General features: G+C 43.5%; 3 protein-coding genes, 1 long non-coding RNA gene, 2 other non-coding genes and 2 pseudogenes across 10 annotated transcripts; 4 read left to right on the top strand and 4 right to left on the bottom strand.

Annotated features, from left to right (window-relative positions):
• Window positions 1–221,749: 221,749 nt before the first annotated feature.
• On the bottom strand, window positions 221,750–221,856 carry LOC117313102 (U6 spliceosomal RNA). The gene has a single exon (XR_004527565.1). It is a non-coding gene; the product is annotated as a U6 spliceosomal RNA (small nuclear RNA).
• A 155,637-nt stretch (window positions 221,857–377,493) lies between these two features.
• MGAT5 (alpha-1,6-mannosylglycoprotein 6-beta-N-acetylglucosaminyltransferase) lies at window positions 377,494–740,395 on the top strand. Of its 4 annotated transcripts, none has more exons than XM_073807769.1 (18): window positions 377,494–377,875; window positions 432,017–432,066; window positions 515,984–516,366; window positions 529,427–529,591; window positions 584,780–584,856; window positions 585,885–585,974; window positions 601,284–601,355; window positions 603,290–603,451; window positions 606,828–606,997; window positions 610,655–610,789; window positions 626,149–626,282; window positions 640,522–640,655; window positions 690,326–690,475; window positions 699,634–699,780; window positions 708,956–709,072; window positions 717,069–717,143; window positions 727,863–728,020; window positions 733,279–734,468. In XM_073807769.1, exons 3-18 carry the CDS (start codon window positions 516,126–516,128, stop codon window positions 733,340–733,342), a joined length of 2,091 nt encoding a protein of 696 aa, XP_073663870.1. In that variant the 5' UTR covers window positions 377,494–377,875; window positions 432,017–432,066; window positions 515,984–516,125; the 3' UTR covers window positions 733,343–734,468. The 4 variants fall into 4 exon arrangements, with proteins under 4 accessions (XP_073663870.1, XP_019781006.1, XP_019781005.1 ...); XM_019925447.3 differs by lacking the exon at window positions 733,279–734,468 and adding an exon at window positions 734,475–740,395 and having other exon boundaries at window positions 377,496–377,875; window positions 515,987–516,366; XM_019925446.3 differs by lacking the exon at window positions 733,279–734,468 and adding an exon at window positions 734,475–740,395 and having other exon boundaries at window positions 377,496–377,875.
• On the top strand, window positions 432,077–444,404 carry LOC141279205 (glycine cleavage system H protein, mitochondrial-like; annotated as a pseudogene).
• LOC117312983 (histone H3.3-like) lies at window positions 509,838–510,198 on the bottom strand (annotated as a pseudogene).
• Window positions 740,396–741,467: 1,072 nt separating the features above from the next.
• TMEM163 (transmembrane protein 163) lies at window positions 741,468–993,348 on the bottom strand. Its single transcript, XM_033860239.2, has 8 exons — window positions 993,147–993,348; window positions 987,185–987,304; window positions 831,474–831,517; window positions 829,933–830,024; window positions 785,008–785,104; window positions 751,935–752,046; window positions 743,829–743,970; window positions 741,468–742,441 (listed from the first exon to the last, which is right to left on the bottom strand). The coding sequence occupies exons 1-8, from the start codon at window positions 993,346–993,348 to the stop codon at window positions 742,381–742,383; spliced, it is 870 nt and encodes a 289-aa protein (XP_033716130.1). The 3' UTR covers window positions 741,468–742,380.
• Window positions 759,075–760,782, bottom strand: LOC141279206 (uncharacterized). The gene is made up of 3 exons (XR_012333142.1): window positions 760,694–760,782; window positions 760,378–760,400; window positions 759,075–759,522 (listed from the first exon to the last, which is right to left on the bottom strand). It is a non-coding gene; the product is annotated as an uncharacterized lncRNA (long non-coding RNA).
• Window positions 785,895–786,001, top strand: LOC117313093 (U6 spliceosomal RNA). The gene has a single exon (XR_004527556.1). It is a non-coding gene; the product is annotated as a U6 spliceosomal RNA (small nuclear RNA).
• Window positions 993,349–1,075,462: 82,114 nt separating the features above from the next.
• On the top strand, window positions 1,075,463–1,137,431 carry ACMSD (aminocarboxymuconate semialdehyde decarboxylase). Of its 2 annotated transcripts, XM_033860237.2 has the most exons (10): window positions 1,075,463–1,075,519; window positions 1,082,489–1,082,533; window positions 1,094,207–1,094,303; window positions 1,098,116–1,098,165; window positions 1,099,525–1,099,761; window positions 1,104,480–1,104,573; window positions 1,107,017–1,107,112; window positions 1,108,230–1,108,402; window positions 1,132,635–1,132,733; window positions 1,137,369–1,137,431. In XM_033860237.2, exons 1-10 carry the CDS (start codon window positions 1,075,463–1,075,465, stop codon window positions 1,137,429–1,137,431), a joined length of 1,011 nt encoding a protein of 336 aa, XP_033716128.1. The 2 variants fall into 2 exon arrangements, with proteins under 2 accessions (XP_033716128.1, XP_033716129.1); XM_033860238.1 differs by lacking the exons at window positions 1,075,463–1,075,519; window positions 1,082,489–1,082,533; window positions 1,098,116–1,098,165 and having other exon boundaries at window positions 1,094,229–1,094,303.
• The last annotated feature ends 16,002 nt before the right edge of the window (window positions 1,137,432–1,153,433 follow it).

The raw sequence follows: 1,153,433 nt of genomic DNA, 5'->3' as shown, positions 1-1,153,433 counted from the left end.
TGCAATTCTGCCCCGCTTTCAAGTCCTCTTGGCAGCCTTACTTCAGTCTATTTTTGGACGATAGCTGTCATTTATAACTCTGCAGGTTTGTGAATTACAGTGCCCCTGAGCTCCTTTCTTCAACTCGCTTTCTTGTGAGCTGGCCGCAACACCGCAGGATGGCTTCAGGCCCTAATCTGGTTCCGGCACGGCACGCTGAGCCTTTGGTTAATTCCTCTTCCTGGTGGGAAATGAGAGTTAAATTTGCCCGTCCAGACACCTCCAGCTAGTCTCTCATTGGTTCTCGCTATTCCTGTTCATCTTCCGCAGAAATTGCAAACTGGGCCAAACAGGAGGTTAAAGGCGCTGACTCTCCAAGTGGGGAGAGTGTTAGTAAAGCGTCTGGAATGTTGCACCCGAGTACCAGGGGAGGAAAACTGAGACATATTTGAACACGTCTCCCGATCACATGGTTGATCATACTCTGGGTTCCACATGCATGTTTTAGCTGAAGGAAGAATACCTTAAACCTGGGTGTTGAAACCCGTGGAATGGGTACCATGCAATATGACTTCAAAGGGTCTTCATTTGCTCACCGAACCTCTCCAATCCTATCACTGCTGCGTTTATGCCCCTGTACACATGCTTGATTCTCTTTCGGAGACATAGCAATCCATAGGTTTTAAGATACTTACTAGTCAGGTACATTCTTAGGCGTTTAATATGCGGTGTTGAGTCCATTTCGTTGAGCAAGGAGTAGCTCTTGTCTATTCCATATTTGGCTTAAGGAACTTTATCTGTGCTCATTTCAATCTCTGGTTTTATGCAGCACCCCAACTCACCTTTCCCCTTAAGCAAGCATAAGTTGGTTTTCTAAATTTGAGACCCTGTTCTGTTCTGTAATTCAGTTCCTGTGTAGCCAAGTTTACATTCCGTGTATTACTGATATCTTATGATGTTTCTTTTTCTGTGTGACTTATTTCAGTTAGAATCATCATACCTGAATCCACTCATTGTGCTGCTAAGGGCCTGATGACATAGATTTCATTGCTGAGTGATATTGCTTTGTAAGTAAATACCACAACTTCTTTATCCATTTTTCACTTTCTGCGATGTTGAACTTGTACTGTAAACGAGGTTCTTGTAAACAGAGGCGTCCCAAACTTTGGGGTGGCTGTGTCTTTTTGATTTTAATTTCCCTAAGCTATAGGACCATAAGTGGAAGTGCCCTAGGCTCTGTTGCTTTGTTTTTTAGATGTTTCAGGAAACACCATACACTTCTCCCGAGTGTCTGTTGGCAATTTACATCCCGCCCATCAGCATAACAAGGCTCCCAGTTCTCCATGGCCTGTCCTGCCTTTCTGGATTTTACACTTTTTTCAGATGGCCCTTTTGACCGGGGGGAAGTGAGACTTCATTGTAGTGCAGATTTCCTTTGCAAGCTTGCTTGGTTGGCCAAAAAGGGCGTATGCGTTTTTTCCTGAATATATTCAGGAAAAAACGCATACGCCCTTTTTGGCCAAGTGCATCATTGTGGACGTTCTGCCTCTTTTCCTATGCTTTCAATGCAATTCCAGTCTACCTCCTGAAATCGGTTTCCTGCAATTCTGCCCCGCTTTCAAGTCCTCTTGGCAGCCTTACTTCAGTCTATTTTTGGACGATAGCTGTCATTTATAACTCTGCAGGTTTGTGAATTACAGTGCCCCTGAGCTCCTTTCTTCAACTCGCTTTCTTGTGAGCTGGCCGCAACACCGCAGGATGGCTTCAGGCCCTAATCTGGTTCCGGCACGGCACGCTGAGCCTTTGGTTATTTCCTCTTCCTGGTGGGAAATGAGAGTTAAATTTGCCCGTCCAGACACCTCCAGCTAGTCTCTCATTGGTTCTCGCTATTCCTGTTCATCTTCCGCAGAAATTGCAAACTGGGCCAAACAGGAGGTTAAAGGCGCTGACTCTCCAAGTGGGGAGAGTGTTAGTAAAGCGTCTGGAATGTTGCACCCGAGTACCAGGGGAGGAAAACTGAGACATATTTGAACACGTCTCCCGATCACATGGTTGATCATACTCTGGGTTCCACATGCATGTTTTAGCTGAAGGAAGAATACCTTAAACCTGGAGAGTTGAAACCCGTGGAATGGGTACCATGCAATATGACTTCAAAGGGTCTTCATTTGCTCACCGAACCTCTCCAATCCTATCACTGCTGCGTTTATGCCCCTGTACACATGCTTGATTCTCTTTCGGAGACATAGCAATCCATAGGTTTTAAGATACTTACTAGTCAGGTACATTCTTAGGCGTTTAATATGCGGTGTTGAGTCCATTTCGTTGAGCAAGGAGTAGCTCTTGTCTATTCCATATTTGGCTTAAGGAACTTTATCTGTGCTCATTTCAATCTCTGGTTTTATGCAGCACCCCAACTCACCTTTCCCCTTAAGCAAGCATAAGTTGGTTTTCTAAATTTGAGACCCTGTTCTGTTCTGTAATTCAGTTCCTGTGTAGCCAAGTTTACATTCCGTGTATTACTGATATCTTATGATGTTTCTTTTTCTGTGTGACTTATTTCAGTTAGAATCATCATACCTGAATCCACTCATTGTGCTGCTAAGGGCCTGATGACATAGATTTCATTGCTGAGTGATATTGCTTTGTAAGTAAATACCACAACTTCTTTATCCATTTTTCACTTTCTGCGATGTTGAACTTGTACTGTAAACGAGGTTCTTGTAAACAGAGGCGTCCCAAACTTTGGGGTGGCTGTGTCTTTTTGATTTTAATTTCCCTAAGCTATAGGACCATAAGTGGAAGTGCCCTAGGCTCTGTTGCTTTGTTTTTTAGATGTTTCAGGAAACACCATACACTTCTCCCGAGTGTCTGTTGGCAATTTACATCCCGCCCATCAGCATAACAAGGCTCCCAGTTCTCCATGGCCTGTCCTGCCTTTCTGGATTTTACACTTTTTTCAGATGGCCCTTTTGACCGGGGGGAAGTGAGACTTCATTGTAGTGCAGATTTCCTTTGCAAGCTTGCTTGGTTGGCCAAAAAGGGCGTATGCGTTTTTTCCTGAATATATTCAGGAAAAAACGCATACGCCCTTTTTGGCCAAGTGCATCATTGTGGACGTTCTGCCTCTTTTCCTATGCTTTCAATGCAATTCCAGTCTACCTCCTGAAATCGGTTTCCTGCAATTCTGCCCCGCTTTCAAGTCCTCTTGGCAGCCTTACTTCAGTCTATTTTTGGACGATAGCTGTCATTTATAACTCTGCAGGTTTGTGAATTACAGTGCCCCTGAGCTCCTTTCTTCAACTCGCTTTCTTGTGAGCTGGCCGCAACACCGCAGGATGGCTTCAGGCCCTAATCTGGTTCCGGCACGGCACGCTGAGCCTTTGGTTAATTCCTCTTCCTGGTGGGAAATGAGAGTTAAATTTGCCCGTCCAGACACCTCCAGCTAGTCTCTCATTGGTTCTCGCTATTCCTGTTCATCTTCCGCAGAAATTGCAAACTGGGCCAAACAGGAGGTTAAAGGCGCTGACTCTCCAAGTGGGGAGAGTGTTAGTAAAGCGTCTGGAATGTTGCACCCGAGTACCAGGGGAGGAAAACTGAGACATATTTGAACACGTCTCCCGATCACATGGTTGATCATACTCTGGGTTCCACATGCATGTTTTAGCTGAAGGAAGAATACCTTAAACCTGGAGAGTTGAAACCCGTGGAATGGGTACCATGCAATATGACTTCAAAGGGTCTTCATTTGCTCACCGAACCTCTCCAATCCTATCACTGCTGCGTTTATGCCCCTGTACACATGCTTGATTCTCTTTCGGAGACATAGCAATCCATAGGTTTTAAGATACTTACTAGTCAGGTACATTCTTAGGCGTTTAATATGCGGTGTTGAGTCCATTTCGTTGAGCAAGGAGTAGCTCTTGTCTATTCCATATTTGGCTTAAGGAACTTTATCTGTGCTCATTTCAATCTCTGGTTTTATGCAGCACCCCAACTCACCTTTCCCCTTAAGCAAGCATAAGTTGGTTTTCTAAATTTGAGACCCTGTTCTGTTCTGTAATTCAGTTCCTGTGTAGCCAAGTTTACATTCCGTGTATTACTGATATCTTATGATGTTTCTTTTTCTGTGTGACTTATTTCAGTTAGAATCATCATACCTGAATCCACTCATTGTGCTGCTAAGGGCCTGATGACATAGATTTCATTGCTGAGTGATATTGCTTTGTAAGTAAATACCACAACTTCTTTATCCATTTTTCACTTTCTGCGATGTTGAACTTGTACTGTAAACGAGGTTCTTGTAAACAGAGCCGTCCCAAACTTTGGGGTGGCTGTGTCTTTTTGATTTTAATTTCCCTAAGCTATAGGACCATAAGTGGAAGTGCCCTAGGCTCTGTTGCTTTGTTTTTTAGATGTTTCAGGAAACACCATACACTTCTCCCGAGTGTCTGTTGGCAATTTACATCCCGCCCATCAGCATAACAAGGCTCCCAGTTCTCCATGGCCTGTCCTGCCTTTCTGGATTTTACACTTTTTTCAGATGGCCCTTTTGACCGGGGGAAGTGAGACTTCATTGTAGTGCAGATTTCCTTTGCAAGCTTGCTTGGTTGGCCAAAAAGGGCGTATGCGTTTTTTCCTGAATATATTCAGGAAAAAACGCATACGCCCTTTTTGGCCAAGTGCATCATTGTGGACGTTCTGCCTCTTTTCCTATGCTTTCAATGCAATTCCAGTCTACCTCCTGAAATCGGTTTCCTGCAATTCTGCCCCGCTTTCAAGTCCTCTTGGCAGCCTTACTTCAGTCTATTTTTGGACGATAGCTGTCATTTATAACTCTGCAGGTTTGTGAATTACAGTGCCCCTGAGCTCCTTTCTTCAACTCGCTTTCTTGTGAGCTGGCCGCAACACCGCAGGATGGCTTCAGGCCCTAATCTGGTTCCGGCACGGCACGCTGAGCCTTTGGTTAATTCCTCTTCCTGGTGGGAAATGAGAGTTAAATTTGCCCGTCCAGACACCTCCAGCTAGTCTCTCATTGGTTCTCGCTATTCCTGTTCATCTTCCGCAGAAATTGCAAACTGGGCCAAACAGGAGGTTAAAGGGACTGACTCTCCAAGTGGGGAGAGTGTTAGTAAAGCGTCTGGAATGTTGCACCCGAGTACCAGGGGAGGAAAACTGAGACATATTTGAACACGTCTCCCGATCACATGGTTGATCATACTCTGGGTTCCACATGCATGTTTTAGCTGAAGGAAGAATACCTTAAACCTGGAGAGTTGAGACCCGTGGAATGGGTACCATGCAATATGACTTCAAAGGGTCTTCATTTGCTCACCGAACCTCTCCAATCCTATCACTGCTGCGTTTATGCCCCTGTACACATGCTTGATTCTCTTTCGGAGACATAGCAATCCATAGGTTTTAAGATACTTACTAGTCAGGTACATTCTTAGGCGTTTAATATGCGGTGTTGAGTCCATTTCGTTGAGCAAGGAGTAGCTCTTGTCTATTCCATATTTGGCTTAAGGAACTTTATCTGTGCTCATTTCAATCTCTGGTTTTATGCAGCACCCCAACTCACCTTTCCCCTTAAGCAAGCATAAGTTGGTTTTCTAAATTTGAGACCCTGTTCTGTTCTGTAATTCAGTTCCTGTGTAGCCAAGTTTACATTCCGTGTATTACTGATATCTTATGATGTTTCTTTTTCTGTGTGACTTATTTCAGTTAGAATCATCATACCTGAATCCACTCATTGTGCTGCTAAGGGCCTGATGACATAGATTTCATTGCTGAGTGATATTGCTTTGTAAGTAAATACCACAACTTCTTTATCCATTTTTCACTTTCTGCGATGTTGAACTTGTACTGTAAACGAGGTTCTTGTAAACAGAGGCGTCCCAAACTTTGGGGTGGCTGTGTCTTTTTGATTTTAATTTCCCTAAGCTATAGGACCATAAGTGGAAGTGCCCTAGGCTCTGTTGCTTTGTTTTTTAGATGTTTCAGGAAACACCATACACTTCTCCCGAGTGTCTGTTGGCAATTTACATCCCGCCCATCAGCATAACAAGGCTCCCAGTTCTCCATGGCCTGTCCTGCCTTTCTGGATTTTACACTTTTTTCAGATGGCCCTTTTGACCGGGGGGAAGTGAGACTTCATTGTAGTGCAGATTTCCTTTGCAAGCTTGCTTGGTTGGCCAAAAAGGGCGTATGCGTTTTTTCCTGAATATATTCAGGAAAAAACGCATACGCCCTTTTTGGCCAAGTGCATCATTGTGGACGTTCTGCCTCTTTTCCTATGCTTTCAATGCAATTCCAGTCTACCTCCTGAAATCGGTTTCCTGCAATTCTGCCCCGCTTTCAAGTCCTCTTGGCAGCCTTACTTCAGTCTATTTTTGGACGATAGCTGTCATTTATAACTCTGCAGGTTTGTGAATTACAGTGCCCCTGAGCTCCTTTCTTCAACTCGCTTTCTTGTGAGCTGGCCGCAACACCGCAGGATGGCTTCAGGCCCTAATCTGGTTCCGGCACGGCACGCTGAGCCTTTGGTTATTTCCTCTTCCTGGTGGGAAATGAGAGTTAAATTTGCCCGTCCAGACACCTCCAGCTAGTCTCTCATTGGTTCTCGCTATTCCTGTTCATCTTCCGCAGAAATTGCAAACTGGGCCAAACAGGAGGTTAAAGGGACTGACTCTCCAAGTGGGGAGAGTGTTAGTAAAGCGTCTGGAATGTTGCACCCGAGTACCAGGGGAGGAAAACTGAGACATATTTGAACACGTCTCCCGATCACATGGTTGATCATACTCTGGGTTCCACATGCATGTTTTAGCTGAAGGAAGAATACCTTAAACCTGGGAGTTGAAACCCGTGGAATGGGTACCATGCAATATGACTTCAAAGGGTCTTCATTTGCTCACCGAACCTCTCCAATCCTATCACTGCTGCGTTTATGCCCCTGTACACATGCTTGATTCTCTTTCGGAGACATAGCAATCCATAGGTTTTAAGATACTTACTAGTCAGGTACATTCTTAGGCGTTTAATATGCGGTGTTGAGTCCATTTCGTTGAGCAAGGAGTAGCTCTTGTCTATTCCATATTTGGCTTAAGGAACTTTATCTGTGCTCATTTCAATCTCTGGTTTTATGCAGCACCCCAACTCACCTTTCCCCTTAAGCAAGCATAAGTTGGTTTTCTAAATTTGAGACCCTGTTCTGTTCTGTAATTCAGTTCCTGTGTAGCCAAGTTTACATTCCGTGTATTACTGATATCTTATGATGTTTCTTTTTCTGTGTGACTTATTTCAGTTAGAATCATCATACCTGAATCCACTCATTGTGCTGCTAAGGGCCTGATGACATAGATTTCATTGCTGAGTGATATTGCTTTGTAAGTAAATACCACAACTTCTTTATCCATTTTTCACTTTCTGCGATGTTGAACTTGTACTGTAAACGAGGTTCTTGTAAACAGAGGCGTCCCAAACTTTGGGGTGGCTGTGTCTTTTTGATTTTAATTTCCCTAAGCTATAGGACCATAAGTGGAAGTGCCCTAGGCTCTGTTGCTTTGTTTTTTAGATGTTTCAGGAAACACCATACACTTCTCCCGAGTGTCTGTTGGCAATTTACATCCCGCCCATCAGCATAACAAGGCTCCCAGTTCTCCATGGCCTGTCCTGCCTTTCTGGATTTTACACTTTTTTCAGATGGCCCTTTTGACCGGGGGGAAGTGAGACTTCATTGTAGTGCAGATTTCCTTTGCAAGCTTGCTTGGTTGGCCAAAAAGGGCGTATGCGTTTTTTCCTGAATATATTCAGGAAAAAACGCATACGCCCTTTTTGGCCAAGTGCATCATTGTGGACGTTCTGCCTCTTTTCCTATGCTTTCAATGCAATTCCAGTCTACCTCCTGAAATCGGTTTCCTGCAATTCTGCCCCGCTTTCAAGTCCTCTTGGCAGCCTTACTTCAGTCTATTTTTGGACGATAGCTGTCATTTATAACTCTGCAGGTTTGTGAATTACAGTGCCCCTGAGCTCCTTTCTTCAACTCGCTTTCTTGTGAGCTGGCCGCAACACCGCAGGATGGCTTCAGGCCCTAATCTGGTTCCGGCACGGCACGCTGAGCCTTTGGTTAATTCCTCTTCCTGGTGGGAAATGAGAGTTAAATTTGCCCGTCCAGACACCTCCAGCTAGTCTCTCATTGGTTCTCGCTATTCCTGTTCATCTTCCGCAGAAATTGCAAACTGGGCCAAACAGGAGGTTAAGGGACTGACTCTCCAAGTCGGGAGAGTGTTAGTAAAGCGTCTGGAATGTTGCACCCGAGTACCAGGGGAGGAAAACTGAGACATATTTGAACACGTCTCCCGATCACATGGTTGATCATACTCTGGGTTCCACATGCATGTTTTAGCTGAAGGAAGAATACCTTAAACCTGGGAGTTGAAACCCGTGGAATGGGTACCATGCAATATGACTTCAAAGGGTCTTCATTTGCTCACCGAACCTCTCCAATCCTATCACTGCTGCGTTTATGCCCCTGTACACATGCTTGATTCTCTTTCGGAGACATAGCAATCCATAGGTTTTAAGATACTTACTAGTCAGGTACATTCTTAGGCGTTTAATATGCGGTGTTGAGTCCATTTCGTTGAGCAAGGAGTAGCTCTTGTCTATTCCATATTTGGCTTAAGGAACTTTATCTGTGCTCATTTCAATCTCTGGTTTTATGCAGCACCCCAACTCACCTTTCCCCTTAAGCAAGCATAAGTTGGTTTTCTAAATTTGAGACCCTGTTCTGTTCTGTAATTCAGTTCCTGTGTAGCCAAGTTTACATTCCGTGTATTACTGATATCTTATGATGTTTCTTTTTCTGTGTGACTTATTTCAGTTAGAATCATCATACCTGAATCCACTCATTGTGCTGCTAAGGGCCTGATGACATAGATTTCATTGCTGAGTGATATTGCTTTGTAAGTAAATACCACAACTTCTTTATCCATTTTTCACTTTCTGCGATGTTGAACTTGTACTGTAAACGAGGTTCTTGTAAACAGAGGCGTCCCAAACTTTGGGGTGGCTGTGTCTTTTTGATTTTAATTTCCCTAAGCTATAGGACCATAAGTGGAAGTGCCCTAGGCTCTGTTGCTTTGTTTTTTAGATGTTTCAGGAAACACCATACACTTCTCCCGAGTGTCTGTTGGCAATTTACATCCCGCCCATCAGCATAACAAGGCTCCCAGTTCTCCATGGCCTGTCCTGCCTTTCTGGATTTTACACTTTTTTCAGATGGCCCTTTTGACCGGGGGAAGTGAGACTTCATTGTAGTGCAGATTTCCTTTGCAAGCTTGCTTGGTTGGCCAAAAAGGGCGTATGCGTTTTTTCCTGAATATATTCAGGAAAAAACGCATACGCCCTTTTTGGCCAAGTGCATCATTGTGGACGTTCTGCCTCTTTTCCTATGCTTTCAATGCAATTCCAGTCTACCTCCTGAAATCGGTTTCCTGCAATTCTGCCCCGCTTTCAAGTCCTCTTGGCAGCCTTACTTCAGTCTATTTTTGGACGATAGCTGTCATTTATAACTCTGCAGGTTTGTGAATTACAGTGCCCCTGAGCTCCTTTCTTCAACTCGCTTTCTTGTGAGCTGGCCGCAACACCGCAGGATGGCTTCAGGCCCTAATCTGGTTCCGGCACGGCACGCTGAGCCTTTGGTTAATTCCTCTTCCTGGTGGGAAATGAGAGTTAAATTTGCCCGTCCAGACACCTCCAGCTAGTCTCTCATTGGTTCTCGCTATTCCTGTTCATCTTCCGCAGAAATTGCAAACTGGGCCAAACAGGAGGTTAAAGGCGCTGACTCTCCAAGTGGGGAGAGTGTTAGTAAAGCGTCTGGAATGTTGCACCCGAGTACCAGGGGAGGAAAACTGAGACATATTTGAACACGTCTCCCGATCACATGGTTGATCATACTCTGGGTTCCACATGCATGTTTTAGCTGAAGGAAGAATACCTTAAACCTGGAGAGTTGAAACCCGTGGAATGGGTACCATGCAATATGACTTCAAAGGGTCTTCATTTGCTCACCGAACCTCTCCAATCCTATCACTGCTGCGTTTATGCCCCTGTACACATGCTTGATTCTCTTTCGGAGACATAGCAATCCATAGGTTTTAAGATACTTACTAGTCAGGTACATTCTTAGGCGTTTAATATGCGGTGTTGAGTCCATTTCGTTGAGCAAGGAGTAGCTCTTGTCTATTCCATATTTGGCTTAAGGAACTTTATCTGTGCTCATTTCAATCTCTGGTTTTATGCAGCACCCCAACTCACCTTTCCCCTTAAGCAAGCATAAGTTGGTTTTCTAAATTTGAGACCCTGTTCTGTTCTGTAATTCAGTTCCTGTGTAGCCAAGTTTACATTCCGTGTATTACTGATATCTTATGATGTTTCTTTTTCTGTGTGACTTATTTCAGTTAGAATCATCATACCTGAATCCACTCATTGTGCTGCTAAGGGCCTGATGACATAGATTTCATTGCTGAGTGATATTGCTTTGTAAGTAAATACCACAACTTCTTTATCCATTTTTCACTTTCTGCGATGTTGAACTTGTACTGTAAACGAGGTTCTTGTAAACAGAGGCGTCCCAAACTTTGGGGTGGCTGTGTCTTTTTGATTTTAATTTCCCTAAGCTATAGGACCATAAGTGGAAGTGCCCTAGGCTCTGTTGCTTTGTTTTTTAGATGTTTCAGGAAACACCATACACTTCTCCCGAGTGTCTGTTGGCAATTTACATCCCGCCCATCAGCATAACAAGGCTCCCAGTTCTCCATGGCCTGTCCTGCCTTTCTGGATTTTACACTTTTTTCAGATGGCCCTTTTGACCGGGGGGAAGTGAGACTTCATTGTAGTGCAGATTTCCTTTGCAAGCTTGCTTGGTTGGCCAAAAAGGGCGTATGCGTTTTTTCCTGAATATATTCAGGAAAAAACGCATACGCCCTTTTTGGCCAAGTGCATCATTGTGGACGTTCTGCCTCTTTTCCTATGCTTTCAATGCAATTCCAGTCTACCTCCTGAAATCGGTTTCCTGCAATTCTGCCCCGCTTTCAAGTCCTCTTGGCAGCCTTACTTCAGTCTATTTTTGGACGATAGCTGTCATTTATAACTCTGCAGGTTTGTGAATTACAGTGCCCCTGAGCTCCTTTCTTCAACTCGCTTTCTTGTGACCTGGCCGCAACACCGCAGGATGGCTTCAGGCCCTAATCTGGTTCCGGCACGGCACGCTGAGCCTTTGGTTATTTCCTCTTCCTGGTGGGAAATGAGAGTTAAATTTGCCCGTCCAGACACCTCCAGCTAGTCTCTCATTGGTTCTCGCTATTCCTGTTCATCTTCCGCAGAAATTGCAAACTGGGCCAAACAGGAGGTTAAAGGGCTGACTCTCCAAGTGGGGAGAGTGTTAGTAAAGCGTCTGGAATGTTGCACCCGAGTACCAGGGGAGGAAAACTGAGACATATTTGAACACGTCTCCCGATCACATGGTTGATCATACTCTGGGTTCCACATGCATGTTTTAGCTGAAGGAAGAATACCTTAAACCTGGAGAGTTGAAACCCGTGGAATGGGTACCATGCAATATGACTTCAAAGGGTCTTCATTTGCTCACCGAACCTCTCCAATCCTATCACTGCTGCGTTTATGCCCCTGTACACATGCTTGATTCTCTTTCGGAGACATAGCAATCCATAGGTTTTAAGATACTTACTAGTCAGGTACATTCTTAGGCGTTTAATATGCGGTGTTGAGTCCATTTCGTTGAGCAAGGAGTAGCTCTTGTCTATTCCATATTTGGCTTAAGGAACTTTATCTGTGCTCATTTCAATCTCTGGTTTTATGCAGCACCCCAACTCACCTTTCCCCTTAAGCAAGCATAAGTTGGTTTTCTAAATTTGAGACCCTGTTCTGTTCTGTAATTCAGTTCCTGTGTAGCCAAGTTTACATTCCGTGTATTACTGATATCTTATGATGTTTCTTTTTCTGTGTGACTTATTTCAGTTAGAATCATCATACCTGAATCCACTCATTGTGCTGCTAAGGGCCTGATGACATAGATTTCATTGCTGAGTGATATTGCTTTGTAAGTAAATACCACAACTTCTTTATCCATTTTTCACTTTCTGCGATGTTGAACTTGTACTGTAAACGAGGTTCTTGTAAACAGAGGCGTCCCAAACTTTGGGGTGGCTGTGTCTTTTTGATTTTAATTTCCCTAAGCTATAGGACCATAAGTGGAAGTGCCCTAGGCTCTGTTGCTTTGTTTTTTAGATGTTTCAGGAAACACCATACACTTCTCCCGAGTGTCTGTTGGCAATTTACATCCCGCCCATCAGCATAACAAGGCTCCCAGTTCTCCATGGCCTGTCCTGCCTTTCTGGATTTTACACTTTTTTCAGATGGCCCTTTTGACCGGGGGGAAGTGAGACTTCATTGTAGTGCAGATTTCCTTTGCAAGCTTGCTTGGTTGGCCAAAAAGGGCGTATGCGTTTTTTCCTGAATATATTCAGGAAAAAACGCATACGCCCTTTTTGGCCAAGTGCATCATTGTGGACGTTCTGCCTCTTTTCCTATGCTTTCAATGCAATTCCAGTCTACCTCCTGAAATCGGTTTCCTGCAATTCTGCCCCGCTTTCAAGTCCTCTTGGCAGCCTTACTTCAGTCTATTTTTGGACGATAGCTGTCATTTATAACTCTGCAGGTTTGTGAATTACAGTGCCCCTGAGCTCCTTTCTTCAACTCGCTTTCTTGTGAGCTGGCCGCAACACCGCAGGATGGCTTCAGGCCCTAATCTGGTTCCGGCACGGCACGCTGAGCCTTTGGTTAATTCCTCTTCCTGGTGGGAAATGAGAGTTAAATTTGCCCGTCCAGACACCTCCAGCTAGTCTCTCATTGGTTCTCGCTATTCCTGTTCATCTTCCGCAGAAATTGCAAACTGGGCCAAACAGGAGGTTAAAGGGACTGACTCTCCAAGTGGGGAGAGTGTTAGTAAAGCGTCTGGAATGTTGCACCCGAGTACCAGGGGAGGAAAACTGAGACATATTTGAACACGTCTCCCGATCACATGGTTGATCATACTCTAGGTTCCACATGCATGTTTTAGCTGAAGGAAGAATACCTTAAACCTGGGTAGTTGAAACCCGTGGAATGGGTACCATGCAATATGACTTCAAAGGGTCTTCATTTGCTCACCGAACCTCTCCAATCCTATCACTGCTGCGTTTATGCCCCTGTACACATGCTTGATTCTCTTTCGGAGACATAGCAATCCATAGGTTTTAAGATACTTACTAGTCAGGTACATTCTTAGGCGTTTAATATGCGGTGTTGAGTCCATTTCGTTGAGCAAGGAGTAGCTCTTGTCTATTCCATATTTGGCTTAAGGAACTTTATCTGTGCTCATTTCAATCTCTGGTTTTATGCAGCACCCCAACTCACCTTTCCCCTTAAGCAAGCATAAGTTGGTTTTCTAAATTTGAGACCCTGTTCTGTTCTGTAATTCAGTTCCTGTGTAGCCAAGTTTACATTCCGTGTATTACTGATATCTTATGATGTTTCTTTTTCTGTGTGACTTATTTCAGTTAGAATCATCATACCTGAATCCACTCATTGTGCTGCTAAGGGCCTGATGACATAGATTTCATTGCTGAGTGATATTGCTTTGTAAGTAAATACCACAACTTCTTTATCCATTTTTCACTTTCTGCGATGTTGAACTTGTACTGTAAACGAGGTTCTTGTAAACAGAGGCGTCCCAAACTTTGGGGTGGCTGTGTCTTTTTGATTTTAATTTCCCTAAGCTATAGGACCATAAGTGGAAGTGCCCTAGGCTCTGTTGCTTTGTTTTTTAGATGTTTCAGGAAACACCATACACTTCTCCCGAGTGTCTGTTGGCAATTTACATCCCGCCCATCAGCATAACAAGGCTCCCAGTTCTCCATGGCCTGTCCTGCCTTTCTGGATTTTACACTTTTTTCAGATGGCCCTTTTGACCGGGGGGAAGTGAGACTTCATTGTAGTGCAGATTTCCTTTGCAAGCTTGCTTGGTTGGCCAAAAAGGGCGTATGCGTTTTTTCCTGAATATATTCAGGAAAAAACGCATACGCCCTTTTTGGCCAAGTGCATCATTGTGGACGTTCTGCCTCTTTTCCTATGCTTTCAATGCAATTCCAGTCTACCTCCTGAAATCGGTTTCCTGCAATTCTGCCCCGCTTTCAAGTCCTCTTGGCAGCCTTACTTCAGTCTATTTTTGGACGATAGCTGTCATTTATAACTCTGCAGGTTTGTGAATTACAGTGCCCCTGAGCTCCTTTCTTCAACTCGCTTTCTTGTGACCTGGCCGCAACACCGCAGGATGGCTTCAGGCCCTAATCTGGTTCCGGCACGGCACGCTGAGCCTTTGGTTATTTCCTCTTCCTGGTGGGAAATGAGAGTTAAATTTGCCCGTCCAGACACCTCCAGCTAGTCTCTCATTGGTTCTCGCTATTCCTGTTCATCTTCCGCAGAAATTGCAAACTGGGCCAAACAGGAGGTTAAAGGGACTGACTCTCCAAGTGGGGAGAGTGTTAGTAAAGCGTCTGGAATGTTGCACCCGAGTACCAGGGGAGGAAAACTGAGACATATTTGAACACGTCTCCCGATCACATGGTTGATCATACTCTGGGTTCCACATGCATGTTTTAGCTGAAGGAAGAATACCTTAAACCTGGGAGTTGAAACCCGTGGAATGGGTACCATGCAATATGACTTCAAAGGGTCTTCATTTGCTCACCGAACCTCTCCAATCCTATCACTGCTGCGTTTATGCCCCTGTACACATGCTTGATTCTCTTTCGGAGACATAGCAATCCATAGGTTTTAAGATACTTACTAGTCAGGTACATTCTTAGGCGTTTAATATGCGGTGTTGAGTCCATTTCGTTGAGCAAGGAGTAGCTCTTGTCTATTCCATATTTGGCTTAAGGAACTTTATCTGTGCTCATTTCAATCTCTGGTTTTATGCAGCACCCCAACTCACCTTTCCCCTTAAGCAAGCATAAGTTGGTTTTCTAAATTTGAGACCCTGTTCTGTTCTGTAATTCAGTTCCTGTGTAGCCAAGTTTACATTCCGTGTATTACTGATATCTTATGATGTTTCTTTTTCTGTGTGACTTATTTCAGTTAGAATCATCATACCTGAATCCACTCATTGTGCTGCTAAGGGCCTGATGACATAGATTTCATTGCTGAGTGATATTGCTTTGTAAGTAAATACCACAACTTCTTTATCCATTTTTCACTTTCTGCGATGTTGAACTTGTACTGTAAACGAGGTTCTTGTAAACAGAGGCGTCCCAAACTTTGGGGTGGCTGTGTCTTTTTGATTTTAATTTCCCTAAGCTATAGGACCATAAGTGGAAGTGCCCTAGGCTCTGTTGCTTTGTTTTTTAGATGTTTCAGGAAACACCATACACTTCTCCCGAGTGTCTGTTGGCAATTTACATCCCGCCCATCAGCATAACAAGGCTCCCAGTTCTCCATGGCCTGTCCTGCCTTTCTGGATTTTACACTTTTTTCAGATGGCCCTTTTGACCGGGGGGAAGTGAGACTTCATTGTAGTGCAGATTTCCTTTGCAAGCTTGCTTGGTTGGCCAAAAAGGGCGTATGCGTTTTTTCCTGAATATATTCAGGAAAAAACGCATACGCCCTTTTTGGCCAAGTGCATCATTGTGGACGTTCTGCCTCTTTTCCTATGCTTTCAATGCAATTCCAGTCTACCTCCTGAAATCGGTTTCCTGCAATTCTGCCCCGCTTTCAAGTCCTCTTGGCAGCCTTACTTCAGTCTATTTTTGGACGATAGCTGTCATTTATAACTCTGCAGGTTTGTGAATTACAGTGCCCCTGAGCTCCTTTCTTCAACTCGCTTTCTTGTGAGCTGGCCGCAACACCGCAGGATGGCTTCAGGCCCTAATCTGGTTCCGGCACGGCACGCTGAGCCTTTGGTTATTTCCTCTTCCTGGTGGGAAATGAGAGTTAAATTTGCCCGTCCAGACACCTCCAGCTAGTCTCTCATTGGTTCTCGCTATTCCTGTTCATCTTCCGCAGAAATTGCAAACTGGGCCAAACAGGAGGTTAAAGGCGCTGACTCTCCAAGTGGGGAGAGTGTTAGTAAAGCGTCTGGAATGTTGCACCCGAGTACCAGGGGAGGAAAACTGAGACATATTTGAACACGTCTCCCGATCACATGGTTGATCATACTCTGGGTTCCACATGCATGTTTTAGCTGAAGGAAGAATACCTTAAACCTGGAGAGTTGAGACCCGTGGAATGGGTACCATGCAATATGACTTCAAAGGGTCTTCATTTGCTCACCGAACCTCTCCAATCCTATCACTGCTGCGTTTATGCCCCTGTACACATGCTTGATTCTCTTTCGGAGACATAGCAATCCATAGGTTTTAAGATACTTACTAGTCAGGTACATTCTTAGGCGTTTAATATGCGGTGTTGAGTCCATTTCGTTGAGCAAGGAGTAGCTCTTGTCTATTCCATATTTGGCTTAAGGAACTTTATCTGTGCTCATTTCAATCTCTGGTTTTATGCAGCACCCCAACTCACCTTTCCCCTTAAGCAAGCATAAGTTGGTTTTCTAAATTTGAGACCCTGTTCTGTTCTGTAATTCAGTTCCTGTGTAGCCAAGTTTACATTCCGTGTATTACTGATATCTTATGATGTTTCTTTTTCTGTGTGACTTATTTCAGTTAGAATCATCATACCTGAATCCACTCATTGTGCTGCTAAGGGCCTGATGACATAGATTTCATTGCTGAGTGATATTGCTTTGTAAGTAAATACCACAACTTCTTTATCCATTTTTCACTTTCTGCGATGTTGAACTTGTACTGTAAACGAGGTTCTTGTAAACAGAGGCGTCCCAAACTTTGGGGTGGCTGTGTCTTTTTGATTTTAATTTCCCTAAGCTATAGGACCATAAGTGGAAGTGCCCTAGGCTCTGTTGCTTTGTTTTTTAGATGTTTCAGGAAACACCATACACTTCTCCCGAGTGTCTGTTGGCAATTTACATCCCGCCCATCAGCATAACAAGGCTCCCAGTTCTCCATGGCCTGTCCTGCCTTTCTGGATTTTACACTTTTTTCAGATGGCCCTTTTGACCGGGGGGAAGTGAGACTTCATTGTAGTGCAGATTTCCTTTGCAAGCTTGCTTGGTTGGCCAAAAAGGGCGTATGCGTTTTTTCCTGAATATATTCAGGAAAAAACGCATACGCCCTTTTTGGCCAAGTGCATCATTGTGGACGTTCTGCCTCTTTTCCTATGCTTTCAATGCAATTCCAGTCTACCTCCTGAAATCGGTTTCCTGCAATTCTGCCCCGCTTTCAAGTCCTCTTGGCAGCCTTACTTCAGTCTATTTTTGGACGATAGCTGTCATTTATAACTCTGCAGGTTTGTGAATTACAGTGCCCCTGAGCTCCTTTCTTCAACTCGCTTTCTTGTGACCTGGCCGCAACACCGCAGGATGGCTTCAGGCCCTAATCTGGTTCCGGCACGGCACGCTGAGCCTTTGGTTAATTCCTCTTCCTGGTGGGAAATGAGAGTTAAATTTGCCCGTCCAGACACCTCCAGCTAGTCTCTCATTGGTTCTCGCTATTCCTGTTCATCTTCCGCAGAAATTGCAAACTGGGCCAAACAGGAGATTAAAGGGCTGACTCTCCAAGTGGGGAGAGTGTTAGTAAAGCGTCTGGAATGTTGCACCCGAGTACCAGGGGAGGAAAACTGAGACATATTTGAACACGTCTCCCGATCACATGGTTGATCATACTCTGGGTTCCACATGCATGTTTTAGCTGAAGGAAGAATACCTTAAACCTGGGAGTTGAAACCCGTGGAATGGGTACCATGCAATATGACTTCAAAGGGTCTTCATTTGCTCACCGAACCTCTCCAATCCTATCACTGCTGCGTTTATGCCCCTGTACACATGCTTGATTCTCTTTCGGAGACATAGCAATCCATAGGTTTTAAGATACTTACTAGTCAGGTACATTCTTAGGCGTTTAATATGCGGTGTTGAGTCCATTTCGTTGAGCAAGGAGTAGCTCTTGTCTATTCCATATTTGGCTTAAGGAACTTTATCTGTGCTCATTTCAATCTCTGGTTTTATGCAGCACCCCAACTCACCTTTCCCCTTAAGCAAGCATAAGTTGGTTTTCTAAATTTGAGACCCTGTTCTGTTCTGTAATTCAGTTCCTGTGTAGCCAAGTTTACATTCCGTGTATTACTGATATCTTATGATGTTTCTTTTTCTGTGTGACTTATTTCAGTTAGAATCATCATACCTGAATCCACTCATTGTGCTGCTAAGGGCCTGATGACATAGATTTCATTGCTGAGTGATATTGCTTTGTAAGTAAATACCACAACTTCTTTATCCATTTTTCACTTTCTGCGATGTTGAACTTGTACTGTAAACGAGGTTCTTGTAAACAGAGGCGTCCCAAACTTTGGGGTGGCTGTGTCTTTTTGATTTTAATTTCCCTAAGCTATAGGACCATAAGTGGAAGTGCCCTAGGCTCTGTTGCTTTGTTTTTTAGATGTTTCAGGAAACACCATACACTTCTCCCGAGTGTCTGTTGGCAATTTACATCCCGCCCATCAGCATAACAAGGCTCCCAGTTCTCCATGGCCTGTCCTGCCTTTCTGGATTTTACACTTTTTTCAGATGGCCCTTTTGACCGGGGGGAAGTGAGACTTCATTGTAGTGCAGATTTCCTTTGCAAGCTTGCTTGGTTGGCCAAAAAGGGCGTATGCGTTTTTTCCTGAATATATTCAGGAAAAAACGCATACGCCCTTTTTGGCCAAGTGCATCATTGTGGACGTTCTGCCTCTTTTCCTATGCTTTCAATGCAATTCCAGTCTACCTCCTGAAATCGGTTTCCTGCAATTCTGCCCCGCTTTCAAGTCCTCTTGGCAGCCTTACTTCAGTCTATTTTTGGACGATAGCTGTCATTTATAACTCTGCAGGTTTGTGAATTACAGTGCCCCTGAGCTCCTTTCTTCAACTCGCTTTCTTGTGAGCTGGCCGCAACACCGCAGGATGGCTTCAGGCCCTAATCTGGATCCGGCACGGCACGCTGAGCCTTTGGTTAATTCCTCTTCCTGGTGGGAAATGAGAGTTAAATTTGCCCGTCCAGACACCTCCAGCTAGCCTCTCATTGGTTCTCGCTATTCCTGTTCATCTTCCGCAGAAATTGCAAACTGGGCCAAACAGGAGGTTAAAGGGCTGACTCTCCAAGTGGGGAGAGTGTTAGTAAAGCGTCTGGAATGTTGCACCCGAGTACCAGGGGAGGAAAACTGAGACATATTTGAACACGTCTCCCGATCACATGGTTGATCATACTCTGGGTTCCACATGCATGTTTTAGCTGAAGGAAGAATACCTTAAACCTGGGAGTTGAAACCCGTGGAATGGGTACCATGCAATATGACTTCAAAGGGTCTTCATTTGCTCACCGAACCTCTCCAATCCTATCACTGCTGCGTTTATGCCCCTGTACACATGCTTGATTCTCTTTCGGAGACATAGCAATCCATAGGTTTTAAGATACTTACTAGTCAGGTACATTCTTAGGCGTTTAATATGCGGTGTTGAGTCCATTTCGTTGAGCAAGGAGTAGCTCTTGTCTATTCCATATTTGGCTTAAGGAACTTTATCTGTGCTCATTTCAATCTCTGGTTTTATGCAGCACCCCAACTCACCTTTCCCCTTAAGCAAGCATAAGTTGGTTTTCTAAATTTGAGACCCTGTTCTGTTCTGTAATTCAGTTCCTGTGTAGCCAAGTTTACATTCCGTGTATTACTGATATCTTATGATGTTTCTTTTTCTGTGTGACTTATTTCAGTTAGAATCATCATACCTGAATCCACTCATTGTGCTGCTAAGGGCCTGATGACATAGATTTCATTGCTGAGTGATATTGCTTTGTAAGTAAATACCACAACTTCTTTATCCATTTTTCACTTTCTGCGATGTTGAACTTGTACTGTAAACGAGGTTCTTGTAAACAGAGGCGTCCCAAACTTTGGGGTGGCTGTGTCTTTTTGATTTTAATTTCCCTAAGCTATAGGACCATAAGTGGAAGTGCCCTAGGCTCTGTTGCTTTGTTTTTTAGATGTTTCAGGAAACACCATACACTTCTCCCGAGTGTCTGTTGGCAATTTACATCCCGCCCATCAGCATAACAAGGCTCCCAGTTCTCCATGGCCTGTCCTGCCTTTCTGGATTTTACACTTTTTTCAGATGGCCCTTTTGACCGGGGGGAAGTGAGACTTCATTGTAGTGCAGATTTCCTTTGCAAGCTTGCTTGGTTGGCCAAAAAGGGCGTATGCGTTTTTTCCTGAATATATTCAGGAAAAAACGCATACGCCCTTTTTGGCCAAGTGCATCATTGTGGACGTTCTGCCTCTTTTCCTATGCTTTCAATGCAATTCCAGTCTACCTCCTGAAATCGGTTTCCTGCAATTCTGCCCCGCTTTCAAGTCCTCTTGGCAGCCTTACTTCAGTCTATTTTTGGACGATAGCTGTCATTTATAACTCTGCAGGTTTGTGAATTACAGTGCCCCTGAGCTCCTTTCTTCAACTCGCTTTCTTGTGAGCTGGCCGCAACACCGCAGGATGGCTTCAGGCCCTAATCTGGTTCCGGCACGGCACGCTGAGCCTTTGGTTATTCCTCTTCCTGGTGGGAAATGAGAGTTAAATTTGCCCGTCCAGACACCTCCAGCTAGTCTCTCATTGGTTCTCGCTATTCCTGTTCATCTTCCGCAGAAATTGCAAACTGGGCCAAACAGGAGGTTAAAGGCGCTGACTCTCCAAGTGGGGAGAGTGTTAGTAAAGCGTCTGGAATGTTGCACCCGAGTACCAGGGGAGGAAAACTGAGACATATTTGAACACGTCTCCCGATCACATGGTTGATCATACTCTGGGTTCCACATGCATGTTTTAGCTGAAGGAAGAATACCTTAAACCTGGGAGTTGAAACCCGTGGAATGGGTACCATGCAATATGACTTCAAAGGGTCTTCATTTGCTCACCGAACCTCTCCAATCCTATCACTGCTGCGTTTATGCCCCTGTACACATGCTTGATTCTCTTTCGGAGACATAGCAATCCATAGGTTTTAAGATACTTACTAGTCAGGTACATTCTTAGGCGTTTAATATGCGGTGTTGAGTCCATTTCGTTGAGCAAGGAGTAGCTCTTGTCTATTCCATATTTGGCTTAAGGAACTTTATCTGTGCTCATTTCAATCTCTGGTTTTATGCAGCACCCCAACTCACCTTTCCCCTTAAGCAAGCATAAGTTGGTTTTCTAAATTTGAGACCCTGTTCTGTTCTGTAATTCAGTTCCTGTGTAGCCAAGTTTACATTCCGTGTATTACTGATATCTTATGATGTTTCTTTTTCTGTGTGACTTATTTCAGTTAGAATCATCATACCTGAATCCACTCATTGTGCTGCTAAGGGCCTGATGACATAGATTTCATTGCTGAGTGATATTGCTTTGTAAGTAAATACCACAACTTCTTTATCCATTTTTCACTTTCTGCGATGTTGAACTTGTACTGTAAACGAGGTTCTTGTAAACAGAGGCGTCCCAAACTTTGGGGTGGCTGTGTCTTTTTGATTTTAATTTCCCTAAGCTATAGGACCATAAGTGGAAGTGCCCTAGGCTCTGTTGCTTTGTTTTTTAGATGTTTCAGGAAACACCATACACTTCTCCCGAGTGTCTGTTGGCAATTTACATCCCGCCCATCAGCATAACAAGGCTCCCAGTTCTCCATGGCCTGTCCTGCCTTTCTGGATTTTACACTTTTTTCAGATGGCCCTTTTGACCGGGGGGAAGTGAGACTTCATTGTAGTGCAGATTTCCTTTGCAAGCTTGCTTGGTTGGCCAAAAAGGGCGTATGCGTTTTTTCCTGAATATATTCAGGAAAAAACGCATACGCCCTTTTTGGCCAAGTGCATCATTGTGGACGTTCTGCCTCTTTTCCTATGCTTTCAATGCAATTCCAGTCTACCTCCTGAAATCGGTTTCCTGCAATTCTGCCCCGCTTTCAAGTCCTCTTGGCAGCCTTACTTCAGTCTATTTTTGGACGATAGCTGTCATTTATAACTCTGCAGGTTTGTGAATTACAGTGCCCCTGAGCTCCTTTCTTCAACTCGCTTTCTTGTGACCTGGCCGCAACACCGCAGGATGGCTTCAGGCCCTAATCTGGTTCCGGCACGGCACGCTGAGCCTTTGGTTATTTCCTCTTCCTGGTGGGAAATGAGAGTTAAATTTGCCCGTCCAGACACCTCCAGCTAGTCTCTCATTGGTTCTCGCTATTCCTGTTCATCTTCCGCAGAAATTGCAAACTGGGCCAAACAGGAGGTTAAAGGGCTGACTCTCCAAGTGGGGAGAGTGTTAGTAAAGCGTCTGGAATGTTGCACCCGAGTACCAGGGGAGGAAAACTGAGACATATTTGAACACGTCTCCCGATCACATGGTTGATCATACTCTGGGTTCCACATGCATGTTTTAGCTGAAGGAAGAATACCTTAAACCTGGGTAGTTGAAACCCGTGGAATGGGTACCATGCAATATGACTTCAAAGGGTCTTCATTTGCTCACCGAACCTCTCCAATCCTATCACTGCTGCGTTTATGCCCCTGTACACATGCTTGATTCTCTTTCGGAGACATAGCAATCCATAGGTTTTAAGATACTTACTAGTCAGGTACATTCTTAGGCGTTTAATATGCGGTGTTGAGTCCATTTCGTTGAGCAAGGAGTAGCTCTTGTCTATTCCATATTTGGCTTAAGGAACTTTATCTGTGCTCATTTCAATCTCTGGTTTTATGCAGCACCCCAACTCACCTTTCCCCTTAAGCAAGCATAAGTTGGTTTTCTAAATTTGAGACCCTGTTCTGTTCTGTAATTCAGTTCCTGTGTAGCCAAGTTTACATTCCGTGTATTACTGATATCTTATGATGTTTCTTTTTCTGTGTGACTTATTTCAGTTAGAATCATCATACCTGAATCCACTCATTGTGCTGCTAAGGGCCTGATGACATAGATTTCATTGCTGAGTGATATTGCTTTGTAAGTAAATACCACAACTTCTTTATCCATTTTTCACTTTCTGCGATGTTGAACTTGTACTGTAAACGAGGTTCTTGTAAACAGAGGCGTCCCAAACTTTGGGGTGGCTGTGTCTTTTTGATTTTAATTTCCCTAAGCTATAGGACCATAAGTGGAAGTGCCCTAGGCTCTGTTGCTTTGTTTTTTAGATGTTTCAGGAAACACCATACACTTCTCCCGAGTGTCTGTTGGCAATTTACATCCCGCCCATCAGCATAACAAGGCTCCCAGTTCTCCATGGCCTGTCCTGCCTTTCTGGATTTTACACTTTTTTCAGATGGCCCTTTTGACCGGGGGAAGTGAGACTTCATTGTAGTGCAGATTTCCTTTGCAAGCTTGCTTGGTTGGCCAAAAAGGGCGTATGCGTTTTTTCCTGAATATATTCAGGAAAAAACGCATACGCCCTTTTTGGCCAAGTGCATCATTGTGGACGTTCTGCCTCTTTTCCTATGCTTTCAATGCAATTCCAGTCTACCTCCTGAAATCGGTTTCCTGCAATTCTGCCCCGCTTTCAAGTCCTCTTGGCAGCCTTACTTCAGTCTATTTTTGGACGATAGCTGTCATTTATAACTCTGCAGGTTTGTGAATTACAGTGCCCCTGAGCTCCTTTCTTCAACTCGCTTTCTTGTGACCTGGCCGCAACACCGCAGGATGGCTTCAGGCCCTAAAATGCCTGTCCTTTGGGAAAAGCTCCCTGTCCAGAAACCTGCAGAGGACAGCTATCGTCCCAGGCTGCCAAGAGGACTTGAAAGGGCAGATTCCAGGAAACCTTGTCTGGAATTGCATTGAAAGCATAGGAAAAGAGGCAGAACGTCCACAATGATGCACTTGGCCAAAAAGGGCGTATGCGTTTTTTGGCCAACCAAGCAAGCTTGCAAAGAAATCTGCACTACAATGAAGTCTCACTTCCCCCCGGTCAAAAGGGCCATCTGAAAAAGTGTAAAATCCAGAAAGGCAGGACAGGCCATGGAGAACTGGGAGCCTTGTTATGCTGATGGGCGGGATGTAAATTGCCAACAGACACTCGGGAGAAGTGTATGGTGTTTCCTGAAACATCTAAAAACAAAGCAACAGAGCCTAGGGCACTTCCACTTATGGTCCTATAGCTTAGGGAAATTAAAATCAAAAAGACACAGCCACCCCAAAGTTTGGACGCCTCTGTTTACAAGAACCTCGTTTACAGTACAAGTTCAACATCACAGAAAGTGAAAAATGGATAAAGAAGTTGTGGTATTTACTTACAAACAATATCACTCAGCAATGAAATCTATGTCATCAGGCCCTTAGCAGCACAATGAGTGGATTCAGGTATGATGATTCTAACTGAAATAAGTCACACAGAAAAAGAAACATCATAAGATATCAGTAATACACGGAATGTAAACTTGGCTACACAGGAACTGAATTACAGAACAGAACAGGGTCTCAAATTTAGAAAACCAACTTATGCTTGCTTAAGGGGAAAGGTGAGTTGGGGTGCTGCATAAAACCAGAGATTGAAATGAGCACAGATAAAGTTCCTTAAGCCAAATATGGAATAGACAAGAGCTACTCCTTGCTCAACGAAATGGACTCAACACCGCATATTAAACGCCTAAGAATGTACCTGACTAGTAAGTATCTTAAAACCTATGGATTGCTATGTCTCCGAAAGAGAATCAAGCATGTGTACAGGGGCATAAACGCAGCAGTGATAGGATTGGAGAGGTTCGGTGAGCAAATGAAGACCCTTTGAAGTCATATTGCATGGTACCCATTCCACGGGTTTCAACTCCCAGGTTTAAGGTATTCTTCCTTCAGCTAAAACATGCATGTGGAACCCAGAGTATGATCAACCATGTGATCGGGAGACGTGTTCAAATATGTCTCAGTTTTCCTCCCCTGGTACTCGGGTGCAACATTCCAGACGCTTTACTAACACTCTCCCCACTTGGAGAGTCAGCGCTTTAACCTCCTGTTTGGCCCAGTTTGCAATTTCTGCGGAAGATGAACAGGAATAGCGAGAACCAATGAGAGGCTAGCTGGAGGTGTCTGGACGGGCAAATTTAACTCTCATTTCCCACCAGGAAGAGGAATAACCAAAGGCTCAGCGTGCCGTGCCGGAACCAGATTAGGGCCTGAAGCCATCCTGCGGTGTTGCGGCCAGCTCACAAGAAAGCGAGTTGAAGAAAGGAGCTCAGGGGCACTGTAATTCACAAACCTGCAGAGTTATAAATGACAGCTATCGTCCAAAATATACTGAAGTAAGGCTGCCAAGAGGACTTGAAAGCGGGGCAGAATTGCAGGAAACCGATTTCAGGAGGTAGACTGGAATTGCATTGAAAGCATAGGAAAAGAGGCAGAACGTCCACAATGATGCACTTGGCCAAAAAGGGCGTATGCGTTTTTTCCTGAATATATTCAGGAAAAAACGCATACGCCCTTTTTGGCCAACCAAGCAAGCTTGCAAAGGAAATCTGCACTACAATGAAGTCTCACTTCCCCCCGGTCAAAAGGGCCATCTGAAAAAAGTGTAAAATCCAGAAAGGCAGGACAGGCCATGGAGAACTGGGAGCCTTGTTATGCTGATGGGCGGGATGTAAATTGCCAACAGACACTCGGGAGAAGTGTATGGTGTTTCCTGAAACATCTAAAAAACAAAGCAACAGAGCCTAGGGCACTTCCACTTATGGTCCTATAGCTTAGGGAAATTAAAATCAAAAAGACACAGCCACCCCAAAGTTTGGGACGCCTCTGTTTACAAGAACCTCGTTTACAGTACAAGTTCAACATCGCAGAAAGTGAAAAATGGATAAAGAAGTTGTGGTATTTACTTACAAAGCAATATCACTCAGCAATGAAATCTATGTCATCAGGCCCTTAGCAGCACAATGAGTGGATTCAGGTATGATGATTCTAACTGAAATAAGTCACACAGAAAAAGAAACATCATAAGATATCAGTAATACACGGAATGTAAACTTGGCTACACAGGAACTGAATTACAGAACAGAACAGGGTCTCAAATTTAGAAAACCAACTTATGCTTGCTTAAGGGAAAGGTGAGTTGGGGTGCTGCATAAAACCAGAGATTGAAATGAGCACAGATAAAGTTCCTTAAGCCAAATATGGAATAGACAAGAGCTACTCCTTGCTCAACGAAATGGACTCAACACCGCATATTAAACGCCTAAGAATGTACCTGACTAGTAAGTATCTTAAAACCTATGGATTGCTATGTCTCCGAAAGAGAATCAAGCATGTGTACAGGGGCATAAACGCAGCAGTGATAGGATTGGAGAGGTTCGGTGAGCAAATGAAGACCCTTTGAAGTCATATTGCATGGTACCCATTCCACGGGTCTCAACTCCCAGGTTTAAGGTATTCTTCCTTCAGCTAAAACATGCATGTGGAACCCAGAGTATGATCAACCATGTGATCGGGAGACGTGTTCAAATATGTCTCAGTTTTCCTCCCCTGGTACTCGGGTGCAACATTCCAGACGCTTTACTAACACTCTCCCCACTTGGAGAGTCAGCGCCTTTAACCTCCTGTTTGGCCCAGTTTGCAATTTCTGCGGAAGATGAACAGGAATAGCGAGAACCAATGAGAGACTAGCTGGAGGTGTCTGGACGGGCAAATTTAACTCTCATTTCCCACCAGGAAGAGGAATTAACCAAAGGCTCAGCGTGCCGTGCCGGAACCAGATTAGGGCCTGAAGCCATCCTGCGGTGTTGCGGCCAGCTCACAAGAAAGCGAGTTGAAGAAAGGAGCTCAGGGGCACTGTAATTCACAAACCTGCAGAGTTATAAATGACAGCTATCGTCCAAAAATAGACTGAAGTAAGGCTGCCAAGAGGACTTGAAAGCGGGGCAGAATTGCAGGAAACCGATTTCAGGAGGTAGACTGGAATTGCATTGAAAGCATAGGAAAAGAGGCAGAACGTCCACAATGATGCACTTGGCCAAAAAGGGCGTATGCGTTTTTTCCTGAATATATTCAGGAAAAAACGCATACGCCCTTTTTGGCCAACCAAGCAAGCTTGCAAAGGAAATCTGCACTACAATGAAGTCTCACTTCCCCCCGGTCAAAAGGGCCATCTGAAAAAAGTGTAAAATCCAGAAAGGCAGGACAGGCCATGGAGAACTGGGAGCCTTGTTATGCTGATGGGCGGGATGTAAATTGCCAACAGACACTCGGGAGAAGTGTATGGTGTTTCCTGAAACATCTAAAAAACAAAGCAACAGAGCCTAGGGCACTTCCACTTATGGTCCTATAGCTTAGGGAAATTAAAATCAAAAAGACACAGCCACCCCAAAGTTTGGGACGCCTCTGTTTACAAGAACCTCGTTTACAGTACAAGTTCAACATCGCAGAAAGTGAAAAATGGATAAAGAAGTTGTGGTATTTACTTACAAAGCAATATCACTCAGCAATGAAATCTATGTCATCAGGCCCTTAGCAGCACAATGAGTGGATTCAGGTATGATGATTCTAACTGAAATAAGTCACACAGAAAAAGAAACATCATAAGATATCAGTAATACACGGAATGTAAACTTGGCTACACAGGAACTGAATTACAGAACAGAACAGGGTCTCAAATTTAGAAAACCAACTTATGCTTGCTTAAGGGGAAAGGTGAGTTGGGGTGCTGCATAAAACCAGAGATTGAAATGAGCACAGATAAAGTTCCTTAAGCCAAATATGGAATAGACAAGAGCTACTCCTTGCTCAACGAAATGGACTCAACACCCATATTAAACGCCTAAGAATGTACCTGACTAGTAAGTATCTTAAAACCTATGGATTGCTATGTCTCCGAAAGAGAATCAAGCATGTGTACAGGGGCATAAACGCAGCAGTGATAGGATTGGAGAGGTTCGGTGAGCAAATGAAGACCCTTTGAAGTCATATTGCATGGTACCCATTCCACGGGTTTCAACTCCCAGGTTTAAGGTATTCTTCCTTCAGCTAAAACATGCATGTGGAACCTAGAGTATGATCAACCATGTGATCGGGAGACGTGTTCAAATATGTCTCAGTTTTCCTCCCCTGGTACTCGGGTGCAACATTCCAGACGCTTTACTAACACTCTCCCCACTTGGAGAGTCAGCCCTTTAACCTCCTGTTTGGCCCAGTTTGCAATTTCTGCGGAAGATGAACAGGAATAGCGAGAACCAATGAGAGACTAGCTGGAGGTGTCTGGACGGGCAAATTTAACTCTCATTTCCCACCAGGAAGAGGAAATAACCAAAGGCTCAGCGTGCCGTGCCGGAACCAGATTAGGGCCTGAAGCCATCCTGCGGTGTTGCGGCCAGCTCACAAGAAAGCGAGTTGAAGAAAGGAGCTCAGGGGCACTGTAATTCACAAACCTGCAGAGTTATAAATGACAGCTATCGTCCAAAAATATACTGAAGTAAGGCTGCCAAGAGGACTTGAAAGCGGGGCAGAATTGCAGGAAACCGATTTCAGGAGGTAGACTGGAATTGCATTGAAAGCATAGGAAAAGAGGCAGAACGTCCACAATGATGCACTTGGCCAAAAAGGGCGTATGCGTTTTTTCCTGAATATATTCAGGAAAAAACGCATACGCCCTTTTTGGCCAACCAAGCAAGCTTGCAAAGGAAATCTGCACTACAATGAAGTCTCACTTCCCCCCGGTCAAAAGGGCCATCTGAAAAAAGTGTAAAATCCAGAAAGGCAGGACAGGCCATGGAGAACTGGGAGCCTTGTTATGCTGATGGGCGGGATGTAAATTGCCAACAGACACTCGGGAGAAGTGTATGGTGTTTCCTGAAACATCTAAAAAACAAAGCAACAGAGCCTAGGGCACTTCCACTTATGGTCCTATAGCTTAGGGAAATTAAAATCAAAAAGACACAGCCACCCCAAAGTTTGGGACGCCTCTGTTTACAAGAACCTCGTTTACAGTACAAGTTCAACATCGCAGAAAGTGAAAAATGGATAAAGAAGTTGTGGTACTTACGTACAATGCAATATCACTCAGCAATGAAATCTATGTCATCAGGCCCTTAGCAGCACAATGAGTGGATTCAGGTATGATGATTCTAACTGAAATAAGTCACACAGAAAAAGAAACATCATAAGATATCAGTAATACACGGAATGTAAACTTGGCTACACAGGAACTGAATTACAGAACAGAACAGGGTCTCAAATTTAGAAAACCAACTTATGCTTGCTTAAGGGGAAAGGTGAGTTGGGGTGCTGCATAAAACCAGAGATTGAAATGAGCACAGATAAAGTTCCTTAAGCCAAATATGGAATAGACAAGAGCTACTCCTTGCTCAACGAAATGGACTCAACACCGCATATTAAACGCCTAAGAATGTACCTGACTAGTAAGTATCTTAAAACCTATGGATTGCTATGTCTCCGAAAGAGAATCAAGCATGTGTACAGGGGCATAAACGCAGCAGTGATAGGATTGGAGAGGTTCGGTGAGCAAATGAAGACCCTTTGAAGTCATATTGCATGGTACCCATTCCACGGGTCTCAACTCTCCAGGTTTAAGGTATTCTTCCTTCAGCTAAAACATGCATGTGGAACCCAGAGTATGATCAACCATGTGAACGGGAGACGTGTTCAAATATGTCTCAGTTTTCCTCCCCTGGTACTCGGGTGCAACATTCCAGACGCTTTACTAACACTCTCCCCACTTGGAGAGTCAGCGCCTTTAACCTCCTGTTTGGCCCAGTTTGCAATTTCTGCGGAAGATGAACAGGAATAGCGAGAACCAATGAGAGACTAGCTGGAGGTGTCTGGACGGGCAAATTTAACTCTCATTTCCCACCAGGAAGAGGAAATAACCAAAGGCTCAGCGTGCCGTGCCGGAACCAGATTAGGGCCTGAAGCCATCCTGCGGTGTTGCGGCCAGCTCACAAGAAAGCGAGTTGAAGAAAGGAGCTCAGGGGCACTGTAATTCACAAACCTGCAGAGTTATAAATGACAGCTATCGTCCAAAAATAGACTGAAGTAAGGCTGCCAAGAGGACTTGAAAGCGGGGCAGAATTGCAGGAAACCGATTTCAGGAGGTAGACTGGAATTGCATTGAAAGCATAGGAAAAGAGGCAGAACGTCCACAATGATGCACTTGGCCAAAAAGGGCGTATGCGTTTTTTCCTGAATATATTCAGGAAAAAACGCATACGCCCTTTTTGGCCAACCAAGCAAGCTTGCAAAGGAAATCTGCACTACAATGAAGTCTCACTTCCCCCCGGTCAAAAGGGCCATCTGAAAAAAGTGTAAAATCCAGAAAGGCAGGACAGGCCATGGAGAACTGGGAGCCTTGTTATGCTGATGGGCGGGATGTAAATTGCCAACAGACACTCGGGAGAAGTGTATGGTGTTTCCTGAAACATCTAAAAAACAAAGCAACAGAGCCTAGGGCACTTCCACTTATGGTCCTATAGCTTAGGGAAATTAAAATCAAAAAGACACAGCCACCCCAAAGTTTGGGACGCCTCTGTTTACAAGAACCTCGTTTACAGTACAAGTTCAACATCGCAGAAAGTGAAAAATGGATAAAGAAGTTGTGGTATTTACTTACAAAGCAATATCACTCAGCAATGAAATCTATGTCATCAGGCCCTTAGCAGCACAATGAGTGGATTCAGGTATGATGATTCTAACTGAAATAAGTCACACAGAAAAAGAAACATCATAAGATATCAGTAATACACGGAATGTAAACTTGGCTACACAGGAACTGAATTACAGAACAGAACAGGGTCTCAAATTTAGAAAACCAACTTATGCTTGCTTAAGGGAAAGGTGAGTTGGGGTGCTGCATAAAACCAGAGATTGAAATGAGCACAGATAAAGTTCCTTAAGCCAAATATGGAATAGACAAGAGCTACTCCTTGCTCAACGAAATGGACTCAACACCGCATATTAAACGCCTAAGAATGTACCTGACTAGTAAGTATCTTAAAACCTATGGATTGCTATGTCTCCAAAGAGAATCAAGCATGTGTACAGGGGCATAAACGCAGCAGTGATAGGATTGGAGAGGTTCGGTGAGCAAATGAAGACCCTTTGAAGTCATATTGCATGGTACCCATTCCACGGGTCTCAACTCTCCAGGTTTAAGGTATTCTTCCTTCAGCTAAAACATGCATGTGGAACCCAGAGTATGATCAACCATGTGATCGGGAGACGTGTTCAAATATGTCTCAGTTTTCCTCCCCTGGTACTCGGGTGCAACATTCCAGACGCTTTACTAACACTCTCCCCACTTGGAGAGTCAGCCCTTTAACCTCCTGTTTGGCCCAGTTTGCAATTTCTGCGGAAGATGAACAGGAATAGCGAGAACCAATGAGAGACTAGCTGGAGGTGTCTGGACGGGCAAATTTAACTCTCATTTCCCACCAGGAAGAGGAATTAACCAAAGGCTCAGCGTGCCGTGCCGGAACCAGATTAGGGCCTGAAGCCATCCTGCGGTGTTGCGGCCAGCTCACAAGAAAGCGAGTTGAAGAAAGGAGCTCAGGGGCACTGTAATTCACAAACCTGCAGAGTTATAAATGACAGCTATCGTCCAAAAATAGACTGAAGTAAGGCTGCCAAGAGGACTTGAAAGCGGGGCAGAATTGCAGGAAACCGATTTCAGGAGGTAGACTGGAATTGCATTGAAAGCATAGGAAAAGAGGCAGAACGTCCACAATGATGCACTTGGCCAAAAAGGGCGTATGCGTTTTTTCCTGAATATATTCAGGAAAAAACGCATACGCCCTTTTTGGCCAACCAAGCAAGCTTGCAAAGGAAATCTGCACTACAATGAAGTCTCACTTCCCCCCGGTCAAAAGGGCCATCTGAAAAAAGTGTAAAATCCAGAAAGGCAGGACAGGCCATGGAGAACTGGGAGCCTTGTTATGCTGATGGGCGGGATGTAAATTGCCAACAGACACTCGGGAGAAGTGTATGGTGTTTCCTGAAACATCTAAAAAACAAAGCAACAGAGCCTAGGGCACTTCCACTTATGGTCCTATAGCTTAGGGAAATTAAAATCAAAAAGACACAGCCACCCCAAAGTTTGGGACGCCTCTGTTTACAAGAACCTCGTTTACAGTACAAGTTCAACATCGCAGAAAGTGAAAAATGGATAAAGAAGTTGTGGTATTTACTTACAAAGCAATATCACTCAGCAATGAAATCTGTGTCATCAGGCCCTTAGCAGCACAATGAGTGGATTCAGGTATGATGATTCTAACTGAAATAAGTCACACAGAAAAAGAAACATCATAAGATATCAGTAATACACGGAATGTAAACTTGGCTACACAGGAACTGAATTACAGAACAGAACAGGGTCTCAAATTTAGAAAACCAACTTATGCTTGCTTAAGGGAAAGGTGAGTTGGGGTGCTGCATAAAACCAGAGATTGAAATGAGCACAGATAAAGTTCCTTAAGCCAAATATGGAATAGACAAGAGCTACTCCTTGCTCAACGAAATGGACTCAACACCCAATATTAAACGCCTAAGAATGTACCTGACTAGTAAGTATCTTAAAACCTATGGATTGCTATGTCTCCGAAAGAGAATCAAGCATGTGTACAGGGGCATAAACGCAGCAGTGATAGGATTGGAGAGGTTCGGTGAGCAAATGAAGAGACCCATTGATGCATGGTACCCATTCCATGGTACCCACTTCTCAGGTTTCAAGGTTTAATTATTCCTTTCCAAACATCATGTGGAACCCAGATGTGGAACCCAGAGATGATCAACCATGTGATCGGGAGACGTGTTCAAATATGTCTCAGTTTTCCTCCCCTGGTACTCGGGTGCAACATTCCAGACGCTTTACTAACACTCTCCCCACTTGGAGAGTCAGCCCTTTAACCTCCTGTTTGGCCCAGTTTGCAATTTCTGCGGAAGATGAACAGGAATAGCGAGAACCAATGAGAGACTAGCTGGAGGTGTCTGGACGGGCAAATTTAACTCTCATTTCCCACCAGGAAGAGGAATTAACCAAAGGCTCAGCGTGCCGTGCCGGAACCAGATTAGGGCCTGAAGCCATCCTGCGGTGTTGCGGCCAGCTCACAAGAAAGCGAGTTGAAGAAAGGAGCTCAGGGGCACTGTAATTCACAAACCTGCAGAGTTATAAATGACAGCTATCGTCCAAAAATAGACTGAAGTAAGGCTGCCAAGAGGACTTGAAAGCGGGGCAGAATTGCAGGAAACCGATTTCAGGAGGTAGACTGGAATTGCATTGAAAGCATAGGAAAAGAGGCAGAACGTCCACAATGATGCACTTGGCCAAAAAGGGCGTATGCGTTTTTTCCTGAATATATTCAGGAAAAAACGCATACGCCCTTTTTGGCCAACCAAGCAAGCTTGCAAAGGAAATCTGCACTACAATGAAGTCTCACTTCCCCCCGGTCAAAAGGGCCATCTGAAAAAAGTGTAAAATCCAGAAAGGCAGGACAGGCCATGGAGAACTGGGAGCCTTGTTATGCTGATGGGCGGGATGTAAATTGCCAACAGACACTCGGGAGAAGTGTATGGTGTTTCCTGAAACATCTAAAAAACAAAGCAACAGAGCCTAGGGCACTTCCACTTATGGTCCTATAGCTTAGGGAAATTAAAATCAAAAAGACACAGCCACCCCAAAGTTTGGGACGCCTCTGTTTACAAGAACCTCGTTTACAGTACAAGTTCAACATCGCAGAAAGTGAAAAATGGATAAAGAAGTTGTGGTATTTACTTACAAAGCAATATCACTCAGCAATGAAATCTATGTCATCAGGCCCTTAGCAGCACAATGAGTGGATTCAGGTATGATGATTCTAACTGAAATAAGTCACACAGAAAAAGAAACATCATAAGATATCAGTAATACACGGAATGTAAACTTGGCTACACAGGAACTGAATTACAGAACAGAACAGGGTCTCAAATTTAGAAAACCAACTTATGCTTGCTTAAGGGGAAAGGTGAGTTGGGGTGCTGCATAAAACCAGAGATTGAAATGAGCACAGATAAAGTTCCTTAAGCCAAATATGGAATAGACAAGAGCTACTCCTTGCTCAACGAAATGGACTCAACACCGCATATTAAACGCCTAAGAATGTACCTGACTAGTAAGTATCTTAAAACCTATGGATTGCTATGTCTCCGAAAGAGAATCAAGCATGTGTACAGGGGCATAAACGCAGCAGTGATAGGATTGGAGAGGTTCGGTGAGCAAATGAAGACCCTTTGAAGTCATATTGCATGGTACCCATTCCACGGGTTTCAACTCTCCAGGTTTAAGGTATTCTTCCTTCAGCTAAAACATGCATGTGGAACCCAGAGTATGATCAACCATGTGATCGGGAGACGTGTTCAAATATGTCTCAGTTTTCCTCCCCTGGTACTCGGGTGCAACATTCCAGACGCTTTACTAACACTCTCCCCACTTGGAGAGTCAGCCCTTTAACCTCCTGTTTGGCCCAGTTTGCAATTTCTGCGGAAGATGAACAGGAATAGCGAGAACCAATGAGAGACTAGCTGGAGGTGTCTGGACGGGCAAATTTAACTCTCATTTCCCACCAGGAAGAGGAATTAACCAAAGGCTCAGCGTGCCGTGCCGGAACCAGATTAGGGCCTGAAGCCATCCTGCGGTGTTGCGGCCAGCTCACAAGAAAGCGAGTTGAAGAAAGGAGCTCAGGGGCACTGTAATTCACAAACCTGCAGAGTTATAAATGACAGCTATCGTCCAAAAATAGACTGAAGTAAGGCTGCCAAGAGGACTTGAAAGCGGGGCAGAATTGCAGGAAACCGATTTCAGGAGGTAGACTGGAATTGCATTGAAAGCATAGGAAAAGAGGCAGAACGTCCACAATGATGCACTTGGCCAAAAAGGGCGTATGCGTTTTTTCCTGAATATATTCAGGAAAAAACGCATACGCCCTTTTTGGCCAACCAAGCAAGCTTGCAAAGGAAATCTGCACTACAATGAAGTCTCACTTCCCCCCGGTCAAAAGGGCCATCTGAAAAAAGTGTAAAATCCAGAAAGGCAGGACAGGCCATGGAGAACTGGGAGCCTTGTTATGCTGATGGGCGGGATGTAAATTGCCAACAGACACTCGGGAGAAGTGTATGGTGTTTCCTGAAACATCTAAAAAACAAAGCAACAGAGCCTAGGGCACTTCCACTTATGGTCCTATAGCTTAGGGAAATTAAAATCAAAAAGACACAGCCACCCCAAAGTTTGGGACGCCTCTGTTTACAAGAACCTCGTTTACAGTACAAGTTCAACATCGCAGAAAGTGAAAAATGGATAAAGAAGTTGTGGTATTTACTTACAAAGCAATATCACTCAGCAATGAAATCTATGTCATCAGGCCCTTAGCAGCACAATGAGTGGATTCAGGTATGATGATTCTAACTGAAATAAGTCACACAGAAAAAGAAACATCATAAGATATCAGTAATACACGGAATGTAAACTTGGCTACACAGGAACTGAATTACAGAACAGAACAGGGTCTCAAATTTAGAAAACCAACTTATGCTTGCTTAAGGGTAAAGGTGAGTTGGGGTGCTGCATAAAACCAGAGATTGAAATGAGCACAGATAAAGTTCCTTAAGCCAAATATGGAATAGACAAGAGCTACTCCTTGCTCAACGAAATGGACTCAACACCGCATATTAAACGCCTAAGAATGTACCTGACTAGTAAGTATCTTAAAACCTATGGATTGCTATGTCTCCGAAAGAGAATCAAGCATGTGTACAGGGGCATAAACGCAGCAGTGATAGGATTGGAGAGGTTCGGTGAGCAAATGAAGACCCTTTGAAGTCATATTGCATGGTACCCATTCCACGGGTTTCAACTCTCCAGGTTTAAGGTATTCTTCCTTCAGCTAAAACATGCATGTGGAACCCAGAGTATGATCAACCATGTGATCGGGAGACGTGTTCAAATATGTCTCAGTTTTCCTCCCCTGGTACTCGGGTGCAACATTCCAGACGCTTTACTAACACTCTCCCCACTTGGAGAGTCAGCCCTTTAACCTCCTGTTTGGCCCAGTTTGCAATTTCTGCGGAAGATGAACAGGAATAGCGAGAACCAATGAGAGACTAGCTGGAGGTGTCTGGACGGGCAAATTTAACTCTCATTTCCCACCAGGAAGAGGAATTAACCAAAGGCTCAGCGTGCCGTGCCGGAACCAGATTAGGGCCTGAAGCCATCCTGCGGTGTTGCGGCCAGCTCACAAGAAAGCGAGTTGAAGAAAGGAGCTCAGGGGCACTGTAATTCACAAACCTGCAGAGTTATAAATGACAGCTATCGTCCAAAAATAGACTGAAGTAAGGCTGCCAAGAGGACTTGAAAGCGGGGCAGAATTGCAGGAAACCGATTTCAGGAGGTAGACTGGAATTGCATTGAAAGCATAGGAAAAGAGGCAGAACGTCCACAATGATGCACTTGGCCAAAAAGGGCGTATGCGTTTTTTCCTGAATATATTCAGGAAAAAACGCATACGCCCTTTTTGGCCAACCAAGCAAGCTTGCAAAGGAAATCTGCACTACAATGAAGTCTCACTTCCCCCCGGTCAAAAGGGCCATCTGAAAAAAGTGTAAAATCCAGAAAGGCAGGACAGGCCATGGAGAACTGGGAGCCTTGTTATGCTGATGGGCGGGATGTAAATTGCCAACAGACACTCGGGAGAAGTGTATGGTGTTTCCTGAAACATCTAAAAAACAAAGCAACAGAGCCTAGGGCACTTCCACTTATGGTCCTATAGCTTAGGGAAATTAAAATCAAAAAGACACAGCCACCCCAAAGTTTGGACGGCTCTGTTTACAAGAACCTCGTTTACAGTACAAGTTCAACATCGCAGAAAGTGAAAAATGGATAAAGAAGTTGTGGTATTTACTTACAAAGCAATATCACTCAGCAATGAAATCTATGTCATCAGGCCCTTAGCAGCACAATGAGTGGATTCAGGTATGATGATTCTAACTGAAATAAGTCACACAGAAAAAGAAACATCATAAGATATCAGTAATACACGGAATGTAAACTTGGCTACACAGGAACTGAATTACAGAACAGAACAGGGTCTCAAATTTAGAAAACCAACTTATGCTTGCTTAAGGGGAAAGGTGAGTTGGGGTGCTGCATAAAACCAGAGATTGAAATGAGCACAGATAAAGTTCCTTAAGCCAAATATGGAATAGACAAGAGCTACTCCTTGCTCAACGAAATGGACTCAACACCGCATATTAAACGCCTAAGAATGTACCTGACTAGTAAGTATCTTAAAACCTATGGATTGCTATGTCTCCGAAAGAGAATCAAGCATGTGTACAGGGGCATAAACGCAGCAGTGATAGGATTGGAGAGGTTCGGTGAGCAAATGAAGACCCTTTGAAGTCATATTGCATGGTACCCATTCCACGGGTTTCAACTCTCCAGGTTTAAGGTATTCTTCCTTCAGCTAAAACATGCATGTGGAACCTAGAGTATGATCAACCATGTGATCGGGAGACGTGTTCAAATATGTCTCAGTTTTCCTCCCCTGGTACTCGGGTGCAACATTCCAGACGCTTTACTAACACTCTCCCCACTTGGAGAGTCAGCGCCTTTAACCTCCTGTTTGGCCCAGTTTGCAATTTCTGCGGAAGATGAACAGGAATAGCGAGAACCAATGAGAGACTAGCTGGAGGTGTCTGGACGGGCAAATTTAACTCTCATTTCCCACCAGGAAGAGGAAATAACCAAAGGCTCAGCGTGCCGTGCCGGAACCAGATTAGGGCCTGAAGCCATCCTGCGGTGTTGCGGCCAGCTCACAAGAAAGCGAGTTGAAGAAAGGAGCTCAGGGGCACTGTAATTCACAAACCTGCAGAGTTATAAATGACAGCTATCGTCCAAAAATAGACTGAAGTAAGGCTGCCAAGAGGACTTGAAAGCGGGGCAGAATTGCAGGAAACCGATTTCAGGAGGTAGACTGGAATTGCATTGAAAGCATAGGAAAAGAGGCAGAACGTCCACAATGATGCACTTGGCCAAAAAGGGCGTATGCGTTTTTTCCTGAATATATTCAGGAAAAAACGCATACGCCCTTTTTGGCCAACCAAGCAAGCTTGCAAAGGAAATCTGCACTACAATGAAGTCTCACTTCCCCCCGGTCAAAAGGGCCATCTGAAAAAAGTGTAAAATCCAGAAAGGCAGGACAGGCCATGGAGAACTGGGAGCCTTGTTATGCTGATGGGCGGGATGTAAATTGCCAACAGACACTCGGGAGAAGTGTATGGTGTTTCCTGAAACATCTAAAAAACAAAGCAACAGAGCCTAGGGCACTTCCACTTATGGTCCTATAGCTTAGGGAAATTAAAATCAAAAAGACACAGCCACCCCAAAGTTTGGGACGCCTCTGTTTACAAGAACCTCGTTTACAGTACAAGTTCAACATCGCAGAAAGTGAAAAATGGATAAAGAAGTTGTGGTATTTACTTACAAAGCAATATCACTCAGCAATGAAATCTATGTCATCAGGCCCTTAGCAGCACAATGAGTGGATTCAGGTATGATGATTCTAACTGAAATAAGTCACACAGAAAAAGAAACATCATAAGATATCAGTAATACACGGAATGTAAACTTGGCTACACAGGAACTGAATTACAGAACAGAACAGGGTCTCAAATTTAGAAAACCAACTTATGCTTGCTTAAGGGGAAAGGTGAGTTGGGGTGCTGCATAAAACCAGAGATTGAAATGAGCACAGATAAAGTTCCTTAAGCCAAATATGGAATAGACAAGAGCTACTCCTTGCTCAACGAAATGGACTCAACACCGCATATTAAACGCCTAAGAATGTACCTGACTAGTAAGTATCTTAAAACCTATGGATTGCTATGTCTCCGAAAGAGAATCAAGCATGTGTACAGGGGCATAAACGCAGCAGTGATAGGATTGGAGAGGTTCGGTGAGCAAATGAAGACCCTTTGAAGTCATATTGCATGGTACCCATTCCACGGGTTTCAACACCCAGGTTTAAGGTATTCTTCCTTCAGCTAAAACATGCATGTGGAACCCAGAGTATGATCAACCATGTGATCGGGAGACGTGTTCAAATATGTCTCAGTTTTCCTCCCCTGGTACTCGGGTGCAACATTCCAGACGCTTTACTAACACTCTCCCCACTTGGAGAGTCAGTCCCTTTAACCTCCTGTTTGGCCCAGTTTGCAATTTCTGCGGAAGATGAACAGGAATAGCGAGAACCAATGAGAGACTAGCTGGAGGTGTCTGGACGGGCAAATTTAACTCTCATTTCCCACCAGGAAGAGGAATTAACCAAAGGCTCAGCGTGCCGTGCCGGAACCAGATTAGGGCCTGAAGCCATCCTGCGGTGTTGCGGCCAGGTCACAAGAAAGCGAGTTGAAGAAAGGAGCTCAGGGGCACTGTAATTCACAAACCTGCAGAGTTATAAATGACAGCTATCGTCCAAAAATAGACTGAAGTAAGGCTGCCAAGAGGACTTGAAAGCGGGGCAGAATTGCAGGAAACCGATTTCAGGAGGTAGACTGGAATTGCATTGAAAGCATAGGAAAAGAGGCAGAACGTCCACAATGATGCACTTGGCCAAAAAGGGCGTATGCGTTTTTTCCTGAATATATTCAGGAAAAAACGCATACGCCCTTTTTGGCCAACCAAGCAAGCTTGCAAAGGAAATCTGCACTACAATGAAGTCTCACTTCCCCCCGGTCAAAAGGGCCATCTGAAAAAAGTGTAAAATCCAGAAAGGCAGGACAGGCCATGGAGAACTGGGAGCCTTGTTATGCTGATGGGCGGGATGTAAATTGCCAACAGACACTCGGGAGAAGTGTATGGTGTTTCCTGAAACATCTAAAAAACAAAGCAACAGAGCCTAGGGCACTTCCACTTATGGTCCTATAGCTTAGGGAAATTAAAATCAAAAAGACACAGCCACCCCAAAGTTTGGGACGCCTCTGTTTACAAGAACCTCGTTTACAGTACAAGTTCAACATCGCAGAAAGTGAAAAATGGATAAAGAAGTTGTGGTATTTACTTACAAAGCAATATCACTCAGCAATGAAATCTATGTCATCAGGCCCTTAGCAGCACAATGAGTGGATTCAGGTATGATGATTCTAACTGAAATAAGTCACACAGAAAAAGAAACATCATAAGATATCAGTAATACACGGAATGTAAACTTGGCTACACAGGAACTGAATTACAGAACAGAACAGGGTCTCAAATTTAGAAAACCAACTTATGCTTGCTTAAGGGGAAAGGTGAGTTGGGGTGCTGCATAAAACCAGAGATTGAAATGAGCACAGATAAAGTTCCTTAAGCCAAATATGGAATAGACAAGAGCTACTCCTTGCTCAACGAAATGGACTCAACACCGCATATTAAACGCCTAAGAATGTACCTGACTAGTAAGTATCTTAAAACCTATGGATTGCTATGTCTCCGAAAGAGAATCAAGCATGTGTACAGGGGCATAAACGCAGCAGTGATAGGATTGGAGAGGTTCGGTGAGCAAATGAAGACCCTTTGAAGTCATATTGCATGGTACCCATTCCACGGGTTTCAACTCCCAGGTTTAAGGTATTCTTCCTTCAGCTAAAACATGCATGTGGAACCCAGAGTATGATCAACCATGTGATCGGGAGACGTGTTCAAATATGTCTCAGTTTTCCTCCCCTGGTACTCGGGTGCAACATTCCAGACGCTTTACTAACACTCTCCCCACTTGGAGAGTCAGCCCTTTAACCTCCTGTTTGGCCCAGTTTGCAATTTCTGCGGAAGATGAACAGGAATAGCGAGAACCAATGAGAGACTAGCTGGAGGTGTCTGGACGGGCAAATTTAACTCTCATTTCCCACCAGGAAGAGGAATTAACCAAAGGCTCAGCGTGCCGTGCCGGAACCAGATTAGGGCCTGAAGCCATCCTGCGGTGTTGCGGCCAGCTCACAAGAAAGCGAGTTGAAGAAAGGAGCTCAGGGGCACTGTAATTCACAAACCTGCAGAGTTATAAATGACAGCTATCGTCCAAAAATAGACTGAAGTAAGGCTGCCAAGAGGACTTGAAAGCGGGGCAGAATTGCAGGAAACCGATTTCAGGAGGTAGACTGGAATTGCATTGAAAGCATAGGAAAAGAGGCAGAACGTCCACAATGATGCACTTGGCCAAAAAGGGCGTATGCGTTTTTTCCTGAATATATTCAGGAAAAAACGCATACGCCCTTTTTGGCCAACCAAGCAAGCTTGCAAAGGAAATCTGCACTACAATGAAGTCTCACTTCCCCCCGGTCAAAAGGGCCATCTGAAAAAAGTGTAAAATCCAGAAAGGCAGGACAGGCCATGGAGAACTGGGAGCCTTGTTATGCTGATGGGCGGGATGTAAATTGCCAACAGACACTCGGGAGAAGTGTATGGTGTTTCCTGAAACATCTAAAAAACAAAGCAACAGAGCCTAGGGCACTTCCACTTATGGTCCTATAGCTTAGGGAAATTAAAATCAAAAAGACACAGCCACCCCAAAGTTTGGGACGCCTCTGTTTACAAGAACCTCGTTTACAGTACAAGTTCAACATCGCAGAAAGTGAAAAATGGATAAAGAAGTTGTGGTATTTACTTACAAAGCAATATCACTCAGCAATGAAATCTATGTCATCAGGCCCTTAGCAGCACAATGAGTGGATTCAGGTATGATGATTCTAACTGAAATAAGTCACACAGAAAAAGAAACATCATAAGATATCAGTAATACACGGAATGTAAACTTGGCTACACAGGAACTGAATTACAGAACAGAACAGGGTCTCAAATTTAGAAAACCAACTTATGCTTGCTTAAGGGAAAGGTGAGTTGGGGTGCTGCATAAAACCAGAGATTGAAATGAGCACAGATAAAGTTCCTTAAGCCAAATATGGAATAGACAAGAGCTACTCCTTGCTCAACGAAATGGACTCAACACCGCATATTAAACGCCTAAGAATGTACCTGACTAGTAAGTATCTTAAAACCTATGGATTGCTATGTCTCCGAAAGAGAATCAAGCATGTGTACAGGGGCATAAACGCAGCAGTGATAGGATTGGAGAGGTTCGGTGAGCAAATGAAGACCCTTTGAAGTCATATTGCATGGTACCCATTCCATGGGTTTCAACTCCCAGGTTTAAGGTATTCTTCCTTCAGCTAAAACATGCATGTGGAACCCAGAGTATGATCAACCATGTGATCGGGAGACGTGTTCAAATATGTCTCAGTTTTCCTCCCCTGGTACTCGGGTGCAACATTCCAGACGCTTTACTAACACTCTCCCCACTTGGAGAGTCAGCCCTTTAACCTCCTGTTTGGCCCAGTTTGCAATTTCTGCGGAAGATGAACAGGAATAGCGAGAACCAATGAGAGGCTAGCTGGAGGTGTCTGGACGGGCAAATTTAACTCTCATTTCCCACCAGGAAGAGGAATAACCAAAGGCTCAGCGTGCCGTGCCGGAACCAGATTAGGGCCTGAAGCCATCCTGCGGTGTTGCGGCCAGGTCACAAGAAAGCGAGTTGAAGAAAGGAGCTCAGGGGCACTGTAATTCACAAACCTGCAGAGTTATAAATGACAGCTATCGTCCAAAAATAGACTGAAGTAAGGCTGCCAAGAGGACTTGAAAGCGGGGCAGAATTGCAGGAAACCGATTTCAGGAGGTAGACTGGAATTGCATTGAAAGCATAGGAAAAGAGGCAGAACGTCCACAATGATGCACTTGGCCAAAAAGGGCGTATGCGTTTTTTCCTGAATATATTCAGGAAAAAACGCATACGCCCTTTTTGGCCAACCAAGCAAGCTTGCAAAGGAAATCTGCACTACAATGAAGTCTCACTTCCCCCCGGTCAAAAGGGCCATCTGAAAAAAGTGTAAAATCCAGAAAGGCAGGACAGGCCATGGAGAACTGGGAGCCTTGTTATGCTGATGGGCGGGATGTAAATTGCCAACAGACACTCGGGAGAAGTGTATGGTGTTTCCTGAAACATCTAAAAAACAAAGCAACAGAGCCTAGGGCACTTCCACTTATGGTCCTATAGCTTAGGGAAATTAAAATCAAAAAGACACAGCCACCCCAAAGTTTGGAACGGCTCTGTTTACAAGAACCTCGTTTACAGTACAAGTTCAACATCGCAGAAAGTGAAAAATGGATAAAGAAGTTGTGGTATTTACTTACAAAGCAATATCACTCAGCAATGAAATCTATGTCATCAGGCCCTTAGCAGCACAATGAGTGGATTCAGGTATGATGATTCTAACTGAAATAAGTCACACAGAAAAAGAAACATCATAAGATATCAGTAATACACGGAATGTAAACTTGGCTACACAGGAACTGAATTACAGAACAGAACAGGGTCTCAAATTTAGAAAACCAACTTATGCTTGCTTAAGGGGAAAGGTGAGTTGGGGTGCTGCATAAAACCAGAGATTGAAATGAGCACAGATAAAGTTCCTTAAGCCAAATATGGAATAGACAAGAGCTACTCCTTGCTCAACGAAATGGACTCAACACCGCATATTAAACGCCTAAGAATGTACCTGACTAGTAAGTATCTTAAAACCTATGGATTGCTATGTCTCCGAAAGAGAATCAAGCATGTGTACAGGGGCATAAACGCAGCAGTGATAGGATTGGAGAGGTTCGGTGAGCAAATGAAGACCCTTTGAAGTCATATTGCATGGTACCCATTCCACGGGTTTCAACTCCCAGGTTTAAGGTATTCTTCCTTCAGCTAAAACATGCATGTGGAACCTAGAGTATGATCAACCATGTGATCGGGAGACGTGTTCAAATATGTCTCAGTTTTCCTCCCCTGGTACTCGGGTGCAACATTCCAGACGCTTTACTAACACTCTCCCCACTTGGAGAGTCAGCCCTTTAACCTCCTGTTTGGCCCAGTTTGCAATTTCTGCGGAAGATGAACAGGAATAGCGAGAACCAATGAGAGACTAGCTGGAGGTGTCTGGACGGGCAAATTTAACTCTCATTTCCCACCAGGAAGAGGAATTAACCAAAGGCTCAGCGTGCCGTGCCGGAACCAGATTAGGGCCTGAAGCCATCCTGCGGTGTTGCGGCCAGCTCACAAGAAAGCGAGTTGAAGAAAGGAGCTCAGGGGCACTGTAATTCACAAACCTGCAGAGTTATAAATGACAGCTATCGTCCAAAAATAGACTGAAGTAAGGCTGCCAAGAGGACTTGAAAGCGGGGCAGAATTGCAGGAAACCGATTTCAGGAGGTAGACTGGAATTGCATTGAAAGCATAGGAAAAGAGGCAGAACGTCCACAATGATGCACTTGGCCAAAAAGGGCGTATGCGTTTTTTCCTGAATATATTCAGGAAAAAACGCATACGCCCTTTTTGGCCAACCAAGCAAGCTTGCAAAGGAAATCTGCACTACAATGAAGTCTCACTTCCCCCCGGTCAAAAGGGCCATCTGAAAAAAGTGTAAAATCCAGAAAGGCAGGACAGGCCATGGAGAACTGGGAGCCTTGTTATGCTGATGGGCGGGATGTAAATTGCCAACAGACACTCGGGAGAAGTGTATGGTGTTTCCTGAAACATCTAAAAAACAAAGCAACAGAGCCTAGGGCACTTCCACTTATGGTCCTATAGCTTAGGGAAATTAAAATCAAAAAGACACAGCCACCCCAAAGTTTGGACGCCTCTGTTTACAAGAACCTCGTTTACAGTACAAGTTCAACATCGCAGAAAGTGAAAAATGGATAAAGAAGTTGTGGTATTTACTTACAAAGCAATATCACTCAGCAATGAAATCTATGTCATCAGGCCCTTAGCAGCACAATGAGTGGATTCAGGTATGATGATTCTAACTGAAATAAGTCACACAGAAAAAGAAACATCATAAGATATCAGTAATACACGGAATGTAAACTTGGCTACACAGGAACTGAATTACAGAACAGAACAGGGTCTCAAATTTAGAAAACCAACTTATGCTTGCTTAAGGGGAAAGGTGAGTTGGGGTGCTGCATAAAACCAGAGATTGAAATGAGCACAGATAAAGTTCCTTAAGCCAAATATGGAATAGACAAGAGCTACTCCTTGCTCAACGAAATGGACTCAACACCGCATATTAAACGCCTAAGAATGTACCTGACTAGTAAGTATCTTAAAACCTATGGATTGCTATGTCTCCGAAAGAGAATCAAGCATGTGTACAGGGGCATAAACGCAGCAGTGATAGGATTGGAGAGGTTCGGTGAGCAAATGAAGACCCTTTGAAGTCATATTGCATGGTACCCATTCCACGGGTTTCAACTCCCAGGTTTAAGGTATTCTTCCTTCAGCTAAAACATGCATGTGGAACCCAGAGTATGATCAACCATGTGATCGGGAGACGTGTTCAAATATGTCTCAGTTTTCCTCCCCTGGTACTCGGGTGCAACATTCCAGATGCTTTACTAACACTCTCCCCACTTGGAGAGTCAGCGCCTTTAACCTCCTGTTTGGCCCAGTTTGCAATTTCTGCGGAAGATGAACAGGAATAGCGAGAACCAATGAGAGACTAGCTGGAGGTGTCTGGACGGGCAAATTTAACTCTCATTTCCCACCAGGAAGAGGAAATAACCAAAGGCTCAGCGTGCCGTGCCGGAACCAGATTAGGGCCTGAAGCCATCCTGCGGTGTTGCGGCCAGCTCAAAAGAAAGCGAGTTGAAGAAAGGAGCTCAGGGGCACTGTAATTCACAAACCTGCAGAGTTATAAATGACAGCTATCGTCCAAAAATAGACTGAAGTAAGGCTGCCAAGAGGACTTGAAAGCGGGGCAGAATTGCAGGAAACCGATTTCAGGAGGTAGACTGGAATTGCATTGAAAGCATAGGAAAAGAGGCAGAACGTCCACAATGATGCACTTGGCCAAAAAGGGCGTATGCGTTTTTTCCTGAATATATTCAGGAAAAAACGCATACGCCCTTTTTGGCCAACCAAGCAAGCTTGCAAAGGAAATCTGCACTACAATGAAGTCTCACTTCCCCCCGGTCAAAAGGGCCATCTGAAAAAAGTGTAAAATCCAGAAAGGCAGGACAGGCCATGGAGAACTGGGAGCCTTGTTATGCTGATGGGCGGGATGTAAATTGCCAACAGACACTCGGGAGAAGTGTATGGTGTTTCCTGAAACATCTAAAAAACAAAGCAACAGAGCCTAGGGCACTTCCACTTATGGTCCTATAGCTTAGGGAAATTAAAATCAAAAAGACACAGCCACCCCAAAGTTTGGGACGCCTCTGTTTACAAGAACCTCGTTTACAGTACAAGTTCAACATCGCAGAAAGTGAAAAATGGATAAAGAAGTTGTGGTATTTACTTACAAAGCAATATCACTCAGCAATGAAATCTATGTCATCAGGCCCTTAGCAGCACAATGAGTGGATTCAGGTATGATGATTCTAACTGAAATAAGTCACACAGAAAAAGAAACATCATAAGATATCAGTAATACACGGAATGTAAACTTGGCTACACAGGAACTGAATTACAGAACAGAACAGGGTCTCAAATTTAGAAAACCAACTTATGCTTGCTTAAGGGGAAAGGTGAGTTGGGGTGCTGCATAAAACCAGAGATTGAAATGAGCACAGATAAAGTTCCTTAAGCCAAATATGGAATAGACAAGAGCTACTCCTTGCTCAACGAAATGGACTCAACACCGCATATTAAACGCCTAAGAATGTACCTGACTAGTAAGTATCTTAAAACCTATGGATTGCTATGTCTCCGAAAGAGAATCAAGCATGTGTACAGGGGCATAAACGCAGCAGTGATAGGATTGGAGAGGTTCGGTGAGCAAATGAAGACCCTTTGAAGTCATATTGCATGGTACCCATTCCACGGGTTTCAACTACCCAGGTTTTAGGTATTCTTCCTTCAGCTAAAACATGCATGTGGAACCCAGAGTATGATCAACCATGTGATCGGGAGACGTGTTCAAATATGTCTCAGTTTTCCTCCCCTGGTACTCGGGTGCAACATTCCAGACGCTTTACTAACACTCTCCCCACTTGGAGAGTCAGTCCCTTTAACCTCCTGTTTGGCCCAGTTTGCAATTTCTGCGGAAGATGAACAGGAATAGCGAGAACCAATGAGAGACTAGCTGGAGGTGTCTGGACGGGCAAATTTAACTCTCATTTCCCACCAGGAAGAGGAATTAACCAAAGGCTCAGCGTGCCGTGCCGGAACCAGATTAGGGCCTGAAGCCATCCTGCGGTGTTGCGGCCAGCTCACAAGAAAGCGAGTTGAAGAAAGGAGCTCAGGGGCACTGTAATTCACAAACCTGCAGAGTTATAAATGACAGCTATCGTCCAAAAATAGACTGAAGTAAGGCTGCCAAGAGGACTTGAAAGCGGGGCAGAATTGCAGGAAACCGATTTCAGGAGGTAGACTGGAATTGCATTGAAAGCATAGGAAAAGAGGCAGAACGTCCACAATGATGCACTTGGCCAAAAAGGGCGTATGCGTTTTTTCCTGAATATATTCAGGAAAAAACGCATACGCCCTTTTTGGCCAACCAAGCAAGCTTGCAAAGGAAATCTGCACTACAATGAAGTCTCACTTCCCCCCGGTCAAAAGGGCCATCTGAAAAAAGTGTAAAATCCAGAAAGGCAGGACAGGCCATGGAGAACTGGGAGCCTTGTTATGCTGATGGGCGGGATGTAAATTGCCAACAGACACTCGGGAGAAGTGTATGGTGTTTCCTGAAACATCTAAAAAACAAAGCAACAGAGCCTAGGGCACTTCCACTTATGGTCCTATAGCTTAGGGAAATTAAAATCAAAAAGACACAGCCACCCCAAAGTTTGGGACGCCTCTGTTTACAAGAACCTCGTTTACAGTACAAGTTCAACATCGCAGAAAGTGAAAAATGGATAAAGAAGTTGTGGTATTTACTTACAAAGCAATATCACTCAGCAATGAAATCTATGTCATCAGGCCCTTAGCAGCACAATGAGTGGATTCAGGTATGATGATTCTAACTGAAATAAGTCACACAGAAAAAGAAACATCATAAGATATCAGTAATACACGGAATGTAAACTTGGCTACACAGGAACTGAATTACAGAACAGAACAGGGTCTCAAATTTAGAAAACCAACTTATGCTTGCTTAAGGGGAAAGGTGAGTTGGGGTGCTGCATAAAACCAGAGATTGAAATGAGCACAGATAAAGTTCCTTAAGCCAAATATGGAATAGACAAGAGCTACTCCTTGCTCAACGAAATGGACTCAACACCGCATATTAAACGCCTAAGAATGTACCTGACTAGTAAGTATCTTAAAACCTATGGATTGCTATGTCTCCGAAAGAGAATCAAGCATGTGTACAGGGGCATAAACGCAGCAGTGATAGGATTGGAGAGGTTCGGTGAGCAAATGAAGACCCTTTGAAGTCATATTGCATGGTACCCATTCCACGGGTTTCAACTCCCAGGTTTTAGGTATTCTTCCTTCAGCTAAAACATGCATGTGGAACCCAGAGTATGATCAACCATGTGAACGGGAGACGTGTTCAAATATGTCTCAGTTTTCCTCCCCTGGTACTCGGGTGCAACATTCCAGACGCTTTACTAACACTCTCCCCACTTGGAGAGTCAGCCCTTTAACCTCCTGTTTGGCCCAGTTTGCAATTTCTGCGGAAGATGAACAGGAATAGCGAGAACCAATGAGAGACTAGCTGGAGGTGTCTGGACGGGCAAATTTAACTCTCATTTCCCACCAGGAAGAGGAATTAACCAAAGGCTCAGCGTGCCGTGCCGGAACCAGATTAGGGCCTGAAGCCATCCTGCGGTGTTGCGGCCAGCTCACAAGAAAGCGAGTTGAAGAAAGGAGCTCAGGGGCACTGTAATTCACAAACCTGCAGAGTTATAAATGACAGCTATCGTCCAAAAATAGACTGAAGTAAGGCTGCCAAGAGGACTTGAAAGCGGGGCAGAATTGCAGGAAACCGATTTCAGGAGGTAGACTGGAATTGCATTGAAAGCATAGGAAAAGAGGCAGAACGTCCACAATGATGCACTTGGCCAAAAAGGGCGTATGCGTTTTTTCCTGAATATATTCAGGAAAAAACGCATACGCCCTTTTTGGCCAACCAAGCAAGCTTGCAAAGGAAATCTGCACTACAATGAAGTCTCACTTCCCCCCGGTCAAAAGGGCCATCTGAAAAAAGTGTAAAATCCAGAAAGGCAGGACAGGCCATGGAGAACTGGGAGCCTTGTTATGCTGATGGGCGGGATGTAAATTGCCAACAGACACTCGGGAGAAGTGTATGGTGTTTCCTGAAACATCTAAAAAACAAAGCAACAGAGCCTAGGGCACTTCCACTTATGGTCCTATAGCTTAGGGAAATTAAAATCAAAAAGACACAGCCACCCCAAAGTTTGGGACGGCTCTGTTTACAAGAACCTCGTTTACAGTACAAGTTCAACATCGCAGAAAGTGAAAAATGGATAAAGAAGTTGTGGTATTTACTTACAAAGCAATATCACTCAGCAATGAAATCTATGTCATCAGGCCCTTAGCAGCACAATGAGTGGATTCAGGTATGATGATTCTAACTGAAATAAGTCACACAGAAAAAGAAACATCATAAGATATCAGTAATACACGGAATGTAAACTTGGCTACACAGGAACTGAATTACAGAACAGAACAGGGTCTCAAATTTAGAAAACCAACTTATGCTTGCTTAAGGGGAAGGTGAGTTGGGGTGCTGCATAAAACCAGAGATTGAAATGAGCACAGATAAAGTTCCTTAAGCCAAATATGGAATAGACAAGAGCTACTCCTTGCTCAACGAAATGGACTCAACACCGCATATTAAACGCCTAAGAATGTACCTGACTAGTAAGTATCTTAAAACCTATGGATTGCTATGTCTCCGAAAGAGAATCAAGCATGTGTACAGGGGCATAAACGCAGCAGTGATAGGATTGGAGAGGTTCGGTGAGCAAATGAAGACCCTTTGAAGTCATATTGCATGGTACCCATTCCACGGGTCTCAACTCTCCAGGTTTAAGGTATTCTTCCTTCAGCTAAAACATGCATGTGGAACCCAGAGTATGATCAACCATGTGATCGGGAGACGTGTTCAAATATGTCTCAGTTTTCCTCCCCTGGTACTCGGGTGCAACATTCCAGACGCTTTACTAACACTCTCCCCACTTGGAGAGTCAGCACCTTTAACCTCCTGTTTGGCCCAGTTTGCAATTTCTGCGGAAGATGAACAGGAATAGCGAGAACCAATGAGAGACTAGCTGGAGGTGTCTGGACGGGCAAATTTAACTCTCATTTCCCACCAGGAAGAGGAATTAACCAAAGGCTCAGCGTGCCGTGCCGGAACCAGATTAGGGCCTGAAGCCATCCTGCGGTGTTGCGGCCAGCTCACAAGAAAGCGAGTTGAAGAAAGGAGCTCAGGGGCACTGTAATTCACAAACCTGCAGAGTTATAAATGACAGCTATCGTCCAAAAATAGACTGAAGTAAGGCTGCCAAGAGGACTTGAAAGCGGGGCAGAATTGCAGGAAACCGATTTCAGGAGGTAGACTGGAATTGCATTGAAAGCATAGGAAAAGAGGCAGAACGTCCACAATGATGCACTTGGCCAAAAAGGGCGTATGCGTTTTTTCCTGAATATATTCAGGAAAAAACGCATACGCCCTTTTTGGCCAACCAAGCAAGCTTGCAAAGGAAATCTGCACTACAATGAAGTCTCACTTCCCCCCGGTCAAAAGGGCCATCTGAAAAAAGTGTAAAATCCAGAAAGGCAGGACAGGCCATGGAGAACTGGGAGCCTTGTTATGCTGATGGGCGGGATGTAAATTGCCAACAGACACTCGGGAGAAGTGTATGGTGTTTCCTGAAACATCTAAAAAACAAAGCAACAGAGCCTAGGGCACTTCCACTTATGGTCCTATAGCTTAGGGAAATTAAAATCAAAAAGACACAGCCACCCCAAAGTTTGGAACGGCTCTGTTTACAAGAACCTCGTTTACAGTACAAGTTCAACATCGCAGAAAGTGAAAAATGGATAAAGAAGTTGTGGTATTTACTTACAAAGCAATATCACTCAGCAATGAAATCTATGTCATCAGGCCCTTAGCAGCACAATGAGTGGATTCAGGTATGATGATTCTAACTGAAATAAGTCACACAGAAAAAGAAACATCATAAGATATCAGTAATACACGGAATGTAAACTTGGCTACACAGGAACTGAATTACAGAACAGAACAGGGTCTCAAATTTAGAAAACCAACTTATGCTTGCTTAGGGGAAAGGTGAGTTGGGGTGCTGCATAAAACCAGAGATTGAAATGAGCACAGATAAAGTTCCTTAAGCCAAATATGGAATAGACAAGAGCTACTCCTTGCTCAACGAAATGGACTCAACACCGCATATTAAACGCCTAAGAATGTACCTGACTAGTAAGTATCTTAAAACCTATGGATTGCTATGTCTCCGAAAGAGAATCAAGCATGTGTACAGGGGCATAAACGCAGCAGTGATAGGATTGGAGAGGTTCGGTGAGCAAATGAAGACCCTTTGAAGTCATATTGCATGGTACCCATTCCACGGGTTTCAACTCTCCAGGTTTAAGGTATTCTTCCTTCAGCTAAAACATGCATGTGGAACCCAGAGTATGATCAACCATGTGATCGGGAGACGTGTTCAAATATGTCTCAGTTTTCCTCCCCTGGTACTCGGGTGCAACATTCCAGACGCTTTACTAACACTCTCCCCACTTGGAGAGTCAGCGCCTTTAACCTCCTGTTTGGCCCAGTTTGCAATTTCTGCGGAAGATGAACAGGAATAGCGAGAACCAATGAGAGACTAGCTGGAGGTGTCTGGACGGGCAAATTTAACTCTCATTTCCCACCAGGAAGAGGAAATAACCAAAGGCTCAGCGTGCCGTGCCGGAACCAGATTAGGGCCTGAAGCCATCCTGCGGTGTTGCGGCCAGCTCACAAGAAAGCGAGTTGAAGAAAGGAGCTCAGGGGCACTGTAATTCACAAACCTGCAGAGTTATAAATGACAGCTATCGTCCAAAAATAGACTGAAGTAAGGCTGCCAAGAGGACTTGAAAGCGGGGCAGAATTGCAGGAAACCGATTTCAGGAGGTAGACTGGAATTGCATTGAAAGCATAGGAAAAGAGGCAGAACGTCCACAATGATGCACTTGGCCAAAAAGGGCGTATGCGTTTTTTCCTGAATATATTCAGGAAAAAACGCATACGCCCTTTTTGGCCAACCAAGCAAGCTTGCAAAGGAAATCTGCACTACAATGAAGTCTCACTTCCCCCCGGTCAAAAGGGCCATCTGAAAAAAGTGTAAAATCCAGAAAGGCAGGACAGGCCATGGAGAACTGGGAGCCTTGTTATGCTGATGGGCGGGATGTAAATTGCCAACAGACACTCGGGAGAAGTGTATGGTGTTTCCTGAAACATCTAAAAAACAAAGCAACAGAGCCTAGGGCACTTCCACTTATGGTCCTATAGCTTAGGGAAATTAAAATCAAAAAGACACAGCCACCCCAAAGTTTGGACGGCTCTGTTTACAAGAACCTCGTTTACAGTACAAGTTCAACATCGCAGAAAGTGAAAAATGGATAAAGAAGTTGTGGTATTTACTTACAAAGCAATATCACTCAGCAATGAAATCTATGTCATCAGGCCCTTAGCAGCACAATGAGTGGATTCAGGTATGATGATTCTAACTGAAATAAGTCACACAGAAAAAGAAACATCATAAGATATCAGTAATACACGGAATGTAAACTTGGCTACACAGGAACTGAATTACAGAACAGAACAGGGTCTCAAATTTAGAAAACCAACTTATGCTTGCTTAAGGGAAAGGTGAGTTGGGGTGCTGCATAAAACCAGAGATTGAAATGAGCACAGATAAAGTTCCTTAAGCCAAATATGGAATAGACAAGAGCTACTCCTTGCTCAACGAAATGGACTCAACACCGCATATTAAACGCCTAAGAATGTACCTGACTAGTAAGTATCTTAAAACCTATGGATTGCTATGTCTCCGAAAGAGAATCAAGCATGTGTACAGGGGCATAAACGCAGCAGTGATAGGATTGGAGAGGTTCGGTGAGCAAATGAAGACCCTTTGAAGTCATATTGCATGGTACCCATTCCACGGGTTTCAACTCCCAGGTTTAAGGTATTCTTCCTTCAGCTAAAACATGCATGTGGAACCCAGAGTATGATCAACCATGTGATCGGGAGACGTGTTCAAATATGTCTCAGTTTTCCTCCCCTGGTACTCGGGTGCAACATTCCAGACGCTTTACTAACACTCTCCCCACTTGGAGAGTCAGCCCTTTAACCTCCTGTTTGGCCCAGTTTGCAATTTCTGCGGAAGATGAACAGGAATAGCGAGAACCAATGAGAGACTAGCTGGAGGTGTCTGGACGGGCAAATTTAACTCTCATTTCCCACCAGGAAGAGGAATTAACCAAAGGCTCAGCGTGCCGTGCCGGAACCAGATTAGGGCCTGAAGCCATCCTGCGGTGTTGCGGCCAGCTCACAAGAAAGCGAGTTGAAGAAAGGAGCTCAGGGGCACTGTAATTCACAAACCTGCAGAGTTATAAATGACAGCTATCGTCCAAAAATAGACTGAAGTAAGGCTGCCAAGAGGACTTGAAAGCGGGGCAGAATTGCAGGAAACCGATTTCAGGAGGTAGACTGGAATTGCATTGAAAGCATAGGAAAAGAGGCAGAACGTCCACAATGATGCACTTGGCCAAAAAGGGCGTATGCGTTTTTTCCTGAATATATTCAGGAAAAAACGCATACGCCCTTTTTGGCCAACCAAGCAAGCTTGCAAAGGAAATCTGCACTACAATGAAGTCTCACTTCCCCCCGGTCAAAAGGGCCATCTGAAAAAAGTGTAAAATCCAGAAAGGCAGGACAGGCCATGGAGAACTGGGAGCCTTGTTATGCTGATGGGCGGGATGTAAATTGCCAACAGACACTCGGGAGAAGTGTATGGTGTTTCCTGAAACATCTAAAAAACAAAGCAACAGAGCCTAGGGCACTTCCACTTATGGTCCTATAGCTTAGGGAAATTAAAATCAAAAAGACACAGCCACCCCAAAGTTTGGACGCCTCTGTTTACAAGAACCTCGTTTACAGTACAAGTTCAACATCGCAGAAAGTGAAAAATGGATAAAGAAGTTGTGGTATTTACTTACAAAGCAATATCACTCAGCAATGAAATCTATGTCATCAGGCCCTTAGCAGCACAATGAGTGGATTCAGGTATGATGATTCTAACTGAAATAAGTCACACAGAAAAAGAAACATCATAAGATATCAGTAATACACGGAATGTAAACTTGGCTACACAGGAACTGAATTACAGAACAGAACAGGGTCTCAAATTTAGAAAACCAACTTATGCTTGCTTAAGGGAAAGGTGAGTTGGGGTGCTGCATAAAACCAGAGATTGAAATGAGCACAGATAAAGTTCCTTAAGCCAAATATGGAATAGACAAGAGCTACTCCTTGCTCAACGAAATGGACTCAACACCGCATATTAAACGCCTAAGAATGTACCTGACTAGTAAGTATCTTAAAACCTATGGATTGCTATGTCTCCGAAAGAGAATCAAGCATGTGTACAGGGGCATAAACGCAGCAGTGATAGGATTGGAGAGGTTCGGTGAGCAAATGAAGACCCTTTGAAGTCATATTGCATGGTACCCATTCCACGGGTTTCAACTCTCCAGGTTTAAGGTATTCTTCCTTCAGCTAAAACATGCATGTGGAACCCAGAGTATGATCAACCATGTGATCGGGAGACGTGTTCAAATATGTCTCAGTTTTCCTCCCCTGGTACTCGGGTGCAACATTCCAGACGCTTTACTAACACTCTCCCCACTTGGAGAGTCAGCGCCTTTAACCTCCTGTTTGGCCCAGTTTGCAATTTCTGCGGAAGATGAACAGGAATAGCGAGAACCAATGAGAGACTAGCTGGAGGTGTCTGGACGGGCAAATTTAACTCTCATTTCCCACCAGGAAGAGGAAATAACCAAAGGCTCAGCGTGCCGTGCCGGAACCAGATTAGGGCCTGAAGCCATCCTGCGGTGTTGCGGCCAGCTCACAAGAAAGCGAGTTGAAGAAAGGAGCTCAGGGGCACTGTAATTCACAAACCTGCAGAGTTATAAATGACAGCTATCGTCCAAAAATAGACTGAAGTAAGGCTGCCAAGAGGACTTGAAAGCGGGGCAGAATTGCAGGAAACCGATTTCAGGAGGTAGACTGGAATTGCATTGAAAGCATAGGAAAAGAGGCAGAACGTCCACAATGATGCACTTGGCCAAAAAGGGCGTATGCGTTTTTTCCTGAATATATTCAGGAAAAAACGCATACGCCCTTTTTGGCCAACCAAGCAAGCTTGCAAAGGAAATCTGCACTACAATGAAGTCTCACTTCCCCCCGGTCAAAAGGGCCATCTGAAAAAAGTGTAAAATCCAGAAAGGCAGGACAGGCCATGGAGAACTGGGAGCCTTGTTATGCTGATGGGCGGGATGTAAATTGCCAACAGACACTCGGGAGAAGTGTATGGTGTTTCCTGAAACATCTAAAAAACAAAGCAACAGAGCCTAGGGCACTTCCACTTATGGTCCTATAGCTTAGGGAAATTAAAATCAAAAAGACACAGCCACCCCAAAGTTTGGAACGGCTCTGTTTACAAGAACCTCGTTTACAGTACAAGTTCAACATCGCAGAAAGTGAAAAATGGATAAAGAAGTTGTGGTATTTACTTACAAAGCAATATCACTCAGCAATGAAATCTATGTCATCAGGCCCTTAGCAGCACAATGAGTGGATTCAGGTATGATGATTCTAACTGAAATAAGTCACACAGAAAAAGAAACATCATAAGATATCAGTAATACACGGAATGTAAACTTGGCTACACAGGAACTGAATTACAGAACAGAACAGGGTCTCAAATTTAGAAAACCAACTTATGCTTGCTTAAGGGGAAAGGTGAGTTGGGGTGCTGCATAAAACCAGAGATTGAAATGAGCACAGATAAAGTTCCTTAAGCCAAATATGGAATAGACAAGAGCTACTCCTTGCTCAACGAAATGGACTCAACACCGCATATTAAACGCCTAAGAATGTACCTGACTAGTAAGTATCTTAAAACCTATGGATTGCTATGTCTCCGAAAGAGAATCAAGCATGTGTACAGGGGCATAAACGCAGCAGTGATAGGATTGGAGAGGTTCGGTGAGCAAATGAAGACCCTTTGAAGTCATATTGCATGGTACCCATTCCACGGGTTTCAACTCCCAGGTTTAAGGTATTCTTCCTTCAGCTAAAACATGCATGTGGAACCCAGAGTATGATCAACCATGTGATCGGGAGACGTGTTCAAATATGTCTCAGTTTTCCTCCCCTGGTACTCGGGTGCAACATTCCAGACGCTTTACTAACACTCTCCCCACTTGGAGAGTCAGCCCTTTAACCTCCTGTTTGGCCCAGTTTGCAATTTCTGCGGAAGATGAACAGGAATAGCGAGAACCAATGAGAGACTAGCTGGAGGTGTCTGGACGGGCAAATTTAACTCTCATTTCCCACCAGGAAGAGGAAATAACCAAAGGCTCAGCGTGCCGTGCCGGAACCAGATTAGGGCCTGAAGCCATCCTGCGGTGTTGCGGCCAGCTCACAAGAAAGCGAGTTGAAGAAAGGAGCTCAGGGGCACTGTAATTCACAAACCTGCAGAGTTATAAATGACAGCTATCGTCCAAAAATAGACTGAAGTAAGGCTGCCAAGAGGACTTGAAAGCGGGGCAGAATTGCAGGAAACCGATTTCAGGAGGTAGACTGGAATTGCATTGAAAGCATAGGAAAAGAGGCAGAACGTCCACAATGATGCACTTGGCCAAAAAGGGCGTATGCGTTTTTTCCTGAATATATTCAGGAAAAAACGCATACGCCCTTTTTGGCCAACCAAGCAAGCTTGCAAAGGAAATCTGCACTACAATGAAGTCTCACTTCCCCCCGGTCAAAAGGGCCATCTGAAAAAAGTGTAAAATCCAGAAAGGCAGGACAGGCCATGGAGAACTGGGAGCCTTGTTATGCTGATGGGCGGGATGTAAATTGCCAACAGACACTCGGGAGAAGTGTATGGTGTTTCCTGAAACATCTAAAAAACAAAGCAACAGAGCCTAGGGCACTTCCACTTATGGTCCTATAGCTTAGGGAAATTAAAATCAAAAAGACACAGCCACCCCAAAGTTTTTAACGGCTCTGTTTACAAGAACCTCGTTTACAGTACAAGTTCAACATCGCAGAAAGTGAAAAATGGATAAAAAAGTTGTGGTATTTACTTACAAAGCAATATCACTCAGCAATGAAATCTGTGTCACCAGGCCCTTAGCAGCACAATGAGTGGATTCAGGTATGATGATTCTAACTGAAGTAAGTCACACAGGAAAAGAAACATCATAAGATATCAGTAGTACACGGAATGGAAACTTGGCTACACAGGAACTGAATTACAGAACAGAACAGGGTCTCAAATTTAGAAAACCAACTTATGCTTGCTTAAGGGGAAAGGTGAGTTGGGGTGCTGCGTAAAACCAGAGATTGAAATGAGCACAGATAAAGTTCCTTAAGCCAAATATGGAATAGACAAGAGCTACTCCTTGCTCAACGAAATGGACTCAACACCCCATATTAAACGCCTAAGAATGTACCTGACTAGTAAGTATCTTAAAACCTATGGATTGCTATGTCTCCAAAAGAGAATCAAGCGTGTGTACAGGGGCATAAACGCAGCAGTGATAGGATTGTAGAGGTTCGGTGAGCAAATGAAGACCCTTTGAAGTCATATTGCATGGTACCCATTCCACGGGTTTCAACTACCCAGGTTTTAGGTATTCTTCCTTCAGCTAAAACATGCATGTGGAACCCAGAGTATGATCAACCATGTGATCGGGAGACGTGTTCAAATATGTCTCAGTTTTCGTACCCTGGTACTCGGGTGCAACATTCCAGACGCTTTACTAACACTCTCCCGACTTGGAGAGTCAGTCCCTTTAACCTCCTGTTTGGCCCAGTTTGCAATTTCTGCGGAAGATGAACAGGAATAGCGAGAACCAATGAGAGACTAGCTGGAGGTGTCTGGACGGGCAAATTTAACTCTCATTTCCCACCAGGAAGAGGAATTAACCAAAGGCTCAGCGTGCCGTGCCAGAACCAGATTAGGGCCTGAAGACATCCTGCGGTGTTGCGGCCAGGTCACAAGAAAGCGAGTTGAAGAAAGGAGCTCAGGGGCACTGTAATTCACAAACCTGCAGAGTTATAAATGACAGCTATCGTCCAAAAATAGACTGAAGTAAGGCTGCCAAGAGGACATGAAAGCGGGGCAGAATTGCAGGAAACCGATTTCAGGAGGTAGACTGGAATTGCATTGAAAGCATAGGAAAAGAGGCAGAACGTCCGCAGTGATGCACTTGGCCAAAAAGGGCGTATGCGTTTTTTCCTGAATATATTCAGGAAAAAACGCATACGCCCTTTTTGGCCAACCAAGCAAACTTGCAAAGGAAATCTGCACTACAATGAAGTCTCACTTCCCCCCGGTCAAAAGGGCCATCTGAAAAAAGTGTAAAATCCAGAAAGGCAGGACAGGCCATGGAGAACTGGGAGCCTTGTTATGCTGATGGGCGGGATGTAAATTGCCAACAGACACTCAGGAGAAGTGTATGGTGTTTCCTGAAACATCTAAAAAACAAAGCAACAGAGCCTAGGGCACTGCCACTTATGGTCCTATAGCTTAGGGAAATTAAAATCAAAAAGACACAGCCACCCCAAAGTTTGGGACGCCTCCGTTTACAAGAACCTCGTTTACCGTACAAGTTCAACATCGCAGAAAGTGAAAAATGGATAAAGAAGTTGTGGTATTCACTTACAAAGCAATATCACTCAGCAATGAAATCTATGTCATCAGGCCCTTAGCAGCACAATGAGTGGATTCAGGTATGATGATTCTAACTGAAATAAGTCACACAGAAAAAGAAACATCATAAGATATCAGTAATACACGGAATGGAAACTTGGCTACACAGGAACTGAATTACAGAACAGAACAGGGTCTCAAATTTAGAAAACCAACTTATGCTTGCTTAAGGGGAAAGGTGAGTTGGGGTGCTGCATAAAACCAGAGATTGAAATGAGCACAGATAAAGTTCCTTAAGCCAAATATAGAATAGACAAGAGCTAGTCCTTGCTCAACGAAATGGACTCAAAACCCCATATTAAACGCCTAAGAATGTACCTGACTAGTAAGTATCTTAAAACCTATGGATTGCTATGTCTCCAAAAGAGAATCAAGCGTGTGTACAGGGGCATAAACGCAGCAGTGATAGGATTGGAGAGGTTCGGTGAGCAAATGAAGACCCTTTGAAGTCATATTGCATGGTACCCATTACACGGGTCTCAACTCTCCAGGTTTAAGGTATTCTTCCTTCAGCTAAAACATGCATGTGGAACCCAGAGTATGATCAACCATGTGAACGGGAGACGTGTTCAAATATGTCTCAGTTTTCCTCCCCTGGTACTCGGGTGCAATATTCCAGATGTTTTACTAACACTCTCCGGACTTGGAGAGTCAGTCTCTTTAACCTCCTGTTTGGCCCAGTTTGCAATTTCTGCGGAAGATGAACAGGAATAGCGAGAACCAATGAGAGACTAGCTGGAGGTGTCTGGACGGGCAAATTTAACTCTCATTTCCCACCAGGAAGAGGAATTAACCAAAGGCTCAGCATGCCGGGCCGGAACCAGATTAGGGCCTGAAGCCATCCTGCGGTGTTGCGGCCAGGTCACAAGAAAGCGAGTTGAAGAAAGGAGCTCAGGGGCACTGTAATTCACAAACCTGCAGAGTTATAAATGACAGCTATCGTACAAAAATAGACTGAAGTAAGGCTGCCAAGAGGACTTGAAAGCGGGGCAGAATTGCAGGAAACCGATTTCAGGAAGTAGACTGGAATTGCATTGAAAGCATAGGAAAAGAGGCAGAACGTCCACAATGATGCACTTGGCCAAAAAGGGCGTATGCGTTTTTTCCTGAATATATTCAGGAAAAAACGTATACGCCCCTTTTTGGCCAACCAAGCAAGCTTGCAAAGGAAATCTGCACTACAATGAAGTCTCACTTCCCCCCGGTCAAAAGGGCCATCTGAAAAAAGTGTAAAATCCAGAAAGGCAGGACAGGCCATGGAGAACTGGGAGCCTTGTTATGCTGATGGGCGGGATGTAAATTGCCAACAACCACTCGGGAGAAGTGTATGGTGTTTCCTGAAACATCTAAAAAACAAAGCAACAGAACCTAGGGCACTTACACTTATGGTCCTATAGCTTAGGGAAATTAAAATCAAAAAGACACAGCCACCCCAAAGTTTGGAACGGCTCTGTTTACAAGAACCTCGTTTACAGTACAAGTTCAACATCGCAGAAAGTGAAAAATGGATAACGAAGTTGTGGTATTTACTTACAAAGCAATATCACTCAGCAATGAAATCTGTGTCACAAGGCCCTTAGCAGCACAATGAGTGGATTCAGGTATGATGATTCTAACTGAAATAAGTCACACAGAAAAAGAAACATCATAAGATATCAGTAATACACGGAATGTAAACTTGGCTACACAGGAACTGAATTACAGAACAGAACAGGGTCTCAAATTTAGAAAACCAACTTATGCTTGCTTAAGGGTAAAGGTGAGTTGGGGTGCTGCATAAAACCAGAGATTGAAATGAGCACAGATAAAGTTCCTTAAGTCAAATATGGAATAGACAAGAGGCTACTCCTTGCTCAACGAAATGGACTCAACACCGCATATTAAACGCCTAAGAATGTACCTGACTAGTAAGTATCTTAAAACCTATGGATTGCTATGTCTCTGAAAGAGAATCAAGCATGTGTACAGGGGCATAAACGCAGCAGTGATAGGATTGGAGAGGTTCGGTGAGCAAATGAAGACCCTTTGAAGTCATATTGCATGGTACCCATTACACGGGTTTCAACTACCCAGGTTTTAGGTATTCTTCCTTCAGCTAAAACATGCATGTGGAACCCAGAGTATGATCAACTATGTGATCGGGAGAAGGGTTCAAATATGTCTCAGTTTTCCTCCCCTGGTACTCGGGTGCAACATTCCAGACGCTTTACTAACACTCTCCCCACTTGGAGAGTCAGCACCTTTAACCTCCTGTTTGACACAGTTTGTAATTTCTGCAGAAGACGAACAGGAATAGCGAGAACCAATGAGAGGCTAGCTGGAGGTGTCTGGACGGGCAAATTTAACTCTCATTTCCCACCAGGAAGAGGAAATAACCAAAGGCTCAGCGTGCCGTACCGGAACCAGATTAGGGCCTGAAGCCATCCTGCGGTGTTGCGGCCAGCTCAAAAGAAAGCGAGTTGAAGAAAGGAGCTCAGGGGCACTGTAATTCACAAACCTGCAGAGTTATAAATGACAGCTATCGTCCAAAAATAGACTGAAGTAAGGCTGCCAAGAGGACTTGAAAGCGGGGCAGAATTGCAGGAAACCCATTTCAGGAGGTAGACTGGAATTGCATTGAAAGCATAGGAAAAGAGGCAGAACGTCCACAATGATGCACTTGGCCAAAAAGGGCGTATGCGTTTTTTCCTGAATATATTCAGGAAAAAACGCATACGCCCTTTTTGGCCAACCAAGCAAGCTTGCAAAGGAAATCTGCACTACAATGAAGTCTCACTTCCCCCTGGTCAAAAGGGCCATCTGAAAAAAGTGTAAAATCCAGAAAGGCAGGACAGGCCATGGAGAACTGGGAGCCTTGTTATGCTGATGGGCGGGATGTAAATTGCCAACAGCCACTCGGGAGAAGTGTATGGTGTTTCCTGAAACATCTAAAAAACAAAGCAACAGAGCCTAGGGCACTTCCACTTATGGTCCTATAGCTTAGGGAAATTAAAATCAAAAAGACACAGCCACCCCAAAGTTTGGGACGCCTCCTGTTTACAAGAACCTCGTTTACCGTACAAGTTCAACATCGCAGAAAGTGAAAAATGGATAAAGAAGTTGTGGTATTCACTTACAAAGCAATATCACTCAGCAATGAAATCTATGTCATCAGGCCCTTAGCAGCACAATGAGTGGATTCAGGTATGATGATTCTAACTGAAATAAGTCACACAGAAAAAAGAAACATCATAAGATATCAGTAATACACGGAATGGAAACTTGGCTACACAGGAACTGAATTACAGAACAGAACAGGGTCTCAAATTTAGAAAACCAACTTATGCTTGCTTAAGGGGAAAGGTGAGTTGGGGTGCTGCATAAAACCAGAGATTGAAATGAGCACAGATAAAGTTCCTTAAGCCAAATATGGAATAGACAAGAGCTACTCCTTGCTCAACGAAATGGACTCAACACCGCATATTAAACGCCTAAGAATGTACCTGACTAGTAAGTATCTTAAAACCTATGGATTGCTATGTCTCCAAAAGAGAATCAAGCGTGTGTACAGGGGCATAAACGCAGCAGTGATAGGATTGGAGAGGTTCGGTGAGCAAATGAAGACCCTTTGAAGTCATATTGCATGGTACCCATTCCACGGGTTTCAACTACCCAGGTTTAAGGTATTCTTCCTTCAGCTAAAACATGCATGTGGAACCCAGAGTATGATCAACCATGTGAATCGGGAGACGTGTTCAAATATGTCTCAGTTTTCCTCCCCTGGTACTCGGGTGCAACATTCCAGATGCTTTACTAACACTCTCCCCACTTGGAGAGTCAGTCCCTTTAACCTCCTGTTTGGCCCAGTTTGCAATTTCTGTGGAAGATGAACAGGAATAGCGAGAACCAATGAGAGACTAGCTGGAGGTGTCTGGACGGGCAAATTTAACTCTCATTTCCCACCAGGAAGAGGAATTAACCAAAGGCTCAGCGTGCCGTGCCAGAACCAGATTAGGGCCTGAAGACATCCTGCGGTGTTGCGGCCAGGTCACAAGAAAGCGAGTTGAAAGAAAGGAGCTCAGGGGCACTGTAATTCACAAACCTGCAGAGTTATAAATGACAGCTATCGTCCAAAAATAGACTGAAGTAAGGCTGCCAAGAGGACTTGAAAGCGGGGCAGAATTGCAGGAAACCGATTTCAGGAGGTAGACTGGAATTGCATTGAAAGCATAGGAAAAGAGGCAGAACGTCCACAATGATGCACTTGGCCAAAAAGGGCGTATGCGTTTTTTCCTGAATATATTCAGGAAGAAACGCATACGCCCTTTTTGGCCAACCAAGCAAGCTTGCAAAGGAAATCTGCACTACAATGAAGTCTCACTTCCCCCCTGGTCAAAAGGGCCATCTGAAAAAAGTGTAAAATCCAGAAAGGCAGGACAGGCCATGGAGAACTGGGAGCCTTGTTATGCTGATGGGCGGGATGTAAATTGCCAACAACCACTCGGGAGAAGTGTATGGTGTTTCCTGAAACATCTAAAAAACAAAGCAACAGAGCCTAGGGCACTTCCACTTATGGTCCTATAGCTTAGGGAAATTAAAATCAAAAAGACACAGCCACCCCAAAGTTTGGAACGGCTCTGTTTACAAGAACCTCGTTTACAGTACAAGTTCAACATCGCAGAAAGTGAAAAATGGATAAAAAAAGTTGTGGTATTTACTTACAAAGCAATATCACTCAGCAATGAAATCTGTGTCATCAGGCCCTTAGCAGCACAATGAGTGGATTCAGGTATGATGATTCTAACTGAAATAAGTCACACAGAAAAAGAAACATCATAAGATATCAGTAATACACGGAATGGAAACTTGGCTACACAGGAACTGAATTACAGAACAGAACAGGGTCTCAAATTTAGAAAACCAACTTATGCTTGCTTAAGGGGAAAGGTGAGTTGGGGTGCTGCATAAAACCAGAGATTGAAATGAGCACAGATAAAGTTCCTTAAGCCAAATATGGAATAGACAAGAGCTACTCCTTGCTCAACGAAATGGACTCAACACCGCATATTAAACGCCTAAGAATGTACCTGACTAGTAAGTATCTTAAAACCTATGGATTGCTATGTCTCCAAAAGAGAATCAAGCATGTGTACAGGGGCATAAACGCAGCAGTGATAGGATTGGAGAGGTTCGGTGAGCAAATGAAGACCCTTTGAAGTCATATTGCATGGTACCCATTCCACGGGTTTCAACTACCCAGGTTTAAGGTATTCTTCCTTCAGCTAAAACATGCATGTGGAACCTAGAGTATGATCAACCATGTGATCGGGAGACGTGTTCAAATATGTCTCAGTTTTCGTACCCTGGTACTCGGGTGCAACATTCCAGACGCTTTACTAACACTCTCCCCACTTGGAGAGTCAGTCCCTTTAACCTCCTGTTTGGCCCAGTTTGCAATTTCTGCGGAAGATGAACAGGAATAGCGAGAACCAATGAGAGACTAGCTGGAGGTGTCTGGATGGGCAAATTTAACTCTCATTTCCCACCAGGAAGAGGAATTAACCAAAGGCTCAGCGTGCCGTGCCAGAACCAGATTAGGGCCTGAAGACATCCTGCGGTGTTGCGGCCTGGTCACAAGAAAGCGAGTTAAAGAAAGGAGCTCAGGGGCACTGTAATTCACAAACCTGCAGAGTTATAAATGACAGCTATCGTCCAAAAATATACTGAAGTAAGGCTGCCAAGAGGACTTGAAAGCGGGGCAGAATTGCAGGAAACCGATTTCAGGAGGTAGACTGGAATTGCATTGAAAGCATAGGAAAAGAGGCAGAACGTCCACAATGATGCACTTGGCCAAAAAGGGCGTATGCGTTTTTTCCTGAATATATTCAGGAAGAAACGCATACGCCCTTTTTGGCCAACCAAGCAAGCTTGCAAAGGAAATCTGCACTACAATGAAGTCTCACTTCCCCCCGGTCAAAAGGGCCATTCTGAAAAAAGTGTAAAATCCAGAAAGGCAGGACAGGCCATGGAGAACTGGGAGCCTTGTTATGCTGATGGGCGGGATGTAAATTGCCAACAGACACTCGGGGAGAAGTGTATGGTGTTTCCTGAAACATCTAAAAAACAAAGCAACAGAGCCTAGGGCACTTCCACTTATGGTCCTATAGCTTAGGGAAATTAAAATCAAAAAGACACAGCCACCCCAAAGATTGGAACGCCTCTGTTTACAAGAACCTCGTTTACAGTACAAGTTCAACATCGCAGAAAGTGAAAAATGGATAACGAAGTTGTGGTATTTACTTACAAAGCAATATCACTCAGCAATGAAATCTATGTCATAAGGCCCGTAGCAGCACAATGAGTGGATTCAGGTACGATGATTCTAACTGAAATAAGTCACACAGAAAAAGAAACATCATAAGATATCAGTAATACACGGAATGTAAACTTGGCTACACAGGAACTGAATTACAGAACAGAACAGGGGTCTCAAATTTAGAAAACCAACTTATGCTTGCTTAAGGGGAAAGGTGAGTTGGGGTGCTGCATAAAACCAGAGATTGAAATGAGCACAGATAAAGTTCCTTAAGCCAAATACAGAATAGACAAGAGCTACTCCTTGCTCAACGAAATGGACTCAACACCCCATATGAAACGCCTAAGAATGTACCTGACTAGTAAGTATCTTAAAACCTAGGGATTGCTATGTCTCTGAAAGAGAATCAAGCGTGTGTACTGGGGCATAAATGCAGCAGTGATAGGATTGGAGAGGTTCGGTGAGCAAATGAAGACCCTTTGAAGTCATATTGCATGGTACCCATTCCAAGGGTCTCAACTCTCCAGGTTTAAGGTATTCTTCCTTCAGCTAAAACATGCATGTGGAACCCAGAGTATGATCAACCGTGTGATCGGGAGACATGTTCAAATATGTCTCAGTTTTGGTCCCCTGGTACTCGGGTGCAACATTCCAGATGCTTTACTAACACTCTCCCGACTTGGAGAGTCAGTGCCTTTAACCTCTTGTTTGGCCCAGTTTGCAATTTCTGCAGAAGATGAACAGGAATAGGGAGAACCAATGAGAGACTAGCTGGAGGTGTCTGAACGGGCAAATTTAACTTTAATTTCCCACCAGGAAAGGAATTAACCAAAGGCTCAGCGTGCCATTACGGAACCAGATTAGGGCCTGAAGCCATCCTGCGGTGTTGCGGCCAGCTCACAAGAAAAGGAGTTGAAGAAAGGAGCTCAGGGGCACTGTAATTCACAAACCTGCAGAGTTATAAATGACAGCTATCGTCCAAAAATATACTGAAGTAAGGCTGCCAAGAGGACTTGAAAGCGGGGCAGAATTGCAGGAAACCGATTTCAGGAGGTAGACTGGCATTGCATTGAAAGCATAGGAAAAGAGGCAGAACGTCCACAATGATGCAGTTGGCCAAAAAGGGCGTATGCGTTTTTTCCTGAATATATTCAGGAAAAAACGCATACGCCCTTTTTGGCCAACCAAGCAAGCTTGCAAAGGAAATCTGCACTACAATGAAGTCTCACTTCCCCACGGTCAAAAGGGCCATCTGAAAAAAGTGTAAAATCCAGAAAGGCAGGACAGGCCATGGAGAACTGGGAACTTTGTTATGCTGATGGGCGGGATGTACATTGCCAACAGACACTCGGGAGAAGTGTATGGTGTTTCCTGAAACACCTAAAAAACAAAGCAACAGAGCCAAGGGCACTTCCACTTATGGTCCTATAGCTTAGGGAAATTAAAATCAAAAACACACAGCCACCCCAAAGTTTGGGACAGCTCTGTTTATAATAACCTTGTTTACAGTACAAGTTCAATATCGCAGAAAGTGAAAAATGGATAAAGAAGTTGCGGTACTTATGTACAACAGAATACCACTCAGCAATGAAATCTATGTCACCAGGCCCGTACCAGCATAATGAGTGGATTGAGGCACGATGATTCTAAGTGAAATAAGTCACACAGAAAAAGAAACATCATAAGGTATCACTAATACACGGAATGTGAACTTGGCTACACATGAACTGAATTACAAAACAGAACAGGGTCTCAAGTTTAGAAAACCAACTTATGCCTGCTTAAGGGGGAAGGTGAGTTGGGGTGCTGCATAAAAGCAGAGTTTGAAATTAGCACAGATACCGTTCCATAAGCCAAATATGTAATAGACAAGACCTACCCCTTGCTCAACGAAATGGATTCAACAATGAGGTATCACCTCACACCTGGTAGAATAGGCATCATAGAAAATCTACAAACAAAAAATGCTGGAAAGGGTGTGGAGAAAAGGAACCCTCTTCCACTATTGTTGGGAATATAAATTGATACAGTCATTATGGAGAACAATATGGAATTTCTTAAGATACTTACAATAGAATTACCATATGATACAGCAATCCCAGTACTGGACATATACCCAGACAAAACCATAAATCAAAAAGAGTCATTCACCGCAATGTTCATTGCATCACTATTTACAATATCGAGGTAATGGAAGCAACCTAAATGCCCACAGACAGACGAATGCATAAAGCCGTGGTACATATATAAAATGGAATATTACTAAGCCATGAAAAGGAATGAAATTGGGTCATTTGTAGAGACGTCGATGGATCTAGAGACTGTCATACAGAGTGAAGTAAGTCAGAAAGAGAAAAACAAATCTTGTATATTCATGCATATATGTGGAACCTAGAAAAACTGTACAGATTAACCATTTTGCAAGGCATAAATAGAGCAACAGATGTAGACAACAAACGTATGGACAACAAGGGGGGAAAGCTGTTGGGGGGGTGGTGGTGGGAGGAGTTGAGAGACTGGGATTGGCATGTATACATTTATATGTATAAAATAGATAACCAATAAGAACCTGCTGTATAAAAATATAAAATAAAATTCAAAATTAAAAAGAAATAAAATTTAAAAAATAAAACAGAAAAAATAATTATTCCCTGCACATACATGTATTTATATGAGTAAATTATTTCCATGCTTATATCTGTAAATACAAAAAAGAGGAATAAAATCTACCTTGAACCAAAAACGAAAAAGAGAAAAAAAACACAGAACCCACCAGTTACACAGAGGAAAACCGTATCAGGGCACTTGCTCCAGTTGTAAACAATTCTGAAGTTGGTCAGTGGTGGGGAATCGTCTCCCATTCAGCCAGCAGCCCCCACGCAACAAGCGTCCTCATTGCAAAGCTGGGGCACCGTGCCGAGGCATCTGTGAGTAAACGTGAGCTGAGCCCCAGGCCAGTTGCTGCTGAACTATTCCCACCCGTCCCAGGTAAAACACCTGAATATATACAAGGACTTGAAAGCCTAGAGGAAGGGCCATAGAGCCACACGAGTGACAGCATGCCGGCCGACTTGGTGCCTGCAGGCCAGCCAGGATGGTCCTGGCCCTGGGTGCTCTTCTGGAAGATTTCCATTTCCCTGCCTGAGATACCCGTCCTGTCCCTGCCCCCACTGCTTTTTTCCTTCCTCACCTCTGCCCAGGGAGAAATTCCAGCAGCAGGTATGGGTGACACATCCTCTTCTTTAGCAGGTGGCAGCCTGGAAACTGCTGCAGAAAGTCCAGCAGAGCCCCACTCACACTGGGCCACCCACAAAGCCGTGGCCTCTCGCTCCCTCCCACCAGCCCAGCCCCGAGACTGCTGACAGGGCAGAGAAAATGGTGTCAGGCACGGCTGCAGGGGCTCTTGCTGCCTGGAGTGGTATTTATATTGATCTCAACCCAGGCACACCTGGGGAGGGCTGGCCGGCACGGTAAGGCTGCCCAGGTCAGCCAATCATCACCCCTCAGGGGCTCACAGTTGCAGAAAATGGAACTTGCTGAACCGGCCAGGTCCAAGGAACAGGTGTGGGCTCCTGAGAGTCAGGATAGACAAGGGGCTGCAGCTTTGGCTTGTTTTCTAATCATTTTATCTGGCCCATGAGCGGGAGACAACTTCAAGAAAACCCTCTCCTGATGAGAGGAACCCAGGAGTCAGGGAGAGGAGGGGTGGGTGGTGGTTGGAGACAGAGGTCTGGTGCCCCGGGTGCAGTGGAAGTCTCTGGAAGACCAGGTGGAGGGAGGCCTCACGGAGTGATGCCCAGGGTCACAGACCTGTCGCAGCTGCTGTTTGCTAGTTCAAGTCCTGCTCTGAGGTGCTCTGTGTCAGCTCTGAGCGACAGGTGAGCTGGGGGTGCTCTGCAATGAGGGCTATGTGCACGGTTCCTGTGTGCCCAGCCCTGCCACGGTACCTGCAAGGGTAGCTCTGTATCCTGGGAGGGGCCTGACCACGAGAGCCCCGTGGGCTGGGGTGGGGGTGGGGTACCTGCCCAGGGGAGCTCCATATTCTGGGATTGGTCTGACCACGAGAGCCCCATGGGCTGCTGGGGACCTGGTAAAGGATGTCAGGACAGTCAGTGAAGCCACCGAGGATATACCTCCAGTTGCTCCTAATTCCTACACCCTGCTGGTCATTCTACCAACCACCAGGACATGGTATTCTGTATTAGTCTTCAATGATGCCTTCTTTTGTATTCCATTAGTCCCAGAGTCACAAGAAATTTTGGCTTGTGAGTGGCAGGACTCAACATACAACTAAAACAATACTTCCGGGCCGTCTGGCCCCAAGGGTGCAAAAATTCCCACACCGTCTTTGGGGAAAGCTTAGCTAAAGACCTAAAAGTTCTACCTCTGGAAAAGGAAACCCTCCTTCAATATGCAGACGACATTCTGATCGCCAGCCCTACTAAGGAGGCCTCTGAACTACCAAGCCAATAAAGGATAGAAGTTGTCCAAGAAAAAGCTCAAATATCACAGACTGCAGTGACCTGCCTGGGCTTCATTCTCACAGAAGGTCAGAGAAGCCCATCCCAGGAAAGGGAAGAAACCATTTTCAGCCTTACCCCTTTCTAAAACTAGAAGACAGCTTAGGGGTTCCTGGGGAGGCCAGGGTTTGCTGCTTCTGGATCCCTAACTACAGTCTACTAGCTGGGCCTCTATATGAAACACTGAAAGGAAAAGATGATGATCCTTTTGAATAGAATCCAGAAGTGGCCTTTCAAGAATGGAAAGAGCAGTCAATTCAGACCCTTGCCCTGGAACTCCCTAATTTAGCTAAACCCTTTGACCTTTACATTCCCGGTGAAAGGTGAATCGCCATTGGAGAATTAGTGCAAAAACTGGGACCACTTGAAATGGAACAATGCAAGAATGCCATCCAGGTAGGATAAACTACGGTCACCAAGGGGCTTGGCCCACTGCCACATCTGGCCAAGATACTGGCGGTATCTAAAAACCTGGAAATCAGCAGCCCAAAAGGCCACCTCCCTCCTAAGGGAAAAGGACCCCACGTGGTGATCCTAACCACCAACCATGCCCTGAAGTTGCAGGGTTCGCTCCGTGGGCACACCGACCTCGAGTGAGGAGGCCCTCCAACTCCAACATCCAGAGAGATAACCGGGGGCAACAGGGCACCATGACGACTCGTGTGAACATCACTTGACCTGGAGTTTCTCTCATAAAACAACAAGAGTGTGTCCCAAAAGAGTAGACTACTGCTTGCAGGACTTACTGCACCCAGAGGGGAGCTAATAATCTTGGCGGGGGAACAGTATACCACACTGTCACCATAGAAAAGCCTACAGACACCGTGATGCTGGTGGCCAATAAGACCGGCTGGACTCCTGTTTACTTCAAAAGGCTGTTGACTCAGTGGCCATCATGGTCCTTGATCACCACTGACCCTGGACTGTCTGGGAGTTGAGCGGGCAGGGCTCTGACACCTGGTGCTGTTTGTACGTTAATTCAGGAGCCTAATTGAAGAAAGCGCAGACTACTGGTCAGAGCATCTAGGCTGGCAGAGACGGTCAGCCTAAGGTGGCCGAACAAATGTGGGGCGGGGTGAAACCGGCCCCCACAGCGTCTCTGCACATCTCTTTCCTGGACCCTTAAAGGTCATTAGAATCTATAACACTTCCAATGCTGGTGCTCAGGTGGACGAGCAGGGAGGCAGGGGTCCTGGGGACAATCAACGTCACCGGGAGGCTGCTGGGGAGAAGCTCTGACCCTCGCCCCAGGGTATGAGGGCTCCCAACTCAGCACTCAGCAGTTACAGAAGAAGGGTCTGCACCCTCAGCACTCCAAGAATGAGGAACGGGACAAAAGGCAGAGGAGGGGTTTGTCCCCAGCAAAGCCCATTAAAAATCCCTGGGAGATAAAAATAGAATCTGGGCAATAAAGTCAAGTCTAACCTTTTTTATCCTTTGTGCTTTGTCTAATTTCACGTGCTCCTAGGGTCCCGCATGCAGAGGTTCCACACCCGGCACTTCAGACCAGATTTCCTAGTGCAGAATGGCTGGGTCGACACCTCAGCTCCTGGGGCCCAGTGCAGACTCCACGATATAGAGCCTGAGCTACAGCCAACCCGGCCCTCGAGAGCTCCGCCGCCTCCCTCCCTCCCACTGACTCTCACAGGATCTCTACACAGCAGCCCAGCCCACAGCCCACGGGGTAGTGCATGCTCTCACCTCTCCATTCTCTGATCAAAATATAAAGTTTCTTTTGCTTGTGAACCAAACTCAGTCTCGATCTGTTGGCCCCAATGACACTGGGCAGGGGGACACTTGTTGGGGTCCACTCTGGAGGATCAGTAACAGAAATTGAGACTATTGTAACCTCAATGAACAGATGTGTGAGCCAAACTGTAGTTAACATAGAACAGTGTATAAGGCTCGGGTAAAATAAGATGTTTCTAACACTTCCATTTGATATTTCCATCACTTTATTATAAGCAAGTTCAGTGAAAAGGTTTGTCTTATTTGTCAGGTCAATATTAGAGAAATGAAGTGATTTCTTTCCAAGGATGTACATCTAATAATCTTGGTTAAAACTTCAATCTTGTCTTAAATGCTTTTCCATTGAAAATGATACCTCTCTTTCAGCTCCCCCATTTCTGAGAAGTATAATATCTTATAATTTATTATTACCAAAGGGGAAAGGTGGGAGGAGGGATAAATTAACAGTTTGGGATTAACACATACACACTGCTATGTATAAAATAGATCATCAACAAGGAACTACTGTATAGCACAGGGAACTACACTCAACATTTTGCAATAACCTATAAGGGGAAATAATCTGAAAAAGAATAGATATTTTTATTGACATCATCTATCAATGACAGTTAAAGTGTAACCTAAGGGAAGCTGCTGGTGAGTGCTTCTGACCCTGAAGACTTCAATCATCTAAAGTTTGGACTCTGCCTACTTCCCAAGGCCCTTAATGAACATATGTGTAGCCGTAGCTTAAAAATTTCCCAGTTTGTGGTTCGGTGAGACACTGATATGGAAAAATCCCTGGTGTTCTCCTTACATGAAGGGACTCTTCCTACTGCTAAAACATGCCTGTCACACCCAGAGGACGGTATACCGTCTGATCGGGAAGAGTTTGGAAAAGGCATCTCATCTCCTCATCTCCTGGTGCTCGGGTTCACCCTCCAGCGTCTTTACTAACAATCTCCCCACTTGGGGATGTCAGCACCGTCAACATCCTGTTGCGTACAGTTTGGAATTTGTCCAGAGGATGAAGCGGAAGCATGAGAAACAATGAGAGACAAGTCCTAGGTGTTCGGACAGGCACATGTCACTAATTTCCAATCAGGAAGACGTATTGACCAAAGGCTAAGATTACCCACGGAAACAGAATAGGGCTTGAGGAAATCCTGCTGTTTTGTGGCCAGTTCCCAAAAACAGAAGTTGAAAAATGGAACTCAGGGGCACTGAAATTCACGAAACTGAAGAGCTGAAAATGTCTATCGTTGAAAAATGTCTTGAGGAAAGTCAGAGAAAAGGACTTGTAAGCAAGGGAGAATGGCAGGAAAGGGATTTGAACAGGTAGAAAGGACTCGCCATTAAAGCACAAGGGGCTGAACATCACCAACGATGCAGTTGGCCACAAAGGGCGTATGCGTTTTTTCTGAATATATTCAAGAAAAGGGCATACGCCCTTTTTAGCCAACCAAGCAGGTTGGCACTGGAAATCAATACGACAAAAGGTATCACTTCGCATCAGTCAGAAGAGCCATCCTCATAAAGTGTAAACACCAGAAATGCAGGACAGGGCAAGGAGAAAAGGGAGCCCTGTGAGGCTGATAGTGGAAATGTAAATTGCCAACGGCCACTCTAGAGAAGTGTATTGTGTTTACTAAAGCATCTAAAAAATGAGCTGCAGAGCATAGGGCACTTGCACTCATGGGTGTATTTCTTGGGAAAAACAAAAATCGACAGGACACAGGCACCCCAACGTTTACCGCCTCTCTTTTTAAAAGACTTTGATATAAGCTAAATGTCCCTGGAAGGAAAAAATGGATAAAAGAGATGTGGTACTTAGGTAGAGTGGAATATTACTCAGCCTGGAAATCACTGAAATAAAGCCAGTTGCAACAACTTCAAAGGAGTTATGTACAATCATTCTAAGTGACAGAATTCAAAAAGAAAAAGACACATATCATAAGATACCACTTAAATGTGGAATCAAAAACGGCTACACATGAAATAAATTTTAAAAGATAAACATAGTCAAATATGTAGAAAACACACATAAGGCTGCTAAAGGGGAAAGGTAGGGAGGGGTGAGGCCTTATCCAGGAGGTTGAAATTAGCAAATATACCGTTCCAAATACCAAACTGATAATCGAAAAGGCCTATACGGTACCTCAAAGAACGGCACTCAGCACACTCAAGTCACTGGAAAAGAATATATATGACTGGTAAGAATCTGAAGAAGAATTTATTGATGTCTCTCTATACATGAATCAAGTGGATGTACAGCAGCAAGAAACAGACCATTGAAAATCAGCTGTAACCAATATAATAATAAATGTTTTAAAAAAGACAGTGAGACAGAAAAATTCTTACAACTTTTGCTCAAGGGCTGTTAATCAACATGGATTGAACACATATAGATGCACAGCAGGATGAGACATAAGGCTGGAAACTGATCACGCTAAGAGAATTAGTGAGGTTGGGTGAGGAAATGCAGACCCTTTAAAGTAATACTGCCTGGTACCCATTGCATGGGTCCCAAATCTGCAGATTCAAGGGAACTGCCTACAGGTAAAACATGCATGGAAAACCCAGAGGACTGTACACCATGTGAACGGGGAAGGTGTCTAAAATGCACCTCATTTTTCATCTCCTGGTGTTCAGGTTCGCCATTCCAGCCACTTTACTAAAATTCTCCCAACTAGGAGAATCAGTGCCTTTAACCTCCTGTTTCGCACAGTTTGCAATTTGTGCAGAGGATGAACAGGAAGAGGGGGAAACTATGAGACACCAGCTGTGGGTGTTTCGACAGGCACATGTCAGTCAAACTTCCCATTGGGAAGAAGAATTAACCAAAGGCTCAACCTGCCGGCCCGAAAACAGAATAGGGCCTGAAGCAAGCCTGCGGTTTTGCGGCCAGCTCACAGAAAAAGCGAGTTGAAAAATGGAGCTCATGGGCAGCGCAATTCACAAACCTGCAGAGTTATAAATGACACCTAACAACCAAAACTATATTGAGGTAAGGCAATGAAGAGGCTCTGAATGCAAGGCAGAATTTCAGGAAACAGATATCAAGAAGTAGATTGTTCTAGCTATTAAAGCACATGAAAAGCGACAGAACTTCGACAATGATGCAGTTGGCCAAAAAGGGCATATGCTTTTTTTCCCAAATATATTCAGGAAAAAACGCATATGCCCTTTTTGGCCAACCAAGCAAGCGGGCAATGCAAATCCGCACAACAAAGAAGTCTCACTTACCACCAGTCAAAAGGGCCATCCGAAAAAAGTGTAAAAACCAGAAATGCAGGACAGGCCATAGAGAACAGGGAGCCTTATTATGGGGATGTGTGTGGTGTAAATTACCGAGAGCCACTCTGGAAAAGTGGATGGTGTTTCCAAAAACATTTAAAAAACAGAGCGACAGAGCATAACGCACTTCCACTCATGGGCGAATATCTTGGGAAGACTAAAAACCAACAAGACAAGGCAACCCAAAGTTTAGGGCTGCTGTGTTTACAAGAACCTCGATTTTGGTTGACCTTAAATATCCCAGGAAAGAAAACAATGGATAAAGAAGTTGTTGTACTTATGCACAACGGAATATCACTCAGCCATGAAATCAATGTCATAAGGCCAGCAGCAGCATGATGAGTGGATTTACGTCCGATGATTCTAAGTGAAATAAGTCACACAGAAAAAGAAAGTTATCATAAGATATCACTTTTAGAAGGAATGTAAACATCACTACACATGAACTAAATTACAAAACAAAGCAGAGACACATTTAGAAAACACACTTATGCCTGCTGAAGCGGAAAGGTGAGGTGGGGGTGATGCATAAAACCAGAGTTTGAAATTACCACAGATAGCATTCCATAAACCAAATATGTCATAGAAAAGACCTGCTCCTTGCTCAATGAACTGGACTCAACACCCCCTATTCACTGCAGAGGAATATATCTGACTAGTAAGAATCTTAAAACCTATGTATTGATATGGCTCCGTAAGGGAAACAAGTGTGTGTAGAGCAGCATAAACACAGCAGTGAAAATCAGCTAAACTCCATTATAAAAAGAAATTTCAAAAACAAAGACAGCGAAAGAGAAAGAAATTCTTACAAAATTCGTTCAGGGGCTATGATTCACCCAGGATTGACCATATCTAAAACCACAGCTGGATGATACCTAAGGCTGGACAGTAGGGCTGAGAGGATTGTGAGGTTGGGTGAGCAAATGCAGACCATTTAAAGTAATACTGCGTGTTACCTATTCCACGGATCCCAACTCTCCAGGTTTAAGGGAATCTTCCTACAACTAAAACATGCATGGGGAACCCAGAGTATGGTCCACTGTGTGATGGGAAAATGTTTCTAAAACACACCTCAATTTTGCTGTCCTGGTGCTCGGGTAAGCCATTCCAACCACTTTACTAACAATCTCCCCTTTGGAGAATCAGCACCTTTACCTCCTGTTTCCCACACTCTGCAATTAGTGCGGAAGATGAACCGGATGAGGGGGAACCAAAGAGAGAATAGTTGTAGGTGTTTGGACGGGCACACGTCACTCTAATTTCCCATAAGGAAGAAGAATTAACCAAAGCCTCAAACTGCCGCCCGGGAACCAGAATAAGGCCTGAAGCAATACTGCGGCTTTGCGGCCAGCTCACAAAAAAGCAAGTTGAAAATGGAGCTCAGGGGCACTGCATTTCACAAACCTGCAGAGTTATAAAGAATAACTATCGTCGAAAAATATATTGAGGTAAGGCAAAGAAGGGGATTTGAAACCAAGGCAGAATTCCAGGAAACAGGTTTGAAGACGTAGATTGGAGTCTCCTTTAAAGCACATGAAAAGCGGCAGAACTTCGACAATGATGCAGTTGGCCAAAAAGGGCATATGCGTTTTTTCCTGCATACATTCAGGAAAAAACCGCATATGCCCTTTCCTGCCAACCCAGCAAGTGGGCAATGCAAAACTGCACAACAAAGAAGTCTCTCTTCCCACCGGTCAAAAGGGCCAACCGAAAAAAGTGTAAAAACCAGAAAGGCAGGACAGGCCATGGAGAACAGGGAGACTTGTTACACTGATGGGTGGGATGTAAATTGCCAACAGCGACTCTGGAGAAGTGTTCGGTGTTTCCTGAAACATGTAAAAACCACAGCTACAGAGCATAGGGCACTTCCACTCATGCGCATATATCATGGGAAAACTAAAAATGAAAAAGACACAGCCACCCCAATGTTTAGGGCTGCTCTGTTTACAAAATCGTCGACTTCGGTACACCTTAAATATCCCAGAAAAGAGAAAAATGGATAAAGAAGTTTCAGTACTTACGTACAATGGAATATCACTCAGCCATGAAATCAATGTCATCAGGCCAGTAGCAGCATAATGAGTGGATTTAGGTGATGATCCTAAGTGAAAGAAGTAACAGAAAAAGAAACTTATCATAAGATATCACTTATAGAGGGAATGTAAACATGGCTACACATGAGCTGAATTACAAAACAGAACAGAATCACACATTTAGAAAATGCACTTATGCCTGCTTCAGGGGAAAGGTGAGGTGGGGTGCTGCATAAAACCAGAGATTGAAATTAACACAAATACCATTCCATAAACCAAATATGTAATAGACAAGACCTACACTTTGCTCAATGAACTGGACTCAACACCCACTATGCACCGCAGAGGAGTATAACTGACTAGTAAGTATCTTAAAATCTATGTATTGATATGTCTCCATAAAGGAATCAAGTGTGTGTAGAGCAGAATAAACACTGCAGTGAAAATCAGCTAAACCCCATTATAAAAATAAATTTCAAAAAACAAAAAAAAACACAAAGAGAGTCAAAGAGAGAGAATTTCTTACAAAATTCGTTCAGGGGCTGTGGTGCACCCTGAATTGACCTTATGTACACCCACAGCTGGATGAGACATAAGGCTGGACACTTGGGGCTGAGAGCATTGGTGAGGTTGGGTGAGCAAATGCAGACCCTTTAAAAAATACTGCGTGCTACCCATTCAATGAGTCCCAACTGTCCAGGTGTAAGGGAATCTTCCTACAGCTAAAACATGCATGGGGAACCCAGAGGATGGTACACCGTGTGATCACGAAAGGTTTCTAAAATGCACTTCATTTTTACTCTCCTGGTGCTTGGGTTCGCCATTCCAGCCACTTTACTAACAATCTTCCCATTGGAGAGTCAGCGCCTTTAACCTCCTGTTTCGCACAGTCTGCAATTAGTGCGGAGGATGAACGGGATGAGGGGAAACCAATGAGAGAATAGCTGTAGGTGTTTGGACGGGCACATGTCACTGTAGTTTCCCATCAGGAGGAAGAATTAACCAAAGGCTCAGCGTGCCGCCCCAGAACCCGAATAGGGCCTGAAGCAATCCTGCGGTTTTGCGGCCAGCTCACAAGAAAGCGAGTTGAAGAAAGGAGCTCAGGGGCACTGTAATTCACAAACCTGCAGAGTTGAAAAGGACAACTTTCGTCGCAATATATATTGAGGTAAGGCAAAGAAGAGGATTTGAAACCAAGGCAGAATTGCAGGAAACAGGTTTCAACAGGTACATTGGAGTCTCCTTTAAAGCACCTGAAAAGCAGCAGAACCTCGACAATGATGTACTTGGCCAAAAAGGGCGCATGCGTTTTTTCCTGAATATATTCAGGAAAAAACGCATGCGCCCTTTTTGGCCAACAAAGCAAGCAGGCAATGCAAATCCGCACAACAAAGAAGTCTCTCTTCCCACCGGTCCAAAGGGCCAACCGAAAAAAGTGTAAAAACCAGAAAGGCAGGACAGGCCATGGAGAACAGGGAGCCTTGTTACCCTGATGGGAGGGACGTAAATTGCCAACAGCCACTCTGGAGAAGTGTATGGTGTTTCCTGAGACACCTAAAACAGAGCAACAGAGCATAGGGCACATCGACTGATGGGCATATATCTTGGGAAATCTAAAAATCCACAAGACACAGCCACCACAAAGTTTAGGGCTGCTGTGTTTACAAAAACCTCCACTTTGGGACACCTTAATATCTCAGGAAAGAGAAAAATGGATAAAGAAGTTGTGGTACTTATGTACAATGGAATATCACTCAGCCATAAAATTAATGTCATAAGGCCAGTAGCAGCATAATGAGTGGATTTAGGTACGATGATTCTAAGTGAAATAATTCACACAGAAAAAGAAACTTATCCTAAGATATCACTAATAGAGGGAATGTAAAAATGGCTACACATGAGCTGAATTACAAAACAGAACAGGGTCTCACATTTAGAAAAGACACTTATGCCTGCTGAAGAGGAAATGTGAGGTGGGGTGATGCATAAAACCAGAGTTTGAAATTAGCACAGATACTGTTCCATAAACCAAATATGTAATAGACAAGACCTCCTCTTTGCTCAATGAACTGGACTCAACACCCCGTATGCACTGCAGAGGAATATATTTGACAAATAAGAATCTTAAAATCTATGTATTGATATGTCTCCATAAGGGAATCAAGTGTGTGTAGAGTGGCATAAACACAGCAGTGAAAATCAGCTAAACCCCATTATAAAAATAAATTTAAAAAAAAAAAAAAACAAAGACAGCGAAAGAGAGAGAAATTCTTACAAAATTCATTCAGCGGCTTTGATGCACCCTGGAATGACCATGTCTATACCCACAGCTGGATGAGACATAAGGTTGGACACTTGGGGCTGAGAGGATTCGTGAGGTTGGGTGAGCAAATGCAGACCCTTTAAAGCAATACTGTGTGCTACCCATTCCATGGGTCCCAACTCTCCAGGTTTAAGGGAATCTTCCTACATCTAACACATGCATGGGAAACCCAGAGGATGGTACACAATGTGATCGGGAACGGTTTCTAAAATGCACCTCATTTTTCCTCTCCTGATGCTCGGGTTTGCCATTCCAGCCGCTTTACTAACAATCTCACCATTTGAAGAGTCAGTGCCTTTACCCTCCTGTTCTCACAGTCTGCAAATAGTGCGGAGTTTGAACGGGATGAGGGGGAACAAATGAGAGAATAGCTGTAGGTGTTTGGACGGGCACATGTCACTCTAAATTCCGATCAGGAAGAATAATTAAACAAAGGCTCAGCCTCCTGCCCCAGAACTAGAATACAGCCTGAAACAATCTGGCGGTTTTGCAGCCAGCTCACAAAAACGCGAGTTGAAAAATGGAGCTCAGGGGCACTGCAATTCACAAACCTGCAGAGTTATAAAGGACAACTATCGTCGAAAAATATATTCAGGTAAGGCAAAGAAGAGGATTTGAAATCAAGGCAGAATTGCAGGAAACAGCTTTCAAGAGGTAGATTGGAGTCTCCTTTAAAGAACATAAAAAGCGGCAGGACTTCGACAGTGATGCAGTTGGCCAAAAAGGGCGTATGCATTTTTTCCTGAATATATTCAGGAAAAAATGCATACGAACTTTTTGGCCAAACAAGCAAGCGGGCAATGCAAATCCGCACTACAGCAAAGTCTCACTTCCCACAGGTCCAAAGGGCCATCTGAAAACAGTGTAAAAACCAGAGAAGCAGGACAAGACATAGAGAACAGGCAGCCTTGTTACCCTGATGGGCGGGATGTTAGTTGCCAACAGCCACTCTAGAGAAGTGTATGGTGTTTCCTGAAACATCTATAAAACAGAGAAACAGAGCATAGGGCACTTACACTCATGCACATATATCTTGGGAAAACTTAAAAGCAACAAGACACAGCCACCCCAAAGTTTAGGGTTGCTCTGTTTGCAAAAACCTTGACTTCAGTACACCTTAATATCCCAGAAAAGAGAAAAATGGATAAAGACGTTGTGGTACTTATGTACAATGGAATATCACTCAGCCATGAAAGCAATGTCATAAGGCCAGTAGCAGCATAATGAGTGGATTTAGGTCCGATGATTCCAAGTGAAATAATTCACACAGAAAAAGAAACTTATCATAAGATATCACTTATGGAGGGAATGTAAACATCTCTACACATGAACTGAATTACAAAACAGAACAGAGTCTCACATTCAGAAAGCACACTTATGCCTGTTTAAGTGGAAAGGTGAGGTGCGCTGATGCATAACACAAGAGTTTGAAATTAGCACAGATACCGTTCCATAAAACAAATATTTAATAGATAAGACCTACTCCTTGCTCAATAAACTGGACTCAACATGCACTACTCACCACAGAAGAAGATATATGACTAGTAAGAATCTTAAAACCTATATATTGATATCTGTCTGTAAGTGAATCATGGGTGTGTAAAGCTGCATAAACACAGCAGTGAAATCAGTTAAACCGCATTATAAGAATAAATTTCAAACACAAAACAGAAAGATAGTGAAAGAGAGAGAAAGCCTTACAAAATTCGTTCAGGGGCTGTGATGCATCGTGGATTGACCACATCTACACACACAGCTGGATGAGACATAAGGCTGGACACTCTTGGGGCTGAGAGGATTGGTGAGGTTGGGTGAGCAAATACAGACCCTTTAAAGAAATACTGCGTGCTAGCCATTCCATGGGTCCCAACTCTCCAGGTTCAAGGGAAAATTCCTACAACTACAACATTCATGGAAACCCAGAGGATGGTACACCGTGTGATCGGGAAAGGTTTCTACAACGCACCTCATTTTTCATCTCCTGGTGCTCGGGTTTGCCATTCCAACCACTTTACTAAAAATCTCCCCACTTGGAGAGTCAGCGCCTTTAACCTCCTGTTTCGCACAGTCTGCAATTAGTGTGCTGGATGAACGGGAAGAGGGGGAACCAATGACAGACCAGCTGTAGGTGTTTCGACCGGCACATGTCAGTCTAAGTTCCCATCAGGAAGAAGAATTAAACAAAGGTTCAACCTTCCCTCCGGAACCAGCATAGGGCCTGAAGCAATCCTGCGGTTTTGCAGCCATCTTCCAAAAAGGCGATTTGAAAAATGGAGCTCAGGGGCACTGCAATTCACAAACCTGCAGGGTTATAAATGACAACTATCATCCAAAAATATATTGAGGTAAGGCAACGAAGAGGATTTGAAAGCAAAGCAGAATTGCAGGAAACAGTTTTCAAGAGGTAGATTGGACTGTCCTTTAAATCACATGAAAAGCGGCAGAATGTCAACAATGATGCAGTTGGCCTAAAAGGGCGTATACGTATTTTCCTGAATATATTCAGGAAAAAAGGCATATGCCCCCTTTTTGGCCAACGAAACAAGCGGGCACTGCACATCAGCACAAAAACTAAGTCTCACTTTGCATGGTTCAAAAGGCCATCCTGAAAAAAATGTAAAAACCAGAAATGCAGGACAGGCCATGGAGAAAAGGGAGCCTTGTTACACTGATGGGTGGTATGTAAATTGCCAAGGGCCACTCTGGCATAGTGTATGGTGTTTCCTAAAACATCTAAAGAAACAGAGCTACAGAGCATAGGGCACTTCCACTCATGGGTGTATATCTTTAGAAAATCAAAAATCGACAGGACTTAGGCACCCCAAAGTTTAGAGCTGCTTTGTTTATAAGAACCTTGACTTCGGTACACCTTATATATCCCAGGAAAGAGAAAAATGGATAAAGAGTTTGTGGTACTTATGTAAAATGGAATACCCCTCAGCCATGAAGCCATAAGGCTAGTAGCAGCATAATGAGTGGATTTAGGTACGATGATTCTAAGTGAAATAAGTCACACAGAAAAAGAAACTTATCATGAGATATCACTTATAGAGAGAATGTAAACATGGCTACACATGAACTGAATTACAAAACAGAACACAGTCACACATTTAGAAAACACACTTATGCCTGCTTAAGGGGAAAGGTGAGGTGGGGTGATGCATAAAAGTAGAGTTTGAAATTAGCACAGATATCAGTCCATAAACCAAATATGTAATAGTGAAGACTATTGCTCTATGAACTGGACTCAACACACCCTATTCACCGCCGAGGAATATATCTGACTATTAAAAATCTTAAAAAGTATTTATTGATATCTCTCTGTACGTGAATCAAGTGGGTGTAACGCGGCATAAACACAGCAGTGGAAATCAGCTAAATTCCATCATAAAAATAAATATATTCAGGAAAAACGCATACGCTCTTTTTGGCCATGCAAACAAGCGCCAAATGCAAATCAGCACTACAAAGAAGTCTCACTTCACGTTCGTCAAAAGTGCCATCCTGGAAAAGTTTAAAACCAGAAATGCAGCACAGGCCATGGAGAAAAGGGAGCCTTATTAAGTTGATGGGGAGTATGTAAATAGCCAAGGCCATTCTGGAGAAGTGTATGGTGTTTCCAAAACATCTAAAATGCAGAACTACAGAGCATACAGCACTTCCACTCTTGGGCGTATATCTTGGGAAAACCAAAAATCGACAGGACACAGGGACTGCTACATTTAGTGTTACTCTGTTTAGAAATGACTTGGGTACAACTTACATGTCCTTGGAAGTAAAAAATTGATAAAGAAGATGTGGTACTTATGTACAATGGGATATTACTGAGCAATTAAATCAGTGAAATAAGGCCAGTTGCGGCAACTCGTGGAGTCTGAGGTAGGATCATTCTATGTGACATAAGTCAGACATAAAAAGAGACTTATCATAAGGTATCACTTATAGATGGTATCTAAAAATGGCTACACATGAACTCAATTACAAAACAGAAACAGAGTCACACATTTAGAAAACACACTTATGGCTGCTAAAGGAGAATGGTGGGGTGATGCATAAACGAGGAGGTTGGAATTAGCATAGATACAGTTCCATAAACAAAATAGGTAATCGACAGGACCTACTGTATATCTCAAAGAGTTGGACTCAGCACAATGTTGTCACCGGAAAAGGATATATAAGACTGGTAAGAATCTGTAAAAGAATTTATTGATGTCTCTCTTTAAGTGAATCAAGTGGATAGATGTAGAGCAGGAAGAAACAGAGTACTGAAAATCAGCTATACCCCATTATAAAATTAAATAACAAGAACAACAACAAGAAAAAGACAGTGAGATAGAAATTCTTACAAAATTTGTTCAAGGGCTGTGATGCAACCTGGACTGAACACATCTAGACACACAGCTGGATGGGACGTAAGGCTCTACACTCGTGGGTCTCAGAGGCTTGGTGAGGATGGGACAGTAAATGCAGCACTTTTAGAGTAATACTGCCTGTTCCCCATTCCATGGGTCCCATATCTCCAGGTGCAGGGGACCCTTCCTACAGCTAAAACATGAATGGGACATCCAGAGGATGGTACACCATCTGTTCGGGAAGAATTTGGGAAAGTCACCTCATCTCCACATCTTCTGGTATTCGGGGTCCCCAGCTCCTTTCCTTAGAGTCTCCCCACTTTGGGAAGGCAGCACACTCAACAGCCAGTTTTGCACAGCTTGGAATTTTCCGTGTGAAGAATGGGAATGGGGGGATGGAATGAGACACAAGCCCTAGATGTTTGGACTGGCATATGCCACTCTAGTTTCCTAATCTGGAAGAAGAATTTCCCTATCCTTCAGGTGCCCCAGTAATCGGAATGGGTCTTAGAAATCCTGCCCCTTTGTGGCTGCTTCCCTAAACTACAAGTTGAAAACTGGTGCTCAGGGCACTGCAATTCACAAACATGCAGGGTTGTGACTGACACCTCTAATGGAGTCATTTCTTGAGCCAAGTATTCGTAAAGGCCTTGTAAGCAAGGCAGAATTGCAGGAAACGGATTTCAAGAGGTAGTTTGCACTCGCCATTAAAGCACATGCAAAGCTGCTGAACATCGCCAATGATGCAGTTTGCCAAAAAGGCTGTATGCGTTATTCCTTAATATATTCAGGAAAAACCCTTACTCCATTTTTGGCCAACAAAACAGGTGGGCAATGTAAATTAGTACTACAACGAGGTGTCACTTCGCACCAGTCAGAATGGCCAAGCTCACAAAGTGTAAAACCTGAAATGCAGGACAGGGCGTCGAGAAAAGGGAACCCTGACAAGCTGATGGTGGGAATGTAAATTGCTAACAGCCACTCTGGAGAAGTGGGGGGTGATTCCTTAAAAGTCTCAAAAACAGAGCTTCAGAGCATATGGCCCTTCCACTCCTGGGCCTGTATCTTGGAAAAAACGTAAATTGACAGGACCCAGGCACTCCAAAATTTATGCAGCCCTGTTTACAAGAGCCTCTACTTGGAAGCTACCTAAACGTCCTTGGAAGGAAGACTGGATGAAGAAATTATGGTAGATATGTACAATGGAATATTACTCAGCCATGAAATGAATGAAACAAGGCCATTTGCAGCCACTCGGAAGGACCTAGATACATTCATACTAAGTGTCATAAATCAGACAATGATAAATATCATATGATATTACTTATCGGTGGAATCTAACAATTGATACAAAGGTACTATCTTACAACACAGAAACAGAGTCCCAGACTTAGAACACAAACTTATGGTTACCAAACTGGAAAGCTGTGTTGGAGGCATAAATCATGAGGTTGGAATTGGTATATACATATTTACAGAGAGAAAACTTGTAATCAACACGGACCTGCTGTAGAGCACTTGGAACTCTTCTCAACACCCTTTAGTAACCTCAATGGGAAAATAATTCCAGAAAGAATATATAGTCATCTCTGTATAAATGAATCATGTTGGTGTATATCAAAAACGAACACAACATGGTAAATCAACTATACTCCATTATAAATTTAAAATTGAATTATAGAAAAGAAAAATGATCACTAAATTCGTTTAGTCTCAGTTAACATGCTAGTGTCACATCCCTGGACACAGACCCAATTTGGTACCAAGGCTGGACTGTTGTGGGCCTGAGGACCTCGGGAGGATATGCCAGCTAATTCGACCCCTTGAACATGTAGTACCTGGTCCCCTCTGCATGGGATCACAATCTCCAGATCTAAGTGTGTCCTCATACTACTAAATCAACCCTCTGACACCCAAAGGATGGTGAACTCTCTGGGCTGGATGACATTTTGAAAATCACCTGTTCTCAACATACCCTGGTGTTTGGGTTCTGACCTCCCGACTCCTTCGTTAGGGTCATCCCACTCTACAAGACAGCACCCTCAACAGGTGATTTTGCAGGGGTTTATACTTGTTCGGGGGATGAAGGGTAAGGGGGAAGAATGAATGGGACAGAAGCCCTTACATGTTTGGTCAGGCACATTCCACTCTAATTTAAAACCAAGGAACAGGACTTTCCCTACATCTAAGGTTGTGTCAGTAACCAGAGAGGGACAGTAGAAATCCTGCCGCCTTCTGTTTTTCCCATAACAACAATTCTAAAACTGGACCTTATAGGCATTTCATATTCACAATGTCTAGGGAGCTGTAAATGACAACAGCCCTCAAAAAATGTCTTGGGGTAGGTAATCGAAATAGACTTCAAAACAAGGCAACCTTTCAATAACCCTTTTTCAAGGGGTAAATTTTACTCACACTGTTCAAAAAAAAAAGCACATGTGAAGATGCTCACCATTGCTTTATGTTAGACAAATGCAAATCAGATGTACAAAGAAGTATCACTTGGAACCACTCAGAATAGCCATCCTCACAATGTCTAGAAACAAGAAATGCTTCAGAGGGTGTGGAAAAGAGAGAAACCTACTACTTATTATTTTTTTTAATCTGCGTTGGGTCTTCGTTGCTGCATGCAGCTTTTCTATAGTTGCAGCAAGCGGGGTTTACTCATCGTTGTGGTACGCAGCCTTCTGTGTGCAGTGGCTTCTTTTGTTGTGGAGCACAGGCTCTAGGCACACAGGCTTCAGGAGTTGTGGAACGTGAGCTCAGTAGTTGTGGCTCATGGGCTCTAGGGTGCAGACTCAGTAGTTGTGGCACACAGGCTTAGCTACTCTGCAGCATGTGGGATCTTCCTGGGACAGGGCTCGAACCTGTGTCCCCTGCACTGGCAGGCGGATTCTTAACCACTGCACCACCAATACTACGTTACTGGGGGCAATGCTAATTGGTAACAGCCACTATGGGGCACAAAATGGAGGTTACCAGATTAAGGGGAGGTGGGAGGGATAAACTGGAAATTGGGATTGACATATACACACCACTATATATAAAAGAGATAACAAATAAGGGCCTACTGTATAGCACAGGGAACTCTACTCAGTACTCTGTAATGACCTGTATGGGAAAGGAATCCAAAAAGGATTCGATATGTGTATAACTGCTTCACTCTGCTGTGCAGCAGAAAGTAACACAACATCGTAAATCAACTATACTCCAAAAAAATTGAAATTGAAATGAAGTGAAATGAAATAAAATAAAATAAAATAGAGCTACCAGATGATCCAGCAAGTTCACTCCTGTGTGCACATCTGGAGGAAAGCATAAATCGAAGAGACACATCTTCCCCAATGTTCACTGCAACACTCTTTACAATAGCGAAGACATGGAAGCAACCAAAATGTCCATCAACATATGAATATAGGTGAAGAATATGTGATACATATATATAATGGAATATGACTCAGCCATAAAATAGAAGAAAATAATGCCAGTTGCAGTAACATGGATGGACCTAGAGATGACTGTACTAAGTGAAGTAAGTCAGACACAGTAAGACAAATATTGTATGATATCACTTCTAGGTGGAACTTAAAAATTGATACAAATGAACTAACTTACAAAACAGAGGCAGACTCACAGACTTGGAAAACAAACTTACGGTTACCAAAGGGGAAAGGTGGGGGGCAGGGATAAATCAGGAACTTGGGGGAAACATACGAATACTACTATATATAACATAGATAAGCAACAAGGACCTACTGTATAGCACAGGGAACTCTACTCAATATTCTGGGAATACCTTTATCAGAAAAGAATCTGAAAAAGAATGAATATATGCATATGTGTAACTGAACCACTTGCTGTGCAGCTGAAATGAACACAACACTGTAAATCAACTATACTCCAAGAAAATTTAAATTACAAAATAAAGAAAATCGCCTATATTTCAAAAGAAAAAAAGAATTCCCATATATTTTTATGGCTTGATAGCTTACTTTTTTAGTGCTCAATATTATCCTATTCCCAGAATATATTAATACTATATCATTTCATTCACCTATAGGAGGACACCTTAGTTTCATTCACATTTTGCCAGTATTGAATTAGGTGCTATAAATATCCATATGCAGGTTTTTGTCTGGAAGCATGTTTTAAACTACTTCCAGTAAATATCCATGAGAACACTCGCCGGATTGTACAGTAAGGGAATGTTCAGTATTATAGCAAGTGTCAATCAGACTACCAAAGTAGCTGTATTATTTTTCATTTCCACCAATAACAAATGACATTTCTATTGTTCCACATCCCCTACAGAATTTGTTCTTGTCATTGTTCACATTTTAGCCATTCTAATGGCTAAAATCGTATGCAATTGTATTGTTAATTTGCTTTTTCATGGCAGCATGTAATCTGAATTATTCTTCTGTATACTTATATGCATAGTGTCTATTTTCTTTGGTGAGGTGTCTAAGTATATTTGCCCACATTTTATTTAGGCTGCTTTCATTTTTTTATACCCAATCTGTATTTGTTTTATTTATTTTCATGCCTTATTGCATTAGCAAGGACTTGGAGTAAAATATGGAAAAGGAGTGATGAAAGGGGACATCCTTGCTTTTACCTGAACTTAGTGGAAAAGCTTCATGTTTTTGACCATTAATCATGATGTAAGATAAAAGCTTCCTGTAGATCTTTGTTAACAACTTGAGAACGCTGCAGTTTATTTCTTTAACTGAGAGTTTTTATGAAGAATGGGTGTTACATTTTTTCAAAGGTCTTCTGAATCTATTGATATGCTAATGATTGTCTTTAGGGTGTTGATATGATGGATATAATTATTTGATTTTAGAATGTTGAACCAGCCTTGCATACCTGGGATTATTCCCTCTCATTCATGATATAAAATTCTCTCAAAATATTGTTGGATTCGATTTGTTAATATTTTGTTGAGGATTTTCACACTGATGTTCCTGAGAGATATTGGTCAGATTTCTTTACTATTCATATGTTCCTCTAAGTTTGGATGTTGTGGATTTAGTGTCAGACATTCATTTGGGGGAGATTCTCAGTCATTTTAAAAAAAATATTTTCTGTTCTTTGTTATCTTTATTTTCCTCCTGCTATACCCATTATGTATAGGTCACAGCATTTTCATTGTTCCACAATTATTGATTACTCTGTTCTGTTGATTTCTTTCCTGCCCACTTTCTCTTTTGAGATTTAAAGGTTTCTCTTGATATGTCTTCAAGCTCACAGATGTTTCTCCTCAGCCAGCTCTTTGACTGCTAAAACAAAATACGAGAGACTTGGTATTTTATAAACAACAGAATATTTTTGTTTTCTCATAATTGGTGAGGCTGAAAAGTTCAAGAACAAGTTACCAGGGGCGTCGCTGGTGGCGCAGTGGTTAAGAATCTGCCCACCAATAAAGCGGACGTGGGTTTGAGCCCTGGTCCTGGAATATCCCACATGCTATGGAACAACTAAGCCCGTGCACCACAAATACTGAGCCTGTACTCTAGAGACCACAGGCCACAACTACTGAACCCGTGTGTCACTACTACTGAAACCCACTTGCCTAGAGCCCGTGTTCCGCAACAAAAGAAGCCACCCAATGAGAAGCCCGCACACTGCAACAAAGACCCAACACAGCCAAAAAATTAATTAATTAATTAATTAATTTAATAAAAAGAACAAGTTGCCAGCTGACTTAGTGTCTGGTGAGGGACCAATATCTGGTTCATAATGTGGGTCTTCTCGCTTGGCAATGAAATCATGTGATGGGCATGAAATCTGTGTGCTACATTTATTAGGACACTAATCCCATGTTTGAGGTGTCTGGCCTCATGACCTACTCACCTCCCAAAAGCCCCACCTCCTAATACCATCAACATGGCAGCTGGGTTTCAAAATTTTAAAATTAGAGGTACAAAATGTTTACACCATAACAGGGACCACAGAGTTAACTGATTTTTCCTTTCATGTTAAAGGTTTGGACATTTATATTTATTATATACTCCCATAACCCTTGTTGTTTTTTTTAAGATTCTTTTCCTGTATATGCCAGTACACACCATTTAGTAGAATTCCCTGTGCTATAAAGCAGGTCCTTATCAATACTTACCTATTTTATATATACTAGTGTGTATAGGTCAGTTCCAATCTCCCAATTTATCCCTTCCCCACTTATCCCCTGGTAACCATAAGTTTGTTTTCTATATTCATGACTCTATTTCTGTTGTGTAAATTAGTTCATTTGTACCTTTTTTTCTTTTTTAGATTCCTCATATAAGCAATATCAAATGATATCTGTCTTTCTGTGTCTGACTTGCTTCACTCAGTATAACAATCTCTAGGTCCATCCATGTTGCTACAAAACCTTTAATTGTTAAGGATAACTCTCAATTTTTTCCAGTATCATCAGCAATTCTTTCTGGCAGACATGTGATAGCACTTTTTAAACAGGGATATTGAGACCAAGGCTCCTGACCTGCAAACAAACAAAACATCATTTATATAGTGAAAACTTCGCACGTCAAAGGATGAAAGCACTTGGTCTAAATCCCTTTGCACCCACTGCTGACAGAAGGCAGAGGAGTTTGACTCACTCATCTTCCTTACGTGCACTTCGTCCTAATGGGGTATTCCATCTAAAACTTGTAAGAAGCGGGAATGCATCATGGAACACACCAATCTCTACTCCAGATTCTGAAGCAGCAAAAAAACAAAAACAAAAACATGATGAATCCATCCAAAGGGTTCTGTCCACATTGTTACAATAGTTTCCCTGGCACTGTGAACCCTTTTCAAACCTTATCACTTGAGCCTACTTTCATTTATTTCAGCAAAAATAATGCTAATCTGCAGTCACACGCTCCATTAATATTACACTATCCCTTGTGCAAGTATGTAGGGATTCGAGGAGTTATGGGGGGCTATCATGAGAGGTTGCCTAGAGTAATTAGGACATTTCATTTAATGTTGGCTCTACTCCCTAAGATGTCTGCTGTCCTCTTCTTTTTGTAGCTACTAGCATTGAGAAACTGACCAAGATAAGGCCCTTCTCTTTTACTGCCCATGAATGCAGCTGTAATTAACCCCACAGACCTTGGTGCTTCCATAATCCCCTGAACCTACTGACCCTCCATGCATGGCATGATGTAGATAAGGATGGTGATGTGTATACTTGTATAGAGCATGCTATAAAGTTTTCGAGTCTTCCCTTCCTCATAATTCCAAAGAATAGATTTCTTTGGATTTCTGCTTAATGCTGCTGGAGTTGGTACATAAGTTGAGGGAGGTATCAGGGCACACCAAAAGAGAGGGTATCTGCACAGAAAATACACCTCTCTCAATTGATCTGCATTCACATATAGGACAATGAAGGGTCCTTTCTACCATCTTAGCCAATACTTGAGAACTAGAATATGTCCAGATTTTTCCAGGGATTATTTTCATATTCCCCAATCAGGCATGTGAAGGAATCTTACCTATTGTGTTTAATGAAGTCATATCTCTGATGGCATCCCATCATCAACAAAACTGGAAAGAAATTTGAAGGATCTTAGATTTACCATATTTGAAATTCCAATATTTTAGCCTGACACGTTTTTGGATTTTAGAAAAAAATATTTTAAATGAGACAAAAAATCATTTTTATGACACAGAAAGACAGCAATAGTTTTATATTGTTATCTGTTCCACTTGCACACAAAAGTCTCATGGGGTTATGTAAAGCAGTCCTGTTGGGTGCTGTGCTTGGTGCAAGTATGGATTAAAGCTTAGGAATCTTAAGCTACAGTCACCTGAAACTTTTAAAGTAGGATGCAAGCAATCCTCTCCAACATTTGAGCAGAGCAAGGCACTGTCTTTATTTTATTTGTCAGGTAATTAATCTGTCTTTTGCCCCAAGGAGAGAAACAACTGGCATCTTCCATCAATGTGTTGTACAAAAATCTTTGAACACCGAGTGCAAGCAGAGGCTGATACAAGATGTGAAAAATAAAATGAGAGACCCTTGTGGCATTTTCTCCTAACTTATTGCAATCTCCCATTTAAAATGTGGGAATAATCAATCTTCTGAGGAAAAAGGCCCAAGGAAGGTTTTTGCTTCTGTGGAATAATGGTATTGCTAAAGATTTTAGGAGGTAAGACGAATTAGTGAGAATGACCATGAGAAATCAGAGAAAAGTCAGCCCCATGGATGAAGTGATGTTTACCTCTGTGAATCAATGAGAAGTAGGAGCAAATGAAAAGAAAGCTAAATACAACATTTTCTGAATAAATGTAACTTTTCAGCTGTCATAGAAAAATTAATACTCACTATGATACAACATATTTAGCTTAGAAAGTTAAATTTAAAGATTAATAATTAGATTTATTGAAGAAACAAAAACATATTTGTGGTTTCGAATAAATAATGTGTTCTGCTACAGATAAGAAGACTACATAAATAAACAGAAGACCAAATAAATAAATAATTAGGAAAATAACAAATTAGATGTTATTAACATTAAAAACTGACACTCATCTAAAGAAAGAGAAGGAGAGACAGAAAGAGAGAAGAACTCATAGCAAGCATATATTAAAAACTCCTAAATAAGAAGACTTCGGATGTTAAATAAAAAAGAAGTCTTCAATAAGAAGATAATGTAATAGCAAATATGGGGAAAATATACCAAAAAATATTTCACAAAAGAGAGTACAGAATGTTAAGTAAACATATCAAAAGATGCTTGGCTTCTTAGTAGTCAATTAAATGCAAAACAGTGATACATTTAATTATCACTTACCAACCAGAAAGTTCAAATGAAAATGACAGGTATTATCAGGTTTGACAAGAATGTGTATAATCCTTGAATCTCATTCACTGCTGCTGAGGATGAAAAATCATACAAATGAGTGAAGTAAGTCAGAAAGAGAAAGACAAATACCATATGCTAACACATACATATGGAATTTAAGAAAAAAAAACTGTCATGAAGAACCTAGGGGTAAGACAGGAATAAAGACACAGACCTACTAGAGAATGGACTTGACGATATGGGGAGGGGAAAGGGTAAGCTGTGACAAAGCGAGAGAGAGGCATGGACATATATACACTACCAAACGTAAAATAGGTAGCTAGTGGGAAGCAGCCACATAGCACAGGGAGATCAGCTCGGTGCTTTGTGACCACCTAGAGGGGTGGGATAGGGAGGGTGGGAGGGAGGGAGACACAAGAGGGAAGAGATATGGGAACATATGTATATGTATAACTGATTCACTTTGTTATAAAGCAGAAACTAACACACCATTGTGAAGCAATTATACTCCAATAAAGATGTAAAAAAAAACCAAAAAAGAAAAAGAAAAATCATACACATGTTTTGAAAATATTTAGAAATATCTAAAAAGATTAACACATGAAAGCTATGACTCAAAAATTTTACTACTACATGTATACTGAACAATAATTTATACACACACCACCAAAGCTCAAGTTCTAGAATTTTTATACCCGTGCTATTCTCAATAGGCACAAACTGAAAAACACTCATATTGTAATACACATTGGAATAAATTAATTAATAGTTAAATATTTACACTATGGAATCCTATGCAACAGTGGCAATGCATGATCACAACAACAGGAAACCATATAGGCATATTCACAAACAACATAAAATAAAAAGCCCAATCCAAAAGTGATTTTACTGTGCCATAACATTTATATAAACTACAAAATACAGGTAACATGATATTTTTGTTTGATACAAGAACAATATTCAACCTTAAGGGGAGTCACTAGAGTGGGACCAGGGGGCCTCTGAGTATCTGGCAATTTTCTGTGTCTTTATCTAGAAGCTATGTATACAGTGTATTCAGATTCTGAATTTTCTGAAATTTGTCATTTCCTTACAAACCAGGCATGCTTTTAGCTGTATTTTATACATAACGAAAAGTAAAAACGATTTACTAAGGAAGGTAATTATATTAGCACTTTAATATCTATGCTTTTCAAGGTGGAACTGAAAGGTATTAAATACTTGACATTGTGATTACTTCTTAAAAGGTGAAAATTTGAGATTAATAAATAACACATACCTCTTCATATATAATCCTCAAACAGGAGGGGTAGAAAGGAGTATTACTATTTTTAATTAATACAGAATTGTTAAGATAGAAAATAATGAAAACAGACTAGGTTTAAAAAAGAGCACACTGGACTTCCCTGGTGGCACAGTGGGTAAGAATTTGCCTGCCAATGCAGGGGACAGGGGTTCAATCCCTGGTCTGGGAAGATCCCACCTGCCGCAGAGCAACTAAGCCCGTGTGCCACAACTACTGAGCCTGCGCTCCAGAGCCAGCAAGCAACAACTATTGAGCCTGCATGACACAACTACTGAAGCCCATGCACCTAGAGCCCATACTCCACAACAAGAGAAACGACCGCAAGGAGAAGCCCGTGCACCACAACGATGAGTAACCCCTGCTTGAAACAACTAGAGAAACCTTGCACAGCAACGAAGACCAATGCAATGAAAATAAATAAAATTAAATCTTTTGACTTCTGAGATGACTCACTCACGTGGCTGTAGGTAAGAGGCCTCAGTTCCTTGCCACATGGATTTCTCCTTAGGACTGCTTGAGTGTCCTCATGACATGGCAGCTGGCTTACCCCAGGATGAGTGATCTAGCAGAAACCAAAGCAGAAACTTCAATGTCTTTCATAACTTTGGAAGCTGCACTCTGTCATTTCTGCAATTTCTTATTAGTTAAACAGTCAGCCCTTTTCAAGTGTGAGGAGCCACACAGGTACATGAAGACTGGGAGATAATCAGGGGATAAATAGGGCCATCTTGGAGGCTGGCTACCAAAGTGGCTGACTAGCCGAAGACTAAATTTTGTTTTCTTCACTTCTGGAGAGAAAATGGTCAGTGAATCTCATTGGTGGTCTTTCAGATGTACCAAAGCTACCTCTTGCTCTCACCCCCAGCCATGTGGCTGACAGGGTCTTGGTACTCCGGCCGGGTGTCAGGCCTATGCCTCTGAGTTGGGAGAGCCGAGTTCAGGACATTGGTCTACAAGAGACCTCCGGCACCTTCTAATATCAAATAGTGAAAGCCTCCCAGAGATATCCGTCTCAACGCTAAGACCCAGGTCCACTCAGAGACCAGCAAGATCCAGTGCTGGATATCCCATGCCAAACAACTAGCAAGACAGGAATGCAGGCCCACCCATTAGCAGACAGGCTGCCTAAAATCATAATAAGGCCACAGACACCCCAAAACACACCACTGGATGCAGACCTGTCAACCAAAAAGACAAGATCCAGACACACCCACCAGAACACAGGCACAAGTCCCCTCCACCTGAAAGCCTACACAACCCACTGAAATAACCTTAGCCACTGGGAGCAGACACCAAAAACAACGGGAACAAAGAATCTGCAGCCTGCAAAAAGGAGACCCCAAACACAGTCCCCAAAGCCAAATATGACAGAGGAACACACAGCAGATGAAGGAGCAAGGTAAGATCCCACCAGAACAAACAAATGTAGAGGAAATAGGCAGTCTACTGGAAAAAGAATTCAGAGTAATGATAGTAAAGATGATCCCAAGTATTGGAACTGGAATGGAGAATATACAAGAAACGTTTAACAAGGACCTAGAACTAAAAAGCAAACAAACAATGATGAATAACACAATAAATGGAATTTAAAATGCTCTAGAAGGAAACAATAGCAGAATAACTGAGGCAGAAGAATGGATAGATGAACTGGAAGACAAAATAGTAGAAAAAAACTACTGCAGAGCAGAATAAAGAAAAAAGAATGAAAAGAATTGAGGACAATCTGAGACACCTCTGGGACAACATTAAACACACCAACATTCGAATATAGGGGTCCCAGAAGTAGAAGAGAAAAAGAAAGGGACTGAGAAAATATTTGAAGAGATAATAGTTGAAAACTTCCCTAATATGGTAAAGGATATCATTAATCAACTTCAGGAAGTGCAGAGAGTCCCATATAAGATACACCCAAGGAGAAACATGCCAAAACATATATTACTCAGACTATCAAAAATTAAATACAAAGAAAAAATATTAAAATCAGCAAGGGCAAAACAACAAATAACATACAAGGGAATCCCCAAAAGGTTAACGGCTGACCTTTCAGCAGAAACTCTGCAAGCCAGAAGGGACTGGCAGGACATATTTAAAGTGATGAAAGGGGAAAAGCTACAACCAAGATTACTCAACCCAGCAAGGATCTCATTCAGATTTGACAGAGAAGTTAAAACCTTTACAGACAAGCAAAAGCTAAGAGAATTCAGCACCACCAAACCAGTTTTACAACAAATGCTAAAGGAACTTCTCTAGGCAAGAAACACAAGAGAAGGAAAAGACATACAATAACAAACCCCAAACAATTAAGAAAATGGTAATAAGAACATACATATCAATAATTACCTTAAATGTAAATGGATTAAATGCTCCAACCAAAAGACATAGACTGGCTGAATGGATCCAAAAACATGACCGGCAAATATGCGGTCTACAAGAGACCCACTTCAGACCTAGAGACACATACGGACTGAAAGATAGGGGATGGAATAAGATATTCCATGCACATGGAAATCAGAAGAAAGCCAGAGTAGTAATTCTCATATCAGACAAAAAAGACTTTAAAATAAAGACTATTACAGGAGACAAAGCAGGACACAACATTATGATCAAGGGATCAATCCAAGAAGAAGATATAACAACTGTAAATATTTATGCACCCAACATAGGAGCACCTCAATACATAAGGCAAATGCTAACAGCCATAAAAGGGGAAATTGACAGTAACACAATCATAGTAGGGGACTTTAGCACCCCTCTTTCACCAATGAACAAATCATCCAAAATGAAAATAAATAAGGAAACACAAGCTTTAAATGATACATTAAACAAGATGGACTTAATTGATATTTATAGGACATTCCATCCAAAAACAACAGAATACACTTTATCTCAAGTGCTCATGGAACATTCTCCAGGATAGATTATATCCTGGGTCACAAAAAAGCCTTGGTAAATTTACGAAAATTGAAATCGTATCAAGTATCTTTTTTGACCACAATGCTATCAGACTAGATATCAATTACAGGAAAAGATCTGTAAAAAATACAAACGCATGGACGCTAAACAATACACTACTTAATAACCAAGACATCACTGAAGAAATCAAAGAGGAAATCAAAAAATACCTAGAAAAAAATGACAATGAAAATATGAAGACCCAAAACCTATGGGATGCAGAAAAAGCAGTTCTAAGAGGGAGGTTTATAGCACTACAATCCTACCTCAAGAAACAAGAGACATCTCAAATAAACAAGTTAACCTTACACTGAAAGCAATTAGAGAAAGAAACAAAAAAAAAACAAAGTCAGCAGAGGAAAGAAATCATAAAGATCAGATCAGAAATAAATGAAAAAGAAATGAATAAAACAACAGCAAAGATCAAAAAAACTAAAAGCTTGTTCTCTAAGAAGATAAACAAAATTGACAAACCATTAGCCAGACTCATCAAGAAAAAAAGGAAGGCTCAAATCAATAGAATTACAAATAAAAAAGGAGAAGTAAACACTGACACTGCAGAAATACAAAGGATCATGAGAGATTACTGCAAGCAACAATATGCCAATAAAATGGACAACCTGGAAGAAATGGACAAATTCTTAGAAAAGCACAAGCTTCCAAGACTGAACCAGGAAGAAATAAAAACTATAAACAAACCAATCCAAAGCACTGAAATTGAGACTGTGATTAAAAATCTTCCAACAAACAAAAGCCCAGGACCAGATGGCTTCACAGGCAAATTCTATCAAACATTTAGAGAAGAGTTAACAGCTATCCTTCTCAAACTCTTCCAAAATATAGCAGAGGGAGGAACTCTCCCAAACTTATTCTATGAGACCACCATCTCCCTGATACCAAAACCAGACAAAGATGTCACAAAGAAAGAAAGCTACAGGCCAATATCACTGATGAACATAGATGCAAAAATCCACAGCAAAATACTAGCAAACAGAATCCAACAGCACATTAAAAGGATCATACACCAAGATCAAATGGGGTTTATCACAGGGATGCAAGGATTCTTCAATATATGCAAATCAATGTGATACACCATATTAAAAAACTGAAGGATAAAAAAGATATGGTCATCTCAATAGACACAGAAAATGCTTTAGACAATATTAAACACCCATTTATGATAAAAAAAAAAAACCTCCAGAGAGTAGGCATAGAGGGAACTTTCCTCAACATAATAAAGGCCATATATGACAAACCCACAGCCAACATCGTTCTCAATGGTGAAAAAGTGAACCCATTTCCACCAAGATCAGGAACAAGACAAGGTTGCCCACTCTCACCACTATGATTCAACACACTTTTGGAATTTTTAGCTACAGCAACCAGAGAAGAAAAAGAAAGAAAGGGAATCCAAATCGGAAAAGAAGAAGTTAAGCTCTCACTGTTTGCAGATGACATGATATTATACATAGAGAATCCTAAAGATGCTACCAGAAACCTACTAGAGTTAATCAATGAATCTGGTAAGGTTCCAGCACACAAAATTAATGTACAGTTATCACTTTCATTCCTATACACTAAAGATGAAAAATCTGAAAGAGAAATTAAGGAAACACTCCCATTTACCACTGCAACATAAAGAATAAAATACCTAGGAATAAACCTACCTAAGGAGCCAAAAGTAGTTTACTCAACAAACTATAAGACACTGATGAAAGAAATCAAAGATGACACAAACAGAGAGATATACCATGTTCTTGGATTGGAAGAATCAACCTTGTGTAAATGACTATACTACCCAAAGCAATCTACAGATTCAATGCAATCCCTATCAAACTACCAATGGCATTTTTCAGAGAAATGGACCAAAAAATTTCACAATTTGTATGGAAACACAAAAGACCCCGAACAGCCAAAGCAATCTTGAGAAGAAAAACAGAGCTGGAGGAATCAGGCTCCCTGACTTCGGACAATACTACAAAGCTACAGTACTCAAGACAGTATGCTACTGGCACAAAAACAGAAATATAGATCAATGGAACATGAGGGAAAGCCTAGAGATAAACCCATACACATATGGTCACATTATTTATGATAAAGGAGGCAAGAATATACAATGGAGAAATCACAGCCTCTTCAATAAATGGTGCTGGTAAAACTGGGCAGCTACAGGTAAAAGAATGAAATTAGAAAATTCCCTAACACCATACACAAAAATAAACTCAAAATTGATTAAAGACCTAAATGTAAGGCCAGACACTATAAAACTCTTAGAGGAAAACATAGGAAGAACACTCTATGAAATCAATCACAGCAAGATCCTTTTTTTTTTTTTTTGGTAGTACGCGGGCCTCTCACTGTTGTGGCCTCTCCCATTGCAGTGCGCAGGCTCCGGAGGCGCAGGCTCAGCAGCCATGGCTCACGGGCCTAGCTGCTCTGTGGCATGTGGGATCTTCCTGGACCGGGGCACGAACCTGTGTCCCCTGCATCGGCAGGCGGACTCTCAACCACTGCACCACCAGGGAAGCCTGCAAGATCCTTTTTGACCCACCTCCTAGAGAAATGGAAATAAAAATAAACAAATGAGACCTAATGAGACTTAAAAGCTTTTGCACAGCAAAGGAAAACGTAAACAAGACGAGAAGGCAACCCTCAGAATGGCAGAAAATATTTGCCAACGAAGCAACTGACAAAGGATTAATCTCCAAACTTTAGGAGCAGCCCATGCAGATCAATATCAAAAAACACAAACAACCCAATCCATAAATGGGCAGAAGACCTAAACAGGCATTTCTCCAAAGAAGATATACAGTTTGCCAACAAACACATGAAAGAATGTTCAACATCACTGATCATTAGAGAAATGCAAATCAAAATTACAATGAGGTATCACCGCTCACAGGTAAGAATGGCCATCATCAAAAAAAATCTACAGACAATAAATGTTGCAGAGGTGTAGAGAAAAGGGAACCCTCTTGCACCATTGGTGGGAGTGTAAATTGATACAGCCACTATTGAGAACAGTATGGAGGTTCCTTTAAAATCTAAAAATAGAACTACCACTACCATATGACACAGCAATCCCACGACTGGGCATATACCTGGAGAAAACCATAATTCAAAAAGAGTCATGTTCCACAATGTCCATTGCAGCTCTATTTGCAATAGCCAGGACATGGAAGCAATATAAGTGTCCATCAACTGATGACTGGATAAAGAAGATGCTGCACATCTTCAATATAAAATGGAATATTACTCAGCCATAAAAAGAAATGAAATTGATTTATTTGTGGTGAGGTGGATGGACCTAGAATCTGTCATACAGAGTGAACTAAGTCAGAAAGAGAAAAACAAATACTGTATGCTAACACATATATATGGAATCTAAACAAAAAGAAAAAAAAATGGTTTGGAAGAACCTAGGGGCAGGACAGGAATAAAGACATAGACATAGAAATTGGACGTGAGGACATGGGGAGGGAGAAGGGTAAGCTGGGATGAAGTGAGAGAGTGGCATGGACTTATATATACTACCAAATGTAAAATACATGGCTAGTAAGAAACTGCTGCATAGCACAGGGAGATCAGTTCAGTGCTTTGTGACCACTTAGAGGGGTGGGATAGGGAGGGTGGGAGGGAGATGCAAGAGGGAGAAGATATGGGGATATATGTATATGTATAGCTTGTTCACTTTGTTATAAAGCAGAAACTAACACAGCATAGTAAAGCAATTATAGTCCAATAAGATGATATAAATAAATAAATAATTTATGCCCCCCCGCAATTAAATCTTTTTTAAAAATAAATAAAAAACAGCACTCGATAACATGGTAACTCTAAACCTAGGTATTTTCAGTACTATAGTAAATGTAACTGGATTAATATCGCCTATTAAAGTGTAATTTTTTATATTATGTGCAACTAAATTTTTTTCAAAATATACAGGTAAAATAAAAGAATTACGTTAGAAAGGAGAAAACATTCCATGTATTTTAAAGCAATAAAACAATAAGCATATAATATCATGCTTATAATAAGCATATAAAAAGCATATATAATATCATATAATATATAAGCATATAATACCATGCTTATAATAAGCATATAATAAGCATCTTAGTTAAAATAGTCTTTAAGTTCAGAATAATTTGTCATTATTGTAATTAGTATTATTATCCCAATTTCTGAAAAATATTTCAATACATTTTCTATTTGAAAAAATATTTTAATATTTTTTTTCTTCACTCTTTTGTGGTCTAATACATGGTAAGTATTTAGGTGCTAACATAACCTAAAAATATATGTTGTTTTTTTTACAGCCAAACAAAACTGAATCAAGAAGAAATAGATAACTTGAACATACTGATCACTAAAAACAAAATAGAATCTGTAGTTAAAAAGAACTCCCTACCAACAAAAGTCCAGTATCAGATGGTTTCACAGGCAAATTCTTCCAAATATACAAAGCAAAACTTACACTGATTCTTCTCAAACTCTTCGAAAAGATTGAAGAGTAAAGAATACTTCCAAAGACATTCTATGAAGCCACCCATCACCCTGATACCAAAAACAGATGGGGGGGACTTCCTTGGTGACACAGTCTGACAATGCAGGGGACATAGGTTCGAGACCTGGTCTGGGAAGATCCCACATGCCGCGGAGCAACTAAGCCTGTGTGCCACAACTACTGATCCTGCGCTCTACAGCCCAGGAGCCACGACTACTGAGCCTGATAGCTACAACTGCTGAAGCCCGCGCACCTAGAGCCCATGCTCTGCAACAAAAGAAGCCACTGCAATGAACAGCCTGCACAGCACAATGAAGAGTAACCCCCGCTCGCCACAACTAGAGAGAGCCTGTGCACAGCAACAGACACCCAATCAATTCAAAAATAAAGAAAGAAATCTACTAAAACAAACAAAATACAGATGGGGACTTTTCTAGTTGTCCAGCAGTTAAGATTTTGCCTTCCACTGCAGGGGGGGCAGGTTCAATCCCTCATGGTGGAGCTAAGATCCCACATGCCTCACAAACAAGAAACCAAAACATAAAACAGAAGCAATATTGGAACAAATTCATTAAAGACTTAAAAAAAATAGAGAGAAACACACTACCAAAATAAGAAAATTGCAGACCAATATCTTTGATAAATATAGATGCAAAAATTCTCAACTGAATATTAGAAAACCGAATCTGACAACACATAAGAGGATCATATACCATGACCAAATTTGATTCACCCCAGTGTCACAAAGGTGTTTCAACATATGCAAATCAATCAACATGATACACCCCATCAACAAAGGAAAAACACAAAACAAATGATAATCTCAACAGATGCCGAAAAAGCACATCCATTGATGATAAAAACACCTACCAGGGCTTCCCTGGTGGCGCGGTGGTTGAGAGTCCGCCTGCCAATGCAGGGGACACAGGTTCGTGCCCCGGTCTGGGAAGATGCCACATGCCACAGAGTGGCTGGGCCCGTGAGCCATGGCCACTGAGCCTGTGTGTCCAGAGCCTGTGCTCTGCAACGGGAGAGGTCACTACAGTGAGAGGCCCATGTACCGCAAAAAAAAAAAAAAAAAAAAAAAAAAAATTACGAAAATGGGTATAGAGGAAACATATCTCAACATAATAAAAGCTATTTATGACAAACCCACAACCAATATAATACTCAATGTTCATAGGCTGAAAGCCTTCCCCCTAAAACCTGGAAGAAGACAAGGATGCCCACTCTCACCTCTTCTCTTCAACATAGTATTGGAAGTCCTAGCCACAACAATCAGACAAGAAAAAGAAATAAAATCTAACCACATTGGAAGGGAAGAGGTAAAGTTGTCATTGTATGTAGATGACATGATAATATATATAAAGGAAACCCTAAAAGTTCCACACAAAAACTACTAGAACTGATAAACAAATTCAGCAAAGTAGCAGGATACAAGATTAACATACATAAATTGGTTGCATTTCTTGGGGTTTTTTTTAATTTATTTTGGCTGCATTGGGTCTTCATTGCTGTGCACGGGCTTTCTCTAGCTGTGGCCAGTGGGGGCTAGTCTTCGTTGTGGTGCGCAGGCTTCTCATTGCAGTGGCTTCTCTTGTTGCAGTGGCTCTAGGCATGCGGGCTTAAGTAGTTGTGGCACATGGGCTCAGTAGTTGTGGCTCACGGGTTCTAGTGTGCAGTTAAGTACTTGTGGCACACACGTCTAGCTGCTCCACGGCATGTGAGATCTTCCTGCAACAGGGCACAAACTACGCCCCCTGTATTGGCAGGCGGATTCTCAACCATGGAGCCATCAGGGAAGTCCCTGGATGCATTTCTTTACATTAACAATGAAATATCAGAAAGGAAATGTAAACAAGCAATCCTTTTTAAAATGGCATCAAGAAAATAAAATACTTAGGAAAAAACCTCACCAAGGAGGTGAAAGACTTATACGTTCAGAACTACAAAACATTAGTAAAGGAAACTGAAGATGATTCAGAGAAATGGAAAGACATCCCATGCTCTTGGATGGGAAGAATTAAAACCGTTAAAATGGCTACACTACCCAAAGCAATCTACAGATTTAATGTGATTCCTGTCAAATTGCCCATGACACTTTCCCCAGCACTAGAACAAATAATCCTAAAATATATCTGGAACCGTAAAAAGTCAGAACTGTCAACACAATCCTGAGGAAAAAGAAAAAAGCAGGAGGCATAACCCTCCTAAACTTCAGACAATACTACAAAGTTACAGTAATCAAAGCCGCATGGTATGGGTACAAAAAGAGATACATGGATTAATGGAATGGAATAGAGAGCCCAGAAATAAACCCACACACCTATGGTCAATTAACCTTCGACAAAGCAGGCAAGAATATACAATGGGGAAAGGACAGTCTCTTCAGCAAGTGGTGTTTTGAAAGTTGGACAGCCGTATTCAAATCAGTGAAGTCAGAACATACCCTCACACCATACACAGAAATAAACTCAAAACGGTTTACATGCTTAAATATAACATAGGAGACCTTAAAACTCCTAGAAGAGAACATAAGCAAAACATTCTCTGACATAAATCATACCACAGTTTTCCTAGGTAGTTCTCCCTAGGCAGTACAAATACAGTAAGTCACCTACATGCGAAACTTCAAGTTGCAAACTTTCAACGATGCAAACGTCCATTTGCATGTACAATTCGCATGTAAGTTAGTTCACGTGTCTGGCATACATTTTCATGTGCGTTCATCCTCTATAAGTGGTTGCGCTTTTGTGTTCTTTACAGTAGTGTATAGAGTACAGTAGTACAGTACCTTTATTTCAAGCCCAAGATGTCTGGAAGCAAGAGTAAAAGCAGCGGTGATGTAGCTGGTACTCTTAAGAAGGGCCACGTGATAATGATGGAAACAAAAGTGAAAGTAATTGAGAGAGTGGAGCGAGGCAAAAAGATGTTAGACATCGCTCATTCTTATAACATGAATCATTCTATCACTGTCATGAATCTAAAGAACAAGGACAAGATCATGGAACATGTGAAGTCAGCTGTGCTGATGATGTTGACAAAATATTGAAGAAGCATGGAAAAGTGATGGAGGAGATGGAGAAACTTCTCAGTGTGCAGATGCAGGATCAACATTAATGCTGAGTCCTGCTCAGCTTAATGCTGATTCGAGAGAAAGCTAAAAGGCTTTATGAAGACTTGAAGAAGAAACACGGCAAACAATCAGAGGGCACGTCTTTTAATGCCAGCCATGGCTGGTTTCATCGGTTCAAGGCTAGAGCCAACCTTCACAATGTAAAAGTAAGTGGAGAGACAGCAAGTGCAGATAGGGTAGCTGTCCGGGAACTTCCGGAAACACTTTGAGAAATTATTGATGATGCTGTGTATTTACCCAACCAGGTTTTTAATGTGGATGAGACACAACTGTACTGGAAGAGGATGCCATACCGAAGTTACATCAGTAAGGAGGAAAAGTTGATGTCGGGCTGTAAAGCAGCAAAGGATAGGCTAACTGTTGTTTGGTGGCAATGCTTCCGGTGAATTGAAGCTGAAGCCTCTCTTAGTTTATCATTCAGAGAACCCAAGAACCCTTAAACACAGAGCCAAGGGCAAGGGCTCTCTTCCTGTTGCATGGAAGCATAACCCCAAACCCTGGATTACACAGGCCACGTTCCAGGACTGGTTTTGCCACCACTTTATCCCAGATGTAGAGAAATATTGCTTGGAGGAGGACGTTCCAGCAAAACATTTTTTTGCTGCTCGACAATGCTCTGGGCCATGCCCCATCCATGGATGACTTTCATCCCAACGTCAAAGTAGTGCATCTGTCACTGAATACTACGTTGCTCATCCAACCTATGGACCAGGGAGTTATAGCGACTTTCAAGAAATGTTATTTACGTCACACTTTTTGTCAGGCAGTAAAGGTAAGTGACAAATCAGGAACAACCTAGGGACAACTTTGGAAGGACTATAACATCTACAAGACCATAAAAACATTGAGTTTGCATGGTGTGAAGGTATAGTGGTCACCATGAATGGGGTTTGGAAGAACCTTTGCCCACAGTTCATGATTTTTTTGGATTTGAGAAGGTAGATCAGAAGTCTGAAGAGGTCTTCAACAACGTAGTGACCCTCAGCGTGAAGCTGGAGCTAGATCTGCAAGAGGACACTTTCATTGAACTCCTTGCTGTGCAACATGAGGAGCTTACTGATGGAATTAGAGGCCCAGAGAAAGGATGAAGAGGGACAGGAGGAAGAAGAAGTAACTGAAGAACTGAAGAGATTCACGACACAGAAAATGGCAAGGGAATCTTCTTTATTTGAGGAAGCACTGTTAGGTTTTGAGGCACAGGACCCGAAACTAGAATGGTACCCAAAGGTAGCAGCAGCCATCCACAATGAAATCCAGTGCTACCTTGTCATCTATGATGAGAAAAAAAGAGCTACTACCCAGACATCGATGGATCATTTTTTCAAGAGGGTAGATAGAATTAAATCCAGCTAGGAACCAGAACCTGTGCCATCAGCGTCAGGTATGAGTGAAATGGCAGCTTGCCCTCCATCTCCTACTGCTGATTAATCCTTCACCTCTACCATCTCCACCTCCTCTCCCTCCTCCAATCAATAACTCTTCTCGCCTGTTCCCTCGATACCAGCCGGAGTATCCCAGCTGTTGTACTGTATTACTGTACTTTTCAAGTTACTGTACTGTAAGATTTAAAATGTTTTCTTTATTTTTGTGTTTGTTTTTTATGTATCGTTTGTGTGAAGAGTATTATAAACCTATTACGGTACAATACCATATAGCCGACTGTGTAAGATGGGTACCTAGGCTAACTTTGTTGCACTTACAAACAAATCGGACTTACAAATGCACTCTTGCAACAGAACTTGTTCATATATAGGTGACTTACTGTAAAAGCAAAACAGAAACAGGAACTAATCAAACTTATAAGCTGTTGCACAGCAAAGGAAACCATAATCAAAATGAAAATACAACCTTTGGACTGGGAGAAAATATTAGCAAATGATGAGACTGACAAGGGCTTAATTTCCAAACTATACAAACAGCTCATACAATTCAATAACAAAATAACAAATAACTCAATGGAAAAATGGGTAGAAAACGTAAAGAAACATTTCTCCAAAGAAGACATACAGATAGCCAATAGACACATGAAAAGATGCTCATCATCACTAATTATTAGAGAAATGCAAATCCAAATTACAACGAGGTATCACTTCACACTGATCAGAATGGCCATCATTAAAATAAATCTACAATTAACAAATGCTAGATGGGGTATGGAGAAAAGGGAACCCTTCTACACTGTTGGTGGCCATGTAAGTTGATGCAGCCACTATGGAAAACAGTATGGGGGTTCCTCAAGAAAACTATAAAGAGAGTTGCCATATGATCTAGCAATCCCACTTGTGGACATATATCTAGACAAAACTATAATTCAAAAAGATACATAAAACCCTATGTTCATTGCAGCAGTATTTATAATAGCCAACACATGGAAACTACGTAAATGTTCATTGAAAAATGAATGTATAAAGAAGGTGTGGTATACGTATACAATAGATATTACTCAGACATAAATAATGAAATAATGCCATATGCAACAACATGGATGGACCTAGAGATAATGATACTAAGTGAAGTAAGTCAGAAAGAGAAAGACAAATACCATATAATATCACTTATATGTGGAATCAAATACAGGCCACAAATGAACACGTCAGTGAGACAGAAACAAACACATAGATATAGAAAACAGAGTTGTGGTTGCCAAGAAGAGAGTGAAGGAAAGATTGGGAGTTTTGGAATAGCAGAAGCAAACTATTCTACATAGGATGAACAAACCACAAAGACCTACTGTATAGCAGAGGAAACTATATTAAATATCCTGTGATAAATCATAATGGAAAAAAAAATATATATATAATATATATATATATAAACAATCACTTTACTGCACAGCAGAAATTAATACAACAATGTATAAAGGCTGCAGAGGGTGTGGAGAAAAGGGAACCCTCCTGCACTGTTGGTGGGAATGTAAACTGATACAGCCACTATGGAGAACAGTATGGAGGTTCCTTAAAGCTAAAAATAGAACTACCATATGACCCAGCAATCCCACTACTGGGCACATACCCGGAGAAAACCATAAGTCAAAAAGATACTTGTACCACAATGTTCACTGTAGCACTTTTTACAATAACCAGGACATAGAAGCAACCTAAATGTCCATCGACAGATGAATATATAAAGAAGATGTGGCCCATATATACAATGGAGTATTACTCAGCCATAAAAAGGAACAAAATTGAGTTATTTGTAGTGAGGTGGTTGGACCTAGAGTCTGTCATACAGAGTGACGTAAGTCAGAAAGAGAAAAACAAATACTGTACGTGAACACATATATATATGGAATCTAGAAAAATGGTACCGACGAACCTAGTGACAGGGCAGGAATAAAGGACACAGATGTAGAGAACGGACTTAAGGACACAGAGCAAAAGGGGAGACAGGGAGGTAGTGAGAGAGTAGCACTGACATATATACACTACCAAATGTAAAAGAGCTAGTGGTAAGCTGCCGCGTAGCACAGGGAGATCAGCTCGGTGCTTTATGTCCCCCACAGGGGTGGGATAAGGAGTGTGGGAGGGAGCCTCAGGAGCGGGGGATATGGGGATATATGTATACATATAGGTGATTCACTTTGTTGTAAAGCAGAAACTCATACAGTGTTATAAAGCAATTATACTCCACTATACATGTATTAAAAAACCCACAACATTGTAAATCAACTACACTGGAAAATATTTCTTAGGTGCAAAAGATTTTTTGAATGTAAGTTTTATTGTGAGTGTGTACCACAGGTTCAATATATATGAATTATGTCAAGTTGATTACATTGTTTTTCAAAATAAAGGATTTTTGATATTCTACATCAGCTTCATTATATAAATGCAGAAAAACTATATTTTTTTTCTAAAGTTCAGAAATAGCCATTTTGCTCATTCAGTATACTATAAACCACTAACCGTTAAAAAGGGATTCGTGACCTCTTCCTTCCAAAGAAATATTTCTGCACTCACACAAGTTTAATAGAATGTTCCACCATGAACTGACTTCCCACCTTAGAGACATCAGATTTGCATCCTGAAATCTCTTTCTTGCAAAAATGTCCAATTACCATCCTAGCATTACAGAAAAGAAATGCTTTTTTCCAGATCTCAAATTCCATACAATTTTATCAAGACATCATGTATTTTTTTTCACACACACAGACTGTATTTTATTTTTACAAAGATAAATCAACTGACACCAAGCATTGTAAATGGATGACCACAACAAAAGCAACAATGACTGCAATTACCAAACATGAAACACACTTACAGTATTTCATAATACTGACATTCAGTCCAGGAATCCTCCACTGTAAGAGTTTCTTTACTTTGCAGTGAAAGACATCATGTATTTTTAAATTATCAGCACTCACCTGAGATCTTCAAAAATCAACAAAAACAAAATTTTGTGTTCTCTTTCATTTATTCTGGTTCTAAGTGGTCATTTCTAAACGAAAGCATTTAAATATGTTAATGTCATCTTATAACATCATATTTCAAATGACTACTGTCGCTCCAAAGATGAAATATGAGGAACTCATAATTAGGCTCTCCAAAGTATTACTCTCTGAATCTGTATTACCCTTCTACTGAACTCCACACTGTTCATTATTCTCTGATAATATTCTTTTTTCTTGTATAGCCATCACATACTCTTTCATTTCATGAAGTGTTTTCCCACAATTTTATGCCTAGTTTATTTCTGAGAATATGAATTATTTCTGATTGATATTTATAGACACAAAGACTTCTCTATAATTCCCTGTGAGTTTCAAGAACTCCTTCTTCTTTTTTTTTTAATACCTAGATTCTGAAGCTCTCCACAAAGCATTACTAAAATTGCATTTACATAAGTATCTACATATTAATCACACATTAATGCATTTACAATTGTACTACGCTTTATTGCTAATTTTGGAGCATAAAAGTAGCTGTCTTATTCACCACCCTCTTGGAAATCACTTTTAATATTTGCACTTAGGACTTGAAAGAGAATGGACAAATAAAAAACTGAAGAATACAATTTATATATTTCTCATAAAATTAGGTGATTATCTAAACTTTATCCAGAAAAAGGAAGAGCCCAGATACTCTGCAGGCATGATACTCGAGAATGTGTGGTCTTCCAGCAGGAAAACATGCAGTAATCCATGTGGCAGAGTTTACCTGTGACCAGCTGGGATAAGCGACCTATGCATTCCTTACATGCAACATATCAGAAGTGGAAAAAGGGAATTTGTCAGTTGTGGCAATAAGTATAATAAAGATTTGTAGCAGGTCATGCTCATATATTCAACACAGGTACAATCAAAATTTTGCTCAATTCTGGTAGATCTAAGTCTCTATCTGTTACCTTGTCTTTAACGAGGAAATGTCAGAACTGACTTACAAAAAAAATTGTTTTGTTTCTTTGTTTTAATTACAGTCACGGTGAGTAAGACATAGCTCAGAACAGCTAATATGACTTAGTGATTCTCTCATCAGGAAATACAGGTTCTACTTCCCTCTTTATTCTCCACATCCTGTAGTAAGTTAAGTTTCAATGAAAGATAAATCTACAGGGCGAAAAATAAAAGAAAACTTTCACGTGTTGATAAGATCATTCTGACAGGTTTTACCATGTATGTCAGTGTTTCTGGCGATGGACACAAGCCAGAGCTCCCTACTCTGACATTTTCACTGATGTCATTCCCCTTGATCCTCAATTTGAAAGTGGATAAATATGTTTTCTATGTTTTCTTCTTTAAGAAATTAAATAATGAATGTTTTCTAGACATGATCCTCTAATGATTTTCAGTCAGTGGTCATCAAGAGAGGAAAAGCACAGAATGTCATCCCCACAGAAGGGTGACATTCAGTCAGGTAAGAAAATTCTCCCCAAAATCAGAGCTTCATCTTTAACATGCAATCAGAGGCTTTCACAGGTTCTTCATCACTCTGCACTCAGCCCTACCATATGGGATTCGCTCTGAGAATCTCACATCAGATGACTGACAAACATGTCCTAGTACACTGATCTGGTACCAGATCCTACCTCTCTAATTGCAATATTCTAGGATATTTCCTGGAGCCCTCTACTCTCTACAGGTACACTTCCAAGTAGAAACAGAAGCTTTGATTCTCACTGGGACCCATGCTCTGTCCAACCAACCTCTCTAGAAATATGATGTTCTAATCTCTCCTGATTAGAACATTTCAAGGTCTCTCCCTGTGCTAATTTAGTAAAGGTGAAAGAGAAACAAGAAAGAGCAAACGATGCAGGGAGCAATATATAGGATTCCTTTACTTAATGTATTTATCTGATATACCCAAATATTGAGAAATATAGATTCATTTCATAATGGTCAAGGAAAGAGGAGGAGGAACCTCCATGCCAACAGTATATATAAAATGGAATCAATATTGCATAAGCTCCAGCTTAAGCTTAGCTACGAGGTACTAACTCTTCTCATAAAGAAGCAATAACTCTCCATCATTTGAAGCACACTGAGGACTCAGACAGCTGGACACTGAGGGTGTAGTCTCCTTACTCGAATTCTGTACCTCCATCACAGAGCAATGAAATATTCCCAAAGAATTGTTAAGGATGAGGTGGGGAGCCGAAATAAGAACGATGAATCCATAGTCTGCCCTACCATCTGTTCTGCGGGATATTATCACCATCGTGGCCCAATATGACCTTCCCACTTTTCTCTGGGCCTCCCTACTTTCCACCTCCATCCTCTCATTATATCTTTCCTACACTTGGAAACGACTCTAGTTTTTCCACTTATCTTTATCAACAAGTAATCCAAGGAGCAACTGTGTATATAACTCCTTAGAAATCTCAGGTCTGACTCAGTAATACATGACCTCCGAAGTCCAAAGTTTTCCTAATTCCCTTTATTATTTTTTTTCTAATTTCCATGTACTTACACTCTCTGGACCTCCACTGTTCTCAGGTTCGTCTTCCCTGCAACATCTGTCAACCCAGACATAGACTTAAGTACCACCCTCCAATTATCTCCTAGGGAATCCAGTTTTTAAAAATGCCTAAGCAAGCCTTATGGACTTTGTTAAAGACTCTTTAAGATAACCCATGGGATATAGCAGTACACCCACAGATATCTATTTAATACACCCTCAGAGTATTTTTTTTCCTTTTTATAGTCTCTTCTGTCCAATGAAGACTCTCAGCTCTTCTTCTTCAACATATGCAGTGTCTCCCCCTTCTGATTACCCTGTGCTCTATCCCAGGGCCACTCCCTTTCCTGATATTACATTCTTTCCCAATTTTGTATGTTAGTAAAATCAAATAACATAAAGTATAACATGTGAATTATTATAAAGTGCACCGTTCAGTGATATTAAATACATTCATATTATTTGGTAATGAACATCACCATTTATCTAATTCTTTTCTACATTTAAAAACTGTAACTCTATATCCTTTAAACATAACTTTCCTTTTTGTTCCATAACCACCTGAAAAGCATCATTACCCTCCCAATTTCTATGGTTTTGACTACACTAAGTACCCCATATAATTGAAATAAGTAGTTGTATTGTTATGACTCACTAAAAATCACAAAAATGGCATTTTGGTAGCTAAATTTCCTCAAGATTCATCCACGTTGTAGCATATTCCTAGATCTTTACCTTCTTAACAGTGAACAATATTGTATTATATGGGTATACCACACTTTGCTTATCCAGGAACTAGTGGATGAACCCTTAGGTTGCTTTCATATTTTAGCTACTGTGATTATTACTGCTCTAAACACTGGAGTACAAATATTTCTTTAAGGCCCTGATTTCAATTCCTTTGGGTATACCTCATAGTAAAATTCCTGGATCATGTAGTAATTCTATTTTTCAGTATCTGAAAAATTGCTTTACTCTTTTGAAAAGCAGCTGTATCATTCTGCATTCCCACTGACATAGCACAATGCTTCCAACTCCCTCACATCCTCACCAATGCTTGTTTTCTGCTTGTGTATGTGTGTGTGTGCTTGTGTGTGTATGCATGCACACAAATATATAAACATGCATTTAGGGATATGGAGCATCTATTCAAGTGCTTAGTCATTTGTACATCTTTCTGAAGAACCATCTATTCAAGGCTTTTATCCATTTTTGAAACAGGGTGTTTGCTTTTTGTTTGGTTGTAGGAGTTCTCTGTATATTCTGAATAGAAATCTCTTGTCCGATAGATGGCTTTCAAATATTTTCTCCTATCTTGTGAATCAGGGTGTTTGCTTTTTGTTGAGATGTAGGAGTTCTCTGTGTATTCTGAATAGAAATCTCTTGTCAGATAGATGGCTTTCAAATATTTTCTCCCATCTTGTGGGTTGCCATTTTATTCTGTTTACATTTCTTTGATACAGTTTTTTTTAATTATGTACTGCAAATTGTTTATTTTTTTGTTAGCTGTACCTTTGTTGTTCCTTCATTTCATATTGAGGAAAACACTGCGAAATCCAATGTCATGAAGCTCTTGTCCTGTGTCTTCTTCTAAGACTTTTAATTTTATTAGGTCTTATATTTAGTTTCTTGATACGTTTTCCTTAATTTTTGCATATGACGCTAGATAAGGGTCCATCTTCCTTCTTTTGCATGTTGACAACAAGACTTCTCAGCACCATTTGCTGAAAATACTATCCTTTCTACTTTGAAAAGTCTTGGCAACTTGTCAAAAATCATTTGGCCATATATCAGGGTTTATTTCTGGGTGTTCTATTCTATTCTATTGGTCTTGAATAAGGGAGAAAATAGTATAACCTATCCAGGTTGATGAAGAACATAAACAAAGACCAGGACTGAGATTTAAAAGGGCAATATAAAACGGTAGGGAGTAAAGGACAGTGTGAGAGAAGAGCTTGTATTTGCGAGTTCATGGAAATATCATCACTAAACCACTAAATGTTTGACTTTGAACAATATGGTAAATGTGCTAGCAAGAAACATAACACTTACCCATCTCTGGGAAATATACTATGGGCATAAAGATAAAATACACACAAGTATATTAAAAAAGGAAGGGTTTTCATGGTGTGAGAATATTGTGGGATTTCAAATACAACCTACTTCTGTTCTACCATTGTCTCTAAAATTTATCAAAGTGTATATACAAGCAATTCCAATTCTGGTAATGTGCTTGACAGATTTATATATGAACTTGAGCAGACCAGTAAATGTACATTCATAGTAGGACTGTTCCCTAATCCAAAAAACAAAACACAAAAACTGGAAAGACTAGCGTTCACTTTGTCAACACAGATGCAGTGATGGTTAACGGTCCAAAAAGGGAAGGTGAGCATGGGTGCAAGAGGTTAATCCCCAGGCTGGGGTGCAGAGCAGAGTCCGAGGGTAACACAGGTAGAAAAGGCTTTTGTCCTATCTTTGAGTTTTGAGGTATGAAAATTCACAGGTCACTACCTTCATTTCAAAATGAATGAATGCACTACTCAATTTTTTAAAACAGGAGAAGTAAACGTGAGTGATAATATATTTCCAACTGTCACGAATCAAATAAGATACTAAGAAAAATTAAATAATATAATTTAAGAATGGAGAGATTGTCCAAGATGGTAGCATTCAAAGACCCAGAGCTTGATGCCTCTCATGGGCACACCAAAGTCACAACTGTTTACAGAACAGCAATTGATGAAAACGGCCGGGACCTAATATAAAAGATGTTTTAGAGCTAAAGGTATAAGGAAGGCACCTCGGCAAGACAAGAAGGAAGGGCAAAATCTCAATAGAGTCAAGACCCATACCACCAGGTGGGTGGCCCACAAATGGGAGAATAATTACAATTTCTGAGGTGCTCTCAGGTAGTGAGGGGTATGAACAGAACATCAGGCTCCCAAGCCCAGGGATCCTGTGCTGGAAAGAAGAGTTCCTAGAAAGTTGGGCTTTGAAGACCAGTAGTGCTTATTTTCCAGAGAGCCAGAGGGTTGTGGGAAAAGAGAGTCCACACTTAAAAGATGCTCACAGGGCTTCCTGGGTGGCACAGTGGTTGACAGTCCGCCTGCCGATGCAGGGGACACGGGTTCGTGCCCCGATCCGGGAGGATCCCGCATGCCGCGGGGTAGCGGGGCCCGTGAGCCATGGCCGCTGAGCCTGCGCGTCGCAAGCCTGTGCTCCGCAACGGGAGAGGCCACAACAGTGAGAGGCCCACGTACCGCAAAGAAAAAGAAAAAAAGGTGCTCACAAAATCCCACCTGACCCAATAATCAAAACAGAAGCAGTCATTTGAAAGGATCCTGGGTCACACCTACCTCCTGATCTTGGTGAGTCTCCCAGGGAGGCAAGAGGCAACTACAGCACAGCCTCAGGGACATAGACACTGGCAGCAGACACTTGGGGGACCTCCTTCTACCTTGTGGCCACTGGTATCAGCAAGCATAATTTCAGAGTCCTCCCTCTATCTTTTTAGCCTCAGGACCTAACCCTACCCATTTCCACCGGACCATAGACACAAGTACTAGGATGCTGCAGGCCAAGCAACTAACTGAGCAGGGACGTAGCCCCGTCCACCAGCAAACAGGCTGCCTTCAGACCCTCTCAATGCACAGCTGCCCCTGGACATGGGCCCAGCCACCAAAAGCCCCAGGACCAGCCTCCACACCTCAGGGGACAGGCACCAGCCCCAGAGCCCCTGGCCCCTCGGACAAGTGAGCCTGCTCTGGACTTGGAATCTGCCTCACCATCAGCTCACTGCACAGGGACTGGATGGAGCTTGGATCTACCCAACAGCAAACCTGCTCTAGCAGTGGGATCAGCCTCATACACCAACAGGCACACAGCAGCTCCAGGAATACCACAGTCCAGCAGCCTGTGTGACCAGAACACTCACTTGCAGGCCACAAGCAGCCAGGGACTCAGCTGGGTCCTGACCCTGCCCATCAGAATGCCAACACAAGACTCGGAATACCGCAGACCCTGCAGACAGCTGTGTCAGGGACAGTGATCCAACACCAACTCTGCAGCTCCTGGGACCTGCAGCCGGAACTCAGGACCTGTGTCTTCCTCCCAGTAGCCATCGTAGCCCCAGGACCAGTGACTGGGCACTAGCCCTGATATCACCTGGACTGCAATTCTACCCATAATGATCCAGCGCTAGATTTGGTGTGCCCTAGCGTTGTGCAGCCAGCTGCCTTATGATTTAGCCTCACCAAGCAGCACAGACAGCCTCCATACTAGGCAGAGTCTAGCAAACATGCACTCTGTGGGCAGCCAAGCCTACCAGACCACCCATGGTAGTCAGCCCACCACAACAGAAGAGCCCAAGCAGCCCACATAGGGGGTACACCTAGAACATATAGTTCTGGTGACCAGGGGACTGTGGGCTGCTGGGACACACAGGACCTCTCCTACAAAAGGCCACTTCTCCAAGGTCAGGAAATGTAACAAGCCTACTACATACATAGCAATAAAAACAGCACGTTAAGAAAAATGACATGACACAGAAACACGATCCAAAAGAAGGAACGAGATAAGAACTCAGAAGAAGATCTAAGTGAAGTGGAGATAGCCAATCTCCTCAACAAAGAGTTCAAGGTGAGGGCTGTAAAGATGATCAAAGAACTCAGGAGAAGAATGGACAACCAGAGCAAGAAGTTAGAATTTTTATAAAAAGAGTTAGACCATTAAAGGACAACAAAACAGAGGTGAGGAATACAATAATGGAAATGGAAATTACACTAAAAGGAAACTACTGTAGACTAAATGATACAGAGGAATGAATCAGAAAACTGAAGGACAGAGTACTGGCAATCACTGAAGATGAACGGTAAAACAACAGATTAAAATGAAATGAGGAAAGTTGAACAGACTTGTGAAACAACATCAAGTGTACTAATATTTGCATTATACTGGTCCCAGAAGCAAAAAGCAAAGAGAAAGCAGTGTAGAACATACCTGAAGACATAAGAGCTGAAAACTTCCGTAACCTGGGAAAGAAAACAGACATCCAAGTCCAGTAAACACAGTAAGGTCAAAACAGGATCAACCCAAAGAGGACCACACCAAGACTCATTGTAATTAAAATGGCAAAAAATAAAGATAAAAAGACACTATTAAATGGAGCAAAGGAAAAGCAACAAGTTACAAACATGGGAACTTGCAAAAAGTTATCAGCTGACTTCTCAGGATAACCTCTGCATGCCAGAAGGGAGTGGCATGGTATATTTAAAGTCATGAAAGGGGAAAATCTATAACCAGAAATACTCTATCCAACAAGGCTCTCCTTCAGATTTGATGCTGAGATCTAAAGTTTTATAGAGAAGCAAAACTAAAAAAGATCAGCATCGTGAAACCAGCTTTATGAGAAATCTTAAAGGGGATTTTCTCAGTGAAAAAGAAAAGGCCATGACTGAAACATAAAAATTAGGAAAGGAAACTTACTAAAGGAAAAACATCATTGGTAAGACAAATATTCAACAAAGGCAGTAAATCAACCGTGTACACAGCTAGTAGGAAGGATGAAAGAAAACAGTAATAAAATCATCTATATTCACAATAAGAAGTTAAGGGACACACAAAACAAGTAGATGTAAAATATAATGTCAAATTCAGTAACTGTGGGGGAGGAGAGTAACAATGCAGGGTTGTTAGTGTCCATGTGAAATTAAGAGCTCAGCAACTTAAATAATCACACACACACACACACACACACACACACACACAACTGAAAGAAATCCAAACATAATATTAAAGATAGTCCTCACATCACAGATGAAGAGAATAAAAGAGGAAGAAAGGAACACTGAAGAAATTAAAGAGGGATTCTAAAAATACTCAAGACAAATGAAAATGAACACACAATGATCCAAAATCTATGGGACACAGCCAATGCAGTTCACAGGGGGAAGTTATAGTGATACAAGCTTATTCTTAGGAAACAAGAAAAATATCAAATAAACAACTTAACATTACACCTGAAGGAATTAGAAAAAGAAGAAAAAACAAAACTCAAAGCTCTCAGAAAGAAAAAAATTAAGAAAACAATACCATATGCAATCACACCAAAAAGAATAACATACCTAGGAACAAACACACCTAAGCAGGTAAAAGACATGTACTCAGAAATCTATCAGCCATTGGTGAAAGAAGTTGAAGGCAACAGAAAAAGATGGGAAAATATAGCAGGTGCATGGACTGGAAGAGTTAATACTGTTAAAATAACCATACTACCAAAGACAATCTACAGATTTAATGCAATCCCTATCAAAGCATTTTCACAAAACTTGAAAAAGTAATTTTAAAATTTGTATAGAAACACAAAGACCCCAAATAGCCAAACAATGTTGAGAAAGAACAGAGCTGGAGGCATCACGCACCTTGACTTCAGATTATACTGCAAAGCGAGAGTAATCAAAGAGAATTGGACTGGAGCAAAAACAGACACAAAGATCACTGGAATAGAATAGAGATCCCAGAAAGAAGCCCACACACGTATATTTAATTGATTTATGACAAAGCAGGCAATATGGAGGGAAAACTGTATCTTCAATAAGTGGTACTGGGAAAACTGGTCAGCTACATGGAAAAGAATAAAATTAGAGTACTTTAGCACACCATATATAAAATAAACGCAAAACTGAATAAAGACCTAAATGTAGGACCATAAAACCCCTAGAGGAAAATACAGAACATTCTTCAACATAAATGATAGCAACAGTTTTAGGTTCAGTCTACTAAGGCAAATGAATCAAAAGCAAAAAAAAAAACAAATGGGACTTCACTACACTTAAAAGATTTTGCACAGCAAAGGAAACCAAAGACAAAATGAAAAGACAACCTGCTGAAGGAGAGAAAATATTTGCACATGATAAGAGGTTAACACCAAAAAGATGACCAAGCAAGGGTTCATATCTAAACTACAGAAACAGCACATACAACTCAATATCAGAACAATACACAAAATCTTTTTTTAAAAAAATGAGAAGACCTAAATAGACATTTTTCCAAGGAAAAAATACAGACAGACAGACAGAACTCACAAAGATGCTAAACATAGCTAATCGGCAATAAAATGCAAACCAAAACAATGAGATATATCACCTCAGTCTTGTCAGAATGGCTGTCATCAAAAAGGTCACAAATAACCAATGTTAGTGAGGATGTGGAGAAAGGGAAACTCTTCTATCTCTTGATGTGAATGTGAAGTAGTGCAGGTACCCTGGAAAGCAGAATGGAGGTTCCACAAAAAACTAAAAATAGAACTACCATAATATCCAGCAATTTCACTCTTGGGTATATCAGAAGAAAACAAAAACACTATTTCAAAAAAATAACTGCACACCAATGTTCACAACAGTGTTACTTGCCATAGCCAAGATACAGAGTCAAACTAAGTGTTCATCAATAGGTTAGGGGATAAAAAATATGATGACTTCAGCAATAAATGAAATTTTGCGATTTGCAACAACATGGATGAACTTGGAGGGTATTATGCTTAGTAAAATAAGTCGCAGAGAAAACAAGCATGGTAGGTTATCACTTACACGTGGCATCTAAAATATTGATACAACAACAACAACAACAAAACAGACTCACAGATTAAAGAACAGACTAGTGGTTACCAGCAGGGAGAGACAGCGTGGAGGAGCAAAATAGTGGTAGGAGATTCTGAGGAAGAATCCACTATGTATAAAATCAATAATCTACAGTGACATACTGTATAGCATGGGGAATAGAGCCAGTCTTTTATAATAAGTATAAATGGGGAACCTAAACATTTATGAATCACTATGTTGTATCTCTGAAACTAATATACTAATGTAAATTAACTATAGATCAATAAAATATAAAGTAAGAAACAATAAAGGGGAGACACTGATTAGTAGATAGAAATCAATTAAATAAACACAAGTTTTGGAAATCAATGAATTAAAAAACAACATGTAAGACACAACACTGGCATTTAAAGTGTACGATCTATTCATTTAAGTGGTGAAAAATGGTACCCATTCTCACAATTTTGTATATCTAGGATAAATTACTATCTACAAAAATATGTTACAAATATTCACTCAAAAAGAAAGAGAAAATTTGGATTAACCCATTTTAGTATACAACTTTAATATCAAAGGCTCTATGTAACATTGACTTGAATAAGTTCTGTTAGCTACTTCTAGTTTCTTTGTGATGTAAAATCTTTTAAAGCATAAAAATCAGCCTTTCTACATTATTCCATTAGACATACATAGAAGTTAAAAGAAATGAGAAGACAGAGCAATCAACCAGGAAGGTGAATTTACTGAGAAACAGTCATTCGTTCTCCCTCCTCCTTTTCTTTTCCTCCTTTTCCAGGTCTCTTTCCATTCCAATCAGGAAAAGTCTTGAGAGTTCTGAGAATATTTCTTTGAAGGCTTCAAATCACCATACTTACATCCTCTGCCACAACTACACACACGGGAACAAAAATAAACCTCTGCTATCTACTCATGTAGGAGGGATTCATGCAAAATAAACTCCTACATGGAGACCAACAGGTGAGTTTTCTACCTGTTCTTTATAATGTCCTTCCATTATAGTAAATCCCACACATTATGAGGCAGAAGCGGTTATGTGAGCTTTTCCTTGAAGTCAAAAAAATTGCATTCATTTCAAGTACCTGGTGATCACAGGGTACAGCCAGGGAAAGTGCCATCCCCCTTGGGGGGGGCAGTGAATGGGCTCCCGCAGCCATGCACCTCCTGATGTACAGATTCTGAAGGAACAAAGGGCGGTCACACCGCAGACAGCCTGTGAGGCTGTCGGGCCACTGGGCAACCCCACCAGCCTGGAAGTGCCCCAACAGTTGCTGAAAGCAAAACTCTGTCCCCCCTGTGAAGCCAGGCCATTTGGGCCAGAGAGTCAGAGGAGACCAGTAATCAACTCCTCCTCTCTGCTCACCTCCTTGGGGTCACAGCAACCCCATCTCCAAACCCAACTCTGATCCTGGAGCGTCAAAGTGGGAATGCAGGTGGGCTCTGCCGGTGCTTCAGCACCCTCTGGGAAGCCCCCTAGTTTGAATATGATTTGAGTTTGATCCTGTGAAACCATCAGAATTTCCCACCAGAGATAAATGGGGAGATCCTGGCCTTTATTAGTATGCACGGTGAACACAGTTGTCCTGGCTGTACTTTCCAACCCTCCTATTTTACCCACCTATTTTTTTTTTTTTTTACTATTATTCCTTTATTTTTTTTTAACATCTTTATTGGAGTATAATTGCTTTACAATGGTATGTTAGTTTCAGCTTCACAACAAAATGAATCAGTTATATATATACATATATTCCCATATCTCTTCCCGCTTGCGTCTCCCTCCCTCCCACCCTCCCTATCCCACCCCTCCAGGCGGTCACAAAGCACCGAGCTGATCTCCCTGTGCTATGCGGCTGCTTCCCACTAGCTATCTACCTTACGTTTCGTAGTGTATATATGTCCATGCCTCTTTATCGCTTTGTCACCGTTTACACTTCCCCCTCCCCATAGCCTCAAGTCCATTCTCTAGTAGGTCTGTGTCTTTATTCCTGTTTCACCCCTAGGTTTTTCATGACATTTTTTTTTTAAATTCCATATATATGTGTTAGCATACGGTATTTGTCTCTCTCTTTCTGACTTACTTCACTCTGTATGACAGACTCTATGTCTATCCACCTCATTACAAATAGCTCAATTTCGTCTCTTTTTATGGCTGAGTAATATTCCATTGTATATATGTGCCACATCTTCTTTATCCATTCATCCGATGATGGACACTTAGGTTGTTTCCATCTCTGGGCTATTGTAAATAGAGCTGCAATGAACATTTTGGTACATGACTCTTTTTGAATTATGGTTTTCTCAGGGTATATGCCCAGTAGTGGGATTGCTGGGTCATATGGTAGTTCTATTTGTAGCTTTTTAAGGAACCTCCATACTGTTCTCCACAGTGGCTGTATCAATTTACATTCCCACCAACAGTGTAAGAGGGTTCCCTTTTCTCCACACCCTCTCCAGCATTTATTGTTTCTAGATTTTTTGATGATAGCCATTCTGACTGGTGTGAGATGATATCTCATTGTAGTTTTGATTTGCATTTCTCTAATGATTAGTGATGTTGAGCATTCTTTCATGTGTTTGTTGGCACTCTGTATATCTTCTTTGGAGAAATGTCTATTTAGGTCTTCTGCCCATTTTTGGATTGGGTTGTTTGTTTTTTTGTTATTAAGCTGCATGAGCTGCTTATAAATTTTGGAGATCAATCCTTTGTCAGTTGCTTCATTTGCAAATGTTTTCTCCCATTCTGAGGGTTGTCTTTTGGTCTTCTTTATGGTTTCCTTTGCTGCGCAAAAGCTTTTAAGTTTCATTAGGTCCCATTTGTTTACTCTTGTTTTTATTTCCATTACTCTAGGAGGTGGGTCAGAAAGAATCTTGCTGTGATTTATGTCATAGAGTGTTCTGCCTATGTTTTCCTCTAAGAGTTTGATAGTTTCTGGCCTTACATTTAGGTCTTTAATCCATTTTGAGCTTATTTTTGTGTATGGTGTTAGGGAGTGATCTAACTTCATACTTTTACATGTAGCTGTCCAGTTTTCCCAGCACCACTTATTGAATAGGCTGTCCTTTCTCCACGGTGCATTTCTGCCTCCTTTGTCAAAGATAAGGTGACCATATGTGCGTGGGTTTATCTCTGGGCTTTCTATCCTGTTCCATTGATCTATCTTTCTGTTTTTGTGCCAGTACCATACCGTTTTGATAACTGTAGCTTTGTAGTATAGTCTGAAGTCTGGGAGCCTGATTCCTCCAGTTCCTTCTTTCGTTCTCAAGATTGCTTTGGCTATCCGGGGTCTTTTGTGTTTCCATACAAATTGCAAAATTTTTTGTTCTAGTTCTGTGAAAAATGCCAGTGGTAGTTTGATAGGGATTGCATTGAATCTATAGATTGCTTTGGGTAGTAGAGTCATTTTCACAATGTTGATTCTTCCAATCCAAGAACATGGTATATCTCTCCATCTATTTGTATCATCTTTAATTTCTTTCATCAGTGTCTTATAATTTTCTGCATACAGATCTTTTGTCTCCTTAGGTAGGTTTATTCCTAGATATTTTATTCTTTTTGTTGCAATGGTAAATGGGAGTGTTTTCTTGATTTCACTTTCAGATTTTTCATCATTAGTATATAGGAATGCCAGAGATTTCTGTGCATTAATTTTGTATCCTGCCACTTTACCAAATTCATTGATTAGCTCTAGTAGTTTTCTGGTAGCATCTTTAGGGTTCTCTATGTATAGGATCATGTCATCTGCAAACAGTGACAGCTTTACTTCTTCTTTTCCGATTTGGATTCCTTTTATTTCCTTTTCTTCTCTGATTGCTGTGGCTAAAACTTCCAAAACTGTGTTGAATAAGAGTGGTGAGAGTGGGCAACCTTGTCTTGTTCCTGATCTTAGTGGAAATGCTTTCAGTTTTTCACCATTGAGGATGATGTTTGCTGTGGGCTTGTCATATATGGCCTTTATTATGTTGAGGAAAGTTCCCTCTATGCCTACTTTCTGCAGCGTTTTTATCATAAATGGGTGTTGAATTTTGTCAAAAGCTTTCTCTGCATCTATTGAGATGATCATATGGTTTTTCTCCTTCAGTTTGTTAATATGGTTTATCACATTGATAGATTTGCGTATATTGAAGAATCCTTGCATTCCTGGAATAAACCCCACTTGATCATGGTGTATGATCCTTTTAATGTGCTGTTGGATTCTATTTGCTAGTATTTTGTTGAGGATTTTTGCATCTATGTTCATCAGTGATATTGGCCTGTAGTTTTCTTTCTTTGTGACATCCTTGTCTGGTTTTGGTATCAAGGTGATGGTGGCCTCGTAGAAGGAGTTTGGGAGTGTTCCTCCCTCTGCTATATTTTGGAAGAGTTTGAGAAGGATAGGTGTTAGCTCTTCTCTAAATGTTTGATAGAATTCGCCTGTGAAGCCATCTGGTCCTGGGCTTTTCTTTGTTGGAAGATTTTTAATCACAGTTTCAATTTCAGTGCTTGTGATTGGTCTGTTCATATTTTCTATTTCTTCCTGATTCAGTCTTGGCAGGTTGTGCATTTCTAAGAATTTGTCCATTTCTTCCAGATTGTCCATTTTATTGGCATAGAGTTGCTTGTAGTAATCTCTCATGATCTCTTTTATTTCTGCAGTGTCAGTTGTTACCTCTCCTTTTTCATTTCTAATTCTATTGATTTGAGTCTTCTCCCTTTTTTTCTTAATGAGTCTGGCTAGTGGTTTATCTATTTTGTTTATCTTCTCAAAGAACCAGCTTTTAGTTTTATTGATCTTTGCTATTGTTTCCTTCATTTCTTTTTCATTTATTTCTGATCTGATTCTTATGATTTCTTTCCTTCTGCTAGCTTTGGGGTTTTCTTGTTCTTCTTTCTCTAATTGCTTGAGGTGCAAGGTTAGGTTGTTTATTCGAGATGTTTCCTGCTTCTTAAGGTGGGCTTGTATTGCTATAAACTTCCCCCTTAGAACTGCTTTTGCTGCATCCCACAGGTTTTGGGTCGTTGTGTCTCCATTGTCATTTGTTTCTAGGTATATTTTGATTTCCTCTTTGATTTCTTCAGTGATCACTTCATTATTAAGTAGTGTATTGTTTAGCCTCCATGTGTTTGTATGTTTTACAGATCTTTTCCTGTAATTGATATCTAGTCTCATGGCGTTGTGGTCGGAAAAGATACTTGATACAATTTCAATTTTCTTAAATTTACCAAGGCTTGATTTGTGACCCAAGATATGATCTATCCTGGAGAATGTTCCATGAGCACTTGAGAAAAATGTGTATTCTGTTGGTTTTGGATGGAATGTCCTATAAATATCAATTAACTCCATCTCGTTTAATGTATCATTTAAAGCTTGTGTTTCCTTATTTATTTTCATTTTGGATGATCTGTCCATTGGTGAAAGTGGGGTGTTAAAGTCCCCTACTATGAATGTGTTACTGTCGATTTCCCCTTTTATGGTTGTCAGTATTTGCCTTATGTATTGAGGTGCACCTATGCTGGGTGCATAAATATTTACAATTGTTATATCTTCCTCTTGGATCGATCCCTTGATCATTATGTAGTGTCCTTCTTTGTCTCTTCTAATAGTCTTTGTTTTAAAGTCTATTTTGTCTGATATGAGAATTGCTACTCCAGCTTTCTTTTGGTTTCCATTTGCATGAAATACCTTTTTCCATCCCCTTACTTTCAGTCTGTATGTGTCTCTAGGTCTGAAGTGGGTCTCTTGTAGACAGCAAATATATGGGTCTTGTTTTTGTATCTATTCAGCCAATCTGTGTCTTTTGGTGGGAGCATTTAGTCCATTTACATTTAAGGTAATTATCGATATGTGTGTTCCTATTCCCATTTTCTTAATTGTTTTGGGTTCGTTATTGTAGGTCCTTTCCTTCTTTTGTGTTTCTTGCCTAGAGAAGTTCCTTTAGCAGTTGTTGTAGAGCTGGTTTGGTGGTGCTGAACTCTCTCAGCTTTTGCTTGTCTGTAAAGGTTTTAATTTCTCCATCAAATCTGAATGAGATCCTTGCTGGGTAGAGTAATCTTGGTTGCAGGTTTTTCTCCTTCAACACTTTCAATATGTCCTGCCAGTCCCTTCTGGCTTGCAGAGTTTCTGCTGAAAGATCAGCTGTTAACCTTATGGGGATTCCCTTATGTGTTATTTGTTGTTTTTCCCTTGCTGCTTTTAATATGTTTTCTTTGTATTTAATTTTTGACAATTTGATTAATATGTGTCTTGGCGTATTTCTCCTTGGATTTATCCTGTATGGGACTCTCTGTGCTTCCTGGACTTGATTAACGATTTCTTTTCCCATATTAGGGAAGTTTTCAACTATAATCTCTTCAAATATTTTCTCAGTCCCTTTCTTTTTCTCTTCTTCTTCTGGAACCCCTATAATTCGAATGTTGGTGCGTTTAATGTTGTCCCAGAGGTCTCTGAGACTGTCCTCAGTCCTTTTCATTCTTTTTTCTTTATTCTGCTCTGCAGTAGTTATTTCCACTATTTTATCTTCCAGGTCACTTATCCGTTCTTCTGCCTCAGTTATTCTGCTATTGATCCCATCTAGAGTACTTTTAATTTCATTTATTGTGTTGTTCATCGTTGCTTGCTTCATCTTTAGTTCTTCTAGGTCCTTGTTAACTGATTCTTGCAATTTGTCCATTCTATTGTCCATTCTATCTCCAAGATTTCGGATCAACCTTACTATCATTATTCTGAATTCTTTTTCAGGTAGACTGCCTATTTCCCCTTCATTTGTTAGGTCTGGTGGGTTTTTATCTTGCTCCTTCATCTGCTGTGTGTTTTTCTGTCTTTTCATTTTGCTTATCTTACTGTGTTTGGGGTCTCCTTTTTTGCAGGCTGAAGGTTCGTAGTTCCTGTTGTTTTTTGTGTCTGTCCCCAGTGGCTAAGGTTGGTTCAGTGGGTTGTGTAGGCTTCCTGGTGGAGGGTACTAGTGCCTCTGTTCTGATGTATGAGGCTGGATCTTGTCTTTCTGGTGGGCAGGTCCACGTCTGGTGGTGTGTTTTGGGGTGTCTGTAGACTTACTATGATTTTGGGCAGCCTCTCTGCTAATGGGTGGGGTTGTGTTCCTGTCTTGCTAGTTGTTTGGCATAGGATGTCCAGCACTGTAGCTTGCTGGTCGTTGAGTGAAGCTGGGTGCTGGCGTTGAGATGGAGATCTCTCGGAGATTTTTGCTGTTTGATATTATGTGCAGCTGGGAGGCCTCTTGTGGACCAGTGTCCTGAAGTTGGCTCTCCCACCTCAGAGGCACAGCACTGAGTCCTGGCTGCAGCACCAAGAGCGTTTCATCCACAGGGCTCCTTAATTTGGGATGATTCGTTGTCTATTCAGGTATTCCACAGATGCAGGGTATATCAAGTTGATTGTGGAGCTTTAATCCGCTGCTTCTGAGGCTGCTGGGAGAGATTTCCCTTTCTCTTCTTTGTTCTGGCAGTTCCCAGGGGCTCAGCTTTGGATTTGGCCCCGCTTGTGCGTGTAGGTCGCCGGAGGGCGTCTGTTCTTTGCTCAGACAGGACGAGGTTAAAGGAGCCGCTGATTCGGAGGCTCTGGCTCACCCAGGCCGGGGGGTAGGGAGGGTCACGGAGTGCGGGGCGGGCCTGCAGCGGCAGAGGCCGGCGTGACGCTGCAGCCTGAGGCGCGCCGTGCGCTCTCCCGGGGAGCCGTCCCTGGATCCCGGGACCCTGGCAGTGGCGGGCTGCACAGGCTCCCCGGAAGGGCGTATGACTAGTGACCTGTGTTCGCACACAGGCCTCCTGGCGGCGGCAGCAGCGGCCTTAGCGTCCCATGTCCGTCTCTGGGCTCCGCACTCTTAGCCGCGGCTCGCGCCCGTCCCTGGAGCTCTCTCAAGCAGCGTTCTTAATCCCCTCTCCTCGTGCACCAGGAAACAAAGAGGGACGTAAAAGTCTCTTGCCTCTTCGGCAGGTCCAGACCCCTCCCCGGACTCTCTCCCGGCCAGCCGCGGCGCACCAACGCCCTGCAGGCTGTGTTCACGTCGCCAACCTCAGTCCTCTCCCGGCGCTCCGACAAAAGCCGGAGCCTCAGCTCCCAGTCCCGCCCGCCCCGGCGGGCGAGCAGACAAGCCTCTCGGCTGGTGAGTGCCGGTCGGCCCGATCCTCTGCGCTGGAATTTGTCCGCTTTGCCCTCCGCACCCCTGTTGCTGTGCTCTCCTCCGCGGCTCCCAAGCTCCCCCACTCCGCCTCCCGAAGTCTCCACCCGCGAAGGGGCTTCCTAGTGTGTGGACACTTTTCCTCCTTCACAGCTCTCTCCCGCTGGTGCAGGACCCGTCCCTATCCTTTTGTCTCTGTTTACTTTTTTCTTTTGCCCTAACCAGGTACGTGGGGGGTTCCTTGCCTTTTGGGAGGTCTGAGGTCTTCTGCCAGCGTTCAGTAGGTGTTCTGTAGGAGTTGTTCCACGCGTAGATGCATTTCTGGTGTATCTGTGGAGAGGAAGGTGATCTCCGCGTCTTACTCTTCCGCCATCTTCCTATTATTCCTTTTACCCACCTATTTTTATCCACCTTTCTCCCTGTGAGTGCCTTTGACTAACCCTGAGCTCAGACTCCTGACCTATTACAGTGACTTTGTCAGTCTTTCTTTAAAAATGGACAGGTAGGGCTTCCCTGGTGGCGCAGTGGTTGAGAGTCCGCCTGCAATGCGGGGGACACAGGTTCGTGCCCCAGTCCGGGAGGATCCCACATGCCGCGGAGAGGCTAGGCCCGTGAGCCACGGCCGCTGAGCCTGCGCGTCCAGAGCCTGTGCTCCGCAAAGGAAGAGACCACAACAGTGAGAAGCCCGCTTACCACAAAAAAAAAAAAAGGACAGGTAATAAAATGAATTTAACCTAGAAGCAGCAGCTCACTAAGGGAAATAAAATCATCAGAAGTTATCTAATCACAGCCACAGCCATCCAGGGCTCTGTCTTATCTGCTGGGTCATAAGAATGGGACCTTCCTAAACTTGAAGGACATCCAATCAAGTAAGTAAAGGTGTCGCTCACCTCTGGCTCTCGGAGGGATTGCTAGGCAGTCTACCCAGTGTATACTAACTGCAAAACACTGTCATGGTTTTCAAACACCTATGTTCCAGGAAAGTTTTTTGGGGTGCATGGGGAAGGTTTCTTTTTGACATCAAGCAAAAAATAAATCACCAAGCTCTTTGAGCACAGAGGTTCTTAAGAGGGCAGTAGAAGGAAGGAATGGACAGAACAGACGATCTCTGAAGTGAAGCTCGTTTTTCTAAAAGAGTAGGATTTAGTCTCAGTTTAAGGAGAACACTTTTAAATAGCTGGGACAGCTCCAAACTGTACTTTAGGGAACGAGTGCTTCAAAAGAACAGTGCTTTAAAAGTCCTGGCAAGGCAGCAAGAGGATGAAGAGTTGGTTTTGCATAGTTGTGAACACAGGAGTAAAGAAACAGAGGCATCGCTGACTAAACGGCCCTGAGATCCTATGACATCAATGGGTCAGTTGCAGGGGGCAGGGGGTGTGGGGGGCGATATTTCTCTCTCAACGTCTCCCAGGGCAGCCACCCCTCCCTTCCCCACCCCCCTACTCCCTTCACCCTTCCTCCCTCCACTGTTGGGTCCCCAGGGACAGCACTTCTTAAGCTGGAGCGCACAGGCACCATCTCTGCAGTCTGGATTCTTCCTGGAGCCTGACAAGTTCTGGGACAGGAAGGCAGGTCTGCAAGGCCGCTGGGGTGCAGTCGGACCTGGAGGCCTGGAGGGGAACTGGAGCCCTGAAGCCCACCCACATCCTTGAAGCCGAGGGAGGAACACATCCTCCTAACAGTACTTCTCAGCGCTCAGCGTGCTCCCCACCCGACGGTGATCCATACTCACTTGAGGCAGCAAGGACTGCCTCTAACTGGCCCCCTTGATTCCGCCTTAAGGGTCCTCACACACGTGTGATAGCGCAGGCCCCGGATCTCTTTAGTCAGCTAAGCCCAGTGCTGCCGGGGTCCCTCCAGTCCCATCCCCCAGCCCCTCCCTCTCAGACTGTATCTAATAGAAGAAAGAGCACAGAGGAATTGGCTGAATCAAGGGACCTGGGAGCCTGGGGATGAGTTTGAAGACCGAGAACCTAAGGCACAATTACATATTATTGGAGACTCTTGTGGGGTGTGTGGGGGGAGGTTAGAAGGCTGAGAAGCTGACTCACCCTGGTGAGTCCAGCCCCAGGACACCACACAGCCCCGCCCACCCTTCCCTGCCATCAGAGAAGGGGTGCCGCAACTCCAGCCGGGACTCTGCACTTCCCCCTCCCTGATTCTCCTCCAGAAGAGCAGGTGGCCCCCCTCCGAGGGCAGGGGCAAGACAACGGACCAAGTCCCCCTGCACTTAGGTGCTACTGGAAGCTCTTCCTGAACAGCAGTGCTGGCTTGGAGCGGACCCATGCACCAGCAAAGTTGGTCTCGTCCTGCAGCTGAGGGACGCAGGCTTTAAGTCAGCTGCCTTGGCTTTAAATCGATCAGGCACCCCCTTTAAGTCAGGTGACCCGACTTTAAATCACTATGTGCCCCTCAAGCCTGCAACTTCAAAAGTTGGGAACTTCACTTTGATCGCAGCAGCTCACGTAGCTGAACGCACACTGTAGTCACCCCCCAAGCCTGGCTTAGAGGCAGGATATAAGGTAAGGGGATGGGCGTGCACTCATGGTGATGAGAGTGTACTTCATGCACCAGAACAGTCTAGGTACTCTGGGGTACAGCAAGCAGTGCATGATACAGCAGCTCCCTGGTAAAGCTGGTGATGCACAGGGAGAGCAGGCACACCCATGCATGCAGAGGGTCCAGGACAGGAGCTGGGGCACAGCCAGCCGGGAGGGTGTGAAAGCGGAGGATCTGAGCCTTCTTGAGAAAGACAGACACAGAGGATGGATGAGAAACAAAGGCCAGATGAAACATGGATTTGAAAAAAACACCCTGCTCTGGATATTGGGGTGGGGGGGCACCCAAGATTTGAGTCTTCTTACTCCCTAGTACCTAGTGCTTTGGCCTTTGCCCAATTACATATAAAATTTACTGATAATATCTAACCCACAGAATACTGCATTTGTAGTGGTATTGCGTGTTAATGTTTCTATAGTGGAATAATCTTTTCTACAAGAAAAATGTACACTATCTGAAATAAATTAAAACCCCTCTTTATAAAGTACTATATCGGACATCCCTGGTGGTGCAGTGGTTAAGAATCTGCCTGCCAAAGCAGGGGACATGGGTTCGAGCCCTGGTCAGGGAAGATCCCACATGCCGCGGAGCAGCTATGCCCATGCGCTACAACTACTAAGCCTGCAGGTCACAACTACTGAAGCCGGCGCACATAGAGTCAGTGCTCCACAACAAGCACAGCAAGAGAAGCCACCGCAATGAGAAGTCCACACATGACAACAAAGGGTAGGCCCCGTTCGCCACCACTAGAGAAAGCCCGTGCATAGCAACGAAGACCCAACGCAGCCAAAAATTAATTAATTAATTAATTGTTTTTAAAAAGTACTACATCATTCTGTACAACTTCTCTGGGAAGAACAGAGAGATGGCATGGTAGAGTGAGAAAGACCAATATTTAGTCCACATCTCTCATGCAGGTGCTCTGCTGGCTCAGATACATTTCTCCACACTTTACAAAGGAGGAAATAAGCTCAGAGAGGTTTAGTAATTTTACCAAAGCCAAACAGCTATTGAGTGGAAGAACCAGGATCTGAACCAAGTCTGTTACCTTCAAAGCCTAAGTCCTCATCACAACAAAACTCAATTAATATTTACATTTATCAAATTACATTGAAAACTGGGGACTTCTTGGCACAATCCTGAATAAGAGTGAGAAAGAAAGAAATAGCATTGTTCCTACAGTCAGCCAAAAGTTTTGGAGCAGCTGCTAGATACCTGGCCCTTTTTGGGGTTCAGCAGTGATCACGACAGGAAGAATCCTGCTTTCATGAACCATGTAGTGGGGAGGAGAGACGGGTGCAACTTGGGTGAGGGATTTCACCTTGCTGGGCCTCTGTTTTCTCATCTGGAAAATAGGACGGGTGTTCCTCATTTTGTGGGATTGTCCAGCCCTCACATTCTCTGATTCCATAAGAAGCATTTGTTTTCCTGTTTCTTTAAAATTCATTCAGGCCGTGAGCTGTGATGAATGTTGTTAGCTGCTCCCCAAATCACATTAGTCCCAACCATTTCCTGTGATCAGGTCTTTCCCGAAACATGACTCACAATCAGTCAAGTCACAGAACCTAAAGGGCACCCAGGAGAAGACTTCCAACCCTTGCTTCTCAGGAGCTCTGCGGTCTACCTTCCAGGTAAACTTAACTCACCTGGCACAAGGTGGCCATCCCCGGTTTCACATCAACATGATCTCAGGCACAAACCTCTTTGTTTTTTCAATTTTGTCTTTAAGTTACTTGTTGAAACAACTGTACAAATATAACAAAGATATAAAATCAGGCATCTTCTGCCCCCAGTGCCTACTAATAAATGATTTTCTGCCACTTTAATGATAAAGATAGAACATTTCAACATTCTGCTGCCCTTATTATTTGTCATTTTTGTTGATATTTCTATTGAATACATCTTTCAATATTTTAACAATGGAACATTTATTTAGGCTGTTGCGGACACAGCCTTTGGTGGTAAAGGGTTTGTTGTTATATTTCTATTATGTTTCCTTTAAAAATCATTATCCTATTTAAATGGATTAAGTCAGTTCTATAGGCATTTATTTTATGATATTGATGAAATGAATACATGGAGGGTAGTAGTACAAGTTGATTGGACTTGAGAACTTCTATTAGCACAGTTACGTATAAATATTATCTATATGTAAACCAAAGTACATGCTGAGTGAGACTCTCTGACACTTTTTCACTGTCTGCCCCTCAAGACTGTGAGAAATGGAATATTTCTTGCCATCTCAGTAAACAATGGATGTCACAGTCATCAGCACTTGCAGCCCTCCAGTGTGAGCCGCGGGCTCTGAGGAGCTCAGGATATGCAAATACAGAATGCAGGCCCCAGAGAGCTGAGGTGCATATGAAAGGAAGGATTTCAGTGAGCCCAGACTCTGGCATCTTCACATACAAAGAAAAGTGCTACATTCCTCACGTCGGGAGAGCTGGTTTTCCTTAGTTCACAATCACCTTTTGATGTTCCCCATTACCTGCGTCAGTCCCCTGGCCTGTCCCCTCCCCCCGGTACTTTAGCTCAGGGAGGAAGGAGCGCAGAGGGACTCTGCTTAATAAGGGGCCTACAATCCTGGGGAGGAGTTTTCAGCCGCATTTCCAGAGGTCGGGTGGAGGGGTGCTGATGCTGCAGCCGGACCCTGCGCCTCCCTTGCCCCGTTTCCCCTCAGGACGCTCAGGCCGACCCCCTCCCGACGCCCCACAGGCCCCGCAAGCCAGGCCGAGGGCAGGGGCGAGAGGAGGGACCGAAGTTCCCTGGAACCAGGCGCTGGGGGCCGCTCTTTCTGTACAGCACCGGTGGGTGGCAGCGAACCCCTGCCCCTTAGAAGCTGGTCTTGCGCTGCCGCCAGGGCACCGGACCAGGCGGAGGGTCGGCGACCACTTACCGGCCCGCCGTCCACACGACTGTCGCGGCTTCGGCCGACGGGGCTCCTCCAGAGCCGGCAGCCTCACTGAGGCCGCCCTTCCCTCGGGCTCTGGGGCAGTTCCGTGACGGCGGAAGGAAGAGACCCCGAGCTGCGGGAGTTCAAGCTCTCCGGAAACGCGGGCTCCGTTCTGGGCGCAGGGGGTGGGTCCGCTCTGCCCCGAGGCCTTCCGGGAGGGAGGGGGGCGCCGGAGGAGGAAGCCGCCAGGAGCACAGGGCCCGAACGGGGGTCCTGGAGGGGCGGCCTGGCCTGGGGGCCCCTCCCACTGTGACCGCAGCCCAGGCCTTTTTCCTGGAATCCTACACAAAAAAGTTAGAAAGATACACGGTCTAGAGTAAATATTCACAAAGGATTGTTGCTGCTGTGCTTAGTATCCTATTAAAGGTGTAAAATCCATAAAACACTTTAAGTTCAAAGTTAACTATGAATTTTTACCTTTCCTTATTATGTCTCTGCTATTCCCAATTGTGGTTAAAGAATCATAGACTGTGGCATCACTAGTTAAAAATGAGCTTGTTAAAAAAATAGAACTCAGGCCCACCGGACCTACTGAATCACAATCAGAACTTTTACAATCTCCACAGTGTACTTGTGTACGCATGAATAGTTGAAAGGTACATTCCTACCTTGACATATCTTTTCTGTCTGAGAAATACACACATTTTATCCAGTTTGATATAAATAAAGCACTCAAAAATGCATAGGCCTGTGTTGAAACCATCATTTTATCATTTCTTTTCCAGTAAGTATAGTCTCTCTACTGGTTTTGTGGATCACATGCCATACTCTTTTCTTGTAGTTAGAAATAGGATAGAGAAACTTACTGTTTAAAAAAATACATACATTATATATATATATATATATATTAGTGAATAATTCAAGACACTCTTCTAAATTAAAACCAGTTCTCTTGCTGTTTTCTTCTTGGGTCACATTATGAACTCTTCCCGTGGTCACACGATATGTGTACTTTTAGTTTCAGGGACTGCTGACATTCCAGGATGTGCCCATAGATTTCTCTCAACAGGAGTGAGAATGCCTGGATCAAGATCAGTGGGAATTGTTACAGGGATGTGATGTTAGACAAGTATAGGAACCTGCTCGCCGTGGGTGAGGATACCTTCCTTCCAGAATTCTTTATCCACCCACAGGGTTTAGAGTCCTTCATTTGTAGAATGTCTCCTGGAATCTTCTTCTTCCTACAATAGGGTTTCAGGTTGCAACGTTTCAGGAAAGATTGGGAGTTTTGGGGTATAATTTATCTTATTCTTTAAAACTGCAGCCTCCCTTTTAATATACTTTGTAACTGCTTGGGATGTGTCTATATGAACTGTGTACTATATGCTTCTGTTATAGTCCTTACAATATTTTATTGTCTTATTTTCTGTAACAATTTTCCATGGATTCTTTGGGCTTAAGGTATACTAAAATGGAGACTGCGATTCTGGAACTTCCCTGGTGATGCAATGGTTAAGAATTCACCTGCCAATGCAGGAGACACCGGTTCGATCCCCGGTCCGGGAAGATCCCACTTGCCACGGAGCAGCTAAGCCAGTGGGCCACAACTACTGAGACTGTGTACCACAACTACTGAAGCCAGTGTACATTGAGCCTGTGTGCCATTTATTTTTTAGAGAATAAAACCACCTCTGAGTGATCAAAATTTAGACCAGCTAGTCAAAATGCTTTATCACCTGTTCTTCTAAAACAGTGATCAACGGAACAAGTTTTACTAGGGATAACAGTGTAATTGTATTCTAGAGTTCATATCAGCAATATGGTTTATGACGTTGATGCTGGATCACGACATTTCAATGGTATAACTGCTATTAATTGTCTGTTTGTTCAACGATTAAAATCTCACGTAATCTGAGTTCAGACTGGAGTCATCCTGGTTGCTTTCTCTCTATTTCAGATTTCTTCCAGTATGAAAGACCAAGAGCAATACGGCTTACTTTACAAAAGGTCTGCAAACTAAATGATGATAGAATCTACATTCAATTAATTTATTCATACCTTGCTCTATAACTGGGTTTGTTACAGTTGCAGAGCCCAGTAATTATGTAAAACTGAAACCTTTATCTGCATGGGTTCAAGTCTTCTTCCTAAGAATATGTTTATAATCAACATTCTTTCACAAATTACCCAATTTAATTCACCATAGCATTCCTCATATTAACTAAATGGAAAATCCTAGGCTATATACAAATCCAGAAAGGGCCAAAAATCATCAGCCCCCATGGATTATTACAACCCATTGCTGAGGCATTCAAATTACTTATTAAAGAACCACTATGTCCATCAACATCATCAATTTATATATTATTGCCCCAATGCTAGCCTTAACCCTGGCTCTCACAACATGAATTCCTCTTCCCGTATCTTATCCACTAATTGATATAAATGTAGGCATATTATTTATATGAGCCATATCACAGCTAGCCATTTATTCCATCCTCAGATCTGGATGGGCTTCACATTCAAAATACTCACTGGAGCTCTAGGGATCGTAGCACACACAATCTCATATGAAGTAATGTAGCAGTTATTCTATTCTCAGTCTTACTGATAAATAGATCATTTACACTTTCAACAGTAATTATTACATGAGAACACCTATGACTAATTTTCTCCTGACCCCTACCCAGAATTTGATTATCTCCATAGTAGCAGAAATCCAATGAAGCCCCACTTGATTTAACAGAAGTAGGATCAACGCCTGTATATGTCTTCAATGTAGAAAATGTAGCAGGCCCATTCACCCCCTCCTTCCTAGAGAATATGTCAATTTCCTTATAATAAATGTTTCCACAACAATCTATTTTTAGGAGCATTCGACAGTCCCTAGGTGCCAGAATTATAGATTCTTTCACCTTGTGAATATAGTTTTTAAAAAAAAAATAATTTTTATAGTTTTACTACCTTTAAACAAAATGTACTCCATTGCTGTGGAATATTCCTTCATAGGAGCGTGCATGGTTTATTTCTGCATCCGCTTGTGATGGCCTTCAGGTTCTTTATGGTTTGGCTCCTGTGGCTGCAGAGTCCATGTTCGTGAGTCATGGTGCAGGGCTGGGGGGTTTGTGTTCAGCTGGGAGGAACACTGTGGGTCTGTGTGCATGGACTTCACTCTCTGAGGCCCGATTCTTTCACGAGTGGTTGCATACCCCGCTGTGCACCAGGCTTTCCATTGCTCCACATCCTGCTGATAGTTGATACTGTGTCTTCATGTCTGCCATTCTGGTAGGTGTGTGCACAGTCGTTTTCTTATGGTTTTAATCCCTCGGTTGTTAGTGAAGTTGTGCATCTTGTGGTATTCATGGACTACTTCCTGTTGTTTTTTAAAAAGTTTTGAAAATTGTGGTCAAATACACAAAACATAAACTTTACTATCTTAACCATTTTTAAGTGCACATTTCAGGGTCAAGAAGTAATTCACACTGTTGTGCAAACCTGACTGCCATCATCATCCAGAAATTTTTCATCTTGCAAAATTGAAACAGTCACCATTAAACACTCAGTCCCCATTGTCCCTCCCTCAGCCCCTGGCACTCAACATCTTACTTTCTGTCTCTATGTTTCCGACTGCTCTAGGGGACTTGTATGAGTGGATCAAGCACTGTTTGTTTTTTTGTGTCTAGCTTACATCACTGAGCATAATGCCCTCAAGGTTCATCCCTGCTGCAGCCTGTGTCAGAATTGCCTTCCTCTTTAGGCTGAATAACATTCCCTTGTATTGATGGACCATGTTTTTATTCTCCATTCCTCTATTAGTGGACACATGTAATATCTACATTCATTTCTCCTGTCATAATATTTGTGGAATAACGTCAGAAACTCCTATGAATCAAAAGTCATTTGCCATTAACTTTTTTCTTAAACTTTTTATTGTGAAAAACATGAAAGCTAAGAAAAGGGAAAAATGCATGTCAGCTTCACTTGTGTTCAGGAAGTAATGCTTTACGGATTCACTTTATTCCCTGTGTGTGTGCTATGCGTGTGCATGTGCCTGTTTGCGTACATATGCTGTGCATGTGCATAGGTATGTGCACTTGCACACGTTAGTGTGTGCATGGGCATATGTGTGCATGTGTGTTCATATGCTAGTGTGTGAATATATTTGTGCTGTGCACCTGCATATGTTTGTGTGTGTGCTGTGCCTGCCTGTGTGCACAACTGTGTGTTTGCTGGAACCACTTGCAGATACATCCACACGCAGCTGCTCTAACAATCCTACGTAGTCACGTAAAGGTCACAGATCTCAGGGATTTAAATGGATGGAGCAGGATGTCCTGACACAGAGTCTGTCTTCCAATGACTGTCACTGTCTCAGTAACATCCTTCACACCTTCTTTAAGCCACATTCAGGGTCCAGTTTAGGCCCCCATTACATTCAGTCACCTGCCCCAGGTCACCTCAAGCTACAATGTCACAGTTGGAGAGCCCGGCCAAGGCTGGGGGTGCCCCTCCTGTTGGCCTGGCCTCCAGGCTCTGCACTTGGCTCCTGTGTTTCCATCTCTCAGCCAGGCCCTGACTTGGATGGGGCCGCCACCTCTTTCCTCACAGGGTCCCATCGCCCAGTCAGGGGGGTTCATTCTCCCAAACTCAGCATCAAGAGTTGGGACGTGACAGTCCCCACTGGCTCTCCTTCATGTGAGACCCTGTGCTGTTGAAAGAGCATGCGCCCTGCCCTCGGGGGTGGGAGCTGGGGGGTGACATGCGGCCCACGATGGGCAGACGGATCACCAGGTGGGGCGAGCCAGTGTGCAAGGAATTCCGCGGTGGGCTCTCCTCTCCAACGGCTTCTGTGCCCCTACCTCTCCCCGTGCCTCCCCTCGAAGACAGCGTGGTGCCCGGGACGGGAGCCATGGGAGCCATCAGCCACCACCCCCTCTACACACACAAACACGCACACACACACACACACACACACGCACATGCTGCAGGGAAGCAGGACCTGAGTGCAAGGCTCTCAGCGGCCCTGAGCGCCCCGCCCGGAATCGGCCAATGGAATGGACAGACCGGATCTCCCGGCCCGGACCATGCAGGACTGTCCTGCCTGGGCTTCCAGTGCGGCTGCCTCCTTCTGGAAGCCTGGGAGGCTGGAATCAGGCCACTTCTTGTCTATCCTGGCAGCAGACTGGGCTGCACTCTAAGAAGTTCGTGGCTCACCCATGGATCCTGACCATCAGGTGACCAGAGATACTGGTAACATTTCTGTTTTGCCTGTTGAAATGTTTAATGACAAAGATTTTGTTCAGTTTCCTGATGTGGGTGTCCAAAGATGAGAGACCCATGTGTGTGATCTGTACCTCCTATGAGATCAGCCCTAAGCTAGTTTAAACACGATCAAGTTCTGTCTACACGGTAGATTTAGACCTCTGCATGTCCTGCCTACTGATTATGTTTAGAGCTGACCGTGTGTTGTCTATAATAAGAAGATTTAGACCTGAACATTTTCTGTGCACGCTAGGACTATGGGAACCTGGGTAGAAACCCGGCCTGGCCTCAGTACTGGGAAGCTCCGTGCCTGCATCTGAAGGTCAGTGCTTAGATGTCTGGGGTCTGGAGCTGAGGTGGGCTTGTCTAAGTAATAGCCTCTCTTCTGAGTGTGGTTACCTCGTCCTCCCAAGGGTCAGTGCTATGGTCGGGGCCTTAGTCTTAATCCCTGCAAGGTTAACCTTCCCTGGGGCTTGTGGAGAATCCGCAGGAGGGCTACCTGGCAATAATTCCAATTCACCATCATGTGCATGGTGCGTAGGGAGGCAGGTTTAGCTGGTGAATTGATTGCAGGGCACGCAGTTTGGGCAAAAGGCTGATGGGTAACAGCTGAGGCTGCTGCTGAGCTCTCCTTCCAGTCTACCGTCCGTACTCAGAAGCATCCAGAGCTGCCCCTCGGCTTTCAGCCCTGCTGTCCTGTGAATTATCTCAACAAGTATGTGAGACAAGAAAGGACTGAGCCTGCCAGAACCAAGGAAGTGTGTTCACCTCTAGCATGAAAGCTTTAAAAACAGGTAAAATCAACAGAACCAAAGGGAAAAGAGGAGGACTTCTCTGGGACAAGTGTGGGGAGAGGAGACCCACCTGCCACTTTTTCCCATCCCAGGAGGTTCCAGGAGCCCAGCTTTTTTCCACAGTAGGGGAGCCACCAGCAGAGCCGTGGTGTCCTGATCAAGGGGACATGTCCCCCAGGTGCAGGGTCTGGGGAGGTGAGGTCACCCTGGAGACTGTGCACGTGTGACCCCAGGTCGGGGAGTCTGGGGAGGGCGGTTGACTCTGGGACTGTGGACATGTGACTCAGGTGGAGGGGTCTGGGTACAATGGGTCACCTGTTGAGAGAGAACGTGTGACTTTAGGTGCAGGGTCTGGGGAGGTGGGGTCACCGTGGTGAGTGTGGATGTGCGACCCCAGGTAAAGGGTGTGGGGATTGTGTGGGTCTCACCACATCTGCATGGGTCAGGATCACATGTACGGGGAGGCCCCATATGTGCTCTTTGCCTGCAGTGTTTCTTTTCCCCTTTGAGATTTCCAACCTCTGCATTAAGTGTGTTGCCCTGATTAACCTGTGGTACCTTTTCTTCTCTTAATCTTCTCACATTCATATGAGGTCAGGCATGTTTGAGTGTGTTGCTGCTCTGTGTTCTGGTGAGTGACAACACTTGGTGGTATCATATTAATATCATATCATATCATATGTCTAATCTATGGGGGTCACCACTGCCTGGGTCCCCCTGGACAGAGGTCAGGTGAGCACAGACTAGCTCCCCTGCAAGAATGGTCTCCCACGTGCTCTGTGAGGGTACCGTGATGGCCCCTAAGATAGGGGACTGTGTCTGGGCCTCCGACATTTGTGATGAGGGGGAGTCGAAATGGAATCTCAATTAACAAGACATTATTTTAAGAATTTATTTTAAGTGAAATAAAACGCACGTCACATACCCTTTACCATCGTCACCATTTTAAGTGCACGTTTCTGAGGCATCAGATCTATTCACTTTCTCATGGAGCCGTCACCACCATCCCTAGAACTTTTCATCTTGCAAAACCAAAATTCCACAACCATGAAAGTCTCACTCCCCGTTCCCTCCCACTGCCCCTGGCACCAATATCCACTTCAGTCCCTGAGTGGTCGACTCCAGGGCACCCACTGGAGTGGAATCCTGCAGTGTTTGCTGATGGCTCACTTTGGAAGAGCTGACTTTCAGTCTGAAGCTCTGCCTGTTTGTATTTGAAGAATCTGCATTTAAGTAGCGGGTGTATGAGGAAGGGGGTGTATGAGGGACAAAGGTGTCCGGGGTGCAGATGAGCCAGGACCTGACCAGCTGCGTTTTGGGTCCTCTGGTTCCATCTCTTGGCCTGGGCCTCATCTGCATCATCACTGGCCCCGCTGGCACCCCTGGGGTGTTGTTGTCTGAGTGAGATTCCCCTGGTGCCCCTGCTCTCCTCCCCTCCTCCTGCTGGTTGGGGAGGGAACTGCTTGCTGTGTGGTCTCTACTCCTGAGGCACAAAGGACCCTGCAGCATGGACCTGCAGAGTGTGGGTGTGGTCCCAAGAGCATGGGACCCACATAGGACACAGCATTGGGGCATGACAAGTGCTAGGGCTGCCTCATCACTGACAGGGAATGTTGCCAAGATCCTGCTTGGGAGGGCGCGGTGGGTGGCCTGGGACCCCAGAGGCCCATTCCTATCCTGGAGCTCGGACAGTACATCCCCATGGGCTCCAGATTCACCCCATATCTCAGCCATATCCCTCTGTCCTGTCTTTGAACTCAGGAAAACGACCTCTACTGACCATTGTCCACAACATAGGCCTGGTCCTGTCGGTATTAAGACTCTTTAATTTAGGCGTCCTGGGATAGCAGCTCTTTTTAGGCCTAAGAAGGAACAGCTCAGGAGTGTACAACAATTTCAGATGAAACTAATATTCAATGACTATCTCTATACTGCTGTGTTGTTGACTTCTATTAGTCATTCTTCTCCTGGTTTTAGCTCTGATGTGGGGATTACAGTGGAGTCAACATTTAAATCTTCATAATCTGTGTATTTGTAGCATCAGTATCATTACTGACCCATAGTTTGTATGGTTTGGGAAGAGTTATTGATTTCATGTATCATGTAAAGGATTCACAATGCTGATAGGGCAATTAAGATTACAATAATGGCTGGTAAATTGTTCACATTTTCCCTACCTGTGCATCTATTGTACATATATGAATTAGTTTAATTGTCAATATTAGTGAAATAATATAGAGGACTAGAGAACTTCTTTTAAAAACACTATTAATGTGTGTGATGAAAATGTAAAAGTTCTTCCATAATCGGTGATATTGTATCTTGAGAGCCTAGATGAAATTGATATGCCTTCATGATATACACTATTTTAGCCTATAATTTAACTTTGAAAAATTTACATCAATTTTTACTTTTATCTCATTTATTGAGAAAGGCATAATTGTTATGCTTTTGGCTTCAAACTGCTTGGAAAGGACTTGAGTCCTTCCTTATTTTACATTTACATAGGTAGGATCTTCAAACATAGGATATGTGGAGGGCATCCGTGCAACCATTCTAGGTGAGGAGTCACAGTTTCTACTGCTGAGACTTCTGGTTTGGACATAAATGTTTTTCACAGTATGAAGATTATTAGCATTACTGCTGCTACTGAGATGAATGAGCCTAAAGACAAAATATTTCATGTTGTGTGTGCCTCAGGGTTCTCAGAGTAATGTAGTAACCTCCCTGAGAGGCCAAGGAATTGCTGCAGGAAGTCATATTTACTACTACAAATATACCTGTGAAGTGAATTTTTGCTACTGCTGAGTTAAGTGTATAAGCTGATAATAGTGGGAATCCATGTAGGAAGACTCCTCTAATAGTGAAGCCTGCTCCCATGGACATTATGTCATGGAAGTGTGCTACTACATAGTGTGTATCCTAGAGGACAATGTCCAGGGATAAGTTGGCTAAGATGACTCCTGTCAAACCACCTACTGTCAAAAGGGAAATAAAGCCTAAAACTCATAATAGAGTGAGATGTCATACAATATTACCTCTGTGAAGAGTTGCTAATCAGGGACTTCCCTGGTGACACAGTGGTTAAGAATTCGCCTGCAAATGCAGGGGAAATGAGTTCGATCCCCGGTCCCAGAAGATTCCACATGCTGCGGAGCAGAAAGCTCATGCGCCACAACTACTGAGCCTGCCCTCTAGAGCCCGCGAGCCACAACTACTGAGCCCACGTGCCAGAGCCCTTGCTCTGCAACAAAAGAAGCCACTGCAAAGAAAAGGCCGTGCACTGCAACGAAGAGTAGCTGCCGCTCACCCACCGCAAGCAGAGAAAGCCCACATGCAGCAACCGAGACACAACGCAGCCAAAAGAAGAAAAAAAAGAAAAGAAAAATTAAAGAGAGAGTTGCTAATCAGCTAGATACTTTTACTCCTGTAGGGGTAGAAGTAATTACAGTAGCTGATGCAAAGTATGCTCCCGAGTTGACAGCTATCCCTATGGTAAACATATGATGGGCCCACAAGAGAAATCCTAAAAAGCCAGTGGACATGACTCATACTATTCCCAAATAGCTGAAAGGCACTTTTTGTCCTAAATAGTATGTAATGATATGTGAGTTTATGACAAACCCTGGTAGGCCATGAATACAGACTTCAGGGTGACCAAAGAATCAAAATAGGTGTTGGTATAGGATTCGGTCTCCTCCTGAAGGGTCAAAGAAAGTAGTGTTGAGATTTCTATCTCTTAACAGTATGGCAATTCTGGCTGCTCGGACTGACACTGGTAATTATAGTAATATGGCTATAGTTGGGAAAGATTAAACAAATACTGGTGTTTGGTATTGGGATGTGACTGCTGGTTTTGTGTTAAAGACTACAGTAATAAAAATAATAGCACCAAGAATTGAAGAGACACCTGCTAAATGTAAGGAGGAAATGGTTAGGTCGATCGAGGCTCCTGCGTGGGCCAGATTGCAGGCTAGAGCTGAATATGGGATTCCACTGGTACCAGAACCAGCTTCTACTATTGGTGATATGAGTAGGAGTAAGAATGATAGGGGAAGTAGTCAAAAGTTTATATGATTTATTTGGGGAAATGCTACCTCAGGTGTCCAAGTTATTAGTGGCCCAAGTCAGTTTTCAAACCCTGCAATCATAATGGGTACAACTATAAAGAAAATTATTATAAGTGCAGGGACTGTTATGACTACCTTGCAGATTTGGACATCTCCAAGTAGCGTTCCAGGTTAGCATAGCTCAGCCTGGATTAATATACTGAAGGTGCTGCCTGCTACTCCAGCGCAAGCACCAAATAGTAAATATAAAATGCCGATATCTTTGTGATTTGTTGAAAATAATCAGCAGTGTATGAACTGAGGTAAAATGACTGACCTAGCATTAGACTGTAAATGTAAGGACAGAGACTGAACCCTCTTTCTCGCAAACCCTGTGGTGAATCAACAAATTGAATTGTAACTTCAGAGAAGCAGCTTCAATTCTGCCCATGATTTTCCTGCCTTTTTTTTCTTTCTCAAATGAAGGAGAAATAGACTGAAGCCAGTTGACTAGAGGATTTGTCTGTTAACTAAAGTTTCCTGGGGTTAAAACTCATCAATCTCGTAAAGATTTGGCTTAATTACAATGTTTGCTTTACATTCAATTGATGTAGGGTAAAGTCTTGCAATCTTCATTTTTAGGAATTAAGTAAATTTTACTTGTTTAAGGTTTTGAAAGCTCTTGGTCTGAACTAACCTAAATTCCTAGTGCAGCGCCGACAGAATGGGTGTTGTGTGTAGTAATCGTGTGGGTATTATGATTGGTAATGATAGGAAGGTTATTTCTTTGTATGTTCAAATTGTTTTGTTTTTGTGTTTTTAATGAAGTGAATATAGTTAGTGATGTGGAGTATGTTAGCTGCAAGTAAAAATATATGCTGAGGACTGCTATGATGGCTATTAGTATTGGTAGAATGATGTTGTCATTTTTGTTATGTCTTGAATAATTATTCATTTGGGTAAAAACCCTGATAGTGATGGGTGATGTCCTAATGATACTATAATGGTGAGGAAAAGGATTGTGATGGGAGGTGTTTTATCTCATGTATGTGATAATGATACTCTTGTAGTACATGATCTGGGTATAAATAATAAGAAGAGAGTGTTGTTATGATATAAATTAGTATGTTTAGGATTGTTATAATTAGAATATACTTTATAATAGCTGTTATTCATCCTATATGGGCAATTGATGAGGAGGGTGTAATTTTTTCCAGGTGAGTATGGCTAAATCTGCCTCAGCCTCCAGCTATGATTTATAATATCAATATGATTAATAGTATATTTAGCTTGATGGACGGTGACATGTGATATTAAACTGACAGGGGAGAAATTTTGTCAGGCTGATAGCATCAGGCCTGCTGTTCATGGGATGCCTTGTGTGACTTCAGGCACTCAGAAGTGAAATGGGAAAGTCCTACTTTTGTGACAAGGGCGATTGTCATGAGGGTGGATGCTGCTGGATTAAAGATTTTTGTTATTCTTTGTGTTCTTTGACCAGAGTATATTAGATTAATGATAATAGCCATTATAAGTAGTATTGATGTGGTGGATCGTTTTAGGAAATATTTGTTGGATGCTTCTGTAGCTTATGGGTTCGTGTTTTTTATTAGAATGGGGATACCATTAACCAGTGTGAGCTTGTTGTATAATTATATTTCCTGAGATAAGGGTCAGTAGAATGATAGTAAAAACAATGAGAGTTTATTAGTACAGGAAGGATATACGACAACATTTTGGGGGTATGGGCTTAAAGCTTACTTAGAGAACCTTACTATATAGCATGTGGTGTAATGTGGTGGCATGGGGAATGTAAAATTCTTAGGAAGAATTCAATTCCAGGAACAAAAGCATTGAAACCTCTATGATTTACTCTATCAAAGTAACTCTTTTGTCAGACATATTTCTTAAGGTTGTGGTGGGTTGCCTGGTATGATGACAGGCAGTGAAAACTCATATGCATAGGGCTAATGTTAGTAATAAAAAAAACTTTTTATAAGAGATGTATATATTGATCATATCAAAATTGTGGGTAGGATGCTCAAATTCATAGAAAGGAGATTGTTAGATGTGTTTTAATGATAACTTGGGCTGTATATAATTCTGGCACCTAGGGATTGTGGAATGCTCCTAAAAATAGATTGTTGTGGAAATGTTTATTATAAGGAAATTGACATATTCTCTAGGAAGGACTGGGTGAATGGGCCTGCTACATTTTCTACATTGAAGACATATACAGGCATTGATCCTACTTCTGTTAAATCAAGTGGGACTTCATTGGATTTCTGCTACTATGGACATAATCAAATTCTGGGTAGGGGTCAGGAGAAAATTAGTCATAGGTGTTCTCGTGTATTAATTACTGTTGAAAGTGTAAATGATCCATTTATCAGTAAGACTGAGAATAGAATAACTGCTACATTACTTCATATGAGATTGTGTGTGCTACTGTCCCTAGAGCTCCAGTGAGTATTTTGAATGTGAAGCCCATCCGGATCTGAGGATGGAATAAATGGCTAGGTGTGATATGGCTAATATAAATAGTATGCCTACATTTATATTAAGTAGTGGATAAGATACGGGAGAGGAATTCATGTTGTGAGAGCCAGGGTTAAGGCTAGCATTGGGGCAATAATATATAAATTGATGATGTTGATGGGCATAGTGGTTCTTTAATAAGTAATTTGAATGCCTCAGCAATGGGTTGTAATAATCCATGGGGGCTGATGATTTTTGGCCCTTTCTGGATTTGTATACAGCCTAGGATTTTCCATTTAGTTAATATGAGGAATGCTATGGTGAATTAAATTGGGTAATTTGTGAAAGAATGTTGATTATAAACATATTCTTAGGAAGAAGACTTGAACCCATGCAGATAAAGGTTTCAGTTTTACATAATTACCGGGCTCTGCAACTGTAACAAACCCAGTTATAGAGTAAGGTATGAATAAATTAATTGAATGTAGATTCTATCATCATTTAGTTTGCAGACCTTTTGTAAAGTAAGCCGTATTGCTCTTGGTCTTTCATACTGGAAGAAATCTGCAATAGACAGAAAGCAACCAGGATGACTCCAGTCTGAACTCAGATCACGTGAGACTTGAATCGTTGAACAAACAGATAATTAATAGCAGTTATACCATTGAAATGTCGTGATCCAGCATCAACGTCATAAACCATATTGCCGATATGAACTCTAGAATACAATTACACTGTTATCCCTAGTAAAACTTGTTCCGTTGATCAGTGTTTTAGAAGAACAAGTGATAAAGCATTTTGACTAGCTGGTCTAAATTTTAATCACTCAGAGGTGGTTTTATTCTCTAAAAAATAAATGACGCACGGGCTCAAGGCACACCGGCTTCAGTAGTTGTGGCACGCAGGCTCAGTAGTTGTGGCCCACAGGCTTAGTTGCTTTGTCGCACGTGGGATCTTCCCGGACCGGGGATCGAACCGGTGTCTCCTGCATTGGCAGGCGAATTCTTAACCACTGCATCACCAGGGAAGTCCCAGAATCACAGTCTCCCTTTTAATATACCTTAAGCCCAAAGAATCCATGGAAAATTGTTACAGAAAATAAGACAATAAAATATTGTAAGGACTATAACAGAAGCATATAGTACACAGTTCATATAGACACATCCCAAGTAGTTACAAGGTATATTAAAAGGGTGGCTGCAATTTTAAAAGAATAAGATAAATTATATCCACAAACTCCCAATCTTTCCTGAAATGTTGCAAATCGAAACCTTATTGTAGGAAGCAGAAGATTCCAGGAGACATTCTACAGATGAAGGACTCTAAACACTGTGGTTGGATAAGGAATTCTGGAAGGAAGGTGTCCTCACCCAAGGAGAGCAGGTTCCTATACTTCTCTAACATCACATCCCTGTATAATTCCCACTGATCCTGGTCCAGGCATTCTCACTCCTCTTGAGAGAAATCTATGGCCATATCCTGGAATGTCAGGAGTCCCTGAAATTAAAGGTACACATGCCATGTGACCACGGGAAGAGTTCATAATGTGACCCAAGAAGAAAACAGCAAGTTAAGAGAACTGGTTTTAATTTAGAAGAATGTTTTCAATTATCCACTAATATATATATATATATATATATATATATATATGTTACAAAGTAACTTTCTCTACCTTATTTCTAACTACAAGAAAAGAGTATGGCATGTGATCCACAAAACCAGTATAGAGACTATACTTAACTGGAAAACAAATGATAAAATTATGGTTTCAACACAGGCATATGCATTTTTGACTGTTTTATTTATATCAAACTGAATAAAATGTGTGTATTTCTCAGACAGAAAAGACATGTCGAGGTACAAATGTACCTTTCCACTATTCATGGGTACACAAGTACACCGGGGAGATTGTAAAAGTGCAGATTGTGATTCAGTAGGTCCGGTGGGCCTGAGTTCTATTTTTTTTTTAGTTCTATTTTTTTAACAAGCTCATTTCTAACTAGTGATGCCACAGTCTCTGATTCATTAACTACAATTGTGAATAGCAGAGATGTAATTAGAAAGGTAAAAATTCATATTTAATTTTGAACTTAAAGTGTTTTATGAATTTTACACCTTTAATAGGATAGTAAACACAGCAGCAACAATCCTTTGTGAATATTTACTCTAGACCGTGTATCTTTCTAACTTTTTTGTGTAGGATTCCAGGAAAAAGGCCTGGGCCGCGGTCACAGTGGGCGGGGCCCCGAGGTCGCACCGCCCCTCCAGGACCCCGACGGGGCCCTGCGCTCCTGGCTGCTCCCTCCCCCGGCACCACCCCTGCTCCCGGAAGGCCTCGGGGCAGAGCGGTCCCACCCCCTAAGCCCAGAAATGAGCACGCGTTTCCGCAGAGCTGGAACTCCCGCAGCTCGGGGTCTCTTCCCTCCTCCGTCACGGAACTGCCCCGGAGCCCGAGGGGAGTGCGGCCTCACTGAGGCTGACGGCTCTGGAGGGGCCCCGGCGGCCGAAGCCGCGACAGTCGTGGGGACAGCAGGCCGGGTAAGTGGGCGCCGACCCTCCGCCTGGTCCAGTGCCCTGGCGGCAGCGCAAGACCAGCTAATGAGGGGCAGGGGTTCGCTGCCACCCGCCGCTGTGCAGAAAGAGTGGCCCCCAGCGTCTGGTCCCGGGGCACTTGGGTCCCTCTTCTTGCCCATGCCCTCGGCCTGGCTCGCGGGGCATGGGGGGGCGTGGGGAGGGGGTCGGCCTGAGGGAAACGGGGCAAGGGAGGCGCAGGGTCCGGCTGCAGCGTCAGCGCCCCTCCTCCTGACTGCGGGGAAAGCGGCTGAACACTTCTCCCGAGGCTCGCAGGCCCCTTATTCAGCCGAGTCCCTCTGCGCTCCTTCCTCCCTGAGCTAAAGTACCGGGGGGAGGGGACAGGGCAGGCGACTGGCTCAGGTAATGGGGAACATTAAAAGGTGATTGTTAACTAAGGAAAACCAGCTCTCCCAACGTGAGGAATGTAGCACTTTTCTTTGTATGCGAAGATGCCAGAGTCTGGGCTCACCGAAATCCTTCCTTTCATATGCACCTCAGCTCTCTGGGACCTGCATTCTGTATTTGCATATCCTGAGCTCCTCAGAGCCCGCGGCTCACACTGGAGGGCTGCAAGTGCTGATGACTGTGACATCCATTGTTTACTGAGATGGCAAGAAATATTCCATTTCTCACAGTCTTGAGGGGCAGACAGTGAAAAAGAGTCGGAGAATCTCACTCGGCATGTACTTTGGTTTACATATAGATAATATTTATACTTAACTGTGCTAATAGAGGTTCTCATGTCCAATCAACTTGTACTACTACCCTCCATGTATTCATTTCATCAATATCATAAAATAAATGCCTATAGAACTGACTTAATCCATTTAAATAGGATAATGATTTTTAAAGGAAACATAATAGAAATATAACAACAAAACCTTTACCACCAAAGGCTGTGTCCGCAACAGCCTAAATAAATGTTCCATTGTTAAAATATTGAAAGATGTATTCAATAGAAATACCAACAAAAATGACAAATAAGGGCAGCAGAATGTTGAAATGTTCTATCTTTATCATTAAAATGCAAGAAAATCATTTATTAGTAGGCACTGGGGGCAGATGCCTGATTTTATATCTTTGTCATATTTGTGCAGTTGTTTCAACAAGTATCTTAAAGACAAAATGGAAAAACGAGGAGGTTTGTGCTTGAGATCATGTTGATGTGAAACCAGGGATGGCCACTTTGTGCCAGGTGAGTTAAGTTTACGTGGCAGGTAGACCACAAAGCTCCTGAGAAGCAAGGGTTGGAAGTCTTGTCCTGGGTGCCCCTTAGGTTCTGTGACTTGATTTGATTGTGAGTCATGTTTCGGGAAAGACCTGATCACAGGAAAAGAATGGGAATAGAGTGCTTTGGGGAGCAGCTAACAACATTCATCACGGCTCACGGCCTGAATGAATTTTAAAGAAACAGGAAAACAAATGCTTCTTATGGAATCAGAGAATGTGAGGGCTGGACAATCCCACAAAATGAGGAACACCCGTCCTATTTTCCAGATGAGAAAACAGAGGCCCAGCAAGGTGAAATCCCTCACCCAAGTTGCACCCGTCTCTCCTCCCCACTACATGGTTCATGAAAGCAGGATTCTTCCTGTCGTGATCACTGCTGAACCCCAAAAAGGGCCAGGTATCTAGCAGCTGCTCCAAAACTTTTGGTTGACTGTAGGAACAATGCTATTTCTTTCTTTCTCACTCTTATTCAGGATTGTGCCAAGAAGTCCCCAGTTTTCAATGTAATTTGATAAATGTAAATATTAATTGAGTTTTGTTGTGATGAGGACTTAGGCTTTGAAGGTAACAGACTTGGTTCAGATCTTGGTTCTGTTACTCAATAGCTGTTTGGCTTTGGTAAAATTACTAAACCTCTCTGAGCTTATTTACTCCTTTGTAAAGTGTGAAGAAATGTATCTGAGCTAGCAGAGCACCTGCATGAGAAATGTGCACTAAATATTGGTCTTTCTCACTCTACCATGCCATCTCTCTGTTCTTCCCAGAGAAGTTGTACAGAAGGATATAGTACTTTCTTTAAAAAAATTTTATTTATTTATTTTTGGCTGCATTGGGTCTTCATTGCTATGCGCGGATTTTCTCTAGTTGCCCGAGCGGGGGCTACTCTTTGTTCCGGTGTGCAGGCTTCTCGTTGCGGTGGCTTCTGTTGCTGCGCTTGTTGTGGAGCACCGGCTCTAGGCGTGCGGCCTTCAGTAGTTGTGACCTGCAGGCTCAGTAGTTGTGGCGCATGGGCTTAACTGCTCCATGGCCTGTGGGATCTTCCCTGACCAGGGCTCGAACCCATGTCCCCTGCTTTGGCAGGCAGAATCTTAACCACTGCGCCACCAGGGAAGTCGGATATAGTACTTTATAAAGAGGGGTTTTAATTTATTTCAGATAGTGTACATTTTTCTTGTAGAAAAGTTTATTCCACTATAGAAACATTAACACGCAATACCACTACAAATGCAGTATTCTATGGGTTAGATATTATCAGTAAATTTTATATGTAATTGGGCAAATGTCAAAGCACTAGGTACTGGGGAGTAAGAAGACTCAAATCTGGGGTGCCCCCCACCCCAATTTCCAGAGCAGGGTGTTTTTTTCAAATCCATGTTTCATCTGGCCTTTGTTTCTCATCCATCCTCTGTGTCCGCCTTTCTCAAGAAGGCTCAGATCCTCCGCTTTCACACCCTCCCGGCTGGCTGTGCCCCAGCTCCTGTCCTGGACCCTCTGCATGCATGGGTGTGCCTGCTCTCCCTGTGCATCCCCAGCTTTGCCAGGGAGCTGCTGTATCGTGCACTGCTCGCTGTACCCCAGAGTACCTAGACCCTTCTGGTACATGAAGTACACCCTCATCACCATGAGTGCACGCCCATCCCCTTACCTTATATCCTGCCTCTAAGCCAGGCTTGGGGGGTGACTACAGTGTGCGTTCAGCTACGTGAGCTGCTGGGATCAAAGTGAAGTTCCCAACTTTTGAAGTTGCAGGTTTGAGGGGCACACAGTGATTTAAAGTCGGGTCACCTGACTTAAAGGGGGTGCCTGATCGATTTAAAGCCAAGGCAGCTGACTTAAAGCCTGCGTCCCTCAGCTGCAGGACGAGACCAACTTTGGCGGTGCACGGGTTCGCTCCAAGCCAGCACTGCTGTTCAGGAAGAGCTTCCAGTAGCACCTAAGTGCAGGGGGACTTGGTCCGTTGTCTTGCCCCTGCCCTCGGAGGGGGGCCACCTGCTCTTCTGGAGGAGAATCAGGGAGGGAGAAATGCAGAGTCCCAGCTGGAGTTGTGGCATCCCTTGTCTGATGGCAGGGAAAGGGGGGTGGGGCTGTGTGGTGTCCTGGGGCTGGACTCACCAGGTCGACTCAGCCTCTCAGCCTCCTAAGCGCCCCACACACTCCACAAGAGTTTCCAATAATATGTAATTGCGCCTTAGGTTCTCGGTCTGCAAACTCATACCCAGGCTCCCAGGTCCCTTGATTCAGCCAATTCCTTTGTGCTCTTTCTTCTATTAGATGAAGTACCAGAGGGAGGGGCTGGGGGATGGGAGTGGAGGGACCCCTGCAGCACTGGCCTCAGCTGACTAAAGAGATCCGGGGCCTGCGCTATCACACGTGTGTGAGGACCCTTAAGGCGGAATCGAGGGGGCCAGTTAGAGGCAGTCCTTGCTGCCTCAGGTGAGTATGGATCACCGTCGGGTGGGGAGCACGCTGAGCCCTGAGAAGTACTGTTAGGAGGATGTGTTCCTCCCTCGGCTTCAAGGATGTGGGTGGGCTTCAGGGCTCCAGTTCCCCTCCAGGCCTCCAGGTCCGACTGCACCCCAGAGGCCTTGCAGACCTGCCTTCCTGTCCCAGAACTTGTCAGGCTCCAGGAAGAATCCAGACTGCAGAGATGGTGCCTGTGCGCTCCAGCTTAAGAAGTGCTGTCCCTGGGGACCCAACAGTGGAGGGAAGAAGGGTGAAGGGAGTAGGGGGGTGGGGTAGGGAGGGGTGGCTGCCCTGGGAAACGCTGAGAGAGAAATATCGCCCCCCACACCCCCTGCCCCCTGCAACTGACCCATTGATGTCATAGGATCTCAGGGCTGTTTAGTCAGCGATGCCTCTGCTTCTTTACTCCTTGTTCACAACTATGCAAAACCAACTCTTCATCCACTTGCTCCCTTGCCAGGACTTTTAAAGCACTGTTCTTTTGAAGCACTCGTTCCCTAAACTGCAGTTTGGAGCTGTCCCAGCTATTTAAAAGTGTCTTCCTTAAACTGAGCCTAAATCCTACTCTTTTTGAAAAACGACCTTCACTTCAGAGGAGATTGTCTGTTCTGTCCATTCCTTCCTTCTACTGCCCTCTTAAGAACCCCTGTGCTCAAAGAGCTTGGTGATTTATTTTTTGCTTGATGTCAAAGAGAAACCTTCCCCATGCACCCCAAAAAACTTCCCTGGAACATAGGTGTTTGAAAACCATGGCAGTGTTTTGCAGTTAGTATACACTGGGTAGACTGCCTAGCAATCCCTCCGAGAGCCAGAGGTGAGCGACACCTTTACTTATTTGATTGGATGTCCTTCAAGTTTAGGAAGGTCCCATTCTTATGACCCAGCAGATAAGACAGAGCCCTGGATGGCTGTGGCTGTGATTAGATAACTTCTGGTGATTTTATTTCCCTTAGTGAGCTGCTGCTTCTAGGTTAAATTCATTTTATTACCTGTCCATTTTTAAAGAAAGACTGACAAAGTCACTGTAATAGGTCAGGAGTCTGAGCTCAGGGTTAGTCAAAGGTACTCACAGGGAGGAAGGTGGATAAAAATAGGTGGGTAAAATAGGAGGGTTGGCAAGTACAGCCAGGACACCTGTGTTCACCGTGCATACTAATAAAGGCCAGGATCTCCCCATTTATCTCTGGTGGGAAGTTCTGATGGTTTCACAGGATCAAACGCAAATCATATTGAAACTAGGGGATTTCCCTGAGCATAAAAGGAAGTATCCATCCCTAGCAGGAGTGGCTGCAGAGGAATAAAGACACAGATGTAGAGAAAGGACTTGAGGACACAGGGAGGGGGAAGGGTAAGCTGGGATGAAGTGAGAGAGTGGCATACACTACCAAAGGTGAAATAGGTAGCTAGTGGGAAGTAGCTGCTTATAGCACAGGGAGATCAGCTCAGTGCTTTGTGACCACCTAGAGGGGTGGGATAGGGAGGGTGGGAGGGAGACGCAAGAGGGCGGGGTTATGGGAATATATGTATACGAATAGCTGATTCACTTTGTTATACAGCAGAAGCTAACACAACATGGTAAAGCAATTATACTCCAATAAAGATGTTAACAACAACAACAAAAACCCCCAAAAAACTAAGTCAATCAAGCCAACGGAGACATTGTATGTGTTTACAGTTGAAGAAATCCACAAAAGAATCCTTTATTCTATATGCAATGAATGGTCCATTCGGAAAGAAAAAAACTTTCTAAAATGTTGTTTTTCCATTTATTGTTCAGAACATCATTTTTATACCTCTGCATTTCTTACTATTCAAAGCCAAGTCACGTGAGTTAGAGGTAAGCAGCTGATTGATTTAAAGTTGGGTCATGTGCTTTAAAAACCAGTGCCAGTTGATTGATTTAAATCCCGGTCACATGACACGAGGAGGGGGTGCTAAAACGGCTTTTTCATCTCTGGCTCAGAATATCATATTTACCTTGGTTTTTCTTATGATTTAGAAACCTGAGTGTGTCTCCTTGGAATCATCAGGAGAAAAATACAGTATTTCGGGTTCATTCTTGAAACCAACTTCTCACGGTTTAGGTGTATTGACTAAAAGATCTTCCTTCTTCAAGAGATTCCAAACCTCTGTAAGAAACTTCATTGTAACTGGAGAAAAAAGAATGAAATCAGGCCAGCAGCTGCAGGAGGCAAGGCAGCCCCCCAGGACTAGGGAAGGAGGAGGAGGAAGGACTGAGAGTTGCCATTAGAGCAGACAACCTCCAGAGGGCGCTGAAGCACCGGCAGAGCCCACCTGCCACTCCCAGTTTGGCACTGCAGGGTCAGATTTGGGTTTGGATATGGGGTTGCTGTGACCCCAAGGAGGTGAGCAGAGAGGAGGAGTTGATTACTGGTCCCCTCTGACTCTCTGGCCCAAATGGCCTGGCTTCACAGGGGGGATAGAGTTTTGCTTTCAGCAACTAATGGGGCACTTCCAGGCTGGTGGGGTTGCCCAGTGGCCCGACAGCCTGACAGGATGTGTGCGGTGTGACCGCCCTTTGTTCCTTCAGAATCTGTACACCAGGAGGTGCATGGTGGCGGGAGCCCATTCACCGACCCTCCCCCAAGGTGGATGGCACCTTCCCTGGCTGTACCCTGTGATCACCAGGTACTTGAAATGAATGCAAGTTTTTTGACTTCAAGGAAAAGCTCACATAACCGCTTCTGCCTCATAATGTGTGGGATTTACTATAATGGAAGGACATTATAAAGAACAGGTAGAAAACTCACCTGTTGGTCTCCATGTAGGAGTTTATTTTGCATGAATCCCTCCTACATGAGTAGATAGAAGAGGTTTATTTTTGTTCCCGTGTGTGTAGTTGTGGCACAGGATGTAAGTATGGTGATTTGAAGCCCTCAAAGAAATATTCTCAGAACTCTCAAGACTTTTCCTGATTGGAATGGAAAGAGACCTGGAAAAGGAGGAAAAGAAAAGGAGGAGGGAGAACGAATGACTGTTTCTCAGTAAATTCACCTTCCTGGTTGATTGCTCTGTCTTCTCATTTCTTTTAACTTCTATGTATGTCTAATGGAATAATGTAGAAAGGCTGATTTTTATGCTTTAAAAGATTTTACATCACAAAGAAACTAGAAGTGGCTAACAGAACGTATTCAAGTCCATGTTACATAGAGCCTTTGATATTAAAGTTGTATACTAAAATGGGTTAATCCAAATTTTCTTTCTTTTTGAGTGAATATTTGTAACATATTTTAGATACACAAAATTGTGAGAATGGGTACCATTTTTCACCACTTAAATGATTTCTTTTCAGTGAATAGATTGTACACTTCAAATGCCAATGTTGTGTCTTATATGTTGTTTTTTAATTCCTTGATTTCCAAAACGTGTGTTTATTTCATTGATTTCTATCTAATAATCTGTATCTCCCCTTTATTGTTTCTTACTTTATATTTTATTGATCTATAGTTAATTTATATTATTATATCAGTTTCAGAGGTACAACATAGTGATTCATAAATGTTTAGGTTCTTCTCCATTTATACTTATTATAAAAAGTGGCTCTCTTCCGCATGCTATACAGTATGTCACTGTAGATTATTGATTTTATACATAGTGGATTCTTCCTCAGAATCTCCTACCACTATTTTGCTCCTCCACCCTGTCTCTCCCTGCTGCTAAGCACTAGTCTGCTCTTTAATCTGTGAGTCTGGTTTTTTTTGTTGTTGTTTTATTCAATTTTTTAGATGCCACATGTAAGTGATAACCTACCATGCTTGTTTTCTCTTTGACTTATTTTACTAAGCATAATATCCTCCAAGTCCATCCATGTTCTTGCAAATGGCAAAATTTCATTTATTGCTGAAGTCATCATATTTTTTATCCCCTAACCTATTGATGACCACTTAGTTTGACTCTGTATCTTGGCTATGGCAAATAACACTGTTGTGAACATTGGTGTGCAGTTATTTTTTTGAAATAGTGTTTTTGTTTTCTTCTGATATACCCAAGAGTGAAATTGCTGGATATTATGGTAGTTCTATTTTTAGTTTTTTGTGGAACCTCCATTCTGCTTTCCACGGTAGCTGCACTACTTCACATTCACATCAAGAGTGTACAAGAGTTTCCCTTTCTCCACATCCTCAGTAAACTTTGTTATTTGTGACCTTTTTTTAAAAATATACCTTTATTGGAGTATAATTGCTTTACAATGGTGTGATAGTTTCTGCATTATAACAAAGTGAACCAGTTGTATGTATACATATGTTCCCATATCTCCCCCCTCTTGTGTCTCCCTCCCTCCCACCCTCCCTATCCCACCCCTCTAGGTGGTCACAAAGCACCGAGCTGATCTCCCTGTGCTATGTGGCTGCTTCCCACTAGCTGTCTATTTTACGTTTGGTAGTGTATATATGTCCATGCCACTCTCTCACTTTGTCACAGCTTACCCTTCCCTCTCCCTGGGTCCTCAAGTCCATTCTCTAGTAGGTCTGTGTCTTTATTCCCGTCTTACCCCTAGGTTCTTCATGACATTTTTTTCCTTAGATTCCATATATATGTGTTAGCATACGGTATTTGTCTTTCTCTTTCTGTGTGTGTGTGTGATTAAGTTGCTGAGCTCTTAATTTCACATGGACACTAACAACCCTGCATTGTTACTCTGCTCCCCCACAGTTACTGAATTTGACCTTATATTTTACATCTACTTGTTTTGTGAGTCCCTTAACTTCTTATTGTGAATATACATGATTTTATTACTGTTTTCTTTCATCCTTCCTATTAGCTGTATACATGGCTGATTTACTACCTTTGTTGAATATTTGCCTTATCCAATGAGGTTTATCCTTTAGTAAGTTTCCTTTCCTAATTTTTATGTTTCAGTTATGTTATGTTTATGTTATGTTATGTTTATGTTTTTATGTTCCTAATTTTTATGCTGAGCTCTTTGAGTTTCCTTTCCTAATTTTATGTTTCAGTTTATGTTATGTTTCAGTTATGTTATGTTTATGTTTTTATGTTCCTAATTTTTATGCTGAGCTCTTTGAGTTTTGCTTCTCTGTAAACCTTTGATCTCACCATCAAATCTGAAGGAGAGCCTTGCTGGGTAGAGTATTTTTGGTTATAGGGCTTTCCCCTTTCATGACTTTAAATATACCAGGCCACTCCCTTCTGGCTTGCAGAGGTTATCCTGAAAAGTCAGCTGATAACTTTATGCAAGTTCCCATGTTTGTAACTCGTTGCTTTTCCTTTGCTCCTTTTAATAGTGTCTTTTCATCTTTATTTTTTTTTGTCATTTTAATTACAATGAGTCTTGGTGTAGTCCTCTTTGGGTTGATCCTGTTTTGGCCTTACTGTGTTTACTGGACTTGGATGTCTGTTTTCTTTCCCAGGTTACGGAAGTTTTCAGCTCTTATGTCTTCAGGTATGTTCTACACTGCTTTCTCTTTGCTTTTTGCTTCTGGGACCAGTATAATGCAAATATTAGTACACTTGATGTTGTTTCACAAGTCTGTTCAACTTTCCTCATTTCATTTTAATCTGTTGTTTTACCATTCATCTTCAGTGATTGCCAGTACTCTGTCCTTCAGTTTTCTGATTCATTCCTCTGTATCATTTAGTCTACAGTAGTTTCCTTTTAGTGTAATTTCCATTTCCATTATTGTATTCCTCACCTCTGTTTTGTTGTCCTTTAATGGTCTAACTCTTTTTATAAAAATTCTAACTTCTTGCTCTGGTTGTCCATTCTTCTCCTGAGTTCTTTGATCATCTTTACAGTCATTACCTTGAACTCTTTGTTGAGGAGATTGGCTATCTCCACTTCACTTAGATCTTCTTCTGAGTTCTTATCTCGTTCCTTCTTTTGGATCGTGTTTCTGTGTCATGTCATTTTTCTTAACGTGCTGTTTTTATTGCTATGTATGTAGTAGGTTCGTTACATTTCCTGACCTTGGAGAGGTGGCCTTTTGTAGGAGAGGTCCTGTGTGTCCCAGCAGCCCACAGTCCCCTGGTCACCAGAACTGTATGTTCTAGGTGTACCCCCTATGTGGGCTGCTTGGGCTCTTCTGTTGTGGTGGGCTGACTACCATGGGTGGTCTGGTAGGCTTGGCTGCCCCCAGAGTGCTTGTTTGCTAGACTCTGCCTAGTATGGAGGCTGTCTGTGCTGCTTGGTGAGGCTAAATCATAAGGCAGCTTGCTGCACAATGCTGGGAGACATCAAATCTAGTGCTGGTTCACTTATGGGTAAAGTTGCAGCCCAGGTGATATCAGGGCTAGTGCCCAGTCACTGGTCCTGGGGCTACGATGGCTACTGGGAGGAAGACACAGGTCCTGAGTTCCGGCTGCAGGTCCCAGGAGCTGCAGAGTTGGTGTTGGATCACTGTCCCTGACACAGCTGTCTGCAGGGTCTGCGGTATTCCGAGTCTTGTGTTGGCATTCTGATGGGCAGGGTCAGGACCCAGCTGAGTCCCTGGCTGCTTGTGGCCTGCAAGTGAGTGTTCTGGTCACACAGGCTGCTGGGCTGTGGTATTCCTGGAGCTGCTGTATGCCTGTTGGTGTATGAGGCTGATCCCACTGCTAGAGCAGGTTTGCTGTTGGGTAGATCCAAGCTCCATCCAGTCCCTGTGCAGTGAGCTGATGGTGAGGCTGATTCCAAGTCCAGAGCAGGCTCACCTGTTAGAGGGGCCAGGGACTCTGGGGCTGGTGCCTGTCCCCTGAGGTGTGGAGGCTGGTCCTGGGGCTTTTGGTGGCTGGGCCCATGTCCAGGGGCAGCTGTGCATTGAGAGGGTCTGAAGGCAGCCTGTTTGCTGGTGGATGGGGCTATGCCCCTGGTCAGTTAGTTGCTTGGCCTGCAGCATCCTAGTACTTGTGTCTATGGTCCGGTGGAAATGGGTAGGGTTAGGTCCTGAGGTTAAAAAGATAGAGGGAGGATTCTGAAATTATGCTTGCTGATACCAGTGGCCACAAGGTAGAAGGAGCTCCCCCAAGTGTCTGCTGCCAGTGTCTATGTCCCTGTGGCTGTGCTGTAGTTGCCTCTTGCCTCCCTGGGAGACTCACCAAGATCAGGAGGTAGGTGTGACCCAGGATCCTTTCAAATTCCTGCTCCTGTTCTGATTCTCGGATTATGTGGGATTTTGTGAGCATCTCTTAAGAGTGGAATCTCTATTTCCCACAACCCTCTGGCTCTCTGGAAAATAAGCACTACTGGTCTTCAAAGCCCAACTTTATAGGAACTTTTCTTTCCAGCACAGGATCCCTGGGCTTGGGAGCCTGATGTTGGGTTCATATCCCTCGCTACCTGGGAGCACCTCAGAAACTGTAATTATTCTCCCATTTGTGGGCCACCCACCTGGTGGTATGTGTCTTGACTCTATTGAGATTTTGCCCTTCCTTCCTGTCTTGCCGAGGTGCCTTCCTTATGTCTTTAGCTGTAAAACCTCTTTTATGGTAGGTCCCGGCCTTTTTCATCTATTGCTGTTCTGTAAACAGTTGTGACTTTGGTGTGCCCCTGAGAGGCATCAAGCTCTGGGTCTTTGAATGCTACCATCTTGGACAATCTCTCCACTTCATTCTTAAATCATATTATTTGATTTTTCTTAGAATCTTATTTGAGTAGCGACAGTTTGAAATTTGTTATCACTCATGTTTACTTATCCTGTTTTAAAAAATTGAGTAGTGCATTCATTCATTTTGAAATGAAGGTAGTGACCTGTGAATTTCCATACCTCAAAATTCAAGGATAGGACAAAATCCTTTTCTACCTGTGTTACCCTCGGACTCTGCTCCCCACCCCAGCCTGGGGATTAACCTCTTGCACCCATGCTCACCTTCTCTTTTTGGACCGTTAACCATCACTGCATCTGTATGTGTGTTGACAAAGTGAACGCTAGTCTTTCCAGTTTTTGTGTTTTGTTTTTTGGATTAGGGAACAGTCCTACTATGAATGTACATTTACTGGTCTGCTCAAGTTCATATATAAATCTGTCAAGCACATTACCAGAATTGGAATTGCTTGTATATACACTTTGATAAATTTTAGAGACAATGGTAGAACAGAAGTAGGTTGTATTTGAAATCCCACAATATTCTCACACCATGAAAACCCTTCCTTTTTTAATATACTTGTGTGTATTTTATCTTTATGCCCATAGTATATTTCCCAGAGATGGGTAAGTGTTATGTTTCTTGCTAGCACATGTACCGTATTGTTCAAAATCAGGCGTTTAGTGGTTTCAGCATGATCATATTTCCATGAACTCGCAAATACAAGATCTTCTCTCACACTGTCTTTTACTCCCTGCTGTTTTATATTGCCCTCCTAATTCTCACTCCTTGTCTTTGTTTATGTTCTTCATCAACCTGGATAGGTTATACTATTTTCTCCCTTATTCAAGGCTAATAGAATAGAATAGAACACCCAGAAATAAACCCTGATATATGGCCAAATGATTTTTGACAAGTTGCCAAGACTTTTCAAAGTAGAAAGGATAGTATTTTCAGCAAATGGTGCTGAGAAGTCTTGTTGTCAACATGCAAAAGAAGGAAGATGGACCCTTATCTAGCGTCATATGCAAAAATTAAGGAAAACGTATCAAGAAACTAAATATAAGACCTAATAAAATTAAAAGTCTTAGAAGAAGACACAGGACAAGAGCTTCATGACATTGGATTTCGCAGTGTTTTCCTCAATATGAAATGAAGGAACAACAAAGGTACAGCTGACAAAAAAATAAACAATTTGCAGTACATAATTAAAAAAAACTGTATCAAAGAAATGTAAACAGAATAAAATGGCAACCCACAAGATGGGAGAAAATATTTGAAAGCCATCTATCTGACAAGAGATTTCTATTCAGAATACACAGAGAACTCCTACATCTCAACAAAAAGCAAACACCCTGATTCACAAGATAGGAGAAAATATTTGAAAGCCATCTATTGGACAAGAGATTTCTATTCAGAATATACAGAGAACTCCTACAACCAAACAAAAAGCAAACACCCTGTTTCAAAAATGGATAAAAGCCTTGAATAGATGGTTCTTTAAAAAGATGTACAAATGACTAAGCACTTGAATAGATGCTCCATATCCCTAAATGCATGTTTATATATTTGTGTGCATGCATACACACAGAAGCACACACACACATACACAAGCAGAAAACAAGCATTGGTGAGGATGTGAGGGAGTTGGAAGCATTGTGCTATGTCAGTGGGAATGTAGAATGATACAGCTGCTTTTCAAAAGAGTAAGGCAATTTTTCAGATGCTGAAAAATAGAATTACTACATGATCCAGGAATTTTACTATGAGGTATACCCAAAGGAATTGAAATCAGGGCCTTAAAGAAATATTTGTACTCCAGTGTTTAGAGCAGTAATAATCACAGTAGCTAAAATATGAAAGCAACCTAAGTGTTCATCCACTAGTTCCTGGATAAGCAAAGTGTGGTATACCCATATAATGCAATATCATTCAGTGTTAAGAAGGTAAAGATCTAGGAATATGCTACAACGTGGATGAATCTTGAGGAAATTTAGCTACCAAAATGCCATTTTTGTGACTTTCAGGGAGTCCTAACAATACAACTACTTATTTCAATTATAGGGGGGTACTTAGTGTAGTCAAAACCATAGAAATTGGGAGGGTAATGATGCTTTTCAGGTGGTTATGGAAGAAAAAGGAACATTATGTTTAAAGGATATAGAGTTACAGTTTTAAAACGTAGAAAAGAATTAGAAAAATAAATGGTGATGTTCGTCGCCCAATGATATGAATGTATTTAATATCACCGAACGGCGCACTTTATAATAATTAACATGTTATATTTTATGTTATTTGATTTTACTAACATACAAAATTGGGAAAGAATGTAATATCAGGAAAGGGAGTGGCCCTGGGATAGAGCAGAGAGTAATCAGAAGGGTGTCACTGCATATGTGGAAGAAGAAGAGCTGAGAGTCTTCATTGGACAGAAGAGACTTTATAAAAAAGAAAAAAAAATTACTCTGAGGGTGTATTAAATAGATATCTGTGGGTGTGCTGCTATATCCCATGGGTTATCTTAAAGAGTCTTTAATAAAGTCCATAAGGCTTGCTGAGGCTTTTTTTAAAACTGGATTCCCTAGAAAATAATTAGAGGGTGGTACATAAGTGTATGTCTAGGTTGACAGATTTTGCAGGGAAGATGAACCTGAGAACAGTGGAGGTCCAGAGAGTGTAAGTACATGGAAATTAGAAAAAAAATAATAAAGGGAATTAGGAAAACTTTGGACTTCGGAGGTCATGTATTACTGAGTCAGACCTGAGATTTCTAAGGAGTTATATACACAGTTGCTCCTTGGATTACTTGTTGATAAAGATAAGTGGAAAAACTAGAGTCGTTTCCAAGTGTAGGAAAGATATAATGAGAGGATGGAGGTGGAAAGTAGGGAGGCCCAGAGAAAAGTGGGAAGGTCATATTGGGCCACTATGGTGATAATATCCCGCAGAACAGATGGTAGGGCAGACTATGGATTCATCGTTCTTATTTCGGCTCCCCACCTCATCCTTAACAATTCTTTGGGAATATTTCATTGCTCTGTGATGGAGGTACAGAATTCGAGTAAGGAGACTACACCCTCAGTGTCCAGCTGTCTGAGTCCTCAGTGTGCTTCAAATGATGGAGAGTTATTGCTTCTTTATGAGAAGAGTTAGTACCTCGTAGCTAAGCTTAAGCTGGAGCTTATGCAATATTGATTCCATTTTATATATACTGTTGGCATGGAGGTTCCTCCTCCTCTTTCCTTGACCATTATGAAATGAATCTATACTTCTCAATATTTGGGTATATCAGATAAATACATTAAGTAAAGGAATCCTATATATTGCTCCCTGCATCGTTTGCTCTTTCCTGTTTCTCTTTTACCTTTACTAAATTAGCACAGGGAGAGACCTTGAAATGTTCTAATCAGGAGAGATTAGAACATCATATTTCTAGAGAGGTTGGTTGGACAGAGCATGGGTCCCAGTGAGAATCAAAGCTTCTGTTTCTACTTGGAAGTGTACCTGTAGAGAGTAGAGGGCTCCAGGAAATATCCTAGAATATTGCAATTAGAGAGGCAGGATCTGGTACCAGATCAGTGTACTAGGACATGTTTGTCAGTCATCTGATGTGAGATTCTCAGAGCGAATCCCATATGGTAGGGCTGAGTGCAGAGTGATGAAGAACCTGTGAAAGCCTCTGATTGCATGTTAAAGATGAAGCTCTGATTTTGGGGAGAATTTTCTTACCTGACTGAATGTCACCCTTCTGTGGGGATGACATTCTGTGCTTTTCCTCTCTTGATGACCACTGACTGAAAATCATTAGAGGATCATGTCTAGAAAACATTCATTATTTAATTTCTTAAAGAAGAAAACATAGAAAACATATTTATCCACTTTCAAATTGAGGATCAAGGGGAATGACATCAGTGAAAATGTCAGAGTAGGGAGCTCTGGCTTGTGTCCATCGCCAGAAACACTGACATACATGGTAAAACCTGTCAGAATGATCTTATCAACACGTGAAAGTTTTCTTTTATTTTTCGCCCTGTAGATTTATGTTTCATTGAAACTTAACTTACTACAGGATGTGGAGAATAAAGAGGGAAGTAGAACCTGTATTTCCTGATGAGAGAATCACTAAGTCATATTAGCTGTTCTGAGCTATGTCTTACTCACCGTGACTGTAATTAAAACAAAGAAACAAAACAATTTTTTTTGTAAGTCAGTTCTGACATTTCCTCGTTAAAGACAAGGTAACAGATAGAGACTTAGATCTACCAGAATTGAGCAAAATTTTGATTGTACCTGTGTTGAATATATGAGCATGACCTGCTACAAATCTTCATTATACTTATTGCCACAACTGACAAATTCACTTTTTCCACCCCTGATATGTTGCATGTAAGGAATGCATAGGACGCTAACCCCAGCTGGTCACAGGTAAACTCTGCCACGTGGATTACTGCATGTTTTCCTGCTGGAAGACCCCAAATTCTCGAGTATCATGCCTGCAGAGTATCTGGGCTCTTGTTTTTTGGATAAAGGTTAGATAATCACCTAATTTTATGCGAAATATATAAATTGTATTTGCATATTCTTCAGGTTTTTATTTATCCATTCTCTTTCAAGTTCTAAGTGCAAATATTAAAGTGATTTCCAAGAGGGTGGTGAATAAGACAGCTACTTTTATGCTCCAAAATTAACAATAAAGCGTAGTACAATTGTAAATGCATTAATGTGTGATTAATATGTAGATACTTATGTAAATGCAATTTTAGTAATGCTTTGTGGAGAGCTTCAGAATCTAGGTATTAAAAAAAAAAGAAGAAGGAGTTCTTGAAACTCACAGGGAATTATAGAGAAGTCTTTGTGTCTATAAATATCAATCTGAAATAATTCATATTCTCAGAAATAAACTAGGCATAAAATTGTAGGAAAAAACTTCATGAAATGAAAGAGCATGTGATGGCCATACAAGAAAAAGAATATTATCAGAGAATAATGAACAGTGTGGACTTCAGCAGAAGGGTAATACAGATTCAGAGAGTAATACTTTGGAGAGCCTAATTATGAGTTCCTCATATTTCATCTTTGGAGAGACAGTAGTCATTTGAAATATGATGTTATGAGATGACGTTAACGTACTTAAATACTTTTGTTTACGAATGACCACTTAGAACCAGAATAAATGAAAGAGAACACAAAATTATGTTTCTGTTGATTTTTGAAGACCTCAGGTGAGTGCTGATAATTTAAAAATACATGATGTCTTTCACTGCAAAGTAAAGGAGCTCTTACAATGGAGGATTCCTGGACTGAATGTCAATATTATGACATAGTGTAAGTGTGTTTCATGTTTGGTAATTGCAGTCATTGTTGCTTTTGTTGTGGTCATCCATTTACGATGCTTGGTGTCAGTTGATTTGTCTCTTGTAAAAACAAAATACAGTCTGTGTGTGAAAAAAAATACATGATGTCTTGAAAAAATTGTATGGAATTTGAGATTTGGAAAAATGCATTTCTTTTCTGTAATGCTAGGATGGTAATTGGACATTTTTGCAAGAAAGAGATTTCAGGATGCAAATCTGGTGTCTCTAAGGTGGGAAGTCAGTTCATGGTGGAACATTCTATTAAACTTGTGTGAGTGCAGAAATATTTCTTTGGAAGGAAGAGGTCACGAATCCCTTTTTAACAGTTAGTGGTTTATAGTATACTGAATGAGCAAAATGGCTATTTCTGAACTTTAGAAAAAAAATATAGTTTTTCTGCATTTATATAATGAAGCTGATGTAGAATATCAAAAATTCTTTATTTTGAAAAACAATGTAATCAACTTGACATAATTCATATATATTGAACCTGTGGTACACACTCACAATAAAACTTACATTCAAAAAATCTTTTGCACCTAAGAAATATTTTCCAGTGTAGTTGATTTACAATGTTGTGGGTTTTTTAATACATGTATAGTGGAGTATAATTGCTTTATAACACTGTATGAGTTTCTGCTTTACAACAAAGTGAATCACCTATATGTATACACATATCCCCATATCCCCCGCTCCTGAGGCTCCCTCCCACACTCCTTATCCCACCCCTGTGGGGGACATAAAGCACCGAGCTGATCTCCCTGTGCTACGCGGCAGCTTACCACTAGCTCTTTTACATTTGGTAGTGTATATATGTCAGTGCTACTCTCTCACTACCTCCCTGTCTCCCCTTTTGCTCTGTGTCCTTAAGTCCGTTCTCTACATCTGTGTCCTTTATTCCTGCCCTGTCACTAGGTTCGTCAGTACCATTTTTCTAGATTCCATATATATGTGTTCACGTACGGTATTTGTTTTTCTCTTTCTGACTTACGTCACTCTGTATGACAGACTCTAGGTCCAACCACCTCACTACAAATACCTCAGTTTTGTTCTTTTTTATGGCTGAGTAATACTCCATTGTATATATGGGCCACATCTTCTTTATATATTCATCTGTCGATGGACATTTATCTTGCTTCTATGTCCTGGCTATTGTAAAAAGTGCTACAGTGAACATTGTGGTACATGTATCTTTTTGACTTATGGTTTTCTCCGGATATATGCCCAGTAGTGGGATTGCTGGGTCATATGGTAGTTCTATTTTTAGCTTTTAAGGAACCTCCATACTGTTCTCCATAGTGGCTGTATCAGTTTACATTCCCACCAACAGTGCAGGAGGGTTCCCTTTTCTCCACACCCTCTGCAGCCTTTATACATTGTTGTATTAATTTCTTCTGTGCAGCAAAGTGATTCAGATATATATATAGATATAGATATAGATATACTTTTCCATTATGGTTTATCACAGGATATTGAATATAGTTTCCTCTGCTATACAGTAGGTCTTTGTGGTTTGTTTATCCTATGTAGAATAGTTTGCTTCTGCTATTCCAAAACTCCCAATCTTTCCTTCACTCTCTCCTTGGCAACCATAACTCTGTTTTCTATATCTGTGTGTTTGTTTCTGTTTCACTGACATGTTCATTTGTGTCCTGTTTTCGATTCCACATATAAGTGATATTATGTGGTATTTGTCTTTCTCTTTCTGACTTACTTCACTTAGTATCATTATCTCTAGGTCCATCCATGTTGTTGCATATGGCATTATTTCATTCTTTTTTATGTCTGAGTAATATCTATTGTATACGTATACCACACCTTGTTTATACATTCATTTTTCAATGAACATTTATGTTTCCGTCTTGGCTATTATAAATAGTGCTGCTATGAGCATAGGGTTTCATGTATCTTTTTCAATTATAGTTTTGTCTAGATATATGTCCACAAGTGGGATTGCTAGATCATATGGCAACTCTCTTTATAGTTTTCTTGAGGAACCTCCATACTGTCTTCCATAGTGGCTGCACCAACTTACATGGCCACCAACAGTGTGGAAGGGTTCCGTTTTCTCCATGCCCTGTCCAGCATTTGTTAATTGTAGATTTTTTAAATGATGGCCATTCTTATCAGTGTGAAGTGATACCTCGTTGTAATTCGGATTTGCATTTCTCTAATAATTAGTGATGATGAGCATCTTTTCATGTGCCTATTGGCTATCTGTATGTCTTCTTTGGAGAAATGTTTCTTTAGGTTTTCTACCCATTTTTCCATTGAGTTATTTGTTATTTTGTTATTGAATTGTATGAGCTGTTTGTATAGTTTGGAAATTAAGCCCTTGTCAGTCTCATCATTTGCTAATATTTTCTCCCAGTCCAAAGGTTGTATTTTCATTTTGATTATGGTTTCCTTTGCTGTGCAACAGCTTATAAGTTTGATTAGTTCCTGTTTCTGTTTTGCTTTTACAGTAAGTCCCCTACATATGAACAAGTTCTGTTCCAAGAGTTCGTTTGTAAGTCCAATTTGTTAGTAAGTGCAACAAAGTTAGCCTAGGTACCCATCTTACACAGTCGGCTATATGGTATTGTACCGTAATAGGTTTATAATACTTTCCACGCAAACAATACATAAAAAACAAACACAAAAACAAAGAATACATTTTTAATCTTACAGTACAGTAACTTGAAAAGTACAGTAATACAGTACAACAGCTGGGATACTCGGGCTGGCATCGAGGGAACAGGCGAGAAGAGTTACTGATTAGAGGAGGGAGAGGAGGCGGGAGATGGTAGAGGTGAAGGATTATCAGCAGTAGGAGATGGAGGGCAAGCTGCCATTTCACTCACGCCTGACGCTGATGGCACAGGTTCTGGTTCCTTGCTGGATTTAATTCTATCTACCCTCTTGAGAAAATGATCCATTGATGTCTGGGTAGTAGCTCTTTTTTTCTCATCATAGATGACAAGGTAGCACTGGATTTCATTCTGGATGGCTGCTGCTACCTTTGGGTACCATTCTAGTTTCGGGTCCTGTGCCTCAAAACCTAACAGTGCTTCCTCAAATAAAGAAGATTCCCTTGCCATTTTCTGTGTCGTGAATCTCTTCAGTTCTTCAGTTACTTCTTCTTCCTCCTGTCCCTCTTCATCCTTTCTCTGGGCCTCTAATTCCATCAGTAAGCTCCTCATGTTGCACAGCAAGGAGTTCAGTGAAAGCGTCCTCTTGCAGATCTAGCTCCAGCTTCACGCTGAGGGTCACTACATTGCTGAAGACCTCTTCGGACTTCTGATCTACCTTCTCAAATCCACAAAAATCATGAACAAAATGGGGCAAAGGTTCTTCCAAACCCCATTCATGGTGACCACCATACCCTCACACCATGCAAAGTCAATGTCTTTTATGGTCTTGTAGATGTTACAGTCCTTCCAAAGTTGTCCCTAGGTTGTTCCTGATTTGTCACTTACCTTTACTGCCTGACAAAAAGTGTGACATAAATAATATTTCTTGAAAGTCTCTCTAACTCCCTGGTCCATAGGTTGGATGAGCAATGTAGTATTCAGTGACAGATGCACTACTTTGACGTTGAGATGAAAGTCATCCATGGATCGGGGGTGGCCCAGAGCATTGTCGAGCTGCAAAAGAATGTTTTGCTGGAACATCCTTCTCCAAGCAATATTTCTCTTTATCTGGGATAAAGTGGTGGCAAACCCAGTCCTGGAACGTGGCCTGTGTAATCCAGGGTTTGGGGTTATGCTTCCACACAACCGGAAGAGAGCCCTTGGCTCTGTGTTTAAGGGTTCTTGGGTTCTCTGAATGATAAACTAAGAGAGGCTTCAGCTTCGTATCACCAGAAGCATTGCCACCAAACAACAGTTAGCCTATCCTTTGCTGCTTTACAGCCCAGCATCACCTTTTCCTCCTTACTGATGTAACTTCGGTCTGGCATCCTCTTCCAGTACAGTTGTGTCTCGTCCACATTAAAAACCTGGTTGGGTAAATACACAGCATCATCAATAATTTCTCAAAGTGTTTCCGGAAGTTCCCGGACAGGTACCCTATCTGCACTTGCTGCCTCTCCACTTACTTTTTACATTGTGAAGGTTGGCTCTAGCCTTGAACCGATGAAACCAGCCATGGCTGGCATTAAAAGACGTGCCCTCTGACTGTTTGCCGTGTTTCTTCTTCAAGTCTTCATAAAGCCTTTTAGCTTTCTCTCGAATCAGCATTAAGCTGAGCAGGACTCAGCACTAATGTTGATCCTGCATCTGCACACTGAGAAGTTTCTCCATCTCCTCCATCACTTTTCCATGCTTCTTCAATATTTTGTCAACATCATCAGCACAGCTGACTTCACATGTTCCATGATCTTGTCCTTGTTCTTTAGATTCATGACAATGATAGAATGATTCATGTTGTAAGAATGAGCGATGTCTAACATCTTTTTGCCTCGCTCCACTCTCTCAATTACTTTCACTTTTGCTTCCATCATTATCGCTTGGCTCTTCTTAAGAGTACCAGCTACATCACCGCTGCTTTTATGCTTGCTTCCAGACATCTTGGGCTGGAAATAAATGTACTGTACTACTGTACTCTATACAGTACTGTAAAGTACAAAAAAGCACAACCACTTATAGAGGATGCACACACGTGACAATGTATGTCAGACTCATGAAGTAATTTACATGATTGGACATGTGAATGTACATTTGTATCTTTGAAAGTTTGCAACTTGAAGGTTCATATGTAGGTGACTGACTGTATTTGTATTCCTAGGGGGAACTACCTAGGAAAACTGTGGTATGATTTATGTCAGAGAATGTTTTGCTTATGTTCTCTTCTAGGAGTTTTAAGGTGTCCTATCTTATATTTGAGCATATAAGCCGTTGTGAGTTTATTTCTGTGTTTGGTGTGAGGGTATGTTCTGACTTCACTGATTTGAATATGGCTGTCCAACTTTCAAAACGCCGCTTGCTGAAGAGACTGTCCTTTCCCCACTGTATATTCTTGCCTCCTTTGTCGAAGGTTAATTGACCATAGGTGTGTGGGTTTATTTCTGGGCTCTGTGTTCCATTCCATTGATTCATGTATCTCTTTCTGTGCCAGTACCATGTGGTTTTGATTACTGTAACTTTGTAGTATTGTCTGAAGTTTAGGAGGGTTATGCCTCATGCTTTGTTTTTGCTTTTTTCTTTTTTTTCTTAAACTTTTTATTGTGAAAAACATCAAAGCTAAGAAAAGGGAAAAATGCATGTCAGCTTCACTTGTGTTCAGGAAGTAATGCTTTATGGATTCACTTTATTCCCTGTGTGTGTGCTATGCGTGTGCATGTGCCTGTTTGCGTACATATGCTGTGCATGTGCATAGGTATGTGCACTTTCACACGTTAGTGTGTGCATGGGCATACGTGTGCATGTGTGTTCATATGCTAGTGTGTGAATATTTTTGTGCTGTGCACCTGCGTATGTTTGTGTGTGTGCTGTGCCTGCCTGTGTGCACAATTGTGTGTTTTCTGGAACCACTTGCAAGTTGGTTGCAGACTGAATTGTGCCCCAGATATATCCACACGCAGCTGCTCTAGCAATCCTGCATAGCCACGTAAAGGTCAGAGATCTCAGAGATTTAAATGGATGGAGCAGGATGTCCTGACATAGAGTCTGTCTTCCAATGACTGTCACTGTCTCAGTGACATCCTTCACACCTTCTTTTTTTTTTTTTTGGCCTGAAGTTTCTTTTTTTTTTTCATCTTTATTGGAGTACAATTGCTTTACGATAGTGTGTTAGTTTCTGCTTTATAACAAAGTGAATCAGTTATACATATACACATGTTTCCATATCTCTTCCCTCTTGCGTCTCCCTCCCTCCCACCCTCCCTATCACACCCCTCCAGGTGGTCACAAAGCACCGAGCTGATCTCCCTGTGCTATGTGGTGGTTTCTCACTAGCAATCTATTTTATATTTGGTAGTGTATATATGTCCATGCCACTCTCTCACTTTGTCACAGCTTACCCTTCCCCCTCCCCGGGTCCTCAAGTCCATTCTCTAGTAGGTCTGTGTCTTTATTCAAGTCTTACCCCTAGGTTCTTTGTGACATGTTTTCTTTTAGATTTCCATATATATGTGTTAGCCTACGGTATTTGTCTTTCTCTTTCTGACTTACTTCACTCTGTATGACGGACTCTAGGTCCATCCATCTCACTACAAATAACTCAATTTCGTTTCTTTTTATGGTTGAGTAATATTCCATTGTATATATGTTCCACATCTTTTTTTTTTAACATCTTTATTGCGGTATAATTGCTTTACAATGGTGTGTTAGTTTCTGCTCTACAACAAAGTGAATCAGTTATACATATACATATGTTCCCATATCTCTTCCCTCTTGCATCTCCCTCCCTCCCATCCTCCCTATCCCACCCCTCCAGGCGGTCACAAAGCACCGAGCTGATACCCTTGTGCTATGCGGCTGCTTCCCACTAGCTACCTACCTTACGTTTGTTAGTGTATATATGTCCATGCCTCTCTCTTGCTTTGTCACAGCTCATCCTTCCCCCTCCCCATATCTTCAAGTCCATTCTCCAGTAGGTCTGTGTCTTTATTCCTGTCTTACCCCTAGGTTCTTCATGACATTTTTTTTCTTAAATTCCATATATGTGTGTTAGCATACGGTATTTGTCTTTCTCTTTCTGACTTATTTCACTCTGTATGACAGACTCTAGGTCCATCCATCTCATTACAAATAGCTCAACTTCGTTTCTTTTTATGGCTGAGTAATATTCCATTGTATATATGTGCCACATCTTCTTTATCCATTCATGTGTTGATGGACACTTAGGTTGCTTCCATTACCTGGCTATTGTCAGTAGAGCTGCAGTGAACATTTTGGTACATGACTCTTTTTGAATTATGGTTTTCTCAGGGTATATGCCCAGTAGTGGGATTGCTGGGTCATATGGTAGTTCTATTTGTAGTTTTTTAAGGAACCTCCATACTGTTCTCCATAGTGGCTGTACCAATTCACATTCCCACCAACAGTGCAAGAGTGTTCCCTTTTCTCAATACCCTCTCCAGCATTTATTGTTTCTAGATTTTTTGATGATGGCCATTCTGACCGGTGTGAGATGATATCTCATTGTAGTTTTGATTTTCCTTTCTCTAATGATTAATGATGTTGAGCATTGTTTCATGTGTTTATTGGCAATCTGTATATCTTCTTTGGAGAAATATCTATTTAGGTCTTCTGCCGATTTTTGGATTGGGTTGTTTGCTTTTTGTTATTGAGTTGCATGAGCTGCTTGTAAATTTTGGAGATTAATCCTTTGTCAGTTGCTTCATTTGCAAATATTTTCTCCCATTCTGAGGGTTGTCTTTTGGTCTTGTTTACGGTGCAAAAGCTTTTAAGTTTCATTAGGTCCAATTTGTTTATTTTTGTTTTTATTTCCATTTCTCTAGGAGGTGGGTCAGAAAGGATCTTGCTGTGATTTATGTCATAGAGTGTCCTGCCTATGTTTTCCTCTAAGAGTTTGATAGCTTCTGGCCTAGGGAGTGTTCTAGTCTCCTACTTTTACATGTACCTGTCCAGTTTTCCCAGCACCGCTTATTGAAGAGGTTGTCCTTTCTCCACTGTACATTCCTGCCTCCTTTATCAAAGCTAAGGTGAACATATGTGTATGGGTTTATCTCTGGGCTTTCTCTCCTGTTCCATTGATCTATGTTTCTGTTTTTGTGCCAGTAACATACTGTCTTGAGTACTGTAGCTTTGTAGTGTTGTCTGAAGTCAGGGAGCCTGATTCCTCCAGCTCTGTTTTTATTTCTCAAGATTGCTTTGGCTGTTTGGGTTCTTTTGTGTTTCCATACAAATTGTGAAATTTTTTGGTCCATTTCTCTGAAAAATGCTATTGGTAGTTTGATAGGGATTGCATTGAATCTGTAGATTGCTTTGGGTAGTAGAGTCATTTCCACAATGTTGATTCTTCCAATCCAAGATGGTATATCTCTCTATGTGTTTGTGTCATCTTTGATTTCTTTCATCAGTGTCTTATAGTTTGTTTAGTAAACGTCTTTTGTCTCCTTAGGTAGGTTTATTCCTAGGTATTTTATTCTTTTTGTTGCAGTGGTAAATGGGAGTGTTTCCTTAATTTCTCTTTCAGATTATTCATATTTTGTGTATAGGATTGAAAGACATATCTATACATTAACTTTGTATCCTGCAACCTTACCAGATTCACTGATTAACTCTAGTAGGTTTCTGGTAGCATCTTTAGGATTCTCTGTGTATAGTATCAAGTCATCTGCAAACAGTGAGAGCTTAACTCCTTCTTTTCCAATTTGGATTCCTTTTATTTCTTTTTCTCCTCTGATTGCTGTAGCTAAAAATTTCAAAAGTGTGTTGAATAACAGTGGTGAGAGTGGGCAACCTTGGCTTGCTCCTGATCTTGGTGGAAATGGTTTCACTTTTTCACCATTGAGAACGATATTGGCTGTGGGGTTGTCATATATGGCCTTTATTATGTTGAGGAAAGTTCCCTCTATGCCTACTATCTGGAGGGTTTTTATCATAAATGGGTGTTCAATATTGTCTAAAGCATTTTCTGCATCTGTTGAGATGACCATATGGTTTTTATCCTTCAGTTTTTTAATATGGTGTATCACTTTGATTTGCATGTATTGAAGAATCCTTGCATCCCTGGGATAAACCCCACTTAATCTTGGTGTATGATCCTTTTAATGCGCTGTTGGATTCTGTTTGCTAGTATTTTGCTGTGAATTTTTGCATCTATATTCATCAGTGATATTGGCCTGTCGTTTTCTTTCTTTGTGACATCCTAGTCCGGTTTTGGTATCAGGGAGATGGTGGTCTCATAGAATAAGTTTGGGAGAGTTCCTCCCTCTGTTATATTTTGGGAGAGTTTGAGAAGGATAGCTGTTAACTCTTCTCTAAATGTTTGATAGAATTTACCTGTGAAGCCATGTGGTCCTTGGTTTTGTTTGTTGGAAGTTTTTTTTTTTTTTTTTTTGTGGTACGTGGTTGGTTTTCTAAATTTGAGACCCTGTTCTGTTCTGTAATTCAGTTCCTGTGTAGCCAAGTTTACATTCCGTGTATCAGTGATATCTTATGATGTTTCTTTTTCTGTGTGACTTATTTCACTTAGAATCATCGTACCTGAATCCACTCATTATGCTGCTACGGGCCTGATGACATAGATTTCATTGATGAGTGATATTGCATTGTACGTAAGTACTACAACCTCTTTATCCATTTTTTCGCTTTCTGGGATATTGAACTTGTACCGTAAACGAGCTTCTTGTAAACAGAGCCGTCCCAAACTTTGGGGTGGCTGTGTCTTTTTGATTTTAATTTCCCTAAGCTATAGGACCATAAGTGGAAGTGCCCTAGGCTCCTTGCTTTGTTTTTTAGATGTTTCAGGAAACACCATACACTTCTCCCAAGTGTCTGTTGGCAATTTACATCCCGCCCATCAGCATAACAAGGCTCCCAGTTCTCCATGGCCTGTCCCGCCTTTTTGGATTTTACACTTTTTTCAGATGGCCCTTTTGACCTGGGGGAAGTGAGACTTCATTGTAGTGCAGATTTCCTTTGCAAGCTTGCTTGGTTGGCCAAAAAGGGCGTATGCGTTTTCTCCTGAATATTTCTCCTGAATATATTCAGGAGAAAACGCATACGCCCTTTTTGGCCAAGTGCATCATTGTGGACGTTCTGCCTCTTTTCCTATGCTTTCAATGCAATTCCAGTCTACCTCCTGAAATCGGTTTCCTGCAATTCTGCCCCGCTTTCAAGTCCTCTTGGCAGCCTTCCTTCAGTATATTTTTGGACGATAGCTGTCATTTATAACTCTGCAGGTTTGTGAATTACAGTGCCCCTGAGCTCCTTTCTTCAACTCGCTTTCTTGTGAGCTGGTCGCAAAACCGCAGGATTGCTTCAGGCCCTAATCTGGTTCCGGCACGGCACGCTGAGCCTTTGGTTAATTCTTCTTCCTGATAGGAAATTAGAGTGAGATGTGCCTGTCCAAACAGCTACACCTAGTCTCTCATTGATTCCCCCTCTTCCCGTCCATCCTCTGCACAAATTGCGAACTGTGCAAAACAGGAGGTTAAAGGCATGGATTCTCCAGTTGGGGAGATTGCTAGTAAAGCGGCTGGAATGGCGAACCCGAGCACCGGGAGATGAAAACTGAGGTGCATTTTAGAAACCTCTCCTGATCACAAGGTGTACCATCCTCTGGGTTTCCCATGCATGTTTTAGATGAAGGAAGATTCCCTTAAACCAGGAGAATTGGGACCCATGGAATGGGTAGCACGCAGTATTGCTTCAAAGGGTCTGCATTTGCTCACCCAACCTCACCAAGCCTCTCAGCCCCAAGTGTCTAGCCTTATGTCTCATCCAGCTGTGGGTGTAGATGTGGTCAATCCAGGTTGCATTACAGCCCCTGAACGAATTTTCTAAGAATTTCTCTCGCTTTTGCTGTCTTTGTGTTTTGTTTTTGAAATTTATTTTTATCATGGGGTTTAGCTGACTTTCACTGCTGTGTTTATGCCGCTCTTGATTCATTTAACAGAGACATATGAATACATAGGTTTTAGGATTCTTACTACTGAGATATATTTTTCTGCGGTGAATAGGGGGTGTTGAGTCCAGTTCATTGAGCAAGGAGTAGGTCTTGTCTATTACATAATTGCTTTATGGAATGGTGTCTGTGCTAATTTCGAACTCTGGTTTTATGCATCACCCCACCTCACCTTTCCCCTTAAGCAGGCATAAGTGTGTTTTCTAAATATGTGACATTGTTCTGTTTTGTAATTCAGTTGATGTGTGGCCATGTTTACATTCCCTGTATAAGTGATATCTTATGATAAGTTTCTTTTTCTGTGTGATTTATTTCACTTAGAATCATCGTACCTAAATCCACTCATTATGCTGCTACTAGCCTTATGACATTGATTTCATGGCTGAGTGATATTCCCTTGTACATAATTACCACACCTTCTTTATCCATTTTTCTCTTCCCTGGAATATTTAAGGTGTACAGAAGTCGAGGTTCTTGTAAACAGAGCAGCCCTAAATTTTGGGCTGGCTGTGTCTTGTTGATTTTTAGTTTTTCCAAGAGATACATCCATGAGTGGAAGTGCCCTATGCTCTGTAGCTCTGTTTTTAGATATTTTAGGAAACACCATACACATCTCCAGAGTGGCTGTTGGCAATTTACATCCTGCCTATCAGCGTGCAGAAAGAAGTAGCTGTCCATGTACACAATGGAATATTACCCATGGAAAGAATGAAACAGTGCCGTTTGTACCACCATAGAAGGACCTAGACATAATCATCCCACTTGAAGTAAGAAAGAAACTGAAAGACAGATATCCTATGATATCACTTATAGGTGTTACCAGAAATTGATACCCACGAACATATTTCCAAGAGAAGGACATACATGGATTAAGATAACAAAATTATTTTTAACCAAATATAAAGGTGTAAGGAATGAATGAATTAGAATATGGGAGTTAACAGACATGTACTAACACATGAAATATATAATCACAAAATGCCTTTGTAATACAAAGAGAGGTCTACTAAACACTCTGTAGTAACCTACAGGGAAAGGAACCAAAGGTGAATAAATAGATACATAGATATAATGAACCAGATTCTGTAAACGTAGAAGAAACACGACATTTTAATCAAATTTGCTCTGATACTTAATAAAAATTAAATTTATAAATCAAACTAGAGATACGGAGATATTAGCTCTTCAGGTGTGCCCTGGCACATTCCACTCTAATTTGCAGCCTACTAACACGGTTTCCAGGAAGTCTCTACTGCCGAAAAACCGAGTTGCAAATGTAGAAATGCTGCCGGCTTGTGGCTGTTTCCCGGAAGAGCGGCTTTAAGCCCACAGCTAATGGTCACTTAACATTCACAAGGACTCAGGGCTGTAAAGGACACCTGCCCTCAAAAAATGTCCTGAGGTAGGGAATGGACAAAAAAATTCAAAACAGGCAAAATGTTCAAGAAGATAGTATGAAGAGGTAAGTTTGACTCACTCCCTGTTAAAATAAAGGAAAATGGATAAAAGCTCAAACTCAGGAATTATTAGACTCATGCAAATCTAATCTACAAAAAGGTTTCAACTCACACCAGTCGACTGACCGTCAGCAAAAAGTCTACAAACAATAAATGCTGAATGGGTTTTAAGGAACTGTGTACCCTTTAGCTGCTGGTGAGATGTAAAGTGGTAACAGCCAATAATGAGAACAGAAAGGAGCTGCGTTTAAAAGTAAAAATTGAGGTAACATTCAATCCAGCAGTCACACCACTGGGCCTCTCACCTAAGACCAGAGTCGAGAAGACCCAGGCTGCAAAAGCTTCACTGCAGCCTTATTCACAATAACCAAGACATGGAAGCAACCAAAATGTCCATCAAAGATGAATGGATAAAGAAGAAGTGGTCCATGTACACAATGGAATTATTAGCCATGGAAAACAATGAAACACTGCTCTTTGAGGTACCATAGATGAGCCTAGAGATAATCACAGAACATGAGGTAAGTTGGAAAGCAAAAGACATATATCCTATGATATCACTTGTAGGTGTTACCTAACAACTGACAAATATGGACATATTTCCACAGAGAAAGACACACACAGACTTAAAAAACAAACTATGCGTATCTAAAAGGAAAGGTGGGCAGAATGGATAAATTAAGTTTAGCGTTACCGTACGTATACAAATACATATTATATACATATATCAAAAAGACCGACAATATAGTAAGGGATGTCTACAGAACACTCTGTAATATTTTACATGGAAAGAGGATCTGTACATGAATAGACATATATAATGTACAAATGAACCAGATTGTGTACACCTAGGACAAACAATATTCTCATCATTACCCCGATTAAAAAAAATTTTAAGCCAAGAAGAAGTAATGAGATATAAACTTACGGACGTTTCTCCTAGCATATTCCATTCTAATTTACAACCTAGGAACACGACTTCCAGAAAGGCTCTTCTGCCCTAGTACCCAAATTTGGGAATGGAGCAATGCTGCCTCCTTGTGGCCGTTTCCCACAACAGCAGCTTTAAACCCAGTGCTAATGGTCACTAAATATTCACCAAACTTGCAGGTCTGTAAATTACATCTGCCCTCCAAAAACATGTTGAGTTTGAAAATCGACCAAAAATTAAAAGAGGGCAACCTTCCAAGAAGATAATTTCAACAGGTATATTGTACTCACACGTTTTTGTTTTCTTTTTTAACACAAAAGTAAAAGACGTGGAAAAATGATGAATTTTAGGAATAATTAAAGACATGCAAACCCAAATTACAAAAACCTGTCAGCTCACAGCAGTCACATTGGTCATTAGCAAAAATGCTGCAAACAATAAATGCTGAAGGGATTGTGGAGAAATGCATACCCTCGGTTCTAACGGCAACGTGGTAAGAGCCGCTAATGAAAACACAATGCAGGTGCTTTGTAAAGGGAAACATTGAGCTCCCAGTCAATCAGTCACACCCACTGCTGGGCCTATCACCTGAGAAAATGAGAATCAAAAACTCACAGGCTGGCAATCCTGCACTCCAGCAATATTTACCATAGCCAACACTTGGAAGCAACGAAAATGTCCATCAGCAGAGGAATGCACCAAGGAGAACTGGTCCCTGTACACAATGGAGTATTACTCCAATAAAAAATATAAATTAAATTTAAAAAACAAACAAAAATAAGAAGACATCAGCATTTGTGGATTTATCTGGGCACATTCCACTCTATTTTATAACCGTAGAACACTAATGGCAGGAAGGTCTGCTTCCCTAGTACCAGCGTGGGGAATGTAGAAAGGCTGCTGCACTTTGGCCATTACCTGCAAAAGCTGCTTTAAAGCCTGTGCTAATGGTCACTTCATGTGACCAAGCACTGCAGGGGTGTAAATGAAACCTGCCCTAAAAATGTCTTGAGGGAGGTAATGGCCAAAAAATGTCAAAATGTGACACATACTTTAAGAAAACACTTTGAAGAACTAAGCTGTAATCACAGTTTGAAAAATAAAAAGGACATGTCTTAAAGCTAAATTTCAATGGATTATGAGACATGCAAATTCAATCACAAAGAGGTATACACCACTCAGAGTAACCATCAGCAAGAAAACTACAAACAATAAATGCTGAAGGTGTTGTGGAGAAATGCATACCCTCAACTTTAAGTGGGACGTAACCTGGAAAGAGCCACTAATGAGAACAGAATGGAGATGCCTTTAAAGGGCAATCATTGAGCTACCATATGATCCAGGAGGCCCATTCCTGGACCTATAACCTTAGAAGACAGAATTGGAAAGACACAGGCAGGCAAATGTGCACTGCAGCAGTATTACAATATCCAAGACATGGAGGCAACCAAAAAGTCCATCAAGATTTGAGTGGACAAAGCAGAACTGGTACATGTACAGATGGAATACTAACTAGGGAAAAAAATGAAACAATCCCATTTGCAGCACCATAGATGATTCTAGAGGTAATCAGGCAAATTGTACTAAGTCAGACAGCAAAAGACACATATCCTGTAATATCACTTATAGGTGTTAGCTAAAAATTGATACCAATGAAGATATTTCCACAGAGAAAGGCAATCACAGATTCATTAAACCAACTTATGGTTCACGAAATGGAAAGGTGTGAGGATTGGATACATTAGGATACTGGGGTTAACATAGATACAGAAGCACATGTGAAATATATAATCAGCAAAGACCTACGGAATACCAAGAGAAGACTACTCAACATTGTGTCATAACCTACATGAGAAAAGGATCAGAAAAAGTACAGATATATATATATATGTGTAAAAGAATCACATGTTGCACACCTAGAACAAAGAAAACATTGTAATCAAATTTGCTGTGATAAAATATAAAAATTAAATTAAAAAAAGAACAAGAAGTAGTGAGACATAAATTTAAGGGGCTTTTTGCTGGTACATTGCCTTCTCATTTACAACCAGAACACGACTTCCATTAAGGTTCTGTCATCACTAATAAAGCAGCTTTATAAGCAATGTTGAAGGTAACTTAAAAGAAGTCTCACTAATTATTGATAGTAAGAATAAAACAAACAAAAGTAAAAATCTCACTGCAAAAAGTATACATAGAGTAAGGGTAGTAGATCACACACTTACAAAACTTCTGTAAAGAATAAAAGACAACAGTAGTATGGTTTTTTTTTAAAAAAAAAAACAGAGGGCCCAAATAAATCAGAAATGAAAGAGATGATGTTACAAGAGACACCACAGAAATACAAAGTATCCTAAGATACACACAGGGTAACTCAGGGCTCAGACTGGACAGAGCCACTCTCCATTCCCCTGTACATGACTTACAGGGGCCTCAGGAACTGAGGAGGGGGTCCCTGGCGGGAGGCACAAGATAAAAGATGTTAGGCATTAAGATTACTGCATTCATCTTAAACGTGCCTGAACTACATTCACACGAGATGATTTTGTCCTGTATGTACATCGGCACCTCTAGTCAGAACTGCAGATCTTTGGCTTCACCGCCTCTACTGACAGCATTAGCTTCACCTGCTGTGGACCATCTCCTATAGGATTTCTAGAACCACAAAGCATCAAAACTTCACAGGACCCAGAGTCTGTGTGACTCCACTCAGAGTCTCAGAGTCTCAGAGTCTCAACAGAGACTCAACTCTTGGAGGGCACACACAAAGTAGTGTGCATATCAGTACACAGGGGAAGGAACAGTGACCCTGTAGGTGAATGACCAGACCCACCTGCTGGTTTTAGATGGTCTCCTGCAGAGGCGGGGGGTGGCTGTGGCTGACCATGGGGACAATGACACTGGCAGCAGAAGTTCTGGGAAATACTCCTTGGGGTGTGCCCTCCCAGAGTCTGCCATTAGCCCCACCAACAGCAAGGTAGGCGCCAGTGCTGGGTCGCCTCAGGCCAAACAACCAACAGGGAGGGAACCCAGCCCCATGAATCAGCAGACAAGTGGATTAAACTTTTTATTAAAGTTTTATTTAATCTGCAGACAAGCAGATTAAAGCTCTGCCCAACAGAGCAACACCTAGCTCTACCCACCAGCAGTCCTTCCCATCAGGAAGCTTGCACAAGCCTCTAAGATAGACTAATCCACTGGAGAGCAGACAGCAGAAGCAAGAAGAACTACAATTCTGCAGCCTGTGGAAGGAAAACCACATTCACAGAAAGATAGACAAAATGAAAAGGCAGAGGACTTTATACCAGATCAAGGAACAAGATAAAACCCCAGAAAAACAACAAAATGAGGTGGGGAGAGGCAACCTTCCAGAAAAAGAATTCGGAATAATGATAGTGAAGATGATCCAAGACCTTGGAAAAAGAACGTAGGCAAAGATCAAGAAGATGCAAGAAATGTTTAACAAAGACCTACAAGAATTAAGGAACAAACACTTAGAAGGACTAAAGAACAAACAAACAAAGATGAACAATACAATAACTGAAATGAAAAATACATTGGAAGGAATCAGTAGCAGAATAACTGTGGCAGAAGAACGGATAAGTGACCTGGAAGACAGAAAGGTGGAAATCACTGCCATGGAAAAACATAAAGAAAAAGAATGAAAATAAATGAAGACACCCTAAGAGACGTCTGGGACAATATTAAATGCAACAACATTCACATCATAGGGGTCCTAGACGGAGAAGAGAGAGAGAAAGGACCCGAGAAAATATTTGAAGAGATTATAGTCGAAAACTTCCCTAGCATGGGAAAAGAAATAGCCACCCAAGTCCATGAAGTGCAGAGAGTCCCAGGCAGGATAAAACAAAGGAGAAAAATGCTGAGACACATAGTAATCAAACTGACAGTAATTAAAGATAAAGAAAAATTATTGAAAGCAACAAGGGAAAAATGACAAATAACATACAAGGGAACTCCCATATGGTTAACAGCTGAGTTCTCAGCAGAAAATCTACAAGCCAGAAGGGAGTGGCATGATAAATTTAATGTGATGAAAGGGAAGTACCTACAACCAAGAGTACTCCACCCAGCAAGGATCTTATTCAGATTCGATGGAGAAATCAAAAGCTTTACAGACAAGCAAAAGCTAAGAGAATTCAGCACCACCAAACCAGCTCTACAACAAATGCTAAAGGAACTTCTCTAAGTGGGAAATACAAGAGAAGAAAAGGGCCCACCAAGACAAACCCATAACAATTAAGAAAATAGTAACATACATATCGATAATTACCTTAAACGTGAATGGATTAAATGCTCCAACCAAAACATGCAGGCTCGCTGAATGGATACAAAAACAAGACCCATATATATGCTGTCTACAAGAGACTCATTTCAGACCTAGGGACACATACAGACTGAAAGTGAGGGGATGGAAAAATATATTACATGCAAATGAAAATGAAAAGAAAGCTGGAGTAGCAATGCTCATATAAGATAAAATAGACTTTAAAATAAAGAACGTTACAAGAGACAAGGAAAGACAGTACATAATAATCAAGGGATCATTCCAAGAAGATATAACAATTATAAATATATATGTACCCAACATAGGAGCACCTCAATATATAAGGCAATTGCTAACAGCTATAAAAAAGGAAATCGACGGTAACACAATAATAGCGGGGGACTTTAACACCTCACACCAGTGGAGATCATCCAGACAGAAAATAAGGAAACCAAAGTTTTAAATGACACAATAGACCAGATAGATTTAATTGATATTTATAGGACATTCCATCCAAAAACAGCAGATTACACATTCTTCTCAAAGGCACATGGAACATTCTCCAGGATAGATCACATCTTGGGTCACAAATAAAGCCTCAGTAAATTTAAGAAAACTGAAATCATATCAAGCAGCTGTTCCGACCACAATGCTATGAGATTAGAAATCAATTACAGGAAAAAAACATTAAAAAGACAAACAAATGAAGGCTAAACATTACGTTACTCAATAACCAAGAGATCACTGAAGAAATAAAAGAGGAAATTAAAAACTACCTAGAGACAAATGGCAACAAAAACACGATGATCCGAAACCTATGGGATGCAGCAAAAGCAGTTCTAAGAGGGAAGTTTATAGCAATACAAGCGTACCTCAAGAAACAAGAAAAATCTCAAATAAACAATCTAACCTTAGACCTAGAGGAACTAGAGAAAGAAGAACAAAACCCAAAGTTAATAGAAGGAAAGAAATCATAAAGATCAGAGCAGAAACAAATGAAATAGAAACAAAGCAAACAATAGCAAAGATCAATAAAACTAAAAGCTTGTTCTTTGAGAAGATAAACAAAAATGATAAACCTTTAGCCAGACTCAAGAGGGAGAGGACTCAAATCAATAAAATTTGAAATGAAAACGGAGAAGTTACAACAGACACCACAGAAATACAAAGCATCATAAGAGACTACTACAAGCAACTCTAGGCCAGTAAAATGGACAACCTGGAAGAAACGGACAAATTCTTCGAAAGGGATAACATTCCAAGACTGAACCAGGAAGAAATAGAAAATAAGACCAAAGCTATCACAAGCAATGAAATTGAAACTGTGATGAAAAATCTTCCAACAAACAAAAGCCCAGAACCAGATGGCATCACAGGTGAATTCTATCAAACATTTAGAAAAGCGCTAACACCCAGCCTTCTCAAACTCTTCAAAAAAATTGCAGGGGAAGGAACACTCCCAAACTCATTCTATGAGGCCATCATCACCCTGACAACAAAACCAGACAAAGACACTACAAGGAAAGAAAATTAGAGACCAATATCACTGATGAATATAGATTTAAAAATCCTCAACAAAATACTGGCAAGCAGAATTGAACAACACTAAAAGGATCATACACCATGATCAAGTGGAGTTTATCCCAGGGAGGCAAGGATTCTTCAATATACACAAATCCATCAATGTGATACACCATATTAACAAATTGTAGAATAAAAACCATATGATCATCTCAATAGATGCAGGAAAAGATTTTGACAAAATTCAACACCCATTTATGATAAAAACTCTGCAGAGTGTGGGCATTGAGGGAAACTACCTCAACATAATAAAGGCCATATATGACAAACCCACAGCGAACATCATTCTCAAAGGTGAAAAACTGAAAGCATTTCCTCTAAGATCAGGAACAAGACGAGGATGTCCACTCTTGCCACTATTATTCAACATAGTTTTGGAACTCCTAGCCACAGCAATCAGAGAAGACAAAGGAATAAAACGAATACAAATTGGAAAGAAGAAGTAAAATTGTCACTGTTTGCAGATGACATGGTACCATAGAGAATCCTAAAGATGCCACCAGAAAACTACTAGAGCTAATCAATGAATTTGGTAAAGTTGCAGGATACAAAATTAATGCACAGAAATCGCTTGCATTCTTATACACTAACAATGAAAGATGAGAAAGAGAAATTAAGGAAACAATCCCATTACCACTGCAACAAAAAGAATAAAATACCTAGGAATAAACCTACCAAAGGAAGTAAAAGACCTGTACTCAGAAAACTATAGGACACTGATGAAAGAAATAAAAGATGATATAAACAGATGGAGACATATACCATGTTCTTGGATTAGAAGAATCAATATTATGAAAGTGACTATACTACCCAAAGCAATCTACAGATTCAATGCAATCCTTATAAAGTTACTGGTGGAATCTTCTACAGAACGAGAACAAAAAAATCTTAAAATTTGTAGGGAGACACCAAAGACCCTGGATAGCTGAAGCAGTCTTGAGAGGAAAAAAAAGAGCTGGAGGGATGAGACTTCCAGACTTCAGAATATACTACAAAGCTACAGTAATCAAGACAATATGGTACTGACACAAAAACAGAAATATACGTCAATAGAACAGGATAGAAAGCACAGAGATAAACCCACGTACCTATGGTTAACTAATCTGAGACAAAAGAGGCAAGGGTATACAATGGAGAAAAGACTGTGTCTTCAGTAAGTGGTGCTGGGAAAACTGGACAGCTACATGTAAAAGAATGAAATTAGAACACTCCCTAACACCATACACAAAAATAAACTCAAAATGGATTAGAGACCTAAATGTAATACCAGACACTATAAAACTCTTAGAGGAAAAGATAAGCATAACACTCTATGACATAAATCACAGCAAGATCCTTTTTGACCCACCTTCTAGAGACACGGAAATAAAAACAAAAATAAAAAATGGGACGTAATGAAACAAAATCTTTTGCACAGCAAAGGAAAACATAAACAAGATGAAAAGCCAACCATCAGAATGGGAGAAAATATTTTCCAGTGAAGCAAATGGCAAAGGATTAATCTCCAAAAAGCAGCTCATGTAGCTCAATATCACAAAAACAAACAACCCAATCCAAAAATGGGCAGAAGACCTAAATAGACATTTCTCCAAAGAAGATATATAGGTTGCCAACAAACACATGACAGGATGCTGAACATCACTAATCATTAGAGAAATGCAAATCAAAACTACAGTGAGGTATCACCTCACACCAGTCAGAATGGCCATCATCAAAAAATCTACAAACAATAAATGCTGGAGAGACATTTATTGGAGAAGAGGGAACCCTCTTGCACTGTTGGTGGGAATGGAAATTGATATAGCTACTAGGGAGAATGGTATGGAGGTTCCTTAAAAACTAAAAATAGAACTACCATATGATCCAGCAATCCCACTACTGGACATTTACCCTGAGAAAACCATAATTCAAAAAGAGTCATGTACCACAATGTTCATTGTAGCTCTATTTACAATCTCCAGAACATGGAAGCAACCTAAGTGTAGATCGACAGATAGATGGATAAAGAATATGTGGCACATATATATAATGGAATATTACTCAGCCATATAAAGAAACGAAATTGAGTTATTTGTAGTGAGGTGGATCGATCTAGAGTCTGTCCTACAGAGTGAAATAAGTCAGAAACAGGTAAAACAATACCGCATGCTAACACATATATATGGAATCTAAAAAAAAAAAAAAGTTTATGAAGAACCTAGGGGCAGGAAAGGATTAAGGACACAGACGTAGAGAAATGACTTGAGGATACGTGGAGGGGGATGGGTAAGCTGGGACAAAGTTAGAGAGTGGCATGGACATATATACACTAACAAATGTAAAATCGATAGCTACTGGGAAGCAGCCATATAGCACAGGGAGATCAGCTCGGTGCTTTGTGACCACCTAAAGGAGTGGGATAAGGGGGTGAGAGTGAGGTGCAAGAGGGAGGGGATATGGTGTTATATGTATACGTATAGCTGATTCACTTTTTTATACAGCAGAAACTAACACACAATTGTAAAGCAATTATACTCCAATAAAGATGTAAAAGAAAAAAAAAGAAAGCCCAGAGATAAACCTACACACGTATGGTCCACTAATCTATGACAAAGGAGGCAAGGATATACAATGGAGAAAAGACAGTCTCTTCAATAAGTGGTGCTGGGAAAAAAGGACAGCTACATGTAAAAGAATGAAATTAGAACACCCCTTAACACCATACACAAAAATAAACTCAAAATGGATTAGAAACCGAAATGTAAGAGTGGACACTATAAAACTCTTAGAGGAAAACATAGGATGAATACTCTTTGACATAAATCACAGCAAGATCTTTTTTGATCCACCTCCTAGAGTAGTGGAATAAAAAACAAAAATAAACAAATGGGACCAAATGAAACTTAAAAGCTTTTGCAAAGCAAAGGAAACTACAAACAAGATGAAAAGAAAACCCTCAGAATGAGAGAAAATATTTGCAAATAACTCAACGGACAAAGGATTAATCTCCACTATATATAAACAGCACATGGAGCTCAACAGTAAAAAAACAAACAACCCAATCCAAAAATGGGCAGATGACCTAAATAAACATTTGTCCCAAGAAGACATACAGATGTCCAAGAAGCACATGAAAAGCTGCTCTACATCACTAATTATTAGAGAAATATAAACCAGAACTACAATGAGGTATCACCTCACACCAGTTAGAATGGGCATGATCACAAAATATACAAACAACAAATTCTGGAGAGGGTGTGGAGAAAAGGGAACCCTCTTGCACTATTTGTGGGAGTGTAAATTGATACAGTCACTATGGAGAACAGTATGGAAGTTCCTTAAAAAACTAAAAATAGAATTACCATATGACCCAGCAATCCAACTACTGGGCATATACCCAGAGAAAAACATAATTCAGAAAGACACATTTCACCATGAAGTTTATTGCAGCACTGTTTACAATAGCCAGGTCATGGTAGCAACCTAAATGCCCATAGACAGGCGAATGGAAAAGATGTGGTACATATATAAAATGGAACATTACTCAGCAATATAAAGGAATGAAATTGTGTCATTTGTAGAGACTTGGATAGATCTAAAGACTGTCATACAGAGTGAAGTAAGTCAGAAAGAGAAAAACAAATATCGTATATTAACGCATACATGTGGAACCTAGAAAAATGGTACAGATGAACCGGTTTCCAAGGCAGAAATAGAGACACAAATGTAGAGAACAAATGTATGGACACCAAGGGGGGAAAGTGGCGGGGTGATGGTGGTGGGATGAATTGGGAGACTGAGATTGACATATATACACTTATATGTATAAAATAGATAACCAATAAGAACCTGCTGTATAAAAAATTAAATTAAATTAAAAATTAATATTTTTTTGAAAAACAGAAAAAAAATTTCTTCCCATAGACATCTTTATATGAATGAATTATTTCCATGCTTATATCTATAAATACAAGAAGAGGAATAAAACCTACCTTGAGCCAGAAAAGAAAAAAGAGAAAAAACAGAACCCACCGGTCATACAGAGGCAAACCCTATCAGGGCACTTGCTCCAGTGGTAAACAATTCTGAAGGTGGTCAGAGGTGGGGAATCGTCTCCCATGCAGCCAGCAGCCCCCCCGCCCCCCGCAAGGTGCGTCCTCATTGAAATGCTGGGGGACCGTGCTGACGCGTCTCTGAGTAAACGTGAGCTGAGCCCCAGTCCAGCTGCTGCTGAAGTGTTCCCACCCTTCCCAGGTAAAACACCTGAATGTGTGCAAGGACTTGAAAGCCTAGAGGAAGGGCCGTGGAGCCACACCAGCGACAGCACACAGGCTGACTTGGTGCCTGCAGGCCAGCCAGGATCGTCCTGGCCCTGGGTGCTCTTCTGGGAGCTTTCCATTTCCCTGCCTGAGGTACCCCTCCTGTCCCGGCCCTCAGTGCTTTTTTCCTTTCTCACCTCTGCCCGGGGAGAAATTCCAGCGGCAGGTATGGGTGACACATCCTCTTCTTTAGCAGGTGACAGCCTGGCAACTCCTGCAGAAAGTCCAGCAGAGCCCCACTCACACGGGCCACCCACAGAGCTGTGGCCCCTCACTTCCTCCCACCAGCCCAGCCCCGAGACTGCTGACAGGGCAGAGAAAATGGCGTCAGGCACAGCTGCAGGGGCTCTTGCTGCCTGGAGCGGTGTTTATATTGACCTCAACCCAGGCACACCTTGGGAGGGCTGGCTGGCAGGGTCAGGCTGCCAAGGTCAGCCAATCATCAACCCTCAGGGGCTCAAAGTTGCAGAAAATGGAACTTGCTGAACCGGCCAGGTCCAAGGAACAGGTGTGGGCTCCTGAGAGTCAGGATAGACAAGGGGCTGCAGCTCTGGCTTGTTTTCTAATCATTTTATCTGGCCCATGAGTGGGAGACAATTTCAAGAAGACCCTCTTCTAATGAGAGGAACCCAGGAGTCAGGGAGAGGAGGGGTGGGTGGTGGTTGGAGACAGAGGCCTGGTGTCCCGGCTGCAGTGGAAGCCTCTGGAAGACCAGGTGGACAGAGGCCACACAGAATGAAGCCCAGGATCACAGACCTGTCAGAGCTGCTGTTTGCTAGTTCAAGTCCTGCTCTGATGTGCTCTGTGTCAGCTCTGACCAACAGGTGAGCTGGGGCTGCTCTGCAATGAGGGCTATGTGCTTGGTTCCTGTGTGCCCAGCCCTGCCATGGTACCTGCAAGGGTAGCTTTGTATCCTGGGAGGGCCTGACCACGAGAGCGCCGTGAGCTGCTGGGTACCTGGTAAAGGATGTCAGGACAGTCAGTGAAGCCACCGAGGATATACATCCAGTAGTTCCTAATTCCTACACACTGCTGGTCATTCTACCATCCACCAGGACATGGTATTCTGTATTAGTCTTCAATGATGCCTTCTTATGTATTCCATTAGTCCCAGAGTCACAAGAAATTTTGGCTTCTCAGTGGCAGGACTCAACATACAACAAAAACAATACTGCTAGTCCGTCCTGCCCGAAGGGTTCAAAATTCCCACACCATCTTTAGGGAAATGTTAGCTAAACACCTAAAAGTTCTACCTCTGGAGAAGGGAACCCTCCTTCAATATGCAGATGACACTCTGATCGCCAGCCCTACTAAGGAGGCCTCTGAACTACCTAGCCAATAAAGGATAGAAGGTGTCCAAGAGAAAGGCTCAAATATCACAGACTAAGGTGACCTGCCTGGGCTTCATTCTCACAGAAGGTCAGAGAAGCCCATCCCAGGAAAGGGAAGAAACCATTTTCAGCCTTACCCCTTCTAAAACGAGAAGACAGCTTAGGGGTTCCTGGGGAGGCCGGGGTTTGCTGCATCTGGATCCCTAACTACAGTCTACTAGCTGGGCCTCTATATGAAACACTGAAAGGAAAAGATGATGATCCTTTGGAATAGAATCCAGAAGCGGCCTTTCAAGAATGGAAAGAGCAGTCAATTCAGACCCTTGCCCTGGAACTCCCTAATTTAGCTAAACCCTTTGACCTTTACATTCCCGGTGAAAGGTGAATCGCCATTGGAGAATTAGTGCAAAAACTGGGACCACTTGAAATCGAACAACACAAGAATGCTCTCCAGGGAGGAGAAACTACAGTCACCAAAGGCTTGGCCTGCCGCCCCATCTGGCCGTGATACTGGCGGTATCTAAAAACCTGGAAATCAGCAGCCCAAAAGGCCAGCTCCCTCCTAAGGGAAAAGGACCCCACGTGGTGATCGTAACCACCAACCATGCCCTGAAGTTGCAGGGTTCGCTCCGTGGGCGCACCGACCTCGAGTGAGGAGGCCCTCCAACTCCAACATCCAGAGAGATAACCGGGGTCAACAGGGCCCCATGACGACTCGTGTGAACATCACTTGACCTGGAGCTTCTCTCAGAAAACAAGAGTGTGCCCCAAAGGAGCAGACTACTGCTTGAAGGACTTACTGCACCCAGATCGGAGCTAATAAGCTTGGCGGGGGAACCGTATATCATGCTGTTACCGTAGAAAAGCCTACGGACACTGTGGGAATGGCAGCCGATGAGACCGGCTGGACTCCTGGCTACTTCAAAAGGCCATTGACTCAGTGGCCGTCACGGTCCTGGATCACCACCGGCTCTGGACTGTCTGGGAGTTGAGCAGGCAGGGCTCTGACACCTGGTGCTGTTTGTACGTTAATTCAGGGGCCTAATTGAAGAAAGTGCAGACTCCTGGTCAGAGCATCTAGGCTGGCAGAAACGGTCAGCCTAAGGTGGCCGAAGAAATGTGGGGCGGGGTGAAACCGGCCCCCACAGCGTCTCTGCACATCTCTTTCCTGGACCCTTAAAGGTCATTAGAATCTATAATAGAATCTATAACACTTCCAATGCTGGTGCTCAGCCAGAGGAGCAGAGAGGCAGGAGACCTGGGGACCATCAACCTCACCTGAAGCTGCTGGGGAGAAGTTCTGCTTCTCCCTCCAGGTATGAGGACTCCCAACTCAGCACGAAGCAGTTACAGAAGAGGGGTTGGTACCCCCCGTGCCCCAACAATGAGGAATGGGACAAAAGGCAGAGGAGTGGTTTGTCACCGGCAAAGCCCATGAATAATTCCTCAGAGATAAAAATAGAATCTAGGCAATAAAATAAAGTGTAACCTCTTTTTCCTTTGCGCTTTGTCTAATTTCACGTGCTCCTAGGTTTCCACATGCAGAGGTCCCACACCCGGCATTTCAGACCCGATTTCCTAGTGCAAAATGGCTGGGCCCACACCTCAGCTCGCCGGGCCCCATGCAGACTCCGTGACATAGAGCCTGAGCTGCAGCCAACCCGGCCCTCAAGAGCTCCGCCCCCTGCTTCCCACTGACGCTGCTGGGATCCCTACACAGCAGCTAAGCCCACAGCCCGCGGTGTAGCGCACGCTCTCACCGTTCCATTCTCTGATCAAAATATAAAGTTATCCTTTGCTTCTGAACCAAACTCAGTCTCGATCTGTTGGCTCCAATGACACTGGGCAGGGGGACACTTGTTGGGGCCCACTCTGGAGGATCAGTAACAGAAATTGAGACTATTGTAACCTCAATGAACAGATGTGTGAGCCAAACTGTAATTAACATAGAGCAGTGTATAAGGCTCGGGTAAAGTAAGATGTTTCTAACACTTCCATTTGATATTTCCATCACTTTATTGTAAGCAAGTTCAGTGGAGGGGTTTGTCTTATTTGTCACGTCGTTAGCGAAATGACGTGATTTCTTTCCAACGATGTACATCTAATAATCTTGGCTGAAGCTTCAATCTTGTTTTGAATGCTTTTCCATTGAAAATGCTACCTCTCTTTCAGCTTCCCCCTTTCTGAGAAGGATAAAATCTTATAACTTATTATTACCAAAGGGGAAAGGTGGGAGGAGGGATAAATTAACAGTTTGGGATTAACACATACACACTGCTATGTATAAAATAGATCATCAACAAGGAACTACTGTATAGCACAGGGAACTACACTCCATATTTTGTAATAACCTATAAGGGGAAATAATCTGAAAAAGAATAGATATTTTTATTGACATCATCTATCAATGACAGATAAAATGTAACCTAAAAAAAAAAAAAAAATGTAACCTAAAGGAGGCCGATGGAGAGTGCTTCTGACCCTGAAGATTTCAGTCATCTAAAGCTCGGACTCTGCCTACTGCCCAAGGCCCTTAGTGAACATACATGTACCCGTAGCTTAAAAATTTCCCAATTTGGGGTTTGGGGAGACACTGATTTAGGAAAAATCCCTGGTGTTCTCCTTACATGCACAGGATCCTTCCTACAGCTGAAACATGGCTGTGACACCTAGAAGATGGTACACCGTTTGATCGGGAAGTGTATGTAAAAGACACGTCATCTCCTCATCTCCCGGTAGTCGGGTTCACCACCCCAGCCTCTTTCCTAACAATCTCCCCACTTGGGGATGTCAGCACCTTCAGCATCCTGTTGCGCACAGTTTGGAATTTGTCCACAGGATGAAGCGGAAGGATGAGAAACAATGAGAGACAAGCCCTAGGTGTTCGGAGAGGCACATGCCACTGTAATTTCCCATCAGGAAGATGAATTGACCAAAGGGTAAGATTGCCCAGGGAAATAGAATAGGGCTTGAGGAAATCCCACTGTTTTGTGGCCAGTTCCCAAAAATACAAGTTGAAAAATGGAACTCAGGGGCACTAAAATTCACAAAACTGCACAGTTGAAAATATCTATCGTTGAAAAATGTCTTGAGGTAAGTCACCGAAAAGGACTTGTAATCAAGGGAGAATTGCAGGAAAGGGATTTGAAGAGGTAGAAAGTACTCACCATTAAAGCACATGAAAATGGGCTGAACATCAACGACAATGCAGTTGGCCAAAAAGGGCGTATGCGTTTTTTCTGATTATATTCAAGAAAAGGGTATACGCCCGTTTTAGCCAACCAAACAGGTGGGCATTGCAAATCCACACTACAAAGAGGTATCACTTCGCATCAGTCGGAAGGGCCATCCTCATAAAGTGTAAACACCAGAAATGCAGGACAGGGCGAGTAGAAAAGGGAGCCCTCTGAGGCTGATAGTAGAAATGTATATTGCCAACGGGCACTCTGGAGAAGTGTATTGTGTTTACTAAAACAGCTAAAAAAATGAGCTAAGAGCATAGGGCAGTTCCACTCATGGGAACATGTTTTATCTTGGGAAAAAACAAAAATCGACAAAGGCACCCCAACATTTACCGCCTCTCTGTTTAAAAGAGCCTTTACTTTGATACACCCTAAATGTCCTTGGAAGGAAAAAAATGGATAAAGAAGATGTGGTACTTATGTAGAGTGGGATATTACTCAGCCAGGAAATCAATGAAATAAGGCCAATTGCAACAACTCGGGAGGAGTTACGTACAATCATTCTAAGTGACATAAGTTAGAAAGAAAAAGACACATATCATAAAATATCACATAAAGGTGGAATCCAAAATGGCTTTACATGAACTAAATTACAAAACAGAAACATAGTCAAATATATAGAAAACACACTTAAGGCTGCTAAAAGGGAAAGGTGGGGAGGGGTGAGGCATCATCCAGGAGGTTGAAATTAACAAAGATACCGTTCCAAATACCAAATTGATAATCGACAAGGCCTACACGGTAGCTAAAAGAACTGCACTCAGCACACTCAAGTCACTGGAAAAGAATATATACGACTGGTAAGAATCTGAAAAAGAATTTATTGATGTTTCTCTGTACGTGAATCAAGTGGATGTACAGCAGCAAGATACAGAGCTTTGAAAATCAGCTGTAACCAATATAATAATACATTAAAAAAAAGACAGTGAGAGAAAGAGAAATTTTTACAACTTTTGCTCAGGGGCTGTGATGCAACCTGGATTGAAAACATCTAGACCCACAGCAGGAGGAGACATAAGGCTGCACACTGTTCGGGCTGAGAGAATTAGTGAGGTTGGGTGAGCAAATGCAGACCCTTTAAAGTAATACCGCCTGGTACCCATTCCATGGGTACCAAATCTCCACGTTCATGGGAATCTTCCTACAACTAAGACATGCATGGGAAACCAAGAAGATGGTACACAGTCTGATCAGGAAAGGTATCTAAAAGGCACCTCATCTATTCACCTCCTGGTGCTCAGTTTCGCCACTCCAGCCACTTTACTAACAATCTCCCCACTTGGAGAATGAGCACCTTTAACCTCCTGTTTTGCACGGTTTGCAATTTTTCCGGAGGATGAACGCGAAGAGGGGGAACCAATGAGAGACTAGCTCTATGTGTTGGGACAGGCACATGTCTCTCTAATTTCCCATCAGAAAGAAGAATTAACCAAAGGCTCAGCCTGCTGCCCGGGAACCAGAATAGGGCCTGAAGCAATCCTGCGGTTTTGCGACCGGCTCCCAAAAAAGCGAGTTGAAAAATGGAGCTTAGGGGCACTGCAATTCAAAAACCTGCAGAGTTATAAATGACAACTATCATCCAAAAATATATTGTGGTAAGGCAACGAAGAGGACTTGAAAGAAAGGCAGAATCGCAGGAAACGGATTTCAAGAGGTAGACTGGAATCGCCTTTAAAGCACATGAAAAACAGCAGAACTTCGACAATGATGCATACGCCCTTTTTGGCCAACAAAACAAGCGGGCAAGCAAATCAGAACTACAAAGAAGTCTCACTTCACATCGGTTGAAAGAGCCTTCCTGGATAAGCATAAAAACCAGATATCAGGACAGCCCATGGAGAAAAGGGAGCCTTGTTATGCTGATGGGTGGGAGGTAAATTGCCAACAGCCACTCTGGAGAAGTGTATGGTGTTTCCTAAAACATCTAAAAAACAGCTACAGAGCCTAGGGCACTTCCACTCATGGGCGTACATCTTGGGAAAACCAAAAATTGACAGGAAACAGGCACCCCAAAATTTAGGGCTGCTCTGTTAACAAGAAGCTCGACTTTGGTACACCTTAAATATCGCAGGAATGAGAAAAATGGATAAACAAGTTGTGGTACTTATGTACAATGGAATATCACTCAGCCATGAAATCAATGTCATAAGGCTAGAAATAGCATAATGAGTGCATTAAGGTAGGATGATTATAAGTGAAATAAGTCACACAGAAAAAGAAACTTACCGTAAGATATCACTTATAGAGGAAATGTAAACATCGCTACCCATGAACTGAATTACAATACAGAGCAGAGTCACACATTTAGAAAACACACTTATGTCAGCTTAAGGGGAAAGGTGAAGTGGGGTGATGCATAAAACCAGAGTTCGAAATTAGCATAGATACTATTCCATAGACCAAATATGTAATAGACAGGATCTACACCTTGCTCAGTGAACTGGACTCAACACCCCCTCTTCACTGCAGAAGAATATATCTGACTACTAAGAATCTTAAAACCTATGTATTGATATCTCTCTGTAAGTGAAACAAGTGTTTATAAAGTGGCATAAACAGAGCAGTGAAAATCAGCTAAACCCCATGATAAAAATAAATTTCAAAAACAAAACACAAAGACAGTGAAAGAGAGAGAAATTCTTACAAAATCCGTTCAGGGGCTGTGATGCAACCTGGATTGACCACATCTACACCCACAGCTGGATGAGACATAAGGCTGGAGACTTGGGGCTGAGAGGCTTGGTGAGGTTGGGTGAGCAAATGCAGACCCTTTAAAGTAATATTGCGTGATACCCATTCCATGGGTCCCAAATCTCCAGGTTCAAGGGAATCTTCCTACAGCTAAAATATGCATGGGGAACCCAGAGGATGGTACACCGTGTGATCGGGAAAGTTTCTAAAACGCACCTCATTTTTCATCTCCTGGTGCTCGGGTTTGCCATCCCAGCCGCTTTAGTAGCAACCTCCCCACTTGGAGAATCAGCACCTTAACCTGTTTCATACAGTTTGCAATTAGTGCGGAGGATGAACGGGAAGAGGGGGAACCAATGAGACACTAGCTGTAGGTGTTTGGACGGGCACATGTCTAATTTCCCATCGGGAAGAAGAATTAACCAAAGGCTCAGCCTGCCCCACCCCTCCAGAACCAGAATAGGGCCTGAAGCAATCCTGCGGTTTTGCGGCCAGCTCACAAAAAACTGAGTTGAAAAATGGAGCTCAGGGGCACTGCAATTCACAAACCTGCAGAGTTATAAATGATAACTATCGTCCAAAAATTTATTGAGTTAAGGCAACCAAGAGGATTTGAAATCAAAGCAGAATTGTATGAAACAGTTTTCTAGAGGTAGATTGGACTTGCCTTTAAAGCATATGAAAAGCGGCAGAACTTCGACAATGATGCAGTTGGTCAATAAGGGCGTATGCGTTTTTTCCTGAATATATTCAGGAAAAAAATATATATATATTTCAGATTTTTTTCCCTTATAGGTTATTAGAAAATATTGAATATAGTTCCCTGTGTTCTAGAATAGGTCCTTGTTTGTTATCTATTATATACATAGTAGTGTGTATGTGTTAAGGGGTTGGTAGTTTAAAACAGATGTTACAGAGCATCTGAGGTTTGGAGAGATAAAATGACTTGCCTCAGTTTGCAGAGTTAGACAAGAGGGGTAGCTCTTAAATTCACATCTGTCTAAATCCTCATTTTCATCCCTGGAAATGGCCTCTGAAGGTTCACCAAGCTCAGGAGGGACTTCAGGAACCAGGAGGAAGGATACATCTGTGGCCTAAGCAGGTACCTCGCTGTGGGCAGGGGTTTTCAGGCCTTGCCCCTTTCCGTGTGTCTGGGTCATGGGGACCGAGGAAACCACTGGGGAAAGAAAAAGAATACAGGAATTACAATGTGCCTCCACCTACTGCTGGGTAACCAAATGCAGACCACTAGCTTCAGTAAGCCGGAGCACCCCTCCAAAAAGGAGAGAAAAATATTCTTTGAAAAAATTTGCTATTTCCCCTCAAAACAGGGACATTTTCATTTAGGAAAAAAATTTTTAAGTTATAATTTATACTGTTTCCATTTTGAATTCTATATGGAGAATACCATAATTTTTAAAATGTATATATTATATGAAGCTAGGGCACTGTAAAGTTTTGGGGTTTTTTTTTGTTTTGTTTTTGTTTTTGTGGTACACGGGCCTCTCACTGTTGTGGCCTTTCCCACTGCGGAGCACAGGCACCGGACACGCAGGCTCAGCAGCCGTGGCTCACGGGCTCAGCCGCTCCGCGGCATGTGGGATCTCCCCGGACCGGGGCACGAACCCGTGTCCCCTGCATCGGCAGGCAGACTCTCAACCACTGCGCCACCAGGGAAGCCCTGGATTTCTTTTAATCAGTTTTAAGCTCAAAGCAAAATTGAGCAGAAGATACAGAGTGTTCCCATGTACCCCTTGTCACCATACATACACAGACTTACCCGTTATCAACATCTGCACCAAAGTGGTACGTTTGTTACAATTGATGAACCTACACTGACACATCATCATCAACCCAAATTTATAGTTTATGTTAGGGTTCACTCTTGGTGTTGTACATTCTATGAGTTTGGACAAATGTAGAATAACATGTATCATCATTATAGTATCACACAGTGTAGTTTCACTGCCCTAAATATCCACTGTGTTTCACCTATTCATCCCTCCCTCCCACCCCAGAACCCCTTCTAACCACTGATCTTTTTGCTTTCCCCATAGTTTTTTACCTTTTCCAGAATGACATATAGTTGGGATCATATACTATGTAGCCTTTACAGATGGCTTCCTTCACTTAGTAATACATATTTAAGGTTCCTCCATGTCTTTTTATGGCTCGATAGCCATTTCTTTTTAACACTGAATATTATTCTATTGTCTGGATGTATCACAGTTTATCCCTTCACCTACTGAAGGACATCTTGGTTGCTTCCAAGTTTTGGGAATTATGAGCAAACATCCATGTGCAGGTTTTGATGTGGACATAAGTTTTCTACTCTTTTGGTTAAATACCAAGGAGCATGATTGCTGGATTGTATGGTAAGAGTAAATTTAGTTTTGTAAGAAATTGCGAAACTATCTTCCAAAGTAACTGCATCACTTCACAGTCCCATCAGCAATGAATGAGAGTTCCTGTTGTTCCACATCGTTGTCAGCATTTGGTATTATCAGTGTTCTGGATTTTGGCCATTCTACTGAGTGTGTAGTGGTATCTCACTGTTGTGTGAATTTGCCATTCCCTAATGACTGAAGCTGTGAAGTGTCTTTTCATATGCTTATTTGCCATCTGTATGTCTTCTTTGGTGAGGTATCTTGCTAAGGTCTTCTGCCCATTTTAATTGGTTGGTTTGTTTTCTTATTGTTGAGTTTTCAGAGTTCTTTGTGTATTTTGGATTACAGTTTTTTATCAGATGTGTGTTTGGCCAATATTTTCTTCCAGTCTGTGGTTTATCTTCTCATTCTCTTGACACTATAAGTTTTTCAGTTCTTAAACTCTTTAAGGTTATAGCCCAGACTTAACACCATCTTCACTCTGTCTGAATATAGGAAACTGCAAGGACGTTATTGCTAACACTGATGCCTTCCAGACCCCAAATACCAGAAGTGTTAACAAGAAAAATTACCTGAAATTTAGATCCTGTGCCAAGATCTACCAAGTGCTGATAATCCACACAGATGGCCATGGCCTCTTACTTAAATGTGCTTATGAAAGAGCCTTGGGAACACTGTATGAGCAGACTGCCGACTCACAAAGCACAGAATCCTGCTATAGAATTACCATCACATTGTATCAGGGGCTTAATCTGAGCCTTAGACCTGACAGTGACTGTTTCTAGAATTATAGCTTAGGAGACCCTGAGGATCAAATCTTTTTGGTAAATAAGCATTTATTATTATTTCATTCCAATATTTATCATGTGACCGTTACGTTTATGACACACACGAGTTATAAAGACATATAAAGTTCTCCAGGTAATTATTATCTTGTAGATGCTATATGGCATGTATATAAATTTAAATTGCCTTTCTGGTGAGAGAGGCAATAAATCTTGAGAATCACTGTGGTTAACTGTATCCATAAAGCCTTAGATTAGGGAGAGAACTTAAAGTTCATCTCATTTAATCGTCTTCCTAATGCAAGAATCAGAAAAGCCTAGACAGGAATTCTGGTTTCAAATTGACTGGCTTTGTGAGCATAAGCAAGTTATTTGATATCCTTGAGACCTTGCTTTTTCTTCTGTAAAATGAGTATCGTAGACTTGTGGTTGGACATGGCTGATGGAACACACATGTTTGTCTCCATTCCCTCTTGAAACCCTCATAAAATTGCAGCAAAGAATTTTTTTTATCCATAAGAAACAAGAGAATGAGAGAGGTAAAAATCATGGGCAAAGATGCTTATAAGCAGAAAGAAGCCAACGTCTTTCAGGGAAAAAAGCCAATTCACAACCCGAAGAATCACAGAGAGTTTCAGGAATTGGCAGGGACATGGCACTGCTAAGGATGGGGGAATGGGACAGGATAGGAAATAGAAAAATTGGTAAGGAAGCAGATAAAGCCCTGGATTCCCCTTCCAGCCACATGTAGTCTGATCTTCCTTCACAGCAGCTGAAGGTTGGAGGAGAAATTGAACCAAGGGACTCAGAGATGCCAGGAATAGCAAAAGATAGGCTGCTAACACTAAAAACAAGGGGATTGGGCAAAAGATCTACTTTGGGGATGGTGAAGGCCCCTGTGTTAATCAAAACAAATGCCCCCTCCCCGAAAATTGTCCACATCCTAATCCTCAGAACCTATGAATGTGTTACATTATGGCAAAGACAAATTAAGGTACTAGATGGAATTAAGGTAGTTAATAAGCTGACTTTATAACAGGAAGATTATGCTGTATTATTTAGTGAGCCCAATATAATCACAAGCATCCTTAAAACTGAAAGAGGGAGGCAGAGTGTCACTTAGAGGAAGATGTGACTACAGAAGAAAAGCACAGTGATGCAGGTTTGCTGGCTTTGAAGATAGATGAAGGGGGCCATGAGCCAAGGTATGTGGGTGGCCTCTAGGAGCTAGAAAAGACAAGGAAATAGATTCTACTCTAGGGCATCCAGAAAACACAGCTGACACCTTGATTTTAGCCCATCGTGACCTGTGTCAGACTTCTATTCTACAGAACTGTAAGATAGTAAGTCTGTTGTTTGAGCCAGCATGTTTATGGTCATTTGTTACAGAAGCAACAGAAAACTAATCCATCCCCTCAGGAAGCAATAGTATAGTACACGCATGTCATTTAGAAATACAGAATAGATTCCAGAAGAAATGCTAGAAAAGCTGAACATGGCTGGGGAGAGGGAGTTGGTGGTGGGGTAGAGTAGATAAGGGGTCTGCATGTTTTCATTGTAAGTCTTGTAAAAGCATGTAACCTTTAAAATTATGCTGCAATATTATGGTAAAAAATAGAACTAAAAAAACACTAAGTTTCTTAGAAGATTTAGATATAGTCAACTTGTTCTTCCACAGGTGATGAAAACCATGTTCTGAACAATTGAATTAACCAGTTATGACCCAGCCATTCTGTAACACGCAAGATTGCTCTATGTCACATTATTCTATTATGCGTTTTTTTCACTTTACTTTAAACCTCTCTTTTATCATTTAAATAGTCAATGTTGGGACTTCCCTGGCGGTTCAGTGGTTAAGACTTCGCCTTCCAATGCAGGGGGTGTGGGTTCAGTCCCTGGTCAGGAACTAAGATCCCACATGCCTCGGCCAAAAAGCCTAAACATAAAACAAAAGCAATATTGTAACAAATTCAATAAAGACTTAAAAAAATACATTTAAATAAATAAATAGTCAATGTTATATGCTTAAAGTGTAAATATTTGCATCATCATATGTGTGAAATCATTAAACATATGATGTTTACATGAGTGCAACAGTATTTCTTTTATAGTTTTATCATTTGACTAGCAGGGCGTCCCATGTTCTCTTGATTCCTGCCATGGTCAGCCCCTTATGATCGTGACCAGCGTGTAGTCTTTGGAATAAATCTCAGCATTCTGAAGATTTTCAATATAAAAGATGGGTTTTAGAGTACAGCTGAAACCATATTGAAGTGTTTCTCATTGTAAACCATAGGAAGTCCAACAAAGTGTCTGTAACAGAGATGAAATTTATTTCTATTTTTCTACTATTTTTAGTATAAAAACAATTTGCTATTGGGACTTGAAAGAACCCCTTCCACAATGATAAACTCTAAATTCAAGTTACTTTTGTAAGGTGAGGGTCACTTAGGAAAAAGGGAGATTCCTATGTGTTGACTACACAGCTGTGCCTTTGCTCTGTTTGTAGTATTGTCTGATGTATTTTTAAGAGGCTACTTTCTCATTCATCTCTATTATATACATAAAAAGTAACTTGTATGAAATAAATATAAGTGACGACAGTGGTACCTTGAATACATCTTACGGTAAAATTAACATCCTGCCTTCATTTGATTGCTTTCTGAGATAGTGGACACTTTGGTGATGACAGTATTCACCTGCCCACAAACACGTATCATCCACACATGCATGGACATCTATCTTGAACACATGTCACAGTGTATTTGTGATGACTTGCTTCTCTTGTGTTAAGGAAACATCTTAAAATGCTCCTGAGGTCACTAGTTTCTATGTGAAGTCATACTACGTGGTCAGTTCACTTACTGCAGCCAGTTGTAAAGGTACCAACGTGAATTTTAGCTATGAGATCTTTCAGTAAAGAAATATGATATATTTTTACAAGAAATTCTATTTCTATGTACTTTAACCAAGATGAAAGAAAGATGATTATTCTAATTATTACTAGTCTGTGGGGAGCTGGAAACAGACTTAATATTATGCTGTCACTAAGCAAATTAAAGGGTTTTTTCCTTTAGCCAATATTATAAATACCAACATTTGTCCTAAGTATGTTTTGAAAAGAAATTTTACAAATTGCAATATTTCCCTTTTGTATAGCTGCGAATGAATGATTTAACTTAATCTCTTTTTTACTCTGATTTCAAACCCTTCTTACATACTTTGATTAAATAATTTATCCAAATGAGAACTGGTCTCTTTAATTCCATCCTTGTATCCCTCATAAGTACATGTTCCTTTGTTAGGCCAACTCAAACACCTGGTGCTGAATATTTAATTTGAAGAGAATCCCCAGCATCTGGCATTAACTGTCAGTCTCTCTGCATCTGGCTTAGCTAGAATTTTTGTATATTTATGGTTAGTCTTTTCACTGACATTTTATAAAGGAAAGAATGTGGGACAAACTAGAAAAAGAGAAAGAGTAAAATGAAAGCAACACTGATGTGTCATAGCAGAATTTTTATGGTACCAGGTAAAAAATAAATGCAAAATTGAATAGATGGTTATAGAAAGTGGCTTTTCTAAAACATCTTTATTAGAGTATAATTGCTTTACAATGGCGTGTTAGTTTCTGCTTTATAACAAAGTGAATCAACTATACATATATCCCCATATCTCCTCCCTCTTGTGTCTCCCTCCCACCCTCCCTATCCCACCCCTCTAGGTGGTCACAAAGCACCGAGCTGATCTCCCTGTGCTATGCGGCTGCTTCCCACTAGCTATCTGGTTTACATTTAGTAGTGTATATATGTACATGCCACTCTCTCACTTCGTCCCAGCTTACCCTTCCCCCTCCCAGTGTCCTCAAGTCCATTCTCTATGTCTGCGTCTTTATTCCTGTCCTGCTCCTAGGATCTTCAGAACCTGTTTTGTTTTTTGTTTTTAATTCCATATATATGTGTTAGCATACGGTATTTATTTTTCTCTTTCTGACTTACTTTACTCTGTATGACAGACTCCACCCACCTCACTACAAATAACCCAATTTCATATCTTTTTATGGCTGAGTAATATTCCATTGTAAATATGTGCCACATCTTCTTTGTACATTCATCTGTTGATGATACTTATGTTGCTTCCATGTCCTGGCTATTGTAAATAAAGCTGCAGTGAACGTTGTGGTACATGACTCTTTGAATTATGGTTTTCTCAGGGTATATTTCTGAGTATTGCTGTCTGAGTATAGGAAGCTGCAGGACGTTATCGCTAACACTGATGCCTTCCAGCCCCGAAATACCAAAAGTGTTAACAAGAAAAATTACCTGAAGTCTAGATTCTTTGCCAAGATCTACCAAGTGCTAATAATCCACACAGGTGGCCATGGCCTCTTACTTAAATGTGCTTATGAAAGAGCCTTGGGAACACTGTATGAGCAGACTGCCAACTCACAAAGCACAGAATGCTGCTATAGAATTACCATCACGTTGTATCAGGGGCTTAATCTGAGCCTTAGACCTGACAGTGACTGTTTCTAGAATTATAGGTTAGGAGACCCTGAGGATCAAATCTGTTTGGTAAATAAGCATTTATTATTATTTCATTCCAATATTTATCACGTGACCATTACGTTTATGACACACACGAGTTATAAAGACATATAAAGTTCTCCAGGTAATTATTATCTTGTAGATGCTATATGGCATGTATATAAATTTAAATTGCCTTTCTGGTGAGAGAGGCAACAAATCTTGAGAATCACTGTGGTTAATGGTATCCATAAAAAAGTGAAAACTATTTTTAGTTTTTTAAGGAACCTCCATACTGTTCTCCATAGTGACTGTATCAATTTACATTCCCACCAACAGTGCAAGAGGGTTCCCTTTTCTCCACACCCTCTCCAGCATTTATTGTTTGTAGATTTTTTGATGATGGCCATTCTGACTGGTGTGAGGTGATACCTCATTGTAGTTTTGATTTGAATTTCTCTAATGCTTAGTGATGTTTCACATCCTTTCATGTGTTTGTTGAGAATCTGTATATCTTCTTTGGAGAAATGTTTATTTAGGTCTTCTGCCCATTTTTGGATTGGATTATTTTTTTTTTTGATATTGAGCTGCATGAGCTGCTTGTAAATTTTAGAGGTTAATCCTTTGTCAGTTGCTTCATTTGCAAATATTTTCTCCCATTCTGAGGGTTGTCTTTTGGTCTTGTTTATGGTTTCCTTTGCTGTGCAAAAGCTTTTAAGTTTCATTAGGTCCCATTTGTTTATTTTTGTTTTTATTTCCATTTCTCTAGGAGGCGGGTCAAAAGGATCTTGCTATGATTTATGTCATAGAGTGTTCTGCCTATGTTTTCCTCTGAGAGTTTTATAGTGTCTGGCCTTACATTTAGGTCTTTAATCCACTTTGAGTTTATTTTTGTGTATGGTGTTAGGGAGTGTTCTAGTTTCATTCTTTTACATGTAGCTGTCCAGTTTTCCCAGCACCACTTATTGAAGAGGCTGTGTTTTCTCCATTGTATATTCTTTCCTCCTTTATCAAAAATAAGATTACCATATAGAAAGTGTTTTAAAGCTCAAAAATATATTTTAAAATTTAGTGTGATAGATAAATTTTCCTTATTGTCTAAAGAGTATGGTAGGTTGGGTTAGTTATCAAATTTAGGTTATCTTTCAAAGGAAATGATCCATTTCCAGTCTGTTAAGCAGTGGTAGTTTTTGGAATTTTCATGGAGAAGATAATATTAAAGATTCGGGGATGACAAGCAATAGTGAAGTAGAAAGTGTAACTCTTTATCTTACCCACCTATGAGAGACAAAGCATTTGAGCTTCACAACTAGGGAACATTAGGACAACAAATGTCAGTTTTCGTACTATAGAATAAATGAAAGGCCATTATTCACTATGTCCTGAAGATACTACAGGGAGGTTATTGGGTAAACATACTGAATTAATCATAATCGAAATGAAAGTGCTATATCTTGTCCATATTTAAAAATCTGATAGGTCACCATTTGCTATAGAAGTGAGTCAGAATCAAGAACTATTTATTAACTTAAAGTATCCATGAAATGATAAACTTACAAATATTTATGACAAAGATTGACACTATAGTGTAATTCTACATATTATCTTTTGCATTTAAAAATTATCAGAATATTGCCCTATGCACAATATTTGGTAAGTTTTTTTAAATGGATATGGAATACCTATTTTGTATGATCGTTACAAAGATTAAATCAGTAAATTTATGTAAAGCATATGTTAATCACTGCTCTTCACACATAAAAGCCTTCAACCAATTATAGCTATTAGTTGCTACCTATTTGTCAAATTACCAAATAAGTGAATATCCAAGTTCTGATCCAACCTTCCTATTGATGGAGACCTTGATCCTTCATTAGGTCATTCATTCCATTGTTGGATAACTCCAAAGCTTAGAAAGACCATCTTTAGAATGATTCAGAATCTTCATTTCAACTTTCTACTCTTGGTACCAGTTTTGTCCATTGAAGCAAGTAGAACATCTACTGTGCCTTCCACATGGCAGCCCTTTAAACTTTTCTACATAGTTGTATCCTCCTCCTCCAAGGCTTCTCCCTCTTGACAGTCATGTTTAGAAAGTTAAACCTAGAAATGACCACAACAGTCTATACTAGTATGGCCAAGGCAGAGCTTAGATTAGGGCTACCTAGAGATTTAGTATATTATGATTTTTGCACCCTTACTCCAGGCACTGGATTTGGAGCTTATGTTTGTGTAGTATTACTTGGGACATTTTGTATTGCAGATGACAGAAACTCAATTAGCTTGAGTTAAAAAAATAATTTATCAGGTTCTGTTAGGTTATTACAATAGAATAACACTGAGAAAGGATGAATGGAGCTGAGCCATAGGCACAACTGACCCAAGGAACCCAAATTTAAACAGAAGTTTCTTTTGCCATCTCTCATGTGATGTTCTCTCCATGGACCAGATTCCTCTGCTGTCCCAGTGGTGGAGACATGGCTGCCTACAAATCCAGACCTTTACCTCTTAGAACCCAGGGTTTCAAAGAGAGACTGGCTCACTGTTCTCTAATTTCAAAATATTTTTAAATGAACATGAACTTATAATAACTCAGAACTTAGAGATGGATTCTTGCTCTTGAGTCACATGTCCATTCCTGGAACCTTTAACGATGGGCAGGGAACCATGTCATGTTGTGATTTAAGTACTTTCATTGCAACCATTTGGATTCAGTGGAGGGGCAATTTGTACAAAAGATATGCTGTACAGACAGTCCTGCAAGTGTTTACTAGAGAATACATTGTTTTAGGTTTCATTTTCTGACTAGCAGTTAATTAAATCACCTTTTCCATTTGTATTTAACCTGATGTAAAGTTTCACATGTCCCATTCTGTACTTGTGATATTGGCTTTCTGAACCTATGACATCATTTGTACTGGCTGAATTTCAGCACACCTTTGCAGCCTATTGAAATTTTGTATTAGAAATTTTTATCCAACGTACCTTACTAATGTATTGTAATTGCCTGATTTCATATCTTTGCAAGATAATAAAATGGACAGAGTTACAGACAGAACCTTTCTGCAGTCCATTAGAAACTTCTTTCAAGGTTGACATGGGTCCATTAATCAATGCCTTTTGTATACCATCATTCAACCAACAATGGTGTCTTAGAAATGAGTCTTTCCAGAAGCCCACAAATGTAAATGTTAGAGACGTTGAGGTTAGAAGACTCATCATCTCTTCATCTCACAGGAGAAAACTACTTGAGGAGCAGTGTTCCTGCAACACCAAAAAAGAGAAATTCTTAAACAGTGACCTAAAATGCCAATTTTCCCCCTCAAAGAAGAGGTGGTACCTGAAATACTTTGTAGCATTGTACACATCATTATCTCAAAAAATCGTTTTTCTAGTGAAAAGAGAACTCAGAGAGAAATTTCCAAGAAATGCAGTTCTGACAGGAAGGACAAAGGCTCTAAATGCCCTAGACGGAAGAGGTTGGGACAGAAGCCTTGGGTAGGATGTCCAGGTGCTGGCCACAGGATAGGTACTAATCTAAGCTGTCTCCACCCTGTGCTCTAAGATATTCTCAGTACTCAGATGCAAAGTCATGCTTGAAAAGCTCTGATTTCCCTGAACGTTTTCTCAACAGACTTGGCTGATACCATCTTATTTTCTGGGTAGTTCTCAGGTTTTAACTGGTGTGTCAAATTGTGTTATCAGTGGAGTGAATGAAATTTGCCACCCATAAACATTACCTTCAACCTACTTTTGATGTGAAACCTTCAGTTTCTTCATTTACCCTTCCCCATTCAACAGGTATTAATGAAGCATTTAAAATGTGTCAAGCTCTGAAAAAATAAATAAATAAATAAATAAAATAAAATAAAGTGTCAAGCTCTGGGGATAACTCGGTTCTCAAAACAGACACAGTCCCTGACTTCAGGGAACTTAAAAACCCTCTTTTTCACCCAAACAAGTCTGCTCACTGACCACTGAAACTTCCAGCACTTTTCTACCCCCCAACCCAGAGTTTTCTCCTCTCCATGGTCCCCTGTTTAAATCCAGTCTCAAAGGGTACCCCTACCACCACAAGGCTCCAAAATCAACCCAGCCTGAAGTGCTCTTTCTCCTGTCTGAGTTCTTGTAACTGGATTGCTTGTACAATGGACAGCTATTGGCTACATTTGATGAAAGAAGTGAGCTTTAGAGTGGGGTAGATCCATGTTCAGATCCCACCTTAGTGGCTTACAAGATCGTTTAGTCATAGGTTATTTAATAGTTCTGAGCCACATCCATAAATCGAGGATAATGCCAATTTCATAGAGAAATAATTGATTCCACATGACCTGTTTCTATGCAATCATCCGTTTCTCTACCTGTGATGTACAGATAAGAGAATAGGACTTGGAGCTAGAACATCAATGCTTCTAACACTCCTTGGCTCTGATCCCTTGGAAATATCACCCAATATCTGTGAGTCTGTTTCCTGAGAAGCAAACTAGGGATAATAATTTTTACTTCAAAAGTTTGTTATGACAAGGAATGAAGTTAATGTATAGAACAGAAATTTATGAGCTAGAAAGCATAGAACACATGGCAGACTCTGTCCTGATGACTATTATGTAGGTTTCCTAACCGTAACTAGGTTATCAACCCAATTGGGTCTGTGAACCTATCTCCTATTTCTCTCTTGGACCTGTCCTTTTCCTACAGTGCACAGAGACAGCAGTCCTGTTAAGTGGGCACACAGACACACGCGCACACACACACGCACACACCTGTTCATGTTCTGTTCTAAAGCTTTTTATAAAATATACACACAAAAAGTGTGCAAATCTTAACATCACTTGATAAATTTTTATAAAGTTCATAAGCGATCACCCAGCTCAACTCACGAAACACCACCAGAAACCCAGAAGCCTCTTCCGCAGTACTCCACCCCACCACAAAGCTAGCCACCCTTCTGATTTCCATAACCAATGGAGTCATACAATATGAACTCTTACGTGTCCAGCTTATTTATCTCAACGTTAAGTATGGAGATTCACTCCTTTATTACTGAAATACATTTGACATGTAACATGTAAATTTAAGGTGTACAACATGTTAATTTGATACATTTATATATTGTAATATAATTGCCATTATAGTGATAATTAGCACCTCTGTCACAGCACATATTTATCATTTATTTGTAGTAGTTGGAATAGGTAAGTTTTATTCTCTTAGCAACTTTGATGATGATAATATGATATTGTTTTCTATATTCACTATACTGTGCATTAGAGCTCTAGGACTTACTTACTACTCTGCAAGTTTATACCCTTAAACAACCTCTGTCCTATTCCTCTACCCCCTTCCCCTAGAAACCACCATTTTACTCTTTGTTTTATGAGTCTGACTTTTTCAGATTCAACATACGAGTGATGTCATACATATTTGTCTTTCTCTGACTTACCTCACGTAGCATAATATCCTCATGTCTATCCATGTTGTAACAAATGGCAGGATGTCCTTCCTTCTTATGCCTGAATCATATTTTATATATATACACACATACATACATACGTATACACACACCACACCTTTTTATCTGTTCATCCATTGATGGCACTTAGGTTGTTTCCATATCTTGGCTATTGTGAATAATGCTGCAATGAACATGGGAGTGCAGATATCTCTTTGATATCCTCTTTTCATTTCCTTTGGGTATATACCCAGAATTGTAATTGCTGGATCATATGGTAGCTCTCTGTGTTTTTTGTTTTTTGCTTTTTTTTACTGAAGTATAGTTGATTTACAATGTCATGTTACTTTCAGGTGTACCATTAAGTGATTCAGTTATTATATATACATACATATTCTTTTTCACATTCTTTTCCCTTAAAGGCTATTACAAGATATTGAGTATAGTTCCCCATGCTATGCAGCAGGTCCTTGTTGCTATCTATTTTATGCATAGTAGTATGTGTATGTTAATCCCAGCCTGCTAATTTATCCCTTCCCTCCTCCTCTGTTTTCTATGTCTGTGAGTCTACTTCTGTTTTGTAAATAAGCTCACTTGTATCTTTTTTTTTAGGTTCTACATATAAGCGATACCATATGATATTTGTCTTTCTCTGCCTGGCTTACTTCACTTAGTATGATAATCTCTAGGTCCATCCATATTGCTGCAAATTATTTCATTCTTTTTTATGGCTGATTAATATTCCACTGTATATATATACCACATCTTCTTTATCCATTCGTCTGTCAATGGACATTGAGGTTGTTTCCATGTCTTGGCTATTGTAAACAGTGCTGCAGTGAATATTGGAGATTCATGTATCTTTTCAAATTACATTTTTCTCCAGATATATGCCCAGGAGTGGAATTGCAGGGTCATATGGTAAATCTAGTTTTAGATTTTTAAGGAGCCTCCATACTGTTCCTCATAGTGGCTGTACCAATTTACATTCCCACCAACAGTGTAGGAGGGTTCTTTTTTCTCCACATGCTCTCCAGCATTTGATATTTGTAGACTTTTTCATGATGGCCATTCTGACTGGTGTGAGGTGATACCTCATTTTAGTTTTGATTTGCCTTTCTCTAATAATTTGTGATGTTGAGCATCTTTTTATGTGCCTTTTGGCCATCTGTATGTCTTCTTTGGAGAAATATCTTTTTTTTTTTTAGTTATCTATTATATATATATTAGTATATATATGTCAGTCTCAATCTCCCAATTATTCCCTCACCGCCCCCTTACTTTCCCCCCTTGGTGTCCATACGTTTGTTCTCTACATCAGTGTCTCTATTTCTGCCTTGCAAACCAGTTCATCTGAACCATTTTTCTAGATTCCGCATATATGCGTTAATATACGATATTCATTTTTCCCTTTCTGACTTACTTCACTCTGTATGGCAGTCTCTAGGTCCATCCATGTCTCTACAAATGACCCAGTTTCATTCCTTTTTATGGCTGAGCAATATTCCATTGTATATATGTACCACATCTTCTTTATCCATTTGTCTGTTGGCAGGCATTTAGGTTGCTTCCATGACCTGGCTATTGTAAATAGTGCTGTAATGAACACTGGGGTGCATGTGTCTTTTTTTTTTTTTTTTTGTGGTACGCAGGCTTCTTACTGTTGTGGCATCTCCCGTTGTGGAGCACAGGCTCTGGATGCGTAGGCTCAGCAGCCATGGCTCACGGGCCTAGCCACTCCGCGGCATGTGGGATCTTCCTGGACCGGGGCACGAACCCATGTCCCCTGCATCGGCAGGCAGACTCTCAACCACTGTGCCACCAGAGAAGCCCTTGAATTATGGTTTTCTCTGGGTATATGCCCAGTAGTGGGATTGCTGGGTCATATGGTAATTCTTAGTTTTTTTAAGGAACCTCCATACTGTTCTCCTTAGTGTCTGTATCAATTTACATTCCCAAGTGCAAGAGGTTTCCCTTTTCTCCACACCTTCTCCAGCATTTGTTTTTTGTAGATTTTCTGATGATGCCCCTTCTAACCAGTTTGAGGTGATACCTCATTGTAGTTTTGATTTGCATTTCCCTAGTAATTAGTGAAACGCATTCAAATAATTAGTGAGCAGCTTTTCACGTGCCTCTTGGCCATCTGTATATCTTCTTTGGAGAAATGTCTATTTAGGTCTTCTGCCCATTTTTTGATTGGGTTCGTTTTTTAATATTGAGCTGCATGAGCTGTTTATGTATTTTGGAGATTAATCTTTTGTCTGTTGATTCATTGGCAAATGTTTTCTCCCATTCTGAGGGTTGTCTTTTCATCTTGTTTACAGTTTCCTTTGCTGTGCAAAAGCTTTTAAGTTTCATTAGGTCCCATTTGTTTATTTTTGTTTTTACTTCCATTACTCTAGAAGGTGGATCAAAAAGGATCTTGCTGTGATTTTTGTCACAGTGTTCTGCCTATGTTTTCCTCTAAGAGTTTATAGTATCCAGTCTTATATTTAGGTCTTTAATCCATTTTGAGTTTATTTTTGTGTATGGTGTTAAAGAATGTTCTAATTTCATTCTTTTATATGTACCTGTCCAGTTTTTCCAGCACCACTTATTTTTTTTTTTTTTTTTTTGTGGTATGCAGGCCTCTCACTGTTTTGGCCTCTCCTGTTGTGGAGCACAGGCTCCGGACGCACAGGCTCAGCAGCCATGGCTCATGGGCCTAGCCGCTCCACGGCATGTGGGATCCTCCCAAACCGGGGCACAAACCCACGTCCCCTGCATTGGCAGGCCGACTCTCAACCACTGCACCACCAGGGAAGCCACAGCACCACTTACTGAAGGGACTCTCTTTTCTCCATTGTATATTCTTGCCTCCACTGTCATAGATTAATTGACCATAGGTGCATGGGTTTATTTCTGGGTTTTCTATCCTATTCCATTGATCTAAGTGTCTGTTTTTGTGCCAGTACCATACTGTTTTGATTATTGTAGCTTTGTAGTATAGTCTGAAGTCAGGGAGCCTGATTCCTCCAGCTCTGTTTTTCTTTCTCAAGATTGCCTTAGCTATTTCTGATCTTTTGTGTTTCCATACTTTTAAGTTTTTGAGAAAGCTTCTTATCATTTTCCATAATGTCTGAACCAATTTACATTCCTACCAACAATGTTCAAGGGTTGCAATTTCTCTACATCCTCACCAACACTTGTTATCTCTGGTCTCCTTTATGATAGCCATTCTAAAAATTTTCAGGTGCTATTTCATGGTTTTGATTTGCATATTTCTGAGGAATATTAATGTTCAGCATCTTTTTATGTACCTGTTGGCCCTTTGGATTTCTTCTTTGTAAGAATAGCTATTTAATTCCTCTGCCCATTTTTTAACCAGATTTTTAAATTAAGTTGCATGAGTTTTTGTGTATTTTGAATATTAACTCCTTATCCAATATATGGTTAGTAAAATTTTTCTCCATTCTGTAAGCTTCTGTTTTTTGTTTTTGTTTTTTTTAGTTGTTTCTCTTGCTGTTTTGAAGCTTTTAAGTTTGATGCAGTCCCATTTATTGATTCTTGCTTTCGGAGCTTATGATTTTGGTGTCATAGCCAAAAAATCATTGTCAAGACCAATGTTAAGGAGTTTCTTATCTATGTTTTCTTCTAGGAATTTTATGTCATCAGGTCTTACATTTAAGTCTTTGATCAATTTTGAATTAACTTTTATGGAGTGGTGTAAGAAAGGTGTCCAATTTTATTTTCCTGCATGTGTTTCTCCAGTTTTCCCAACACCATTTAGTTACTTATTTTTCTCTTTTAAAGTATGATTATTTTATTATTTTTATTTTTATTGAAGTATTGTTGTACAATATTATATAAGTTACATGTACAGTATAGTGATTCACAATTTTTAAAGTTATATTCCTTTTGTAGTTATTATAAAACATTGTCTCTATTTCCTGTGTTGTACAATATATCCTTGTATCCCAACACCATTTATTGAAGAGATTATCCTTTCCCTATTGGGTATTCTTGGAAAATATTAGTTTACCACATATGCAAGAGTGTAATTATGGGCTCTCTCCCTCTTTTCTGTCTCATTAGTCTATGTGTCTATTTTTACACCAGTATTGTACTGTCTGATTACTATAGCTTTGTGATATAGTTTGAAATCAGGAAGTGTAATACTCTAGCTTTGTTCTTCTTTCTCAGGACTGTTTGGACTACTCTGAATCTTTTGTGGTTTTATACAAATTTTAGGATTGTTTTTTCTATTTCTGTGAAGAATGCCATTGGAATTTTGATTTTGATCGTATTGACTTTGTAGATGGCTTTGAGTAGTACGGACATTTTAACAGTATTCTTCCAATCTGTGAATGTGGGATGTACTTTCATTTGTATGTGTATTCTTCTATTTGTTTCAACAATGTTTTATAGTTTTCTTCATACATATCTTTCACTTCCTTGGTTAAATTTGTTCCTAGGTATTCCACTCTTTGATTTTATGGTGAGTAGTATAATTCACTTTATTTCTTATTCAGATGTTTCACTATTAGTGTATAGAAATACAACTGATTTCTGTACGTTAATTTTGTATCCTGCAACTTTTCTGAATTAGTTGATTAGTTCCAACATTTTGGGTTTAGTCTTTGGAATTTTCTATATACAAAATCATATCATCTACAAATAACAAAAATGTTACTTCTTTCTTTCCAGTTTAGATACCTTTTATTTCTTTGTCTTGACCTATTTCTCTAGCTAGGACTTCCAGTACTGTATTGAATAAGAGTGGTGAGAATGGGCATCCTTGTCTTGTTCCTGATGTTAGAGGGAAAGCTTTCAATTTTTTTACCATTGAGTATGTTAGCTGTGAGTTGGTTACACATGGCCTCTCTTATGTTGAGGTATGTTCCTACTATACCCAATCTGTTGAGGGTTTTTTTTTTATCATGAAATGATGTTATATTTTGTCAAATGCTTTTTCTGCATCTATTGGGATGATCATGTGGTTTTTATGTTTCATTCTGCCAGTGTGATATATTACATTTATTGATATGCAAATGTTGAAACATCTTTGCTTCCTGGGAATAAATCCCACTTGGTAATGGTGTACAGTCCTTTTACTGTGTTGCTGAATTTGGTTTGCTAGAATTGTTTTGAGAATTTTCAGATCTATATTCATCAGGGATATTGGTCCATAGTTTTCTTTTATTGTAGTGTCTTTATCTGGTTTTGGTATCAGGGTAATGCTGGCCTGGTGGAGTGAATTTGGAAACGTTCCCCTACACTTCAATTTTTTGGAAGAGTTTGAGAAGAACTGGCATTAATTCATTTTTCAATGCTTGGTGGAATTTGTCAGTGAAGCCATCTCATCCTGGGGTTTTCTGTGCTGGGAGGTTCTTGATTACTGATTTAATCTCTTTACTTGTTACTGGTCTGTTCAGATTTTCTATTTCTTTGTGATTCAATCTTGGTAGGTTGTGTGTTTCTAGGAAAATGCCATTTCATCTAGGTTATCTAATGTGTTGATATATAATTGTCCATAGCAGTCTCTTATGAGCCTATGCATTTTTGTAGTATACGTTGTAATGTCTCTTCTTTCATTTCTAATTTTATTCATTTGAATCTTCTTGCCTTTTTTTCTCAGTCTAGCTAAAGATTTGTCAATTTTGTTTATCATTTCAAAAAAACAGTCTAAGTTTTGTTGATCCTTTCTTTTGTTTTTCTGGTCTCTATTTCATTTATTTCTATTCTTCTCTTTATTATTTTCTTCCTTCTGCAAATTTTGGGCTTAATTTGTTTCCCTTTTTCAAGTTCCTTGAGGTATAAAGTTAGGTTTCTTATTTGAGATTTTTCTAATTTCTTAGTACGCAGTTATCGCTATAAACTTTCCTCTCAGAACTACTTTTGCAGCATCCCATAGAATTTGATATGTTGTGTTTCCATTTTCATTTGTTGTTCATATGTTGTGTTTCAAGATAATTTTTTTATTTCCCTTTAATTTCTTCTTTGACCCATTGGTTGTTCAGAAGTGTTTTTTTTTTTCCCCCCATATATGAGTAGATTTTCCAGGGTTCCTTTTGTTATTGATTTCTAGTTTCATGCCATTGTGGTAGGGAAAAAATGCTTGATTTCCGTCTTCTTAAATTTATTGAGACTTGTTTTTGTGGCCTAACATTCTCTATCCTGGAGAATGTTTTGTGTGCACTTGAGAAGAATGTGTATTCTGCTGCTGTTGGATGTAATGTTTTTCATATATATATGTTAAGTCCATTTGGTTTAAAGTAGGTTCAATTCTAACATTTCCTTGTTGATGTTCTGTCTAAATGATCTATCCATTGCTGACAGTGGGGTATTGAAGTCCCCTACTATTATTGTGTTGTTGTATTTCTCCCTTCAGATCTGTTAGTATTTGCTTGATATACTTAGGTGCTCCAATCTTGGGTGCATGTATATTTATGATTGTTATATATTATTAATGTATTAATTTCTTTATCATTATATAATGATCTTCTTTGCATCTTGTTACCATTTTTGGCCTAAGGTCTATTCTGTGTCATATAAATATGGCTATCCCTGCTTTTGTTTGGTTTCCTCTTGCGTAGAAACCAAACAACCTCATCCCATTCACTTTGTGTCTGTGTGTGTCCTTAGAGCTGAAATGAGTCTCCTGTAAGCAGCATATAGTTGAGTCTTGTTTTTATATATGCATCCTTTCTGTGCCTTTTGATTGGTAAATTCAATCCATTTACATTTAGGGTGATTATTGATACATAGGACTTACTACTGCCATCTTATTGTTTGCCTTCTGTTTGTTCTGTATCTCCATTGTTTCTTTTTCCCTCTGGTAAGCTCTGTCTCCCCTTATTTTATGTTTCATAAATATATTCTAGAGTTTTGCTTTGTTGTTACTATGAGGCTTACATACACCATCTTGTAGATAAAACAGTCTATTTTGTAAAGATAGCAACTTATCTTCATTCACCTGTAAAAGCTCTACTCTTTTACTCATTCCCTTTCATACCTTTGAGATCACAATTTACCTCTTTTTATGTTGTGTAGGCATTAACAAATTATAGTACCCATAGTTATTTTTAATACTCTTTTCTTTAATCTTTATACTATAGTTAAGTGGTTAACACACCATTCTAATATAGAGTTACGGTTTTCTAATTCTGACTGTCTATTTTCACCTACACCAATGTTGTGTACCTTCACATATTCTCATGCTGCCAGTTAGTCTCTTTTCATTTCAGCTTGAAGAATTCCTTTCAATATTTCTTGTGAGGCAGGTGTAGTGGTGGTGAACTTCCTCAGTTTTGGGGGGGTGTTTGGTTTTTGTTAGTTTGTTTTTTGAGAGGGGAAAACATTTATATCTCCTTCATAACTGAAGGATAACTTTGCTGAAATTATTCTTGGCCGACAAATTTTATCTTTCAACACTTTGAATATATCATTCTACTCTCTGCCGTCCTGTAGAGTTTTTGCTGAGAGATCTACTGGTAGCCAAACAGAGATTCCTTTGTAGGTTACTTTCTTTTTTTCTCTGGCTACGTTTAAGATTCTTTATTTAGTATTGATTTTAACAGTTTCACTATAATGTGTCTTGGAGATCATTTTGCATTGAAATAATCAGGTGTTCTATTAGCTTCATGGAATCTTATGTCCAAGTCTTTCCACAGGTTTGGGAAGTTCTCACTATGATTTCTTTAAATATACTCTCTGCCCCCCTCTTCCCTCTCTTCTCCTGGATGCCGATTATCCTTATATTTGCCTTTCTGATTAAATGCAATAGATCTTGTAGGGTTTCTTCACTTTAAAAAACTCTTTCCTCTTCTAATTGAATTACTTCTATATTTCCATCCTACAAGTCATTTATCCTTTCTTCCATCTGGTCTGCTCTGTTGCTGATGCCCTCTATTGCGTTCCTCGTCTCATTCATAATTCTTCAGGTCCAGAATTTCTATTTGATTATTTTGTTTTAATTTCAGTCTCTTTGGTAAAGAACTCCTTCTGTTCATTAACGGGGATAGCTGGGCAGTCACTCACCACTTTTGTTCTCCACCTCCTCCATAGGAACGGTCACTTCTTTCCTCTTCCTCTGCTGGAGAAGTCTCTGCTGCTGCCATCAAAAGCCTAGCCCTTTGCAGTGTCACCTTGATGAGGGGGGCCACCTTGCCAAGTTCCTTCCTCTCCTCTGCATTCAAACTTGTCTCTGTCCCTCTCCAGTGGCATGCTGGACTCTACCCGTTAGGCAGGCTGGACTTCCACAAATTCTCTCTCATCCATGGGTATCTACCTAGTTATACATTCTTCAGGTTTCCTTTTTCCCAGTCATGGCAAGTGGGGTGGGGCAGCCTTGCTGACTCGCTTGAATCCTCAGCCCTTTCTAAGGTTTTGCTCTTTTTTTTATTTCCAGATGCACAGGTGGGCTAGAAACCTGCTGAGTGCCTTGGTGTAATCTGCAGAGGCACCTTTGTTCAGTCATGGATGTCTAATTAGTCTCCTTTAAAAAGGAGAAAAGAGGGGTAACTTATGCCTCTAGGAGTGATGCTGATGTTGGAATGATGTCATTCCAACAAAGAGATTCACTCTTTGTTGCATGTAGCAGTGGGTCATTATTATCATTGCTCTATAGTATTTATTGTATAAATATACAAAAAATTATTTATACATTCAACCATTGATAAACGGTCATTCATTAACCGTTGATGAACATATTATTCCAGTTCAGAGCTATTTCAAATAGTACAATAAACATTCTTGTACATTTTGGGGTGCCCTGTGTTTGTATTTCTACTGAGTGAATACCTAGGAGTGGAAGTACTGGCTTATAAGATATGCATACATTTAGCTTTAGTGGAGACTGTCAAACATTTTTCCAAAGTGATTGTACAAATTTATACTTAATTTGCCAGCAGTGAATGAGAGTTCAGTTGCTGTACTCCCTTGCTAAGACTTGGTCACATCTGTCTTTGCTTTGGCTATTCCAGTGAAAGTGTAGTGGTGTTATATTGTCATTGTAATTTGCATTTCTTGATGATTGATGAGGCTAAATATGTTTCATATGTTTATTGGCCATTTGGCTATCCTCTTTGATTAAGTGACTATTTAAGTGATTTGCCTGTTTTTATATTGGGTTAACTGTTTCTTAATGATTTTTAGTTCTTTGTGTATTCTAGATATGAGTCTTTTTATATGAATAACCAACATATTCAATGTTGTGTGGCTTGGGTTTTCATTCTCTTCATGGTGTCTTTTGAGGAATAGGAATTGCCTAATTTTAATGTAGTCTGAATTATTGTCTTATGATTAGCATATTCTATATTCTATTTAAGAAAACTTAGTCTACCTGAGTTAATAAAGATATCTTCTGACTTTTTTCTAAAAGCCTTTGTTAAACTTTTGCATATATAAGTCTACAATCCACCTGGAATTTATTTGTGTAAGGTGACAATAAAGATTAATTATTCCCACTTGGATATCCAAATAACCAAATAGCACCATTTATTAAAAAGAGCATTATTTCTAGACAATACCGCACTGTCACCCCTGCCGAGCATGAGGTAGTTCTGCGGATGTGGGACTCTTTTCTATTCTATTAAGTTTTTTATCTATTCTTATGCAAACTTCAATCTTTATAATTGTCCTGACACCTGATCGTATAAGTCCTCCAGCTTCTTTCTTTTTATTAATGATCTCCTTGACTGTTTTTGACCTCTTGCATTCTTATATGAATTTTAAAATCAGCTTGTCAATTTCTACACAAACCTACTGAAAACACCATTAATTAGAGTGGTGTTTAATCTGAAGATTAATTTGGGAAAAATTTACATCCTAACAGTTTTAATTCTTCCAATCCATGAAGATGGGGAAAAACAACTTCTCCATTTATTAAGGCTTTTGAAATTTCTTTTGGCAAAGTTTTATAGTTTTCAATGTAGAAGTCTTGATCATTTATCATCAAATACATTCCTAGATTTGAAGCGTTTTATGCTAATATAAATTTTATCTCTTTTAGTTTAATTTCATTTGCAACGTTTGTGTTGCTGGTATATAAAAATACAATTGATTTCATACACTGACCTTGGATCCAATAACCTGGATAATAAACATTAATTCTAGTTGTTTATCTCTAGATGTTTTTTAAGATTTTCTATGTACACAATCATATTTTCTATAAATAATGACAGTTTTATTTTGTCTTTTTCTAAACCTTATGACTTTCATTTCTTTTTATTGCCTTATTGCACTGATTAAGATCCTCATTTTTATTTTAATAGAAATAATGTTAGTAGAATCCATACAGTTCCCCCAACCTCAGGAAGAAAGTTTTCAGTAATTGACCATTAAATTGACTTCTCTTTTTGACTTGCTAGGAGTCTTTACCATAAATCAGTATTGTGTTTTTTCAAAAGTTTTTTCTCAGTTATTAAGATCATCATTTTATCTATCTCCATTTTCTGTGAATACATTGAATTATACGGACTATTAATGGTAAACTATTGCTAACATTCCTAGGATAAACTTCATTTAATTGTGATGCATTACCTATTTCATATATTACTGAATTCCATTTTTGAATATATTATTTAGATTTTTTACATATATGTTCCTGCTACATGTTGGTCTGTAATTTTTCCTTTCTTATAATTTTCATAACTATTTGGCTGTCAAGGTTATGCTGACCCCATAGAAATACTGAAAAGGGTAGCTTCTTTTTCTATTTTCTGGAAGAGTATATATAAAATTGAAGTTACTACTTTCTTTACTATTTGCTAGAATTCACCAAAGACACCATCTGGGCTAGGAGTATACTTTATGGAGAGGTTTAAAGTAAAACATTTGATCTCGTTAGTAGATATACAGCATTCTGATTATTCTTTCTTTTTGTGTCAGTTTTGGTAAGTTATATTCTTCAAGGAATTTATTTCATTTAAATGGGCATAAAATTATTTATAATGTCTTTTTAAAATTAATTAATCTATTTATTTAGTTTTTGGCTGCGTTGGGTCTCCGTTGCTGCATACAGGCGTTCTCTAGTTGCTGCAAGTGTGGGTTACTCTTCGTTTTGGGGCACAGGGTTCTCATTGCAGTGGCTTCTCTTGTTGCAAAGCAAGGGCTCTAGGCACGCGGGCTTCAGAAGTTGTGGCATGTGGGCTCAGTTGTTGTGGATTGTGGGCTCTAGAGTGCAGGCTCAGTAGTTGTGGTGCACAGGCTTAGTTGCTCCATGGCACGTGGGATCCTCCTGGGCCAGGGCTCGAACCCATGTCCCCTGCATTGGCAGGTGGATTCTTAACCACTGTGCCACCAGGGAAGTCCCTGCATATTTCTTTTTGTTGTTGTTCTCTTAACATTTTTGTTAATATATGGTATAAAGCAGCACTGCTTAATAGAAATGTAATGTAAGCCACGTATGTGATTTAAAATGTTCTATTAGCTACACTCAGAAAGTAAAAAGAAATGAGTATTATTAATTTTAATCATATAATTTATTTAACCCAGTATCCAAAACATATGCAGATTTTGCTTTGCATGGCTCCAACATGCATTAATTTTAGTTATCACCATTTAATTTAATAAAACTAGTCTTCCAATAACATGGTACAAATCTCAATTGTTCTGGTATAATAACTGTGCATAATTGCATAAAGTACAGAATTCACTGCTATACTTTCAGTCCATGAATGACTATGGAAACAACAGGTGGACATCATTATCAGTGACCAGTCAAAGCATTTCTTTCAAAGTCCACTGGTGATTGGTCAGTGCACATCTGATATTCAGTTCATGCATAGAGAGTGAAGTGTGTGATTGTGTTGCCTCCTTGTCTCTCAGTGTTAAATCCACTTGACACTTTTATAAAAACGGATAATCTAAAGAGGAAACTGGCTAATGAGGTGAGAGATCAGCAAAGACATTTTAAAAAGACATTGTTGGAAGTGAAAGCAGGTGTGATTACAAGACGAACAACTGTGGGGCCGTTGACACTTCTCCTGTTCAAGAGACTCTAGATGAATAGCCTCAGAAACTTAGTGAAGGTAAACTTACTGACAGAAATGAGGAATGTGGTTGTGACGAAAAGGATGCAGACGACTCAGAAGAAGTGACACCAGCAATGAAATTTTACATTAAAGAAACTTTCAGAGATGTTTCATGACATTGGGAAAGCAATGGATAAAATGCTGGGAACTGATTTCAGAAAGGAACATGATAATTCACCAAGGCTCATAAAAGATGCTCGTCCATATTACAAGTTATGTAACAAGAAGGTGGCAGGCCCTGTTCAACCTACTCTTGATATGTTTATTATGAAAAAAAACCTTTTATTCTCAGAGTTCCTAATATTTTAAATTAGTGGGTACCAAATAAATTAGTTTTACCACTTTTTAAATCTTTGCATCCATTTATAACTGATAGCAAGAATTTTTATTGTTTGGACAAAAAATTCTAAAAGTCACATATCTCATAGCATTGTGGTCAGAAAAGATGCTTGATATGATTTCAGTTTTCTTAAATTTACTGAGGCTTGATTTATGGCTCAAGATTTGATCTATCCTGGAGGATGTTCCACGTGTACTTGAGAAGAAATTGTAATCTGCTGCTTTCGATGGAACATTCTATAAGTATCAATTAAGTCCATCTGGTCTAATGTGTCATTTAAGGCCTCTATTTCTTTATTGATTTTCTGTCTGGATGATCTGTCCATTGGTGTAAGTGGGGTGTTAGAGTCCCCCACTATTATTATGTTACTGTTGATTTCGCCTTTTATGGTTGTTAGCATTTGCCTTACATATTTAGGTGTTCCTATGTTGGGTGAATAGATATTTACAGTTGTTGTATCTTCTTCTTGGATTGATCCCTTGATCATTATGTAGTGTCCTTCCTTGTCTCTTGTAACAGTCTTTATTTTAAAGTCTATTTTGTCTGATATGAGTATTGCTACTCCAGCTTTCTTTTGATTTCCATTTGCATGGAATATCTTTTTCCATCCCATCATTTCCAGTCTGTATGTGTCCCTAGACCTGAAGTGGGTCTCTTGGAGAGAGCATATATACAGGTCTTGTTTTTGTATCCATTCAGCCAGTCGATGTCTTTTGATTGAAGCATTTAATCCATTTTCATTTAAGGTAATTATCAATATGTATGTTCTTATTGCCATTTTCTTAATTATTTTGGATTTGTTTTTGTAGGTCTTTTCTTCCTCTTTTGTTCTCTTGTGATTTGATGACTATTTTAGTGTTGTTTCTGGATGGCCTTTTCTTTTTTGTGTGTGTTTCTATCATAGTTTTTTGGTTTGCAGTTCCCATGAGGTTTTGATATAGCAGTCTATATACACACAAGGCTGTTTTAAGTTGCTCATCTTTTACTTCCAAACGCATCTCCCATTTCCTGCCTTTGTATTCTCCTCTTCCCACAGTTGCTGGTTTTGATATCATATTTGTGTGTGGATGCTTTCCTACTTTTACTGTATGTTTGCCTTTATTGGTGAGCTTTCCCATTTGTCATTTCCTTGTTTCTAGTTGTGGCTTCTTTTTTTATTTTTTTTTCTGCCTAGAGAAGTTCCTTTATCATTTGTTGTAAAGCTGGTTTGGTGGTACTGAATTCTCTTAGCTTTGCTTCTGTAAAGCTTTTGATTTCTCTGTGGAATCTGAATGAGAGCCTTGCTGGGTAGAGTATTCTTGGTTGTAGGTTTTTCCCTTTCATCACTTTAAATATACCATGCCACTCCCTTCTGGCTTGCAGAGTTTCTGCTGAAAAATCAGCTGATAACCTTATGGGAGTTCCCTTGTATATTATTTGTTGCTTTTCCCTTGTTGCTTTTAATAGTTTTTCTTTGTATTTAATATTTGTCATTTTGATTAATATGTGTCTTGGCGTGTTCCTCCTTGGGTTTATCCTGTATGGGACTCTCAGCGCTTCCTGGACTGGAGTGAGTGTTTCCTTTCTCATGCTAAATATGTGGAATGCTTCATGAATTTGCATATCATCCTTGCACAGGGCCGATGCTAATCTTCTCTGTATCATTCCAATTTTAGTATATGTGCTGCCAAAGCGAGCACTAAAGGTCACATAATAATCATAATTTCCCCCCATTGATTATTGTAACCATTTGTGTAGTTTTGGCTCTTTTATGGTTCTGCACTGTCTTGCAAAGCAAGGACTGCCTATATTATCATTTCAACATACAATCTATGTAAGATTTTGGGATATATTGCATTCTTGTTTTCATACTAAGTCTTCAAACTACCATGATGTGTATTTTACACTTATAGAACTGCTCAATTTAGATCCTCCACATTCCAAGTGCTCAATGGCCACATAGACTAGAGACTACAGCATTTGACAGCACAAATCTGGAGTGTCCTTTCTTTCTAAACCGGAATCGAACAGTGTTGGCATTGGTGGGAATATGAGTAGCTGACTGGAAACTTTCTGTCTAAACAAACCAAGGCTTAAGGTGGGGAACGATGCAGAATACACTTTCTCCCTCAGTGGTAGCAAAGATACTGTTGTTACTTCAGCTCCCTCTGGAGAAAATAAGCCTTGAATTATTCTCAGAGACTCACTGGAATCAGCCTTGTTGGAACAGTAAGGGTAAAGAAGAAAGAATGAGTCTTCCAGGGAACATACTGGCTCCTTCATGCCCCATTTGAGCTGAAATAGCTTGGCTCATATTAGCTCTGGGGTGATTTGTAAGAGCTTTTGGGTTAACGCATTATCTCTGAAAGATCACCTAGAGTCTGATGGCCTCTGAACAGTGGGCAATCTGCTTGGAGTTTTGAAAATACTTTTGCAAGTTAGTGGAGTCAGCAAACTATTTGATTTCTTCCTCAGCCTCACATTCTGGGAATTCCCAGGGGCCTAATAGGAATGGTAGCAACACCTGCTTGGTTGTCAGTTTGCAGGCAATCTTTCTTCCTAACACTTGGCAAATGACTACCCTGCCTATTGTCCTAATATCTCTAGATTTTTCTTGGGTGAACAAGATCATAGCATCGATTCCTCTTTCTTATCCCAGCTCTCCCTGAAAGTTGGCCCATAAATATTTGTAAACAGTTAACATCTGAAGTTAGATGAGTGGTGTGTGCGTGTGGGTGTAGGCGTGGGTGTGTGCATGCGCACACCCTCAGGCTACTACACTTTCTAACAAATGACTCATTCATTAGGAAAAGAATATAGCAAAGTAGTTAAAAGCACAATCTTTGAAGGCAGACCAAAGTGAGCTCACCTTTCAATGCTATCACTTCCTAGCTATGTAATCTTAATATATCTTACTTAATATTTTTGTGCCTCAGTTTCCTTATCTATAAAATGGGAGTAATAGTACCACCAACTTCATACAGCTGATATAGGAATTAAATGAGATCAGACATGGAAAGTGTTAGTCAATGGCTGTCACACTCTAAATGCTAAAATAATAACCAACCTTCATTGTTGGTGTTATTATTACATCATGATTTTACTGTTGTTGTTATTATCACTCTTAGAACTTTTGCTTTAAAGGAAGAAAACAAAACAAAAACACGTTAAAAAAGAGAAAAAGAATCCAACTTTACAAGTTGCATTATGAAGTAAAGATTTCCTTGGGCAAAGGGCATCTTGGCCATAGTCCGTATACCCCAACAGTCTGCAAAACTTCTCAAAAATCCTCTTCACCATCGTATCTTCTGATAATCCCTCCTTCAGGGCAAATCCCTCTGCCTCTCCTCAAAGCTCCAGCTTGTACCTGCATCTTCTTCACTCCTCTACTGCCCTCATTTTGACTGCAGCCTCTCACCTCTTTTTATGTTTATTTCACTTACTCTTTGGCTCACTGATACATTCATATGGTACAAAATTGTAAAGACACAGAAAGGTAGCAATAATATATCTTTTTCCCATCTCTATTCCCTACAATCCAGATGCCCAGAAGCAACGACCATAACCAAGGATATTCTATTCATAGACAGCAAATACACTTGGAGATTGGAAGTGGCTAGTACCTCAGAAGTTACCTCATCCTCTGTAGCAGCAACACTGTTTTCATTGGATGGATCAACCATAATTTATCTAATTCCCTATAGAAAGACACTTAAATTGTTTCAATATTTTATTATCATAAATAATGCTGCAATAACTAATTACATATATAATTTTACCCATCTATAAGATAAGTTCCTAGAAATTTAATCACTGGATCCAAGGGTAGGTACATTTTAAATCTACATTTTTGTAGATTTGGCCAAATTACCCTCCATGCAGGTTTTGCTAATTTATACTCTTGTTAGTAACATAAGAGAGTGTCAGTTTCCCCACACACTCAGCCCACATAGGTTGTTTTAAATTGTATGACCTTTTCCATGCTTTTTCTTAGGCAGACTAATCTTAACTGGTTCAGTACTACATCTCCAGCCATTTATCCTTATGGGAAAATGTTTTTATCTCTTCTACGTTTTCCCCGAGTGGAATCTTTACAGTCCACCTATGGCATCCAGACTGTCTTCTATCTATAACCTTGAACCCCCAACCCTTCTCTTTCTCCTCTGTGCTTTTGAGGATCTCCTCCACATTATGCCCTGGGACCTATATCATCTGGGTCACTCTGCTTAGTGCTGGGAAACCTCTAATTGTCCTGGGAGCAAATGGCTTGGATCAGGGTGGGACTCCCACCCCCCATCCAGAGTCTGAAGCACCTGTCAAGGGAGGTAGACATCCTTCACCAAACCATTGCCTTGGTGACTTAGCCAGATACTTAATCATGACTTAATCATGGCATATGTCTACATGGGAATACCATATATCCCTGAAAAATGAATGAACAATGGCATCAACACAGATGGGTCTCAGAGACATATGCCAAGCATAAAAACAAGTCACAGAAAATACATGCAGCATAATACCATGTCTATTAAGATCTAAAGTGAGCAAACCAAATGATGTTGTATTTATTAATATATACATGCATGATAAAAGTATACAAATTATAAGAATAAATAAATACAAATTATAAATAGAAATTCAGGATCATGTTATCCTGAGATCAAGGGGATGGGGCAGGATGATCTGATCAGGGAGGGGCACACAGGAGCCTCAACAGTATAGGGGATGTCCTCCTGCTTAAGTTACATGGTGAGGTCCTGGGTGTTCATTTTATCCCTCTTCCTAATAACTTCTATGCTACTCATTCTTTCACTTATATTACTAGTTTGTAATAACTTTTAATAGAAAGCTACAAAAGAAGTATAAACTGCAAAGATGGTCTGGTATATTAAGTGAGGAAAAACAGACAACAAAACAGTGTGTACATCATGACCCTGCCTTGACAAGACACATACAATACACACCACACTAAAATTCTCGCTAGATATTGACCAAAATGCGATTAAGAAGTGTGTGGGTTGTGGAATTATAATTTTTAAAAACTTTTCTCATTTTTATGATATGTATTTCCCAATTTTTCAACAATCAACTTTTTTTTATAATGAGAAAATATTTGGAAATATTTTTTAAGTAAATAAATTTATTTTTAAAAAAGTTTATCCTCAAACTGTCTGCAACCTAGTTTTTTTTTGTATCAGATCTTTATTGGAGTATAATTGCTTCACAATACTGTGTTTGTTTCTGTTGTATACCAAAATGATTTAGCCATATGCATACATATATCCCCATATCCCCTCCCTCTTGAACCTCCCTCCCATCCTCCCTATCCCACCCGCTCTAGGTCATCGCAAAGCACCGAGCTGATCTCCCTGTGCTATGCTGCTGCTTCCCACTAGCTAACAATTTTATATTCGGTAGTGTATATATGTCGATGCTACTCTCAGTTCACCCCAGCTTCCCCCTCCCACCCTGTGTCCTCAAGTCCATTCTCTATGTCTACGTCTTTATTGCAGCCCTTCAGGTTCATCAGTACCTTTTTTTTTTTAGATTCCATATATATACGTTAGCATATGGTATTTGTTTTTCTGTTTCTGACTTATTTCACTTAACCTAATGTACTAAGTGCCACTACCAAGGAGTTAATAATAGTTAACACTTGGCCGAGCTTACTCTATGCCAGGCTCTGTGTCAAGTGCACTACAGTCATCTTCTTATTCAGTCCTCCTGAAAAAGTCTGTGTGACTGGCAGTAGTAGCCCCATTCCACAGAGGAGAACCCAAAAGGCCTAAGTGGTTAGGTAACTAGCTCACAATCACAAAGCCAGTCAATGGCAGAGCCAGGACTCAACTCAGTCTGTGTTCCTGTCAGGCACATGCCCCTAGTGAAGCTGCCATGCACCCTGCCCTGGCCCAGGGAAGCCCAAGGAGCTATACAGTGTCAACAAGTGTGAAGGGTCTGAGACTTTCGCCTTACTTTTCAAGCTAATAAGTTAGTCCGTTACTTTTTCACGGATGCTGGCAGAAGACACAAGACTCCTGGGTCAGAGACAAAGGTCCCAGTCAGGAAAGTGTGGGCATTCTGTTCGTTTGTGTCTGTTCCTCCTGTCCCCACCCCCAGGTGCCCCAGCGCACACAGGTGGGCCAGAGGAATGTCTGCACACATGGTGGTGTTGCAAGAAAGGAGCACTGAATTTGAGGGATTTGCCACCTTTATAGCAGATGGAAGCAAGCCTGCTCTTTGTGGGAGAGGTTACCTCATCCCTCAGTTTGCTCAGTACAAACACAATCCTGAAAAGCATGTCAAGAAAAGATCAGTCAGGGCCTTGAGTCCTTGGCGTATCCATCAAGAGTGTGAGGGGACCATGCAGATCGTTCCCTGACATCTCCTCAAGACTCATCATGCCGCAACTTACAGAAACCCAGCTTAAATTTGTTTAAACAAAACAACAACAAAAAGAGGACATAAAAAAATATATCGACTCACAAAACTCCTCTCTCTCTCCTTTTTTCTCTCTGATCTGCTTTCCTCTATGTTGTCTCCACTCACTAACAGTCACTCCCCTTGAAATCGTAAGAGGGCTGCCTATAGCACCAACCCCAAAACAGAATATGCTTTTTCCAACCCTTCTAAGGGAAGTTCGGGAATCAAGTCTCGATGGCTATGTTTGGCCTGGGTTGGGTCACATGTCCATCCTAAACCAATCACTGGGTCCAGGTGATACAGTCCTCTGATGGCTCATACCTAGGTCCTATGCCCCCTTCCAGAGCCAAGGGTGGGAGCAGTTCCACCTGATCATGTGGACCAAGAGTGCGATTTTCCCCCTAGAAAGTCAGAGTGCTGTAAACAGAAGACAAAGGAGTGAATACTCAGCAGGCGAAATACATATTGTGCCCAGGAATGGATTATCTCTAAGACATCGCACATAACAAGCAGTAACCTAAGCCAGTTGGGCTGACAAGCTGAAATGTAAGCTATTCCAGTAAGATTCGTGTAATTCCATATAACTCAGTGGTATTTCTGCAGAAATGGGGCCCGACTGCTGGTCGTCCCTCTGACTTCTGACATTTGAGGCCGTTATCAGAGGGTTGGAGCAGCTTGCCTGCACCCAAATGCAGTGTGAGTGGGGATTTTCCAGTACAGAAGGGAAAAGAGAAAGAACAGGGAAACTGTTTCAAGCTGATTGGTTCATAATTGATTTCAATGCCCTCTTTCAGTTTGAAGTGTCTTTTCTTCTAAAGTCTGCTAAAATTAAGAACCAGGAATAATGTTCCAATGTGATGACACCCAAGGGAAAGAATCAGAGGAAAATGATCTAGGTGCCCAGGGTTGCTTTTGTTAGAATACAATATTTGAGATGAGAAGGGAGTTTACCCTCCTAGTGGCTTAGGGATCCTCAGCCACAAGTAGCAGAATCAAAAAGATTGCACCGCTCCCAAGGTTTGGGCTAAGTTGAGACTTTTCAGGAGAAAAGGTTGTTGTCCAATTTCTCCTTCATGGCTACCTCCACCACCACCCCCTTCCATTTTCAATACAGTAGCACCTGAATTGTTTATAACTGTAAATGATGGCTGATGAGAATCACTGACTCAGAGCTCCCCCCATCACAGAAGTGATGGAGACTAAGGATGTCACTCACAGGCAGTCCCTCCTAGCAAAGATGCCCTTAGTAAAGGCCTATGCAGTGGAGGCTAGGGCAGAATATGCGTGTGTATATGAGACACACACACACGTGTGTGTATATGAGAATATGTGTGTGTGTATATATAGTGTGGACACCCAAAAATCAGGTGTTGCTTTGATCTAAAGTCAATAGCAGAACAACCCTGTTTTCTCTTCTCTACCAAGCGATGCTATTTCTCCAACTTCTGCCAACCGACTAAGTGAAAATGCAAATATTGTCATTCCAAGAAAATGAACTTTTGTAATTAAAGAAAATGCCTTGGCTAGAGAAAGTCCATCACAGACTTCAAAAGCCATTATTGCCTGTTCACCAATCTGCGTCTTCCCTCCTTCCCATCTCACCACCTGAAACCTAATTAACAGAATCCATGCCATTATGCCCAGCTCTAATTGATTACCATGGATGCCCATTCCAAAGAAATTCTCATCCTAGAGCAAGAGTTACTGGAGGGCAAGGACCATGTACTATTGCTCTATAATGAATTGTTCTGTAACTATTGGGCTAACTATTGCTCTATAACTATTGCTCTATAATGAATACCCCCCAAACTTAGCTGTTTAAGACAGAAAACATTTACTATTTCATAGTTTCTGAGGGTCAGGAATCCAGGTGGCTTCTCTGGGTGTCCCTGGCTCAGGGCCCCTCCCAAGGCTGCAATCAAGGGGTCAAAAGGGCTGACTCATCTGAAGGTCCAACATGGGAAGACACCAAGCTCTCCTACGTGGCTGTTGGCAGGACTCAGGTTCTCACTGGCTCTTGGCCAGAGACATCAGTGCCTTTCTGCATGGATCTCTTCATGGGGTAACTCACAACATGGCAGCTGGCTTCCTTCAGAATGAGCCAGAAGAGAGAATGAGAGAATGAACAAGATGGAAATTATAGTCTTGTTGTAACCTAATATCGGAAATGGCATCCCATCACTTTTGCAATATTCTATTTGCTAAAAGTGAGTCACTAGATCTGGCCCACACCTAAGTGGATAGGATTCACAAGGTCATACATATCAGGAGAGCTTGGAGATTGCCCAAGGAGTTAGGGATTACCTGGGCTTTCCGAGAGGCTTCGTTCCACCAATCATATCTCAGTCACAGGGGTGTGCTCTGCACTTAATACAGGGCCAGGGAAATGGTAGGCTCAATTATACTTGTTGCACCAGAATTAATCCCGCCCAAAGGACTCACACTAAGTAGAGTAGGATATATACAAGGAATCAACAAAGAATGGTGTGGTGGGTATGAATTTCATTCCACCAAGAATGGTGGGGTGGGTATGAATTTCATTCCACCAACTCAAATATGTAAGAATTACAAAATTTTATTTCGCTCAACTTAAATTTTATCTGAGCCCTCATCCTGCCAGGATGGCAAAGATGTAATCTCAGTTCATGGGGATCCACTTCTCCTTTGTCCAGGGTGGTGTTTTTAATTCAAGAGAGATTACTTAGTGCCAAGGCCATGAGCATGGGGGTAGAGGGGGGGCATCTCCTGGTCCTTGAGTCACAGGTGTTGGCCGAAATGTGCCTCACCCCACTTGGTCCTCAGTCACCTGTGCACGTTCTGAGATTCTTGTCCATGTGGCCCCTTTGGGGCTGTACTTCTCTGTTCTATATTTGACCCATTGTGAATTTTCTGAAGCAGAATGAGACACAAGATTCTCATCCAGGCTTTCTGTGGTCCATCTTGTGAGATACCCCGCTCAAACATAACCGATCTAGGCACTTGCAGCCTCCAGGACCATGGCCATGGAGGAAGGTTGAAAAAACCCCCTGCTTCCAGCTTCCCCAAAATTTCTGTGGCTGCATGGGCTCCCAAACCCTGCCTTTGAAATAATGTGCACAATGGCCCTCTCAGACCTGTTGATTTTCTGCTCTTCCCTCTTTCTTCTGAGCCTAACCCTCAGCCCAGAGGACCCTTTTGTAGCTGGAGGTAGGAGAGTAGGGGAAAGAACCTCTTCTCTATTGACCTTGGGCATTTGCCCTCGGAGGCATTCCCACTTCCTCCATCTTCATGCTTTCCTATTATCCCCCAACCCTACCCAGGGCACCTTACCCACTCGTGCTCATGGGTCAGGCTTCAGAAACACGAAGCCAGTGACTCACAGGCTAGCCTTCCCTTTCAAGCTGTTCCTGAGGCAATGAACACAGAATGGAATCTGGCTTGTACAGAAGGGGGAAAAGAGAGAAAAGAAGGGGAAATTAGAGGGATTTTTTTATTAGTGAATCTTTCAAAATATTTTATTTTCCACAAAGGCAAATAGTTTGCACCAAGCCAGAAGTCTAGAAAATGTTAGTTGATACTGAAAAAGAAAATACAGGGATCCAAAGGGCACACGGAGTTAAAAGCAATATCAGTTACATGGACAAGTGAGAAGTTAGAGGGAGAAAAAGTGTATGCTCTTCTCTCTGGTAGGTGACATTCTCTCTCCTAGCTGTCTTGGTCTCACTACATATGGGCCTCTGGCCCACAGCCTTTGGCCACTCCTGCCATCAGAAAGAAGCTCCTGGGGGCTGGTATCTCCTGAGCCTTCCGTGATTGGGCACACTCCTGAGAACGTGCACAGCCCCCTCATTCCAGAGAAAGGGAAACCCACATAGACCTATGCCTCTCTTGAAATAGATGGCCCTCTAGAAGAGTCTGGGAATCTCATGAAGTAGCAGGTACATTATTATTAATGCGGAAATAGTGCACTAATGATAAAAACAATCCTTAAATTATTAAACTACTCTCTTCAAGTTTCTCCTTAATTCTCACATCCAAAAGTTAGCTATTACTAATTTTATAACTGATAAAGAAACGGAGACCAGCAAGACAGGGATTTGAGACTTGAGCTTAAATATTCTTATTCTAAAATCAGTGACCTTTCAATTAAAATATGGCAAAGTGGATCTTTCCAAGTAAAAGAGAATAAAACGTCAAACGTCTTTGTGGGCAGTTGTAAGCAATCAATGTACATCATTCTTTTTCTTCAGTAGAGCTCCTTGACTCAAAAAAAAAAAGAATTTTTTTCATTTCTTCACTTTGTTCCAAATATAAAGAAAAATGGTAGCAGCAGGAAAGATTAGAATGTTCTCATGAGATTTGTTTGCTTGTTTTCTATTTTTATAAAGACTGGTAATTGGAGTTATCAAAGCAAACATGTTAAGGTGTCTTTGTGGCTGATTTGTTCATCTGAGCATTACTGCCAATTAGCTCAATTGTTGGCTCATTTTGGGAACAAGGATTCCAAAGCCAGGTGAGGCAATCAGCATGGTCGGCCTGAGACAGCAGGGGCAGCAACTCAGTATGGGATTTCCTTCCCCCACAAGAAAATCAAGTCATCACAAGAACTGGGTTGATTGTGGGCTAATTGGCATTGTTACTTAGTTCTCAGGGGCCAGTACTGGCCAAGCTTCCTTCTGTGGCTGAGGCATTCTGTACAGAAAGATGGAATGCTGCCTAAGAAGGACTTCTGTGTTGACCAGAGGTTCTCAAAATGGGAGTCATTTTGCATATGGTACAAAGACCCCATAATTACACCATACATTGACTTAAGACAGAGTACTTCACATCTCTCCACATTATGCCTTATGATTTCTGAATTATATATAGATGTTATTATGAAATGACAAATTCACATAAAATCATTATCAAATTCAAAATAGTTTTTGTCCTTATGTATTTAGGCAATAAACGGTTGCTATTAATTTTAAAAGTACAATTTTTATCCTTTGAGCAGTCAACAGTAATGTTTTGCATTATAGAGGGATTTTGATGCTCGAAACTGTTGGGAATCACTGAGGAAAGTTACCCAGGTGACCCATTCTCACATTTTGACAGCAAAAGGATGAACACCAATCCTAGAATACTCCCCAAGCTGATCTATAGATTAATACAATCCCTATCAAAAATCCCAGCTGGCTTTTTTTTTTTTGCAGAAATTTAAAAATTATCTTAAAATTCATACATAAATGCAAAGAATCCACAATAGCTGAAACAATCTTGAAACGGAAGAATAAAGTTGGAGGACTCACACTTCTCAATTACAAAACTTCAGTAATGAAGACAGTGTGGTACAAACGTAAGGATAGGCATAGATCAATGGAATAGAACTGAGAATCAAGGAATAGACCCTCACATTTACAGTTGATTGACTTTCAACAAACATGTAAAGACCATTCAATAGGGAAGGAATAATCTTTTCGACAAACAGTGTTACATGCAAAAGATTGAACTTGGGCCCCAGCTTCACACTATATACAAAAATTAACTCAAAATGGATGATAGACCTAAATGTAAAAGCTAAAGCCATAACACTCTTAGAAAACATGTGGGAATAAACCTTTGTGACATTGGATTAGGCAACAGTTTCTTAGGTATGGCACCAAAAGCACAAGTGACAAAAGAAACTTCTAAGGATATCATCAAAAAAGTGAAAAGACAGCCCACAGAATGGGAGAACATATTTGCAAATCATATATCTGATAAGTGACTAGGATGAAGAATATGTGAAGAACTCTTACAATGCAGCAATAAAAAGACAAATAACCCAATTTTAAAGTAGGCAAAGAATGTGATAGACATCTCTCCAAAGAAAGTGTACAGATGGCCAGTAGTCACCTGAAATTTTCAGCATCATTCATCACGAGGGAAAATCACAATAAGATACCACTTCATACCCAGTAGGATGGCTAGAATCAAAAAGACGGACAGAGCTTCCCTGGTGGTGCAGTGGTTAAGAATCTGCCTACCAATGCAAGGGACACGTGTTCGAGCCCTGGCCCGGGAAGATCTCACATGCCGCAGAGCAACTAAGCCCGTGTGCCACAACTACTGAGCCTGTGTTCTTGAGCCCGCAAGCTACAACTACTGAAGCCCACGCACCTAGAGCCCGTGCTCCACAACAAGAGAAGTTACCGCAATTAGAAGCCCACGCACTGCAACGAAGAGTAGCTCCCGCTCACCGCAACTAGAGAAAGCCCATGCGCAGCAACGAAAACCTAACACAGCTAAAAATTAAAACAACTAAATAAATATATTTTTAAAAAAAGACGGACAGTAACAAGTGTTAGCAAGAATGTGGAGAAATAGGAAACTTCATACATTGCTGCTAGGATTGTAAAAGAGTGTATTTGCTTTGTGAAACAGTTCACTACTTCCTCAAAATGTTAAACATATAGTTATTGTATAATATGACCCAGCAATTCCATGCCTAGTTATATACCCAAGAGGATTGAAAACCTATGTCCACACAAAACCTGTACACAAATGTTCATTGCAGCATTACCAATAATAGCCCCAAAGTGGAGACAACCCAAATATCCATCAACTGATGAATAAGAAAAATGTGGTATATCCACACAATGGAATATTATTTGGCAATAAAAAGAAATGGAGTACTGATCCATGCTGCAACATGGATGAACCAGGAAAACAGTATATTCAGTGAAAGAAGACAGAAACAAAAGGCCATATATTACATTACTCCATTTATATGAAATGTCAGGAATGGGCATATCCATAGAGATAGATATTAAATTAGTGGTTGCCAGGGGCTAGGGGGTTGGCTGCTAACAAACACAGGGTTTCTCCTGGGGTGATGAAAACGTTCTGAAACTCAATAGTGGTGACAATTGCAATAACTCTGTAAATATGCCCAAAATCACTGAATTGTACAGAGGTGGGCAAACATCTTCTGTAAAGGGCCAGATAGTAAATATCATAGGCTTTGTGGGCCATATGATCTTTGTTACAACTGCTCAGCTCTGTCATTATAGAGGGAAAGTAGCCATAGGCCATATGTAAATGAGTGTGCATGGTTATGTTCTAATAAAACTTTATTTACAAAAACAGGCAGCAGTCCTCAGCCCTCAGATGTAGTTTGCCAATCCTTGCTCTAGACAGTGAGGTATCTGAGTTGGGCCATGCTTCATTCGTCTTTGTGTCCTCTGAGGGCCTCGCCAGTATGTGGTACTCAACATATTCTTACTTGAACTAACAGGAATTCCCTTGCACCATCTTCTTTCCATGGACAAAAGGAGTTGCTAGCATTTCTTATCCCGCTTGGCTTCTGGTAGCATGTGAGGCTGTAGTGACCAGATACCCTCTGATTGTCTATGGAAGAAGTCCTGTAGCTTGAAGACATCTGGGCCTAAGAGTGAAAAGAAAGGGATGGAAATAGGATAAGAGCAAGTGCCAACCAAATGATGAAGATTAAAATACGGAACCCACTGAACACTTGAGTTGCCTCACCTAGAGTCTTCCTGGAATAGCAGCACTCATCAGAGGAAAGAACTCTGACTTAAGTGTTCCAAGAACTGCCCTGCTTCCAGCTGCAAACTTAGTGCAGACCCTTGCGTTTCTAATATATCTACCACACCAAGTGGAGGTAGAGTCTGTGGTTCTCTTCTGAGAAAGGACCTTGACCTACTGTTCTAAACCTCGTTAAGGCTCTGTCAGTCTCTACCTAGGAAGCCCACCTGCAACATTCATCCCTCTTCTCCAAGGGCATGGGGGTAAATGCATTACAACATTTGCTATCCTGACTTAACGGGGTCGCTTCAAATTGTGCACATCCAAAAAATATTTGCTCTAGCACAGGCTCAGAAAAGAGATGGAGCGATGAGACTGTGTTCCACTAAAGGCAGTGGGAGGAAATAGGGCACATTTTCCCTCTCTAGGTTTTCCCAGTGATGAATGATGGGGATGCTCCATTGATCATTGCTGTCCTTCTGCGTTCACAGGTGTCAGCTTTCCCCAAATAACACAGCCTTGCTGATCTGTCTTTGGGATCAGTAATAAGGATCTTTCTTTGGGAAGACACCCCAGAGTGAGTAATAAGGACAAGCTTTGAGTTGTCACCCAGTAGTGGGGATAGATACTAGTCATCCCCATCCTCTGATTTATTTAGAGTTTAACGACCTCAGCACAGTGGCTTATTATAGATACAGTCAAAGCTGAAGACAATTACAGATAAATAACTACTAATTTCTATAACAGCATCTTACAGTTGTTTGATACTCAGGTAGAGAATATGTTGGGGAAACATTAGGGAATGTAATACAGAGTCTTCTCTGTAGCAGAACATGTCAGATGGAAATGGTGTTATAAACTGTACTTCTGTTTTTGCACAAGGCTATTGTACACATTTGTATGTCTAGAAAACCATAATATGATATTTGGAAGATACAGTTATTCAACATATTGATGTGTGTCTTTTCTTGCCTTTTTAAAGTTTCAGGTACCAGAGGGAAAAGTCAGCAGGTGTGTTAGGCACTGAGCAAGAAGGGATAGGAGAAGTGTTTATACCTGGTGTCCTCCTCAAAGCCCTTGGTAGTAAGGATAAATGGGTATCGCCCACTTGGGTCGCAAGATGACAATTGGAACCAAAAGGTCTGTCTTAGTTCAAGATGAACACACATAACCCATAATAATTCTGCATGGCTGTAATGCTCTAAAATTACCAGCCTGGCTCCCTGCTGCATCCTAGTGCATTTCAGAACTTGGTACTGAGGGGATCAGGTAGGGAGAAAGTATGGAGACAAGGATAGAGCCTCCCCATTGAAGATGGAAAGTGTTTGCAAACATTTGTATTTACAGAATTTCCAGCTTGCAGTAAACACCCATGTTATTTTGTGAATTTTAATTCCATAAATTAAAAAGAAAAAGCACAAGCCTGTATTGTTAATGCACTTTCAGCTACAAGTAACTGAACTTACTGAAAAGCTCTCACAAACAGTTACGTGATTAATTTTTGCTATTGAGCTCCATGGACGGAAGACCTAAATAGACATTTCACCAAGGAAGACATACAGATGACCAAGAGGCACATGAAAAGATACTCAACATCACTAATTATGAGAGAAATGCAAATCAAAACTACAATGAGGTATCACCTCACGCCAGTCAGAATGGCCATTATCAAAAAATCTAGAAACAAAAAATGCTGGAAAGGGTGTGATGAAAAGGGAACCCTCCTGCACTGTTGGTGGGAATGTAAATTGATACAGTCACTATGGAGAACAGTACGGAGGTTCCTTGGTTGTTTGGAGGTTGCTTGGTTGTTCTCTTCCCACACCTCTCACCCCCCACCCCACCAGCTCTAGGGTCAATTCTGACCTGAGATGGGAGCTCTATATGTAGGAGGCCACCTGTTTTGATTACCTATTGCTGTATAACAAAGGGCCCCAAACTTAGTGGCCTAAAGCAACAATCACTTGATTTGCTCACAATGCTATGAGTCAGGAAATTGGGTGGACACAATGGAGAAGACTCATTTCTGCTCCATGATAACTGGGGCTTCATTTGGGGGACTGGCCAATCCGGGGACTTACATGGCTACCTTGGGCTTCCTCACAGCATGGTGGCCTCGCAGTTCAAAGAAGGAGCATTCTAAGAGCGTAGATTCGACGTACAAGTGCTTATCGGTCCTCTCATTTATCACACTTGTTGACATCTCATTGGCCAAAGCAATTTACCTGGCTGAGCCCAGAGTCACTATGGGCGGGACCAAACAAGAGTATGAACATTGAGAGACATGGCTTACTGGGGGCCATGAGTGTAAGTTACCACATCAACCACCTGGCTCATCCTTGAGTCCTGTTCAGCCCTGATCCTGTGCCCCAGTTCTGACCATTGTGCTTCTGTTTTCTCCAGTGAATTATTACCTTTAGCAGCTTTCTCTATACCCACAACTTGAGCCACAGACAACCTATCAAAAGCAGCCATACCTATGTTCTCTTCAGCTCAGGAATTTTTCCAGACTCTACCTCTTTCGTTCTTCTTTGAAGATCTTTTCTCTCATCTGCTTCTCTTCTCTTCTATCTGTACATGTTACCATATCCACCTACCTAGCCTCTTTCAAATGATAACTACTACTTAGGACAAGCTGATTGATTTTTATTATTGGGTTTCAACCCAGATGCTACCCCTGAGACTGACTCTTTATTTCTATGCACCAGAGACTACCTATCAGTGATGCCTACCAGGGACCCCATCTGGGCTTCTGGGTCCAGTACCTTAGACCCTGCTTGGCTGAGGGTAGCACTCGGATATCTACATTTGCCTCATGACCCTGAGTCTTTGACCTGGAACTGGCTTAGGACCCCAGTTCCTCTGGGACTGTCGGCTCCCTCTTCTCTCTCTCTAGGACTTGATTCCCATCCTGAAGCCCAGCCCAGAAGTTGAGACTTTGCTATTGGCTGACACACTTCCATGACACTCACAGCTACCTATCTTCTAAGATGCCCAGCATCCCCAGGTACAGGGATCCCTGTCACTTTACACTGCCTGCCTGGAAGGACATCCCTGCGGTTTCATGTAGGAAAAGGACACTTGAACCAGCTTAAGCAGGAGATGAGGATTTTGGGGGCTCAGAAATAATAGATGCCAGGACTGGAACAGAGTCAGGACCTACTTTCCAGTCCTGCCTCCCACCATTGCTGTCTTTAAAACTTGGCTTCACCTTCACTCTCTAAAGACAGTTTTCTCTAATGGCAGGAACCAAGGCCACCAGCAGCCCTGGCATCTCTAGTGGGTACGAATTTCAACACCCAAATTAAAATTCCTTCTCTTAAAGGGAACTGTCTTGCACTGTTGGTGGGAGTGTAAATCAATACAGCCACTATGGAGAACAGTATGGAGGTTCCTTAAAAAACTAAAAATACAACTACCATATGACCCAGCAATCCCACTACTGGGCATATACCCTGAGAAAACCATAATTCAAAAAGAGTCATGTACCACAATGTTCATTGCAGCACTGTTTACAATAGCCAGGACATGGAACCAACCTAAATGTCCATCGACAGATGAATGGATAAAGATGTGGCACACGTATGCAATGGAATATTACCCAGCCATAAAAAGAAGTGAAATTGAGCTATTTGTAGTGAGGTGGAAGGACCTAGAGTCTGTCATACAGAGTGAAGTAAGTCAGAAAGAGAAAAACAAATACCGTATGCTAACGCATATATATGGAATCTAAAAAAAAGTGGTTCTGATGAACCTAGGGGCAGACCAGGAATAAAGACACAGACGTAAAGGATGGACTTGAGGACACGGGGAGGGGGAAGTGTAAGCTGGGACGAAGTGAGAGGGTAGCATTGACGTATATACAATACCAAATGTAAAATAGATACCCTAGTGGGAAGCAGCCGCATAGCACAGGGAGATCACCTCGATGCTTTGTGACCATCTAGAGGGTGGCATAGGGAGGATGGGAGGGAGATGCAACAGGGAGGGGATATGGGGATGTATGTATACATATAGCTGATTCACTTTGTTATACAGCAGAAACTAACACAATATTGTAAAGCAATTATACTCCAATAAAGATGTTTAAAAAAAAACCCTAAATTACATTACCAAAGGTCAGGATAGTGATTACCTTCGGGAAGGAGGGGAGGGGTGGCATGTGGGTAGAACATAAGGATGATTGGCTGTGTTCTAGGTCTTGGTGAATACACAGGTTTTTCCTTTGTGATAACTCATAAAAATGTGGGTTTACATTTTGTGCATTTTCTATTTGTGTTATACTTCAATAAAGGATTAAAAAACGCAGAATACAAGCTTATAAAAAACAATTCCTTCTCTTTCTCTCAGCAATAGAGGAGAAATATGGAGGTTTATAGCTTTTATTTTTTTATTGAAGTATAGTTGATTTACAAATGTGTTAATTTCAGGTGTACAGCAAAGTGATTCATATATACACACACACATATATATATGTATGTATATATACACTCTTTTTCAGATTCTTTTCCATTATAGATTGTTACAAGATATTGAATATAGTTCCCTGTGCTTATACAGTAGGTCCTTGTTGTTTATGTATTTTATATATAGTAGTTTATATCTGCTAAATCCAAACTCCTAATTTATCCCTTCCCCTACCTCTTTCCCTGTTGAAAACCATAAGTTTGTCTTCTATGTCTGTGAGCCTATTTCTATTTTGTAAATAAGTTCATGTGCATCATCTTTTTAGGTTCCACATAGAAGTGATTTCATATGATATTTGTCTTTCTCTGACTTACTTCACTTAGCATGATAATCTCTAGGTCCATCCACATTGTTACAAATGGCATTATTTCATTCTTTTTTATGGCTGAGTAATATTCCATTGTGTATATATACACACCACATCTTCTTTATCCATTCATCTGTCGATGAACATTTATGTTGCTTCTATGTCTTGGCTATTGTAAATAGTTATAGCTTCTTTGAAAGCATGCATTTTTGCTTCTCTTACCACCCTGTTTCAGCCTGTAGAAGAAGAGACTAGAAGCAGGAATGGAGAATAAGCAGGTCAAGCACACAGGACCCCCCAGGACCTGGGAGTCCTCACAGTGTTCCCAGGTGGGGCCAAGTCCCATGAAGCTGCCCCACCTTTGAGTGGCTTGGGAGAAGCTTTTACACACTTGATTAGGTGTATAAATCCAAAAACCTCTATGCAAGACCTTAGGAGTCAGATTTTAAAAACATAATACAGGGTATATATATAATGTATTATGTATCACTGCCAGTGGAGTGTGGAGCAGCACTCCATCATCAAACTGATTCATTTTTTTATGGTAAGATGTTTGAATATTCACACTTTCAAGGTAATCATGTTAATATAAATTTTCGTGTTAGTTCAGGTCAGGTCAGACTTTGCCACTGAATGCATAATGTAAAACCTTTTGGTTTTCAGAGTAGGAGGATTTCAGAATAAGAGATAAGAGATAGTGGAGCTATAGCAAGGATGTGGAAAAAGATCACTAAAAACTGGATACTGGTTTCCTGTGTTAGAGACCATCTCTGATGGGAGCTGGGGGTCTGTGATTGGTTGAACATGTGTCACGTGCCTGCTCCTATGTCCCACGCCCCTACCCTACCATGCCTACCCAGCCATGCCTCCACCATCAGGAACACCGCAAAGCACCCCTTCCCCAGGATTTCCTTCTCACTGCTACCATCTGCCCAAAAACATACTTTCAACAAGGAGGATATAAGAAAAGAAAAAAACGAGGATACATTTACAGTAGATTTTCTACCTTCCAGTAGGAGACCATCAATGCCTCTCCCATCTGAGCCTACATTCCTGTTTCCCTAAGTCACCACATGATTCCACAATCCCAGGTCTTTCTTCTTCACCTGGACTCTCACCCCCCATAAAGTACAAAACATCCCCTAATCAAATCCAGTTTCCTGTTTCTTCAAACTCTTTCATTGTGCCCTCTGAAACTCATGGTCCATCATCAGCAAAATCACTTCCATCCTTCCTTAACAGCTGAATGTTTCCTTCTTGTAGCCCTGGCTGAAGCCAGGCTCTTCCCTGAGGACTTTCCGCCACCCCTGCAGCCCTCTCAAGTCCTAGATTTATCACACTCCTCTCCAACCACTGAGCCTATAAGTGGGAAACGTGTCCTTCCTCTTCATTGCAACTTTCAGAGCTTCATTCCTCCTGTACACACACACACACACACACACACACACACACACACACACACACACACACACACGACTTCTTTGAAGCTTATATAAGCACCATATTGTACCATCTTATCAGAGCCATGTAAAGGTCTTTGTTTGCCTCTCTCTCCCTCTAATACTCCTGTACAACACTTGATAATTTCAGTATTCACATAGATGATACCTCAGGACTTTTACCTCCCAGTTTCGCCAATTTCTCATCTCCACTTATTTTGTCCTCCCTACTTCTGCTCACCCCCCCTTTATTCTTTATCATTAACGTTTACCACACCCTTCCACGATCTATTTACAAATGTGTTCTCAAACACAAATTCTCAAACACACTCTTTTATCTAGAGCTTATTCCCTCTCTACTCCAGTATCACTGATTCTTTGACCACGTTAGGATCACGAACCCTGCCATCATTTCACTGTCCACTTGTATCTGAAGCTCCCTCATTAGATTCCATGGTCCATTATTAGAATCATTCCTTCCCAGACACAGTCGACTCCTTTGCTCCTCTCTTGCTCTGTCAGGCTCAGTTGGAAGCTCCCTACCCACACAGCTGAAAGTGGTCAGAGAAAAGCAGACAACCAGGATGACTTGTCCCCATTTAGTCACTCCAGTGAGCCTGTAGTGCTGGTCATCATGCCTTCCACGTTCCCTGAGTCAATTCACTCCCCCATTGCATGATGAGTAATTCACACCACCTTCTCTCCTCTCAAGCTGCCCACCTCCTTCCCCTCCCTAGTCTCAGCTGAAGACCTCACCTTTCATTTCACTGAGAAAATAGAAATAATCAAGAGAACTTTCATGTGCCACCATCTGCTTTTCTCACCCTCTTGGGCTCATACCCATTTTTCCTTCATTCTATGTGGTCTTTCATGTCAGCTTTTCTTGGGTGTTTAATTCAGTCTCCTCCTCTGATCATCATTCCTGTCTCACTTTCTTACCACCCTGAGTTCCACCACAGTCACCTCAAAATGGTAACCTCAGCCCCCAAGACCACCTGACTTGTTTCTCAGATTTCCAACTCTAGATTCCCAGTATGAAAAACCTGATTGGCCCAGCTTGGGTCAGGTGGTCAGCTCCAGTCCATTCAGCTGTGGCCATGGAGGAGGGGTTACATTGCACAGGAGGCTTTTATAAAGAGACTTTGCTCTGAGAAGGGGATAAAGGGTGATACAAAATAGAGGACAGCGAACAGTCAAAAACAAACAAAACAGGAAACCCTCCAAAAGTCTATCTTCCACTAGGGGAAGAAACCAAAAACCAAAAACAGGGTATTAAAAAATTCAGACAACAACTATTAGGTGTAAGATAGGCTCAAGGATGTACTGTACAACGTGAGGAATATAGCCAATATTTTGTAATAACTGTAAATGGAAAGTAACCTTTAAAATTCTGTAGAGATAAATTTTTTTAAATTCAGACAACAAAGCCTTAGAGAAACTACTGAGAAGGAAGGGAAATATCATTATAAGAGGAATCTGAGAAAAGCATAGCTATAATGGAACATGTATTTCACTCTGCATTTCATAGACTGTAAATGTTCCGGAGCCCAGAACTGGCCCTGCTGATCTTTACAGCCCCGTATGTAACATGGTATCCAGCCTTCAGTATTTGCTGCATTGAATAGAATCCCCTGGTAGATAATGAGGGGGGAAAATGACAGCATGATGGGCACTGCAATTCTCCTCCTCTATAGATATTCAAGATTTCCTGGAGAGTCAAAATTTTCTCAAACACTGACTATTGCACGGATTGTGATGAGAAATCTTTATTTAGGTGACATTTGGTCATATAACAGACTATGGCCTCATCTAAAGCTTTGCAAAAGATTCAGAAATGCCCTTCAACTACCTTGTCTGTTTCTTATATTATCCTGCTTTAAAAGCCAAGGGCATAACGCTCCAGGATGGCATTTCCATGGAGAGATGAGCTACTCTGGCAGACTGAGCTGCTTGCTGACCAAACACAGGGACAGAGCTGAGAAAACCTGGAGATGTGGCTCTGAGCTCTGGGTGGAGGAATGGGAGGCAAAGAGGTGCATCAGAATCACCTGAATTTTTCAAGATATGAATCCACCCTCCACCATGATTCTCATGTTACCTGGAAACCTGGGAGTCGGGGTAGGGAGGGATCAGAAAAAAATACTATGATGTATATTTTGAAAATTAGAGCTCTTTTTCCTCCCTGTCACTCTCTTGAATATCAGTAACCTAGAGGGATGCATTTGTGTTTAATGTCTCTCTCAAATCTCAGCATACATTTTATGTATGCATCTGTGTATGTATTTATATGCCATCTCATTCCAGAAAGGATGGCAGATGGCTTATAAGGATATATAAAATACAAGAAAAGGAGCATAAAAAATAGAAACAAAATGCCAAAGAGAAAAAAAAAGTTGGAAATGTAAATGCGAGTAGTCCTGAGGTCACTTTCACAAAGTTCAGCTGGCTTCCGTTCAAGAGAGGCTGAGCTCACAGAAAGGAGACACAGGACAATGCCGGCTGGGCATTCAGGGAGTACACGAGCCTTGGGCACCAGATCATCAGCTGGAAAAGCTGATCATCTGTTACCAAGACGGTGACCTGGACTCTTGGGTTCTCACAGAATGGAAGTACTCCCACCTGAAAGGGGGGTGGACAGCAAAGATCCCGTTTTCTGAAACCAGGGGTGTTTCAGGGTCCCCAGGAGAAAGCCTAAGGAGGATAGCACTTGGAATTTAAGAACTTAGCAGGCAAGGTCAAGGATTGTTATTAGGTCTTATTCCTGCTTCTCCTAACCAGAGAGATGCTCCACGTCGAGGCATCTGGAATTCAGTCTGGAACTCAGATTCCACCTTGACCAGTGGCCAAATTACAGATTAAATGTCTAGGTCTTCCTAGTCCTGATTCTAGTTGATTAGTTCTGTCTTCCTACGCATAAAACAAATTTATACTTGGAACATGACCAAGCATTTATATAAGATCCCGTGTGCTGGAGGCTTTAAATGCATTATCTCATTTAAGTATTTCAAAGACCACCTTAGGAGTACTCATATTATCCTTCTTACTTTATAGATGAGGAAATGGAGGTTCAGAGAGATCAAATGTGTCACACAGGACAGTTCAGCTTTTATGCAGTTGAAACACGATTCAAGCCCAGCAGTCAACCTGGTCAAACAAGACTACAGAGGAAAGGTATGAGGTGATGTGTAGTCTATAGTTCATGGAACCCAGGTGGAAAAAAATCGGCCTTGATCTATTCCCTGAAGCTCAGGGGACTCAGCTTTCCTGGATCAGTGAAAGAGCAGAGGTCCGTGGAAAAATGTTTCTCCGATTCCCCTTCCCAATATTGAGTTATCAATTATGCCAAAGAAAAATTTCTGCTAACACTTTAGCAGTCATCCCGGTTTGTCTTGGCCAATGGTGGAAGGGAGGGAGGGTAGAGGTGGGGCAAACAAGATGTAGGGTATCAGAGAGTCATACCATCTAATCCAGAACTTTTCAATAGTTTTTTTTTTAACCCATAGCACCATTTGATGAAAATTTACATCATCATCCTAAAGAATTATTAATGTGTAAAAGAGTCTATTTCCTTTGACATAGCCCTCCTAGCCAAGGAGATTATATTGAGCTTTACTTTGCCTAGTTAGAATTACAAGAAAACATGTTTTGAAGCACTCCACTACCCTGGGTTTTTCTTCTATGTGACCTTAGCCAAGTTACCTGTACCACTCCCTGTTTATAAAATTAAATTTCTTTCAAGATTATTTTTTAAATTAGGCAGGATTGTACCAAGTACTCAGTACTCTGTGGATTGTAGTTGCCCTTCTTCCCCCACACCCAAGCCTATGTTTATTGGATGACTATTGAAAACTGATCGGTCTTCTAAGCACTAGGAAACAAATTGTTAAAATCAACAGTGAAGGGCTTCCCTGGTGGCGCAGTGGTTGAAAGTCCGCCTGCCGATGCAGGGGACACGGGTTCGTGCCCCGGTCTGGGAGGATCCTGCATGCCACGGAGCGGCTGGGCCCGTGAGCCATGGCCGCTGGGCCTGTGCGTCCGGAGCCTCTGCTCCGCGACGGGAGAGGCCACAACAATGAGAGGCTGCATACAGCAAAAAAAAAATAAAAAACAAGAAAAAAAAAATCAACAGTGAGAACACTAATTTGTAAAGATAAATGAACCCCAATGTTCATAGCAGCATTATTTACAATAGTCAAGATATGGAAGCAGTCTAAGTGTCCCTCAATAGATAAATGGATAAAGAAGTGATTTTATATATATATATATATATATATATATACACACACACACACACACACACACGCACACACATATATGGAATATTACTCAACCATATAAAAAAATGAAGTTCTGCCATTTGCAGCAACGTGGGTGGACCTCGAGGGTACTATACGTAGTGATGTAAGTCAGACAGAGAAAGACAAATACTGTTACCACTCACACGTGGAATCTAAAAAATAAAATAAACGAATGTATATAACCAAAAAATCAAAAGCAAAATCAGTGAATGATGCAAATCTGCAAGTCACTCATTGGCCAAACAGCATTTGCACTGAGGTTTGCACAAAATAAACAAGTCATGGGTATGTTTTAATACTCCAGAAACAGCACCTTCTGACTCTCTCTGTGATTTCAGATCCTTCAGATAGTTTTCTTAAGGAATTGCATATTGATATGAAAGGGATAATTTGCTGATTACACAAAATTCAGGATTTAGAAGGAGAAATTAACAAATTGAAAACAAAAATGCTCTCAAACACTATTCAAGCAAAAAAGATGAGAATGGGATTTACTTGCATGCTTAGGCCTAATGATAAGAAGAGATACCAAGTATTTATTTCATGCCTATTATCTGCCAAGCTCTTTGCAGTATCTCTAATCATCACAACTTCCATGAAGCAGCACCCCATTCAAAGAGGAAGAAACTGTAGTTTGGGCACTTTTCCTTTCAAAAGAAGGAACAGGAATAGAATCCAGGTGACAGTAGCATCCTTTCCCAATTCAGTTGTCAGCTTACCTCACTATTAACCGCCAAGAATAAGCTGACACTGCAAAGGTAAGTTAATTAAGGGAAAAGTTAGCTGCCTTGCTAATTAGGAGGTGTGCCTTACCAGTCTCTTCAGGAACCTACAGAATGTACATCATGAAATAAATAGTGACGAATGAGGTCATCAGATCTTGTAGATTCTCTATCCTAGCTTTCTTCTCCACTGCCTCTCCATTCCTGCCATAGTTCAGGTAGAAGAAATGTAAACTTAGACCAGGCCAAACTTATTGATAAGGACTCTAAATTGGTTAATTCTACGTGCTAATGTGACCATGGGGTGCCCACCAGATATTTGGTAAAATATTATACTGGGTATTTCTATGAAGGTGTTTTTGGATGAGATTAACATTTTTAATGTTATTTTCAGTAGACTGAGTAAAGCAGATTGCCCTTCCTAATGTGGCCTCATCCAATTAGTTGAAGGCCTGAATAGAACAAAAATGCTGAACTAAGTAGCGGGGAGCTCTCATGCTTGATGACCTTCAAACTAGGACATTGACTTTTCCTGCCTTTGGCTTGAACTGAAACATCAGCTCTTCCTGGGTCTCAAACCTACCCTCCTTCACACTGGAACTACCCCATCAGCTCTCCTGGGTCTTCAGCTTACCAACTCACCCTGCAGACTTGGGACTCACCTCACAAATCTTGCCTGGCAGATCTTGGAATTAACCTGCATAATCATGTGAACCATTTCCTTATAATACATCACACATACACACACACACACACACCTGATTGGTTGTGTTTCTCTTGAGAACTCTAATACAGGATCACTGAGCAGAGAATCCATAATTAAGGATTAGCTCAAGGAGATTAGAATAGCACTCACATTTTGCTTGACTGCTTGACTGAAATTTGTATCCAAAGGTGGTCTACGGTAAATGAAGATGAAATGCCGAAACTTCCTTGCTGAGATTGGAATGCTAGAATGGAATGCTTACCTAATATCGCCTCATCCATTCTAGAAGTGTCCAGAGGATACACCTTTCACTAAGGCTGTATCCAGCATCCTTGAAGAGATTTGCAGTTGCTCTTCTCTGTAGATCAGATATTACAGTGTGACCTGTGACTCAGGTGTGATTCCTAAATGCAATAGGAATGATAGGATTCTGGAGGGCACAGAAGGGTCCAAGCAGTAATCAAAATAGTCTGACTCACAGAGATCTTTGGCACTGACGAGCTGATCATGCTGTCCCTATAACTAAAATAGTTGGACAGTATATTCAAGCCTTATTTTATCTGTATAATCATCAAAGCTCTAAGTCTAGTGAACAGAATTCTGACTCAAGTTACCAAACTAGAAAGTAGCAGCCTCTCAATCCACCTCCAGACTTAAGCCAGTTCACCAACCCGGACTCAGTGGGTCCTTGAAGAAGAAGCCTGCCTCACTGTCAAAAATGTATCCTTTTTATTGAAGTATAGTTGTTTTACAATGTTGTGTTAATTTCTGCTGTACAGCAAAGTGATTCAGTTATACACACATATATATATTCTTTTTCATGTTCTTTTCCATTATGGTTTATCACAGGATATTGAATATAGTTCCCTGTGCTATACAATAGGACCCTGTTGTTTGTCCATTCCATATATAATAGTTTGTACCTGCTAATCCCAAACTCCCAGTCCTTCCCTCTCCCACCTCCCTCCCCCTTGGTAACCACAAGTCTGTTCTCTGTGACTGAGAGTATGTTTCTGTTTTGTAGATAGGTTTATTTGTGTCATATTTTAGGTTCCACATATAAATGATATCATATGGTGTTTGTCTTTCTCTTTCTGACTTACTTCGCTTAGTATGATAATCTCTAGGTCCATCCATGTTGCTACAAATGGTATTATTTCATTCTATTTCATGGCTTAGTAATATTCCAGTGTGTGTGTATGTGTGTGTGTGTGTGTGTGTGTGTATATACCACATATTTATCCATTCATCTGTCAATAGACATTTAGGTTGGTTCTCTGTCTTGGTTATTGTAAATAGTATTGCTATGAACACTGGGGTGAATGTATCTTTCTGAATTGTGATTTTGTCCGGGTATATGCCCAGGAGTGGGATTGCTGGATCATATGCCAACTCTATTTTTAGCTTTTTTGAGGAACCTTCATACTGGTCTCCATAGTGGCTGCAGCAATTTACATTCCCACCAACAGTGTAAGAGGGTTCCCTTTTCTCCACACTTTCTCCAGCATCAGAAATGTACCTTGTTTATCTCCCTCCCAGCCTTCTCCCCAAAGACCTGTGACTATTTACCAGGGTGGCTGTGATTGGGGAAGGAGACACCATCAGACTTTTCAGGGATTCTGGGGCACTGGGTCTGGATTGGCACAAATTCCTAAAAAGTCTAAAATGTCACTGTGACCCACCAGTCAGAGTAGGGGTTATGAAGGTGAAATGACTGATGGGGTTCTGGTTCAGTTTCACTTCATAGTGGCCTAGTGGGTTCCTGAAATCATCCTGTGGTTATTTGCCCAGTTCTGGACTGCATACTTGGAATAGACATACTCAACAGAATCCCTGATCTATAGAATGAGGGCTCTTATGGTAGGAAATGCTAAGGGAAACCACTAGTACTCTCTATAACCAGGAAAATCATAAACCAAAGGCAGTACCACATTTCAGAAGAGACTGTAGAGATTGCTGTTACTATCAAGGACTTGAATGCAGGGACGGTGATTACTACCACATCCCACACAGCTTACAGGCTAGATTACAGCTAGCCTGTAATCGTTCACCTGTGTAGAAAACAGATGCAGCTTAGATTATTTTACACTTAATCAGGTGGTAAATTCAATTGCAGCTGCTCTTCCAGATGTGGTTTTTTTTGTTGTTGGAGCAAATCAACACATTCCCCGGCACCTGGTATGTGGCTATTGGTCTGTCAAATGCCCTTTTCTCCGTATCTGTTAATAAGATCATCAGAGGTAGTTTTCTTTCAGCTGGCAAAGTCAGCAATACACCTTCAGTATTCTATTTCAGGGCTGTAGGAACTCTCCTGTCCTATCCCTTAATCTCATCCATAGGGACATGACCACCTTTCCATCCCATAGGATACTGTGCTTGTCCATTACATGGATGATATTACACTGATTGGACCTGGTGAGCAACCACGTTTATGCACACTGAGATAACATTTAAGTAAGGTAAGGGAAATAAATTCCACAGAAATCTTAATGAAATTTCATGGTTTGAGGCATGTTGAGATATCTCTTCCAATATGAAGGACAAGTTGCTATATCTGTCCCATCCTGCATAGTGGGTCTCTGGATTTTGGAGGCAACACATACCCATTTACCAAGTGATTCAAGAAGCTGCCTATTTTGAGTGGGTTCCAGAACAAGAGAAGGTTTTGAAACAGGTCTGCCATGCAAGTTGCTCTGACACTTGGACAGCAAAACCCACAGATCCAATCACACTTGACATGTCAGTGGCTGATAGGCATGATGTATGGAGGCTTTGAAAGGCACTTGTATGTGAATCACAGGGCAGAATCTTAGGATGTGGGAGCAAAACAATGCCATCCTCTGCAAATAGCTACTTTCCTTTGAGAAACAGCAAGAGCTTTGGACTTTCTACTGGGCCTTAGTGGAAACGAAATGCTTGGCCATAGGACACCACATTATTATGTGACTTGAGCTACACGTCATGCGCTGGGGGTTGTCTGACCCACAGCAGTACCCCATCATCAAATGGAAGTGGTACATGTGAGATCAGAGTTGAGCAGGTTTGAAGATACAAGTTACATGATGAAGTAGATCAGATCCCCACGGCTCCTATATCTGCTCATCACTTTCTCTCTTTTAACCCACACCTATGGCTTCATGGGGAATTCCCTAAAGCCAGTTGTTTGAGGAGAAGGAAGAAGAACCTTTGGCTATGGTTTACAGTTGATTCTTTACCTGAAAGCAGGTGGCTACATCATTACAGCCTTACTCCAGGATGAGCCAGAAGGACAGTGGAAAGGGGAAATATTCCCAGTGAGTAGATTTTGCAACAGGGTACCTGATTGTTCATTTTGCCTTGAAGGAGAAATGACCAGAAATACATACCTAAGCTATGGTCTGTAGCTAATATCTGGGCTTAGAAGGAAAAAGACTGGAAAATTAATGATAAGGAGGTATGGGGAGAAGTACATGGATAGGCCTCTCCAAATGGGACTGGGTGTGAATATATTAATGTTTCATACATAAATGTTCACTAAAGGGTGAGCTCTTCAGCGGAGAAATTTAATAAGTAGATAGGATGACCCGTTTTGTGGATACCATTTAGCCTCTTTCCCCAGCCACTCCTGTCATTGGCCAATGGACTCATGAACAATGTGATCATGTAACTCAGGAAAAGAGACTCCTCTTCACCAAGGCTGATGTGGTCTCAGCTACTGCTGAGTGTCCAATCTGCCAACAGCAAAGACCAACACTGAGCCAGAAATATGGTGCCATTTCTCAATAGGACTGGGCAGCAGGTTAATTACTTTGGACTACTTCCATTATGGATGAGAGAGTATTTTGTTCTTAGCCATTTACTCTGGATATGGATTTGCCTTTCCTGCCTGCAAGTCTTCTGCCGAAACTACCATCAGTGGACTTACAGAATGCCTTATCCATCTTCGTGGTATTCCAAGCAGCATCACTATTTTTTTTATTGACGTATAGTTGATTTACAATATTGTATTGTATATTATATTGTATATTCAGGTGTACAGGATAGGTTTTTCTTTGCAGATTATATTCCACTATAGGTTAATACAAGATATTGGATTTAATTTTCTGTGTATACAGTAAATTTTTATTGCTTCTCTATTTTATGTATAGTAGTTTATATCTGTTAATCCCATACTCCTAATTTGTCCCTCACCCCACTCCCTCTCCCCTTTGGTAACCATAATTTTTTTTTCTAGTCTGTTTCTATTGTGTATAGATTCATTTATATTATTTTTTAGATTCCACATATAAGTGATATCATACAGTATTTGTCTTTCTCTGTCTGACTTATTTCACTAAGCATAATATTCTCTATAATATCCCTGTTACTGCAAGTGGCAATATTTCATTATTTTTATGGCTGAGTAATATTCCTTCGAATATATATGTATATCACATCTTCTTAAGACAATTGACTGTTGATGGGCACTTGGGTTTCTTCCATGTCTTGGCTATTGTAAATAATGCTGCTATGAACATTAGGGTGCATGTATCTTTTCAAATTAGAGTTTTTGTTTTTTCTGAATATATATACCCAGGAGTAGAATTGCTGGATCATAGGGTAGTTCTATTTTTAGTTTTTTAGGGAACCACCATACTGTTTTCCATGGTGGCTGTACCAATTTACATTCCAGCAATGGAGGAGGAATTCACAGAGAATAAGAATTTGGAGGCTAGTGGGATTTGATTGCAGGACTTTGACAGGACTGGGGAAAACAGAGACTCCATTCTTGGAGGCACACACCAAGTAGTGTGCACACCAGGACCCAGGGAGAAGGAGCAGTGACTCCATAGGAGACTAAACCAGACCTACCTGCTAGTGTTGGAGGGTCTCCTGCAGAGATGGAGGGCAGCTGTGGCTCACTGCGGGAACAAGGACACTGGCAGCAGAAGTTCTGGGAAGTAATCCTTGGTGTGAGCCATCCCAGAGTCTGCCATTAGCCACATGGAAGAGCCTGTAGGCTTCAGTGCTGGGGTGCCTCAGGCCAAACAACCAACAGGGAGGGAACTCAGCCCCACCCATCAGCAGACAAGCAGATTAAAGTTTTACTGAGCTCTGCCCACCAGAGCAACAGCCAGCTCTGCCCACCACCAGTCCCTCCCATCAGAAAGCTTGCACAAGCCTCTTAGATAGCCTCATCCACCAGAGGGCAGACAGCAGAAGCAAAAAGAATACAATCCTGCAACCTGTGGAACAAAAACCACATTCACCGAAAGACAGACAAAATGAAAAGGCAAAGGACTATGTACCAGATGAAGGAACAGGATAAAACCCCAGAGAAACAACTAAATGAAGTGGAGATAGGCAACCTTCCAGAAAAAGAATTCAGAATAATGATAGTGAAGATGATCCAGGACCTCAGAAAAAGAATGGAGGTATAGATCAAGAGAATGAAAGAAATGTTTAACAATGACCTAGAAGAATTAAAGAACAAACACCTAGAAGAATTGAAGAATGAACAGAGATGAACAGTACAATAACTAAAATGAAAAAATACACTAGAAGGAATCAATAGCAGAATAACTGGGGCAGAAGAACGGATAAGTGACCTGGAAGACAGAATGGTGGAATTCACCGCTGCAGAACAGAATAAAGAAAAAATAATGAAAAGAAATGAAGACAGCCTAAGAGACCTCTGGAACAACATTAAACGCAACAACATTTGCATTATAGGGGTCCCAGAAGGAGAAGAGAGAGAGGAAAGACCCAAGAAAATATTTGAAGAGATATAGTCAAAAACTTCCCTAACATGGGAAAGGAAATAGCCACCCAAGGCCAGGAAGTGCAGAGAGTCCTAGGCAGGATAAACCCAAGGAGAAAAATGCCAAGACACATAGTAATCAAATTGACAAAAATTAAAGACAAAGAAAAATTATAAAAACAAAAAGGTGAAAATGACAAATAACATACAGGGGAACTCCCATAAGATTAACAGCTGATTTTTCAGCAGAAACTCTACAAGCCAGAAGGGAGTGGCACAATATATTTAAAGTGATGAAAAGGAAGAACCTACACCCAAGATTACTCTACCAAACAAGGATCTCATTGAGATTCAACAGAGAAATCAAAAGCTTTACAGAGAAGCAAAAACTAAGAGAATTCCGCACCAAACCAGCTCTACAACAAATGTTAAAGGAACTTTTCTAAGTGGGAAACACAAGGGAAAAAAAGGACCTACTAAAACAAACCCATAACAATTAAGAAAATGGTAATAGGAACATACATATCGATAATTACCTTAAATGTGAACAGATTAAATGCTCCAACCAAAAGACACAGACTCGCTAAATGGATACAAAAACAAGACCCATATATATGCTGTCTACAAGACACCCACTTCAGACCTAGGGACACATACAGACTGAAAGTGAGGGGATGGAAAAAGATACTCCATGCAAAAGGAAATCAAAAGAAAGCCAGAGTAGCAATACTGATATCAGATAAAATAGACTTTAAAATAAAGAATGTTACAAAAGACAAGGAAGGACACTACATAATGATCAAGGGATCAATCCAAGAAGATATAACAATTATAAATATATATGCACCCAACATAAGGGCACTCAATACATAAGGTAAATGCTAACAGCTATGAAAGAGGAAATTGACAGTAACACAATAATAGTGGAGGACTTTAACACCTCACTTACACCAATGGACAGATCCTCCAGACAGAAAATTAATAAGGAAACACAAGCTTTAAATGACACAATAGACCAGATAGATTTAATTGATATTTATAGGACATTCCATCCAAAAACAGCAGATTACACTTTCTTCTCAAGTGCAGATGGGACATTCTCCAGGGTAGATCACATCTTGGGTCACAAATCAAACCTCAGTAAATTTAAGAAAATTGAAATCATATCAAGCATCTTTTTCAACCACAATGCTATGAGATTAGAAATTAATTACAGGGAAAAAATGTAGAAAACACAAACAGGTGGAGGCTAAACATTATGCTACTACATAACCAAGCGGTCACTGAAGAAATCAAAGAGGAAATCGAAAAATACCTAGAGACAGATGACAATGAAAACACGATGATCCAAACCTATGGGATGCAGCAAAAGCAGTTCTAAGAGGAAAGTTTATAGCAATACAATCCTACCTCAAGAAAGAAGAAAATCTCAAGTAAACAATCTAACCTTACACCTAAAGGAACTACAGAAAGAAGAACAAACAAAAGCCAAAGTTAGTAGAAGGAAAGAAGTCATAAAGATCAGAGCAGAAATAAATGAAATACAAAGAAAACAGTAGCAAAGATCAATAAGACTAATAGTTGGTTCTTTGAGAAGATAAACAAAATTGATAAACCTTAGCCAGACTGATCAAGAAAAAGAGAAAGAGGACTCAAATCAATAAAATTAGTAATTAAAAAGGAGAACTTACAGTGGACACTGCAGAAATGCAAAGCATCCTAAGAGACTACTACAAGCAACTCTATGCCAATAAAATGGACAACCTGGAAGAAATGGACAAATTCTTAGAAAGGTATAACCTTCCAAGCCTGAACCAGAAAGAAATAATAAACAGACCAATCACAAGTAATGAAATTGAAACTGTGATCAGAAATCTTCCAACAAACAAAAACCCAGCACCAGACAGCTTCACAAGTGAATTCTATCAAACATTTAGAGAAGAGCTAACACTCATCCTTCTCAAACTCTTCCAAAAAATTGCAGAGGAAGGAACACTCCCAAATTCATGCTATGAGGCCACCATCACCCTGATACCAAAATGAAACAAAGACACTACGAAAAAAGAAAATTACATTCCAATATCACTGATGAATATAGATGCAAAAATCCTCAACAAAATACTAGCAAACAGAATCCAACAACACATTAAAAGGATCATACACCATGATCAAGTGGGATTTATCCCAGGGCTGCAAGGATTCTTCAATATACACAAAGCAATCAGTGTGATACACTATATTAACAAATTGAAGAATAAAAACCATATGATCATCTCAGTAGATACAGGAAAAGATTTTGACAAAATTCAACACTCATTTATGTTAAAAAAAACTCTAGAAAGTGGGCATAGAGGGAACTTACCTCAACAGAATAAAGGTAATATACCACAAACCCACAGCAAACATCATTCTCAATGGTGAAAAACTGAAAGCATTTCCTCTAAGATAAGGAACAAGGCAAGGATGTCCACTCTTGCCACTATTATTCAACATAGTTTTGGAAGTCCTAGTCACGGCAATCAGAGGAGAAAAAGAAATAAAAGAAATCCAAACTGGAAAAGAAGAGGTAAAATTGTCACTGTTTGCAGATGACATGACACTATATATAGAGAATCCTAAAGATGCCACCAGAAAGCTACTAGAGCTAATCAGTGAATTTGGTAAAGTTGCAGGATACAAAATTAATGCACAGAAATCTCTTGCATTCCTATACACTAACAACAAAAGATCAGAATGAGAAATTATGGAAACAATCCCATTCACCATTGCAACAAAAATAATAAATTTCCTAGGAATAAACCTACCTAAGGAGGTCAAAGACCTGTACTCAGAAAACTATAAAACACTGATGAAAGAAATCAAAGATGACACAATCAGATGGAGAGATACACCACGTTTTTGGATTGGAAGAATCAGTATTGTGAAAATGACTATACTACCCAAAGCAATCTACAGATTCAATGCAATCCCTGTCAAATTACCAATGGCCTTTTTTAGAGAAGTAGAACAAAAAATCTTAAAATTTTTATGGAGACATAAAAGACCCTGAATAGCCAAAGCAATCTTGAGAGACAAAAACGGAACTGGAGGAATCAGACTCTCTGACTTCAGACTATACTACAAATCTACAGTAATCAAGACAATATGGTACTGGCACAAAACAGAAATATAAATCAATGGAACAGGATGGAAAGCCCAGAGATAAACCCACGCACCTGTGGTCAACTAATCTATGACAAAGGAGGCACAAATATACAATGGAGAAAAGACAGTCTCTTCAGTATGTGGTGCTGGGAATACTGGGCAGCTACATGTAAAAGAATGAAGTTAGAACACTCCCTAACACCATATACAAAAATAAACTCAAAATGGATTAAAGACCTAAATGCAAGATTGGATACTATAAAACTCTTAGAGGAAAACATAGGAAGAACACTCTTTGACACAAATCACAGCAAGATCTTTTTTGATCCACCTCCTAGAGTAATGGAAATAAAGACAAAAATAAACAAATGACACCGGGCTTCCCTGGTGGCGCAGTGGTTGAGAGTCCGCCAGCCGATGCAGGGGACACGGGTTCGTGCCCCAGTCTGGGAAGATCCCACATGCCATGGAGCGGCTGTGCCCGTGAGCCATGGCCGCTGAGCCTGCGCGTCTGGAGCCTGTTGCTCCACAATGGGAGAGGCCACAACAGTGAGAGGCCCGCGTACCGCAAAAAAAAAAAAAAAGACACCTAATGAAACTTATAAGCTTTTGAACAGCAAAGGAAACTGTAAATAAGACGAAAAGACAACACTCAGCATGGGAGAAAATATTTGTAAATGAATCAATGGACAAAGGATTGCTCTCCAAAATATATACACAACTCATGCAGCTCAATATTAAAAAAAACCAACAGCCCACTCAGAAAATGGGCAGAAGACCTAAATAGACATTTCTCCAAAGAAGACATACAGATGGCCAAGAGGCACATGAAAAGATGCTCAACATCACTAATTATTAGAGAAATGCAAATCAAAACTACAATGAGGTATCACCTCACACCAATTAGAATAGGTATGATCAGAAAATCTACAAACAACAAATGCTGCAGAGGGTGTGGAGAAAAGGGAACCCTCCTGCATTGTTGGTGGGAATGTAAATTGATACAGCCACTATGGAGGTTCCTTAAAAAACTAAAAATAGAATTACCATATGACTCAGCAATCCCACTGCTGAGCATATACCCAGAGAAAACCATAATTCAAAAAGACACATGCACCCCAGTGTTCATTACAGCACTATTTACAATAGCCAGGTGATGGAAGCAACCTAAATGCCCATTGACAGACGACTAGATAAAAAAGATGTGGTACATATATACAATGGAATATTGCTCAGCCATAAAAAGGAATGAAATTGGGTCATTTGTAGAGATGTGGTTCGACCTAGAGACTGCCATACAGAGTGAAGTAAGTCAGAAAGGGAAAAATGAATATCGTATATTAACACCTATATGTGGAATCTAGAAAAATGGTACAGATGAACCGGTTTGCAAGGCAGAAATAGAGACACTGATGTAGAGAACAAACGTATGGACACCAAGGGGGAAATTAGGGGGTCGGTGGTGGGAACAATTGGGAGATTGAGATTGACATATATACACTAATATGTATAAAATAGATAACTAATTTAAAAAAAGAAAGTGGAAATACAGAAATGAGCCCATGTTCATGGAATTCCTGGATTCCGCTGGTCCTATGATGTACCCATCATCCTGCAGCAGCTAGCTTGGCAGGATCATGGAATAGCCTTTTGAAGGCTCGGTTACAGCAGTAGGTATATGTTAAAATATTGGAAGGATGAGAAAATCTTCTCTAGGATTGAGTATATGCTCTAAATCAGCATATCGTGCTATTTCTCTCATAACCAGTATTCACAGGTTTGGGAGTCAAGGGCTAGAGCTGGGATTGGCACCACTCACTATAACCTCTAGTGATCCACTGGTAAAATTTTGCTTTCTGTCCCCTCAACTTTAGATTCTGCTAAGCTAGAGGTCTAGTTCCAAAGGGAGAAATGCTTCCACTAGCAGCACAAGAATGATTCCATTGAACTGGAATTTGAGGCTGCCATATGGCCATATGGGGCTCCTTGTTCCAGTGAATCATCAGGCAGAAAAGGAGGGAGTTACTGTACAGTTTGGTGTAACTGAGCCTGCTTATCAAGGGGAAATTGAGTTGCTATTTCACAAGAAGTGTAGGGAGGAGTATGTCTGGATGGTAGATCTTCTGGACCACCTCTTAGTATTCCCGTGCTCTGGGATTAAATTCAGCAATCCAATTCAGGCAGGACTACTAATGGCCCAGACCCTTTAGCAATAAAATTTAGGAAACCTACTAGCAAAGAACCATGACAAGCTGAGGTTCTGGTTGAAGACAAAGAAAATATGGAATGGGTAGAGGAAGAAGGTAGTTGTGAAAACGAGCTGCAATTCTGAGCAGTTGCATTGAGGACTAGAATATTTATTCCTTATTTTTATATGAATGTTTATATGCATATTAACTGAATATTGTTCTTTCCCTCTCTCTTCCCCTTATCATCTTACATCAGACGTCTTGCTAGAGATTAATTTTAAATCTCACTATTTAAGGTAGAGGATATAGGAGCAGGTGTGTGAATCTCCTGGAGGAAGAATGAACATTACCCAAAGACAAAAAAGGACTTTATATTCTCTTTTGGAGAGAGGGTTGGAGTGTTTCTGTTTGCACACTGAATAGTTGTACTGTGGGAGGTGGGAGGATGACTTTGCTACTATCTTTATTTGGAGATTAAATGTGGTTCCAGGAGTGTGTATGAGTGCCAAGTGGTCAGGAAGAAGACTACAGTATATGTGTGATGTGTCAATGTGGTTAGGCTGACCTACATTTGCTAGATTCCCTTTCTGGTTTGGTATTTCTGGTTAGGATGGGACACAAGAGATATATTCTTGTGGGAAATTTGAAGGGGGGTGGTGGAAGTGTCACGGCAGGTGTTGTGTAGCTCACACATGTTCTCATTTATCTGGGGACTCATCTCTTTGGTGTGAGAGAGGAGTCGGGGCCACAGCTGCTCTGCCTTCCCCTGGATCCTTCATCTTGTGCAGCTCCTGGGCCAGGTGTGTGTTTCACACCTTGATGAAGAGCCTCAGCTTCTGCTAGTACTCATACCACCCAGGCCAGAGGCAGCAAGGACTGACATGGGCTTGAGTTCATCCTCGTGGGCTCCCACTAGTCCTGTGGATTCCAACTTGTCCTTTGCTCTCTTCTACTTTACCGTCACATACATATGTATAGAATGCATTTCAGAAATTTGACCTTAACAATAAATAGTGGGAACTGTCTCTCTCTCTAAATACATAATATAATATAATACAATATAATATATTATTAAACAACAACATATATATATATATGATATATTGCAGGGATTTGACGTTACCAATAATAAGAACTCTCTGTGTAAATATATAAATAAAAACATATATTGTATATAATATACATAAATACTTTGTTGCAGGGATTTGGCATAGATATTAATTCTTAGTGAATCTGCTTCTCTGATTGAATCCTGACACATATGTTACCAAAGCAAACTTGGGTCTGCTTGCCCTGTTGAAGTAAAGCCAATCTACTGACACCAGGTTCTGGTAAAGGAAAGTGTAGCATTTATTGCAAGGTCAAGCAAGGAGCATGGGCAGCTAATGCTCAAAAGGCCTGAACTCCCCCTTTTATGGAAAGATTTTTTAAAGACAGGTTGAGGGAGAGGGTTATGGGGTGTGTGATCAGCTCGTAGACATTCTTCTGATAGGCTGGTGGTGAGATAATTGGGAGTCAACATCATCAACTTTCTGGTTCCAACCAGTCTATGGTCTATGTTCTATTGTCAGCATGTTGTTTACTTCCTCCATCTGGTGGGGTTTCAGTATCTGCAAAACAGCTCAAGGATATGGCTCAGAATATTATTTATAGCCCTTGAGGAGGAATTAAGCCCCTTGACTTTGTTTAATGGCTAAACTATTATTATTTTGTCTTGCTTACCTGTTGTCCTTTGTTTCTATATTTTCTCACTTCTCTGACTAAATTTGTTCTTTGGAAATCAGGGACAGCCTAGGAGGCTAAAGATTTTCTAGAAGCAAGAGGCCAGCAGAGGACATGGTGGGAGGTCTGTCCTGGTAAAGTCCCATAGGGTCCTGCTCAGTTACAGAAACATAGGTCTACCTCAAAGGATTAGAGACTCGTGACTGCCAGATACACACCCTGTAAGAGTCTGAAGAGCTCCCATCCTGTGCAACAGCCATCCATCATAAAACTCCAGCCCTGTGTCTGAAGAAGTCTTTGCACCTTCATGGCTTCTTCTGTTCCTTCCAGGCTCATCCTTTTCCCTGTTGCACCATCTCAGGGAGAGTTTTACGACAGGGATGATCCCAGAGCAAGAAATACTGGGAGAAATGGCTGCCAAGACCCTTGAACTGTGTCCCAGGCCTGGAATAATCACATCAGCTGTGGTCCTCAAGGACCCAAGGTTCCTCCCTTATGTCTCTGCATCTTGGGAGGGTGTGATTTCCTGCTCATTCCCAGTGAACTGTGAACCTTCTCCAGCCTTTCACCAAGAAGCACATATTCCCATCATGTGAAATTGCACATATTTCTGCTCTCTTCCAAGAAAGGTCTGCAACCTCCCTATCAAAAACCATCAGGCCTGCCATCCATTGTCTTGAGAGCTTTCTCTCAGAATCCTGTGCCTTCCCCACACAAGCAGTGGACCTGATTTTCCAGGAGGGCTGATAACATTGTCCTCCACCTTTAATCATCCTGATAACTTCAGAAGTTCCTATCCCAAAGCTGCTTGTTCTAGCAGGGCTCAGGAACAGAGATGCAGCTAGAAGGCTTCCACTTGAGGGAGCGAAGCAGGAAAAAGGATTTATCCCCAACCCCCGACCCTGGGTGTTCACAGGAATGAATGATAGCAGCCCTCTCTCCGTCCAGGACATTTCTGCTGCTCTGAATTTCTCAAAACTTTTCCTTTCTCTGGGAAAATGCCACCCTGAGCATGACCTGAGGGCCCCAGGGCTCAGTGATCCACACTGAAGACAGCACTCAACCACAAAGGGTCCTTGAAACACTGGTGGAAGTGAGGGGTGAAGTCAGGAGTCAAGGTGAGACCAAAGTCAGGAGCCCTATTTGGAGACTGAATCCTTGATACTGACTTGCTTAATATACAAGTGCCATTAAAAATACCCTTACCTCCCGTAGACAAAGAAGTGTATATTAGGGTGTTCATCTCAGTATTCTTCAGAATACTGAAAATGCCAAACAATGGGGATATTCAATAATAGAATCTTGAGTAGCTAGGAAAAATCATGTGTTCACTTTTTTTTGTAGTATAAAAGGAGAAGTGGCCACAAAATGCTATATCTTTTTTTAAGAGCAAGTGGAAGAATGATATAAACCCATTTGTTTATTTTCTTTAAACTTTAAATTACTGACTATGCCTGGAAAAAAAAGAAGTCTCAAGCTGCTGGCAGTGATTTCTTCTAAGGAGTGGATTTGGAGAAGAGAACATTTCTCTTTCCTACTAAATATAATTCTGAATCCTTGGGTTTACTTACAATAATTATTTTTTTGTAATTAAAAAATGAGGATTAAAAATTGTTTTTGAAGATTGATGAATGACAGAAATGTTTATAATACAAGGTTAATTTTTAAAAGTAGGACACATAATATGTAAAGGCTAAAACCCCATAAAATATGCCCCCCACACACACATACACACACAAAAGAGGCAGAAAAAGACACTGAAAGGAAGAAAATAATTCAACACGCCAATGTAGGTAATTTCTGGGTATGAAGGTTGCATGTCCTTCAGGATACGTTTTGTGTTCTGAAAACTTTAAAATGTAAATTAATTTTTTAAATCAGAAAAAAATGGACATAATTATTTTTTATAACCAGGCTTATCTTAATTTCCTGTGAAGTGTTAGGCCAGGGCAGCTGTGTAAGGGCTCACATTTCCTTATTTTTTTCCCAAACTGAAATTCTTTGGGGAGAAATCTTCTCACGGATGCTGCAGTAGCTTGTGTTCCTGTGGAGAAAATTAAGGAACAAAACTTGGAAGCGTCCTGCCCAGGAGACAGCTCTGCAGGCCACCTGGGCTTTGACCAGCACGACCACCCCTGGTGTCACCCACGGACACCTCCACCTTATGGATTAACACGTTATCAATTCGCCTTCTTCCTAGGAAAACGTTTTTGGTACCCAATTCTCTAATTCGTATCTGCTGTCAAACACCATTCCCAGGACTTCTCTGGAGGTCCAGTGGTTAAGACTCCACGCTCCCAATGCAGGGGGCCCAGGTTCGATCCCTGGTCGGGGAACTAGATCCGACTGGCACGCTGCAACTAAAGAGCCCGCATGCTGCAACTAAGACCCAGTGCAGCCAAATAAATACATAAATATTTTAAAAATACACACACACATACACCATTCCCTTCATTTTACAAACAATAAAAATGAATTGGAGAGTATTTAACTCACTGCCCAAAGAACCAGTTCAATAGCAGGGCCAGAACCAGATGTGCAACTCAATCAGCCTCACATTTATTCAGGCACCTAGTGTGTGTCACGCATTGTCCACAATGAGGATATAAAAACCTCATTGGCGTAATCCTTGTCCTTTGGGTCCTCATAACAGGCAGGTCGGAGAAGGAAAAGGGGGCCAGGGAAAAGCAAGGAATGGGTATAAAATGAATGGAAGTCACAAGCAGTGATGGTAATAAGCAAAGAAAAAACCCGTGGCCATCGCCATAGTGACAGGGAAAAAATGTAGGACAGCGACAGTGGAGAGAAGCAGGGTCTAAGCCTGTCTGTGTTCTATAAGACCACTGGTGCCCCAGGTGTGGTCCCCTGATCAGCAGCATCAGCATCTCCTGAGGCCTTATTAGACATTCACATTCACGGACCCCATCCCGGACCTCCTGGGAATCAGAAACCCTGGAGGCGGGGCCCAGCCATCTGCATTTTTCCCCCTTTTCACCCACCTCAGCCCAGCTCCCACCTCCACCACCGTGTGACTCTGACACCTGCTGAAGCCTGAGGACCCCTGATTGAAAGTTCAGTGAGGGGCAGATTCTAAATAACTCAGGAAGGCTAATGCACAGCAGGAAACCTGGCACAGATGAGTTACCTGTTGTTTCCTGGAAAGACCAGAAAAGATGTCCCTGACAGAGGTGCTCCCAAGATAAGCCCCCAAAATGCCCTCTTCCAGTTGCAGATGGAGATCTGGGACTGTTTATGACATGCTACTTCCAAAAGTAAGCTAAATGCCTATGCATGCAACTCTGAGGAACAGCGCTCTCGCCTATATTTCAGCCATGTCTGGGAGTGCTGAATGAGAGAAAAATCACACAACAGCCAAATGCTCTGAAGCTAGAGAATCATGTAAATTTTCACCTGCACAGGTGGTAGCATGTGATAAGGGCTTCGTCATAAATTTGAACACAATACAGCTGAGTACAGAGGCAACCATCCCTGCTGACTGCAGATAGTAAAGGAAGGCTTTACCCAACAGACGACGTTCAGTGTGGAGTTGAATCACCAGTAGAATTTTACCAGGTAGAGAAAAGAGAAGGAACAAAGGTTGGGGGGGTCATGAAGGCCTCCTGCGAGCGAGACAAGGATGGGACAGTGGATTACAACGAGCCCCAGGGCCAGGCTGAAGAAGATGAACGTTCTTCTGTGGAAAGTGGAGACCCTTAGGGACAGAGGGATGGTGTGAGGAAACAGACACATAGAAAGACTACTTGGTATGTGTGGGAATAACCGACTGGAGAGGGGGTCAGTTAAGTGAGATTCTGGATGATTTTTATTTTTAGTTATTTGTCCTTTTTCCTACCATGAATGTATTTTACTCACTACTTCCTTTGGAATTAAGAAGTATGGCCGTGAAGAGAAAGAGCAACCCAGGACGGGAAAGCCCTGGAGACCCAGACTTAAAGACAAGAGCAGTGATCAAGCCCATGTGTAGAAGGGTTAGCACTGGCAAAGAGGAGGGGCCATGTGTCCTTTGAGGTCAGAAAGAAGGGGATAAAAGTGCATGAAATACCAATTTTTGAAGCAGAACAAAGTTGAGATCATTGGTAGCAGAGGCCTCTATTTCCTTAGTCATGAGACAGCAACACCATCACCCGAGAACACAGGGTTTGGGCTGGGGGTGGGAGCTTGAGGAGAGGTGCAAAGGTTTGGAACAAAAAGAGCTAACACCTCTACAAGTGTGTGTTTTGTGTCAGTCACTGTCCTCAGCATTTTATATATATTGACTCATTTAATCCTCCCCACAGCTCCAGGAGGGAGACACTATCATCATCATACCCATTTTACAGAAGAGAAAACTGAGGCTCAGACAGGTTACAGTCATGTAGGAGGTAAGTGACAAAGTGAGGATTTTTTTTTTCTTTTTTTTTGCGGTACGCAGGCCTCTCACTGTTGTGGCCTCTCCCGTTGCGGAGCACAGGCTCTGGACGCGCAGGCTCAGCGGCCATGGTCCACAGGCCCAGCCCCTCCGCGGCATGTGGGATCCTCCCAGACCGGGGCATGAACCCGTGTCCCCCACATCGGCAGGCAGACCCTCAGCCACTGCGCCACCAGGGAAGCCCCAAAGTGAGGATTTGAACCCAGGGGATTACCAACCAATGTCAGGATTTAGAGAAGGAATACCCCGGGAATGACTGAAGGATCAGAAAGTCGTTTTGAAATCTCAGCTGAGTTGAAAAACCATGCCTTTGCCATGGAGCCAATTGGAAAGTCCTGCTTTTGCCCACTGCTGCGGAGAGCACCTTAGAAGAGCTATCGCAGGTTCTCTGAAGGAAAGACTTGTAGGGCTGCCCTCAAAACGTTGCCATGAGTTGCATTCGCAGGAGGTGACGTGGCTCTCAGGTTGCGTGAGAAAGCCTCCGTTGGAGCTTTCCCATGGAGAATGCCAACTGCTGGCCAGCAGACACCCTGCTGAGCCCAGGCCACCCGCGTCCTGGTGACTCAGGGAAGCGACAGCGGGAAGAGGGCCCCTTCCCAGCCACTGCGACTTTGCCTAATCCGACTGTGGAATTGTAAGTTCTTCAAGTATTTGGGGGAAGAGCAATTGCCAACTAAGGATCTAAAAATAGTTAAAGCAAACACAAAGACAGAATGTGAAAATCAGATTATCTGGGCAGCCAAGCCAAACTTAGAAAAACTACAAGATGGGAGGAGAGCGAGAAAACAGAACTGCAACCTCCCTCCCCAGCAACAGTTACACCCCTCGTTGTCCTCGTTGTTGTCGGTTACCTTAGCAGTGCTCTCTCCCTCCGCTGTTGCTTCCCAGTAGAAACCATCCCAGGTCACCTGCACTGCACATCAAAGCATTCAAATCAGATAAGCAAACCGCCTTCTGTACTACTGTGCTCACATCAAAGAAAATCGAAACCCTGGGGCAGCAAGAGGGTCCCCACGCCCTTCTCTACCATCAGTGGGATGGACCTGCCTTATGCACAGGGGAGGTAAATTGCAAAACCTTGTGTTTCCAAAAAATGCCCAGCTCCCACACAACATTTTGAGACACTTACAGGAGACCCAGCTAAGATTTGGGTCGGTTCAGATACATCTGGCTGTCACATCAGACAATCCGCCTAAACAGTGACCTCATCCATCAGGGTGTACATGTTTTTGTAATGTAACAAGACAAGTGGGGCAAGCTAGTTCCAGGGTCAGTCTAGCTGTTCTATGTTGTCAGTGCATCAGTCAGTGCCACCGGGGGAGCCGTCCTCAGTGTCCGCCTTCCTAGCTATGTAGAGAGAGGCTTGTTTTGTGCTCAGGCTGTCGTCTTAATGCCCTGCCCATTAAGACAGTAATGTGTTTTCCAGCTATTAGTCTTTCTTGCCTTTTCTATCTTCTGGAGACCACCTGCATTCCTTGGCTCGTGACCTCTTCCTGTACCTTCAGAGCACATCACTGCAACCTCCACCATCACATCCCTCACCCTCTTCTCTGACCCTCTTGCCTACCTCTTTAGAAAGACCCTTCTGGTTACATTGGGCCCACCCGGACCATCCAGGACAATCTCCCCATCTCAAGATCCTTAACTTACTTACAACAAAGTCCCTATTGCCATGTAAGGTAACATAGTCATAGGTTCTAAGGATGGGGTTGCGGTCACATCCTTAAGGGACCATTATTCAGCCTAGCACAGGACCTCACAAGAGTATCGCTTTGGTGATATCCTCTATGCTCTCACTCCCTCTAAGGAAACAAGCCATTCTTCCTAAAGATTTAGTCAGATAATTCTAGAAATTTCCATATGTGTTCCTCAGAGAGCCCTTTCGGCTACCCCAGGCAGTTTGGCTACCCCGTGACGGGTGTGATGAGGTTAATTGTGACCCTTTAATTTGGGCCACCAGGGTGATGCTTCTTGATGGTGTGTTAGTGAAGGGTTTTTCAAAAGAAATAGAAGCAAAAGGAGATTACATTTAGGTATAGATATAGGTATAGACAAAGAGATTTATTATCAGGAGCTGGCTCACACAATTAATTATGGGGTCTGAAAAGTCCAAAATCTGCAGAGCTCGTGTCCCAGTTTGTGTCCAAAAGCCAGAACTACTATAGAACCTGGAAGGGCTGATGTCCCAGTTTGAAAGGCATCAGGAAGCAGAATTTCTCTCTCGCTCGGGGAGGGTCAGCCTTTTTGTTTGATTCAGGCCTTCAGCAGATTGGCTGAGGCCCACCCACATTAGGAAGAGCAATCTGCTTTTTTTCAGTCTCCCGATGTAAATGTTAATCTCCTCCAAAACAATCCCTGAAAGAAACACCCAGAATAATGTTTGATGAAATGTCTGGACCCCCTGTGGCCTAGACATGTTGACACCTAAAACTAACCATCCCCCAGTGCCAGTGGCAGAAGTGGCAGCTGTGCTGCTCATGCCTGCTGGGGTGGGTGTCCCCCAGCGCTGACACAGATGCTGGTGCCACTACAGTCTGCAGCAGGGGTGCCCAGAGACCACCAGCACCCGGCACCGTGACCCACATCACACAGCCAGCACACCACCTAGAACTAATGGGGCTGCTGCAGGGCAGCTTGAGGCCTCCACAAAGAAGGCAGGAACGTAAGTCGTGAGGCTGGCACCAAACCCTTTATGGTGGCTGCCTCTTCTGGTGGAAGAGAGTGTACCCCACCTCCCCTACATCCTCTTACTCACCCTTTGAACCAAACTATGACCTCTAACCTTCTCTTCCCTTCCACTGAGCTCCTTCCCCACAAACTCCTTTATTTTTCAGATAAATATCACCACCCCCCAGGGCTTCTCACACCAGCTACCCCGCCATCCGCTCTCTACATGATCAGGCAAGGCGGAACCCTAAGATAAACACAATTCAAAATTTCAACCAGACTGAGAAACCTGCTGAAGCTCTCAAAGGCTTCAAGACAAAAGGAATGTGCTGCCAGCAGAGGAGAGTATCTGGGAGAGGAGACGAGTGGAAAGTTGGAGGGCAGTGGGATAGAACCGGGGGCCCCAAGTCACACCAGATACGCCCTGGCCGCCTCTCGGCTCAATGGTTTCCCTGAGAACAATCCATTTTACCTACCCTGCCACCCAGAGAACCTGTCCGCGGGCAGACTTTCTGATTTTGAGCTGCCCTGAAACATGAAGATCCTCCAGCCAGGACTCCCCTCCCTCCCCCTTGGTGGAGGGCAAACAGCTGAGTAAAACAGTGGCTCTCCTCTGCCTGACTTATCAGCCCACCCAGATGATCCTGGCAGACACAGGCTTGCCAGGACCGTAGGAAAGAGCATACATATTTCATGGAAACCTAATCTAGTTAAGGGCTTGGAGGTTGGAAAAGGTAAAGAAGCCCAAGGGAGTGTCTCCCTCCTGGCTGGGCAGGTGGGACCAGCGCAGTGCAGCTGGTGCTCTGAAAGCTGAGAGCTCAAAGGTCACAGGAGTGAAGCTGATCTTAGGCCTGGCCTGCAGAAGTAGGGGTGGGGCAGCAGAGCCAATGAGCAGGCTTCAGGTCTGGGAAGCACAAGCTGCTCAGGGGGCCTTGGCAGAAACCTTTCAGCCGGGTCAGGGAAAGGACTAACTTTCAGCCCTGCCCCAAACAGGCCGCTGTACAGCTTGTTTCCCAAAGGTTGGCCACAAGCACCCTTGGCTCACAGCAGAACAAGGTAGCAGCTAAGAGCACAGGTTTAAAATCAGATGGTTCTGAGTCTCAAGTCCTGTTTGGCCCTTCTTAGGAAGATGTGAAGCCAGTCACTTTATCCCTCAGAGTTATGCTTCTTTGTCTATAAAGACCTGTCTCATATGGGATTTCATTACAGCATCACTAACAGCTCCACACTGTCATTAGAGACCCAGATTTCTCTTTCTACTGTGTCTCCCTGGTACAAGGCTTCCATTCTCAGGGTTACCTAATGGTCCAAGATGCCCTTGGAGCTTCCTAATTACAGTACAGGCTGGAAGGAAGAGAAAAGTCAAAATGGCAAAAGAAAAGGGAAAAAAAAAAGCCTCTTCTGGTTTAGTCAGCTCCTCTTAAGCAGCCTGTCCTGCCCACATGACATGCATTAACACTTCTCTTTCAAGGAGGAGAGCTTGTTCTCATGACCAAGCTGTAAGGTACAAGGCCACCAGGGAAATCTTCTTTTATGTCCCTTTATTAAACTAGGCTCATTGCTCATCACCCTAAATAAAATGGGGCTCCTGTCTCTAAGGAGGAAGGAAAATGAACATCGAGGGAGGTAATCAACAGTTGCCACAAAAGCCCCCATCCCCCTGAGCCCCCTTGGAGGTCAGTCCCATCACAGGCATCCTGCTCACTTTCTTCTCTGAGTAAGGACCAGGGTCAGGCATCCAGAGAGCAGGACTGGGACCAGGGCACAAAATTTAAGGAGGCCCTCTCTCTCAGGTTTGTGCAAGTGCCGAAGCTCCACTTGTGTGAACCTGGGATTGAGAGCATCCTTAAATTTCGCATCCTAGGCACCTTGCAGGCCTCATCCTAGTCCCAGCTCTACCTTCGCGTTTCCAGTTGCAAATGTCCAGCCCTTTTTTCTCCTCACTATGTTGTGTGGGACAATGTCTTCCCATTAGATCTGGTTTTCTAAAATGGGCAAACCTTCTTTGTGAGCCTCAGAATTTCGATCAGTTGGGGCTTCAGAGACCTCAGACCTCTTCAGACCCTCTAGAACACACAGGTCTCACCATCACAGCCACGTCCCCATCACCCCTAGAGAGCAGGGAGACACATCAGGATGGTCAGGCTGGATGTGACCTCACCAGGAAGGGCAAAGCCACTCAGCCCCATGGCACAGCTTCCCCTTGCTTTGGATTTTAGAACTGCTGCAGAAGACTTGGAAGAAGCAAGGGCTGCAGCTGGTGCCATTCCCCCACCTCCACCTCTGCTTTGAGTTCTAAGAAAACACCAACCACGCTAACGCTGGCATTTTGCAAACCAGCTGGCCTGAAACAAGTTTGGATATTTGTGGGTTCCATACCCAATGGGTTAATTTCCAGTCCAATTATAATAACGGTAATAATTGCCACACTCAGGGAGCTGGCCATTACCACAATTTTTAACTTGCATCACTAAGGCAAATGGTTTTATGTACAGCTGGTTCCAAGAAGGCTGAGTTTTCTCCAGCTGGGAAGATTATGTACCGGAGTCACTGCCCATCCCTCTTTTCCCCGATGGTCTTCTTCCAATATGGCATCACCTGCAAATCCCAGGCTCATGAGACCATCAACCTGTCTCTTCCTTCTTGCCCTTCCTGCCCAGCTGGCTCTCCAAACCAGCAGAGATCTGATTTATCCTCTTCTCATCCATCAGTGGATACCCAGTGGCTCTTGAACCCTGAGCCCCACTCAGGCCCCTATCCTTACCCCATCATTCCCAAAAGAAATATTTATTCCTAGTTTTATTTTGACAACGCTCTTTCCGAACCCTGGCGTGGGCTTCCTGGCTCTGAGTATTTTTCTGACGTCATCATGGACTTGAACTCCTCACTCACAACCTTGGCAAGAGAGAGGAGGTGTTAGCAGAACACCAGGAGGATCACACCTACCAGGAAGCAGGAGGGAGGGAACAGGGCAAAGGAAACTCTCCCACAGCTCTCATCTCTTGTCCCATGGATGAGAAGGACGAGGTCTAGAGAGTGTCTTGTGAAAGGCTTGGAAGGATCCCGGGGCAGACGAAAACCTCTGTGGGACCATGACCCCTGCTCTGCGCCATCTCTTTCCGTGGTGCTTGCCTCTATCTCTTATCTGCCTTTCTTCACCGCAGAGATTGTGTATTTTGCCATTATCACCCAGGACAGTTTCTAACACTGTTTGTACCTAGTATTTGTTAAATGAACGAATGTCATTGGGCACTCTATAGCCTGGATATGTTCAGACCTCACCAACCAGGGATTCAAATAAAGTCACATTAATATCAATCATGTGCCACTTATATGTGGAATCTAAAAAATGATACAAATGAACTTGTCTACAGAGCAGAAACAGACTCACCTAGAAATCAAGCTTATGGTTACCAAAGGGAAAAGGGGGTGGGGGAGGGATAAATTAGGGGTTGGGATTAACAGATACACACTACTGTATATTAAATAGATAAATAACAAGGACCTAGTGTATAGCACAGGGAGCTATATTCAATATCTTATAATAACCTATAATGGAAAAGAATCTGAAAAAGAATATAGATATAGATGTAGGTATAGATATAGATATAGATGACTGAATCACTTTTCTGTACACCAGAAACTAACACAACGTTGTAAACCAACTATACTTCAATTTCAAAACTCAATCATATATTTGATACATGATATCAAGGAGCCTATGGTCAAATTTTCCTCTGAACAGTTTCCTCATTGGGTTATTGCAAATGGTTAAATGAAAGGACAGAGCCAGCCCTAGGGTGAGAAAAGGAAGGCACCCAACTTGGGTACAAAATTTAAGGGGACACCCAAAATCTCAGTAGTCAGATAAGTAATATTTTAATGCAATTGTGTTAGTTTCCTAGGGCTGCCATAACAAAGTACTACAAACCGAGTGGCTCAAAACAACAGAAATTTATTCTGTCACAGTTCTGGGAGCTAGAAGTCAGAAATCAAGGCGTCAGCAGGGCCATGCTTCCCCCAAAGGCTCTAGAGACGAACCTTTCCTTGCCTCTTCCTAGCTTCTGCTGGTTGCCAGCAATCTTCGGCCTCCCTTGCTTGTAGCTACATCCTTCCAGTCTCTGCCTCCACATGGCTGTCTTCCCTTTGTGTCTCTGTGTATCACATAGACACGGTGACCTTCTCATAAGGACACCAGTCATTGGCCTTAGAGTCCACTCTAATCCAGTATGGCCTTATCGTAACTAATTACATCTGCACAGCCTCCATGTATTTCCAAATAAGGTCACATTCTGAGGCTCTGAATTTGAAGGGGACACTATTCAACCCAAGCAGTATTTTTTAGATCAAAATTCATGCAAAAAATCCAAGAAGAACGAAATTTCAAAATTCTAAATACAGGATGCGCCCCTGCACGCGCACAGAGCACTTCATTCACCTCTCCTAGGCCCAGCCCTTATGAGATCATCTCTGTAAAAAGCCTCCAGAACAAGGTCAGGGAGCTCGACATTGATTTCTTCTACCACTTTGCTCTGTACATGCTTCTCATGAGGAAATATCATCGGTTGCTGGGATTTGACCTCTCAGGTGTCAAGGTGCACAAGCATGGTTGAAAATATTTCTATTCCCTCTTGCACCCACTGTCCATACTGACATGACTCCATTCTTTTTTTTTTCTTTTCCATTATGGTTTATTAGAAGATAATATAGTTCCCTGTGCTATACAGTAGGACCTTGTTTATCTACTTTATGTATGGTAGTGTATATCTGCTTATCCCAAACTCCTAATTTATCCCTCTCCCTGCCCTTTCCCTTTGGTAACCATAAGTTTGTTTTCTGTCTGTGGGTCTATTCTATCTTGTAGATAAGGTCATTTGCGTCATTTTTTTAGATTCCACATATAAGTGATAGCATATATTTGTCTTTCTCCGTATGACTGACTTCACTTAGTATGATAATCTCTAGGTCCATCTATGTTGCTGCAAATGGCATTATTTCATTCTTTTTTATGGCCGGCCATCCTCAGTGCAAGAAAGGCATTCAGGAGAGAGGCAGAAACCATCCTTCATGCCAGATGGGATCTAATTATTACCAGTGATTGTCAGAGAGAATGAGCACCTCCGGAGGCAAGAAGAACTTCCCCAAGGCTCAGGCCTGCAAGGACTCCTAGGGAAGCAGACCCAAGTTTACATAGCAGCCTATCTCTATCATTCTGGTAGCTTGTACAGCACACTTGAAAAGGTTTCCAGAATTTCCATAGAAGCCTTCCCACCCCTTTACAGAAAACCACACAACCTCTGCTTGGACATTGGGTTCTCAGCAAGGGAACATGAGAAATAGCACAGCCTGGGCTGCAGTGATTCAAAAAGTAGGTCATAAATATCCTTGAATTGAATTACTGGGGCTAATGTCTGGCAGCGGCCGCCAGAGCAAGCAGGTTCTATGTGGTTTATTTTTCTTTCTTTTCTGGAATTGCTGAGACGAAAGTGCTGAAATCTTCATTACTTTCACTCCAAAAAAAAAGAAAAAGAAAAAGAAAAAAAAGAAATGGCAGAGAATTCCGTGTTTTTAATATCTATGGATTTTTTTCGTATTGATACATACAAAATTCCATGTGCTTTCTGTATGTAATTTCCGTGAAATCAAAGTGATGAGGTTGATATGCAGTCATCCCTGTTTTCAAACTGAGAAAAGTCTCAGGCATCTGACTCACCCCATGTGCCCGAGTGTGGTGCCAGGGTTTGCACCTAGGATGTGGACATTCCTTCAAACACTGGAATCCTCCGCCTGGTTGACAGACTACATGCAAAGTAACAGTTCTGATAGATGCATGACCCTACAGATGGCTGTTCTTCTGCAGAGTTCAAAGACAGAAACAAAATTGCTCTACATCACAAGCATCTGAAATGGGCATACCGTCACCCACGTGATTCCACTTCTAGGGATTTGCAATCAATAATATACCCAAAACTTTATCTACAAGGCTGCGTATCGCAGTGTTATGAATTATAGTAGAAAATGGGGAAGAAAATGCCCCAAGTGAGGGGGGTGGTTAAATAAGTTATGATACACTTAAAGTGTCCCAGGCCTTCCAACCCTGAGTAGTCAGTCACCTGCTATTTAATCCTCATGACACTGAGATTCCTGACTGTTTCTAACCACTCCTGGGGAGTAACCATAGCAGTCGGTCGTGGCTCTCACACCTTGGTTCATGCCCTCTTGACTTCTAATATCTTCTGGCCTTACCCTCTCTCCGCTTTACCGCAAACATGGAAATAGCCCCCTTCTTTCATTTCTCAAGGCATCACTTGGATGTGTAACTGTGAGTCTTTACCAGGCAGATCATAAAGAGAGTTCAAGACCAAAAACATAAAAACTTAAATCTCAAAGTCAGACACCAATATTCCTAAACCCATCTTTGTTGCTTCAACGCAAGGAGCGCCTTCTTGACCTCTCACCTCTTTGCCCTGGTCCACCTCCCCCTGCGAGAGTCCACTCTTACTTATAGCCACATTCTGCTCACCGTCCTGGGTCCTAGGCCTGCAACCCAGACTCCAGACCCCCAAAGGAAGCCAGAAATCTGTAACCATCCGAACAACGCAAAGAGGCACTTTTCACTGCCATTTATTTCCTCCTTGTCTCAAACTTCGGCTCCACTGAAGGAATTCGTTCTTGCCTTTGTATCATCAAAAGGCCCATTGAAATGTTTCTTTTATCTCAATTAAAAAAAAAAATTTCTCCCTCAAATGAATTTTGCTACCTCACCCCAGAGAAACCAAGACAAACTGCCAACAGCTTTTAAAACAGCAATTTTTTTTCCTTCCCACCACACATATAATTGAATTCCTCAGAGCCATTAAAAGTCATGTGGTAGAAAAGTATTTAATGACATGGGAACAGTGTTCATGATATATGGTTAAGTGGAAAAAAAAAAAAAAAAGACCTATCCAAAAGTTCGTGCAGTAGAATCCAGATTACATGAAAGTGATGTTTATATTTGATTAGGAGAAGAGCGGAAGATTTGGAAACATATTGTGTTTTTCCATCTTGCTTTGCTACATCCATATGCCTCAGGGCAAGGCATGATAACAGATACCAAGGGAAAGAATGACTGTTAAGCTTTTGACATTCAAAATAGGATTTTACCCCTAAGATGGGCTTGAGGGCTGGGAACTAGTTAAAAAGGACCATCGTACATATCAATGGCTTTGCATAAGGGATTAGAGGGAAGGGAAATGGAGACAGAGCGGGGTGGGGGTGGGGAGTGAGAAGCTGTTTCCCCTGAGCTCAGGGGACTGGACTGAGGGCAGACAGAATCTTACCCTGGTCTCTCCTTGGAGAGGGCAAGTCCATGGTACAAGACAAGTCCATGGTGCAGGACTAATAAGGCAGAGAGACACAGCTGAGCAGAGCAAGCATCCCTGTGGGGCATGAGTCAAGACGTAGACAGTTGACAGCATGGGTGGATCAAGCCAGTCAAGAGTAAATAAGAAGAAATGGCAGAAACTCAGGGTTATGCAGCAGCTACAGGAGCCGTGGAAGGACCTAGATTGCAGAGAGAGGCCCCTGGTCCCCGAACAAGTTGAGACAGAATAGGACGCATGTCAGCAGTCACATGGCAGGGGCAAATGCCAGTAGGACGTCCAGTGATGAGACTAGGCCAGATGTGTCTCAGCACTAGCAGTCAGCTCACAGGAACGCAAGCACAGGGTCAGGGGTCCCTCTGGCCATGGGGACAGGGAGGCTTAAGCCCCGTGTTCCCAAATGTCACTTAGAGAAGAGCTTGGTGAGGCGGGCAGGGAAAGAATCTAAAAGACTCAATTGTCCCAAGGAGATGAAATTAAGCTTAAAGAGACGATACCAGTTACCGATTTGGACTAAGTTTAAACTCCAATGAGCTCAATGGAGAATATTTTCTAGCAATTCCATGTGGTGATAGTGTGGGGTAGGGGGCAGAATGGGGCAGAGGATCAAACTAGTTATAGATATAGTAGTTCTGAGGCTTTAGTGTACATTAGAATCACCTGAACGGCTGGTTAGATTACACATCACTGGGCCCTCCCCCAGAGCTTCTGACTCCCATGAAGTCTGAGATGGGGCCTCAGAATTTGCATTTCTAAGAACTTCCCAAATAATGTCCATGTTACTAGTCCTGGAATGCCATCTTGAGAACCACTCTTCTAGAGAGTTAAGGAACACCATGGTCTGAGCACAGCTAAAGGGGGTGATGTTGAGGCTTCTCTCCGTCTGTCAGTCTGTCTGTCTGTCTGTCTATCTAGCCATCTATGACCGGAAGTACATATACCAAATGGCAGTTGTGATTATAACTAGGTTGTAAGATTATAGATGGTTTATATTTTTTACTTCACGCATTCTGAACTTTTCTAGTTACCTAAAACGAGCATGTATTTCTCTTGAAATTTAAAAAACATATATGTCAAAAGTGTTATTCAAAAGATAAAGAGACTTGCTGGTTGGGTCTGTCTAATATAATCCTAGAAAATGAGACTGACCAAGGGGCAGAGTACTCACTCTTCCTTCCAGGCCTGGGCTGGCCCTTCCCTTCCCAGAACCTTGTGCTATAGACACTTTACAGCAAAAAGCAATCTATTTATAAGACAAAGGAAGCAGCCACCAAATAGGTGTGATTCATTCGAGGAGGCGTAAAGCAAATCCCCCAGGCCCTTAAATAGCCCCCTCACCCACCTGCTATGGTCCTGGAGATTGCTGAGGAGACTGTTCCCTAAAGGACTTTGGAAGATGTGCATCATCACCGTTACCTGGTAGGGATCAGCGTTCACTTTCCAACCAGGAAAGCTGTGATCTAATGCAACGCCTAGATTGACCTCAGGTCACTAGGAGTGTAAGAGGACAGGTGATAGATCAGTTTTGCTGGCAGGTTCAGTATCCAAAGTTCCAGGGCACACCACCCGGCCTGGAGGAAACAGTGGGCAGCTGTGGGCATCCAGGGGTCATCCAGAGAAGGAGCTAAAGGCCAACTTGCACAAATAACATTAAGACTGAGAAGCTCCCACCTCTGCCTGGCAACAGGGCTGCCTGCTGGGGATGCACTGGAGAGCCAAGCTGGAGCTGCCCTGCCTCGGGACAGCTAACATGCACAGAGGCTTGGCCGGGAAGCTGCTGCAAGGGCCAAATGGCCTGTACAGGTGGAGATAATACATTTCACACACGGTTAAGTTTTAAAAGCAGTTGGACTGTTTGTGGAAAATTGTCCTTTGAATGTCTCGGGACATCTTATTTTCCAAAGGCAAATTTTTTTGGACAAGAAGAGGTGCCAGAGGCCCGAATCTGGCTCATGATGAAAATGGCAGAATGTATGGCGGTTCTTTTTTAAAAGAAATCTCAGTTCTCATGGGACCCAGTTTGCTTCCTGCAAGCACTGCTGCCCCATCTTGTTTCCAGCCCACGGCCTTCTTTATAAAAATGGCTCAAATACAGACTTCTTAAACTCTGCTTCAGGGCTGTCCCAGCTTAGACACTAAGCAGGCTGACTTAGAGTTCTGAGCAGACCAAAAAGATCAATTTACTTAAGGCGTTAGACTCCATCTTCTTTGGCCGTAACACCCTGCTGGTGTTATTCCCCTCTCTGCTCAGGGAACCAGTCCTTCACCAGCAACGGTAACAAGCTGTGGAGCGGTCTCTCGGATTCTGCCGCAGAGCTGACGATCCCCGGCCTCTGTACAGAAGGTGACAGGGACGCAGATGGCCAGCTAACCACACGGTATTTGTCCTTTCCTGTGTTATTCTCCCTGCTTGGCTGTGAGCTCCTTGAGGGCAGAAATGTCTGAATCCTCACTGTGACCGTGAATGCCTAGCACTGTGCCTGGTGTATGGTAGGTTCATTCACGTTTGTTGAATGAATGAAGGATTCAGTAACCAGATAACAATTAAAGTGGCACCCATATAGAACAAGCGTTTACTATGTATTCAGCACTACACTAAGCAACTTACATTTTATCATCCCATTTAATCCTTCTAACAAATCATTTTACAGATAAGAAATGGGGAGGGGGAGACTAACGGAAAAGAAAGAGGAAAGAGGGCAAAGGGATGAGGGGAGGGAAGGGAGGGCGGCTGAGGGAAGAGGGGAAAAGGGGGAGGCAGATGGATGGAGAGTGGAAAGAAAAGGGGGCGGGATAGGATCACGAGGGGAAGGGGGGTGGGGAGGGGACTCGAGAAGAGGTGAGGTGGAGAAAGAGTGAAGGAGGGAGAGATTTAGAGGGAGAGCAACTGGCACCTGCAAGTAGCTTTGCCCCAAGGGAAGCCCAGGTACAGCAGAAGGTACCAAGGGGATTTGCGTTGAGCCAGCAGCGCACACCATCCTGAGGACTTGACCACAGATGCCTGACGGGATGCCAGAACAGCAGGCGCACCAAGATCGACAAGAGGGACCTGCCAGATGCCAGGCCCTGGCAGGAAGACTCTCCCCGCAGACCAGATTTGAGAACCAAGTGGGCAGGCTCAGTTAAAGTCTGCCAGCAAGTAGTGAAGCCGGACATGCTGGATTAGAAACCAGAGACTGTAGAGACTGCACTCTAATCCAAGGTTACAAAAGAGATTTAAGCCCAGAGCACAAGGCAGGAATCCAGATACAGAACAGAAGCACAAGGAGAGGCCAGGCAAGATGCCTCAGGTCAGATAGGAAAGTGTTTGCATATTTGTTTGTTTTTAAAGTAAAATTACTTCATTGTTTTAGGAAATAAATATGTGGTCATTATAACATAAAATTAAGCAATACGAAAAGAAACAGAGGTCAAAGAATAAAACATTAAATTTTATTAGCGAGGAATAAGCTTTATTCCCATTAGATGGATGCCATTTCAGACAACTCTAAGCACATATACAGACAGAAACATAGATAAATAGGTGCATGGACACTTGAACACACAGGTAGATATTTACTAAATGTTACTTTTAAAGTATGAAAGTTAATTTTACTTGACTTTACTTAGATTTTCTTACATTTTACTTAAATTTGCACCCTGAATTCATACTTCGTCATGTTTTGAAAAACTTCAAGGCAAAAATAGTGTTTCAAATCATCCCAGACTGTGATATTGCCTTAGGACACAGAGTAGAAATAAACACAGTTCCTCTCTGGAGGACCCACTTATCTCAGAATCCTGAGAATTCCTACAGATCAAGTTCCAGGACAATGAGCAGCTAAGACTCTAATGTCACAAGACACACAAGAATACAAGTCACCAGGTCTGAGAATAAGCCAAAACAAGAGAGAGGGCTGAAGCAACATTAAATAATTCAGACATTAGAATTATCAGACACATAATTTAAAATCGCATTTAACATGCTTAAAGAAACAGAAGGGACACTTGAAAAATGATCAAGGAACTAGAAATATAAAATGTACCGAAACAGATTTCAAGAAGAAGCAAACAGAACTTCTAGAAACGTAGGACTTCCCTGGTGGTCCAGTGGTTAAGACTCCACGCTTCCCACTGCAAGGTTCGATCCCTGCTTGGGGAACTAAGATCCGCATGCCGTGGGGTGCAGCCAAAAAATAAAATAAATAAATAAAATATTGTGATCATTAAAAAAAATAACTTCTAGAAATGAAAAATATCTAATAAATAGAATTAAAACTTTGATGACTGGCTACAAAACAGATTAGTCACAGCTGAAGAGAGACATAGCGAACTGGAAGTGAGAATTTGGAGGGATTATCCAAGATTAAACAGACACAAAGAGATGGAAAAACACCAAAAAAAAAAAAAAGAATTAAAGATAAAGTAGAAAGGTACAACATATGTATTGTTAGAATTCCAGAAAGAGCAGAAGAAAAAGGAGGCAGAAGCAATCTTTGAGGAAATAAAGAGCTCAACATTTTTTAAAAGTGATAAATTACTCTTATGCACAGATTTAAAAAGAAGAAAGAGGACAGATAAAGAGAAATACATCCTGAGATGCATCATAATCAAACTGGGAAATACCAAAACCGAAAAGTGATCATACAAGTAGCCAGGAAGAAAACACAGGTGAATTTCTTTTTCTCTCCCGTTGTGGAGCACAGGCTCTGGACGCGCAGGCTCAGCGGCCATGGCTCACGGGCCCAGCCGCTCCGCGGCATGTGGGATCCTCCCAGACCGGGGCACGAACCCGTGTACCCTGCATCGGCAGGCGGACTCCCAACCACTGCGCCACCAGGGAAGCCCCCACAGGTGAATTTCAAAGGAACAAAGATTAAGTCTCCTCTCAACATAAAGCACAGTGTATAGAAGGATGATATCTTGGATAATAGAAATCAGCACTTACATGGTATCTATAATGCACCTAAGAATGTCCTAAAGGCTTCTCTTGCTTTAACAACCCATTCACTCCTCAAAATTACAAGGAGGTAGGTACTGATATTATTCTCATTTTACACACAAGAAAACTGAAGTAGAAATCTTTTTTTTTTTTTTTTTTTTTGGCTGCGTTGGGTTTCTGTTGCCACACGCGGGCTTCCTATAGTTGTGGCGAGCGGGGCTACTCTTCGTTGCAGTGTGCAGGCTTCTCATTGCGGTGGCTTCTCTTGTTCCGGAGCATGGGCTCTAGGCACGCAGGCTTCAGTAGTTGCGGCACACGGGCTCAGTAGTTGTGGCTTTCGGGCTCTAGAGCACAGGCTCAGTAGTTGTGGTGCACAGGCTTAGTTGTTCCGTGGCATGTGGGATCCTCCTGCACTAGGGCTCGAACCTGTGTCCCCTGCATTGGCAGGCGGATTCTTAACCACTGCACCACCAGGGAAGCCCTGAAGTAGAAATCTTAACATGTTCACACAGCTAGTAAATGTCAGAGTTAGAGCTCAAGTCAAGTTAGCCTTGTTTCTGAGACCATGTCCTTGACCACTATATTCAATTAATTCTCTGTGCTGAGAGAAATAACTGTCAGCCTGAATTTTTTACCTGTGAAAGTATCCTTCTATAATAAGGTCATAGGGAGTTTCCTCTTCTGGTAATGGCAGACTATACAATTGAATTAAAATTTTGAGGCTATGATTTAAAACCTTCCCACAAGGAAAACTCCAGGCCCACATGGCTTCCCTAACAAATTCTACAAAATATTTAATAAAAAATAAAGCCAATCTTACACAAACTCTACTAAAGTAAAGAAAACAAGGGGATATCCCAAATTTATTTTTTGAGACAAACATAATCCTGATACCTAAATCTGGCAAGAACATTACAAGAAAGCAAAATTATAAGTCAATCTCACTCATGAACATTGATGTAAAAACTCTTAACCAAAATATTAGCAAACCAAATCCACCAGGGCAATTTGGAAAAATCTGTTCAATTAAAAATGCATTTATCCTATGACCTGGCAATCACAATTCTGGGAATTTGCTTCACAGATTTAACTGCCCTCCTATAAAATGATAGTGTTCACATGTAGAGTATTTATTGCATCATTGCTTGTATTAGGAAAAGACTGGAGACAACCGAAGTTGTCAACAGTAAAGGCCTCATTAAATAAATTACTATACATACAGACAGTGGAATATTATGCAGCTATATATAAATGAATAATGACAATCTCTATGTATTGATATGAATCATTTCTAAGGTATATTGTTAAATTCAAAAAACCAAAATACAGGAGAGTTTTACAGTATGCTGGTGGTTGTATGAGAAGGTACAAAAATGAGAATTTATATTGATAGCTGTTTGTATGAATACTAAGAAATACTAGAAGATTACAAAAATCTTCTGTTTAGAGAGGTGTGTAAGGAGGTGGGTTGTAGTCAGTGACAGGAGAAGAATTTTTATTGAACTTCCCCTTTTATATTGTGTTTGACTTTTTGAACCATGGGCTATATTATAAAAACCAAGTAAATATCAAAGAACAATAGTATCTTATGGGGAGAAAATAAAACAAAATTACAATGAAAATACATGACAAAAACTGCATATTAAGAAAGAAAGACATGATTGGAATTGATGTTTACTGTTTGAGATGTTGAGCAAACATCTTGGGTAACTTTAGAAATATAATAAGTTAAGCACTAATGTTACAATTCTAGGCTAATGACTAAAAGAATAGAAGTAGTAGTGTATAACTTCTGAATCCATAGACCAAAAAAATGGATAAAAAAAAATTTAATCTCTCCAGAGAAGAGACAAGAGAAAAATCACAATGAAAAAGTCACAACAAATAGAACACACAACATAAGATGGTGGAAATAAATCTAAATACACAAGTGATAACAATATACATATAAATATATTGCTCATTAAAGAGTATCAGAATTTTTAAAAATCCAATTATATGCTGTTTATAAGAGCATGTAAATAAAATGAATAAGGATATTAAAAGGTTGAAAAAAAAAGAAAAGAATAGAATGGAAAAGCTATCCCAGGTAAATATTAACCAAAATAAAGCTACTGAAGTTATATTAAATCAGAAAAATCAATTTTAAAGCATAAAGCCTTCCTGGAAACAAAGTTTAAATTATATAATATTCGATATGATTGATTTAATTGATATAATATTTCTCTAATAACATAGTCTCAAAAAATATAAAGCAAAATTTGACAGAACTGCTAAGAGATACAGATGTATGTCTCACAATCATAGTGGGAAATTTTAACATACCTATCTCAGAAATTCATTGTTTCAAGCAGATTAAAAAATAAATAAGTAAGGATATAAACAGTTTGAACAACATAATAAACAATTTTGACCTAATAGCATATATGTAACTCTGGACCAATAATAAAAGAGAACATATGAAGCAAACATTAAGCATTTGTAAGAATGTCATTTGTAAGAATGACATTGATATTTCTACTGGGCCATAAAATAAATCTCAATAAATTTCAAACAACTGGTAGCATTAGACTATCCTTTTTTACTACTAGGTTACTAATCGAGAAATTCGCAACTAAAAACACATATTACATTATAACATCTAAAGAAAATTAATTCTAATCTTACCCAAACTATTAAAAGATTATAAAATAAAAATAATACATGCCAACTCATACTATGAGGCAAACATAACCTTGATTCGAAACCATAGCAAGGACATGATGAGAAAGTAATATTTCAGTTCAACCTCACTCATGAACATAAATTCAGAACCGCTACACTAAATATCATGCTCTTTCTATTGGCAAAGCAAGGGGATAGCAGTCAAAGTGGTGGAGCTACTGAGGTCAGAATAGGCACAGAGGCAGCAATCGTCCAAGGAAGAAGTTCCCTGCACCTGCTCATCACTAGAGGGCTTCAGCTCTGTTTTGAAAGAGTTCTGAGTCTAGGCACAAAATCCAACTCTCACATGTGTGTTGGGGGCTGTGGAGGGGAGTCCTCACCTTTCTAATATAAAATCAATGGGGCTATAATATCTTTGAGTCACACTTTCTTTACCTCAGAAATTTGTAGGTATAATTTCACCATGTTCTTGCATGTATTGTTCCACTAGTCTTTCATGGGTTTTTTCCCCCCATGGCCTCTCCATTCATCTTTTAATCAACTGGATTTTATCACAAAGTAGTTATTGTTTTATTTGCTTCCAGAATGGCTCATATGTACTTATTCCCTGATTCTTTAATGTTTGTTAATTGCTAAGTGTTTTTTTTTTCATACTTTCCGTCATGTGATTGTAGGTATTGCTCCATTGAATGTTGCTATGGAAAGTGTAAAGATAACCTGATTCTTTTTCAAAAGATTTTTTTATTCATAGTGACCTAAAGAAGGTTATCTTTTTCCTTCCCCAATAAGCTTAAAAGGATATAACCAGAGTCTACCATCTGGAACAATGGTTTTGTACAACACAGATTATTTTTTTATATCAAACTCAAGTATTCTTTTCTGGTAAATTTTTCTTCTATTAAATCTTTTAATAAATGTTCTACTTTCTGGGTTATCTACTTCAAGTTTATCAACATTTGATTATTATTATCTCTCTTCCATAGCTGTTATCTTCTCTTTCTCTAATTCCTTTAGTCTCTTTCTAAATCATATATATTTGTTGAAATTATCTCTAGCTTTTCCTGGATTTCCATGATTACATTTTCAACCACAATTATTCTATTCCTTCCTGTTTCTAAATTATTTATTACTTCTGTAGTGATAGTGCTTTATTCTTAATTTTCATTCCTTAGCTTTGCAACTGCATATCCATCTCATTTAGATATTTTATCATCTAATTTCAGAACTCTTCTAAATATTGCATTCAAATTCTCATTAAATTATTGTATAGAATGTAATATTTGCAGAGAATTTTCTTCTGTTCCTTAGGTTATTTTTTTTTTCCAGAATGGCATCTTCAGCTGTCAGCTGCATTCTATATTCCTTTCACTTATTGTTATAATTTCTATTAATATTATTATTTTGGTTGCTAAGTGCCACACAGTTTGTTTAGATGCTTAAGAGGAAAGTTCTGTTCTCTATTGGAAGGTAGATGAATTCTCCTTGACTCCTTCCCACTTGAAATCGGTTTCCTACTGCTCCATATGAACTGAGTATAAAATTTGATTCACTTGAAGATAGAAGAAGATTTCAGCTTGGGCTGTATGCAATCTTTGTTGGAAAACTTGGCTCTGACCTGTCTCCTATGAGTTTAATGTCCTGTAAAAGGGTTCCACTTAATATAGTGGGAAGTATTAGTGCTGCACTTCAACTTTGGATTATTTGCTTAATTCAGTGTGAATCTCTGGAGACTATATGTCATATAAGACTGTCAGTTCCAGTTGTGTGTACCTCTTCTTTTTACCCACCTCTTCCCAGCAGATATTCTTACTTCCCTAGGTAGAAAAGATCCCAAGCTTCCTTTTCAACTTTTATTCTTTTCCCTTACTTATTAGAAGATATTTGCAAAAATTCTCAGGACTTTGTTAATATTCTTTTTTTCATAACCTACTTCTAAGGGTTGGAAAAAGAAGCATTTGTCTTCTTGATCAGATTAGAAGGTTATGATGAGGTTGTATTTATCTGTTTGTTTGGTTGCTATTTGTTTTAGTTTGGGTTTTGTTTTTGTTGCTTTTATTTTATTAGACATAGAGGGAAATAAACTCTATGTTCCAACTTCATTCCACTACATTTATCTGGAAACTAGATGGATACAGACTGACGTGGAGAGATAAGCTTTTGAATAAAAAAGCAGGTTATGAAACAATTGTTTTATTGTTATTAAAATACAGATTTGATCAATGTGTGTGTATGTATCTATATCTATACTGAAGCCTAAAGATATAAATATAGATGAACAGATAGATATAGATAAATAAAACTATAACATATAAATTTTATATAAAAATGTGTAAGGGTATGTCAACTGAAAAAAATGCCCAACCAAATACTGTGCATTGTGTTTTATTCGGGAACCTAACTGAGGACTATAGCCTTGGAGGCAGCCTCTCAGATGCTCTTGAAGAACGTTCCAAAGAGGTAAGGGAGGAACTAGGATATATAGGAGTTTTTGCTGAAGAGGGAAATGTAGTCGAACATCAAAAGATTACACTAATCATAAAACAGACACCTCAAGTTAATGATTTTAGTGCTTTTCTATGTATGGGAAGATACAGGAATCTGGGCTCATTGAAATTATTCCTTTGATGTGCGTTTTATCTATCTAGGATCACTATCCTGTTTTCTCCATCCTCAGTCCCCCTCAGGAAACACTGGGTGATGTGGGGGGGGGGGGTTGCAGTGGCTGATGGCTTGATGTTGTGCAGCATTCTTTGTCCACAGGTATATCCCAAAATGTTAATACTCATCTTCTCTAAATAGTTTTCATTTTCTTCTTATACCTGTCTACATGTCATAAAATTTCTATAATACAAGTGTATTGCTTTTTTTTTTCAAAAGCATGCTATTGTTTCATTTTTTCCTTGGTTTTATTTATAGCCTGTCTTTTTCCAAAATGTATTTGGCATGGTTTTCAGCAGAAGAAATATACAATGAAGTTAATGAAATAGAAAATAGGGACGAAGGGAAAAACAAAGAAAGCAAATAAGGAAAAGGAGGGATGAACAAAGGAGCTGCAAAAATGATCTGATTCTGTCCTGAAATAAAATGTTACACGTCTACCCTGGAAGGGCCCTAGGCCCTCTTATTTGAGTCAGTGGGATCCAGTTAGGAAAGGAGAGTCAAACAAAGGAGTGAAGCAGAGACCTATACCTGCCCTTGAGCTGAGTGCTTCTCTCCCCACATAGCCCAACAGAAAGCAGAATATGCAGCCATGGTCATAAAGGAAGAAGCTGCTCCTTACACCTAGCACCAGCCCAGCCAAGGCCATCAAGAAATATATATGGGGCTTCCCTGGTGGCACAGTGGTTAAGAATCCGCCTGCCAATGCAGGGGACACGGGTTCGAGCTCTGGTCCAGGAAGATCCCACATGTCTTGGAGCAACTAAGCCCGTGTGCCACAACTACTGAGCCCGTGCTCTAGAGCCTGCGAGCCACAACTACTGAGCCCGAGTGCCACAACTACTGAAGCCCACACGCCTAGAGCCCGTGCTCTGCAGCGAGAGAAGCCATCCAAAGAGAAGCCCATGCACCGCAACGAAGAGTAGCCCCGCTCGCCACAACTAGAGAAAAGCCCGCACACAGCAACAAACACCCAATGCACCCAAACATAAAAATAAATAAATTAAAAAAAATTTTTTTAAAGAAAGAAATATATATGAATGTGCTTACAGGGTTATTTCAACAAATCAACATTTGGACTATTAAATGGGACATTCAAATTGAAAGCTAACATGGGGACAATTCAGAAATTGGCTAATTGTTCTGCAGGAATCACGCCTTCACATGACTGTTCATAATGTTTCAGGAGATTATTATCTAGGCATGTGGGTTGGGCAGGCAACGCAGCTGCCCTTCCCACCTCCACACACACATGGACTGTTCTTTTGTTTGATGCTGCCTCGTTTTTGTCAAGTGTGCTAGGGTCCATTTTATTACCTACCACTGGCCCAGCCGCCCCAATCCTAATGCCTCTCCATTGTCTGCAGGATGAAATACAACTTCCACAAACTGATATTCAAAGCTCTCAACAATCAGACACACCCATCCATCTAAATGATTTCCAACTCAGACGAGCAAAGATTTACTCAGCCTAGTACATGGAGGTATATAACCGCATAAGCTTCCCCTAAAATCTGACTGCCTAGTAAGAGAGAGAGATATAAAAACAAATATTAATAATACAATGCAATAATGGAATAATTCATTCCTCTCTGTAGGATGAAGGGGCTTTTAGGAAAACCTAAGATGGCTGAGAGTCATCTGAGCTGGCTCTTGGAGTAGGAAGAGGAATTTTGCCAGCTAAGGGAGTGGTTTCCAGGGAGCATGAGAAAGAATACAAAGGTGTAAATGTACTTTTTTTTAGAGAACAAAGAACAATCCAGAGATGCTAAAGTATAACCAAGCTATTTCATTGCAAAAACTCCAGTGACATTGCATTTTATAGGACGCCACTTATATAGAATTCCATATGATTGGCACCCAGAAGCTGCATAGCATTAGTTGGTCCCCAAGCATCTAAGTGGGAGGAATGGTTATGTGACTGGAATGGTAGGTTTGGGCTAGGTTATAAAGGACTTTGTAGTCTAAAGAATTATTTCTTTATTCTGTGGGAATTCCTGATAGCTCTCTTAATTCCCACAGAAGAAAGTGTAAGTTCTTTAGAATTCAAAGTTCCTCATAACCGAGCCCAAAGTCTTGGAGTTTTTCAGTCTTGCTTAATGCTTCAAAATGATATTTATTTTAAAAGATCACTGTTAAAGTAGTAAGGAAAATATTGTGTGTGTGTGTGTGTGTGTGTGTGTGTCTGTGTGTGTTTCTACACAGAAAGAGAGAGAGAGAGACACCAGAGTTCAGTCAGGAGGCTGTTATAATAGTTTTGGCCAGTGGTTCTTAAGGCCTTGATTAGAGCAGTGGCAGGGGAATCAAGGGAATGGATTTGTGAGAATTTCAGAGACAGATTCCAGTGAAATTAGTAACCCATTGCTGGGATAGTGAGAGAGAAGGAGAAATCAACAAGTCCAGGTGTTAGGTGGCTGGGTGGGTGGGAATGGTATTCACCAAGACAGGAAATTCCAGGTAGGAGCTGGTATATGGGGAAAGGTGATGAGTCCTCTGCAAATGTGAGAGGGTAATGGAACATTAGGATAACTAGAGATAAAGGTCTTGGATTCATTAGCATAGTCCTGGCTCAAAATAAAGAATTGAGAATTAACAACAGGACGATACTAGTTGAAAGTCATGGAGCTAGGTTTCTAGCTTTCAATTCTGATGGAGACAATTGTAGTGGATCATCACACTCCCTGTAATAACTAAAAAATAGTGGATACATTTAAAAAATGTACAATTTTAAAGGACATCAGAAATTTGGGGAAGCAAAGATGTCTAAGGGAACAAAGTGCCTGCAAAGGATGGGACCTCCACAGATGAGAAGAGACTAGGGATTGCTTTCTTCCCTTGAGGTGTCCGCTGAGTCTTGATACAAGTGTATGAAGAATCCAGCTTGTTGTAGGCAGAGACTTTACAGGGATAAGGAGAAACCAGTGGAGTTTAGAACAACCTGCGGGTTGGCACGAGAGACAGGGATCTGTTAGATTTAATGCAGAGCTAGCTCTCCATGTCTACCAATTCTCCCCATGTCACATTTTCTGGGTGTGCAGTAACAGCAGGGAGGGAAGCTGGAGCCAGGCTGAAGGGCAGAGAGAGACAGCCACAGTCACCAGGGCTCAGGGTCCAGAGTCCTGCTAGAGGCAAGGACCTATAACACATATAGGATAACACTTTGACCCTGTGTCTCACCAAATGCAAAAACTAATTCATAGATATATGAAATGTGAAAGCTGAAATTATTTTTTTTAATTGATAAATTGGACTTGGTCAAAATAAAAAAACTTTTACTCATGACAAACATCATTTAGAGAATTAAAAGAGAAGCTGAGAGAAAATATTCACCATCTATATATCTGACATAACTTGTATACGATAATATGTAAAGAACTCTTAGAAATCAAGAAGAAAAGCCAAACTATCCAATTAAAAAATAAACAAGCAAAAGACCCAAGAAGCATTTCACAAATGAAGATATCCAAATGACCATGCAAAGATGCTTAAAATAATTAATCATCAGGGAAATGCAAAGGAAAACCACAAAGAGATACTACTGTTTAATCACCAGAATAAGCTAAAATGAAAAATTGACAATGGCAGGCCTAGGTGAGGATGTGGCACAACTGGAATTTTCATAAATAGCTGCTATGTGTTTAAAATGATAGAACTTTTTTTGGAAAACTATTTAGTACTTTCAAAAAAAAATGTAAGCATAAGCTTTCTTTAGCAATTCTACTCCAAGCTAATTACCCAAGACATATAAAACTGTATATCCACAAAAGGCTTGTAAAAGGTTTTTCATAACAGTTTTATTCACAGTAGCCAAAAGCTTAAAACATTCTCCATCAACAGGAAAATGGATAAAAATAATTGTGGTGTCTTCATACAATGGAGTACTAAACAACAGTGAAAAAAAAGAGTGAACTACTGATGTACACAGCATAAAAGAATCTCAACGAATTATGTGAAATGAGAGAAGTAAAAGAGTACCGTCTGCATGATTCCATTTATATGTGACCCAAGAACACAAAAAACTAATATATTGTGATGGAAGAATAGTGGCTCCCCTGAGGTGAGGGGGTGGGAGTGGGCATTGACTGGGAAGGGGCACAAGAGAACTTCCTGAGTGGGTGGAAATATTCTAGATTTTGACCTTGTCATATGGGTATATGAATATGCAGAAAAAATTATCAAGCAAACTTATGTTTACCAAAGGGGAAAGGGAAGAGAGGAGGGATAAATTTGGAGTATGGGATTAACAGATACAAGCTACTGCACATAAAATAGATAAGCAACGAGGATTTACTGTATAGCACTGAGAAGTATACTCAGTATCGTGTAATAACCTATGATGGAAAAGAAAATGAGTCAGAATATATATATATATACATATATATATAACTGAATCACTTTGCTGTACGCTGACACTAACACAATGTTGTAAATCAACTATACTTCAGTTTAAAAAATTCATCAAGCTGTACACTTAGGATTCATGCATTTTTCTGCATATAAATTATACCTGTAGGTGAAATACTCTTAAAAGACTATAATATCACCTACGCAATATTCTGGCAGAGAATAAATAACCTCAATCTAATCATAAGGAAACAGCAGATGAATACAAAATGATGCACTTTCTATTTTAAAAATGTTAATGTCATAAAGGACAAAGAAAGGCTGTGGAAACATTCCAGATTAAAGAAAGCTATGGAAATATGACAACTAAATGCAATCCCTGGCCCTAGATTGAATCCTGTACTGAGAGGGAAGAAGGCTGTACAGAACATCATTAGGACAACTGGAATACTGAACTGTAGACAGTAAGTTAGGTAAGAGTGTCATATCAGTATAAATTTATGAAGTTGACAACTATACTGTAGTGATATCAGAGAATATCCCTATTCTTAGACACACACACTAAAGAATTTAGAGGTAAAGAGCCATGATGTATATGACCTGCCTTCAAACATTTCAAAGAGAGAGAGCAAAAGAAAAGCAAATGAGATAAGATGAATCTATGTGGGTTTTCTTTTCATGGTACTATTTTGATTTTTCAAATGTTTTTGAAATTGTTTCCAAATAAAAAGCTTTTTTAAATAAAAACATTTTTAAAGAAGCCCATAGGGGGAAAAAGTAGACTATAGAATACTGTGTATTCATCCCACATTGTTAACAAAAGTTATTTCTGGAGGGTGGGATTATATGGCAATAGGGGATAAACATTAACTTTTTCTGTATTATTCGAAATTTTCATACTTTTAATATTATCAGGGGAAAAGTTATTTCAATTTTTTTTAAAGTACAGAATGACAATTGAAATGTGATTTGACTCATTTTATCTGGTAGCTCAGGCTTGGAGCAAAAGCCAAAACTTAAAACACCTAAGTCCTATTTATCCTTTAAGACAGCTCAATTTCACCTCTTCTAGAAAGCCTTTAGTTTTAGGAAGGATTCTTTTAGTTGCAAGTGACACAAACCCAACCCTAACCAATAAATACCAGTCGTAAATATGTCAGCTGTGAAATACAAGGAAGGCTTGAACAAACAATACAAGGGAGAAACTGCAGCTGGGCAGCAGGAACAGCAGGAACCATCGCATGAAAAGCACCAGACTCTCCATCTCTTTCATTTAGGCTCCATTCTATCTCGTTACAGCCCATTTTTTTCCACATGTCAAGAAACATGCTGCCTACAGCTCCTTGAAACTATTCCTCTTAAAATGCACACTCTTAGAAAGAAATAGAAACTTTTGATTTTAGTGTGAAATATTCCAGGGAAGGAAGCAGATTGGCCAGGTTTGGTCAGATTCCTTCTCTAGACCAATCAGCTGTGACCAGAGGATACTGACCAACTTGAATGATGTCCCACCACTGGACCAAGAGTTAAAATTTTATATGAATATGGGAACTCCATCATGAAGGATGTAATGCTGTACTCTCCATAATTCTTAGTTTCTAGCTGTCCTGTCTTCTACTGTTATGGCTATTTGTGTCATCAGTAGACGTAAGTTCCTTAGGGATAAGAACCATGTCCCTTCCTCTGTAGATATTTTCTAAATTGATGGCACAATGTTTCCCATATAACAGATGAATTATAAATTCCAAGAGGAAAGAGATGTTATCCATCATTTTCACTGAAAATTGAACCATGCCTGGCACATGGTGGACAATATATATTTGTTGTGCGAAGGAATAATATATGTTCACTCTAAATAGGATAGATGGATGGATGGATGGATCAGTGGATGGATGGATGGATGGATGGATGGATGGATGGATGGATGGATGGATGGGCTGACAGATGGGAGTTGGATAGAGAGATATGTAGTTTTCCTCTAGCAAAGATAAATGTGTCCTCTGGGGAAACCAAGGTATGCTTTTTGGGCCCGAATTGGAGGAGCTGAGTGTGGCCATCAGCAAGTACAGTTAATTAACACTTGAAATGATCAGGCTTCTGGTCTTGGCTTCATTACCTGCAACCTGGGCAATGCAGCCTTAGGACTATGGGTGAAATGGAGGCTCACTCAGTCTTCAAAAACTTTTCTCTGAAAAATGAAAAGATATCTGAAAACCCAGCTGAGAAGCATTGATGCCCATGTAAATTCAATTAGAAAATGCTTAGATACCTGCTGTGGACCAGGCACTATTCAAATTCTGGGGGCCTGGGAGAGAGCAAGGCAGAAATAAAAGTCCTATTGCTGTGAAAGCAAAGGACAATTGTTACCAAGGTATATAATAGTAGATCTAACCCAGCTTTGGGGTCAGGAAGGCTCCCTAGAGGAACTGATATTTCAGGCTCGCACCGGAAATAAGTAGAAGTTAACTAAGTAAAGAGCCAAGAGAGACGGAAGTGTTCCAGGCAGAGGGTATAAAAGCCCACAGCTTGAACTTAAGAGGAACTGAAAAATAATTACACGTGTCAAGACTTATCTGTAAGGATGATCATTAGAGTAACATTTATGAGAATGAAAAATGAAAAATAACCCATGTGTCCAATAACCGGGGAATAATTAAATAAGCTATGATACGGAGGATTTTTAGGCCAGCAAAGAAAGTCTATATGATATTATAATGATGAATACATGTCTGTATTCTGACATGTATTTGTCTAAATCCATAGAAAGTGCACCACTAAGAGTCAGCCCTGATGTAATCTATGGACTTTGAGTGATTACCATGTATCAGTGTAGGCTCATCAGTTGTAACAAATGTACCACCCAGGTGGGTGATTTGATAATGGTAGAGGCTATGCATGTGTAGGGACAGGAAGTATGTGGGAAATCTCTCAATTTTGCTGTGAACCTAAAACTGCTCTTAAAAAAAAGTCTAAAATAAATAAGCTATCCTATCCATGCACTAGAATCCAACAAACCATTCAAAATAACTCTACAAATGACAATGCTCAAGATATATCATTCAGTTTAAAAAACTGTACAAGAGCATGCAATCAATGTGATATGAATTTTGCTCTATCTATATTTCATTTTATGTATGCATTGCTTGTCCAGGCCTATTACCCTGTAATTCTACCTGTAATCATATCTGGGTAGTAGAATACAGGTGATAATTTTCTACTTTGTGCTTTTCAGTATCTTTCAAATTTAAAAAAATGAACACGCACTTCTTTTGTTGTGGAAAAAAACGTTACAGAAGGATCAGGCTTGCTTTTTAAGGCCCCAGGCTGTGTTGCTAAGCAAAGCTGCCTTCCTTGGGTCCCTCTGGTGCCACCTTCCACAGGAGGCCCCAGCTCAGAGCTACCTGGGGTGGTGAGGTTCCTGCCCCTGCCTCTTCCTGTGTGGGTGTTTTCCTCCCTCACGAGGGTTTGTTTTATCTTCAATACACAAGTGCTACTGCTCTGAAAATGACCTCGCTCAATGAAAGCTTCATTAAGGGGCTTGACTGCAATAGGAACACAGGGGATAGAGCCAAGCTGCTCTAAGCCAGGAGTCTGAGAAAAGCTGCTCACCCCTGTGGCTGCAGCACCAAGGTGTACATGGGTCTCTGTTTGCTGAGGAATAGGGGCTGCTGCTTCTCTGCTGCCCCCTGCCACCTCCCCACGCAGTGCAGAAGTGGCCCCCTCCACCCCGAAACAGTGGGCTCCTTCCAAGGTGGAAGATTCCACGAGTGAAGCAGGAAGAGGGTAAGGGGATGCTTCTGAAAGTGAGTGCATCCATGTCTCATTTCAAGCACTTGGTCTCAGCCTTGGCCCCTACATTGGAATCACTTGCAGAGCTTTCAAAACCACTGATGCCTGTGGACCATGACCAGAGGTCCTGATTTAATCCATCTGAGTGAGCTGTGACCTGGGCTTGGGGATCTGGTGCTCTTTTCATCTTTTCCACGCTTAATGCCTGCATTGCATTTTCCCCCTTGAGCTATTCCCTAATAAGAAGGCCCTTCCCACATCACCATCCTGCCAGGCTCTCTCTCCTTTCCAACATTTTTAAGCCAATTCTGAAATTCCATTTCCTGGAGGAACTTCCAGTTCTGTTGCGAAGGCTGTGTGGTCTAAAGGCAAGTCTCTTAACCACTGTGAGCCTCATTTCTTCACTCAGACAGACCTGGTTTACAGTTCTGCCAACACTTAGGGAACCATCCTCATGGCGCCCCGTCCCTGAAACACCAGCATCTGCCAAACTTCAACCCCCTCCTCGGTGGTCTGACTTTCGGCTCCTCCAAGCTTCTAAGAGTTAATAATTCCAACCCCTTCTCTTTGTTCCCCCAGTTCTAGAGGTCAAAGCTGCTTCCTGCAATTGCTGCATCCTTGATATCTTGATACTGAGCAGGCATCTGCAAACCTTTTTGTCCAAGGGCTGGATAGTAAATATTTTAAGCTTTGCAGGCCATATGGTCTCTGTTGAGCCTACTTCATTCTGCCATTATAGCACAAAGCAGCCATAAACAATACGTAAGTGAGCATGGCTGTGTTCCAATAAAACTTTATTTACAAAAACAGGCAGCTGGTCAGATTTGGCCCACAGGTTACAGTTTACAGACCTCTGCCTTACTCTCTTTTTACCCTTTCAGTTACCAAGTTGACAACTTTATACCTAGTTAGCAATTCTTTGTATAAAATTGACTTCATTCGAATAACTTGTTATTTCTGTCTCCTAACTGGAATAGGCCTCACACGAGTTCTCTGATTTTTTTTTTTTATTATTATTAAGTTGGTGGAAAATTTTAAGTATTCTCTACAACACTACCACATTGTCTGAACTTTTTATAAACATTTTCTCTCTTGGAAAAATTTGACCTAAAAATGTGTTCTCCTTTAATAAGCACTTAGTACTATGCTTTAGCAGAAAGGGATTATTTATATGTTAAATATCTCATTTCATTTAAATTTTCACTCTGAGGAGGGAACAGCTGTATTCTTCTCAGAAATATCACTGTTTATTCCATCTTGAATTTTTGCTCTGATTCTGGTAAATTTGTGTTTTAAATATATCTGTGTAGAAGAAGAAGCAAAAGAATAAGAACTGCACTGCCAAACCCAGGGTAGTTGTGAATAACAAATTAAATAATGGATAGAAAAAATGCTTTGAGAAGTTAAAAGTGCTCCACAGATATGAGGAGGTGGAAGAAATCACAAAACCCTTTCAGCATTCCTAATAAATGCTCTCAGTGTACCTCAGGGAAATATTTAATCTACTCATTTCCTGGTTTTTAAGCGCATTTCTCTTACAAGTCGATGTTCATTGTATAGTCTTCCTTGTCACCTGCATTGTGTGTGTACAAGGTGACAGGCAGAGGCCATGTCTTCACCCTCAGCAGGACAGAGCCATGGGTGGCTGAGCTCTTGGCAAATGTCTTAGGATTAAGAGTTGGCTGGACATGGGGGGTCCTCGTCCTGCTTCCTCATCCTTGAGGTCCCCCAAGAGAATGCACTGACATGGAAGCAAGGCACAACAGGGTAATCTTTGCTAGAAACTACCTGGGGAAGAAGAAAATTTACATTACACTCTACAGTAGTGTTCTTAGTCTAGGACCTGTGACCTTGGTTAGACAAAATTACTGAAGTTAAGCTTTTCCTTCCCTTAAGAATATCTGCAACACTGTTAGCAATCCCTGTGACTTTCTCACTAACAGAAATCACAGGCATTTTCATATCACATATAGTTGTTGTATCTGGAAATATGTCCTACACTCACCACTACTTCAAAATCTATGGTGGTTATTAGACCCGTTGCTAGATCTTTTTACGTACAGTGTTAACAACAAGCTCATAGGTTACCATATTGGAAATTTGTTTCTTTGTCTATATTTTGATATAATTGGTTTCCTTTGTAATCCTATATATTTTATTTTGTGCATTTAAAGAGATCTGTAGGCTTAACCAGACTGCCCAAGGGGTGCATGGCACATGGAAGGTTAAGAACCCTCACTCTAGGATAATAGATACGTTCTCCTAAGATGTTTTGTTCTTATTTTTGCTTCTGCATCTATGTCTTGAGCCTCACTGGTTCTTCTCTCTTCACTCCCAGACTCTTATACACACTCACCCCAACTTCAGAGTCCTCACCCCACTCAACTATACAGGACAACTCACCTCAGCAACCTTGTCAAGGTACTCAGCAAAATGAGGGTCTCTCCAGGTATAAAACCCACCTTCCTATGAAGGCAATTCACAGGTTATGTTTTTTCCCTTGAAGAAGACCTTGGGGTCTTAGCCACTACTTCATAGGCTTATCAAATTGCTCTCCTCAAGAGTAATTTTGATTATTGTAGAAAATAAGTCCTCAGACTCCAGGCTTTGAGGAAGACCTTATTGTTTACCAAGAGTCCTCATACAGGAAGAAATGAGGGAAACACACACCTGACACAAAGTTTCTACAACACTCAACCCAGTTCCTTGACTGACCTTTCTAGGCTTACAAATTAAATCTACAAAAGAAATAATGGATTATTTCAGGTACATTAAATAAGAAGCAAACTGGTCATGGCAAAATATTGCAACATGGTGAGGTATTCTATTGCAGTTCTCTTAAACTAGAGCCTGGGTTAGCGATTTCTAGAGCCATTTGTAAAGCATACTTATAACTGACTTTTGAAATGGGTCACACTGTTTATTCAGGAGAACTAAAACATAAGGTTATTATTTGTTTTCCAAGGTCTAAACTAGCAGTCTCTGTGACATGCAGCTTTATTATTGGCGGATGAAGAGGAAGGGAAGATTTCTTCTGCAAAATGATGTCTTTCCATTTTACTGTACCAAGGTTACTATGCTCTGTATGAATAACATGGGAAATGTCACTTGGTAACTATCAGGTCAAGGAATTGCAGGGCAGGGAGAGAACAGTCTTTCCTGGCAAGTAGCAACAACCTACAAAAGCAAGCATAGACTGCTGAGAATAATACAGACCATATTAAAACCCATATGGGCCTCTCAACCCATAATATGAGACCTGAGATATTTAGGTACACTCCTAAATATCTTTGTACACTCCACTGAGACTTATAATTTTCACTACATTTATAGTGCATGCCAGAAAACAATACCTCTTGCTATTGCCCTTATCCTTGAAAGATGTTTTCACTGGATACAGAATTTTAAGTTGGCAGTTGTTTTCTTTAATCACATTGAGGATATAGTTTTCTGGCTTCATGTTCTGTTGAGAAGTCAAGTATCAAACATTAACTCCTTTGGTGGTCATCTGTCATTTCTCTTGACCTGCTTTTGAGATATTCTCTTTGCCATTAGTTTTCTATAGATGTGGATTTCTTTTCTTTTTCCTTTCTTTTCTTTGTAATCTTCCTCGGAATTTCTTATACTTCTTGAATCTGTGGATTGGTATCTTTCATCAGTTGGACAATGTCAAAAAAAGATCTCTTATAACATTACCTCTACCCAATTCCCTATCTCCTCTCTTTCTGAAATTCCAGTTATATGTATGTTAGACCTTATCACTCTATACTCCATGTCTCCTAATTGCTTTTTTATATTATCTACCTCTTGGTTTCTTTATGCTGCCTTTTGTATTTTTCTCTCACTTAGATTTTGGCCTGAAAATTACTTACATTCTTGTAAGCCCTTCAATGGTTTTGAGAAGATTTTAAAATCTTCTCAAATGCTGTATTTTGTACAGCATTTCTGGTAGTTTTCATTAGTATGGTTATTTTCTATACTTAGTCCACCATATTCCCAGAAACTGATGTCTGTGGTTAGAATTTGATGATTAAGGCTGTTCTTACATGTTGGAAAATTTGTCCCATTAAATGGGAAACTTGTCCTAGGTGATTTGGGGGGATCATAAAATATGTAAATTTTTTGATTGTGTGCATGGACTTATTTCTGAGCTTTCTCTTCTATTCCATTGGTCTTTGTGTCTGTTTTTATGACAGTACCATACAGTTTTGATTATTATTCTTGTTGTGTTTGAAATTAGGAAATGAGATGCCTCCAGCTTTGTTCTTTCTCAGGATTTTTAAAAATATTTGCGTTCTTTTGAGGTTCCATACAAATTTTACGATTGCTTTTTCTATTTCTATGGAAAATGCTATGGGAATTTTGAGAAGGATTGCATTGAAACTATAGGTAGCATTGAGTTGAATCCATATTTTAAAACATTAATACTTCTGATCCATGAACATGGGATATCTTTCCATTTATTTGTGTCTTCTTCAATTTCTTTCATCAGTGTCTTATAGTTTTCAGTATACAAATCTCTCATCCCTTTGGTTAAATTTATTCCTAATAATTTCATTGTTTTGAATATATTGTAAATAGAATTGTCTTCTTTATTTCTCTATCAGATATTTCATTTTTAGTGTATAGAAATGTAACTTATTTTTGTATGTTGGTTTTATATCCTGCAACTTTACTGAATATATTAGTTCTAACAGTTTTTTTGTGGAGTCTTTAGGATTACCTATATGTAAGATCATGTCATCTGCAAACACAGATAATTTTACTTCTTCCCTTCCAGTCTGGATGCTTTTATTTCTTCTTCTTGACTAATTGCTCTAGCTAGGACTTCCAAAGTTGAATATGATGTTAGCAATGGACTTGTCATATAGGCCTTTATTATGTTGAGGTACATTTCTTCTATACCCAATTTGTTGGGTATAGAAGAGCCTTCTTTCCTGAAAGAGTGTTGGATTTTGTCAGACACTTTTACTGCATCTACTGAGAGGATAATATATTTGTATCCTTTATTCTATTGAAATGGTATATCATATTTATCGATTTGTGTATGTTGAGCCATCCTTGCATCCCAAGGATAAATTCCAATTGACGTGTGGTGTATAATCTTTTTAATGTGATGTTAAATTGGTTTGCTAGGTTTTAATGATAATTTTTGCACCAGTATTCGACAGGGATATTGGCCTGTAGTTTTCTTTTCTTGTAGTGTCCTTAATCTGAATTTGGTATCCAGGTAATGCTGGCCTCATAAAATGAATTTGGGAATCTTCCCTCCTCTTCAGTTTTTTGGAAGAGTTTGAGAAGAATTCATATTAATTCTTCTTTAAAATTCTGGTAGAATTCACCACTGAAACCATCTGGTCCTGGGCTTTTCTCTGTTTGGAGGTTTTTGATTACTGATTCAATTTCCTTACTTGTTTTTGGTCTATTTAGATCTTCTATTTCTTCATGATTCAGTCTTTGTAGGTTGTATGTTTCTAGGAATTTATCCATTTCTTCTAAGTTTTTCAATTTGGTAGAGTATAATAGTTCATAGTAGCTTCTTACAATCCTTTGTATTACTGTGGTGTCAGTTGTAATGTCTCTTCTTTCATTTATAATGTTTATTTGAGTCCCCCCTCCTTTTTTCTTGGTTGTTCTACTAAAGGTGTGTCAGTTTTGTTTACTTTTTCAAAAGTCAACTCTTCGTTTCATTGATTTTTTTTCTATTCTCTTTCTAGTTTCCTTTTTATTTATTTCTGCTATAATCTTTATTATTACCTTCTTTCTACCCACTTTGACTTATTTCAGTCTTCTTTTTCCAGTTCCTTGAAGTGTAAAGTTAGATCATTGGTTTAAGATTTTTCTTTTCTCTTAAGGTAGGCATTTATCACTATAAATTTCCCTATTAGACCTGCTTTTGGCTGCATCCCATAAGTTTTGGTATATTGTGTTTTCATTTTCAGTTGTCTCAAGATACTTTCTGATTTTCCTTTTGATATCATTTCTTTGACCAATTGGTTGTTAAGGACTGTGCTGTTTAATTTCCATGTATTTGTGAATTTTTCAGTTTGCCTTCTGCTATTGATTTCTAGTTTCATAATATTGTGGTTGGGGAAAATACTAGATACGATTTCAATCTTCTTAGATTTGTTAAGATTTCTTCATGACCCGCATATAATCAGTCCTGGAGAATGTTCTGTGTGTGCTTGAGAAGAATGTGCATTCTGGTGCTGTTGGATGTGATTTTCTGTGTGTCTGTTAAGTCTGTTTGGTCTATACTATTATTCAGGTCTACTGTTTCCTTATTATTTTTCTGTCTAAATGATCTATTCAGTGTTGACAGTGGGATATTGAATCCATACTATTATTGTATTGCTGTCTATTTCTCCCTTCACTTCCGTTAATATTTACCTTAAATAGATCCTCCAGTGTTAGGTGCATATATATTTACAATTGCTGTATCTTTTTAGTGAATTGATCCCTTTATCACTCTATAATGACCTTCTTTGTCTCTTATGACAAATTTTGACTAAAAGTTTATTTTATTTGATATACAGTTGTTATACTCCTGCTCTCTTTTCGTTACCACTGCATGGAATATCTTTTTCCATCTTTTCACTTTTAGCCTATTAGTGTCCCTAAACCTAAACCTAAATTGACTAAGTTATAAGCAGCATATTTTTGGATCTTGTTTTATTATCCATTCAACCACTTTGTGTCTTTTTATCAGAGAATATAGTTCACTTATGTTTAAAGTAATTATTGAAAGGTGAGAGCTTACCATTTCCATTTCATTAATCATTTTCTGTCATTTTTTTTTAGTTTCTTTGTTCCTTCAGTCCTCTTTTACTGTCTTCCTGTGTGATATATTTTTGTAGTGGCATGCTTTAATCCCTTTCTCTTTATCTTTTTGTATCAACTATAATTTCTGTCTCTGTGGTTAACATAAGGTTTATATAAAATATTTTATAGATATAACAGTCTGTTTTTAAGCTGATAACAATTTGCCTTTGATCACATAAAAAACTCTACACTTTTCTTTCCCCTACATTTTATGCTACTGATGTCACACTTCACATCTTATTATATTGTGTATCCAATAATGAATTATTGTAGCTATAGTTATTTTTAATGCTTTTTAACTTTTATACTAAAGGCAAAAGTAATTTACAACATTGTGAAAATGACTCTACTACCCAAAGCAATCTACAGATTCAATGCAATCCCTATCAAACTACCACTGGCATTTTTCACAGAACTAGAAAAAAATTTTTCACAATTTGTATGGAAACACAAAAGACCCCGAATAGCCAAAGCAATCTTGAGAATGAAAAACGGAGCTGGAGGAATCAGGCTCCCTGACTTCAGACTATACTACAAAGCTACAGTAATCAAGACAGTATGGTACTGGCACAAAAACAGAAATGTAGATGAATGGAATAGGATAGAAAGCCCAGAGTTAAACCCACGCACATATGGTCACCTTATCTTTGATAAAGGAGGCAGGAATGTACAGTGGAGAAAGGACAGCCTCTTCAATAAGTGGTGCTGGGAAAACTGGACAGGTACATGTAAAAGTATGAGATTAGAACACTCCCTAACACCATACACAAAAATAAGCTCAAAGTGGATTAAAGACCTAAATGTAAGGCCAGAAACTATCAAACTCTCAGAGGAAAACATAGGCAGAACACTCTATGACATAAATCACAGCAAGATCCTTTTTGACCCACCTCCTAGAGAAATAGAAATAAAAACAAAAATAAACAAATGGGACCTAATGAAACTTCAAAGCTTTTGCACAGCAAAGGAAACCATAAACAAGATGAAAAGACAACCCTCAGAATGGGAGAAAATATTTGCAAATGAAGCAACTGACAAAGGATTAATCTCCAAAATTTACAAGCAGCTCATGCAGCTCAATAACAAAAAAACAAACAACCCAATCCAGAAATGGGCAGAAGACCTAAATAGACATTTCTCCAAAGAAGATATACAGACGGCCAACAAACACATGAAAGAATGCTCAACATCATTAATCATTAGAGAAATGCAAATCAAACTACAATGAGATATCATCTCACACCAGTCAGAATGGCCATCATCAAAAAATCTAGAAACAGTAAATGCTGGAGAGGGTGTGGAGAATAGGGAACACTCTTGCACTGCTGGTGAGAATGTGAATTGGTACAGCCACTATGGAGAACAGTATGGAGGATCCTTAAGAAACTACAAATAGAACTACCATATGACCCAGCAATCCCACTTCTGGGCATATACCCTGAGAAAACCATAATTCAAAAAGAGTCATGTACCAAAATGTTCATTGCAGCTCTATTTACAATAGCTAGGAGATGGAAACAACCTAAGTGTCCATCATCGGATGAGTGGATAGAGAAGATGTGGCACATATATATAATGGAATATTACTCAGCCATAAAACGAAACGAAATTGAGCTATTTGTAATGAGGTGGATGGACCTAGAGTCTGTCATACAGAGTGAAGTAAGTCAGAAAGAGAAATACAAATACCATATGCTAACACCTATATATGGAATTTAAGAAGGAAAAAAAATGTCATGAAGAACCTAGGGGTAAGACAGGAATAAAGACACAGACCTACTAGAGTTTGGACTTGAGGATATGGGGAGGGGGAAGGGTAAGCTGGGACAAAGTGAGAGAGTGGCATGGACATATATACACTACCAAACGTAAATAGATAGCTAGTGGGAAGCAGCCGCATAGCACAGGGAGATCAGCTCGGTGCTTTGTGATCATCTAGAGGGGTGGGGTAGAGAGGGTGGGAGGGAGGGAGACGCAAGAGGGAAGAGTTATGGGAACATATGTATATGTATAACTGATTCACTTTGTTATAAAGCAGAAACTAACACACCATTGTAAAGCAATTATACTCCAATAAAGATGTAAAAAAAAAGTAATTTATACACCACTATTACAGTATTAGGGCATTCTGATTTTCACTATATATCTACCATTACCTTTTATATGTTTTCATGTAGTTGCTTATCATCCTTTCACTTCAACTTGAAGAACTCCCTTTAGTATTTCTTGAAAGAAGATCTAATGGTGATGAACTCCTTTAGCTTTTGTTTGTCTGGAAATATCTTTATCTCCCCTTCATCTCTAAGGGACCATTTTGCTGGGTATAGTATCCTAGGTTGACAGCTTTTTATTTTCTTTCAGCACTTTCAGTATATTGCCCCCCTCCTTCCTGGCCTGCAGAGTTTCTGCAGAGAAATCTGCTGCTGCTCTTATGGTGGGGGAGTGGAGGGTTCCCTTGTATGTGATAAGTCATTTTTTCCTTGCTGCTTTCAGAATCCTCTCCTGTCTTTGGCTTTTAACATTTTGATTATAATGTGTCTCATAGTAATCTTTGTGATCTTAGTTGGGGTCCTTTGAACTTCCTCTACTTGGAGGTCCATATCTCTCCCAAGATTTGGAAAGTTTTCAGCTATTAGTTTTTTAAATGAGCTTTCTGCTGCCTCTTCTCTCTCCACTCCTTCCAGGACTGCCATTATGTGAACGTTCCTTCACTTGATGGTGTTGCATAATTCACATAGGCTTTCTTCACTCTTTTTTATTCTTTTAGTTCCTTTAACTGGTTGTTTTCAAGTGATCTCTCTTCAAGTTCACTGATTCTGTCTTCTCTATGATCATGTCTGTTGTTGAAGCTCTCCACTGAATTTTTCAGTTCTGTTATTGTATTCTTAATGCTACGATATTTGTTTGGATCTTTTGTATGGTTTCTGTTTCTTTCTTAAACTTCTCGTTTTCATGATGCATTGCTTTCCTAATTTCCTCTAGTTGTCTGTGTTCTCTTGCATTTCATTCAGTTTCTTTAAGATGATTGCTTTGAATTCTCTGTCAGGCAAATCATAGATATCCATTTCTTTGGGGTCAGTTACCAGAACTTTATTAATTTTCTTTGGTGGAGTCATATGTGCCTGATTCTTCATGATCTGTGTTGACTTGCATGGATGTCTGTGCATTTAGGGAGCAAACACCTCTTCCATTCTTTATAGGCTGGTTTCACCAGATAAAGACCTTCTCCTGTCTGTTCCCTGAGCTGATGGGATTACCTTTGGAATTGCAGTCATGCTGTGTTGAAACCAGTTATGAGGTTGTTACTGGGTCTGCAGTAGGCTCCACAGTTGGTCAGCTTGTTACCAGTAGCTCAGGTGGTCATAGATCCTATCTGGTCCCTGTTTCCAGTACACTGTTCAGTAGGGTGACACTGGGCCAAGGGTCCACTTTAGGGTTCTCAGTCAGTAAGCCTATTACCATGTACATGGTGGGTATGGCTCTGACCAAGCTCTTGAGAGGGCTACAGCCTGGTCACTGGATGAGTCCCTGAGTGGGCAAGACTGGCCTTGTACCATGGCTGGGAAGGAATGGAACCAACCCCCTGGGCTGTTTCAGGTTCCACATCCATGACTGAGGTCTGCAGACCTGGCTCTGGAGGTACAGATATGGATGGATATGCCTCCATCATGTTCCTGGGTAGGCCAGACTGGTCCTTGACCATGGCTGGAGGAGCTGGAGCTCATTGTTGGGCCCCTTTCCAGATCTCCTGGTACAGATGTGAGTATGTCCTTCCTGGTCTCTTTGCCAGTAGGACAGCACATGGACTGCAGCTAGAATGGGCTGGAACAGAATATACGGCCCTTCAAGGATCTCCAGGGACACAGATGGAAGTGTCTCCCACTGGTCCCCTGGGCCAGCAGTACTGCTCATGGACTGTAGCTAAGAGGGACTGGATTGAGGATAGGGCCCTTTGAGGATCTCCATGAGCATAGACAGGATTGTCTCCTCCTGAGTCCCTGGGCTGGCAAGTCTGGGGAAGAGTGTGGTTGTGATGGAGTTGGAGCTAAGCATGGGGCCCTACAGGATCTCTGGGGATGCAAACAGTAGAGTCTTTTTCTGAGTCCCTGTGCCAGCAGGATTATTCACAGACTGTGGTTGGAAGGGGCTGGAATTGAGTATAGGGCCCTTTTAGAATCTCCAGGGTTGCAGATGACAGTCTCTTTTGCTGAGACCCTGGACCCTCCAGACTACTGGCAGACTGTGGTTGTAAGGAAGCTGGAGCTGTATAGAGGGCCCTTTCATGGTCCCCAAGGGTACAGATCAGAGTGTCTCCTTTTGGTTCCTGTGCCAGCAAGACTGTTTGTGGACTGCAGCGGGGATGGGGTGGAGCCCAGTTATAGTGCCCTTTCTAGATCCACAATCTGACTGAGTTTGGCAGGCTTACCTCCAGGGACTCCCAGACCACAGCTGAGTGGGGCCGCAGCTGGATCATGGGCCACTTTGGTGTCCACAGCTGGGACTGAGGTCTGTATGCCTATTACCCAGTGCACAGGTGGGTGTGTCATATCCCAGAAGCTTGACAGGACCAAGCCAAACAGAGCTGTAGCCAAGTCCTCAGGGATACAGAGTTACTTTGTAACACAGTTAATGAGTCAGCCACCTGGTTACAGGCCTGTCTTCTTAAAATGGTTTTCCTTAATCTTGGACTACACTAAATTTCCATAATCTCCCACCTGGATCCCAGAGCTCCCAGGAAGGCACTTTTGGGATGGATGCCAAATTATTTTTGTTGAGGGGGGGATACATGTGAGAGATGCCTTATTTAGTCATCTTGCTGATGTCGCTCCCCTTAATTTGTATTCTGATATATCCCAGCACTCTTCGTATTAGAGTCCTCACTTAATAACTATAGTTGAATTTTAAAGTCACCTATCATTCTGTATTCTGTGCATTTTTAAAGTACTTATCTAATGTTTCATTTAGTCTCATTGTTGTCATTTATTTTTCAATTAGAAAGTGTTGACATTCTAATAGATGGTAGTTCTAAGTTCTTATAAGAGAATAGCTTTGCATTCAGTGCATTAGAATGTTATTTTTCTTTATTTTAGTCTTTTACCTTAAATAATATACTCTTCTAAAAAGGAAGCACATTTTCTGATTTCTATTAAATATAATGAAAAGCTTTTCCCAATATAGATACTTTTTTCCTTGTAAAAAAAATAAAAATAAACAGAGTGGCTTTGACCACTAGTATTTTCTTGGTGGCAATATTCAGCTAGGAGAGTAGGGTAGAAATCATTCTTGTCACACCACTTTAAGATATATGTAGAAAGTCATGTATAAGAGTTTTATTTTCACCTCTGGGCCATGTGCAATGATAAAGTGCATGGTTATAGCTGAAGATTCATAAACACAAGATCTAGATTAAGGATACCAATTGTGCTTTCTGTTATTCAGTTTCTAGTAATATTAGAACTTACATGTTTTTACATATTCAGCTATTTACTTTATTGAATCCTAATCTGATATTGGAACTTTTTATGTTGTCTTTATATATTTTCTGAACTAGAAGATTTTCTTCCTCTTACAATGATCAATAAATGTTCCCTTAATTACATAAAAATTATATCGTGGGGGCTTCCCTGGTGGCACAGTGGTTGAGAGTCCGCCTGCTGATGCAGGGGACGCAGGTTTGTGCCCCGGTCCAGGAAGATCCCACGTGCTGCAGAGTAGCTGGGCCCATGAGCCATGGCCGCTGAGCCTGCGCGTCCAGAGTCTGTGCCCTGCAACGGGAGAGGCCACAACAGTGAGGGGCCCGTGTACCGCAAAAAAAAAAAAAAAAAAAAAAATTATATCATGTACTGTTATACCAAAGTTTATAGCATATAAATCTAAATCATTCTCCCAATTACTGTTATTTTGGACCAATACCAGTTAAAATATTTACTTTTTTCCCAGGAAGTTTTATATATAATCCCTAACATCTTGAAAATCTATGTGATTACCAAAAAATGATATATGCAAACATAAGTTCATATGGTTATTATGACAGCAATATTTCTTATAATATGTGTTATTATGAATCTTACTTTTAATTAAAAACAAGCCCAGTATGAAATGCCAGTTTCTGAGAGGCCTTTATATAAACACAAATGTTCATTACTCTAATATCACACATAAATTCAAATTTTTCAAAGCAAATTAAGAATATTAGAAACTAGAACAAACAATCCTAAAATTTTTATGGAACCACAAAAGACGGTGAATAGTCAAAGCAATCTTGAGAAAGATGTACAGAGCTGGAGGCATCACACTTCCTGATTACAGAGCTATAGTAATCAAAACAGTATGGTATTGGCATGAAAAAAAACACCTAGATTAATGGAACAAAATAGAGAGCTGAGAAATAAAGTCACTCATTTATGGTCAATTAATGTATAACACAGGAGCCAAGAATACACAATGGGGAAAGAACAGTTTCTTCAATAAATGGTGTTGGGAAAATTGGACCATTATCTTACATTGTACACAAAAACTAAAAATGAGTTAAAGACTTGAACATAAGACCTGAAACCATAAACCTCCTAGAAAAACATAGGTGGTAAGCTACTTGACATCAGTCTTGGCAATGATTTTTTAGATCTGACTCCAAAAGCAAAGGCAACAAAACCAAAAATAAACAAGTAGGATTACATCAAACTAAAAAGTTTCCACACAGCAAAGGAAACCATTAACAAAGGCAACCTACCAAGTGGGAGAAAATACTTGCAAATCATATATTTCATATGGGATTAATATTCAAAATACATAAAAGCTCATGCAACTCAATAGAAAAAAACAAACAAGCAATCCAGTTTAAAAGTATGTAGAGGATCTTTTTAAAATAAATTTATTTATTTTATTTTTGGCTGCTCTGATTCTTCTTTGCTATGCATGGCTTTCTCTAGTTGCGGTGAGTGGGGGCTACTTCGGTGCGGTGCGCAGGCTTGTCATTGCAGTGGCTTATATTGTTGCAGAGCACAGGCTCTAGTCATGTGGGCTTCAGTAGTTGTGGCATGCAGGCTCAGTAGTTGTGGCTCACAGGCTCAGTAGTTGTGGCTCACGGGCTCTAGAGCACAGGCTCAGTAGTTGTGGCGCATGGGCTTAGTTGCTCCACAGCATGTGGGATCGTCCCGGGCCAGGGCTCGAACCCATGTCCCCTGCATTGGCAGGCAGATTCTTAACCACTGCGCCACCAGGGAAGCCCTATGTAGAGGATTTGAATAGACATTTTTCCAAAGAAGACATGCAGGTGGCCAACAGGTACATGAAAAGGTGCGCAACATCACTAGTTATCAGGAAATGCAAATCAATACCACAATGAGATATCACCTCACACCTGTTGGAATAGGTATTACCAAAAAGACAAGAAATAACAAGTGTTGGTGAGGATATGGAGAAAAGGGAACTCTTGTGCTCTGTTTGCGGGAATGTAAATTGTTGCAGCCACTATGGAAAACAGGATGGAGTTTCTTCGAAAGATTAAAAATAAACTACCATTTGATCCAGCAATTCCACTCCTGGGTATTTTTCTGAAGACAATGAAAACACTAACTCGAAATGATACGTGCACACACATGTTTATTTTAGCATTATTTACAATAGCCGAGATGTGGAAGCAACCAAAGTGTTGATTGATAGATGAGTGGAAAAAGAAAATTTTATATCTATATAATATAAATATATAATTCATATATTATATATATATAATTCAGCCATAAAAGAAGAAGGAAGTCTTGCCATTTCTGACAACATGGATGGACCTTGAGGGCGTTATGCTAAGTGAACTAGGACAGGCAGAGAAAGACAAATACTAATCTCTCTTATATGCGGAAGCAAAAAAAAAAAAAAATCCCAAGAAAATAAATACAGAAAACAGATTGGTGGTTGCCAGAGGTGAGGGCAGGGTGAGAGAAATGGGTGAAAGGGGTCAAAAGTTACCAACTTCCAGCTGTTAAATAAAAATAAGTCATGGGGATACAATGTACAGCGAGGTGGCCATAGTTAATACTGTATAGAGTTCATCTTAGAAGTTCTCATCACAAGAAAAACAATTGTAACTGTGTGGTAACAGATGTTAACTAGATTTATTGTGGTGGTCATTTCACAATACATACCAATATCAAATCGTTATGTCGTATACCTGAAGCTAAGATGATGTTAAATGTCAATTATATCTCAACTTTTAAAAAAGAATCTTAAAAAATATAACCACGTTTAACCAGGTAAAATACATTTTATAATAAACAGATGTTAGAAAAATGTGACAGGTATTATACTTTAAAATTTTACTCAGAGCAAGAGAAAGAACTACATATACACAAAGACCAGTTGTTTAACAGGAAATACACAAAACCAATAGAGGAAAACTTTAAAACATTCCTGAAGGGCACAATAGCAAAAGATTGGAAACAAGCAGGGTCCAGCAATAAGAGATCAGCTGAAGAGACCATGGTAGAGCCACACAGTGGAGTACCATACAGCTGAAAAAAAAGAATGCAGAGGCTCTCTATGTAGGACAAAGAAAGATCTACAAGTTATATAGAAATGATGAAAGCAAAGTGCCTCACACTGCCTTTATTATGCTACTTTTTATATGAGAAAAAGCTCAGAAATAACAATAAATATCCATACTTATATTTTTCAAAAACAAACACTTGGAATGTAAGCAGGAAATTAATATAAATGGTTACCTCTGGGGAACAGGCTAGATGGCATGAATGGAAAAAGGGTGAATGTAAACACTTTAGTGCATACCTTTTTGTACTGTTCTGATTTTATTGAATCATGAAACTATATTGCCTATTGAAATAAAATAAAATTTTTCCTCTATGGAGAAAAGCAACAAATCACATTCTTAATATTGAAATGTTAAATTTCCCATTTTCATTATATAAATATGTTTAAGCACCTTTTGAAGCTTAAAGGGATATCATACAAAGGTATCTATATTTGAAAAATATGCTTAAGAAAGACAAGAACTACAAAAGACTTTGTAAACCAAAAAATCAGCCCCACGTATTCCCTTTTTCTAGAACTGGGACTTTTTATTCCTTGACTTGTGTTCTCTTGTTAGCAGATCAAACGTTTTGAGCTTAAGACTATGGTAGAAAAATAGAAGTCTTATTTTTAAAGCAGTTTAATTCATAATTTTTAGTTGTATACAAAGAAATTCACATATTTTTCCTGGTTATAAAAATACACAGATTTTAGGAAACCTCCAAACAGAGTACTTACGGCTTTATCAATGAAAGCTTTACGCTTTCAATCAAGTATTTTTTAACTGTTTGCTTGGAAAGAATGTTCTAAGTTGTCAGTCATTCTTGAGACTTTGCAATCACAAAACACCATATTTATTCAAAAATATCTGTTTGTTTTGCTGAATGCTTTTGTCTTTGGGTAATATGCTCTCATGCAGTATGTTCCATTAGTGGTCAGTCACAGGAGATTATGAGGCTGAACTTGTGCCACTGACCTAGTGATTGGTTATACGTCACTCTTATGAAGTTTGTGGGGCTTGTATGTGACCACACTGATGGGTACGCAGCCTCTTGCTTAGCATTGTTCCAACTCTATTTTGATCTGGGGGCCTTCACCCAGCCCATGGAATTGTTCCAAAATGGATTATTTACAGTAAGACAGTGAAAAGAAAGCTCACCATCATCAAGGGGGCCATACACACAAGCCCAGCACTGACTTATTTTCCAACACAACTGCTGGATTTAGGGAACTGGTTTCTAAACCTTCTGCTGGGGTTTTGAGCACAGAAAATGCAGATGGCAGGAGGAAAGGTCTTTCTAGCAGACATAGCAACTGCCGTGGTGAGCACAATAAAGATGGTTAATAATCCAATGAGAATATAGAAATTCAGCATTTTCCAGTGCATGTCTCAAGTCCTGAACTCACATGACCTGTGGCTCCAAAGAGTTCTTCACCACTTCTTTGCAGGCTTCACATGGTCTTCACTCAGTAGATGCCACAAGGTAACCCCTTTCCCTCTAGACTAGGGATCAGCAAAAGTTTTCTATAAAGGACCAGATACTAAATTTTAGGCTTTGTGGATCATACTGTCTCTGTTGTAACTTCTCAACTCTGCCACAGACAACACACCATAAAATGGGCATGGCATGTTCCAGTAAAACTTTATGGACAATGAAATTTGAATTGTATAATTTTCACACTTAATGAAACAGTTGTCCTTATTTTTTTCTTTCAACCATTTAAAAATATAAAAACCATTCTTAGCTTGTAGGCCATACAAAAACAGTTGGCAGGCCTGATTTGGCCTGTGGGTCATAGTTTGCCAACCACTGTTCTAGAGGAAAACGGCTTGAATGTAAGTTGGAACCAGCCTGGGCCATCCCCTTACAATTTCACATGGGCTGAGCTCTCTGGACATGAACATACATGTTCATATGAACATACAATGAACATAACATGTTCATTATGATAATTGGGGAGGTCTCAGGCCATTTAAGGTCTTCACTGAAAAGTCAACTTAATTCTTGCTTAATGTCATAATCTACCTTGTCAAAGCTTTTCAAGCTTATGAATTCTGTGGTTAGAATTTAATGTTTGGGGCTTTACATAAAAGTTGGAAAATTTATCCCATAAAACTGGAAACAATCTGAGTCTATATTGAGGAATGTGTTTTTGGAGCAAGGTTTTGGCAGAGTCACATGTCTGTTTTCCTTTAGGACAGTGGTTCTCAAACTGTGGTCACAAGATTGATAACACCAGTATCACCTGGGAACTCGTTGGAAATGCAGATTCTTAGGTGCCACCACAGAACTATTGAATGAGGAACTGGAAGTGTGGCCCAGAAACCCGCATTTTTTAAATTGAAGTATAGTGCTGTACAATATTATATGTTACAGGTGTACAATATAGTGAGTCACAATTTTTAAAGGTTATACTCCATTTATAGTTATAAAATACTGGCTATATTCTCTGTGTTGTACAATATATCCTTGCAGCTTTTTTTATACCTAATAGTTTGTACCTCTTACCGCCCTACCCCTATACTGTCCCTCCCGCCTTTCCCTCTCCCCACTAGTAGCACTAATTTGTTCTCTATATCTGTGAGTCTGCTTCTTTTTTGTATATTCACCAGTTTGTTGCATTTTTTAGATCCCAAATATAAGTGACATTCTATAGTATTTGTCTTTCTCTGTCTGATTTATTTCACTTAGCATTATGCCCTCCAAGACTATCGATGTTGCTGCAAATGGCAAAATTTCATTCTTTTTTATGGCTGAGTAATATTTCATTGTATATATATACCACACCTTCTTTATCCATTCATCTGTTGATGGGCACTTAGGTTGCTTCTGTGTCTTGGCAATTGTAAATAATGCTGCTATGAACATTAGGGTGCATGTATCTTTCTGAATAAGTGTTTCGGGGTTTTTTTAGATATATACCCAGGAGTGGAATTGCTGGGTCATATGGCAGTTCTATTTTTAGTTTTTTGAGAAACCTCCATACTGTTTTCCTCAGTGGCTGTGATACTGCCCAGGGTTCTTGGCCTTCCCTTAATCAATAAAAATTGATAAGAGGTCAAACAAGGATTTATTGGGGCTCCTGCAGCCACAGGAGGGAGTGAAAACAAGTAACAGGTTCCCTTGCTCACTCCCTGAGGGCGGGTGAACTGGTTCCTTATGTGGGGTGGGGTAGGGGCGGGACCACGAGTCAGGCCAGAGGGGTGGCTTAGGGGGGTTGTCCACCCTTTTGGTGGTGTTGAGTGCAGGGGGCATGCACAGTACCCTGTTTTTGCTCCTGACACCCTGTTTTTGCTCCCAGATCTTCAGAAGTGGCAGTTGGGCTTTTTTTTTGGTCTTTTTGTATATTGTTGTCCAGAACTTACCCCAACTGCCCATGCACACAGTTATTTTTAGTTGCTTGTAGTTTCTTTGTATTCTGTTGCTTGGGGAGATGTTTGTCCAGGTGCAAGCACTGCAGCAAAGGGTCCCAGGTCCCAGGTCCCAGCCTGTCTCAGCTGCACAAATTTACACTCCCACCAACACTGTACAAGGGTTCCCTTTTCTCCACATCCTCACCAACGTTTGTTATTTGTGTTCTTTTTTGTAATATCCATTCCTCACAGGTGTGAGGTGATGTCTCATTGTGGTTTTGATTTGCATTTCCCTGATGATTAGCAATGTTGAGCATATTTTGGCCATCTGCATTTCCTCTTTGGAAAAAATGTCTACTCAGTTCTTCTGCCCATTTTTTAATCAGGTTGTTTGTTTTTTTGATGTTGAGTTGTATGAGCTGTTTATATATGGTGGATATTAATCCCTTAACAGTCATATCATTTGCAAATATCTTCTCCCAATCAGTAGGCTGTCTTTTTGTATTTGTCTATGGTTTCCTTTGCTGTGCAAAAGCTTTTACATTTAATTAAGTCCCATTTGTTTATTTTTGCTTTTATTTCCTTTAGGAGACAGATTCAAAAAAATATTGCTGTGATTTATGTCAAAAAGTATTCTGCCTATGTTTTCCCCTAGGAGTTTTATAGTATCTGGTCTTACATTTTAGGTCTTTAATCTATTTTGAGTTTTGAGTTGTTAGAGAATGTTCCAATTTCATTCTTTTATGTGTAGCTGTCCAGTTTTCCCAGCGCCACTGATTGAAGGGACTGTCTTTTCTCCATTGTATGTTCTTGCCTCCTTTGTTGTAGATTAATTGACCATAAGTGTGTGGGTTTATTTCTAGGTTCTCTATCCTGTTCCATTGATCTATATTTTTTTGTTTTTGTGCAAGTACCACCCTGTTTTGATTATTATAGTTTTACAGTATAGTCTGAAGTCAGGGAGCCTGATTCCTCCAGCTCTGTTCTTCTTTCTCAAGACTCTTTTGGCTATTCAGGGTCTTTTGTGTTTCCATACAAATTTTGAAATTATTTCTTCTAGTTCTGTGAAAATTGCCATTGGTATTTTGATAGGAATTGCATTGAATCTGTAGATTGCCTTGGGTAGTATGGTCATTTTAACAATGTTGATTCTTCCAGTCCAAGAACACTGTATATCTTTCCATCTGTTTGTGTCATCTTCAGCTTCTTTCATCAGTATCTTTTAGTTTTCTGAGTACAAATCTTTTGCCTCCTTAAGTAGGTTTATTCCTAGGTATTTAATTCTTTTTGATGTGGTGATAATTGGGATTATTTCCTTAATTTCTCTTTCTGATAGTTCATTGTTAGTGTAATGAAACCATTGTTGTTAGTGTTCTAACAAGCCCTTCAAGTGGTCCTCATGCATACCAAAGTCTGGAAACTACTCTACAAGGGAAAATCCTTGGACCCTCCAGAAAATAAGCATATTGTTACTAGGACTTGGGGTTACCACTTGATGGGAGACTGTTGATACATTTAATTTGCTAGTGGATAGAAGGCATCCAGTTCCCAGTCAAGTCCTGGATGTTTCCTGGATCAACTACCCTGCACTATAAGCAGAGAGCACACACAATGACAAGCTGCTCTGGTGAATAATCCAGGTGCACAAGACAGTTCTGATTTGTTCTGTTCCCTCGACTTTCCTGGGTGTCCCCTCCAACTGATATATTGACTGGTAGAGGGGACTTAGGAGTTATGGGATGACTGTATGGACGTAAACAGGTTGTAAAAGGGGTGAAGGAGGCAAGCTGCTGTTTTCCTGATGGCATTTTTCTAATCAGGGGCCTCATTCTTTAAGTCACAGAGTTGTTTTATGGTTGGTAAGTGGCAAGAGGAAATAGATGGTCTTTGAGAGAAGCAGCTTCAGTGGCTGCAACAGCTCAAGCAATTCCCTGACTAATCTCATCGATGTAATTGATGTGAGCTATTAGTCATGGTAGAAAAGGTAAGAGGTTAAGAATAGCAATATACTGGAGAGGAAAAATAATGCATTGGCCAGGTAAAACAGTAGAGACCTGAGTTGGGATCCTAGAGAGGATGGTATTAGAATTGGGAACTATGGGATGAACAGGGCTGACATACACATTAAGGTGGCAAAGGTTCTCAACAAAGCAATAGACTTGTCTGTCAACAGAGTTAAAATTCCCTGACCTGTTTCTTCACTAGGTGTCTAGTGGACTCTAGATTAGAAGTAAGACATCCTGTTTAAGGAGGTTATTAATGAAGGCCTCAAAACTTCTGCTTATTTTAAACACAGATTTTAGGGCATCTAAGTGGCCACATAGGCAATTTGACCTTGGTTTTAGCAGAAGGTACTGTAAACTGATTCCCCATCTCATTAGGGACGCTGCCCACAGACAGATGGGACTTCTGCAAGGGTCAGTCCCAAATGATACAGTGTTTGTGACTTAGTCATTGTGTTTTCCACTCAAGATTGTCCAGATAGGAAGATCTGGCGTAAGGTACAGTATATTGCTGTACTTAATTTACAAAGTAAATCTCAATTCAGTACACACACAGGTCAAGGAGGAAGGTATGTTCCTTCATGAAGGGTTATGGGGTGATTTGAAGTCATTTACTAAGATGATGGCTGATTGCTCTTATTCAACCAGACAGTGGACAGAACAAACAAATGACAACATTGAATAAGTAACCCATGTGAAGAAAACTGAATATGTCTGTGATGGGATGTGGGATTTGTAGGTGAAAGAGGGGAAAGTGTTGTTAGGAGTGATTGAGGCAGGCTGACAGGACACCCTAAGTCCTGTTTAAATATAAGGGGAATGTGAGAATCTCAGAGGTTTTCTAAGACATTGGTTTTTCCAACGTCCTGGAGTTTTATATAGTAGCAATTTGTTAGATAGGATTTAGGGAGGGGCTATCTTTAAGGAATGAGTTTATGATCCATTGCTTTTGTAAACTTTTAACTTGGAGGAACTTAAAATTAGCTTCCTCCCTTTCTTTAGGTTTTGAATCTTACTGTGCCCATGGATGGCTGCTCAGATGAGTTCATTAGTCAGTCTTAGCTTCTCACTGAGAGCTGCTTTTTTGATTTCTTCAGATACCTAACCGTCTGTCCATAGACGAAAATTTGGAGAACACCCCCCAAGGACCTTCAAAATTCTCTACCACATAAGATTGCCTGCAGAATTTCTGTTCAAGCATAAGACTAAGATAAGCAAATGCCATCCATAATGCTTGCCAGGGCCTGGGGTAAAAGTACAAATGGACATTCACATAACCATTTCTACCCATGTTTAAAAGGTATAAATCAAGCTAGCAAATTATTAAAGAAAAGATGTTCTATCATCCTACCTAGAAAAAGATACTTTCCTAATAACTTGGAAGCCCATATTCAAGTTAAAATTCTCAGACTACTTAGAGTTCCATATCAAAGATGGAGACATGGAGAGAGTCAGTCTCAGGTCGAGCCTTACTCTTCTCAGCCCTGCTCTGTTGCATATTTCCAGGGACTGCTCCACCATGCATGTTGACACCCCAGCCTACTGGCTAAGCTCTATCCTTATACTTGCAAAGAGAATACCCCTTCTCCCTACACATTCACTGTGGGCCTAGGCAAATGATTACCAATGGCACAGTCAAGAGCAAACCCAGGAGAGAGGCTGTGCAGGTTCCGGAAACAGTCTTGGGACCATCTGTGCAAGGAATTCTGGGGTTCCAGCACCCAGAACACAATCTAGAAGATAGTGGTGGTAAAGGTGGTGTACAGTCTTGGAGGGCAGTTAGGGTGACCGAACTGGTTTACCTAGACCTGTCCTGCTGTTAGCGCTGAAAGTCCCATGTCCTGGGCAACCCTTCTCCAGGATGTTAAAAAGTCCCACTTTTCCATTTTGCATCAGTAGGTTAAAGGAAAAGTGCAAAATCCATATGACAGCCCCCAAAATACAGGCTGAAAGAATTACGGTTTTTAGTGTCATACAGATTAGATTATCCAACTTCCATAGTCATTCTCACTGGCTTTTTTTTTTTTTTTTTTTTTGCGGTACGCGGGCCTCTCACTGTTGTGGCCTCTCCCGTTGAGGAGCACAGGCTCTGGATGCGCAGGCTCAGCGGCCATGGCTCACGGGCCCAGCCGCTCCGCGGCATGTGGGATCTTCCTGGACCGGGGCATGAACCCGTGTCCCCTGCATCGGCAGGCGGACTCTCAACCACTGCGCCACCAGGGAAGCCCCCCTCACTGGCTTTTTTTCCCCTGGTTGAAAAAAAGACTTTCCAGACGTGATTATAAGAACCTTGAGGGCATTTGTCTGACTTCTGTTTTTTATTCCGTTAATTTTTAGATAATTATCTCTAATATAAAACTAATGGGCATACTTTTCTTGTGTCATACATTAATTCTTTTCATTCCAAGTTAACCTATCACAGAGCTAAGGAATTTTAAAGGAGTCTAAAAGTTCTTCAGATTGAGAGACAAACATGTGGCTGGTCAGCCCCAGGAGGAATCAACATTCACCCTTGTGGAGGCTCAGAGCTATTGCCAGAAACGTTTTGACTTCCTCCTAAGTAAGATCTGCTACATCAAAAAGCTTTCAAGCTTTGTGTGGCCCTTCCCAGTTCCTCTCTGATGTTTTGACCATGGCTACAATTTCAGACCCAGTCTGGGAGACACAGGGTCTTGTGGGACAAGACAATAGATGGATTTTGACAAAGGGATTCTTGGGGTATAAGTTGATCTACAGATTTATCAATGTCAGAATAACGTGTATTCAGTGGAAGCCTCTACATCTGTGTAATATACACCCAGGAAAGACGCTTACTCATTCACTGTGAAAAATAAGGCTGCCTAGGGTGAAAAGCCCAGTAGTTTAGATTCCTTTTGTCTAGATATTATGCCCTGAGGGTCTTGGGGAATAATGGCCAGAAGGTCTTCAGCTCTAATCAAGTTGCAGAAGCCAGGAAAGAATCCCATACTCCGGTGGGTTTTTGGGAATAAACACACGGGAAGGCTTTATCAGGTACCTGAGAAGCCTTCTCTTTGCCTGTCGATTCATGTTTTGCACACTGTCCAGACTATTTGTGTGGGAGACACTCAAGAATTTTGCTTCTCATACAGGATTCTCTTTCTGCTTCCATCTTACCTGTATCTGCTCAAGATAAATATTCCTCAGGTTTTTCCTACACTATGGCCTTCAGAAGGAAAGCATAATTTCTAATTCTCCCTCTTATATATGCTTCATATTCTAACAAACTTCCTAGACCAGGCAGTCTAATGGTTTAGCATGAACTGAACAGTAATAGGAATCTCTTTTTCAACCTTGGACCAAGCAGTGTCTCATGATCAATTGATTTAGACCAGGGATGAAAACAGGGCGGTCAAATGTTTTACGGGGTCTTCTAGAAAAGATACCATAGGTAGAAGTAGGTGACACAGAGAATAGAAAGACAAGGGCAGCCCAGGTTTATGACCAGAAGTTGAAATGACTAAGCGTTCCAAACTGAAGCCATCTGAGTCAGAGACAGCTGCATTGGCCCCAGATGGCAAAGGGAAGTCAAGAGCAGGAACTGAAAATCAGACAGCAGGAGGCCTGCCCTTGGTCCTCATGGTACCAACCTCTTCGCTGGCCTCCGGGGCCACAAGGTGAAAGATGCTGCCTACTATGACAAATTGATGGGGAAAAATGCCAGCGCCTCCTATTTCAGAGTATGCTGTGTCATTCACTGAAATCAGCAAGCAGAGCAAAAAAGAAGGAAGCACATATTTCCCAAAAGCTAGTGCTTTAACTCTCCCACCTTAGTAATACCTTAAAGCAGAGGTCAGCAAACTTTTTCTATGAAGGGCCAGATAGGAAATATGTTAGGCTTTCTGGGCCATACCGTTCTCCATCACAACTACTTAACCCTGCTGTTGCAGTGAGAGAGCAGCCATAGCATGAGCGGGGCTGGGTTCCAAAAAACCTATTTGTGGAAACTGAAATTTGCATTTCATATACTTTTCACGAGTCAAGGAAATGTATTCTTCTTTTGATTTTTTTCAACATTAAAAAGCCTAAAAGCCATTGTCACTGAATAGTACACTTTAAAATGGTTAATGGTTCATTTTATGGTACGTGAATTTCAACTCAATAAAAAAAAATTAAGCCATTTTGGTTTGTGCGCTACACAAAAACCAACAGCAGGCCAGGTTTGGCCGAAGGGCTATTGTTTGTCAACCTTTGCCTTAAAGATACAAACATTATTTAAGATACCCTTATGTGGAGCTAAATTGGTATTTAATATATTATTTTATTTAAGGTCCACTAAAAGTGTACCACAAAGTGATTCAGTTCTATATATATGTGTGTGTATATATATATTTATTCATATATATATTCTTTTGTAGATTCTTTTCCATTTTAGGTTATTACAAGACATTGAGTATTGTTCCCTGTGCTACACAGTAGGTCCTTATTAGTTATCTATTTTATATACAGTATGTATATATTTTATTTAAGATCAACTAAGTAAGCTATGTGTAATAATCAACATTTTTCTGAGATGGAGAAACCAAGGTATGCATATATCATTAATCTTCCCCAAATTAGATCCCATGACAGTGACAGTATCAGGATTTGAATCCTAGGTCTTTCCGTGTACCTTTCCTTCATGAGAATGATAAAAGCCAGCATACATGGAGTATTCAACACGTGCCAGGTACTGCTCTAAGTGCTCTAGATCAGCACTTCTGAATCTGGCCACGTCTGGCAGTGTCTGGAGACATGGCTGGTTGTCACAGTGTGGGGGAAGGGTACTTGTGGCATATGGCAGGTAGAGGCCAGGGATGCAAACTCCTGAAATGTACACAACAGTGCCCCACAACAGAATTATCCAGCCCAAAATGTCTATGGTGCCGAGGTTCGGAAACCCTACTCTAGGTGTATTATCTCATTTAATCACCACAGCAACCCTAAGAGGTGCCCTTATTATACCCCATTTAACAGTTGAGGAAACTGAAGTCTGGAGGAGTTAAGTAACACACCCAATGTCACCCAGCCAGAAATCTGGGCTCAAAACCAGGCAAACTGACACCACCAGACCCTACTTCAGAGGAACTACTGCAGTTTGTAACAGTACATCCATTCATGGGATTATTTTATTAATCCTCCCAGTAGACTAAAAGGAACATGACCATATAGGTCTCTTCTTACCATTGTGTCCCCTGCACCCAGTCTAGGGCCTGCACCGTGGTAGATACTCAGTGAATCAATGAATGAATGAACATATACCTTATACATAAGAGACTCCAGAACCCCTGCTTTTACCATCAGTGAAACTTTCCATTCCTCTCTCTATAGAGGGATAGATAGATAGATAGATAGAGATATATAGATCACACACACACATACATTTACTTAAGTGAAATCTTCAAAAAACTGAAAGTCATCCCTTTCCATTCCAGAACTCTTTTCAAATCTTACCACACACAGTTCTTCTTAAACATGGAGCTGAATAATTAAACTCAAACATTTACTTTGTGCTTTTAAACTCACAGAGGACTTTCTATCTGTATCATCTTGTCTTCACAAGAACCCTGGGCTCCGCTACACGAATGTGAAACTGGGATTCTGAGAGGGACAGTGACTTGCTAAAGGTCACATGGCTGTTAAGTGGTGGGATTGGGCCTGACTCCTGGTCTTCGGAGTCATTTTCTCCTTTTCTTTCCACTTAGGCCTGCCACTGCCTTCCAGCAGTTAAGCTCGCCTGGAGAACTCAGGGTCTCCTTCTGCCCATGGGTTGCCCTGCAGGGGGTCCAGTGGGCTTCAAAGCGGTGTCGAGTGGTTATACCCCACTCTGGCCCCAGGTGTGGAGTTCTCTGTGCATATTCATTTATTATGTATAACGTCTCAGTTTCTTCTTCCTTTGCTGTCTTTATTTTTTTTTAAACTTTTTATTTTACATTGGAGTATAATTGATTAACAATGTTGTGATAGTTTCAGGTGTACAGCGAAGTGATTCAGTTATACATGTACACGTACCTATTCTTTTTCAAATTATTTTCCCATTTAGGTTGTTACACAATATTGAGCAGAGTTCCCTGTGCTGTACAGTAGGTCCTTGTTGGTTACCCATTTTAAATATGGCAGTGTGTACATGTCAGTCCCCAACTCCCCAGTTATCCCTCCCCCGCATCCCACCCTTCCACCCTGGTAACCATAAGTTCATTCTCTATGTCTGTGAGTCTGTAAGTTCATTTCCATCATTTCTTTTTAGGCCTTGCTGTCTTTAGCAGTCTCCCCTCATGCACACACCTTGTATTAGCCAAGCTTCTCCAGAGAAATAGAACCAATGGGATATATATATATATACACACACACATATATATATATATATATATATATATATATATATAAAGAGATTTATTAGGAGGGATTGGCTGACATGTGTATGGAGGCTGAGAATTCCCACGATCTGCTGCTTGTAACCTAGAGAGCCAGGAAAGCCAGGGTGTAATTCCAATCTGAGTCCAAAGGTCTGAGAAACAGAGGAGCCAATAGTGTGATTCCCAGTCCAAGGGCAGGAGATGAATATCCTTGCTCAGTCAAGCAGGCAGGAGGCAAAAGGGGGCCAATCCCTCCTTCCTCCACCTTTTGCTCCAGGCAGGCCCTCACATTGGGGAGGGCAATCTATTTCCCTGAGTCCACGGATTCAAATATTAATTTCCTGTGGAAACACCTTCACAGACACACCCAGAAGTAATGTTCAATCTGACCATCCCTTGGCCTAGTCAAGTCAACACATCAAATTAAACATCACACATCCTACTCCCTTCTGCTTTGCTGCTTCTAATGTGCTTGCAGACAGAAAGTTGGCTATTTGGACTGGTCAGGATATATCTATACTAATACAAGAATTAGCAGGCTCTGAGTGAGGGCCTGAGAGGTGGTCTTTCAAGTCAGGAGTAAGAGCTTTCCTGCCTGGTCTTCAGCTGGCTGTCATGCAGCTGAACGTACGGGATGAAGATGGCCAGCTCAGTGATCTACACGCTGAGTCAGGAGGTCGATGCCACCCTTGATGGAGCTTGGCAGGGCTTCCTAGGTTTGCCACTAGAAAATGCAGCTAAACAATTTGTAGCCTGGAGTTTCTACAAATGATAGACTAAGGCTTAGAGACAGGAAGTCGTCAGGTCAGCTCTTGAGTCAAGGTCAAATGTTTATCCAGGCCGTGCTCTCTGCAGCCTTGGGCAGCCAGGGGAGCAGAGCGCCATCTCCATTGTTGCTCCAAAAGAACCCAGGACTTCTGCTGCCTTCTACAGGGTGGTTCTCCCAGCCCGGCTAGATTTAAAAAGACTTCCCTGTACCTGAAGAACTGGATTTAACAGACTATCGTCTATGGGCTAGTAAATAGTAAAAGCAGCAGTAATAATCACTGGCATTAATTGAAGGATGCAATTAAGCCCTTTATGTGCATATTTTCATCTGATCTGGAGTTACAGTTAGTAGCCCAGTCATTCAAACCTAAGCCCTGGACTATGTGGATTCTATATCGATTCTTCTTAGGGAGACCTCTGCCTCCACTTGGTGATCTTCCTGACTAAATAGTCTCCCTCCCTCTTGTGAATCTGCCAGAACTTCCTTCCTGCCTCTGCCTTCTGCCCTAAACCTGGCTCTGCCTTGTAACGGGGCTACTTGTGATCTTGAGCGTTTCAAAGCACAGGTATAAAACCAACTAAAGTGTACTGAAATAGTTGTTGGATCTCGATCAGCATTTAAAAAAATAAGAATACTGGGCTTCCCTGGTGGTGCAGTGGTTGAGAGTCCGCCTGCCGATGCAGGGGACAGGGGTTCGTGCCCCGGTCCGGGAGGATCCCACATGCCGCAGAGCGGCTGGGCCCGTGAGCCATGGCCGCTGAGCCTGCACGTCTGGAGCCTGTGCTCCGCAACGGGAGAGGCCACAACAGTGAGAGACCCGTGTACCGCAAAAAAAAAAAAAAAAAAAAAGAATACTAAATAGAATGGAATGGGATAGAATAGAATAGGAGTATCATAGAATATCAGTCTCATGTAGAAAGAGCAAGCATTGTCCCATGACATTTTGTATCAGTGGTGGGTGCGTGTATGTACAGACATGAACATGTTGGGTTCAACATAAAAGATACTTCTTATGGGGAGTTGTTGTTTAATGGGTAGAGAGTGTCAGCTTTGCCAGACAAAAAGAGTTCTGAAGATCTGCTGCACAGCAATGTGAATGTGCTTAACGTAACTGAGCTCCACACTTAAAAATCGTGAAGACGGTTAATTTTATGTTATGTGTCTTTTACCACAATTAAATATAAAAATTTTAAAGATATTTCTAACTGTGACTCAGGGCCCCAAAAGTTTGAGAAACACCGTTCTACTGGACTGAAATTATTTTAGGGCTCAGAACATGTGTCATTCCCCTTTTTACTCTTAAGCAACACACACCTAGCCCAGCAGTCCCAGCTCAGAGTAAATACATTGTGTCCCTTGAATTGAATACGTTACTCAGAATGAACAAGTGTCAGTGGTCCATCGTATGCAACCCATGCTTCCTCCCTCCCCATGGTGACAACTGCCGCAGAGTCTCCCGCAGGAAATACTGGGGAAGGAAAATGAAGAGACCCAAGGTGGCACATGTAAATGGAAAATGATGCTCTGGCCCTCTGATAATGTCCCCCGCATTGCCTTACGGAAGGTAAGCTGTTTCCTCTGAGTGAGGATCCCTGGCCCACAGCTCTTAGCGTCCCCAGGTGTGTGCTGGGCAGTGTTAGCTGCTCTGGGCTTCGTAGGGTTTTGTGCTCCTCTCTGGAGCGAGGCTTGGCCTTCCCAGTCCTGGGGGAGCTTCCGGAAGGCAGCACCTTCATTCCTCCCAGGACGGGCTTCCAGTGACTGCCTTCCTGCCTGCAAAGCCAAGAAGGGGCAGCGAGGCTGTGCCTACATGGTGCTTGGGGGCTCTCATGGGAACTAGAACCACACGTGAAACCAGAGAGTGAATGTACCTGCCCCCAGTGAAGTAGTGTTTTCTTTATCTTGCCACTAACAGGAAAGTGTTCCTTCACACAGGCCCAGGCAAGCCTTGAAAGATTGGAGATGGGGACGGTGTTCTGACAGCAGCATGCATGATTCTAGAAAATAATATTCCCCACTGGTGCACGAATTGGTGCACCCTGGTTGGTGCACGGATAATTGTTCTATTTAGGGAGACATTTTACTCTATTAACGTGGACTAGAGAGACTGTACTATCCGAGAGATTTAGTATAGGCATACCTCATTTTAATTGCACTTTGCTTTATTGCATTTTTTACAAGTTGAAGGTTTATGGCAACCTGCTTTGTCCAGATGAGGGTTAGCATTTTTTAGCAATAAAGTTTTTTAAATTAAGGGTGTATATATATATATATTTAGACATAACGCTATTGCACACTTAACAGACTACGGTATGGTCTAAACATAACTTTTACCATGAACTGGGAAACCAAAAACTTTGCGTGACTCACTTCATTGCGATATTTACTTTATTGCAGTGGTCTGGGACTGAACCTGTAATATCTCTGAGGTGTGTCTATATATGACTTTGGGAATTGTGTCAGTCATTATCCCCAGGACAACAAAAAAAATGTGTGGTGTGAATAAATCTCATATTAGCAGGAAGAGCTCAAAAGAGACCAATGTACCTTCCAAGGCCCACTGAGGACTGTCCTGCCATGTCTAGTGCTGGGAATGGCTGTCTCCAGAGGGGAGGAGGGGTTGGGTGGGGAGGATGGAGGGAAGTGAAATTAGACAAGACCAGCCCTCGGGGGTCTCTTTCCTGAGGATGTGAAGGTTTGAAAGGGCTTCTCCCCAGGGCTGCTGCATTGCACCACTCCAGGGGACGCTGTTTCTACCACGCTGTAAATAAATGTACATGGTAGCCCCTGATTCTCTTTCAAGGAGGCCGACCCGAGGGGAGGGAAGAAGGCTAGGGACTGGGGCACGGCGTGTCTATGAAGGGCTAACTGTGCTTTTCTCTTGGTCACCATAGGTGGTAATATAAAGTTCCGTTTTTTTAATGGTTCCCTCCTGTGTCTGCATCCCCTCTCCCTACCTCTCCCCACCCTTCAGTGAAACCAGACCCTCCCGCACAGCCTTTGGAGAGGTGGTTATTAGAAGCACAGGATGGGGTAACAGGAAGGAAGGATGCTCTGCCCACGCTCGTGCCCTCACTCCCAGGGCAGTAGTACTGATGGGGGTAGGGATGCAGGGGTCCAGGGGCTACTGAAGGCGGCATGTGGTCAGGGAGGAGGTCGGTGGCTGTGCTGGGGTGGGAAGGAGGGTCTCCGACTTCATAGAGGAACAGCTCAGGGGAGCACATTCGAGACAAGCTTCCTTCTCCCAAATATTCCAGATGAAGGGCTTACAGGGAGAGGTGAATGCTTGCGCTACACGTGTCTGTGTCTTTTGGGCCCAAGGGGAGTGAATTTGCTGTTCTCACGATTCAGAACTGTGAAAATTCTTTCTGGCTTCTGACCTGAGGAATCTTTTACCTGTTTTGTTTTGTTTTGCTTTTTAAACATTTTCTCTATTAAAGAGAAGGGTACTTTAAAAAAAAAAAAAAGCTGTAATCTTGCAAAGCAGAAGAAAAATAATTTTTGCAGCTGTTTTCTCTTGGAAACATATTTACTTCCTGTTCCTACTTGACGCCTTCCCTCTTTCATTCGTGTATTCATTGAGAAAGACTCCTACTAGCTGCCCCCTTGCTGGACCCGCTGAGTGCTGGAAACCAACAACGGCAGCCCAGGTTCCTACACGGGTATTGCTGACAATCTATCCAGGAGGGGCCCAATAAAAGCAAACACTCTGAAAGCAGCCCCCCAGGAGCGAGAGCCAGTCTCCCTTGCAGGAAGTCTCTCCATGGAGAGAGCGTCACAATGAATGCGAATTGAAGCTCTCCAGGGATTTCTGATAAGCCCACCTGCAGGAGTGTATTCCCCATCCCCAGCCACTGATGACACCTTCAGCATGGAAGGACCCCAACCCCAATCCTTTGGAGGAAGTGACATTTTAATGGTCTTAAAAGGTGAAGATGTTTCTCCTGTAAAGAAGGCAAGGAACAGTGGCCCGGACAAAGGGACCAGAGTATACTAAGGGACAGAGACTTGGGAAAGTATTTAGGGATCTTCTAGAAAGATACCCAAGGGGGACACAGGTAGGAGTGATGGGAAAACAGACTGAGCAGGGAAAGCCACCTTGGATCCAGGCTTGAAAAGCTAAGGAATCCGTTCAGCTCTAAACTAGTTTCTCTGTATTTGTAGCAAGCTAATTTCCTCCTGTTTGGATAATATTAAGTATTCAGCTGTGAGAGAGGGGGGCGGGGAAAGCTTTCCACAAAGCCGAAAGAAACCCACACCTTGACGATTCACTCTGCTAATCTGATAAGCACAAAATTAATTTCCATATTAATGCATTATGTGGAGATAAGGCACAGCAACATGAATTACAAAAGACACGTAGGGCTCTTATTAAATTTCCGAGGAATGCAGCGCGTGAATTAGTCTGAAGCCCAGGCAACCTAATGCAAGAGAGCTTTGCAGGGAGCAGCTGTACAGAGATGCGTTACCTGGAGACGTAGGTTTGGCATTGGAACTGCTGTTTTCTTTTCCTCTGTGAATGGAACAAGATAAGACACGTCTCTTACGAAGTGTAATCATTTCTGACACTCTTCCCTCCCTGATTCCCCCCACCCCACCAAGTGCCGCCAGGCACCCAGCAAGCTCTCAGCACGGGCCCAAGAGTTCATTATCTAGCCACGTGGGCCTCTCCAAGCTGGGCCCCAGCGACCCTTGGGGATGAATTGCGCAAATCAAGAGAAAAATGCCAGTTCCCGATCCTCTCAGGCTTGGCTCTGTGGTCTGTCCATCCAGCTTTGGACGATGAATTGATGAATTTCCCATGTGGCTGAAGGCACCGAGGCGCCATGGCCACTGGGCCGAATCCTAATGCATTTTTAAAAAATAGATCTTTATTAGAGTATAGTTGCTTTACAATACTGTGCTAGTTTCTGTTGTACACCACAGTGAATCAGCCATATGCATACACATGTCCCCATCTCCCCTCCCTCTTTTGTCTCCCTCCCACCCTCCCTATCCCACCCCTCTAGGTGGTCACAAAGCACCGAGCTGATTGCCCTGTGCTCTGCAGCTGCTTCCCACCAGCTATCTATTTTACATTCGGTAGTGAATATATGTCCATGCTACTCTCACTTCGCCTCAGTTTCGCCCTCCCACCCCATGTCATCAAGTGCATTCTCTATGTCTTCCTCTTTATTCCTGCCCTGCAACTACGTTCATCAGTACCTTTTTTTTTTTTTTAGATTCCATATATATGCGTTAGCATATGGTATTTGTTTTTCTCTTTCTGACTTACTTCACTCTGTATGACAGACTCTAGGTCCATCCACCTCACTACAGATAACTCAATTTCATTTCTTTTTATGGCTGAGTAATATTCCATTGTGTATATGTGCCACATCTTCTTTATCCGTTCATGTGTCGATGGACAGTTAGGTTGGTTCCATGTCCTGGCTATTGTAAATAGTGCTATACAAACAGCTCATGGAGCTCAATATCAACAAAACAAACAGTCCAATTAAAAACTGGGCAGAAGACCTAAGTAGACATTTCACCAAGGAAGATATACAGATGACCAAGAGGCCCATGAAAAGATGCTCAACATCACTAATTATTAGAGAAATGCAAATCAAAACTACAATGAGGTATCACCTCACGTCGGTCAGAATGGCCATCATCAAGATATCTAGAAACCAAAAATGCTGGAAAGGGTGTGGTGAAAAGGGAACCCTCCTGCACTGTTGGTAGGCATGTAAATTGATACAGCCACTATGGAGAACAGTATGAAGGTTCCTTAAAAAACTAAAAATAGAACTACCATACGACCCAGCAATCCCACTACTGGGCATATACCCTGAGAAAACCTAATGTATTTTTAACTTTCCCCCTTTTAACCCAGCGCCAAAGAAAAGATCGCCTTGAAAAACTTCCCTGGGTAGGCTCACAGGAAGCCAGAAGGATGAGTGCCACATTTTTGGAAAGGCCAAGGGCACTGGGAGAAAAAGAGTTGTTAAAAAAAAAAAAGCATCAATGTGGGCTCCAGGCCCCACTGGCTGTGGCTGAGGCCAACTTGTGGCCTGCCTGGTCCTCTCCTTGCTCATGTGGAGAGTAGGGCAGATGCCTAGCACGTGAGCTGCCCTGTCCTGGAAAGAACAAAGGCAAGGACAAGGCTTTGGTCGACCATGACCTAACCGTGTAACCTTGTGATAGGGACAGAGTAAAGGGACAAAGTAGGTAATTAAATAGTTAATCCCACTAGGGGATTGTAAGTAAAGAAAGAAAGCATGGGAGACCCCTGTAAGTTAATGATCACTCAAGAAAGCAGGTTTGCTTAACCACAAAACCCAGCAGACTTGCTTAGCAGCAAAGCCATGCAACAGAAGCATGAGACATGCCCCCAAACAGTAAAACAGTGGTGGAATGAGACCCACATCCTGCCCAGTGAGCTCAGTAAGTTAATGATTCCTAGGACATGCTCCTCTGGGCACACTAAAAACAAAAATATAAAGAAAGGGTGATATTATACTGAAACCTGAGATGATTTACCATTTTTAGTATATGTTATGGAATTTTTGGTCATTTCCATTTGCCATGGCAGTCTCGGCTTGACCAAGTAGGGACGACAAAACTGCCCCACCTGACATGGAGGAGAAGCTGATGATGGAAGTCTGATGTCTACTCAAGAATGAGGAAGAAGGTGGTCTTCTCCCCCTCCCCACTTTGCCTTTGATTACAAAACTATAGCCCACTAAGTTCTCGGGGTGTGGCACTCTCTCCCCTGCCTGCTTGTAAGCCTCACAAGCGTCCCATTATAATAAACCACTTCTTATCTATCACTTTGCCTCTCACTGAATTATTTCTACGCTGAGATATAGAGAACTGGAGCTCCCCAGAGCTTCCCCTCCCTGAGATGCATTTCTGTAATTCACCTGGGCAAGTCACAACCCTTCATTTTCCTTCCCTATTCAATGAAAAGGTTGAGCTGCTTGATTTCTAATATCCCTGTGTATGTTAATATCCTACTCTTCCTAGTATTCTATTAATTAACAGCAACGTATGCTTTCACATTGAGATGGACAGGGTGCTGCCCCTCCTTATGGAGGAAGCTCCTCTTCAGTGAAGACCTTATCACCCAGCTGTTAGGAGTGTCACTGGGAAGAGGTGCCTCAAGCTGCAGAGTGCCAGCCTGTCCTGGGACAGCCCACCCTGGTGGATGGAGAGTGTTAACACCCAGCCCTTTCACCCCGACTGACACTGTGCCAAAGGGCACTCCAGTTCTGGAGGTCTCCATGCAGTTGGCCAAGGCTGTCACTTGGCTTCACCTTCTCCCTCTGCACCTTCCTCCCGTGGCATGGCTCCCACAGCTCCTCCTTAAGCAGCATGCTGCACGCTAACCCGCTTCTTCAGGTCAGATGCTTAGGGAACCCAACATGCCATGCCCATTCCCACAGACATACAATTTGAGCCTCCTTCCTCACTTTACAAACGAGGATACGAAGGCTCAGAGAACGACTTACCAAGTTCACCCCATTGGCAGAACTAGGGCTAAATCTTCTGCTTCCCAAGTCTCAGTCATGTCGTCTTTCTATCACAGCTCACTGCCTTCCCCAACTTACCTCATTTTCCTTACGTGGTGGAGAGAGGTGTGTAGGCAGAGAGATAAATTGATTTACCCATCCATCTCCACTGCGAGGGAGACTAATAAGCAAATGCATGCATTCCTGAGTTATTCACTGCATCTACTTTAAATAAATAAACCATCAGTTTTTGTTTGGGGATTTTTTTATAACCTCCTTGTAAAGCCAGATCACATAAAGACACACAAGTTCTGGATTAGGGACCAGGAAACAAGTTTTTGTCTCAGATGCTCACTCTTTCATTGCAAACATGCTGCTGTTTGATATTAGGCTCTTTCAGATTCCAAGACCGATTGGGGTTAAGGGGTGAGAATGAGGTTAATCATGATGTGAAATAATGACCAGTGAGGACGGGTGTGTCAGATGCTGTCTTTGGGGGGAAGCTGGGTAAAGGATACACAGGAACTTTCTGTATTATTTTTGCAATTTCTTGTAGTTAAAATTATTTCAAAAGGCAAAGGTTAAAAATAATAACCAAACAATAGTTTCATTTATCCTAACAAGAAATGGATGACTTGAGGTGGGGTGAAGGGAGAGGAACGGGCAGGTTATGGAACATACTCAAAATACCTAATTGCGAGGCTAATGTATTCTGAATGTCACTCAATGAGATGGAGGGTGAAGATTGTTTCACTAGGCATTTTTTGTTGTTGTTTTATTGAAGTATAGTTGTTTTACAATGTTGTGTTAGTTTCTGGTGTACAGAAAAGTGATTTGGTTTTATACATATATATATGCATATATACATATATACATATGTATATATATATATACATATACATATATATATATTCTTTTTCAGAGTCTTTTCCATTATAGGTTATTACAAGATATTGAATATAGTTCCCTGTCCTATACAGAAGGTTCTTGTCTATCTATTTTATATATAGTAGTGTGACTCTTTTAATCCAAAACCCCTAATTTTTTTTTTTTTGCGGTACACGGGCCTCTCACTGCTGTGGCCTCTCCCGTTGCGAAGCACAGGCTCCGGACGCGCAGGCTCAGCGGCCATGGCTCACGGGCCCAGCCGCTCCGCCGCATGTGGGATCTTCCCGGACCGGGGCACGAACCCGCGTCCCCTGCATCAGCAGGCAGACTCTCAACCACTGCGCCACCAGGGAAGCCCCCAAACCCCTAATTTATCCGTCCCCCCTCTTTCCCCTTTGGTAACCATAAGTTTGTTTTCTTTGTCTGTGAATCTGTTTCTGTTTTGGAAATAAGTTCACTTGTATCATTTTGTTAGATTCCACATATAAGTGATAACATATGATATTTGTCTTTCTCTGTCTGACTTACTTCACTTAGTATGATAATCACTAGGTCCATCCATGTTGCTGCAAATGGCATTATTTCATTCTTTTTTATGGCTGAGTAGTATTCCACTGTATATATGTATTGCATCTTCTTTATCCATTCATCTGTTGATGGACATTTAGGTTGCTTCCATGGCTTGGCTATTGTAAATAGTGCTGCTATGAACATTGAGGTACATGTATCTTCTCAAATTAGAGTTTTCTCCAGATATACAGGCACGTTTTTAAAATTTATTTTATTGAAGTATAGTTGGTTTATAATGCTGTGCGAATTTCTGCTGTATAGCAAAGTGATTCAGTTATACATATATATATACATTCTTTTTCATATTCTTTTCCATTATGGTTTATCACAGGATATTGAATATAGTTCCCTGTGCTATACAGTAAGACCTTGTTGTTTATGCATTCTCTATATAATAGTTTGCATCTGCTAATCCCAAACTCCCAAACCATCCCTCCCCAACACCCCCTCCCCCTTGGCAACCATAGGTCTGTTCTCTATATCCGTAAGTACAGACATGTGTTTTTAAAAGCATGTCCTCCATGACTAATAAACCTAAAGACTTTCTACCAAATGCAAATTCATCATGTGCCTGACACACAGTGAGGCCAAACAATATTGCAATGTGGGACCTTGGAGCAGAGAAAGGTTTACTGCAGAGCCATGAATGGAGAAAGGTGGCTCATGTCCCCAAACACCCCGAAATCCCCGAAGGTTTTCAGCAAAGCATTTTGAAAGGCAAAGTGAGGAAAGGGAGGGAGGGTCTCAGGGTATGTGATCAACTCGTGCACAGTTCTCTGATTGGCTGACGGTGAGGTAACAGGGTAGTTAACATGATTAATCTTTAGGCACCAGTACGTCTGGGGGCTTCGTGCTCATGATCATCAAGTAGTTAATTTATTCCATTTGGTGGTGGTTTTTAGCCTCTGAAAAACTCAGGAAATTTGCATGAGATACGCTAGAGGAGAGGATATGGGGGGGGTGGTGTCTGTTCCCGGGGAAAGCCCCATAGGGTCCTGCTCGGTTATAGGCTGATCAGCATTCTTTAAGCCAAAGCCTTGAAAAACGTCTGCTACAGCACCTGTTTTCTGTTCTGGTTAAATCTCCCAGTGAGTCTCAGCTGCCTCAGGGGCTATCATCCACTGCGTCTGACCAGCTCCTTCATTTTACAGATGAAAAACCCCGAAACCTTGAGAAGTATGGATAAAAAGCTTGTGCAGGTTCCCCAGAGACTGGCTGATTTAATATAATATCAATAAAAGCAGACAACGCCAAGTTATAAACAGACACCTGGCCTGTGGTTTGCAGAGCGTCTTGTCCTGTTCCTAGCCTAGAGTCCTGGGAGCAGAAGCCACATGCAGTGCCTGGGACCCCTGCCCAGTGGAACAATATCAGGGATGGTCCCTTTCCAGCCCACAGGCTCCAGCCAAGAGCCATCAGCGACACAGTCCTGCAGGCTGTCCAAGGTGGTCTCCTGGGAAAGGATCCTGAAAGCAGGAGCTGTCCGCAGCTCACTCAAGAATTGAGCATTTTCAGTTTTGAAACTAACTGGCATTCCAGGGTACTGTCACCTATAAATCAAATGTCACCTTAAAAAGAAAAAGAAACCAATCAGCTAAGTGGAGACAGCTGCCTCCCATCACAATGTCATGCCATAAAAGGTCCATTTCTTCTGAGTTCTGATTTTCTCCCAGAAAAAGGAATGTTTTTACAGCTACAAGATGCAAGTACAAACCAAAACTGCTGCTGATTCAAAATGTATGTTATCGGGCTTCCCTGGGGGCGCAGTGGTTGAGAGTCTGCCTGCTGATGCAGGGGACACGGGTTCGTGCCCCGGTCCGGGAAGATCCCACATGCCTCGGAGCGGCTGGGCCCGTGAGCCATGGCCGCTGAGCCTGCGCGTCCGGAGCCTGTGCTCCGCAACGGGAGAGGCCACAACAGTGAGAGGCCCGCCTACCGCAAAAAAAATTTTTTAAATAAAATGTATATTATCTTAGTGGTGTTTAGTGTCCTATAAAATAGCAATGGCTTCTATTGCATATTTCAAATTCCAAAGCCATAAGGAGGACAGTGTGAGGTTTTATCTATGCACATTTTGAAGGCATATATAGTTTTAAGTTTTTAATTGCAGTATACCTTATATACAATGAAGTGTACAAAGCTGATTACTTTTTATATATTATAAACCTGGTAACCACCACACTAACTAAGGTAGAGAACATTTCCAGTGCCCCCAAAAGGTTCCTAGGGTGCACAAATATGTAAATAACATTTAAAGATTATGCAAATTGAAGCCTCCAGACTCCCCCGCTGAGGTGACCGAATTATCCCAAATGTGGGATGGACCCCCGTGGGTAGCCAGCGGAGATGGCAGGAAAGATTTCTCCTAAAGGCAGGTGCAAGACATTCAGGCACGTAATTTCAGAACTCCCTATCAATCGCCTTCTCCAAGCAGCCCCATGCCCTTGAGAACATTTTCCTGACAGAGTAAAAGAAGCCTTAAGGCAAGGAAAAAGGGTATGGGGGCTGAGTGAGGATAGCAATGAATGTGAGGTTTAAGGAAAATCCAGATATGGGGGACAAGAGAAAGATAACAGTGAAACCAAAGAGGTCTGACTCATAAATTACAGTTTTCAATAAAGCATATGCAAGCTTGTTTAATAGCCCTTGAGTGGTAGAAGCATTGAGGCTGAAAAAAGATGCTGCTACTGCTTTTAAATCCCTAAACTGATATTTGCAGGGAGCCGCCTTTTCTCTCTCCTTCATTGTGGAATCAAGCACCAAGTATCACCTTTCACTCTGTTTTTTTCCAGTGGGAAATTTTCTTCCACCCTAAAGTCAGGATTTAATAACACACAAGGCTGCTGTCAACCTGGGATTTGGGATCTGATTTCACCAGCCTTCTTCTTTCTAGGTCACATTTAAAAATCTTTTGTACTTAGAATCTTCTACCCAGAAGGTTTCCTCTGTCAGGGGCATGACAGCCCACTCTTCAAATTAAAAACTTTCCTCTATCTTCCAAAATCCAATTTCCAGTCCTAAAAAAGAGTTCCATGGCTTCCCCCACCTCCCGAAAGCACAGCCTTGTGCCCTGACCATGTGTTACCCAGGGCCTGGTTCCCTGATGAACTGAGGACAATTTTAAATAAGACACTTGAAACCGTGGGCCGGATTGAGGCCTTTAGAATCAGATGGGCTTAGGACCCCCATGTGGTGACCTTTGACCGGAGGAAGAAAAAAGATAATAAATAGAAGACATCATTTTTTAGAGCATCCAACTCGTCCTCTGTAATCTATAGGCCTTTTAGCTGCCTTTGCCATCTAGCATAAGTGAGAATTTTGAGGAAATACCAAATCCCAATGAGCTCAGGACATTATTTTTCTTTCCCTACAAGTTGGGGTTTGATTCATCTGGTTTCTACAAGGCTGGAAGACTGTGTGTATGTGTAGCAGGAATCCCAGTTGAGCTCAAATCAAAGTTCAGCCCCTGCTATAGAACTAGCGGGGTCTTATCATACCTTGGAATTTCTATTTATCTTGAGCTGGTATGTAGAGAGGGATTTGTTTCCTGGCTTCAGGAAGGAGGGAGAGTTTTGTGCACAGATATTTAGCCGCAGGAATCCTACCTTGGCTTGAAGGTCTACTTTTTTCCCCACCATTTATACCCCCCTCCTTACAATGTCATCTGATTACAATATGTAAATATCACAAGTTCATTGTAAGTAATTCCAGCAACTTATAAAAATATAATACTTTTAAAATATAAAAATGTAATAAAATATATGGCACAATCCTAAATAACCAACACGAATATTTTGGTGACCATTTTTGTAAGCATCTCTTTATGCATACATGCACATATCTATGTAATTTTATAAAAATAGGATCTTATATAAATGATCATTTTTCCTGTGGACACCTTTCCCCACCTCTCTCTGTCCTCACCCATATCAGCAGCCCATCTCCATCTCCATTTTTCCCAATTAACCCATGTGTCTTAGCCAGAAAGCAGAGCCTGAGACAAGGATTTACAGGCACGTAGTTTATTTGAGGCAGTGAGCCAGGGAACAGGAGCGAGGGACTGGAAAGAGCAAAGCAGGGAAGGAAGAAAAGCCAGTACAAGGGTGCTTTACTGGACTGATCACGGCCATGGGCAACTGGGGCTCAATCTCCCAGGGACCCTCTAAGGGGCTGTGTGGAATATACCTCAGAATTGTCCACCTGTGGGAGGGAAGATGCAAGCACTTATTTATTCACTAGCTTCTGTCACCCACTGGTTAAGGATTGCCCCATGGAGTATTAATTCCTTCTTACTTCTAGATTATGCATGAGTGAGCAGCTGCCAGACTGGTTTAGCAGGCATCTCATCAAGTGGCTTCAGAGAGGCCTCCAGACAGAAAGTGAGAAGTGACGTTCAGCTGAGGGAAGGTGCTGGAAGGTTATACTGGTGTGAAGCTGGACACTACAGCAATGGACACGGTGAAAGGTAGGTTGAAGGGATACAAGGCATGAGGCGTGAGTCGTGACCAATACAGTTCATTCCTTACACCACTTGAATCCACTCATGCCCTTCCTGGAGTCTACTTAGTCACAGAGTCTTTCTTTTTTCATTTTTATACTTGACATACAATATTATATTAGTTTCAGGTGTACAGCATAGTGATTCAATATTTTTGTACATTATAAAATAGTCACTACAGTAAGTCCAGTTCCCATCCATCCATCACCATACAAAGTGGTTACAATATTATTGATTATATTCCCTATGTGTACATAACTTATGTACTTATTTATTTTATAGCTGGAAGTTTGTACCTCTTAATCCCTTTCACCCATTTCATCTGTCCGCCTACCCTCTCCCCTCTGCTACCACCAAGTTGTTCTCTGTATTTATGAGTCTGTTTCTGTTTTGCTTTAATGTGGTGGCCAGTGGCAACCTCTACAAAAAATACAGGAGAGTTTGTAGACCAAGCTACAGTCCTCCCAGCTGCAACCAGTCCCAGTACCATTGTTGATGTACATTGATTCTCTCCCCCACACTCGTTCCAGACTTCCCTCACCTTGGCCAGGCCTTTATCCCTCATCCCTGTAGAGCTGGAGCCTTAGTTCTCTTATTCCTATTTAGTCATGGTTGCTCCGATGGCCCTTTTCTACTTACCACTTGGCATGAAACACCAGTGTTCCATGGGTTTCAGACAAGCTCCTTTCTTACTCCATTGGTGAGCAGTAATCCTAGCTTCTTATCGTAATCAGGGTTAGTTATCCCCACCAATATAGTTATTTACAGTTCACTGGCTCAAGAAATCTAAAATGAAGTAGGCAGTATTTGCAACTTCAAGTCCAGCAGAGCAAGCATGCCTCTCAACCCCCTCTTCCACTCCATCCCCTTGTAGGCCTCTAATCCAACAGAGCATAAGGTCTCAGTGTGGGAAGTATAAATTCCTCAAGTGGGTCCCTGGGAATAATGGTGAGAGTGGCTAATCTTCTTTCACCCCTTGGTTCCAGAGCAAAAGCTATTAAGGACACAAACCATATTCTGGCCATTGATTCAGTGCATGTAACACTCCTAAAAGCTACATTCTGACACCACCGAGTGTTGTGCCCAAGACAACATCTTACAGGAATCTTTACTAAATCCTTCATCCTTCTTCTTTGCTGTCAACTTCCAGGTGCTGTGCCGTGTGGTAGAACCAGTTGATTCCTGTAGCCATACATCCAAACGGCACTTGTCTTTCACTATAAAATGGGTCTCTTATCTGAGACAATGTACTATAGGCTCTATGCTGGTAAATCAGGCATTCTGTAGACCCTTGGATGGTGATGTTGACAGCCTGGGGGCAGAATCTCATATCCAGAGTAGGTGTCAATTCCTATAAGAACAAATTGCTGCCCCACTAGGGTGAAGAAATTCACCTGCCACCAGGTGGCTGGTTGGTCTCCTTGAGTGATGTTATCCCATTGAGAGCTTGGCTGTGGGTTCCTTGGCTGGAAATCTAGGCATTCATCAGTGGCAATGGCTAGATGGACCCTGATGAGAAGAAGCTCATGCTGTTGGGCCCAGTTATATAGCCTTAATCTCGGTTCCTATGGCATTCAGGGGACTATTGAATAAAACCTGGGTGTCCAAGGAGAGAGGCTGTTATCCACACAAAAGGATGTCCTCTATGGTAGATGCTCTCTGGTGAGAATTAACATGAGACACAAAGATCTTATACACTGTGCCCACTTCCATGGACACAGATGCCTCATCTCCTAACTTCTTCAACTCTCATCTGCTAATCATGCTCCCTTCCAAGGAAGCCAAGCCCCTTCCCCCTGCCAGCAGTCTATGTATAAGCCATACTTCAGGCCATCTCTGCCTCCATGCAAATTGTCATCAGTGTACTGCTGCAGCTTCTCCCACAAAGAGTACTTCTTTTCTCACTGTCCCACAGGGCCCCCTTAGGTGGGACTGCAGAGGGGTCCATCAACATTCTGAGCTTATCCATCTATGAACAATCTCCAAGTTCTTTCCTCCTATGTCAGCTGGTCATAACCCTCGCCCCTACCTGCGACCTCAAGGCTGCAGCTATTAAGCTGAGGCAATGGTACAACAGAGGCAGGTGGCATGAGAATCAGGGCTACCTATTCCTGTCACTTATTTGTGCCCTTGGTGCCTCTTCACGTGCAGTCCAAACATCTACCGTTCCTTTTAGCCATATCTCTGTTGTTGTGTCTGTCCAATCTTAGGATTTGGTGTAGGCCATAATGCCCAACTTTTGATTGGCAGCTCAGGTCGCATAGTCCCTTGACGGTTCATGACAGGTGGTCAGTGTCATATAAAGTAGCATACATCTGCTTTTCAAATGGTGAGCTAATGTCTGCTGCAGAAGGCATGACCTTGCTCTCCGTCCCTAGGGTTCTATGCTGTGATTTTCCCATTCAGGTTTTCCAAGGACTCCACACAGCATCCTTATCTACCGTAGATACTTCTCACACTGGTGGATTTGCCAAGTCTTATGACTCAAGAGGCAGGACAGCCCACCCCAAAGCCTAGACATGCTGCAGAGCCTTCTCAGGACAGACAGGATTCTGAGACACCCAATCAAAGGGCAAGAGCCGTTTTCCCAGATGTTTTCAGGGCAGCCTCCAAAATTGAAAGAGGTACAAGTATAATGTCTCTTACCTGGTAGTAGGAGGTAGAAGTAAAAAAAATAAGTTGTCCTTTGCAACTTATTGGGACTGTCCTTGCCTACCCCTTGTCATCGGGGCCACCAAACACATCATCAGTTGTTACAAGCCTGCTTCCCGCCAGCAACACGGTCCTTTTCACTGTCTGACTAGTGAATGAACAAATTCCACAATCCCAGCTGAGGTTCTGCTTTCTAGGGTCACTTCTGCAACCAAGTGTCTTAGCCTAGACTTTCCCCAGAAAGCAGAGCCTGAGACTATGGTTTACGTGCAGGAAACTTATTTGGGGAGATGGTCCTAGGGAACAGGAATGGGGGCCTGGGAAGAGTGAGACAGTGCAGGAAGGAAAGCCAGTCCTTCGGTTACTGAGCTTGCCCCAGCTGTGGGCAACTGGGGCTAGATCCCCCCAGGAAACTCTTGGTTTCGGTGGCTGCGGTAACAGAACACCACAAACTGCTTGGCTTAAAACGACGGAAATGCATTCTTTCACAGTTCTATGGGGTAAAAATCTGAAATCAAGGTGTCAGCAGGACCATTCCCACTGAAGTTTCTAGAGAAGGATCTTTCTTTGCCTGTCCCAGCCTCTGGGGCTTGTTGGCATTTTTGGGCTGTGGCTGCGCCTCCCTCTGCTGTGTCTTCACATCACCTTCTCTGTGTCTGTCTTTTCTTCTGTCTGTCTCAACTTTTCCTCTGCCTTGCTCTTAAAAAGACACTTGTCATTGGAATTAGAGCCCACTTAGATAAACCAGGATATTCTTCTCATCTTAAAATCCATAATTTAATCACATCTGCAATGACCCTTTTTCCAAACAAAATAACATTCATAGAGTCTAGAGATTTGACATGGATCTCTGGGCAGGTCATTATTCAGCCAAGCACAGACATCTGAGGAGTTCCATAGAATGCACCTCAGAATTGCCCACCTCAGGGAAGGAAGAGGAGAAGATTAATCCACCACCTCCAAGCCCCATTGGTTGTCACGTAGGTGTTAACCACTTGGAACTTCCAGGTTGCGTAGGCATGTGTGAGGGTCGGGTGGATCCAGCAGGCATCCCACACAGTGGCCCCAGAAATCCCAAGTGGAAGAAGCAGAGGTGAAGGGAGGTGTTGTCAAGTTACACCTGCTGAAGCTGGTAGCTCCAGCAAAGTTTGGCGTAAAAGGTGGACCAGCACACAGGCAACAAAAGAAGGAAATAAGCAAATGGGACAACATCAAAAGTAAAAACTTTGGTGCATCAAAAAGGTAAACTATGGTGTGAAAATGCAGCCCACAAAATGGAAGAAAACGTTTACAAATCATATATCTGATAAGGAGTTAATATCCAGAATATATAAAGAACTCCTACAACTCAACAACAACAAAAAAGAAACAAACAAACAGATGAAAAACATGGGCAAAGGGCTTGAATAGACATTTCCCCAAAGAAGATACATAAACGGCCAATAAGCTCATGAAAATGTACTCAACATCACTAATTATTAGGGAAACGCAAGTCAAGATCACAATGAGATAACATCTCCCACCGATTAGGATGGTTACTATCAAAAACAACACCAAAAAAACAAATAAGTGTTGGCAACGATGTGGAGAAATTGGAACTCTTGTGCCCTGTAGGTGGAAACATAAAACAATTCAGTCACTATGGAAAACAGTGTGGCAGTTTCTCAGAAAACTAAAAATAGAATTACCATATGATCTAGCAATACTACATCTGGGTATACACCCAAGGGAACTGAAAGCTGGGTCTCAAAGAGATGTTTGTATACCCATGTTCAGAACAGCATTGTTCTCTACAGCCAAAAGATAGAAGTAGCCCATGCGACAATTAACAGACAAATGGATAAACAAAATGTGCTCTATACAGATAACAGAATATTATTTGGCCTGAAAAAGGAAAGAAATTCTGACATATGCTACAACATGGATGAACCTTGAGGACATTATGCTAAGTGAAATAAGCCAATCACAAAAGAACAAATACTGTATGGTTCCACTTGTATATGGTACCTAGAGTAGTCAAATTCATAGGCAGAAAGTAGAAGAGTGGTTACCAGGGCTGGGGGGGAGGAACAGGGAGTTACTGTTTAATGGGTTTGGAGTTTCAGTTGGAGAGATGTGAGCTTTCTGGAGATGGGTCGTGGTGCTGGTTGCACAACACGGTGAATATACATGGTGCCACTGAACTGTACACTTGAAACTATACACTGAACTGTACACTTGGTTAAGATGGTAAATTGTATGTTGTGTGTATTTTGCAACAATTTAAAAAAATTTTTAATACATCTTTTTTAAGGTGGACTGAAAAGGTAGGAGTTGGGGCACAAGAGGGGTCTGATACCTTTATAACAACCTAGGTTATGTCCTGTTTCTTAATATTAATAAAATCTTATAAACAACCATATTAAATAACTCCTTTACATATGCACATACACTAAAACATACAGAGTTACAGCATACCTTATTGTACAAATAACGTACAATACACTGTACGTTATTTCTACAGGTTCCATTGTTATACAGGTTTTCATTGTTGTACAAAAACGTTTCTACCTCTTTTATTTGTAACTCAAATCCTTCCAAGTCATCTGAAATAGTTCTAATTCTTTCTAATGTCTGCCTGTAATTTCACAGTATGGGTATATCACGATTTATTCAGGCAATTTCTTTTCTCGATGGGAAATCCGTTTATTTCCCGTTCTTCGGTACTAAAACACATCTGCAATGCACATTCTTCTGCCTATTTCTGATGGCCTGTTATTGAGCTCTGTGAACAGAGGCGTTCAAAGCTGAAAGTCATAAGGACTTTGTGAGACTGGATACAAGCATTGACGCTTCAGGGCCTCCTTGATAAGATGTAGGGGCTCACCCTGCAGCCTCATTCATCATCTGAAGACGCAGGTGGCTAAGAGTTCAAGGACTGGCTTGCCAAGCAGAGCACATTCTTGCACACATTTACCAGCAGCAGAAGGAGGACGTGAGCACAAGGGAGGCACCTCCAGAGACTCCCCCAAGTCACTGTGGGAGACTCAGCCCAAGCTTTGAGTTTCCACAATCCCCCCACGATTATTTGTACCATCAGGTTGTTTACAGCTTGGGGACCTCTCGGTTGAACAAAGAAAAACTCCCATATTCTTTTTCAAGGTAAAGTTGATGGACATCTTTGCTCTGAGAAATTCCAGAGATGATGGACCCTTGAAATGATCATGGGGTGCTGCTCTTTGCAGAGCAAACTGGAGAATTGCATAAACAGCTTTATTTCTCCTCAACAGTAAAAGTAAAGTAAATCTGGCAGATGACACTGGGGCTATAAATGGCAAGTGTCAAAATGATAAAAGATTCCATAAAGCATGTGGTAAGCATAAGAGAGAGAGAAGAACTCAGAGTCTTTATTCATTTTCCTTCCCTCTCACTGAACCTTAATTCTCCACTTTATTATCATCCATTTAATATTAAATTCTCCATGCAGGACTTCCAGTGGAAGAACTATGTTCGGATGACCCTGCCCAGGGACGTACTTCACCCAGGCACACCAATCTCCCGGATTTATTCTTAAGCTCACAATATATTTAAGTAGCCAGTAGAAGAATGGCTAAGTGTTCACTCGGGGGACACAGTCTAGATTATTTCTAAGTCACTTACGTAAGAATTTCCATGGATCTGTATGCTGTTTCCACCTGGTTCTACTCTTCTTATGCGTTCAGACATAATTACAACATTTTAGATATCTTTAAAACTCAGAGGGTGGGGCTTCCCTGGTGGCGCAGTGGTTGAGAGTCCACCTGCAGATGCAGGGGACGCGGGTTCGTGCCCCGGTCCGGGAAGATCCTACATGCCGCGGAGCGGCTGGGCCCGTGAGCCATGGCCGCTGAGCCTGCGCGTCCGGAGCCTGTGCTCCGCAACGGGAGAGGCCACAGCAGTGAGAGGCCCGCGTACCGCAAAAACAAAAACCAAAAAACACCTCAGAGGGTGGAGAAAACAACAAGACAGAGCAAAAGAAAGAAAAATAATTGATTTCTGAAATGGCCCCTGATTTCCTGCCCCACCCTCTGCTATCTTTGCTGCCTCCACCTTTTGACCTGAAGCTCGCATTCGATCCCAGGGCTCTGTGATATTTACAGGATAAAGTCCGGTCTCCCCTGCCAGGTTTTCAAGCCCAGCCTCATCCTCATTCTCCACTTTGATTTCCTGCTGTCCCCACCCCCAAGTACAAAGTCACCTTAGCCACTCCCCAAGTCTCCTCCTGTTATTTCCCACTGTAAGCATTTCCTGTGTCTGAGTTTCATACTTGCTATTCCCCCCTCTGATGTTGTCTGCTCTCTGCCAATCAAGGCTCCCCTTCCTGCCGAATCCAGCTCAAGTCCCACCTCCTCTAAGAATGTTTCCAAGAACGTAAGCTCCCCATGAGGAGGGATGTTTTCATCTCTTTTGTTCACTGATGTGTTCCCACAGAGCCTGACATGTAGTTGCTGCTCAATAAATATTTGCTAAATGGATGAAAAGCTAAGTTTACTCCTGACCAGTCCATCTTACCACCGGCCAACTATGAGGACATTTTTCTCTCTTAACGACCCACGCTTAGATCCTTTGTCATACCTGGCCTCACCTGAGTAGGCAACGGCTGCACGTTTTATCATTTCGTCTTCCTTCTATTTGGAATGATCCCAAAGAGTAAGCATCTCTTCCAACTCACTTTGCCTGTCATTTACTCTCCCATCACTCAGTCCTGCTGTTGGCTGCGTACTCTTCAATTCTGTGGCATCCACAGTGTAATAAATATATATGTTAACTTTCATCCTCTACCACCTCCAGGGACAGATTAGTTAGTTCGAAATCTCTAATCAGGCATCCGCACACCATGAGCCTTCAACTAACTACTGTTATAGTCAATCAACACTGGAGGGTTTCCTGAGAGCTTAAATGACACTAGAGAGTATTTTCATCACTGAAATGCAGAGCATTCAAGGCGTGGGGACTGCCTACAAGTGTGGTCAGGCACCTCTGTCATTGCTCAAACAGCACTGGCGTCTCTCTCTTGGAAAAGTGCATCTGCTTCCTAACTCGATTCCCTGACCCCCACTCTCCTGTGTAGTTTTCAAGGAGACTAGCCAACTCCAATCCAGTCTTTTTTTTATTTTATTGAAGTATGGTTGATTTACAATGTTGTGTTTAATTTCTGCTGTACAGCAAAGTGATTCAGTTATACATGTATATATTCTTTTTCATTATGGTTTATCACAGGATACTGAATAGAGTTCCCTATGCTATACAGTAGGACCCTGTTGTTTATCCATCCTATTATAATAGTTTGCATCTGCTCATCCCAAACTCCCAATCCTTCCCTCCCCCACCCCTCCTCCTCCTTGGCAGTCACAAGTCTGTTCTGTATGTCTGAGTCTGTTTCTGTTTCATAGATGTGTTCATTTGTGTCATATTTTAGATTCCACATATAAGTGAGATCATGGTATTTTGTCTTTCTCTGTCTGACTTACTTCGCTTAGTATAATAATCTCTAGGTCTGTCCATGTTGCTGCAAATGGCATTATTTCATTCTGTTTTATGGCTTCGTAATATTCCATTGCGTATATGTACCACATCTTCTTTATCCATTCATCTGTCAATGGACATTTAGGTTGTTTCCATGTCTTGACTATTAGTCAAGAATAGTGCTGCTCTGAACACAAGGGTGCAGGTACGTTTTCGAATTACAGTTTTGTCTGAATATATGCCTAGGAGTGGAATTGCTGGATCATATGGTAGTTCTATTTTTAAATTTTTTAGGAACCTCCATACTGTTTTCCATAGTGGCTGCACCGATTTACATTCCAGTCTTAACCATGGAAAGTGACATTTCCGAAACATGAAGCTAACTGTTGTTCACTGTCTCTCTGGAAGCTCTTCTGTGGCATCGTGTCATGCACAGCAGCTGAAGAGTTTCCAGACCACTGAGGACCCCTCCCTGCGTACCTCTCTAGCCTTATGTCCCAACACCCACACCCCACTTGACCTCCCCGCAACACACACACACACACACACACACACACACCCATTTTGTTCTGCCGTTAGGCAGCTCACACTGTCGGGGGAACCAAGTATGGGGACTCAAACAAATGCAATTTCCCACTTTATCTGCATTTGCTGAATGAGAAATGGTGAGTTTATCTATAAGCTTCTGTGAGACACCTCATCTATAAAGCAGAAAGAATTCTCTCACCGCTAATTCTTCACTGCAGAGATTTCAATGAATCCATTGAGGATTCTATAATTCTCATTTCTTAAAGGTTGGGAAATAAGGTGACAAACAGAAAAAGAACTGTCAAGCAGAGAGAAAAGGCTAAGGACTAACGCTGTGCGTCTTTGCTTTGATGTGAATTCCTTTTTTAATTTTTATACAATTTTCAAAGGTTACTTTCCATTTACAGTTATTACAAAATATTGGCCATATTCCCATGTTGTACAATACATCTTTGAGCCTATTTTATACCCAGTAGTTTGTACCTCACACTCCCCCACTCTTATATTGCCCCTCCTTCCCCTCTCCCCGCTGGTAACCACTAGTTCATCCTCTATATCTGTGTCTGCTTCTTTTTTGTTATATGCACTAGTTTGTTGTATTTTTAAGCTTCCACGTGTAAGTGATATCATACAGTATTTGATATTTTCTCTGTCTGACTTATTTCACTTAGAATAAGTAAGCCCTCCAAGTCCATTCATGTTGCTGCAATGTGAATTCTTTTTGATCTTGGTGTGCAGAATAATATACGGGTTGGGAGATGAACTCTGAAGCTATATTGTTTGAGGTCAAATCCCAGCTTCATCACACACGTCCTGTGAGGCCTCGGGAAAGTTATTCAATCTCTTGTTGACTCAATTTCTGAATCTGTCAAATGACAGCAAGAACAACATCTATTTCTCTGGATTTTTGAGAAAATTAAATAAGTACCTGCAAAGTACTTAAAAATGCCCAGCACACAGTGAGGACTCAACAAAGCCTTTTTTATTGTAGTTGCCTAATATATATAATCCAAAGATCACTACATTGTTACCTTAAGAGTTAGTATCAATATCATGGGCAGAGGGTGATGGAGGGTGATTGAAAGAGCACTGTCTTTGAGACAAGTTTCTAGGCTCAGCTCTGCCGTTTACTAACCGTGTGACATTTTGCTAAGCCTCTTCCTAACTCTGGTACTTGATTTTCTCAGTGAGAGTGTTGAATGAAACAATGCTCTTCAGATTTTAGCAGTGGAACCCTCTTTCTCATGATACCCTTTTTTGCGACTGCCAATAGAGAAGACAAATAAAAATGATGCTTCTTCCTCTGGGCTATCCCTGCCCAAACCCTCTGAGATACATTTGGGCTACCCTAGGGTTCCTAGGTGAGAACACTAGATTCTATGACTGTTATGGGCCTTTGACTTGTCAGTGACTTTCCCTTTCAAAAGCACATTCAGAAACTCTGGCCTCATAGGAAATACTCAATAAGGATTGACTGTTATTGTTGTAGTTGTTGATGAAGAGGAGATTGGAAGCGTAGCCATGCTTGACACCCTGACTGGTCATTTAATTCATGCATACAGTAACAGATATTTTTTGGAGAACCTACTATGTGCTTAGGTGCTGGACTAGTGCCAGTCATTTGAAGCATGTCATCATTCTAATACAAGGACAATAAATTCTCTCCTTGGCCCAGTTGCCGTCATATGTTGGTAATGAACCTAACACAGTGACAGGCATCTTTGGGGACCCAGGCTCATTCCACAGCCACTTCACTAACTGTTCTAAAGCAAAACCAGTCTCTGCCAACTAGTGATTTCCTTTTCCAAGATTAACATTGTAGGCGGTAACACTGAGTAAATACCTTGTGTTGTCAACCAAGGAATGTCCTAGATGACTCAGTCTGAGATGAATAAGTCAACTCTGGGTGCCCAAGAGTGCATAAAGAAATACCTTCCTCCTGGGGAGATGACCCCCTCTGGTTGCTCATATACATTTGGGAACTGAAAAGAGAAAATCAGTGACACCCTTAGAAGGGGGTTTCATGAAAGGGAACAGAAATCCCTTTGGCCATCATGGTGGTTATCATGAGTAGCAAGAGATTTCTGGAGAGAAGGTTAAATCTTTGGGTGCTAATTTCCAGCCATGCCTGCACACTTGGAGTTTCTCCCTTCATTTCCAACCTTGTAGGATTGGATGGTGGTTTGTTAAGAAAGCCAGTGGGGTTTCCTTACAGGTGTTCCCCTCGCCAGATGTCACCCTGTACTCCTCTACAACTGCTGTCTTCTCTCCATCTGCTTCTACATCGGTCTGTGCCCTTTCCTTTGTGTTCTTCAAAGAATTGGTCCTTGCAGAGGCAGGTGGTCAAGGGCATTGGCTGGTTGACCCCACAGAGAAAAAGCAGATTGGGGTCTCTCCAAAGTTCACTTTTAGGAGATTGCTAGGTAGTGAATGGTATCCACCGTCCTCACCACCCCCCCACTCAAATTCATTTGTTGAAGCCCTAACCCCCAATATGACTGTATTTGGAGATGGAGCCTTTAGGAGGTAACTAAGGTTAAATGAGGTCAGAAGGGTGGGACTGTAACCTGACAGGATTAGTGCCCTTAGAAAAAGAGACGCAGAGAGCTTGCTCTCTCCACGTGAGCTCAGAGGAAAGGCCATATGAGGACACAGCAAGAAAGCTGTCATCCACCAAGCCAGGAAGACTTCTCTGTGAGACTTCTCTTCACCAGAGCTCAAACCCTGCCAGCACCTTGATCTTGGACTTTCCAGCCTCCAGAACTGTGAGAAGATAAAGTTTAAGCCACACAGTTTGTGGTGTATTGTATGGCAGCCCAAGCTGACTAAGACAGAGACGTTTGTGTGGTTTAAGGGGATGTCTCGCTAAGACTTCGGGCTGCTGAGCTGGCTGAGGAAATGTATCGGGGCATTTTATTAATCCCTAGACACAGACTTTATGCTGGCAATCACAACCGACTCCATTCCACTCTTTATAAGTCTCTGGAAGCAGTGGAATCCTCTCTGGCAATGTGTTTGGTCTTTTGCAATGTGTCAAATGGAGCTTTGAAAGCCTCTAGGAAACTAGGCTTTTGAACACCTGGCTTAGTGTATGAATGACTCCCAGGAAGGGTTTGTGCTCTACCCCTACTGACTAACTCAGAGCCTGCCCCAGCCTCCTTCACACTGCAGGGGTTGGGGACAGGCAGGTAGTGCTAGAAATACAGCTTCCAGTCCAAAATAAACCACATTTAAAAATATATAGTAGGGCTTCCCTGGTGGCGCAGTGGTTGAGAGTCCGCCTGCCGATGCAGGAGACACGGGTTCGCGCCCCGGTCCGGGAGGATCCCATATGCCGTGGAGCAGCTGGGCCCGTGAGCCATGGCCGCTGGGCCTGCGCGTCCGGAGCCTGTGCTCCGCAACGGGAGAGGCCGCAGCAGTGAGAGGCCCGTGTACCGCCAAAAGAAAAAAAAAAAAAAATATATATATATATATATATATATATATATGTATATATATAGTAATGCATGCATATAGATAATCTGTTACAACAGTAATACATGCTTATTGTAGAAGAATTGAAAAATTCATTAAAATATGAAGAAAAATATTAACTCACTCGTAATTCCACTTCCTAGATGCATTTCCTTCTGGTCACTTATTTGTGTGTGTGACTTTTTAGCAGAAGTGGGATCATACCATATATAGTCATATATCCTCCATTATAGTTCTTTATATCATGGGCATTTTGTCAAATCATTAAGTTTTCTCTTTAAAAAAGATTATTTTAGGGCTTGCCTGGTGGTGCAGTGGTTGAGAGTCTGCCTGCCGATGCAGGGGACACGGGTTCGTGCCCCGGTCTGGGAAGATCCCACATGCCACGGAGCGGCTGGGCCCGTGAGCCATAGCTGCTGGGCCTGCGCATCCGCAGCCTGTGCTCTGCAACGGGAGAGGCCACAACAGTGAGAGGCCTGCGTATCGCAAAAAAAAAAAAAAAAAAAAGATTATTTTAGTGGCATTTTTAATGCATGATTTTTACTAAGCCTATAGTTTTATTAATATAAAAATGCTAAGGGGGAAAAGGATGATTATAGCATTATTTCCTCAAGCACTACACTCCTTAGCAGTGATTACCAGATACTAGCATGGGCTACCAAGAGAAACTGTAGAATCTCTTTTCTCTAGAAGAATTCAAGGAGAGAAGAGCGCCATCCAGCCGGGGTGGCTTCAAAAGGTGCTGAAGCAGATGGTCAGTGCAATTTTTTAGAAGCATCAGGCATGTCAGTCATTTGGGGTCATACTTAGTCACTTCAGTTTTTCACTCTTATCCTCACCCTGTTGTCCAGACTCAGATGGATGCTAACAAGCAGAGAAATGCAATGGTCTCTTTCCTGCAGGTGGGTGCCTAACATCCTAGATTGTGGAATCCAACCCTTTCCAGCTCCTGGGTTAGGAAACTGAGGTCTAGAGGGCCGAGGTTGAGCGAGTGAGTGACGGGTGGCAGCGAGAGGAGAGCTCAGGCCCTGCCCGGATGCTTGCTCGCTGTCTCAGTCTATTCGGCGCTGTAATAAAATACCACGGACTGGCTGGCTTATAAACAACAGATATGTCTTTCTCACATTTCTGGAGACTGGGAAGTTCAAGAGAAAGGCGGCAGAAGATTTGGTGTCTGGTGAGGACCCTCTTCCTTGTTCCCAGATGGCTGTCTTCTCATTGTGTCCTCACTTGTCAGAAGGACTGAGGGAGTCTCCCCGTGGCCTCTTTTACAAGGGTGCTAATCCCATTTATCAGGGTTCCACCCTCATGACCTAATCACCTCCCAAAGGCCCCACCTCCTAACACCATCACACTGGGGGTTAGGTTTTAACATATATAACATAGATCTGGAGGGACACAAACATTCAGTCTATAGCACTCTCTTTCTCATATTTTTATTATAATGAAGTTTTTTTGGCATATAAAAAAATATGGGAAAATAAGACAAATATCTTGCGGCCACTACCCACCTTCAGAAAAGAATAGAAATGAAACCTCCTGCCCTTCTTCCCACCTCACCCCCAAGTGGTGACCACTGTCCTGAACGTGTTGTTTTTGTCCCCATGAGGATCTTCATGCCTTTACTACTATACTCTATTACGGTATATTTTCTCCATATTTTAAACTTTATATTCTTGCTGTAGTACTTTGGGACCCTTCTGCAACTTTGTTTCATCCAGCATTTTTTAAAATGTACCCATGTCTTCGCCTCTGTAGTATTCTATATTATGAATATTCCATAATATTTTTACCTATCTTCAGGCTTGTGAACATTTAGGACACTGCCACCATCACAGCAGTACAGTCATGAACATTCATGCACAGGTCTCCTGATACTTCCAGTGCTTTCCCCACCAAGCTAAGTAACCTGTGATAGTAGCTACTCCCCAAATACGTGTAGATTCTAGTTACATGCCACTGTGCACTGTAACTAAATGCCTATCGTTGTCATCCTGGGGAGGGTGGAAAGGAAAGAGAGCAATAATGCAATGGATGAGTTGGACCCAGGACAACTTGGCAGGTGGAGATACATGTAAGGAATACGCTGCTAAAGACTAGAATAGGGAAAAGAAGCATCAGGGAAAACTGGCCCTGACCCCACCCCATGATCAATTCTCAAATTCCTGCCCTGGTGGAGCTCTAAGACCTCTAATGAGATGTGGAGGTCATATATTCAGGTATTTATTGATTGGGAAGCAGTTGACTCTGACTCTGTCTTTTTTTAAAAAAACTAAATTTATTTATCTATTTTGGGCTGTGTTGGGTCTTCGTTGCTGCGCACGGGCTTTCTCTAGTTGCAGCGAGCGGGGGCTACTCTTCGTTGCGGTGCGCAGGCTTCTCGTTGCGGTGGCTTCTCTTGTTGCGGAGTACGGGCTCTAGGCGCACGGGCTTCAGTAGTTGTGGCATGCGGGCTCAGTAGTTGTGGCTCGCAGGCTCTAGAGCGCAGGCTCAGTAGTTGTGGCGCACGGGCTTAGTTGCTCTGCGGCATGTGGGATCATCCCAGACCAGGGCTCGAACCCATGTCCCCTGCATTGGCAGGTGGATTCTTAACCACTGCACCACCAGGGAAGTCCCTGACTCTGTCTTTTTTTTTTTTTCTTGCGGTCCGCGGGCCTCTCACTGTTGGGGCCTCTCCCGTTGTGGAGCACAGGCTCCGGACACGCAGGCCCAGCGACCATGGCTCACGGGCCCAGCCGCTCCGCGGCATGTGGGATCTTCCCGGACCGGGACACGAACCCGCGTCCCCCGCATCGGCAGGCGGACTCTTAACCACTGTGCCACCAGGGAAGCCCCTGACTCTGTCTTTTTGATCATTAAGTTTAAAATGTCATGGATATGAAAGTTCTTCAAACACATTTGACTAATTCTCTGGACCCGGAATAGTTGTTGTTGTTGTTGTTGTTTTTCCCATCATTGTCTCTGAGGTTTTTTTAATAGCTCTTTTTAAGAGACTGCTCTAGAAGACTTCAAACAACACTGTCAAGTAACATTTATTCATTTGAAATTCAACCCTCCCTTTCTGTTTTTAAGACACTCAGAAAAAGTTACACATTTATCCTTCCAATTTGGTCAGCTTTAGCAAGTGCTAAGATTTTTGCCCTGAGTTTTGAGTTTTTAATAAAGCTGAAATGGAAACTCCTCCCTTGACCCAGCTACAAAGGCGATTCCTTTACATGACGGCCTTCACCCGCCTCAGAATCAAGCTTATTAGTCAATGATCTGCCACAGAGAATGAAATTCTCTAAATCTCAGTGAAGCCGTGTTTATCTTTGGACCTTCTTTACTAAAAGAGAGAAGGATTTAGACACAAAGAGAACAGATAGTTGAAAGCTAGGCTCTTTTGCTTCCCAGAATGTGCTTGTTCCAAAGTAGGTCAGACTGTGTTGCTATAAATCTTAACAATTCTCTTTAATTCTTTCACTGGGTACACTTGAGGGCTTAGAGGGAGGGGAACGCATCCAATTTATTAAAGAAAAATCGCCCTAGAAAAAGAAAAGCTCCTAAAGGGCTGATGGTCTCCTTTTCTACCCCCAATGAGTTCATCATCATGAAACTTGTTAGCAAAAGAAGGACGGGAGGTGAGGTAATTATTACACAATGGACGCTTCAGTAGCCTGCCATGGTTGACCGCAAACATTCAGTCTCCCTCCTGGTTGTCTGAGAAGGAGGCTGACACAGCTCCAGAGAAAGGCCAAGCTCCAGGAAGAGGAACGTGGAATGAACCTCACCTCTCAGCTTTACATTTCTCCCCAGAAAGCCCAGAGAAGGGCTTTTCGCACTGAGGAATCAGCAGAAACTTGCTAGAAGGCAGAGAATTCGATGGAATTTTGTGTGTGATGGGACCATACCGAAAGTTTTCATAATCTATGTATGCATAGTTTTCCCGAATCCAAATCCTTTCTTTTCTTTGGCCTCTAACTTATATTCCTACGTTAAGCACGGAGTGGTACCCTTGTTCCCAAGAGCAACCTTGCCAGAAAGTAAATAGTACAATTTGCTACTTAATCAAGAGGTTGCCAGTTTAATTTTTTTTCAATTATATGTATGTGACTTCAAAAACTTTTAAACTTTGTTTCGAAACCATTACAGGCCAGCAAAATCTGCAGGGTTTTTAGGGACTTTTAAAGGACCTCTAGCTTATTCTCTTACCACATCTGAGTCTCTGCAAGAAATTCTGGAAAAAATGACTCTTCATTAAGCTCTCCTGGAAAACATTTTCCAGTGTACCCCAATTAACCAATCTAGGACAACACAGTTACCACCAACAAATTATTTTTCCTATGATTCTAAAAGCTAGAGATCCCTTTTAATCTTCACTGGGAAAGGATATTCTTCGTTATTATTATATTTGATGTCTCTAAAGTTACTTTCTTAATTGTCTTCATCGGCTGTTGCCTAAGAAACAATGTCAAAACTCAGTGGCATAACAAAAGCACTGATTTCTTGCTCAGGCATTTGTGGATTGTGAGAGATCTGACTCAGCTAGATTTACCTCAGCTAGGTTGGCATCAAGCCATGGCTGGGACCAGGGCTACTCTATTCGTTCCTTATTCTCCGCAGATCAGTGGTACCCTGAGGCATGCCTTCCCTTGGGGAAAAGTAGGAGCACAGAGGACCAGCCCAGCCCCACTGATGGCTTGAAAGTCTGTGCTCACTTCCCATCACTAACGTTCCTTTGTCCAAAGCAAATCACACAGCCAAACCCAACATCAGTAGAGCCAAAAAATCACTCCAGCTCTCATGGTAGGGACTGCAGACTCACGTGATCAAGGGCGTGGATTGGAGGACAAGTGGGAAACATAACATGATCATCCTGATCTTTTCTATTTTAAACTAAAGCAGTAGTCCATAACCCTTTTGGGAACCTTAGGAGACCCCACAGAGAATCTGATAAAACTTCTAAGTTTGAATGCTGGTTTTTCCACTGACTGTCTGGGTAAACTTGGGGAGATTATTGAACTTCTTTAGACCCCAGTTCCTGAATCTATAAAATGGAAGGGCAAATTTACTTTTTTAAAAATTGAAATATAGTTGAATATTGTGTTAGTTTCAGGTGTACAACAAAGTGATTTGGTTATACATATATATGTGTACATACATATCTATTTATAAATATACATATATTAATATATATATATTTTTAAATTCTTTTCCATTATAGTTTATGACAAGATACTGAACCTAGTTCTCTGTGCTGTACAGTAAATCCTTGTTGTTTATCTATTTTACACATCATAGTGTGCATCTGTTAATTCCACACTCCCAAATCATCCCCCCACCTCCTTCCCCTTCGGTAACCATAAGTCTCTTTTCTATGTCTGAGTCTGTTTCTGTTTTGTCAATAAGTTCATTTGTACTATTTTTTTAGAGTCCACATATATGATATCATATGACATTTGTTTTTCTCTGTCTGACTTCCTTCACTTAGTAAGATAATCTCTAGGTCCATCCATGTTGCTGCAAATGGCAATATGTCATTCTTGTTTGTGGCTGAGTGATGTTCCATTGTGTATATGTATCGCATCTTCTTCATCCATTCATCTGTCAATGGACCTTTATATGACTGTTGAGATGACTAAATGAGATAGTATACATGTGAGGCTTAGCATAATGCAATGCCCAGAGTGAAATATGTTCAATAAATAGTAGCTGTTAATACTGGGTCATTCATTCAATAGACATTTACAGAGAGTTTATTACATGCCAGGCATTTTGTTAGGCTGTGGCGATACAAAGATAAACGACACAATCCCTGAAGGTGAGAGTATTAACCATGCTTGAAACAAGTTGACAGTCAATAGAGGTGCCTGGGGAAGAGGCACCTAACCCAACCTGGAGCATCAGGAAAAGCTTCCTGGGAGAGATGAGACTGAAATAGAGTCTTACAAAAATGAATGGCAATTTGCCAGAGAGGTGGGGAAGAGGGTACAGGGAGAGCATTCCAGGCAGAGGAATAACCCCAAAGAATCTGGTGTTCGCAGAGGGCCGACTCATTCAGTGGGTCTGTAGGGAAGAGGGAGAGAAACTGGAGGAGTATGGTTAGAACAGGAGACAAGTTCAGTTATCATAAATTTGCTTTCCTCAGAAGTTAGATTACACCCCAAATTAGCCATCCGGTAGTGTTGCAATTGGAAGCATTCATTGAATGACACCTTCTGCAATTTACATTAGTGCTACATGGTCTCATTTAAACCCCTGTGACCTGGTACAGAGAGAGGTCTGGAGTCAGCTGCAAGAGAGATCTTCAGTCACAGTGGCTGGGAGGGAAAGAAGACCTTGGCTGCCTCTTCAATCCCGTGCAATTCAGCAAGGGTTCAGTGGAATGTCCTTCTGTCCCCAGCATTCTACTTGGCACTGGGATGGGTGGTTGCAGTGGGGTGAAAAGTGTGAACAGACATGAGCTCCGCTTCTAGAGTTTCCAAAGCTAAGGGTTGGATTCCAGCTAAAGGGAACCCAGAGTGTGTCGCTTAGAATTGTTCTGGCTGTCACAGGTATCCCATTCCCTCCTCCCCCAACCTGTTCCATCTCAGGCCACCACCCCCTCTGGGGGTCATGCTTCCTGTTTCAGTAAGCAGGGGTCACCTCTACTGATGGGCAAGAAATGCTTTTCTGGGTTTCATCCAACGCTGGCCCGGCTTCCTCTCCGCACTCCCCACAGTTTTCCTGGGGAAAGAAGATGGAGTCAGCTGGGGGAGGGTTGAGAAATAAAGAGAGGCTTGGACTCATTATGTGTTGCCTTTCCTCTGGGAGAAAAATAAACAGCCTGTGAAGCCCCATTCCGTAGCTCATGAGCACTGAAAATAGGGATTTTAAAAAGCTGATTCTAGGAATGAATTAGTAATGAGTTTCTGCTGAATTTTTTAAAGTTGTACTAGTCGCACCATTCAGCAGTCATTACCCCCTTCTGATGAATCCATAAGGTTTAGTTTTGTAATTTGCAAGGAATTCAGAGCTTCAGGGGAGACTCTGTGTCATGTGTGAGTGAATCCTTCAGGCCAAGGTGGCTCTTTCTGAAGAGTGGATAAGCACCGCCCCCTCTAGAGCTCTCCAGCTCCTGGGGACCCCTCAGCATCCTCTCCTGACTCCATCTCTCTAGATCCTCCCAACCTTCAGGCCAAAGCCTGGTCTGCTTCTGCCACCTGAGTTTACGCAGTACTTTCTTACCACGACTTTCTTTCCAACACTTAGTACCCAGACCTCTAAGCAAATGCTCCAGTCATGTCCTCTTATGAGTATTGAGCACTATTTAATTTCATTTCTCCCCAAGACATTAGAAGCCAAAGGTCAGAGACTCCTTCTCAAACCTTCCTGCTGCCCCAGCTCAGAGCCAGTGGGTGGAATTTGCTTTCTTTTGATCTTCATTTGTGAATGATGATGATGTAGCTGACCCCCTCCAGGATGGCCCTGGAGGCAGGTCCCGCCCTAACCTGCGTCAAGCAGGATCTGATTTTCTAATTCTATTCACTTCCTGTTGCAACTGTAACAACTTACCACAAACTTGATGGTCAAAAACAACCCAAATGGATCATTTTACAGTTCTGGAGAGCAGACGTCCAAAGTGGATCTCACTGGGTTAATATCAAGGTGTCAGCAAGGCTGTGTTCTTTTCTGGAGAGTCTAGAGGAGAACTCTTCTCCTTGCCTTTTCCACCTTCTAGAGGCTGCTCACAGTCCTGGGCTCATGGCCCCTTCCTTCACCTTCAAAGCCACCAATGGTTGTTTGAGTCCTTCTCAGACTGCATCACCCTGACACTGACTCTTCTGCCTCCCTTTTCCATATTTAAGGACCGTGTGGTGACACTGGCCCACGTAGACAATCCAGGATCATCTCCTTTTCTTCAGGTCAGCTGGTTAAGAGCCTTAATTCCACCTGCTCTCTTCATTCCCTCTTGCCATGTACGTAACATATTCACAGGCCCCTGGGATTAAGACAAGGACGTGTTTGGGGGCTGTGATTCTGACAACCACATGAATCAAGGTGAAGGAGATATGCAAGACCAACATTTCCCAAGCTCCGTCAGTGGGATACACACAGTCAGAGACAGTCACCTGGGTGAAATGCTTCCGAATAGGAAGCGCAGGGGAAATAGCTCAAAGTGGCATTTCATTTCCTTCACTCAATGTCTCTTACCCTCTCTCTCCGTATTTCAAGTTGCCAGAAAGGTGAGGGCCTTTGTCTTTGTTTAAGCCTGTGGCTCTGACATGCTAATGAGAGAGAGCTTCTCCAGCCTTGAAAGAGTGGGGAGGACCGATAAGACGGTAGATAAAGCCTGCCTTTCTTCCATCTGCCACGGGCCTATCAGAGCTGTCTGTTGAACCTTGCTCAGCGGAGGTTTTCCTTATCTATTCCACGAGGCTGAGGCCATCTGCTTCCCTATCTGTAATTAGTCGCGTACTTAAGCTTCTGCTGCTACTGCACTATGTTATTATGTTTGGTTTTTTGTTTTTTTTTTTTAAAGTATGATGTACGCCTCCCCTGTTGGAATCAAGACTTCCTCAGACAATGGTACATACTTTCGGATTGATTGATTGTTCCCCTTCTTCAAGTGCCGGTGCCTGAAAGCCGGCACTTAATTGATGCTTGAGCGAACAGGGAGCTGGCTGGTTAAGGAATCTCTGGGGAATGTTTGGCGTCTTTGAGTGGCAGGCGAGGCCACAGCTTGCTCTTACCTCCTACGGAGGAGGACTTGCAGTAAATAGGAAATCATCTGCCATCGATTCTGAAAGCCTCTGCAAGCTGCTGGGCTTTAAAATCCAGGACAGGACGGAAGTGTTGCCAGTCGTCTAAAACAGGAGAGACCAGAAGGGAAAAAGGAGATCTTAACTTTTTGTGTGTAATTCTCACCATTTTGTCCTTAAAAGAGGGAAAAGCTGGCGGTGGGAGCCAAGCAGAGGGAATGGCCAGGCTCTCACCTTAGAGGCAGGGGGCAGGAAGGCGCTGGGGGTGTCACGGCTGTGTGCTTGGTAGTTGATGGAAGAGTGAACAGGTGAAAGAAAAGAGCAGCAGCTCCCCTGGCCTACTTTGTCTGATGTCATGTGCTCTTGTGAAAATTTTTTTCATCACAGTTCTAACAACTAACATATCCACAAATTACCTGGCGGGAAAAAATACTGAAGAAGCACTTAGAAAGCATGCTTAGGGAAACAACTGCTCCCCAGAATGCCTGCCTTAGCCCCAATCTCTACTTCTGGGGACTGGAGGGTGAAAAAGGAGTCGGAGCACGTGGCCTGGGGGTCTCCAAGAGGTACATCCACTTACCATGCCAGGAGCCATACTTCCTGCCGGGACCGCATTTGTCTGGGTGGGTCTGCGAGGGAGAGTTTGACATGGGAGCTGCCCTTGGTCCCCTGCCAGGATCCTGCTGCTCTGCCCTTTTTTTTTTTTTTGGTGGAAAGTCAAGGGAAACCCAAATTGGGTATTCAGAACTCACCTGTCACTAGACTTAAACAAAAGCAGACACTGGGTGTGGTTGTGGTTTCTATCAGTGAGGTATTTTATTTTTGAGTATATAACACAGTCACATGCTGTAAAATTTTAAAGGAACAAAAGGCTACACACCCCTGACTCCGGGCACCTAATTACTTCACTGGAAACAACTAATGTAATTAATTTCTTTCATATCCTGTCAGAAATATTTAACGCATATATGAGCAAACACGTATAAGTATTCTCTCCCCTCCCTTTTCAATTTTAGTTTTAAATTTTTGAACTTTTAAAAAATAGACTATGTTTTAGAGCAGTTTTAGGTTCACAGCAAAATTGAAAGGTACAGAGATCTCTCATATAACCCCCTTCACCACACATGCACTGCCTCCCCCATTATCAACATCCTCCACCAGAGTGGTACATTTGTGTCAATTGATGAACCGACGTTGACACATCACTCATCACCTAAAGACCATAGTTTACATTAGGGTTCACTCTTGGTGTTGTACATTCTATGGGTTTTGACAAATGCGTAATGTCACGTATCCTTCTTTATAGTATCACACAGAACAGTTTCACTCACCGAAAACTCCTCTGTGCTTGCCCTATTCATCATTCCATAGTTTGACCTTTTCCAGAACGTCACATAGTTGGCATCATATAGTATACAGCCTTTTCAGATTGGCTTCTTTCACTTAGTAATATGCATTTGATTCCTCCATGTTTTTTATTTAAATTGAAGCATAGTTAATATACAATGTTGTGTTAGTTTCAAGTGTACAGCAAGGTGATTCAGTTATACATATATACATACATATTCTTTTTCAGACTCGCTTCCATTATAGGTTATTACAAGATAGTGAGTGTAGTTCCCTTTGCTATACAGTAGGTCCTTGTTGTTTACTGGTTTTATATATAGTAGTGTGTATATGGTAATCCCAAAGTCCTAATTTATCTCTCTCCCTCCTCCCCACGCTATCCCCTTTGGTAACCATGTTTGTTTCTATGTTTGTGAATATATTTCTGTTTTGTAAATAAGTTCATTTGTATCATTTTTTTAGATTACTCACAAATGAGTAATATCATATGATATTTGTCTTTCTCTGTCTGACTTACTTCACTTAGTATAATAATCTCTAGGTCCATCCATGTTGCTGCAAATGGCATTATTCCATTCCTTTTTGTGGCTGAGTAATATTCCATTGTATAGAAATATACCACATCTTCTTTATCCATTCACCTGTTGGTAGACGTTTAGGTTGCTTCCATGTCTTGGCTATTACAACTAGTGCTGCTATGGACATTGGGGTGCATGTAACTTTTCACTACGTAATATTCCATTGTCTGGATGTACCACAATTTACTTATCCATTCACCTACTGAAGTACATCTCAGTTGCTTCCAAGTATTGGCAGTTATGAATAAAGCTGCTGTAAACATCTGTGTGCAGGTCCTTGTGTGGACATAAGGTTTCAGCTCACTTGGGTAAATACCATTTTCTGGATTGAATGATCTCCCTTCCCTTTTTACCCAAGCAGTAGCACAGTGTACTGCATCTTGCTTTTTTCATTTATATTTTGGAGATAACTCCATATCAATTCCAATGAATTCTTAAAGGCAGTTTTTAAAAATGCATGGAAAGCATCATGCATCTAAACTTATGACAACCCGGACACTTTTCTCTTTGGTGGCCTTCTTATGAGACATGATCATGCAAGACGAAAATTCCCGTTGAGGGAAAAAACATGGTGTTAGTAGTTCACAGTCTTAAACAGGGGTCCGGGGGGTAGGAATCTTTCTGGAAGTAGGGACACCATCATGGGGCACACAGAATAGTAGCAGGATTTGGTAAAAAGAACAATGGATCTGAAGAAGCTCGTTCAGACTCCAGCTCCCTCTCTCACCAGCTGTGTGGCTTTAGACAAGTCATTCAAGGCGTACAGTCCTCTGTTTCCTCATCTATAAAATAAAGGCAATAAAAATGGCTTTCTCACGGGTTTGGGGAAGCATCAAATGAGATCACACATGAGAGAGGGCTTTATAAGATGCTGAATGCTGGATGGTTCTACTCATTCTTTCAGCAATATTTGCCCAATGTCTGCCGTGCATCACCCAGGGAAACTGGGTGGAAAGATGGCAAATTCCCTGGCACCACTGGAGCTTATGTTCACATGGTGTGGGGCGAGTGAACAAACAAAAGATTTGGATGTGTACTGCTATGAAGGAAATAAAACGTGGAGACCTGGTGGTGACTGGATGGCTGGCGTACACAAGTGAGATGGGAAGTCAGGAAAAGTGGCCTGTTCAGGGGCTCCCTAAAGAGCCATGGCCCGCATGCAAGGAAGGAAGGATGTGGAGGCGTGTGTAAACCCTCTGTGCCCGTGCAGTGCCAGGGCACTGCTGGCCTCGGGGAGGAAGGATGCTAGAGGAGCAGCTTGTTTTCTCTTTTTTCAGACTGCAGGTCCTCCCCCTGGTGCTCCTCTGCCGTGAGGTATGTCTGATGTTGGTGGTGCCAAGCAGGGCAGCAGAGGGTAGTGTTAACACCACCCTAGCCCGTTCACGGGTCTGGAAAGGAGCCCAGGAGGAGAGCCTGTCCAGCTACGTGCCTTCCTTCCGTACTGCCTGTGCAGCTGGGCTAAGCTGCTTGTTTGTTGGTTTGTTGTTTGAACTGTAGAACTTTTTTCTGCTAACACTGCAGAGCAGTGCAGTTGTGTATACATGTGTTTATGAGATGATGTGCATTCAAAAAGGAAGCAACCCACTTTTATATAAATGTATAAACTTACATGGTATTTCTAAGCTCTTGCTATATTTCTAAGTGCAGTGAGAGCAAAACAGCTTCTCAGATTCATCCTCCATTCGAAAGAAAGATTTGAAACATCCCCAGGGGAGGCAAGAGAGGGCCTCATATGTCCCATGCTGGAGAAAGGTAATCCAAGGGAGATTTGACTTACCTGCATTTCTATCCCGAAATGCTGAGACTCCCAGCCTAAATCCAAGTGATTCCAGGCAACCTTGTGAATTATAATAGTAATAACCATCCTCTATTGAAGACATAGTATATGCAAGGTACGCAAGCTAAGTATATTCCAGATATTTCGAATTCTTACAGCTAAACTGAAAGTTTGGTACTTCTGTAGTAGGTCTCAGGAACTGGTAGGCAGGGAGGAATCAAAAGGAGAATCTGTACTATCCTCCAAGGAAGCCTCAATTTCAATAAATTTATACAATCTGACTAGAGACACAAGCTAGTCAATAGCAGAGCTGGGATCCCAACACAGCTGTATCTGATCCTAGATCCAGCATCTCTCAACCTGTAGCACTCCATTCAGGCCCCTGTTCCCCCCTACAAGGCATCACAATCCTCAGGTTGCTGGTCTGCTTCTCAGTCCTCACTAAAGACCACCAGGCAGATCAAGTTCACTAGGCAGTGTCTGTGCTCGGGCTGCTGCTGGTGAGAAGTCCTGAGTGAGCTCTGACTGCTGTCTGTAGCACACAGGTAGGCCTGGCAATATCTCTATCACTATCTCATTAGGGTTCCTGCCTCTGCCTGCCCTCCACTGACCAGCCTTCCAAGATGGGAGACCAGGATAGAACTCCATTCTGAGCTTTTCTTCTTCACTAACCACCTATCAAAAGTAGCAGTCCCCTATAGAGAAGAACTAGTGGTTACCAGTAAGGGGGTACGAGCAATGTAGGGGTGGAGGGGGTGGGAGATACAAACAACTGGGTGTAAGATAAGCTCAAGGACTGTACAACGCGAGGAATATAGCCAATATTTTGTAATAACTGTAACTGGAAAGTAACCTTTAAAAATTGTATAAAAAATAGGACTTCCCTGGTGGCGCAGTGGTTAAGAATCCGCCTGCCAATGCAGAGGACATGGGTTCGAGCCCTGGTCTGGGAAGATCCCATGTGCTGTGGAGCAACTAAGCCTGCATGCCGCAACTACTGAGCCTGCATGCCGCAACTACTGAGCCTGCACTCTAGAGCCCGTGAGCCGCAACTGCTGAAGCTCGCGTGCCTAGAGCCCACGCACTGCAACAAAGAGTAACCCCCGCTCTCTGCAACTAGAGAAAAGCCCACGCGCAGCAATGAAGACCCAATGCAGTCAAAAATAAATAAATACATTTTAAAAGAATTGTATAAAAATAAAAAATTAAACTAAAACAACTAAAAATTTAAAAATCTAACCTAATCCCCAAAGTAGATTAGTGGTTGCCTAGGGCTGGGCCAGTGGGAGGAATGAGGAGTGACCATTAATGATTACAGTGTTTCTTTTATTATTTTTTTTTTCTGAGGTACACAGGCCTCTCACTGCTGTGGCCTCTCCCATTGCAGAGCACAGGCTCCGGACGTGCAGGCTCAGCGGCCATGGCTCACGGGCCCAGCCGCTCCGCGGCATGTGGGATCTTCCCGGACTGGGGCACGAACCCGTGTCCCCCGCATCTGCAGGCGGACTCTCAATCACTGCGCCACCAGGGAAGCCCACAGGGTTTCTTTCTGAGGTGATGCAAATGTTCTGGAATTAGTGGTGATGGCTGCACAGCACTGTGATTGTACTAAAACCCACTGCATTGTACACCTTACATTGGTGGATGGTATGGTTATGTCAAATATACTACAGGAAAGCTATTAAAAACTATCCTTACCTGTATCATCCCCCTTCTCTTTATGGCTGCTAGGTGATTAGCTGTGGTGAGTTGTAAATATGCCTACAAATCTTTGATACTCTTGCATTCAAGAGATGGAGCTTAATTACCCACCCCTGGAGTGTGGCCTGGACTCGGTGACTATATCCCAAGGAATGGGGTATGCCAGAAGTGAGAGAGCGTAACTTCTGAGACTGGGTCATAAAAGGCATTGTAGCTTCCTCCTTGCTCTCTCTCTTGGATCTCTCACGCTTGAGGGGAAGCCAGCAGCCATGTTGTGAGGATACTCATACAGCCCCGAGAGAAGTACGTGTGGTAAGGAACTGAAAGAGCCACATGAGTGAGTCATCCTGGAAGCATGCAAGGCTTCATAGGACTTCAGCTCCAGCCCAGATCTCACCTACATTCTCATGAGAGAATGAGCCAGAACTGCCAGCTAAGCCATTCCCAAATGTCTGACCCACACAGACTGTGAGATAATTTTTACTTGGTCTTAAGCCACTGAGTCTTGGGATAATCCATCTTATAGGAATAGGTGACATTAGATACAGAAGAATGTATTTTTAGATAATTCATTAGATTATATTGGCTAACCATTAGCCAATCTGAGCTAAAATTTGGACAAACACTGTTGGCTTCATGCTTTGTCCTCCCTAAATAGCACCTTTCTATTTTAACAGAAGAACCCTGAAGACCCAGTGCCCCAAATCAAAAGCACTGTGACAATGGAGAGCATTTCAGGCTTGGTGGCAGGCCTGTAGGGAGGTTCTTCTTGGTCTAGGGCTGGGGAGTTGATGTGACTTTCTAATCATTCCGTGCAGCCCTCTGCCTGTTCTTACTAGGGGCATCTCTACCCATTCCTCAGGAGGCCCAGAGAGACAATTCCTGTCAGAGGCAACGTGGGCAGGGACTCAATAATGCTACCACTGTCCAAGTGACAGGAAAATGACCCTCTCTCTCCAGGGCTCTCATGCCCCTTTCTTTTCAAGGCATCGCTCTTTTGACTGTATCTCGTCTCCCGTGAATAAAGGTCAGGCGTTCTCTCCTCTATCTCCTTCACTGAGGGGGTCGTTCAGACCTGGGAGGGGGCTGACTGATTCGAGCCCACATCCTTCCTCCTTCCACCCAGACTGAGTGTTATTATGGGGTAACAGAAACCAAAACCGTTCAGAGAGGGTTAATAATAACCTCACCGGCGCACAGGATCTCCTTCGCTATCATCTCTACCTTCCTGTGTTCCTTCTCCCCATTTACTTTGCCTGTGTCCAAGGAGTTCCTCTATCTTTCACCAATCGTATCAACAATTGCTTAGTATCCTGGTATTAACTCCAAGTTTACAGTTTTGTGGTTTCATTGCTGTACCTCTTTTGGAAACCAGGAACCATATCATAGTCCCAGGATTCCCGTATTGGGCTCTGGGGTGCCTCAGAGCACATAGGATATTTTACATTCTTTGAGGGAAAGGCAGCAGTCCTCGACATTGAGGGACGCCAGCCTGAGAAAGCTCACAGTTCAGCATTCCACCCAACTCGTTCTTTTTGATAACATTATGACTTTGCCAAGCTGGGTTTCGGGTGGTATCGGTGATGAAAAGGAAATATCACCCAAATTCAAGGTGAAGCAGAAAATGAGGTGGCAGAGTCCAACCTGATTTCCAGTTTTGAAAAACTGTGCCGTGTCCAACAGGTACATGTATCCTGTTCATAATTAATCGTGATCTTTTAAAAATAGAACGGAAACATGCATTTTTCTTTTATGTGTATTTTTTTGAGCGGCAATAATTGTTAGGACATAAATACCTATTCAACTGTTTAAACCCAACTACTTAATACATGGAATTGTTAGATATTTCTTTTGGCCTCAGGGCCCCATGAAAAAGTAACTCACATGCTGAGAGAGCAGGGAAGTGAGGAAGTTTGGGAATCTCTGATGAGTTTCATCGTGACCTGCCCTGGCCCCATCCGTCTCTGACATTCCCCAGCTTCCTCATCCTGTGCCTTCCCGGAGTGCACTGGCTGCCATTCCCCAGACTTGCCACGCTTCCTGCCTCCAGGACTCTACACATGACCTTCTCTCTGCGGGAACGGCCCTCTCCTCCCTGCTGTCTTCAATGTATCCTCTCACTTCCCCTGTATTTGCAACAATAAGAGCACCTATCACATTGTATCGCATTTTCTTGCCTGCATATTTGTTTTCCCACTAGACAGTGAGTTCTTGAGGGCAAAGAACAGACCTTGCCCACCCAGCATTGGTTGATGGAAGGAAAAGGGGTAAGTATGTTACTGGAAACTTTGTTGAGAATCCTGCTGGCTAGACACTGCCTCTTACCCTCTCCTCCACAGACATTACTATTATCACTAACCTTAGCTGCATTGTCTGTACTGCAAGTACAGAGGACAACCATGGATCAGCTGGCCTTCCTTCCCTCTGAACATATTCCTTTGATAGAAGGTTTTCTATGGACTAGGACATGGAGATTTTGCTTGGGATTCTCTGGCCTCATTTTAGGATATGTATGTGCTGGGGCTGCACCAGGGATGGGGGTTCTAGAGTGGAATGCCTGGCCAGGCATATCTGGTTGTAAGCAACAGAGATTCCAGATCCCTCAAGGAAGGAAGAAAGTTTGTTTGTTTGTTTTGTTTTGTTTTTTGGTTTGGTTTGGTTGGAATCATAGTCTTACGTTTGTTCTTATGTTAGCCCAGGAACAGCAACAGTACCAGGATCCTGAGGCAACTGGGCTTCCAGAGTCAGGAGCTCAGGGTTTGCTCTGAATCCAAAGCAACCCCAGTGCCTAGATCATGCTGAGCCTTACTCTAGGGCTCCATCATCAGTGTGACAAGGTTTCTTTCTCCTCTCTCCAAGCCTGTCTCTACTGGGCTCACGTTGCCAACTAACCACCTTTCTGCTTTCAGCTGCATTTCAAAGTCCAAAGAGAGGAAATCTGATTGGTCCAGCTGATCAGTGAAGTCTCTGTTTGAACAGAGATTTTGCAGAGCCTGTAACCTGGTTGTGCTTAGATCAGGTGTCTACTTCTTATCCTATCTGCCGAGGTTAGGAGGAAAAGAGGCTCAGAGGGCACCAGTATGATGATTCACTGGAAGGAGGTCCCTAAGGGAGCTGCGAGTGCAACAAATAGCCTGAGAATTTACCTCTTTGGTCCATGGGGTCTTTCCAGTTGTGTAGCATTAACTAGCTGTTTTCTCAACAGCATTGTTTGTTTCGGGATTTGTATTCACCATCCTGTAATTGTCAGTTATGGACTATGCCCTGATAACGCTCGGACACCCCGCCACGGAGTCATCAGTATCAAGCACTATCATTTAATGTTTAACATACGAACAAGGTGACTCTGTTTCCTCGAGCAAATCTCTTTCTCTCTTGGGCACTCAGTTGAATTACCTGTGAAGGTGGGCATAAATAGGCCTTACCTGCCCAAAGAGAGGGCAGAGGCCGGCTCACCTCTTAAGGTACTCTCTCACACCAAGAGTCCAGGACTCTACGGTGATTTATGAACTGGAAGTTTCTAGGCCACTGAAGCGGGATCTGTGTGCAAGATAAATGGATCGATAAGGTGGGAAAAGAACTTCTTAATTTGAGCAATGAAACTCATTAAACAAAGGAAACCCTTTTAATTGGTATGTCTGAATAATTGAGGACTCAGTTCTTTGTCCTTGGCCTGAAAAGGTAGGTATTTTGCATGAATGTAGACCAGGCCTGAGTCTTCACTGAGACCCTTGCAGGATCCAGGCACATTGCCAAGGCTGACTTTGAACCTGAATAATGAACTTGTCCATACCTCTCCGCTGAGACTGTGGTCTAAACCACATAATGGTCCTGGCCACTGTGTTCTTTGATGTTTTGCATTGTTTACCCGTGAACTTCACTTTCTTCTGAACTACTCTCTCTCAGACCTACTTCTCCCTTTTGCAGCTTTTAAGCCCTGTCCTGGCTGGCTCTTTGGACTACACTTGTGTGCATATTTAAGCCAAGTCCGAAAAGTAAATCACCATCTTTGGACCCTGCATGATCTTCTAACTCTCTCTCCATCCCTTACACCCAAGCTTCAGGAAAAAGTGATCAGACCTGTTTTAGCCAGGGTGACTAGGAGTCACCTAATCTCCATCTAGGACACACCCTCTTTGGGTCTGAAGTACCCCATCCAGTCCATAGCCTCTAACCTCAACCTCATCCTCCTCCCTCCTCTCTGGTACCACTGGTTCCCAAAGTTCCCTGGGAGGGCTCATTCAAACAAAGCTTGTGGGGCTCCACCTTGGAGTTTCTGACTTAGTAGATCTGGTTTGGGGCTCTAGAAAGTGCCTTTCTAACAAGGTTCCTGGTGATGCCAAAGCTGCTGGTCTTCAGACCAAGTGTTGAGAAACATTACTGGTGACGATTTTGCTCCCCTCTGCAATCCCACTCTGACCTTTGGCAATGTCTTAAGACACTTTTGGTTGTCATAACTCGGGAGAGGCAGGATGTGGTACTGGAATCTAGTGGGTAAAGACCTGTGATGATGCCAAACATCCTAAAATGTCTGGGACAGCTACACGCTTCCTCCTAACAAAGAATTGTCTGGCTAAAAATATCCATGGTGCCGAGGAAGCCTTGAGAAACGCTGCTCTAGAGACTGTCTGTGGCTGGCTAGTTTCTGATCACTCCCTCTCTACTCATCCAATCCATCACTACAGCCCTTTGGGTCCACCTCCTATATATGTCTCATCTGTCTTTGCCTCTTTTTTTTTTTTTTTTTGGCCATGCGGCAACATGCGTTAGCTTATTTCCCGGACCAGGGATCGAACCCACACCCCCTGCAGTGGAAGCATGGAGTCAACCACTGGACCATCAGGGAAGTCCCTGTCTTTGCCTCTTCATTTCTGCCATCCCTCCTTATTTCAGACTCATCATCTCCCATATGGATTACTTACTGCAGTAGCTTCTTGTTTTGTGATCAATATTTTATTGTGTATATTTCCTAGTAAGTTTTTTAATACAATTTTTAAAGGTTACACTCCACGCACAGTTATTACAAAATATTGGGTATATTCCCCGTGTTGTACAGTACATTCGTGTAGCCTATCTTTCACTCAATAGTTTGTACCTTCCATTCCTCCACCTCTATGTTTCTCCTCCCCACCCCTCCGCTGTAACCACTAGTTTGTTCTCTATATCTGTGTGTCTGCTTCTTTTTTGTTATATTCACTAGTTTGTTTATTTTTTAGGTACCACATATAAGTGATAGCATACAGTATTTGTCTTTCTCTGTCTGACTTATTTCACTTAGCATAATGCCCTCCGATTCCATCCATGGTGCTGTAAATGGTGAAATTTCGATCCTTTGAAATTTTCATTCTTTTCCAAGTTTTTTTTTCAATCTTCCGATTCAAAGTTAGAGATATTTCAAAGAACAGGGAGTGCTGAATGAGTAAAGTACCACACTGGAATGCTAAACCAATTTTTGCCCTGCTCTCTGACCTTGAGCGAGTTTGATCACCACTCTGGATCTTAGTTTTTTATCCTTAAAATAAGAGATTAGATAACTTCTAAGGTCCCTTCTTACTCAAATATTCTGATATTATGTAGTGGAGTAGGGGGAATTCATCCCAAGAATTACCCTCTGTTTCTCTATAAAAGAGATCTTGTTCACAAAGACCCTACCATACTCAGCAGAATTATCCCTTTAACACCAGCTGGTTTTTTGTCCTAAATAAATGGAGAAGTCACAGAGGAGAAAACAGCGCAGAGAGAAAGTCTCCAGAAATAGGCTTTCTTTTCAAGCTGGAGTCAGGAAGGAACCTTAAGCAGACTGGAGATGTCTACTTTGCTTTTGGGAGATGCCAAAGTTGTCTCTTCAATCAAAGAGGAATTTAAGAGGAGCACAAAAATTCTTTAATGTTCTGTGAGCTGCTCTCTGGCCTGGGCCCAGGAAACATTGTTATTGTAACTGAGACATCGGGACATTTGGCAGTGTTATGTTCTTATTTGGCCCAGTGCAGCTCTTTATTTATTAAAGCCTCAGGGCCCTTCAGGCCATGGTTCAGTGTATTAATTTATGTAGTGTGCCTCCCTAGAGAGAAGAACAATTTGAATACCCCCAGCTTCACTATGACCCAGTTTGCCAGCAAGATATTATTAACTCTGAAGCTTTTTCTTTTCTTTTCTTTCTTATTATGGCTATAAAAGTTATGTGAGACCCGCACTAGGTAAAAAGTCAAGATCGAATATCCCACCCTTCCCGTTTCAAATGCCCCTCTCTTTCTTCACTATCCCAATGTGAATTGGACTCCCATTTTTTTTTTTTTTGGACTCCCATTTTAATTCAATCAGTTGTACATTAATTCAACAAACCCAGTATTTCTCGAGGGCTAATTATATGCAAGCCATATGCTAGCATGAATTAAATAAGACCCTGTCTTCAAGGGGCTAAGAATGTACTGCAGAGACAGACATGGAGAAGACCTCTCCAGGAGAGCATGGCAGGTGCAGAACTAGAGGTAAATACCAGGGGTTGTGGAGGAAGGAGTGGGCATCCCTGCCCGAAAGGCACAGGGAAGGGAGCTTTCTAAGAAGGATGCTTTGACTTGGATCCTGAAAGATGGTAAGAGTTTGCCAGATTGGATGAGTGTGTGTCTCAGCCTGGGTCAAAGCATGATTGGGTGAAATAACATTCGACGCTTGGGGAACCTCAAAGAATTTCAGTTGCTTCAAGCATGGAATGTGTGAGAAGAGGTTCAGAGGTGAGAGAGGGGCCAGATCATGGTGGGCCTTGTTCTTGGAAAATAATTTAAGCCATTGTCCTTCCCAAGAGTGTTTGGAGAATGGATTCCTGAAAACAAAACTGTCTTCTGAGGTCCTAAAATAAATTTAATTATGTCAATGAGAGTCCCAGCAGAAAACAGTGAGCGCTCTCACATTAGGATAATTTAAAGATGGGGCATATCATTTCAAAATATTCATAGTAATAATATTTTATCCATACCCATTTAACCTAGAGAAGGTTAAGTATCTTTTCTCATTTGACAATGTTTTCCATGCAACTCAACAATCGTAACATATCAAATAAACCTAATTATTTTCAGCACCTCTCTTTTTACAAGGTGAAAAAACAAATTGCTTGTGATTTTCTGGGGGCTCTCTGGGAAATCTTAAAGACAGCCTTGAAAGTAAAAGATATCATTTAGGATTTGACTTAGGAAAGGCAAAATATCAAAAGTTGTCAGGAGATTTGAATACTGGTTAAAATAGGATCGTAAGTTACTGAGAATAATACTTGGCTACTCATTTAATCAAAGTGACAGCAACAGATTTAAAAAGGAAACATAGGTGGTACAGTGGTGGTCAAGAACCCTGACTTAGCTCTTTCAAAAGCGAGAAAACTTTGTTCTCTTAAATAATCAAGGACATGACAAAGTCAACATCAAGAGTAGGAAATTGCTCTTATAATATACAGAATCTTTGTTATCTAGGCAGACCACACAGAAGGTAAGAATAACCTTTTACAAGCTGTTGTCAAGAGCAGACCAATCATCTCAGAAAATTGTGTCATTTTAATCAAGAGAAAACCAAATTCTAGTTTTTTATCAGTACAGCAATTGGCACTAAAACTTCTTTTTGGAAAATTTTATAAATAAGTCATAAACCTTAGCCTCCTTTGACTGTGGCAGGTAAAATTCCCTTTCTGCAAACTTTCTACAACTTTTCATAACTATTCAGGTTTCATCCTAAACTCTCCTATTTCTTAATCTTGAACCGTCAGTCATTTTACTTTAGGACAAAACTACTCTCCTTTTTTCTTAACAAAAACACATCCCCTTTAGTGTAATTTTTCAAAGTGGCAAAAAATCAACAAATTTATTAACAGACCCAAAGCTATAACCTCTCTGTATCATGTGGGAACTTCAGGAATATTCAATCTGTGTAAGTGCTTATTTATCTCTAAGCCAATCAGAATGGAGCTCTTTTAAGAAATTTTATACTCTAATTTGTTAATACCACCTGGATATAGACATTTATTATAAACTTGTAGACATATACTTACAGATACAGATGGAGAGCTTATAGCTTCAATTTTAAAGTTTCAGCCATGGGTCAAGCATAAACACAGAAATACAAAACTCACTGGTTCATTTCAAAGAGCTGTTCTCATTAGGGACAAATTCTTAATCGATTAGACAAATTGACACACAAACAAAGAAGGATAAGAAGCTGGATTATCTGTCCTCTCTCACCCAGCAGAGAAAAGATCTCTATAAACCTTCAATCCGTTTACAGAGACCACAAATGGTCAGATCATAAAATCAGAGGAAGCTGGCACTAGAAATCAAGCAAGAATCAAAATCAAATCCTTACTGTGCTATCAATGGACAAGAGTCTGGAACACAGGAGACCAAGAGTCTGACACACCACTGGGCCACCCAGTTGCCAGTCCCATGACCAGGGTGAGGTAAAGGAGGATCTGAAGGGAGAGGCCCGGTCTAATCTGAGTCATGAGAGCAAACTGTCAAAGACAAAATGTCCTGTATAATTAAGGGGATGGTTTTATTCGGGCTATTGCAGTAAGGAGAACATCCATGAATGAAGACTCTCAAAGAAAAAGAGGGAGATCTGGGGTTTTATCGAATCAGTTAAATGAGGGACTTCTGAGGCCCAGTGGAGATAGGTCTTATCTATGTTGCCTTTAGCTGTTTCCTGGAACACGAAAGGATGGGGGATTTCAGAAAACAAAAGGAAAGGAGGAGGGGAGGAGGGGTAACTAGGAGGTTGGAATTAACATATACACACTACTATATATAAAATAGATAACCAACAAGGACCTACTGTATAGCACAGGGAACTCTACTCAATATTCTGTAATAACCTAAATGGGAAAAGAATCTGAAAAAGAGTAGATCTATGTATAACTGAATCACTTTGCTATACACCTGAAACTAACACAACCTTGTCAATCAACTATAGTTCAATTAAAAGAATAGGAGGATTTCTTTTTTTTTTTTTTATGGTACGCGGGCCTCTCACTGCTGTGGCCTCTCCCGTTGCGGAGCACAGGCTCCGGACGCGCAGGCTCAGCGGCCATGGCTCACGGGCCCAGCCGCTCCGTGGCATGTGGGATCTTCCTGGACCGGGGCACGAACCCGCGTCCCCTGCATCAGCAGGTGGACTCTCAACCACTGCGCCACCAGGGCAGCCCAGGAAGGTTTCTTAACTGCTGCTGTTTTCCTGGAGTCCAGGGCTTGGGTCAGGTTTAAAATGGTGAGGGCTTATCAAGCAATTAAATGGAAGCTCTGGTTATTCTTGTCATTTTAGTGGCTTTTGACATTGGCATCATACCACACTGATCATTGTAATCCGTTGTAAGATGAATCATAATGTTTTTTACTACATCTAAGTCAAACACTGATATTTGAAAGGTGATTTACCTTTGAAAATATAACTTCAGACACAGTCAGTGGCCTTCCCGTTCACTTGCTGGGCCACAGGGAAGGGAGTAACTTGTGCCAGAGCATCTTCAAACAATGCCGCAGCTCAGGGCACTGAGAGTTGGTCAGCCTGGGGAGAATGTGGAGTGAGGAGGGCCAGGGAATGGTGAGGCTGGAGAGATAGCCAAGGGCAAGACAAGGGGGGCCCTCTTACTACTTAGAACTCAATCTGGCCGGGGATGTAAAGGGTTTGGAATCAGGGGTGTGAGACCATCTTGCTAAGAGTCTTGCTAAGAGTTGGTGCCAAAGTCTCTGGGGTTGGATCCAGATTTTGCCACTAAATGGCCCTGTGATCTTGAGCACAGTATTTCTCGAGGGCTAATTATATGCAAGCCATAGGTGAGTTAACCTTGGTTTTCTTCAAATGTAAAGTGATGCTAATAGCACCCATTTCAGAGGAATTGTGTGATTTAATAGCTGTAAATCCCCAAGAATGATGTCTGGTGTATAGAATTAGCTCTAATGACTGCTAGACCTTCCATTGTTACTGGTATTTTTTAGGCTTTCCTTGGCTAAGTGTTGCTTTCTGGGAGCACCGACACAAGTGGACCTCCCATGCTCCCCTACAGGAGTGGCTCAATGGTACCAATCTAGTTGGAAGTTGTGAGGGTGAGTAAGGGAGGTGTTGACTTGATACTGCATCTGCATAGCTATTTAAGCCAGGGTGACTAGTCAACTGATCAAACAGTGAGGTTTTGGAGACTGGGGTGGGGGTAAAGTCCTGCCAATACCACCCTCATTGTGTGTGTAAGGGGTGGGGTGGAGGGGCGTAGGAAGCAAACTTTGACTAAGGGCTGTGGAGATGGTTTGCACCATATGACTCCAGGAAGGTTCCTTTTACATCAGTATCTCCCCACAGTGCCCCGTTTAAACTTCTGCTACAGTGAAAGTGGGAAGCTCAGTAAAATGGACAAGGAGAAACACCAAGGCCCTAAATATGTCTGAGGCTTGGAATGCACAGAAAGTCGTAAAGCAAAAGCAAAACGTTGAGTATGTTTATCCAGACATATGATGTGTTTCATAAAATATGGGAAATTCAAAGAAGAACAACATCTCAGCCTCCTCATAAGGATGGATACTCAAAAGTAGCTTTTAAGATTCTTGTCTGACACAGAGATTGTTCCAACCTTCATAGCAATGCCAACTGGATTTACTTCTAGTTCCCAGCCCAGTTGAGCTGGTGAATTATTCTGGAGCATAAGGTCTCTCCAACTGCTGTGCAAGGGCCTGCTGGCTGCAGACAAGGGCCACCAGCATGGTTCAAAGCCAATTCTATCTCCCATCTCACTCAAGAATGACACTGCTTGGGGGCTTTCTCGGTGGCGCAATGGTTAAGAATCTGCCTGCTAATGCAGGGGACAGGGGTTCGAGCCCTGGTCCGGGAAGATCCCACATGCCGGGGAGGAGCTAAGCCCATGCACCACAACTATTGAGCCTGTGCTCTAGAGCCCGCGAACCACAACTACTGAGCCCAAGTGCTTAGAGCCCGTGCTCCGCTACAGGAGAAGCCACTGCAGTGAGAAGCCCGCGTGCCACAACGAAGAGTAGCCCCTGCTCGCCACAACTAGAGAAAGCCCGCGCGCAGCAACGGAGACCCAACACAGCCAAAAATAAATTAAATAAATAAATTTTTTAAAAAAAGAATGACATTGTTCAGGAGCTGGCATGGTCTGAGAGAAGGGCTGCAGGGACCACCACCATCTTTTGAAGTTATCCAGACAAAACACCCATTCTTTTCTTATTATCAACATGCATTATAACTTGTAGCCTGAAGCATTAGGATGAACTACGCACACACACACACACTGCCCCCCAGCTCCTGCAGCTGGACAGAGGACAAAGAAAAACGCAGAAACCTGAACACGCATGGCAGAAACAGCCACAGAAAAATGCCTGTTTCCAAATTAATGTGGGTAATGTTACCATTTGCTTTGCTGCCATGTCAAACTTCGCTTCCGGGGCAAAAATGTTTTGCACAGATAGACTGTTAGTACTGCGGGGAGTTGAAGTTTACTCAATCACTATGTGAGCCATGGCCTTCAGAGCTTTTGACCATGACCCAAGTGTAAAAACTACCATTTCTATTATGACTCAATGCACACATCCAGAACTGAAGCAAGATCTCCATGGTGTAAATACTCCACCAAGGCTCATTACTACTTGTCACCTGATGTCACTGAATCACTGAATGTGGAGTTGGGAAGAGATGTACGCAATCTGCTCTCAGCACGCGATGGCTACACACACACAACAGCAACATCAGTTAAGACTGCCAAATTAGGGTTGCAAAGAACTCTGGGAAATGCTTTCTAATTTGCAAAGTTTGTAAAACAAGGAAAAGAGTCAATGTGCATTACTTGAAGGTGTTCTTTTTTTTTTTTTTTTTCCGGTATGCGGGCCTCTCACTGTTGTGGCCTCTCCTGTTGCGGAGCACAGGCTCCGGACGCGCAGGCTCATTGGCCATGGCTCATGGGCCCAGCCGCTCCGCGGCATGTGGGATCCTCCCGGACCGGGGCATGAACCTGTGTCCCCTGCATCGGCAGGCCGACTCTCAACCACTGCGCCACCAGGGAAGCCCTGAAGGTGTTCTTTACAGAATTTTTAGGCCTTTAGGAAACCAGTTTCAGTAAATACCCTCCCTCATAATTTAATCTGTTGGGGGATGCTCCAGGAAAGGTGGTCCCTCTGGTTTAAATCACTGCCTTCTCCAGTTTTTCTCTGATTCCTCTTTGCTTCGGCCCACATGACATTTTCTCTGGAAGCAGTTTTTACAAAGCACTAAAAAAACTGTTTGATACTCTGTAAAATGAAGTCTGTGTGTATATGTGTGTGTGTGTGTTAAAATGCACGATTCTAGGTATTCTGAACAATTGGATGGGCCTTGGTAGTTTTTCCTTAGGCCTTAAAGTTATTGTGGAAACAACAGAATTGTATTTGCTGCTTAACGAATCACCCTGCCGTCAATGGCATTCAACAATAAGCGTTTATTTCTCACATTTGAGGGTTAGCTGCAGAAGCTGTCCATTCTTAACTGGGCTTATTCTTTTGTCTGTGGAGCAGCTGGAGGCTCCGCTCTAAGCTGAGTTTGGCTGGGGCAGCCTTGCTCCACACATCCCTCATCTATCTCATGGGGCCACTGGGCTAAACTGATGGAAACATTCCTTCTCATAGCAGTGGCAAGAGCTCAAAGACAGTAGAAAATGTGAAAGACCATTTGACGGCATCACTTGCCTCTTTCTATTAGCCAAAGCAAGTCACAGGGCCAAGCTCAGAGTCCACGGGTGAAGAGGACACCCCCCTCCCAGAGAGAGGGCACTGCCCAGTTCCAAGGAGGGGTGAAGAACTGAGGCCTGGGATAGGCTGAAAAAAGCACCACAGAGATGTTACATCCTAGTCTCTGCAACCTTTGAATATTACCTCATATGACAAAAGGGACTTTACAGATGTGATTAAGGATTTTGAGATGGAGAGATTACCCTGGATTTTCTGGATTTGCCCAATGTAACCTCAAGGGTCCAATGTAAGAGTGAGGTAAGAGATTAGAGTTAGAAGAAGGATGAGGCACAATGGTAGCAGAGGGAGGAAAGGAGCCAAGGACGGAAGACAACTTCCAGAAGTTGGAAAGGGCAAGGAAACAGAATGTCCTCTAAAGCCTCCAGAAGAAATGCAGCCCTGTCAACACCTTGATTTTAGACTTCTAACCTCGAAATTGTAAGAGAATAAATTTGTGTTGTATTAAGCCACTACGTTTGTGGTAATTTGTTAGATCAGCAATTGAAAACCAGTACAGATTTTGTTGGTATCTGGGTGTGAGGTGCTGCTGTAACAAATACCTAAAAATGTGGAAGTGACTTTGGAATTGGATAATTGGTGGATTATGGAAGAAGTTTAAGATTGCCTTGAACACACTGTTAGTAGAAATATAGATATTAAAGACTGCTGTTGAGGGCTTGGGAGGAAATGAGGAATATGTTATTAGAAATTGGAGGAAAGAGGATTCTTGCTATCTAGTGGCAGAAAGGTTAGGTGAATTGTGTCCTCTATTTACACGGAAAGAAGAATTTGGCAGTGATGAACTTAGATATTTAACTGAAGAGATTTCCAAGCAAAGCGGTGAAGGTGCCACATGGCTTATTCTTATTGCTTGTAGTAAAATGCAAGAAGAAAGAGATAAATTGATAAAAGTACCATTAGGCAAATAGAACCAGGACTAAGTGACTTTTGGAAATTCTCAGCCTGTCCAGATTTTGGCTAAAAGTAGGAGATTTACTGTCAGGAAAGCATGCGCTGGAGAGAAAGCCAAGGATGTGGCTGCACAATCTTTTGCTAGAGCCTGGGAATAATGTATGTATATTTCAGTATTCTGTCTTTGACGAGATTACGCATGTGGCTCATCAAACTCCTCAGCCAGCCACCTCATAGATTTATCCGGGGAAAGTCTGCGCAGAAACCTCTTGTCTGATGGAGGAAATGTTTGTGATGCGGGACTGTTGAACTGATAACATTCAAAGAGATTCTGAACTTTGAGTTGATGCTGTAATGAGTTGAGATGTTGGGGCGTGTTGGAAAAGGGTGAATGTATTTTGATGTGGGATGCATGTAAAGCTTTGGGGTCCAGGAGGCAGACTGTGGTGAGCTGAGTAAGGATCCTCCAAAGATGTTCACAGCCTGATCTCTGGAACCTGTGACTCTTATGTTATATGGCACAAGGGACTTTGCGGCTATGCCTATTAAGGATCTTTAGGTGGGATGATCATCCTGTATTATCTAAATGGTCCCTGAATATAATCACAGCGTTCTTCTAAGACAGGGGTAGTGAGAAAGTGATGGGATGACAGAAGCAGAGATTGGAGTTGCGTAGCCAGTGGCTAAGGGACGCTGCGGCCTCTAGAAGCTAGAAGAAGCAAGGAATAGCTTCTCTCTTAGATCCTCCAGAAGGAACCAACTCTGCTGGCACCTTGATTTTATCCCCTAAATACTCGTTTTGAACTTCTGACCTCTAGGACTGTATATGATAATACCTTTGTATTATTTTAAGCCACCAAATTTGTGGTAATTTGTTACAGCAGCAACTGGAAACTAATAAAGCACCATTAATACAATCACATATAGGAAGAAACCTAACTCCTCTGTTTTTACATATAATGTCATCTTAAGCATTATGAATATTTTAAAAAGATCCTAGGGCTTCCCTGGTGGCACAGTGGTTGAGAGTCCGCCTGCCGATGCAGGGGACACGGGTTCGTGCCCCGGGTCCGGGAGGATCCCAAATGCCGCGGAGCGGCTGGGCCCGTGAGCCATGGCCGCTAAGCCTGCGCGTCCAGAGCCTGTGCTCCGCAACGGGAGGGGCCACAACAGTGAGAGGCCCGCGTACCGCAAAAAAAAAAAAAAAAAAAAAAAAAAAAAAAATATATATATATATATATATATATATCCTGTATCATTTTAAGGTATGCAGTTTGTGAACACTGAGATTCTCAAGTGTGATTTGACTTCATACTGGGACCAACTTGTCTTCCAAGAGAAGGCATCTTTCCTTTAAAAATGCAAGTGACTAATAGGATCTGAAATACAGAAACTTCCTTTATAAGCAAAGGAAACTAAAGAGTTTAAGTTTAAAAGTTAAAGTTAAAAATTATCTGTGATGGAACAACAATCATTAATGTAGGAGTGTTAGGAGTCACTCAGGATTACATAGTGGATAATTCCCAAGCCATTAAAGGTAGATCAGGTCCTGGGCAGGAAAAAATTCATTTGTTTATTTCACAGAGAGCTGCTCCAAGACTGAATCACATGGGTCTCAGCTTTACAAGGTTTACATACACAATTGTTATTTTGCTGCTTATAATTTTCAATTTGAGTAGGTCAGGAAATGTAGTTTATCTGTAGTAACTTAAGTATCCCCTTTAGTTTTTTTTTTTTTTTTTTTTTTTTTTTGCGTTACGCGGGCCCCTCACTGCTGTGGTCTCTCCCGCCGCGGAGCACAGGCTCCGGACGTGCAGACTCAGCAGCCATGGCTCACGGGCCCAGCTGCTCCGCGGCATGTGGGATTTTCCCGGACCGGGGCACGAACCCGTGTCCCCTGCATTGGCAGGTGGACTCTCAACCACTGCGCCACCAGGGAAGCCCTCCCCTTTAGTCTTTAGTGTGCTTTTCAGAGTGGTTTCTTTTTCAGTGTTCATTTTATTTTTTAAACATCTTTATTCGAGTATAATTGCTTTACAATGGTGTGTTAGTTTCTGCTTTATAACAAAGTGAATCAGCTATACATATACATATATCCCCATATCTTCAGAGTGGTTTCTGATCTTCATTTCTTCCTGGGGTAGGCAACACAGCATAGGAGAAAGATTCTGGGCTCTGGAGTCCAGAAAACTTTCCATTTAATCCTGACTGACTCTACTCAGTCGTGCCTTCTGGTGGACATGTTACCTAATTTTTCAGAGTCTTGTCTTCTTCTTCTATAAAATGGGTATAGTAAAATCTGCTCCATGAGTTGTTATAAAGATTAACATAATTAACATAATAAGTGATGCTGAGAAACAATGGACTTGGCTGTGTGGACAGAGTTGTGTTTTCTAAGTTTATAACTGAGCAATTATCTGAAATATGGTACATGGGACAAACATGGAAAGAAATGAAGAACACTTAGTAACACCAGCAGACACTGTTGCATTTTTGTGAATTAATCCCAAACATCTTTCTTCCTTGAACCTAACATTATTGTTCACAAGTGATGGAAATGCTGAAAACGAGTCACTGTTCACCAGGTGAGCCTGGCCTTGACCATCAGCTGCCCGGGCTTTCACTGTTTTAACCCCACTGTGTTATTTTCTTCCTCTGTAATTTTGTAATCAGTTCTGTCTTGATAGGACGTGACGAAATATACAACTCCATCCAAGTAAGCATCTTTACTTCTATTCTACAAGCAATGTCCTTTAGCAATTATTATAATTTACAAAATTAACTCTGTAAGAAAAACAATTGGGGTAGTATAATTTCCCTCAAAGGCATTGCAAGTACATTATTCATACAAATAAATAGACTCTATGTAATACAAATATATATTATATAAATATATATGATGTGTGTACATATGAATATCACATCCTTATACTTTATTTCTCTATATACACATACAGTTTTATATAAAAAATATCCTGAAATAATAACCATCTGTAATATCCTCTATAGCAGTGGGTCCGCAGAGTTTAAATGATTGATGTCTTTCAGAAATCTCTAGGCAACCAGGTGGTACAATTATTAACCACCCGCAGGAACTTGGCTTCAAAGCGAATCTATTAGGATCAGAATCTGTACCATCCATATCCAAAGCACAGAAAGTCCTGGCCACCAGATGTCACCATTCTTCTATTTCCCTCCCAGTGCCCAAAGAGGGAGAGAGATGTTATTTTTCTTCCAAGGGACTGAGGGAAATACGTGCCTCCCAACATTCCTGGCATTTCACATAAAAGTCTTATTAAGAGGAATCATCCTGCCCATGCACATTTCCTTGCGGTTCTTGATCGTTACCTGGACACTTCCTGACAGCTGAGGATCTAAGTGGCTGATAATTTGGGGCTCATCTGGTCAGGAATTGTTAGAGCCATTGCCTCCAGCTTGGAGTTAAAGGTAGGACTGACCTAATGTGCCTAGGGCCTAGAGTAACTCCGTGGAAGAGGTGCTACAGGGTGTGTTCTACTAAGATCCTGGAGACGGGAGACCTCCCCCACCAGCTGGGTGGCCCTGAGAGCTTACTTACAAAGTGAAGGACTTGGACTAAGTCATTTCTAGGGTCTAAGAATTCCATGATCTTCAGGTTTTAAACGCCTCTGCTGGGAAGGGTAGGCAGCAGAGTAGGGTGATCTGAGTTTAAGAAAGAAGACCCCAGGGGGGACAGTGAAATGGGGGTGGAGAAATTCTGCAGGGAAGATAAGGGAAATTGGAACATAAACCTTCATACAGTGACTTGATGTAGTGACTGGTTACAGGGCTTGGAACTTGATGGGGTTTATGAACCTTGTAATTTCCACCCCTAGGTAATTCACCAGGTCACTCTCATTCCATTCCAGATACTATACTTAACAAGGATCTGTAATGCCTAGCGTTGTACAGCATTCTCTCTCCTGGGGCTTGGTTGGATTTAATATGTGGTGTCAGTCAATGTTCTTTGTGGTGCCTTCAGGGCATGGGATGTGTTTCATTTCTTTCTGAATTTACAACAGTACAGTGTTCAGCTAGCCAGTCCAGAGTGTTCATAAAATCCGGGGGCGGGAGTGGGAAAGAGAAAGAGAAATGGAATTCATTTGTTGAGTGCCTACTATGTGCCAGGTATTGCTAAGTACTTTACATATATTTTATTTCATCTTCAGAATAACCTCAAGAAGCCCCATTTATTATGTTCGTAGATAAAGAAGTTGAATTCAAATGGTTAAGTGGGTTGCTCAAGGTCACAGCGACCAAGTGGCAGAAACATATACTGCTTCATAAAGCCCATTCTACAAAGATGGAAACTGAGGCTCAGGGCATTGATTCAAGCTGCCCGTCCGGTAGATGGTTGAGTCCATAATCTCCCGTCACTGGGCTTAACTGCTGGAAGGCCCCTGGTGCTGAGAGGCCTGGACTGCACCTCTCTGGAGGATGCATTGTCACATCAGCATTTGCACATTTGCCCCTGACCTTGCTAGAATAGTATTTGTGGCCGCGAAGTGTCTCCCTTGCTGCCTTCGGGTTGCGGAATTGAGAGGTTGGTAAAGTCCTCTCCGACAGGGTTGGTAGTTTGCAGACGGCCCCTGAGAGGCTGGGGCGTTCCGAATTGGCTGAGCGCTCCGCGGGGAGGGCGGGGAGTTTGCCGAACGTCCCCGGCCGGAATCCCTGCCTTAGAGAGCTGCGAGCCCAGAAGCGGGGAGAAGTTGGAGAGGTCGGGAGGGGAGGGTAGGAAGAATTTGAAGCCAGACCCCCCCGCCCTGGTCAGCTGAGCCCCCGAGGAGCGTCTCTGCAGTGTCCAGGCCGAGTGTGGACGCGCCGTGCGCGGCCCCGCCAGGGCTGAGAGTTTGCAGACCGTCCCTGCCGCGGCCCGCTCGGCGGCGGCCCTGCGGCTCCCGCGGCTGCCGCGGCGGCCCCGGGCTCGATCCAGCCCAGGTAGCCCCGCCGCAGGCTAGGGGTGCCGCGACCCCGTGCCCCGCGGAGCTTGGGTCCGCCCGGGGACGGCAGCTGGCAGGCACTCCCGGCTGCTGCTGCTGCTGCTCCTCAACAAGGAGGTGAGAGCCAGTGGGTCGGGGCGATCGCGTCGAAGCTTTCCATCTCCACGGGGAGATGAACGCAGAGGGGACCGCGGAGGGCGCGGGGAGCTGGGCGCGGGAGGCGGGGAGAGAGTCTGCTCCGTGGGCTGCGCGGCTGGGGGCTTCCGCCCGCCGCCCCTCCGCCGCCTGCGTGGGTGCCCCGGCCGCTCTGAGACAGCCGGGAGTGCAGCCGGGGACGCGCCTGGAGGCGCCCACCTACCCGGGGCAACCCCTTCTCAGGGGAGACTGCAGGCCCCCATGGCCCCTGGGAAGTGGGGGGTTTGGGGTTTTCAAGGGACTGTCCGGGGGAGGCTTTGGTTGCGCGGGCTGGAGGCGAGCGGCCAGGGATGGTAGAGGGGCGCTCGGACCGCGGAGGAGCCTGGTGGGGTCACGCTGCGGGTGTGGGCCGGGCTGGGGTCCCCGGGACCTGGGCGCGCAGGGCGGACTCAGCCACCGGCCAGTGGGGAGGAACAACAAGGGAGGCTGGCTCCCGGCCCCGGGGGAAGGGGGATGCGGTGGGCGGGCGCTCTGGTCCTGGGGACCAGGGAAGCCCGGGGGTGCCCCCCACCCCTAAGGGACCTCCGTGGGCCCACGATCCTGCTGGCGCGCTCCGGAGGCTGCCTGGCCGGAGAGGCTGCGGGGAGCGCAGAGCCCACACCCGAGCACATAATCCCCGAGAGCATGCTCAGTGCAGCCCTGGGAACTTCCTGCCGAGTCGCGAGCCGCCCCGGCCCCCTCCTGGCCCCCTCCCGGCCCGCGGCTGGCAAACTTGGGGGCGCGGCGCCCTCCAGTCGCCCTTTCGCGTCCCCTCGGCCCTTGCCTCGCCTTTGCCCGGCTCCCAGGGCTGCTCTCGCCGGTCGCCCCCGCGGCCGAGAATGGGGGCGTGGACGTTACCCCCAGCTTCCCGAGGTCAGGTCCGAGGCCGGGTGGCCAGAGGCCTGGCGGTGAGGCCTCTTGATGGGGGCACCGGCTCGCGATGCGCTCGCCGCGCGCACAGACCGGGCGCCGTGAGCAGACCGGGTGGAAGGGGGTGTGTGAGCCAGGGGACGTTCGCTCACACACTCGCTGTCACACACAATGCCGTGGTTTCGTAGCTGCCGCGCGGAAGAGGGAAGAGGTGGCGCTTGCATTGCCGGGCCGCGTTTGGAGCGCGAACAGGGTGCTGGGCGCTTGGGTACTGCGGTAACCTGGAGACGCATAAGGTTTTCAGAAATGCCGGAGTCGAGGTCTGTGGCCGGGTACTCCTGACATTGACTGCCAGGCCCGGCCCAGGGCGGACGCCGCTGTCTGCACCCGGCTCTGGCGGCACAGTTAGGGAAGGCTGGGCACTTCTGGGGCTGTGAAGTTGAGGAGGGGAAAGCTGAGGTTTGTGCGGGGTTCCGTGGCATGACAGCACTGCACCTGTAAACAACTCAGATCCAAGTGTTAGAGGTAGGATCTCATTCTCTAGAGAGGCAAGTGGGAAGCTGGTGCGACCCGCCCCCGTTCATTGTCAGGACCTGAGGGACTTAGTGGGTTTTTACTCCGAGAGACACACCCCCTACCGCCCACCTCCTCCCCACCCCCTCCCCAGTTTAGCTACCCACATCCTGAGCCTTGACTCAGGATCAGAACTTCCTTGTCTTTGATTGGAGAAAATCACCAAACTGTTTCCCATGATAGGCACACCATCACAGATCTTTCTTAATAAATAAATTTTCGTACCACCTTCCCCCCCGCCCCCGCCCCAAACCACAGATTCTTTTTGCTGTTATTGTTCAGGGCTGAGATAGGCTCCCTCAAATTGGTTTGGCTTGGTTAGGATTAGAGCAAAGCTCTCCTTTCTAGAGGCCTTTTTAGTTTCCCCAGTTACCAACTTGATGTCCGTGCAGTCAACTTGAAGAGGAGAGGCCCTGAGCAAGGAGGTGATGGCAGAGCGGGAAGAGGGTGACCTTTTTGCTGCTTGGAGGGACAGGGCAAGAGGAGAAGGATGCTGCTCTGCCCCGATCCCTGGCTCTGGCAGAGCTGGGTTCCTGGACAGAGGTTTGGGCTTTTCTTTTCTTCCCCTCCTTTGTTCCAGCCCGCCTTCCTGAGTTTGGGACACTTGTGACTAGAGTCACTGGAAGAAAGGCGTCTGGAGTCCTGCTTTGGGGCTTGGCAGGGTTCACACCTACACAAGCAGCTGCAGGTTGGTTTTAAGGTGACTGTAGTCGCAGGAGGGCTGGTGGCTCTGCTCAGGTCTGCCAGTTGCATCTGTGTTCCAGCCTCGTGGGCCTCTGAATCGCCTCAGCAGTACGCATTTCAAGTGCTTTGTGTTTGGAAGTGTGAATATAGTACTCATTTATATATATTCACACATCCGTATATACGTTTTTATAAAGAAGCGTGTGCATATGTATGTGCATATGCAGTGTTCTTTGGTAGCATCTTGGAGCTGGAAAGGACCTCAGGAGATCACAAGAATTCAAATTTGCTACCTTCCCATTCAGTTTTCTCAGTTTAAAAATAACCAGCCAGCCTTCTGCCCAGCTGGCCTCCAAAAGCATTGCAACAGCAGAGTCCCCCTGTGATCCTAGCCGAGGGGGCCTTTGGTTCCTGGCCTTTGGTTCTTCCACTGAGAAGTGAGCCTCCTCGCGATCATTCTAGATGTCACTCTGATATTTGACATGACTTTTCCTAATGTTCCATGTGGTTCGGGATCTAAGTCACTGCAGAGTCACTCTCAGGTTGATTTTGGCGCGGGGGGGGGGACAGACAGTGACCAGTGTCCCCTGCAGAGATGTCTGGAAAACTGCCCAGAGCAGTTTTCCCACCCCAAGTCTTGCTTGGGTTGGAAAGTTCCTGTCCTTTTGCACTCTGGTCCTCCAGGCAGGTAGTTGCTCTGCTCCTTCCCTAGAGGCCTAGAGAGCAGTGAGGACTCTTATTCCGTCCTCTTTGTGTGTCTTGGCTTACTGGCTGTAGGAGGGTGGTGTGGTGGTTGGAGGTGGCGTTCTGTGCCGATGTTGTCACAGTAGCTCTCCGGAAAGCCCGTGCTGTCAGGAGGATTATCTCTGGGGTTTGTTATGGGGGATGGCAAAGTCTGGGGAAGGGTCCCGGTGTCAGGTGACACCAGGTGTCAGCCAAAAGTAACAGATAGTTTTGGCTGAAGGAAGTTGTGTGTGTGTTTCAGAATCTAGGTACTTTAGGGAATTCCCTGGCTGTCCAGTGGTTAGGACTGTGCGCTCTCACCCCGAGGGTCCAGGTTTGATCCCTGGTCGGGGAACTAAAATCCAGCAAAAAAAAAAAAAAAAAAGATACAGAATCTAGGTACTTTAAAAAAAAAGAGAGGTGATACCTTTATATTTGGGGGAGAGTGCCAGGTGGGTGACAGCGGAGAGGTTTGGGTCAGAAATAAATTTGGTACTTGCCAGGGCACGTTTTACTAGGCTGCCTTTAAAGTTCATAATTGCTTTGAAGTATAGAGTCACTCTTTTTTTTTTTTTTTTTTTTTTAAGTACGCGGGCCTCGCACTGTTGTGGCCTCTCCCGTTGCGGAGCGCAGGCTCAGCGGCCATGGCTCACGGGCCCAGCCGCTCCGCGGCATGTGGGATCTTCCCGGACCGGGGCACAAGCCCGTGTCCCCTGCATCGGCAGACGGGCTCTCAACCACTGTGCCACCAGGGAAGCCCTAGAGTCACTCTTAATAGCCAGAAGATGGCTTCAGTTAAAAAAAATTTTTTTTAAATTGAAGTGTAGTTGCTTTACAAGGTTCTGTCAATCTCTGCTGTACAGCAAAGTGACTCAGTTATACACATATAGACATTCCTTTTTTATATTCTTTTTTGTTATGGTTTATCCCAGGATATTGAATAAATGGCTAAGCTTTTAAATTCCTGTTTAAAATTGAGTCTAGATCTCCCTAAACCCCTCTTCTTAAAGTTGCTAATCTAAGCCATGTCCTCATACTGTGTCACATCCTGCGTCAACACGAAAAGTCCAAGCATAGTTGTGACCTCAGTGCCAGCTGTAGGTTCTCACGGGGTGTTTATCAGGCAGCCACCTTGAGTCATACATGGTGGGCGCTGGTGCTGGGTATGAAGGCATACATCCTCCTTCAAAATTACCGTCTCACTTTTAATTCATCTCACCTTCTCTTTCAGTATATTAAGGCAAATTAATAGCTCTTGGAAAGCCGCCAAAATGGGTCCCAGGAGCCTTAGTACTGTAACCACGTTCTCAGCTGGAAGAGTTGGGACTCCATCTCTATTTGCCAGCTTGGACTGTTATATTTATGTGTTTGTTTTCTCATTTCCACAACGAAGTGCCTCCTTCCCCGACTTCGTCATATCTGGAAAGCTGTATGTGCGCATGGGAAAGGTTGGAGGAATCACTTTATTTCTTCAAGATCCCACCGCTCTCTTGTCTGGACACCTAACCTTCTGGAAAGAGAACAGGGTCCTTCCTATCCGGGCCCTTTGTCCAGCCTCACAGATCTGGACAAGCAAGAGGGATAAGCTATCTGGGCTGGGCTTGGGGGGGGGGCAGGGTGCAGTTCTCCCTGTAAATGGGCACCCCCAGCAGTTAACGCCTGCTGAACCTTGGCCCCAGCTGGGGCGGTTACCTAGGATGGCTAAGGAGTATTTCTCCACCCTGTTGCTTATGAACTCAGGAGCGAGGTGTATGCAAGTACTTCGTTACCTGTAGGAGTTAAGTACTGGTGTTTGCAACTGATTTACTTTTTCAAAAATGTCAGCATTTCAGCGTTATCCGTAGAAGAATAACAGCCTCACTGATTTACACCCTCTGTAATTTGGGGGCGATGGCCGCTGAGGGCATGGGTACCGCCCACTGACTCCTGCCTAAGCTCCGCCCACCGACTCCTGCTTAAATAGCCACTCCTTAGGGCTGCATTCTCGGCATAGCCGCTTCTAAGGCCTGGCATGCTGGTAAGATGCTTTTTCTAATATCCCACACAGAACAGTGCTCTGCTATGATAGTTTTGGATCTCTTTCATGTCTGCGTCCACCCATGGGAGTGTGTTATGTTGGTGATCAGCGGAGATGGTATGTCTGGGTGGAGAAGTGTCGAGAGCAGGTGGGCGAGGAAACTCGGAGCGATGGTGATGAGAAATGTATCTGTATCTTCTAGAGGTGACACGATTGCAAAGGCTTCTTTCCTATCCCATTTACTCCTCGCTACAACGCCGAGGTGGATGGTATTGTTATTCCCAGTTTCCACAGTAGGGAGACTGAGGAATCGGGAGGTTGTGAAAGCTGGCCAGGGCCACGCACAGCTAGCCACTTGCGGCAGGGTAAGGATTCGAACCCGGGTGGTCTAGGTCCCGAGCCCGAGTTAGCTGGACTGTGCTTAGTTGTTTAGGCTAGCAAGCTCACCCTGTACTGGCCAGCGCTGGCTTTCCAACCAAAGCCAAGAGGAGTCTTAGGCACTCAGGGGTTGGAAGGGACCTCAGGGAGATCTCGCTGCGTCCTTTCTCTTTTTAGCTGCGGTCCTGGAGGTGCAGGGAGGTAGAAGCACTTGCTCGAAGTCCCTCTGGCTGAGAGCAGTGGCCAAACTGGGCCTTGGTCCCTCAGGGACAAGTGACAACAGCTGATAACAGATGTGTGCCTGCCTTGTTTAGAGAAATGACCCAGGAAGAGAATGTGATGGTCATTTGGCGTCTGTCCCACCCACTCCCAGAACCCTGTGTGCTCACACCCAGCCTCACCCTGCAATCTGGTGGGGAACAGGTGGGTGTGCCTCACTCCTTTCTCCAGCCCCAAATGGGAGGATGTAAGCAACTTACGTGCCTTTACGTGAGGTGCTCCCTTGTTCATGTCACCTTTTAAGTTTGACATCTTAGGAATTTGGCCTGGGATGGATTTTACATTTCACTCTTAAATATTCCTTTTCTCTCTCTCCCTCTGTCTCTCTGTGTCAGTCTCTGCAGCTGTGTCTTACAGCTCCTGGCTCCTCTCAGTGTTGATTTCCACCCTTTAGGAGCATGGGGTGGGCCGGGGGTAACCCGGCAGAGGAGTCAGGGCTATTTCTCAACATTTCCAAGGAGGGGCCTGTGAAGACATTCCCTTAGTATCTGTGGGATCCTAGAAAGAGAGCTAAGGCCCTGCAAAATATTCCTCCGACCACCGGGATTTTCGTGCTTCGTGGAATTTTCCCATTCGGCGTGCCAACAAGCACCATTTCCTTTCATCTTATTCCTTACATATGACCGGGCTTGCATCAGACATGACATTGCTCTCACCTGTTCCTGATTCTGAACACTTCTGGTTAATACATAGTCCCTAGCTGCTCAAAAGTTTAAAGTCTAGGCCTGGTCAGGGCCCACACAGAAGAGTTAAGTTCAGTTATAAAGCAGTATGCAAATGAAGAACACATTAATTCAGCCCATATGACCGCTTTGGGCTTCAGTTCTTATGTTGGAAAGTAGGAGGGGATTGAACGAGCTCCAACGTTCTGTTCAGTCCTAAAGTTGTATAATCTTACACATGTGGCAAAGGAAGTGTAGAATAAAGAAATAAAATTCCCTTATTGAATAAAAAAAGATTGAGGAAAAACTCAAGTTGTTTTTGCCTTTGCTGGCAGAATCTTTAGTAGACAGTTGAAATGCTTACCTAACAAGAACCAGCCCTTTACGATCACTATCTTTTGGGATGTGTGTTTTTGTATGTTTAGAAATAAGAGGCCACGGTCCGTCCTTCTCAGCCTAGAAATAACCGGCTTAGCCAGCTTCCCCTAGTGAAGCTATTTTTTTTTTTTTCCCCTCTTGGGAAATTGAGATTCAAAGAGCAGAAGATGACCAGGCTCACAGAGTTCTGTGGTTCTGTGGCACAGCGTCCTGGGGAAAGTGCCTAAGAATTTGCACTGGACCAAATTCTTTATATAACTTCATCGCTGCTTCCCTTTGAAACATCTATGTTGAAAGAATAGAGACTTTGATATCAGTCTCCTTGCAGCTGCTTTTTTTGGGGACCGTCTGTTATTTTCAACTCTGATTTTTTTGTTTACTAATGTTTATTCCACTGAGGAGTTTTCTAAATGACCAATTCTTTCTCTTACACATCTTGTTTAGGAAAGCACTGTCTTTGCCTCTTGCTAAGTATGATCTTTCTGTTTTCCTTCCATACTTTTCTTAGTATTTGTGTTTGTATACTTCCCTTACCCCATCTCCTAGAATTTTTCAAAGCCACCAAGGTTAGAGGCGCCCTAAGTGGGGACTTGGAGGGAAAGGGATGCTTTCCTCCATCTCCCTCCCCAATATTGTTCATCATATGAGGAGTCCCAGTCTGATGTGAGATCCTTTCAAACATAGCTTCCAGCCCCTCTGTCCATCGGGATGGCCTACCTTCTTTAACAGAGTTCTCAGCTCCAGCGACTAATAATGGTCCATTTCCCCCTCCTCCCCTTCTGTGATGCCTAACCACTGTGCTTGCTAGATTTAAAGGTGACATTATATGTGGGTAATCTTTCACGGTACATAATTTAGTACAGGCAAATGTTATCAACTTTCTTCTATATTTCACCATTCCTTATTTCCTATTCTGATGGGAGCTCCAGAAAGGGAGAGTTTTTTTCCCCCAGGTTGGTTAAAAAATTACATCTGGCTCCAGGGGTTTCGCAGCAAGGAGTCTGGAGCTCTGTAGGTATGATCGGAAGCCGCATAGCCTTGCACGGGGCCCGACACAAGAGTCACGTGATCAGCTGGGCAGCATGGCGTCATGCGTTAGCTCCGGCTCAGGCAGGTGGGGCCTCTCCGCAGTTAGAGGGCTGTCCTCAGGCAGGTCAGTTCGGCGCTGGGTGGTTCTGGTTTCTCATCCATCAAATGAGGCATCTCTTAGTGTCTCCTGCATCTGTGGGATCTGTGACTTCCGGGCTGAACCCAGCACACTCATCTACTGTAGTTTCTTTAATCTGTCCTTAAGAATATTCTTAGATGTATTCCTAATTTTGGGGTCCTCTTTGTGCCGGTTTGGAGTTCTGTTTTTCAAGTCAATCAGTGGACTTTTTGTACACTTTTTTCTCCCTCACTGTGAGCATTATTTGTGGGCTCACGAAGCCCAACAAATTGAGACTTTGTGTGTGTGTGTGTTCATGTCCACACACCACTAGGGCTTGTTACCTTATTGTCCTGTTATCTATAAACAGAAGTGGAAGTGATCAGAGTCGGAGCTGCGTATCTCTGGAATAGCCATCAGTTAAATGAAACCTGTAGAAAGTTTCTGTGGAAGTAGTTTTAAAATATGGCTTTTCCCCTAGCACGTGCTTGTCAGCTATAGCCAGGGGATCCTTGGAGATTGTATGGATAAATAATGATTTAATTGTATTTCCCAGTAGCCTGCAATGAAGTGTTTTCCTGGTTAATGAGTTGCTTATTCGGTCATACTGCCTTTCCTTTCATTGCCCTTATAACCAGAATCAGATACAGCTTTCCAATTCTGATGCCATGCCTGGTTAGTGTTCTCCACGTTCCACAGTTTCTTCCTTCTGGTTCAGTGGCTTCAAGAGAGACTTTTCTATTTCCTCGTTGTCAGCCTTTGTGTAAAGATGACAAGTTACATCATCTTTCTGTTACTGCTTTAACAAATAACAACAGACAGGGTGGCTTAAGGCAACACAAATTCATTGTCTTATTATGTTATGTTGAAGGTCAGAGGTCCAACACGGGTCTTACTGGCTAAAATCAAGTTGTCCATTCCTTCTGGAAGCTTTAGGGGAGAATCCTTTGCCTTGCCCCTTTATCTGCCAGTGGCTACACACATTCACAGGCTCCTGCCCATTCCTCCAGCTTCAAAACCAGCAATGTTGGGCTGACTCCGTGTCCCTCTGCCATCAGGCTGGGACCACAGCTAGGAAAGATTCTCTGACTTTAAGGATCTATGTGATTAGATTGGTCCACCCAGATAATCCAGGATAATCTCATTTCAAGGTCCATAGCTTCATCACACCTGTCCTGTATTCACAGGCTTCAGGGATTAGAATGTGGACATCCTCGGGGGCCATTTTTTTGCTGCCACAGTCCCCAAAACTCTTTGTAAAGAAATGGTTTTCTAGTTTTTATGTAAAGGAACTGTACTTTTCTGTCGAGAAACTTCACTTCTCAGGAAATTTTCCTATTGCCTTGTTCCTCATCTTTTTGAATATATTTAAGTTAACTATTTGCAAACAGTGTCTTAAGATTTGAGATCTGAGGTGGCCAGACATTGAGCTACACACATTTCGTGTTCCGGCTGATGTTATGTTAGTAGTCCTATTTTTTTTTTTTTTTTTTGCGGTACGTGGGCCTCTCACCGCCACGGCCTCTGCCGTTGTGGAGCACAGGCTCCGGACGCACAGGCTCACTGGCCATGGCTCACGGGCCCAGCGGCTCCGCGGCATGCGGGATCCTCCCGGACTGGGGCATGAACCCGCATCCCCGGCATCGGCAGGCGGACTCTCAACCACTGCGCCACCAGGGAAGCCCAGTAGTCCTATTTTTATGATGAGGAAATTGAGGTGCAAAGGAGACCTGCACAGGGTCATGTAGCCAGAAGTGGCGGAGCCAGGCTGCAGAACTGGATCTCATTGATTCCAAAGCCTATGTTCTTTTCACTCTGCCTTCCTGCCTTAGAAGTGATAATGGAAAACCAAAGTGAGAAATGGTAATGGGAAAGCTTAAAACAATGTAAAATCTCTCTGCTTCTGCCAAGGTGATGATGACGAATAGTAAATAACGTCTGTGGCAGATTGATTGCACTAATGGCCTCCGTGTATCCACACTCTTTGCCTTGTAACTTACTAGTCCCCATCCTTCCCCTTCCCCATTCCTGGCCACGTGACTGCTTTGGCTCCTGGGATGTTAGCAGGTGCCATATAAACAGTTTAAGAGCCTACGTGTTTCTGATTGACCTTTTACACAGCTAGGTGTGCTTGCTCAGATCCCTGCCAGCCCCATGAAAGCGTGCCTGGGCTAGTCTAAGGGAGGGACTGAGAGATGCAGGGGAATGAGCCAAGTTGTGTCAGCTGAGGCTCTCCTGGACTAGCCAGCCCCCAGCTAAACTTCATGCTGGTCGAAGTCTCCTGAGCTTATCTTGCCAAGATTAGTTAAGCCTGTCCTAGGCTTAACTAGGTTGGACAGAACCAACCAGCCAGCTGACCTGTAGAGTTGTGGAAAGCATTGATGATTATTTTAAGCCACAGAGTTCTGGGGGAACTTTGTTATGCAGCCATTGCTAACTGATGCACAGCTCAGATCAGATGTTTGCATAGCATAAGAAGCAGTTTTAGTGTCCTTTTGAAGATCATTTTGGACTACTTGTAACTAATTCATATTCTTTTTTCAAATTTTAATATATTTTAAAATATTCTTTTAAGATTATACGTTAGGCTTAAGAACTTGCCCATTATATCTACCCTTTTTTCTTTCTTGTTTTTTAAACATGAAAGTCCTGTAAACTCTTATCAGTTTCAGTCAGAAGAAAACTTGTTTTTTTCTTCTCAAACTATTTATCATTTCTAACATGGTGGCTTTTGACACTCAACCTACAGTAAGAAATACATATTGACCAGAACTCACATATACACGTGTGTATAGCAGCAAGAAAACTTTCATGAGATACTACCTACCCTTCTACCTCTCATGGCCTCTGATGTTTTCTACCCTTCCATTTGCTGAAAAAATTCTGGTCTGGAGTCAGCGCTGTGGCCTGCAGCCCATTTTGTAAATAAGGTTTGGTTGGAACGCAAAGATTGTTTATGGCTGCTTTCAAGTCACAGTGGTAGAGCCAAGCAGTTGTGACAGAGATCTCTGGCCTGCGCAAAGCCTAAGGTATTTACTCTCCTGCTCTTGAAGACAAAGTTTTCTGACCCTTGTCCTGAATTGGTTTCATAACCCACTGGTGACTTGTGAGCCTCCATTTGGAAGACACACCGTTCAAGGGACTATTAGCTCTCCTGATAACTCTTCTGGAAATTACACTAAACAAATCCGGCAGATGTGAAAACTAACCCTTTTCCTGTGTTACACTCAAATTCTCTGGTTTATTCACTTAGATTCAACAATTAAGTTTTTGCTATTTAACGTTATACCTGATTGGCTTATACAGGAAACTTTTCAAGCATTTCGGAAGTGTTTCATTGTAAGCAGGCTCCCCCCCTCCCCGCTTTCTAATTTAAATGAGGCTTTCTTGTGGAAAGTAGCTGGCATTAAAATGGACACAAATTCTATTCAAGTGCTAGTTATTTATTCATTAGATTCCAGCAGTGCCTTTTTTTGTGATATAATGGAGTCCATTAGTGGAAGAGGTTGAACAACAGTCATCTTGGGTTCTTTTAGAACACCTTTCTGAATTAGGGTGATATTAATTCTGAGCATAATAAAATTTAGAGACATTAAGTCATGGGCTTATGGAGTTGGAAAGTCTCTGGAAAAAATTTTTTTCCCTTTTTACTCAGATATCTAATTGGGCCCTTAAAGGCTAAATTTCTCCGATATCTAAATTTCCCAAGCCTGCCGGGGGAGGACAACATTGTTTATGTTGTGTGGCTAATGAGACTGATGAGAAGGAGCTGAGGCAGAAGAGGCTTCAGAAGGATCTGGATCTGTCTAGATTCTGAAATGCCAGATGAAGAATGGGCACTGGCCCATTTATTTACTGGCAGTGAGAACAGAGTCAAAACCAAATGAGCTTCAAGTACAGCATGGGGAGCTTTGGTAAAAGTCTGAGCAGCGTCCCCCAAATAAAGTAGGTTCTTCGAAAAAGAATAGGTTCTTCTGGGCTTCCCTGGTGGCGCAGTGGTTGAGAGTCTGCCTGTCGATGCAGGGGACACGGGTTCGTGCCCCGGTCCGGGAAGATCCCACATGCCGTGGAGCGGCTGGGCCCGTGACCCACGGCCGCTGAGCCTGCACGTCCGGGGCCTGTGCTCCATAACGGGAGAGGCCACAACAGCGAGAGGCCCGCGTACCGCCAAAACAAACAAACAAAAGAGTAGGTTCTTCTAAACTTGTTTTTTTTTTTTTTTTTGCGGTACGCGGGTCTCTCACAGTTGTGGCCCCTCCCACAGGGGAGCACAGCCTCCGGACGCGCAGGCCCAGTGGCCATGGCGCACGGGCCCAGCCGCTCCGCGGCATGTGGGATCTTCCCGGACCGGGGCACGAACCCGTGTTCCCCTGCATCGGCAGGCGGACTCTCAACCACTGCGCCACCAGGGAAGCCCTGTCTAAACATTTTTGATGTGAGCTGCCCTCCTTAGTTCAGGTGGGTGGCCCTCCCAGCAGGGGATTGGACGTGTGTAATGAATAAGGAGTCTTGGGTGCTGGCGACACACACCCGCTGGAGCTTGCTTCAGCACGAGTGGAGAGTTCACCTCAGGGCCACAGGAACGGAGCTGTGAGCTGCCAGCAGCCTGGGATCAAAGCTCTGGGGACCCCAGGGACCCCAGGAACCCCCTTGCTTCCTTGCTGCCTCCATCTGCCTCACTGCTTAATTCTCTTCCCTGCCTTGTTCTGCTTTTTGTGTCCCAAGGGCAGAACTCTGGGTAAGGGCGCTTGTTGCTGGGTAAGCCACTCAGCAAGACTGATCTTTCTCTTATTATGCAAATGCAAGTTTCCTGGGCAGTGTCCCCTGAGCGGTCCAGCTTGACGTCACCCAGAGGTGGGCAGAGCGTGGGTACTGCAATGTGGATTTTGGCTAGCTCTAGGGAGTTTATTGGGGGCATTTTAGAAATTTAGGGAACAGTTTTGGTTGTCAGTGAGTTAGGTGTGCTACTACCATTTACTGGATGGGGACCAGGGATGCCAACATCTGTGATGGGTAGAATAGTCTTACACCCCTACGTGTATCCTGTGTCTCACTATGAGACTATTACCATGGCTGTTGCCCCAGAATCATACCCCTGCCCCTCCCTTGAATAGAAACCAAATCTGATCTAAGTTTCAGGTGGAAGCTGCAAAGAGGAAAAAAAAAAAAAGGGTTGGTTAGAATCAACTAGGCCCAAGATGACAGAAGATTTACCTTCCTGTAGACCTTGAGCCTCATTATACGCTCATTATAATATATTAACATGCTAAATGACACACCCACAGGCGCCATGACACTTGACGATTGCCATGACAGCCACTGGAAAAGCCCATGCAATGACTGAAAAGGAGAGTTGGTACAGTTCCAGGTCCAAACCACACCCCTCCTCTCAGATAACTCATCAGTATTTCTCCCACTGTTTCCAAATCCCAATCTTTACTCTCCACCCTCCTATATATTTGGTGTCTCTGTCGGAATTGGATTAATTTGATTTGCAAACTAGGTTCCCTCTTCTCCAGTCTTTGGCTACTGAATACAGCTTGTGCTGTTCCAGTCTCAGCATTGGTTTAGTTATTGGCTACTCGAATCCAATCTGAAAAAGAGCATCCTCGGTGAAGACTAGGGGGGCTTTGCCTGGCGCAGGTCTGGTGGGCCAATTTGGTAACAAGATGATTGTGGATGACAAAACCCATTTATTACCTGAACCTAGAGACCTAACTTATACATGAAGAGTATTTTGCATGTTGCAAATAAACGTTGACTTTTCCAGTCAATGAAGAAAGATTGTGCTTTGTTTTCTTGGGAAATTTACCAAGAGGTGTTTGCCATTTTGGAAACCACCCGCCCATGACATCACCATATCGCCTGTGGCAGTCCACACTTGTAGCTCACCTGTTTTTTTATTTTATGTAATGTACAAGCATCTAACAACTTCTTAAGCCTTCTAGATTGGTCTTGTCCAACTGATTGCATATTGAAATACATGTTCAGTTTGTTATAAATTATTTTCCTTTTATTCTCATTTATATTACTATTAAAGCAATAAATACATATGTTTGAAAATGTGTTTAGGAAGGTTATCTAAGAATTTGATTTCAGGGAGTAAAGGGGTGTTAGAAGTTTGCTATAAGCCTTGAACTCGGGGGCTAATAACGTTTAGAACACAGCGCTAGGAGAAATGATTTGCAAAGTAATCCCCCCACCCGTGAGTCAACTGAATTAAATATCTCTTAACACTAACCGTTTAAAAAATAAAAAACTGTGGCCCACACATTGGGTACAACTGATGGAGAAAAAGGGAGTAGAGTTGTTGGCCCATTCTGCTTCTTCCATGGGTGGCTGACTCTCCTTGTGGTAGATCCTCCCTGCTCACTTATAAGTGGTTGATTCTACTGCTGGGTTCCGGCTCTGTTGTGGGTCTCATGATTCTAGAAGAGCCGTAAGAGTAGGCGATGAAATCAGATTATCGCATGAGTTTCATGTGAGCTACTGCAGCCCTCTTTGCAGAGATTCAAGGGGATCTGTGAGCTTGCATGGGAAAGTATTACACCTTGATTTTCACTCACCGCTAACCAAAATTGAGCAATTCCTTAACTTTTGGATGTTGGCCACAAACCACAGTAATATTAGCATTGTCTGCGACTTTGTCACCAATAGGAAGCCCATATTTTCATATCAGATTTTAGATGGCTAACAGATAATCTTGAAATGTCATGTTCATTATGACTTAGAAATTATGGTGGTTATTACATGCTGCTAGATAGTGTTATTTAATGTATTAATAAACGAGCATATGTGTGGGGTTTTTTAAGCAATTTTGTTTATTTATTTATTTGCTGCGTTGGATCTTCATTGCTGCGCGCAGGCTTTCTCTCTAGTTGCGGCGAGCGGGGGCTACTCTTCATTGCAGTGCGCAGGCCTTCCATTGCGGTGGGCCCTCTTGTTGCAGAGCACGGGCTCTAGGTACCCGGGCTCAGTAGTTGTGGCGCATGGCCTTAGTTGCTCCGCGGCATGTGGGATCTTCCTGGACCAGGGCTCAAACCCGTGTCCCCTGCATTGGCAGGTGGGTTCTTAACCACTGTACCACCAGGGAAGTCCCAAGCATATGTGTTATTATGTCACAATTTTAAAAGTTTTTGGTAACCATATTTAAATATAATTGACTTCCTCTGTAATCCTATGTATTTTATTTTATACATTGCAAACATTTGGAGAAGGGGTACCATCTCACCTATCCGCCAAGGCGTGGGTAGTACAGAAATCGTGGAGTAGAATTGAGGAGCGGTCTGGACACTACACACCCCACCGCTGCGCTGTCTCTTCCATTCATTGGGGAGTTGACCACCTCGTGACTCAGGCTTTCCCCAAGACTGCCAGGTATGGGTGTAGAGGGGGTATGGGCTTATCTCCAGTTGGCTCATTTTCTTCTTAGACCTGGTCAAAGAACTGTGCTTGATCTGCCCTTGGGTCATTCTTTTATCATACACAAGGAGGCAAGTTTGTCAGAACAGTCCTCTGGCAAGGCTTGTGTTGATCACTACGCGGTACAAGATGCATTTAAAGCCAAACGGACTGATTATCTGAATCCTTAACAGAAGTGTGGTTTCTGGTTCTGCTTTTCAAGTGGAGAAAACCCACAGACATTCTGTAGGAGGAGTCCCTGTATACAGCCCAACTTCTGTTTTCCTCTTTGTGCACTTCAAAGTGATAGAACCACAGCACGGCCCTATGAAGTACCCCATTGCCCAAGAAATATGTTGCATAAACGGCTGCCTGGGTGTTTTCCTGATTTGCGGGGGAAGGGGCATTTCTCAGAAATCAGGGTTTGGGGTGGAGGTAGACAGCTTCCTAAGGGGTGCCCTTTGTCCTGGTTGCTACCTTGCTGCCCAGTGAGTCCACCTTAGAGGCTGTGCCCCAGCTGTAACTGGATTTCTGGGAGTGGCGTCAGCCTTTTTCTGTTTCTGGAAACTTCTGCTGAGAGGAAATGACTTTGCCACAGAGTAGCTTACTGCACCGTTCTTCGAGTCATTGCTGTGCTGCCATGTGCATCTTTTTCCTCTCACAGCTTCTAAATCTATATTTACAGCATGAAAATGCTGAACATTTCCTTTCTAATTCTTTAGAAGTTGATCATGGGAGGGATCTTCACGCATCCAATACTACTAATACCTTGGGCAATCATATAAAATAATAATGGGAATCATATTGTTTGATTCTTTGTTTCAGAAAATATTATAAGATTGGAATCGAATAGTTTCAAATGTTGTGCCTTCATTTTTCTGTGGGTTTATTTTCTTGTTTTTATTTTTTTTTATTTTTTTATTTTATTTATTTATTTTTTTATGGTAGATTCTTTTTTTTTTTTTTTAAATCTTTATTGGGGTATAATTGCTTTACAATGGTGTGTTAGTTTCTGCTTTATAACAAAGTGAATCAGTCATACATAAACATATGTTCCCATATGTCTTCCCTCTTGCGTCTCCCTCCCTCCCACCCTCCCTATCCCACCCCTCCAGGCTGTCACAAAGCACCGAGCCAATATCCCTGTGCCATGCGGCTGCTTCCCACTAGCTATCTACCTTACTACGTTTGTTAGTGTGTATATGCCCATGACTCTCTCTCGCCCTGTCACAGCTCACCCTTCCCCCTCCCCATAACCTCAAGTCCGTTCTCTAGGAGGTCTGCGTCTTTATTCCTGCTTTACCCCTAGGTTCTTCATGACATTTTTTTTCTTAAATTCCATATATATGTGTTAGCATACGGTATTTGTCTTTTTCTTTCTGACTTACTTCACTCTGTATGACAGACTCTAGGTCTATCCACCTCATTACAAATAGCTCAATTTCGTTTCTTTTTATGGCTGAGTAATATTCCATTGTATATATGTGCCACATCTTCTTTATCCACTCATCCGATGATGGGCACTTAGGTTGTTTCCATCTCCGGGCTATTGTAAATAGAGCTGCAATGAACATTTTGGTACACGACTCTTTTTGAATTTCGGTTTTCTCAGGGTATATGCCCAGAAGTGGGATTGCTGGGTCATGTGGTAGTTCTATTTGTAGTTTTTTAAGGAACCTCCATACTGTTCTCCATAGTGGCTGTACCAATTCACATTCCCACCAGCAGTGCAAGAGTGTTCCCTTTTCTCCACACCCTCTCCAGCATTTATTGTTTCTAGATTTTTTGATGATGGCCATTCTGACTGGTGTGAGGTGATATCTCATTGTAGTTTTGATTTGCATTTCTCTAATGATTAGTGATGTTGAGCATTCTTTCATGTGTTTGTTGGCCATCTGTATATCTTCTTTGGAGAAATGTCTATTTAGGTCTTCTGCCCATTTTTGGATTGGGTTGTTTGTTTTTTTGTTATTGAGCTGCATGAGCTGCTTGTAAATTTTGGAGATTAATCCTTTGTCAGTTGCTTTATTTGTAAATGTTTTCTCCCATTCTGAGGGTTGTCTTTTGGTGTTGTTTATGGTTTCCTTTGCTGTGCAAAAGCTTTGAAGTTTCATTTAGGTCCCATTTGTTTATTTTTGTTTTTATTTCCATTTCTCTAGGAGGTGGGTCAAAAAAGATCTTGCTGTGATTTATGTCATAGAGTGTTCTGCCTGTGTTTTCCTCTAAGAGTTTAATAGTTTCTGGCCTTACATTTAGATCTTTAATCCATTTTGAACTTATTTTTGTGTATGGTGTTAGGGAGTGTTCTAATCTCATACTTTTACATGTACCTGTCCAGTTTTCCCAGCACCACTTATTGAAGAGGCTGTCTTTTCTCCACTGTATATTCTTGCCTCCTTTATCAAAGATAAGGTGACCATATGTGCATGGGTTTATCTCTGGGCTTTCTATCCTGTTCCATTGATCTGTATTTCTGTTTTTGTGCCAGTACCATACTGTCTTGATTACTGTAGCTTTGTAGTATAGTCTGAAGTCAGGGAGCCTGATTCCTCCAGCTCCATTTTTCGTTCTCAAGATTGCTTTGGCTAGTCGGGTTTTTTGTGTTTCCATACAAATTGTGAAATTTTTTGTTCTAGTTCTGTGAAAAATGCCAGTGGTAGTTTGATAGGGATTACATTGAATCTGTAGATTGCTTTGGGTAGTAGAGTCATTTTCACAATGTTGATTCTTCCAATCCAAGAACATGGTATATCTCTCCATCTATTGGTATCATCTTTAATTTCTTTCATCAGTGTCTTATAATTTTCTGCAGACAGGTCTTTTGTCTCCTTAGGTAGGTTTATTCCTAGATATTTTATTCTTTTTGTTGCAATGGTAAATGGGAGTGTTTTCTTAATTTCATTTTCAGATTTTTCATCATTAGTGTATAGGAATGCCAGAGATTTCTGTGTATTAATTTTGTATCCTGCTACTTTACCAAATTCATTGATTAGCTCTAGTAATTTTCTGGTAGCCATCTTTGGGATTCTCTATGTATAGTATCATGTCATCTGCTAACAGTGACAGCTTTACTTCTTCTTTTCCGATTTGGATTCCTTTTATTTCTTTTTATTCTCTGATTGCTGTGGCTAAAACTTTCAAAACTATGTTGAATAAGAGTGGTGAGAGTGGGCAACCTTGTCTTGTTCCTGATTTTAGTGGAAATGGTTTCAGTTTTTCACCATTGAGGACGATGTTGGCTGTGGGTTTGTCATATATGGCCTTTATTATGTTGAGGAAAGTTCCCTCTTGCCTGCTTTCTGCAGGGTTTTTATCATAAATGGGTGTTGAATTTTGTTGAAAGCTTTCTCTGCATCTATTGAGATGATCATATGGTTTTTCTCCTTCAATTTGTTAATATGGTGTATCACGTTGATTGATTTGCGTATATTGAAGAATCCTTGCATTCCTGGAATAAACCCCGCTTGATCATGGTGTATGATCCTTTTAATGTGCTGTTGGATTCTGTTTGGTAGTATTTTGTTGAGGATTTTTGCATCTATGTTCATCAGTGATATTGGCCTGTAGTTTTCTTTCTTTGTGACATCCTTGTCTGGTTTTGGTATCAGGGTGATGGTGGCCTTGTAGAATGAGTTGGGGAGTGTTCCTCCCTCTGCTATATTTTGGAAGAGTTTGAGAAGGATAGGTGTTAGCTCTTCTCTAAATGTTTGATAGAATTTGCCTGTGAAGCCACCTGGTCCTGGGCTTTTGTTTGTTCGAAGATTTTTAATCACAGTCTCAATTTCAGTGCTTGTGATTGGTCTGTTAATATTTTCTATTTCTTCCTGGTTCAGTCTTGGCAGGTTGTTGTGGGTTTAGTTATTGATAAAATTTCTCATTGAGTCGAAGCCACTCCCTTCAAGAAATAGGAGCAGCCCCATTACAAGATATTGTTACGGCTCATGTCAGACTAAAGAGAGCATAGGTGTCTTTAACAAGCTTGTCAATGAAGTGATAGCATTTCTCTCTCTTTTTGTAAAAGAGAACAGCAAATTCCGTTGCTTCCTGAGATGATGATGCTATCACAGATTCATGTACAAGACTGTGGGTACTATTTGGCCTAATTCTTATTTATTTATGTTTCGGCCGCGCCATGGGGCGTGTGGAATCTTAGTTCCTCCACTAGGGATGGAACCCGTGCCCCCTGCATTGGAAGTACAGAGTCTTAACCACTAAACCACCAGGGAAGTCCCTGGCCTGATTTTTAAAATGAGATACCTCAGATCCTTTTATCGAGGAACTATCCTATCATTGGATTGGTAAGGCTGTTTTTTTTTTTTTTGGCTAGAGACAGCAAGAAATTCACCAGATTCATTGGCTGAGGGGTAGGGCTTTCACTCAGTTTGAAGGATCTCTTATCCCTCACCCACTTCTGGTTGTGAGCCACGTGCACTTGGCCTCCTTTTTTTTTTCTTTTTTTTTCTTTTTTTTTTTTCTTTGCGGAACGCTGGCCTCTCACTGCCGTGCCCTCTCCCGTTGCGGAGCACAGGCTCCGGACGCGCAGGCTCAGCGGCTATGGCTCACGGGCCCAGCCGCTCCGCGGCATGTGGGATCTTCCCGGACCAGGGCACGAACCCGTGTCCCCTGCATCGGCAGGCGGACTCTCAACCACTGCGCCACCAGGGAAGCCCCGGGCCTCCTTTTCATACAGGTCTGGTTTGGGGTGAATTTTAATCTTAACCCTACCTTTGTGGAGAGAATAAATGAAGTTCAGAAGATCTAGAATATAGGAGTTAAAATATCCATAAGCAATTCACTTCCTGGTCAGAGTTGGTGGAATTAATTGCGCAGCTGCTGGACGCAGATGCCATTACTGTTTTATAGATCTTATCACAATGAAAAATGGAAAATACAGGTCCCGCCTTGAAACTGACAATCTAAAGACCCCACATACAGAGTAATGCTTTTTCTGGAAAGTGGACCTCTTGAGCACGTAGCTGGTGTTCGTGGGAGTGCTGGGTACTCCTGGGAACCAAGCCTTGAGCACACTGTCTAATTTCATGCTTATGACAGCCCTGTAAATTAGAATCCCTTGTTTTCGTTAAACACCTGTAAAACCACAGTATGGGAAAGTTAAGTGTCCTGCCTGCAGTGACTCACATAAATATAAGGTGATCATATAATTTATCATCTAAACCTGAACCTTTTGTGACTGAAAGGGGTGCTATTAAATTAATGAATAAGCTGGGATAACAGCCATAAACAGGGACGTATGGTCCCCCTACTAATGAGGTGCAGATTGGGGGTTTAATTCAGGTCTGATTCCCCAGGCTGCCTGCTCCCCTTTAGATGCATTAAATTGGGCTGCCTCATCTACAGATGAATTGTTAAGGCACATATTGAATGAACTTCTGAAGGTGAGTTCTGTGCTAGGTAGAGAGCCAAAGAGGAATTCCCCTTAGGCTAGGTAAAAGTTCCCTTTGGCAGGAAAAAGGTCTACTAGAGATTGTCTTTCACACAAAAATGTAGAAAGGGTTTTGTTGGGAAGGCAGGTGGTTTTTCTCTTCTGAAAAAAATGGTTTTCCATCTTTTTGTTGTTCAAAAGAATGGGTCTGCTGTAGCCATTCCAAGAAAGATAAAGGAAGACTCATAACATCTCATATGCAGGGCAAACATCTTCATGGCCAGTGGCTGTTGCCATACAGGGTCATATAATGAATTCTTCAATAGTAAGGTGTGGAGATGAAATTTACTACCCCTGTTTTTAGAACTCCATGACTCTTATTATCAAGGCAGATCTGTGTGGTATGCTCATTACCGTGAGATGTGAAGATAAATTCCCAGAACTTGAATATATTTGCACTCTCAGGATTGGATGCCCTGGCTAGTGACCAGCCTCTGTGCCTCTGTGAGCCTCAGACACACGTGTGTGAACACACCCAGCAGAGGTGCAGACACAAGGGTAGGTGAAGCTCAGGGTACTTATAACTGATACTATAGCCCAACCACGGAAAGTAATAAAGAACATCACACAGCACTCTAGGATTTATTTTTTCTGTGTCACGTTCTCTTGCCACCTTCCAGGCCAGTTGAGGTGTGAAAGGAAGAGTTTCCTAGCAGAGCAGGTTCTGTAAATCCCACAACCTCTAAAAACGTCCTGCTGGATTGCCACTTGTCATCAAGTCAGCAGTGCCAGAGAATGGCGTGTCGTTCAAAGGCCACTGCTGGGAACCAGAGCAAGCTGGCGGATGAGAGTTATGTGTTTGGCTGGAAATACGGGATCTGGCTTTCAGATGAGAGCTGTTACTGGGCCTTCAGGCTGCACCCAGGTCCCTGGGGGATCTGCCTTCTGAAACTTGGAGCATCCAAAAATGACTGATTCCCAGAGAAGGCAAAACGAAACTTTCTGGAGATGGAGGAGAAGCCTTCCCCCATCCAGTGGGAGCGGGAGAGGGACTGGGGGGCCCAGGGATTGCACCTGCTCCTGTGATTTGTTTGAGCTGCTCCCTGAGGAAGACCACGATCTCTGGTGGTCTTTTTTTGTTTTGTTTTTTGCGGTACGCGGGCCTCTTACTGTTGTGGCCTCTCCCATTGCGGAGCACAGGCTCCGGACGCGCAGGCTCAGCGGCCATGGCTCACGGGCCCAGCCGCTCCGCGGCATGTGGGATCTTCCCGGACCGGGGCACGAACCCGTGGCCCCTGCCCCCTGCATCGGCAGGCGGACTCTCAACCACTGCGCCACCAGGGAAGCCCTGGTGGCCTTTTTGAAAGGCCAGATTTCCCATTGGAAATAAGAGAACCACAGGGCACGAGACAGAAAGAAAAAGAAAACGGGCTTGGAGGAGAGGTGTGAGAAGGGGAAGCAGGGAGATTAAAGAGGTGACCTAGGTGGTGAGCAGCCTTTCTGCTGTGGATAATGAGAGCCTGTGGAAGATGCAGAGCAGCTGTGCCGTCTCTGGGGACAAGAGCCTTCTTGGAATAGGGCAGGATACATCAGCTGGGAAGTCAGGAGATCTGGGGGCTGGCGCTCTCCTCCTGCTAACTCACTTGGTGAGCCTCCATCTCTTCCGCAAAATTGGGCGAGTCGGGTCAAATGTTACGCACGTGACTTCCAGCTCTGTGAGCCTTGGACGCTGAACCATCTTTGCAGGGCTCACCAGCGTGGCCCAGGGAATACTTCCTGAGCGCCTGTATGTCAGGCATAGGGGCAGAAAAAGCGAATGCATCCCGTGGCCCTACATCTAGGGCGGGGCCCTGTCCTAAGTGCCCCTGTTGCCCCATCAACAAGGAGAACAGCTAACCCTTAGAAAGCGTTTGTTATGTGCCGGGCAGGGTTATGGTTACTTCCCATTGATTTACATCTGTTAGCTCTTTCAAGCCTCCCAACAACCCTGTGAGGTAGCTATGAGTGTTCTAATTTTCGAGGCACCGAGAAATGAAGTAATTTGTCCCAGGTTTCACAGCTAACAAGTGGTGGAATCAGGATTTGAAGCCAGGGAGCCTGGCTCTAGATCTTACACGGCGCGGCTGCTGTGTGTGTGTGTGTGGAGGGGGGGCAGGGGGAGTAGCTGTCACATGTTCTTGTTGTTTCCATTGCTGGACTGTCAGCTGCCCAAGGGCAGCAACCTTGTCTGTCTTGTTAGCTGTTGTATCCCTAGTGCCTGGCCCAACACAGGCTCTGGAGGCATTTTTGTCAGATGGATGGATGGATGAATGGATGATGGCTGGATGGACGGACGTATGATTGGATGGCTGGATAGATGGATGAATGCATAGATGGATGGATGGTTGGTTGGATGGATGAATGGATGGCTGGCTGGCTGGCTGGATGGATGATGGCTGGATGGATGGACGTATGATTGGATGGCTGGATAGATGGATGAATGGATAGATGGATGGGTGGTTGGTTGGATGGATGAATGGATGGATGGATGGATGAGATAAACAAGGTCTTTGGGGAGCTTAAGGAGGAAAACAGACCCATAAACACCTAATGTCAGTCGCTGTCAGGAGGGGTACTTAGTCCAATCTGAGGCATCAGCGGAGCCTTCCTTGAGGGGGTGATGCCTGAACTGAGCCTTGAAAGATGTGCAGAATTTGGGAGAATCTGGTGGGAAAGGCATGCCAAGCAGGGGAGCCGTGTGAACTAACTGTAGCATTGCCACAGCAGTCAGCTATTCCTAGAGCATAGAGGGTGAGGCAGGGGCTGATAGAGATGGGGCGAGGTCAGGAGAAGCCCTCCTGGGAAAGGCATTTGTGCTCACTCCTGAGGACAGTGGAGAGAGAGCTCTTGAAAGTGTTTAAGCAGGGAAGTGGAACGGGCAGCTTTGGATTTTTGATGGGGTGTTCTGGCTATAGTGTAAAGGGTGGAAGGAACACGAATGAGATTGGGCAAGGGAGAGGCTACTGCAGGGGTCCCAGCAAGAGATCTTGGGATGCTGGAGTGGGGGAGGGGGTAGAGGTGGCTAGAGGGGTAGGAGAAGAGGGTGACCCTTAACTTTGGGCATGTTGAGCTCAAGGGTCCTAGGGCTGCTGATGTGCAACACAGATGCTCCCCCGTGAATGCAAAGGTAGCTTGAACTGGAGGGGAAGGATGGGGTAGATGGGAGTTTGGGCGGCGCCTGCATCAGGTGGTGGATAAAGACAGGAGATTGGATGATAGCATCCCCCAAACAGTGTTACCCTGAGAGAGCCAATCTCTGGAAGCTAAGCCCAAAAGAAGCCCCGGAAGAACAGCCAGATAGGCCTGGGTCCTGCCGGAGTAGAGCAGGGCGTGGGTTTTATGGAACTGGTCATCCTCACCGGAGTGATAACATTCTTTGAGCCCTTACAGTGCGCCTGGCACTTGGACAAGCACTGGGGGTGTTTTCACTCAGTTGTTCTTTATAAAACCCCTATGAGGTAAGTGTTATTCTGGTCCCCATTTTACAGAGGAGGAAAGCGAGGCACAGAGTGTTAATCACAGTCAACGCAAGGTCACGTGCATCGCAGGACCAGAGTGTCCTGGCGAGATGAAGCCCCCTAGGTTTGTGTGTGTGTGTGTGTGTGTGTGTGTGTGTGTGTGTGTGCGCGCGTGCGCGCATGTTTTGTCAATATGATAATCTGTGAAGACTTCTGCAAATCCTGAATCAGAGCCTGAGAAAAGAAGGAGGGTGTTGGAGCTATCTTGAGGGCATAGAGGAGGTCGGGTTAAGGTGGGTGTTTGTTTTTTTTTGAAAGGATGAGAGAAAGAGCCAGCTCAGGAGGAGATTTTGAAGATAGAGGCAGGAGAGGGCCTGGGGTCTGAGGACCGCTGTGTAAGGTGATGGATGACAAGCACAGAGAAGAGAGGAGGCCTTGGAGGAGGAAAAGGAGGAGGAGGTGGCTGGAGGGAAGAAAGCAGGAAGGTCAGAGCTGTTGTCAGAATTGGAGGGGAGTCGTAGGGTTCCATGGGTAGGAAATATGCAGAATAAGTAAATCCACAGAGACAGAAAGAAGGTTAGTGGTTGCCAGGGGCTGGGGGGATGGGCAGAATGGGGAGGGCTGCTGAACGGGTTCGGGGTTTCTTCCCAGGGGTGATAAAAACGTTTTGGAACTGGACAGAGGTGCTGGTTGCACAATATTGTGAATGTACCGAATGTCACTGAATTGGACATTTTTAATGGTTAATTCAAAGTTACATGAGTCTTACCTCAATAATAAAAAAAAAAATTGGAAGAGGGAGAAGTGGGAGGGGAGAAAGTGGGTCACATCCAACGACCATGATTCTCTGGCCCCTGCTTGCCCCCTGTTATATAACAGCTTTATTGTCATCATCTCCCAACAGCTGATGTCGATTTGTTTACTAGAACGTAAAAGAGGGCGGTGAGATTCCATCCTGTCTCTAGTACTGGTGCTCAGTAGATGCTGGAATGAACGAAAGAATGGTGGCGGGGGTGGATGGGATGGAAGGTCAGGTGGGCTTTTGGATATTGGGGGTGGAAGGGGCTGCCGGTTTGGAATCGTTGGCTGAGGATACAGGGAAATGGATCTGAGGATCAGGAAAAGCCTGGGTTCCTGATGGTCAAAGGCCTGCAGGAGATGAGGACATGAAGGCACCTGGGAACAACTGCTTTCCCTGGTTCTGCTGAGTGCAGAAGAAGAGGTAGGCTGTGAGGTTGAGTTTGTTGCCACAAGTTGGGGATTTTGCTGGGTGATTGCAGTGGAAAGACAAGGATTTAGGGGAGAAGAGGGCATTGGTGATAAATAGTTCAGGGAGGTGAGGGAATCTGGGAGGGGTCGGCTCTGGACCTGGACAAAATGGAAAGAAGTGATCCCAGGACTCTTAAGACGTAAAGAGCAGGTCGCCATTGTTGGGAGTGGAGACTGGGACAGCTGACCCGAACAAGAAGAGGTCAGGGGTGTGGGTCACGTGGAGTGAAGGTGATGGTTGCTGGGCTCCAAGGGGGTCACAGTGTTGCAGGCCCAGGGCAGTGATTTCCAAGATTTGGTACTCAGGATAACCTTTTGGGATATGGGAAGAAAATATGAAAACTTTAACTTTGTTTTTTTCCCTTAAAAGTTAAGCACTTATGTTTTAGTAATATTTACACGTTTATTATTTTTAAATAAATGAACATATATTAGGGGTGCATGCTCGCTTTTTACTAATGGGATGTGTGGCCAAAATAGTTGTGAAGAACTTATTTACAAAACAGGAACAGACTCACAGACTTCGAAAACAAACTTATGGTTACCAAAGGGGAAAGAGGGGGGAGGTGAGGAGGGATAAATTAGGAGTTTGAGATTAACATATACGCACTACTATATATAAAATAATCAACAAGGTCCTACTGTATACCACAGGGAGCTCTACTCAGTATTCTGTAATAACCTATATGGGAAAAGAATCTGAAAAAGAATAAGTATATGTATGTATATGTATAACTTAATCACTTTGCTCTACACCTGAAACCAACACAACAGTGTATTGATAAATCAACTACACTCTAATATAAAATTAAAATTAAGTTAAAAAACCCAAACAACAAAAAACCAATAGTTGTGAAGGCGACTGGTTTGGGAAGTTGGCAGGCCTGGGATGACATCTTTGGGAGTGATGTCACATGGGAGACCAGGCCACCATGGCTTGCTGAAACAGAAGCCCCGTGTCTCCTGTGTCTGTCACCATCGCCTGGTTGACGAAATAAGGGTATCTTCCAGAAAAGGCATGAGTTTTCCCTGGAGTCACTGGCTCTGTGCAAACCCATTATGCACTGTGGATCACGTTTTAAAATTGATCACAACCCATTTGCCGAATATTCCTTGTAGAACCTGAATACTCATCAATGTCGGTTGTTTCTGGAATCCATCCCCAACCTCCAACCCAGTTTTTTTTGAAAGTTGGACCTTTTTCTTCTGACTTCCTGGATATTCATTAAGATTCCCCCCCTCCCCTCAAGAGATTATGACCTAGGGGAGTTTTTTTAGGAACCTGGGATAACGTTTTCCTGAATCTTGCTATCTGAATTGAAAGGAACTCAAGATCTGAGGAGTCAGGGGCAGGAGAAATAGAGTGTGGTCCTGAGCAAAGGCAATCTGGCTTCCAATTCTGACTGCTGTTATGAGCTATGTGCTTCTGGGCAAGTTGCTTAACTTCTCTGACAGCAGCTTTCATTTTAAAATTGGAGAGGTGATTTTCTATCTGATAAGGTTATGGGAAAAATTAAAGGAGTTACTGACACACGTGGAAGCCCCTAAGCTTGCAGGGACTCAATAAACGCCAGTTCTTCCTCCTCCTGGGCACCCGTCGTCCCACCCCCAGTCTCCGCCTATGCTTGCCTCTTGTACATTTCCGCCCTGGTGGAGGAGACAGATGAGAACAAAGGGTGAATCGCTAAGACTTCCTGTTGAGCTGGTTTAAAGGTATCCTTGACATTGCCTCTCTTTGCCTCGTGATCTCTTCCGTGGGTTTCTTTCCCCAGCCTCTCTGTTCTGTTTCAAGGAGCGTTTGGGGCATCCTAAGTTCTGTTCGGCTAATGTTGAAACAACTTATTAATTACGAGCCTTCCTCACCGCACGAAATGCCTTGATGAGGAACTGATTACATAGGGGGCAGAAAACAAAATAATGCCACCTTCCCCCCCACCCCCACCCGCATTTCAGATATTATTAAGTCTGAGAGCATTTCAAATCAAAATGTTTTAGTAGGGGTATTTCAAAAGCCCTTTTGTGGTTATAGAATGGGAATCTTCTTATTTGAAAATGATGATGTTGGTGGCCTGGGGACCTTCCCCAGCCTGTTTCGACATGACAGAGGCCAGGCTTTCGGGACTGCTGGGTGCCCGTCTCCTCGGCTGGGTTTCTGTCACCTTGGGGTACTGGTTGCTGCTTCTTGGACGGCCTGCATGCTGGGTCTGACCATGCCATTCTCTCCTGCATTTAATCTGAGTGCTGTATACTTCGTGAATGGAAGAATGGAAGACTGGAAGAAGTTTTAAAAGTCATTCTTTAATTTTTTTTTTTTTTGCTGCACCACACAGCATGTGAGATCTTAGTTCCCTGACCAGGGACCTAACCTGCGCCCCCTGCAGTGGAATCTCGGGAGTCCCAACCACTGGACCGCTAGGGAAGTCCCTAAAAGTCATTCATTAGAAAAGTATGGCTATGAAGAAAAATAGGCCTTTTAATTACTTAGTCTGTTGCTAGGATACATGGATGTGGTAGTCCCTCCCCACCCTAGGAAAATATTTTATTGTTTAGTTAAAAATGACTACCTTTTAATTTATAACTGGAGTGTCAACACAGATGTTAATGTATTTGGGGGTTTATATTTTTAAATTAATTAATTAATTTTGGCTGCGTTGGGTCTTCGTTGCTGCGTGCAGGCTTTCTCTAGTTGCGGCGAGCGGTGGCTACTCATTGTTGCCATGCGTGGGCTTCTCATTGCAGGGGCTTCTCCTTGTGGAGCGCGGGCTCTAGGCGCGAGGACTTCAGTAGTTGTGGCGTGTGGGCTTCTGTAGTTGTGGCACGCGGGCTCACGGGCTCTAGAGCACAAGCTCAGTAGTTGTGGCTCACGGGCTTAGTTGCTCCACAGCATGTGGGATCTTCCCGGTCCAGGGGTCAAACCAGTGTTCCCTGCATGGGTAAGCAGATTCTTAACCACTGAGCCACCAGGAAAGCCCCTGGGGCTTTCTTTTCCTCTTTCTTTTTTTCTTCCTGAGAGAGTGATTTTACAACATCAGGCTCTGTTGTGAAGTTCCTAATCCTTTTATTTCTGTGTTACAAGGTGGGATAGTAGTGCCGCATGGATGTGAGCATTAGGACTAATTCAGAAAAAGAGACCAGTGTTGTGCCTGCAGTATAACAGCCGTTCAATACATGGTAAATGCCATTTTAAATTCAAATTAAAGAAAAAAAGGGTTCAGGTTCTATGCAGGCAGCGTAGTACGGTATGAAAAAGAACCTATTGATTAAACACTTAGAAAGTTTCCAGAAACCTCCTTTTAAATCCCAAGATATTGGCCCTGCTGTGATGGATGTCTTTTTTTTTTTTTTAAAAATTAATTTATTATTTATTTTTGGCTGCATTGGGTCTTTGTTGCGGTGCACGGGCTTCTCATCACGGTGGCCTCTCCCGTTGCGGAGCACGGGCTCCAGATGCGCAGGCCTCAGCAGTTGTGGCTTGCAGGCTTAGTTGCTCTGCAACATGTGGGATCCTCCCAGACCCGGGCTCGAACCTGTGTCCCCTGCATTGGCAGGCGAGTTCCCAACCACTGCGCCACCAGGGAAGCCCTGTGATGGATGTCTTGAGGCAGATAAAACAGTTGAGTCTTTTGAGTGGAAGGAACAGGGATCCTTTCACGTGAAGTGGTACTTGAAAAATATTACTGTAATTAAAATATACGGTGTGGTTAGTTTTCAGGAAATGTACATCTTTCATGTCTTGAAGGAGGCTTACAGAGTTACTTAAAAAAAAAAAAAAAAAGAAACAGCCTCTACTGGAAGTTAGCACATGACAGGGTTGAAGTTGTTTTTTGCCCCTTCCTTTCTGTCTGAGACCTTACGCCTAGTGGTAATACTGATGCTAGGATGAGCGAGTCCTAGAGCTCTGTTCCCTAACAGCATCCTCTTCTCCTCCCTGTCTACCTGGGAATCTGTGAGCTTGAATGGGAGAAACATTCCATGTTTATGTACAATGAATTCTAACTGAAATTTGGCATTTTCTTCAATTATGAACCTAGGCAACAAACAAAAGTAGTGTTAGAGGTATCCCGATTTCGTCACCAATAAATCCATATCACATTACCGCGGTTGTGGATACCTCCAAATGTTATTCACACACATCACTACTTCACAATGATGCTAGATCCCAGAGCTACTTTTCCATCTTGTTACTTGGTGTATTAATAAAGAAACGCTCATATCACCTTATCACAATTTAAGAACATTGTGATGACTAAATCTAAGTATAATTTGTTCGCTTTGAAATGTTTTGTTTTATTTTATGCATTTAAAAACATTATTTGGAGAAGTCCAGAGGCATCACCTTATTGCCCCTGGGATCCATGACATACAAAAGGTTAAGACCCTATGCTTTGTGATTTAAATTTTATACTAAGGAACTGGGGCTGACTGAAGGACTCTTAACCCTGGCTGCCCACAAGAATTACCTGGGAGCTTCAAGACCCCTGGTTCCCCGGGCCATACGCCAGACTAGTTAAGTTAGAATTTCCGGGGAAAGGAGCTTGGTGATTACAGGTGATCCCGATGTGTAGCTGAGGTTGAAGACCACTGGTCTGTATGTTCAGATAAACCAGCCTACTTCCCTCTTCCCCTCCATTCTGATTCTTTAAATAAGAACTTGAGTTTCATGCTCACAGTAGAAAATTCAAACTGTACAGAGAGCACAGCTCACTCACCTTTCCAGAGATAACTGTTGTTGACAGTTTTTGTGCATAAACAATCATTATAGACACACATCCACACATATACCCACCGTGGTATATACTACACATGTTACCTCATACAGACATACAAGTTTTTTCACTTATAGAGAGCTTTCAAAACTAATTTTGAGCTAAGTTGGTCCTTGAGACTAAATTCTTTTTCTTTGGTGTTTTTTGATTTGCCTACAACTAGGGAGCCTGATCCCTGTAGGCCCAGTTCAGGAGTAGTTTGGAGACCCTGAATCCTCATTTCCCTCTTTTAAGCACTCGTGGGATGGACAGGAAACAGCAGCACTGGGATCGGGTCCATCTGGGGTGTGGGACTTGGGGCAAGCCTCTTATCCATGCACACTTCTTTGAATCTGTTTGCTCATCTGTCAGAGGGAGACAAAGAAGGCTTCCTCCCAGGGCTGCTGTGAAATGTGTACAAGCTCAGTGACAGGTAGCGATTATCATGACCCTCATTGCAGATTGTATTCCCCAAAGGAGCCTGGCATGGTCCTTGGGCCCCTCAGTTCTTTTTTTCTATTAGTATGCAGAAAACACGGGGTAAGTAAAAAAAAAAAAAAAAAAAAAATCCCTGTGCAACTACTGCAGACAGAGTCTAGAGGCCCTAAACCACACTTTGGGATGGCCATTATCTGCCTGGATTAGGAGATGGATTCAAGGCCACACTGATGATGAATTAACCTTATTAGCTCTTCTTCGTCGAGTACTTATACTACCAGCTTAACACATTCTTAGAAATGCTCCTCCAAGCTTATTGACCCACATCTTTGCATTTCATCTCACTTGCAAAAGCAGTTACATTTAGAGTGAGAGCCAGTATCGGAGCACATGGCCAGAAACAGAATTCACCCCAGATGGTTTGAATGAAGACTAATGAAAGGAACAGTTACAGAGGTGCTGGCCAGGCACCGTGAAGCACCCAGGGACTAACAACAGTGGGACACCAACGTCACCGCTAGGGCTAAGGGGGCAAGGGAAGAAGTAGAGTTACTGGAGCCCAGTGGGATCTGGAACTGGAGAAGGGCTGCCCAGCAGGAGCTGCGTTCAAGAAGAATCCGCCCCAAGATGGGGCATCCAAGGAGGGATGGAGCTGGGAAGAAATACCCTGAATCCTCTGCTGGGCCTCTGCTGGGCTGAACCAGTGGGAAGCCAGCAGACAGTGGAGCCCCAGTGATGATAACCAGATAAGCAGCACAGTGGCTGTTAGACATCAGGAGTGAGTGAAGTGCCTGCCAGTGGGCTGAGCACTTAGATGGGGCCCAGTACGTGCTGTTCCCTTCCCCTCACCTCCTAGGATTTGGACAGCAGCTGTTCACCCTTGTCTTAAAGAAACAGCAGCAAGGCGATTCAGGCAGACAGAAAAGGAGGGAGAGCTTCACCTACTAAAAAACAAACCCTCGAGTCAAGATCTGTCATATATTTTCTGAGTTCTGGCTCTCTTGTTGTCTGTGCAGAGAAGCTACCCATGTACGTTGTCCCTTAGTTCACCGCTGCCACCGGGCAGGTAATACACCAGAAACATGGAGGTCCAGTTGAGGAGATGTTAATTTTAATTTGGAAACGCCCTCTCTTTTTTCTTCTCACACAGGCCTGGAGATTTCCAGTTGTAGATTTCATCTCCAGCAGCTAGGAGACCACACTGGTGCCAGAGTACCTCACCAGCCACTCTGCAGGTCAGCCTCTCAGAGCTCAAGAGAAGACCAGGCTGCTTCCATCGTTAGAGCTTCCCGATATATTTGAAAAGTGGGAAAATGCATATTAGGATTAGAAACACCCTAGGGAATCTTAAATGTTTATATGTGAGAACTGCATGTTTTTAACACAGAGAAACATAATATGACCTAATCACGCTTTTCACAAGATAATTATAGGAGTTACAAAACTATGGAGAGAGAGCACACTCTTAGTGGTGTGATCTGGTAATGGGATATCAGTTCAAAGTTATATGATGAATGTCTTCTGTTTCAACCCCATCGCTGTGTCTCTCTGAGGCTCTGTGACTCCCTGGGAGAAAGTATCATATGTCGGGGTCTGAGGCTGTGGTGACTTGAGCTCTTGCCGAATCTACCCCCCATCCCTCCATGTTCTGTGTGCTTTGATTCCCTTGGCCTCTCTGTGCCTTCTGAGACCCAGGTTTAGAAAGTACATCTGTGTTCTGCGTCATTGTCGGGCTGATAGAGCATGAGTATGGGAGCCTTGCGGGAACCTCTCGTGGAGCAGAGTGGCTCAGCTCACCACCGGGGGAGCACCTCATCTTCTGTCTCCAGATGTTGACTTTTGTAGATCACTGCTAGTCCGTAGAGACTTCACCGAAGGAGAAGAAAGGAAGCAAATGTGAAATCAGTGTCGTCTTCATTTTTTAAAACAATAAACTGTTTGTTGAAAGATTTGGGGACCAGAGACTTGGGCTGGTGAACATGGCGGACTCTGTTTTATCTCCCAAGTTACAAGCAAACGTGATTGAGACTACCTTAGTTTTAAAAGAAAAGTCGGGATCGTTCTCAGGCTTCAGTCATCTGTAGGGCAGCGGTTTGCCAATTTCAGTAGTATAAGAAGGGACCAAAGGAGCTGGTTAAAAAGGCAGATCTCAGCCCCCCAACCCTGTCCCAAGACACAGAGCCCATCTTTGTAGCCGACTCCCCAGGTGGTTCAAGAAACACGGCTTAGAAAACACTGAAACATTCCTTAAGCGTTTTTTTCCCCTGAGATATAATTGACAGACAGCACTGTTTAAGGTGTACAGCATAATGATTTGACTTAAATTCATCATGAAATCATGACCACAATAAGTTTAGTGAACATCCACCATCTCGTATAGGTACGAGATTAAAGAAATAGAAAGAAATTATTTTCCTTGTGATGAGAACCCTTAGGATTTACTTTCTTAACAACTTTCAAATATAACGTAAACGCAACAGCAGTGTTAGTTACATTTATCATGGTGTATATTACATGCCTTGTACTTATTTATCTTATACCTGGATGTTTGTACCTTTTGACTGTCTTCATCCCATTTCCCACCCTCCACCCTTGCCTCCCCCTTAAGCCTTTTTTAAGGTATTGATGCTTGATCTGGAGCTCTTTGGTTTGTTTTTTTTTCTTTTTTGGAATCAGAATTGTAAACTTCCTCTGGACCTTCTTCCAGACTGTATTTTTCGTTTTGTTTGTTTTAACCCCTGTACTTCAGGCAGCCTGTCATTGGCAGGACAGACGCATCAGAAGTAAATTCCCTGGAAGGGAATCCTGCTGTCACATGGTGGGAGATGCTGTCATGCTTGAAAACAAAGAAATAACAGCCTCCATCGAACTAGGTGGTCTCCCTGAAGAGGTTGGAAAAGTAATCCAGTGGTATCTGTTGGCCTCAAGCCTGGGTTGTTATTAATGCTGTCACAAATGATACTACTTTTCCATTGACAGGCCTGCCTTCTGGGAGGAGTTTTGTGTATCGTGTCCTGCTGGGTCCTTAAGCCACTCACTTGGCATCTTACAGGCCGCTGAAGGACCGTCAGCTTGGAGGTGGCGCTGCCTTTCCCCCAGAGCGCGCTGCGTGGCGCGTTGACTTGATTATTGTTCCCTGGGAAGGGAGGCTCCCCAAGGCCTCATGCTGTTGGGGTCCAGGCCCAGGGAGATGGAGTCCTCCTTCCCACCCTGCCCCTTTACCTTTCTTACAGCATCAGAGGCTTCTTGGACCCTTCACGCGGGGCAAGGGCAGGGCTGTAGCTCTTTTGTTGTTGACATCGGTGTTTTTCTTTTCGCTGCGCCACGCAGCACGTGGAATCATAGCTCCTCGACCAGGGATCCAACTGGTGCCCCCTGCAGTGGGGAGCGCGGAGACCTAGCCACTGGACTGCCAGGGAGGTCCCTGCTGCTCTCTCTTTTTTTTTTTTTAACATAATCTACTGGAGTATAATTGCTTTGCAATGTTGTGTTAGTTTCTGCTGTATAACAAAGTGAATCAGCTATACATATACATATGTCCCCATATCTCCTCCCTCTTGCGTCTCCCTCCCACCCTCCCTATCCCACCCCTCTAGGTGATCACAAAGCACCGAGCTGATCTCCCTGTGCTATGCGCTGCTTCCCACTAGCTATCTATTTTACATTTAGTAGTGTATATATGTCCATGCCACTCTCTCACTTTGTCCCAGCTTACCCTTCCCCCTCCCTGTGTCCTCAAGTCCATTCTGTATGTCTGCATCTTTATTCCTGTCCTACCCCTAGGTTCTTCAGAATCATTTTTTGTTTTTAGATTCCATATATGTGTGTTAGCATACGGTATTTGTTTTTCTCTTTCTGACTTACTTCACTCTGTATGACAGACTCTAGGTCCATCCACCTCACTACAAATAACTCAATTTTGTTTCTTTTTACAGCTGAGTAATATTCCATTGCATATATGTGCCACATTTTAGGTTGCTTCCATGTCCTGACTATTGTAAATAGAGCTGCAGTGAACATTGTGGTACATGACTTTTTGAATTATGGTTTTCTCAGGGTATATGCCCAGTAGTTAACAGCTCTCTCTTTTTAAGGTTCACCATCCTCTAGGGAAAAAATACACGAGCCCTGCAAAACAAGAGGCAGTTGAATACTTTCGTAAGCAAGAGAAAGATGTAGCATTTTTCACTCCTCAGGTTTTAATAGTTTCAGTGTACAAAACAGAGACTTTGTACCTCATTAAGGCAGCCAGTGCAAGGAAGAAGAATGTGGGACAGAGGAATGGTGGGTGGGGCATGGATGGTTATGCCAGAGGGGGCTTCAGAAGGACAGCTTGCCCACTTCTTTTTTTTTTTTTTTTTTTTTTTTTTGCTGTACGCGGGCCTCTCACTGTTGTGGCCTCTCCCATTGCGGAGCACAGGCTCCGGACGCGCAGGCTCAGCGGCCATGGCTCACGGGCCCAGCCGTTCCGCGGCCTGTGGGATCTTCCCGGACCGGGGCACGAACCCGCGTCCCCTGCATTGGCAGGCGGACTCTCAACCACTGCGCCACCAGGGAAGCCCTTGCCCACTTCTGTTAGCCTTCCAAGACAGAGCCCTTCAGAGCTCTGAAATCCATGTTGCCTTTTCGCAAATGTACCGAATGAGGCGGTGACTGATTTACAGAAGGGAACGTGCCCAGCCTCTCCTGTAGAGGCCCGCTGGATTCCACAGCTGGCCTGTCCAAGCTACGTCCAGACCTGCAGGTCAGAGGGCAGAAGCCAGGCTTATCTTGGGGAAATGGCAGGCCAGGGGTGTCCAGACTCGATCTCTCGGGGACAGGAAACCCGGTGGCTGTAGTGGTCTGGCCCACTGCCAACACAGATCTCAGTCAGTGGCTTTGAGTCTCAGGCTCTGTCAGATGACGGGGTGAAGCCTACCACCCTCACCCACCCTTTTAAAGTCGGGTAACACTGACCACACCCCTCAGACTCTAAATCGAGCCCAAGGCAATGGTTGAATACTGGTTTCCCCAAGACCCACACCATTTTACCTAGTCATAGGTGGGACTTGTCTGGAAACGTCAGCCACCCTGAGCAATGTGCTGTCATACTTTCCCTGATGAACTGCGAGGCAATCAAGGTAATTAAAGAAAACTCTGCTTGTTCAAATGGGAGCGGGAAGCCTCTCTTTACCTCTTAAGTTTGACTAGGGTCCTTGTTTTATGTGAGGGTATTGGGTGAGGCATCTTGGCCATTGGTGACATTTGTTGGTGCTTAACGACATCCATTCTGAACAAGGAACAGACTTTTTCCTGAAAATGCTAACGTTTTAGATACAAATGAACTTATTTACAAAAGAGAAACAGACTCACAGACGTAGAAAACAAATTTACGGTTACCAAGGGGAAAGGGGTAGGGAGGGATAAATTAGGAGTTTGGGATTAAAAGATTCACACTACTACATATAAAATAGATTAAAAAAAACAAGGACCTACTGTATACCACAGGGAACTATACTCAATATCTTGTAATCAATTATAATGGAAAAGAATCTGAAAAAGAATATATATGTATAAATGAACCGCTTTACTGTACACCAGAAACTAACACAGCATTGTAAATCAACTATACTTCAATAAAAAATTTAAAAAAAAGAAAAGAATGACAGAGGCTCGGGTTGAAGAGGCCAAGCGCTGTTTCTGTCATGATGACAGCCCTGTATTTTGGGTTTACCTCCCAGGACGGGGAGCCCTCTCCTCAGCCCTTACTCTGATTCTCTGATGGAAGGTGCAGGGGGTGGGTTAGAATGCACTGACTTTTGTTCAGGAGTCTGGGGACTTGGTGAGCGCCCCTGAGAGAGACCATTCTTTCTTTGCACGCAGACATTTCTCTTGCCTGGACAACTTTGCTGCCACTACCCTGGCCCGGCTGTTACTTACTGACCAGGGTTCTTGGCCTTCCTTAATCAATAGAAATTGATCAGAGGCCAGACAAGAAATTCAGGCAAGGCTCTATTGGGGCGCCTGCTGCAGCAGGCGGGGAGCCAGAACAAGCAACAGCTTCCCTTGCTTGCTCGCTCAGGGGGAGTGAGCTGGATCCTTATGTGGGGTGAGGGCAGGGGTGTGTCCAGGGGTCAGGCCGGACCGGGGGCTTGGGTGCTTTGCCTACCCCTTGTTGTGTGCAGGCAGCATGTACAGTACCCTGCTTTTGCTCCAGGCTCTTCAAAAGTGGCCGTTGGGTTTTTTGGTCTCTTTGTGTCTTTTGTCCAGAATTTGCCCCAACTGTGCGTGCACGCACTTATTTTTAGTCCCATATAGTTTCTTTGTATCCTGTTGCTTGAGGAGAGGTGTGTCCAGGTGCGAGCACTGCAGCACTGCAGCAGAGGGTCCTGGGTCCCAGCCTGTCACACAGCTGCTGCCATTTCTTGCCTGGACCATGCAGTGGCCTCTGCCTGCATCGTCTTTTCCCCGTCGGTGCAGCATCTTCAGCAAGCTTTTGAAAATGCAAACCAGATCACTGCCGTCAGTCTTTTCCTACCGAGAGGCCATGTGGCGAGGTGATCCAGAGCTTGGGATCTGAAGTTGGTCCGACTGGATTCTGATCCGTCACTAGCTGGGTGACTTGGGGCAACTTAGCTTCTGTGCTCAACTGTAAAATGGAGATGATGATGCTAATAGAACCTACTCATGAGTTGTTGTAAGGATTACATTTTTACCTGGAACATTTAGACCACTGCTGAATAGATGTTAGTTATTATGTTTATTGTCAGTGTTCTGCCTAAAATTCGTGGGCCTCCTAAGCCTAGACTCCAACACAGACTTCTTTTTTATTTTTATTTATTTATTTTTTGCAGTACGTGGGCCTCTCACTGTTGTGGCCCCTCCCGCCGCGGAGCACAGGTTCCGGACGCACTGGCTCAGCGGCCGTGGCTCACGGGCCCAGCCGCAACGCGGCATGTGGGATCTTCCCGGACCGGGGCACAAACCCGCATCCCCTGCATCGGCAGGCGGGCTCCCAACCACTGCGCCACCAGGGAAGCCCCCAACACAGACTTCTAACCAATCTTGTGAGGTGCAGCACCATCCAAGGCTGGGCAACTTCTCTTCTCTCCCAAGGACTCCTCCTGCCTCCTCCTGTTTTCTACCCACCCTAGCTTCTTTCAGTATCTCCAAAGCACGACACTCTCTCCTGCCCCAGGGCCTTGGCACAAGCTTTTCGTCTACTGCGAATGTTTGCCTCTTTGCCTGGCCGACTCCTGCTCTTCCTCTGTATCTTGGTCTAAGTGTCCCATCCTCAGGGACCCCTCCCTCAACCACTGAGGTGGAAGGAGATCCTTGTCATTCTGTGCTGCAGCACCCCCATTTTTTTTTTCTTTCATAGTCTTTGCCACAGTTTGTAATTTTCCGTTCATCTGTAGGTTTGCTCGATTGGTATCTTCAAGCTCTCCTCCCTTTAAGCGCCATGAAGCCCAGGATGGGCCCACAGCATGTGGCACAGGCCTGCCCTGCACTGGCCCGTGCTGCTCCCTGACTGTGATGAATGAATACTGCTAACCCAGTCGGGCTTGTGAGCTCCTGCCCTGGGCCCACAGTCGGCATATGTACGACCTTGTGTTTATCTCTGCAGACAGAGACCTTTCCGAGCACATTTCTGGGTCATAAGTCAGCCATGGAGGAGGTACAGGGGATACAGAATTTAATGGTTCTCAAACTGTAGCGGGCATCAGGAACACCTGGAGGACTTGTTAACATGATTGTTGGCCCGTCCCCAGAATTTGATTCTGTAGGCCTGGGCTGGGGGCTGGGGCCTGGGAATTTGCATCTCTTACAAGCTCCCAGGTGAGGTTGCTGGTTTGGGGACCCCACTTTGAGAACCACTGAGAGAGGTGTACAGATAGCAAAGCAACCAACCATCACAGTGCTCAGAGACCTGCTGGGTCATGGAATGCCACCAAGGAAACAAAGGCTGGGAGAAAAGTGAACAGGGCGGCTTGCTGTGGGCCATCCAGGTGAGTCTGTCCCGGTTCCTGTCCCACTTGCTGTGTGTAGTTGTGGGTGAGGTCGTTAACGACTTCACGGTGGGAGAATCTTTTCTGCCTGCTTCTTTTGCTGCTGAATTGGTAGAATCTAGGGGCTAGAAAGGTTGGAGGTACAGGATCCCGCCGGAGAGGAATGTTTTCCAGGAGCTCATTGTAATCATGTTGTGAAGGCCCCAGAGCGGGGATCCCGGTGGTTTGATGGAAGCTGCTTCTGCTGCCCGTTCCTCTATAGGAAAGCTCCTGGTAAAGGCCTCTTTAGTGGGCCCCCTTGCTGACTGAGAGCCACAGGAAGCCCTGAGGTTTACCTAGTGGTCCTAGGCAGGTAGGCATCGTCCAGAGCCCTGATCCCCTCTTTCCCATCACAGCCACCACAACATTTTCATGGATCTCAGGAGCTTTTCAAGGCCCCTGGAGGCTCCTATCCCTCCATGACAGGGAGGGAGACTGTTGCTGGACTGTGATCTCTGGAGTCAGGTGCCCCCAGGTTTGCTGTTGCTTCCGGTAGCATGCCTTTGGGTAACTTGCTTCTCCTTGGGTTTTCCTGTCCTATAAGACAGGGGTGTTGATATCCAGGGGAGCTTATGGTGTAGGGGTCAAGTTGAAAAGCCAAACAGAGGCATCAAGTTGAAAAGCCTTGCTGGTGTTCACTGTTGTGAGCCCCAGCAAGTGATTGGATCTTATTAAGACCCAGCCACCTCATTTATCATATGGCGATTAGAATGGTACTCGCCTCCTAGGGCTCTCGGGAAGATAAAATACTTGTGACAACTGGTGGATTCCAAATAAAGTCTGGAGTTTCGTTAATGGTGTTGTGCTGATGTTAATTTCCTGGTTTTGACAAATGCATTATGGTTGTGTAAGAGGTTAGCATTCAGGAAGCTGGGTGAACAGATACAGGGACTCTGTCCTATCTTTGCCACTTTCCAGTAAATTGAAAGTTATTCCAAAATGAAAAGTGTATTTTTAAAAACGTTGGCGAAGTAGTCAGGGTGCTTGAGATTTAGTAAGCCCTCAGTGCACGGTGGCCGTTACCATTACTACGAAGACAACTACAGTTACTGCTGCTGATACCTTGCAGCGTCACGGTAACTCATGTGTGTGTCTAGCTGACCACTCTACAAATGGTATGTGAGTTCCTATTGCTTCCGTAACAAGTTGATACAAAATTGGTGGCTTAACACAGATTTGGTAAAGTTCTGGAGCTCAGAAGTCCAACAGACGTCTCATTGGGCTAAAATCAAGATGTCAGCAGGAGTGCATTATTTCTGGATACTGTAGGGGAGACTGTTTCCTGGACTTTCCCAGTTTCTAGAGGCGGCCATGTATTCCTTGGCTCAGGGCTCCCCCTCTCCATCTTCAAAGCAAGTGATCACGTGACTGTGATTTCTGCTTCTGGGATTCCACGTTTCTCTGACTGACATTCCTGCCGCTCATTTATAAGAACCCTTCTGATTACCTTGGGCCCACCTGGATAATCCAGGATACTCTTCCCAGCTGAAGATTCTTCACTTAATCAGATCAGCAAAGGCCCTTTTGCCACGTAAAGCAACATGCCCAGGTTCTGGGAGTTGGGACAAGGACATCTGTGGGGGCCATTATTTTACCCACTGCAAGCGCCAAGATATCTTCCTTCTCCTTTTTTCACCTGCCTGTGTGTTCCCCTTCCCCTTTACAGCCTGTAGGTGGGAGGAACCTGTTGTTTGATTTCCTTGGGTGGAGCTTATGCCCACGGGGCAGAGAGAGGGCAGCTCTCAGCCATTTCCCTTGGAGGCCTGAGCTCCACGTGGGTGGCTGCTGGGGGTTCAGACTGTGGCTCGGGGTCTAGCACGTGTGTGTGATGTGCCACTGGGTGCCATGTCACTGAGTGGTAATGGACTTAGATTCTTCAGTTGTGGGCTTGGTACTTTGGGCACCAAAATGGTGACCCCAGCTCGCTCTCGGTTAGCAAATTGTGCTGACGTACTGACTGTTGAGTCTGAAGGCTGATTACGTCTGACCCCTTATGAACACTCCCTGTGGGTCATAGATGATCCTGGATGTCATACTCTCTTAGTTCTTTGTCCACCCCTCCTCTTCCTCTTGACCTGCCCATCTCTGTCTAAATCTGGACTGCCGAGCATGGCAGCTAGTGGCCACGTGTGGCTTTTGAACACTTGAAATGCAGCTAATCTGAATTGAGATATGCTGTCAATACACACTGACATTTGGAGACGTAGTGTGAAGAAAAGAACGTAAAAGACTTCGTTAATGGTATTGAAATGCCGATTACATGTTTTACAATAATATTTTGGATATATTGGGTTAAACTACAGTATTGAAATTAATTTCACCTGTTTCTTTGTTTTCTGCGGGGAGGGGCTGTGCTGCGCAGCATGCAGGATCTTAGTTCCCCGACCAGGGATCCAACCCCTGCCCCCTGCAGTGGAAGCGCAGACTTAACCACTGGTCCGCCAGGGAATTCCCTCACCTGTTTCTTTTTAATGTGGTTACTAGAACATTTAAGATTATATATGTGGCTTGCATTGTTTTTCTTTTGGAGAGTGCTGGGCTAAATCCTACTCATCATCTGTGAGTTTGTGTGTGTGAGCGTGTGTGTGTGTGTGTGTGTGTGTGTGTGTGTGTGTGTGTGTGTGTGTGAAGGGTCTTTTTATTCCTGTCACTGTGATATGTAAAAGGCTTCCCCAGGATTTCTCTTTCTCTCTTTCCCTCCCTTGTCTGCGTCTGTCTTTTTCTCTTTTTGTCTCTCTCCCCTCCTTTTGCAACTAGCTGGCTGCATGAATCTCTGGGAATGTTAAATCCTTTGAAGCATGTTGAGGTTGCCCTGTAGAGGAGGCAGTGCGTGCTTTACCCCAGACCATACAGTTGGGAAGTTCATCACTGTCTCCATCTCCCCACCTTACTCTTTACGCCTGAGCAGTTTTCAGATTGTTTGGATTTATTTCTTTGGTTTTATTTTTAATAAAGTTATTTTATTTTATTATTTATTTTCGGCCGCATTGGGTCTTCGTTGTGGTGCGTGGGCTTCTCACTGCGGTGGCTTCTCTTGCTGCGGAGCACGGGCTCTAGGCGCGCGGGCTTCAGTAGCTGTGGCTCGCGGGCTCTAGAGCGCAGGCGCAGTAGTTGTGGCGCATGGGCTTACTTGCTCCGCGGCATGTGGGATCTTCCCGGACCGGGGCTCGAACCCGTGTCCCCTGCATTGGCAGGCGGGTTCTTAACCACTGCGCCACCAGGGAAGCCCATCTTTGGTTTTATCTTTGCTGGGGCTGGTGGCACATCTTTTTAACAGCCCTCGAGGGGAGTCTAAAATCCCTTTCCCAAAACTGCCACTCTGGGGAAGGGGGATGGTCCAGGGGTTCCTAAGTGGCATCAGAGTCATCTGGGGAGTGAAATGCAGATTCCTGAGCTCTGCACGCTGGTGTTGCCCGGAATGAGGCTGGATGTACACCAAACAAGTCAGTGGACTCGGCCTGACTTGGGGGACAGTGCAGCCTGGCTTGCAGCGTAAGCCTCAATATTCATAGCTGCAAAGTGCGGTCTGGCTTGCCCGAGCCTCTTGAGAGAGATGCTGATGAGGTGGGTACAGCTGGGGGTGGACGCAGCTGGTCCTCCCTGCTCCCTTCCCCCAGCACACAGCACCTGATGATGATGAGTTGGGCTTATTAAGAGGTCATCCTTTCCTCCAATGATGAGGCAGTGAGAGGATAGGTGGTGGAGAGTGGCTGGAAGGTACGTGGCCCTTCCAGAGGCTACAAGGGAGAGCTGTGTGGTTAGTTGGGTCCCCATCATGGCACCGCCGCCTGTCAGCTCTGTGACTTTGGTGCCTGTTACTTTAACTCTGAGCCTCTATTCCTTCATCTGCAAACGGGGTGGTTGTAAAAGTCACCGGTCCTGGAGGTCGTGGCTGGTTGGGGAGCGTGGGTAATTCTGGCCGCCTCTGCTGTGTTATCTGATACCTTCCGGTGAACTTCAGGCTGGGAGCATCCAGCTGATTGCCCCCGGGGCAGAATTGGGCAAGGGGAAACCTGGGGACACCCGGAGGGAGGTAGTGGAGCTGAGAAAGGTTGAGGTGGAGAGCCGGTCGGAGGATTCGGGCAGGGGCGGTGAGTCTGCAGCTCTTTAGGGACACGCAGGCCCTTGTGAAGCACAGCTCCCTCGCCCTGGATACCGCCAAGCCTTCCCCCGCCTGTGTCGGGGAGAATGGCTGTCCTTGGACCAGCTGACAGAGCGGGACTGGGGTAAGAGCCTGTGAGCCTGAGCGAGCCCAGGGCATCGAGGCGTCGGCTGGGCTGGACTGAGCTGAGCTGGGTGCTCTGGGAAGGAAAGGAAGTCCTCTTTCAGCTCTGGGGATTAAGACCATCGCAGGGAAGACACATATTTCTGCTGGGAGCCTGCTTACCCAGTAACTCCTGCAACCCCTGAATGCTGTCTTCTTGCCCTTCCTCTCCCCTCCAGCCCTGGGGGGATCGGCGCCAAGGATTTGGAGCTTGGGCCTCCTGGGCCCCGGCCTGGAGCTAGGGGGAGGCAGACGTCAGGACCCTCAGGGCCCCGTGGGAGGGGAGAGGGGACGCACCAGGCCTCTGTAATGCTCCAACGCCCACTCTTGAGTTTCCGGAAACTTGCAAATTGATCTGAAAGAGTGGAGTTTCTTTTTCTTTCCAATGAAAGTGTGATCCTGGCTGGGGACTTCCTTTCTGGGGTTGCAAGGGTTTCAACCACTTGTTTGAATATTCAGACTTGTGGGTTTTTCTCTCCCCTAGCGCTTGGGGCTCTTGTTCGGTTAGAATGATTTCAACCATAGGTTTGTTTTGGAGAAGTAGCTAATCGTCCTAGTGTATTTTCCTTTCAGGAATGGCCTCGCTAGTGTTAAGTGTCAATCTGAGTAGATGTGAATATTTGGAGACGGGGACGTGAACGCAGGTGATTCGCCTTAAGGCAATGGGTCTCCTTGCAGCGCCCGGTGGAATTTTCTGGCATTCACTGTGTGAGGACTCTGATGACCCGGGGGGTGCGGATGGGCAGCTGAAATTTTTGTCGAAGCTGAGTTTGTGTGCGCAGCGCGCGGTGAGGCCCAACAAACCGAATCGTGGTTGTCTGGAGGGGAGAAATGTGGGCTGCAGGGCCCGGCAAGGAGAATGGGACAGCTGGCGCTCAAGGACCCGAACCCCCCGATGGTTTTTGGGGAAGAGTTTGTATGGGCACAATTTGGGCTGAGGGCTTCCTCTGATCGGTTGTTGCAGGGGGAACGGGGTGGTGTTCAGGGATCTCAGTCATCAGCCATCTGGCTCCAGCCGGTCTGGGGTCCACGTGCTTTTGCTCAGCCTGAAGTTACCTCCTCCACCTGGGTAGGGGGCCCTGGTTCCTGTAGAAGAACTCAGAGATTCGGATCAAATTATTACACACATCCCCCTGGAGGAACCAGAACCAGGCCCCTTCCTGCACTATTGTTTGACTGCCTTTCCTTTGTTTCCTGTATTCCCTCACTCCCTAATTAGTAACTGTTTGGCCTTTGAAACTCAGAAAAGGTCTGGGAGGCTGAAGCCTTTTTCCTGCAAACAAGAAACGGGGCACACGGCAAGGCTTTTGTGCCCAACAGCATCCCACAGGGTCCTGCTCTGTTTCCAAATGGCCCGGGCCTGGTTTATGGACTTAAAGAATGTGACTGGAAGCGGGTGACAGTGATGTGAGGATACATGGGTGTTTGTTTCCTTTTCAGTTGTGTTTTGACTGAATTAAATTCATATTTAATAAACGGCACAGAGTGAATTGCTGACTAGGTACGGGGAACTTCAGGTATATTCCCTTGTATAATTCTTAGACGAGCCCTTTAAGGTTGATTGCTAACCCCGTTTTACAGATGAAGATACTAAAGCTGAGTGGTGAAATTTCTCCAAGGGTCCACAGCTGGGATCTGAACTAAGTTGGGATTTGAACACAGGTTTCTTTTATTCCCATGACTGTGTTATTTCTACTATGCTGCATGTCCCCTTAAGGAGACTTACTAATAACTGGGAGAAAGAGAGAGGGTAAAGGTAACCGTTACTGAATGCCTGCTGTGTGCTAGGCCCTATGCTAAGTGCTTTACCTTTGTCTCCAGGCCACATTGCCTGGGTCAGGGAGTGTGGGTGGAGGATTGGTACTCTTATGACCTTGGTTTCACAAAAGACAGTACTGAGGCTTAGAGGTGTTAAGTGCCTTTCCTGATAAATGGTGGAGCTGGAATCACAAGACGGAGTCTGGAGCCTCCATGGGCTCACAGTGAGCAAACTGGATGTGGAAGGGGTCTTCATGGTCTGAGAACCCACTGTCGAAATAATGAACTTACCAGCATGGATAGCAGCTGTTTTCAGTGGATTAGCAAATACTTGCAGAGCGTTGATTTTTGTGTAAGAGTCTGGCTCTGAAACGCTGTTCAGAGATACCAGGAAGTGTAGGACGTACCCTGTTCTAGAGGAGATGACTGGTTATTAGTGTTACCGCACCCAAAAGGGGATGGGCATTTCAGGCCTGGGAAAATTTCCCAGAGCAGATGTTGTCGGTGTTATGGAGGGTAAGTTGGATGTATTGGGGGGCAGGGAAGACCTGAAGACAAGAGGGAGAAAAAGTAGATTCAGGAGAGCCTCAAGGCCAGGGTTGGATCTTAGAGACGGTGGCACCTGACCCACCTCATTGATGTGTAGAGGCCTGACCTGCGGGTTGCTTCCCAAGGCTCACCTGGCAGGTGGTCGGGAATGGATTGGGAGGTGGAGGGATGAGGCTAGAGAAAGGTCCCCCAGGTTACAAAGCTGTTGTGAGCTACTGGCAGGAAAGGGTTAATGCTGCACCTCTCCTTGAAGGTAGTGATTCCGTTGGCCGTGGTCCTTAAGCAAAGGTGAGTAATGCCAAGAAGAGAGGCAGAAGTTGGCCTTACTCATGTGATGGAGTTGGGAGTTCAGAGATGACTTTCATAGGCTCTAAGAGAGGAACATGTTAGTTTATCATCACCTTTCCCCAACCGAGGATGAATTGATTTGCATGTTTCTTAGAAAACTCTCCTCGATTTCTTGTCTTAGCTTTACAAAGTTCCCATCCATTACTGTGGTGAGAGAGCCCCAGGTCTGACCTGCGTGCTGATTTGAGTCTGGGACTGTCAAGGCGTTACTGTAATTACCTAAAGGAGTTCGCACTGGAGGTGGCATTCAATTGTCGGTCTACCACTTTATAGACGAGTATCAGCAGCCATGAAGTCTGGCGTATCTTGGGCGTGGAGTTCAATCTTAAGGGCCTGGTGCATAGACAGCAGTGGGGAGGGAGGAAGGAGAAAGCAGTGAAGAATGGAGAGAGAGAAGAAATGCCTCCTGTAGGGCACTTGCAGGTTGGAACAGTCGAAGGTCAGATCAGTGACCTTGCCTCTTTATCACTCTGTACGTCCCATCCAGGGCTGTTCTAATCCAACAGTAACCAACACTGTATTTTAGGATCCTCCCCCAAAGTGGAGCTATACCCAGAGTTTCTCAAGTTTTTTAATTCCTGGAAGTTTTTTTTTTTTTTAAGGAATTTTGCCTTTTTGTTTTTTAATTTTATGTATGTATGTATGTATGTATGGCTGTGTCGGGTCTTCGTTTCTGCGCAAGGGCTTTCTCTAGTTGTGGCGAGTGGGGGCCACTCTTCATCGTGGTGTGCGGGCCTCTCACTATCGCGGCCTCTCCCGTTGCGGAGCACAGGCTCCAGATGTGCAGGCTCAGTAATTGTGGCTCACGGGGCTAGTTGCTCTGCGGCATGTGGGATCCTCCCAGACCAGGGCTCGAACCCGTGTCCCCTGCATTGGCAGGCAGATTCTCAAGCACTGCGCCACCAGGGAAGCCCTCTGGAAGTCTTTTAAGTAACTCCTTCCAGGTCAGGTGTCACTGAGGGGACTGAGGCTCTCTTTTCTAGCCTACTGTCAGACTGTCATTGTCACCAAAAGCCTGTCTCATTGCTGATTCTCCAGCTTTTAATGAAGCAATTGAGAGAGATTGGTGGGAAATACCAATCTGATTGAAAGGTGATTTTCTTGCATTGATTTACTTAATAATTAGAAACGAGAGACCAAACGTGGGGACCTTGTCTTGCCCAGGAGGCATAGGGGAGAGGGCTTTGGTGAGGAAGAGCCTGGGGATGCCCCTGTGTGGGTGGCCATGCGTGTGTCTGTGTGATTGTTCCTGGTGAATCCCGACCTGTGGTTCCACAGGGTGGTTATTCCCGAATGGAAGGCCTTATTACGATGATTGTTAGCACCTCTAGTTTGACACTTTGTGTTGTATGAGGTTGGTCTGCTTGCTTTATAAGTTTATCCAGTGACCTAACTTCTCAAGGAGTGTTATTCCTAAAAGATGACATCTGAGGACATGTAGGTATGGCCTCAGTTAGCCTAGTGAAGCCCTTAATTAGTTCTGTGAAGAGGCTGGTCCTTCTGTACAGTGTCAGAAGGATTTTAGATGAAAAGATGCTGTCCTGAAATATCTCTACCCCTGTGCTGTCCGGTAGAGCTTTCTGCCACGATGGAGATGTTCTGTATCTCTGCTGTCCAACATGGTAGCCACTAGCCACATGAAGCTGTGGAGTACTTGAAATGTGCCTAGTGTGTCTGAGGAACTGAGTTTTTTATTTTATTGTAACTTAAATAGCCACATGTAGCAAGTGGCTACTACTATATTGATGATGCTCTAGACAATGGTCAGAGATGACTGATGGCCGTGTTTAGAACTTAGATTTAGGTCTTATTTGGGCAGGCTTGTTTGTGAGGGGAGATGTAAGATACAGGGTACTCTAGTGGACATTAGAAAGTCTAAGAGATAGCATAGAATTGTGGAATTTTATTTGAATGTTGGACTTCAAAAATCTAAAAAAATGATACAGATGAACTTAGTTACAAAACAGAAGCACTCACAGACTTAGAGAATGAACTTATGGTTACCAGGGGAAAAGGGTGGGTGGGGGGAGAGGGATAGACTGGGAGTTTGGGATTGACATGTATACACTGCTATATTTAAAATGGATAACCAACAAGGACCCACTGTATAGCACAGGGAACTCCGCTCAATATTCTGTAATAATCTAAATGGGAAAAGAACTGGAAAAAGAATGGATACTTGTATGGGTATAACTTGCTGTACACCTGTAACTAACACATCACTGTTAATCAACTATACTCCAGTATAAAAGGAAAAATGTTGGACTTCAAAGAAGACTTGGGTCATTGGAGCTGGGGTAGGCAGGGAAGTTTCTTAGAGGAGAATGGCATGCCCATAGCTTTCAGGTTTTCTGGAATAATTTCCACACAGCCGTAAACGTTCTCTTCACTCCTGCGCCCAGGGAAGCAGTATGGTATGGAAGACTCCAGGCTTAGGAGCCTGACAGATCTCTGTGAAGATGGGGTTCACTTATGCAAGATATTTAGGTTTCTAAGCCTCCGTTTCTTGATCCGTAAAATGTGTGTGATGGTACCTCCAAGAGCTCTTGTTAGGTTGGATAACTTATACAGAGTTCCTAGTGTCTTGGAACATAGCAGGTTCTCAATGAATGTAGGTGTTATTATTGGAAACAGGATCAGCATATATACACAAAGGTCCCTGACTGTTGAAAAGTGCATAATACGATTGAGTTTATACTCCTTTTCTTTATATCATTTGATGAAGGAGATCTGTCTCTTGACACGTTGAGCTAGGAGTCCTGAGAGTGTCACAGGGAGAGTGGGGAGAAGGCAAGAAGGCTGTGAAGAGGCTAAGTAGTACACAGAGGGACCCTTGCCAAACTGAGAACTCTAGTGTGATAAATAAATCCGTCGCTGCAGTCACTGGAAGGGGCACAAGTTTATCAGCGTGTCTTGCAATCTTCAGAGTTCCAACTTTCATTCTCCTCCCCTCCCAGCAGAGTATTAACTGGAGTGTACAGCTTAAACACTCGCTGGGGTTCTGGGCATTTATTTGCATGGCACCTTGGACCCCCTCCTGGAGATGATTCCATTATCATTTCCTTATCTGGCTTCTCTGTTTACTTCAACACTTGAGGTTGATTTAGTATCTTACAAGAACCAAACATTGTCTTCCAGACATCATTAATCTTGCCTTTCTTACCAGGCCTAAGTGTGAAATTAATCAAAAAGGAAAGGGAAATTAATAATACGGTTGGTAGTCACAATTCATCAGGATACCTCACAGCAGGTATGAAATTAACTTCGAATTAACACACGCTTCAACAAATTAAAGGTATAGAGAAGGGTTATTTATTATTTAGGAAATGCCCCTTAATGCTTCCCACTTTGATAATTAGTTAGATGATGGGTGGTGTCTGGTGATAAGACCCATTCTGTATTGTGAGGTCGCCTTGAGACCCATGGAAAGCATCAAATCAACGTTCTTTTTTCATGTTTCACTTAGATAGATGAGACCAAGCCAGATGGTTAATGCATACTTGTTTCCTGTGAGTTGAAAAGGTTTGCCCAAACACTTGCAGTTTTGATCTCTATTTGCAATAAACTAAATTTGATCCCGGGTTCTGTGTTTCCTTGTTATGACATGCAGTATGATCAGTTTCAAAGGAGACATTATTATGCACACATTGTGGAAAAGAATGGAGCATTATAATTATAACTCTCTGTTACAGCTTTCGCCGAGGTTGATAAAGGACAGGCTTTTGTTACTGAATTGTTCCTATAATTACATCAGAACTAACAGGCATCAGTCACCTTCCATTAGGGGTGGGAGAGAAGGAGCCTTACTTATTTAAGTGATCACATAAGGTGCTGAATGAATCATCCTCAGCCTCATCATGAGGAATTAAAAATAGAAAGGAGCAGTTGACATCATCCTATAGCAGGTTTTTAAGGAACAGAAAAATGCCAGATAGTTTTTAAGGAAAAGAGCCGCCTGAAGTGATGCCCCAGGCCACATGTGAAGAGCCTCTTGGTAGCAGGTCTCAGGCTTGAGACTACATCCCGGACTCCTGGGGGGCTTGTTCAGATAGATGGCGGGACTCCAACCGAGTTTCTGGTTGGTAGGTGCGTGGTGGGGTCTGAGATTTTTGCATTCCCCACTTCCCCAGGTGATGATGATGTTGCTGCTTCCAGGGCTGTACGTTGAGAGCCATTAGGCTAGGGGAGAGAAACAGGTGTAACTCGGATGGTTCCAAAACCAGAATTTTAAGATTAATTCCCTGGTGGCTGTTAAAAATAATTCTGATGAAAATACTGAGCTTTGTTTGGGGTTATGTGTCAGTTTTGTAAAGGGAATCTGCTCTTTGTGACGTCAACGAATGTTAAAAATAGTTGCAAACCTTGGTAAGTGGTCTCCCGGCCCGTGTCTTGGTAAAATCTTGGGTAAACTTGTTTGGCTACAAGTATTCTCTCTGTAATCCAAGTTAGTGATGAATTCGGAAGTCGCAAGGAATGCATTTTTTTTTTCTTATTTGTAAATCGAGCACTTTACCTAGGGACCATCTGTAGAACGGTCATGTTAGGCAAGGGTATTCCAGGGCCCAAGGCACTAAATCATTGTTAATTGTCACACCTGCCTGACAAAATAGCTGTTAGCAAAATCAAAATGTAATGCATCGGGCACCACCAGGCTGTGGTTCCAGGCTTCTGACCGGTTCTAGAACTGCCCTTTTATTATCCTCTTACAGGAGTAACAACCACAGTAATAATCATTGCTAACATTTGTGGAGGGTTCGCTGCCTCTCTGATGCAGCAGCTGTGCTTTTTGGGCGTAGTAGTTTGTGAATCCCCCCATCCTTTCCGACTGAGGCGCTGTGGTTATCTCTCCTTCAGACACGAGGAGACTTGAGGCTTGGAGAGGCACTGACTTTGTGAGGTTGGGCCTCTGCATTTGAGTCCAGGCGGTGTGAGCCATGTGAGGCAAATTCAGATTGGAGTCTATTTTGGGAAGCTCTCAGTGGAGCCTTGATGAAAGACCTCACTGAAATGGAAGGATGCTAGCAAGTTTGAAATGTGATGAAACCAAACGTATCAGGTCAAAATTGTAGAAGTTCTGATGTCAAGGGCCACTCTAGATCTTTGTAATTGGGCAAAATTTTGCTATGCGGTAAATTTAGCTGCTCTGCCCGACCTAAGGTGAAAGCCATATATGAAGCCACTCTTGTAGTTATGGGCCTTTTTTTCTCTGTGACTATCTGATGTTCCTTACGGAAGACTGAATGACTTCAATCTTACAATGATAGGGAACTATACTCAATATTTTGTAATAACCTTTAAGGGAAGAGAATCTGAAGAAAAAAATATATATATAACATATAGAAATATATATTAAATTGAATCATGCTGTACAACTGAAACTAACACGATATTGTAAAATCAATTATACTTCAATTAAAAAAATAAAAAGAATTAAAGGAAAAATTTTAAAAACGCTTATAACGATGGTCATGATTTGATTCTAATGTGTAAGCGCTCAGTGGCCTTATCGTTGGAAGTCTTTTTTCTAGACATGAAGATATTTTAAGCAGAGCCATAAACTCCCTTCAACTATTTGCTCACATGAATCAATGTCGGGACAGCTTTGGTGTTCACAATGAGCCACCTTTGCTTAGGCTGTGGAAAAGAAGAGAGGGAAAGCCTGCTTTGAGTTGTATCCCCGGTCACATAAAGATTCTGAGATTCTCTATTTGGAGAGACGTTGTCCACAGGGAATAAGAGGATGGAACACTTGGGTGTAAAATTGAAAAGGGATCAACCCAACAGATGACGGTGCTGAAGGGCATTAGGGACAAAGAGGTGTGAGACCCACCAGTCTGGAATTGGCCTCCATTATCCTGTGTCATCAGATGCAGCGTAGGTGCTGCAGAGGTGGTCCTTGAACAAGCTGGGTTTACCGTGGCTCACTTTTAGAGATGCTTTGAATGGGGAAGGGGTGACAGGCAAGATACGCAGATGCAGACTTCTGATAGAATGCCGCGTTAGAGGGCAGAGCTCATCAAGTAGATTGTTTTGTTTGTGGGTCATTTATAATATATTTTATCCGAAATATAAAATGAAAGGGGTATAGGTTGGTTGAAAATGGGATTCCAGTTTTTCCTAGCTACTCTCTATCTCCAGTGATTGCTACCTTATTCTTTCTAGATTGAATTGCATTCCCATGATCTCTATTTACAAGTGCTTTCACAAGTTTAGGTATAATTAAGGGAGGAAAATCAAAGCATAAGCCCAAGAAGAGATTGAGGGGGAGCCTATTATTAATACCTAGAAAAGATACTTTGGGTAAAATCTTGATGAAAGCTGTGGAGTGGTGCTGGTTTTGAAAATTAGGAAGGAGAAAGGACTTCCTTCAACATTTTCTTTATCTATAGACGCAACTAGAAATGGCTATAAACTTTAATCTTATATACCTGGCTCTGCAGGAAATGATATTTAAGATTAGTTGAACATTAAAGCTTTGCTGAGGATTAAAGTGAATGGCCTTTGGGTTTCTTGGTGACCACGAATTTTGCTAACGTATAGAGCCAAGCATAATGCAGTAGTTTGCGTATGACTCAGGGAATAGCTTGTCTGATTCTTAAAGTGAAGTCGAGATTGAGTTCTTAATTAGTCTGAGTATTAGTAAAGGAAATGCAGATTTGAAAGCGTTGGGGGAGGTAAAGGGTAATGAACTTTTCTCTTCCTTTTGGCACATCATGAACACTTTGACTTATGAATCATACCAGTGTCACTACTGGTATGATTCATTAAGTCACCACGGGCTGTGCACTTGATCGCAACATTCAAAGGCAAATTGCCAGGTAATATACCAAATTAGGTGTTTATGAAAACATACAGAAAAGAGTTAAGGCACTGAAAGTAAGTTGATATTATTGCAGTCGGAGGCACATGGGTGTTCATTTTGTTAGCTGACACTGCTACATGAGAATGTGTTTTTGATGTTGACCAAGATGCTTAGGATTGTTTTCTTGAAATGTATCTTGGTGCTGCTTACAGGAGTTAGTAGCTTTTCTGTATCATGATAACCCATTCCTTCACCTCAAAGCTATCTCAGAATGAAGCTGGTACAAAAGGGGCCCCGTGGCCACCAGCATTGATTCAGTTCCTTCCAGCCTTCTACCCTTCCTTAGCAAGCATTTGAGGCCAGACTGTTTCATGGAGATGGTGGATTTGGAATAACAGCAGGTTGAATCTGCTCTTGTAAGTTGCCCCAGTGCACCAACCCTCTGCTATTGTTCAGAGACTGTTGACACAGACAAAAATGTTAGTGCTGTGAAGGGTAGTTATATGCTGCAGACCATATAAAGAGAGAATCATCTTTGTATTAAAAAAACAAAACTCTTTCAGACATTTCCCAGCAGAATATGGTACATGTTCTTCCATGAGGGTCTTAAGTAAAAAAGTAGACCAGTTGGCTAGTCTTAGAAGACTTCTGGGCAGTTAGTTTGAAGATGGGTCTGTTCAGCATCGTCTTTATTCTTTTCCTCTCCCTCTCCTTCCCTCCCTCCCTCTCCTTCCCTCCCTCCCTCTCCTTCCCTCCCTCCCTCTCCTTCCCTCCCTCCCTCTCCTTCCCTCCCTCCCTCTCCTTCCCTCCCTCTCTATTGAGCTCTCTTTTAGTTTTATAATTCTCTGCTGATAAATTCCATGAATATCAGAAACACACTGTATGTATTTGTTAAAAGGACATGTTTTCCCCCTTTTGTTTTTCTGTAAAGGAGTTTTTTTTTTTTTTTTTTAAAGAAGATGTCGTTGGTAGGAGTTTATTAATTAATTTATTTTTGCTGTGTTGGGTCTTCGTTTCTGTGCAAGGGCTTTCTCTAGTTGTGGCAAGCAGGGGCCACTCTTCATTGCGGTGCGTGGGCCTCTCTCTCACTATCGTGGCCTCTCTTGTAGCGGAGCACAGGCTCCAGATGCGCAGGCTCAGTAGTTGTGGCTCACGGGCCTAGTTGCTCCGCGGCATGTGGGATCCTCGCAGACCAGGGCTCAAACCCGTGTCCCCTGCATTAGCAAGCAGATTCTCAACCACTGTGCCACCAGGGAAGCCCAGTAAAGTTTTATAGAGGGAAAATATTAGTGATATCAGAAGCACACATAGTAGATATATTTCTAAAATGGCTTTTTACTGCTTTTCTGATTTTATTCAAGGTGAAGCAGGTACAAGTAATCTGTTATATTTAAATGAACAGGCTTGTGATTCAACTGGCTTTATCTCGTATTGCAGACTCCTTGGTTTTTTGTCGTAGAGCTATATGTATTTTTTAAGTCATGTGTATACACCTACTTGAGACTGTGTGTATAAATTAATGTAGTCTAGTCCGGGAAGCATTAGGATTGGTAAAAGCTTTGGTTTAATGCCTCCTGAGACTTGGAACAAAGAACGGTTTTGTGGAGATGCTCCATCTTCGCCAAATGTAGCCTTACTCCTGCTGAACTAATAATGGATGGATTTGGATCCTAACAAGTGAGATAATGTAATTTTTTAGACAAATGCCTCTGGGTGTTGAAGTGATTGGGAATGCTCACCTAGCTATTTTTCGGTATTTATCTTAAAAGGCATTCGGTTCCGAAATGTGAGAGGCCTAGTTCGCAGAAGCTCTTTGTCAGCCTGTCTGTTTGCAATGGATCAAGTTCTTAAAGAGGAGAAACTTAAAAATGTCTTTGTTCTTGTGATTGCAGGAGTGATTACTGCTCTGTAGTAGACATTGGAGGCGGATCCATCAGGCCATGTAAGTACCACAGTAAGCACATATTTACCTGGCTAAGCACAGACCCTGGGATATTTGCCCTTAGGGGGAGAGGACCGAGGATTTGAGTCCCACGTTAGCATTTGGAACCGTCAAAATGCACCACAGTCCCAAAGGGCCGGGGGGTTGCCCTTCTAGCGCAACTCAATCCCAAGGAGACGTACGTCCCTGGCTATTTGCTTGAAACCTGGTGGAATTTATCTTTTGGGTTAGCTGGGCAAGAATGTTTTATCTGCCTCGAATTAGTGAAGTGACTGGAGCAGAAGGTCATTTATTACTTAGTCATTATCAAACGTAAATGTATTGGACTGGATTATGGCCTGATACTCTTAGGTGGAAGGGCTGGCCCCTTCAGACACAGAGGATCATGGTGTGAACATAAATAAGCAAAGCCAATGAAGTGGAGAGTGTGACTCAGAATGACTGCACAATCTCTGAACTGTGTCTGTATCAAGGAATTGTTCACGGAGTACATTTTCCTAAGCCCCCAGTTATGAACGTATTTTACGGAGGAAGCACTTTGCTGAGCGCTTCCTTGTTCTAACTGTATGAATAGTCCGGAGTGCTTAAACCCACTGTCTAAGCTACCTTTGAGAGTCACCTTGGTAAATCAGACATTCAGCTTGGGAGCAGCATTTTTGGATTTTACAGGCTAATAGGATTTGGGTATCAAGGTTATGGGACCAGCAGAACGAAACGTGAAACATTCATAATTCTTGTTTCTCTTATGTGTGTGGATCTTTGAACAAACTTTGTCCCTAACGACATCACAGGAAAATCCATTCCAGCAACTGACAAGCAGATGAATGTCTGATGTGAATAAAAGCCTTAGTTAGAACTCAAATTATGTGACCATGTGACTTTTATCAGAGGCTTCTCTCTAGCTGTCACCTTGAAAGTTTGTCCCGCTGGGAGAAACCAGAGAAACAAGAAGTGTCTCTGTCAGAACCTCAAAGAGATTTTGCGTGTCTAAAGACATAGGGTTTTGTCTAAGAACAAGCATATTTAATCCCTCTTACACATCCCCCTACCTCCACATCACACACATGACTGAAAGGGAGTGGTTTTCAGTTCAGGGACTGGACAGGTAAACCATCTATCTTCAAGGGTCTGTTCTGAAACTAGTGGAGTGCCGACAGATAAGAAAGTCCGTTCACTGCCCTCCCAGGAGGTGCGAGGCATGGCAGCTGGGGCTGTAGCAGGCTGGCATCGTGAAGAATAGGAGCTGGGTCTGCGGTCCCTGATACCCAGGTGCAATGGCTTATGCTCTGGGAAGGATGTGCATCTTTCTGCCTCTCCTCTGCTGTGATTTTCTTTTTCTTTTTTTCCTGCTCTGTGTGGGGTTGACAGTCTTTGTGGAGCACGCAGACGTGTTGGCATCATGTGGCACTCCTGGGCTGTGTCTACCTGCCACCAGATATGGTGTCACCTTCCCCCTTCAGCGCGCCAATACCTAGCTGCCTTTGGAAGGGACTCTTGGCTCCTTTCAAAATAACTACTGAAAGAGCAGCTGTCTGTCAGCCTCCTCCAGAACCATGGAATTGGGCTGCTGTCAACCTGTTGGAGGAGTTCCCAACGCAGCAGACTGGCTGTCACTGACATTTATAACTTGAAAGCCGTATCACAGATGAGTTTGCGTGTCTTACCATCTTTTAAATTAGCCTTCAGATTATAAAGCACACCCTCCACACTTTGACAACGCCCAGGACTTTGGAGGTGGTTGGGTCTTCCTGAAGGTGGAGAAGCAGTCACCCTTCTCCCCTGGCCATTTTGTAAAACTGTCTTTCTTCTGATGCAGCGGGAAGGAAGTTGTCCCAGCGTTAGGCTTGGGTTTATGTGTAACCCTGAGTCGGTTTAGATCAGGGAAATGATTGGCTTCTGGAAACAAATGACTCTAACTCTGCTACAGAGTCTGTGGTAAGAAAGGGTGTTGCTGGGAAATGGGTGTCAGAAAATGTTTCTCACCTAGGTTGGTAGATCTGTACCTGGTTTTTTATGCCTTAGTTTCTCAAAGAACCATCTCTGAGTTTCATTTCTGGAGACCTGACCGGAAGAGAAGGATGCAGTGTTGATAAAAATGGAAGTTAAAACCATAGCCACCCCAGCAGATCTCGTGAACACACACTGCCAGAGGAGAAGGCTAAGGCGCAGGAGGGCAGCAGAAGGCGTGTTCCTCACCGTGGGTCTGCCTAGACTGTACATTCCTTGAGCACGAGGGTTGGCCTTATTCCTTTTCACACCACCAGTGGCGAGTACACAACCTGGCACGTGGCAGCAGGATGAGCCGAGCCAATGAGTGTCAAAAAGAAACAGGTGTTATAGGCAGGAAAAATTTGGTTTCATTTTCTTTTCATCCTGCTCATGCAGGCGTTGAAATACAGTCATCAACAAATCCAGATGATGGAGTTTTCAAGTTCATGGCGTTCTCCTGTTGGCATCAAAGATGAGTAATCTTGGAAGAGGTGTAACACAAATGGGGGCTTAGATGGCAAGTCTTGGATGCAGTTAAGATGAAACAGCCTTCACTGTCCGTGCTCAGATTGCTTTCTGTGGTTCCCAGGCTGTTAGTCACGTCTTGGGAAATGTCAGTGCTCGACCTTGGCTGTGTGCCGTGCAGCCGCGTCCACTGCATGGCCTGCCTGGAGTGGGGCAGGGACAGGCTCTTGAACCACCTTTATGGTGGCCACAGGATTTGGGAAGAGAGTCAGCTGAGCACGGTTGTCACCTTCCCAGCCCTTTGCCTGTGGTGCACATTGGATCTCCATCTCGGCCCTCCTTCTCCAAGCCCAAGAGTTGCCTGCAGTCTGTCTAGACAGCTGCCGCCCATTGATAGCTGGGCATGTTGGATTAACCTCGATGCCCTGTTTGCCCCCAAGGAAAGGTGGGGTGCAGGGCAGAGGTCAGGGCTGGGGCTGCCCCTTGTCACCAGGCCAGACGTGGAACAGCAGAGCAGTTGTCTTCCCAAGGCATGCCTGGTTTGGACTGGATCTAATCAGAATTCCCGGTTTGTGGCAAGACGTTTCAAAACAGCGTCATGTGTCTGTTCTCTGGCGATACTTGAAAAAAAATACTGAAAAATGTTTAAATATTTCAAATACCCAGACAAGTGCAGAGACTTAGTGGAATACTTGCTCATTTACATCCCCCTCGAGTCCCTGCCTTTCTGAACTCGTGGATGACACGTCTTAGTAACTGTGAAAGGTGCCGATGTTGGCGTCTGTTAAAATTACCATCCTTTTGTCCCTGGAAAGTCTAAAACACGTGGCCTGCCTGGAACGCTCCGGGGAGGGTTGGTGCTGCCTGGCTCCGCCCTTTCCTATGGTTTCGTTCGTTACGTCACTGTCCCGTCATTGTCGTCTAGACGGTTTCTCTTCATTCATTTTCAAGGAGGTGTATGTGTTTAAATCCTTCTCCCCAAGTCCTCCTCCTCCACTAGTTCAGGGCTCCCTTGTAATGGGCAGTTCAGTGGGTCCCGCTGGACAGAGCTAATGCCGTCTCCACGTCCCCTTCCCATAATACACTTCATCATACCTGATGCCGCACACGTGACTCACTCTGTCAGTAACCTCTCCTTTCTCCCCAAGCCGGCGTGGCATCTCTCCACGTATGTCGACCTCCCTGGAGGAGACAGGCGAAGGTTCCTTTACTTTGCGTCTCAGGTTTAGGTGATGGATAGAGAGCATCTATTGGGTAGGCTGAGGCTCTCCCTCGGGTTAATTAACGCGGGTAAGGGCCACGGACGGTTTTTTTCTTCTTTTACCGTGATGGCTTTCTGGGACTGGAGTCCTGTGTTATTTAGGCTGTGTGGATAAATGACTGATTACTTTTAACTCTTCCTTTTGGTCTGAGCTCAGGATGGCTCACAGGAGTCAGTGCCCACTGCGTATGCATTGGAGGGGCTACCGGAAAGTTTACCACCACCCATTTAAAGGGAGATGCCTGCTGGAAAGGAAGGGTGAAAGGTAGAGGAGAGCCTGGGTGAGGGTGAGTCAGGAAGGATTGGGGAAGGGGGTGTGGTGGCCATGGGAATTTGGTTGAAGAGTTTGTGGCCTCTCCCATTGCGGAGCACAGGCCCCGGCCACGCAGGCTCAGCGGCCATGGCTCATGGGCCCAGCCGCTCCGCGGCATGTGGGATCTTCCCGGACCGGGGCACGAACCCATGTCCCCTGCATCGGCAGGCGGACTCTCAACCACTGTGCCACCAGGGAAGCCTGGAACCGTTTTTTAAAATTCTAAATCATCATGGTCTGGTACCATAAAAATAAATTACTAGAAAAAGTGAGATTAAAGAAAGAAGAAAGTGGTCCCCTGTGCACATGGCGCTGCGAGTGGCACGGAGCGTGCGGGCCGCGGTCTGCAGCCTGCGCGCCGTCTCTGCGCCCAACGTGCCCTGGCCGCCGCGGCCCTGGGGACTGCGGGCGGGCGCCGTGCGGGCGCCGTACGGGCGCTGCGCACCGGACCCGCTCTGCTGTCGGATCGTAAATTCACAGACAAACATGAATGGGTAACAGCAGAAAACGGTGTTGGAACAGTGGGAATCAGCAATTTTGCACAGGAAGCTTTGGGAAATGTTGTTTACTGTAGTCTGCCTGAAGTTGGGACAAAATTGAACAAACGAGGAATTTGGTGTTTTGGAAAGTGTGAAAGCTGCTAGTGAACTCTATTCTCCTCTATCAGGAGAATTAACTGAAATTAATGAAGCTCTGGCAGAAGATCCAGGACTTGTCAACAAATCTTGCTATGAAGATGGTTGGCTGATCAAGATGACACTCAGTAACCCTTCAGAACTAGATGAACTAATGAGTGAAGAAGCATATGAGAAATACGTAAAATCTATTGAGGAGTGAAAATGGAACCCCTAAATAAACTAGTTTGAAACAACTTAATCTAAAAAAAAAAAGTATAAAATACTAGCCTTCAATTTTATTATGAGATTCAAAGACATAGAGTTACCTTGTCCACTGACTGTAAAAGTTAAAAGGACACTTACCCTCAGTTTTGGTACTTAGCTCTTCAAAGACCAGAAACACTTGGTGGACTGGCCCCCCTCTGTGGATGCTCCCACCCGCTTTGAGTAGTAGCACTGACCTGGGAGATGGGGGTTTCAGCTCTGTTTCTGCTGGAGGGCCCACCCTGACCTCTCTGAATCCTGGTTTTTATGCTACAAAGTGAAAGTGTTATTGGTCTGCAGGGCACTGTTCTCCCCAACAGGAGATGAGGAACCAGGAACAGTGCCCATTTCTGTGTTCCTCACCCAAATGGTGATCTCTCTTTATAGAGTTCCGTCTGGAAGGGACCTGCTGGGGGTTATTTCATATACGCCTTTGGCCACCTTGACCAGATGTCTGCCCAGCTCATTTGAAAGGCACACGTCCTGCGTTTGTGACCTTCTGTAACAGAAGGACCTGTGTGTGTGTGTGTGTGTGTGTGTGTGTGTGTGTGTGTGTGTGTCTATACGTATAGTCATACCCAGTGCAAGTTTGTTTTTCCTAGTTCATAGTTTTAGGCTGGTGGAGGTGGGGAAATTACCCCTTTTAAGAAGTCATTTAGCATAATAAATGCTGGAGAGGGTTTGGAGAAAAGGGAACCAACCCTCTTGCACTGTTGACGGGAATGTAGTTTGATACAGCCACTGTGGAGAACAGTATGGAGCTTCCTTAAAAAACTAAAAATAGTTACCGAGTGATCCAGCAATCCTACTCTTGGGCATGTATCTGGAAAAAGTCGAATTTGAAAAGATACACGCACGCCAATGTTCATTGCAGCACTATTCACAATAGCCAAGACATGAAGCAACCTAAATGTCCATCGACAGATGAATGGATAAAGATGTGGTACATATATACAACAGAATATCACTCAGCCATAAAAAAGAATGAAATAATGTCATTTGTAGCAACATGGATGGACCTAGAGATTATCATACTAAGTCAAGTAAGTCAGACAAAGGCAAATATTATATCACTTCTATGTGGAATCTAAAAAATAGTACAAGGGGCTTCCCTGGTGGTGTAGTGGTTGAGAGTCCGCCTGCCGTTGCAGGGGACACGGGTTCGTGCCCCGGTCCGGGAAGATCCCACATGTCGCGGAGCGGCTGGGCCCGTGAGCCATGGCCGCTGAGCCTGCGCGTCCAGAGCCTGTGCTCCGCAACGGGAGAGGCCACGACAGTGAGAGGCCTGCGTACAGCAAAAAAAAAAAAAAAAAAATTAAAAAAACATAGTACAAATGAACTTATTTACGAAACAGACTCACAGACATAGGAAACAAACTTATGGTTACCAAAGGAGAGGGGTGAGAGATAAACTGGGCGTATGGGATTAACAGATACATACTACGATATATAAAATAAACAAAAAGGATTTACTGTATAGCATGGGAAACAATATTCAATATCCTGTAATAACCTAAAATGGAAAAGAATCAGAGAAAAAGGACTATAGATATATACATATATATGTATAACTGAATCATGCTGTACACCTGAAACTATTACAATATTTAAAATCAACTCTACTTCAGTTTAAAAAAAAAAAAGTCATTTAGCGACCAAGGCTAAATAGGCGCTGCCTTCGTGAGAACCCCTGCCCTCCAGGATCACCCTGCGGTGGCGTTCATTCTAGCCCCCTGGAAGGGGGCACAGACGCAGGTCCCCTGGCCTCACCTTGCTGGGACACGTCATCCAGCTGTGCGTCTAGGGAGGAGAAGGGAACAGGCATTCAGTGAGTAGCGAGCATTGCCCACAGGCCCCCTTTCTCCTGCTTCTGTGGTTCACTTATCAGACTCTTGTTCACTCTTGCATTCTTTTATCCACCTGAACTTGTTTACTCCTCTTTTACGCCTGTTTGTGATTATGGTCAGGCGTTGCATTTTTATGCCCTGAGTAAGAAACAATGGGAAGAGAAGATTGGAAATTGCCTCAGAATTAATGGACATTGATTATACTGGCCGCTGTCAGCAGCCATGACTAGTGCTGACTGTGAGAGGAAATTGGCCATGTGCCATCGGCCGCATTTGGATTTTTTTTTTTTTAATCAAGGTATGTGTGAAGGGAGAGTACTGCTTAGTCTTTTAAAAGTAAAAAGTACTTAAGCAGAAGGAGACGGTTGGAGCAGGGGCAGCCTGTAACCCTTGTTGAAAGGGGGAGGTAACGTACTTGATAAAAAGCTGAAGTAACTCTAATAGTTTTGTAAGTGCACTTTCTTCCGGCAGCAGTGAATTAAAAGAAAGCAAACCAAAGCACCTTTATTTGTCCTCAATCCAGAGAGTCTGAATGTGAGGTGAGATTGTGGGAAGGACAGGGGTGTATATGTGTGTGTGTGTGTGTGTGTGTGTGTGTGTGTGTGTGTGTGTGTGTGTGTGTGTGTGTGTGTAGGGGAGCTGGTCTTGGCAGGAGAGCTGCAGGTTTAGCATCTTTTTGGAGCCACATGTGGTATCATGTCAGTCAGGATAACTGGACTAGGCATTTTGACCAGAGGACGTACTACAGAAAACTGGGTTTGTAGGTGACGGAAGAGGTGACATTGATGTACCAAAGAGCATGTGACAACCCAGAGATTTGCAGCCACCAGAAGAAATCCACCCCGAGGACTGCAGGGAGCATGGGAGTTGCCAGTGTTACCAGAAGCGGGAAGTAGAACCCTTTGGAAAGGGCTGCATCCCTGGAGGAGATGCTGGTGGGTGGATGGAAAGTGGATGAGAGACCCCGACCCCTTCCCTGCGCCTGTCCTCCCAGCTGCTGCTGCTGTCTCCCGCAGGCCAACCCTACCTGGAAGCCAGTTGGTGAGGGAGTTGGGGAAATGTAGTTTCCTACCATACGTTGCAAAAAGGACAAAGCATCCAGAGAATGTATGTGAGAGCGGAACGGTAGACGGCTGGCCTGGGGAATGTAACCTTTTGGTGGAGAGAAAGAAAGATAAACAGGTTAAGTGGAAGGTTGCTTTAGGGAAGAAATTTCCTGAGTTTTGGTTTTTGATTTCTTTATTCTTTGCCGTACTCCCTTGCCTGTGGTTCTCTACCACCATCTAAGTTCTTTTTTCACAGTTTTGTTAAGCCTTTTACACCATGTGATATGTTATGGACATATTTGACTCCCCAATAATAACATCTGTGGAGTGCTTCCTGCACATGGGGAAGTTCTCAGTGCTTTATCTGTATCCATTCATTGAATCATCAGAGCTACTTTGTGAGTCTGGTACAGTTGATCCTCATTATTTGCGGATTCTGTATGTGCAAATTTGCCTCCTTGTTACAACTTATTTGTATAACGCTCAAATCAGTAGTTGTAGCACTGTGCGACCCTTTGTAGACACACACAGAGTGGAGGAAAATTTGAGATACTGATGTGCATGTTCCCAGCTCAGATAGGAGATGCTCTGCCTTCCTGTTTCAGGTCTCCTACTATAACAAGGTGTCCTCTTCGTGGTCTCATTAGTGCAACTCTTGGCATTTTTGAGCTTTTTTTTTTTTGGTTGGTGAGTTTGTTGTTTAAAATGGCCCCTAAGGGTAGTACTGGAATTATATCTAGAGTTCCGAAGTGCTAGAAGGCTGTGCTGTGCCTTAGGGAGAAAACAGGTGTGTTAGATAAGCTTCTTCAAGCATGAGTTATAGTCCTGTTGGCTGTGAGTTCAATATTGATGAATCAACCGCATATATTAAATAAGGTGTCTTAAAACGGAAGGACATAAAACATGGTTATGTATTTTTAAAAATAATTTATTTCTGATTTTAAAAAGATTTTAATAGGTGACAGCAAATTTTTTATGTATGTATTTATTTATTGGTCACGAGACACGTGGGATCTTCGTTCCCGACCAGGGATTGAACCCTTGCCCCCTGCAGTGGAAGCGCAGAGTCTTAACCACTGGACCGCCAGGGAAGTCCCCATGGTTACGTGTTGATCAGTGGACAAAAATGTTCTGACCAGAGGCTCACAGGAACCTAAGCCCGTATTCCCTTCCCCTAGGATCGCCGGTTTAATATTTGCCAAGTCAGTGTTCACAGAGATTTTTGTAAAGTATCACTACCGCAAATAATGGGCACCGACGGTGCCACTGTTATCCCCAGTTTGTAGGTGGAGACTGAAGCATGTAGAAGTCAAACAAGTTGCCCAGCGTCACCCAGTGGGATGAGAACCCAGGCAGTCTGGCTTCCCTGTCCTTCGCTCCTGTGCTCTACGCTTTCACGTTTCCTACTCTTTTCCACCTTCTGGATCTGCTGTTCATGCTGTTGGAACCAACCCTGGGGCTGTTTCCAGTGACAAAATTCCTATTGGTAAAACCAGCAGTTACCTCTGGCTGAGACTGGTGATGTGTGTAATTCTAAAATAAAGGTAATAACATTTGACACCTGGATGAAAACCTTCACTTAGTTCCAATAGTTAGTTCTCAAGGCAGCTCTTAGAAGCACACATCAACCTCCATTTCATAAATAAAAGCTGGCATCTTGGGAGGTTGTGATTTGGTCAGAGCCCCAGGGTGAGAAAGTGGTAGAACAGAGACTCAGATCCAGGTTTCCTGTCCCCGAATCCCCGGCTCTTTTTTTTGCAATACCCAGGCTGCCTCTCCCAAGTCTGTCTGGGGACACTATGCTTACCTTGCTGCTTGTTCTGATTTGCCGCTCCCACGCTGCTTTGATCTGGAGGAACCACGGCAAGTTAGAATCGTGTGTAAAAGAAGTGATTCGGGGGTGGAGGCATGTCCGGAAATATTTTCTTTACAGTGGTCATTTATGCCCGTGTTTATAGAATATCTCTCTTGGGCTGGGATGGCCTTTTGGGAAAGATGTTCGTTTTGTTTCCGTTCATTAGGTAAATATTTGAAAATAAAGGAAAAATAATTTGAGAGGGCTGCCGGCATTTTTTTCAGTGGCACACCCTCTCTTTGTGTATTTAATTAAATGTGTGTTTGAATAAGAAATAGATGCATTTGCTAAGAATGAAAAGGGAGCTCTAAAAATAAACCACGTCTCCCTTCCTGGGGCAGCACTGGGCTTGATTTCCTGCGTTTCTTCCCAAGGTGTTCTAACCTCCACCCGAGGGCCTCTGAGCTGTTGGTGAAGGGCGACCTTTGTTACATCTTGGTGCAAGGGTATGGGAGTGTATGTCTGTGTATGCAGTGGAGAGAGCCCAGGCAGGCAGATTAACATCCTGTAACATACAGGACGGTCCCACAGCAAGGAATTAGCCCGCCCAAATAGCCAACGGTGCTGACGTTGAGAAACCCTGCTTTACCCTCACTGTAAACTGCAAGGGCTGTCTTAATGTGCGCAACACAAAAGCTTTTGTGTCTGAACTTGGACGTTTATTTTGTGTCTTCAGAAGCCTTCTGTCTGCAGGGTTCCTTTGGCTGTGTGCAGCTGCCTCCCATGGGTGGAGCCATGGGAGCGGACCCCTGCAGGTGGGGCTGTCAGGCGGGGCAGCCTTTACAGAGGCTAAAACCTGTACAGCTGACTTCAGCCAGTCTGCGGTTTGATACCACCACGTGTGGGCAAATCCGAAAAAAGCCACTGATAAAATAGTTTCTGGGAAAAACTCTTTTGCTCCTCTAAATTCTGAATAGTTGCTGCTGTTAATAATTACATATACATATGTGTGAGTATATATTTATTTACACACATCAGATTAGCACACTTAAAAAAAGTTCCCCTTAATAAGCGTCGTATTGTACATGGAAATTAATTTGGGCAACTCTGTTATACAGTTGGCCCTGATACACGTGGACCGAGTGATACACGTTGATTTGAGGGTTAAGTTCCTAGCAGTTCGGCCATGTTGGAGCTGCTTTAGGAGTACTTCATGCCTTTCGTCCTTATGGTACAACATGTTCTTATGTTTAAATACGGCTTTGAGATAAACAGTGATAGCGCAGTTGAAGATGAACAAATGGAAATTGAGTTTCTTCACTTCTGTCACTGTGTGACCATTTGGAGTTTTTATTTATTTACTTATTTATTTGGCTGCCTGGGGTCTTCGTTGCTGCACGCAGGCTTTCTCTAGTGGCGAGCAGGGGCTGCTCTTCGTTGCGGTGCGCGGGCTTCTCACTGCGGTGGCTTCTCTAGTTGCGGAGCATGGGCTCTAGGCATGCGGGCTCAGTAGTTGTGGCTCGCGGGCGCTAGAGCACGGCCTTCAGTAGTTGTGGTGCACGGGCTTAGCTCCGCGGCATGTGGGATCTTCCCGGAGCAGGGCTCAATCCCGTGTCCCCTGCATTGGCAGGCGGATTCTTAACCACTGCGCCACCAGGGAAGTCCCTGGAGTTTTTAATATGTGCTTAAAATTTAAAACAGTGAGAGAGTGAGAACTCCTAGGTGTCATATTGCTGGGTAAGTGCATATTTTAGTTCATGGAAGAAATGTTTTGCTGCATTTTAGAAGTCACTTTAAAATTGACCTTCTTGGGCTTCCCTGGTGGCGCAGTAGTTGAGCCGATGCAGGGGACACAGGTTTGTGCCCTGGTCCGGGAAGATCCCACATGCCGTGGAGTGGCTAGGCCCGTGAGCCATGACCGCTGAGCCACGACCGCTGAGCCTGCGCATCCGGAGCCTGTGCTCCGCAACGGGAGAGGCCACAACAGTGAGAGGCCCGCGTACCGCAAAAAAAAAAAAAAAAAAAAAAAAAAAAAATTGACCTTCTTTTTAAATGGCCATCATTAGAAAATCTACAAACAATAAATGCTGGAGAGGGTGTGGAGAAAAGGGAACCCTCTTGAACTGTTGGTGGGAATGTAAATTGATACAGCCACTATGGAGAACAGTATGGAGGTTCCTTAAAAAACTAAAAACAGTATTAAGTATTACCATATGATCCAGCAATTCCACTACTGGGCATATAGCCTGAGAAAACCATAATTCAGAAAGAGTCATGTACCACAATGTTCATTGCAGCACTATTTACAGTAGCCAGGACATGGAAGCAACCTAAGTGTCCATCTACAGATGAATGGATAAAGAAGATGTGGCACATATACACAATGCAATATTACTCAGCCATAAAAAGAAACAAAATTGAGTTATTTGTAGTGAGGTAGATGGACCTAGAATCTGTCAAACAGAGTGAAGTAATTCAGAAAGAGAAAAACAAATACCGTATGCTAACACATATATATGGAATCTCAAAAAACAAAGAAAAAAAAGGTTTTAATGAACCTAGGGGCAGGACAGGGATAAAGATGCAGACGTAGAGAATGGATTTGAGGACACAGGGAGGGTAAGCTGGGACGAAGTGAGAGAGTAGCATTGACATATATACACTACCAAATGTCAAATAGATAGCTAGTGGGAAGCAGCTGCATAGCACAGCGAGATCAGCTCATGCTTTGTGACCCCCTAGAGGGGTGGGATAGGGAGGGTGGGAGGGAGACGCAAGAGGGAAGGGATATGGGGATATATGTATACATATAGCTGATTCACTTTGTTATACAGCAGAAACCAACACACCATTGTAAAGCAGCTATACTCCAATAAAGATGTTAAAAATATATATATAAATAAATAAATTCGACCTTCTTTTTAAATGGTTATTTTAAAACTAAATGATTCAAGAATAGAATGATGATTATTGCATGATTGTTGCTGGAGGTAGTTGTGTTGTATTGAGGAGGGGATGTTAAATAATGATTCACGCTGGGTGCTCCCCATGCTGCGCACATGACCGTTAGGATGGTTAGTATCTTTTTTTTATTGAAGCAGTGTTGGTTTGTAACAGTATGTAAGTTTCATGTATGCAACACTATCTCTTCTATATGCCCTATAGGCTGCTCACAATCCAAAGTTTAGTTTCCATCCCTCACCAAACAGTTGGTCCCTTTCACCTGTTTTGCCCCACCCCTTCTCGTCTGGCAACCACTGCTGTGTTCTCTGTATCTACTTGTTTTTGTTGGTTGTTCATTTATTTTGTTTTCTTGTTCGTGTGTTTTTTTAGATTCCACATATGAGTGATATCATACAGTATTTATCTTTCTCTGTCTTATTTCACTTAGCATGAGACCTTCAAGGTCAATTCATATCGTTGCACATGGCAAGACTTCATCTTTTTATGGCCGAGTCATATTCCATTGTGTATATCTAGACACACCACATCTTCTTTATGCATTCATCCATTGATGGGCACTTAGGTTGTTCCCAATTGGCTATTGTAAATACTGCCGCAATGAACAATATGGTTGAGATCTTTCAGAAAAATGAATGAAAGAGCATGAAAGCATGTCCAGTAAAGCCAATCAGGATTTCTGTTGATCTGATTTCGGTCCATGTGAAACCCATGTTCTTTCAAATGCCACATAGAATTGAAGTGCTGACCTATTAGGGTCTCCTTGAGAGTAGACAAAGAATTGTCCTCTACCCTAATATTTTAAACTTTAACTGAATTCTACGAAAGAACAGTTAAACGTGCTTCGTGTACAGCATGGTGAATTATCGCAGCCCTTTGTACCCAGATCAAGAAGTAAACGCTGCACAGTACCGGGCAGCTCCCCTGTGCCTCCTTCTAGTCAAGGTCTGCATTCACCCCCATCCCAAGCATAAGCACCGACCTGACTTCTCAGCAAGGTTAGTTTTGCCTGTTTTGGGATGTTAAGTGATGGAATTCATTATACACGGCATACAGTGAAGACTAATTTTTAACCCATCTCTCAGTTTTGATTCTGACTGGAAACATTTGAAATATTCCGAAATGTGGCAGTTAAACATCTTGGCAACTCGCAGTGGTCGTTGAAGAAAAATCCCCAGTCTATTTCATGTGTGGCTTCGCTAATAGAAACATGGGCCTTCAAGGCAGTAACATTTAACGTGCTTTTGCTTCTATAATAAAAAACGTAACCAACCTAATTATGATCTCACTTGTTGGGCTTTAGAATTTCATTTGGAAGGCAGTTAGTCGTGTAGAAATTAAATTGGAGTTTGTGTTTGTATCGAAGCAATCAAGTTCATTTGAAGCTAGAGTAGCTGATAGGCTTAAAGTGTGGTCAATAAACAGGATATATGACATAGGAGCTTCTAACTGGATTTGGGTCGGAAACCATAACACTGCAATGCAATCTCATTGCATCCGTTTATTATATACAGGGTACCATTTTCTGAGTAGTAAGTGTGTCTCGTCTATAGGGACAGAATGAATGGGATGTTGAATAGTTGAATTTTGGACTACGGGGATCTGAAATTGCCCTTCATGTTATAGGGGAAATTCAGTCCTCAGTTTGAAGGCCTTTGGGAATGTTGAACTGTTAAATTAATAGAAAATATTATTTGGAAAAAACAGCTTTCCTTGCAGCCATTGTCCACGGTGAGAATATGTACACTCACTCCTTTCTGGATCTGTCAGAGGTTGGCTCCTTCACCACGAGCTTGGTGGCCAAGTTGGGAGGCTGGTGTGGCTCGTACCGAGGTGTGATGTGGCAGCAGGCCACACGGGACGTGAAGAGCATTTGTCACGCAGCTTCTGTTGGTCCCAGCGGAGATGAAAATGAGCAGTTCTAGCAGAATTACGAAGTCAGGACGGTTTGTCTCTGGGAAGCTGCTTTTTGCTCACTTGATTTTTGGGATTTGTGAAAAAACATTCTTCTTTTTCTCCCCCCACCCCCGCCGCCTTGGTAGTTTCTAACCATCTTCTCTAATTAAAACAGGGAAGAATCTTATATGCCTTATTTTTTTGAAACTTGCTTGTATCTAGTTACTAAATCTAAATCTGCCCGTCTTTTGCATTTTCTAGCCTCTGAGGCAGGAGAGGCAGTGCTTGAAAATAAAAGCCATTTCGGGGTATTATATCTGAGATGGGAATCAGATCGCGCCACTCCTGGGATTCAGGCTCTTCAAAATTACTCAACTACAGGGGAGCCCTAAGTCCTGCTGTGGCGTCAAGGTCCCTGGTCACCTTGTCTTGCCGTCCAAGACTTATCTTGGCCCCCTGCCTCCCCTTCTGTTCCAGGTGTGCAGGGCAACAGTTCCCTTGACTGTCGCTGGTCACTGGTACCTCTGCTCCACGCACAGGCTCCCACCCCACGCTGGGGATGCCTTCCTCCACCATCTTCTTTTCGTCTTTCAGGACTCCTTCCAGGGTTTCCTTTTTCAGAGAAGCCTTTCTTGATCCCCCTGGATAGGACGTGATGGGTTTCTTCTGTGTTCTCCTGATTATCCTGTGTCTATTATGTACTCTTGCTTTTGTACACTGGCATCCAGAACAGTGCCCTGCATGTAGTAGGTGCTCAGCAAACACTGGTTGAACCAGTGGGTAGATTCCACTTTTATGTTATAGTCTAATGATCCATTGACGTGTGTGTCTCCCCGCTACAGCTTGAGGGCCAGGATCATGTCTCTTCATTGTCACATACTCAGTCCCTGACAGAAGTACTCAAAAATGTTTGAATGGCAGGGAGGAAAGCCCGGTCTGGCGGGGAGAGCATTTTAGAGACACGGGAGAGTTTTTCTTGCACCTCAGTCGTTTGCATTGTCTTGAGTGTATGGGCAGAACCTCTTGTGGCTTTGTGATCAGGTGCAAGGGAATCCCAGAATGCTCTGGGGCAAGAACTATACCCTCAAACTCCCCCATCCCCCTGCCTTGTTTTTCTTTTTGATTGATTGATTGATTGGCTGCGTTGGGTCTTCGTTGCTGTGCACGGGCTTTCTCTAGTTGTGGCGAGCCGGGGCTACTCTTCGTTGAGGTGCGTGGGCTTCTCATCGCAGTGGCTTCTGTTGTTGGGGAGCACAGGCTCTAGGCGCACGGGCTTCAGTAGTTGTGGCATTCGGGCTCAGTAGTTGTGGCTCGCGGGCTCTAGAGCGCAGGCTCAGTAGTTGTGGCGCACGGGCTTAGTTGCTCTGCGGCATGTGGGATCTTCTTGGACCAGGACTCGAACCCGTGTCCCCTGCATTGGCAGGTGGATTCTTAACCACCGTGCCACCAGGGAAGTCCCCCTGCCTTGTTATTCAAATGGGAATGCCTCTGCATATGGGCAAGTGTTGGTGAAAGTGTTCATCTCTCAGAGAAAATGCCTGACGCTGATGTCCATTACCCTGCTGATTGCTAATGCAGGAAAACATCAGGAAAAAAGAAAAACTTAAAAAGCAGTGGCTTATGTAAAGGCAGCATTAATTATCATCCCTTTAGGGAAATAACTGTCATTTTTACATGATGACTGTACAGCCCAGTAAAGGCTCTATGTTTTGCACATCTTATTTCTACAGTAATTTTGGTATAAGCGCTTACCTGGATTCAGGTACTCAGTCCCTAGAACCATATCCTAGTGGTGTTTTTTCAGTTCCCAGAAAAAGAGATTAAGTGATGGGATAGAGCTTTCCCAAATTTGAGTCTTTTTTCCCCCTAACCTGCTCAGATCTGTGGCAATCACTTGTTTTACCAGTAAGTGCCGTGGGTGGTGAAAAGAATAACCAAGGAAAAAACATTCCGTAGGAAAGCAGGGAGATGTGACTCTTAAATATTTTCTGCATTCTTCTGCGATGCAGAGGCCTCTGCCCACAACATGTCCCCTGTCCTGCCAGTCGGATTGTTCCTGGTTCAGAAGAAGGGCGTCCAAGGGATCCCCTGGTGTCCCAGAGCCCAAGACATTCGGAGTTCTGCTGCTTCACACATTTGGGGACCCCTGGATTCCAAACAGAGGCATGTTGCCTGAGGCCCGTGGCTTACAGGGTGTGGCTCCCTGCTGCCAACCTGGGGGAAAGAAAGTGAGAGAGAAGACTGATTCCTAAACACATTCCTAACCCTACTTCTCCCCAAACTGGAGAATTGAGCAGATCATCGTACATGGTCCAGGCAAAGCCCGTTATGATCTATGTATCTATGTATCTATATATCTATATATCTATCAGCATCACGCTGCATGCGGGATCTTAGTTCCCCAACCAGGGAATCAAACCCACGTCCCCTGCACTGGCAGTGTGGAGTCTTAACCACTGCACCACCAGGGATGTCCCAAATCCCGTTATGACTTTAGCTGGAATGTGTAGGCCTGCTTTGGAGAGATAGTTACTCTGAATGGAGCACCCTGCGCTGGCCTGAGGACGTGGGAGAGTTGCTCAGTCTCCTGGGCAGAAAGAACACAGGTGAGGACTAAGCAGCCCTAGGACAGCCGCTGCCATCAAGGAAGTTCACCTGGCGGGGAAGCTCTTGTCTGTAAAGGCTGCCCATCTCTGTTATGCTGTGACACAATGCCACCTGAGAGGGACCTTCTCTCTCTCTGGGCTAAGGCCGGTAGGCTCTGTCAGTCACCATGAGCTTGTCCTCGGTGTCACTACCCTTGTCCAGAGAAAGAGAAAAGTTGGCTTTGATCACCGTGAAAGTATTGAAGGCAGCCTTAGGGGTGAGATTTCAGGCAAGGGTGAGGGTATCCTCTCCCTCCCTCTACCCCACCCCCCCTTCAAGGAAGGAACCCCATGTCCCACTCAAGCCTGAATTCCACTAGGGGGGCTAAGTGCCCCCTCCGCCAGACCAGGGAGGGATGTTTGTGCCCAGACCTGAATGGTGGTGGAGTCAAGGTGGTATCCAGGATGAGGTGCCCGAGGCAGGAACACGCGTGGCCCAGTGTGAGGGCTGTGTGGGCGGGGGAGGGAGCAAGATGCTGAGTTTGGAGGGCAGGTAGTGCTGGAACATGGAGAACCTCGTTGCGCGGTGCGGAGTTAAGGGTTTTATTCTGATTGGGAGGGATGTGTGGAGAGTTTTGAGCAGGGACGTGACCTGATCTGATTTCTGTTTTACAAAGGTCATTTGTAGAGAACTACAGCTACATTTGTGGAGAACTGGCTGTAAGGAAGCGTAGAGGTCAGGTAGGAAAGACAGTTGTCCAATGTAAGGTGATGGAGGCATAGACTCAGGGGAGGTGAGGGACATGGTGATAAGGGATTGGATACCTCAGTTCAGAATGATCTGGTGCGTCTCTCTCTTCATCTCCCACCCTTTTCCCATGTTGATTTCACTCCAGAAACACACATCTTCTTGTTCGTCCCCCAGATCTACACTCACTCTATTTTTAATATCCTTGACCATTTCCCTAAATTATGCATACGTACACGGGCAGTACACGCACACACTTGTCCCTCTTCTGGCTTTCTCTCCTGCTGCCATGTAAGTGCCCTGAGGGCAAGCAGAAACTTGCTCGGATTTATTGCCAAGTCCCAAGTGCCTGGCATGCTCAAAAGCGTTACTAAAAGAGGACGTGAAACAGAAGGACAGCCAGCTGATGACCTTATTACGTCGTTTATATTTGAAAAATCACCACCGTGACTGCTGAGGTTTTAATTGCAGTACTAAGAACACTGAGAACATCAACCTGTACTACTAATTTAATAAAAGTGAAGAAGTAGCTATGTAGCACTTTTGAGTTTAAATAATTGGGGAAAAGGAAGGGAGAAGGAATTCGTGTCACCCGTGGAGCCGTTCTGCCTGCAGTAAGGGAGATGATAATGAAAAGGAACAACTCTGAATCTATTCATTTATTGCAGGGAAATTTATCACTTTCATTTACATCTAGAACCATCCAGCTGCTAATTTGTGTTTTTGTTGGAAAAGACTTTCAGGAAAATAGTTCATCTTCCCCAGTGCTGTAGTGTTCTCAAACTTAGCTTTCCTGAGCTACAGTCAAAACCGGATAAATCTATCGTCAGAAAGCATGCAGTCTTCCCCAGGGAACTCAGCATGTGGCCATTCTAAGGATGGAGAATGGGAGCCAGTGGGGATGGGGAAGTGTAGTGACCTGTGGCCCTTGGAGGGGTTGGCGGCCAGCAGTCACGCCTTTTCCTCTGGACTTGTGGCTAAGGGGCGGCTTCAGAGACAGAGGAACGCGCTTTGAATCCTGGCACCTTGACCATGTGACCTTGCCACGTGAGCTTGCCGTGTGACCTCAGGCAAATTCCTTAACCTCTCTGTGCCTCGGTGCTTTCATTTATAAAGGGAATGATAACAGTACTCACCCTGTGAGGTTGCTTTGAGGAGTGAGTTAATACACGTGGAAGATCTTAGAACCATGTCTGAGATAGCAATTATTCAAAACATTTTAGCTGTTACTAGTGTTGAATGGGGGAAATTTTCTTTTTTGTGTGTGGTATTGAAATATAGTTTATTTACAATGTTGTGTCAGTTTCTGGTATGCAGCAAAGTGACTCAGTTATATATACATGCATATGTGTGTGTATATATACACACATTTTTTCATGTTTTTTTATTATGATTTATTACAGGATATTGAATATAGTTCCCTGTACTACACAGTAGGACCTTGTTGCTTTATCTATTTTATAGGTAATAGGGTAGGTCTGCTAATCCCAAACTCCTAATTTATCCCCCCCCATCCCTTTTCCCCTTTGGTAAACATAAGTTTGTTGCCTATGTCTGTGAATCTGTTTCTGTTTTGTAAAAAAAAAAAAAAATTCGTTTGTATCATATTTTAGATTCCACATACAAGGGATATCACATGCTATTTGTCTTTCTCTTTCTGGCTTAATTCACTTGGTATGATAATCTAGGTCCATCCATGCTGCTGCAAATGGCAGTATTTGAACTGGGGGAAAATTTCTAGTCATTAACATTTGGCATGAATTTTAGCAGATAAAAGCTACGTTATATGGAGCTGAGTATTGAAGCCGTGTGTAGCACTTGAGTGAGCTGGGAATTTGTGTCGGGGGAGTTCTGACACCAGCTGGTGGACTGCAATGCAGTTCTGCTGCTAACCGCCTGGAGTTGGTGCAGATCGCATAAGTTAAAGGGTCTGGTCCCAACAACATGGCCCCCACTTCAGATGCCAACTGCAAGTGGGGTCCCCAGGCCACTAACACTTCTGACTGGCTACAAATCTGGGGGGCTCCCATGACTCCCTCAGGCTTGATAATTCTCTTGAATGACTCAGAACTCAGGAAAGTGCTATACTTATGATTATACTTGAATTTTAAAGGATATAGATCAGGCATCCAAATAGACATAGGTGAGGTCTGAGAGGATTCCAAATGCTGAGCTTCCATGCCCTCTCCCTGTGGGATAAGAGTGTGTCACCTTCCTGGCACATCATTGTATTCAACAGCCAGGAGGCGCCACTGAGCCTGGTGTCCAGAGATTTTATTGGGGTTTCATTATGTGGCGTGATTGATTGAATCGTTGGCCACGTGGATGGACTCAGTCTCCAGCCTCCTTCCTCTTCCCAGGATTGGGCTGCCTCAAAGCCCCACCCCTCTAATCGCAGGGTTGGTCTTACTGGTGATCGGCCCCCAATCTGAGTCTTCTCATTTTACATAATCTCAGGTGTGACTCAAGGGGCTCATGAATAATAAAGACCCTTCTCTTACTCGGGAAGTTCCAAGGATTTATAGGCTGCCTTTCAGGAACCAGGGACAAAGACAAGTCAGATTCTTTATTGTACAAGGAGGGGATTATATTTGAGTTAGCGAAATACAAGATGGTGGCCTGGGAAGTGAGCTGAGCCCTCGTCTTGGTGTGGCCCCTCTAATCCTGTGTCTGTCAGGTTGGGTTTATGGTTAGGCAGTAGCGTGTGATTAGCCTTGATAGCTCTAGCTTTCCTTTCTTTAGAATAGCTTTATATGGTCTCATGGTGATTAAGCTGTCTTTGGGGATCTTATAGTGACCTTCTATTAAATAAGTCACAAAGACAGCATTTCTGAATTTGAGTCTTTTTAAAACTGTTCTGGGATGCTCTGAATACAGTGAGTCACTGAGTGGTCAGAAGCTGTCTTTCTGGCTCCCAGAGGTACCCTTCTCAACAAGTGTATCCCAAATCTGGCTTTTGGCTGGGCAGTCTTTCTGTTTCTGATGTTCTTGGCCCCTGAAAACCTGAGTTCTGCTGATGCACAGGCTCGTGCGAAGACCTTTCCCGTGGCTGTGTTTGCTGTGCTCGGTAGTCATTAGGAAATGCTCACCTGGTTTCCCCATTCGTTCTTTGATTCCTGTACAGGGGTGGTTTTTATAGTACATTCCTTGGAGTCTGTTTTTCCTTTGCCATTCAAACTGCTCATTTATGTGAACATCAGTACAAGTCCTTCCCTGCAATTAAAGATTGTTTCTAGAAGCATTTTCATCTCTTCTTGAGCATTTGTATCCCCTCTCAACGTCTGCTGGGTGGCATTACCCAGAAAGGCTTATGAGGATCTGATGAGGGCCCAGATGGCTGAAGCGCCCTAACTATTGTCATCTTCCCACCTGAAACTCTGTACGCATTAAAGAACAACCCCTGCTTCCTCCTACCCCCGCCCCAGCCAACCCCTGGCAACCACCGTTTTTCTTTCTGCCTTTCTTTGCCTTTGCCTGTTTTGGGTACTTCACATCAGTGGAATCATATGATACTTGTCCTTTTGTGACTGACTTATTTAGCCTAATGTCTTCAAGGTTCATCCATATTGTAGCATGTGCCAGAATTTTCCTCCTGTTTAAGGCTAAATAATATTCCATTGCGTATGTATACCTTATTTTGTTTATCCACTCCTCTGTCGATGGACACCTGAGTTGCTTCCACCGTTTGGTTTTGTGAACATAGGTGTTCAAGTGTCTGTTCCAGTTCTTTCAGTACTTCAGGCCGTCTCTATACCAAGAGGTGGAATTATTGGGTCCCTAATCCTTTATTACACAAGGAAACAAATAAGCCACTTCCTTTTATGTGATTAGTGTGACCAGGCAAATAGTTACATGCCAGAGTAATAAACCCAGGTCACTTGCTGATGAGTGAGCCAGTGGGAAGTTAATAGTCTGCTTTCAGATTTGGTTTGCTAGAATAGACGACTGTGTTCATCACTTATGGGATGGCCCACCATTTGTGATATTCAACATGTAAATAAAGGTCAGGGTGTGATAAAGGGCAGGTTGTGTTTCCAGTGATCTCTCCACCGGATGTTAATCTTATCCCTTCTCTCCTTCTTCCTGATCGTTCCCCATGTGTTTGTATGGTCTAGTGGTCAAGAGCTTGGACTCTGGAACCAGATTACATGGGTTCAAACTTTAGCTCCTCCAGTTACCACATGGGCAGATGACCTCACCTTCCTGTGCCTCCTTTTCCCCATCCATACAATGGGGTTAAGAATATAGCCCTACTTCACAAATGTAAATCTCTTAGAACAGTGACTGGTACATAGTAAGTGCCTGGTGAATGTCGTGGTTGAATTATTATTATTATTCCTATTATTATTAGCAGTGGTCATGTGCACCTGTCTGATTGGCAGATCATATTTTAAGTGACAATAAAATATAATAAAAACTTTGGTAAGAACATAGGGTATAGGAGCATTCATTTTTTATTTTTATTTTTTTAAATTTATTTTATTTTTGGCTGCTTTTTGGGTCTTCATTGCTGCACACAGGCTTTCTCTAGTTGCAGTGAGTGGGGGCTACTCTTTGTTGCGGTGCGTGGGCTTCTCATTGCGGTGGCTTCTCTTGTTGCAGAGCACAGGCTCTAGGCGTGTGGGCTTCAGTAGTTGTGGCACGTGGGTTCAGTAGTTGTGGCTCGGGGGCTCTTAGAGCGCAGGCTGAGTAGTTGTGGTGCATGGGCTTAGTTGCTCCACGGCATGTGGGATCTTCCCAGACCAGGGCTCGAACCCGTGTCCCCTGCATTGGCAGGCGGATTCTCAACCACTGCGCCACCAGGGAAGCCCTATAGGAGCATTCTTATACCTTGCTAATAGGGAACGTAAGTTGGCATAACTTTTCTGAAAGAAAATGTAGGAATATTACTACATCAAAAGCCTAAAAATCTTCTTATTTGATTTGGTCATTCCTTTATTGTAAGCAGATATCTGAAATTGCAAAGGTAAGAATGAGGAACAGTTCATTGTTATGTTATTTTCTAATAGAGAAAAATTGGGAGAAAAATAAATGCCTAGTATTGTGGAGATTATTTAAGTAAAACATGGTGAAATCGGGGAGTACTATTTAGCTTTAAAATTGTGGTGGAAAGATATTTATTATCATGAGAAAGCATTTAAAATGTGTTATTAAGATATAAAAGCAGACTCTAAGAAAGCAAATATATTTTTGTGATACATACATGTGTGTATCCACACTGCGTGTGTGTGTGTATGAAATATACCAAAATCTTAGCAGTGTGAGTGGTGGAATGATAACATTTAAAAATTTTTTGGGTAATTTTCTGGTTATTTGGCACTGAACAAATTTTTGGCGTTGGACAAGCATTATGTTTCTATTAGAGAAAAAGGTAGTAACTTCACTTGGATAAAGAAGATTCCAGTTGGTTATGTGAGGCTCAGAGAGCCTCAGGGAGAACGCTGCAGAGTGGCCAGTGTGATAGGGGTTCCGACACCCAGCGATTGGCTGTCTTGTCCCCTGGTGGCTGGCCTTGTGCCCAGCCGCTGAGGCGCCCCCAGAGCCCTCTGCCCAGCCAAACTCCAGAGTCCCGCCTTGAACGTGAGCCCCTCCAAGTCTTTTGGCATCAGTGGATGCGGGGCCGGCTCCCCTCCCTTACACGCCCAGAGTCCTCGTGGTTTCTTAAGGAGTCTCTAACTGAGACGCTGTGGAGTTTGCTGGGATTCCTGAACGTTTGGGAGGAGGGTGTTATTTAATCAAGCTCAATGAAAGCTGGCTTCTGCCGGATCCCAGTTTTGGATCCCATTTTCCAGTCTCGTTAAGTCTTTCTGGTATGTCCAATGCAGGCATTTATGTCCTTGTAGTTTTGTGCATAAAAGGGTAAAAATAAACTTGCTCGCTTCTCAGCATTGATCCTAAGCAGTATATCTTCCACTGGACATGGGTGCCAGATGGCGTGGCACCTCCTACCGGGTTAATGAACAGGCATTTGCCGGGCACCTTGACTTTCTCTTGAATCCTTCTGTGCACCTTAAACACGAGACTCTGCCAGTGGCAATTTGCATTTGCTTTTTTTCTTTTTCTCCTCTCCCTCTTTGGATTTTTTAGGAAGGAGAAGGAGGTGACGCCGTCTCTCTGGAATAACTTCCCATGGGTCGAATTAGTTTTATTGCTAGTATTGTGTAGATATGTCTCCCTAAATAAACACACATTGTGCCAACTTCTGGGAAAAGTACATTTCTTCTCAGAGCTGTCTGCAAGTGTAGCTTAAAATAGTTTTATTGCCTCCGGTGGAATAGGATGCCTGTAGGTATTGGTGTGAAGGGGGCTAGGAAAATGATGCTGGTGGCTGTAATACCACTTTCCTTATGGTGTTCCACATCCGTTCTCTGTCACTCCTTCCCGCTGCAACCTTGGGTGGTAATAAGGAGGCAGGTTGTAGAATATTAACTCTTTAAAAAAATTTTTTAGGGACTTCCCTGGTGGCGCAGTGGTTAAGAATCCGCCTGCCAATGCAGGGGACACGGGTTCGAGCCCTGATCCGGGAAGATCCCACATGCCAGGCAGCAACTAAGCCCGTGCGCCACAACTACTGAGCCTGTGCTCTAGAGCCCGTGAGCCACAACTACTGAAGCCCGCGTGCCACAACTACTGAAGCCTGCGCGCCTAGAGCCCATGCTCCGCAACAAGAGAAGCCACCTCAGTGAGAAGCCCACGCGCTGCAACGAAGAGTAGCCCCCGCTCGCCACAACTACAGAAAGCCCACACACAGCAAGGAAGACCCAGTGCAGCCAAAAATAAATATATAAATAAATTTATAAAAAAAATTTTTTTTTATTGCAGTATGGTTGATCTACAAAATCGTGTTAGTTTCAGGTGTACAGCACAGTGATTCAATCACATATATCTATCTATATATATACTCCTTTTCAAATTCCTTTCCCTTATAGGTTATTACAAAATATTGAGTATAGAGTTCCCTGTGCTATACAGTAGATCCTTGTTGGTTATCTATTTTATATACAGTAGTGTGTATACGTAGAAATATTACCTCTGAAGTCCACCCAATGATCAGTCAACAGCTTAAAAAGGATGAGATGTCTGTCTAGGTGCTGTGCAGTAATAAATTTTTTTTTTTTTAATATTTTTGTATGGCGAAGCAGACAATGATCAGAACCAGCTAAGAGACTTCTTTTGTTTGTTTGCTTTTTAATTTATTTTGGCTGCGTTGGGTGTTCGTTGCTGCGCGCGAGCTTTCTCTAGTTGTGGCGAGCGGGGCCTACTCTTTGTTCTGATGTGCAGCCTTCTCATTGCGGTGGCTTCTCTTGTTGCGGAGCACGGGCTCTAGGCTCACGGGCTTCAGTAGTTGCGGCACGCGGGCTTGGTAGTTGTGGCGCATGGGCTTAGTTGCTCCGCGGCATGTGGGATCTCTCCGGACCAGGGCTCTAACCCGTGTCCCCTGCCTTGGCAGGCGGATTCTTAACCACTGCGCCACCAGGGAAGTCCCAGTAATAAATGTTTGAATTAGTTGAATCTTTGGCTCACAGGCTGTGCAAGAAATGGTGGGGGCATGTTTAGAATCCAAGAGCTTTGGTCCTGCCTGCATGAATTCCTTCCCTTCCCCAGGAGGTGTAGGTCCCTCAGGCGACATATGGTGGACACAGTTTTGCTCCGATTGTTTAAGTAGGTTCTGAGATCCTGCCTCCTTCACCAGCCCTTCTAGTGGTAGGAGTGTTCCTCTGTGCTGCCCTCACTTTCTGCACTGGTGAGGGCCCTGGTGGGATGTCCTCTGGCGTTTATGCCTCTCCACGATGTTAGGTGGTATTTTGTGGTTCAGATGGTCCAGACAACCCCAAGACCCTCGCTTCGGGGAGCCAAGAGAGCGGTGAAGTTGGGAGCTCTTTTACCAATATCCAGAAGCCTTTTCTCCCTGATCTGAGTGACTTGCTCAGGTTCTTAACGTCCGCCAGCACTTTATTAGTGGCTGAGGCTTTGAAGGTCACGTATCTATTTTATTTTCATGGTCTCTGACCTCAAATGTCCCCAGGATACAGTTGGCATTGGGATCATGCATAATGGAGTTTGTCCACCTCCAGGACAAACACTGTTTGGAATATTCCTGTCAACTGTTTGGGTTCATTTCTCACCCACCTGAGAGGGTGACCTGAATCTGAATTAGAAGTCATTATACTAGAATTGAAACTTTGTTCGTCTTCAACAAATGTAATACCCTCAGTGTTTTTCAACTTGACTTAGAAAAAAGTTTCAAGGATGAATTTCCTGTTCTGGAGAAGGATTCATCTTTTCAAAGGTTCTGAAAGAGTCTTTTGATTTTAGTCTGGGCATTGTCTGTAATTTCGTACATTTTTATCCACTTAGGTTAGAGTGTAATTTTCTAGAAGCTATCCTAGAAATTACAGAGGGAAGAAAGATTCAGATAGACATTTAATCGCGGAGTCAGAAATGTCCCATAGTACCCTGTTTCTATCTCCAATATGGGATGAAGCATGTAGTTTTATAATTTATGTATGTAGGCCCCTCTGTTTCCTTCACTAACTGTGAGCTCCTTTGGAATGGGTTTCCTTTAGCCTCACTCATTTTTGTATTCCTAGTAAATACCTACTGCGTTAAGTGAATGTCATTGTAAAATTTGCCTGGAGCCTTTTTAATGTCTATAATCTTTGTTGTATTTGATGCCTGGTGTGTGTGGGGGTGTGTGTGTGTGTGTGTGTGTGTGTGTGTGTGGGGTGTGTGTGTGTGTGTGTGTGTGTGTGTGTGTGCGCGCGCGTGCGCGCGCGCGCGTGTGTTGGGAAGAACTTCTGGATGGGCTGGATGATCTCCTTTCCCTGAGTTGGTTTTCTTTGTGTAGATTGTATTCAGGAGTAGTCTTTATTCTTTGTGCTGTGCTGGAGACACCCTGGGTTAGATCTTTAAGGACTGGGGAGTCTAGGCTTTGCTATGCCCATAACGGGCTTGTGTTCTCCAGCAGGTCACTTAATATATCTGGGCATCTAGAACAGATGGTCTTGAAGGTCCCTCAACCATTAAAGTGCTGTGAGCTTCAGAATAAGATAGACCTTGCTTATTTTTGGCAACTCCAGGGTAAAAGTCTTAGATGATCCTTATGGAATTAAAAGTAACTCTCCCCCAGCTTATCATTTGAGGTGGGTCCCCTTAGGCTCCTGTTCTATACTCTGGACATGGTATTCTTTGATAGTTGAATTTTCTCATGGCCCGTATTGTTCTTTAACCTTTTGTTAGACATTTATTTAGTCCCCGAGCCAAGCTATAAGCAAGCAGCAGAAGTGGAAATTTCCACTGAGTGTAGAATTGGTCCAAATTTGCCTTGTGCTTGGGAATTGTGACCCATGACCTATCCTTGGTGTTTGTGAAAATATTGTTTCCTTTATCTTTGAAAAGAGATTTTAGGCTGTTGCTTCCGGTGCTCAAGTACTAGCATGGGATGTGTGTATAATTTTTTCCGTCAGATCTTTAGGTAAAAACAAATCCATATAGTATCTAAGGGAACTTTTAAAAATATTGTTTAATGTGTGTATGTTTTTGACTCAATGTAGGATCTGTTTTCAGAGCAAAACGATCATTCAAAAACTATGACTGCTCAGACTTCTTAGTGAGCTAGCTGTTTTTCTAAGGTGCAAAATTGTCTTTCCATTAAGTGCAACTTTTAATAAATGATAGTTGATGCTCGTAAGTGCCATGGACCTTTAACTCTGCCTTTATCCTTAATATCTGAGCCTCCTATCTTAACAGACTAAGGTATAATAGTTTAAGGAGAATATTTGTGGTTATTTGATTTACATGGAGATATCCTTAAAGTATAGGCTCTGCTTTTGAATTTTCGACAGTTTTGAAATTACTCTCAAGATAGCATTGACACAGTTCATTCAACAGTTTCATTCATTAGTTCACCAGACATTCATTGCATTCTTACTATGCCAGGTACTGAGATGCATGCAGTGGAGGGCGGTGGTGATCAGGGTTACAAAGATGAATAAGTTGTTCGGCTGTTCTTGGCATCAAGAACCCAGCAGACTCAAAGATTAACAGGCATAGATACTACAATAGAACTCCAGTCTGTTTCTAAAAAAGTCCTCTAAGCCCTTAGGAGTTGGGACATTTTTACATTTGAATTTGGCTATGATGTTGAGGAATCTTCTAGGTCAGGAAGGGCCTTCCAGGCAGAGGGAACAGCATTCGCATTGGAGAAGTGATACTAACCTTGTTCCAGAAACTGTGAACCGTTTACATGGTAATTACTGGTAGAAGATTCACTTCAGAAGGTAGATGGAGGCGTTGATTGGCCAAAAGACAAAAGCTCGTATTTTCAGATAGGTCTAGGGCTTAAAGTTTTGATGCTTGGGATTAAGGGGAGATTTTTGTCTCCTGACACAACTTGCTATCCTTTGGAGCTGCAGGTGATAATATCTGCCATATTGATAGGCTGAGGAGGAGGAAGAAGTATGAAAGGATCGCTTCTCGAGCAGTAGTTTTGATAGCCCGTGTGGGAAAGAAAAGCCTGTATTAGGATACACGTGCAGCTGCTCTAACAGAAACCCAAGAGAGTAGTGACTTAAACAACCTAGAGTTTAGTTTTCTTTCCTGTTCAGGTTGGCTAGAATGGCACTTCTCTTCTGCTAAAGGCTCAGGGCCTGGGCTCCTTCAGTTGGGTTGCATCTCCCACACATTTCTTCAACTCTTACCCCACTGGGCAGAATTTGATCACACTGCCACCTACTGCAGGAGATGCTTGTGCTCTGCTCAGTTTCTGTTTCTATGGAAGGAGTGGAGAATGGTTTTGGGGAACAGTAGCAGTCCATCACAGCCCTGTTTGGACCTTGTCCTCTGCAGCTGAAACTACTGGTAACTACAAATAAATGGTTCTTTAAACCCTGAGTCATCAAGAAGGATAGGCACGGCGTACTTTCTCAGAGTGCTTCACGCTGAAAAATGAGACAGGTTTTACTCTCTCTGTCTGCGTCTTCAGACACCCTGAGCGCACGAGCTGGCCTCCAGCTGCCCTCCGCGAGCTTCAGCATCATGGGCAATACAAATGCCTGGGCGGACAGGCACACTGCATGCTCTCAAGGTCTGTCCAGCTCTGAAGATTTCTAGCATTCCAACCCAGCATTCTTCAGAACTGCCAAGCTACGGGCAGCAATGCCCAGGAAGTTTTCTGGAGGACTCCTTTTGCTCCGGAGTCCAGCTGGATGGGAGGCTGGGCTGTCTTGGGCCATCTGGACTCCCTCCAAGGTGGCTGAGTTAATGAGATCTCTTGGGCATTCCAGTACAGAGCAGCCTGTGGACCTGGAGTTTGCTTGGTGTGGGTGAGTGCAGTCAACTCATCCTTGCCCGTGCTTCCTGTGGCAGCTGCTCCCAAACCTGCCTCGTGATCAAAATCACCCGAAGGCGGGGCTGGTTAAATTTGTGCGTTCCTGCGATCCACCATAGTAGACCAGCTCCAGCAGGTTCTTAGGGTGGTACCCAAGAGTGGACATTTAAGCAATACCTCTTCCATGTGGGTTTGATGGTGGCCCAGGTTTGGGACCCACTGCTTTTGTAAGCTGTTACTACTTACAACTCTAGGTAACTGCATCTCATTTCCCCATCCATGAAGGGGTTTATATTACAGCTTGACTTGTAAGTGCTAAGCGCTGGGCTGTTTTTGACGCTCAGTAAGTATCAAAGAGACAGAAGTTTATTTTCTGAATGAATGGTATTTGTGCGCAGCTCCCAGGCTCCCTTGAAATGTATTCTCGTGGCATACTAAGTTGTTTTAAAACATTTTGGTTAACAGAAGGTAAAAATGAGCACACCAGGAAATGTTGCATGTGTACCATTTCCGGGAAATGAAATACTTTCAGATCTTCCAAAATTGGTGATAGATTGGAAAGTAAGCATTGAACTCCATTCTGGAATTTTTAGACTAAGCCAGTGCTTGGTAGGGAAATCTTTTCCACGTAATTTGGCTAGATTCTCAGGAGTACCGAATTTGCTTCCTTTCTTAACTGCACTTCTTTGCCTCCCATCCTGCACCTCTCATGGGAAGACAGTATGTTTTCCTGTTTCCTGGTAGGGCTCAGAAGCTTGTGTATCCCACGAGACAAAATCTCATGGGATGGGGCTGGATTCTTGGAGGGTATCAGGGCCAAGTGTCTGAAGCTGTGTGACCAGCTGTTGACAGAAACCCACTTTCCCCTTTGTGCCACCTGTAGACTATCTGGCTGGTCTCTGATGGAAGCTGGCGTTTCGGGCTGGCTGCAGCTGTATTTTGTTTACTTGATCTGTTTTCATTTTCTAAAGCCAGTAGCCTGTACCTCTTTGTTCCGTTCACTCTGTGGGGCTGGAGGATTAAATCTCTGTCGAGAAAAACACGATGACTTTTACCCTGTTGTGCATGCTGGTCCAACAACTCTTTCATGTCATTGTTCTGTGTTTTTTTTTTTTTCCCCCAACTGTTTGATCATTCATTCTGTGGTTTTGTTCCCTTAGTCATTCAGGATTTTCTTCTTAGGGTTTACCTGGAATCCTTCGCTTTTTCTTCTCCCTTATTATTTGAACTTTCAAGTTTGGGAACGTGACCCAAAAAATCCTTTGCTTCGGGAATGGCTCTGCATGATGGCTGGTATCCATTGTTGTTCATTGGTCCTGCTGGTCTGAGGGAAGTAGGTATTGATTGGGTAGCTACTGGGTGCTGTTTTTGTTGAAGTGGAGCAGATGGCAGAATTGAACATCTTTGCCCACAAGGAACTTCCGTAGTTTGGCAAACATAACACTTCATGCGTAGTTAAAGCCATTGACTAGAAGTATGTTTCTGGAATACCTGAGGATTTGTTTTTTCTCTGTCTTAGGTCAACTTCTCTGAAACTAAGAGCTGATTACATAGGACTTTGCAAATAGCAATAAGCCTTTTATCTGGACCATGATGAGTGTTTCAGCTGACCCTCCTGGCCTCCTCAGTAAAGGCTGAGAAAGTCACAACTTTGGGGGAAGTGTTCCAGAAATATGTGGGTGACTCACCTTGGTAAGGACACTGCTAATAGTCATGCTTGAAGGGTTTCAGCAGATTTTCTGCCGAGGAAATGCAGTGTTCAGCCTGAATGCTTCAGACAGAGCCGTCTGAAGGTCCCCTGACATCAGCTTCCTTTGTGAGTTCTTCTGGAAAATTCTCTCATCTCTGCAGTGATGCTGCCTTGGCAGGGACACAGCTGTTCTTCCTGGACCAGGGCGGTTGTTGCCAATTAGTGGTACCACTGGTCTCTTTTTCTTCTCTGTTTAGCCACTCTTCGTCCTTCACCCGCTAAATGTAATCAGATAAACCCAATTTGGTACAGGTCAAATGTCTTTCGGTGTCACCTCTGTTGGCTGTTAGCCTTTCTCCACATATTTATTCATTGAGGGAATAGTTGAGCACTCACTACGCAATGGACCCTGTTCTCATCACCAAGGATGGGGGCGGGAAGTATGGAGTGGGATGAAATGAGGTTGGTGAGATGGCAGGAGGCCAGGTTGAGGTAGACCTGGCATACAGCCAGGGTAAGGGGTTGCGAGTTTCCCTGCAGTGTAATGGGAATCATTGGAATAAAGAGGACAGCCCTACTAAGGAAAGCTGTACCAATGGCCTCACGTTTCCATCAGGGCCAGTATTCTGGGTTACTTACTGGCATGTGGACATTGAGACCTAAGTGCCAGGTTATACATTTGATTTCCTTTCTAGAAGGGACATGCCATGCCGTCCTCACTGCCTTAATAGATTCATCCTACACAACCGAGGGCTTCATCTGCCACAGCAGAATCTGTTCCTTGTGATTATATTGGCTCGTGGAGGTGCTGTGGGCAGGAAAGTTCGGGCCACTCTAACTGCCTGTCTGTCCCTGTGTTGATATTAACTAATATTCTTTCCTGACTCGCCGGTGGAGGGAGAGAAAAGAGAAATTGCATAAAGCATGCCTGGAGCAAATCATCGTTACCCACATCCTGAGAGCTATGGCTGGCTTTCTGTCCCTGCCTTTCCCTTTTCTGTCCCCATTTGGGGCTGTGCCTAAAGTTTTCTATCTCCTCCTCTGCTGTTCCTGTAAATTATCACCAGGTCTCATAAAGACACAAAGGTCATGTGTGATACAGCATAATAAAATGCACATCCATGGACTTTAAGTCACGTCAGTGCCTGAGTTTCCCGTAAGCTACTCTGGATTTTGAACACAAAAAGTGGATTTATTCTTCAGTTTGGGGGAGCTTATCTGTTGTATTTATTGTTCAACTACCTTTTTTTTTTTTTTGCGGTACGCGGGCCTCTCACTGTTGTGGCCTCTCCCGTTGCGGAGCACAGGCTCCGGATGCGCAGGCTCAGCGGCCATGGCTCACGGGCCCAGCCGCTCCGCGGCATGCGGTATTCTCCTGGACCGGGGCACGAACCCGCGTCCTCTGCATCGGCAGGCGGACTTTCAACCACTGCTCCACCAGGGAAGCCCTCAACTACCTTTATTAAAGACCTGTTTTGTGCCTGATCTTACTCATGGTGCTGTTTCTGAAAAATGGAGAGGATGTGGTCTTTGCCCTCTTGAAGCCTCTCTGACATAGTTGGGGCAATAGGTACAGTGAGGTCTTAAGTGATAATGTAAAGGCATGTCCAGGGGTCAGTGGGGGGCACAAAGATGTGTCTTTTGGGGGCACCAGAGAGGGGCTTGTCTGCTCTTCTGAGGTGATGGAGTCGGGTAGGAGATCGTAGTGTCCTCTCTTAGGCTTTGGCCATAGTCAGCAACTTATTTTCCTCTGTCTCTTCTATTTGCAAAGCCTCGTTCTTTGCATATTCTGTGTTAGGGAACCTGCAGATAGGAGGGAAGATGGGATGATGGGGAGGGAGGGGGAAAGAGTAGACAGGTAAGTGCCCCTTCGAAGCCTCTGGAGGCCACTCGGAAAAGAAGTCACCATCTTCTGCCGTGTCCAGTCAACCTGTGACAGCTCCAGTCAGGGTGAAACAATTTTTATGATTTGTCTTCAGATCCTTGTCTCCCCTCGTCTTCAGGGTGACCTGTGCTTGTCAGATCCCTCGACACGGGTGTTATTGTCTAGTGAGGTAACGGCTGCGCGATGCTAATGAGAAAACAGAATGGTTGGTTGTGGTGGCCTTGGTGGCCGCCAGGCGCCGGCATCTTTATCTGCCTGACACAGCGCTCAGGAGGCTGTGCTCCCATGCCAAGCGCCTGCTTTTTTTTTTTTCTTTTTCTTTTTCTTAATATGAGAACAGTGGCTCTTCATCCCCCGTGAAGCTGCCCGTGAGTTCTCAGGCTTAAACCGCTCTGTGCTAATATGTAGCTTCTTGTCTGTAGTGCAAGCTGTCAGGGTTTGGTACCGTTGCTAAATTAATTATTTTCCTTTCTATGATACAGTAGTTGATTGATACTAATGAATATATGCAACCCGTTTCATCTTCATTATTGCTGTTGTTGCTACTGTTGTCATTATGATGATTATTGAATACCTTTGAAACCACCCAACCCAAGGGCCTGGACTTGCCAGGAACTCTCATCTCTCTATTCCTCTTTTCTCCCATCCCTGGCCTCCTGCCCTAGCGACCACGCGCCAGAATTTCATGTTTATTGTGTTCTCATACAGCTTGTCTGCCTTGTGGCTGGCCCAGGGCTCAGTTCCTGGATAGAGGTGCTGCTCTAGGTATCTGCTCTGGCTGCCAGCCCCTGTAGCCCAGCTCACTGTTTTCTTTCTTTTCTTTTTTGTATGTGCGTGAGTGGTTGGGTGGGAAATGTCCTTCGGGACCTCCCCTACCTGTGAGATTAGCAGCAACGTCTCAGAGAGTACATTTTAGCCAGGTTCTTCTTTAGTCCAACTTTATCCTATAAGGCCCATGGTCTCCTTTCTAACAGTTATTTTGTCATGCTCTCTTTGCCACGTGGAACGCAAGTCATAGATGATAGAACCTACCGGCACACATAATTGGAAGAAAAAAATCAATGCAATTTCCTAACTAATGTGAAAGAGAAATGAAAGTAATGCATAATCAAGTAGGTATTTTACTGTCTAAATGCTTGGGCCCCACTGCACTAACAAGACGAAATGATGTCATCAGATCCCTGTATGTACTGGTAAAATCATCAAGAAATGTAACAACTCCAAATATGGGGTTGATTTGGTGACTCATATTCCAGAAGTGGCTTTGTCGTCAGTGATATGATTTTTTTTTTTTTATTGCTTGTGGTAAAGTTGAGAACAAAACAAAGTATATTGTTGGTTCATTGTACCTGATATTTGTGTACTGGGAAAATTTAGACAATGTTGAAACCGTGCAAAAAGTAGTTTGTCCCCATCTGGGCTCCTGAGCAGTACAGTGGGTCTTAATCTCCACAGCAGGTCAGAATCCCCTGTGCGGCTCGTTTATAATGCAGATTTCTGGGCTCTAACCCTGGTGGTTCAGCAGGTATGGAGGTAGGACCCTGGAATCTGCATTTTTTTAAGGAGCATGCCAGGTCATTTCAATGCAGTTATCCGTCCTGGGACAAGCTTTGAGACACGTTATTTGAAACTCAGTCTTTATTTGCCTTGAGGGCTCTCCAAGGGATGTCCTAGGGATGTCCTAGGGATGTCCTCAGAGCCTACTTGTTTTAATATGTTAAGAACAACCGGTCTTTCAAGTAAGCTAAGGATTTGTCACAGGAGGAATGATCAGATTTTTGGTGAGTCCTATAAGGTACCTTTCTAGCTCCATGATTCTTTTTTTTTTTTAAATGATTTTATTGAAGTATAGTTGATTTGCAAAGTTGTGTTAATTTCTGCTGTACGGCAAAGTGATTCATACACACACATTCTTTTTCAGATTCTTTTCCATATGGTTTACCACAGGATATTGAAGAGAGTTCCCTGTGCTAGACAGTATCTAGCTACATGATTCTTGCATTGAAAAAAATGCATTTTCAAAAAGCTCAGGTAATGGAGACATTCTAAAACTCAAGAGTTACCCAGGGTTCCATGAGGCTTGAAAGTATGAGGAGGCCAGTTGGTGTTATGGAAAAGAGTAGGGGCTGATCTGGCCTTTTCTCAGCTCTTTGCTTCTGGTAACTGTAGGTAAATCTCACTCCATCTCTTCAGAGCCACCTTGGCGGTTTAATGGGCCCCTTCCTCCATTACAGTATTGAAAATTACATTTTATTGATTGTATCCAGGGGGAATTATATGCACTTTTTTTCTTCTTACTTTTAAAAAATGAGAGCGTTTTCTTGGCCCCTAAGAGTTTCACAGGCCCTCCATGCCATGCATGCCATGCCTCCTGGATAAACCGGCCTTGCGCCTTTCTGAACATCTTTTTCTTCCCCTGAAAAGGGAGGTTGTAGTTCCTTTGCAGGCATGTTGTAGGCATTAGATCCACTTTGAGCAAAACCTTCTAACATGTTTACTACCTGGCACAAATTGGAGTTGTATAGTGGCCAAGAGGAAGCTTTCCGCTAGAGTGAGCCTTTGTACAGGCATTTAAGAAAGGATCGGGCGTGTCCTTCCATGGCTTAATTTTTCTTAATGGATCATGTTGTTTACACAGAGATTTGTTCCCCACCTAATCTTCATTCTCGTTCAATCCTCATTTCATATGTCCTTGTGATTCCCGCCATCTGCTGGTTTTGACACTCCTCCCACCCTTGGGGGAGGATCCTGTGGTCAGTACTCATGTTTTAAAGGAGAATGAATGGAGATGCCTTTGGTCTCACTACTGTTGGGAGGTTTTCTTCATGTCAGCACGAGAACTTCTAATTTCTGCCCGAGTGCTCTCATTCTATGCCCAGGCCAGGGAGATGGCCTCTTAGGAAGAAGAATTGAGAGACTCGAAAGAAAGCTTTGTTGTTAGCGAGTATCATGATGCCCTGAGCTCTATGAAGAAGCAGAAGCAATATAAAATGGAAGGTTAGGGAGCCAGCTAGCTGGTAGGAAGGAAAGAACGGGACACACCCAAAGAGAGCAGAGGAAGCTGGAGAGGGGACGGGAATGATGTGCAGGAGGGGGATCTTGATACTTTTCCTCTTGGAACCCAGGAAATAATTCTTCCTCCGAGCCAAGGCGACTGGATAAATTGGGAGTTTGGGATTAACATATACACACTACTATATATAAAGTAGATAACCAGCAAGACTGCTATATAGCACAGGGAACTATATTCAATATCTTGTAATAACCTATAATGGAAAAGAATCTGAAAAAGAAAAAAAAATATATGACTGAATCACTTTGCTGTATACCTGAAACTAACACAGCATTGTAAATCAACTATACTTCAATTAAAAAATAAAGGGGGGCTTCCCTGGTGGCACAGTGGTTGAGAATCCGCCTGCCCATGCAGGGGACACGGGTTCGTGCCCCGGTCTGGGAGGATCCTACATGCCGCGGAGCGGCTGGGCCCGTGAGCCATGGCCGCTGAGCCAGCGCGTCCGGAGCCTGTGCTCCGCAACGGGAGAGGCCACAACAGTGAGAGGCCCGAGTACCGCAAAGAAATAAAAAAAAATAAAAAAAATAAATGGAAAAGAAGTAAAACAAAACAAACAAACAGAAAAACACAGAGACTAAGATAATACCTTTTAAGATGATTTGCTATTGCCCTTGGATTGTAAAGCCCTCGCCAGCTTGTGACCAAGTATTGACTGAGCCCCCGAGACGTACCAGGCACTGGGGAGACCATGGTAAAGAGGCTTGCCCTCTGTGAGCGTGCACTCCCTCAGAAGGGCATCACGCCTGCATCAACAAACCACGAAGACCTTTTCAGGTATTCCTAAGTGTTCTGAAGAAGACAAAGCAGGGCAGTAGGAAAGGGGTGACTGAGGGGTCACTTTCGCTGTGCTCGGGTCTTAAACGTTTGAGGCGAGGCCTCGGGGATGGAAGAAGACAGTCACACATAGATCTGCAGGAGGCACGCACGTTCACAGGTCAGGGGCAGCAAGCGCCAAGGCTCTGCGGTGGGATAAGCCTAGCACGTTCCAGGCGAGGACAGAGGCCAGCGTGTGTGCGTGTTAGCAAAGGGGAAGAGAGGCTGAGGGCTAGGCGGTGGCCAGAGCACATCATAGATCACGGTCAAGTGTAAGTTTGTGTGTAGCTGGAAGGGCCTGGGTAGTTTCACAGTGGGGAGTGGATTTGATTTCTACTTTAGAAAGATGACTAACCGCCTGTGGAGAGTTACGGTCTGGTTGGAGGCGATAGTGAGTGAGGCGAAAGGACCAGCTGGTAGCCATAGTCTGGTTGGGAAGTGAGGGGAGCTTGGACTGGATTGAAACATAGTCAGATTTGGCATACATATTGGAGGCAGAGCTGATAGACTTGCTGGGGGATTAAATACGAGGGGTGGGAGGGTATGAAGAGAGTGTGAACGTGAGGGCTGTGGACTTGGTTGGAGCTCTGGGTGGACGGTGGTGCCTTTACCGAGTGGATGGGTGCATCTGTATGAGACCAGCAGCTCTGTTTGGGGCCTGGCTAAAAGGGGAGGATTTCCTAAACATTCAAGTGGAGTAGGCACTTGGACGTTTGCATCTGGAGTTTGCTCAGGGGAGGGGTGAAGGCTGGGTGTATGGATATGAGATTGTGGGCCAGGGTACACTCACTAAGGGAGAGACCGCAGAGAGGAGAAGGCGGGGGACGGAACCTATGGGTGTCCCAGTGTGGTGAGTTCTGGGAGAGGAGTCTGCCCAGGAATTGCTGCAGTGTCTTGAAGGCAGGTCAGTGAGAAGGGAGCAGTTCCATAAATAGAAATCCCTCCAGAGATGACAGCAAGTCAGCAGTATGACATGCCCCGAGGGTGAATGGGTGCTTCAAAGTGGGATGTTTTGGCCCTGGGCTGATACTGAAGCTCTCTGAAGAGGCTGTTCCTAATTGAGGAATATGGTCCTTTAGGGTCTGACACTGTCTTATATTTGTGGTAGGGATTATGGGCTTTGTGAGCAAAACCCTTTGACATTTGTGGATGGAGCGTACTCATTATATGAAGAGGAATTCCCTGAAATAAATGTCAGTTTTTTTTAGCCCCTAAGCGTTGCTTTATGAATTACCATAAAGTTTATTTAAGAAACTTCTGGTAGTTAAGAGGAGAGAAGGGTGATTTCTGAAGATTCTATCGGCCACCTACTTCAGAATCTTGGCATTTTTTCACATCTAGTGGGGGGAGAGGGGTGTCATCGTTAGATACAAAGGCCCCCCAGGATGCTGATGTGTGACTAGTAGGGATGGGCTGGCTCCTTCCTCTTACCCACGCTGTCTCCTGATTTGTAACCCACATTTGGGAGATAGGGGGCGTATTAGTCTCCTATTGCTGCTGTAACAGTCTCCTATTGCTGCTCCGTGGCCTAAGACAGCACACATTCATCTTATGGTTCTGGAGGTCAGAAGTCTGAAATGGGTCTGTGGTAGGCTGAATAGTGCCCTCCACAGATTTCAAGCTCTTGACTCCTAGACCTTGTAAATAGTACCTTATATGGAAAAAGAGACTTTGCAGATGTAAGTTAAGCATCTTGACATGGGGAGGCTATCCTGGATTATCAAGATGGGCCCTAAATGCCATCACAAATACCCTTATCACAGAGAGGCAGAGGAAAATTATACAGTGACAGGAGACGAGAAGGCAGAGTGACCAGGGGAGGTGGAGCCTGGCCGGATGCAGCCACAAGCCAAGGAATGTCCACAGCCACTGGAAGCTGGAGGAGCCAGGGAATGGATTGTCTCCTAGGCTGGTGGGGAGGGCGGAGCACAGCCCTGCTGACACCTTGATTTCCACCCAGTGAAACTGATTTTGGACTTGAGGACTCTAGTGCTGTGAAAGAGTAAATTTCTGTTGTTTTAAGCTACTAGGTTTGTGGTAATTTGTTACAGCAGCAATAGGAAACGAATACCGAGTCTCACTGGGCTAAAATCACGGCCAGCAGGGCTGCGTTCTTTTCTGGAGGGTCCAGGGGAGAATGTTGACCTGCCTTTTCCAGCTTCTAGGGGCTGCCCGCAGCCCTTACCTGGTGGCCCCCTCCCATCTTAAAAGCCAGTCTGTCTTGACGCTTCTTAGACATTGACCCTGTGACATTGACAAGGGTCCACATGTGAGGACCCTTGTGGACGCACCTGCGGAATCCAGCCTAATCTTCTTAAGGTCATCTGATGAGCAACCTTAGTTCCAGATGCAACCGTATATTTTTAACTGAAGTATGTTGACTGAAAATATTAGTTTCTGGTGTACAGCATAGTGATTCGATATTTTTATAGATAATACACCATCCAAAGTTGTTATCATATTGACTGTGTTCCCTGTATATTATATTCCTGTGACTTATTTATTTTATAACTGATAGTTGGTACCTCTTAATCCTCTTCCCCTAATTCACCCATCCCCCCACCCTCCATGTGCAACTTTAATTCCCCTTGCCATGTAAGGCAACATAGTCACAGGTTCTAGGGATTAGGACAGAAACATTTTTTGCTGGGGGTAGGGACATCATTCTGCCTAGCACAGTGGGCAGTTACTTAAGAAAAAGTATATAAGGTGAAGAAATAGGTCTTGTCTGGGAAACTTAACTTGCCCATCTGGGCAAGCTCCTCCTCCAGCTCCCTGAGCCCGCCAGACTTTTATGTTTTAGCCTCCAGATCAAGCTTGCTTTTTCGAGGCACATGGCAAACCCCAGGATACTACTAACAGGTTAAAAAAAAGATAGTTGCTTACCAGAGGTACTGGTCATTTGCTTCTGCTAGGCTCAAAAGTGATCTTGAGAGCTCAGTAATGAATGACCTTGGAACATTCTGCCTTGCTGGGAATCTTCGGCACGGTTGGCATTGAGACCCCAGGCCTCAGTGATATGTATTAGTTGGTGTGGTACCACCAAGCAGACCTCAAGGGGTCAGTGCCTGCAGGCTTGGCAGAGTGCCTTTCCACAGCTCAGGGAGGTTTTAAGGAGGTTTAAGCTTTTACTCTATTGCCCTGTTGGTGTGTGTGTCAAAACTCAATAAAGGTGCATGAGGTTCAACTGGACAGTACCCACACCTTATTTGAAGGCAAAAAGCCCTTGTGTTCTATTTCTAAAAGATTTCGCATTTGTCACCCTGTCCTAACCCTGTCAGCCTTGCTGTCATTCTAGTGAGGGCTGCCGGGGCAAGGGAGGTGGAGAGTCCCCAAGGACACAGCACAGCCAGGCAGCTGGTACAGCCAGAGCTTTCTGAATCTTGGCAAGACCTTTTCTTTTTACAGCAGACCAGTATTTTCCAAACTTCATGCACAGTTTTTACCACCTTCCCGTTACCACCTGTACTAGTTACTTAGCATTTTTTCTTCAAACTTATTTTTAATAAGAATGTATTATTATTTTATTTATATATAATAAATTTATCATTTATTTTAATTTTGTCTCATCCTAACTGACAACATATACAAACGTACAGATTTGGTGTGTGTGTACATGTTGAAATAATTACTGAACTGTTAGAATCAAGAGTGTGTTTGGATATTATGTGTGCCAGGGTGTAAATGTCCCCCACTCAGAAAAAAAACTGTATTAGACCATGCTGACTCCCCCGGACGTTTCGTACCCTAGGGAGATAAAGTCATCAGCCAGACTTCTGTTAGCTTTAGTGGCTAAGAGGGTGGCTGGTTAGCTATTTAGGAACATTGCAAGTAGAATTCCCGTCCACCAGGGAGTGGACAAGCTGATATTCTCAGCAAGCAAAAGAGTGTAGTTTCTTACACTAGTATTTGCAATATAAATAACACAGAGATGTATGTAACCCTCCCGCCCCAAAACCTTCATCTTTGTCCCGCTTGGGGATAAAAGCTAAGGAAGAACTTACAGTATGTCTATATGAAATGTCTAAGGAAACAAGATCGAAACAGGGCCTTCACCAGACCATGAAACTGAACATCCAAGTGAAGCAAAAATGTAATAAACATAACTCTCTATATCTATTTGACCTTTCTTGACTGGGCTTTAAACTTCTTAAAATTTTTATACCATATTCTTTGTTTTAATAAAACGTGATCTCACTTTCAGCCTCAGGGGAAAATGAAAGCACTAAATAATAAAGAAAATCAAATCAGTAAGGAAAGGCCCCACAGTTGTGATCAGTGTCAGATTTTCTGAGTATCTTGAGAGCAGCGTTGCCAGGGGGTCTCTGTTCCATTGGCATGAAGGCCACGTGCATGGAAAGACCAAGGCCTGTCCTGCAGTTGTGTGTCACCAGCAGCCACTTGTCTTCCTCTTCTCTTGCTTTTGCATCTTTTTTGGGGTCGGGGGGTTGTACATGGGGTTGGCTTCTTTGTACAACAACATAAAACACCTTAAAATGATGACCTTGCTTCCTGGGCCTCCTCTCGTCCAGTTTTGCGAGAATGTAAAATCAGAGTTCTCTGGAAACAGGGAGCATCTCCAACTTCCCCCCCAAAACAAGGCTTTCGTTTTACATGGAAAATCATGGGGAAGACTTGCATTTCCCCTATACTTGCATTCTGTCTCTCCTTTTCATCGTCTTCTCATTCTTCTCCAGAAATACTCCTTTTATTATTCCGCTGTGATACATCAAACTGGGGAGAAGGGAATGTCAGGAAGACCTTGAGACCTGCACGTCTCTGGGGCGATGGTGGTGCGTGAACCAGCCTGAGTGCTGCGCCTCACTGGGCGAGGAAGGCCCGATTCGAGGAAGTCGATGCAGGTGCAGAATGTTTGGGTCGTCTTCTCCTTGGCTTTGAGATCTGTTCTGCTCTTTGGAAGAGGCTTGTGTGGACAAGCTTTTGAATATGTGCACTTGATTTACAGAGGGCCTTTGCTGCTGACTTGGGTAAAAGCATGACTTTGTATATACCTCATCGCCTCATTTTCCTAGAGGAAAGAAAAGGAGGCAAGTGACAGGCTGGCAGCAAGTTGGACTCTCGGGTTGAAACTGCAGGTTGATAAATAGGTGGTCCTGATGGTGAGGCGCCATTTTATCTGATCAGGGATTGGGGCTGGCTTTGGAAACATCGAAGACGTTCAGGTGGTGAGAGTTGGGCTCCCTCCGGCTCCGGCAGTACCCTAAAGGCTGGCCACCTTCCACGTGTGATTCTGATCCACTTCATGAAGGAATGGGTGAGGAGGGCAACTAGAATCTTCAAGAATTAGAACTGCGAGGAATCCTGAGTCAGCATTCTGTCCAATCTTTAACAAGCTTAGGCACGTGGGGTGATAGGGCACACAGCCACCTAGCGCCTAAGGGTAGGTACCTTTCCCAGAGCCACCGTAGTCGTCAGGAACCTTAGCTCCACCTACCGGCCAACCAGCATTGGGTAGAGTCACTGAGGCAAGCTAGGACTTAAAAAAAACCAACCCAGCACCCTTGATTTCAATTTAACGTTTTACTGGCGTATAATATGCATACAGGAAAGTACCCATGACAGGTGTACAGCCTGATGGATTGGCACAAAGTGCTCACAGCCCCCTAACCAGCCAGACGGGCAAACAGAACATTGCCAGCAAGTCAGAAACCCTTTCCGCTCACTTCTGGTCATCACTACCTGCACTACCCTTCCCACCACCGTCCTGACCTTTGCTATCCCTGATTGCTTTGGTCTGTTTCTGCATACTCTATGTAAATGAACTCATGGAGTGTGTACTCTCTTGTGTTTTGCTTCTTTTGCTCAGTATGATGTTATGCAGTTCATATTATCGTGTATATTTGTAGACCATCTGTTCTCATTGCGGTAGCGTCTTCCGCTGTGTGGATATGCTGCCATTGATTGGTCCGTTCTGCCGTAGACGGGCACCTGGATAGTTCCCAGTTCGGAGCTGTTCTGAATGGCGCTTCTGGAAACACTCTAGTATATGGCTCTTGGTGGACAGAGGCCCACACTGCAGTTGAGTATATACTTAGAAGTGGAATTTCTGGGTCACAGGGAGTGTGCATACTCAGCTGTATGAGAAAACTGCCAGTTTTCCTGGTCATACCAGCTTGTATTTACCTTCTACCATCAGTGTGTAAGAGCTACCCTCCCTCACATCCTCAGTTCACTGACTATTTCCTGTCCTTTTCACCTCAGCCGTTCTGGTGGGTGTGTCCTGGTACTATGTTGTGGCTTTAACCTCATCCTTTATATTTGATTCCAGAGGACTTGGTTATATGCTTTCGTTGTGTGCTTATAATGGACTTTGTAATCTTTACTGTTTTGAGATGCTGACCTTAGGCAGGCACAATGAAGTTTTCGAGGAGGCTGATGTTTTCTAACGGATCCCACCACCTCTCAGCTGTTCTGCAGGGGAGAAGCTTGTGAAGTTGGTGTCTTGTACTGCATACCATTCTGCTCTCACCATTTGTTTGGTTTGTTGCCGTGAGATCAGCAGAAAAAAGGAACAAGGTCCAAATCAGGCTGGCTTAATTTGGTCTAGCTGAATTTATTAGTTCTCACCCTGGGCATTTATAGTTTTACCCAGGGGACTCAGCGGGTAAAAGATGAATAAGTCTGAAGCTTGTTGACGTCTAGGTCCAATGAGACCAAACTTGATTTTCAGGTTTTTAGTGGGAAGTTCCCCTGTTGCAACCCAATACACTTCCAGGATGGAAGGATTACAACGAAGGAAAATGAAGATGAAGTAGCTCAAAACCCCTTGACAACCTGAAAGCACACTGTTGCGTTACTTCCCAGAATGGAGTCCAAGTTTTTCTTCTGAGGCCATTTCATGATCTAAAGAATGTACCGTGAAGATCCTGAAGGGAAATTAAAGATTGACTAGGAAATAGTGCTGGTACATGAAGCATGTTAGACACCCAGGTCGCCTTACGTAAGCCGGTGATCTGAGTCATTCTCCAGCTCTTTTCACACCCAGCATAGGAAGGTGATTAATGAAGACAGATTAGGCATCGTTTTCTATGCTGCTCCTTTTTGCCGTTACTGCTCTCTGTCTGGGGACCATCTCGGGTGCTCAGGGAATGAGGGAGGTGGGAGCGGGGGAGTGAGGTCTCCAGACGGGAGGCACCATCCATCTTGTACTTGACAGTTGAGGGCCAGCTGAATAGATCAGAACCCTCGTCTGTACATGACAGGAGTCTTGCTTAGCACAGGGATGCCTTTGCCAGAAAATAAAGCCACTGTGGACTTGGTAGAAGACCGACTTCAGTAGGATAACGGGAGGCTGTTTGCTAGGACCCCAGTGGCTTGTTTTCTCATTAGCTGTTCTGTGGATCGTTCAGGAGGTTGTTGTGATCCTTTCTAGTAAGAGACATGTCCCTGGAGGCAAGGGAGGCAAGAGCCTCAGGGGGCCCCATGTTGATCATACCCAGTGTGGTGTTGGCTAAAAGTTGAATGAATGTCTATGTTTTGGGGATCTGACTTTCAGGACTTCATGCTATTACAAATGTGACATTATATTGGGCAGAAGGGGATGAGTAAGGCCTGAAGGAGTGCGTGCGTGCGTGCGTGGATACCAGTTGGGTTTTTGTAGCTGCAAGGAAAGAAAGCAATCATTTATGAGCACTGATAGCTGCTCAGGACCATGCCAAGCCTTTGGATTTTCATGTCATAGCATCTTATTCAATCTCATTTCTCCTCCAGTTTACGTATGTGAAACTGAGGTTTGCAGGCCTTGAGAATTTGCTGGGCTAGAGTTCCCTGGGAAAGTGTAAGGGAAAGTGGGTGTGGGTACCTAAAAACTGAACCGAAAGCCACTTTCCAGAGGAAATGCATCATGGAGAGATGCTGCGTTTGCCACCAAAGAAGCAGTCACCCTCCACAAGGACATTAATTAAAGTTCTTCATTTCAGAAATGGGGCTGAGATTACAGGCTTCCTGCAGCACCACTGGGACAACCACCACGGCAGGTTCGGTTACTAGGACTTACCCATTTTAGATGGCAGGCCCTGGGGCTCACCACCTGCTGTGGATTTCTGACTTATAGCCAGAAGGAGTAAGGTTGGGCCCCTATCTAACCTCTTGCTTAGAGAAGAGGACCTCTTAAGTCCATCAGACTGGAGTTCCCTGGGGGCAGAAGACATGTCTTTCGTTTTCCAGGTAACTAGGCAATATATTGACTGACGGGGGTGGGGGGGGGGGACATGGAACGTCGAAGAAAAAAAATGAATTATAACTTAGGGCAAGGCATAAGAGCATTTTTCTTTTTCAAAAGGATTCGACATCTTCACCGGAAATGGTGGTTTAGATTCACTGGGAGCTGGTTTCCAGGCAGGGTGGTGTGAGTGAAGAGGGTGGGTTATACAGGTGATGAATACCCGCTGGATGTTACTGTTATTTATTGGCTTCCAGGCGGTGGAACAGGAAGTGGGATCTTGTCCACCTCTGCCCCTTTCTTCCCTCTAGAGAGAGGATCAAAATGCACAGAGGGAGTGTTACAGATGAGGGTGATGATGTGTCCACACCTAACTTCAAGTAAATCCCTTGTAAAGTTCAGAAATATTTTGTTCAGAATTTTATTCAAATCCCTTACAACAGGATTTCTCTCCAGATATGAGTGTGACTGTAAGGACTGATATGAAATCAGCCTGTTTTATAAAAATGTAAGAAACATGTAAGTGCACATGAATGAAGCTCTCGTTTTATTCTCTCCAACAAGCAAGCAAACAAAAAAATACCTTACAACAGATCATGAGATGCCTCCTAACATGCGACCACAATCTGCTTAAGAACTTGGGTGCTCAGTAAGGCACAGGACAGACGCTCTTTACTGCCCTAAGTTATTAGACTGTTCATTCATCAGCAGTTAGCCGTTGCCACGCCAACATGACAAGCTACACCAACACTTCAGTGGCTTAAATCAGTAAGTGTTAAGTAGGTGGCTTAAGACGGTAAGTGTTCCCGGGTCTCAGGTCAGTTGGGTGGTGGTTCTAGTCTCAGCTGGGTTCACTCATGCGATTAGGGGGTAGTCTGCTGTTCTTAGCCGGCTTCTCATGTGTTTGGGGGGTTGGCTGGCTGAGTCTGCTCCAGGATGGTCTCAGCTGGGACTGTAACTGACCAGCGTTTGTGGCCTCCTTAATCAACAGACAGACGCCAGACAAGAAATTCAGGCAAGGCTTTATTGGGGCCCCTGCTGCAGCAGGGGGGAGAGAAAACAAGTAACGTGTTCCCTCGCTCACTTGCTCCCTGGGGGAGGGAGCGGGGGGCGGGGGGGCGGAGGAGAGCTGGTCCCTTATATGTGGTGAGGGTAGGGGTGTGTCCAGGGGGTGGGGCCAGAGGCGGGGCTTAGGTGGTCTGCCCACCCCTTCGGTGGTGGTGTGTGCAAGGGTCATGCGCAGTACCCTGCTTTTGTTCCTGACCCCCCTGCTTTTGCTCATGGCTCTTCAGAAGAGGCAGTTGGGCGATTTGGTCTTTGTATCTTGTTGTCCATAATTTGGCCCAACTGCGCATGCACACAGTTACTTTTAGTCCCTTATATTTTCTTTGTATTTTGTTGCTGGAGGAGACGTTTGTCCTGGTGCAAGCACTGCAGCGAAGGGTCCCAGGACCCAGCCTGTCTCAGGACAGCTGGGCTCCCTTCCGCATGGCCTGCCCTCCTGCAGCAGGCTGGCCGAGGTTATTTATGTGGTTCTAAGAGGGTAAGCAGAAGCATGCAGTGAACGCCTTTTGAGGCTCAGGTTCAGAACTGGCCTTCCTGACTTCCACCGCATTTATCAGCGAAAGCAAGGTGCAGGATCCGTCCAGATTCAAAGGATAAGGATAAAGACTCGCCTTGATGAGAGTTGCTGTGGAGTCTCATTGCAAGGTGCGTGGATAAGGGAGACCATTAATTAGGGCCATCAATGCCATTCATCTACCACATTCTTTTATTCATTCATCCCATAATCCTTCTTGTGGTCCCTTAAGCCATACTTTGCTCTCTTGTTCTATTCTTCCTTAATGAAAACTCAAGAAAGACTGTACCATTTACTGTGCATAGTCCCTGAGGAAGCCACCAAGATAAGCGAAGTCTGAGCCCACCCTGCAGAAGTTCATAACCGAAGGGGTGGGGGAGATGCACACGAAGGCGGCCAATTGGAGTAGCCCAGCAAAGTTCGTGTGCAAAGTGGGCATCGACCTCCAAGGAAGGGGTGAACCAAGTCTGTGGGTGGAGAGGTTTCCCACAATAGGAACTGAGTCACCCAGGAACCGGGAGCAGGAAATGGCTGGAGGGAAGGGGAAGCAGGTGGCAGGACCTTTAGTAGCTTCTTCTGGAAGGCTTGGGTCACTGTTGGGTTGAAGTGACAGGAGATCAGGTGGGCCAGGAGGGCGCAGGGGCTCAGCCATTCCTGACGGCCAAAGGACTCATTCTAGTGACTCATGCACTCGAAGGAACAGACAGTGTGATGATTGCAGGCCGATGCCTTTCCCTCACCAGAAGGAGGTAGGCAGGCAAGTGTGGTTCTGTGGATTCCAAACTGTGTGCTAAGGGAACCTGGGATTCCCGGAGAAAGTCATGAGAGCACCATGGGGATGTTGTGCAATGTGGAGGAAAACAGCTGTCTCTGCCAGATAGCACTTGACTACTGCCGTGAAGTTCTTTGGCCCTAACTCTTTAGTAAATGAGCTTTTCTCAGTTACTTCTTTTGGCTGAAGGGTATCATGAAAAAATGACTGAAACTCTAAGGGCACAGTAAGGAGAGAAAGTTTGAGTTTGGGAACCGCTGATGAAATTATTAAGGGTCTTGGGTTCGAATGCTACCCCTGCCTCTTATTAGAGGTGTGACCTCAGGCAAGCGAGTTACTTTCTCAGACTTGTTTCCTCATCTGTAAAGGGGGGATGGTACTTCCCCCTGAGGGTGATTGAGAGGAATAAATGAGTTTGTATAAGTAAAGGGCTGTAAGTGGAGCCTGGCAGTGGATAAACACTAATTGGTTAGCTGAATTTTTTTTTATTTTTTATTTTTTTGGCCACGCTGCTAGGCTTGCAGTATCTTAGTTCCCCAACCAGGGGTCGAACCTGCGTCACCTGCAGTGGAAGCGCGGAGCCCTAACCACTGGACTGCCAGGGTTACTCATTCAGTAACTGACCGCCAGGGTTACTCATTCAGTAACTCACAGTTACTCATTCAGCACTGCCCCCGTAACTGGGTGGTTGCCGGTTCTGTTGTCTTTTTTTGTGAGGGTACCACAAGCACAGCACAGGTACCCCTGTTGGAAGGAAGGTCTACAGAGAAGTTCACAAGCCTTTGAGTGGCCAATGGGACTTCCTGTTCTGCGTGAAACTACAGGCTGCAGCGGGCAGTGCTGTGCATCTTTCCAGTCAGCCACGGGATCCTCTTCTCCCCCAGCCTCTCATTTCAGGAAACTTTCCTTTCCAGACGCAGCTCTGTTTCAAAGTAATGCTCTTAGGCACCTCCATTCATATGGCCTGTCTCTTTCCTGCATCCCCACCTCTACCCCCTGTGAAATGACCTGTCTCCGCAGTCAATGGCTCAGATGAAAGGAGCATAAGAGGGTGTCTCTGGCTTGTCGTTTCCTGCATTAATGGAAAGGAGCCGGACAGCCTGTGATGTGGCGGTGGGAGGTGCTCTTGCGGGTGCCTGCAAATCCCTCTACGCACCAGGTGGGCTTTCGTTTGTAATTTTAAACTGATTTGTGATGGCTTAGGCTGCTCCTTGTCCCCTCCCTCCCGTGTGTGTGTGTGTGTGTGTGTGTGTGTGTGTGTGTGTGTGTGTGTGTGTGTGTGTGTGTGTGTGTGTGTGTGTGTGTGTGTGTGTGTGTGTGTGTGTGATGCTGCCATGTTTTATTTGCTGCAGCAGCAGTCTGTCCACTTTCCTCCTCATTCCTCTCTCTCCTTCAGTCCACTCTGTTCTTTCCGCTTTCATCCAGGGAACTTTTTTTTTCTCCTCTGCGCAATGTCCCTCTGACTCCTCTCTCTGACTTGTGGCTGGAAGTTGGCTGTGTCCTCATTTCTCATTCTGATCCTGCTCTTTTTGGATTCTGCCAAATCTCTTTTGCATTTGTTTTTCACCTCCGCACTCTAGGCTGTCAGCAGTTCAGTGAGCCCTTTACAAGCTCATTTTTTCCCTATTTGCTTTTTAATTAGTTTTCCTCTCCTGCTTCTCCTCTGGTCCCCTCCATCCTGCAGTCCTTCCGTGGATAAACAGAACAAGTCCCACCATCTCTTGCGTGCTTTTAAGAAAATGTGGGTCAGAGCAGTGTCCATCACGGTTATTGTTTCTAGGCTTGCGGCTTTGTCTTGAAATTTGGGATTTTATTCATTTGTCGTCTTGCTCTGTAACGAGGCACGTAACCTGTTTGCAGGCGTTTTACGATCTGCAGTAAGTTTCCAGAGGCAGGGACTTGGTATCTCCCATGGAGTATTTGTTGAAAAGGATTCGTATTTTAAAAATAAAGCGTTCCAAGTGTTACCCTGTGTCTTTAAAGTACATCTTCCAGAAGCCAGGGAGCAGGCTTTCTTTTATAGCTTCAGGCACTGTCTCTGAAACCCTTTAAACGTTAAGTAACCTTTAGTGTCTGTGTATTTGCGGGGCAAAGAGTGTTCATAGCTTTTATCAGATTCCCCTTGGAGTCTGTGCCCCCCTCGATATTCGGACCCCCTGCCTAGGTTATTTAGAAAGCCTAAAGAGATTGGAAATTATAATGTGCGACCTGGAAGAAAAGGACAGTGGCTGCAGGAGCATGTAGGAGCCTGTTTCTAACGGGGGTAAAGCCCTCACCAGGCACGCAGGGGTGCATAGCCCAGGCAGCCATGGCTGTGACAGCCGCATAGGGGGTGGCGGTCATGAAGGCACTTTGCTATTCGTATACTAAGTCTCTCTCTCTCTCTCTCTCTCTTTTAATCGGAGTATAGTTGCTTTACACTGTTGTGTTAGCTTCTGCTGTACAGCAAAGTGAATCAGCCATACCTATACATATATCCCCTCTTTTTTGGATTTCCTTCCCATTTAGGTCACCGCAGAGCACCGAGTTCCCTGTGCTCTACAGTAGCTTCTCATTAGTTATCTACTTTATACATAGTAGTGTATATATGTCAATCCCAGTCTCCCAGTTCACCCCCCCCGCCACTTCCCCTTTGGTATCTATACGTTTGTTCTCTACAACTGTATCTCGATTTCTGCTCTGCACATAAGTTCATCTATACTATTTTTCTAGATTCCACATATATGCGTTAATATACAATATTTATTTTCCTCTTTCTGACTTACTTCCCCGTCCCCCGTACTGATTCTTACCCCTTAGGATTGACTGCTGATAGATTGTTAGAGCTTGAATGGGATAAAAGGAAAAGGTTGTTGCCTTAGGAATATCCCATCTAAAGCACGTCACATCATTGCTATCCTGTGCTGCAAGTCAGACCAGCTCCTTAGAGCATGGCGGAGGCTGCAAGGAACCAAGGTGGTCACGGTCCCCATTGGAGCTCCTAGATCCTTGCTGCTCAGAGGGGCTCCATGAACTGGCAGTGTCGGCAACAGCTGGGAGCTTATTAGAAGTGCAGACTCTTGCGACTATAGATTATCATACTAAGTGAAGTAAGTCAGGAAGAGAAAGACAAATACTGTATGATATCACTTATATGTGGAATCTAAACTATGACACAAATGAACTTATCTATGAAACAGGAACAGACTCACATGCATAGAGAACAGACTTGTGGTTGCCAAGGGGGAGGAGGGCTGTGGGAGGGGTGGACTGGGAGTTTGGGATGAGCAGATGCAAACTATTTTATACAGAATGGATAAACAGCGGGGTCTTACTGTATATAGCACAGGGAACTATACTCAGTATCCTGGGATAAACCGTAATGGAAAAGAATGAGAAAAAGAATGCATATATGTGTGTAACTGAGTCACTTTGCTGTACAGCAGAAATTAACGCAACATTGTACATCAGCTATACTTCAACTAAAAAAAAAAAGACGTGCAGACTCTTGAGGCCCACAGACTCAGAATCTATAGAATAACCAGAGTCTGAGGTGATTCAGAGGCACATGAATGTTCAAGCAGCAAAGCTCTAAGCTCAGCATGTTCCATGAGTAGCAGCCAGGTCTCTCTGAGCATTGTGTCACGGGCATGGCCTGTCCATGGGTTAGATTCAGTTCTGATTTCCTATCACTTTTATGGTAAATGCTAATACAAAGTGGTTTAGATATATATCTGTATGTGATTTAGTTCGGCACCTTGCTGTGTTAGCAGGCAAATGTGTGGAGCAGAGAAAGAATCCTTTTTGACTATCTACTTGAGGTCTGGGGATGGGAAGTTACCATCATGCCTGCCATATGCAGTCACCATAGAAGGTGCTGAGGATTCAAGCAGTAAGACACTGGTTCTGCCTTTGAGGAGTCTGGTCCAGGGAGATAAACATTAAAAGGGTAATTTCATCTCACAGTGTATCTTGTGATTGCATAAGGGACCAGAGAAAAGAGCAGGTAGTTTTTTGTCCTACTGCTGGCATGTCACCAATCAGTATACATTGATAGGTGGACAACCCTATATGATAAAGTCATTTTTAGACCTTTGCCAGAATGTGACCTCTTCTGGGAGCTGCCCTGTTGCCTCTTCAAACTGTGAATGGGTAGCACCTTTTGTGTTTTCAAGCAAGTAGCTTAAATAGCCATTTGTTCGGTTACCAGTCAGCTGATGTGTAGCCCGAGAGAGAATGTTTGTCGTTGAGAGCTTGTTCTGTGCTCTGCCCCTTGGCTACGAGTCCCTGCTTCCTGTTACATGGAATGACTTCCCGCTATGACTTTTTGTCTTTGTGATCTCACACTGAAGGCGTGTTATGTTTAAACTTAATGCTTTTCCTTCCAAATTGCCTAGATGAAGCATGGTCACTAATCCCTGTAGCTGAAATAACCCATTTGAAGATATAGGAGGTAGATGTTGGCGCTCTCTCTCTCTCTCTCTCTTTTTTCTTTTTAAGTGAAAGTGAGTTTATATAGAGAGATACACATTCCACAGACAGAGTGTGGACCATTTTCAAAGGCTAGAGAGGCCCTGAGAGAAACACATTCCATAGACTGTGGACCATCTCCGAAGGCTGGAGAGCCCCTGGGAGGAACACGTTCCATAGAATGAGGACCATCTCAGAAGGTTGGGGGGGCCTTGAGAAGAAACATACTCCACAGACAGAGTGCAGACCATCTCCAAAGGTTAGAGAGGGCTTGGCTCTCTTGATGCAAGGTTCTTAAGAGTTGCAGAAGGGAGAAGCAATGACCCTATAATATCTGTACTTTCTGTTGACAGATGTGGAACAAAAACTGTATCTGGGAAACCAGAGAGTGTTTGCTATCAAGCTCTTTTTTTTTAAAACTAGAAACTCTTTTTCCATAGGCTGACTTGCTTTTCCACACTGTTTTGGAATCACATAAACTTGGGATAAGATTCTGTAGTTGCTTCCTAGCTGTGTGAGCTTTGGAAGAGCAGTTAGCTGATTCTCTGAACCTCATATGCAAAGTGGGGAGCAAATATTTCAAAAGGGAAAGAATGGAATGAGGTGGTGTATGCAGAGGGTCTAGTAGAGTATTTGATACCTAGTGCCTAGCACCCAGCAGGCACAGTTGCTGGGCACTGTGCCCTTGACACTATGTTGAAATATGCTTACGAAGGAAAATAACACATGACCTGCTCTCCTTGGAGCTTGTAGTCCTTTAGTACATGGCTGTGCTAAAATGCTAGGCAGGTGGCAGGTATGAAAAGCAGCCTGCGTAGTTTCCGTGGAATATTGGATGGACATGCTCAACACTTCATTCCTGCCAAGGTCCTCTCACAGGAAAGGGTTCACTGTGACCAGATAGTCCCATTTTATTCAGGGGATGCCAGAAATTTGGAGTTTTCTATGAAATCCCCCTGTTTCCCAAATGCTCTGTTAAGTCATTAAAAAAAACTCCTTGACCTAATTTCTAGTCTACCATCAAATAACAGTAAGGGTATATCCTTATCAACGCATGTAATTTTGATGTTCTGCCCTCTCTGGCCCATCACTTTACCCCAAAGCAGGACCCCTATCCTCCACTCCATCTTGTTTCCTACTAACAGGGCACATGCCTGGCGTCTCTATCCCAGGGCCTCGCCTACACTCTCTTCCTTGTGAGTCGTGGGCTGCAATGGTAGGAAACTTGACCATGGAATGGCTACTTGTCTGTGAAACAAAACCGTTTAAAAATCTCATACTGGATTGAGCTCTGGGTGTACGGTCTTTCCACCTCTCTGTCCTAATTGCTGCTTCCCCTTGAACCCGAAAATGAAAACCTGAAGTAGTAAGTTTGAGAGAGGAGCTCTTCTTGGCAGGACCTTTATATTCATACTCTGCAGGGTTCAGCATTTATGAGCACTCAAGTTCTGAGCTACACATGTTGCCCCAAACAGACAATAAAATAGTACCTCTCAGGCTTCCCTGGTGGCGCAGTGGTTGGGAGTCCGCCTGCCGATGCAGGGGACACGGGTTCGTGCCCCGGTCCGGGAAGATCCCACGTGCCGCGGAGCGGCTGGGCCCGTGAGCCATGGCCGCTGAGCCTGCGCGTCCGGAGCCTGTGCTCCGCAGCGGGAGAGGCCACAACAGTGAGAGGCCCGCGGACCGCAAAAAAAAAAAAAAAAAAAAAATAGTACCTCTCAGAAAACAATGTTAGTTTGGCTATTTTATAGGCTGGATTCTGGAAGAGCTGTACTCTCACCCATACCTACTTACTTTGAATTACATCGTATGGTTCCTGGGGTGGGCTCGGCAGAGATGGTGTCCTTGAGAAGGCCCTTGGCTTAGTCTAGAACCCTCTTTACCTGCGATCTTCTTCAGCCCTTCATACAGCCTCAGACTGTCCTGGTTCATCAGGGGTGGGAAGCGTTGTATTCTTCGGTCAGTTCCATGGGCTTTGGAGTGGCAGGTCTGGTGCTAACGGTTGTGTTGCCTGTGGCTGTGGAGTGTGACAGGTGAGGATGAGCCACGTTTCTTTTACCTAGACTAGGGCCCAGTTGTGGAGCTTTTCACTCACCTGCCAGCCATTAGAGAGACAAAACACAGGCTGGCTTAAAAGCTCAGGCAGGGAAGAATTGGATCCAGAAGATACCAGGCTCAGGATGGTGATGTCTAAGCAAGAATATTAGCACAAAATTGGAAGGATTTATGGAGGAAGTAATGTTAAGAGAGGAAAGGACTGGCATATTCTTAGTCGCTGTTTCAGTCAGAATGTAATCAGTCAGAACGGTACAGAATTGGTGTGGGGTGAGTCACAGATGACTGTGACACCTGTTGTTACAACATTGTGTTTGTGAGAGTGTGTGTGTGTGTTTAGGAGGGTAGGAAAAGAGCAGGAGTGAAGTGGAAGGTAAGGGTATTCCTTTGAAGGGAAAGGTGAGGATTCATAGGAAAATTGAGGAGGATTCTTAGTACTATAAATTTATAAACGCTCAGGGTCAGCCTTTGACAAATTATAGGGTAAGAAAAGCCCCAAGTAGAATCCTCGTTTTCAGTTTTGGTGAAAGTTGCCTCAAGTTGTCCAGCCAGAGGGTACAACCCAAACGTCTTTCTCTGGGTATATATCTGGCATTTCTCAAATGTATTTGACTGTACCACTTGTGCCATTGTTGGCTTATGGCCTCTCAACTGCCGATTTGTCCCTTTTGCCTGCTGCCTAAAACTGAATCTGGGCCCCTTCATTGTTTCTCCTTGGCAGATGGCACAAAGTTAAGCTTTGCCAGTAGAGGGCACTGGGGAGACTTTGTAGGAGGAAAGGGTTTCGCCCCTGATTCTCTGTGCCTTCTGGGGGGCTCCTCCAGGCTGTGTGTCTTCTGCAGTGTTGGCTCCTGTGTCATGCAGCACGGTGGCCAGCAGCTTCCCGAGCACCCTCTTGGTGATATATAGCAGATTGCCTGCAGTGAGATACCTCCCTGTGAACAGCTTTCCTTGGCACTGTAGAGGATGCATTTCTAGAAAATTTGGCCGGCTGGCGCCACAGTGGCTTCTGTGCCATCTAGGGAGTCAAAGCTGTGCCCTCTCCAACAATTAGGGTCCCCACCCTGGGGTGGGTGCTGCCTCCTCCTTGGGTTCTCTGTCTCAGTCCCAAGGGTAGTGGCTCTTCCTTATAGCTGCTCTTCCTGTGTGCTTTAGCATCCCTTGTATTACTGCGCACTAGTCAATCTCTTGTTACCCTAACCCTGGTTGTAGTTAACTATTGTTTATATTAAGCTTTTCCTGTTAATGTTACTGTGTGATTTCCATCTCCTGATTGGATTGACTGATATTAGACATCTTGTAAAGTACTGTCAAGAAAATTGACTCTGAAATAGGCAAAAGAGATTATTTAGTGTCCAGTGCACCCTTCTGGGTCATCTGTGCCTTTCATTTTCTTTGAACTATTGTACTAATGTGGCAAGTTATACGAAAATGATAGCAGTGGAAGTGATTCTTATTTATAGAAATACAAATTAATTTTGTCCAGTGGAGGTACTATTGATTGCTCTCAAGAAACCAGTTTTACATAAATTAACGATATTTATTTCAACACTCCTGATGTGTTCTGTGTGTGTTCTTTGTAATCTCTTTTGAATTTGTTGTAATATCCTTCTGGTTCCCTCTTTAATTAATGAGCTAAGTAAAATCTTTGATATCTGTTCATTTTATATTTGTAAGAGTCATGGTTTGATCCGTAGAAAAATCATAACAATATAATACTTTAAGGAGCTCATGAGATATGCCCACTTATATTAAAAAATATAGAAAATGGTGATATGAATTGCTTGACTTAGAAACATTTTTAATATTTTATAACTGGACAAATAGAGGAGTAAAATCTATCTGAAAGAAAAAATAAGTATTACAATTATGTTTTGACATAGAAGATAAAGATTCATAACATAGCAGACCAGGGTGGCGGGCAGCCAGGGTACGTCAGTCCTGCTGCCACTCCCCAGGCTGCACCCGTGCTCGCCGGTTCCTATGTCGGGAGTCCAGGGCCCCTCCCATGGGACCAGTACCAGGGGGTCCTCGAGTCCCCTCCAGGGGAACCAGAAGAGACTCCCACGGGGGTCCCGGAGTGGCCACAGGTCCGCTTCCATGGGGGCTGTAACCAGAGGAACCAGAGGAGGCCATGGGTGGACACCCAAGGGGACCTTGGTGCCCAGTGTCCACTCCCATGTGTACCACCACCAGGAATTTCTGACGTCTCTTGAAAATGAGAGATCTGGCAATAGGCCACCATTCACACCACTTCAGAGACACCTTTCACAGATGGCTGCCTGTATGAAGGCCTCCAGTGACTCATCTGGGATTGTTCTTCACACATGCCCCCGGCCCCCAACACTCTCTGTCCCTTCTGTACTGACCCCATTCTGTTTTATGATCAGGGAGTGGTCAGCCCCAGTCCTCACCTGGGTCCTGAGCTCACTCACGGCTCTAACCTCCACTTGTTGGGGACAGTGTCCTGCACTGGGAAGGCGCTCAATAGATGTTTGTTGAATTAAATAAAACCAGTGAATTTGGGGGGAAAAAAGATTCATAACATAGCCACAGCATGGGAAAAAATATTTGCAGACCATATTATCTGATAAGGGACTTATATTTAGAATATGTTAAAACCTCTTTCCAACTCAGTAATAAAAAGACAACCCAATTAAAAAATGAGCTAAGAATCTGAATAGATAACTTCCCCCAAAGAAATACAGATAGCCAATAAGTACATGAAAAGGTTCTCACCATCATTAGTCATCAGGGAAATGCAAATCAGAGCCATAGTGAGATACCACTTTACACCTACTAGGATGACTACAATAATAATAAAAGAAAGAGACAGATGATAACAAGTGTTGGTGAAGATATGAAGAAATGAGAAGCTTCATACACTACTGTTGGGAATGTAAAATGGCACAGCCACTGTGGACAGCATTTTAACAGTTCTTCAAAATGTTAAGCATGGAGTTACCATATGACCCAGCAATTCTACACCTAGATATAAACACAAGAGAAATGAAAACGTGTCCATACAAAAAGTTGGACATGGGGCTTCCCTGGTGGCGCAGTGGTTGAGAGTCCGCCTGCCGATGCAGGGGACACGGGTTCGTGCCCTGGGCCAGGAAGATCCCACATGCCGCGGAACGGCTGGGCCCGTGAGCCTGAGCCTGCATATCTGGAGCCTGTGCTCCGCAACGGGAGAGGCCACAACAGTGAGAGGGCCGCGTACCGAAAAAAAAAAAAAACAACCCTAAAAAACAACAAAAAAAGTTGGACATGAATGTTTATAGAGCAGCTTTATTCACAATAGCCATCAATTGGTGAATAGATGAAGTCTGATCTCTCCATACAGTGGAATATTAAGCCACTAACAGAATGAAGTACTGATACATGTTATAACAAGGATGAGCCTTGAAAGCATTGTGCTAAGTGAAAGATGACAGTCACAGGAGACCACATAGTATAGGATTCTGCTTATATGAACCATCCACAGTAGGCACATCTATGGAGACAGAAAGTGGATTACTGATTTCCTGGGGGCGGGAGGTGGGGGAGGATGGAGTACTATGAGGTGATAAGTAAAGGGTTTTCTTTTCAGGATGATGGACATGTTCTAAAATTGATTGTTGTGATAGTTGCACAACTCTGTGGACGTTCTAAAAACCTGTGAATTGCACACTTTGAAAGAATGAATTGTATGGTATATGAATTATAGCTCAATAAAGCTGTTACCAAATAAAAGGTAACCTAGACAAATGATCATCAGATAAACCGAATTCCTCAGTGGTGGGTGGTGAATGCTGCCTGTGCGTGAACATTACAGATCCACTGTCCGCAGGTCAGAAGATCTTCATGTGCTTTCTCCTTGTGTGTCCTCTCACATAGAACTTTCCTTTTTAATTTGGAGAACCATTTCTTTTCTTTTCTTTTCTTTTTTTTTTTTTTTTTTTGCGGTACGCAGGTCTCTCTCTGTTGTGGCCTCTCCCGTTGCGGAGCACAGGCTCCGGACGCGCAGGCTCAGCGGCCATGGCTCACGGGCCCAGCCGCTCCGCGGCATGTGGGATCTTCCCGGACCAGGGCACGAACCCGTGTCCCCTGCATCGGTAGGCGGACTCTCAACCACTGCGCCACTAGGGAAGCCCTGGAGCACCATTTCTTTAAGGAAGATTATTGCAAAATGAACTGAATAGCTGCATGATTTCTTAACAGGATGTCCCTCCCCTCCCCATACCCCAGCTTTGGAAGCAGTTTGGAGAACTGATGCTTTATTGGAACCTTTATTTCTCCTGGTTTTCTATCACTACTTAAGTGTTTAAAGTCTTATTTTGTATCTTTTCCTGTCAAGGTCTTGTGATAGTGGCTGCTGAAGGAGTCTGTAAATTTGTAAATTATTTAATTTACAAATTGTACAAAGCCAAAATGATACCTAGAGATTTGATTGACAGAAACACTTCAAAGAAAAACCATTGGGATAGAACAATGGACCAAAAGTAACAATATAAAATGCCTTGGGTATACAGTCGCCCCTTATCTGCGGTTTTGCCCTCTGCAGTTTCACTTACCTTCGGTCAACCACAGTATGAAAATATTACATGGAAAATTCCAGAAATAACAATTCACAAGTTTTAAATTGTGCGCCACTCTGAATAGCAGCCATGAGATCTTGCACCATCCCACTCCATCCTGCTCAGATGTGAATCAGCCCTTTGTCCAGTGTATCTGCCCGTTAGTCACAGAGTAGCCATCTCAGTTTTCAGATCAACAGCTGTGATATTGCAGGGCTTGTGTTCAAGTCACCCTTATTTTAGTTAATAATGGCCCCAAAGCGCAGGAGTGGTGATGCTGGCAATTCACATATACCAAAGAGAAGCTGTAAAGTGATTTTTTAAAATATAAATTTATTTATTTTATTTATTTATTTTTGGCCGTGTTGGGTCTTCGTTGCTGCACACGGGCTTTCTCTAGTTGCGGTGAGCGGGGGCTACTCTAAATTGTGGTGCGCAGGCGTCTCATTGCGGTGGCTTCTCTTGTTGTAGAGCATGGGCTCTAGGCGCGCCAGCTTCAGTGGTTGCAGCACGTGGACTCAGTAGTTGTGGCTCACGGGCTTAGTTGCTCTGCGGCATGTGGGATCTTCCCGGACCAGGGCCCGAACCCATGTCCCCTGCATTGGCAGGTGGATTCTCAACCACTGAGCTGCCGGGGAAGCCCTAAAGTGATTTCTTTAAATGAAAAGGTGAAAGCGTTCAACTTAATGAGGTTGCTAAGATATACAGTAAAAACGAATCTTCTGTGAAACTGTGAAGAAGAAAAAAGAAATTTCTGCTAGTTTTGCTGTTGCCCCTCAGATTGCAAAACTTACAGCCACAGTGCATGGTGTTTAGTTAACAAGGGAAAGACAGTAAATTTCTTCAATAAGATATTCTGAGAGACCACATTCACATAACTTTTATTACAGTATACTGTTAGAATTGTTGTATTTTATTTTTAGTTATTGTTAATCTCTTTCTGTGCCTAATTTATAAATTAAGCTTTATCACAGGTAGGTATGTATAAGAAAAACATAATATATATAGGGTTTGGTGCTATCCACGGTTTCAGGCATCCACTGGGGGTCTTGGAACGTATCCCCCAAGGATAAGGGGGGGCACTGTAAATAGGAAGTCTTGCACGTAGGTGCAAAACAATCGATTACACCAACCCAGAGTGGAGAAGACCTTGCTTAATGGTCATTCCAATTAGAAATAAACCCATGGTGGTTTCAGTTGGGTTATGGTGGGGAGGAAGGTTAAATAAGAACCAAAGATTGCTGTGGCTTCCAGAAAGCTAACCCTGAAGTTTTGGTGAGACCCCAGGTCATCACTTAATGACTGAATGGCCCAGGGCAGGCTGTGTAACCTCACCAAGTCTCAGTTTCCTCATCTGTAAAATGGGGATAGTAGTATAGACCTCACAGGATTGTTGTGAAGATCAGCCAGGTTAATGTTTGTGAAGCCTTAAAGCTGTGCCTGGCACCTAGTAGGCACTATATGATGGTGACACAGATGATGGTTCCAGAAATAGGGATTCTAGGTTAAGGAAGAGATTGTACCAGTAGGTGGCAAGAACCAGATCCCACTGGGAACATTGGGACCTGGTTAACACAATCATCGACTTACAGGGAGTGCACGTAGGGGGTGGCCCTGCTGGGGGAGGGCCTGGGAGATGTCAGTGCAGTTTAGCAAATAATCATTGAGTATCTTCTGTGGGGAAACTATGTTAGATGCGTTGGGGAGAAAACCCTCACATCACACGTATAATGTGGAAGGAACTAGGGTTTACAGGAAGGGGCAGCCTGGGTTAGGACAGAGAAGTAATAAGAGCATTTCGGTACTTGAATCTCTCAGTCTTGGGTTCTTCTTCTGTAAAATAGATATTATACTGGCTGTGAGAATTAAGGTTTACATAAAGTTCCTAGTTGGTTCATAGCAAGCACTCAAGAAATAGTACTTATTATATAGCATAATAATACAATCAGGAATAATTCAAATATAAAAGTAACCATGCCATGCACAGATATTTCATAAAAGTTATAAGAGAAACAGAAGGGAGGGATCCTGTATGCTTAGGGCCTGACAAGGCAATGTTTCATCTGAAAATGGCCTTTCAGTAGATAAAGACTGGGATGGAGGATGGGGGATATGGTGAAGAGACTAATTTCTGATAATCAGTGATACTGAAAAGATTCCTTTAGGTATAGAGAAGGTAATCGGAGGTAACTATTTTTTTTAATTAATTTTTTTATTGAAGTATAGTTGATTTACAATGATGTGTTAGTTTCAGGTGTACAGCAGAGGTAACTATTTTTGAGGTCTCTTCTACTTCTTATGATTCTTGGTAGTTTATTCTAGGAACATTCCTTTTGTTGCAGGGGGTTCCTGGATTTTAAATTCTCTACCCCAAAGCATTTCTAAATGAAACTTTGGGGGGCTGTGGCAGTCTACCCGGGAAAATGTTTGTCCAGGGACCTACTTCCTATTCCCAATAACCTGTACTCCTACAAGTAAGAAAAAAATGTGAAAACATTTGTTGTAGGATATTCAATTTTGAAAAAAAAAAGTTTTAAGTCAGATTTCCTGTGACGTTTAGTTCTTTTCATAGAAATGTTAGAATCCAAGCGCCTCTAGATCCTGTGGGGCACGACATCTTGGTTGGGTAGCTCTTTTCCAAATGGAGGTACATAAGTTTAAATGCCTGTGTGTGTTGTTGGCTGTGAGAATGATGTGACCAGGGTCAAGTGGGTGATGTGGCTGAACAACGGCCGCTCTTCTCACCCCCTGTGCCAAGTTGTCCATCCTCAGTTCTTTATGTTCCGTCAGACAAGGGAGAGGGGATTCCTCCACTAGAGGAAGAAGGTACATAATACTGTTGCCCTGTAGAACCTTCAGGCAGCCTTCCTGATCCTGTCTTACACACCGGCTCCTCCATTTTCCTGTCTTGGTGGACGACATACCACGTTGCCTCAGCTGCCCAAGATGAAAGTCTAGTGGTCATCTGAGACTCCTCCCTCCATCCCCACCACTTAGTCATTGTTCATTGTCCTGCTTATTTGACCTCTTAAATATTTCTACCAACCAAGACTGTCACTACCCTGTTGAGGCCTTTATCCAACTCATTCCTCACCCAGAGCTGCAGGAGCCTCTCCCTGGGTTCCTGGATTCTGGCCATGTCCTCTTCACATCCTCCACACAGCAGCCAAGATCAAATACAATGGCCTCTCCACTCTTAAAGTCTCCAGTGATTTACGTTGTTTGGGGTTCTCATTGAACAGGGGAGGTTTTCTGGAAACATCTGGAGACCTTTTTCAAAGTATTTAGGTGTAGGTCCTATCCTGGACCCATAAGTAGAAAGGGGGCATTCAGAATGGGGTTTGGGCTTCTGTATTATGAAAAATCTCCCCAAACAGGAAGAAACCTAATAAGTAATGCTTTAAAAGGCAACTTTTTTGTTTTGAAATAATTATTTCACAGGAAGTTGCAAAAAGAGTACAGAGAGTTTCATGAACCCAGCTTCCCCCAGTGGTGTCATTTTGTATGCTCTAGTACCAGGACATTGACTACAGACCTAAGTAATGCTTTTTAATGCCCATTTCCCTTGCCAGGTTAGAATGTCACACTTCCTGTTACACGGACTCTTGGGTTATTTCTTGACGTTATCGGGATACATTTTAATTCAGGATTGGCATGGGCAGTCTTGAGTCTGTGAGAGTTGAGGGTCATGGCGGTGGTGTTTGTTGTATGTGAGTGTCTGTAAGAGTTTGGTAGCTGCCACTTGTTTATCCTTGCAAAGTGGATTATACCTCCAAAGAGCTTGCCAAGAATAAATTTGAGCAGTGTAATTCTATCTGGTGACCTAAGGTCATAACTTTGTTATGTAAAAAGGTGGAACTGCCACAACGGGTTTTATGCTAGGAGAATAATGCAGACAGTTCTGGAATCTAAGATACACTTTGCTTAAAATGATATCCATGTGAATTGTTTCCCAAGCATGTGTACATCTTGCTTTGTTTTATCTTGTTTAGATGGTGAAACGTAAGGGCACAGGGCTTGTTCGGTCTTGATTTGGTCAGAATTCTAAACTACAGCGTCTACAAGGGAATGGCTCTAGACCGTGAATCAGAAAGTGGAGTTTTGCTCTGAGAGATGGAGTTATAATGAATTACTATGGGTTATAATGAATTCGGGGAACGGATTTCAGACTTTAAGGGCTGACCTAGGAAATTCTTTGAAGCAGTGATCTTTACCAACATCGGGAATCGGGCTTGGTGACAGAGCTCTGCGGTCTTCCCCATCAACACGGACGGACGAGCTAGAAAAATCCTTTGTGTCAGTTGTGGTGACATTTGCTAACACTTGCCTCTGCTCTCTGTGTCTCGCACAGATTTGCTTGCATCTTTTGAGAAAGGCAGCTGAGGGGCAGTAAGAAAACCACTGTCTGATTCGGAATAAAACTAGGTTAGCGGAGGCCGGTTGTGTGTTTTGAAATCAGGCAGTAGGGAGAGATCTCCCACCTGACTCGCAAAGGCCTCTGGGGTGCCTTACAGGACCAGGCACTGGACTAGGCCCTTTGCAAATGAAAACCCTGCAAGGTAGACATTTTATAGACGAGGAAGCTGCGTCTCCATTTCTGTAATTTCCCGAAGGGAGGGGGCTCAGGGGCAGTTCACGTCAGTGCTGAGTTTGGAATCTGGTTCTTGCTGCCACACCAGACGCCCCCTCCATCCATGCAAGACACTTGGCGTTCAGCTCTGACCCTCTTGAGTGATTCCCAAGCAGGCTTCTGAGAGAGGATTGCAGAGGCTGACGCCTTTCACGGCTGAGAGGCTGCCTTCTGAGTGGAGAATTCAGAACATACTAGATGCCACGTTCTTGGTGATGGGTAATAACCTCATTAGGGTAGGAACGAGACTTTGTGGTACGAGGAGAGAAAGGAGCGGCCAGCTGAAAGTCACTCATCTCGTTCATTTCGTCATGTTTCTCATGCTTGCTGTCAGTGAAGTGGTGAAGTGGTCATTGCGGGCTGAGAAGGACGCTCCAGTGAATAGTCAAGACCTTGGGGTCTTCAGAGAGATTCCCAGAGCAGTGATGCCTGTATTTTCCAAGGACAGGACCAGCAGGCATCTTTCTTGACCAAGGAGTCATAAGGACTTTTTCCAGCAAGTATCAAGCACTTGACTTGCAGGATCTGAATTCCTTCCTTCAGGGAGTTTGAATCTTAACAGGGAGCAAACCTTAACGCTAGAATGTGTATACGTATCAAGAGTTCCAGATGATGGGGGTGCCTTCCAAAGGAACAGCCGTGTGGCTCTGTCCTTCATCCAGGACGATCAACGATCCCGCTTTGCCTGGGTTTCCCAGGACGGGGGACTTCCAGTGCTAATACCAGGGTGGAGTTGGTCACCCCACCTTCAACAGTCTTTGTGGTCCTGGGCGGGACACTTAGACTTTCTGGATCCTGGGGTCTGCATCTCTCTTTCTAGACGGCTTTTAAATGCCTTTCCAGTTTCTTAGGATTGGCAGTTAGGTATGACTAATTCACAAGCCTGTGTTGGGGAGAGCATGCGGGCTAGAAGCTAGAGCTCTGAAGCCTTTGAGAGTGATGATAAGAAATTAGTATCTGGTTGAGAACAATACCGGCTACTGTTCAGAAAGTTAAGTATGGTTAGGCAGTTAGGATAAAGTAACAGATACCTGTAATGAGGTGGGCTGAGCAGGTGCACAAGACTGTAAACTCCTTTGAACTTGGGCCCACCTGGAACTTAAAAGAACAACAACAACAAAACGAAATTAGTGCAGACATTGATAAATACAGAGATTTGTCCCAAGACTCTGGGCTTTCTGGTTCTCTGGAAAGACTGAAAGATTCGGCCAACCCCAGACTGTCTACCCTCAAGCTGTCCCATGTCTGGAGCTGCAGAGTGGCTGCTGCCTCTAGATGGGTTCCCTCACCTACCACCCTCACCCCTCAGACTTGCTTTTCCCCCATTTTTCTCTCTGCGCACTTCAATTATGTGTCTGATAAGGTGGACACGTTAGCTCAATAGCGCTTAGAATTTGAGGGCACGCTTAACGTTGCATTGGTTTCCTCGCCTCACCCAGGCCAACTGAGTCATCGTCTTGGGGAGGGTGGTGGGCTGACATTTGTGTTTAAACAGTCTCCCCCGGTGATTCTGATGCACAGTGCCAGTGCCTCCACAGAACCAGTGTCTCCGGGTTGAGAACCTTGATCCTGGGGTAGGTTTTGGTGGGGAGAAGCACCATGGGGCAGAGGAAATGAGGAAACAGTTCACCTGCCCCATTGGTTGGGGCTGTCACAATGTGAGCGCAACGTGAACTGAGCTCACTGGAAAAAAATCAGGGAACGTTTTTCAAAGCAAACATCCCGATGGCGTGTTCACGGCACGTTTTGCCAAGGTATTAATAAACTCTCCCCAGGTCCTGCTGCACTGCTGCAGGCATTTAAATCATTATAATAATGACCATAGTATTTTGCACAGTGATTATAAAAGTATTTTTTAATGAGCTTATAAATCCAGCGGTCGTGAGAGGCAAGTGACATAAATTTAGTATATTCCTTCGAGGCAAGGGATAAAATGGAGGGGGCACAGTTAAAATGAACTTCGGTGGTTTTCCGTTCTGCATAATGGCTTCATTCATGTATAATTCCCTCACTGTAAATCAGTTTCTGTCATCTGATGCCAACCTGCCCCTCCCTCTCCTGCCAGGATCGCATTCTAGGCTATGAGATTGTTCATCCTGAATTATCAAAACATTTGAGTAGCTGGTCAATAGAAGTCTGTTCTCATTTGAATCTTAAAATGAAGGGACTTAGATACCCCCTATTTGTGCGGCTTCCTTTTAAGGACAGACAGAAACAAATTGAGATGTTAAGAGACTCATTCAAAACTGTCCCGAGTCCTGGAACTCTGTGCCTCAGGGTCCCCTCCCTCTGGTTTACAGCTACCCTCCCCAGGTCCCCAGAACTGCAGAGAAACTGGGTATCTCTCTTGCTGTGTACCCTTCCTCAAGCTTGCAGCTTGCAGTCAGTAGCTTCCAGAACTTTATCCCCGGATGCCTAGCCTGGAGCCTGGCATTAGTTGGAGCTTAAGAAATGAGGGGAAATGAAGGGAAGAGACCCAGTTTACATCACAGGGTCTCTGAAACCTCTGGGGGGCTTCTCTCCATCTCCTGAGCCTCTGGGGCCCCCTGGTGTGGTGCCCTGGAGAGAGCCCTGAGTTCGCGTGTTCTGCACGGCTGTGTGGGAGGGTTGGTGGAGAAGGCACTTGTCTCTAAGGGCAGGGACCATCTCTTGAACCTTCGGTGTCTTCTCCACAACGTGTGGACCCACAGAGGGCACACCGCGTGCTCCTTCTGTGAACGTCTGCCTGACGGAGGTGTTAGTAATCTGCCATTTTCCTCCCGATAGCCTCTGCAGTGTAAGGTATGCGTGTGTTTTTACGCCCTTGCTATATATCTGGATGCCCAGCTCTAATATTTGGAATTACTTTGCTGATTACATAAATTTTAGTTGTGCCCCCTCATAACCTTTGAAATGAAGTCTCCACCGTGAGGCTACACACTCAACCCGTTCAGGGTTCCCTCCCTGTCGTAAAGGCCAAGACCCCTCGTAGCAGAGATGCTTTGCTGGGTGGGAGTGGTGTGGGGATAGGAGTGAGTGTTTGCAGGATCACCTGGGAAATTGTTTTCTTTTCTAATCCCCAAATTGAAGCCCAACTAGGATGACTAAAGCAAACTTAGGGGAGGAGGATGAGGGAGGGCTCTGCTCAGGGCTAAATGTTTTGAACATTTTCCAGATGATTATTATATATCTCCCCAGCTCCTCATTTGAAAAGAGCTGCCTTACAGGGTTTCCTTGAAATTGGGGGAAAACCCTAACACTCGGTGGAAAGCAGCTGATAATTTATTAAGTGCTTATTGTCGTGGGCCAAGCAAGTGATTTAATCCCTTTGGTTTTTTGCAGACTCACTCCATTTATTCATCAGTGAGATACCTTCGAGGTGTGAGGCTCTCTGATAGATGCTGAGGCATCCGAGAACCATGGTTAAGCCTGATGGCCGGGGTCTTCAACAGCTCTGCCACCTGGTAGCTGTGTGGCCTTCATTGCTCGGTCGTTCATACCTCAGTTTCCCCGCTCTAAATGGGGACCTCATCAGCCGAGAGGATGTGTGTTAACAGTGATAACGGCCAGCTCTTACTGCAGTGAGGATGAGGACAGCCCTGCCTTCAGAGAGTGGGTAGTTGGGTAGCAACCAGGGTCCAGCAGGGAAGCACCGTGGTCAGCACATGTGACATTTGACCCCGTCTGTGCTTTCCACATCTCACCATACAGTCTTCCCTCCCTCTGCACCCCCCATCCATGCCTCATTTATCTATAAATGAGGAGCTCAGCTATATGAATTTATCGAGAAATATCCCTGAATTCTGTATTACATCTTGTTAATGAGTGAGGTGGTGCAGTGTCATTGTTGTGAAGATCAGTTCTGGTCAGAATCGTAGAGTGATGCTCCCAGGCCCTCCTGAGAGGCTGCTGGCACTTATACCAAATGGCCCTAAACTGTGGTCCTTTTCTGCTGTTAGTTTGTGTGCTGTCATCTTCATTCACACCCTCCTGACCTCTAAAATTCCTAATCTCTCACCACTAGAGTAGAACCAAAGGTCACCAGGAGAAACCAAATGACTAGACTTGTTACATCGATATGCTTGGCTTTGTGCAAACAACTTAGGACACAGTCTGAGAGTTCTTGAGGAGAGACTGTTGTATCCTTCTGACCTACCCTCTGTCTCCCTTTTCTACTTTTAAGGATCCTTTGATTACAGTGAGCCCACCGGGATAAGCCAGGATCATCTCCCTATTTTAAGGTCATCTGATTAGCAACCTTAATTCTATCGATACCATAATCCCCCTTTGCCATGTAATGTAACAGGTTCTGGGGATGAGAATGTGGACATATTTGGAGGACCATTATTCTATGTGCTATAGTTTTGTTGCTTTTTGTTTAACTAATTACCTACAATATGTTTCAAAAAGGATTAAAATATGTAATACAGGAAGATAAAAATACATTTAAAATTAAGGCGAGGGCTTCCCTGGTGGCGCAGTGGTTGAGAGTCCGCCTGCCGATGCAGGGGACACGGGTTCGTGCCCTGGTCCGGGAAGATCCCACATGCTGCGGAGCGGCTGGGCCCGTGAGCCACAACTACTGAGCCTGTGCGTCTGGAGCCTGTGCTCCGCAACGGGAGAGGCCATGACAGTGAGAGGCCTGCGTACCGCCAAAAAAAAAAAAAAAAAAAAAAAAAAAATTATGGGGAAACAGGGAGAAAATAAGAGGACATTTAGAGTCAGGAATGAGGTTTAAACACAAAATAGACACCAATTTACTTCCTGGAAGTGAACTGTGATTTGGCTTTGAGCTTTTCCTAGCCACTCTCTTGAAGGGGGAAGCAATGTCAGTTATATTTTACTGTGTCATTGAGTAAGATCCGACCAGTTGTTTAGATGCCCAGATGATACTAAGATGAAAGAGAACTTTCTTCTCTAGGTCCTTCTGAATACAAGAAGAAGAATGAGAAAAACCTTTGTCAGGTTTACAGTAAACCCAGAGATATGTTTTATCTAGCCATTTCCTTTCTTACTTTTCTTTTTTTTTTTGGTCGTACGCAGGCCTCTCACTGTTGTGGCCTCTCCCGTCGCGGAGCACAGGCTCCGGACGCGCAGGCTCAGCGGCCATGGCGCACGGGCCCAGCAGCTCCGCGGCATGTGGGATCTTCCCAGACCGGGGCACGAACCCGTGTCCCCTGCATCGGCAGGTGGACTCTCAGCCACTGCACCACCAGGGAAGCCCTGGCCATTTCCTTTTTACTGCCTTCTATTTTAGGTCAAATGTATACATTGCTTTGAAGATTTTGGAAATGTCTAGAGCAGCAGTTGCCATGTGATGGTTCTCATGCCCTGGGGGTTCTTGAGGGTGTCCTAGGCTTTCATTCTGAATGCTGGTGATGTCCTTTTCACCATTTCTATTTTTCAAAGTCATTAAATAAAATAGATATTTACATATATGATCTCCGATCCCACTTTAAGATGGAAGAGTTTGAAAGCCTGCCAGCATTTATCAAGAGCTTGCATTGTGGTTAGTAGTTCTGTACCAGCAACCCAGGAAGTTTTTGGAAATGCTATGTTATAAAAATATGTATATCCCCAACAGACTGTTGGTTACAGGCACGATGCATTAGGAACACTCAGGGCAAAGTATAAATTATTGAGCATTTTACTGATAATTCTGCCGATTTTCCTCCAGATTATCTTCCCTTCTAGCCACAAGTTGGAGTCATCGGATCAGAAATCCTTTGGCATATCTTACAGTATTTTTTAAAAAATCAATATTTAGAGAAAATATTTTGACTGTGATAGTCATTTTGTCTTTTAATTTATTAGAATTAAAGACTCATACACCTGGAATTTGTTATTTGTGGAGAAGTGCTTTCAAATAGCTGCCGGAAACCACCTGTCTTATCCTGATACTTAGCAACAAAACATGGAAAACTTAGAAAATAAACTTATGGGGGATTGGAGATGCCAGTTAATCACACCCTTCCTCCCTTCTGGGTTCTGAAGTAGAGAGAATAGTAGAAGCCAGATGAAGATTACAGAACCAGCTTTATTAGAGCAAAGCTGAGTTGGAAGATGGGTCTTGGGTGCAAGACTTCTGATCCATCCTAGATAGAAATCTACACAGCTGCCCTGGTGATTGCCAGGAAGCCTTGGGTGGACTCAGCTGGGTAGGGAAGCCCCGCCTCTTTAACTCCTGCGGGCAGGGAAAGGGGGAGTGCACCTCCTGAGGGCAGGAAGCCCAGCAGTCATGCCCCGCCTCCCCGCGCCACAGCTGAGATGCTGTCCTTCCTCCCCAAGAAGACCTGTGAACACTGATGAAAGAGCAGTAATAGTCTCCTCTGTGGTTCTTCCTGGGAAATGGAGCACACGTTCTGCATGAAAATGTGTCCAGAGGAAGTAAAGAGTCCTCCCTTTATAAACCATTCGATTTGTTGTTTTCAAATTCAGATACAAGAAATCCAAACATTGGGCTGTTTCCTGTCTAGTTTTGATGCTGGGGCCGGTAATTAGATTGCTCTCTGGTTTTGAATAGACGTTGGGTCCCCACGCAAAATGTATACTAATAAGACTGTAATTGTGAAATTGATTTTGTTGACCAGTCATACTTTTTTCTTACATAATTAGATGCTGTGTGTTACACGCTAAATGGGTAAAAGGTAATTTGTCATTAATCATTTTGCACATGAACAAAGATGTTATCAAAATGAACTTCATAAACTAATATCTTGTTTCAAAAATGAAATAGGAGTTAAAGGATTAGAAAGTTCCTATGGTATGTGTGCCTATGCGTATGTGTGTGAGAGAAAGAAAGACTGTTAAAGGAGCTTGTTTGTTACAAAAGGTTGGGCAAAGTCGATCAAGAACAGTAGATGGATTAAGTCATCCTTCAAATAGTTTCTTTCAGAAAGAACTTAAGTCATCTTTCAAAAATAGTTTCTTTCAGCAAAGCTTTGAAAGGCTTTCAGTGGCCATAAAGTCAGTTAGTTATATGCCCCGGAAGATATCAGAATTAGAGGCATTTCTAGAAACTTAAATATTGGTTCACATCATCTTAGGCAAAATTAAGACCCTGATAAAGGATGCTTACCTGAGTTGAAGGCTGTTTCACTTTGAAGTCATGTAGGACAATAGTCAGGATCCTTAAGCAGGTTTTCTAAACTGCGCACTTGAGCAATTAAAAGATAACAAAAGCCCAATAACCCCCTGCTGATATCTGACTTTGAGCAGCACAGAGTATATGATGGGTAGCTGCATAGAGTGATTCGTTGTATAGAGTTATTTGCTATATCGGAGTTAAAGTTGGAAGACATGGATCCACACTGTGTCTTGGATTTTAGCAAAATGGATCAAAATCCTGCAGTTAGAAAGCATGGCCAGTTGTCTTATAAGCACTCCTAATTCACAATGATAAAACCCTGCCATCTGCAGAGGTCATTCTCATCTCAGCGGTATGCATCTTAACAGTAACTCAAAGAATGTCTATAAGACAGCCGGTCTTCCTGACGTGTCTCCAGTTTATTCAGAAGTAATACCAAATCATTAAGTTCTTTGCACATTATGAAAAGGAGAAGAATTGTGCCACATTCTCCATCACCCCCCCCCCCACTGGAAAGTAGTGTCCGATTGGCCCTCATTCTTAGTATCCTGGATGAGATAAAAAACAATGTGTCTGGGCTTCCCTGGTGGCGCAGTGGTTGAGAGCCCGCATGTCGATGCAGGGGACGCGGGTTCGTGTCCCGGTCCGGGAAGATCCCACATGCCACGGAGCGGCTGGGCCCCGTCCGTGGGCCATGGCCGCTGAGCCTGCGCGTCCGGAGCCTGTGCTCTGCAACGGGAGAGGCCACAACAGTGAGAGGCCCGCGTACTGCAAAAAAAAAACAAAAAAAAACAAAAAACCAATGTGTCTCTAAACTTTAATGTGCAAACAAATACCTGAGGATCGCATTCTAAATACCAGTTCTGATTCGGTTGGTCTGGGATTGGGCCTGAGATTTCTAACAGTCCACCAGCTCATCTCAGTTCTGCTGGTCAGGCCTGCAGGCCAGTTTTTTTTTTTTTTTTTTTTTTTTTTTTTTTTTTTGCAGTACGCGGCCTCTCACTGTTGTGGCCTCTCCCGTTGCGGAGCACAGGCTCCGGACGCGCAGGCTCAGCGGTCATGGCTCAGGGGCCCAGCTGCTCTGCAGCATATGCGATCTTCCTGGACCGGGGCAGGAACCCGCGTTCCCTGCATCGGCAGGCGGACTCTCAACCACTGCGTCACCAGGGAAGCCCCTCGCAGGCCAGGTTTTGAGTAGCAAGGTTATAGAGGTGCTGGTTACTAGATGCATTGGTACACATTGAGGCCTCAGATAATCTCTCATCTTTGGAGCCAAATGCCAAGGAGAGGTTAATAAAAACCCTAACAGTCCAACAAGTCCTTCCATGGTGTAGAGGTCTAACAGGGCTCTGTAGTGGGCTAGCTCTTCCTGAAAGACTGCCTCCTTGGGCAGGGCTTCGTGGGCATTCATCTGAGAAGACCAGCGCATGATTCTTTGAGGAGAAAACCAGAGTGCCTTGCATGTAGGTTGTCTAATAAGCCAGTTCGACTGCATTTGTCCAGAGTAGAGAGTTTATCATTTTAAATAGTGGGCTAGACCATGTTTTGGATCCCACTAGATAGGACCCATAGACATGATAGCAAAGACATCTTTCCAAGAATGTAATAGTTATCATGTTTGCCTGTGTATTAAATAAAAATACCCCGGCTTGGGCCGCACCTCAGACCAAGTTAATCAGAATCTTGAGGTGTGAGACCTGGCAGCTGTTTTTTTTTTTTTTTTTTTTTAAAAAGGAGCCCCGGTGATTCTTAAGTGTATCACTGTTTGGAGGCCTGGATTTCGGCAATCCTTAACTCTGAGGGCAGGGACCTCTCCTGAGGTGCTCCATTTTAGCTTTGACCTTCATTTATAAATTCAGGGACAAGTAAGCATCTGGTGGTTGAGTTCTTCCCTAAGAAAATTCAGACTGGGGGCATTTATGACCTAGGTTCTGCCAGAGCCTGGGCTTTGCATTCCTTGGGGATTTGCTATAACCCCGTTTTAGAAGTGATGGGAAATTCATTAAACCATTTACGTTTGATAAGCCTCTGAGTGGCCACTTTCGCTGATGGTGTGTGCATGTTCACGTGCGTGCACTCATCTTCTCATTCACCAGCTGGTTTTTATTTATTTATTTATTGGCTGCTTGGGTCTTCTTTGCTGCGTGCAGACTTTCTCTAGTTGGGGCGAGCGGGGGCTACTCTGCATTGTGGTGTGCGGGCTTCTCATTGCGGTGGCTTCTCTTGCGGAGCACGGGCTCTAGGCCCTCGGGCTTCAGTAGTTGTGGCTCGCAGGCTCAGTAGTTGTGGCTCGTGGGCTCTAGAGCGCAGGCTCAGTAGTTGTGGTGCACGGGCTTAGTTGCTCCGCGGCCTGTGGGATCTTTCCGGACCAGGGCTCGAACCCGTGTCCCCTGCATTGGCAGGTGCATTCCCAACCACTGCGCCACCAGGGAAGTCCCCGCCAGCTAGTTTTTAAAAACTTTAAACCTGCTGGTCTTTATCAAATCTCGTGCTTGAAAGGCTGTCCCGTTCCTGCAGACAGTGCACACTCTTGAGCCAGCCCCAGCGTGTGCTGCTCTCCAGGTGGAGGAGTGGGGTCCTGGGGTGATTGACTTGTAGGGTTTGGGGAGCACTTGTTGAATAATGAGCTTTATCTTCAGGGCATTGTCCTATTTTTTGGAAGTAATTTTGCTGATTTTTGTGACTCTGGTTTTCTTGATTACTGGGGCCATCTGGGGCCTGTTGTCATTCGTGGGTGTTTTCTACGTATAAGGAGTTGCCGGAAGTCTGATCCTCAGAGGAAAAAACCCATAAAATTCCTTGGCTTTACTGTCCTTTGGCTCTGAGTGGAAGCGAATCTTTGAGTTTTTCATCCAACATCAAGGAGACCTACCTAACGAATATACACACCGTGTGATCTTTTCACAGACCATTCCTTTTTTCTTCCTAGAGAGTCATCATCGACCTGTCACAATGTGTGTTCATGGTTTCCTGGGCTGGAAGCCAGATGACAATCCTTTTCTATTTAAGACTGTCTGATGTAGCATCATCCACCTTTTGTCTTCTCAAAGCCTTCTTCCCTGTACCTTGATTTGTAGACTAGGATCTTTGTGGAGTGGAGCGTCAATGACATATACTAATTAGTACATGGGGGCATAGCCAGCCCAGGCATGAACTCCGTGGCAGGTGCCAGGATAGTGTTGGCACTGAGGGATGTGGAAGAAAATGAGACTCATGGTCAGTCAGCTTGGGGCAGCATCAGGAATCCGCCCTCCTCTCGTCTTTCTGTGGCCTCTAGTCTTAGCTCAGGGCTCTGAGCCTGCGCATCTTCAGGGCTGGTGACTGGCTCCTGAGTTTACTTGGTTTGCTTCTCCTTGCCCTGCGATCTAGTCCTATGGGCTGCCCTTCCCTGAGCCTCATCCTATGGGGCGGGTAAGGTGCTGCTGATGGGCTAAAGCACTGGTTATCAACCTGGGTGCTTTTATCCTTTAGGGAACATTTGACAATGTCAGGAGACATTTATGTTGTCACAGTTGGTGGTGGCGGGTTCTAATAGCCTATATCTCTAAAGGCGTGTAGTAGCTAGAGGACAGGGATGCTGCCTAACATCCTACAGCACGCAGGACAGCCCCCTGTGACAAAGAATGCTCTGGCCTCAAACGTCAATTGTGCCAAGAATCGAGACACCTTGGATTAAATGGATTTATTTCATTTTTCAGGGACCCGTGCTTTTTTTTTTTTTTTTTTTTTTTTTTTTTTTGGCGGTACGTGGCCCTCTCACTGTTGTGGGCTCTCCCGTTGCGGAGCACAGGCTCCGGACACGCAGGCTCAGAGGCCATGGCTCACGGGCCCAGCCGCTCTGCGGCATGTGGGATCTTCCCGGACCAGGGCACGAACCCATGTCCCCTGCATCTCAACCAGTGCGCCACCAGGGAAGCCCGACCCGTGCTTTTTGTTTTGGTTTAGTAGATGTTTTCAGAATTCTTAGCGTTGCTGTGGTTTCATTTTTTTGTTGTTGATGGGAAATTCTGTCAACTGTGAACAACCTGTGAGCCTGGTAAATGACACTTACAGAACACGGGAAGATTCTTATCCAGAAGTGACAGCTTCCTTCTCACTCCTTTGTCCACCTGCCAATAATGTGCACACCTCCTGCCTGAGAGGCAGAGTCAGAATACAGTTCATCCATGTGTGTTTCCAACTGTTTTCCCTGCCCCTCTGCTCCCCCTAGTGGACATGACCACAGGCACAGTGACCAGAGGACAGTTGGGAGGGAGGGGAGGGTGGGATGGAACAGAGGGGGCGGGAAGGAAGGCCTGTTCTGGATACAGAGTCATTAGCCTTATTACAGTGTTTGAAAATTTACTTAGCTGTTGATGCCAGTTATGGAGCCCTGAACTACACTTAGCAAGCAGTGTAGCTGCAAGGCCGATCCTGCTTCAGGTGGGCAGGGCTGGCTGTTTCCCTTCCCCGCCCACACCAAGAATGCAAGTGCAGCCTAATAAATGCAAACTGGGCACAGGACTGTCTTGGTTTGATCCCTTCAAAGGTAAAAGGGATGAGCCGACGACCCAGCAATCCCACTACTGGGCATATACCCAGAGAAAACCATAATTCAAAAAGACACATGCACCCCAATGTTCATTGCAGCACTATTTACAATAGCCAGGACATGGAAGCAACCTAAATGCCCATCGACAGACGAATGGGTAAAGAAGATGTGGTACATATATACAATGGAATATTACTCGGCCATAAAAAGGAACGAAATTGGGTCATTTGTAGAGACGTGGATGGATCTAGAGACTGTCATACAGAGTGAAGTAAGTCAGAAAGGGAGAAATGAATATCGTATATTAATGCATATATGTGGAATCTACAGAAATGGTACAGATGAACCGGTTTGCAGGGCAGAAATTGAGACACAGATGCAGAGAACAAACGTATGGACACCAAGGGGGGAAAGTGGCAGGGGGTGGGATGATGGTGGGATGAATTGGGAGATTGGGATTGACATGTATACACTGATGTGTATAAAATGGATGACTAATAAGAACCTGCTGTATAAAAATAAAATAGAATTCAAAAAATAAAAAAAAACGAAGTAAAAGGGACGGGCCTTGGCATTCATCTGACCCAGGCATCAGCAGGCAGCCACCCCTCTCCCCCCGTCTCGAGAATAGCAAAGGTGTGTTGCTTTAGCGGGTGTCTTTTGGTTAGTGACTCAAGATAAGACTTGTTTAAGAAGAACACGCTGTTTTCACTTCAAATGTGTTTTTCCTGTTTATAAAGGCCCAGAATTTGTCAGAGAACCGAGTCAGGAAAGTGGAAGAGAAAGGGCCCGTCCGTCCGTGTTCCAGCAGTATCCCCACCACCGTTGGTTCCTGGGCTCCTTTGCCCCACAGATTGAGAGGAGAGCTCGTGGCTAGCACAGCTGTCAAGGACTCACACCTTATATTGGGGGCTGGCTTCAGTTTGGCGGTACCGAGCCGTACAGGGAGTGAGCATCTAGCCTCGGAGCATCTTCCCAGGAATTTGGGCTTATTTTGGAAGAAAAGCCTGCTTTGCTTGTCCTTCCCTCCTGCTCAGTTTCTCCTTTTAAGTACAGAACACACCATATTTAGAGCCAGACTCCCACCCCAGCCTAGGCCATCTGCCTGCCTTGCACCAGTAATTCCGTGAATGTATGTTTTTCTTCCTTTCATCTGCTGATTCTCCCATCTCCTCGAGGTTGGGGGGACATCGCAGTAGACTCACAGTACCTTACTGTCACCAGACTGTGGTTTCTGGTTGGTGTTTCATATTGATACGTCTCTTCCATTTTGAGTTTCTGCAGACAGCTGAGAGACGCAGCTTGGTGTGGTGGAGACCAAATCGGATCAGGAAGCAGACCTTGAGTTATGGTTTGATTCTGACTCCAGTTGGAAACATAACGTTTTCGGGACCTCAGTGTCCTTCTCTGTGAATCAAGAGTTTGTGCTTGGTTATTGTGTTCCTAAGCAAGATCTCATGTAGTGTCCCAGTCTGCATGAAGGTACTTTATACATTTTAATTTATCCTACTTCCTTTTAAAGTCGATGACTAGGCCAGTGAGCTGCTCTAGTGAGCAGAGTCGGGAGTGGTGTGCACTCGTGTCAGGGTTAGCACACAGTTGATTTCTGTGCCGCATTTTGGTTGCAAGATAGTGGAAGTCCAGATTCACCCTGATAGCAGATGTTAATGGCTAGTATTTTTGTTTTAACACAGTTTTCCAAGCACTCTAACTTGCTCTTAATGTAAATTTGTACTGAGGCTGGAAAGAGAAGTAGTAGGAAATTGTTTCAGAGTTGAGTCATCAGCATTCTCTAAAGACTTTTATTGCTACTTATAATTAGGAGTGATCAGACACATGTCTTTGAAACTTACAGTTTAGGACTGACCCTCATCTAGCATTTAATCGGGGTCTCATAGTGTTTGCTGTTGTGCAGTTTTACATGAGTAGATATGTGGACCTGAATTTTATAAAAAAATTAGCGAACAAGACCACTGCCAAGCATTAATTTTCCTGAGCAAATTACTGTAGGATTTCAAAGCTCAAACTCCACATACAGAGGTATGTGGAAGTTTTGTTGAAAATCTCTATAGTATAAGACTTTTTCTAACCAGTTGTTTTAAGAGAAGATGCTTTAAACAACGGGGAGTTCATTCAGTTACCCCTCATCACCCTTCTGATCTTTTCCTGTCACCATCTCGGATACCCAGTGATGAAACCAACAGTCTCCCCCAGAGTTCCCCTCAACTTGTTTCCCCTCTCATCCCTTGTCTTGGACATCATTTTGGTCCCACAGTCACTGCCCCTTCTAGAATTATCTTCTGAAGCTGTTTTTCCTCCCCCCCCCATTAGTACCCATCTACCACCATATCCCCTTTAGTTTAACCCCATCTAGTCAAGGGCATAATGATCCTTCACTGCTATGCGACAGGTCTTAGGGTTAAAAACTCCCAAAAGGTGAGGTCAACTTACAGTCTCAGAGTGCCTGGCTTCTTTGTGCTTCACACCAGGAGGTGGCCCTGGAGGTCACTGCTCATTTGTGTTTCATCATCTCATCCCCGTCATCCTGTTATTTCATCTGGCAAACACATAATGACCATCCCCGGTGTGCAAGGCAGTCCCATTCCTGGCACTTCCTGTCTTTAGAGAGCTCACGGAGAAATGAAAGAAAAGATCATCCGACAGAGCAGTAGGTAAGCTCTTTAGAAAGAGCACATACTGCTGGGAGTGCTCCAAGGAGGATGCGCCCTCCTCAGTCCAGGGAGCCAGGGGAGGTTTTAGGCAGGATGTGGGGTTCAGTTGTGAGACAGGGGCGGGGTTTCCAAGGCAACGTGGATGAACACAGCAGACTCAGGATTTCTTTCTTTTTTATAGTTTAACGTATATTAATAGCAAACTTACAGGAACAGCACGGAAGACAGGCAACATTAAAAATATGTACCTGCATGTAGGACACCTCAGTTAGAAAAGTATAGTGAATGGATGGAATCCACTGTATGATAAAAACGCTACAAACACCATTTAGTTTCAGTCAGTGAGAAATTTACCTGTTTAAAAAAAATCCAAATGCTGGCACAGTCCAGAAAAATTTAACAGGTTTATTTATAATTGTTACAAGGTTGAACTGCTGAAACTTGTTCGCGGAAACATTTTGACTTGCATTAATGCTTCATGTCCCCGCATTGATATTAAAAATTCACACACACATGAAAATGGAAAAACTGCCGGTACCTGATTTCTGTCGCCCCCCGTTTTTCCACTTACAGTCATGTACTTAGGTACCTTTTGACCCCATGGGAAAAATATATCTAACGTTCGGAACTACCAATAGCAGGAAGAAGAGAATATACTTTTTTAAAGAATGAAATGTTTCCCGTCAGAGTGGATTCTTAAGCACGTTCTCCATGTAGGCGGCGCGCTAGCTGGATGTCTTTTGGCATAATTGTCGCACATTTGGCATGGATAGCTCCAGGTTGGTGTCTTCAAAAAGGCCAGCCAGAGAGGCCTCGCCTGCCTCCTGCAAAGCACCAAGAGCTGTGCTCTGGAAGCGCAGATCTGCTTTGAAGTCCTGAGCAACTTCCCGCGCCAGACGCTGGAAGGGGAGTTTGCGAATCAGCAGGGCCTGTAATGGTGAGGTTTCTTCACCCCTCCAGTAGAGGGCGCACTCTTGCGAGCAGCTTTCGTACCCAGTTGCTTCCTCGGTGTTTTACCACCGGTGGATTTGCGGGCAGTCGGCTCTGTACGAGCCATGGTGTATAGAGACCTCCTCCCTTACCATCTTCTCCTTCGGCTGGAGCGGCGCTGGCGTTGGAGAGCGACCACCGCATGGTGGCGGCTGCGAACACAATTAGGATTTCTTGAATGTTGCTGCGGAGGGTGAGGCGAGAGGTAGGCCCTGACAGCCACCATCTAAAGACAGGTGGGAAGATGCGGTGGTCCGTAGTAGGACAGCAGAGGTGTGTGAATGACAGTTCAAGCAGTGCTACCCATGGGAATGTGGGACCGGCAAGCTGTGTCGAGACTGTCCTGTGGGCAGTGAGGAGAAGATCACATCTCTCTGGTTGGGGCTGACATCGCTCCTGAAGGGATGGGCATTTCCAGCCTCATCCATCCTCTGACGACACAGGTCCTGATGTAAGAAGTGGTCCTCCAAGGATGGTGGGTGGGCCTCTGACGGAACTTCTTCACTGCTTCATCAGTCTGGCTTTGACCCCATTGGCATGGGGCTGTTTTTGAGAGCGTCCTCAAGTGGTTTGAGAAATTGGCATCCGGCAGGCAAAGCAGGTCTTGCCTCAGAGCGTGGCCCGGGAGGTTGATCCAGAGCTGGGAAGGACAGCTGTGTCTTGTAAACGGGGTGGCACATTTCTCTGTACTTTCCTTCTGGCGCTGGGCCTGTGGTCAGCCCTTAGTAAGGGCACAACCTTACCTTGGCTGTGCTGTGGGCAGTGGGGGAAGGGTGGCTCCTTGCTGGGGCCACAGCGCGCCCCCGAGGCTTATCTGCCTGTCTTCAAATTCAGCTTCTACCCCAACTTTGGAGGTGGGCTTGCTTGCTTGCTTTTTTTTTTCATAACAGCTTTATTGAGATATGTTTCACGTATCATCCAATTCTCCCATTTAAAGTATATAATTCAGTGTTGGTTTTTTTTTTTTTTTTAGAATATCCACAGAATTGTGCGTCCATCACCACAGTCCATTTTAGAACATTTTCATTACCACCCAGAATAAACCTGGCTAGGCCTTAGTTGTCACCTCCCAGATCCCCCATCCTCTCAAGCCCTAAGAAACTACTCTTGTAAGTTCTACTTCTAGAGATGTGCCTATTCGAGACATTTCATATCAGTGGAATCATACAATGTGTTGTGTTTTGTGACTGCCTTTTTGCCTTTTTTCACTTAGTATGGTGTTTCCAGGGATCGTCCATGTTGTAACATGTATCAGTGCTTCATTTCTCTTTATTGACGAATAGAACTCCGTTGTATGGGTTTGCCCCATTTTGGTCATCCACTTGTCAGTTGATGACCATTTGGGTTGTTTCATTTTTTGTCTATTATGAATAATGTTGCTGTGAACGTTGTATAAGTTTTTGTGTGGACACATGCTTTTATTTCTTTCGGGAGAATTCCTAGGAGTGGAGTTAGCTGGGTCTTATGATAACTGTCTGTTTAATCATTTGAGGAAGCGCCAGACGGTTGTCCACACCGGCTGCACCATTGTACAGTCCCACCCACAGGATATATAGGGTTCTCATTTCTCTGCATCCTCACCAACACTTGCTCTTATCTGTCTTGTTTGACTATAGTCATCCTAATGGATGGGAATTGGTATTTCATTGTGCTTCTGATTTGGGTTTCCCTAATGGCTAATGATGTTGAGTGTTTTTCATATACTTTTATTTTTGAAATTAAGATGCATTTCCTTGCCACAGATCTTTTTTTTTGTTTTGTTTTGTTTTTGTTTGCTGTACGCGGGCCTCTCACTGTTGTGGCCTCTCCCGTTGCGGAGCACAGGCTCCAGACGCGCAGGCTCAGTGGCCATGGCTCACGGGCCCAGCCGCTCCTCGTCATGTGGGATCTTCCCAGACCGGGGCACGAACCCACGTCCCCTGCATCGTCCTTGCCACAGATCTTTGATCGCACATTTCGTTGAGGAGTGAATGGGAAGGGAGGAAGTGCACGCTGCTCACAAGTACAAGAATAGAGGAGATGCATATTAGGGTGATTAGCGTCCGTGATGAATCTAGAAGCGTAACATATTAGGAACAGACTTGGTACAAACTTCTTACTGGAGGAGGATAGATGAAGCCATGGCCCTGGGCTGTCGCTACTCTGGTTGGCAACAAGACCTTTTGAGGTACACTGTGTCGCCCTCTTTGTGCCTTACTGAATCCAGTTTGGGAGAGGACCCAGCTGTTTGCTAGGAGATCAGGAGGCAGGCAGATTTTGAGCCCGACTGACAGCATTTTGATGACTGTTGTTCTGTGGCCTGTTGATTAATATCGTAGCCATGACTGATAATTATCATGAAGTCCTCTCACGGCACCAGCACCCTCTGGTATGGGTTGCTGTTCTGTTATTGTCCTGTTACTGTTGCAGTTAGGGATGTCTCCCTAATGATGATTTTGAAAAGTCTCTTTAAATTCTTTCTTTCTAGTAGGAATTGTAGAGATGGATTCCAATTTAATTCTGTGTGTGTGTGCTGATATAGATGCTGTTATTTCAAACTCTGGATTTCATCGGAGAAAGGAATATTTCTGGCAGTTCTGTAGTCACTTAAAATCTGGGCCCTCAATAGTCAGAACTGTGCTCTGAACTTAGAGATTTTCACTCCAAATTTTTATGTCTCTGAGCTGCAAAAATTTAACCACGACTGGGTTTCTTGACCATCCTTTTGCCCCTCAAATGCACCACCTGGGTGGTCCTGACTGTCCCCAAGGTCAAGGCAGAGAAGCACACCACCTTGTACTGGGTCCTTGCTTAGTTCTTTTTTTTTTTTTGGTACGCGGGCCTCTCACTGTTGTGGCCTCTCCTGTTGCGGAGCATAGGCTCCGGACGTGCAGGCTCAGCGGCCATGGCTCACGGGCCCAGCTGCTCCGCGGCATGTGGGATCTTCCCAGACCGGGGCACGAACCCGTGTCCCCTGCATGGGCAGGCGGACCCTCAACCGCCGCGCCACCAGGGAAGCCCCTTGCTCAGTTCTTGAGCCTGGTCTTTCCTTTGCTTAAACTTTGCAGCCTTGAGGAGCTTCTTCAGGGGGGTTCATCGAGGAAGCGGAGCAGGGCTTCCTATCTGAAAGCTGACAGGTAATTCCTGTCTGCACGTGCGGCTGTCTCCTAAAATAGCAAAAGAAAATTACCAGAGACTGTCTTTCTTGGTACAGCACCTCGTTTACTTGCTCTGGGAAAATCCCTTCAGCCCTGGGGTGACATCGGGTAAGCGGCGTGGGTTATCGAAAAGGAAGTGCAGACATTTCCTGGGGAACTAAGCACCGGTTAGAAGGGTGGATTCTAAAGCGTCAGCCACTTGAGGGTGGGAGCCCTATCTCGTTCCCAGTTCAGTCCCCAGGGCCTGATGACAACAAGTGGGTCCTTGCTCAGTGTATCCTTGTAGAAGGAGTGGATGGCAGGTGCCTTTCATCTGGCCCACGTTAGAGGGGCTGAATGGAGTGCCACAGTGCCTGGGTGACAAGCTCATTCAGTCAACAGGTATTCTATTTGTGCCCCTTGGGTCACTCTCTGTCTCTGAAAACATAAGCGGGGGAGTCTCTTAAAGGATGTCATGGATCCTACACAGAAACTGGTAAAAAAAAAAAAAAGCAAGGTAGACAGACAAGTGTTTTACAACTTCAGACTGGGGAGGAGCATCACAGTGGAGAGCGATGGACCAGAGGAACTTATGTGATAAAGGGGGTCCCAGAGGGAGCTCCCGCCACATTGATTGCCAGTGCGGTGGTGTGGCATCGTGACGGCATCCGTCTGCCTGCATCCAGGCCTCTCAAACTGGAGTGGTCATCAAAATCACCTGGACGGGCTTCCCTGGTGGTGCAGTGGTTAAGAATCCGCCTGCCAGTGCAGGGGACATGGGTTCGAGCCCCGGTCCGGGAAGATCCCACATGCTGTAGAGCAACTAAGCCCATGCGCCACAACTACTGAGCCTGTGCCCTAGAGCCCGCGAGCCACAACTACTGAGCCCGTGAGCCACAACTACTGAAGCCTGTTGCGCCTAGAGCCCGTGCTCCGCAACAAGAGAAGCCACCGCAATGAGAAGCCCGCACACTGCAACGAAGAGCAGCCGCCACTCGCCGCAACTAGAGAAAGCCCGCGCGCAGCAACGAAGACCCAACGCAGGCAAAAAAACAACAACAAAAAATCGCCTGGATGGCTGATTGAAACATAGGATGCTGGACACCCCTCCCTGCCAGCGTTGCTGATTCAGTTGGTCTGGGGTGGGGCCTGAGGACTGGCATCTCTCACAGATGCTCCTGCTGTTGCTGAGTTAGGGACCACACTTTGAGAACCACTGACCTAGAATTCAGCAGTTGGTAAACTTTTTCTGTTAAGGGCCAAGAGTGAATGTTCTAGGCTTTTGAGCTACATAAGATTTCAGTCACATAGTCTCTGTTGCTTTTCACAGCCCTTTAGGCATGTACAGACCATTCTTGGTCATAAAGAAACTGGGGAGGAAGGATGGCCTTGGAAGGCAGGGTGTGGTTTACTGACTCCTGGGCTGGCTTATCCCTAGATTATCCCTCCTCTGCCACATAGCTGGCTGACCTTTGCCAAGTTAATCTCCCTGTGTCACTGTTTTTTCATCTATAAAACAGACATGATAACATTAATAGTTCTTACCATATAGGACTCTTTCAAGAATTCAATGAACTAAGGCACAAACAGCATCTATCACAGTGCCTGGGACATAACTAGAATTTATTTATCATTTACTATCAGTAGAGGTACTACCAGGTACTGATGACTCTGTTGATAGGCGAGGAAAAGAGTGAGAGAGGAAGACCGACACAGATCCGCTGCATCGCAGATGCTGAAAGCTAACTGTCCCAGGATCCCATTGTCATTTCTTCTTAGGCTGCTTAGGAAGAAGAATCCTTTGATCTGAAACATAGGTACACTCTGAATACATCCTGGGTTAGTCCCTCGCAGGAGGTCATGCTCAGCCTTTGCTTAAAACGCGGTGCCATTTGTTGTCCGACCTGTGCTGGTACCAGGTAGGATCTGGCTGCATTCGTATTGAAACGATGGCTTTTAACCTCGCATTTTGTCCCATGGTGTGAGTGAAAATGAGAACCACAAAAAAGCAGGCCATCATGTGCCCCGCATTTCCTGTGCTCAAGTGTGCAAGGGAGGAGTGTGGTGCAGCTGTCACTTGTGGCAGCTAGCACGGAAAGACGGCTGGGTACCCCTGGCCCAGCCTCTCTGTGCTGGTGCCTAGGGCGAGGCCACCTGGTGGCCCCGAGGCATTCAGCTCAGCTGTGGACACTGCTACTGAAAGCTGGCCGTGCTTAAGTAATACGGGGGGCCCTCTCCCCTTTCCTCGTCTGATTACCCGCCAGGGGCGTCCACTTTCTGGCTCGCCTCTCCAGCTGCGGGCTCTTGTCCTTGCTAGAGCACATAATGATGACTTTGTAAGTTCAAGTTTCAGAGGCACAGAAGTGCTGGGTGGTGATGAGACTCCACCCTCCACTTGGGTTTTTGCTGACATTCAGTGAAATATCCTTCCATCTCCTCCCCACCTTGCAGAACAAGCTTCCTGTTTTGAACTTGGTCCAGACTGGAACAGCCCTGCTACACCTGTGAACACGTGCAGACACACATTTCCCGCCTCCGTATTTGTACAGCTTTTCATCACCCAGCCAGATTTCCCCTCTCCATTTACAGATCCCGAATCATAACATAGGATAGGGAACTGGCAGATTAAGAAAAAAGGAAGTTCACATTTTAGAGCTATTTGGGTGAAAACAAGGCTCTGGTTTATTTCACTGTGTTTTGCCACAAGACTCTGCTAACTTTCCCCCTTCTTCACAGCAGGATGGAAACGAGGAAAGGAAATCGGCTGACGCAGGAGCCCGAGTGAGACGGAGAAACCCACAAGCCCAGCCTACACCATGAACTTGTGTCTCCTTTCCACACTGTAAGAGCCCGGGGCAGGTGAAGTTGCCAGAGAGCAATGGCTCTCTTTACTCCGTGGAAGCTGTCCTCTCAGAAGCTGGGCTTTTTCCTCGTGACTTTTGGCTTTATTTGGGGTATGATGCTCTTGCATTTTACCATCCAGCAGAGAACTCAGCCCGAGAGCAGCTCCATGCTTCGGGAACAGATCCTGGACCTCAGCAAGAGGTACATCAAGGCGCTGGCAGAAGAAAACAGAAATGTGGTGGATGGGCCCTACGCGGGGGTCATGACAGCTTACGGTAAGCACCACACTGCCGGGGCTCCTCCGTTGAGTGTGGCTTTGCCTCCAAGGGACCCCAGAGGCTCTCAGACTTGGTCATGGATTGAGTATATCCCTCGCCGCTACCTTCATGGCGATAAACTGCCCACAGAGGGACACTTTTAGCAAGTTAAAGCTACGCCCTTTGGGAGATTCTGACCTCTTGTGCACGCTGACACTTAGCGCCAGGGGCCGTGGGGCTTCCTAGTTGGCGCTCTGTTGGTTGTATTTGCAGCTGCCTCCTCGTCCCTGGACACATTGCTGGACTGCATGATCTCATCTGGGGGGATGATCAGGGAATGTAGAAAAATCTTCTCATTATCGTTCCCTAAACAAACCTTAATTAGGACTGGTGGGCGTGAGGTAAGGAGGGTGGGGAAGAATGTCCTACGGACGCCAAGAAACTCAGAGCCGAACGTGTGCCTCCCCCTGGCCAGTATGCAGGGACATCAGGGCTTACGTGCTGACTGATAGTTTTAACCTTTGGCTTCCTTAGAGTTTACCGCTGTTGTGTCTTGCTCTGGTCTCTGGTTGCCCTCGCTTTGAAAGAAATCTTTCTGTACTCGTTGCTTTTTTTGTCAGGTGCTTGAAATCCGTTTTGAAATGACGTTGAGTGAAAAAAAATACACATATGAAGTATTACTTATTTTTCTTTCAGCAAAAGTTAGGCTTAATATAGAAAAGTTGGAAGCTGTAGACAAGCAAAAAAAAATCAAGAAGAAAAAGGAAAATCACATATAAATCTACTACTGTAGAAAGTAATCACAATTAACATTTCAGTGTATATCTTTCTGAAATATGTGTATACACACACTATATATATATACACATAAACATATGTATATATATGTTTGTGTAAATAAAATATTTACAAAAACATACACACACAAATACAAAACGAAAGTTGCAAATGAAATTTAGATCAGACTGTATTTTGGAGAATCCAAGTCCCAGCCCTCCTGTGGTCACCGAGTATTGGAGTGGACTTAATCCACAGAAGATGACCTTGGTTACTGGGCAGTGACAGTTCTGGTCATTGAAGGGAGACTTCAGTGGCCTCACGGTTTGAGATCTGAGGTATACTGTAAATCAGATAGAGGAGTGGGGTTGGGCAAGGTGGGAAAGTTCGATGTTCTACTTTGTGACCCATTCAAGGTCTTTGAAGTATGTAGAGGTCAAATAAAATGGTAGCCACAGGTTGAAGCTTGAGTTTAAACATAGGAGATCATGCTCAATGTTACATATACATTTTTTCTTTTCTAAAGGATCCAGGAAACTCGGTTATTTTAAAATTATATATATAATTAGTTAATTTAATTTTATAAATATATAGATATAAAAATTATATACATATATATTTGTTGGTAAGGAGGAAATGATTGCTTTTAACATACAATGTGGACATTCTTTTTCAGTGCCTACTATTTGAATGATCACACAGTCTGCTTTTAATCTATTCCTTCAAGATTTGTAGGCACTGGTTTTTAATATGTCTAAATCAAATGTCACCTTTTTCAATCTAATGGATCAAAAAATGAGACTTCTTTGAGAGCTGACCTTGAAAAACAGCTAGGTAGTTTTTCAGAGGGTACGTTTTAAATTACTCATTGACTTCGATCTTCTGTAATAATTCCCAAATGTTATAGGTAAACCGTCAGAAAAAGAGAAAGCAAACTATCATCGTTGGTGTTACCAGTGGGTTACAAGTAAATGTCACAAGTAAAACCGATGCTGTTTTTCAGTTTCTGGTTCAGTGCATTCCACGTTAACACTTGGAGGGAAAGAGGTCTAGTCCTGTAGTAACTTCCTCCTTCTGTTTATCTCGGTCTCTCTCAAACCGTTACCGTGGGAAGTAAGAAGCCACATGAATGGTAAATTTATAGACTTTATTTTTTCTAGTTGTTTCGACCAGTTTTATTTCTTGTGTACTGCTAAGCATCTCATAGGGTAGGTTTCCTCCACACTCTTAAAGAGCAGTGATCTGGTGTTAGCTTTTCAGCCTGACCGAGGCAGTATGTTTTTTAGAAAGATATCAAAAACCCCAGAGTAGTCTGTTAGAATATGAACCACTGTATATGCTTGTAATCAAAGGACTTTGGAGCTCAAAGAAACTACAGAAATTTATTTCAACTTCCTCCGTTTACAGACGAACCTTAGCAAAATAATAATTCTCCTCAAAAACAACAAAGAAACAACCAAACGGGCCCCATCGGCACCTCTAACGTATTTTTCTCTTTCATCTCATCAACTCGACATGCCAATCAAAGTGGTCTTTGGAGCTGAGTTTCAGGAACTTAATTGGACTGTGCGTTAGTGCTTGAGGTTTGGGAATCATCATGTGATGAAGTCTTACCCAGACATAGGTTTTCATCTCAGCACTATTGATGTTTGGAGCCAGATAATTCTATGAGTGGGGGACTGTCTGTACCTTGTAGGATGTTTAGCCGCATCTCTGGTGTCTCTACCCACTAGATGCCAGTAGCATCAAAAATGTCTCTGGGCTTGGGGGGCAAAATTTCCCTCCTCCCCACCTTGGAGAACTACTGCACGAAGACTGGAAACAGCAAACCCCATCTAACAGCATCTTCTTACGGAGCAGATAACTGGATTTTATTGTTTGAAATTTGCCAGGCTAGTTCTCCCTGGTTCTCAGCTCTTGGTATCAGCAACTGGGATTGAGCCAGATGGTAGAGTCCAGAGCCAGTCCTGGAAAGCTGGAGAGCCATTCTGATGAAGTGTGCTTCCCCTGGAATCCATCACTAGCAGTTGTGGGCATGTCAATTGCCAGGCAGCTCTGGTGGTGATGTTATGTGTCAGATGGAAGTATGGAGACTGCCGGATGGATGTACAGTGGTTTAGCTGGGCTGGTGGAGTGGGGATGAGGATGCGTGAGCCATTGGTGTGCAGTCTCTTTTTCTGCCACAGATGCAGCCCATGTACAGAGCACTGCCTGGATGCCTGCTCTGGACCAGTGAAGAGCTAACCCTCTGTGGCTGGGACCTGTGTCTGGTTTGAACGAATCCAGTTAATAGACCAAAAAAAAAAAAAACCTCTTCCTTCTCCCAACCCATATTGGTATAATCAGAGGCTCTTAATGTGCTACAAATTTGTCTTAAGTAGCTGTGGCAGGTGTTTGAAAAATCGTAGTAGCTGATTTTAGATTAAAATTCCTGACTTGAGATGCTAGGGCAGAAGTGTTCAGCAAACCATGACCTGTGGGTCATATTTGGAGCTCTGCCTGTCTGTGTAAATAAAGTTTCCTTAAAACACAAACACTGCCATTTGTTTATAACAACTGTAATAACAGAGCGACGTGGCAGCACCAGTATTTATTTCACATAACATCTAAAGTGTGCTGACTCCATCTTTCAGTAGTCCCCATAGTTCCTTCTAAAACACTCGTGCGATCGTGTCCCTCCTTGACTCAACAATTTCCCAGGACTCCCATGGCCTTGGGCCGGATCCTCCTGTTTTCATATGGGTTTGGAACCCAGCACCCCGTGGTTTATGTGTTGTCTGTGGCTGCTTTTGTGCTGCAATCCCAGAGCTGAGTAGTTGCTGCAGAGTGCAAAGCCTAAGATGTTTACTGTCTGGTCCTTTGCCAAAAATGTTTGTCAGTCTCTGACATGCAGTTGGTTGTTCGTTTGACTGGTCCTTAAACAACAGTAGAAGAACTTCCAAATGGTGTCCCCCCCCTCCTCCATCCTCGTTCTGGTGATTTGAAGAGAGACTTCTGACTTTCTTTTGGGATATGGTCATTCAGAAGTAGTGCCTGGAAGATATCCGGGGCAGCCTGTGTGAAACAGTCGCAGCATTCATTCCTGGGGTGTGGAGGGCGTTTCTGGGTGCTTCTCTATCACTGCGGGGAGGAGCATGGGGGCCAGAGCTGTCTGTCGCTCAGCCTCCGCTGCATCTCCCAGGTCCGCGTGGCAGGGCCATGCCTGTCTGTGATTTCTCGGGAGTTGCGTCCCGAATGGTGTCACTCGCCCAGTCAATGCTGTGCTTGTTTCTGAGGTGAATTGGTCTCTGTCTCCAATGGCCTGACCCAAATTCTGATGCCCAGTGATCACCTCTTATCTAACAGGCCAGGCCTGGTCCACTTGTATTCTCAAATTAGCAGGAATAGAAATCTAGGGTGATGAGAGACACCCCTCCCCCACCCAGGGGTACATCCGCACCTCATTAACCTTGACTTTTCTCACCTACTTGATTCTCTGGGCGCTGGGACGCTCTGCCCTGGACTGGTCACCAGCTCAGGCTGAAGCAGCTATGAGCCCTCAGCTTCTCTGCCAGCCCCCCACCAATATTCTGCTTCCCTGCTGCCTGGTTCCCCCTTGTCCTCCAGGTCTGTACACCTGCTCTGCCTTACCTCCTGTCTCCTGGTTCCCTGAACTCCTTGGGCCTAGACTGTCCCCGGGATTGGCTCTTATCCTTCCAGCCTGGCACTTTGGGCAATGTCTGTGCCGTGGGCTCGTGTCTGTCAGTGCGGTCGATGCTTTGTGTGTACAGCTGGGAAAAGACTGACAGGGTCCCTGCTCTCACAGAGGCTGCACTCATTTGGGGGGAGAAATAATAAACAAGAGAATGACAGATAGCAGTAAATTCCAGGAAGTAAAATGACACAGGGAGATGGGATTTTTTAAAAAGTACTTGAGGAGCTACTTTGGAGGAGAAGATCAAAGAAGGCCTCTCCCAGGAGGTGTCTTTTATTTTTTATTTATTTTATTTTATTTATTTTTGGCTGCGTCGGGTCTTCGTTGCTGCGCACGGGCTTTTCTCTAGTTGTGGCGAGTGGGGTCTACTCTTCGTTGCGGTGCGCAGGCTTCTCATTGCGGTGGCTTCTCTTGTTGCGGAGCACGGGCTCTAGGCGTGTGGGCTCAGTAGTTGTGGTGCACGGGTTTAGCCGCTCCGCGGCACGTGGGATCTTCCCGGACCGGGGCTCGAACCCCTGTCCCTTGCATCGGCAGGTGGATTCTTCACTGTGCCATCAGGGGAGCCCAGGAGGTGTGTTTTAGCCCAAATGATGCTCAGGAGCTGCCGGGTGGGGTGGGAGGCGGGAGGTTGAGGTGAAGCAGGGTGTGTGCCAGGTCCTAAGGCCTCACGCACACTCCAAGAGCAGAGCAGAGGCTGCTGCGGCTAGAACAAGGTGAGCACAGGGCAGTGTGGCCAGTGCTGATGTGGGAGAATCAGGAAGAAGGCATGGGTACCGAGGCCCTGAAGGCTGTGGTCTCAGTGTGATGGAAGCGGCGGAGGAGATGAGGAAGACGAATGCTCTTGCAAGGGAGCCTGGCCTGGCTTGCCCCTACCTGGCGCCGGCCGTGACCCTGACCTGTTGTCCACTGTCACCTCCACAGGGAGCTCAAGAGGAAGGAAGTTCTTTCTGTTTCCTTAAGGACATAGGGGTGGAGAACCAGGGGGGAGTTTTTGGTTGCTGGCGAGGGGGTAGCAGCTTTGGGCTTCTGTGGCCCTTGTCGGCCTGGCGATGTCCATTGCCAAGACATAAACACCGCTTAGGGTTGGTTCAGAAGTCAGTGGGGGGGGGGCCCCTCACTGTGATGCTGGCGTGGCAGCCTGAGGCTGCTCCAAAAATGTAGCCCCCATCCTGCGTTGCGGACCTAGGTGACGATCTGAGAGTCGGACAAGGGCTTGTCCGTGTGTTTCGTTCCACCTCTCCTATGAAAAAGAAGAAAACACTTACGTTGGATAAGCCTGTGAAGGTTTATTGTTTAAATTTTTTCTTTTTGCCTCTGTTCCTCCAAATCTGATCAAGGGACTGTTTTTTGGAGGGCTGCGTGATGTGGAAAACCACCATCGCCTAAGCAGAACCCTTGTGGGAAAAACACTGTTCTTGGAGCGAAATGGGGGAGAAAAGAGCTGGGCCCTTTCTTTGGTGTGTCTCAGGAGGTTACTTGGTTACCCTACAGTGACGTGGCTGGTGTGATTCCGGAAAGGGCTCTCTGCTTTCAAAAGCTTGGACCTACAAACGGGCTTCTCTGGGGCTTGGGGCTTTTCCAGTGATCCTGTGGTAGAAGACCCCCGCCCAGCATCCCCATCAGAGCCAGGCCAAGTTCACGGGCACACCCAGCCCAGTCTGGATGTCTGAGGAGGACCTCGGGTGTGTTTGAGACGGGAGTGCAGTCGGAATCTGGGTCTCCGGGAGGAACTGGAGGCTCTTGCTTGTACTCCCTTTGTCCTCAAGCCCTTTCCTTGCACACCACACCACTGCTTCCGGTCCTGGCGGGAGGAGGGGATACAGGTGTAAAGGGATTTGCCTCAGAGTCCTGCCCTGAAGTAGGTCCCTCATCTTCCCTGCAGCACCTCCCCTTCCCAGCGGTGTCCTGGTGCTCTTTCTGCCAGAACTGCTTGGGCAGAGCTCACGGCCACCCTGAAGAGCTGTCCACCCTTCTCATGCTGCCTGGCAGTGCAGCTGTCTTCTGGCACCAGCTTTTGGACAATGGCTGGGCATCTTCCTGCCTCTGAGCTCTGCATTTGCTGTTCCCTCCACCTGCATGCCCTTCCTCCAGAGAGATCCCTCCCTCCTCTCCTTCGGGTCCCTATCAGAAGTAGGGCCGCACCCCTACTTCATTCTCATTCTTCATGACACTTAAACTACCTATCATGTTACTGTCTTTATCATCTCTCTCCCCTATTAGAATGGAAGCCCCCAGAGAGCAGGGAGTCCTGTCTCTCTTGTTCCCTGCTGTGCCCCAGGGCCTTAGCACGTGCCTGGCACATAGTAGGAACCATGAGTGAATAGCAGCAGTGTCCCCTCCACCCTGACTCTGTCTAGTACAGTTACTGCTGAGGCTAGTTTGAAAATCACAGTGGGAACTCCCTGGCGGTCCAGTGGTTAGGGCTCTGCACTTCCAGTGCAAGGGGCTCAGGTTCGATCCCTGGTCGGGGAACTAAGATCCTGCAAGCCAAGGAGTGCGGCCAAAAAAAAAAAACAAAAAGAAAATCACAGTAATGTTTTTAGTGAGACAGGAAACAAGAAGAGATTCCCTATGGACTTGGTGTCCAGGTGGCTCCAAGTAGCTATTATGCACGATCCTGACGTGGGAACCGTTGTTTCTTCTGGAAAGCAGCTGAAGCGTGTTTAGTTGTGGCTTGTGGAAGGTCTCCTTACTAGATGTGTGACCTTGGGCAAGTCACTGATGTTTTAAAAGACTGCCTCCTCTTTTGTCCAATAGAGGATATATCACTGACCTCATAGACTTGTTGACCTCAGAGGATTGCACGTGACCGAGCTTATCAAAGCACTTAGCTTAGTAACATGCGTTCGTTATTATGGGTTATCGCTAACCCTGGCCTACACGGACCCGCAGTAGTTACCACCCAACCAGAATTGTCCATGTAGAGCTGACATTGTTTACTCATTTGAACACAGGGCTTCAGGAACCTGTGTATATAGCTGCTTTTAGGGTTTACAAGGGACGGGGCACGACCAGACAGGAGAAGAAATAAGCTGTGGACTGGAGGAGGGCAGGCTCACCACCCACTGCTAATGAAACAAGATACCCAGGGCTTGTGCACCAGAATCCCCTGGGCTGCGGTGCCAGCACCGATGCTGGGCTCCACCCCAGCCGGGCTTGAGACCTGCTGCTCTGAACTCCAGGGAGGTGCTGTTCGGCTCTTCCCTGGATCCCTTTCCAAAGGTGTGTTAGCTCCAGAGTGACCTTGGCATCATAGAAACGGGACACGTGATTGTCATTCTCCTCCCGTTCAAAAGATAGAGCTTGTCCTTTGTGGTGTGGGATAAGTGAGGCGTGGCCGAGCTCACTTCGTCTCTGAAGTGGGCACTATTGGGGCACAGTTTCTGGTGTGGGTAGTGAGCAGGGAGGGCTGCGCTACGGCTGCCCTTTCCCGACAGGGAAGATGCCCTGGAGTCAGTGGGGACTACGGGTGTCAGTGGACTTGACCTTTCAGAGCCTGAGTCCTTTTCTACACAGAGGGCTAAGTCGGCTTGAATCCTATTCCACGCAGCTGGCAAAGCGTTAGGAAGATGGAGAGAGCAGCCCAAGAACTCCGTCTGGATGTTTACAGATTCCGTAAAGCAGTTCACTATCCTCCACAGGCCTAGATAGGATTCTTTCTCAGATTCTGCTGCCTAGAAGTTCCTTGAAATACTAGGGAGCCTTCCCCCAGCACAGGAATAGCATTTACTTCTAGGTACAAGTTCAAGTCAAAGCTTCATTCCGTACAGCTAACCCAGGAGAGCACGGCAGTCAGTGCCTCTGAGCTGCTCTTTCACTGGGTGATGATTGTTCCCTTTGTGACCTGGAAGGCCTGTGACAGCTGCAGGGGGAAGGGCATATTTGTGAGTTTAGGGGCCGGTGAGTTGTCCACCGGGGGGGGGGGCTTGAAGAACCCAGCTGAGATGAAGCAGTGAGGGTCAGTGACCGAGATACTTCTTGGGAGGGGGGAGGGGGCATCAGGGTACCTGTGGCCAGTATCCTTGAGTTCTGAGGGTAGAATACACGGTACTGGTTGCATTTTCAGGTAGCATTTCGTGCCTTTGTGATTGTCAGAATGATGTGAACGTTTATAGAAAATTCAGAGCTTCTGGAATATGAGGCTGTCGAAAACCTGGGACCCTCCAGGCACTTTTCCTGGGCTGGCTTCTTTTTTGTCCCCATGTGAAAGGAAAAAAAAATTCATTTTCAATTCCAGCAGCTGTTTGAGTCACTGTTTCAAAGCTGTTCAACACACGATAAAAGATATTGTCCGTAAAACGCGCAAGGGCAGAGATGATCCCAAGCCCAGCTTTGCATTCTTACAAATTAAGAGATAAAACACTCTTTACCCCCAAACCAGGTAAATTTGATTTCTCTCCATCCTTTATTTAAATGCAGATATATATGTGTGTGTATGCTCATTTTTAAAAACTGGAATATTTTACATAGAGCTTTTTGAACTCATCTTTATTTTATTTCCCTGTCCATTATATATTTTTTTAATGGCCATACACTTTTCCTTTTTCATCCAACCATTCAATAAACATTTATTGAGCTCCTGAGATCAATAGCTTGTGGCAGTAAACAGAGATGACAGAACAGACCTGCTTTCTGGCCTCCAGTCTAGCGATTTATTCCATTTTAGGAATAGATGGACACCATATGATGTAACCTTTTTGTTGGGTATTTGGGTAGTGTCCACTGCTTATCTATAATAAATAGCACTGTTCTCTTTTATAACTAACACTGTCTCGAATGTCCTTGTACATAATGAATGGACTGTATTTTGGTCATTACTCTAACCGTATTATCTTTCTGTGGAAAGGTCATTTTAAAATTAATTTTCAAACATGTAACTGATGAAACTTGACATTCCTGGCAGTCAGTGGGAATGAGAGTTTGGGGTTAATTCTTTTTTCATTAGCGCCTTCCTTTCTCATTAGCGCCTTCCTTTCTCATTAGCGCCCTGTCTTTTGCTGGCTTCTCTGGAGCAGCAAGTGAATCTGCTCTGTGGTCCTGCTGTTCCAGCTCTGCTCTGGACTGGGGGGCGGGGAAACACGGCCATGGTAGAGAAGGAATTGCATTAGGAAAAAGCACAGATGTAAATGATCTCTGGCAGTTCCATGTCACAGTCACAAAAGGTCCATCTATGTAGGGGGGATCAACAAGAGATAGGGGGTCACATTTATTGATGGACTGTATCTTTTTTTTTTTTTTTTTTTGCGGTACCCGGGCCTCTCACCGTTGCGGCCTCTCCCGTTGTGGAGCACAGGCTCCGGACGCGCAGGCTCAGCGACCATGGCTCACGGGCCCAGCCGTTCCGCGGCACGTGGGATCTTCCCGGACCGGGGCACAAACCCGTGTCCCCTGGATCGGCAGGCGGACTCTCAACCACTGCGCCACCAGGGAAGCCCGATGGACTGTATTTTAAGAATCAAGGAAGAATGTCTTCTTAACACGGATGTGACAACTTTGTATTCTACCTAAGCTGTGTGCCATCAGTGACTATCACCAAAAATTGTGGGTTGGGGACTCTGTCCAGTAGTCCTGTTACCTTTTAACAAAAGGGCAAAAGGTTACCAGCCCTTAAGAGACCTGCAGCATGGGCTAGGCTGCTGTCCGCTCCCACCTTCCCTCATTGTAGTTCCCATCATAGTTGTAGCGGTGCCACCATGGAAGTCACACAGATGCCAGTTTAGTGACTGTGTTCTTACACTTCATTCCCTCTCCCGTAACCCTTCTGTCCGGATTCTCTCTGGACATCTCCACAGAAGGGCAGCGGGGAAGACAAGCGTTGGGGGAGTGTGCTTAATTCAGTGGTTCTCAAATGGGGTGCCGTCTGGAGGCATTTCTGATTGTCACATGGGGGGATTGCTACTGTCATTTAATGGCTGGAGTCCAGGGATGCTGCCAAACACCTTAAATGCATAGGACAGCCTCTCCCATCCCCTGCCTCCCCCCCCCCCCGCCCCCCCGCCCCAGGGCAAAGAATTATCTGGTCCCAAGTGTCAATTGTGTCAAAGTTGAGAAAGCCTGAGTTAACCCAAACTGGAGGGTCAGGGCCTCTGCGTCTGGCTGATGACAATTGCTGGTAAGAGTTAAATGCCATTTTTACATGTGGACTCCTTGGCTGATAATTCAGGCTCTGGGCAAAGAGGCTGGAGATAGGGGAGATTGATATCATTTATCTGAGGAGTGGTTTCTTTACAGTGAATACAGCCCCCGAGTGGCACCATTGCCCCCGTCTGTGTGACTGTCCTCTGGCAATCTTCAGAGCTCTGGAGAAGGGGGCAGTGCTTTAGATTCAGTGTAAGAGCAGAGCCGGTGGCTGACTCCTGCTGTCCACGCCAGCCAATGATGTGTCAGGGACAGGCTGTGAGTCATGCTGACTGTGGGACTGCAGCCCCTGGAGGAGAATGATCTCATGACCCTTTGGATAAAACGGTAAAGCTTTGCATCACTCAGGGAGAGATTTCTCCAGGAAGGATGAGAGCATTTTCCAAAGGTTTTATTTTTTATTTATCTATGTAACAGACAGTTATGTAGTGCTTATTGTGTGCCAGGCAGTGTTCAAAACATATTAACTCATTAAGTCCTCATTACAACCCCGAAGAGGTAGGCTTATTCTTTCAACTCGTACAAATAAGGATGCAAAAATGGAGAGAGACGACTCAAACCTAGGAAGTGATTAGAGTCTAATAAGCCCTTAATCGTTACGCTGTGGATGAAAGTCACTGAATTTCATGCTTGGTTTCTTTTTTCAGCCTCTCGACTTCTGGCTGGTCACACTGAGATGTCAGGGAATTAGGCAGACCTGAGTCGAGTCTGCGTTGCGCTTTTGTATCTCTTTAACCATGAGCATATTACTTTCTGTCTGTGAACCTCAGTTTCCTCTTCTGTAAAATGAAGTCATACGTGCTTCATGGAGAATGTGAAGATAAATGGAATTCCTTATAAGTGTGCATGGCACGTGATAGGCGTTCAGGAACTGTTAGTTCCCTTCTAACCTTCTTTGTAATAATCATATTTTTAGCCAATTGCTCTAATGTTATGGCCAGCTTGTCTTACTACCTGTGGGTAAGGTACACACTGAAGAGCAAAAAACAGACCTGGTCAGATGTTTGTTAGAGTGAGTGAATGAACAGTCTGCTACAGATCTTAACGTGGTGAAGAAGTCTGATGTTTGGTGTTGGGTGTGGTGGAACGATTGAGATTATGCTAATAAGCACATAGAACCAGACTTTCAGGATGAAGATGTGGGTTCTGTTTCTGTTCGTAGTTTTTAGTCAGCTTCGGTGAAGCGTCTGTAAACCACCAAGGATGCAAAATTCCATGTCAATTACACACACACCTTTGTTTCTGTTCAGATGAGTGTCTCTCTTGACCTGGCAAAGTAGGAGGCCTGCATGCCTGTTGGTGGAGGGTCATGGGCTGTGCTCTGGGGTTGGTGGATTGATCCAGTGTGTGTTTCTTTCCTGGCCGGATCAGAGCACCTGTTCGGCGCTAGTGTGCTCTGTTCCCAGCAGAATAGAAGGTGACAACTTCCCATTTGTCTCAGTTCAGGACTTTTCTGCATCCTGTTCCCTCCACTTACGTCCTACTCCCCTGGCCCACTCCCAATTCATAAGCGAGTCTGAATTCTGTTCACCTAGATGGCTATCCTGTGGTCCTCCTGCTTTTATCACATGTACAAGTCAGACTATCTTTCTTTGATTATGAGTTTCCACAGGAGAGGGGGCTAACTTAATTTCTCTCTGTGTGTGTAGAATGCCTTGTATACAAACTTAGTAAATACTTACGTAGGCATGAAGATAATGTGTCTGTAATTTATCCAGAGAGAAGAACACTTCTCTATAACCCACAGCCAGATACGTAAGAAAGAGAATCAACTCTTAAATGTAAGCACCAGAAAAGAACAGCGTCCCAGCGTCTAGAACAATGCCTGGCACATAGTAGTTGTTTAATAAATATGTCTCGAATGAATGAATGAATCTGGTCTTTATTTTAAGTGTCTTCCTAAATTGCATTATAGTTAACTCTGGGTTCTCCAGCATGTCTGGAATCTGGAACTGTAGCTTTTATTAAGTATTACCATATGTAACCAACAGCAGTAAAGACTTTGCAAAAAATTTGGACATGCGAGAGTCTACAGCACTAAAAAAACTAACAATGAACTTGATCCGGAAGTTACTTCAGGGCCTTGCTACACTTTGGGCTTGTCATTCAGTGTGTCAGTAACCACCATGCTAGAACGAGGAAGAATTTAACAGAGTGTTTTGGTAGGATGCTGAGTAACGGAGTTTTCTCTCTCAACCTAGTAGCCAGGAATAATTTTAATGTTACTTACCGCGAAAGTTGTCTTACAGAGCGAACTGATTTGTTTTGTACTCTTTGGGCCACTTGAATGTGGCCTCCGTCATCTTTAAGAGGTGGTTTGTTAGGACAGGTCTTCAAGTGGTACTTTTTGATTTGCCGCCTTTTGTTCTTCACGTCAGAGAGAGAAACAAAGGGAGGGTGAGCGTGTGCGCACCAGGCAAATGTGCGGGGACCAAAGGATTTTCAAACTATGTACGTTTTCTTTTACAGATTTGAAGAAGACTCTTGCTGTGTTGTTGGATAACATTTTGCAGCGCATTGGCAAGTTAGAGTCAAAGGTGGACAACCTCGTAATCAATGGCACAGGGACGAACTTGACCAACTCCACCACAGCTGTTCCCAGCTTGGTAGCACTTGAGAAAATTAATGTGGCAGGTAAGGACTGCAATTCTATGCCCTGACATGAAGTCAAAGCCTGCTTCGAACTCGGAAGAGAATACAGGAGCACAGTGTTCTTATTGGCATAATATAAATCCCATAAACTTGGTGTGGCCCCTGTAAAGCTCATTTTTAATTTATTTTTGAATAACACGTTCAAATGCTTTTATAGTCTCTTCATGATGTGTAATATCTGGTGGTCTCCATGGCATATTTCCCATAATGGGCTCCTGGAATTACTTTTTTTTTTTTTTTTGCGGTACGTGGGCCTCTCACTGTTGTGGCCTCTTCCTCTGCGGAGCACAGGCTCCGGACGCGCAGGCTCAGCGGCCATGGCTCACGGGCCCAGCCGCTCCGCGGCATGTGGGATCCTTCGGACCGGGGCACTGTGTCCCCTGCATCGGCAGGCGGACTCTCAACCACTGCGCCACCAGGGAAGCCCTTGAGTGCCCTTTTTGGCTTTTCTTTCCCTCTTTCTTATAGGAAATTCACAGCCTTAAGTAGGAGAGAGATTCTTTTCCTTTCCCACCTCCCAGTGTCAAAACGTTTAATTGTTTCACATCAGGCAAGCTTGTTGTATTACGTTTCTGCTGTGTTCTTTGCCCTTTAGCAAGTTTTAAATTGCAAAATATATTTTTAATAATCCAAAGTATTCCACCAAACAGGTATTAAAAATAACTTTTAATTACAACACAGAGGCAGTGTCATCTAGGCCATAAATCCTGTCTTCCCTTGCAGTTTCCAACAGCTTCTGTAATTAGACAAGAAAACCTCCCACTGTGTTGAGCTACTGATTAATAAATGGAACCCATGCCTCTCCAGCCTCCACTCCTCCACCCCTGTTCCCAGTAGGAGATGCTGTTGAGAAGGTCCTGTCTGATTTCACGGCAGCTCTGCAGGACCCTATATGGGTGGGGGGGTTGGTGAAGATTGCTCTGCCTCTAACACTGCTGCCTCCCAGCGCCTCTGTCCTGTAGGGCCTGTGTCAACATGTCTGCTGTCATTCTCTTCCTGATAAGGGATCTAGCTGCCTCTGACTGTCTGGTTTGTGTGCCAGGCTCACAGGGAGACTTGGTGCCTGAGCTCCAAGTCTCAGGGTACAAAACTGTGGAATGAAATGGAAGGCAGGTGGTGGCTACTTATTTCAAGTGGGATCCCAGCCCTGTGTATGGAGCTAGTTTACTTGGCTAACATATATCTCCGAGCACATTCTGAAAGTCATTGGCTCTGACTAGGCCTCCTTTAGAGGTGCCACTGGTACTGTGTTTTTACTGATATTTATAGAACCAGAGTATTTTATTTTGTTTCCTTTTGGGAAAAAGGGAGCAAATTTAAAGTTATGCCTTTGATAATTAACCTCATTCTTACTCGTTTGCGTCTCTCGTGTGTGACACACTCCATACCTTCGGGAGTTTTACTTGGCCAATTAGTAAAATAATACACATGCTTAGAATAACACCAATTATGGTCGCTCTAAGCAGGGGTGACTGTGGAAGGCTTCTGACATAGTCAGAAGGTAAACTTTGAAGGTGGGTAGGATTGAGGCGATTGAGAAAGAGACAGACTAGAAATGGATTGTGACACAGATAAAAAGTTGTTAGTTTCCTCTCCTTCCTTCCAACTAGCAACCACTCAGTAAATACCAGTACAGTTCCAGAGCCTTGGAGGCACGTGATTTTATTTACTCTTCTCAGCATCTCAGAGACGTGGTTTCACACAGGTTTTGTGACTTTAAGCATTTGGGATGGGGTGAGGCTTTGTTGCTGAGCTCAGCTGAAGACCTCCTCGTGCCAAGTAGAGAAGACATTGTGTTTGCTCCTTCTTTCTTGCTTCCACTTATAAAATCATCCCAAACGGGTGAGCCTAGAAAAAATGTGCAACCATTTTCTTAGATGTTCCCCAAAGAGCTGCCAGTTTCCTGGACTATTTAATATCCTGTCTAATAAGGAAGTTCTTTATGACTGAGGGTCTGTTTCTTTGGCTGACCTGTGTGTTAGAAAACAAAAAACTTGTCCCTCTGTGCGTGTGGGTGCATATGCATTCCCTGCCCAGACACTGCGTTAGCCACAGTGGCTATAGATGTGGAATGAAGAATGCGGGCATCCTCCTTTATTTCCCCCAGAGGTTGGAGGGTCCTTTATATCTTGTCAAATAACCCACATATTTTTTTTTTATTTGCCAGGTCTATAGCTTAGGGTGCCAAAAAGAAGGACAAGCACTTAAGTTCCTAGTCCTAGCTCATGGTCAACCCTTTATGGCTTTTTTTTGTCCTTTTCCTGATCCATGGCTGTGCTGGCAGTCCTCACACCCCTCCTGTCATAGCAGGAGTGGCTCTTGAGCTGTGAGAGAGGTCGTTTTAATAGGGTTCCAATCCTAGTTGAGTGAAGTTTTTCTTTCTTCCTTTCTGCATTAAGACATGTGGTAATTGCTAAGAAATGTTCTCCCTGGTGTGACTTTACTGCTTACTCTGGTGTCTTATTGCTAACTGATGTTTCTGACTGCTTACTGTTGTGTCTTACTGCTCACCGATAGTTCTTCTGGTTGGCTATAAACTGCATCTAAATTGGGTACCATAGCAGTTGAAGAAGAATTCTCTAAATATATTTTCTTTTTAGGGATGTGTGTGTGTGTGTGTGTGTGTGTGTTTGTGTGTGTGTGTGTGTGTCCCCTTTTTCTCTCTTTAGCTGTGTTCTATGTGGCTTTTATTGAAAATGGCTTGTCTTACCAAATTTATTATTGCTCTTGGGCTTTTTTATTATGTGAAAATGAATGTTCTCCTAGATAAATTTAGGTGGAAATGAACTTTATGAAAATCAAGAATCAGATTGAACTGCATGCTTTTTTTAAACATCTTTCTTAGTGTATAATTACTTTACAACGGTGTGTTAGTTTCTGCTGTATAACAAAATGAATCAGCTGTATGTATACATCTAACCCCATATCTCCTCCCTCTAGTGTCTCCCTCCCTCCCACCCTCCCTATCCCACTCCCCTAGGTGGTCACAAAGCACCGAGCTGATCTCCCTGTGCTACGCGGCTGCTTCCCACTAGCTATCTATTTTACATTTGGTAGTGTATATATGTCCATGCCACTCTCTCACTTCGTCCCAGCTTACCCTTCCACCTCCCCATTCTCTACGTCTGCATCTTTATTCCTGTCCTGCCCCTAGGTTCTTCAGAACTATTTATTTATTTATTTATTAGATTCTATATACATATTAGCATACGGTATTTTTCTCTTTCTGACTTACTTCACTCTGTATGACAGACTCTAGGTCCATGCATCTCACTACAAATAACTCAATTTCGTTTCTTTTTATGGCTGAGTAATATTCCGTTGTATATATGTGCCACATCTTCTTTATCCATTCATCTGTTGATGGACACTTAGTTTGCTTCCATGTCCTGGGTATTGTAAATAGAGCTGCAATGAACATTGTGGTACATGTCTTTTTTTGAATTACGGTTTTCTGAGGGTATATGCCCAGTAGTGGGATTGCTGGGTCATATAGTAGTTCTAGTTTTAGTTTCGTAAGGAACCTCCATACTGTTCTCCATAGTGGCTGTATCAATTTACATTCCCACCAACAGTGCAGGAGGGTTCTCTTTTCTCCACACCCTCTCCAGCATTTACTATTTGTAGATTTTTTATGTTTGTTTTTTTTGTTTTTTTCTGTTTTGCGGTACGCGGGCCTCTCACTGTTGTGGCCTCTCCCGTTGTGGAGCACAGGCTCCGGACACTCAGGTTCAGCGGCCATGGCTCCCGGGCCCAGCCGCTCCGCGGCATGTGGGCTCTTCCCGGACCGTGGCACAAACCCGTGTCCCCTGCATCGGCAGGCGGACTCTCAGCCACTGCGCCACCAGGGAAGCCCTGTTTGTAGATTTTTTGATGACGGCCATTCTGACTGGTGTGAGGTGATATCTCATTGTAGTTTTGATTTGCATTTCTCTAATGATTAATGATGTTGAGCATTCTTTCATGTGTTTGTTGGCAATCTGTATATCTTCTTTGGAGCAATGTCTGTTTAGGTCTTCAGCCCATTTTTGGATTGGGTTGTTTTTTTTTTTTATATTGAGTTGCATGAGCTGCTTGTCTATTTTGGAGATTAATCCTTTGTCAGTTTCTTTGTTTGCAAATATTTTCTCCCATTCTGAGGGTTGACTTTTCGTCTTTTTTATGGTTTCCTTTGCTGTGCAAAAGCTTTGAAGTTTCATTAAGTCCCATCTGTTTATTTTTGATTTTATTTCCATTTCTCTAGGAGATGGATCAAAAAGGATCTTGCTGTGATTTATGTCAAAGAGTGTTCTTCCTATGTTTTCCTCTTAAGAGTTTTATAGTGTCAGGCCTTACATTTAGGTCTTTAATCCATTTTGAATTTATTTTTGTGTATGGTGTTAGGAAGTGTTCTAATTTCATTCTTTTACTCGTAGCTGTCCAGTTTTCCCAGCACCACTTATTGAAGAAGCTGTCTTTTCTCCACTGTATATTCTTGCCTCCTTTATCAAAGATAAGGTGACCATATGTGCATGGGTTTATCTCTGGGCTTTCTGTCCTTTTCTATTGATCTATATTTATGTTTTTGTGCCAGTACCATACTGTCTTGATTACTGTAGCTTTGTAGTATAGTCTGAAGTCAGGGAGCCTGATTCCTCCAGCTCTGTTTTTATTTCTCAAGATTGCTTTGGCTGTTCGGTGTCTTTTGTGTTTCCATACACATTGTGAAATTTTTTGTTCTACTTCTGTGAGAAATGCATTTGGTAGTTTGATAGGGATTGCATTGAATCTGTAGATTGCTTTGAGTAGTATAGTCATTTTCACAATGTTGATTCTTCCAATCCAAGAACATGCTATATCTCTCCATCTGTTGGTATCATCTTTAATTTCTTTCATTAATGTCTTATAGTTTTCTGCATACAGGTCTGTTGTCTCCTTCGATAGGTTTATTCCTAGGTATTTTATTCTTTTGTTGCAGTGGTAAATGGGAGTGTTTCCTTAATTTCTCTTTCAGATTTTTCATCATTAGTGTATAGGAATGTAAGAGATTTCTGTGCATTAATTTTGTATCCTGCTACTTTACCAGATTCATTAATGAGCTCTAGTAGTTTTCTGGTAGCATCTTTAGGATTCTCTATGTATAATATCATGTCATCTGCAAACAGTTGACAGTTTTACTTCTTCTTTTCCAATTTGGTTTCATTTTATTTCTTTTTCTTCTCTGATTGCTGTGGCAAAAACTTCCAAAACTATGTTGAATAATAGCAGTGAGAGTGGGCAACCTTGTCTTGTTCTTGATCTTAGAGGAAATGGTTTCAGTTTTCCACCATTGAGAATGATGTTGGCTGTGGGTTTGTCATATATGGCCTTTATTATGTTGAGGTAAGTTCCTTCTATGCCTACTTTATGGAGAGTGTTTATAATAAATGGGTGTTGAATTTTGTTGAAAGCTTTTTTGCATCTATTGAGATTATCATATGGTTATTCTCCTTCAGTTTTTTAATATGGTGTATCACATTGATTTGCGTATATTGAAGAACCCTTGCATACCTGGGATAAACCCCACTTGATCATGGTGTACGATCCTTTTAATGTGCTGTTGGATTCTGTTTGCTAGTGTTTTATTGAGGATTTTTGCATCTATGTTCATTAGTGATATTGGCCTGTCGCTTTCTTTTTGTGTGACATCTTTGGTTTTGGTATCAGGGTGATGGTGGCCTCGTAGAATGAGTTTGGGAGTGTCCCTCCCTCTGCTATATTTTGGAAGAGTTTGAGAAGGATAGATGTTAGCTCTTCTCTAAATGTTTGATAGAATTTTCCTGTGAAGCCATCTGGTCCTGGGCTTTTGTTTGTTGGAAGATTTTTAATCACAGTTTCAATTTCAGTGCATGAGATTGGTCTGTTTATATTATCTGTTTCTTCTTGATTCAGTCTCAGAAGGTTGTGCGGTTTCTAAGAATTTGTCCTTTTCTTCCAGGTTGTCCATTTTATTGGCATATAGTTGCTTGTAGTAGTCTCTCATGGTCCTTTGTATTTCTGCAGTGTCAGTTGTTACTTCTCCTTTTTCATTTCTAATTCTGTGGATTTGAGTCTTCTCCCTCGTTTTTCTTGATGAGTCTGGCTAATGGTTTATCAGTTTTGTTTATCTTCTCAAAGAACCAGCTTTTAGTTTTATTGATCTTTGCTGTTATTTCCTTCATTTCTTTTTCATTTATTTCTGATCTGAGCTTTATGATTTCTTCCTTCTGCTCACTTTGGGGTTTTTTTGTTCTTCTTTCTCTAATTGCTTTAGGTGTAAGGTTAGGTTGTTTATTTGAGATGTTTCTTGTTTCTTGCGGTAGGATTGTATTGCTATAAACTACTCTCTTTGAACTACTTTTGCTGTATCCCTTAGGTTTTGGGTCATCATGTGTTCATTGTCATTTGTCTCTATGTATTTTTTGATTTCCTCTTTGATTTCTTCAGTGATCTCTTGGTTCTTTAGTGACATATTGTTTAGCCTCCATGTGTTTGCAGTTCTTACAGTGTTTTTCCTGTAATTGATATCTAGTCTCATAGTGTTGTGTTCGGAAAAGATACTTGATACGATTTCAAGTTTTCAAAGTTTACCAAGGCTTGATTTGTGACCCAATGAGCTGCATTTCTGAGTTCTGTTTATCTTACGGAAGAGGACAGTGAATCAAAGAAATGAAAAAAAGTAGATTGAAAAGAACAAAAACCACGTTTTAACCAATTATGATTTCTCCAGGCTTAATCCCTGAAGGGACTTGAGTGTGCCTTTTTCAAAATTATTTATTTTCGGAATGATACTTTGATTTTTTTGAAAGACCGATTCTGCTTTTCTCTAGAGTTGTGATATTAAATTATGAAGTGGAGTGAGTAGGATGGCGTCTGCACTTCTTGGCCATGTACTGACATGGGGGAAAGGTAAAAAGCTACAGGTGTGTGATGTGACAGTGCTGGCCTTCTGAGGACTGTTCGTGTCTGCTTTTATCCTCGTTTTGTCCACTGTGTTGTTCAAAGCATGGCTGTTGAAGGTGTTTAATAAGTACTGTCCACATGGGTTGGATTATGCTGGAGGTGGGTGGCATTTGGTTTCACTTCTGCAAGGGTTTCTCCTTGTTGCTCCTCTTTTCCATTTATATGTATGAGGATTTGCTTGGAAGTGGGACTTGGCATTCGTGTTCCTTTCTCGGACTTGAGCAGCAGACACTGCCTAAGAAATAGGAGTTTTTGTCGGTCGTGACTGAGCTTCCCACGGATGATTTGGTGCTGTGGAGCCTTCCTAGAATGTGGTGGTTCCAACTGTAGATTGTAATATTTGAGGGGAATGGGGATATTGTGCAGCTCTCTGTGGTGTGGGGGAGGGGAGGGAGGAACGTGGGCACACGTGTGTTTGCAAATTTATTGGTTTATACTCTCAAGAACTTGTTGTTGCCGTTCAGCAGCAGCTGAATAACTGGCCAACGCTGATGGCTCACTCCAAGGCTGAACATCATGATAGCACCGCCTTCTGTTTTGATTGCTTACAATGGCAAGGTGAATTGGGAAACAGAGTCACAATTGCGAGGTGAATTGGGAAACAGAGCACAACCCAAGAGGATGCTTTCTGTTGCTGAGTTCAAATCGAACATTAGGCAGCCCTGCATTTTCCACACGTCAGTTTCAGCATGTAACATATTCTCGTATTTGGGGTTGAAGTGCAGTGTATTTGAACTTGGGTGTTGTTCTCAATAAAAGAACCATAATTGTTATTCTTAGCATTGGAAAATTGATAATGAAAAATGTCCCTGCTGAGTCCCAGGGCCTGTATTTGGAAGTGCAGTTTCCCCCCCTTTGGGGCTGCTAATGGACCTTGAAATGAAGTTGCACCTGTTCTGTTTTCTTGCTTGTGTCCTCAAGTTTTCAGATGTGTTGGTGTGGCACCTGAAGTGTCCCAGCCCCACCCAGGCAGGAGCTTAGCAGGTGACTTCCCAGGATCAGGTATTGGCCTGTCAGTGGCACCCCAGATGCTGCCCGAGAGAAAGGAGAGAGGTGAGACTGCAGGGGGCTTTTCTTTATTATTATTATTAATCTGAGTAAGAAACAAATGAGTTCCTTCTATCTACGTGTCCCTTTCTGTTTCATTCTTTGCAAAGGCAGCAATAAGTATTTGGCTGCTTGTGAGAAACAGTCCCTTTGGTATCTTCACAGAAAATGTATGCCATTGTTGGTGTGGTTTTCACTTTATGTGGTCAAGGGCACAGAAGGAGGAAAAGGAAGAAAATCCAGTTCAGAGGAGTGGTGCTGACCTGTGTGCCTGCGTATTTATAGCATTGAATCTCAACTGCCTGCAGTTTTGCCAGCCAGGCAACGCTTGGCAATATCTGGAGACATTTTTTGGTTGTCACAACTGAGGAGGTGCTAGTGACATCTACTAGATAGAGGCCAGGGATGCCGCTTGCAGTGCACAGGCCAGCCCCACAGCAGAGAATTATCTAGCCCCAAATGTCAGTTGCGCGCAGTGGTTCAGAAACCCTGATCTATAAGGTATTGTTGGAAACTGGTTTTCCCACTTATGATCAGTGTAGAATGATGTTTGAGACATTGAGGCTTCCTTATCAGCCAGCTGGGACCTTCAGTCTCCTTCCCCTTTCCGAGCAAGGCAGTTTGCAAACCTCCCAGTCATCACCGCTTCTGGCTTTGCAACTGGTCTTTGAAAGCTTTAAGAGATTTTATAAACTCCCAGAACGCTCTTCTGGAGTTCTGACCTTAAGAAACCTCTTTCCTGGACACAAACCAGTAAAATTTTGGCAATCTGCATTTTACTCTGGCTTATATAGAAGGTAATTATTTCTTTTCATGAAAGAGCCACTAATTCAGAATAATGATGGCAAAGTAGTTGGAGAGAGTGGATTTAAATTACCAGAATGCTTTAGAAGAAATTCCATTTTATTAATTTTTAAGCAGAGTATTTAATTATCGAGATATGAGCAAGTAAATAAGTTAAGGAAAATGAGAGGTCCCCAAAGATCTACTTCACAGTGTGAACTACCCTCCAGACCTTATCTGGAGCAACATCAAAGGAGATGAGACTGGAAATGTGGGTTGGGGGATCTGTGAAGAGTTTTCAGTGTAACACTAAGGAGTTTCTATTTTGTTCTGTAGGCAGTGACAGCTGATGAGGGTTTGAAGCAGGAGGATGATTAGATGAGGTCTGTATTTTCAGAGAAAAATTAATGGCCATGTGGACGCAGGATGCTTGCGAAGGGGGTCACACTGAGCCAGATGAGAGTTTAATTGACTCGTGTAGAAGGATTGAAAGACATGTGCGTGAGGCCAGGGAGAAGGGGAGGATTTGAGACCCACGTGGGTGGAGCTCATGTGACGGGGATGCTGGTGGACCGTGGGAGGGGGCGAGGGAGGAGCCGTCATATGATTCCCAAGGATGGAGCTTGAAGGATGACTGGGGTGGTGCATTTATGGAGGAAACAAGCCAGCAAAGGCAGGAGTTGGGGAGGACAGTAGCCATGTGTTAATGTGGATTTAGGGAGTGTAAATTGCCTTGCCGCAAGTCATTTGTTTAGGAATATCAGTTTAAAGGAAGTTGGAACGTTGATTCTCAGGAGATGAGGGACAGTGAAAGGCACTGTTTGTAGAGCTACGCTGCCCAGGTTCACATCCAGGCTCCACCACTTCATACCTGTGTGACCTTGGGTGTGTTGCTTAACCTTTCAATGCCTGCGTTGCCTCTTCTGTAAAATGGGGGAGATAATAGTAGTGCCCATTTCATGGGGGTTGTTTATGAGGATTAAGTGAGATCAGTATCCTACGTAGAAACGTGCCTGGTGCAAAGTCAGCACTAAATGGGCATTTGTTAATTACAGTTTAAAGGCTACACACTTAGAATATTGATAGAAGAATGAAAGTTGGATTGACTGTTATTAATATTTATATGCAATATAATATTGACTAGTTATTGATATCACCATGGTGAAACTAATATTTCTGTAGTGTTTTTTGGATTAGAAAATATTTTCATACATGTATATTACTTCTTTTGAGTGCCTTAAACTTGAAGTTCCCAAATTGACCTTTTTGTCAGTACGTGGAGACCTTTATTATCAATATTAGAGGCTTAACGGGAATTCCACGTATTTGTCAGTAATCTCTTGGTTGCAAGAGGCAAAAATACTCAAACAGAAATGGAATTTGCGGCCCATGTAATTGGAGAGTTCAGAAGATGAGGCTGAGCTTGTATTGCTAGATACAGACACAGGAGCCGTCTCGAAGAACCTCAGCGGTACTGCCGTGGGCATTGGCTTCATTCTTAGGCCATCTTCCCAGGGTGGTGGCAGAAGCAGCCGCAGGAGGCTCTGGGTTTCTGGTAACACCCTTTGGGAGCGTTCTGTTGGCCTGGCTTGCAGTGTGAGCCTCTCCGTAACCCCGTGACAGTGCCCAGTGACCTCCTGATTGGCTAGGCCTGTATCACGTAGGTCACCCCGAGATTTCATGATGGGGGAGGGTCCCTAAAGAGATTCCAAGCAAGCAGATAAAAGAGATAAAGTGATCAGAGACCCATATCGCGTTATGGTTTGGATTTCCAGAGTCATCCTAAGCCTGACTCCAACTTTTCTTTCCAGGAGAGTTCAGAGGGCAAAGCTTCTGGAATGCTAACCTTTCTGCCCCCATTTTATTTATTTATTTATTTTTTTGTGGTACACGGGCCTCTCACTGCTGTGGCCTCTCCCGTTGCGGAGCACAGGCTCCGGACGCACAGGCCCAGCGGCCATGGCTCACGGGCCCAGCCGCTCTGCGGCATGTGGGATCTTCCCAGACCGGGGCACGAACCCGTGTCCCCTGCACCGGCAGGCGGACTCTCAACCACTGCGCCACCAGGGAAGCCCGGGAGATGCACTTCTTAAGCATGCAGCTCAGGCTTCGACCTGTGGCCAGGCGTGTAGCAGATGGTCAGTGCTTGTGAGTGTGTAAACTACCCAGTTCTGATGCTGTTTCCTAGAGGATACTGGACCTGGGGAAAGGGACTCCTGGAAGCTCTTGGCACTCACAGGCTGGACCATTGGTATCAGATAATCTTAAGCAGAACTCCCAGCCCCCCTTACTTACCCGCTGTTGGCGTTTTGTCACTATCGCTGAGCCTCAGCTTCATTGTGCAAGAGAGATAGTGATACCAACGTTCTCCCCAAGAGCGCTGAGGATGTATGAGATAAAGTTGTGCTGAGAGCCTGCACCACGTCTTGTTGCCACATACCGGCAGACCCCGCCCTTTGTGGTTAGTACCCTGTTAGAAGGGAGGGGCCCGAAGATAATACAGCAAGCACTGATGTGCCCTTTATACACCCAGCACTGCCTGGATGGTGCCAGGCCTTGTATCAGGCAGTGGGGATGCAGCCGGGTCAGAAGCTCGGGCTCCTGCTGGGAACGTAGGGCTCGCCGTGTAGCGGAGGAGAAGGAAGCCGGGATCAGCAGTGCTCAGAGTACCTTCCTTGACCTTCAGCCTCGAGCTTCTTTCACTCTAGTCTGGGAGGACCTGTTGGCTCTGCCTGGGAAATGACCTTCAAACTCTGTAGCCATCTGGGGATAGGGCTTGGAATAACCTACAGGATTTGGCACAGAAGGAATGTCCACTGTCCCACGGTGGTTGTCATATGGCCTTTGTGACAGCAAACTCAAGCATTCTGGAAACTGTGCCTGACCCCTCGCTACACCATCTCACTCCAAAGCAGGGTGGGGAATTCCTGTGCTGTAGAGGTCAGCTCTCAAGGGAAGGCAGTCATTAACCTGTCTAAACTTTATGCTAATAGAACTTTCTCAATAATTGCTCTCATTAAGATTAAGTTAATAGGAGCAGTACCCATTATAGCGAGATGAGCTGAAGAGCCGAGTAAATATTTAAGACTTTATTTCAAGGGGCAGTTGGCTTGGGGTAAAGAGAAGATGAGTAAAAGCTGAATCTGATGGTGTCTGAGATGGAGATACAGTGGACCACTTGGCTGCGGTTCCAGTGGTTTCTCTTCCGTGGCGCTCCTGAGCTGAGGTCCGGGGCCGCCCATGGGTATCCTCCAGGGGACTGTTATGACCTCCATTCTCTCCTTCCATTTCTGGCCCCTGTGAGACGGAGTAACGTGGTGACGAGGAGAAACTGCCTACTGCCTTCCCTGCACTCCCAGGAACGCTGGGAGGGCTAGGCAGAGGCTCTGGCACACATGTCTGGGCCGGGTTGGGGGGGACTGCTGTTCACCGAAGACAGGGCCATTAGCAGCAGCTGAGTTGGCCAGCAAAGCCTGTGATGAGTGCCTGCCCTAGGCTGGCCATGCTCACCTGTCATCTGAGGGCACCCGGGGGTTCGCTTAGCGTGGTTTTCATGCCTCCAGGCTACCAGTGACCAAAAGCAGTCATAATCTCTATGTTTGAGTTTATGTAATAAGAGGTAGTATTCTCTAAAGGAAGGGCTTTGTAAATAGAACTTTACTTCTGTATTACAAAAAAGGATAACACTTGACTGCTAGAAATTTAGAAATTACAGCTAAGCACAAAGCCGAAAATACAAAGCAGCAGTTAACGCTGTCACTCAGAGAGTGATTGATTTGCTGCTTTCCTACCAGATAGTGGAAGCATGTGTTCTGTGCCAGGTACTTTCTAGGTGCTGGAGATAGAGGGGTGAGCAAAACCAAGTGTCTTCTTTCCTGGAGATTACAGCCCAGCAGTGAAAGCAGGTAATCAACAAATACCCAAGCATATACTATGCCCAGTGGTGATAAATGCTATAGGAGACAACGAAGCAGAATGAGGAGATAGCAGGGAAGCGGGGACTGCTTCAGGTTTGGGTGGGTTGGCAGGGAAAACCTCTCTGAAGAAGTGACATTGATGGAGACCCAGATGGGTGACGAAGGAAGCCATGAGGCCACCTGGGGAAGGTTGGTCCACACACAGGGATCACTGGCACATTCTTCCTGGGTGTATTCAAGAAACACTGCTGCGCCCTTTTAATCTTTTACTGCAGAAGATGGTCTATTAGAACCCCAAAAGAGAACATTTACTACCAGACTATATCTGGTATATATTGTGATTGATGCTAGACTCAGGCCGGGTATTTGAGAGATGGTATCGGAACCATGGCCAAGTATTGTGTTAATGCAGTGGTTCAGTGTGTGATGATCCTAAGTGTGTATAGCAGCCGAGAGTACAGGCTCCATGCTCAGGCTGCTGGCACTCAAATCTGACTTCCGCCTGTGGCTCTGGCTAAGTCATTTAGAGAGATCAAGTCTCAGTTTCCTCATCTGTACTGCAGAAATTAGTTCATGGGGACCTTGTGAGGACCTCGTGAGAAAGTGTGTACGAAGGGCTGGGAAACAGAAAGTGCTCAGAAAACACTGGCAATTATTATAACGATCAAAAAGTGGTTTTGGCAAATGGTAGGTGACTTTGTTCCATTGACGTTTTAGCCAAATTTAACGAGCTTCAAAAATTGTATTAAAGGGTCGGGGAGGGATGGATTGGGAGTTTGGGATTAGCAGATGCAAACTATTATTTATAGAATGGATAAACAACAAGTTCTTACTGTGTAGCACAGGGAGCTATATTCAATATCCTGTGATAAACCATAATGGAAAAGAATATGAAAAATGATGTATATACATGTATAACTGAATCACTTTGCTGTACAGTAGAAATTAACACGAATTGTAAATGAGCTATACTTTGATGAAATAAATTTTTAAAAACTTGTATTTAAGGCACCAAAGTGAGGGCAAATTCTATTCGTTTGCCAAGTAGGCTAAATGTAATCAAGTCTTTAGCAGAAGGGTCACACATTTGGGGTAGGGTTGGGCTTTTGGTCATGAAGTGGAGATCAACTTCTTGTCTGTTTTTGCCTATCTCTCTTCAGATTTAAAACCATTGTTGAAGAATGTAGTGTTTGTTTTTCAGAAACCATTTCAGATTTGGGGATGTGGGTGTGTGACAGCAAGTCTTCAGCAGGCCACAGTGAAATCATCATTGGTCCTATATGGTATTTGTGTGGCTTGACCTACATTGGGTTCTTGCTTTCAGCTTAATGCTTCCTGAAAGATGGTACTTGGATTAGAAGTCATCAGGGTTTATCTGGGTCCAAGATGCAGATTTTCTCACTGTTTCAGTCATCTCCTCTGCTCCCCTTGACTCAAGATGAAATAAATCTTGGACACACGGAGTCATGAGGTGAAAGTCTGGCCCTGCTTCCCAGGCTCCACAAGAAACTCTTCTACAGGTGACATTCAGTCTCTGCCTACTCTGTCCTTGGTCTCCAAAGGAGAGAATCGCACGGATTCTCCTGGCCACTGGGTTCTCTCTGTGTGATATCAGGGATGCAAAGACATGGGCATCAGTGCAAGAAGGTTTCTGAGAATACGTGACTGGCTGGCCTTCAAAAGATTTCTGAGTGTAAGCTGGCCACAAGTTGAGGAATGCCAGGCTTGGAACTGTGTGCCACGGTGAAGGAGTATAGGACCAGGGATACAGGAGGTCTGGGTTCTAGACCTACTGCTATCAGAACTAACTGTGAGATCATCTGATTTTTCTGTTTTTTCTTTCATAGCCAGATTTTCATGGACTTTTAGAAGTAGAAGAGACTTGGATGTTCTAACCTTTCCCCCAAATTGAGGGACTGCAACCTTCTGAAACCCTGGGTGGATGATCTTCTAGCCTAGATCTTATACAACGTCAATGGACCTCATAGTCTATATAAGGGGGTTAGCAGACTATGGCCCACTGGCCACATCTGGCCAACCACATGTTTTTTAAATAAAGTGTTAGAATCCAATTATTTCCATATATGGCTGCTTTTGTGCTACAGATACAGAATTGAGAAGTTGTGGTGGAGACCATAGGATCCACAGAGCTGAGAATATTTACTCTCTAGCTCTTTACAGAAAAAGCTTGCTGCCCATTGCTCTAAATGAACGGTGCTCCCCGGAGTGCAGTGCACCACCTGTGCCCCATGAGCTCTGGCCCTGGGAGGGCTCAACCACTGTAGAGGATAACCAGCTGGGCTTGGGGCAGTTTAGTTTGGTATTTTCACTTGCTGACCTTGGCTTCTCCTTCTAGAACAACTCCTATTCTTTGGAGACTTGTGTCATGTGTCTACAGAGTGTTCCTTTTCAGGCAGTACCTCCTCACCGTGTCAGGTCTGTCACCAGTCCATTCCTGGTGTGTGGCGTCTCCACCCCTTGCCCCAGTGCCCTCCTCTGAGCATGCTCCAGTTTGCCAAGACTCTCCACTTATGGTGGGATGCCACAGCTGTGTTCATTCCTCCAGAAAGTAGCTGAGTAGTCTGGAGCTTGGAAGAAAAGAGGGACCTTACCCTCCTATTGACTCTTTAAAGTTTTTGTTGTCTTCTGAATTATTAGTTTTTTCTTCCAAGTGGGTCATCATTATTTCCACTTTGGCTTTCAGTCAATGAGTTGAAGAGCAGAGGCATGGCGATTGCACTAGAGGCAACTTCTGGGTTGAAGTGGGTCCATTGATCAGTATCGCTCTGGTGTAATTGCTGGACCAGGTACAAATACAACCAGTTAGTCAATCACTTTCCAATCTTATTCACAAGGCTATCATTAAAAGACTAACATCAAGATGTCATGTCAGGGGCTTCCCTGGTGGCGCAGTGGTTGAGAGTCCGCCTGCCAATGCAGGGGACGCGGGTTCGTGCCCCGGTCCGGAAAGATCCCACATGCCACGGAGCGGCTGCGCCTGTGAGCCATGGCCGCTGAGCCTGCGCGTCCGGAGCCTGTGCTCTGCGACGGGAGAGGCCACAGCGGTGAGAGGCCCGCGTACCGCAAAAAAAAAAAAAAAAAGATGTCATGTCAGGACATTTCACCCTTCCCTCCTTTCCTGATCTGGTACCCCTTTAAAAAGGGGGAGGGAGAGAGTTGTGGATAATGATAGTTTAGTTGGTATTCTAATTACTCTTATCTGTATAGTAGTCTTCTCTAGAATTTTGCCAGGAATGAACAGGAAGCTTATTCTTACTTTTTATAATCTTATTCCTCTACCACGTTTGAATGGAGGAGAAACATTCGCTCATCTCTGGTCTTCTCAACAGTTTCTTGATAATGGTGCCAATTTCTTTCAAATCTACATCATACTTATACTTTGACACCCTACAGATTTGGGGGCTAGAAACTACAAGCAGAGTCATTGAAAACACTATTAAAAATGTTTAAAGCCCTGATGAAAATAATCATCAAGGTATGCCTTGCGTGGATGTAACACCCTGACCTTGGTAAAGGTCAGTCTAACTAATACTGCTCTGATTGATTTAATTTCCAAAGGTATAGCTTTTTGTTATTCACACTGCACATCTCTTGTACCTCTTGAACCTTCATCTGTGATTTGTAAAAAGAGCTCGCAAATCCTTTGCAAGTTGATCAAGTTCCCTTGGAGATAGCCACTTTCTTAATAAAGGATGAAGTTGTAAAAATTTGACACGGTGAGCTAGTCACTGCTGTGTAGCTCTTTGAAATCAGTCTGTCCCTTTGCCCGTTCTCAAACTGAGCACACATGGCCCATAGTTAAGTCTGGGAGGAGTCAGTGAGTGGATGAGTGTGTACTTTCTATCAGTGACTACGGCTAAACAGATTTAATTTGTGAGGTGTTTATAAAATAGAACAAAAAAATAGTCACCATTTATTGGTGGATTACTATGTCCCAGACACAAATAATCTTTTTTGTTTTTGGCGGTATGCGGGCCTCTCACTGTTGTGGCCTCTCCCGTTGTGGAGCACAGACTCCGGACACACAGGCTCAGCGGCCATGGCTCAAGGGCCCAGCCACTCCGCGTCATGTGAGATCTTCCCGGACCGGGGCGCGAACCCACGTCCCCTGCATCGGCAGGCGGACTCCGAACCGCTGCGCCACCAGAGAAGCCCTACAAATAATCATTTTAAAGTACTTTACTAGTTCTTTTCTCAGAGCAGACCTGCAAAATAATTATCCCAATTTAATAGACAAGGAATAGCAGGGTAGGAGAGAGTGTATAATCTGCCCACATTGGTGAAAGCCTGAGCTGGGACTCAGATCCTGGTTGGCTTGGATCTAAACTTCACATCCAGAGATGCTGCCCACAGCTGGGACAATAGGATTTCACTGACCCTCAAGCCAAAAGGTCACATCCAGGGTGTTTTAAAAGATGAGACCAGTTTAAGGCTCAACAATGGAAGGTAATCGAAGAGACAGGACCTTTATTTGGCGATTCCAGTGTGATTGTGTTTCCGGCACCAAACGTACTTTATTTTGTGGGTTTTGATTTTTTATTTTTGTCTTTTTGCCCTTGTGCATTGATTACCCTTTTATTTTTTTCTTAACCATTAAGTATTTCAAATGAGGTCATTTTCTCTAGAAAAATACCAAGAATTGTTTTCCAGTTTTTATATTTTTTTCCTGCTTTATAAATTAAAAACACTGTAAAAGTGTTTGACCAAGTGATACAAATTCACTGTAGGAAATTTAGAAGATATGGAAAAGTATAAATAAGAAAGAAAAATGACCTGTAATCCTACTCTCTAGAGCACATAGCTGTTAACATATACTTGCTTTTTTCTTTTTTCTATGCATATGGAAACTATCCTTGTACTCTGTATAGTTTCTAAATCCTGATTTTTAAAGGAGCATTCTATTGTTTTTATTATTCTTCAAAAGCTTGATTATTTAAATAACAACATAATATTTCATTCTTATTTCATTAACTAAATCCCTAATAGTTTCTATTATGAAAGAAATAATAGATCCCCCCCCCCCTTTTTTTCTATTAAGAAGATTGTTGCAGTGAACATAGGTCTTTGCACATCTGATTATTCTCCTGGGAGAGTTTCTTAGCTATCAAATGGCTAGGTCTAAAATGTAAGCCTTTTCTTAGGTTTAATTTTTATTTTTATCAAATTAGGCCATGCATCTATTTTTTTTTTTGCGGTACGTGGGCCTCTCACTGTTGTGGCCTCTCCCGTCGTGGAGCACAGGCTCCGGACGCGCAGGCTCAGCGGCCATGGCTCACGGGCCCAGCCGCTCCATGGCATGTGGGATCTTCCCAGACCGGGGCACGAACCCTTTTCCCTTGCATCGGCAGGCGGACTCTCAACCACTGCGCCACCAGGGAAACCGCATGCATCTAAATTTAAAAGTCAAATAATACAAGACTTCTACAAAGCCCGTCGCCTGTCTTGTATTTATTCATTTTCCCTCCCCCTGACAAATGTAAATACCTTAACTCTATTTTGTTGTTTCTTCCAATATATATCTTCATATTTCTCATTAACACATATATGCTGCTTTTCCTCATCTTGTAGTTTTCAACGTTATCTACTGGTTTTCTGTTGTGGAAGATGGGAATATAGCTTTCCAGCACTACATACCACAGTGGCCAGGAACCCCTTCCACACACACTTCTCTCCCCATCCTCTAGAATCCTATTGTCTTGATTTTTTTTTTTTTTAGAGTTAAATCAGCTGTCAGTGCTTAAGCTATAAAGATACTGAATAGCTCTCCAGTAAAGTGGTATGATACTGAATTGCCTTCCTGATACATCTTTTTGTTTTTCCCAGTTAATAATTTACTTTTTATATTTGTTTCGTTTTAATAGGTACAGTAAATATTTACTAATTACTTTCAGGGTCCTGGGAATACATCATTGAACAAAACCAACAAAAATTCTTGCCCTCATCAAAATTCAGCCCTGAACTTTCCATCAGAATCCCTCTTAATTTGGGCAGCAGATCAGATAGTGTCTTGGATGCATTTTTATTCAGCAGCCTTCTTCCTGGAGCCTCCTGCCCTCCTGTTGCAGTCTGGCCTGGTCTTTCTGGGCCTCCTATTCGGTTGTTGTCTTGGGGCTGCCTTATTTCTAACACGCTGGGGAAGACTCTTTCCCTCTCTTTTGTGCTGGGTCTTCTATTTCCTGGATTCAGTGTGTTTCTAAAATTGGTTTATTACCTCATCCAGGTAAAGCTCAACTTCAGGTAGTTTACTGAGGAGATGAGGGTACATAGGGAGAAAATTTTTGACTGTTGGAAAATATACTTTTTTAATTGACATGTAACTGACATATAATGTTAGTTTCAAGTGTACAGTGTCATGATTTGATATTTGCCTATATTGCGTAATGATCACCACAGTAAGCCTCAGTAAATGGAAAATATCTTCCTTGTACCTTGAATGATAAATTAGTTGAATGTAAAATTAGTTGAATATAAGATTCTAACTCTGAAAATTATTTTTCTTAAAAATTCGAAGACCTTGTTCCTTTGTGTTATTTTTGAGAAGTCTGGTGGCATTCTCGTACCTGGGTGTGACCTGTGGCCCCTCTGGAAGCTTGTGGGATTCGCTTCCTGCCCTGTTCTCTGCATTTCCTATGCCTGGTGTGGGCTGTATTTCATCATGATTCCGACTCTTTCCATTGGGATATTTATGTTTTTCTTGTTTGGGAACTTTTCTTGAACTATTATATTTATAGTCCCTCGTCCTCCCTGCCCCCTGCCCAGCTGCCCATTTTCCCCTACTTTTTCTTCTAGAACATTAGTTGGAATTTGCACTTGTGATTGATTTCCCCTCTCCTCACTTCTAATTTTTCTCTCCTATTATCCCTCTGTTCATCTTTTTGCTTTATTTTCTGGAAGATTTCCTCAACTTTATATCCAGCTCCTTTACTAAATGTGTTAATTCTTCTATTCAGTCTTCATTTCCAAGAGTGCTTGTTCTCTCAAGTTTCCTCTTTTTTTAAAAGAAAAAATAGCATCCTGGGCTCCCCTGGTGGTGCAGTGGTTGGGAGTCCTCCTGCCGATGCAGGGGACGCGGGTTCGTGCCCCGGTCCGGGAAAATCCCACATGCCGCGGAGCGGCTGGGCCCGTGAGCCATGGCCCCTGAACCTGCGCGTCCGGAGCCTGTGCTCCGCAATGGGAGAGGCCACAACAGAGAGAGGCCCCCGTACCGGAAAAAAAAAAAAAAAAAAAAATAGCATCCTGTTCTTGTTCTGGTTTCCTGAATCAATATATTTCTTGGTATCTGTCAGATATTTATTATATTTTAAAAATATTGTTAAATCGTTTTCTGTTTTCTGTGTAATCTCTATTTCCTCTGAGTTCTTTTTCTGTCCCTTTCTTTCTATTTATGAGTTTGTTTTGGTTTCTTTCACGTTAGAATGTTTTCTCAAATGTCAGGTAACCTGTGCATGTTTTTTCATACTGGAGGGGGAAGCTATGGGGAGCACAGGGCTTGGCGATGGTTGAGGATTGACAGCGGCTGGACCCCTCACAGGAACTCTAGAGGACATTACAAGACGACCCCAGACACATGGATTAGTCTTTTCTCTCTCTGGTTACTTTCCTCAGAGATGAATCCTTCAGTGCCCAGGGGACCAAAAGCATCACTGCTAAAACTCTGTCACAGAGCTGGAGACTGGGGCCTTTTAAAACTTAGAGTAGGGACTTTATCCCCACTTCTCTACCCTTTCTGCTGTTCTAGATCCAGAACCTTTTTTGGTTCCAGGGAGTAAACCATTGCTGTTTCTGACTGGAAATCTCTAATATAAGCATCTGAAGTATAGCCATTACAAATTACACTCTCACCAATAATGTCTGAATATTCCTGTTTTACATTCTCTGTCTAAATACTTGGTAGTTTCCTTTAAAAAAAAAAACTTTGCCAGCATAATAAATAGAAAATGATATTTTACATGTGTTTCTCTGATTACTAGAGAGGTTGGATGTTTTCCATATGTTTCATGAGACTTGTATATTTCATATATATCCTGTTCATGTCCTTTTTTGGTTTTAGTCTCTTGAGCACTCACTGAAGTTTGAATCCTGGTGTCTGGAAGTGAAGGCCTCCTTTATATTTGTTAGCTTTGTGTGATTCTGTCTCCCTGACGTGGCTCTAGTAGTCTCTTGTGAGGATAGAGGGACCTGAAATGCTCTATATGCATTTCTTATCAGATAGGTCAACAGCAGTTCAACTAAAAACCTAAATGGCCATCCAAGACCTGTTTCTGCCTCTCACAAGTTCTATATATAAATTAGAGCAGTGGTCAGCAAATGATGATGGCTTGTGGGCAAAATCTAGCCCACGTCCTGTTATGTAAATACAGAGTTTTTACGGGTACACAGTCGGGCTTATTTGTTTACGTGTTGCCTATGGCTACCTTCTTGCTGCTTTCATGGCAGAAGTTGAGAAGTTGTGACAGAGACCATTAAAGTGTAGAATATTTATGATCTGGCTCTTTTAAAGAAGAGTTCACAAACCCTTGAACTAGATGTTTGTTGGTTGCTTTGTACTATATAAGTATTTGCAAAGGCTCAGGAAGATGGATGGTTCCTTGTTCTTATGAATAAAAACTAATAAGTGGGATTGTCATGCCTTCTGCAAAAACAAATAAGATGACAGTGGCAGTCATCTTTCTTCAAATGGTGTATGTGAGTGTAATACCTGGTCAGTCCACCCTTCTCTGAATTTCCCAGATAACTGGTTTCCAGGAATATTGCTTTTTTTTTTCTTTATTGAAGCATAGTTGATTTGCAATGTTGTGTTAGTTTCAGGTATAGAGCACAGTGATTCCGTTACATATATACATATATATATACACACATGTATGTATGTTCTTATTCAGACTCTTTTCCAATATAGGTTATTACAAGATGTTGAATAAAGTTCCCTGTGCTATACAGTAGGTCCTTGTTGTTTACTTTATATATAGTAATGTGTATCTGTTAATCCCAAACTCCTAATTTATCCTCCCCCTTTCCCCTTTGGTAACCATAAGTTTGTTTTCTATGTCTGTGAGTCTGTTTTGTAAATAAGTTCATTGTATCATTTTTTAAAGATTCTACAAGTAAGTGATATCATATGGTATTTGTCTTTCTCTGTCTGACTTACTTCACTTAGTATGATAATCTCTAGGTCCATCCATGTTGCCGCAAATGGCATTATTTCATTTTTCATGGCTGTGTAATATTCCATTGTATATATGTACTACATCTTCTTTATCCATTTATCTATTGATGGACATTTGGGTTGCTTCCCTGTCTGTGCTATTGTAAATAGTGCTAATATGAACATTGGGGTGCATGTATTTTTTAAAATTTGAGTTTTCGTCTTTTCTAGATAGATGCCCAGGAATGGGATTGCTGGGTCATATGGTAGTTCTATTTTTAGTTTTTTAAGGAACCTGCATACTGTTCTCTGTAGTGGCTGCACCAATTTACATTCCCACCAACGGTGCAGGAGGGTTCCAGAATATTGCTCTTATAGCCACATGCTACCTGAAAGCCACCCCACTTCCCTTTCCACGCTTTTCCCCTACTCCCCGTGCCTCTGGAAATATCAGATGTACAGCATGGACTTAACCTGCTCAAACCTCGTTTTGTCACCGTTTTCAAAGCATTGCGAAGACAACCAGCAGATGGATGGATGCCAGCGGTTAGCATGTGGAAGCTGACAGCCTCTCTATATGTTTCAACCACCAGTCTTTTTTGGATGCCCTTCATCTCTCTTGTCTGCAGGGCCCCAGTGTTCCTTCTGTGACTTCTCCACATCTGCCCCTGTGGCTGTCACCTCCACCCACTTCTCCAGGGCTGTGCTTGCACTGGGGGCTGAGCGTCCCATGTGGCTGGCCCCCCACTGCACGGCTTGTGCTCGGTGGGACTGCTCTTCTGCAGTGCGCCCCGCCTCTCCCTCTCTGACTTTGGGCGGAGAGCTACTGCTGGGCTCTGTGCACTGGGAGACCTCCTCTCTCTTCCTGGGTGCTGATAACTCCTCTGTGGCTCTTCCAGAGTCCCTGCCAACGACAGTGCCTGGGTAGTGGCCCGGACACAAGGCTGCCAGCTGCTGCTTCCTGCCCACAATCTTGCACGTTACGTGAGGCAGGGCATCTTGGCAGCAGTGCCCTGTGTGTCATGCGTGTATAGAGGTGACAGACTTGGGTATGGTGTAGGGCTGTCTATGCAGAAAGGATTCACATTATGCTCCCGAGGCTGTTGTCCTTAGAAAGGCCTGCTTGCAAGGTTGGCCCACGGCTGGCATCTGGGGACTTGGATTTCAGGAGGGTTCTTACCATGTCCTGATAGGAGTGGCTCTCTGTGCCTAAATGACCTGTGCAAACAATGTAGTTTTTGCCAAACACCTGCTTCCCTTCTGGGAGTTTCAAGTCTTGGCTTCTGCTAGGCGGAGGGTCCCTGTGTGACCAGCCCCCAATAAAAACCCAGGGCATCGAGTCTCTAACGAGCTAGACAACATTTCACACGTGTTGTTGCAACCTGTGGCTGGAGGAATCAACTGAATCTTGCGTGACTCCACCAGGAGAGGACTCGTAAGCTTGTGCCTCGTTTCCTTTGACTCAGCCCCCTGCGCTCTTTCCCTTTGCTGGTTTTGCTTTTGCTGTAACAGATGTTAGCTGTGTCTTCCTAGCGAATCGCCAAACTTGGGAGCGGCGTTGGATACTGACCCCCAACAAAACGGCTTATTCTCAGGGCTGGCTCTCAAAACGTTCGGAACCTTGCAGGCTATGCAAATTCAAGACAGGCTGTCTGGTGTCGGATCATTCTGTACACGTATTCTCATGTTGGCCCACTCTTTCAGAAAGCGTACGCTTGAACCAATGAGGTGAAACCAAGAAGAGCTGCTCCCACCAGCTTTATCTTGGCCACTTGATGCACTGTAGTGTGTTTTGAGCTTCGGCTCTTATCGTTTCTAGCAGGAGCTGTCTCCTTTGTATTTCTCTGATTGTGTTGCCTTTCTGAGGGTTGTGTGGGAGATTGAAGCAGGTGACAGATCAATTCTACTTACAGTGCAATAAATATGGGGCCAGTGATTTGCTCACCCCCGCTCCTCTGTCACACTCTTCTTCCGTCCTGTTTTCGCTCCACACACGAACGAGGCATCCCTTCCTGTCTTAGTCATGTAATGTTGGGTTTGTACTGATTTCTGACCGCCCCTCCCACACGGTATTGGCCAAAAAGTTCGTTCGGGTTTTCCCATAACATCCTACGAAAATCCCAAATGAACATTTTGGCCAACCCAATAAATTGTTTTTTAAAACCTCTCCCCCTCACCCTTCGGTTTTCCACTGGACATGCATCCACTGTGGCTGGTTTTGCATTGAAAGGGGTGCCCCCCCCCACCCCGAAAATGGGCACCAGCGGGCCGGTCATGCATAGTCAATCACTGTGACAGAGGAATTTGCTGATTCTGTGGCTTCTTCTCTATTTGGTATCTGTTGCCAGCAGAGAAAAATATACTAGAGAGACCAAACTGCAAAGCAAAACCAGTTTCTTCAGCACTTTACAGTCGTGGTAGAAAAGCATAGCAGAGAACACTTCATCAGTGGAACCAAGCAGGGCGAGACCAGTTCACGATTAGATTGGGCACGTGGAGTCTGAAAATTTATTACGTAACTCAATAAGTGTTTGTGCAGCGTCTTCTAGGTACTGGGACATAATGCAAAATGAAATGGACAGGAACCTCCCTTCAGGGAACTTACATTCTAGCAAGTAAGGCAGGCAGTAGATGAACAAGTTTGCATATAATAATGTCAAGTAGTGATAAGTGTGATAAAAAATATAAAGCAAGTTTAAGAGAGAGAAAATGACCTGAGGCTGATTGAGAGTGTATTTAGATTGGGTGGGGAAGGTCTCTGAGCCAAAATCTGAATGAAGTGAGGGAGCCACTCACTGCCTGGAAGGGCGTTGGAGAGGGAGGAAACAGCAGGGAGAGAGTCTAGGAGTCAGGATGTTCCTTAGCATTTCTGTAGGTCCAGGTGAGGCCAGTGCGGCCGCAGGGCAGTGAGTGCGTAAGGGGGAGAGGGATACAGGCTGAGGTTTGAGAGCCCTGCAGGCCGAATTGGGGTCGTTCACTGGCTGCTGGGAGAAAAAAAAAATATATATATATATATATATTTTTTTTTTTTTTTTTTTTTTTTTGCGGTACGTGGGCCTCTCACTGTTGTGGCCTCTCCCGTCGCGGAGCACAGGCTCTGGACGCGCAGGCTCAGCGGCCATGGCTCACGGGCCCAGCCGCTCCGCGGCACGTGGGATCCTCCCAGACCGGGGCACGAACCCGTGTCCCCTGCATTGGCAGGCGGACTCTCAACCACTGCGCCACCAGGGAAGCCCTGGGAGAATATATTGATGCTAATTGTGATAGCAGCTGCTACAATTACTTGTCTAGTCGATTGTTCCTAACAGCTTATAAAACTTGGGCCCTGCTAGAATCTGTGCATGTTCTGTATCTGGTGGTTGCTCAGGCTGCATTAAGCATGGTGCTTTGTCTCTGCCTGTTTATCAGCAGTCATAGAGTTTGCTCCATTCTGGGACCTTCCATGACTGTTTATCTAGAAGGTTCCCCTCTCAAATTCATTCACCCAGCAGGCTGGGCCAGGCCAGGCTGGGTTGACGTACATACATATCATATTTTTTTGTCTGGAGTTTGACATTTTTAATATGTTGAAAGGGTTGGGCCCCCTTAGAATGAATGAGTAAAATGGAAACCTTGCACTACCTCGGCAGGGAAACATGGCCTCATTTAGTGACGAGTTTTCGGATCGTGCTTGTGTCTTCACAGAACAGAGTGTACCTCAGGAAGCAGTCCTAGAATATTCCTCCTAGTTCTGTTTTGGAGGACAGCAGGGAGGAGTGTCCTTTGCTCAAGATCGCCCACTCTTTTTTTTTTTGCGGTACGCGGGCCTCTCACCGCTGCAGCCTCTCCCGTTGCGGAGCACAGGCTCCGGACGCGCAGGCTCAGCGGCCGTGGCTCACGGGCCCTCCCGGACCGGGGCACGAACCCGCGTCCCCTGCATTGGCAGGCAGACTCTCAACCACTGCGCCACCAGGGAAGCCCAAGTTCTCCCACTCTTAACTGGAACACCTGCGACCCGACTCCAAGCTCTTTCTAGTCCATCGTCTTGTATCCGGTCACAGGAGAGGTTGCTTCTCTTGCCAGCTCTGCTAAATGGAGTTTTAACTCGAGGATAAGCCAGATTCTGCTTTGTTTACTTTTGGAGTTAGATGATTTGGGTTCTCTCTAAGGTCTTCCAACTACAAAATTCTGTGATTTTAATAGAATTTAGGTTTATCCCCTCCCACCCCCCTACCCCGACCATTCCAGGATCCCAGATATCACTTAGTGTTTTTTTCCCCCATTAGGATCTATTTTCCTCATTATTCTTGGCCTTGGACCATAGCTGGTGGCTGAATTTCTCTTTGGAGTTTCCATGGGCGACTCTAGCACCCACTGGTTGTGCTGTAGGCTCTCCGTGCCATGCATGGGGTCTTTATCAAAGCATATGACCCCCTGTTCTTGCAGCTCTTTGAAAAACCACTGCAGTTGGCCCAGATACCTAAGTTGATAAGGACAGACAGGTACCTGGAAGGCCATGTTTCAAGGTGGGTTCCACAAATAGCTTTCAGATGAGAGGTCATGAGTCTCCAGTCACCCCTTCCCAGATAGGTGCCTGGCTGAGGGCAAACCCACTGTTTGTCACTGGTAAAAATAGCAAGCAAGCATGTCTCCAGGGGAGCTCAGGTCCTTAGCAAACCTTCAAACAGGAGAGGTAGCCTTTTCTCATTTAATTACGATTCATTTTGGGTACCACTGTGCACCCTGGCCTCTCCTGCCTGTTTTTATAACATGTATATGATAATAAGTGTTACTATTCATTGAGTGGAAAATATGAAAATTGAAAATGGCTGGTAGATTCATTAAATTGCAAATGAATCCATTATCAGCGGGCACTTGGTTCCAAGCACTAGGCTGGTTACTTGTGCTGTGATTTTAGGATAATAAGTACGTGGGGAAATTACACAAGCCTGTAGATGTTGATGCGAGTAAGTAAGTGCTCTGCTCCCTTCTTTTTCTTCCCTCTTCTTCCACATATCTACCCTTTTCTTCCTCCTTCCCTTCCTCTTTTTATTTCTCCTTCTCTCTCCTCCTTTCAACTGAAAAAGAGCCAAGCTGGAAAAGTGTCTATTTTGATAGTGGCTGAGCCCTTGGAAGCTAGGCTGACACGTGGATATGCAGCCACTCCCAGGTCTGTGATCGTGGCTTTGCTGTAATGAGGTGAGGCCCCTTCTGTCCATACTCTCTGTCCCTTCTCTCACATGATGCCACAAGTGAGAAAGATGGTGGGGAGGTGAGAGGGTTGGACCACACGCTCTGGCAGATAACTCACTCCCTTTGTTCCCCTCCTGGATTCCTGCCTGCTTGTTCTCTGGGTGTTTCAATGTCCAAATGGATGGAAGGTACATCTAGCAGGGACTAGTCCTTGGACTGCTTCACACAGCATTTCCCATCCAACAGAGAGATCCTGTGCATTTTTCTGGTGGCCGCAATCCTTTTGCCTCTGAGTGAGGGACACAGAAGAGAGATGAAATTGTGTTCTGCCTTCTTTCACGGTGACTGGTCTGCACTATTTCAGGCCGTGGTTAAGGGCTGCACCCGCTCTCTAGCCCCATAGACCTTATAAGTAGTGGGAAGATCTCCATGCTGGCAGTAAAGTAACTGTCTTCATTTTAATTTTTTCATTTGTAGTTTCATCTGTTTCCAAGTCTCAACATAAGGATTTTATTGGGATGCTGGGTGACTTTGCCTGAGAAACCACTAGGATGGAGTACTCAGGGTAGGATGCTCATATTTCTGAGACAGCTTAGAAATATATAGTCTAACAAAGGAATTTTAGCCCACGTACATCCCACTGCAGGTCGGCTTCTATGTAAATGGATTGTAATCCTGCGTGCTGAGGGCTGTGGTTTTATAAAGGGCAGGTCCAGATGTATACTTATGGGTGCCCATACATTGATTGACATTTGGTGGCCCTTAAGGTCTTTGAAGATGCCAGAAAAGAAGACTTGGAGTGGCCAGAAAATGTAGAAATTATGGATATAAGTTGAATATAGTCACAGGAGAGCCAGACTGTGCTAGAAGTCTCTGCTGGAGTCTTGCGGGACTGGGGGTGGGGATGGAGGTCGGTGGGCCCAAGTCAGTTACGTGGCTCTCTTCAGTCAGGCAGAGAAGATGCAGTCATTTGGGGATCCTCCTTCAGTAGCTTCCAAACATGAGAGCTATGAAATAGGATGTAATTGGAAAGAAATCTTCATGGCACTGAAAATATTTGTCCCTCTGTTGGCCTTCTTTTTATTCTCACTCTTCTCCGCCTTGATTTTGGCAGGTGGTTTTATGATCATTTTACCAAGCGTATTCGTTCCATTTTGATACATCACATAGATTCTCTCCAAGGATTATAGGAGCAGCAGTAGTGGCCTGACAGTGGTTCGTTGATGATGTCACTGGCTTCAGTCAAACAGGAAAAGGCCGTTCAGAGTTTCTGTTGGAAGCATCAGGATGGCTGTTTGGGCAGCTTTGAGGCCCAGCAGAGTAGTTTCAGGAAGCTTGAGTTACACCAAGGTACTGTTTGTCTTTCAGCTCAGTCTCTTAACCATAATGCAACAAATATTCCTCTCTTAATGTAAGTTCTGCCTCAGGATAGGGGGAATGGTTAGATGGTTTCACAGCATTCTCTCCAAATCATAGAGATCTATGGGTTTACGGTTTGTAGTGGGACCCAAAAATGACTGCAAGTGCTTTGGGAGGTAGAAAGTAAGGTGAAATCCTTTGGAGGTGATCTAGTAGTATTTGACAGCCTCAAGCACACGTTTGTTCTTATTTGAATTTTGACTCTTTGGACAAAGAAATACTATGTTCTTGGCCATTTAGGCAAAGAGGTGAGGTAGAGGAAAAAAGCGTGGGGAACAGACTAAATTCATTACATTTTGTGTAGCATGGTAGGCAGAGCCAATTGTCTTTGAGTTGCTGTGTTCTTCACACATCTGTGTTTCCGGGAATCGGGGATGGACACCTGGTACTCAAAAAACCGTACACAATTTAAAACCATATATAACAGGCTGAACCTGAGAGTCATTTTCTGGAATTTGTGGGCACTAAATAAACACCAAATATTAAATTACTTGGTTTGGTATTGAGGGAGAGTCTGGCTCATTGAGTTTTTCTGAATTTCCTGTTCTTAATATCCTTGGCTTCAAATTTTTGTCGGTAGAGGTTTAAATATTCTTTTTTATTTCTTCTTCTTTGTAGCATAGGACTAGAACTTAAGGTTCTTTTGCTTCCCCTTTCTTTTTGCATTGTTTCTCCTTCTCCCTTTCATCGTTTGGAGTTAATTTTAATACTTGAAAGAAAAACCCACTTTTCTTATTCCTTACAGAGTATGTACAAGAGACAGTCAAAAATAGAGAATCTTTTTACAACTGACCTTATTCTGCAGATGTTATCTATCTATTTCATGTAACCTCTCTTTCTTCTGTCATTTTTACTTCACTGCTATTTGATGAGGAAAAGAAAAAAAATCTGTATTCAAATGATAAGAGCTTATAGAATCCAGAAAAGGGAAGATAGATGAAAATTAATAGGAAGAAATTACACTTTTATGTTGCATAATATTTGTAGTTCTTTCTGAAGACACCATGTGTATTGGGGTCAGAACTTCCAGTATGGTGGAAGGTGTAGCTTGGCAGATCCTCTCTTAAAAAAAGCAATAATAAAACTGGACAAACGTGTCAAATATAATCATTTCACGGCTTTGGAAACTGGCAAAAGGCATCCATCAATTTGAGAAGCAATTACTTGTGAGAAACTCAGGAATTTTGCATTAGAACAATGGGAGTTGATAGCCTTTTGCCTGGAGTTGCTGCTGTTTTCTACCCCAGCTCAGCCTACCAGGGAAAGGCAATGTGAGAAAACCAACAGCTTGATTGATAGAGAGGGGGTTGACTTGATTTGGAGCAGAGCAGAGGAAAATCCCATGTCCAGTCAGTAACAGTAGTGATCTTGGCAGATGAATGGGAACACCACGGGCTCAGCTGGATGGAGTTTGCTTCCTGGGTTGGGGCAAGCAGTGAACCAGAAGACTAGCCAGATACGGAGATCTGGGAAACAAGACAGTCATAAGATTTTATGAGCTTTCCACAACTTTGCTCAGGAGAGACCAGAGAGGGCTCAAGCTGCCTACTCATCCTTAGCTGACCATAAACCTGTGTGCATGTACAGGGGAAACACAAGGGGATGTGGCAGAAAATAAAAGCCTGGATGGATTTAAATACAGCTGAATATGGAATGCCCTACCAACAGACCAATCTCTGAACAATGTTTGGCCGACTACTAAGCTGTGCAGACACGGGGTGATCCCTAGGACTCTAGGCTTTAAAAAAAAAAAACGGATATTAAAAAACAAAAACACCTGAGCAGGAACGTCAGAGCCAAATACCAAGGAGGAAACAGATTCCAGATTAAGTCTAGGCAAATTGCTAAACAAACGAAATATTAGCAACAACTCCCAGCAGGGGTGAGGTGGGGGGGTGGTGGACAGAATCCAGAGCTGCTACAACATATATCCAAAATATCGAGCTAGGCAAAGAAACAGGAAGTGAGGCTATACTTAGGGAGGGAAAAGCAGTTAATAGCGGCTCTCTGTTAGTGGGCATAGATCTTGAACTTATCAGAAAAAGACTTCAGAGAAGTTGTTATAAGAACTAAAGGAAACTACGTTTTAAAAATTAAAGGAGGGGTTTCCCTGATGGCGCAGTGGTTAAGAATCCACCTGCCAATGCAGGAGACACGGGTTCGAGCCTTGGTCCGGGAAGATCCCACATGCCGCGGAGCAACTAAGTCCATGCACCACAGCTTACTGAGCCTGCACTCTAGAGCCCTCAAGCCACAACTGCTGAGCCCACGTGCCACAACTGCTGAAGCCTGTGCGCCTAGAGCCCGTGCTTGACAACAAGAGAAGCCACTGCAATGAGAAGCCCACGAACCGCAACAAAGAGTAGCCCCCCCCGCCACAACTAGAGAAAGCCTGCGCGCAGCAACAAAGACCCAACACAGCCAAAAATAAATAAAATAAATAAATTTTTTTTAAAAATTAAAGGAAAGTATGATGACAATAACTCATAAATTAGAATCACAGCAAAGAGAAAAACTATGAAAAACGAACCAAATGGAAGTTCTGGAGTTTGACCGTGAAATAACTGGAATGAAAAATTCACCAAAGGGACTCATGACAATATTTGAGATGTCAAAAGAAATAATTAGTGGACCTGAAGATAGGTAAATAGAAATTATCCAATCTGAAGAACAAAGTGTAAAAGAATGATGAAAAGTAGTCTCAGAGACCTGTCTGAAATCAAGCATACTAATAGATGTTTAATAGGAGCCCCAACAGGATAGAGAGGAAAAGAGGTCAGAAACAACATTTGAAGAAATAATGGCTGGTAGTGAGGTGGATGGGCCTAGAGTCTCTCATAAAAGTCATGAAGAACCTAGGGGCAGGATGGGAATAAAGACGCAGACCTACTAGAGAATGGACTTGAGGATATGGGGAGGGGGAAGGGTAAGCTGTGACAAAGGGAGAGAGTGGCATGGACATATATACACTACCAAATGTAAAACCGATAGCTAGTGGGAAGCAGCCTCATAGCACAGGGAGATGAGCTCGGTGCTTTGTGACCATCTAGAGGGGTGGAATAGGGAGGGTGGGAGGGAGGGAGACGCAAGAGGGAAGAGATATGGGGATATATGTATATGTATAGCTGATTCACTTTGTTACAAAGCAGAAACTAACACACCATTGTAAAGCAATTATACTCCAATAAAGATGTTAAAAAAAAAAAGAATGAATGGCGGAAAACTTCCAAAAATTGATAAAGAACATTAATCTAGTGACCAAGATGCTCAGTGAACCCAAAATAGTATAGACACAAAGAGATTCACACGTAGACAAATCATAGGCAAACTGTTGGAAAATAAAGAGAAATTTTTGAAAGCAGTAAGTGGAAAATAACTCACACATCAGAAACAGTGGCACTATTGAAGACACTGTTGAACAGAGTGCTGAAAGAGCAAAACTAGCAATTAATTCTCTTTCCAGCAAAACTGTCCTTCAAAATGAAGACATCCCCAGACAAATAAAGACTCAGATTTGTTGCTAAGACCTGCCTTACAAGAAAAGCTAAACTTGTCCTTTATGCTAAAAGGAAATGACACCACATGGTAACTTGAATCTACACAAAGAAATGAAGAACACCAGAGAAAGTAAATGTTTGGGTAAATATGATAGATTTACCTATAGATAGATATATGTATGTTTTTTTCTTCAAGATTTTATAAAATAATTATATTGTTTATAACATGTTAATGTGATTTATAAGTTGGAATCCTTATATTAGAAAAGAAGGAAGGTTCCAATCAATAACTTATGCCTCTATACCAAGAAATGATAAAAAGAAGAGCAAAGTAAACCCAAAGCAAGCAGGAATCAAGAAATACTAAAGATGAGAGTAAAAGTCAATGAAATAGAAATCAAAGCAATGGAGGAAATCAGTGAAACCAAAAGTTGGTTCTTTGGAAAGATCAAGAAAATTGACAAATCCTTAGCTAGACTGATAAAAAAGAAAAGAGTAATGTATTAGTAAATTACCAAAATCATAAATGAGAAAAGGAACATCACTAATGACCTCACAGAAATTAGAAAGGTTATAAGGCAATACTATGAATAAGTTTATGCCATCAAATTTGACAATTTTGATGAAACTGGACAAATTCCTAGAAAGATACGAATAATCCATCCTGACTCAGAATCATCTGACTAGCTCTGTAACAAATGAGGAAGTTGAGTTAGTACTTAAAGCTCTTCCCACAAAGAGAAATACAGGCTCATATGGCTTCATTGGTGAATTCTATCAACATTCAAAGAGGATATAATACCAATCTTCACAAACTATTCCATAAAATGTAGGAGGAAGGAATACCTCCCAACCATTCTATCAGTCCAGTGTTACGCAGACACTAAAGATTAGACAAAGATATCACAAATAAACCAACTACAAATCATGAATTCCTATGAACACAGGCACAAAAATTCTTAAAATACTAGGAACCCAAATCTAGCAATATATTAAAAGGATTATATATCGTGACTTATTGAAATGTAACCCAGGAATGCAAGGTTGGTTTAGCACTCAGAGATTATATATAATACACCATATTAATAGAACAAAGGTCAGAGATTACATATCATCTTAATAAATGCAGGAAACCATTTGAGAAAAAATCTGACTGATTCATGAAAATATTCTCAACAAACTAGGGAAAAACCTACAGGTAACATCTTACTTAATAGAGAAGAACGGAATGCTTTTCCCGGAAGATCAGGAAAAAGGCAAGATTGTCTACTCTTGTCACTTCTATTCAACAATATATTGTTAATTGTTGAAACTAAGTGATGGGTAGTAAAGGTTTATTGTATCATTCTTTCTACTGTTGTGTATATTTCAAATTTTTTCTAATAGAAACATAAAAGAATAACCTAGGTTATATATAAAAAAAAACTTTCAAGTCCTTAAGCCTGTTGTGTTTTCTGTTTATCCAAATTGTAAGGTAATATAAGCAATTTTTTTCTTTTGGAGTATAAATGTGTATATCTTTGTATTAACACTGAATTCCTTGTATAAATAATATAATTGAAAATTTAGAGTTAGAACATTATTTCTATTTGTAGAAATTCATGTCAATTTTTTTTTTCCAGCCCTAAGAATGTGATCAGATAATTGGAGGAGTTATTTATAATGGGAACTGGGCATATAAATCAAATTCTGTAGTTACAGATCCCTGTTTATCAAAAATTAATGTCAACTAAATACAGTTTTCAAGTTTCCAGGTGCTGGAAGCTATTTTCAGTATGACATAAATCAGGACCACAGATGATTTTGGGTAGTCCCTTAGAGTCTCTTTGATTGGATGTTATTGGAAGTATACCAAAGAACTGAATCTAGGCTGGGGATGGGGGAAGGGATGGCTTTTCTTGGTGGTAGTGGTGGTAATGGTGGTCGAGTGTATATGTGTGCCTGGGGGCTGTTTGTGTTGGTTGGCTGGGGCCATGGGTTGGAATTGGGGCTCGTTGGGTGTAATGTGTAAAGCTGAGTTGATTTCACAGCAACAAACATGAAGGCAGGTTAAGACTCTGACTTCCTTCTGAATGAAGAAGGCAACAGAAGAACGGAAGAAGACAGTGACATTTAGCAAAGATTCTTCCTCTTTCTTCTGAAAGAGTGATGTCTTTATTTGAGAATAATATTTTTGCCTAGGTCTTTCTGACAGCACTCTTCCATCTTGCCCAGAAACACATGAGCTTATCATTTTTTCTTCTCCCCTAAGGTTCATAGCTGACCTTTCCAAGTACCAACACTATCATCACCATCTTTAATTCATAAAACCTGTATCAATTGTGTGAGCCCTTGTTGTTCTCTTGTTCTGGAGAATAGTGAAAGAAGCTGATACATAGTCACTGACATGGCAGAAGTTAGTCTTACTGACTTTGCAGTATTTTGGGGTTGTGCACACACAAACACACCCCAATTAGAGGACAAAACGAACACAAGACAGAGTTGTAGACTGCGCAATATGGAGTAAAAATTTTATAGACATTCACGAGCAGCCTAAGGTATCTCTTTGAGTGGAAGTACTGTTGCAAAGCTTTGCAGATAAGGGAGAGTTTGAGCTCGACCTGCAGACTGGCTAAGATTTCGAAAGCTACTTGCATGAACTTCATACATTGAATAAATGGAAACAGGATTTACATTTAAGGTTTTGTAGCTCTTTGATTTTTAAAATCGAGTGTGTCTGCATCAGGATCTTCTTTATTTCAGCAAGATGAATGTCAAGCGTTGATAAGGGTAGGTACACCCTCTGTTCTGATTCCACAGTGGGAGGACCCAGACAAACAGGAATACCTAAAAGAACTCCTGGAAATTCTCTTCCTCTCTTATCTAGTATTTAGATAATATTTAGATAAATATCAAGTATTTTTCCCATCTCATCTTTTATTACTCCAGAACTTCAGACTTGATATGTACAGTCTCCAGCCCAAAAAAAAAAAAAAAAAAGTTTTCACTTCAAAGCTTTCTTTAATCCCAAAGGCCTCCTTGGGCAATGTCCCCTTCCTGTAGCAACCACTCACCCCTGGAACACATAACTTTGCTTCTTCCCAATGGGCTGCTCCCTGGCTTTCTCCTTACCTTGCACTGAACTTGCGTGGAACTCTGTGAATACCTCCAAGCTCATATCCTGCAGTTTTGTCAGATAGTTATAGAAATCATTAGTGGTTACTAGTTGATCTGCAGTTCTGTGGCACAAGTTACTATTAAGTTAGTTTCTGTGTTCTAGTGAACAGAATGGAAGTTAAGTGAGATTCATTCCTTACAGTACTGGTTGTTCGCTATAACTTTTGCAAGAAGCAACCCTTCTCCAATCCTTTGGTTTATTACCTCTGCATGATATTGAAGAATGAAAAATTCCTAATCACTCCTCCCGTTTCCCTCACTTAGACCATCTTCCCTTCTCAGTACTTACTTAGAAGCTTATTTTGACGGGCAGAACATCACATATTACAAATAAGCTGAGCAATCAGGGTTGCATATTGCAAATTGAAGTCAAGTGATTTCTGTCAAAGGCTGCAGTCAGGAGGAGTGAAATCACAGCCTTTCTTCTGCTGAGTGTCTTTCGGCTGATTATTTCCTGGGACTGGTGACTTTTCACTCTTCACGTGTGCCAGATACATTTTAGAGCTAAGGATATTATTTAAACCCCTGTTTCAGCTTCAAGCCAAGCACCCTAAATACACAATTAACTAGTCTACTGCAAATAAGGGACACCGAGATGCAGTCAGTGACCGAAAAAAACACCTTCCCAACAGATAGTGTTTAACTCCGAGATTGTAATTTCTAGAAGAAAGGTTAAACGTCAGTTCTCTCTGTGCTTTTGTAACCAACCCAAATGAGGGACCCCCTGTCATGGCCAGCCATGGTGAAACATGTAATATTAGAGGCCATGGAAGGCACTGTTATTTTGAGATGCATATGAGCTCATTGGAGAGTACATCTTTTCCTCTGAAGGTGGTTGCAAAGGATTAATAAATAGAGATTAGCAAAGGAAAATAGTGTTCCTTCATCTGTGTTCCTAATCATAGAGGGAGCATACATTTTTAAAAGGAACTTAGCTTAATTTTTATGTGAGAACAAAATTACATATAATGCAAGACACAGGTCTTAAGTGTACTACCATCTGAGTTTTTTTTTTTTTTCGGTACGCGGGCCTCTCACTGTTGTGGCCTCTCCCGTTGCGGAGCACAGGCTCCGGACGCGCAGACTCAGCGGCCATGGCTCACGGGCCCAGCCGCTCCGCGGCATGTGGGATCCTCCCGGACCGGGGCATGAACCCGTGTCCCCTGCATCTCAACCACTGAGCCACCAGGGAAGCCCATGGAATTCTAAATTTTATTCATCTTTCCAAAGAACCAAATTTGGCTTTATTTATCTCTCAGTCAGGATTAAATCAGAAGCAGAACCACTGGAGATATTTGTTATGTGTGTGTGTGTGTGTGTGTGTGTGTATGTGTGCGTGCACGCACACAGAAGCATGTGCTTACATGCGTGCGTGTGTATTAAGGGATTTGTTGAAGGGTTTTGACCTTACACAGTGTGGGAGCTGGTTTAACAGTTTCTGTAAAGTATAGACTTTGTGTTTGACACTGGAGCTTGAAATCCATAAGTCAGACAGCCAGGAAGGGAAGATGAATGTTAAGCAGAGGAGAATAATAACGTGCTGGAATCCACAAGTATGAGCTGGAGCCCATGTTGACAGAGTAACACCCATTGTCTTTTTTTTTTTCCTGCCTCTGACCTTGGGATGTGGATGTTCTGCAGAAGGTTGGTCCCTTTGTCTTGAAATGAAAGAGACTTGGTGGAAGCTAATCATTACTATTCCACCTTATAGATACCCCCCAAAATTCTCTAAGTCGTAAGACTGACCGAAGGACTCTGTAAGAAAGGGATTACCAAACTATTTATGTAAAGCACCAGATAGTAAATATTTTAGCTTTGTGATGATCTCTGTTGCAGCTGTTTAACTCTGAGGTTGTAGTGCAAAAGTAGCCATAGACAACACTTAAATGAATGGCATGGCTGTATTGCAGTAAAGTTTATTTAAAGAAATAAGCAGTGGACCAGATTTGACCTCTAAGCTGTAGTTTGCTGTCCCCTGTTCTAGAGATTTCAATATACCTTCTTACCTTACCACAGTCTACTTAGGGGTTAACATTACAAACTTCATGTTTAATTCTGTTAATCCTGCATGTTTATCCTGTGTACTGTTGTTGTTAGATACCTTACATCTACGTATATTTTAAACCTCACTATACCCTACTGTGATTTTTGCATTGTACAGTCAATTGACAAAGAAATTAAGGGAAGGAAGAAGCAATAGTCTTTCGTATTTACCCACATTAACATTTCCGATGATTTTCATTCTTTTCTGTAGTTCCAAGTTTCCATCTGATGGCATTTCCCTTTCAGTGCAAATAACTACTTTTGTTTATTTCTTGCCATGCAGGTCTGCAGGTGGTAAATTTTCTCATTATTCATTTATCTTGAAATGGCTTTTTGGGGACCAGCATTTTTCAAGGACAAAGATACAGATATCTGGTAGAGAATTCTAGGTTGACAGTTTTCTTTCAGCACTTTAAAAATACTATTTCCTTGTTTTTTAGCCTCCATCCTTTTCTGATGAGAAGTCAGGCGACATTTCTATCTTTGGGCTCTCTTATATAATGTGTCTCATTTTTCTCTGGCTGCTTTCAACATTTCCTCTTCATCTTTGGCTTTTAGCATTTGGATGATGGTAAATGTAATTGTATTTATCTTACTTGTAATTCATTGAGATATTGGACCTGAAGGTAATGTTTTTCACCAGATTTGGAAAATGTTCAGCCATTATTTCTTCAAGTATTTTTTCCCCATTTTTTTCTCTTTTCTACCTCTAGGTATCCATTTATACAGAGTTTAGCCTACCTGATGTTGTCCCACAGGTCACTGAGGCTCTGCTTTATTTTCCTCTCCAGTCTTTATTGTCTCTGTTTTTCAGATTGAATAATTTTATTTTTTCAAGTTCATTGATCCTTTCTTTTGCCACCTTCAAACTGTCATTAATTCCATTTGTTGACTTTTCAGTTTATTTCCAGAAACTCTACTTTTAAAAAAAAGTGTCCATTTCTTTGTCTTCGGTCATATTTATAATAGCTACTTTAAATTATTTGTCAATTCCAATGTTTCATCATCTTGGGATATGCTTTTGCTGACTGCTTTTCTTGACTCTGGTCCACATTTTCCTGTTTTTCCACATGTCTAGTAATTGTCTGTTATATATTGGGCATTATAATATGTTCTTGAGTGTATGTATTCCGTTATTATCCTCTGAAGAGTTGATTTTTTTGTTCTAGCAAGCAGTTAATTTACTAACTTACCACCTTGAGCCTAATAAGTCTTGATTTTGTGGTTTGTTGGGTGTGTCTGTTACAGTTTTTGCCCTAGTCTTAGGAAGTCTTAAGTCCTGGGCCTGATGCAAGGCCTTTCTGTGATTTCAATGGAAAGCTTGAAATGTTGGCCACACCCCTCTAATTGGTCAAGATTGAAACTCTCATTACCCCACAGTGAACAGCAGCTGAACCTCTGAACACCTTTAGAGCTTTCCTAGGAGTGTCCCCTACAAAGGCTTGGTTATGGAGTCATTCAAGGATTTTAAGGTAGTTTATATGCAGATTTGGGGGCTCCCCTTCTTTGGTTCCCTCTTTATGGGAGTACCCTACCTCAGTTTCTTGTCATCCTGATGGCCCAAATTTCATCCTAAGACTGTAGTCTTTTGCTTACCTTCTAGTGATCTCCTACCACCCAGAGAGTCCCCTGAAGGGCAAAGCCATTTAATGTGGGTCTTATCCACTGTAGTTCCTTTCTTTTTTCTTTTTTTCTTTTTTTCTTTTTTTTGCGGTACGCGGGCCCCCCACTGCTGTGGCCTCCCCTGCCGCGGAGCACAGTCTCCACAGACGCGCAGGCCCAGTGGCCACGGCCCACGGGCCCAGCCGCCCCGCGGCACGCGGGACCCTCCCGGACCGGGGCACGAACCCGCGTCCCCCGCATCGGCAGGCAGACCCCCAACCACTGCGCCACCAGGGAAGCCCAGTTCCTTTCTTTTAAGGTTCAAACTCCTTCTCATTTTGCCCCTTTTCCTTACTCTTCATTGTCTTGTAAGTATCAATATCTGTGGGAAGATTATTCCAATATAAGCTTCTCTGCCATTGCCAATATATATCAATAATTTCTCAGCTTTGCTTTATAAAGAATTCCAAGTTAAATTGCTCACACAGTTCTTACACAAGGAAGAACTCTAAAGGAAAGCTCTAAAAGTGTTCAGAGGTTCAGCTGCTGTTCACTGTGGGGTAGTGCAGTTCAGGAGTCTGCCCTGGCCAAGAAACAATCTGAGTTATTTCTTATCACTGCTCTGACCTTCTCCTGCCTTTTGGTATATAAGCCGGCTCTCTCTTGCTTTCAACACACTAACCACCATTTCTAGTTTGGCAAAGAGAGTGTTTTTTGTTTTGCGGTACGTGGGCCTCTCACTGTTGTGGCCTCTCCCGTTGCGGAGCACAGGCTCTGGACACGCAGGCGCAGCGGCCATGGCTCCCGGGCCCAGCCGCTCCGCGGCATGTGGGATCTTCCCGTACCGGGGCACGAATCCGTGTCCCCTGCATCTCAACCACTGCGCCACCAGGGAAGCCCGAGAGTGTTTTTTTTTTTTGTGTGTGTGTTTTTTTTGGTGGTACGCGGGCCCCTCACTGCCGTGGCCTCTCCCGTCGTGGAGCACAGGCTTCGGACGCACGGGCCCAGCCGCTCCGCGGCACGCGGGATCCCCCCAGACCGGGGCACGAACCCGTGTCCCCCGCATCGGCAGGCGGACTCTCAACCACTGTGCCACCAGGGAAGCCCCGAGAGTGTATTTTTAATGAGGGCTCTCCCTCTCCTGGACACCATGGCTAGAGAGTGAGTAGGTGAGTGCAGTTTGCCCTGGATACTGGCACAGTGGCATGGGTCTTCAGGTGAAGACCTCCAGGTGGTAATCCCACCGCCAGAGGCCCAGTGCTGTCGAAGAACTGATTCAAAAACCAGCTTCCCATCTGAGAGCAGATTACTTCCTGTAACAGATTCCTAGGCAGTTGAAAACCTTTGTTTTTCATACTGGAAAGAACTTGTGTTCACATATTTACTAACAGTTTCTATTGAGTAGATGAATAGCATTCCAGGGTAAGACATAATTTAAGTATATGCACATTACTCTGTCAGCCTCACAAGCTGAGTATCATTGTCCAAATTTACATGTTCTTAAGCAGACATGTTTCCTTTCCACAGGAAGAAGAACCTGCTAAGGGCTGGGAGAGATAAAAGGAATTAAGTTATAAGGCAACCTGGTTTTTGAGAGACATCGCTAGCCAAGGACGTATCTAGCAGGCATAGCATGTATGTGTTAGGCCAGTGGGCTTGCAGATTTCATGAAACTCCGGATAAATCAAATGGAACTAAAAATGAAGTAGCTCTCAGCCTTTCTTCAAACTTGTACCCAAGCGTTTGATGTACTTGGGGGTGTTCTCAATATTGTAGGCCTTAAGCTTCTTTTTTTGTTATTGTGTTTTATTCTCACTCTGCTTCTTTTTGTAGTACCAAAAACTTATTATCAGGGTGTCATCTTAATTCTAAATTAACTTACAGTTTATTTTTCCATGCTAAAAAGGGAGGAGGGAGACTATAACCAAGCAACCAAAACAAAATGAAAAACTCAGTTCATATGAGTGAGTGAAAACAAAAATTTATCTTGATCTCCCATTAAAAGAATAATCAAAGTACTTCCTCAGTGCCCGTAGATGTCTTGATGTCTAATCAGAATCCCTGTCCTTCACCAACAGCGACAAAAAAGTTTGTGACAGATGATTCAAAAAGGGGCATCGTCCGCATGCCACAATGAAGACCCAGTGTGCCCAACATTAAATAAATAAATGTATGTATGTATGTATGTATGTATGTATGTATGTTGTTGGGAATTCGCTGGTGGTCCAGTGATTAGGACTTGGCTTTTTCACTGCTGTGGCCCAGGTTTAATCCCTGGTCGGGGAACTAAGATCCTGCAAGCCGTGCAGCCAAAAAAAAAAAAAAAAAATGCGGAGGGCATTGTATGATGGGGAGAGAAAACACCTATTTTTGGCAGTTTGTACAATCAAAATAGCCTAGGAATATAGCCAGTCTTCTACAGTTACTAACTCTTCATTGCTTGCTTTTCTTCTTTAGTTTCAACAAAGAAATACAAACAGATGTTCATAAACTGGGTATATATTTCTTTTTCTTTTAATTAATTAGTTTTATTTATTTCTGGCTGAGTTGGGTATTTGTTGCCGCGTGCGGGCTTTCTCTAGTTGCAGCGATCGGGGGCTACTCTTTGTTGCAGTGCGCGTGCTTCTCATTGCGGTGGCTTCTCTTGTTGCAGAGCACGGGCTCTAGGCACGCGGGCTTCAGTAGTTGTGGCTTGCAGGCTCTAGAGCTCAAACTCAGTAGTTGTGGCGCACGGGCTTAGTTGCTCCGTGGCATGTGGGATCTTCCCGGACCAGGGATCGAACCCGTGTCCCCTGCATTGGAGGTGGATTCTTTTTTTTTTTTTTAAGATGTTGGGGGTAGGAGTTTATTAATTAATTAATTAATTTTTGCTGTGTTGGGTCTTCGTTTCTGTGCGAGGGCTTTCTCTAGTTGTGGCGAGAGGGGGCCACTCTTCATCGTGGTGTGCAGGCCTCTCACTATCGCAGCCTCTCTTGCTGCGGAGCACAGGCTCCAGACGCGCAGGCTCAGTAGTTGTGGCTCACGGGCCTAGTTGCTCCGGGGCATGTGGGATTCTCCCAGACCAGGGCTCGAACCCGTGCCCCCTGCATTAGCAGGCAGATTCTCAACCACTGCGCCACAAGGGAACTCTCTCTTTCTTTTTCTTAACAAAATCCAAATCCCAAACGCTTTGACAGTCTGATAAGAATAGTCAGAAATGTGTGAGCTGTGCTTAACCATGTTTTAGAAGAAAAATTGAACCATTTGTTGTTGGAAGGGAGTAGGGAGATGTGTGTGCTCCACGTTCTAGGGGATGTGGCTGTTACAGTATGATAGCTGCGGTAAACTGCATGGGAAAAGAGGGAAGTTATGAAAGGCCCTCCCTTGTTTATTGGACAAGGAGAATAGGTGTGAAAATCGCTTTAGGCTCCCAACTTGAGAATATCATGTCGTTTTGCAAGTATAATCTTGAATTTTTAATGTCCGCCATCTACTTCCCAGTATCTTTTCTTAAATCTAAATTGACAGCTGAGGTTGCATTAAAATCTGTCAGTACTATATCTTATTTGTTTTTTTGAATGTCTGTATCAATTTTTATTTACTTTTTATTGGCGTATAGTTGATTTATAACTATATATATTCTTCAGATTCTCTTCCCTTATAGGTTATTACAAAATATTGAGTTGAGTTCCCAGTGCTATACAGTAGGTCTTGTTGGTTATCTGTTTTTTATGCAGTAGTGTGTATATGTTAATCCCAAACTCATAATTGTTCCCCCACCTTCCCCTTCGGTAGCCATAAGTTTGTTTTCTATGTCTGTGAGTCTCTTTCTGTTTTGGAAATAAGTTCTTTTGTATCTTTCTTTCTTTCTTTTTTTTTTTTAGATTCTACATATAAATGATATCATATGATATTTATTTTTGTCTGGCTTACTTCACTTAGTATGATAATCTCTAAGTCCATCCTTGTTGCTGCAAATGGCATATGTCTTATTTTTTTAAATATTAAAAACTTTTTAAAACTTTTTTTCTAGAAATACGATACCATTATAACTTTTTATTTTGTTTTTGATGCATAAAACAAGCATTTTCCCAATTTAGGGACTGTTATGTCCATTTATTATAACTGGATACATAAGATAGTAGCCACATGGAATGTTTTACGTCCCTTACATTGTTACTTAAAATGCTGAAGAACATTTTGTTGTGGAAGAAATGATAACAGGGATTAAGTATGAACTTATATGAATAGAATAGGAGTATATCAGTAGAATATATATATATATATATATATATATATATATATATATCTCAATAGAATATGGGAGAATATATTTCCCATACAGATGAATACATGTAGATTTATGCATGAAAAGAACTCTGATTCCCTAAATCATATTGTTCATGCAGTTTTATCTTCCATTCCCAGAGCTATTAGAATATACAGCAGATGCCTTTGTGCTATTCATTTAAAAAGACTTGAACTTTTTTCCTTCCGTAAATTCAAAGCATTTCAGTCACCGGCTGTATCTCACACCTTAGTCACTGGCTGTATCTCACACTCCATCCAGTGCTGTGGCATGAAATGAATCAGAGATGGGTAACACACACACAGAGAGATACGGACAGCAGGACAAGTATATTGAACAAGTAGGCGAGTGAACAAGTAGGCGAGTGAACGAGAGCTAGTGTGTAATATTTCAGTGTGACATGGGCATCTCTCTTTCTTACAGCTTTATCTCCCTCAGCATTTCTTATTTGACTTTGAAGGCTGAGGGTGACATGAGGCAATAAATGAGTGCCAGGTGTGGTACCTGGCACAGAAAGGATAATTCAGATGTTGCAAAGTTTTACTGACTCCATCTACTGCATGAAGAAACAGGCTCAGGAAGGTCCAGTAACCTGCCCAGGTTGTCCCCTGGTAAGCAGCAGAGAGAGAATCCCAGTTGAGATCTCTTAGACACCCTGCCCTTTCCAGCACATAATCTTTTTTTTGGGGGGGGGGGGGATGGGAAGAAGTGAAAATATATTTACTTTCCAATTACATGATCTTGTATATAAGAAATACATCCCCCAACACACAACTAGAACTAACAAATGAATTCAGAAACATTTCAAGAAACATGATCAATGTAAAAAATCAGTTATATTTCTATAAACTAGTAATTAACAATCCAAAAATAAATTAATAACTTTACTTACAATAACATCAAAAAGAATAAAATACTTAGCAATAAATCCAGCAAAGAAATCCAGCGCATAATGTGTACTCACCTTTTCTCCTGTTTCCACTGCTGGGGTGGAATGTGGTCAGGTACTCAAATACCAGGGCACAGAGGGCTGCTTTCTCTTGGAGCATTTTACAGTGTCAATTCCAGGAGCAGGTCGCTTCATAATGAGCAGGCAGGTAGCATGGTGGCCAAGGAGGGAAGATGGCATTTCATGAGAGGATTCATCTACTATTTGAAGCTCGGACAAGACAGACGTTTTTCCTTTGTTTTATTGAGATAGAATCAACATACAGTGCTATGTCCGTTTAAGGTGTCCAGCATAATGGCTGACTTACATATATTGTGAAATGATTGCCACAGTCAGTTTAGTTAACATCCATCCATAATCTCAAATAGATACAAAACAAAAGGGCAGGGGTGAAAAAAATGGTTTTTTTCTTGTCATGAGAAGTTTTAGGATCTCCCTTAGCAACTTTGAGATAAACCATGCAACAGTGTTAACTACAGTCAGAAGACAGATTTTTATAGTTTTACAACTTCAGAGGCTTATGCTGTGCCATTTTGGAAATACATTTGAAAATTTGAAAAGAATTTACCTATTACCTGCCAAGTAGGCATCAGGGAGAACTTAATTAAGTGTAAATGGATGAAAAAGGGTATTAGAAGCTGCTGTAAATCGAAGAAGGGGTTAAACATTCACAGTTATCTTTAGAGACCGCTTGTCCGAAAAATAACGTGGGCTTCCTTACTGGTGAAAGACAGCTTTCTGCTCCTTGACAATTTACAACTTTAGGTATAAACTCTATTCAGCTGTAAAGACTTGAGGCATCGGTATCTTTGGAAGTCCACAAGTCGAATTTTCATCCTCATAATGTAGCTGTCACTCTCCTTTTCCTTGGATTTCACGTTTTTCAGCACGTTGCTTCTCTCCTCAAAGACTCTGTTTCTTCCCCAGCGTCATAGCACCCAGCTGCCCGAGTGTACTCAGTGACCTTCGTATTCCCGCAGTGGGTGATGGTGTTCTCTGCCTGGAATTTGCAGCTCTCCAGGGTGTGGTGTCAGCTAACCTTTCCAAGCTGAAGTTTCCTCCTGCCCTGCTCTGAGTCTGCTGCTTTAGCCACATTGATCCTCTCCCCTCTCCCACACCCGCTCAAACATTGATGTTTGATTGGTTGCTCTTACCCACTGGGGGTAGATTTCCTTTCTCAGTAGGACACTCGGGGTTAAAACATAGGATAAAAGATCTGTTTTCCATCTCTGGCCTCAAAAAGGATTCTGTACCTACTATTAGCAATCATTAACCCCCTTTCAACCTCCCTTTCCCCCAGCCCGAAGCAGCCACTAACCTACTTTCTGTCTCTCTGGATTTGCCTGTTCTGGACATTTTATATAATATGTGGTCTTTTGTGACTGACTCCTTTCACTTAGCTTAATTTCTTCAAGGTTTATCCATGTTGTGGGATGAATCAGTACTTCATTCCCAGTATGGCTGAGTAATACCGCATTGTGTGGATGTACCACATTTTGTCTGTCCATTCATCCACTGATGAACATTTGGATTGTTTCCAGTGTTCACCTTTTGGCTCTCATGAATAATGCTGCCATGAACTTTTGTGTGGGTCTAGGTTTTCATTTTTCTTGGGTATCTACCTAGGAGTGGAATTGCTGGGTCAAAGGGTAACGCTATGTGTTACTTGTTAAGGAGCTGCTAGACTGTTTTCCAGAATAGCTGCATTATTTTCTCTTCCTGCCAGCAGTGCTTGAGGGTTCTGATTTCTCTACATTCTTGCCAACACTTGTTATGACCTGAATTTTTGATTATAGCGGTTTCAGTGGATGAAGCGATATATCATGGTGGTTTTCATTTGCGTTTCCCCGATTGCTAATGATGATGAACTTTTTTTTTCATGTCACTGTCAGGTGTTTAACCCCAGCTGTTTTCTGCCCACTGCACATACGTGTTCCTAGGTGTGTGATGACCAGCCTTTTCTGCCTGAATATTCTAAGGAATGTGACATGCTTGTATCAGTAGCAGTACCTGGGGGCCTATCAGAATGGAGGGTGTGTGTGTGTGTTTGTGTGTTTCTGTATGTGTGTGTACACAACATTCTTACAGACCCTGCCCCTCCTACTGAGAATCCCTTTTAATTAAATTATTTTATTTTATTGAATTATATATAGTTGATTTACAATGTTGTTTCAGGTGTACAGCACAGTGATTCAGTTTTTTATATATGTGTATATATATATGTATGTATGTATATATATTCTTTTCCCTTGTAGATTATTACAAAATATTGAGTATAGTTCCCTGTGCCATACAATAGTTCCTTATTGGTTATCTATTTTATGTATAGTAGTGTGTATATGGTAATCCCAATCTCCTAATTTATCCCTCCCCCGCTTTCCCCTTTGGTAACCGTAAGTTTGTTTTCTAAGTCTGTGAGTCTATTTCTGTTCTGTAAATAAATGCATTTGTATCCTTTTTTTTTTAGATTCCATATATAAGCGATATCGTATCAATATGATATTTATCTTGCTCTGTCTGGCTTACTTCACTTAGTATGATAATTTCTGTGTCCATTCATGTTGGTGCAAATGGCATTATTTCATTCTTTTTTATGGCTGAGGAATAGTCCATCGTATACATATACCGCATCACCTTTATTCTTTCATCTGTCGATGGACATTTAGGTTGCTTCCATGTCTTGGCTGTTGTAAATAGTGCTGCAGTGAACATTGGGGTGCATGTATCTTTTTGAATTAGAGTTTTCTTTGGGTAAAGGCCCAGGAGTGGGATTGTAGGACCATATGGTAGCTCTATTTTTAGTTTTCTGAGGAACCTCCATACCGTTCTCCATAGTGGCTGTATCAATTTACATTCCCACAAACAGTGTAGGAGGGTTCCTTTCTCTCCACCCCCTCTCCAGCATTTATTATTTGTAGACATTTTAATGATGGCCATTCTGACCGGCGTGAGGTGATACCTCATTGTACTGAGAATCTTAATCCTAGATATTCTTTTTAATTCTGTATTACCAATGAAAGGTAAAACGGTATTAATGTTAGCTTCAAAGCTTAATGAGGTGGAAATTCTGCAAAAATAAATAAACAAACAAATGACCCCAGGGTATGACAGAAGAAAAGCCTAAATAATCTAGGGTTACTTGGCTGTTACTGTGGTTTGAAATTTTTGACGTTGATTATACTTGACACTGTGTTTTCATAGTCCTCACAACTTCGTTTTTTTTTTTACACATTAGCGTCATCCTTGAAAAGCTGTGCATGATTGAACAACTGTCCATTGAATATGATTTTCCTGTTGACTTCCATTATGCCTATAGTGTTTGCTTATGGGCAGTACTGTAGCTCCAGGTTTTTAGCAAGTCCCTGAGGCCCTTGGAGTGCTTCTTCAGAGACAAGTAAAAACTGATCATTTTATTCTTCAGGGTTGACTCTTTGGGTTTCTGGTGTAGAGTGTGAATATGGTGATGATGGCGGTCGTGTGCCTTTTCATACCAAGAGCCAGAGTAGTGGAAACAGTCTTGACCCAGAAGACAGAAGCCTGGGTTGAACATGCAGAATGTGTTGTGCATGAGAGGTAACTAGTGAATTTTATTAAACCACTGAATGCAGAAGGCAGTTCATCTCTCTAGGCCTTATTATGAATCAGGAAAAGTCAACAGCTTACTAATATGGCTTCAGAAGTCCTCTGCAGCTCTGAAATTCTTTGGTACAGTGATTGCATTTCTAGCTTCTTACATTGAAAAACAAAACAAAACCAACAAAATGCAAACAACTCTTTTCAAAGTGCCTGGCGTCCATCCCTGGGAGTCCGTGAGTGTGTCGTGCCCATTACCCGTCATGACTCCCCAGCTCCTTCAGTGGGCAGAGAGCTTCCTGTTCCTGTGGGCCCTGGAATATGGGCTCTGGAATATGTGTACATGATTCAGTTATGGAAATTAAATCACTTTTTCATAATGCAAATGTAAAAAGTGGCCCTAAATGAATATTTGCCAACTGAGAATGACTGGTGAGGTCATTCGTAATGGGAGATTGTATTTCACCATGGCTGATTCCTGGCCGATTTATTGCTGGTAACTCCTGACGTGAGGCCGGCTGATGGAGGCGCTGGCAAGAGCATGGTCTCCAGGCTGAGCACAGAGGTGAAGTCAGCTCCCGGCTGGTGCAGTGCTCACGTGGGCACCCTGCAGGGGCCATCTGATAACTGGGGCGGTGTGTTCCTATCGGGTGTTCGGAGAGAAACACTACCTTACCCTACACAAAAAACAGAATTGCTGGAGACCCTTTATCTTTTGAGAGGAAATATGCTTGGGGTACCTTTGGGCCGAATCGAGCCCTCACTCATGAAGATGGTTATCTTAGCTGCTGGCAAAGACACTGGACCAGGAGATTGAACTCGGTTTCCTAAAACTTCCAGGGGTAGACAGATGGTCACGTTTTTTGAGATTTCTGAGAGATTTTTAAATTTCCTTTTTCATCTTCCATTAAAATAGCAATGGTGAAGAAATCAGGCACCCTTAACCTATCTGATGCCTGTTCAGTTCTAGATAAAAAATTAATGGCACTGTGTTTTACAGGTTCTTAAGAAGAAGTACCGTTTCAAACACGTCGTCTTTGCTGTAATTAATATTCAAACACGTCATCTTTGCAATAATTAATATTCAGACACGTCGTTCTTGCTGTAATTAATATTCAGACACGTCATCTCTGCTGTAATTAATATTCAGACACGTCGTCTTTGCTATGATTACTATTCAGACACGTCGTCTTTGCTGTAATTAATATTCAGAAAAGTGAACCTTGCCAAAGGAGGCTCTCTTGGGAGGGTCAACTTTCATTCTAAAATAACTATCTTCTTTCTGTGTAGGGCTCACAAAACACCTCTCCCCCTCTCCACCACCTCCCCCTTGCCTCCCACTACCCACCACACACATCCACTCCCCTGCTCTCCTGTCCTCACTTTATCATCACCACCCGGGAGCATGTAGCCGAGTTTCTTACAGGTGGTACCACACACAAGTATTTATAGAATCGGACTAAGGGTGACACCTGGCTGCCATCCTTGTTTGTTGTGAGCCTCTTTTTATAACCATATTCCTGGAGCTCTTTTGTTCAACAGAGTCAGGAAAGGTTATCATTTACTTGAAATAAGTTTGTAGTAGGTGAGTGTTTTATGATGCTGCATAGTTGATAGTTGATGACTTTAAAAACAGACAGCATCTCCATGTATATGTATTGAACTTGGCAGCTAAAACTAAAGGTATCCTTGTATGGTACCCAATGGATCTTGTGTTTGACTTGTAAATGCATCAGGACAGTTAACATATGAGTCATTAAGATCATATCTCACAAAACTGCAAGCCTCTCTTTTTAAATACTAATAAGGTATGAATGTCAGTCATTCACATGGGGGATAGGCCACTTCCTCCCTCCCTGCATTGGCAATGAGTCTTCTTTTTTTTTACATCTTTATTGGAGTATAATTGCTTTACAATGGTGTGTTAGTTTCTGCTTTATAACAAAGTGAATCAGTTATACATATGTTCCCATATCTCTTCCCTCTTGCGTCTCCCTCCCTCCCACCCTCCCTATCCCACCCCTCTAGGTGGTCACAAAGCACTGAGCTGATCTCCCTGTGCAATGCGGCTGCTTCCCACTAGCTATCTATTTTACATTTGGTAGTGTATATATGTCCATGCCTCTCTCTCGCTTTGTCACAGCTTACCCTTCCCCCTCCCCATATCCTCAAGTCCATTCTCTAGTAGGTCTGTGTCTTTATTCCCGTCTTACCCCTAGGTTCTTCATGACATTTTTTTTTTTCTTAGATTCCATATATATGTGTTAGCACGCGGTATTTGTCTTGCGGCAGTGAGTCTTCTTTCACTGCTCCTCCTTGTGACATTTTTCCTTGTGTGGAGCCCAGATTCCTTTGGCTTGTTTAGTGTGTGGTCCGGAACTCTTGCATTTCTGTTTCAGAGATTCCCAGTGAGGACCGCCCACCCCCTTTCTTCCGTGGCTCTTTCTTCTCCCTGTGCTCCTCTGGAACTGGGGCTCTTAATCCCTTTGTTACATTTGTTCATCTGTCTAAAAAAATACAATGGAGTTGCCAGGGTGCCAGGCAGTAGGTTGGGTGCTGGGCCACAGCCCTGAGGGTGGGTGTCCCGCCTTCCAGGAGGCTATACCCGAGGAGGGGGCTCTGCTGTATGTGGTCCCTCCCCCTAGTCCTGGGGAGCTCCTCCAGGGTATGGACCATGTCTTTCAAGGATGCAGGTTTTTTTTTTTTTTTTTTGCGGTACGCGGGCCTCTCACTGCTGTGGCCTCTCCCGCCGTGGAGCACAGGCTCCTGACGCGCAGGTTCAGCGGCCATGGCTCACGGGCCCAGCTGCTCCGCGGCATGTGGGATCTTCCCGGACCGGGGCACGAACCCGTGTCCCCTGCATCGGCAGGCGGACTCTCAACCACTGCGCCACCAGGGAAGCCCAAGGATGTAGCTTTGACATGGAAGCACATGGCCAGCAGCAGGCTTTTGAGAGATGTTCCAGGCGGCTGTGGGCTGAGTTTGGAGGTAGCCGCTGAGGATTTTGAAGCGTCTCCTTTCCAAACTATAAGATGAGATAATTGTCTTCCTTGTTCAGGAGGATGTGGTGAGTATAAAATGTGCTAACGTGTGTGCCAGCGCTTTAGAAAGGCTGGTACTGTATCAAGGGAGGTCGTGTTGTCCACCTCTGTTTCCTCTATCACCCTTTTCAATTCTCACAGTCCCTCTGAGACTGTCTTTACCATTTACTTCTGCCCTGTACTCTCCCACTTTCCTTCCTTCCTTGGGCAGAGGAAGCCATGAGTTAAAAACATCTGTGTGTCTGGTTCCATATCTCTTTGTCTCTGTCGCTTCCAGATATGTATTTGAAATGCTGTTGTGTCTCTCAATCTGTGTATGCATGTTAGGACCGTCGGGGAGAATATGGCTCCACGCTTGATGGGAACACGCTGCTCTGGGTGTGTTTATGGCATCTTTCGTCACTTCTCCTGCTGTACATGTGCTCTTCCTGAGTTGTAAGCATTTTTGATAATAAGAAAAATGTTCTCTTAGATTAAACCTAATATTTGACCTCCTACTACCCTGATAAAACAACAGAGTTTTTTGCACCTAGGGTACCCTGCCTTTTTTCTAATACCTGGTTGACGGTACCATAGAATCGGTTCAGAGGTGAAGTTTTCAGTGCAAGATGCTACTTGGGCTGGTGTATGAGGGTAAGAGATGAAACTGATTCCTAAACAGTAGAAGAGCTGAGCTTCTTTGCTTACATTAACATCTTCTTTTTCCTTTGCCCTTTCACCGTTAAAAAAAAAAAGATGACCTGTGTGAGAGGGTGGAGTGAACAGCAGGGAGAGCCTTCTAGTAATGTATCTTGGCAGAATCCTGACACCTTTTGTGGGGAGGGGCCTCATTAAGCTAAGTGTCCCCTGAAAAGCCGTCACGTTAACCTCTTTTGGCCTGAATTTTTGTGGGTTTTTTTAACCAACCTTAGGTTGGAGGCTCTTGCAAAGGTAGAAGTGTCTTCTGTGGACACAAAGGAATGAAAACATGATTCATTGAGTTTTTGTCATTGTGATGGAAACAAGGCCGGGAGCTGTCCTGTGGGGTGTGCTGAAACTCCTCAGGGCCTGGGAGGTAATGGAGGGTCTTGTTCAGGTTACTTACTGGGGGTTGGATTCTGTGAGCAGCTCGGCCCCATGGCGCTTTCCGTGTCTCCCTTCCACGGATCCCTTCCACCCCAGAGCCTCAAGTCATCCAGCTACACTTTTGGAAGCCACTGTTTATTCAAACCCACCACTGTGTAACAAAATAATGAGAAAATTCCTCATGAGATCATGGAAATGCAGAGGAGCCCCTGTTGGATTAGCTGACACACTGCTGCTTGGAAGAGGAGCAAAAAATGCTGGTCTAGCAGGGGTCTCAGCTCAGACTCATTCTCCCTGAGCCCAAGGGTCAGGCCGGGGATGGTGGGGAGGCAGGCAGAACATGCGTATGTTTATTCAACCTAGCAGCACTCACTGAGTGCCTGGTGATGGAGCAGAAAGACGTAACCTTCCCACCTCCTAGGAGGGGAGGTGAACAGATGCGAACAAGAGAACAGGATTGCTCACTGTGGTGGGAGGGCCAGAAGCCGCAGGGCAGCACTCAGCCCTGACTCGGTCCTGACTCAGCCTGGGGATGGAGAAGAAGGATCAGGGCTCTCTTCAGGTGGGGATGCTCGAGCTAGGTCTTAAAGGAGGAGGGGCTTTAAATGGGTGGAGGGAACCGGGAGGGGTGACAGGAAGGGCACGCCGGACAGGGGAGTGCCTGCAGATGTCCTTTAAAAAGTCAGTTCAGGGCTTCCCTGGTGGCACAGTGGTTGAGAGTACGCCTGCCGACGCAGTGGACACGGGTTCGTGCCCCAGTCCGGGAGGATCCCACATGCCGCGGAGCGGCTGCGCCCGTGAGCCATGGCCACTGAGCCTGCGCGTCCGGAGCCTGTGCTCCGCAACGGGAGAGGTCACAACAGTGAGAGGCCCACGTACCAAAAAAAAAAAAAAAAAGTTAGTTCAGCAGGTCTTTGCAGAAGTGAGGATCCTCATTTGGGGAGTCTCTTAGCATGGCCAATATCGGGGTCTGTGCCTGTTTTTGTAAATAAAGTTTTATTGGAACACAGCCACACCCATCCTCCGCCTGTCGTCTGTGGCTGCTTTCCTGCTACATCCCAGACAGAGACCATGTGGCCTGCCCAGACTAAAATATTTATTGTCCAGCCCTTTATGGAAAAAGTTTGCTGACTCTTAGCATAACATTTTTTTATTTCTTGAAACTCTTGAATGAAGAGGACCCACACTGCCAGCAACTAGGCTTTGCCTGCAGCCTTCACGGACCTGCTGGTTTATTTTAACACTCGGCGATTTCTCTTCGTCCCGCACTGCCGTACCTCCAGCTCACCTCATTTCAATAACTTCTGGCTCTGAACATCTGGAACTAGAGTAATACCTCTTGTGTGTAAAGAAAGAGGAGTAATTTACCCCTGAGTATCTCAGATGTCTGATTATCCCAACCCTCGGCTGTTTTGGACTCTGCTTAATTTCTCGGAACCGCTGCTGCGTCTTACTTGCTTAAGTAGTAAACAAAATTGGAATTTAAAATAGTGATAGGAGCAGTAGTCATTGGAAAGCACTTCTTTTCTTTGGTGAGGGAGCCCGTCTGTCAGTGGATTCTGGAGCTGGCTGTCCCCGTACACATGAGAGAGAAGGGGAGCTTTAGGGAGAGCCACCATTCAAACCTGCATTTATTTTAAAAACGAAGAGAATGCATTTCCAGAAGCATGTGCATTTGAAATATTGCTTTCCTGGGTATAGTGAGTGAAAGTTGCATGGAATTATACAGCAAATGCCAACTTTTAAGCACCTGCCATGGTCTGTGGTATCATGTGATGGGAGGGCCAGACGAGGCTTTTTTACAAACGTTAACTTAAATATTTAATAAGACCTGGATGAAATAGAGGTGCAGTTATTCCGATTTTACAGATGGGGAAACAAAGCCTCCAACAAACTGTCTTCCATGTTAACAACTAACAGACACTGCCTCCGACCTATGAAAAGGAGGATATTGATTTTACACTCTAGTTATCCTTAGGTTGATATTGTAGTTTGGGATCTAATTTCCGATTAGTACTTGGTATAGGAAACTGTCAGCAGTGAATAGTTGGGACATTTTCCAAGCATGTGCAGAAAATATAGTTGGTCCAAAAACAGAAGCATGTAGGTTTAGGGTTGTCGGCCTTTCCAGCTGAAATGATTGTTCCTAAACAAAACACTGATCGTAACTATCTTCTCCTTAAAACTTTTCAGTGCTCCGCCACCCAGGCCCTTAGTACAAAGACCAGAGTCTTTATTTTGGTGCTTGAGGCCTTTCTGGTTGGACGCTGCCTCTCAGTACCTCGTACTAATTCACTCCAGTCAGACCAGGTCCTGCATTTGGATGTTTTCCTGAACACCATCTCTACCTTGTCCCTCTACCTGGCTCGCTCCTTCATCTTCACATCTCAGCTGAGATGTCACTGGATCCAGGGAAGCCACGTGTCCTTCCCTTGCCCCGCCCTAACATAAGGCCTTTTACACTGCTGTTCACTTGTTTACTGGTTTGTCTGTTGTCCATCACTAAAGCTTCTGGGAGGCATTCTTTTCAGTTTTGAGTCTGTAGTTACAAGGAATAGGAATCTACTCTAGCTTGCTAATACAAAGGGAGTTTATTGGGAGGAAATAGTGGAAGAATAAGGAGATCTTGGTGGAAATTTAAGAACCGGGTCTGTAAGAAGGTGCACCTTGCAGATGCATCTTGTGGCTTTCTGAGCACATGGTTCTCTTCGCCTTTCTCTCTCCTGTGGGCTGCCTCAGCTCAAGCGCATGTCTGTTTTGTTTTATTGAAGTATAGTTGATTTACAGTGTTGTGTTAGTTTCAGGTGTACAGCAAAGTAGTTTCGGTTATTTATACAGACAGACACACACACACACACACACACACACACCTATTTTCTTCAGATTCTTTTCCCTTATAGGTTATTACAAAATATTGAGTAGAGTTCCCTGTGCTATACAGCAGGTCCTTATCATTTATCTATTTTATATATAGTAGTGTGCATCTGTTAATCCCAGACTCCCAATTGATCCCCCCCACTTCTCCTTCAGTAGCCATAGGTTTGTTTTCTATGTCTGTGTGTCTGTTTCTGTTTTGGAAATAAGTTCATTTGTACCGCTTTTTTAGATTCCATAAGTGATAAGCACACGTGTTCCTGAAGCTGCTCCTGGCCTCAGTTTGTCCTCATAGCCTAGCCTGGCCTCGCCGGCCCTGTGACCCTCCTAATCTTCATTTCCTGCCCCCCACTCGTATGGTTTCTCAGTTTCCCAGTTGCAGATTTTCAGGCAAGCACTCTGGTTGGCCCGGCTCAACCTTTGCGGCTGGGCCATGCATGTCACAGGTCTCTGGCCGTGCTGGAGGTGGGCTCTGGTTGGGTCAGGTCCTCCCTGCAGACCAGTCAGAACTGTCGTCAGCTGGAGGGGCTCCCAGGGTAGACTTCTCTTTTCCTTTTCTCTCTCTGACCCTCACTTGCAATAAACTTGATAGTATCCTTTGTTGTCTTTCCTCCTTTTCAGATATCATTAATGGAGCTCAAGAAAAATGCGTATTGCCTCCTATGGATGGCTACCCCCACTGCGAGGGGAAAATTAAGGTAAGGCAGAAGGGATGTCCATTCGTCCCCATCCTCCTTAATCTGCACGAACAGCCCCTTGCTTCCCCCACCCTCCCTTCTTCTCCCCAGCGATACACATGGGCAAGCGAGCCCTTTAAGGGAGTCATTTAAGGGGCGCCTCAGTCCTGCCAGTTAGGGGCTGTGGCCATGACAACCCTTCCCTGCTTATGCCAGCTCTGTGGGGTTAGTCAACAGTGACTAAGTGGTCAGACTGAAAGGGCTGAGCCATTGCAGGCACCTGCAGTGGCTTTGAAGCTGTCACTACCACCCCCTTCCCATCCTCCAGCAGGTGATCCTTCAAGGGCCAAAGACAAGGGGCTGCCATTATTTAGTATCCACCTTCCCTCTGCCCCAGGCCTCTGCTGTGAGGTCTCCAGATCGAGATTTCAATGTCACATTTGCATGTGCAGTCCAGTACCCAGACACTCTTGGCCATTCTTTGACTCTTAACATTTTTTTTTCATCCCATTTATACGGCCAGCCCTTGGGGAGACCACTCTCCTTCGCAGTGGTTTGCAGAGAAAAGTTAGTGTTCAAGCGCCACGTAGGATGGTGAGACCAAACCACAGGGCGTTTACCTAGCCTCCATTTGGGACTCACCGCACGCTGAGCTCCTGCCCTCGTCCGTGCGCTCTCTCCCAGGCACTGTGCCGAGGCTTGTGAAACTGTAGTTCTCCGGGGAGGGGATTCTGATGCCGGGGCACTGCATTAGGCACTTGCTCTTGATAAAACACTCCTTGCCGTTGCTTCTCCCGGGCTGCACTGCAGGGTGTGTCTCATGGCCTCTGTCCACTCCAAAGGCCTCTGTGCTAAGGCCCAGCTCAAGCCACGGTCGTCCAAGAGCTGAGCATCTGTCTCCTGACCTCAGCCCAGGGTTCCTGAGCTTCAGGCCATGGCTTGAGCCAGCCCGCTCCCCCTCCGAGCCCTCGCCGTCTCTGTTGGCAGGTGTGCCTGGCCGCAGAGATCAGGCTGCTCATCGGCGTTCTCGCCTTCTCTGGTTGTTTCAGTGGATGAAAGATATGTGGCGCTCGGATCCCTGCTACGCAGAATACGGAGTGGATGGGTCCACCTGCTCTTTTTTTATTTACCTCAGTGAGGTGAGTAGCTTCTTGTGGCTTTGTGGGGTGGGGGTGGACGGTCTGTTCTGTAGCTGAGCCTGGAATCTGAAAGGCTGAAAAACGGGTATTGTTTTCCCACGAAGGGCCTGTGATTCCCTTCTGCGTGACTCTCCTCTGTCGCCAAGTAAAGTGACTTTTTTTTTTTTTCTCCTTGAGGGAAGAATAGTCTGAGTTCACTGTTTAATTTTTTCCCAATTAAAAAAAAAAAGGTAGTAAAATGCACCTAACACAAAAATGTAGTAAAACTGTTTTAATTTTTTCCCAATTAAAAAAAAAGGTAGTAAAATACACCTAACACAAAAATGTAGTAAAACTTCTTAACCATAAAGTGTAAAGTTCAGCGGCCTTAAGTCCATTCACACTGCGACCGTCACCACCATCCATCCATCTCCAGAATGCTTCCTCTTGCCAACCTGAGACTCTGTTCCCGTTAAACCATAACTCCACGTTCCCTCCCTTCTCCCAGCCCCGGCAAACACCCTTCTACTTTCTGCCTCTGACCGTGACTACTCCAAGTACTCCTATAAGTGCAGTGTACAGTATTTGTCTTTTTGTCATGGGCTGATTTCACTTCGCATAGTGTACTCAAGGTTCATCCATGTTGTACATGTGTCAGTATGTCCTTCCTTTGTAAGGCTTAATAATATGTTCCATTGTGTGTATAGACCACATTTTGTTACCCATTCATTTGTCAAATGGACCCTTGGATTGCTTCCACCTTTCAGGTATTGTGAATAATGTTGTTATGAACGTAGGTGTACACATAACTCTTTGAGACTCTGCTTTCAATGCTTTTGGGTATAGATCCAGAAGTAGAGTTGCTGGATTAAATGGTAATTATATTTTTAATTTTTTGAGGAACCACCAAACTGTTTTCCACAGCGGCTGCACCATTTTACATTCCCACCAACAGTACACAAGGGTTCTAACTTCTCCACATCCTTGCCAGCACTTGTTATTTTCTGGGTTTTTTTTTTTTTAGTGGCCCTCTGAATGGGTTTGAGGGGGTATCTCACTCTGGTTGTGGTTTGCATTTCCTTAATGATTAGTGACGTTGAGCATATTTTCATATGCTTATTGGCTGAGTTAGCTATCTACTTACAGGCTGAATTATTTACTTTTTTTCCCCTTTTTATCTGAACTTCATTTGTACCCTTGAATTTAAATAGCAGCTTTTTCCCCTTTTTTTTAAGGGCTACAGGGCATTTTACAGACCACATGGAATTTGTTACATGCTTTAGGGATCTCCATTTCACCTTTAGAAAGGTTAAGGGGATAGGGTGGGGTTAAGACTTTATCCAGCGCCAATTACTGGGAGAGAACTGAGTAGGGAATGAAAACTCACTGGCTGCCCACCTCCCCACCCCCGTTATGGGCAGGGGCAGCAGCCCTAGGGGCTTGTGAAACAGACGCCAGCTAATTTCTGAGGATGTGCACTTGGCAGGCTCTTGACTGCCTTTTTTTTTTTTTTTTTTTTTTTTTTTTCGCGCCCCCTGGTTTTGGTTCTCTTGCTGTTTAATCAGTAGTTTAATAACAGCTCCCTGGTGATGCCATGCAGAAAGGAGAATGCCTCCATTTTGAAGCTAAATGAAATGTTTTTGCCATAGTTTCCCTTGTGGGATTCAGGTACCTCTTCTCTCTGGTATAAGGTGACAGGGACAGTTTTGGGGATGGAGGCCAAGCCAGTATTGCTATAGGGCATGTGGCCCTGGAATCTGTGGGGTTTGTCCCTCTTCCGCACCCTTAACTTCTCTTGCTTCTGTAAGATCCAGTCAGACTTTTTTTTGCCAAGGTTTGCTCCACGGCCACCCCAGGGCCATCATGGGAACCTTCAGAGTTAGTGACAGTTAAAATGCCTCTTGGAAACGAAAAGCACTGAGAGGTTGGGTGTGTGATGTACTTCATTAGGTGGCTGCTGGCCAGTTGACTTTGTGGCATGTATTTGAGTGTGTTTGGAGCTTGGGTGGCCTGGGGCCGGCCTCATTTTCTTCTCCGGAGGAGTAGGGCCTGGGGCTATGGGTGAACCTTCACTCTAGTGAGAAGTCAGTTAGAGGCATGTTTCCTGCCCTGAGGAAAAAGTTCCTCATTTAGTTCAATTTTCAAACGTTTTCTTCCCACTTCCATTTGATAGACTTTAGCCAGAGTCTAACCGGGCTCCCTGATGGACAAGCTGAGCTAATTTCATGCCTTCCAGCATCTCGGGGAGGATTGCCTGAGGTGAAGGGAGAGAAAGAGGATTTGACGTGCTCACTCCAGCCTGGGTGTCCATCTCCCAAGCCGGAGCTGGGGAGGGGTGGGAGAATGGTCCAGGTGGACAGGGGCTGTAATTATATATGACCTGGTTCCCTTCCTTTGAAACTGCCACCCTACCCCTACCGACAGGGAAGGAAGGACCCAGTTAAGATGAGAGAAAAGGGAGATTCTGGTGCAGGTAAACTGAGAGGAGTGTGGGATAGATGGGGCCGCATAAAGATGTGATGGATCATGTAGACTTCATATTGGAGCCTGGGTGTTTCCTTGCAGAACCTTTAACTATTTTTTCTCCTTTCGGGATGTGGAAGGGTACTTCATTTGCCTCTTCTACTCTCTTCTTATGCAAATGATCAGACCTTTCTTTCTGCAACACTGAATTCAGTTCAGTGAGCACTTACTGAACATCTATTGTATTCACTGATTGTCAACAATTACTGAGGACTCATTTACTTGGCACCATGCTACCCATTCATTATCTTTCAAGTCTAATGGAAGACGAAGCATGGATACAGGTAATTAAGCCAGGAAGGGGTCCTGGGAAAGAACTAGGAACTTCTTTTTCAAAGTTTTAATCTGAAAATTACCTTGAAACTCTGGCCTTTTAAAAAAATTTTCCATTTTATCAAAGCATCTTAACAGGGACCCTATAAGAGAGGAAAATTTAACCAACATGGCCACTTGAATAGGCAGTACTGCCTTAGAGCCTCGTAGCTGACTTAAGCTTCTGTTTCTAATGCTTTCTAAACACTGTGCTCTTGGAAAAGTTGTCCTCTTTGTGCCTCAGGTTCTTCCTTTATCATATGTTTTAATTTTGTTTTTAAAGGATCCTGCCGTGAGAATTCCTGAGCCTATATGGGAGCATGCTTAGAGTAGAACCTGGCAAATAAATGATACTCAATTTGTAGAACTGACACTTTTATGATAGGTTTTTTGGGTTTTGTTTTTGTTTTACTTCTTTGTGGGGAGTGGTTATTTATTTATTTATTTTTATTGAAATAAAGTTGATTTACAATGTTGTGTTAGTTTCAGGTGTACAGCGAAATGATTCAATTGTATATAGTTATATATGCTTTTCCAGATTCTTTTCCCATGTAGGTTATTACAGAATATCAAGTAGAGTTCCCTGTGCTATACAGTAGGTCCTTGTTGATTATCTATTTTATATATAGTAGTGTGTATATGTTAATCCCAAATTCCGTATTTATTCCTCCCCCTCACCTTTCCCCTTTGGTAACCATAAGTTTCTTTTCTGTGTCTATACATGATAGGTTTTTGATATTGCCATTATTTGAGTACAGTTGTGGGGTGTCACTTAGCCTGTGACATTTTATGTGGGACCTTGATTCTGTCTTAGAATTGGAATCAATTTCTGGTTCTCATTCACCAGTCTCATTTAATTTTAGATCCCTAGGCTTCTGGTAACAGAAATTCAGCTGTTCCCCTTGACTTCCTTTGTCAGGATGTGCAACTTGTTCACAGTTAAATCGTGAACCGGATGCATGGAACAGCAGTACCCCTCTGCCGTTGCCTACATGAAATTATTAGAGGTGTTTCCTAAAGCCAGTTAATTGTGTTCTAGTATTCTGTAAATCCTGGACAACATCTATGGCTTTGTGGTGATGTATTTTGTCTAGTTTTTTTTTTTTTCCCTCTTGCTTTCTTTCCATCTTTTGTTACTTCATTTAACCTGTATCGTATGCGTGGTTACTCTTGCAATTGGTAAAATGATTGAGAGAGACATCTTCATTTGATTTGTTTACTTGATCAGTGGATGTACTGGCGACTTTCTTTTCTTAATCCTCACTGAAGAGCCAATTCTTGTTTCCATCTGTTTAACTGCAGAGCTTTGAGAGATATAAAAGAGGACATGAAATAAAATGTCTCCTCTATAGTCAGTCACCGGTTGAACTGAGGCATTTAGATTCAGACCAGTCTTAGGAGATAGCGCTCTTCCTGCATTTTTCTTTCCCCCAGTTATCTCAGTGTGCCAACTCTGCTGAATTATGGGAGTATAAACTTCTGCTTTTACCTTCACCAACTTGTAGTCTCCCAGCCTTTTATGGGAAATCCCAGGAGGTAAAGCCATCGGTGTTTCCCCTTCCATTATCCCCACGGATGCTTGTCGTATGTCTGATGTTGTATTAGGGGCTGGGTGTGATGCTAAAAGTCTCGTCATTGCCCTTGTTGAGTGGCAGACAATAAGAATGAAACATGGCTGAGCTGCACTGTGTGCCTGACACCTCCAATACACAGCGTCATTTCAACCTCTCCCCATCTCTGAGGAGTAGAGAGCCGCATCCTAGAGGCTCCGAGAGGTTAAGTTGCTTAGTGCTTCTGCATCGACCATTCCTGTTTCCCTTTCACGTCAAACGAAAGCTGAACTCAAGTGCAGTCGTTTGTCACCATTGCCTTTGCATTCAGTTCTATGCTCAAATCCACCTGTGTTTGAAATATGGCTCTAAGTTAGCTGGTTTCCATTAATCAGTCTTCATTGCTAGTTTAATACTCATAATTTTAATACTTTACCCCCCCTGCCAAAAAGAAAGAAAGAAAAAGAAACGGTGCCAATCCTCCTGAACATATAACTCATGGAAACCAGGTACTTAGCCATTGCAAGTGGTGAGGGTTGAAAGAATGATACGTTAAGCAGCCTTGCATTTCCAGATCATCGAGCAGTTCATTTTCTGTGTCTGTTTTTGTGAGCCATGTAACTAACTACTCCCGTTATAGACACAAGACCCTATAAAGTAATTACTCTAAATGTCATTGTTTCAGGTGTTATTAACTTAGCCCTCTGCAGAGCCTTTTACTGCTATCAGCCTTTACAAAATTGAGAATAAATTTCTTTACCCCATTGATATTATGCTGATAGATGGTGCTGATATATTTGACTCCCACAGATTTTTGCTATTTACACAATTATTCTAACAACTAGCAACCATCATACCCTGCCAGACTTCTTAATTTGTTTGTACTGTTTTTTTAAAGCACTTGTGTTGCCACTGGAAGTATAGTTGCTCTGAAATAATCAAATTGCTCAGTGATTGATTGCTAGATCTTAGGATGTGTACAGGCTGTTGCTGCTAACGCCGATTTGGACTGGTTGAGTGAGTGAGTGAGTGTGTGTGTGTGTGTGTGTGTGTGTGTGTGTGTGCGCGCGCCTGCCTGTGTGTGTGACTCCCTCATAAAGGAACAAAAGAAGCAATTTCATGCCTTGCTCATGAATCTGTTTCTTATATTTCAGAAACAACAGGCATAAAGGTCTCTTCCTCTTTCTGTTCGCCCTTGGCAATATGTAAAACTAATATTGACTGAGCATGCTATTAACCTTGAGTTTAAATTCAGCGTACTTAATCCCTTGATTAATACCAAGATTAATGTCCAGCAGCAAAGGTTGAAAGCTTAAATGTTTGTGAATGTGAGCATGAAATGAAATCCTAATAACCAGTACAATGATTTGGATTTATGGGCTGTGTTGGCTGCTAAAGATATCTTGGAAATGGTGTTGCACAAACTAATTTGTCAAAGTGGGCAGCAGTAAAGAATTGACTGTTTAGGTTGCAGGAAGAAATCCGAATGAGAAAATATAACTAACATTTGCGACGGGTCAGGGAGTACTTTAAAAATGCCACTAGGCTGTTGCCTGAGGATACCCACACACACCTTTCAAATGTCTAGCCCTTGACATACGAAATATACTTTCTGTGAGATAATATTTTTTTGGCGGTACCGGAGGTGACAGAGATTTATGATCGTGTTCTTTGCACTTCTTGAATTCAGCCTTTACTTTTATCTTTTTCATCTATGTGTTTTCGTGGCTCTTATTACCTGAATTCTAAGACATATTTAGAAAAAGGATTTTTTAAAACAATCCCAAGTTTACAGAACAGCATTTCTCATCAGCCTGATTGATCTCTCAATTTCCCCCAACCTCTTCCTTCTCCCAAGTTCATCCTCCTCGTGACACGTCCTCTTTGTCCGTAGTTTCATATACTACAACATTTAGTTTTATATTTTATTTCTTTATTTTTATTTTATTTTATTTCTTTTTATTTTATTTCTTTTTTTTTTTTTCACATATTACAACATTTAGATTGAGATTTCTTACTCTGACCTCTACCTTAAACAGAAATTTAAGGGTAGATGGCAGGATTTGCCAAACCCCAAACCAACACCTCTTTGCTGCTTGGAATACATGTGGCAGACTGGGGCTTTGATGCAGTCTCTCCAATTTGTTCTTTTACAAACTTTTAAATATGGTCTCTGATCATTTATTTCTATTATATACCAATAAAATATTTGTAAAGTTTTATGTTTTAAACTGTTTTTAATATGGAAAATTTCAAGCATATGTAAAAGAGATGAGTATAAGGAACCCCCCATGTGCCCATGGCTCACATTCAATAATTGTCAATTCGTGGCCAATCTCATTCATTGACACCTCTCCCAGTTCATTATTATTGGTTTTTTTTTTTTTTTGCAGTACGCGGGCCTCTCACTGTTGTGGCCCCTCCCGTTGCGGAGCACAGGCTCCGGACGCGCAGGCTCAGCGGCCATGGCTCACGGGCGCAGCCGCTCCGCGGCATGTGGGATCCTCCCGGACCGGGGCACGAACCCGTGTCCCCTGCATCGGCAGGCGGACTCTCAACCACTGCGCTGCCAGGGAAGCCCCCAGTTCATTATTTTGAAGCAAATCCCAAAGATCTCATCGTCTGTGAATGTTTCACTACGTACCTTTAAAAGAGGCTCTCTTAAAACTTATAGCTCCTAATACCATTCCATATTTTAAAAATTACAGAATTCCTTAATATCATCAAATATCAGGTTAGTATTCACATTTCTTGTAAATTACAGTTTATTTATTTGAACAGAGTTTCAAGCAAGGACCATAAATTACCATTGTTGGTGTCTTAAGTCCCTTTAATTTAGGTTTCCTTTCATCTCTTATTTTTTTCCTCTTGTGATTTTTCGCTGAAGAAACTTTGCCCTTAGAAGAGTTTGTTGTCCTGAATTTTGACGATTATATCCCCTTGTTGTTGTATAACCTGTTTCCCTGCCCCTTGTACTTCCTGTAAATTGATAGTAGAGCTGAGGTTTGATCAGAGTCAGGCTTAATATTTTTTTCAAAACTGTTTCGTGGGTGGTATTAAATACGTCTATTAAGAGGCATATAAATGCCTGGTTCTCTCTCTTTGGGGGATGTTAGCAGCCATTGATAATCACTGCCTGGATTCATCAGGGATTCCTTTGTAATATATCAGGAATACCCTGTATAGAGAAATGAGTCCTCATCTGGTATTTGGTTACCCTGCGGAACAGCTCATAAGAGAAATCTTGAGTTCTCTGTTGATTTCCTGGCATCTTCCACTGGTGACTAGTAGTTTGTTTCCCTGCTTGTTTGTATGCTTGTTGGTTTTTACCATCATTATGAACTCATTGATTGAAACATATTTGATATGTTTGATGCATTCCAATTATTTTCTTACTAGTTCTCATATTATACCTTCTTTGACCGGTGGGGGCCAATTCACGTTGTCTTCTGAGTCCTTTTGACATAACCTAGGAGTTTTTAATAGTTTTGATCTCGTCTGGTATGACAAGAGCTTCCAGGTTCATCTCATATAATTTCTGCCCTAGACCTAGAATCAGCCTTTTCTCTAAGTACCTTTGGTTCCTCTTAGTGGGAAATGACACTTAGAGACCAGCATCTGGGTACCAGGGGAATTCATTGCTATTGTTATTTTCTGGGTGCTGGGGATATGACAGTGAACAAAAAGACAAACATTTCTTAAAGTTATGTTTTGTAGGAGGAGACAGGCAACAAAAAATAAAATACATATCTTTTAGATTACAATAGAGCTATGGAGAAAAATGAAACTGAGAGGGGCCTCATGGAGTGATGGTGTCAGCTTTAGACAGCGTGTTCAGAATATGCCCTACTGAGCAGATGAGAGGAGGACATGTGAGCACCTAATTAGAGGTGAGAGAGTAAGAGGTGCAGATGTCTGGCACAAGTATTTAACAGGCCGGGGGAACAATTCAGTGCAAAGGTCCTGGGGTGACCATCAATATCCAACGTTAAGAGCAAGTACGTGGAAAGTCATCTCCAGAGAGATTTTTTTTGTCTGTTTTGTTCACAGGAATAATAGTGCCTGGCACACATATTTGTTGAATGAATAACTCTATTTAAAGCATTTTTTAAAGTAGTCAATAGCTTTTTTGTCTCTTTGTTCTAAGTGGGTGACTTCCCCAGCTATCACCTTTCTAATCTTGAAGAAAACGTTATTGTAAATTTGTAACATTAAAATCTGCTAAGAACATTAAATTTGAGACATGAAGCAAGGGCATTTTGAGCACTTATTAACAATTTTAATATAATGCTCTCTCATATTTTATCTATAAGGGAATGCAGGGGATCAGGTTAGACTATTAGAATGGAACGAGCCAATTATATTGGAAGGCACAGTTTGCTCGCCCCGCTTTTATTCTTATTGTCACTCTGCATTATTTGCCTGGATCTACGCTTCTGGCGAAATTGCACATGACCACAAAAGAGGAACTCTGTCCTTGGTCACTGGAATGTGACTACCTTTATAAATGGGGTGACTGTGGCTCTTGTGTCCTCAGTGTGGATGTAGGCCCAGTGAGGCCGGTTCTTCCACTGTGCAATGTAAGAAGCATCTCTCTGTATTATCTATGTGATTCACGACGGAGGAATTTGTTTGCTCCCTCTCCTGTGAAAAGGAAATTGACAGGTCTCATCCCACAGAGATTTGGGATGGATTTTTGAAACTCTGACATCCTGTCATTAGAACCCCACTGGTTTGTGGTACGTTGAAAACTTACAGCAATTTCTCTTGAAGTCCTGCCCCTTCCCTAACATCGTGAGTAGCCCTGTATCGGATCTCCCCAGCCCTCGGGTCTCTCTTGCACACGATCAGTTCCATACTCTCTGTGATATTTTTGCCACCCCTCCCGTGGTAGGGGGCAGCATTACATATTATAGAAAATATATGGATAGATTGGGAGTTTGGGGTTGACATGTACAAACTGCTGTATTTGAAATAAAATGCCTTACATGGAAAAATGGAAAGAAAATACATGGGCCTGATTGCCTATCTGGATCCAACTCCTACCCGTGTGGCCTAGAACATTCCCTTGAGTTTTCAGACTGGTTTCTCCCCACCGAAGTCAAGGTAAAGCCTGCCCTGCTTCCCTCAGGGTATTTTGAAAGGTTCTAATGAAATGATGAAAATAGGTAAGTGTCACTTAAATGGAAAAGAGTATCCTTATCATGAATACCTTAAGTACTCAAGTCATGTCTTTGATTTTTTTTTTTTGTTTACTGCGTAACAAGTAACGATTGAGGACCTGCTGTGTGCCAGGGCCTCCACTGGGGACCGAGGAGACAGGCCAGCTGAAGTTTCTGTCCTCAAGGAGCTTACGTTCGGATGGGACAGCAATTAGCAGTCAACCCATGGGTCAGATAATTTCCACATGTGGTAGGAGTGCCGAGGAAAAACAGAGTAAGGAGGTAGAGTGGCCAGGGAAGACTTCTCAGAGGAAAAGTTGGAGTATAGTGCGGCAGGGAGGGAGGCAGGCAGGCAGGCATGGGAGCTCTGGAAGGAAAAGTGTTTCAGGTAGAGAGAGAGCAGATGCAGAAGCGCTGAGGTATGGGGTTACCAGGTAAAATACAAGATACCTAATGATAATGAATTTCAGGGAAAGAGTGTTTTATTTAATTTTTAACTGCGAGTGTATGACAGATACTGCATGCAACATACCAAAAAGAAAAATCATCCTTTGTCTGAAATTCGAATTTAACTGAGCATCTTTTCCCCTCCCCTCACAAACCTGGCCACCCTCCCGAGGTAAGAATGAGCCTAGCGTGTGTTTGGACTTGGAAGGGAGTTCTTTGGGGGACGGGGGTAGTGAGGCAGGCAGCGTAAGGTTGAGGATAAATTCTGGGTTTTATTCTGAGGGTGAGGAGAAGCCACTGAAGGGTCTGAGTTAGTGTAGGATGTAATCCACTTTAGGCTTTGAAACAATCGCCCCTTATGCGCGGAAGAGACATCAGGGGCGAGGGCTGCGGGCAGGGAGTTGCCATCACTTTCATGGCCCTTCCAGCACTGCCCTGCAATAGGAGCAGAGTAAACCCTTTCTGAAGGATTTTGTAGAGAAGATCTAGGCAATCATACTCTAATATCAAAGGCTGGACTGTGCTTGTGGGACTGCAGGAACCACACGTCTGGCTTCTCTGCTAAGTGTACGGCCCTGTGCAGGACAGACAGCACTTCCGTCCCCAGCTGTGGGGCTGCCCTGCACCTCTGTCTTTATCTGTCATGATGGGCCTTGCCCAGAGGATTATGTGGAGACCGAAGGACATGATGTGTGTGAAGCGCTTTTCCTAGTGCTTGGCTCCTAGCATATTGTCGCTTTTCTTCTTCGTCTTCTACTCACCCCACAGGCACAACCTTTCCTAATAAGCAATTTGGCCCAAATATTCATCATCTCAGGTGTTTGATGGAGAGGATGAGCCCAGATAGCAGAGCCACTCACATGTGTGGACATCCTTTACCATGTGCCTTTCCTGTTCAAAACTTGAGACAGGGGAGTAGGCCAGGGAGGGGAGTGGCGTGCAGTAAAGGAAGTCTTTTTTAAAAGCATGCCCCTTAATGAGTAACTACATTTGATATGTCATCAGTTCAACAAATCTGTGTGGATGTATATATGTGTGTATCATCAGTGGATCGAATGAATAGATATAGTCAATGGTATCCTTTTGGTATGTAACCAACTAGCCTGACAGGATGATGTCCAACCATCTTTTTCAGACCTTAAAGCTAATAGAATTACTAAGAGGTCACCCAAGCCAGCACCTTCATTTTGTAGATGAGAAAACTTGAAAGTCAAATGGTTTGAGGCTATCCCCCTAGCTGTTTGTGGAGTTGGGCATAGAATTCATTTTGGTGGATTCCACGTTGCGCAGCTCTCTTATCCTCGCCCTTCACTGAGCTTGGCCTTTACGGTGGCTCTGACACGTCCTGGTCCAGGAACCGACAGATCTCAGTCATCACCCAGCCCTGCTGCTCACTAGTGAGTGTAACTCGGCAAGTTCTCAGCCCCTTTAAGCCTTGCTTTCCTCACTTGTAACCTGGCAATGGTACCCACGTCATAGGGCACTTCAGGGGATTAAATGATGGGATGCAGTCAAGTTCATTTTTTTCCCTGAACTGTAAACCTTCAGTAAATGACTGTATGCCTATATAATGTAATGCCTTTAAAACTTATTTAAGAAATGTTCATTGTAAAAAAAAAAAAAAAAGTCGTAATATGAAGATTCACATACAGAAGAAAATGCAAAGGACCCATGACGCCAATATCCAGAGATAACCTCAGACTTTCCTTAGGCATTTTGCGCGTTTAGTTTTGATTGCACTTACTCTAGGAAAAGAACAGCGTGAAATTCTATGTCAGTGATCCATTAAAGCAAAACCTTTCACATTAAGCATGAGAGAAGAGGCCATAATGGAATCTGATTATTATTCTTTCAAAAGAACAGAACATTACTACAGAGAGTTAGACCAGTTACACCGAAGTACACACATATATACGTTAAATCTCCTCATTTTTGCTCTAATTTTCTTCTTTTCCCCCTTTAAATTCCAACTTGAGCTGTAGGAATCTCTATAAGCAGTTTCTTTTTTCTTAAATGTAATGAATTGTCCATCCTACGGAACTTGAAAGTAAGTTTGAGGTCTGTTTAGGGATTTTGCTTTGATTCACATTGTATGTGATGAAGCTGTAAAACCTTCTCAGATCAAAGAAGTTTACATCATTGGGAGGAGGAATGTCAAAAATAAAATTGGTTAATTTTAGATCTCCTTGCTCAAGAAAAGTGATTCATTGTGCCCTCTCTGTGAAAGACATCTTAATGTTCCAAAGGTCTAGCCTGGCTGGTCTTTTCTGTTTCTGCTGCCTCTTCGTTTTGTAGCCTGAATCTAGTGCACTAAAAAGATTAGTTCCTGTAGAAGTTTCGCCTTCAGATCGAAGGTTAATAGAGTCATGGTTCTGCTCCTCTATCGATTGTTGTGTACGTATTGCCGTGAACTCAGGTGGTTTTCAATTTTTAGACTTACTGTGGTGATTTGTGGACTATTTTAAGGCTGTCCAGTCCCTTCCCTGGCACAGGGCTTGATGGAGGACTTGCCAGCTTGCAGGAGTCTGGTAGAGGTCAGGGTAGACAGTGGGAGGGTCCGGTGCCACAGATCCTGTCCCAAGGAGAGCACCAAGGGCACAGCTGGAAAAAAGCATAGCCAAGGCAGTAGGTGAAGGAAGATAACCACAGGCAGACCTAGGACACTAGGGTTCTGAGAGCCAGGAAGAGAGATGGTAAGAATGAGTTGAAATAGAAGAGCTTCCAGATCAGGAAGACAGTGGGCTCATTCTGGGGTCCAGTGTTCTTGGTAGGATGCTGTGCTGGATGGTTAGACTCACTGAAGGAGCCAAGGTAGATCAGACAAAACAGTTAGGGATGAGGAGGGTGAATTATTAGCCCTGAGCAAGATTCTCCCTGAGTGTTATTAACGATGTTCTTATTTAGGAATATGTTGCTCATTTGAGGGCTTTTTGTCTCAGTAGGTGGAGTTATTGCAGGTGCTGGCTTTCTTCCAATCCTGGTAACCCTCCGAGGTTTCAGAAAGAAATGGGTTTGTTTTCTCCCCCTCTCCCTGTGGAGCAATTGGTTTATGTATAATTTAATTATTTCATTAACCAGTTATCCTATCACTGTGTACAGAAACAGCCACCCTGAAAACCCACTGTACTCCTGTGTCAGGACGTTCAGAATTGGTTTCTCCTCCATCATGAGTGAATGTGTAACGCTAAGATTTCTTGCTGAAAGCTAAAATAGGCAGACTCCATTTCCCATTCTTTCAGGGTTGCCCTTGAAATCTTGCCCAGTATTATCCAGTGATTTAAAGTAAGAAGAACTGAGATAAAGATCAGTTTCAAAGAGGAATTAAAGTCTTGAATATTCTGTAGGGAAGCCAGTATTTTAGAAGATCACCTTGGACTGTGTTTTCCTGCGAGTAAATTTCAGAAGATTCTTGTAAGGGCAGAGGAGTGAATGTACTCTCCTTTACCTGACCTCACTCATGTCTCTCCTTTGGGTTGGTTCGCTTTATTCATAGTCGTGTTTCATCTTTCCCTATCGTGCTCTTCAGGAGGACATTTTTTATCCTGACATGCTGCTGTGTACATTTTGTTATTTATTTAGTGTGGGGTTGACTACAAATCTATACCCTGCTTGCGCATCCTCACGCTTTTTTCTGTGCGGTGGAAGGTCTCACAATCAGGTCTACAATCCATCTGAAGCCTTCATGTTACAAATATGCTTTAAAGCACTGTCTTATTGAGTCCATTTACAAAAATTTAATTTGAATTCAATAATTCAGTCCGGCCTGAGAACACAAGGCACACCTGTGTGTCGTGTGTAGGCTGCTGGGACCAGCCGAGGCTTCATCCCCTTGGCGGCCTCTTTTCTGCTGCTTCTCTCTCACTTTTCTCATTTGTGTCAATAGAGTGCTTTTCCTTGGTGATTTTGCCTTTCATGGTGATGTTGCTGTATAAGGGCTCAGTATTTAGACATAGGCATTCCAGGCAAGTTAGTATTTTCTTTTGTTTTATGAGTAAAAACCACTGCAACTTTTCTTATGAGGAGTCCTTTTGAGTCTCTGAAGTCATTCACAAATGTGGTCAAGTCTGATTTCACTCCACAAAAAGAAAACAGAATATTGTGGACTTTTCCTATCCAGGAATTCCATCCTCCCCCAAGCTTTTGCCCTCTGCTTGTTACTTTCAGATCATTTGCAGTGGCAGAGGGCTTTATGCAGATTGCCCAATTATTTCGGGTCCTAGTCAAAATCACCTGGCTTTAAGAGAGATTTCTAGAGTAGTGAAACTGCTTTGTTTCTTTGAAAACTCACCAGGAGCTGGAGGGCCAACCAGCTTGTGTGACTGTGCATTGCTGACCCAGGAGCTCTGACCTCACACGCCTCCCTGCCTCCCCCGTGCGCTCCAAGGATGCCCCCCACCCTCTTGTACTCTTCATTTTTATAGGTCCACCTGGCCCCAGAAACATTATTTTCAGCCCCTGTTTATTAACCATCTTTAATAACCTCATATATTAATAAATGGGTGACATGCTATCTTGGAATTATATGGCCAGTTTTGGCAAAGAGGTCAGACATCAGTATTGCTCAGTGCATTTTTCATTTACTAGAAAGTGTGAATTTGCCTAATTTTCTTTGTTAACCTTTGTTGAAGTCATTCCTGTAAATTTCCTCCTCCCCCAGCTCTCTAAACTCCAGTGCATTGACAGAACAGTCCATCTTCCAGAATGGCTCTCACAAGATTGCTGCGGCATTTTTTTTTTCTTTCATCTCTGTTTCCAATAGGTTTTATCACCCTGTTCCTTGAGTTAGTGTGAAGTGAACAGCCAGAAAATAAGGGGAAGCCTTGATCAGTTAGCCTTAAACTCTCTGTTGCATTCCTAATTTGGAGATACTCGATGGAGTTCTGTGGCTCATATGCCTTGATGTTTCCGTGCCCGCCACACCACAGCAGATAACGAGTCATTCCTGTCCTCTTGCTAAATAGCACAGAGGCACCTTTGCATTCCCATTCCCTGGCAGCAGTGTTCAAGTCTTTTAACTTTCTGCTGCAAGACCCCCTCTCCTTCTGTGTAGAAGTTCGAGGATTAAATGATTAAGGAATCTGTCACTGTGAAGTCTTTGAAGGACAGATGTGAAGTGTCATGATACGCTCCTTGGGACCTTGGCTACTTATTGTTTCATCAGAGAGGGGCCCTGCCTCTGGATGGCTAGCTAAAAGTGTGGGAGTCTGACCGGTAATAGTAATAACCCACTTAACCCACTTCCTGTGTACCAGGAACTGTGCTTGGAACTTTGCACAGACATTAATTCATTTACAGATGCACCAGCATACTTAGTGTCTCTGATTTCTATTTTTCAGGTTGAAAATTGGTGTCCTCATTTACCTTGGAGAGCAAAAAATCCCTACGAAGAAGCTGATCGTAATTCATTGGTAAGTGATTTTGGAAACCTCTCACTAGGCTTGTGATTTGAGTATGATGCCAAGTGATACATGTGGAGTCTTCTGCCAGCTGTACTCTGAAATAACGGTAAACGAAAGAACTTCTATCCCCAGCCCTGTGGAAGTCTGAGTGACCAAATCAGTCAACCAGTTAGCATATGTTTATTTATTGAGCGGTTCTCTGAGGGTTCCTACGTGATAGGCTACTGATACGAATAAGACCTGGTGCCAGACGTGGAGGCGCCCAGTGATTTAATAATGAGGGTGATGGTTGTAAATAATGACCACGTCAACACTGAAACATAGGCCCATGGAAATTAATAAAGAAGTGGCGATCTCAGCCTGCATGGGTCAGGAGAGCATGTAAAGAGAAGATGACCTTGGAGTTGAATTTAAAGCACTGAATGAGTTTATACCAGGTCAAAGAGAGAAAGATGTCTCTGGTGGCAGGGGGACAGGTGCCTGTACAAGAGCGTGGCATTTTCAGGGAGTAGAGCCATAGGGCCATAGGGGTTTGGATAAGCTGGAATGAAGATGAAATGGGAAAGGTAGGTAGGGGCTGGAAAAGCTTTGTATTAAAAGCTCAAGTCTTTATTCTTCACCCCAGGGATCAGCTAATTTTTTTCTGTGACAGGCCAGATACTAAATATTTTCATCTTTGCAGGCCAGATCTCTGTTGCAACTACTCAGTTCTGACCGGTGGCACAGGGCAGCCCTAGGCAATATGTAAATGAGTGGGCGTGACTGTGTTCTGATAAAACTTTACATAGCGAGGGGGATTTGGTCCAAGAGGCAGAGTTTGCCGAGCCTCGCTTAGACCATGGCATTCTTGGGAAACTGTTGAGTCAAGGACATGGTCAGATGAGTGTTGGAATGAACTATGGTAACTGCTGAAAGATGGATTTAGTGAATGTTTTATTTAGATGTTACATGAAAAAAATACTAGTGTTATTATTTTTCTCTGTTATTTCAATTGCTGGTTGCATCCACCTATCTTAGAAAAATAGTCTTCCTGACTTTTAAGTTATTTTGGCTTGAATTTTTTTTTTTTTTTAATTTTTGACTGTGTTGGGTCTTTGCTGCTGCACGTGGGCTTTCTCTAGTTGCGGTGAGCGGGGGCGACTCTTCGTTGTGGTGCGCGGGCTTCCCGTTGCGGTGGCTTCTCTTGTTGCGGAGCATGGGCTGTAGGTGTGTGGGCTTCAGCAGCTGTGGCTCGCGGGCTCTAGAGCACAGGTTCAGTAGTTGTGATGCACGGGCTTAGTTGCTCCCAGACCGGGGCTCGAACCCGTGTCCCCTGCATTGGCAGGCGGATTCTTAACCACTGCACCACCAGGGAAGCCCTTTTGGCTTGAATTTGAAATTTTAGTCAGTTACTCTAGGAAAATGGTATTCCTGGCTTTTAAATTCCTTAGAAAATAATAAACTCCTGTTTGTTTGGATTGGGACAAAACTAGAGGATGAGGATTTATTTCCCTACTTAACTTTGTGGACAGAATGAGGCTTTTTGGCAGCCTACACAATGGCAGGTAGCCTGTTAATAATTGACTTCAGTTTTCCCAGGAGTCTGCTACCCTGCAGTAGATCAAGGGGCCAGTAAATTCGGGTGCAGAGAATTTCAAGGTGTATCAAGCACATTCCCTGTAAAATATGCATTTTTGACGTAGCTCAGGGCTTTGCAAGTCTGTGCTGCCTTTCTCCACTTCTGATTTTTTAATGATGTCCCTTATAGCAGCGCAGCAGTCAAGAGGCCTTTGCCTCAATTTGCAGTCCTGGGCGCTTCAAGCAAAGCTATTCAGCAGACCAGACTTTTGAAGCCCTGTGTTTAATTGACTATCTCTTTCAAGTTTTCAATGTCACATCATGAAAACCATTATGCTTTTGGACCTCTTATCTTCTACTCATTTTTATTAAATTTCTGTTTCTAGGCAGAGATTCGTACGGATTTTAATATTCTCTACAGTATGATGAAAAAGCATGAAGAATTCCGATGGATGAGACTACGGATCCGGCGAATGGCTGATGCGTGGATCCAGGCAATCAGGTCCTTGGCAGAGAAGCAGAATCTTGAAAAGAGAAAGCGGAAGAAAGTGAGTTTCTGATTAATTCACTTCAGTTGGGTGCCAGTTTTCTTGAAAATTTGATTTTCGTGGAGACAGGCTAAGAGAAATGTCATGTCTCAAATGATATTCCCTCAGGGTGAATCTGTGCAGTCTCTTCTTGTACAGCCATTGTTTGGGGCTGTCGTTTTCCCCGGTTACAGTAATTATACTTAGCAGGAACTGGTACACATGTTTCTTGGGTGAAGCCAGGCAGAATATCTGCTTGTAAGATTTTGCTATGAACCCTCTGACTCTGTGTCAGTGGCATCAGGAAATGTAATTCTCTCCTCTTTACCCGAATACAATCTGGAAGAACTTCCTGTTGACATCATCATGACAATTTCATATTCTTGGTATGTGTCAGCTCTGGGATTTGGGCAACTAACTGGTGAGTTTCATTGCTGTTCTGTTTGGTGGTGCTTCTGCTTATGTTCCTATTAGTTATACATCAAGTGGCCATGACATTAGATGAACTATTCTGATGAAGAATAAACGAGAAAAGTAAACACTCTGTTCCCATATCTAAAAATAAATGAAAAACGAGTTTAGTATTCCTAATTTGACTAATTTGATACCTTTGGGGCAAAAATACAGATACACTTGCAGAACCCCAAGTCACAGTTTAATGAGTCAGTTTTGCTTAGATCCCTTGAGCTTATGAGACAGCAGGACCAGACATCCTGGCATCAGAGTCCTCCAGGAAAGAGTATGTGGTCATAGATCCAGGTGGGCTATGAAAAGAAAGAGTAATTTCTGTATAATCCTCTGCAGTTATCTCCAGGATATATTGTTATGTGAAGACATGGTAGGTGGAGAATAGTGAACATTATTTTTAAAAGGAAGAAGGAATTTATCTGTATATCTGTATCTACACCTACATATGTACCTATAGATATATACATATACACACACATATATACACATATATAATGTATACATGATATACATATATGCTTCTTGCTCCGATTTTTTAAATGGAATAGCAAAGCATGCAATTAAAAATAAAGGAGATGGATGGTGGGAATGGTTGCACGACAGTGTGAGTGTACTTAATGCCACTGAACTGTACACTTAAAAATGGTCAAAATGGTAAAGCTTATGTATGTTTTACCACAATAAAAAGAGTCTAATAAGGGGAGTCAGAGGGGATAGTGTGGAGGCAACAAGTATAGAAACTGGACTTCTCTGAATATATCTTGCTTTGTAGATTTGACACTGGAATCATTTTACTTAAGTGTAAAACAATTTAATTACAAAACAAAATCTTAAGGGAAAAGTAAAGCAAGTGAACTGACCACGTGTCCACTTTTACTCTAAGCACACGGAGAAGGGCTATTCTTAGTGACTTCAGAGCACAGTACTTTGAACATTTCTGATGGGATATCACACATGATAAAAAAAAAAAAAACTGCAAAAATATCTTAAAACAATTTTTCTAATCCTGTAAGAGGTGGTGGTGGTGATATTCTCCTTCCGAATCCATTATGTGTCTTGGAATAAAGCAAATTAGCAATTATGTTAGTGTCCTGGAGAAGTGGAATTTTCAGTGTGGGAGAGAGAAAGGAAGTAACAGATGTGAGATGGATAATGCTATAAAAATTGATAAAGCTCCTGTAATCCTGGGTTTGAATTGGAAAAACCAGTGTGAACTCATGATTATTTTTATCCTTGAGGAAAAATAAATTTTCTAGCTATGTCCACTGAAAAGGCCTGTAAACAGTGATCATCTAGAGTATGCTAGGCACCAGACTTTGATCTTTAAATACCATTTTCACTAAATGGCCTAAAAGGTTCTTGGAAAAATGGCTGATTAAGGCCTGAGACAGACGTTGTACAAGATGAGCTTGGAACGCCTTGTCGTGTCAGAGAGCAAAGAAACTATTGAAGACTACTAGGGTTTTGTCAAAGAACTTAGAAGCCAACTTTAATAGTCTCCCATTGCCCAAGATGGTACAATTTGGTAATGAGTAAGAATAATAACTGCAGTTATTGAAACACATCAAATATACTTATATTCATGATTTTATAATGAGATATATATATATTTAAAATCCTCATTGGTCATCATTAGAGTACGCTAAAGATCAAATTAGTTATTTTGAAAACTGTCAAGTAAAAAATCAAGTATTTGCCAGGTTTTTTCTATGTAAGCTGTCCTTCGTTAGGGGTAGTTTCTCTATAGAAGTATTGCAGCTAATAAATGCAGGAGGAATGATAGAATATCACCACTTGCAACCCCTAATGGATTATTGCATCTGGCTAGTGATCATCAGTAGCTGCTAACATCACAAAACAGAAACACCCAGATTTTGTTCTCACCACTGGAAGTACACGTCACCACCTGCGAAGTAGTATTGCCCCAAAAATCAAATACAAATTTGATCATGGCTGCAGATCTGATTACTAATTTACCATAAACACAGGGGACAGAAGAATCTGTTACACAGTCAGCAAAATCTAGAGTGTGAGAGACTCTATTGGAAATGCAACCCAATTTCTTTGACAAATAAATTACCAGCCTCTATCCCCCCAAAAAAGGATAATCGGGCACCACCGTAGGTTAAGGAAGAGACGTATGAGGCATTACAATTTGTGCACTTTATTTGACTTGACTCAACCAACTGCTCTTGAAAAAAATAAGTGACAGTTGAGCAAGTGTATAGACTAACTGGATATTGGGTAATACTAAGGATTTAATAGCTATGTTAGGGGCGTTGGGGTGATGTTACGGTTATGTTTTTTAAGTGAAAGTTTGTTTCTTTTAGAAATGCCAACTGAACTATTTACAGGTGAAAGGTTGGGCTGTCTAGGATTTGCTGCAAGATAAGCTAGAGGGGTTGGGAGAAAATGAGGGATGTACATTAAATAAGACTTGTCAGGAGTTAATAATTGTTGAAGTTAATAATTGTTGAGTACAGTGGAATTGACTATATTGTCATGTCAGCTTTTGTTAGTGTTTGAAATTTTCTGTGTTAAAAGCTTAAACATATTCCAGCTGTGGGAAAAAAGCCCAATATAGTTAAAAGATATTTTATCGTCCTGCTTGATTCCCCTTTGATTCCGATTTTCCAAATGTACCCCACTTTTGGAAAACAGGATTATCTGTCCCTACCTCATACTCATAGCCATACCAAATGCAGTAATGACTTTATTTCTCTAAAACAACAATGAAAAATCATTTCCTTCCTTCCTCTGTACCTTCTAGAAAAATTGTTTACTCCATGTTGAGATTTCATTAGAACGTAAACATGACTTTGGAATTGGTGGTGGCTTTTGGGTAGGTTACTGTGGAGTTTGTACTTTGTCTGACGGGAATCAGTATGTGCCTCTTCTTTTTTTTTTTTTTCTTTTTTTGTTTTTTCAGGTCCTTGTTCACCTGGGCCTCCTGACTAAGGAATCTGGATTTAAGATTGCAGAGACAGCTTTCAGTGGTGGCCCTCTTGGTGAATTAGTTCAGTGGAGTGATTTAATTACATCTCTGTACTTACTGGGCCATGACATTAGGATTTCAGCTTCACTGGCGGAGCTCAAGGAGTAAGGAGATTATTTTTCAATTTTAAAATCAGAATACAAAAAAGAAATTGTAAACTCTTAAAGCCCTCTCTTGGTGTGTAATTTCTTGTGGAGGAAAATGAAAGTGATAATTCATGAAACAGGAGATAAGAAGATTATTTTCAGAAGCTAAATACATACACTGTGAAAAGGCTAATATGTTTTCATTGTAGCTGCAGGCTCCAGAGGCTTGATAAATGAATGCCAGAAAATTCAAACTAAGGAGCTTATTCTTTGCTGTTACAGGTGCTTCCAGCATCTGCAGCAGGCAACATTAGTGACTTTCCTAATTCCCTGTCTCTGGCTGAAACTCATACCCTTCCCCACTCAACAGCAAGCTTTCTAAATCTTCAAATGGGGCAGGTTCCTGTTTGCAATTTAATTTGGATAGAATGAGTTTCTCGAAAGCCCTGATCCAATCCTATTTCAGTTAGCCCACTTTCAACTCTGCCTGGGTTTTTTGATTTCACTGAAATGTGCTTCTAGCTCAAGCCCTCTCTTAATCCCTTTTAGATTGACACGACTGGCTAAGCAGAAATGCTTAGAGTCCCTTCCCTCCTTTTTGGATAACTGCCCATGGAGACTCTCTGCCCAACAGCCAAGTTAACATCTAGCAATATGTCAACTGTTCCAAGAGAAATGGCTTGAAGGAACATTCTAGAAATGGAAGAGGTGTTAAGACAATGTATGTCTCACCCTGCTCCTACCTTATTGTCTAAAACATTGATGCCCAGAGAGGTCACTTGTGTTAAGTCTGAGGTCCACAACGGATTAGTTGCAGTATCGGGATGAAAGCAGGAATATCCGTAAAACAATGTCAGCTCTCTTTTTGTTAAATGATTTCCATACACTGAAACCATGAGCCGGGCTTTAGTTACAGTGGTAGTATCAACAGTTACAACAACCATAACAGTGATGATGCCTATTAAGACCTAACATTTGGGGGTTTTCCCTGGTGGTCCAGTGGGTAAGATTCCATGCTTCCAACGCAGGGGACCCGGCTTCAATCCGTGGTCGGGGAACTAGAACCCGCATGCATGCCGCAACTAAGAGTCTGCATGCGGCAACTAAGGATCCTGCATGCTTCAACAAAGATCCCGTGTGCTGCAACTAAGACCCGCAGCAGCCAAAATAAATAAATATTAAAAAAAAAAAGCTAACATTTGTTGAGCACTTCCCATGCACCAGTTACTAAGTGTTTTACACGTTTTATGTTATTTAGTCCTTAGTGCAAACCTGGAAGTAGGCACTATTGCTTTCTGCATTTTAAAGATGAGGAAACAGATTCAGACCAAAAAAGATTTCCTCAAAGTCCCATGGAGAGTACGTGGAAGAGCCAGGATTTGAGCCCTCTGTCTGTCTGACCTCAAAGCCTGTGCTCTTGACCACCGGAGCACAGTGCTCCGTTCAGAACTCGATAAACCTGAGGTCTTCTGAGCCCTTCACCACTTTTGTCCCTTTAACAGCTGCCTCCTGTTGCCTTCTTCCCGCTTCTTTTAAAACACACTGGGGAACACAACGTACGAAGTGGGTGCCTTCATACATTGAGCGTTCATTCCTTCTGTGCTCTCTGTGGGCTGCTTCTTGGTATGGGACATACAGAGATGACCAGTGTGTGGCCAAGGAGATGCCAACCTTTTGATAATTACCACTGATACGTTGCACAATATTGACACTAATTGCAATGGGATTAGTTCTAATTGAGGTGAGGCTGCTCAGTGCAGGGAGTGCAGAATCTGTGAATATTGCTCACCACTGTGTATTGAGCACCTAGAACAGTGCCTGGCACACAGTGGGTGCCCATAACTATTTACTGAACAAATGAGTGAAGGGATGAATGAATGAGTCGGGGGTAAAGAAATGGAGTACAATGGGAGCTCTGGGGATAGGTGCTCCCCAGGGAGCTCCGAAAAGGCATATTAGGGATCTACCAGGCAGAGACTTAATTTGCTGGTCAAGAAGATTATGGAGGTCTTTAGGCCCTGGTGACAGGGCCAGATGTGTTTTATTTGAGTAGATACTTGTGGAAGCAACATGGAGCAGTGGTTCCCAAACATGCCTGCACATTAGAATCACCTGGGGATCTTTTTAGGTTCCCTAAGCCCAGACCATATTCCAGACTAACTAAATGATGACCTATGGGGGTAGGACTCAGGCATAAGTATCTGTTGATGCTTCCAGGTAATTCCAAAGTGCAGGCAGGTTTGGGAACCACTGAATACAGGGTGGACCAGGAGTCAGCGACGATGGCTGAGCAGGCCAAGTGCAGTCCTGTGCGTTTTTTGCTAATCAAGTGTCACGGGCCCAAAGCCACACCCGTGGCTGCTTTCCTTCTCCAAGAGCAGAGCTGAATAGCTGTGACGGAGAATGTGTGGCCTGCAGAGATGCAAGTGTTTACTACCTGGGCCTTTACAGAAAACATTTTCAAATCTTTGGGAAGAAATTGGTTCTATGGGACCTACCTCTTTCAGAAACCCAGTGGAGAAAAGGGTGCCTGGGGCAGTGTCAGTATGGAGCTCTAGGGCAGAGCCCTATTGATGACTCTTGCCCTTTGGAGTAGGGTGTCCATAATCTGGTGAAGGACTGTTACGGGGTGTGAGCAGGGATACAAAGGCCAATGATGACTGATTTCTGGGTGAATGGCAGTATGGGTAGCACTTATTTGCCCCACCCATGTGAACTTGATGTACGATCAAGCATGTTGGCTCAGTGCAAGGGTGGGTTTGGATGGATGGCTGGGTTTGGATGGGTGGGTGGATGGAAGGAAGGATAATGAAAACTTACAAACTATAGTGCCAGTTCTGTGATACATTCTAGTCAGAAGGAAAAATTAGACATAAAAGAAATTTGCAAACAGTACAGGACAGTACAGAAAGAAGTTTATATTGTAGAGGCTAGAAATGGAAGACATTTAGGAGGTCAGTAAGGCCTGTATGATAAGAACAGTCTCTGGGAGAAACTAATAGGTACTGAGTATCTAGTATACATAGGTACTTTCCACTGAATACCTAATTTAACTACCTGAAGAATTCCTGAGAGGTTGTTGTCCTACCGTCTTCTCTGTATCCAATCTTGTTTTGTGTGTGTGTGTGTGTGTGTGTGTGTGTGTGTGTGTTTTAAATGAGGAAAGATTCAGAGAAGTTAAGTTACTTTCTAAGATCTCACAGCTGCTAGACAGTGGAGTGTGATTTAATTAGTCTGGGATATGGTCTGGTCTTGGGAAGTTGGAAAAGATCCCCAGGTGATTCTAATGTGCAGGCATGTTTGGGACCCACTGCTTCATGTTGCTTCTACAATGATCTGTTTAAATAAAACACATCTGGCCCTGTCACCAGTACTTAAAGACCTCCCTAATCTTCTTGACCAGCAAATTAAATGGAGACAGATTGAGACCCAGATCTCCCTTGGTTTCCAAGGCTGTGTTTGTATACAACCATTTGCTTTTGCAAGAGTCAGAATTGAGGCTTTGGATGGACGTGATGAGTGGGCAGAACTTGGATAGGCAGCTGACTGGGAAGGGCCATGCCATCCTCCCTGATAAGGATTCTTGGGATGTTTATTTACCTGTTAAAGTTGCTAAGTGCAGTACCTTGCAGTAAATTGTATTTTTTTTTTCCCTCTCTTCTGTCCTTTCTCTAGAATAATGAAGAAGGTTGTAGGAAACCGATCTGGCTGCCCAACTGTAGGAGACAGAATTGTTGAGCTCATTTATATTGATATTGTAGGACTCGCTCAATTCAAGAAAACCCTTGGACCATCCTGGGTTCATTACCAGTAAGTGCTACGTACTGTTCTTGAGTTTTTAGAGCTTTTTATTTCTTTAACAAGGGTTACATGGTTGCTGGTAGAAAAAGCTTATCAAATATTATCTTTTTTTAAATAATTGTCTCTATTTTTAACATCTTTATTGGAGTATAATTGCTTTACAACAGTGTATTAGTTTCTGCTGTATAACAAAGTGAAAGAGCTATACATATGCATATATCTCCATATCTCCTCCCTCTTGTGTCTCCCTCCCACCCTCCCTGTCCCACCCCTCTAGGTGGTCACAAAGCACGGAGCTGATCCCCCTGTGCTGTGCGGCTGCTTCCCTGTGTAGAGTGTTTCTCATTCCTAATTGAAGTTCAGATTCTCCTCCGTGCCTTTTGACTTTCAAGTGCTATTCATTATTTTCATTGATTTCTTTTAAAACTAGAAAACATGTATCCAACCTCCTTTTTACCTTCCCTAACACTTAGCTTGCCTCTGTCAGTCTGTCTACACTAATCTCATCTGTTTAATCAAATAATGATTTTGATAAACTATGGACAGGGTCATTTCTTGTGTTCCTTAGGTTTGAGTTGATGACTGACTTCTCTGTCCCTTTCCCCCATCGGTATTCTTGTCATTCTTAGAAGAGAAGTCTGGGCGTAACTTGTCTGAATGCTGGGGTCTTGTACTTTTAAAGATAAGCCTCATGCTTAGTATCACCAGAGTGCATGTGTTACTCTGTGTACAGTTTTTATTAGTAGAAGATCTCACTGTTTCCCTCTTGTGGGTTTGAGACCATGGTTTAGTATTTGAAACAATTTTACATGGAACAACATTTGAAACAATTTTACAAGCATGACACTAAATAACATTGAATTATATAATGAAGTTTTTAAATGTTTTCAATTTCCTTTCAATCTTTCTAAAAAAGGCTTAGTTTGATACTACTGTATCTCCAACACTACTTTTAACACTTGCATGAGAGTAGCTGTAAGTCTTAATGTTCAGCAGGCAAAAAAAATACCTAGTTTGAGTTTAGTAATTCTTATTAAAGAAGAGTAATATGGAGGATTGATCAAGATGGCCCAGTAGGACGATGTGGGACTCGCCTCCCCCTATGTACACATCCAGAATACATCTAACTGTGGAACAATTCTCACTGAAAACCAACTGGAAGCTGGCAGAAAGACTCCTGTACAACCAAGACTGTAAGAAAGATTCACATGTAATCGGGTAGGAAGGGAAGAAAAGGGATCAGGTAGGGACCCCTGGGAGGGGACTCAGAGGAAAAGGGAGATTGCACAAGTGGAGACCTGCCCTGGGAAGTGAGCGGTGAGAGCCACAGATTGGGCACCTGAGCCATGGGGTTATACACAGGGGAAACAAGCCCCCTTTTTAGGTTGGAGGACCACTGGCACCAACAGGAGAGCTGTGGAAGGCCTAGACCCTGCTTGTGGGGAGCATGTGTGCCCTGGCTTGCTCCTGAGGCAGGGCAGAGAGGACGGACAGAGGTTTCCTGCAGCTGCCTCAGCACGTGCCAGCCCTAGCCCAGCAAATGCTCTAGCCCCACTTACTCCATGTCACAAGATGGCACTGGAGCTGGGGTGGCCACACGAGAGAGAAGACTGTGTGACACAGAGGCGACCTGGTCCCAGGATGGAGCCTGGGCAGTGGGGGAGGCGGTGGCCATTGTTGGCGCTTACTCAAGCAGTGCATCAGAAGCAGCCCAGACCTCTGACGGCGGCCACTCAACCACAACTCACCCTCCAGTACGTGCTGAGAGGTCACGCAGGCTCCACCTGCCAAGGGTGCCGCAGCAAGGCAGGGGTGGAGGAGATTGGGGGCAATGAATGACTGTGAGGGGCAAAAGGGTACTTGGACCCAAGGCTGCATCTGAGCAGAGCGAGGGAAACAATTGTTGGTGCCTGTACAGACAGTGCACTGGAGACAGCTCAGATCTCTGTGGTCAAGCTACACAAGCTGAGAGCCTGCATCCTCTGTCCTTGCTTCAGCACTCCCTCGTCCTCTGGGGTAAGGGTCCCAGTGCTGGGAGAAGGGAAAGCACACACTTAAAGGAACAGAGCCAGCTCGGGCCTGAACCTCAGGGCTTCTACTTCAGCACCTTGGCATCAGACTCCACCCCTGATAGGGAGGTGATGGCCACCGAGCAGAGAGGAAGCCCCACCTCACACCCGCCTTCAGCTCTGGCCCCTTCATCTCCAGCCCCACCCATACCAAGGTGATAGCTGCCAGCACACCCTGAGGAAAGGGTGACTTGCATTCACATCAAATCCAGCTCTCCCGCCAAAGGCACTGGGCACACGCAGCCTGTATAGGGGTACTCCCATGTAAGAACACCCCTTCAAGACTGCAGTAGGTCACTTTTTCACCTAAATTCATAGAGGCAGAGAAAGTTTAGCAAAATGAAAAGGCAGAGGAACTGGTCTCAATCGAAAGAACAGGAGAAAACCCCTGAAAAAATAATGAAACAGAAATAAACAAATTACTGCATAAAGAATTCAAAGCATTGGTAATAAGAATGTTAACTAAACTAGAGTAAAGAGTAGATGAACACAGTTAGAGTTTTAACCAGGAACTAGAAAGTATAAAAAAGACCCAACGAAAATGAAAAATTCAATAAGTGAAATGAAAAAAAAGACACACTAGAAGGGATGAATAATAGACTAAGTGAAATAGAAGTGTACCTAACTCGTCTGGAAGATAGAATAATGGAAATTGCCCAATCAGAGCAGTAAAAAGAAAAACAAATTTTAAAAAATGAGAACAGTTTAAGGGATCTCTGGGATTACATTAAGTCTACCAACATTCACATTATAGGTGTCTGAGAGAGGGAGAGAAAAGGAGATCTAAAATGTATTTGAGGAGATTATGGCTGAAAGCATTCCAAATCTGAAGAAGGAAACAGATATCCATGTACAGGAAGCACAGAGGGTCCCAGTCAAGATGAACCCAAACAGACCCACATGAAGACATATCATAATTAAAATGATAAAAGTTAAAGAGAGAATTCTAAAGACAGCAAGAGAAAAATAAGTCATACAGTGGAACCCCATAAGGCTATCCGCTGATTTTTCTGCAGAAACTTTGCAAGCCAGAAGGGAGTGGCATGATATATTCAAAGTGCTGAAAGGGAAGAACCTGCAACCTAGGATATGCTACCCAACAAGATTATCACTTAGAGTAGGAGCGATAAAGAACTCAGACAAGCAAAAACTAAGAGTTCATCAATACTGAACCAACCCTAAAAGAAATGTTAAAGGGTCTTCGCTAAGTGGAAAAGAAGTAAGAATCTATAGGAAAGGGAAAATCCCCCTGGGAAAGCCACATATATAGTAAGTACTGAAGATCAACCAGTTAAATAAGCCAGTATGAAGATTAAAAGACAAAAAAATTATAAAAGCAATAAGGGGAGAAGCATGAAGATTAAAATATGACATCAAAAACACAAAATGTGGCGAAGGAGTAAAAAATACAGATCCGTTAGAATGAGTTTGAACTTAAATGAATACCAATTTAAAACAAGTAGATATAGTTACAGTCAACGTAGAACCCCATGGTAATCACAAATCCAAAACCTACAATAGATACACAAAACATATAAAGAAAGGAACAGAAGCATACTACTAAAGAAAATCATCAAACCACAAGGGAAGAAACAAAAAGAAGAAGAAATGAACAGAGAACTACCAAAAAAAAAACCCCAGAAAACAAGTAATAAAATGGCAGTAAGTACATATCTATCAATAATTACTTTAAATGTCATTGAACTAAATGCTCCAATCAAAACACATAGGGTGGCTGATTGGATTTAAAAAAGATCTATCTAAATGCTGCCTACAAGATACTCACTTTAAAGCTAAAGACACACACAGACTGAAAGTTAGGGGATAGAAAAAGATATTTCATGCAAACAGAAATGGCAAGAAATCGGGATAGCAGTATTCATATCAGACAAAATAGACTTTTAAAACAAAGCCTATAATAAAAGACAAAGAAGAGCATTATATAACGATAAAGGGATCAATACAAGAAGAAGGTAGTACACCGGTTAACATGTATGCATCCAGTACAGGAGCACCCAAATACATAAAGCAAATACTAACGGACGTAAAGGGAGAAATTGACAATAATAGTAGGGGACTTTAACACCCCACTTACATCAGTGGACAAATCATCCAGACCAAAAATCAGTAAGGCAACAGTGATCTTAAATGACACAATAGAGCAGTTGGGCTTAATAGATATCTACAGGTCATCACATCTGAAAACAGCAGAATGCACATTCTCTTCAAGTGTACATGGAACATCTCCAGGATAAATCACACGCTAGGCCACAAAACAAGTCTCAACAAGTTCAAGAGGATAGAAATTATATCAACCATTTTTTCTGACCCCAACGGTATGAAACTAGAAATCAATTGCAGAAAGAAAAATGGGAAAAGAACAAACAAATGAGACTAAACAACATGCCACTGAAAAAAGCAATGGATCAAAGAAAAAAAGAGGAAGTCAGAAAATACCTTGAGACAAGTGAAAATGGAAATACAGTCTCTAAAATGTATGGGATGCAGCAAAAGCAGTTTAAAGAGGGAAGTTTATGGTGATATGAGCCTTCGTCAAGCAACAAGAAAATTCTCAAACAACCCCACTTACCACCTAAAACAATTAGAAAAAGGAGAACAAAGCCCAGAGTCAGCAGAAGTTGGAAAATAATAAAGATCAGAGAGGAAATAAATAAAATAGAGACGAAAAAAATAGAAAAGATCAATGAAACCAAGAGCTAGTTGTTTGAAAAGTTAAATAAAATTGATAAACCTTTATCCAGGCTCACCAAGAAGAAAAGAGAGAGGACCCAAATAAACAAAAGAAGAAATGAAAGAGGAGGAATAACCAGTACAGCAGGGATCCAAAAAATCATAAGAGTACTATGAACAGTTAAATGCCAACAAAGTGAACAACCTGTAAGAAATGGACAAATTTCTAGAAACATACAACACGCCAAGACTGAATCAAGAAGAAACAGACCATTTGAACAGACCGATCACTGGTAGTGAAATTGAATTTGTAAAACAAAGAAAAACTCCCAGCAAACAAAAGTCTAGGACTAGGCAGCCTCACAGGGGAATTCTACCAAAGACGTAAAGAAAAACTAATACTTACCCTTCTCAAACTATTTCAAAAACAAAATTGAAGAGGAAGGAACACTCCCAAATTCATTCTATAATTCCACCATTACCCTGACACAAAAACCAGAAAAGACACTGCAAAAAAAGAAGATCACAGGCCAATACCTTTGATGAATATAGATGCAGAAATCCTCAACAGTATATTAGCAAACCAAATCCAACATTATATAAAAAGAATCATACACCATGATCAAGTGAGATTTATTCCAGGGACACAAGGATGGTTCAGTATTCACAAATCATTCAGTGTGATATATACCACATTAACAAACAAAAGGATAAAAATCACATGATCATCTCACTAGAAGTAGAAAAAGCAGTTGAGAAAACGACATCCATTTATGGTAAAAACACTCATCAAATTGGTTATAGATGTAACATATCTCAGCATAATAAAGGCCATTTATGACAAACCCATGGCTAACATCATACTCAGTGTTGAAAAGGTGAAAGCCTTTCCTCTAAATTTAGGAGCAAAACAAGGATGCCCCCTCTCACCACTTCAATTTAACGTAGTATTAGAAGTCCTAGCCACAATAGACAAAAATAAAAAAAGAAAAGCATCCAAACTGGAAGGAGAAAAGTAAAACTGCCACTATTTGCAGATGACATAATACTTTATGTAGAAAACCCTTAAGTCTCCACCAAAAAACTATTAGAGCTAATAAATTCAGAGAAGTTTTAGGATATAATATCAATATACAGAAATCTGTTGCTTTTCTATACATTAATAATGAACTATCAGAAAGAGAAAGTAAAAAAACAATCCTGTTTAAAACCGCTTCAAAAAGTATAAAATTCCTGGGAATAAACTTAACCAAGGAGGTGAAAAACCTATACTCTGAAAACTGTAAAACATTGATGAAGGAAAATGAAGATGATACAAAGAAATGGAAAGATACCCTGCGCTCGTGGATTGGAAGAATTAATATTTTTAACATGGCCATGCCACTCAAAGCAATCTACAGATTTAATGTGATCCCTGTCAAAATGCCCGTAACATTTTTCACAGAACTAGAACAAATATTCCTAAAATTTATATGGAACCACAAAAGAACCTGAATTGCCAAGCAGTCCAAGGAAAAAGAACAAAGCTGGAGGTATTTCGCTTCCTGACTTCATTCAGTGTATACCACGGGTCCCCGACCCCCAGGCTGCGGACCAGTCCTGGTCTGCAACCTGCTAGGAACCAGGCCACACAGCAGCAGGAGGTGAGCGGCAGGCAGGTGAGTGAGTGAAGCTTCATCTGCCACTCCCATCACTCGCATTACAGCCTGAACCATCCCCATCCCTGATCCGTGGAAAAATTGTCTTCCATGAAACCGGTCCCTGGTGTCAAAAAGGTTGGGGACTGCTGGTCTATACTACAAAGCTTTAGTAACCCAAACAGCATGGTGGGAAAGTAAATGGGTATAGCTGCTATGAAAACAGTATGAAGGTTCCTCAGAAACCTAAAAAAGCTACCATATGACGCAGCAATTCCACTGCTGTGGTGTATATCCAAAAAAGTTGAAAACACTAATTCAGAAAGACATGTGCACCCCAGTGTTCATATCAGCACTATTTTCAATAGCCAAGGTATGGAAACAACCTAAGGGTCCTTCAATAGACAAATTGATAAAGAAGAAGTGGCATATATATACAGTGGAATACTACTCAGTGATAAAAAAAAAGAATGAAATTCTTCCATTTGCAGCAATATTCTAGAGGATATTATGCTTACTGAAGTAAGTCAGACAGAGAAAGACACGTGTGGTATGATATCAGTTATATGCCAAATCTAAAAAATAAAATGAACGTATTCAGCAAAAGAGAAACAGACTCTCAGATACAGAAAACAAACTAGTGGTTACCAGTGGGGAGAGGAAAGGGGCATGGGGCAAGATAGGAGTATTGTATTGAAATACAAATGACTATGTATAAAATAGATAAGCACAGGGAATTATTTTGTAGTAACTTTTAACGGAGTATAGTCAAAAAAAATAATCACAAAAAAGGGGAAGAATAGTAATGTGCTTTTTTGTGTCTTCCATTTATTACAGTTCATACTATCTTTTATTTGTGGTCTATAAAATTTTCCAGTAAATTTTAAAAGGTGAATACATTTAACTAAACATCATAATTGTTTTTGTTTTTGTTTTTGTTTTGCGGTACGCGGGCCTCTCACCGTTGTGGCCTCTCCCGTTGCGGAGCACAGGCTCCAGACGCGCAGGCTCAGTGGCCATGGCTTACGGGCCCAGCCGCTCCACGGCATGTGGGATCTTCCCAGACCGGGGCACGAACCCGTGTCCCCTGCATCGGCAGGCGGACTCTCAACCACTGCGCCACCAGGGAAGCCCCATAATTATTTAATAGTGTCAATGGTCATGAATTTGGGTAAAAAATCATGAAGTTAGTACCAGCTTTACCAACTGGTAGTATGTATTGACCTACGTTTTGTTTTGAATCACCTTCCTGAGAGAGCACTCTGAAATCTTTCAGTTAGTACAACTTGGAAGTCCCTTCATATGTTTCTTTTCTATTGTTATTCTGTAAAGAGATGTTTTGATGTGTTCTTTAACTTAACCAATAAATGCATCTTTAATGGCCTGACCTAGGTTTCTCCATTTCAGGTTAGTTTATAGTTTAGTATTATTAACTTTAATGTCCAAGGTTATTCCAGATTGGAAGTCCTCTAGAATTGAAAGAAATGAAAATTCTTAATATTGTTAAAATGACCATAATACCCAAAGCAATCAACAGATTTAATTTGATCCGTATGAAATTACCCATGACATTTTTCACATAACTAGAACAAACAATCCTAGAATTTATATGGAGCCATAAAAGACCCAGAATTGTCAAAGCAATCCTAAGGAAAGAGAACAAAGCAGGAGGCATAACCCTCCCAGACTTCAGACAATACTAGAAGGCTACAGTAATCAAATCAGCATGGTATTGGCACAGAAACAGACATATGGATCAGTGGAACAGAACAGAGAGCCCAGAAATAAACCCGCACACCTACGGTTAATTAATCTTCAACAAAGGCAAGAATCTACAGTGGGGAAAAGACAGTCTCTTCAGCAAGTGGTGTTGGAAAAGTTGGACAGCTCCATGTAAATCAGTGAAGCTAGAACACACCCTCACACCATACACGAAAATAAACTCAAAGTGGCTTAAAGGCTTAAATATAAGGCATGATACCATTAAACTCCTGGAAGAGAACATAGGCAAAACATTCTCTGACATAAATCGTAGCAATGTTTTCTTAGGTCAGTCTCCCAAGGCAATAGAAATAAAAGCAAAAATAAACAAATGGGACCTAATTTAACTTATAAGCTTTTGCACAGCAAAGGAAACCATAAACAAAATGAAAAGACAACCTACAGACTGGGAGAAAATACTTTCAAATGGTGTGTTCAATAAGGGATTAATCTAATAACCCAAACAAAAAATGGGCAAAAGACCTGAACAGACATTTCTCCAAAGAAGACATACAGATGGCCAGTAGGCACCTGAAAGGATGCTCAACATCACTAATTATTAGAGAAATGTAAATGAAAACAACAGTGAGGTACCACCTCACACCAGTCAGAATGGCCATCGTTAAAAAGTCTATAAATAACAAATGCTGGAGAGGGTGTGGAGAAAAGGGAACCTTCTTACACTGAGGGTGGGAATGTAATTTAGTGCAGCCACTATGGAGAACAGTATGGAGATTCCTCAGAAAACTAAAACTAGAGCTGCCACACGATCCGACAACCTCACTCCAGGGCATGTATCTGGACAAAACTCAAATTCGAAAAGATACCTGCACCCCTGTGTTCATAGCAGCAGTATTTACAATAGCCAAGACATGGAAACAACCTAAATGTCCATCGACGTATGAATGGATAAAGAAGATGTGGTATATATTTACAATGGAATATTACTCGGCCATGAAGAAGAATGAAATACAGTAAGTCCACTACATACCAACGAGTTCCATTCTGAGAGTGCATTCATAAGTCCGATTTGTTCATAAGTCCAACAAAGTTAGCCTAGGTACCCAACTAACTCAATCGGCTATATAGTACTGTACTATAATAGGTTTATAATATGTTCTCATCTTTGAAAGTTTGCAACTTGAAGGTTTGTATGTTGGGCACTTAATGGTAATGCATTTTGCAGCTATATGGATGGATCTAGAGATTATCATCAAATCTAAGCAAAGTAAGTGAGAAAGAGACAAATACCATATGATATCACTTATATGTGGAATCTAAAATATGACACGGGGGCTTCCCTGGTGGCACAGTGGTTAGGAATCCACCTGCCAATGCAGGGGACGCGGGTTTGAGCCTTGGTCCAGGAAGATCCCACATGCCACAGAGCAACTAACCCTGTGCGCCACAACTACTGAGCCTGCGCTGTAGAGCCCGCAAGCCACAACTACTGAGCCGGCACACCACAACTACTGAAGCCTGCGTGCCTAGAGCCCATGCTCCGCAACAAGAGAAGCCATGACAATGAGAAGCCTGCGCACCACAACAAAGAGTAGCCCCCGCTTGCCACAACTAGAGAAAGCCCGCGCACAGCAATGAAGATCCAACGCAGCCAAAAATAAGTTAATTTTTTAAAATAAGTAAATAAATTAAAATATGATACAAATGAACTTATCTACAAAACAGACTTACAGACATAGAGAACACACTTGTGGTTGCTGGAGGTTGTGGGGGTGAGGGTGGGGGAGGGATGGACTGGGAGTTTGGGATGAGCAGATGCAAACTATTATATATAGAATGGATAAACCACAGGTCCTGTTTTATAGCACAGGAAAGTATATTCAACATCCTGTAATAAACCATAATAGAAAAGAAAACAATGAAAATTCAAAATATTAAGAATCTTCTCAAAAACAGAGTTGGGGGGAACACCCATTGTTGTGGAATTTCTTTGCAGTGGCAGTGATTTTCTCACTGGGCAGTGAAATGGCCTTGGGCAGAGTAAAGGGATTCATTGAGAGGAGACTACCCACTTTTCATTGCCTTTTGGATACACAGGCAGACCTCAAAGATACTGAGGGTTTGACTCCAGGCCACTACAATAAAGCGAGTATCACAATAAAGTGAGTCACACGATATGTTTGGTTTCCCAGTGCCCATGAAAGTTATGTTTATACTATACTGTAGTCTATTGTGTGCAGCAGCATTATGTATTAAAAAATACATACCTTTATTTATTTATTTATTGGAACATAATTGCTTTACAATGTTGTGTTAGTTTCTGCTGTACAGTGAAGAGAATCAGCTATATGTATACCTGTATCCCCTCCCTCTTGGACCTCCCTCCCGCCCACCCCCCCACCCATCCCACCCATCTAGGTTGTCACACAGCACCGAGCTGAGCTCCCTGTGCTATGTAGCATGTTCCCGCTAGCTATCTGTTTTACACATGGTAGTGTATTTATGTCAAACCTAATCTCCCAATTCGTCCCACCCTCCCCTTCTCCCCATGTGTCCACAGGTCCGTTCTCTCCGTCTGCATCTCTATTCGTGCCCTACAAATAGGTTCATCTGTACCGTTTTTCTAGGTTCCACATAGATGCGTTAATATATGATATTGTTTTTCTCTTTCTGGCTTACTTCACTCTGTATGACAGACTCTAGGTCCATCCACATCTCTACAAATGACCCAGTTTTGTTCCTTTTTATGGCTGAGTAATATTCCATTGTATAAAGGACACATACCCCAATGTACATACCTTAATTTTAAAAATCCTTTCACAGGTATGAAATGCACAGTGTGAGAATATAATCAATAATATTGTAATATCTTTGTGTGGTGACAGATGGTAACTAGACTTATGGTGATCGTTTTGTAATGTACAGAAATACGGAATCACTATACTACACACCAGGAACTGGCATAGTGCTATAGGTCAATTATACTTCGAAAACAAAGACAAAGTCATGGACAAAGAGATCAGACTTGTGGTTACCAGAGGAAGGGGACGGGGGGAGGGGGAGTTGGGGGAGTGGCAGTCAAAAGGTATAAACTTGCAGCTCTAAGATAAGTAAGTACAACCCAAGAGCTCTTATCACAAGGAAAAAAAATTTTGTATCTCTACGATGATGGTTGTTCACTAAACTTGTGGTAGTCATTCCATGTTGTATATAAATCAAATCATTACGCTGTACACCTGAAACATATTCTGTGCTGTGTGTCAATTATATTTCAATATAAAACTGGAAAGGGAAAAAAAAGTTTATATACTTTATTGGTAAAAAATGCTACCCAACCTCTGATAATGCAGGGTTGCCACAAACCTTTAATTCGTAAAAAGTGTAGTATGTGCGAAGTGCAAACATGTGAAGCACAATAAAATGAGGTGTGCCTGCGGTTTCATAAAAAAGCAAGGTAAAAATCTGGGTTTGGTCCAGGATAGCACTCTACCTTCTGCATCAGGTGTTTTCCTGTTTTTTGGTTTGTTGCTTTTTTGAAATCTTCATGAATCATGGGCCGCCATAAATGTTCTCCGCTCTATGGGAGTAGCCATATTTCTTGTTGCTAATACACCTTGTAAATAAGCAAACTTTTTTTTTTCTTTTTAGCTACAGCATTGAAAAAAAGAAAGAGCTGTTTTTCTCTGGCGTTTTGTGACTGACAGACATCTGATAAATGTGCAAAAGGAACTGAGCGTCCCTAGACTTACATATTCTCATGATTAAGCAGGGCTGTTTGGGTGGAAATGTATTCTCAGTGGTAGCGTTTAGGTCAATTAAAAAGGATGATTTTATTATTTAAATGGTCACCATTGATTGGTATTTGGTTCTTGTTGGATGAAAAGGCATATTTTCTCTGAGGGGATTTTATGGAAGAGTGTTTTATCCCTCCTTTCTTTAATAAATCATCTGTGTTAATGATATTAGCTGGCAGGAGGTCTGTTAGGACTTCAGTGCTGCCGTCTTTGTGGTCTCAGGCAGCTAAGATCTCATCCAAAGGCCAAGCAGGTCCTCTAGAAAGTTTCTTGCCCATTTCTTTCCCTTTTAAAGATTAGAAATTGTCAGCGCTCTCTGTATTCATCTTGGGTGATGGAAGATGATAAGAATTCTATTAAATGTAAAGTTATCAGTTGGTTTTTTTATTTAGGAGCAAATCTATGATTCCTGTTGATCTTGGAAAAATATTTATAAATTCTGTCCAATTTATATAGCGACCCAGGACATTCGATGAAACATTTATTAAATACCTACATGTGACTAGTATTCTGCTAGGTACTGCAAAACTCATATCCATTTTGCTTCATGTGAGGCCTTTGCTGAGCATGGACAACACACAGGAAAGTGAGATGCAAATAGTCCAAGATATACCGTGTTTTACATCAAACTCCAAATTAGGAAGTAGGTCCTGGCAAGGAGGTTGTGGGCGTCCATCTCGTAATAGTGTGGCTTAGTGCAGAGAGAATGTTCCAGGAATCCTCTGGCATTGCTGCAGCCAGCCCTGTGAGGAGGCCAGCTGCCTCGGGCCGCGAGGCAAATATCTTTTTAAGTCATCAGTCTGTTCTTGATGCTCCAGACACACAGAAGACATTAGAGGAACAGCATCAATACTACCGGCACACACCCAATTCCAAAACACACAGGTGTAAAAAGTGATTGAAGAGGGAAGACTATAATTGTTCAACCTCCTCTGTCCTAGACAGAGATCAGTCTCCTGCCTTGGGTTTATAAGACAAACCCAGATAAGCTAAAAAAAAAACCAGACAACTCCCAAACCAAAGCTTCAAGTATAAGCATGTAGAGTTATAAGTATCTCACGCATCCCATCATTCATTCTGTAGCCTTCCGTTGAGTAGAAGCCAGCCTCACGTAGCGTACATATAGGCCCCATGTAATAAAAGTCCAAGATTTCAGGAGTGAGGCTCCTGCCAGGCATCTTTCCTCATCAGGGTTTGTTTTAGTTATCCACATTTAAAATAACACCACTAAAACTCCAAGTTCAATATAGAGTCACAAGCTAGAGACGGTCAGTCAATGACAAACAAGTGGAGGTAGCCAGAGCCTTCAAGGCAAAGGTTTCTCTGATGAGGGTGGCCTGTTTCTCCCTGCTGGGCCTGCTCAGGGCGCTCTCACCTTGGAATCCCAGCTCTGTCCCTCTTGAGGGAGCTGAACCTTCCCCAGCCCCAGTTGTCAGTGTGAGTCCCTCCATCCCCTCCGCCCCTCTCCTGTAGTGACCTTGGCAAGCGTTGCCACCATCATCCCAGCTGTTTTCTTTCTTTTTTTTTTATTGAAGTATAGTTGTTTTGCAGTGTTGTGTTAGTTTCAGGTGTACAGCAAAGCGATTCAGTTATTTATACATATATATCTAGTCACTGTGAGGATCGAATGTTCCTTGAGAGCCACATGGGAATCCAGAAGAAGGACACTGTTTCTGGGGTCGGTTTGTATTTAACTCTGTGGTCCTGGCCCGCGCTCCTTCCACCTTGCCTCTCCTCTTTCTTTTCTTCCTTGTCTAGACAAATAGTGCTGAGCTCTGATGTGAAAATCATCACACTAAAATGACAGTTTACTGTTGCTCTTCCTGGAAAATCCTATCTGGCGTTTGCATTCTTTTTTTCTGCAATATGCATTGATGTAAAAATAATTGGAAGATGGACTTCCTCCTAGTGGGGAAAGGAAGAAAGAAAGTGAATCAGATGCTTAAAAGTCATTGCCATCATCTGATTCTAAAATGTGGGCTCTATCTTCATTTACTTGTATGCTTATTGGTCCAGTAAGAGCCATTCAGAATTATTCCTGATACATAACAACAGAAAATAGTGCTTTTTCATTGGCCAGTCATGAGTTAAATTTACATCAGTGTTCTGAGAATCAGTGATGAAATAAATGTAACCAAAATCAATAAATTCTGTTTTAGTATTGATTCCTTTCTTCCGATTGGTCATTCTTTATGCACTCCAAAACAGTGGTCAGGAGGCTTTTTCTGTAAAGAGCGAGATAGTAAATATTTTAGGCTTTGCTTGACCATGTGGTCTCTGTTGCAGCTACCAGGTCTGCTGCTACTGTGTGAAATCAGTCATAGACGTACAGAAACAACTAGGTTTGGCTAGTTCAAATAAAACTTAATTTTTGAACACTGAGAGTTGAATTCCGTATAATTTTCACATCACAAAATATTCTCCCTTTTTTTTTCTAACCATTTAAAAATGTAAAGAACATTCTTAGCTAGAAGGCCATACAAAAGCAAGCGATAGACCAGGTTTGATTGATGCTGTGCTAAGGCTTTTGTGGAATAGCCAAACAAAACATTTTCAGTTTCACTTCTTTTTGAGCTCTGGGAGAAAATAATAACGCCCTCTTACTATCAAATACATAAAAATCACCACTGCCTATTGAGTGAGATTCTAAGCTTTACCTAAAATCACGTACTGTAGTTAGTTGATGAAAATCTTGACTAGTTGTTGAAGGAGACAGGACATGCTATGTGCTCTAAGCAGAATAAGCCCTCCGTCTCAGTCTGCCCAGGCTGCTGTACCAAATCATCACAGCCTGGGTGGCTTATAAATAGCAGATATGTATTGCTTACGTTTTGGGAGGCTGAGAGTCTGAGATCAGGGTGGCAGCATGGTCAGGTGAGGTCGCAGACTTCTCATGCTATCTTCATACGGTGGAAGGCGCTAGGGAGTTCTGGGGAATTTCTTTTATAAAAGCACTATTCCTATTTATGAGGTCTCCACCCTCATGACCGTATCACCTCCCAAAGGCCCATTTACTAACACCACCTCCTTAGGATTTCAGCATATGAATTTGGGGGGACATAGTAACCTCTAAAAATGGTAGTTCTGTATTTCTTCCACAGTTGTCCCTGAGGCACCACCGTATGCTCAGCCCAGGCTAGGGGTACAGCAGTGACCGTGGCGGTCTGCAGTTCCAGCTTTTGGGAGCTTTTTATTTCGCTGGTATTGGAGCATCTTCTGTGGTTAGGCAACTCATCTAGAGCAGATTGTATGAGCTTTGTGATGGCTCCGGCTCAGAAGCCACATGTGGGGATGTTTTGTAGACATGCTAGTATAAAGCCTCTCAATTCCTGCCCAGTGGCCTTCAGTTTAAAGGATTTGTCCATCTTTGGTGGTCCCTGAGGGGGTAGAGCTTTTGTTTCTTTGACTCTGGGGTCAAGGTTGTAGTTTTACCCATGGCGTCTTTTATCTTTCAGGTGCATGCTGCGTGTCCTGGACTCTTTCGGCACCGAACCAGAGTTCAACCACGCCAACTATGCCCAGCTGAAAGGCCACAAGACCCCCTGGGGCAAGTGGAATCTGAACCCGCAGCAGTTTTACACCATGTTCCGTGAGTAGTTGTGTCTCACCTCCACTTTCCAGAATGCTGCCAAAGACAAATGGGAGAAGAAATGAGGCCACCATGTGTTTTCAGTTGTGATTCCTGGAGCCCTTAGCTGTAGAAATGGGTGCTGTAGAACCTTTTTTCTTGGGAATAACTGGATTTTTTTTTTAAACTGGAATTGAAAGGCTATGTGAACATTTTGTAAAAACCTTAGAAATGTTCTGGAGAAAAATATTCAATATGAGGTGTCACTGGAAACCATCTGGGAAAGGACTTTGGATGGACTTTGGCAGGCAGTAAACATGCTTCATGCGACACAGACACTGTTTAGGGTCCACTTGATGATTCAAGAGGAATGAGGTCTTCCATGTGCATACGTTTTCCAAGTAATTAAATCTTCATTCTTTAAGCATCAACCTTTGTAAAGAAAAAAAAGTCAGTCTTTTCAAAATGGAACGATTTAAAACTGTTTCATACCTTACTGGCTTCTTAAACTCTGGGCCTAGGATGAAATCTCAACCTCTCTTGCTCACGTGGTGTCCATGTTGCCACGAGCAGTGATTATTTTGTGAAGTGTTGTAGTGGACAGGCTAAAAGTTGATGAACCTGCTGGCCCCAACTGTAGCCTATCAGCAATTTTCTGTGTTCCTTTCCCACATTCACCATTTCTTGTTGCTGCCATCAGTCTACCTGCCGTAGCTTCATTTCGTTTATAATTAGCTGAGGACTGTGAAGCCAAATAGCGGATCCTGTAGTATTCATGCCAAAAATGAATTTATTGTTTAAGTCCATAGACCTTGGTGATTCCCCTTGTTGAGGTGAATTCCTGTTCTGGAAATGAAAGGTCCCCCGAGTTAAACAGTCCATTTGGACACTCAGAGTGCAGATTTCCATTTTCCTAAATTATCGGAATAATTTTAATCCAGAGATTTCCATCCTGGAATTAGGATCTGAGCTGCGAATCTGTTTCCTTCTTTAAAACCCAAGGCCCTCTGCTGTGCCTTTTCCCTTTTCCGTACTGACCCTTCCCCCTCACGTGCAGCCACCTGAAGGTGACCTTTTGTCGGATTCACTAAGTGCAGCAGCGAACACATTGGACTAATCCTTGGGTGTGAAGTATGAGAAGGAAGGATGAATTAAGAAGGGCTGTGGCAGATGGGGAAGTGATTTTAAAAATCGACTCATGTTTAAATGTTCATTTTAGCTCAGAGCGGTGTTTGAGAGTGTTCTGTATGCCTCGTAGACATTATTATTACTGCTCCTGGAGCTCTGTCATCCTATCGTAGCCTGTCACGGGGGCACAGTTCAGGGGACAAACTAATATAGGGCATGGTGGGTGACAGGTGGCTGGCAGCATGGTGAGACATGGCTAGAGTTACCTTTGGATCGACACTGCTGTGTAACTTTGAGGGGCTGCGATGAGGTGACACAAAATAACCTAAGAAGTGGCTTGTGTGTTACTTCACATACATAAAATGTTAGCTGTGTCCAAAATGGCCAACACTACTTAAATGACATGGTATATCTGTGCCCTCCGTGGGATGGTATTTCCCTATATCTGGGGTGTAGAAATAGGAGGCTTTTCCAGAAAGAAGTTCTCTTTTAGAATGTTGGAATTCAGAGTCCAAAAGAACTTATTTTTATTCTCCATGAATGGAGGATTTCAGCAGTGTTGGCTGATTGAAGTGAAATCAATTCACTGCTTACAATATAACTAAAGATGGAAAAATAGATTAATTCTTGTTAACCTGGGAAAGGGATAGTTTCTTAACTGACTCAGAATTCAGCAGGAATCGGGGGTGGGGGTGGGGCGGGGGGCAAAACTGATACATTTGTCTGCCTAAAAAAAAAAACGAAACCTGTATGGCAAAATCAACAACACAGAAAAATAACACCATAGCAAATTGTGTTGCAGAGGATTAATATCACTAATGTATAAAGAGCTTCTAAACATTGAGAAGAAAACATTCCACAATCCAGTAGGAAATGGGCAAAAGCAGTTCGGAGAAAAAAGAAATGTATTGCCCCCAATATATGAAAACATGTTAACCTCACTCATGATAAGAGAAATGCATTTTAAAACTGCACCAAGATCCCATGTCCCGCATATCAGATTGGCAAAAATCTGAAAGTTTGCTGACGCAGCTCTTCCTATGGTGAGACTTAGGGGAAGCAGTGGGAATGCAGCCCGCCTGGTACTTGCCCCTGTGCAAGGGGATTTGTCACTGTCTAGCATAGCTTCCTAGGCATTTTGACAAGGTCATATCTAGGAATCCATCCCAAAGATACGTGAGCAAAGGTCAGACATGGTATGTGTACAGTGTGTACAAGGCCATTTATTGTGGCACGATTTGTACTAGGAAAAGACTGGCAATAACCCAGAGGTTCCTAATAGGGGACTGAGTGAATAATATGGTCTGTTGATAGAGCGAAGTCATGTGTAACTGTGCAAAAGGGCCGAGGGAAGACTCCAGTCTCTGGAGGGAGATGTCTAGGATATATTAAGTGGTAAAAACCAAAGTGCAGGCAGGTATGTGGAGTCACCCCCTTCTATATAAGAAGGGTATGGTGGGAGGGAAGTGTGTGTACATGTATGAATGTGCTTGTGTTTTCAAAAGAAACAATGGAAGAATAACAAGCTAATAAAAATGATTACCACTGGAGGAGGGTTTGCAGGGATAGGAAATAAATGTCTCTTTTTTTAAATTGAAGTATAGTTTTACAATGTTGTATTAATTCCTGCTGTACAGCAAAGTGATTCAGTTATACATACAGATACATTCTTTTTTATATTCTTTCCCATATGGTTTATTACAGGATATTGAATATAGTTCCCTGTGCTAGATGTCTCTTAACGTACTTTATTTTGACTTTGGAACCATAGAAATGTTTTACATAATTTAAAAAGAAAAAAGAATTCACTAAAGATTGAAAAGAGATCAAAAAATGAAACAAGAAATCTGTATCAGGTTGGTGCTAATCTCTCACACAGATAAAATAATTATTTCAAGTGATTTTAAGCACAGTCTTTGGACCATACAGTTGTAGTGGGGAATACTTATATTGTTATTTGAAACTATTACAGTTATACTGTAGGAACTACAGTTTGCAGTATATAGGAAGAGGGGAGTGTATAAAGAATTTAAGTAAAGGTTGTATAATACTCAGCTTGAATAGGAAATATCACTATGAACTTATATTTTCTCTCTGAAAAGGAAATGTTTCCTAACTCTGTACTTTGAAAAGGATCAAAAGTAAAGACAATCCAGTGGCAGTGAGTATCCTTAACACTCAGATTGGGATTTCCTAAGTACCTTTCCCACTAAAGGATCCTCCTTCTAAGATAAATAGGTGATTCCAGGTCTAGGGCAGGAACCGTTAAAGATGGGACATCTTTCACGTGGAAGCAAGGAAGCTAAGAAGGACCCCTGGGGTGGAGTCAGAAGGACACAGGAACCAAAGCTGGGGTAGTTTGAGCATCAAAAAAAATAATGACTGCAGTGGATTTGAATCAAACCAGTGGAAAATAATCCATGAATCCAGAATGATAGTCCAAGCAAGAAAAACCCAGAAAATCAATCGATCACCTTTGCGAGTTGCTAAGACACTGACTTCATTACTCTGAAAAATAAATGGAAAGAATCCAGCTTTGATCGTGCCTTTCTAGGACAAATTGTATTTTAAGATAATCAAATAGTTGATGAGAGAACGTTGTTAATTATGGGGAAATCACAGCTAATAAATGCAAAAGGAATGAAAACTTAGAAAATCAGCATTTTACAATTCCTAATGAGACAGCGGAGCAAGGTGGGGACCATCAATGGTGGCAAAATCCATCAGGTAGCAGGGTGATGGAAAATTTCCTCGTGGCTAAGTCCGGGTCCAGTCTAACTCGGTCGTTGCCATAGAATCTTCCTTCCGGTAAGTGTGACTATTCTCACGGCCTGAAGGGGAAGACCATTCCTTTGAGTAGAAGATGAAAGTGTCAAAAGTGTACCTATGTCTTGTCAATTTTTGAAAAATGAAACAGATTTACTAGTGCTTAATAGATGGGCTGATAGTAATCATTACATAATTGATGTATAATGTGCACATACACTGTGGCTGTACCTGGATTGTTTTCTCTTGATGGGATGCACAAGGAAAAGTTTGGAGACCACAGAAGTAGTGTTGTACTTGTAGAATCAGGTCGTCGTCAAGTCCGGCTGTCTTATTATGGGATTACCAGTGTTCTGGCAGGTGTACAGTACAGGGAGAGGGTGGAGAAGGCTGCCTAGAAAGGGCCCAGCAGGAGGATAAGGAAAGAGAAGAACGCACCCACACTGTTCCTGAAGCATGTTTAGGGGTAGGGAAGTGAGACGGATGCTCGTGACCAGGTCGATGCTCTTGAATATTCAGAGAGCACTTCTCACTTTAAGGCTGCTTGTATTTCTCCTCTAACTCATTTCCTCACTAAGTTGGTAGAATTTCTACAAGCTGAAAAGCCTGGCTTTCTTTTTCTTCACTGTTTTGCCCCAAATCTCAGAATTTCACTCGAACTATCCTCTCTGTGTATTCTGTTTGCATTTGGGCATTTTTGTGTGTCAGCATAGACTGTTCCCAGCACCTTCCTAAGCAGCTTCTATAGGGACCAACCGAGTGGTCAGACAACAGTAAGGACATTTAACTAGATCTCTGAGCGATCAAAGATCGCTTTTTTTCCAGGAAGCTGAGCTGAGAAGTGCAGTTCTTCCTCCGTCAGGGCAGGCCTCTTGTTCTTTTTCCCTTTTGTCAATACTCTAGTGTAGCTTCTGAGCTGGGCACTGAGACCCTCCTCCTGCCCCAGAGCCAGCTCTGAAAAGCTCAGCATGGACCAAGCTATTCCTCCTCAAAAACCATAGTGCCTTCCCTTTGCCCGTGGGGTCAGTTCCAAATTCCATAGCATAGCTCCCGGGCCCCCTGCCTTCTCTCCCCTACCACGGCCCTCATCTGGCCTCCCCGACCTCACCAGACAGTCTGCTGGTCTCTGAAGGTGCCACCATGATTCTTCACCACCTTTGCTGCCTTCATATCACCCTTATAGCAAAATTTTATTTTTCTCTTGCAGTCTCTATTTAAATGACTTCCATCTTTCCAATCAAATTAAAAAAATAATAATAACCCTATTATAAAAACAGGGACAGCCTCCCCAAGGAAAAGGCCCCCATATCCTAATGTAAGCATTATTATCTTTCTCAGGGGTGTATTTTTGCATAGTTGTAACACGCATACTAAAATTTTATACCTGCTATTTTTCCATTTACTATGTCAAAAAATATTTTCAAGGTTCAACTTTTCAAACCATTGTTTCCAAGGCTGTTTTATATAGTCTATCAAGCGGACTTTGTATTTATTTGGGGTACTTTTGCTAATTCTTGTTGAGAATTAATTGTTGCCTTTTCTGGGCTTGCCAGGGACTTGACCCTATATTTAGGCATTATTTCCGTCAACAGCCTTTAATCTGCTGTGCGTACTGCTTTTTCTAAACTCCTGAAGGAGTTTAGAAAAAATCGGGTATTCTCTTATTTTTCTCAGTCCCAAACAAGGTGCATCGTACCCCAGTAAAGGAATGAAAGGAATCTGCCCACACAGAAAAATCAAATAGAGAAGACATCTGCCTGTACCATTTACAAGAGAAAATAACCCCCTGAAGTTGGTGTCTTGCACCTTGAATTATCCCGTATTTGAATAGTTCTAATTATCTGCCTGACACCCTCTTTCACAACTTCATCAGTCGTGGGAAAACATCTTCATCTAATTGAGTTTTGTCCTCTCTTGCCCTGAAGACTGTGGCTGAAAGTAGCAAAAGCAGAGATTACCAGATTCCCCATTCCTAGTTTCAGGCAAGCTGCATCTCAGGCTTATATTTACCTCCTGTCGTTGAAAAGTTTCCGTAGCGCTTATTAGTCTGTTTAGCAACCTCACTGTTCATATCACTGTAATAGAACATGTCCCATTTTCGAAGCAAAGTCTGTTTGTACGGGTTTATTTTTACTTAAGTAATTTTTTTAGTCCTTTTGAGAATTTGCCTTCTGGGTGGCTCATATTGTGTAATTATAATCCGGGCTGGGAGATGCTCAGCGTTTCTCGATACATGTAGAAATTTGGGAGCTGCGATAGAGTTGAGTGAGGAACAGATTGGGGATTCTGGAGGCATTAGAGCCTCCCTGTTTCACCTCCAACCCCTTTGCATTTGTTATACCATCTGGCCTCTGATGTGGTGCTTTCTCCTGTGTAGGCTTTTAGGTCTCCCAGGGTGCCAAGTTCTCTCTGACAGCCAGGCCATTGCATGTGCTGTTCCTTTGTCTGGAAACCGTGTCCCTCGCTCCCCACGTACCCCCTGCTCACCCTCCAGGGAGGTGTCCTGTCCTCCAGAAAGCCTTCCCTCCCTGAGCCTCGGGCTTCTCCTTTCCCCTCCCCCATCTGCCCAGATGCCACTTTGCGATTTCCATGAGCATCATCACTGCTGAGTCCTCAGTCCCTGAAGTTGTAACATCACTGGTGATAAATATTGGTTGAATTAAGAAGAAAGAACAGGGGCTTCCCTGGTGGCACAGTGGTTGAGAGTCTGCCTGCCGATGCAGGGGACACGGGTTTGTGCCCCGGTCCAGGAGGATCCCACGTGCCGCGGAGCGGCTGGGCCTGTGAGCCATGGCCGCTGAGCCTGCGCGTCCGGAGCCTGTGCTCCGCAACGGGAGAGGCCACAACAGTGAGAGGCTCACGTACTGCAAAAAAAAAAAAAAAAAAGTGTGTGTATGTGTGTGTGTGCACGCACGTGTGTATAAACTAAATCACTTGGCTGTATAGCAGAAATTAACACAACATTATAAATCAACTATACTTCAATTAAAAAAAAATCTAAGAGTACAGAAGCTTCTTGAAGCCAGTGAACTCATGTTACTCTCCCTTGTCTTCCCACAGAAATGATTCACATGGTTGGGTTTTCAAGAGTTGTTCAAATCATACTGGTGGTCGTTGTCATTGACATTCTAACTCTTTGAGTTTCTCCAAGGACTTGGGGTTTGCATCCATGTTTATTTGTGTGATCAGATGGGAATAGTGGCTTGTAGACCAAAAATTTTGCCTGACGAAACAGGAATTTTAGAAACAAGCCAGTTCCCTTTCGTGCAAGTGACAAACATGTTGGCTTCAGCTGAGGACCCATGGCTTCCATGTACGACTTTATTTTCAGGGCCTGACAAGCAAAGGAGCTATTTTTGATTCAAACAGCGTTTTTGGCCTTTCACTTGGATCGGGAGGGCTCTTGCTTTTTACATCTGTGCTGACCAGTGAGTAACAGGATCAGCCTTGTAATTCCTTCAGTCTGAGACTCAGCCTCCAGGAGAAATGTTCTTCTAAGGGGTCCATTCCCTCCTAAATTGCTTTTTGACACTTGAAAAATTTACTCTGGTGTGCCTTCTGTCAACAATTCAGATGCTCATCTTTTCAACTCAACTGTACATAATAGTTTCCCTAGCCTGTATCCCAGCCTCCTGTCTCTCCAAGAGCCTAGCATCACTACCATTTGGGAAACAAAATCAAGTTTGATGAAATTTGAAGCAAAGCATCACTGTGTGCACATTTTAAAATCAGACGGCTACTTGTGTGATGTAGCTATTTTTCAGTAGAGTTTTTTTCTGTCATGTAGGTTTCATCATCACCAGAGTCAGCATCAAAATTGTGAGTGCCGTGAGTGACGGCAGCCAGAATTCTTCCCTGTTTTGTTATGAAATTTTTGAAATATACAAAAATGGAAAGAAATGTACAATAGAAACCCAAAGCCTAGACTCCACAGTTAACAGTTTGCTTTATTCTATGACCTATCCATCTATATGTCTATCTTCTCTCCATCCATCAATCCATTTTTTTTTCCTTTTATGCATAAAAGAACACTTAACCCTTAGATGTTTCAGCATGACATCATTAACGAGAGTTCAATATTGGTCACCAAATTGTGTTTATTTATTTTTTTTATGTACAAAACTAAATTATTTTATTTAATTGTTTACTGTCTTCCTCCCTGGCTGAATATAAGCTCCATGAGGGGAGCTTCATCCATGCTTATCTCGTTCACTGGTATATCCTTAACTCCTAAGTTGTTGCCTGGCTCATAGTAAGTGCTCAGTAAATGTGCCGAATGTTGAATGAATGATGATACTGAGAAACCTGTGATGTTAGAATTTTAAAAGCCTAGATCACTGATTTGTTTCCCTTCTTCCCAAATCTACTTTGTGACCTAGATAAAAAGATATGTTCATTTATCTATTTAATAAATATTTATTGAACATCTGTACTATACTAGGCCTGAGCTAGGTTCTAGGGTAGAGTGGTGAGCTTCCTTAGCTAATGATGAATCCTGAGTAGAATGGGCTTTGGTTTGGGAGCTTGTGTGCAAAGAACATGATGCTGGAAGTAATTCAGGCGTGACCTCTGCTGCCTAGTAATAGAGCTCTGCCTACAAAGTCAGTCACACCAGGTAATGAAGCATTCATCATTGACATAATCAGTCGTTCATTCAAAAAATATTTCCTCAGTTCCTACTATGCTCTGGGCTCCTGGAAGTCGGAGGCACATAAAACATGGCTCAGTCCTCAAGGAGCATATAGTCATAAGTGGAGACAGTGATGTGTGATAAGGACTCTAACTCTTCGTGGTCTAAGAGAGCAGAAGAAGGCTACTCACCTCAGTCTTAGGGAGTCAGGGAACCCTTCAACTAGGAGGCGATGAGAGCTGAGACTTAAAGGCAGGAGGAAGTGATAGACATGCCAGACACATGCCAGCATGAGATAAGATGGAAAAACATGGCATTAAAAACCCCGGGTAGGTCGTGAAGAAGAGATATCCGTGGAAGGGTGACCTGGAATGACAGGTGTACTTGGCGCTGCTTCCCCCTGAGGGAAGTGAAGCTTTTCAGCAGGAAACTGCCATAGTCACATATTTGTCAGGCAACGCAAAGGATGGACTGGAGTTAGGAGGCAGTGAGAACGGGACGAAGGGGCAAGGCTGGAGGTGTGGAGACTGCTCGGAAATCCACTGCAGAGTTTATGCGGGTGCAGTGATATTCGATAGTCATTGATTTAGATAGTCAAGAATTGGAAACATCCTAAAGTGGTAGGGTGTATTAGACAGGATTTCAGTCGAATTGGCTTGGTCACAAGGGTTTGTTGGCTCTTGTCACTGGGAATTGTGAAAACCGGCTTAAGGCAGAGCTGGATTCAGGGCTTGGAGGGTCTCTTTACCCTCTCCCTATCTCGGCTCTGCATGTCTCTGGATTAGCGTCATTCTCAGGCAGGCTCTCCTCACGTGGGCACGGAGATAACATGTGCAGCTCTGGACTTCTACTCTGCCAGCTTAGTAACCGTAGCAGCAAGATGTTGACTCCAAAAGCAGCGCGCGCATCATGGAGCAACTGTGATAGGCGGGACTTGGATGGTAAACCCACCTTTCAAGTGAGCCTTGGTCGAGTCGAGTCCTGTGATCATGTGTCCATCCTTGGAGGCATGGGGAGTGGGGGAGATAAGGGGTCAAGACTGGCACCGGTTCAAGCCACCCGAATGGAACAGAATTGCATGGCTGGTGTGGGAAGTGCAGTTAGTTCCACTACGTGATGCTGGCAGAACAGAGCCATGGGCATTGCATCCTCAGTCTAGGCGCTGAGGTATTGTGCTGCTTTAAGAAGTAGTGATGAGCTATGGTTATTACCCCAGAAAGATACCTGTAGCACTTGCTGTAAGAGAAAAAAGAAATTCACAAAAGATCCAATTTTGTAAGACCCAACTTTGGTTTGAGGATTAAAAAGGATCCATGAGTCTAGAAAAAAGGAGCCTAATAGTGGTTATTTCTAGGTGGTAAGATGATGGGTGACATCATTCTTTCCTTCTACTGTCTTTATTGTCTGAAAAAAAGTTATACACTGCGGATGTGTTTCTATTATAACCAGGAAAACCGTTTCTATTTAAAGAAAAACTTATCTATTGAAGTTTTGACAAGATTTGGTGAGGTCAGAACTAGAAAAGGTGAACAGGAGAGAAGGAGGAGATGGCTTCTGAGAAGCTGACATCCCCTGAACTTGGTGAATTGGATGGCTGTGAGGCTGCAGAGGGAGCCCAGCTGGCCCTGCAGTTTCTGCCCTTGGTGACTAGGTGGCTTGGGGGTCCCCAACACTGCAGGGCTGGCAGACATCTGCTAGAAGGAATTTTGTACTTCTTAAGAGATGTTTAGAACTGACTGGTTGAAAAATCAGACCTAGGAGAATTTATGCTGTTGAAAGAAGGTGCAGTTTGACTTAATAAAAGTTGTGAATTACATTTCAAACGAGGACATTATAACTGCTTGGTAGATACAGTGTATACCTAATTTACTAAGTAGTTGGTAAGCTCCATGAAGGCAGAAACTCATCTTTATGTTGTAGTTCCTCAATACCTAGCATATAAATGTGGTTCATAGAAAGAGTGCTCTAAAATGTCTGTCACTGAATGAACTATTCCATCTAAACTAACAGTAATTCTTCAAAGAAGTCATTGCAGGAGTCAGCTCAGGAACCTCACCAACCTGATTTGGTTTGTAATCATTTGTGAATAGGTGCTTTCCAAGTACTTAAAATAATGCTTTTCTTAATAAGAAAAAATGTCCTAAAATTCTTTAAAGATCATTACTAATGTTGAGGAAATCCCTTCCAGTTTGTACCACGTAGAAAAAATCAGCTTGCTTCCACATACATATAAGTAGCTCAAGCTGAGGAAAGTCTCTTCCTCCTCCCCTCCCCTCCCCCCTCCCCTCCCCTACCCCTCCCTTACCCCTCCCCTTCCCCCTCCCTCCCTCCCTCCCTCCCTCCCTCTCTTTCTCCCTCTCTCTCTCTCTCTCTCTCTCTCTATATGTATATATTTTTAAAGTAGTCTTTTATGTGTATTTTGGTCTACCTTACAATATTATTCTCCTCCAAAGCATGTTTACCACCCTGGTTCACAGAGTCCAGAAAATAAAATATCTGGACTCTGAAGCTGTATATTAAAGTGCTTTAAGGAGCTTGGGCTCTGGAAACAGCTGGTATGGCTCTAAATCCCAACATTGCCATTTCCTGGCGTGTCAACTTGGGTAGTTTAAGTAACTCTCTCTTTTCTCATCTGTACAAACATGTTATAAGGTTGTCATGAAGATATAATGAAATGGTCACTATAAAGCACTCGGATTGTCAGTTATTTAAAAAAAAATCACATTTGTTTACTGCCTGGATTGGAGTGATTTCCAAAAATACAAGATTTCCTGTGTCTCATTTATGATGGGATTTCTTTGATTTACCTTGAAATGTAAATACCTTCCCTTTGAAAACCGTTCCCACAGCTGAAGTCTGTGTTCCCATCTGAAGGCAAAGCAAAAGACAAAGCTTGGCCTGAGGGTAGATCTCCACAGAAAGATCCTTTCAGATCCATCAGCCTGTACTTTCGGCTTTTGGTTTATTATAAGCAACTTTAGGAAGACTTGTGTTCAGACCAGGGCTCGCGATGGGGATGACACCAGGAAGGCACCCAGCTGCTGGCCGGCTCCTTGGAAGCAATACACGCCTGCTGTGTGGGTACTTGCGAATCACCTGCCGGACGAGTCTCAACTGAGCATCCCCTCATGTTATAGACAGTCAGGGTCCTGTGGGTCCTGTGTGGCCTGGGAGGAGACATGGCTGGTCTGCCTGCTGCTCTTGAAACGTGGCAGTGCATTTCTAAGTGCTACCTCTATTTTTAACTTAAGTCGCACCTGAGCTTCTTAAACGGGTCCTGCAGGTTGTCGATCCCCAAGTTTAATACTGCAGACGAGAGAGAGGAGTTGAAATAAGGTGTGTAGATGAAAACTTAGAGGAGAGCTTGTATGTGTAATTTATTCCTCATACAGTGTCCAAATAGTCAATTTAGTACCAAATGATACTCATAAAATGGTAAAACCCCACCATTCCCCACAAGTTTTTTATTATTTATTTATCCCTCCCTCTCTCCCTCCCTCTCTCCCTCCCTCCCTCCCTCCCTCCCCCTCCCTCCCTCCCTCTCTCTCTCTCTCTCTCTCTCTCTCTCTTTCCCTCCCTCCCTGCCTCCCTCCCTCCCTCCTTCCCTCCCTCCTTCCCTCCTTCCCTCCCTCCTTCCTTCCGTCCCTCCTTCCTTCCTTCCTTCCTTCCACGCAGGGTCTTAGCTGCAGCATGCGGAATCTAGTTCCCTCACCAGGGATCGAACCCAGGCCTCCTGCATTGGGAGTGCAGAGTCTTAGCTGCTGGACCATCAGGGAAGTCCCACCCCACAAGTTTTTTGAGTAGATTATTTACTGCCTCTCGCTCTCATTGTTCAAGCTGTGGGGAACCTTTGACACAAAAATATAAACAGATATGAGGTGTTTTTTTTCTCTTTTGGGTCTTGATGATCATTTTATTTTTGAACATACCTTAGTATATGATGTATTTTTCTAACCTGTTAGGTGTTTTAGATACTAGATTGTTTCCTTTTTAAGACAGGCCCACCTAGAGACTAGATAACTGAACTGCAGAGACGAGTGTCTAACACATGGAGCTTTAGTCACCACATAAATTTTCTGAAGATAAAACCACGATTTCAGAGTTTAAAGTGTCTGATTCTATTTCAGAATTTCTATGACGAACCATAAGTTTTAAAAAGAGATTTCTTGAGCTGCCTGATCGACATTTCAAATGCACGCAGACTCTCTTCCCCTCCCCCAGACCCCTTCAGACCCCCTTCCTGCCATCTCCTCCAAAAGGAAAAAATGAAAGCAACCATTGCCTCTTGTTGTCAGTAGAACTTATTCAGTAATTTACTTTCCAGCCAACTGCAGCCATTGCCATTGCCTCTGGGCACTCGTTCAAAAACACCGAAATGAAATAACAGATTGGCCAGACCACACACGACTCTGCAGACACAACCCTATTATCTCCTCATCTGTCACCCCCATTAGGCAGCAGCCTGGGAGACGGGATGGTGATCACGAGTATTTAGGCATCTCCTGCACGTCCACAGCTCACGGCTCTCCACCTGGCTTCCCGGTTCATCTTCCTGTGGGTGCATGCGTGGGGCCCGGGCCTTCAGATCCCTAGAGCATCTTTAAGGGCTTCTGTCCCTGCTTCCCACCTGGGAGAGTCCTGAGAAAACCAAAACAAGACACAGGAACCAGCTTCCTCCGGTTGTCCGTTGTCGACCACCCACCGGCGAATGAATAGGGCACGGGTGGCACTGTGTGGACTTTACCGAATATCCAGTCTCTCTCCACTTAAGTTATTTTTAGTCGTTCTATTAAGGTCAGAGCCAAGCCGAGCAGTTGCTTCATTTCATATTGTGAGGCCTCTGCAGGCTTGGTCATCTCCTGCAAAGCAGATGTCTCTGGTCAGATGACTGCTTAGGAGAGGAGGGCCTGTGTTTCCTCGAGAGAGACTCATTTTCTGATTGTGGCTTTCTGGTGAAATTCCTTTTTAAAATTATAGGCACGAGAGACAAATGTTTGAGAAGGGTATGGGCTTGCTTTCTCCCTTGGTCGAGTGTTAAAATACTCGATCCAAAGGAAAATGCCTCTTCTCTTCCAGAGTCGTGTACCCTGGAGACTAGACACGGTTCCTTAGGGTGGTTGGCTTTTGGGGGGGGTTCCCCTCCCCTTGAGCTTCACCTTTTATTCTGTCTTCATCCCATCCATCCGTTCAGTACACAGCCCCAGAATTACATCTGTCATTAGTGAGTGATTCTTGGAGGAGGTGCAGGGTTGGGGTGATGTTGCTTGGTTTTGCCCCCCAAATCCCCTTGTGCCCTACTGGATGGTGAACACACAGCTGGAGTAGATGAGAGCCGCAGGGTCCACTGACCCTACTGAGGACCATGGATTCAGCCCTGCTCCTTACAGATTTCTGGCCACTAGTTGGTAAAACCTGGACGAGGGAGACAGTAGCCTTGGGCTGAGGAAACAGGAAGGAGGGGAGAACCCAGCTGAATGGATTTTAAACAGATGGACTTTCCACTGAAAAAAGCAGGGTTGGGCTTGGGTTAATCCATCCTGGAGAGGATTGTTCTCCGTGATGGTTGAGCTGGGGCTGGGTGGGAGCAGGCCACCCCTCGCTCCTCCCAGGTAAGAGAACAGGGTGAAGTGAAAACCTTTAAATATGTTTGAGACAGCTTACATGACATTTGTAATCGTTGGTGTTCCTTCTTGCTGATTGAATCCTAACTGCCCTGTCCCATCCTTTCCACACCAGCTCACACCCCAGACAACAGCTTCCTGGGGTTCGTGGTCGAGCAGCACCTGAACTCCAGCGATATCCACCACATTAACGAAATCAAGAGGCAGAACCAGTCCCTTGTGTACGGCAAAGTGGATAGCTTCTGGAAGGTGAGTCAGTCTGTGCGTGCCTATTGCTCTGAAAAGAAGCTTGTCGCGTAATTTAATTTAACTTTGATCCGGGGAGTGATCAAGCCAAGTGCCCACGGCTTGACAGGGTCTGCTTAGAAGTAAAAAAGAACATGCAGGGATTTGGGCTGATCGGCGTCTGGGTGTCTAATAAAGGCTGTATGTACCCGCTCATCTGTACGGTGGCTGCACAGCAGTGCCCCTCACTCTTTGCATTTTGGAAGTGATGCATTCCGGCTCCTTTCCCATCCTCTGCTTGCTTCCAGAAGCCGGGGCCTCACAGGGGCTGGATACCTTTCTGGAGCAAAGCATTGCACAAGGAGGCCCTTTGCCAAGTGACTCATTTCCTCTGCCCGCTGTGAAATGATTTGTAAAGGGAGGCAGCTCCCTTTGCCTGGGGAGGGCAGTGGCCTTTGCATCCTCTTGGCTGTGGTCAGTACTGTGGTCAGTACTCCACTACGTGGGAAAGGGAGATGCCTGCCTGGGTTGACCACAGGCAGTTTACATGGGGACATCTTGGTTGAAACAACATTCTTGGTCACAGGCTGAGCCAGGTTTTCCAAGAACACTGGACTGTTGGGCCCTGGAGGGCCCCTTGGTCCTCCTGGGTTATTTATTTCCAGGCCCCCTCTGGGGAAGGTATGAGAGAAGAGGAACCGGATTGGGGCCTGACCTGTTGACATGGCATGCAAGTCTTTTTATAAGGAAAGTCCGCCTTAGCATGCAAATTTTGCAGTATTTCGGAGGGCGTGTTTGTACAAGATGGAACAGTCTCCAGGACTTCGAAAATGTGCCTCTTCCTAAACATAAAAGTTAATCACTTTCTGGAATGCTCAGGAACTGTGCTCTCCTGTTACCCTGTCTCCCTTCCTTAGGAAGTTAGAAATCTGATCCCTGAGAGAGCACACATGATGTGCAGGTGAAGGATTCCCTGTTCTTGGTTTTCTGACCCCGTGTTCAGAAAAGGGAAAACATTGCCACCCCCTTTGCAGTTCTAAAATGCTAACTATGTGGAAGGGGCAACACATCAGCCTATTTGCAGGGAAGCTGATTTATTTCCAGGGAAGCTGATTTATTTCCAGATAACTGTCTTTGCTGTAAAGAGCTAGAATCCTGTCTTAGTACAGTAGTTCTCCACTGGGAACAGTTTTACCCCCCAGGGGACATCTGGCAATGTCTAGGGACAATTCTGGTTGTCGTGATCGAGGGTAGGGACCCTGGCATCTACTGGGTAGAGGTCAGGGATGCTGCTAAATATCTAACAGTGCACAGGCCAGCCCCACAGCAGAGACTTATCTCGCAGAAAATATCAGTAGTGCCAAGCCTGAGAAACTAGGGCTGGTTATTAAGATTTCTTTCCTATTATTCCACATTTTCTCCTCTCAAGTAGAATAAAATCAGTTGAGATTATAAGTGGTTATTTCAGATGTTCCCATGAATTTATATCTTTGCTTCCTTTGTGTCAAAATCAGCCCTGTGTGAACAGAGCATTTTTCAGCTGACATTCAGGTGAACTTGGGTTGAAAAGGGCACATTAGATGTTCTCGTTCTCAACTCCGTTGTAAAGAGAATGGATCATGGCACTGGTTTTAGGAAGACTGGGGCTCTTTAAAAAAAAAATTGTAACTCCCTTCTCCCTCCTGTATCTGTTCAAAAAAACTAGTTTGCATGTCCACGTGGATTTGGCCTTGAAATTATACACTTCTGTTTTGGACCCAAGTGCAGCTTCTTCCTAGGTGCTTCTGGCAGCTTTTTCAGTTTCCCTAGAAAAATAAACCAATAAATTGGTTCTGAAGGCTTTTTGGCCACCTTCTTTTGGACAAAGTAATACTGCCAGTAAAAGGATGATTTTCTTGATGCCAGTCAGAATCGCAAAAGTATTAACCGTGTTAGCCCGAGTGGTTTAGGGTTGGAAATCCCTCCAAAACCCCACAAGTGACCTGACCTTCCCCATCCTGTACATCACTCAAGTATTACCAAAGACTGAGTAGGTGGTGAGTTAACATTAGAATTTGTTTGAATACCAAAAATCTGGGGTGTTGTTTCCATTTTAATACATTTTTATTACCCAGCGTTCTTTGATGCAAAAGACCCCAAAAGATGAAAAGTACTGTAAAGTTTTCACATCAATTCAGGACATCATCTCAAACTTTGGAACACAGCACAGTATATGAGAGTTTAGTTTCTTTCTTCAAAACTTCCCCATCCCGTAGTACCTAGTGCATAGAAATCAGTCACGTTCAACACTGACTTTAGCTAGCAGGAAGGTTGCTGTATTTTTTTCCAACCTTTCGCCCCATTCTCTCCTCTCATCCAACCAGACGTCCTTGGGAAGGGGAGCAATACTGTCAGTCCCGGGAGGTCTGGGATTGCAGCGGGCGCGTGTGGGCTGATACAGCTTTGGACCAGATGATTTGGGCGGTCCTCCCTCCCCCTCAGGTTCTAGGACTCACTGAAATTCTGAAGATAGCTGCTATGCTATCACTCCTCCGCCACTTCCTCCCCACCTGCCGAGGCACGTGATTGGGGAATGCCACCCCATGACCCCTCCACCTTTCGCCGATTGGCCCAGCGGGTTGTCCTCTGACCCAAGGCAGCAGGACATTGGTGGTTGGCTACCACGATTCTGGCTCAGAAAGCCAAGCTAGATCAATGGGATTCTTCACTTGACATTGGAAAGTAGAAGGGCAGTGAGCCGTGGGTGTAGAAGTCAAAACGATGTGTACAGAGGTGTGATGAGACCCAAAAGCCTTCCAGGAGTCCAGTGATGAGGAGGCAGGACTGATTTGGAAAGGGAGAGGGTGTTGTTGAGAGGATGGTGCAGCAGAACCATAGGGAGGAGAGGTACCACCGTGAGAAATGTGGGGTGCTTTGCAGGGGCCAGGTAGGAAGGCAGACAGACAGAAACCACCCATGCAGCCTGGAGAGAGAGAGAGAGTAGTTGCTGGAGTTTCTGGAAGCTTTCTTTTTCCAGATCATACATGTCTATCATACTCTGTTCCCTTCTAATATCCTGAGTCGTTTCTGTCCCTTATAGTCATATGAAGGGTATCTTCTAAAATATGTCTTCCCTGCCTTCCAAATGCCTATCAAGAAATACAGTCTGTTAAATATACAGGCTAAGGAGGAGTGGGCTAACTCTTCAACTCCCCGCACTGGTCCCCAGTTCATGGCTGAGGTACCCTGTGGTCTTGTCCTCATGTTATAATACATAGTAGGGAGGTGGCTGGGAAAGAGGGGACCTTACTGTCTGATTCCAGAACCCAAAGATGCCTACTTAGGAAGCATCATTACCCAAGACGCTTAGCATCAAATGGGACGACGTACAGCCTGATTCCAAGTACACATATCTTTCTTAGCCCGATAGCCCACAGTTCTAGGTTCTCCCTATCTACCCTGCTGCAGTCTGGTCATTGGCATCAGCTAACACATGTGCCTAGAAGGAGAGAGGTCTGTCCAGTGTGGATTCAAAGTCCTTCAACTTCCTGTTACCTTAAGTCATCAGGGAGTGAAAAATTAGGCAATTTTGTAAAAATAAGGGATTTTGAAAATTGTAGAAATTAGAAGTAATTGAAATCTTGCTTAACTGTATTCTTTATTTCCATGTTTCTTTAAAAAAAGTATCCTGAGCACAACTGACGCTTCTGTTGATGGTGGGTCAGCATTTTTCATATTTATGGACCCACCATGATGTTCTTATTACTTCTTGATACACACCTGCCACTAAAGTAACTGTTCTGAAGGCCTTGCTTTGAGCCCCTCCAGGGAATAAGCATAGCTGCTGAACCACAAACTGGGGCTCCTGCCTTAGCCTGCAGTTCACCAGTGTGAGAAGTAATTAACCACTTTGAGCCTTAGATGCCTGACCTGGGAAATGGGAGCAGTAACAAGTACCATGTAGAGCAGGGCTTCTCAGCCTTCATAGTGCATAGGAATCACCTGGGATCTTGTTAGAAGCTGCTAACTCTGATTTAGACCTTCTGGGGCGGGGCTGAGATCCCGCATTTCTTGAAAGCACCCAGGTGAGGCACAGGGGATGCTGATCAAAGCACAAGGCCTTGGGATGATGGGGATTGTGGAGAGTGCTTGGCCCTGAGTAGCTGGCCAATCAGTGAATAAATAATCCCTTTTTCCTCTTTACTTTGTCCTTCCTGCTCCTCCTGTCAGGCTGCCAGCTCTTATCACTTTTTACTCCTCATAGCGCCTGATTCCAGTCACCCACTGAGTCTCACTTCCCACTAAGCACATTTCTGTACATTTGCAAACATTGCTACTGCTAATCTCTGGTGCCTGGCCTCTTCGAGTGGGGCAAACCTGTGATGAGTAGTGGACTCTGAGAGGAGGTGGGAGGCCTGGTGTCTTCCTGGTCATCTGCCGTCCTGGTTTGTACAGTTGGTGCCTACTGGGCAGTAGGGTGTAGTGGTCAAGAATACAGACGTGGGTTCAAACCTGCCTCTTGCCACCCCTGCCTGATCTTGGGCAAATTGCTTAACTTCACTTGGCCTCATGTTTCCTGGGGATGATGGCAATAGGGTTTCTGTAGTGATTAAATGCAATAATATGTGTAAAGTGCTTGGAAAATGGCCTGGCACAGAGTAAGTCTAAATAAATGATTGCTACTATTATTAATATCATTATTGGGGTCAGATTGGAAACATAGTGAGAATTGATGGGGATGTGAGATTGGGGATGTGCAGGGTAGAGCCTGTGGGGAACTGGCAAATACAAGCCTGCGCCCAGATATTCAGATTCCTATTTTGAAACTCTGGCCCCTGAGTGAAAAATGTCTTTGTAAATAAAGTTTTATTGGGACATAGCCACACCTGTCCATCACCTATGGCTGCTTTTGCACTAAAGTGTCAGAGTCGTATAGTTGCGATAGACACTGTATGACCATCAAAGCTTAAAATATTTATTATCTGGCCCTCTATAGGAAAAATTTGCTGACCCCTGAATTACATCATGTCCCATGTAAACCAACTCTCTCTGGGAGGACACATTTGGCCAACAGTCCCTGCTGGATCTCATCAGGGGTCTTTTTAGCTTCTTTGGGGGGTTCTTGGTTATGTTCTGTATAATTCAGGCCGATGGATAAGCAATCCATGGAAAATGAAGTGTGATTTTACTAAAATCTGTTACTATAAAGACAGAGGCCCCAGCCCTGGGCCTGGCACCTCTTAGTAGTAGGCAGTCAGCAAAGGCTACTGCTTATTCGATAGCTAATGCGTTGATAGTAAAAGAGGGCCTTATTAGTGCGGTGTTTACGCTTCTCTGGGCCTTTCACAGCCATCATTTAGGGAGGTGCATGATGATTCCTTCCGAGGAAGCACGGGTAGCTGTTACCTCCTTCACCATGCTGCTTTCTAGAGGAGAAACCGACTCAAGGAGATGGAGGGACTTGGCCGAGGTTCTGCAGCCCACGGCATGACAAATCCAGAACCAGGGTCAAGGTTCTGGCCACCACCCCTCTTGGAAACTTGCCTCCCCGCTGCCACTTGCTGGAGGAGCTGTTCTGCGCCCCTCACGCCCACCCCCATCGGTGAGTCCATGCTTAGAGCAGGATTCAGAAGCCAGGAAGCAAGGTCTGCGTGTGTGACTTAGGTGCACGGCAGGAACCCTGGACAAATACTGGTGTAACAGGTAAAACATTGCTCCCGGGTGCTCACCACCCAGATGAGGAACTCAGCAACAGCCTCGCAGCCAGTTCTGCGGAGGAAATACGCCTGATCTGAGCACTTCCAAGTGTTCCTGGCCCCAGACCCCAGGGTCCTGGCTTGCCCCAGTCCTAGCCTGCCCTGGCAGCAACCAAAGTCAGCTAGTCTCACCTGAATTTAGAAAACTCCCTTTTACCTAGATGACAGAGACTGTGTGTTGTTTTTTTTTTAATTTACTTTTTTTAAGTAAGTATTGTTGATTTACAATGTTGTGTTAGTTTCTACTGTACAGCAAAGTGATTCAGTTATACATATACATACATTCTTTTTCATAATCTTTCCTATTATGGTTCATCACAGGATATTGAATACAGTTCCTTGTGCTATACAGTAGGACCTTGTTGTTTATCCATTCTATGTATAGTAGTTTGTATCCGCTGATCCCAAACTCCCAGTCCACCCCTCCCCCACCCTTCTTCCCCCTTGACAACCACAAGTCTTTTTTTTTTAATTTTACCGAAATATAGTTGATTAAACAAGTCTGTTCTTTATGAAAGATTGTGGTTTTAAAGCTTCCCCTAAAATGACACGTAGTCCCATACCCACAGGCCCCAGAACAGGGAAAAGGATGATTTATTTTTACTTGTAATATAGTTTTATTATCACATTTCAATTATTAAACAATGAGATTTCCAAACAGATATCCCACAGAACTACCTTTTTTTTTTTTCAATAAAAATGTTACACTACTATGGTTGCTTCTCACATGCAGTGTTTACCCCATATTCAAGTTTCTGATAAATCAACTGTAAGTTGAAATTCTGTTTCTGAGACATTTCCTGGCATACTAGGCTGTGCATTAGAAAAGAGATGATATCGCATTTAGTCTTTAATAATGTTTTAAGCATCTCGATATAATTAACCATTCAAAACGAAAGTGCAAATGCACAAATGAAGGAGAACAAGTTTCTAAGCCTATAGTGCATCTTTAGGATATAAATCCATACAACTGCAAACAGCAACGTAATACAACCTCTCCCTTCTCTCATCTTAACTTCCTGCCCCCGCGTTTAAGTTTATTTATTTATTTATTTATGGCTGCACTGGGTCTTGCTGCGCGTGGGCTTTCTCTAGTTGCAGCGAACAGGGGCTACTCTTCGTTGCGGTGCACAGGCTTCTCACTGCGGTGGCTTCTCTTGTGGCGGAGCACGGGCTCTAGGCGTGCAGGCTCAGCAGTTGTGGCACGCGGGCTTGCGGGCTCTAGAGCGCAGGCTCAGTAGTTGTGGCACACGGGCTTAGTTGCTCCGCGGCATGTGGGATCTTCCCGGACCAGTGCTTGAACCCGTGTCCCCTGCATTGGCAGGCGGATTCTTAACCACTGCGCCACCAGGGAAGCCCCTTCCTGCCCCTTTTAATCCATTTTCCCCACAGCAGCAGCCCATGTGATCTTTTTAAAAATGTAAGTTGGATTGTGTTCCTCCTTTTCTCAAACCCCTCCAATGGCTTCATTGTAAACTTAGAGTATGTTGCGTTTCAGGTGAAATCCGGTCGGTCGGTGGTTGAGCAGCCTCACTGCACGTAAGCCACATGTGCTCTACACCCACTGCTCTCCCTCTGCTCCCCAGGCTCTGGCTACGCAAGGCCTCAGGTGCCACTCCCCCACGCCGGGAGCTCAGCCTCTGTAGGCTGTTCCCTGCCCTGGCACCCCGCAACCCTCGCCTCCTAGGGCCCCCTTGTCCCATGTGTATGCCCTCAACCAAATGTCACCTCTCCCCATCTGTATCACAGCATCCTCTTCCTTCCTTTTATGTAATTTTAACCATTTTGTGATCATACTTATCTTTTTCTGTCAGTCTTTTCTTAATTGCTAAGAACTTAAGTGATTTGAGGACAGGAATCATTATGATTTTGTTCTACCCAGCGTGGTACCTGGCACGCTTGGCATGCGGTAACTAGTGGATGGATGAATCTCCTTTTGATTTCTTTTAACACTGATTTATATGTGGAGTTTAGGGTACGACTTGGAATGTGCTTTGCTTTGGGCATTGCCCTGTGCTCTTGTCTGAGGGACACGGGAAGGAGGGATTTGAAGGGAAAGGAGTGGAGCTCTACCTGTGTCAAGAGGTTTTCAAAACCCCTGGTGAAATGAGTAGTGAGAGGACCTGGGAAGAGGCTGGGACCTGGCTCTGGGCCAGCTCTACCGTCATCTTTGCGATTTAGAGCAGCATCTCCGTCCTCATTTTCCTCCCTTGTATGAATGAAGAAGGTATTGGTAAAAGGGAGTAAATTATTGATAGATCCAACAACATGGCGAACCTCAAAATAATTACACTGAATGGAAACACCAAACATAGAAAAGAGTCTCTACTGTATGGTCTGTGTATATAAAACTCTAGAAAATGCAGACTAATCCATGGTGTCGGAAAGCAGATGGGTGGTTTGCCTAGAGAGGGTTGAGGGAGAGAGGTGGGCATATCTGCCATCTTGATGGTGGTGATGGGTTCCCATTATATCCATATGTCAACACTTATAAAATTGTACACTTTAAATATGTGCAGTTTTTTCCTTGGAGGGCAAAAATTTGAACAGATGACCATGTGGGGGGAGGAAGCAGGCTTTTGAATATGTTATTCTGTACAAGGTGCCTCAGAAAACAAGCATCTGGGAGAGAAAACATTCATTGTTATGATGTTGCCAGAAGCCATTATACTGCCTTTAGAAAGCACATGTGGCCATGGATGCAACTTTAAAAAATGTGCAGTTTATGATACGCCAATTATACCTCAGTAAGGCTGTTAAAAATTAAATTAAATCAAAGTTGGCAAACAGTGGCCTGTGGGCCTATGGCCTGCAAGCTCAATATGGTTTCTACATTTTGAAAGTTATAAAAAATACAGTAAGTAAATAAAAACAAAGGAATATATGACAGATACCTTATGTGTTCCCACAAAGTCTACAGTATTTGCTCTGAGTCCATTTACAGAAGAAGTTTGCTAAGCCTTGGATGAGAAATAATTATTCACCTGTGTTCACTGGGGCCCTGGAGACCAGCTCCTGTGGGAAATAGAGGGGCGGCTGCACGATTTGGTCCCCACTTACCACAGCAGCTCTGGTTTCTCTGTGGCCTAGATTTGGATTTCCAGTCAAATTTCACTGGGAGAAAGGGTTCAACTGCTTTAAACAACCAAAAATAAATCTTGAAAGTCTCTAGACTAGGTGACCTCTGAGTCTGAGATAGAATCCCATACTGAAAACTGTGTCATTATCTAACTCACTGATTTCGTTGATTTGGGCTTAATTTAAATTAATGCAAAATTGGAAATGGGAGTTGTTTGGAGAAATGCTGTTTTATTTCGTAGTAGGGTTTAACTGCTCTTAGTATACTGTTTTAATGAATCGCCAAAGACCTTTTTCACTTAAAAGACGTACTGAAATCCTTGAAAACGCATTTTTGTAAGAGGTTAACTAAACCTTGTCATCCTGTTCTTTAAGGTACTTGGCCAGACTTTCCTTCCCAGATGAGATAGAGATAAACCAGATACATTTAAACCTACCTTCGGTCACATTGGCCTTATACGTTTTGAAATAACGAAACTGGGCTCAGTCTTGGTGAGATTTTTCTGGAAAATGTATTGTGATTGCAGCTTGCGGTTTTGGTTGCAACCAGAAGAGCATTCAGAAGCATCCCTGTATCTCCCCCAGTTTATTCCCCTTGGGGTCGGGGAATCAATCAGAAAAGACCTCATCACCATCCCTGCGAGACCACACTTGCCTAGAGGCGGGACTTCCATGTCCCCGTGCAGATGCGCCCCTCCAGGACGGCTGCTGGCCGAGCCTCAGTCCCCTGGGCATGCCATCCTGCCTGGCTTAGCGCCTGGCCCACAATAGAGGTCAGTCACTCTGCAGAGCCTTTTCCCATGTTCAAGTACAAGCTTGGGGGTGGGGTGGGGGGAGGAGAAGGAAGAGAAACCAAATGGAAAGAGAACATCAGGCATGAATCAATGGCTTTTAAGATTTTAAGGACTGCAGTCCAAGAGATTTAAGGACTTTTCAAAAACAGCGTGGGCCTGTACCTAACCCTGTGTGGCATCTGATGTGAGCTCGTCGGTGTGTGAAGAGCGAACTTGTGAATTCGAAGATCAGAGAGCCTTGCTTGGGTGGCCTTTTCCCCATCTCATCATCCTAGCCGTCTGCCCCCTGTTTCAGCCAGCTCTCCGCTGTCATCTTAAAGCCCCCAAGGATTTTTGTTTGTCGATTGTCAGAGAGAGCACATCCTCCTTGTCATCTTTCCGTGTAAGCCCAGAGACACGGATTGGAGACAGTCCGGAGCAGTTGGAGGAACCCTGGGTGGGAAAGCAGATGCCCAGATTCTAATTTCAGCTGCACCCGCTCGCTGGCTGCGTGTCCTTGGAATTCCTTTGCCCTCCAGGTCTCACTTTCCTCATCTGCAAAATGAGGTAGAGGCCTGGATGTTCTTTGGTTTTGTTCCCCAGAGTTCCATGATGCTGTAATCTGAACTCCGTCTTGGCCTCCTCTCATTCTTTCAAGAGCAAAGGCACAGGGAAAATCACCTCCAGGACAAGCTTATGGGCCGTCAAAATAGGGCAGCGGCATAATTGGGCCAGGCCAGGCACAGAATCCATAAAACCGACTGCCTTGGGGAAAGGACGGGGTTGCTGGGACACGGCATTCGTGTGTGTAAAAGAGACTTCAGGAAGTCCTTGACGGTAAGCTTATGGGAGTCAGCGGTGTGGGGAGCTGCCAAGAGTGGATAACAGACCTTCAGTGGTAAAGAACGAAGGGCTGGTGTTCCCATCCGTTTGAGAGCACCTAGTGGGCTCTGGGGTGTGGCAGTCACTCTGATGGGGTTCCATCCTGGTTCTGCCCTGACCAGCGGTGTGATTGCAGGCAAGTGCCTTCGGTTCCCTGCGCCTCTCTTCTCTCATCTGTAAAATGGGGGGTAATCATAGCACCCCTCTTTAGGGTTCATAGGAAGATCGCCTGAGTTAGTAAATACAAAGCTCTTAAAACAGTGCCTGGTATTCATTAGTATCTGTTCGTTTTTGCTGTTATTATTATCAGCTAGCCCAATTAGAGCCTTTTGATTGGAAGGAGCACCATGTGGGGTGACTCGGAGCATGCTTTAGGAAGACTGCTCAAAGAGACTGGCGTGTCTGGCCTGGAAACAACAAGCCTGATTGAGGCTGCAGGTGGGCGGGTGAGAACTCCAAAGGGGCGGCAAGCAGATGAGGAATCAGATTGGTCCTGGATGACCCAAAAAAGGACAGTAAACGGGCTGCTCGCTGCTCATGAACTTGCCGAGCTTTCAGGGAAGATCGGGCGTAGCATAACAACCGTCAGTGCCGTCCAGAGATGAGGCAGGCCTCCTGGGAAGCCATGAACCCCCCTACTGCTGTTGGCTGCAGGAACGTTGGCAGGGCTTTGGAGAGGTGTCACTGGTACCAGGGGACTTCGGGCTGCCTGAAGTGTACTGAGCGAGGATGTGTTCGTTGAAGGCGGGTGGAAAAGGGCAGGAGGGTGGGAGACAGGAGAAGGCACTCCAAGGAGGAAAAGCCCCCATGGACATTTTCTTTAATTTTTTTTTTTTACTGAAGTATAGTTGATTTACAGTGTTTTAGTTTCAGGTGTACAACAAAGTGATTCAGTTTTATACACACACACACACACACACACACACACACACACGTTTCTGAAGAAGAAGATATTCTTTTTCAGATTCTTTTGCCATGTAGGTTACCCCATGAACATTTTTGTTTAGCCATCACAACATTTTTTTTTTTTTCCTGGCCGTACCGCACACCATGCGGGATTTTAGTTCCCTGACCAGGGATTGAACCTGTGCCCCCTGCAGTGGAAGCATGGAGCCCTAACCACTGGATCGCCAGGGAATGCCCAGCACAACATTTTTTAAATTGGGAAATTTCCCACTTGGGAAGGTTCATTCATGCCAGAATCCCCACTTTCTCTTGAAAATGTAGGTGGTGTGGCCCATTGGACTCTTTTTTATTTATTTATTTTTTTTGCGGTACGCGGGCCTCTCACTGTTGTGGCCTCTCCCGTTGTGGAGCACAGGCTCCGGACGCGCAGGCTCAGCGGCCATGGCTCACGGGCCCAGCCGCTTCACGGCATGTGGGATCTTCCCGGACCGGGGCACGAACCCGTGTCCCCTGCATCGGCAGGCGGACTCTTAACCAGTGCGCCACCAGGGAAGCCCCCGTTGGACTCTTAACGCCTCACATGCCAAAGAGTGGCTGAGCTGAGTAGTGGCTACCTCCACGTATGGGTCAGGGGATGTTCCAGGGGCGATAGCCCTTCTGGGGCCATCTCTAACCTCCATGGCCTGCTTGGCCCCCAGAGGTATTTGAGATTGTGACCTTGCCCTAGGGAGGCTAGGAAGAAGCCACTGTTTCTGTCTCCTGCTTTCAGGGAGTAGCTTTTCTCTGAAGAGGGTGAAGTGACAGAAAAAAAAGTTGAATGGAAGAATGAATTCCACGTTTCATCCAGGCCACGTCATCCTTTGAATGGCCTGTGTGGAGGTCTGCCAAGTCGTGAGGCATAAGGGGAGTTTGAGAGGAGGACGAAGGCCATTTGCAGCCTGTGGTTCCAGCGGGAAGCCCAGGTCCTTGAAATCTGTATGTGAGGCTTTGAGCTTTTCTTCTGGTCAGAGCCCAGCCCTGATAACATACTGCCAGAGCTACATCTGCCAAGTGGTCTTGTAGTTGGAACGGAGTTTCAGCCTTTGGGTTGAGGATCGGGGCGGCTGGGAAGAATGCATGGCCATCGACTCTGCATCTGGGACTTGGAGCCGGTCAGCTTACTGCTCATGTATAATGTAGTAAAGTCTTCAGGCTCCTTCCCACCTGGGAGTGAAAACCTCTCCTTTCAACCCAACTGCTAGAGCCTCTCAGGGCTACAGTTGAAGCAGCAGCTCTGTTGTAGGGCCATGCAGGGACTTGGCCCAGTCCTCCAGGGTAGCAGTGATTTATGGGGGTGTTTTTGCTAAAATGATTTCCAGCCTCTGTTCCAAGGAAACGCAGGAAAGCTTAAGTCGGTGCTTAGAATCTAGGTCAGTGTTAAACAAAGCTGCCTGATCATAAGTTCCCCCTGGAAATGTGTTAAACACCCTGATGGAAGGGGCCCTCCTCAGAATCAGAACCTCCAGGGAAAGGACCTGGGAATGCTGTGTTGCTCCAGGTGATTCTTTTAAATAGGCGAGTTTGGGAAACACTGTACTAGGTAGTCAAAATGTTCCTAGATAAGTAAAACCTTAATCGCTTCCTTTCCACGCATGGTGGACGGCTGCCATGTAGCCAAGAACTGTCTCATGCTGTAGAAGATGTGTGTGTCCTTGTTTTACCAGGCAGTATCCTGTGCTCCTAGCCCCAGGCCCCTCCCCCAAGGACCCACCCTCTTATTTCCATGGTAATAGCAAGTTGCCTAAATTAATCCGTGCAAGGGCATCACCTGGTACCAGTTTCAGTTTGAAGTCTCTCAAGAATGCTTGCCTTCTAATCCAGCCATTCAAATAAGAATTTGTAGGAGCTTGAGAAGTTACAAAGCACTTCCACATAACCTCAGTTTTACAGGCGTCAGTTTCACAGGTGATAAAGCCTCGCAAACGTTTAGAAAAAACCAATCCACCTTAAGGTATGTATGGATGATAGGTGTCGATGCCATTCCTTTTGCTGCAACGTGTATACTTTGAGAGGTCACCGATGGTCCAAAAGTGTGAACGATGAATGGTGGCATTTCAGACCTTGTCGCAGGTGGTTAGGGAGCTGTTGGAGAGCCCTAGGGGTGGAGAGTCGTTTTCTTGGTGCCCCTGCAGAGAACCACCATCCAGTTGCCTGCTCTTGTCGGTGACTGGTAGCTCCCACAGAGGCATAAACAGCTGAGTGTAAATTACCGCAGCTGGGAGAAGAAAACCTATCAAAGTCTTGTGGGTGAAAAGAGGCCCCTCATGCCCAATAGAGGGTCCCCTCCAAAAACCAGGACTGGCTGGGGTAGCAGGAGGCTGAGGCAGCCAGCCATCATCCTGAGGGTGAGGTGCTTCTGGGAGGTTCCGAGTCACTGCCTGCCTGCTCTCATAACTCGGGGACAAATTCCTTTGTCGCTCTTAGTAAACACAGCTGTTGTGGTTGTAATTTGCCTCGAGGCTTTTTACTATTACTCCAACCCTAATAGTTTGGCAACCGGTATGGGAACAATGATGCTTAGGGATGGGTGAAGAAGTTGCTGTCTGAGAGCCGAGAAGAGAGCGGCGGCTGACAGTGGGCAGAAGCCACTGAGCGATGCCAAGCGCGTGGAAGCCATGCTCCACGGAGAAGCAGGGTGACCAGCTGAGCATGGGGCGCAGCCAGAGGACCATGCAGAGGGGAGTTACAAAAGCGCTGGGAGGCTGTTCCTTTCAAGCGAAGAAGGGGTTAAGATAATTCTCGAAAGGAGAGAGAGACATAATGGCTGTGAATTTATAACAGTCTGAAAGGCATGCCGTTCTGAATGTGAGGCACAGATTTGTAAGAACAACTGAGATATCATATTGATATAATGTTTCCCTCAAACAGAACAGTATTTAAGGACAGCTTCTAGGAATATGGTTTCAGATGAGACTTCTAGGCATCGTTCGAGTTCTTCCAAAAGCGCAGTCACAACTAGATGGCACACATCTGTACTCAGCCACGCCGGGCTGAAGCTGCTTGGGCCAGGAGGATGTAGCTACCCTGTTAAACGCGAGATCCTGAGAGCAGAGGCTGAGCGGCGCGGTGGTCCCACGCACCTGCTTGCAGCATCTCAGCGCAGCTGAAGATGTGCAGTCCCAGGAGACTTGAGAGACGTGCAGAGATTGACCACCGTTCCCCCTCGAGGAAAGCTTCCTGTGGGGAGGAGAACTTAGATGTCTTTGTTTGGTTGAGGAATACAGGTCCCTGAGGCTACCTGCCTTCGTCCTGGGAGAATGAAGTTCATTCCCCATCAGCCTTGCCAGAGAGGGGCTCAGACACAACGAAAAGAGGATGCCTTTACATGGGGTCCCTGTGGTCCGTATATCATCCCTCGTTTAGAAACTCAGCAAACAAAGCAAACTCATGGCAGTCAAAGGAAGTAGAAATGTGGATTTCTGGCCGTTTCTTGGAGAAGAATGCCAGGTAGAAGTATTGTTTGAAAACGAGGTTAGAAGCCACTCAGAGTATAAATCTGAGTATGGTAGTCAGATAAGTTGATCGAGTGTGTTGGTCTGGTTGCAGGAAGTTTAACTTCTTGCTGGTGCTGTTTGCACTGCCACGGGCACCAGGTGTACGAGGTGTCTCTGTGAGTTGGCACGCAGGTGGCTTCCCAGGCCAGCTGGAATCCTCGAGGAATAATTTTTGGTAGGAACTGAAGCTGTGGACTTAACCCTGTATAACCTTCTCCATCAGCACAAAGCCATGCCATTGAGACTGTGAAACAGGCCCTGCAAGGACAGAGCTAGTGGAAGGGTTTTATAGCAAAAATACAGATTGGGAGCATCATTGACAAGGTACAGTGTTTCTGGAAGCAGAATTCATCATTTTATTAAAAGAAGAGGTATTAGGACCATTGAAAAACTAATAAACCAATTGAGAAGATTTTTTTAATGTAGTTATATGTGTGCTTCTCAAATCATATTTAGCATCTATATACAATTTCATACTTAAATAAAAATCATATAAGTAGCATATGCTCATAAAATCTGGCTGTGCAGCCCTCAGTACTGAATGAGTCCATCTGTACTCAAGATAACTCGGGACTCCCCCCCACACCACCCTGCTCAAGAAGCCTGGTCCAGCCTCAGGGACAGCAGAGCTCCAGGGAACACTGGAATTATCCCTTGTCAATCGGAATTTTTATAGCTGGCTGACCTTTTTGCGTCTCCCTTCCCTGATTCTGTTTAACGAGCTTGAGCTCCTTGGGGAGGTGATGATGAAAGTGGCTAATATTTGAGCACTTCCTATGTTCCAGGCATGATCCTCACAACAGTTCTATCAAGTCAGTACTGTTATTAACCCCATTTTCGAGTGAGCAACTGAGGCAGAGATTAAGATACCGCAGGAACGTAGTAAGTGGCTGAGTGAAGATTTGAATTGAAGTATTGAATACTGCAGCCCCTACACTGGACCGCCTCCCAAGAAGTGGACTCTCCGTAACTCCTTCCTCTTTCTCCTGCCCATTCCCTCAAATCCCAGGAGCCTGACTATATCCACGATGGCATCGATAGATTTCAAGGAAAAGTTCTGTAGGATTCTGTATGGAGACTTAAAATCCCATATGTAGAACTCATGGAACTGAATGCGTGAAACCATTTGCCTCTGTCCCAAGTCTAAAGGTGAAACCTGTCCATTTTCATTATATGTAAAACAATTGTTCTAGAACCAGTCATTAGGAACCTACTTGCATATCAGGACTTACAAAGACATGTCTGCTCTTGGGGAGCTTGGAGAGACAGAAATACTGACCCGGACAAGTGAAAAGTGAGGGAAATTTGAAAACGAAGCTTAGGGACTTCCCTGGTGGTGCAGTGGTTAAGATTCCGCCTGCCAATGCAGGGGACATGAGTTAGAGCCTGGTCTGGGAGGATCCCACATGCCACAGAGCAACTAAGCCCGTGTGCCACAACTACTGGGCCTGTGCTCTAGAGCCCGTGAGCCACAACTACTGAGCCCGCGTGCCACAACTGCTGAGCCCATGCGCCTAGAGCCCGTGCTCCGCAATAAGAGAAGCCACCGCAATGAGAAGCCCATGCACCGCGACGAGGAGTAGCCCCCGCTCGCCCCAACTAGAGAAAGCCCACGCGCAGCAATGAAGACCCAATGCAGCCAAAAATAAATAAATAATAGTTTTATTTTTTTAAAAAAGTTTAAAACTAGATGGCTTTTGAAGATGTCGGGACCTTGAGGATGAGGATGGCCTCTGTGAGGCCTGAGTGATGGTCCATGCGTGGGCTGGCTTTTGGTCACAGAAACTCCTGCAGCTGCAAGCATCCTATCTGTGGTCAAAGCAGAAAGGAGGGTGATGGGGCTGGAGCCAGCCACATCTGTTCCTTTATCGGAAACAGAAGCATCCCTGCTCGTTTTCCCCTGATAGGTCTTGTCATCTGACTGCGGTCACATGGCCATCCTTGGGCACAAGGGTGGCCGGGAAAGTGGAGGGTCGTGATCGGCTTTTCAGTCAGGATTCAAATATCCTCAAGGGTACTGGGATTCCTGTAACAAGGTGGAAGGGAAGGGAAGTGGATTTTGTGTCTGTGGCACGTTCACTTACCCTTTTCTCTTTATCAAAGTCAGATGACACTTTGGAGGTAGAACACATCGTCGGCAATATTGAGGAAAATAAAGTAAAAAATCTGTGTGCTCCGGGGCCCTTCCTCCCCTCCCTGATGTGACTTGGTCATTGCGAGGGCTCCCGCCATCGAAACTGATCAAGCTTTTCTTTATTCGGTCCTCTCTTCCCCACCTGTTCTCTACTCATGTTTTCTAGAGCAGAATGGTTGCCAGCTGCTCTTTTACAGAGAGCTGGCTGATGCTCGTACTGGCCTGACCAGCAGATGTGTCCAAGCAGGTACCATGGGCTTAATTCCAGCACAGTCCTCAACCAAACCCGTGTGGCATCTACGACACCCAACACACACCTAGGTGCTTTTTCCAGCCCTCCACTCCCAACTGCGCTTAGGCCTCTAGACAGGAAGTTCCCTGGCCTTAGCAGGAAGGTAAGCCAATATGCCAGGTACCTGCTTACTGATGCTCAGGTACAAATTCACCCTTTCTAATTGCTCTGTGGCAGTGGATCTGGACCCTGGCAGTATTTCTCCTTTGAAACTGGCACTAGAGCATTATCACTACAGGGTGCATTAAAGACCTCGCAGGAGGGAAAGGATGTGGCATCTGGTTCTCTAGTGGCTTGTACAGCACCCAGGTCCTAAGGCGGGAGAGGGGGAGTTGGGGACCATGTGGCCGGGGCAGAGTGTGTGAGCTGGGGGAAGCAGAGCCTGTGGCAAGGCTCCCATCTCGTAAAATCAGTCTCTGTCTCTCTCTTATTTACCCTTACCAAAGTCAGATTGAACAGGCCATTCGGCCATAGACGTGTCTATAGAACCCTAGAGGCAGGACCCAGCAATGACAAGCATGGGCTTCAGACACACACCAGGATTCGTTTCCAGGCTCTGCCACTTAATCACTGTGAGCTCTTTCATCTGACACTGAACTCATCTAAGCTTCGGTGTTCCCAACTCTAAAATGGGGAGAGTAATATACAACAGACACGGTTATCTGGATTCCTTGAGATCAGTTTTTTTTTTTTAAACATTTCTATTGGAGTATAATTGCTTTACAATGAGGTGTTAGTTTCTGCTGTATAACAAAGTGAATCAGCTGTACATATATATATATATCCTCATATCTCCTCCCTCTAGCATCTCCCTCCCACCCTCCCTATCCCACCCCTCTAGGTGGTCACCAAAGCACCTAGCTGATCTCCCTGTGCTATGCGGCTGCTTCCCACTAGCTATCTATTTTACATTTGGTAGTGTATATAAGTCCATGCCACTCTCTCACTTCGTCCCAGCTTACCCTCCCCCCTCCCCATGTCCTCAAGTCCATTCTCTACGTCTGTGTCTTTATTCCTGTCCTGACCCTAGGTTCTTTGGAACCATTTTCTTTTCTTTTTCTTTTTTTAGATTCCATATATATATGTTAGCATACGGTATTTGTTTTTCACTTTCTGACTTACTTCACTCTGTATGACAGACTCTAGGTCCATCCATCTCACTGCAAATAACTCAATTTTGTTTCTTCTTATGGCTGAGTAATATTCCATTGTATATATGTGCCACATCTTCTTTATCCATTCATCTGTCGATGGACACTTAGATTGCTTCCATATCCTGACTATTGTAAATAGAGCTGCAATGAACATTGTGGTACATGACTTTTTTTGAATTATGGTTTTCTCAGGGTACATGCCCAGTAGTGGGATTGCTGGGTCGTATGGTAGTTCTATTTTTAGTTTTTTAAGGAACCTCCATACTGTTCTCCATAGTGGCTGTATCAGTTTACATTCCCACCTACAGTGCAAGAGGGTTCCCTGTTCTCCACACCCACTCCAGCATTTATTGTTTGTAGATTTTTTGATGATGGCCATTCTGACCGGTGTGAGGTGATACCTCATTGTAGTTTTGATTTGCATTTCTCTAATGATTAGTGATGTTGAGCATCCTTTCATGTGTTTGTTGGCAATCTGTATATCTTCTTTGGAGAAATGTCTATTTAGGTCTTCTGCCCATTATTGGATTGGGTTGTTTGGTTTTTTTGATATTGAGCTGCATGAGCTGCTTGTATATTTTGGAGATTAATCCTTTGTCAGTTGCTTCATTTGCAAATATTTCTCCCATTCTGAGGGTTGTCTTTTTGTCTTGTTTATGGTTTCCTTTGCTGTGCAAAAGCTTTTACGTTTCATTAGGTCCCATTTGTTTAGTTTTGTTTTTATTTCCATTTCTCTAGGAGGTGGGTCAAAAGGATCTTGCTGAGATTCATGTCATGGAGTGTTCTGCCTATGTTTTCCTCTGAGAGTTTTATAGTGTCTGGCCTTACATTTAGGTCTTTAATCCATTTCGAGTTTATTTTTGTGTATGGTGTTAGGGAGTGAGATCATTTTTAGACGTGAAAACATGTAGTGGAGTGCCTGGCATCTAGTAGTCACTCCGTCAATTGTTGGGGCACTCAGGCTCTCTGTAGGTGACCGGACTGGGTGATTTGTGAGTCCTTTCCACTCTGAATCCACACTCCCGTGTGGGTCCACCTGGCTTCAAGCCTCTTGCCTTACCTCCTCTGCATCTCTGCCTTTGCCTCCCTTTCTCTCTCTAGTCTCTGCTCTTTCCTCTCTCCCCTGCTCATCCATCCTGTTCTCACGCTTCTCTTGATTCTTTCTCCCCGTTTTTAGGTTGTTGCTGTGTGATGAATTAACAAGGGCTTGATGAAACAGTTTAGAAACATTTGCTCAGGGCCTTGCAGAAATGCATATGCGTTTGTTCTGAATATTTTATTTTATGATGACTTGCTAGTGTTACTTGTCTCCAGGGCCAAGTGTTCCCTCTCTAGTTTTTTTCTTTCAGGAATAAGATAAGAAGGAAGCATTATTCTGGCCATGACCCGAAAGACAGATGAGTCACAGCTCAGGAATAGACACAGAGGTCTCAGTTTAAGCGATTTCTCGTCCTTGGGAGGAAACATCTGTAACTTTTGAGGGCTCCCCACCTCCAGCTGGATATAGAGCTCAAAGAATTAAATTTCACGTAGGCAGAACCAGCAGACGGGGGCAGCCTGCCAGCACCTGGAAACCCAGAGAAAGTGGTTCTGTGGGCGAGTGCTGCCTCTGATGGGATTGGGACTTGTTTTACCAGGAAGCAGCTGTGGGCTGCATGGCAGGCTGCCTGAGGACAAGCACCGGTGGTCTTGTTCACATTTGAAACTCGGTGCCCAGCCAGGCTCTGGCCACAGTGGGAACAAAATAATCTTTTAAGAAATGATATGTGAACATGTGGATGAGATGGGCCAGGGGAACGTGCTGTTGATTCCACACCCTCTCAACAGCAAGTCCAGCATTTTGCAGTGAAAGGGAAAGGGGGAAATGAAAGTGCTTTGCATCTTGCAGTTGCAAGGGATTAGCCATGGGATTCTGGACTTGGTCTTAACTCTATCACTTGCTCTGTGGCCCTGGGCACCTTTAAACCTCCATAAACCCAGCTTTCCCATCTGTAAAACAAGAATGACACCAACAGTGCCTGGGTCATAGGGCTGCAGAGATGAAATAAGGAAGGTCAGGGAATGGTTCATTTAGTGTCTGCCACATAGTAAGTTTCAAGGAAGGCTTGTGGGCAGCTTCCTTTCCTCTAAGTCAAGGACGGTGTCATTTAGACCCAGAGATTTTTTAGCACTAAGAAAGGGATTACGAGATCATTTTCTGGTCCATCCTCGCCCATATCTGCTCTTTACACAGCAGGTTTTTAAAACTTCATCTGCTAAGCAGGGATCACAATACTCATCTCACAGGACTGTGGAAAGGAGTAAATTAGAAATAGCATTAGCGTAGCTGGCACATAGTAATTGCTTAGTAAATGGTAACTATTATTATCTTATGACATCACACCAATACTCAGCATTTATGGTTGTACTTAAGTTAGCCTTTTAAGGAAAAACAGTTGTCTCTATCTGGGCTCAGCTTTAGGCCACTAAAATGTAGGTACACCCTCCCTGGCCTTGCTTGTGCTTCAGGGAGTCTGTTTAAGAAAGGGGAGGGGCTTCCCTCGTGGCGCAGTGGTTGAGAGTCCGCCTGCCGATGCAGGGGACGCGGGTTCGTGCCCCGGTCCGGGAGGATCCCGCATGCCGCGGAGCGGCTGGGCCCGTGAGCCATGGCCGCTGAGCCTGCGCGTCCGGAGCCCGTGCTCCGCAGCGGGAGGGGCCACAGCAGTGAGAGGCCCGCGTACCGCAAAAAAAAAACAAAAAAAAAAGAAAGGGGAGGGCAGACCCCTCCCCTCTCCCCTCACCTCCAACGCTGTAGCTGTCAATAAGCCACCTGTCTTCTCTAAGCTTCAGTTTCCTCATCTACCTGGCAGGTATGCTGTCAAAATCTGACGAGAGCAGAGTGTAAATGTTGGTGCCTTGCCAGAGTGGAAGCCGTCATTTTTGCGATTATGTCTTAATTCCATATTGCTTTCACTGCCACGCATGTGGTTAGATGTTGCCATATTTAGCTGCTTTGTGTCTGCCCCACTGCAGCCAAGTGGGTTATATTCCATTTCTAACTTTCCAGAAGGCAACAACCTTGTTTCATGCATTCATTCATTCAGAATAGATGTGTACTGTATGCCAGACAGTATTTTGAGGTCTGGTACTGCAAAAGTAAATAGGTCGTAAGCTTGCCTTCATGGGACTTATATTCTAGTAAGGAAAAAGGCGGTGCTAAACCACTAAGTAATACATAGTATAGTAGTACGGTGAACCTTTCTATGAGCAATGATAAAATAAGGTAAGGAAACTGAGAACAGTGGACAGGGTACTCTTTTTTTACGTACACCTGCCCCCTCCCCCAAATTCCAGTAAAGTCCTTACAAATAGAAGAGCCTGTGTCATTTTTTGTGGAAATGCGTTTTGAATTCTTCTTGAATCGTGGGGAGTTTGAATTCATGTCTTTGGCCTGATTATAAGACTTTCTAAAATGACTGTGATTCCAGGTACCCAGGTAAGTGTCTGGAAAGAGCGATTGGCTTCAGAAATGCAAACGTTTTTTGAAAATGCTGCCCAGGCTCTCAAATGCATATCTTAGTCTTAGTTTCTTCAAACCTTGCAATCAGCTCTTGGGAACTTGGCCTTTAGAGGTTTGTTCTGTCCATCATTTCAATTTGCTGTTCTTTAGAAGTTGATTTGTAGCTGCGTGCATTCCCTCGGCCCTGCTTAAGTATGAACATAGGTCTTTTATGGTAAAAACACATTAGTAATGTATATTATAATGAAAAACATTATTTGCCTAATAAATCCTGGTGGTATGAAATAAGTTTAGGTTTTGGGGAACTCAGAAGCGTCTTTATGAGCTGGCCCCATCAGTAATGTTAGCCCTGGAGTGTGGCGATGTTTCTCAGCCCTCAGTGCTGCTCTTTGAGTTACCTAGACAGCTGTCAAAAATCCCAGTGCCCAGGCCGTCATCCACCCCAGACCAGTTAGATCAGAATCTCTGTCTGCCTGATAAAAGCTCCCTAGGTGATTACAGTATGCGGCCAAGGTTGACCACCATGATTGTGTCTCATGGGAAGGATAAGGCTGCCAGGCAAGGGTGGTTTTCAAATGTAGCGTGCATCAGGATCACCCAGGAACTGGGCAAAAGCAGGTACCACCCCTAGAGATTTGGATGCAGGAAGGCTGTGCAGGGCATGAGGCTTACAGGTATTCTAGGTGAGTCTGATAGAGATAGTAGGGGAACCAAACTTAGATAGAGCTTTTCAGCCTCTGCCTCCCAGATGATTCTAAGGTATTCCAGAGACTTGAGGATATACTGGAAAATTGAGAGTAGAACAAAAGTTCTCTTGACCGGCCCCCACTTCTCAAAGGCCTGAGTAACCTACATCTGCCATTTCCTTGTCAAATGTGCTGAGGCCAACAGCCCTTGGAATTTGAGGCACCCACCATTAAAATTGTGTGCATATCAAACGTCAGGTGTGTTTGTTACCAAACCTGTTTATGCCACATACTTGTAATTACATAATTTCATTAAATATTATGTCAACTGATACATATATAAGTGTGAAAATTAACAGTCACTTCTGTACAAACTTAGATTGTAGCTTTGGAAGGATTTGGTCCAAGGGAGTCCTCTGAAAAATGATTCGCTGTTCAATTATGGATGGTTGAAACAATAGTAAAATAATGGGAAAATTCATAAGAGTTTTGAGGCTGCATTTACATTGCTCTACAAGTATTTTTAAGTTTACACAACACTTTAAAGAAATGGTAGTGATTGCATTATAGTTTTAAGTTAAAACATTACTGGTGTATAGGTATAACTTTTCATTTTTGTGTACTCTAAAGGATTCTTTTAGCTGATCAACTACTTATCCCTCTTTAGTTAAATAAGAAACAATGAACAGTGATATCTGCTGTAAATAAGGAGAATAGCTGTGATCAGCTATTAACATTGATACAGCATTAATTGTCTATCTACTTAAACAGTAGTAAATAATTTAGTGAACTTTCTATTTTTCTTATAAAACACAATATCCCTAATTTAAATCAATCACTGAAAGGAAAAATTAGTCAAGGACCTGTTACTAACCTAGCTATTGAGCTGTACTTCACTAAAAGATTTGCTTTGGAAGTTGTCTTCCTGGCTGCCCCAGGCTCTTGTCAGTACTGCCATGGTCCAGTTTATCCACTTCGTATCCAGTTGTTATTTATAATACAGTGGTTAATCTCATCCTTAACACATCTCAGAGCTCTGAATCGGGGTTGGCAAACTCTGGCCCACAGGCCACCACCTGTTTTGGTATGGCCCCTGAGCTAAGCATAGTTTTTATGTTTTTAAACGGTTGAAAACAAATCAAAAAAGAATAGTAATTTGTGACATGTGAGAAATACATGATTTTAGGTTTCACATGTAAGGCAGATCATACCGGATTTGTCTGTTTCTGTCTGACTTATTATTTCACTTAGCATAATGCCCTCAAGGTTCATCCATGTTGCCACAAATGACAAGATTTCATTCTTTTTTATGGCTGAATAATATCCCATTGTATATGTATACACCACATGTGTGTGTGTGTATATATATGTGTGTAAAATGTGTGTGTATATATATACATACACACACACACATACACACACATATTAAATATACATTCACGTTGTTGTGCAGCCACCATCCAGCTCCAGAACTCTTTTCATCTTGCAAAGCTGAAACTCTGTACCCATTAAACAACTCCCCATTCCTCTCTCCCTCCCAGCCCCTGGCAACCATCATTCTACTTTCAGTCTCTGAATTTGACTACTCTATGTATCTGATATAAATGGAATCATACAGTATTTTTTTCTTGTGACTGGCTCATTTCAGTCCTTAAGGTGCATCCATGTTGTAGCATGTGTCAGGATTTACGTTCTTTTAAAGGCTGAATAATATTCTGTTGTGTGTATCACATTTTCTGTATCCATTCATCCATCATTGGATACTTAAGTTGCTTCCATATCTTGGCTATTGTAAATAATGCTGCAATAAACATGGGAGTGCATATGTCTTTTCACATAAGTATTTTCATTTTCTTTGGATAAATACTCAGAAGTGGAATTATTGGATCACATGGTAGTTCTGTTTTTAATTTTGGGGAGGAACCTCCATACTATTTTCCATAATGGCTGCACCATTTACATTCCCACCAACAGTGTACAAGGTTTGGTTCCCTTTTCTCCACATCCTCGCCAGCACTTGTTATTTCTAGTCTTCTTGATAATAACCATTCCAACATGTGTGAGGTGATATCTCCTTGTGGTTTGGATTTGCATTTCCCTGATTATTAATGATGTAGAGCATCTTTTTTCATGTACCTGTTGGCCATCTCTATATCTTCTTCTCTGTATCTTCTGAAAATGTTTATTCAGATCTGCCCATATTTTAATCAGATTGTTTGAGGGTTTTTTTCTATTGAGTTATATGAGTTCTTTATATATATTGAATATTAACCGCTTATCAGGTATATGATTTGCAAATATTGTCTCCCATTCAGTAGGTTGTCTTTTCATTTTGTTGATGGTTTCCTTTGCTGTGCAGAAGCTTTTCAGAGTGTGTAGTCCCACTTGTTCATTTTTCCTTTTGTCACTTTTGCTTTTGGTGTCAAACTCAAGAAATCATCGCCAAGACCAATGTCAAGGAGCTTACCGCCCATGTTTTCTTCTAGGAGTTTTATGATTTCATTTGTTATGTTCAAGTCTTTATTCAATTTTGAGTTAATTTTTATGTATGGTGTAAGAAAATAGTCCAGTTTCATTCTTTTGCATGTGGTTGTCCAATCTTCCCATCACCGTTTATTCAAGAGACTCCTTTTCCAGTTGTATATTCTTGGCTCCTTTGTCATAAGTTAATTAACCATATATACATGGATTTATTTCTGGGCTCTCTATTCTGTTCCATTAATCTCCATGTCTGTTTTTAGACCAGTACCATACCGCTTTAATTATTAAAGCTTTGTAATGTAATTTGAAATCAAGAAGTGTGATACCTCCAGCTTTGCTCTTTCTCAAAATTGCTTTGGCTAATTGGGGTCTTTTATGGTTCCATACAAATTTTAGGACTATTTGTTCTATATCTGTGGAAAAGGCCATTTAAATTTTGATAGAGATTGCATTGAATCTGTAGATTGCTTCAGGTAGTATGGACATTTTAACAATATTCTCCCAATCCATGAGCATGGAATATCTTTCAGTTTCTTTGTGTCTTCTTCAGTTTCTTTCATTAATGTCTTGTCATTTTCAATATACAGGTCTTTCACCTCCTTGCTTAAATTCATTCCTAAGTGTTTTATTCTTTTTGATGCAATTGTAAATGGCATTATTTTCTTGATTTCTCTTTCTGATAGTTCATTATTAGTGTATAGAAGCGTAACAGATTTTCGTGTATTGATTTTGTATCCTGCAACTTTACTGAATTTGTTTATTAGTTCACAAAGCCTAAAATATTTATCTGGCCCTTTAAGAAAAAAGTTGTGAACCCCTGACTCAAATGCCAGCTCTTCCCCAGTCTCTTGCCTTTTTAGCTGTCCCTTTAGGGAGCCACTGCTTCTAGTCCTACCCTTTCCCACTGTCCTTGAGGGCTTGCCTATAGCCTGGCTTTAAAGTAAATGCGTTGAATGTAACTGGGTCAGTTTTTCAAGGGTTCTTTGTTCACTTGTTTAATCCTGGCCAATCCTCTGGTGTGTAAGACCCCAAGCTCCTAGAACCTTCTAAAGCACAAAATGTTTGTAAAATCAAATCTCAGCTTTTAAAAAAAATTAATGGGTTAATAACTATCTGATTTCTCCAAATACAGATTTATTTTAAATTCCTCAATTTACTTTTGGTGCCACCATTTCCTTTTTGAAGTTGTATGCACAAGCCCTTGTGCTATATCATGATATCTATATTCCCAAGACATCTCCAACTGCGAAGTCACACACTAAAAATAACAGAACTTAGGAGAAAAATAGGGTCAGACCAGTCCACTTCAAATCTAAACACTCTGAACCACAACCATTATAAAAAATAACACTCCTAATAAAAATTGCAGCAGGGTTGAAAAAGACACATTTAGAACCTAAAAAGTAAATACTATAATAACTACCTAACTTTACCTTTACAGTATGCTTGTGCCGGAGGGGAGGTTAGGATGATTTGAGGCTGCTTCCATTTCATGGAAGCTCGGTAAGATGCACAGTGATGGAAGAGACCCCACGGGAGCACTTCCCAGACAGAGCCCATGGCCGCCGCCCTGAGCCAGGAGGGAGAACAGGTGTGGTGCACAGTCCTCTGTCCCTCTGTGGCTTATTGCATGCAGTTGAGTGAGTTTCTTTTGCATTCAGCTGCTGTTAGTGATTCTACAGAATATTAATGTGCCGGGAAAAAGATCGCATATGCGCCAAAGCCACTAAAGTGGTCTGTTCACGTCATTCCCTAGTTTCCCCCCATGTAGGAGCTTATTAATATTGAAGAAACATGCATTTTAGCAGAAATGACTGTACTTCCTCCTTTAGACTCTCACTTCTTACCTTTCTCCAAATAATGTTACATATTGAACAGCAGTATAGGCAGGAGAATCTGAATCCCAATAACTGGCCAAAAACACAAGTGGATATCAAATGAGCATTAAAAATTGCAGGTCAGCATTTATGTCAAGACAGCGTGTATATATTGCAGTATATATTAAATGCAAAGAGAATGAAGAATAAAAGGGTGACTGGAAGGTTATTAAGTACCTAGTCCTTCCTGTGCCATTTAAAGCCCCTCACTTCCGGCTCCCAACTAGAGAAATTCTCAGCTGCTGATTGAGTGGCATGTTCAGTTCAGATGGGCTCCATCATGTGCAAATGTACATCCAACAAACTGGGAATGGAGGACAATATTGTTTTTTATGCCACCAAACTTTGAGGTGGTGAGGTAAGCCTCAAAGACCAAGTTCTAGACATACGTCTATAATTTTTTTAAAGACACATATAAGGTTGGGTATTTATAAATATATATCAACACATGTATAGGGCATGACAATAAGAAAATGAAAAACCCTTAACAATATAACACTAGAGAAAGATAACAAACCCACTGGAGTTGAGGAATATTGAGCAGTCTCAGGAGTAAGAAGAAATACAGAAAATTAGACTTTGATAAATGTTGTGAAAAGAAAGATAAATCTAGCATTTTTTTGCTCAGGGCATATAAAATGAGGTCATATTGGTCCTAGTAGAGAAAATATGGAGCAGCTCAGCAGAAGCTGTGCTAAGCGACAGCAGTCTTGTGGAAGGTGAGATGAGGTGTAAGTAGCACCTTGTTAACCAGCCAGAATCACATCGCAGTAAACACTGGGAACATTTTAGTATGCTGGCAGAAATCCTCAAAAGGGTGTCAGAGCCAAAAACTGATGCACAGTATAATAATGGGTTATTTCTGTTTGTTTGTTTTTTTTAATGTTTGAGTTGACCAAATTCTTTTTTTTTTTAATAAAATTTATTTTATTTATTTTTGGCTGTGTTGGGTCTTCGTTGCTGCGTGTGGGCTTTCTCTAATTGTGGCAAGAGGGGGCTGCTCTTCGTTGTGGTGCATGGGCTTCTCATTGCGGTGGCTTCTCTTGTTGAGGCGCACAGGCTCTAGGCGTGCGGGCTTCAGTAGTTGTGGCTCACAGCCTCTAGAGCGCAGGCTCAGTAGTTGTGGCTCATGGGCTTAGTTGTTCTGCGGCATATGGGATCTTCCCGGACCAGGGCTCAAACCCATGTCCCCTGCACTGGCAGGCGGATTCTTAACCACTGCACCACCGGGGAAGCCCAATAACGGGTTATTTCTAAGTGTCCAGAAATTAGCTTGTGGCCGGACTATAGAGAGACAGTTAAGTGTCAGGGTATGAGCAGCTGTCAGAGGTAAAATGTGAAATGTTTGAACAAGCCATTGATGGAAAATGAGAAAAGGAAGAGTGACCTCAGCGGTGTTAGAAATGCCATTCAAATGAGTAACTGCATAGATAAAATGTTGGCTTTAAAGTTCCCCCAGGTTGGAGTGTTGCAATGGGTGGGTGTATTAACTAAATTTGGAACTGCATTCAAATGTGAATATTAGATTATACACACACCAAAAATAAATAATTTCTCAAACAAATTAAGGGTTTTGTTTTTCTCTGATTTAAGGAAGACAGGCAACTTAGGGCTGTTTTAGTGGCCTATCATCTGGGATCAAGGCTGTTTTTGTCCTTCTACTCAGCTATCTTAGTAATGGCATCTGTCCTCAAAGTTACCTCTTGATCCAGTATGGGTACTGGAGCTCCAGCCATTAGGTCTTCAACCCACTTAGGATGCAAGAGGGAAGGATAGAAAGGGTACATCTCTGGTGAGGCAGCCCTCTTTAAAGAGTTCTCTTGAAAGTTGTACCCAGTCTTGACCTACCCCCGGTTGCTAAGGATACTGGAAAACGTGACCTTTTATCTGGAACTATTGCTGCCCTAAATAAAAGTGGAGTTCTGTTCATAAGCAGGAAGAGTGTAACCACCGGCTCTTTCTGCCACAGAGGAGATATGTGCTGAGCTACTCTTTGTATTAAATGAAGGGTAGGGAGGATGCCCAGAAAATATGCCTGTGTGGGACATCTCCAGATAAACAAAAGTTGGGGTAAAGATAAAAATAAAGAACAAAAAAATGTTATCACAGTAGGAGTATGTCAAAGACCACTTGGACAGATAAAAGATATGTATGATATACTCTCTTTACTAAATAAGCTGGCACAGACACTACCTTTCATAGAGCCATGGTGAAGAGCTTTTTTCCAATCCTGATTCTGCCCTGTCATTTACTAGATGACCTTAGACAGGTGTCTTGATCTCTCTAAGCCTCAGTTTGTTCATCTGTAAGGTGGCAGCAGCAGTCCCTCCCTCCTAAGGTGGTCGTGAGGATTAACTGAAAAGCTGCATAAAAAGTCCCAGTACAGGCAGAGCCCAGCACACGGGGCACCACGCCCACTAACGTGGCTGCTAGAAGTCCCGTTCAGCTGAGAACAGAGCAGCTGGCAGGCTCTTGTCACCTCATGCTGGAGGGCGAGGAGGTATCACACTCATCCTGACCCAGTCCTGAGCAACTCGGAGGAGTTGTTTGGTGAAAGAGAATGAGAAGGGGCAGGAATATTGGGAGGAAGGAGCCCTCTCATAGCCACAGAGAGTTGAGTATTCAGTGTGTACCTGAGAGCTTCAAAGCCAGAAGAAAAACTATGTCTATGAATGGAAGACTTTGCCTGCAAACCCCCAAGGGAAAATGACTGATTAGGTGATTGTTGAGGAATCAGGATACTTCCCATATGTACAATTAATTCTGTGATTAGGGCAATCCCAGTGATGAGAAATTAGGAAACACAAAAGTCGTTACCTTGACCTCATGGGGGTCAGAGCCTTGGATTTTGGAAGGATGCACAAAAGATGAAAGAAACAGAGGCAAAGAACTAAAATTTTAGTAAGTTTAGAGGAGTCTAAACCTCAAAAGTTGCCACCTCTTCCCCCAAAAGTCAAGGACAGCAGAAAAGAGTGTTTGAGCACTTCAGAGTGTTTCAAAGCTTTTCTCAAAATAAAATATAGTGACTCATGTGTAGTTACCATGGAAAATATCTAATAAAAGAACACTATAATGAGCCCCCATGTACCCCTCACCCAGCTTCACCAGTTATCAACTCATGGCCAGTCACATTTCATCTTTATCCCCTGTCCCCAGATTATTTTGAAGCAAATCCAAGACATCTTCTTTTTTTTTTTTTTTTTTTTTTGCGGTATGCGGGCCTCTCACTGCTGTGGCCTCTCCTGTTGTGGAGCACAGGCTCCGGACACGCAGGCCCAGCGGCCATGGCTCACGGGCCCAGCCGCTCCGCGGCATGTGGGATCTTCCCGGACCGGGGCACGACCCCGTGTCCCCCGCATCGGCAGGCGGACTCTCAACCACTGCGCCACCAGGGAAGCCCCAAGACATCTTCTTATTTCATCCCTAAGTATTTCAGTGTGTACTTCCAAAATATAAGGATGCAAAACAATTTAACTACAATACCATTATTGCACCTAAAAATAATTACTAGTGAGTTCTTAACCTTGAATACACAGTGTGCAGATTTCTTAGATCAGTCTCATAATTTTTTCATTTTATTCAGTCAGGATGCAAATAAGATCCTCACATTGTGATTGGGTACGTTCCTCAACTCTCTTTTAATGGAAGTTTATTTGTTGAAGAAACCAGGTTATTTATCCTGCAGAGTTTCCCACAGCCTGAATTTTACTAATCGCATACCTATGGTGTGATTTGCCGTCTTTCTCTCCCTACTTTATTTTCTGAAATTGGTAGATAAGATACTCCAGTTTGATCAAATTCAGGTTTGACTTTTTGCGAGGCTACTTTGGAGGTGTGGTTGGGGGTTACCATCAGGAGGTACAGAAGTCTGGTTATCTTGCTTTTCTAGATGTTCTCAGCCATTAAAAATCATTGCCTAGATCCATTAGTTCATCGGTGCTTGTAGTGGTGATATTCTAATTAAGTGTCTTTACAAACTCAATTTAAATAGAGTGGATGTTTTTCAGTCTGTCGAAGTTATTCTTACTGATATTATATTGACTTTTAAAATTAGCCGATTTAAATTTCATAAATGCTAAGTTTGGGAACATCTGGAAACTCATCTAAGGAAAGAGACCTGGATAACATCTGCACTCAGCTGGCCCCCTCTGCCTTTTCCAGATTGGCTCCTTTTTTAAAGGAAAGCTTTCTCACTTTACAGTTTTTAAGTGGAGTTAAGCCTCAGCCCCTCTGCTGTCTCCATATGCTTTACCAGCTGAACTTTCAGACCTAGCAGCTAGACAGGTTCCCTGGTGATTGTTTTTCCTAGAGACCCAGAGGCCCACAATGGTGCACATATGGTATCTAATGGGGAGTAACTGAGTTAATGGTGTGTGAAGGTGACCTGAATAAATACGAAATGAGAACTAATGTGGAATATGGGAGGCTGCTCCTATAATAAATCTGGAATATTTCTGTTTTTGCATAAGTGGGTATTAGGAAACTCTCTTGTAGAGAAGCTATGTAGCCCTGAGCTCAGAAATTCTGTCAAGGACACAGGAGAGCAAATGCCTTCTCTTTTGAACCTTTTCAATGAGGACACTCGCTTTCCCTTTTTCACATCCTGTTGGAATTTGGGAGATCACGTCATTCTCCTTTTACACTTCCTCTCTCTAAACTGAGAACTGCAAATGACCAAGACAGATGCCGCGCTGGTGTGGTTTATCAGTTTATTTCCAACCCTTCCTTCTAGGAAAAACAGATGCCAGTAGAATTGGACATGCCCACTTTATTTTGCTGTGGGCCAGTAGTTATTTGCAAGCATCTGTTTAGGGCTGGTTTGCTACCTGGCTTTCAGTTTGCTTTTGATGGTTACAGCCATGTCAATGAAAAAAAATTTGAGCATGACCCTCCCCCCCAAATCTACGGATATTAATTTATTGATAAACATGAACAATACTATAATAATGTTTCGTACATTCTAAAAACCTTGAAAACTACAAACAAATATTTTCTCACTTTTTTCTTACATACCCTGGATCTCCTTGTGCATCCCACTTTGGGGTGCACTTCAGCAGTTAGGTTAGGCACTGTGTGAGGTTCCAGTGAAGCAGTGGTACCCTCCGGACAAACCACACACACCAAAAGCAAAATTCAACTTCACCTCATTTGTAAAATCAGGAAATACAGAAAGAAATGATTTTCGTTATTTTCAACATAAAAGTTTCTATTGTTTTCAGAAGTGAAATTTTATTTTGAATCACATGGCAGGGCCCCATATCCATTTCAGAGGTGGGACTTCTCGAAGGACTTGAATCTGACTCTAATTCCACTAGTATCTGCATGAAAGAGGGTGACTATCACCAAGGATAAAAAGTTAAGTCGCGCGAAGTATTCTAGCATATGAAAACTCAATCACACACCCCCCTCCCAAATAATCTAGCATAGTGGTCACTGATTTTTGCTAAAATAGTCAATGCAGAGTTCCTTTTTTTTTAATTTTTATTTTATAGTTGATTAACAATGTTGTGTTAGTTTCAGGTGTACAGCAAAGTACAGCAAAGTGATTCAGTTATACATATACGTGAATCTATTCTTTTTCCAATTCTTTTCCCATTTAGGTTATTACAGAATATTGAGCGGAGTTCCCTGTGCTATGCAGTAGGTCCTTGTCAATAAATTATTTGGGGGCCAGGTCTCCCCTGAAGTGGGCCACTTCCCATCTCTCTACACGGTGTGTTTTGCTGGATAAACATCTCTTATTCAGTATCGGTTTTGCCAGTTCTCAGACTTGTGCTTCTCTTTTTCCTGTTTCAAACCCCAGAGGTCTTTGCTTTTTGGACTCCGGACTGTTTTCATTTAGCAGATATCTACTGAGCAACTTCTGATGGTGTTGGTCTACACTGGTGCTCAGAGACATATATGACTAGCTCCTTGCCTTCCCCGGAAACTGGGAATCAAGTTGGGGACGTAGACACACCATGCCCTCAAGCGCTGTTTAAGGAGGTGGGACACAATATAGGGGAAAGGATGAGGGTCTGTGGGCTGGGAGACACAGTAAGTACCAGGAGAGTGGGGGAGGCAGGTAGTGCCATTAGTGATCTGCTTGAGGAAAGTGTCAAAAAGAAGGTACCATTTGAGTGCGTCTGAGCCATGGGCTCAGGATGGAAGAAAGGCTTGATAAGGTTGAGAAGTCCTAAGAAAAATCCCAACCCTGGCATGGCTCTCTGCTGTTTGAGTCACTTGTCCACATCATCTCATGTAACTTTTTTGGGCCTCTCTGGAAGGGCAGGTTATCACCCGAAGAATCCAGGTTCAAGTGGGTGAAACCACTTGCCCAGGAGCACACAACTGGTAAATGGTAGGGCCCAGGCTGAAACCCAGGCCTCCTGACCCCGGCTCTCTCACCCTTTTCCCCGTGCCTCCCTAGGGCAGGTCATGGTGAGCGTTGGTTTGGGGGCAGAGCTTCAGAACTCGCATGGTGCTGGGAAATGTGTGAGGGTTCGAGGAAGAGGTGTGGACTGAGTGGGAGGGAGGAGGGTACACAGAGCATGAAGGAGAGTTTCCAAAGTGATGGACAAGCTTGAGACCTCAGCTTCACATTCCCAGTGTATTTTAATTGTTTCTGTTTTCAAACTCTTCTAAATTGGACACTTTAGCTGTTTTTCTTTTCTAAATGTATTTATTTGCAGCATTTTAGATTCAAATGTGTGTGATTAGGCTGATCCCTTTTATTTTGCTAACTTCATGTTTTCAGAAAGTCAGGAATGAAGGGAAGAAATTTCAAGAGACGTGATTTATTTCAAGGAGAGGGAAGAAGGGTATTTTTAGCTTCCCTCTTAAAATCGATCCTTTACTTAAACACCAATGGTTAGCTGTCCTTCGAAGGGAACGTTCTCTGCTGTGCCAAAATCAGAATCTTAATCTGGACTTCCCTGGTGGCTCAGTGGTTAAGAATCCGCCTGCCAATCAATGCAGGGGCACGAGTTCGAGCCCTGGTCTGGTAAGATCCCACATGCCGCCGAGCAACTAAGCCCGTGTGCCACAACTACTGAGCCTGTGCTCTAGAGCCTCGAGTCACAACTACGGAAGTCCACGTGCCACAACTACTGAAGCCCGCACACCTAGAGCCCGTGCTCCGCAACAAGAGAAGCCACCGCAATAAGAAGCCCGCGCACCGCAGTGAAGGGTAGCCTCCGCTCGCTGCAACTAGAGAGAGCCCGTGCGCAACAACAAAGACCAAACGCAGCCATACATACATACATACCTTTATTTATTTAGTTAAAACAAACAAACAAACTTCCTCAGTAAGCGCAGACAGATTATGCCTGGCATTGGGAAGGTGGTTCTTGGTTTGATTGGAGCAGGGCAAAGAAAGAGCCCGAGAGAGGAGAGTCCTGTGTTTTAAATGGCCTGGTTTATCACATGTCAGGTCCCAGCCTTTACAACAAAGATGCGTTGACACTCGCTGTTCAGAGGGGAGAGATTATGCACATTATTACCAAAGGACACATCCATCATCGTGAAGTCGTGGGTATTAATGTATATGGCACTGGGCTGAGTGCCTCGGAGAGGAAACTTAACAAGCACAGCCCTTATGCAGTAGAGCTGAAGCCTGGAAATTCAAAACAGCGATGGGAGCAAGCCTGCGAGGGTCCACCTGGAGGTGGGATCCCCTCAGTCAGGGGCCCAGCATTGAGGACAACAGACCCGTTGGTGAGTGGAGGATCTGTTCTATTCCACAGGGGGACCTTGCACCCTCCAAGGTCAGCGGTGGGCCCTGTCTCTGCCGGGACGAAGCGCTGGGAGTTATTTCAGAGGCCTGCAGAGAGTGGGGTGCGTGACTGTGTGTGCGTGTGTGTCGGATAATGTGGTGGGAATTATGACCCCATCACGTAATAATAAAAAAAGTCCCATTTGTTTCTGCGGATGCTCCTGTGAGATAACAGGGCAGGTTTACTCCTCCCTTATTTTATGGGCAAGAAAATTGAAGCTTGGCTACTGGCCCAAAGGTCCCACAAGAAGTTACAGAGCTGCATAAAAGTCCAGATTGCTTCATTCTTGACCCCAAAGTGCCTACTAAATTTTACACAAATGTGGATGGGTCCCCAAAAGGGGCCAAATAACTTCAGATCAGTGCGGGGGCTCTTCACAGGCAATTACCAATTCCCTCCTCTCCGTACTCTGCGTGATGAAGCAGGGCTGGAACGGGTGGCCCAAGTCTGCCATCCATTCTGGGAGATGGGGCTTATGCCGGGTGCCAACTGCTGGTAAGAGCCCCCAAGCGTAAGGATCTTCAAAAAGCCCTCAGCCTTTTTGAAGCAGTGCCGTTCACCCAACAGGTAACGGGTCCAACGGTGAAAGAGCTTGTTGGCACATTAAATTATATCTTATTCGGAGATGTCTCCCTCCTGTGCAGACTTTGCAGTCAAGATCTGGGACAGCACCAGCGGGCACATTTGTGACCTGCCTAATCTGTTTGGCTTCCCCAGTATTCCCAAAGAGGTGCTTTTGATTATTCATTGAGGCTCCACAGAGAAGAATACCTCCAATTACTACTGTAGAATCAAATTGTTTTATTAATTCTCCAGCAATCAGTGAAACACTAAAGGAAACTTGCCTTCAGTCCCAGACTTTGTGTTGCTGTTTCTCTACAACACGGTGGCCTGGTCTTGTGGTTTTTGTAATTCAGAATTAAATGAATGGAGCCAGTCTTGCAGCTCCCCCGACCTGACCCCCATGTTTGCAAGGTCCAAGGAGAAGCAGGTGCGTATTCAGGGTAGCCTAAATCGTGTCCTTGTGTGATTCAGCAAATGCAAGCTTCCCTTCTCATTCCAATCTGGGAGAGGCTAGCAGGAAAGTGAGGCACGTGGGAAACCAACCCTCTTTAGAACGAAGGATGGAGGTGTGCACTGTCCCGTAGATCTGGCTCATATGCAGTTTCTCTTCCCGGTTTCCCAACAAAATAGGGCTGTCTCTGTTTATCCCGCCTCCCAGATTTCTACATGGTCACTGCATTGAAATGTACCCTTCAGGGCGGCCAAATGTGATTTTGGAGACAGGTGTTATCCTTTTTTTTCTTTTCCTGGCTGTAAGGAAATTACATGTGGAAAAGTTAGAAACTGCAGGAAAGCAATTCCCTTTCATCCTGCATGCATCCAGGTTAGGTGTGTGTTCCACCAGCCACCTCGTGTGTGCCTATTCGTACATCTTGCTTCATGTGAAAGAAACTTTTTGAAATTAATAAAAAGTGTTCCTGGATAAACTATGAGTAAAGATAGATGGACAGGTACAGCTGCACTGTCCAGTAACATGACCATACGAAAAGCCCTGATTTTGGTGGAGTCAGTGACAGATCCATAGAAGCTGACACTTGAAAACAGGAAATGTCGTGTTGGTTTTCGTTACTGAGAGAGACCAAAAGAGAGACATTTTTCCCCTTCTTGTAGGAAAAAAAATACATTAAGCGATTAAAAAATATTAATCTAACACTTTTTGGTTTTCATGCAGTCATGTTTTTGTTCCTTATTGACATGATTGTGTAGATTCTATATACAAAGTTCAGGAAAGAAAATATTCACAGTCTGTGTTTCTTTTCTGTTATTATCACTTATTTTGTTTTGTGGTTATTGCTGAAAATAATCTTTGATCCAAAGGAGCGGGTGTTAACGAATGATCCCCTACAGCCGTCAGGTGGCCCAGGTACACCTCGGGTTTTCAGCTGGAGACCAGCCTCGGTCTGATTCTTTGGGGGAGGGGCAGGGGGAGAGTGAGTTATTGGAGAGGTGACCCCACCTGGAGACAAGGAGTCTGCCTTTTGGAACCCCTGACAGTTAGTCACTGCCCTCTTCAGTAGAGGGCCACTCTCTGGAAAGGGGTCAGATGTGAGATTAACGATTAGTGCTAAACATCCAGGGACGGTGAGCTGGTGAGAAAGGGGACCTGAGTGGCTGTCAGCAGCCACTACACCTCCTTTCGTTTGCAGACGAATGGGTGTTGCCCTTGGGAGAGCAGAGAGGCAGGTGCTTTCAGTCATAAATTTAAAAATATTGCAACAGTTGAGCTCAAAGGACCTTCAAATCATCGGGCCCCTCATTTTACAAGGGAGGAATTTGAAGTTGCAGAAGGTAAAGTAGGTTGTCCATGCTTCTCTGGGTCGTTCCAGAAGGACTAAAGCTTGTACCTGGATGTCTTGCCTCACAACACTTCACTCTGAATAGCCTTGCACAGCCTCACCCAAGACTTCTCATTGGGTAACTTGAGAAATTCACAAGGGAGAAGTCCAGGCAGCAAGGAGGAAGGTCACGCGTGGCGTTTGCAGTTGTCAGCTGCTGAAGGGTGAAAGTGTGGTTGATGAGGACGCTTTCCGTGCCCGGACTTTGGCAAAGTGAGAGAACACTGAGGGAAAATGTTTGCCCATCTCCTTTTTCTCTTGACTCACCAACCCACCACCCTACCTCTTCCCTCTATCTGCACTTCCCCTGCTCAGAAGCGCTTTGCCCTGTGCCTCTTGCCTTTCTGTGTTCCTGCCATCTGATAAAGGGAGGGAAGAGAGTGATCTTGAGTCCTCTGGCCATGGCCTTGCCACCAGTGTGCTTGGTGGAATGACAGTGTGAGCCTTCCTCACCGTTCTGTGTCCCCACCTGTAGCACAAGGCCCTCTACCACACACTTCTTGCAGGCATCACTTTCCAAAGTTCAGTCGTCCGCACCAAATCGTGACTTCTGTTATATCCGTACCCCACCTGGGCTAATTAACTGAATATTTTATTTTGCTATTATTATTTTTACTTTTTTAATAAATTTATTTTATTTATTTTTGGCTGCGTTGGGTCTTCGTTGCTGCGCACGGGCTTTCTCTAGGTGTGGCGAGCGGGGGCTACTCTTCGTTGCAGTGTGCGGGCTTCTCATGGCGGTGGCTTCTCTTGTTGCAGAGCATGGGCTCTAGGCACGCGGGCTCAGTAGTTGTGGCTCATGGGCGCTAGAGCGTGGGCTTCAGTAGTTATGGCGCACGGGCTTAGTTGCTCCGCGGATGTGGGATCCTCCCTGGCCAGGGCTCGAACCCGTGTCACCTGCATTGGCAGGCAGATTCTTAACCACTGTGCCACCAGGAAAGCCCTAACTGAATATTTTAAATGAACTCACTTTTAAAATAATTACTTTAGCTTTGTCCTAAGTGATTATTATCTATGAAATCACGTGGATATGTTACTTAGGTGTTTCTAAACCACATATAAATAGATCTACAGCTGTTAAACATTTTTATCCATATTTCACCTAAAATCACCTTATATATGTAACCATTAAGTTGAAAGCGTGGGACCCCGTAAAATACAAGCAAGAAAAACTCTTCTCCCTTGAACTGTACTGTCTTTTCTGCCCCTTGGATCCAATTTTGGCAGGTCCTTGCAACTCTCAAATAATCAAAAACCTTTGTTACTTTTAGTCCCAAGAACAATCCCAAGTGCAGTAATGGAAGTATCCACTTTAGTTTAATACTTGAAACTCTGAACATCATTTCAAGTTAAGCTCCTTCCCTCCTGCCTCTGAGTGCAGCTTCGCCTGGGAAACCTGAAGGGGAGGTGGCAGGTGTGGCATCTTTGTTTCCCCAACTTGTAGGGCACCTTCTTACCCTCCCCACCGTTCTCCCACCTCCCAAACCAGCTGCTATTTCTCCCAACAGGTACAGTGGGGAGAGGGCCGATGTGGGGAGAGGGCAGGTGAGCTCTTACTGGCACCATCCAGTATGAATGCTACCTAGTCCCAGCAGGTGTCTCTCTGGCAGGACTACTGTGGGTCCTTGGGGTCCCCCTCTTCCCACAGATCACTCATCAACAGTAATACGTTCCCTTATCACAGGCGATGCCTCCTCAGACTGGTCGAGTGGCTTCCTCTTGGTACCAGTTTCTGGTAGCCCACACTCCCCGTGGCCCCTTACGCAGAGCCCTTCCCAGTAGGACTTAGTCGGGTGCCCTTCTGTGGGGTCCACACCTGCACCAAGAGAAACCGGCATCCATTCCTTTAATTCTAGGAGCTCAGGGAGATGCCAGAGCAGGCCCTGCTCACGACTCCTCCTTCAGGGCATCCTGTTGACCCCAGTCTCCACCCGTGAGGCGTTGCAGGGCTCGGGTCTGGCACTGATCTGTGTGCCTCAGAAATTCCTGGGAGTGCACGTGAAGCTCCGCAAGTGGTCCCCTGGAGGCCCTTCTTACCTGGTTAGGTAGCAGAGGGGAACAGCCCCCGGCTTCCCCCAGGACGGCCTCCCTCCTTCCCTCTTGGGGTGTGGGGACGTGGGCTGACTGCTCACTTTGGGGGGCACTTGGTACCCATGTTTGATTGCTGGCCTCTGGGGCCTTGGTATAAGGGGCGAAGCAAGCCCATATGCACACTGTCCCACCTTCCACGGCTGTCCTGCTGCTGTGCCGAGGTGGTGCCCAGCCCCAGTGCTCCAGACGCCTTCCCTGGAGACGCACAGGACACTCCTGCACAGCGGCCAGGTCGCCTTTGCCATCAGACAGCATCCGATTGCAGGGTGCGGGCCAAAGCCCATCAGAATATCATCTCCTCCACTTTTTCAGGAGTGGATGAGTCTCTCAGGTCAAGTCCGTTCCATCCACAAGTCACTGACCCTGTGGAGGTTCTATAGAAAATGCAGCTTCCGATTTCCAGGCAACCTCTTGGTTTTCTAACCTTCCATCGTGACAGCTCTCTCTTTGTCACAGGACAGTCTGTTTCTGTGATTACTGCCCAGACAGACCGATTAGCGGAGCTCCTGAAAGAGCCTGGTTACACATTTAGGCCGCAGTGGTCTGTTTTCAACCTTTCAGCCTGTTTTCTGAGCACAATCGCATAGTCGGGGGGGGCTTTGTGGCTTTCAGGCTGGAGCAGAGTGAGGGGTAACATTATCCCTAAGCGACTGCGTCTGCGTTGGTGAGGAGACCAGCCAGCTTTACAATTTGAAGACCTCCTGCCCGTCTCAAAGCAGAAAGGAGGTCGTGTCAAAGGGCTTCTTGTTTTTACAAACTGGCTGGCACATCCCCAGGGCCCTTTAAAAGGCATTCGTTAAGTAGCGGGAAGCTCCAGTGCTAAGGCAGAGAGATCCCGGAGACCTGAAAGTGCTGGGAACGGGGAAGCACACTAATTAAACAGCTGGTTCTGAGGGCAGGATCTGGAGGGGGGCCGCTGGGCAGTGACTCGAAGGCTCTAGCCGTCCCCGGACTCATCACTAGGTTGTCCCATTTGATGGCCCAGGGCAGCATTAGCACTCTGTGTTTTAAACTAAGAGTATATATTTAAACAGTTTTTACATACATGTCATTATTCCCGTTTCTAGCTCAGCACAGATAGTCAGTGTCTAATAGAACTGGGAAGTGGTATCATCCCCTGTGTGTAGATGCATCAAGTTGCAGAAACAGGGCTGATGGCTCTTTCCGCATTCCTCATGGATTTAGCCTCAGAAATCTCCCAGTTCCTTTCTTTAGGCCAGAGACCAAAATCTTCACCTGACCAGACAGTGGAGAATAATAAGTCAAGGGCTCTTGAAGATTCTTTCCTTTTCACTCACTCTTTTCTTTTGTCCTCCGTCCCAAACACAAAGGTAGGTAGGCTCTAGAACCACTCCTTTCATCATTGAGGGCAGCCTTACCTACGAATAACTATTCACCCACTGCTCTAGATGAGTTGTAATTTATACCAGGTGAGGTCCAGTCAAGAATAAGTGTCTATTGAAAATAGATAACCAACAAGGACCTACTGTACAGCACAGGGACCTCTGCTCAGTATTCTGTAATAACCTGCATGGGAAAGGAATTTGAAAAAGAATAGATACATGTATATGTATAACGGAATCACTTTGCTGTACACCTGAAACTAACACAACATTGTAAATCAACTGTAGTCCAATATAAAATTAAAAATCTGCTAAGAAAGAGTAAATGTGGAGCCCAATACAGCAAAAAGAAGCAGAGTCCCTCCTTTTTATTGCCCGTGGGCCCATAGCTGGACTGCCGGCCAGGCTAGAGACGAGAGCAAGTTTCCTCTTGTTATTATTCCCCCTGTAATTATTGAGCACCATCTTGTGTCCTAGTGAGGTAAGGATTTGGGGGGAGAAGGAGTGAGGGGTGGGTAGGCTTTAAGAATCTTAGCTTCCTGGAGTCTTGCAGAGCCCTACGAGGCCTGAGTGGGACAGAGCAAGGACCCACACACACCCACCTTAACCTTGGGAGGCTACTTGAAATAAATGAGCCAGGGACTGCAAAAACTTGAAATTATTGTGTAATGTAAATTGTTTCTGCTTCACTGCTGAAATTCACAGAGATTTGCTTTTAGAACTTGACTTCTAATCTTGGAATAAAAGCATTTTTCATCTTTGTTGAATTTTCGACTTCAGGAGCGGGCAGGTGAGGTATTTTTTTTTTTTTTTGCGGTACGCGGGCATCTCACTGTTGTGGCCTCTCCCGTTGCGGAGCACAGGCTCCAGACGCACAGGCTCAGCGGCCATGGCTCACGGGCCCAGCCGCTCCGCAGCATGTGGGATCTTCCCGGACCGGGGCACGAACCCGTGTCCCCTGCATCGGCAGGCGGACTCTCAACCACTGCGCCACCAGGGAAGCCCGAGGTAGTTTCTTTTTGTCCCTCTCTTGCTCCTTCCCTTTCTTTGACCTCACAACTCAAGAGAGAACCTTATACTTGGTAGCTATGTTGAAAGGAAGATGAATCAACCATGAAATATATCTTTTAAGGTTTGCAACTCTCTGATTTATTTTGTTTTGATTCAAATACATCCTTAGGTAAAGTCACGGACCTTAAGCTCATTTGCTGGGAGCAGGTTTTTATGTGGAAGAACTTGGCTCCTGAAACAGGGTGGGAAGGTGGACGAGACTACAGTAGGTGGGAGGAGATGGGCCATGCCCGAGACATCTTTTCCTGTAAATGCCTTGTTGTTCGTGCGCCCTCTTAAGTCTCCTTCATGCAGCCAGTGTGGGCTTACCGAGCACCTGCTCTGTGCCAGGTCTCTGCAGTCACAGAACCTACGATGTCCTGACCTTCAGAAGTTCACAGTCCCATTGCGTGGACACATAGAGTGACAGCGCAGCCCAAAGGGGCCAAGCAGGAAGATACCAAGGCTACACAGGAGGTGGTAGCTGACTTCCCCTGGGTGAGCTCAGGAACGCCGACTTGTAAAGGATGAGGGGGAAGGAGTCCATTCAGGAGAGAAAAGGAAGGAGGAAAGAAGGGCGTCTCAGGGGAAGACGATGCAATGGCAGGCCAGACACATGCGAGAGAGCAGGAGATGTTCGGGAATATGGAGTTAAGTTGTAGGGGGACCTTAAGCAAAGGAGGAGAGGGCATGGCCGGAGGTGAAGCTGGAGAGCCTGTAGCAGCCCATGGTTGTGAAGATCCTCGTGTGTGCAGTTGGGGAAGTGGTCTCTCATTGCCATGAGGAGCCTTTGAAAACTTTTATAGAGGGGAACTAAATCTTCAGTTTTGGAAACTGTGGCACTGGGGACGGTGGATTGAAGGACCGAGATCCTAGAAATAGTGTCTTAGCCCAGAGCTTCTAGAAAGGGGGACTGAGACAAAGATTGATATATTACTACTTGTTGGGGAAGGAGGTGCAAGCCCAGGGCTGTAAGGATGAAGGGAAGGGGCCAGGTGAAGTACCAGATGGATCCAGGCTGGCTCCTGCTGCACCAGAAGCCACACAGACACAGCAGCACGGGCGCTGGGCACTCTGGACCCCCTGGAAGGTTTGCAAGGAGGGACTGACTCTACCTTGGCATAGTCTGTAGAGGAGAGAAAAGAGGCTCCCTCCTGTTTCCTTCTCTTTGGCACTGGTTTCCGTCACTGGCGTCCCATACATCTGGGGTGCTGTTTGGGGATGGAGATCCCCCCCCCAACCATACCCCTCAACCCTGGGGTAGCTTCTTCCCAGTCTGACAGCAGAGGGGAGCCTGGCTTGTGTGAGCACCAGCTGAGAAAGAGAAAGAAAAGCAGGCAGGCCGGGGAATCTGAGAAGGCTCGTAAGGGCCGTCACCATTCAGACAGGAAGCTCCGCTCAGAGACGAGGACAGCAGTCCAAGCAGGAGTGGGTGGATGCCAGAGTGAATGGAGGAGGCTGGAGTAGAGAAGGATGTACAAGACCTTCATTCTGTAGAGTCAGCAAGCCCAGCCCCAGCCTTTCGGGGAGAAACATCACAGCAGCCAGTAAGGGCTTCCATGGCTAGTGTGGGGTGAGGCATACTCTACGGCCTTGTGGTTTCCTAAGGAAAATATATGATTCATCATTGTAGATTCATTCAGAAAGTCATGGAATAAGCCAATTCCTGTATTTGCCAGGGAAGGAGAGGAAGCTACTATAAAAATGGTTAAAAATCCATGATGCTCAAAATAAAGAATCTGGTCACAAGCGTACTTGTCTTTCTGCTGAAACGGCAGAAGCCCAGCTTTCCTAGCTTAGGACTGGGGGACTCTCAGAACCCAGGGAAGGGCAGGCATGCCCTGGGCAGAGATGTCACTGGAACAGTGGACCAATACCCTGCTGGAACATGCACCCTCTCACACTTGACCTTCCCTTTGTGACGACTTCCTTTTTCTCTGTCTGGAGCCTGACCTTCATGCACCAGGACTGATGCTGGCTTCAGCAGCCTGGTTTCCAGCTCACTGCTGTGGCTCTGGAAAGGGATTGGCCCTTCACACCCATTCAGCCCTTCCTGGGAAGGACGCCCACTGGCTTAGCACTTACCAGGTGCTCTCCATGGACCAACTAACTCTGTGCAGGGCAGCAGAATTACTATTTTTTAAATGGGAGGCCACAAGGTGCCATGTGGATGAGGGGAAAGAGGGTCCAGGAGAAGGGATGTGCATGTCTGCCATGGGGAGCAAGGGTGCTGATGGGGAGAAAAGTACATAATGTCCACTGCAACCCAAAGCTCAGAACGCTACCATTCGCCAGAGAGCCTTCCTGTACCCCTGATTCACCAGCTGGAAAAGAAAAGGGCTCCAGATTGTGCGGTTCTGCCTTCTACCTCTCCCCCTGCTAAGGACGCACGCGAGTGTTGCTTTAGATTGAATTGTTTTCCTAAAGCTCTCGATTCAAGCTCTGAATATCTTACGACCAGTTCTACAAACAGAGCTGCCGCCAGCTACACACGGAAAGCCCTGCTCGTTGGCCCCAGCATGCTCTCTCCTTTTCCTTAGCATCTTCCCATCCCCTGCCTCCTAATGAGTTTAGGTAGATTGAAATTTTAATCCGTTTGATTGGTTGTATTTAATGGGAATTTAAATTGAACTGAAGACCGAGAGCACTGAGGGGCTGCAGGCTGCTAGCTGGGACCTTCTGGAGGCACACCTCACCCCCAGGACAGGGGTGGTGGCGTGCTGCGATGTGGTGAGTCCCTGCAAGCCCTTTTGGACTGTGTCTCAACAGATTTGTAGGTGATGCGGTCTATGGTGGAGATGATTTTCTCTGACCTTGGTCTCTTAAGTCAGAGGAGGAAAGCTTTCTGGAGGGTGGTATTGATCCAGTTCTTGGATCAGTGGGACCCCCAGTTCCGGGCTGTCACCTTGACCGTGGGCCTGGATGTCCAAAATCAGGAGGGGAGTGGTCCCTGTTGCACACACACCCCTCCCACTGGGGGCCTTCCCTTGGGTGGGGAAAGGCAGGCCAGGACCGTGATTAATTTACAAAACTGCAGCGCCTTCTCTTTCTTTTTTTTTTTCTTAATTTTTATTTTATATTGGAGTATAGTTGATTCACAGTGTTGTGATAGTTTCAGGTGTACAGCCAAGCGATTCAACTATACATATACATATATCTATTCTTTTTTCAGATTCTTTTCCCATATAGGTTATTATAGAATACTGAGTAGAGTTTCCTGTGCTATATAGTAGGTCCTTGTGGGTTATCTATTTTATATACAGTAGTGTGTATATGTTAATCCCAAACTCCTAATTTATCCTTATTTCTTAAACACAAAAGATAACATTTTCCATTGAGGGGAGACAGAGATCCTTTGAACCTCTTTTTGGCAAAAACTAGGTCCTCCAGTGAGATGGCAGTGGTGCAAGCTTTGGTGTCATACCGACTGGTTTCTGTTCTTTCTTGGTTGCATGTATTTTAATTTTTATATTTCAATTGTGAAATATATCAAATATGCCCACCACCCAGATGTGTAGATGTTGATATTGTCCAATTGTTTTCTTAAGAGAAAAATGATATAGTTCAAATATCATGAAATCTCCATCCGCCTCCCCAGACCCTCCCTTCCCTCCTCAGTGATCAATAGCTGGAAATTGTATCTGTCATCCCCATGCATATTTTTGTAGTTAACTCCAAATGCCCATATGTAAAAATATTGTTGATATGCCTAACATGGACTACTACTGCTTTGCATGGTTAAAAAATGGCATCGAGCCATACAGATTCTTTTGCAATCCGTCCCAGCACTGCTGCTCACTTGTAGAAACCATGGACTAGTTGCTCAACTTTTTGAGCTGCAGGCAGATTGTTAAGATGCTGGTTGTGTTCATCCTGGCGCAGTCCAGGTGATCAAGGATCAAAGCCTGGAGAGGAGGAGACAATTTGATATTACAGAGGCAGAATCAGCAGGGCTCTGTGACTAATTTGATGTGTGGAATGCCAAGTGTGATTCTGGTACCTGGCTAGGAGACGAATGCCAGTCACTGAGATCGGGAGCCTGGGGGTAGGGTTTCTGGTCTGGGAAAGTAAGGCACTGAATGACCTGTTAAGGCGTGGAAGTGTCCGTGGCAACCCAGGAGGGGAGGTTCAGGAGGCAGTTGGATTTTGTGAAATTCAGGCAGTGGTTTGGAGCTGGCGATGCCTCTTTGGGTTCCCTTCGCATCCGGTGAGCATTCACTTTGGGAAGGAAGGGGGCGGCTCCTCCCTGGAATCACCCTGGGGAATCACCCTGGCCAGGTTTCTTCAGAATTCTGACAAGTGGCAACAAGAGACCTGAGGTGGAATCACTTCATTGTCATGTCATCTTGAAAGGTTAGGGTTATATCTGAACCATTTCTTTTTCCCTCTAATAACCTGTTGTGATTTCCTCCTTCATGAAATTACAGAAATCCTCTCTGAATGGAATTTCTGCTTTGAGACTTTACCGTGCCTTCTTGTTAATAAGTTCATAGACTTTACCAGCCTTGGCATAGACTTCTTTCTCTTCGCCTGAACTTGCCCCCTTGTTAAACATCAAGGAGCCCCAGCCTTTTCTGGGATGGATGGCAGGACATGCGTCTTCCCGGGCATTTGGTGTGGGAATCCTAACCTCGAGTTTGTCTGCCGTGAGCATTCATCTCCAGGTTAGGACCTGGGTGATCGTTCACTGTTCTCCTTTGTTGCTCACTGCGGACCCGGTTCAGGGGCTATTGGTCCATCCTGACTAGTTAGCAGCTGGTTTTTCACAGGGAAGTGTCTCTATTTGCTTTATTAAAGAAAAGATGCCTGCCCCCAGCCTCGTCCCTGCCGAAAGCCCTGAATGACATCCTGACAGGCCTCCCTTTAGATGGGAGGGATCCAGCCAGAGGGGCCCAGACAAAAGAGTGGGGGGGGGGGAGTTGGGGCAGCTGCTATTATTCTAAGGATCCAGACAGACTCTCGGGCTGATGGGGTGGGACCCAGAAGCACCTCTGGGCCCTGCTTTTCTCCCTTCTGTCTCTCTGCTTTCTTTTCTCACTCTCTCCTCTCTTCCTCTCCCTTCGTCCTCCTCCTCTTACCTTTCTTTCCATCCCCTCTTCTAACTCTCTCCTCCCCCTCCCTCCCCCCTCATCAGTCTGTCTCTCCCTCCCCATCTCTCTCCCTCCTCCTCCTCTCTCCCCCTCCTCTTTCCCCTCCCCTCCTCTTTCCCCTCCCCTCCTCTTTCCCCTCCCTTCCTCTTTCCCCTCCCCCTCCTCTTTCCCCTCCCTTCCTCTTTCCCCCTCCCCTCCTCTCCCCCTCCCCTCCTCTTTCCCCTCCCCTCCTCTTTCCCCTCCCCCTCCTCTTTCCCCTCCCTTCCTCTTTCCCCTCCCCCTCCTCTTTCCCCTCCCTTCCTCTTTCCCCCTCCCCTCCTCTCCCCCTCCCCTCCTCTTTCCCCTCCCCCTCCTCTTGCCCCTCCCCTCCTCTTTCCCCCTCCCCTCCTCTTTCCCCCTCCCCTCCTCTTTCCCCCTCCCCTCCTCTTTCCCCCTCCCCTCCTCTTTCCCCCTCCCCTCCTCTCCCCCTCCCCTCCTCTTTCCCCTCCCTTCCTCTTTCCCCTCCCCCTCCTCTTTCCCCTCCCTTCCTCTTTCCCTTCCCCCTCCTCTTTCCCCTCCCTTCCTCTTTCCCCCTCCCCTCCTCTCCCCCTCCCCTCCTCTTTCCCCTCCCCCTCCTCTTTCCCCTCCCCTCCTCTTTCCCCCTCCCCTCCTCTTTCCCCTCCCCTCCTCTTTCCCCCTCCCCTCCTCTTTCCCCCTCCCCTCCTCTCCCCCTCCCCTCCTCTTTCCCCCTCCCCCTCCTCTTTCCCCCCTCTTTTCCCCTCCCCCTCCCCCTCCCCTTTCCCCTCCCCTTTCCCCTTCCCTTTCCCCCTCCCCCTTTCCCCCTCCCCCTCCTTTCCCCCTCCCCCTTTCTCCTCCTCCCCCTTGCCCTCCCCCTCTCCCTCCCCCCTCCTTTTCCCCTCCTCCCTCCCCACCCCTGCTCTCTTTCTATCACACTCACAGGGGGAATGTCTAGGTCGCAGTCACTCCAGGTCCCTCTTATTACCCATTATGCATCTTTGTCTCCCTCTCCTCCTTTCAGCTCTTACCTGGTTCTCTTCTCACCCTCACCCCCAAGACTGTCATCTGACTTCCCCAGAACTTGCATCTGGTCCATAACTGCCCGGACTCCAACACCGCATGACCTTTTTGCTCCACAACCCCAGCCGTCTGTCAGTCATCTCTCTGTGAGCAGGACTCTGAGCTCCTGAGAGAGAGGGTCTGACCAGCACAGCTCATTGTCCTGAGCCCGGCCACTCTGTCCCGGGCTGCTGGACAGCCTGGGGATGGGTCCCCCTCAGGTCAGACACACCCTGGGCCGGTCAGGAGTGGCAGGGGGTGGGCAGGGTTACAGAAACCCTTGCCTACCTACCAGGGGCTGGGGTGGAGGTAGAGCCCCTGGGAAAGGGGGTTTGTGGGCTCAGGAGTAATCAGGTCCCTCTAGCACAAAAACTGTGTCATAGACCCCCTCCAGTTAACTCACAGCAGGAAGATGATCCTCAATTTGGCTCAAGCTGAATGGGAGTCATGGTTTATAAACTGTTCCTAGTCACCTCTGCACGAATGGAAGGGTATACATCTCTGAGGTAATGAATTTAGCATCTTCCAGCCACGCCGAACATGGCATGAAATTAGACTTTAATTCGGAATGTTCATTTTATTCACACAGTAGGGTGCAGGGGTGGACTTGATTGATTGCCAACAAAACAAAATCTTTCAGTGCATAAAATGGAGAATGTGGACTGTACTGTTTTTCCAGTCGTTAAGACTTCGGTTACAGGATTTGAAACGTGTATCCCCCAAAGTTGAGTGCTTTGTAGTATTCTCACCTGCGAGATGTAGGCAGACGGTAGACCCGGAACCGGGCTTAGGATGCCTGGAGCTGTCCTACCAGGTCAGAGCGAGGGCCCCGCACCCCAGGGGTGTTGCTGCCCCTCCTCTCTTCAGAGCCCATCATGTGCTCTGTGGCTGCTGATGCCACACCCCCGTGTCCCTTGCGGTCTTAAGTCACAAAACCGACGATTATTACACTTTCCTGGAGTGTGTGAAAACAGGCTTCAAATGGGAAGAACCCTGTCCCACTTTTATACAACTGGAAAACATTACAGCACTTGAATCTTTCAAATGTCCAGGAAAAAAACCCCAAAAGACAGCCCACAAAATCCAGCTTGTGTGACTTAGTCACACGGAAACATGAAGAGGAAGGGAAAGGGAGTTTGCTTCCTACTTGCAGGTGGTTTTGATTTAGAAAATGTGCCTCGAAATTCAGTTCCTACCAACACAGAGGAGAGGTTTTGTTTTGCTTCTAAGAAAAGTAAAACTACTCTTGAATGTTTCGGGGCTCATCAGAGTTTCCATTTAACATTTTTTCCACTTTTGTCTACCTGGATATTCTCATCATCTCTGCATCTGCTGAGTCAATCAGTGTATATTGTGGGAAACTCTCATCCCCCCATGATCCGAAGTAGGTGGGATCCAGTTCTGACAACATGAGTTAATCATCACTAGAAATACTGGCAAGAGCTGGGGATGTTTGCGTTCCTCGGGGACAGTTTAGCGTCTCCAGATAAATATTCCAATCCAGCTGACTGCCTTCTCTGAGCTTTCCTTCCCCAAACTTACTCCCCCATAAGGAGGACAAGCCAAAAGCAAAGTGTTGGGTCCCCGGTAATTTACAAGGCTAGGACAATACTTCAAAACAATTGGTCTTGAGCCATCGTTACTATTCAGTAGTATGCCGCTATAGGATATGTTTCTTCCTGCAGAACTGTACAGTATCCACGTGACTGTTTTTACCCTCAAAATCCAGTCAGATTACTTTTGAAAGAAGTTTTAGGAATGGGGTTGCCAAATTCATGCAATCTCCATGTTAAGAGCTCCTGTCTCTGTGGCCTCCAGCTATGAGGCAGGTTTTTATGAGAACGAAAAGAGAAATACCTTCTCCTTGTGTCCCCTCTTTAGAATAAGAAGCTCTACTTGGACATCATTCACACATACATGGAAGTGCATGCGACTGTTTACGGCTCCAGCACAAAGAACATTCCCAGTTACGTGAAAAACCACGGGATCCTCAGTGGACGGGACTTGCAGTTCCTTCTCCGAGAAACCAAGGTAAGTTTTTTGTAGTTTTGTAAAAATGCATCAGTATTGTTGTGCGGAGGTTTGGGTCTCTTGCCATTGCAAATGGGATCAGAATCATCGGTGCTTTCTCTTCAGTGGTACCATTGATCTTCAGGTCATTGCTGGGCAGTGGTTTTCTAGACTAGCTGTAGCTTAAAAGTTAGCAAATTGTGAAAAAAACTTATTTACTGAGGACCTGCTTTGTGCCAAGAAGCATCAGGTGAGGGGCTGGGGACATGGCGGCAAACAGGAAAAGTAGGGTATCAGACGTTCTCAGAGAGCAGCAGCTTTCCCAGCAAGCCTGGGGCCACTTAACTCCTGCACCTCTCCAATCCCCCCTGTTCAAGGAACCCGTCCCCCAACTAGCTTTTCATCACACCTGCTTGTTCAAAATATTTGTACTGGACACTGGAGAAGTTCAGACAAGGGGAGAGTCCTTGGGGGCTCAGGGAGCAAGGAAGGCATTGTGAGAGCTGTGAGAGGTGAAGGATGTGGGTGTGGATACACCTGGCATTTGGCACAGACGGCAGTGAGTCAGGTGGTAGAGGTGGAGATGACACACCCAGGAGAGCCAAGAGACCAATCCAGCGAGTCTGTGTGTCGGGAAATAGTGGAAGATAAAATTTGATAAGGGGCTGAGGGTCTGAATGTCACAGCTGTAGAATTCAGGCCACGTGGTGTGGGCAGGTGGGTAGGAGCAACTGATGGACGGTCATTTCAGTAGCATGATGAGCGTGGTGTTTTCACATCCTGGGGGCGTCCACCCAGTGGTCTCTGTCCTTTCTATAATTCCGACATGGACGAACCCGGTGAGGTTAGGGGACCTGCAAATAGATCAGTGTTGGGCCTTGAAGGGTTGGCTGGCACGTTGATGTATTCCTCATGTTTATTAATAAGCTCTCTTTTAAAAAAATTAAACGTATATATCTTAAAAATCTTTCCGTATCAGAAGTAGCTGGGCTAAAGGATATATACGTTTTTAGTTTTAAAGGTTATAGCCAAAATGGCTCCACAGATATCATACAGTCTGTCAGTCAGTGCTTGTTACCTTTCTCTGTGAGCGAGGCAGAGCACCTTTTCACATGTTTATCGCATAGATTCCTGATTCCTGCCTCTAAAGGCTGCACGTTCTTTAGGTAAAATACTGCAATCCATTAAAAGGGTTATGGTATTGAACACGATAACATCACAGGTATTAGACAGATATATCAGACTTCAGTAAGTTATTTAGATAAGCAAAGAGGATTGTAATACATACCATGAAAATTCATCTTTATTAATAAGCTCTTACGTGTGAATTTTACAAATATGTCTCGAGCAGCTCCTATGGGCCAGGCATCATGCAAGGGATACAGGGGCAAAGAAAACAAGCGCGATCCCTGCCCTGCATTATCAGTAGTGAATTGTTCAGCTCTGGTCCTGACTGCATTTTCATTGTCCAGGTAGAGGGGAGGGGCCGAGCGGATGAGCTTCTGTGGCATCGTAGCATTTCTGATCAGTGTGTGTGATACTTCAGTGTGGGAAAGCGTATTCGTAGATGCTGTCCTGTGTACTTCTCACCACAGCCTTCAGAGGTAGGCAGGGCAGGTATTACTGTTAACTTTATTCTAAACAGGAGGAAATAGACTAGAGAGTTGGGCTTGTCCATTGTCACTGAGGTCACCCTGGAGGTAACCCTGACTCGCGATTTTTTTATTGCAAGTGAAAGCTCTGCTAGGCCCTCGACGTACCAGCCTCATGAATAAACATACAAACTTAAGAACATTCAGTGGATAGTCACAAGCCCAAAGAATCCGCATCTCCTTTCTGCCTCAGTTTCTCCATAGGTAAATGCATTTGATCATGTCTACCTCCCAAGTCATGTGTCTGATGCCTTGAATAAATTCACTTGATAAATTTCTCTCCTTGGCCAAAGGAGAGAAAGTTTGTTTCATTAAGATTTGATTTCCTTACAAGGTCATCTGCAGTCTGATGACGGTGGCCATCATCAGTGCTCCCTGGTTTGCACTGTTTGCTTTCCGTTCACCTTCTGTCTTAGGAGGACATTTTAGAATCATTAGAAAGTCCAGGCTCTTTTTTTTGTTTTGGCGATACACGGGCTTCTCACTGTTGGGGCCTCTCCCGTTGCGGAGCACAGGCTCCGGACGCGCAGGCTCAGCGGCCATGGCTCACGGGCCCAGCCACTCCGCGGCCCGTGGGATCTTCCCGGACCGGGGCACGAACCCGTGTCCCCTGCATCGGCAGGCGGGCTCTCAACCACTGCGCCACCAGGGAAGCCTGAAAGTCCAGGCTCTTTACCCGTAATGCTATTTTTGCTTCATTTTACTTTTCCCCACATCAGATTGTGGGAAAAGCTCAAGCTCCTTTAAAATTACAGTTGGCAACGCTGCTTCTCTGTCATCACTGTCCCACACGCTTCTATTAACCCAGCTGTGTGAATGTCTTACTCAGCCTTACAAATCTTAAAAGAACACTTACTTACAGACCGTCCACTTACTCTGTCAGAGAATGAGAGATAGGCCGAAGCTAAGGTCCCTGATGTGTGGAGAGCAACAGAGAAGAGGCCTGGAAGGCCCAGGCCATGAGGTCGGAGATTGCCTGAGATTACCCAAGGATTACAGCTGGAATTTTTTTTTTTTGAGTGTAAGGGTCATCTGTTTATCCTTGAAAAACTGGTACTTTCAGAGGATGTCGCTGATCCCATTTTGTATTTCCTGTTCAGAGGACTAGAATATAGGAAAGGACTCCGAGTGGAATTATGGCTAAAACGGTCGGCAAATATGATGAAAATGAGGCGGTGTGTTGCTGAGGCTCCCCCTCTACCCAGAACACAGCGGCAGCACTGAAATGAATGAATCTTGGGCTTTGGAATAATGACACTAAAGACTAGTCAGGCTTTGTATTTATAACCCTTTCTGCCTCTAACTCCTTCCTCGGTGTCTCTGAGCAATTTAAAAGTGATTTATTCCAATCCACGTTGGAAGTGCAGAACTGGGGATGCAGACAAGCAAATGTGTGTGGGATGAATGGGATGTGCACGTTCCTCAGACTCGTTATGGGAGAGGGAAGCGAGTCGGGTGCCCCTCAAGGTCTAGAGACATATTGAAATGATTGATGCATAATCAGCTTTTGACTTATTGTTTTTCTTTATGAGCCATCTTTGAATCTCTGCACCAAGCCCAGAAAACTGTCTCCTCAGCAGAATTGTGTCCCTGCGTGCGAGGAGGGGCCCTCATGAAGGGCCCACAGAGCCTAATGGAGATGGGAGGGATTCAGTATAACCCTCAAGTCGGGGCTCAGGAGCTGGGAAGTTGTTGAATGTAGAAGACTCTTCTAATAGGCATATAAATGTGGATGAATTCATTATTTATCAAAAGACCAGAGATGAGTCATTTGGGCCAGCAAACTCCAGGAGAGCAATTTAAGCCAGCAAATAAGGACTGAACTGGGGTGGCGTGTTTTTATTTTTGGCTTCAGTCCCCATCTTCCTTAATGTGATTTCTTTCTTCTCCTTCCTAATTTTCCCCTCCCTGTGCCCACCTCCCCCAGTCTCACCAGGGGAATTTCCTGACAGATTGGGGCATCCGCATCCCACACTGGCTTGGAGGAGCATTTGGAGTGAGCCCAAACGGGTACCTCCCTTTCTGACAGTGAGAGTCGAGAACAAATCTGGCTGTGGGAAAGCAGAGGAAGAAGCAGCTGCTGCCCCTGCTGTTGCCACACACCTTTTCTGCCCACAACTCTGGCCGTTTCCCCCTCCAGCCCTTGGATGGGTCATGGCGGCCCTGTTTTCCTCCCACGTTAGCTCAGCAGCTTAGCTGCGGTACTCGCCTAGAAGCCCTGGCAGGGTTGGAAGATAGGCAGTATGTACCACTGTCCCTGTTCCATTCCATCCTCGGGCCTTACCTCCCCTATCAACTGTGGCTCTTCCCACAAGCTTGGATGTGGTTGCACAAGCTCTGTCAGAAACCCAGGGACCAAGGCATCCACCACCAGTGGACCAGACCCTCGTGCAGCTCCATGAGAACCCAGGGGCTCTGCTTATTCTGTTGACAGTTACCTTCTCAGGGCCTGGCTTGCAGAGGCCTTCAGATAACCGGATGAAGAATGAAGGAAGGAGTCCAGAAGAAATCCACTGGCCATCTGGGATCTTGGGGCCATGCCCCTAGGAGTGATTTCTTGCTTTTCTCCTGAATCATGTGCCTAGATCTCCAAGATCTCCCCACCAAGGGACACTGTCCTTCTGATAGCCCGTGCTTGCCTCTCCGTGGTGTTGCCCACATCCTCAGGCCCTGTGAGAGAGAGCCCAAGAGCGAGCTTACTGCTGGAGCAACCCGTCTTCCGTGTCTACTTCAGGTCCTCCAGTATTCAACCTCAGGCAGTCAAGCAGGTTTCATCCTGGTGACAGGTCCCAAAAGCCATTCCCATTCCAACTAGATGGAAACGAATTAGCATACACTTACATATGCACACACACTCCATCCTCCCCCCTCCCCTCCCACATATGTATATAGGATGTAGAACGTATGGACATAGGATTTATTAACCTCTCCGAATGAGGTTTCAAGAACAAAGGCACCTCCTGACACCCAAATACACACAACCCATTCATATTATCATGGGGCACGACCGTGGGGTTTTACTGCAACAGTAACGACCATCTCTCTAACCCTTCCCTGTGTTAAGCCCTTTCCATGAATTCTCTCTTCATCACTAAAGTCCTCTGACCTCGGTACCGTTAGAGCACATCTTAACTGCGGTGGCGAGCCAGGCCTGTGATGCCTCCGCACCGTCAGGAGCTGAGGGGTAGGCCTGGTGAGCCATTGGGGTGAGAGTGGTGGCCCGGGACAGCTCCTGCGAGGAGGTGCACCTGAGCTGCCTCTTCGTAGCAGACATTGCATGCTGGCACAGCTGAAGATGGTCGGCTTCTACAGCTGTACATGTATCTGAATGTTCTCTTCCTCTCCATCTTCAGGGTAATATGCTTTCTCAATGCAAATTGCAATGCATTGGATTTTGTGCTGGGGCTTCCACATGACCGAAGGGCAGGGACTTGTGATCTCGATGTTGTTGTTGGGTTTTTTGTTTTGTTTCTGGAAGGCCACTTACATAGTGGGCATAGTCTGGGAGTCTACCCAGTGAGCTGGTCTCCAGGAAATGACCTTTGATTTAGTGGCCGATACTGACTACCCTGGGGTGCTTAAATGTGCTTGGCAAGTATCATTGTCTTTGTCTCCTTTGCCCTCCTAGACCTTTAGGAGACAGTCTTCAGGTAGGGTAGGTTAGGGGCTTATGGAGCCCAGGAGAGGGTGTAGCCAAACATATATGGGAGAGATTTGGGGCACTGTTTTCTCTTCCATCAGCGTTGGGTACAAAAGGGAAGACAGATGTCCAGAGAGGGGACCCTGCCGGCGACACAAAAGCATCACCTATCAGGAAAATAGATTTTCTCCATATGCAGCCTTGTGTGGATTCCTTTTAAAGATATAAAAGGGATACCTGTTATCAAAAATGTAATGATTCCCAATCATTGTGTGAAGAATAAACAAGTAAGGCTTAGCCGTTGCATGTGGCTCATGGGACTGGCCTTTGCTTGAGGCAGTCACTGTAAACTGTGTCCTCTCTGTCTTTTGATGGATGCCTCTCCCTGTTTTTTAATCCAGGTACTTTATGAAACACAGAGAACTCATAAATACACGTAAGCAGTGCTGAACCTCTCGTAAAACCCCGCAACCACAACTCCTGCACAGCAAACTCCAGCTAGACAACCAAAGGTCGTGTATGTGCTGCACGTAAAGTTGAACCTGGGTTTGAACTTGGACTAGTGTTTAGCGAACACTTACTAAGTGCCAAACCTTGGAATACATCCTTTCCATGAAATATCTCCTTGAATCCTCAGAGCAGCCCCGAGAAATAAAGCACGATTACTTTCACCACTTTACACATGAAAAGACAGGTTTAGAGAGCTTGTGTTACCTTGACTAAGGCCCATAGCTAGACAGAATGCATTATCAGTGGACCTCAGATACTCCATAGAGAGAAGCATATAACAATTTCCCACAGTTACAGAGCTAGGAAATGATGCAGTCAGGGTTGGAAACCTGGTCAGCCTGACTCCAGAGCTTGTGCTGTTAATCACCACATTGTCCTGATCTCAGAACTACCTTTATCCGCCTTTAAAGGATTCTTTGTGAACTACTCCGCTTAGGGGTTTAAAACAATTTTGCTTCTCCTTTCAGACAGAGTGAAAATCTGAGTGGTTTAACTAATAAACTCTTTGTCGACATGTAGGGACTTCCCAATCCTGGAGCTTCATCTGTTCTCTCTTCCTTAGTGTTAGTTCAAAAGTTAAATTTTAGAGCATGTAATTTAAAGCTCTATTTAGAAATGCTCGTTGATGGAGTCAGAGCTGCAGCCATGGAGATGTGCCGTCGTCTGGAAGATCCTCATTACATTCTAGGCTTCTGAAAGCCAGATGAAGTATCAATAAAATATGCTGTGTCCTCCTGAGGAGTTAAGCCTCTGCACTTGAATGAATTCTTGCAGTGTCTCTCTTGCCCCCATGCTAAGGAAATCTGTAAGCGAGCAGAATGACGGGGGGAGTGGGGAATTAGGGGAAAAGCAATTTAGTGTGGTTAAGGTACCAGCGTGTGGCAAGGCCGTCAGCGCTCAAAAGTTCATGGAATACCCTTTGGTGGCGATGAACTCTCTGCCTATCCTGTTGTCATTCAAACCTCAAGTGTGCTATTTGACCTTAATACATCTGCTCCATTATAATGTCACAGGTAGTGAGTACGCAGGAAGCAAGAAGGAAGGTTGCTTATTGACAGAAGTGACAAAGAACTGTTATTTTGGTGTTTCCAAGGAATGCGCTTCCTGCGATCCTAATGAGTGTGACGAGAAGACTCATTGCCAAGAAATTGTGTGATGTTTGCTTTATCTTCTTTCTGAAATGGTGCGGCTTCGGAGAGTTAGCCTGAAGTGTTTATGTGTACTGAGATATTCGGATGCCAGCAGGGCAGAAGAGGGGGTGCAAGTCGTTATTCACATATAATTAAACCTAGGTCACATTCAAGTCCATTAAGCAACAGCCTCAAATCCTTTTAATTAATGGGTTCAGATTGGTGGGCCTGAAGGAGCTAATTAAATTTTTTTTCCCAGGATTTTCTATTTAAATAGACAACCATTGTGCTTCCTACATTTCCTCCAAAGTTATTCTTTGTAATTTAGTGTTGATGAAGGTATCAACACTTCATGGCAGGCCCTGGTTTTCAGAGGTCAGAAAACACTGTCGGCCCCTGGTTAAACCCACGGAGACCCCTGTCTGCATCTTCCAGGATCTGGAAGTCCTGTGCCTTCCTGAGCCCAGCCATGGCCTGACAGAGGTCCTCTTTTCCCTGGAGAGCCGACACCTCCTCCCCCAAATCTGCTGGGGGTGGCAGATCACAGAGATCAAAAGCCTCAAGGATAGTAACCCCGGGTTCTTCGTATTTAACAAAGCTGGGATGTCTTGGGACTATTTCTTCATGCCCTCATGGAAGACGGCTTCCAAGCTCTTCTGCTACCACATTTTCCCTCACCCCTGTGTCTCCAGTTCTTCTGCTCCAGGAGAAATGACCCAGCCAGCAGTGAGAGCTCGGCTGGCTTCTCAAAGCTTTTCTTCCACAGTTCCCTCCTCTGTGGACGCCCCTGAGGGTCATCTCAAGGTTTACAGGATATGAAAGGTTATTCTTCCCAAACAATAAAAAGGTTAAGTACCCTGTTCTGTGCAGAAGAACATATAGTTATAGGATAGGGCATCTCTCCAGAAAACCTGAGATTTTAGTTTCTTGCCCCAGGAAATTCCCTGCGGGGGCTTCACGACTCTTCAATATGCCTAACATGGGCCACGCTGCATGTCCAGCCCTGGAATTGAGTGCCCAGCACATACGGGTTGCATCTTCCAGTGCTGCCGGGGTTAGACTCAGGGCTGTCTAGGCAGAAGTATTCCAAATCATCATTCAATTAAAGCAGCTGCAGAGACAGGATTACTGGGGAGAGGGCCCGGGAAAGGAGACCCAAGCATCTAGCCGTATCCAATTCAGCAGCATCCTTCACTCTCGGGGCATGCCCGTGTGGATGTTCCCCAACATGATGGCAGAAGGAAAGGACACCCTGGGACCCAGTTATCCTTTGCCACTTGATGTGCCTGGGAGACTGGAGAGATTTCAGCATTTGCTCCTTCCTGTGGGTAGGGAGATCTCACACGTCACCAAGCCTAGACTTGGACCAAGCCCATCAGGACCCACAGCCGTCCAGTGGTGTGAAATACCCCGAGGGGAGGGTACGCAAGGATGCCTTTCTATGAGATGATGTTTCATTTCTGGACCCAGGAGTCAGTGCCACTGACTGCAGGGAGTCCCCTTTGTCACAGCGGCTCTCAGCCGTGGTCCCTGTGAGGACTCTGAGATGTGTTTTTGCTGCCATCTCTTGTCTGCCATGGGGACAACTCGTGGTTTACTTGCTGGGGTGGGAAAGGCTTGCCCAGTTACAGCTCTACACCCTCTCCCCACATTGAGGGGAAAATAAAACCCAAGATGCTGGTGTCCCCCAGCGAAAACCCCATTATGAAAACCCATGTTTGCTGACCTACCATCATTTTAATGCAGCTCCATGTGAACTGTAATCAAACCGCCGAGCGACCTTTCTGTCCCTCTGCCCAGCATCACTGAAAGGGCCTGTTGTTCCTTTGGTTCAATGAAGAAACCTTCTGTTTAGTTAAGCAAGTGTTTTTGCAGTCATGTCTCCTGGTAAGTTACAGAAAGATTATTGTTGGGTCTTGGGTTTTGTTGTTGTTTTTATTCTGTGAGTACCTCCACCCCCCTACCCCTTCAGCTGCCCACCCTGACACTTACTGCTTTACTTTTTTACAAAGGAAGGAAATTCATAATGACCTGAGCAGCTTCCTGGGCCCTTCAAGGTCCCTGGTCATGTTTTTCAGGTCCTAGTATAAACTGGCTTCTCATTTATCCACCCCCAACCAGGGCCTGGGAACTTTCCAGAGTCTCAGAGGCATCAGCACAGGAAAGGAGCCCAGAAGAGACCCCCATGAGCCAGGGACGCCAGTCTGATTGATGTGTTTACATGTGGTGTGCTTCTCTGTCTTACAGCTGTTTGTTGGACTTGGGTTCCCTTATGAAGGCCCGGCTCCCTTGGAGGCCATCGCAAATGGATGTGCTTTTCTGAATCCCAAGTTCAACCCACCCAAAAGCAGCAAAAACACAGACTTTTTCATTGGCAAGCCAACTCTGAGAGAGGTAAGCATCTGTAAAACTCATTCTACTTTCACTCATAGGAATGGTAGCTATTTATTGAGTGCTAGGAGCCCATTTGAACCTCAGAGCCTTGGACGGTAGGTATTGTCAACTTCATTTCACTTAGTTGGGTGGAAGGGGGGGGTGTGCAGGGGCTCAGAGAGATGGATGACTTGATTACATCCCCTCACTAAGTAGGGGCAGAGCCAGGATTTCGATCTATTTCCGTTCTACAAAGTACGGGGTCTTTTCGCCCTACCCCATCTCCATCCTAATTTGAACAGATATCGCCGGTCTTCCAATTAGCTGAACTCTGATTTTGTGGATGATTAGAGTTTATGGAATAAAAAGAAAATCAAGGGGTTAACAGGTATTTGTAAAGAACCTACTCTCTGTGAGGAGCTTTGGGGAATACAACGTGGGCCGTGGGCTCCTTCCTTGAAGAATCATCATCCTTGAGAAGCAAGATGTATCGGGGTGACTGAATAGTATGCCTGGTATTTTAGCCGACTGTCAGCAGGGTGCCGTCCTGGGAAGCAGTCCTGCCGTCGCTCGAACCATTTGCAGAAGCCTTATTGGGATTGCCTTTGGAGGTCCTCTCAAAAATCCACAGTGGGTGATGAATCACCATTGAAGGCAGTTGGATTCTATTTGGGACCATAAACCAAAGTCATTTAGAGCATGTGAGTGACCAGGCTGGGTGTTTCTATATCTGGTTAGAAACACGTATGTGCAAGAACCCATAAGATTGATTTCTTATTATTTCTTATTTATTTCTGCACAGTTCGTAAGTGGCTCTCCAGGCTACTTTCAAGGAGGAAGCCTCTAAGTGTCGATTTGTCCCAGTGCCCTTGTCATTTGGGACCGTCTGCTGGGGAGGACACTGCTGGGCAGCCCTCCCGGGACATGTTTCTAAAGCATACATTTTTCACCTCTGCTACTTTTTTTTTTTTTTTTTTTTTGCCGTACACGGGCCTCTCACTGTTGTGGCCTCTCCCGTTGCGGAGCACAGGCTCCGGACGCGCAGGCTGAGCGGCCATGGCCCATGGGCCCAGCCGCTCTGCGGCATGTGGGATCTTCCTGGACCGGGGCACGAACCCGCGTCGCCTGCATCGGCAGGCGGACTCTGAACCACTGCGCCACCAGGGAAGCCCACCTCTGCTACTTTTAAACCTTTCTGGGTCAGTTCTCCTGACCCCATTCCCCCCTTCCCCAAATAGTATATAAAACACATTTTCCGTGATTATTCTTTACCTTTCAGTCAGAGAACTTACCAGTTAATAGAGTTGATCATTCTGAGAGTTCTTTTCGTTGACCCACCCCATCACTGGTGAGAGGGCCAAAGGAGATGGAAGAAGATCAGCAAGACCACAGATGATCCTGAAAAAGATGAACCTATGGCCCAGATAACCTCTGACAAAGGTTAACGAGGCGTGTGCATGTGTGTGCGCTCACGCTTGCTTTTTCCTTCTGCTAGTATTGTAAATTTGAGTTCTTCATTTTGGGGGGCGGGCGGTCATTCCTCAGCAACACTTAATGCACACAGTGTTTGGACTTCCCGTCCTGTGGGGCAGGTACCAGAACACAGATCAGGAACCTTCAGTCTGGTACCCAAGAACTTACTCTTTGCAAAGGTTTGAAAGGATGCTCCCCAGCAGTGAGAATGCCTCAACTTAGGCATCTGTGCTTTAGCGTGCGACTGACTTTGAAACTTCGGAGCTCTGGGTAGGAAATATGGGCTAATCAATCATTCCTGTGTTACGTTTGAAAGTAGGAAATCTCTGAAGTTCTACATCTGCCTAAATTGGATAATTATTTGTAATTTTCGATGTTTTTTTGTGATAAATTATACACAGTGAGAAACGATGATTTTAACCTTTTTTGAGTGTACAGTTCACTGGCATTCAGTACATTCGCGATGTTGTGCAGTCATCACCACTGTCCACTCTCATAGATTTATTGTTCCAAACAGAAGCTCTGTACATTAACAGTAACTCTCCGTTCTCCCCTGCTCCAGCCCTGAATAGAAGAGTAACCACTACTCTACTTTCTGTCTATAGAAATTTACCTATTCTAGGTGCCTAACGTAAGTGTCATCGTACAGTGTTCGTGACCAGCTTATTTCACTAAGCATGTTTTCAAGGTTCGTTCATGTTACATGTGTCAGAACCTTTCCTTTTTAAGGCTGAATAATATTTCATCGTATGAATAGCCCACATTTTGTTTATCCGTTCCTCTGTTCATCGACACTTGGATTGTTTCCATTTCTTGTCTATTACGAAAAGTGCTGCTACAAACATGGGTGTACAAGTATCTCTTTGAGTCCTTGCTTTCAGTTCTTTGTAGTATATATACCTATGAGTGGAATTGCTGGAACTTGCTTTTTATTTTGAAATAATATTAGTCTTAAAGAAAAGCTGCAGAAAGAGTACAAAGTTTGGTTATATGCTTCATGCAGCTTCCGCTAATGGTAACATATTATAAAACCACAGTGTAATTGCCAAAACCAAGAAGTTAACATTGGTACCGTAATATTATCTAAACTACAGACTCTATTTGGATTTCACCAGTTTTTCCACTAACATCCTTTTTCTGGTCCAGCCTCCCACATGGCCTTTACCTGTCATGTCTCTTTAGTCTCCTCCAATCTGTGCCAATTCTTCAGTCTTTCACTGTCATTCATGACCTTGACATTTTGAAAGAGTACCAGTCAGTTGTTCTGTACACTGTCCCTCCATTTGGATTTGACTGGTGTTTTCTCCTGATTAGTTTGAGGTTACACATTTTTGGCAAGAATCCCACAGAAGTCATGTGGCCTCAGTGTATCGTGTCAGGGGATGCGTGATACCGATGTCTTATTACTTGGTGATGTAACCTTGATCACTTGGTTAAGGTCGTGTTTGCCAGGTTTCTCCACCATAAAGTTACTGTTTTTCTCTATATTGGGGGAAGTACTTTGAGACCATGCAAATACCCTCGTTCTCCTCCAACTTTTGCCCATTTATTTTTACCATGTATCAGTGGATCTTTCTTGCAACCATTGTTACAGTGATATTCTAATGATGATTTTTCCCTCATGATTTTTTTTTCTGGTTTCCCATGATAATAACCATCTTAGTTAACATTTATTGGAGCACTTACTGTGTCTAAGGGCTTTTTAAAAATGATTTTTTATTGAAGTATAGTTGATTTACAATGTTGTATTACTTTCAGGTGTACAGCAAAGTGATTCAGTTTCATATATATATTTTTTCTTTTTCAGATTCTTTTCCCATATAGGTTATTACAAAATATTGAGTATAGTTCCCTGTGCTATACAGTAGGTCCTTGTTTTTTTATCCATTTTATATATAGTAGTATGTATACATTATTCCCAAATTCCTAATTTATCCCTCCCCCTACCCCACCCTTTCCCCTTCGGTAACCATAAGTTTGTTTTCTATGTCTATGAGTCTCTTTCTGTTTTGTAAATAAGTTCATTTGTATCATTTTTTTAGATTCCACATATAAGTGATATCACGTGGTATTTGCCTTTCTCTGTCTGACTTACTAATGCATGAAAAGCAAAGAAACCCATCAGTTTTCTTATTGCAGTTTCTATATACAAGACTTTGGGAAATGATTCATCAAAAGTATTTTGGACTGACTTGGTACCTTCTTGATCACTAGAATTAGATAATAATTTCAATTTTGATAATTCTGAAGATTTTGATAACACTGTATTACAACTGAGTACTTTTTCCTGAAAAAAATTTAAGACCCTCTTAAACACAATCTAACCCTTTCCCAGTGAATGATGTAATGTTACATAGATCAGATCAGCCAGTATGAAATTGTTGAGAAAAGTATGTTCATGCTGTCGGTTGTAATTCTTTAGTAATTTGCTTTTTGTTGAGGTGATAGAGGGTTTTCATTCTTCATGGCATCAAAAGGGAATAGGTGTTGGAGCTGCCGCCCAGGCATTTGGTTCCTCCTGTCCTTTCAGCTGGTCCCACCAGTGCTGGAATGAGACTCCGGTTAGAATGGCACTGGGGGAGGCTTTCAACAGCTGCTCAGCAAGTGACCTCCCACAAGTGACTCCATCAGTCCTGGGCCCCCGTGGGAGGCCTGGGATGCAGAGGTCAGCTGACAGATGTTCATTGTATCCCCACAGGGCCTGTGGTACTAAGTCACTGCATTGGGGGAACTTATCAAGACACATTTCCTGTTTCCCAGGAGCTCAGATTTTGATATGGAAGTGTGATAAGAGCGATGTCTAATCAACGGGCATGCGTAAGGAAAGAGCTGAGTACATTAAGCAGGGGAAGTTAACTTGGAGTGGTGCCCGGCGGAGGATGTGCTGGGTTAGCTAGAAGGGGATAGTGGGGGAGCTGCGCTTTAGAGGAAAAGAAGAGTCGGGTTTTGAGTTGGAGAAGCATGAATGTTGATGCGTTGGAGGGAAACCCCAAGCAGGTCACTTTACTTTATGCAGGAGGGCAGGTTCCATCTGATGTCCATTTCCTTCTCCGCTGGAGACGGTGCAGAGAGCAGGCTGATAGCCAGTGACATGACACAGCTTTGAGGGGAGCCAGTGAACCTGACCTCACAGGCAGGTGGGCCGCCCCACTCTGCTCTTTCGGCTCACAGAATCCCCCTGATCAAAGATGCTTTTAATTGGGAAAGAGCTATCAACACTTGTACAGATTTCTAAGGGTCAAGAATCCCTAGGAAGTATCCTTTTTCTTTTTTTCCTCAGCGAATAGAAGAATTTTAACCAAAGCGTATATAATTACGTAGCTATCTTCTTGTGCCCTTGCTAATCTTTTGAGCTAAGCATCAATAGATCCATGTAAATGGGTCCATGTAAATTGCATCTATGTCTCTTCTTTGCCTTCATTTGAAGAGAAGTCTAAATTTTTCTTTGTATTTAGAAAACAAAAAGCTTTGTTTTTATTTTTGCGTTGGACCCATTTTTAAAACCACAGTGTACACACTCAAGAGAAGTTCCGTATGCCTTAAGTATCATGTGGTTGGTTCAAGTTACACTTTAAATGTAATATAATTTGGATTTCTCTCTTTATATTGGGAGACATATTAGTAGGTTCTGTTTTTTTTTTTTGTTTTTTTTTTTGCGGTACGCGGGCCTCTCACTGCTGTGGCCTCTCCCGTTGCGGAACACAGGCTCCAGACACGCAGGCTCAGCGGCCATGGCTCACGGGCCCAGCTACCCCGCGGCATGTGGGATCTTCCCGGACCGGGGCACAAACCCGTGTCCCCTGCATCGGCAGGCGGACTCTCAACCACTGTGCCACCAGGGAAGCCCGGTTCTTAATCATTATTCTGACATTTTGTAAACCATTAGAAATTCTCTGACTCCAAGGTTTCCTTTTCCATAAAGAGAACTTGTGTTCTTCTTGGAGATTTAATAGCCGCTCTGAAACAAAGTATTATATTTAATAAGATTTTCATTACTTTTACAGACTATACTCCAGTAAATATACTGATTGATATACGATAGCTCAGATCATACGGTTCTCAATAAATTAACAAAGACGAATGGAACATTCAGAGGGGGAATAATGAATCACAAAACGCCTTACTCATAAAGTTAAGTAACCCTCCATAAATGTAAATGAACAAAACGATAATGGCTCAGCATCTTGTGTTTTCCAAGTGCTTAGAGCAACCTTGTAAATGAGCAGGGACCTTAAAAGGCAGAGGGGAGAGAGACTGCTAAATAGTGACACTAAAAGAGAACCAACTTTCATTTACCCTGATTCAGTTGGAAGAATTAATTAGTTTGTTCTCCAGGCTACAAAATGAAAATGGTGTGACACTTTACTCAGCTTCAGGAAAGGTCTAATGCAGACATACATTCAGTCCTGGATTTTGTTTTAGGTTAGCTGGTTTTAAGCAACTGATGAAAAGGCTGGTGTTTCCATTGAGCTCCTTTTGGTCACTGTCTTAAGAGCTCAAGAGCATCCTTTAAAATTGTCGTCTTCCGTTTTTGTCAAAAGGTAAAAAGTTGTTGAAGGGCTAGATTTGAATTTGCTCTGCTGCTTTCTCGCTATGTGGTCTTGGGGAGTTGTAAGCCCCCCTAACCCTCAGAATCCTCATCAATGCACAGGAAACCTGATAAATAATGTCTGCTCAGGTGATTAGCCCAGTGCCTGCCCCAGCTGAGGGGCCTCACTGATGCTTGCTCAATCTAAAATATGTGCTGAGAAAAAGAAAAGGGTCTCCCCCAGCTCCAGGTGCCTGCGGGCACTCTTCTTCTATCCCTGACCACGCAGCTGAGCAAAAGGAAAAGGGTATATGTCAGAAGCATGGGGAGCTGCAGACTAGAGAGGGGCGTGACTCTGGCAGAAGAGGCAGGAGCAAAGTCTAGGATACCTGCACCTCAGAATCGCCTGATTTCCACGAGTGGGGGCCAGAGGAGGCTCAGAGTGGAGGCCCAGTAATTTATCTTCTGGGTTTCCCCCGAGTAATGCATGCACACCATTGGTGTGGTAAGACACGAAGAACGGTGGCCAAGAGCAAGCTGCAGAGGTGCCAGTTGAATCACCCAGTCCTCTGAGTATATTGGGATCTGAAGGAAGAAAAGGGAACCAGCTTGGCCTCAACCCTTCCACACCCAACACCTTCTTTTATTCTAAGTGTATTATAACATCTTCTTTTCACTCCTGAAATGAAAAATATACCCTGCTAACATCATACAGAGTGAAGTAAGTCAGAAAGAGAAAGACAAATACCGTATGCTGACACATATATATGGAATCTAAGAAAAAAAAAAAAGGTCATGAAGAACCTAGGGGTAAGACGGGAATAAAGACACAGACCTACTAGAGAATGGACTTTAGGACCTGGGGAGGGGGAAGGGTAAGCTGTGACAAAGTGAGAGAGTGGCATGGACATATATACACTACCAAATGTAGAATAGATAGCTAGTGGGAAGCAGCCGCATAGCACAGGGAGGTCAGCTCCGTGCTCTGTGACCACCTAGAGGGGTGGGATAGGGAGGGTGGGAGGGAGGGAGACGCAAGAGGGAAGAGATATGGGGATGTATGTATATGTATAACTGATTCACTCTGTTATACAGCAGAAACTAACACACCATTGTAAAGCAATTATACTCCAATAAAGATGTTTAAAAAATCTATTCAATTGCAAGTTTAATCTAAATAAAATCAAAGAGAAATGCGATTATCACACACACACAAAGAATGATTCTCTAATTCTAATATGAAAGAGAAGTAAAAGGAAAATACTTTGCTATAAGGTAATAGATATTTTGTGTATATGTGGTCCAGAAATACTGTATCATACCCATGAACCACACTAGAAGGCATCATGGTGTCTCATTCCTCCTTACAGTGAATATGTTTGTATTTAAGAAGAATAGGGCTTCCCTGGTGGCACAGTGGTTGAGGGTCCGCCTGCCGATGCAGGGGACATGGGTTCGTGCCCCGGTCCGGGAAGATCCCACGTGCCGCGGAGCGGCTGGGCCCGTGAGCCATGGCCACTGAGCCTGCGCGTCTGGAGCCTGTGCTCCGCAATGGGAGAGGCCACAACAGTGAGAGGCCCACGTACAGCAAAAAAAAAAAAAAAAAGAAGAAAACATTGAGCCGAATCTGGTCAGCCCTTTTTACTTATAATTGACATTAAAGAAAGAGAAGCTAAATAAAAAGGTGCCTTCGTGTAGACACACAGATCTACTCCATTGGCATTACTGTGACAGCTTCAAATACAGCCTGGTTTGGGTATGTTGTACTGGAGACCCAGATCCTCTGCGTGGCATTGACTTTGCTGCCATGATTTTTCTGAAATGATAACAGCTTATTGGTGAAATTCCCAATAACATGTCCCTTGATTTACATGGCAATTATGTTCCTGGAAAAAATGTATATTCAGACTGTGCCAAAGAGGCAGGTTCTGTGAACCCACCTGAGAGCTTGGCGGGGCATGTGAAGGCCTGTGGGGAGTGGACAGTTCTGCCCTGTGCAGGACGGTCACACACATCTCAAGGCGTCTGGCATCCCTGGTCCTCAGCCGTGGGTTGGGGCAGCACCCACCAACTTTGAGAACTGAAAGTGCACCAGAATGCTTTCTTTATACCACAGCCTTAAAAGGATACAAGAATAAAGGTGGGAACAAGTTTGAGGGGTAAATTTTGCTGTCTTTAAAAAACGGATTCTTCAAGAACTGAGAATTGCCAATATTCCTGTGGGTTTCTTTGGCCACCCTTTGTTTTTAAAATAAAACCTCCTTTAAAACAAAAGCTACTTTTCCTTGCTTTTCTGATCACACATTGCCTTTATGACTCTTAAGGCTCCAGGGTTATGCTAATTATTATTCCAAAATTCTCTCTTTTTCTGGTAGCATTATTTCCCTTTCTGTCACCTTTCATATGTGCCGTTACGTGTCCTTCTATGACTTTAAAGCCTATGAGAACTTTATTGTAATTTCCTTATACTTACCTGTCTATCCTAACCAGTAGTTTATAACAGATGCTAGTTTGATCTAGGTGATTTTCAGGGCTGGGATATGACTGAGGGTAAATATTCATTATTTCTTGGTGTGATTTGGGGGGTTGAAGCCATCTGTAACAGCCTCCATGTCACCTGGTTATGACATTCTAACTCTTTTTTCAAAGCGGTACTCAAGGTGAGGAGCCATCACCGGACCTGCCCTGTGGATGCCGTGGCCTCACACAGGGCCATGCCCTCCTGGGACCCCTAGACTCCCAGGAACCCCTCCAAAGTGCCCAAGATCCCAGCTCCAAGGGTCTAAGACAGCGTAGCCTGGCCGTGTGTCTTTTAAAACATCCCACATGAGCCTGGTGGGCACCCATGGGCACTGCCAGTGTTGCCAGCCGGGCACACTTGACAGCCTCGGTGTCCTTACCTGTACCTGTCAGGGCTTTGCCTGCTTCTCCAGATGGTCCTGACAGTAGATGTCCTGCTGGTCAAAGCAAAAAAGAAAGCAAGCAAGCTGTGGAATCCTCCCTCTTTTATTGTTACCTGCTTACGGGGTGCTTAGGAGGTTTCGATCGTCAAGGGTCCAAAACAAAAAATGACATTACCTGCACAAGTACAACTCGGAACCGTAAAAAGCATAACGCTTCACCTAGCACAGAAGGTTGAGAAATGAAAAAAGCCAGTGTTCATGAGACTGAGGTGTTCTGTTTTCTCTTTTCCAGCTGACCTCTCAGCATCCTTATGCCGAAGTTTTCATCGGCCAGCCACACGTCTGGACTGTTGACCTCGATAATCAGGAGGGGGTGGAGGACGCCGTGAAAGCAATTTTAAGTCAGAAGGTTATTTCTTTTATTCCATTTTCCCCCATTTGTGATGTGAACGGGATCATGTGGAAAGCATCACAGGCCCTTCGTTCAAGTAATTAGAATGGTTCCATGTCAGCTTGACTCTGAAATTTAGAAAATGGCCCAGCTGTAGGACTGGCCTGGGGATTTTTGTGGATGTTCTGTGAAATGGAATTAGAGCTGGTGTCCAGATGCGTGCATGGATTCTACAGACCCTTTCGACATGGCTCCTGGGTCCCAGACACAGCAGTAGAAACTTGAATTCTACTTGTGTCAGTGACCTTATTATGCAGCTCTCCGAAAGATCAGAAAAGATAGACCCGCTCCCCTGCAAAAAAAAAAGTGAGAAGGAAAAGGACTAATTAAGGAAATACTGGAAAATGTTTTTTATAGCATCTGTTTATTTGGCTTTTCTACCTAAACATCTTATAAAATTTTGTATAAGTAACTAACATCTCTGGACTCTCCAGAACAATTCAGCAGACATGTATTAAGTACCTACTGTATGCAGAGCGCCCTCTGAACCACTGTCAGGGACGCTCACTTCCATAAGCATAAACGAGGCTGGCTCCCTGCCTGTAGGAAACTTAACCACCCTGTAGGGGATGGGTCAAGTTATCCTCTCTCCCAACCCTGGGACTGCCTTGGATTCTACCAGTAAACCCTGCCCTCTGTCCTCCTCCTATCAGAGCAGCGATTACTCTGTTATAATTTTTTAAGAGAAGCAGTATAGGTGTGGTTATAAGGACAGGCTAGAATCAGACAGCTTGGGTTGGGGTCCAGCAGTGTCCCCTCGGGCAGTTACTTAACCTCTGAGGCTCAGTTTCCTCATCCCTGATGTAGGCTAATTTCACCTACTTTACAGGTACTTGAGAGGATCCAATGAGATAATGAATATAAAGTGCTTAAGTGCAGTGTCGATCTCATAATAAATGTCTAGTCAGGAGTATTAAGTCAGTATTGCATATATAATAATGTAACATTCTTTTTTACTGACGTATAGTTGATTTACAGTGTTGTGTTAGTTTCCAGTGTACAGCAAAGTGATTCTGTTATACATGTATATACATTCTTTTACATATTCTTTTTCTATTATGGTTTATTACAGGATATTGAATATAGTTCCCTGTACTATACAGTAGGACCTTGTTGTTTATCCATCCTATAGATAATAGCTTGCATCTGCTAATCCCAAACTCCCAATCCAACTCTCTCCTGCCCCCTCACCCCCTTGGCAACCACAGATCTGTCCTCTATATCTGTGAGTCTGTTTCTGTTTCGTAGATAAGCTCATTTGTGTCGTATTTTAGATTCCACAAATAAGTGATATCATATATGTCTTTGACTTGCTTCACTTAGTAGGATAATCTCTAGGTCCATCCGTGTAGCTGCAAATGGTATTATTTCATTTTTTATGGCTGAGTAATATTCCATTGTGTGTGTGTGTGTGTGTGTGTGTGTACATACATACACGCCACATTTTCTTTATCCATTCATCTGTCGATGGACTGTTGTTTCCATGTCTTGGCTAATGTAATACTATAACGTTCTTACTTTTGTTAGTGATAGTCTGGATTTCCATTAGACCGTAAGCAGCATGGGCAGGAACGATACCTGTCTCACTGCTGTGTTCTCAGGACCCAGCATAGCGATGTACCTAATAGATGGTGGGAGGCATGGAGGGAGCGAGGCATAGATGTATGCACATCAGCACACTGAGGCAGAGTATGTTCAGTGCCAAGACCAACATGCCAGAGATGGAGGAGTGTCTGTCTTCTCTGCTTCTTTTTTTTTTTTTATTGAAGTATAGTTGATTTACAATGTTGTGTTAGTTTCTGGTGTACAACAAAAATGATTCCGATATGTATATATATGTGTATATATATGAGTATATATATATACTTTTTCATATTCTTTTCCATTATGGTTTAATTACAGGATATTGAATATAGTTCCCTGTGCTATACAGTAGGTCCTTGTTGTTTATCTGCTTTATACACGGTAGTTTGTATCTGCTCATCCCAAAGTCTTAATTTATCCCTCCCCGCTCCTTTCCCCCCTGGTAACTGTTAAGTTTCTCTTCTATTTCTGTCTTCTCTGCTCCTTATAAGGACATCTGGAGAATGCAGCATTGAGTTAAGTCTCAGAGCATGAGTAGGAATCTGCAAAGTTAAACGGAGAAGTGAGCCCAGAAAGACATGAGTTAGAGGAACAGTGAGAGTCAAGGGGGAGAGGCTAGAAAGGCATGTATCCGAGGAGGAGTTGCCAGTTGGCCCATGTAAAGGGCCGCCTTTCCCCTTTGGGGAATAAAGTGGGGCCCTCCCAACTGCCAGTTTCAGCTACGGACCACATCTCCTGGGGAACAGGAGTACTCCAGCGTGTCACCCATGTCCCTTTAGAGCAGGTCTAGTTATTGAGCTTTGAGGTAGCTGCTCAGAGCTTCCCATCAGCGACGTGTACGATCTCATCCCAGTCTCAAGTTTAGGGCAGAAGTCCCCCAGACCTCTGGTGGCCAAGCCAAGAGATGAAGTGCTGAGTGGGTGTGGTGCTGCTGGCCACCTCAAGCACCTGCTGCATGTCTGCAGCTTCCCACCAGAGGATCCTTCTTGCAGAGATCAAACGCTCTTCTTTCTTCAGTCTCAGAGTCCTCTAGGGTATTAGCTTCTAAAGCTGCCATAACAGAGAACCACAAAGTGGTGGTTGAAACAACAGAAATTTATTCTCTTACAGTTCTGGAGGCTGCAATTAAAATTCAGATGTCAGCATCTGAAATTAAGCTGTCGGCAGGGCCATGCTCCCTCTGACGCCTCTCATGGAGGGTCCTTCCTCGGCTCTTCCACCTTCTGGTGGCCCCAGGTACTCCTTGGTTTGCAGCTGCAACACTTTCATCTCTGTCTCTGCTGTCATATGGTGTTCTCCGTGTGTGTGTGTGTGTGTGTGTGTGTGTGTGTGTGTGTGTGTGTGTGTGTGTCTTTCTTTCTATCTGTTTTCTCCACTTCTCACAGAGACATCAGTCATGTTGGATTAGGGCCCACCCTAAATCACTATGACCTCTTCTTATCCTGATTCCATCTGCGAAGACCTTATTTCCAAATAGGGTCCCATTCACAGGTACTGGGGGTTAGGACTTCAACATACCTTTTGGGGGTGGGGGACAGAGTTCAACCCACAACACTTAGTTAAGTGTGCATTCTTTTGAAGAGGAGTAATTTGAAAGCTAATGTAGAGGCAGAAAATCTTGGATCACAGAGTCCAAAACTTTTTAGATAATAGATCCCTTTTGTCAAACAAAAATCTCGTGGGAATGCCTGACATGTAAAGCACTAAGTGGGTGCTGAGTTCTATCCACTTCTACATGAGGCTCTGTTCACTTCATGGAACATCTACTGCTCCCCTTTTTAAAACCCTGACCAACCCTTTCCCTAAAACCATTTAAGGCCACTTAAGGGGGCATAAAAAGTAATTACAATAGTAGGTCATATGTAGGGAGAAGCTCTTTTTATACCTCCAGAATCTCTCTCTGTACATCTGTTTTTTTTTTTTTTTTTGGCGGTACGCAGGCCTCTCACTGTTGTGGCCTCTCCCGTTGCAGAGCACAGGCTCCGGATGCGCAGGCTCAGTGGCCATGGCTCACGGGCCCAGCCGCTCTGCGGCATGTGGGATCTTCCCGGACCGGGGCACGAACCCGTGTCCCCTGCATCGGCAGGCGGACTCTCAGCCACTGCGCCACGAGGGGAGCCCTCTCTCTGTACATCTTTATGAGCCTTGTCTCATTTAATCCTTCTGCAGATAAGAAAATTAAGGTTTAAAGAAAATTCAGTAATTTACATTAAATCGCACAACTAGTAAGTAGTAGAACCTGGATTGAAACTAGTATTTTTGACTAGTTTATTAAGAAAAAATTTAAAAAGAAAAACATCATTAAATGAAGTAAAGGGAAGACGAGAGTGAGAGAGAAAGTAAGGAATGAGATTAATACAAAGACTATTAACATTATAATCCTTATGCTTGTTATAAATGGGTCAGAAATTTGGTGCCAAGCTGTCTCATATTTAATTACAAGATTTTAAATTACATGACACTCAAAAAAGCAAGAAAACATGACCCATCATTAAGAGAGGACACCATCAATAAAACCAGAGATGGCTCAGATGTTGGGATTACCATACAGCAAATTTTAAATGCTGAGATAAATGTATTAAAAGGTTTGTTGGGGACTTCCCTGGTGGTCCAGTGGCTAAGACTCTGTGCTCCCAATACAGGGGACCTGGGTTCGATCCCTGGTCAGGGAACTAGATCCCACGTGCATGCCGCAACTAAGGAGCCCATGTGCTGCAACTAAGGAGCCCACGAGCTGCAACTTAGGAACCTGTCTGCCACAACTAAGACCCCATGCAGCCAAATTAATTAATTAATTATTTTTTAAAAAAGCTTTGATGAAAAAGGTAGATAACATATGTGAATAGATGGGGGATTTCAGCAGAGAGATGGGAACTTTTTTAAAAGCCAAATGAAAAAATGCTAGAACTGAGAAGTACAGTATCAGAAATTAACTCTTTCAGTGGGCTGATCAGCAGATTATACACAGCAGACGAAAATAATCAGTGAACTTTAAAGACTTATCAATAGAAATTACTGAAATTAGCGGAAAAAGAACAAGATAAAAAAGAGCATATGAGATCTCTGGAATAATATTCAAGCAGCCTAATTTATGTGTAATTAGAACCTCAGAGGAGAGAATGGCTGGAAGAAATATTTGTGAAAAGATAATGGCTAAGAATTTTCTAAAATTAATGAATAACATTAACCTGCAGATTGTGGGAGCTCAGTGAAGGCCAAGCAGGATAAATATGGAGAAAAACACACTTAGATACATCATAGCTGAACTGCCAAAAACGAAAGATGAGGAAAATAATCTTGAAAGCAGCCAGAGAAAATTTTATTACATTCAGGGGAATAACAGTATGAAAGACCACCAACTGCCCATCAGAAATAATGGAGACCATAAAAGGGTCTGCAGGAGCCAGAGTGTGTAGGGCCTCTAAGTAGACCACAAGAGGGATTCTGGATTTTATTCTGAGTATGATGGGTAGTTTTCAGCAGGGGAATGACATGACCTATTTTACATTTGAAATCATCAAGAGAAATTCCAGGAAATGTCTGACTTAAAATTCTCTGCTTAGTAGATAGAGGAGATAAGACTCAACCCCTGAACTTCTGGTACCTTCTAAGACCATCTGTCATTGAATGATGCCAAGCCACCTGTCAGGTGGGACCATGCAGAGGTTAACTGGTATCAGAGAGCAGTTGCCTGTAGAAGTCGTACTCTGACTTAGAACGCTGAGTAATACTAGAGACAGGATATCCCACTGGAAGGGAGGTGAAGAGGAGAAAACGGAGGAAAAGATGGGGGGTAGGGAACGTTTCCAAGGCCAGCAGGGACTGCATGGTGCAGCCTGCAGGCATCCTTCCTATGGCCATATGAGTAACAGTCCTTTGTCCACCAGCAAGATGACCAAGCACATTCCCCCCTGCTTCTCCATAACTGGCCCCACTTGGGATTCTCAGTGACTGGGGTGGTTTCAACATTCCCTTTCATTCATCCCCCAAAAGACCTTGACTTGTTCCTGAAGTTCTACAGAAAACTGTCTCTCTCACACACACACAATCTGTGCAGCAGATCCAACATCAGAGGCTAGCCAGTGCTCAGTATTCCTAAAGCCAGGGCTCTGGGGAGCTTTCCCACACAGAGGGCCCTGCTTCTGTACACAGCAGGGCTAGTGGAACTCATGGCAGAGGTGGCTTAAGAATACAAGTTCGTTCGTTCTTTTTTTTTTTTTTTGCTTTTCCTTTATAGGAAAATTAGCTTCTTATCTTTTAAAACAGTGAACTGGCCACAAAGCAGTTAATGAGTCACATCCCCTTTGGTTAAACTGGCTTTGGTTAGTAGGACACAGGAAGAGCCCTTTTTCTGTGTTTATTGCATAAGCCCTTTGAATGAATGCACTTTCATTTCTAATGGATACCCTTTAGAATATGTTGTAGGAATGACCCTTGAGTATTCAGTATGCTTCCCACCATATAACTGGATCGGTCGGTCGCATGACAGATGGCCCACCGATGTTTATTTACCTCACTCTAGAAATCCTACTTATCCCCAAATGAGCCCAATATGGAAGTCCTCTATTGCACATTTTTTGTTGTTCTTATTCGTTCATATCTTTTTCCACAAACATGGGAAGAGGCATATCTCTAGACAGTTGGAGAAAGCTTCTGGAATCACTCACAAGGTGATTAAATAAATATTCTTTAAAAGAAAAAGTCTACATTTGGTGGAAAGGACTGTGGTTGGGTTAGAGAAGGCACAGCAAGTGCAAAAGCTTGAGATGAGAAGATGCAAGCTTGAAAGATGTTAAGTCAGTTAAAGCATTTTGAGCTCTTCTGAGATAAATGATCTAGGAACAAAAGGACCTCAGCTCATGCAGAATAGTCCTACCCTGATATTACAGCACTTATGGCTCAGCCTCTTACGGCTCTCTCTGGATGGATGTGGGCAGGGATGGCTGAGTTACAGCCTGTGTGATGTGTCATCTAATTGTGCATTCAAAGACATGTTATGAAATTACTAATCATGGTTGAAGAAGATTTCAAATGTAATGTGTGAATCAACATACACGGAAAACGGGAGAGGCTGCCTTGAGGACAGCTACTTGGCTGCCCCCAGAAGGGTGTCTTCTCCGTCAATTGTCCCATTTTCAGCAGGCCTCAACTCACAGATGTTTTGTCCAGGTCTCCACCCTGTAGATTTGAGATAGGCGAGTTTAGACTTAAGAGGGAGGTGGTGAATGTGCTGATAAGTGCTACTGGGCTTTCTGAAGCTGTAACAAACTGGATTGCTGGCCATATTCTCCCAAGTGAAATTTCCATTTCAGATTAATAATGCCAGCCGGCTGCTCCTGAAGACGCAGGCGTCATAGTGTCGGCACAGGCACTGCAGAGCTCCAACCTGCATTTCTTCTCCTTCCGTCAGGTGTCACAGTATTGATCAGATTGCCTCCCCTACCCCAGTGAAGCACCTTCTACGTTGCTTGCTACCCTCAAGTAAAGGCTAGGCTCCTTAGAGTAGAAACCACAAGTCTTTTGTGGAAATCCAGTGAACCTCTTACTAGCCTGTCTCACCAGTTTCCATGATCCTAGTTCTGTCCTCCTGCTGTCCTTCTTTCATGTCTAATCTCCCACTAATGCTCCCTCCTGGAACGTCTTCTGCATCTTTGCCCTCCTCAGTCTTGACTTGCTGGAGTCATAGCTGACCTTAAAAGCCCAGCATGAGCAGAAGTTGGCTTTGACCTTCTAGCTTCCTGGGACCCTCTAGCTGAACTCTCTGGGACACTTCATCACTCTGTTTTTGCACCATGAGTTCTTTGGGAACGTGCTCACCTACTAATGCAAAACAAAGCTTTTGTCACTGTCACGGTCCTTAAACCACTCATCATGCGCCTTTCTCAGGGCAGGGAGCATGCATTCATTCACCAGATGTTTGCTGGTTCCAACGTGTGCCGCCCCACTCAGCACCGGGATGTAGATGACCCAGCAGCCATGGACCCTGCCCCATGGAGCTTACCTTCTAACAAGTGACACTCTCCACCTTTTGTTGAGTGCCTACTCTGTGTTAGACACTGAACTAAGCGGTTTTTCCCCCCCGTCATCTTTACCACACATTCCAAGAAATGGGTTTTTCTTATCACCATTTTACCCATGAAGGATCTGAGGCTCAGAGGTGGTAGATCATTTGCTCAGGGTCCCACAGCTGATAAGGAGCAGAATGAGGTTGTGAAGCCAGGTCTGCTGACTTCCAAGTTCATAGTCTTAGCCCCTTACAAGGATCCCTGCAGGTGTTGGCACCTGAGTGTGAGTGAATCAATGGAGGACTGGGTAAGTGTTGCATGTCCTGTGTCTTCCTCTTTCATGATACCGTGTTCTGTTTCTGCAGATTGAGCCGTACATGCCGTATGAATTCACGTGCGAGGGGATGCTACAGAGAATCAACGCTTTCATCGAGAAACAGGTAAGGCTCTTCAGAAGTCCATCTGTCCTTGCTGTGTTCTACCTCCTGCTACCCCAGAGGACTCTCATGAACAGTTAAGAGTTTACCATGTTTCTGTGCTTATTTTCCTGATTTGGAGGACTCTACAGGCTAGAGAATGGCTTCTTGAAATTCTAAATTATGCACTGTCAAGGTCACTCCAAGGAGTCAGTCTGTCCTTAGGGTAAAAATGTTCTTTATGATGGTGGAAGGTCAAATGGAAACTTAAGGGAGAGGCTGGATGGTTAAGATGAAAACGTCCTTCACCATCAGACCTGTGCCCTGCCTGGGTTCTAGGGGCCTTACAAGGATTTGGGTCGGGAGGGAACAGAGAGATGGCTCAATATCTCTTTGGTAATTCCAAATATGTTCGGACTCTTCAGTGATTTTCAAACGTTTTTAAAAATAGGACCCGTTTTCAAATGAAACTTCACGTGAAATCCAAGTATATAAAACAGATAAAAAGCAGAAGTTCACTTCCAAAGCAGAGGAGGGTTCCAAGGGTCCCACCACCCCGAACAGAGTTGGGAAACTATGTCTTGTGCTCGTAGAAGTAAAGGCCAAAAGTGTCATTGCTATCGTTTTCAAACATTTTCATTCCGTAGGCTTCAAAAGCAACACAGAGCCAGAAATAGGCAGACTGAGCACCCCCGTGGGTAGGGGAATATGAACTCCTTGACCAGATGTCAGAAATAAGGGGCTTCTCTTAAAAGACAAAGCAGAGTGTCTTGGGGCAGTCATGCGATCTTGACACAATAGGGGGTGAGGACTCTGAAGGCTGAAAGTAGAAATGGCATGTTGAAAGTGGAAGTAGTTGCAGACTGCAGGCCAAGGCAGGTTTCAAAGGAAAGATTTGAGGCCACAGACCGTGGTGAACAGCAGACGACCCTGAGTGCAGCCGCTGGACGGGCCGAGCCAGAGGCAGAGGCTTCAGGGTGCCAGGTTTGATGTTCTGAATTTTTGTGAGTGGCAAGAAGGGAGTGCAGTGCAGCCAGCCGCCTGGGTTCCAGCCCCTCCGCCAAGACTGTCTGGTTGTATGACTGGGATGTGTTAGTTTCCTCCCCTGCAAACTGAGGATAAAAATAGAACCTCATGGGGCTGACGGGAGGATTAAATGAGCCTAGTACATGTGAAGTACTCAGAACAGGGCTAACACATACTGCTCAGTAAAGACGCACTAGTGATGTTACTATATTATACAGTATTGTATTATATTCTTGTGTATTATTATATCACATAATATATTCTACAGCGTTAGACTTTACCACAAGAGCTGAGCATTGGAATCACTATCTCAGTCACTCTTCACATGACACCCAACTTAAGAATGACAGTATCATCATCCTAACTTGAGCAGCCCTTTACGTACAGACTTTATGCCAACACGTCCCAATGCATCATCTCATTTACCCTCACAGTCATCCTGGGAGGTGGCAGTCATCACCCCGTTCTCTGGATAATGGGAACAGAGAGTCTTTAGTCGCAGGGCTTAGTCTTGGAATCAGGGTTTGACGCTGGTTTGGTCTGAGCCCAGGCCTGCACCAGCAGCATTGCTGTGGGCCCGGGTGCTGGCACCTGTCCCAGAGCTATACTTCCCATCTTCTTTGATCTCAAGGAGCTGCTGGCCCTTCCTGAAGGTGCAGACAGGGCGGCCGTGGCCTCTGACAGTGAGATTTAACACATCACAGCTTTAACTACCCTCCAAGGAGGCCAGGATCCTACTAGGATCCCTGCAGCTGCGTACGGAACCAACTTCTGCCTTTCCTGTCTCTGCTTCCTCTCAGGGAAAATGGTTACTCACCACCAGGTGTAAAAAGACTTTTTAAACTTTATATTAGAGCATAGTTGATTTAGAATGTTGTGTACAACCTAAATCAATCAGGTGTACAGCAGAATGATTTCGTTTTACATGTACATATACCCATTCTTTTTCAGATTCTTTTCCCATGTAGGTTATTATAGAATATTGAGTAGAGTTCCCCGTGCTATACAGGAGGTCCTTGTTGATTATCTATTTTATATATAGTAGTGTGTGTATGTTAATCCCAAACTCCTAATTTATCCCTTCGCCACCCCTTCCCCTTTAGTAACCGTAAGTTTGTTTCCTATGTCTGTGAGTCTGTTTCTGTTGTGTAAATAAGTTCATTTGTATCATTTTTTTAGCTTCCACATGTAAGTGCTATCATATGATACTTGAAAAGACTCTTTATCACATTTATTTGAAGACTGTCTTTCTTTCTTCCCTAAGATTCTTGAATCCCAGCCAGTCCTTAGAAGTTCTCATGTGGCCTGTTCTCTGTGAATCTATTACTAGGTTTCCTTTCAAACAGGAAGATCCCGTTCCCCAAACAGACCTTGTCAAATACTCTGTGATTCAGGGCCACACCTAGCTTGTTCCCCTTGACATCCAAGTGCCTAGCCCTCTGCCGGGCACAGAGTAGGTGCACAAAAGCCGAAGACATGAATAAATGAATGAGAAGGGGAGTGAGTGTGTGTGCTTTTTTTCCCTATGTGCCAAGAACCAGGAGGCTCATTTTGGCCCTTATGATTTGGAGAGCATCTTTTTTTTTTTTTTTTTTTTTTTTTGTCGTATGCAGGCCTCTCACTGTTGTGGCCTCTCCCGTTGCGGAGCACAGGCTCCGGACGCGCAGGCTCAGCGGCCATGGTTCACAGGCCCAGCCGCTCCGCGGCATGTGGGATCTTCCCGGATCGGGGCACGAACCCACGTCTCCTGCATCGGCAGGTGGACTCTCAACCACTGCGCCACCGGGGAAGCCCCCAGGGATTTCTTTTTTGCCTGCTGTTGTTTATTCATTCATCCTCTCTGAAAATATTTGTCAGCTGGAGGGGGCTGCAGACAGTGCTGGGAGTTGGGCAAGAAGAGGTGTCAAAGGATGAGGCCCTATCCTCAGGTAGCTTGAAGGTCAAGTTCACAGGCGATGCCGCTGCCATTGGTTACATCTGTAATAGTGACTACCCAGGTGCTTTGGGATCACGTAACTCAGATGCAGGGTGCGGATGAGGGAGGGGAGGGAGAGTCTGTCTGGAAGCACGCTGCGGGAGATGAGTCCTAAAGGCAAAGTCGTGGTACAGAGAGGTCGCGATGCAAAGGCCTGGGGGTGAAAAAGAGAAATGGTGGTGAATTATTGGAAGCTTGGCTGTGACTGAAGAGAGAGATGATGTGAGAGAAGAGGTTGGAGGAGGAGACACATCATGAAAAGATGCTGAGGCTCAGCTGAAGAATTCAGAATTTGTTTCTGGGACAAGAAGCTAAAGAAAGGTTTTAACCCAGGAACAGGGCAGTGATGCTCTCAGATTGGTGCTTTAGAAAAGTCATTCTAGGAATCTTGTGTTTGGGGCATTTCTTACTCAACATTCTCTCAGTGCTGCTAAATGAGCAATAAAGGGGCCTATTTGGAGTTTATCCCAGGCCTTTGGGGACGGTTTTGTCAGAGCCATAATGTTCCCCCAAACCAGAGGGAAATTAGGAAGCCAAGACCCCACTGGTTCACAGATTGGGTCTTCTGCCTCTAACGATTAGCCCCAGGCTCTAGTGTTTTAGAGCTTGGGGTGTTCGTTATTTTTGCAGCCAAAAGAATATCTTCAAAGAGCAGTGAGGGAAGAGAGCGGTGTTCCTGGTATGAACAGGAAAGCCTCAAGCTCCGAAGGGGTGGTGGGAGCATAAGCTTCCCATCTCTTAAACTGTAGGAGCATCGCAGCCCTAATTGGGCTGATCTCTGCCTTCAGAGTCCTCCATGCGATCTGCTAGGGGAATAAGGAAGCTTTTATCCCAGAACCCTTTCAAGGTTGTCCATCATCCTCACCCCAGGCAACAGGAGCCAGAGGAAGCCAATTGACAGCAATTGAGAAAAGCCCCAGGTTTCAACATATACTCTGTACAGAGTGGTCGATAGCAGCTTGACCTACCCTACCAGCCTAGGCAGCACCAATGGGAACAAATCCTGGCTTTAGGAAAGCCACTTGCTTCTTCGCTTAATGCCCTCTCTCCCTTTACTGTACTAAAAATGTTGATTTGGATTGCACACTCTTTATTTATTTTTGTAATAAATGTATTTCTTTATTTATGGCTGCACTGGGGCTTCGTTGCTGTGCCCGGGCTTTCTCTAGTTGCGGCGAGCAGGGGCTACTCTTCGTTGTGGTGCGCGGGCTTTTCACTGCAGTGGTTTCTCTTGTTGCAGAGCACAGGCTCTAGGCACGCAGGCTTCAGTAGTTGTGTCACGTGGGCTCAGTAGTTGTGGCGCACGGGCTTAGTTGCTCCGCAGCATGTGGGATCTTCCTGGACCAGGGCTCGAACCCGTGTCCCCTGCATTGGCAGGTGGATTCTTAACCACTGCTCCACCAGGGAAGCCTTGCATGCTGTTTTATATCAGCTCTCCAAAAGAGGCACTTGCTCCAGCAGCAGGAGTGTGTGCCAAGAAGAAAAATCCTTGTAATCTAAGATCAGGAGCACTCTTCTTCCCTAACCTGGGTGTGTCCAGGCCTGTTAAGGTTCTCCTTGTGCATTTCTTGGGAAAGACTTAGGTATTTGCCTCAGGCTGGAGAGTAGAGCAAGTTCTTGGCGATGTTGAGATTGATTTCTGAAAACCATGCACATGCTCTTCAGCCCTATTTTCTACTTTCTGTAAAGACCCTGCAAATACTCTACAAGACGACTGTGCTCATATCATTTTGCAAGGAGCTGTGTCATTTATGTGAAAAGCACTCTGGAGATACGGAGGGGAGAAAAGCGTTAGCTCCAAGAGCCTCAGTGGAATCAGCTTCAGCTCCTGGGAAATCCGGCTCATCGGGGCCCATCCCGAACTCCATGGGGCATGTTCGAGCCTGGCAGTGAAGCTGATTGGCAGGGTAGGGGGAATGGTGGAGTTGCCAGCTTGCAGGGGAAGAGGAAAAGGCGTAGAAACAGGGAGAAAGTTGGCAGTCACCTAGGAATGTTTCCTCTTTTGAAAAATCAGTGGTTGCTGTTTGCCCAGCCATTCCTGAACCCAGAGGGACTGGGTGGGTAATGATTTCATCGCTGGGCCCTGCATTGTGACAGGCAGGTTCACATCCTGGCTCTGCCCCCACTGTCTCGGTGACCTCCGTCAAGTTTCTCATCTCTCCGTGCTGTTTCCTCTTCTGTGCAATGGGGATACTACTACCTACCCCGTAGGGCTGGTGGAGGAATCAGTAGATGAATACATGTTCAAGACAAAGAACAGTGCTTGGCACACAGTAGGTCCTCTGAAAGCCTTAACTACTTCCTGCTGCAGGAGCCCAGAAACCAATCGAGGTGTAGTTTTTTAAACAGCTTCATTCAGGTGTAATTTACAGACCCTAAAATTCACTCCATGTAAAGGTACAGTTCAGTGATTTTTTTTTTTTTTTTTTAGTAAATTGATAGACTTGGGCAATTACCACCACAATCTAGTTTTATAACATTTCCATCACCCTAAAAGGCTCTTTTGTGCCTATATGCAGTCAGTCTTGGCTTGTTCCCCCAGCCCCAGGAAAACACTGACCTGTGTTCTGTCTTTGTAGATTCTCCTTTCCTGGAGATTTCTCATCTTAATGTTTGTGAGGTTCACGCATGTTGTAGCATGTGTTGGTACTTCATTCTTTTTTCACTGCTGAATAGTATTCCACTGTATGGATAGACCACGGTTTGTTTATCCGTTCTCCAGTTGGGTCGTTTCGTCCTTTGAGCGGTCGTGAAAAGTGGAGTGTTATCTTGAACATTCGCATGCGTGTGGACGTCTTTTTTGTCTCTCCCGATAGACTCCTAGTCGTAGAAGAAGTTGAAATGTGGGAGGTTTATGTCTGACTCTTTCCGGGTGAGCTGGTTGGCTCGTTGATTTGCAGTGTAAAGATCATCACAGAGATGAGTCACCACAGCTCAGCTCCACAGCCACCTCCTCTGTTGCCCTTGTGGCAATGGAAATTCGCACCCACTGCTGGGGATCAGCCCCAGGGGCCACCCGTGGACAGAGCTCACTCCGTTTGAGGACAGCACAGGCTGAGGAGGGCAGGCGCCGGCAGGCACCCGGAATGTGTTTGATCCAGTCACAATGTACTGGACACTTTTTCTGTGCTTGGCCCTGGATTTCCCAGCTATGAGATAGCTGGCTGAACTTGGCCCAAACCCGTTTCATGGCCTTGAACCTACACCACCACCCCCTTTTCTTTCTTTTTTTTTGCAAATTCCTGACCTTACTTCCTTTAGATCCTGCCCCCAGACCTGTATCTGAACCTGTCTTCTTGGTTCCAGACAATGTGCGTTTCCGCAGAAATCTACTTGCACCTGATATGTCATGGACGTAGTAACTCAAAGGTTTGGGCAGACCTCCACTCTGGGGGTGGGGGGTTTGTGGAAAAGATCCCACCCCATGCCACGGAGAGGGAGGGACAAGCCAGCCCGTCCACCTGGTGCTTCCCTCCTAGGGAGTCGCCTCCCTCTTCCCCCTACCCAGTCTTCTCCAGCTCTTTTGGTAGTTGATAAATAACGTTTTCTCCATGCTGCTGCTTAGCCTTTGTTACAAAGGCAGCATCCTTACTTCTTTTTCACAGTTCATTGTGTTCATTGGTTCCGAACATTACTTTTTCTCATAAATTTGTTGATTAATAAACCTTTCTTATTATAGTTACTCTAGGAGAATTTCATAGTCAAGCAAATTTAGGGAAATTTGGTGACTGGTTGAAATAATTATTAGAGAGGGATGCAGATGTTCTGATCTAAGTGGGCTTGTTAACCAGATTGGAAATTACTCTTTATGTCTCCTCTGGTTGTATAAAGCTTCTGGGTTAGAATATTATTCTTTTCTACTTCTACTATCAAAGCCCCACGATGCCAGAACCCTTCAGTGCAGTTCAACAGCTCTTTATTGAGCACCAGTTATCTGCAAAGCACCATGTTTATGATAAGCCACTAACTCCTATTTAGCCTACAAAACCCAGCCCAGAAGTCCCTATTTCCTGGAAGCCTTCTCTGATTGCTACCCCTACCCTCCTTCCCTTCCCCAGAGTTAATAATTCTCTCTCTCTTCTCAGTGGCCTTTACACCCTGTTTGGACATCTGTTTTGTACTGTTCTGTCATTTTTTAAATGCCAGCCTCTCTTACTAGATGGAGTCTTTGAACCCGGAGACTCTGTCTCATCCACATTCTTATTTCCAGCACCCAGCATAGGCTTTAATGATCATTTGTCAAGTTTTGAATGGATGCATGAGAAAACCTTCAAAGCCACCCTATGACATGAGCATTTCATGGAGGTTTATTGGACAAAGATGTGGGTCTGGCCTGAGGCCGTTCTCTCTCTCCCACACTGTTGCGTGGCCTCCCGTCTCTCTGCTCCTGCTTCTTCTCCTGCCTTCCATTCTCAGCTCAGTCACTCCTCTGCCCCGAAGTCTCCAGTAGCTTCTGTCTCACTCCAAGGAACAGCCAAGGCTTTGCATGGGCCCCCAAAGCTCTGGGTACTCTGACATCCAGGACCTCCCAGACCCCATCTCCTCCCATCGCCGGCCCCAGCGTGCACACACTGCTCGAGCTGTGTGCAACTCCCTGCTCCTCCTGGAACCTGCTAGAAGCTTCGCTGTCAGAGCCTCCGATCTTGCTTTGCCTCTGCCTATCATGTCCTTCACACACACTTGCATGGCTCACGCCTTTACTTCCTCGGGTCTTTTCTTGAATGTCACCTTCTCAATGATGACTTATCTGAATACCCTCTTCCCCAACAGTCCCGATTCCTTTTCCTCACTTCATTCTTATTTAGAGCAATTATCACCTTTAATATATTACATATAATTGATTTCTGTTGTTTCTCTGTCTCCCTCACTGAAAATAAGCTCTATAAAGGCAGGTGTTTTTGGTTCCTTTTTTTTTTTCCAGCAAGTCACCCCCAAGGCCTAGAAGAGCCAACCCATGGTGTTATATTTATCAGGCACTTTTCTGAGCACTTTACACATTATAATTGACTTAATCCCCTCGACAGCTCTGGGAGGTGGCCGTTGATGTATTCTTCATTTTACAGTTGAGGAAACTGAGGCAAAGAAAAATTACGGAGCTAGCCAAGAGCATTCAGCTGCTAGATGGAGAGGCTGAGATTCAAACCCCAGCGGTTCGAGCCCCAAACCCTTAGGCTTTTCTGCATCTTAGCAAGTATTTTATTGAATGAACAAATGAACGAGTGAGTGAGCAAACAGGGAGACAAGGCATGTCGGCATTGCCCTGATAGCTGGTGCTGAGGCTGAATGAAACAGAGGACCTCCAGCTTTCTGCGAGCACCCAGTGGGGCTGGCACCTGGGGGTGAGAAGAGGCTTATGACGGGCTGCTGCGTCAGTTGTGCCCTCCAGGCAGCTGGGCAAAGGGATGCCCCTTGTGGGCGATTGTCATATATAATCCAGGCAACTCACCTTCTCGCTCTGGACCCTGGCAGCAAATAAGGGTCTTCCTTGGAATGTTATCTTTAACATCTGTAGGTACCTTCTTAAGAGTCACCTCTTTTTTTTAATCTGACAGGAGTTATGTAAGGACAAGTGATATTTTCTCCATTTTCGATGTGAAAGTGGGCAGAGAGAGCTTGAGGGGCAGCTATGAAGTCTCCTAGCTGGGGGCCAGAATCATAACTGAGATCCCCACTCCCTCCTGCCTTACCTGGTGTCATAGCGACTAAGGACACCTTCAGGCCTCCATCTGTTCAATTTTATCACCTTCAGGCTTTCCAGATGGTTCACCAAACCTTAAGAAGGGCCTGCTGCTCTTGGCACCATTTCTTTTTTTTTTTTTTTAATTTATTTTATTGAAGCTTCGTTGATTTACATTGTTGTGTTAGTTTCTGGTGTACAGCAAAGTGATTCCGTTATACATACATATGATAGTCTGCATCTGCTAATCCCAAGCTCCCAATCCCTCCTTCTTCCACCCACCTCCCCCTTGGCGACCAGCAGTCTGCTCTCTTTCTGTGAGTCTGTTTCTGTTTCATAGATAAGTTCATTTGTGTCATATTTTAGATTCCACATATAAATGACATCATATGGTATTTGTCTTTGTCTGACTTACTTCACTTAGTATGATAACCTCTAGGTCCATCCATATTGTTGCAAATGGCATTATTTCATTCTTTTTCGTGGCTGAGTAGTATTCCTGTATCTGTATCCATATCTACCTATCTATCGTCCAACCACAATTTCTTTATCCATTCATCTGTCGATGGACACGTAGGTTGCTTCCATGTCTTGGCTGTTGTAAATAGTGCTGCTGTGAACACAGGGGTGCATATATATTTTTGAATTAGTGTTTTCTCCAGATATAGGCCCAGGAATGGGATAGCTGGATCGTATGGCAACTCTAGTTTTTTGAGTAACCTCCATACTGTTTTTCATAGCGGCTGCACCCAGTATACATTCTCACTGACATATTTTCACTACTTCTAAACAGTTACCTGTTTAAATACAGCTTTTAGGTTGTTTCAAGTCTTCCGCTTCTCTTCTAACAATACTGCTGGGATTCCTGTGTCCTGTGTAGGTTTCTTTGCCCAATTGTGTCCCATACATCTGGGGTGAATTCCTACAAGTGGAATTCAGAGCCCAGGATCCTAACCCTAACCACTGGGTACCCCTGAGGGCTAGCCCGCCCCCCAAAAAGTTACACAAACGTGGCTCTTCAGGGCTCCTGCCCTGACATCATCTTCTGCAGGTTGGGCGGCCCCGGAGATTCAGAAGAATTTTACTAGGGTTCCATCAACATCGTGCAAGCAGAGCGAGCTCTGGTTGCCAGTGGTGCATGAGTTTCCACCCTCAGTACCTGTTCAGGGTCGCTCCAGGCACAGCTGAGATGAAAGCTGGGGTCCCAGGCCAGAGAGAGTTCCCACTCCGCACCTGCCCGTTCCCTGGTCCCACTGCGTCTTTCTCCTCAACACTCAGCTTCATAACTAGGCTGCCCGTTCACCATGCTGCACAGGTTACTTCCTGGTCTTCCCCGCCCGTGACTTCCTTGGATGTGTTAATTTCCTGCGCACCCTCCAGATCCTAGGAATGACCACCCAGCCCCATCCTGAGCATGCCACCACCTTCCATGCCTCGGGGCGCCCCTCCCTGCAGGGGATACCAGCTTACTTGACCTCCTATCACACATCCTCAGACTGTTTCTCTAGCCGTTGAATCTGTGTGTTACAATTGTTTCCAACCAACAAGCACTGAGCCTCTCTCAAGACCACGACCCCGCAATAGTCCTCTCCCAGATGCCTGCAGACCTCTCCCAGATGCCTGCAGACTCCTTGCTGTGCTCCTTTGCTTCCCAAAGTTGAAACCAGCACTCACAAAACAGTGTCATATTAGGTAACCGCCAAATTAGGTAGACACTGAAAATGTCTTTGGAATTAGGGCGGAGGGAATAGAACGGCTGGTGAAGGTGGATCTGGAGATGGGCTTTCAAGCGTGGAGGCTTTAGCTCGATTGCATCATTGTAGGTGGCGGTACGAACGAATAGCCCCCGTTACTGGCAGACACAGTGCTGTGCACAGAAAGCCAAGGCCAAGGCCGTGTTCTAGCTGAGCTGGGTTCCAACCCACGTCTGTCTGGTCCTGCCTCCTGCCCCTCACTGCTCTCCCATGACCAGGTGCCCGGCCCCCTTGTTGGGGCTCGTTGGCAGACTGGGGACCCCCCACTTGCATCCCTGGTCCCTTGGCTGATGGTTTCATTGTCATTCCAGGACTTCTGCCATGGGCAAGTGATGTGGCCGCCCCTGAGTGCCCTGCAGGTAAAGCTTGCTGAGCCCGGGCAGTCCTGCAAGCAGGTGTGTCAGGAGAAACAGCTCATCTGTGAGCCTTCCTTCTTCCAGCATCTCAACAAGGACAAGGACTTGCTGAAGTAAGTGCTGGAGCGCGGGAGAGGCAGCTCAGCCTGCAGCTCGCCTCTGGGTCAGAGCTGGGTTGCGAGGGATGAGGTTTTCCTTTCTAGGCTCGTGGGCTGTTGGAATAAGATGCGGAAAAGGTTATAGCATGATCCCACCGCCCCCCTCCACCCAGAGAAAGTTGGCCCAGCGCTTTTATTGTTAAGTAGATGAGGTCACCTGGCCTGCTGATATATTTAGAATTCAAATAGGGGTGTTTTGTTTGCATAAATAACGGGAAGTCGGGGCTTGGAGATGGCGGGAGGTGTTCGGTTTGCTAATTGGTACCCAAGAACCATGGGAGCCGAGATGGGCACAGAACCACAAGCACGGACGGACCCGCCCCTGAGGTCCCCTGGCTGTAGCTAGGTCCGCAGAGTCAGGGAGTCTGGAAGAAATGAAAAATACGGGCAGGGAGCTAGCACAGCACTGCCCGCAGCAAATTTCCCTGCCACCTTCCCCTCCTGCAGCCCCATCTCCTTTTGTGCTTTATTCCAGCCCCTTTGAGGGCGTGAGCAGGCCTGGCTCTGCCGGGTCCCTGAGCAGGGGTGCAGGTGCAGCAGTGGGATCACAGGCCAGAGCGAGCCAGGAAGGACCTTCTCTATTGCTGGGATTTCTTTTCTCGTGCTGCTTGTGTTACTTGCAGTCACACCATTCATTTCCCTTTGCAGCGGCATTTTGAGTTTGGTGTTTGCACTTTCCAGGTTTCCATGTGAAGTTTCTTCTGACCTCTGACTCATGCCCCCTGTCAGTGCTGAATCTGTTCCTCGATATTTATCACACCCTCCCTGGGCCACAACCTGGTTAATTACCTGTCACCCCTTCCCAACCTTAAGAACTCTTAATGCGGTGTTTTCCCCTGAGGGATTTGCTATCCCAACCCTAGATATTCCGCACAGCTGTGGTTCTGCCCCAGTCTTTTTTTTTTACATCTTTATTGGAGTATAATTGCCTTACAATGATGTGTTAGTTTCTGCTTTGTAACAGAGTGAATCAGTTATACATATACATATGTCCCCATATCTCTTCCCTCTTGCGTCTCCCTCCCTCCCGCCCTCCCTATCCCACCCCTCTAGGTGGTCACAAAGCACCTAGCTGATCTCCCTGTCCTACGCGGCTGCTTCCCACTAGCTATCTACCTTACGTTTGTTAGTGTATATATGTCCATGCCTCTCTCTAGCCCTGTCACAGCTCACCCTTCCCCCTCCCCGGGTCCTCAAGTCCGTTCTCTAGTAGGTCTGTGTCTTTATTCCTGTCTTACCCCTAGGTTCTTCATGACATTTTTTTTCCTTAAATTCCATATATATGTGTTAGCATACGGTATTTGTCTCTCTCTTTCTGACTTACTTCACTCTGTATGACAGACTCTAGGTCCATCCACCTCATTACAAATAGCTCAATTTCATGTCTTTTTATGGCTGAGTAATATTCCATTGTATATATGGGCCCCAGTCTTGAAGAGGATGTTTAAGGAACAGAGTGGGGACTTCCCTGGAAGTCCAACGGTTAGGACTCCACGCTTCCACTGCAGGGGGCACGGGTTCGATCCCTGGTCAGGGAACTGAGATCCTGCACGCCGTACGCACCCCCCTCCCCAAATAATAATAATAATAATAATAAGGCACAGAGTGGACTCAGGGCTCGCGGCTTGCCGGCCCCTGTTCTGGCTTCACACCCTTCTGGAGTGTGGTTGGCCACCGTGCTCATCCATGCCTAGTGCTCTGAGCTGCCCTGATCCTGCCTGGAAGTCTTACTACCTTCAAGTGTGGTATAAAACCCTTTTTAGAGAAAGCGCGTGGTCTCTAGCGTCACGCCTACAGGGATGCTCTCCTGAGTGGGGATGTGGACGATGCTGTTTTTTCTCGTTCTTTCTACGTGAAGACCCGGATCAGAGGTGGCCTCGATTCCACCATCAGAATAAAGGCCAGGCCAGCAGAGTCGGTCGGCGGCCTGCTCTGCAGCCCGTGGAGCCTTGTGGGAGGGAACACTGGTCTGGCGTCTGTGGAAAGCCCTGATGGTGCCAGAAGCTTCCATCTCCAGAGCACGTATCCCAAATTCTAGGTCCGGGGGGAGCTTGCCACTCGCCCCTTTTGCAGACGGCTCCCGTAGCAAAGTGGCTTTCTGAGAACCCCGAGTGTCTCCCTCTGTTTGAGCGGAAGTCTGGATGCACTGGGGGCAGACTACAGAGCGTCTACACAGAACTGTCTACGTGCAGCCGCTGCCCCAGCGCTGGAGGAGGGAACCCGGACGGGACCCTCAGCAGCGGCGGCCTTCCTGGCCAGGCCGCAGGCGGGGCTCCCGGGGCTCGCTCTCAGAGAGCACGGGGCCCACCACAGCCCGCCCGTCTGCAGGCCCAAGGGCTAGGTCCCGCGGAGGCACAGGACAGGGAACCAAGGAACCAGTTTCCTCTGTCCCCAGCAATGTCCTCACCTGTGAGATGGGGACAGCCCGGGTAATGATGAGAGAAGATGCAGCTGGTGCTGCAGGCAGAGCAGAAAAGTCCTGTCTTGCAGAGAGCTTGGGCAGCGGGGCAGGCCCGAGGCCACCAGGCTGAGGCCAGAAACGCCAGTGCCCTGCCACCTCCCTGCCCACCCCCACCCCCACCCGCCACCGTCTTCCAAGCTGAGCCCAGGGAGCAGAAGGCCTTGCTGTGGGGCGGCCGTGGGGTTACTAAACGCCCCTCCCACCCCATCCCCTTGTAGACACGTGGGTTTTCTTCCTAGGAGGCTGCCGCGAATGCTGAGTTTGCAGTAGAGCCTCCTGAAGTTAATTCTCTGTGCGCAGGAGCCCTGGTGAATACCTCGCCTCTGCACTTGTAAATACTGATAACGTCGTGAAAGCCCGGCTCTCTGGCGCGTCTGTTGAAACCCTCTTCAGTGAGGCAGTCCTGGCTTATTCGTGTTCGTGGCCTGTTAGCAGCGAGCTGCTGCTCTTTCTTCTCCAGCTTGGGGCCTGGCTCTGAGTTTAAGCTCCTCTCCGTCTTCGGGTGTCCCCGGCCTGTCCTCGCTCTGCAGTGTGACCTGATGTGACTTAAGTACAGCCCTTTGGAACGTCCCGTGCTGTCGTCTTGAATCGGGGAGTCAGGCAGGGCGAGGTGGGAGTGATGGAGAGGCGACCACAAACTCCTGTGCACGGAGCATGCGTGATACGGGTGGCATCCAACCTGACCCGGACCGGGGCCGGAGTGGCCGGAGGACAGAGGCCCCAGGCAGAGCCAGAGTCCGGGCTGGTGGGACCCAGGGCGGGCGCACCTCGGCTTCCGAAATGGGAACGTGCGTTAGCGGCAGGCTTACTTCGTGATGTTGCGACCTTTACAGGTTGTACCTTCTAAAAGATTCATTTATTGAGTATGGGTTGGTTGGTTTGAAGAACAGGAATTCTAAGCCATGAGGCCTGGACTGTGAGCTCGTGGGCACCTTCGGAGGAGGGAGGTGGCCCTGAGTCAGAGTGGTGACGAGGGAGCTTGGGGAGACTTGGTGGATACGAGGCGGGGCTGAGGAGGATGGGGCGGGGGAAGGAGTAAGACCGGCCGGTGGGTCCTGCTTCCATCCCTTCATCCTGAGTGGGGCTGCGTCGGGGGAAGGGTGGGCGGCTTCCCTCCTCTCAGGAAATAGGCAGCCCCACGGGAAGGGGGGCTTTGCCCTTCTCTTCTTCAAGGGCTATAAACTCTACACTAAGGGCTGAGGGGCCTCGGAAGCCCCAGCTCCCATTCTGTGAGAGAAGCTACTGAGGCCAGCTGGAGAGAGGTGAGGACCACAGGGGCCCACAGAAAGGAAACAGCACAGCGCGCCACAGGTCTGAGCGGGGAGTGTGTGTGTGTGTGCGCGTGTGTGCGACACAGACATCCCAGGAACAGAGAGGCAGAAACAGCCACACGCACGCCCTGAAGAGGCGAGGGACCACGGCAGAGCATGACGATGTGCTCCAGCCATTGGGAAGGTCTCCTCGGCAACAGCTGAGGACTGTGGCTCGCTAGCTCAGCAAGGATGCTGGAGGGGCCTTCCCGACCGCCCGGGGCTTGTGGGACGGAGACCTGCAGCTAACAGAAGGTAGAGCTCCCCGGGGTAGGGGGTTGGGTCACACCCACGGGTGGCTCCGGTGCCCCTCAGCTAAACCACTGGGGAGCTGCCTGGGGACGGGTCCCCTGTGGCTCCGGGGAGCACCTGCTGCTTGAGTGCCTCATGGTCATCTCTGGGCATCGGCCCTGGGCCGGCTGCTGCTGTTGCAGCCTCGTGGTCACGGGCGCACGTGCTCGCACCCCAGGAGGCCAGGCCTGGAGTCTGAGTCCAGGAGACCAGAGGCGGGAGGAGGGTTTCTTCCTGGCTCCTGGCAATTCTCCCCCTTGCCTCGGGGTCTCAGATGAGTTGTGGAGATTTCCACGCTCCTGACGAGCAGTGTACCAGGCAGATGGCTTGAGTTAAGACACAGCAGCTGCTGTAATTTGCCTAAATAAATAAATAGCATGAGCATGAATCTGGATCCCAGCACCGCATTCCATATGGCAACTTTTCACGCACAGTGGAGCTCTGGAGACCCCTTTTTGTGTTGGCCAGGAGGAGTGTCCTGTGAGGGAGCTGGTAGCCCCTGTCTCCGGCTCGGGTTTCCTTAAGACCTCCACGTCCCGCCCTCGCCATGCCCTCTGGGTGCCTTCGTCTCCCGGCTGGCTTACCTAACATCAAGGGGTATCGGGCCACTTAGAGAAGCTGCAGAGCTCCCTGGTGACTGCAGTAGCAAGATGGGCCGGTGCTGCCCTCCTGGGCACCGGGAGCCAGGCAGGCAGCCTCGGGGAGCTCACCAGAAGCCCCAGCAGATGCACTGGGAACCACCAGGAGGGCAGGTGGGCCCCGGCAGTTAGTTGGCGGGAGGAAGAAAAAAGAGGGCGCAGGAGTAATGGGGGCGCCATGTGCTCTTCCCCCGACACTTGGAGGCTTTCCAGAGGCAGCAGGAGACCTCAGGTTCCACATCCAGATCCCCTCCCTACCGGCAAGAATCAAGACTTCCATGAACAAAGCAAAATAGAGATGGTTGGCACGTGTGTAAGTTCTCACTGCTGGGCAAAGGAGGAAGGTGGCATAGCCCAGCCAGCGTCGGCCGGGGCAGGGTGTTGATGGGCATCATGATAGGTCTCGTGTGTTGAATACTTCCCAGAGCTAGACTCTGCCAGCTGCTCGATAAGCATTAATTTAATCCCTGGACCTTCCCTGTGAGGGAAGGATTCTCTCTCCCCATTTCACAGAAGAGGAAACAGACACAGAGAGGCTCAGTCATTGGTCCAGGGCCACACAGCTCATAAGAGATGAAGCCAGGACTCAGACCCAGATCTGTCTGGCCCTCCTATACCACCTTCTCTGAACTGGTCCCCACCAGCCATGTGGGGTACAGGGGACAAGGTGGGTAGGACCCAGGTACCCCAGGTAAGAGGAGAACTTACGTGGCTCTTCTTTGAAATGAGGCCAACACGGTTGGAAACAGAAACATCTGGTTCTCCTTCGCCCCCCCCCCCCCCGCCCCCCAGGCTGTGGTCCCAGGCTGAGAAAGCAAAGCCACAGGGGTCTCCAGCCCACAGAAAATTCACCTGTTGGGAGACTACGGCACAGGGGCAAGAACACAGACCTGGGATGATTCAGTCCCTGCTCTGCGCACCCAGAAACCTCAAGCTGGGGACAGGGCTGGGGTGGGGTTGTTACTGTTGCCACTGTCCTCCAAGGTCCAGTGACTCAGGTCCAGGACGGCACCTTCCCCGGGAGACCGTCTGACTGCTGTCCAGTGGGGACTAAGGCCATGTAACAGGGGTATCTTGAAGCCATTAATTGAGAAAATTAAATATAGTTTTTAAAACACATGTAAATAATGCCTATCTTTCCCCCAGTCTCACTCCTCAGAAGTCAACATTGTTAAGTCTTTAGTGTGTAGTCTTTCATGACTTCTCTCCCTCTCCCCCCTCCTCCCCCCGCCCCCCGTCTCTCTCTCTCTCTCACTCACACACACACACACGCGCGCGCGCGCGTTGGTACACCGTACATCCTGTCGTTACCTGCCTTACTCGAGGACAGCTCTCATGCCAATGCTCGCATTTCCACCTCTCCTCTGTCAAGGGCTGCATGTAACTCTGATGGTACAGATGAGCCAGAGTTGATTCAGCCATTTCCCACTTGCTGAGTATTCAGGTTATTTCCAGTTTTTCTCCATTACGGACAGTGCTTCGCTAAGCAGCCTTGAACACATAGGCCCACACACGTGTCCAGGCTCACACATGACCTTCTCGAGCCTGGATTTCCAGAGGTGAGAGAATGGCTGGGTCAGAGGCTGGCTGACGTTTCATTTCTACTGCAGGAGCCCCGAACGAGCTCCCCACGCCTCGGACGGTGGACAGGTGGAGGCAGGGGTGAGGACGACCCCTGCATCCCTAACCCCTTTCTCTTCCCCCGCAAGGTACGAGGTGACCTGCCAAAGCTCAGAGATGGCCAAGGACATCGTGGTGCCCTCCTTCGACCCCAAGAACAAGCACTGTGTGTTTCAAGGTGACCTCCTGCTGTTCAGCTGTGCTGGCGCCCACCCCAGGCACCGGAGGATCTGCCCCTGCCGGGACTTCATCAAGGGCCAGGTGGCTCTCTGTAAAGACTGTCTCTAGCAGCCACCGGCTCGTCCCCGCACGCACTCTCCTGGGGAAGACGGTGGGCAGAAATCATTCGGGGACTTTCGCCAGAGCCTGAACTCTTTTGGCGGGAGGTCTCGATTTGGTATTGCTCCCGCTGCGGTCGGAGGATCACAGCGGAGTTCTCACCAAAACAAAACGAGAGTCGACGTCAGGCCGGGGAGCCTGGCTTCTCCCTGGCACAAATTCATTTTTAATCTTGGAGGAGCTACTGTAGGGAGACTGTCTATGCAGCTGCTCCAGGGTAGAAAGAGAATCTCAAGATTCATTTAAATGAAACAAAACCAGAGGAGGAATTGAGCTAGTTGGAAAGGACTTCGTATGGGAACATTCCTAAACCCATTAACTTATTTATTTGGGAGGGAGGGAGGGGGAGCTGGGGAGGGCAGAGAGGGATTGATCATGCGTCTTGTAACTTCTTCGATCTTCCTCTGTTGGCCGTCCACCTTCACTATAATATTACTACTGTCTGCTTTGGGCAGGGTGCCCTGTGGGGTTGGTGGCATGCTTAAGGGCAGCTATGGGGACCTAGCTCCTCGAAGTGGATGGTGGCAGAACAGAACAAACCTTGTGTGCTTGCCACACGGCAGCTAGGGCACAGGCAGCCCCTGGCGTGCGGGGATATGCCTGTGTGGTCCAGAGAGCCCACGGGGACCAAAGATGGGCTGCTTTGCAGCGAGAGGCTCCTTTCCTCTGTCCCACCCCATCCCCAGCCGAAAACATACTCGCACCCAAACCCACACCCACATACAACCTTGACTGTAATTTCTGGTTAGGGTTAAAAGAGCTACCCTTGGAGCTCTTGGAGGCCGTGCTCTTTGCCCCTTCAGAGATTTGTCTTTGAGCTGAGATTTGGACGGGAGTGAAGCTGGTCTTAGGGACCACCAGAGCCGGGTTCTGGACGGATGGGCTCGTGTTGTATTCCCTCTAATGTCTGATGTCACTGAAGTCCAGGGAATGGGGCTCTTGGTGAACCTGATGCCGGCTCGGGGAGCAGGGGCAGGCCAGGATGCATGTGCACTGTCCTGGCCCCTCACCTGTGAGTGTGGGTGCGGCGTGCAAGGGGCAGGAATGTGATGCTGGCTTCTACTCCAGGCACAGGTATTTGTGGGGGGCGGGGGTGGTGAGCCACTTGGCAGGTTGGACCAAACCGTGGAGTCACCCCCCCAGCTTTTGTGTGAGTTCCCCCCGGTCCTGCACACCTCCACCCCGTGCCTCAGTGCTGTGCGTGTAAGCGTGTATGTTTCTGCGATGCCCCTGGAATCTCCGTACTGTTAAGAGCGAGCCCTCTTCTCTCTCTGGCAGAATGGCCCCCTTATGAGTTGTCCCGTGATCCGTCCAGACCTCACTCAAGCTTCTGAGTGCCTTGGTCGCCGAGCAGAGCAGCTGGGCAAGGCTAATGGCCTGGGTGGGCCTTCGGGACATGAGGTTGAAGTTAGAATTCTGCTTTCTGAGGACCAGATGGAGTGTGGAGACTTGAGTTATGGGAAGTTAGATTCCGCCTGCTTCTAGATTCTTCTTGGGTGTAAAATTAATATCGAGCACACAGCCAGCCATTTTTTCTTAGACCCTCTGTGGGTCTTAATTGCACCTCCCATCTTAGAGAATGGAGGGAGGGAGGAAGGGCAGCCGGGGTCTCCCCGACCCCATAGGTGGCCCACATGTGCCAGGGAGAATGCTGGCGGGGAGGTCTCTCTGCTCTGAGCGCGGATGCAGGGGCCCGCCCGTCACAGCCTGGCTGAGAAGAGCAATAAGGATGGAGGGTGCGAGTGCCTGGGTGCCTTGAAGCTTTGCAAGGGCGGTTTCCCGCAGTGGGAGTGCCATCCCTGCTGTGGGGAACAGCTTTTCCCTACAGATGGGACTCCTGGCTGCAGCCTCGCTGGTGGCAATTTGCTTGAGGGCCCAGGCCTGCAATTCCTGGGCCGGTGCTGCCCTCTTCTGGGCTCTTCTGGGAGCTTCCAGTGCTGAGGACGTGAGTGCCGGCGTTTGACCAGCAGGGGGAGCCGGCGGGCCGAGACCAGTTTCCCACTTGGCCAGATAAAGCCATTTTGCGAGACAGCTGTTACAGCCAACCCAGGAACTCTGAAAGCAAGGAAGTTGGAAAGCCCTGTTCTCAGAAAGATGCTGTGCCGGGCTTGTGTTCCAGAAGCTGCAGGATTGTTTGCTGGCTGCCCCTGAGCTCAGGGACTCTCCGCCTTCTGGAGAATTCCTCTTCTCCTCGTCAGGACTCTAAGGTCAGGCAGCCAGGAGAGCACCTCCCCAATTTGAAGATTCCTGTGGCTTCCCCCCATTTCTAGTAATGGAAGTAAGCCAGAGCTCTCTGCCTGCAGGGCTGCTGCTCCTGGGGCAAAGAAACCCACACTCCAGTTCTTGAGGGCATTATGAACAGAGGCGGCGACACTGAATGTATACTGGCTCTCAGGCCTCCACACACGTGGCCCAAGTCTGGTCAGCGACCCAAGAGGACATTGGGATAGGGACCTCCATCTGCCCTGCACAGGAAGGGGTGCGATTCCTGCCTGCCCTGGGAGAGGAAGGCACCTCTCAGAGTGTGGTCTGGGAGCCTTCGATGGTTTTGCCGATGCCAATCTTAATAGAATCCTAAACCAATTAATTGGTAATTGATGACAATTCCACAGGGAGAGAAATCCCCAATCAGGATTAGTGTCTTCTTGTGCTCTGAGCATCTCTTATCTCTTGCCTGGTCTTTAGTTTTCGTACATTTTTTTCCTAAAAGATTTGGGATTTTTTTTTTTCCCCCTCCACTGTGATCCTAAGTTCTTAAAAAAAAAAAAAAAAACTCGAGGGAAAACATTTAATTTATTAAAGGAGAGAAAGCTTTCCTTTGAAATGTAAAAGACTTTCGGGAATAAAAGTTCCTGAAAGGGGAAACACTTCTCCCGCCAGTAAACACCTCATTTATTTCTTGTATGTAATTCGATTTGCACAAGTACAATTGGAGAAGTTTTTTTGCATTTTTGCTTAGATTCGGTTTTGTCACTGCTTATAGTTTACTTTTTGTGTGTTTTGCTGTATGTTTGGAGATATTTCTTTGGTGATATTTATTTTTTCTCTGAGGTGCCTTTTCACTTTCGGGTTCGTTTTCGGAATGTGGGGTTGGTTTTTGGAATCTGGGTTTTGTTGAAGGAAGCTAGCAGACTCCTCCAGCTTGGAGATAGGACATGCCCTGGCATCACTGTGGGCAACTCAGGCTGGGCGCCGGAAATGCCCTCCAAGCCCCCCCCCCGGGGGGGCCATAGTGTAGGGGCACATACACCCCCATGAAGCCATGAGAACCCCCAAGGTCTGACTTCCTCCAGACCAGCCCATACTTTCCCAGGCTGCTCGGCCAGGTCTTTGGGTTTGGGGACTGCTGGTTGACACGTGCCACCCCAGGAGCTTGGTGAGGTCTGGCTGCAGCAGAAAACCAGCCCTACCTGAGGGGTTGCACTGAAGGGAAGCAGGCCCTGCTGAACTCATGGAAGCACTGGCCCAAAACCACTTCATCTGGTTAGCAGGATGAAGGGGAAGAAATACGCACCCCCTTTTTTTGTTTCTTTGGCAAACGTGGGGTTCGATAAAAGTGACTACTCAGCTTCCCGGTAAGCTCACTTTGGGGCGCCCCAGTGCAGCTCACTGGTAGTGAAGCCACGAGTGTGACCAGGTAGACAAAACTGTTCTGTTTATGGGTGGATTTGTGCTTTTTAGACCAGACCAAGGCAGGCCACCCCGTTCTCCGAGGTGGTTTACCTAGATTGTGTATTTAATGGGAACATTGCCACCCTCTCCCATGCCCCCCGCAATTCTTGATTTAAAAAAAAAGGTCTGTTAACGACAGGCTCAGTTGTGTTACTCTCCCATGCCTGGAATGTTGTATTTATTGAAAAGTATTTTCATTTCTACACTGGCTTCACTCTAACCCCATCCATCCCTATGGGGCTGCAGAGCACCTTTGTGTGAAGAGCTGGATGGATGTAGAGAGATTCAGACTTCTTTAGGAAGGTAGGAATTTCCTAAAGCACAGGGCGGGTTCCTTTCCTTCTTGTGGGCTTCAACAAAAAAATGGAAAACCAAGTTTTTATAGCAAAAGGCCAAATTAGCTGTCTAGTGTCCGATGCAGAAAAAAACTACCCTAGCTTTCTTAGCACTTAGGGTTTTTGTGAGGATTCAGTTTAGCAGTGAATTAGCAGTGCTTAGCAGTGTCTGGCATATAGTAAGCCCTAGTGAGTGTTAAATCTTGTTGTTATTCGCCTTTCGTAAAATTCGAGAAAAAAGAGCTGAGCTCACTTCCTAGCCTTGATTCAAAAGTAATACCTACGGGAGAATACTCCCAAGTTGATAGAATGTTGTAGGACGTAGTGGTGGAAGATACCTGAGTCCTGTGTCCACCCTGCTGGTTAAAATGCACTGACTGGAAAATATGCCTGACTGCAGCCCCAGATGGAACTGGGCCACAAGAATTAGCAAACTGAACATAAGAGGGTGACCTCTGGCCACATGCTGCGGACCGCACCCCACTCAGCTTCTGGATCCTTCCAGGGTTTTGCTTTGCAGAACTTGGTGAGCTGGAAATTAAAATGAATTCTCTGACAGACTGTCCCCTTAAAGTTACCCATCTTTCTCTGAAATGCAATGATAGAGGCGTTTCTGTTTTTTATTGAAGGGGAAAGGAATGACCAATTGAACTTAATCGCTCCCCAGGAAGCCCCTTTTGGCGCCCCCTGCTGGCCAGGGTGGCTCCTGCACTGTCCAGTCCAAGAGGATCAGGCTCCCAGGCTGGTTAGTTGTCACGTTTCTCTCGCATTAAAGGTTATTCTATGGGGGTGGCGGGGGCGTCTTCAGAGCTCCAAGAGGCTACTCGGGGCTTAATGTTGTTTTCCCAGATCACCTGAATGTCAGTTCGCTTTTTTTTGGGGGGGGAGGGGTTGGTTTCAGCCTCTTGCTTCCCTAGATAGGTTTAGAGTTGTATCTCCTCTCCTATCTTGGCCCTATTCTGCATAGATTGCATTTGTGGAAAATGGAGGACTATGTTGGAGTCTGGTGTCTTTTTCAGATCCTTTGGATTCTCTTCAGCTGAATCAGCAGTCATTTAAGATCGGAACTTACCTTCTTCAAAGCATCATTTCCTCTATTCTTCCCAGATCTTGTGGAGCCTTCAGATTACCCCCCAGCCCCCCGCATCCGGTGAGGCACGACAAAGGGATGCAAGGGCAGCCGTGCGCTCGTGCGTCGGGCAGGGCCCCCGTCTGGGTCCGTGGGGGGCAAGGGTGGTCCTGGAGGCTCAGAGCCTTTGTGGTGCTGGAGGGCTCCCTGGGCCAGCCGGCCAGGAACCTAGCACAGGCAGCCACCTCTGGCACAGATGAGATGGAGCAGACGTGGGATGCCTTTGCTCACCGGCCTGCCCGGGTGAACAAGAGTGGAAGTCTATGCCAAAGGAGATGGTGACGTCCTTTCTGCTGTAGTTGCTGTCACAGCCTTGATGTCTGTAAGCTAATGGCCATTCGCGTCTGTGTCTTCAGCCAGCTCCTGGTACAACCATTTTCTACTGTTCACTTCTGGGGTTAAGTAGTGCGGGATTCTGCAAATAAGGTGTTGCTGTCAAATGTACTGTACCGGCGTAGAGAGCACTGCTTTGTTTTCCACTGTTGTAGAGAAAACTAGGGAGAACTTTATTTTTCAATAAACTTTTCTTGTGTGACAGATGGAAGTGATTTGGGGGCGGGGCGGGTGGGTACCAGGGCTCCAGCAGGACCCCGTCCAGCTGCATCCCCCAGCCGTGGTAGCTGCTGACTGCGTTTCACCGTTTGCAGGTACACTGCCGAAAATGCTGATAGGAAGGTAGGTTTAAGGAATTGGGGAGGTGGGGGGCTCACTATGGAACACCCACCAGCACTAATTGCAGAGCACGCTCACCTAGAAGGGAATTGAGTTTGCAAGTAGACTGTTGTTTGTTTCGTAGGTAACTGTACTACATCAGATGTTTAACAATCTTGAAGGATGGACTAGCAAGATAGCCCTTAAGAGGCTGAGGGCTTATTAGACCTGGAACATGTTTCCCCACTTCAGAGAGAGCACTTGGACCCCAGGGCTCAGTGTGGTTAGGCACAGGCCCTGGGAACAAGGAAGTTCAAGTTCATGCTCCCACCAGGAGCTTGTTGTGGGGATGGTGGAGGGCCGTGATGCAGCCTCTCCGAAGCTGGTGAACCTTCTGGTCGCTGCCCAGAGCAGAGACACCAAGGGAGACAGCCTGCATGTTTGATGGGACACACGTCCCCGAGGAAGGTGAGCATAACTTGAGTGCCTAAAAGTTTGGGGGCTGCCACGGCATAGCTGTCACAATGGGAACTATATTAAACAGTAAATACAGGGAGAAAACCTGCAGAAAAGAAACCTATTGAATCTTGCATTTCCCAGACCTGGACAGTGTCCATCTTTTCTGTGCAACATGGTAACAGCCCAATAGAATATGCCTCAAAATGCCGTTGGTTTAATCGGATGCTTTCAGCGTGCCTTTCTCTCCAAGGTCAGTGACCTCTTAGGACCACACCACCTCCCCTTCCGGGGCCTAAGGTAGCTGGGGGGCGGGGCACGGCCCTCCCGGACTGGGGGGGGTGGTCAGCTCCAGGCACCACCACATGGACGTATGTGGCTACTCTTTCTTCCCCTCCCTGAGCGGGAGGTGAGACTGACCCCCGCCCCCCCCCCCCGACACCCCGTGCTTCACCCACAGCAGTGACAACCTTCACCATCACGTCCCCATACCATACAAAACAAGTCAAGGTCTTTATTGGTCGCCGTCGCCCGGACAAGCAGCAGTGCTAGAGGTACAGAATGTTGCGTGTGGGGAGACCGTTTTTGTGTGTGTGTCGTCTTTAACAGAATCTATGCCTAACGCTGCATAAACCGAGAACAGCTTGTTCCTTACGACGTGAACAGACTGAAATGTACCATTACCACGTCACACAGCATAAGCATATAGATACATCTATGGATAGATTATATAATTATTTATTACAAATAAACTGTAGTTTCACACCTCTCCAAAAGGGATCCTGTGTTTACACGTACGTTCGGGTTCTGAATGTACAAGGAAGGGTCAGGTGCTGAGTTCGACCATGCAAAAGCTCACACGTCTATCAATCACGAAGCACTTTGAAAATAGAATGGTCTCCTCCTTCAGAACAAATCTGGTGTTTAGATTGAGGATTAGTAAAACAGTATGAAATGAATGAAATCCATGGACAGAAATTAGGAAGTGATAAAGGGGTGAGGGACCAACGGGTACGGTCTTCTCTTAAAATCTGCCAGGAGACTCCGGGCCCACGTGGAGGACCGAGGAGGTGAGTCCGGGGAGCTGCTCTCCATTTGAAGCTGGGAGCACCCCAGAGGCATTCCACCAAGCAGACGTCGTATCCTCCCCACACGAACCTTTTTACTGCAGAAGATGGAAAAGGTCAGTCCTCCCGCCGGAGACGGGGTCCTGCTCCGTGCTCACGGTCCTGCGGTGTTTGGCGGGGGCAGTGGCGGGAAGCAGTGCGGTCCGGCCTGCTGGGGAGACCTGGTTCCCGTGAGCACAAAGAAAGTGAACGTTCAGTTAAACATCAGTACCGTCTGCCTGCATGGAAACCTCCGGTGGCCCCGACAGTCCTCATGCGGATGCAGGGCAGCCGGCCCCGGCCTCCTTCACTCAAACATCTCGTAGTGGCGCGTCTGCCTCACCCTGGGCACCATGTCGATGAGAAGCCTGCGAAGAGAAAGGCCGGTCACCCCAACACAGACCCTCCGCAGCCCTGGGCTTGAGCACTTGGGAAACAGATGGGGGCTTTGTTTTTTTATAAATATAATTCACATACTATAGAATGCCTACAATTCAGCGGTTTTTAGTACAGGCACCCATCACACCCACCTAATTCCAGAACGTTTTCATTGCCCCCCCCCCCCCCCGAGAGAAACTCCATGCCCTCTAGCGGTCACTCCCCACCCCATCTTCCCCTGACAACCACAAACGTACTCTGAACCTCCATGGACTTGCCTATTGGGGACAGTTCCTGTAAGTGGAATCATTCAGATGTAGCCTCTGGCAACTGGTTTCTTTCGCTGGGCGTGTTTTCGAGGTTCACCATCTAGCAGTAGCATGAATCGGTATTTCTTTCTTTTTACGGCTGTATAAATACTCCACTGCATAGCTCTACCCCATTTTATCTATTTATCCATTCAGCAGTTAATGGACGTTTGGGTTCTTTAAAACCCGCATACGTTGGGCATATGCGTTGTCTCTACTTTTTTGCCCGCTGTGAATAATGCCACTATAAATGTTCATGCATAGGTGTTTGCATGGATGTGTTTTCGTCTCGCTGCAGTATATACCAAAGGGTGGGATTTGCTGGGTCAAATGGCGGCTCCGTGTTTAACATTTTGAGGAACTGCTAAACTATCCCCAAAGCGGCTGAACAATTTACATGCCCACGGGTAAGATACGGAGGTTCCGATTTCTCCACATTCTCACCAACTCTTACCATCTAGTGGGCGAGAGGAGGCATGTTAACATCTAAAAGCTCAGCACCTTTGAGAAACTGTTCTCTTTTCAAAGGCCGACTCCAGCCTAGATGCTGGATGCAGAGCCAGCGATGCCTGCTGGGCACTTCCTTCTTCAGTGACAGGCCTCAGGCTGGGCTAGAACCAACCCTACCTGTAGCCCTCCTGCACCAGAGTCCCTTTTGTAAGAAGTTCTCTAAGTGTGAGGTCCCGGCCTCTGTAGCAGGTGGCAGAGGGGACTTTAAGGGTGAGGACAGCCCCACAAACGCCTCCCTGGTGCTGATCGTGACCCTCACTACAGAGGCGGAAAGGGGCACAAATCTTTAGGCACGAAGGGTTAAAAAGGGAGGACCGTTCAGTGAACTACAAAAGACGGCACACAAAAGCGGACCCTTTGTGACCGAAAGCCTAGGCCCCTGGTCCAAGTCCTTGCCTCACTCCTGTCCCAGCCCCCAGAGTATGTGACGGCTGCAGGGGGCTTTTCCAGTCTCCTGACCTCCCCCGGGGGCGGGAGGGTCACAGGTACAAGACGTGATCGGGGCTGGGGAATAAAGCACCCGTGGCCGTCCGGAGAGCAAAGAGGAAACAGCACTTACTTGACCCCGTAGGCGAATATGGTGAGGCCGATGAGCACCCCGATGCTGCCGTCCAGGTACCAGACGGCCGAGTCGTGCTTGAACACCTCGGCGCTCAGCAGAATGGAGAAGCCCATCACGGCCCCCACGAGGGAGTTAAACCCTGAAGAGAAGCAGAGAGGGGCTGAGGGCAGTGCCCAGCGAACTTGCTGAGCCACCAGGAAAACCACCAAAATGCCAGGCGTGCCTCTGCGTCCCGGAACGCGTACTGGAAGGGACGTTCCAGAAGCACTTCTCGGGTGAGAGCCGCCACCACCTCAGACACCCACACGGTTTGACAAATCTCTGCTCACACGTCACCAGAGACCGTCCATCCCCTGCCAGCCACCATGCCCAAGTGACAGCCTGTGTAGGCTCCTGTCGTCTTCCTCCCAGGCCCCAGGGACACAGCAGGGGCACCAGGCCTGCCAAACACACAGGGGACACTCAATACTCAGTGACTCACACCTGTCCGGTGTCTGCTGGGCAAGTACAGAGCTGGGATTGTCTCAACTCTGAAGTCAGATTATCACCCTCGTTTTACCAATGAGAAAACTAAGTCGAGCAGAGTGACTGAGGTTTAGTAAACTGACCAGCGTTATACAGATTGAGAGGGGGCAGGGCTGGGATTCTACCTGAACCCGTGTGCTTTCTCTGCCGTGTCTCCTAAGTCACCCAAGGATTCTTCACTCTCCAGGAAAGAAATGCATAGACTAGCATTAGCTACCTGGTTGCAGAAAGGGCAATCCAACCAGAACTGGAGCTAACAGACGTGGATCACCGTCTCCTTTCACACACGTCACCTCAGTGGGTCCCCACGACTGAGGCATCGCACTTCCAGTCTACCTGTGGATTTTCCAAGGCCACGTGGGAAGGGAATGGTTTAGAGGGGCACCTGGGGTCTCGCCGTGCTGCGAGCCACAAGGCTCCTCGCCTGCCCCAGCATAACTGGGGCCTGAGAGCAGCTGCAGGTCCACGCTGCCCGGTGGTCCTCTGGCAGCTGCCCATGCAGGCCAGTAACCTCTCCGACAGCAGGCCTGCTCCGTTCCCTGGCAACTCCACCTGGGTAAAGGCGCCATGCTTCTGCTGAATAACCTTAAATGCATTCACTGTGGGCTGCACCACTGCGGGGGTGTGGGGTGTTCTAAATGAAGAGCAGGGGGACAGGAAGAAGAGTGTAGGGTAGAGATGACTTAGGCCAAGCCCTTTCTCAGGATCCACGGGGTGCACCTCAACAGGTGGCCCCTTCAACAATGGGACCGAGATGATGCTGGGTTTGCAAGGACATCTCACAGCCTGTTGCATCACACCCTCAAATCTCCATCATCTCCCCACTCCAGGTCTCAGCTGAGGACTCGGCCTTGTACTTCTTCGAGCACACAGGTTCAGACACCAACACCTCATCTTCGCAACACCAAGTCCACCGCCCGCCTATGCCTGCTGCCCTCACATACTCAGCTGCTTCTCCAGTTACTGCCATTCCTATGTAAGACTGGCACCTTCATCCCTGTCCACTGAAGGGCTTTGCTCTTGAATTTCTTCTCCCTCTCCTGGGTCACTCCCACTGGGATAAGTCTTAGCATCATCACCCACCTCCACCTCCTTCCTGGACCCACCACGATCCCCATTCACTACCGCCCTTCGCAAAACTCCCTGGAGAGCTGGCTACCCCATCACACCTCCCATTCTCTCTTCGCCCCGTCCCACTCAGGTCCCTCCCTCCCCCCAGCGCTGCCCTGGTCCTGGATGGCTGCCGGCTGCCACAGGCCATGCTTAACGCCTCGTCCTCACTGGACGCCCTCCTAATAAGAACATGTCTCTTCAGCCTCAAGTGACGCCGTGCTCTGCTGCTTTCCTGCTCTGCACCCTCGCTGGTCCTTCTCAGTCCCGTTTGCTAGACCCTCCTCCTGGGGCCCATCTGCATGCCTGCCTTAGTCCCCTGAACACTTCCTCCGCCTATATTCTCCGGCCAGGTTCTCACCTCCATCCCATAAGCCCGCATCTCCCTAGCTCTCTTTCGTCCTGACCTTTCCCCTCAGCTGCAGACATATAAGCATCTCAAACTGAACACGCTCAGGGCAAAAACTGCTGCCTCCCAACGACTCACCCTGCGGCCACCCTCTCTGTAAACAGCGCCCCCGTGCACCTAGCTAACGAAGCCAAACATCTAGGAGCCCAGCCTGGACCTCTCTCACATCCCGAATCGCGTCCACCCATCAAGTCATTCTTGCCACCTGTCACCCCCCAAACCCGCCCCCCCGGTCTAACCCCTTCCCACTGCCCCTCCTGCCCGCATCCCCCATCTTCTCCACGAGTCCCCTCGCGGCAGCCAGACTGACCTCTGTAGCGAACAGCAGCCCGGTTCTGAAAACCATCCAGACTCTTCACGCCGGCGAGTCCTGCGGTGACCAGCCCCTCCCTCCTCAGCTGCACCAGGCCTGCCGGTCCGCTCCTCGGCCCCCTCCTCCGGCCGTGCCGCTGCTTGCAGCCGCCGGCCCCAGCCTCCCCCGCAGGCCTCCGCCGGCCGGACCCCTCGTCCTGGGCCTCCCACGCTGCCTCCCCAGCCTGGACTCAGAGCCCCTAAGGCCGTCCCTCCCTCCCTCAGCCACACCCTCCTACCGGCACGCCCTTGCTGCTGCTTCGCGGTTCTCCTTAACAAGACATTTTTACCATTTTTCTCTTTGCAGACATCCCTCTTTCCCACCAGAAATGTCCGCGTAAGGACAGGAGTTTTGTGTCTCTCCTTGCTCTGCTCCAAGTCCCAGCACAGGGGCTGGCACTCCTCGGGGACTCGATTGATTGCTGCATTAAATACTGAGTTAACGGAGGGGGGGAGGGGGGAGGGGAAGGCATGGACATGGCCTTAGCCGTGGACTCCCACCGGCCGGGCTGGGCCGTCCCGAGGGAGAGAGGAAGCCACCGCTGCCCAGGCTCTGGGGGGCTCCCTGCCGAGGCGGGCCTGCGGCTACAGCTCTGGGGAGACAGCCCCCCGAGAGGCGGACGATTTACCCCTGAACTTCAGGGTGTGGTCTGGGGCCCCCTGGAGAGCCAAACTTCTCCAGTCGCTTCCCGAGGCTCTCCACAAGGTTCACACCCGGCGGAGCCTTCCAACCCAGTTTCACCTCAATACAGGTGACATGGGTTAGCAAAGGCAAACCCCTCCACCTTCCTGCCACCGGGGACCATATCCTCCAGAGGCCAGTCCAGGGAACTGGGTGGAGAGAGCGGCCGGGACTTGCTGGGAGCCTGCGGCGGGTGAGGGCTATTCCAGGCGGGGCCTCCACCTGCCCCGCTGTGTCTACCTGGGGATCCCGACCCACCGTCCGCAGGGAGCACTTGTACCCCTCCCCCAAGGCCTCCACTGCAGACAGCAGACCTGACGAAGAGCTTTCTCTGGGTGCCCTGTGGGTACCGGGAGGGCAGGGCTGGCATCAGCTTCACCTGAGATGTGTCCCACCAGTTCCAGGTCCCAAGGCCAAATCTCTAAGCCTTCCACCTTCGACCGACAGGAGACAGGCGCCCTTCCCCGTGCTACGTCCTGGCCTCTCCTCAGGGCCGCCCGGGGACAAGGCTGCAACCCAGGCCCCTGTGGTGTTAGTTTCCGTGGCTCCTCCAGGCTCGCTCACCTCTAGACGATGGGGAAAAGCAGTCAGCGTGCTCCCCTTCTCTGTTGGCCGTGCGGCTCATGTAGCTGACTCCACTCCGCCCTTGTCACCGCAGAGTCTCTCCCAGCTCCTCGCACACAGAGCGCTTTGGAGCTCCCCCCCTCTCTGTCCTGCCCATGGTTTCGGCCTCTGCATATCACACCCTCAATTCTGCTTCCATCTCTCCCCAAGGAGGGGGACGGCGGGCCCACTCTGAGACGGGGGAGGCCGTATTTGTCTCCTGTCTCCTGATACATCAGGATCATCAAGATACTTCCCCTCTCCCATTAGTAGAGGCTGGCATTTACCCTCTTGCGTCTGGCTGTCCCTCGAATCTCCCTGTTCTTTTTAACAAATGGAATCAGAACAGTCCTCTTAAAAGAAGTCTCTGCAGCCCACGCCTTTTCTCAGAAGGCCACCAAAAGCGTCCACAGAGACCACTACCCTGTCAAGGGGCTACCTGGGCTGGAGTTTACCTCTCAGGCATCAAGTTGGGGGAACTTTGTTTTCGGGGGGTGGCTACAGGAAAATGGCAGAGACGAGCTAGAGATGGCTGCTGCCCCAGGGCAGACTGGAATCCTTCATTCTTCTTTCTCCGTCTTTGTCGTGGGTACCAGTGGGCCCCCGGGGCCCCCAGAGAAGCCCGGAGGAGCTCAGAAAGGCTGCAGAGGGTGGGAGGTTCCCCCAGACAGCCACTAGATGCCCACTCACTGCACCAAGTCACCGGGCTCTGCCAGCCCAGGACCCACCAGCCTCTCCTTTCCACAGTGGGGGGACCCACCCACCCCATGCAGACTCCAGATGGTTCACAGCTGGTGGAACTTTCACCCTGTTCACCCACACCTTCCAGGAGTCTCTGACCTGCTCCGCTCTGCCCACCTGTGGTTGTGACGGAGCCTGACTCGTTTCAGCTGCACCTCTTATGAGCCCGTGCGGGGACACTGGAAACGGCACACCCGGACTGGGGGACGACTCCGTACCCACCCTGCGGCCTCCTTCAGAATTTTAGAGGCTTCCTGGCGGCAGCTACTCCCCAGGAAGGACACTGAGCCCACAGGCCACCCATCTTCTTAACGAGGCACACGAGGCCCCATCGGTCACTCACCTCTGAGCCGCTGTCCGCACCCCACCCAGGCCCACATGCTTGTTCCATCTGCCTGTTAAAGCCAGGGCTCTTGCCAAAAATAAACGCCGTCATCATCTTAGAAAACAAAACAATGTCTCAGGCGATCTTGATTAGAGGCTCTAACAGTCTGGCGTTGACGACTAGACAAGAATCTGTGTCATGAAGCACCTATTCATTGTATGCAGGAAATTCTGATTCAAAGTCGTTCATGTACTTGAAATCCACCACAGACTCCTGATACTTCAGAGCAGTCAACCCAGGCCCCTCAGCTCGGGTTTCCGGCTGTCCTGCGGGCAGCGCTGGAGCCCGGCTGCTGGCCCCTCGTTCAGAACTCCCCCCGGGTACCTTTCCACAATCTTCCTCTGTCTGATTTGTAGTATTAACTTGCCTGGCCCCCTGCCCTGGGCCAGACCAACAGTAACGGCAGGCATGGCTCCCGAAGCCCAGCCGGCCCCCGACCTCCCCACGTGAGGGAAGAACAGAGAGCAGATACTTACAGAGGGTTCCCTACTTCTGCTCATCAAAGAATGAGGAAAATCGGGATCCCAGACAAGGCAATTCGCAGGAGGCTGTAATTACTGCCGCCTATTTAGCTGACACTCCCACCAAGCGGGGGACTGCAGAGTACGACAACCATGCCCCCTGATGGCGGGGAGGGGGCCCTCATGGGTGACAGGCTAGGGGACCAGGGTGCTGCCTCAGCTCTTTGCAATAGCGCCCCCTGTCTTGCTCTGCCGGTCTGTCTCTCCTCAACCTCCACAGCCAATTCATCCCCGAGCCCTGCCCATGTTATAAATATTGCCCACCCTTCCTCCATTCCCCCATATCTCCCCCTCCCCAACGCAGGCCACCACCCCAAGAGCTCCCCAGAGACCTCTCCCCTCCCTGAGGCCTCTCCGCTCTGTTCTCTACCTTGATGGCCACAAGTCTCTTTTAAAAACATCCATCATGTCACCTCGTCTGTTTAAACATTTAGCAAAACATCCAAAATCCCACGCTTGACCTAACGTGCTGATTGGTCCGCCCTCGCCCACTCGTCGGGGCCCCTCATATCCTCCCTTCCTAACTCTCCCCTTGCAGATGCCCCAGGCTCCCTCCCAACTCGACTCCCTCTGCCTGAGGAGTGCCTGTCCCCGTCTTTCCGCCTGTCAGTGGAACAATTTTCACTTAAACCACCCACTTCTCTTTGTAATGACCCCTCTCCCTGGGTCAAGACTGGGACGGAAGTACTGCTTATGCAGGTGGATGGTTTTGTATGTGAAAATGATGACATCAGGAGTTATTTCATTAGAAAACACATACTTCTCATCAGGGGCTTCTCTTACACCCTACAAAATGGTGGGACGTTAGAACGAGTGAAGCCTAAATAGAAACAGCATCTGGAACGCCTGTAAGGCATTAGGTGAAGTCACCGGTCGAGGGAGGGGCACCCACTGTTCTGAGAAGAAGGGGGTCAAGCCCCGTGGTCATGGGTAGAGAGGGGACAGGGCCTCCTGCCTGGCGGCCTGGGAGGAAGGCGTGACTGCTGGGTCCACATTCAGGCTCCCGGCCCAGTGTCTCGGCTGCAGTCACCTGAATACAGAAAGTGCTGATATCTGTAAATCAGAGGGGCTCTCTGACTTATGGGATCTACTCAGGGCAGACAGAGGAGTGCCTGCTGGGTACTCACCACCCGGAGCCCCGAAAACTGTGCTGACTGGTGCAGCTTCCCCCAGGCCGGCCTTCCCGTCCCTCGTGTGCAAGGTAAAGAGACTTCGAAAGGAAGGAACAGAACACGTCGCTGGAGATTCAAGGTCCAGCCAGACCTCTGCTCTGTTCAGGCCTAAAGGGTGCAGGCAGAGCTGTGCCCCTCAGAGCAACAGAAAAGAACCTGGAAGGTGGCTGGAGAACCCACACCCGAACTCCTGGTTACTGCTCTCAGCCCAAGGCCGCCTGTGCTCTCATCCCTAAAAAAAGCAGGATTCCACAGCCAAAGGAGGCGTTTTCTTTTCCAGCTTAAAAAACACCAGACCACAGAAATCACACAGAGTGAACACTTCTCCCCCAGTCCTGGAAGCATCACTTTGACCTCCTGCCTGCCTGCCCCACCGTGCAGAAGTCCAGCTCCACACACGGCAGGGCATCAGCACAGGATCAGGAGTCCAAGTCCACACCGTGTCAGCAAGCTCATCACTTGGGAGGGAAGAGCCCTCTGACCGCCGTCCGCCCTGTCCTCAACGGATAACAGCTACCCACACGTGACTGCGCCCACGTATTGCACATAGGAGAGAACCCTGAGAATCTGAGGAGGAGGGAGCAGTGCTTTCCTTAAGAAAGAAATCATGGGAATTCCCTGGCGGTCCAGTGCTTAGGATGCAGCACTTTCACTGCTGGGACCCGGGTTCAATCCCTAGCTGGGGAACTAAGATCTCACAGGCTGTGCAGTGCAGGCGGGGGGGGGGGGGGGGGGGGGGTGTGGAGAGAGAAGGGAAGGGAAGGGAAGGGAGGGGAGGAAAGAAGGAAGGAAGGAAGAAAGAAAATCCTAACGATCTCTGCCCTACTTCGTGCAGGCACATCCACCGACCCACCAGCTTTTACCCTTGGACCTCCCACCCCAGGGCACAGGGGCTCAGGTCGCTACTCCCGACCCCCAGAAACTTCACACGCTCCAGGATAAAGAAAAAGAGGACAGGCAGGCAGTAGCGTCCATCATGTTTCTAGTTTGCATGCCAGCACTAGTTTGCAAAAAAACGGAAACGTGCGTTTTCTACTTTCACACCTCCTTCTCTGTCAGCCCAGAGGCCACGCGGGAAGCTCCTCCTGGCCCACAGGACGCAGAGGGACACCTCCGCCTGGTTTGGGTCTTGAGCAGAGAACACATGGCTCATTTCCCTGGCAAAGCCCTGGTCACTGCAACTTGAACTCCCAGGTAAGCATTTCACTAGCTGGAGGGGGAAATGGGCATGGAGCGTTCACCAAGGAAACCTGCACAGAATCCAGGGAAAACATTTACTTTTTATTTGGAGCAATGCACATCAAATGCAAGGCTCTGGGAAGCCCTTTGTGCTCCATGATTAAGAGCCTGGGGAGCCCTGAGCCACCCTGGTAGGAGGTGCCGGTGGAGGTGATTCAAGAAGAGTGTATTCAATTCCTAGGGCACAAGACATCTGCCCTGACAGGAAACCCTGAGAATCACTAAACAGCCTGGGTGGAGGGGAGGGCAGTGAGGAACAGATTCCGAATTGTTGAGCTCTTCTGCGAGACGAGCAGCGAAACGTGACTCAAACAGCACCTCCCCTCAATGTGAGCTCAGCCCCTAGACACACTGGCCTTACTCACCATCGGTTATGAGGGCTCTGCTGGTCAGAACCTTCCCCAGCATGAACTTCAGCACAGCCAGGATGCTGCAAAGGATCCCACTTAAAATGGAGACGCTGAACAGGAAATCATCCTAGAAGAGAAAGTTCCAGATTTCAACAGTTCAGCTCAGGTGAGAGCAGATTGCAAGCCACTGGCCTTTGTTCCCAGAACAAATCATCACTGGTGTACGCTGCCACCAGGTGGGGGTATATTGCTTGTTTTTATACCTCAGTTACCTGTGTCGCCGGGAATCAAAAAGATGATCAAAAACGAATAATCCAAACTTACACTTCCTTAGAAACCGATTACATACTTCTTTTCCTGTAGGAGATTCCCCTTCCCGCTATTCTGCCAAAATGGTGGCAATCACCGATCAATAACGGAGTTGGTCAAATGCTAAACACAGTGACTTCTGTGTCGAGTTTTCCATGGAGAAGTCAAAAAGCAGCTGACTGCGAAGTCTGGAACGTGTAAGTGCACCACTGGCCTAAGAGCAGAGCCGGCTGAACTTGCCATGGGGTCCATCGTGGCTGGAGCTACTTACAACCATATTTTTTCCTTAACCTCGCGCAAGCAACTGGAAGTTCATCTATAGCCTTCAAGGTGGGAAAAGGTATCTAAAAATAAAGTCTGCTATTGATGTTATCTTAGCACTTCCTATAAGTCGTTAGCTTACCTCTGCAAGCAAAGGCGTGCGTCCCATATGCAAAAGCGAGTAGCCGTATATCTAGCCCATAGGGCCTCTCAGCTTCGGGCTCCCAGGCATCACTCCCATGAAACACAGCCTCCAGAGTCCCCACTATTAAAACGCCACTGCCAGCAAAAATCTCATAAAGCATCACATACACTCAGAGAAATAGGATTCCCTACGCTGTTGATTAATCAAATAACAGAACGCTGGTAAGAGGGAAGACAGCCTGTTTCCCCGGGTTCAACACTCAGCAAAGTGACCTGAAAAATCACCTTGCTGGAAACAGGGTATCTGCAAAACATCAAAGCATCTCCCCCAAGGGAACTAAGATCCCACATGCCACACGGTGCAGCAAAAACACAAAAACGAAAAGCACCTCCTCCACAGCACTGATCAACGGTGGTTGGTTTTAACAGATGTCCACAAATCCTGTGCTACTCCCTCCCCAAAAGGCCCAGCTTAATTCCCTCCTCCACCGAGCGTCGACTGGACTCATGCCTCGTGGCTAACAAACAGAATACAGAAAAGAGGAAAGCAGTGACTTTACAGGGGGGAGACCCAGTAAGTGATCAAGACGAGCATGACCATGCATAAGTGATGCTGCTATCATGTGCCTGCAGACGGCATGGGACGTGAAGAAGAAGGCCTCTGGGTGTTCTGCCCCGAACCCATAACCTCAGTTGAATCGTGAAAAACCATCACACAAACCCATGCTGAGGACAGTCTACAAAACACCTGAGCATTACTTCTCACACACGTCAAGGTCATGAAATTTCAAGGTCGTGAAAGACAAGGAACCACCGAGAAATTGTCACAGATTGGAGGCTAAGGAGATGTGAGGACGAAATGCCACAGAAACAGAAAAGGTCATTACATGGGAAAGCCGGAGAAATCAGCGCAGAGGCTGGAGTTGTGTTAGTACTGTTGTCATTCCCTAGTTTAGGTAATGGCACCCTGGTTATCTGCGTGAGACGTTAACCTTACGGGAGGCTGGAGGAAGGGAATATGGGGCCCCTCTGTAATGTCTTTGTAACGGACGTATAAATCTGAAATTATTTCCAATTTTGAAGTTTTTAAAAACAATCACCTCACTGAAGTTTCACTTCCTCAAATGACCAGTAAGGACTGTGCCAGACCTGGCCTCTGGACGGATCCCCAGTCCCTGCTGGTGCATGAAGTTAATGCACCAGGGGCCACGGGGGCGGGCGGCGGGGAAGGACCCCCAAATCCAAGCTCTCTTCGTGCAGAAACTCAGTCTAATTATGGGAGAGGGTGCCCATCAGAAAAAAAGGCAAACATGATTAAGGAATCAAGTACCAACATAGACCCAGACGCAGATAAGATTCAAAAAGCCCAAGTTGGTGGCACTTCCCTGGTGGCGCAGTGGCTAAGATTCCACGCTCCCAATGCAGGGGGCCTGGGTTCAATCCCTGGTCAGGGAACTAGATCCCACAAACATGCCGCAACTAAGAGTCCGCATGCCGCAACTTAGGAGTCTGCCTGCAGCAACTAAGAACTGGTGCAACCAAATTAATTAATTTTTTTTAAATAAAAAGCCTAAGTTGGGAGACTGAGGCAGTCCATTAAATACTGTGAGGCCCCAGATTGAGAAGGTGAATTCTCACTTTGCTCACCCCATGCCTAAAGCCTTTCTGGCTTCCCCCGATCTGTTGGCAAAGCCCTCATCCCTACATGTTCAGAGATAGAGAAAGGCTGTGTTCACCCCATCCAGGTCCCAGGGAGCTGGGGGTTGAGGTTCCACTCCCACCCCCAGATGCACCTTGAGAGGAGCCAGCATGGCTTTGCTGGTCCTCCCCTGGGTCTGCTAACCGGGGAGCAAACTGCTGAACGGGGACTTGGCTGACAAAGGGCAGTGACCCGCCAGCAGATCTTTGCTCAAATCTAGACTTCATTGCTTACTAGGGAAACAAACCCAAGCTCTCAAATCTCAATTCTCTCTTCCATAAAGAGCAGTGTGATACCCACAGCCTCCGGCAGGCAGCGGATGTGCGATAAATTGTAGCAACTGTTATTAAAGGCCCCAAACGCAGTACCCACACACTCACTTATTGCACCAAACAGCCACGCTAGGTGCTAATGGTGAGCCCCAAAGTATGGGAAGCATCGCTATAAAAGAAACCATAGGGACTTTATTACCTAGAAAGAAGCACACATGGTGCAATGTAAAAAAACGTAAGAGAAACTATGATTGGGGTCCACAGTGGCTTATCAAGGGCGAAGCGGTGTTTGGAACCCATCCTTCACCTTAGAGAAGCCTCCCATGGACTGGAATCCCGGAGGAACGGGAGATGGGGTTTCTGATGTAATCAAGTATAACAGAAGCATTGTATGATAGTTAAAGGCACCGGAGCAGAAGCCTCACTTAATAACTGTGTGACTCTGGGCAAGTCACAGAACCTCCCCCCATCTCCTCCTCCGTTCACGCATCTGTAAAATGCAAAAAAAGAAGAGACCTGCCACCCCTGGTAGCTGTGTAGTGTATCCACAGGGATCAGCAGGAACTATGTTTCCTGGAATTCCCTTGCTAGGTGTTTCCAAGTCACACTCGGCCACCAGAGACACCTGTGTGAGATTCAGAAGGTGGAGGTGAAGTGGCGGCCCCTCGTCCCCGAAGGCAGGTACAGGGCACCAGGTGCTGTCGTGCACGTGTTGTTGATCCACTGGGCCGGCCTGGGGGTGGGGTAGAAGCCAGGCCCTCAGCTCTGCCAGCTCCCACTGGATCCCCTCCTCCAGCTTCTCTGAGTCCTGAGCCAGACATGTGTGCAGCTTCATGACACAGGCTTCTTCTGCAGGTCACCCCTGTCACCGAGGCTGAGACCGTGAGGGGCAGATGTGGATTCAGGCCACTTTCAGGGTCCCAAGTTTTCCTGCAGTGCTTCCCTCCTGCCAGGGAGCCCTGCTGAGTTCAGGCCCAGATTCCGGAGCAGCAGCTCCCGTCATCCTGCACGGCCCCATCCCTGCAACAATGCCCTGTCCTCACCACTTAGAGAGGTTCCGCTACGCTGCTCGAGCCTCACATACTCCTCCGTAAGGATGTTCCAAAGTGCTCCAAAGGTGCCTGGCACAGAGTAAATGATATATTTAAATATGCAGAAGCCAACATGCAAAACTCAGGTTTTTTCTATCTGTGGATTATTCCTAGCAACCACAGTCTGCTCCCAGGATCAGCTCCGAAGGAACATTTGCCTTCCCCAAGTCTGGAAAAACAGAGACTGTGGCCACCTTGAAGCCTCATCCAGGCTTTGCTCACCATTGCTGTGCTGATCTGCTTCAGAAAAAATAAACCCTGAAGAAGGACCCACGGAGGACCTGGGCTGGCACAGACCTGCCAACGCCCTTGCCCAAAAACAGCTTTCAACATCCTAGAACTCTGCTGTGATTTTCCCACCCAGAGCCCACCTGGCTCTCCTCTCTCCACACAGCCACCACATCTACTGTTAGCATGAGCATAATGTCACAGAGAAGTAGTCATCAGCCTGCTCAAGACATCAGTCTTTGCTATGGACTGTTTGTGCCCTCCCCAAATGCACTATGTTGAATTCCTAACCCTCACTGTGATGGTATTTAGAGATGGAGATGAGGGAGGGGGCCCTCATGGTGGTATTAGTGCCCTTATAATGAGAGGAATAGATTTCTCTCTCTCTCTCTCTCTCCACCTACACACATTGAGGAAAGGTCAGGTGAGGTCACGGTGAGAAGGCAGCTGTCTGACCCAAGGACAGATCCCTCACCAACACTGACTCTGCTGGCACCTTGATCTTGGAGTTGCGTTCTCCAGAAATATGACAAATAAAAGCCACCCAGTCTATGGTATTTTGTTATGGCATCCTGAGCTAAGACAGTCCTGAGTGACAAGGAGCTTCTGAGAGGATTCCTTCCCGAGAGTCAGGAAGACAGAGCAGACCTGGCTGAGGATGAGAAATTGCAACCCGAGTAGGTTTGCACCACCGGTAGCTTCTCTCAAAGTGCAGCCACACCTGTCATGTCCCACATAATCCTCATAGCCCAGTCAAGCAGACATCTGAAAGGTGTAGAAACAGATGCAGAGAGGTTAAATGACTTGCCCAGGGTCACTCAGCTAATGGCAGGACCTAGATTTGTTCCTGGCTGTAATCTGTACCAAGATGCCTCAACCATGGCCTCCTAAACAGCTCTAACATTGCTGAATGTGAACCCTGTAAAAACAGAGGGACAGGCATTTCCTCCTTAGGTATTCTGTTTCCACCGTTACCTATGCTGGGCCCCTGTGATTTCTCACAACTGGATCTTTATTGAATGGATAGAAGATCAGGGCAAAAAGGTTAAGACAACTAGCCACTCACTCAGAAGCCCAGGATAACTGCATATTAAACTGCATATTAAAGGTAAATGCTTCCGTAAATCACATCCATTCTGGCAAGCTTCTTTATGACCTTGTAGTGGTGAAGGCCTTTATAACCATCACAAAGCCATAAAAGACTGATATATTTCACTACATGGAAAACTAAAACATATGCACAGGATAGGTTATATACAAATACAAACTAGGAAAAATGTTATCACAAAGGGTTAGTCTCCCTAATACAGAGAGCTCTTAGAAATCCAAAAGAAAAAGATTAAAAAACTAATAGAAAATGGGCAAGAGACATGGGCAAAAATAAAACAAATTTTAAACATATGAAAGATGCCTAAGCACACTCATAAAAGAAACAAAAACCAAAACTACACCAAGAGGGACTTCCCTGGTGGCGCAGTGGTTAAGAATCCGCCTGCCAATGTAGAGGACACGAGTTCGAGCCCTGGTCCGGGAAGATCCCACATGAGGAGCAACTAAGCCTGTGTGCCACAACTACTGAGCCTGCGTTCTGGAGCCCGCAAGCCACAACTACTCAGCCCGTGCGCCTAGAGCCCGTGCTCCGGAACAAGAGAAGCCACCGCCGTGAGAAGCCCGCGCTGCAATGAAGAGTAGCCCCCGCTCACCGCAACTACAGAAAGCCCATGCGCAGCAACAAAGATCCAACATGGTCAAAAATAAATAAATTTATTAAAGAGAAAAAAAAAAGCGACACCAAGATACCATATTTCCTCACACCAAAAGTATTAAACACTTTCACTCCTTGAAAGACACCATCCAAGTAATGAAGGAAAGTCACAGACCGGGGGAAAAAAATTTGCAAACACATTTGCTAAAGGATTTCTATCCAAAATATATTAAGAATTTCTACAACTCAATAAGAAGAAAAAAGATGACTCAATTTTTTCTTTAATGAGCAAAAGATCTGAACAAACACTTCACCAAAGAAGATACATGACTAGCAAATAAGCACATGAAAAGATAGCAACATCCTTAGTCAACAGGGAAATGTAAACCAAAACCACTATGAGATACTGCTACATACCCATTAGAATCAGTAAAACTAAAGAGAGAATACAGATTACGGTAAGGATTTGGAACAACTGGAATTCTCCTGTACTGCGGGAATGAGTATAAAATGGTACAGCCACTTTGTAAAAGAGACCGGCCAGTCCTTAGAAAGTTAAATATGGACTTACCATAGGACCCAGAAATTCTACTTCTTGGTATTTATCCAAGAGAAACAAAAGCATAAGTCCACACAAAACCCTGCACACCACTGTTCTTACCTACCATTTTCATAGCATCGAAAAACTGGAAACAGTCTAAATGTCCAACAAGTGGTGGATAGATGAACTGTGAAACAGCCATGCGATGGAATACTACTCAGCAACGAAAAAGAGTGAACTAGTGCTGCATTCAGCAAGAACACGGCTGCACTTGAAAAGCATCAAGTGAAAGAAAGCAGACGCAAGAGACTCAACAGTTCGTGATTTCATTTCTATTACATTCTAGAAAGGAAAACCATGCTGACAGAAAGCAGATCAGCCGTTGGGGAGAAGAGGTAATTGATGACTGCAAAAGTACCTGATGGAACTTTTTTGGAGAGACAGAAACATTCTCTATCTTCAAGGTGGTGGTAGTTCTGTATAAATATCTATCAAAACCCATCAAATTGTATGGGTGGAATTTTACTGCATGTACATTAACATCTCAATAAAGCTAATTTTTAAATTTATCTTTTATTTTTTTAATTTTTTAAAGTTTTTATTGAATTTGTTACAATATTGCTTCTGTTTTATGTTTCTGGTTTTTTGGCCACAAGCACGTGGGATCTTAGCTCCCCGACCAGGGATTGAACCCACACCCCCTGCACTGGAAGGCGAAGTCTTAAACCACTGGACCGCCAGGGAAGTCCCAAAGCTAACTTTTAAAAAAAATCAATTTATCTCAGGGAACCCCCAGGTGATGACCCCTAATATTTACATAACTCAGCTTATGCACATTATTACAAGGGACTTAATGTCCATTGTCATACTGTGAGGCAGAGGACAGAGATCACAGCATGGTCACTATAAATATTAGATCAGAGGCTTGACAGGTCAGTGGTGGAACATGGACCCAGGTGGGCTGCCGTCGAGTCTCATGAATTTCCTCTACTGCTGTATTTCCACTGTCTGGGTGGATAAACACTTCCTTTAATAGACTCATCTCGAGTGTTTCCTCTTCTATTAAGCATTTCTTGACAACGCTTCCACTCCATGCCCCCCTGAACCATGTCCTTTCTTCTGGTTCTGACACCTGCCCTTCCTTCACTGTCTCCCTCTCCTGTGAGCTCACTGAGAGGAGAGGTCCTTTCTCATCCACTATGCCCAATGCAATAAAAAAATATATATACCTGTGATATGGAATGCTACACTGCACAGAGACACCAAAATCATAATCAGCAAAGTCTTTCACAGGCAGTTTTAATGGATGCTGCAGAAATGTTTATCCACACAGCTGTCCGTCACCTTGACCCTCTGTGGAAGTAGGGAGCTTAAGGTTAAAAATCTAACTGGGTAAATGCATTCCTAGGGTGGTGGGAGAGGGGAGGGTAGAGGGTTAAGCTGGCTGGTTTTCCCATGATCAAATGGGATGCTGGAATGTACCCTGGAGTGGGAAGAAACACTACCCCAGAGATGGTTCTTGAGCACCAGCTGTGTCCCTGGACTTCTGGACGGAAGCAGGACATCAGTGCAGCAAGGCCGATATTCTGCGACGCCAGGAGGATCCTGGGTTGACAGATCCTCACGGCCACACTCACGCTCCAGGATGCCACACACGAGCTGGGTCTGAACACACCCCTCTGCTCCCTACAGCCAGGGCTGTGGGACACGAGGGCTCGACTGTGACCGCCCTTCCCATTGCCGTCTCCAGGGCTGCTGAGCGCCTCCTGTCCTTCTGGGCAATAGCCCGTGACCCCCAACCCAAACTTTAGGACAGCTGAGGAGAAGGCCCCTCAGCCCGCTCTCAACACGGCCTCTCCCTTCCAGACAGCATAGGATGAAGGCCAAAGGTCAGTCCATCTAAGTGGCATGTCTTTTCCAAGAGCCAGTAATGCCTTAACTCTGTAATGTTTTAACTTTGTTGATCCCCAAATGTGAGAAGCAACACCTTGACTCAGTGGAATAAATCACTTAAAGAGAAATTCCAGGAACCTGATAGACCCCTGGGGTATAAAAAGCTCTCCACCCCAAATTCTCTGGGCTGTGCCAAGACTAGTCCTGTGTCACCTAAGAGATCAGGTCCTGGAGACATGCCCCCTCCCCAGGCCCCCAGCATCACCACCACCAGCCCCCCAAATCTGGCCCAGCACCAGACAAGAGAGAGCATACCTTCTGTATAAACATGAAGTGATCTTAATTAAAATCGTAGAGTATTAGAACTATAAAAGAGCCTAGAGATCATGTAACCCATGCTGCAGGTGGGGCAGCTGAGGCTCAGGTAGAGCAGGTGGCTCCCCCAGGACAGCAGAGGCTCCCACCCATTCTCCACCCCCTCCTGAGCAGCCTGGCACCACCAACCCCTTCTAATTCTCTAAGCCCAGGCTGGACACAGGGCTAATTTTAGGATTCAAAGGCAATCAGGGCAGAGCTGATAAAACCAGATCCAGGGAGGATCCCTGTACTGACATGGGACATTGGTTCTTACACACTAGCTCAGGAGACCTCGGTCAGCCAGATCTGGGCCTCGCTCAGCTTTTTCCCAGGAGGATGTAGGGCCCCTGCACTGCCCCACACACAGTCTGGTGACCTGGCAGATGAGGGTCACTGTGACCTGAGGGTCACTGTGACCTCATGGTCACATAAGGTCATAAGATGACGATCTTTTCCAGCTCCATTCAGTGAAGCCAAACCCAACTAAACTCACTGGATGAAGCTGACCCTTCTGCCCTCACCTTACCGCTCTCCCCTTCTCTCACTCGGCTCCAGCCACCCCAGCCTCCTCCCTGCTCCTCAAACACGTTGAGCATGCTCCTGCCTCAGGGCCTTTGCACATGCTGTTTCTACTCACTCCCATACCTCTGTCATATCACTGCTCAAGTATCACCTTCTCAGTGAGACGGTCCCTGACTAATAATCCTTCCCCTATAGTCTGATTGTTATTTTTTTTAATAGCGCTTTTCACATTCAAACACATATTGGCTCTTTAAATTTAAAATTACAGTAAGTCCCCTATATACGAACCTTCAAGTCGCAAACTTTCAAAGATGCAAACGTGGAGCTTCCTAATGAAGACCTGATGGCCCTGGAGGCCCAGAGAAAGGATGAAGAGAGACAGGAAGAAGAAGAAGTAACTGAAGAACCAAAGAGATACATGACGTAGGAAACGGCAAGGGGATTTTCTTTATTTGAGGAAGCACTGTTAGTTTCTGAGGCTCAGGACCTGAACGTAGAACGGTACACGAAGGTTGCAGCAGCTGTTCAGAATGCAATCCAGTGTTAGTGTGTCATCTATGATGAGAAAAAAAGAGCTACTACCCAGACATCACTGGATCGTTTTTTCAAGAGGGTAGATAGAATTGAATCCAGCAAGGAGCCAGAACCCATGCCATCAACGTCAGGCGTTGAGTGAAATGGCAGCTTGCCCTCCGTCTCCTGTTGCTGACGATCCTTCAGCTCTACCATCTCCCACTCCTCTCCCTCCTCCAGTCAGTAACTCTTCTCGCCTGTTCACTCGATGCCAGTCCCTGGATGCCAGCTGTTGTACTGTACTGCTGTACTTTTCAAGGTACTGTACTGTAAGATTAAAATGTTTTATTTTTTGTGTTTGCTTTTTATGTATTATTTGTGTGAAAAGTATTATAAACCTTTTCAGTACACTACTATATATAGCCAATTGTGTTAGTTGGGTACCTAGGCTAACTTTGTTGGACTTACGAACAAATTGGACTTGCGAACACCCTCTTGGAATGGAACTCGTTCGTATGTAGGGGACTTACTGTAATAAAACGGAAAACTCATTTGACTAGCCACATTCCAAGTGCTCAAAAGCCACACAGGGCTATTGGCTGTCATACTGGAGAGTGCAGATTTAGACCACTGCCAGCACCACAGAAAGTTTTGTTGGACAGTGCTGATTTAGAAACAGGTTGGACTGAACTGGAATAAAGTAGTAAGTGGCTAGCAAACGGTCTAGACAAGGAGCAAATAGAGTTTATGACCTGGCAAATGGTCAAAAAGTAGCCAAGGAGACCACACCTCGAGTTCAGCCATCACAGGGCTACAGTTTATCACAATTGACTCCCTGTCTCCAAAAGGCACCTAGGGATTCAATTTTGACTTAATTGTTATATACTTTTTATTGAGGTGTAATTAACATGATAAAATGTGCAAGTTAGACATTCAATTTGATGAATTCTGTCAATGGTAACACCCATTTAAACACTGCCCCAAACAAAATGTCTAGGGACATTTCCAGTACCCTAGAAAGTTCCTTCATGTCCCTTGCTCCACCTCCTGCAACCACTTTCTGACTTCAATCATCAGAGATTTAGTCTATTCTTGTATTTTATATAAATGGAATCTATAGTATGTGTTGTTTTCTCTGCTTCTTTTGTCAACATGTTTTTGAGACTCGTCCCTGTTGCTGTAGGTATCAACAGTGCGTTCTGCATTGTTGAGTCTTATTCCGGTGATTATTTTCACATAAAAGGTTTTTTTAATAATTCAATCTATATGCCCCCTGTTGACACCAGGCTTTTTTCTTTAGGTTCCCAATAAAGATAGACAGTTGTTGACACAAGGAACAAGCAAAGACACAGGAAGGAGTCTGATGGGGTCTGACCCTCTCCCCTTACATAGGAAACCACCTGCCACCAGGAGAGCTGAACCTTTGGGTCAAAATATCAGGGTGGCGTGAACTCAGGTGGAGAACTACTAGAACCACCTCTTCCATCAGCATCTGAGAGCAGCCTCCAAAAAGGCCAGTCCCACCACTGACCAAGATCATGGCTGCCAGGATGTCCCAATGCAACTTTCCAACCCCTTCACAAGTGGCTGGGCTAAAATAGAACCTCACCCACTCTCCTTGCATGTTTGTGTTCCCCAAAACGTCCTATTTGAAGCACTAATCCCCAGTGTGATGGTGTTTAGAGGTGGGGCCTTTGGGAGGTAATTAGGTCACGAGGGTGGGGCCCTCATGATGGGATTAGTGCCCCTGTAAGGACAGACAGAAGAGAAAGGATCTCTTTCTCTGCCACGTGAGGACACCGCAAGAAGGGCGGCCCTCTGTGAGCCAGGAAGAGAGCTCTTGCCAAACACCAAATCTGCTGACACCTTGTTCTCGGACTCTCCAGCCTCCAGAATTGTGAGAAACAGATGTTTGCTCTTAAAGTCACTGAGTCTACGATATTTTGTTACAGCAGCTAGAAAGGACTAAGGCACCTCCACCATCTCTTCCACCAATACCCTGTACATCAAAATAGAAGTGGGGGGCGTGAATTAACACCTGTAAATCCAACTCATCTTCTGACGATCCCTGTTTCTGGAAGGCCAGCTGCCAGCAGCAGTTTCTAACATTGCAACACTGAGTTTCTCGGTGCCCCCTGCCAACACCCCCGTTTCCCCATACAGCCTCATCTTAAAGCCTTCTGACTCACAGTGCTGCTCACAGAAAAATCTCTGGTAGCACTGACTTTTCTGCAGTGCCACTTATCACCTCCTATACTAAGCTTATTCCTTATCATAGGTGACACTATTGGTGGCAATTCCAGGTCCCAGGGAGCTGTGGCCACTAACACCAGCCAGAGGTCACGTCTGAACATACAACTTGCCCATTCCCCCAGAGACCAACACTCTCCCTTTTCATAAGCTGTGTGACAGCTTGTGGGGGAATGTGGAGGCTCGCTCACTTGCTACGTCTGCAAAAAAATTTTTTAAAAGGCGTCCTTTGCTTTCCTAATGAGGACAAATTCTAAACCATTCTGACACTACATGTTATAGAATTACCCAGGGAAATACGAATGCTGGCTGAATAAGAAATGTGCATTGATTTATGACCCCAGGTGAAATGAAAAGTCACTCTCAGCCTCAGATCTTTTCATCACCCCCTTCCCTGCCCCACCCCCACAGATGAGAAAAGCTGGCAGATGTGGAGGAAATGACACCGAGCAGGAGCCCGCAATTTCCCCTGGTTATTAAATTATACTGACAAATTGCCATGGAGTCACATTAAGTGACTTCACAATTTTTAAATTAGCATCGAACCATTCTGATGTTGGGAGGGTCAAGAGTTGGTGTTTAGATAATCAGGTTTAGTAGCCAGGAGGTTCTGCAGCTGGTGGACATGGGGGTCACTGGCGGGACTTACAGACAGACTGGGAGCCCCAGTCCCTAGCGGGTCTTGGCCACACTGGCCAACCTGACCGTGGAGTCCCTGCAAAGTCTTGTGAAGGAAGCAGATGCCCGGCTCCACAGGCGTCAGGATGCTGAGGTAGGCAGGATCACAGGATGAAGGAGAGGAGGGACAGGCAGCATCAGCTGAGGCACTACGACTGCCTCGGTGACAAGAAGGGACTTTGAAGTGCTTGGCTGCCACTCCCAGACACAGCCTGGCTTCTAAGTGAAGCATCCGTCTGACTGCTCTGTTCTCATACAAGATAGGAGCGCAAGGCTCATTGGGGCACTAGCACTCTCATCTCTGGACATGGCCACGGAATCTAAGAGGAGCCATCCTACGGAAACCAATTATATTAGCAGACACTTACTAAGATATAAAACAAACACTGTGCTTTAATAATATAAGTGCTTCTAAATTAATGTATTTAATAGCAGATCTAATAAGTACAGTGATTTTAAGTCATGATAAGCACAAAAGATATTTTAAAATATCTGCCAAAACCAATCTTAGATAAAAAACAAATCTGATTTTTATTGGTCACAAAGTCACAACTACGCTAATATGACAACTGTGGCTTGTTGCCTAATTTTATGATGGAAGAAAATGCTAAATTTCCGATAGCAGTTAAATCAAAATAAAAACACAACTTCTTTCTAATTAGAGTTCATGAATCCCCTAAATTCCATCCATGGATTCAAATACCAGGTTATAAACCCCAGTCCTTGAATTAAAATCACATATGATTGGGGCTTCCCTGGTGGCACAGTGGTTGAGAGTCTGCCTGCCGATGCAGGGGACACGGGTTCGTGCCCCGGTCTGGGAAGATCCCACATGCCGTGGAGCGGCTGGGCCCGTGAGCCATGGCCGCTGAGCCTGCGTGTCCGGAGCCTGTGCTCCACAACGGGAGAGGCCACAACAGTGAGAGGCCTGCGTACCGCCAAAAAAAAAAAGAAAAAATCACATATGACAAAACTCACCCACACACAATCATGAGTATACTCTTCTTAAGTATAATCAGACAGCCAATAATCACTAGAATTTGGGGAAGCCATTTGTGAACAGAAGAAAACTGTTAAAAATTATCGTAACTGTCATCAGAGATAGGAGACATTGCACCTGTCATACAAGAAAAGGATGTTTTGAAAAGAACATATAAATTTAAAACTTCTTAGAACTTAAAAGTATAATAACAGAAATTAACAACTTAACAAAAGCATCAGAAGATAAGGTTGAGGGAATCTCTCAGGAAGTAGAACAAAAACACAATAAAAATAAAATATAGGAGACAAAGAAAAGAAAATTAGAAAACAAGTCCAACATTTGAAGTAATAGAAAGCCTAAAAATACAGAACAGAGAAAACAATAGCAAAAAAACAAAAATCATTAATAATAAAATAATTTAAAAAAATTTCCCAGGACTGAAGGATGAGTTACAGAATTAAAGGGTCTGAGGGCCTAGCACAATACATGAAAAAAGAAATCCTCACCAAGGCTAATACTAACTGTAAACTTTCAGAACACTGAGGACAAACAGAAGATCTTACAGGCTTACTGAGAGGAAAAACAGTGCTGTGGGAAAAAAGGGGGGTTGGATAATTTGTTATTAGAATAGCGGTAAACTTCTCAAAAGCAACACTTAGAAATTAAAAGACAGTGGATTCGTGCCTTCAAAATTCAAAGAGTAAACTCAGGACAACTACCGAATAAAGTGTGAGGATAGAATACCAATATTTTCAGACATTCAAAGTCTAAAAAAAAAATTAAAAACTGCCTTCCCTGTATCTGTTCTTAGGAAGCTACTGCAGGATGTGCTCCTCCAAAACAATGGAGTAAACCATGAAAGATGACAACATGAGATTCAATAAGATATGACCCAAGAGAAAAGTAAAATGAATCTCCAGGATTACAATAAATGGATCCCAAGATGGCAACTGTGGAGGAGACCCAGAGTGTGCATGTGTGTGTGTGTGTAATTTATATTACATATTCATTTATTAGTATCAGGGAACACAAAATGTAATGCACTAAAGGGAAAAGCAAATCACTCAAGACTATAGGGCTCAGCTACTAATAACATTTACCATCATAATAACAATGTTGAATATCGATCCAACAAAAATAACAATGTAAATATACTGGGTAGTTATTGGGCAATGGCAATGGTTAAAGGGACACCCAGCGTGGGAAGTCAAGAAATCATGACTATAACTGAGAAAGCAAGAAGGAGCAACATATGTACATTAGAGATGTGGAAGTTGAAAGGAGTTATAAATGATTGCCTCTGGGAAGGGGGTTATTTTTTATGAGTCTTATAGAATAATTGACTATTTAGGTTATAAACACATACAGCTTGGATAAAAATTAAAACTCAACGTAAAGAAAATATTTCAGAGCAGTAATTTCTGAGTGTATTAGCCAGAGAAAAAGAACTAGTAGGACATAGATATTAAGAGATGTATTGCCAAAGCTACAATGAGGTATCACTTCACACCGGTCAGAATGGCCATCATCAAAGTCTACAAATAATAAATGCTGGGGAGGAAGTGGAGAAAAGGGACCCTTCCTACACTGTTGGTAAATTGGTGCAGCCACTGTGGAAAAACAGTATGGAGGTTACTCAAAAAACTAAAAATAGAATTGCCATATGATCCAGCAATCCCACTCCTGGGATCTATCCAGAAAAGACAAAAACTCTAATTTGAAAAGACACATGCACCCCAATGTTTACAGCAGCACTATTTACAATAGTCAAGACATGGAAGCAACCGAAGTATCCATTGAGAGATGAATGGATAAGGAAGATGTAGTATGTGTATGTACACACACACACACACACACACACACAATGGAATATTACTCAGCAATAAGAAGGAATGAAATAATGCCATTTGCAGCAAAGTGGATGGACCTACAGATTACCATACGAAGTGGAGTAAGTCAGACAGAGAAAGACAAATATTATATATTATCAATTATATGTGGAATCTAAAAAATAATACAAATGAATTTACTTACAAACAGAAACAGTCTCACAGACAGAAAACAAACTTTTGGTTACCAAAGGGGAAATGATGGGGGCAGGAGGAAAGATAAACAGGAGTTTGGGATTTAAAAAAAGAAACAGATGTGTTGCAAAGAATTGGCTTATGTGATTAAGGGCTGGCTAGGCAAGTCCCAGATCCACAGGGCCAAGCAGAAGGGCAGGCTGGGACTCTAAGGCAGAATTTCTTCTTCCTCAGGGAAGCCTCAGCATTGCTCTTTTTTTTTCTTCTTAAAATGATTTTTTTTGAGGTGGACTATTTTTAAAGTCTTTATTGAATTTGTTACAATACTGCTTCTCTTTAACGTTTTGGTGTTTGGGCCGCAAGGCATGTGGGATCTTAGCTCCCTGACCAAGGATCGAACCCACACCCCCTGCACTGGAAGGCGAAGTCTTAACCACTGGACCGCCAGGGAAGAAGTCCCATCAGAATTGCTCTTAATGCCTTTCAACTGACTGGATCAAACCCACCCAGATTATCAAGGATAATCCCCTTAAAGTCAACTGATAATAGGTGTTAATCGCATCCACAAAATTCTTTCACAGCAACACCTACATGAGTGTTTGATTGAACGACTGGGGACTACAGCCTCACCAGTTGACACATGAAATTGACCATCACACTAGGTAACACACTCACGCTCCGGACCAGGTCCATCAGATGGTTACCCTAAGAGCACTCATTGGTGGGCAACCACTAAAGAACCTGAATTGTTCCTCACACTTATAAATACTGGGGCTACAGCAGAGGTTGTTACTGACACAGTTTACACAGGAGAGTGTGGTTTATGCCAGAATCTGAAAGCTTCTTAACACCTAAAAGAGACAATGTGGAAAAATGCCGCACACAGCACCCTTCCGAGCAAACTGACTTTGCTAGGTCCTCACATAAATGAATATTTTGTCTCTCTCATAGTTTGAGAACAAAAAAGAAAAATGATATGCCAAAAGCAAAACCTAAAAAGGAAAACTAAACAAACATGAAATTCACTTACCCGCCCCCTAAAACTGAGTGTGAACAAAATAAAGATGAGAGCTTAATGAACTAGAAAGAAAATCCACTCGATCTACAGAATCAGAAGCAGGTTTTTTTAAAAAATAAATAGAACTTTTGGCAAGCTAGCTTCAGAGACAAAAAGAGCATCAATAAACACTAGTAATAAAAGAGGGCCCATAAGTACTGATGCATTAGAGATTTTTAAATCATATGAGAGTAATATGAGCAACTTTAATGCAATAAATTTGAAAGCCTAAATAAAATGGGCAATTTTCTAGAAAAACAAATTTTGAAAAATGTTCCAAAAACATAAACTATAAAATATTTGAGATGGTGAGAAAAAAGCCTCAATAATAATGATCATAATAATAGAAGCAGCAAACACCTATTGTAGGACTGTTGGACACTTTTTAAAATGCTTTTTATGTGCATTAACTGAGTTAAGCGTTACAACTCTATGAGCGAGGCACTAATGTTATGTTTATTTTACACATGAGAAAACTGGAACCAAAGAGGAAAGTAACTGGTCCCAGTGCGACAGCTAATTCATGCAGGCGGTCTGGCCCCAGAGTTCACTATTTTAACAAACAACATCCTTCACAGTCTCTCCAAAGGGCAGCAGCCCCAAGTTTGAGTTCTATTAAAACTTAAATGAACAAGTAATTCCTACATTACAACCAGTACTCCAAAGCACAGAAAAAGAAGAAAAGCTTACATAACCCATTACATGTGATACACAAGGACAGGGGCTTTAGACCCCATGTCACTTATGAGCATAGATGCAAAAATCCTAAATGAAATAGTAAGTGGAAACCAGCAATGGAATAATATAATAATACTATCCGGCCAAGCAGGGTTTATTTGAAAATGCAAGGATGACTTAATATTAGACTATTGATTAATTAAAATATGAACATGTTAAAGAAAAGAAATATCTCAGAGTACACAGAAAAATTACTCAAAATTCCACACATATTTGTGATTTAAAAAAAAAACCCTCCTAGCAAAACAGAAATGGAGCCATCACTCCAAAATCAGCAGCAAACCATTCAATATTGTACTAAAGATCTTGGCTAAGCAACAAGACAAGAAAAAAAGAAAAATGTTACAATTGGAAGGGAGAAGCTGTCATTATATAATATATCCTGATAACAGCTGGAAGGGAGAAACTGTCATCATATAATATATCCAAAATAATCAACCGAAAAACAAAACTAATTTTTACAAGTCGGCAAGGTTACAGGCTAACAAAATCTATATTCAAACATCATTACCTCTTTTATGCAGTAATAATTTAGAAAATGAAATATATATAAAGCAACAGAACTCAAAAACTATACAGGAATATAGCCCTAACAAAAATGTCTAAGGTCCGTATGGAGAAGACTATAAAACTTCATTACAGGACATAAAGGAAAACCTGAATGGAGAAAGATGAAATGGAGGGGAGGATTAAATAGCTTAAAAAAGCCAGTTCTCTCAAAATTAATGAACTGAAAGCAACTCACACAATACTTCAAGAGGATTTTTCATTACAGTTGCCAAGCTGACTTTGAAATTCATAAGAAGTACTAGAAATGCAACGTTAGTCAAAACCACTTTGAAAATCCTAGAAAAGAGGGTGACCAAACGTTAAGACTTACTGTAATTACAGAAATTCTAAAAGTATGACACTAGAACGGAATGAACCAAAAGGTCCACGGAACAGAACCTCAAGTACAAAGGCAGCCACACACCCGTGGGAATTCGGCGTATGATGGTTGTAGCCTTTGAAATCGTGATGGGAACGTAGTATAATCACCTGAGGGTGGGAAAAAAAAAATCAACAAAACTGGATGTCTACCTTATACCAAACACAAAAATAAATTCTAGATGAACTGAAGGTCTAATTGTAAAGTCTAATTTCTTACATGCACGAAAAGAAAGTAAGAAGATAAAGGCCTATATCTTTATGGCATCAGGGTGGTAAGGTATTCTTTTTTTTTTTCTTAAGCAACATGTAAGTTTTATTACCATTAAAGTTGATGTTGGAGAACATGGCTTAGATGTGCTGCAAAACTGGTTTCCAGATCTGATCTCCATAAATAGACCGACAGGAAAAGCACAGGTCTTCCCAGGGGAGGAAGAGCCTTTGTATCAAATGACCAAAGGTTAAGAGAACTTGTGCTCTCTGCAGACAGACAGATCTCAAAGAGAGAGAGGGAGAGGCCCTTCTCCCCAATACATCAATCAGATAAGAAAGCAACTTCTTTCCTGGGGAAGAGTGAAAGAAAGGGCAGAGACAGGCCAAGATTATTTTAATAGATGATTCTTTCATATGAAAGGAAATAGCAGGAATGAGAAATAACCATTTATCCTAAAAAAAACCTAATGCAGACTCTCAGCTTGTGTTACTGGAGGATTATGCATAAACCAACAGATGGATGGGTGGATGGGTGGATGGGTGGATGGGTGGATGGGTGGATGGGTGGATGGGTGGATGGGTGGATGGATGGATGGGTGGATGGGTGGATGGATTTATTTATTTATTCATTCATCCACTCATTTATTCACATTCATGTACTATCATTATCTAATTCACAGGAGTAAAAGCACTCTTAACCCCCTACCTTCTCCAGGGAAACACAACCACCACAACCCCTTAAAGGAAAGGATTGATAAATTTCATTACACCAAAATGGAAGGCTGGGGCAAGGGGTTACTTCTAAAATTATTTGCAACTTGTATATGACAAGACTGATACTCAGAACATATAAATAACTCCTAAGAACCAATAAGAAAAGGACAACAGAGAAATGGGCAAAGTAGCAGCTTATAAAAGAGGAAACACAAACGACAAAATAAATGATTTTTTAAGTGTAATCAACTTCACCAAAAATCAAGGGAAAGCAAACAAAATGAAATACCGTTTCTCACCCATTAGACTGAAAAACTGTGATAAGTTGCAAGATATCAAATATGGTGACATTCGGAGAACGTAAACTGGTACAGCCACAGTGAAGGGCAAATTGGCAGTATTTATTAAAATACGTGCACCTTCTACTATCCAAAAATTCCTCTCCAAGACGTTACCCTCTGGAAACACCATCTGCCCACACTACATATTACCATGATAGTACAACAAGGTTCATTCGAACAGTTTTGATATAGTGAAAAAGCTGGAAACAACCCAATGTCCATCAACAGGAGAGGGGTTAAAGGTACATGAATTTATATGATGGGCAATTAACATCATAAATAGTCTAGATTTAAACATGTTGATTTTAAAAGTTGCAGTGTGATATATACAATATCCATCGATGTAATAACACATACAATATTGGATTTCCTATGGATATAAATATGTATCACAAAAATTTAGGGTGATGGTCAAAGGAGCCATATATATGGGCTGCCTCACCTGTGCATCACCTATTCACATACATCACTAGCACCACAGCACAAAGAGAGGACTCTAGACTATAAATGGGAAGGGGGGTGGGTCCATTTGGAATAAGCCCTCCTTGCAAGCGATGCTTCTCCCACAGGGGTGAAGAACGTCCATGGCGAGGTCCCAGGCAATCTCTGTTTGCAGTGCCTTGAAAGATGAGCTCCTCCTGGTTACAATCTTTTCCTAAGTGTGGTTCTAGCCTGTCACCTGGTAGGGCCAGAGGCCTCATGCGTGCAACACATTTACTGAGTTTCTGCTACACGGCAAACCCTATCAGGTGCTGGGAGAACAGCAAGGCTAAATCCTCAGTCTCCAGTCTACTCAGGGAGGCGAGTAGACAGGAAATTACACTGCAGTGTGGCCAGCAGTCAGCAGGAGGTACCATGGGACCACAGAGGATGGGCTGGGTGGCTTCTGGGCAATTCTAAATGGGATTCGGGTGGGGGTGAGGGGGTTAGTTAAAATAGGAGGACGGCAGGCAGACCTTGTGCAACGCTAACTTTCACCAATGCTGCTTCTCACTAGCAGAAGGGGGGAAACGTGGACAGCCACAGCTCTCAACAGTGAGAGCTTTAACTCAGCTGTTTCCTCTTATAACCCTCTCCGCATATACCCCCCCACTTTGAAAAGCCACCGCACAGAAAATAAAGGAGAAAGTCCAGGGTCCCTCCTAAAGCAGCTGACCTTCACGAGTGCCCAGTCAGCCTAGTTCCCGTGTTTCACCTCTGTTCGGAAAGTTCTTTAGGGTAAAGATCCTATATTGAGTCCATGGGGGCTCGGATGATAAGAGAGCCCACTTTCATAGGATTACTCAGGAAATAGGAATTTTTACCCAGTGCGCCCCCAACTATTTCCCAGTATCAACTGTTTCCCTAACAATCCAGTAACACGTATGGCTTTGTCACCAAATACTCACATTCTAGACAGAGGCAGACTATTCCAAAGTACTAGCACTGCAACTTAGTCCGAAATGCTCTGCTGTACTAGGATGTATTGTGCGCACCAGATACACAGGTGTATTTCAGTCAACGCTTGAGAAATAAAAAGGCATTCAGTATGATTCTCTCCATTAGCTAAACAATAAACACAAGAACAGAAATGTTATGAGGACTCTGTTGTCCATGTTATACTGAGGGAAGTGAATGAGAAAGTAATTACCTTAAAGTGTTAAACAAACACCTTTTGAAAAAACTATTTTTTTTTCTTCCTTCCAAAGATAACAATGCTCTCAAAACCTCACAGAGAGAAAAAATTGCTAAGTTAGAGTGATAACTTCTCTCATTCTCATAGCAAGAGATTAAATAAGTTTCCCAAGGTCAAGAAGAGACACATTTGAATAGCAGCATATTCGACCTTGACCCAGCAACGCCCATCTTTGATAAACACCCGTATCTTTAAATACACAGACGTTCCTAGGACATGGAGAGGAGTGAGCACGTTTCCCTCTCTCCCTGCCTTCCTTTCTCTTCTCCAGTTTTGGTACCATAACCCAGCAGCCCCCTAAGACAGGTTTTTGGTAGCAGGTGTCATGCTGGAATCTTCAAGGCCACAGGGAAGATATCAGGGGTGGGCAGAGGAGTTCACTCCCATTGAGTTGAGTGTGGGAAATGCTAGATGTGGAGTTTAATTAGAATCTTCAGTGAGAATACGTCTCTGGGCTATATTTTCTCAACTGGGAAACGGAACCAGTTGTATTAGCTTTTCTTAAAAGCTGACTTTTGGGTCTCAAACCCTGGGGTACTTCAGGAGACAGTCCATGGAAAAAGAAGGAGCCCTCCTGACCAGTCCAGGACCTGGTTCCATTTGCCATGGTTGTCTCTGACGGTGGATCTCATACAGTTACTTTATTTTTCTATCTGAGGTTTTGTTTCCTTGTTATAAAATGGCAGTGGGTCTGATGTCTCTGCCTACTTTGGAAACACGGCGAAGGCCTAATGAGCCTCAAGCTAAAAAGCCCTTTTTTGAAGCAGAAAACACAAAGAGGCATCATAGAAAGAGAGCAACATGGCAGACCGATCACCGACATATCATATTCTGGTTAAAATGCTAGGCTTACACAGCAAGGAAAAGAGAACCAATCAGAGCCCCTTCAGAGCAATTTCCCAGGTAACACCTGAACTGACAAACAAATCATACTGTATGCAAGGGACTGAAAGGACAGACTACCCACACTTTCACATTTAAAACGGTTAATACTCTCAAGAGGCAGAGCCACCAGCAGGCACTTCAGGGGAGTTTCTGGCAACTGCATGAGATCAGTCATATTTCAGCAGAAGCTCCTCTTACTATGTACCTCTGATGACAGCTGTCACATTTAGCCTACACTTTACATTTGCCCCTCTCATCATACACTTTTTCTTCATGTTATTGACTACAGCGTAACTTTTAGCAGTGCTGTCCACATCCCAGGTACTGAACGTGTGGGTTACACTGAGAAAACTAAACCCTCACTTCACAGCATCTTAAAATATTTATCCTATTATAATAGATCTGAGCAGGATTTCTATCTGGTGTAGCTATGTGAGGTCATTTGTGGCCAAGCATAGCATCTGGATGTATTGATACTTGAACCGTACATATTTAAACTAGACAGCTTAATCAGCATTAACATTTTTTTTTTTTTTTACTATTTATTTCTTTAGGCTCCTCCAGGTCTTAGTTGCAGCACGTGGGATCCTTTCTTAGTCGCGGCATGCGGGCTCTCAGTTGCAGCATGCAGACTCTTAGTTGTGGCATGCATGCAGGATCTAGTTCCCCAACCGGGGATTGAACCTGGGCCCAGTGCATTGGGATCATGGAGCCTTACCCACTGGACCACCAGGGAAATCCCACGGTTGACTTTTTTTATGCCTATGAAATCACCACCAAAAGCAAGAGGATATTTCCATCACCCTCACTAGTTTCCTTGTGACTCTTTAATAATCTGGCAACCACTATCTGCCTTCTGTCACTAGAGATTAGATTACACCTAAAATTTTATGTAAGTGGAATGATACAGGCATACCTCCTTTCACTGTGCTTCGCAGATACCGTATTTTCTATAAATTGAAGGTTTGTGGCAACCCTGCATCGAGCAGGTCTTTCAGTGCCATTTTCCAACAGCATTTGCTCACTCTGTGTCTCTCCGTCACATTTCGGTAATTCTCACTCTACCTCAAACTTTTTCGTTATAATTACATTTGCTGTGGTGATCTGTGACCAGTGATCTTTGATGTTACCCACAACTCGATGAAGACTCAAGATGAGGGTTAGTATTTTCAGCAATAAAGTAGTTTTATAAATTAAGGTATATACATTGCTTTTATAGATACAATGTTACTGCACACTTAGTAGACTAAAGTATAGTATAAATGTAACTTTTCTATGTATTAGGAAACCTACAAATTTACATGACTCGCTTTATTGAGATATTCGCTATATTGTGATGGTCTGGAGCCAAATCCACAACATCTCCAAGATATACCCGCATATTACATATTTCCTTTTTTTTTTATAAAGCTATGTGTTTGCACATAGCTTTCTTTTTTTTTAATTTATTTATTTATTTTTGCCTGTGTTGGGTCTTCGTTGCTGCACGCGGGCTTTCTGTAGTTGTGGAGAACGGGGGCTACTCTTCGCTGCGGTGCACAGGCTTCTCTTTGCAGTGGCTTCTCTTGTTGTGGAACACCAGCTCTAGGCGTGCAGGCTCAGTAGTTGTGGCTCGTGGGCTCTAGAGCTCAGGCTCAGTGGTTGTGGCACACGGGCTTAGCTGCTCCACAGCCTGTGGGATCCTCCCGGACCAGGGCTTGAACTGGCATCCCCTGCACGGGCAGGCGGATTTTTAACCACTGTGCCACCAGGGAAGTCCCTAGTATATGTTTCATTTTGCTTTGCGTCTGGAACCCACCTTCATTATTCTGAGTTTCATCCGTGTTGTTGCATGAGTCAGTGATGCTTTTTTATGGCCGAGTAGTATTCCATTGTATGGATATACCACTATTTCACCTATTCATAGAATTTGGATTCTGTCCAGTGTTTTTTTTTTTTTTTTTTTTTTTTTGCGGTACGTGGCCCTTTCACTGTTGTGGTCTCTCCCGCTACGGAGCACAGGCTCCGAGCGCGTCGGCTCAGCGGCCATGGCTCACGGGCCCAGCCGCTCCACGGCATGTGGGATCTTCCCGGACCGGGGCACGAACCCGTGTCCCCTGCATCGACAGGCGGACTCTCAACCACTGCGCCACCAGGGAAGCCCCCTCTGTCCAGTTTTTGATATTATAAATAAAAATGCAATAAACATTTGTGTAAGGGTCTTTGTACATATGTATATGTTCATTTCTCTTGGGTAAATACCTGGTCGTGGAATGGCTAGGTCATATGGTAGACAGATGTTTAACTTTTTAACGAACCTCTGAACTCTTTTCTAAAGTAGGTGAACCATTTCACTTTCTCATCATCAATGTATGTGAGCCCTAGACGTTCCACGTACTTTTGTTTTTTCCATTTTAGACATTCAAATGGGTATGCAGTGATATCTTATGGTGGTTTTAATTTGTAATTCCTTGGTGACTAATAATGTTGAGCATTTTTTTGCATGCTTATTGGCTATTCATTTATCTCTTCTTTTGGGAATTGTCTGGTAACTCTTATGCCTATTCTCTTATTGGATTGTTTGTCTTCTTATTAAACTGTTCTTTATACATTCTGGAGGCAAGTCTTTTGTCTGATCTGTGTGTGTTGTCTGTGCAGTCTTGTCATTTTCTTATTGGTGTCTTGGAAGAGCAAAGGTTTTTTACTTTAATGAAGTCCAATTTTCTTTTTTTTTTTATGTTATGGTTCAAGCTTTTAGTGCCATATCTAAGACACTTCGCCTATCCCAACATTGCAAAGATTTTCTCTTTTGTTTTCCTTTAGAAGTTTTAGGGGTTTAGATTTTACACTGAGGTTTACGATCCATTTTGAAGTAATTTTTATATATAGGTGAATATCCATTTTTGTCCATAAAGCTTTCCAGTTGCTCCAGCACCATTTGTGGAAAAGAGACTTTTCTTTCCTCCATTGAACTGCCCTGGCGCCTTCGTTGAAAGCCAGTTGACCAGATATGTATGCATCTATTTCTGGGCTCTATTCTCCTTGAGCTCACTTGAGCCAATAATAACCCACTTTGATCCGTGCTCACTTCTCTTCTGTTTAGAAGCCGGTAGGCCTGTGGCATTAGATTAATGAAGAGGTCAGTCTTGCTGCAGTGATGGAATTATTCTGTCTAAAGTAACAAGAGTGGGACACCCCTGATGGTCTAACAGCAGGAATTTCTGCCTTTCTTTGTGCAGTGCTGGGGAGGTGCTGGCAGGGTGGATGGATGGTGAGGACCTTGACCGTGTGCAACTGTTTGTTTTTAAAGTATTTGTCAATGCGGCTCCCAAATCAAATTCGGAGTTATGCTTGAGAGCATGTCATGTGGGAAGATGAATCTATCGCTGATGGCGGATCCAGGAATTAGAGGTTATTGCGCAAGAAGGCGTCCACAGCGTTGCCCAACCTGAGCTGAAAATAGGATCCTTGAAGGCATTTCCTGGACGGTTCAATACAGCCTAAGCTTCCAGAACTAAAGGCACCAGAAGGTCCACCAACTTCCTTAGAAGTCTCTTCTCTGGTCCAACAACAATAGTATTAGCCAGCATTCATTCAACGGTTATGTGCTAAGCACATCACCTGCATCTTTTTATTCTGTTTCTTAACAATCTTACAGAGAAGACCTCTATTATTATTTCCATTTTACAAACAAGGAGACTGAGGCAGAGAAGGCTGAGCCACATGCTCTAGCTTCCTCTAGTTAGGATGGGGTAGGAGTTGGGCGCTGTCTCCCTGACTTCAGCTCCAACGTCTTTAACCACATGGTGCTACTGCCTCAGAGCACTCAGTACAGCAGCCTTGAGAAACTCACTCCCATGGATGAGGCGCTGGCCTCAGAATACCTGAGGCTGACAAGCTGCCTGGGTGGGTAGCATCTCGGTGGAACTGCTCACCCAGCCCCAAACCTTCACTGCTGCCCCACCATCCTCCCCCAGGTCCTCCTGTTAACCAGCTCCTACCTCCAAAGGGATGCCATACAGAATGGACCTGAAAGACAACCGGGGCAGGCTGAGGGGTGACAAGAGGAACGGGAAGGAAGGGATGAGCATCTTTGAGAGCAGCAGAGACTAAAGGGGGGCAAGAAAGGACTTGAAGGGAAATGCCCGAGGAGGAGGTGGCAGGCAGGGAGTGATGGAAGGTACCAGAAAGAGGAGGAATGAGGGTAGAGGCGAGATTTCCAAGGAGGTGGGCAAGGAGGGGGCTCAGAGAGTTAACTGTGGGAAGGAGAGGCCCTGAGCGAGAGGGAAGGATGAAAGGGAGGGGGCAAATGGTCCCCTGTACTGAGAACAGGGGTGTGGGGATGGGGCAGGCTAGGCCATCTCCATCTTCTCCACAAGGTAAAGGCGCACCAAGGGCCAGATGAGAAGCAGCTAAAGAACATAAGGAACTCCTACGCACCCACAACAGAGACTGAACGCTCAACACTTCGCAAACACAAAAGCCTACAAATCCGAGAATCATGGTCACTTCTGTAGGAAGATCGAGGGAAAGTTCTCGGCTGTGGACTTGTATCACCCTAAACTATCCATTACAGGAGTTTTCTCTCTAGCTTTGCTCCTAAGAGTGGGATCTCATCGGAGGCTCTTGCAGGAACACCACGGACCTCCCCCAGCTCTGCAGAGTCAGCCCACCCTGGAGCGCAGGAGGCTGGCAGCAACATGGCGTGAAGACATGCATCCATGAAAGCAGGCAGCCGCCCCGCCAGAAGCCACCTTCATGTCCCACGAGGACTGGAAATGAAACAGAGCTCATGACTGGTGGCCTGCCAGAAAATGAGCAACTGTGAGGGGCTCCCGATTATTGGTGCAAGCGCCTTTGTTCTGGTGGGTGGGATGGAATGTCAGGGAAGAACTTAGCAGGGAGAGAGACAAGGGGAAGTCTGAAGGCAACCTCGCTCCTCAAGGAAGAAGAATAAAAATGAGGCTGAGCCATCACTCCTGACCCACAATACAGTTATTTTTCCTTCTTCCTTTTGCCCCCGTCTCCCTTACGTTTTTCTCTCTGTTCCTCCCTCTTACCCAGACATGCTGGTGTCAGCAGAGGACAAAGGGCACGAGAAACAGAAAACAGGCTCACGTGGACCCCACGGCTCCGGTAGCTCCTCTGCCCTTGAGAGCCCCCTCCTCCCCGGGTCCCACCCCCACCCCCTGCCCAGTGCCCACGCGTCCTTCGGATGTCACGTGGAGGGAGCGCTCCTCCAGGAAGGCCCCAACACGCCTCCCCCATGCCAGGCTTGATAAGGAAGTCTTCTGTGCTCTCATGCGATTGTCTCTACCACGACCCTCATCACCTGAACCAGATGTATCGGTTTCTGGCTCTCTCCCCCGCTGTGACATCCCTGGGAGCAAAAGCCAGCTCCTATGAGAAGTCAAGGACTTTGCAGAGAAATGGAAAACTTTAGGCATTAGTGTTAGTTGACTTTGAATCCCCGGTGCCTAGACAGGGGGACCTGGGATCAGGAGGCATTTACATGGTCGCAACTGTTATTATTATCAGCACGGGACCATATGTTATTCATTGCCAGTCGGGAACCATGCATGATTTTAATTATAATTGTTATCACTATTAGTGCACCTGACTTAAGGAGGTTAGACCCAGACACGGGTCAAGAGCTCGAAGTAAAGATGTCACAGTCACCAACAGAGGAGCTAATGAGCGCATCTAACACAACAGGACACAGAGAGAGAAAGCGCGTGGGAAAGGATGGGACCTCTCGGGCACTGGGATCAGAAACAATACTTTCTTCTTTTGTAAAGTACACGACGGTTGATAGAGCCTTTGCACGTTCATCACATCATTTAATTCTCACAACTTTTGTTGTGCGGTAGGGGGCATGGCACCCATTTACAAAGAGGAAACCATCAGTCAGAGAGGAAACACAATCTGCTGGGAGCCACGCAGCCAACGAGCGGTGGGTTAGGCTTAGAGGACAAGCCTTCCAACAGCACGCCGTTTCCCTGAAATGCAGTGGCCCAGAGTTGGCTACTGCAACCTGAAGCCAGAGAGAGAACAGCCCCGGTTCCATCCAGCCGGAGGGAAGGGGGACCAGGAGGCAGGAAGGAGGGATGGAGGGGCCCGTCTGAAATGAACTCAGGCCACAAGTTGGAAATTTGATGAGTTCAGAAGCATTAAACATCAGACGGTTAAGAGCAGCAGCCGCCACAGCAGCACTGTCTTCTCATGACAATTATCTTAAATACACGGCTCACTCGATCCACACCATAAACTTGTGATGGAAGTACCGTCCCCACTGTGCGAATTAGGAAGCCCAGGGCAGGGAGGTGGAGCGACTTGCCTGCGGCGGTCACGTGGGTACGAGGGGGGGGCGTCACACCTCCGACAGCTCAGCACCCCCCAACGCCCGCATCCCTCCCACACGCTAAGCAGCTTCCCTAAAGCACCTTCTTCCGCGTGATGCCATGTAACCCCTGAGTCCCCTCCATTCACACTTGGCCTACTTCTCCATTGCTTCTTGGTTCACCTGCCTGCAGGTTTTTCAAGAGACAAATTAAGGGGAGCACACCCTGGTCAGCGGCACAGCGTGCAGGGGGCCCGCATGGTGAGGGCAGCAGTGGAAGCCAGAAAAGCCAGGGATGGGACCAGCTGGGGATCTGGGCACCCCAATCTGAAGATGAGAAGACAGAAAAGGAAAAACAAAACAAAAAAAACAAATTAAAGGGCTTCCCTGGTGGCGCAGTGGTTGAGGGTCCGCCTGCCGATGCAGGGGACACGGGTTCGTGCCCTGGTCCGGGAAGATCCCACATGCCGTGGAGCGGCTGGGCCCGTGAGCCGTGGCCGCAGGGCCTGCACGTCCGGAGCCTGTGCTCCGCAACAGGAGAGGCCACAACAGTGAGAGGCCCGTGTACCGCAAAAAAAAAAATTAAAAAAGAAGAAGAAGAAGAAATAAGACAGAAGGCCTGGACCTGAAAAGCCAGTGAACAGCAGGAGCGTGCGTGTAAGCTCACAGTTACCAGGAGCCAAGACAGCCCCAGATGGGGAGACAAGGGTTCAAATCCAGGTACTGCCACTAGCCAGCTGATGACCTCGGGAAGATAGCCTCAGCTTTCAGAGCCCCCATATGCCACCATAACAGAGAAGCATGCCACCTTTCTCCGCCTACCAAAGCGGGCTGTGGCAGGTGTAAAAACAGCAAGACGATGATACTCCTTTCAAAGCAGCCCCAGACATAAGGCCAGACTATCACCACCACATCTGCGGCACCACCCATGCTCCCCAACTTCTAGAACCGTAGTTCATGCAGAGTTTCTGAGAAGGTTCTTTTGGAATCTGTTTCATCGATGATCCTACGTGACCCCGTGCAGGTCGCGAGGGTGCAGATCTAAGCTATTTGTTCATGAAGCACTCACAGCAGACGCTGCAGACTCTCGTCTGGGGGTCCCCTGAGAGCATAGCTGGCCAGACTCCTCCAGCATGAGGCCACTGAGGGGCAGGCGACATCACGGCTCAGAGCCAGCTGACTTCACAGGTGGGAAATTCCTCACGGCATAGCTTTCTTATTCAAAACTCACCCATTCTTACAATTACTCACACTCTGAGAACTGTGCAGGTGACATTAAAAAGAAAGCTGCCGGGGGCTTCCCTGGTGGCGCAGTGGTTAAGAATCCGCCTGCCAATGCAGGGGACACGGGTTCGAGCCCTGGTCCGGGAAGATCCCACATGCCGCCGAGCAACTAAGCCCGTGCGCCACAACTACTGAGCCTGCACTCTAGAGCCCGCGAGCCACAACTACTGAGCCCACATGCCACAACTACTGAAGCCCGTGAGCCTAGAGCCCGTGCTCCGCAACAAGAGAAGCCACCGCAATGAGAAGTCCACGCACCGCAACGAAGAGTAGCCCCTGCTTGCCGCAACTAGAGAAAGCGCACGCACTAGTAGAAAAGACCCGATGCAGCCAAAAATAAAATATAATAAAACCTTTAAAAAAAAAAAAAGAAAAAGAAAGCCGCCGGGGCGAGGGGTGGGAGCAGGATGGACCTGGGGCAGGGAAGACACTGCTTCAGACAAACCCACAGTAACAACTTGATGGAAATCATACATCAAAAGGCAATTCTGCAGATGAGGGCAAGAGTGAATCTGTAACTTGGACCTGAAATCCCGAACATCAAGGCCATAAACACCAGTCTCCCTGGTTTCTACCACCACAGGCCAGCAGCAGCAAAGAGGCAAAGGCTGTATTTGGCCTGCGGGAAACTGACTCCCAACCAGGGTTCCCAAAATTTAATTAGTTGCCCATTTATTTCACATTAAACATAGGTTTCCATGGCAATTCTGCTAAGGGGCCGACCCTTCCTCTGCGCACACACTGTCTGGATGCCACAGACCCAGGCAGTTTCTCCTGTTTTCGGGACTGGCGTCTGTGAGCATCTGAGTTTGTGGCTGCGAATTCAGATGAGACATTGTGGATGGACGCTCATCTTGAATGACTGCAGGCCAGGGGTTTGGGCTCCCCAAACTTCTAGAGCAGAGAGTAGGAACCCAAAGACTCGGGATTGAAATGCTGTCAGATAACACCTGGCAGCATTTACCTGGTCCCCGTGTGCCACTCAGCTGATCAGAAGCCCTCCCCTCTGGAAACAGGAGATCACATGCCTTTGTTACCTTTCGGTAACTCTGAAGGCTTAACAAACAAAACAAAACAAAACAACAAATCACCTTACATCTTTCATTAGAGTTCTGATGAGATGACCATAAACAGGTGTGATTTTTAAATCCCACACCAGGACTAATAAAAGATGCAGTGGGTGTGAGCCCTCCCAGAACAGGGCCAGTCTTGGTACAATCATGGAGCTCTTCACCCTCTCCCATCCCAGCCAGGGTGGGCATCAGACATCATACCCTGATGTGGAATTTAACTTGGTAGGCTTCTTCTCTTAAGACTATATGCACTGTAAGATGTAAGACTGTTCCCGGTTAGAAATGGTTCAGCTTTCAAGACAAGAACGAGGGGGGCCACGAACAAGGGTCCATGAGCACAGCTATCTATTCCACATCAAGTGAGCCGTGTTACACATTAATTTTTAATGTATAAATAAATGAATGCATCAACTAGCCCAGGGCTGAAAATTCCCACCAATACACATTTCTTAGAGTGGAGTGAGATTTCCATCCCTTATAAAATGCAAAGATGTTATCTGACTGACATCTTAATCCATCACGCTTAATACTTTTATGTCTACGGTTTACCTAAGCTTCAGATTCTGATGGAATGGAACACAGGATAGCCAATCTGATGGAGGAAAAGGATGGAAAAGTCCAGGATCCCAGGCAACCAGGAAGATCAAGGCGAGACAAGCACAATGTGAGAGGAAGCACACGGAGTATAAGCCATGGGATTATTTGTGTGAGCTATAGCTCTGCTGAAAAAGACCAGATCCATAGGTAGGTACACTCCTAACCTGCGCTCCATCTTTCCTCCCTGTCATGGAGATATTAGAGAACATGCTCCTTGCCAGCTGCGATGATAAATAACGGTTAATGTCCTCGGGAGTTACTAAAGGAATGGCTCTAATGTCTGTTTCAAGTTGGCGGGGGTGGGCACACAGTACAACTTAGAGCAGTCACCTTAACAGCTCTATTAAATGCAGTGTAACGCCCCGCTTCATTTTCATCTTCCCTATACACACACACAAATGCAATACGTTACCCCCAAAAGATGAACATGTATTTTTCTAAAAGTGAAATTAAAGGTCTCATAATTTAGGCCTTTTATAAGATGGTGCACATAGCCAAGCTCAAACCAAATCACATCCTAAAAGAACAGTCCATAATTTTGTATTAAATCACTATGCAACTTACATACAGGTACACTTCATTTCACTGCTTTTTTTTTTTACAAATTGAAAGTTTGTGGCAACCCTGTGTTGAACAAGTCTATCGGCACCATTTTTCCAACAGCATTTCCTCACTTCCTGTCCCTGTGTCACACTTTGTTAATTCTCGCAATATTTCAAACTTTTTCATGATTGTTACACTTGCTGTGGTGATCTATAATGAGTGATCTTTGTTACTATTGCAAAAAGGTTAAGACTTGCTGAAGGCTCAGATGATAGTTCACGTTTTTTGCAATAAAGTATTTTTTAATCAAGGTATGTACTTTTTTTTTTTAGACGTAATGCTATTGAGTACTTAATAGACTACAGCAGAGTAAACATAACTTCTACAGGCACCAGGAAACGAAGAATTTTGTGTGATTTGCGTTATTGCATTATTTGCTGTACTGTGGTGATCTGGCCCCGAACCCGCGATATCTCTGAGGTATTGTCTGTACAGTGAAGCATTGTAATGGCAGCACCTTACTCTCCTGGTACGTATATCAGCTGCCTTCTAACATGAAGATAGCCTGATAGGAGAGTGTAAAAATATTCCTTATCACAGCATTCATAAGGGGCGGGGGGAAAAAAAAAGAATCAGAGTGCCAAAAAAAAGAATCTGGGTGCCTCTCACCCAGAAAACAAGGCAGTTTTATATGAAATTATGAAATTATGTCCTTTAATTTTAATTAAAGGACACTTTAATATGTCCTTTAATATGAAATTATGTCCTTTAATATGAAATTATGTCACTTTAATACGAAATTATGTCCTCCAGTTTTTGCATCTGAATGTCAGTTGTTTCAGAAAGCCTAATGTGAACAGATTTATATACTGAATTGAGATACAAAGGAAAAAAATAATTCTTATTATAATAGTGATTGAATGGACACAGAAAAACAGATGCGAACAACACAGATCGGATCGCTCTGCTATATAAAAATCACTCCATTTCTCTTAACATAAAAGACTTTAAAAGTAGTCAAAAGATCTAAGGAGAGGGACACAGAACCCAGTACCAGCTCAACTACCTTTTTATCTTGCCCAGGGCTTGTCTCCACTAAGTCGTTCACATTCTACAGTGAGTTCTTCTGGACTCCTAAATATTGTATGTTTTCTCTCCACCTGCCCAACTTCCCCCAGTACATCTGGGGTGAGAGGTAACACAGGAGGCTGGTACCATCAGGAAAGACTCTTAAGACAAAAGAAGAACCTTACCACTTCTGGAAGCAGCTTAGTCGAGAGGTCATGGATGGCTTTGACCACTATGCATATGGATGACAGAAGGAATATCACCCCCAAGATGACACAGGCTCTGCAAAGAAACAGAACATTGGGACTCTTTACTGGGAGAACTCCACCCTGTTGATTTACACAATGACAGTGACAGTGACACAGCCTGAGGCACTGGGATCCACCGTAATTTGCCACACTCCCACCATGACCACCCCTAGTCTCAGAACTGATACAGAATCATCTCCAGAAGAATACAGCTCAGAGATGTATCACCAAATCAATCCCATGGGAAAGGGGCTCACCACGGTACGTGACCTCACAGCAACCCATGAATGCTGGTGTGGGAGGGTCTTCAAGGCCATAAAATCCTTCCCCCTTGCCTGGCAACACAACATTTCACTTCTCCAGCTGGAGGGTGCAGAGTTTAATAGCAAAGAGTGGAGGCTTTGGAAGGGGTGGGGGAGGGATGGATTGGGAGTGTGGGATTAGCAGATGCAAACTATTATAATACAGAATGGATAAACAACAAGGTCCTACTGTATCGCACATGGAACCATATTCAATAACCTGGGATAACCCATAATGGAAAGTAATATGAAAAATTATGTATATAACTGAATCACTTTGCTGTATAGCACATATTAACAACATTGAAAATCAACTATACTTCAGTAAAATAAATTTAAAAAAAGAGAGTGGAGGCTCTGGCACGAGACATCCCAAGCTCTACCATTTAACCTGTTGGTTGATCTCAGTCAAGCTACCAAACTTCTTTGAGCCTCATTTTCCTCGCCTGCCAAATGGGAATACTATTTCCTACCTGAAGATGAAATGAGATAATTGCAAAGAGCACAAAAAAGTTACCCACTGTGCTCACTTCGGCAGCACATATACTAAAATTGGAATGATACAGAGAAGATTAGCATGGCCCCTGCACAAGGATGACATGCAAACTCATGAACCGTTCCATATTTTTGAGGGAAGAGGTATGGGAACATATTTTTATGTATAACTGATTCACTTTGTTATAAAGCAGAAACTAACACACCACTGTAAAGCAATTATACTCCAATAAAGATGTTAAAAAAAAAAAGTTACCCATTAATGCTGGCTTAAACAAAGTAACTGAAAAGCCCACCCCGGATGTCTCTTGATGATATGACAGGATAGACATCTTTGGATTTTCCCAAAGATAAAAAGAAGGAATAATTTGGTAATGACAAAAGAAGAGTATTCATGGCAGGATGGAGCGATTCTTTTAAAAGAAATGAGAGGAGAGAAGGAAGGATGAGGTCAGCCAAGACACCCAGCACAGGGGGAGGAAGGAGTGAGTTAGGGATGAGGCCAAGGGAAAAGGCAGAGGACACTCAGACAAGGGTTGGGGGTGGGAGCTGGGAGGATGTCTACGGGCTCGGGATGCATCAGCTGTCTCTGGCAACCCAGACACGACAACTCACAGGAGAAAGACAGACCGAAAATGAAAGTAAACCTGAGGAAATGATGATAGTAATACAAGGGTCAAAATACCAAACAAAAATGAAAAGAGAGAAACGAGAAATACAAGAATGACTGCAGTCAACCCTAGCTGTCCCAACATGAGGTCGCCATCATTCGGCAGCCTTCCCAGCCCTCTTCCCCAGCTATCAGATAAAATCATTTTTCATTACCCACCTTGGATTCCCTTCTCTGCACTAACAGAATTGCCCACAGTGGCACCTACTTAGAATCCTAGCCAACCTATAGACAGACATGTTCCCCCAAACCTAAAAGTCAGAAATAAGTATGTAATCAGGCTGCTTGGAGTCCACTCAGTAGGCTTCTAATTAACACGTTAGTTGTAGGGTTTATTCTTTCAAAAACACAGATGGAAAGAGAGGATCGTCGAGGGCTGGGGTGAAACACAAAAGAACATAGAGAAGGGGGAAAAGTAACAAACAGGCTGGGGCTCTTGGTACAGGCTTGCGCAAAAGGAAATCCTGGCCCTGTAAACCAAAAGGATAATCTGCCCTGAGCGCCATACACCCCCATGGGGAGCCAGGGGAAGAGCATGCACTGAAGGGGGAAAAGACAACGCAGGCCAAAAGCACACAGGGACACAGCGGCAGGAGTGAAGAAGGCTAACGTAGGCCATGTGCCGGGCCTGGTCACCACAGTCCCGGCAGGGTGCTCGGGGCAGAGGGGCCACAGCTGAGAGGACAGTCATGCAGGATGAGGTGGCTTACTGGAGGGCCTTTTTTTTTTTTTTTTACAGTACACGGGCCTCTCGCTGTTGCGGCCTCTCCCGTTGCAGAGCACAGGCTCCGGACGTGCAGGCTCAGCAGCCATGGCTCACAAGCCCAGCCGCTCCGCGGCATGTGGGATCTTCCCGGACCGGGGCATGAACCCGTGTCCCCTGCATCGGCAGGCGGACTCTCAACCACTGCGCCACCAGGGAAGCCCTTCATCTTCTTTTAAATGTGTTGCAAATTCAAAAGCCCACAGTCACCCTTCCATCAACACTGCTGGAAGCCGGTGTGTCAGAGCTCCCCCAGGGCTGAAAAGCAGCTATTATGAGCAGAGGGTGTGATGCTATTTTTTAACGTGTTATTAATACTATATTGTGTTTACACAGCAGATTTCTCCTCAGCTGCTCAGAAGTTCTGCACATCAGCTCATAAATGCCCCGGTGGCCACTCACCAGACCTGGGTTTTTGTTCTTCTGTTATTTTATGGATTGGGAGCTGGGGGGTGGCGAGAGATGTGTTTCGTAAACACAAGGAGTCGAAATGGGAAAGTCAAGGATTTGGGAGGCTTGTCCAAAGTCACCGCAGGAGTTTGAAGTCCACCCAGAAAGAAAAGCCAGGTCTCCTGACGCCCTCCCTGTGGTCAGCCACCCTAAGGCTGTGGCCATTCACGTGACATCCCCACCCCACCACTGACAGGGCTGCCGTCGTCTGCAGGATGCAGGGAAGATTTGGGTCAGGAGCAAATACTGCAAGTATGGCGGCTTCTGAATCGGCAAGTGTGGGTTCTTTCCTGGTTTGGGGGGAGATGGACGGGGGGCGGGGGTAGGGCGGGGGAGGGGAATTGTTCCATCAGCGCACCTTGGCCTTCACCTGGAGAGGCTAGTCCGGCACATATAGAGGGCAGTGTGCCCGCAGAGCCAGGTCACCGCAGTGAAGGCAGACTCCTCCTCCCTCCAGGCCAAATCCCACAGCAGGAAGACACTGATTCAGAAGGAGGCAAGTGATGGCTTTTACAACCTGTTTCTTGTATTGTTTTTTTAATCCACGCCCTGGCTTATTTAAGAGATCTCCAACTCTTACAATATATTTGCCTTTCCTACTGTGATTTTTCCCTTTCCTAGATACAAACGACTATATGTAAAATAGATAAACAGCAAGGATTTACTGTATAGCACAGGAAATTATACCCAATATCTTATAATAACCTTTAATGGGATATAATCTACAAAAAAAACAACCCAATTCACTATGTTGTACATCTGAAACTAACACAGTATTGTAAATCAACTATACTTCAGTTAAAAAAAAAAAAACTTTGGGAGGAGGGATAAATTGGGAGATTGGGATTGACATATACACACTACTATATATAAAATAGAAAACTAGGGCTTCCCTGGCGGCGCAGTGGTTAAGAATCCACCTGCCAATGCAGGGGACACGGGTTCGAGCCCTGGTCCGGGAAGATCCCACATGCCTCGGAGCAACTAAGCCTGTGCGCCACAACTACTGAGCCCACGTACTGCAACTACGGAAGCCCGCGTGCCTAGAGCTCGTGCTCCCCAACAAGAGAAGCCACTGCAATGAGAAGCCCGTGCACCTCAACGAAGAGTAGCCCCGGCTCGCCACAACTAGAGAAAGCTTGAGTGCAGCAACAAACACCCAACACAGCCAAAAAAAAAAAAAAAAGAAAGAAAAAAAGAAAAAAAGATAATAGATAACTAATAGGGACCTACTGTATAGCACAGGGAACTCTACTCAATACTCTGTAATGGCCTATATGGGAAAGAAATCTAAAAAAAGAGTGGATGTATGTATATGTATAACTCATTTACTTTGCTGTACACCTGAAACTAACACAACATTGTAAATCAACTACATTATACTCAAATAAAAATTGAAAAAAAATAAAATTTAATTAAAAATAAAGAAAGAGGCAAATGAACTACAGCCCCCTTTCAACACAATCTCCCAACCAACCCAGACTGAAGCTGCATTTAAATTCCCACAGGACCAGTGGTTTTCAAAGCGTAGTCCATGGACTAGCAATGTCCACGTCACCTGGGAACTTGTTAGAAAGGGAAATGTCAGAGGCCACCCCAGACACACTGAATCAGAAGCTCTGCAGATGGGACCCAGCAATCTGTTTTAATAAGTCCCTCTGATGCTCACTGAAGTTCGAGAACCATGGTAGTATTAGTCTTGCCAAAGACACATTTAATATTTAAAAGAAGACTAGTAGAATCCAAAGAAATGGTTAACACCACTAGCACATTTTTTTTCTTCTCCGAAAGACTGCCAAGTTCTCACAGTGTTCAGCATCATGAATATATGAATCACCTTGCAGTCAGCATTAATTTTTGCCTCTGAAGTTGTAAGGGCAAAACCTGTTGGCAGACACTCTCACATCCAAAGGAGAGAAGGTTGGAAGTTTGGTCCCTGGTCAACGGCAGGTTTAAAGGCCTGTGGTTCACATGAATAAAGCCTGGGTCTTACCATACCCATTCTAAATTATTTTCCAAAAAGAAGCTTCTTCTAACCATCCCCCCTAATTTACAAAAGACCTAAAACACAATCGCTCTGGCACTTAACCAATCCAATCTACAGCTTAAAGTGTAATGTTTTATTTATCATCTGTCACCCTAGTCTCCAAAGCATATGTAATCTGGGTTGTCGTCCAGTCAAATGTGAAATAATGAGAAATGAAAGACAGTCAAGGGGCGAGTACACATAGTACTTAGGGGTGCACGATTGCTGATGCTGTTTCGTTCTAGCTAGTCCTCTTTCACTCCATGTAGTCTGCCATTTTAAATAAAGCCACGAACAAAACCAGCTAGGAGGCAGGATAAAGGCAAGGAGACAGGGTGCCAAGCATGCCAGGAGCCATTTCTCCTTCTCTGTAACAGCCATGCCAAACAGCCACCATTTTATTCAAGACTCCCTGCTCCTTGACTAATTACCACCAGTCACCTCCTCTCCCACCGCAGGACTTCCCTCCCCTCCCCTTCCCATTCTTACTCATCTTACCTACTTGACCCTCCCAGGCTCTAAGACTCCATCTCCTCTCTCTACCCACATCCCCATCTCTCTTCTCTCTCGATTTTTAAAAAATATTTATTTACTTATTTATTTAGTTTGTGCTGGGTCTTAGTTGCAGCATGCGGGATCTTTGTTGCAGCACGTGGGGTCTTTAGTTGCGGCATGCACGCGGGGTCTAGTTCCCCGACCAGGGATCGAACCTGGACTCCCTGCACTGGGCCCGCGGAGGCTTACCCACTGGACCACCAGGGAAGTCTCTCTCTTCTCTCTTTAGCTTCAACCTCATCCACCCGCTGCTCTGTGAACAGGCTGTGGTGAGGGGGAAGATGGCTTGGACCAGGGACCATCACTCAGGCCAGAGCTCTCCAGGCACGGGGTCAAACCCTGTCCATGGATAGACTGTCCATCTCCTCAACATGTAACCACTAAGAACCTCTCCTTACTCAACAAATGGCCCTTTGCTTTTACACCTAACAATACACAAGATGACTAATCCCATCCAAGTGAAATCTCATTTAGATAGAACTTTCTTCCTGGCTTCAACTTTAGGGACAGAAGGCAACATGGTGGATTTGTTAAAGGATTAGATTCTAGAGCAGTGCAGTCCAATACAATTTTCTGTGATGATGGAGGTGTTCCATCCTGTGCTGTCCAAGAGCGTAGCCACTAACCATATGTGGCTACTGACCACTTCAAATGTGCCTAATACAACGGAAGAAATGAAGTTTTCATTTTAACTACTTTTTAAATTAATTAAAATTTTAATTTATTTAATTTTACTTAATTAAAATTTAAGTGACCACATGTGGTTAGTGACTATCACATTGGACAGTGGAGCTCTAATGGTTGGGTTGAAAATATAGAAGTTCACTCAATACTTTAATTTAAATTTTTAAAATATATAAATTTATATAGATAGATAGGGAGAGAGACAAGGAGAGAGAGACCCAGAAGCTGCTCATCTCGATCAGGTAAGTTTATAAAGTGGGCTAGCAGGGACTGCTCTAGGAAACCTTGCAAAGGGGCATCATGTCTTTGGTATCTTTCTTCAATCAGTGCATCATTTCCCTCCCTCCAGTAAACCCCCAGCTCCCAGGTTTACATGCCAAGTCTCACTCTTGTTCTCATCTAATGTCAACCAGTCCCAGCACATCTACTGCTCCACCAGGTTAACTGCATTCATTCACATTTCAAGGTCTACATGCCAAGGCTAAGGCAAACAAAACCTATTCCCAGCCTCCCGAGAGCACAAATCTGGGATGGGAAGCCTGAAAATCATTACTGGACAGTCACCAGTTGTGAATGTGAGAGGAGATAATGGACAAGGGACAAAAAGAAGAAAAGGGTCAAAGGGATGAAACAGAACCTGGGGACCGAGTGGGAAGGAGGGATGGTTCTGTGGTGTGACAGTTAATCTGGGTCTAGAAGACTGGACTGGAGTCATCAAGCAGAGAAGCCGGAAGGCTGTGGAGGGCGCTCCAGGCAGAGGGAACGTCATAAGCAAAAATGTGAAGACGTTAACACTGGGTGGTCCTGCTTCCATGGCAATTCAAAGTGGAGATGCTGTTCCTGGAGCATCTGGCTAGGGGAGCAGCAGTGCAAGGACCACACGAAGGGCCTTCTGTGTCCTGGAAGTCCCCTCGAGATGGAGGGCACAACACCCATGATATGCATAACGTTTTCTCTGCATCTACTGAGACGATCCTGTGGTTTTTATCTTTTCTTCTGTTTGTGTGGTGTATCACGTTGATTGATTTACATATGTTGAACCATCCTTGTGAACTTGGGATGAATCCCACTTGATCGTGGTGTGTGATCTTTTTTATATTGTTGGATTCAGTTTGCTAATATTTTGTTGAGGATTTTTGCATCCATATTCATCAAAGATATTGGCCTGTAATTTTCTTTTTTTGCTGGTACCTTTGTCTGGTTTTGGTATCAGGATGATGGTGGCTTCACAGAATGTCTTTGGGAGTGTTCCCTCCTCTTCAGTTTTTTGGAAGAGTTTGAGAACGTGATATTTACAACAGATCTTAGATGGTACAAGGACCAGCATATTGTATTTAATAGTTATTTATTTTAATGTGCATTAGAAAAACTGATTTTCACCCCATGCCTGCAAGGATATTATTGCCTAGTGGAAAAAAGTCAAACATGATTATATTTAAATAAATGTTAAGAAAGCAATAGCATAGGTGGTACGTACGACAGGGCAAAAATCATCAAGGTGGAACACACGTCTGAGGCTGAGAAAGCCTGCAGTGGCGACAGGAAGTTATTAAACTGTTTTAGGCAAGAGAGGCCCATGATGTGATCTCGGCTTTACAAAGACCCTCTGACTGGGCTTAGAGTTTGGCAGCGTTGAAGGGAAAGAAACTAGAGGCAAGGGAATCAGCGGGGAGACAATGCTAGTAGCCTAGAAAACAAGTGATGACCCGCTGCAAAGGAGCCCTGACAGTCAGACAGAGGGATCAATCGGGAAAGACCTTACGGAGGCAGAGTGGATGGAACATGGTAACTGACTGGACAGCAGAGAAGGACACCAGGAAAACCCTGAGTTTCCTCTCCTACAGGAAACAGGTGGTGGCACATCCAAAAGTAGGAGGAATGAGACAGGAGTGGGGAGCTGGTAGTGAGTTTAGTCTAGGACTCGCGAAGCTTGAGAAGCAAAGTCCAGACAGCCAGCTACACGGACCTTAGCTGAAGAGGCATCACCTGAGCCTGGCAGCCCAGGGTCATTTTCCTGGGCCCCTCTCGGTCTCACGATGCTGTTTCCGGGGTGTAGAGAGATGCAAGGAGACAAAGGAACAGGGCACGGCCATTCTAATGATTGCCAGACCCCACCCAGTCCCTCAACTTTCAATGTATGCTGCAAGGGGGGTGCAGGCTGAGACCCACGAGCCCCAGGCTCCTTTGATTAACCAACAAATACCGAGTGATGCCTACTGTTTCCCGGTACAAGGATTCAGCAGCCAGCGAAAAAGCATGCGAATAACTACCTGTTCTCTTGGAGCTTACACAGAAGAGACCGACAATAAGCATGTGAATAAGCACAGTCCACAAAGAAACATAAAGCAGCACAAAGGAGAACAACAGGAGTGTATTTTATATACAGTCGTCACACTTCTCTCTAACGAGGGGGCATTTAGCCACAGACCTAAGAGATGGGAGATGTGCTGTGCAGCTTCCTGAGGACGAACACTCTAGACAGAGGGAACAGAGAGCAAAGGCGCCTACGCAGGAGGTGAGACACAAAGACACGAGCACACCCATTTTGGAAAAGGACCAGGGTATGGCCTCGGGCGAAACAGGCCTTGGAAGCTAAAGAACAAAGGCCCTGGAGGCCAGAGTCCCAGAGACAAAAACCAGACTGGAAGGAATAAAAGATTAAGTTTATCTCTGTTATACTAAAGAGTGTACCTAGTTGCCACAAAACAAGAAGCTCAACTATACATTTTCACCGCATCTGTTCTGGTGCATTCTTGCAGAAAATTCTCCTGCACTCCTTTCCCCTCACAGAAGGGCTCCCTATTCCCGAAAGCCACCACGGAGCCATCTGCTGCTAATCAAAGAAGTTGAACAATTTCTGGAAATTATCAGTGATCATGAGACAAAACTCTCCGTTTTGTTATAAAAGCAACTTGTCCCTTCTACTCACGGAGCTGAGTTTTCTCCCTTGTGCACAAGCTCTTTTAATAAAAAAAGCTTTGCTTGCCTAAGAGTCTTGAGGAAGAGAGATTTGTTTCTATGGTATTGCTGTTTCAGGATCTGGAACGGGCCCATGAACAGCGATGGGGCCCACAAGGCTGGAACACAGTGACCATGCGGGACCTTAACAGTCATACTAAAGACTTGGTCATGCTAAGGACAGGAAACCAACAATGGATTAAGCAGAGAAATGACTCACATGTAAACAGGATCACTCCAGCTGCTCTGCTGAGAACAGACCAAAGAGGGACACTGGTGGAAGCTGGGTGGCCAGAGAGAAGGTAATGTTGCCAGAACAGGTACCAGATGCTTGCTCAAAACCCATCAGCTCCCACCTTTAATAGGAGTTAACACAAATCTTTAAGAGATAAAAAAGGAAGCTAAAGGAAGAGAAAAACAAAGTGGAACCAGCTGGGGCTTCCCTGGTGGCGCAGGGGTTGAGAGTCCGCCTGCTGATGCAGGGGACACGGGTTCGAGCCCCGGTCCGGGAAGATCCCACGTGCCGCGGAGCGGCTGGGCCCGTGAGCCATGGCTGCTGAGCCTGCGCGTCCGGAGCCTGTGCTCCGCAACGGGAGAGGCCACAACAGTGAGAGGCCAGCGTACCGCAAAAATAATAATAATAAAAAAAAGTGGAACCAGCTGTAACCAAGAGGGCAACTAATCCGACCTCCAACCCTCTCACTATATGCAGATTTTACTGCATTAGCATATTAAATGACACACCCATCTGTGGCCATGACCGGAAGTCTAGGACCCAAAGAGGATAAAGAGAGGGTGGCAGGACACTCCCTCAGAAAGCCCCGCCCCTTCCCCAATAGACTAATGCATATGCCTCCCGATCATTAGCCTCACTCCTCCTCCCTTTGTCTCTACTCTAAAATCAGATCCCTCTCACCACATTGATTTGTGAACTAAGTTCCCACTTCTCCATTCTCTAGCCATTGAATAAAGCCTGCACTGCTTCAATCTCAGCTTTGCTTTCATTTTTGGCTGCACAAACCGGAACAGAAAAAGAACCTTCCTTGCAGCCCTGGTAGGGCTATGGCCCAAGCAGGGTCCACGGGGCTTAATTCGGTGACAGGAACAGCACGGATCCTGGAAAGAGATGATGCTAGAATAGGGCGGGAGAAGTGGAGGTGGGGAGAGGGGGCTCGTTCCTACCAGTTCTTGTGAGATCCAAGGCAGATTTGCTGATAGTCACTGTTTTCAGCCTAGGGGGAAGTACAAAGTGAACTGATGGGTTTTAGGGAGCTTTAAAAAGGACTTTCAGGGGAATCCTTGTTTCTCAGGAGAATAAGAAATCTTACTACTTAAGCAAACTGGTTACTCAGAGTGAACCATTTAAGTATATTTAATTTAACTCAATTTTACATTTAAAATTATATTTAGTGTCAATTATCTGTGCACCAATTTCAATTTTTTCTTAAACAAAAAAATTTTTTAATGTTTAAAAAACGTTTAACTGCTTGTGTATGCATAAAATATATGCAGGGAGATACCCAAAAAGAGTGATGACAGCCTCTACAGAAAACACGTGGGGAACAGCAGCTTGCTTTTCCCTATATACCCTAGCATGTATTTTATGTATTTTGTAAACAACGTGCCTGCACCACCTACTAAAATAAATACTACATCAATTTGAGATTGAGGGAAATATTTAGTGAGGGTCGACCAGATGCCAAGAAACCTGTGATGCACTAGATAAAATGACAAATAAGACATAGTCCTTTTCCTCAAAGAGTAGAGAAAGGGGGCATTTAAATCACAGGAATATTCCTAGAGAAGCTGAGATTTAAGTTGACTTTGAAAGAACCAAAAGAAGTTAGCTGGGTAGAATTCTGAGTATGTTTCCAGGAGAGTATATCCAGAGGCCTATCGGAATCCATTCATTCAACACATTTTCCCTGCAAAGCTACTTTGTGCCAGCCACCATTCTCAGGAGCAGGCCATGCAGATATATGGGGCAAGAAGCTTCCAGGCACAGGAGGCGCAAGGCTCTAAGCAGAAGTCTGCTTGACTCGATGGAAGAACACCAAGGCAGCCAGTGGGATGAAGATGAAGGAGGAAAATGGTAGCTGAAGGCAGTGGGTAAAGGTCACGTCAAGTCTTACAGCCACTGTAAGGATTTAGACACTTATAAAGATGGGAGGGCTTCCCTGGTGGCACAGTGGTTGAGAATCTGCCTGCCAATGCAGGGGACACGGGTTTGAGCCCTGGTCTGGGAGGATCCCACATGCCGCAGAGCAACTACGCCCGTGAGCCACAATTACTGAGCCTGCGCGTCTGGAGCCTGTGCTCTGCAACAAGAGAGGCTGCGACAGTGAGAGGCCCGCGCACCGTGATGAAGAGTGGCCCCCACTTGCCGCAACTAGAGAAAGCCCTCGTGCAGAAACGAAGACCCAACACAGCCATAAATAAATAAATAAATAAAATTAAAAAAAAAAGATCTATAAAGATGGGAAGCCACTGGAAGCTCTGACTTGGGGATGACATGTTATAACAGGATCGCGCTGTTTAACAAAGAAAGAAACGGAGCGAGCAGTTAGAAGGCCACTGTAATACTCGGGTGAGAGAGTGACAAATGATGGTGTCTTGGGTCAGGACTGAAGCACTGAGAGGTGAGTGTCGGATATATTCTGATTTCAAGTTTTGGTCTGTTCAGGATTTATTCTGAAGGTACAGTTGACAAGTAGCATGAAATAAACAAGACTGAAGAATGATTCGAGGTTTCTGACCTGAAGAAAGGGAAGGATGGAGTTGCCATTTCCTGAGATGGGGAAGACTGCAGGAAAAGCAGGGTTTGGGGGGGCAGGGGGGTGATCAGGAGTTGGGTTTTGGACACGCTGTTCGGGATCTCTGTTAGACACCCAAGTGACGGTGCTGAGAAGACAGTTGGAGACAGGAGTTTAGTTTCAAGGAAAAGTCCAAGCCAGGACATATACTGGGGGTCATCACACAGACTGTAATTAAAGCCTTGAAAGTGGACGAGATCATTTGCTCAAGTATCACAAGTCCCTCAGTAAGACTGGAATGAAGGTTCCATGAGGGATCCTGGCCAGGAAGCACAGGAGAGAAGTGAGCAAGGGCCAATGCTGAAGAACCTCACGGACTAAGTGTAGTTGTCTAAACTTTCTTATGAAAATCATGCAGAGCCCGAGGGCTTTAAAAATGGAGTAAGATGATTAGATTTGCATTTTCAACAGCTGACTCAGTCAACAGCCTCTAGGAACATCTGCTGGGTCAGACCTGCATCCGTTTGCCATTTCAGGCCCCACTCTCATCAAAGGGAAGTCTGACCATAATTGCACCTGGCCTTGGACCAAGGCTCTCACCCCAAGCTTGTGCTAATTAGATACTCTTTCCCTCGTCTTTGAATCCAAGATGAATGATAACAAGGACTGAACACAGAGATGATTCATCCCACAGCAGGGATGGTTGAAAGGCTGAGCTCAGCTGAGACTCTGGACCAGTGTGGTTAAGCAATGTCCCTCAGGGTAGTCAGGCTTCCTTCCTACATGGTGGCTGACTTCCCCCAGAGCAAGCATTCCCTGAGAATCAGGTAGAAGTCTCCAGGCTTGGAAACCTGACAGCATCCTTCCAGAACATTCTGTCGGTTATGAGTCAGTCATCGGCCTGCTGAAATTAAAGGGAGGGGAAAGAGACATCATCTCTTATAGGGGAATGATAGGGCAAGATTAAAGAATGTCACATACTTGGTTAGCAAATCCTTTTTGTCTGGAGAATCTATTATGCTAGGGTCAAAGCAGTTCACACAGAGAGCCAGGTTCTGTACTGCAGCGGACAAGAGGATGGATAGATGTCAGAATAAACAAGGAAGCCAACTCCTAGTAGGTAGATTACATCATTGTTCACAGCAGGTTGATCTCAATTACACATTCCTGCCCTTGCCATGTGCTTTTCAGCACCTCTGTGTAGGGGAAGTGTGCATCCTATCCGCTTTCAGGCTTGGACATGTGACTTGTTTGGGCCAATGGAATGTGAGTGGAGATGACATACAACGCATCTGCTCAGGTGCTCAGAGAGGAGCCACGCCTTTAGCCCAAGACCTGGAAAGAGAATTCAGGTGGAACAAGGCCACTGCCAAGCCTCGGCTTAAATGGAAAATGACTGAGAAATTCCTGTTTATGGTTTAAGTCATTTAGATGTGGGTGTTGTTTGTTATTGCAGCAAAACTGACAGATACGAGGTTCTCAAAAGATAAACCTCTTATGGCAGTGGCAGCAAAAGGCTGTCTCAAAAAAGCAGCGCTGGAATTGGAGCAGGGCACTGGCTGATTAAGGATCACTGTAGAACACATGTCTGATGACAGCTTGCTCATGGCAGAGAGGAAGCACCGCACCTCAAGGTTTAGTCCATCCCGTAAAGCAATCCTGGTGTCACTGATATATAAAGAAAACCATTTCTTGAATGAATATTCTTACTGAATCAAAAAGGTATACAAGAATGGAAGCCTCCTTGATCTCTGGCACTCCCATCTCTGCGTTCCAGGCATCAGACACCAACTCCACCCTTCTGTCTCTGTGGGAAATGAAAGGCTCTGAGCCTTCAGGACACGTGCTTATTGGCATGACTGAGTTAACTGAATCTTCTTTCTTTTCATCCCTACAAAAATACTGTATCATTTCCTTGGTAACCTATTCTCCAGTGTTTCTAACCTTCTTGATTACTGTATTCAAAGTAATTGGCTTAAATTGTTCATTCTCTTTGATCCGCTTCTGGGAATCTACCCCTGAAGAAAAAGCTTTCTGCAGAAGAATGTCTGCATTCTTCATTGATAGCATTATTTATATTTAAAAATAGGGAAGTTAAATGTGCTACAAAAGGAGGGTTTAAGTAACAGTGATGTATCAATTCAGAAGACTATTAACTGCTATTTAAAACTGTGTTTATCTACAACATAAAAGTGATATGTTTTACCAACAGGTAAAACATTAAGTGAAAAAAGCAATATATAAAATTGTATGTAAGCAGATTAGAACCATATAAAACTAAATCTCAACCCCAGGTAAAAAAAATTAGCAGGAAACACACTGAAAAGTAACAGTGCTGAGAACATGGACTTTTTTCTCCTTCTACTTTTCTGTATGTTGTACTTTTATAATGAAAAGAAAATTTCTAAAAATGCCTTCTCCAGCTGTATCATTTTATAACATTTCTTTTTATTGTATCTTCATAAGACCTCAAATGCTGGTCTCTATCAAGTCTCAAACTTGACGACGCAAACTGATCAGGTTTTCACTGAGCATTTACTCTGTGTCCTGCAAGGTGAGGGGGGCACAGGTAGAAGGCATGCTTTTTGGTGGGTTTCAGCCCTCTTACTTCAGCAATACAGTAAGCTTCCACCTGAGCTCTACAGATCGTGTCCCCTTTTCCAAGACTCAGTTTACTTACAAGTAAAATAGGGATGATAAAAATACTTCCTCTTCAAAATTGTTCTGAACATAAATAATGCGATGGTTAAAATGCTATGTGTCATTACGATGACACTGAACAGATGTAAAGTAATAAAAATAACATTTAATCCTATGTCATTTTCTTCCATATCTGGGACCCACTATTTAGCACGTCCAGTCTGAAGCAGACTCTTAGGGCCAAGCCCCATGGGTATGAATCCCTTGGGACAAACACCCCTTGGCATGTGGCTAAGAATCTGTGGCTTACAGAGAACTTCCATGGACTTCTTATCAGTGCTGCCATCTGATAAGTTAGAAGGGATGAGAGAGCAGGCTTCAGGCAAAGAGAGAGCTAGGGAAGACCTCATGACCTGCCCAGGATTATAAAGCTAGTGAGTAGCTAACTTGGAGTTCAGCTCCAAATCTGAAGCTTGAAACATAGACAAGCTAGAGTTGTATTTATTTGGATGTTCTGTCCATTTTAACACACACAATTTTTGCACACAGTTTTGTGTACAGAATTTTCTAACTTAAACAGCAGTACTGCTGGAGTCACTGAGTTGGGGTTGCAGTTCATGAGTCCTGGGTTCTAGAACCATCCTTGTCGTGAACTTGGGGAAAAAACAGCGGAATAGTATAATAGAACTTCTCTAGACCTCAGCTTCCTCATTTGAGAATTAGCAACTTTGATTTAATCACCAGGGTCCTGACACTCTAAAATTCAAGTCTCAAGGTAGCAGTGGGAATTCTGGCTCATTAAAGATTTTTAGCATAAATCAACAGGTTTGACGCACAGATTTATTTGCAGAGCTGAGATGTAAGAACTGAACAGTAGGTATTATTTACCTACTGGCAAGTTAGGAGACAAAAAATATGAGTTTCCCACTGAGCGATGTATATGTTACGGGCTTCCTTTCATACACTACTACAGAGCTGTCAGATGGCAAGAAAGATTCATCACGTTTTTGGCGGACTCTCACTTATTTCTGCAACTTCTCTGTGACCTACACACTCTACTCTTTTGAAAGGCTGACATTTCCCAGAGTAAGAGAGAAAAAATACTTAACACAGAAAGAGAGCGCATTAAAACACAATGTTATTCATCTATCAAGTTGGGCAACTAGTTTTCTAAACAGAACGACAGTTTTAAATTATTTGAATAACGTGAATATGCTGTAGCCTCACTATATTATAGCTTGGGAAACGCACATGAATGAGTAATCCTAAAAGCCTTCACCTGGAGGAGCTAGGTCCTGAAAATTCTGGAACTCTAAGTTACATTGATTTCTCTCATTAAGAGTCACAAAATGCTAACGCTTCCCTTGGGAAGCCCAAATACTACAGATCTGCCTACCAATAGGCTACTGATTGGGTCCCCAAATCAGCAGTGTAAGCTAAAAACATCACCCATCACACCATCTTAAGAGAGAAATGCTCACACATCCATTATCACCCTGCCCGTTTTAGGAACGGAGAAATTAAGGAGTCTATAGGTAACTTGCTGCAGTGCCGAATAAATACAAGGACATCTCAGAGTAAACAGGCGGGTTTTTTTTAACCACTGGCAGGTGGGCGGGGCGCACGGATGTCACCGGAAAGACTGCAGGGGGTTGGGAGGTATAGCAGGTGTCTCGAGAGCCACACCACATCCCCTCGGCCAGCTCAGAGTAGGGGTGCAGTCGAGGTGAAGGCTCTGGGTTCTGCAACAGAGTCCCAGCTCAGCACCCGACCCGGTGGCCTGGTGTGCATTTCTCAGAGGCGGGGGGGGGGGGGGGGGGGGCGGCGGATCCTGCCCCTACTACAGAAGCGACCAAATCCCACACCTCTTCATCTGCTTTTCCTCCCCCGCTAACTCTCCCCTCTCCCTCACTCCTGCCTTCTGGGATCAAGAGTCACTGCCCAATCATCTACCTGCAGACAGGTCCTTGCCCGAAGCCCTGATCTGAGGCAGAGGAGTTCCAGGAAGAATTTAAAGGAAGGACAGTGGTGGTATATTGTCAAAACAAAGAGAAAGCAAGACAACTTAGAGATGACATGGTTGAACTCAGTGTCTGACCACAAACATCCATGTGAACGACCAAACAGATCCAGGACAGCCACTTCAACATTCTCCTGGTTTTGCACATTAAACCTGTTCAAGGTCCCCAGAATTGGGCCGCTCTCCCAGGCTCAAATGTCCAACCAAAAGCAACAGTCTGGGGCACAATCGTTGTAGGAGCCTGTCATTCCCAACTACCCTGTAAGAGACTCACAGATGCAAAAGCGAGGCTATGGATAAACCAAGCCAAGGACATGAGATCAGAGAGTCAAAGGAAGTGAGACTTTGCCCCTTCAGATCATTACATATTTTGCCTCCGAAGTCCAGTGATTTTCCCCTCTTGGAGGGGATGCGGGGGGCAAGTGTTGTCCATAGACATAGACCATAAAAGGAGGTCTTGCTGAGTCAGGGCGGAGGTCTGTGCCGCAAGTCGGCACCGAGAATAAAGGTGAATCTGGGCATATAGACTGCGAGGCAGCGGGGAGTTTGAAGCAGAGAGAGACATCAGCCTCCTGTGGCCAGATGAACACAGCAAGTTTGGCCAGTGGCCCCTCTGAAGGCTGGCACCGTCCAGGATGGAGGGGAGGACCTGAGTGTTGAGTCATCTGAAAAGCTCAATCAGAAAGGCAGAGATCTGATTCAAAAAAAGAAAGAAAAAGAAAGAGAGAAAGAAAAAGGAAGGCAGAGAAGGAGAGCGGAGGTAGCAATCGCAATCTTAAAACACAAATCTGCCTGCAGAGGAAGGGGGTAAGTACAGGGAGAGAGGCGGGTGTAGACAGCTACGCACCAGACAAACAGCATTCAGGGTCACATTTCAGGGCACAAAGGACAATCGTCCCTCGCTACCTGCGGGGCATTGGTTCCAGGACCTCCGCAGATACCAAAACTCATGGATTCTCAAGTCCTTTATAGAAAATGGTGTAGTATAGTCGGCCCTCTGGAGCCGAGGATGCAGAACCTGTGGACACAGAACCCGTGGATACCGAGGGCCGACCGCAGAGGCCAAGATGGTTCACATTACCAGTCCCACCCTCAATATTCATCTGGAAACCAAACTCTTGTGCCAGTGTAAGGGTGAGGGGCAGGACATCCCTGGCGGTCCAGTGGTTAGGACTCCGAGCTTCCACTGCAGGGAGCACGGGTTCAATCCCTGGTTGGGGAACTAAGATCCCACACGCCTCGCGGCAAGGCCAAAAAAAGAAGGGAAAAAAAATAAGGGTGAGGGGCATCAAGAAAACCTTGTTATAATTTCACTAACTGTACATACTACCAAAAGGAGGAAGAAACCATTTTAAGAAGACCACCTGTGTTTGATATGTCCACACGTTCCTCCAAACAATCAACTCAATGTCCTAAAAATGACTAATTTGTCAACTCATTAATTAAGGATGTGGACCCCTCTCAGAAGGAATCATACACGAGTTCTGAGAAATCCATTCGAATGCCCCAATTATTGGCAACAACAGTGAAAGCGCTAGCTGAACCTTCATTCTTCTTTTTTTCTCTTTTTCTTGTTTTTAAATTTTTTTCTTTTTTCTATTTCTTTGGGTTTTAAATTTTTTGTTTTTTCTTGGGGGGGGTATTACCCAAGAAATAATACTGGGTAATACCTCATCCATCAGTATTACTAGAAGCGCATGGTATGGCCACCCACCCCCCCTGCTTCTCACCCCATTCTGGGTCTTCATTTCTCCAAAGCATGATCTGAAGCTCTTATTACACCTAACATTCCATGGCCCAGCCCACATCTGTAGAAAATCTCTCGAGTGGGATGGGCACAGACTCTGGGGTCTTTATAAGCTCCACTGATGATTCCTGAGCGCCCTGAAGTCTCAGAACCAGATACTGTACTTCGACAGCTTTTGTCCAAGCCTGTTACAGAGGCCAAATGCTGGGGGCTTGTTTCCCACAGAGGGCAGAGACCAGCTCTGCTACATAAAGACACAGAGATTCCCCTGAAGAGAAAACAGAACTTCACAAAACAAAATGCTGGCTCAATGAATCAGACAAAAGGGAAGTGTTTGAACTGGTGTCCCCTCCTACAGGAAGCCAGCTCCTTAAAAAAGGAAACATGTTTCACCTAAACGGATTAGTCTCCTAAGCTATTCTGGCGCTAACAGTGTCGCAGGCTAGGGCTTCACGGATGCATGCGTTAGATAGTCTGTCGTTCCAAAGCCCCACAACCAGAAATTACGAGGGCCTGTTTGTAAATAATTCACTATGCCTGAGTTGGGGGGACTCAGATCTAACAGAGACTTTCATCAACCACGGCCTTTATTTTGCCAATGACAAAAAGAGTCTTGTAGGGACAGACTGCCAGCCACATGGGATGAACAATCATGGGAGCAGTAAGGAGGAAAGTCATTTATTATTCCCGCCATAATTATTCAACCTACGGTTGCAAGTACCCCATTTTGCTCTAATCTGTCTACCCAACGGTTTTGAATTAAACTGCCACAGCTTTTTTTAAGCAAGGGGGTAAGAAAGATGGAATCCCGGGCATGTTGAAAGAAAAATACGACGTAGCTCTGAGCAGCCCCTGCAATGCTCGTTCCCTTCCTAATTACCAGCCCATTGGTTTCCTGACAGATGGAAAAGAATGACACCGCCCCTAATGGAGCCTATATAATGAGGCCCTGGGTAATCACAACATCCATTCAATCTGCACCATTAATGCCAGAGGTGGTTCAACCGAATTAGAAAATGAGGGTCTTGTAGATAAAGACGGATGCATGTGTACACAGTAACTTTATTAACCATTAACATGCTTGGTGTAAAAAAGGCTTGCAATTCAAAACCATGAAAGAGATATGTAATTTGCACCCCTGGCTGAATTAATAGCTTGTCACTGGGTGTGTAGGTCGGGGTGGGAGTGTGTGTGCTGTGGCTGGACTGCTCAGACACCGCGGAATAAAAACATCACCAGCCAGTCAATTAAGGGAATTATTCATGGGCTTGTTAAAAGGTCACATGCCAAAAACTTCCTTTAACAGAAAGGAGCTGAGATGTGACATTCAAAAAAAATTTTTTTTAACTCAGAGATGATCGGAATCGGGAACAAGAAAAATCTCACGTGGAAATATATATAAAGCTATTACTGACATCTTTCAAAATCCGTTATTTAAAAGATTATTCAGGCATTTGTGGGCCCCACTCCAGGTCCCCCAACTTCTCCGGCACCTACTGCTTCATCACCATTTTGCCATCTCCCTGTGCCTTCTGTGAAAGGGCTGGTATTTCATTCATCTTCCTGTGAATCTGTGGCCTCTGCCAGGCACTTAGAATCGTCTAGATGCAGGTAAATGGTCTTTCTCCTGTTCAGAGGAGGAAAACTTCCATGAAAAAGAAATGTGAAGAAGGGAGACGGGCCCTTAAGTCCAGCTCAGTAAGTCCTCTCACTCCAGAGAGTTCACCCACACCCCACCCCACGCCGGGGCGACAGCTGGCATGGTCTAGAGACGTTTTTGGTTGTCCTACCTGGGCGGGTGGGTGGCTGTTCGTAGCATCTAGTGAGTAGAGGCCAGGGATGCGGCTAAATATCTTACAGTGCACAGGACTGCCCCACAACACAGAATTAATCTGACTCAAAATGTCAACAGAGCAGAGGTTGAGATGCCCTGTTCTACTCCAATATTTTCAAGCCTTGCCACCCAAAGTGTGGCTCGCGGACCAGCAGCATTGACCTGGGAGCTCTTCAGACTCTCAGGACCCTTTCCGGACCTCCTGAACCAGCATCTGCATTTTAACCTCCCAGACCATTAGTAAGGATATTAACACCTGAGCCGCACGCACTTCGAACAACGGTTCTCAAAGGTGGCTGCTCCCTGGGTCCCACCCTCAGACATCCAGCTGTAACTGGTCTGAGCAGCCAGACTTTTAGAAGCTCCCGAGGTGATTCTGATATGCAGCCAGGTGTGAGAACCACCGTCTTCAAATATGGTAAATCAGGGCTACTCAAAGTGTGGTCCCCATACCAGGAGCAAGAGCACCACCTGGGAATTTGTCAGAAATGCAGATTCCCAGCTTCATTCCCTCTCCTGATCAGAGGGTCTGGGTGGGCCCAGCAGTGTGAGCTCTCACCAGTCCTCGGGGCAACTGGAGTGCCTGAGTAGGACCAGCGCTGCAGTAAACGACAGGCCCACGGCCACCCAGCAGTTTCTGATCGTTTGGAATTATATCGCTGTGTTCTTCCACATATTACAAAATCACTCACTGAGCAGCCCTGGGAGGCCCTGGTTTCCTTCGTTGTGGCCCTGCACGTGTTGTATGCAGGTGTGCCCAATGGGATGGACAGTGTGTTTTTGCGATTGACTTCCGGGGTAAAGGTGTATGTATAGACAGTTTGGAGCCGTGCAAATGAACTTTGACCTCCAACTTTGTACTTAGGAAAGCATCCACTGAAATCTGCCTTCTGCATGGGCCCAACACACCTGAGAGCAAGGTGGGACCACGTGCAAACCGTGGCAGAACCTGCCCCTGCCCCTGGTCACACTTCAAGGGGGCCTCTTCGCCTAATCAACCTCCCAGACCTGGTGGGTGTATGGAGTCCAGAAAAGCTTTCCAGAGGAGGGTGAGTCTTTCAGGGCAGCAAGGTGAGGATAAGTGCAGTGAGGACGCGGCAGGCTTCTTGAGAGAACAAGCAGGTAGGAACAGGCGTTTAAACGGCAAAACAAATTGCCCCATCAGGCTAGGCGAGGGGGTTCTTACAGAGAGCATGCTGGAGAGATAGTTTGGGCCAGGTCTCTTCGGGTACCAGCCACAATTCTGGGCACAGAGCTTTCATAGTAAGATCTGCTCTGCCTACAGTAGGTCAAAAAAACATGGTGCCTTCCACTCTTTGCAATGAACACTCTTTTTCTGAAGCCAATAGGAAGGAAGGCACGTTTTTCTTCTGTTTAAAGAAAGAAAAGGGAAGGGATGCTTCAGGACACATTTAGCATGACAACAGAATTTTATAAAACTACCTAAGATTTGTAAACTATTTTAAGGAAAAGCTACTGACACCAAAAGTCTATCAGGGAGGAGCTGAATTAAAATCCACGCCACAACTATGCTAGACAATCTGACTGCCTGACATGAGCCTTTGTGTAATTCACGCAGCCTCTCCATCTAGGTCAGCGATCCCCAGCCTTTTTGGCACCAGAGACCAGTTTGGCGGAAGACGGTGTTTCCACGTACAGGGGAGGTATGGCTCAGGCGGTAACGCGAGCGAGGGGGAGCTGCAGACGCAGCTTCGCTTGCTTGCTCGCCACTCACCTCCTGCTGTGCGGCCTGCTCCGGCTGGGGACCCCAGATCTAGGTTACCTACTTCTAAACCCAGAGCCCACACTGCTTTGCTTTAGAAACGGCAGTGAAAACAGCCCACCACCGCAGTGCGCTCATAGGTCCTGTAGGAAATCACTTCCAGACATGATTGTTTCTCAAGTTCTATGTCTGCTTTGGTCCTAGCTGGGCCATTAGAAATTATTCTGAGAAGGACATGGTAAACACTCATCCTCCATGCCTTGTCTTTTACCAAATCCCATGAGATTTTCACTGGGAAAACCCAGTAATAAAAACGTACATAAAATACCTCTACATGACAGCAGGTCCAGTGTGCCCCAGTGGAGACAGAAGTACAGACGGAGGCTCCCATCACTTACCGTCTCAGCCTAGTCCCCTGAATCAAGTCCTTATAAAAATGCCTCACCTCAAAACAAAACGGGGGCTCTAGAGTGCTCTCAGTTTTAAGTATATCTCCTATATTCCTCATCTCCTTTCCAATCATAATAGACCATTTTCAGACATGACTAAGAGCTAAAACCAGGAATAAATCTCATATCCTTAGTCATTAAGACATTGTCTCACTTTCATTCTCTCGTTCTCACTTCCCCTGGCTCCTCTACAAATCTCTACATATGCATGTATATATGCGTATGTGTGTCTACCTATATGTGTCATGCACATGTGTGCGTATGTGCACCTATGGACATATATATGTGTATATATATATATATACACACACATACACACACTAGGGAGAGAGATGGACAGACAAGGAGGGAGGGGAGAGAACTTTCCGAAGTCTTTAAAGAAACTTTAGAAAGACTTGTAAAAAACTTCAGAAAAGTCACAGAAAATGTTCCACAGGGAAATGAAACAAACTCATCAAAGGATGCTTGCTCAAAAAAAGTCCCAGAGTCCCAAATCCTGCTATAATTATAGGCTGAGGATGGGAGTAGAGACCCACAGGTATGGCAGGAAGTTTTCAAGGGACAAGGGCTTTATAATTTCCAGAGAAGCATGTGGCAATGAGACCAACATCTCAGGGGCTTTCCGATTCCTGCCTTTCCAAAGTTCTGAGCAAGGCTACCAGAGTCACCCGTCCTAATCGAGGGAGCTGTTCTGGTCCTGGCTGAAACCAGGATCACTGGCTTGGAAAACATCAAGATTGAAAGAAAAGATGTCCATAAATCCATCATCGTGACAGCATGGGAAACTCTCGGATGAGGTGAGATTTAAGAGGAACGTAAGAAAATACTCAGTCCATTAATTAGTCAAAGACACAACCAAATGAATAGTGCAAACATATATATTAGATATAGGTCCCAAATGAGCTGCGCCTTGAAAACATCTTTTTGATATTTAAGGCAAAACCAAAACCTTTCAAGTGCTATTCAGAGAAGAATGCTCAGGCAGGCTTGAACCCAAGAAAATGGTCCAGAGGAGACAAAGAAAACACAGAACAAGCACCACTCCCTCTTCATTTGCATCCTGACCTTCCACGTAGACAAGGCACAGAAAAGGAAATTCATGAAGAAGACACAAATGCAACCAGAGAGACTTGAAGAAAAGCTCCCGGTCACGCTAACAGCCTCCAGGTCCCAAACCCCATCATCCCAAACACTGAAGCATCATTCAACGTTATGGAAAATTTGCTGGCGGTCTTTGAAAAGGAATCAGGGCAGACAGAAAACATTTCTAAAGGTCTGAAAAATAAGTCTTAACATTTTTAAATAGATCTTAGAAATTAAAGATGGATGAAAGCTCTACTTCAAATCCTTAGTTGACTTATTCAACAGATTTATTGGAAACATTCCAAAATGAACAAGATTTTGTCCACCTAAATTGCACTGGCCTAACTTCATTTCCTTCATAGATGGCTTTAGTTAGTTTAGTTACCCTAAACTCTGGTGTGGGTAACGCTTCAGGAAAATCTTCATTAGCCAAACACAATCGATTTGGAATGAGGTACCTAGCACCCTGTCTTAAAAAAACATTTGTAAAGCAAAGAAAGTTGTAATGGACACCATTTTGCCTCTTAAATTGTCTTTTTATATATACATATATATTTGTTTGTTTGTTTGTTTGTTTGGGGGGTACTGCATTGGATCTTCATTGCTGAGTGCAGGCTTTTCCCTAGTTGCATTGAGTGGTGGCTTCTCTCGTTGCAGAGCACGGGCTCTAGGCACATGGGCTTCAGTAGTTGTGGCACGCAGGCTCAGAAGTTGTGGCTCGCCGGCTCTAGAGCTCAGGCTCAGTAGTTGTGGAGCACGGCATGTGGGATCTTCCCGCACCAGGGCTCGAACCCATGTCCCCTGCATTGGCAGGCGGATTCTGAACCACTGCACCACCAGGGAAGTCCTAAATTGTTCATTTTTAAAATGAAAAACTCCAGTGCCAGTTGGAATATAAATTGTCATAACTTTCTCAGAGGACAAAGCAGTCATATGAATCATATCTCTGACTAGAAATTCCATTTCAAGGAATTTTCTTCATAAAAAATAATCAAATACAGGCAAGAATGTACAAGGTTCTTTGTTGATGGATTATAACAGAAAAAGAGAAACAAGTATTTAATCAGATGGGAATGGTTACTGATGGTGCATCCGTAAGACGCAACACTGACACTTAAAACGAAATATCAACATTTTTAATGACAGAGAAACGCTCACTCTAGGAAGTTAGGTGGGGGAGAAAAGAGGATGTACAACAAACAGAGCATTAACTCAATTTTTAAAAAAAATACCCACAAACCTATGGATGGGTATAAAAGAGATGGAAAGAAAGTTAACCATATTATCTGGGTGCAGGGATGAGGGGTGATTTTTATTTTTATACTTTGAGATTTTTTTCAGCTTTAAAATAATAAATATATACTAGTTGGAAGTCGTAAAAACACTATTTTTTCTTTTACAATTGGTTTTCCAAAATCTTAAAATGGTAAGTTACAAATATCCAAGCAGGGGCTTCAGGGAGCCCATTGAGTGCTGTAATGGAAATGCAATAGGGAAGATTTCAACACCGGGGAAGAAGATGGCATCACGAGCTCCAAGGCCACTTCCAATCTAGCGGCCTGTCCAGGCTTTCACAAGAAAATTATAATCATGCAAGTGAGGAAGCTCCCATATGTCCCCATCTGAATACCAAAGCAAAAGGAATACGGGTCTCAAACTCTAAGAGGAGATATGTAGAGAGCAGAAGCCGGGGCAGTACCTACTCTTCCCCTTAAAGTTCATCCTACAAATGCCCCTGTTCCTTCAGATGCCCAAGACACAGCCCCTCCATCCATGTGGATTCCTCTCCGGGTTCTACTCTCTAAGAGGCAGGAGAAAAAAGATTGACTTCCCAGTATAAAATGGGTCCCCATGAAATACAAAAAGTATCTTCCTCAATAAACCTACCCAAATCCTTTTTATTCTATAAAAAGACAAAAACATGAATTACTACTTTAAGGCTGTTTCTTTGACTCAATAACACATGCCTTCTTTTGGACCTAAACCTAATATCCTGGGCTTCCCTCTGGGACTGAAGGAGGAATAAATCAAAGCAATTATTTCTGGAAAGTAGCTAACGTGCAAATATATTTTCTCCCAGCGTACAATTTCCCAGCACACATGCGCATGCACACACACCGTCCCTTTCTTGAAATGGGCCAAACAGACATTATAAAGCTTAGGCCCCAGAGACAAAATGGTGGACATACTTTTTCACATTTCCTCAACTGTGCTTTGATTCCTTCTGGTCTGAGCTCTGATGACTTTTATCAGCTTCTATCACTGTCTGACTCTGACGTGGAGAAGGGAGTGATAACGTCTACAATGGTTCTGCTTTGCCCTTTAAAAGCGAACAAAAAAAAAAAGCCCCCTTGTGAAAGGCCACTGAAATATGTACTTGGGCTACGATCCTAAGCCCATCTGCCTTCCCATGAAGGCGCCCACCACCTCCCGGCTGGTGACCGGGCACACAGAGGCAGTGGATGGAGGCCAGCCTCATGTCCAAACCGCACGCAGCAAGCCCCAAGTGCTGTGCAGTTCCTCTCCAAACATCTCAGCAAGATTAGCCTTCCTGGATCATCACATCATGGGGACTGGGTCCAGCCACACACGCCGAAGACTTCCCTTTAAGTCACTGCTTCCTCCCGAGCCCTTGCATCAGCCACATCCTTCTCCCTGAGCTCTTTGCTTTTAATAGGATGTGGTATTTGCAAGATGTAGATTCGATAGTAAGGAAGCGTGTATTTGATCCTGACTGGGACCTCCAACAATCACATTTCTGGAAATGCAGAATCACTGGTTAATTATGTGAAGGGCCAACCCAGCTTTGTGTAGTCGACTGTTTGCAAGCCTGGCCGCGGCTTTGGTTACTCATGCTATTTGGGAAAGCAACCTCTTTCAGACCTGCAGCTGGGCCCGCAGCACAGTGAAGGACGCCTGGGGAATCCTGCCAGCTTGACACGCATATAAAGTAGGTAAGGTTATCATCCCCTGCATATGTTCCTCATTCTCCCGTGCATTTGTGGCTGGCGGCGTTTCCAACCACAGTGGCCACCCCTCGAACCACGAAGGTTACAGATCAGGGCAAACCACAGCCCCGCCGTACCTGGAGACTGACAGGTCTCCTGTGTAAGGCACGCTCTTGCCAACAAGTCAGCTTTCACCCTCATTCAGAATACAGATTGGGCTAGGATGAACTACAGGGTTTGTAAATTCACAGTTTGTCTCTCATTAAAAAAGAAAAAAAAAGGGGGGGGACCCCATATTTCAAACACAGGGCCTAAAGGAATACACAAAGAGGTGTGTACAGATCCACGCACAAGCAGTAGACGGCATGACAGCTTACAACAGAAAAGCTGGAGCAACTCACATTTACTAACAGGAGACTGCAAAATCAATTCTGGTTTAGCCAACAGCAGAACTCCATGAGGCCATTAAAAAGAATGGGTTAGATCCATAGGTAGGAGATTTTGAAATGTCCTTGGGTTTTATGTTGGAAAAAGAGGTAGGTTCCAAAACAATATATACAGAAAGATCCTATTTTCATTTACACCTAGTTGTGTGTGTATAAAGAATATGGGTGGTGTATTATATTGTATTTACATAGAAAATATTCTGAAAATACATATACCCAACTGTTCATTGTGATTCTCTTTTATGGGAGAGAGAGAAAAGGATGAGGGTAAGTATGAATGAGATCAAACTTTCACTTTAAATTTTATATTAATTGAAATGTATTTGTTCTACAAATATGTACAACTATAATCAGTGACATGAAAAAAAAATTTTCATATTTAAAGAAACAACATACAGCTTCCCACATTTACAAGAACGGCAGAATTCCCTATGACAAACCGTCTGAGCTCTCTAACGTAAATTATACAATCAGATCACTTCTGCCCCCCTGACTTGCCCAAGGATTCCCACTGTTCTGATAATCAAAATTCCTCCCAAGGGTCCCAAAGCCCTGGCCACCTCTCAGCTTCATCTCCCCTTTGTCCCCCACTAACTGGGTCCAGCCACAAGAACCTATTTTTCTGATCTTCAAACACACCAAGGCTGGTTCCCACCAACCACTCTGCCCAGGGATGCTTTTCCTCCTGGCTCCTTCCTGCCATCCGAAATATCAGTTTTGGGACTTTCTTTGACCCCCAACTTCAGAGAAGCCCTCCACACATCCTCTGTTACGTCACCTGGTTGATATTCTTCACAGCTCTTACTTCTCTCTACAATCATGTTACGCTCTGTCTCCTCCTGTTAGGTCCATGAGAGCGGAGGCTTGTTTGTCTGTTTCCTGGTGTCTCCATAAGTACCTGGCACCTGGTGGGCACTCAGCAATTCATTGCTGAATCAGTGAGTACATATCAGAGTCGGGTGTTAGAAAATGCGACTCCTGATAGGAATCTGATCAGGAAAACTAGACTTGCTTCAAAACAAAGTTTAGCTCCTCACATATGAGGAAAATAAATAAATACATAGATACATACACACATACATAATAAAGTTTAGCTCCTCGCAATTCACAAAACACCTAACCGACCAGAAACCGGATGCCTAGATCATCATTCATCACCCAGAAATGCAGATGAGCTACAGAATTCAAAAGAAGGACCAGGTTGAGATTCACCTATACTTCATGGAAGTCCCTTAAGATGTATTTATCCATAAATCTTTCCTACGCTCGCACATGTCAGGAAAGAGTCCCCCCGTGACCACCTTTCCTGAGTTGTTGATCCCGACAGCCAGAGGAACCCTGAGGAAGAGCAGGTATTTAGCCAGATGGGTCTTAACTGGAGCCAACAAAATGCTTACTCAGAATAGGGGTTAAAAAGGGGCGCCATGTTTGCAATACGTAAACATGTCAGTTTCCAAACTTCCCTCTATTCTGTCAGACAGAACTTGTCAACAGTCTCCTTACGGCTACTATTTTTGAAGGGCACTCAATTTCAAACTCCAGCACACGTCTTCACATCCAAAGAATTGCACCTCGGAGAACCCGACTTTCCCACAATCTCGGCCTCAGTCACCTTGGGAGAGGATGAGGATTTGATCTTTGATTTAAAAGCTCGTAAGGTCAGGCTTGTTTGTAGGGATGTCCACGCCACTGATGTATCTTTCACACAGGTAGTCTCGTTAAAAGTACACGCTCAGGGGCTTCCCTGGTGGCGCAGTGGTTGAGAGTCCGCCTGCCGATGTACGGGACACGGGTTCGTGCCCCAGTTCGGGAAGATCCCACATGCCACGGAGCGGCTGGGCCCATGAGTCATGGCCGCTGAGCCTGCGTATCCGGAGCCTGTGCTGCGCAACGGGAGAGGCCACAACAGTGAGAGGCCCGCATACCGCAAAAAAAAAAAAAAAAAAAAAAAAGTACACGCTCAGGGGCTTCCCTGGTGGTGCAGTGGTTGAGAGTCCGCCTGCCGATGCAGAGGACACGGGATCGTGCCCCGGTCCGAGAAGATCCCACATGCCGCGGAGCGGCTGGGCCCGTGAGCCATGGCCGCTGGGCCTGCGCGTCCGGAGCCTGTGCTCCACAATGGGAGAGGCCGCAGCAGTGAGAGGCCCGCGTACCGCAAAAAAAAAAAAAGTACACGCTCAGAAAGGGCAAATGATTTCTTGGTTGAAACTGCCAAGGAACAAATTTTAGTGGGTGCTCACACCCACACTAAAGGACCCCTTTGGAGCAACACGGTAGCAAACAGAGAAACACGGCAACTTTGCGGGTTCTCAGTGTCGCCCTTGGAAAGCAATGGGGGTGTGGTGGGTGTTAACCCTGCCACTTAAAGCTTGGAGCAAATTTTCTGGACATATACTACATCTTCTCGGAGATTTTCCCCTCTAGTGCCCTGTATTTAAGCCTTTAACTAAAGGGGGGAGGGGCAAATGGGAAGTTGCTTAGCAACAGGCAAAAATTTTGTTAGCAAGATGCCAAAGTCCTAGAGATTCTGCTGTACAACGACTGTAACAATGTATAGTAACAATACTGTTTCTTAGACTTAAACATTTGTTAAGGTGGATCTCACCTTAAGTGTTCTTACTGCAATAAAATAAAACTTGTTTTAAAGAATTTAAGTTTAGTAGTTTAATTGTATTTAAGAATACATATTTTTATACAAACTTTTATTTATTTGCTTATATATTATGTATACATGTATGTGTGTGTATATATCTAGACACGTATAAACACACAAACATGCAACCCTTTTCAGCTCTTCAGAACACACTCTTTTTTTCGTCCCTTACCTGATACCTCCAAGGCAGTGTTAATCTTTACCGAATAGAGGAGGAAATAAAAGCAAAGCGAAGGATAGTTACATTATATGTAGCAAAAACAGACCTAAAACATGGATCTTTTGGCCTCTCACACTGGAAAGATGACTTCTTTCTGGGCTGCAGAGAAAATGAAAGGAGATCCGTTCACAAACCCCTTCCAGCTCGCTGTGAAGCCCTGGGACATCCTTGTGAGCGATGACTAAGGTTTGGAGCTGCTCCCGGCTGTTCTCTCCTGATTCCTGCTTACGTCTGAGTCCAAGTCACGCCGGGCCATCAGCACACAATGAATCCACGGGGCTTCCCAGCGGAACAGGATGTACGTGGTACCATCTCGGAAGGAAGGCAACACCAGGCTTTGGAGTCCAGCAGGGCTTGGTGCAAATTACCAGCATAAATCCCAGCTCTCCAACTCTGGGCAAGCCACTGTGTCTCCTTAAGCCTCCATTTCCTCAGCTATAAAATTGGAACAGTGACACCTGCACCTCATAGGATTGTTCTGAGGATTCAAGGAGACATAGCAGAGAAAGTACTTGGCACAGCACCCAAAGCATGGTAGGAAAATCAGTAATTAAGACCGTCTTTAGAGTTAAACTTTTAGATCAAAACCTAGCAGATCAGAATAGGAACTCTACAAAAATCCCTTGGCTCCCTGGCCCTGGTTCCCTGCCAGACTATAAAATCCACAGCTGTATGTTTAGAGTCCATAGGCACTCAGAAAATATGGAATTAAAAAAGAAAAAGAGAATGGGAAGTCTCCATTGCTAGAAGACGGTGATACTATCAACATAACAGAAGAAAAATCTCATAAAACAGAAAGGGGTTGGTCAGTTAGGGAAACACACAGAAGAAAATTAATCATAAAGACAAATATGATAAATCCCTCCAGACTATGCTTCCCAAAGGAGACAGACTCTCGGGCAGTATCCTGGTATCAAAGGTAGTTCCCTTTAGTCCTGAGCAGTATGTCTGCTATACAAATGGATATATCAGGCTCTCAGAGCCTGAATCCACAGAACACTGCATTCACGTAACCCCTGTTTGTTCCAATACCTGGGATTTCTACATGGGTCTACATACAAGGATAGAGATGGAAAAAACCACGTGAATACCCAGACAAGGTCTTATAATGCAGATACCTTGCATCCACTGACAAATTGGCATCCTGTTATTACAGTCAGGTCTATAAGCTTGATTAATCTGAGTCCCCTGTCCTTGTGCCGTTAATAACACCGAGCCTCAGCCTATAAGGCCAAAAGCCAGACTCTGCAGAGCCAGAAGAAGGCCAGGAGGATATCATCAGTGGGATGGAGGGCCTCCTGGAGGCCGCTTTCTCCAGACACAAGCCACTTTACTAGCAGGGGTAGCGCAAAGGGGTGGACCCTTCTTAAGGGTCCTTGGGAATCAAGACCAGGAGTAAAACAAGGGAAGAGAAAGGTGATTTTTCCAAAGCATATGAACCCTCAAGTATAAATCAAAACCACAAAGATAGGGCTTCCCTGGTGGCGCAGTGGTTGAGAGTCCGCCTGCCGATGCAGGGGACACGGGTTCGTGCCCCAATCCGGGAAGATCCCACATGCCGCGGAGCGGCTGGGCCCGTGAGCCATGGCCGCTGAGCCTGCGCGTCCGGAGCCTGTGCTCCGCAACGGGAGCGGCACAACAGTGAGAGGCTCGTGTACCGCAAAAAAAAAAAAAAAAAAAAAAAAAAAAAAAAAAAAAAAAAAAAGAAAGATACTATTCACTCACTAGGATGGCTAGAATCAAACAGACAGGTAATAACGAGTGCTGGCAAGAACGTGGAGGAATTAGAACCCTCGTAAGTTGCTGGCAGGAATGTAAAATGGTGCAGCAACTTTGGAAAACAGTTTGACAATTCCTCAAATATTAGACATAGAGTTACCATACAACACAGCAATTCCACTCCTAGGTATGAATCCCCCCAGATGAAACCATATTTCCACACAAACACTTGCGCAGAAATGTTCACAGCAGCATTATTCACAATAGCCAAACAGGAAAACAACCCATATGTCCATCAACTGATGAAAAGATAAATTAAATGTGGCACATCCATACAATGGGATATTACACAGCAATAAAGAGAAAGGAAACACGGATATCTGCTATGAAGTGGAGAAATGTTGAAAACATTAAACTAAGTGACAGACCAAGGAAAAGAAGAAAACATGCCGAGTAAAGGACCACACAGTGTATGATTGCACTTACATGAGAGGTCCTGGATAGGCAAAACTACAGGACAGACAGGAGATTCGTGGTTGCCAAGGACTAGGAAGAGGGAAAAGGGATTGGGAGGGTTTGGAACAGTGAATGTTAAAGAGAGTGAGGCTTCTTTTTGTGGTGATAAAATCGTCCTAAAATTGACTGTGGCGATAGATGCACAACTGTGAACATACTAAGAGCCACTGATGTGTATGTACACTTTCAGTGCATAAACAGTATGCTATGTGAATTATAATTTAATCTATTTTTATGGAAGTATAGTTGCTATACAGTATTATATAGTTATAGGTATATAATATAGTGATGCACAATTTTTAAAGGTTATGCTCGTTTATAGTTATAAAATATTGGCTATAATCAACATGTTGTATAACATATCCCTGTAGCTTATATTTCTTATTCTATTTTTATAATTTATTACCATACAGTTGATTTACAATGCCGTGTTAATTTCTGCTGTATAGCAAAGTGCTTCAGTTACACAAATATATATACTTTTTCATATTCTTTTCCATTATGGTTTATTATAGGATATTGAATATAGTTCCCTGTGCTATACAGTAGGACCTTGTTGTTTACCTATTATATACATAGTAGTTTGTACCTCTTACTCCCCACTCCTATATTGCCCCCCTTCTCTCTCCCCACTGGTAACCACTAGTTTGTTCTCTAGATCTGTGAGTCTGCTTCAGTAAAGCTATTTTAAAAAACACATACCTATCTCTATTTCGTCTGGAAAGCCTACTGTTAAAAAAAAAAAAACCCATTTGGGACTTCCCTGGTGGTCCAGTGGGCAAGAGTCTTGTGTTCCCAATGACGGGGGCCAGGGTTCCATCCCTGGTCGGGGAACTAGATCCCACATGCGTGCCACAACTAAGAGTCCACATGCCGTAACCAGGACCCAGCGCAGCCAAAATAAATGAGTGAATAAATATTTTTTAAAATAATAAAAATAACACCCACTTATCCAACACCTACTATACGTAACAAGCAACACGGTGACAAGAAACTGACCTATATTATCTCATTTGTTTTTCATAACAATTTTATGAGGTAGATAGAAATTATTCCCCAAAAAACCAAGAAACAAAAAACCAACTCAAGTATCCCTCTAGGTACCTTCTATTTAGTCATATGAATAAGCTGAATCAGCCAGAGATGCCTGTCAAACCCATGCTGACTAAGAGCTCAAAGGGTGCCTCTATTTAGAGAAAGGCAGGAGACCGGGGAGAAAAGTCCCCAGAGTTCTAATCAAGGCAATTTCATGACCACCCATAGGAAGGCTACAGGCACTGTGGTGGGTCACTTCATCAAGGAAGTAAGCGTATGTAAAAGCACTGGGTGGCGTTGATGGTAAGCACAGTAGCACCCACAGGCAGGCAGTAAAAACAGAGAGGAGAGGAGAGCTTTAGTCTTTGTGCCGACACTGGCTTGCCCTTTCTATTCCCCCAATGGGAAAAAAGGATGCTTGAGAGGATTACAAAAATAACACACGTACCTTGTAAAATATTTTTCCAAAAATCAGAAAGTATAAACAAGAAAGTCACCACCAGCTATAAGTAGCACCAACATTTTGGCATTAATTAGTCATTAGTGGCAAGTACTATGCAAAACTGAATTTAAAATGTTCGATAGGAGACTGAAGGGAAAGGAAATATGCCCTGAATATTCTGACTGTGAACCTTCAAAGACAACTATGGAGGAACCAAGCCCACAGAGATTTCCTCTGAAAATAGGACCCCTCAGAGAAGGGAAAGTATCTGCCAATGTCTCCCACTGACAAAGGTGGTCACAAAGAGAAGGGTCTCGGACTTCCCTGGTGGCGCAGTGGTTAAGAATCCACCTCTAATGCAGGGGACATGGGTTCGATCCCTGGGCCGGGAGGATCCCACATGCCGTGGAACAACTAAGCCCGTGCGCCACAACTACTGAGCCCGTGCTCTAGAGCCCGCGAGCCACAACTACTGAGCCCACGTGCCACAACTACTGAAGCCTGTGCGCCTAGAGCCCGCGCTCCGCCAACAACAGAAGGCACCGCAATGAGAAGCCTGCACACCACAACGAAGAGGAGCCCCTGCTCGCTGAAACTAGAGAAAGCCTGCGTGCAGCAACAAAGAGCCGGTGCAGCCCAAAATAAATAAATTAATTTTTCTTTTTCTCAAAGAGAGAAGGGTCTCGTTCTCAACTGCCTCAAATCTCCCCACTTTGGACTTCCCTGGTGGCGTAGTGGTTAAGAATATGCCTGCCAATGCAGAGGACACGGGTTCGAGCCCTGGTCCGGGAAGATCCCACATGCCGTGAAGCAACTAAGCCTGTGCACCACATCTACTGAGCCCTCGTGCCACAACTACTGAAGTCCGCGTGCCTAGAGTCCATGCTCTGCAACGAAGAGAAACCACCACAATGAGAAGCCCCCACTCGCTGCAACTAGAGACAGCCCGCGCGCAGCAACGAAGACCCAACGCAGCGAAAAAATAACTAAATGAATTTATATATAAAAAGAAAATCTCCCCACTTCAAAGAGGGCTTCAGAACTAAGTCCGCTCACCTCAAAGCGCAGGCAGTGGTTTAGACTACCGCAGCCCAGAGTGGCAGATGGAAGGATGACGGTCAATGGGATATCCAAACCCAGATCCCAAAGGGTGACCATCTTCAGGGTGAAACTGACCGGCCGGTGTTCTTGGAGAGAGAATGCTCTCCACTCAGCAAATGCCCCATCCTGCCACAGGTGTCAGAGGAGAGGCCACAGCCGTGGACAAACTTGGGCTCCAGTTCCTTGACGGCAAAGCCCTCAGCCCAGGATCCAGCAGGCCCTAGCCAGCTGCCAGCTTGGTCTGAAAACAGGAACCAAAGTTGCAAAGAGCATGGAAGAAGTCCAGGCTGCAGCTAAGACAAACGATCCTCATTCGCAAGGCCTTCGAGACATCGCAGGGCTGCAGTGCTTGTCTCAGCAGCCATTGCCAGGCGACCCGGGACACGACCACCAGCTCCTGGGAAGACCAACCCTGCCCCTAGACTGCCCCGAGGTGGCCCAGGCAGTTTACCCTTGCCTGGCCAGCTGCCAACCATCTCCCCACTGTACGCAGAACCAAAGCTCAGGACTGCACTTCAAGTTGAATACTGTATAGTTCTTGATTCCACTTTCCCTCTCCCTCCAATCAATTTTGGGTTGCAGCTAATTGCTAGGAAGGGGCATTTCCAGGGGTGGGAAGGACAAAAAAAGTGGTAAAACCAAGACACACAAATGGTCCTTTGGAGAGGCAGTGTTACATAATGGTTACAAGCAAATTTCCAGGCAAGTAAGACCTAGGTTCACACTCCAGTTGTATCCATTTACCAGCCATGAGCCTTCAGCAGCAATATTTACCTTCTCTACCAAGCGTTAAATTATACCACTACCTAACGCACAGCCCCGCATACCAGGTACAGAGCAGGTGCTCAGTAAATACTTATCATCTTAATAAAGGCTATGAAAATTTACGTAAAATGAAGGGGTTCCACAGTTCAATCGTTCATTCTGCAACTCAATAACCGGCACCTACTAAATGCCAGGCATTACTCTAGGGGTTGAAAAGAATATGACGGTCATATGACCCATGCTTTTCTGAGCGTAAAATCTTGTGAGGGCGATGGGCAATAAACAAATATACCAATACATCAATTAAATACAGGTAATTAGATCTACGAAAGAAAAAAATATGGCACTGCAAAAGAAAGAATTATGGGGGGATGGGGTTGGGCAGAGCAGGAAGGAAGTTGTACTTCCTTAGTCACGGAAGTTCTACCAGCTAGAGTCTGGGCAACGTCCCAAAATGGAAATAAAAGACTTCTCATCCCATTTGAAATCCTGGCAACCCATTTCCCAAAAGAAATACAAATGCCAAAAACACATATGTGAAAATGCTCAGCTAGACTGGCAACTAACGTTTCTTTAAATGTGTCTTAACATAGAGAATTCAATTTTCCACCTGGACAAAGGGCTGTGATCAAAATGAATGATAACACTTAGTGTGGGCAAAAGTGAGTAAACATACATCCTCAACCCTGCCAGTGGGAATGTCAATCAGTATGACCTTTTTTGGAGCACAGTTTGACACCAGGCATCAGTTATAAGTTAGCATATTATTTCACCCAGACTTCTAGTAATTTATCCTAAAGAAATAAGAGGACAAGCATTAAAATATAAATGTGTCACGTAGTTATTTCAGGTTGTTTCTAACTTCAGGACACTGAAAACAACCCATGTCTTCAGTAGAAAATTGCTTAAACAAAATATGTTAAATCCATACATAGCATACTGCATAGCTGTCAAAAAATAACATATCTCTGTCCTAAGATGGGAAGATATTCAAACCGTGCTGGTAGCAGAGAAAACCCAGTTTTCAAAAGAGTATATATAGATCATCTCTATTTATGTAGGAAAAAAGGACGTATACGGAACCATGCACATGTGTGCATGTACACACACACACACACACACACACACACACACACACACACACACACAAGCTATAAATCAAAATGTTAGCTCGGGGAGGTCCTATAACAAGTGAGTTTTACTGTATTCTTTGGGGCACTAGGAATTACCCCAACCTTTTCCAACCTTTGTCTTGATCCAAAATGGGGGATGGAGGAGGGGCATGGGATGAAATCAGGAAATCAAGGAATAATCTTTTATCACCTCACTACACTACTACCCCATGTCTCAAGGTCAAAAGCAACTTTCTACATATGCCAAAGCATGTATTTCAGTTTCTCCAATTTTTCTTTGCAGAGTCTTTTATTCCACACTCTTGAAAGCAAAATAGAACAGTAGAGCAGACAATGAGAAACTATCCCAGTACTGACTAATAAAAAACATTTTCAAAACTCTAGGGATGGAAAAGAAGTGGCCTGACATTTTTTGAGCGTATATTGATGTTCCATTCACTATCGTGTTCAATCTTCACCTCAATGCCCTTTGGTAGCTACAATGGCCCTCCCACTTTCACACATGAGAAAACTGAAGTTTCAAAAGATTAATAAACCACTGAAGGTCACGGAGCAAGTGAGTGCAGGTCTGACAGAGAATTCTTCTCCAGGACAGTATTAGTTTCCTGTGCTGCTATAACAAAGCACCACAAATTGGGGGTCTTAAAACAACAGCAATTTATTGTCTCACAGTTTTGGGGTCTCAAAGTCTGAAATCGAGGTGTTGGCAGGCTCACACTCCCTCTGAAACCTATAGGGCAGAAGCCTTCCTTGTCTCGTCTAGCTGCTGGGATTGACCAACAATCCTTGCATTCTTTGGCTTGTACATACATCACTCTGAACTCTGCCCCCATTGTCACATGGTCGTTTTCTCCTTGAGTGCCTCTGTCTCTGTGTGTCTCCTCTTCTTACAAAGACCCCAGTCGTACTGGATTAGGACTTCATCTAACTTGGTGACACCTGCAAGGATCCTATTTCCCAATAAGGTATCATTCTGCGGCACAGGGGGTTAGAATTTCAACATCTTTTGGTGAGACACAATTCAACTGGTAACAGGGACCAAGCCTACCCTCCTTCCTCGGATACATCCTGCCCACCGCATCACAACCCATTAATATCATGTCTGTGTCTGGCGGGTTTCATATGTTCGTTTCCTGACAGTGGAAGGCAACTCCCTTCTGCCTTCAGGCAAGACTAAATCTAAACTATTCCAGGCGGATGAGCTCAGGATAGCAGCTCATGTCCTGCTATCAAGGCTCCACCTTCTGCATTAGCTTTCAACGGGCATGGAGGTCATCTCGGAAGTTATTTATTCTTCTAGTTCAAGGTCTGCTCTTGAGCTAAAAACACACTTTACACACTTCAAGAGCTTTGTAAAGTTAAGAGCACTAGACAAACGTGGAGGAAATGCAATTCAGCTTCCCAGAGCCCTCAGTTTAAGGGTAGAAGGAATGCTCCCTGACAAGGGGGGCAGGGGGGTGGAGGGACGTGGCACTATTTTTTTTTTTTTTTTTTTTTTTTTTGCAGTACGCAGGCGTCTCACTGTTGTGGCCTCTCCCATTGCGGAGCACAGGTTCCTGACGCGCAGGCCCAGCAGCCATGGCTCACGTGCCCAGCTGGCCGGCAGCATGTGGGATCCTCCCGGACCAGGGCACGAACCCGCGTCCCCCACATCGGCAGGCGGACTCCCAACCACTGCGCCACCAGGGAAGCCCCGTGGTACTATTTTAATACGTTCTTGGTGTAACTCTTTGCCTTTGGGGTCCACTTAGACCAGACGCCAAAAGCAAATCACCAACCCATCCTCTACTTGACTGCAGCAGTTTTCTTTTTCCATTTCTGGCTTGGTTTCAAAACCAGCAAGGGGGCTACCGAAACCAGGAATCAAAAGACTATCAGAAGGAGAAAAACAAATATCGTATATTCACTCATGTATGTGGAACCTAGAAAAATGGTACAGATGAACCTGTTTGTAGGGCAGAAACAGAGACACAGAACACAGATGTAGAGAACAAACGTATGGACACCAAGGGGGGAAAGTGGCGGGGGGGTGGGGGGGTGGGGGGATGAATTGGGAGATTAGGATTGACATGTACACACTGATGTGTATAAAATGGATGACTAATAAGAACCTGCTGTTTACAAAAATATATAAAATAAAATTCAAAAAACAACAAAAAAAGACTATCAAGATATCCTGTCAACTGGCAGTTTTCAGACCAAGCAAATTGGAAAAGGAAACAGGAGAAATACCCTGCCTGGGTGAGAACCAGCACGCTCCACCTTTTTCACATGAGAAGACACACAAAGGATTTCCATCTCTCTAAGAATATTCCTCTGTACCTCTCACATTCGCCTTCCGATATGCTGCGGAGCATAATGCCATTTGGAGGTACATCTGGCACAAGAGAACAACCTCCCAAGCTGCGTCTTTGCCTCAATGTGGCAGAATTAGAAGGCTGTAAAGGTGCACAGCCTCCCATCTGCTTCCGCCTCTCCATCTCAGGGAGCTGAAGGACGGACGGCCCAAACAGACAGCTGGCACTGGGGAGCCTTCGGGGGGCCCTCCCACCTGTGCCGCAATCATATGCAAAACGTCACAGGCCCCCAGTGAGCACCCAGCTGTACCTTCCAAGGCAAGCATCCTGATGGCCCTCCGCAGCTGACGGCAGCAGGAGGCTGTGGTACTTCCTGTGGCCTTACATGGTACCCAGGCCTAGAACAGCTAAGACAGGCATGAAATTCTCTGTGTCTTTCGACCTTGCCAAATTCCTCTTACACTAATTTCTCCCACACCCTCTGCCTCCATCATCTCCTTCCCCCCTCAGTATCTTTCTCTCATTTCCAAGTCCCTGGATTGTGATTTATTAACTTTGTCTGTTTTTAAAAAAGAGTAAAAATGATCAAAGCAGCTCAAGAGGCTTTGTCCAATACGGTAGCGACTAGCCACACGTGTGACGATATAAATTTAAATTAATTAAAATTAAATAAAGTTAAAAATCCAGATCCTTGGTCATCCTAGCCACATGTCGAGGGCTCAAGGGTCACGTGTGGCTAATAGCTACCGTATTGGACAGTAGAGAGAACATGTCCATTACCACAGAGAGTTCAATGCACAGCTCTGGTCTAAAGGATATAAAGTGTCTCCCCTCTTTCTCTGTCCCCAGTCCCCCTCCCAGAGGCGACCCTGCTGCTGGTCTCCTTTGTATGCTTGCGGAGACTTTTTTTCATATGTCCAAACAGTGTGTGGTTTTAACAAAAGAGGTTTGCATCCACAAAGAGAAAAGACTAAATACGATTCGGCTCCAGGCTTTCCTCACTGAATGAACCTCGGAGATCCCAATATAAGTGTACAAAGCATGCTTCATTCTTTTGCGTGGCCTCACAGCAATCCACTATCGCCAAGACAACCGTCACCACCGCACCCTTATAACCACACTCCTTCGTGTCTCCCTGCTCCCTTGCCCCCAAACGCCTGGGCTCACACCTGGCCCTGACTTTTTTCCTCACCCTACCTCAGCCACCCACTCCCACCCTAAATCCACACCAATAAATGAACCACCTGTGAAACCCTGGTTCTTAGCATCCCACCGTCAAGTTAGTGCCCCACACCAACAACTGCCAAGCAAAGCAGGATTTCTCATCCAACGGTGACTGTCCACTAACCTTGCTGTGGTCCTCCCAGCCCTCACCCAGCTGGATATCCTAGTGTATTCTTAGAATCCTTCCCTTACAAACAAATGACTCCCTTGCCCCTCCTTCTAAAACAGTCACCTGTTGAAAACCGTTACCGCATGTAAGCCCAATGGTCCACCTTCCCCACGTACATATTTCCTACCACAGGAAGATGATGTAAATTTGGAGCTTTTCAAAATAGATAACTAGCTGGTGGAATCACAAAATGAAGCAACTGCTATGGAGAAAAGTATGGAGATTCCTCGAAACATTAAATCTCGTCCTGGGACTTCCCTGGCCGTCCAGTGATTAAGGTTCCACGTTTCCACTGCAGGGGAGGTGGGTTCAATCCCTGCTCAGGGAACTAGATCAGGAAGGAAGGAAGGAAGGAAGGAAGGAAGGGAGGGAGGGAGGGAGGGAGGAAGAAATAGTCCTACCACATGACCCACCAATCCCACTGCTGGGTGTATTTCCAAAAGAACTGAAAGCAGGGTCATGAAGATAGACGTGTGTACATCCATATTCAAAGCACCATTATTCACAATGGCTGACATGAAAACAACTCAAATGCCTAGCAATAGATGAATGGAATCACAGAACGTGGTCTATACATATAACGGAATATTACTCAGTCTTAAAAAGGAAGGAAATTTTGACACATGCGACAACATGGATGAACCTTGAAGACACTACGCTAAGTGAAACAAGCCAGGCAAAAAAGGGCACATACCGTATGAGTCCATTTATATGAGGGACCTAGGGCCGTCCAATTCATAGAGACAGAAGGTAGAGTTGCTACCAAGGGCTAGAGGAGGGGTAATAGGGAGTTGTTTAATGAGTATAGAGTCTCAATCTGCAAGATGAAAAATTCCTGGAGATCTGTTCCAGTAACAGCAGAAGGTGATCGATCCCATACAGCTTTTGTCCTTGGACAACAAAACTATAAATAGTGGTATTAATAATTACCAGAAGACAGTTCAGGCCAAGTTTTGACCATTCTTTACAGTACTTTGTTTATCTGCTTAAAGAATCAGCCATAGGGACTTCCCTGGTGGCGCAGTGGTTGAGAGTCCGCCAGCCGATGCAGGGGACACGGGTTCGTGCTCCGGTCTGGGAAGGTCCCACATGCCGCGGAGCGGCTGGGCCCCTGAGCCATGGCCGCTGAGCCTGCGCGTCCAGAGCCTGTGCTCCACAACGGGAGAGGCCACAACAGTGGAAGGCCCGCGTACCGCGAAAAAAAAAAAAAAGAAAAAAAGAATCAGCCATGATGCTATGAAAGAAATAGGCTTTTTGTGACCTTTTGCTGTTGTCTTTTAATTTACAAACAGTTTGGGTTAATCTAAGTGACTACATGACTTTGGAATTTTGCATGAGGTATTGTCATCTATTTCTGGAAATGTATTTATTGTTTAGTTGTGAAAAATGAGGAAGCTTAGGTTTATAATTGTTCAATTCTTATTGCCATCCTCTAGTCAAATATGTCTTTACATTGTTTAAAAATACCGAAGTGTTCCACCTTCTGTCTCTGTGAATTTGACGACCCACAGCAACGTGAATACACTTAACACTACTGAACTATAAACTTAAAATATTTAAGGCGGTAAATGGGATGTTTTTGGGCACAATAAAAAAGCGTGAAACAAAGCAAAGCTTATTAGAGCTCTGCTCTGTGATGGTGGTGAAGGCATGCATGCTCTCTCCCTCTGAGCATCAAACACCCGTCACACCCACTGTCATCAAGCAGCAAGGCTGAGGAGGGAAAATTAGAAGAGTTAACTAAGAACTAGTTGGGTATTTCCCCATTCTCTCAAATCTTGTTCGCCAGCAACTAACTGAAAACCAGAGGCTCTTCTGGCTATGCCCCTCATCATTCATTCACGCTCATTCATATGCAAACATCAGTTTCTCAGCTGGCGGTGATTTCACGAATTTTTAATTTACATGAGATGAGCCAGAGATTAAAACTTTAAACTAAGCTAGCGATACAGGGGATTGAGTGTTATTTTAATCCCTAGATTAAGAATCTCCAAATGAATCCATGGGTATCATCACGTTGAACAACCATCTGGGAATTATCAAAGCAAATCTGTGAGTTTCTGCCTTATGGGTATTAATAAAGATACACATTTTTTAAGGGTACTTGTTTGGGGATCATTAAAAACAGTGAAACCAATGACATTTCTTGTCATCAACCTTAATGTTGGAAAAACTCCAGGCCACCTGGCAAATGCTCACAGAGATCCCAACACTATAGAAAAGCCACGATAATTTGTGGCTTTGTGACTAATATGTAAGAGATTCATTTTAGCATAAAGGAAATCAGATTAAAAAAGCAAATTAGAAGAGAGAAATTGAGAAACACTGAATTCAATTCCTCCTAGAATTGCAAATCAAATTCTGGGTTATTAACTCCAAAATAAGAGAAGGCAGAGGGAAGAGCTTTCTCTTCTGAGGACAAGGCCCAACAGAAATATAATATTAGCCCCATATGTCATTTTAAATTTCTAAAAGCCATATTAAAAATGTAAACACAAGCAAGTAAAATTAATTTTAATAGTGTATTAACCTAATACATCCAAAATATTCTTAAACATGTAATCAATATTGTTTTTAAATTATTAATAAAACGTTTATACTCTATTTTTCTTACTATGTCTTTGGAACCTGGTGTGTATTTTACAGTTACAACACCTCTCAGGGCCAGCCTCTAGTGGCTGCCATATTGGATGGCGCAACCATAAATCCAAAGAATATGTGTTCTTCTGAGAGCACAGGGACCGACGCTTGAAAGTCGAGTATGTGTCTGTACTGCACTCTCCAGATTGTTCTCACTGTATTCCTCAAATACCAGCCAGCAACAGCCTGGGTAGATGCATTCACTGCTCCTTCAGCTAGACCAGTGTTGATTCAACTTCTATCATTATAATACCGTCATTTGAAATTTTACAAAATCAGTTTACTACTATTGTTTCTTAATTTTTTCAACCAATAAGCTGACTCACTTTTTCAAAAATTAACCTTATCCTAAAGAATATCATCTGTGATATCACAGATTTGATACTTTAATTATATTTGTTACAAGAGCTAATGCACATTAAAATACACAGTTAACACTTAAAAGAAGCTTTTGTGCTCTATCTAAAGCCAACAACTAAACTAAAAGTTGCTCTCATTCTCGAATCAGTTTTGGCATCATCTTTCAAGCCTTCCATCTGGCACATGCAACCTCAGATATATTACTATCTGAGTCCCCTGACACTCAACGTTCGTATGTCTGATTGTGACACAGCATCTCCCATCAAGAATACCTTCTGTCTGGGCACCGCAACAAAGCACGGGGCATTTATTCATTTGTATTCAACTGTCCAAACGCTGCCGAGGTGGAGTAAAGCTGCTGCTCTAATAACCAGCGATGGCTCAGTCCCAGGGGAGCCCCCTTTATAATTAATAACAATGACAGCTAAGGCTTACCGAACTACATGCCAAACACTGCTCTAAGTTAATATATATAACCTAATATTATATTACATCGTATATGTGATGATTACCTCACTCACATAATCGTCACAATAATCTTATGAGGAGGTACTGTTATTTCCCCTTTTTTCCAGGTAAGGAAACAAGGCATAGACCAGTTTAGGATAGCTTCCCATGGTCACAGAGCTGACAAGTTGTACAGCTGAGATTCAAAGCCAACAGATCTGACTTTGGAACCTGGGGATTACCAAGAGAAGAAAAAAATGGAAATCGGAAAGACACACGTTTTAAGGTCACAAACACAAGTACCTCAAACACACAATCATCACCCACAAGATGTAGAGACTGGGGCAAGCAATATCCTCTAATACAGAGAGGGAGAGAAGACAAGTAGAATAATTTAGAATGCCTTCAAGATGTCTTCTGTAAATTACAGCGGAGAACTCATCTTACTTAAAAAGAAAGGAAAAAAAAAAGCATAAAAATTCAAGGGAGCAAAGATTCCAGTAACACAAATTGAGAGAGGATGGAAGGATGGGTGGATTGGTAGATGGATTTGAAACAGGAGGGAAGGGGACAGGGCACAACCTTTAAAAGAATGACACAGGGCTTCCCTGGTGGCGCAGTGGTTGAGAGTCCGCCTGCCAATGCAGGGGACACGGGTTTGTGCCCCGGTCTGGGAAGATCCCACGTGCCGCGCGGAACGGCTGGGCCCGTGAGCCATGGCCGCTGGGCCTGCGCGTCCGGAGCCTGTGCTCCGCAACGGAAGAGGCCACAACAGTGAGAGGCTCGCATACCGCAAAAAAAAAAAAAAAAAAAAAAATGACACAGACGTTGAGTATATGACAAAAACCGTGAGCCTTATTATACACTCACTGTATACATCAGCACGCTAAGAGACACACCCACCAGAGCCATGATGGTTCTGAGGCTCACCATAAAAGGTCAAAAAGTGGGCAGTGGCCAAATTAGTGGAAATCCCTGCCCCTTCTCCAAGATAGTTGGAGTAATCCTCTCACTCTTTAGTCTATGAAATTGCCCAGCCCATAGAAACTAGCCACCCCATAAGTCAGGGACCACATTCTGTCTGTGGAATGTGTATCTCTCCAAATAAATACCTATCACTTTGTCTCTCACTGAATTCTTTCTGTGCCGAGACATAAAGAACTTGAGCTTCAGTAAGTCCTGAGACCAGGTGTGTGATTTCAATGAAAAGACAGTGGGTTCAAGTCCCAGACTGGGGTTTGACGGGGTTGGAGTCCTGGCCTGGGGGTCCAAGTCCCAATCTGAGCCGTGCAGTTTCGGATTGATCCACGGATAGATGAATGGATGGACAGGCAAATGAGCATACAAATATTCACTCCAGACTCAAGTGCATAGAACAGGGAGAATTATAAAGGGACATCCCATCCCTCTGACCATCGCAGAAGGGGCCTATCATATAGCTGATATCATACTAGCCGGTCTCAAAGGCAATTTGGGGAACTTATTATTCTCATCACCAGGACCAAAGCTACAGGGGGAGCTGTGCTGACAGCCTACTTACGTGCCCCTCATTTGCGAGGGTTCTGCAGTCTGGAAGAAGACAAAAATCCACTTACATGTATTCCCTATGGGCAGAGTGTACAGCGGCCGCGTTGCTGTAACGCCACAGGACGATCGCAGAAGACAGGACGTCAAGGATGGCATCAAACTAGGAGAAGGAGACACGGTATTAGTGGTTTCCCAGAGTTAATAGGGCACAACTGCGAAGACACGAGGTAAGCGTTCTGTGACTCAGAACATCTGAGCCAGTGACCTCAGAGCAAACAGGCTTCACATCGTTACAATGCTGGTCATTCATCATCCTCAAGGTGAATCCTGGGAATTCTGAGCCAGGGCACCCAACACGCCTGCCTGGTGCCAGGGTCACGGCTCTCCCTGGTCCCTTGCTGCTGGGGCCTGAGAAAGCACACTCTGGTGTGCAGGGCTCTGCTCCCGGGGCCTCTGGCTCCCAGCCCTCTGGAGATGTGGGCAGGGTGATGACGCTGTTCTGACACATGTGAAATTGATTTCCCCAGGGCAGGCAAGATAATTTCAGCATTTTCCTGCCCGTCCCAAGTAGAAGATTCAGGCCAAGGACTCTGTGTTTCTGGCTCTCAGTGGGACTGTTCTATTGATACCCGGGGTCCAGGGGTCCAGAAGGTGGGGTCACCCAGGGGCTCCGGGAAGTCTGCCAACACCGTGAAATTGGATGCAAAATTCAATGCTTTTGTTCAAATGAACGAGTGAATGCATAAGAGAGAGAAATGTAAGAGAGGAGGGGAGAGAGACAGGAGTATGAGAGAGAGGTGGGCAGGGGGGGTGGTGTGGAGTGTGTGAGTGCGTGTATGCGGCACTTTGGCATTTTTCTGGAGAGACAGTCCACACCTTTCAAAAGATCCTGAAAAGAATCTGCAAGCCTCAAAACACTGAGGGTGTGTGTTCCTGTTCCCAGCCCGACTTCTCCCCACAACAAGGGGAAGAAGTAGGTTTGGGAACAGGAACACACACCCTCAGGTACAGGAAGCCCTGAAGCTATGCAGGAGGGCTGTTTCAAGGAGCTTTCTCTGCATGAGTCACCACGCCGCACTTTTCATCTGGAAAATTACAAGCACTAGCATTCTCTTAAAGGGATGTGGGAAGACTTCACTCAAGTTTTCAGCAACTGAGACCCATTTTCTCTAACCAACACCCATCAGGAAGCAGGCAGGGAAGCCTGGTTATTCCAAGTCTGGCTACGGACTGACGTCCTAGTGCCAGCAGCCCCGATCTTAACTCCCAACACCTCTGCCCACACCAGCAAATGGTTCACTCCAATGTGTGCCCAGTTTCAAACCTAAAACCTTGGGGGGTTGGCGGGAAGGGCTAAAACCCTATAAGCATCCTTCTCAACCAGATGCAGAAAACATGGTGGCCCTGATCTCTTGTTGAGAATTATACAGTGTCACTGCAGTGTACTTCTATTAAATTATAATTGTTTGTAGAAGCCACTTCCATAAAAGGTGATTGTCATGCTCTCTCTCATTTGCTAACCACCCTCTTAATTAAGAGCCCAGCAAGAGATTTGCAGGCTCAGGAGAAACGTGCAAAACTTCATAAAAGTACATTTCAGGTTACTTACTGCAAACCCAAAAGCAGAGGCGCTGTACCTCATAACGGAGACAGCTAAAAAGAAAGAAAATATTATTCAGAATATTTTAAGACCTCATAGATATTTTCTCTCATTTGTGAGACTATTCATATATTTGATATGGCCTTTTACACATCAATGGAAAAGTTCTAAGAGAAGGAAATTAAAAATTAACTGTACTTGTCAAATCCGAGAATTTAAAAAATTCAAGAGCGATGTGAAAAGCGTCCAGACTTCACCTGCAACACCCTCTCTTCCCAGTGTGCCCTGAAGCAGCAAAGGGCCAGCTTCAGAACGAAAATGCTCAAGCAGTTGTCAGTCAAATGACAGCTGAGGCTCTGAGAATTTAACAACTGGGAATAGAGAGCTGGGAACCATATTAAACTTTGAAAGTGAAACTGTAACCATCCAAACTGTTCCCATAATAAGGTAATTAGTGGTGGTAACTACATGCACACACCATTGCTGGCATGGTTGGAATAAAATCTCTTGCCCACCAGAGCTTAATATCCAGTGTGGACCTCATGAAAGCTGTCTAGAAAAAGAATGAACAAATTACCTTAAACAAGAGATGTCTACAAAAGTAGGTGTTACAGTTATAATTAAAACACATTTCATGCATATTCAAAAATCAGTCGACCTTTTGGGGGGCAAGTTGATTGGGTAGCACTTTTGTCTAATTCTGTGATCTGTTCTGCGCCAAAGCAATGTCCAGCTTCAAAGACAGTTCTCAATTTGACTTAATAAGGCAGGTCTCCACGCAAAAGCCCTATGAAACAAGCATATGTCCACTCACTAATAAAGAATGAAACCCAACCCAGTGGGTCAGCAAGGCTTTGAAGTGGATCGTTCTGGGCACAGATGTTACAAGCACTCCCGCAACGAGTAAGGAAGGCATGGATGCAGGGCATGGAGGTCAATACCCCTCTGGACTCCCACTCAACGCAGCACATGTCCCTTCTCTGGGAGCTGCTCTCTGTCTTATCCATATGGACCCTGGGTGGCCATATTGTGCTTTGGACCCCTGCCCACAGCCATGAGGGGGGTCATCTGACCCAGTGTGTCGCAAGCATATTTCATTTTCTATGATTTAAGAATTCCTCTGTGTAGCAGAAATAGAAAGAATTTTATTGTTCTAAACGATGTAGCTGATAAATACACTAGAACTTATTTCTCCCAATTCTGACCCAGTTCCTGATAGAACTAAGCTAGTATGTCAATGCACCTATCTTCTTTGCCTGGTAACAACAGTTTGATGGATTTTTTTTTTTTTTTTTTTTGGCGGTACGCAGGCCTCTCTCCCGTTGCGGAGCACAGGCTCCGGACGCGCAGGCTCAGCGGCCATGCCTCACGGGCCCAGCCGCTCCGCGGCATGTGGGATCTTCCCGGACCGGGGCACGAACCCGTGTCCCCCTGCATCGGCAGGCGGACTCTCAACCACTGCGCCACCCGGGAAGCCCCCTGATGGATTTTTGAATGTTATAAGCAACCAACTACTGGCTTGATTTTTATAGATAATTGCAACACACGACTGGCAAGTGTTCTAATGAAGTTTCAAACTTAAAAAAAAAAAAAAAAAAAAAGAACTGAGACAGAGAGAGAGCCTAGCCGGTCAATTTATGCTGTTGGAATTGAAACACCAGAGCTAGGGTTGGCCACACGGTTTGCTACACAGAGAGACAAGCTCCTACAGGGGTAAGCACAGCACTGGGGCAAGAGAGAACCGCTAGCTTCTCGAAGTTTCCCAGCCTTTCCAGAGACTCAGCCACATTCGGGTCCTCGGGCTATGTGAGGTGAGTGCAACTCATTACATTGCTGGCCTTCTGTGTTTGTGACGTGAGCTGCTCCTGTCACCCCTGCTGTCACTCTTACTGGCACAGGGAGAAGGGCAAAGCCAGCCGTGTGCAGTGACCGACTGCAGCTTTCAAGGACAACATGGGTGTGACGGTGCAAAGAGGCACTGGACCTTCCCAAAGAACTCAACTCCCGGCCAGGTTGGCATGTGCAAAAAAAAAAAAGGCAGCAGACCCCTTGCCAGGTCTGAAGTGCCCTGTAAGACACTGATCCTGGCTTGCAGTAAGCACTCAGTAACTGTGGATGAAGCTTAATAAAATTTCATAGAAATGAATCGAAATGAGTATCTGGCTTGTTTCCTTTACAATCTGTTTTTAGGATATCTTAGTTGTGTGCTTTTTGTGGGTGACTTCTTTACCAGTAATGGAAACCTTATTAACTCTTACTAGCATCTTGCACGGATGCTCAATATATACCTCAGATGAAGAGCTGTCCAGGCGGGAGGCCCCTCTCTGTCTCCACCTGCACTGTCTGGACTGGGCAGCACGGAATGGACAACACAGCTAGAAAAGCCCTCCACTAGCCTTCACAGAAGACCTGCTGCTTTCCAAGCAGTAAACCATTGCTGTAAAATGTTTTAATCAAGTTATTCGGTAATACCAGGCATTTGTAGAGTGGGCTACAGATTCCAAGTACTCTCAGAACTATACTGGAAAATTCTGCGTGTGCGACTTGAGCCTGCCCAGTGGATGAATAACTGAGAGCACAGGTAGAATCTTCATATTGTTCTATCCCACACACACCAAGGAGAACTGGAGCAGCTGGGCCCCAGGTTCACGTAGAGTCCTGAAGACAAGGGAGGCATTCCCATGTCTCATTTACTTCTAAATTGGCTCCATCGAATTTCCTTGATGCGATGGAAAGGGGGAAAGGCTGGATATTGCATGGGGAATCGAGGGAGCACTGAAGGGCCCTCCACTTGGGCACAGCTCTGGCAGCTTCCCTTTGGGAGCGACTCCCCAGCTCTCGCGAAGACACAACAGCAAACAGTCGGCACCGGACCCAAATGGAAGAGGTCAGCCCAACTTTTAGGAATTTCTTTAGAGTAAATGACTTTATTTTCCTTGGCCCTAACCTGACATGACACATCCTAATTCTGGGATAAGAACGGACTCAGAGGAAAGGGTCGGATTGGTTTAGAAAGCTGCTACTCCCACAGAAAGAGAGCTAACTGTGGGGTTTCCATGAGGGCGTTTCCAACTTCCCTTGTGCTAAGAATGAGTTCCACTTGAAGAGATCCTGGGCCAAGATGACCCACACCAAGGCAGAGATCACAGGGCAGGTGCCCCTGGAGCCCACAAGTACTTGGCTGACGGGAGCTGGGAAGCCAGCAAAGGTCCAACAAAAGTGCAGCGGCGCCTTTAAGGCAGGTGCTAGATTCAACACTGGACAACAGAGAAGAAAGGGCCATGTCGACCTCAGACCGTTATGCTGCAAGCTGGCAAGGTCCACTCCCATTGCAAGGGTGGAGGTCTCCTAGGAAGGCTGCTCTGGGTCAAGGCAGAGGCCCAGCTGAAGATAATGAAATCTCTGTGGCCCTCAGCACGCAAGTGTGAGGCTGTTTAACGCACACCACAGCTGCTCCTGGATGGAGCACCTGAAACCCAGCAGGACCCTGTGGGGCTCCTGGGCACAAAAGGCTTTCTGTGTCCCCCATTTCTTGTTTGCAGGAAACAGGCTTCATTCAGCCTCCATGACCTTCCCTGAGTTCCAAAGGGCAGGTTCAAACAGTTGCTAATCAGGGCAGGGAGGGGAGGCGGAGACAAGGAAGGAGAAGCCAAGGAACAATAGTGCAGCCTCCCACTACGGGGAGTTTGGGGTTGGTAGATGCAAGCTGTTACATTCAGAATGGATACACAGCAAGGTCCTACTGTCTAGCACAGGGAACTGTATCTAGTCTCCTAGGATAAACCATAACGGAAAAGAATATTAAAAAAAGAATGTCTATATATATGTGTGTGTATAACTGAGTCACTTTGCTGTACAGCAGAAATTAACACAACACTGTACATCAACTCTACTTCAATAAAAAAGTTGAAAAAGAAACGATAGTGCAGCCTTGGGGCAGGGTCCTGGTTCCCCCTCAAGGGATGCACAGAACAATATCTTTGAGCTGTTTTGCAGATACTGACCCCCAGCAGGTGGGAGAAGTTAACCGTATGCGGCCCCCAAGCACGCAGACCCCAGACCGGTTGGAACCAGAGGGTTGATGATGCTGACTCCCAATTACCTCACCTCCAACCAATCAGAAGAAGGCCCACGAGCTGATCACGCCCTCCTCTTTCAAACATTACTATAAAACTCTTCACTACCCCCTCCACGTGGGGACAGATAGTATTGAGGGCATTCGCCTGCTGTGGCCCAAGCTATTCTTTTCTACTTTACCTGAAACTCTGTCTCCGAGATTCAATTCGGGAGCGGTGTACAGAGGCCGAATTTCGGCTACACGCCCCACCACCAGCAGCCTACAGGTTCCTCTGGATACCACTGGTAGCAGAGGGAAAATCAGGGAAATTTTCAGGAATGTTTCTGCCCCTTACATTCAGAACTTGTCTCTAACACTCATCACTGAACCACACACTCAAGGAGGTGGTACAGCCTACAGGCCAGTGAGTCTCATCCCCCAGGGAGCTGAGGCCTTGGCTTCCGTCCTCTCATCCCCCCACCCCGACCCCGTGTTCAGAGTGGAAGCAGGCTGTCATCTGATTAGGCTGGCCTAGCACACCCAAAAACGCACGCTTAGCAACTGGGCTCCTCTCACTTTCCCTGCTGTCTTGTGTCTTGCTTTTTATATACTAAGACACAGAGTTCTTAAGGTGTTCCTAAGTCAAATGAAGACCTATAGTTTGGGGCCTGCCCAGCAGCCATTCCCCATTCGGGTAGAAGGGCCCTGAGTCTCCTCTGGGAAACAGTATATCCCCTACCCTCAGACTATGGGGTTTGAGTGGGACGGCATTGTGACCCCCCACTCTAGTCTATCTATCCCTGTCCTGAGGCCAGAGTTAATGATTCAGACACGACACAATTCAATATGAGCCAGTGACAACCAGTCCTGAGTTTCTGCTGAAAATACTGGGAAGAGGATGTCTTTCTAAGAGGCGACAGTAGAGCTGGCAGCAAGAAAACAGGAGCTGCCAGTAGAAATTCTGCCCTAAAAGAGGGGAGGCTGCCTTAGGACGAAGCCAACATGGAGGAAAGCAGTTATTAAGACAGACATAAATCAAAGCCCTGGTGACAAGGACTGAACCGCTGGAATCAGCCCTACCTGAAGTCTACCCCTATATTTTTCAAATATCAATACATTGGTCAATAATTTCCAATAATTTTTCAGCCAGTCTGAGTTGAGTCTTAATACACCTTGAGCCAGTCATCCCTTTTCCAAGAATCTCTTTTAATGCCTAAGAAATGGACAAACACCTTCTACACAAAAGCTTCACCGTAGGTTTGCATGATTTATAATAGCAAAACACTGGTTGCAATTTAAATATCCAGCAGTAGGGTAATGATTAAAGAACGGTCCATTTAAAGAATAAGCTATACGTAGCTGTTCAGAAATGTTTACCAAGAGTGCTGTTGGCTAACGTTGATATTAGCATACTAGATAGAATAATGGTGTTGACAATCAACAGCTGGTGTATTTGGTGCCACGAGGACTGGGTGCCGCGGGAAAGGATGGGTCTAGGTCAGGAGGGGTTCTGCCTGGTACAGGTGCAAACTGAATGGAGAGGTCAGAAGAGGCTTCACTGAGAAGGTGAGACTTGAGCAAAGGTCTGGAGGAGGTGGGGAAGTGAGCAGGGCAGTCATCTGGGGGAAGAAACTTCCAGATAATGGGAGGAGTCAATTGCAAAGGCCCTGAGGTGGGACACCTGACATCTATGAGGCCATTCTGTCCGAGACAAAAGGGAGTAAGAGGGAAGTTACGTGAGATCAGATTTCCTTACTGTTTGAGCAAAAAACTTAGGTAGAAAAGGGCAAGAGACAAGACGATATGTGTGATACAGTACAACTACACTTCAAAAATGCATTGAAAACAACTTTTTAAAAATCCCTCAACTCATAACAATGGTTAATCTTTAGTGGGTTGGAATATTTGAGGGCTGTTTGAGTGGATTTCTTTCCTTTCTTTTTTTGTATTTCCTACGTTTTCCACAACCATCATATATGACCATTCAAGGTAGAAAAAGAAATCCATTTTATTTGGGGGGAAAATTATCCGACTTGTAACAACGTAGTCAAAGATGTAAATCAGCACAGCAGAAAGCAGATTTATGACAAACATCTGAGAGCAGGCGGCACTGTGAGCTCATGAATGCTTCTGGCTAAGAGGAACGCGTACTACCATACACATCTTTATTACGTCTCCATTTCTGAAATCCATCTCCCAAGGCCAAATCACCTACAGGAGCAGCTTGCAAATGCCCCAAAGAGTTCTTAGAAGCATGGTGAGGGCAGACAGGCCAGGGACACAAGCAAAATGTCACTTCCCATCTAAGGGACCTCCAGCCTCCGCGGTTTCTGCATGTCCTACACTCCACTTTCATTGACATGTCAAGGGGGTAATAACAGCTACACTCCAAGAAGCACACATACAACAGAAGTCCCAAGGAAATATTTATACAGGTCTGGTTGAAGACCAGAACGTCTTTAAGTCCCACTCAGGCCAGAAATCACTTCAGCTGGAAACTCCAATTCAAACAGAAGGACAGCTGGAAAATGGAGCGGACCCAGGCAACCCATTGTTAGGGCAAAGCCACATGCAAATCCCACAGCTGAGTAAGCAGCAGGCTTGCAGAGATGCAGACAAAGTGCCCTGGAAATGCACAGGGAGGTCCTGGAAATGCACAGCGAGGTGAGAGAGCCAGCGAGGCAACTGAGGGTCAAGGCCGAGAGCCCCTCAAGGGTGAAACAAAGAATGCCATTTCAGCTGCAGGCAAAATTTATCCAACAGCAAGGACCCATCTGTCATTCTCACCAAAGTCAGGCAGTAATTGTCTTGAGCCTTAGCACTCTTTAGCAATACCCCAGGTCCATTAACACCTCCCACTGCTAAATTCTGTGCCCAGTACAGCTCCGTTAATAAATCAACCCCACTTTAATTAGACCACCTTTGTCCCTCCGACGTCTACCAACCACCCCTCCCACAGCTACGGAACTAATGCCATTTGCGAACCCATCTTTCCATCATCCACCTTCATCGTGCTGGCTGCAACCAAGGCAGCAGCAGGAGTCAAAATTAACTGACTGATGTTCTGACCCACTTCAAGAGCACCTCCAACAGCTTCCAGACGCTCCCTCCCACTCAAACAAGAATATAACGTACCCAAAAATGAGTGACAGGATGCTGGATTCAGTCACCGCTGAAGGAAGAGGGTAAAGCAGTTAGGAAAATAGATCAACAGAACTGCTTAGCCCGTTCAACTACTCATCTTCAGCGGCAGCACAGTGACGACTTTGTATTGAAAGATGGTACGGAAAACCCCCAACGAACTTTTTGGCCAGCCCAATACTTTGGTCTGTCTAGACCATAATTTGCAAAAGCGCACCTAAGGATGAAATTCAGAAGTTTCTGTTTGACCTATATAGTATTATTCAAGCATCAGAACTGGTTACCAACGTTTTTAAGTCAGGAAAACCTGAGATCTGCCGGTGCTGGGCAGTCCCTTTCAGCGATGCAGCGCTGTGTTTGGGCGGGGCGTGCTCTTGGCCAGTTGCCTCTCCTGCATCATTGGACCCAGCTGGCCTCGCTCACCCGCCTGGCCCCTCAGGGTATCCAGCTGACCCGGCAGGCTTGAGGGTATAGCTCTGAGCAGCTTAAGGGAAAGGACAGTAGTTTCACCTCTGTGTCTGCAGTTGCCAGCAAAATCCCTGCTAAATATTCATTTTACTGCATGAACAGTAGCCTCCAACGTTTCCACTGTCAGGTCTGGCTCTCGGCAAATTATAGAAAGCTGTACGGTGGGTGGGTCAGTTCTCAAAGCCAACACCATTCTTTGAGAGATTCATCTTCCCTAGAACCTGAGAAGCAGTCATTAGCCCAGGCAGGCTATGGGCACTGCCCACCCACCCTCCAGGGCGCTGCGTGTCTGCAGACAGGGAAGCTCTTGCCAAGACCTCAGGGACGATTATGAAGGTTTCTCTTTCTTTCACATGACCAAGAGGCAGGTCATGTACAAAAAGTGGCCATAAAGTCCCTTCCACCATCCCACACCCACAATAACCTGTGTGACCCACAGCAAGGACAGTCATGAAGAGGTTAGAAAATATTGTCCTTGAGCTACTGCAATGGGGCAGGGAGCACCGTTTGATGGTGACCTGGGGAGCTTTGCGATGAAAGATGAATTTGCATTCAGGTTTATAACAGGAAGCAACTCCCAAGGTGTCTTGCCTGAACTCCCCACATCCTCCCAACCGTCCCCCTGCTTTCTCAACATGCAGCCAGAGTGGTTCTAGCTGTCCCACTCCCAGGAAAGGCCTAGGTCCTTATGACGGAGGAGGCCCCACGCACTGACCTCCTCCATTACAGCTGCACCTGTCCACTGACCTCCCCTCAGCCAGGCATGCTCCTGCTGGTCTGGGTTCTATCTCATTCTTCCGCCTGGAGCCTTCTTACCACAGAATCTGACTGGCTCACTCCCTCATTGCCTTCAGGTCTCTGTTCAAAGCTCACCTCAGCCTGTCCTGGCAACCCTACTTAATACTGCAACCTTCCCCTTACCATGCTCTAGGGTTCCTTTATCCAGAGCACATACATCTTCTACCACACCATCCCACTTACTTATCTATGAATACTGTATACCCTTTGCCCCACTTCACACATTAGAATGTAAGCACTACAAAGGCCACAGGCTCTTCTGTTTTGTTCCTCAGTGTTTCTCATATGCCTAAATCAATGCCTGAACACACAAAAGCCCTCAGCTTGATTGACTGATTGATTCATTGACTGATTGAAACGACGCCTACTGCTTAGCTTCAACCTGCAGTGAACAAAGTCTTCGGGGAGAAAGCAGACAGGACTGGGGTTCAACACGCACCGAGAGGCCCAGATGTGTGACCAGGCGGCCATTCCCTGAGCAAACGGGAGTGGCAGCCAACACTCTGCAAGGCATCACAGAGAAAGCAGCCTCTGTAAGGCCCATTCTTTTAAAGAGAACCTGGAGCATCTGCAAAAGACAAAGACCTGGGACTATGGGAAGAGCCAGAACGGCCTCGAACCCAGAAAGCCAAGAGCCAGCACAGAATAAATAGCACATAGAAAAAGAAAGTCAGAATGAGAGCAACCCAGGGAGAGTCTCCACCCTGGACCAGGGCACCTCACTCCTTCCAACACACACCAGACGCTCATTCGCTCCGCTTCAGTGAGTGTAACATGAAATGCACCCACCCCCACTCCAGAGCGGGAAGTCAGTGTTCCTGGACCATGAACGGGACAACTGCTACTTAACAGGGAAAGACGGGATTTCGAGAGGCTCTCAAGGGTCCCAGGGCACAGGAGGCACCAGTTCAGGGATGAAAAGCCAAGAGCCCAGCTTTTCATGCCAGAGTTTCTTCAGCAACACAGCACACTTTCACGTCGCTTCTTCTACAAACAGGGAATAAAGAGGTGGAAGAGCTGCTGGAAGCACGGTTACCCAACTTTGATGATCCTTTACGGACTGTCATCAGTGGAGTAAACGACCCACCCTCACTTGTTCTTACAATCATTCCAAAGACCTCACTCGCCAGAACTAAGGGGAGGAGCAAGCCTCTCGCTGAATGTCAACTGCCTTACATATAACTTTATTCCTCCCTGTGCTCTGGTTACTGTGAGCACAGCTCTATTGCCTGTGGGTGGCTTGGCCAGGGGCCCTCAGACGACACTCGGCCCTGTCCTGCAACCCTCTCCAGACGAACACGAGGAGCCTGAGCTCCCCAATCATTCTTTCATTCAATAAATAAATGTTTATTGAGCATCTACTATGTGCCACTGCTGGGGATAGCTGGGGATACAGGCATGACTTGCCCTGCGATTTGATGAAATACGCCTCTAAAAGCCCTAACTGTCCCTTAATCATAGAACGCTGCTACTTTTGCCTCATAAATAAAGCATTCACTGAACAGAAATCAGAGATGGGGGAATTTTATAAAACAGAACCTCACAGTTTGTCACCTCTAGCCTTCTGTTCTGAGTGTGTTTGCTGTGAATTTGAAGCTTGAATGCTCATTCTCAGGCCATTATTTCCAGATTGGCTCAGCATCTGTCCTCTGGCACCCAAAGCCCCCGTCCCTGCTGCCCTCACCTTGCACCACAGAGAAATGATCCTTGGGTCTTCTCCAACCAGCCTATGAAGACCTGAAATCAGGCTGATTGCATCGTATTCAACTATCTCCAAGGCCTGTGAAAGCACCGGCTCAGAGTTGATGCTTAATAAATGATTACTGAGCGATAAATTCTTGAGAAATCTCTAAGCCCTGATAATAATGTCAGCTTTTTACTTAACATGCAATCATTAATTCATACCGGAACCAAAAGCTAATGCCACGGGCAACTAGAGCTCGCGACGGTGTCGATGTTGCCACCCAAGGTCAACCTTGTCAGACGACTAAGATGCCCCTTACTCTGGCACTGCTGACACACACCACACGTTGGACTCCTTTGGTTTAAAGAACTGCTAAAGGAACTTTTTAAAAAACAGAATATATTGTTGGGGAAGAGGAATACACTCAATAAGACTTCAAAGACTTGGCTTAAAGAGCTAGTGCTGGGGCTTCCCTGGTGGCGCAGTGCTTGAGAGTCCGCCTGCCGATGCAGGGGACGTGGGTTCGCGCCCCGGTCTGGGAAGATCCCACATGCCGCGGAGCGGCTGGGCCTGTGAGCCATGGCCGCTGAGCCTGCGCGTCTGGAGCCTGTGCTCCGCAACGGGAGAGGCCACAACAGTGAGAGGCCCGCGTACCGCAAAAAAAAAAAAAAAAAAAAGGTTAGAGACTGACCAAAATTAATGGCCCAAAGATAGCACTTTTCTCCACTGCAACAAATCATTTCCTTCTTGGTTGGGGATGGTGGTGATGGGAAATCAAGAGGAGGAAGAACAAGTGCAAACATCCTCAGTGATACAACTGTCCTGGACACTCACTTTGTCTCCTAGGCACGAAGGTCAGAGAACGCATTTTGCAGTGGCTAAAAAGGTCAGGTCTCCACTTGGCTACATTGCTCCCTCTCTAGGGGGTTGAAAACTTATGTGTTTTCTTATATAAAGGTCACCATCACACCTGAAGTAGTTCACTGCATAAGCTTAGCATTCTTACCACTTAAAAAAATAAAATGTGATCCAAATAAGATTTAGCATAGAATAAGGCAATTTACTCAACAAATATAATTCACCTTACAATATTTGAAAGCACGTGTTAACTGCTATATTTTGGGGTGTCCCAGGTCTATTATGTTTCAGTAAAATATTGTCAGCTTTCAGTAACCTTGAGCATAAGTCATCATGGCCTTCAAAAAGGTAGAAACAAGAATAAAGGAAAGAAATCTTAAGTTCAGTTTCTAAGTCAACAAATGCATCAGCTATGCATGTACCCTGTGAGCACCCTAAAGTGTGGAGAGTACAACAGCAAAGAAAAGACATCAGCAGACCCATCACACAATCAATACAACTTCACAGGAGAAGCCTAGGCTCAGTCGCAAGAACAAATATGGACGGTACAACCCTCGAACGTGAATTATAGACACTCCATGGTGTCAGTAAGCCAAAGACCCGTAGTGCCTGAGCCAAACAGCCTGAACTGAGCTCCGGTTGAATTCTATACGTGAGAACTGTGTTTTTGGCATTTTACATGAACCGGGACATTCTCCCAGTGATACTGAGCTATAAATCAAAGAGGAATCAGTGCTGATGCCCCTAGAAGAAAGTATAACTAAGGAGTCATGGTTTTCTTGATCCTATGACAATAATTCTTCCCTGATAGGACCAGCTTTATTTCCACTCAGTGCTGATAAATAACTCATAACTACGTAGCAGGACAGTGAATGAAACTCTTAACCGTGGTTGGCCCATCTACCTCAGGGTTTTTCTAAATCAATTCCTTAGGCTCTATAGGTTCATAACCTTTAGGGATCACACAGGGTCTCCCACTCTACTCCTACCCCCTTTCCATCAGAGCAACTTCCTTTTTACCTTGATTAAGAACTAGGGTTCTGGGCTTCCCTGGTGGCACAGTGGTTGAGAGTCCGCCTGCCGATGCAGGGGACATGGGTTCATGCCCCGGTCTGGGAAGATCCCACATGCCGCGGAACGGCTGGGCCCGTGAGCCATGGCCGCTGAGCCTGCGCGTCCAGAGCCAGTGCTCTGCAACGGGAGAGGCCACAACAGTGAGAGGCCCGCGTACCGCAAAAAATTAAAAAAAAAAAAAAAAAAAGAACTAGGGTTATGTCAAAATTTAGCTGCAAAGAGTTATTTAAAAGAACACTTGAGAACACATATACGAAGGCTCCCTATGCACATTAATAAGGGGGATGGTCTTCACACTGCACACCGTCCTTTGTAGGTAGGACTCGTGTTCTAGCCAATGCCCAGCCCTTGGCAGAAATCAAGCCCCTAATACAATTTTTTATTTATTTTTTTTATTATTGATTGATTGATTGATTGATGGCTGCATTGGATCGTTGTTGCTGCGCACGGACTTTCTCCAGTTGCGGCGAGCGGGGGCTACTCTTTGCTGCACTGCGTGGTCCTCACATTGCGGTGGCTTCTTCTGTTGCGGAGCACGGGCTCTAGGCCCGTGGGCTTCAGCAGTTGTAGTATGAGGGCTCAGCACTTGTGGCTCGGGGGCTCTAGAGTGCAGGCTCAGCAGTTGTGTCGCATGCACCTAGCTGCTCCGCGGCATGTGGGATCTTCCCGGACCAGGACTCGAACCTGTGTCCCCTGCATTGGCAGGCAGATTCTTAACCACTGCACCACCAGGAAAGCCCCCCTAATTATTATGGATCGGGGAAAATAAGGCCATATTCTGTCCCCATACTCAGAGATGGTCCTTGAAGACGTCCATCAACTACCACCAACCAAGGGGACCCACAATACTCAACTCTGTGGACACCATGGAACTTTTTTCTGGGATCCACATATCCTAGACAGTTATTTTTGCTCATTCTGCTTTACTGTTCAGGTATAAGAAGTCTTTTCTTTTGGGGGGGTCTGCCCCTTTCCAGTAGGGGTAATTGATACTAAGATGGCCCTGCCTTCGGAGATAATTCAAGGCCACCACAAATTGAAGAGTCAACCTGAGAATGAGGCTGACACAGAATAAAGGAGAGGAGAGAGAAGGAAGCAGGTGGGTGGCAGGAGAGACACAGAATTCTGACAACATCACTTGAGGCCACGGATCCAGCCAATTGCACTCAGTAATATGTTCTCATTTATTGTGCTTAAATTAACACGAGGCATCTCTATTGCTTGTAACCTGAACACTCTTGATGGCTACAACACATGAACGTCTTTTTCAATCAGAACACTCAATGCTAAACACGACTCCCCCACTCAAGTTGGCTTCACCTCAAAGATAAATTAAGAACTGATGCACACAAGGATCTCTGCAAACAATAAGCTGCCCTCAAATTATAGATAGCCTCAGTCTTAAGAATCCAGGTACATCCAATTTGTCAACAAAGGACGCACACAGCTAAGAGAATAATGGCTGAAATGGTATTGCCTAGTTACCGTCTCACTTTGTAGTGATCCTTTCTCACTGGCATTTATTTTCTAACCAACTAGGCTATGGTTTAACCACAGAACAGTGGGATTTCTGAGAGCTCACCCCCCCTTGCCTCTGCCGTGACCTTTACTCACTACCAAGTTCAGCGGTGGGGAAAGCCTAAGGTATGGATATTATTTTTACCCTGGAAAAAAAAAAATCCAAAGAATTCTACTGTATAGATTTTCAAACTTTTAGATTACCTACATCAGCAGCCCTGGTGACTCACCAGAAGGGCTCACAACAATCAGCATTTAGTCACAACCACAGCCAAGACTGACTACAACAAAAGCATACAAAGCCACATCAGCAAAGGGAAAAGGTGCCCCGAGCAAAGGCCAGAGGAGACCACACGCAAGCTTCCAAGAGTCCTCTCCCAGGGAGGTCAAGAAGGATGTGCTCATTCCTCCCGCAATAAGTTGGGACAACACGGACGAAGCGTTGTGTCCCAGAGAAGCTCATTAGAGACTCAGCCCCTGGGGATTTTATGGGGGAGGAGGGGGGCCATGGGGCTTGTCTTATAAGTACCTTCTGTCTGGCAGGTACTAAAACCCCAGACTCCCAGAAGGCAAGCAGGTGCTCAGCATACACCACACCGTTTCTACAGGCAGTTTAGGCTCAGTGAGCCCCTCTGATCATGGAAAGTGTCATATCCATGCTTCACTGGTCAAGTCCCCACATGCCACCCGAAGGCCAGCCTTGCAAGCAGGCTTTTCTAGGATAGCAGCAGCCCACCTGCTAGATTATCAGTTTCTAGACAGGACCAAAGCTTCATTTCTCACATCAGAGTGAGACCGGAGCCCTGAGACACAAAGTGGCTTTTGCCCAAAAGCACAGAGCAAAGCTAGAACTGGCACCCAGGTCTCCAGATGCCCAGAGAGAGGAAAGTACAGTCAGCCCCACCCTCAGCCTCCAGACACATATCTTCCAAAGAGGTTCACTTCAGAGCAGAGACTGCAAATGAAGAAATTATTGCAGGGAGAGCTTTGATTCTCCAGCCACAAATTCTCCATGGCAACATTAATTATATCCATCACTTTGCAAGTTTCACTGATGGAATAAATATAATTTTTTAATATTCTACCACTAACCCTCCTCTTAGAAAAAGATACCTCTCTGACTCAATTTAATTATATTTGAAAATACCAAGCTCATTATCACTTTAATTAAAATCTTACATTTTCACTTAAAGCTGGAAACGTCCTTAGAGATGGTCCATCTAGTCCAACATCTTTATTTAACAGAAAAAGCAATGGGGTCCAGGGAGGGAAGCAATTTTACTGAGGCCCCAACATCAGTGTGTCTAAAAGCTGGGACTAGAACCCTCCCCTCCTGACTTTAAGTCACGTGCCCTTCTAGTGCCCCATGATATCCTATCAGCCCAGGCTCATATCTCAGAAGACCATATACGTTTATTATAGGCCCTTAAGTACTTAATGATCTGAAATAAAGTCCTCTTCATGACCTGTGCAAGGAAATCTGTAGAGCCCTGAGCTATAGCTATAGCTATATATATATACGTATAGCAAAGAGCCAATATTCCTCAAATTAGAAATACATTTTAATAAAAATAACTGCTGCACTGGAGGATATTTGATATGACATTTAGATGATGTTTATATGCATCCCCTTGTAAATATTCATGATTACCCAGAAGTACAACACAGTGCTGAATCTGCAAAGATTCAACATGCCTAAGACATCAACTGCCCACAAAGGCAGCCACTGGACTGACCACCAAGGGGCCTTCCATGTCCAAACTCCTGAGTAAGCTGTGTGCTGATGAAAGAATATCAAGGGGGCTTCCCTGGTGGCGCAGTGGTTGAGAGTCTGCCTGCCGATGCAGAGGACACGGGTTCGTGTTCTGGTCTGGGAAGATCCCACATGCCGCGGAGCGGCTGGGCCCGTGAGCCATGGCCGCTGAGCCTGCGCGTCCGGAGCCTGTGCTCCGCAATGGGAGAGGCCACAACAGTGAGAGGCCTGCGTACCGCAAAAAAACAAAAAAAAGATGGATAGAAGGGGCTCAGTCTAAGGAAGTGACATTCAAGGTGTGTCAGAAAAGTGTAAACCCAGCACTTCTCACCTGGGGGCGCTATTGCTCGCCCCCGCCCCAGGGGACATTTGGCAATGTCTGGAGACATTGACTTCACTGCTCGGGAGTGGGGTTACTCCTGGCATCTTGTGAGCAGAGGCTGGGGATGCTGCTAAACATCCTACAGTGTACAGGACAGACCACACACACACACCCACACACACAAAACAAAAATTATCCAGGACAAAATATGGATAGCGCCGAGGCTGGGAAACACTGCTCTAAAGAGATAAAGGCCAATTTGCAGTTCTTGAGAATGTGTACATAGATCGATTCTGAGAATTCTGTCCTGCTTCAGTGTCAAGCAGGATGATATTTAAAGATAATTTCCAACATTAAAACAGAATTTAAAACCTAACTTAATTAACCAGAGGATTCCAGTTGCCGTAAACATTTACAAAGAGCTTTAGTCTGTTTATTTCACTGTTTTAAGGCTTGTGTCCTTTCCTTCTGTAAAACTTGGAATGTTGTTTGGTAGAATTTGGTCATGATACTTGGGATGCCAGTTGCAGCTCTGCTTCCATTATTAGAACTCAGGGAGTTAAGACCCTCAGGTGAACTTGGAGAGGGACCCACAGCCACGAGCTCGCCCAGGCAGCCATCATCTGTTATGTGGTCTGCGTGCCAGAGCCTCCGGCAACCACCCAGCAGTTTGTCATTTTAATTACTTTTCTAAGGGTTTAGAGTAAAATTTTCTAAAGCACTATGAAAACACTGGTAAATCAAGAAAGCAATTAGGAGTGGGAAATAAAATGCACATTGCCAAGCAGTCAAAACGCAGTAGATCCTGGTATCTTAGGAGACAGAGTGGGTGAATACAATAAAAATAAATAAGATCTGCTTGTTGTGTGTTTATAGGGGGGAAAAATGGTCAAGCATTAAGAGAGTAAAACAGAGCCAGGGTACCGACTATATAAATACCAAAGACCTAGGAAGGTGTGTTCAAATGTCCCCTCCCCAAAGTTACTTAGTAGTTGTCAAGGCCTTTCGGTGTTCTTTAACTTGCACCAAGAAAACACCAATTTGGATGAAGAAAGTACCTGAAGACCAAATGGTAGGGTAAACTCATTCACAGGAGGTGTTGTGCTTACAGATTTCCCAGCTACAAGATGGGAAGAGATTGCATGATGGCTCCCACATTGATGCAAAGCCCTGTACAGCTGTGCAGGCTGTTAACTGCCCAAGGGCTTCCTGCCAAGGGGTCCAGTGAGGGTCAGGGGACCAGCCAAGCTGAGCACCCTGGGGTGGGGGCTGCAGCCACGCTCAGAAAAGAGGGCCTTTTCCTAATATGCTCAAAGGTGTCCCACGGCCTGGAGGTAATCAGGCCACATGGTAGAGAAGAAGGTAGGAGCCGTTTTCTGAGCAAGGCCAGCCCAGACCTGCCGTGCTCCAGGGAGAAAGGGGGTTAATGTAGGGATCCTAGGCATACAGCCTGGAAGGCCAGACAGAGGGGAGGGGAGGGAGAGTCGTGACCTCTTTGGCCCTGTTGGAGTTTTCTTCAGCATAGCTTGAGGGGGGACAATGAAGAGGAAGGAAAGGATCGTAAAGCACACAGCACACGTAGTAACAGCTAGGATAACTTTATACAGATGCTCGGCCTTGATTTCCACCTACACAATGGGACCTGGTTAAGCAGTCTGGAAACAAATCTATCTAAACCAAAGTCGGACCCCCATCCCTGACTCCCCACCATTTCTGCTTACGTTCCTCCAGGAGCCCAGGCTGAGAACTGCCTCCTCGGGTGTCAGACAATTCCCTGGGGGTAATGCTCACACCTGTCTTTACTGCAGCTCCACACACTTTGCCTGAGGGTCTGCCACGTGTGCAGGGTTGTGAAACGAGGGCCCTCCTGAGTAGGAAAGCGTTTCCGTGTCCCCTGTTTCTTGTTTGTAGGGAAAAGGCCTCAGCCCCCTAGACCTTCCCCAAGTTCCAAAGGGCAGAGTCAAACAGTTACGAATTAGGGAAGTGAAGGAACGCAGAAACAAGGGAAAGGCAGTCGAACAATAGCGTAGCGATAAAGCAGGGTCCTAGTTTCTCCTCAAGGGACGTATGTAAAAACCTGATACACATCTTAGAGTTGTTCTCCCCACAGCCAGGCGGAGGACGGCAACTTCAGCCTGAGCACAAGATTCCTGCAGCGCCGCCTTACCTCACCACCAGAAATCAGAAGAAAGTCACACACCCTGCAGCTCTCACCCCAAATTCTGCTTATGAACTCTTCCCTGAAAATGATAGGGGAGTTCAGGTCCTCTGAGTGTAAGCCACCCATTCTCCTTGCTTGGCCCTGCAATAAACCTTTCTCTGCTCCAAACTCCAATGTTTCAGTTTGTTTGGCCTCACTGATCAGGCACAAGGACTTAAGTCCAACAATAGTTGCAGGCACAGAAGTGAAGAGAAAAATCCCTGGCCCCGGGCTCACAGTTTGGTAGGGGAGACAGACACATAGGCAGTGTTCTCAGGATCTTTCCTAGCTCCAAGCCATCCCTGTGTGTTACCCTCTAATGAGATAGGTCTCTCATTACAGGGAGCCAAGCCCAGACTCTAGGAAGGCAGAACAAATTCACTGCAGCCGTGTCCAATTGGGCTGGGAGAGAACACAGAAGATTTCACAGACGAGCCGAATTCTATTTTACGTTAGGCAGGATTTCAACAGATTATGAACATTCTACATCACAACAAGGCACATTTTGGGGTGACAATCTCCAAGCAGTACTGAGTCCCCAGGAGAGGCACTGAAACAGAGCAGGACCCTGTGGGGCTCCTGGGCACAGAAGCTTTTCTGTCCCTGGTTTTTTCTTTGTAGGGAACAGACTCCAGCCTCCGTGACCTTTCCTGAGTTCCAAACCGCAGATTAGAACAGTTGCTAATCAGGAATGGGAGGGGATGCAGAAACAGGGGAGGAGCAGACAAGAAACTATATTGCAACCTCAAGGGATACACAGAACAGTACCTTTCATCTCTTTACAGAACTAAAACCCCCAACAAATGGAAGGTGTTAGTATTCTTCATTCCAAATTAAAGGAACCAGAGAAGCTCATGAAGATTAGGAGACCGGGACTCCCCTGGTGGCGCAGTGGTTAAGAATCCGCCTGCCAATGCAGGGGACATGGTTCGAGCCCTGGTCCGGGAAAATCCCACATGCCGCGGAGCAACTAAGCCCGTGTGCCACAACTACTGAGCCTGCGCTCTAGAGCCCGCAAGCCACAACTACTGAAGCCCATGTGCCACAACTACTGAGCCCGCATGCCTAAAGCCAGTGCTCCGCAACAAAAGAAACCACCACAATGAGAAGCCCACTCACCACAACGAAGAGTAGCCCCCGCTCGCCCCAACTAGAGAAAGCCCACGCACAGCAACAAAGACCGACCAAACAAAACCAAGATAAATAAATAAATTTATAAAAAAAAAAAGATTAGGAGACCGCCTGCTGAGACCAGATTAGAGACATGCAGGCTCTGCACACACCCTAATCTTATCAGCAACCCCATCCTTGAAACATTGCTATAAAACTCACCAAATCCTCCCAGGTTGGGACACACAGTTTTCAAAGGCATGAGCCCACACTATCTCCCTTTGCCTAGCAAAGCAATAAAGCTATTCGTTTCTAATTTATTCAAAACTCTGTCTCTGAGATTCGATTCAGCACAGGTGCACAAAGGCCGAGCTTTCCGCATCAGCACTAGGCTTGTGGAGGGCCCTGGGGTGTGTATGGAAAAGGAGTGCTCCAGGGAAAGAAGGTTGAGGAAGGACCCCGGGGACTGCCTCTGCTTAAGAGTTGGGCAAAGATGGAAGAGTCAGTGAAAAAAGAAAAGGAGCCACGGGGAGGACGAAAATGAGGGCTGGGAGTTTTAGTGCCTTAAGTGCTTAAGGGAAGTGCTGGCGGGGGCATCAACAGTATCCACAGGTGGACAGGCCCCCGAGGAAAGGACACTTGACTGGCCAGCTGAGCAAGCTGAAGTGGAGACAAGGGACACAGAGGAAGAATAGCAGGAGTATGAGGATTGTGAAAACTCTTGGCGCTCTTATAAAGAAGGTCACAGGGCTTCTCTGGTGGCGCAGTGGTTGAGAGTCCGCCTGCCGATGCAGGGGACACGGGTTCGTGCCCCAGTCCGGGAGGATCCCACATGCCGCGGAGTGGCTGGGCGCGTGAGCCATGGCCGCTGAGCCTGCACATCCGGAGCCTGTGCTCCGCAACGGGAGAGGCCGCAACAGTGAGAGGCCCGCGTATCGCAAAAAAAAAAAAAAGAAGGTCGCAAAATATTGGGTACGGGATTATGACCTGCCTGTGAAACTCCACAAAGTGGTTTTAGTCATGAAGGGTCTGTTGCTGTTATATTTCTCACTAAGCCCTAAATTGGGAAACCAATGAGGGCCAACGGTATTCACGTTTTCGGGGAAAGCGGCACACCCAGTTATAAGCGCCTGATCCCAGGGGAGCCTAATTCTAGCTTGCAAAGCAGCTCTCCCAATATGAAAAGCCACCCATTATGCGGCAGTGAGAATTGGAAGCTTGAACAAATGGCCCAGCGGGATTCCTTACCAATTGGGCTGAATGCCTCTCAGAGGCCAAGGTTTTCTTTTTTAGGAGAGAAAGGTCTCCCACACAAACCAGCAGGAGCCAGCAGGAGCGCAAGATAATGGCCGAGCCTCACCTGAACCTCTCTGCTTACAAAGCTGAGGGTTTAGGGCTGGCAGGGGACACGGCTCTCCCCAAATCTAATGCATCTGCAAACATTTTAAACTCTTTGCAAACAGGTCCACCTCCCTTCTTCTGATGCACAGGGTTCCTTTCTTCTGGTTATAAACACTAAGGATAGGAGGTAGGGACAACCCTTTAAAGTCTCCTAAATGGACTTATCATTAAACAAAGATACTAATACATCCTCCCTGGTGATATGCTGCACAGCCAGCACTTTCTAAATCTTGCAGATACCTTTATCTGTGCACTATCACACACAGCCCATTCAAACCAGTTTGCTTTTTCTGACTTCTCCAGCCTGGAAACTCTCAGCAGCTGCAACTATCTTATTCCCATTTGTAAGCCCCTCCTCCAATCTCACCCCAGTGCCAAGCAAAGAGGCTGACCCAAAACAGGCACCCAATAAATATTTCCTGAAGTTAATGAAGGCCTTTTTTTTTTTTTTTTTTAGCCTTTCAGATACACAGACATATACAAGTCATACACATGAAACAAGCAGGACCCTAAGGGGCCCTCCCCGTACAAGTCCTTCCTTTGTCCCCTGTTTCTTGTTGGTAGGATAGGCCTCATTCACCCTCCTTGACCTTCCCTGAGTTCCAAAGGGCAGATTCAAACAGATGCTAATCAGGGAAGAGAGGGAATGCAGAGAGGAGGGAAGAGCAATCAAGAAACAATAGTGCAGCCTTGGGGCAGGGTCCTGGTTCCTCCTCAAGGAATAAACAGAACTGTATCTTTAGTTCTGCAGGAACTAAGGCTCTCACCCAGGTGGAGAACAGCAACTTCAGGCCGAGCACAAGATTCCTGGAGCACCGCCCTGTTTCCTCACCACCAACCTATCAGAAGAAAGTCACACACCCTGCAGCCCTCACCCCAAATTCTGTCTACAATACACATACACACATATATGCACCACACATTACGATACACCACACACACAAAGATATGTATGGCATGGACTCTAAGTCAACTTCCCTTGAGAAACAAAATAAGTGTTCTTTCTCTATGGGAATCACATCCTCTCTCTTCTGGATGGTCCTTTCCCTCCCTCAAGAATCCCTTCTATCAACCAAGGTCCCAGCAGGGAACAGAAGCCACCCCAAATGGCGCAAACGAACAGACCTTACCTTGCAGGGTTAAGGGAGCAAAATTAATATGGTGAGTCAGCCAGGCATGTAACATTCAGAACCTGGTTTCGCTCCTAAGGCTGGAGTGACGAGGGGAGGGGACAGTGTCCCCAGAGCCAGCAGGAGCCTGACGCCCAGCAAGAGGTGCCACTCCTGAAAGAAGTCCCTGTGGGGCCGCTGTTCCAGAGGCTCAAAGCCAGGACGGAGGGAGCAGGGAAGCGTCCCAACCTCCCTCTCTACCTGCGGAATCTAGCAGGAAGCTCCCAGGTGCCCAGGCCACACCCACACCAGCTGGGAGACATTTCCCTGCTCTCCCCCACCTGCCACACCTGCCACTGTGAGCCTGGGGGCCCACAGGATATTTACGTCTATCCTAAATGAGGGGAAATTATGGCTGAATGACTCCTTTAATTTTCCAATTTTCCTACTTTTGATAATACAGTTATATTAGCTTCAAAATTTTAAAATAAGAGAAGGGATGGTTTTCAAATGAGATAGTCAATGTTCTGGCAGGTTTGTTAATGCAAGTTCACGTGCCCGACGCACAGTGAGGCCAAACAAACTGCAACATCGGAGTTGGGAGCAGAGAAAGGTTTACTGCGAGGCCATGCAAGGAGAGGAGGTGGCTCATGCCCTGAAAAGCCTTGAGCTCCCCGAAGGGTTTCGGCAAAGCATTTTCTTTTCTTTTGCAGTACGCGGGCCTCCCACTGTTGTGGCCTCTCCCGTTGCGGAGCACAGGCTCCAGACGCGCAGGCTCAGCGGCCATGGCGCACGGGCCCAGCCGCTCCGCGGCATGTGGGATCTTCCCGGACCGGGGCACGAACCCGTGTCCCCTGCATCGGCAGGCGGACTCTCAACCACTGCGCCACCGGGGAAGCCCTGGCAAAGCATTTTTAAAGGCCAGGAGAGGGCGGATCGTGTGTGATCAGCTCAAGCACGATTCTCTGAGTGGCTGATGGTGAGGCAGCAGGGGTTAACATTATCAGTCCTTATGCTCCAGGAGGCCTGGGGCTATGTGCTCAAGGTCTTCAAGTAGTTCTTCCATTTGGGGGAGGGGGGGGGGGTTGGTTCACATCTGCAAAACAACTCAGGAAATTTGCATCAAATACTATTATCCAGGTACTTCGGAGAGTAGCTAAAGCAGAGGATATGCGGAGGACTTAACTAGAAAAAAAAAAAAGTTCACATATAGATTCTGCTCACACCTTTGTATTCTGGATTTGCCCATTTCAAAATGATTACTCTCACCAAAGTCAAACAGGAGAACCCAGGCAGACCCACCTAAGGGAAGAGCAGAACATTCTGGTTATGTTAATGTATCCAGTGCACTGATATAGCCTTTCTGGAACCAGAAATGTAATGGGTGACATTCACGTCAGCCAATTATAGTTCCATCTTGCTACACAAGTGAATAGTCAAGCATGCTGGTTATGTTACAAAGCCTGTTGCCCCAGAATCATATCCCTACCCCTTCCTGGAATGGAAAATAACTGCTCTTATCTGAGTTTCAGGCCCAATTACAAAAGGAGGAAGCTGCAAAGAGAAAAACAAAAACTTGTTAGAACCTACTAGGCCCGGGATGGCAGAAGATCTGACCTCCAGTGTACCTTGAGCCTTATTATACGCTCATTATAATACATTAGCATATGCTAAAGAACACACCCACCAGCACCATGACAGTTGATGACCGCCATGACAACAATGGGAAGAGCATATATAAGGACTGAAAAGGAGTGTTGCCTCCGTTCTGGATCCAAACCACACCCCTGTCAGAGAATTCATGAATATTCTTTCTTCTCTTTACTCAATTCCCTCCCTTTTACCGAGACCCTCCTATACATATGGTGTCTCATCCCATATCGGGTTGAGAAGTTGATTTGCAGATTAAGTTCCTGCTTCTCCGTTCTTTGGCCATTGAATAAAACCTTGTGCTCCTTATTGGCTGTGCAAATTCAAGCAGAAAAAGAACCTTCCCGACTGAGGCAAGGGGCCTCTGCCTGGGCTAGGACCCTGGCACGGGTCCAGTCGACCAATTTGCTAACAGTTAGATTTTGCATATGTAATGTTGCATGCAGCTATTTTGAGAAGATTCATTTGGTGACAAACTGCAAAAGGCATCAGATAACACACATGGTACACTTAATATGAAAAATACTCTGCACATCCAAAATGATACTAATATGCCGTGGTGATTACTCCCCTTTCATCTTATCCCAGGAATCTGACATTCAACCTAGACAAGGTAATTCTGATCATGTGAAACCTCACGGCCTAAGTGGATATATAAATAACTCCGTGTCTGTGTGTGTATGGGTGTGGGTGTCTCCACGTACATGTGCATATAAACCAACAATTTTTTTATAGCTCAGCCAACAGGCACCTGACAATGTTCTCAGGAAAGAGAGAGGTAAAAGAAGACTTCTCTAGTCCCCAACAACTTAACTTACTATTATACATTCCCTCCATCGCCACATTCCGTACCAGAGTTACAAACCTCTATCCTGAACCCATCCAGTATTTAAATAGACAATCACAAAAACAAATAGGAGGGTTCAATTATTCCTACAGGAGAGCAAAAGAAGGAGCAGAAGTTTCCAGCAGGTAGAACACTTGGAAGGAGGCCACCGAAAGGGCAGGATGGCGCCAAGCCCTCCTATACTGGGGGGAGAGTGTGGTCCATCCACGCCCCACCCCACTTTGCTACAGCAGCCCCAGCTCCTGTAACCGCTTGCCTACAACCCCCAGCTCTCCCAAGTCCATTCAAGGGGGTGCTGTTATATCTACAAAAGGGAAACTTCCCATAAGAGCTTTCAATACAAAGATTACTGGTGAATTTTCCAGTTCGTTGAAACATATATAGCGTGGACATAGAAACTCGATGTTTTTCTCACATTACAAAACAAAATGGATTTTAAAAAAACACACCACCATAAACCTATTTACCTACGATTAGGACATTGATGCTACGATTGACTCTGGTAATTTTTCAGGATAATTCATTCCTCCTTATTTTCTTTCTAAGTAAATGTGAAGTTTCTGTCACTAAGTACTTTCTTCCCCCTAATTGCTCCCTTACAAGAAAGGACAAGTGCTCTTTTAGGGGTAGTGAAGGTGGCTACACGAGGCATTGAGACAGATTTGGATTTGAATCTAGTCATGACCCTACATCAGCCATAAGTCGGGGCAAATTGTTTAATGTTTCTAAACCTCAGTTTTCGCCTCTGAAAAGTGAGATACTAACTCATAAAGTTGTGAAAATTAGAAGGAACGTATGTAAAATACCAGTCACGTAGTAAACAATTTACTTCTCACTGCATGCGCGTTTCTTGCTTAAAAAAAAAACCTAATTCTTGGTTAATGGTAAGGATTTCTTTTCTTACATACAACATGAAAGATTATATGTGATACCAAATTGAAAAATCTAGTCTTACAAAAACAAAGTCACAGGAAACAAAAAGTACCTTATGTATCAAAGATTGATTATTAAACCAGGGAAGATCCGGTACTTAAGAGAAATCTAAACCCCAGGCTTTCATCAAGAGCTTCAATAAGCCAAGCAGAAGTATTTTACTTGTGCAATTACATGTTAATAAAGGAATTCTCTTAAGCTTAGAAGATGAATTTTCATGGCACTTTACATGCTGCTGTCTGGACCTCAAAGACTTTTATAGTGAGGCAAACAGAGGTGAAACGAGTTAGAATTCATTAAAGGTTGCAAATTAATTAGTCTGTCTCAACCCCATGAGTCACAGCCATCAATTTAAGAGACATAACACCATACAATGGATTTTAATTAGGAGAGTTACAAAACTGTGTAAGAACCACAGCCTGATTGTCAAGCCCAATTAAGCAGGTTGGTGGAACAGATTATGTGATGCTCTAAAGTGCTCCTTTTGCAAAAGAAGAGGAAAACAAAATCCTGTTCAGGAGGTCACCAGCTTCCCTTCAAAATATATAATAATATACATGCAATAAAATGCATTCATTCATTCATTCATTGTGCAAAGGATGTCAGTCTTTGGGACAACAAGAAATGAATCTGGAACTGGGTCCAAGACTAATGCATTTATAAGTCAACAACCTTGGGACACAGGCAAGATGTGAATAGGGGTTCTGGCTCAATCTGGCTCTGGCCGACCAACCTCTCCAGGTAAGGTTTCATGAGATGACAACTGAGGCTCAATTCACTTCCAAGATGCTATAATGAAGACAAACTTGCTGACTATTACAGATACTGGTGCCGGTGAGAACAAGAGTCAGGGCAAGGAGATGACATTCAGGGTCAGAGACACATTGGGCAAATCGGGCAGAAAAGAACTTGGAGTCCAAAAGGTACCAGCAGCATCCTGAGACAGCACTTCCGGTTAGCCCTGCTCTTTCTTTCCCCTTTTTTTTTTTTTTGAAAACCAAGCTTCTGTCGCCTAGAGTAACTCTTTGAAAAATAACTCACCAGCCTTTTTCCTCTTAAAAAGTCAATTACTTTTTAATAAATTAACTAGAAAAAACATACCACAGAAACAATCTTCACACCCTCTTCAAAGTGTCTACGTGCAAATAGCCTTAACAACACATCATGCTTGTCTCTTTCAGAAAATATCTGAAATTCTCTACTTCCCTTTGGTGAGAAAAATTGAATGTCAACCTTCACACTCATTCCAGAACTAGCTCCATTTTCATCCGAATATAAAATAGCAGGTACCATCCCACTGTGGCTGCTTTGCTGTATGGACTCTCCCCCATCACACCCCACAATGATCCCCCAACTACAGGAGCTTAGAACATTCTTCATACTCTTTGGAGTGGGGAGATCTTCTCATGACCTGGATGCAGGGATTCTACTTTCAGTTTCCCCATCCTTTCCCATCGCACATATCAGCACATGTACACTAATTATTCCATATCAGCCATGAAGAAAACATCTTTACGTGAAGCACTAGAACCAAAAAGGCAACTATCCCTCCTACCTCTGGCCTACTGGTTCTCCATTTTAAATATTCAGTGGCTCAAAATACGGCTACTGGGCTTCCCTGGTGGCGCAGTGGTTGAGAGTCCACCTGCCGATGCAGGGGACGCAGGGACACGGGTTCACGCCCCGGTCTGGGAAGATCCCACATGCCGTGGAGCGGCTGGGCCCGTGAGCCATGGCCGCTGAGCCTGCGCGTCCGGAGACCTGTGCTCCGCAACGGGAGAGGCCACAACAGTGAGAGGCCCCCATACCGCCAAAAAAAAAATAATAATACGGCTAGAATATCAAGAGATATCTTGATCAAAACTGCTTGGGTTTACACACACACACACACACACACACACACACACACACACACAAACAGCAGAGGCCTATGACAGAGTACAAGAAATGCAAGAGCTTGAGGAAACTTTCAGAGGGTTTCCTGGAAAGTATGATCATTTCAAAAAGGCAAGAAAGAAAGAAAGAAAGAAAGAAAGAAAGCTGTGTACTATGGAAAGATGCCTTCTGAGACAGAAAAGAACTAAAAAGGGGGCAGACAAATGATCCAGCAACCCCACTCCTGGGCATATATACAGGGAAAACTCTAATCAAAAAGATACCTGCACCCGCAGTGTTCACTGCAGCACTATTTACAATAGCCAAGACATGGAAGCGACCTAAATGTCCATCAAAAGAGGAATGGATAAAGAAATGTGGTACATAAATACAATGGAATATTATTTGCCATAAAAAGCATGAAATAATGCCATTTGCAGCAACACGGATGGACCTAGAGATTATCATATTAAGTGAAGTAAGTCAAAAACAAATATCATGATATCACTTCTATGTGGAACCTTAAAAAGTGATATAAGTGAACTTATTTATGAAACAAACAGACGCACAGCCTTCGAAAACAAACTTATGGTTACCAAAGGGGTGGGGGGGATTAACATATACACACTATTATACATAAAATAGATAAACAGCAAGGTCCTACTGTGTAGCACAGGGAACTCTACGCAATATCCTGTAATAAACCACAATGGGAAAGAATAGGAAAAAATACGTATATGTCTGAATCACTTTGCTGTACACCAGAAACTAACAGAGCATGGCAAATCAACTATACTCCAATAACATAAATAAATAAAGAGGGGGCAGAGGCTAGGGCAGGGACAGGTAAGTTTTACAAATTCATACGCACCTAGACTAATCGGAAACCCCAACTCAGGTCAGTCCTGCCTCTAGAACCAGCTGCATAGAACAATTTAGTCATGATAAATGCTCAGTCTCTGGGAGAAGGAACAAAAGATAACCTTGCACCCAATTTTATGGCAACATTAAGTCACTGGCAACTGAAGAAGAGGAGGTGGTGCTGTCGCAGGTAGGGGCAGACTCCACTTTGAGAGGAGAAGAGGCCGAAGACAGAGGAAGCGCTTCTGTGGATTCCAGGAGGCTAAATTCTCTTACTGGCAAAGACTAGAAAAGAATCCACCTGCTGGAACACGCCTCACATGCTTCCTAAGACGTCTCTACTCTACCTCCTATAACGATGGCACTAAAACCTACTTCTCAGTTTTAGGAGGCATCTCTGCGCAATGATTGTTTGGAGAAAAAGAATATATTGGAATAATTTCATTTTCACTCACTCATGTGGAAAGGGAAACTTTGGAGCTCCCTTGGAATGTTACTATTGGCATAGCAGTTACTTGGAACCCAGCGGTCTGGATTTGAATACTCATTCCACCCCTGCTAAGGATGGAAAACTTTCATGTCACTGTGCCTTGGTTTCTTTACCTATAAAATGGGAATAATAATCTCTACCGCACGGAGTTGCCGTGTATTGAAGGAGTTGATACATGTAAAGCCTTCAGAGCGCAGAGTAAACACCTACCAGCACGTAAGCTTTTAATAATTAGCTCTCGTCACCATCACCCTCTGCATGCTCAGATTTGTCACTTAGTGATAAACCTTTCAGAGGACAAAAATCTGATAAGAAGCTCCTACAGACTGAAGGAAAAAAAAAAAGTCAATCAAACCAAATCCAGGGCTAAGGAGGCCCCCATGGAGAAGGCCACAGGCCCTCAGAAGTGGGAGGCCATGTGTCTGCAACTGCAGTAGAATTCCAGGGCCAAGAAGGGAGCTAGAGCCAATGAAATTCCTTGAAAAGGGCCTCGCCACACCCATGGACGCTACCTTCAACCCACGCTCTCAAACTTTAGCAGGCTCCTGTTCTATGCTCAGATTCTCATATGGACTCATACTCCCCCACCTCCCATCCCCCATCCCTGCTCAGGCCACACTGGCTGCCCAGCTGTTCTGGGAAGCCTACTCCCCTGCTCAGGACCCGCTGTCTTGTCCATCCCTCTGTGTGGAATGCACCTCCCCAGACACCTGCATGCTTATTCCCTCACATCCTCCGAGCGTCTGTGACCTTCTCAGGGAGGCTTTCTCTGCTTACATTATTTAACAAGCAACTGCTATTTTGTTCTCTGGTCCCTTCCCATTTTCACTTTTCTCCACAGCACTACTAACAATGGAATATGTATGTTATTTCTTTGGAGCCCCATAAGGACCGGAATTTCTGTTCACGGATCTAGAACGGCACCTGGCACGTAGTAGGTGCTAAATAAACGGGCTACGAGATTGCCGCCCAGGAAATGTAAGCTATTGTTAGAAATAAAGGTTAAAAGATAAAACAGATGCACCCCTAAATTATCCTTGCTCTTCAGATGGAATCACATTTTTGGATGCCCTAATGATATCCAAGTAAAATTTCTCAGCTGTCGCCAGGAGCAAGGTTGAGAAACGATGCAAACCCTTAAAATCAAAAGCATAAACATAGAATCCTGCCAGGAGAGGGCTGGATCAGAGAAAGGCATCAGCCTTGAACAAAAACCACAAACTCACCACCCAGTCATGGTGTTCAAAGCAGCATCCGCAAAGGCATGTATTCATTGAGCCCTTCCAAGGTCATGGAACAAACACCCAGAGAGCGTATAGTAGGGTTGCCAGGTGGTCTACACAACCCCTTCACTGTCACCCATGTGAAAATCGTAGGTGGAAAATTCCTCCCACAAACTGAGTTTCAAGCAAGATACAATCCTCAAAGTTTATTTGGAAGGCAAAGGACCCAGAACCATGAATTTGTTGACCATTTCATTCTAGAAGACCTCTCTGAAACTGCTTGTAAAAAGTAGTCCAAAAACACAGGATGAAGACCCAAGATTCTTGCTAGGGAAAGAAAAAAGCAACCTGTATTGGATTCATACTTGAAAGTTTGTCAAAACCCTCTACAAGGTGAAAGTATCAACAATGTGCCCAGACACTGAGCGTGGCCTGTAAACATAGGGAAGCTGTAATTTCCATTTACAGCTAAGGAAGTTCAGGCCACCAAAGGCCATGACTCGTCCAGAACCACAGAGCTGGTAAACTGCAGAGCTCAAGGCCCAGCTCTGGACCCCAACTGCACACAGTGATCCCACAGATGTTCCATGGCCAAGACACTTTATGGACACCTGGATGTTCTTTAGGAACTTAAAGGACAGGTCCCCAAACTGCATGCTCTGCCTGCAGATATTCTCATTCTATTATAACCACATCACGTGTAGAGGCAGTTGTTAAACTTATACATTTAATTTCTACCCCCATCCCTCCCCAGAAACAGGAATGGAAAGAGAGAGCAATCTCACCGTCTTAACCTAATCCATTTCCGGGTGATGGCTGCAAATTGAATCATCTGTAAAACTCTTATAATCTCACCTCTACTTCCTACCTGGGCAATTTGGGGCACATTACTTAATCTCTCTGTTCCTCCATTTCCTCTTAGAGGGTTGACATGAGAATCAAATAAGTTAATACAATAAAGTGCTTAGAACAGAGCCTGGCATAGTCAATGCTCAATTAATGTTAACTATTATTATCATTAATATTTCTTATCAACATGATGTAAAATTGGGATATTCCATTCATTAAAAGTAACCATGGGGCTTCCCTGGTGGTGCAGTGGTTGGGGGTCCGCCTGCTGATGCAGGGGACACGGGTTCGTGCCCCGGTCCGGGAAGATCCCACATGCCGCAGAGCGGCTGGGCCTGTGAGCCATGGCTGCTGAGCCTGCGCGTCCGGAGCCTGTGCTCTGCAACGGGAGAAGCCACGGCAGTGAAAGGCCCGCATACTGGCTCCACGCCTCTCTCCTAGCTTCTGGTGGTTGGCTGGCAATCTTTGTCTTGTTTTGCCTTCTGCTGCTTTACCCCAATTCTCTGCATTCATCTTCACATGGCATTCTCCCTGTGTGTGTCTATGTCCCAATTTCTCCTTTTTAGAAGGACACCAGTTATATTGGATTAGGGCCCCACCCTATTCCCGTATGACCTCATCTTAACTAATTATAGCTGCTTGATGCCACTTCCAAATATGGTCACATTCTGAGGTACTGGGGGTTAGGTCTTCAACATATGAATTTTGGGAAACGCAAGTCAACCCGTAACAGCTGTTGAGAGAGTCCAGGTCTGTCCAGTGGGACTGTTGCTGCAGGCCCCCTCACAAGATGGTGGTAAGTCCCAGTGCCGGCTGTTACCGACAGCTTTACTTAACCATAGAAATCTAACAAAATGCCAGGGGTTATTATACCAAGCCATCTTAAGTCAAGCATCACCTACGTTTAATCCACCAGAGAAATCCAAAAGGATCCCTTTATCCTTGCCACACCTATGAACAGTGGACAGAGTGGCACTTTTCTTCCCCATGAGACTTGGGCGAAATGAAAAGGTGGGAAAACAAGGGTTTAATAGGGGTCCGTTTTTGATTTAATACCTAAATCCAGAGTCCTGAAAACCCGTGGTCTTTAAAGTTCTGCATAAGTCACAGTCCGCAGGGCCTGGCTTTCCACATGTCCAGGCATATATGTCCCTGACAAAGGCCAACGAAGACACAAAAGAGACAGGAACTCGTAGGTAGATCAAGTATCAAGGGCACTGAGAAACTCTGTCACCTGACCGTTCTAAATCTGGAATACTAAGACTCTGAATAGGACAGCAGCTGCTTAAGCAGAGACACAAATGCTGCCCGAGGGGTAGCTGGCTAGTGGGACTCCTTTCCTTGGTAACGAAGACTCAGTTAAGCCACATGATGTCAAAAACAGAAAAGGCTCCAAGACCTCCTTGGCACTGATGAAGAGGTATTCAAACACATAAAACATAAGAAGGGATGCATTTCAAGTCCAATTACTACATAGTGTTTACATTTAATTTACTTTTAGGAGGAAAGAAACTTCATCATGTTCCCTGTTGTGTTACAAGAAAAAAATAACCCTGTCAGTTTACAGTGTCTGTAAATCGCCACATCCAAAGGGAAGTAAAACGTTACAGAAGCCCAGAAAAAAAATTGGACCTGAATCCCTTCAACGTCAGGTAGATTTGTACCCAACTTAGAACATCTCCCTAAGCCCAAGTCCACTTACCTTGGGGTCCTAGATGAACACTTCTGGAACCAAGAGAATTCATCCAGTGAATACGAGGACTGTTGTCTTTCCATAAACCCTACTACATGTAGAGCTGAGAAGAACCTGGAGAATCAGTCAGCCCACAGGCCTGGAAAGCTGTTAAGCTGTTAATGGAATTAAAAAAAACATTCTCTGGCAACTCCAAGAGAAAAGAGTAAATCAGAGAACAAGAAAGGAGGGGGGAAGAGAGAAGGATTCTGCAATGAAGGCATCTGCCCCATAGCCAGCCTACGCCAATCACATCCCATCACAGCATCATTTGGGCCAGAGAAGCAAAGCCAGACAAAGACGACAATTATCACCTTGGGGTCCAATCTACAGTCCCTAAATCAGATGAAACTGAAGTGGTATTATATCTGAGAGGGAAGACAAGGCCATCCCAGGACACAGGGAGAGGGTGCTCAACCAACACATGCCAGCAACCAAGGCTACCCCACAGAAGGAAAGTCTTCAATCTAGTAGGCATTCATTAGATGCCTACTGTGTACAAAAGACATATACCAGATGGGGTGGTGGAGAACCTACCCACGTGCATACTCCAGGATATACACAGGGACCCTGATGCCTAGAAACTCACCAGTAACGCAGATGTATCATGATGTAAAGTTTGCCTGTCCCAAGAGTCCAAAAGGCCATAAGATTTATTGCTTGCTGATGGCAGAATCAAGAAGGGCTGCATGGAATAGGTGACATTTGAGCTAGTATCTCAGGGTAGCAATCAGATAGGCAAAAAATTGGGAAAGCAGGAGGCCGTTCCCGGTGGAGGGTAGAGGACCAGTTAGACTGAAGGGTAGGGTAGGGTTCATCAAAGGCCTTAAACAGCAGACTAAGGAGCATGGGCTTTATTTAGTAGGAAATGGGGGCCGTTGAATGTTAGCGGGAAATACGAGACGTGCTATTATCCAGGAAACCCCCAGGATGGATTGGACAAGACAAAGGTTGAAAGCAGAATATAATTATAAGGCTATCACAGTGGTTTGTGCACAAGGTCTTGATATCCAGAAGCGAGAGGCGGTAGAAAGAGCAGGGACTCGCGTGAGCTCTGACGTACAGACAGAACACACAGGACCTGGACACTGAAAAGGGGAGACGAGGATCAAAGAAGAGGCCAACACTTAGAGGAGGATGAGCCACTCAACACTCATTGAGTGCCTACTGCATGCAGTGCACTGGCGATGCAAATATGGCTAACACACCCCCAAGCACTCAAGAAACCCCAGAGAGGTAGAGAATCACAAACCACGTTACTAATGGCAACAGCTATATGGTTTGGACTTCTAGGATAAAGAGACTTGCTCTTATTCATCAGTCACTTAGACTTTAAATTCCCATCATCTTTCAGGCTTTCTCGTACCCTCCAGTCCCAAGCCCCTCTGATTCTTATTTCTACCGAGTTGCTGACGAACTACACCTAATCCAATCCTATGAAGTTTAAGGTTGAGGTCCCCATTTTCAGACAAGGACCGCGTGGAGATACGGAAAGGGTAAGTAACTTGGGCACACTGCCAAGGGCACACAGCCAGTGGCCAGACCAGCTCATCTGTCTCTAACCCTATGTTCTTACCTGCCTCCCTCCCTCCCTGAAGTCTTCCACCCAACCCTTCCCCTCGCTCTCAGAGTCCCCAACTCAGCCTGTCTGCTGTCACTTGGCATCTGTGACTACGCCCAATTACACACCTCTGGTCTGGCTTCTACCAGTTCTTGCCCAGTGCTTCCAAAACCCGGATCTGCATCACACCACTTCCAACTACAAAGGTTCATAGCTCGCCAGTGTCTACCAAATAAAGCTCAAATTCCATAGCCTGACATTCTGGGACTCCCACTGCCGGTGAAATGCCACTCTTTACATATGTGGCTGCCTCCCATTTGGCTTTTAGGAACAATGACAATGTTATGTTTTCCTATAGCCTTCACAACCCAGAAATGTGCACATACAAGACAGGCATGACATAGATATTATATATCCTTGGAAATGAGAGAAGACCAATGTTGTAATAATCATCTGCTCAGCTTCCAAAGCTCAGCTCCAGGGGCTTCTGCTTCGTTGGGAATAAAGATATGAAGCTTTTAGGAAGATGAGACACTATGTGATGAATACCCGTGTTGTGTGGTACAGATTAAGCTCCTATGAGCTCAGAGAAGGCAGAAATCTATGTGAATGGACAGGACCTGCCGTCAGGGCTGGACTAGAACTTGAGCTCACCTTTAGAGGCGAGGGCAGAATTGAGACACATGGAGAAGAGAAAGACAGGCGCTCTCACCTTCTCAGAGGACACAAGAATCCCCTAAAAGCTCCACTGTGATTCTAAATGCATTCACTTAAGATGACATGAGGAACCCCCTTTGTGTAGCACTGAGCCTGATGGCCAGTGAAGAAACCACACACTACACCACACCTTTCCCCGGAGACCGACTGTTGAGAAGAGCAGCCCGAGAAGAAGAAGACAGTCTCCTTGCCCTCTGCCCTTAGCATCTCCTAGGAACTGAGCAGACCCAGTCACCACCAAGCTCTTCAAAAGACACATGCCCCGGGTGCTGTCTACAGTCCTATTTGGAGCAGATCGCCTAATAAACCCTCTGATGAAAAGACCTGTATGTGCAGACCTCAGGTGGTGAGAACAGAGCCCAGCAGGGAGGGGGCTGGGAAGGAGGGAAGTGGGTGGGAGGTCAGCCAAGTCCAAAACTGACCGTTAGTCACTGCTTCTCCAATCTGGGCCCTGGCCATTCAGATCGCCTACAACTGCAGGGTTGATAGTTTCTAGTGACTAAGAGTGTGATTCATAAAAAACTGAAGGTAACTCTGGCTCTGGGAATTTTTTATATGCAGAGGTTTAACTCAGGAAGATGCTGCCTGCCTTGCAGTGATTAAGCCCTAGGAAGGCTGCTCTGCCACTACCACTATGCAGCCTTTCCCGAACCAGAGAGGGAGGGTCATTTAATGAAGTCTTCACGTTCTCTAGGTGGAGAAATTTAAAGGCTGTGGGCCACTACTTATATGACGATGCAAAGGGAAAAATCCATTTATAGGCACAGCCCTTGAACAGTGGGAGACCTGTGGATGGCAGAAGACACGTGCCATCTAGCTCACTCCAGAATACTCTGGTTTCTCTTCAGATCATATAACTCTTTCGCCTTTTACTAGCTCACTCCAGTAACACTTTTAAGTGGCATCATTCCAATTTACAGAAAATGAAGGAAGGAAGGGAGGGGGAAGGGAGAGAGAGAGGAAGAGAGGGAGAGAGGGAAATATTGAACATTAGGGTGGCCTAAAGGTTATCTGTTTCATCACCAGGCTTATTTTATTCCGTTATACGCGGACTTTGATTTTACCGAGAGTTTCAGATGAACGTGAGGCATTCTAAGTAGGTGGTAATTACATCCCATAACTTATTAAATAAGAAATCCCATTTCAAAAAAAAGTCATTACCACTAAAAATAAAAATGGAAGCTAGCTATTTATATGTCGCCTGTCACCGTGTCCTCTCAAACACACCGCAGGATGAAAACAAAGACATATGTGGTGCAAAAAGTTACTCTTCCCATTGCAGGAGCCGACGATGCAGCAGAACTGTAAATCAGGGAGGCACACCCCCTGGCAGACATCCTGCTTGCTGAGTTCATTACTTTAGGTTCATTTCCTTCTACTAGTTTGGATGATCAGCAAGTAAACAGCATTTCATCAAGCACACAGCGTGCCAAATTCAGAAGAGAGCATGGTGGCCAATTCTCTGAATCCCACAGAATCTGCAGACTCTAAACTCTACAGCACGACATGGAGCATGGGCTCAAGATCAGTCGGTAGGTCAGTCTGCCTGTCTGTCTATCTCTCCTTTTCTCATTCTCTCTCTGAGAGAATCAGAGAGAATGGTTTTGTAGCAAGGTAATGGCTTTCACTGAACCAAAAAAAAAAGATGGAAAATATACTTCCAGGCAGCTTGATGCATGTTCTGACTTACAGTACGTACAAGGAGATGATCAATCATACACCGAGCATAACCTCTCTGAACGGACCTCCACTTATGCCTTAGCCAGAGCAGCGGCCGCTCGTACTACTGTAAAACACCCAGGGAGCTGGGCTGTTCTCCCTGGATGCCTGCTCCATTCCAATCTCACCAGTTTTTAGCCAGGAAACAGTGTTGCCTGCTCCCAATCCTGCTTATGCCAGTTGAATTTGTTAATACAATCACATAATACTAAATATTTACAGTAATCATAAGAGCTAGCACAGGGACTTCCCTGGTGGCGCAGTGGATAAGACTCCGAGCTCTCTATGCAGGGGGCCCAGGTTCGATCCCTGGTCAGGGAACTAGATCCCACATGCATGCCGCAACTAAGAGTTCACATGCCACAACTAAGGAGTCCACATGATGCAACTAAGGGGCCCACGTGCTGCAACTAAGGAGCCCACATGCTGCAACTAAGGAGCCCACGAGCCACAACTAAGACCCAGTGCAACCAAACAAATAAATAAATATAGATTTAAAAAAAAAAAAAAAAAGAGCTAGCACATACTATGTCCCAGGAGTTGCTCTAAGGACTTCATTGGTATTAATTGATATAATTCTCTCAGCAATCCTGTGCAATATATCTGATCATTAGGCTTATTTTATCAGTGACAAAACTGAGGCCACAGCCCAGCTTCAAGCTCACAGTAGCAAAGCTCAGAAAGAACCTGGGCAGTCTGGCTCTACAGCCCATGCTTTTAACTACTAGGCTTGGCTACACAAATATTAGGTACATTGATATTCATGAGGACAAAAAAAAATAGTCGTTTTTATAAATTGGATTAAATGCTTTAGAAAGACTTATTATAGCCATTTTGTTGAAAAATAATCAGCTTGACACCAGGTATGGGCAAGATAATTGGGAAAGAGTGGGAGGAAAAAGAAGTCATAAAGAATGTAGAATCCTGGGCTTGATGACTTGACACGTCTGGACGTGTTTGTGCTTGCTCTGCCTTAACGCCAGGACTGGAAATCAGAGGCAGCGTGTTCTCAATACGGTTTATAACAAGCTCAATTCAGAACTCCTGGCACTGAATCCATATTCACCGGAAGGATCTGCATGTTTTAGGTGTAGACACATAAACTCTATAAAGTGAAAATGAACACTAAAGATACCTATGTTCCCAGGTTTACCCTACTTTTTTATTAACCAAAACACCTAATCCTAACCATACCCAGTTAAGAGGCTTCTGCTGTGTGTAGGAGTGTTTACGTACACACACACCACCCACACACGCATCCAGAGCTCTCCGGAACCTCACAATTGAAAATGCTGTCAAACAAACCCACCGTTGCCCCCAGTGGACATCAAGCTCCTTGAGGGCAGCTGCTCTGTGCTCTTCTGTATCCCCAGAGCCTAGAAAACGGCCCAAGGGCAGCTATAATACGGGCTAGGCGGAACTCGGTCTAGATGAGCAAAATAGCACAGGGAATAGACATGGTAATGAAGGTGAATGTGGTTTTTATATGTGACTTAATTGGGTTAATTGTTTTATATGACTTAATTCTTCACTTGTCTCTGATCCAGGAGGGTAGTGAGCAAACAATGGCATAAAATATGATGTATGCAGAGGACTAAAAATGTTGTCTAATGGAAGAGAAGGGAAAGGGATCAATGAATACTTGCCTACTAAGGGACCAGATGCCTCCAGATTCATTTTCATTTTAAAACACAAAAATCTGTAAAGCAGTTCTTATCCCCTTTAAGAGTTTTATCTACTGACCTAATGGTCCCTTACTTTACTCCCTTTTAAGACTTGGCTTGTTAGTTAACACAGTAAAACTTTTTATCTAGCGTGACTGAAGAATGGGATGAACACTTCGCAGCCACTCACAGGTGTCTTCTTCATAAATGGCTAAGGAATGGAGTGTCAGTAAGCATCTGTTGAATAATTCAAATAAATGAGATATACTTAGAAACTATACTCATCTAAGTTACTTCTTCGGAAGGTTTCTCAGACAGAGGGGCATGGCACACAGGCAAGAAGCATTAGCCAGCAGTTCAGAAGACCTAAATATGACCTAACGACTCAACAGCATGTGACAGCCTCTCAGGGCCCCAGTTCCCTCATCCATGAGAGGGACTTGAAGACAATCTTAGGCCTGAGTCCACCACATTCTGAGTGACCCCAGGCAAGTCATGTCCAGGGCTGCAATATGACTTTTATGAGCCCTAGTCGCTTTTGCCCCTTCCTCCAGTAATTACATATTAATTAATTCCATAGCAAGTACCTATTAATTACATATTATATTTTATTGTATTTCACAACTTTGTAGATGAGTATGCTATTATGTATTAAAACTTTTTGTTCAACCTAAAAGTTCTGAGTTTTCTCTACTGATTTTAAAACAAACTAAAATATTTTCATGGGTGCAGTACAAAAGTATCTTAGGCCCTCAAGACTGCCTGGTACAGAGGACAAGTCAACCTAAACCTATCCACGGGAACAAGGAACACCAGGCAGCCCCCCACACACACACCCCCTCCCCTGCAAAGCAGACCATGTACAAGAGCTGTGTTCATACAACAGCGATCGTATCATCAGTGACACTGCAGGAAGATGCACGTGGCTACGTGCGCAGAGGGGCAGGAGAAGGCAAGGCCAGAGCCCTCAAAGCTGAGAGGCCAGTGATACAGAAACCAACCAAACAGTGTAGTGGTAACTAAACCGTGAGCACGCCAGGGAACAGATGCCACAGCAACTGCAAAGACAGCGCTGCTGGACTTGACCGCCAACCGTACCCTCCCTGTGCTCCTACCTCCTAAACTGGTTCCAAGATTTTCTGGTCTAAGCGCCTCAATGCAATTCACTCAACAAATATTTATAGAGTGCTTACTATATGCCAGACACTGTCCAAGACACTTGATCTCCTCAGTCAGGAAATGAAAACCAAGATCCCTGCCCTGGGGCTAATATTCTTCTGGGACAACAGCCTATAAAAAATAAGTATAATAAACAAGTATGTTGTACATCCGAAGGTATAAGAGATATAAAGAAAGAGGTAGGGAGACCTCCCTGGCGGTCCAGTGGTTAAAGACTTCGCCTTCCAATGCAGGGGATGCAGGTTTGATCCCTGGTTCGGGAGCTAAGATCCCACATGCCTTGTGGCCAAAAAACCAAAACATAATAAAACAGAAGCAATATTGTAGCAAATTCAATAAAGACTTTAAAAATGGTCCACATTATTAAAAAAAAATCTTTTAAAAAAAGAAAAGAAAAGAAAGAGGTTGGGCAGAGTACGGAGGATCAGTCAGGAATTCTAAGTGGGGCAGGGTGTTACAGTATTCAATAGAGAGGACAAAGCAATCCTCACTAAGAATGTGAAGTTTCAACAGAGATATGAAGGCAGTGAGACAAATACCTTGAGGAAGAGGATTCCAGCAAGAGGCGACCGCTTGAGCAAAGGCTTGAAGATAGGAATGTCCCTCTCTGACTCCCAGAGTTGGCCTTAAAGGATAAAACTAAAATCTGTTACCAGCAGCTGAAAGCAATCTCTTGTGTAGATGGGGGAAGGGAGTATTTAAGACCTACAGTTGACCCTTGAACAACACAGGTCTGAACTGTGTGGGTCCACGTGTACACAGATTTTTTTTCGATAGTAAATACTATAGCACCACACCATCTGAGATGGGTTGCATCCAAGGATGTGGAACCTTGGATAGAGAAGAACCGTGGATACAGAAGAACCGCATACACAGAGGGTGGACTCTAAGTTATACACGGATTTTCAACAGCTTTGGACAGTCAGCGCCCTAAACCCCATGTTATTCAAGGATTAACTGTAATTCAAACAAGTGGAGTCTGAAATGTCCACTAATAAATTCAACTTGTGGGCCTTGTAACTAGAGAGAGAAGTGAAGGCTGTGGGTATGCCTTTGGTATTGTAGCAGAGAAGGGTTAAATGCTCACCAATTCCATTTCCCAGTCTTGGCTTTCCTGTGCAAATACGTAGAGATCATGTGACACAGTTCCAGGCAAAAGGGTATGAGTGAAAGTTAATTATGCTGCTTCTAGACCTGGCCATACACCCCTGTAATCCTGTCCATGCTGTCTCTTCCCCTTCCACAGCAACTGCAGTGACCATTGTAAAGACGGCAGCGTGATAAGATAAAGGGCTCTCAGATTCCCAAGTCACTGCTTGGAGGACTGTTGCCAAGGAAGGCAGAGCTACCCGCACAGTATGTGGTATGAGTGAGAAACTATGACTTAATTGTGTCAAGCCCTGGAGATTTCTAGGGGTGTAATTAAAGCAACTAGCTTGAATTGCCCTGACTAAGGCAACAGACACAGCTACAGAGCAGACACTTAAAGTGGAAAGGACCAGCATCCTCTTTCGAAAAGGGCGCATGAAGATCTCCTGATTTCCAAGGGAAAAGGACACTAACCAAACTGGAATGTCTAAATTATCTCATTGTTTCCTCCTTGAAACTGTCTTCCTTAGGCTTCTAGAACCCAGTTCTTCCCTGGTTTTCTGCTCGTCTCACTAGCTATTCAACTGACACACCTTCTTTCTCGGGATCCCATTCGCTCTCAAAGCTTTAACTCCCACTTTCACAGTCCCATATCCAACATTAAGTCATTTCAACCTTCTCTCTTCCTGCTGGAAGAGATCACCCAGAAAATTTCCCTCCTAGGCGGAGGGGTCTGATTTTACTTTTTAACAAGGCTTTTGCCCTTTTGTTACCAGACTCTCCTCTAAATTAGTTCAAGTTCAAAGGCCCTTAATGTTATTATAAAAGATGATGGAATTTCATTAGGGTTTGGATTTGGCCCTAAAGGGGCCCCAAATCTTGAACTGAAGATCATGAGAGATTTTAGCAAAGTAATTTAAGACAGTGAGTGAATATATCCCATACATTCCCAGATGCCCTAGTAAAGAAGCCCCACAAAAGAAGGGGTCTTCCAGCCCTCTGCCCAGGGCTAGGTGAGGTTACCGTGGCATCTTCTGGAAACCACTAATACAGTTGCTGTCCTTTCCCTGACAAAAGAAAGCCAAGTAGCACCCCTCAGGATTCCAGGTCACCAGGACCACACGTACACACACCCACACACCCACACCCCTGACCTCAGCACACACTGCGTCCTGCCTGGCAGAGTGACAGCTGTAACCCTTAATCCTCCCTGGGCTGAAGACTCTCTCCTTGTCCCCTGGGACCGGCAGTACAGGAGACATTCCTACAGCTAGCACTGTTTTACTCATATCAGGCCAATCTTTTTACTGACCTCATCAATAAGAAGAAAGAAGCTTTGTTTCAACTTTCAAGCTCTGTAGTTCGTCTGCGGACAGCCTAACCACTCCACACCCCTCCCACAGGTCCTCTCTCTCTCCAAACCCACTGCATCAGTTCAGATTCATTCTCTCAGATTCATTTCTTTATCACCTGGACTATTGCAATAACCTCCTAATTGGTTCCAACCTAGGTCCCTTTCCTTCACTATGCTGTCAGAGCGGTTTCTGACAGACACATCTGATACTAACTCTCTTACTTTAAACCATCCACGACAAACACTGGAGTGCCCAAGGGGGTACGCACAAGGATGGTCACTGTGGCGCTGCTTATAACACAGGAAAGACTCGGGGAGTGGGCAGGGTTCATCCATGGGGAATATGGTTCATACAATTGTTACAGCGACATACAGAATATTATGCAGCAGGTAAACACAACAGCTGGGTTTGTATGTAGCAACAAGGAAGGATGAACAAGACACACTGTTCATGAAAAAGCAAGTTTCAGAACTTGAAATGTAGCCTCAGCAGTTACTGAAAAATAAAACCCTCAAAATAATGCAAGATATTTTGTCTCGGTACATATGTGTGTAAAGGGATATAAAGGGGCCTGAAAGGTCACTCCCCAAAATGGTAAAAGTTCTGGGGCAGGGGCACAAAGAAACGGATTGGGGGAGGGAGGTGGAGGGACTGCCCTCACGAGTATTCAAAACTTGTATCTGCAAGTATTCACAGACTGCATTTTAATTTAAAATGTTAATTAAATTCAAATGAAAAGATAATATCTCAAATGTTTTTAAAACCTCCCTGCATCAATAAGAAAAAAAAGCAACTGGGACTTCCCCGGTGGTGCAGTGGTTAGGAATCCGCCTTCCAATGCAGGGGACGCAGGTTCGAGCCCTGGTCCGGGAAGATCCCACATGCCGCGGAGCAACTAAGCCCGAGCGCCACAACTACTGAGCCTGCGCTCTAGAGCTCACGAGCCACAACTACTGAAACCCGCGTGCCTAGAGCCTGTGCTCCGCAACGACAAGCCACCGCAATACGAGGCCTGCGCACCACAACGGAGAGTAGCCCCCGCTCAACACAACTAGAGAAAGCCCACACGCAGCAACGAAGACCCAATGCAGCCAAAAATAAATAAATAGATAAATTTGAAGGAAAACAACGAAAGCAACCCAATAAGAAAATGGACAAACGATAGGCACTTCGCAGAAGAAATCATTGGTCAACGTACATAGGAAAACGTTCTCAATGTCGCTAATGAAAGGGACATCTACTAAAATATAAAATGCCTAATTCTCACCTATCAGTTTGGCAAAGTTCCTTTTGGCTCCAACCACCTTGGAGAGACATTCTGAATGAGCTTAACCTTGGGCTTGGCAATTTCCCCTTTGTGTTCCCTCTTACAAAAGTTTACTGAAACACGAAAGAACGAAGAAACATGGACAAGGACGTTTGCTGCTATGTGTTCACAATGGTGAAAATCTGACAACCTTAACGCCCATCAATAGGAAAGTGGTTAAACGAAATACAGGACACTGATATAATGACGTGCCATGGGTGTGAGAAAGCATGAGGCAGACCCAAACATGCTGACGTGTAAAGAGGACAGCAACGTATCAAGTGAGATCAGCAAATTTTATATTTATTAAAGTCTGCACCCCAATGTTCACGGCAGCACTATTTACTATAGCCAGGACCTGGAAGCACGCTAAATGTCCATCAGCAGAGGAATGAATAAAGAAGATGTGGTACATATATACAATGGAATATCAGCCATAAAAAAGAACAAAATAATGCCATTTGTAGCAACATGGATGGACCTAGACATTGTCATACTGAGTGAAGTAAATTAGACACAGAAAGACAAATATCATGTGATACCGCTTATATGTGGAATCTAAAAAAGAGGGGGGCACAAATGAACTTATTTACAAAACAGAAGTAGAGTCACAGATATAGAAAACAAATAAGGTTACCAGGGGATAAGGGGCAGGGAGGGATAAGTTAGGAGATTGGGACTGACATATACACACTACTATATGTAAAACAGATAACTAATAAGAACCTACTGTATAGCATGGGGAACTCTACTCAATACTCTGTAATGACCTATATGGGAAAAGAATCTAAAAAAGAGTGGATAAATGTACATGTATAACTGCATAACTGTACAGCAGAAACTAACACAACATTGTAAATCAACTATACTCCAGTAAAGATTTAAAAAAAAACCGTCTGGGGCACACCCAAACTGGTAACACAGGTCACCCTTGGGGTGATTTTGTGGGAAAGGAAATTCACTTTTCCTTTTAAATGCTTGAGTACTACAGAGGGGAGCTGTTTGTTTTATAGAAGGGGATATAGTGAGAATGGGATATTTGGGGCAAAAGTTAAATTGGAAACGTGTATTTTTAAACTCACTGCTCTAAGTGTAAATTACAAATTTCTAAACACAGAATGTAATGTCTTTATCTGGCCCCCCCAAACCCCTCCAGGGGCAACTTCCAACACTTGCCCTCGTGAATCCCGTGCTCTAACACTAAAACTGCCGCTCTCAGAAAATGTCATGTTCTTTCCTCTGCTCACAATGAATGTTTTCTTCCCTGCTCTTGCCACAAGCAAATTCCTGGGCATCCCCTGACCCAAAGTCCCCTCCTCTGTGAGTCTCTCCTGACCAGGCCTGCAGAACCATCACTCCCCTCAAAGTCTCTCTGGAAGAGTGGGGCTGGGGGACCAGTGGCTCCAGGGAGGCGACGGCTGTGTCTGTGTGTCATCGTATCCCCAGGACCAAGCAGTCAGACACAGTGTGGATGAGTGGACACAAGGCAGAGCTCTGGCGACGAGCCAGTGGCAGGCAGGGAAAATAAAATCAAGAGGGTAAGTGACACGCAAATGACACAAAGTTATCTACCAGTCAGGAAAGGGTAGCCAACAGCATCGAACACCACAGAAAATTCAAGGATGACTAAGATTAATGGGGGGGGGGGGGGGGGTGGCAGCGGGAATCTTTCGATTTGGTAAACTTCGGTTCAGTGAAAAGCAGTTTCACTAGAACAAGGAAGAAGTGACTTATGGGTAAATAGGCTTGAACGTGGCAAGGCAGCGAGGATGGAGAGTACAGACCTCTGGGCACTCTGGTGTTGAAAAGAGCACGGCAGGTTTTATGGGCTGCTGGGAGGCTGGGAGTGTCTGCAGGGGACAGGGAAGGAGAAAGCAGAGAGAGAAAACCCAAGATGCTGGGTGCAGGGAGGCAAAAGAACTGAAGATCCTGCAGGAAGCAGAAAGGGGAGGAGGGGTAAACAGCATCGGCCAAAGCACCAGCATTTACAAGAACAAGGAGGTGCTGCTACCTATGGGGGAAGTGGGGGAAAGGCTGCTGAAAACAAAACTAGCCCAGGACGGACCTTCATCTCCTGAATCGAGGCAGAGCCAGGCTTTCTGCTCTGCTGAGCGTACAGGTGAAACAGGAAGGGGGCAGGGCACAACCTTTACAAGAATGACAGCCATTGAGGACACGACATAAACTGGTTAGAACCAATTAGGTCCAAGATGGCACATGAGTCGACTTCCACTAGACCTTGAGCCTCAGTATCCGCTCACTGTAATAGTACATCAGCATGCTAAATGACACACCCACCAGTGCCATGACAGTTCCAAGGCTGACCATAAAAGGTGAAAAGTGGGCAGGGGCACAACTCCTGGAGATCCCCGCCCCTTCCCCAAAATAGTTGGAATAATCCTCCCACTCATTAACTTATGAAATTACCCTGCCCATAAGAAACAATCACCCCATATTTTGGGGCTTCTTGCCTTTTGAGATGGCCCACACTCTGTCTATGAAGTATGTCTCTCCCTGAATAAACCTTCTTTCATTTTACTATGGCTCACTCTTGAATTCTTTCCTGCCCAAAGCCAAGAAGTCACACTTTGTGGCCGTCCCAGGGACTTGCCTGAGACCTGGGATGTGACCACCCTCTCACGCCCCACACTCTTTCCTGCAACACAGGAGGCCCAAGGAGGGCAGACTCTCAGAGCTGGGACCATTGCCAGCTGTGGTCTGGCCCTCCTGCCTTCCAAGGACAGAGCTCTTCTTTTTTAACTCAGTAATTCTCAAACTTCAGAGTATATCAGTCACCTGCAAGCCTTGTGAAAAGAGATTGCTGGGGCCCACCCCTGAGCTTCTGATCCATTAGGTCTGGGGTAGAGGCCCAAGGATACACATTTTGAATGAATTTCCAGGTGATGCTGATGTTGCTGATCTGGGAACCACACTTTGAGAACCTCTGCTTTAAATTCATCCTCCCAAACAAGGTATTTGCCCTCAAAAGTTCACACGCATGTTGACAGCATCATCTTTGAAAGAACCCCAGGATGCACACAGGGTTTGATTCTCAACCCTGGCTGCACACCAGTTGCCTCACTGCCAAACCTGAGTCCATGTGCCTGACGCACAGTGAGGCCAAACAAACCGAAACATCAGAGTTTGGGGCAGAGAAAGGTGTATTTATTGCAAGGGCCAAGCAAGGAGAACGGGCAGCTCGTTCTCAAAGGCTGGAGCTCTCCAGCAGTTTTCAGGGAAGAGTCATAATAGGCAACATTTGGGGTGAGGGCTGCAGGGTGTGTGACTTTCTCCTGATTGGTTGGTGGTGAGGTTACAGGGCGGTGCTCCAGGTATCTTGTGCTCAACCTGAAGTTGCCCTCCTCCACCTGGGTGGGGGTCTTAGTTCCAATAGAACAACTCTAAGATGTGTACAGATTGCTATGCACATCCCTTGGGGAGGAACTAGGACTCTGCTCTATCGCTGTACTATTGTCTCTTGACAGCTTTTCCTTTCTTTCTGCATTCCCTCACTTTCCTAATTAGTAACTGTTGAATCTGCCCTTTGCAACTCAGGGAAGGACTAGGAGGTTGAAGCCTTTTCCCTACAAACAAGAATCGGGGGATTCAGAAAGTTTCTTGTACCCAAGAAGGCCCCACAAGGGTCTTGCTCGGTTTCAGTCTGGGAGTTTTACAAAAGATACCCACGCCTGGGTCTCACCCCTAGAAATTCTCTGTGGGAGGGGCCGAGAAGTATTTTTCTTAAGCTCCCCTGGTGAATGCAATGAGCAACAGGATTGAGAAGCACGGCGTTAGGGAATTTGGCAGAGGAATGTGGAGCGTGTGGAAAGACCCTAGGGCTGGGGGTAATTACTACAGATGAGGCAAAATCCTTAAATCCAAAGAGCTTCTTTACCAAGACTGTAATTTCAACTCGCAAACTGTCTTCTGAAAGAGGCAGGTCAGCGATGTTCAAATAACTAGCTCACAGGATGTTGTACACACAGCGGACAAATAAGATATAATTAAAAGCAGATGCTTTTTGCTCAAGCATTTTGAAAAATAAAACAAAAAAATAAAATTTAGGGGAGGGATAAATTGGGAGATTGGGATTGACATCTACACGCTACTATACTTAAAAATAGATAACCAACAAGGACCTACTGTATAGCACAGGGAACTCTTTGCTCAACATTCTGCAACAACCTAAATGGGAAAAGAATTTGAAAAAGAACAGATACATGTATATGTATAACTGAATCACTCTGCCATACACCTGCAACTAACACAACATCATTAATCAAGTATACTCCAATATAAAATAAAATAAAAAAATAACAACCCAAAAAAGTTTAACAGGCAAATAGGTACTCTGTGGCCAAATTGGTACCCTTCAGTAAAACACACACAAACACACACACACACACACGCACGCACGCACACACGTGCACACCACCTGTAATTTCTAACCAACAGAATCCAGGCTATCCCAGCATGGATCGATCACTCACTCATACTTGGGCTTCACCTAAGTTTCCCACACATTCATTCAACATTTACTGAAAGGCTGCTAGGTCCCCAGGCACAGTGCTACGGATGCAAAAATTAATAAGATGGAGAAATACAGTCCTTACCCATAAGGGACTGACAGGCTAGAGGGAAGAGACAAGTACCTAACTAAACCAAAAGTAAAATGAAGTGTTAAAGGTGCTGTGCAACTATTTTTACAGGGTACAGTGAAGCCATAAACGGAAGTGAGGTGTACTTAACTAGAGGAGCAGGGATTAGTAAGCATGATCCACAGAGGTACAGACAATCGACTGACTCTTGAAATATTCAGAGGTGTTTTACTGGGGGTGAAGTAGGGACAATAAAAAGGAAGGGCATTTCAGAGAGCAAAGAGCAAAAGAACAAAGACAGGCCAAAAATCATATGAATTCCATTATTTTCCAGAAAACAATGCTGGACTCAACCCACTTAACACATTTCTGTAATCTGAAGGAGACCTGGCACCCTGGACTCTTCATACTTTCAACTTGTACCAAGGCTTTCCAGAGAGATAAGCCAACCACCAGAAACCACCTGCAGACCTCTGTCTGACTGCCAGGGCAGACAGTAAAGAACACAGTATCCCATTGGAGGGAACGGATCTAAACAATAGGCACCTGCAGAAAAGTCATCCAAACGATAGGCTCATGAATGAACCCAGAAGTCTGGCTGAAAACAGTGAGATATCTGCTAAACAAGCCCGGCTAAATGGAGAGTGTCCCAGGAAGAGTATTAAAAAACAAAAGAGAAAATATACCCAATACTTATATTACTCAGGCACAATGAAGCTCAAGGAAAAGGCAAAATCATTGGTATCAACCAGAACTAAGTGCTGGTTTTAGCATCACCACATCAATTGTAACTAGACTGCTTAGTATCTAAGACTCAACTTCCTTATCTGAAAAATGGACATACACCACCTTCTTCATAGAGTTTTCAAGATGACTAAGTGAGGAAATGTATTTCAAGAGCTTGTGCAAAATGCCCAGGAACTAATGAAAATGTTGATGATAATAATAAGTATGCCAAGATAATAAGTTGATAACATTGTGTATGTTTCTCTATACCTCTCAGGAAATATGCCACAGTACAGAAGAAGCTCTAGAAGATGATGCACTGTCTTGCACTAACTATCATCTCCTTCACTAGAAGACCTCTGAAAACCTGACAATTCCAATGAAACAATTCATATGGAAAGCTGAGTTTTGGTAAATTCAAGGATGAATGAGCCCTATGAAACTCCCATGGGAAATAAAGCTTTTTTTAAACAGCTTTATTGACATAACATTCATGCATTTTAAGTATACATTTCAGCGGTTTTTAGTATATTGACAAAATTGTGCAACCATCACCACAGTTTTATCAGACTTTCATCACCCTCAAAAAAACCCCTGTACCCATTAATAGTCGCTATCCATTCTTCCCAAGCACTTCATCCTAATCCACAAATCTACTTTCTGTACCTACTCCATTTCATATAAATGAGGTCGCATAATGTGTGGTCTCTCATTTAGCATGTTTTCAAGTTTCATCCACGTTGTTGCCTGTACCAGTACTGCATTCCTTTTTACTGCCAAATAATTTCCCATTGAATAAGTACAGCACATTTTATTTATCCATTCATTGGATGATGAACATTTGGGTTGTTACTACTTTTTAGCTATTGTGACTGTGTTACTAAGATCATTCCTGTACAAGTCTTTGTGTTTGTAGATGCATGTTTTCATTTCTCTTGGGTATACACCTAGGAGTGGAATTGCCAGATCATATGGTAACGTTTAACATATTGAGGAACTGCTCAATTTTTCCAAAACAGCTGCACCATTGTACATTCCCACATCAGGTTCCAATTTCTCCACATCCTCCCAAAACGTATTACTGTCTGTCTTACTGATTATAGCCATACTGGTGGGTGTGAACTATTATCTCATTGTGGTTTTGATTTACATTTCCCTAATGACTAATGACATGACATTGAATGTCTTTTCATGTGTTCACTGGCCCTTTGTATATCATGTTTGGAGGAATATCTACTCACGTTCTTTGCCTACTTTTTAAATGAGCTGTCCTCTTGTTGTTGACATAAGATTTCTTTATATATTCTGGATACCATTGCCTTATCAGATATATGATTTGCAAACATTTTCTCCCATTATGGAGGTCATCTTTTCACTTCCTTGATGGTACTGTTTGTAATATAAAAGTTTTTATTTTAGAAAGTTCAATTTATTTATATTTTTTCTTTTGTCCCTTGTGCTTTTGCAGTCATACTTATGAAGGCTTTCCCTAACCTAAGTTCACAAAGGTTTACTCTGTTTTCCTCCTAAGAGTTTTACAATTTTAGCTCTTACATTTATGTCTATGATCCATTTTGAAGTAATTTTTGTATATGGTGTGAGAAAGGGGCTCCAGCATTAATCCACCATTTCTTAGGTGGATACCCAGTTGTTCCAAAACCATTTGTTGACATGATTATTCTTTCCCCATTGAATTGTCTTAGCACCCTTGCAAAAAATCAACTGATGTAAATGTAAGGGTCTATTTCTAGAATCTCAATTCCTATGTAGCTATCCTTATGCCAATACCAGACTGTCTTGAATATTGCAGTTTTGTGGTTAGTTTTGGTATTGAGAAGAATTAGTCCGCGAAATTTCTCCTTTTCAAGATTGTTTTGTCAATTCTGGGTTCTTTGCATTTCCATAGGAATTTCAAAATAAGCTTGTCAATTTCTAAAAAACAGGGAGCTGGAATTTCAATAGGAATTTCATTAAATCTGTAGATCAATTTGGGGAGTAATCTTAACAATATTGTGTTCTGACCCATGAACATGGACGTATTTCCATTTACTTGGGTCTTCTTTATTTTCTTTCAACAATGGTTTGTAGTTTCAAGATTCAAGTTTTGTACTTCTTTTTCCCAAGGAAAAAATTTCCTAAGGAATAAAATTTATTCCTAAGTATTTGACTTGTTTTGATGCTATTGTAAGTGGAAGTGTTCTCTTAACTTCCTTCCTGAACTTTTCATTGCTATTACATAAAATGTAATTGATTCTGTATATTTATTTTGTTTCTATCCTGCAACCTTGCTGAACTCATGTATTAGTTCTAACAGCTTTTTAGTGAATTCTGCTTTTCTATATGGAAAGCTATGTCACTTGCAAATAGAGTTTTACTTCTTCCTTTCCAATCTGGATACATATATTTCTTCTTCTAGCCTGATTACCCTAACTAGAACCCCCAGTACAATGTTGAATAGAAATGGTGAGGGTAGATAACGCGATCTTAAGGGGAAAGAATTCAGTCTTTCATCATTAAGTATGTTGTTAAGCTGTAGGTTTTTCATAGATGTTCTTTATCAGATTTAGGACATTCCTTTCTATTCCTAGTTTGTTGAGTATTTTGATCCTGAAAGGGTAGATTTTGTGAAATGTTTCTTCTGTGTCTACTCAGATGATCGTGTGGCTTTTGTCATTTGTTTTATTAATATGAGGTATTACATTAATTGATTTTCAGATGTTAAACTAACCTTGCATCCTGGGATAAATCCCACTGGTTATTGAGTATAATGTTTGACATATTGATGGATTCAGTTTGCCAGTATATAGCCTACATTTTAACTTTGAAAATAAAATAATCCTGCCTTCTTGGAAAATGATCTTTGGAACCTCTGTCAAAAGCAGAACACTACACTGAAGAGTGAACAACTTGTCTTACAAATGTAAAAACAATATTGTTTGTGTTAGGCAATTAATTTGTACAATGCCTCAGAATTTTAAAGCTCACAGTAGCCTCAGCATTTTACCCTAAACTATCTTCAATGATCAACTAACAAATTACTAAAAAGTTAGCATTAATTACATTATTATATTATTTATCTAAATGGCATTGTTAAACTGCATTATAACATATTTTCTTCTGTAAATTCTATTGAAACTCAAAGTATAGTTAAATACTGAAGTATTAATGTCTGCAGCAAATTAACCTAGGCTACTTTTAATACTATTTAAGTCTCTCTTATTTAAACTCCATCAATGATGTCATATCTTTACAGATTATCTCACTGGAAAAATAAACACAAAAGAGATTTTCTTCTGTTTCTCTAAATAAGAATTACCCTATGACAGTAGAATAAGCATCATGGAGGGTCCCATCAACACTGGGTGATACACTCACTTTCAGTTGACCTTACTAAATGATCACAATATATAGAATTGGGAATGCCAGACCGAGGTTCATTATAAACCTTGTTTCTCTTCCACTAGGCTATCACACATACTCCACCATGCCTTACATATTCTAGACATTTAAAATCACAGGCATGACTTCTGGTAATAAAGGAAAGAAGAGGTCAATAAATCATTTCTCTAAAATACAACACCATAAGTGGATAAAACTGTCAAAACAATCATTTCAGGTCTCTGGAAAATAACAAAAGGCATACAATATATTGAGATGCACATGTTCACAAAACACTGCTCAACTTCGGGTGAGTAGAGTGGGACTCTGTGACACTCTTGCCTGAAGCTACCAGCATCCCCCAGCCCAGCTCAATGAACAGGATGGTTACACAAAGGCAGAGCTGGATGTGAAAACTGGTAGCACCACTGCCAGAAAGGGCTAACTTACTTTGGACCAGAGGGTGGAAAACTATGCCCATCTCTCCTAGCCTGGGGTTGCAATCCTGGGGTATGCAGGATACTGAAGGACTAGCTAAAAAATTTAACAGAACCTGTCTGTGCAGGACTTTCGGAATGGTGGAATGAGGACCTATGACAAAAAGGAAAAACAATGTTGTCAAAATCAACTTTTTAGAACTCTGGAAATTAACCAAAGACTTGAAACAATTCAAGGAGCATTTATTATTTATGAAGAGGTTGAACCTCAGTAACTTCAGTAGGCTCGGGGAGTTTTAACTCAAACTACTCCCACCCTCCTCTCTCCAGCACCATACCAGCTTTGAAAACCAGCAGGCTCTACAGCCACCAGAAAGAGTAGACTGGGCTTGGGGCTCCTTAAAAAGCCACATCACTGAGCCTCCCTGGTGGCGCAGTGGTTGAGAATCTGCCTGCCAATGCAGGGGACACGGGTTCGAGCCCTGGTCTGGGAAGATCCCACATGCCGCGGAGCGGCTGGGCCCGTGAGCCACAACTACTGAGCCTGCGCATCTGTAGCCTGTACCCCGCAACAAGAGAGGCCGCGACAGTGAAAGGCCCGCATACCGCGATGAAGAGTGGCCCCCGCTTGCCACAACTAGAGAAAGCCCTCGCACAGAAACAAAGACCCAACACAGCCAAAAATAAATAAATTAATTAATTTTTTTTTTTTTTTTAAAAGCCACATCCCCAAAGTATATGCCTTTGACCCATGTCTCATCATATCTCTAGCACTAAACAGTGTTCTGGACACAGACTGGGTGTTCAGTGTATTTCTGTATACTATATTCTTGCAATGTACAATCTGAAAGTGGTATGAAGAAGACAATCCCATTCACAATGGACTGAAAAGAATGAAATACTTAGGAACAATATTAACAAAAGAAGTACAATAGAAACTACAAACATTACTGAAAGTAAAGACCTAAATAAAAGGAAAGGGCTGGGCTTCCCTGGTGGCACAGTGGTTGAGAGTCCGCCTGCCAATACAGGGGACACGGGTTCGTGCCCTGGTCCGGGAAGATCCCACATGCCGCGGAGCGGCTAGGCCCGAGAGCCATGGCCGCTGAGGTTGTGCATCCGGAGCCTGTGCTCCACAACGGGAGAGGCCTGGGTACCGCAAAAAAAAAAAAAAAAAAAAAAAAGGAAAGGGCTTCCCTGGTGGCGCAGTGGTTGTGAATCTGCCTGCCAATGCAGGGGACATGGGTCAAGCCCTGGTCCGGGAAGATCCCACATGCCACGAAGCAACTAATCCTGTCTGCCACAACTACTGAGCCTGCGCTCTAGAGCCTGCAAGCCACAACTACTGAAGCCCAAGCTCTGCAACAAGAGAAGCCACCACAATGAGAAGCCCGCACACTGCAACGAAGAGTAGCCCCCCGTTGCCACAACTACAGAAAGCTGCGCACAGCAAATGAAGACCCAGTGCAGCCAAAAATAAATAAATAAAATTATAAAAAACAAACAAATAAATGGAAAAATGTTCTACTCTGATATCCAGTAATGTCAAGATGGCAATTCTCCAAAAATCGATCTACAGATTCAAAAGAAACACTATCAAAATACAAGCATTTTTTTTAAGAAATGGGCAAGCTGATCATGACATTTATATAGAAATTCAAAGGACCTAGAAAAGTCAAAATAATTGTTTAAAACACATACAAAGTTGGAAGACTTACACTTTCCGATTTCAGCAGCATAAAACTATAGTAATCAACAGTGTGGTATTGGCATAAAGCAGACACAGTTACTAATCAAAAATAACTGAAAGTCCAGAAGAAAAACCTTACGTTAACGGTGAATTAATTTTTTGACAAAGGTGTCAATGCAATTCAGTGGGGGATATGTTGATCTTTTCAACAATGGCATTGGGAAACTAAGTATCTATATACAAAACAAGAAAAAAGAATTTAGACCCTTACACTCATACCATATACAAAAAAGACATTAACTAAAATGAGAGACATGAAAAAGGAGAAGTAACAACTGACACTGCAGAAATACAAAGGATCATGAGAGATTACTACAAGCAACTCTATGCCAATAAAATGGACAACCTGGAAGAAATGGACAAATTCTTAGAAATGCACAACCTTCTGAGACTAAACCAGAAAGAAATAGAAAATATGAACAGACCAATCACAAGCACTGAAATTGAAACTGTGATTAAAAATCTTCCAACAAACAAAAGCCCAGGATCAGATGGCTTCACAGGCAAATTCCATCAAACATTTGGAGAAGAGCTAACACCTATCCTTCTCAAACTCCTGCAAAATATAGCAGAGGGAGGAACATGCCCAAACTCATTCTACGAGGCCACCATCACCCTGATACCAAAACCAAAGATGTCACAAAGAAAGAAAATGACAGGCCAATATCACTGATGAACATAGATGCAAAAATCCTCAACAAAATACTACCAAACAGAATCCAACAGCACATTAAAAGGACCATACACCATGATCAAGTGGGGTTTATCCCAGGAATGCAAAGATTCTTCAATATACGTAAATCAATCAATGTGATACACCATATTAACAAATTGAAGGAGAAAAACCATATGATAATCTCAAATGATGCAGAGAAAGCTTTTGACAAAATTCAACACCCATTTATGATAAAAACCCTGCAGAAAGTAGGCATAGAGGGAACTTTCCTCAACATAATAAAGGCCATATATGACAAACCCACAGCCAACATCATCCTCAATGGTGAAGAAATGAAACCATTTCCACTAAGATCAGGAACAAGACAAGGTTGCCCACTCTCACCACTCTTATTCAACATAGTTTTGGAAGTTTTAGCCACAGCAATCAGAGAAGAAAAACAAATAAAAGGAATCCAAATCACAAAAGAAGAATTCAAGCTGTCACTGTTTGCAGATGACATGATACTATATATAGAGAATCCTAAAGATGCTACCAGAAAACTACTAGAGCTAATCAATGAATTTGCTAAAGTGGCAGGATACAAAATAAATGCACAGAAATCTCTGGCATTCCTAAACACTAATGATGAAAAACCTGAAAGTGAAATCAAGAAAACACTCCCATTTACCACTGCACCAAAAAGAATGAAATATCTAGGAATAAACCTACCTAAGGAGACAAAAGACCTGTATGCAGAAAATTGTAAGACACTGATGAAAGAAATTAAAGATGATACAAATAGATGGAGAGATATACCATGTTCTTGGATTGGAAGAATCAACATTGTGAAAATGACTCTACTACCCAAAGCAATCTACAGATTCAATGCAATCCCTAACAAATTACCACTGGCATTTTTCACAGAACTAGAACAAAAACTTTCACAATTTGTATGGAAACGCAAAGACCCCGAATAGCCAAAGCAATCTTGAGAAAGAAAAACAGAGCTGGAGGAATCAGACTCCCTAACTTCAGACCATACTACAAAGCTACAGTAATCAAGACAGTATGGTACTAGAACAAAAACAGAAATATAAATCAATGGAACGGGATAGAAAGCCCAGAGATAAACCCACGCACATATGGTCACCTTATCTTTGATAAAGGAGGCAAGAATATACAGTGGAGAAAAGACAGTTTCTTCGATAAGTGGTGCTGGGAAAACTGGACAGCTACATGTAAAAGAATGAAATTAGAACACTCCCTAACATCATACACAAAAATAAACTCAAAATGGATTAAAGACCTAAATGTAAGGCCAGACACTATAAAACTCTTAGAGGAAAACATAGGCAGAACACTCTATGACATAAATCACAGCAAGATCCTTTTTGACCCACCTCCTAGAGAAATGGAAATAAAAACAAAAATAAATGGGACCTAATGAAACGTAAAAGCTTTTGCACAGCAAAGGAAACCATAAACAAGACCAAAAGACACCCTCAGAATGAGAGAAAATATTTTCAAATGAAGTAACTGACAAAGGATTAATCTCCAAAATTTACAAGCAGCCCATGCAGCTCAATACTAAAGAAACAAACAACCCAATCCAAAAATGGGCAGAAGACCTAAATAGACATTTCTCCAAAGAAGATATACAGATTGCCGACAAACACATGAAAGAATGCTCAACATCATTAATCATTAGAGAAATGCAAATCAAAACTACAGTGAGATATCATCTCACACCAGTCAGAATGGCCATCATCAAAAAATCTAGAAACAATAAATGCTGGAGAGGTGTGGAGAAAAGGAAACCCTCTTGCACTGTTGGGGGGATTGTAAATTGATACAGCCACTATGGAGTACAGTATGGAGGTTCCTTAAAAAACTACAAATAGAACTACCATGCAACCCAGCAATCCCACTACTGGGCATGCACCCTAAGAAAACCAAAATTCAAAAACTCATGTACCAAAATGTTCATTGCAACTCTATTTACAATAGCCAGGACGTGGAAGCAACCTAAGTGTCCATCAACAGATGAATGGATAAAGAAGATGTGGCACATATATACAATGGAATATTGCTGAGCCATAAAAAGAAACGAAATTGAGTTATTTGTAGTGAGGTGGATGGAGAATCTAAGAAAAAAAAAAAAAGGTCATGAAGAACCTAGGGGCAAGACGGGAATAAAGACACAGAACTACTAGAGAATGGACTTGAGGATATGCAGAGGGGGAAGGGTAAGTTGTGACAAAGTGAGAGAGGGGCATGGACATATATACACTACCAAACGTAAAATAGATAGCTAGTGGGAGGCCGCATAGCACAGGGAGATCAGCTGGGTGCTTTGTGACCACCTAGAGGGGTGGGATAGGGAGGGTGGGAGGGAGGGACACGCAAGAGGGAAGAGATATGGGAACATATGTATATGTATAACTGATTCACTTTGTTACAAAGCAGAAACTAACACACCATTGTAAAGCAATTATGCTGCAACAAAGATGTTAAATAAATAAATAAGTAGGTAAATAAATAAAATGAAATTAAATGAGAGACACTGCTTTGGGAAAGATCCCCAGTGTTCTCCTTCCTTGCTGCAAGTAATAAATTCTTCCTTCTCCTGGAAAAAAAAAATTAACTAAAATGGAAAATTGACTAAAATAGATATAAGAGTCAAAACTATAAAACTTGTGGAGGGAAATTTAGGAGAAAATCTTTATGACCTTGGATTGAGTGCCAAGGTTTCTTAAATATGACACCAAAAGCACAATCCATAAAAGAAAAAGTTGATAAACAAGATATGATCAAAATTTAAATCTTCTGCACTTCAAAAGATACCATTAAGAAAATAGAAAGAGCAGCCAATACTGGGAAAAAATACTTGCAAATCATTTTTCTGATAAATGACTTATATCCAGAATGTATGTATGTGTAAGTATGTGTGTGTATGTATGTATGTGTGTGTATATATATACATATTATGCAATAAGTCAAACATCTCAATTAAAAAAACAGGCAAATGATTTGAACAGACATTTAACAAAGAAATGGCTAAAAAGTACATGAAAAGATATTCAAACAACATCAGTCATTAAGAAAATACAAATTAAAACAACGAGATACTACTACATACCCATTCAAATGGCTATAATCAAAAAAACAAACAATGACAAATGTTAGCAGAAGATTTAGAAAATGTGACTCTCATATAGTGCTGGTAGGAATGTAAAATGGTACAGCCACTCTGGAAACCAGTTTAAGTTTCTTAAAAGGTTAAACATAGAGTTACCATACAATCAAGTAATTCGACTCCTAAGAATATAACCAAGAGAAATGAAAACATTCACAATATGAAAATACTCATAGCCACATTATTCATAAAAACTCCAAAATGGAAGCAATCTGAATGCCCGTTAACCGAATGGGTAAACTAAATGTGGTACATGTGTACAATGGAATATTATTCAACAATTAAAAAGAACTACCCCTCACATGTACTGTCAACTAATATTTGACAAAGGAGCCAAGAACACTCAAGGAGGAAAAGATAGTCTTTTTAACAAATGGTGTTTGGAAGAGACTGCTATCTTATACCACTCAAAATTAATAAAAATTAACTTAAAATAAAGACCTGATACCATAAAATTCCTAGAAGGAAACAAAGGGAAGAAGCTCCTTGGCATTGGTCTTGGCAATAATTTTTTGGATAGAATACAAAAAGCACAAGCAAAAGAGCAAAAATCAACAAATGGGACTACATCACACTAAAAAGCTCCTGCACAGCAGAAGAAACAAGAAACAAAATGAAAAAGCAACCCACAGATGGGAGAAAACATTTGCAAACCAAATATCAATAAGCCGTTAATATCCAAAATATATAAATAACGCATGTAACTCAATAACAATCTGGTATTTTAAATGAGCAGATTAACTATACATACATATTCCCAAAGAAGACATCCAAATGGCCAAAAGGTACAGGAGAAGATGATCGACATAACTAATCACCAGGGAAATGCAAATCAAAACCACCATGAGATATCACCTCACACCTGTTAAAATGGCTATTATTAAGAAGACAAGCAATAACAAGTGTTGACAAGGTTGCAGAGAAAAGGGAACCCTTGTACACTGTTGGTAGGAATGTAAATTGGTTCAGCCACTGTGGAACACAGTATGGAAGTTCCTCAAAAAATTAAAAATAGAGCCACCGTATGATCCAGCAATCCCACTTCTGGGTGCATATACAAGGAAATGAAAACAAGATATGGAAAAGATATGTGAACTCCCATGTTTTCTGTGGCATTGTTCACAACAGCCAAGGTATAGAAACAAGTGTGCATCAATGGATTAATGGATAAAGAAGATATGGTACATATATGCAGTGGAATATTATTCAGCCATGAGAAGGAAATTCTGCCGTTTGGAACAGGAAGAATGGACCTTGAGGGCATTATGTTAAGTGAGATTAAGTCAGAAAGACAAATACTGATCACTATATGAATATTCACAGTATGAATCTAAAAAAAGCCGAACTCATAAAAACAGAGAACAGAATGGTGGTTACCAGGGGCTGGGGAGGTGGGGAACTGGGAGACGGTGTTACTACAAACTTGCAACTAGTAGATAAATAAGTCCTGGAGATCTAATGCACAAAAAAGAAGTAATAACTATGCAACATAGAGGTGTTCGCTAACACTACAATGATAATCATATTGCAGTATGATTATATCTATTATACATGTATATATTATATTTATTATTTATATATTTATATATTATATATGCAATATATAAATGTATCAAATCAGCATATTGTACACCTTAAACCTACACAATATTATATATGTCAATTATATTTCAATTAAATGAATAAAATACTGATACCTGCTACAACATGGATGAAATGCAAAACCATTATGTTAGATGAAAGGAGCAAAACACAAAAGACTCCGTGTTGCATGGTTCCATTTACATGAAATTTCCAGGAAAGGCAAATTTATAGAAACAGAAAGATCTGCGGTTACTTGGGGCTGGGAACAAGTACTGAATACAAACAGGCATTAGGGAACTTTGGGGGGCGATGACATGTTTTACAACTGAATCATGGTTGCATAACTTGATAATTTTACAACTGGCAGATCTTCTATGTAAATTATACCTCAATAAAAATCATAGCTTGGATGGTACAGCAAATAACTTTTCCATCCTTACACTGTCTCTGTCACTCCCACAGCAGGGAATCAGTGGCTTCACTCCCTAACAGGGAGAACGCTAATTGCTGGAATGAAACTTGACAAGAAGATCTTTTTGCTAAATTACAGCAAAGGCTAGTCTATGCATCATCAACAGCCTGTGGTGAAACTGGTACTAAAGCATTTGGCTTCCAAGTGCATAAGACACCAAGAGAGTGTGGTCTGTCCTTCTGTATTGGGGTAAATGATACTGGTTTCTACTCACTCCACTGACTTAACGTGAATTCCCAGCAGAAAGTATTATGAGAAGATAACTCCAGATGCAGATGTTTAAGTTACGGTGTATGTTGATTTTTATTATATCAAATCAAGTAGTTTTCTTAAGTCCTGAAAAACTATCAGCCTGCTTGCTGAATGGGGCACTGGTTACACAGAAGCACAGGGGGGCCCTTGGGGTATTTTAATATTAAACAAAATCTACTCTCACTACAAGAAGAAAGTAGAAAGAAAGAAGGCAGAAGCAGAGAGGTGGTATCTAAAACACAAATGAGCAGGAATTGGTGCAAGCAGAGGTTCTCTGACCTCTGACCCATGCATCAATTTCCTAACAAGGATTTTCAGTGGATCACACCATTTCTTCCCTCCCATCCTATTTTCTATCCCTCTTCTGAAGATTTCCGATGAAAGTGAAAAAGAATAGGAGAAACAGAAAAAATAAAGGGACAGAACTTCATCTTCTCATCAACACTGGCTTTGTGTGTTCTTTTTCCTATGTAACAATGCAGACCCCAGACAAATTCTGATGATAGCCACTCAACTAAGTCTACGTACCCAAGAGTATATAATCACCCTTCCAGATCCATGGGTTCTGCATCTGCAGATTCAACCAACCTTTGATCAAAACTATTCCGAAGAAAGAAAAAATTCCAGAAAGTTCCAAAAAGCAAAACTTGAATTTGCCATGCTGGCAACTATTTACATAGCATTTACATTGTAGTTTAACTATTTCATGGCATTTAGATTGAATTAGGTATCATAAGTAATCTAGAGGTGATGAAAGTATAAGGGAGGATGTGTGTGGGTTATATGCAAATACTATGTCATTTTATAAGGGACTTGAGCATCTGGGGATTTTGGTATCTCCAGGGGGTGGGTGGTGTGCACATCTGGAACCAACCCCTGTGGATACCAAGGGATGACCACATTAAATTCATCTCGTGAGTTCCATTTACACTTTGTCAAAGCAGCACTCGCATCTGAGGACTAGATTCAACTAAGAATTCTAGAGTGTTAGACATGGAAAGACCAGAAAGTTCACAACATCCAAAATTCCCTATTTTATTAAAGGAATATAGGCATATGGGGCCCAGAGAGGTGAAGCAAGTTTCACAAGGTTCAGTTCGCAACAGGCCTATAGCAAGAATCCTGACCTTCTGGCTCTGAGTTTAGTGCTCTTCTCATTATTCCATGCTTCACTTTTACAACAAAAACAGAGGAGACCATCCACGACCAAAAGACAACTGACAGTAATATGACTACTTGCTGTTGTCGGTGAACACAAACATGCCACTCCACAAATGGAGTTTCTTAATCAATATCAAGGCATTAAAGTACAGAAATCACTGAATGAAGATGGCGGACAACCCCTAGTCTATATATTATTTCCATGAATGCTCAGAAACAAGAACCCCCAGGCACCACTATCCTTCATCTCCATAATTTGGGGCCAGCACATAAAGGCAAGTCTGGAAATAAATACTTGTATTCGGCTGACACCGGAGAGATGATCATTGTCGCAAACCATCATCAGGTAGAGGCGTCACATAGAAAGAAGGATCAAGTATACATAGAAGTTTCTCTACTTTCCTTAAAAAAAAATAAAAAAAAAGAAAGCACTGTTATATTTAAAGAAATCAATACACATTCACTGCCAAAAGCTGACGACACAAAAGAGCGTAGCCAAGAAGATAGAAATCACCACTAACCTCACCACCTAGAACCAGTCACCAATCTTTTTTCTCCCAAGAACTACAGAGAGCCATTTCTTGATGGAACTCGGCTGCACATACGTATTTTCCTTCAGCGGAGGAGGAAGGGCTGCTCTGTGATCACAAGCTACATGCAGTTCTGGGCCAGAGTCACAGAACACTATTGGGGAAATGAACTTTCAGGGAAATCGGGAGGTTAGAAGCAGAGATACCTGGAGAGTGATCCTGACTTTACTTTCCTAAGCTTTGCTGATGCTAAGCTTAGCTCAAAAGCCACATGGGAAAGGGAACCCTCCTACACTGTTGATGGGACCGTAAATTGGTGCAGCCACTATGGAGAACAGTATGGAGGTTCCTCACAAAATGAAAACAGAGCTACCGTATGATCCAACAATCCCACTCCCGGGCATATATCTGGAGAAAACTGTAATTTGAAAAGATACATGCACCCCTATGTTCACTGCAGCACTATTTACAATAGCCAGGACATGGAAGCAACCTAAATGTCCATCAACGGATGAATGGATAAAGACAATATGGTACATATATACGATGGAACATTACTTAGCCATAAAAAAGAATGAAATAATGCCATTTGCAGCAACATGAATGGACCTAGAGACCGTCATACTGAGTGAAGTAAGTCAGACAAATATCATATATCGCTTACATGTGGAATCAAAAAAAATGGTAAAAATGAACTTATTTATAAAAGAGAAATAGAGTCACAGATGTAGAAAACAAACCTATGGTACCAAGGAGAAAAGGGAGGGGAGGATAAATTGGGAGATTGGGATTGACATATACACACTACTATATATAAAATAGATAACTAATAAGAACCTACTGTATAGCACAGGGAACTCTATTCAATGCTCTGTAATGAACTATATGGGAAAAGAATCTAAAACAGAGTAGATAGGTAGATAGATAGATAGATAGATAGGTAGATAGATAGATAGATAGATGTATAACTGATTCACTTTGTTGTACAGCAGAAACTAATACAACATTGTAAATCAACTACACTCCAATAAAAATAAACTTTAAAAAAGCTTTGCATTAAAAAAAATTAAAAATAAAAAAAATTTTTTAATAAAGCCAAATAGGTCCCGAATGGGTGAGAATATCACCCACTGAAAAATAGATCATTTCATATGTCATTCCTGAATAGTGATAGAAAAAAGGACTGTGACACAGGACAAAATTCAGTCTCAACTTTTCTAATCTGGCAACTTTACGCTTTTGGCAGACAAGGTCAACAGCTCATCAGAGAGTCTGTTGCAGGGGGAGCACCCCACCTCACCAACCACCTCACTGAGATAGATGACATCCTGTCTCCCCATACCAGGTACAGAATGTGAGCTTTCCCCTAGGGTATTGCTTTCCTATTGCTGACGTAACAAATTACTACAAATTTAGTGCCTGGAAACAACACAAAAATTTATTGTTTTACAGTTCTGCAGGTCAGAAGTCCATAATCAGTCTCACTGGGCAACTAAGTGAGCAAAAATCCTGGTGTTGGCAGGGCTGCATTCCATTTGGAGGCTCTAGAATCTGTCTCCTTGCCTTTTCAGCTTCTAAAGGTTGCCTGCATTCCTTGGCTCCTGGCTCCACATCACTCTGGCCTCTGCTTCTGTCATAACATCACCTTCTCTGACTTTGACCCTCCTCCCGCCCTCACAGGAGCTTTGTGATCCATTAGACCCACTCAGAAAATCCAGGATAATCTTCCCATCTCAATATCCTTAACTTAATCACACCTAATTCTGCAGAGTCCCTTTGGTCCCATATGGGGTAACATATACACAGGTTCCAGGGATGAACATCTTTGGCAGGATGGTGGGGGAAGGCGGTGGTTATTCTGTCTACCACAGCTAGTGATAAAACACTCTTCAGGAACATGAATTTTAATGTATGTGTAGTGTTCCCTCTTATGGGTAAGTCACATACTCTCCTATGGTTTTTGTTAGCTTGTTTCTAAATATTTTGCTGTTATGCTGAAATAGATACGTTAACAGGGCTGAATGTTTGTGTTCCCCCCTAAATTCTTACTTTGAAATCCTAACCCTCAGTGTAATAGTATGAACAGGTGGGACCTTTGGGGGTAATTAGGTCGTGAGGGTGGAGCCCTCAGGAATGGAATTAGTGCCCTTATAAGAAGAGACATAGGAGCTGTGTCTCCCTGCTCTCCACCATGTGAAGATACAATAAGAAGTTGACTGTTTGCAAACACGAAGAGGACCCTGACCAGAACCCAACCATCCTGCACGCTGATGTCAGACTTCCAGCCTCCAGAACTGTGAGAAATAAATTTCTGTTATTGATGAGCCACCCAGTCTATGGTATTTTGTTACAACAGCCCAAGCTAAAACTCACACTGTACTATGTAAATCACCCAGCGCTCCTGTGATTATTTTCAGATCTAAGAATCTCTAAGGCCCTGATTAAGGCTCTTGAGACAAGCTTGCAAACTGCCCTCTGGAAAGACTTTTCATTTACATGCTCAGCAGCAGCATATTAGAGTGCCCATTTCACACCACTCTTGCCATCATGAAATATTATATTTTATTCAATCATCGCCAACTTGGTTGGAAATGTTAGCTTAATGTTTACATTCGTATTTCTTTTCTTTCCAGTGAAGCTGTGTTCTAGATGTTATATTAACTAGTAACCTGTATTTCTTCCTTTGAAATTGTCTGGCCGTGTTGTTTGTCCATTTTCTAATATAATAGGACTTTACTTGTTACGCTTTTGAAAATGTCTTTAAGATTGTTAAATTTTTAATATCATCTCTTATAAGTGTAGTTTACAAATATCTAGTTCTTCACCTTCTTTTTGGATTGTATTTATGGATGTTCGGGACTAAATAGTTAAATCCTCATTTTAAAAAATGTGTTTAATCATCAGGCTTTTCCCTTTGGTACATTATTTTCCCTTATGTTGACTTCCTTTGTTGCTTATAACTGGAGTATAACAGAACACTGAACTGCAGGTAGAAAATGTTATATATTTGAGTTTTACTTAATATAAAAATATTCTCATACTAAAATCAGATAAAAACCATATAAGAATCAGATGACTTATTTTTTACAGTAAATTATTAAAATAAGGTTCAGCAAACTATGGCCTGCTACTTATTTTTTATGGCCCATGAGCTATTTGGGGTTGGCAGGGGGAAGAAAGAAGGATATACAACAGAGACGGTACAGCCCACAAAGCCTAAAGTATCTGCTACCTGGTCCTTTACAGACAAAGCAATTCATCTGAAATGTACTTTAGTGTATTTGGGGGGAAATACAAACCTACTCTTTTTCAAAGAAATTTAACCAACTGCCCTGACATTATTCTATCCTTCTATTCTTTGAATTTGATAGGCCACTTCAACTCAAAAAGGAAGTAGAAATGGCCAGTATACATATAAAAAATATACAATCTCTCTAATCACAATGAATTGCAAATTAACTGGACATGTCACGACTGGTTTGGGAAAGATCACAAAGTTTTAGAATATAAAACACTGACGAGGATGTGGGGAAATGCCAACACTGATTTTTTTGGTGGGAGTGTGAGAGCAATCTTCTTGGGGACAACTTACGAAACTGTCAAAAGTTGAATTCTATAGGCGTTTTGTCTCAACAATTTAAATTTTATGAATTTATAATACAAAAATGTTCACAGAAGTTCTTAAGACAATATATATACAGCTACTTATTGAAGTATTCTTTACACATAATACTAACAAAATGCTAGAAAATTCCTAAATGCCTATTTGTGTGGAATAGGGTTAACTCAGTAGACCTGTACTGATCAAACCCTGCACATTGCCAAGAAAGGCCCATCTTCAGGACTGGCTCTTGACTAGCTCTAGGGAGCTGAGCTCTGAGCCCTTGGAATATTCTGCCTGACAAGAGTGCTTTTGTATGCCTGAGGTACCAGTTGCATCAGATGGTTTGTGCTAATATGATATATGGCTGACAACTGCTTTTGCTCTGAAGGGCTGGAGTGTGGTGAGCTGAGGCCAGTCACACAGGCAGTGCATGCCTACATGCTGACTCCCAATAAATATCCTGGACTTGGTGAGCTTCCCTGCTTGGCAACACTTCACATGTGTTGTCACACATCATTGGTGGAAGAATTAAGTACATCCATGTGACTCCACTGGGAGAACATCTGGAAGCTTACACCTGGTTTCTCTTGGCTTCACCCCATCACCGTGTGACTCTTCCCTTGCTGATTTCAGTTTGCATCCTTTCACTGTGACATCTTTTCTGAGTCTTGTGAGTCCTTCTAGTGAACCATCAAGCCTGAGGATGGTCTTGGAAACCCCCAACACACCAACAGGACTTTTGATAAACTGATGCAACAGAACATTATACAGCCATTAAAAGGAATGAAACATACATATGTGTATGAGTATCCACTCATAGTAGATGCCCACAACAAATAACAGTTCATTGCACAATATGATGGGTATGACCTTACATTTTTAAAAGCTAACTTTTATTGAACATTCATGATGTGCCAGGCTTTATCTAAGTGTTTTGCATATATTATACCATTTGATCCTCACAAAAGCCCTGTTAAGTACTTTTATTATCATCACTTTAAAGATGAGAAAAACTGAGGCACACAGTTTTAATAACACATCCAGTATTTGAAACCAAGCTATCTTACATCAAAAGCCAACATTCTTAACCAATACACCATGTTGTCTCCCTCTCAAAATGTGTGCATATCTGTAGATACATTTGTAATATACATCAAGATATATATATTAATAATCTCTTCTTCTTAGGAGTGAGATTACAGGAAGAAAAGGTATTACTTTTATTTTGAACTTTCATATGTATTGTGTTTTTGATGTAAAAGCATCTATTAACATTATAATAATTTTTGGTAGTTAGGAGCTCTGCCTTATCATATGCCCAGTTTTTATAGACACATGGGGGGTGGAGGCGTGGCTGTTTCTGGTCTTTCTGTTCTCTTTCACTGATCAGGGCTTGCACCATTCTGTTTTATTTTAAGGTCTACTTCATTGTAATTCTGGTTATACTAGTCCTTCCTCACCAATCTCTGTCCAAACTCTGGGTTATTTCTGCATAGTTACTTTTCTAAATAAACTTCAGTATCACTCTATCAAGTTCTCCAATAAAGCTCCATTAGTATATTAATTAGAGTTATTTGCATGGATTTTACACAGGAACAAAGCCTTATTAATAAAGAGAACAGCAATTCAGAATTTCTGATTCCAAGGGGGGCTGGCTTAAAGTTGACAGCCGCTGCTTGTGAAGAAAGGGTTCGATGGATAAACTGATCAGTGATGACTGGGCATTCCAGGTGGACATATAAACTAATGCAAACAGCTACATCTAAATACCAATGAGCTACTTTTCTGATTAGAGGATATGTTGAATTATACATCAGTATCAATATTCACAGGCCTTCTGAGGACCTTGTCAGTAGCAACTGAATTCAATCATGCAACCTACGTTCTATGTGCCTACTGTGTCAGGATTGTTCACGGTGCTTAACTGAGTAATATCTTATAAAACCAACTCACATCTGTCACTTAGTTGCTGTGTGATCTTAGGCAAGTTACCTAACCTCCCTGATGCTATTTTTCTCATCTGTAAAGTGAGAATAATAATCATACACGTTTGGGAATTACCATGAGGATCAAATGAGACAACACATGATAAGTTTCTAGAACACAGTAGGTACCCAAGAAAGGGAAAGTATCATCACTCCTAATGCACCTGCCACACAACCAGGCCATTTCAAAAAGAAAGGAAAAAAACCCTCTAAATAATATTCCTTTCATTTCCAGCACTTTCAAGTAGCGATGTCTTAACAGATCTGAATTTCCTTTATAAGGTCCCTCATCTCCAATGCAGCGCTGTGCAGAGAATAAGAGATGCTGGAAGAGAGGGAAACACCTGATACTGGAATGTGACAGAAAGGCACAAGCAAATAACCAAGATAAGGGCACAACTGACAAAGCCATCTCCACACACGCACATCCACTGTGCTCTTGGAGAGCTGAATGCCGATCCCAAGAGTGCAGTAAGAAATAAGACGTTTCTAGGGGCAGATCGGGGGCCTGAGGGCCAGGCCCCCCTCCTCCCTGACCAGGACGCCTTAGCTTGCACACGGTCACCATGGCAACCCTCCATCAGAAGACATACCACCTCCAGTCTGTGAAGCAGGCAGCCTGTCCACTTCAGCGCTTTCAAATGTCTAGAATGCTTTTTGAAACTAATTTTTTTTACAACTGCATTCTGTACGGGAGATGTGTGAGGCGAAGAGGGGGAGGTCTGGCTGTTAATCTGTGGCTCGGCAGATTAAACAAAAACCCACCATAAACACACACAACACTGAGCTCAGACAGGCTCTGTTAATGAAGGAAGGAAAACATTTTGACAACCTCACTCAGCTAAGTGTCAAAAACTTGCGAAAAAGAAAACTTGGTTGACAAAGGAAAATCAGCAACAAAGTACAAACAAGAGCCTAAAAGGAATGGATTAAAGGCAGCCCAGAGCCTCTTCAAGGCATGGAGAAGGACATCCCGATAAAAAGGAAAAAGCAGACCCAAAAGAGGTTTCTCAAATCTCTGTAGAGACAAATCAAGGTGGGCACTGAGGTTCTGACTGTCACAGGCAGGTGAGATGGGTCAAAAATAAACACAGCTTGTTCAGTAATCACAGCGAACAATAAAGAACAATAAAACATGTGGGCGGGCACGTACGCTTAAGCCTTACAGACACAGCACACAGCACATAAGCCAACACCTGTGTGGCCATCACCTCTTACCAGTTTCCACAGAACTTCCACCCACTCATGAGTAGAAAATTCCAGAAACACAGGTAATCTGGACAGCCAGGTCGTCTTTCTCTGACAGAACATCGCACCATACACTTAACCAACATGAAAGTAGAAAGAGGCTCATGCCCCCCTCTCTAAATTAAAAGGTGCCCATGGTTCTGTAGCCTCTCTCACTGGAGCAGCATTCAGAGGCCTTTTAGCTAGACTTATGCCCCAGCGTGGAAAGTGAACATTTTAGTCCTGGCAGGAAAATCAAATAGCACAAGGATGCTGCACATAGCAAAGGACGATTTTAAAGTCTTTCTGGCAACAAAAAGGAATCAAATACAAGACCATCTCTTTCAACCCAGCCAGTGAAAGAGAATGGCAGCAGGGAAACATGAGGAAAATTCTTTTCCCTGATCTGTTTCTCTTAGACCAATGAAGGAATGCATCTGCAATCCCTGCACAGGTCTGTTGGACGATGGGCCAAAGCACCGAGCAGCAGGCACTCCTCAGGTTCCTCCGAGATCCATTCTTCTTTAACCCTTGCCATGAGAACCCCACTTCTGGTAGGACAGCAATATCCTGGTTCAGGTTGTCCGATTCCCAGCGTCCTTTGCGACTAGAGGTGGCCAAGTGAACCAGAACCAGCCAATCAGGCATGAGCAGAGCACGCTCAGACCTTTTTCCCTCTTCTGTCTGCCAGGCACGAGGGATGCCAAGCCTGGAGGTGAAACAACGATCCTATGAACATGACAATGAAACTCTCATACTACTAAGGATGGAGAAGCAAAAGCTAGAAGGTCTGGGCTGCTGGCAGTATTCTGAACTGCCTTCCTCTGGATTCAGATGAGGAGAACAACCTCCCATTCGGCTAAGTCACCCTAGTCAGGTTTTGTACAAGTCCTCCTAGGCTGCAGGAATTCTGCTGGAATCGTGGAGCTGGAGTTCTCTCTCATTGTCATCAGTTAATGGCACTGTGGTATAAATAAGTGCAAATGCCAAATCATCTAATCCTATTTAATTAGTGAATACTTTCATTTTCATTCCAATACATGTCAATTATTTTTATATTTTTGCCAATCGCTGCAACTGCGCCAACTTCACACTAAGTTCTTAGAATCCAGCTCTGAGTTCATTCCAAAACAGTGATTCTCCATAAATTAAATTCCATTTTCCCCTCTTGTACCTGGTACCATTTCCAAAGCTCATCTATGGAGAGACAGGTGGAGAAAGGGAAGAAGCAAGAGTAAACGACCTTGTCTTCCCAACCTGCTCCAAACACATCCATGGTAAGAGGGGACCCCCTTTGGTGTCTGCAATCGGCAAGAGGCACAAACTGGGTTCCTGGCATCCTAGGAGAACGAGCGTGGTACATGGGCAGGACCCGCCTTTGTATACAAGACCAGCCCTGCTACCTCCACACCAGCTTTATTTCTTTTGTGGACTCTGCTGTGTTTAACAAGACAAACTCTCCATACTGTAAAGCACCATCAACTGGGTGCATTTACTGGTCTCAAGGAATGGCAAAAAGTCCCACCTTCAAACTGCCCAGGTCCCACCGTCATCAGGCTTCAGGAACTTCCCCAGCCAACACCTGTAAATGTGGTACTTAGGGGAATAAGAGGGAAAAAAGTTTCACTTTTAATTCCTCCAGTTATTTAAAGCCTGTGTTCAGCCCACGTACATGTGGTTTCCAATTCTTCTGAACTTCCTCCCTACAAATTGTTTCAAATGTTCTAATAATAAGATAGAAACCTGGAAAATTACTGACCCAACGTGATGAAGGTGGACAGGATTTTAAATTACGTACATTTTAAACCTCCATAATGATGTTAATTATCCCCATTTGCTTAAACACTAAGAAAATGAAAACCATCTTACATCTCAGAACACCTCTTAGGAAAAGAATAAGTCACCGACTAAATTATAATTAAAATATCAGATTTGCAATACTCATTCAATTAATTAAAATAAGATTTTGAGTCATACTGTACTCTACCTTAGGGTTTCTCAACCTCAACATTATTGACATTTTGGACCAAATAATCGTATGTTGGGTGCTGTCCTGGGCAACAAGGAAGTTTAGCAATATCCCCGGGTAGGGACTACCAAAAATGTCTCCAGATATTGTCAAATGTCCCCTGGGAAACAAAATCACCCCCTGGTACTGCTGCTCTACCAGAAGAGGATCTTTATCCACATCCAGTTTACAGATGAGAAAACTGAAGCCCAGAAAGGCCAAGAGGCATGCTCAATGCCATAGAGCTGAATCAGAGGCCAAAACAGGGCACATGCCATGGGAGCTGCTCCTCGGTTCTTTGTGTTCCGTCACACTGAACTGGCTCGTGTTGGGGCTTAAACTGAAGATGACAATATTTTAAAACTTAAAATAAATGTTACCAAAGGCATATTTTGAAGAACTTAATAGTATATTAGGGATACTGAAATGAAAACCTGTTAAATTTCACGGCCAACCATATGACTTTTCTCCTATGCTCCCATTCGGACTGATTCAACAAATATTTATTAAGCATTTTTGAGGCATCTCCAAAATCAGTTAAGCAGAGAAGAGTCCCTGCTTCAGTGCATTAGCAGTGCAGTGAACTGACAGTCAGACAAGTCCACCAGTCACCATGGCACAAGTTCCATAAGAACAAGTTCCCTAAGAAAGTTTCCAACAAAGCAATATGGAGGCTTAGAAGGAAGAATACTCACATTAGTTTGAAAATCAAAGAAACACAGAAGAAAAAGCAACTGAGATGGGATTTGCAAGATGGGAAAGGCATTCTAGGAAGAAGGAATAGCATAGAGGTGAGAAGTAAGGAACCACTTATTAGGACCACTGAGCTGCCTAACTGCTAAGGAACCACTGAGCTCCTAGGCAGGACAGTGATATAAATGATGCTGCACTTCCAGGAAATTATTTCACTATAACTGCATAAATAAATCAGGGAAGGGATGGGCTGGAATGCCATCATCGCCTACCGTGTTGAGAAGGCTTCTGTACCACGAGGCAGTCTGTCATTCCTGGCCCAGAACACTAAGGACAATTAGAAAGAGGCTATTACCAGTGTAAGCAAAAGGCATTGTGAGGGCTAGCCTGGGGCTGACATGGCAGGTATGGGACACACTGGGACAAACACACAAGATGATGCAGACACAAGAAGCTCTGAGGGAAAAGGATAAGGAGAAACCTAGCCATTACCTCTGGAATCTCAGTGAGTGGAAGAACAATACTGCCATGAACAGAAATCCTGGGGTCAGCGGCAGAACTGATCCTGGGGGAGAAAATGAATTTGCAATCTCAAGGGGACACGTGAGGGAAGCCCAATAGGACATTAGAAAGAAGAGGGTGGAGGACCAGGACCAAGATTTAGTTCACAAAGAAGGTTGCAGGTTTGGAGTTTTCTAGAGAATGTCGGCTCTTCAAGCTTTAACCATGGAGAAGTCCTTAAGAGAAGGGTGAGAAAGAAGAATCTGTTATTTTTGATTGAAGTATAGTTAATTTACAATGCCGTGTTAGTTCCAGGTATATAGCAGTGATTCAGTTATATATATACATACATATATAATATGTATAATCTATATATATTATACATATATATATAGATTATATATATATACACACACACACACCCTTTTTTGATTCTTTTCCCTTATAGGTTATTGCAAAATATTGAGTATAGCTTCCTGTGCTATATAGGCCCTTGTTGGTTATCTATTTTATATATAGTAGTATGTATCTCTTAATACTAAACTCCTAATTTATCCCTCCCCCTCCTTCCCCTTTGTTTTGTCTGTGAGTTTTTTCTGTTTTGTAAATTGAGTTCATTTATCATTTTTTTAGATTCCACATATAAGTGATACCGTATGATATTTGTCTTTCTGACTTATTTCACTTAGTATGATAATCTCTAGGTCCATCCATGTTGCTGCAAATGGCATTATTTCATTTTTTTTATGGCTGAGTAGTGTGTGTGTGTGTGTATACACACACACACACATATACATATATATACATACACCACAACTTCTTTATCACGCATCTGTCAATGGACATTTAGGTTGTTTCCAGGTCTTGGCTACTATAAATAGTACTCTAATGAACACTGGGGTGCATGTGTCTTTTCAAATTATAGTTTTCTCCAGATATATGCCCAGGAGTGGGATTGCTAGGTCATGTGGCAGCTCTATTTTTAGTTTTTTGAGGAACCTCCATACTGTTCTCCATAGCAGCTACACCAATTTATAGTCCCACCAACAGCATAGGAAGGTTCCTTTGAAAAAGAAGAATCTTAAAGGATGCCTAGGTTCAAGATGCAAAAGTAAGAGGAAGGGTAATGGAAAGAAGCCGGGAAGGAATTTCTATCTCTAGGTGGAAGAAGTAAGGGAACCAACAGTAGGCAGAAGTTCAAATGCACCAGAAACATGAAGTACGACAAGCTGGAACACACGCCTGTGGGGCCTCGGGCTGAGTTGGGTTTTAATGAGGCAGGAGGTAAGAAGACACTGCTCTCTGCAGTCAGACAGACCTTAGACCTTGATGCATATCCTGGCTTTGGCCCTTGCCCATCATGCCCTGCGGCAAGTTACGAAATAGCTCTGTGCCTCCTTTTCCCCAGTAAAATGAAGATAACGCCATTCTCTACATGTGAGCTGCGGGAGGTTAAGCATGGAAAGCACTTAGCCCAATGCCTGGTCCCTCATCAGCAGCAACCGCTGTTCAAAACCCCTCCTGCCCCTCCTCCACTGGCACCAAGAAGGCCAGTGAGTTAGTTCCCCCTCTGCACGGACAGCCAGGGGAGGGAAGCGCTGAGCAGGGCAGGTCTGCGCTCTACCAGCCAGTGGTACCTGCTGTATGGTTGACTATATGTCGTGACCTGGACACAGGAGAAGAACCAACCAAGAAGAAAACACGATCTTGGGGTGGGGAGAGGGAATGGGTGACAATTTAACATGATACAGCAGGGAATCAGCAAACTTTTCCTGAAAAGTGCCAGAGAATCACAATTTTAGGGTTTGAGGGCCACATAGTCTTCGCCACAACTACTCAACTCTACCTTTGTACCAGGAAAGCAGCCACAGACAATCCATAAATGAAGGGGTATGGCTGTGTCCCAATAAAGGTTTATTCACAGAAACAGGCTGTGGCGGGCCGCTAGGCCATAGTTTCCTGACCCCGGTGATAAAAGATGGCAAACTAACTCCAGCTGCTAGGTTTAGAGAAGGTAAAAGAGATAGGAGAAACATATATTGAGACAAGTAAGATCAAATTTTCAAGTACCCAGGCCAGCAGAATTCCAAGTGTGACAACTGGCTTCACAGATTCAGCGTTCCTTTGTTCTTGGGGAGGACAAAAAGATTGGCTGAAAAACATGAAAAGCTCTCATGGAAAATAATAAGTTAGAGAAACACATAAGTAAAAACATTTATGAAAGCCCATCTACATTGCACACTGAGAGAATTACAGTCTCCAATTCCTTGCTAAGCTTCCTGGGCTGATCTGGAAAATATAAATACTACTACCTTATTTCCTGGTGACAGGGACTTGCACTCACTGCTCAGTGGAGGGCTCTTCCAGCCCTTAGTTCAGTGCATCCCTGAGCCTCCCCCATCCCCTCACCTACACTCTAGAAGTACCTTTGCTAATGTCCTTTGCTAAAGGAGAATTCACTTCAGCCCTCTCCATACCTTTCTCATCACCCATCAGTTCAGGTACCCTCTGAGGCAACTCAGAGTGACAAAATCTTCCAAAAAAGAAGTCAAGACCATTGCACTGAGGAATATTACTCTACTTAGAAGGACCAAACCAAACATTCAACACTGCAAGAGACCTGGGAAATCTCATCACATGGCAGAGGGAATATGAAGATGAATTACTCTGGTATTCTCAGCATGTCCTTAGCAGGGGAGATAAGACAAGGAAAAAAAAAGAGATAAATGTGGGAAAGAAAGAGATAAATGTGAAAACCCAGATACATAAAAGGCTCAGAGCTTCAGAGAGCAGAGCGTGATAACCTACAGTCAGGAATGAGGAGAGATGAAGATCTCAGTCCACCTTGAAGGGTGGGTAGGGACTGCAAAGGCAGAGATTAGGAAGGGTTTTCCAGGTGGAAAAGACCAAGAGGGAACAGGCACACACTTAGGTCAGCAGGGGCCAAAGAAAGGACACCTTGTGTTGACATTCAGAGGGGACAGAACAGATTGGTTGTGCCAGTTGTTAAGACCCCCCAAACCTCCATATCAGAAGCTATCTGGCTGCCACCCTGGCCCACCGGTTCCTGCCTTAGGCAACTCTGCCAGCATCACCCTGGCCACCCAAGCTGTCCCCCTCCCCAGTCCCCCATGGACTTCCCACATGTCCCCACAATCCAGTTACTAAACTGAGAACATGCTGCAGCAAGATCCGGTGTCCCGCGCCCATTCTGTTAGGGCCGTGCCCACGCCACACCCACCAGACCAGGAGTGAGAGGTCTGTGCCTTTCTTCTTTGGGCTCAGGCTGGCTAACGAAGACTGTGTAAAGGAAAGGAATAAAAGCGAGGCTGGCAATACCCACTGCACCATATCTAAAGGCGCTTTCATAGAAAGCTGGTTCAGAAATTCAGACTTGCTTGTCTAGTCCATAAGAAGTGCCTACAAGGTTTTGTTTATTTATTAACTAAGTTTTCTTTAGGAAAAAATGTAATACATACACACAATCAAAAAATAAACTGTACAGGGCTTCCCTGGTGGCGCAGTGGTTGAGAGTCCGCCTGCCGATGCAGGGGACGCGTGTTCGTGCCCCGGTCCGGGAAAATCCCACATGCCGCGGAGCGGCTGGTCCCGTGAGCCATGGCCACTGAGCCTGCGCGTCCGGAGCCTGTGCTCCGCGACGGGAGAGGCCACAGCAGTGAGAGGCCCGCGTACCGCAAAAAAAATAATAATAAAAAATAAATAAATAAACTGTACAAAACAGTGTTGGGTAATCTTCCACAAATATTTTGTGAATATTCAAGAGTGTGTATAAACTCATCCTGCTTTTCTTTTTTTAACACAAAACAGAAATATATTAATATATACACTATAATGTTCCTCACCCTTTTTTTCAACTGACCAATGTATCTTGGAGTTTGTTACATGTCAGCAAATATTATTATTTCATTATTATTAATCACCGCAAGGTATTCTATTTGCTATATGGCTCTACCTTTATTAATTCAAGCAGTGATCTACTGAAAGAGGTTATTACCCACTTTTGCTGTTACAAACATGACAGCCAACACCATAGAGTGTCAGTCTTTACGTGCACACATCTATGTAAATTCACGAGAGATATTCTAGCAGAGGTGGAAATGCTGGGTCAAAGAGCGTGTATGGACCACTCTAGGTTCCTAAGTGAGTGGGAGAGGCAAGAAAACAAAGGGGGACAAGAATAGAGGCATTTGTGTGTCAAGGTGGGAAATCTGGACAGAAGAGAAAAAGTGATTCAGGGAAGGGAGATGATGGAGAAAACTACCTGGGAGGCGGTAGTGATATACAGGTGAGAGGACCTGACTGAGGGCAAGGAGAGAAGGAAAGGAGGGATGTAATGTGCAATATGATAAATATAATTAACACTGCTGTTTTATATATGAAAGGTGTTAAGATAGCAAATCCTTAGAGTTCTCATCACAGAAAAATAACATTTTTTTTCTATTTAAGTTTGCACCTATACGAGATGATGGATGTTCACTACACTTACTGTGGTAATCACTTCATGATGTATGTAAATCAAATCGTTACGCCGCACTCCTTAAACTTATACAGTGCTGTCTGTCAATTATATCTCAATAAAACTGGAATTTCAAAAAGAATATGTAACCAAAAATTGTAAAGGAAAAAGTATTTCAGGAGTTAACCAAGATGAAATGTTATATTTTGGGATTTTGCGATGTTTGTCTGCTTCTAAAAATTTCTAATTTGTTGTGATTTTTTTCTCATTCTAAATAAATACATGTATTAAAAATTTAAAAAAAAAAAAAAAGAAGAGAGGGAAAGGGATTTCAGGACCAATGCAGGAGGACATGGGTACCAAACAAAACCCTCCGTGTGGAGTCCACTGTCCTACATAAAGGAGACATGGTGATATGGAGACTCTATGGCACGACCAGGTGGACTTTATTAACTGTGGCTGGAAATGTCTCACCAAGCTCAGGAGAGGAGAGAGGAATGAAAACAGGGATTTAGGCCACCCACAGAGGTGGCTGGGAACAGACAGATCCACCCAGGGAGAGAAGGGCACAGAGTGCCCAGTACCACCTCTCTTGGATCACCAACATTTAGGAAGCTGGGACGAGGCAATCAGACAGAGAAAGCAGGGACAAAAAGCGGAACGGTGTGTCATGAAAGCCAACAGGGGGGTGAGTCAAGTAGAAAGTAGCCCAGAGGGAGAGAGAAGCCCACAGCAGGGGAGTAAAGGGATGATCGAGCTTCTCTTCAATACAAATGGGAGACACCAAAGGAACTCAAGGAAGCAAGGCAGAAGCTGCCTTCAACCCAGCTGGCACTGAGCAGAATGGACCCAGGGTTCAAGAGGAGCAGTAAAGGGAGATTTTTCTTAGGGAAAGAGGAAGAGAGTTCAGAGTTCACAAGCCAAAGAGAAGGTTCTCAGTGAAAAGAGCAGAGAACTGAAGAAAAGACAGAGGAGGTAACTGACATGCAAAATCTCAGGACTATTGGCTCCAGATGCCTCATTATCATGACTGACAAGAGAGTCCGATCATCTGAAAATCAGCCTCATTATCATGACTGACAAGAGAGTCCGATCATCTGAAAATCAGCCCACTGTCACACTGCTTAAACACGGCCATGGTTCCTTTTATTTTTGGTTCCTGGTTCCAACTCCTATTTCCCATTTTCTGGTAGCCTTTGCTTCCATTGGAGATGCTGTGAGCGGCTAACCCCCAGTGGTGTTTCTCCATCAAGAGAAGCTTCTAAGAGGCTCACAGCAAAATGTCACTGACACAAGCTGCCATCTGAATGTGCCATATTTGTGTATAATCTTGTCCACGGAGGACTCTTTTTGTCTAGTTATAGCAAACCGTCTGCGAAATCTGAAATAAAGATCCAGAAAATGTCACAAAAACAAGCAGCAATGCAAAAGATGGCATACGACTCTTCTCAAGGCTTAGGGTATTAGATACTTTCCAAACTACTGTTGGAAATGAAATGAAACTTGTTTTTTCTGAATATGCCCCATATCTCCCAGGGAAGGAAAACATGAATGTCTCTTTGATTCATTCCTTTACTATCAAGTCAGTAACATCATTAAATTCAGCAAATTACTTCTTTCGGATATTTAATCATCTTTTTACTTCTCTCACAAATAGTGCCTACAATTCAAATTTCATTAAAAACCAGTTTTCCCAGGTTGTAGTTTATCTAAGAATTTGGGTCTCTTTACTGACACTTCTTTTTATTAGTAATATACCTTCAATGTTTAAAGTACCAGTTCTGCTAACCAGCTAACCAGTACTTAGGCAAAGGTTAAAACTCAAGTCAGTAAAATGGGACATGAAATGCAAAATCAAAAGGTAAAATTATAAATAGACCCAAAGGCAGAAAAAGGAAGAACAATTCTTTCAGAAAACTGGGTACAGATGGCAGAGATTAAGGACCAGCACCCCCTCCCTTCAATAATACCTAACAAAATGATGAAAAACAGAAGCCCAAAAAGGAAATAAAAGAGAAAAGAAAAACTAAATAAAAAGGATAAATTCTCAAAAAAGAAGCATACTGTTTCGTTTCAGTATGGTGACATATTGAAAATTCTTACCAACACCGATCAATTTAGAGAGAAGCGAGATGAGGAAATGGATAACAGCGTACAAGTATTAAGCAAAATGGCATTAGCAGGGATGAGTTTTAACCATCACTGTAGTACTTCTAGATCTTAGTGGAAGTCAGGGAAACTGCCAGAGCTTGTTATTTGGGAAGTTTCATGTGAACTGGGAAAATGCTTCCAAGCCTGAGTATACCCCGACCTCATGGGAACAAACATATCCCTAACTCTGATGCGGTAAACCCTGGTTTAAGACCTTTAACCAAATCTCAGAAGAGAAAGCACAGCTTAGTTCATTCAAAAAGACTGCAACCAGCTTTAGCCAAGCTCCATCCCTAATCCCTTTTGCCTACTATGCATCTTCAGGGCACAGAAAACTTGAAAACAATACTCAGCGTCCTCAAACGGCAGCTCAGAGAAGACGGCAAGCAAGTATCATTTAAAATGGAAAGGATGTCCTGAAGAAATCAGCATCAGTTTATTAAAACAAAAAATAGGTCTATGGATTTCCCTGGTAGTCCTGTGGTTAAGACTCCATGCTCCCAATGCAGGAGGCCCAGATTAGATCACTGGTCAGGGAACTAGATCCCACGTGCTGCAACTAAAAGATCCCGCATGCTGCATGTTGCAGTGAAGATCCCACTTGCCACAATTAAGACCCAGTGCAGCCAAATAAATAAATAAATATTTAGAAAAACAAAAACAAAACATAGGTCTAGATAGACTTACCCACGTTAAGCCATGTGATACAGCAAACAGCAAGCAAATGTGCAAACATACTACAAACTCGAAAAAGAGAGCTTCATAGCATTGTTTAGAAAGTTTATGAAGGGCACAGTCAGAAAAAAAAAAAAAAAAACTGGAAAAACCAAAGGAAATTGCCCCGAGTGCAAATGCTCAGTAGTAATCAAAACTGATATAAGGATAGTTAAATAAACAATGGCACAGAACATAAAGTACAAAAATAGACCCACACATATATGGTCAATTGATTCTCAACAGAGGTGCCAAGGTATTCCAAGGGCAAACGGCGAAACATTTTAACAAATGCTGCTGGAATAAATGAATATTCAATTGAAAGAAAAAAATGGACTCTGACTTCTACCTCACACCATACATAAAAATTAACTTGAAATAGACTGCAGACATAAACATAAAGGTTACTATAAAACTCCTAGATGAAAACATGAGAAAATACCTTTGCAAAGTGAGGATAGGCAAAGATTTCTTAAATGTAACACAGAAAGCAGTATCATTTTAAAAACTGAGAAATTAAATTTTAAAACTTCTGTTCAGAAAAAGATATGATCAAGAAAATTAAGAAAATAAAAAGGCAAGCAGCAGACTGAGGGAGAAAATATGGTGTATGTGTGTGTGTGTGTGTGTGTGTGTGTGTGTGTATGGTATATATATATATATATATATATATATATGAATGAAACTACTAAAAATATAGAGAGAGAGATATCATCAAAAACACAATAGTTAAATTAAAATGGAATACTAAAAATTATTCAAACAACTCAAAAACGGCAGAAAAGAAGAAATACAGGAACAAAAAGCAGAGGGAACAAACAGAAAACAAATAATCAAATGGTATGCTTAAAGGAAAGTATATCAATAATTACATTAAATATGAATGGTCTAAACACCAATTTAAAAACATAATCAGAACTGAATTTTTTAAATAACCCAATTATCTGATACCTACATAAAGTTCACTTCAAATACACATATCACAAAGTTAAAAGTGGGACTTCCCGGGTGGTCCAGTGGTTAAGACACCAAGTTTCCAATACAGGGGATGCGGGTTTGATCCCTGGTAGGGGAACTAAGATCCCACATGCTGTGCAGTACAGCCAAAATAATAATAATAATAAGTTAAAAGGAAACAGTTAAAAAGATATGCCAATAAACATGAATCAAAAATAAGCTGGAGTAGATATATTAATATGAGATAAAGTAGATTTCAGAACAAAGACAACAACTAAGCATAAGGAGGGACATTATGTAATGGCAAATGGCTCTAATCATCTAGAAAAAATAACATCCTAAATGCACATGCACCTAACAATACAGATTCAAAATACACGAAAGAGGAACTGAAAGGAGAAATAGACAAATCCACAATCATAGATGAATACTTCAATACTAATCTCGCATTAACAAATAAAACTAGTTAAATCAGCAAGAAAGTAGAAACTGGATAACACTAGCATCAAACTGGAACTAACTGACATTTATAAAATACTCTACCCCACAACAGGAGAATAAGTATTCACTTGAAGTGCACACAGAACATTCACTAAGATAGATCATATTCTAGGTCATAAAACAAATCTTAATAATAAAAAAATACTTGAAATCATAAAAAGTATATTCTCTGACCATAACAGGATTACATTAGAAATCAATAATGGAAAAATGACCAACAACACTTTAAAAATTTAGAATTTAAATAATACAATTTAAAATAATCCATGAGTTAAACAGTATGTCTCAAAAGAAATTGCAAAATATTTTTAACTGAAAAAAAATGAAACTACAATATATCAAAATTTATGGGATGCAGACAAAGCAGTGCTTCAAGGAACATTTAGATTATTAAATGCTTATATTAGAAAAGAAGGAAGATCTCAAATGAATATCCTTAGTTTCCACCTTTTAAAACTACAAATAGAAGAGCAAAATAAGCAAGGCAAGCAGAAGAAAGGAAATAATAAAGATCAAAAATCAATGAAATTGGGCTTCCCTGGTGGCACGGGGGTTAAGAATCCACCTGCCAATGCAGGAGACACAGATTCAAGCCCTGGTCTGGGAAGATCCCACATGCCGCGGAGCAACTACGCCCGTGCGCCACAACTACTGAGCCTGTGCCCTAGAGCCTTCGAGCCACAGCTACTGAAGCCCACGCACCTAGAGCCCATGCTCCACAACAAGGGAAGCCACTGCAATGAGAAGCCCGCGCACAGCAACAAAGACCCAATGCAGCCAAAAATAAATAAATTTTTTAAAAAATCAATGAAATTGAAAGCAATGAAAGGGAAAAAAAACAATAAAACTAAAAGTTACTTCTTTGAAAAATAAAATAAAATTTATAAACCTCTAGCAAGATTGACCAAAAAAGAAAGTAGACACAAATTACCAATATCAGAAATGAAAGAGGAGACATCCCTATAGACGCCACTGACATTAAAAGAATAAAGGAATATAAAAATCACAAGGGCTTCCCTGGTGGCGCAGTGGTTGAGAGTCCGCCTGTCGATGCAGGGGACACGTGCCCTGGTCTGGGAGGATCCCACATGCCATGGAGCGGCTGGGCCCGTGAGCCATGGCCGCTGAGCCTGCGCGTCCGGAGCCTGTGCTCCGCAATGGGAAAGGCCACAACAGTGAGAGGCCTGTGTACCACCAAAAAAAAAAAAAAAAACACACAAAAAACTCTATGCACATGATTCTGTCAATTTTGATTAAATTGATCAATTTCTAATAAACTACCAAAGCTCACTCAAAATGAAGAACATAAACTGAATAGCCCTACAACTATTAAAGAAATTGAATCTGTAATTAAAAGTCCTTCTGAAGACTAAATCTCCAGATCCATAGAATTTCACTAGCAACTAGCAAAGTCTACCAAAATTGGAAGAAATAACTCCAATTCCACACAGAGTCTTCTAGAAAATGAAAGAACAGGGACTACTTCTCAACCTTTTCATAACCAAAGAAAGTATAAAAAAACTATTATACAGACCAATAACCCTCATGAACATAGATGAAAAAATTCTCAACAAAATACTAGTTTTTAAAAGTTTAGTTTTATAAAACAGAATACTACATCGTGGACAAGTGAGGTTTATCCCAGGAATGTAAGACTGCTTCCATATTCAGAAATCAACAAATGTAATACAACACATTGACAGTATAAAGAAAAAAAAAATCATGATCATATCAACTGATAATTCTGAAAATTCAATATCCATTCATGTCAAAAACTCACAGCAAACTACAAATAGAAGGGAATATTTACTCTCAGAACTACTATTCCACATTACACTAGAAGTCTTAGCCAGTGTAACAAGGCAAGAAAAAGAAATAAAAGGCAAATAGATTGGAAAGAAAGAAAACTGTCTCCTTGCAGATGACATTGTCTACACAGAAAAACTCAAAGAATCTATAAAACAGGGGGGAAAAGCCTCATATAACTAATAAGTAAGGTTAGCAAGGATATGGGATATAAGATCAACACATAAAAATCAACTATATTTTTATATACTAACAATGTATAACTGGAAACAACTTCTTTAATATTTACAATAGATCCAAAAAATTAAATATAGGTAAATCTAATAAAACATGTACAGTAGCAGTATGTTGAAAACTACAAAACACTGACGAAAGAGGTCAAAGAAGAACTAAATAAATGGAGAGACATTCTATATTTATGAATTGAAACACTAAACAGTAAAAATGCAAATTCCTCACAAACTGATCTGTACATTTAACATTATTCCAGTCAAATTTCAGCAGGATTTTTTTCTAGACATAGACAAGCTGATTCTAAAATTCATTTAGAAAAGCAAAGGAACTAGCTAAAACAATTTTGAAAGAAAAATACAATGTTAAAAGAACTGCAGTACTCAAATTGAAAATTTTCTATACAGCTATAGTAATTAAGGCAGTGTGGTATTAGCAAAAGGATAGACAAGAAGATTAATGGAACATAACAGAATCCAGATATAAACCCACACATATATGGCCATTTGATCTTGTACAAAGTTACAAAAGCAATTCAATAAAGAAAAGATGGTCTTTTCAACAAATGATGTTGGAATAATTGGACATTCATATACAAAGGAAAATAATAAACCACAACTACATCTCACACATTATATAAAAATTAAGTCAAAATTGGTCATAGATCTAAATGTAAAGCATAAAACTATCAAAATTTTAGGAGAAAACATAGGAGAAGTCTTTGGAGACCTGGGTTAGCCAGAGAGTTCTTAGACATGCCACAAAAGCATGGCCCATAAAAGAAAAAATTGATAAACTGTCTTTATAAAATTAAAAATATTTTTCTGCAAAAGACACTGTAAGGAGAATGAAAGGACAAGCTACAGACTAAGAGCATATTTTCAAATCACATACCAAACAAAAGACTTCTATCCAGAATATACTAAAAAAAACTTTCAAATCCCAACTGTAAGAAACCAAACAATTTTTTTTAATGGGTAAAAAACTTGAAAAGAAACTTCAATAAAGAGCATATAGAGACAGCAAATAAGCACAGAAAAGGTATTTATCATCATTACTCATTAGGAAAATACAAATTAAAACCTTCAAAAGATACCACTCCATACCTACTAGAATGGCATAGACTGAAAATACTGCTTATACAAAGTGCTTACAAGGATGTGGAACAACTAGAAGGTTTTTTTTTTAATTTTATTTATTTTTTTATACAGCAGGTTCTTATTAGTTATCTATTTTATACACATCAGTGTATACATGTCAATCCCAATCTCCCAATTCATCACACCACCACCACTCCACCTCACCACTTTACCCCCTTGGTGTCCATACGTTTGTTCTCTACATCTGTGTCTCTATTTCTGCCCTGCAAACCAGTTCTCCATTTTTCTAGGTCCAACATATATGTGTTAATATACAATATTTGTTTTTCTCTTTCTGACTTACTTCACTCTGTATGACAGTATCTAGATCCATCCACGTCTCCACAAATGATCCAATTTTGTTCCTTTTTATGGCTGCATAATATTCCATTGTATATATGTACCAGATCTTCTTTATCCATTCATCTGTCGATAGGCATTTAGGTTGCTTCCATGACCTGGCTATTGTAAGTAGTGCTGCAATGAACATTGGGGTGCATGTGTCTTTTTGAATTATGGTGTTCTCTGGGTATATGCCCAGTAGTTGGATTGCTGGGTCATATGGTAATTCTATTTTTAGCTTTTTAAGGAACTTCCATACTGTTCTCCATCGTGGCTGTGTCAATTTACATTCCCACCAACAGTGCAAGAGCGTTCCCTTTTCTCCACATCCTCTCCAGCATTTGTTGTTTCTAGATTTTCTGATGATGCCATTCTAACTGCTGTGAGGTGATACCTCACTGTAGTTTTGATTTGCATTTCTCTAATAATTAGTGATGTTAAGCAGCTATTCATGTGCTTCTTGGCCATCTGTATGTCTTCTTTGGAGAAATGTCTATTTAAGTCTTCTGCCCATTTTTTGATTGGGATGTTTCTTTTTTTAATATTGAGCTGCATGAGCTGTTTATATATTTTGGAGATTAATCCTTTGTCCGTTGATGTGTTTGTACATATTTTCTCCCATTCTAAAGGCTGTCTTTTCATTCTGTTTATGGTTTCCTTTGCTGTGCAAAAGCTTTGCAGTTTCATTACATCCCTTTTTTTAATTTTTGCTTTTATTTCCATTACTACAGGAGGTGGGTCAAAAAAGACCTTGCTGTGATTTATGTCAAAGAGTGTTTTTCCTATGTTTTCCTCTAAGAGTTTTATAGTGTCGAGTCTTACATTTAGATCTCTAATCCACTTTTAGTTTATTTTTGTGTATGGTGTTGGGGAGTGTTCTAATTTCATTCTTTTACATGTAGCTGTCCAGTTTTCCCAGCACCACTTACTGAAGAGACTGTCTTTTCTCCATTGTATATCCTTGTCTCCATTGTTATAGATTAGTTGACCATAGGTGGGGGGATGGAAAAAGATATTCCATGCAAATGGAAATCAAAAGAAAGCTGGAGCAGCAATACTCATATCAGATAAAATAGAATTTAAATTGAATAATGTTAGAAGAGACAAGGAAGGACACTACATAATGATTAAGGGATCAATCCAAGAAGAAGATATAACCATTATAAATATATATGCACCCAGCATAGGAGCACCTCAATACATAAAGCAACTGCTAACAGCTATAAAAGAGGAAATCGACAGTAACACAATAATAGTAGGGGACATTAACACGTCACTACACCAACGGACAGATCATCCAAACAGAAAATTAATAAGGAAACACAAGCTTTAAATGACACAATACACCAGACAGATTTCACTGATACTTATAGGACATTCCATCCAAAAACAGCAGATTACACTTTCTTCCCAAGTGCACATGGAACATTCTCCAGGATAGATCACATCTTGGGTCACAAATCAAGCCTCAGTAAATTTAAGAAAATTGAAATCATATCAAGCATCTTTTCTGACCACAACACCATGAGATTAGAAATCAGTTACAGGGGAAAAAAACGTAAAAAACACAAACACATTGAGGCTAAACAATACACTATTAAATAACCAAGAGATCACTGAAGAAATCAAAGAGGAAATCAAAAAATACCTAGAGACAAATGACAACGAAAACACGATGATCCAAAACCTATGGGATGCAGCAAAAGCAGTTCTAAGTGGGAAGTTTATAGCAATACAAGCCTACCTCAAGAAACAAGAAAAATCTCAAACAATCTAACCTTACACCTAAAGGAACTAGAGAAAGAAGAACAAACAAAACCCAAAGTTAGTAGAAGGAAAGAAATCATAAAGATCAGAGCAGAAATAAATTAAATAGAAACAAAACAATAGCAAAGATCAATAAAACTAAAAGCTGGTTTTTTGAGAAGATAAACAAAATTGATAAACCATTAGCCAGACTCATCAAGAGAAAAAGGGAGAGGACTCAAATCAATAAAATTAGAAATGAAAAAGGAGACGTTACAACAGACACTGCAGAAATACAAAGCATCCTAAGAGACTACTACAAGCAACTCTATGCCAATAAAATGGACAACCTGGAAGAAATGGACAAATTCTTAGAAAGGTATAACCTTCCAAGACTGAACCAGGACAATATAGAAAATATGAAAAGACCAATTACAACCAATGAAATTGAAGCTGTGATTAAAAATCTTCCAACAAACAAAAGTTCAGGACCAGATGGCTTCACAGATGAATTCTATCAAACATTTAGAGAAGAGCTAACACCCATCCTTCTCAAACTCTTCCAAAAAATTGCAGAGGAAGGAACACTCTCAAGCTCATTCTATGAGGCCACCATCACCCTGATACCAAAAGCAGACAAAGATACTACAGAAAAAGAAAATTACAGACCAATATCACTGATGAATATAGATGCACAAATCCTCAACAAAATACTGGCAATCAGAATCTAACAACACCTTAAAAGGATCATACACCATGATCAAGTGAGATTTATCACAGGGATGCAAGTATTCTTCAATATATGGAAATAAATCAATGTGATACACCGTATTAACAAACTGAAAAAAAAAAAACCATATGATCATCTCAACAGATGCAGAAAAAGCTTTTGACGAAATTCAACACCCAGTTATGATAAAAACTCTCCAGAAAGTGCACATAGAGGGAACCTATCTCAACATAATAAAGGCCATATATGACAAACCCACAGCAAACATCATTCTCAATGGTGAAAAACTGAAAGCATTTCCTCTAAGATCAGGAAATAGACAAGGATGTCTACTCCGGTCACTATTATTCAACATAGTTTTGGAAGTCCTAGCCATGGCAATCAGAGAAGAAAAAGAAATAAAAGGAATTCAAATTGGAAAAGAAGAAGTAAAACTGTCACTGTTTGCAGATGACATGATATTATACATAAAGAATCCTAAAGATGCCACCAGAAAGCTACTAGAGCTAATCAATGAATGTGGTAAAGTTGCAGTATACAAAATCAATGCACAGAAATCTCTTGCATTCCTATACACTAATGATGAAGAATCTGAAAGAGAAATTAAGGAAACACTCCCATTTACCTTTGCAACAAAAAGAATAAAATACCGAAGAATAAACTACATAGGGAGACAAAAGACCTGTATGCAGAAAACTATAAGATGTTGATGAAAGAAATGAAAGATGATGCAAACAGATGGAGAGATATATACCATGTTCTTGGATTGGAAGAATCAATATTGTGAAAATGACTATACTACCCAAAACAATCTACAAATTCAATGCAATCCCTATCAAATTACCAATGGCATTTTTTACAGAACTAGAACAAAAAATCTTAAAATTTGTATGGAGGCACAAAAGACCCTGAATAGCCAAAGCAGTCTTGAGGGGGAAAAAACGGAGCTGGAGGAATCAGACTACCTAACTTCAGACTATACTACAAAGCTACAGTCATCAAGACAACATGGTACTGGCACAAAAACAGAAATATAGATCAATGGAACAGAAAGAAAGCCCAGAGATAAACCCAGGCAACTAGAACTCTTATAAATGCAGAAATGCAAAATAATTGAACCGCTCTGGAAAACAGTTTGACAGGTTCTTAGGAAGTTAAAGATAAATCTGCCATATGGCCCAACAATCCTGTTCCTAAGCATTTACACTCTTGCAGACTACAGCCCTCAGGCCTAATCCAGCAGTGTTTCAAATTCAACCAGACTCATTTATTTTCATATTGTTTATGGCTGTTTCCTGCAACAAGAGTGGAGATGAATACTTGCAACAGAGACCGTACTGCATACAAAGCTAAAAATATTTACTATCTGGCCCTTTACAGAAAAAGTTTGCCAACATCTGCCCTAGATTAAAGAAAACTCGTATTGTCACAAAACCCTGTAAACAAATGTTCAGAGCAGCTCTATTCATAATCGTCAAAAACTGGAATGAATCCAAATGTCTGTCCTTCAACAGGTTAATGGATAAATGAGCTGGGCTACATCCATACAATGGTATGCTAACCAATAATAAATAAGATCAGACTGTTGACACACACAATTTGGATGAATCTCAAAGACATTAAGCTGAGTGAAAGAAGCCAGTCTCAAACGGTTACATACTGTACAATTCTATTGTATGACATCCTCAAAAGGACAAAGCTATAGTGACAAAGAACAGATCAGTGGTTGCCAGGGTTTAGGTGTGAGGGGTAAGTGCAAAGGGACTTTTTTGGTAGGTAATGAAAGTGTTCTGTATCCTAATTATGGTGGTGATTACAGAAATCTATATATGTGTTAAAAGTCACAGTACTATACAGGAATTCCCTGGTGGTCCAGTGATTAGGACTTGGCACTTCTACTGCAAGGGGCCACAGGTTCGATTCCTGGTCCCGGAACTGAGATTCCACATGTGGTGCAGCACAGCCACACACACACACAAAAAAAAGTCACACTATATATACCGAAAACAAAGCCAATTTTATTCTATGTTAATTTAGAAAGTAAAGTTTAAAAATAGTAAGTTTTGCTTCTAATATTATGATTCTCCTATATAAGATGTTTATTCACTTCTAGTATCTGAAGGTTAATATACATAACATAGTCTCAATGTGTAAACATACAAAACCGCTTCTTTATTGTTCATTTGTCTGTTTTCAGCATCAAACCCCTATTCTGCTTCTTCCAATTAAATAAAAAGCCTGAGCCCATAGAAGGAGCCCAGGGACTCAAACACATTGTGGTTGGATTCATGAAGAAGCCATACAAGAAACTGTTCCAGGAGACCCTACGATAACTCATACTTACAAACAATTCATCCTCACAATTTTCACCCACCTGGAGTTGTGTAATTGCTAGAGGCAAATCAGTTAAAGTTTATTCCCAATTTGGGTCCTTACTTCCAGTTTCTCAGGAAGTTCTGTCAACACAGACAAAAGGAATGGTGCAAATGTCCAACTTGAAAAGGAAAAGGAAGATGTTGGACTTGTCTCAAAAAAACCAGACCTGCCTTCAGTTAGCTGTGTGTTCTTGGCCAAGTCACTTAACTGCTCCATGCCTCAATTTCCTCACTTGCGAAAGGAAGACACCCCCTCAATATCCTTTACACTCTCTTCCGACAACAATTGAGTTTATATTATTATTATCCATTAACTCATTAATCAAAATGTCTCGGAAGCACATTTATTAAGCAGTAAAAAGAAAACTGATAAAGAAGCATTTATGCACAAAATGAAGTCATGAAAGATAGTCTTTTTATGAATTTTAAACAATAAAACTCTTAATTTCCCCCCATCATCTGTCATCTCTCAGAGCTACAAACTAATGGTCTTTGAATGTTCTACCAACTTCTAAAATCACCTATGAAGGATTCTTTTCAACAATTCCTGAGCACTCATGAACAGTGGGAATTCTATTTAGACGCTCATTCTATCTGGATTAAACAGGTTCAATGTAAATTGTGGAGGTGATAGACAAGGTCTCCTGGCACAACTGACAGAAGGATTTATGTTCTCTGTATCCCACAGATATTAAAAAAATATATAGTCGACACCTCAAAAACAGATTGCCCACCACCAGTTTTGAGTATTTGGAAAACCTAGCTGAGGAGTAGAGAAGACACATATTAAAGACGTGAAGAAGAACCACCATCCACCTTGCAACAGTAAAAAATCATTGCATTTACATTTCTATTTCAACTGCACGCTCAAAAACATAAAAAGAAAAGACAACAACCCCACACAAACGTATAACTAGTCAACATGTGTAAGCATTGCTACTTCTAATTATAATAGGCTCTCTGAAATGGGTCGCATGATTCATGGTGCCAAGAACTTGCTTCCTACCAACAGTATTAAACTGTGATATTTCTTACATCCATTCAGCCGTTGCTAATATGGGACATAAATGATTCACTTCGACCAGAAGTAAGCACTTCCTCAGGATATTACTATAGTTGATGGCTCCTGGCTAAAAACTTGTATGGTGATGTGGAATCATTTCAACTACTAAAGAATTGTTATGTATCCATTTATTTGCAGTGGGAAAAAGTGAAATAGAAAAAAAGAACTGAATGTCAGAACTCTGGAGGCGTAATCCTCTACCTAAGATATATCAAGAGAAAAGCTTAACTCACTTGGGTCTATCAAAGTAAAAAAGTTTGTGCAACAAAATAATAGGCAAAAGGGTTGATGACAATATTTACATGAAATATAACCAAGTATGACATCTATAATACATAAAATTCTCAAACTCATAAAAAAATCAAAGCTTCAAGAAATAAATGAGCAAAATGCATATTCACAATTCATAGAAAAGGAAATAAATGCTTGAAATGTTCAGTCTCAACCAATCCTCAAAACTTGAAGGATTCTCATGCTTAGTACAACATAGATACTCCCCTCTGTACCCCTCTCATGCCCAGTACTCAGGACCAATACCAGTGACCAATACACCCTCAAAGTCCTAGTTGCATTGGAAATGTTTACAATCCCTTCTGCAAACAACAGTGCAATGTAACCCACTGACGCATTCTCTATAGTAGTGAAAAGGTGGAATTTAGGAGCATTACAACTGTTTAGGTAATGTATTGGCTGAAAGACGTCAATCTTAAACAATAACTATGAAAGAGAAACATGGATAAGTGTGCATGATTAAAAACTTGCAAGTACACTGAATTTATATTAACATATGGGTGCATATTTTCATAACAAAAATTTGAAACCATCTGAATGTCAACCAATACTGGAATGGGTGAAATAAGTTATTGCTATAGGACACTATGCAGCCATGATAAAGGATGCAGTAGGTCTGTATGTGGTAGCATGTAAAGATGTCCACAATATATTTTTGAAAGAAAAAAAGGATGGTGTAGAGCAATACGCACAGTATGATCATATTTTTGTGTTAAAAAAAAACCTACACTATATTGTATATGATTTATTATATATATATATATATATGCATTACAAATCTGGAGTTATATATTTCAAACATTAACACTTAAAAAGTGTGCTTAGACCCTTTAATTTTTAACTTACTCCCTCCTCTACCATATATATATTTAACTTAAATTACTTTTAAATTTTAAAAAATCAATTGTATATTCAAAAATCAAACTGAAATAAAGAAAACGTTAAGACAATGTTGAAGCAGTGAGATTATAGGTGATGATACAAATCAAGATTGAAAGGTTTATTTCTAAGTAAAAGCTTGTTTTAGAAACAAGTAGCTGTAACAGGTAGGAATGAGAATCAAATATTTTACTGCAACTTTTATTCATCGGCACGCTGGTCATAACCAACCACATGCAGATTCCTATAGACTTCAGGAAGCTTCTGTGATGTGTGGGTGAGAGCCTGTGCGGACACAAAGCAATGTCCCCAAAACATAAGCAGCCCTTGCAGAAAGAAAACCGCCAAGAAAAAAATTCAGCCATGTTCACTGTTCCAACCTAACAGCTCTAACGTCACAGAAACCCAGTTTTCAATTCAGGGTTCTATTCACGCCAAAGAGCAAAAGCAATATGAAAGGACTTTACGTACTTTTGTTTAAATTATAAGTTCTGGGCTTCCCTGGTGGCGCAGTGGTTGAGAGTCCGCCTGCCGATGCAGGGGACACGGGTTCGTGCCCCGGTCCAGGAGGATCCCACATGCCATGGAGCGGCTGGGCCCGTAAGCCATGGCCGCTGAGCCTGCGCATCTGGAGCCTATGCTCCGCAACGGGAGAGGCCACAACAGTGAGAGGCCCACGTACCGCAAAAAAAAAGAAAAAAAAAAAAATTAGCCTCCTCCCCCACATGACACAGTAAGGTAGACAATGTTTTTCAGACAATAAATCTGAAAAACTATATATTTTTAATGTTTTTGAGAACATCCTGGCCTTGTTCTGAGTATTGATATGAGTAAAACTATCATATTAAAGGAGGAAAAGCAGAATGCACCTTCCAAAGTAATAGATAACATAAAAATCACTTACGTTTTTACAAAGCTCTGGTTTGCAAAGAAACTTAAGATACTTCAAAAAGAATGAGGACAAGAGCCTTTAAAGTCTGAGAGTTGAAAAAACAGAACTACCATATGACCCAGCAATCCCACTACTGAGCATATACCCTGAGAAAACCATAACTCAAAAAGAGTCATGTACCACAGTGTTCACTGCAGCACTATTTACAGTAGCCACGACATGGAAGCAACCTAAGTGTCCATCGACAGATGAATGGATAAAGATGTGGCAAATATATACAAGGGAATATTACTCAGCCATAAAAAGAAATGAAATTGAGTTATCTGTAATGAGGTGGATGGACCTAGAGTCTGTCATACAGAGTGAAGTAAGTCAGAAAGAGAAAAACAAATACCAGATGCTAACGCACATGTATGGAATCTAAAAAAACAGTACTGATGAACCTAGTGGCAGGGCAGGAATAAAGACTCAGATGTAGAAAACAGACTTGGGGTCATGGGGGAGGGGGGAGAAAGCTGGGACGAAGTGAGAAAGTGGCATGGACATATATACACTACCAAATGTAAAAAACGGGTGGCTAGTTGGAAGCAGACGCATAGCACAGGGAGATCAGCTCGGGGCTTTGTGACCACCTAGAGGGGTGGGATAGGGAGGGTGGGAGGGAGACGCAAGAGGGAGGGGAGATGTATGTATACATACAGCTGATTCACTTTGTTATACAGCAGAAACTAACACAACATTGTAAAACAATCATACTCCAATAAAGATATAAAAAATAAGCTAAAGTCTGAGAGTTGAGACAACGATAAAGGTCCCCCCGCCTCCCGGCCATACTGAGCGCAGACCCTGTAAAGGACCTCTCAGAACACAGCACAGGTGACTCAAGCAGCTCAGAGCTTGCCACCATCCATGCCACGCCACGCCAAACCAGGAACAGTCAGGACAGGCAGGGAACCCGCTCCTTGGCTGGGACGCACCATCTCCTGCAGGCATGTTAGCTAATTCGCTCCACAAATATTTGCCAAGTGCCTTGTATTTGTTCTAAGCTTTGAGGGTGCCCTGGTGAGAGAGAAAGATAAGTCCCTGCCACTGAGCTGACATTCAAGCAAGGGAAAAAAAATAGTTAAAAAGTCAACAAAGACAAGAAAAAACCTTCGGGTAATGTCCAACTTACGAAGAAAACAAAACAGGGCAACTTGATGAAGTAATATGGGCTGGAGGGGGCTACCTTAGATGAGCGTCAGGGCAGGCTCCTCTGCAGAGGGGATTTTTGAGGAGTCTGGGCGTGTTGGAGGACCAAGGAAGGTGGTAGTAGTAGTCAAAGGGGAATGAGTCATAGGAAGGGTCCCTATGAGGTCAGAAGGTCAGGCAGGGTCAGACCACTGCAGACCTAGAGGTGAGAAGGAAGAGTTTAGATTTTTATATAAGAGCAATAGAGAAGCAAAGGAAGATTTTAAAGTAAGAGAGTGAGAAGATTTAGTTTATAATTCAAAAAAAAAAGATCTATCTGCTATGGTAGGTGGGAGGTAAGCCAGTTTAGAGGGGACTGGGCAGACTGGGGGCATCATGGATGACTGCTAATGGACTTCACAGAGGGACTAGATGCAGGGATAAGAAAAAGGGGTAAATCAAGAATGTCACTGGTAGAATTTCAGATTACTTTGAAAGGAATTGTTTTTCTTTAAGCAAAACACATTGTTTTAAACAAAAAACAATTCCTTTCCTGATGCCCAAATCATCCTTAAAGACATCTCTCTGTCGTGGTACTGATTTGCCTGAGCAGCCAAACTAGGTCCACCCGCTAAGCCACGACCAGTGTTTGAAGTCAGCCACCTGACGTCCACCGTGGGGCCAGTGTACAGCAGACAGAAGCGAGAGAAACCAGGCCATTAGACAAATCTCAACTGGACCCTCACCAGGCCTGCACTTTAAACAGCTGAGCCAGGTAGTGAGCTGGGTGCCCACTGCTATTGCTGGAGACTTCCAAAACTGCCCAGTGGCTTAGTGTTTGTGTGCATGAGAGAGAGAGAGAGAAAGAAATAGTATGTTCCTGATAGTTCAGAAATGAAAGGTGACCCTGGGAAAAAGTACTGGCACATATCAAGGCATCATTTTCACAACGTAGTTATTCACGGGATAACTTCCTTGATTTAACTGGCAAATGAAATCTGCAGCCATCTTCATGTTCCAGAACCATGGCTTCACCCGACAGCACAGCATCATCCCTAAGCGTTCTTCACTAAGTGTTCTCTACATCTTGCCAGCTCTAGAGGAAGCTCGTGCAACAAGATCTGAAGACTTCACTTTGCAGCTCCTTAATTTTTCAGGTGAGACACAGCAACATTTGTTAAGTTTCAAGTTATGATGACCTCAGGGAGCCATTCACAATATAGAACCCATGTGAATTCTATAGAATCAAGTCTAATTTAACTTCTTTTCATTCAGACATTAAGCAAATGTGTGCACAGCTCACAAACTTCCACAGTCTTGAGAAAACGTTTTGCCAATCCAAGATTAGGAGCTTGAAGGCTCCGCATATTTCCTGGAGAATTATGTGATTTTAAAAAGGGTGTTTGTTGGGCTTTCCTGGTGGCGCAGTGGTTGAGAATCTGCCTGCCAATGCAGGGGACATGGGTTCGAGCCCTGGTCTGGGAAGATCCCACATGCCACGGAGCAACTAGGCCCGTGAGCCACAACTACTGAGCCTGCGCGTCTGGAGCCTGTGCTCCGCAACAAGAGAGGCCGCGACAGTAAGAGGCCTGCACACCGCAATGAAGAATAGCCTCCGCTCGCCGCAACTAGAGAAAGCCCTCGCACGGAAACGAAGACCCAACACAGCCAAAAATAAATTAATTAATTAATTAATTTTTAAAAAAGGGTGTTTGTTTGTTTGTTTTTAATGGAGTCAGAATTGGAAATGAGTAACAAAATTTTAGTCTTTCAAGGAAATATTCATGGGTTTACTACTTTCTTTTTTCCAGTGTTTTAAGATTTTTAATTTGAATGTGAAATGAAATACAATTATTCATTCAACAAATTGGAAAATATTAAAACGACTGACATTATCTAGAGTGGGGAAAGAAATAAGAAAGTTTTCTACACTGCTGATGTGACAGTAAATTAGCACAACCTTTTAGGAAAGGCATTCCTTGTTAAAATTTTTTAAAAAGGGGGCATAAAGCTATGACAGAAGTTTCACCTTGAGGAATCTATACTACAGGAACAAAGGGACTAGTAGCTAAGGATATGCTTCAGTAGCAAAAGATATGTTGTATATCACAGCACTGGAAGGCAATCGCAACAAAACCAATCTGAATTGGAGACCATCTGAACGTCTGTTAACAGGGAAATGATGGACTGAATTACGGTATTTCCAATTCTATGGCTCATTCATTCACTTATATATATTTTTCGAGGCAGTCATTGTTTTACTGTATGCCAGGCATTGCTCTAGATACTGGGGGTAAGGAAGTGAATAACACAGATTTGACCCCTTTTTCATGAAGCTTACATTCTAGTGTGTGTGTGTGTGTGTGTGTGTGTGTGTGTGCGTGTGTGTGTGTGTGTGTGTGTGTGTGTGTGTGTAGCAAGGGAGAGACAAAAATGATAAATTATAATAATAATTACAACAGCCACAGTAAAACAAGTCAGTTCACCTTTAGAATAATCGCCCGTTTCTAGAGTTTTTCATTGAAAAAATTACATCCAGATTTTTATTCTGCTTTGAAATCTCTGTGTCCTGATTAGTTGCTCCTGGTGTGTCCTCTCATTGTAGCTTGTAAATTTTTTGTTTGTTTGCGGTACGCCGGCCTCTCACTATTGTGGCCTCTCCCGTTGCGGAGCACAGGCTCCGGACACGTAGGCTCAGCGGCCATGGCTCACGGGCCCAGTCGCTCCACGGCATGTGGGATCTTTCCGGACCAGGGCACGAACCCGTGTCCCCTGCATCGGCAGGCGGACTCTCAACCACTGCGCCACCAGGGAAGCCCTAGCTTGGAAATTTTTAATAGCACTTACCCTACTTTACTTTTATGGTTTTTAAGTGAAACTTCAGACTTCATGTGGATTTCCCTAGTGTTTCCACCAATGTTCTTTTTTCTTTTCCAGGATCCCATGCAGGATGACACATGGCTTCTATTTTTATTTTTCCTAGATTTACTGAGATAGAGTTGACATATAACAATTGTATAAGTTTAAGGTGTATGATGTAATGATGTGATACAGGTATATAGTATGAAGTGATTGCCACAATTAGGTTAGTTAACACCTCTGTCAGCTCACATGATTACCATTTCGCTGCTGTTGTTATGGCAAGAATACTAGCCTCTATGCTTATAGCGTCTGGTATGCAACACAGTATTGTCAACCACAGTAGCTTAGGTCTTATTCCTCTTATAGCTGCATCGTTGTAGTGGGCTTACCACTTTCATTCAGTTCCTTTCTGCCCTGGGAACCAATGTGCAAACATATGGTATAGTTTCTCCTTCTTTATTGAATGTCAGTAAAGATGGAGAAACTAGAGCCAGTTCAAATATCTAAGATAGATATTTGAACTGGCTAGAGTTCATACATAAAAATGCAAAGAAAGGTATAATAAAAGGACCAAAAGGATGTATGCCAAACTCATAAACGTGGCTATCTTCAGATATACTGAAGGCAAGGCCAGAAAGGGGATACTGATGAAAAACAACCATACGTGTAATGTTCTGTTCATAAGATAATTTCTCATATAATTTCAATCCCTGTATGCATACAGAGAAAAGACTAGCTGTAAATATAATTAAAATGTTAATAGTGACTCATTCTGGGATTTGAGAGGTGAATAATTATTATATTCCTCCTTCATATTTATCTCCTAGGAAAGAAGAAATGAAGGGAGAGAGGGCTAATTTATTTGTTTTAATCCCTTGGCACCACTGACCTGAAATCCACCAGAACTCCCAAGACTTATCACGTCCTGGGCTTCACAAGAATGAGGAAGAACAAGGGGCTTTCCAAGACCTCTCATTACACTTTATACCTAATAATGAAGTTACGGCTTCTCGGTGCCATGCTTGGCAGACTCGGTGGCCTGGTGGTGACAGTATCCTCCCAGCCACCACTGACAGATAGCACGGCTTGAAGCAGGTACCCACCGCAGGCCAATCAGACCATCTGGCCGCAAAACCCTGAATCGGGTCTGTAGGACCCTTCCATCTCTTTGTGTGACCAACCCTTTCTCGTAGGCAGCCATACTTCACCCTGTGGCCTAGGGAGTGAAGAAAGCTCAGCTGCAGCGACAGTAGAATTAAACAGACGCAGAGAGAGGCACAGAGGTAGGAAATGATGGCTGGGGTCCCAGCAGGTTTCTAGGGCGTGGTGACAGTCCCAGCTCTGAGCTCCAGGCCCCCTTTCCTGTACGAATAAGCCTTAGGAATAAGCCCTGATTTTGGTTGAAGACAGCTCAGGCTGGTTTCTGTTCCTTAGAAATTTGTTAGTCCTGATACTTCAAAGCCTGCAGGGTGGCCCCTGAGCTTCTTGGTCTGGCTAGTGAAGCAGACGTGCGGGACAGAATTCAGCAGAGGCCCCAGAGGTTCATCAGATTCAAAATTCCTCATTAACTTCTTGCTACTTCCTAAAAAGTCAAAGATAATAAGCCCTGGGGGAGGCCCTGGCTTGGCTGTGTGGACAAGTGCTGCACCATGTTCCGGGATAGATCTGGAAAGTGACAGCTTAGCAGCTGTGGTCAAGCGCTCTAAATAAGTGCCTCGCACGGTGCTTTCTGCCTGAGCGTCCCCGCTATGGTGTCAGTCTGCAGCATCATCAACAGGACTGCGCTGATCTTCTTTACGTCGGGCAGGGACGCTGGATGCTCTGCGCACACACCCTCCGGCATCTTCCTGCACCTTCCTCCCACCCTGCAAGGTAGGAATCGCCTCCATCCCACAGGTGAGAGGGGGAGATGAGGTGATGGTAGGCCACATGCCCAGGCTGTCCAGCTAGAAGGTGGCAAAACCAGGACACTCCACATCAAGAGACCTGCCCTTTCCACCACACTGGCTCCTTCTCAGATGCTCCAGAGTCCCTGAGGCCATGCTGACCGGTAAACACCCAACCTGGCCAACTTGCTGACTCTCAGAAACCCTAAAGGATGGTCTGAAGGGCCCAAACAATGTCATCTTCCCCATTTGGGGGCTGTGACTCTCCTCTTTTCCCACCTGTATCATGGCATTTTTATCTATACCATGTGCCCCTCTCCTGCTTCATAAGTTCCTGGTCTGAAATTCTCAGACCAGCTTCCCTAGTAAGCAGCAAAGCCAGGCTTTCATCATGGCTAGTGCATATTGGTTCTTGTTACCAGTTACATCCTTGTGGAAATCAATAAGGAGCAACACAAGATGCTCGTAGCTCTGACTACCCTTTCCCCAGCCCCTGACTCAGCACAGTTTCCAATTACAGGCTGAGCTGTGTGAGCTCAATGTCAACTTCAGCATCCAACAAAATCTTCTGGAGGACTTGTTAAAACATAGACCATTGGGCCCACCCCTAGAGTTTCTGATTCTATAGGTCTGGGGTGGGTCAAAGAATTTCCATTTCTAACAAGTTCCCAGTGTGATAGGCTGAAGAGTACACTCCCCCACACCCCCAAATATATGCAGGTCCTAATCCCTGGAACCTGTAAATGTTACCTTATATGGCAATAGGGACTTTGCAGATGTGATTCAGTTAAGGATTTTGAGATGGGAAAATTATTCTGGATTGTCTGTTGCGTCAAAAATGTAGTGTCGGGCTTCCGTGGTGGCGCAGTGGTTGAGAGTCCGCCTGCCGATGCAGGGGACACGGGTTCACGCCCCAGTCCGGGAAGATCCCACATGCCGCAGAGCGGCTGGGCCCGTGAGCCATGGCCGCTGAGCCTGCGCGTCCGGAGGCTGTGCTCTGCAACGGGAGAGGCCACGGCAATGAGAGGCCCGTGTACCGCAAAAAAAAAAAGAAGAAGGCTTCCGTTGATCAGAGTAGGGCATATCCATTCAGCTACTTTAAAAGGAGTTTCAAGTCACAAAAATAATAACGGTAGTAGATATTTGATGAATACTTTGTATCAGCCAAGAACTTAACCCACATCATCTCGTTTAATGCTCTCACTAGTGCCTTGATACTGGACAGAGGCTGGTGGTCCTGTCACCAAGTTACACATGCAGAAACCAAGGCATGGAGAGGTTAAGGGACTGGCTGGACCACAGGGCCAGTGAGTGGTGGAGCCAGGTATTGAACCGGGCTCTGGAGGCCAGGAGTCTGAGCTGAGTCTTGTGATGCTAAAATTAAGATCCTGTGGAGAATCCGTTCTTGCCTCTTCCAGCTTGTGCTGGCTGCCAACATTCCTTGGCTTGTGGCCACATCACTCCAACTTTTGCTCCTTGCCTTCTCCTCTTCTGTCATTGACTCTTCCCAAGCTTGCCTCTCATAAAGACCCTTGACACTACATTTTTTTTTTTTTTTTTTTGCGGTACGCGGGCCCCTCACTGTTGTGGCCTCTCCCGTTGCGGAGCACAGGCTCCGGATGTGCAGGCCCAGCAGCCATGGCTCATGGGCCTAGCCGCTCTGCGGCATGTGGGATCTTCCCGGACCGGGGCACGAACCCATGTCCCCTGCATCGGCAGGCGGACTCTCAACTACTGCGCCACCAGGGAAGCCCCACCTAAAGATTTTATGTGGATTAAAGGAGATAACCCACATAATGAATGATGTCCAGCATATAGTAAGTGTCCAGTAAATGTAAGCTGTTACCAGAACTTATATAATCTAACTGTTCCCTTTCTGAGATGTCACCCTTGGAGGCTATCAAAGCTTCCATCCTCAGAACATCACTGAAGCCCTTCCATGATGCTGTCCCTTTCTGACTCAGAGGATAAGCCTCGCTAGGGAACTCCATTCAGCACGCATGATGGCTCCTTGTTTATCCCAGCAGGAGTAGGACCTAGTTCTTGAACATCCTTATTCGCCCATTAGGCTCAGAGGGTCTAACGATACCCTAAATCAAACCCACATCCAACAAAGTGCTCCTTCTGAGAATAATCAAAAATAATATTGTGGCAGAGGCTGCTGGTCATCCTCTGATATTTATTCCCTCCTCCTTCCTCTTCTGTGGCAGTAGAAGCCCAGTTTGTAGCTGGGCACATGGTATCCAGAAGACGACTTTATTTCCAGTGTTCCCTGAAGCTAGGAATGGTGGCGTGAGGAAGTTCTGGCCAATGAGACCTGAATGTGGCCTGCATCTTGTGGTGTTTCCCCTGCAGAGAAAGGATAAACCTTCTCCTCTCCCATCTCCTTTCCCACTGATTGGCACATGGACATGAAACATAGAACGTGGAAACCTCTTCTCATGTGGATGCGATCAACATGCTAGAGAAAGCAGAGCAAAAAGAAACAGCTTCTCTGATACCACAGAGCCACCATAGCAGCCCTGGAATGCTTATGCCTCAGCAGTGTGTTTAAGCCACAACTACTTGGACTATCTCTTACAGCAACCAAACCTACAGACCAACTAATTCGGACATGTAACAACTTCTAAAGGTATCTGCAAAAGAAAAGTTTAAGATACCTTTTTAGCAAGGAAAACATTCTGTGAAATTTCCCTAAGTGACTCCTTAGAAGGGAACAGTCAGCCAGTTGGAGTATTAGAGTGTTATTTGTTTAATGAGTCACACACTGGATAGTTAATCATTACATCTCCTGAGATGGGGAGAAAAACCAATCCAACAGTCTAAATCCGACAATAACACCCAAACGCATTCAGTGACATTTACAATGCTCTCTTCCAACAAATTTTTGGAACTACACAGCTGGAACAATATGGACCATTCTAATGCGCAAAGCTCTGGACCAGCTGCTGGGAGATCTGGGCTGTGGATCCAGCCCTGCCCCAGGCAGCAAGACCCACTGGATCTCACTTCCTACATCTGTAAAACACTGAAGCTGAGACATTCAGTGGGGCCAGAGACCAAAACTCTACAAAGGAAGAAATGGCCCAACAGTAGCCACTGGAAGGAGAAACAAAACTAGTAAGGACACAAAATGAAAACCCTGAACCCCAAAAAATAGTCCATCAAATCTATAAGCCACTGCCCTGTTACCATTCAAACCCAGTCAGTACACAACCCTCTTCCGGAACAAGGCGAGAATTCCCGTGTGTGTGCTCACTACTGGCCGCATCTTCCTCTCACTGAGGTAACTGGCGGTGGGGGGGATATGGGGTGCGGTCTACAAAGTCTCTTGATCATTGGCATTAACATTTTCCCAGACACTCAGACCCCAAATTCAAGCCCCCAAACCCAGATAGCAGGTCCTCATTTTTTTTTTTTTTTTTTTTTGGTCGTTTCTACCATTTCTGGTTCCCCTTTCACTAGGTTTAAAGAATACACAGGTTGTTCCAAAAAAAGAGGACGGGGGAAGCCTTCTGGTGCCCTTTCTCCTCTTCATACCCTAACATGGACTTACGTATGGCAAACGCATAGTTCATTTACTTTAAACAAATGACTGATCTCCTAAGAACCCAACCACAAAATAATTTACAAAGGTGGTTGGAGGGCTTCCCTGGTGGCGCAGTGGTTGAGAGTCCGCCTGCCGATGCATGGACACGGTTCGTGCCCTGGTCCGGGAAGATCCCACATGCCGCGGAGCGGCTAGTCCCGTAAGCCATGGCCACTGAGCCTGTGCGTCCGGAGTCTGTGCTCCGCAAAGGGAGAGGCCACAACAGTGAGAGGCCCGTGTACAGCAAAAAAAAAAAAAAAAAAAAAAAAAAGGTGGTTGGATGTTTACATCATTTTCCTTTAGAAGCAAAATGAGCCCGTGTTTGTTTCACACTTGGGAAACCAAACTCCACCACATGTGGCCACTTGTCCACTTCAGTTACTAAATGAAGTCATTCCCTACGGGAACTCTTATGCCAAGGGATGCACAAGTTCAGGCCTCCAGCATGTGCTCCATGAAAGAGACCACTACCAAGGAGCGAATCAAACAAGAGGCCATGGCGCCCAGGGCCACTTCCCAACCACAGCAGCGTCCTGCGCGAGCAGAGCCTCCAGCTACCCGCCCTCACTTCGGAAGAACAGGATGGGAAGCGAATGAAAAGTCTTTTGATCACTTCCAGGATATGCTGACTCTATAAGGACCAAAGTCCCTCCCCAAAGCTAACGCTAACCCCTTCTGATGCCCAATCATGTGTTCCTGAGCTGCTTCTTCCCCTTGCAAACTCCCTCCTACCTTGGTCAATGGCCTACGGAGTCTTTTGAGGTCTAGTCCTATCCTCCAATCACATGGAAAAGGAAAAACAAGAGTCAAGAGCCCTGACCACCTCCACGTCCCTTTCTTTTTGCTTTCACTTCTCATCACTTCCAGATGGAAGAAAGAAACCAGACCTCTAATGAAGACTCTCTAACGCTCCAATTCCAAAGCTCATCAGCTCTGACAAGTCAGCTTCCAAAGAAATTCCCTGTCCCGGGGTGCGGCAGATTGGGTTTCCAAAGATGATTACACCAGTAACTTTCCCATCCCATGTGTGCATCTCACAACTTAACACTGACACTCACCACCGAGAGGTGGGTCTACATTCCCTTCTCCTGAACCTGGGCAGAATTTTGTAACTTCTTCAACTGAGAGAATGTAGCACAGCTTCCGAAGCTACATCATACAAGGCAAACCGGCTTCCACCTCTTTCTCTCTTGGGACACATACCCTCAGAGCCCTGAGCCAACATAGAAGAATTCCGGGGACCCTGATGCCACCATCCTGGAGAGAGAATGTGGACAGACTACATGGGGATAGAGAGAGCTGTCCTAGGAGCCCCATCTGTGCCAGCCCCCAGATGTTCAAGGGTCCCCTCACCAGGCCCCAGATGTGTGGGTAAACAAGCCTTTGACATGACCCAAACAATTCTCTAATGGCAACGCCGCCAGGGACCCTGGTCCCGAATCACGCAGCTGAGCGGCTCCCAAATTCCTGACCCACAGAAACCATGAGATAATGATTATTGTTGTTTCTGAGCCATGACCTTTCTATGCAGCGTAGTGACTGGAACCCAGGGTCTTTAGTAGCCCTGTCTCCCAAGACAGCAATTTGTCACCTCTGGGGTAGGTTTAGAACATCTTGTCAGTGTTCAATTTCACAATTCAACCTCTGGTAGGCTACGTGGCACTTTTTAAAAATCAGTTTAAATTTTTACTTCAAGATGTTGAGAATTTCACAATACCTCTTTCAGGGTTCCTTGAGAGACCTCGAGGCATCTCGAACAGGGGTTAGGCAATCCCCACAGCTAGAAGGGAAGGGCCCTCCGGTGTTCCCCAAGGGCAGACCCAGAGCAGGGCCCCCCGCAGAGCTGGGCAAAATGTGGGCCTCCCCACTTCCTCTCAAGCATTCTCGCCCTTAACCATCCTTCCTCCACGACGACAGGTACACAGAGCAGGCCCCTGACAACCAGGAATCAGGCTCACTTGCTACTAAAAAACCAACCAGAAAAAGGGACTGGTGACACTCACTGAATTGCCTAGAGTTGCTAGACTCCAGTAGCTTCGGGCAGCGGCAGCAAATGATGCGTAAGGGGAAGAAAGGCTTATTGATGAGCCCAGGCACAAGCTGGGAAGGAGGGGGAGGGGCATGTCCTGGGAGCGGGGAGCTTCCCTTTCAGAAAACCAAAGACCTTTTAACGGAGTTCAGCTAGAATGTGAGACCATCTGTAACAAGAAACCTTTCCACAAAGAGCCAATTACTTGACATGAATGTCCTCGATTTTAAAGGACTTTGAAACCAACACCGTGTTAGGTGCCTGCATAAACGAAACCTGTCTGGGATATTCTGGCTCGTTGCTTTTCTTTCAAGCACTGATCCCTTCCTTCTCATGGATGGTGCATCTTCATCCAGGAACTCAGTCCCTGTCTAATGAATACCATCAACCCTCACCGCAGGAAAACGCACAACACCTAAAATTTCACATACAAGGTTAGGTGGGACAAGGAACCCCCTGGTGTCCTGCCATTAACCTAGGATAAGGAGCCCTGATCCGCGAGGTCAAGTCCCATGTCATAAGCTCACACCAGCACTTGCTGGTCTGCCTCTGATGAACCTTCATTTCCAACGGTCTCTCACCTTGTACTCCGATGACCCACAGACCCTCCAAAAGCCCACATTCTGAGTCCCCGTCTCCTTTCAATGTTATAACCCCCTGAAAAAGCAAAAAACTGTGCCATTACTTTCTGTATCCCTAGGACCTAGTGCTCCGACTAGGAAATGGGTTAAACAAAACAAGCAAAGTTTACTCTAAGCTAGCAGTTTGTCTTAAATCATATGGTAGACAGAATAATGCCCCCCGAAAGATGTCCACGTCCTGACCCCCAGAACCTGTTAAGATGTTACCTTAATGGTGAAAGGGATTGTGCAGATGTGATTAAATTAAGGATCTTGAGAGGCGGAGGTTAACCTGGATAATCCGGAGTCTTATCAGGGAAACTGGGAGAATGTGACAACGGAAGCAGAAGTTGAAGCAATGTGATTGCTGGATGAATAAAGACCCCATACCAAGAAATGAGGAAACTTCTAGAAACTGAAAAAGGCAAGAAAACAGCTCTAGGGAGACCCAGAGCCACCAGAAGGAGTACAGCCTCGCCCACAAACGGATTTTAGCCCACTGAGGTTGACTTCAGACTTCTGACCTCAAGAAATGTAAGATAATAACTTTGTGTGGTTTTTAAGCCACTAGGTTTGTAGTTGTTTGTTTGTTACAGCAGCAATAGGAAACTAGCACAAATTACTATACACGACTATATTGTTGTATATTCTCACTACATTACTGTTTAGAATTCTAAAACTGTGTTCCTAAGCATCTATCAATAGGGGACTGGTTAATGAAGTACCTCACATCCATTAGGAAGGAAAAGGTTGTTATTTCTCTTTTGATCATTTATATGTACATACAAACATACACTTTTGTCCAGGGCATATATTCTTCCATATTCGGGATACACTTTTCTGTACATAAATCAGATCGTACTATACACACCACTCTCTAACCTTCCTTTTTCACTTTATGTATTACATCACAGGTATCATCCCAATTAATACAAGAGTATCTCTCCCTTATCTGAGGGACATCTCTGATGACAGGATTAAGCATCAGCTTTTACTTTCTATGTACTAATCATATTTTATCAAATCTATTATCAAAAAGAAATACGTGAATAAATTTCCATTTGAGGGAAACACTCATTCTCAAAGTTTCATGTCAAAATTTCATTTTGATCATCACACAAAGGAAAGAGTCAGACCAAATATTTTAATATAATTTAATGAAACACATTATTCCACCACTTTTCTTAATAATAAAAAAAGAATGAACCAATGAAAGAAATCTGAACCATGCAGGTATGAAGAGAATTACATCTGGGTTTCAACTTTAGCCACTTGTACCACCTGAGGTTTTCGCAAACCCTCTATTATTTCCACAATTTCCAGTGAGGCTGGCTGTGTAATTACTAATCTCCCTGAGAGATGTTGACAAACTAACACAGGGGAACAGCAGTAAGATACGTAGCACTGATTTCTCAGGGGACCGATATGCACAGTTCATAATTGGGAGGATATGAATAATTCAGATATTTCCTGTCTGGAAAAAATGACTTTTAGATACCTAAGCCCAAATCAGACTGAATTAATTAGAGAAGATGAATAAGTAGGAAGGTAGATTCTGTTCCTCAGCTTCACAAGTCACAGTTGGAAATTTTATCTGGAGTCACAATAGGGCAGCCTCCACGGGAGAGAACAGCACTCATTAGCTAATCTGGTCTTGGGATCTGGGAATCAAATTGTCTCTTTTTCAAAAGCAAAAAGGCCAGACAAAAGCAATTACTGATTATTAGCAGACATTCCACAGAGCACAGCTCCCCAGAAAGAGAAGACCCCTCAGGTCTTTAGCCCCCAAATGCTAAAGACACATGTCAATCAGATGCTCTCAGGCAGAAGGAATGTGAGAGCGCAGCAGAGACCCAGGGCATCAGATCTCCTGACTGCCCCACCCTCATCCCACCAATACAGTTCTCTGAAACCAGCTCGTAATTCAATTGCCAGGAGGAAAGCTGACTTGTGTGTGATACAAGGTACAATGGAGTAGGGATGGTGAGTGTTGTGACGGCTCCCTGGAAAGAAAAAGAGCCCTGACTTGCAGCATTTGCCAATTTCCACGGTGCAAATACACCCACCATTGCCGATTTCAAGCTACCAACTTGCTGTCACCAACTTACAAAAATCCTGAAAACTTAACAATTGGCTCTCACAAGCCAGTGGACTCCATTGAGTAGCTCTCCACTCGTTCTCAAAAAAAAAAAAAAAAAACGAAGAAAAGAAAATTAAAAGTAAACGCTCATATCCAGATGCCTAAACCTCCACTCATTCTTATGGGTAAAGAATTGGTTTTTTGGGTTCTCTCTTTAAGGGACATGTCTTTGCAATGTGTTTTATTAACTGCATTGTTTAGTACTGCTGTGGACACGTATACATTCATATTTTTTTCAAAGCGTTATTGAGACACAATTTACACACCATCTAATTCACTGATTTAAAGTGTACAACTCAATCATTGCTAGTTGCACAACTAATGGAGTTGCACAACCATTACCACATTTAATGTTAGAACGCTGTCATCACACCGAAAAGAAACTCCTTATCCTCTAGAAGCCACCTCTCACTTTCCCCAGACAACCCCAGCCTTAGGCAACCATTAGTCTACTTTCCGGCTTCTGTACCTTTGCCTATTCTGGGTATCTCACATATATGAAAATCATGTAATTTTGTGTGTGTGTGTGTGTGTATATATATATATATATATATTTTTTTTTTTTTTTTTTTTTTTTTTGGTTACGCGGGCCTCTCACTGTTGTGGCCTCTCCCGTTGCGGAGCACAGGCTCCGGACGCGCAGGCTCAGCGGCCATGGCTCACGGGCCCAGCCGCTCCGCGGCACGTGGGATCTTCCCGGACCGGGGCATGAACCCGTGTCCCCTGCATCGGCAGGCGGACCCTCAACCACTGCGCCACCAGGGAAGCCCCTGTATATATATTTTTAAACATAAAAACATTTGAGATGAACAGACCATAATGAACTAGCGCTGCATGAGGTAGTGCTACATGGAAAAATTAACCACCCTCACTGTTCTCTTGTAGAACCAACTGATAAGACACCATAAATAGGGCAGGAAGAACTAGAGGAGAGTCTGACACATCCATGTTTTCTGTCAGCAATCTTCCTTCTACAGACACAGCCACCAAGGAGAAAGATGTAAAATACCATGAACATGTCCGCATCCCATTAGTGTAACTTGTGACTCTCCAGAATCAAAGCTGGTGACCCTGCCCTTCTGTCTTCCTCCCTCCCATCGTAGCCTTGACCATGTAGAGGAACGATGCCTTTGAAGATGTGCCAGGATCCTCGCACGGCAGGACGGAGGCTGCAGCAGAAGCGTGAGGCTTGCTGGACTCCTGTGACGGGGCTATTTTTAAAGGCGTCTCCCAAGTTTCAGCAACTGATCTTGTCGTGCCCTTCCCTCAGCGAAAACCCACTCCTTGTAAGAGAAGTGCTACAGACAAAAAGCTTACTGCAAAATCCATGGAGGAAAAGGCACACGAAAGACAGAAAATAAAGGTGCCAGTAGCCTTTTAAAACAAAGGAAACACCAGCTTTCAGCACCCTTTTTTTTTTTTTGGACCATACCATGGTTTAAACTCTTATAAGCAAAAGAAAAACCTCACCTCTGAGCAGGGGTGGCATAGGAGGGAAATAGTTTCAATCTCCAAAATGTCTGTTTATAATAAAGTCACCCCAAACCGCAGAATACAAAACTATATTTATAATATGACCACAGCTATTTTTTTTTATAATTTACTTAGCAAGCTGTCCATACACAGACTTGCCTGTTTTAAATTTCACTTCCATCAATTTTTTATTTATTTATTTTGGGCTTTGTTGGGTCTTCATTTCTGTGCGAGGGCTTTCTCTAGTTGTGGCAAGTGGGGGCCATTCTAATACTTAAAATAGATTAAGAAAGTTGCAGGGGTGAACAAAGAATATTAAAATGGCTGTCCCCGGGATATGGGAGAACAGAAGACTATTTTCCAATTTTTTCTTCCAGATGGTGTGTTACCTTTATAATATTACTTGGTAACAAATACCTGAGTAATCTTTATCTTTTTAACTTAAACATACCCACGTGTCACCCATTCATAATGAAACGGACAGCAATTCTTCCCACGTTGCTGGACACGTCAGCGAGAACGAGTAAGGTCATTATTCTCCTGGTAGGGTTTAACAGGCAGGAGAAACTCTGGCCGTGAAAAGCTTCCCTGCCTTCCAGAAAACTCGCCTGCTGCCCCAACAGGACCTGCAGCGCCCTCTTTGTCAGAGTTGCTTTGTCTTTCTGGTCTCAGGAAAGTGAAGTGATTCTGCTGTCTCAGTTCCAAAAGGCACATCTTCTAGAACTGCACTGGGCCGTTGAAATTCATCTTTAACACATCTGCCCTTTCCCCGGTCCACTAGCAAACAACCAGGAGTAAGGAGAGCTGGACAGAGACTCGGGAGCTCTGAGGTTTCACGTCCATGGGCTACACCAGGGCACGGAGAAATCCCGCTGTTCTAGAAGCTTAGCGGGTGTCAGTTGAGGCTCGCGGCCAAAACGGTACAAAGGTGTGCCCTGCCTCATTCCCAGGCCCTCGAGGTCAGCATAGGAATGTGTTACTCTCTTTGTCTCCCTTTTCAGGCTTCATGGGTTCCAAATGGTTCCAGAAAAGAAAAGGAGGAAGAGGTTTTTTTCTTTTTGGAAGTAACATGGCATTGTGGGGACTGCTCACGTTTACAACTAGATCTTTCTCACTAGAATGACCTCCTGCAGGAAAATCCAGAATCTTCTCTCTCTTTCTCAGCTTTTCCCTTCATGTCACCCAGTGGTGGGGGGTGGGGGTGGGCATCGAGGTCACAGCAGCGGTTCTGGAACCTTCAGAACTGGGTTCACACCCAGCCTCTGCTACTCACAAGCCACATTACCCTGGGAAGCTCCTTCCCATCCCACACCTGTAAAACCAGAACCATGGCAGGTACACGGGGCTGCAAGCGCCCGAAGCATTCCCAGCCCTGGCACATTCACTGGGGCAATGCAATGGTCACTGTTTGGGATACAGTATTATTTTTCCAGGTGATCAATAAATGCCTGCTGAATACATTAATCTTTCAAGTTACTGGCTTTTAATTGCTTTAAAATGAATTTTTATTAAGCTATTTGTTCCCCTCTAACTACAAGTAGATAAGCCACGTTTTAACGAGGTCACTGTATTTGAGAACAACTGTTACTTCAACAGCTGACATGTCAGTCTCTCACCAAGTGAAAAAGAAAAACAAAGGACTTCTACACAGAGGTGACAATCATCATATTTAACAACTAACAGAGCTCTGGCCCCCATCAGCCATAAAGGACAGCGTCTGTTCCCGGGCTAGGGTTGGTCCTTGAGGCCCACGCCAGACATCAGCCTTTTCAGCTGCTGTTAGTGGGTATGTCCACAGGATCTCAGTAGGAGGTAGGGGTGGAGGCAAGGGTTGAGGCGGGATATCGGGCCTGTGGCTGACTAGCAAGTGGTGTTTTAACAACCAGCAGACCATCCTGGTAGGGGCCACTGACCCCCCAGCCCTTTGGTTAATGCACATGCGTATATGACTCTACACGCATGTCTCACTTCTTTGTACCATATGTTGCAGATGTGTATAAGACTATACATGTAGCCTTATTTGTTTGGTCCACCCACTTAGGACAAATTCATTCATTTTCGATCCTACATCATAACATTCGAAGAGGTCTTCTCCACTTCGGGCAAGAGGACACTTCAAGTAGGTGGCACGAGTGCCATCACCCCAATCTGCCCCATACACTTCACTCATTTTCATACCTGCCAGGCCCCTGTGAAAACTGACATTTAGAAAGAACAATTTCACCCAAGTGATTCGGTGAATAAGTGCTCCGGGTTGGAAGAAAGAGTGCGTGAGGAGCTGCAAAATGACTCCAGAACGTACCAGGGCTTTCTAGGGCTTTTTTTTTTTTTTCGGTACGCGGGCCTCTCACTGCCGTGGCCCCTCCCGCTGCGGAGCACAGGCTCCGGACGCACAGGCTCAGCGGCCATGGCTCACGGGCCCCGCCGCTCCGCGGCATGTGGGATCTTCCCGTACCGGGGGACGAACCCGCGTCCCCTGCATCGGCAGGTGGACCCTCAACCACTGCGCCACCAGGGAAGCCCTCTAAGGCATTTTGATTCGTACGCCTGTCTTGGAAAGGGCCAACCGTGAGGATCACTATCCCTATTGTACAGATGGGCAAACAGGCTCAGAGAGACGCAATAACTTACACAAGGTTACAGAGCTAGTGAGGGGTGCCCCGTCTAGAAGTGACCTTCCTAACCCCAGACGCTGGTCCCCAGCCCCTACCGCCACCCCACAACTGAGTGATGCCACGAGGAGGGACTCACCCACGTGGTCCTCACCCATCTGCTCAGCGTCCCGCTCCCCTAACGACTGCACCCTATGCCTGCTCGAACCTAACTTACTCCTTAAACACCAATTCCTCCTAAAATACAAAGGAACCAACAAAGCCACAAAATAGGCACAGAAATATCCCAGGTTCTGTGACTCTGTGCCACGTGGCACAATGGCTGGCGAAGGAGGTTGCCGGTTTAGAAGGCTCTTAACCACGTAGACGGTTGCAAGGGAAAATAAGTTTTTCTATGTGAGGTTCTGGAGCAGAAAAAAAAAAAAAAACATGGTAATGAGGCCTTAAAAGAATTTTTAATCATTTTCTAAATGATTCATTCCTGTTTTCATGGAATTTTCATTTAAATGCATGTTTATCCTCAAGGGAGAGATAAAAGGATTAAATTAAAAGACTAAATCAAAGAGCAGATTTAACGCACAAAGAAGAAACTTATAAAAACTAGCCTTTAAAGTCGCTGGTCACATTTTTTTTCATTTACTTATTTATTTTTATTTTCGGCTGCGTTGGGTCTTCGCTGCTGCAAGCGGGCTTTCACTAGTTGTGGCAAGCAGGGGCTACTCTTCGTTGCAGTGTGCGGGCTTCTCATTGCGGTGGCTTCTCTTTTTGCACTTGCGGAGCACGGGCTATAGGTGCGCGAGCTTCAGTAGTTGTGGCACATGGGCTCAGTAGTTGTGGCTCGCAGGCTCTAGGGCACAGGCTCAGTAGTTGTGGCGCACGGGCTTAGTTGCTCCACAGCATGTGGGATCCTCCCAGACCAGGGCTCGAACCCGTGTCCCCTGCATTGGCAGGTGGTTTCTTAACCACTGCACCACCAGGGATGTCCCTGACTGTCTCATTGCGGTGGCTTCTCTTGTTGTACAGCATGGGCTCTAGGCGCACCAGCTTCAGTGGTTGCAGCACTTGGGCTCAGTAGTTGTGGCTCGTGGGCTCTAGAGCGCAGGCTCAGTAGTTGTGGCGCACAGGCTTAGTTGCTCCGCAGCGTGTTGGATCTTCCCGAACCAGGGCTCAAACCCATGTTCCCTGCATTGGCAGGCGGATTCTTAACCACTGCACCACCAGGGAAGCCCAGTCACTGGTCACATTTAACCATACGTCCACCTCCCACAAATTTTTCACTTTTTCGTTAACTAAATCACCAAAACTTGTACTTCTCCACTGGTATTGTATTCCCAAAGGCTTGTTAAGGACTGAATTACAGCGCGAGCTTCCCATCAGTCCCTCTGACAGCAATCTGTATGCTGGAGAGTTAGCTACCCGCTGCCCATTGTCCATTTCACAAACGGAGGGATGGCCTCCCGTCCCTGCTCAGAGAATCAGAGGTTTCAGGCAGGCAGGGCTTATCATCAAGGCACGTAGAGAAAGGATGACCATCACCCTGGAGCTGGAGGTCCCGGTTTGGAACCCAGCTCCGTCACATGTGGGTGGTAGGACCTTGAGCGCACTATTAACCTCTCCACGCTTCTGTTTCTACAGAGTTGTTGCGAGGATTTTCTACATAGAGTTGTTGCGAGGATCAGACAACAACATGAGAAGGGCTTAGAAGACAGCCTGGCATACAGTAAGTGCTCGATTAAGATTAGCTTTCTAGTGATTACTGCTACAACCGCTGTGAACTATTTAATAAAAAAAGAGAACTGAATAAAAATCAGTGAAACAGGGTGCTTTGGATAATGCGCGATGGAGACTGAATTGTAAAGGTTTAAACTTTAAAACCACTTAGATCAACTGCCTGAGATCCTCGGGTGGTTTAAGGGCACCTGGACAGCTACCCTAAGTTCCTAAGTCATCCTCTTCTGTCCATCCAGCACATCGTACGTGCACACTGAAGCCCCTCCCCTCTCGCCCAAGTGTCCACCACAGCCAGCGAGAAGGGCGCCCTCCTCCACCTGCACCCCGGCCACGTGGCCGTCTCTGACGTGCACATCGGCTCGTGCCACCCTCTTAGCTGACCTCCTTCGGTGACCCCGCTCAGTACTAGATGGAGCCTCAGCTCCCTGCCAGGAAAGCCAGCCCTGCATCCCCTGCCCTGCATCCCCGGCCCCCCACCTTCCTCAGCTTAGCTTCTTGTAGCTCCTACCACACCGCCCATCCCTGTGCTCTTGCCAAAGCGATCTAACCTCCCGCAATTCCCCGAAGGCACTAGGGTTTTGAGGAACTCTGCCTCCCCGCTCCACACACACACACACACACACACACACTCCTAACCAAGGAGGACCAGAAGAGCCCATCTGGAAACCCCACTATCCAGCCTCCATGACTGGACCCAGGCATCATGCTTTCCTTAAGCAGAGCATCCCCACGGCACACAGCGTACCCTCACTTTACGAGTCCTCCTGCCTGCCTTCCACGGGATGAACCTGGTGTGCAGCACAGAGACCTCAATTAGGGGGTCTGTGGAATGGACAGATGGACAGGTCACCAACAAGCACCTTTTTCCTCTAGGAACAAAACAGCCTCATGTCCATATGTGGCCAATACAGTTTTCATATGCCCCAAAGCACCCTCATGGTAGGCATATTTTCATAAATATAAATTAGGGACCCAGATATAAAGGGAACTTTTAAAACTAATAATTAAAAAGCTAGCAGTTGGGGTGGGCGGACACATGTTACATATGAAAAACCACCTTACTTGATCAAATACTTATTTAAGAGATGTCTGAGAAAACGAGTACAGAAGACTCTGGATGCGATTAATCCAAAGGATACCCCTTGGCCATGCAATCCTTTTCAACCAGGATTCCTCATCTGAACCACAGACCCCAGAAAATGGTGGGTGTGAGTTTTCTCATTCATGGTGCATGGCTACTACTATTCTAGACGCATGAGACAGGCACGAATTCACTGCATATGAATTCATCGCATATTAATTCACTGCACTCTTCTTCAGGCAGCAAGGCTTAATCCTCTTGCAGAGCCTACGCTGAGAAAGGCTGGAGGAGGGCGACTTTCTTGTTAGTTTGTATTTGTTTTCCTCTGTCACTTCACAGAGCTGAAAACTTCTCTTCCCCTTTGTGAAGGCCCAAATCACACTCACATCATTTTGGCGGGTAAAGCCATGTCACAGTCAGCATCACCCACAGTAAATCGCGGGGAATGGTGTCCATCCCTTTAGGAGAGGCATATGGGAATAAAATCAGTGGGCAAGCGGGCCCAAGTCCTCAGAACCACAGACTGTTGGAGCTGGAGGAGCCTCGAGAGAGTTCTTCACTCTCAGATCTTTTCTATCTTCCGTACAAAAGAGTACGGAAGCCAGGGCTCCAGGAACGGCGGTGACTTCCGGAGTCCCAAAGCTGGACTCCCAAGCCTCCTGACTCCCCATTCCATACTCTTTCCACTACACTCAACCCTGATTCCAAACCAAGCTCATCTGTTAAGCTCTAAACAACGAGAACATCTTTTCTGATAGAGTAAACATCAGGGGGAATTACAAAGTCTCAATCACTTGACACTAGAACCTAAATGTCTGCTTATAAAGGTTCTGCAACTCAACTGATCAAGTGTGTAATAAGTCCTGCTCATTTCCGGACATGCTGCATGGCAGGCGCAGGTCTTACTAACTCAGTCCTGTGTCCCCAGCACAGCCGCTGGCTTCTACCGTTTGGTAGACACGGGGGCAGGGGGTGGGCGATACAGTTTATCAGAGTATGCTATGGAAACAAATATGGCCAGCAACAGGTGAAAGGACACGAGGGCACTAAAGTGACTTGATCAGCAATTCCCTAAACTTGACGTATCAACACTAAGATCCTCACCACTGGGAACCCAGGAGGAACCCTTTTTGTACACCATGCCCTTGGTTTCGAGTGGTCTCTGAAGAGTACGGTTTAACTCATGGTAAATTTAAAGCAGTAAAAGGGGCAATTTATTAGCAACGTCTGATGAAATCATTGCCACTTATGTGCGCTCTAACATCCTAAGTGGTGGCCAATACTCACCACAACCCTGAGGTAAGTACTATTGTTTTGCTGTACAGGTGGGGAAAGCAAGACATAGAAAAAAAGTTCAACACGTAGTCCCCAGGTCACAGAAAGAACAAGCGGCTCTTGGTCTTTGCCTTGTTATACACACACCCTAGCCATTTATCCTCTTAACAAACGTTGAACTGAGCATCTTCCATTTACTAGTAACTGAAAGGATCTGTCAATTACAAGCCTCACCTTCTAGGGGCTCCTCTAGTGAGGGTTAGAGACACACCCAACTACAGGACAAAATGAAATGAGCACCAAGTAAAACCATACGCAGCAGCGCTGTAGAAGCATGAGTGGGCGGAAGTATGGTCATTAATTCTGATCATGAACATGAGCGAAGGCTCAGGCAGGGCCTTGAAGCAGTGGAAAATTCTCTCATGGCGAGGGGCAATGGGAAGCCCTTCTGAGGGAAGCCCTCGGGGCCAAGCCATCGGCTGGTGAAGCTGGACTCCAAAGGTACCAAACAAAGGGCACGAGAACAAAATGATGCCCTACAACTCCAGCGTTCTGGAGACACAGAGAGACAACACAAGAGCAGAATGAATTAGCTCCCGAGATCAAGGTCCACATAAAACATGTACACTCCAGTACACATGAAACTAACACAACATCGTCAATCAACTATACTTCAACTAAAAAAACAAACAAAAACATGGCACTCCAACAATGTCCAGTCTCTCCAATCTAACTCTCAATCTTTGTGTCCTTACCTCACTGATGTCATAACTAAAATAAAACAGGAGCTGCTTCTTCAGACCTTCCCTTGAGTTCTGAGTTGACAAAATAATTGGCTGAATGTGTGCCCACTCAAAAGTCAAACACAGTGTTATGTTTAAAGATCCTGGCTGAGTCGGTTCCTGAAGCCACTCATCACGTGTTAGAGAAGTCTGACCCTCAAAAATAACTGTTTCCAAAATTCCCATCTAATTGCCCTAGACTTCCACTATAAACCCACCACTGAGGGCTCTCTTCCTCTACACAAATCATCGAAACATCCTGAATAACATATAAATTTCTAGTCCAGGAAGACCTCTGGGTAGTGTCAACTGAAAAAAAAATGCACAACCTAAAAGTTGAGTTATGTTTTATTCGGTGGACAAAACTGAGGACTTAAGTCCAGGACATGGCATCTCAGATAACTGAGGGACTGCTCTGAAGATGCAAGGGGGGAGCCAGGATATACAGGAGTTTTTTAACAAAGACCACATAGTCAGAACATCAGAAGATTACTGTTAATTAAAGAAAACCAGACATCTCAAGTTAAGGAAGTTAGCACCTTCCTATGTATGGGAAGATGCAAGAGTCTCGGGTCACTGAAATCACTCCTTTGACGTGCACCTCATCTCTTGGGGAACAGTATCCTATGCTTCTCATCCTGAGTCTCCTCAGGGTGCACCACTGGTGATGGCTACAGCGACTGACCGCTAGATGATGGGCATCCTGTCTCCATACCGAGTTCCCTCAGGGCTCACCCTCAGGGCAGCTGTAATGTGACGGCTTGATGGCTGTAACATCCTTTGTTCACTGATACGGCAGGCAACATTTTTTTCTTTCACAGTAGGTAGAAAACAACAAATCAACAACCTAATCAGTAACTAGAACTTTTTATCAGGAGCAATTTTGGGGGAACAATTTTGCTCTTTGCTAAAATTAGCAATTCAGAATGTTAGGAATATCGAATTATAGAAATGAATTATTTATGAGTAATGAAGTATAATTTGGCATCATGTTACACCTATATGAGTTATAAAATCAGGAGTTTTCCAGAAAAGTCCCTGTAAGGTCCAGCAGTAGCTTAATTGGATCTGGAGCCCACCCCACCTCCCAACCACAGGCCCCACTTTCAACCTCTGTCCATCAGCATTTCATGCAATCACTATAAAGCTATTGTAAAAGGAACATGGCAGAATGAAATACAGCCAAAACAAGGAAAGGACTCTGATTTGATTTATCTACAAATCAATCACAAAATCATTAAACCCACTATCTGAAACTACCACCTTATACATTCTTGAACATGATCATCTTCTCCATTACCTATTCAGGGAGAGCAGATAGGTTTTGCAATCATTTGGACTTTTTCACTACAAGAGATGGAAAATCCAAACCACACTGGCCTAAGCAAAAAGGAGAGGTACTGACTAATGTTACAAAAAGAAAATCTAGAGCAAAACTAACGTTAGGTATGGCTTGAGCCAAGAACCCTACCACCCTGTATACCCATCTGTCCTGTTCAGAAAAATGGCTGCCACAGGTCCTGGTATCGTGCCCACAATCAAGCCAGGAGGAAAGGAATACCATCTGGGTCCTTCTTGGCCTTTTTATCAGGAAAGTAAAAACTCTCCCTAAACCCAGCACCAGCCTGATAAACCTCTGCTCATATATCACTTGCCACAAGTTTTACATAGACACCCCAGACTGCAGAATCTGGGGAAGAGAAAGCATAACGTACTCAGCATCTAAAGCAGGTGGAGGAACGGAGCAAAGGTTGTGAATGGGGCTTTGGAAGCCTGCCACCAGGCTCAGCGAAAGCACCTGTACAGCCCCAAAAGCAACTGGTACACATTAGAAAAGGACAATGGCTGCTCCAAGACGTAGGTCTCCAGTTAAAAGGAAGAACTGGTAGATTATCTGACAGTCTATCTCTGAGCTGTTTTTCACATATTATAGAGTTGTTAGAAAGCAAGGAAAGGGACTTCCCTGGTGGCACACTGGTTGGGAACCCGCCTGCCAATGCAAGGGACATGGGTTCGAGCCCTGGTCCAGGAAGATCCCACATGCCGCAGCGCAACTAAGGCCGTGTGCCACAGCTACTGAGCCTGAGCTCTAGAGCCCGCGAGCCACAACTACTGAGCCGGTGTGCCACAACTACTGAAGCCTGAGTACCTACAGTCTGTGCTCAGCAACAAGAGAAGCCAAGACAATGAGAAGCCCATGCACTGCAACGAAAAGTAGCCCCCACTTGCCGCAAGTAGAGAAAGCCCATGCACAGCAACAAACACCCAACGCAGTCAAAAATAAATAAATGAATAATAAATAAATTTATTAAATAAAAAGAAAAAGAACACAAGGGAAGGACTTCCCTGGTGGCACAGTGGTTGAGAATCCACCTGCCACTGCAGGGGACACAGGTTCGAGCCGTGGTCCGGGAAGATCCCACATGCCGCAGAGCAACTAAGCCCATGTGCCACAACTACTGAGCCTGTGCTCTAGACCCCGCACGCCACAACTACTGAAGCCTGTGCGCCTAGAGCCTGTGTTCGCAACAAGAGAAGCCGCCGCAATGAGAAGCCCACACACCACAATGAAGAGTAGCCCCTGCTCGCCGCAACTAAAGCCCGCGCACAGCAACAAAGACCCAACGCAGGCAAAAATAAATAAATAAAACCAGAAAAATAAAATAAAAATAAATCCCTCCCTTTTTCTTCAAAAAAAAAAAAAGCAAGGGAAGACTTGACCAGAGATTAAAGAAAACTCATCAACCAAATATTTTTCAAAGGCAATTAGTGACTTTAGGAGCAACAGAAGTTGTAGAGAAAAGGAGATATAATCCTAGCATGCTACTCAGCTCATCAGTGTACAATTTTTATGTAGTCAAAATTATCAATATACTTAATACATATTTAACCAAAATTTTTAATTCTGGGAAAACAGGGCAGATGAAAGTGAAAAGTTGTGAAGGGTCAGAGATTTAACCTGACTTACAAACTAACAAGTTAGCCTGCCATGGTTGCTGGCAGAAGGCATGAGACTTTGGGTCAGAGAAAAAGGACAGTTTATTACTCACAGCAATAGCCGTAGCCAGGGTGTCATTTTTGCTTTGATTCTCAAAGCCTCCATTCCCCTGGCCACTCACAGAGGCCCTGGTGATACCTGCACACACCACGGGTTGTGTTGCAGGAGAGGAACCCCAAGCTTCGAGAAGCTAAACCTTTCCTCATGGGCAGTAGGTAGGCCTGCTCTTCACTCTGGAAGAAAACACCCTCTCTCCTTCCCAGGCTGTAAGCAAAGCTGCCCTGTGCTCTGGAGGAGATACTATCTCTAGATTGCAAGGCTACTCACTATACAAATACCTTTGAAAAGAGAATCTAAAACGAGGGGTACATCTGCTTGCAACACAAGCAGAAACACAAGAGACCCAGGAAGAACTATCTCCCAACAGTGAAGAAAGTTAAAACCTCCGCCGACTAAAACAAGTTAATAAAAATACCAGAAAGTGATGACTTTTGGAAACACAGGTTTACGGTAAAGCACAGAAGAATCATTGGGAACTGGGTGCACCTGGGATAAGACGCAGCTATGTGAGGAGGAAGGAGGGGAGAGGACCAAAGGGAACAGTTTTTTGTTACTGACTTCAACACTATTTGACTTAAATCATGAGCATGTATCATTTCGAGAAATAAAATTCATCTTAAAATATGTAAAAATTTAGCAACAAAACACAACCACTGGGAATTCCCTGGTGGTCCAGAGGTTAGGATTCCGTGCTTTCACTGCTGAGGGCCTGGATTCAATCCGTGGTCAGGTAACTAAGATCCTGCAAGCCGCGTGGAATGACCAAATAAATAAGTAAAATAAGACGGGGAAAAAACCCACAACCACTGTGTATTCATTCTTTGGATACAGTTTCAACTGCAGACCAGAGACCTCTCTAAATGTCATGCAGCGTGACAAAGTGCGTACAGGAGAGGTGGCAATACTCGATCTTAAATGATGTTCAACTGTGAAATCCGTGATCCAGCTGACAGGGAAAGCTATTCCAAGTGGAGGGTCAAATTCATTATAAATTACACATGCCATGATCAACATTTATATACCCCGTGTTACTTTACCAATGGATCCTTGGTAAGAAGCAGAACTAGTTTATCAACCAAATAATGACTACCAAACTCTGAGCCAGGTTCCATGGGATGGTACAGAGAAGTATGGAAACAGTTCCCAAACTCAAGGAGCTTAATCCTTGGTTGCCAACACCACAAACCAACTCTGACTAGCAAGCAGAGAAGGGATTTGCCCTGGAAGGGCTGTCATCTCCAACGCGGGAGGGAATCTTAAAGGGCAGTGCCACCAGACTCACAACCCCATGCAGGGACTTCTCATTGGTTTAGCTTGGGTTACGTGCCTCAGCCTTGGGAAAGCAAGTTTCTTCCAGAGCCCTTCTTGTCCCATCAAGACACAAATGCTGAGTCTCCAAACACAAGAGAGGGATTGAGTGGCCGGAAAATAACACGAAAGGAATGTCACCACAGTAGATACACGGAGCACACCACGAAAAACAGCAATCAACCAATGACAAAAGGAGAAATTTTTAAATCTCTGGTCCCTATCAATTTCCTCTTTATATAAATTCCTATATACTCCCAGTCTATGTGAATGTATTAGTCCTCAAAATATGCTTAAATAGGTAAAAATAATTATAGCATTTATCACTTGGAGTTTGAGGGGGAAACAATTTTAGTTCTCCCATCACCCAAATCCCTCAGCTATAACTGTTTCTCCACTAGTAGCAGTCATAGACAGTCTCTCCACTTGTTTCCAGGGAAGCAATCAATGTTTGGCAACAATGGAAAAACCGACTTTCAGTTTTCATCAAAGTGTTAACCCTATTCAGATACCTCCTAACACTGAACAATGAAGTGTCTATCTCCCAGGGCACAGACACACACAAACTCCTGAGACCGATACTGTCCATGATGGGCGCCACAAGCCACGTGTAACTACTGAGTACATGAGAGGTGGCTCGTCCAAATAGAAATGCACTGTAAGTACAAAACACACATTGGATTTCAAAGATTCAGTGTGGGGCTTACCTGGTGGCGCAGTGGTTAAAAATCCACCTGCCACCAGGAAGAAAAAGAAAATATGAACAGACCAATCACAAGTAATGAAATTGAAACTGTGATTAAAAATCTTCCAACAGGGTTACCCTGGTGGTGCAGTGGTTGGGAGTCCGCCTGCCAATGCAGGGGACACGGGTTCGTGCCCCGGTCTGGGAAGATCCCACATGCAGCAGAGTGGCTGGGCCCGTGAGCCATGGCCGCTGAGCCTACGCGTCTGGAACCTGTGCTCCGCAACAGGAGAGGCCACAACGGTGAGAGGCCTGCGTACTGGAAAAAAAAAAAAAAAAAAAAATCTTCCAACAAACAAAAGTCCAGGACCAGATGCCTTCACAGGTGAATTCTATCAAACATTTAGAGAAGAGCTAACACCCATCCTTCTCAAACTCTTCCAAAAAATTGCAAAGAAAGACTCCCAAACTCATTCTATGAGGCCACCATCACCCTGATACCAAAGCCAGACAAAGATACTACAGAAAAAGAAAATTACAGACAAATATCACTGATGAATACAGATGCAAAAATCTTCAACAAAATACTAGAAAACAGAATACAACAACACATTAAAAGGATCATACACCATGATCAAGTGGGATTTATCCCTGGGATGCAAGGATTCTTCAATATACACAAATCAATCAATGTGATACACCATATTAACAAATTGAAGAGTAAAAACCATATGATCATCTTAATAGATGCAGAAAAAGCTTCTGACGAAATTCAACACCCATTTACGATAAAAACTCTCCAGAAAGTGGGCATAGAGGGAACCTACCTCAACATAATAAAGGCCATATACAACAAACCCACAGCAAACATCATTCTCAATGGTGAAAAACTGAAAGCATTCCCTCTAAAATCAGGAACAAGACAAGGATGTCCACTCTCACCACTATTATTCAACATACTTTTGGAAGTCCTAGCCATGGCAAAAAGCGAAGAAAAAGAAATAAAAGGAATACAAATTAGAAATGAAGAAGTAAAACTGTCACTGTTTGCAGATGACATGATACTATACAGAGAATCCTAAAGATGCCACCAGAAAACTACTAAAGGTAATCAATGAATTTGGAAAAGTTGCAGGATACAAAATTAATGCACAGAAATCACTTGCATTCCTATACACTAATGATGAAAAATCTGGAAGAGAAATTATGGAAACACTTCCATTTACCATTGCAACAAAAAGAATAAAATACCTAGGAATAACCTACCTAGGGACACAAAAGACCTGTATGCAGAAAACTATAAGACACTGATGAAAGAAATTAAAGATGACACCAACAGATAGAGAGATATACCATGTTCTTGGATTGGAAGAATCAATACTTTGAAAACTACTATACTACTGTAAGCAATCTACAGATTCAATGCAATCCCTATCAAGTTACCAATGGCATTATTTATGGAACTAGAACAAATCATCTTAGGAGACACAAGACCCCGAATAGCCAAAGCAGTCTTGAAGGAAAGAAACGGAGCTGGAGGAATCAGACTCCCTGACTTCAGACTATACTACAAAGCTACAGTAATCAAGATAATATGGTACTGGCACACAAAGAGAAATATAGATCAATGGAACAAGATAGAAAGCCCAGAGATAAACCCACGTACCTATGGTCAACTAATCTATGACAAAGGAGGCAAAGATATACAATGGAGAAAAGATAGTCTCTTCAATAAGTGGTGCTGGGAAAACTGGACAGCTACATGTAAAAGAATGAAATTAGAACACTCCCTAACACCACACACAAAAATAAACTCAAAAAGGATTAGAGACCTAAAGGTAAGACTGGACACTATAAAACTCTTAGAGGAAAACATAGGAAGAACACTCTTTGACATAAATCACAGTAAGATCTTTTTTGATCCACCTCCTACAGTAATGGAAATAAAAACAAAAATAAACAAATCGGACCTAATGAAACTTCAAAACTTTTGCATAGCAAAGGAAACCATAAACAAGATGAAAAGACAACCCTCAGAATGGGAGAAAATATTTGCAAACGAATCAACAGACAAAGGATTAATCTCCAAAATACATAAACAGCTCATGCAGCTCAATATTAAAGAAACAAACAACCCAATCCAAAAATGGGCAAAAGACCTAAATAGACATTTCTCCAAAGAAGACATACAGATGGCCAAGGAGCACATGAAAAGCTGTTCAACATCACTAATTATTAGAGAAATGCAAATCAAAACTACCATGGGGTAACACCTCACACCAACTAGAATGGGCATCATCAGAAAATCTACAAACAACAAATGCTGGAGAGGGTGTGGAGAAAAGGGAACCCTAGTGCACTGTTTGTGGGAATGTAAATTGTTACAGCCACTATGGAGGTTTCTTAAAAAACTAAAAATAGAATTACCATATGATCCAGCAATCCCACTACTGGGCATATACCCAGAGAAAACCATAATTCAAAAAGATACATGGGGCTTCCCTGGTGGCACGGTGCTTGAGAGTCCGCCTGCCGATGCAGGGGACATGGGTTCGTGCCCCGGTCTGGGAAGATCCCACATGCCACAGAGCGGCTGGGTCCGTGAGCCATGGCCGCTGAGCCTGAACGTCCGGAGGCTGTGCTCCACAACGGGAGAGGCCACAACAGTGAGAGGCCTGTGTAATGCAAAAAAAAGAAAAGAAAAGAAAAAAAGACACATGCACCCCAATGTTTATTGCAGCACTATTTACAATAGCCAGGTTATGGAAGCAACCTAAATGCCATCGACAGACGAATGGATAAAGAAGATGTGGTACATATATACAATGGAATATTACTCGGCCATAAAAAGGAACGAAATTGAGTCATTGTTGAAATGTGGGTGGACCTAGAGACTGTCATACAGAGTGAAGTAAGTCAGAAAGAGAAAAACAAATATCATATATTAACACATGTATGTGGAACCTAGAAAAATGGTACAGATGAACTAGTTTACAGGGCAGAAGTTGAGACACAGATGTAGAGAATAAACGTATGGACACCAAGTGGGGAAAACCATGGTGGGGTGGGGACGCTGGTGTGATGAATTGGGCCATTGGTATTGACATGTATACACTGATGTGTATAAAAGTGATGACTAATAAGAACCTGCACTATAAAAAAACAAACAAAAACACAACTAATACTAAACTTTCCTTGGGTTATTTGTATGGAAATATGTTAATATAAATGTTTCAGATATTACATGAAATTTCTAAAAATCTTATATGTTCGTATAATGTTAATAGTCTTAATTCTAGTTATTACTTTAAAATGTATATCTCAGAAATAATTAAATTTCCTTGTCAATTGCATTGCTATGAACTTTCATCAAATCTTTAACCATGGTCATTTTTAAGTCTTTTGTCATTTAGAGACAGTTCTGGGTGTACACTGATGCTTTTGCAAACTACCCTTTTGTAGTTCCTATAAAAGGGTTTCATCGTCAAGGAATTCATGGAAAAGACTCTGACAAGTACAGGTTTCTGGAACTGACTATACTGCTGAACTGAATGAATAAGCATTTTCAGAACTCTAATGGAAAACTTTTTTGGATTCATAAAAGTGCTAACAAAGATCAAGATGAAAAAAAATTAATTACATGGGACAGAGTGAACTGATGAGGATGATTATAATTTTTGTGACTTTCTGTTTGAGTAAAAAAAAGAATCCACCTGCCAATGCAGCGGACACAGGTTTGAGCCCTGGTCCAGGAAGATCCCACACACTGCAGAGCAACTAAGCCTGTGTACCACAACTACTGAGCCTGTGCTCTAGAGCATGCGAGCCACAACTACTGAGCCCACGTGCCTAGAGCCCATGCTCCGCAACGAGAAGCCACCGCAATGAGAAGCCCGCGCACCGTGACAAAGAGTAGCCCCCACTCGCTGCAACTAGAGAAAAGCCTGCACGCAGTAACGAAGACCCAACACAGCCAAAAATAAATAAATAATTTTGTTTAAAAAATCATATATACAGGGCTTCCCTGGTGGCGCAGTGGTTGAGAGTCCGCCTGCCGATGCAGGGGACACAGGTTCGTGCCCCGGTCCGGGAAGATCCCACATGCCGTGGAGCGGCTGGGCCCATGAGCCATGGCCGCTGGGCCTGCGTGTCCGGAGCCTGTGCTCCGCAACGGAAGAGGCCACAACAGTGAGAGGCCCACGTATCGCAAAAAAAAAAAAAAAATCATATATACAAAGATTCAGTGCGAAAAAAGTGAAAAACATCTCATTAATTATGCTTATCTTTTTATTACCAAGTGCTGGTATAAATTTTGGATCTACTGGGGCAAATAACAGTATCAATGAAGTCAGTTTTACCTGTTTGTTTTTCCTTTCTTTAATGTAGCCCTGGAAATTTTTTTAAATTTATTTTCTTGAAGTAGAGTTGATTTACAATATTGTGTTCATTTCTGCTGTACGGCAAAGTGATTCCATTATACATATATATATTAATACATTCTTTTTCATATTCTTTTCCATTATGGTTTACCACAGGATACTGAATACAGTTTCCTGTGCTATACAGTAGGACCGTGTTGTTCAGCCATTCTATATAAATATAACAGTTTGCATCTGCTAATCCCAAACTCCCAATCCATCCCCTCTCCCCTTTGGCAACCACAAGTCTGTTCTCTATGTCTGTGAGTCTGTTTCTGTTTCATAGATAAGTTCATTTGTGTCATATTTTAGATTCCACAGATAAGTGATATATGGTATTTGTGTTTCTCTGTCTGACTGACTTCATTTAGTATGATAATTTCTAGTTGCATCCATGTTGCTGCAAACGTCATTATTTCATTCTTTTTATGGCTGAGTAATATTCCATTGTACCTATGTACCACATCTTCTTTATCCATTCATCTGTCGATAGATATTTGGGTTGTTTCCATGTCTTGGCTATTCTGAATAGTGCTACAATGAACATATGGGTGCATATATCTTTTTGAATTATAGTTTTCTCCGGATATATGCCAGGAGTGGGGTTGCTGGATCATATGGCAACTCCATTTTTAGTTTTTTGACGAACCTCCATACTGTTTTTTCATAGTGGCTGCACCAATTTACATTCTCCTGGGAAATTTTTAATTGCATATGTGGCTCGTATTTGTGGCTCAAATCCTGTTTTGTTTCTATTAGACAGTGCTGCTCTAGACACACGGTTCATCCAGTTCACATCCCCAAATAATCATTGCTATAACATCCCCTCCAAGCTACCCCTTCCTAAAAGGCCTGACGCCACCCAAGAGAGACCTGGGCTTTCAGAGAGACCTGCCCCAGGGCTGGAACAAAGAGAGGTGGGGGAAATAAAGATGGAGCCCTGAATAACGACTCTCAGAGACAACTTACTTATCAATGTTCTCAACAAACCCTGACTGCCCAGCTACTGGCTCCAGGCAGGTAGTGTCGCAGGTGCTGCCGACACCCCGCAGAAGAGAACAGGCACCTGCTGCCGAGGTGCTCGCAGTGTGATGGAGGTGGGGCGGACACCCTGACAACCAAGAGGGACACATTAGGGTGCCAGTCTGTGCAAAGGGCAGTGAGGACCCAGGGTGAGACCTTGGAGAGAGCAGGTGAGTGGCTGAAATGCCTGGTGAATGTCAAGGACGGGCGGGGTGAAGCCCCCCTACACCCCCTGCTGCCGCCTCTGCAGAGCAGCCCCAGAGTCCACTCTGGGACCCACCCACTGAGCAGGGCAGCCCCTGCCGCCCTGGACGAGGCACAAGTTCGCTAAGTGTGTCTTTTTAGGCACCAGATGTAAAGAGGCCACTGTGCTGCACTGCAAGCCCTGTTCCCCAATCTGAGTTTATCAGCAAGATGGGTGATACTCTGCCCTCCATCTGTTTCGCTTCTCTCTATCCTTCTCTCAACCGGCTCTGAACTTGGGCAGAAAAAATGGATGTTATTCAATGGACCTCCAAAAAAACCTCTAACCACACACACACACAACCTAATCACCTCCCCAAATTATCTAAACCTAATTATCTAGACCTAATCACCTCCCCAAAAAGCCCCATTCCAAATATTGTCACATGTGTGGGCACAGGGTTTCAACATATGATTTGGGGGGGGACACAATTCAGTCCCCAGCACCTCCTGTCTCATCATGATCCTAGGCTGTGTTACCCACTCCCCTGCCCTGATGTAAACACCCCCAAAGTCCATCTCCCTGTCTGTATCTACCTCATTCCCAGGCCCACATTTCCCACTGACCACCAGCTGTTTCCTTCTCCAAGTAGCACCAGGAGCTAAATTCAGGATATCTCAATTTAAGTCATCTCCTGCCTCTGCCCAGCATCACCCTCATCACTGCTACCAGAACCATCTTTTTTTTTCTCTAATCCCTTATTTCTGAGAAATTCTGCCATTCCTCCTGTCCTCTGTGAGCATCAGCAGGTACCAGTATGGCCCCTGCCTGAAGAGCAAGGTATAAAAAATACAACAAATTTTAAAAAATTAACTCTAGCAATTTTAGATGACCCCAAACTGAATCAGAGCCTACAGATGATGAATCTTCTACACTTCACCTGCATAAATGTGAATGAGTGTGAATTCCGCATCTTCAGAGGTAATCACTGATAACTGGTCTCTGTTGATGACATAACCTAGAGGACAGTCTTCACCTCTGGGCATCACTTTAAACAGGACACCTATCACCTGTAAGTCCAGACAAGGTTGGCCAAGACAGTGGGCTCCAAAATCTACCTCACACAGGAAAAGCGGAAGAGTTCGGGATGCTCAGTCTTTAGAAGAGGTGACAAGTCAACAAGATAAGCTCACTCCGAAGTTCTGCCATGTGGAAACAGAGATTCATCCTGTGGATAACAACACAGACTCTACAGTGAAGCTGATCAGGATGTGAATACAATATCTATCTCTTATTAGCTCTAGGACCTCCAGAAAGTTCCATGACTTCTACAAAGAGGGGAATGACAAAACTACCTCAGAGCACTGGTGTACAAATTAAGTATAATCATGTATGTAAAGCATTTACCACAGTGGCCAGTATATATGTGCTTGATAAAATGTTAGCTAGGAAAATAATAACTAAGAAGCAGTAGTTAGAAAAACAGCACTTCCCTGGTGGCCAATGAAGAACCCACCTGCCAATGCAGGGGACACGGGTTCGAGCCCTGGTCTGGGAAGATCTCACATGCCGCGGAGCAACTCAGCCCGTGCGCCACAATTACTAAGCTGGCACTCTAGAGCCTGCGAGCCACAACTACTGAGCTGGTGTGCCACAACTAGTGAAGCCCACACGCCTAGAGACTGAGCTCTGCAACAAGAGAAGCCACCGCAATGAGAAACCCGCACAACGCAATGAAGAGTACCCCTGCTGACTGCAACTAGAGACAGCCCACAGGCAGCAATGAAGACCCAACGCAGCCAAATGTTAATTAATTAAAAAAAGAAAAAGACATTTCATCTGACCACGAAAAAAAAATTCTTTTTTTTTTTTTAATTTTTTATTTTATTTTTAATTTTTGGCTATAGGACACAGCATGCAGGATCTTAGTTCCCTGACCAGGGATCGAACCCATGCACCCTGCAGTGCAGTGGAAGCACAGAATCTTAACCACTGGATCACCAGGGAAGTCCCAAAACTTTCTGAAGTTAGGATTGGGCAACATAAACTGGGTACCACTAAATTACTAGAATCTCAATAGTAGATGTATTCAAACAAAGTCTGGGGGAACATCAGAATTTACCTAAAGAGAGTAAAGAATCTCCATGATGGCAACTTAGACATGGTGGTATGTGGAAAGAGGAACCTTCCCTCTGCCCTATGCAGTGGGCACTACTGGAGAACTGAAGGTCTAGTGTCCTTAGCATGGTGACTTCATCACTTAAAGGTACTGAAATCTACTTGCAACCAAGAACTTATTCTTATTTCACCAGAAATAAATTGTGTCTGTCCCTGCTTCGAACAAAAAATAGCCCTCTTTTGTATAAAAATCATTCCCTAAGAATGCTCTCTTTATGGGACATGTAAAGTTTTAGTTTAAGCCTCTGCTTTCAGGAGACTGGTACATCAATTACTCCATGATAAATATCTCTTCAGTTCTGATACCATATTTCCTCGTTCACAGTAAAGAATAACCTGGGATTAGATCCAAATGCTCACAAAATGACTATATATACACACTACTCTTTTTCAAAAACAATATCAAGAAGTCTCCATTTTGAAACTGTACTTCATCAAATAAACAAAGTTCACTTGTCATGTAAAAATGCTACAATGTTTCTAAATGCAATTAACAGGAATGCCAGGAATTTCCCTGAATTGAAAAAAAAAAAAAAAAAACCTATCATGGATAAGGTACCCAGGTAAGAAATATAAGCTCCAAGATTTTCTGGTAAGATAGAAATGGTAGGCTTTTTTTTTTTAATCTCCCTGAATTCTGCCATAAAAACAACAGAGAAACTAGGATAGAAAAATCAAAAACTCAAACATTTACAACAAAGCTAGGTGAAAGGCATTTACAGAAAACATAAAATATGAGCACTGACCTTCATACTATCAGCAGTGATCGGGAAGAAACAGAAGGGAAAACCCCAAAATCAACAGATAACCACCAGAATGAGTAATAGGTCAATCTGAGAACGGCAGCCCAAACTGAGAGAAAGCGTCACAAGCTCCAATTCATGGACAAGGAACAGCAATAAGGTCTGTTAAAGCTGTGTGCGCTGAACTAGCGTGGCAAACCTCTTTTTTAGGACAGAGTTCCACACTGAGAAAAAATTACTAGAAGCAGAATCCAAACAAAAAAGATCAGAAACAGCTGGGGCAAAGGAAAGCTCCATCATAATGAAAAATGAAAAACAGGCAGAAAACCAAAGAATAGGAGGCAGACCCAAAGAAAGAGGCCATATTTTTTAAATCACTTTATGGAAAAAAAAAAAAAAAAGACAGACTTCTAGAAACTCTCATGCTCAAAAACCTCTCCAAACTTACCCTTCCTCGTACAAGTACAGGAAGACTTGTTTCATTTAAACATGAGTCACAGGGGACTTGCCTGATGGCGCAGTGATTAATAATCCCCTGGCAATGCAGGGGACATGGATTCGAGCCCCGGTCCGGGAAGATCCCACATGCTGCAGAGCAACTAAGGCCGTGCACCACAACTACTGAGCCTGCGTGCCGCAACTACTAAAGCCTGTGTGCCTAGAGCCCATGTTCCACAACAAGAGAAGCCACTGCAATAAGAAGCCGGAAAACGACAACGAAGAGTAGCCCCTGCTGGCTTCAACTAGAGAAAACCTGTGCGCAGCAACGTAGACTCAACACAGCGATAAATAAATAAATAAATTTATTTTAAAAATAAATAAATAAACATGAGTCACAGAAAAAGACTGCACCCAAATATTATTCAATTAAATAAAAGAATGAGAAGCACGAAAATGCCCCTCTACGTGGTGAACACACACACACAAGAAAAACATGCTCACTAAACTGATGCCAACTCTAGCACAGCATCTCAAAGGGAACACATAGAAATAAAGAAAGTGACACATGTATGGAAAATATATTTAAAATTTCAGAAACATGTGATTGGAGAAATAAAACATTTGAAAAACAGATGAGAGAACTCAGCAAAGGCTTAAAACTAAAAGAAAATTTTCATTTCAGCAATAAAGAAAACACCAGAAAGACCACAAGAGCAAAAAAAAATAGTAATACTATTTTCTAGAAAATGGAAAGGAGGAAAATCTTTAAACTCAAAAAGAAATGAAACTTAAAAGATTTGAGGAAAATTAACAGATACAGATGAAAGGTAAAGAAGATCCAACACTATCAGAAAACTTACACAAACCTCTTAGACAACCTCATCCACCAGAGGGTAGACAGCAGAAGGAAGAAGAATTACAATCCTGCAGTCTGTGGAACAAAACCACATTCACAGAAAGACAGACAAGATGAAAAGGCAGAGGGATATGTTCCAGATGAAGGAACAAGATAAAACCGCAGAGAAACAACTAAATGAAGAGGAGATAGGCAACCTTCCAGAAAAAGAATTCAGATAAATGACAGTGAAGATGATCCAAGACCTCGGAAAAAGAATGGAGGCAAAGATCGCGAAGATGCAAGAAATGTTTAACAAAGACCTAGAAAAATTAAAGAACAAACACAGATGAACAATACAATAACTGAAATGAAAACTACACTAGAAGGAATCAATAGCAGAATAACTGAGGCAGAAAAACTGATAAGTGCCCTGAAATAAAGAATGGTGGAATTCACTGCTGCAGAACAGAATAAAGAAAAAAGAATGAAAAGAAATGAAGACAGCCTAAGAGACCTCTGGGACAACATTAAACACAATAACATTCGCATTATAGGGGTCCCAGAAGAAGAAGAAGAAGAGAGAGAGGAAGAAACAGAAAATATTTGAAGAGATTATAGTTGAAAACTTCCCTAACATGGGACAGGAAGTAGCCACCCAAGTCCAGGCAGTGCAGCGACTCCCACACAGGATAAACCCAAGGAGAAACACGCTGAGACACATAGTAATCAAATTGGCAGAAATTAAAGACAAAGAAAAATTATTGAAAGCAGCAAGGGAAAAACAACAAATAACATACAAGGGAACTCCCATAAGGTTAACAGCTGATTTCTCAGCAGAAACTCTACAAGCCAAAAGGGAGTGGCATGATATACTTAAAGTGATGAAAGGGAAGAACCTACAACCAAGATTACTCTACCCGGCAAAGATCTCATTCAGATTGGATGGAGAAATCAAAAGCTTTACAGACAGCAAAAGCTAAGAGAATTCAGCACCACCAAACCAGCTCTACAACAAAGGCTAAAGGAACTTCTCTAAGAGGGAAACACAAGAGAAGAAAAGGACCTACAAAAACAAATCCAAAACAATTAAGAAAATGGTCATAGGAACATACGTATTGATAATTACCTTAAACGTGAATGGATTAAATGCTCCAACCAAAAGACACAGGCTTGCTGAATGGATACAAAAACAAGACCCATATATATGGTGTCTACAAGAGACCCACTTCAGACCTAGGGACACATACAGGCTGAAAGTGAGGGGATGGAAAAAGATATTCCATGCAAATGGAAATCAAAAGAAAGCTGGAGTAGCAATACTCATATCAGATAAAATAGACTTTAAAACAAAGAATGTTACAAGAGACAAGGAAGGACACTACATAATGATCAAGGCATCAATCCAAGAAGAAGATATAACAATTATAAATATATATATGCCCCCAACATAGAAGCACCTCAATACATGAGGCAACTGCTAACAGCTATAAAAGAGGAAATTGACAGTAACAAACTAATAGTGGGGGACTTTAACACCTCACTGACACCAATGGACACATCATCCAAAATGAATATAAATAAAGAAACTGAAGCTTTAAATGACACAAGAGACCAGATGGATTTAATTGATATTTATAGGACATTCCATCCAAAAACAGCAGATTACACTTTCTTCTCAAGTGTGCATGGAACATTCTCCAGGATAGATCACATCTTGGGGCACAAATCAAGCCTCAGTAATTCTATGAAAACTGAAATCATATCAAGCATCTTTTCTGACCACAACACTATGAGATTAGAAACAAATTACAGAAATTTCCAGAAAAAGAATTCAGAATAATGATAGTGAAGATGATCCAGGACCGTCAAAGAAATCAAAGATGAAATCAAAAAATACCTAAGAGACAAAGGACAATGACAACACAACGATCCAAAACCTATGGGATGCAGCAAAAGCAGTTCTAAGAGGGAAGTTTATAGCTATACAAGCCTACCTCAAGACACAAGAAAAATCTCACATAAACAATCTAAACTTACACCTAAAGGAACTAGAGAAAGAAGAACAAACAAAACCCAAAGTTAGCAGAAGGAAAGAAATTATAGAGATCAGGGCAGAAGTAAATGAAATAGAAACAAAGAAAACAATACCAAAGATCAATAAAACTAAAAGCTGGTTCTTTGACAAGATAAACAAAACTGATAAACCATTAGCCAGATTCATCAAGAAAAAGAGGGAGAGGACTCAAATCAATAAAAATAGAAATGAAAAGGCAGAAGGGGCAACAGACACTGCAGAAATTCAAAGCATCCTAAGAGACTACTACAAGCAATTCTATGCCAATAAAATACACAACCTGGAAGAAATGGACAAATTCTTAGAAAGGTATCACCTTCCAAGACTGAACCAGGAAGAAACAGAAAATATGAACAGGCCAATCACAAGTAATGAAATTGAAACTGTGATCAAAACTCTTCCAACAAACGAAAGTTCAGGACCAGATGGCTTCACAGGTGAATTCTATCAAACATTTAGAGAAGAGCTAACACCCATCCTTCTCAAACTCTTCCAAAAAACTGCACAGGAAGGAACACTCCCAAACTCAATCTATGAGGCCACCATCACCGTGATACCAAAACCAGACAAAGATACTACAAAAACAGAAAATTACAGACCAATATCACTGATAAATATAGATGCAAAAATCCTCAACAAACTACTAGCTAACAGAATCCAACAACACATTCAAAGGATCATACACCATGATCAAGTGGGATTCACTCCAGGGATGCAAGAATTCTTCAATATACGCAAATCAATCAATGTGATACACCATATTAACAAACTGAAGTATAAAAACCATATGATCATCTCAATAGATGCAGAAAAAGCTTCTGATGAAATTCAACACCTATTTACGATAAAAACTCTCCAGAAAGTAGGCATAGAGGGAACTTACCTCAACACAATAAAGGCCATATACGACAAACCCACAGCAAACATCATTCTCAGTAGTGAAAAATTGATAGCATTTCCTCTAAGATCAGGAATAAGACAAGGATGTCCACTCTCACCACTATTATTCAACATACTTTTGGAAGTCCTAGCCACGGCAATCAGAGAAGAAAAAGAAATAAAAGGAATACAAATTGGAAAAGAAGAAGTAAAACTGTCACTCTTTGCAGATGACATGATACTATACATAGAGAATCCTAAAGATGCCACCAGAAAACTACTAGATCTAAGCAATGAATTTGGAAAAGTTGCAGGATACAAAATTAATGCACAGTAATTGCTTGCATACCTATACAGTAATGGTGAAAAATCTGAAAGAGAAATTAAGGAAACACTCCCATTTACCATTGCAACAAAAAGAATAAAATACCTAGGAATAAACCTACCTAAGGAGACAAAAGACCTGTATGCAGAAAACTATAAGTCACTGATACCAGCAGATGGAGAGATATACCATGTTCTTGGAATGGAAGAATCAATATTATGAAAATGACTGTACTACCCAAAGCAATCTACAGATTCAATGCAATCCCTATCAAATTACCAATGTCACTTTTTACAGAACTAGAACAAAAAAATCTTAAAATTTGTATGGAGACACAAACACCCCGAATAGCCAAAGCAGTCTTGAGGGAAAAAAACGGAGCTGGAGGAATCAGACTCCCTGACTTCAGACTATACTACAAAGCTACAGTAATCAAGACAATATCATACTGGCACAAAAACAGAAACATAGATCAATGGAACAATATACAAAGCCCAGAGATAAACCCAGGCACCTAGTCAACTAATCTATGACAAAGAAGGCAAGGATATACAATGGAGAAAAGACAGTCTCTTCAATAAGTGGTGCTGGGAAAACTGGACAGCTATATGTAAAAGAATGAACTTAGAACACTCCCTAACACCAAACACAAAAATAAACTCAAAAAGGATTAGAGACCTAAATGTAAGCCTCAACACTATAAAACTCTTAGAGGAAAACACAGGAAGAACACTCTTTGACATAAATCACAGTAAGATCTTTTTTGATCCACCTCCTACAGTAATGGAAATAAAAACAAAAATAAACAAACGGGACCTAATGAAACTGCAAAGCTTTTGCACAGCAAAGGAAACCATAAACAAGACGAAAAGACAACCCTCAGAATGGGAGAAAATATTTGCAAACGAATCAATGGACAAAAGATTAATCTCCAAAATATATAAACAGCTCATGCAGCTCAATACTAAAGAAACAACCCAATCCAAAAATGGGCAGAAGACCTAAATAGACATTTCTCCAAAAAAGACATACAGATGGCCAAGAAGCACATGAAAAGCTGCTCAACATCACTAGTTAGAGAAATGCAAATCAAAACTATAATGAGGTATCACCTCACACCAGTTAGAATGGGCATCATCAGAAAATCTACAAACAACAAATGATGGAGAGGGTGTGGAGAAAAGGGAACCCTCCTGCACTGTTGGTGGGAATGTAAATTGATACAGCCACTATGGAGAACAATATGGAGGTTCCTTAAAGAACTAAAAATAGAATTACCATATCATCCAGCAATCCCACTACTAGGCATATACCCAGAGTAAACCATAATTCAAAAAGACACATGCACCCCAACAGCCAGGTCGTGAAAGCAACCTAAATGCCCATCGACAGACGAATGGATAAAGAAGATGTGGTACTTATATATACAATGGAATATTACTCAGCCATAAAAAGGAACGAAATTGGGTCATTTGAGACGCAGATGGATCTAGAGACTGTCATACAGAGTGAAGTAAGTCAGAAAGAGAAAAACAAATATCGTATATTAATGCATATATGTGGAACCTAGAAAAATGGTACAGATGAACCGGTTTGCAGGGCAGAACTTGAAACACAGATGTAGAGAACAAACGTATGGACACCAAGGGGGGAAAGGCGCGGGGGGGGTGGGGATGGTGGTGTGATGAATTGGGCCATTGGTATTGACATGGATACACTGATGTGTATAAAATTGATGACTAATAAGAACCTACTGTATAAAAAAGTAAATAAAATAAATTTCAAAAATTAAAAAAAAAAGAAGATCCAACACACCTACACCTGAAGTTCCTAAGGTATAAAACGAAATAGAACAGAATACTAAAAACTATAATTCAAGAAACGTTTCTGAAATAGAAAGACATCAAGCTACACCTTCTACCTGGGAAAAGTTGACCCAGAATAGCAATCACCAAGACATAGTTTGACAAGACTGTAAGTCATTTTTACGATCGATTTTCTCAATAAGTCATTGTATCAATGACTAAGTCATTTTTTCAATAAGTCATTGTATCAATCTGTCCTTGTAGCTGTCACGTTCATGATGACTCTGCGTGTGCACACCAATATACCTCTTTAGCCCTTGTTTCAAAATGTCCTACAAAGGAAAATGTCAACAATGGGATCTTATTTCTCTTATATATCAACTTCTTCCTTATTTGCAGGTGTAATAAACTAACTGCTTAGTTGTATCTAATAATATCATCACACCAAGCATTTATATATTCACATATACACTATTTTCTTCAAAATTATCTTCCTTTTATTTCTCCAGTATATTACATTTAGGATATAATACTATTTTTGTAAATTTTATGTATAGATGAAACTTTAAGATAGTGAAATAGGTATGATGAAGTATTTGTTATAAAAAGGGTACATTGGATCTCATAAAGCTGCAAACTGATGCTATATATAGAGATACACAGTATTAAGACACTGCAATTTATCAAATCTCCTGTTAATGGACATCTGTCTCCCTCCCAGTTTTTTGTCATTAGAAACAAAAGTGCTATGAACAGTCTGTGTATCTCTTAAACACACATAAAAGTTGCATGCTTTGTAAATACCTTCTCCCGGTCATAGGCTCATCTTCTGTTTTACATAGTTCTTTCTTATGCACAAATAGTTTAGTCTGCTTGTAGGTAAATTTATTGATGTTTATTTTATTAATGTTAAATTTATTCATGCTTTTCATTCCTGTGGTTAAATTTATTGATGTTTGTACTTTCTGTCTTAAATTTACAAACTTTCTTTACTGCCATGTCATATGCATATTCTCATATTTTAATTTAAAAGTTTTAAATTCCTGCTTTTCAGGTTTAATGTCTTAACTCACTTGAAATTTACATTTGTGTATGGTAGCAGGTAGAAATTTATTTTCATTTTTTCTGTGCAGACAGCCAATTGTTTCAGTACGGTTATTTCCCTCCCCAACTTGTGACGCTACCTCTCTCGCATATCAAATTTCCATATACGGGGCTTCCCTGGTGGCGCAGTGGTTGAGAGTCCACCTGCCCATGCAGGGGACACGGGTTCGTGTCCCGGTCCTGGAAGATTCCACATGCCATGGAGCGGCTGGGCCCATGAGCCATGGCCGCTAAGCCTGCGCGTCCGGAGCCTGTGCTCTGCAACGGAAGAGGCCACAGCAGTGAGAGGCCCGCGTACCACAAAAAAAAAAAAAAAAAAAAAATTTCCATATACGTGTGGTGCTAATTCTGAACTCCCTATTCCACTTCCTTGGTCTGTTTCTCCCTAAAAACACAATCTCAACTGCTCTAGTTTTTTTTGTTGTTGTTGTTATTTTGTGGCCACGCTGCGCAGGACGTAGGATCTTAGTTACCTGACGAAGGACTGAACATGACCCCCTGAAGTGGAAGCACAGTCTTAACTACTGGACCACCAGGGAAGTCATCAACTGCTCTAGTTTTTAAGGTTTAGACAAGTGCATGCACCTCGTTCTTCAAAATCACCCTAAATATTCTTAGCATTTTATTCCTCCACATAAATTTTAGAGCTTACCAACTTTACTGGAAAAAAAAAAACTATTGGAATTCTTAGTGAAATTGCACGTATTCAGGTTAATCTAAGGAAAATTAATATCTTTATTACATTGTCTTCCCAATCATGAAAACACGATTTTTCGCATTATTCTATTTTATTTTATTTCATGAGTTTTAATATTTTCTAAATTTCGGCATTAAGGAATTGTACGTAGATTTATTCCTTTTGGTTTGTTACTATAAGACATGGTATTGTTTTGAAAATTAAAAATTCTACTTCTGGTTTGCCATTGTATAGGAACACAATTGATTATTTTTTGAATTTTTGAATATTATTTTATTTATTTTTTTATACAGCAGGTTCTTACTAGTTATCAATTTTATACACATCAGTGCACACATATCAATCTTAAACGCCCAGTTCTTCACACCACCACCACCACCACCCCCTCTGCTTTCCCCCCTTGGTGTCCATACGTTTGTTCTCTACATCTGTGTCTCAATTTCTGCCCTGCAAAGCAGTTCATCTGTACCATTTTTCTAGGTTCCACATATATGCGTTAATATACAACATTTGTTTTTCTCTTTCTGACTTACTTAACTCTGTATGACAGTATATAGACCATCCAAGTCAACAAATGACCCAATTTCGTTCCTTTTTATGGCTCAGTAATATTCCATTGTATATATGTACCACATAGGGATTGCACTGAATCTGTAGATTACTTTGGGTAGTATAGTCATTTTCACAATATTGATACTTCCAGTCTAAAAACATGGTATATCTCTCCATCTGTTGGTGTCATCTTTAATTTCTTTCATCAGTGTCTTATAGTTTGCTGCATACAGTTCTTTTCTCTCCCTAGGTAGGTTTATTCCTAGGTATTTTATACTTTTTGTAGCAATGGTAAATGGGAGTGTTTCCTTAATTTCTCTTTCAGATTTTCCATCATTAATGTATAGGAATGCAAGAGATTTCTGTGCATTAATTTTGTATACTGCAACTTTACCAAATTCACTGATCAACTCTAGTAGTTTTCTGGTGGGATCTTTAGGATTCTCTATGTATACTATCATGTCATCTGCAAAGAGTGACAGTTTTACTTCTTCTTTTCCAATTTGTATTCATTTTTATTTCTTTTTCTTCTCTGATTGCCGTGGCTAGGACTCCCAAAACTATGTTGAATAACAGTGATCAGAGTGGACATCCTTGTCTTGTCCCTGATCTTCGAGGAAAAGCTTTCAGTTTTTCACATTGAGAATGATGTTTGCTGTGGGTTTGTTGTATATGGCCATTATTATGTTGAGGTAGGTTCCCTCTATGCCTACTTTCTGGAGAGTTTTTATCATAAATTGGTGTTGAATTTTGTCAAAAGTTTTTTCTGCATCTATTGAGACGATCATATAGTCTTTATTCTTCAGCTTGTTAATATAGTGTATCACACTGATTGATTTGCATATATTGAAGAATCCTTGCGTCCCTGGCATAAATCCCACTTGATCATGGTGTATGATCCTTTGAAAGTGTTGTTGGATTCTGTTTGCTAGTATTTTGTTGAGAATTTTTACGTCTATATTCATCAGTGATATTGGTCTGTAATTTTCTTTTTTGTAGTATCTTTGTCTGGTTTTGGTATCAGGGTGATGGTGACCTCATAGAATGAGTTTGGGAGTGTTCCTTCCTCTGCAATTTTTTGGAAGAGTTTGAGAAGGATGGGTGTTAGCTCTTCTCTAAATGTTTGATAGAATTCACCTGTGAAGGCATCTGGTCCTGGACTTTTGTTTGTTGGAAGATTTTTGATCACAGTTTCAATTTCATTACTTGTGATTGGCATGTTCATATTTTCTATTTCTTCCTGGTTCAGTCTTGGAAGGTGATACCTTTCTAAGAATTTGTCCATTTCTTCCACATTGTCTATTTTATTGGCATACAGTTGCTTGTAGCAGTCTCTTAGGATGCTTTGTATTTCTGTGGTATCTGTGGTAACATCTCCTTTTTCATTTCTAGTTTTATTGATTTGAGTCCTCTCCCTCTTTTTCTTGATAAGTCTGGCTAATGGTTTATCAATTTTGTTTATCTTCTCAAAGAACAAGCTTTTAGTTTTATTGATCTTTGCTATCGTTTTCTTTGTTTCTATTTCATTTATTTCTGGTCTGATCTTTATGATTTCTTTCCTTCTGCTAACTTTGGGATTTGTTCTTCTTTCTCTAGTTTCTTTAGATGTAAGGTTAGATTGTTTATGTGAGATTTTTCTTGTATCGTGACGTAGGTTTGTATAGCTATAAACTTCCCACTTAGAACTGCTTTTGCTGCATCCCATAGGTTTTGGATCGTCCTGTTTTCATTGTCATTTGTTTCTAGGTAGTTGGGGTTTTTTTGTTTTGTTTTTTTTGCGGTACATGGGCCTCTCACTGTTGTGGTCCCTCCCATTATGGAGCACAGGCTCCGCATGCGCAGGCTCAATGGCCATGGCTCACGGGACCAGCTGCTCCGCGGCATGTGGGATCTTCCCGGACCAGGGCACGAACCCGCGTCCCCTGCATGGGCAGGCGGACTCTCAACCACTGCGCCACCAGGGAAGCCCCCTCTAGGTAGTTTTTGATTTTTCTTTGATTTCTTCAGTGCTCTCTTGGTTATTTAGTAACATACTGTTTAGCCTCCATGTGTTTGTGTTCTTTACGTTTTTTTCCCAGTAAATCATTTCTAATCTCATAGCTCTGTGGTCAGAAAAGATGTTTGATATGATTTCAATTTTCTTAAATTTACTGATTTGTGACCCAAGATGTGATCTATCCTGGAGAATGTTCCATGCACACTTGAGAAGAAAGTGTAATCTGCTGTTTTTGGATGGAATGTCCTATAAATATCAATTAAATCTATCTGGTTTATTGTGTCATTTAGAGCTTCTGTTTCCTAATTTACTGTCATTTTGGATGATGTAACTGAGGTGTTAACGTCCCCCACTATTACTGTGTTACGGTCGATTTCCTCTTTTATAGCTGTTAGCAGTTGCCTTATGCATTGAGGTGCTCCTATGTTGGGGGCATGTATATATTTAAAATTGTTATATCTTCTTCTTGGATTGACGCCTTGATCATTATGTAATGGCCTTCCTTGTCTCTTGTAACATTCTTTGTTTTAAAGTCTATTTTATCTGATATGAGTATTGTTACTCCAGCTTTCTTTTGATTTCCATTTGCATGGAATATCTTTTTCCATCCCCTCACTTTCAGCCTGTATGTGTCCCTCGGTCTGAAGTGGGTCTCTTGTAGACACCATATATATGGGTCTTGTTTTTGTATCCATTCAGCAAGCCTGTGTCTTTTGGTTGGAGCATTTAATCCATTCATGTTTAAAGTAATTATCGATACGTATGTCCCTATGACCATTTTCTTAATTGTTTTGGATTTGTTTTTGTAGGTCCTTTTCTTCTCTTGTGTTTCCCTCTTAGAGAAGTTCCTTTAGCATTTGTTGTAGAGCTGGTTCGGTGGTGCTGAATTCTCTTAGCTTTTGCTTGTCTGTAAAGCTTTTGATCTCTCCATCCAATCTGAATGAGATCCTTGCTGGGTAGAGTAATCTTGGTTGTAGGTTCTTCCCTTTCATCACTCTCAGTATATCATGCCACTCCCTTCTGGCTTGTAGAGTTTCTGCTGAGAAATCAGCTGTTAACCTTATGGGAGTTCCCTTGTATGTTATTTGTTGTTTTTCCCTTGCTGCTTTCAATAATTTTTCTTTGTCTTTAATTTCTGCCAATTTGATTACTATGTGTCTCAGCGTGTTTCTCCTTGGGTTTATCCTGTGTGGGAGTCGCTGCACTGCCTGGACTTGGGTGGCTACTTCCTGTCCCATGTTAGGGAAGTTTTCAACTATAATCTCTTCAAATATTTTCTGTTCCTTCCTCTCTCTCTTCTTCTTCTTCTTCTGGGACCCCTATAATGCGAATGTTATTGTGTTTAATGTTGTCCCAGAGGTCTCTTAGGCTGTCTTCATTTCTTTTCATTCTTTTTTCTTTATTCTGTTCCGCAGCAGTGAATTCCACCATTCTTTCTTTCAGGTCACTTATCAGTTTTTCTGCCTCAGTTATTCTGCTTGAGTTCTTCTAGTGTAGTTTTCAGTTATTGTATTGTTCATCTGTTTCTTTGTTCTTTAATTCTTCTAGGTCTTTGTTAATCATTTCTTGCATCTTCTCGATCTTTGCCTGCATTCTTTTTCCAAGGTCCTGGATCATCTTCACTATCGTTATTCTGAATTCTTTTTCTGGAAGGTTTCCTATCTCCACTTCTTTTAGTTGTTTTTCTTGGGTTTTACCTTGTTCCTTCATCTGGTACATAGCCCTCTGCCTTTTCATCTTGTCTATCTTACTGTGAATGTGGTTTTTGTTCCACAGGCTGCAGGATTGTAGTTCTTCCTTCTGCTGTCTACCCTGTGGTGGATGAGGCTATCTAAGAGGTCTGTGCAAGGTTCCTGATGGGAGGGACTGGTGGTGGGTAGAGCTGACTGTTGCTGTCTGATTTTTGTATATTAAACTTCTACCCATCCACATCAACTTTGCTGAAATTTCTCATTTCTTCCAACAGTGTCTGCAGACTCTCTCGTCTTTTCTATGTACAGCAGACTATACTATCCATGAGTAATGCTGGTTTCTTTTTTTCCCCCTCTCCAGTCAATATGTGTACTTTTATTTCTTTTCCTTGCCTTATTGCACTGGCTGGGACATCAAGAATAATGTTAAGGAGAAGGGATAATAGCAGCATCCTTATCTTCATTCTAGATTTTATGGAACTGCTTCTAATCTTTATCACTTATAATTGTTGACATTTTAAGTTAGATACCCTTTATCAGGCTAAAACAATTCCCTTCTTTACTATAAGTTTTTATCTTGCCTTGAATTCTACTGAGAGATGCTATGACTTTTCCGCTTAATTTATAAACATGGTAAATTATGTAATAACTGTTGTAACTACACCATCCTTGCATTCCAAAATTAACACAATATGGTAATGACGGTTATTTACTGTTTTGTTATATAAACACAGAGAGATTCAGCTTGCTAATATCTTATTTAAGATTTTCACATCTATATTCATGAGTGATACTTATCTATAAATCCTTCTCTATCATCTTTGGTTTTTGTTATCAAGCTAGTACTACTCTCAAAATGATATGGGAGGACTTCCCTGATGGTGCAGTGGTTAAGACTCCAATGTAGGGGGCCTGGGTTCAACCCCTGGTTGGGAAACTAAGATCCCACCTGCTGTGCGGTGCAGCCAAATAAATAAATAATTTTTTTTAATGATATGGGAAGCTTTCCTTCTTTTTCAGTGAAACAGAATACATGAGAGTGGGATTATCTAATCCTTGAATATTCATAAAAACACCTGTAAAACCATGTTGGCCTAGATCTGAGTTTCTCAACCTTGGACTATTGATATTTTGGGCCAGATAATTCTTTGTCTGGTGGGGGACTGTCCTATGCATTGTGGGATGTTTAACAGCATCCCTGGCCTCTGCCAGCCAGATGCCAGTAGCACTCCTAACCCCAGTTGTGACAACCAAATATGTCTCCTGATGTTGCCAAATGTCCCTTGACAATGGAGGGGGCAGAGAGTTAGGTGCAAAATCATACCTGGATGAGAACCAATGGCCTAGATTAACTTGTTTAATTTAAGTCAGGCATACTTGGTCATTTTTTTCTTTGAGTCAATCATGACAGATTATGATTCTAGGAAACCATGCATTTCACCTAAGCTTTCAAATTTATGTGCATAAAACTGTAAATAATAGTCTTGTTACCTAAATTTTTCTTTATTACTAATTATTATTCTTCATTTAACTTCTAAGTACTTTTCACTCATTCCTTTGCTGTTATGATCAGTCTTACCAGAGTTAAGCTTATTTTATCAGTCTTAAACAGCTTTTAGTTTTATTGATTCTACTGTATCTTTTTCTCTTTCATTAATTTGTACTCTTAAATGTATTGTTTTCTTCCTTTCACCTATTTTGGATTTACTGCTTTTCCCTTTCTTAGTCTCTTGTTTTAGTCTTGCTCATCAATTTTTAGTGTCTAATTTCCTTTAAGTTCTAAATATTTTTAAATATTTAAGATCTCTCCCCCTTGAGATACTCAGAAAGGTGTTAATTTCCCACATATGTCATGATATACAGAACTATTTTAACTATACTTGATTCCAAGTGTTCATTGCACTGTGGATAGAGAACACTGTAAAATATAGATTCTTAATAATTAGATGAGACTTCCATTGTGACTATGGAAGTGGTCACATTTTAAAATGTTCCATAACGTTAAACAGACTTGTTGGACACATGGTTCTACATTGACCCATTGGGTCAGTGTTCTTTAAACTGAAAGTTACAACTCACTGGTGGCACACAAAATCAATTTATTAGGTTGTGACCAGCACTTTTTTCAAATGAAAGAGAAATGTTCAAGTGTACTTTTTTTTTTCTAATTTTACAATCTGTGACATGAAGTCATTCACACATGGTCATTATGATATAGTTCAATGACAACATTTTTTAATTTTCCTAGTAGCACAAAAAAAAAAACCATGCTGCGTATTATAATTAAATATGCTTAGATATGATGACATGTAGTGTATATATAAAATATAAGTTCAGATATACTAGGTGACATGTGCATTTTTTACTACAGATAGCAGTCAAAAATGTTGGAAAACCACTTAATTCCATAATTCAAATATTCGATGTCTTCACTAGTTTTTTGTCTTTTCATCTGTCAACAAGTATAGGAGTTACAATAAAGTCTACCATTATGATTATGATTTATCAATCTCTACCTATAATTCCATCAATTTTGGTAGGGGCTTTGGAGCTTTGTTTGGTATAACAAATTCACAAGTGTTTTGTCTTCTGGGTGAACTGAACCTTTGTTTATAGAGTAACACCCTTTATACCTAATAATGCATTTTGTCTTCAAGCCTCTATTTTCTCTGATTAATATAGCAACAAAAACCTTTTGTTCCTATTTGTCAGACATATTTTCTATCCCTATACTTAAGCCATTCTGTATCCTTATGTTTTAAGTTTATCTCTTACTAACAGTATACAGCTAGATTTTTTAAATCCAAGCTATCTGACTTTTACCTAATGGATTTAATCCATTTATATTTTTAAAATTACTCAAATGTTTGGATTTGTTTCTACTTTTTGCCCTTTCTATGCTTTTTCTGTTCCATTTTTTTTTCACTTCTCCTGCTGCCTACTAAATAAGTTTTTAATTATTTTTCCCCTGTAATCGTTTGAAACGTATGTATTCCACTCCTTCCATCAATTCCAAAACAGCCTCAGACACTTCTAAAAATACTGACTATTCTCTATTTCCTCTTTTTTCTACTTTTGGAAGCCTTATTCATTTATTTTAGAAATTTTCCTAACTTTCATGTCTCTTAGAAAATATGAAAGGGAAGAATTACTTTGTGCTACATTCTGGGTAAGTTCCTCAGACTATGTTTTGGTTCACTATTTCTCATTGGTTTCTGATTCACTTACTACATTTTTCACTATAAATTGCTGTATTTGACACTTCCCGGGAAATATGGCAGGATGGTTCCTCACAGTTACTTTTGCTTCCTCTAAAAAACTCACTACACTAAAAGTAGAGGTATATTTAAAAAAAAAAAAAAAAAAGACAACCCCATTAGAAAAAGAAAATGAAAGAGGCAGCAAAAAGTATTTTTAGATGCTAGAAAACATATGGGCAAGCAGTAATTGATTTAACAGACTCCAGAAAGCAAATTCCTAAGACAGCTGTGTGAAAGCAAAAAGGCAACCCAATTTACACTCAGGGCACTGAAGAAGAAAAAACAACAATTGGTGGCACAGGTTAACAAAGAGAAGACTGAAAACAGAATGACTGGTTCAAAGTCTATTTAAAAACCACTCCTCCTGATTCCCTCCCCAACTCCTATCAGACACTAGAGGTTTATTCTCTGAAGAAGGTGCAACAGTCTCTTGTTGGAGGAACACCAGACTCAGCTAAAGGTGGGAAAATCAAACTGAGCTCTTAACCGGCAGACCAAATTAAGAATTCCAAATAGAATGCTGAGATCTCAATCTTCCTCCTCAATTTAGCTCGCAAAACTCAGGCAGTCAGGTGTCTACCCTCCAGGCAGATCAGAAAGCCCTTCTCTGGGCAACCTAGGAAGTCCAAGAGGACAGATCAGGAAGTATTAAACTGGAATCCACCCAACAAAACAGTCTAACCCACAGGGAAGTCCATCTACATGTTCAGAACTCTAGTCAGCTTTTATTATTTTTTTATTTTATTTTTTTAGCATCTTTATTGGAGTATAATTGCTTTACAATGGTGTATTCTAGTCAGCTTTTAAACACCCACTTTATTTGTCTCTTTTTTTTTCCATTATGGCTTATCACAGGATATTGAATATAATTCCCTGTACTATACAGTAGGCCCTTGTTGTTCACCCATTCTCTATATAATAGTTTGTATCTGCTAATTCCAAACTCCCAATCCATCCCTCCCCCACACTCCCTCCCCCATGGCAACCACAAGTCTGTTTTCTACATCTGTGAGTCTGTTTCTGTTTCGTATGTAAGTTCCTCTGTGTCATATTTTAGATCCCACATATGAGTGATATACAGTATTTGTCTTTCTCTGTTTGCCTTACTTCACTTACTATGATAATCTCTAGGTCTATCCATGCTGCTGCAAATGGCATTATTTCCTTTTTTATGGCTGAGTAGTATTCCATTGTGTATATATGCCACAACTTCTTTATCCATTCATCTGTTGATGGACATTTAGGTTGTTTCCATGTCTTGGCTATTGTAAATAGTGCTGCTATGAACATAGGCGTAAACACCCACTCTTTTTTTTTTTTAACACCCACTCTTAATATGAACAGACTATCAAGGATCACCATTCACAGGATTCCTCACATGAGCCATGAACCCAAGGCAAGCAGGAAAAAAAAAGCACCTTGGAGGAAGACAACACAAGAACCGGAAAAAGATTTTTTTTAACTATCATTAATATTTGCTCAGAAAGATAAGAGAAGATCTAAGGAAAAGATCAACAAAACAAGAGTTGGATGATTATTTAAAAGGCACACTCAAGACAATTAAAAATAAACTTGACAGTAGGAACGAAAAGCTCAATAGAAACGTAGGAGTATAAAGTGGAGGAAATTTCCCACAATGTAGAGCAGAAAGACAGAAAAAGATAAATGGAAAATTTTAAAAAAATAGAAAGGAAGGGCATACATTCATGAAAAAGACCCTACTGCAGCAAGTCTCATACAAAGGATTATGATTTAGAAAGGTTTAGGACTTAAATAGTAACCCTACAAATAAGAACTTCAAGACTCTTAAGGAACATTATTTCCTACCGAGAATTTTCTATTAAGGCATCAGTCAAGTGTCAGGATATATTAATGACATTTCAGGCTTGAAAGCTTCCCTTCCCTTGCGCCCCTTCCTAGATAGAGGAGCTAAAAGAAGATAAGGGTGTCAATCAGAGAAGAGAGAACGTGGTATCCAGGAAACGGGGAACTCAGCAGAGGAGAAAAATACAGGGAATGCCCAAATCCCTTGTGAAGGATGATCCTAGGATGCAGCTGGGCACCTAATAAAAAGGGCAACCAAACAGATTAGAGGATGTCAAACAGCTCCAAGAGAGATTTCTTCAAGATGAAACTGACAGAATTATCAGTGCATCTGAAAATATTACAGAGAAGTTGAGGTTGGAATAAAAATGCTGAATTAGAGTTTAATAAGAAATAGATGCAGAGAAAAGTAAACATAGGACTAAACAAAACAGATATTAAAACCAAGAGAAAATGAAAAATGGTGCAGGAGAGAAGTAATCGTTCTTCACCCTATAGCTCAGTGAGCAAGAATTATGTACTCATAATAATGCAAAGCATAACTATTATGCAAGGATGGAAATTCGAGAAGTCGGCATGTTTGTGTGGGACCAGGAGGAGGGTAAAGGGTAAATTATCTTCTTCCATGGTGAGAAGTCAACAAATAATGCCTAAGTGACAAAAATTCAAGAGCTGGCATTTGAAGCCTGTTACTTATACAGATATAAGTAAATGCAAGGATCAACTAACTAGAGAGGCAAAGTCATTGCCAGGATGGGAACAAGGAGGAAACAGAGAGGAGAGAGAGTGGGGGCTGTTATAGTCCTTAAATTTTTCAAAACTACATCCATGTTATGGCTTCCATAAAAACAACAAAAATATATATTTCTTTGGTTATTTTCTATTTGGTCTTTTCAGTGTCTTTTCCATTCGTGTGTTTGATTCCTTTTTGATTGTCTACTCATTACATATACGCATTTTAAAGATTTTGTCAGGTAATTCTCTTCTCTGGAATTGGGAGTTCTAATCACATGCTGTCTGACTTAGTCATGGTGGATCCTTTCTCGGGAGCTTCCTATTGTTGGATTATGAGCTCATCTTTGGTGGAGTATCAGCCATGGGATGCTGCTGGGACTTACCTGAGGTTCTACACTTGCTTCTTTCAGGCACTCCAGGGATATTTCTGACCTAGAGCCACGTCTCTGTTAATATCTCAGCTTGAGGGTTCCTAGGCTACTCGGGCAGGATAAACTCCTAAAGCGGATGCCACGGTATATCCTCCCTCGGGACCTGAGCATTCATTCCTCAAGCCACCAGGAATGAGGGCTGCTGACGGCTCACAGTTACATCCCTCTCCTGGAACCAGCCTCAACTGAAGGAAGCTACCTCTGCCAAGGTTACACTTTTCCGTGGGGCAGCTCACACCAATGACTGCTCTGACAACCTTGCTTCAATTAGAAAATTCTGAAGGGCCATTCCAGTTTCTAAGTCCCTGTGGGACAAGCCTCTGAGGTAACAGCATCAAAGTTCAACTTCTCCCTCTGCCCAATCTTGATTCCCTTGCTCCCTTTCAGGTATTATTCCTTAGAGCCTCTCCCAGCCTCTACTCCCAATACACCTCTTGCAGTAAATCTCAGAGTCTCAGGATCTATTTCTTAGGAAATCAACCTAGGAAAATTCCAAACACAAACTTGCACAAGGTGAGTCCTGTGGTTATGAATTCTAGTGGAACACTCCCCAGCCCTCACCAAGCTAAGCTGAGTCAGATAAGCTTCCTTATTGTCTTCCTAGGCTGGTGAGTGGGTTTATTCTAGTCCATCCTTTCATTGACGGTAAAAGTCCTCTAGTCCCCACTATTTGCTCTGACATCTGTGGAGTTCCCCTTCCCATTAGGCTGGAGCTCTTCAAGGGGACCAAGAGACTGTCCCACTTCCTTTTTTTTTTTTAATGTAATTTTTTTTTATACAGCAGGTTCTTATTAGTTATCTGTTTTATACATATTAGTATATACATGTCAATCCCAATCTCCCAGTTCATCCCACCATCCCCAACCCTCCCCCCTGCCTTCCCCCCTTGGTGTCCATACGTTTGTTCTCTACCTCTGTGTCTCTACTTCTGCCTTGCAAACCGGTTCATCTGTACCATTTTTCTAGGTTCCACATATATGTGTTAATATATGATATTTGTTTTTATCTTTCTGACTTACTTCACTCTGTATGACAGTCTCTGGGTCCATGTCCCACTTCCTAATGTCCTCTGTCGTACCTAGCAGAGCAGACAGGCAACAGAAATTCGCTAAGGACTGGATGAACACATCCACCAGCTGGAAGGAAGGATGAGCTGATAGGCATGGGAGAGTTGGCAGAGAGTGAGGAACAGGTCCCTTTACTGGGGGAAGGAGGGTTATCTCCCAAACTCTGGCATCATCTTCAGCCCTCAGGATGGGACACGAGGAAATAACCTCCTGTCAAGAAGTTTGCCAGACATTCATCTTCAGGGCGCAATTCCCAGAGGACCAAATCACAGCCCTGGAGTACAAGCAGACCAGAAAACCCCTTCTTGTCCAACCGGCTAACAAATATGCCTAGAAAGAGACTGACAGGCAATAGGAAAAGCCCTCAGGAATTTCCCACAGGGCTCTGGCCCGTTTCCTAGCAGAGCCCAGGCGCCAGCAAGGAGGGGCAAGGACCCGGCGAGCCTAATGAGATGAGTCCAGCCGGGGCTCACTGCCCAGCTCCTCTGAGTCATTGCCACCGCTGTGTGACAAAGACACCCCCATGCAAATGCACCCTGGCCACACTTTTAATTAAAGGCTCTGTGCAGAATGCAGGGAGAAGGAAGGCCGAACAAGCAAGCAGCCGCTAAGACCCCTCCTCCACTGTGGCTGGAAACAGCAGCTCACGGTTAGCGTGGAGACTCAGGAAGATGCGCTCTCCTAACAGCCACAAGCGAGTCCGGTCAAAAGAACCCTGGATCCTTCGGTCCAAGAGGAGGCACAGGGAGAGGGGAGGGCGGGAGAGTGGAATGAGGGGGAGGGGGAGGGAAGGGGCCTGCAAACCCCTTCCCCCTTCCCCACAAAGCTGAAGACGGCTTTCCCCCTTGTTTCCATTCACTTGAAAACGCTGCCGTGCCTTTTTCGGAGCTCTTTACCTGCAAATGTACATCCTCAACCTGCTGCAGCCACGGTGGCCTCAGCAGGAAGATGTCAAAAACTACTCCAGTCCAATCAATATCTGAGCGCCAACTGTGTTAGGGGCTGAGAAAGCAGACTGGAGAAGACGGCGCCCTGCCTGTGAGGAGGGTGTATCAGTGCACAGAGCGACAATGATTGTGTGTCACGTTCCTGACTGCTGGGTGCCCACGCGGCTATGGGCAAAAGGGGCATTTCAGACAGCCCGGAGGGTCAGGGAATGCTTCCTGCAAGAGGGGATCTTTCATCTCAGTTTTGGGGGATAAGTACAATTTAGCAAGAAAACAAAGCGGGGGGTCAGGAACAAAGGGCATCTGAGGCCAAGGGCAGAGCAGGTGCATGCGTATGAGAGCGCAGGGCTGGACGCAGCATTTGGGGAACTACACGGGGATGCTTGTGGGCTGGCATGGCCGGGAGATGGGAGGAGCCGAGCACAGCCAGGAAGGCGGGGCCAAGATCAGGAGGAGCCTCTAGGTAAGCAAAGGGGTGGGAGGAAAACACTACTCCGGGTCCGTGAGGCATCACTGAGCCAGCGTATGGGGGAGGGGACCAGGCAGCAACCTGTGAGGACACGACCTCGAGGATGTGAAGGAGGAACCCAGAGGCAGGGCGTGTTGTCAGGATGAGGCGCCCAAACTATGTTTCAGCCTGTTCCTCCCTCCCGGTTTCCACCTCTCAGAATCAGCATCCCCGGTTATCATTCGCCCGGCACGTTCCCGGGTGGCAAGTTATCCCACTCAGCACGGCCAGGATGTGGCTCACAAGCTTCCTGCCCACATCCTGCCCCCACCGTGTCACCCGGCTCAGCAGCCCAGGCAGGCCGTGGTTGGGAAGTTGTTCCGGAAAACTCTCCACCTCGAATCGACTTCACACTACACTAGGGAAACAGCAGCTCGGGAAGAGGCCGGGCTCTTTAGAAGACCAGCAAGAATAAGACGCCATATCTAACCTAAGTACCAACGGGAAGCGTGCACAGCACCACATCTGGGCTTCCCGTGCCCAGAGAATGTCTAGAATAAAATACAAGACACGGGCAACAAACATCATCCGGGAGGAGCAGTAACAGGGAGAGAGCTTAGGATAGAAAAGAGACTGGCACCGTGTACCTTTGGCCTCATGAATTTTTATAATGTGCACATACTACTTTTATCGATAGGAATAAAAAAGAACAGCAAACAACACGAAGGATCATTCTATGAACAGAATAGAAACCAACTGTTGAAGTCTTTGGTTCAGGGAAACAGTTCAGGGGTTGAGTCTTAAGGACACAGGTAGGAGAGGAGAGGCCCTCACAGGTGTCATCATCCAATGGCATAGGGGACACAAAGGGGAAAACTGGGATGAAGAAAATACACTGTGTGATGGGTAAAACTACTCTGGGGGATGAGTCCTGGTGGCTGGGGAGGGCCCTCTGAGGATTCAGCCACCTGGAGATTCATGCGAAGATGAGCTTTGCTGAAAGATGCCCACTTGCATCCTGAGGAGAAGTTGGGGTGTCTGAGAAAGTGGGGCAAGGGTCAGATCAGGACGCACGTTTTAGGCCACTGTAAAAAATTTTTTTGGCCACGCCGCGGGTCATACGGGATCTTAGTTCCCCGACTGTCTTCCTGCACTGGAAGCAGAGTCTTAACCACTGGACTGCCAGGGAAGTCCCACCACTGTAACTATTTAGACGTTACTCTTAGGGCACCAGAAAGCCACTGGAGGATCTTCTATCTTCTTTCCCACCTCACAAATGTGTCACTTGAGAGATACCTAAAAAAGTTCCCAGACATATTTTGCTGAGTTTATAGAAGAATCTGTCATTTCATTTCACTTATCTTTCAACTCTTGGACTCACAAATTAAAAAAAAAAAGAATAAGTACACTTATTCTACCATTTTTAAGGGTCAACAGTTTATATGAAAACCAGATATATTACTTTAAAACTCCCAAATATAAAATCACTCCTTTCAGAAAATTTTCTAATTCTTTTTTTTTTTTTTTTTTTTTTTTTTGCGGTACGTGGGCCTCTCACTGCTGTGGCCTCTCCCGTTGCGGAGCACAGGCTCCGGACGCGCAGGCTCAGCGGCCACGGCTCACGGACCCAGCCGCTCCGCAGCATGTGGGATCTTCCCGGACCGGGGCACGAACCCGTGTCCCCTGCATCGGCAGGCGGACTCTCAACCACTGCGCCACCAGGGAAGCCCCAGAAAATTTTCTAATTCTTAAATCTACTGATTGACAAAATTTTTGAGTGAGCTTTTTTCTGAGAAGATCTTGGTTTGGAGTACTTTTTTTTTTTTTAAGTAGAACTGTGTATCTTAGGAAAAGTTTTCCCCTGAGAATGTTTCAAATATATCTTCATTTCTCACAGAACATGTATTGAGTGCCTAAAAATTAACTTGCACTCATTCAAAGCTCAGAAAGAGTTAGAATGCATTTTCCTAAATCATTCTAACAAAGACATCAATGATGTCAAAACTCTGAATTTTGAAACAGAACTTCTGTTCTCTTTCTAGCCTCATTATTAAAACAGATTTTTTTAAGGTTTGTTCATAACAGGATTGCCATTTTCCATGCTGCCTACCGATTATAAACAGAAGTAATTTTAAAGCCAAGCTAGAGCTCTCTCTGAAATATTCAAGATGTATTACCATCTGGTTTTATATCAGCATTTGAGCAGGTCCAAAGAATCACTACATTACCAAGTATTATCAAAAATAGTTCATTTCCCTTTCAAAGCACATATTCCTCTCAAAATACTTTCAAGTCACAAACTCTGAAAATTCACCTAATTTTTCAAACTACACCAGACATATGAATGTCAACCGTAGTTACATATGTAAGTGATTTGTCACAGATCACTCAGTAATGCTGACCAAAGCTAGTTTCATCTAATGGTCTTTTGGAAAGTACTAATTTGGGAAAACCTGGCATACCTGATTACTTGGAAGCATATAGGAAGTAAAGGGTAATAGTCTTTATTTGCAATGTACACACTATGTAAAAATACAAATCTTTCCAGCCCTGAGAAAAAGTGCCCCCCTAACATATATATACAACAGCCTCATTTCCAAACACAAAAGAGACAACAGCCTTTCTCCAGAGGATGCTCAGCTAAAAATCAGCATCTACGAGTAAAGAGAAAATGGCAGGTGGGGAGATAAAGATGGGTTTCTAACTGAACCTGCAGAAACAGCTCCAAGACAAGGCCCTTAGCCAGAGAATGGCTGTCGGATTTTCCAGCTGTCTCGACAAGATTTCAATTGTTCATAAAATAAATGAGACCTAAGCCTGGTATCTAAACAAATGTTTAGATGAAATTTATTTCTAAGAAATCTTTTCCTTCCACTTAACTGAAAAAACACTTTTTAAGATTTCTCTCTGTTCATTCATTCAACAGTCTTGAGTACTGATTCCATGTAAAGATGTTCATCCTGCCCCCAAAGAGTTTACCATCCAGTAGTGGCAAGAAGGCATGACAATAAACACAGTCTTCTACTCTTCACCATGATTATCACCCCCTGGCAACACACACACACACACACACACACACGCACGCACGCGCGCGCGCAGACACATACTCCGAACACTTCTCTGCCATCTCAAAGCACTGCATTCTATAGCAATTCTCTTTAAAATGCTAACTGGTTCAACCTGACCATTTCACAGGATAAAACGGGGGTTTGCTAAGCCAGACCATATTCCATTTTATCCCATCTCTCTGTCAACCACCTCCTTGGAGAATAAGACTGGGGGCTCCTTCTGACACTTTTTAAAAAATACTTTTACTGCACTTTCTGAAACGTACCATTTTCCTTGAAATACTAATTTACACAACTTCAAAAGTCAGTTTATATTGCTCAATCTCTACTGATTTTCTCTCCCTTCAAAACTATGAAAAGGATTGAGCGAAGGCCTGTCAACATGTAAACGATGCCTTAAATTTTTTTTAATATTTCATTTCACAAAATAAACTTAGGAAACTAAAGAGTAAAACCAGCAGCGCTAACAACACAGCCACAGGCCACCTCAAGGGTCTAAAATACGAAACACAGGTGCACGTACACTGAAGCTACTCTGTAGTTAAAGCGGGGAAAAATATAGTTTATCCTCTACATGTTTTGGTTTCACTGGACCAGAACAAGTTGAAAGCAACTTGGGGACAAATTGAATGTACCATAGAAAGCAACAAAGATCATATCACGTATATGTCAATGCCAACATTTTATAGGCAAGAACTTACAGGAGTTAAATTGTTTGCCTGCCATAAAAAAGTGGTAAGACTGTTCTGAAAAGAAACAGATCGCTTCTCACAAAGCAATATTCGAATTCCATATGCATTATGCAATAGTCTTTTCCTATTATAAGAAATGGAACAAAGTTTTTATGATAACTCAACTGATCAGGCATAATATGGGAAACCAAAATTTCCTCCAAATTTGTTCTTATTCTGAGATTAAAGACATCAAATGTAGGATTCTTCTCCCAAAGGAAAGACTTGCTCAGCATTTCTTCACATTCAGGTCCTCATTCAAACACCCACGTTATAGAGTTGTTAACATCTCTATCAGGCACACAGCCGTGCATCTGAGTAACTATTATTCTGTTTGTAAATCACCTCTCCCTTCCTGGCATTCCTCTTTCTTTCCATATGTAAATTATGGTGTCAGATTCGGACCCCACCACCAGCCACCGAGACCAAATTATGCTGCAGGGACATCAGTCGGGCTCCAGGGACATCAACTGGGCTCGTTATTCTTGATTCAGCATTAAAAAAAAAAAAGGAGGAGGAAGAGCTATTTTCAGGAATCAGAATTCCTCTTTTTTTTTTAACATCTTTATTGGAGTGTAATTGCTTTATAATGTTGTGTTAGTTTCTGCTTTATAACAAAGTGAATCAGTTATACATATACATATGTTCCCACATCTCTTCCCTCTTGCATCTCCCTCCCTCCCACCCTCCCTATCACACCCCTCTAGGTGGTCACAAAGCACCGAGCTGATTTCCCTGTGCTATGCGGCTGCTTCCCACTAGCTAGCTGTTTTACGTTTGGTAGTGTATATATGTCCATGCCACTCTCTCACTTCATCCCAGCTTACCCTTCCCAGAATTCTTCTTGATCAGATTTCTGGCTCACTGGTAAATGTTTCTACCCTGAAATGCATTATTCTTGGCTGCTAAATGTGTGGCTTTAAGAAAACAAAAAACAGGGCTTCCCTGGTGGTGCAGTGGTTGAGAATCTGCCTGCCAATGCGGGGGACACAGGTTCGAGCCCTGGTCTGGGAAGATCCCACGTGCCGCGGAGCAACTGGGCCCATGAGCCACAATTACTGAGCCTGCGCGTCTGGAGCCTGTGCTGCGCAACGGGAGAGACCACGATAGTGAGAGGCCCGCGCACCCGCGCACCGCGATGAAGAGTGGGCCCCACTTGCCACAACTAGAGAAAGCCCACGCACAGAAACGAAGACCCAACACAGCCATAAATAAATAATAAATAAATTAATTAAAATTGCAACCTCCCTTTAAAAAAAAAAAAAACAGGAATCAGAAAAAAAAATTAAAAAACAAAACAAAAAGCCAAGACATGGTACTACAGTGTTTCCAATATAAATTGCTTCCAGGAATATATGCTGAGTTTTGCAGGGAACACTTGGTCAAATTCTAATATTCCCTCTTGGGAGTCAACACCAACTTCCAGCAGCAGCTCTAACTGTGCAGAATGGAATTTCAAACACACACAGGGCAGCATCTTCCGGCGGACACAGCCCTTTCTTCTCCTACTCTGTGGGTGTCACATGAGACACCTCATACGATACTCATCACTTAGAATATAGATCTTTCTGTTAAAGTCATAAATTAATCACGAAACGCACAAAATACATTCTTTTCCCTAATATTAAAGAAAATAAATAAAAAACACTGTGGTTTCCAGCAAGGTTGAGCTGAAGCTGAATGTCACTGCTTAAGCTTGTGAATCACCGCACGATGTAATAAGAATAAACACCACACACACATCTCTATAGGCTGCAAATGTTAGCAGAGAAAAACGCATGTCATGGGGCTTCCTAACACGGAAACAGGACCATCCATGGGCAGAAAGTGTTCAGTTGTATTCGTTCCTCTTGATTATAATAAATATTTTTGTTTCCGTGGCCACTGAAAACTTGAGAGAGGACCCTCCCATTCTCCTTTCATTAAAACGTACACATGATTTTATTCTAAACCTTACGCAGATATAATCGGGGGAGAGATTGCACTCATCTGGTGGCATGAGGCTCAAAATACGAATCTCAAGGACGTACATTTGTCACACGCCAGCCCAGGCTGAAGGCATCCACCAAGGGAATATTTTCACTATTCAGCTGGCAGCCAGAATCTACTACCACGAACCCGCATACTGATGAGAGCCAAAGCCCCCAGCCACGTTCTCTATTTCTTCTTCTTCACCACCTCTTGCCTCTGCAGAGGAGAGAAGCCATTTTGCTAATTTATAAGCAACCTGACTATGCAACCATTGAAAACAATTTACTCATCAATGACAGTCGGCTAAAAGCAAAAGCACATCCCATAGGAGTCAGAGAATAAAACAGGCAACACCGGCACATACATCGCTCAGCAAGACGCTGGATACTCACTAAAGGCAGCCACCGCCAGGGCCAGTGTGACAATAATGGAGAACCAGGAGACCCACAACGCCTTCTTTCTGTAGTTCTGGGCTTCGTGGGGTTTTAGCCGAGTGCTGCTTTCTAGTAAGCCTGACAAAAACAAGGAGAAAAGGAAGTTAGGCATTTCCTTATTAAGAAACCCACAACTAGAGCTATTCTTTCTTAGCCAAGGATTGCAAACTGACAGCCCGCGGCCGAGATGTGGGGTTTTTCCATTGAAATATAGTTGATTTACAACACTGTGTTAGTTTCAGGTGTACGGCAAAGTGATTCAGTGATCCAAGAGGTGTTTTAACATTTAGGAGCGTCGCACGGAAATCAAGCTTTCTAGCCTCTCTTGAAAGATCTCGGGCTCTGGCAATATTTGACTCGTGTTCCCAAGGGTAATGGCAGCTGTCTTCTTTCTCAAGTACCCTACCACCCCCTGACCTGACATATGACCCCAGCCATCCCCCCGCCCCTGTGGCTCACTGGCTCACATAGGTGCTGCTCCTTCTAACGAGACTTTTTCATTAGAAAAAGAGCACAGGTAGCCCACATCTGGTTGGGCATTTGGGCTCCTCAGCGTGGCACTGATTTGCATTGCTCCATCAGCATGGCCCTAACTGGCGGACCGGGTTTTGGGGTTGTGGAATACAAATGCCCCCACGCCTCCCCTCAACAGTTAACAGAAGGAGGACCATTCCTCTTTAACCACAACCAACAGCCACCAGGCCTAAATGACATGCCACGTTTTCTTCCCTCTCTTTCTGCTCTATAGTATCTATTCCTGTGTATCAGTCAAATGTCAAAAAGTTCTCACACTATTGCAGCAGGGTAAACCTGCTAAAACGGGAGGTCGCTCCCCAGGTGGGTCACGTGTAAGAAGGGTTTGATTTCGTCTCCTCTGCTTTCAACATTGAGAGTCCTCAACAGTAACAGAAATTCAGGACGACTCTGAGGCAACGCCCAAGCTTCAGCAGCCATGGGTTGAAGACTAAAACATCTTCAGCACGATCTTGATTTATATTTTTTCTTCTCCTTTGTAAAGAGATCATATACGGCATCTCTTAGCTGCATGAAGAACCAAACTCTCAGCCCAGCATTCTACATAAACAGGACAACATCTCTGGCCAAACAACCCATAATATACCTTTCAGAGGTGGAGCAGCCTCATCACAACAGCTCCAAATGATGAAGGAATTGGTAGTCAGAGCTTAAGCACCCACCTGTAAAATAAGGCACAGTGTGCAACAAATCACACCTAAGCATTGTGGAAAAGGCATCTTTCCGTTAGACTGACTGGGTACCACATTAAGCCTCTGGTTGCCAAAAACTGCATCCTGCTCAAAAATTATAACAAGGACCCTGTTAAAACTTCCCAATTCCATTAACTACCCAGATTTAAGCACCCTGAAGAGGGCCTAAATAAACAGGAAATGTGGAGAAGCCTGCTTACTGAGTCCAGTGTACAGACACAGATTTTTTTTTAATAAATTTATTTTTTTTTATTTTATTTTTGGCTGTGTTGGGTCTTCGTTGCTGCGCATGGGCTTTCTCTAGTTGTGGTGAGTGGGGGCTACTCTTCATTGTGCTGCACAGGCTTCTCATTGCAGTGGCTTCTCTTGTTGTGGAACATGGGCTCTAGGTGTACGGGCTTCAGTAGTTGTGGCACGAGGGCTCAGTAGTTGTGGCTCGCAGGCTCTAGAGCGCAGGCTCAGTAGTTGTGGCGCATGGGCTTAGTTGCTCTGCGGCACGTGGGATCTTCCCGGACCAGGGCTTGAACCCGTGTCCCCTGCATTGGCAGGCGGATTCTCAGCCACTGCACCCCCAGGGAAGGCCCCACAGATTTTTTAATCATTGAAACCTGTAGACTTATTTACAAGCAAAAGGTAGATGAATTTGCAAAAGGTAGGTAATAAACTCCATCTCCATCACCTCACTGTAAAAATCTCCCCAGACCTTCCTTTAAAAATGCACTTGGACAGAAAAAAGGAAGACCTTCTCTCTTATCAAATTGTGCCCTGGGTACAAGTGATTTCAAACTGTCCCTTTGTCTGCTTCCCTACCTGCTGAAAAACACCCCATTCTAATTTTAAGCTGTGATCACCCTTGACTCCAGTTAAAGCCACAACCTAGAATAAGCAGGTCCCAGTGACTCCCGATAATTTATTTCCCTTTGCCCAAATGATATGGAAATCTTTCTTTCATCCTGGCCAGTTGATTTTCAAGAGAAGTGAAGCTGTAACATTTAAGTACTGACTCAAATAAGCAGTTCATTTGCTGGGTACTGTGACAGCAACCATCTTGAGAGGTTATCCACTGGGGGTAAAAACGAGGTTTCTTCTAGAAGTAGATTTAATTTTCTAAGAGAAACAACAAGGATCTGGGTTTTCAATTCCAACACCTGACATTTATTTTCCCTACCAAAGCCAGCTGTTTCCAACAACATGACTGGAGCTGACCGCACAGACCAATCATGTGCCTCACCCCAGAGTGGGCCAGCACTCCCCTTGGAGGGAGTCTGGGATGCCAGCTCACCTGGGCTGCACTGCCCTGCCAAGGTGGCAAGTGAATCCTCTGATCAGCAGGACTGGTAGTTCTTCCACAGATCTGATCCTGTATGTGCTTCCCCATGAGATGCTTCAAACTTTAAACACTGGAGTAAATTGGAAGACTGTCCAAGAAGGGAAGAACCTTCCCATTTCTATCCAACCTTCTGTTTCCTGCTAGTTTTCCTTCCTAAAAATAGAGCTAATACCAAGAATGGAAAACTTCCCACTCCTCAAAGGAAGTGGGGTATAATGACCTATGAGGACCCAGCTCATAAATGAAAGGTCCGCACACAGGTGCCACTACCTCCGCCCCGTGCTAGCTGCACGCACACGTGCAAGACACAGAGATGCGCTGAGAATTCCTGAAGCTTTCAGGAAGCTGTGTGTCAAAGGTAGAAGAAAAGCAGCACAGCCTACAGAAGCCAAGGCAGGCCTCAAATGTGCACACAGGGCTGGGTCCTTCCTACCCATAGTTGGCCTCCACATTCAAATTTTTAATCTCACTTGAATTTCACCTATTTGTAATTTGGGCCTGGCAAGAGTAAGCATAAGGGTTGTATTAATGAAGGACTGATACCTTATTTGGGGGGGGAGGAGATGCAAATATATGCAGGGAGATTGAAGCCATCAGTCATTTCCATGCTAGTATGAATTAGTTCCAATTGCTTTCTCCTATGAGTTAGTCCCGCTTGGATTCTCTGAAAGAAGGGGTATATTCATTAGATGGGAAGGTAGTAGGAAATGCTGAAGCATGTAACACTCCAGGGCCCTAAGGCTTGGGGCAGAATGATGGGAAAACACCTGTGGGGAGAAGAGTGGGTATTAAAAGGTAGGGCGTGGAAATGCGTAAGACAAACTTGGCCTATGTTTTGTTTTAGTCCCTAAAGGTCTTGGACCACAAACCTCTTGCTCCCTGAACTACAAGGCTCAGTAACTGCAGTGTCATTTGGCTGACAATATGAGCTCATTAGGGTTCTGGGAACCAGCCCACATCACTTCTAAGGAAAAAGTACCTCTCAAGTCTCCAAACACTAGATGTGTATAAAGCAAGCCTTTGATCAAAGTTAAATGGAGCCTGTCACAGGGTCCTGATAGCTCAGAAGGAATTTAGGGCAAGAGAGAAGGCCAAGTATAGGTACAAATCCAGGTGCCCACCCACCAGAAACACACATACCCATTGGTAGGTATTTAGGCCTCGAAGAAAGCAAGCCAGACGTGATGTAAAGATACACATCAAGCAACTGCTGAGGCTTCCTCCTCCCCAAATCCTCTCACCATTAGGAAAAAGGTAGCAGCAATGGAACAGTTCCCAAGGGATACAAAACATCGATATGGGAAAGATGCAGCCCCGTTAATAAAAAATAACACAAACACAAAATATTATAAGAAACCTCCCTAGGTAAGCTTCTGATTTATTTAATAAAAATGACTCATTCAGCATTAACTCTTTGCTGCCAGGAATGGGTCAAACAGAAGAATGTCACACTGACTTTCAGCTTTCAACGCCACATGGCGTTGGGTTCTTTGGGGGACAGGGTTCATCTTAACAGAGAGGCAGTGTGTGACATGCAGCGCTTTCACACAGTGACAGTTTATGAACAGTGAATGCTTTCATGCTATAACATAATGGAAAATGAAATTCAGTTGACCAGTGAAAAATAACCTTAAGAATAAATTCAGAAGGGCTTTTTACACTTGAGCATGAGCTACAAAATGACACTAAATATTAACTGGCCCTAGCACTTTTTTCCCTCCTATCATTTTGTGAGGTGGGGAGAAATAGGCCAGCTTTTACAGATGACCTGCAATGCTACAAAAATAAGCCCAGCCCAGAGCTCGGTGTTTCTTCAATGCAAAAATTTTAAAATCCTACAACACTAGTTATAGTGGGAAAGGTAATTAACACGACCTACACTAAAAATAACAGGTTTTACTGGGTGCTTGTGATGTCACCCATCATCAGCTCGAAAATGATTGTCGAGTTAGGTGAGAACAGGAGGAGAAACTGCAACATAGGGGCGGAACTCGTTGCACCTGGAGGGGCTCCAGTTCTCACCCGGGCATCCCTGCCGATTCTCTGGGAATTGCCGTTTGCATGCTTCACATGCTACAATTTAAAATTTCTAAGACGAAAGAGATCGTGCATCCGAACACTAAACCGGAATAAAAATGTACAGGAGATACTAAGAATAGGACAGAAACCTGCGAAGACTGAAATATACAAATCCGCCGCAGCCAACAAAATAAGGCTTCCAAGAACAGGGGGTGGAAGTGGCGACGAGCCGGCTCCCCGTTAAGGGCCGGCTGTCAGAATCCCGTTTCGGCCACTAACCGGGTTTAGGAAAGCCACCGAGTCTTTCTGAGGGGGCCGATTTGGATTTCGATTCAGCAAGAAGCAGAGAAGGTATAGACGTGGCTACGAAGAGGGCTCCCTCTGAGGCAAAAGGAAACGAGAGAGGGAGAAAAAGAGGAATGTAGAGAGACACGGGAATGAACAGGGTACTCGCCCATTTCTTACAGGCAACTCAAAGGGGGCATCAGCTGTCCGTCAGAGGGTCGGGTTTGGCCTCCCCAGAAAGGGACGTTTGCGGGCTTCCAGGCCAGTGTCTTGGGAAGGATTCTGAAGGGGCTAGGGATGGGCGCTCCGGGAACCATCACGTTCCAGTGGCATCCATCCAGGATTGGTGGCCCAAATCCAAGTGTCCCAGGCCTCTGCCCCCACCGGCAGACAGCGGGGCAGTGACCCACGGTAAACTGGGTCCCCTGTAAATGAGAGTCGGGAGTCACCCGACTCCCGTTCGCCGGGGCGGTCGCCGAGGGACTCCTCGAGGCTAAATCCGCAGAGGGAAGTTCTCCCGGGGAGCCGGCGGGGGCCGCAGGGGGCTGGGGAAGGAGGATGCACAGAGCTCAGGACCCTCCCAACTGAGCAGGACCCGCAGTCCCCGGGAGCGCTCGGCTCCGAAAGAAAAGGAAAAAAAAAAAAAAAATCACACACACAGACACACACACACATACAGACACACACACACACACAGACACACGCACACGCCTCCCGCAAACTTTTCCAGTGGGCGCCGGAGGGACCAGGGCTGGCCGAGAGGAGGACGCGGGCCCCGGCGGGGTCGCCCAGGAGGCAGCACGGTTCGCGGGTTCCGGCGAAGGCTCCGCGGCCCGGGCGGCGCCGGCCGAGGGAGGTGGGGCTGCCGCCCTCTGCTCTCCGCGCCTTCGCGGGAAGTCCCGGCTCCGCGCCCCCGCGCGCGCCAAGGAGCCAAGCCCCGCGTCCGGCCCCACCCGCCAGCGGGGAGAGGCGGGCTTGGAGCAGCGGCTCCTCAACGCGCCCGCCCGGCGGGAGGAAGGGGCCGGGCCGGGGGAAGGGACCCGGTGCGGCGCGCGCTCACCTCGATCCTCCAGCCCGTCGCTGAACTGGCCGCTCTCGCTGATCCGCAGCTGCCGCTCCTCCTCGGGCTGCGGCGGCTCGTGCGCGGGGGAGCTCAGCGGGCCCGGGCCGGGGGCGGCGGCCAAGGGCGCGTGGACCCGGGGCGGTGGCGGGACGGCAGGGCCCCGGGGGCTGCGGCGCTCGCTGCCCGCGGCCGGCTCCATGGCGCGGGGCGGCGACGACGAGCGCGGCGGGTACTCGAGTCAGAAGTGCGAGGCGCAGCGGCTGGGAACAGGCGGAGGGACGCACCGACCGCACGGAGAGGGAGGGCGGGCGCCGCGGAATGGAGGTGCGGCGGTGGCAGGGGGCGGGGGGGGCGGGCGCGGCGCGGCTCGCGTGGCGGGTGGCAGAGCCTGGAGCCCAGTCGTCGGCGCCGCGCTCCGCCCCCGGGGGCAGGTGCGTGCGGCAGGGACCCGCCCCGAGGCACGGGCGCCAGAGCCGGCGCTCCGAGGCCGGTGGGAAGGGAGGGATGCAGCCAGGCCTGATACCCGGAGGCTCGGCGGTGTGGGAGGACGACTGGGAGAGCCGTGACTAGCAGGCGGCCGGGGCAGGGCCTGGTGAGGGTGTGACAGGAGACCTGCCCCACTCGTGCCGCGGGATGGTGACCAGAGGAGACCGCCCCCGACCCCGGACCCCACTCCTTTACCGTCCTAGAAGCCTGCGGCCGCGCTTGGGTAGAAAAGCCATCAGCGCCCTAATTTGGCATCTTTCTCCTCTGGAGTCGCACAGGCTTCAGAGACTATGGAGGGTCTCCTGCCTGGGCTGCCATCCTCACCGCCCATCCCGGGAAAACGAGGTTCACCTGCCCCCAAGCCCATCCGTGTCGGGCCTTCTTCTAGGAGCTTTGATTGCCCTCCAGCACCAACTTAAGGGGGCCGGGTATCTTAGGACCACAGGGCGTTCTAGAAGATGTTTGGACCCCACCCCGCCCTCCTTGCGACTGCCCCTGGGCCTTGGTCCCAGCCGGCTCTCTCCTTCCCCTCTGAGTAGCCGAGTCTTGCCCGTACTTCAGGCCTCCGATGGAAGCCTCCCTCCTACAAGAAGCCCTCCCCTGGCTTTCTTGGCGCGGCCAACTGTCCCCACCTCTGAGCGCGCGGAGGTCGTCCCTTTGCGCCGTCGGGCTCATCTCCGCAGCGAGGCGGCGAATTCGTCTACTCCGGGACCCACGCCCGGCGGTGTAGCTCGGAGAGGTGCCGAGGGGGGATCAGCCATTTGTCAGATTCAGCTTGAATGTAATAGCAACATTCAAATTCACGAACCTAGATTTCACCTTCCTATGTATAATCAGTCTTCAGATTTAATGAGTTCTCTAAAATGCCAATTCCTCGTTTAAAGCCTGCCTACTGTGGGGAACGGCACCCTGTTTTCTGAAGAGTAACCAGTTTCCTTTCTCATTCTCGCTTTGCCTGCGATGGAAATCGGAGCGCGATTTAAATGCCTTTGTCGTGCAGTGGAAACAGCACTAGCACTGGGAAGAGGGTCTCATTTTATTTTGTTGCTGTTGTAGGGTTGGAATGAGAATATCTGAGTTGACCTTGGCCAGCTCACGTTACCTTTCGGACCACTCATCTAACTACAAACGGAAAGAGTTGGGACTAGGGCGTTTCAAAGGCCCCTTCTTGCTAGGAAGGGAGGGAGGAAAGGAAGGGGAAAAAAAGCAAAGAAAAACGCTATGATTCTTTGGACAAAAAAACAACAAAAATTTTTACCCACTGGTCTTGCTTCTCTCTTCTGAGGTAGACAGACTTCGGGTACTTGTAGACACCCCAACACACACACCTCTGTTACTCTCTCCCACCCAGACTGTTTTCCTCCAGGTTTTCGCATTTAATCAGTCAATGGCTCTCAAACATAAGAATCACCTGGGGAGTATACAAACAAAAATACCCAGGACTCACCTGCTGCTAGAGATTCTAATATCACAGGTGATAATGTGGGTATTTTCTAAAGCTCCCTTCCCATTCTTTTTTTTTAATGTTTTTATTGGAGTATAATTGCTTTACAATGGTGTGTTAGTCCCTCCCCATTCTTAAATCATCTGGGGAAGATTTTTTTAAATTTATTTAAATGCTGATTCCTTGTTCTTTGAGATTCTGATTCAGTAAATCTGGGATCTGGCAGAGAATCTTCATTTGAATAACACACATTCTGATATAGATTGATTCCTCTAGGAATCTTTGAGATTCTCACTACCTTACTACCCTCCACAATCTGAACTTTTCTCTCACTCTCTCTATTCCTCTCACACAAGCACCCAAGGTCTGTGTTCTCTCAAAGGATAAAGTATTATTGTTCTTTCCTCTGGTTCCTCAGTTGGTTCTCTAGGCCAGCACATCGCAACAGTGAATGTGCAGTTGAACACCTGGGATTCTTGTTAAAATGCAGATTCTAACCCTGTGGGTCTAGGGTAAAAGCTAAGATTTCTAACAAACATCGAGGCGCTGCTGATGCCGCTAGCCTGAAGACCACGCTCTGAGACGTAAGGGTCTAGGAGTTATTTATTATTCATGGGATAAATATATTTTCCTTCAAGTACCCAGCTGCCCTGGCTCAATAAGCCAATCTCTCCTCTAGAAAGATTTCTCTGACTCCAGCTCTCCCCGGGCTCTCCTTTTTGTGAGCTGTAAGTGTTTAATAATTCACTCCTTATTTCATGTTGGAGGCAGGGAATGTGGTGCTTGCCTGATTCCCATCTTCACTCATCTGCATCTATCTGGGGGGAACGCAGTGTTCCCCCAATCTCTGCTGATTGACTGGGAGATGTTATATTACATTCTGGAGGACGTACTGTGTGGGCACCTTGCTAAGTGTTTTTTACGTGCACTGTCTCCATCCCTTAACTACTGCTATCCTCATTTTACAAAGGAAGAAATCAAGGCAAGTCCCCTGTTAAGCCGTCTAGCACCTCAGCCCACAGCAGTACCGCCCCCTAGGGGGCGTTTTGGAAATTTGCATGTGCTTTGATTGGTTCTCGCAATGATGAGGAGGGGGCAGTGGCGTTTAACGCGAGATGGAGGAGGACGCAGGAAGTGCCTCCAGGGCAGGATTTTGCAGCACAGGGGTTGTTTGTGTGTCAGACTGGACATCTGGGGCGGTTAAAATGTGCTTCTAATTACATTAGAACTTTAACTCTGTTTTCCATATAGACAAAATTTTTTTTTGCACCATTTGAGTACACACTGGATTTTCTGTAAATGCAACTACTGCATAAATCTAGGCAAGGTTGTACTTTGTTCACTGTTTTGGAAAATCAAGACAGTGACACCAGTTCCACTCATGGCAATCAATACATCAGCACCTGTCAAATGTATAACTGTCACAGGTCCAGTAATTCCAAATGTGTATATGAGTATTTTTTATTTAGCTCTCACTTCAAAATGTCAAAAATAAAGTGGCAGTAATATTCCAGAGTCTTGTCTTATTGCTCTTGAATTATAAGTGGGTACAAGTATCTGACTTTTATGATTTCTGATGCAGATCTGAGCATTTATAAAAGCAACTACATATTAAATATTTATTGTTTTACTCCTTCATTATATCAGTAGTTAGGTCATTATATTGATGTTTAAACTATGTGTGTAGGGACTAACTATGCATTCTATTTCATGATCACAATAGTGAATAGTACCAAATAACTTACAGTAATATAATAATTATTATGAAAAGGGAGCCTTAACTGTCACAGCCAATAGGAGCCTAGGGAGACATGACAATTAAATGTGAAATATCCTGGATGGGATGCTGGAACAGAAAAAGAACATTAGGTTAAAATTTAAAACATCTGAACAATTGAGGCCTTAGTAATAATAATGTATCAATTATAATTCATTAATTGAAGCAATGTACCATACTAACATAAGATGTCAATAATAGGGGAAACTGGGTGCAGGGTATATTGCAACTTTCTATACTATCTTCTCAATTTTTCTGCAATCTAAAACTGTCTGAAAAAATAAAGTCTACTTTTAAAAAAGTAAAATTAAGTGGGGGAGATGGGAAGACTTGAGTAGAGGTAGACATCCTAACCTTAAATTTTGCCCATTGCAGAAGAGAAACCATGGAAAGACAAAGTACATGGGGTCTTTAATAATACTTTAAAGTTACTTGGAAACTTTAATATGGTCATCAGGAGTACAATGTTCATGAATAATGGTTAGAAAGAATATGACATAGAATTAAACTGAGTCAAAATTTTAAGCCTATTCCACTGGCTTTTACTGGAACTTGTTAGTATATTTAAGGATTTAGGAACTTTTGTGAATTTTGTGAAATCTCAAATTCTTAAATCAGGGGGCTTCCACCAGGACACTTTAGAAAGTCACGTTTGGGTAAGAGCACATGAACATGTAACCTGACTATTGAAAGACCACAAATTGAGTGGTGTCTTTTTTTTGCTATTTATTCCCTTTTACATGTTCGGTATAGGCATGCTTTCTTTTATTGTGCTTTGCTTTACTATACTTTGCAGATTGCATTTTTTAACAAATTGAAGGTTTGAGGCAACCCCACATCCAGCAAATCTATTGACATCATTTTTTCCAAAAGCATTTGCTTACTATGCATCTCACATTTTGGTAATTCTCACGATATTTCAAACTTTTAAAATTATTATATTTGTTATGATCTGTGGTCAGTGATCTTTGATGTTACTATTGTAATTGTTTTGGAGCTCCACAAACCGTGCCCATAAGATGGTGAACTTAATCGATAAATATTGTGTGTGTACTGACTGCTCCACCACCAGCCGTTAGGCCAGTTAATAACTCTACACTGGAAAAAAAATAATAACCCTACATTGGCATCTAAGTGTTCAGGTAAAAGGAAGATTCACACCTCTCTCACTTTAAGGCAAAAACTAGAAGTGACTAAGCTTAGTGAGGAAGGCGTGTCAAAAGCGGAGATAGGCCTCTTGCCCTAAATAGTTAGCCTTGTCGCGAATGAAAAGGAAAAGTTCTTGAAGGAACTTAACAGTGTTGCTCCAGTGAACACATGAATGATAAAGAAAGCAAAACAGCCTTACTGCTGATATGAAAAAGTTTTAGTGGTCTGGATAGAAAATCAAACCAAACACAACATTCCCTTAAGCCAAAGCCCCATCCAGAACAAGGCCCTAACTCTCTTCAGTGCAGTGAAGGCTGAGAGAGATGAGGAAGCTGAATAAGAAAAGTTTGAAGCCAGCAAAGGATGGTTCATGATGTTCAAGAAAAGAAACCATCTCCATAATATAAAAGTACAAGGTGAAGCAGCAAGTGCTGAAGCTGCAACCAGTTATCCAGAAGACTAGCTAAAATAAGTAATGAAGGTGGCTACACTGAATAACAGATGTTCAATGTAGATGAAACAGCCTCCTATTGGAAGAAGATACCATCTAGGACTTCCATAGCTATAGAGGAGAAGTCAATGCCTGGCCTCAAAGCTTCAAAAACAGGCTGACTCTTGTTAGGGGCCAATGCAGCTGGTGACTTTAAACTGAAGCCAATGCTCATTCACCATTCTTAGAATCCTAGGGCCCTTAACAATTATGCTAAATCTACTCTGTCTGTGCTCTATAAATGGAACAACAAAGCCTGGATGACAGTACATCTGTTTACAACATGGTTTACTGAATATTTTAAGCCTACTGTTGAGATCTACTACTCAGAATAAAAGATTCCTCTCAAGATATTACTGCTCATTGACAATACACCTGGTCACCCAAGAGCCCTGATGGAGATGTACAATGCAATTCATGTTGTTTTCATGCCTGCTAACACAACGTCCATTCTGTAACCCATGGATCAGTGGGTAATTTCAAATTTCAAGCCTTATTATTTCAGAAATACATTTCGTAAGGTTATAGCTGCCATAGACAGTGATTCCTCTGATGGATATGGGCAAAGTCCATTGAAAACCTTCTGGAAAGGATTCACCATTCTAGATGTCATTAATAACATTTGTGATTTATGAGAAGAGGTCAAAATATCAACATTAATAGGAGCTTGGAAGAAGTCAATTCCAACCCTCAAGGATGGCTTGGAGGGGTTCAAGACTTCAGTGGCAGAAGCAACTGCAGATGTAGTAGAAACAGCAAGAGAACTAGAAGTGGAGACCAAAGATGTGACAGAATTGCTGCAACCTCATGATAAAACTTTAACAGATGAAGATTTGCTTCTTTTGGATGAGCAAAGAAGTGGAATGGAATCTACTCCTGGTGAAGATATGAAGATTGTTGACAACAAAAGTTTTGAATATGACATCAACTTAGTTGATAAAGCAGCAGCAGGGTTTGAGAGGACTGACTCCAATTTTGAAAGAAGTTCTACTGTGGGTAAAATGCTATCCAATGGCATTTCATGCTACAGAGAAATCATTTGTGAAAGGAAGAGTCAATCCGTGCAGTAAACCTCATTGTTGTCTTATTTTAAGAAACTGCTACAACCACCCCAACCTTCAGCAACCATCACCCTGATCAGTCAGCAGCCATCAGCATCAAGGCAAGATGCTCCACCAGCAAAAAGATTATGACACACTGAAGGCTCAGATGACAGCTAGAACTTTTTAGCAATAAAGTATCTTTTGAGATATGTACATTGCTTTTTAGACATAATGCTATTGCACCTTAGACTACAGTATGGTGTAAGCATAACTTTTATATGCACTGGGAACCAAAAAAAATTGTGGGATTCACTTTATTATGACATTCACTTTTTTTTTTTTTTTTTTGCCGTACGCGGGCCTCTCACTGTTGTGGCCTCTCCCATTGCGGAGCAACAGGCTCCGGACGCGCAGGCTCAGTGGCCATGTCTCACGGGCCCAGCCACTCCGCGGCACGTGGGATTTTCCCGGACCGGGGCATGAACCCGTGTCCCCTGCATCGGCAGGCGGACTCTCAACCACTGCGCCACCAGAGAATCCCTCCCTGAGTGTTTTTGGAAGACCCCCCCCCACCACCACGTGATTCCAACGTGCAGCCAAGCTTGAGAAACCACTGCTCCGGGACAGTTCTCCTCAACTTGGAATGTGCACAAGAACCACCTGGGGATCTTATAAGATGCAGATTTCAATTCAGTAGGCCTGGTGTGGGGCGCAATTTTCCGCATTTCTAACCAGCTCCCAGGTGATGCCAGTGCTGGTATTCGGCCCACCCTCTGAGTGGCAAAGGTCTGGAATGCACGAGCAGCAGGTTTGGTTTCTACTTCGAAAGAATCTACAACATAGTCAGGACGGGGAGAAATATGGGGACAAAATTGACAAAGGGGAAAAATCAAATAAGCAAAATGTAAGTAATTAGTCATGCAACACAGAGAGGGAGCAGGATAGGGTACACTACTCTCTGGGACCCCTCAGTGCTCAACACACACAGTGGGCATTCAACACAGAGGAAAGGGCAATCTGGAACAGCTTCCTGGGGGTGAGTGCTAACAGTGATCTGCAGTTACAGGGGGCGAGCATCCCAGGACAGGGCAATGATGGGTATGAAGATTCTGTGATCAAATTGGCCAAAACTTGGCAGAAATGACAAGATCCACAATTCTCTCCATATAATGCTTACCTAGGGGAAGAAGGGAGTTGGGATGGGAATGGGAAGGAGATGGGACATGTTAAAAGAGGCTTCTGGGGTGACTGGGGAAGTTCTGGTTTTTGACCTGGGGAGCACTTGTTTTATAATAATTCGTTAAGCCATACATTTGATTTGTGTGGTCTGCAATGTCTGTGTTTTATTTTGCAATAAAATATTTATAAAAAGTCTATCCAGAAGAACCATCTATATTGTGAGGGATAGATGACATTGCGGCTAAAGCAGTTTTTACTGAACCCAGGCAGAGGTTGCCAGGGGACACTGAGGACTAACGAGTCATCTCGGCTCAATGGGCTGTCAAACACAGGGAGGAGTAGGGCTTAAAAAAGAATGCACTACAAACAAACAAACAAACAACAACAACAACAAAATCAAGGGCTTCCCTGGTGGCGCAGTGGTTGAGAGTCCGCCTGCCCATGCAGGGGACGCGGGTTCGTGCCCTGGTCCGGGAAGATCCCACATGCCGCGGAGCGGCTGGGCCCGTGAGCCATGGCCGCTGAGCCTGCGCGTCCGGAGCCTGTGCTCCGCAACGGGAGAGGCCACAACAGTGAGAGGCCCGCGTACCGCAAAAAAAAAAAAAAAAAAAAGGAAGAAAAAGACATAGATACTTATTCTGTCTAGCCCCAAAGAAAGCCAGGATAATGACTGTGGAATGAGAAAGAGAGTTAGATGGGGCCACGGAGGTCATCTAAGTTCACAGGAGGCTCCACCTTACAGATGAGGAACTTGAGACAAGCATTACATTAGTTTCCTATTGTTACCGTAACAAATTATCACAAACTTGGTTTCCTAAAACAATACAAATGTATTCTTGTGTATTTCTGGGAGTCAGAAGCCTGAAATGAGTCTGAGGAGCTAAAACCAACATGTCAGCAGGCCTGGTTCCTTCTGGAGGCTCCAGGGATTAATGCATTCCTTGCCTCTTCCAGCTTCTACAAGATGCCAGCACTCCTTGGCTGCCCCCCGCTTCACCCCAGTCTCTGCTTCCCTGGTCACATCACCTTCTTCTCTCTGATTCTGATCCTCCTGCCTCCCTCTTATAAGGACCTGTGTGATCACTTCGAGCCCGCTGAATACTCCAGGATAATCTCCCTTAGCTCAAGATCCTTCATTTAATCACATCAGCAAAATGCCTTTCACCACGTGAGGTAACATTCGCAGGTTCCAGAGATTAGGAGATGGATATCTCTGGGGCCATTATCCAGGCTACAGCATGGGGTAAATAGATCTGCTTAAGTTGACACCATGAGGAAGAAGCCAGGATGGATGGTAGATACACGGCTGCTCCTGTGTAGCTCCCATCTGGGTGTCTGCTGAGGATTGTCGTTCAAGATTATGTAAAATTGAATCCAGCCCCCATCCCAGGTTCTGTGAGAGGTTAAAGGAGTTCTGTTTAACTTCTGATGGGCTAGCTCCTCCATCGTATCTTCTCAAGGTCATCTCTCCCCACACTCTCTGAGTTCCTGCCGCCACTGAATTCCTAATCCTACGTGCATTTGAACTCCTACAGCCATTCTCTTCTCTTGGTTCCTTGTCTTCTCCCATTCTGTGCTGATCCAGTTCTGGGACTCAGCCCCTTTCCTTGATTTACCTGAAACCACTCAAAGAGGCAATTACTGTCACTCATGCATATGTTCATTCATTCATTCATTCATTCAGGGTTGTCCAGAGGGACTGAGTCCCAGTTACCCTTAGAAGTAACTGACTTGCTAACACACCACATATTTATTTCTATCCCTTCTCTTTCTCACTTTCATACCCCACTATCAGCATTTCTCAGGATTACTTCCCAAATGAATTACTTGCACGCAAATTCTCACAGTATGGTCTGCAACTGGAGCAACTCAAACCAAGGCAGTAGGCAAAAGCAGTCCATTAGAATAAGCAACATCAACAAGGAGACAATCTCCAAAAAGAACCTGTGATCATGCACTTGTACTTCCAGGAAATGGGTAGGACCCCACGTGCCTTTTGTCAGCGATATCCTTACATGTGAAAACAGAAGGTTCTGGAGGGATGCTTTTTTTTTCCATTCTCACCAAAAAATGCCTCCTACACCCATCACTCCCTAAAGTCTTTTAATGGGAAAGTGTTTTGTTTTGTTTTTATAGATTACTGTGGTTTAAATTTATTTATTTTACTTATTTATTTTTGGCTGCATTGGGTCTTCATTGCTGTGCGCGGGCTTTTCTCTAGTTGCGGCAAGCGGGGGCTACTCTTCGTTGCGGTTCACAGGCTTTTCATTGCGGTGGCTTCTCTTGTTGCGGAGCACAGGCTCTAGGCGCACAGGCTTCAGTAGTTGTGGTGCGCAGGCTCAGTAGTTGTGGCTCATGGGCTCAGTAGTTGTGGTGCACGGGCTTAGGTGCTCCACAGCATATGGGATCTTCCCGGATCAGGGCTCAAACCCGTGTCCCCTGAATTAGCAGGCAGATTCTTAACACTACGCCACCAGGGAAGCCCGAAATAGTATTTTTTTTATTACCCAAATATATATCTAGCTTCCAAAATCTCCCAGAGTATGCAGTATCTCATTTCACACGAAGCCATAGTTAAGGGATATTCGATCCCCTCCTGAGAAGAGACTTTAATGCAGGGAGGGGTGTGGACACATGAGATGCAGTCAGGTGAAGTAGAGGAAGTAGAGGAAGAGGAAGCCAGTGTGCACTTCCCCTCATTCCCCAGAACCAGCACTGGAGTGGCTCACATCTGCACGAACTGTGATCAGAACTCCCAGCCCCACCCTGAGTAGATTCCTAAATTTTCCCTGGAGGAGTAAACATAGTAAGGAAAACCACAGTAGGACAGAGAGTCCCATGAGGACACCCTGCTTTGCGGGGGTTAAGCAAAGGCCAAAAATATCTCTAGGACTTGCCTTTTAACAACTTCTTTTCCCAACTTCAGCTCCAGATCTTCACCTGCTGAAAAGACCTGGGGGCAGGCTTCCCTGGTGGTGCAGCGTTAAGAATCCGCCTGCCAATGCAGGGGACACGGGTTCGAGCCCTGGTCTGGGAAGATCCCACATGGGGCGGAATAGCTAAGTCCGTGCGCCACCACTACTGAGCCTGTGCTCTAGAGCCCGCGAGCCACAACTACTGAGCCCGAGTGCCACAACTACTGAAGCCCGCACGCCCAGAGCATGTGCTCCTCAACAAGAGAAGCTACTGCAATGAGAAGCCTGCGCACCTCAACCAAGAGTCACCATAAATAAAAAGACCTGGGGGAGATGTCTCTGAGGAGGGACTTCTAGCTGAATGGGATCCTCTAGACCTAGTTACATCTTCTGAGCTCCTTCCCAGCTGATTTGCATCCTGGTCATTCACTACGCAGGTGCAAGGGCTGGTAATTCCAGCTTTTCCAGGGAATAAAGGGAACAGGACCCAGAGTCAGGAGAAGTGATTTCTGGTGCTAATTCTCACCTTCTGATGACAGAGCTGCTGATACGCCCTTGGAGAATCTAGCCTGTCCCCTGGGACCCTTCCTCCTGTAAGTGACATCTAGCTGTGCTCAGTGCTGACCAGAACATTTTCAAGCGCAACAGACAGAACTCGATGAAAGGCCTACCCTGGGTTGTATAAGCGGGAAGGACAGGATGCCTCGGCGTGACAGATCCAGGACTGCATGCATGTTGTCAGGACCACTGTTTTCTCTCTCGCCACCTCTTAGTGATGCTGCTCCCTGGGTGCTGGCTTAGCGTCCATGACCTCAGAAGGGCTTTTTCCACATAGCAGGGAGGATGGCCACTCACAGCCCCAGGTTCAAATCCTTCCAGCATCTCAGAGGCAGGAGGCTGTCTTTTTCCTTGGTTTCTACAGAACAGTCCCAGTAAAGGCTCTGATTGTCCTGGCTTGGTCATGTGCTCACTTCTGAACCAGTCTCTGCACCCAGCTGCGTCGTGTGCCCACATGTGGCTGAAGTCGGGCCAGGTGGCGGGGCGCAAGGTGTGTTATCAGCGGAAGGGGCACGAGGAAAATCATGCTAAGCAGCCCAAATCCATGGCTACCTCGGCCCCCAGCTTGCCTGCGTGGGTCGGATAGCCATGGTCCCTGGTGGATGATGGGGGACAAGGATGAAACAGAAGCCAGAGAAAGGATGAAAGTAAGAAAGAGTGAACCCAGAGGGTGAAGAGCCCGGAAAGGTGGAAATACTCCTCTTATCCTTGGGAAGCAGTGGTTTCAAACAGGAGAAACCTCGCCTCCCTGGGCAGGGAGTCCAGAGTCACATCACACCTCCAGAAGCAACTCGGAGTGCCTTCCATGGAGAGAGTACCTCCACGAGCTCACGCTGCAAAAATACAGATGGTAGCTGTGGACTCACAGAGCTTGTCCGAGGTTCTATAGAAGCAAGGCCTGAGATGGGGGTTCTTGGTAGGAGTGTTCTCGGGAGAAGAGGAATGAGGGAAGCCCGAGAGGACAGAGGAAAAAGCCAAGAAAGATGTGGTGCAGCTGAGTTCTAACCTCAGCCTGATCCCGCAGGGAGCTCTATAGCACTAATGGCGCCAGAGTTGTCTGGCCTTGAGACAAGGGACTAGGCTTTTGCACCCTGTATCTCAGTCACTGGCTGGGGGTCATCTCCACAGGGAAGGCAGTCATTTCTAGGCAGCCCAGGGCTCTGAAGGAGGAAACAGCTGAGAGCCGTGAGCTGCCGGCACTCACAGCTGCTGGGGGAAGTGTGGCCAATTAAAGGGCATTGGGTGGGCCCCCTAGAGGGCTGCTGTAAGGTAATGTATTTCAAGTGCCCATCAAAATGCTGGGAGTTATCACCATCATTTTATCTCTGTTGTACAAAAGTAATAGTAAACATTACATAACGTGTGGTTCTCTGCCAGATGCTGCGCTCAATAATGTAAGCATGCGTAGGCAGTGGGAGTCTAGACAGACATAGGTTCACATCCTGTTCCAGCACTGCCGTGGACTAGTTTTGTGATTTGGGGTGCGTCACTTAACCCCTTTGAGCCTGAAAGGATTCCTGAACCCAATCCCAACGTGTGTGCGTGCGTGTGTGTGTGTGTGTGTGTGTGTGTGTGGAGGCCTCCCACACCAACAAACTCAATTTTGACACTGTCTACCAGGAGATAGAATCGGATTCCACAGGTAAAGGGTTCAGTCCCACAAGACTGCCCTTCACCTCAGATGCCAGTCGTAAGACAAGATTGTTACCTGCGCTTCTGACCGACTGGCTCTAAATCAGAGGTCCCCGTGACCCCCTCCTTGGGTTTGATTAATTTGCTAGAAGAGCTCACAGAACTCGGGAAAACCCATTTACTCACTAGATTGTCAATTTCTTACAAAGGATATCAAAGGATACGAATCAACAGCCAGATGAAGAGATACATGGGGTGAGGGCCCCAACAAGGAGCTTCTGTTCTTGGGAAGCTTGGAGCCTGGCTCAGTGGCACGTGGAAGTGTCTGGTTCACCAAGGTAGCTCTCCAAAATCCCTCCTTTTTTGGTTTTTATGGAGGCTTCATTACATAGGCATGATTGATTAACTCATTGGCCACTGGGGATTGAATCAACCTCCAGCCTCTCTCCCTTCCCTGGAAATCAGGGAGTGGGACTGAAAATTCCAACCCTCTATTCCTGTTTGGTTGCCCTGGCAACCAGCCCCCATCCTTACTTAGATGCTTTACAGAAGTCACCTCATTAACATAAACCCAGCTATGGTGGAAAGGGTTTGTTATGGGTAACAGGACACCCATTTCACCTTCCTGGCTCCAAAGCAGTTTTGGGGTTCTTTTGTTTTGCTTTGTTTTTGTTTCGTTTTGTTTCAGGAATTAAGGAGAAGAAACCAAATATTGTAACAAAAGATGCTCCCATTGCTCTTATTGTTCAGGAAATTTCAAGGGTTTTGGGAGCTGTGGATGAAGACCAAATATATCTGAGAAATATACTTTGATCCTCTGAAGGACCTAACTATATATATTTCTTATAAATCACAATATTGCAAAGCCTCAGAGTCTAATCCATAAAATGGGCTAATAACCAGAGCTACCTCTTGGGGCTGTTGCAAGGGTGATGCGAGATCATCCCTGAGGTGCTTTTGATGCATTGCTTGGAGCAGAGGAAGCTCTCAAGTAATTCTTAGTTATTTTTAGCCTCTGAGGCCAGACTGTCTAAAAGACCAGAGTTTTAGCTCACAGACACGTGGAGGTCACTGACTTATTTCACAAAAGACGGGAGTAAGAATTTGCATTATGTACAAGATTAATCCAAGGGTGATTAAGGGATCAAATCTGTTTTCAAAAAGACCATGTGAAAGCACAGCCTGAGCCTGTCTGGGGATGGAAAGTGCGGGCCTTGGTAGCGGCTCCTCTGGTCCACACAGGTCACTGCTCGGAACCAAGGGGACTCAACCTTAAGCTTCCACGAAGGCTTGTCAGCCTGAGGTCACTACCTCTCACTTGGTGGATCAGCTTTTCCTGCCTGTAACCGAAAAGGATGTATGTCCTGGTACAGATTAGCTCAGGCTCTGCCGTCAGACAAACCCGGGGTGTGCCCTTGCTCTGCACCCTAACAGCTGTGTGGCTATGAACACGGCCTCGCTAAGTTTCATTTCCTTCTCAGTTAATAGAGGAAAATAATATCTGCATCTAGGGTTACGGTAGAGAATTAAATGATATCTGTAAACACTTAAATCAGCGCCTGCTCCCAAAGGGCAGCTACTATTGTTGTTATGGATGTTTATTTGTTCAGCTAATATTTACGGACCCCCTATTATGTGTCAGCACTGTTCTTGGTAGTGGGAAGATTTTGGCAGGAAAAAACATGACGTTTCTGCTCTTAGGGAGCTTCCAGTGAGAAGAGACAGTTAACAAATAACCAAGAAAAACCCCAGGCTGTGGGATGAATGGGAGATGGGGATTGACATATATACACTATCGATACTAAATAGTATCAATGTATAAAATAGATAACTAATGAGTATAAAATAGATAACTAATGAGAACCTATTGCGCAGCACAGGGAACTCTACTCAATGCTCTGTGGTGACCTAAATGGGAAGGAAATCCAAAAAAGAGGGGAATATATGTATACGTACAGCAGATTCACTTTGCTGTACAGCAGAAACTAACACAACATTGTAAAGCAACTATACTCCAATAAAAGTTAATTAAAAAAAAAGAAAAACCCCAGAGTGGTTAAGTGTTATGCAGGGAATTAAAATAGGATATGTGATAGCACTGAGCCAGATTCTTTAGTCTAGACTCTACGTTAGAAAGGCCTCTCTGAGGAAGTGAGGTTCAGGCTGAGATCTGAGAAACAGGATGGCACCAATGAGGCAATGATGTGGGGAAAGGAGATTCCAGGCCCAGAAAGCAGCTAGTGCAAAGGCCCAGAGATGAAAACGAGTTGTGTGTGATTAGAGCAAGGTCAGAATGTTTGAGGGACGCACAAAACTCAGGTAGCTGTAGCATAGTGAGAGAGGGTGGTGGACAGGTGAGAGGTGAGTTTGGGACAGTAGACGGAAGGGACCATTTAGGATTTTTCTAAGTCAGGTGAGGAGGTTGGGTCTTAATCTAAGTGGAATAGAAAGCAACAGGATTTTAAGCCAAAAAGAGACACAATTTGAAATAAGCTTTTAAAAGTTCACCTGGATAATTTCATCCAGTATTTAAAGAAGTAATAATACATCCTATATATATTTCAGAAAACTGAGGGTTCAGGAACACTCCCTAGTTCATTAGATGAGGCTGGTATTATCCTAACAACAAAGCCAGACAGACATCATAAGAAAACTAAAGACATGAATATCGATACAAAAATTCTTAACAAAATATTAGCAATCTGAATCCAGCAACATGTCTTTAGTGACTTTTCCTCTGATACTCCAGCTGCAGCCTTCCAGACCTCCCTCTTCCAGCTTCACCCAAGGTCTAATTCCAATATTAGGCCTATTAAATCTCGAATACATGTAAAAAATGCATTTGAAAAAATGCAACACCATTCCTGATAAAAGCTCTCAACGAAATAGGAAAAGAAGGGAACTTCCTCGGTCTGAAAAGGGGTATCTGTGAAAAAACTACAGCTAACTTCATACTTAATATGAAACACTGATTGGTTTACCCCTGAGATCAGGAACAAGGCGAAGATGCCCCCTCTCATCAGGCCTATTCAATATTGTACTAGAGGCTCTAGTCAATGCAATAAGGCAACAAAAAGAGATAAAACACATCCAAATTGGAAAAAACGAAGTAAAAAACTGTCTTTATTTACAAATGACATGAAAATCCTAAGGAACCTATCAAAAAACAAACATACAAGCAAACAAACCCAAACTACTATGACTAATAAATTCAATGACTGACAATCCAATTTTTAAATGAGCAAAGGATTTGAATAGACATTTCACCAAAAACGACTTCCAAATTGCTATGAAGCACATGAAAAATGCTTAACATCACGAGGAATTAGAGAAACGCAAATTAAAACGAAAATGAGATACTACACACCTACTAGAAGTATCAAAAAGACTGACGATACCAAATGTTGGCAAAGATATAGAGCCACTGGAACCCTCAAATATTGCTGGTGGGAACATAAAATAGTACAGACACTTGAGAAAATATTTTGGTAGTTTCATAAAAAGTATATCATGCACTTACCACACAACCGAGTAATTCCACTCCTAGACATCTACCCAAGGTCACAACTTCGTTAACTTTTAATTCAAGAAAGTGTCTGAAAAATAAGGACTGCGGTTATTAATCAATCCTACTAAGAAGCATTGTTCCTATGGATTGATTTGGAAACTATAATACGAGAGACAAATTTACTAACCCTTCCCCCAACCATGACTTAAATCAACTATAGTCCAATAGAAAATAAAAATTTTTTAAATAAATAAGTAAATAAATAAAGTAAATGGAGGGCTACAGGCATTGTTTTTAAAGTGTTAGAATGCTTGACTTTGGTTATTGCTTCCTATAAACTTGTCCAGCAGCCCTCTTTAATGTCATGAGTACAGGTGTCCTGTTCCCATTCATAGTTCTTCAGCCATGGGAACACCAAGATGAAAAGTCCAGCATTCAAAAAAAAAAAAGGGACTTCTCGGGGCTTCCCTGGTGGCGCAGTGGTTGAGAGTCCGCCTGCCGATGCAGGGGACATGGGTTCATGCCCCGGTCCGGGAAGATCCCACATGCCGCGGAGCGGCTGGGCCCGTGAGCCATGGCCGCTGAGCCTGCGCGTCCGGAGCCTGTGCTCCGCTACGTGAGAGGCCCGCGTACCGAAAAAAAAAAAAAAAAAAGGGACTTCTCTGGTGGTCTAGTGGTTAAGACTCCAAGCGTCCACTTCAGGGGGGCATGGGTTCAATCCCCGGTCGGGGAACTAAGATCGCACATGCTGCACGATGCGGGCAAAAAAAATCCAGCATTCTCCATGAGCTCTGTTCTTTTTCACTTGAATTCTGTTTGCCCAGAGTGGAGAGCACCACTCCCGAGGCGGGGTGTGGCTTTGGAGGAGAAAGACTAACCAGGGCTGTTGTCTGCGGTTGCCCATGCCATGCCCTCTCACTGGGGAACATTTTGAAGTGATCTAACCACAACTCTTAGATGACCCACAGAAACTATCTAGATTCAGTAAATTCACAAGCATTCCCCCTAACCCTCTAAATTAGTCTTCCTCCTTTTTCTCTCTGGCTATGCCTCCTTCTTCTTAAGACCATTGATAGAAGATTTGTGAAGCCTGAGTTTGAATCCTCGTACACTAGCTAATGAGCTATGTGGCCTTATTCTAGTTCTGGGACTCAACGAGCTTATTTGTAAAGGAAGAATGGAACAAAGTGAGTGGTTCTTAACCCTGGCTACATGTTAAAAGCACTGGAGGAGTGTTTAAAAATTGCTAATGTCCTGGCCAGACCCCCAGACAATTTAGAAATTACCCATTATTCTTTATGGTATAAATAATTCAAAATCTGTAAAACAAAGAATGTAAAGACAAGAAAGTTTGAAAGTTTCAAACTGCCTTCTTCCAGGAATTCCCTGGCAGTTCAGTGGTTAAGACTCTGCACTTTCATTGCCGAGAGCTGGCTGGGGAACTAAGATCCCACAAGCCACGTGGCATGGCCAAATAAATAAATAAAAACCAAATCGTCTTCTTCCCATTTTAGCCACAGTAATTCTAAGCCCCCTGTGATGTTTCCCATCTTAGCACCCAGCACCATCTAAAAACCCTGGAGCATCCTCAACTCTGCTATTTCATGCCTAAGGCATCAGCAAATCCCATTGGCAAGATCTTCAAAAAAGAGCCCTAGTCTGACCTTTTCTTACCACTCTTTTTTAAGCCACATTTATCTCTTTCTTGGGTCTGGCTTCAACATCTGTTTGCTCTGTGACCCATAAAAGGAGGCGGCTGGCCTAGCTAATCTCTGAGGTCCCTGCTAGACCCAAGAGTCTAGATAGTCTAACCCACAGGAGGGAGTGGACGCTGAGTAAGCAACTCACTATGCGCCAGGTGCTCTCCTTTTGCTATTCATTTCATCCTCATATCAACCCAGTGAGGCAGGTATCCTTATCCCCGCTTCGGAGAGACGAGGCACCTGAGACTCAGATGCTTCTGGCTGCCAAGCCAGGGCCCCCACCACTTGCTTCCTTGTTAACCGAGCCTGATTTTTGTCAGGGGTGGCAATGAGTCCAGCTCCTAGTGAGTCAGCAAGTCAAGATCTAGTCAAAGCCAGTTTTGGTGACCATGCTCTCTGCTTTACTTGTAGTTGGTACACAGGCAGGCATGAGAGATACAAGGGGAAGGCAGTTGAGGGGTCCTGGGAAAGTATTTTCTCCCTCATGAGAGAAAAAGGAGCAGAAGAGAAAGCCCTTTATGCCTCGTTCCTGCTGTTTCCGGCTTTGGATGTTATCAGGAGAGGAGGAAAAGCTGGAGGCTTTGTCAGTCTATGGCAGTTGTGAGGTGGGGGGATGGGATGTGTCTGAGGATGCAGGAGGAAAGGATGGGAAGTTTGGTCCTTGATGGTCTCACTGAGCCTGGTACTGTCCACCTCTGGGCTTCTTCTCCAGCAAATCACAAATGTCCTTTTGAATGAAGGCAGGCTAGTTGAGAATCCTGTCACATGGTACCCAACCCATAAATAACTTGCCAAGGACGCGCAGCTAGGAAATGGCAGCACCAGGCTGCAAAGCCGAGTCTGTCCGTCTGCCTGTCTGCAGAGCCAAAGCGGACGGGCTCTCACCTCTGCCCTGCCCCCAGTTTAATTCCAACTCCGCAACTCTGAGAGAGGATGGGCTTGAACAAGCATGCAAGCGCTTCCCAGCCACAGCTGATGCTGGACCCAGATCTCAACACAGCCGCTCCTCTCACCTTTCTGGGCGGACACTTGCTGAAGGTCGGCCCTGTGGGAGTCAGGTTCCCCCCTCAGTGTTGTGGAGGCTGTTGTCAAGGGCCGTCATAATAAACAACAAGACTCGTCACTCATCTGCCTTCGTGGCACCCGCTTCGTTTCACTGTGCTTATGTCTGGAGCTTGATACACTCCACTCGCTTGTTTTCTGGAATTGGGGCTCAATAGGTAGGCCCTTCCCCCAAACCAGCATGTTCTCATCAGAGGGGCCTCAGAAATCAAGCTACTCACTTTGTACTGGACTCAGAGGGCTCAGGGGAGGATGAATGGAATGTCCTCTCTTCCTACTCCTGGCCTAACCCTGTACCCCAATAGGCTGGCCTACAGGTGTTGAAGCAAATAGATCTGAGGGCTGCCAAAAGGTTCGGCCACCTTCAAATGTCTGTCCCACTGACCTGCTCCAGCGTGAGAAATCCCTACCCTTAGTCCTAGGATATAGTAGTATTTCCAGACTGTACCTTTCACGAAACAAGTACATTACTTAATAGGGATAGCAAATCAGCTTCCTTGCTATACATGAGACTTTTACATGCTGCTTCCATTTATATGGAGGTAAAACCTACCTCTGTTTGAAACTGCATACTTTTAACATGTGATTTCTTGTTACCTGTTTCTCTTTCTCAATAGTTCGTAAGCTCTACGAGTGTGAGAGGGCTTATATTTTTTTTACTTGCTATTGTAGTCTGAGCAGCTAGTGTGGTGCCTGGCATTTGATAGGTAGTTAATAAATATATATGGAAGGAATAAATGAATTGCAGTATAATGGAGAGGGAAAGGAAGTGGAGACAAGTGTAACAACTCTTTTGAGGAGACTGGCTGAGAGGAGAGAGAATGGGTGTGGTTAAAGGAGGGCACAAAGGGCAGGGAGATTGTTAATAGGACAGGCAGGAGAAAGGGATGGGAGAGAAGTAGGATTTTCAAGTCAGCACTGTCCATTGCCAGCTCCAGGTGGCATCGTTTACATGGCATTACATGTGGATGACACCTGCTATGGCTGTGTGATGCAGTGGCCCAGTTGCATATAAGAAAGAAGTGATCGTTGATGGAGAGGAAGATAGATCTAGAGCACAGGTTGCAGTACTCATCCTTTGAGACTGGATAGAGGAATATATTAGGGGTAAAGTGGGAGGCAGGAAATAAGGACAGTTTTTGCCCAACGACCTAATTTTTTGGTCACCTAGGAGATGAAGCCATCCCACTATGAGAGAGCTGGGCTGTGTGAAAGGCTTAAGGAGAGTGATGAGGGTTTGTAAGGGAAGAGAGAGTTGGCTAAAGACAAGTAAAAGGTCTGGCACAAACAGAGGACCCTAGCAGATCTGGGATCATCAAAGAGAAAGAAAAGGAGGCTGAGAAACACAGCGGGGGAAGAGCTGAAGGCTGGAAGGATGTCTTCCATGCACAGCCTCTGATCCACAAATGGTGACAAAACTACTTTTATGTAAGTGGTCAGGACTCAGAAAGCATTGTCCTATTGGAACTATTGTTTACAGTGATTCAATTCTCCAGCCAGCAACCTGCCAAAGCCCATTTATTCTTCCAAGTCCATGAGGTCATGAGCTAATGCTATATTAATACTTCAATATCACCTCCCATGATTACTAATTAACAACCTTTTAAGGGAAAAGGTATTCCAAGTTACAGATCAGTAGAACTGGAACACTTCTGCCCACCACCGTCCATCTCTGAGTCTCTCCCCCAGCATCCCTGCCCAACATGTGGTAAGAGACTTGGTCAGCCTTCGGAGACAGCCCCTTTGGTGGAACCAAGCCTCTGTGTACCGAGAACTTGTTAGTTGCATTCACTGAACCAGGCACTGGACCTGTATGCACTTGTAAAGGGAGCAAGAGCTCACCCAGGAGGTCTGAATTGCACACTACTGGCAGTGCCATCGCTCAGGCTTGGGGGAGGGCAGCGTTTAAGAAGTGCACTTTCTCAGACAAGTCTCTCTTTGATGGAGAGGTCATTACTACGTCATAACACTTGACCATTGAAAGGGCCTTTAGACTTTAGCAGTTCTATTTCTAGAAATCTACCTGGTTGAAATACCAGCACAAAGGTGCAAAGATAATACTCAAAGCTGTTCACTGCAGTATTATTTGTAATTAATAAAAGCTGGAGAGCTTCCCTGGTGGCACAGTGGTTACGAATCCACCTGCCAATGCAGGGGACACGGGTTCGAGCCCTGGTCTGCGAAGATCCCACATGCCGTGGAGCAATTAAGCCCGTGCACCACAACTACTGAGCCTGTGCTCTAGAGCCCGCGAGCCACAACTACTGAAGCCAGCAAGCCACAACTACTGAAGCCCGCGTGCCTAGAGCCCGTGCTCCACAACAAGAGAAGCTACCGCAATGAGAAGCCCGCGCACCGCAACAAAGAGTAGCCCCCGCTCGCCGCAACTAGAGAAAAGCCCACGTGCAGCAATGAAGACCCAACGCAGCCAAAAATAAATAAATTTTAAAAAATAAAAAAATAATTTAAAAAAAGCTGGAAACATGCAAATATTCGTCAACGGGGGAAAATGAGTAAATTAATTTTGGTAACCTTGTCCCACTGCATAGTGGCCCACGATGTGACCCTTAAAAGAATATGATAGATCTACATGTATTAACACGGTATATAATCGATATATTCATGATACATAATTGATGAAAAAAGTGGGTTTGAAACAGTATGTGTGATAGGAAATTAGATATAGCTACATAACAAAATATGCACATGTTAAAATGTATATATGCATACATGATTACAAAAGTACATATTAAAAAATACCATGTAGGATGAGCCTCTAATTATTAATAATGGTTACCTCCAGGGGAAGGACTAGAGGAGGAGAAATGGAACTTCCATACTTCCTACATTACAGAATTGCCAGAACATTTTTACAATGAGCATGAATTACTTCTATATTAGAATAGCTTTTGAACTAATTTTTACAGATATTAGACATTGTAAATACATTAGTGCACCATAAATTAATCTATAAATAGATTGTTCTCCCAGTGAAAATTCCACAGGGTCTTTTTTTTGGAATCTCACAAGCTGATTCTAAAGTTCATATGGAAAAATAAACATACTAGAATAACCAAAAATTTTATGAAAAGGAAAAGAAATGAGAGGAGACAAACCCTAGCAGGTATTAAAATGCACTGTCAAAACTACAATAATTAATAGACTCAGCTGGAGAGTAACCCGTGAATAGACAGGCAGATCAATTCAGTACAAAAGAGCCCAGAAATAGACACAAATGCTTGTGAAAAATTGTTATGGGATAAAGGTGTCCCTTCAAACCAGTGGGGATCAACAAGTCCTTCAATAAACAGTATTGGGGGCTTCCCTGGTGGCACAGTGGTTGAGTCCGCCTGCCGATTCAGGGGACACGGGTTCGTGCCCCGGTCCGGGAAGATCCCACATGCTGCGGAGCGGCTGGGCCCGTGAGCCATGGCCGCTGAGCCTGCGCGTCCAGAGCCTGTGCTCCGCAACGGGAGAGGCCACAACAGTGAGAGGCTCGCATACCGCAAAAAAAATAAAAAAATAAAAATAAACAGTATTGGAACAACTGGGTTGCCAGCTTGGAAGACAAAAGAACTGAATCCCTCATTTGATCCCTACACCTAATAAATTCCAGGTGACTCTAGATATAAACGTTAAAGAGAAAAACTATAAAAGTACTAGAAAAAAGTATGAGCGAATATGAGCATATTTTATAATAAAGGAATGGAGAATAGGACACAGACATCTTTGGAGGCCATTACTCTGCCTGCCCCAAAAGGTACCACTGAGCTGGTGCCTCTTCTACCCCGGGCACTGAGGACACAGGAGGACAGTAGCCACATAACCCTTGCCTCATAGAGTTCATATTCCAGCTGCGGGCGTTACGGAACCCAAGCTCATTCTGCTCACCGCACGACAGGCCCGTAAATTGGGAGACAAGCTGTCGCAACAAGGAATAACGCTTTTAATCAGAAAGCTAGCAGACCGAGAAGACACACCAGCGTCTCAAAAAAAGCCATCTTCCCTCAGTCCGAATTCTGGGCTCCTCTTATACAGAAGAGGGGAGGGGTCGGGGCCACTGCAGCGCCGACCAATGGCTGAGCAGGGCTGCTACAGCTCGCGCCTGCCCCGCCCCTATTACAGGGGGAGGGAGGCAATAAACAAAAACACAAATAAAATAAATCATGTTAGATGGTGATTAGTTCTATGGAGAGGTACAGAGCAGGAAAGGAGGCAAAGGTGAGTTGAGGCTGGGTGAAGGGATTTAGAGCCAGGAAGCCCTCACTGGGAAGGGGACACTGGTCTGACGGAGGAAAGTGAGCAGCTGTGCAGACACCTGGGGGGAAGAGCATTCCAGGTAGAGGGGACAGCAAGTGCAAAGGCCTTGAGGCTGGAGTGCATCTGATACATTCACAGAGCAGAAGGTGACAAGTGGGGCTGGCGGAGGGTAAGAGAGATGGTGGGGAAAAAGGCCAGAGAGAGTTGGGAGGAGGTCTTTTCCTTGGAGTGAGATAGAACCTCTGGAGGAATTTAAGCAGAGACTAATAAGGTCTGCCTTCCTAAAATTCTGTTCAAATGCAAGGCAGGAAGCCAGAAGGTTATCGCGGTGATCACTGTAGAAAGTGATAACGTGGTTCACGGTACTAGCAGTGGAGGTGAAGAGGAGCAATTTGATTTTGTGATCTGACAGGATATGACATACAGCCAGAGCTACAGACAGATTGTAGGATGTGAGAAAACTGATAAGTCAAGAACGACCCTAAGGGTTTTGGTCTGAGCAGTTGGAAAGATGGAACTGCCATCACTGGAGAAAGAGGTTCAAGAGAGAAGTTGGGCTTCCCTGGTGGTGCAGTGGTTGGGAGTCTGCCTGCCGATGCAGGGGACGCGGGTTTGTGCCCCGGTCCGGGAAGATCCCACGTGCCGCGGAGCGGCTGGGCCCATGAGCCGTGGCCACTAGGGCCTGAGCGTCTGGAACCTGTGCTCTGCAACGGGAGAGGCCACAACAGTGAGAGGCCCGCGTACCGCAAAAAAAAAAAAAAAAAAAAAAAAAAAAAAGAAGTGGATTTGGGGGCGATAATTAGTTCATTTGGGAAATGTTAATTTTGAGATTCTATGTTAATGTTAATAAATGTTCATAAAATGTTAATTTTGAGACATCCAGTAGAGCTGCCAAATGGGCAGTTGTAAATCCAAATCTTGACTTCAGGAAAGAGGGCTAGAAGATAAATGGCATTTAAAAGTCAGAGAAATGGCATTTAAAAACGTGAGATTGAACAATGGGGTCACCCGTTGGCAAAGCCAAAGTTTGGACCCAGATCTTGGTCCTGCCTTTCTACATTGAAGATTTGAGGTGGAGAACTAGCTGTATTCCTTATCCTTTGTTTCGTTTAGAGAGCAATTAATTTCTATTTTTCTGTTTTTAGTAGGAAAGTATTTCATGTTCAATTTAGAGACCAGACACCAGATAATAAACACCCAAAATGTAAATGACCTATAATCTCATTAAGCATAATCGCTCTTAGCCATTTGATATATTTCCTTTCAGACTCTTGCTAATGTATATATTTTGTATGACACACAATGCCCAAAAAGTATTAGTTGGTTTTGCCTTTTTATAAAAAAAAAAATATATGAGAAAGGAAATGTGGGGCCCCTTGGGAGACTCACCTGGTGAATATCCATCCATGAAAATATCATCACTCTCTCCAAGGCAGGCTTTCTGCCCAAGATGCCTCGTTTTGCACAAGGATGGTCAGTGCTTCCCCTTGGGCTGTGCGGCCACTCGGCTCTGCCATCTGCTGAGCAGATGAGGAGCCTGGCTTTCTTTTTTTTTTGTTTCTTTGGCGGTACGCTTGCTTCTCACTGTTGTGGCCTCTCCCATTGTAGAGCGCAGGCTCCGGACGCGCAGGCTCAGCAGCCATGGCTCACGGGCCCAGCCGCTCCGCAGCATGTGGGATCTTCCTGGACCGGGGCACAAACCCGTGTCCCCTGCATCGGCAGGCGGACTCTCAACCACTGCGCCACCAGGGAAGCCCGAGCCTGGCTTTCTGACGTGTACCTGTGGCACCTGGTGGATAAACACATAAATGGGCGCTTGGCTGGTGTGACTCTCTTGTGTATAACAGGCCTCACCGCCACGGGGCTTCCACCCGTAGTTGGGTAAGTGAGAGGCTCGTTCTGCGGCAGCAGGAAATTTACTTCCTTACACAAGCTGTGAGGTTCAGGAAAGGGTATTCAGCAGCGGTTTCACAGCGGAGAGAGGAAACCCCTGGGAATTCATTTTGTCTTTTCAGCTCCCAGAACATCTCATTCAGAGAGGAACTGTCATCTTTCTATTCCTGACCTAGTACTAAGGCTCAGAACCAGTGACCTGCCTGCATTTTGCCTGAATTTCTTGCAAACTGTGAGGCCGAAGAGAGAGCAGCTGCTCTAAATACTGATTTGCGAAGGGAGTACAGGGTGAGGGGCAAAATCTGGCCCCTCACCTGCTCCCACACACACACCTTCCCCACTCCATGCCCCATCCTTCCAGCTGCTCCCGCCAGGACAAGGGGAAACTGTGACACGACCACGGGGACCCCAGAGTCAGGATTTTTATCACTATGGAGGTCAGTCATCTCTTACAACAATGCCCGTAAGACACAGCCTCACTCACCCCTGCCAGAGCCTGACATCATGTGCTGATAAAAGCACAGATTTTTGTTTTTAATATTCTTTTTTTTTTTTTCCACGCTGTGTGGCATATGAGATCTTAGTTCCCCGACCAGGGATTGAACCTGTGCCCCCTACATTGGTAGGGTGGAGTCTTAACCACTGGACCACCAGGGAAGTCCTATTCTTGCTTTTTGACCAAGTAATCCTACTTTTTTATATATATATCCATTTATTTATTTATTTATTTTATTTTTGGCTGCGTTGGGTCTTTGTTGCTGCAGGAGGGCTGGGCTTTCTCTAGTTGCAGCGAGCAGGGGCTACTTTTCATTGTGGTGCGCGGGCTTCTCATTGTGATGGCTTCTCTTGCTGCGGACCACAGGTTCTAGGCGCGCAGGCTTCAGTAGTTGCGGCTCGTGGGCTCTAGAGCGCAGGCTCAGTAGTTGTGGCACACGGGCTTAGTTGCTCCACAACATGTGGGATCTTCCCAGACCAGGGCTCGAACCCATGTCCCCTGCATTGGCAGGTGGATTCTTAACCACTGCGCCGCCAGGGAAGTCCCCAAACCACAGATTTTAGAGGCAGCATACCTGGGCTCAAATCCCACCTTGATCAAGTTACTTAATCCCAGACTTGGTTTTCACACCTGCAAAATTGGGATGATAATACCCACCTCTCAAGGCTGTGGGGCAAGGCTAAATAAAATGTCTGCAGATCCCCTGGTCCATAGTAGGTCACAGAAAATGTTATTTCCTGCTCCTGTTCATGGAGACTAGTCCTGCTGACGTGGATTCCCTCTCTGCATCCTCCTTCTGGGGACCTCAGAAGGTCATCTGGCAACACACTTCTCCCTTAGTATCTTCAATAGTGCTCTAGGGAGGGAATCACACGTCATTACCTTGACATTTGCAGTTGATACTAAAATAGATGTGAGGTGAAGTGCTGAGACTCAAAGTCACAGTTCAGGGCCTAAAGAGGGTTCAAAATGAAAATGACCTAGGGGAAGAAGTTAATTTGGGAAAATGTGAGTAACTCTCTTCGGGGGAAAGTGTAGACGCTCTCCCAAGTTGCCTCAACAGCACCAGTCGGTGAGGAAGGCGGAGTGTGGCCAGCCTGGGTATTGAAAAGTTGTTCCTGTCCCGGGGTCTGAGGGGTCTTGAAGGGTGAGAACTGCTGAGGCCTCCAGAAGAATCATGTGTGTGGGTCCCGAGAGGAATGCCTGAGCCCCACTATTATGAATGGCTTCATCAGGTAATCTCACCGTCATTTCAGAGTCCTCCCAGGGGAAATGGGAAGGCAGGAGATAAGGCATCTCATCCTTTTCCACTTAGGCGTCGCTAGAAGATACACAGTGGAGAGCAGTAGTGAATATAAGAGCAACTTCAACTTAAAGTCAAAACTTCTAGTTTCAAGATAATTTCTACAAATGAGTATTAAATACAATGTGACAGGTAGGATAAAGGCCGACTCCTCAACATGGCGTGCTATGCCCTGCGTCCCTCCTATGTCTGCCCCCTACCAGCTGCCCAGAACTTTATTCACATCCTACAACATGTGTCTCTCACACTTGTGCACCTCCACAAAAGCCCTTCTTTCCTCCTGATCTCAGCTCCAGGGGTGAATACTAGTTGTGTCCAAGGCCAATCTCAGTGCTCCCATTGCCATGCTGGTCACTGGTTTGGGTGTGAGCTTGTAACACAGATCTGGCAAAGAGATGAAAGGGAAATGTGCTGGGGGAAGAGGGGATTCTGGGAAAAGTTTTCCCACTAATTAAATTTTATCTTTTTTTTTTTTTGGCCACACTGTGCACTTGTGGGATCTTAGTTCCCTGAACAGAGATCGAACCTAGGCCCTCAGCAGTGAGTGTGGAGACCTAACTACTGGACAGCCAGGGAATTCCCTTTTCCCACTATTTAAACAAAAAAAGAACATTAAACAAAAAGTTCCTCTCATTCTGCCAGACATTGTCATGTCTGTGTGTGAAGCCTGGAACCATGGCAGCCACTTTGTGACAGGGAGGGAGCTAAGCTGATATAATGAGGACTGCAAAGTGGAAAGATGGAAAGAATCTGCGGTTTTGACAACATTGTTTGAGCCAATGGACTGCTCAGCAGTGGCAGCTGTTCTACCTCAAGACTTGCTAAGTGAGGTAATACATTTTTCTTATAGTTGTAGCCACTTGAGGTTTTTGCTCATTGCCACTAGAAGTGTCCTAACTGATACAAGAGTTGAAGTCAATTTTCAATGTTCTAATTTAATCATATAAATAGTCACAAGGCTAAATCGTCTTTCTCTGAATCTTCTAGTTTGTTTTGTGATGGGTTGGGGAAAATTGAGGGCACCATGAAGGAGGAGAAGCACAGTCTTTCTTGGCTGTCCATAAACTGAGACTAGCATGTGCCTGAATGAGTGTTTGTTCCTGCAGAGATGGGTAGTTACTTTTCTACATTTTACTAGGAAGTGTGTATGTATATGTTTTAAAAATGAGGATGCACTTGGACAATTTTAAAAGATAAGGACATGAGCGAAAAGCTAAAGGAGCTTTTTTTTTGGTGAGAGGTTTAACGGAAGTCTATACTTGCAGAGTCAAGGCCTTTTTTCTACCATGCACAAGAGCACCTGGCCAACGGGGTGAGTGGGCACAAAAATCCAACTCGCTCCTGGCACAGGCTGCATCTACCTGAAGGAAGGGGTGCATTTTTTCTCAACTGCACAAAGGTACCATAAGGGCTAGCGGTAGTCTTATGGGCAATACTGTTTCAAGGCCGGTAACAAAGTATGGCATAGAGGTCTGAAGCAGATAAGAGGATCTATGTCCACGTTTTGCCCACAACTGCTCTAGAAGTCCAGGAAGTGGACTTCAGCAACAGCAGGAGAGAGCTACTTGAAACAGATGTTCTTGAAACCCTCAGGAGCATACCACTGGGTCTGAAAATTGCTTTAAATATTTCATCACTGACCAGATGTGATTACATGTGTGCTAGTTAGTTCAAGCATCATCTCTAAGTATGTCAGTTGTCCAAAGTAAGAATATGTGTTCCAGGGGTGATCAGTTGGCCTTACATCAGAAGAGCCATAACAGAGTATTTCCGATATCAGTCTTTCCTTCACTGCTTTGCTAACTGGAAGAGTGAATGTCAGAAATTGCTTTTTTTTTTTTTTTTTGGCCGCACTGGGTCTTTGTTGCTGCTCGCAGCCTTTCTCTAGTTGTGGCAAGCGGGGGCTACTCTTTGTTGCGGTGTGCGGGCTTCTCATTACAGTGGCTTCTCTTGTTGCGGAGCATGGGCTCTAGGTGCGTGGGCTTCAGTAGTTGTGGCTCGCGGGCTCTAGAGTGCAGCCTCAGTATTTGTGGCGCACGGGCTTAGTTGCTCCACAGCATGTGGGATCTTCCCAGACCAGGGCTTGAACCCATGTCCCCTGCATTGGCAGGTGGATTCTTAACCACTACACTACCAGGGAAGTCCAGAAATTGCTTTTCAATGATGAAATTAGCAACTTGTTGACTAACATCATTCATGCTTAGAAATGCATTGTCATTTGGTAAAAGAAATGATATTTAAGATATGTAGGCTGGACATAATATTTTAGAGACATTTCCCACTCTTTATAGTCAGGAAGAAAGAATCTTGCACCCTGAGGAAGGATTGTTCCTAAATGGTCCCGTATCCAGCCACTGTTTCTGAGGATTCCTGGTTGCCAAAGCCCACTCTACCCTGAATTGAATCCAGCCTCTGGAATGTTGGAGTCCTCAGGGCAACTTTAATGGCAGGGAGCTGGAACTTCATTGAAATTACAGAAGAGGTTTTAGGACCATTTTGGTCCCTGCTGCTTGCTAATAAATGTTCCTGTAATAAGTATCAGCAGGGGTGGCAGAGTTTGGTCTGAGACTTGTTTTTATTATGAGAAGATTGTGGAGGTCCACTGAAATCTCCCCAAACCATCCCTGAGGTTAGTTTTCAACAGAAAACCATCCTCAATGGCAATACACAGTGAGGTTCCTTTAGAAAGTTTTCTTTTTATATTTATGTATTAGTTAATTTATTTTGGCTGTGCCGGGTCTTAGTTGCGGCATGCAGGATCTTCATTGAGGCATATGGACTTCTTAGTTATGGCATGCATGCAGGATCTAGTTCCCTGACCAGGGATCGAAGCCGGTCCCCTTGCATTGGGAGCACAGAGTCTTACCCACTGGACCACCAGGGAAGTCCCCCTTTAGGAAGTTTTGAGAGCAGTGGATTTTGTCCTGGGGGAGCCAGAACATGAGGGACAGAACGTGGTGAATAGAAAAGAAAGAACAGGGTGATGCTGCATGATCATCTAGTGGACAAACAGATTTCTAAGCACTCGTGAGGCACACCTTTAGAAACTTCCAGAAATAAGTAGAAAGTAAGAGCTGCTGATATCTCACAGTACAGCTGGCTAAGGCTCAAACAATCTTAGTTTGGGCATTAAAAGCAAATGTAACTTCATTTCCTACCTACATACTGGAAAGGTCCAAAATATTAGTTACATCCAGTGAAACTAAGCACGATTATATACACTACAGCATTTTAAGTGTGTAATGGTTGCAGGTATAAGCCATCCTGGAAAAAAAAAACAGTTGGAACAATCCAAGAGCAGAGGTCTTGATCCAAGTTATGGCTTCTGTGAGGTTTAATAGGGACACAGTCCCTTTTCCTCTACTGAGCTTGTGAAGAAGTTTTATCTACTACTTCTGGTGATTTTAGCTGTTATCTTCCTGGGAAGGGGAGGAGAGGAGTGGGTGGTAAAGCTTGTTGTGTCAAAGGCTTGTCATGGGGACCCTCTAGCTGGTAGTTTCAAATGACAATTACGGAGAAAACTGGGACATTTGGGGGTTCCTGGATTTCTATCTTACCTTACAAGGCCATTTCGATGGGGTGACTGTTCAGAAGCATGGGTACCGCACGGAATGAGAACATTCACACAGGCCTTTGGGGGGCTCATAACCACAGATTGACAGGAGATCCCTAGTTGCCTGTCCCGTGGAAGGCAAAACAGAACATTGGACAAGTCAACTGACCAATAGGTATTGAGCTCTTGTTAAGTGCCAAGCACTGTGCTGGTCACTGTGACCCAGTCCTGCTATGAATAGTCTTGTTAATAGCAAAGGCAAAACAAAACATGTTAGGAGTTGTAAATCAAGTGGGGAACAAAAGCTGATGCCTTGAGTGTTTTTCATTCTAGCCAATTTGTTTGTACCAATAAGTAGAACAATGTCGAGCTTAATGCTTACTTCTCCTGAGCCTTGAGGTACCCTCAATTCCCCCTTCCTCCCTTCCTTTCTTCTCCCCAGTAATGAAGAATTTCTGAGCATCTAATGTGTTTCAGACACTCATGCTAGATTCTGAGCATACAGAGATAAAAACATAAGTTATGGCCTTTTGGAACTCATGATCTCGTGTGTGTGTGTGTGTGTGTGTGTGTGTGTGTGTGTGTGTGTGTGTGTCTGTCTGTCTGTCTGTCTGTCTGTGAGACAGTGGTGGTAGAAAGAAATAGATAAACAGACCATTAAAACACAACTTGATAGGGAATTCCCTGGTGGTCTAGTGGTTAGGACTCTGCGCTTTCACTGCCGAGGGCGTAGGTTCGATACCTGGTCAGGGAATTAAGATCCCACGTGCATGGCGCAGCCAATAAAAACAAAAAACAAAGAAAAACTTGATAAATACTAGAATAGTGAGGCCTCAGGTAGCTCAGAGGAGATATATCAAACTCAGAAAATTTATGTCAAAGCTATAAACAAGCTCCCTGGAGGTGACGCCACTTGAGCTAGGTCTTAGAGGACAAGCCAAGTGGCCAGGGTGGAGAAGCAGAGTGAAGGGCCTTCAGGTCGGCCTGCAGCATGTGCAGTATGTGCAGTTGTGACTGCAGGAGGCCAAGGAGGGGCTCCAGGGAATTCAGCTTTCGGCAACCGAGACACAGGATGCACTGGGGAAAGGATGGCAGCAGAGCAAGCTGGACTTTGGGCTGAGCCCGGATCACAGAAGAAACTGAACTTAATCCTGAAGGTGATAGAAAGTCAAGGGATTTAAAACAGAGAAGGAACAAAATATATTTTTGTTAGAGGATGTTGAGGACAGACTGCAGTAGAGAAGAAAGACAGAGACAGGGGGACTTCCCTGGGGGTCCAGTGGTAAAGATTCCGCCTTCCAATACAGGGAACGCAGGTTCCATCCCTGGTCGGGGAACTAAGATCCCACATGCCGCCGCGGCAACTAAGCCCGAGCGCCACAACTACTGAGCTCACATGGCTCAACAAGAGAGCCCGCGTGCTGCAAACTACAGAGCCCACGTGCCCTGGAGCCCGAGCGCCACAACTAGAGAGAGAAAACCCGCACACCACAACTAGAGAGAAACGCGAGCAGACCGCGCGCCATAACGAAGAGCCCGCGCACCACAACAAAAGATCCCGCATGTCTCAAGGAAGCTCCCACGTGCCGCAACAAAGGCCCGATGCAGCCAAAAAAAAAAACAAAAGAAAGAGATAGGGTTGTGACAGTTGTTTATGGTGTAATTTTTAAAACAGTCCTTTCAGGTGTATTTATCCATAACATCAGTCTACTCCTATAAGTGGTCTATAATTGACATTTTTAAGTTGAAGTCTCATTATTCTCTAATACTGGTACCTGAATCAAGGAATGTTACTTGTCATTCCTGGGGAATCATGTTGCCGGGCAACTCTCCATCCGTTGCTTCAACAATTCTTCAATGGTTCTTTGTTTCAGAGAGAAGGCAACACTACTGGGATCAAAGAAATCACAGCTCAGCTTCAATTGTCAAATTGATTTGAAGGCCATGGTGAAGATAATAATATCGAAAGCTGGGTTTTACTGAGTGACAAAGGTATTTTCTAAATTCTGAAACTTTCCCTTTAAATAACAAGAAGTAAAGTTTGGACTATAGAGAAGGGAAGAACTTGGATAAGGGCAAAACATTTGGAAGAGGAAAGGGAGAGGGGGCGAAAGGTCAGATACAAATGTCTTGCTTGTCTTGTGGGGTGGAAACTTCCAGAAGGGGTGTAAGGAACCCATTGTTACATTTTGAGAAACCTGAGAACACTGGGGTTTTATGTTGGAGGAGACCACAGGGCATTCAAAGAAGTCCTACATTGGGCAATGGCCCTGCATTGATGCCTTTAAGGAGTGATAGAGCAGCTTCATTCAAGAGCAGTTAGTGGTCCCAGTGGACCCCAGTCTACATGTCACATGAGGAGGCTCGAGGAGGACGCAAAAGTACCAGTAGTGGATGAGAGAATGCTAAGAAAACTGGTAGGCCAGAGGAAGACTGGGAATCAGGAGGAAGCGGTCACAGAACATAGGGTCTTGTGACTAAAAGCTGTATCAGGAAACTTCCGCTTTATCAGTAATTCCCAGAATTCCAGCCAGGACCCATTACTTCTCAGCATCACGGGTACAGTTGGTCCAGTGACCCTGTAGGATGAGGGCCATCTCGTGGAAGGCACGGGAAACCCAAAGCACCCTCATCCCCTGCACCCAAGTGCCCAAGGAGAAGGGAGATACAGTCCTGAGACAGGAAGTGAATTTGAATCCACTATTTACCCCCAGCTGACAATTTTAAACTGGAAGAGACTGAGTTAAATTTAAAAAAAAATTGTAAGTGTCTTCCTCAGCACGAGCAAGAAGGGCATGGGTCTCAAGCAGGATGGGCTCAGTTCATGAATATAAGGTTACTTGGGGTTTTTTTGCATCTGAGTTGTAGTGTGTAAACTTCTATTCTGCTTTACCCGTGTATATCTCACACACACACACACACACACACACACGCTTATGAATTCCTTCTCTAACAAAAATCATCATGTCAAAAATAGCAGACAGCAGAAGATCCTAGGGAAGGTTGGCTTTCAAATGAAAAAGCTGAGGGTTCTTTTACTTTACAGTATGGGAGGCAACAGAGTGCAGTGGTTAAGACCATGGAGCCCGATGTGTAGTCTTCAAACCCGGGTTCCACTTGGGCAAGTCCTTTATATCTCAGTGCCTCAGTTTCCTCCTCAGGAAAATGGAAATAATAATCACACCCACTTCATAGGCTTGATATGAATACTAACCGGGTTTGATCTGGGAAGCATTTGGAACAGCTCCTGGCATCGAGTGATGCCCTCTCAGGCTCTGGTCTCAGGATCTCAAACTCTTGAGGGACTTGTGATTGAAGGCAGGGTCACATGTGAGATGGTGATTTAGAATAACAAACGTCAGCTTTTTATCCAGACTTCTGAATCTGGGCAGTTCCTTTGGCCATAGCCCTTCTTTCCCCCTAAATCTGTCTATTCAGTGGATATAAGATTGTTTTGTCTGTTTCTGACACTAAAGGACTGTGAAAATTAATGAGGACAATGTCTGTGAAGTGCTTGGAATTTTCTAAAGGAAAACTGAATATAAAACAAAAGATGAGAAAATTTTTGAGGCACCTTTTCACCATCTGTAACATTCAACTGTTTCATCATTGTCTTTCTTCTAGGGCTCTCTATGTACTTGCCAGCTGAAAAAAAAAGAGAAAAAATAGCAATCAGAAATACAATACGTTTCATGAAATGTTTGGCATTTTAATCTCTCATAAATTATAGAGCTGAATGGCCTACAGTATATTTTAGATATATTTGCTGGTAGACTTTAAAAATTTCATCACCGTGGTAGCATTTAACACACAAGAAGGAATTTCTCTTAGACCTGAATCCAGAAAATTAATCTAACACCTGTTTAAAAATAGAGATGGTTACTTTCTATGTCCTTTTCTCTATTTTTAAAAGCCCACTACTTGTTCATTCGCCTTGCCCAGATGTTAACTGGGAAATGGAAATCTTTTTTTAAAGCCTAGCTAGAAGAACTCACAGATACACAAAAGTGTTGATAGCACCAAAGGTGCAACTTATATCAAAATCTCACAGGATTCAAAATTTTAAGGATCTGTTGTTGCCACCTCACCTTCCATTATTAAATGCATAGAAATCACAAGGTGTGTACCTGTGAGAATTTCGTGAGTTAACAAACATCTATAATATAGAACTAATGCGGGTGACATTTAGGTTTTGAGGCAGAGCTAAATTCAGGTTTTTCAAAGCTTGGTCAGCTGTTCAATACAGATATTGTTTTTAATCTAGTGCCATGATCACTTCATCACATAAGCATGTTTCTTGAAATGGCAGGAAACTTGAGGTTTGAGATATTTTTAGGAGGCGTAGTTCCTATAATCCTCCTAGATGCAAATATGAATTAAACTCAGCTGGATCCACCACCAAGATCTAAAGCAGTGTTTTTCAAACTGGGTCATGGCCCATGCACAGGCCCTGAAATCACCTTATGAATCAAAACCAGCATTAAAAAAATTAGAAGATAACAGAAAACATAACATCATAGTCGTAGTGCAGCTTATGGGGAAAGAGAAAGATTTGTTTCTGTGTGTGTGTGTGTGTGTGTGTGTGTGTGTGTGTGTGTGTGTGTTGGGTTATGATACACAGTGTTTCTCAGGGTGAGCCAATAAAATATATTTGAAAGCTGCTGATCTAAGATTACTGTATGCACACTTCTTAGCCTATATAAACTACTAGTAAGAGGAAAACAGTACACACCTAATGGAAAAATAAGTTTTCAATAAATTTCATAGACCTTGAAATTACCCACAGCCTCTAAACCAGTTATTCCACCTTTGGATATTCATCTTAAGGAAATAATCCAAAATTCAGACAAAGATTATTACATAGAAATATTCACTGCACTGTTATTCATTGTACTGGAAACCCCCAACAGCTTAAGTGCTCAATAACAGAGTAATAGTTAAGTCAATTTAGAATATGAAAACTAGTTGAGTATGGCATCATCATTAAAGGCAACATTTTCAGAGGATTTATAGTGATGTGGGGAATGCTTATAATATTAAATAAAAAAGCATTCAAGCTTGCTTATACTCTATATTAAGAAATGTAAAACTTGTTAAAAGAAAAATGCTAAAATAGTGGTTTTCTGAGTTGAGTTATGGATAATTTTCATTCTATTTTTCTATATTTTTCAAGTTGACTACAGTGCACGTGTATCATATCTATTGTCTAAGGGAAAACAGGTGTTTCTTTAAAAACAGGTTCCCCCTTCCCAGGATAATAGTGTGTGTTCTTATCAGCCAAGTAGCAGTGCTTTTGCAAGGATGCCACCTTGGTTGACTCCCCTGTTGGTCCACAGAGAGTAATATTGCCCTTCTTTCACATGTATATTCATAGTGTAATGACTCTGAAGATTCCAGTTCACACTATTCCTGGGTGATTAGTGCCTGCCCATGGGTGATCTTCCTTTTCTCAAGACCAGCACATCAGTTTCCTATCCCTGCTATAACAGATTACCATCAATCTGGCAGCTTAAAACAACACAAATTTCTCTTCTTACAGTTCTGGAGGTCGGGAATCCAAGATGGTTCTCACTGGGCTAAAATCAAGGTATCACCAGGCCTGAGGTCCTTCTGGACATTCTAGGGGAGAACCTGTTTCCTTGCCTTTTCCAGCTTTTACAAGCCACCAGCATTCATGGCCCCTTCCTCCATCTTCAGAGCCAGTGGCATAGCATCTTGAACTCTCTCTCTCCCTGCTTCCATCTTCACATTGCCCTCTCCTCCAACTCTGACCCTCCTGCCTCCCTTTTCACAAAGACCTTTGAGATTACACTGGGCCTGCCTTGATAAGCCAGGGTAACTCACTATTGCAATATCCTTAATTTAATGATATCGGCAAAGTCCCGTTTGCCATGTAGTAACTTATTCACAGGACATGGACATCTTTAGGGAGACCATTATTCTTTCTACCATCACCAGGTTTGACAAAACAGCTTAAAACGGGGGCAGGATGGGGGAAGGGTCATCTCTCTTGCATTACCGATAGAGTGGTTTGAAAACTGCACTGTGCCCAGGTAGCTGCCCCAGTTGTGTGTGGACCCATGATTTTCCACCAGAGGACAACATCCATTAATAACAGGATGTGTCACTCAGTCACTGGCAATAGCCAAAGGTTAGCCAAAGAAGAGATGGTTTCCAACTTTACTGTTACTATGCAAGTCTAAGCATCTCAGAAATGTAGATAAGGTGCAAAGGTACACATAAATAGATGCTAAAGGACCTGCAGGGTTTTTTTTCTTTCTTGTAGTTGATTTCTAATCTCACAGCATTGTGATCAGAAGAGATGCTTGATATGATTTTAATTTTCTTAAATTTCCTGAGGCTATTTTTGTGGTCCAGCATGTGATCCATCCTGGAGAATGTTCCATGTGCACTTGAGAAGAATGTGTATTCTGCTACTTTCATATGGAATATTCTATAAATATCAATTAAGTCCATCTGCTCTAATGTGTCATTTAAGGCCTCAAAATGGGTTAAAGACCTAAATGTAAGGCTGGATACTATAAAACTCTTGGAGCAAAACACAGGCAGAACACACTTTGACATAAATTGCAGCAATATATTTTTGGATCCACCTCCTAGAGTAACACGAATAAAAACAAAAATAAACAATCATGATTCCCTTCTATTATTGTCTCTTAGGCTATTGCTATGTAGATGACAAATGAGCCAGAAAAGGGAGATTATGAGCTCAAAAAGTTCAGAGGTTATTCTAACTCACTTCTTTTTTTATTTTAGAACTTTTAAATTTCCTCAAGTAATACCACATTGTAAACGAAGTTAGAAAATACAATTAAGCAGTAATAAAAGGAGTGTTTGTATGTCACGCCTGGTTCTTCAAAGCTGAATACAGGGACTTCCCTGGTGGTCCAGTGGTAAAGAATCTGCCTTGCAATGCAGGGGACTCAGGTTTGATTCCTGGACAGGGAACAAAGATCCCACATGCTACAGGGCAACTAAGCCCGCACACCACAAATACTGGGCCCACGCAGCCTCAACTAGTGCCCGCATGCCGCAAACTACAGAGCCCACGCCCTCTGGAGCCTGTGTGCCACAACTAGAGAAGAGAAAACCCGCAAGCCACAACTAGAGAGAAGTCTGCACACCACAACGAAGAGTCCGTGCACCACAATGAAAGATCCCACGTGCCTCAAGGAAGATCCCATGTACTGCAACTAAGACCCAACAGAGCCAAAAATAATTTTTTTTAAAAAAAGCTGAGAGAAGATGGCGGAAGAGTAAGACGCGGAGATCACCTTCCTCCCCACAGATACACCAGAAATACATCTACACGTGGAACAACTCCTACAGAACACCTACTGAACACTGAAAGAAGACCTCAGACCTCCCAAAAGGCAAGAAACGCCCCACGTACCTGAGTAGGGCAAAAGAATAAACAGAGACAAAAGGATAGGGACGGGACCTGCACCAGTGGGAGGGAGCTGTGAAGGAGGAAAGGTTTCCACACACTAGAAGCCCCTTCGCGGGCTGAGACTGCAGGTGGCGGAGTGGAAAGCTTCGGAGCCGCGGAGGAGAGCGCAGCAACAGGGGTGCGGAGGGCAAAGCGGAGACATTCCCGCACAGAGGACCGGTACCGACCAGCACTCACCAGCCCGAGAGGCTTGTCTGCTCACCCGCCGGGGCGGGCGGGGCTGGGAGCTGAGGCTCGGGCTTCGGTCGGAGCGCAGGGAGAGGGCTGGGGTTAGTGGCGTGAACACAGCCTGCAGGGGGTTAGTGTGCCACGGCTAGCCGGGAGGGTGTCCGGGGAAAAGTCTGGACCTGCCGAAGAGGCAAGAGACTTTTTCTTCCCTCTTTCTTTCCTGGTGTGCGAGGAGAGGGGATTAAGAGCGCTGCTTAAAGGAGCTCCAGAGACGGGCGCGAGCCGTGGCTAAAAGGTTGGACCCCAGAAACGGGCATGAGACGCTAAGGCCGCTGCTACCGCCACCAAGGGGCCTGTGTGCGAGCACAGGTCACTCTCCACACCCCTCTTCCAGGGAGCCTGTGCAGCCCGCCACTGCCAGGGTCCCGGGATCCAGGGACAACTTCCCCGGGAGAACGCACGGCGCGCCTCAGGCTGGTGCAACGTCATGTCGGCCTCGGCCGCCGCAGGCTTGCCCCGCACTCCGTGCCCCGCCCTCCGCCCAGCCTGAGTGAGCCAGAGCCCCGAATCAGCGGCTCCTTTAACCCTGTCCTGTCTGAGCGAAGAAGAGACGCCCTACGGCAACCTACACGCAGAGGCAGGGCCAAATCCAAAGCTGAGCCCCGGGAGCTGTGAGAACAAAGAAGAGAAAGGGAAATCTCTCCCAGCAAACTCAGGAGCAGCAGAATAACTGAGGAAGAAGAACGCATAAGTGACCTGGAAGATAAAATAGTGGAAATAACTACTGCAGAGGAGAATAAAGAATAAAAAGAACTGAGGACAGTCTCAGAGACCTCTGGAACAACATTAAACGCACCAACATTCGAATTATAGGGGTTCCAGAGAGAGAAGAGAAAAAGAAAGCGACTGAGAAAATATTTGAAGAGATTATAGTTGAAAACTTCCCTAATATGGGAAAGGAAATAGCTAATCAAGTCCAGGAAGCACAGAGAGTCCCATACAGGATAAATCCAAGGAGAAATACACCATGACACATATTAATCAAACTACCAAAAATTAAATACAAAGAAAACATATTAAAAGCAGCAACAGAAAAACAACAAAAAACACACAAGGGAATCCCCAAAAGGTTAACAGCTGATCTTTCAGCAGAAACTCTGCAAGCCAGAAGGGACTGGCAGGACATATTTAAAGTGATGAAGGAGAAAAACCTGAAATCAAGATTATTCTACCCAGCAAGGATCTCATTCAGATTGGCTGGAGAAATTAAAACCTTTACAGACAAGCAAAAGCTGAGAGAGTTCAGCACCATCAAACCAGCTTTACAACAACTGCTAACGGAAATTCTCTAGGCAAGAAACACAAGAGAAGGAAAAGACCTACAATAACGAACCCAAAACAATTAAGAAAATGGGAATCGGAACATACATATTGATAATTACCTTAAATGTAAATGGACTAAATGCTCCCACCAAAAGACACATATTGGCTGAATGGATACAAAAACAAGACCCATATATTTGCTGTCTACAAGAGACCCACTTCAGACCTAGAGACACATGCAGACAAAGTGAGGGGATGGAAAAAGATATTCCATGCAAATGGAAACCAAAAGAAAGCTGGAGTAGCAATTCTCATATCAGAAAAAATAGACTTTAAGATACAGACTATTAGAAGAGACAAAGAAGGACACTACATAATGATCAAGGGATTGATCCAAGAAGAAGATATAACAATTGTAAATATTTATGCACCCAACATAGGAGCACCTCAAGACATAAGGCAAATACTAACAGCCATAAAAGGGGAAATCGACAGTAACACATTCATAGTAGGGGACTTTAACACCCCACTTTCACCAATGGACAGATCATCCAAAATGAAAATAAATAAGGAAGCACAAGCTTTAAATGATACATTAAACAAGATGGACTTAATTGATATTTATAGGACATTCCATCCAAAAACAACAGAATACACATTTTTCTCAAGTGCTCATGGAACATTCTCCAGGATAGATCATATCTTGAGTCACAAATCAAGCCTTGGTAAATTTAAGAAAATTGAAATTGTATCAAGTATCTGTTCTGACCACAATGCTATGAGACTAGATATCAATTACAGGAAAAGATCTGTAAAAAATACAAACACATGGAGGCTAAACAATACACTACTTAATAATGAAGTGATCACTAAAGAAATCAAAGAGGAAATCAAAAAATACCTAGAAACAAATGACAATGGAGACATGACGACCCAAAATCTATGGGATGCACCAAAAACAGTTCTAAGAGGGAAGTTTATAGCAATACAACCCTACCTTAAGAAACAGGAAACATCTCGAATAAACAACCTAACTTGCACCTAAAGCAATTAGAGAAAGATGAACAAAAAACCCAAAGTTAGCAGAAGGAAAGAAATAAAAATCAGATCAGAAATAAATGAAAAAGAAATGAAGGAAACGATACCAAAGATCAATAAAACTAAAAGCTGGTTCTTTGAGAAGATAAACAAAATTGATAAACCATTAGCCAGACTCATCAAGAAAAAAAAGGAGAAGACTCAAATCAATAGAATTAGAAATGAAAAAGGAGAAGTAACAACTGACACTGCAGAAATACAAAAGATCATGAGAGATTACTACAAGCAACTCTATGCCAATAAAATGGACAACCTGGAAGAAATGGACAAATTCTTAGAAAGGCACAACCTGCCAAGACTGAATCAGGAAGAAATAGAAAATATGAACAGACCAATCACAAGCACTGAAATTGAAACTGTGATTAAAAATCTTCCAACAAAAAAAAGCCCAGGACCAGAAGGCTTCACAGGCGAATTCTATCAAACATTTAGAGAAGAGCTAACACCTATCCTTCTCAAACTCTTCCAAAATATAGCAGAGGGAGGAACACTCCCAAACTCATTCTATGAAGCCACCATCACCCTGATACCAAAACCAGACAAGGATGTCACAAAGAAAGAAAACTACAGGCCAATATCACTGATGAACATAGATGCAAAAATCCTCAACAAAATACTAGCAAACAGAATCCAACAGTACATTAAACGGATCATACACCATGTCCACGTGGGGTTTATTCCAGGAATGCAAGGATTCTTCAACATATGCAAATAAATCAATGTGATACACCATATTAACAAATTGAAGGAGAAAAACCATATGATAATCTCAATCGATGCAGAGAAAGCTTTTGAGAAAATTCAACACCCATTTATGATAAAAACCCTGCAGAAAGTAGGCATAGAGGGAACTTTCCTCAACATAATAAAGGCCATATATGACAAACCCACAGCCAACATCATCCTCAATGGTGAAAAACTGAAAGCATTTCCACTAAGATCAGGAACAAGAGAAGGTTGCCCACTCTCACCACTCTTATTCAACATAGTTTTGGAAGTTTTAGCCATGGCAATCAGAGAAGAAAAGGAAGTAAAAGGAATCCAAATCGGAAAAGAAGAATTCAAGCTGTCACTGTTTGCAGATGACATGATACTACACATAGAGAATCCTAAAGATGCTACCAGAAAACTACTAGAGCTAATCAATGAATTTGGTAAAGTAACAGGATACAAAATTAATGCACAGAAATCTCTGGCATTCCTATACACTAATAATGAAAAATCTGAAAGTGAAATCAAGAACACTCCCATTTACCATTGCAAAAAAAAGAGTAAACTATCAAGGAATAAACCTACCTAAGGAGACAAAAGACCTGTATGCAGAAAATTATAAGACACTGATGAAAGAAATTAAAGATGATACAAATAGATGGAGAGATATACCATGTTCTTGGATTGGAAGAATCAACATTGTGAAAATGACTCTGCTACCCAAAGCAATCTACAGATTCAATGCAATCCCTATCAAACTACCACTGGCATTTTTCACAGAACTAGAACAAAAGATTTCACAATTTGTATGGAAGCACAAAAGACCCCGAATAGCCAAAGCAATCTTGAGAACGAAAAACGGAGTTGGAGGAATCAGGCTCCGTAACTTCAGACTATACTACAAAGCTACAGTAATCAAGACAGTATGGTACTGGCACAAAAACAGATAGATCAATGGAACAGGATAGAAAGCCCAGAGATAAACCCACGCACATATGGTCACCTTATCTTTGATAAAGGAGGCAGGAATGTATAGTGGAGAAAGGACAGCCTCTTCAATAAGTGGTGCTGGGAAAACTGGACACGTACATGTAAAAGAATGAGATTAGATGACTCCCTAACACCATACACAAAAATAAGCTCAAAATGGATTGAAGACCTAAATGTAAGGCCAGAAACTCTCAAACTCTTAGAGGAAAACATAGGCAGAACACTCTATGACATAAATCACACATAAGATCCTTTTTGACCCACCTCCTAGAGAAATGGAAATAAAAACAAAAATAAACAAATGGGACTTAATGAAACTTCAAAGCTTTTGCACAGCAAAGGAAACCATAAACAAGACCAAAAGACAACCCTCAGAATGGGAGAAAATATTTGCAAATGAAGCAACTGATAAAGGATTAATCTCCAAAATTTACAAGTAGCTCATGCAGCTCAATATTGAAAAAACAGACAACCCAATCCAAAAAATGGTCAGAAGACCTAAATAGACATTTCTCCAAAGAAGATATGCAGACTGCCAACAAACACATGAAAGAATGCTCAACATCATTAATCATTAGAGAAATGCAAATCAAAACTACAATGAGATATCATCTCACACCAGTCAGAATGGCCATCATCAAAAAATCTAGAAACAATAAATGCTGGAGAGGGTGTGGAGAAAAGGGAACCCTCTTGTACTGTTGGTGGGAATGTAACTTGATATAGCCACTGTGGAGAACAGTATGGCGGTTCCTTAAAAACTACAAATAGAACTACCAAATGACCCAGCAATCCCACTACTGGGCATATACCCTGAGAAAACCATAATTCAAGAAGAATCATGTACCAAAATGTTCATTGCAGCTCTATTTACAATAGCCTGGAGATGGAAACAATCTAAGTGCCCATCATCGGATGAATGATAAAGAAGATGTGGCACATATATACAATGGAATATTACTCAGCCATAAAAAGAAACGAAATTGAGCTATTTGTAATGAGGTGGATAGACCTAGAGTCTGTCATACAGAGTGAAGTAAGTCAGAAAGAGAAAGACAAATACCATATGCTAACACATATATATGAAATTTAAGAAAAAAACATATCATGAAGAACCTAGGGGTAAGGCAAGAATAAAGACACAGACCTACTAGAGAATGGACTTGAGTATATGGGGAGGGGGAAGGGTATGCTGTGACAAAGCAAGAGAGAGGCATGGACATATATACACTACCAAACGTAAGGTAGATAGCTAGCAGGAAGCAGCTGCATAGCACAGGGAGATCAGCTCGGTGCTTTGTGACTGCCTGGAGGGGTCGGATAGGGAGGGTGGGAGGGAGGGAGACGCAAGAGGGAAGAGATATGGGAACATATGTATATGTATAACTGATTCACTTTGTTATAAAGCAGAAACTAACACACCATTGTAAAGCAATTATACTCCAATTAAAAAGAAATAAGATAAATAAGTCATTGGGATGTAATGTTCAGCATGAATACAGTCAGTAATATTTTAATAACTTTGTATACTGACATATGGTAACTAGACTTATCTTGGTGATCATTTTGTAATGTATAAAAATATCGAATCACTATGTTGTACACCTGAAGCTGATATAGTATTGTAAGTCAATTATACTTCACTTAAAAAAAAAAGAATTTGTCATTTTTATTGGTCATAATTGAATATTTTATGATTATATAGAAATAAAGGAGCAATGTGTTAAAAAAAAAGCTGAATACAAAACAAGTAGATGCCAGGGTTTTATTTATTTATTTACTTTTTTTAACATCTTTATTGGAGTATAACTGCTTTACAATGGTGTGTTAGTTTCTGCTTTATAACAAAGTGAATCAGTTATACATATACATATATCTGCCAGGGTTTTATTTTTTAAAAGACCTTTTAACTGAGTTGTGGATTTAGAAGATTAAAATTCATTTAAACAACTAAATTAAACTTCAAAGCAATAAAAACATTTGGTTATGAGCTTAACTATCTTCATACATACTGCTTTCGGTTTCTTTTAAATGCAATAGTGTATGAAATTAATGTAGAGTCTCAGTTTTCTCCAGGTTTGAGCAGACCCCTCCGTCCCCCAGCTTTTCTTTCATAGTGTCCAGTTCGTGTTTTTCCTGCTTTCCTTCGAAGCTGACAGATGAAATAAAATGCCAGCATTGGGCTTCCCTGGTGGCGCAGTGGTTGAGATGCAGGGGACACGGGTTCGTGCCCCGGTCCGGGAGGATCTCACATGCCGTGGAGCGGCTGGGCCCGTGAGCCATGGCCGCTGAGCCTGCGCGTCCGGAGCCTGTGCTCCGCAAAGGGAGAGGCCACGACAGTGAGAGGCCCGCATACCGCAAAAAAAAAATAATAATAATAATAATAAATAAAATGCCAGCATTCACAAGCCAAGGAGCATTTTCTTTTAATTCCTCTTTGTGGACAATGAAGATATGTGACTCTTTCACGTCTGTCTCTTCATTTCCTTTAAACGTTTTCTTCTCAAGCTATTACCCTACCTGAAATATTCCAGCCTCCCCTCCATGTGCCTAATTTCAGTCCATCCCCTCAAAGCTTGGCTCAAATACTATTGACAAGCTACCCCAAGTCTGGTACTTAATCACCAGTCTGTTTATGAAGCATTTGCATGGAGCCTGGCATTTTCGTCACCTTTTCCAGCCACGCGGACCTCCTCTGACAGAGGTTAGGTAACTGTCCCAGTCTCCCAGCATGCTCAGCAACATCCTGGACACTCCAGCCGAGTCTTCTGACCCTTTCCCAGGTCTTGAGTCACTGCCCCCTGCTGCCTCTGGTGCCCATCATATGCCCCAAATAGATCTTTACATTTGATGATGGGATTAACCTTTCAGATGTTTGTATCTTTTCACCCTAGACACATTATAAACTGTGTGAAGGTGAACATCACATTGATTCATGAAAAAGTACAGCAAATGTATATTGAGCTCCTACTCTTTGCTGGGTACTATGCTGAGGGCTAGAAATGCTAGGATAAATTAAGACAATTTTACCTGTAAAGTTCTTAGAGTCTGGTGAAGAACAGAGAAGTAAACCAGCAGTGACATGGCCATGTGAAAAGTGTCCTAAAATAGAAAAATGTGAGGGCCGCCCAGACAGCCCAGGGGTCAGGAACGCCTTTCCAAAGGAAAAGTCCTCTGGGACTCTGGTCCCTGGCAGTCCAGTGGTTAAGACTCCGCACTTCCACTGCAGGGGGCAAGGGTTTGATCCCTGGTCAGGGAACCGAGGTCCCACATGCCTCGCGGCCAAAAAAACGCAAAGGAAAAGTCCTTCAACTTGAAAGGCAAGGAAATCAGGAGGGAGAATTCATATATATTCAGCAGGCACTAAGTGCTCAACACGAACCAGGTGTCATTCATATATCACCTCATTGAATCCTCACAGCAACCCTAGGAAATATGTGGGGAGAGCAGAAGACACCAGACAGGTATGGTTCATTTACTGTGTTTCACCATCTATTACTAATACCAGCAAACTCCTATGCAGCACTTCTAATGTGCTGGCACTATTCCATATAGTTCACGTATGTTACTCATTTAATGATTACAACGACACTGAAAGGTAAGTACTCTAGTTACTTTATTTTACAAATCAGCAGAGTAAGCACAGAGAGGTTAAGTAAATCGCCCACAGTCACACAGCGACTTAAACCAGGCAGTCAGGCTGCAAAGTCTGTGCTCATAATCACCGCACTATGCAAACTCTACCAGATTATTTTTTCATCCCTTGAATATTTTTACTGGCAAAAGTAATGGCTTACTAGAGAAGCCAACAATTTAAAATGTGTAAAATGTTAAGTCACTTCTTCACACTTCCCCTGATTCCAATGCCAGTATTACTGGTGAGTTTTGAAGCTAGGTATAACTCTCCCCATTTTACAGATGGGAAAAGTGAGTCTCAGAAATATTAACTCGCCTGGGGTTACAGAGTTAGCAGGTGGACATCTGGGATTCAGCACGCTTCTGGCTCTGCCTTCTGGGTGGGAACTACCAGGCAAGCTGGGGAGTCTGGCGAAAACCTCTGGAGCTGACGACAAGCACATACTTTGCCAGCAAAATCAAGAAGAGCTGCACCTGCCATGCTGATGAAACTGGGCTTTTCTTGTTGGTGATGTGCAAGGGGGCACATGACACTACTGGCCTTTTAGGAAGTTCTCTCTGGTGATAGTGTGGAGGATGGAACGTCAGAAACCAGACCGGGAATGAGGCAGTGGGGAGGACTGCCATACTCAGGATACTGGTGGGATGGGGTGATGGAACTTCATAACAGATTTGTTGTGGGGATGGAGGGAAAAGGACACGTCTGCTGTGCATCCCTGGCTTCTGGCCTGGGTGACAAGGGGCGGGGGAGTGGGCACTTGTGCCATCCCCAGAGGTAGGGAGGAAACTTTCTTCCCATTTGGACCTTGTTTGTGTCAGGAAGTTAATTCATGGTAAAATTTCAACATTTGTTCTAGACCAGAAAAACAAACGAACAAAAATCCTTTTGTCTTTGTTATACTGATTATGGAACAGCTAGAAAACGTACTTTCTTGCAAGCAGCCTCTCAAGGGTTCTCGGAACCCCTTCAGATAGTTCAAGCATTCTGAAGTTACTTTCCTGCTACTTCCTTTCTCTAGCTCCTCAGGGGAAAAGTCTGCCACGCCTGAAACCTCCCACCCGTTGAGATTTCCTATCAACCCAATTTCTCCATCAGTGAACCTAATTCTGGGAGACGGTTTACCAGCTGCACACGGCAACGACTCATCTCTCTGGCCAGCAGCAGCAACTTCAACAGCTGGACCAGAAAGTTAGAAAGACCACAGCGTGGCGAAAGTGAGCAGGTTTGCTAGTGGGAGGCCAGGACTGGGCAAAGTTGCAGGAGTAACAGGTCTTTGTCTCGGCCTTGAAGATCCTAAGACATAGAACAGACTAAGTCAAGGGGACCCACTACAGTGCTAATCCTGCAGAACTCTGTAACTCAGGAGTCAGCAAGCAGACACACTGCGGTATCTACTCTGGGGTTTCCAGACAATTTTTTCTGCTTTTGTAGAATTAAACAGCACAGCTCTACCCTGCTAAGTCTGTCCCTGAGCGTTTTCTGGACTCCATGAGGATGCTGATAGCAGCCAAGTTAACTACTGACCAGCTAAATGATCTCAAAATCCAACAAAAGATAAACACAAGGAAGACAGCTGGGAGGTGTTCAGTGTAGTCTCTGAGCCTGAAGGAAGTCACTTCAGTGCAAAACTATAGGGTAGTAAGGGTGATGCCATACTATTTTATGTTCAGTATCATCATTTTACCTGGTGGTGAAGCAAAATATTTATCCAAAAAATTTCCCCCCAGATGGCTAGAAATTTTAATTTGTGTGCTCAATGCATACACTTCAGGTCCTTGGAAAACTCACTCCTCACGTGCTGTGAATAGATGATGGGAACTTGTCTGACTCACCACCCTCTCCCAGTCCTGATGGCCCAGGGAGAGACCACCCACCTGAAACTGCAGAGAAATGCCCTTAGGGCAGAACAGGAGGGTGGGCTGGCCCAGGCCCTACCTAATGGCATGCAGAGGAGGGGATGGGCACGGGGAGGCGGGCAGTACCTCCCATGGTGTCTTGTGGGCTCCTTGTGAGAACTGAGGTGCTTGGAACTGGGGGGCCACAATGCCAACCCCAACCTGGCTAGTCACTAGAACATCTCTGCCCTCTCCTCCCTCGGCCAAGTCCGTGTTTCTGTCCCTCTAAGTCTGCCCTTGATACTCATTTATCCCATTCCACTTGGATAAATATCACACCAAGGATGGTTTCTCAGACCTGCCTTGACAGAAGAGGCAAACCACACCAGGAGTTCCGGACTCATGTTCCTCTACTGGCCAGTAGGCAGAGTAAATGTGTGAAGCAGTCAGCTGTAAAGAGCTGGAAGCAGGGCAGGGCGGGGTGGGGTGGAAATGGGGCAAGCTTCAGAGGACACTTCTGTAATCCCAATCATTCCCTCTCAAAGTTTTCTTCTTTGTGTCACCATTCTGGTCAAACAAAAGACAGTTGATCCTCATTATTGGAGGATTCTGAATTTGCAAATTTGCCTATTCACTAAAATGTATTTGTAACCCCCAAAGCAATACAGCTGCCCTTCAGGAGTCATGGGGGATTGGTTCAAGGACACCCCGGCAGATACCAAATTCTACGGATGCTCACATCCCTTTTATAAAATGGTGCAATGTTTGCGTGTAACCTACACACATCCTTCTGTATACTTGAAATCATCTCTATGGGACTTCCCTGGTGGTCCCTGGAGTCTTCCCTAAGACTCCGAGCCTCCAATGCAGGGGACCCAGATTCCATCTCTGGTCAGGGAACTAGATCCCACATGCCACAGCTAGACTTGGTGCAGCCAAATAAATAAATAAATAAAATACTTTTTAAAATAAATAAAAATAAATAAATCATCTCTAGATTACTTATAATACCTAATACAATGTAAATACTATGTAAATAGTTGCAAGCAAATTCAACTTTTGCTCTTTGGAACTTTCTGGAATTTTTTTTTTGTAGTTTTCGATACACTGTTGGTTGAACCCGTGGTTACAGAGGGCCAACTGTACTTGCAGCACTTTTGTAGTCATTTGCGGACATGCACAGAGCAGAGGGAAATTTGAGTCTCCAGGCACATAGCTGAGGTTAAACAATCTGATATTCTGCCTTCCTGTTTCAGCTCTCATACTGTAAACAGCATCATCTCCACAGTCTATGTAGGGACTTGTTTTTAAATTTTTTGAGCTTTTCGTTGGTGATTTTGCTGTTTAAAATGACCCCCAAGCATAGTGCTGAAGTGCTGTCTTTCCCTAAACTCAAAAAGGCCTTATGTGCCTTATGGACAAAAATAAATGTGTTAGATAAGCTTCACTCAGGCATGAGTTTAATGCTGTTGGCCATGTGTTCAATGTTAATGAATCAACAATATACATTAAATAAGGTGCCTTTAAACAGAAACACACGTAAAACAAGGCTACGGTATTCATCGCTGATGAAAATGTGACCAGAGGCGCACAGGAACCTAACCCTGCATCTCCCCTAGGAGTAATGATTCGGTATTTGCTGCAACTTTATAGACTATAACTACCAATAATGGTGAATCATCTGTCTCTGAAACCCCTGTCAGGTTGGGAGCCCTCATTTGATGATCTTATCTTAGTTCTCAAAGTTCTCAGAGGTCTCTGTCAAGGGACTTCTATGATATGGTGGGTTATTGCTTGGGACTCATAGTAATGTACTGGAGTTTGTGTATGATTTTTTAATTAAGTGAAATGAGTGTATTTCTATAACGATATAACACTGGAGAATGCTTTCTAGAATGAGAAGATATACCAGTCACAGCCTCCACAGCCCCCACTGGCCAAATCCAACTGGAAGCCAGTTGACAAAGGAGACTGGGGTCAACCTCTGGGGTGCAGAGAGGACAAAGATTGGGTGTAAGAGAGAGGCAAATGGAGAATTAAATCCACACAGGGAGCCCAGATTTAATCCGGCAGTCCCATTATTAATATACAGATACTAAATGCTCTGAAGGAAAAGAGCTCGATGTTCTGACAGCTTAGGACACAGAACAATGACCTGGACAGGGAGTGAGGGAAGCCTCCTCAGAAGGAAAGCCTGAGCTGAGACCTGAAAGATGAGTAAGAGACAAGCATCCCTATTAGAGGGAAGAGCATGTACAAAGGCACTGAGAAGGAAGGGGGCAGGATGCTCACCGGGAGCTGTTAATAAGAATGTAAAATCATGGGGCTTCCCTGGTGGCACAGTGGTTAAGAATCCGCCTGCCAATGCAGGGGACACAGGTTCGAGCCCTGGTCCGGGAAGATCCCACGTGACGCGGAGCAACTAAGCCCGAGCACCACAACTACTGAGCCTGTGCTCTAGAGCCCGCGTGCCCCAACTACTGAAGCCCATGTGCCTAGAGCACGTGCTCCGCAGCAAGAGGAGCCACTGCAATGAGAAGCACACGCACTGCAACGAAGAGTAGCCCTCACTCACCGCAACTAGAGAAAGCCTGCGCGCAGCAACAAGGACCCAACACAGCCATAAATAAATAAATAAATAAATTTAAAAATAAAGAATGTAAAATCAATAATGTTTTGAGAGGCAATTTGGAAGTTGCTATCATATATTTTTTTGTTGTTGTTTTTTTGTTTTTTTCAGTTTTTTGTGGGTTTTTTTGGCCATGCCGCATGGCCTGTAGGATCTTAGTTCCCTAGCCAGGGATCAAACTTATGCCCCCTGCAGTGGAAGCATGCAGTCCTAACCACTGGACTGCCAGGGAAGTCCCAGGAAGTTGCTATAATATTTTAGATGTGCATATACTCCTCAACCCAGCAAACCTGTTTTACGTCCCTAGCATAGAAAAACCACTTGCACCTGGCAGCATTAACCTGATGCTGAGGACAGCAGTGCTTACTATAACAAAACTCTGGAAACAGCCTAAGTGTCCATGAATAAGACAATGGTAAAATAAATTACACAACATCCATTTTACAAAATACCAGACAGCAATTATAGAGGATGAAGTAGGGGAATTCCCTGGCAGTCCTGTGGTTAGGACTCCGAGCTCTCAATGCCAAGGGCCCAGGTTCAATACCTGGTTGGGGAACTAAGATTCCCACAAGCCACACAGTGAACCCAAAAAATAAAATAAAATAAAATAAAGTCTAACCTTTTAATAAATAAATAAATAAATATTTTAAAAAATGAAGTAGGCAAAGATATAGTAGCTTGGAAATATCTAGAAGACTTAGTGGTTAGGGAGAAGAAGGTTATTGGCAATTCTGTTCCAGATGGTGTCCCAGAGTCCATCACGCCCATGGTCTGGTCCCTGAGTGAAGGCACTTGCAAACAAGGGCTAATCCTTCCTTGGCGTGCTTTCCAAAAACTAAAGCGGAAGGCTCTTTCATGAGCAAAACTTTCATTGCTTTCATGACTAGTCAGGAAGATCCACTGAGGTAGACGTTGGGGGGGCCTGACATTGTATTTATTTTTCTATTAATAAATCTGGGCTTCTCTTGAGGCACCAAGGTAAGCGTGATTAAAGTTCTCTTTCAAATGATCCCCGAGTGGGAGCTTTCTTGCCTGTAATTCAAAGTCTAGTGCAGCTACTTGTCAAATGGTTGCCAGGAGATAGGAGAAGAGCCAACTCCCCATCTCCTCTGCCATGGCAACGCGCCATTATTTCCTAATCCATCTTCTTTCTGCGGGAGTCTATTTCTGAGAGTAGTATGCTACCCTTGATTGTTTAGTTAATCTTGCAGAGAGAAAAGAACCCTTCTAACCCTCCTTCTGCAAAAAGAGACCTCCTCATGTGGAAACAGCCTGCCACTGATTTTTCCTTTGTGATCTTGCACTGTAGCTGCCATCATTCTTTCCTATCCTCCCAAGGCTTCAGTGAGACACTTCTGGAAACAGAAATAAACTTTGAACCCTTACAAGTACAATAGCTCACTTAATTGGTGGCTTCTCAAATAGAAGGCAAGATCTTCATAAGTTTTTCCTAACCTATGAGCAGAAAGTGTATTGAACATGGCGTTGATGGAAATGGAGCTCACTGAGTACCTCAGTTTCTCCATCTGTAAAATGGGGATGTAGCCCCTTGTAGGTTCCTGTGAGGATTAAATGAGTGAGTGTATGTAAGGCTCTTAGAACAGTGCCTAGGACACAGCAGGTGCTCAATAAATATTAGTTATAATTATCATTATAAGTAAGATTGACTCCCATTTGTTTTGACCAGGAACTTTAATCAAATTTACAGAAAAAATAACTAAATGTAAATTGTTAGTCAGGACTGTCTCATTTGTAAGTAACCACAGGTATATCTCATTATTGCACTTCGCTTTATTGCACTTGGCTGATACTGTGTTGTTTTTTATTTTTACAGATTGAACGTTTGTGTCAACCCTGTGTTATCACATGATGGTTAGCATCTTTTAGTAAAAAGGTATTTTTTAATTGAGGTATGTACATTCTTTTTAGATGTAATGCAATTGCATACTCAACAGACTACAGTATAGTGTAAACATAACTTTATGTGCACTGGGAAGCCAAAAAATTTGCATGACTCACTTTATCATGATACTCGCTTTGTTGCTGTGGTCTGGAAATGAACCCGCAGTATCTCCGTAGCTGGCTTGTACTCAAGTTGGCCTATGTGAAAAAGGTGTCGGACTGGCTCCAAGCTGGGTTTTCTTCAGGCAGAGCTGGCTCTGAGGCTTAAAGAAAATCTTCAGGATTCGCTCTCTCTCCCCATTACTTGTGTCTGTTTTTCCCTATTGGCTTTACTTCTGACTCTCACACCTCCACACCGACCTCCTTACAACTGGCCATCCCAGTGGAAAGAGGCCTTCCCTTTCCCAAAATGTCCTGCAAGGATTTCAGGATGGGTGTCACTGGAATAACTGACATCATATGCCCATCTCGGAGCCAACCCTATGGCCAGAGGGGATGGGCTGCACCGATCAGCCCAGAACAGGGTCTCAGCTCCACCCTGGAGCTGGACGCTGGAGGATGTGGATGGAGGGGGTCTGCGGACCCGGGGTCAGCCCAACCCAAACCACGTCAACTGACGGTGGGGTGAGGCTTGAACCTCCAAAGGGAAGTCAGAGTGCTATTGCCGGAAAAGGGGAAGGGGCGCTGGGCAGGCAAAACCACACATGCGCGATGCATCATCACTTCCAGTTCACTTCTCATTTATGCTGATGGACAGAGGAACATGCTACATAGTTTAAACATAGTGGTTTTTAACAAGAGATGAACTGAATTATTTATGGTTTATGAAAAATTTAGATGTCCAGGCCCCAACTAGAGAAATTCTGATTCAGTAATCCTGGAGTAAGGACAGGGCACTCGCATTTTTTAAAAACTTCCCAGGTCAGTGTGATGTAACGTGTAATGTAGTAAATATATAAGTGCTATTTTGTGTTCCTGATTTCTTATTTGACAAAGGTTATATACACACCTCGGACTTTTAATCCCATGTCCGTGAATCTGAAGGAAGATAAAATACCATAAAGAAAGATGAAATACTTAAGATTGCTTTTTCCTTATGCTTGGACTGCACTTTCTAGAGCGATCAATGACAGCCCTTAACACACTCATTCATTCACTCACTCATTCATTCATTCATTTATTCCTCTCTTACTTTGTGCTTGGTGTGAGGGGTAAAGTGATTAAAATACCGCTTCCTGCTCTGAGAAGCTCCTAGATTACTGGAGAGAGAGAAGGAAGAACCCAGACATTGACAAGACAAGACAATATGGGCTGTGATGTATAATGCTGGCATGGGGTGGTATGGGACAAAGGAAACTGTTGTGTGTGGGGACTACTGTTTGTCCATCAGTATCTCCCCACGAGATTCTAAGTCTCTTGTGGACAGAGATGGTGTATTCTCATCTGAACTTTCTCTCGGGTCCAAGGGAGGTTGGGGGTTGGGGTAGAGTGATGTTGAATCAAATCCAGGTGTTGTGGAGTCTAAAGCTGATATTTCAAAGGCTCTCTTTAAGAAAAATATAGAATTACAAATACACAATTAGATATAAAGGTGACTATTTCTTTAGAATGACAAAAGAAATCAGAACAAACTCCTGGAGCCTTGGAGGCTGCTGACTTTTTAGTATGAGGCCTCTTTAGACAAGTTATCAAAAGTGCTTGCAGAGAAATACTTCTAATTGCTAACTGGTTTTGCTTCCCTGTGCAGAACACTTTACAAGTTCTGGCAGCAATCAGCACCCAGGGGCCTATATGAGTGAGGGGATTTCAGGCTTTGGTTTCAACAGCTTCAGGGTAAATCCACTCTGATGGAGTATACCTTCCCCCACTCCCTCCCTGTGGGGTTGCCTCGGCTTGGCCGTGCCCTCCATGGAGGGTCACAACTCCACACAGATCTGCTTCTGGGTTCTGGGAACCACTCCCTCCCCATGTCCCTCAGGCCTGGGAGAGGTAGCTTCACCCCACTGTTTCTAGCCTTGGGGTACTGCACCAGCCAAGCAGCTTCCCTACCCCCTGCCTACAACTGTGTAAATAGTTCCTTAATCAAAGTCTCTTGAAATTTCTAATTTGAATGTGCCACCAGTTTCTGCCAGGACCCTTGATTGATGCAGAAGAGAAAATGTGTTCATTTATATGGCCCATGGGTAAGCAGTCTCTAAGTACTACGACATCATGCACACTGTTGTATTAGGCATCCCATGTTCTGCATATAATGTCATTACTGAGTATATACACTATTCCTGGCTCCTTTTTTTTTTTTCCTGTCTCCTTTTAATTCACTAACGTGAGTCCATCATTTCTATTCCTCCAGAGACAGATACCAATGCTGATAGAGATCTAAAATCTAAAACAGAAAAGAAGCAAGTCAGGTCTTTTCACTGCAGTAATTCTACCAAAGGCCTGCGGACAGTGAGCAATCTCCCTCCAGTCCCTATAGGTGAACCCCAAAGCCAAATGGGGACTCAGTGGCAACCCAGGTCACCTACAGCTCAGGGGTTTGGGCTGCTCAGAGAGCAAGAGAGGTCTCATCATGGCGGCTTACGGGCAGACATTAGTGAGACCGATACCCATTTCTCTGTCACATTCTGCCCTTAGCAAAGCAACCAAAGACATTTTCAACAAAGAATGTGATTTGGGGTTGGCAAAACTGGATGTGAAAACAAACTCATTCAGGAAAATGAAGGAAACCTTACAGAATACAAATGGGTCTGACCTTCATAGAAAGTCAGAAACACTGGTTACATTTTGGTAACAGAAATGAACGACTAGATTTGTCAGCCAATATTTGATATGAATTTCTCAACAAACACAGGAAAGAAAAATGATCGAATGAAGATTGCTTGCAAACAGGAGTGTTTAAACCTTGACATAATGTTGACTGTGATTTTGCCGGGCCTGCCATCCCTGGATGACTGCCTTTGGTTTTGAGCGTTGGACTGACACATTGGCCAGATGACCACTGACAGTGCCAACTCAAAGCTGAGAAGGAATAAGTTCGTGTGGGCAACTGCACATCAATCTCAATGAAGCACAGGATTTGGAGTTTCAGTCTGTCAGAAGTATGTGAAGACCTTGATACCCAGTTGGACCCATCAGGCCCCAGCTGAATTCCATTTGCTACTGTAGCTAAACATCCATTGATCCCACTGTTTCCTTTTCTAGAGAATTCAACAACTATACTTCAATTGGAACACATCCCACTCAGACCCCGAGGCCTGGTATGAAATCTCACTGGCAGATCTGGCATTGGAGGCTGGGTAATGCAATGGATAGCAGAAGATCTGGCCTTATTTTATTTCCAGTTCAGTTTTTCCCAAGAGGGAGATAAAATCAAGGGATTTTCAGAACAAGAATATATTTAGACAATTACTTGCCTGTTAGTTTCTGGTTAAACTGATGGCTCAGTTACCAATGCAGTCAACTACATACTATTGAAATGTATTTATCTGTGAAAGGCTGCCCACCGATACTGAAATTGACCTTATTACAGCCGTTCTTCACTGCTCTAACTCTGCCCTGACTTTCTGGGTAAGGGTTCTATTACCTATCATGTAATGTATCAGTGATTCTCAAACTTTTTGGTCTCAGGACCTCTTTATTCACTTAAAAATCATTGAGGACCCCAAAGAGTTTTTGTTTCTATGGTTAGATCTGTGAATATTTATCAATTCACATAAATATAACAATAATTCCATTTCATGTTAATGTAACATTTTATGAAAAATAACCATATTTTCCAAAACCGAGAGGGAGAGAGGGTTAATTTTTCAAATCTCTTTAGTACATGGCTTAGTAGAACGCTGCTGGATTTTACATCTGCTTGTGCACTAAATTTGTTGTGATAATACATAGTTTTGGTTGAAGGATATGAAGATTATCTGGGCTCACTCAGATACACAGCTGGAAAAGAGAGGACTATTTTAATAGCATTTTCAGATGATTTTGTATATCCTACTTTGGTACTGCACTAAAACTTGACCATTGGTACATTCTTAGAAGTTAGCTGCAGTGGTATAGAATCTGAAACCACTTCAGTGACTTTCTTGTACCCTGGTACATTAAAATTCATCGGCCTATCTTGCATTTGGAATGATTTTGTAATGGCATTTTCCAATACCTGGAAAACACTGGTTCTCTGAATTATGCAGATCTCCAAATGTTGACAAAATTCATTACACAATATTTAAACAGTCACATTCATTAATACCACCACTAACTTCATCAGGAAAGTTGCTAAGTATCGGGAAGCTACTGAATTCATGGACGTGGATGCAAGTTTTCCAAAGTTCTAATTTTGGAAAGCTTGAAAGCTAGAATTTTATCATTGGCAAAAAATATTGCTGGTTGTTTACTTTAAAGTAACAAATCCATTTTGTTAATTTTCAAGAAACTGTCTGTCAGATATCCAAGTCTCAATAGCCATAGTTTCTCTGACAGTTATTCTTTCTAGTAAAAATGGTATTTCATGAGAAAGGCGGCTAGTTTAACTCATAACTCAAATAATTACCCAAGTGCTTTCCTCAATATATGCAGCCTTCAGGATATGCAGCCACAGATCTTTATGCAGATATTCCATTTTACTACTCAGATTATTAAAAAGATATATAGTCAAGAGTTGAGGTTTAATAAAATTAATACTTTCTACTTTTTCATTGAGGACATTCTTAAGTTAAACTGTCTTTTTTTTTTAACGGCAAGTGTGTAACGGTGAAAATAAAGTAACTGTTAGTGCGATTCTTTACCGTTGCTTTGATTCCTGCTAAGGCCTTAGCAGCTCTATTTGTCATTGCTTTGGCACTATCAGCGCATATTAACTGAGTTCCTCACTACTTGTGTGTTCTTAGCTTTAATCCAGTCTGTTCTTTGATCTGTGGATTCAGTGACACAAGCCTGGAAAAAGTGGGACAGACTATTTGCATGTTCAGACTATTTTGCATGTTAAAACAAACATGCATATTCAGTTTTGCATGAAACTGAAAAATTGGAAATCTTTGTTTTTTAGATATAGGCAGATGCATTTCCTTCACTGAGAGATAAAACATACGTTTTGAATAAGAACAGATTGTTTTACTGATTCACAAAATTTGAAAAAATAATGGCTCAAGAGTTCACAGTGGTCTTTACCACTATTCTCTGTCTAATGAGACAAGCTTTCTCCCAACTGGGATATAGATACCCTTTTTAAAAAGAAAATAATAATGCCTTTTTTGCATATGGTTTATATTTTTTCTAAGAATTTCATTCATTCTTTCATATATTATAACTTAAATATAAATATAAAATATAAAATAATTATAAAGAAGGTCTGCTCTGTGACCAAATGGTATCAAGCATAGTTAGAGACTAAAGAGTTGAACCAAAAGCACCTCCATTCTTATATTCTAGTTGGGGAGAGAAACAAGGAAACAGCAAACTATATAACTTTCCGCAGGTAACTACTCTATCTTGACTCCTAACATCCCGTGCTGTAGGTAGTTGTGGTAGGCAGAATAATGGCTCCCCAAAGAAGTCTATATCCTAATCCCCCAAATCTGAGATTATGTTACCTAACATGGCAAAAGGTGATTAAGTTAAGGTTCCTGAGATGGGAAATCATCCTGGATTATCTGGGTGATGTAATCACATAGGTCCATATAAGAGGGAGAGAGGATAGTAAGAAGAAGAAGATGTGACAAATGGAAGCAGAGGTTGGAGTAATGCAGGGCCATGGGCCAAGGAATGTGGGAACAAGTTCTCTGCCATAGCCTCCAGAAGGAATGCAACCCAGCCAATGCTCCATTTTAGCTCACGGAGACCCATCTTGCCCTTCTGACCTCTAGAACTGTGAGATAATAAATTTGTCTTGTTCAAAGCAACTAAGTTTGTGGTAACTTACTGCAGCAGCAGGAAACTAATATAGTTGGGCATCATTATTGGTCCCATTTAACAGATGAAAAAAATGAGTGAAATGTTCACATAACTTCAACCACATGTATTCCGGAGGGAGTGCAAAACCGTATAACCCCAACAGAAGACACTTTGACATTAACTATCAAAATTACCAATGCATTTACTCCACTTAGCCTAATCCTACAGATATAGCTAGCTGCATGAAATGGCACGTGCTCAAGTTCATCCATAGCAACGTTGTTCGTTAGAGCAAAATACCAGAAACAATTCAATTAACAGAATAGAAAGCCCAGAGATAGACCCACACACCTACAGTCAATTAATCTTCAACAAAAGAGGCAAGAATATAAAATGGAGAAAAGACAGTCTCTTTGGCAAGTGGTACTGGGAAAGCTGGACAGCTGCATGTAAACCGATGAAGTTAGAACACTCCCTCACACCATACACAAAAATAAACTCAAAATGGCTTAAAGACTTAAATATAAGACAGGACACCACAAAGCTTCTAGAAGAGAACATAGGCAAAACATTCTCTGACATAAATCGTAGCAATGTTTTCTTAGGTCAGTCTCCCAAGGCAATAGAAATAAAAGCAAAAATAAACAAATGGGAGAATTCCCTGGCAGTCCAGTGGTGAGGACTCCATGCTTTCACTGCCGAGGGCCTGGATATGATCCCTGGTTGGGGAACTAAGATCCTGCAAGCTGCGTGGCATGGCAAAAAATAAAATAAAATAAACAGGGACATTCCTGGCGGTCCAGTGCTAAGACTCTGTGCTCCCAGTGCAGGGGACACGGGCTCAATCCCTGGTTGGGGAGATAAGATCCTGCATGCTGCACGACGAGGCCAAAAAAAAGGTGAGGTGTCGGGGGGGAATCTAATCAAACTTATAAACTTTTGCATAGCAAAGGAAACCAGCAACAAAACACAAAGACAACCTATGGACTGGGAGAAAATATTTGCAAATGATGCGACCTACAAGGGCTTAATTTCCAAAATATATAAACAGCTCATACAACTCAATAACAAACATCCCAATTAAAAAATGGGCAGAAGAGGGCTTACCTGGTGGCGCAGTGGTTGAGAGTCCGCCTGCCGATGCAGGGGACACGGGTTCATGCCCCGGTCCGGGAGGATCCCACATGCCACGGAGTGGCTGGGCCCGTAAGCCATGGCCGCTGGGCCTGTGCGTCCAGAGCCTGTGCTCCGCAACAGGAGAGACCACAACGGTGAGAGGCCCGCGTACCAAAAAAAAAAAAAAAAAAAAAGGGCAGAAGATCTAAATAGACATTTCTCCAAAGAAGACATACAGATGGCCAACAGGCACATGAAAAGATGCTCAATATCACTAATTATCAGAGAAATGCAAATCAAAACTACAGTGAGGTACCACTTCACACCGGTCAGAATGGTCACCATTAAAAAGTTTACAAATAATAAATGCTGGAGAAGGCGTGGAGGAAAAGGGAACCCTCCCACACTGTTGGTGGGAATGTAAATTGGTGCAGCCACTATGGAAAACAGTATGGAGGTTCCTTAAAAACCTAAAAATAGAGCTGCTACATGATCCTGCAATCCCACTCCTGGGCATATATCAGGACAAAACTCTACTTTGAAAAGATACATGCACCCCTGTGTTCATAGCAACACTACTGACAATAGCCAAGACATGGAAGCAACCTAAATGTCCATTGACAGATGAATGGATAAAGAAGATGTGGTATATATATACAAAGGAATACTACTCAGCCATAAAAAGAATGAAATAATGCCATTGGCAGCAACATGGATGGACCTAGAGATTATCATACTAAATGATGTCAGTAAGACAGAGAAAGACAAAAATCATATGGTATCACGTATATGTGGAATCTAAAATATGATACAAATGAACTTATCTACAAAACAAAAACAGACTCATGACATAGGAAACAAATTTATGGTTACCAAAAGGGAAGGTGGGAGAGAGATAAATTAGGAGTTTAGGATTAACAGATACAAACTACTATATATAAAGTAGATAAACAACAAGGTCCTACTATATAGCATGGGGAACTATATTCAGTATCTTGCAATAACCTATAATGAAAAAGAATATGAAAAAGAATATATACACACACACACATATATATATGAATCACTTCGCTATACACTAGAAACTAACACAACATTGTAAGTCAACTATACTTCAATTAAAAAAAGACAATCTAATTGTCTATCTCTAGGGGAGTAACAAAATAAACTTCACAATGGGATAGTATACAGCTGTGGAAAAGAATGAGGAAGCTCTCTACATACTGATATGGAAAGGTCTCCGAGATAAATTGTTAAGTGAAAAAAGCATACATAGTGTGCTACCTTTTGTGTATGAAAAGGGAGAAAATAAGAATATATATTTTAACTTGCTTATTTTTGAATAAAGAAATACTGGAAGGACACACCAAAAACTAACTAAAAAAAAGTGGTTACCTACAGAAGACAAGGCTGTGTGGAATAAGGTGGATGGGGAGAGGGGTGGGAGAAAGATTTTTCAATATATACCTTTTCATATCTGATTTTCTAACTATGTGAATGTGCTACCCTATTTTTTTCTAACGAATTAAAAAAAACCATCTACTTATTTATTTATTTGGTTGCATCAGGTCTCAGTTGCTGCGTGCGGGATCTTCGTTGCGGCATGCGGGGTCTTTAGTTGCAACATGTGAACTTCTTAGTTGCAGCATGTGGGATCTACTCCCCTGACCAGGGAATGAACCCAGGCCCCCTGCACTGGGAGCCCAGAGTCTTAGCCACTGGACCACCAGGGAAGTCCCTCTAATTAATTTTGAAATGAGTTTAAAAAACTTGCTGGTCTAAGGCTGCAGAATCAATTATAACAGTAAAAGTAACAACAACATAGTGGCAGCAGCTACCCCTTATAAGCCAGGCACTTTCAGATCTTTCTTATTAAACCCTTACAGTACCCATGTCAGGCAGGGATCATTATCCTATTTATAGATGAAGAAACTGAAGCTCAGAGAGGTTGAGACTTGCTTGAGATCACCCAGCTTGTAAGCAGGAGAGTTGACCTCCCAGCTTCAGTCTCCCTGACTCCAAAGCCCACGCTCTTGGCCACCAGGCTGCCGTGCCTAGAAACCACGTCTTTAACTTCTAGCATTAGTGCTTTTAATACGACAACACAGCATGTCACATACAGGTTGTTGACACACTAGAGTGAGAGCCAAATTGGCTAAGTGAAGTATAAGCATTTAGCCTTTTTCTGCCAGGCTCTTCTGTGAGGCTTTGGAGAACTTAATTTGGGGACGATTCATTGCTCTTTGTTTTTTGGGGGTTTTTTTGGCCGTGCCACACATCATGCAGGATATTAGTTCCCCAACCAGGGATCGAACCCATGCCCCCTGCAGTGGAAGCTTGGAGTCTTAACCACTGGACCGCTAGGGAAGTCCCTCAATGTTTTTTTTTGTTGCTGTTGTTTGCTTTTGTTTTTTTTTCCATAATGTATTTTTATTTTTTTATACAGCAGATTCTTATTAGTCATCCATTTTATACACATCAGTGTATCCATGTCAATCCCAATCTCCCAGTTCATCACACCCCCACCCCCACCCCCCACAGCTTTCCCCCCTTGGTGTCCATACATTTGTTCTCTACATTTGTGTCTCAACTTCTGCCCTGCAAACCGTTTCATCAGTACCATGTTTCTAGGTTCCACATATATGTGTTAATATATGATATTTCTTTTTCTCTTTTTGACTTACTTCACTCTGTATCACAGTCTCTACACTTGATCTTAGCCAAAAGGCCGAGAAGCGATGTATGACAGTCTCTAGATCCATCCACGTCTCTACAGATGACCCAATTTCGTTCCTTTTTATGGCTGAGTAATATTCCATTGAAGATGTATCACATCTTCATCCATTTGTCTGTCGATGGGCATTTAGGTTGCTTCCATCACCTGGCTACTGTAAACAGTGCTGCAATGAACATTGGGGTGCATGGGTCTTTTTGAATTATGGTCTTCTCTGGGTATATGCCCAGTAGTGGGATTGCTGGGTCGTATGGTAATTCTATTTTTAGTTTTTTAATGAACCTCCATACTGTTCTCCATAGCGGCTGCATCAATTTATATTCCCACCAACAGTGCAAGAGGGTTCCCTTTTCTCCACACCCTCTCCAGCATTTCTTGTTTGTAGATTTTCTGATGATGCCCATTCTAACTGGTGTGAGGTGATACCTCATTGTAGTTTTGATTTGCATTTCTCTAATAATTAGTGATGATGAGCAGCTTTTCATGTGCTTCTTGGCCATCTGTATGTCTTCTTTGGAGAAATGTCTACTTAGGTCTTCTGCCCACTTTTGGATTGGGTTGTTTGTTTTTTTAATATTGAGCTGCATGAACTGTTTATATAGTTTGGAAATTAATCCTTTGTCCATTGATTCATTTGCAAATATTTTCTCCCATTCTGAGGGCTGTCTTTTGGTCTTGTTTATGGTTTCCTTTGCTGTGCAAAAGCTTTGAAGTTTCATTAGGTCCTGTTTGTTTATTTTTGTTTTTATTTCCATTACTCTAGGAGGTGGATCAAAAATATCTTGCTGTGATTTATGTCAAAGAGTATTCTTCCTATGTTTTCCTCTAAGAGTTTGATAGTGTCGAGGCTTACATTTAGGTCTCTAATCCATTTTGAGTTTATTTTTGTGTATAGTGTTAGGGAGTGTTCTAATTTCATTCTTTTACATGTAGCTGTCCAGTTTTCCCAGCATCAATCACTATTATTATTTTTAATAAATTTATTTATTTATTTATTTTTGGCTGTGCTGGGTCTTCATTGCTGCACACAGGCTTTCTCTAGTTGCAGTGAGTGGGGGCTACTCTTCATTGTGGTACCCAGGATTCTCATTCTGGTAGTTTTTCTTGTTGCGGAGCATGGGCCCTAGGTGTGCGAGCTTCAGTAGTTGCAGCACGTGGGCTTCAGTAGTTGTGGCTCCCGGGCTCTAGAGCGGAAGCTCAGTAGTTGTGGCGCATGGGCTTAGTTGCTCTGCGGCATGTGGGATCTTCCCATACCAGGGATCAAACCCGTGTCCCTTGCATTGGCAGGCAGCTTCTTAACCACTGAGCCACCAGGGAAGCCCCCATCACCACTTATTGAAGAGACTGTCTTTTCTCCATTGTATATCCTTCCCTCCTTTGTCATAGATTAGTTGACCATAGGTGCGTGGGTTTATCTCTGGGCTTTCTATCTTGTTCCATTGATCTATGTTTCTGTTTTTGTGCCAGTACCATATTGTCTTCATTACTGTAGCTTTGTAGTATAGTCTGAAGTCAGGGAGTCTGATTCCTCCAGCTCCGCTTTTTTTCCCTCAACACTGCTTTGGCTATCCGGGGTCTTTTGTGTCTCCATATATATTTTAAGATTTTTTGTTCTAGTTCTGTAAAAAGTGACATTGGTAATTTGATAGGGATTGCATTGAATCTGTAGATTGCTTTGAGTATTACAGTCATTTTCACAATATTGATTCTTCCATTCCAAGAACATGGTATATCTCTCAATCTGCTGGTATCAGTGACTTATAGTTCTCTGCATACAGGTCTTTTGTCTCCCTAGGTAGGTTTATTCCTAGGTATTTTATTCTTTTTGTTGCAATGGTAAATGGGAGTGTTTCCTTAATTTCTCTTTCAGATGTTTCATCATTACTGTATAGGAATGCAAGAGATTTCTGTGCATTAATTTTGTACCTGCAACTTTACCAATTTCATTAATTAGCTCTAGTAGTTTTCTGGTGACATCTTTAGGATTCTCTATGTATACTATCATGTCATCTGTAAACAGTGACAGTTTTATTTCTTCATTTCCAAATTGTATTCCTTTTATTTCTTTTTCTTCTCTGATTGCCGTGGCTAGGACTTCCAGAACTGTGTTGAATGATAGTGGCGAGAGTGGACATCCTTTTCTATTTCCTGATCTTAGAGGAAATGCTTTCAGTTTTTCACCATTGAGAATGATGTTTGCTGTGAGTTGGTCGTATATGGCCTTTATTATGTTGAGGTACGTTCCCTCTATGGCCATTTTCTGGAGAGTTTTTATCATATATGTGTGTTGAATTTCGTCAAAAGCTTTTTCTGCATCTATTAAGATGATCATATGGTTTTTACTCCTCAATTTGTTAATATGGTGTATCACATTGATTGATTTGTGTATATTGAAGAATCCTTGCATTCCTGGAATAAACCCCACTTGATCATGGTGTATGATCCTTTGAATGTGTTGTTGGATTCTGTTTGCTAGTATTTTGCTGAGGATTTTTGCATCTTTATTCATCAGTGATATTGGTCTGCAATTTTCTTTTTTTGTAGTATCTTTGTCTGGTTTTGGTATCAGGGTGATGGTGGCCTCATTGAATGAGTTTGGGAGTGTTCCTTCCTCTGCAACTTTTGGAAGAGTTTTAAAAGGATAGGTGTTAGCTCTTCTCTAAATGTTTGATAGAATTCACCTGTGAAGCCATTTTTTTTTGTTGGAAGATTTTTAATCACAGTTTCAATTTCATTACGTGTGATTGGTCTGTTCATATTTTCTATTTCTTCCTGGTTCAGTCTTGGAAGGTTATACCTTTCTAAGAATTTGTCCATTTCTTCCAGGTTGTCCACTCTATTGGCATAGAGTTGCTTGTAGTAGTCTCTTAGGATACTTTGTATTTCTTCAGTGTCTGTTGTAACGTCTCCTTTTTCATTTCTAATTTTATTGATTTGAGTCCTCTCCCTCTTTTTCTTGATGAGTCTGGCTATTGGTTTATCAACTTTGTTTATCTTCTCAAAGAACCAGTTTTTAGTTTTATTGATGTTTGCTATTGTTTTCTTTGTTTCTATTTCATTTATTTCTGCTCTGATCTTTATGATTTCTTTCCTTCTGCTAACTTTGGGTTTGGTTTGTTCTTCTTTCTCTACTTCCTTTAGGTGTAAGTTTAGATTGTTTATTTGAGACTTTTCTTGTTTCTTGAGGTAGGCTTGTATTGCTGTAAACTTCTCTCTTAGAACTGCTTTTGCTGCATCCCACAGGTTTTGGATCGTCGTGTTTTCATTGTCATTTGTCAATAGGTATTTTTTTGATTTCCTCTTTGATTTCCTCAGTGATGCCTTGGTTATTTAGTAACGTACTGTTTAGCCTCCATGTGTTTGTGTATTTTACATTATTTTCTCTGTAATTGATTTCTAATCTCATAGCATTGTGGTCAGAAAAGATGCTTGATATGATTTCAATTTTCTTAAATTTATTGAGGCTTGATTTGTGACCCAAGATGTGATCTATCCTGGAGAACGTTCCATGCGCACTTGAGAAGAAAGTGTAATCTGCTGTTTTGGATGGAATGTCCTACAAATATCAATTAAATCTATCTGGTCTATTGTGTCATTTAAAGCTTCTGTTTATTTATATTCATTTTGGATGATGTGTCCATTGGTGTAAGTGAGGTGTTGAAAGTCCCCCACTATGACTGTGTTACTGTTGATTTCCTCTTTTATAGCTGTTAGCAGTTGCCTTATGTATTGAGGTGTTCCTATGTTGGGGGCATATATATATTTATAATTGTTATATCTTCTTCTTGGATTGATGCCTTGATCATTATGTAGTGTCCTTCCTTGTCTCTTGTAACATTCTCTGTTTAAAAGTCTATTTTATCTGATATGAGTATTGCTACTCCAGCTTTCTTTTGATTTCCATTTGCATGTAATATCTTTTTCCATCCCCTCACTTTCAGCCTGTATGTGTCCCTAGGTCTGAAGTGGGTCTCTTGTAGACACCATATATATGGGCCTTGTTTTTGTATCTATTCAGCAAGCCTGTGTCTTTTGGTTGGAGCATTTAATCCATTCACGTTTAAGGTAATTATCGATACGTATGTTCCTATGACCATTTTCTTAATTGTTTTGGGTTTGTTTTTGTAGGTCCTTTTCTTCTCTTGTGTTTCCCACTTAGAGAACTTCCTTTAGCATTTGTTGTAGACCTGGTTTGGTAGCTTTTGCTTGTCTGTAAAGCTCTTGATTTCTCCATTGAATCTGAATGAGATCCTTGCCAGGTAGAGTCATCTTGGTTGTAGCTTCTTCCCTTCATCACTTTAAGTATATCATGCCACTCCCTTCTGGCTTGTAGAGTTTCTGCTGAGAAATCAGCTGTTAACCTTATGGGACTTCCCTTGTATGTTATTTGTCATTTTTCCCTTGCTGCTTTCAATAATTTTTCTTTGTCTTTAATTTTTGCCAATTTGATTACTATGTGTCTCGGCGTGTTTCTCCTTGGGTTTATCCTGTATGGGCCTCTCTGTGCTTCCTGGACTTGAGTGGCTATGTCCTTTCCAATGTTAGGGAAGTTTTTGACTATAATCTCTTCAAATATTTTCTCGGGTCCTTTTTCTCTCTCTTCTTCTTCTGGGACCCCTATAATGCGAATGTTATTGCATTTAATGTTGTCCCAGAGGTGTCTTACGTTGTCTTCATTTCTTTTCATTCTTTTTTCTTTATTCTGTTCTGCAGCAGTGAATTCCATCATTCTGTTTTCCAGGTCACTTATCCGTTCTTCTGCCTCAGTTTTTCTGCTATTGATTCCTTCTAGTGTAGTTTTCATTTCAGCTATTTTATTGTTCATCTGTGTTTGTTTGTTCTTTAATTCTCCTAGGTCTTTGTTAAACATTTCTTGCATCTTCTCCATCTTTGCCTCCATTCTTTTTCTGAGGTCCTGGATCATCTTCACTATCATTATTCTGAATTCTTTTTCTGGAAGGTTACCTATCTCCACTTCATTTAGTTGTTTTTCTGGGGTTTTATCTTGTTCCTTCATCTGGTGCATAGCCCTCTGCCTTTTCATCTTGTCTATCTTTCTGTGAATGTGGTTTCTGTTTCACAGGCTGCAGGATTGTAGTTCTTTCTGGTGGATGAGGCTATCTACGAGGCTTGTGCAAGTTTCCTGATGGGAGGGACTGTTTGTGGGTAGAGCTGGCTGTTGCTTTGGTGGGCAGAGCTCAGAAAAACTTTAATCCACTTGACTGCTGATGGGTGGGGCTGAGTTCCCTCCCTGTTGGTTGTTTGGCCTGAGGCGACCCAATACTGGAGCCAACCCAGGCTTTTTGGTGGGGATAATGGCGGACTCTGGGAGGGCTCACACCAAGGAGTCCTTCCCAGAACTTCTGCTGCCAGTGTCCTTGTTCTCACGGTGAGACAGAGCCACCCCCCGCCTCTGCAGGAGACTCTCCAACAGTAGCAGGCAGGTCTGGTTCAGTCTCCTATGGGGTCACTGCTCCTTCCTCTGGGTCCCGATGCACACACTACTTTGTGTGTGCCCTCCAAGAGTGGAGTCTTTGTTTCCCCCAGTCCTGTAGTCAAATCCCGCTAGCCTTCAAAGTCTGATTCTCTAGGAATTCTTCCTCCCGTTGCCGGACCCCCAGGTTCGGAAGCCTGACGTGGGGCTCAGAACCTTCACTCCAATGGGTGGACTTCTGTGGTATAAGTGTTCTCCAGTTTATGAGTCACCCACCCAGCAGTTATGGGATTTGATTTTATTGTGATTGCGCCCCTCCTACTGTCTCACTGAGGCTTCTCCTTTGTCTTTGGATGTGGGGTATCTTTTTTGTGAGTTCCAATGTCTTCCCATAGATGATTTTTCAGCAGTTAGTTGTGATTCTAGTGTTCTCGCAAGAGGGAGTGAGAGTACATCCTTCTACTCCGCCATCTTGAACCAATCTCCCTCACTGTTTTTTAAATCTGTAAAATTATATAGTCAAAGCATTCTCATCAGTGTTTGCTCCATGGAATTATATCGACAGGTTCTTTCTTCCTGGCCCAGGCCAAGATCTGAGTCTCGGCCTCTTGATTTGTCCATGTACCCTCCAGCTCTGTGTCTAATATTTACAGGGTCTGTGGTGAGGATATAAGTGGAGACCTATGTACCACAATTATGAATATTTATAAGTACAAGCCAACCTAAGAAGATGTCAGGTAGAATCTATTCTATCCAACCTACCTTTATGAATACTCCCTCAGAACCATGTGGAAGGCCAAGTTTGAAGTTAAAATTCTTGGGTGCTTAGAACTTCTGTGCCCGATTGTGATATTGCAGAGAGCTCTGCTCCCCGGTCCATGAACCATTCTCTTTCTCTTCTTACCTCTAGGTACCCCCATGGCCTCAAACTCCCAAGCCACATGTCCAAGCTCCATTTACACACCTCCAAATAGCCACCCCTTGGCCATATTTTGGGCCTAGGGGCATGCATGCAGTGACATATTCTGGGCTACTCAAGACTGAGGACAAGACCCACCCAGAACCTAGAAGCAGGCTCAGAGCCCTTGGGAATTCCACGGCCATGTCTAAGTGGTGAGAAGGAGGCCTACAGGTGGGCATTGTCCATTGGTCTCCAGGAGTCCTCGCCCTGTGGGGAGGGCTGAGGCCAGAGGAGAGGCAGGAGCCAAAGTCCACTAAAGCATGGAGCCCAGAGAAGGGACCCTCTTTCTCAAGCCCAAAAGAACTATTGCCTGCCCCTAGAAGTGTTCACAGAAGCGATCCTAGGACATAGACAAAATTCAGAACTCAAGCCCAATCAGTCAGTTACTGAACAGAAGAGAGCAGTAAGGAGAAAGAATCACAGGGTTCATGATAAACCCATGTGTTAGACAAGTAAACAGTGGGGGAAAGCAACTAAGTAGACCCCAAATTCCAGCACAGTGGGGATGTTTTGGACATGACTAAGCTCGAATTCAAAAGATGAGCAGTTGAGCAATGATGAAAATTTACCACTTTCTTTTTGGTTGTGAATGTTGTCAGAACATTTAAGCCCCCCACACACATTCTTCACCTTAGAAATCATTTACTCCTGGTATGAAAGTCCATGCCCAAGTTGTTTGGACTCTCTTATGTAAAAGGAACCAAATGTCCCTCAGGTTCCTAAAATAATGGGGGTTTGTCCCAATGTTGTGATGGGTCAGACTATTACCCTAAGTGGATCTCTAAACATTCCCCCCTCCAACCACCACACGTGAGTCCCGCTGGGCCTGCTTATGCTGGTCCCCACCCCTGCATTGCTAAATCAGATTTTGGGGATTTTGAAGTGCAGAATTGGGAGAAAAGGAAAAGAAGGAGAAAAACTAGAAATCCAAAGGCTGGGGCTGGGGCAGAATTGGGGCTTTATGTGGGAAAAATGTACTTTAAAAATTTAATTGGGAGTTTGGGATTGACATGTATGCACCGCAATATTTAAAACAGATAACCAACAAGGACCTACTGTATAGCACAGGGAACTCTGTTCAATACTGTGCAATAACCTAAATGGGAAAATAATTTGAAAAAGAATAGATACATGTATATGTATAACTGAATCACTCTGCTGTACACCTGAAATTAACACATTGTTAATCAACTATGCTCCAATATAAAATGAAAATTTTTTAAAAATTGTAAGATGCTTTATTTTGGTCTATATGTCCACTTCATGGTATTTGAGACCTACAAGTTGGAGACCCAAATTACCTTGAAATTAATTTAATTGCTGGGACACACTTTGTTGGTGGTGGCTTGGTTATGTGATGAGATCCCATGGGAGAAGGCTTTACAAGCTTACAGGTGTCTGTGGGAATAAGGATTTGAGAATCTCACAGGGATGTGTGACCACCTATATTAACACATCCATGGTGATCAGAACATAATGCAACAGCTTTAGAGGTGGTTCAGGATCAAAAGCAGCTTCAACAACTGCCATCAACCATTATATAACTCTGTATATCCATGCCTTGCCTTTACTCTCCCCTCCACTACCATCCAACCAGCCAGGGCTCTCCTCCATCCCTGGCTCCAGTGGTCTCATGCCCTCTGTGTGCTGGTCTCTTTCTGTGTGTCTTTTTTAGTTCCAGCTGCTGGTTGATCACTAGAGCAGTTTGCAAAGCTTCTAGTTCTCTCTCTTTCTAAACAAATAAGATTGTGTTTACCTGTTCCACTAGAAGTTATGTGGGGCCATATGATTTCCTTTGATCAGTGCAATCGAGTAGAAGTGACACATGTCACTTCCAGGGGAAACTTTAAGAGCCCGGGTGTGCTTCACCACGCACTCCCTGTGTCTTCTGCTGTGGTGGCCAGGATATTCCAGACAGTGGCTACTCCATCAGTCTGGGTCTCGGAGTGAAGAAGCTGACATTGACATTGGAAGCTGAGCACCCAGACAACCCACAACAAACACTTGGCCCAAACAAGAAATAAACCTTTGTTTCCTTCAACCACTGAGATCCGGGGCTCGTTTGTTACTGCAGCAGAAGCTAACCCAGTAATTCTCAGAGTGTGTTCCCGGAATTAAAATCAGCAGTATCACCTAGAAATTTGTTAGAAATGCAAATTCTTGGGTTCCAGCCCAAACCTACTGAATCAGAAACTCTGAAATGAGGACCAGCAATCTGTGTTTTAATAAGTCCTGAAAATTATTCTAATGCTCACTGAAGTTTGAGCGCCACTGACCTAACCTATTCCAATTGATTCTGCTTCCACTATCAGACATCTGGTGCTCTGTATCCAGAAATAAAATGCACACAGAGAGAAGCTATCTGGTCTAGTTCAATCATCATCACCCTACTGGGCAGAACTCTTGTACCGCAGTACCTCATAGGCCACTGTCCAGACTATAAACTGATTGTCTTGGGCTGTGTGTCTCCCTCAGGTTCAGTCAGCCCTGTCACCAGGGGACATAGTTTGGAGGGGGGCAGAAAGGGTCACTGACACAGAGCATGGCTACACCTCCCTGCATAACCACCAAGAATTGCTCATTCAGCATCAGTCAAAGTTATGGTAGTTCAGAGAGGCTATAGATGCAGTGTAAATGTTCTCCTCAATAAATTATAACAAATATAGAACATAGGACAACAAAATAGAAGACTTCAAAGAAGTTGTGATGGGTTCTACTGACCTGTCTTAACAATCATTTCCCATTCTCTTCTTTCCTGCTTTAGTTTGCCTTCTGCCAACCTCAGCTTCCAGAGCTTTGCAGCTTGAACATTTTAAGGTTTAGCACAGTGTTTCTGAATCTTGGTGCACATTAGAATCACCTGAGGAACTGTTTAAAAATACCAGACCTTTTAATTCTGAATCTGGTTTGGGGATGGGGGAGGGAGGGTGTATGTATGCCAGAGTCAGCAAGTAAAAAATACAGGATGCATAGTTAAATTTAAATTTCAGATAAATAATGAATTTTTAATATAAGTATGCCCCATGCAATATTTGAGAAATACTTATACTAAAAATATTATTCATTGTTTATAAATTCAAATTTAATTAGGCCTCCCTGGACAGGGCAAACAGGGACAAGGGCAAGGGTTGCGGGGAGGTAGGTCAATATTTTTAACGTTCCCCTAGTGATTACCACTTGGGGGTTAAGACTGAGAGTCTCTAGTCTTTCCCAATCGATCCTCAACCCCACGGGATAAAAGTTATTATTTTCTATCATCAGAGCTCCGAGTAAGTCTAGAGTGGAATTCATTCTTTTCTAAACGCACTTCAGGTGATGGATTTCACATGCATTCATTTCCACTTCTCCCCTCCATAGCACTGTAAAAGCGTGCAATGATTGACAGCCCTAGCATTGTCATTATGAGTGAATAACACATAATCCCCCATTACGTAAATGCCTACCACCTCATTTCCGAATTAGGCATCAATTACGGCAATTGTGAATGAAGAGACTTAGAGAGGAGAGCTGATCTCTGATTCAAAGTCACAGAGAAAAAAATATGAATAAAATTCAAGTGTACCACTAGTTTTTAGGTTGACACTCATGAATCTAATTTAGTGTGAGCCAATCATTCTTCCTGAGTTCCACTAGGCACAGGTCTCTATGAATGTAGAATCGTATTAGGTTACTCTGATCTGGCAAAAGCTAATGTAATCAGAAGAGATCCTGAATTGAATCTTAATTCTTGTTTCCTGCAGTTGATGTAAAAAATATTTCAGGGGTCAACTGGAGTAGAATATACATCCCTGTGGGAGTATTGTCAAATAGGTAAGCTAAATCATGTCTAGGTTATCAGAGTGAGATGACAGCGTTGATAAAACTGCTTAGAAGAATTTTCTGGTGGTCCAGTTGTTAGGACTCACTGCAGGGGGCACGGGTTCAACCCCTGGTCAGGGAACGAAAATCCTGCATGCTGCAAGGCACAGCCAAAAAAAAAAAAAAAACTGCTTAGAGAAGACAAAGCATTGTGATTCAGGGTCAAAAATGACATTAGGTATGGTGACTTTTGAGAACACTGACGATGCAACACATCATAAATTCCTTTAAACTATATTTTTATAAACATTTCCAATGATGAGATTATTGTAACTTCATTATGAAATATTTTGAAAATACAGAGATTAAAAAAATAGTTCAGACTCTCACTACTCTAATAGAACCACTGTGTGCATTTATAGCTGCATTTTCCCCTAGACTAAAAATTCCTTTGTGTGTTTTCAAGTGGTTTTCCATTAAACATTCTTAAAGTCCAACTACACTGTAGCGCTGATGTTGCTGTTCATCACCTAGCAAGCAACTCAAATGCCATTGTAAAGGTGTTCCTTTCTTTCCTTTCTTCCTGTTCTTTTTAAACTTCTAACACTGACTCAGTAGATGACCTCACTTCCCACCTCAGAAAGACCATAGGTATTAGCCCTTGATGGTTGAGGTTTCGTGTGACACATCATGGCCCCTTGTATCACTTCATCTCTCCCTTCACCCTCAAAAAGACAGGTGATCACTCCTCTCCAAAGCTAACCCTCTACCTGTACTCTGGTCTTCATCACTTCCTGTCCCCCCTGAGCTAACCCTCCACCTAAACTTTGGTCTCCACTGCTCCAGGCTTCCTCAGTTGGCTCACATCCATTGGTAATATGGCCTATATAACATGGAATTATCAACCCCAACTTCCACCCAAAAACTTCCCTGCCCATGTAATAACACCTGGAATTCCAAGTGGAGCTTGCAAAAATTTCCAGTGTGCCATTGTATAAATGCATGCAAAATGTAAGTTTCTCTACTTTTCAATAATCTCTCTCAACTGTTAATACAAATCCTTATGTCATCAGATGGCAGAAACTTAATCACAGTTATTTCAGGTTTTCCCTTACCCACACATTTTCCTTGAGGTTTTGTCTGAATTCTGGAGGGCTTGTGTGTTGACAATAACATGAAAAACAATGACTAACCCTTATATACTGCTTACATTATGCTAGGCATAATTTTATATGCCTTCCATGTCTTATCTCATTTGATCCTTAAAACAGACCAAGGTAGGTTTTGGGTTGCTTTTGTTTTTGTTTTTGTTTTTTTTTATGGCCAAGCCCAGGCAGTGAGTTCTTAGTTCCCCAAGCAGGGATCGAACCTGGACCCCGTGAGTGAAAGCGCAGAGTCCTAACCACTGAACCGCCAGGGAATTCCCCCAAGGTAGGTTTTATTATTCCCCTATTTTACATATGGGGAGATGAGTACATAAAGAATTAAGTAATTTGCTCAGGGAAATAAAGTCCGTAAATTTATGCTATAGTCTGTGCTCTAAACCATTACCCCAGACGCTCCTTACTGTCTTGTGGAGCCCAAGGCATTAGCAGGCAGAGGTGGTTATTACCAAACTGAACTTGGGTCTGCTCACCTGCCATACAGCAAAGCCAATCTACTGACACTGGGTTGTGGTAAAGGCAAGTACAGCATTTACTGCAGGGCACCAACCAAGGAGAATGGGTAGCTAATGCTCAAAAGACCTGAACTCCCTGATGGCTTCCAGGGAAGCGTTTTTAAAGGCAAAATTAGGGGCAAGAGTTGACTTTCTTCTGATTGGTTGGTGGTGAGGTAACAGCATGATGTTTTAATCATCAACTTTCTGGTTCCAACCAGTATGGGTTCTATGTGCTTGTGGTCAGCATGTAATCACCATCCACCACTTGGGTGGGGGTCACAGTTCCTATAGAACAACTCAAGATATACATCAAATTGTTATGTATATCCCTTGAGAAGGAACTAGGACTCAGTTTTATTGATGAACTATTGTTTAATCTATCATTACTTTTCTTGCTTGACTGCCTTACCTTTGTTTCTGCCTTCCCTCACTTCCCTAACTAGTAACTGCTTGAGTCTGCTCTTTGGAACTCAGGGAAGGCCTAGGAAACTAAAGTCTTTCTCTACAAACAAGAAAAAGGGGACACCGAGGGGCTTTTGTAACTGAGAGCGGACCAGAGGGTCCCCTTTTCTTTGATACTCTTCAGTCCTGAGGGGAACAGGGGCAGGACAAGCAGGGGAATAAAGTTTTGGACAGAGAGATTAATCATAAACTCAGCAGGGGAACTCGGTTTCAGTGGTATCTGGTTTGGGTCACTGTTCATGTTGGTGCATATTGAAACATCTTCCTTCCATCATCAACACACACAGGTGCCTGCTGACTCATCCCTCACCCCAAGGTCCCCCCGTGACTGGCTTGCCTACCTACCATAATGGAAAAGAATATTTAAAAAAAGAATGTGTACATAATTATATACACATATATAAAACTGAATCACTTTGTTGTACAGCAGAAATTAACACAACATTGTAAATCAACTATACTTCAATTTGAAAAAACCCTCAAAATCCAAGAGCTGGCTTCTGTTTTTACCCTTGAACACCTAATTTTCCAAATATAAAAAGTGCCAGAGACTTCACAGAAATACTGGGAATGACACCTGTTGCTGCATGATATTGAATAAAAGCTGAAACCCTTCCCATAACAATTCCACGCGAGGCTTAGATAGAAATGTTCCAGAAAAATACATTTTATCCACCTATTCATATGTATTTACTAACTGATGAATTAGTTCATCAAATATTTATGAAACATTTATAGTTTTAAGGAATTAGTTCACGTGATTGTGGAGGCTGGCAAATCCAAAATCTGCAAGGTAGGCCAACAGTTTAGAGACCCAGGGAAGAGTTGGTGCTTCAAGTTCAAGTTTGAAGGCCGTCCGCTGGTGGAATTTCCTCCTCATCCAGGGCCGTCACTCTTGTTATATTAAGGCCTGCAAATGGTTAGAAGTGTCCACCCACATTGGTAACCTGCTTTACTCAAAGACTATTGATTCAAATGTTAATTCCATCCAAAAAAACTTATAAAACTTTTACAGAAACATCTAAAATAGTGTTCAACCAAATATCTGGGCACTGTGGCCAACTTGATACATAAAATTAATCATCACAAGTACCTACTCATTTGCTTTTCACGGGGGTTTTAACAGACAAGACAAACATGGTTCCTGGCCCTATGGTATTTTCTCAAAAAAATCATTAATTCAACAGTTCCCCAATGTAGACAAATTCAAACTCAACTGCAAAAGACTAAAACTAACTCTTCTTCAAATAGCAAGTATTAATAAGGAAGAAAAATAGGTAAAGAGGTCTCTGGGTGCCAAAAGCTAGAGGCTGGGTAAAAGATAGCAAAAAGGGATTCTGTTATCTTTGAAGATGAACTTGAAATCATTCATAGCTTTATCAGGGTCATTCTTACTCACTCATTCCTTCAACTAAGCCTTCCAGGAGTGGGTAGTCCCCCTTTACCATTCAGGGATGGGAGTAGTCAGGAGAGGCTTATAGAGGAGTGATGTTTAAGCCAAAAATGTTCAGTGATGGATAGGTGTACATTTGTTAGAAAGAAGGACAGGGAAAGGTCATTCCAGACCTTAGAGGTCAAAGAAGCCATAAATAAAGACAAAAAGGGAAATGCATTCCCTTTGGGGAGGAATAAAGCGTTCCGTGTGGCCAGAGCACAGAGCACAGGGACAGAAGAGATAGAAAAGGACATATGGGGCCTTGTTTACCATGCATGCTTGTACTTAGCAGTGAGAAACCATGAAAAGCATTAAGCTGGAAGGAGATGTGATCATTTTGTATTTTAGAGCGGTCACAGTGGCCAAGAGTCCTGGGGATGGATTACAGTGGGCCAAGACTGGAGTCAGAGACCATTAGTGGGCGAGTAAACAATCCTGGAGAGACATGATGAGGGCCTAAAAGTGAGACTAGAGAGGAGGGAACTGGGTTGGGAGACGCAATCAGGTTAGAATAAAAAAAACCCTGATGCTTTATTGATTGTGAGGAAGGGAAGGAGAGAGGCAGAGAGGGAGAAGTTTGGTTTGGATAGAGTGTCATTCACTGATAGAGAAAACACAAGAAGAGCAGCAGGTACTGGAGAAAAGAAGAATTCCAATTTGGAGTGGGAGCCTCCAGGAGAGGTCCTTTCTACCCATGGAGCTGCCTACCTTCAAGTGGATCACAGGCCTGGACAAGAAGAAACACAATCATGGTGACCACTGCAGAGGGGATGTCCCAACCACACAGTCCTGCATCACATAAACCCAGGGTTCTTATATAATCCACCATCAGACTTCCTGCCAGTCTGCGTATGGCGGACTAAGAAATAACTGGATTATGTGTCATCATCTAATTCATTGCTGATAGTTTTATATTATTCAAGTTAATATGTAGAACAGCTCTATGAAATCAGTTCTATTATCATCCCTATTTTACAGAGAGACTAAGTAACTTTCCCAATGCCATCCGACTAATAATCAGTAGAGTCAGGAGCTGAACCTTGGTATTTGAGCTGATTCCTAGCCATCAGATTGGGGCCAGGAGAAAGGAGCTACTCAGACTTGGTCTAAACCATATTTTATTTTTATACAACCACTGAATAATTTAAGGATCTTTTGCCTTTTTCCACAAAGGAATGCCAGTATAAAGCTCATCTGATTTATAACTCATTTTCTTAAATGTGGAGATGAGATCTTATACAATTTTCCTTCTTGCTGTCACTTTCCTTAGTGTTATGGTAGGAACTGAAAGAGTATTATCTTTTGCTCATGAGGACCCTGTGACCTTCTGCACATTTAGCCAAAAAGTTTGCCTGTCTTTATAAGCAGAAGTAAAAGCATTATTCTCTTCTTCTGTTACACGTACACTGAAGACACAGGACTCATTGGATATAGTTGCATGTGCAACATTTTAAATCTCCTACTTTCCTTTCAATGCTGCTTGGTGAAGGTAGTCTTTCTGCTTCTGGATGAAAACCTAGACAGTCTCCAAGACATTTCCACTCCCTTATAGGTAATAAAACTTCCTAAAGTCACTTTAAATTACAAACCCATCCATAGGTAAAAAAGTGAAAATGTCTAGTACAATACATTAATAATCTCTTCAATTCTCATTGAAAGGTACGATTTCTCTTCCTAAAGGTGGGCACATGGTCCTTTCTTCTCCTTCCCCAACTGGCATTTCTGCTTCTCCTTAAGACTGATCTCTTTGATTGGCAGAGTCGAAGCAAGGAGAGAGATTAAATGTTAGGGTTATAGGCAAATTGTTACCTGACCGACCATGTAGTAAAATGGCTTACAGCTCTGTGGGCAGGCTGGGGCTTAAAAGCATCTCTTTCTCTTGTGGAATGGTTTTGACATTCTCTGGTGGTTCCCTAGCACTGGGGCCCTCCTCTGGAGCTCCCTGCAGATAATTTTTATTTGACTGACCTATCAATAATTGAGAGACCTATGTTGAAAGATTTGTCAAATATGTATGTGTGTGTGTGCATTTTATATTTTGAGGCCATTAGTTATACCAATTTAGAATTACTATGGCTTTGTAATCAGTTGAACCTTTTATTATTATATAGTGGTCCTCTTTTGCTCTAATAATGCTCTTTGTTTTATAGTCTCTTTTATTTGAATTACCCTGTTTACGATAAACAGCTATCATAGCCTTCCTTTGGTTAGGATTTGCTTCTTTTAATTCCTCTTACCTTTTTACTTTCAAACTTTCTGTATACTTATAGTTTAAACACATTTCCTATAAACAACACATGGTTGGATGTTGTTATTTCTGCCATTTCATTTTGTGCTATTTGCCTATCTTTTCTATGTTTCTTTTTTCCTTTATTGCCTTCCTCTGAATTGATTTTTTTGGGGGGTTTGGTATTTTTTTGCTGCATTGGGTCTTCGTTGCTGTGCGCGGGCTTTCTCTAGTTGTGGCGAGTGGGGGCTACTCTTCGTTGTGGTGCGTGGGCTTCTCATTGCGGTGGCTTCTCATGTTATAGAACATGGGCTTTAGGCATGCAGGCTTCAGTAGTTGCAGTGTGTGGGCTCAGTAGTTGCAACGTGCAGGCTCTAGGGCACACGGGCTTCAGAGTTGTGGTGCACAAGCTCAATAGTTGTGGCTCGCGGGCTTAGTTGCTCCGCGGCATGTGGGATCTTCCCGGACCAGGGATCGAACCCATGCCCCATGCATTGGCAGGCAGATTCTTAACCGCTGCACCACCAAGGTAGTCCCTGAATTGATATTTTTTTTCTTTATTCCATCTTCCACTTAACTGGATTGGAAGTTACATACTCTATATGTAATCTTTTAGTAGTTACTTCGGAAATTTTTACCATGCCTAATTGTGGTAGGCTGAATAATGTCCCTACTCGAAGACGCCCAGAACCTGTGAAAATGCCACCTTACATGGGAAAAAGCACTTTGAAAATGTGATTATATTAAAGCTCCTGGGATGGGGAAATTATCCTGGGTCATCTGGGTGGTCCCATTGTGATTACATGAGTCCTTAGAAGAGGGAGATGGGAGGGTTAGAGTCAAAAAAAGGTGATGTGATGGCAGAAGCAGAGAAAAGGACTATGAGGTGCTAACTGTTGGCTTTGAAGATGGAGGATGGGGTCGTGAGCCAAGGACGCACACAGTGTCTAGAAGCTAGAAAAGGCAAGGAAACCAATTCTGTTCTAGAGCCTTCCTTAGGAACACAGCCCTGCTGACCAATTTGAGACTTCTGACTTCCAGAACTATAAATGAATAAATTTGTGTTGGCTTAAACCACTAAGATTTGTGACAGCAGCAACTGGAAACCAGTGCAGATTTTGGCCTCTGAAAGTGGGGTGCTACTGTTAGAAACACATAAAAATATGAAAGTGGCTTTGGAATTGGGCAGTGGGCAGAGGTTAGAAGAACTTTGAGGTGCATGATAGAAAAATCCTAGATTTCCTTGAACAGGCAGTCAGTAGAAATACAGATGTTAAAGATTCTGCCAGTGAAAGCTCAGAGGGAATTAAGGAGCATGGTAGAGAAAGCTTATATTGTCTTAGGGAATACCTAAACCATCATAAATAGATCATTGGTAGAAATATGGATGTTAAAGGCACTAATGGTGAGGGCTCAGAAGGAAATGAGGGACAGTCTAGAAAGTAGAGGAAAGGGAATCCTTGTTATACAGTGATGGAAAACGTAGCTCAATCGTGTGTCCTGCAGTTGTGTGGAAATCAGAACTTTTAAGTGATGAAATTGGATATTTAGCTGAGGAGATTTCGAAGCAAAATGTTAAAGGTTCATCCTGGCTCTTTCTTGCTGTTTATAGTCAAATGCAAGAGGAAAAAGATTAAAAAACTGGTAAGAGAAAAGGAACCAGGACTTGATGATTTAGGAAATTCTCAGCTTATCAAGATTGCAAAAGATGTTAAAATTAGGAGATTCATTGTTAGGAGGGCATGCTTTGCAGAGAAAAACCAAGAATATAGCTGGACAGGGCTTCCCTGGCGGCACAGTGGTTAAGAATCCACCTGCCAATGCCGGGGATATGGGTTCGAGCCCTGGTCTGGGAAGATCCCACATGCCGCGGAGCGGCTGGGCCCGTGCACCACAACTACTGAGCCTGTGCTTTAGAGCCTGCGAGCCACAACTACTGAAGCCCGCGTGCCACAACTACTGAAGCCTGTGGTGCCTAGAGCCTGTGCTCTGTAACAAGAGAAGCCACAGCAATGAGAAGCCCTTTGTGTACCTCAACAAAGAGTAGCCCCCACTCGCTGCAACTAAAGAAAGCCCGCGCACAGCAACAAAGACCCAGCTCAGACAAAAATAAATAAATAAATTCATTTAAAAAAAAAAAGAATATAGCTGGACAACCTTTTGCTAGTGCCTTAACTCTGTAGAATAGGCATCCTCACCATCATCACTATTATTATTATTATTAAAAATATTATTTAAATGTACTTATAAGATTACCAGTTTCTTTACTCCGCACTCATTTTACATTTCAGACAATTTTTTCCTGGGGTCATTTTTCCTCCTTTCTGGAGTATATCATTAGAAATTCCTTAAGTGAGTTCTGTTGGTAGGAAACTCAGTTTTTGTCTGAAAATTTCTTTACTTCTTCTTCATTGTTAAAATAAAATTTTACAAGGTATACAGTTCCAGGCTGACTATTCGCTTTTTGAACATATTATTCTATTGTCCTATGGCTACCATCATTGCTGTGAGAAGTTGGCTGTCAGTCTAATTGCTGAGTTTTGAAGGCATTCTCTTTTTCTCTCTAGCAGTTTATAGGATCTTTATTATTGGTGTTCTGTAGTTTCACTGGAAAGTTTCTAGAAAGGGAGTTCTTTTTCTTAATCCTTGTCGATATAGGTTTTGATTCCTAGCTATTATCTCTTGGAATAGCTCTCCTCCAACTTCTCTCTCCTCTTTTAGCTCCAATTAGACTCCTTTTAGACTTTCTTAATCTACCCTTTGTACTTTGTGACACCCTTATATACTCTTATATACGCTCAATCCCCTCGCATCTCCATGCAAGTGTCTCTTCCAATTCATTAATGAAGGAGTCTCAACTTCATACAAGCCTATGGTATGATCTCCCACTTCCCTCTAGGATATTAATTTTCAAAGCTCCAGGGTTCTGAATCCACATTACCTGGGTTCAAATTCTGGCTTATTTACTTACACACTCACTATTGTGTGACTATGGACAAGTTACCTGACTTCTCTGTGCTTCAGTTTCCTCTCCTATCAAATGGATATTGGTAATAGTTCCTCTTATTTGAGTACAATGCTTGGAACAGTGCCTAGCCCATAGAAAGTGCTTTAAAATTGCTTACACTTACTCTGAGTACTGGCATGTGCCTCCATATTATTTTAAGGCTAATTCATTTGCTTAAGCTCATTGAACTTTTTACAAAAATGATCTTGAGGATTTCCTGTATTTTCTTTCAAGCTGAGCAAGCATTTAAACATATGTTTGTTATAATTTATCCAGAATCTAGTTGAAAAGAATGTTTGTTAAAATTTATCCAGATTCTAGTTGAATAGCCTAGTAGGAAGGCTGTTTTTTTTTTTTAACTACCTAGTCCCTTCATTGTGGAGACTGAGCTGATGGAAGCATTCCAAAGCAGGTTCAAGGTTTTGCCAGGGTCCTTAGGTCCCCTGAACATTTTAAGCTTTCCAGGAATAGGAAAGGGCAAACACAGAACAATAAAGGGCTACTTTGCTCCAGGCTCTCTTTGGAAGCATGATCATAAGCCTCCCTTTATGCTCCAGTGGAAGCCCTCCCCAAACTGCTCTGACAACCCTCTACTTCTCCCTACACTTACACTCTGTACAAATACCTATAACAATGTACGTATCATTTTATCTCTCACTCAACCTTATATTCTCAGCACATAGTAGTTCTCAATAAAAGTTTGTCAAATGCATGAATGAACAAATGAAAGAAAAGGCAATGGAGGAAATAACATATACCAAGTATGGGTTCTTTCTATGATTTAAAAGTCAAGATGAAACTTCCTCCACACGTTTCAACATGCTAGATTTTCATGAACAAGCCAATTGCTAAGTATTGTTTAAAGACCTAGAGGTAACTACGATACAAAAAGCAAAAAGCATTACAATTGGTTTCTTCTGGGGAATGAAACCAAGAATAAGAACAGATGAGTCAGGGATCTATTATTTTCTTTAAAAGACTTCTGATATTTGGTTTTTAACTATGTATATCTTGATAAAAATTAAAATATTCAAAAACAAAGATTAGTCCATTTTTGACCTGCTGTCACTCAAAAGCAGTCTGCAGTACATTTGACCTCACGGGGTTTAGTACAGTTTTTTTTTTTTTTTTAATTTTGTGCCCGGAGTCCTGATTACCAAAGAGTTGTTGACCCAAAGCCAAGTGGACAGATAAACAGAACTGTGGACTTTAAGAAGGCAGCTCCAATGGATCTACACCGGCTGAGCAGGCATACTGAGTGGTGCCTGAAGGCAGCTGTAAGGACGAAGTAAATCAATTAACTGCATGGTTTTCATGAAGACCTCTTCATATCAAAACTTCTTTCTTTACATGCGTCTCCTCTGATCCCGTGGAGATGAAAATTGACATCCACAGTCATATTCTACCAAAAGAATGGCCAGATCTAAAGAAGGTAATGGTGATTAATTTGCTGAATTATTTCTAGAACTTCTCCAGCATTTCTCAATGCCTCTACTATAGAATGATGTCTTCTTTTGGGAGTAGATGTTAAGTTTCTCTGCTTTAGGAGTGATTTTAAGTTACTTGGTAGTTATTAAGTTATTCTGATTTCCTAGTTTTTTTTAATGACTTCATATTTATTTTGAAAGAACATTGATAAAAAGAAGTAAGTGTTCTCTCAAAATCCCTTTTCCCCTCAAATGAAGCACTCTTTAAAACTTCTGGACAATGTAAGTCAAGCAGGTTTACTTCCATTTAAGTCACATATTCAGCTGCTGGGGAGATAGGTGACAATTATGGTTTCAAGTAAGAGACTATTAAAAAACAGAATGTGATAGGTTCTCATTACTTCTAAAATATATCTCCTTTCTAAAATGTTTAAAATAAGTTTTAGAAGCACCAAATGATAGCTCTGTGGAATTTTTTTTAGTCTATTTTAAGACACTGTCTGAAACCATGCCTTTTTGATGTTCTTTAAGCTGTAAATCCTTGTTATGAAGTACAGAGTAGGAACATCAAAAAAAAAAACTTAGAGGAAATGACATGAAACGTTTGCACAATGAATGTCTCTCAAGACTCTTCTCTGTGTTTCTCAAAAGATGGACATTTCTTTTTTGTCATTAAGAACTTTTAAATGAACACTAAAACAGGAAGGTGGGGAAAATGAAAGAAATTTAAAGTTGGTTTGAGTTTTGTTCGGGCTAAGTATCAGATCTTACCCAATCTTCAGCCTTCTCTAGTACTTATACACTACTCATAGTGTTTCATCTTTTTTATCCCAAGTGAGGAAAAATGAATGAACCCAAACTCTAATTAAAATGTGGTTCACTGTTTCATTTGTGCAGGTAGATGACACGATTTTCTTCTCATAGTTGTCTCCTGGAAAAATGGTCATCTTAAGTGTTTCTTTGTCCACTGGTATTTTAGGTAAGATGGACAGTGGACATTGTAGATCAGAAAATACAAGTGATGTTAAACATCTTTGAAAGGTTTTCCTATTATCGTTCATGGTAAGAACTAACCCTATCAAACTAACCCCTCCAAAAGGAGCCTAAGTGCCTACATGGGAACTTGCTGCTCTGAATGCTGTCATCCTCATCATATTTTATTAAAGTGTAGACACCACTTCACAATGTTAGTGATGAATACCCAAAACATTCCACCTAGTATCCTGTGCCATAACCCTACCTCCCAAGCCTGCCTGCACTTTGAGCTGAGAACTGGTCACCAAGAGCTGACAATTTCTAGCCGTCCCACTTAATGCAGGGCCCTGAAGGCATTGTTAAAACTGCTCCAAAAAACAAAAAACAAAACTGCTCCAGAAGCTCAGGGATGCAGAGCATGGGGAGGCTATAGCCACAGTTGTGTGCCCTGGAGATTCCCCATGCACAAGTTCTGCTGGCTCTTTATGTTATGCCTTCTTATCTTCTAGTTATGCCTTCCTATCTTCTAGTTATGTCTTCCTATCTTCTAATTATTCCTGAAAAGAGGGGAGGGGCATTTTGTACCCATAAACCAGGCTTTTATCAAGCAATCTCACACGCTGCAAGCAGATAACTGATATACTTTTAAAAAAAAATTTTATTGAAGTATAGTTGATTTACAATGCTGTGTTAATTTCTTCTGTACAGCAAAGTGACTCAGTTATATGTATATAACTGAGTATATATATATTATATATACATATAATATATATTCTTTTTCATATTCTTTTCCATTATGGTTTGTCACAGGATATTGAATATAGTTCCCTGTGCTATACAGTAGGACCTTGTTGTTTATTCACCCTATATATAATAGTTTGCCTCTGCTAATCCCATACTCCCAATCCTTCCCTTCCCTACCTCCCCTCCCCTTTGGCAACCACAAGCCTGTTCTCTATGTCTGTGAGTCTGTTTTTGTTTCAATAACTGATATACTTGATGATTATGATGCTGCTGATGGTAGTAATAATAATCATAATACTCTTACACTTCCAGAGAGCAATATATACATGTAATTTGATTCATATAAAATCTTGTGAGTTTCAGATAGGATTTCTATCATTAGCCCTGCTGGACAAATGAGGCCCCTGAGACTCAGAAATGAGCCTAGAATCCCAGAGCTTCGTGGGGCTATGGTGGCCCCTCCATAGCTCTACACCCACACCTACCTTCCGAGAGCTGCCCAGGAGCACATCATGGGGGGGATGTCCCTGCTTCCCTCTGCTAGACACCAGCCCGCTCCCCAACTCTCCACACTCATGTAAACCCACTGAGGGCTTCGTCACAGCAGGTCAAGCAATGTGATCTGCTATGTGCTGGAAGTTTCCGTTGGACTGCAGGCAAGTCAGTGATGAAACAATTCGCAGAAAACAGTTTGTGTTTTCAAACTGGGAGGAGGGAGATAAATGAAAATACATCTAAATGGTGCTGGGTTCCTTCTCTCTCTCTCTCTTTCCTTATTTCCAGTCTATATGATCAGAGTATTAAAGTGACATTAGTGGACAGCAGATAGTCCTTGGTGTTCATAGAGTTCAATACTTCTAGCAGAATTTCCTTTGTCTTCAAATCGTTTCTTAGTAGGTAAAATATTATTTCAAAACATCAATCTCCAATCTTTTCTCACCATTTTTTCAAACTTCCCAATAAAAAGAAATGAAAAGACTAAGCCAGTCCTTGTTTTATTTTGGAAGATGAAGCCCCTTTGGAAGAACTGATATCTCTTTTCAAACCTGCCTTTTCTTGTTAAATATTAATAGACACACTTCAACATCCTTGACCTCCTTATGCAGTGAAGAAATAGAAAAGCAGAATCAACACTCCTGGGTTGGTGATTAACTAATGATTACAAAGGACTGGGATTTGAGAAATTTTTTCATTTTTCACTTGCTAATAATGATTGTAGTCAGAGTTAAGATCCTTAGGGGGGCGGAAATCTACCTGAGGTAGAAAGAGAGTAGATTCAGGGTGCACTTGATTACATTGTTCCTGATGAATCAGGACCCACACTCTGGCCCAAGAAACCAGGGTGAAAGTTGTTTCAGATTGATCCACAATGGGATTATTCATAACAACAAGGATGCTAATAAGGTTTCAGCTTTTTCCTTCAGCAAGACTTCATTGCCCACCTACTAGGTATCTGAGAGTAGGGTTTGCAAAGATTCTTCTAATTTTAAATGGGGTCCCAAAATTCCAGCCTTTAGGAAAAAAATTATATATTTACATCTTCTTTCATTAGTGATGATTTAATTGCACTTGATCGCTGTAAGGTTTTAGGAGACAAAATCCCAGACATAACTTGACGTTTAAACAACTCCTCTGAGGAAACAGATATCTGGTTTCATTACCCAGGAGGTTCATTATTCACCTCATGAGTGTGAGGTCCCCAAGACATTAAAAATGTCATTCAGCTCATCAACCTCTGATTCACATATACCCATTTCAGGAACACAACTCTTGTAGATAGAACTGAATTCCCTTGAATTTTTAACGGGTTTTTCTTTCTTTTTTTTTTTTTTTTTGCGGTACGCAGGCCTCTCACTGTTGTGGCCTCTCCCGCTGCGGAGCACAGGCTCCGGACACGCAGGCTCAGCGGCCATGGCTCACGGGTCCAGCCGCTCCGCGGCATGTGGGATCTTCCCGGACCGGGGCATGAACCCGCGTCCCCTGCATCGGCAGGCGGACTCTCAACCACTGTGCCACCAGGGAAGCCCTCCCTTGAATTTTTAATATGTTTTTTTATTTGTCATGACCATAACTGTCTATGGGACACTGGTCACTGTCAAACATTTTCAGATGGTAAATGCCTCCTGGCATACGCTCTGGCAAAAACTACTCCAAGGGTCAAAAATTTCAGACCCCAGGCTTGGTTCAACCTAGGATGAGAGCCTGGGGATTGTGTGGAGGCCAGATCTGGAGCAGAATAAAGTTGCCCCAAATAGGTTAGGTCTTTGTAAAGGCTCAGGGCAAGTACAAGGTGTTCCAAAGCGTTCCAAGTGCTTTCCAAGACAGGGAAGGGAGGAACACAGAGTGACAAAGGGCTTCTTCCTTCACAGCACTCCTTAGTGTCTGCTCCCAGTGTCCACCTTATTTCACGACCTCAGGATGGAAGAGGCTGTCACCGCCATGCCACCCCCACTGCCATTACTGCCTGCCACCACTACCATCACCATCGTTGGTACCACCACTGTCACCAAACGCACTACCGCAACTATCACCACTACCATGTCATAGCTTCCACCACTGCCATTACTATCGCCACCATCCCTACCATCGTCATCACCATCATCATCACCACTACTGCCACCACCGCCTCTGCTCCCACCACTGTCACCACCATTATCATGGTTAGCATTGAGGAAGCCCTTTCTGTAAGCCAGGTCTGGTGTCCATAGCTTTGTTCGAATTGTTTCAGTCAATTCCCATAAAACCTTATGTCACCGCGACTGCGGTAAGCCTCATTTCACACATAAGAAAACAGCGGCTTCAAGATGTTAAGTTACTCCAAGAAAGTATCTTGTAGGCGGACTGTTGTGTGTGACCAGATCCTTCCGTTCTGCCCCTCCCTGCCTCTCTGCCCTTCCCCAGGGCAATACTTCTCTCACCAGCTAACTTATGGGTTAACATTCCATAGGGAATTAAGAAAAAGAAAGTGAGGAAGGAAGGAACAGAGGAAGGAAGGAAAGAAGGAAATAAAACCTTTCCTTTTACAGTAAATTAAGATTTCAATGGTAAATTTCTGGTTCAAGAGAGCATTTCGGTTTACTCTAAAGTGTAACTGATTGAGGCCATTCCACCCCTTCCCCCGACATGCACTCTGGGCAGCTTTATCCAGGAGAAGAGAGGGGAAAAGCACAAGGGTACTGAATGCATGAAGGGGTGGGAGGGCACCAACGAAGGAGAAATTGGGTGCCGGGAGGAGGAGCTGGGGTCCCTGATGGACAGGTTCCCTTGCGTGACCAGCCTAGTAAGCCAGGTCCTCCAGTGTCACCTGGGAGGAGGCAGGTGGACTTCCAGAGCTAATGTGACAATTTGGAGCTGGAATGCAAGAACAGACCTTCTGCCCAGGTAGAACAAGGCTGGTAAAGAACTGACCAAATCTTAAGTCTACTGGGGCAGCATGCAGGGACAGACATAGAGACACACAAACACCCCTGTGCTGCAGGCCCAGACCTCCCCTCTGAGTCTGCAGGTGAGAGGGAAGCCAGGAAGAGGGATCTGCCAGAACCTGACCCCCTCAAGACAACGTCCCTGTACTGTGACATGAGAGCCAAGCCACGATCACCTGGTCTCATCCAACCACAACAAGCGAGGAGTTGCACAATATTTAGCTTCTCTACCTCTACCCATTGTTGCTGACAAGAGCTGTCCATGAGCCCTTTACACTGTGATCTCTGGCCTCCACACCCTCCCCCTAACTTCACACTTTGAGAGCCATTGCTCTGGAGCGTGGAAATGCTGAACACTGGAAGCACCTCTCCAATCTGACCCCAGGTTACCTTTCCAGCCTCCCTCCCATGACACCGCCTGGCCCATGTTGTGTGTCAGTACCCTCCCCCACTTCTCCCGGGGAACCTGTATGTCACTCTATCACAGCATGCCTCACACATGGTAAGGCTCTTCAATTACCCACCCACCCTGGCCTCGCCCTCTCAAGACTGTGCTCCACACAGGCTGCAACTGTCCTTCACTTCTATTTTCTCTGCCCTAGAAAGGCTGGTCATGGTGGGACTCCATGAGGGTTTGACAAATGAATGAATGAATGAAAAGAATGAGATTTTAAAACCTATAGTTACATGAGTCATATATGCCTATGTTCACGGGCAGAATCTTTCAAATATTTTTATTCATGACCCCCAAGAAGAAATATATTTCATACTGTGACTAGGTACAAACATTTATATCTGTAATGGAAACAACAGTTTCATGAAACTAATACTACACGGAAGCCATTCTAATAGATTTGTTCTATGCTATGCTATCCTATGCTATGCTATCCTATCCTATCCTATTTCATTCCATTCCATTCCATTGCTTTACTATCTTAACTTGGGTTTTCCAAGAAGCAGACCCTGAGATACGGATTCAAATGCGAACAGTTTACTCTGGAGGTGATGCCAGGAAACATCAGTAGAGTGGGGAAATGAGACAGGGAAAGCAAGGCAGCCAGTGGAAGTGTAGAATGTGTGCCTCACCTCAGAGACATCCTGCCCGAGGAGGTGAGGAAACCAGTGTGTATAGTTTATATACAAATGCCCTCAGTCGTTGACTGAGGGATTTGGGGGGTGGAAATTAGCACCACTAATTTCCTGGTACTTCTGGTCTTCTAGAAGGGCCTAATCAAAGTTGGCGCCAATGGCAAAAGGGAAAATCTTGTCAAAGAAATGCGAGTGCTTTTAGTTGAAGGAGGGCTGGTGTGCACAGACACACTACGGGGAAGGAATATGGGTAGGACACCAGCCTTATCTGTTACATGTACTATTTCATGTTTTTAGAACATCCGGGTCATTAACCACTAAACTGATTTCATGATCTACTCACAGATTGCAAACCACAGTTTGAAGAACAGGGTTAATGTTCTAAGATGGTATTTCCTAAAGAGTGGTCCCTACGGTCTGTACTCCTAGTGGCCTGGAAAGGATTTTAGGTGATACACAAATATTTTTTAATGTGCATCCTTATTTAAAAATTACAACCTGCATTAGGAGAAAAGGTAAAACTAGCACTTCTATGATAGAGAATTTTCTTCCTGAATAAATACATTTCAGAAAAAACACTGATTTGAATATAAATGTTGAATAAGTGATCATGAGCGTGGGGAAAAATGGGAAAGTGTTGCTTGAAAGGATAGAGCTTGGGATGCTCTGTCCCAGGGATGCGCCTTTATTGCAGTCCTCTCTGCTTTGACCTTTCAGTCTAACTGTGCTTCCTCTCCCCCACAGAGATTCGGATACGGAGGCTGGGTGCAGCTCCAACACCACGGCAAGGTGAGTTTCTCCCAAAGCACGAGCATGCCTCAGACCCACAGACCTCCTGAGTCTGAAACCATCCAGCAGGCGGGCCTCTAGGAACCCCCAACTCTTCTGCCCTCCAATCGACTTTATAGTAGGCAAGGGGACAGCACTGAGGTTTCTCTAAATCATTTGCAAAAATGGGGATAACGTCAAAGAACAGCATTCAGGAAGATAAAACTGGAATTGCACAAGCCATTAAGAAATGTCTCTCCCTCTCTCTCTTTTTTTTTTTTTTTTTTGCCCTAGAACCAATTTTAGCATTGCTCTGTGTCAAGGAAGCAACCTGGCCCTCTCCACAGTTATGACATTATATTACAGCTGACCAAATAAATGGAACAGTTTAGGTTTGCGCACAGGCTGAGAAATTAAACACTGGAGGCAAAAGGGAGAAGAAGCCACTGTTAGAAAGGGTTGAGTTTGGTCAGAGGAAAGAGCGAGAGGAAGAAGGCTTGGGGCAAAGCATTCAGCCTGAGAGAGCTGCAAATCTAGAGCTGCACACAGGTCAGGTCTGACTTCATTTTCAGAGGCATCACAAGCCCTCGTGGAGCGCGTGGGGAGCCCCCCTGAGCTCCCAGTGGAGCACAGACATGACTAAGGCCCCTTGGAGGACTGGTGGTGTGGGAAGCCCGTGCAGGGGTAACGCAATGCACTGTGATGAGGTAAGGACAGCTTTTGCACCAGGTACTGGAGGATATAGACTTGGGCACCAAGGACTGGAGAAGGCCTCCTGGAAGAAGTGATGCTCATCCTGGGTCTGGAAGCAGAGGTGAAGGCTTGCCCAAGGAATAAAGGAAACTAGAAAGCAAAGACAGGGAGCAAAGGCCTGGAGATATCAAACATACGTAAGCCTAGAACTCAAGCATTTGGCTGGGGCTGGTACCAGCATTTCTCAAAGTGTGGTCTGTGGACCAGCAAGTTCAATTTCACCTGGGAACCTGGGAGAAAGGCAAATTCTTGGGCCTCACCTCAGACCTACCAAATCAGGAACGCTGAGGATAGGGCCAGCAATCTGAGTTTTTTTTTTTTTAAAGGAATTTTGCCTTTTTTTAAAAAAAAATTTATTTATTTATTTTGGGCTGTGTTGGTTCTTCGTTTCTGTGTGAGGGCTTTCTCTAGTTGCGGCAAGCAGGGGCCACTCTTCATCACAGTGCGCAGGGCTCTCACTATCGCGGCCTCTCTTGTTGCGGAGCACAGGCTCCAGACGCGGAGGCTCAGTAGTTGTGGCTCATGGGGCTAGTTGCTTCGCGGCATGTGGGATCTTCCCAGACCAGGGCTCGAACCCGTGTCCCCTGCATTGGCAGGCAGATTCTCAACCACTGCGCCACCAGGGAAGCCCAGCAATCTGAGTTTTGACAAGCCTCCAGCTGGTTCTGATGTTCACTCAAGTTTGAAAACCACTGGCTCTATTCACTCACTCACTCACTGATTTTTATCGACACCTATTTGATGCCAGGCCCACCAGTCTAGACACGCAGAATATGCTGGTGAACAAGACAGACATACCCCCTGCCCTTGCGGTGCTCAAATTCTAGGGGGAGACAAACAAACGTGATCACTTCAGAGAATGAAATAAAAAACAGTGCTGTAACAGGGAATGACTGGGGAGATGCATCTGGGCTGGCTGGTCGGGGAGCTAGCAAAGACTTAGAGGATGAGAAGGAAAAGCCTGGAAGAGCATCCCTGGATGAGGGAATAGCAGTTGCAAAGCCCGCCATATGAGGAAGAGCTGTGTTCAAGGAACAGGAAGGAGGGCAGTTTGGCTGAGATGTGGTGAAAGGGGGAGATGGAAGGAAACCAGGTAGGCAGGGGCCATATCATGGAGGGACTTGTAGCACGTGCTAAGGAGGCTGGGTTTTATTCTCAATGTAATGCAAATTCTTCGGAGGGTCTTAGCGGCTGAAAAAGGTCACCTTGTCTGATCTGTGGAGGATGGATAGAGGCAGGTAAGAGTTTGGGGCACAAAGTGGTAGGAAGAAGCTGGAGAGGTAGGCAGAAGCCTCATCAGACAGGGCCTTGGAGGATGGGTTTAGGCCTTTGTACTTGATCCTGAAGGCAGTGGGAAATCATTAGAGTTTTTTAAACATCAGAATCTCTGGAGCAGCCCATTTTCACTTTCATCAAAGGCCACCCACTAAGTGCCAATTTAGACACTGGGCTGCACTTCTCCCATGAAAAGTGTCAGTTCCTAGCCCGGGAGCTGATGATCTAAGCTGGCCTCAAGTCTCCCCAAAAGAGAAGACAAGCTGAGTGGAGATGATGACAAGGCCACTAGGAAGCCCCAAGTGCAGGGATGGGCAGCCTGTAATTTTTTTTTTTTTTTTTACTCCCTGTCCCAGGCTGCAGTTTGTAACCTTGACACTGGATTTGAATGGCCTTCATTTCATCCTTGCTTCTGTGTCAAAGAGACTGCAAAAACTTAACAGCAAATCTAAAAAAAAAAAAAAAACCCAGAACAAACAAAAAAAATCCAAGAATGAAAATATTTCCAGTCAAATCTATTACCTGATATTTCCAGCAAAACTGGATATAACAGTAGTCTTATAAAACAAAACAGTGACACTTTCCTTTCCTCTGTTTCAGAAACAAAACAAAACAAAACAGAACCAAATTGGTATTTACCTAATTACAGTGGTCAGGGATCACAGTCACTGGAAAACAACATGCAAATATATACAAATATGCAAATTCAGCTAAGAGCAATGAGAAAATCCAGCACTTTGGGGTAGAAATTTCTTTTCATTCTCCTGTATCCCTTTGGTGAACAAATCTTTTCTGTCCCCCATGAATGATTTACCTCAGAGATTCCTGTTTTCTGAAAGGTCTTTGCAATACACTTCTCTGGTCTGCCCTATTTGTTTCTCGTCTTAATCTTTGGTTTTTCAGTGCTTTTGGAATGAAACAAGGGGTATTTGTTTGCCATGGTAAAGCCTTGTTCAGAACTGAAAAACAACATTTGTCCTTGGGTTGAATATTTATAATTTGGTCGAAGATTCATAAAAGTATGTACGGCCTCCTCTCAGGAGCCACATGGGGTGGTGGCAGAATTGAGTGCTGATGGCAGGAACACCCAACAGCATTTAAAGGAGGCCAGACACAGGACCTAGTTCAAATCCATGGGTCAGCAGCATCTAGAAACATCGACTGAGTGTTCTTCAGGCCCTTGAAATACAAAGACACACACACACGCCATTTCCACCACACTTAGCATTTTCAGACACACTATTATGTGTGATCTTCGATCATCATGTTCCTGCTCTAAAACATGATTTCCCTCTCACTGCGGAGCCAGGAAGACACTCAAATGAATAAAGAACATGCAGATAGTGACAATTTTGTGCCGAGCAAAAGAGAAAATAAATAGTAAGGGAATTCAAGGGGGTGGGAAGGCCAAGGCGGGGGCAATTCTCATGAAGATAAAGAATCATAGGACTGTAGGACTAGGGAGCATCTAGTCCAGTGTTTGACAATACGGGCTGCAACCCAACAGTGAGTCATAATATCAATTCAGTGGGTTAGGACAGCTTTAAAAATAAAATAGATTACAAAAGAAAATAGCAGAATGTATTGTTCATGGTAAGAGTAAGTATTGCTTCATCAAACTTTTGTCTCAGTTTGTATCTGTATAAATCTTCGATTGGCCAAAAAGTTCGTTCGTCTTCTTCCAGAACAATGTGCCCGAACGAACTTTTTGGCCAGCCCCAATAGATCTATACAGATGCAGTGGGTCACAATGGAAAATATATTTTTTAACGTGGGGTCGCAGCCAAAATCGATTGAAAGCCATTCCTCTAGTCCAATATCCTCATCTCCTGTTTTTATTTTTAAGCTTAACTTTCCATTACATATGTAGAATCTGAATAAATTCTCCTTTCTACTTTTTATTTATTTTTCTCATTTTACATGCATTTATTATATGAATTAACTACATGAACTGAGAAAGAGTCCCATTTGCAATGCAAATATAACATTCATACAAAAAAAGGACAAAATCAAATGAAACCTTTCTTGATTTAAGGCACTTTAAAAAAATAAGGCTGTCAAATAAATTCTCCTTTTTAAATTTAAGCTATTGAAGATAAAGCTGCAGTTCCCTTGGATCAGCCCTCCCCATGCTCAAAAGTAATTCCTATTAACAGTTTGGTGGGTATCTTTGCAGACCTTTTCCTGTGATTTTACTTTTACATACAGGCACCTATGAAAAAGGACATAGTATTAAAAAGGACATAGTATTATTTAATATGTTTATGTACATATCTTTTAGCTAAGTCAATCAGGTTCCAAACAGAAAACAAACAGCATACTTAGAATATTCTGAAAAGGGTTAATAAAGCGCCTGCTTATAAAGGTGTAGGCGTGGGATGAAGCTGCGGAGGTAGGCAGGGGTTGGATGATGAAGGGTCTTAGGCCAGGTTAAGGAGTTTGGATTTCACCTCAGGGCAACAAGAATCGATCATGAGTTTTAAGCGGCGGAGGTAGCAAGATCTGATTTAGGGTTTTAAGAGTTTACTTGGCTGCTTTGTGGAGACTGGGCTGGAGGGGAGCAAGAGTGAAAGCAGCAAGAGATGAGGCTGGAGGCTGGAGGCTGGAGCAGTCGTCCAGGTGAGAGAGTATGGGGCTTGGACCAGAGCTGGAGCAGTGGAGATGGAGAGAAGTGGGCCCTTGCAGCGTCCATTCTGGAGACAGAATTAACGGCATTGGGAAATGGATGGGATGGTGACACGTCAAGCCGAGGGAAGTGAGAAAATGATGTAGTCTCAGAGGGATGAGAAAGATAATGCTGATATCAAAGGACAGAAGCGGCCAAGCCAGGAGGACAAGCAGATCTGGGGGAGAGAGCAGTAGGCTGAGTGAATAGAGCTGGAGGTGGTTGTAATAGAGCCTCCGTGGAGCTGTCCTTCAGAACCTCGTCATGTGGGAGAGAGGCTGCTTCCTGGTGACAGTGTCTGGGCCATTTCTGCCACCTTTGTACCTCAAGTCCAACCAGCCTGGCAGCTTGCATGGTCTAGAGGGAGAGCCTGAGTGGGGACTGGGGGCAGGGGGAGGAGAATGGAATCTGATATGAAATACTGAATTTTAAAATACATTTTTTCTTTTTTCCCTCTGTGCTAGTTTTTTCCTTGTTGTCTATCCATTCTGTGTGTAATAGTTTGCACCTACTAACCCCAAACTCCAAGTCTATCCCTCCCCCACCTCCCCTCCCCCTTGGAAACCACAAGTTTGATCTCTATGTCTGTGAGTCTGTTTCTGTTTTGTAGATAGGTTCATTTGTGTCATATTTTAGATTCCACAGATAAGTGGTATCATATGGCATTTGTCTTTCTCTGCCTGACTTACTTCACTTAGTATGACAATCTCTAGTTGCATCCATGTTGCTGCAAATGGCATTATTTCATTCTTTTTTATGGCTGAGTAGTATTCCTTTGTATATATATACCACATCTTATTTATCCATTCATCTGTCAATGAACATTTAGGTTGTTTCCATGTCTTGGCTATTGTGAATAGTGCTGCTATGAACATAGGGGTGCATGTATCTTTTTGAATTACAGTTTTGTCCGGATATATGCCCAGGAGTGGGATTGCTGTATCATACGGTTAATTCCATAAAATACATTTTTAATGATACACGATACCAGACATTTGAAATACCAGCCATATTTGAACTCATTTGCAGATAGTATTAGAACTAGAACTTAAGAATCAGAAGTGTCAGAAGTGAAGTTCCTTGGGAATCAGACTCTGAGATAGAGATGAGCATGCAGAAGGTTTATCAGGAAGTGCTCTTAGAGTGGACATCACTGAAAGGGAAAAGAAGGAAGCAGGATAAAACAGAGGGCAATGTCGAGCTGTGATGTAGTCTCAGTGGAGGCCTCAGCTGACCCTACAAAAAGCTCTAAAGCTAACCTCCAGAGTTGTCCCAAGTTGGGGGGTGAGGGCAAGGAAGAGGGGCCTTTACATCTCTGTGGCAGTCAGTCATTCGAAGTGGGCTTCCCTGGAAATAAAGCAGGACTTTAAGGGTAAGTGATTTACACATAGGATCCAGGTTTCCTGACCGCTGTAGTTATCATGACTTCTACTACCCCATGCTGTTCTGGCTTAAAAAACATTAGAGGCATATTTGAAATGAGTTATCTGGGTGGCGATGGATGGTTGGAGAATTCTTTAATTAAACTAAAAATAACAAAAAGAACCCTTGATTTTCTTTCAAGAGTTTATAAAAAAACAATTTGTTTCTGAGTTGAAATAATTTAGAGCAGCTTGCTCCAATTACTTGATTATTAGTTAAGTTTAAGATCTTGGTTGATGTTGGGATCAATGTTAAAAACAGAACCTACGTGACCCCCCAGTCCCTCCCCTAGCAGCAAGTGCTGACTTCTGAGGCCCATTTATATCCCTGCGGGGATCCTGGGTTCCTAAATATCATGTGAGAGGGATCAAGAATTGATTCTCCACAATAACTGTCAGGTCCCAAAATACTGGTTGAAAAAACAAAGAGAGGGCTTCCCTGGTGGTGCAGTGGTTGAGAGTCCCCCTGCTGATGCAGGGGACACGGGTTCGTGCCTCGGTCTGGGAAGATCCCATATGCCGCGGAGCGGCTGGGCCCGTGAGCCATGGCCCCTGAGCCTGCGCGTCCGAACTGGGAGCCTATTGGGGCACAGCTGCCCTGTGGTAATTTTCACTGAGAAAGAGCTCCCCTGACAGTTGCTGTCATTCATTTGCCTTACGATGGATCCAGCATAAAGGGTGTGGAGTGAAAAGTTTAGTAAGTCTGATTCTCCTGCAACATAATTAGGGCAACCCCCCAAAAGACTGGACTCCTTAGGAAATTATAGTAATTAACATTTGCTTACTAGATAGACAGCAATTACCAAATATCAGCCAGACAGGGTGGAATAATGGCTTCATGAACCTGGATTCTTTTCCCAGTTCTATACCACTAAGAGCTCTATAGCAGCTAAGCTCTATACCACCGCATCTCATGGACTCAATGGTAAATGCAAGAGTTGAACTAAAGAAATGATCCGTTTCTGTTTTAACACGTTCTGCTTTGTCTGAAACCAAAACTTACTTGTGCACCTCCCAGAGAAACCCAATTTCCTCCCTTGCCATTGATAGTATATGGTAAAATCTGGCCATTGGATGAATCTAGAGACTGTCATACAGAGTGAAGTAAGTCAGAAAGAGAAAAACAAATATCGTATGTTAACGCATATATGTGGAACCTAGAAAAATGGTACAGATGAACCGGTTTGCAGGGCAGAAATTGAGATGCAGATGTAGAGAACAAATGTATGGACACCAAGGGGGGAAAGGGGTAGGGGTGGGGGTGGGGGTGGGGGTGTGATGAATTGGGAGATTGGGATTGACATGAATACACTGATGTGTATAAAATAGATAACTAATAAGGACGTGCTGTATAAAAAAATAAATAAAATAAAATTCAAAAAAACAAAAAACGAAAACAAAATCTGGCCATCATTCATTAAGCAAGCTCTCTGGACTGTACTAAGTTCTCTACAAACATTCTAGTATTGAAACTTCTGTATCATTCTGTGTTCTTAGTTGCAAACAGCAGAATCCACTCTAGCTAGTTTAATTAGAGAAACAGCTCACAGGCTTTCTGGGAGGGCCAGAGATCAAGCTCAGAGGCTGTGCTAACAGAAACAATGCCCAATACCTGGCCGGGGACCTGTTCTAGCAAGGCTGTGAGACAGGAAGCTCATGCTGACGATGCTGACATTGGAGGGCAAAGCACTGCAGCTTCTGCTCCAGCCACGTCTGACACCTCAGGCAACACCCCTTATTAAAAGACTGGATTCTGCAGAGTCTCTGCTTCCTCACAGGGCTCACTTCCAAATCAAAGTCACACGTGGGGTCTTCTGATCGGCAGAGCCTAGAGCACATGCCAGTGCCCCTGCTACAAGGGGAGCTGGGAAAGTGAATTCTGAATTCCCCCTCAGGAAGGGGGAATCATAATGTGAAAATATCTTCGCATATAGGAAGTGTTCCAAGGATGCTGGGTGGCTACAAGCATGACAAATAAAACGGTCCACATTTTACAGACAGAAAAAGTGAAGGTTAAACTCAGAAGGGCTGTAACTTAGCCAGTTAGACTGCTAGTAAGTAATTTAATGAGATTTAAGCCCCTATCTATTGAAATGCAGAGACCAGGCTCTCAGCACTCTGCTACATTGGGTATTTTATGGTAATTAAGCTTTCCTAGTAAGAAGCAAAAGAAAAAACTTCTAATTGCCAAATGAAAGTTTGTTTGTCAACTTTTTCTCTTTTACCACCACCCCTCTCTACTCCCTTCACAAATAAAAAGATGTGTTCCTATATTCTATTTGTGCATTCACTATCAGCACCCTTGCTTGCAAACAAAAGAAACAAAGAATGGTTAGTTTAAGCAGAAAAGGAATTTGTTGAAAGTATTTTAAGCCCCTCAAGAATTACAAAATGTTTAGGGAACCACACTCAAATGTGCAGGTGATTGAAGCCACGGCCAAGGCCATGCCACAGGTACAGCCCGGTTAGGACACTGCCACCAGCACCACTGCCAATGGACATACCTCATGGCCACTGCTGGAATCAATACTGGCAGCATAAACTCAACTGTTCTTGTCTTTTTGCATCACTTGATTTTGATTCACAACCAAGCACTGATCTGTCAAGTTTGAGACAAGGAGAGCAAGTATTTGGGTTTTAGTAGAGGGAGGCTGGGCCCTACCTCTACCACTACTCTTGCAGGAGAGTCTCCAATCTAGGAAGGTGGTTCAGGTGCTGTCATTGTCAGCAAAGAATCAGAACTGAGGCAAATCAATCCTGATGTCCTGATCTCAGAGACTCGGCTCTGCCTGGGTGTAGATACCTGTATAGTTACACAAGTCACTTGCTTACTGACCTATTCCCCAGTCTGTGAGCAATGAAAACATGGATGTGAGGGCTTGCTCATGCTTGGGAGATGTGCACAGGCTGCCGCACTTCAAGGTGAAAAGTGCTCGGCCTCGTCCATGAAGGAGATGGGGAAGGTCTAGTCCTTGGATCAGAAGGATAAAGGAGGAAGCTGTAGCAAGACCTGAGCGCAAGCCAAGAGGAAGAGGAGGACTGCAGAGAACTCCATCAAGCACAACTCAAGGCCTTTGATCACCACACGCTTACACGGCCATCACGTAGGGCCCAAGGGCAATCTTGAGGCTCTGAAGCACCACCAGAGGTCATGTGTCCTTAAGCAAGGGAATGTCGGGAGACAGCCCAGTCTCTAATTAACCATACATCATTAATACTAAGGATAACTAACACTCAACATGTGTCAGACACTCTACTAAGTGCTTTATAAAGATTATCCCATTTCATGCTCACAAGATCCCTTTAAGGTAAGTCATATTATTATAACTATCTTAAAAATGAGCCCAAACTCAGAAGTTTCTAGACAGAACAGCTAGCGGGACAGAGTCTGAGACTCCACAGATATTTGATGTCACAAAGCAGAAGAAGCCATGGAGCCATGGCTAAATGGGACGAGTTTGAACTAATCTGTGCCATCTGCCAAAATGATTTAAAGTAAGCCGTCATTATCGACTCTGACCAGGACTCTCTCCCACCCGTCTTGTTCTCTGGGCCAAAAGCAGTCCAAATCCAATGTATGAGTGCCTTGTATGCTGGGTGGTAAGCTGGAAGCAATACCTCCTCATGGAGCTTAAGAGGCTGCAATGAAAGCAGGGTAACTGAAGAACCAAGAATCTTCTTTCCTCCCAAAAGCAACCACTGACCTGTCACTCCAACGAAGCCTGGTCGAGAGAAGAAGGCTGTGCCCCAGTTATGCCAACTCCTCCAGGAGATCCAAGGAGTCCAGCATGGATACTTCAAATTTAAATAACAGAGAGAGAAAGATATTCAGATTTCCAAATACAACGTCACTGCAGAGCATAATAATAATAACATCTGAATGAAATAATGCCATTTGCAGCAACATGAATGGACCTAGAGATGATCATACTAAGTGAAGTAAGTCAGAGAAAGAAAGACATATATCATATGATATCACTTATATGTAGGATTTAAAATATGACAGAAATGAACTTGTCTACAAAACAGAAACAGACACACAGAGAGAACAGACTTGTGGTTGCCAAGGAGGAGGTGGGGTGGGAGAAGGATGATGGATTGGGAGTTTGGGATTAGTAGATGCAAACTATTACATATAGGATGGATAAACAACAAGGTCCTACTTTATAGCACAGGGAATTATATCCTGTGATAAACCATAATGGAAAAGCATATGAAAAGGAATGTATATATAACTGAATCACTTTGCTGTACAGTAGAGATTAACACAACATTGTAAATCAACTATACATCAATAGGGGACTCCCCTGGTGGTCCAGTGGTTAAGACTCTGTGCTTCCAAATGCAAGGGGCACAGGTTCAATCCCCGGTCAGGGAACTAAGATCCCACATGCCACACGGTGCAGCCAAAAAAAAAAAACCAGAAAAAACCAAACTACACATCAATAAATTTTAAAATAATAATAAAATATTAATATCTACAAATAATATTAATAATAACCTTTGGATTATGGAACCTCTGCTCAGCCAGCTCAAGTACTCTGTTCTTTGTCTCTGTGGATGGGAATCTGTGCCTTAATTTCTTCCTTTTCTCACAGTCTTTCCAATCTCCATGCTTATGACCTAATTTTCTGGTGGCAGATTACTAACTTGTCTTTTTTCCTCAACTATATATCCTTAAAGTTTTACATCAGTCAGAGAAAGTATATTGCCCACCTTAGGTGCCACATAAATATTTGTTTTATAAATTGAAAAAAAAACTGAGAAAACTGAGGCTCAGAGATGTTGTTTAACTTGCTCATGGTGACACAGTAAGTGGCAGAACAGGGATTTGAACCTTAGCAGTCTGATTTCAGGGACCTGGATCAGAACTTTTCCCTTTTCTTTAGGGATCAGCAACAGGAGGCCCAATTAAGAGGCCGCTGCCATGCTCCACACAGACACTTAGTTTGCACCTCCCCACCCCCGCACTGAGAATTAAAAGGTAGTGTACAAGGCAGGCATGATGCCTGGTAGAGGTAGCAGCTCAGAACCAAATTTCACGTATGCTGCTAGACTGATTCACTGCATGGCCTGCCTCCTCCTGCAGGTGTTGACATCAGTGGGCCCTGCTCTGCTAGACAAATTATTTACTCTCACTATCCATCTGTTGCTTCTCTATAAAACAAGAGGGTTGGACTAGATGGTCTATCTCAGAGGTCCTTTCAATTCTAAAATGTTATGAATCTAGAGTTTTCCAGATGCTGGGCTATCCTCTTGGGTCTTGGAGCCAGAGGTTCTGGCAAGGTGACTTACACAATCCTCAGCTGTGTAGTCCCAAAAGGCCATGACCATGACCTTGTTCTCTCTGTGTCCAGCCACTGACAACCACAGAGCACACCCCTTCAAATCCAAGCCAATATTAAGGCACAAGGACAAAAAGTTGAGTTCTGTTAAATAAACAGATTTCTACTTCTTCGAGGATTAAGTAAAAAAACCCTAAAAAGGTTAGGGGAGAACCACGTTCCAAAGCATACAAGGAAGGATTAATCTAAGTAAGCTTAGGTCACCTTTGATGCTGATGTGAGTTTTCTGACTCAGGGAGAAGCAAAGATGCTGAAAGATGGAAAGGTCTTCAGAGTGGTCCAAGAGAACTGCTGGGACCCAGAAGTTCGCCTTAGAGAAATGGACCAAACAGGTACTTCCAATGAGAAACACTACCAATGTTTGCATCTGATGTAAGAGGCATGTCTACCGCTAAAGTCTGTTGACCACTTTAGGTGATTTATGTGATGACATCTCCTTTTATCCTCCAAGCCAGGCTGTTCCAGCTTCACTGGGGGAGGGATGGCACCTTCCACAGTGATGTTTTTAGAGTGTGGATTTAAAATTTTTTGAAATTAGGTATACCGTTTTAAAGTAGAATGCTGTATTATTTAAACACATTTTAAGTTCAACTGCATAGTATTTACTTATTATAGAGCCAATTAAAACAGTAAAAATAAGAGTTCACAGATTAAGGATGCCAAGTGCCTGGTTAGTCAGATTCAGGATCCGATTTCTTTCTGTAGTTTCTTTTGGTGCACAGTACACAGAATGTCCCCACTGACACATAAGGGGTGGAAACGGGAACAGTTTACAAAAAAGTTAATCATGTAATCTCAGAATACTCTACAATGAAACCAAGCCAGAAATTCGAAAGGGGAGAATGAGGAAATTTTTGTTTCCAAGCTGAGTCACTAACCATTTCTAAGAACTGCTTGCATTCCTCATCCCATATTTTAAAATCAAACAAATCCCCATAATTTAAAAGAATTATGAAAGCCTATCTAAAATATGGTATGATGGGTAGGGGATAAGATAAAACAAAATAAAACATAATAAAATAGTAAAATAAAAATGTGGCATGACAGACGCATTGTACTTTCACTTGTTACTACCTGATTGACCGTGCCACCAAGGAGAGCGTGCTCCAATGAGAGAACCCAGCCTGCTGAACACGCGTGGGATCTGCCCAGAGACTGTGATGGGGAACTCCCCATGACAACACTATCAGGCCTAAATTTTGACATCAGTGGTCTAGATTTAATCCAGAAAACAAACAATTCACACACACAAATAAAAGAGCCCTTTAGAACTACCACCTTCCTAACCAAGGACAAATGTATAAGAAGTTCAAAAAATACACACAGAGATGGCAGGAGACATTTTATTCCAAGGTCTGCATAAAACAAGTTCATAGATATCAGCCCCAAATAAGGAGGTGGTCTCTGGCATGTTAGAATTTGGTATAGCTACTTTAGGCTAGATATTGCTTTATAGATTTTTTTAAATAATTAAAAGTACATCTAAATTGCATTCAAATTGAACTTTGCGGAAAGCCTGAAGCACTTCTGTAGACCATTCCATAGAACACAGTATATATGCCCCATGTACTAGAATGGAGGTGGTAGGGGCACTGAGAGAGAACAGCTTTTCAGACTGACAGCAAAGACAGCAAAGGTCTTACTCTAAATGTGAAGCACAAGCAGCTCCCACCTCTCAAGGAGAAAACTAGTGGAAAGGAGACTCAGATGACTGGTGTCAGAACCATTGCTCACGACTGCAGTTTAGGTGAAGAGTGTCTCCTTTGGTTTTTGTTGTTTGTTTCATTCCACAGCTATCCTTAAGAGGACAGTCAAGCCTAACCCTTGTTGAGCATTTTTCTTTGTGCCAGGTACTGTTCTCAGCACCTGACATGTATTAACTCAATTCCTATAACAACCATCGTAGGTGGCGTCTATTATTATGCCCATTTTACAGATGAAGAAACTGAGGAACAGAGGTTAAGCAATTTGTCCAAGATCGCACAACTTGTAGGGGGGAAAGCCGAGATTTGAACCCCGGCAGTCTGGATCCAAGTGCTTAACAGGTGCATCCTACTGCCTCTGCCGAGGTGAAAGAATGATGAAGGCACAGCACAGAAGGTTCCAGCAAGCCATGCCATCTTCACAGGGAGAAATATGTAATTGCAGTCCCTGGTTTACTTCATCACATCTCTATGTGCAGGCATGGTTGTACCTAGTGCCACCTGAGGGGTATTAGGAGGTGAAGTGATGTGCTCGGGATCACACAGCAGTAAATGGCAGAGCTACAATTATACCTAGGACTGTCTCTCTCATGCCATCACTTTTCCCAAGGGAGCTTTTCCCAAGCCTCCCTCAGGATGAGACCTGCCTGGGGTGTTTATTAACACCCCATCCATTGAGTCACAGTTTCCAAAGGAGGGCCTAGGAATTTGTTTTTACAATGTTCTCTTCCCTCCACCCCCTGGCCCCTATAGCCATTTTACTCAGCAGGTGAGTCTGGGGAACGCTGTGCTATTGCCAAACTGTTAAACACCACTTTAAAAACAATCAGCTCTCATTGGGTTAGACTTGTTTTTTTCCCCTCTTGATTCCCAGGAACCAAAGAACATGTGTCCAAATCAACCAACACATAAATAATGCAATTTACTATGTTAATATAAAATATGGTGACAAGTGATGGCCACTGGGGTATACAGAAGGTGCAAGGCTGGACAGCAGCCTCATCCCACCACTTGCAGGCCATGTGATCTAATCTATAAAATGAAATACAGTAATGTAAGAAAAAGCATTTGTGTAAATGTAAAGATTTTACAATTGAACGGCATTTATCTGTTGTATACTAATCACTGAATACAAATCATATCTGTGACAATGTTCAACAATGCTCTCTAATCAAACGCTGTAGTGTCTAGTCCTCACTAAACAATGATTTATTTATTCATATATTGGGTATGTTAAGGATAGAACATGGACAGACAGGTGCATGTGGTGTTGAAATTCAAGTAGGGCACGGCACAGGATAAACAACCACAGTCATGACAGACTGTAATAAGTTATCAGAAAAGGAAAGGAACAGAACAATGGGATAGAGAGTGGATGGAGTTGGGGAAGGCCTCTCTGAGGATCTGACATTTGAACGGAGACCTTAGGGTAAAAAGGAGCTTGTCCTGTGATGAGCCATAAGGAGGGCATTCCAGGCAGATGGAACAGCAGTGCAAGGGTCCTGGGGCAGGAAAGCACTCCAAAGAACAGGCAGGAGGTCTATGAAGCTCAACGTGAGCTCCCAGGAGAGACGGAGCCTTATAGACCGTGTTCAAGTTTGGAGTTTACTCTGAATGTGATGAAAAGTGCTTGGAAGTTTTGAGCAAGGTAGTGAGTTGATCTAAGTTTTAACCCTTACCCTGGCTTCCAAGTGTAGAACAAACTGTAAGAGGACAAGAGTGGTAGTCGGAGACCAGCTCAGAAGCTTCTGCAGTGGTCCACGTAGGAAATACTGGTGGCTTGGACCAGGCAGTGGCAGGAGATGGGGAGAGGTGAGCACATGAAAGGAACTGGAGTAGAGCTAACAGGCCTTGCTGCTGGGTTGGACGTGGGCACGAGGGAAAGAAGAGCCACCATTGCTTTGGCAGCATCTCTCCTGATAACCCAGCTCCAGAAGTGTGAAGATAAGAGATTGTAGGCATCCTGGATGCCGGATTCTGGAACCACACTCAGGGTCTCATTCTGGGCATTCCAGACAGTGGGACTCTACCCATGCTCACTTAGGAGATGAATTAAAGGGGCCAGGAAGGTGCCTGAGAAATACAGTCTGTCATGCATGACCTAAGATGAAAAGCCCTAAAAAAATTGATTGGGAAATGTCTTGCTTAAATAAAACTTCACAGGAAGGAGGGTTGGAAAACACCTTTGAAAAATTGCTTTTTAGTTTTTCTTGAATGATCTCACTTCTGTCCAGCCTTTACTCCTCTCCTTAGAACTGACGCCGAGGGATGAGGGAAGCCTGGGACAGAGACCCTGCGAGAAGGGGGACAGGGAGAAGCAGCGAGGGAGGGGAGAGAGGAAAGACGGTGGGACGGAGACTTGCTGGGCTCCTCAGCCCTGGGAAATGTCGGAGTGCCCGGGCCATTCTTCTCATTAGCTTTGCCTTTGTGTCTGTGTCTAGGAGTGACCGTGCAAGCCCTTTCCACGGTTCCCGTCATGTTTAGCTACTGGGTGAGTGTGAAACCTCAATCCATCTCCTTGGTGGGCGAAGGCTCACTCACGTCCAGCTCCCTAGCAAGTAGACAAATGCCTCAAGTCTCGAACATTGCCCACCCAACTCTCCACCCTTTCAGAGATCAGCAGGGTCCCTCAGCTTCTCACACCACACCGTCCCCTCCCAGGCCTGTCTCCCTAGTCATGTCCTTGCTCTAGACCTGCATGGTCCAGTATGGTAGCCAATGGCTGCAGGTTGCTATGTGACTCGAATTGCATTTCCACTGGACAGCACAGTTCTAGACCCAACCTTAATCTCCATCAGAACTGACCTGTCTGCTGACTCATTCCTGCGGTGCCTAGCTTAGTAACTGACAAGCCAGCTTATTCAAAAGTGATAATGATCTTGAGGCAGGGGAAGTGATGATAATGGCCTAATATGTTGCCTCTCCCATGGAAATATACAATTCAAAACAGGATTCCTAGAGTTGGATGCCTTTCCCCGAGTGATGAAGTCTTGAGTGCTAAAAGTTTCAGGCATGATGGCAAGCCTGTGGAAGCACATTTTTGTACATAGTTGGGGGTGCACTAAGTACCCTCTCAACCAAATAAACATTCACACGTGTTGTGATTTAATAAGCAATGGAAATACCACCTGCTCACACTTACTTCCTCCACCTGTGCTCATGATTCTAGTATTAGTGATTCAATCCTTATCTGTTCCTATCATGAGATTCACTACTTAAAATAAAATCCCCTAAGACCTCGAGATACCTGAATTTACCAGACTGGGTGCTATTCTGACTGGGCAACTGGGATTGCAGGCAAATACCAAATTCTTAGCAGTGGGGTGGGATGATGTTGAAAGATAGCAGTAGCGGAGAGATTACTCTTGAGTGTCACTGCCAACAGGAAGGACACAGAGAAGGACAGACAGGAACAGGAGAGGTCCATAAGCAGCCCGGCATCCTCTGAGGAGGCGTGACAAGGAGGTGCCCTGAAATCGGGCACTCACCAGGCCCAGCTCCTGGGGTTGGGAGGGGGGATGCCTAGGTGTGCAGCCCTGCAGACTCCTGTCTGCAGTTGGTGGGGTGGCCCACCCTCATTCCATGTCTAGTGTAGGATTCCAGGCCCTTCTGATTACAGCCCCAGTTTTTCTAATTAATCAGCAATATGCTAGCAGTTTTCTTTGCCTTGGCAATGAATGGCTTCTGGGTCTCCTGTGGCCAAGGCCTAACTCAGGCTGTGCTTCAGCTTTCTGAGGGGTAAAGCCACTGAGAGTGACAAGTGACTGAGCCCTGAGGAGGTGCTGATCAGAGTAAATATCTAAAGAAGTAAGTTTTGAACCATGTGCTTTCCCTTACCTGTCTCCACCAGGCGAAACCTCAGGACACTTTAGAGCTGTGCCAGCTTCTAAACAATGACCTAGCTGCCACTGTTGCGAGCCACCCGAGGAGGTTTGTGGGTCTGGGGACATTGCCCATGCAGGCCCCTGAGCTGGCGGTCAAGGAGCTGGAGCGCTGTGTGAAGGAGCTGGGCTTTCCGGGGGTTCAGATTGGCTCCCACATCAATGAGTGGGACCTGAACGCCCAGGAACTCTTCCCAGTGTACGCGGTGAGTACGTGGCGCTCACTCTTGGAGCGTGGCCAGGCACTGTGCTCGGTGTCCCTGGGTGGGAGAGATGCCTGATGACATGCTAGATGTAGGGGGAAATGTGGAAAGAGCTCCCCCAAATAAGTGGGCCATCCTACTAGAAGAGGGACAGGTGGAAATGCTTCCCAGGCCAGCCCTAAGTTAACTCAGTGAAATCTCTCTTCTTTCTAGCCCCCTTGATCTCCTTTTAAAGTTTCATTTGGAATAAAATAGATAACCAACCAGGACCTACTGTATAGCACAGGGAACTCTGTTCAATATTCTGTAATAACCTAAATGGGAAAAGAATTTGAAAAAGAATAGATACATGTATATGCTCAACTGAATCACTTTGCCGTACACCTGAAACTAACCCAACATTGTTAATCAACTGTGCTCCAATATAAACTAAAAATTAAAAAAAATTTTTTAAAATAAAGAGGTTATGTAAACTGGAAAGAAAAAGTTTCATTTGGAAGCCAAAATACTACCCTCACCACAGCCACTGTGCAAAAGAATCAGGTTAATGACATACCCCCAAAGTATTTGTTTTTGCTTTGGAAAAAAGTTCTTATCATTTTTCAAAATTATGAAATAATTTAGAAGAACCTGCAGAAAATACAAAAATGTTTAAAGAGGAAAACAGCTATACATAAAATAAATAAGCATCAAGGATTTACTGTATAGCACAAGGAATTATACCCAATATCTTGTAATAACCTGTAATGGAATAGAATCTGCAAAAAACAAACCAAATCACTATGCTGTACACCTGAAACTAACACAATATTGTAAATGAACTATACTTTAAATAAATAGGAAAACAAAAAGAACCCATAATTCTGCCACCTAAAGATGAGTAAACACTGTTAATAGTACATTTCATTTATCTTTTTTTCTTTTTTTTTTTGCGGTACGCGGGCCTCTCACTGTTGTGGCCTCTCCCGTTGCGGAGCACAGGCTCCGGATGTGCAGGCTCAGCGGCCATGGCTCAGGGGCCCAGCCGCTCTGCGGCATGTGGGATCTTCCCAGACCGGGGCACGAACCCATGTCCCCTGCATCGCCAGGCGGACTCTCAACCACTGCGCCACCAGGGAAGCCCCATTTATCTTTTTATTTGCATACATCTGCATATTTTATATTTTAATGAAATTGGAAATACACTATACATGTGATTTTTTAATAATGTTTTTATTTTTTTAATTTTTGCCTGCATTGGGTCTTTGATGCTGTGTGCAGGCTTTTCTCTAGTTGCAGCGAGCAGGGGCTACTCCTCGTTGTGGTGCGCGGGCTTTTCATTGTGGTGGCTTCTCTTGTTGCGGAGCATGGGCTCTAGGCACGTAAGCTTCAGTAGTTGTGGCACATGGGCTCAGTAGTTGTGGCTCGCGGGCTCCAGAGCACAGGCTCAGTAGTTGTGGTGCACGGGCTTAGCTGCTCTGCGGCATGTGGGATCTTCCCGGACCAGGGCTCAAACCTGTGTCCCCTGCATTGGCAGGCAGATTCTTAACCACTGTGCCACCAGGGAAGCCCCTAAACATGCGATTTTGTATCCTAATTGAGAATTTCCAACCTAAGTGAAAATTCTCTCAATGCATGATTTTAAAATAACTGCATAATATTCCAATATATGGATATGTTTTATTTAACCAACCCGCAATTAAGATACTTTTTAAGCCATATATTTTTTAAATGTAGTATAATAAAAATATGCAACAAAAATAATACCATCAAAATGTTAACATTTGATGAAACTAGATGGTAAATATATGGGTGTTCATTTTAGTTGTTTATAACTTTCTATATTTGAAATATTGCATAATGAGATACATTTTCAAAAACACAGTGCCATCCATTTCTGAAATATCCAACAGAAGTGTCCACAGTCCCATGGTCCTCTCTACCTTCTGTTCTTTCTGTACATAAATCTGCTTTCCTTAATTCCAGGATTCAAGATGCATAATTCTTTATTCAATTGCATTTTTTAAAAATTTCTTACTTGCCTCCTAGAATTATAATAATATCATTTTCTGTTATTTTCACTGGAAATGCAAAATCTTCAATAATGAATTAAGTAGATGTTGGTAGACTCATCAGGCAATATAATCACTGATGATTTATTCATTTAATATTTATTGAGCTCTGACTACATGCAGAATGCATTCCATGCTTGTATCTGTGGACACTGCCCACCATTTGGGGGACTGCCTGTTAAATTGCCTCCTAATGACCTGAAAGATTTAGTTAATGTTCCTCTAAATATCAAACTCCCAGAAGATGATTGGCTGCAGTGGCTGAACTGATCCAGTGAATGTTTTCTAGAAACTTTAATGAGCTCTGAAAGAGGATGTATTTACTTGTGCATCCAAATTGTTTCAGCACAGTATGAGCAAGCCTTCAGCTGTAGGTCATTTTAGGATTCACTGGAATTGGCTTTATGAATTACTAAGGGGCTCAGAACGCAATAGCAGCCCATTGGGGTCCAAATGGATATTTTCATTTATGTGACCAGCTCAATCAATCATTCTAACTAGGCTGTTTTGGGGGCTACCAGTCTCTGTGGGGATTCAAAAAAGCATCCTGGCCCCATCTGACTTGTGATGTCCTGGGGTTGATAGCACATTTGTTTGGTTAGCAAGACTTGCCAGCCTTAGCACTATCTAACTTGCATCAGTAACGTGCTGAAACAAATGAGAGGCGTTTCTGTGAGCCAAGTTGGCTTCGTCATCTCGAGGGCAGCCTGAGCTCCAGAGCACCCAACTGTCCCCCTTATCTCCTAGACCTCCCTTCTTAGTGAGCAAACCCAACGGCACACGCTCAGGTCAGTTATCAGGTACAAAAATGATTTTGTGGTGAGTATGAAGCAAACAGAGTGGTAGTGGCAGACTGCCTGTCATTTATCAGCCAGAAGACCTGAGTAAGTTACTTAGCCTCTATCTGCCTTAGTTTCCTCCTCTTTAAAATGGGAGTAATAAAAGTACTCATCTCATAAAGGATTAAACTAGTTAACAATTGTAAAATTGCTATATATATTAAAAATATATATTAAATATATAAATTAGATATTATATATAATATATAATATGTAAATATATAATAATACATATGTTATATAAAATGGGAGTAATGAAAGTGCTCATCTCATAAAGGATTAAACTAGTTAACAATTGTTACGTATAAAATATGCTATGTATAAAATATGCTATGCTATGTATAAAATATGCTATGTATAAAATAAATATAATATACAAAAATATATGAGTATATATAATATATATAAAATGCATAGTAGTATATAATATACATAGGATATATATTAGATATAAAATATACATATATACATATATATATATAAACAGCTTTGGCACATGGTAAGTGCTCACTAAATTTAAACTATCATGATTTTGAGGGTATAAGTGGCTTCTTTTTATATTCTCTACAATGTCTCACATGCAGAAGGTGATCAGAAATATTTGTTAATTTGAATTGAATAGAAATGAACCATCACACGTACACAGAATAAAGCTTTATCCTTATGAGGAGTGAAATCCCACCAAGATACCAAGATCACATGCCTTTGTCAAGCCCAAACCATCCCAAGAAGTTGATACTCTTTCCAGCCTGCATCCGTTATTAGAAACCAATCAGCTCCTCTCCCTTCAAAAGATTTCTATCTGTTCCGCTCCCCAGAACCTGTTGAATTAGAAGGGCTTTCTTCAATCTGCCTGTTGCCTGCCACTTCCAGAATCCCCTATTGTCCTGGGATTATTTCTCCATTTTGAAAAGGCTTATGTACACAAGTCACATTGCATCAGCCTGGTTAGCCCAAATGTTTATATGTAGAGGTAGGATGATTCACCCCAGCACCCCAATATATTTGGAAAAGAAATGGTCCAAGAAAAATCTGTTTTGAACCTTGACAAGCAACTAATATTAAAAGCCTGTTGTGAGGACTTTTTCTAATTAACCATTGTGTCGAATAAAGGTCATTTCCTCCAGATGGTATTTCTATTTCCCAGAAGGTCCTGGAGCAGGTTTGCTCATGACAGTCTTTTCAGTACCTGCCTGGCTGAGGCACTGAGAGCTCTTTCCTTTCTAAAGTCATCTCATACACAGCGGACTCTTCAGGCGCTCAGCTGTGGTCCTGAGGCTTTGTGAGTGCCTGTAGATCCCAGAAATTCCCACCCAGTGTCAGGCTCGGAGTGGCCAGATGGCGTAGGTCAGGCCAGTTATGAGCCCCTGGCTCCTAACCCATCACTTCCTCACTTTCCACATCGTCGGGTTTCCAAGAGAGGGAGAAGAGGGAACACTCCACCCCTGACTTCAACACTACAATCGAAGCAGTCCTTCCGAAAGAGGGGACCAAACAGGAACCAGCAGGGGAAATTTCCTCACGTTTGAGGTGTGAGATCAGTCCTTGAGTGTTTTGCTCTCAGCCAAAGTGTTTCAAGGGTAGATGTTTCATCAACCTCAATGGTAAATCCACCAACACCCTTGTTAATTCTAAGTGTTCTTTTTAGTTGCCAAGCAGGAGCAGAGTTTATCAATATTCTTTTATATAGATCAGAAAAAATTTCAAAAATATTTTAGTTTATTTATTCAGATCAATATAGACCCAGAGAAAAGCAATACCCTAAAATAGTGCCCTATAATTTGCTGGCTCATCCAAATAACCCCCTCACTCTCTCATTGCTTCTTTGAAGGAGGCTGAAAAGCTGAACTGTTCCCTATTTGTGCACCCCTGGGACATGCAGATGGATGGACGGATGGCCAAATACTGGTTCCCTTGGCTCATAGGTTTGTGTCAGCTTGGGATCTGGAAAAGAGAGTCAAGCCCTTAGTTTTTTCCAATTATCTATGGGACCCTATTATGTCAAAGAGAGAAAGTATGAATAACTAACAGGATTGTGAGTTATTGAGCTCTTACTCGGATAGTGCTATATGTATTACCTCATTTAATTTTTTTAATTGAAGTATAGTTGATTTACAATGTTTCAGGTATACAGCAAAGTGATTCAGTTAGATTACCTCATTTAATTTTAATCTTATCCACACAAAACTTTATGAGGTTGACACTATAATAGCCAGTTTTTTTTTTTGGCTGGGCCACATGGCTTGCAGGTTATCTTAGCTCCCCAATCAGGGATCAAACCCGTGCCCCCTGAAGTGGAAACTCGGAGTCCTAACCACTGGACCACCAGGGAATTCCCTGTAATAGCCATTTTATAGATGGAGAAACTGAGTCTCGAAGTGGTTAAGTTGTGCAGGTCACATAGTTAAAAAGTGAAAATGGAATTTACATAGATCTGTCTGACTCCAAAGCCACCACCTCACTACACAGACTCCCAAAAAGGCTCTGCAAAAAAGTAGCCATGCCTGTCTAATAGATTTTTAGAAGCCAATGATCGCATCAGCCCTTACAAATGAGAACCCTGGAGTTACAAGCAGAAAGAAGGTCAGCTTCTACCGCCTAAGGATCTGAGACCCTAGATTGCAGATGACCAGGCTTTCAAGTCCCCTGTTACCTGCTCTTTGCCACCTGCACTGTTCACCCATGGTTCCACCTGAGGGTAAGGGAAGGGCAAAGAGGAGAGACCTTTACTGAGCCTACCAAGCTCTGGATAGGAGCTGGTCCGGATTCTCTTTCTGCTCTGACATTTCATGCCCTTGTTATTGCTTTTGGAGACTGAACGTGTTTAGTAAGGCAGCTTCCTACCCATCCCCCACCAAATTCTTGAGCAACAATTAGTCGGAAGAGATAAACTAAGTAGCCCCTGTGCTCTCTGGCTTCTAAGAAAATCTCATCCTAATTCACACAACACTTTGACAAGTTCCACAAACTTATTTGCATTGCAACTTCCCACATGAAAAACAAAGGAGAGCATTTTTACATAGAGGATCATTTCATCCCTCATTATGCAACACATATATTGATCCTTTCTAGCACACCGGGCACTGAAGATGTACCAGACATGGACAAAACCTCTGCCCCCCTGAAGCCTGAGCTGACAAGTACACAGGTCATAAACAAACAGGCTAATTTCTGAATTTTATACTGGATGCAAAGGCGGTCTTTAGGAGACTGGAGGATTCCCAGCAGGGCAGGGCCATGATCCAATTTACATTATAAATATTCCACTTTGGTTCCTATATAGACAATTGTGGGGTTTTTGTCCAGGTAGTTAATGGAAAGCAGAATCACAGGACCAAAGGGAAGGGATGCTGCCTATCCCCCCGCCTGCAGGAAACTCTGCCCACAAACCACTCCCAGACAGATGTGAATCCATCATGCTTCCAGAATTCTCAAGAGGCCAAGTATCCAGGGAGCCAGGGGCATCTCTGTCCATGGAAAGTGACAGGCCTAAGGAAGGATGAACAACCAGTAAAGGCCCACTAGGCAGCCAGAGAATCAGGCTTCCCCAGAAGGCCCAGGGCTCAGTCACAGAGCCCCCAGAGATTTCTTAATCACAGTCTGAAAAGCAGTCATCTGGAAATATAGCCCAGATGGATTCCATGGAGGTGAAGGCATCGGGCATGGACCAGCTGCCTCTTCTAGAAGCACAAAGCACTTGAAATAATTCATTTTAATCCAGTTATTTTCAACCTCAGCTCCAAGAAGCAGTAAAGATTTGGCAGGAATATTAATATTAGTTAATATCTATTGAGCACTCACTAAGTGGCAAGAACTAACCATTCTTAACCCCAGTTTACAGATGAGGAAATTAAAGCAGGGAGGCAAATCATATTTGTCAAGCCCCTCCAATGTGAAGCTCTGGCCAAGAACTTTCCCAGCATCATCACTTGCAAGGTTCCACAACAGCCTTCCAAGATGGGCAACACTGTCCCCATTTCACAGGTGAAGAAGCCCAGACTCGGGGGCATTAAATTACTTGTCAAAGGCCAAGAAGCAAACAACTGGAGGAGAATGGGTTCAGCCTAGACTCACTGTACTCTGCTTGCCCCACTGCACACAAAATGGAAGCTGGGAGAATCAGGACAAAAGACAGGTCCTCTGGCTCCTTGACTCTTCTAGCCATTAGATGACTCTACTTGCAAGTGGCAAATAGGAAGTGTCAGATGGTTTCTGCTTGCCAAAGTCATGGCCTGCGTACAACCAAGCCATGCTAGGGCACAGGGACCCTGCGCTTCTCAGCAAGGTCCCATTCCCCTGCCATTAACATCACTGAACTTCTTGCTCGTGATGACAAGCGCTATACGTCATGACTGTTTCTTCTTCCAGGAATGCCCGCAGAGACCACCACAGCCATTTGCTCCATGATCATGGGTGGAGTGTTCGAGAAGTTTCCTAAACTGAAAGTATGTTTTGCACATGGAGGTAAGACCCTATCTGTATTAGTCAGCTTGGGCTGCCGTAACAGAATGTGACCGCAGACTGGGCAGCTTAAATAACAGAAATGTATTTTCTCACAGTTATGGAGTTCCCAGATCAAGATGCCAGTGCAGCTGGTTTTTAGTGCGGTCTCTCTTCCTGGATTACAGAAGGCCGCCTTCTTACTGTGTCCCCACATGGCCGTTTCTTTGTGTGTTCACAGGAAGACAGACAGAGAGTTCCTATGTCTCTTCCTCTTCTTATGAGGACACCAGTCCTGTAGGATGAGGGTCCCACCTTATGACCTCATTTAAGCTTCATTATCTCCTTAAAGGCTTTATCTACAAGTACAGTCACATTGGGGGTCAGGGACACAATTTTGGAGGGACACAATTTAGTCCTGGTAGTTGTTCTAAAGTATATGATGGTTCAAGGACCAAATTCCATTTCTGCAGACAAGTTTAGTTTGGTTGGCACAGTTTACTTGATTTTGTTTTGTTTTTCATTTAAATCTCTCGTCAGACCACAAGCTACCACAAGCTCTCCAGTTTGCAATAGTCCCTACCATTCACTATTGTTTACAAACAGGCCTGTTTCATTCATTTCCATTTCCTGCTTGGTCCCTGTAGGTAAGTGAGTTTGTGACCCTTGAATACACACACACAATATCAAACTATACACACTGTTCTCTAATCCGCTTTTCCTTCTCAACAGCACATGGAGACATCTTTCCATGTCAGTGAGTACAGAGCTTCATCATTTTTGATGGCTGTATACATGACAATGCATTTTATGGATATGCCGTCATTATTTAGATATTCCCCAACTGAAAGGCTCCCTCTGTATTTTTCTATTATAACCAAGCTACATTTGAAAACCTTGACCACACATCTTTATACACTTGTCTTCTCTCTTTAGGATAAATTCCTTAAATCTGAATTTCTAGATGAGTTAAACTTTATTCTTTTTTCTGGGTCTTCTCTCACATTTGGAACCCAGTAGATCCTTTGTAAATACAGTTAACTAGCTGGGCTACAGTAACTTCTCTTTGCATACAACATGAGGGTTGAAAAGAATCCTTTTCAATTAACCCTAGTCCCTCAGGAATGGGCTTTACTTGCAGGTGGTTCCTTCCCCTACACAGTAGGAAGAATCTCCCATGGATTCAGCATGCGTCCAGATCTGTGTGCCCAGGACAATCCAACCAACCCAAAGAAATACCTTGGCTCCTTTTACACGGACTCCTTGGTTCATGATCCTCTGGCCCTGAAGCTATTAACAGATGTCGTAGGAAAGGTAAGCCAGGGCTGCCATTTGGGTGACTTATGGGGAGCAGAGTGCAGGATCAGCAACCAGTTGCTTGGTCTCTCTTTGAAAAAGGGATGGGAGAAAAGGCATTAGAAGAAAAAGGAGGGACAGTGAGGTTCGGGATTAGGTCTGCTCGCACAGGGTATCCAATCCAGAACCTCCTTCAACGTAGACCATGTATCAGCAGGGAGCCATTACGGATGTACGCCAGGGAAATCCCAGATAAGCCACATGGCTGGGTAGCTCCCCAGATAAATTCTTCTTCCTTACAGTCGCCTCTGTAGTGACCGTAAGGAAGTGACACATCACGATGAGGTAAGCAGGAAAGAGCCACCAGTTTTGAGGTCAAATTCACCTGGGTTAAAATCCTGGCTCTACTTCTTACTGACTAGGTAAAGTGTGACTCTAACTGTCCTCATCCACTAAATGAAGAAAACTGGAACATTAAAGAGGGGGGGATGGCACTGGCCAGGAAGGCAGGGGAAGATGATGAAGGGTCTTGGGTACCACCTGAAATGTTTTGCTGGAATAACATGGCCTTTGTTTTGAAAACCATTCTCTCATTTGGCCCAAAAGACCAGCACGGTAGTGCTTTAAACCTCACAAGAAAAGGCCTTTCCTCTTCTGTGGTCTGCTGGCAGCTCTCCTGTTGGTAGCATCTCCACTTTTAAGTATTCTTTGGAAATGCTAACTGAGCAAGTTTAGACAGTGTTTAGAGCAAAGGTCAGTCTGAATTAGTAGTCTGAAATATTTAGTATTTCAATTCTGTTTGATTACTTACAGATAGCAATAGAAGGCTTCCAAATTTACCCAAAGAAAAAAACTCTTTGGGGTTTCTAAAAGAATATGGACATATGTGTTTAAAGATTGGCAATATGGTGCTTGGATTGAGAGGAGATGCTAAGGCATGTAAAATCTTGTTTAGCAGAGAAAGCGGTCCATTATTTGAAAGCTGCAAGTTACTGTTCTATCTCCAGAATGAAGACTTCATCTCACTTTAAAGCTGACTGTTTCTCTGGCTTGAGAACCTCTTTAGAATATAAATGTTGAACATTCTGGTTTGGGAATAAGTTATGTGGCTGAGCTATGTGTCTGAGCCTTCTGGCTTTTGTGTTGTCCCCGCTGAAATCGGTGCTTAGCAGCTGGTTGTGACTGTTGATTATCATTGCATTGGACAGAGGGGCTATGGGCAGGTGTGTAAGTAGGAAACTACAAAAAGGAGAAGCCGAAAGAGTCTGTAAACCCTGGATTTTGAGCAATGGAGGAGGGGGAGTAGGAAAGCGGTGTGGAAGTGGGGAAAGGGTCAGTCTAATTACCTCCCATCAAGCCTAGTACCCCTGGTGTTCCTGGCAATGGCGACATCAGGAAAAAACACCCTTGGCAAATATAACATCTATCTTACGAGCAATACCATCAGCAGTGAGGGAGACCATCAGCCCCTTCAAACAGCATTCAGGGCAATACACATCGGCCAGGGGGTCACAGCAGAAGAGGAAAAACACAGCAAGTGCCTTGTGGTAACCAGTGGATAGACTAGTTAGTAAGTATATCCCTTTTGTGGACCCCCAGAAAAACTCAGAGAGCACTTTGCAAAGTTGCAATGTTGCAAAGGTGCTAAGATCTTGCATTCAAACTGTGAAGACTTGAGCCCCTATACCTTGGGCATCAAAAGCAAAAGTGAATTCATTTTATGTGACCTCACAGGCTGGTGAATCTAGGACATAGAAGCAGTATACATTAATAATTTAGGATTCTCTTTAAAATATTAATGCTTCCTCCTTCTAGTTATATTCACATTAGCAAAATCTTTCAAAAACAATCCCCAAACCAGAATGGCTAAGGAAAGTCCTAACATGACAGCTAGTCTAGAGAGCCACTGTCCCTATTTGAGCAAGAGGACAGAAGGCTGTGGGTCGGATGGATTATATGATGTGTTTGAATTTGAAACAATGATTGCCGGGCATTCATCGGATCTGTTAATACATGAGTACCAAACAAGCTGTACATATATAGAAAATTAAGCAAAATAAAGAAAAGGAAATAATTAACTCCAAGAAAACAAACGTCCATATGAAGACAGATAATCATTGTATATTACCTGACTCAGCAGTGAAAACTATTTATATTTATGGTGTAAATATTAAGCACTGGCTTAACTGAAAATTGTAATTCTACTGGGAAATTGGAGAAGTTGGGATAAGAAAGAAATTCTCCATGATCATAATGCAAAGTCAGTAAATACTCTCTAAAGCTAATAAATCGAGAAACAATAGTATAATCTCATTATCTGAAACTATGAGGGTGATTATCAGAAGATTCATGTTAAAAGGTAAAAGTGGCTGTCTTGGGATACAAAAATGGATAGGACTGTTTTTGATAAGAAAGATATTAGTAATATTGGATTGTTTAACTATGTATAGGTATTATTTTGATAAATCAAAATTTTAAATAATACCTTCAGAATAAATAGATGTATGTCATACATACACCAAAACCATATATTGTGTACCTACTATTTCTAAAATTCCCTCTAAACAGAAGACGTGAATTACATAATCTCTTATTTTCCTCCCATCTCTAAAATTCTTTGCTTTTAATCCATGTCTACTCTTCTTTTTTTTTTAAGCACTTTTTTTTTTTTTTTTTGGTGGTACGCGGGCCTCTCACTGTTGTGGCCTCTCCCGTTGCGGAGCACAGGCTCCGGACGCGCAGGCTCAGCGGCCATGGCTCACGGGCCCAGCCACTCCGTGGCATGTGGGATCCTCCTGGACCTGGGCACAAACCCGTGTCCCCTGCATCGGCAGGCGTACTCTCAACCACTGCGCCACCAGGGAAGCCCTGTCTACTCATTTTTAAAGACAGAGTGCAAAGAATGCTAGTTATATGTTATCAGTCTATCACTGTGAAAAATATGAAAAAACGTATTGCCTCCCTACATTAACATGACCATAGACAATTCACTTTACGTATTTAGGTGGGTAGATTTTGAGAGGTCCATTTTCCTCCCATTACGATTATATCACAATTTTGGCTAGATCCATTGTTAATCTATTGCTGTGTAACTAACTGCCCCAACTCAGTGGACTAGAACAACAATAAACACTTACTATCTCATATGGTCTCTGTGCCAGGAATTTAGGAACAGCTCAGCCATTTCAGGATTTCTCACAAGGTTGCAGCAAGTTGTCAGTCAGAGCTGCAGTCACCTGAAGGCTTGACCAGGGCTGAAGGATTTATTTTACATATTACTGGCACACTGGTGCTGGGTTTTGGCAGGAAGCCTCAGTTCCTCCTCATCTGGGTCCCTCTACTCTCCAAAGAGCTGCTTGAGTGTCTTCACAACATGGCAGCTGGCTTTCCTAAAGAATAAGTGATCTGAAAGAGAGACGGAGGTGGCAGAGGAAAGGAGAATAAGAGAGAGATGGAGTGTGCGCCAGGCAGAAGCTATCCTTTTATGACCTACCCTCAAAAGCCATGTCGCATCACTTCTGCCGCATTTTATTCATCAGAAGCAAGTCACTAAATCTGGCCCACATTCAAGGGGAATGGAATTCGGCTCCACCTTTTTTTTTCAGCTGTGTTGGGTCTTCGTTGCTGCGTGTGGGTGTTCTCTAGTTGCAGATAGCGGGGCTACTCTTCGTTGCGGCGCGCAGGCTTCTCATTGTGGTGGCTTCTCTTGTTGCGGAGCATGGGCTCTAGGCACGTGGGCTTCAGTAGTTGTGGTGCGTGGGCTCAGTAGTTGTGGCTCGGGGGCCCTAGAGCGCAGGCTCAGTAGTTGTGGTGCACGGGCTCAGCAGTGTGACTCATGGGCTCTAGAGCGCAGGCTCAGTAGTTGTGGCACATGGGCTCAGTAGTTGAGGCACGTGGGCTCTAGAGCGCAGGCTCAGTAGTTGTGGCACGTGGGTTCAGTAGTTGTGGCTCGCGGGCTCTAGAGTGCAGGCTCAGTAGTTGTGGCACATGGGCTCAGTAGTTGTGACACACGGCCTTAGTTGCTCCGTGGCATGTGGGATCTTCCCGCATCGGGGCTGGAACCCATGTCCCCCGCATTGGCAGATGGATGCTTACCCACTGCACCCCCAGGGCAGCCCAGCTCCACCTGTTGAAGACATGTTTGTAAACCACCACACCCCACACTCCAGCCACCTAAATGCAAACTACCTTTAGTCCTCCCACACCACCCCAAAGTCTCATTCACTTACAGCATCAGCTTAAAGTCCAGGATCTCACCACTTAAAGTAACTCAGGGATGACACTCCTCATGCACAGTTTCTCTCAACCTTAAGATTTGTGAACCACAGAGACAAGTTCTTTACCCAGCACACACTCATGCAACACTATAAAATGGTGAGACATGCAAAGGATAGTTGCTATACACCCTCCACTCCAAAAGGGGAAAATCAGGAGGTTTAGAGGAGTTCCTAGTAACTAGCAAATCTGAAATCCATTGGGCACATGTTAGCAGTTCCTTGATTAGAACTCAGAATACAGGAATGATTCTCCACAGCTCTTGGTTCTACCCTCTGAGTCATCCCTCCTTTTCCATGAAAGGGAGCCCATATTTGCGGCTGAGTAGTTTCTACAGACTGCTTCATGCCCCTACAACTTTTGAGGCCCGAAAGCTTCTTTTCATTTTATTCTATCCATTCCTTTCAATCCTGCTGGTGTTTCTGCTAATACAATTCTCTTAAAAACTTTGCAGATCATAACAGCACTGATGACTACGAATGTGGCGTTAGTGTAGAGAACATTGTCAATGATTAAACGGTAACAAAGTTTAAGAAAAAACAAACAAAAAAACTTTGCAGGTCTTTCGTGAATCTTATTAGGTTTCAAACCATTAGCAAAAGCCCTACTCACAAATCTCTGAGAAAAGCCCTCTTCTGCAAAGGCTGCTGAGGAACAACACTCTTAAGTGTCTGACAGTGGTTCTTTGAGGCACTGCCTTAAATCTCTTGAGGTCATAACACAGATATTATAGTCATATCTTGGCTTCATTTTTAGACTATATTTTTCTGATTGTGCCCTGGAGTTAATCTTTGCCAGAAAGCCATCTCTAATTTTAGCATCATTTGCCATTGGAGGGGCTGGGAATTTTCAAACCCAACAGTTCCTGGCTCCTTTATATTTAATAGTCCTTCCTTTAAGGCACTCCCCTTGCATTTTACTATAAGCAGCAAGAAGCAGCCATGCAGCACTTCTAACACTTTGTCTGGAAATTTCCTTAGCTCTATCACCCAGTTTATTAAATATATTTTCTACTTTGCATATTACTGTAGGTGACCGTGTTGCTACTTTTTTTTTTTTTTTTTTTTTTTTTTTTTTTTGCCACAGCATAGCAAGGATCTCCTTTCCTCTAGTTTCCAATAACATTGTCCTCATTCTCCTTAAAGTCTTTACTGGTAACCTCACAGGTTATCAAGCTTCTAATAACAGTCTTTACAAGGATCTTCAGTCTTCCACTATCTCAAGGTCCTTCCAACTTCCTCCCACTAATCAGTTCCAAAGCCACTCCCACATTTTTAAGTTTTCATTATGGCAACAGCCTACTTCCAGGTACCAAAATCTGTATTAGTTATCTATTGCTACATAATACATTAACCTAAAACTTAGGTTAGCTTTAAAACAACAATGAATATTTATTATCTCATTCATTTCCTCTGGGTCAGGAATCCAGGAACCCCATGGCTGGGCAATTCGGGTTCAGGGTTTCTTATGAGGTTCAATGAGATGACTGCAGCCCAATAATATCTATCTATCTATCTATCTTTCATTCTTTCACCCTTTACTTTTTTTTTTGCACACTACTTTACACTAACTTAACCCCAACCTCTCCACCAATTTTATAACTCTCCTCTCAGTACACTTAAATACATCAGGTACAGTAGTCTATTAATTCCTTCTTCTTGAAAAAATATATTCAGGAGTCTCTGACTTGCTCTAATATGGACTGGGCTGCTATTTAGACCTGCTGCACAGCTGTCATCTTGAATCTCCCCTTTGTACTCCTCACATTCTCTCTCTCTCTCTCTCATTGGGTTCCCTGCTTCCTGAGCCCTATGATTTTCCAATTTCTTGCTTTATTCCTTCATCTTGGTAGGGAACATCTTCCAATAACTTTCTAAGAAAGACAGTATGGGAGATGAAATTTTTGAAACCTTAGTTATTTCAGTATGTCTTTATTCTTCCCTTACAGTGAGTTAATTGTTTGGCTAGGTATATAACTCTAGCTTGGCAACTGTTTTCCTGAGTCATTTTAAAGACATTTTTCCATTGTATTATGGCTTCCAGAGCTGCTGTTGAGTAATGTAACTCCAGTCTAATCCTTGAAACTTCATATAAAACCTACTTCTTTCCCCTTCACTCCCAATCTCAAAGACTCTAAGATTTTCTTTTTGTCCTAAAATTTCTCAGTGATGTTACTCAGTATGGGACTGTTTTCATCCATTATGCTAGACATTTGGTGAGCCCTTTTATTCTGTAAAATCTTCTTAATTTATTTCTTTAATGACTTCCTTCCCTCTGTTTTCTCTTTCTGGAGTTCCTAAAGTTGAACCTTATTTTTCTTCTGTCTTACACCTCCCCTTTTTGAGCTTTTGTTTTACTTTCTGGGATATTTCCTCAACTTTATTAATAAATCCTTTTATTTAATTGGCTTTTTAATTTGTTTAATTTGAAAGAGCTGTTGTTACTGTTCTTGTTCTGTAAACTTTTTTAAAGCATCCTGTTCTTGTTGATTGAGTTCAATATCTTTTATCTCTCTAAAAATATTAGTAATTTTGGGAAATGTACTTCTCTTCACAAGCCTTCCTCCAATTGGCTTTTTGTCTTTTTTTTTTTTTAAGTCTCAGTCTTTCATATGAAATGCTTTCCTCAAATGTCTATAATCCTTGGCTGTCTGCTCATATTTAAGAGCGGTCACTAAAAGGATGATTGGAAGTCTCTGCATATGGATGGGGCCTGTCAAGTGTGGTTTTTTCTATAGAGTAATCCAACTGAGGCATGTTCTTTTGAAACTCCAGAAATCTGGTCTTTCCTTTTTGATTTATCACTTTCCCAGAGAAGCTCTTTCAATCTCTTACCTGAATGGTAAAGGCCTGGTTGCCAGCATCCTGGGAACTGAGTAGGGAATAAAGGCTGGGATGCTCAATTTAAAAAAAATTTTTTTTAATTAAATTTGTTTTTTTTTTTTTACTTTTTGGCCACACCATGTGGCATGTGGGATCTTAGTTCCCCGACCGGGAGTTGAACCCACACCCTCTGCAATGGAAGCATGGAGTCCCAACCATTGGACCACCAGGGAAGTCCCTGGGATGCTCGCTTTTTAATAAATAAACTTTCATTAACCTTTTGCTTTCAGAACATTCCACACTCTCAACTATGCCTAATATCTCCCAGTTCAGAGACTCTCTGACCCTTTCACCCCCTTTTGAGACTAAATGACCAGTCTTTTGCCAGGATGAGGGGAAAGCAGACACTGGACTTAGGGAGATGATCTAGGGTCTAACTGCTTCTGAAACAGGCTTACAATGAATCCTCCTGTTGTTAGTTCTTTGTCTCTACTTCCAGAGGCACCTGGTGCTATCAATTACATATATTTGGGGGCTTGGTGATATAAGCCAGGTTACTTTTTGGCTTATCTCATACTAGCTAAGAATTTCTTTCTTGGTCTTCTAAAGTTAGTTACTATTATCCAACTGCTTTCCAGTTTCTGAAGTTTTCTTCTTAGTTCTTCTATCCTGTTCTCTTTGTCCTTGTGGCTATATGCTCTTCAAAATGCACTTTACCGTCTTTTTAATGGGGTTTCAAATTGTGATCCTCAGACCAATACCAGTCCACAAAGAGTTTGTTACCAGCCCATGATGAGAGAAGGAGCTTGTGCCAGAATGCAAACTGAGTCACTAAAGACACCATTTAGTTTAACTGACTTTTGTTTTTAATAGCAAGACTTTTTCTCAGTAAAGGAAGCAGTGCATTGATTTACATTCTGGGGTAAGCTCCTTAGGTCATCATGGACAACTGAAAGACCAGTTTGCGTGCATGTATTAATACTGGTCTTGAGCTTTCCTCCTTTTCGCTAACAAAATTTATCTTACCTATATTGCATCCACCTATAGCCCAGCTTCCAGCTCCCTGAAGTCATTTTCATGGTTATAGGCAATTAGAGGTCAGCAGAAACTACAGCAATAGAAGGGGTCTGGCTAGATTTTCAGAAGTTAAAGAATATTCTAGTCCTCTCTCTGGCTTGGGTTGAAGGTAGAAGGACGAGAGATGATATGCACATCTTCAGAGTCTTAAGATTTTTTTTTTCTACTTTTTTTTTTTGGCCATGCCTCATGGCTTGTGGGATCCCAGCTCCCCTACCAGGGATGGAACCCGTGCCCTGGGCAGTGAAAGTGTGGCATCCTAACCACTGGACCACCCTTTTTCTACTTCTAAAAGTTAATCTATTAATTCAACTAGAACATCTAAAATCACATAACGTAGTTTATAAATATTACTTTTCCACATTTACACTTCATGAAACAATTTTGTTCATATATGCATCTTTGACATAGTGCCTTGTCATTATTAGAAACACCATTTGAGGCACTAAAATTGTTTTTAATAGCATATAAGCATTGCAGTAAATAAACTCTTTTAATGAGAGTGTCTGTTTCCTAAGTTTCTAAATATCCAAGCTTCATCTCCAACCAAGTATCATTAGAATTTTCTTCTAGAAATGGAGGAACTACAGGACTATCCCTATGTTATTCACACATAGCATTCTATTCCAAATTGAATTCACTACTGCTGTTAGTCTTTTGTTTGTAGTTTGTACTTTCCAGTGGTTTCTGTTAGTTTGCTGATTTGTTTCTGCGTGCCTGAGAAATGTGGTAAAAAATGATAATACAATTAAGAGTAGAAATAAAAATAGAAATGAAGATAAAGTGGAAAAAAAGAAGTCCTAGAAATCCCATTCTTGTGAAGCAAACAGTAAATGATGCTTAAGAGTTTAATGCTATACAACATAGTCATAGCTGTGAGAGATATGAGTAAATTATTTGATCTCTCTAAACTTGTTTCCTTATCAATAAAATACAGATAATAATAGTACCTAACTCTTGGGGTTGTAGACAGCGTTAAATAAGAAAACCACATAAAGTATATAACACAATTCCAGTCCCACAGTAAGTGCTCAATAAAAGCATTTGACAAAGGTACATACAGACTTTCAAGAATGAAACTACAGTGAGAACAACTGTGACAGCATCAATCAATTTGCAAGATCTTTCATTCATCTTGAAATGTTGGAACCTCAGAATTATACAATCACTACAAAATTGAGATAAAGGGGAAAAAATTCTACTAAATTAAAGTTCACAACAAACAAAATGTGTCTCCTTCCGAAGCAATGATGTAAAATAAGGCTTGGATCTTCTATGGCAATTTAATCAAAAGTGAAGAGGGAACAAGATAGAAAGAGAGAAGAGTCTAGAAAGCCAAGCACATGCGGAGAGCAGGACACATGCTCAGAAAAGACATGACAGGAACCTAAGCTTTAATCTCTCTCTGATCTTTAGGCTCAGTATCAGCAGGGTGTGAATGCTAGGGTGGAGTTGTAAATGGCCTGGCCAAGCATTAGAGGAAGGCCCAACACAGAGCCAATCTGCGAAGACCAAGAGAGGTTTTTTCCCTTGTCTTTCTTTGGTTCTCTTTTTGCTCTAGGCATTTAAGAACATCTTATCAAAACATGAGCTGACCACAAGCTTAAGGAACAGACTGCAGAGAGCATATACAACAAAGAATAAGTCTTTAAAAATAGTTTGGAAAAGTCACTAAATAAGCAAATACAAAGCACACAAAGGAACAAGAACAAACCCAGAGAAGGAAGAATCTGATTACCAAAGTTACCACATTATACTATTCAAAATGTCCAGTTTCAACAAAAAAAATTGAGGTATGCAAAGAAAAAAGAAAGTACAGCTCATTCCCATGAAAAAAAGAAATTGGGCTTCCCTGGTGGCGCAGTGGTTGAGAGTCTGCCTGCCGATGCAGGGGATGCATGTTCGTGCCCCAGTCTGGGAAGATCCCCCATGCCGTGGAGCCTGCGCATCCGGAGCCTGTGCTCCGCAACGAGAAAGGCCACAACAGTGAGAGGCCCGCGTACCGCCAAAAAAAAAAAAAAAAAAGAAAGAAATTAACAGAAACTGTCACTGGAAAAACATTGGACTTACTAGACAATGACTTTAAATCAACAGCCTTAAATATGATCAAAGAAATAAAGAAAATCATAGACTAAGAACTAAAGGGAACCAGGAGAACAATGACTGAACCAAAAGAGACTATCAATAAACAGATAGAAATTATAACATGAAACCAAATAAAAATTCTAGACCTGAAAAGTACAATAACTTTAATGAAAAATTCACTAGAGGGTCATATACCTGATAAGGGACTTGTATCCAAATATATAAGTACTCTATATGAATAGCTAACAAGCACTTGTAAAGATGTTCAGCATCACTGGTCATTAGGAAAAGGCAAATCAAAACCACAATGAGATACCAATTCTCATCCTTACCAAGATCACTATAATTTTTTTTAAAAAGTGGAAAATGTTGACAAGAATGTGAAGATATTGGAACTCTTGTACGTTGCTGGTTGGAATATAAAATGGTGCAGCTGCTGTGGAAAACAGTTTAGCAAATCTATAAAAAGTTAACCACAGAATTAGCATGTCCCAACAATGCCACTCCTGTGTCTATACCCCAAAGAATTGAAAACAGGTTTTCAAGCAAATGCTTGTACACAAATGTTCATAACAGCATTATTTGCAATAGCCAAAAGGTAGAAACAACCCAAATGTCCATCAACAGATGGATGAATAAACAAAATGTTGTATATCCATGCAATGGAATATTATATTCAGCCATAAAAAGAAATGATATACTGATACACACTATAACATGAATGGACCTTGAAAACATGCTAAGTGAAAGAAGTCAGACATAAAGGTCACGTACTGTATGATTCCATTTATATGAAAAATCTACTATAGATAAACCCACAGAAACACGAAGCAGAATATTGGTTGCCAGGGGGTGGGTGGGAATGGAGAGTGACTTCTTAATGTGCATAAGGTCTCCTCTGAGAGTGTGAAAATGTCTTAGAACAAGATAGTGGTGATGGTTGCAACTCTGTGAATGTACTAAATGTCACCACAGTATACACTTTACAATGGTTATTTATTTATTTTTTGCGGTACCGGGGCCTCTCACTGTTGGGGCCTCTCCCGTTGCGGAGCACAGGCTCCGGACGCGCAGGCTCAGCGTCCATGGCTCACGGGCCCAGCCGCTCCGCGGCATGTGGGATCTTCCCGGACCGGGGAACGAACCTGTGTCCCCTGCATCAGCAGGCAGACTCTCAACCACTGCGCCACCAGGGAAGCCCTACAATGGTTAATTTTTATGTTATGTGAATTTCACCTCAATTTTTTTAAAAAATGAAGAGGCCTTTCTCTGCAAGATAGACTTTAAACCACCCAAACCAAAATATCTATTCATATGTTCTTTTATTTTTAAAAGAGAAACCAGAAACACCTGTTCCACAAAATAGAAAGTATTTTATCTTAGAGTAAAATAAATTGTTCACTTTTAGAAGTAACAATGTTATTTTGGGACATTTTATGCCCCAATTTTTACAGTAGGCATACATGTGATCTTGTCTTGGGCATTTGATCTGTGGGTTAGAAAATGAACCTAAACTAGAGACCGGTCAGGCCCAAAAGCCAAAGTTTTTTCTCCATTCCTTTTCCAGGCCATCTACCTCTTTAACATTCAGGACTGCTCTATTCAGCTATTCTAAAGGGTTAACATGATCTGGAAGCAATGAAAAGGTCCTTTAACACCAAAGACTTGATTATGTCTAGGGCTAGTGGGGGCAGTGGAGTATACCCTGTGAATTTTAAGTATTTCCACCCTGACTTGAAATTTAAATGTATTTTAACATTCTGTCTGTAAGTATTCTGGTTAAGTGATGTTTTCTGTGTGCTGCAGTCCTCAACAGAGTGGTACCCTTTTTGATGCCTGTAAGATTCCTGAGAACAAGAATATAACTTACTACCTTCTCACGAAGTTGTGGGATGTGAGAAACAGTTCAAGTCCTGGCTCTACTGCTTGTTAGCTGGGTGACCTTTAATATCAAGTCACTTACCCTCTCAGCCTCAGTTTCCTCAACTGTAAAATGGAGATGATAACCAGACAAAGTTGATGGGAGAGGCTAATATAACACGATGCCAAAGGACTGTACAAATGTTAGTGCTTTATGCACAGTAGGTGTTAATATTTGTAACTTATGTAATGATCTTGTGGGTATAAGGCTAATCTTACCCTGCACTGATTGAATTAAATCAGGCTCCTTAGTGAGGAAATTATGTCTCAGGGAACAAACTGAATCCTTGATATACTAGAAGGTCTGTAATAACTATGTTATAATAGAGGTGTGTTGTATTTACTGCAAAATGCTACTAATGAAATATGCTAAATGAGAAGATAGTTAATCGTTCCTTTTCCAGAAGACAAATGAATTCTCTTCCACTATTTGAGTTTCTTCAGTAAGCCACATCTTTCAGTGCTTGCAACATTCCCTGAAAATGTGAAAAAGTTAATGCATCCCAGCAGATGAGCAGTTTATTTCTTTTCCCTGGCAGGAATATTAATTACTATTATTATCAGCTCAGTAAGTCTTTGACTTCATAGGGAGTGTGTGCAGCTGGCTTTGGGAAGGAAAATGCACATTGGGGCAGTGTTGGTGTGGAGAAATCAATCAGGATTATCCACTGCTTTCCTGCCTAATAAAGGAAGCCAGTGGCTGTTGAAAAGGTGTAATTTTAGGACCCTAGAAGAGGCAGCCACGCTACCTAAAATGCCTACCATTAGAATTATTCCTCTGGGTTTAATAGAGTCTTTAGAAAGGTCCTACTAAAATGTAGATGTTGTCAAATATTACAGTAGCACAGATGTCCTTAAAGATTGGTTCATGATTATGGCCAATCCCAAGGGAACAGAATCCTGGATCACAGACAAGAAGGAAGAAGAAGGAAGAAAGTTCTAGCTTTTGGGAGGCCAGGAACAGGTATGCTACTTGGGAGCCTGAGATGTCACAAGAGTCTTGGGTATACCAGAGAGCTTGGATCAGTGGGAAATGAGGCAACAGTCATCCAAGGCCATATGCTACGCTTCCTTAACCAGGACTCTGCATCCATTTAAATCACAATTTGAAGTTATAACAGGTGGTAGAAATAGCAATACAAAAAGTATTTTTATGACTTCCCTGGTGGCGCAGTGGTTAAGAATCCGTCTGCCAATGCAGAGGACACGGGTTCGAGCCCTGGTCCTGGAAGATCCAACATGCCGCGGAGCAGCTAAGCCCGTGCGCCACAACTACTGGGCCTGCGCTCTAGAGCCCACGAGCCACAACTACTGAGCCTGTGTGCCACAACTACTGAAGCCCGCGTGCCTAGAGCCTGTGCTCCGGAATAAGAGAAGCCACCGCAATGAGAAGCCTGTGCACCGAAACAAAGAGTAGGCCCCGCTCGCTGCAACTAGAGAAAGCCTGCACGCAGCAACGAAGACCCAACGCCACCAAAAATAAGTAAATTAAAAATTTATTAAAAAAAAATTTTTTTTTAACTCAAGAAGTGTTTATTAAGCATCTATCAAGTAAGGACTGGTATCAAGTGATGGAGTATGTGACCTTTATCCTATAGGACCGTTTGCCTCTTAAGGAATCTCTTCTCCCCACCCTTTCCCTGCTACTATCCCTTCTCTGAACAAGAAATGCAGTTAACAAGAACTTCACTTCCAGGTTTTTTATGCCTACTTCCCTCTCCCTTAAGAAATCACTAGCAAGTTAGAAATGGTCAAAAGTTTATCAGAAGATACCAATAAAAGGTATATAGATAGATAACAGGTATGAAAAATTTACAAACCAGATTATCACAAGTGGATAATTAACCTCCTATGGAGAGGAGTTGTGAACAGTAGCTATTAAATAATAATTAAATACTGCCAAACTATAAGTTTGGTGTTCTACAATAGGCTTTCAACCTCAAGTTAGGTGAACAGGGAAGTGTCTTAACCAGGAAGAATAAATTGCAGAGGAAGAATGAATTGCATTTCGGCTTTAAAATCGTTTGCTTTCTTCTCATTAGAACAGAACAGACCCCTCCCCGCTTAAAATGTATTTATATCTGAGAAGGCCATAATACTGGGAATGGAAGAATTCCTGACGAGAAAGAAAAATTATTTTCTAGATTTCAATTTCATGTTAATGTGATTGACAAATGTAATGTAAGCATGGGACTTTTTAAAATTATGTTGTGTTTTGGAATTGTAAACAACTTTTAGCAAGAGGAGTAGAAATAAGGACAAATGAACCTCCAGGGAATACCAAGCAGGCAGTTCAGAACGAGATCAGCTGTTGGCACAGATGTGAGGAGATATAACTTTGGGTCTTTAGGGCTTCTACCAGCAGGTGTATTTGCTTGGTTTTAATACAGTACATGAATACAGGAATCTAGAGAGAGAGTTGTGAGTCTATCGTGGCCTTCCTCTAAATTTTATTATATACTTCCCCACATTATTTCATGTAAATGTATTCATAAAACCTAGGAAAATCCTTTTTTTCTAGTAGACATCAAAGAATCATTTATCCTCAGCTCAAATTGAGAGCATTTATACATTTAATATTTCAGGCCTAGTAACAATCAGACATTCCTCTTTTGTACATTCAAGCCTTCATTCCTTCAACACACAAAGCCACTCTCAGATTGATTATAAGCATAGGTCAGAGTTTTATTTCAAACAAAGAGGCCTTCTGAAAAGCCCAATTCAAAGATTCTATCTTGGCAGAAACATTTCATGGGGAAAAATGGTTAGACAACTATTGTTAGACTGGATTTTAAAAAAGAAGGAGATGACTATCTAGTTAAGGACAATTAGCCTTTTTGCATTATTGGTTAAAGTTCTTAGACTAGTTTCAAGACTAATAGTCAATTGAGTGGAGGGGCAATTTCCTAGGAGGGGCTTTTAAGCTCATTAAAGTCTATCAAAAAATTGCTCAAGTATTTTATCAATAATGCTAAACTATGTTTGGTGACAGATGTTGACTAGACTTGTGGTGATCATTTCGCAGCATATACAAATATCAAATCATTATATTATACAGCTGAAACTAATATAATATGGTATGTCAATTATACCTCAGTAAAAAAGTATAGGTTTAAATGCTTCTATTAGAAAAAGAAGAAATGTGTAAAATCAGTGATTTATGATTCCACTTTAAGAAACTAGAAGGAGAAAAGTAAACTAAAAAAGTAAGCAGACAGAAAGAAAGAAAAAATAGAGATAAGAGCCAAAATCAAAGAACAGAAACAAGACAAGAGAGACACACACACATACAGTTCCACATCAGCAATAACTGTCAGGAAGAAAATCATTACTGAATGATAAAACCAGTGGGTGAAAGTTTGATAAGGAACAAGATATTTATGTGATCTTAAAGTGTCTCCCCACAAATTACTTACTAATCATGAAGGAAAAAAATAGCCTTTATAGGAAAAAAACCTGGTGGGTCCCAACTTAACTAAATGATCAAACATCACCAATACTGGGACAAACTGGTAACATGTACCCCTGATATGATGCAGTGAAAAAGACACAACATCACTTCTGTAAAATTTCTACCCCAAATGCATAATTTGTATGTAATCATGAGGAAAGATCAGAAAAACACAAACTGACATTCTATAAAATTCTGTAAAATAGAATAGAGGGACATTCTGTAAAATAACTGGACTGTAGTCTTCTTCAAAAATATCCAAGTCAAGAGTGACCAAAAAAAAAAAAAAATTACCTATGCCAAATTAAGGGAAACTTCGGAGACATGATAACTAAATTTAATGTAATTATCAACTGGATCTTGGACCAGGAAAAAATAACTAGCTATGAAGCACACTGTTGGGATAACTGACAAAGTCTGAGTATGGACTGGTGATATTATATATATGTGTGTGTATATATATATATGTGTGTGTGTGTGTATATATATATAATAACATTGATATAATGTTATTATATATATATCAACTTATAAATTTTCTGATTTTAAGAACTGTACTATGGTTACATAAGAAAACGTCTTTTTCTTAGGAATAACTCTAATTTATTTAGGAGTAAGGGGCCGTAATGTCTCCAACTTGCATACAGTTCAGAAAAATGTGTGTTTCTGTATAGATACACAAATATCTATACAGAGAAAATAATAAAGAAAAGGGGGCAAAATATAAACAATTGGTGCATCTGGGTAAAGGTTATATGGCAGATCCCTGAATTAGCCTGCAACATTTCTATCTGTCTAACCATTTGAAATTCTGTCAAAATAAAAAGTTGTCCACCACATTAATTAATCAATTAATCAATTAAAAATAGGAGTTTGGGGCTGGATAGGACATGCCAACCAGAGGATAAACCTAGTAAAGTGAGAAAACTATAAAGATTTTGGTATAACTGGAACACAGTGTGACTCATGCAGGATTCCAGCAGAAAATAAGATCGCATCCTGAATTGAGAAAACTAGAGAAAAAAATTAATAAATGGATTATTTACAAAGGTATGCAACGCTCCATTACCATTCTGGGCCAAAAGACAGAGAGGGCTCTGTGAAAAGGGCCTGCTAACAGGAGCCAAGATTTTTAGTTGGAGCCAAGTTGATGACTCCAAAGGGAGGGATCTGGGGCATAAACACTTTCCTCCATTCTCTAATCTCCTGCCTATGTTGCCCATTAGTTAAACTCAACTAGAAACCTGAGGTCAGGGAAGCCTGTTGTACAGTACAGACAGGTCAGCTTCCAGGGGACAAACAGGAGTAAAAAAAGATATCCAGAAAGCAAGTGGATGGGATGTGAGGGAGTGAGGGAGGAGAGTAAGAGAATGCAGAAGTGAGAACAAGAGAATGAGAATGAACATGATGTTGCATAAATATGAAGATGAGGACTTCAACATTAGATAACATGCTGCATTTTAATTGCCTGTAAGGCAGCCAAGTGGAAGTGTCCAGCAGGCAGCCATATACCCAGGACTTGAGGCTTAGGAACTAGACCTTTGTTTATGGACGAGACTGCCCAAGCAGCACAAATAGAGTGATAATCAAAGACGAGAGAAACCCAAGCTAAGAGATATGTGTAGTCAACACTTAACATTTTTTCACCATTCATTTACTTTTTCATCCTGTGCATCTGTTTTTCTCTCCATCACTCCCCTGAAAGTGCACTTAATAAGGCTGCCAAATCCAACAGAGACCCTTTAGTCCTTATCTTTTTCATCCTCTTCTAAAGCATTACTTATTAAACACTTTCTCTTTCAAATATCTCTCATTGCATTTTTTTCTAATACCACTTTTTTTCTGTCTCTCCTTCTCTGCCTCACTGGCTCTCTCTGCCTGTGGACATTCTCCCTCTGTCTTGCATTCCTGCAAGCACTCCACCCCCAGTGTTGACGTTCCCTATGGCTCTAGCCTTAGCCCTCAGTAAAAACTATGGAGGCCAGTAAGCAGTAGAAGACATATATATATATATATATATATATATATATATATATATATATATATATATATATATATATATATATTTATATATTTATTTAGTTAGTTAGTTTTTCAGTACGCGGGCCTCTCACTGTTGTGGCCTCTCCCATTGCGGAGCACAGGCTCCGGACGCGCAGGCTCAGCGGCCATGGCTGACAGGCCCAGCCGCTCTGCGGCATGTGGGATTTTCCCGGACCGGGGCACGAACCCGTGTCCCCTACATCGGCAGGCAGACTCTCAACCACTGTGCCACCAGGGAAGCCCTAGAAGACATATTTAAAGCTCACACACACACAAAAACCTGTTCATCAAAAACCCTATATCCAGGGCTTCCCTGGTGGTGTAGTGGTTAAGAATCTGCCTGCCAATGCAGGGGACACAGGTTCGAGCCCTGGTCCGGAAATATCCCACATGCCACGGAGCAACTAAGCCTGTGCACCACAACTACTGAGCCTGTACTCTAGAGCCCGCGAGCCACAACTACTGAAGCCCATGTGCCTAGAGCCCGTGCTCCACAACAAGAGAAGCCACCACAGTGAGAAGCCCGTGCAATGCAACAAAGAGTAGCCCCCGCTAGCCGCAACTAGGGAAAGCCCACACACAGCAATGAAGACCCAATGTAGCCAAAAATAAATAAATAAATCTATAAAAACAAACAAACAAAAAACTCTATATCCAGCAAAACTATCCTCCAAGAATGAGGAGAAATGAAGATATTCTCAAATAAACATAAGTCAAGAGAATTCAATGCTAGTAGACTTGCCATACAAGAAATGCTAGAGGATGTTCTTCAGACTGAAATGAAATGACACTAGACAGAGAAGAAATCACAATGGAAATTAGAAAATATTTAATACAAATATAATATAAAACAAAACTCTCCAAAACTCATGAAATGCAGCTAAAGCAGGGCTTAGTAGGAAATTTATAGCTCTAAAATGCCTATATTGAAAAAGAAGACAGATCTCAAATCAATAGCCTGTATCCACCTTAAGAAACTAGAAAAAGAAGAGTAAGCTAAACCCAAAACAAGCATAAGAAAGGAAATAGCAGATACTAAAGCAGTTATAAAAGAAATAGAGAATAGAAAAACAATAAGAAAATCAATAAAATCAAAACTTGGGTCTTTGAGAAGATCAACAAAATTAGCAAACCTTTAGCTAGACTGACCAAGAAATAAACAGATAAGATTCAATTGTTAAAATTAGAAATGAAAGAGGAGGGTATTACTAGAGACCTTACAGAAATAAAAAGAATTATAAGAAAAAATATGAGCAACTACACAGTTGCTAACAAATTTGATAACCTAAATGAAATGAAGAAATTCCTAGAAAGACTACAGAAACTGACTCAAGAAGAAATAGAAAATCTGAATAAACCTATAATAAGTAAAGAGATTGAATCAGTGATTTTAAAATGTCCACAAAGAAAAGCCCAGGACTAGATGGCTTTACTGCTGAATTGTATCAAATTTTTAAAAAAGAATTACAACAAATCCTTCACAAACTCTTCAAAAAAGTACAAAAGAAAGCAACACTTCTTAGTTTATTCTGAGGCCAGCATACTCCAAAACCAGAAAAAGAAATCACAAGAAAACTACAGACCAATATCCCTTATGAATACAGATGTGAATTTCCTCAACAATATTTATTAAACTGAATCTAGCAACACATAATAAGAATTATACACCATGATCAATTGAGATTTATCCCACAGATGCAAGATTGTTTCAACACACAAAAATCAGTCAATACACCATATTAATAAAGGACAAAAATTACATGATCATCTCAATAAATGCAGGAAAAGCACTCGACAAACTGATAGTCTTTCATGATGAAAACACTCAAAAAGGAGTACAAAGGAACTTCCTCAACCTGATAAAGAACGTCTATGAAAAACCCACAACTAATATCGTGCCTAATGGTAAAAGATTGAAAGGTTCTGCTCTTACCACTTATATTCAGCATTGTACTGGAGATTGTAGCCAGGGAAATTAAGCAAGAAAAATAAATAAAAGGCATAAAAATTGGAAAGGAAGAAGCAAAATTATTTGCAGATGACATGACCCTGTATACACAAAATCCTAGAGAATCCACAAATAAACCATCAGGGCTAATAAACAGATTCAGTAAGGTAGGATAAATATACAAAATATATACAACACATACAAGATAAATATATGAAAATTACCTGTATTTCTATACACTAGCATTGAATAATCCATAAATGAAATTGAGGAGACAATTCCATTTACAATGGCATCAAGAAGAATAAAATACTTGGGAGTAAATTCAACTAAAGAAGTGTAAGATTTGGACACTGAATTACAAAACATTGTTGAAGAAAATTAAAGAAGACCTAAATAAATAAAAGACATCCCATGTTCATTGGTTGGAAAATTTAATATTGTTAAATGGCAATACTTCTCACACTGATCTATAGATTCAATGCAATCCCTATCAAAAATCCAGGGTTTTCTTGTTTGCTTTTTTATTTTTGCAGGAATTGACAAGCTGATCCTAAAATTCATATGGAAATGCAAGGGACCCAGAATGGCCAAAATGATTTTGAAAAAGAAGAACAAAATTGGAGGACTCACAGTCCCAATTTCAAAATTTTCTACACAGATACATACAGTAATCAAAACTGTGTGGTAGTGGCTTAAGGAGAGACATAAAGATAACTTATTTTGAACAAAGGTACCAATACAATTCAATGAAGAAAGAATAGTCTCTTCAATGTATTATAGTGGGATAACTGAATATCCACATACAGAAAAATAATAATAATGAAGTTGGATCTCTTCTTTACACTCAAAATACACAAAAGTTAACTCAAAATGGACCAAAGACCTAAAGGGAAAAGCTTAAACTACAAACTCTTAGAAGATAACATAGTTGTAAATCTTTGTGACCTTTTAGGCAATAATTTCTTGCATATGACGCCAAAACCACAAGCAACTAAAGAAAATAGATTAAATTCATTAAAATTTCAAAATTTGTGCTTCAAAAGATACAACCAGTGAAAAGACAGCCCACAGAATGAAGAAAATAGTTGTAAATCATACATCTGATAAGTCTCTAGTATTCAGAAAATATACAGAACTCTTACAACTCAACAATAAAAAGGAAACACGTGGGCCTGAATAGACACCAAGGATATAAATAGATATTTCTCCAAAGACATACGAATGGCCAATAAGCACATGGAAAGATGTTCAATGTAATTAGTCATTACAGAAATGCAAATCAAAATCACAGTGAGATACCACTTTGCACCCACCATGATAGCCATCATCAAAAAGATGAATAATGACAAGTGTTGGTGAGGATTTGGAGAAATTGGGACCCTCATACATTGCTGTTGGGAATGTAGAATGCTGCAACCACTGTGAAAAATAGTTTCTCAAAATGTTAAACATGGACTTACCATATGATCCAGCAACTCCACTCCTAGGTATATACCCAGGAGAAGTGAAAACGTGTTCATACAAAAACTCCTCTGTACACAATTGTTCAGAGAAACAATATCATAACACCCAAAAAGTAGAAACAACTCACATGTCCATCATCTGATGAATGGATAAACAACAATGTGGTATATCTATACAATGGAATATTATTTGGCCCAGAAAGGAATGAAGTACTGATTCAGGCTACATGGATAAACCTTGAAAACAATATACTAAGAGAAAAGAAGGCAACATACTGTTTGATTCCATTCATATGAAATGTCAGAAGAGGCAATTCCATGGACCTCCTTTACAGAAGGTAAATTAGTGTTTTCCAGGGGCTGGAAGGAGCTAACAAGGAGTGCCTGCTAATGAGTACGGGGTTTACTTTGGGGTGATAAAAATGTTCTGGAATTAGATAGTGGGAATGATTACACAAATTCATGAATATATGAAGACCCACTGAACTGTACACTTTTAAAGGGTGAATTTTATGGTATGTGAATTATATCTCAAAAAAAGAAGCGGGGGGATCTCCTACACCCCTGAATCCTAGTCTTCATTGGTGGAGACAACTAATGTTACTTGTTTCTTGGCTACCATTCGTGAAATAGACTTTATACATACAAACATATATTTCTGTGTCTATAGATCCCTTAGTAGAAACAGAAGTATGAGCATAGCAAATACACTGTCCTAGACTTTGTTTTCCCCCCTTCACGATATAACTTCAAGATCATTCCTCTTTTTTAAATTAATTAATTTTTTTATTGAAGTATAGTTGATTTACAATGTTGTGTTACTTTCTGCTGTACAGCAAAGTGAGTCAGTTATACATATACATATATCCATTCTTTTTAGATTCTATTCCCATATAGGCCATTACAGAGTATTGAATAGAGTTCCCTGCACTACACAGTAGGTTCTTATTATTTTATATATACTAGTATGTATATGTCAATCCCAATCTCCCAGTTTATCCCTTCCCCCTCTTTCCCCCTTGGTAACCATAAGTTTGTTTTCTACATCTGTGACTCAATTTCTGTTTTGTAAATAGGTTCATTTGTACCATTTTTTTAGATTCCACATATAAGTGATATCATATGCTATTTGAATTAACTTTAGTAAATTCCATATGACAGTTATTACACTGTATTTTCTCAATTACAAGATCATGGTTTTTTTTCTTATTAATCAATTTTTTATTGGAGTACAGTTGATTTACAATGTTGTTTTAGTTTCTGCTGTACGAGATCATTCCTCTTTATAATATAACTTGGTGATTATTTCATTACAGCATATGCAAGTATCTTTCATTCCTTTTTATTTTTGGATATGCTATAATTTAGTTTGATAGTCTTTTGCTGCTACAATAGTGCTGCAATTAACTTCCTCGATGTATTTCCATTACATGCATATGGGTGGGATAATTTCTAGAAGTAAAATTTCTGGTTGAAAATATGTTCTTATTTTGATAGATGGATTGATTATTGATTATTGATTTAATGTCTCTCTTACTAGATTATGAGTTTCTTAAGGAGAGGGAACATTTCTATTTTTTCCCCAAAATTTGTTCATTTATCACTGTATACTATTCCATTACAAAAATATATCATATTCTTATTCATTCTTATTTTAAATTCATATCAATTTAAAAATATTCATTTTTAAAAAATTATAGTTAATTTACAATGTTAGATTCATTTCAGGTATACAACATAGTGATTCGATATATTTCTATACATTACAAATGAATCACCACGATAAGTCTAGTAACCATCTGTCATCATACAAAGTTTTTTTTTTTTTTTTTTTGCGTTACGCGGGCCTCTCACTGTTGTGGCCTCTCCCATTGCGGAGCACAGGCTCCGGACGCGCAGGATCAGCGGCCATGGCTCACGGGCCTAGCCACTCCGCGGCATGTGGGATCTTCACAGACCGGGGCACGAACCCATGTCCCCTGCATCGGCAGGCGGACTCTCAACCACTGCGCCACCAGGGAAGCCCCAAAGTTTTTTTTTTTTTGGCTGCTTCTGCACTGGGACTTGGAGCAAGTGAGTTTTTGCACCTGCCCTTTAAGGATGGAGTCTCAGTTTCCAGCCTCTAGCTCTCCTAAACATAACACCCACTGGTTTTCAAAGCCAGGTATTTTGGGTGCTTGCCTTCCCAGTGCAGGACCACCAGGCTGGTGAACTCAGTGTGGGACTTGGACCCCTTGATCCTCAGGGAGGACCTCCACAGTTGTGATTTTCCTCCTGCTTATGGGTCACCATGCCAGGAATGTGGGTCTTGACAGTCCACGTCTCCACCACGCTACCTGTCAAGTTGTGGTTCTTTCTTTATATCTTTAGTTATGGAAAAAATCTTTTCTGCTAGCCATCGGGTCATTCTCAGAGATAGTTGGCCTGTAAGTAGCTGTAACTTAGGTGTGACAGGAGCTGAGCTCAGGATCTTCCTACTCTGCCATCTTGATCTTTCTCTATCCCCATTTCTGTTTTGTTGACCAATCTAGCAATCTAGATTTTAGCACATTGCTTGACATAGTGCTTTACTTATTTGTAGACAGACAAGCCTGTGTGCTTTATTGTACAAAGTGTCAAATAGAATTTCAAAGCTACATCATTAAAAAGCAAACAACAATCTAGTTTATAGAGATGGTAATTGTTTGGGGGGGTTGGTTGGTTTTTGTTTGTTTCTTTTCTTTTCATCCAGTTGTTTGTTTTTTATGTTTTCCTTTTAAACTCCAGTATATTTTCAAAAATTGTGCGGGTCAACTGCAATGCATCATTTTAAGAAATATAGAATCCTTAATTTCATCTGAAGACATCAGCATGTTTTATTAATAAACGCCTGCTTCTTATATTTGAGTATTCTGCATTTCAGTTACTTAAAAAAAACAAGGGAAGATGGGGGTTGATTTGCAGCTTTAAGAGACCTAATAGCGGCACCTGCTGGAGAAAATGTCAGAATAAGTTTTGAAGCCATTAAATCTTAAAAATTTTAGATCAGTTTGTTTCTGTTAATCAGGAAGAAATTTGTTATTTTACCATAGGAGTGCTTGTAATATGTAAATATAATTAAGTTTACAAGAGGTTCTTTGATGTTCTGCAAAATTAGAGATAAAAGTGTTTTTTCCTTTTTCAGGATAAAGTCATTTTGGGAACCGATTACCCCTTTCCACTAGGTGAGCTGGAACCTGGGAAACTGATAGAATCCATGGAAGAATTTGATGCAGAAACAAAGGTATGTGCCTTTTACTTCATGATCTTCTTCCTGAATTTTCCTGCTCTAATTGTGTTTGATTTCAGAGCACTTTGCTATGTGATAGCAAAGAACAGAGAAATCGTTACACTTAATATTCCTAGAACTGTTACTTGATCTCCAGAAACAGCTGACCTATTAAAGGGCAAAGGAAAGTTAAAATGCTGAAAGTCAATCTAGTACAACTAAATTCATAAAGCCAAGAAAGAAAACGGTAAAGAAGCACATAATAATAATATATTTAGATTTGCATGTTAGATGAATGAGAGAAATGTCTAAATTTTTCCTTTAATGTTTCTGTTACAAATCTACCAATCTCAAAAGTTGTAATGATTCTAGTTATTTGGATATTGAGACTAAAGTCTTGATTAACAGAACTCAAGGATCCAGAACCCTCAAGTAACTGGATTTTTTTTTTCTTTTAGCATTTGACTTTTAGAGTGGCTAAATGTGCCTTAATACTGCCACTGCCATTCTGCCCCTCAGGCTCCTGAACGAAAATGAGGTTAAAATGAGACTCAGTGTCCCCAGATTTCCTCTCTTTTGCCATCTCCTTCCCATCCCACACCCACCCCCAACAAAACAAGTTTTTCCTAAGACTTCACTGCCAATTACTACCAGGGGACAGGGATGGCCAAAAATGAAAACATGGGGATATATAAATTCTTAACAAATCTTACAAAAGTTTTAGTCATAGTCCTTTTGTATAAGTCTTGGCTTTCTTCTAAACTAGAATCCAAAATTTCTCTTCAACTCTAATTCTCTGCTTTAATTTTTAAGGATATATTAGCTCATCACATCTTCTCAGTAGGCTTGAAGTACGTGAACAGATGCCAACAAAGGTCCTTTTTCTTTTTTTTAGATTTATTTTTTATTTTAGGCTGCGTAGGATCTTAGTTGTGGCACTAAGGATCTTCACTGAGGCATATGGGATCGTTCGTTGCGGCACACGAGCTCTTCCTTGTGGTGTACAGGGCTTTTCTCTAGTTGTGGCGCACAGGCTCCAGGGCGTGTGGGCTCTGCAGTTGTGGCGCAAAGGTTCCACAGAACGTGGGCTCTGTAGTTTGTGGCACGCAGGCTCCCTAGTTGAGGCACGTGAGCTCAGTAGTTGCGGTGCGTGGGTTTAATTGCCCCATGGCATGTGGGATCTTAGTTCCTTGACCAGGGATCGAACCTGCGTCCCCTGCATTGTAAGGCGGATTCTTTACCACTAGACCACCAGGGAAGTCCCAAGGGTCCATTTTGACATATACTAGTTGCAAGTTATTGACTGGGAGACCTCAGACTGCTTTAAACAGGAAGTTTCTCCTTTGGCACTTACCCACCTTAAGGCACTAAAAGTCTTGAATTGTTAAATATATACTTATTAAAGTAGTAAGCAATACTAAGTTTTTTAACTTTTTATATCAAAGGTTTTATATCAAAGGTTGAGAAATGAAAAACTTTCTATAACATTAACCAAAATTAAACTGAAACCAGATTACCCCAAGAATCCTGATTAAGATTTTAATGGAATAATAATAATTATTATTACATGGCTTTTGTTATTTAATTTTATGTGCTTATCACTTTCAAGTTTTCAGAAAATCTTGAATAAAAATTTTATATTGTCACAAATTCATGACATTATGTATAAGGTTACTCATTATAACACTGTTTGTAATAAAACTAAAAACAATCTACAGGGGAATAAATAAATAATAACATATCCATACAATGGATTCTATACAGCCATAAAAAAATATTAAGAATCGATTTCTAAGATATATTAAGTTAAGCAAGGTGCAAAAACTGCATATAGTATACTTCCATTTGTGTATGGTATACTATCCATTTGTGAAAAAAAATTATAAACCTACATATAAATGCATAAAATATTTCTGGAAGAAGGACAAGAAACTGATAACTCTGGAAAGAAAAAATAGTGGTTGGGTAGCACTAGTGAAAGGAAATGTACATTTTTATACCTTTTGAATTTTGAGCCACATGAAGGTAAAATTTCACTAAAAAGTTTTAAATGAAATAAATAAATCCATTTGATGAGCACAACCAGCCTGGGAGATAGGCAGATGCATTCCACCATGTAGATGCAGAGGAGAAAAACAAGACTTGGGGGTTGAGTGATTTGCCAAAAGGGATATAACTGCTGGATTACAGCACATGGACCCAACCCCAAATCTCCAGACTCCAGGATCAGGTTTCCATCCAACACACCAAAATGTATCTCCTTCAAAGGATACTCAGTACCAACCTATTTTATTATTTTTATTTATTTATTTTTATTTGGCTGCGTTGGGTCTTCGTTGCTGCGTACCGGCTTTCTCTAGTGGCAGCGAGTGGGGGATACTCTTCATTGCGGTGTGCAGGCTTCTCATTGCAGTGGCTTCTCTTGTTGTGGCTCACGGGCTCTAGGGCACAGGCTCAGTAGTTGTGGTGCACGAGCTCAGTAGTTGTGGCTCGTGGGCTCTAGAGCACAGGCTCAGTAGTTGTGGTGCATGGGCTTAGTTGCTCCACGGCATGTGGGATCCCCCCGGACCAGGGCTCGAATCTACATCTCCTGCACTGCCAGGCAGATTCCCAGCCACTGCAACACCAGGGAAGCCCCCCAATCTATTTTTTTTTAAATAAATTTATTTATTTATTTTTGGCTGCCTTGGGTCTTGGTTGCTACGTGTGGGCTTTCTCTAGTTGTGGTGAGCAGGGGCTACTCTTTGTTGTGGTGCGCAGGCTTCTCATTGCAGTGGCTTCTCTTGTTGCAGAGCACGGGCTCTAGGCACACGGGCTTCAGTAGTTGTGGCATGTGGGCTCAGTAGTTGTGGCACACAGTCTTAGTTGCTCTGCAGCATGTGGGATCTTCCCGGACCAGGGCTCAAACCCATGTCCCCTTCATTGGCAGGCGGATTCTTAACCACTGCACCACCAGGGAAGCCCCACCCAACCTATTTTAAAAAGCAAATAGTTTCTCACAGCAGCAACAGTCACTTCTGAATCTTCCTTTAGAGGAGGATGGCCCAAGTGTGAATCTGGGAAGAACCCTGAATAAGAGGTCCCTGCCTCAAATTACCCACTCTTCAAGGCTGTGTGAGAACCCTGAAGTGGTCATGATATATAGATACACACTAATGGTACGGATATTACATGACACCATACATGTTTCCTTCCACCCTCAATTACATACCTCCCTTTTGCAAGCAGGATATATATCAATTAGGGTATCACAAAATTACCCCTCAAAACACAGGAGTTCTTTCTGTGGAGATGATCTAATCTATAGCTGGGGAGAGAGTGAAAAAAAACTTGGCAGTCTTTTTCTCATGTGAAATTTATAAATGTACATACTTGTACAATTTTCTGAGACTCTTCATCTGTATCACGTTTCTTGCTCCAAAAGAGCTTACTTTTTATTCAGGGCCATGTGAAAGGACAACACATATACCGAGAAGGTGGTAGGTGGCTAGATGACTTCTGGGCACTTTCCAACTGTCTTATCTTACAGACCTAAAACTCACTGGAGGGTCCTGTAAAAAGAAAGTCATTTTCCTAAGAGGGTTTTCCCTGTTGTAATTCTCCTCCCCTCCTCCTACAACCAAGTTTCAAACTTAGATTTCAAATAGAGGACAAAGGGGGAACTGAAGGCAGTTAGTTAAAAGGTACAAACTTCCAGTTACAAGATAAATAAGTACTAGGGTTGTAATGTACAACATGATAAATATAATTAATGCTGCTATATGTTATATATGAAAGTTATTAAGAAACTAAATCCTAAGAGTTCTCATCCCAAGGAAAAAAATATTTTTTTCTGTTTCTTTAATGTATCTATACGAGATGATGGATGTTCACTAAACTTACTGTGATCATTTCATGATGTACATAAGTCAAATCATTATGTTGTACACCTTAAACTTATACAGTGTTCTATATCAATTATATCTCAATAAAACTGGAAGAAAAAAAAGAACTTCATTCCTTTTGGGGCCTAAATATTCCATTTATGTATATACCACATTTAAAAATCTATTCATCTGTTGATGTATGCTTAGGTTGTTTCCATCTTTTGGCTGCTGTGAACATTCGCATACAAGTATCTGAGTCCCTGTTTTTAATTCTTTTGGTTATATAACTAGGAGTAGAATTGTTGGGTCATATCATAATTCTGTTTCTAATATATTTAAACTTATCATTCTATTATGTTGTATAAAAAGCATCTGCAGAAATCTTTCAGTAGGAACTGTTATTATAAAAATAAGCATAAAACAAATATACATTTTATATGTTACTTATAACATAAATACATATTTACATGTTTCAAAATTCAAAAAAATCCATTTTTTGTCCATGATTGTCAACATATTTGAGAAGTAGGGAAAATAATAAAAGCACAAATATACCACACACCATTTATATTTTTGCTTTTAAAAGACTGTTCAAAACAAATATATGAATATAATTTGAAAAACAATGGGGTGAAACATGGGTCAAGAGATTCATTGTTTAACCTGCTAATATTTTTCTCTCACACTGGGGAACTGAGTTTTTAAAAACCTGATAAAGACACTTACTAAGTACTTTAAAACAACCATTAAATAATGCTTTAAAATAAAATCTTTTCTTTTTCAGGATAAACTCAAAGCTGGCAATGCTCTAAAATTTTTGGGTCTTGAGAGAAAACAATTTGAATGACTGAATTTACTACAAAGGCAAATTTCAAGAAGATATTTTATTTTTGTTTTTAAATATGTATCACTTATGTATCACTAAAATCCTATTTTGAACACTTTTATCTAGAAATAGAATATATAACCTAAATTGTTCCAAAAATGACTCGTGCTTTTATTCAGAAAAGCAGTACATTATTTCATGTGCAAATCAAAAATAATTTTCCCAGTGCCTTTTAAATTAATGTCAGAAATAAAAAGCAAAATGTCATTAATGATTTATATGGAAAAAATAACAGATTCATCCCAGAGCATTCAGGTAGGTTCTACTTTGAGCAAATATATGTTCATAGGGCCCAAATAAACTGTTTTTATTCACTTTAACACCTTCCATTAGCCCAGAAGTGGGCTGAGAGTGCTTTAGGCTCCAAAAAAATAAATGATATACATATTCCATAATGTCTAGAAGCTTATAGAGTGCTGAGAGTGCTTTAGGCTCCAAAAAAATAAATAATATACATATTCCATAATGTCTAGGAGCTTATAGCCCAATTAAGGAGGCAAGACACATGTTCATGGAATAATAACTAACCAATAGAACATGCGTGTCACAGAAGTTTCAGTAAGAAAAATTCATTTGGATTCAAACTTTGGGCAGATCTTCACAGAAGCTGGAACTTGGGCTGAGTCTATACGGATGGATAAGGCATGTTTAGGTTTGGAAGATAGGAAATAGATAGGAAGGCAAAACTATGGGCACATAGTTCCCATATGAATGAGAACTTATCTATTCTGGAGAAAAGTTTCAGTATGTAATTTACTTTTACGAGAAGCTCTTTTAATTTAAAATACAGAGCAGAATGTTTAAAGAAGGCTGTAGAGACTGAGCAGGGCAATACCAGGGTAGCCTTGTTCTACTCACTTCATTTCTGGTCATCCCACCTGGACTGCTGAAAATGAACTTGGTCCTGGGAAGGGTGATGAACGTCTGTGGTTCATGTTCCTCTGGCTGAATTCTAAAATCAAATATAATTTTTCTAAATTACCCTCTTGCTTCAGTTTCATTCATACTTCTTTTCCCTTCCATTAGTCCAGAAAATCAAGTTGAGTACTGGCATGTGATTTGTACTGATTTAATTTTTGCTAAACTACACCCATCCCGTTATTTTTTCTTCATTTATTTAGTCTGTAACTCCATCTCTTTCTTGCTACTCCTGTTGCTTTCTAGGACTTTACCCACCCACCACTCTGTTACTCCAATCTGCCTAAAAAGAAAAACAAAGTTGTGCAAAACAGCAACATGAAGCATGTGTTATTATTCTTTTCCTTCCCCATTCTTTGGGGAAAATATCTGTTCCTTTTCAAATAATATATATTTGAGCACTGTTAACACAGTGTTTGATGATTGTGTTATCATGAAAAGTAACTTGATCATCTCATTCAGTATCATAGATCTATAGATACATAGTTTAAATAGATACCGGGTATATTCATAGTCACAGAGTATTTATATGATGTGCCAGTACTGTAGGACAGTTCCAGACACTGGGGATATAGAAGTTAACAAAAAGGATGAAATTCCTTCTCTGATGAAGCCTACAATCTGGAGGGTAAGAAACATAAATAAATGAAGGAGGACAAAGAAAGGAGGAATGGAGAGTGAGAGGGAGGGAGGGAGGAAGGAAGGAAGGGAGGGAGGGAGGGAAGGAAGAGAGGGAATTCTTCTCATACTGATAAACATTATGCAGAGATGAAAACAAGGAAATGTATAGAGTGACTAAGGGAAGGATGGGAGATAAAATATTGAGCTGTAAGGCCAGAGAATACCACTTTAAAGAGGACTTTGAACTAAGACTCGACCAGTAGAAAGAAAGAGCCATGGAGAAGAGTCTTGCGGGCAAAGGCTCTGAGGCAGAAAAGAGCTGTGGCAGAGCTTGTGAGCAAGGGGGTGAGAAGTAGCGACAAAGCGGAAAAGCTGGCCAGGTAAGCAGGCCAAGGTCAAGTTTAGATTTTCATATTAAGTTTTATAGGAAGCCACTGGAGTTTTTTTAAAATAGGTTTGTGACATGCTCTGACTTAGGTTTAAAAAAACACATTAGCAGCTGTGTAGAAAATTATTTAAAGGGGTCAAGAATGGTACTAGGGAGACTAGGCAAGAAATGATGGTGACTTGGGCAAGAGTAGTAGAAAGGAGATGGTGAGATGGGGTTGTAGGGAGAAGCAACAGCACTTGATAAATGTGAGGACAAGCGGAGATGGGAAGGAAAGAAATCAAGGCTGATACCCAGGTGCCTGTCTGTTATGTGTGAGTGCACCACAGTTTGTTCAATCAGTCTCCTACATTTGAACATTACATGTAATTTTCCAATATTTTGCAATTACAAACAACACTGCAATAAAATTAGGTTCAATTCTTACAGCAAACATAAGGACAACCCCAACTTCGATTTGATCAAAGATTAACTCTAAGATAAAATGAAACTATGCAGATGCAAGAAAAGATGAGAAAATTCCTCTTTAATCCGAATGTAAAGATGGGCTTTCTTTCCTTTTTTCTAAAATTTATTTATTTTATTTATTTATTTTTGGCTGCGTTGGATCTTCGTTGCTGCACGCGGGCTTTCTCTAGTTGCAGTGAGTGGGGGCTATTCTTCGTTGCGGTTCACGGGCTTCTCATTGCAGTGGCTTCTCTTGTTGTGCAGCACGGGCTCTAGGGGCATGGGTTTCAGTAGTCATGGCACGTGGGCTTAGTAGTTGTGACTTGCGGGCTCTAGAGTGCAGGCTCAGTAGTTGTGGTGCACAGGATTAGTTACTCGGCGGCATGTGGGATCTTCCTGGACCAGGGCTCGAACCGTATCCCCTGCATTGGCAGGCGGATTCCTAACCATTGCGCCACCAGGGAAGCCCAAGAAGGGTTTTCTAATGATGTCTTTTCTGTGCAATAACTCTGGGGACATTTAGCCTCTGAGATGTAGCTAAAGGTATTAAATTCATCCATACCTTAGACACAGATGCCTTGACTCCTAGTTTTTTTCACTAGAGCAGCTAAGCAGATTTATTTTACCATCATGAGGAAGAGTGGGAAAAACAGATTTAGGAAGAAAGAGAATCAATAGTTCTACTGTGGGCTTCCCTGGTGGCGCAGTGGTTGAGAGTCCGCCTGCCGATGCAGGGGACATGGGTTCGTGCCCCGGTCCAGGAGGATCCCACATGCCGCGTAGCGGTTGGGCCCGTGAGCCATGGCCGCTGAGCCTGCGCGTCCGGAGTCTGTGCTCCGCAATGGGAGAGGCCACAACAGTGAGAGGCCCGCTTACCGCAAAAAAAAAAAAAAAAAAAAAAAAAAAAAATATATATATATATATAGTTCTACTGTTGAACTTGTTATATTTCAGATGTGTCTTAGACATTTAAGTAGGAATGTCCAGTAAGCAGTTAGGTATATTACTCTGGAGACTTCAAGAGGGAAGCAGTGTACAAAAGGTATTTAAAGAAATAAGACTGGATGAAATCACTGAGAGAAAAAGTAGAGCAGAGAACCAAAAGAACCCAGGACAAATACCTGGGATTCAGCAGCATTTGGAAGTCGGATGGAGGTAGCCAGCATTGAAAACTGAGTAGTGCCCAGTAAGGTAGGAGGAAAACCAGAAAAATGTGGTATTCAGAAGTAAGGGGGAGACAATGTTTCAACAAGTCCTAACAGCTTTAGGCATTAAAAAAAAAAAAAAAGCTACAATACTATGATACTTTACAGAATCATATGCCCCCAATATAACTCAATCCCTTTATCCCAAAAAAGTTCCACTTCCTATAGTCCCAACTCTGATTAATGGCATCACCCAGTCACCAAAATTCTCTCCTTCACCCATATCAAACCTGACATTACCTCTGATAGATTCTGCCATTTTAACATATATCTTTCACTTCTTATCTATTCTTTCTTCCCTAACGCTCCCAACTAAATTCAGGTCCTCAAGTTTCAGCAGGACTATTGAAATAATCTCTTATGTCTACCCCTGCCTCTTGGCTTAGTCTGGGTACAATCCATCTTCCATATTGTGGCCAGAGAAAATTTTCCAAAGTATGTATCTGATCATATTGCTTTCTCTCTCTCTCTCTCTCTCCTTCAAAATTCCTCAGGACCTAAAGTGATGGTTTCTAGGCTTTGGGATTTCATTAATCAGTACCTCCCCCTTTGAAAAACTGTACTGATATCTCTAATAGAACATACTTCTCATTTTGGATTGCAGCTGCTATCTTCCCACTGGCCTGGGACTTCCTTGAGAGCAGAAACTATGACTTCATTCACTTATGCACTCATTCACATACATTCAACAATATTTATTGAGGGTCTATTATGCGCCAAGAACCACACTAGGTCCTGGGATGATGTAAGTAAAAACAAACACAGTTCCTGTCCTCAATTGTGCTTATAATCTAGTTAGGGAGACAGGTATCAAATAAGCAACAAATTAATATAAAACTTCTACCATCACAAGAGCTATGAAGGAGAAGCACACAGTGTATAGAGAGCTTAAAATAAGGGATTTGAGCCAATCAGAGTTGCGGAGAGAATTTTCAGAAGTGTTGCTTGAGCTGGGATCTGAAGAGCAGACAAGAGCTAAAAGGTAGAAAGGCAAAGATGAGAGTGAAAAATATCTGAGGCAGAGGAATAAGAAATAAGACCACAGTAAGAAATAAGACCACTGGGGCTGGAGGTGAGAAAGCAAGACATTCTTGGTACAAAGTGACAAGATCACGTAGGGCCATACATCGGTTAAGGAATTTTATCTGTCAAAAAGCAATGAGGTTTTCAGGCTTATCTGGCGGCGCAGTGGTTAAGAATCTGCCTGCCAATGCAGGGGACACAGGTTCGAGCCCTGGTCCGGGAAGATCCCACATGCCGTGGAGCAACTAAGCCCATGTGCCACAACTACTCAGCCTGCACTCTAGAGCCTGCAAGCCACAACTACTGAAGCCCCTGTGCCTAGAGCCTGGGCTCCACAACAAGAGAAGCCATCGCAATGAGAAGCCCGTGCACTGCAACAAGAGTAGCCCCCCCGTCACTGCAACTAAAACAAAGCCCGTGCGCAGCAACAAGGACCCAATGCAGCCAAAATTAAAATAAATAAATTTAAATTTAAAAAATAAAGTTAAGAAAAAAAAGCAATGAGGTTTTCAATTAGGAGATGACATAACTAGAGCTGAATTTTGAAAAGACTCTTCTGGCCCTAAAACAATACTGCTCACACCCAGAATCTCAAAAATCTCTCAGGAAAATCACCTTTTCAGGCTTTTCTTGCCCATGTTTTCTACTACAAGTACTTCTCCAAAACATACTCCAGGGGGGAAAAAAAATCCCACCACCATCAGATTCCAAAGGACAACTATGCATAGTTATCCAAGTACTTCTCTTCATTGTATTCTACCATTCCCCATATTTCCGATCTCCACTAAAAAGGAAGTGAGCTCTACTTCAATTTATATTACCCAACCAGAAAACTTAAACTTATATTGATGTAAAAAAAAAATGATACAAATGAATTAGTTACAAAACAGAAAGAAACTCACAGACACAAAAAACAAAATTATAGTTACCAAAAGGGAAAGGGGGGTGGGGGGAGGGATCAATTAGGAGCTTGGGATTAACATATACACATTACTATGTAGAAAACAGATAACCAACAAGAACCTACTGTATAACACAGGGAGCTAAACTCAATATTTTGTAGTAACCTATAACGAAAAAGAATCTGAAAAGGAATATATATGTGTGTGTGTGTGCATGTGTGTGTGTGTGACTGTACCACTGTGCTGTACACGTGAAAATAACCAACTAACAAACTGATCAACTATACTTCAATTAATAAAAAGTATATTCGAGATTGGTTCAAGATGGCGAAGTAGAAGGACGAGCTCCCACGCCCTCTTGCGAGAACACCAGAATCACAACTAACTGCTGAACAATCATCAACAGGAAGACACTGGAACTCACCAAAACAGAAACCGCACATCCAAAGACAAAGGAGAAGCCACAATGAGACGGTAGGAGGGGCGCAATCACAGTAAAATCAAATCCCATAACTGCTGGGAGGGTGACTCACAAACTGGAGAACACTTATACCACAGAAGTCCACCCACTGGAGTGAAGCTTCTGAGCCCCACGTCAGGCTTCCGAACCTGGGGGTCTGTCAATGGGAGGAGGAATTCCTAGAGAATCAGACTTTGAAGGCTAGCAGGATTTGACTACAGGACTGGGGGAAACAAAGACTCCACTCTTGGAGGGCACACACAAAGTAGTGTGTGCATCGCGACACAGGGGAAGGAGCAGTTACCCCATAGGAGACTGAACCAGACCTGCCTGCTAGTGTTGGAGGGTCTCCTGCAGAGGCGGGGGGTGGCTCTGTCTCACCGTGAGAACAAGGACACTGGCAGCAGAAGTTCTGGGAAGGACTCCTTGGTGTGAGCCCTCCCAGAGTCCACCATTATCCCCACCAAAGAGCCCAGGTAGGCTCCAGTGTTGGGTCGCCTCAGGCCAAACATCCAACAGGGAGGGAACCCAGCCCCACCCATCAGCAGACGAGCGGATTAAAGTTTTACTGAGCTCTGCCAACCAAAGCAACAGCCAGCTCTACCCACAAACAGTCCATCCCATCAGGAAACTTGCACAAGCCTCGTAGATAGCCTCATCCACCAGAGGGCAGACAGCAGAAGCAAGAACTACAATCCTGCAGCCTGTGGAACAAAAACCACATTCACAGAAAGATAGACAAGATGAAAAGGCAGAGGGCTATGTACCAGATGAAGGAATAAGATAAAACCCCAGAAAAACAACTAAATGAAGTGGAGATAGGCAACCTTCCAGAAAAAGAATTCAGAATACTGATAGTGAAGATGATCCAGGACCCTGGAAAAAGAATGGAGGAAAAGATGGAGAAGATGCAAGAAATGTTTAACAAAGACCTAGAAGAATTAAAGAACAAACAAACAGAGATGAACAATACAATAACTGAAATGAAAACTACACTAGAAGGAATCAATAGCAGAATAACTGAGGCAGAAGAACGGATAAGTGACCTGGAAGACAGAATGATGGAATTCACGGCTGCAGAACAGAATAAAGAAAAAAGAATGAAAAGAAATGAAGACAGCCTAAGAAACCTCTGAGACAACATTAAATGCAACAACATTCGCATTATAGGGGTCCCAGAAAGAGAACAGAGAGAGAAAGGACCCGAGAAAATATTTGAAGAGATTATAGTCAAAAACTTCCCTAACATGGGAAAGGCAATAGCCACCCAAGTCCAGGACGTGCAGAGAGACCCATACAGGATAAACCCAAGGTGAAACACGCTGAGACACACAGTAACCAAATTGGCAAATATTAAAGACAAAGAAAAATTATTGAAAGCATCAACGGAAAAATGACAACATACAAGGGAACTCCCATAAGGTTAACAGCTGATTTCTCAGCAGAAACTCTACAAGCCAGAAGGGAGTGGCATGATATACTTAAAGTGATGAAAGGTAAGAACCTACAACCAAGATTACTCTACCTGGCAAAGACCTCATTCAGATTCAATGGAGAAATCAAGAGCTTTACAGACAAGCAAAAACTAATAGAATTCAGCACCACGAAACCAGCTCTACAACAAATGCTAAAGGAACTTCTCTAAGTGGGAAGCACAAGAGAAGAAAAGGACCTACAAAAACAAACCCAAAACAATTAAGAAAATGGTCATAGGAACGTACATATCGATGATTACCTTAAACGTGAATGGATTAAATGCTCCAACCAAAAGATACAGGCTTGCTGAATGGACACAAAAACAAGACCCATATATATAGTGTCTACAAGAGACACACTTCAGACCTAGGGACACATTCAGACTGAAAGTGAGGGGATGGAAAAACATATTCCATGCAAATGAAAATCAAAAGAAAGCTGGAGTAGCAATGCTCATATCAGATAAAATAAAGTTTAAAATAAAGAATGTTACAAGAGACAAGGAAGGACACTACATAATGATCAAGGGATCAATCCAGGAAAAAGATATAACAATTATAAATATATATGCACCTAACATAGGAGCACCTCAACACATAAGGCAACTGCTAACAGCTATAAAAGAGGAAATCGACAGTAACACAATAATAGTGGGGGACTTTAACACCTCACTTACACCAATGAACAGATCATCCAAACAGAAAATATATTTTTTTCTTTTCAAACAGAAAATTAATAAGGAAACACAAGCTTTGAATGACACAATAAACCAGATAGATTTCATTGATGTTTATAGGATATTCCATCCAAAAACAGCAGATTACACTTTCTTCTCAAGTGTGCACGGAAATTCTCCAGGATAGATCACATCTTGGGTCACAAACCAAGCCACACTAAATTTAAGAAAATTGTAATCATATCAAGCATCTTTTCTGACCACAACGCTATGAGATTAGAAATGAATTACAGGGTAAAAACGTAAAAAACACAAACACATGGAGGCTAAACAATACATTACTAAATAACCAAGAGATCACTGAAGAAATCAAAGAGGAAATCATAAACTACCTAGAGACAAATGATAATGAAAACACGACGATCCAAAACCTATGGGATGCAGCAAAAGCAGTTCTAAGAGGGAAGTTTATAGCTATACAAGCCTACCTCAAGAAACAAGAAAAATCTCAAATAAACAATCTAACCTTACACCTAAAAGAACTAGAGAAAGAAGAACAAACAAAACCCAAAGTTACTAGAAGGAAAAAAATCATAAAGATCAGAGCAGAAATAAATGAAATAGGAACAAAAAAAACAAGAGCAAAGATCAATAAAACTAAAAGCTGGTTCTTTGAGAAGATAAACAAAATTGATAAACCATTAACCAGACTCATCAAGAAAAAGAGGGAGAGGACTCAAATCAATAAACTTAGAAATGAAAAAGAAGTTGCAACAGACACCACAGAAATACAAAGCATCCTAGGAGACTACTACAAGCAGCTCTATGCCAATAAAATGGACAACCTGGAAGAAATGGACAAATTCTTAGAAAGGTATAACCTTCCAAGACTGAACCAGGAAGAAACAGAAAATATGAACAGACCAATCACAAGTAATGACATTGAAACTGTGATTAAAAATCTTCCAACAGGGCTTCCCTGATGGCACAGTGGTTAAGAATCCACCTGCCAATGCAGGGGACACGGGTTCGAGCCCTGTCTGGGAAGATCCCACATGCCGCGGAGCAACTAAGCCCACGTGCCTAGAGCCTGTGCTCTGCAACAAAAGAAGCCACTGCAAAGAGAAGGCTGCGCACACCGCAACGAAGAGTAGCCCCCACTCTCTGCAACTAGAGAAACCCACATGCAGCAACGAAAACCTGATGCAGCCAGTAAATAAATAAATAAAATTAATTAATTAAAAAAAATTTTAAAAACAAACAACAAAACAAAATCTTCCAACAAACAAAAGTCCAGGACCAGATGGCTTCACAGATGAATTCTATCATTTAGAGAAGAACTAACACCCATTCTTCTCAAACTCTTCCCAAAAATTGCAGAGGAAGGAACACTCCCAAACTCATTCTATGAGGCCACCATCACCCTGATACCAAAACCAGACAAAGATACTACAAAAGAAGACAATTACAGACCAATATCACTGATGAATAGAGATGTAAAAATCCTCAACAAAATACTAGCAAACAGAATCCAACAACACATTCAAAGGATCATACACCATGATCAAGTGGGATTTACGCAGGGATGCAAGGATTCAATATATACAAATCAATCAATGTGATACACCATATTAACAAACTGAATAATAAAAACCATATGATCATCTCAATAGATGCAGAAAAAGCTTTTGACAAAATTCAACACCCATTTATGATAAAAGCACTCCAGAAAGTGGGCATAGAGGGAACGTACCTCAACATAATAAAGGCCATATACAACAAACCCACAGCAAACATCACTCTCAATGGTGAAAAACTGAAAGCATTTCCTCTAAGATCAGGAACAAGATAAGGATGTCCACTCTCACCACTATTATTCAACATAGTTTTGGAAGTCCTAGCCATGGCAATCAGAGAAGAAAAAGAAATAAAAGGAATCCAAATTGGAAAACAAAAAGTAAAACTGTCACTGTTTGCAGATGAGATGATACTATACATAGAGAATCCAACAGATGCCATGAGAATACTACTAGAGCTAATTAATGAAATTGGTAAAGTTGCAGGATACAAAATTAATGCACAGAAATCTTTTGCATTCCCATACACTAATGATGAAAAATCTGAAAGAGAAATTAAGGAAACACTCCCATTTACCATTGCAACAAAAAGAATAAAATACCTAGGAATAAACCTACCTAGGGAGACAAAAGACCTGTATGCAGAAAACTATAAGACACTGATACCAACAGATGGAGAGATATACCATGTTCTTGGATTGGAAGAATCAATACTGTGAAAATTACTATACTACCCAAAGCAATCTACAGATTCAATGTAAGCCCTATCAAATTACCAATGGCATTTTTTACAGAACTAGAATAAAAAATCTTAAAATTTGTATGGAGTCACAAAAGACCCCGAATAGCCAAAGCAGTATTGAGGGAAAAAAACGGAGTTGGAGGAATCAGACTTCCTGACTTCAGACTATACTACAAAGCTACAGTAATCAAGACAATATCATACTGTCACAAAAACACAAATATTGATCAATGGAACAGGATAGAAAGCTGAGCTATAAACCTGCACACCTACGGTCAACTAATCTATGACAAATAAGGCAAGGATATACAATGGAGAAAGACAGTCTCTTCAATAAGTGGTGCTGGGAAAACTGGACAGCTACATGTAAAAGAATGAAATTAGAACACTCCCTAACACCACACACAAAAATAAACTCAAAATGGATTAGAGACCTAAATGTAAGGCCAGACACTATAAAACTCTTAGAGGAATACATAAGCAGAACACTCTATGACATAAACCATAGCAAGATCCTTTTTGACCCACCTCCTAGAGAAATGGAAATAAAAACAAAAATAAACAAATGGGACCTAACGAAACTTAAAAGCTTTTGCACAGCAAAGGAAACCATAAAGAAAACGAAAAGACAACCTTCAGAATGGGAGAAATTTTTTGCAAACGAATCAATGGACAAAGGATTAATCTCCGAAATATATAAACAGCTCATGCAGCTCAATATTGAAAAAACAAACAACCCAATCCAAAAATGGGCAGAAGACCGAAATAGACATTTCTCCAAAGAAGATATACAGATGGCCAAGAAGCACATGAAAACCTGCTCAACATCACTAATTATTAGAGAAAGGCAAATCAAAACTACAATGAGGTATCACCTCACACTGGTTAGAATGGGCATCATCAGAAAATCTACAAACAACAAATGCTTCAGAGGGTGTGGAGAAAAGGGCACCCTATTGTATTGTTGGTGGGAATGTAAATGGATACAGCCACTATGGAGAACAGTATGGAGGTTCCTTAAATAACTAAAAATAGAATTACCATGTGACCCAGCAATCCCACTACTGGGCATATACCCAGAGAAAACCATAATTCAAAAAGACACGTGCGGTTTCCCTGGTGGCGCAGTGGTTGAGAGTCCACCTGCCGATGCAGGGGACACGGGTTCGTGCCCCAGTCCAGGAAGATCCCACATGTTGCGGAGCGGCTAGGCCTGGGAGCCATGGCCGCTGAGCCTGCGTGTCTGGAGCCTGTGCTCCACAACGGAAGACGCCACAACAGTGAGAGGCCCGTGTACCGCAAAAAAAAAAAAAAAAAAAAAAAAGACACATGCACCTCAATGTTTATTGCAGCGCTATTTACAATAGCCAGGACATGGAAGCAAAATGCCCATCAACAGGCGAATGGATAAGAAGATGTGGGGGAGACTTCCGGGAAGATGGCGGAAGAGTAAGACGCGGAGATCACCTTTCTCCCCACAGATACACCAGAAATACATCTACACGTGGAACAACTCCTACAGAACACCTACTGAACGCTGAAAGAAGACCTCAAACCTCGTAAAAGGCAAGAAACCCCCCACGTACCTGGGTAGGGCAAAAGAAAAAAGAATAAACAGAGACACAAGGCTAGGAATGGGACCTGCACCAGTGGGAGGGAGCCGTGACGGAGGAAACGTTTCCACACACTAGGAAGCCCCTTCGCGGGCAGAGACTGCGGGTGGCAGAGGGGGAAAGCTTCGGAACCGCGGAGGAGAGCACAGCAACAGGGGGGCGGGGGGCAAAGCGGCGAGATTCCCGCACAGAGGATCGGTGCCAACCAGCACTCACCAGGCCGAGAGGCTGCTTGTCTGCTCCCCCGCCGGGGCGGGCGGGGCTGGGAGCTGAGGCTCGGGCTTCGGTCAGATCGCAGGGAGAGGACTGGGGTTGGCGGCGTGAACACAGCCTGCAGTGGTTAGTGCACCACGGCTAGCCGGGAGGGAGTCCGGGGAAAAGTTTGGACCTGCTGAAGAGGCAAGAGACTTTTTCTTCCCTCTTTCTTTCCTGGTGAGCGAGGAGAGGGGAATAAGAGTGCTGCTTAAAGGAGCTCCAGAGACGGGCGCGAGCGGCGGCTAAAAGCTCGAACCCCAGAGACGGGCATAAGATGCTAGGGCTGCTGCTGCTGCCACCAAGAAGCCTGTGTGCAGGCACAGGTCACTATCCACACCCCGCTTCCGGGGAGCCTGTGCAGTCCGCCACTGCCAGGGTCCCGGGATCCAGGGACAACTCCCCCAGAAGAACGCACGGCGCGCCTCAGGCTGGTGCAACGTCACGCTACCGCCGCAGGCTCGCCCCGCACTCCTTGCCCCTCCCTCCACCCCGGCCTGAGTGAGCCAGAGCCCCCGAATCAGCTGCTCTTTTAACCCCATCCTGTCTGAGCGAAGAACAGATGCCCTCTGGCGACCTACGCGCAGAGGCGGGGCCAAATCCAAAGCTGAGCCCCTGGGAGCTGTGAGAGCAAAGAGAAAGGGAAATCTCTCCCAGCAGCCTCAGAAGCAGCCGATTAAAGCTCCACAATCAATTTGATGTACCCTGCATCTGTGGAATACATGAATAGACAACGAATCATCCCAAATTAAGGACGTGGACTTTGAGACCAAGATTTATGATTTTTTCCCCTTTTCCTTTTTTTGTGAGTGTGTATGTGTATGCTTCTGTGTCAGATTTTGTCTGTATAGCTTTGCTTCCACCATCTGTCCGAGGTCCTATCTGTCCGTTTTTTTTGTTGTTTTTTTAAAAATTTTTTTCTTAATAATAACTTTTTATTTTAATTATTTTATTTTACTTTATCTTCGTTCTTTCCTTCCTTCCCTCCTTTAGAAAACGAATCATCCCAAATTAAGGAGGTGGACGTTGAGAGCAAGATTTACGATTTTTTTCCCCTTTTCCTCTTTTTGTGAGTGTGTATGTGTATGGTTCTATGTCAGATTTTGTCTGTATAGCTTTGCTTCCACCATTTGTCCTAGGGCTCTATCCGTCCGTTTTTTTTCTCTTAATAATTATGATTTTATTTTAATAACTTTATTATATTTTATCTTACTTTTATTTTACTTTATCTTCTTTCTTTTTTTCCTTCCTTCCCTCCTTCCTTCCTCCCTCCTTTCTTTCTTTCTTTCCTTCCTTCCTTCTCTTCTTCTTCTTCTTTCTTTCTTTCTACTTTTTCTCTCTTTTATTCAGAGCCGTGTGGATGAAAGGCTCTTAGTGCTGCAGCCAGGAGTCAGTGCTGTGCCTCTGAGGTGGGAGAGCCAATTTCAGGACACTGGTCCACAATAGACTTACCAGCTCCACATAATATCAAACGGCGAAAATCTCCCAGAGATCTCCATCTCAACACCAGCACCCAGCTTCACTCAACGACCAGCAAGCTTCAGTGCTGAACATCCTATGCCAAACAACTAGCAAGATAGGAACACAACCCCACCCAGTAGCAGAGAGGATGCCTAAAATCATAATAAGTCCACAGACACCCCAAAACACACCACCAGACGTGGACCAGCCCACCAGAAAGACAAGATCCAGCCTCATCCACCAGAACACAGGCACTAGGCCCCTCCACCAGGAAGCCTACACAACCCACAGAACCAACCTTAGCCACTGGGGACAGACACCAAAAACAACGGGAACTACGAACCTGCAGCCTGCAAAAGGAGACCCCAAACACAGTAAGATAAGCAAAATGAGAAGACAGAAAAACACACAGCAGATGAAGGCGCAAGATAAAAACCCACCAGACCAAACAAATGAAGAGGAAATAGGCAGTCTACCTGAAAAAGAATTCAGAACCATGATAGTAAAGATGATCCAAAATCTTGGAAATAGAATAGACAAAATGCAAGAAACATTTAACAAGGACCTAGAAGAACTAAAGATGAAACAACGATGAACAACACAATAAATGAAATGAAAAATACTCTAGATGGGATCAATAGCAGAATAACTGAGGCAGAAGAACGGATAAGTGACCTGGAAGATAAAATAGTGGAAATAACTACTGCAGAGCAGAATAAAGAAAAAAGAATGAAAGACTGAGGACAGTCTCAGAGACCTCGGGGACAACATTAAATGCACCAACATTCGAATGATAGGGGTTCCAGAAGAAGAAGAGAAAAAGAAAGGGACTGAGAAAATATTTGAAGAGATTATGGTTGAAAACTTCCCTAATATGGGAAAGGAAATAGTTAATCAAGTCCAGGAAGCACAGAGAGTCCCATACAGGATAAATCCAAGGAGAAATATGCCAAGACACATATTAATCAAACTGTCTAAAATTAAATACAAAGAAAACATATTAAAAGCAGCAACAGAAAAACAACAAATAACATACAAGGGAATCCCCAAAAGGTTAACGGCTGACCTTTCAGCAGAAACTCTGCAAGCCAGAAGGGACTGGCAGGACATATTTAAAGTGATGAAGGAGAAAAACCTGAAACCAAGATTACTCTACCCAGCAAGGATTTCATTCAGATTTGATGGAGAAATTAAAACCTTTACAGAGAAGCAAAGCTGAGAGAGCTCAGCACCACCAAACCAGCTTTACAACAACTGCTAAAGGAACTTCTCTAGGCAAGAAACACTAGAGAAGGAAAAGACCTACAATAACGAACCCAAAACAATTAAGAAAATGGGAATAGGAACATACATATCGATAAATAACTTAAATGTAAATGGACTAAACGCTCCCACCATAAGACACAGATTGGCTGAATGGATACAAAACAAGACCCATATATTTGCTGTCTACAAGAGACCCACTTCAGAACTAGACTCACATACAGACTGAAAATAAGGGGATGGAAAAAGATATTTCATGCAAATAGAAACCAAGGAAAGCTGGAGTAGCAATTCTCATATCAGACAAAATAGACTTTAAGATAAAGACTATTAGAAGAGACAAAGAAGGACACTACATAATGATCAAGGGATCGATCCAAGAAGAAAATATAACAATTGTAATATTTATGCACCCAACATAGGAGCACCTCAATACATAAGGCAAATACTAACAGCCATAAAAGGGGAAATCGACAGTAACACATTCATAGTAGGGGACTTTAACACCCCACTTTCCACCAATGGACAGATCATCCAAAATAAAAATAAATAAGGAAGCACAAGCTTTAAATGATACATTAACAAGATGGACTTAATTGATATTTATAGGACATTCCATCCAAAAACAACAGAATACACATTTTTCTCTAGTGCTTATGGAACATTGTCCAGGATAGATCATATCTTGGGTCACAAATCAAGCCTTGGTAAATTTAAGAAAATTGAAATTGTATCAAGTATCTTTTCCGACCACAACGCTATGAGACTAGATATGGATTACAGGAAAAGATCTGTAAAAAATACAAACACATGGAGGCTAAACAATACACTACTTAATAACGAAGTGATCACTGAAGAAATCAAATAGGAAATTTAAAAATACCTAGAAACAAATGATAATGGAGACACAACAACCCAAAATCTATGGGATGCAGCAAA

Source organism: Tursiops truncatus, chromosome 7 (assembly GCF_011762595.2).
Source record: "Tursiops truncatus isolate mTurTru1 chromosome 7, mTurTru1.mat.Y, whole genome shotgun sequence".
Classification (NCBI taxonomy): domain Eukaryota; kingdom Metazoa; phylum Chordata; class Mammalia; order Artiodactyla; family Delphinidae; genus Tursiops; species Tursiops truncatus.
The sequence above is the reverse complement of the archived record's forward strand: the minus strand, read 5'-3'. Positions and strand labels throughout refer to the sequence as shown.

Coding starts and splice junctions, on each gene's coding strand:
- MGAT5 (XM_019925447.3), top strand. CDS start 516,126: ATGGCTCTCTTTACTCCGTGGAAGCTGTCCTCTCAGAAGCTGGGCTTT. Junction 516,367..529,426: donor GGGGGTCATGACAGCTTACG/GTAAGCACCACA, acceptor TTTCTTTTACAG/ATTTGAAGAAGACTCTTGCT. Junction 606,998..610,654: donor TCACTGGCGGAGCTCAAGGA/GTAAGGAGATTA, acceptor TCCTTTCTCTAG/AATAATGAAGAAGGTTGTAG.
- TMEM163 (XM_033860239.2), bottom strand. CDS start 993,348: ATGGAGCCGGCCGCGGGCAGCGAGCGCCGCAGCCCCCGGGGCCCTGCC. Junction 831,518..987,184: donor CCTGGCGGTGGCTGCCTTTA/GTGAGTATCCAG, acceptor CTTTCTTTTTAG/CTGTCTCCGTTATGAGGTAC. Junction 752,047..785,007: donor CTAAGCTGCTTCCAGAAGTG/GTAAGGTTCTTC, acceptor TTTCTCTTCTAG/GATGATTTCCTGTTCAGCGT.
- ACMSD (XM_033860237.2), top strand. CDS start 1,075,463: ATGAAAATTGACATCCACAGTCATATTCTACCAAAAGAATGGCCAGAT. Junction 1,107,113..1,108,229: donor AGTATGTTTTGCACATGGAG/GTAAGACCCTAT, acceptor CTTTACTTGCAG/GTGGTTCCTTCCCCTACACA. Junction 1,108,403..1,132,634: donor TAACAGATGTCGTAGGAAAG/GTAAGCCAGGGC, acceptor TTCCTTTTTCAG/GATAAAGTCATTTTGGGAAC.